General features: G+C 37.8%; 1 protein-coding gene, 1 long non-coding RNA gene and 3 pseudogenes across 8 annotated transcripts; 2 read left to right on the top strand and 3 right to left on the bottom strand.

The window, feature by feature from the left end:
- Positions 1–75,764: 75,764 nt before the first annotated feature.
- LOC100399146 (large ribosomal subunit protein uL6 pseudogene) lies at positions 75,765–76,562 on the bottom strand (annotated as a pseudogene).
- A 48,514-nt stretch (positions 76,563–125,076) lies between these two features.
- On the bottom strand, positions 125,077–128,915 carry LOC100398419 (NACHT, LRR and PYD domains-containing protein 2 pseudogene; annotated as a pseudogene).
- Positions 128,916–170,362: 41,447 nt separating this feature from the next.
- TAFA1 (TAFA chemokine like family member 1) lies at positions 170,363–716,314 on the bottom strand. 7 transcript variants are annotated; one of them, XM_035276068.3, is made up of 5 exons: positions 716,049–716,314; positions 701,616–701,736; positions 298,894–299,034; positions 180,264–180,388; positions 170,363–173,453 (listed from the first exon to the last, which is right to left on the bottom strand). In XM_035276068.3, exons 2-5 carry the CDS (start codon positions 701,731–701,733, stop codon positions 173,436–173,438), a joined length of 402 nt encoding a protein of 133 aa, XP_035131959.1. In that variant the 5' UTR covers positions 701,734–701,736; positions 716,049–716,314; the 3' UTR covers positions 170,363–173,435. The 7 variants fall into 7 exon arrangements, with proteins under 7 accessions (XP_035131959.1, XP_054101822.1, XP_002758581.1 ...); XM_054245847.2 differs by having other exon boundaries at positions 298,894–299,031; positions 716,049–716,286; XM_002758535.6 differs by lacking the exon at positions 716,049–716,314 and adding an exon at positions 703,665–704,127.
- On the top strand, positions 283,299–283,920 carry LOC103788288 (high mobility group protein B3 pseudogene; annotated as a pseudogene).
- On the top strand, positions 700,205–849,824 carry LOC144579432 (uncharacterized). The gene is made up of 3 exons (XR_013526917.1): positions 700,205–701,106; positions 770,977–771,034; positions 848,329–849,824. It is a non-coding gene; the product is annotated as an uncharacterized LOC144579432 (long non-coding RNA).
- The last annotated feature ends 106,843 nt before the right edge of the window (positions 849,825–956,667 follow it).

The raw sequence follows: 956,667 nt of genomic DNA, 5'->3' as shown, positions 1-956,667 counted from the left end.
TTGTTATTCAAACTAGCCATTACTAAACTGTTCAGCCTGGCCTCCCTTGCTGTAGAAGAAATCCCAATAAAGGCTCTGGTCTAGGTTTTTTCTCATTTCTGCTTCTGTCTCCTGACCAAAGCTTGATGCTCCCCTGGCCTTGCATGGCATGGTATGTTCTCTTCTCTTGGGAAATGTAAGTAATCAGTTCTTCAACGGCATTAACATTCTCATGTCAGGCAACTCCATGAATTACAATCTCTTGGGTACAAATGAAACAGGTTTAACTTCCTTGTTTAAACTGTCTCTCCTTCAAATAGTTTCACCAGTATATTTACTCTCCAACTGAACTCACTTGAGATACTCCCTTGACTTACCTGTTCATCCTAACTTGGACTGAGGTATTTCTCTTGAAGAGGAAGAACAACCCAAAGAGCTAGAAATGCCATTCTGTTTGACTGTCAAAACTCTGAGATGATAATTCACTGTTTCCACTTGATCTCTCATATCTAAGTCTTGCCAATCCACAGATTCCACGTATCAGGATGTGTGGAAAGAGATTTCTGTATCCATCAAAATTCATCTATTAACCTTTTCCTCTGATCTCCCACATTCCAGGTTTCAATGTAAACCTGAGACATCTCTGACTTCACTGTGCAGAAATCACGACAGAAACAAAATGTTGACTGAGCGCCCGCTATAAGTAAGGCACAACACAGTATTTCACCAGTATTTCCCAGATGAAAATCTGAGTCTTAGAAAAATTCGAAAGCCATGCTGAAGACACAGTAAGTGTTACTGCTGGAATTCGTGCCACTTGTCATGTTTCTATTTTGTCTCTCAAGAGATTTGCAATTTGAGAGAAACTGTTAGTAATGTCAGCAACCACAATTCATTTTCAAGGCCATATAGATTGAGCAAAAAACCCCAGAGAAGGCATTGTAAAAATAAAACCTTATCAGGGTAGTGATAATGGAATTGAAAAGAAGATTTAGAGTCTAATGCTATAATAAAATTTGTAATTACACAAGACTGTCCAGAACTGGGAATGTGAGTTCTTAGAGAGTAAATAGATTTAAATGAGAATTACTTAACTAAAAATTTGATAAGACACTAATTGATTTCAGCAATGAGACATTATGTAAAGTACAGTCAGCAAGACTGCTAAAATGAGGAAGGACGTGTCTTGGTGTTTAATGGAAAATTATCCCAATTGCCAAGACATCCTCATAGCAGAAAATAGGAGGCAAAAATGCTATTAGATAGAAGGAGATGGTTTCTTATGGCTAAAAGGAAGGGCGAGTAAGCCCTGGTGGAATACTTCTTTTGGTTTTGGCTATGTATGTGATGACTATTTTCTAATCTGATTTCCAAACACAGGAGATTGTTGGTTGGTCCAAAGTTTCTCTGGGTTAGAGACTCATATCTCTTAATACTGACCACTACTCCGTGCAATGGTCCAGAGATTCAATGACAAAATCAAGGGCTGAGAGGAAAAAAAGAAATGTCTTCATCTGATCTCCTAAGGAGGCTTGAAGCCATATGGATTCTTCAATAAATGTCTTCATTCTACTTTCTCACAACCTTTCTCTGACAAAGGAGAACTCCCTTTAAGTTTCCATCTGAAAGGGTCTGTCAGAAATATAGTAAGTATGGTGTTATCATGAGCAATATTAAATCAGTTCTAATGACTGTATTTTGAATAAAATATAGATATGAAAAGGACAAATTATAAAGCCAAGCTCATTTTATGGCATTCCTTTGGGAGAACCCTAGGGGATGCTGATTTACTGAATCAAATTAAAGCCTTTGTTGTTAAAAGGGCCTAAAGATATAATTAGACATTTGATCATTTGCAATATTAGAGCTGTTTTCATCTTTCAATGAGCAAGTGAAACCAATATCAACTCTTTAGTTCACATTAAAAAAATAGGAAGGGCCAGGAAACAAAAAAGTTTCTTTTTTTCCTTTACTTTTGTGTTCTTCTGATCTTTGCAATATCTGTGATTTGGCACTGATCAATTGCTAGAGACGCCTTTATAAATCACATGTATTCAACAGGTACATTGATCCAGTCATTCAGAATATATCTGTGTTCATCTAATGGGAGCTTAGGATACTCCAGGGCATCAGCTTCAATTTTCCGGTTTTTATCCTCCAACTGTATCTGAAATATCATTGCCTAGACAGCCCCAAGACACTGAAGGAAATGCGTTTTGTCTGTTAGAATCTGAGGTATTTTGAAGAGTAGGCAGATTATCCTCAGGAAAGTTGACTCTAAATAATAGAGTTGTTAATAAAACAGCATGTTTAAAATGTATTCCCAATAGGATGAATGGTTTTCCCTTGAACTTTCTATTTTGAAATCATTATAGGAAGTTGCAAAGACAGTACAGAAAGATAGATCCCTGTACCTTTCACCCAGATACTGGTTACATCCAACATACAGTAGCACAATATCAGGACTTTGGTCTGATACAACGTAAGTATATAGTTTTAAATATAGAACTATTCCATTACTACAAAATTCTCCCTTATGTTAAGCCCTTTACAGTCACACTGCCACCCCTGCCATCCCCCATTGCTAACCGCCCCTTAGCAACCACTACTCTATTTTCCATTTCCCCAAAATCTCAGCAAAATGCCCTGAGATCCATCCAAGTGGCATATGTCATTAGCTCATTCCTCCTGATTGCTGAGTAGCATTCCATTGTATAGATGTACCCATTTTTGCTTAGCCATTTACCTATTGAGGCACATTTTCATTGTTTCCAGTTTGGCCATTATAAATAAGTTTGCTGTGAACAATCGTCTACAGGTTTTGTGCAAACATGGTTTTCATCTCTCTGGGATAAATGCCCAGAAGTAAACCTGCCTGTCGTCTAACTGTGTTTTCAGTTTGTTTCTGTTTTTAGCTGCCAAATGTTTTGAGAGTGTCTGGGCCATTTTTCATTCCACTAATAAAGTATGTGTGATCTGATTTCTCCACATTCTTACAAGTCCTTTACCAGTGTGTTTTTAAAATTTTGAGTTCTGAGAGCTCTTTATATATTCAAGTTATAAATCATTTGTGAGCTCTGTGGTTTGCTTTTTTCCCCAGACTCATCTTTACCGATCTTTCACAGAGCAAAAGTTTTAAATTTTGATGAGGTCTAATTTATCTATGTTTTTCTTTGATAGATTATGCTTTTTGTGTCATGTCTAACAACTTTTCATCAAGCCTCTGGTCCTGAAGATATTCTCCCCCTTTTTCCTGATACATTTTATAGTTTTACTTTTAAATCTATTTGTAGGATAGGTCAGCTTTAAACTGCAGTTCATTTTTTTGCCTAGGATGTCGAACTGCTCCAATATCATCTGTTGAAAAGACTACCATTAATTTACTGAATTGCTTTTATTCCATGGTCAAAAATCAGTTTGCCATGCTTGTTTGTGGCTCTTTCTGATTTCTCTTACATTCATCTATGTGTCTACTCCTCTATCAAACATGCAGTCATAATTACTATATCATAAATACTGAAATTGATAGTGATTTCCTTTATTTTTTAAGAATTATTTTTGTGATTCTATTTTCTTTGCCTTTCCAAATAAGTTTTAAAACAGTCTTGCCTATGTCTACAAAAATATTGCTAGGAATTTAATAGGAATTGTGTTAAATCTTATTTAGGCTGAGTAATCCTAGGATAATTTTAAGATAATTAATGTTTACTCAATTGTATTTTCCAACCCATGATCATGGAATACTTCTCCATTTATTTAGATCTTTGATTGCTTTCATTGGCATTGTGTAATTTTCAGCATACAAATCTACACAGGTTGGATAGATTTACACCTGAGTATTTAATGTTTTTGATGTAATTTGAAGTGTTTTTTTTAAATTTCTTTTTCTCTGTGTAGTCACTGCTAATATACAGACATACAATTGATTTTGTATATTTATCATGTACCTTGACACTTTATTGAACTCATTTGTAAGTTCTAGGAAAGTGCTTTCTATAGATTCCTTGGGATTTTCTACATATAAAATAGAAAAAAATCAGTTTTATTTCTTCCTTTCTTATATGTATGCCTTTTCTTTTCTTTCCTTATTACACTGGCTAAAACTTTTAGTTCCATTTTGAGGAAAACTGGCATGAGAGCAGTCATTCTTGCCTTGTTTCTGATTTAAGGGGAAAGCAATTGATCTTTTACCATTAAGTTTAATGTGAGCTGTAGGGTTTTTAGAGGTGCTGTTTATTGCATTGAAGAAATTCACCTCTATTTTTCTATTCTTCTGAGTTTTATAATTAAGAATACGTGTTGAGACGTGGTGCGGTGGCTCATGCCTGCAATCCTGACACTTTAGGAGGCCGAGGTGGTTTGATTATCTGAGGTCAGGATTTCAAAACCAGCCTGGCCAATATGGTGAAATCCAATCTCTATTAAAAATACAAAAAATTAGCCGGGCATGGTGGTACATGCCTGTAATTCCAGCTACTCGGGAGGCTGAGGCAGGAGAATTGTTTGAACCTGGGAGCGGAAGGTGTAGTGAGCTGAGATTGTGCCATTGCACTCCAACCTGGGCAACAAGAGTCAAACTCCATCTCAAAAAGAATAGGTGTTGAATATTGTCAAATGCTTTCCCTGCAATGATTAAATGATTTTGTCATGCTTCTTCTTTAACCTGTTAGTAAGGTAACTCATATTATTGATATATGAATAGTCCAAGAACCTTGCATACCTGGCATAAAGTCCAGTTTGTCATGATGTATATTTCTTTTTATATTTTACTGAATTCTCCATTTTTTTTTTTTTTTTGAGACACAGTCTCCCTCTGTTGCACAGTATGGGTTGCAGTGGCCTGATCTCAGCTCACTGCAACCGCTACCTCTTGGGTTCAGGTGATTCTTCTGCCTCAGCCTCCCAAGTAGCTGGGATTACAGGTCGGTACCACCACTCCCAGCTAATTTTTGTATTTTTTTTTTTTTAGTAGAGACAGGGTTTCACCATGTTGGCCACGCTGGTCTTGAACTCCTGATCTGAAATGATTCACCCACCTCAGCCTCCCAAAGTGCTGGGTTTAGGGTGTGATCTGTAATATAGGTGCACCTGGCCTATATTACGGAATTCTGCTTGCAAATATTTTGTTAAGGACTTTTGTATTTGCATACTGGTGTGTAGTTTCCTTTTTTTGTATTGTCTTAGTCTGGTTTGGTATTAAAGAATACTACCTTCATAGAAAGAATTGAGAAGTGTTCCCTTCTACGCTGCTTTCTGGACAGATTGTTTAGAGTTGGTGTTAATTCTTCTTTAACCAATTCTTTTGGTAGACTTCTCCACTGAAACCATATGGGCCTAGAAATTTCTGTATTTATGACCATTGGTGTTCCTACATTGCTACTTTCTTCAGTGCCCAGTCTGAGATACACGAGGCAGAATTTATGATATGTTGTTTCCTGGATCCCGAGCTTCCTTGCTAGTTTGCCTTCTTCTACCTCTCAGACTTTTACTATATTTGTCTAGCGTTTTTATTTCTACTTATTGGAAGAAATAAGGAAAAGTACATATGTTCCATCTTCCCAGGAGTGGAAGTTTTCCACAGGATTTTAACATGCTACCTGGTGAGTAGACAAAGAGAAAAATGTTTAGGAGAAAGGGGAAAGGACATCAAATTCTTGAAAACTATTTTGTCTTGGAAAAATGAACAGTGAAGCTTTGAGTTCTGGTGAACAATCTACTTTTGTTTTGTTTTGTTTTCCTTCCTATTGTGATGTAATTCCAATACCATAAAATTTACTCTTTTAAAGTATACCAGTGTTTTTTTTTAGGTTTGGAAATTTCTGTAACTACGACCACTATCTCATTTTGAAACATTTTGGTCATTCTAGGATGAAACCCCATACCCACGTAGAGTCATGCCACATTCCCCATTAATATACTTTCTCACTAACATACTTTCTGCCTCTACAGGTTTGCCTATTCTGAACAAGTTATATAAGCGGGATCATATGATATGTGGTCCTTTGTATTAAGGTTCTTTCACTTAACAAAATTATAGGTTCATTCACGTTGCAGCATGTATCAGTATGTCATTCTCTTATGGCTGATTTATTAATACATTCAATTGTATGGCTATGCCAGATTTTGTTTACCCACCCATTAGTTGATAGACTTTTGGGTTGTTTCGAGCTTTCGACTGTCATAAATGCTGCTGCTATGAACACATGTTCACACAAGTTTTTCCATGAATCTATGTTTTCAGTTCTCTTGAGCATATACGTAACATTGGAACTGCTAAATCATATGCTAATTCTATTTTTAACTTTTTGAGGAATTGCCATATGTTTTCCAAAATGTCTGCACCATTTTACATTCCCACTAGCAATGTATTAGGGTTCGGATTTCTCCATAGCCTCATTTTTTAAAAATCATAGCTCTCCTAGTGAGTATGAAATTGTATCTCACTGATTTTATTGTCATTTCCCTAATGACTAAGGATGTGAGTACATTTTCATATGTCTATTGGCCATTTGTATATTTCTTTGGAGAAGTGTCTATTCAAATAGTTTTTCTATTTTAAAATTTGATTATCTTATTTTAGATGTGTAAGTATTCTTTATATATTCTAGATATTAAACTCTTATCACATGTGATTTGCAAATATTTTCTCCTATTTCATGGGTTGTGTTTGCAATCTCTTGATATTGTCCTTTGATGTGCAAAATTTTTGTGTTTGGTAAAGTTCAACTCACCTATTTGTTTTGTTGTTGTTGATGATGCTTGGCTTCAGGTGTCATATGTAAGAAACTACTGCCTAGGCCGGGCGCGGTGGCTCACGCCTATAATCCCAGCCCTTTGTGAGGCCAAGGTGGGTGGATCATAAGGTCAAGAGATCGAGACCATCCTGATCAACAAGGTGAAACCCTGTCTCTACTAAAAATACAAAAATTAGCTTGGCATGGTGGTGCACACCTGTAGTCCCAGCTACTTGGGAGGCTGAGGCAGGAGAATTGCTTGAACCCAGAAGGTGGAGGTTGCGGTGAGCCAAGATCATGCCATTGCACTCCAGCCTGGGTAACAACAGGGAAACGCCATCTCAAAAACCAAAACAAACAAACAAAAAAAAAAAAAAAACTACTGCGTAATTGAAGGTCATCAAATTTACACCTGTTTTCTTTTTTTAAAGTTTTATTATATTTTTGCTTGACACAAAGTGCTATTTGTACATATTTATGAAGCATAGTGTGATGTTTTGATACATGTATATTCTGTGTAAGGATCAAACCAGCATATTTAACATCTCTATCACCTCAAATATTTATCTTTTTTTTTGTGCAGTAAAAACATGGAAAATCCTGTTCTAGCTAGTTTGAAATATACAATACAGTATTAACTACAGTCAGTCCACTGTGCAATAGAAATGCAAAATTTATATTTCCTGGTTAACTGTAACACCGTGCCTATTGACTGATGCCTCTCTATGCTCCCCAGACCCTTCCACTCCCATACTCTGGTAACCACCATTCTACTTTCCTTTTCTATGAGATCAATTTTTTCAGATTCCACATGTAAGTAAGATCATGTAGTATTTCAATTTCTGTGCCTGGCTTACTTCACTTAACATAATGTCCACTGGGTTGATTCATGTTGCTGTAAATTACAGAATTTTATTCTCTTTTATTATATTTCAATATACATACACATACACACACACACACACACATTTTTCTTATCCATTCGTTTGTTGATGGACACTTAAGTTGATTCCATCTTTGTTACTGTGAACAGTGCTGTAACATAAGCATGGGAGTACAGGTATCTATTCGACATATGGATTTCCTTTCAATATATACCCAGTAGTGAGACTGCTGAATCATATATGTTAATTTTATTTTAATATTTTGAGAAACATTCATACGTTTTTTTAATAATGGTTGTAGTAATTAACATTTACACCAATAATGTATAAGAGTTCCCTTTCCTCTGGAACAAAGGATATATAAAAATCCCCCAAAAAACAACAAAATGAGAGGCATAAGTTTTCACCTATCAACAATAACCTTGAATGCAAATGAATTAAATTTCCCACTTAAAAGACACAGACTAGCCAAATGGATTTTTAAAAAGCATGACCCAACTATATGCTGCCTACAGGCAAGTCACTTCATCTGTAAAGACTCATGTAGACTGAGAGCAAAGAGATGGAGAAAAATAGTCTGCACAAAAAGAAAACAAAAGCAAGGAGGAACACAGTATCAGATAAAGCAAACTTTAAGTCAAATACTGAAAAGAGAGTCAAAGAATATATCTGTTTGTTCTGGTGTAAGGTGAATATATAACAATTGTAAATATCTTAGTATATCTTAATATATCTGTTTTCTCTGATGTAAGGTGAATATATAACAACTGCAAATATATATTCACCTTACACTAGAGCAAACAGATATAGTAAGCAAATATTACTAGATCTAAAGAGACTGATAGACTACAACACAATTGTAGTAGGGAACTTTAACACCCCACTGTCAGGGTCAGACAGAACATTTAGAAAGAAAATCAACAAATAAATGTAGGACTTAAACTGTACTTTAGACAAGATGGACCTGACATTTGCAGAACATTTCATCCAACAGCTGCAGAATGTACACTGTTTTTATCATCACATGGAAGAGATACATGCTAGGCCCCAAAACAAGTCTCAACAAATTTAAAGGAATTGTAATTATATAAGGTATCTTTTCTGACCACAGTGGAATAAAACTACAAATTAGTAACAAGAGAAACTTTGAAATATATAGAAATTAAACAGCATGCTCTGAATGATCAGTTTGTCAGTAATTAAAAAGGAAATAAGAAAACGTTGTGAAATAAATGAAAATAGAAACACAACATTCCAAAACCTATGGGATAGGTTTCTATCCATTACCTGTTCTAAGATGATAGTTTATAGCTGTATTTGTTGGTTCTCACACTACTATAAAGAAATACCTCAGACTGGGTAATTTATAAAGTAAAGAGATTTAATTGGCTCATGGATTCTGCAGGCTGTACAGAAAGCATGGTAGTATCTGCTTCTGGCAAGGCCTCATGGAACTTACAATCATGTTGGAGGGTGGAGGGAAAGCCAACTCATCTTACATGACTCAAGCAGGAGGAAGAGAGAGAAAGGGGGAGGTGACACACACTTCTAAACACCCAGATATCACAAGAACTCACTATTGCCACAATGACACCAAGCAGGATGGTGTTAAAACATGAGAAACCACCTCCATGATTTAACCACCTTCCACCAGGTCTCCCATCCAACATTGAGGATTATAATTTGACATGAGATTTGGGTAGGGACACATATCCATATTATGTCAATAGCAATAAATACCTACATCAAAATATAAAACAATTTCAAATACACAGCCAAATGGCACAACTCAAGGAACTAGAAAAGAACATATCTAACCCAAAGTTAGAATAAATAAAGATCAGAGCAGAAATAAACAAAATTAAGACAAATATATATAAAAAAAAAATCAATGAATCAAAGAGCTGGTTTTTTGAAAGACAAAATCAACAAACCATTAGCTAGATTAAGTTAAAAAAAAAGGCCTAAATAAATTGGAAACAAAAAGGGAAACATTACAACTGATACATAGACGTGCAGGATCTTTAAAGGCTATTAAGAACAACTATATGCCAAAGAATTAGAAAACCTAAGTGACATTGGGTAAATTCCTGGACACATACAACCTACCAAAATTAAGCCAAGAAGAAATGAAAAACCAGAACAGACCAATTACAAGTAATGAGATTAAATCTGTAATAACAAATATTCCATCAAAGAAAAGCCTAGGACCTAATGGCTTTGCAGCTAAATTCTAATGAATATTTAAAGAAGTTACACCAGTTCTTAACATCTTCCAGAAAACTGAAGATAAGGAAATTCTTCCAAATTCATTCTATGAGGCCAGCATTACTTGATACCCAAACCAGACTAGGACACAACAAAAAAAAGAAAATGTTAGGCCAATATCTGTGATTAACATAAATGCAAAAATTCTCAATAAAATATGAGCAACTTAATTCTAGCAGGACAGTAAAAAGATCATTCACCATGGTCAGGTGGAATTTATCCCTGGAATGCAAAGATGGTTTGACATATGTAAATCACTAAATGTGATTCACCACATAAACAGAATTAGAAACAAAACCCCCCATTATCATCTCAGGAAAAAAAAAGTATTTGATAAAATGAAATATCCCTTTATGATAAAAGCACTCAAGAATTTAGATATAGAAGAAATATTAAATACCATATAAGACAGACCACCATCAACATCATACTAAATGAGGAAAAGTTGAAAGCTTTTTCTCTAAGATCTGGAACAAGAATAGGATGCCCACTCTTGCCATTTATATTCAACCAGAGTACTGGGAGTCCCAGCCAGAGCAGTTTCACAAGAGAACGAAAAGACATTCAAATAGAAAAAGAGAAAGTCAAATGGTCTCTGCAAATGACATGATCTTAAATATAGAAACTGCAAAGACCCCACCAAAAACTTTAAGAACTGATAAACAAATGCAGTAAAGTTGCAGGATACAAAATCAACAGACAAAAATTAGTAGCATCTCTATACCAACAATAAAATGGTGGGAAATAAAATGAAAAGGGCAGTCCCATTTACAATAGCCACAAAAAAAATAATAAAATACCTAGGAATTCTCCAAGGAGGAGAAAAATTTCTATGAAAAAAACTATAAACACTGACAAAAGAAATTGAAGAGGTCACACACAAAAAAATGGAAAGGCATCCCACATTCACAAATGGGAAGAATTTTGTGAAAATAACCACGCTGCCAAAAGCAATCTAAAGATTCAATGCAATCTGATGAAATACCAATTAAATTCTTCACAGAAACAGAAAAACAATCCTAAAATTTGTATGGCACCACAAAAGGTTCTTAATGGTCAAAGCAATCCTAAGCTGGAAAAAAAAAAAAAAAGCTAGAGACATTCCATACCAAACTTCAAAATATACTAAGGTAACCAAAACAGCATGGCACCTGCATAGAAACAGGCGCATAGCCCAATGGAACAGAATACAAAACTTGGAAATAAATCTACATACTTACAGCCAACTGATTGTTAACAATGGCATCAGGAAAATTCACTGGGGGAAAGGACAATCTGTTCAATAAATAGTGCTGGGAGAACTGGATATCCATGTGCAGAAAAATTATACTAGGCTCCTATCACTTACCATATACAAAAATCAACTCCAAATGGGTTAAAGTCTTAAACGTAGGACTTGAAACTTTGAAATTACTAGAAGAAAACAGGGGAAATGTTTCAGGATATTGGTATGGGCAAAGATTTTATGGAGAATACCTCAAAATCACAGGCAATGAAAGTAAAAGTAGATAAATGAGATGATATCAAACCAAGTAAGTTTGATAAGGCCACTTACCTTTTTAAAAGTTTTACAGTAACAGTCCCTATTTAAGTACTGATTTTAATAACTTGAGTCTTTTTGTTTTTATTTTGGTTAAACCAAGTATTTTTCAGTACTGTAGTTAATCTTTTCAAAGAACCAACTTTGGATTTTGCTAAATTCCTCAATATTTTTTCTATTTTCAATTTCACTTCCTTTAGCTCTAATCATGATTCTTTCTTTGGTTGCACTGAGTTTGCTTGATCTTTTTTTTCTAGCATCTTAAGTTGTAACATTAAGTTTATTGATTTGAGAACTTGTAAAAAAAAAAAAAAAAAGGTATTTGTGGCTATAAATTTCCCTTTGAGCACTACATTAGCTGTAGCCCATAAGTTTTGATACGTTGTGTTTTCATTTCTTTCTTCTCAAAGTATTTTCTAATTTCCATTGTATTTTTTTATCCTCTTGGTTATTTAGAAGTATACTGTTTAAGGTCTACATATTTGTGAATTCCCTAAATTGTCTTCTGTTAAATTGTGTGTGTGTGTGTGTGTGTGTGTGTGTGTGTAAATATGGGGGGGGGGAAGAGAGAGAGAGAGGGAGGGAGGGAGGGAGGGTGGGGGGAGTGTCTTGCTTTTTCACCAGGGTCAAGTTCAATGACATGATCAGGGCTCACAGCAGGCTCAATTTCCTGGGCTCAAGAAATTCCCCTACTTCAGCTTCCCAAGTAGCTGGGACCACAGGCACAACTAATTTTTTTATCTTCATGTAGAGATGGGGGTCTCCCTATGTGGCTCAGGCTGGACTCAAGCTCCTAGGCTCATGAGATTCTTCTACCTTGGCCTCACAAAATGCTGGGACTACAGGTGTAAGCCAATGTGTCTGTCCTACAGCAATATTCTAAATGTATTTTGTATGTGTCTTTAAAAAGGTAATTTAATAACTAATGTTCTAGGTCAGGAGCCAGAAAAGTTAATTAGCAAAACACTAAATAAAATTTAGGCTTTGTAGGTCATATGGTCTCTATCACAATGGCTCCACTCTCTACTTATAGTGAGGAAACAGCCATGGCTAATGTATAGACAACTGAGTGGGACAGTAAGCCAGTAAAACTTTATTTACAAAAATAGGCAGTGGGCTGGACCATATTTGCCAACCTCTGGTTTACATGAATGTTTTCCATCAGCGTGATTTGTTAAGATAGTTATTTTATCAATATTATCCTCTGTGCTCTTTTGAGGTATTTCCTCTGCATAATTTCAGCAAGTAATTTGATTTTATGAACTTTACTCATATTAGAGATGCTAATCTACCAATCCATGATGAGTTTATTTTCAAGAAATAATTATTTCTTTTTTAATGTCTTCAGTTCTAAAACACAGATATGAAAATACCTTCCCATTTTCTTTACCATTATATATCAAATGTCAATATTAAAGTTTCTAGTAACAATCTCTGTGTTACTGGAAACTTTAATATTGACATTTGATATATAATGAATCAGAAACAGCATATTCTCATGCCACACACAAACAGCCAGATACACGGATTCAAATGAGTCACATCTGTGTTCAGAGTAAATCCCTGCAAATCAATTATAAAAGAGCATCCTAAGATGTAACATATTTGGCTGAGAATGCATGAAACTATGTGTTAGAAAATATTTGGCAAGTATCAAGCCTTCAAGATTCCAAGGATACTCCTGAGATTTCAGAGGTGCAGGGCAGGAAAACTGGTCATTCCAACATACAGGTGTGACAACAGAAAAATTGAGCATTAATTGATTAGCAGCTGCTCAGTGGTATGAAGCAGTCTGTAGCAGAGTCTAAATGAATAAATAATCAAATTCAGGCTATGAAGTAATGGAATGATAGATTGCTCAGGAAGGTTCTGTTACTAAGACATCTTAGTGAGAGCTGCAAGAACACCTTTATGCACTGGGAGGGATGAGAAACATGGACGGAAGCTATTTATCTCTATATTATTACCCTATGCCACATTTCTTCTAAGAGCCCCGAATTGCTGCCACAAACTTCACCAGTAAGAGAAAGCAGAAAAGGAGGTTATCTTAGTTTAACAGACTCAGAAATGATGGCCCAAAGAGGCTTAGTGACACACTGGTAAGCTTGTTTTCTTCAGCTCTGGAGCCCTCTTGGGACAAAACCTGGACAGCTTCCCAAGATGCCTGCCTTCAGCTGTGCTACAGCAACAAGTATTTATCTAGCACTGGCCGTGCCTGGTGAGGAAGAGAAGAGTAACGGCAGCAACTGTTGTTGCGAGGTATTAGGTACCAGACTGTGTTAACAGTTTGCCGTATGTTATTTATTACTCACAAATAACACTGTGCTGATGATTAAAATGCTCGTCCAATTTAAAGATGAAGAAACTGAGGCTGTGAATGGTTAAGGGACTCAACCATACTGGACTCTGTCTCTGATTCCAAAACCCTCTATAAATATTTGCTGCAGTTTCTTCAGTCAACACAATGGTTCTGGTCAGCCTGGCAGCTATACTTTGTGCCAAAAAATAGTGATGTCCCTCTGGCTCCCTGACCAGTCTTTTGGGAATCTGGGCAGCCTAAATTAGTCTCTCAGAGCTGAATATGTGCCCAGATTAAATTGTCAGAAAATGATTGTGGCTCACATGAATGAACTGGTTCTTAAGGGCAACAGTTGCCTACTTCTGGTTCCTTCTTCCCTCGAGTACAGATTATAATGGCTGTGGAAGGTTCTAGGTCAAATCCTTTGTGGGCTGGGAAAGCCAAAAAAGCTGTGGTACACAGAATTCTTTTTTCTTTTTTTTGAGACAGGGTCTTGGTCTGTTGCCCAGGCTGGAATGCAGTGGCACAATCTCGGCTCACTGCAACCTCTGCCTCCCAGGTTTAAGCAAAGGCAGAATTATCTTTTTTTTTTTTTTTTTTTAATTCCAGCTTTTAAATTCAGGGGTATATGTCCAGGTTTGTTACATAGGTAAATATGTACTATGGTGATTAGCTGCACAGATCCTCCCATCACCTCGGTATTAAGCCCAGTATCCATTACCCATTCTTCCTGATGCTCTTCCTCCTCCCACCCTCCACCTTCCAACACCGCCCAGTGTGTGTGGTTCCCCTCCCTGTGTCCATATGTTCTCACCACCCATCTCCCACTTATAAGTGAGAACATGTGGTGTTTGGTTTTCTGTTCCTGTGTTAGTTTGCTGAGGATAATGGCTTCCAGTTACATCTGTGTCCCTGCAAAGGACATGATCTCATTCCTTTTTATGGCCGAATAGTATTCCATGGTGTATATGTACTACATTTCTTTATTTAGGCTATCATTGATGGGCATTTCCATGTCTTTACTATCATGAATAATGCTGCAATGAACATACATGTATATGGATCTTTATAATAAAATGATTTATGTTCCTTTGGGTATATACCCAGTAATGGGATTCCTTGGTCAAATGATATTTCTGTCTCTAGGCCTTGGAGGTACTCCGCCTTTCACAATGGTTGAACTAATTTACACTCCCACAAACAGCATAAAAGTGTGTCTTTTTTCCCACAACCTCACCAGAATCTCTTCTTGACTTTTTAATAATGGCCATTCTAACTGCTGTGAGATGGTTTTGACTTGCATTTCTCTAATGATTGGTGATGTTGAGTTTTTCATATTTGTTGGCTGCATTAACATCTTTTTTTTGAGACATTGTTTCACTCTGTCACCCAGGCTAGAGTACAGTGTCATCATCTCGGCTCACTGCAACCCCTGCCTCCTGAATTTAAACAAATTTTCCTGCCTCAGGCTCCCAAGTATCTGGGACTACAGGCACCTGATGCCATGCCTGGCTATTTTTAAAAAATTTTTAGTAGAGATGGGGTTTCACTATGTTGGGCAGGCTGATCTCAAACTCCTGACCTCGTGATACGCCTGCCTTGGCCTCCTGGCATTACCGGCATGAACCACCATGCCTGGCCAAATGTCATCTTTTGAAAAATGTCTGTTCATGTGTTTTGCCTAGTTTTTAATGTTGTTTGTAAATTTAAGTTCTTTATGATGCTGGATATTAGACCTGTGTCAGAGGGATAGATTGCAAAAACGATTTCCCATTCTGTAGGTTGCCTATTCACTCTGTTGATAGTTTCTTTTGCTCTGCAGAAGCTCTTTAATTAGATCCCATTTGTCAATTTTTGCTTTTGTTGCAATTCTTTTTGGTGTCTTCATGAAATTCTTGCCTGTGCCTATGTCCTGAATGGTACTGGGTAGGCAGAATTCCTAAAGTGGCCCCTGAAATTCCTGCTGCTTGGTGCTCAGGCTTGTAATCCCCTCCTCTTGTGTAGGAGCAGGAGCTGTAAATATGACATCATCCCATGATCAGGTTATATGGCAAAGGTCAGGGGATTTTGCAGATGTGATTAATATCTCCATTCAGTTTTTTGTTTTTTGAGAAAGGGTCTTGCTCTATCACCCAGGCAGGACTGCTCTACTGGACCACTGGAAGCTAGATGTGAACACATGATTTACTTTCACCCACTGAATGTGAAAGGGCATGATGGTTATTACTTCTAGGTAGAAAATTTAGGATCAGTATATGAATGGCCATGCTTCTCTCTGCCTGCTCCAGCAACATACGATGTTCTGAATCTGTCTTGTTCAGTACAGTAGCCAGGGGCCAAATTTTGATTACTGACACTTAATTAAAATAAAAATTCAGTTCCTCAGTCACATTAGCTACATTTGAAATAATTGCCACCTGTGATTAGTATTATTTTGAGCAATGCAGTTATAGGCCGTTTCCATCATTACAGAAAGACCTATTGGCCAGAGCTGCTATGAATGCCAGAGGGTTGTGCTTCTGAGTGAGGAAGACATGGAAGAGGGCCACTAGTTGCTCTATCAGACACCTTATTTGAGTGTGAAATAACCTGCCTATCAGCAACTTACATTTCAGGTTTGTTTGCCACTGCAGCAAAATCCAGCTTATCCTGACTGTTGAATGTAGTCACTATTTTTGCTAAATAGCTTAAGGATTAAATTTCATAAGGGAGATATGCATGAAGGAGGAAGAAGAAAGAGCTTTTACGGAGGCTGAGCAATCTCAGCAAAGCCTTGGATGTAGGAAATTAACAGGACCTCTGGGAGTTGTAGGGTTTGTGAGGAAGCTTTAGACATGAGAGTGGCCTGGAGGGAAATAGAGAAGCCAGGGTTAAGAATCAGTGCACAAAGGATGAATAGAAGGTCAGTAGTAGACCAAACTCGCATCTCCTGAATCTTGAGCCATTGTGATTTTCAGAGCCTACAACCTGAACTCATGCTTTGCCCATTTAACTGCTATGTTACCTCCCAAATGGCACACCTGTCAAATGGGGTGTATTAGTCTGTTCTTGCACTGCTATAAAGAAATATCTGAGACTAATTGATAAAAAATAAGGAGGGGTTTCATTGGCTCATGGTTCTGCAAGCTGTACAGGCAGCATGGCTGGGGAGGCCTCAGGAAACTTTCAATCATTGCATAAGACTAAGGGGAAGCAGGCATCTCTTCACATGGCAGAAGCAAGAGGGAGAGAGTGAAGAAAAGTGTTCCACACTTTTAAACAACCAGATCTCATGAGAACTCACTCACTGTGCTAGAACAACAAGAGGGAAATCCACTCCCATGATCTAATCACCTCCCACCAGGCCACTCTTCCAACACTGGGGATTACAATGCAACAGATTTGGGTAGGGACAAAAATCCAAATCATGTCATTGAGATAACAAGCTTAGTTCAGAGCATTGTTAATTTGCTGAAAAGAGGATATATGAAGACCCTGGATGATGGGTCAGCAGGCAGGAGGCTCTCCTTGTTGTCCCAGAATTGTGGATAAGGGCCACAGCCAAGGAAGCAGCTGGAAATATACTATGTCCTAGTCAAAGTGAAAATGGCAGTCCCTCCTGGCAATGCTTGCTTAAGGGTGCCTTTGAAGAAGGACAAGCTTCTTCTCTCCAACTTGACCTTGCCACCTGTTAATAAGAGAAATGTGCAAAATAGCTATTACCTCTACTTCCCCCTGGTGGCATGTGGTGGGAGGTACTCCATCTCCCTGGAGCCTAGAGATAGTGCTCCAGAAAATTCCCTCCTAAAACTGGTGAGTGGCGCTATTACTCTTCTCTTGCACCTGGCAGGTAGGGGACAGGAGATTGATTCCCTCTTAATGATGCTGAGATTTAGGACTGGGCATTAACATGGTAGAGGGGGAAAAAGAATGACATTTAAAAACAAACAAGACTGAATCTCAAAATCCAAAAGAGATAATTGGAATAAGTGGAAATTCCCTAAAACTCATGGAATTGGGTTAAAATACAAAGGGGGTTGTTCCTTGACTGGGAAAGAGTGGGGGAGGGTTGAAATGTACTCCTTGAAGGATATCATTAGGAAAATGTTTTTCTTGTTTCTATTCCAATAGCTTGGAACTTCTCCATGAGCCAGTTATCCTAGGATGATGGTGGGGACATAACAAGCCCCTGATGACCTTCCCAGGTGCCGCAGCTTATGAGATGTTTTAAGAATTGGCACCTGAATACTCTTCAGTTCCCTCTTTTGAACTCCAAATTGATGAAACATTTTTTTTAAAAGAAAGTATGGGGGATACAACTTGATATTCTTAGAGTATTTCTAGTTTTATAATTAATTCACAGATGAGAGAGCCATTATCTGAAGCATCCAGAAATGTGGAAATTATTCATTTCAGACAAGCAACCCTGGTCCTTATAGTTTTTGATTAAAATGAAAACTTACCAAGTTTTATTTCTCAAAATATGATAGCTTCATGGTCAATTGGAATCAGCTAGTTTCATTGTTGGGTTTCTAATTCCAGGGCTTATAATAATATTTTTTTGGAGTCAAACATGACATAATGCTAGGACTCCAGGAGCTAGCAAAGATGATAAAGTATTTTTGCCACAGCAGGTACTCTGCAAAATCCTTTATTAAAAAGAGCTGCCACACACACGCTCAGAGTGTGATGGATTGTACAGAAATGAAGACTGACATGCTATGAATTTACAACATTAATTTTTCCCCCTAATTAAAGCAAAGGGAATGGCCTCCAAACAGAATCTGGCTGGAGGTGGACAGGAATGATTGTATTCCCTAGCACTCCAGAGGATGGATTCTTGACCCAGTGTTCTCACAACGAGAGTGCTTGAATTAAACTATGAGCTGATGGCAAAAGGTAACTGACATTATTTAATTAAAAAGCCTCTCTATTCTGTTACACCTGACTTCTATTTCCACTTGATATGTGGACATTTTCCTTTTTTTCAAAAAATGTATAATTAGACTTGGTAATGTAGCTGTCCTCTTCACAAAGTAAACTCTCCTAACAGTAAGAGTGGCTGACTTCTAGACATCAGAAAGGTTCATGGAGTCATTCAAACTGTGACAATGTGTGCATTAGTGGCAAGGAAGAAAATCTTGACAAACAATATCTACTAACAACTCTGTGATTGCCAGGGAAGGTGTGAATGACGTTGCTTTTTCTGCATGTTTCTTGCACCAAGGGAAATGAAGGCATACATATGTCTACAGTAGGAGATATTTAATGAATCACAAAGACGGTGCATGAACAGACGCATGTGTTTTTCAAGGCTTTTGGGAGAGGAAGAATGAGTGGCCATGTATTCGTGACAAGTGGATCACATCTGGAACAAAGAGTTATGCAGAAACAATGTGCCCAAAACAAACACACAGTACACTGTGTGGCTGCACCAGCCCATTTGTCCCCAGCTGTTTACTCATCTCCTGTCAGTCAAGTCTTCCCACACTGATCCATACAGGACAATGGGAGTGTTTCTTTCATTCAGCAGATTTATAGCTTCCCTTCTACCCCCAGAACTGAGCAGAACATAAATAGGAAAACACACAAATTCCTCCACCTACTTCCACTGCCTCCTCCCACAGTAGACTTTTAATTTCTCAGTGTTCTTTAAATACCTCAGTATTTCTCATTCTGATAAATTGTTTTTTCTAATATTTTTCTATGTAGGGCGAGTAGCATCATTATTAAGAATATAAACTTCAGAGCCTAGCAGCTCCGTGACTTCCTATCTGAGTGATCTTGGGCAAGGTCCATAATTCTCTTCTGCAAAAGGGGACATTAATGATATCTATCATCAAAGAGTTGTTCTGAAGATGATGTATGTATGCCTAGCATACAGGGTGCACCCACTAACTGTTAGCTATGAATATTTACTATCATTATAATTATTACCAATGCACCAAGACCTGATATCACTCAAACTAATTAAAAATTGCATTTGCAGAATGCTGGAATTGCTAATAATTTATAGAAACATAAGGGAGGTCTAACTGATTTAGCAAGAGGAGGAGAGGTCTCTTTATTATTAAATTCCTCTTATCAATAGTCTTAGTGATGAGTGATGTCAGAAAGGGAGAGTTAAAAAAAATGACAGGAAAGATAAGTGGAAAAAGAGAGAAGATGAAGTGGAGGAGAATTTCAGAATACTGGGAACAAAAAAGAACAGATGAAGGTATGTAATTTTAAAACTACATTCTTACCTTTTCCTCCCAAAACCAGTGGTCTCTGTGACAGTTCTATTCATGAGCCTTCAGATCCCTGCTCATGCTTTTGTAATCTTCTCCAAATACTTATCTATTACTATGACCTAATTGTGCCCCTGCTCTACTAGAAATATCCTTCCTGCTATGAAAATCCCATCAACCTATTAGTATGTTCTCTTCAAATCACTGTGACTTCTTAGAGTCCACAGCCCAAGGATGGCAGAGTTCACCTTAGTTACCATCTTCCATGGACTGGCTATGATCACTTGCTAAGCTATTTTAAAAATATTTCTAAGTCCATGTCTGAGTTCAGCAGGAAAGAGAAACTCATGTCATGTCTCCTTTAAGCCTGAGAAGGGAAAGTGGAGTGTATTGCTTCAGTTACTTTCGACTTCCATCCACCTATCTCCCAAACTTTTTGAGGAATTCAATCACAAGAAGTTTGTTTTCATCCTTCTATTAATAGTTCCACATGAATGCTTTGCATGCTGTAAATACTTGGTAGTTATATATGGAGTGATTGACATCCAAGAGCAGAAATTACGTTATTTGAGTGAATAGAGACAGGCCCCATGACATCTTTCTTTCCTCTTGAAATTTGGCTCTCTGAACACCTGTAATGTAAACCCTCATCAGCTCCTTTGTGCTTTTCAAAGGAAAATACTCATACATTTCCCATACATGTAAAGGAAGATGTGTTGGCAAAGTCTGCAGAATTAGTCTCTGAAACACAGAATTACTGAATTTGTATTATTCAGTATCATTTTCTCTGTCCTGCAAACCACAGGGAATGGCAGGCCAAACAGCGGGCCTATTGAAAGTAAACACATATCCTCTCATGTCCACAGGAACTACATTGAAAAGGGTGTACAAAGCCAGGGCACACAAGAGCTTAGACTTGGCAAAATCACAGCTAGCTTGGAAAGAAAGTGACTACTCACAGTGGTGCCACTGAACTTCCCTATTTCCCATTGCTTCTCTCATTGAGTTTATGAAAAAGCCACAGAGAACCAACATGGCAGGGCCTGCTGTCAGCAAGTCAGAATAACTATTGCAATTTTTAGGCTGCCTGGATATACGTGAGAGAGATGGGTTCTATACAGGGGGACACAGAGTGAGGGGATGCATGTGTGTGTACATGTATGCCTGCAAAGGTGCAGGCGGGATCAGCTCAGTCACCTCAGTTTTTCAGGACCATTGCTAATTTATTTAGTTTAAGCTAGAGAAGTACTGAGGTATTCACTTACCAATTAAGCAGAAGAGATGTTGATTGGGTAGCTTTGACAAGGGCTAATATATCTAGAGAAACATGGATGTCCACACTAAAGAATATGAAAGGGTTTCATATTAATCAGATCAGACCAAGGTTTCTCAATCTTGGCAATATTGAGATTTGGGACTAGATAACTGTTAGAGAAAGGGCTGTGCTGTGTACCGTACAGTGTTTAGTGGCATCCCTGGCCTCTACCCACTCCTGACACCCACTCCTAGTTGTAACCACCAAATCGTCTCCATATATTGCCAAATGTTCCCTGGAGGAAAAATTACCCTTTCTTGAAAAATATTGGACCAGACCTTTCTATTTTAGTTACATGAAGTTGAGAGAGACATCAAATCAACACAGGATCCCTTGATACAGTTTCACAAATAGTACACATGTACCTTGTGTTTTATCACTCAGCACTGCCTTAAGAGAAATTTTTATTTGTCCCAATCAGCAATTGTCTTAAAAGTTTCTTCAGCATGTTAAATAATTTTGAAGAACATAGATTTTTAATTTGAATCATATTAGCCTACATTAATCAGCATATTTTTATGCAGATAGAATTATATATCCAAAGACAAACTAGCTATAATCATAAATCATGGCAAAGCAGGAAGCAAAATTAAGTTGGAAATGAATCTACAAAATAAATATGAGCACAAAAACACATAGAATAAGTATGTCCCTTGCTACATCCTTTTTGGTATTGCAATAAATTGGGGAAGAAAAAAAGAAATATGTAGAGTGGGAGTTGGATATATGTTTTGCTTGTCAGAATACACTAGCACAAATAGATTTATGAGCAAGGTATAGTTCACTGCTATCATCACTAAACTAGATTTACAGACATCTTGACTTCCCAATGAAAAGGTGAAGGTCAACAAATAAAACCTCATTGGCATTAACTGAATGACAAAACAATGTGAAAGATACACTGTATTACAAGTGTTTACTAAAAATCTTAATGCCATTCATTCACAGGCATTCCTTCTATTTAAGGTTGGCTACAACTCATTAACTTATTAGACAGACATGGTATAACGAAAAGAGAAACATGGACAAGTGACATTTTTCCATTATTATTATTATTAATTATTTATTTTTTGAGATGGAGTTTCGCTCTTGTTACCCAGGCTGGAGTACAATGGCGCGATCTCAGCTCACCACAACCTCTGCCTCCTGGTTTCAGGCAATTCTCCTGCCTCAGCCTCCTGAGTAGCTGGGATTACAGGCACGTGCCACCATGCCCAGCTAATTTTTTGTATTTTTAGTAGAGGCGGGGTTCCACCATGTTGACCAGGACGGTCTTGATCTCTTGACCTCGTGATCCACTCACCTCGGCCTCCCAAAGTGCTGGGATTACAGGCGTGAGCCACCGCTCCCGGCCCTATTATTTTTTGAGATAGCGCTTCACTCTTGTTGCCCAGGTTGGAGTGCAATGGCATGATCTTGGCTCACCGCGACCTCCACCTCCCAGGTTCAAGCGATTCTCCTGCTTCAGCCTCCCAAGTAGCTGGGATTAGGCATGCGCCACCATGCCCAGCTAATTTTGTATTTTTTTTTTTTAGGAGAGACAGGATTTCTCAATGTTGGTCAGGCTGGACTTGAACTCACAACTTCAGGTGATCTGCCCACCTTGGCCTCCCAAAGTGCTGGGATTACAGGCATGAGCTACTGCGCCCAGCATGACCGTTTTTTTTTCTTTGAGATGGAGCCTCACTCTGTCACCCAAGCTGGGGTGCAGTGGCATGAGCTTGGCTCACGGCAACCTCCACCTCCTGGACTCAAGTGATTCTCCTATCTTGGCCTCTCAAGTAGCTGGTGCTACAGGTGCCTACCATCAGGCCTGAGTAATTTTTGTATTTTTAGTAGAGATTGGATTTTGCCAAGTTGGCCAGGCTGGTCTCAAACTCCTGATCCCAGGTGATCCCCATACCTCAACCTCCCAAAGTGCTGGGATTATAGGTGTGAGCCACTGCACCCAGCCAACAAATGACTTTCTTTTTTACTTTTGAAATACAGAATTTGATTTAGAAACTGTTTAAAGTAGAAAAAAAAAAACTCTGTCAGGAAAGACCAGGTGGAAAATGGGTTCCCAATAAAATGGAATTTTAGGCAACGAAAGTCTAAAAGGCCACAAAAGAGAAACAGCACCACTGTCATTTGAACAATGGCTGGTTTCTTGCATTTTTTGGCATTGTTAATCACTGAATCTGGGTTTTCCTCTGAATTCCACACATAGCATGCACTACACAACAATTTTGTCATAAAACGCTTGCTTTCTACACACATTTTAGGACAAGCTACCACCAGAAACAAATCAATAAAATACATCAGGGGCTGAACAATCTCAGTAGTGGGTGAGACACGTTTTGCAGAATCCTGAAAAAAAAGGAACTGAATAGGCTGTGGGCAAAGCAAATCCGGGTGAGCTAAGGCATGAAATATTTTAAATATCTTCTGTGTCCCCATTCTAAGAATCACCACATGAAAATACCAATGGAGTCTACTCTGTACAAAATGTAGTCAGTTGGTACAAATCAACTGCTAACCTGCTTATGAAATGTGAGGCATTTTATATTGCTGACATTAACGTCTTCTATGAATCTACACAGGTAATCAAATGACTAGAGTTAGAAGCAAAAGCCATCCCTCCAGACTCAGTGCAGAGAATACTGGCTCTAGAAGCCACCTGGGGCAACCAGCCCTTCCTTCCTCCTAGCTATGGTATTTTGAACACAGTTCCTTTTAGCATTCGTCCTGCTGTATTAGGATAATTTATTTTCCTGTCTTTCTCCCCTAGCAGACTGAACTACTTGAGAGCAATGAACACTTCTTATTCATTGGTCCATCTTTCAGAGATTGTCCTTTCATGATACTGAGAATATTTACAGTAACTTGTCCAGTGCTTGCTTTCCCTGCTGGACTGTTAGTAGGTGGCAAACATTGATGATAACAACTTACATGGAACTGAAAATATGCTAGGCATTGTTCAACATGTGTTGATAAAATCCTTTTTATTACTTTCAACTTCATGTGAAGTAACTACAACTATTAGGTTGCTGCAAATGTAATTGCAGTTTTCCCCACTACTTTCAATGGCAAAAACTGCAATTATTTTTGCATCAACCTAATAAAACCTTTGTCCTGTGATGGAGAAGCCTGATAATGGAGAGATTAAGTAACCTGTCTGAAGCAATAGAGCTACTAAGTTAAGAGCAAGGATTTGAACCCAGTCAGTCTGATCAGAGGCAATTACTCCAAATCATTTTATTACACTACCACCAGGGCCCTGAACAATATTTGGTAAATGTATAGAAGAAGGAAGAAAAAAAATGAAGAAATGAGGAAAGAAACAAACGAACAAGGAACATATAGTCATTCAATTTTTGTTGAATAACTGAGGAGTAGAATCTAATTGTTATAGCAGGAAAACCTAAGTATTGGCCAACATGCTGGCTCACACCTGTAATCTTAGAACTTTGGGAGGCTGAGGTAGGTGGATCATTTTAGACCAGGAGTTTGAGACCAGACTAGCCAACATGGTGAAACCTCATCTCCGCTTTAAAAGGAAAGCGAAACAAAAGTTATCTGGGTGTGGAGGTGCACACCTGTAATCCCAGATACTAGGGAGGCTGAGGCATGAGAATCACCTGAAGCATGAGAATCACGTTTTTTGTCTCATAAAAATACACCCTGTGGCTGCCAGACAAGGTCAAAACACACACACACACACACACACACACACACACACACACACACACACACACACAGAGAGAGAGTGAGTTTCTAGATGCTACAATGTGTAGTATACCTAAATGATTTAAGTTGAATAGCTATTAAAATAGTAATCTTGAAGAATGCTTTGTGGTATGCACAAAGGTTCACGCACAATGTTCCTGTGCTAACGCTGAGTGACACGTTATTTAGCATATATCAGCACTAATAGAAATATGAGACACTGACATGAGTCACATATGTAATTTTAAATGTGCTAGAATCCACATTCAAAGAGTTTAATAGGTGATGTTAATTTTAATAATTTTGTTTAACCCAATAGAGCCAAAAATTTATTTCAGTAATCAACATAAAAATTATGAGATATTTTACATTTTAAAATAACAAATCTTATAAATCTAGTGTATAGCTTCATCTTATAGCACACCTCAAATAGACTATTGGTATTTCAAAGGCTCAATAGCTCTACGTGGCTAGCAGTCACCATCTTGGACAGTGCAGCTACATAATATGATTTCTTTAAAACACAGTAACTTGGTTAGCCCTTCTGTCTATACCTATTTATATGGAAAATCGTTGACAGAGAATACAGTAACTTATTCATTGCAGTTATCTTTAGGTTGAAGAGATACAAGTACCTTTTCTTCTTCTTCTTTGGGAGACAAGAGTCTCTGTTACCCAGGCTGGAATGCAGTGGCACAATTTCAACTCATTGCAATATCCACCTTCCAGCTTCAAGCAATTATCCTGCCTCGGCTTCCCAAATAGGCACCCACCACCATGCCCGCCTACTTTTGTATTTTTAGTAGAGATGGGGCACCTGCCACCATGCCCACCTAATTTTGTATTTTTAGTAGAGACAGGGTGTCGCCATGTTGGCGAGGCTGGCCTCGAACTCCTAACCTCAAATGATCTGCCCACCTCAGCCTCCCAAAATGCTTGGATTACAGGCATGAGCCACTGTGCCCAGCTCTTCATTCTTTAAAGAGTATGTTGAAGGGTTATTACTTTTAGAGTTAAAAATAATAATAATAATAATAATAAAATATTAAGGCTGTAAGTCTCTACTTACAGCCTCTCAGGAAATACAAATTTCATAAAAAGGAATAAAACAAACATGTGAGACATGAGAGTGAATCAACATGGGATTCTTTTGTGTTCTGAAATTAGCACAGTTGTCAAGGTTCTGGTGGAATATGAGAGGACAATGAAAAATACACCAATGGCTTTGAGACAATGGCCTTATGAAATGGAAAAGCTACGAGGGACTCCAGCTTTTGTAATGGGATGCTAACTTTTACATACAAATCCTCCCATGGAAAACAACAAAAAGTGCTGGATAAATTATCAAATAAGTCTTCTTAAAAACAACAAACAGAATAGTAAGACATTAGTAAGCCATCTTTGGAAGAAAAACTAAGGCAGAGAGTTAAACAGAGAATGGAAGCTATACTCTGAGGGTGTTTGCTGGTCTTTTCAAGTTTAAACTTTAACTTTAAAAGGCTCTCTAGGAGAAGTTAGAGCCCAAGGAAACATAATCATTGGTGACCGTGATAGGAGACTCTCCATGACAGTTTAGAACTTTGAAAGCCTACATCACTAGGCAAAGTGTAAAGTGAAGATTAAATAAAACCAAAAATAAGTAGAAGGAAGAGTATAATTAAGATAAAAGGAGACACAAATTATGTAGAAAACCAACAAAGAATAGAGAAGAAGCAATGAAATCAAAGACTGTTCTTTGCATGAAATAATGAAATTCAAAAATCTCTAGTCAGGCTGACACTGATGAAAGAAAGCATGAATTACCCATAGCAGGAATTATAGAGAAGACACCAGTACAAATCCTATATTATTAAACGAATAGCAATGCAATGTTATTAACATTTTTATTTCAATAAATTTGTTAATGTAGAAGAAATGGACAAATAACTTTGAAAGATGCAAACTACCAAAACTAACTTAACATGAAAGAGACAATTTGAGGTAGTTCTCTATTAGAGACATTTTATAAAGATACTTCAGGTCCAGTTTTATTGTTTAGTGTTACCATACAACTAATGAAGAAATAATACCAACCCTATAATGCTCCATCAGAAAATAAAGGAATAATGAAGACTTCCCACCCCGAGTCCAGTATCAGCCTAATGAAACCAGAAAAAGTCATTAAAAGAAAACTAGAGTTGAATACTCTTCAAGATAAAAGACACAAAAATCTTCAACAAAATGTTATTCAATCCAGTCACATGTTAGAAAAAACATATTTTGACGAAGTAACGTTAACCCTAGGAACTCGAGATTGGTTTAACATTTAAAAATCACGTAATTCATTCACTGTATTACCAGTATACAGGAGAATGGTCATCTCGATGTATGCAAAAATATATCTGGACATGATTCAATGTCCATCAATTATGAAAACTCTTAGCTAGCTCGCTATTGAAGAAAATTCCTTCAACCCAATAAAGGGAATTATGAAAAAAAAAATTGCTCTTAAACAATCAATGGCCAAAGAAAAAATCACAAGGGAAATTAGAAAATACTTAGAGATGAATTTAAATGAAACACAGCAAACCAAAGCTAATAGGATGCAGCAAAAGCAACATCAAGAGGAATGTTTAGAGCTGTGAATGTATAGTTTAAAAAAGATCTCAAATCGGCCGGGCGCAGTGGCTCAAGCCTGTAATCCCAGCACTTTGGGAGGCCGAGGCGGGTGGATCACGAGGTCGAGAGATCGAGACCATCCTGGTCAACATGGTGAAACCCCGTTTCTACTAAAAGTACAAAAAATTCGCTGGGCATGGTGATGTGTGCCTGTAATCCCAGCTGCTCAGGAGGCTGAGGCAGGAGAATTGCCTGAACCCAGGAGGCAGAGGTTGCGGTGAGCCGAGATCGCACCACTGCACTCCAGCCTGGGTAACAAGAGAAACTCCGTCTCAAAAAAAAAAAAAAAAAAAAAAAAATCTCAAATCAACAAAGTAACCTTATGAACTAGAAAAAAAGAACAAAGTAAACCTAAATGTAGCAAAAGGAAAAGAAAAAAAAAAAAAAAAAAACGCTTAGAGCAGACATAAGCAAAATGAGAAGAGAAAAATCAAGGAAATGAAGCATTGGTTTTTTGAAAAGATTAACAAAATTGAAAAACCTTTAGACTGACAGAAAAAGAGAAGCAGCTTAGAATTACTAAAATCAGAAATGAAAGTGGGGGCATTCCTACTGATTTTAAAGAAACAACAAGGGCAACATAGCAAGACTCTATGTCTAGAGTTTTTTGTGTTTTAATTAGCTGGGCATGGTGTTATGTGGCAATAGTCCTAGCAACTCATGAGGCTGAGGTGAAAGGATGCTTGAGCCCAGGAGTTTGAGGCTAAAGTGAGCTATGGTTACCCCACTGTATTCCACCTGGGGTGACAGAGTGAGATCCTATCTATTTTTTTTTGAGACGGAGTTTCGCTCTTGTTACCCAGGCTGGAGTGCAGTGGCGCGATCTTGGCTCACCACAACCTCCGCCTCCTGGGTTCAGGCAATTTTCCTGCCTCAGCCTCCCGAGTAGCTGGGATTACAGGCACGCGCCACCATGCCCAGCGAATTTTTTGTATTTTTAGTAGAGACGGGGTTTCACCATGTTGACCAGGATGGTCTCGATCTCTTGACCTCGTGATCCACCCGCCTCGGCCTCCCAAAGTGCTGGGATTACAGGCTTGAGCCACCGCGCCCAGCTGACACCAACTATTAAATAACCGAGATGACACAAGCATATTCCTAGAAAGACACAAACTACCAAAACTGACCGATAAAGAAATAGAAAATCTGAATAGATATGTAACCTTTAAAGTAACTGAATAAAAATTTTCCCAACAAAGAAAAACCCAAGACTGGATGGCTTCACTGTTGACTTCTACTAACAATTAAGAAAGAACTAATACCAATCTTTCTTAAATTCTCCTCCCTACAATAATGGAAGAGGAGAAAACACTTTCTAGCTCTTTTTGCAAGGCCAGAAATACCAATATCAATATGGCACAAAGATACTACAAGAAGAAAAAAATATTAATGTAATAATTTTCAAAAATCTTAGCAACCTGAGTTGAGCAGGATGTCAAGGGTGAGATTCATTTCTGGGATACATGGATAATTCAGCATACAAAAATGGTAAATGTAGTAAGTCACATAAACAGAATGAAGAAAAAAGACACAATCACCTCCATTTACATAGAAAAATTATTTGACAAAATTTAACACCCTTTCATGATAAAAACACTCAAACTAGGAATAGAAGGGAATTTTTTCAACATGATAGGGCCATACATGAAAAAACCACACTTAACATTACACTCCATAATGAAAGCCTGAAAAATTTCCTCTAAGATAAGGAGGAAGAGAAGGGTAGCTTTTGTCACATCTATTCGATACAGTACAAGAAGTTTAGCCAAAGCAATTAGATAAGAGAAAAGGGCATACATATTGAAAAGGAAATAGTAAAATTATCCCTGCTTTCAGATAACATGATTTTATATACATAGGAAACCCTAAGGATTCCACACAAAACTCTTAGAACCAATAAATGAATGCAGCAACATTGCAGGGTACAAAATCAATACACACAAGTTAGTTGCATTTCTATACACTAGCAATGAACAATCCAAACAAGAAACTAAGAAAACAATTTTTTTATAGTAGCATCAAAAATAATAAAATACTTAGGAATAAGTTAACTATGGAGACAAAATATTTGTACACTGACAATTATAAAACACTGCTGAAAGAAATTAAAGATGACATAATTAGGTGGAAAGACATTCTATGTTTATGAATTGGAAGAATATTGTTAAAATGACAATATTACTCAAAGAAATCTATCAGTTGAAATGCAAGTCTTAACAAAATCACAATGGAGTTTTTTTTTACAGAAAATATAAAATGCATCCTAAAATTCATAAGCAATCTCTAGGAACTCCAAATGGCCAAAACAATCTTGAAAAAGAATAAAGTTGGAGATATCATCCTTCCTGATCTTAAACTATACCACAAAGCCATAATAATAAAAACAGTGTGATATTGGCATAAGGTAGAGAATAAAGGGGAAAAAAAGAGAGCCCAGTGATAAACCCTTATAATTATGAACCCTTGTAATTATGGCTCATTGATTTTTTTTTTTCTTATAGGAATGCCAACACCATTCAGTGGGGAAAGAATGAACTGTCTTGTCTTGTCTTTCCTTTTTTTTTTTTTTTTTTTTGACACAATCTCACTCTATTACCCAGGCTGGAGTGTGGTGGTACAATCTCTGCTCACTGCAACCTCCACCTCCCAGGTTCATGCAATTCTCCTGCATCATCCCCACAAGTAGATGTGGTTTCAACATGTTGGCCAGACTGGTCTCAAACTTCTGGCCTCAAGCAATCCACCAGCCTTGGCCTCCCAAAATGCTGGCATTACAGGCATTAGCCACCATGCCTGATCCAGGACTTGTCTTTTCAACAAATGATACTGGGAAAACTGGATATCCACATGCAAAAAATAAAGTTGGACCATTACTTTATGTCATATACAAAAATGAAATCAAAAGGAGTCAAAGATAATAGTTACAACTATAAAACATTTGGAAGAACACACAGCAGAAAATCTTCTTCACATTAAATTTAGCACTGATTTCTTAAAAATATGACACCAAAAGCACAAACACATAAACAGCAACAAAAAAGCAAATAAATAAACAGGACTTATCAAAACTTAATGCTTCTGTGCATCAAAGAATGCCAACAAGAGGATGAAAAGGTAATTCAAAGAATGGGAGAAAATACTTGCACATATTACCTGATAAATGATTAGTAACCAGAATATATAAAGAATTTCTACAACTCAACAACAACCGCAGAATTAAAAGATAGTAGAAGACTTCAATAGGTACCTCTCCAAATAATATATATAAATAACAAATAAGTACATAATATGTCCAACATTATTGATCATTAGGGAATGTCAAAATCAAAATCACTGAGGTATTATTTCACACCTCAATAGGATGGCTATTGTAAAAAAAAAATGGAAAATAAGTGTTGGTGAGCTACAGGGAAACTGGAATCCCTGTGCATTGTTCTTGAGAATATAAAATGTTGCCACTGCTTACTGGCAATTTGGTGATTCCACAAAATCTTAAATAGAGAATTACCATGATATTTCCATCAAATTACCATATGATCCAGCAATTCTATTCTAGGTATATACACAAAATAATTGAAAGCAGAAACTCGAACAGATATTTGTACATAAACGTTCATAGCAGGATTTTTCATAATAGCCAAAAGGTGGTACCAACTCAAACTTCCATCCACAGATGAATGGATAAACACAATGTGGCATATTCATACAATGGAATATTATTAAGCTATAACAAGAAAACAAATTCTGATACGTGCTACTACATGGATGAACCTTGAAATTATTATGCCCAGTGAAATAAGCTAGACACAATAGGACAAATATTGTATGGTTCTACTTATTTGTGACACTTAGAACAGGCAAATCCAAAGACACAGAAAGTTGAAGTTTAACTGGTCTAGAGGAAGGAACAAATGGGGAATTATTATTTGATGGGTACAGAGTTTCTGTTTGGATGGCAAAGTTCCAGATAGACATAGTGGTGATGGTTACACAATATTATGACTATACCTAATGCCTCTGGGGTGTACACATAAACAGTGAAAGTGGCAAATTTTATATTAAATATGTATTTACATAATAAAAATAAATTTAAAAAACACTAGCACAAACATCATATTTAAAGGTGAAAAACTAAATGCTCACAGAAGGATACCTCCTCTCACCATTCTATTAAACATCATACTGGAGGTCCTAGCCAGGGGGAAAAAAAGCTATAAATCCTCTTTGGAGACCCGATATACAGTGTGATGACAAAAGTTAATAAAAATGTATTAAATTTGGGAGGCTAGCAAGTTGCCTGAATAGGAACAGATTTGGTTTGCACATACCATTGAGATCAATGCAGAAGGTGGGTTATTTCTGCACTTCCAACTGAGGTACCTAGCTCATCTCAGTGCGACTGGTTAGACAGTGGCTGCAGCCCATGGAGGGCAAACAGAATAAGGGAGAAGTGTCACCTCACCTGGGAAGTACAAGGGGTGGGGAAACTCCCTCCCTTAGCTAAGGGAAGCCGTGAGGGACTGTACAGTGAGAAACGGTGCATTCCAGTCCAGATACTATGCTTTTCCCGTGGTCTTCACAAGCCACAGACCAAGAGAGTCCCTCAGGGGCCTACACCACTAGGACCCTGGGTTTCAAGCACAAAACTGGGTGGCCCTTTGGGCAGACACTGAGATAGCTGCAGGAGTTTTTTTTATATCTCAATGACACCTGAAATGCCAGTGAGAGAGAACCATTCACTCCACCAGAAAGAGGGCTGAAGCTAGGGAGCCAAATGGTCTGGCTCAGTGGATCCCATCCCCATGGAGCCCAGCAAGCTAAGATCCGCTGACGTGAAATTCTCACTGCCAGCACAGCAGTCTGAAGTTGACCTGGAATGCTCCAGCTTGGTGGGAAGAGGGGTGTCCATCATTACTGAAGCTTAAGTGGGCAGGTTTCCCCTCACAGTGTCAACAAAGCTGTTGGGAAGTTAAAACTGGGCAGAGCCAACCACAGCTTGGCAAAGCCAATGTAACCAGACTGCCTCTTTAAATTCCTCCTCTCTGGGCAGGGCATCTCTGAAAGAAAGGTAGCAGCCCCAGTCAGGATTTCATAGATAAAACTCCCATTTCCCTGGGACAGAGCCCCTGGGAGAAGGGGTGACTGTGGGTGCAGCTTCTGAAGAATTAAATGTTCCTGCCTACTGGCTAGGAAGACAGCAGTGGATCTCCTAGGACAGTACTAGAGCTCTGCTAAGGGACAGACTGCCTTCTCAAGTGGGTCCCTGATTCCCATGCTTCCTGATAGGGAGACGTCTCCCAGTAGTTGTTGACAGACACCTCATACAGAAGAGCTCTGGCCAGCATCTGGTGGGTGCCCCTCTGGGACAAAACTTCCAGAGGAACAAATAGGCAGTAATTTTTGCTGTTCTATAGTCTCCACTGGTGATATCCAGGCAAACAGGGTTTGGAGGGGACCTCCAGCAAACTCTAGCACACCTGCAGCAGAGAAGCCTGACTGTTAGAAGGAAAACTAACAAACAGAAAGGAATAGCATCAACATCAACAAAAAGGATGTCCACACAAAAACCCCAGTGAAAGGACAACAACATGAAAGAGCAAAGGTAGATAAATCCACGAAGAGGAGGAAAACCCAGTGCAAAAAGGCTGAAAATTCCAAAAACCAACTACCTCTTCTCCTCCAAAGGATCACAACTCCTCACCAGCAAGGAAACAAAACAGAATGGAGAATGAGTTTGAAGAACTGACAAAAGTAGGCTTCAGAAGGTAGGTAATAACAAACTCCTCCGACTAAAGGAGCATGTTCTATTCCCATGCAAGGAAGCTAAGAACCTTGAAAAAAAAGTTAGAGGAATTGCCATCTAGAATAACCAGTTTAGAGAAAACATGAATGACCTGATGGAGCTGAAAACAGCAGCATGAGAATGTTGTGAAGCATACACAAGTATTAATAGCCAAATTGATCAAGCAGAAGAAACGATATCACAGATTGATGATCAACTCGATGAAATAAAATGAGAAGACAAGATTAGAAAAAGGAATAAAAAAGAACAAATAAAGCCTCCAAAAAATATGGGACTATGTGAAAAGACCAAGCCTACATTTGATCAGTGTACCTGAAAGTGAAGGGGAGAATGGAACCAAGTTGGAATACACTCTTTAGGATATTATCCAGAAGAACTTCCCCAACCTAACAAGATAGGTCAACACTCAAATTCAGGAAATACAAAGAACACCACAAAGATACTCCTTGAGAAGAGCAACCCCAAGACACATAATCATCATATTCACCAAGTTTGAAATGAAGGAAAAAATATTAAGGGCAGCCAGAGAGAAAGGCTGGGTTATCCACAAAGGGAAGCCCATCAGACTAACAGTAGATTTCTTGGCAGAAACCCTATAAGCCAGAAGAGAGTTGGGGATAATATTCAACATTCTTAAAGAAAATAATTTTCAACCCAGAATCTCATATCCAACCCAGAAAACAGAGCTTCATAAGTGAAGGAGAAATAAAATCCTTTACATACAAGCAAATGCTGTGAGATTTTGTCACCACGGGGCCTGCCTTGTAAGAGTTCCTAAAGGAAGCACTAAATATGGAAAGGAAAAAAATGGTACCATCCAAAAACATACAAGCATGTAAAGACAATGGACACTATGAAGAAACTGCATCAATTAATGGGCAAGATAACCAACTACCATCATAATAACAGGATCAAATTCACATATAACAATATAACCTTAAATTTAAATGGGCTAAATGCCCCAATCAAAAGACACAGGCTTGCAAATTGGATAAAGAGTCAAAACTCATCAGTGTGTTGTGTTCAGGAGACACATCTCATGTGGAAAGACACACAGAGGCTCAAAATACAGGGATGGAGGAAGATTTACCAAGCAAATGGAAATTAAAAAAACAAAACAAAAAACAAAACCCTCCAAAAAAATGCAGAGGTTGCAATTCTAGTCCCTAATAAAACAGACTTTAAATTAACAAGGATCAAAGGAGACAAAGAAGGACATTACACAACGGTAAAGGGATCAATGCAACAAGAAGAGCTAACTATCCTGAATATATATGCACCCAGTAAAGGAGCACCCAGAGTCTAAATCAAGTTCTTAAACACCTACAATGAGACTTAGACTCCTACACAATAATGGTGGGAGACTTTAACAAACCACTGTCAATATTAGACAGATCAACGAAACAGAAAATTTACAAAGATATTCAGCTCTGGACCAAGTGAACCTAATAGACTTCTACAGAACTCTCCACCCCAAATCAACAGAATACACATTCTTCTCAGTACCACATTGCACTTATTCTAAAGTTGACCACATAATTGGAAGTAAAACACTCCTCAGCAAATGCAAAAGAATGGAAATCATAACAAACAGTCTTCCAGACCACAGTACAATCAAATTAGAACTCAGGATTAAGAACATCACTCAAAACCACACAACTACATGGAAACTGAACAGCCTGCTCCTGAATGAGTACTAGGTAAATAAGAAAATTAAGGCAGAAATAAATAAGTTATTTGAAACCAATGAGAACAAAGATACAACATACCAGAATCTCTGGGACACAGCTAAAGCAGTGTTTAGAGGGAAATTTATAGCACTAAATGCCCAGAAGAGAAAGCAGGTAAGATCTATAGGATCTAAAATCAACACCATAACATTACAATCAAAAGAACTAGAGAAGCAAGAGCAAACAAATTTAAAAGCTAGCAGAAGACAAGAAATAACTAAGATCAGAGTGGAAATGAAAGAGATAGAGACATGAAAAACCCCTAAAAAAAACAATAAATCTAGGAAATTTTTTTTTAAAGAGTAACAAGATAGATAGACCACTGGCCACACTAAGAATAAAAGAGGAAATAACCAAATAGATATAATAAAAATGATAAAGGGGATATTACCACTGATCCCACAGAAATAAAAACTACCATCTGAGAATACTGTAAACACCTCTATGCAAATAAACTAGAAAATCTTGAAGAAATGGATAAATTCCTGGACACATGCACCCTCCCAAGACTGAACCAAGAAGTAAAATCCCTAAATAGACCAATAACAAGTTCTGAAATTGAGGAATAGGCTACCCCCCAAAAAAAATCCCCAGGAGCACATGGATTAACAGCCAAATTCTATCAGAGGTACAAAGAGGAGCTGATACCATTCCTTCTGAAACTATTCCAAACAATAGAAAAAGAGGAACTCCTCCTTAACTCATTTTAAGCAGCCAGCATACTCCTGATACCAAAACCTCTCAGAGATACAACAACAAAAAGAAAATTTCAGGCCAATATCCCTGATGAACACTGATTACTGGCAAAGTGAATCCAGCAGCACATAAAAAAACGTATCCACCAGGATCAAGTTGGTTTCATGCCTGGGATGCAAGACTGGTTCAATGTACGCAAATCAATAAACATAATCCATCACATAAACAGAACCAATGATAAAAATCACATGATTATCTCAATAGATGCAGAAAAGGCCTTTGATAAAATTTAACAGCTAAAACCTCTCAATGAACTAGGTATTAATGGAAAGTATCTCAAAATAATAAGAGCTGTTTATGACAAACCCACAGCCAATATCATACTGAATGGGCAAAAGCTGGAAGCATTACATTTGAAAACCAGCACAAGACAAGGATGCCCTCTCTCACCACTCCTATTCAACATAGTATTGGAAGTTTTGGCCAGGGCAATCAGGCAAGAGAAAGAAATAAAGGGTATTCAAATAGGAAGAGAGGAAGCAAAATTGTTTGTTTGCAGATGACATGATTGTCTATTTAGAAAACCCCATAATCTCAGTCCAAAAATCTCCTTAAGCTGATAAGCAGCTTCAGCAAAGTCTCAGGATACAAAATTGATGTGCAAAAATCACTCATTCTTATACACCAATAATAGACTAACAGTCAAATCATGAGTGAACTCCCATTCACAATTGCTACAAAGAATTTAAAAAACTAGGAAAACAACTTAAAAGGGATGTGAAGGACCTCTTCAAGAAGAACTACAAACCACTGCTCAAGGAAATAAGAGAGGACACAAACAAGGGGAGAAACATTCCATGCTCATGGATAGGAAGAATAAATATCATGAAAATAGCCATACTACCCAAAGGAATTTATAGATTTAATGCTATCCTCAAACTACCATTGACTTTCTTCACAGAATTAGCAAAAAAAACTAATTTAAATCTTATATGGAACCAAAAAAGAGCCTGTATAGCCCAGGCAGTCTTAAGCAAAAAGAACAAAGCTGGAGGCATCATGCTACCTAACTTTAAACTATACTACAAGGCTACAGTAATCAAAACAGCATGGTTCTTGTACCAAAACAGATATATAGACAATGGGACATAATAGAGGCCTCAGAAATAATGCCATGCATCTACAACCATGTGATCTTTGACAAATGTGATAAAAAACAAGCAATAGGGAAAGGATTCCCTATTTAATAAATGGTGTTGGGAAAACTGGCTGCCATATGCAGAAAACTGAAACTTACACCTTATACACCCTATACAAAAATTCCCTTCCTTATACCTTATACGAAAATTATCTCAAGATGGATTAAAAACTTAAACATAAGACCTAAAACCACAACAACCCTAGAATAAATCCTAGGCAATACCATTCAGGACATAGGCATGGGCAAAGACTTCATGACGAAAACACCAAAAGCAATGGCAGCAAAAGCCAAAATTGACAAATGGGATCTAATTGAATTAAAGAGCTTCTGCACAGCAAAAGAAACTTTCATTAGAGTGAACAGGCAATCTAAAGAATGTGAGAAAATTTTTGCAATCTACCCATCTGATGAAGGGCTAATATCCAGAATCTACAAGTAATTTAAATAAATTTACAAGGAAAAACAACCCCATCAAAAATTGGGTGAAGGATATGAACAGATACTTCTCAAAAGAAGACATTTTGTGGCCAAAAGACATATGAAAAAAATTTCATTATCACTGGTCATTAGAAAAATGCAAACCAAAGCCACAATGAGATTACATCTCATGCCAGTTAGAATGGACATCATTAAAAAGTCAGGAAACAGCAGATCCTGGAGAGGATGTGGAGTAATAGGAACAGTTTTACACTGTTGGTGGGAGTGTAAATTAGTTCAACCATTGTGGAAGACAGTGTGGTGATTCCTCAAGGATTTAAAACCAGAAATACCATTTGACCCAGCAATCCCATTACTGGGTATATACCCAAAGGATTATAAATCATTCTCCTATGAAGACACATGCACACATATGTTTATTGCAGCACTATTCACAATAGCAAAGACTTGGAACCAACCCAAATGCCCATCAATGATAGACTGGACAAAGAAAATGTGGCACATATACAGCATGGAATACAATGCAGCCCCCCAAAATGGATGAGTTTGTATCCTTTGCAGAGACATAGATGAAGCTGGAAACCATCATTCTCAGCAAATTAACACAGGAACAGAAAACCAAACACCACATGTTCTCACTCATAGGTTGAAGAATGAGAACACATGGACACAGGGAGGGGAACATCACACACTGGGGCCTGTCAGAGGGTGGAAGGCTAGGCAAGGGATAGCATTAGGAGAAATATCTAATGTAGATGACAGGTTGATTAGTGCAGCAAACCACCATGACACAAGTATACCTATATAATATACCTGCACGTTTTGCAGAAGTATCCTAGAACTAAAAGTTAAAAAGAAAAAAAGTACTAAATCTTTGTAATTTGCTGAGATTTTAAGTGTTCTTACTATAGAAAAAGATGAACATGCTCATTGACTTAATTTTGTTAATCATTTCACAATGTATATGTATATCAAAATATTATGTTGCAAACCTTAAATATATACTGTTTTTAGTTGTCAATTATACCTCAAGAAATGTGGGAAAAAATAAAAACATTCTAAAATAAGCAATAAATTTCTTTTTGAAAAAAATATGAGACCTTATATGAAAAGAGAGAAAACAGTGAAATGATGCCAAATATTTTCCATGGTAGGAAAGAAGCAGAAGCCAGAAGCACAGCTGTTATTTGACCAATAGAGTTTCAGCAAATACTGAAGTGTGCATATATTCCATTCTCTGTTGCCCTTGAAGTGGACCATGCTTTGTGATAATGATACCATTGTAAGAAAATTTACAAGCAAGTTATATAGAAAAGAAATCAAAAGTAGCACGAATCAAAATTTTTTTTTTTTTTTTTGAGACGGAGTTTCGCTCTTGTTACCCAGGCTGGAGTGCATGGCGCGATCTCGGCTCACTGCAACCTCCGCCTCCTGGGTTCAGGCAATTCTCCTGCCTCAGCCTCCCTAGTAGCCAGGATTACAGGCACGCACCACCATGCCCAGCTAATTTTTTGTATTTTTAGTAGAGACAGGGTTTCACCATGTTGACTGGAATGGTCTCGATCTCTTGACCTCGTGATCCACCTGCCTCGGCCTCCCAAAGTGCTGGGATTACACGCTTGAGCCACCGCGCCCAGCCTGAATCAAATTCTTAATGCCAGTAATTACAGGTTGAGTAACCCACACATTGGGCTGCATACAAATAACTTGAGTTTATAGACAGGTTATATTAAGTCTGTGTATCTGAGCATTGCTGGTTATTTCACATGTGTTTTCTCCACACTGGTTCAGTCACAACCAGTGACAAAATGTTAAGTAGCTATATGAAGCCATTCTGCTATAATCCTACAAATAACTATCACTGCAAGAAGGCATTGGATGGAGAATGGGAAAACTCATTGTCTTGGTGGTCTGTGGAGACCTGCCCTTTGAGTCTGATCAGAGAAAAAAAAAGGGTACTATACTCAAAGAGTCAATATAAAATTCCCAAAAAGTCCCTGCAGCAGAAGCAATACAAGACACATCTAAGGGTAACACAGTACAAGTTTAACCCATTGGAAACTAAATCTTCTAATGAATCTTTGGTCAAAGAGTCATCCTTTATAGGTAACATGAGAAGTGCAGCCATTTTAACAGTGAAATTACAGACTTTTGGAAAGTATTGTTAATGAGACCTGTACTTATTAAAGTGTGTAGTATGCAGGAATAAAAATCTTCGAAAGAAAAAAATTCTAGTCTTCAACAGTTCCACTGCAAAGCAAAAAATAGCAGCAAATAAATGTTCAGTTCAATAATATAAAAATAAAATGACTCACAAGGAGTTTGAAAGAATTAAGATTAAAGAAGAATTAATTAAAAAGCACAAATGGAGATTTGAGAGGAAACAGAGAGCTGCATATAAAAGGACAAATAAAATAGATTTTTGCTCGTTTGAATTAAAAAAACCCCAAGATAGCTTTGGAATGAGAAAGAGCTTGTAAGTATATCTGGAAAAGATTTTTAAATTATCAAAAAATGTGGTATAAAGCTCATGTCTATTTAAAAATCTAAATTAATGATTATTTACATAAATATTTAAAATAGATTCATGATCAACATACTCACAAAGTAAGTTGAAAATGGTACAACAGATCTGGGTCCTACAAAGGAGTAGGAGAAAAATATTGTTTCTGAGTCTAAAAAACTACTTAATATGTTTTAGAGCAAGTATAAGGATGATGCTATTGACTAATTTTGTTTTTCTCCCACTTTATATGTTGAACTCCTAATCCCCAGTGTGACTGTATTTTGAGAGAGGATTTTTGGGAGATAGCTAAGGTTAAATGAAGCCATAAGGGTGTGGCCCTAATCCAGTAGATTAGTGACTTTAAATAAGAGATATCTGAGGGCTCTCTTTCTCTCTGTGCCATGTGAAGATACAATAAGGAAGCAGCTATCTACAAGCTGGGAAGAGAGTCTTCACCAGAAACGGAATCAGCCTGCCTTAGATCTTGGACTTCCCAGCCTCCAGACCTGTGAGAAATAAATTTGTTGTTTAAGCCACCCAGTCTGTGGCAGTTTGTTATGGCAACTTGAGCTAACCAATTACAGATGAAAACCTTCCCAATTTATTTTTATCAAAGTAACAAAACTAATTTCATAACCTGATAAATAGTACTGAAAAATTATGGACCAGTCTCCTAACAGTTTAAAAACTCAGAAGAAAATATTGAATGAATTCAGCAAAGTATTCAAATAATAAACAGGACATTGTAGTGTTTATATTAAAGCAGGATGAGAATAGTTGAACACTCAGTTTTATTAATCTCATATGTATATAAATAGGCTAAAACAAAGGTTGAAAAACTTTTTCTGTAAAGGGCCAGTGAATATGTTTGACTTTGGGCAGAAGCAGTCTCTATTTTGAGTACTCAATTTTTTCCACTGTGGCCCCAAAGTAGCACTAGGTAATATGTAAATAAATGGCTGACACTGTGTTTCAATATAATGTTATTAAAACAAGAGTGAGTTTTGCTAACCTCTGGGAAAAGGAAGTGAAAAAAGATTTTATATACCTGGAGGCTAGAAAGGGATTTGATAGAATTGTACATATAGTACTTTAAATAGAAATCTCAGTAAAACAATGAATAAAATCAATTTCATGAGCATAGATAGATTAATCTTTTATAAGGAAATGTGAGAAATACAGCTATTATAGTCAGGAAAAAAGTTACTGATGCTTTGTATTTTATTGCTGTTATTCACTGTTGCACTAAATGTCTTAGTCAATGCAATGAGACAAAAAAATAAATGATAGTGTATTAGAAAAGATTACTTCTATACAATAAATTTTTTTCTATCCTAAAATGCAAGAAAATCAAATGAAAAATTAGAATAAATGCATATTTGAATTGTGTGGTTAGATAAAAGATAAATATACAGAAAAATTGATAGTATTCTTCTTTATTAAAATGGAAATAAAAAAACTCCCAAACAATATTATTGTCCTAAACAGTGACATATCCTGCTAAGTGATTAGGCCCTGCTGAAGGCAAACATGGCTGTTGTGTCACTATTTGGGGCAGGAGTTGGTGGCATCAATGGAGTGGGATATATAGAGATGTTACTATGGAATTTCACTGAAGAATGTAAAGAAGCCATGAATCAAGGGAAATCTATCTGGTCTCCCTGGATGAAAAAGTTGGTCATTGTCTGAATACTTAGTCTCCAATAAAATCAGAAAAGCATGAATTTTAACTAAAAAATCATTCACTCATTTGACAAATAAGTAGTATAGCCAACCCTTCTAGGGGCCTGGTTTCTTGCCCTTGTCAGTAACTTATTTCCTGCCCTTATGGAGATTACATTCTAGCCAGACAAGATAGGCCATAAGCAATAAGCCTAATTACATATTTTAGAAGGTGGTTAATGAGGCATACAAGCAAGAGAAGGAAGATGAAAAGTTTGGTAGTAGTCAATTTTAAATAGTGGGGTTAAGTGTGCTCTTACTGATGAGGTGACATTTAAGCAAAAACCCAGAGGAGGTGCAACAGGAAACCATAATGTTATCTGGGGGAGAAACATCACAGGTAGAAGTTAGTGCCAAGGCTCTAAGGCAAAGATGAGAATTAGAAGAAGGAACACAGGTAAGAGCAAGGGGCCAGCCTGACTGGAGTGGAATGAGCATCTGAGAGGGTAAGAAGTAAGACATAATGTCTGACAGGTACAGGAAGAGGTCATGTGGATCCAAAATTCATTGTGTGAATTTACAGTAAAATGCTAATTATTAAGTAGTATAATGTTAGTATTATTGGAATAGGTTTCTTCAATTATATAATAATTGAATCTGCTATGTAACAGGTCAATAAAACAGCCTCAATAAAATAGAAGAAAGCATTCAGAAGAGCTAAATATTTGATAATTCCAAGAAGAGGCAGGAGTTTGGAGTGCAAGATGGACTCGGTCTGCCATTGCTAGCTTGAAAACAGAAGAAGCAGGCCCTGTCAGGAGTCAGAAGGCTGGAATCAGTCTCTGGGTTGTCACTGGTTGGTCCGGATGAAAGCTATGTATTCTTCCAGGTCCTGATTTCCTCAGTCCCTGTCACAGTTTCCTTTCCAGAGTACCACTGAACACATATCAGTGCGTAGTAGTGGATAGAACCCTAGGGGTGTGGTGTCCAAACTGTAGTTCAAATCCTGACTTGACCAGAGAGTGGCTGTGAGACCATGGGATTTATCTTAACTCTGCTTTTCATTGTTCCCATCTGCAAAGAGGACCATGACCCCTATTATACAGGCATGATTGGAATAAACAGATATATAATACATAATATGTAGTTTGATACTTAGGTGCTCAGTAACTTTGTCCCCTTTTATCAGAAGTAGAATATTCTTGAAATAGGAGAACAATAGTAATAAAAGTCTGCTTATTTGTGTTCTAGGCACTTTTTATTACTTACAACTTCTTAAGATCAGTGTTATTATTTCCATGTTACTGATCAGAAAGTTGAGGCTGTAAGGGATTAAAAAAACTTGCTCAGATAGTGAATAGACACACAGAACTTCTATTATATTCTATGTCCAACTTATTTCAGAGTTCAACTTTTAATCGCTACCATTTAATGCCTTAATAATTGCCTATATATGTAAGACATTTTGCATACATTACATATTTTACCTAAAAATGACCCTGTTAAGATAAAGCCCCAATTTTCCTTTCTGGTCTTAAATTGATGCAAATAGTTTGGTGGCACATAAAGCTGGTTCCTTAGAGAATTAGAACAATTATAAGCTTCTCAGGAATCAGTAAATGGTGACGTTTGTCAAAAAGTGAAATATTACAAAGGCAGTTGCTATTAATTTTTAAATAATTGCTGGAGACTAGTCTTAGCAGCAAGAAGCTCCATATATATTCTGCTTAATTTGATGGGGATGAACTTCAAAAACAGATTAAATCTTTTTTTGTTTTTCACCTCAAACAAAGATAATTAGCTTGAAATCTGAGAGATGAGAATAAATCACAAATACTGTTATTTCAAAGACATTTCCTTCCACTTGATCCTGATTTGCTTGATGCCTTGATTCATAAAAAGCAATATTCCATCTGCATGTAAGTTTTGCACATTTTGTTCAGAAATACCATTCTTGTATTTTAGCCCCTAGATGGTAATTTCCAAGATTTCAGCTCCTCTCATTTGACAGCTATTCACAAACTGCTTGGAATCTCATGAGTATAAACAACAGATAAAGAAATATGGTAAAACTGAGAATATCAAGAGGTCAAAGATAAAGTGAGGACATTTTTCTTTACAAGTCTGGAAGAAATAGTTTGTTCAATTCTCCTTGCTGCATTGAAAGATCAGGAGTCATTCTTAAGTCCTTTTCCCATGGCTTGGTTATATCAGCTGGAGCTCTCACTAGCCTAGAGGGGACCTCAAGAAGACATATATGCCTGCCTGATAGTTCCAAGCAAGGTTTACCTAATATAGAAACACAGACATCTGGGCAGTGCTTGTAAAACTGAAATAAATATTTGTCGACCAAACTCAAAGTTTGCCCTAAAGGACTGCATTTTTTAGTATTATTTCATTTCTAGCAAAACCTCCTCTACCTTGGGATCATGTCTAGAGGCCTAAACAAGGGCTAAGTCAATTTCCCTTTTGTAACTTTGGCTGACGTGTCATGCATCATGTCTTCTCCTAACTTGTTTACCTCAAGTTAGCATTTATTTTAACCATCTAAAAAATTACTCCTGATCCTACTCATATATTTGGTTCTACCAATCAATATCAAAAACAAAATTTCAAATGGAATAATTTTCTTATTTTGTCATTCCCATTGGATCCGCCAGCCACAAGGAGACATAGTGTTGGTATTTGGGCGCCAGAGTGGACAAGAAAGGAAAAGAACCTGTATTTACTTTGGAAAATTATTTGTCCTTTTACAAATCATGGACTCTGGCTGCATATCTCTTAATGAAATGTTTCTTAACCTGACCAATCTGCCAGAAAGAAAATTTGTTATCAAACCTGGCCTTTTGTATCACTTTCTACTTTTTTTCACCTCATTACGATGACAAAAAGTATATTAACGTCTGAATATTTCATCAGTTCCAAGAACCATAGCTGTAGGCAGTTCATAAATAGGAAATTGTTGACTGGTTAGGCTCTTTATTTGCATGTGTACCACACCCATAATTGTTTAATTTGCATGACATTTGCACACTCAAATCTTATACATGCTGTACCAGGTGGGGCTGGGAAGCTTGGTTGGGGGTAGCAGAAGTTGTTGTCTTAAAATGGTCTGAGAGGTGATTTCGTGATTTGGCTTGGGCAATAGGTAAAAAACGAAAACATTGTAGAACAGTGAATCATTCTAAAATAATATCTTACATATCCTCTTCCAATGTCACTGGTATTTGCATTCTGTGGTTCAGGAAACATTTGAACAACAAGAGACAATTCTCCAATACTGACCCCACTGGGGCAGGCACAAAATCCATGTGTATCCTGGAGAGCAAGTCTCCTCTGCTTCTCAGCCAGTCCAGGAAGGTGCGCTGTTGGGCCACATATGACAGTGATGGAGAATTTTGTCAGAGGGGCAGTTCTGAGCAGCTGGGATCTTCATCGTGGCAGATAACAGGATTGTTATGTCACTAATAAATCTTCTATCATTGAAGAACTTGGTGATCTGTTCTCCTATTTTTTGCTTTGACAAACTCGCAAAAGGGGAAGAATTCACCTTAATAAAAGGACTTTTTAAATAATAGGATTGGACTAACAGATTTGAGGGAAGAGGGCCAGACATCCACAAGGGACTTATGTTTAGACTGGCTGTTTATCTTGGTGTTGAGAAAAATTCATTTTTTTTGTTTCATAGATGCTGACTTGCTTCCCACCCCATGCCATTCAATAGTCAGACCACGGTCGTGGCTGACTGAGCCTTTGGTAGATCCCAGAGACATGCCAGGAAATATGAAGCCATGATACTCTAAGGGATTACATCTAGATGAAAAAGGAAAACCCTATTCTCAGAAATAATTAGCAAACAAGTATGTTTTATGAATATTTTAAGAGGTCGTTGCATTCTGGGGAGCCGAAGAAATTTCACATTTCACAAAGTGGAAGGATTAAGCTTTAAAGCTAAATTGAATTTAAGTAGCATTTTATCTATTTGAATATTTGGCTGGTTAGGTTGTAATTGGTATGGTTTCTCTCACCTCCTGAAAAAATGAGCCTCCAACTTTGAAAGTGTTAGAATCATCTGGGGAATGCATTAGTGGTATAGTTTTGGGTGCTCTCTCATACACACGTGCTTTCAAACATTCAGAACTGAGCCTTTTCTTGGGTTATATTATTTTTAGAAGAGAGTCAGGTATAGTTAGTAAACAGTAGCAATTTCTCCTCTTGTGAACATTTAGAAATGTTAATTTATTCACACTTCTAACAAATGAATTTGACATCTAACTAGGATTCAAATAAAGAGCCATACTCAGGGCTGGCCACCTTGTGGAGCTGGCACAGGGCTGGGAAGGGGTCTCTGGGTAGGTACCTGCTGAGAACAAGATGAGACAGGATAACTGTGGACAGCAGGATCTAGGAGAGAAGGAAAGGAGAAAGAGAAATTCGGCAGATCTCCCATTATGTTGGTAAGTGTGGATACTGCAGTTTCTGTGGGGTTTGAGTCCTGATTCTGCCACATCCCAGCCATGTGAAACTGTGCGAGTTCCTTGGGCCCTGTAAATGTCAGGTCTTCAGCTAACTTGGATCTCAGTGCTGCTTATCTGAATTGGTATTAATATGAACAATATTTATTTACTCAAGAGGGTTGTTTGTGTTAAATAATTTAACATCTGTGAAACTTGGTAGAATAAAAATCAATTAAATATTCTTTTTGCACGTTGGGTGGGTGAACTGAGTGGATAACCTGAGGTAGGAATGTGAGATTAGCCTGGGCCAACATGGTGAAAGCCTATCCCTAGTAAAAGTACAAAAGCTAGCTGGGTGTGGTGGCGGTCACCTGTAGTCCTAGCTACTCGGAAAGCTAGGCAGGACAATCACTTGAACCCAGGAGGCAGAGGTTGTAGTGAGCCGAGATTGTTCCACTGCACTCCGGCCTGGGCGACAGAGTGAAACTCCATCTCTAAATATATATATGTATATTCTTTGTACATTTAGTTTTCAAATTTTCAAATATTCCATATCATTGTTTATATTCATTGTCTTGTTAAAATGGCTTATATGATAGGCAATATGTGTGTTGGATTTTTAATAATTCAGATTTTTTAAAACTTAAAATGAAGAAAAATTGATTCCAATTTCATGGGCTGTATTCTGAGAGATTTTAGCTCAGGAGCTGTGGGGTGGGCCCCAGGAATCTGCATTTGGAAGATTCTCCTGGGGACTGTATTATGCATAATACCTGAGCTATCTTTTAAAAAATAGTGCATATACTCAGAGTTCCTTATTGCCAAAGAGAAATTTCTATACATAGAGTATGACATATTATGGGTGCTCAGTAAATGTGTAAAGAATGAATGAAGGAATGAAAAGTTAAATGAAAAGGAAGACTAATTCTATGTTTTTCACCTTCGTTACTGCCAAATAATTCATTACTGTGGAGCTGTCCTGAGCATGGTAAGACGTTTAGGAGCATTCCTGATTTCCACTGATTTCCACCCCAGATGCCAATGTTACCTTCTCTAGTCATGACAAAATTGTCACCAGAGATGACCAAATGCCCCCTGCAGGCCAAGTCATCCTGCTTGAACCAGTCTCATAGATTGATGCAAGAACACCAGGGAAGACCCAGCTCCATGTGAGGGACATAACATGCATTAAGCCAACATTTGCACCATTGTGTAAATCACGGCCATTTCTTAAGACCATTTTGGATGCTGAATTTTTACAATGACCTTCAGATGAATTGAAGGAAGCACAGACTAGATAGAACATTCCAATAAAAAGGGCTGTTTGCTGGTTCTGCAGGCCTTCTTGTAAGGTTAGATAATTATTTTCTTTTTCAGAATGGTTATCTCAATATGATCACAGAAAAAAAATTAAATTGATTTTGAGCATCCCTAGTGGATGTCTGGTCCTTAATTTTAAAAAAATGTTATGGTTATAATTTATCAGTGTGATTCCCATTAAGTCCATGGGGAGTCAATGAATAAATCCATACATAAGATTTGAAAATATAACCTTGGATAGGATCCACTTGTTATATTCATGAGAATTATAATGATTGCCTATACACAGACACATTTCTCCCTCTCCATTAAAATTTTAAAGCTGCACACATAGCAAAAGGAATTCATTTCATCAAGAAAGTAAATAAAGAAAAGAAATTAAAAATGTTATTGTGATAAGCATTATCTTTATTTCATCATTTAAACATTTGGCCACTCCTTTAGCTTCAACCAAACATTGCATTTCCTGGGGTCAGAGGGAAGTGAGGCTATGATGTGAGCTAAAAGTAGATGACTGTTCTCCTGCATCGCAGGAAACAATGAGGATTAGTATCCCCATAGAAGCACACAAGGATGTGTATCACCTCACACTGAATTCTGCCTTTTACCTGGGGTTCAAAATAATAAATTAGGAGCTTCAGTAAGATAGGCAATATGAAAGAAATACTCAATAGGCATCTGGCCTTCATTCCGCCTGAATTCTACCATGTCAGCAGCTGTCTCTGCAACAGCAATGGCAACTGTGACATTGACAACACCACAAAACAATGCCTATTTCTACTAGAAGAACCACTGCTACCACTACAAACCTCTTTCCTCCAACTGTTCTTTCGACACAATCACAACTACCATTGCTACCACATAGCCACAACGGCAATAGTTACAATGACAACAATAACACCACTGCTATTACTATTACTACTCTTTTACTAATTCTGGAAAATAATTGTGTTGAGAACTGTTTCATGGACTTCACTACCATCCTCTGAAATAGGTATTATGACCCCATTTTGATTAATTAGTTTGACTCAGGTGCTCATAGAATGCAGTTTTAGGGTCCCAGGAGGTCCACTCAAGGTGTGACTCTGGATCTCCCATTCAATGATGTGCTGCTTTACATTGCCAGGCGGCCACACAACCTTGGTCAGGCAGCTTCACCTTCCCAGAACTTGGCCATCATGCTTATAGAATGCAGAGGAGGGATTAGATTTTTTATAAATTCATATAAATTATATAAATTCAAAATAGGGTCCCTCTATTCCCTTTTAGACTGACTGTATCACTGTATTATGTGAGCTCAGAGCACTGTGGCATCACACAGTGACTTATAACTGAATGTTCATTGTGTCCTCTGAGTTCCCTTGGGGATGGTTGCCTAGAGCTGTGGTCTAGCTAACAGGCGATAATTGAATTTGTCCTCTCCTGGCCAACAGGAGGACATTAAGATCAGGATCCCCAGCGTTTACACCAGGAGTGGTGGCGGAGTACATCATTTTTATTTGAACTTTGCCTTCCTTTGCAGTACAAAAAATGATGACTATGGAAACCCCATAAGTTAGACATCTTTCAAAAACAGGTTGACTCAAGAGAAAGACTGAGGGAGGATGAGGAAGTGGGAAGAGTAAGTTCAGGCCTTTTTGTAAATAACAGAATTGTGAATGACAAGAACATGTAGCATTGTTATTCATAATAGCAAAAAAGTGAATGTCACATGTATGCCCATTAGGAGGGGGCTAGCTAAATAAATTCTGAAAGCCTTCTAAAACTTGATACCAAGCAGCCACTAAGTGATTCCACATTTGACACAGAATGATACCCATTTACAGTAAACAAGATAAAATTGTGATATAGCATAATCCCATTCCTCCTCAAATTCTCAATATTTCAAACTCTACAAGTACAAGCCAACTTTAAAAAAATACACAAAAGTATCACTCATAGGTACCTTTTGGAAGTGGGATTAAAACACGATTCTTGTCTGTATAAATTTTTGATAATAAGCAGAAAAATAATAAAGTTATTTCTAAAGGGAAAATCTAGATGTAGGGGGTTACAAGTATATTCTAGTCATATAGGCCTTCTTTGAAATGATTTTCCTGTCATTATCAACTTTGTAAATTGTCTGTAGATTTAATTTACATGCTGCATTGGGAAAATCAGGCCTCTTCTTGTTAAAAACCCAAATTCCCTATCTGATCAGCCATGTTATTTGGAAGCTTTGATTGTAAACAACTTGTGGCTTGTTATGAAAGTTAAATCCTCCCGGGTGGATATGGGATAATACTGGCATGTGCAAAAGGATGCCCCATGAGTTCTGACAGCACCTCCTGTGAACATTGCTAGAACAAATGCCAAACTTCAAAGACAACTATTTTCAAAGAAACAATGCTTATTTGGGCATATACATTATAAGGTGTGAACTAAGAAAAACACTCTTTAAAAAGCACATAAGTGAATACACAGAAAGGCAGCCCTCTTTTTAGCATAAGTTTATGCTAAAATTATATACAATTTTCAGATTAAGTGCTTTCAATCTCTAGTCTTGCCCCTCAGATTCAATTTGGTTTGGTAATCTATTTTCCTCCATCAGTTTTCTTTTTGTGCACAATGCATTCTGGGCTCATTTCTTTTTCCTAGAAGCCTGGAGGCATTTTAATAGGATGTGTCAACAAATGAGCTTAATTGATACTGCTGGGCCGTTATTTATGCAAGGAAGGTGAGAAGCGGATGGCTCAAATCTCTTCTGAAAATTATAGTTTTGGAAAAATGCATTTTCATCTAACTTTATTTGCTGAAGGAAATATTCACTTATGTGTTGTTCAATGTATATTAATCACTAGATTACAACCATCTCCACTTTATTCTTGAGATACTCTGTCAGTCACCCTGACTGGCGTGCAGCAATGCAATTTTGGCTCACTGCAACCTCTGCCTCCCAGGCTCAAGCAATCCTCCCACTTCAACCTCCCCAAGCAGCCGGAACCACAGGCATGCACTACCATGCCAGGCTAATTTCTTGTGTTTTTGGTATAGACAGGGTTTTCCATGTTGGGCTAGTCTGAAACTCCTGTGCTCAAGTGATCTGCCTGCCTCAGCCTCCCAAAGTGCTGGGATTACAGGTGTGAGCCACCAGGCCCGGCCTATGCCTACTTTAAAAGACACATTACCCCAACTCTGCTGGTATCACCTCTGCTAGACCACCACTTGGTAATTTATGGTAGCTGATTTTCAAAGACGTTCAATGGTTATCAAAAACCTTCTCGCAGTCTTCGCCACCACCCCACCCCCCACCAGAAAATCCTGGTGGGGTGAGAGTGAGAAGTAAAAAACCTGTTTCCCAGAGGACTAAGAACTAGCCTAAGATCCATATCAAATGGGTCATTTTTCTCGAGTGTCTCTCAATTTTCCCAGCCCAGGTTCTTCCTCTCCACCATTCTCTTAGGCTGCCCAAGACTCAGTGATACAGCATCCTTTCTGTCTGTCCTAAACACATTCCTTAAAACAACATCCAGTGCTAGCAACTTTGTTCTGCTGGTTGCCTCCCACCCAACACACATGAGGCAGAAAGTGCTTCAATCATATCGTTTTCCTATCCTCTGACACACCTTCTGGTGTTCAGCTGTGCTGCTTGGCATTATTAACATATCGGTTCAGTCTCCCACATGCTTCCTGACACCTCCTCCCTTCTCAAAATGCTAACATCTCCTTCTGCTCATCATTTTTTGATAACTTTGCTGTTTCCTTCAGAGAAATTAAAGCAATAACAAGAGAACTTCCACCAACTCCCATTTCCACAAACACTCACCTTTCAGCAGGTGTGTCTATATGCTCTGTCTTTTCTTGTCACCGTAGGTGAAACAGCCATGTTTCTCCCCAAAGGCAACACTTTCCCTTGTGCACAAGAGCCCACCCTCTCTGCTCAAAAACACTGCTCCTGCAATTAATTCCACGCTCTTGTTCCCCTACGTCATCAATCCTGGCTCCTTGACTAGATTGTTCCCAGCTGTGTAGAAAACGCTGCACTCTCTGCCACCTTTAAACTATCTGCCTTGATTACATTGCTCCCTCATTTAAAGTTTTGTTTTTCTGCTCTGCTTTTACAAACCTACTCTAAGAATTGTCTATGCTAATGGTCTCCACGTTCTCCCTGAACTGATTCAACCAGTGTTTTCAGGTGTTCCTTCAGACACCACTGAAACTACTTTCAGCAATGTCACCAATGAATTCCTTGTTGTCAATTCTAATAACCACTTGTCTCTTTTCTCATTTTTTCCCATTGAGTATTCTAAATACAGCAACCAGACATCAATTAAATCACGTTGCGCCTCTGCTCAAAACTCTTTTCCTGAATTCTCATTCTATGAAGTCCTGATAATTTTATACAGTATCTTGTATGCCATGGCCTTCATCACCTCTCAACTCATCTTCCTCTTTCCCTTGCTCACTCTATCTCACTCAGTCACGTCATCATCTTGCTGCTCCTTGAATAAATCAGGCATACATCCATCTCAGGGTGTTTTCATGGACTATTTTCTCTTACATGCTCTTCCCCCAGTTACATGAATGGTATACTTCCTCAAATCCTCCAGGCATCTGCTCATATGTGACTCCCCCATTAAGGTTAACTCTGTCCACTCTATTTAAGAATTTTCTTTATCCCTGCCCTTGGCACTCCTTCCAATTAGGTTTGTGACTTGTTACTTATTATGTTTCTTCTCTGTCTTCTCCTCAAATATGAAAGTTCTTTGAAGGACATGATTTTATGTACCAGCTTTGAGGACTACTCTTGGCATAGTGCACACTCAGTCAATCATATCTTTAATGAAGGAACTCGTGATAAAATGACCAATAGTCCTTGTGGAGCTTGTTTTCAAAAGACTTAAAAAAATGCTTATTTTTTGGCTTCACACATGACTACTTAATTATAGTCTCTGGAGTTGGGTCCTGGGAATCTAGCTTATTCTTATGCACAATGACTCCTTGTAGTAGGAATCACAGCAACAGAATACTGAATGGCTATTTGGTAGTAAACCCGCAATAGATGAGACAGTCAAATAACTAGGCCAATGGTTTTGAAACTAGGGCTATTTTGCTCCCCAGGTGACATTTGGCAATGTCTGGAGACATTTTTGGTTGTTCACACTTGAGGAGAGTGGGGGTGGAAAGGGTGTACAGCTGGCATCTGGTGGGTAGGACGCTGCCAAACAACCTACCATGCACGGCACATCTCCCAAGAATAAAGATTTGTCTGGCCCTAAATGCCAACAGTGTTGAAGTTGAGAAACCTTGGACTATACTAAGCTTGTTTTCCATCCTGGACAGCTTCTGATCCCTAGCTCCAAATGAGAAGCTTGTCAAAGATATACAGAGGGAGATCAAAAGGTAATAATCAAAAGAACATTGTTTTAGGAGTTCTAATGCTGATTTTCAGCCTCAGCCCTACTTTTAATTATATTATCTGGATTATTTCACTTATTTATTCTATTTAATTTTATGATCTTAATTGTTATATTATTACATATTCATTCTATTTATGAACTTAATTTTGTCCCCTAAGGTGCATAGTTGAAACTAAAAGCTGTAATATGACTGTATTTGAAGACAGGACCTTGAAGGTGGTAATTTAAAGTTAAATGAGGTCATAAGAGTGGTGTCTCATCTGATAGGACTGTTTTCCTTATAAGAAAAAGGAAGAGACCTCAAGAGTGTGCGCACACTGGAAAGGGACCATGTGAGGTCACAACGAGAAGGGAGCCAGCTGCAAGCCAGGAGCAGAGACCTTCCTAGAAACAAACCCTCCTAGCACTTTGATCTTCCAGCCTCAAATTGTGGGAAAGTAAATTTCCATTGCGTAAGCCACCAGTCTGTAGTATTTTGTTATGGCAGCATAAGCAGACCAACACATATTGCAAATGGGCTTTGCTACTCATGCTGCCCTTTATTTTTATGACAGCATCTTGATTTTCCTTTGGAGACATTATCTCTTGTATCACATACTGTAGTTCAGGTAGGTTGACCTCATCTTCTGGCTCTAAGGGCAGACCTATGAGCTAGGTTTGGCCCATCAGAGTGCCTTGGTCCCATCACCCCAGTGACTGCAATTAGGCCTATAGAAATTATGGGATTTTATTGGATCTACTGGAGATCATCTTCCTTTCTGCTGGCTTAATGCTCAGAGAATGTGATCCCGTAGCTGCCAAACGTCTTTACTGGCTACAGGAAGCTGCCTGAGAGTGAAGCCGACACTAAGGAAAACAGAACAAAGAGGTGGAGAGGAACTGAGTCCCAGTGATGCTCAAACCTTTAGATCTAACTTTGCATCGGGGCGAGTGGGAGGGAGGAGCTGGAATTCTCATTCATAGAAGTCAACAAATTCTTATTTCTTTAAGCCTGTTTGAGTGGATTTTTAAACTTCCAGCAAACTACGTGCTCTTTCAAATTTCCTCGAATATAACAAAGAGCTGGATTTGCCTTATAGCTAAGAATTTGTAGTATGCACAAAATGGTATCGAAGAGCCAATATTTTACATTTGACAATAACCAATGATGATGAAAACATGCAAGTTAAGCCTTTGCCCCTGAAGAAATGTTGCCTGTGAATCGAGTTTCAGGAATACAGTGGGGATCAGAAGCCACCCTAGGGTTCCTCCCTTTGGTAAAAGTTAAACTGGAAACAGCAGGGGACTTATCACATTTGGGAGAAACTGAAGTTCTGATGGTGAGGAAGGCCAACTCTGGCCTGGTGGAAGAAGAGAAGGAGACGAAGAAGTACAACTGTAAATTAGTTTTTAATGTGTGTAGACCACTTGGCTTTGCTGGTAAGGAATCATGTATTACATACATTCCATGATGTACCCAGTATGGAAATAGGGTTTATAGTTCCTAGGAGGAGAGAGTCATAATTCAAGGCTATTAACAAAAATAATACAGCTGAGGCCCTGAGGAGCTTTTCTTAGAACACGGGCACACATTTCACCTAACCGGCCGGCACGCATTCCACCTAACCCAATTTAAGCAATGTCATGAGTCAGAACGGTTCCCCATCAAGTCTGTCATGCTTGTCATAACATGGCATTTGAATAAAAGACATCCCTTCCCAAGAGAAATTCCTGCTAAGGAACTGTGTTATTTAATGAGGTTTAAAGATATCCTTTTAAGTTTCAGGGCCTGTTTGTATGAAATTTACATGAGAACAAGTAACTGTTGGCTGAACTCCATTTAAAGGGAAACAAGCATTCTCCAGGCAAGGATTCAGAGGGGTAAGCTCCGTGGCTATAATTAGCTAATGATGGCAACGGAGCATAGCAGAGAAAGAAGGTGGGGGGGGTGGGCTTTGGTTTGAATTTGGAATCACACATATGATTTTTAAAAGCTGCCATCTGTGAATCTGAGTTACCTCCAAAATAATCTTGTGGGTATTAATGACAATGTTTCTCATCCATGGTGTCACTGTTCTGGCTGAGCTAACTGGACTAGAGGTGGATCCCTGGCTCAACACTGGCCATCACATTCTCTTGGGATTTGGAAATGTGGCACAGAGACATTCTAGTTGGTTTATGGTTGCTGTTCGTCATTTTTATTGAACTTGAGACATGTACATTTCAAGGCTGATAGATGTACATAGGCTAATAGATGTCTCAGTCCTACATTTTTATTTAGCTTGGAGGAAGGAACAGAGATAGCTTTGAATCCTTTGGAGGAAGCCTTGGGAAAAACAGCAAGTGATTTAGAAAAAAAGGAGTCGGTGAAGTCTATGGTTCCTAGACACATGGCAGATTCCTTAACAGCCTATTAATTTCAAGACTAGGTGGTGTTAAGAAAGAATATAGCTCATTATCTAATCTACTTTATGTTTTTATTTTAAAAGTAGCATTCCAAACTCTTTTCTTTGAGCTCTACCAGTTTAGTGACAGAGTAATAATGTTGCTGGAATTATTTAAGCAGAGAATTATTAAGGCATTGAGAATACTGGAACAAAATCCAAACCAAAGTGCTTTTCCCATTCTCTCAAAAATCAACACAGAAGTCTTCTGTGACCAGATGTGTGGGCTTTTTTTTCCCCTACACACCAAACAAACAGCCATCAATTTTATAGCAGATACTAACTGGGTGTTCTCTAATTCAATTCAATTCTGACGCTATCTCCAAGTAGGCAGCGTCAGAATATCACAAGTTAAGGACTTAGTCCCCAAGACTACCCCCAAATTCTTCTGATGCCAATCACAAGCTCCAGGTTGTTTAAGTTGTGCTTCTCACCAACTGGCTATAAATCAAGGTTCTTTCCTTGGGTTTAATTAGTTTCCTAGAGCAGCTCACAGAATTTGGGAAAACAGTTAAAATTAGTGGTTTATTATAAAGCGTACTGCAGAGGATACAGATGAGGAGTACATCAGGCGACTGATGGGAAGAGATGTCGAGTTTTCAGGTCCTCTCTGGACTCACCACCCTCAAGCAGCCTCCATGTGTTAAGCTATCCAGAAGCTCTCTGAACCTAATCGTTTTGGGCTTTTTTGGAGGCTTCATTACATAGGCATGACTGATTAAAGCACTGCCCATTGGTGATCAACTTAACCTTTGGGCCCTGTTCCCTTCCCACTAATCTTGCCTTGTTTTTTTTTTGGTGACCAGCTCCCATCCTAAAGTTACCTAGGGAGGGCTGCAACCCATCAGGCAACATATTAGCATACCAAAAAAAAAAAAAAAAATCCCACATCCATGAGAAGACTCCAAAAATTTTAGGAGTTGTATGTCAGAATGGGGACAAAGACTAAATATGTTTCACAGTATTACAAGCATCTTGATCTTACCCATCTTTAAATTATTTCCTTCTGTAGACATTTTCAAATAATAGTCACATGCTCATGGAATATTTTTAAATTGAAATGTAGAGAAATTAACAAAAGATATACCCAAGTAAGACATATTGCCAAAATGGCACAGTATGATTTATCTTATGTAATTCATACAGAAGGAGATCTTCTCACAGAAAAGTAGACACTGACCACAAATACAAAAAAGCAAGATTGGTGTGTCAATCATGCATCCAAATATTGCTAATTCCCAAATATCTGCACTGATCCAGATGCCACGGGTTAGGTCAGGATCCAAGTGATTCATTATTCCTATGAATATGTTTTCCAAAATTTATTTTGCAGTTAACTGGCAGAAGAAAGTCACATTTTTTGCATCAGGAAAAAATTTGTGAATAAAATGAAACCTCTCATTAGTGACATTCCTTTCTAAATGCTCTGTTGCCACAAATTGTGACAGCAGATCATTCGGACCCTACACTTACACTTCGACCTCCCTTGCTTTCTTTTCTTGCCTACTGTTACCTCTTTTACTTCTCTGATTAGAAAAAAACTTGTCAAATGCTATTTTAGTGCCGGCTGAGCCTTTTGGAAGAGAACATGGCTAGGGTAGAGGGGAGAGAGAGAGTTAGCCCTGAATGTTTCATGTTTGGGGGACTTCAAGCAGCAAGTAACAGCTGGAACTTTTGTAGCTGGATAAAATTAGGTTCTCACTGAATTCCTCACTCAGTGTCACCAGAAATAGGGAAGGATTATCCCTGTCTATTATGAAGGGATGGCTTAGCTCTATTAGTTTCAGGAGAACAGAGGCATTGTTTCTTTGTGGCTGGCAGTAAAACAGCTTTACAATTAGCTCCAAGACAGTGGCTGTGGTCAGACTCCTAGGCATATGCAAATGATGGTGGCAGCTTGGCTTTCCATACACCTACCCAACAAATTAGTCCTGGGATGGTTCAGGTGGCAAATGACAGCAGCTACAGAATCTCTGGCTTGGAAATCTGATTCACACACCAGGTTATTTCACCCCAAGGCAATTTTCAGAAAGACTTAAGGGAGGGTGTATGCGTTAGGAGTCTCTCTGTAGGGAGTAAGAGATACCTCATTATTCTGTCATAAACATAAAGGGATTTATGGCTCACATCCCTAAGAAGTCAAGGGACCTACTAGCTTCAGGAATAGCTGAATCCAGGGGAAGTGCTGTATTCAGTCTTTCTCCATCTCTTACCTCTGCTTTCTTCAGCAGTGACTTTTGGTTTCATACAGGCCTTCTCATCGTGGTGGTCCCTCAGAGCTCTTGGATTATACTACATGTACAACCACAAATCTGAGCAGAGAGTGAGCTTCTTCCCTCCCCAGTAGTTCTAACTATTTCTGAGATTGCAGAGATGGATTCACTTTGGTCTAGGGTGGGTATTGGTTAAGAAATTCATTGGCCAGACCCAAGGAAGTATTCTCTCCTTAAGTCATGTGTGTATGTATATGAGATGGTGTATCACTATCCTCCACCAGAACTCTTAGACTGAGTATACAAAGGAGGTGATTTCTCAAAGGGGCACCAAGATGCTCTTACTAAAAGAATGGGAGCTGGAAGGTGGGTTTATAAAATCAGTGTTAGCAGATTTTTACCACAAGGAGACTCCTCAAAAAACTAGTTTTCATACTTGGGTACGTAAGGGCTAGTGATTTATCTAGATGAGGCATACATGTTCACATGTCTTCATTCACCTTCACAAGCTAGTTAAACCTGGCAGGTTCAGGTTTGACTTATTTTAAACTGACCAGGATGAGGTTTGATGGGAGGAGACGTGGGAATAGGAGGGGAACTGACTTCCATTCATACCTAATACTTTCATATAAGTCATATATGTATGATTTATTCTCTTCTTGTATTATTTCAAGGCAGGTGTCATTATTGCCATTTTAATATGGAAACAAACAAAAAATAAAACAACAAAGAAACCTGTCTGTGGTCACACAGCTAGTAAGAATCTAGCTCTTGTCTTCAACCTACCATATTATTTCCATGTTTAAGTAACTCAAAAAATTGATTAGTAGGCTAGAGGTCTTGTGTTTACAGTGCTGATGGGGGAGGTCACTCCCTGATGTTCAGATGTGTTAGTATCTTTCTAGCTCTTCATATAATTTCTGTGGTTTGGTTCCTCATCTGTCTTAGTAACAACTTCTGTAACAGCATATCATAGACTGGGTGGCTTTAAGCTACACAGATATATGTCTCACAGTTCTGGAAGCTGGGAAGTCCAAGGCCAGCATGGTTGGGGTCTGGGTGAGGGCTCTTTTCCTGGTTTGCAGATGGCCACCTTCTTACTGTATCTTCTTTGAAAGGCAGAGAGCGAGTGACCTCTGTCTGGTCTGTTCCTTCTCTTACAAGAACACTAATCCCATCATGGAAGACTCGCCCTTACAATCTCATCTAAACTTAATTACCTCCCAAAGGTTCTACCTCCAAATATCAACACATTGGGGGTTAGGGGAGCAAGATACGAACTTTGGGGCATTCAGACATTCAGTTCATAACATCATCCTAGCCTTCTATCCTAGATAATCTTAACTTATGGTCATTTACTCTCTTCCTTTTCCCAGTTCTGCCCGGCTTCCTGTCTGTAATGTTTCTCTCTGCCACACCTATTCATGCCAAAATAAGAGTTTCTTTGGAAAATGAGCTGGAATCTCTCTCTCATTCTCTTTCTTTTGAATTTAGGCATCTTTTGGCTAGCACAATAATTTAGAGAAGGGAAAACTTGGCTTACAGAGGCTGCTTTTGCTCCCATGCCCAATAACACCCATATCTTGGAACCAAGAAAGACACAGAACTCATCCTTCCCTACTGCATTTCATTCTAATACATCTTGGGATTTTTGATCAAGTAAAATTATGAATAGGATCCCCAGTTAAATTCTCCAAATAAGGAAGGGGAGGCAAGAAGCTATCCCACTAAATTTGGTATAATGTTTTATTTGGCATCTACTGAGAGTAACAGGCATGAGATGCTAGCTGGCTGGGCTGAGCAGATTGATAACTTGCCTTGGGTTATCAGCTGAGTTTCATCCAGAAATAAATCCTGTCTGATCTCTTGGTACAAGCCACGAGCTTATTCCATCTAGTCTGGAGGCAAGGATTTTTTGCCTCATAATTGAGCAGCAAAATGACACTGACTAAAGCATATTTTGTGTGTCTCAGGGTTTGGCTAATTTATGAATTGGGATCATGGGAGAAAGTTGGCTTGATCACTGTTATCAGAAATGTTATAATCAAGGAGGATATGATCATGCTGGAGCAATGGTTCTCAGCCTAGGAGCAATTTTGCTGCCCTTCCTTCTAACAGGGGACTGCAGACAGTTTTGATTGTCACAGCTGTCGGGGGCGGGGGAGGTGCTCCTGGCATCTAGGGGCTGAGGCCAGAGGTGCTGCTGAATATCATACAATGCACAAAACAGCCCCAGAATAAAGAATTATCTAACCCAAAATGTTAATAGTGCTGAAGCTGAAAGACCTTAAAGTAAATTGTAAGTAGCCAAAGGTAATACTCTGGCTTCTAAGCAGGTAGAATATTTTCTTGGACTCATATAGGAAATATTTTTCTCTTTGGCAGAAACTGCTGCTGAGGGACCTAGTCCTTGTGTTAGTTTCTTATTGCTACTATGACAAATGACCATAAACTAGGTGACTTAAACTAGTGGTGAAAAGTGTCACTACATCCCTTCTCTAGACTCTAGGAGAAAATCTGTTCCCCACCATTCTCAGCTTCTAGAAAGCTGTGGAAACTAGTTGCCTGCATTCCTTGGCTTGTAGATCTTTTACATTTTCCAGAGGAGCAATTTCATCACTCACCTCTGCTTCCATCATATCTCCTTCTCTGACTCTCTAGAACAGGGGTCCCCAACCTCCAGGCCATGGACTGGTACCGGTCCATGGCTTGTTAGGAACCAGACCACATAACAGGAGGTGAGGGGTGGGTGAGGGAGTGAAGCTTCATTTCTATTTACAGTCACTCCCCAGTGCTTGGAGCTCCACCTCCTCCATCAGTGGTGGCATTAGATTCTCATAGGAGCACAAACCCTATGTGAATGGTGCATGTGAGGGATCTAGGTTATGTGCTCCTTATGAGAATCTAATGCCTGATGATCTGCCACTGTCTCCCATAACCCCTAGATGGGACCCTCTAGTTGCAGGAAAACAAGCTCATGGCTCCTATTGATTCTACATTACTTTCTATTTCTGTATATGGATTAGAACTCAATGGGGTCTTATTTAAGAATTTGAATCAATAATTTTTATTTCCTCAATCCTGCTCAGTCAAAATTTCTAGAAATACAGCTACCATTTTGGTCTAGATCCTTGTTAATGTCCAACTCTGTTCTTCACAGTCCCCCAAAATGCTGATGCTGAACTTGAAGGTCACTATAACCGATTCCCCATGGGGGCTGTGTTTATTGCACTATTTGAGCACCTACATGGTTACCATTGTATTCTGGAGGACAAAAGTGGGTACCAAAAACTACAAGAGAGTCTACCACAGTTCAATGACCTTAAAATGCATTTGGCTCCACCTAAGAGATTTGAGAACTAGAAGAGCAAAATTCAAGCCAATTGAGTGAACATCTATGGAGCTTGTAATCTGTACCAGGTTGGCATAAAACACTACTATATAAAGATAAACTTGCAAACGCTTGGACTTAGTACCTAGGAGAGATTTGTCATAATTGACCTTTTTATAAGTATTCCATAATAGCAAGACTTCAATTAGTTCCCACTTCTAAAAAAATTTTCATCCCTACATATATGTGGCATTGTACAAAGAAAATAAAAAATGATTTCTCCATAACTGAGCTGTATTTTTCATTTGTGTTTTAAGAGTGTCAACATGATACAATGAAAAGCACATTGGCTCTCCAGTACACCGACCCCAGCATGGATCCTAGGTTAGCCCCCTCCCAAGAGATAGGAAACTTGGGCAAATTGCCTACTGTCTCCTTGGTTCAGTTTCCTTATTTGTAAAATGGGATTAATAAGGGTCCAACTAAACCACTTTATCAAGAACCAGAAAAAAGCATAAGGGCTTTACACAGGTATAGTGGATGGGTGGGTGGCTGGCGAGTGGTGGCCATGATCGTCTCCCTCCCCCAGTACCCTGGTTACCACACATGTTACTCCCAAGTGGAAGTACCAAGTCTCAGGCGGATGCATGCTTATCTTTTATAGCTCCTCCACCTCCCTCATGGGCTTGGAAAGAGCTTAATATGAGGACCAGTTACAGTTGATAACACTCTTTAGTTCATAGTAATTTTTTCAACGCCTTTAAATGTAACTCAGTTGCCATATAATTGGATGTTATAAAAGTCTTGAATTTTTTTTCCCGATTGAGTATCTTCTGCAAGATGCTGACTCTACAGTTTTTAAAACCTATTACTATTACAGCCATTTTTAACTTTGGAAATAATCCCACATTTTCATAGAGCACATAAGGCTGGCCATACAGCCAATTCTGAGCTTTTAAAAAACTCTCCATTCATATAGCTCCTATTTGAAATCATTTTTCTGAGAGGAAGAAATAATATTAATATTTTTGATCTATGCTTCTAGAAAACTTGAACCTGACAAATTTCTTTTATGTGATTTTGAGTTGGGGGGCATTTGAGAGGTTGGGACATGATAGCAGGGAGGACTGAATATGAATTCCAGCTCTGTCACTGACTTGTTTTGGCAAGAGACTTAACTTGTACCTCATTTATCCATCTGCAAAAAGGGGATTATAATAGAACCTCCCTAATAAAGTTGTTGTGAGATTTGACAAATACTTATACTTCCTGTTGTATATATTATTAATTTCATTATCAATATTACCAACATTATCATACTACTGTATTTCAGTGATTTATGGTTGGAATAAATTTAGCTGTTATATGTAAAGTGCTTAGCATAGAGTCTGGTACAAAGTTCATTCTTGGTAAATGGCAATTATTCACCATTCATATTTATCTAAGGGTTTTTATAAACATTACCTCATTTAATAATTATAATAATTCTATGTGTTGATTCTATTACCCTCATTTTATAAATGGATAAACAAAAGCACTAAAGGACAAGAAGAAAAAAATATAAGGGCTTTCATACAGGCGCAGTGGGTGGATGGGTGGCTGATGAGTGATGATCATAATCATCACCCTTTCCCAGTGCCCAGATTACCAGATGTGCTGCTACCAAGCTAAGTATTAAGTCTCAGACAGGTTGCACATTTATCTTTTATGGCTCTTTCACCTCCTGCATGGGCTTGGAAAGAGCTGAAGGGCTAAATATCTTGCTCAAACCACATAGGTATTAAGTGGTAAAGCTGGGATTTGAACCCAAGAGCCATTTTATATCATGTGGCTACAAGATTCTGTCCCTGGACCAAACTGAGGAGTGGGCTGCTATTTCTTGTGGCCCAATAATGAGATGCAGATGAACTGGGGAGGAAGAGAGTTTTTATTTCTGTAACCAGTTACAGAGAGAAGGCCTGTAAATTATCTCTAGACCAACTCAACATTACAAAGGTTTCCAGAGCTTATATACTTCTAAACTATATGTCTATGTGTAAGTGTGCATTTATTTAAAGACAGAGTGATTAACTTCTTTTACTCTATAACCAAGGGCCGAGTCCTGAAGACTCTCCTCTGAAGCCTCAGCAACTTTACTCAATCTGAATAAGTCCAGGTTTTGGAGTGATTACCCTTCTCTTGTCTCCTGCTAAATCACAAAGGTTTGGGGAATTTCTTCAGACCCCAAATAAACTTGTTTGTGGAGGCCTGGGGAGTTTCTTCGGACCCACAATAAAACTTGTATAATCCTAAATGGGTTCTGTCCACTGATTCTAGAAGAGCTTTTCTTTAGTAAGAATGACTAAACCTTTTCATTGTTCTGATGGTGAATAAAACAACCCTTTAAGAAGAAGGAAAGCCTTAACAGGGAGAACATGGCTGAGAAACATAGCTTCTCACAGGAAGCTGAAGTGTGAGATTATCTTATAATGCTGACCTTATAATAAGATGCTCTGGGCGAGAGGCTGAGGTAATTCAGAGGGTCCTTGGGAATCAGCAGGCTGGATTCAATGCATAACTGAGATACTGCTTCTTCTTTTACAGGCAGTAGTGTAGGAGCAATGACATGATGAATTTGACAATATTCTTATTATACAATTTATTGAGCATTTACTAAACACTTGGTTCTTTTTATATGCATTTTCACTGGAATGGTGTGAATTCCCACATCAGCCACCTAAAGTAAGTAGTACTGTTTCACCATTTTACAAATGAGCAAACTGAGGTGCACAAGCTCGAAATGACATGGCCTGTGCCTTACAGATAGAGTGTAGTAGATTCAGGGTTAAAATTCAGGTTTTCCCACCTCTATCACCTGCTGGTCTAACCACTCATCCTCATGAGCAGCCAAGAATGGGAGAAAGAACCAGATCAGAAGTATTTTAGCTAGTGGAGAGACCTACAGGAAGGCACTTGTTTTCTCATCTCCACAATGAGGAATTTGTATACAAAACATCCTTGCTCAGTCTGTGTCCTTCCTAGAGATGTCCTAAGGAACAGATCCCCTCATCAGATAAGTCAGCGTGATGGAAGGAAGGATAATTAAGGTAACTCATCTAATGGTCTATCAAGTGTTAAAAAGATTGAAGCTGGTGTGAGAAACATGCAAATAAAATTCAGACTGTTTTTTCTAAGAAAGAGATGGATGGATACATGGTACTAAAAACTTTAGAATAATGATACTCAAAACAGCTGATTTTCTGTCAACTTACTGTATGGTTAACAACAGCAGTTCCCAAATTTTAATGTGACCATAATCACCTGGAGGACTTGTTACAATGCAGATTGCTGAGTCCTGTGGCGCCAAACCCCTATTAACCTCAGTAGGGAGGCACGAGGTTCAGGAGGCCAGAAAAGAGACTCAGAGCCAGCAAATGAGACTTGGGGTCTTGTTATGGCCTTTCATACAGGGAAGAGAGTCCAGTGACAGTGGGCTGGACAGAAGAACTGCCTTAATTACAGAAATAGTCCAGTGGTGGCAGGCTTGACAACATGACCTCACAGCCCAGTGGTGATGCACTGAGCAGGAAAATCACAACTACCTACAAACATCATACAGTTTATATAGCATTTTCATTCAGCACCCTCCCCCTAACACCTCGACCTGTCAACCTTCATTTACCCCAAAACTCAGAGCCTCAATCTCCGGTATGGTCAATGTTCCATGGGCTGGAGGCTCAGATGTTTCTCATAGACAGGGAACAAATCTCTGGGTTGGCTGCTCCTGGATTCCCTAGCTTGGAACACACATTCAGGTGGATCTTTCATACATGGCCATTCTTAGGGTATCCTTAAGTTATTACTGTCAGGGGTGTATATCCTGCAGACCCCCCATGCAGAGTTCTGTTCCAGGAAGTTTAGCGTGGGAACCAAAAATCTGCATTTCTGATGAGTTTGCAGGTAAAGATGACTTCTGCTGGTCCTCACATGGGAAACCATTGATCCAGAGGGTAGGATATGTCAGGTGAGGCTTGATTCAAAGATACCTATGTCACCTATGTCCAAATTGCTTTCCATCTTTTTGTTCTGACATCTGTAAAGCTTCCTTCAGTTTCGGGCTCTGTATTTGCCTTGCCCTCTAGAATGGCTCCAGTATTTCAGTAGCAGCACTAGATTCCATTTCCTAACACTACACGTTTGAGGGGTTGAGAAAGCAAAGGTCCTTCTTTTCCCTGGAACACTACTTTTCTGCTAAGCTGGTTTCAATATCTTATTGGTTCTGATTGGTCAGGCGCTCTTCTGTGACCCAAGGCCTGATTGGCTTAAGCCAATCCTAAACTTTGGAAATAAAGACGTGAAGTTAAAGGCTGAGAAGGCCTGAGGGATGAATTCCATAAAGAGAAATCAGGAGCCTGATTTTGGGTGGGATTAAATAGATATTTGAGTGAGAAACAACATATTCCCTTAATTTTATAACATGAGATGCCTTAATACAGCCAGTGCTGTGGCCAGAGCTGGCCCTTACCTGAACAGTTATTTCGAGATAGGAATTCTTCCAGGAGACATGGTTTGACTCCTTCCAGAATGCTAGCTGTGCTCCAGTGGGGTTCTGTTTTATCTTTCTCACTTATTAAGAGAATATCAGATGCTCAAGATAAATTTTCTCTCTTCTTGCTACACTGCTACAGAGCACTATGAAAAATAGAGACCTTAAAATAAATACCTGGCAGTGCAACCAGTCTTTAAGCATGCAAACAGATCACAGAGTCTTAAAGCAGTAACCATAACCCCAGTGGCGACTGGGTATAAAGGGAACTCATTGCTCAATTCTAGGTACTTATTTAGGCAACAGGCATCCTTACCATGCAGCACAGGAGTGTCCACAAGTCTCTAATTCGCTGTCACAGCAAGGAGAGAAGACACTTCCCTGTAGACAGAGCCTTGGGTCAAAGGAAGGAGCGCAGTTTGCTTTTTATATGCATTGCACCTGAGGTCAGCCCGTGGGAGGAGGCCCTGGTGGGAACAGCTCAAGGCAGCACGGGGCTAATTGTTGCTCCATTTAGAGGGCACCTGAGTTAAACGAGGTAAAAGGCCTCAGGGAGAGGAAACAAATAGCTGAGACTTATCACTGTGTGTGGGTGAAATGGGAGCAAATAAATGAAGGAGGTAATGTGAGAGTGGATACACACACACACACACACACACACACACACACACACGGTGCAGGGTGCTTGAAGATTTGCCAGCCAGGCGTGGTGCCCTCTAAGAGAGGGTCAAAGCTCTTCCGCCCCCTAACCTACCCAGTCTCCCAGTCTCTCTGGCTGACCCAGGCTAGTGCTGGGAATTCTTGTTACATACCTGATCCCCCAGCACCCAATATGCTGCTTGATACAAGTGAGAACTCAAAAAAGTACTTGGAATGTTTGTCCATTTTGGGTGGACTTGTGTTTCTGGTTCACATTCTTGTGTGCTTACTTGTCATATATTTTGATATGTAAAGTGCTCCTCAGTCTGGCGGCTGCTGGTGTCATTGACCACCAGAACTTAGGAAGCGTTTTTGGAGCCTTGGTGTCAGTAGGAGGAGGAACAACATCAGGGAGGGGAAGGAAGGCATTCTCTCAGTAGGAACCACTGAGTGTCACAGTTATTCATTTGCATATCAAAGACAAGACCTCATATTAGACCACAGACTGGTGAAACCACATTAGGAAGATAAGGATAACAACAACAGCAGCACTATCTGGGATTTTTTTTTTTTTTTGAGTGCTCACCACATGCCAGGCACTTTTAAAAGCACTTAATATTTGTTAATCTAACTAATAGTATGACTTTCCCTGTTCCCCAGATGAAGAAATTAAGGCAAAGTGTTTAGGTTACTTGCTGAAAGTTACACAGCTAGTAAGTGGCATATGCTGCTTTCAGTCTTTAGATTGGTGGTTCTCAGACTTTAGCAAGCAATAAATTCCCCTGGAGAGTTTGTTAAGAATCACATGGCTGTGCTCCAACCTCAGGGTCTCTAATAATATAGGTCTGGGATGAGGCCTAAGAATTTGTATTTCCAAGTTCCCAGGTGATGCTGGTGGTGCTGGTCCAAGCGCCACACTTAGAGAACCAGACTCTGATAGACTCTAGAGTTTACACACAACGAATTTTGTGTGCAAGGAATATTCACTGAGAAATTGTGGCGCATGTCACTTTGACTTTTGCACTTTACACCCCTGTCATAGGATCCAGTTTTTATGCCCAGATATGGGACAGTTTTTCTCTCTCACCTCCTAAACCATGAATGTCTGAATTGTGTATGATGAACATTTTGTGTAGGTTTCCCACAGCTGTGGTGCGGAGATTGACTTTTCTTCTCCTACTTATTCCTTCTCAGAGAAATTTGTTACCATGGCCTCAGGAGCCCTTTATCTGGTAGCCATCATTTAGTGAGTGGCTAAATCAAGTATATACATTGAAACAAAAGAATACTTACAAAGTTTTGAGGAAAAACGGTGGTCCTCATAAAATTTATTTTCCTTTTTTTATTGGGTATATGGCTGGTCAGTTAGATAAATTATTTCCCAGATGTCCATGCAGCTAGGGTGTTGTATGAATCCATTCTCATGCTGCTAATAAAGACATACCTGAGACTGGGTAATTTATAAAGGAAAGAGGTTTAATGAGTTCACAGTTGCACATGGCTGGGGAAGCGAATCATAGTGGAAGGTGAATAAGAAGCAAAGTCACTTCCTACGTGGTGTCAGGCAAGAAAGCATGTACAGAGGAACACCCCTTTATATAAAACCATCAGATTTTCATGAGACTCATTCAACACCACAAAGACAGTAAGGGAGAAACTGCTACCATGATTCAATTATCTAATACCTGGCCCTTCCCTTAACATATAGGGATTATTATAATTTGAGGTGAGACTTGGGTGATTAATGTTTACCTAAGAGAAATGGGAGCAATTTTCATTTTACTTTCTTCATGAGAAAGTTTCTTGCCTTGAATTTCCTTGTTTTCTCCTTTCTCTGAGCTGGAATACAGACAGGATAGCAACCCAGCTTTGATCTTACAGATGATGACAATACCTCAGGGGATAGTGAACAACAAGATGGAGGGAAACTGTGTCCCCGAAAGACTGTATGGAGCAGAGCTTCCCTGCCAGTCTGAACCTTATATCTCTATTTTATGGGAAAGAAACAATCTTATTTAAATCAGCAAATTTTTGGATTGTTCTTTGCTACAGCATCTTAGCCCTGGCAATAAATAATACAAATGATGGTATGCATATATTGGTTATCTAAAATTACCATCCAAACTTACTGGCTTACAGCAATGAACATTTACTATCTTTTTTGTTGGTTAGGAATTGGAAGCAAGTTAGCTGAGTGGATCTTGATTGAAGTCTCTTATAATGCTATAGATAAGATGTTGGTTCAGGCTACAGTAGTCTGAAAACCTTACTGGAGCTGGAAGATGAATTTTCCAAATGACTCCCTCACATAGTCATTGATAGGAGGCCTCAGTTCCTTGCCTTTCTATAGAGGTACTTAAGTATCCTTAAAATATGGCAGTTGGTCTTCCAAGTTGGGCCATCTTGGAAGATTGCCACTACATGGTATGAAACTAGCTCCAAGGTGAACTCTCAGCTAGGTCAGGAATGGCAGGCACAGGATGCTTCGTATTGTTCAGGTTTCATGGATATGTATACATATAGCTATGCACACATACACGTGTATATGCCGAAAGTCTTTCTGAAAGGACACCTAACAGACTGAGAGCAGAGATAGCCTTGTCAGGGGAGTTAGGGTGCTAGAGTGCGAAGGGTAATGCCTTTTACGATATATCCTTTTGTATAGTTTGACATGTATATTTATTTTTAGCTAATGTTTAGTCGCAATATGACTTTTTTTTCTTTCCAACTTTTATTATAGGTTCAAGGAGTTACATATGCAGATTTGTTACCTGGGAAAATTGCATGTCACTGGGGTTTAGTGTACAGATAGTTTTGCCACCCAGGTAGTCAGCATAATATTTGATAGGTAGTTTCCAATCTTCACTCTACTTTCACTCTCCACCCTCAAATAGGCCCCCATGTCTACTGATCCCTTTTTTGTGTTCATGTATACTCAAAAAACATTACTTTTGTCAAAAAGCCAAACAAATGAAAAACTAAAACCAAAACAAAATGACAAAAAAGATCCCCAACCAATTGTTCTACAAACTTGATTCCAACATACAACCAATCCTAAAAAAGCAAGCTTATATTGGAATTTGATATTGCTTTTGATTCTTAGACTAACAACTGACTATGATTAAACAGTGGGTTTTCTTTTTCCTGTGTAAAAAAGAATTTTTCAAAGCAACAGTTTTCATGAATGGTTAACGTCTTTTCTGGGATGCACAAAAATTTGGAGGTTTAAGTGTGAAGTTCAGGAAAGTACACAGTGTCATCAATGAAAATGTATTCAGTAGGGAGAAATAACAAAGAAACATAACGAACTCCATTTTTCACTTTTAAACGAACAATTTCTTTTATGCGACCAAAGACATTTAAAGTACTAATTGATATGGCTTGTGTCTTGAAACAAAGGAGTCAGTGACTACCGAATTGCAAAATTGTTCGCAAACAATGAACAAATTCTGTTCCCTGAAATGTTTTACTGAATATCTAGACTGCATTCTTCAAAAAGAAAAGGGAGGATTTTTACATTAGCTAGAACAATTATTTAGTAGAAGTAATCACACCTCTTTGTTTAGGACCCAAAGATTAGAGCAGTAAATGGGGTTTATGTAGATAACTATTGAAAAAACAGGGAGTAGCAAACCTTTTCTTCATTTTTGACCATTCACAGCTGGTCAGCCACATCGGATGATGTGGGGTGACCAAAGTTTTAAAACTTTCCAATCTATGGTATGACCAATACGCAGCCCATGCCGCATGCGACTCATCAGATGAATTAGACAATGTCCAAACCAGTCCTTTTCCTTTCAAACAAGCTATGTCAATGGAATACATGCTGGGATATTATGGCAATGTCAAATTGCAATGGAAGTTTCTAAAAACTTTATTTCCATATATATACTTATCCTATCCCAGACCTATTCAGACAGTTCACTAAAGGCCTTAGTCACTTGGTCAGACAAGTAATACTAAATTAGATTATAGTTAATGGGGAGGAAATAATTTGGGACAAAAAAAGGATGGTTGGAGGTATTTGTTTTGTTTCCTTTTTTCTTGTTTTGAGATGAAGTCTTGCTCTGTTGCCCAGGCTGGGGTGCAGTCTTGTGATGTCAGCTCACTGCAACCTCTGCATCCCAGGTTCAAGTGATTATCCTGCTTCAGCCTCCCAAGTAGCTGAGACTGTAGGCACCTGCTGCCATGCCTGGCTAAGTTTTGTATTTTTAGCAGAGATGGGGTTTCACCATGTTAGTCAGGCGGGTCTCAAACTCCTGACCTTAAGTGATCTGCCTGCCTCAGCTTCCCAAAGTGCTGGCATTACAGGCATGAGCCACCGCTCCTGGCCCAGCGTCCATTTCATATGCACTGTTGTGGGCTGAATTGTGTCCCCCAAAAAGATATATTCCAATCCTAATCTTTGATACCTGTGAATATGACTGTATTTGTTAATTTCCACATTGCTATAAAGAAATACCTGAGACGGCAATTTATAAAGAAAAAAGGTTTGCTTGGCTCATGGTTCCACAGGCTGTACAGGAAGCATGGCAGCATTTGCTCAGCTTCTGGGAAGTCCTAGGAAATGTACAATCATGGCAGAAGGCGAAGGAGGAGCCAGTATGTCATATGGCCAGAGTAGGAGGAAGCGAGGGGGTAGGTGCTACACACTTTTAAACAACCAGATCTTGTGAGAACTCACTCGCTGTACAGTAGCAAGGGTGGGTGAGAACTCTATTCATGAGAACTCTGCCCCCATGATTCAATCACCTTCTACCAGGCCCACCTCCAACACTAGGGGGATTACAAGTAAACATGAGATTTGGGTGACCCAAACCCTATCAATGGCCTTATTTGGAAATAACAGTCTTTGCAGACGTAATCAAGTTGAAACAAGATCATACTGGATTAGGGTGGGTCCTAAATCTAACAACTGGTGTCTCTATAAGGTGAGGCAGATTTGAAGACCAAAGGAGACACAGGGAAGAAGGCTATTTGAAGAAGTGGCAGAAATGGGAGTGATGCAAATTTGTAGCTGCAAATCAAAGGAACACCAAAGATTGCTGGCAACTACAACAGGGTAGGAAGAGGCAGGAAGGATTCTCAATTTCTAGAGCCTTCAGAGAGAGATAGCCCTGCCAATAGCTCTTTTTTTTTTTTTTTTTTTGAGATGGGGTCTTGCTCTGTTGCCCAGGAGTGCAGTGGGATGATTACAGCTCATTGCAGCCTCAACCTCTGGTGCTCTCATGATCTTTCTGCCTCACTTAAGTAGCTGGGACCATAGACAGATGGCACCACACCTGGCTAATTTTTGTATTTTGTAGTGATAGGGTTTCTCCATGTACTCCAGGCTGGTCTTGACTCCTCAGCTCAAGTGATCTGCATGCCTTGGCTTTTCAAAGTGCTGGGATTACAGGTATGAGCTGCTGCACCTGGCCAACACCTTGATTTTAATCTTCTAGCTTCCAGAACTACAAAGGGCTAGATTTTCATTGTTTTGACAGTTTGTGGTACCTTTTTTTTAATAGCAGCCCTAGGAAACTATACCAGCAGTGGTGCATTAGTCCATTTTCACACTGCTATAAAGAACTGCCCGAGACTGGGTAAATTATAATGAAAGGAGATTTAATTGACTCACAGTTCCATATGGATAGGGAGGCTTCAGAAAACTTCCAATCATGGCAGAAGGGGAAGCAGGCAAATCTTACATGGTACCAGGTGACAGGGAGGAGTGTGAAGGAGGAACTATCAAACACTTACGGAACCATCAGATTTCTGAGAACTCACTGTCATGAGAACAGCTTGAGGGAACCACCCCCATGATCCAACCACCTCCCATCAGATCCCTCCCTTGACATGTGGGGATTATGAGGGTTACAATTCAAGGTGAGATTTGGGTGGGGACACACAGCCAAACCATATCAAGTGGATTCTGTGGAACAACTATACTAAGAATTAATATGTACCAGGTAATAAATGGTTTTTATGGCCCAATAAGTTTAACTGAATAAGTTATCTCTATAACAATTTTCTCAAGGGTTTTGACCTAAAATTAGCTGCTACTACTGACTAAACACTTCGCTTCTTTCCAGAAGCTATGTAGAAGACACTAGGCATATTAATGCATTTGATTATCACAACAACTCTATAAAGCTGGAGATTATTGCTCTCCCCGTTTTAGCGATGATAAAACTGAGGCACAAAATGGTTAAATACTTGCACAATGGGCAGAGAATAGTGAAGAGCCGAGATTCAAAGCCAGTCAGTTGGGTCCAGGGCCTGGGCTGTTCTGCCATGTAAGGAGCCCTGGGGATCTCTAAGTTTTCCCAGCATGAAGGTGGATCTATTTTTCGTGTGTGCAGAGAATTCATGGGATAAATGTTCAATGAAAAATGACTGCTGACCTTTCTTTTTTTTTTGAGACGGAGTTTCTCTCGTTACCCAGGCTGGAGTGCAATGGCGCGATCTCGGTTCACTGCAACCTCCGCCTCCTGGGTTCAGGCAATTCTCCTGCCTCAGCCTCCTTAGTAGTTGGGATTACAGGCACACGACACCATGCCCAGCTAACTTTTTGTATTTTTAGTAGAGACGCAGTTTCACCATGTTGACCTGGATGGTCTCGATCTCTTGACCTCGTGATCCACCCGCCTCGGCCTCTCAAAGTGCTGGGATTACAGGCTTGAGCCACTGTGCCCGGCCGACTGCTGACCTTTTATTGGACACAAATTCTACTGCTTAGAGTAGTATTTCAGGATTCAAACAGTTTAGGATCCCTGGGAACATTAACTGAAACAATTATCTGTGACCTCCAGTGGTGGCAGACATATTCGAATAGTTGAACAAATTATTTTTTTAACTAAATAATCTCATTTGAAATCACCTTTTTTTTTTTTTATTTGAATACACATTGGTTAGTGACAAATACAGCCTGACAAAAACAGAAGAAAAAAACCCCACCCCAGCAAGTGGAAAAAGGAGCCAAATCAGTGAGCTGTGAGAATTGAAGGAAAGCTGATTCGGGTGTGAAGAAATGGTGCAGTTGTGAGTCATGCCACGTTGCTGAGAGGATGAGCTTGTTTAAAAAAATGAACAACCCAGAAGATATCAGGGACACCTAGACCCAGAACCAGGGGATGCAACCATTTGCAAAGGGCAGGAAAGTGAGAAATGGCCAATCACAAGCATTTAAAAATCCACACATTCAGAGAAAGGAATGGGTGGATGACTGTAGAGGAGTAAATGATGATGCTTTTGGTGTTAGGAGGTCAAGATCTGTTTTCCCACTCTCAGAAGATGAGCTTGCTTCTTATTTTATTGAAAATAGAGCAGCCGTCAGAAAACAATTCCTGCCTATTTTCACCACCAAATCAGCCGCCCACCTGCATCTGTGCCCATTGATTTTCCTTCTCACCTGGCACATGGAATAAATGGCCCTGTCTCATATTTGCCCCTCCACCTACGCCCTGGAGGGTGTTCCCTCTCACCCTCCCTAGGACTTTCCTTCTGTAATCTTCCACTTTTCCTTTTGTGTCATTATTTTTTCATGCTCTACCGTATCATACCAATCAGTTTATAATAATGCTTAAATTATATCCCTCTCTGAAATGTTTTCCCTCAAAGCTATAACCTTCAAGCTACAACCCTGTATTTTCCCCTCCTCCTTTAGACCAAAACTAAAGAATTCCTCATATTCCCTTTTTCATTTCTTTATTTTCCATCTATCTGGAAAGGACTTTAATCAGGCTTTTATCTGGAACATTTCACCGAGTCATTCTCTGTGTCTTTGTCATCATTAGAACGACTTTGGGTCACATAACACTTTTCTAGAATATAAACCCTAGAGCATGTGTCTTAGTTTAACATGCAGCCTTTTGGGAATCCAGGTATTGTGCTTGTTTTGGGTATTTTATCCTACAAGCTACAAGTATTTATTATGTAACATTAGGACATTCCCCACTCCCACCCAAATCTGCAATGATTGCATTTATGATATCTCCAATGCCACTGCCTAGTTTATCTTGTTTTGAAGAGATCTTTAAAAGGCCCATTTATATAACACTGAACTTCTGTAATTGTGAGAATAATTTCTCCAGAGATACTCAATCTCTGTGTAAAGAAAAGCAAAAAATAAATGTAAGAAATCAATTCTGTTTAGGGGCCTCTCTCTGCAAACATCTTAAAGTAGAATGGACTGAGTATCCTTTGGACAAGGTTTTCCCTAAATTACACTTGGTTTTTCAAAGTAAAGTAATTGAAAAACTTTACAAAGACTTGCATGTAAGAGGATTCCCTATTTTCTGAATGGTAAGCTTTAGAGAGAAAACACCTTACCTCATATTCAGGCACATATGCTGTTTAAGGCTACATAAAAACCAGATAGATTTGTCTGTCACAGTGGATAAAATAAACCTTACCCTGAATACTGACAACAATTTCTCATAGGCCCAAACAACAAAACCACTTTTCTGCAAAGCAACACATCTTGATAAAATCCTGCATTCACTGTCTCATCTCTTTCATTTTCTTTATGAAGCGCCTCTTGAAAACACAAGTGCCCCACAGAAAAAGTATCAGACCTTTAATTCCAGATACAATCTTTAGTATTCCACAGCACATGGGCTCAGGAAACCCATTTCATATTTATAACCTGTTTTTAGAAAATTTGGCCTGTCCACCCCTTCTGTGTTTGGTTTCCTCATCCAGGACATTCAGGTTAATCATCTCAAATCAGAAATAATAATGAGTGGCTGGGGGTATGTTGCCTTTAGTACAGGTCTCTGAAGCCCAAACACAGTATGTTCTCATTCCAATGGAATTTGTGAATATTTCTGCCACCTCATTCTGCTACCTCATAATTTTTTCAGAGTTCAGAAGTGGATGAATATAGATTTGGGAAGTGAACATACAGAGTGGACATGTTCCTGGTTAGTAATTTTCATTTTTAAAAAGTTTAAAAAATGAAAAAATTTTAGGTAATGTATAAGACTTTCTGTCAATAGAAATAAGCTTGTTTTTTTAAAAAATGTTTAATTCCTGCTCTTTTTCCAATGTTACTCTGCCTTCTATTACTAAAAACTTAAAAAGTACCAGCACGAAGAGGAATAAATAATATGGGGTACCTTCCATGATTTACAGAGTTGGCCAAAGTCACATAAACTACCATGTGGCATGACTTCAGTTCAGCACTACATAGCTTTCTATGTAAGTGGCCTCCTCCTTAAATTCTCCCCATAACATCTTTTGTCTTAAAACATTTAAAACCATAGTCATTATTGCAAAACAACAACAGCAACACAAAGAACATCAGCTATTATTTATTGGATATATATTACCTTTTAGGATATATTTAAGTGATTTACCCAAACGATCTCCTTCCAAGTTAGAGACTATAATTAACTCAATTTTTAAGCTAAAAAAACTGAGGCTTAAAGAAGCGAAGAACTTCCTAGACAAAGCTATTTAAGTGGAGAGCTTGACGAAAATCCATGCTCTTACCCTCTTTGTATAACACCACATTCTCAGACCTAAAATGCACCCAGTAGATTCTGATTCAACTGCTTCATTTTCAGAATACACAATGGATGCCAAGAGAAGCAGAGTGACTTATTTGAGGTTACACAATAGGTGACCCATGATCATAACCTGGATCCTTTATCTGATGGTCCTGGTGCAATATGATACTGCATCCAACATGATTAGGATTCTGGAAGATAAGGGACTCCTTATACTAGCTTTCCCAACTCCCAAAAATCACTAGAAGTCTTTTATTGCATCATTAAAATATCGCAAATAGGTCTTAGGAATGACCTAGTATCTTGTTTTTGTAGCTGGATGATTCTTAGATCTCATTCACCAGCCTGCAAAACTGTTCCATTTTTAGTGACATAGATACCATCCCCCAATTTCCTGATATCCTTGTTTTTAATTGTTGTGATTTGTTCAATCAAAGCAGTTGAATCTGAAACAAGTTAAATATTTCCTTCAAGGATTAACTCAGTTTCTGGGCTTGAGATACTGAACAAGCAACACTTGGCCTCACCCAAACCCTGCAGATATATTTTTCACCCAAGAGATTTTGGATTTCAATAAGAAACCCATTCTCCTGGATAACAACATGGATGGGGTAGTGAGTAGACACAGATGTCATCTTTTAATGAATGTCCAGTATAATACCCAATATCATGTTTAGTATATGACTACAAATAGTACAAATGGTAGCCAGTTCCTTTCTATTTCCCCACTATTTGTCCACCTGGAGCTTATTTTTCTTTCTGAGTTCTAGATTGATGTGACTGAAGGCCCTCTGCAGGGTTTCTCTGAAACCCTTCACAGTAACTGTGCATCCCTTCAGAGGGATGTCCATGTTTTCTAGAATGTCAGCAGTCAGATTGCTGAGAATGGTCTTCATTCTTGTAATAGATGCAGCAAAGAGACACACTGGCTTTTGACTCAAAGGAAACTGACTTGAAATTGTAGTAGAGTTATATACAGGCATACACTTAGGAGAGAGAGTAGTGAATTCTTACTTCCAGTGACTTTTCAGCTTCTTTTAGTTCATTCTCATCATGCTAAGTTGGCAACCTTCAGCCCATACAAAGTGCTCCCATTGATTTAGTGTCTAACTGTGTGGATGTTTGGGTAAGACTCAGGAGGAAATCTCTTTTGTTCATTTCATTTTCCAGAACTTTGCTCTAACTTCACTCATCATGGTTATATGGAAAGTGAGACCAATAGACTAAGATATATTTAGAGATATTTTGTATGCTGCATTTTCATATTAGTTACTCAAAGATAAATAGAACATTTTCTCTTTTCAAGCTTCACTTCTTCATCCAACATCTATCAATCTATCCATCCATTCATCTATCTAATCTCTAATTAAATTTTTACTTCGATAGTAATCAGATGAAAAGACATATTTATACACCAAAACAAACATGATAAAATAACTGTTTGTCTCATATATCTAACAGCTGACTTTCTAATACACTCTGATTCCAACTATGCTTTTGTTAGGTTTTTGCCAAAACATTTCACTAAGCCTGATGTAGAATATTAGAACCACTTCTGAGGTTGACTGCCAAACCCACAAATTAATAAAATTAATAGGGACAGTGACTTCATGCAGTGGTGGCACAAGAGAGGCAATTGCACAAAGTATGCCAGAGATTTTGATCCACAAAATGCTTCTAACAGATTGCCTGGCTGGAGTTTCAATCCTTATTTGCCATGGTATTAATGCATGCAATTTTTCATGGATGAAAACAAATGATTGTGTTGAAGAATAATTTGCCACCTCTACTAGTGGAGTTTGATGGAACTATTCAAAGCCATGTGATCAATGAATTGTTTACAAACTACAGTACTAATGTCTGGTAGCAGTGCTATTGTTAAGGGTATGCCAAGCTTTCCAACAGATACTGGCCTTTTTTTCTTCCCAAGCATGGATCCTTTGCCCATTTTAAATTGTAACAAGTAGAAACTTGGTAGAGAGAATGACATTTTATAACAAAAATCACCAATGGGCCAGTAGACAGCAAAGAAAATTGCCCTTCCCCCAGTTACATTTAATCTCTAGGATTAAATTTGGAGTAAGGGAGTTGGAATAAGCATACATTTTCTCAACATAAAACCAAGATGGCTTAGTATCAAGATGAATAGTACAATATGTTTTTAGGTAAGATTAACATATGAATAAAGCTCTGGGCTAGCTAATGGTTTTATCAGCTCAGTTTCACACTATCTCTTTCACATTTATGGGGGCCTTTGTCCTGTCAGAGCCAGACCTACCCTGCAAGTTCTCTCAAGACAGCATTTCCTAATATCCCCCTATCTGAACAGCCTAAATAGCCCAATTTAAGGATGGGAAATATGTGGTACTCATGGCTGTAACAGACATCACTAATCAACTGCAGCACTATTACAGCACTCTGCTGCTGAACCTTCCTGACCAAACCATACTTAAGTTTTGTTACTTATTTATGCACTGGTATTCTTGGAGAATGCATTTTACTACCCCCATTTTATAGGAAGGGCAACGAAGTTTTCAAAAGTTACATAGTCAGGACTGAGATTTAGGGTCTAAATTCTACTTTAGAATGGTATAACAACTGTTATAGGCATTGTGGGGATAGTGGAAGAAAACCAAAATACTACCCAGCCTTCAATTAACCCACAATTAAATTATATATTGATATAATTATATATAACTATACATATATCTAATTATATATATCTAATATAGATATATAATTAGTAGTGGCCTAAATATATATATCTATATTAGATATATATAATTAGATATATTTATAAGTATATTATATATACAATTATAGATAATATTATGTGTAATATATGGTTATATATAATATAATATTACATAAGATTATTCAGGACTAAATAGGATTTGGACAGAGAAGCGATGCCTTGGGAATTTGATATTTGAAAAAGTAGCCACTGTACATTAGAATGAATTGGATTTCCCTTATTGCTCCCCAAATCTCATTAAATCTACCATAATTTAAGCCATGAAACATCTCCTACCTGGAATATTGCAATAGCATTCTAACTCAGGTGTCTATAACCTGGGTCCATGCATAGAATTCAGGGGGTCCTATGAAATTGTCTGAAAAAAAACTTAATTTTTACTAGCTTTTAACTAAAATTGAGCATTTTCTCCAATTATGCCTAGCTGTAGCAGACCACAGTGCTATCAGTAGAATCTGTGACTTGTTGCCAATAAAAACCATAAAAAAATTTGTTATACATTATAGATGTTGAAAATATCTTGAACAATATTCGTGTTCATGTTTTTCAAATTATAGTGAATTTACCACTAGATTCTGTTATTTAATAAATTAATAAAGAGATATATTTTCCTAAATGACAGTTTTCTTTTAACATTTTGCTAACTGCATTTTGTATAACTGTTTCCTTTGCAATCCTATGTATTTTTTCTACAGTTGAAAACATTTTCCTGAGGAGGGGTCAGATGCCAAAGGAACACAAAAAGCTCAATCTCTTGTTCTTACATTTTTCCTTGCTTTCACCTGTACTCTCTCTAGTGTGTCCTCCATGCAGCATCTCAGTGATTCTTGACAAAGATGAGTTTTATCATGTCTCCTTCCTGCTTCTGCCCTCCAATGGCTTCTAATGAAATCTAGAGTCTTTGCCATGAGGGCCTATGCAACCTGCCCTCGGCTTCCCCATGTTCTCAGATCCCATCTGCTATATCTACCCCTCACTAATCACTTCATGTGGGACCTCCACACTGACCTCTTTGCTCTTACCTTGCACTTGCTCTTCCCTCTGGCTGAAAACCTTGTTCCTGGTTATCCTCATGGCTCTCTCCCAACTTCCTTCAGGTCTCTGCTCATGGTGTCACTTTACCAAAGGGAACTTCTCTATTTTTTTTTAGTCCATTTAATGTTGGTAAAAAGAAATACCTAAGGCTGGGTAATTTACAAAGAAAAGAGGTTTATTTGGGTCATGGTTCTGCAGGTTGTACAAGAAGCATGGCACTAGCATCAGCTCCTCATGGGAGTTTCAGAGAAAGGGGAGCCAGTGTGTGCAGAGATCACAGGGCAAGAGAGGAGGCAAGAGAGCAAGCAGGGAGGCTACAGGCTCTTTTTAACCCTTTTCCTGTTTAGATAAAAGAAAAAACAAAAACATGCAGGTCACTGCCAGTGCTCATTTAATTTTACATAAACACACTCTTTGAGACTGAAGTAAATCTGACTGATTTTCCATGTGAAAATAAAATACAGAAACTGTTCTTGGAGTTATGTGTAATAACTAGTATCAGAATCATCTATTTCAGAAACATCGGATTCATCCAATGAATCTTCAGCCAATGGCTGTTCAAGAATAATGTTAACATCATTGGCATGCTGTGTTTTCTACGATTTGACATTTTCAGCCATCGGGAATTACTATATTTTGTAAATGGAAATACTACTACTAAAAACAGAATGCTGTAAATAGAATGATGTCTTTTGTTTCCAAAGTATATATACTAAAGTGATGTGAAAATAATAACAAAAGTGAAATATTTTGTGTCAAAGTTATTTTGGGGTAAATGTGGCAGCCACAAGCACCACCTGTGAGCATTTGGGGGGCAAACGGGAAAGGCATTAACAACTAGGTCTTGCAGGAACTAATAGAGTGAGAACTCACTCGTCCCCTCCCCATGCTGCTAGGGAGAATATTCATCTTTTCATGAGGGCTTCACCCCATGATGCAAACACCTCCCATTAAGCCCCACTTCCAATATTGGGGAAAGAATTTCAACATGAGGTCTGGAGATCAAATATCCAAACCATTGCGCCTATCTTATTTCAAATGTTACTGCCAAACTCACCACTCCCTTCTCCCTAAACTTGCCTAATTTTCTTCAGTGCTCTTATCACCATAAATGTATTGTATACTGGTGGTCTCCCCACAGGACGCCGGACACTCAATTTTGTGTTAAAATAATGAACAGGTAACTAGCGTACAGGAAAATGAACAGATAAGCAACATACATGTATGACACGGCCATGGGATGCCTGTGGGTCAAGTCAGAGATTATTCAGGGCTACTGATTATTTCTCTGCAGTCCCCTTCTGCCAGGGGAAAAGCGAAGGTGATCTGTATGGTTTGAAAATAGGCCAGGTGATTTTACTTTAGTCTTCAGCCAGGGGAACTCTGGGAAGTCTGAGCAAAATCAGTATGCGGCCTGGGAGAAAGACGTTATTGAACTGTGGCCAGCTCTCACAGGCCTGTGTTTCCCAACTATAAAATGGAGTTAATAACACTACCTACTCCTCAGGGCCGTGCAAGGGTGATATGAGATAAAGCAGGTAAGAAGTTCAGCCCAGTGCCTGGCATGTGGTAAATGCTCAGTAGATGTTAGTTGTCACTTTAGTATTGTTTCTATTATAGAAATTAATCATCTAGCTATGCTGCTATAAGTCTTAGACTAAGGCCTTTTCACCTAGGAGCCCTCAAAAGGCTTCACCGGGGTTGTGAGGCCCCCAAAAGTAAATGCCAATTACTTTTTGGGTAGGCATATCTAGATTTTTCTGGAAAAGAAAATCTGAAGAACTCCTCCCCATGTGTTTCCTCTTCAACACCAGAGTGGTCCAGCATCAGGGTAAAGACATGGAAAGCTGTGAAGAATGGCATGCTGAGCAATAATCAAAGCTGCTGGCTCAGCAAAACTGATGAGCCTCAATTTAACCAAAAGTCTAGGGGAAAATATTTATTTTCAATGGAGCAAACACACTGTAGAATAGAAGGTTACATATTCATGAAGTTGAGAGAGAAAACACTAGATTTAAAGGACGTTTCCTATCATGGAGACTTGGAAGGATGATCCCATATCCCCAGAGAGTACAAGGTCACTCACATCTGCTAATGGGTGGTGGTGACAGATATAAGATAGTATAAAAAATTGTGAAACAACAGTGATGTTTAAATCTTAGAGTGCATCAAAATTTTCTGAGATGTGTGTTAAAATTGTCAGAGATTCTGATTCAGAGGATGAGTAGTAGATTGAAAAATCTGCATTTGTAAGAAGCACCCTGTATAGTCCATTTTCACGAAATTGATAAAGACATACTCATGACTGGGTAATTTATAAAGAAAGAGGTTTAATGGGGCGCCCATTCAACTCACTATACTGCGAGCTTCTAATGTCTACGGTAAGAGGAACATGCTCCAGTCCTTCAGTCTGGGCCTCAGTAGATTTGAGCTCAACCCACAGCCTGAAGCAGAGTGTATCAGCTCATCTGCCCAATGTGAACAGAGGTAATTGCTGATTACTGTGTGCTGCTGAGACTTTGTTGTACCTTGCTGTATAGCAAAAGCTGACTAATACCCCAGGTATGAAGGGCACACCCACTTAGTCCCCTCTTGGCAAAAGGGAGTTTTGTGAATTATGTCACAGACACAATAACAGTAAGAAGTGACTTTGTGTTATGGAAGTTATTAGGGAGACTGGTTTTGGATTCATGTACTAGATAATTTACCCCAAAATTGGCTTAAGAATATTCATTCTGCCTCCAGACTCACATATAGTGATTTAACTATCGACTTGGAGAGAGTGGGGAGGAGAAGAGGAAATGATTTTAGCATTCCTTACTTGCATGTTCCTCAATAAAGCAACCCACAGTTTCAGATGATCATAAGACTTCTTTGGATAATTTGCATTTTTCTTTACAGGGAGAACTTGGCTTTTTGAAATCTGATGAAATGCATTTTGATACGAAACACTTTAAGCTGAATATATACCAGCCTTGGTTCAGCCATAAGAAGGAAATTAGTCAGATTAGGGAAAGTAATGGATAAGCCTGTGAAAAATGGGTTTGGCACCAAGCAAACAGAAGGCAATATATGGGAATGGTGGAGGCACTCAGCAGTGAAATAAAATTACAGCCTCACTCACTCACAACCCGTGGTCCTTGCCCATGTGCTGAATTAAATAAGACATTTAACTCATTTTCACAGGAACCTGTATAAATAGCTGCAGCAGATTCCGTGAACTGAAATAAGAAGCCAATTTTTGTTTAACTTTGTGTCCCCAATTCTTGGCATCAAGCCTGATGCTAAGTATATGCTCAATAAGTGTTTGTTACATGAACACATGGGAGCCAGAGTGATTATCTTAAAATGTAAGACAGACAAGGTAATTCCTCCATTCAAACCTTTTAGTGGTTCATATCTCATCCAGACATAAACTCAAAGTCTTTTTGATGCCTTTCAGAGATTTACACGGTCTGACCCCGAGCTCCCACTCTGACTTCATCTGTCCACCACTGCTCTACCACACACTCATTCTTCCCCAGCCACTTCACTGTCCTCTCCTTGTTTCTCAAACTCACCAAGCATTCTCTAGCCTCAGGAACTTTGCACTTCCTAACTTCTCTGCCTGAATTGCTCTTTCCCTACATATCTGAATGCCTTTTGGGTCTTTGCTCACACCATTTCCTTCTCCATTTGGCCTTCCATGACCATCACATATAAAATTGCAATTCCCAGCCTCACTCCCCAACACTTCCTGCTTCCAATCCTTGCTTTATTTAGTCATTTGCTCCTACTCTGATTTAACAATGGATATTGATATATTTATCTCTTTCTCTAGCTAGACTATAAACTCTTTCAAAGGAAGATGTGTGTGTATATATATTGCTATACCTTAAAATAGTGCCTGGCACAGAGTAGTCACACAGTAAAGATTTGTTAAATGAGTGAAAAAATGGCAGTTTGTGCTATGCATTGAGTGATTCCATAAACAAAAAAAATGCACCTTGGTAATGAATGCTGTTGCTACAGCTTAGGACCAGAACTGTCTCTTTAAAATTTACCTGAAAGGGCCCTTGTTTCTGTTGTTCTGTCTTCTGACCACACTGAGGCTTCCTGAGACTTCCTTACATGTCCTGCCTGGCATGCCATGCCTCCTGCTTCTAGGCCATAACTCTTAAAATCCACACTCTTATAAATGTTCAGGGATGGCCAACTACATGCAGGCAGAAAGAATATCTCCCACAGAAAGACCAGATGGAGAAGACCAGCACACTCTGAGCAGACCTTTGGAAGGAAGGCATTGAGAATAGATGGAGAGAGGATGGAGATTTTGGGCTGCAGAGGGAGTAAGGTAGGAATCCTGCACAGGGCTGCTGAGCACCAGGTCTTATTCCTGTCCCTCAGTGGCTCCTGGGGAAGGAGTGAGATGAACAGGCAAGGAGTGGCTTACCCTCACCACAGACCTTCAGAATCCTAGCTGCAGGATACTCAATGACCCCCATGAACATTTGAGCTGACAGGGACAGCTGCTTCGAGAGGTGGAAGGGGCAGAACTCTAGTCTGTGTGGAGGCCAGAGGGTTTGGCTTGGAAATGGCTATCATGGCTCATGGCCAGGCATGTTCATACTCCAAGGTTTGCCATGCTCCTCTAAGTGGCTTTGGCATTTGTTGATTTTTGGACCTAGAAAAAGCAAGGTGGTCTTGCCTGTGGGACAGGACCAGTCTGATCTGAGCAGCCCTCTGTTGGCCTCTCCTGTGGTCCCTGCCTGGCAGCATCTGCTTGCAGCACAGCCTTGGATGGACTTTCTGGCAGCCACCACCACAAATTTTTTGCCGGCAGTCCCTGCCTAACTGTCAGAGAGCTTCAGTAGACAGGCCCACAGCCTCTTCCCACTGCTTTGCTGGCACATGTGGACCTCACTAGGCTATTGTCACATGTGAACCTTGCCACTGCTGCCCTGCCCCTGCCAGTGCATGTATAGAGTAAATGTGTGCATATGGATGCCACCACCCCTATTCTGCTGGTGTGTGCACACTCTCCTATACCACTGTTGCCACCAGCATATGCATGCAGATACCACCACCTCAGTGCTACTGGAATGAACACATGCACATGGTCTCTACCATCCCACTGCTGCCGGCAGATATGCAGATGAGAATGGACCCTACTACCACCACTCCAATGAAGTGCTTTTGCCAGCACCCCCATCAGAGAATTGTTGCCCAAGGAGTAGGAACACCTTAGCCCCTCCAACCCAGCAGGTACTTAACCTTGAGGGGCCAGAGAACAAAGCTGTGGGGTGAGTCCCAGCCCTACAGGGTTACTGCACACAGCCTAGGAGTGCTGAGCTGAGCCTTGACCCCTGAAATAATCAAGAAGAAAAGCCAGTCAACTGAGTCAAACCTTCAAGGGAACTGAAGAATATAAAAGCAAAGGACAGCAGCATCAAAGATTAAAGGAAACTCAGTTCACACAGATGAGAAAGAACCAACTCAAGAACTCTGATCACTCCAGAAGCCAGAGCGTCCTCTTACCTCCAAACAACCACACTAGCTCTTCAGCAATGGTTCTGAACCAGTCTGAAATGACAGACATAGATTCAGTATCTGGATAGTAACACCGATCATTGAGATTCATGAGAAAGTTGAAACTCAATCCAAGGAATCTAAGGAATCCAGTAAAATGATACAAGAGTGCAAAGATGAAATTGCCATTTTAAAAAAGAACCAAACTGATCTGATAGAGCTAAATATCTCACTACAAAAATTTCACAATACAATCCAAAGAATTAGCAGCAGACCAGAGAAAGAAGAATCTCAGAGACTGAAGATTGGTTTTTCAAATCAACTCAAACAAAAATAAAGGAATATAAAAGAATGAGTGAAACCTGTGAGAAATACAGAATTATGCAAAGAGAACAAACTTATGGCTCACTGGTATCACTGAAAGTGGGGGAGAGAGAGCAACAACTTGGAAAACACATTGGAGGATATTGTCCATGAAAATTCCCCAACCTTGCTAGAGGTTGATATTCAAATTCAGGAAATTCAGAGAATACCTATGAGAGACTATACAAAACAAGCTATTCTCAAAACACAGTCATCAAATTCTCCAAGGTTAACCTGAAAGAAAAATTTTAAAGGCAGTTAGAGAGAACAGGCAGGTCATGTACAAAGGGAATTCCATTCAGGTTAACAGAAGATCTTTTGGCAGAGACTGTACAAGGCTGAAGAGATTGGGGGCCTATATTCAGCCTTTTTAAAGAAAAGAAATCTCAATCAAGATTTTCAGATCCAGCTAAAGTAAGCTTCATAAGTGAAAGGGAAATAAAATCTTTTTGTAGTAAAGAAATGTTAAGGGAATTTGTTACCAACAGACCTGCCTTATAAGAGGTTCTTAAGGTAGAAAAGAAAGACTGGAAAAGAAAGACTGTTACCAACCACCACAAAAACACACTTAAGTAAATAGACCATTGATACTATAAAGGAACTACATCATCAAGTCTGCATAACAACCAGCTAGTAACAGTGACAGGATCAAATTCACACATATCAATATTAACCTTGAACACAAACAGGCTAAATGCCCCACTTAAAGAGGCAAGATCCAACTGTATGCTGCCTGAGGAGACCCATTTCACAGGCAATGACAACCATAGGCTCAAAGTAAAAGGATGGAGAAAAATCAACCAAGAAAATGGTAATAAAAAAAAAAAAAAAGGCAGGAGATGCTATTCTAATTTCAGACAAAGCAGACCTGAATACATATGCACTCAACAATGGATCACCTAGATTCATAAAACAAGTTCTTACACACCTATGAGGTGACTTAGATAACCACACAATAATAGTGGGAAACTTTAACGTTGCAATGACAGTATCAGACAGATCATGGAAGCAGAAAACTAACAAACATATTTGGGACTTAAACTCGACACTTGACCAAATAGATGCAAAAGACATCTACACAATATATGTCCTTCTCTTCTGCATGTGGCATGCACTCTAAAATCAACCAAGACACTCACATATAAAACAACTGTCAACAAATTTAAAAATACTCAAAATCACAAAAAACACATTCTTGGACCACAACACAATAAAAACAGAAATTAATATAAAGACAATCTCTCAAAACCATACAATTACATGGAAATTAAACAGTCTGCTCCTGAATGACTTTTGCATAAACAATGAAATTAAGGGAGAAATTAATAAATTCTTTGAAACTAATGAGAACAAAGCTACAATATACCAGAATCTCTGAGACCTACCTAAAGCAATCTTAAGGGTAAAGTTTTTAGCATTAAATGCTGATGTCAAAAATTAGAAAGATCTCAAATTAACAACCTAATATCATACCTAGGAGAACTAGAAAAATAAGAGAAAACCAATCCCAAAGATAACAGAAGAAAAGAAATAAGCAAAATCAAATCTGAACTGAATGAAAATGACACAAATGATCAATGAAACCAACAGTTTTTTTTTGAAAGAAGAATACTGATAGGCTGCTAGCTAGACTAATAAAGAAAAAGAGAAGATCAAAATAAATACCATTAGAAATGACAAAGGGGACATTACTACTGACCTCATAGAAATATAAAAAATTCTCAGAGACAACTACAAACATCTCTATGCAGACAAACTAGAACACCTAGAAGAGATGGATAAATTTCTGGAAACATACAACCTCCCAAGATTGAACCAGGAAGAAATTTAAAGCCTGAAGAGACCAATAATAAGTTCTGAAATTGAATCAGTAATGAAAAGCCTACCACAAGGAAAAGCCCTGGACCTGACAGATTCACAGCTGAATTATACCAGATGTATAAAGAAGAGCTGGTACAAATCCTATTGAAACTATTCCCAAAAATTTAGAAAGAGGAACTCCACCCCAACTCATTCTATTCTATGAGGCCAGTATAATTCTGATACCAAAACCTGGCAGGGACATAACAAAATAGAAAACTTCAGGTCAATATCCCTCATAAACATAGATTTAAAAAATCCTCAACAAAACACTAGCAAACCAAATCCAGCAGCACATCAAAAAGCTAATCAAACACAATCAAGTAGGCTTTATTCCTGGGATGCAAGGTTGGCTCAACATGTGTAAATCAATAAATGTGATTCAACACATAAATAGAACTAAAACAAAAATCATATGATCATCTTAAAAGACACAGGAAGAGCTTTATGATAATATTCATAATCCCTTCTTGTTAAAAATTCTCAACAAACTAGGCATTGAAGGAAACCACCTCAAAATAATGAGTCATCTATCATAAGCTCACAGCCATGATCATATTGAATAAGCAAAAGCTAGAAGCATTCCCCTTGAGAACTGTGACAAGACAAGGATTTCTGTTCTCACCACTCCTATTCAACATAGTACTGGAAATCCTAGCCAGAGCAATCAGGCAAGAGAAAGAAATAAAAGGCATCCAAATAGGAAGAAAGGAAGTCAAATCACCTCTCCTCATGAACAATATGATTTTATACCTAGAAAACCCCATAGTCCCTGCCCCAAAGCAGAGACTTTCAAAAGTTGAAAAGGAAAAAAAAAAAAAAAAAGAAAAATTAAAAATATAATATATTGCTTTTATCCGTAGTCACCATAATTTAAAATAAATTTCTTTAACTTAAAAAAAGAAAATTCATCTGAAAGGAATGCTAGTCTTGAGACAGGTGGAAGATGTGTAGGAGGTAATTCTTCAAGTTGTTTGTGATTGTTTATCTTTGACAGCAGGAATTATAAACCAAAATGGTACTAATACGCAATATAGAGGTAGCAATTGTGTCTCAGCTTGATATCGTATATCAGTCTGCAACTTCGTATTGGTAAATAGGAAAGAACCAGATGATTGCTGTGATTTATTAAATGCGTCTTCTTAATTATGATGAAAGAGTTGATGCATTAATATTTTCCCTACTTGCTGGCTGGAAAAAAAAGTCCAGTGAGAGATAAGCCCTTCAGATTCTGATAAAACGCCTTGGGGTAGGGACTTATAAAAAGCTAGTTCTTTTCCAGTGGAGAGAAGTAGGGAGAGATACCTTAAATTCAGAGCCCTGGAATATATTATGGTGGCATCTTTGGCATTTTAACTAATCATTAGAGTAGGACCCTAAGAACCAATGATACACCCTTGGCTTTTCCTGGCATGGGAAATATAGGGGACCAGCTCAATGGTTCAGAAAGTGCCATTAATATAGCATTATCCATAAGTCAAACCATATCCTAGGGGAAGGAACTCCAGAGTGAGAGCTTTGTCTATATTGAGTGTGTTCTATCTTGGGGTCATGATAAGAGGGGAGAGGAGGGACTGAGATAGAAGTTTCATGTTTATCTTTTTCTTATATATACATTTCCATATGCCCCTTAAATAGGGTTTCATGAATATTTGGATTAAAGAATGTTTAAATCTGGTCAATCAAATGGGTGGCTAAAGAGAACTCAAATATACTATAAACCAAATAATTTTGAAATAATTCAAATGAGGGAGCTATGGTTTAAATGTGTCCCTGAAATTTCATGTGTTGAAAACATAATCCCCAGATGCATATGTTGATTGGTTGTGGAACCTTTGGGAGGTAACTGGGATTAGATGAAGTCTTTAGGGTAGAACCCTCATGATAGGACTATTGACTCTATAAGAAGAGGTCACTTAAGCCGACCTGTATACGCTTGCTTTCTCACCATGTGATGCTTTATGCCATGTTCTGACACAGCAAGAAGGCCCTCACAGGTGCTGGTGCCATGCTTTTGGACTTCCCAGTCTCCAGATTCATGAACCAAATAAATTTCAGTTCATTGTAAATTACCAGGTCTCAGGTATTCTGTTATAGCAACAGAAAAGGACAGAAATTGATACTAAGAAGTAGGGTTGTTGCTATAACAGATAATTAAAAAGTAGAAGTAGCTTGAGAACTATGTAACAAGTAGAGGCTAGAAGATTTTGGAAGAATGGGCTGGAAAAAGCCTGTATTTTCATAAATAGAATATTAAGAGTGATTCTGGTGAGGACTCAGGAGAAGAAGACTAGGGAAAGTCTGAAACTTCTTAGAGATTACTTAATTTGTTTGACCAAAATGTTGATAGAAATGTGAACAGTGAAGTCATTCTGATGAGTTCGCAGATGGAAATAAAGATCAAGACATGGAAACTGGACTAAAGGCCATCCTTGTTATTCTGTTGTAAAGAACTTAGCTGCAATGCGTCCATGGCCTAGGGGTTTACAAAAGGCAGCATTTAAGAATGAGGAACAAGAATATTTGATGGAAGAAATATCTAGGCAAGAAAACATGCAGGCTGCTGCATGGCTACTTTTAACTGCTTATAGTCAAATAAGGAGATTTGTATTGACAGAGCAAAGTCACTGCCTATTCATCAGGACACTGGGACATCAATGCATGATATGGAATTCAGAGAAATGCTCTTTTCCTAGAAGCAGATGAGGCAAGTTCATACTATGAAACTGAATAATAGGTGTAAGAGTCAGGAAACCTGGATTAACTACAGATATACTACTCTGGACATGTATATCTGAGTCTCAATTTCCTCATCTGTAAGCAAGATCAATTGTATTTTCTCTACCTACTTTGGATAGGAATACTGAAAATCATATAAGAACATATAGGTCTGATCACATATAGGTTTTTAAGCATCGTTTAAAAACATATTTTTAAGTAACAAAACCTCATAGCTCTCGTTAAAACAATCTCAATCCCATAAACCCCAGCATAGACTGACCAATCAACCCAGCAGACAGCTGGGATGGTGTGATCAGAGGATATTTAAGTCTATCAGAAATCAGATTTCTTTTGAAACAAGCCATTGTCTTATTTTTGAAGTCACCCATATACTAGCAATACCATGAGATTAAAATTCATAAAAGTTTTTTTTTTCCCCAGGATTTAAATATCTCATAGTTGAATTTCAAGGAAAAACAACTCCACGTTCAATGTGTTTACTGCTCCTTAGGGCTCCAAGTCAGCATTTAAGACCCTGCCTGGAAAACCTTAATAGAAAATGAAACTATGGTAATTAGGACAATGGAAATGTATGTATCTAAATGGAAAGTTTGTGTGTGTGTGTGTTTCTGCATTTGTGTGTGTGTGTTGCTGGAAACCTCCATTGGGTAGCTCCTCACTGTAGTGGGAGAAAAAATATATTAAAAATAATAAAGGATGCTACTCTATAAAAATATATCTAAGAGACACTATTTTCCCCTCTGCTTGGCGAAGAGAGTTAAAGCTTTTCTGAGGACTCTGAAAAATTTCTCAGAGATCTGAAATCAACAGACACTCCTATATAGCCTCAGTCTCACGTGTAATTCCTCTTTTCCATGTAGATGTGCCCCTCTGCAATGCACTTTGAGACTCATTTTCCCTTTTAAGCCTGCCTGCATGAGGCTGCATTTCATACAGAAATTGTCACCTCTCTTTATCACTCTGTTACATTCCCAAGAAAAAGGGAATACTAATTTTATTGGTCAGATTCTGAAATACTTTACAGAAAATTTACTATTGTATGGGGTCGCTGCAAATTAAGAAATTATACATATGGTATAGAGGTATACCACTGAAACTCTTAAAGTTCAATGTTAAAACAGACTTTGAATGAATGAAATAAAACAAATTCTAAACTTAGTTATTTTCCCTAATATTCATCTGAAGTCTTCAAAACTAGATTCCATGTAATAGTCAATGGCATAGTGAATTTTCTTGTTTTCTTTTCCTTCCAGATAACTAATGTCATTCATATCTTCAGCTCTGAAACCCAGTTCCAGACCACAGTAAGCAAGGCTATAGGTATAGATAAAATAAACTTTTTTTGTTGTCTAGGAATTCATATTGTTGTTTTTGTTATAGGTGACCAAAGAGTTTATTCTTATATCTTTTCACATATTAAATGCTAAGCTTTCTTAGTTCTCTAGCTCTAGCCATTCTGTCTTAGAGATGTGAGCATTTACAGCTTTTGGCTGAAATTAGTGAAAGCAAGTTCGTTACTTGTTATCACTTTGGAGTTTATGAAATCCCTGTGAAATCTTTCTCTCTGAGTCAACCAGGACCTGGGATTTTGCTTGGCTCTCATGACCCTGGGTATACCACATGGGAAGATAAAATCTCTTAAAGTTCTGCCATCCTAATGGTCTCTTTCTAAGGGACACTGACTAGAAGGTGGAGGGTGGTACATGGGATTCATTAGACATAACAGTTGGCTGTAGCTCTTGCTCTGCTCCTCTCTCTTCTTTATCTTGCTTCCAAAACAAATGTGCATATAATAACTGAGGGGTATTGTTAAAATAGAGATTCTGACTCAGTAGGTTTGGAAGCCACAGATTCTGCATTTCTAACGAGATCTCAGGTGTTGCAGATGTTGCTCATCTATGGCCCACACACAAAGACAGACCTATGTGAGGATACTTCAGATCAGCTTGCCAGAGAGCCCAGTCCTCCAGTAGTGTAGCAGGCACAAATCTAAGTCCATTGGTATTTTGATTCCTTCAGCTTCTATCCATTGTATGCACTACTTCCTCAAGCTCCATTGTAGAGGGGTGATTGGGAAAACAGGTAGGATCTCCTGGTGCAAAAATGATACCAATTCCTTCAGGGTATTACCACTCTTCCTACCAACAGTCCATTTATATTTCTAGATTTAAAACTGCAATAGTGAAGTTATTCCCCAGAGGATAATGGCTGGTGGCCAGAAGGATAATGACTGGTGGCCAGAAGGTCACTTTTTTATTCCCTTTTCCTCTTTGATTTATGTTTAGTTTAAATGTCTTAAGCTATCCAGTCTCCATGGATGCCATCATCAGTTAGGCTACCAATATTTTTGGAGATTTCTGTGCAGGGGCTAGTAAAAACTTTTTTAAACTAATGATGCCTGCATTAAAATAACATTCACCAACACAGCTTTAAACGAGTGGAAACTCAATAAAGCTACAAAGGCGTATTAGCCTATTTAACAAGGCAGGCGGGCAGGAAGGTAGAGAATTATTCTACTAGGATTGAGGATGCTTATAGCCTCTGTTGGTTATCTGTTCCTTGGCATCACATCACCAATAGTACTGCATTGTATTCCTTCATGGGATGGTTCTTCTATAAATAATACTAAACATTTGCTTTGTGTTAGGGACCACATGAGGTATTGTGGAAATAACAAAGATAAATAAGACAAGCATTGGCTTTCCAGAGATCTAAATGCAGTCTGGAATAGACACATTAGTGACTAGATTTTAAAGGATTAACTAGAGGCCATTAATGTATGCATACAAAAAATATTTATTAAGCTACTACCACGTGCCAGGCAAAGTGGTGAAAATAACAGACATAGTCCCTTCTTCCATCAGAGCTCATTAAATAGCTAATTACAGAAATGAATACATGATGACAAATTTATATCAATGTCATGAAATGTAGATGGGCTACCAGGAAGCAAAAAGAGAGACCTGGTTGAGAATTGGATTACAGAGACCCTCTCGGAGGAAGGGACATTTCTCCTGAGACTCTGAAAGATAAGGAGGAGCTGCTAAGTAAAGAGATGGGAAGACCAGTGCAAAGGAAAGCATAGCATGTGCTAAGGCAGGAAAGAACTTGATACATTCCAGAAGTAAAAGCAGACCAGCATGGCCAGATGGTCATGAGGGAGAGAGAGGGAGGAACAAAACGAGCATGGACAAGCAGGCAAAGAAGCTCATGTTGAAGCACCCTGCATGACCAGACTCAGCATTTTCTTCTAAATGCATTGGGAAACCACTAATGAATGCAATTTGTGTTTTGAGAAGTCAGACAGGAGACAGGCAAAAGTCTTAGCTGATGGACCAGTTGAAGCCATCAGCTGGGTCATGTTCATCATGTTCTGAGATCAGGGACACAATACTGGTCAATAAGGTGCCAGCTACCACCAGTTCTGGTGCCATTGTCCTGTGTGAAGTCCCTGTGCCCAGAACACTGTGCAGGGGCCAGAGAAGACTTCCCTCTTTCCAGGCATTAGGTATCACCACTAAAATCTCCAGGGTCACCACTGAAATCCTAAGGGATGTGCAGCTCATTGAGACTGGAGACAAAGTGGGAGCCAGTGAAGTCATACTGCAGAATATCTCCCCCATTCCTTTGGGCTGATCATCAGGCAGGTATTTGACAATAGCAGCATCTACATCCTGGAAGTGCTTGACATCACAGGGGACATTCTGCATCCTTGTTTCCAGGGTGTCTGCATGGTGCTAATGTTTGCAGACTGGTTACCCAGCTGTTATATTGGTACCCCATTTTATCATCAGTGGGTACAAACAAGTCCTGGCTTTGTCTGTGGAGACTGATTAACCTTCCCACTTGCTGAAAATGTTGAGACCTTCTTGGCTGATCTATCTGCCTTGTGTGGCTGCCTGTGTGACCTCCGCTATCACTGCTGCTCCTACTGTGGCCGCAGCCACAGCAAGGTCGAACCAAGAAAGAATTAGAAGAGTTGGACAAGGATATGGAATGCGGTCTCACTGATCACCAAAAAGCAACCAACTTAGCCAGCTTTTTTTTTTTTCCAGAAGAAGTAAATAAAGACTTCTCCTAAAAAAAATAAAAAAGAAGTTTCAACACTGACTAAGTACCTGAGGTAAACATGGAGACAAATTTGGTCAAAATGCTTCTCTGATATTCTAAGATCAGGTGCCCTGAGGGGATGTACTTGGAGAAGAAATTTTGGAAAACGTACTTCAGAGAAGAGAGTGGACTTTAGAGATGACCTAAAAGTATATGATAAGTTAATCTTCAGGTATCATTTTGGGTAAGACACTACACTAAGTGTTGTGGGACTTGAGTTCCCATCCCCACTTCATTATGTGTACATGTCTACACATAGTACACATGTGTAAACTTGGACCGAATGCTTATTTTTCTCATATATAAAGTAAAAGCATTGATGTGATCTTTAAAGTCTCTTTTAGCTAGGCTCACTCCTGTGACCTTGGCCAAGTCACTTGATATTGCTGAAACCAGGTTACTCATTTAAAAATACGGAAGTGAAGCTATCTAGAATTGAAGACCCAACATTGAACACAATGCCTGGCATTTTGTAGGAAGTATTTAGTAATGAATGAATGCTTTTCTATTTTGTGAAGATTAAATGAGATCTAACATAAGTTTGGAAACTATATAGCTCTGTTTCAATACTCACTATGAACTCAAATTTACTTATTAAGAAAACTTTACTGTGTTCTTGGCTGAGCATGACTCTTCATCCAACATCATTTGTTCAAATGAAGGTACATCTCCAAACTCCTCGGCACATATTAAAACAGCAGAAAGTGAGGCTGGATAAAAATGAGAGGGTATACCGTTTAATGAACTATTAAACTTCCCACCAGAAAGCCAGAAACTCACAAGGAGTCCAAAATAGCAACTGCTACATAACAGGCCAAATAATCAGCTACATTTATGAGCCAGCAATCCATTCTCAACATGCCTACAAGATAAACAGGAGAAATAAAATAAAATTAAAGAGCCAGCTTTGGCTCAGACTTCCCTGTAAGGTAACTTTATGGATCATCTTTAACATTTCCAATTTCCAGGCAATAGTTTCTTATTTTATTTTATTTTTTTTTTGACATGGACTTGCAGGTTTCATATGAGAATGACAAGTAAAGTATGAAAAGTTACCTCTGCAGCACAGTCAACTTTTTACACTTTAAACTACTTCATCTGATGTTATCTTGAAATGGTGGCTTGAGTTTAAGCTGTCAATGTTATTTAAATGCCAGAGTGGTTGTTAATCCTCACTCCTACCCTACAGCATACCATTCTAGTTTTTCGACTGCTGCTTTCCTATTCTTAAGAGTTGCAGGGGGTACCAGCTGCTGTTCAGTTTGGCTTTGAAGTTCAGCAGCCTTCCCATGTTTCCCATGAATGATTTCTCTCATTGAGAGTCACTTTGAGCTCGAGGTAGAATTTAGTGTTCTCAGAAGACTAAAAGAAATTCCCTTAGGTGTGTGGTATGAAGAAAGAACATTGCCTCCTTATTTCTGCTTCAATTCATCCATCTAGAAGGCAGGCCAGTGGGAAGGCTGGAACAAAGTCTAGGCTAAATTAACACACTGGGTCCAATAATCGCTGTTTATATATTGCATGAGGAAACCTGCCGGTGGCCCCGTGGAGTGATCTGGAAAGGAGAGGAGACAAAGATGGCTATGAGTATAAAGGGCAGCATGGACAAAAGCTAATGTTTCCTCAGGGGGAGTATGAGCCAGTAAGAAAGTTAGTAAGAATATCAGCAAAAGTAGCAGCAATACCAGTAACAATAAGGCAACTACCATTTAACTGAGTGCCTCCAATGTATCAGGCATAAAAGGTCCATCATATACATTGACTCTTGCATAGATGAGGAAATGGAGGTAAAGAGAAGGTCAGTGATTTGACCAAATTTACCTACTCGAATGATGCAGAAGCGGGATTCAAACCCAGGTCCATTTCAATCTAGTCTTTTCATTTCATCAAGCTATAGGGTATCAAGAAGGATCTCCAAAACTTTTTCATGGTGGCCTTATTTTTCTGTTCTCCCTGATTTCCAGGACTTATATGAGGGAAGATGGAGCCTGCTCAGGGCAAACAGAGTGAGCTCTTTTTGCTAAGAGAGTGAGGGAGCTTGGATATTTTTTCTTCTTTAAAGCTAAAATGAATCTGAATTGTGATGTATTTGCAAAAGGAAAAAGGAATGGTACTAAAAGTAGAGAGCATTGTGGGATGTTTGCAATCTAGTAGTAGGTGCACAGAGACTCAGTGCCCATATGCCCCCAGAGGAAACACCAAATCCAATGGTGCATTCAGAGCACAAATAAATTATATCTGTTTGAGTGGAAGAGATGGACTCAGAAACAACTTCATGGTGGAGGTGGCTTTTGGTCTATGCTTTGAAAGGCAGAATTCTAGAAGGCAGAGATGGTATTCTAAAAAGCCTAATAGTGGAATTTAATTCAGTTACATCTCAGACTACGAAGTGATTTTTAGGGCAGGAGGAACTTGTATCATTAAGGCAATCTTTCTGGCCAACAAAAAAGCTTAGCCTTAGCAGTTTGCTAAAGTAGATATCATAATACTCTAGTAGAAAGAGACTTTAATCTGGACTAGAAAGCCTGGTTTCAAATTCTAATTCTGGCACTGAGGTGGGACTTAACCACTCTGAGACCTAATCCATCAACTATAAAGTTCTAATAACTTCTACCCTGCCTTTCTCCCAGATTGTGAAAAAGTTTAAAGTAGATGACAGGGTTGTAAATGTGAGAAATTACCATTTCTTTTGAAGGTTTACCCCCTCTATTCTGAAAAGTTTTTGGCTTCCATTGGCTAACCAATTTGCTGTAGGCCTTTCAACTGTCTAAGTGAAATCTCTCATTATGTTAGAGTTTCGTGAACTAGTAAATGATCGAGATAGAATTTAGACATTCAACTTTCTATATGTCACAATAGGTCATAAAAAATCCATCACATTTGCACACAAAGCACACACATGTGTGCACTCACATACACGCACACCTGCCTTCATTTGTCTTCTAGCTTTAAAAAATAGTTTGAACACCAAAAAAGTAGTAAGAACATAACCTCAGTAAAATTCAGCATTTTAAAATGGAATAAATGTGGCTTAAAGAGAAGCTCCACTGCACTGTGCATCTGCCACAGAAGGTGACAGCATCGTACTGTGATGGCATAAGATCACATGGGACCTAATTTCCCTCTCACAGATACTTGCTAGGGACAGGTTGTTTTTTAATTAATTAATTAATTTTAGTTGTCCTTCCACAGACTAGAGGATATAATTTCTAGTTATGGCTATTCTGTGGGCCGAGGCAAAGTTTAAGTCTCTCACAGTATATTTTTAATGTGTCTGCCTTCCTAGCCTGCAGCATAGTATCTGAGATGGAGCACTGAGAACAATGTATGAGTACAGGAAATATAAAGGATAATTATTTTGCTGCTTATTTGAAGTTGTTCTGGGTTTAGCAGGTAAAGTCACAATTATGGTGGTCAATTGCAAAGATGCAAAACCAACCTAAATGTCCATCAACTAATGAGTGGATAAAGAAAATATTATGTATATATCTATAATACACATATAATATATATGTATAATTATATATAATACACACATGTATTATATATAATGTGTATATATATATATATATATATATATGATATATGTTCACACATACACATGCCATGGAATACTACTCAGCCATAACAAAGAATGAAATAATGCCTTTTGTAGCTGGAGGCCATTCTTTGAAGTGAAGTAACTCAGTAATGGAAAACTGACATAGTATGTTCTCATTTATAAGTGGGAGCTAAGCTATAGGTGTGCAAAGGCATACACAGTGATATAATTGACTTTGGAGATTCAGAAGATGGGAGGGTAGGAAAGGAGTGAAGGATAAAAAAACTACATATTGGGTACAATGTATACTAGTCAAGTGATGGGTACACTTTTAGGGTAAATTTTAGGATAAAATTTAACCACAAACTACTTGTACCTCTACAACTATTGAAAATTGTTTTTTAAAGTTAATGATGGCGAAGGTGGCCATGAACACATTTAGTCTACAAACTGAATTTTAGACCTAAGCTTTTCCCAGGCTTGTTCGATGCAATCAGATCCCACTCCATCAAGTCATCAAACAGTTTAAGGTTAGAGGTCTTAATGACAAAATGGTACAAACTCTGAGCACGTAGGGAAAATTCAGGGTTTTCACATATTTCTGACTCACTGCTAAGGATTTTCTAATTATGTTAAATGCAGAATAGTTTCAAAGTCCAGGTATCTGCATAAAGACCTTGCTTTTGTTTCTTCCTTTAGGGTTTCTTAAACTGGGATAAGCATACATTGGCAGAGTTGTAAACACAAAATAATGAATCTGAACTTTGGGGATAATTTGCAAGCTCTTTAAGGGTGTTTATGATCAGTCATAACTTCTACCTTACACACTGACTTGAATACTTGCCTTTTCTCTTCCAACCAAATGAAGGGTCTGCACTAAGAATCATTGAGCTAAACACAGGACTTGAAACTTTGCTGGCAAGTACAGGAACTGTTGGTACTGTGTTAGGTGACCCAGAGAGTTCAGGAGGAGAGTACTGAGATGCAACTTAAGAGTTTACACAGAAACTGAAAAAGAACCTCTAGTTTGTGTTTGCCATAGTGCCTTGGTTAGCTATAGCCACAATAATGCCATGTAACAAATTACCCCTAAGATTAGTGGCTTCAAATAACAACCACTTATCATGCACTTGGATCAGTGGCTTAGCTGATGTAGGCTGTGGTCATCTGACCAGCTCTGCTTCTACCTGTGGGTCAGCTGGGCTTGGCTCTAGGCTTTTGGTTGGACTTGGAACATTCTGTTGTCTAAGCTGAAAGCACAGGAGCTACCTTGAGCATGCCTTTTTCATGCAAGATGGCAAGCCCAACCCTGAAAGCACAAATCAACTGTGTGCTCATATCATGTTCACGAATAGCCCATTGTTAAAAGAGGTTTTATGTCCCAACACATAGTCAAGTGCTGGAAAATACATCCCAACTACTAGAAGGCCATGGAAGAGGTACAGACATATAATTTCACTGCAGAGGGCTAAAGAAATTGGGATCAATAGTTTATGCTACCCCAGGGAGGAAGTCCAGATACACCATGGGAGAGTTTTAGAGGACAAAAGGACAAAACTATTTAGCAAGCTAAGTTCTTTTCCCAGCTGCTAAATAAGCATCTTTTCCCAAGGCAATGACATGATTTTTTTTCTACTAAGTTTTACTTTTGTTGCCAGATCTGAGCTCTGGTGGCCACAGTTGATTTCTCTAGAGTCAACACATGACACATAGGTAAATGCAGAATAAAGGTTAACCATCAGAATGTGGAAAACTGAATACTTCATGTCTGTGACTGAATTCCTAGCTCCAAAACGGAGCACTGAATAACTTGAGGTAAGTTGCTTAACCTCTCTATGCCTCAGTTGCTGTATTGATAAAACTGGTTTAATAATGGTATTTACTGAAAAACATATTTGAGGGACTAATCAAGGAAAACTTCCCCAGGCTTGCTAGAAATCTAGACATCCAAATAAAAGAAGCACAAAGATCACCTCAGAAATTTATCACAAAAAGATTATCACCTGGACACATAGACATCAGGTTATCTAAAGTGAAGACAAAGGAGAGAAGCTTAAGAGCTGTGAGGCAAAAGTACTAGGTAACCTATAAAGGAAAACCCATCAGATTAACAGCAGATTTCTCAGCAGAAACTCTACAAGGTAGAAAGCATTGGGGCCCTATCTTCAGCCTCCTTAAACAAAACAAGGATCAGCCAAGAATTTTGTATTCAGTGAAACTAAACTTCATAAATGAAGGAAAGATACAGTGTTTTTCAGATAAACAAATGCTGAGAGAATTTGCCAGTACTAAGCCAGCACTATAAGAACCGCTAAAAGGAGCACTGATAATTTGAGATAAGTTGCTTAACCTCTCTGTGCCTCAGTTTCTGTATTGCTAAAACTGGTTTAATAACTGGTATTTACTGAAAAACATAGTGAAAATGGTATTTACTGAAAAATATCTTGAAAAATCCTCAAAATACATCAAAATAGAACCTCCTTAAAGGATAAATCTCACAGGATCTATAAAGCAAAAACACAATAAAAAACCCCAAGGTATTCAGGCAACAAATAACATGATGAACAGAAGAGTACCTCACATCTCAATACTAATATTGAATGTGAATAAACTAAATGTTCCACTTAAAAGATACAGAATGGCAGAATGGATAAAAATTCACCAACTAAGTATCTGCTGTCTTCAAAAGAATAACCTAACACATAAGGACTCACATAAAGAGTGGAAAAGATATTCAATGCAAATGGACACAAAAAGCAAGCAGAAGTAGCTATTCTTATACAAGACAAAACAGACTTTAAAGCATCATCAGTTAAAAAAGACAGAGGGACATTATATAATGATAAAAGGACTAGACCAATAGGAAAATATCACAATTCTAAATATATATACACTTAACACCAGAGCTCCCAGATTTATAAAAGTTATTATTAGACTGAAAAAATGGGATAGATGACAACACAATATTAGTGGGAAACTTCAATACTCCACTGACAGCACTAGACAGGTCACAAAGACAAAAACTCAACAGAGAAACAATGGATTTAAACTATACCCCAGAATAAATGGACTTAACAGACATTTACAGAACATTCTACCCAACAACTGAAGCATATATACTCTATTAATCAGCACATGGAAAATGCTCCAAGATAGACCATATGATAGGCCACAAAACAAGTCTCAATACATTTAAGAAAACTAAAATTATATCAAGTACTATCTCAGACCACAGTGGAATAAAATTTGAAATCAACTTCAAAAGGACCCTTAAAACCATGCAAATACATGGAAATTAAAACTCCTGAATGATTATTGGGTCAACAATGAAATCAAGATGGAAATTAAAACATTCTTTAAACTGAACAATAACAGTGACACAACCTATCAAAACCCCTGGGATACAGCAAAGGCAGTGCCATGAGAAAAGTTCATAGCCTTAAATGCCTCCATCAAAAGGTCAAAAGAGCACAAATAGACAATCTAAGGTCAAACCTCAAGGAATTAGAGAAACAAAAACAAACCACACCCAAACCCAGTGGAAGAAAAGAAATAACAAAGATGAGAGCAGAATTAAATGAAATTGAAACAAAAAAAGTACAAAAATAAAACAAAAACCTTGTTCTTTGAAAAGATGAATACAATTGATAGACCATCAGCAAGATTAACCAGGAAAAGAAGAGAGAAGATACAAATAAGCTCAATTAGAAACAGAACAGGAGATACTACAACTGATATCACAGAAATACCAAAGGTCATTCAAGTCTACTGTAACGCCTTTGCATGCATAAACTAGAAAAGCTAGAGGAGATGGATAAATTCCTGGAAATATACAACCCTCTTAGATTAAACCAAAAAGAAAAAGAATCTCTGAACAGACAAATAACAAGCAGCAAGATTGAAATGGTAATTTTAAAAATTGCCAACCTGAAAAAAAAAATCCAGGATCAGATAGATTCACAGTTGAATTCTATCAGACATTCAAAAAAGAATTGGTACCAATACTATTGACACTATTACCCAAGATACAGAGAGATAAAATCCTCCCTAAATAATTCTATGAAGCTAGTATCACCCTAATCTTCAAACCAGGGCAGAACATAATAAAAAAAGAAAACTACAGACGAATATCCCTGGTGAATATAGATGCAAATATTTTTAACAAAATACTAGCAAAGTGAATTCAATAGTATATCAAAAATATAATCCACCATGATCAAGTGTCACCAGGGATGCAGCAATGTTTTAACATACACAGGTCAATAAATGTGATACACCACATAAACAAAATTAAAAATAAAAATCACAGGATCATCTCCATAGATATAGAAAAAGCATTTGACAAAATCCAGCCCTTTATGATTAAAACCCTAAGCAAAATTGGCATAGGAGGGACATATCTTAATGTAATAAAAGCCATCTATGACAAACTCATAGCCCATAAAATACTAAATGGGGAAAAGGTGAAAGCATTCCCCCTAAGAACTGGAACATGACAAGGATACCCACTTCTACCCCTTCTATTCAACATAGTACTGGAAGTCCAAGCCAGAGCGGTCAGAAAAGAGAAAAAAATAAAGGGCATCCAAATTGGTTAAGAAGAAGTCAAACTGTTGCTGTTTGCTGTTGATATGACTGCATACCTAGAAAACCCTGAAGACTTCTCCAAAAAGCTCCTAGAACTGATGAATGAATTCAGCAACGTTTCAGAATACAAAATTAATGTACACAAATCTGTAGCTCTGCTATACACCAACAGCGGCCAAGCTGAGAATCAAATTAAAAACTCAACCCCTTTTACATGAAAAACAAAACCGCTTAGAAATATACCTAACCAAGAAGGTGAAAGACCTCTACAAGGAAAACTACAAAACACTGCTGCAAGGAATCAGAGATGACACAAACAAATAGAAGCACATGCCATGCTCATGGATGGGTAGAATCAACATTGTAAAAACGACCATACTGACAAAAGCAATCTACAAATTCAATGCAATTAAGAACTAGAAAAGACAATCCTAAAGTTCATATGGAATCAAAAGAGCCCATACTGAATGTCAAAAAAAAAAAAAAAAAGAAAAGAAAAAGAAAAAGAGCCCACATAGCCAAAGCAAGACTAAGCAAAAAGAACAAATCTGGAGGCATCACATTACTTGATTTCAAACTATACTATATGGTCATAGTCACCAAAACAGCATAGCACTGGCATAAAATAGGCCCATAGACCAATGGAACAGAATAGAGAACACAGAAATAAAGTTAACTAATCTTCGATTAGTCAACAAAGCAAACAAAAATGTAAGTGGGGAAAGGATGCCCTATTTAACAATTGGTGCTGGGATAATTGGCAAGCCACAGGTAGGAAAATGAAACTGGATCCTCATATGTCAATACAAAAATCAACTCAAGGTGGATTAAGGACTTAAATCTCAGACCTGAAAGCATAAATATTCTAGAAGATGTAATTAGAAATATCCTTCTAAACATAGACCAGCCAAAGACTTCATGACCAGGAACCCAAAAGCAAATGCAGTAAAACCAAAGATAGATGGGTCTTAATTAAACAAAAAAGCTTCTACACAGCAAGAGAAATAATCAGCTGAGTAAAGAGCCAACCCACATAGTGGGAGAAAACTTTTCAATCTATACATCTGACAAAGAACTAATATCTAGAATCTACAAGGAACTTGAACAAATCAGCAAGAAAAAAATAACCTTATAGAAAAGTGGTCTAAGGACATGAATAGACAATTCTCAAAAGAAGGCATACAAACAGCCAAAAAACATATGAAAAAATGCTTAACATCACTAATAATCTGGAAAACGCAAATAAAAAAATAGATGTTGGTGTGGATGCAGTGAAAAGGGAACACTTTGACACTGCTGGTAGGAATGTAAACTAGTACAACCACTATGGAAAACATGCGGGGATTCCTGAAAGAACTAAAAATAGAACTACCATCTATTTAATCCAACAATCCCACTACTGGGTGTCTACTCAGAGGAAAGGAAGTCATTATATGAAAAAGATGCTTGCACATGCCTATTTCCAGCAGCCTAATTCACAATTGCAAATATATGGAGCTATCCCAAATGACCATTAATCAACAAGTGGATAAGGAAATTGTGTATATATATACCTTGAAATACTACTGAACCACAAAAAGAAATGAAATAATGGCATTCACAGCAACCTGGATGGAGTTGGAGACCATTATTCTAAGTGAAGTAACTCAGGAATGGAAAACCAAACATTGTATGTTCTCACTCCTAAGTGGGAGCTAAGCCATGAGGATGTAAAGGCATAAGAATAATACAGTGAACTCTGGGGACTCAGGGGAAAGGGTGGGGCAGGTGAGGGATAAAAGACTACAAATTGGGTACAGTGTATACTGCTCCAGTGATGGGTGCACCAAAATCTCACAAATCACCACCAAAGAACCACATGTGCCCAGGCACAGTGACTCAAGCCTGTAATCCCAGCACTTTGGGAGGTCAAGGCCGGCAGATCCCTTGAAGTCAGGAGTGGAAACATGGTGAAACCTTGTCTCTACTGAAAATCAAAAAATTAGCCTGGCATGTGGTGCACTCCTGTAGTTCCAACTACTTGGGAGGTGAGGCAAGAGAATTGCTTGAACCCAGGAGGCAGAGATGGCAGTGAGTTGAGATCATGCCACCGCACTCCAACCTTGGCAACAGAGCATGACTCTGTCTCAACAAACAAACAAACAAACAAAAAGACAAAAAAAAAAGTATTCATGTAACCAAACACCACCTGTTTCCCAAAAACCTAGTGTAATTAAAAAAAAATCAATTTTAAAAAGTAAAAAAACCCCTAAAAATAGAAAAATATAAAGAAGACATTTTTATACAACGGCAATTTTTCATGTATTAAGCTAAATGCTATTAAAAAAGAGTCAAAAACTTCAAAAAGATGAAAAATCGATAAAGGAAAAAAGTTACAAGAAGTTAAGGTTAATTTATTACTGAAAAAATGAAACATTTTTAAATTAAAAAATAATGGTATTTACTTCACAGAATTGTTGAGGAAAAATAAGAGAATTCAGGTTAATTATACACTAGCTATAATTTCTCAATAAATGCTTTTTTTTGCTACAAATATTAGAACAATTCTTAGAAAGTTTAACCAATAGATGGACAAAGGAGGATGCTTTCAAGTGATATTTTCTGAAAATAGAGCAAAATGAATATTAAAATACAGGGTCTCAGTTCAGCCTGGCTGCTAGATATCAGCAGCTTCCCATTTCTGCCCTGCATTGCTATTTTACATATTGGCCTCATGGTCACTTTAGGGAACATTTGTTGAACATGCTGTCAGCAATTTCACTGGAAGAACAGAGTGGCATCTGGAAGTACTGTTCCTAGGACTCATATTTTATTTTGTCAGGCTCTGAACTGCCATTAGAGCTCTAGAATGTGTTCATTAGTTCAAATTTGCAATAAGTCTCATTTTGGGAGAGCTTTTTGTACATCACAAACCTGTCTGGACACAATTACTTAGGTCATAGACAGTTCTCGGGAAATACCAGATTGTCTTTTGACTTTGCAAAATTTTGATCAATGCTAGGCTGGGGATTTTGTGCAGTAACAATATCACAGTCTATGTGATACTATCCCAGGAGCAATTATTGCTATTTGAAATAAATATCAGGTGTCTGGTGACACTTCTTCTTTTAGTGGTTCTCAAAAGGGATGTCTCAATTTTACTGGTGTGCCACATATCCTTCGAATGTATTTAAATGTTGATTGATGTGTACAATTTTTTTTTTACAACTGAGGGTACATATAATTATAATGATTTCTGTCAGGTATCAGGTTGTGCTGAGTAAGGCTCATGAAACCCTGTAGAGCAGAGAAAATGTGCTGACAGGGAAAATAATCTAATCATGATATCAACTCATCATTCAGGAAAAAAGCCTATGTTTTGTGGAATATTCAAGAACTTTGCCTTATGTGTATTAGAGAGCTTAGGGAAGTATACTTTTCTAAAAATGTCTGTGTTTGGTTGAAGGACAATTAATAGAGTTTAAAACCATGATTATTTTGGTAGATACCATTAAGCATTATCCTCTTGTAAGAGAATTATACCGTAATTATTGGACTTGTTTATTGCTATTTTCAATATCTTCATTGCTTTCATGTATGGTCCACAATTCCGGTATTTTAAAAGTTGAGAATGATTAATTTAGAATCATAAAACCTAATCTTTCACATACTTTGGGGAGAGAAGGTCAATATTTACCAAATGAATGGGAATCTAGGATGTATGTGCTCATTCCAGGTTCTCAGGAGGGCTTAGGGATTCAAGGAAGCATTAAAATATCAGAGAAATAGCAAGCTGGGAACATCCTCATATTAAAAAGCTGTGGGTTCAGGGCATGATGGCTCATGCCTGTAATCCTAGCACTTTGGGAGGCTCAGGTGGATGGATGACCTGAGGTCAGGAGTTCAAGACCAGCTTGGCCAACATGGTGAAACCTCGTCTTGACTAAAAATACAAAAATTAGCCAGGCATGGTAGCCTGCACCTGTACTCCAGCTACTTGGGAGGCGGAGGCTGGAGGATCCCTTGAACATGAGGCAGAGGTTATAGTGAGCCGAGATTCAGCGACTGCACTCCAGCCTGGGCAACAGAATAAGACCCTGTCTCTAAACAAATAAATAAAATAAAATGTTGTGAGGGCATTACAGGAGTTAATAAAAAACTATTTTAGGCAGATAGAGCAGGGAAAAGAGTCCTCTCTAAGTTCTTTTCTTTTAATAAAAAGCAGGGTCCAAAACATTTCTTTTCTGACAGAAAGCAGCTTGAAAAAGCAGACCTGCAAGCATTGGTATGCAAATGTTGGCAGTTAAAAGCCAGGTCCACCCAATATGGCGGTTCCTACCACTTCTTCTTTGTTGCCATTAGTGCATGACATTGTGGCCACCAGCCAGGTAGAGGCCAGGTGTGCAGGACAACATGGCGGCCAGCCAGGTAGCTGCATTTGCATGTTAAAAGTCTAGGGTGGGAGGGCCAGTTTGTTCGCAGGCTACTTGAATGACACGCCTGGTCAAACCAATCCTCTGGGACCTATGCAAGTCAGACACCATGTCCTGCAGCCTCCCAATATAACCTACTGCTTTCCACAGCATGTGGGGTTGTCTCTTCGGAGCCCTCCTCCCTCCGTATGTGGGAATTGTTTTCTCGTTTCTTACTTATTAAACTTTCCTTTCCTTAAATCACTCCACTTGGGTCTGTGTTGCTAATTTTCCTCGGGTGAGACCAAGGATCCTGGGTGTTTCTCTAGACAAGGCAGCCATATCAGTGGGAGTGATAATAGAAAATTAAGTGCTCTAAAATAATGAATAATAATAATATATAGCGAACAAAAGAAGTTGAAAAAACTGCTGCATGCTGGACTTTGAAGGGGCCGAACACCCATGTTTAGTACACATCTGATGAATAGACAAACATGTTAAAAAAAAATGAATGAGTCAATGAATCAATGAATAAATAACCTTACCATACATTGTGTATTTACTATGTGTCACACATGTATATGACCTCATTTAAGCAAGGCATTTTCATGCTCATTTGGCCACTATGAATTATAAAGCTAGAAATTAAATGGCTTGCCCAGGGTGAGCTACTAAATGGTAGAGCTGGGTTTTAGGCTGAGAACTACCTAATCACCATAACCCAATTCTCTAAAGCGGTTATATTTCAGACAAAAAGTTACAGATCTATTCACTACAGATTAGCCAAAACATTGTCTTTAAGAAGGTTAAACCAGGTCATATCCTTCTTCTACTAAAGCTCTGTGATAATTTCCCATCACTCAGAAAATGAAACCCCAACTCCTGACCTGGACCAAAAATGTCTCACAGAATCTTGCCCTGCCGGCTCCTTAGCTCTTATCTTCTTACATTGGACTTTCTGTTTTCCTAACCAACCAAGTTTATTCCTGTTTCAGAGGCTTACATTTGCTGTTCCATCTGTCTGAAATATTCTTCCCCCAAATCTTTTCAGGTATCTGTACAAATGCCACCTCTTAGAAAGACATTCAATGATTATCCTGTCTAATTGTATATCCTATTTCCTTATTTCATTGCTGTATTCACTCTCTGAAATTAGGTGTTTTTTGTTTACTTGTTTCTTGTGTCTCAGCTCCAGCCATAGCTGAATTCTAAAGATCCCCTTAGGATTATCACAGTAGCCCCAGTCCCTAAAACAATACCTGACACACAGTAGACACTCAATTGATACTTATTAAATGAATGAACAAATTTATCCATTGAAGCAAAGACTGAATGCTGCTTGTCATCATGAAAACATTTCGTTTGTCTGTAAGAGAGATGATACCTTGAAGGGTAGGGAGGTAAAAAATAATGTCTGGGTAAGATGTTGTCACTTTAGAAAAGCACAAGATTGATCATGGAACATAACCCCTCAGCCTGTATGAACAAAGCAGCAAAAAGATGAAGGTGAAACACAGAATTTAACAGGTTGAGAATTTGTGGTCATATTCTCACTGGTCAGTTCAAACTTCATGATCTCAAAATGGTGCAGGTAAAAATGAATTTTGGATAAAGTTAGCTGATGACAAATTTGGCCATAGGGTCACAAGGCAGCCATAATTTTAATGTAAACAACCTTCCACAGTGAAAGCAGTATCCTGTTTGTGCATGTGATTCCAAAGTAATATTTTAAAGGGCTGCAGCAATTTTGGCCAGGCACAGAACTATGCAAGTCTGTAGCTAAGTTTAAACCACTATCGAATTCAGAATATGTTGTGTGAGTGTCAATTTGTGAACTCTTAACTCTAGCAAGTTTTAGAAGATGACAAATCGATTCCCATTCAGCTACCCGTCCCAAGGTTAAGGTACCTCTGAGGAACGGTCTCCAAGACGGAGAGATAGTTTGGAATTTAACAGTTATTGTTTCAGGTTAGAAGCATAATCTAATGAAGTGTGCAGTAATATCCTGCGGTGAGCACCTGAACGTTAAGCTGCTTGGGATGAGGCAGTGGATCTCATCCGACCTTGTCATCTATATTGAATTTAACACTCCCAGTGAACGCATTTTGCGCATCCCACTTCAAATGGATGCGATCTATTTCAATTTTCATTCTTCCTCCTAATAGTTTAATACAGCTGAGTAACTCCAGGGGCCTTGGTACAAATCAGAAGTGTTGCTCTCTGCTGCCAGTTAAGGGCTGGTGCATGAGATAGCTAGAAATTGAGCTTCATAAAACACCTCTCTGTTTCTACCACTGATCCTAATTCCAGAAGGTGACTGAGAAACCCAATGGCCAATTTTCCTCTGAGGATCTCCTCACTGTAACCTATGGAGGGCCTTGACAGATGTGGGAATTGTGAGAGTTCAGAATTGGCAACATCTGTTTCCTTTTATAATTAGAGCTTAACTGCTCTGAGAAGTAGTATAATGCTGTGGGGTAATATTATGCAGTAGTTTCTGGTTTCCGTATTTTATAGAGCAAAGCAAGTAAGACATAATTCAACACTGATCAATTCAATTTTCCTAGATGAGCTGGTTACTGCCAAAGGGTAAGAAATGGCATTTCTAGAATATTTGCATGAATTTTATTTTGACAGTTCATTGCATTACCCATCTGAGTTGTGAGAAGACTGGCAACAATTTCTTATATATCACTCAAGTAAATATTACAGATTATTTTATACTATTATTTAACATCATTACAGAGGCAACTGGAGAATCCAGGTCTTGGAAAGGGAGTTCAACTTCAGGCTCTGTTGAGAATGAATGTATTAATATAGAAAGTGGGATGTGTAACTTCGGGCAAAATACCCCATTTAGATTTTAAGGTATGTGATAGTCCCTTTGTAGAAATCAGATTAAACTAGGTTAACTGAAAACATCTATTTCTTTCTGATATAGTTCACATAGCTTTGGTTTCTCAGGAAAACAACTAAAAAAATCAGCAAAAATGGGGCAAAATGTCACCTTAAACATTTACAGACAGCCTGAATGTGCTGGGCCCTGTGCTAGATTTACAGCCAAGTCTCGTAACATAAGGCATTTCAGAGATGAAAAGACTGAGCTCAGAGAGGCTAAGTGACTTTGGCAAAGTCCCATAGCTGGTCAGTGGCAGAACTAGGATTTGAAACCAAGTTCTTTCTGCCACTAAATTCCCAGCTGTTTGCCCGCATCTATCTGAAATCAAGAGTTGGGATTCCATCTTCTCTAAATGGATAAGCTGCCCAAGGTAGGGGCTCCAACACCGCCTTCTGAGATACTGCCATTGGTGCATCAAGCACTGGAATGCTTTAAGGATCATCTGTACTCCCTAAATTCCAAGAGGATAGGACTCATACCTGTATTAAGTACCTACTACTTCACTATGTTATTCCTAGTGCCTGGAAAAAGGTAGGCGATTAATAAATGAATGCATAAATGCATAAACTGATAAATGAATGGTCCATGCAGTTAGAGTCTAAAATATTTTTCTAAGTAGAAGAAAATTATCTGGATAAGGCACACAAAAGTCAACTGCAAGAAGCTATCAAGAAAATCCCCAGTTCAGGAACTTTGCACTGGCTGTTGTCACTGCCTGTGCAGTGACTTTCTGTCACTGACTGTGCATGATACTTTCTACAGATTCTTGCATGTTTGGCTCCTTCTCTATCTTTATCATCTCAAATGCCATCTCCTTAGAGATGCTTTCTTCACTATCTTCCCTTTGTGTAGAGTTGACCTCAAATCTAGTTACTTTCTGTTTCCTGACTAACTTATTTTCTTTCTAGTGCTCATCATCAAGGCTATCTTGTTTATTCATTTGTTTTTTTCTTTGTTTCCCACCTTTAGAAGGTGAGCTGGCTTGTTTCCACCACTGTATCCCTAGTGCCTAGACATATAGTAAGTCCTTAATTGTTTCTTGAATGAATGAATGAAGCCAAGGAAAGTGATGTCAAGTCAGGACTTCAGAGGTCAAGGTCCGTGGGGAAAGGTCAAGGTCTAAGAAGCTGGAGATTAATACAGCAGCACACAGCTGATCCCCTGAAGCCTTGTAAACCTGCCTCTCTTGGGGTTGGGGGTCTACACTCCACCTAAACTCTCTCTTGGAGTTCATCTGCTTTCCAGCAACCCCTCTTCACAAAGACTGCTTGGACTGAATTGTTCTCACCACTTTGCCCTTCAAATTTATCTTCAGTAACTGAATGCAGGGGTATGATAGAATACATCCTACTTTTCTCCTTCTTTCAGTTCCAAGTGGATAAGACAGCAGTCCCAGCCTTTTTGGCAACAGGGACCAGTTTTGCGTAAGACAATTTTTTTCCATGGAAGGTGAGGGGAGGGGTGGGATGGTGGTTTCAGAATGAAACTGTTCTACTTCAGATCATCAGGCATTAATTCTATTCTCATAAGGAGTGCACAGCTTAGATCCCTCACATGCACAGTTCATAATAAGGTTTGTGACCCACTACTGTCCATGGTCTGGGAGTGGGGCATCCCTGGGATATCCAGTTGGTCCCTGGTTGGTATTCTCGTGTCCCTAAACTTCAGGGAGAAATCATTCTACAGGATCAGTCCATCCAGGATTATAATTTTCTCTCTGGCCATTGCTACTGAGTCCTTTTGCATTTTTTTATATTTCCTTCCTTCCCTCCTTCCTTCCTTCCTTCCTTCCTTCCTTCCTTCCTTCCTTCCTTCCTTCCTTCCTTCCTTCATTCCTTCTTTCCTTCCTTCCTTCCTTCTTTCCTTCCTTCCTTCCTCCTTTCCCTTTCCCTTTCCCTTTCCCTTTCCCTTTCCCTTTCCTTTCCTTTCCTTTCGACAGGGTCTTGCTCTGTTACCCAGGCTGGAGTGCAGTGGTGTGATGACTGCTCACTACAACCTTGATCTCCTGGGTTTAAGTGATTCTCCTGCCTCAGCTTCCCAAGTAGCTGAGACCACAGGCATGCGGTGCTACATTCAGCTAATTTTTTAGAAAACTTTTTTGTAGAGACAGGGTTTTGCTACATTGCTCAGGCTGGTCTCAAACTCTTGGTCTCAAGCAATCTTCCTACCTCAGGATTCCAAAGTGTTGGGATTACGGACATGAGCCACTGCACCTGGCTGGCTTATTTCTCACATTCACTCCCATCATATATAGGAAGAAATAGAAATTTAGAGTTAGGGGAAAGCCTGGCCCAAAGTCACACAGCTGGAAAGTGATGCTGGAGAAATTCAAATTCAGGTTAAACTGATTTCAAGTAGCTTACTTTTTTACATCGACTTGTAAATGAAAAACTGCACAGTTACTAGAAGCTGCTGTTTGTATTTTAGCCCCACATACAAGAAGGGACTAGAGCGGTGGTGTTTAACCTGCTTCCCTGTAAAATGTATAATTGTGGAATGGTTAACTGTAGCTAACTAAGAAATACATCATCTCAAATAGTTACTATATTTGTGATGATAGCATATAATAGGCACTCTCTTTACATTTCTAAAAAATACAATATATTGTCATTAATGATAGTCACCTTGCATATGTATGCTTCAAAACATCATGTTGTGCATGATAAAAACTTACAATGTTACTTAGGCATGGTGGCATGCACCCCTAATCCTAGCTACTCAGGAGGTTGGGGCACGAGAATTACTTGAACCTGGGAGGTGGAGTTTGCGGTGAACCAAGGTCGTACCACTGCACTCCAGCCTGAGTGACAGATCGCGACTCTGTCTCGAACAAAACAAAACAACAAAACAAAACCTCAAAAAGCTTACAATGTTATCTCTCAAAATAAGTATATATATTAAAATAAGTGTATGTATTATATAATTGTATGGTGGTGTTTTGCATTTTTCCTTAGCCCTAACAGTGGAGGTGTTTATACCTACCCAGCTGTGAGGCCTGGCTGCTGTAAAGCAGGGGTTAAATGACTAAAAAGCCCCAATATTGAACAGACAAAGGGTAGTTTGGAAACTTTTTCCAGGCGTGATTCACTACAAACGATCCATCGTCAGTGGCTGAATCCTCATGAAACTAAGCACACTCTTGTCACTTCCCTGACCCTTGTTTTCTACCCAGACAGATGGCTTCATCTTCCACTTCTGCCATCGTACTGCCTTCCTCACCATGGGATTCAATCAACAAGCCTAACCAGAGTAAATCTGAGGCAGGCTGGCTTGGCTGTCTCATCTCAGTGCCGTAAATGCCACCGTCGATCATTGTTTGGGCTTTTCCTAGGAAAGGCCACTGGTTCCAGGAGAATCTGTCATTTTCTAAAAGGCACATTCTGTTCTTCAAGGTAAGAAGAGACATTTGTCTAAACCCAAAGTGCCTAGGAAATAATTTTTTTTTTTTTTTCTGGGGCCTGACAGGATAGGAACAACTGAGAATGTGTCAGGAGCGCATCACTCATACAAAGTGAATTAATACTAATAATTACCATGGATAGAGTTACCGTGGCTGGCATTTATCAAGTGCTTTTTAAGTGCCAGTCTGCACTTTACATTGCCTCACTAAATCCTCACACCAAGCCTCTGTGGTAGGCATTATTATTCTCTCCATTTTCCAGAGGCTCAGAGATATTACAGAATTTGTCTAAGACCACACAGGTAGAAAGCAGTAGAAGTAAGACTTGAACCCAGATATTCTACAGCCGTCGTTCTCAGCTGGGGGTGCATTTGCTTCCCAGGGGACATTTGGCAGTGTCTGAAGACAATTTGTAAATTAGCTTTCTATTTTAGAATACTTTTAGATTTACAGAGAAGTTGTGAAGATATTAAAGACAGTTCTCATACACCATCTCACACTGTTGCCCTATTATTACATTATAACGTGTTTTTCCTATTATAACATCCCATATGTGAAGAATTAGTATGGTACATTTGTAACAGTGAACCAATATCAATACACTATTCTTAAATACATTTTCTTCTTTAATCAGATTTCTTTAGCTTTTACCTGATGTTCCTTTTCTAAAATCCAATGCATGACATACACAATCTTCATCTGTCTCCATAGGCTCCTCTTAGCCATGACAGTTTCTCAGAATTTCCTTGTTTGTTTTTGTTTTTTGTTTTTGAGATGGAGTCTAGGTCTGTCACCCAGGCTGGATTGCAGTGACAAGATCTCGGCTCACTGCAATCTCTGCCTCCTGGGTTCAAGTGATTCTCATGCCTCAGCCTCCTGAGTAGCTGAGATTACAGGCATGCGCCACCAGCATGCCTGACTGATTTTTGTGTTTTTGTAGAGATGGGTTTTCACCATGTTGGTCAGGCTGGTCTCAAACTCCTGACCTCAAGTGATCCACCTACCTTGACCTACCAAAGTTCTGGGATTACAGGTGTGAGCCACGTCACCCAGTCTTCCCTTGTTTCTTTTGATTGCCTTGACAGTTTTGAGGAGTACTAGTCAGATATTTTGGAGAATACCCCTTGATTTGGATTTATCTCATGCTTTTTTCATGATTAGACTATGGCTATGGGTCTGGGAAAAAAAGACCACAGAGATAAAGTGCCATTCTCATCTCAGCATGTCAAGGGTACATATTGTTGAATATGACTTACACTGTTGATGCTGACCTTAACCATCTGGCTGAGATTGTGTTTGTCAGGTTTCTCCTTGGTAAAGTTTCTCTTTTGATTCTTTTTCATACTGTAGTCTTTGGATGGAAGTCACTATGCACAGCCCACACTTAAAGCGTAGAGAATTCCACACCATCTCCTTGAAGGCTGAATATCTGCATACATTATCTGAAATTTATCTGCATAGGAGATTTGTCTATTGTCCTCATTTATTTAATTACTCATTTATTTATATCCTCATGAATATTTATTTTATATTTTGGGTTATAATTCAATTCTACCTTACTAATTTTATTTCTGAAATTGTTTTAGGTTTGGCCACTGGGAATGCTTTCAGTTGGCTCCTATGTGCCTTTGACATAGACCTACGATTGAGAGTTTGTATGTGTGTGTGTGTGTATGTGCGTGTGTGTGTGTTTTCATATCTTCCTTTCTTTCCAACACCACAAGATGCATTAGGCTCATCTTGCATATTCCTTTCCCAGACATAGAATCAGCTCTTTCCCTTAAAGTATTGTTAATTGTTATGATGGGGAGGGTGCTCCTGGCATCTTGTGGGTAGAGGCCAGGGATGCTGCTAAACATCTTGCAATACACAGAACAGCCCCCGCAACAAAGAATTATCCCATGGGAAATGTCAATATTGCCAAGGTTGAGAAATCTTGCTCTACTATCACTTAGAAGTTGAAGTATGTCATCTTTTTTTTAAATTTTTTCTGAGGCGGAGTTTCGCTCTTGTTACCCAGGCTGGAGTGCAATGGTGTGATCTCGGCTCACTGCAACCTCCACCTCCTGGGCTCAGGCAATTCTCCTGCCTCAGCCTCCTGAGTAGCTGGGATTACAGGCACGTGCTGCCATGCCAGCTAATTTTTTGTATTTTTAGTAGAGATGGGGTTTCACCATGTTGACCAGGATGGTCTCGATCTCTTGACCTCGTGATCCACCCGCCTCGGCCTCCCAAAGTGCTGGGATTACAGGTGTGAGCCACCGTGCCCGGCGAAATATGTCATCTTGACAATTACTGCCTATTCTTTATCCAAAGTTTCTAAGTGAAAATGTACCAAAGGTGAGGGCACAATCTATGAATGCCACACAATGTTTCAACCAAAATGAAAACACCAGGCTAATGGATTTAAAGATTCTTTTCTTATTTGCATGAATTTTCCTTGCTTTTATGCTTGCCTTGAAGAAAGAAGTGTATTTGCCAATAGGAGGGAGGGCTTTTTAAAGTACAGTGCACAAGACAGAAGGAGCAATGAGTGAACGCATGAATCTAGCATCTGCTAAATTAAAAATAAAAGTCTGTGTCCCTGGGTAGCTCCATTACCAGTCCCTCTTTTTCTTTTTTTTCCAAATTATCCTTGGTATGAAGGTAAAACTCCTTTCACAATTCTCTGTAGAAGGATATTTTAGAATTCAGTTTAAAGAAATTATATGTCTGGAAAATATAACACAGTAACATAAGAGGAGCAGATCTGTCATTTGCTTGTGTCTTCTCTTAAGTATAGTTAGTTTATTTTGGACTGGGCAACAGTGACTACTTTGTATGGTTGTATGGTTGTTTACAAGTTTCTGACACTTTCTCATGTCAAATTTCTATTTGTAGTTAATTTTTGTATTGTAATAGTTTTAGCTAATAGAGTCTGCATGTTCTTTCCCATGTGTGGTGTTTTTTAAATTTTGTTTTGAAGTAAAAATGGGTATTTTATCCATCTTACTTCCACCACTGCTCCCCCTATAGAACACAGAAATTCTTGCACAAAGGAAATAAAATAACCAACCTGTAAGTGAAGAAAAAGCCAGGTCATTCAGAGAAAGTCAGTGCTTAAGAAGTATGCCAGTTCAATCTCTGGGACATCCAAGCATGTCCTTAGCAGACCAAAATAGATTCAGAGAATGAACTACCACCTAAGGTGGATATTCCTTAATCCTGACTCTCACTTCAACACACATAATGGTTCATTAGTGAGAGGTAGTCATGTGCAGGGAAGGGCACTGGACTTAGATAAATTTTAATCCTGGTTCGGTCATTGCCTGTGTGACCCAGGGTCACTCACTTAATCTCTCTGAGCTCCTTGGATACTCATTGATAAAAGTAGACCCTTATTAGTTGCCTCACAGTTGAGGATTCAATGAAATAGTGAATATAACGCACTTTTACACTGTTACACATTGTAGATTTTCCACAAATTGCTCTGATTAGACATGCCTCTATATAGACATGTTAATTAATAGAGAATACTGAAATTACCAGAAAAAAGTGAAGCTCAGATAGATTAGTTCATTGCTATTAACCTTGTTTGTATTTCTTATTTAAGTAAGAGGGTGGGACAAGATGATCTTTAAACTTTCATATTGTTAAAAGCCTAAAATTCTAGGATTCTCTTAAATGGGCATTGAGAAATGAATTTTAGCCCCCTTTGCTTGATATATATATATATATATCTCATTATTATGGCTATTATTTACCATAACAAAGTCTATAGGTTTTACCCAGCCTCATAGGACCCCAAGAGAATGCACAATTTCCTGGCCCAGTTATCTTCTCTTCCCCTCTTCTAGTAATCCACCGCTTGCTCTCACTCAGCCAGTGGGCCCAGGGGTGCAGATCTGGCAAAGAGCAAAGAAGGGCAGACCCAGGGAGTCACAGGTGGGGAAGAGGGACTGGGTAAGAGGTTCAGTTGTTTTCCACAATTAAGACATGGAGAAGAGGGAGGACGGGTGTGCAGAGGATAAAGGGGGGAATGGGTCATGGCAGGAAAGAGTGCCAGCAAGTTGCTGGTGTAGAGAAGAGCATGGGATTACAGTAAATGTTGAGTGTTTTGAGTTGGTTCTCTTGAATTATCTTATAAATTTAGGTAAATAATAGACCACTCCCTTCAAATTTCAGACAAGTATATGCAACTGCCTTCTCTGCATTGCTACTTGGACAGAATTTTAACACAATCCATCTGAGACCCGAATTCCTAAACTTTGCCTAAACCAGCTTTACTCAACATCTTTCCTATCTTGGTTGGAGGCAATTTGATCCTTTAAGTTGTTCAGGAAAAAATGTTAGAGTCCACTTTAATAAAATTTTTCTCCTTCAGTCATATCCACACAATCAGAAAATTTAATCAGTTGCTATTGTCAAATAAACAAGCAGCATCTGATCATTTCTCCTCGCTCTCATTGCTATTACCTGGCTGAAATCACTATTATCTTGTGCTTGTGATGTTGAAATAGCTACTTGTAGGTTTTCCTGTCTCTGCCTTAGCACTCATGCCACAGTGATATGGTTAACATGTAAAGCAGATTATGTCATTTCACTGCTCAAAACCCTTCAGTAGCTCCCAAGTCTGTGCAAAATGTGATGGTTAATTTTATGTGTCAAGATGGACAAAAGGGATTACATTAAACTAAAAAGCTGTACAGCCAAGGAAATAGTGAAGAGATAACCTGTAGATTGGGAAGCATATATTTGTAAAATGTACATCTGATAGGGGGTTAATATCCTATAGCTATCTCTATATATTTATTTTTATTTTAAGTTCCAGGATACATGTGCAGGATGTGCAGATTTGCTACACTGATAAACATGTGCCATAATGGTTTGCTGCACCTATCAACCCATCACCTAAGTATTAAGCCCAGCATGCATTGACTATTTAGCCTGATGCTTTCCCTCCCTCTGTCCCACACCAGTGACAGGTCCCAGTATAATTTGTTCCCCTCTCTGTGTCCATGTGTTCTCATTGTACAGCTCCCAATGATAAGTGAGAACATGTGGTGTTTGCTTTTCTGTTCCTGTGCTGGTTTGCTGGTTTGCTGGTTTGTTTTTCTGTTCCTGTGCTGGATTGTTGAAAATAATGGCTTCCATCCTTGTCCCTACAATGGACACGATCTACTTCCTTTTCATGGCTGCATAGGATTCCATGTTGTATATGTACATTTTCTTAATCCAGTCTATCACTGATGGGTATTTGGGTTGATACCATGTCTTTGCTATTGTAAATAGTGCTGCAGTGAACATACACATGTGTGTATCTATAGAATAGAATGATTTATATTCCTTTGGGTATATATTTAGTGATGGGGTTGCTGGGTAATATGGTTTGGCTGTGTCCCCACACAAATCTCATCTTGAATTGTAGCTCCTACAATTCCCATATGTTGTGAGAGGGACCTGGTGGGAGGTAATTGAATCATGAGGGCAGGTTGGTTCCATGTTGTTCTCATGGAGTAATATGTCTCATGAGATCTGATAGTTTTGTAAGGGAGAGTTCCCCTACACAAGCTCTCTTGTCTGCCACCATCCATGTAAGACATGACTTTGCTCCTCCTTGCCTTCCACCATGATTGTGGGGCCTCCTTAGCCATGTGAAAGTAAGAGTCAATTAAATCTCTTTCCTTTATAAATTACCCAGTGTCAGATATGTCTTTATCAGCAGCATGAGAACAGACTAATACAGTAAATTGTTACTGGTAGAGTAGGGTACTGCTGTAAAGATACCCAAAAATGTGGAAGTGACATTGGAACTGGGTAACAGGCAGAGGTTGGAATAGTTTGGAGGACTCAGAAGAAGTCGGAAAAATGCAGGAAAGTTCAAAACTTCCTAGAGACTTGTTGAATAGCTTTAACCAAAATGCTGATAACAATATAGACAATGAAATCCAGGCTGAGGTGGTCTTGGATGGGGATGAGAAACTTGTTGGGAACTGGAGTAATGATTGACTCTTGCTATGTTTCAGTAAAAAAACTGGTGGCATTTTGCCCCTGTCCTAGAGATTTGTAAAAGTTTGAACTTTAGCAAGATGATTTATGGTATCTGGTGGAAGTAATTTCTAAGCAGCAAAGCGTTTAAGAGGTGACCTGGGTGCTACTAAAAGGATTTTGTTTCAAAAGGGAAACAGAACATAAAAGTTTGGAAAATTTGCAGCCTGATGAAGTGATAGAAAAGGAAAAACTCATTTTCTGAGGAGAAATTTGAGCCAGCTGCAGAAATTTGCATAAGTAATGAGGATCCAAATGTTAATCTCCAAGACAATGGTCAAAATATCTCCAGGGCATGTCAGAGAACTTTGCAGTAGCCCCTCCCTCACAGGCCCAGAGGCCTAGGAGGGAAAAATGGTTTCTTGGTGGCACCAAGTGCCCTCTGCTGTGTGCAGCCTAGGGACTTGGTGCCCTGCATCCCAGCTGCTCTAGCTACTTCTAAAAGGAGCTAAGGTACAGTTTTGGCTGTTGCTTCAGAGGGTGCAAACCCCAAGCCTTAGCAGCTTCCACAATGTGTTGAGCCTGAGGATACACAGAACTCAAGAACTGAGATTTGGGAACATCCACCTTGATTTTAGAGGATGTATGAAAATGCCTGGATGGCCAGGCAGAAGTTTGCTGCAGGGACAGGGCCCTCATGGAGAACCTCTGCTAGGGCAGTGAGGAAGGGATACGTAGGGTTGAAGTCCCCACACAGAGTTCCCCACTGGGGCACTATCTAGTGGAGCTGTGAGAAAAGGGCCACTGTCCTCCAGACCTTAGAATAATAGATCTACTGAACAGCTTGTACCATGCACCTGGAAAAGACACAGACACTCAATACCAGCTCATGAAAGCAGCTGGGAGGGAGGCTATATCCTGCAAAGCCACAGGAGCAGAGCTACCCAAGACAAGGGGAACCCACTTCTTCCATCATCATGATTTGGATGTGAGACATGGATTCAAAGGATATTATTATGGAGCTTTAAGATTTGACTTCCCACTGTATTATGGATTTTCACAGAGCCTGTAGCCCCTTTGTTCTGGCAAATTTCTCTCATTTGGAATGGCTGTGTTTACCCAATGCCTATACTGCCATTGTATCTAGGAAGTAACTAATTTGCTTTTTATTTTATGGGCTCATAGATGGAAGGGACTTGCCTTGTCTCAGATAAAACTTTGGTGTATGGATTTTTGAGTTAATGCTGAAATGAATTAATACTTTGGGGGAGTGTTGGGAAGGCATAACTGGTTTTTAAATGTGAGGCCATGAAATTTGGGAGGGGCCAGGGACAGAATGATAGGCTTTGGTTGTGTGCCCACACAAATCTCATCTTGTATTGTAGCTCCCACAACTCCTACATGTTGTGGGAGGGAACTGGTGGGAGGCAATTGAATCATAGGGGCAGGTCTTTCCCCTGCTGTTCTCATAGGAGTAAATGAGTCTCATGAGATCTGGTCATTTTATAAGTGGAGTTCCCTACACAAGCTCTCTTGACTGTCACCATCCATGTAAGACATGACTGCTCCTTCTTGCCTTCCACCATGATTATGAGGCTTCCCCAGCCATGTGTGATTCAGTTAAGCCTCTTTCCTTTATAAATTAACCAGTCTTGGGTATGTCTTTATCAGCAGTGTGAGAAAAGACTAATATACTCAGTCAAATGGTATTTCTGGTTCTAGGTCTTTGAGGAATCATGACGCTGTCTTCCACAATGGTTGAAGTAATTTGCATTCCCACCAACAGTGTCAAAACATTCCATTTCTCCATAGCCTTGCCAGCATCTGTTGTTTCTTGACTTTTTCATAATCACCATTTTGACTGGTATGAGGTGGTATCTCCTTGTGGTTTTGATTTACATTTCTCTAACAATCAGTGTTGTTGAGCATTTTCATACATTTCTTGGCCACATAAATGTCTTGTTTTGATAAGTGGCCATTCATGTCCTTTTATCACTTTCTGATGGTTTTTTTTTTCTTGTAAATTTGTTTAAGTTTCGTGTAGATTCTGGATACTAGACTTTTGTCAGATGGATAGATTGGAAAAATTTTCTCCCTCTTGGTAGCTTGTCTGTTCATTCCGATGATAGTTTCTTTTGCTGTGATGAAGCTCTTTAAATTAATTAGACTGCATTTGTCAAATTTTGCTTGTTACAATTGCTTTTGACATTTTCATCAGGAAACCTTTGCCTGTGCCCATGTCCTGAAAGGTATTGACTAGATTTTCTTCTAGGGTTTTTATAGTTTTGGGTTTTAAATTTAAATCTTTAATCCATCTTGACTTAATTTTTGTATGAGGTATAAGGAAGATGTCCACTTTCAATTTTTTGCCTAAGGCTAGCCAGTTTTTCCAGCACCATTTATTAAATAGGAAATCCTCTCTGTATTGCTTGCTTTTGTCAGGTTTGTCAAATATCAGATGGTTGTAGCTGTGCAGAATATTTCTGAGTTCTCTGTTACATTGGTCTATGTGTCTGCTTTTGTGTCAGTACCATGCTGTTCTGGTTACTGCAGCCTTGTAGTATAGTTTGAGGTTGGGTAGCTGATGCCTTTTCTTTTGTTCTTTCGTCTTAGTTTTGTCTTGGCTATATGGGCTCCTTTTTGGTTCCATATGAATTTTACAGTAGTTTCTTCTAATTCTGTAAAGAATGTCAATGGTAGTTTAATGGGAATAGTGTAGAATCTATAAATTACCTTGGGCAGTATGGCCATTTTTATGATATTGATTCTTCCTATACATGAGCATGGAATGTTTTTCCATTTGTTTATGTTCTCTCTGATCTCCTTGAGCAGTGGTTTGTAGTTGTCCTTGAAGAGACCCTTCACTTCTCTTGTTAGCTGTGTTCCTTGGTATTTTGTTCTCTTTGTAGCAATTGTAAATGGGAGTTAATTTATAATTTAGCTCTCTGCTTGTCTATTGTTGGTGTATGGGGGTACTTGCAATTTTTGCACATTGATTTTGTATCCTGAGACTTTGCTGAATTTGCTTATCAGATTAAGAAGCTTTGGGGCTGAGATGACAGGGTTTTCTAAAGGATTATATCATTTGCAAACAAAGACAGTCTGACTTCCTCTCTATTTGAATATCCTTTATTTTTTTCTCTTGCCTGATCGCCCTGGACACTGTAATCCCAGCACTTTGGGAGGCCAACACAGGAGGATCACAAAGTCAGGAATTCAAGACCAATCTGACCAACATGGTGAAACCCCATTTCTACTAAAAATACAAAAAATTAGCCAGGCATGGTAGTATGCACCTGTAATCTCAGCTACTCAGGAGGCTGAGGCAGGACCATTGCTTAAACATAGAGGGCAGAGATTGAAGTGAGCCTAGATTGCACATTGCACTCCAGCCTGGGCAATAGAGAAAGACTTTATATTGAAAACAACAGAAGCCGGGAGCGGTGGCTCATGCCTGTAATCTCAGCACTTTGGGAGGCTGAGGCAGGTGGATCACGAGGTCAAGAGATCGAGAACATCCTGGTCAACATGGTGAAACCCCGTCTCTACTAAAAATACAAAAATTAACTGGACATGGTGGTGTGTGCCTATAATTCCAGCTACTCAGGAGGCTGAGGCAGAAGAATTGCTTGAACCCAGGAGGTGGAGGTTGCGGTGAGCTGAGGACGAGCCATTGCACTCCAGCCTGGGTAACAAGAGTGAAACTCCATCTCAATTAAAAAAAAAAAAGAAAACAACAAGAACTTCCAATACTATGTTGAATGGGAATGATGAGAGAGGACATCCTTTTCTTTTGCCAGTTTTCAAGCAGCATGCTTCTATCTTTTGCCCATTCAGTATAATATTGGTTGTGGGTTTGTCATAAATGACTCATTGTTTTGAGGTATGTTCCATCAATACATAGTTTATTGAGAGTTTTTAACATGAAGAGGTGTTGAATTTTATCAAAAGCCTTCTCTGCATCTGTTGAGATAACCATGTGGTTGTTGTCTTTAGCTCCGTTTATATGATGAATTATATTTCTTGATTTGCATATGTTGAACAAGCCTTGCATCCTAGGAATGAAGCTGACTTGATCATGGTAGATAAGTTTTTCGATGTGCTGCTGGATTCAGTTTGCCAGTATTTTACTGAGAATTTTTTCATCAGTGTGCATCGAAAATTTGGCCTGAAGTTTTCCTCTTCTTCCCTCCTTCCTTCCTCCCTTCCTTCCTCCCTCCCTCCCTCCCTCCCTCCCTCCCTCCCTCCCTCCCTCTCTCTCTCTCTCTCTCTCTCTCTCTTTCTTTCTTTCTTTCTTTCTTTCTTTCTTTCTTTCTTTCTTTCTTTCTTTCTTCTTTCTCTTCCTTCCTCCTTTCCTTTCCTTTTTTTTCTTTCTTTTCTTTTCAGGTTTGGTACCAGGATGATGCTGGCCTCATAAAATGATTGCAACTCTTGCTTTTTTCTGCTTTCCATTTGCTTGGTAAATTTTCTTTCATCTTTTTCTTTTGATGCTATGTGTGTCTTTGCATGTGAGATGGGTCTCTTGAATTCAGCACACCAATAGTCTTGACTCTTTATCCAGCTTGCTATTCTGTATCTTTTAATAGGGGGCATATAGCCTATTCTCACTTAAGGCTAATGTTATTATTTATGAATCAGATTCTGTCATCATGATTTTAGCTGATTATTTTGCAGACTTGATGTGGTTGCTTCATAGTGTCATTGTTCTTCATATTTCAGTGTGTTTTTGTGGTGGCTGATAATGATTTTTCCTTTCCATATTTAGTTCTTTCTTTGGGACCTTTTACAAGGCAGGCCTGGTGGTGATGAATTCCCTTAGCATTTGGTTATGTGAAAAGAATTTTATTTCTCCTTCACTTATAAAGCTTAGTTTGGCCAGATATGAAATTCTGGATTGGAAATTCTTTTCTGTAAGAATGTTGAATATTGGCCCCCAACATCTTCTGGCTTGTAGGTTTTTTTGCTGAGATGTCCATGGTTAGTCTGATTGGCTTCCCTTTGTAGATGACTTTTCCTTTCTCTCTGGCCTCTCTTAACATTTTTTTCCTACATTTTGACCTTGGAGAATCTGATGATCATGTGTCTTGGGGTTGATGGAGTATCTTAGAGGGGTTCTCTGTATTTCTTGAATTTGAATGTTGGCCTACCTTACTAGGTTGGAGTTCTTCTGGATAATACCTTGAAGCATGTTTTCCAACTTGATTCCATTCTTCCCATCTCTTTCAGGTTCTCCAATCCATCATAGCTTCAGTCTTTTTTACATAATCCCATAGTTTTCAAAGATTTTGTTCATTGTTTTTCATTTTTTTCCTCTAATCTCATCTGTGTATTTTATTTCAAAAATATATTCTTCAAGCTCTGAAATTCTTTCCTCTGCTTCGTCTATTCAGCTATCAATACTTTTGGTTGCCTTAAGAAGTTCTTGTGTTGTGTTTTTCAGCTTCATGGTTCATGAATCAGTAGAGGCTGCAGAATAGCAAAGATGGCTGCCTGATCCTTCCTCTGGGATCTCCATCCCAGAAGGGCGTTGACCTGGTACTAGCAGGAATGCTCCTGTAAAAGGTTTCTGGTGACCCCTGTCGTGGAGTCTCACCCAGTCAGGACGCATGGGGTCAGGGACCTGCTTAACAAAGCACTCTTGCTGCCCCTTGGTAGAAGGGGTGCACTGTTCTGGGGGAATCCAACTGGTCCAGACTTCCAAGATTCCTCTGATTCATCAGGGGGAAAGACTAAGTCCACTGATCTGTGAAGGCTGTGGGTGCCCCTTCTCCAGAGACTCCATACCAGGGAAAGCAGAGGTCTGTTTGTAAACCCCTGGCTGGACTTGCTAAAATTACCACAGGGAGGCCCTGCCCAGTGACGAGGGTCCAGGTTCAGCTTAAAGAGGCAGTCTGGCCACAATCTGCCACAGTCACTATGCTGTGCTGTGGGAAGTTTCTCCTGGGTCCAAACTGCTCAGTCTCTCTAGCACCAGCCAGGGAAAACTGCATACTTACTGGAGCCACGGTAATCGTGGCTGCCTCTCCCCTCAGGAACTTGGTAGTCTTAGGCAGTCTCCAGCCAAGTGGTCACCTAGAATTTGCACAGCTCTGTGCTTGGGACCCAAGGCCCCAGTGGCATGGGCTTATGAGGGGATATGATCCATGGGTTGCCCAGATCTGAGGAAAAAGCATGGTTTCCTGGGTGGGGTAGCACAATCACTCACCACCTCCCTTGGCTGGGGGTGGGAGTTCTCCTTGTGCCATATGGCCCCTGGGTGGCCTTTGCTCCACCTTGTTTTTCCTTTTTCTTTTTTTGTGAATGCTCTCACCTTTATTTCTCTCCATATACCCATGATACAGATATTTCATACATAACAAGGTCAGGGACATATGCACGTTCTACATAAAACAGAGGCAGAACCATGGCTAAAACACCTAGACCAGCAATCAACTCATTTCCCCGAGGAGTAGGGGTGGGGTGGAGGGGGGAGTCACAGGCAGTTCACCAACACCTGGAAAATCCTTGGCTTCATTAAGAATGAATTACTCTGGGGGTGGGATTCAGATAGTGATGTAGCGAGAAGACCTTTTTTTCCAGGGCTCTTGATTCTCAGTATCAACAGTCAGTTGTGGGTTGCTGCCTTCTATTTCTTTGAGCAGGTTATTGAGTTCATCATTAAAGTAATCTACTTTCAATCTGAGTGTCTGGAGGGTGCCATTTGGACATGTCAATATTTCAAACAGCAACTTTACTCCACTATACCCCATGAAATTCTGGCCCAGGTCCAGAGTGATGAGGGTCTGGTTGCAGCTGAGGACACAGCAGAGGTTCTGACAACTGGCCGGAGGGATGGAACAATCCCCACAACCACAGACGTTACAAGTTACAAAGCGGTTTCTTCAAAGCTTCACAGAGGCCCTGCACTCCAGGAACTCCTATGTCATTCTGCCCCAGATCCAAGTTCATTAGGCTTGATTTTTCATGGAGAAGCTTTGCAAGGTGACAGCAGCCTTTGCTAGTTATGTCACAGTTCCACAGCACCAGGGTCTGTAGTTTACACTCGGGGTAACTCAAGCCTTCACACAGAAACTTCACCCTTGTATCCCTGAGGGGGGGTTCTCGGCCAAGCACAGGTGCATCAGCTCCCGGCTGACAACCAAAACGGCAGCCAGGTCCTTGCAATCGGCTTCTGTAAGGTGACAGTATTCCAACGACAACCTCTGCAGGAAGCACTTTGGGTGTTTCAAAGTTGCGTACAGCAACTTGGCACCCCCATCCAGGAGCTCACTGTTGGAGAGGTTTACGCACGTCAGGGACTGGTTGACTTCAAGGGCCAAGGAGAGATCAGCCCGCTGCTGAGTGGTAGCAGAACAAGACACCAACCCGAGATACTGCAGGTTACATTTTGGGTGCCTCAGGACCTCACACAGTGCCAGAAGCATATCATTCTGGGCACTGCCTCGAAGTCTTAGATGTGTTACAGTCTTGTGACCTTGAAGAGCTAGGCAGAGGTTCTGATAAGCATCAGCTGGGGAAATGTTTTTGATCACCACTCTCTGGAGATGACAGGTGTCAGAAGCTATTTGTTCACACAGGATCCTTAACAGTGAGGCACTAAGAAAACTATTATTGATTTCTAGAATGATTAGATCCTTGTTTGAGCCAAATATGGAACAAAGATCCGTCCAGAAAGGAAGCATGTTTTTCCTTGGCTCTCTGTAGGTTGTGCCAACTGCTAGTCAGTTCCAGTGAGACTGACTAGTGGGAGCTCTTCTTGGTGGGAGCCACTGATTGCAGCTGTTTCTATTCAGCCACCTGCCCTCCTAGGCTCACTTCTATAACAATTTTGCTTCCTAGCCTCTTTTCTACTCTTGGGATTCTCTCTTCCCGCATAGTACTCTAATATCGCTACAGTTACTATGAGAGTCCAAGGCTCTGGAGTAGCAGGTTTCATTCAAATAGGCATCATCCTTGTAGATATGACTCCTTCAGGTTTTATGATATCCAAATTATATAAGAAACTCAAACAACTCAATAGTAAGAAAACAAATCAGCCTATTAAAAATAGGTGAAGGGTCTGAACAAACCTTTTTCCAGAGACATAACTGGCAAACAGGTATATTTTAAAAACGTGTGATATCACTAATCATCAGAGAAGTGCAAATTAAAAGAATGAGATGTCAACTCATACTTGTTAGAATAGCTATCATAAAAAAATCATGAAAGATGACAAGTGTTGGTGAGGTTGGGGAGAAGGGAACCTTTTACACTGTGAGTGGGAATGCAAATTCTTTCAGCTATTATAAAAAAACATATGGAGGATCCTCAAAAATTAAAAATAGAACTATTATAGAATCCAGCCATGCTACTGGAAATATATCCAAGGTATATGAAATTAGTGTGTCAAGTTGATATCTGAACTCCAATGGTCACTACAGTATTATTCACAATAGCCAAGATAGGTGAGACTGTTTGGATGTTTGTCCCCTCCAAGTCTTATGCTGAAATGTGATTTTCAATGTTGAAGGTGGGGCTTCATGGGAGGTGACTGGATCATGGGACGATTCTCTCATGAATGATTTAGCACCACCCCCATGGCAATCAGTGAGTTCTCGCTCAGTTAGTTCACATGAGAGCTGGCAGTTTGAAAGTCTAGGACCTCCTCCTTCTCTCTTGCTCTGTCTTTTGCCCTGTGATGTGCCTGCTCCCACTTTACCGTCTGCCAGGATTGTAAACTCTATCAGGCCCTCATCAGAAGCCGAGCAGATGTTATTGCTATGCTTGTACAGCCTACAGAACTGTGAGCCTCTTTTCTTGATAAATTACCCAGCCTCAGGTATTTCTTTATAACTGCAAAAATGACCCAACACAATAGGAAATCAATTGTCCATCAGTGGATGAATGGATGCACAACACATGACATACACACAAAACAGAGTACTATTCAGCCTTCAACAAGAAAGAAATCCTGTCATTTGAGACAACGTGGATGAACCTGGAGGAAATTATGTTAAGTGAAATAAGCTAGGCACAAAAAGACAAATACTCATTACCTCAATTATATGTGGAATCTAAAAAAGTCAAACTCATTGAAACAGAGTACAATGCTGGTCATCAGAAGCTGGGAGGTGGGGAAATTGGGGAGATGTTGGCCAAAGGACACAGAGTTTCGGTTAGAAGGAATAAGTTCAAGAGATCTATTGTACATCATGGTGACTACAATTAATAACAACATTTTGTATACTTAAAAACTGCTAAGAGAGTACATGTTAAGTTTTCTCACTGCTAATTTACATACTTATAACCACATATCTAACATCAAAAATGAGAGGTATGTGAGGAAATGCATATGTTAAATAGCTTGATGTAGCTATTCAACAATGTATGCATATATCAAAACATCATGCTGTACACCACAAATATAAACAATATTCACTTGTTGATGAAAAAATAATTATGTATCACCTTGACTGGCTCATGGGGTACCTAGATATTTGATCAAACATTACACTAGATGTGTCTGTGAGGATATTTTTGGCTAGGTTTAACCTTTAAATCAGTAGATTGAGTAAAGTAGATTGCCCTTGCTAATGTGGGTGGGCCTCAGCCAATCCATTTTGAAGGCATGAATAGGCCAAAAAGGCTAACCCTCCCAGAAAGAAGAGATAATTCTTCCTGTCTGATTACCTTTGAGCTGGGACTTTTGTGGTTTCCTGGCTTAAAGCTTGAACTGAAACATCAACTCTTCCTGGCTTTTGGCTTTTGGACTGGAGCTTTTCTGGTTCTCAGCACTTGGACTAACTACATGGTGAACTATTCTGGTTCTCTGGCTTGCTGACTGCAGATTTCTGGACTTGTCAAATCCAACCATGTGAGCCAATTTCTTATTCTACACACACACACACACACACACACACACACACACACACACCCCCTGCTGGTTGCTTTTCTCTGGAGAATCCAGGCTAGTACACAAAGTAAAATCTAAAGTCATTGGGCATGATGGCTCTTGCCTGTAATCCCAGCACTTTAGGCATCCAAGGCTGGAGGATCTCTTGAGCCCAGGAGCCTGGGCAACATAGTGAGACTCTGTCTCTGCCAAAAAAAAAAAAATTAGCTGGGTATGTACCTGTGAACACAGTTACTCAGGAGGCTGAGATGGGAGGATCGGTTGAGCCTAAGAGGCTGTGGCTGTAGTGAGCTATGATTGTGCTGTAATAACCTAGCTTGTGCTAGCCTAACTGACTCCATCTTATCTGTAAACTCCATTTTTGCCTCTCCCTCCTTGCCATGTCTCCCTCGGGTGCATAACTGGGCCCCACACTGACGCTGTGCTTCTGTCATGCTGACTCTGTGTTTATCCTACCATATAACCATTGTAACTACATCCTGCTTGGCAAACACACCTGCTATTGTGTTTAACACTCCTTGGACCCCCCTCTTGGTGATTGTTTGGAAAATACCCTGGTCTGCAACCACGTCCCTTTAACCTGCTCATTCTGCTTCTGTAAAATTCCGCTTCAGCTAGGTACCTCGTCCCCCACCTAATTCAAGGTATAAAAACCAATCAAGCCCCTTCTTTGGAGCCGAGAGAATTTTGAACATTAGGTGTCTCTCAGTCACTGGTAAATAAAGGACTCTTAATTTGTAACTCAGAGCATGGTGCTTTCCTTCTGACTTTCTCGGTTACAACCATGACACTGCATTCCAGCCTGGGTGACAAAGTGAGACCCTGTCTTCAAAACAAAACCAAACCAAGGTGGTTTCAATGATGTATAAGGCCCTGCATCTTCAGGTCTTATTATTTCCTGTTCATTCCTTTGGTCCAGGAGTTTGTAAACTATGATCCATAGGCATACGAGTACTTACTGTCCCCCCAGACATGTTCTTTCCTTATACATGACAGTCCCTTACCTCCTTCAGGTTCTTGGTCAAAAGTCACCGTCTCAAAGAAGCTCCCTCTCCCAAGTAGTCTTCCCTGCTGTTTTCCTCCATATCAACGATCACTATCATAGTTATCACACCTTTTATGTATTCTGTTTATTATCTGTGCTTCCCCACTCAAGGTGAACTGTGAAGTTGTGCTTTTGTTTTGTTTGTTCGTTATTGAATCACTGGTGTCTAGAATAGTGGCTGGCAAAGAAAATATTCAAAGGAAATTTTGAATGAATGCAAGGAATTAATCTTAATTGATTTCTAGACTATTGAACTGTGTCTCTTGAATAAGTCTTAAATAGACTGAACTACATGGATCCAAGATTCACAAGGGTTTCAGGTGCTTATCTAGCCCATATAAACATGTAACAGCATAGAATGGCATTGATTGAAATAGCCTTCTGATCAGAAATATAATAGAAATATGTTTTACTTCTGGAGAGGACAAAAAAGGGGGGAACATATGCTTTAGGCATTAAATGTTTTCTTTTAATCTTTTTTTTTGTTGACATTTCTCCCATTCTTATAAGCATGTGGCACTCTTTTCTCACTCCCTCAACTCTGACTTTCTCTGAAATGACTACATTTGATTTTCCTGGTCTTATTATCTTCTGATCCCCTTCTATTTGTCCAGACCATCTCAATTCTAATCCTTTAATTCCTTTTAGCAAATAGGAGTGGAAAGAATGAAAAAAAGAGATAAACCTCAAGCACAGAGATTGTGGACAGAAAATAAGTTCTCATGAGAAATAGACATTTGTCTTTATTAAACAGCTCCTAGAGTCTGCCAGGCAATGCACAATTGTTTTGCTTCACCAAAGCAAATATTCATGGCTTGCATGTTGTGGATGAATGGAAAGATTGTGGGAGATCTGATGACTTTTTTCAGAGACCCTCCTTCATATTCTTAATTAACTATCTGTGCACAATTAAGAACAAACATATTTTTGTACCTCTTTCTACACACCTATATATAGATATAGGTGTAGACATAGCTATGGATGATATAGATGTAGATCAAATACATTTTACACATGAGTGCCTATATACATATATTTCATAGATTCTAAAATATTTATCAGATTGTATGATGAATCAATACCAGTAGAAAATAAATTCCGATTTCCTATGTGCTTTATTTAGTCTTTGTTGATCTGTAGGGTAGGAAACTTGACTGAAACTGGCTTAAATAAAAAGAAAATTTCTTGGCCCATGTAGTTAAAATGTCTGTGGGATTACTTTAGTCACAATATAAGTCAGAGGCTCAACTTGAGTCAAATAAGCCAGTTTCTTCAGAGCTCCAATAGGGAGACTAACCAAATTCAATATATTAAATGCTGTAGCACCCACATCCCCTTTTGATCTCTTTTTAGTGTGGTGGGCCCTGACTCTCCAAACCTAGCATCTGTATCTCTTTGCCTGAAGTCATCCTTCAGTGGCTAAAACATTTACTCTGCTAATGCTCAGGAAGACCAGAAGTATCAGGGAATTAACACATGTAGGAGCAGCCCTCTACCAATGACTGACAGGAGTTAGTTTCCACTCCTGTGTCAGGCTAACTTTGAGGCTTCTGTTCAACATGGGCTCCCAGAGTTCCGCAGAAGGATTAAGCTCCAGTCCCCTCAGTTGTAACTTACTTTATTGTAACACATGCTTTATTGGATGCCTTTTCTTCTTCCTTCTCTAACACATTCCCTGGAATCACTTCTCAAATAAACCATTTATACTGAAATCTTTGTCTCTGGGTCTACTGCTGGGAGATTCTTCCTGGTTGAACATGATGCACACCTTATCCTGATTGGACAAGTTGGGACCACTTCCTATCTCTGCACCAGTCACTGTGGCTAGAGGGATTAGGATGACCATTGGTTAAATTTAGACCACACTCTTTTCCCACAGAGCCAGAGTCAAGCTCAAGAAAAAGCATGTGAACCAAAGGATGTCAAGAAAAACAGACCCCAAGTAGCCCAGAAAACAAAACCAACAATGCCACTGTTACCCATCTGTGCCACATTGTCAGCAGGCAAGTATATTTGCATGCCCAAATTTTGAGCACCAGGTGTTATGTCTAATGAACAGACAAATCTTCTTTAGTTCAGATGAGCTAGACAAGAGGTTGAGAAACTATGGCCCCGTGGGCCAAATCCAGCTGCTGTTTTTTGTAAATCAAATTTTATGGGAACCTGGCCATGCTCCTTTATGTGTTGTATATGGCCATTTTCATGCTCTAACATTGAAGCAAAGTAGTTGCAACAAAGACCTTACGGCTCACAAAGCCTAAAATATTTACTATCTGGTCCTCTACAGACAAATTCTGCCAGTTCTTGCTTGACACTAACCACTTTTATTTCCAGAAGCTGTCTCCCAGATCCCAAGTCAACACATGAAGAATTGTTATTCTCAACTCTTCATTCTCCATTTCTATTTTCTTCATAGTCACCCCCATCTGAGGAATACCACCTGAGCAAATGGCAATTAATTTAGCAGATTCAACTTGTCATACTTCCCTAAGCAAGAACTATATATTAAATCACATAACCCTGTATCTAATCTTTTCAGTAGCTCAGTATTCATAGCTCCAGTAATAGAATATACTTAATAAAAAATGCAACTCAAGCTCTTCTAAACACAGTTGTCACAAGTGTGATTAATTCAGTGAAATTGCCCATATTCAGCTGGAGAGAATGAGAAAGGCAAATGCTGATAGGTTATAAACCTGAAGTGACGATCTCAAATGTGCAAAAATTAATGTTATTTCTACAAAACTCTTTGATTTTTTTAACTCATCGTCCCCCTCTGAAAGAAGAGTTAATTCAGTTTTTTTTTTTTTTGAGGATTTTTTCAGTCCAGTCTAGAGATTTTCATTAAGCTACTTCTGGGCTTTAACTCAGTACCATTTAGAAGATCGTAAGAGCCATCTTGAGATTTTCTTTTTCCCCCTAATTCGGTCCTGATTTTAAATGCCTCAGGCCTAGACAATTTCTGCCATACCACTGGGGAGCCAAATCCAGATCTTGGTCATTTCCTAGAGTTTTTAAATATGTGATTTGTCTTGTGGGAGTCTTGAGTGTGCCACCCTTTCTATGCTGGCACTTGACCTTCGTGGCTTATGGGCATTGACTTTTAGCTGCTCTGCTCTCTGAGATGTCCAAGATTTTACCCTAGCTTTGATCATCAGGTCCTCAGGTTATTCTCCACCCTCCATATCCTTTATTCAGGCTTATTCAGATATTTTAGCCCAACTTCAGTCCTTCTAGGTCTTTCCTATAGGGTTGATTGTTGTCTCTCATCTTTAGGAGGACCACAGGAGATACAGAATCACTCTTCCCTAATCCCTTACTCCCAACTCTATATGACTACCAATGACTAGAGTTTGAAACAGAATAGACAGGGGTCCAATCCTCTCTGTTATCAGGTTCCCAAATTAAAAGCCATTGTGAGGCAGTTTTCTCTCTCCATCATTAGGATTTATTCTGGGAAAGATGACAGAATATGTCACCCAGGTAGGGTGTCTTTTCTAATCTACATTCTTTTGTCCATCTGTAGCTCAAAGGACCTTTGTAGAGTCTTGGGGTAGGAAGAAAATTTTTTTGTGTTTGTTTTTTACTTGTTTGTCCATTTGGAGGTTAAGGATGTCACCTTTTTCTCAGCTGTGGAATCTCTCTTATGCAATAGGTGTTCATCCATTTGGCTGCCAAAGATGGATGGTCAGCAGCTATACTTGGAGGTAATAAGTAGTCCTTCAGTTAACACTTTGAAATATTATTCTGTCACATTAAGTAATAGGTTGTTGCTGACATCCAGAAAAGGCAAATAGTCATCCTAAATAATAATTATAGTTAGCATTTCTTGGATGCAAAGAATATGCTAGGTGTTAAACTAAGCTCTTTTAAAACATTTTCTCATCTAATTCTCATAGATCTCTGTAGGATACGTGTGCTCATAATCTCTGGGGAGGAGTTTGAGAAGATGGAGCTATGTATTTAAACACCACCACATGAGTTCTCTATGGCAGAGATGGTGCTTCAACCCAAGTGTCTAGCTTTCTAATGAGTGTCCTTAATCACTAAGAGACACTGCCTCCTCAGAAACATTAACAACACAGGTTTCTCTCTCTCTCCCTTCCTCCCCCACCTTACTCTGTTTCTCTCTCTCTCTCTTAAACAGAAGCATGGTTTTGCAGAGAGTCTGTGTGGCTTCCAACAAGACCTGACAAATGTCTATATTAGTATTGTATAACTGTTGAGTTCCTATATGTCTGCCCTTAAAAATGTCACTCAGTGGTAAGACTGTAATCTATCTTTAAGACCCTGGGGCCCAGCAGTTAGTAGGCAGATAGCATTTGAGTCTTGCTTGAATGAAGAAATTGAGCATCAGCAGGAAGAGGCACCCTCACTTCTTGCAGAACAGTATTCGCTCCTGACATGTATAAACTTCGGTAACATCCTTTTGGCTAAATTAATGTATCTGTTTAAAATGGCTGTTAAGGCCATTATCTTAGGATAGGGATGCCCATGATTTTCACACATTTCATCCTTCCATCCATCCACCTGTCTACTCAGCTTTCAGTAAATGCTCCCTGTGAATTCCTGTTCTAGGCTGGGTGCTGAAGAGTTTTGCCCCAGAGGAGCTCCCATTCAGCTGTGGGAGCCAGAAATATGAAGTACTGATTTCAGTGCATTATGGTGATTACAAAAGAAATATGAATAAAGGGCTATGCGAGGAATTCAAGGAAATGGGTAGCTTCTTGTCTGCGGAAATTCTCATGGAAAAGTTAGAGAAGGCAACTTTCCCAGAGACAGTTGACAAACTATACAGAAGTTAAGAGAATTATTGTGATAGGCTCCTCAAAGAGACCTCTGTCCCAATCTGGGGAGTTTGTGAATATGTTACCTTACTTGGTGAAAAGGACTTTGCAGATGTAAAAACATTAAGAACACTGAGATTATCTTGAATTATCCAGGCGGCCCAAGGTAATAACATCCTTGTAAGAGGGAGGCAAGAAGGTAAAAGTCAGAGAAGGAGATGTGATCATGGAAGCAAAGTCATAGAGAGGAACAGAAAGGGAGAGGAAGGAAGAGGGTCGGAGAAGGAGAGAGAAAGAGAGAAACACTTGAGATGCAATGCTGCTAGCTTTGGAAGTAGAGGAAACGGCCATGAGTGAAGGAATGTGGGCAGCCTCTAGGAGCTGGAAAAGTCAAGAAAACAGATTCTCCCCTGGCACTCCAGAAGGAAGGCAGCCCTGCCACCACCTTGATTATAGCCCAATATAATTTATTTTGGACTTCGGACTTCTAGAACTGTAAGATAATAGGTTTGTGTTGTTTTAAGGTACTGCACTTGTGATAATTTGTCGCAGCTTGATAGAAATGAATACAGCTACTTTGGAGCCAGAGCACCTTGATTTGAATCCCCCCTCTGTCACTTCTTGGACATATATCCTTGGATGTGTATCACTTTGTTGAGCTTCATTTTGCCAAACCATAGATTCCTTCTTGTGCCAAAAAGTAATACTACATCATAAAGTGTTGATCATCACCGTGCAGGGCATACAACATGCACTTAATAAATATGAGCTAATAAGGTGATCCTTAACCAAAGCCTTGAGGGCTCCACAGAACATTCTAGGCAAAGGGAAGAGTATATGCAAGGCATGATATTATGGCCAGGTGGCATGCAGTGAAAACTTTGCTCTGGAGGCAGTAAGACATTCAGGATGTGAAGAAGCCCGATATGAGGCTGAAGAGGTGAGACTGGAACAAGTTGTGAATCCCTTATATAGTGCCTTAAGGAGTTTAAACTTTACTCTGTTGACTAGAGAGGCAGGAGCAATCTTTAAAACAGTGAGGGCCATGATGAACTTGGGTATTTAGAGACATGGCTCTTTTGTTCATAAAGAGCCTAGGAATGGAAGACACTTGTTTGAGGGAAATAAGAATGTAAAATACCCTTTGATCTTGCAAATGATCATCACCATCAAAATTCATGTATTGGGCTAGGTGCAGTGGTTCTTGCCTTTAGTCCCCGTTATATGGGATCACCAGAGCCTGGGGTTTCAAGGCTGCAATGAGCTATGATCATGCCACTGCAGTCCAACCTGGGTGATAGAGCAAGACCCTAGCTTCATAAATAAAACAAATTAAAATACCAAAATGCAAGTATTTCTTGAGTGCTTAATTGTGTCTGGCATTTTAGTAGTTACTTTTCAAAGGTTATCTAATTTAATGACTCCAAGAATCTTATACCTTGATATATTATTAGTCCCAAGAGACAGAATATGTACTTAAAAAGCTTAAGTGACTAGCCCAAGGTCAACTAACTAGCAAGGAGCAGAGAGAGGATTCAAGTCCAAGTCTTCCTGATGCCAGGGGTTATTGTTTTACCTACTGTGTAATTTTTCACTTTTGTCTCTTCTGAGCAATTTCATAAGTAAAGTCATACACTAATGAGGTCCTTGGGTCCTTACAGACTATAGAGTCCATGGAGCCTTAGGGCTCCATGAAGTACTCTGACTCTATCTATTAATGTTATCCCTTCTTGAACTGCACCAGAGCAAGTTTCCAGTGTAATAGTTTCTCTGCAAGTTCACTCTTCAATCTAGCAGTTGTGTATGCTAGAGACTATTTAGCCATCCAGCGTCTTTATTGCTGTGAATTTATGCCCTCCTCTCAGTTCAGCAGATGAAATAACAGCCACTGATGAGGCAGTGAAGCACTGCTGATATTGGCATTCTAAAAATACAGCCAATTAAGTGTGTTGGGTAGAAATGAACCCTATCATAACTGTTTCTGATGGAAAAGATTTGCTTGTCTTGGTATCAGAAATAAATATAAGCTTTTGCTCTCTAAAAGGGCATCAGAGACAACACATGCCTTGCTGGGTGCAGAAGATGGTGTGGTATCAACTTTCCTACCTTCTTTATGTGGAGTGGATGAGACAAGGGATTGAAGGAAGACTTCAGATTATGATAATCATATGAAATGTCTTTTATAAGAGATTATAAAGGAGATTAGCACATCTTCAGTTATATGCCCTTGAACATAAAAAGTATCCACACCCCAGATATTAGAACAAGAAAAGACATTCTAGAATCTCAGGTTGATCACACAGTGGGGTCGGTCAGTGGGTGAGGTAGTAGGGAGGGAGGGAGAGCATTAGGAGAAATGGCTAATGCATGCTGGGCTTAATGCCTAGGTGATGGCTTGACAGGTGCAGCAAACTACCATAGCATATGTTTACCTATATAACAAACCTGCACATCCTGTGCATGTACCCCGGAACTTAAAATAAAACTAGAAAGGAGTCTAAAGTTGATAACATGAGACCAAAAGAAATTGAAGGGTGACTTCAAAGGCAAGGGAAGACACTTGTGGTGCCTAAAACTGAAACAGGTAGAATAAGCTGAAAAAAATATCAATAGAAGAAAAAAAGAGAAATATGGAATGATGGACTTTGAGAGCTGGGAAATGTTGGCTTATCTAGTCAAGAGGTAGCTAATAGATAGCATTTGGTCCATTATATCTCAAGGCAGCCCTGCAGGATGGATCTGGGAAATTAATACCCTGACCCCCCTTTTCTGCCTCCTTCTAATCTCCTACACATGCTCCCCATTAGCTGAGCCCAAACAACAGCCAGAAACTAAGGAAACCTGATGATGTCATATATATAGGTCAGGCTTGAGGCATGGATCGGGGGTGAGTAGACATACAGGTACAAAAGTGAGATATACACCACATTGGGATGGGAAATTAATCTGTAGGCTTACAGTAAGAAAGGGCTCCTAAGCCCCTAGTTAACAGTAAAAGAGCCGGATGAAGCCATCTAATGATATGTATATAGTAATTCTCCCTAACCTTCTGGGGATGCATTTTAACATCCCTAGTGGATCCCTGAAATAACAGACAGTATCAAACACAGATATACTATATTTTTTCCTATACATACATACATACATACATACCTATGATAAAGTTTAATTTATAAATTATGCCCATAAGAGATGAAAAACAATAACTAATAATAAAAGAGAACAATTATAACAATATACTGTAATAAAAGCTATGTGATGTGGTCTCTCCCCCAAAATATCTTACTGTACTGTAGTCACCCTTCTTGTGATGATGTAAGATAATACAATGTGATGAGATGAAGTGAGGTGAACAACATAGGCATTGTGATGGAGCATTAGGCTACTATTGACCTTCTGAGGACATGTGAGGAGGAGGATCATCTGTTTTGGATGATCTTGGATCACTGAGCCATGACAATGTCAGTTGTTGGACATTGGGAGTGAATAATGTCATTGACTAATGGGTAGGTAGGGATACAGCATGGAGAAACTGGACTAAGGGGAACTCATGTCCCAGGAAGGACAGAGTGAGACAGTGAGATTTCATTATGCTACTCAGAGTACTGCATGACTGAAGACTTATGAACTGTTTATTTCTGGAATTTTTCATTTAATATTTTTAGACCATAGAAAGCAAAACCACAGATATGTAGGTACTACTATATGCTAGATATGTAAGCTGGCCACACCAGAACAGGGACTTAGCTTCTTGGTAGCATCTCCCCACACACCTGTACATAACCAGTTGCCTGGAGCTTCTCTCTTTTTAAGGCCAATATTCATGTCAATAAATACTTGGTGACCAAGACTGTCATGCATGAGCTAGACCTGAAGCCAAACACAACTGGTGGAAAACCATGCTTAGTAAGTTACAGGGCCAGCTTGCCTTTAAGTTACGACAGTCCATGAGCTGCAGACATTTAGTTCCCACTACCCTGCTTCTCAAATCTACCTTCTTGAATATTTCATCAAAACATTTTTATCAAATGATTATCTCCTTTAGGTTAGCCTTTATAGCTATTTTTGAACATAGGAAACACTTCTCAACCTTATGAGAAGAAATGTAATACTACCACATTATTCATCAAGCTGTACACAGATAAATGTGCAGTTTTCAGTGTGTATGTATGCATATTACACTTCAATAAGAAGTTTAAAATATTATCTTCAAAGTGATTCTACTAATATGTACACATACATTGTTTTGAAACACAAAAATGTGGGTATTCTAAGAAGATATGTTCCTCCTGGAATCAAGAAATAAGATTATAGCAGACATGTATTTTTATCTCCCCCATTCTACTTTCTTTGGAGAATTATCTCTCCCACTTTCTACCTGATTTTGTGGGTGGCTGCCCTTGCTCCCTGAGCCCAAGGGTGAGCATATAATCCATTTCTGGCCAACACACCCACCCCTCTGGCTGCAGCAACGGGTGTAGCAATAGATACTTAACCCAGATAAGCCAAAGTTCTCCTTGGACATTTCTGGTGGAACTATGCAGATGTATCCTCTTATGTTTGGATCACAAATGGTAAGAAAGATGATGTATACGTGGGACTTCTGCTTGTCATGTTTCCAATTACAGAAAAGGAGAATGAATATGATGAGGCCAACACATATTAAAGTAGAACTGAAAATTAAAGACAGGCAGCTGATATCATCTGAGCCCCCTGGAATCGGCTATGCCCAATGTGTAAATGTCTTGATTATGTCATGTGTCCATTCTTAGACTTTACTAATTGGCTAGACGAGCCAATATATTCTATTTTTGAGTCAAGTTTAGTCATTTTCTTGCCATCTGTCATTAAAGTAATCCAATCAATATAATGGTATTAGTAGCATAGTTTTTTTTTCCTCCCAAAGGTTGAAACATATCTTTGGCTTCTTTTCCTTGGAGCCAGGAGTGAAATAACAATGTCCTGACATCTTCCAAACTCACTGTTGTCTCATTAAAAAGATAATGATTTTATATACCTTAGCATATGCTAATTCCAGTTTGCATATCCAACATAATTATTAGGTAAAGGTAGGGAAAGCTTTAACAGAGTCATAGGACCTTCTGGGTTTCGGATTGTCTCTTCTTCCTTTCATTTTCACCCCATCTTATTGTCCCTGAGACTCTTGAGTTAGAACTAATCCCGGGCACTATGCCTCTGAGAAGGCATCTCAACTCTCCAGAACTCACCTCAACTTTCTGGGATTTGCAGAGACATGGAAAAGAACCATGCTTCTCTCATTTGAGAAGCCAAGAGATACTGATATGTGGCCTCCATTGAGAGCTGCAGGATGTCAAGAAAACTTCTGAGTGACCAGCAGAGCTTTCCCAGCCTGTTGAAAATCAGCCTCTAGGGAACTGGCCAAGAGCCTGGCATGACGGCAGCTGGCTGTTTCCATAGGGTTCTCACTCAACACATGTCTGCGGCAAAAAAATCCCTGCTCCCTGGGAGCTTCTTTGCTCTTTGGCCTAGACTCAAACTCTATTTTTCTGTTAAAAATGCACTTATTATTGGACTCTTTTTAGAGCAGTTGCAAAGAGAAATGTAATTTTCCTCTCCCAGGTTGACTTGTTTTACAGTGAGACCTACAACTAAACTTCTAAGATGACACTTCATCAGAACATGGCCTTGCTCTCAAAATAACAGATAAACCCTCACCTTAAGGGTGTTTGTTCCATGTAAGATGTGATCTCAGACACTAAGATTTATTTGCTAGGCTGACCTCGGCCTTTCTCTGAGATCTGAAGGTTCTACCTGTAACACATTTTCATCATTTTTGAAACAAGAGGGAGTTACCTGTTGATCAGTATGCCCGAATCTCAAAAGCGGCTTTCCCCTCTTGTGTACTTTTTATTGTGTTCATTTCTTACTCCCTCTATGTCTACCCTTCTCTTCTGGGCCACCATCATGTCTCACCCAGATTGCCATCACACCTTCCTAACTGGTCCAGTTGCATCTACTTCTGTACTTCTGCTCCTGCCCCTATAATTAATTTTCAACAAAGTAGCCAGAGTGATTTTATTGAAAGGAAATCAGATCACATCACTCTTCTACTCAATATCCTCCCATGGTTCTCATCCCTTACTTGGAGTAAAAACCAAAGTTCTTCTCTTTCTTTCTTTTTTTTTTGAGATGGAGTTTTGCTCTTTTTGCCCAGGCTGGAGTGCAATGGCGTGATCTCAGCTCACCGCAACCTCTGCCTCCTGGGTTCAAGTGATTCTCCTGCCTTAGCCTCCTGAGTAGCTGGGATTACAGGCATGTGCCACTATGCTCGGCTAATTTTGTATTTTTAATAGAGAGGGGGTGTCTCCATGTTGGTCAGGTTGGTCTCGAACTCCTGACCTCAGGTGATCCACCCGCCTTAGCCTCCCAAAGTGCTGGGATTATAGGCATGAGCCACATACCCGGCAAACCAAAGTTCTTAACGTAACCCACTGGCCCCATATACTATGAATCCTCCTTCCCTTTCTAACTTGCCTTCCCACTACTCTTTTACTCATTCACTCTGCTTCTGCCATATTGATCTTCCTGCTGTCTTTTGTCTTCCTCAGGTTCACCAGGCATGCATGTGAACCTTTGCATGCCTCAGGGCCTTTGCACATGTCCAGCGTGTTCTCCCTCAGATATTCTCATGGCTAGTGCCCTGATTTCCTCAGGATCTTTTCTCAGAAATCACTTTCTCACTGAGGCTATGTATAAGCACCTGAAATGTCAGCCCTTGCCATCTGTCATTTCATATTGCCTTTCTTTCCCTCCAATCACTTTTTGTGTATTATTAATAATTCTATTTGTCATCTGTTTCTTCTACCAGAAAGTAAGCTCTACTAGGGCAGGAATTTTGGTCTTTTTTTAAAAACCACTGAATCCTCAGGGTCTAGAAGAGTACTTGATACATAGTATGTGTAAATAAATATTTGAAGAAAGAATAAATGAATGGATGAATATTTAAAGTGGAAGACAGGCACACAACTGAGAACTAAATTGAAAATGTATATGGAAGATTTTCAGAGAGGATATTGCTCTAAAGTGGGGAGGAGCAACGGTTTTATAGAGGCAGAAAACATAAAATACATATGAACGGCTACTTAGGAGATAAAAAAGCAGTTGAGATAAATATATGGACATGAAACAATCTGAAAATATGCTATATACAAATATACTATTAAGCAAAGCACATCAAAGAACAATGAATAAATAAAATCTTACATCTATAAACAAATCAAAAACAAACTATAGATTTCTGTATGCGTATTTGTGTGTATGTGTGTGTGTGTGCATAGATGCATACCTAGAAAAGGTCTAGAAGTCTACACCAGTGGTCAAAATTGTTTTCTGTAAAAGGCCGGACTATAAATATCTTAGGCTTTGTAGGCCACATAATGGTCTCTGTTGAATATTCTTATTTCTCTTCTTGTTTTTAAAACAACCCCTTTAAATGTAAAAAGAAACATTTATTTTATAGAACGTGCAAAAGCAAAATCCAGCCTGTGGTCCTTCAGGTTATTGGCTCCTAATTCAGAGTTTTTTAGTTATGACAAAGGCAGTGGCATTGGGAAGAGTGAGGAAGACTAGTTTTTGCCTTTATAACTATTTTGAATTTTTTTTTTTTAATTTTACTTTAGGTTCTAGAGTACGTGTGCAGGTCATGCAGGGTTGTTTCATAGGTGCATACTATATCCGACATTTCTCACTATGTTATCTCTCCCCACTCCCCGCTGTCCCTCCCCTAGCGTGTGATGCCCCTCTCCCTGAGTCCATGTATTCTCGTTGTTCAATACCCGCCTAAAAGTGGGAACATGCAGTGTTTGGTTTTCTGCTCTTGTGTTACTTTGCTGAGAATGATGGTTTCCAGATTCATTCATGTCCCTACAAAGGACACGAACTCATCGTTTTTTATGGCTACATAGTATTCCGTGGTGTATATGTGCCACATTTTCTTTGTACAGTCTATCATTGATGGGCATTTGGGTTTGTTCCAGGTCTTTGCTATTGTAAACAGGGCTGCAATGAACATACATGTGCCTGTGTCTTTATAGTAGAACGATTTATGGTTCTTTGGGTATATACCCAGTAATGGGATTGCCGGGTCAAATGGAATTTCTATTTCTAGATCCTTGAGAAATTGCCACCTGGACTTCAAACTATTTTGAATTTTTAGAAAATTATTTGAATTATTTTCAATTTCAAAACGATTTAAGAGGTTTGAATTACGCTTTCAAGGAATGTATTCCTGAAATTTATGGGTAAAAAGAAATAAGAAAAAAAAATAAACACATTGGAAAAACACCTGGTATATAGTAGGTATTCAAGAAATAGTTGTTGAATTGGATCTTAAATGAATAACTGAATGTTCAAATGAATGAATGAATCCACAGAGTCACATGTTTCCAGTTCTTTTGTTATGTTTTGTGTAGAGGCAAGGAAGTAGTTTATGCAGTTCTAGGGATAACAGAACAAGCCTTGAAGCATGTCCTATAAGATTCAAAGTCCAAGGTACTGACTTCATATTTTTCATTATTATCAATTTTCATAATATCAGTGCTGAAAAAATTTGTTAATAAAATCAATTTCATGAAATTAAAATTATTTTACCTATGCATTAATTTTTGGTTTGCCTGAGGCTTTAGTGTAATATACCACAGGAAAACTTGCAATAATATTTAGTTACATCCACATTTTGTTTCAAGCTTATGTGAGCATTTAGCCACAAATATTTATTCATATTAAAACCACTTGTCTAGGAATGAGCTGCTTTTCAGGCTCAATATGTCAAATTTTTTTGTAGAATAAGCATTTTAAACCTTTTTGGATTTTGCAAAAATCTATTTTCAATGACCTCTTTACAAATAAGCTAAAGAAAACACATGCACATCTGTGTCCTTGTAGAGAGATGAGACTCTCTTAACTTTTGCTTTAAAATCCTTTTTATACAATAATACCACATAAATTTTAAATTGTCCTTGAGATTACTATCTAAATTGCTAATAATTGTTTAAAACACCCCCTGCCACGCTTTAGTACCTATCCCATGTGTTTTCGCAAAATAGCATATTTATCATCATCAATATAAATCTCATTAAAAACACACATTAGGCACCCATCTGTACATTCTGTTCTGATGCTATACCAAAGGGTTTTGGGGAAAAGAAAAGCAACAATTTAAGTCTGATAAGTCCTTTAAAAGTCACTATTGAAATTTATTATAATTTTTTTTTTTTTTTGAGACAGAGTCTTGCTCTGTCACCAGACTAGAGTGCAGTGGTCTGATCTTGGCTCACTGCAACCTCTGCCTCCTGAAATCAAGTGATTTCCCTGCCTCAGCCTCTGGAATAGCTAGGACTACAGGCATGTGACATCATGCTTGGCTAATTTTTTGTATTTTAGTAGAGGCTGGGTTTCACCATGGCCAGGATGGTCTCTATCTCTTGACCTTGTGATATGCTCTCCTCAGCCTCCTAAAGTGCCGAGATTACAGGTGTAAGCCATCGCACCCAGCCAATTTATTTTAATTCTTGCAAGATTTTATTCTCTTAAATATCTAGATTCTTCTCCCTCTCTGCCCTATGCATGCAGATTTCACTTCCTACTAAATGTATTACCTAATTTGGTTTTCAAAAAACGTATTTGAGAGGACAGAGCAAGATGGCAGAATAGAACTCTCCCGCAATCATTGTCCTGCAGAAGCATCAACTTAAACAACTATCCTTGCACAAAAATACCTTTACAAGAGCTATATGGCTATAGTATAATAATAAGAAAGACATACTGAAGAGGGTAGAAGGAACAGCTTTATATTTCCTGTGTCACCTCTTCCCCAGTTTAAGGCAGCACAGCACAAAGAGTTACTATTACCATTCCCTTAGGAAAAAGAGCAGAAAGTGAGCATAGAATTTTGCCTTGGTCTCCAACACTGAGACTACCACAGATGGTCTCAGTGGTAGTCTGAGCACCAGGCAGACCCTCATGGTCCCCAGATGCAGTCTTGTACCCATGGACTGAGCCCCAGTGTTAGGTGGGAACCCATAGTTCCTGTGAAATAATTTCAGTCTGGACTGTACCACAGTTGGCTGACTGCAATGGCCTTGGATCTCAGAAAGACTTCAGCAGCAGATAAGCCTCAGCAGCTGTAGACTTTGGCTGTATCCTGTGGTATGCCAGCCTCAGCCCCCAGACAATTCCAACTCAGCACTGTGCCAATCACAGAAGTCCTGGGCTCAGAGTAGTCCCTAGCACTGCAATAGTTGCGGTAATCACAGCCTTAGCAAACATGGTAGAGGCCTACCCAGAATCTCTGCAATTACAGGCATTCTGTGAAGGGCATTCCCAGACAAAGCAAAATTGTGAAGACAGGAATAAGTACTTCTTCAATGTGCAGACATCTATGAATGACTACAAGAATCAAGATCAGAAAAACATAAAAAAAAAAGATCAACATCAAAGTGACAAAATAAAGTTCCAGTGACCAACCTCAAAAAGATGGAGACATATGAACCACTTGACAAAGAATTAAAAATATGATTTTAACGAAGCCCAGCAAACTTCAATAAACTACAATACAGAGAAACAATTAAACAAAATTAAGAAAACAGTAAATGACAACACTGAACAATTTAACAGAGAGACTGAAAAAATAAAAAATTTTTAACTGAAATTATGGAGCTTAAAGATACAGTAAACAATGAAAAATGCAATAGCATCTAGAGCAGAATTAATTAAGTGGAAGAATCTGTGAACTTGTGGACAGGTTGTTGAAAATACAGAGTCATAGGAGAAAAAAGAAAAATGATTGAAAAGGAATAAAGAAAGCTTACAGGATTTATGGGGCATCATTAAAAGAGCAAATGTTTGAATTTTTTGAGTTAAAAAGGGAATAAAGAAAGACAAAGAAATAGAAAGATAATTTAAAGAAATAATAGCAGAAAACTTTCAAAACTTGAAGAAAAATAAATGTTCAGATAAAGAAAGGTCAAAAATCTGATTCAAGTCAAATAAGACTACTCCTACCCCAAGGCATATTGTACCCCATGGCATATTATAATCAAATTGTCAAAGCTCAAAGATCAAAAGAAAAGCCTGAAAGCAGTGAGAGAAATGAGAAAAATAACATATAAGAGACATCCAATATGCCTAGCATCAGACCACTTAGCAGAAACCTTACAGGCCAGTGGAAAGTGGGATGACATATTCAAAGTGTTGAAGAGAAATAAATGCCAAGGCAAGAAGCAACCCACTCTCACCACAGGCCCCTGAAATACAGGCAAGAAGAGACCCCATGACCACCATAGACATTTGAGTTGGCAGAGAGACCTGCTTAGAGAAATAGTAGGAGCAGAACTCCAGCCAGAGTGGAGCCTAGAGGTTTGGTGCAGGAGCATCTGTAGTGGAGCACAGCCAGGGATGGCCATCCCCCTAGGCTTAACGTGCTCATGTAAGAGACTTTAGCCCTAGGGGAACTGTCAGACCTGACCTTCGCAGGGTGGTCTTGCCTGTTCAACTCACCCCTTCTGCAGGAGTTACTGGTTGCCAGGAATGAGTCTGGGAGGATGATAGTGTCATGTATGGTTTCCAGCTTTGTCCCCCTTCAGGGCAGCATCTGTGTCTTCCCTCTGCCCAGTCTCAATGCCTTTTCTCTGAGACTTGATAAGAGTGTACCAGTCCTCTTGATGTCCCAGTCCTTCACTGGCAGAGGATCCCTCTGGCTGTGTCTAGTTCACAATCTTGTTCGAGAGTGTTTTCTTTTACAATTAAAATTAAGTTGTTTTCAGCCTAAAACAATCTGTCAAAAGATGTTTTTGTAAGACTCATGATAATCACAAAGCAAAATCCTGTAATAGATACAGAAAAAATAGAAAGCAAGGCATCAAAACACACTACTATAGAAAATCACTGAACTACAAAGAGAGGAAGAAAGGAAGAAAGTATCTGTAAAACAACTAGAAAACAATTAACAAAATGGCAATATGAACTCTGTACCTACAAATAATTATCTTTAATGTAAATGGATTAAATTATCCAATTAAAAGACAAAGCACAGCTGAGTACATTTTACAAAACAAGACCCAACTATATGCTGCCTACATAAGGAAGGACACACATAGACTAAAAGTAAAGGGCTGGAAAAATATATTCCACATAAATGGAAACCAAAAGAGAAGAGGAATAATTATACTTAAATTGTATATAAGATAGACTTTATTTCAAAACTGTAATAAGAGACAAAGAAGATCATTATATAATGATAAAGGGGTCAACTTAAGAAGATATAACAATTGTAAATATATAAGTATCCAACATTAGACTACTGAAATAGATGAAGCAAATATTAATAGATCTGAAAGAAGACATAGACTGCTCTACAGTAATACCAGGGCATTTCAACACCTCACTTTCATCAATGATAGATCATCCAGATAGAAAATCAACAAGAAAACATTCAATGTAAATTACAGTCTAGACCAAATGAACTTAACAGACATGTACAGAATGTTCTATCTGACAGCAGCAGAATATATATTCTTTTCAACTGTTCATGGAACATTCTTCAAGACAGATCATATGTTAGGCCACAAAACAGATCATAATAACCCTAAAAAGATTGAAATCATATTAATATCAAAAATATTTTCTGACCATAAGAGAATAAAACTAGAAATCAATAAAAGAAGTTCAAATAATTCACACGTACATGGAAATTAAACAACATGCTATTGAACAACAAATGGGGCAATGAAAAAATTTAAAAATTTCTTTAAACAAATGAAAATGGAAACACAACATACCAAAACCAGTGGAATACAGCAAAATCAGTTGTAAGGAGGAAGTTTATGGAAATAAATGCCTACATCAAAAAAGTAGAAAGAGCTTAACTAAACAACTTAATGATAACCCTCTAAGAACAAGAAAAGCAAAAACAAACCAAAATCCAAATTAATATTAGGAAAGAAATAATAAAGATAAGAGCAGAAATAAATTGAAGAGACCAGAAAAACAATAGAAAATATCAATGAAACAGAGTTGGTGTTTAAAAAAAATACCCAAAATTGACAACACTTTAGCTAGACTAAGAAAAAAGACTCAAATAAATCAAATAGATAAAAAGGAAGCATTACAATTGATACCACAGAAACACAAAGAATAAGAGACTGTTATGAACAATGATATGCCCAAAACTGGATAACCTAAAATAGATGGATTTCTGATATGATTGAATTATGAATAATTAGAAAATCTGAATAGACCTATAATGAGTAAGGAGATTCAATCAGTAATAAAAGTCTCCCATCAAAGAAAAGCCTAAGACTAGATGGCTTCACTGCTGAATTCTACCAAACATTTAAAGAAGTAATACCAATTCTTCTAAAACTCTTCCAGAAATTGAAGAGGCAGGAATACTATAAAATTCATTTTATAAGACCATCATTACTCTGATACCAAAACCAGACAAAGACACAGCAACAACTACAATAAAACTATAGTATAATATCCCTAATGAACATGTATAAATTTTGAACAAAATACCAGCAAACAGAATTCGACAGTGCATTGAAAGGTCATTCACCATGATGAAGTGAGACTCCTTTCAAGGATGCAAGGATGGTTCAACATACACAAATCTATAAACATGTTACATCACATTAAAAGAATAAAGAACAAAAATCATATGATCATTTCAATAGGTGTAAAAAATGATTTGACAAAATATAACATTCCTTCATTATAGAAACTCTCAACAAATTAAGTATAGAAAGAATATGCCTCAACAGAAATAAAGGCCATATATGACAAACTCATGGCCAACATTATACAGAACAGGGAAAAGTTGAAAGTTTTCCTCTAAAATCTGAAACAAGACAAGGATGCCCACTCTTGGCATTTATATTCATTACAATACAGGAATTTTTAGCCAAAGCAACTGAGAAAGAGAAAGAAATAAAAGGCACACAAATTGGAAGGGAGAAAGTTAAATTGTCCATATTTGGAGATGATTTAATCTATACATAGAAAACCTAACAGATTCTATCAACAAGTTGTGAGAAATAAAAAACAAATTCAGTGAAGTTGTTGGATACAAAGTCAACATACACAAATTAACATTTTTATTCATTGACAGTGAACTATCTAAAAAAGAAGTCAAGGTCAGGCATGGTGACTCATGCCCGTAATCCCAGTGCTTTAAAAGGCCGAGGTGAGAGGATCGCTTTAGCTCAGGAGTTCAAGACCAACCTGGGGAAGATGGTGAGGCCCTATATCTACAAAAAATAAAAAATAAAAGAATTAGCCAAGCATGGTGGTGTGTACCTTTAGTCTCAGCTACTTGGTAGGGTGATGTAGGAGAATCTTTTGAGCCCAGAAGTGTAAGGCAGCAGTGAGCTATAATTGCATTACTGCCCTCCTTCCTGGGTTACAGAATAAGACACTGCAAAAAAAAAAAAAAAAAAAAAAAAAAAGGAAACATTTACAATCATTACAAAAAATAAAATACTTAGGAATAAATTACTGAAGGAGGAGAAAGAGCTCTATACTGAAAATTATAAAACACTGATGAAAGAAATTGAGGATGCAAATAAATGGAAAGTTATCCCATATTTGTAGACTGCATGAATTAACATTCTTAAAATGTCTATACTATCCAAAAGTTATGTACAGATTTAATGCCACCCCTATTAAAATACCAATAACATTCTTCACAGAAATAGAAAAAGCAATTCTAAAATTTATTTGGAACAACAAAAAAAGACCCTGAATAGCAAAAGCAATCTTGAGCAAAAAGAACAAAGCTGGTGATATTATACTACCTGACTTCAAAATATACTACAAACTTATAGTAACCAAAACAACATGGCATTTGCATAAAACAAACACATAGGCAAATGGAACAGAATAGTGAGCCAAGAAAGAAACTAACACATCCACAGCCAACGGATTTTTGACAAAGGTGCCAAGAACATATCATAGGGAAGAGACAGTTATATCAGTAAATTGTGTTGGGAAAACTGGATACCCACATGTAGAATAATTAAATTAAACCTATATCTCTTACTATATACAAAAATCAATGCAAAATCCGCTAAAGATTTTAATTTCAGTCCCAGATCTATGAAACTACTAGAACAAAACATAGGATAAAAACTCCATGACACTTGTGATGTGGGCAATTATTTCCTAGTTATGATCTAAAAATCACAGGCAGCAAAAGCGAAATTAGACAAATGGGATTACATAAAACTAAAACTTTTCTGTGCAACAAAGGAAATAATCAACAGAGTGAAGAGACAACATACAGAATGGGGAAAAATACTTACAACCTATACATCCAATAAGGGGTTAATAATATCCAGAATCTACAAGGAACTCAAACAACTCAATAGCAAGGAAAAATCCTGATTCAAAAAGGGGAAAAAATGAATAGACATTTCTCATTTCTCAAAAGAAGTAATACAAATGGCTAATGGTTATATGAAAAAATACTCAACATCAGCCACCATCAGAGAAAGCCAAATCAAAACAACAGTGAGATATCCCTTCACTCCTGCAAAATGGCTATTAAAAAAGACAGATGATAACTAGAGTTGGCAAGAATGTGGAAAAACGAAACAGTTGCGAACTATTGGAGAGAATGTATAGCCATTATGGAAAACAGTTTAGAGGTTCTTCAAAAAATTAAAAATAGAACTACTGTGTGATCCAGGAATCCTACTACTTGGTATGTATCCAAAGGATATGAAATCAGTATGTTGAAGAGATAGCTGAACTCCCATGTTTATTGCAGCACTATTCACAATAGCCAAGATGTGGAATCAACTTTAGTGTCCAATAACAGATGAATGATTAAATAAAACATGGTGTATATATACACAGTGGAATACCCTTTAGCCATTTAAACAAAAGGCAATTCTATCATTTGTGACAACACGGATGAACCTGAAGGACATAGTGTTAAGTGAATTAAGCCAGGTACAGAAGGATAAATACTGCATGATTTCATTCATAAGCAGAATCTGAAATAGTTGATCTCATAGAAGTAGGGAGCAGAATGATGTCTACCAGAGGCTGGGTGATTAGAAGGAAGTGGGGTGGGGAAATGTTGGTCAAGGGATATACACTTACAGCTAGATAGGAGGAATAGGTTCAGAAATCTATTGTATAGCATGGTGACTATAGTTAATGGCGATATATTGTATTCTTGAAAAGTGCTAAGAAAGTGGATTTTAAGCATTCCCACCACAAAAATAATGATACGAAGTAATTCGTTTGTTCATTAGCTAGATTTAGCCATTCCACAATGTATATTTATACTCTAATATAATCATGTTGTACTCAATACATATATATAATTTTTATGTCAATTAAAAAAATTTGAAAAAAGTATGTGAAGTCCACATTTCACTGTTTTCAGCTAGAGTTGTTACTGTCACATGGCTGTTTCTTGTGATTTTGACTGTCACATTTAACTCTATTAAATGCCATTTACAGTAAATGCGAAAGCAGCTCTCACTATAAGCAATATCCTACTATAATATGTGAACCACTTAATATTTTCCTGTCATACTAAAAAGTGTGAATTAATTTATAATATAATGAGAAACTAGCAGTTTGAAGTCATTCAAAATGTGGCAAATCTTCACCAGTGCATAAAATGTTTCAGTGATTGTAAAAAACATCAGAGCGGTTTAAGCCTTGAAGCTTTCACCCAATAACCGAAAAAGGGCCCAAAACAAACAAGCATAGCTAAGCATTTCATCCTGGAAGCAGCTTATTGAATTAATAAGACAAGTCAATTAATGTAATGCTCTGTTGCTTCAGGATAAAACATGAAAATGGAAAAATGTGGAGCTGTTTACCATATTGGGATCAAGCAACTAGGAAGACTCTGAACAAAACATCTTTCCTTCTTTAATTATTAAAGAACTCAACATGGCTTCTGCCATGGATTAAATTGTATTTTCCCCAAATTTATATGTTGAAGACCTAGCCCCAGGGTGACTATGTATGCTCTTTCTCTCTCTTTCTCTCTCTCTCTGCCATATGAGGACAGAGTGAGAAACCAGCCATCTACCAGCTAGGAAGAGAGCCCTTGAGAGATAACCAATCGGCCAGCACCTCGATCTTGCACTTCCCAGCCTCTGGAACTGTGAGAAAATAAATTGTTGTTTAAAGTACTCAGGCTTTGGTGTTCTTATTGGCAGCTTGAGCCAACAATATAGCATCCAATAGCTTTCTGGAGAGGAGTATACTGGAGAGGAGGTTATGGTGGGCACTAAATGGGCATTCAGCAAGCTATCTCTTTTCCTTCCTGGGTGTACAATTGGACTGCTTTTGTTTTTAACTGGCTTTCCCTACAGTCAGGTGGGGCCATAAGCCAGAGTGCTGCTTAGTGAAATGTGGGGACTTGTGCTTGATACCACTTCCAAGCCTGTCCTTTAACACATCCGGAGTAGTCCTCTAAACTTGTTCTCTCTTCTTTGCTTGCTGATGGGAAGCAGAGACTCCATGGAAGGTTCCATGGGCCCTGAAATGTAGAAGCCTCTCCTACACTTTTACAAGATATTTTTAGCTTGGAATCCAAGGACCCCTTAGTCTATGGATAAAATTTAAGGAGTTCAACCATTTTCTAAGCTTGGTTAGAAAATTCTATATCTGTATTTTCAGGAGACTCTATCTTGAATTTAGCACACTCATTTATTATGAATGTAGGCAAATCACCACTATGCTATTAGAAGTACCTATGACTTTGTCACCTCGAGAAATTAATGATTCTTTATATTACATTATACTTGTTGCAGATATTTCAAAGTATTTTTACCCTCAAGACTCCTTAAAAATTATGAGTTATTAAACTTGCTGCTAGATATTATTTAATACTTTAATAATGAAGCATGTATATTACTACATATTAAATCTGTTTTTTAATAGTTTGATCACTGAGTTTTAATATAATTTTCTTTAAATCCCATGAATTTTATTTTATGCATTTTAAAACTATTATTGTGGAAAATGTCGACAGACTCCACCAGACTACCCAATATCCAAGGCAGAAAGAGGTTAAGAATTTTGGAGGCAGATGGAAGGAGCCTGTGTCAGTGTCACACGGGGAGGAAATAAACATTTGTTGGGTTAACACGCTGAGACATTGAAGTTGTTTGTTATATTTGTTAGTCTTCCCTCTAAAACATGGGTTGGCAAACCTTTTCTGTAAAAAAACAGATAGTAAATATTTGGAGCTTTGTGGGACTCACAGTCCCTGTTGTAAGTATTCAACTCTGTCATTGTAGAGTGAAGGCAACCATAGATAATACATAAATGAGTGCACTTGGCAGGGGTCCAGTAAAACTTATGCATAGACACTAAAATTAGAATTTTATAGAATTTTGACATGTCACTAACAGTATTCTTAAAAATATTTTCCCAATCATTTAAACAGGAAAAAATATTCTTACCACAAAACTGCCATACAAAAGCAGGCAGTTGCCAAGCTCTGATCTAAGACATGGGTCAGGTGATCCTTTGGGGAATGGTTAGGAAGCATCATTATGGTGACTGTTGAACTTCTTGGATGATTCAATTCCATAATACATCCATACTGGCTATGTCACTTAATGGCAATCTGAAGCAATTCTGCATTGTCTACTCTTCCTAAATCCAAATCCTAACACTATGTGTGCTTAGTTTAGAATAGTGGTTCTCTGGCCTGGCTATACTTTAGAATAACATATGATAATTTAAAAAGAAATAACAAAGTCTAGGCCTCACTTTGTCTGTACCCCTTAAATCAGAATCTCTGGGGCTTGCGAATCTGGCATTTTTACAAAGCTCCCCAGCTGATCGCATGCAAAGGAATATCGATATAGACGTTCTGAAGCTAAAGAAAAACACTTGTCCTGCATCCCATAGTAGGGGCAATGAACAAAAATTGAGATTTCTTCTTTTGCCATCTTGGACTTCAATTTATTTCATTTCTGTTAGGTTGAAAACAGCACTTATCATTTTGGTTAAACAAATAAAAAACATCTTCTTTCTTCTAACATATATCATGTCATCAGGCTAGAGCTCATACCAAACATGAATGACTAGGATGTAGCATCTTGCCCAGAGTTTAAAAACTGGTGTTTAAGGAATGGTTTTCGCCATCTGTCTCCTTTTCTTTCTGTCTTTTTCCCTTCTCAGCCTCGTTCCCTACCTTTCTTCTTTCCTTCCTGCCCATCTTCCCTTCCAACATATGCCTCCTAGATAGTTTTCTGGATGGCTTGAGATTTGTTTCAGTTAACCCGTACATTGTCTTACAATTTTTCCATTATTTTCCAGCATTTAAAAATAGGGGCCGGGCACGGTGGCTCATCCCTATAATCCCAGCACTTTGGGAGGCTGAAGCGGGTGGATCACAAGGTCAAGAGATCAAGACCATCCTGGTCAACAAGGTGAAACCCCGTCTCTACTAAAAATACAAAAAAATTAGCTGGGCATGGTGGTGTGCACCTGTAGTCCCAGCTACTCAGGAGGCTAAGGCAGGAGAATTGCTTAAATCCAGAAGGCGGAGGTTGCGGTGAGCCGAGATTGTGCCATTACACTCCAGTCTGGGTAACAACAGTGAAACTCTGTCTCAAAAAAAAAAAAAAAAAAAAACTAGGAAGAGTTCATCAAAAAATTAGTGAAGATGGTGGTCTTACACATTTCCACATGGTGACTGTCAGGTACATCTGAGTAACAGGATTTTTTGACACTGGGTTCTTTCTGCTTAGCTACAGTTCTACCCTTTCCAAATGTCTCATGCACACCTACATTTCTCATGGAACTGAGATTTTTCAGCCTGTAGAAATTTGAGCTGTGACCCCTTATGTAGCCCACTTCTTTAAAAACAATATTCTATAGTCTGTACCTTTCCTGCAGCTAAGTGCCAAATTCTCAGATGAAAGTAAGCTATTCTCCTATCATCCATATCAGAGGTCTGCAAACTATAGCTCCTACACCAAATCTGGCCTGCTGCTTGTTTTTGTAAATAATGTAGTTAAATTATATCAGAATACAGCCTTGTCCATTTGTTTATGTACTGTGTGTGACTCCTTCACATTCCGATGGCAGAGTTCAGTATTTCCTGCAAAGTCTAAAATAATTACTATCTGTTCCTTTACAGAAAATACTTTCTAACCTACGATCTAGACTTTAAGTGTAAGACATTTTTGCATCAAGACATCTGTTGAAACCTGGCTGATTTCAATTTTAGCTTTCATTCTGATGTTTCATACTGTTGTGGTATCCACTTAATTTCTTGTAGCCTATTAAGCAAACCAGAGGCCCCTTTTTATTAAAAGAGAGCAACTTAAGAGGGAACAAATGTGGAAAGAGGTTATTGGCATTTGTTATTCTTTTGCTAAAATACCTTTGCCTGGATGTTAATTTGAATCATACTTATTATTTTGTTTAGTCAATTGTTTCTTTAAACAGTTATTAGGGAAATGCTTTATTTCATCCGGTTATGTAAATGTTGTTACCTTGCTTGGAGAACAAAATTATTACCTGACTCTTCAGCAAATTCCCTCTTACTCCCAACCACATTGAACCCCACAGCGTAATAGGAATGGTGATGGAGGAAAGCAGCTAGTCATTGCAGAGCCATTGACCATTTTGAGAACTACAATTGCAGCTAATCTACTTGAAATATGCTTAAGATATTATGCTCATTTTACATCTACAGTCAGCAGGAAAAAGATCCAGTTTATTGGGATAGAGCAAAACATGCAACAGTGGTAAGACATCAAAGTACCTAATCTTCTTTCAGGAAAAGATTGTCTAAAAAAAAATCATTTAAAAACTCTTCTCTTTCACCTTCTCCCTACATTTGCTCAACCAATTGACTAGAGTTTGTTAAAATAAAATTTTCTCCCCACAACACTTTCTTAATCTTTCTCCATCCTAGAGAATGGGATTTCTGTTGAACTTTCTGTGGTTCTAAACAAGAGAAAATATAGCATAATATATAATTCACCACGGTAAACTGTAGCATGAAAATGTTCTACAGGAAGGGGTATCAATGTTATTATCATTCCACATTTGTTTTGTCAAGTACCTAGCAAGTGCCTAAGATTGTTCTCAATAATAAGTATAAAGGAATAAAAAAATTGTAAGCATGAGGAAAACATGGCTTAGCTTTATTAAGATACAATGTTAAGAGCCCTGAAATTGGACCTGATATCTCATCACAGCTTTACTATCAAGAAGCCCTGGTGACACAGGCAGGGTGGCTTCAATTATCTGGGCTGTGTGTACTCTTCTGCATAATGTGAACACAACCATCTATCATCTGGGAGCTGAATGCCAATGTTATTTTTACTTTGGAGATGACCAAATAAAATGATAGAGCGTTTATACTCTGTAAAGGACTCCACAAAGGAAGGGAGTTTTTAATGTGCTGCTCAGAAAGACCTTGAAATTTCTACTGGATTTTTTTTTTTTTTGTATTTTTCTTTTAAAAGTCCCTGGCAAAACCTCAGTAAGTTTCAGTTGGTTGAAGATGAGGCAATTAGAGCATCAGTAAGGATAATAAGTGCAAAAAAGAGAAACACATCCAATACATTTACTTCCATGAAGTCATTATCATACTTAAAAATTCATTAGCTTCCTTAAAGGTTGCTACTGAAACAACTCAATATTTTGAAAACTGAGAAACCAAGAGAATCAAGCATTTATCATGCCTTCTTATAAAATCGTACCTCTGGATAACAATGTGAGAAAATTTCTCTTTGGAGTAGTATTCAGCTAACAAACAAAGGAGGAATGATAAAACTTAAAATATCATGCTAAAATATTAGTCATCAATGGCTGATATTGTCATGAAAAGAGACAACCAGACATTATGTGCCTCCTGATGGAAATACACATATCCACCTATGAAGCCTTGCCCAAAAAAACAAGGAACAAAAACATGCAGTGTAAATCTGATCAAACCTTTGGATCTAACCCACTAATTTATAGAAAATTCAAGAGACAGAGGAACATTTTAAACAACACCATGGAGATGTTATCAACAAAATTCAGAGTTTGGGAAAACTTCACAGAACAGAGACAATCCATTTCTTAAAAATTATTTCAAAGAAGAAAAAAAGAAAGGCAGAAACAAAACATGTAAGTTAAAATGGACATTAAGAGATTTCAATCAATTATAATATATAGAATTTATTTGGACTCAAGCAATTTACTAAAAAATTGTAAGGCAATAGAACATGGGAAATATCACTGACTTGGTAGTTGATAATATTAATAATGTATTGTTAATTGTTTATTCATTTTGATAATTATATTATGGTTAAGTCTGAGGAAAATGGCTTATTTTTTACAAATACAGTCTGATATATTTACAGATGATACGATTCACTTAAAATAATCTGGGGTTGGGAAGTGGTTGGGTATACAGATGAAATAAGATGGGCCATGTACTAGCACTTGTTGAAACTGAGTGATGAGTACAGAAGAGTTATTACATAATTCTATCTACTTTCATGTTTGAAATTTTGGATTTTCTCTGCTCTGTAAAGTTTTCTTAAAGTCTGCATTTTATTGACAACATCTCCATGGTGTTGTCTAAAATGCTCCTCTGTCTCTTAAATTTTCTGTAAGTTACTAGTTAGACCTAAAGTCTTGATCAGATTGACATTGTATTTTTTTATTTTGCATTTTTTGTAAAATACAAAATATGAAATATGTGTTAATGACTGTTTATGTTATCATTAAGGTTTCCAGTCAACAGTAGGCTATTAGTAGCTAAGTTTTTGTGGAGTCAAAATTATACATGGAGTTTTGACTACACAGTGGGTTAGCATTCCTAACACTCAGGTTGATAAAAGGTCAACTGTGTATTATTTAAAATTTTTGTATTTATCTTCATAAATAAGATTATATCTATATTTTAAAGCAATCTTCATAGGATTTTATTATTAATATCATTCTTTTTCTTTTTTTTTTGAGATAGAGTCTCAGTCTATCACCAGGCTGAAGGGCAGTGGTGCCACCTTGGCTGACTGCAACCTTTGCCTCCCAGGTTCAGGTGATTCTCCTTCCTCAGCCTCCTGAGTAGCTGGGACTATAGGTGCACACCACCACACCCAGCTAATTTTTGTATTTTTAGTAGAGACAGAGTTTCATCATGTTGGCCAGGTTGGTCTTGATCTCTTGACCTCATGATCTGCCTGCCTTGGTCTCCCAAAGTGTTGGGATTACAGGTGTGAGCCACCATGCCTGGCCATTAATACTATTCTTGCCCAATAAAAACAATTTGGAAGTTTATCTTCTTCTTTTCCCCTGATTCTGTAACAGTTTAAATAGCACTGGAGTTATCTGTTTTTAATCTCTTTTCTTTTCTTTTTTTTTTTTTTAAAAAAAAAGAAAGAAGGAGAGAAAGAAAGAAGGGAAAAAAGGAATGAATGAGAGGAAGAAAGAGGAAGAAAAAGAGGGCGAGAGAATGGGAATGTTGCTTTATTCTAAAAATGGGTATTGAAAACCTCTTTTATGCCAATAATTGTGCTTAATAATGGCCGATCAATATTTCATTTAAACCTATGAGTAGGTGTGATGTGGTACTGATAAGAGTGTATACTCTGTGTATTTAAACTGGAGAGTTCTATAAATGTTTATTAAGTTTACTTGTTCCAGATCTGAGTTTGAGTCCTGGATATCCTTATTAATTTTCTGTCTCATTGATCTATCTAATATTGATGTTGAAGTCTCCCGCTATTATTGTGTGGGGGTCTAGGGAGTCTAAGTCTCTTTATAGGTCTTATGTATCTGGGTGAGATTGACATTGTACTTTATGTGATCTTTGTGTTTTTGAGGCAAGACTTCTTTGTAGATGGAGAAGTGTATTTCCATCAAGAGGCCCATAATGCCTGGTTGTCTCTTCTCATGACATTGTCATTCTATCTACTTATTATTAAAAGTTAAAAAACATGAAAAAAGAGTTCCAGCATGAAACAATGCTAATAAACCTAGGGATCTTTCTGCATATTCAGGGACTTTGGTCTGGGAGCTGGCAGTTCTAATAGCAGATAGGGCAGAGTGAAGGCCTGAATGAGTCACTTTTCTATAGACGCTTAAATTACTTTGGGATCAGTCAACTCTGAAACCCATAGAAGTTTAAAGCTGCCTCAGTAAAATCCACCTCTCTCTCTCACACACAGAAGCTCACAACACCCCACACATGTTTCAAATGTCATTATAATCTGTTAAGAATGCCAGAAGTTATAAAAACCAACATAATGACCACCAATTTTATGCCCACTGAATGACTATTCCCAGAATAGACTTAGCCTGTCTTGAGTTTCTTTAAGAGTGTGCTTGATCTGACCCGAATCTATTATTCTTTTCAGATATAAGCTTAAACCAATGTGAAATGCAGAGTGGTCAACTTGAAGGCTAAATTTCATTTTATTCAAAGAGATAATTAGTTGTATGTTCAGATTAAAATATTCAACAAAAAGAAGTTTTTATTTTCAGTTGTAGAATTCACAGTGCTTCTGTTAGGAGGTTAAATGGAATTATCATAGAAAAATACAAGACATATCTCTAATCCTACTATGGGATTTTAAAATTTTCAATTGATGTTTAGAAAGAGAATGACATTTTTGAATAAAATACATTCCTTTCCTCTCTCTTTGGGACTATGGTCAATGTTTAAACGGAATGATTGTTTCATTAGGATCCAATCCCACAAGCAGAAGTGGTTTGCAGGAGGTTACAGAAGGCGTTCTTGCAGTGATATCAGCCAGCGGCCAGCAGGCTAGGATATCACCTTTGTGAAAGTCTGTGTTGCATTACTCATGTCTTCTAGGATACTCTGGGGCAGATTTTATTTTTTATTTTGAAAAAAAAACAAAAAACAAAAAACACCATTAAAAATGAAGTATTTTGAGAATTTTAGATTTTCCTTGAAACCATTAGAGACATTCCTGTGTATGTCAAAACCTGGTTTCAGAATCACTGACTTAGATCCTTATTTTAAGCCTTCAGCACTTGGAAGGGGCCAATTACAGAAAAGAAAAACTGAAAAGATTGTTTGCTATTTTTGGTGGCGTCAGTAGCCCCTGGTGCTTCTATAATTCTGCAAGCACTCTGCTACTAGGTTTCACATTTGAAGCTCAGGGCTTGAGGCCCTCTTAGCTGCTGTTTTTTGTTTGTTTGTTTTTGTTTGTTTGAGGTGAAGTTTCACTCTTGTTGGCCCAGCTGGAGTACAATGGCGATCTCTGCTCACTGCAACCTCCACCTCCTAGGCTCAAGTGATTCTCTTGATTCTTCTGCCTCAGCCTCCTAAGTAGCTGGGATTACAGGCGCCCACCACCACACCCAGCTAATTTTTGTATATTTAGTAGAGATGGGGTTTCACCATGTTGACCAGGCTGGTTTTGAACTCCGGATCTCAGGTGATCCACCCACCTTGGCCTCCCAAAGTTCTGGGATTACAGGTGTGAACCACTGTGCTTGGCCCTTAGCTGCTATTTTAAATGAAAAGTTAAAAATTACATCTTCGAGAAACAGGAAAACATCTAGCCCTGATACCTCTTTCCTATATATCTTAGAAGCTTTCTTGTATTTTTATCCTCTACCTTGAAGCAGTTTGATAAAATTTTCCTCTTTGATATTTTTGAACCTTAAGGGATACTGTAAATTCTCAAAAATACTGCACATCCTAATCCTATTTATTTAGGAAAAATCCCAGAATCCTGCAAATATTTCATAGATTACTGCACAAGAAAACATTTCACATCGCTGTCTTAAAAGTTGGGGTGAAATGTGACAAATAGACAGGTGAAGGGACCAAATCACACAACTAGGACAGTCCTTGAAGTGGTCTGTAAGGGGTGAAAAGTTGTGGCTATTTGTCAGTTTAGAAATGCAGGGAGTTGCACTGCAAACTATTTATACACTTTGGTTATTTTTGCATGTTTCTAGGGCCGTGGTTGTCAACAAGCACGATATCTAAACTAAACATATCTTTGAGGGCCACATGGAAATTTGTGCAATGATTTCTTGGTTTTCACAGCAGTTGTAGGATGCTACTACTATGTGATGGGATGGGAGAAGTGCTATATGTCCTGAAGTGTAAGATATAATTCTGCTCAAGGAAGAATTATTGTCCCACTGAATTATTAATGTCTCATTGAACATTAATGTAAGTGAAAAACCTGCTCACGATGAGGTAAGCCCGGAAATGAACTCAGTTTACAAAAAGTAATTTTTAAGACTTCAGACATAATTAACATTCCATAAAATTTACTCTTTTTTTAAGTGGTCTATAATTTAGTGGTTTTCAGCATGTTCACAAGATTGTACAACCATTACCAGTATCTAATTTCAGAACATTTTTATCTCCAATTAGCAGTCACTCCCTATGTCTCCCTTGTTTCTAGCCCCCAGAAATTAATTTACTTCTGTCTCTATAGATTTGCCTATTCTGGACATTTCATGTAAGTGGAATCATATAATATGTGAACTTTTGAGTCTAGCTTTTTTCTCTTAACATAAGGTTTTCAAGGGATGAAATACTGATACGTGTTACAACATGGAGTTGTCATCCTTTTTATGCTTGAGTAATACTTTATTGTATAAATACGCCCTATTGTATTTTATCTATTTGTTAATTGTATTGGCATTATTTTGATTTATATTAGAATTACCCAGGAATGCAACTACCATGTAAATGGGAGAAAGACTATACTCTTTTGTTTTAAATTTTACTAAAAATCAATTATCATTTTAGAAAAATCATGTTATGTCTGGCTTGTGGATTTGAATCACCAATAAAACTACTTGTTTGTTTTTATTTACAATATTGTATTCTTGGGTTTATAGCTACACACCTATACCATGTGCACATATATTTTTACTGAGTTTGTATTTTAAAATATAAAACAACATGTCAACTGTATCTGGGTAAATTTTACTTCTCTTAAATCTGATACTTATTATAAATATGTGTACAACTTTATTTCATTATGTCTTCTGACATTATGTGCTAGACTACTTACAAATTAAGATAAACATTTTTAAACAGATTTTCTTATTTCTCCTTTATATCACATTTGAGAGTTACACTGATTTTTCTGAATTACATATATAAGGATATTATTCATGAATTTCATTTCAAGAGAGTAAGGTCATGTCAGAAAATATTTGTTATCAAAAGGCAGTATTAGATCTTATAAGGTTGACAGTCACTGTATTAGGGCAAGACTCTAGTGAGATATCTTTCTGAGAACTTGCCCTCTGACCTAGGCCTCATGTTTATTTGGTGGCATTTGTATGCATGCAGGCGTTGTTCAGCTCTTTAGGGTATTTGACACAACTGATTTGCATATTGCTGTTGGACTCTGCAAATTTGCCACAATGACAAAATTAATTAGCAATGGCCATTGCACCTTTGAGTTAGTGGTGACAATTCCTATTTAATAATTTTTCCTAACATAAGAAACACAAAACTTGTAACGAGACAAAAGAATATCTGGTAGTCTTCTGTTTAGACATTGCTGAAAAGATTGTTGAGAGTTTAAAGAGCATGTTAAAGCTGGAATGCAAAATAGAGTCGAGACATTTTTGTCTAGATGAATTTTCATTAATTGCATATCCCATGACTTAATATATTATTGCTTTTTCAGAATCTAGTATATAATTAGATGATATCTATAAATCAGATAAAGCATTATCTGTAAAGACAGCATAAACATCTCCGGCTAAAATATTCAGTTACTTATTTAATTTCACATTTTTGAACCAATTCATGCCTTCGACCATTTTATAGTTTTGGCCAATTTATGTTTCAACTATTTGTATTTGGTCTGCTTCCCTGTTATCAAACTTTTGGCAGGTTCATCTCTGCAGTTATAGATATATCTGACTGAACACCTCTGAAGTCTTTCTGCCAGTCTCCATAAAATAGACTGTTCATTTATTATAAAATTCCTATGACTCCAAGTCATTTCCATTATCATCCTATTATTGATGTAACTGACTAATTAGAGATGGAGTTGGCTTGTCTTACAAGTGGCTTACTTACTCTGAAGAAACAGATGCTATTGAAATTGGTTTAAAAAAAAAAGAAAAAGAAAAGAAAAAAAACCACCTTGTTTTTGCTGGTAAGCAATGCTGTTAGACAGTTAAGGGACATCTGTATCTTTGAATAAAGCAAACTTCTTATAGGCAGTTAAAGCTGCTCTTCTAATCCAGAATTCATTGTGTCAGAAGAATCTGGCATTAGAGAGTATCTCTAATTTCATTTTTATTATACAGATAATGAAACAGGCTCAGAGAACCACACATTCTGGGAAAGAAAAGATTGCATAGGCATGGACCCTTCTAGAATGTTCCTAATAGCTCTTGTCTGTTTGAACACCATCGGTAACAAGAAACTCACTACCTTCCAAAGAAAGTGTGCTGGGTTATTTGTTTTTATATTAAACTGAAATGTGTGTGGCTATAAATTCCATGTACTCTTTAAAGTTAATTTAATTTCTTTTCTAAATGACAGATCTCTAATTACTTAAATGCAGCTTCATTCTCGATCTACATATTGTTTTTCCATGAATCTGAACACTGTGTTCTTAAACTGTTTCTAATCACCACAGCTGAACTTTTATCTGCTTGTCTAATTTGCTTGAACTTGCTTCAACCATGCAAGGTAGTCAATGACCACTTTGAATGTACATACCTGCAAAATTGGTCTGCATGCCACACCAATGCCCTCTTTCACATGATAAAACATTGCATAAGACATGGTCAGGATTCGACCCTAGAAATCTTTCTCCAGGATGTGACTAGTCCATGAATTAGAAACATCGAAATATGGCTATTCATTATGATTATAAATCTATGCAATGTTTTAATATTATCCAGCGGTCTCCATAATAAGCCATGTGTCAGCAAACGTTTTCTATAATGGATCAGATAGTATTTTATGTTTTCAGAGCCTTAAAGTCTTCATTTCAACCATTCAACTGCTATTGTTGTGCAAAAGCAGCTGTAGCCAGTATGTAACAAAAGGTTGTGTTAGAATAAAGTCAGCAGGCCAGATTTAGTGTAAGAGCCAGTTTGCCAATCTTGGGCTGGACTTGTACTTTTCAAAATTCTAGGTGTATTATGTCCATCATTTAAAAACAATCTCTCAGACTAGTTAAACAATGAGGCCAATGGAAAAGGTGTCCAACATGATTTTTTTCTCAGTGAACTCAAGCTGGCCTCTAGTGATTACTGTTTCCCTAATTATTCATACAAATTCCCTTAAAGATACACTCTAGAATATACCTCAGGGTCACTAGTCTACGGTTTTCAGAATCTACTTATTTTTTAAAATGATTATAACTATACTTAACTGATTCTAACTTCGGAAGTACCTCAGCTTGGTGCCTCAAAATTCCTTGGCATTGTTGTGGCAATATTTTGATAGTTTCTCTTTTCTTCTGGGTTTAGGAATGTAGTTCTTATGCAGGGAGTGATATACAGGAGCTCGCTCTTACTGGCTCATGAGAGCCGACTGTGTACAACTCTTCCCATCTCCACACTGGTATCTTGAAATCAGCTGCAGTGAGAGGATTTACACCACAGGGATCAATAAGTGGTACAAATCAGGGTCTTCCCTTTCCCTCTGTCATGCATCCTGTGTAATTCAATCACCGAGGAGAGCAAGATGCTGTCTTACAAATCTCCTGCCCTATCTTGGGTTTATTTTTCTCTTAACACTATTTCTTCTAGGCCTTTTAATTGAAACAACATAGCTGCTTGAGAAAAATCTGAATTCTCTATCACCTGCACATTACTGGATTCAGGCAGTAGGTTTGTCCCTTCCTTGTTTTTCTTGCTTTGACCCTAACTGCAAAAAGTTCTTTTAGGTTGCTCTTAGCATTTGGGGGAAGCCATAAGTCAACAGGGGAATTTAACTGTCCTTACTATGTTCTTCCAGCTTTCTGTCATTCTTTTTTTTTTTTTTTTTTTTTTTGAGACAGAGTTTTGCTCGTTACCCAGGCTGGAGTGCAATGGTGCGATCTCGGCTCACCACAACCTCCGCCTCCTGGGTTCAGGCAGTTCTCCTGCCTCAGCCTCCGGAGTAGCTGGGATTACAGGCATGTACCACCGTGCCCGGCTAATTTTTTGTATTTTTAGTAGAGACGTGGTTTCACCTTGTTGACCAGGATGGGCTCGATCTCTTGACCTCATGATCCACCCACCTCGGCCTCCCCTGTCATTCTTATATAGTCTTTCTTGATGGTTTGCTTTTGCTAAATCTTTTGCCCATGTCTTTTAAAATTCCAAACTGTTTCTTTAGCTAACTTACCATATTTCCTCACTGTTATCATTTGCTGTTGCCTGCATAGGATGCCAGTTCTAAGAACTGATTTGAGAAATTTAAGTGACTCCCTAAGTTAGACTAAAAATTAGGACTCTTTTAACCTAATGCCTTTACTAGGATGCTATGCTTTCTTTAACATACAGTAAAAGAAGATATTGCAATTAAGAGACAAGTTTGAACCTTCTCATTCATAATTGAATTTGAACTTTGTTCACTGACAATGAGGCTAGGTCTCATGAGAGTAGACTGAATCAGATGAAACAAAAACTTTCTCTCTAAGACTAACCTCTAAAAGACTCAGTATAGTCTTATGCTTGTTTATCAAGATGGCCTTAGATAACTCGGTCCACTGAATGGCAATTGATTGATATAGCTGAGAGTTGAATCTAAGTCATCAGCCCCCATGAAAGGAATAGTATGATTCACTGCTCTGTCCTCAGGCTTTGACGCGGTAAGTCTTCCACGTACATTGCTAAATACCACAAAAACATCCTTACTGGTCCCCTCAGTTTACTTGGGTGCCCTTCAATCTCTTCTCCATTTTGGAACCTGAGTTGTCATATTAAAAGCTACCTTAGAATTTTATTTGAAAGATGAAGCCAAGAAGCACTGATAAGGAAGTAAGGAAATAAGGCAGGAAATTAAGGGAAGCCAGTAAAGTGTGTGTTTATGGGCTGGCTATGACTTTAAGCAAACTGGGCTCAGTCTTATATGGGAATTCTTAAATGCTGAGGAGAACTGTGCTGTACAATATGATAGCCACTGCTATCATATTGAGTTCAAACACAGCAAGAACTCACATGGAGTCCAGGTATGAATGATAGCCACTGGCCGAATTAAACTTTTAAAATTAAATAAAACTAAATATCCGTTTCTGTCTTGCAGTTGCCACATTTCAAGTGCTCAATAGTTTCATGTGCCAATTGGCTACCACATTGGATAGCTCAGATATAGAATGTCTTCACATTGCAGAAAGTTCCACTGTGTATCCCTGATATAAAATATACCTCAGGATTGCCCTTGTGGGAGCAAGGAAGCTGGGATATTTATATATCAGTCTAATTTGTCAACAGTTGCTCTCCTATTTCCCTGACATGTCTGGTTTGCCCTGCATATATAAGGAAACAAGGACAGAATATGGATAGACACCAATAGCATCTGCCATAAGTATAAATCAGATTGTGCCGCTCTTGGCTTAAAAATCCTTTTTCATGGCTTCCTGCTACAATTCAGATAAAACCCAAACTCTTTATCATGCCCTACATGGCCCCATAATCTGACGTCAAGGTTACTTCCCCATTCTCATGTACTTTGCTCTCAATTACTTTGCTTTCAAATCAAACTGAAAAAGACTTTCTCTAAGTTTTGCAAACAATTGAGTTCTTCCTTGGCTAGGACACACTGATTTGTCCACCTGTGATACCCCTACTGGTTCACTTCCACTCCCCATCAGCTCTCTGCAGGGCCATTTCTTGCTATCCTCTAGTTCTCAGCTAAATGCCATCTCCTCCAGGAGATGTTTCATGGTCATCTTACCTAACATTAACATTTCCCTCTCATTGTTCACTTTCTTGGCTTGTTCTGAATTTCTTTTTATCATGATTTTTGATTATTTGTTTGCTTTTGTTTTTGTTTGTTTCTCCTAGAACAATGTAAGCTCTGAAGTCATCCCCAGTATCTACTAGTGTATCTGACACATAGTAAGAACTCAACAGATATTTGTTTATTGAATGAATAACTGAACTAATGAACAAAAAGAGTCTTTACCAGTGAGGTAGGTGTAAGAGAGGGCACGAAAGGTTACAACTCTGCAGTATGCAGGGTTATATGTGAATCTGCTTGCTCAGTTTGCCTGAATGACAAAAGAGCTGAGTGAGAGGGAAAGAGTGGCCTGGCCATGGCGTTTTGCATAGTTGCCGATCATGGTCTTACACACCAGATGGTTCAAGTCATTAGCAACTCAACTTCTGGATTAATGCTCCGGACACCAGCAGGGTGCATACTCCAACATGCTATTACTTGCTTATGTCAATGGCATCACTCAAGTGTGGGTTATACTGGCATTTTCCAGTGGCTTAAAAACACTGTCTAGCAGATGGAGAATTCCACAAAGTGGAGCAAGCATCTGTCTAGTCTTCCAGCTTTCTAGAAAAGAAATGTGAAATAAAATTTTGGCTATTTTTGCTATGTTTATTTGCCTTGAGTAGAGCTAGCACAGACACAAGGAGCATCTAGGTGACACCGTAGTAATTTGAGAGTAGTACAGTAACAATTACCTGGGAAGAATAATTGCTTATGTACTGCTTTATATTTGTATAACATTTCCACTTTCTCTATTTCTCTAATCCACCCATAACCTTTAAATTTTGTATAATGATTTCTATTTTACAGACGAAAACTCAGGGAGAGAGGTTGCAAGCTCTTCTGGGTTGAATATGTAAGTGGAATGCAAGGACTTGAACCTTTGAGGAGCTCTTCTCAAAACATACAGTGCCTTTTAGGCGTGAGATGTAAAGGGGAGAAGAGAGGAGAGAAAATGTGATGGTGGTGAGATGACTGGTGGGGGGTGAGAAACTTTGAAAGCTTCTCAGTATAGTCATCTTTGGAGGAGCCAGATTAGGGTCCAAACACAGCAAGAACTCACATGGAGTCCAGGTATGAATGTAGACAGCAGCAGGAGTCACAAAATGATTCCATGTGACTTAACATAGAATCAGAGGGGGAGACCATTTTTATTGGCCAGCCAGTACCTAGCATTCTTTAGAGTAGATGTAAAAGCATCTCGGGACTTTTTGCATAAGCTGGTAGGCTTTGCCAACCTTATACTGCTTCCTTTTGGTCCCCAAAGTTTGCTTCCACACTTGTTTGGTTACCCCAAAGTTGAAGCCCATGGAAACGCAATAATTTTACTCCATTCTAACAGAGAGGCTGGCTCCTTTTTGCAACCTTGAAATTTCACCGAGTAGAGGTCGACTGATGTTCCCATAGACTCTTCGGTGGCATAGATAAGACAGGCTGTAGATATGTATAATTGCCTGCAAACTAGTGTCTCTGCCATTTTTTCTGCCACCAGAGGAATCACATGAAAATGCAAACACATGAGAATAATGTAATTTTGGGCCAGATTTAACAAAATTTCAATGGGTTATAAATATGTGAAATTTGGACATTTCATATTTTGTTATTGTGAAATACACTTTTGGTCTTTAACATGGTGCCCTGGCATACAATTCTCAAACTCCTTAGAATTTCCAAGTGATGTCTTTTTACATGCTAATGAGCTGACTGATTATGGCTGGCTGCTTCTAGTTAGCTTCTCTGAAAGGAGACCAGCTCCTATCCCAAAGCATTAGATCCAAGGCAGGATTAGAGGGTCAGGACTTCAGCTCTAACTAAAACATCTAGGAAGGGGACAAGAGCTGAGCTGAAGGTTGACCTGATTACCAGTGGCCAATGATTTAGTCAATCATTCCTATGTAAAGAAGCCTCCATAAAAACCCAGAAGGACAGGGTTTGGAGAGATTCCAGACAGCTGAACATGTGGAGGTCCTGGAGGGTAGTGTGCTAAGGGAGGGCATAGAAGCTCCATGCCCCTTCTTATACTTCATACTAGGCATCTTTTCATCTATATCTTCTGTACAATCCTTTATAATTAATTGTAAATATTAGTAAGTGTTTTCCTGCGTTCTATCAGTCACTTTAGCAAATTAATAAAACCCAAGTGGGTGGGGGTGGGGGCGGGGGTTGGGGTGGGGATGGGGGTGGGAGGGGTGGGACATTCCATTTGTAGCCAGTCAGTCAGAAGCACAAGTAAAACAACCTGGGGCTGTGATTGGTATCAGAAGTGGAGACCAGACTTGTGACACTGAGCCTTCAACCTGTGGGATGTGACATTATCTCCAGGTAGAGAGCGTGAGAACAGAATTGAATTAGAGAACATCCATCTGGTATTAGTTGCAGAATTGCTTGCTTGATGTGCCGGGAAAACCCCCCACATATTTGGTCGCAGAAGTCTTCTGTGTCGATTGTTGTATGGTGTGGGAGCAGAGGAAAAATACTTTGAGTTTGTTTTTGTCCACACATTTACCAGCATCTGAATTTCTGGATATTCCTAAAAATAAGTCAGAAGAATATGGACATATGGCTCCTTAATGAGCAGCATTAAGCATATTTCCATGCATGGCAACAACAGTCTGAGATCAAATTTTGGCTATTGGTACCCTGCAATGTGCCAGGGTTTCTACCTTCATCATGGTATGTTAGGCACTGTAGGTGTCCCTGCTTAACTAACTTGTGTTACCTGGCTAGTTTCTGTAAGCCTATTTGCCTTTCATGCCATGTTTGAGACTACCCTGGAACCAATTATAATGCCTTTACAAATTCATTCACAGTCTTTCTGAAGAAGCCATTTCCAACCCATTTCATGATCTCTGGCCATATATCCGTGTGTCATGGCCTGATGGCTGCAATACACTGTCTTATGAAAAATCTGGCTGCAAGTTTTCCTCATAGTATGCCAGTCTACTGTTGGGTTATATCCTCTCTAAATGTGTGGGAATCAGGCCTGGATAATAGCCTGGTCTATAAAAGTCAGTTAGGGTTGGGATCCTGGGTTTTATATTTTGTAATTATAATTTCTTTTAATAATGTAACTACCTACCAGGACGAGAGCTTAAACTTTTGGAAAATGAAACAAACTACCTACGTAAATAAGATAAACAAATGACAGCCACACATGAACCAATGATGTGAGCATGTCATAACATCCATTGATATGCCCCAAGCTCTTCTACAAGGGGAAAAAAATCCTGACCTATTCAATCTCAAATCTCTAAACCTTTAATAGGGGATATATTAAGAGGCATGTACATACAATTGATGGTCTCCTCTTTAAAGTGTGAACCTGATTCTATTTCATCACTTTTGTATATTTCCATGGGTAGTAGGAAATTAGATTCCATTACTGCTGCCACTAGTCCTGAGCTCTCACATTCCAGAGCAGTGCCTTTTATCATGTTTTCTTATATTTATAAACTAGCTGGAGATGGCTGGAGCCCCACAATTCACTAAACATGCAGTCTTTTATTTAGAAGGTAGACAGCTCATAGAAAGACATGACACACTTGTTTGTCAAGCAAACTCTAATAGCTTTTAAAATGGGGGTGTCAAGCTTAATTAAAATAAAAAGTAATATTATGACATGATGTTTAACCTCCCAGGGAAGAAGTGTGTACCCTGTGCAGGTGAAGAATATGGTGGATCTCCTCATATAAACAATTTTTATACCTTCCATAACTTACTGTATCAGTGACAATGGCAAGGTGGCATAAATATTATACTATAAAACCACTGTATTGCTTTGTGAAAGTTATACTCAATTTGATAGAAAAAACATGTTGAATTGTATCTTGGTGAAAACATTCTTCATCATTCTATAATAGAAAAAAACCAAGTAGTAAACTTCTCAATGTGTTTGCCTAGTCCATTAGCAGATGAATCTAATCACCCAAAAATGTCAACAAATAGCTTTACTCTATTTGACAATCTTCATCTTATGAAATAAGCTACATTTTCTCTTTTTTTTTTTTTTTTTTTACTAAGAGGAGTCTCGATAAAACTCTTCGCATTTACTCTAATTATGCTATAACATTATTCATCGTCCTGGATGCACAAGCTCAAAATCAACATTAGTCATACCACACTGAGCTCTTTATTACCAGAAATATGTGATATAAGTTTTTACACCATAAATGTGCAGATTCAATAGGCAGATGGTAGCTACTGAATTCCTCAAACTGAAGCAAGTTAAATTTAAACACAATTTGATGGTTCACACATTTGTGTAAGGGACTTGGATAAATCCAAATTGAATTTGACGACATTTACAAATATTTGCACTGTCTTATTGGATGGTTTCCTGATACTGTTGTGATTTTTTTCTCCAGGTCTTTTCAAGAAAGACTATTGCATGAATTGACCGATGGGAAATGAATGAACAGATGTGGACCTCTAGACCAGCTCCTTCATTGACTTAAAGGCTCTGGTTATAGAAAAGAAAAAACTGTGACCAGCACATTCTGTGAGTTATCAGAACTGTGCATGTGTGAGGCCTTACAAAAGAGAACAGCCTTCTTTCTTCCCATTGGATTTTCATTCAGGATCAATGCTTTTAAAAGAGTATGCTAGGGAACACTAATCTTACAGTAAAGTCCACATGTTCAGACAGTTTGGATCTATAGTAATGTTGGTAGCATTTAAAAAATCAAATTAGTTCATCTCACTTTAGGCATGATATACACTTTTATGTAAAATCTAGATTTCTGGTTCTTTTGAAAAACTGAAGATGTGATAATGCAGTGATTATATCCTCACATAGAAGCAATTTTTTACAGTTTCCCATTGTGCAGGGTATGTGCACTCCACTAGCCATGTGACCAGCTAGAGGTTTCTTACTTGACTTCGCCGCTTATAGTCTTTCTTAAAGATACACAGCGCCTTTTGGTTTATTAAAGGCTCTGACAATTCCCCCAGTAATGTCTCTATTTTGTTTGAAAAGCTTTCCCAAATATATTTGATTGTAGAAGTTTTTCTTTCACATTTTGCCTCTGGTACATAAATTTCAAAATATTCTGATTTGCTAGTGTGAATTTTTTGCTACCTTCTGTCAAATATTTTGTGAAAGTATTTGAGAATCCTAGATTTTGCATTCAGGATTCTATTTCTGTCTCTGAATGCTTTTATAGGCCTTCAAGATGCAGAATCAGTTTATCTGGTTAAATTGTTTGTATGTTCAATGAGACTTCAGTATATATATATATATTTTTTTAAGATGGAGTCTCGCTCTGTCGCCCAGGCTGGAGTACAATGGCATAATCTTGGCTCATTGTAACCTCCACCTCCTGGGTTCAAGTGATTCTCCTGCCTCAGGCTCCTGAGTAGAGGGGACTACAGGCACCCACAACTGCACCTGACTAATTTTTGTATTTTTAGTAGAGACAGGGTTTCATCATCTTGGCTGGGCTGGTCTTGAATTACTGACCTTGTGATCTACCTGCTTGGGCCTCCCAAAGTGCTAGGATTACAGGCATGAGCCACCGTGCCTGGCCCAAGCTATACTGATAGAGATGGGGGAGCCTCTGAATTTGACCTGAGGTTTAAATTTAAAAGTCCAGACTATGTGGGACCCAATGTGCTACTGTCCTAATAAGAGGCTGTAACAATATTCATTCTAGAGAATACGTTTTGCAGAAAAAGGGATACATTTACAAAATGATTGGAACTAAAAGTATGATTATGCTATCCCAAGGAAAACTAGAACTTTAGATATTTCTTTCTTATAAGTATCAGCTGAGTAACTCTCAAAAAAAAACTCTCATTCATTTTTTGGTGGGGTTAGCCCCACATGTATTATTCTAGGGACCATTACAAAAGCTCAATAATGGGAACTGACATTTTTGCTTGCTGACTGAGGATAGTGCAGTTATAATAATGGATTTCTAATTTTCAAAATATCAACATTGGAAATAGTAGCCACAATGGAAACAAAGACCTTATGGGAGACGTTCTGGCTGACTATAAGTCTCTGAGCAGGGTATTCTCTGGATTTGGTTAAGGTTGACTAAGTAAAAATAAAGAAGACAAGGAGGTTTAGAAAGAAGTCATTTACCACTTTAATAGGGCTGTCCAACATTTGGTCACATAGATCATTCTGAAACCTAATTGCTTTCATAGCCTTCCTATCTCACCAGAGGAGATCTGAATACTCTTGGAAAAAGCAAACCAAACATAGAAAGAGATGCCGTGATAAGACTTGTTGCTACAGCACTATGTAGTTAATGAAGCCAGACTTTGGATTTAATCAGAGGACATTTCTGCAGTCTAGGACAGCTATACAAAGCCTTAAGACATTGTATTTACAGGACTTATTCATGTAGGGATCCATATCCTACCCATAACTCTGCCAGAGTCTTAATAGCATGGTGGAGTGGCTCCCTTAAGAATCCTCATTTTCTTATATGTGGAAAAGCTAGTAGTTCTAAAAATATTTTCCTGGAAGAGGTTAGAACGGTTATTATATATCAATTGAATATAAAGTATGATTATGTAAGCCAAGCTTGCATGCTAATATTGCACAGGGTAGAAAGCAATAAAACAGAACAATGTGCTTCCTTGGACCATCTGGTAGAAGCAGAAGAAAGTTCTTGATTCAGTATCGTTATGATGCCTCAAATTCCAGGAGTCCACCTGTAGCTGGCCTTCCCGTGTCAGTGCCATCTTGAATTCTCAAAAGGGCACATATCTTCCTTGCCGTTAGAAAAAGAAATGACTAACAAAACGAAGCAAAACAGACAAAACATCCAAAACTCAAAGGGGCATACCAGCCGTCTCAAACTGTGGTACTGTTCATTTCTTGAAGAGAATAGATAATATTTCAAAATATTATATATATATATATATACATATATTTCAAATGGTACAAAGTAACTATAGATTCAAATTAGAAGATATTTGATCTTTCTTCATGATCCCCAAAAATTTCACTGAGAAACCTGTTTTTTAAGCCCACTTTCCATGGTGTTGCCAAAACGCCGTGTCTTCTCACTGTAGGATATTTCTTTACACACAGTAAACGCACTGTGATGATCTGGTCGCCAAAGTGCAAGTAAGAAATCCATTTGGCTTGTATATATATATAAGATGTTTGAGATTCTCAAAATTTATTTTCCACAGGGTTGGTTTTCCTTTACTACCACAAATTCCTCTGTTAGGTTCTTGGGTGAATCTGAAACCAAAGAAAGACAGACATTTCAGGGAGAAAAGTGCAAAATGAAGGCACAAAGAAATGTGATTACGTAGAAAATGAGAACGCCTTGAATCTTTAGGATGTTGCTTTTTTCAGGTGATCTGAAGTCAAAAATCTTAAAGTTTAGAGCATTCATTTTGAAATGGTAATCAGATCCTATTGATAGGCCACCATACTTTTACCAGTGCAATAAATTAATGTCGTCACTACTGAGGAGTGAGACTCTTGGAGCAATGCCTATCCAGGACTGGTTTCCTAGGCATGTGAGCTGTGGAGCTGCACAAGGCTGTATCCTGGAAAGAGTCTCATGCTTGGTTTAATGTTCCTCTGTTGCCATCTTCAGATTATTAGTAATTTTTAAATAAGGGCCCTGCATTTTCATTTTGTACTTGGCCTTGCATATTATGTAATCAGTCCAGTGTCTATCTGATGAGAATTTGAACTAAGTTATTCCACGGTCTTGTCAAGTTGGCCTGTTGTAAGATGTGGAGGGCTGGCGTGAGGTGAGGTCATTGCCAAGGTTAGACCACATCTGTGTAGGAATACAAAGATGAGAAACTGTTCCTGTGCACGGTGACAAACTGCTGCACTCAATGATACAGTGTTCAAACACAATCAAGATTACATTTCTGTTGCTGTAGATATCTTTTAATCCACTTGAATAGGGTCTTAAAGGCTCAAATATTCAAAAGGGCACATATATAGAGAACCACTGATTTCAAGCATAAATAACCATTCTAATTGAGTTGAAGCCACTACTCTAAAGTTCTAGGAGATATGGCATTTTTCTTTATTACCTCTTACTTCTTTGTAGTTTTAGAAGTTGTGTTCTGAGGCTAGAGTAGAAGTCCGTTTAAGGATTTTAGAGTAAGGCAGGAGGATTTGTGCCGGGTCAGTCACAGAAAACACCAATTTGACAAGATGGCTCTATTGGTTAGTTGTACAATCAGAGGTCTTCTACCTCCTCCTTTTAGGGAATAAAACTTGACTTTACATTGTGTACTAACTGTGGATTTTCTCACTAGTCTGAGAGACATTCGCATATTAGAATGAATCAAATCCAGAGTGGTTTGCTATTTCCCAGGATATTACACCAGATTATGTTCTGCCATTTTAACCTGTTGTCTTTTCCAGTGACTGGTTTTCTTCTTATTTTATCCTCTCCCTCTTCCTGCCTCCAAATAGCTGACATTGAGATTTTAGATGAAATTCTTACAGCATTGTCAAAAACTTGTTTTCTCTTTGAAAAATAAGCAACTCTAAGGACTCCAAAATCTCTAAGCCAAAGGAATAAAACAGGACACTGTGCCAAAGGAAAGTCAAGCTGGGAATTATGTCAGGCAAACCTACCTCTCATTTTACTCCTAAATAAGTTAGCTATAAATATATTTTTAAAAGCTACATACCTTCCTCACAATTTTCCCACAAGGAAATTCCTTGTGGGTCCCAGATATTTACCCTAAAACCTTTCTGTTGAATTTTAACCTGGCAGTGTAAATTGATAGCTTATTTTCTCAGGTGCAGGACAAAGGAGAGAACTCTAAGTTAACATCCTCTGCTCACCAGAGACAGATGCATATCTGATTGCATCCTTTAATGTGAAAATGCAGATTCGCTAAGCTAGATGAAGGCATACGTTAGTCTTCCTCTACCCCTTTCCCACATGTAAATTGTGTATTTGGTGAAAGGCTGGCAAAAGACTCAAAAGAATTCAACAGTTAGTCTCTTATCTGCCCATAACTTTAAAAATTTTCTTCTTCTTTCCCCAATATCTACCCTTTTCCCTTTAAATATTGAAACCCTCAAAATCATCTGTGGAGGAAGGCACAGACTTACCTCTAGATCATGCATTCATAACCTTGGCAAAATAAACTTTCTAAATTGAGTGAGACCAGTCTCAGATACTTTTTGTTTTTATAACTCTAAGGGGAAGTCTATCTTTCTAACTTAAGCTACTCTTCCTGAATATACAAGGTATAGACATGTTCCTGAATACATAAGATAGAGCCTCCCCAACTTTCAAACATATGTATTTTATATAGTTTAAAGAAAATACATAAATAAATAGGTATCTAAAACTGCAAGAACAAAACCTCCAGTCAATATTTTGGGTGGTTAGTCTGGCTTGTAAGTACCAACAAAGTGATTTACTCAAACAACTGAAGCAACAATCAAGGAGACACAGGGGAAAAAACTGACCATGAAGCTTCCCCCAGACATACTGGGGCTCTCCCTGGGAGTGTCTGTGTTGCTAGCTTTATTCTACTCCAGGCTAGGTCTTGGAAAATCTCTCAAGGTGAATACTTCCTTTCTATTGGGTGGCCTTAAGGAGCCTTTCTCTCTTAAAAAGTTATTCCAAATCTCCTGAAAGAAAAGGCATTGCCTAATTCCACCTATGTTTTCTCCTTCCTTCTGTGGTAATAATGTTACTGTACTCAGATCCATTGCTCCTGAGGTTTGTTGTTAGACTGTGGCCTGTTACCTGGGCTAGTCCAGATGTTCTGGGGTATCTGGTGGTTTAGATGAACCACCACATTTCTACTCTTCACCTACCTTAAAAAATGAACACCACGAAGTTTTAAATTAGATCATACTTTGAAACATTATTTATCTACATTTTGAAGAGAATTTTGTTTCAGGATGATTATTTTGGAAGTAACCTAAATAAGATGAAAGTTTGGAACAATCTTTTATAAGAAAAAGAATGAAGTCCCAGGAAACTTTCTCATGATTATCTTTATAGTGAAGTTACTTTTAAAATAATAGTATGAAGGAAACTCTCAGTTGCTATTAACAATCCCCAACCTTTTTATTTTCCTGAGTGAACGTTCTTCGATTTAATTTTACACAGAAAAGAACAAAAGATGTAGTTTTCTTTTTTTTACCTCGTTGATAACAGCAAAACAATGAAAATATATGACTTGTAATAATTAAAGTACATCTGTGAATTAAGCCATTTTTAAAGTTAGATTGTTAGAATCAATATTTGAAGTAAGCGTATTTGCCATATTTGTGTTCTGATAGAGAAAAATACATAAGGTGTATTTTCAGAGCACATGATATAAGGACTGGTGTTGACACATCATTTACACAGAATAGATGGCTCCTATATATACCATCTGGACTTAATTAGTGCCCTTTATGTTTAAAATTGCTTAGTTAATTGTGAATTTCTTGAGGAGGAGGGATGACGGAGGATGGAGGATGTATGTCAGTAGGAGAATTTGAGTCCTCTGAAGGTTTAAAAAGTACAGCTTTTCCAGTGTCCTCTTTTTCCTTTTCTAAGGACAGACTTGAGAATTCTCAGCTGACTGATGTGCAGCTCACATGGCTGTACAGTAGCCTCCCATTGCCTTGCTTGAAATGGATGCACACGTCAGAACAAGTACATCCTCTGCTTTCAAACCAACTGCAATGGCAATTTATTTAACTTGTCCATTCAACTGTTTGGTTTGAACTCAGCCCACCTAAGGCGGTAGCAAATGGTGTGCTCCAGCCTCTGTTACTGTGATCAGATCCTGCACAATACTTCTGTGTTGTCAGAAAATGTCTAGGGTGCATCTGCAACATGCCTGATGGTTTTAAAATGTACTCTACAGAGGCCAAATAAAAGCAAGTTAAACTGGTCTCAAAAAAGTAGCATTAACAATTTGTTTCTGTTTTTTTTCTCTCTTTTATTTTTTGTTTATATTCTATCTTCCAAAGAGTCTCCTAGTTGGTACTCTTGGAATTTCACATATTTAAATCCTGACTTGAATTGCTTTTCTTTACCGTATTTCAGGTCTGCAGACACCATGCAAGCAACATTTGCCTTCAATAAAGAGCAATAAATGGTGTTGGGAAAACTGGCTAGCCATGTGCAGAAAGCAGAAACTGGACTCCTTCCTGACACCTTACACTAAAATTAACTCCAGATGGATTAAAACTTAAACATAAGACCTAACGTCATAAAAACCTTAGAAGAAAACCTAGGCAAAACCTAGGCATAGGCAAGGACTTCATGACTAAAACACCAAAAGCACTGGCAACAAAAGCCAAAATAGACAAATGGGATCTAATTAAACTCCAAAGCTTTTGTACTGCAAAGGAAACAATCATTAGAGTGAACCAGCAACCAACAGAATGGGAAAAAATTTTTGCAATGTACCCATCTGACAAAGGACTTATATCCAGAATCTATAAAGAACTAAAACAGATTTACAAGAAGAAAATGAACAAACCCTTTCAAAAGTAGGCAAAGGATACTTTTTAAAAGAAGACATATATGAGGCCAACAAACATATGAAAAAATGCTCATCATCACTGGTCATTAGAGAAATGCAAATTAAAACTGCATTCAGATACTATCTCATGCCAGTTAGAATGGTGATCATTTAAAAAACTGGAGACAATAGATGCTGGAGAGGATATGGAGACATAGGAACACTTTTACACTGTTGGTGGGAGTGTAAATTAGTTCAAGCATTGTGGAAGACAGTGTGGCAATTCCTCAAGGACCTAGAAATAGAAATTCCATTTGACCCAGCAATCCCATTACTGGGTATATATCCAAAGGATTATAAATCATTCTATTTATAAGGACACATGCACACAAATGTTCATTGCAGCACTGTTTACAATAGCAAAGACTTGGAACCAACCCAAATGCCCATTGATGATAGATTGGACAGGGAAAATGTGGCACATATATACCATGGAATACTATGAAGCCATAAAAAATGATGAGTTCGTGTCCTTTGTAGGGACGTGGATGAACCTGGAAACCATAATTCTCAGCAAACTGACACAAGAATAGAAAATCAAACACTGCATGTTCTCACTCATAGGCAGGTATTGAACAATGAGAACACATGGACGCAGGGAGGGGAGCATCACACACTGAGGTCTGTTGGGGGGGACTAGGGGAGGGACAGTGCCGGGTAGGGAGTTGGGGAGAGATAACATGGGGAGAAATGCCAGATATAGGTGATGGGGATGGAGGTAGCAAACCATATTGCCACGTATGTATCTATGCAACAATCCTACATGTTCTTTACATGTACCCCAGAATCTAAAATGCAATAATACATATATAAAGAGCAATCAGTTATTTAGACTAGAGAAAAGAGATCTGACAGGAAATATATCAACAATGTGTTTAAAACAAAGGTGGTTAGATTCCAGTTATACCAGCCATAATTCAGAATAGCTTAAAACAAACTAATTTGGGAGGGCAACTTCAAATTATTTGGAAAAATCATTTTTAAGTAAAAGGTAACCAAAGGGAAACCTCATATCCATCTTCCACTAGCAAATTAAAATGGTTTCTGTGGGTAAGTTGCATGAACCAGGCTCATTTCTGAATAATGTCTTTTGTAGGTGTTTCATTACAATGTAACAGGATAATCCATATTAAGCTACTCAGGCACAGACAGATGCATGTTAGCAAGTGAGGGTCGTTCACAGGTCCTTCCTAGTCACAGGCCGGAAATGTATGGCCATTTCCTCCTTGTCAATATGGTCATAATAGGCAGGTAAATTTGATACACAAAATGTCTTAACATATTTTATATGTGAAAGATATGTTTTATATAGTATTATGTTGACTTGGTTTTGTTTTCTGCATCACAAAGACATAAGAACTAATTTTATTTATTGAAAAGGTGATGCTGAGAAGGAAGAGTAAGTCAAGATTAATACTAAAGGGTGAGGAATAGAGACATCCTTTCAAATAAGTCAGCCTTTCGGTAGAATAAAAGTTCAGCATACTAGAAATTGTAACTGATGGAGCTTACTTTAAAAAATACCCCATAGGCTAGGTATGGTGGCTCATGCCTGTAATCCTAGCACTTTGGGAGGCTGAAGTAAGATGATCACTTGAGGCCAGGAGTTAGAGGCTGCAGTGAGCTATAATCACACTACTGTGCTCCAGCCTGGGTGACAGAGTGAGACCCTTGTCTCTCAAAAAAATATTCCTGTAAATTAAAAAATACACATGCATGCACACACAGACACATGCACACACACAGAGACAGAGAGAAAAAGAGAAAGAACAGGGCTGTTCTTGGTACAGGTTCTTAGCTGTTCTTGTACTCATTTGGTACACATACATATATATGACCATACTTGTTGTCAAAATACTGACATACTTTTTATTAGTACATAATTACTGTCTTGAGCACACCCTATCCATGCTCCTTTAGGATTCCAAGGCTGTCCAGTAACTATAGGGTTAAAGTCTGGCTAGCTGGGGCACCAATTCTGATAGGTGGGATTACCCACCCTGAAGGTTTTTTATTTAGAAGATCACTCCTGATTTAACCAGAGAAATTCAAGAAGGAGGTTTCACTCCCTAAAACCCTTTTCACTTCTCTGGAAGATCATCACACTCTTCTGAAGAACCATTAGAAATGGCTTTTGTAGGTGTACTTAAATGCAGATCCTTTCAGCAAACCATCTAGATGACTTAGGGAGGAACTTTATTTGATTATCATTCTGAGCACTATAGATGTTTGATGAATTATCTGAATAATTACCTCACAATTCCTCTCCCCTCTGGATACGGAAACCCAGCTTAATTTATGAGTCTATGACAGAAACACTAAACTGCTCAGTGTGGAACAGTTCAGTTCAATCTCTAACATGTCATTCATGGATGGACACTGATCTGCATGGTTAAGAATGCTTCCTGTCACAGGAGAATCTTTCTTCTCTCCTGTGCAAAGCTTCTGTGGATGCTGCTTGCACAGCACAAACTCTAATAACACAGTTTGTAACATGCAAAAATACATTTGAAATAAGTGCACTTACTCTCGTGGTCTTAATTTTGTTGCCTGTTGCGCACATCCATCCAGAATTGTCAGGGAGTGTCTTACATTCTTCTCCTTCTAGGCAAGGCTCCATCTCACACCACCATTTCCCAATCACTATGGAGGCTGTGCAAAAACAGGAAACAACTGTGTTTGCAATTCATCCAAACAACCTGAACACTGATGTTATGTCCCTCTGCAGATTTTCATGTTCTCGGAAGCATGCTAGGTCCTCTTCAATCTTCCATGACTAGCTAAGAAAACTCTATTAAGAAAAATAAGATTTTAATTTACATGTCTTATAATGCAAATATAATTATGTTGTCTGGTTTCATCAAGCAGCATTTTGTTGGAGACTGAGACTGCCTTTTCAATATTATGACAGTAAGAGAAACCTAACATAGCTGACTCCATCTTGCTTCTAACATCCAAGCTATCTTTGGTCATTCTTGGACATAGGCCAAGCTAATTTTGGGAGGAATTTAGTTTAAACTTAAGGCAAGGTTAATAATAACCCTTCTCACAGGTAAACTACATTTGTAAAACTAAAGAAAGGCAACAGTTAGGGCTATGAGGCGGGGCTGAATTCTGTTAAGATGCAGAAGTAGTTAAATGATAATCAGCTATTGCTCTGGAGGCTACGAGATGTGTAACTTTTCTAGTTATTCCTGCAGATAACATCACTACTGTAGAACCTAAATGGACTGTTTGAGATGTTTTTCAGACTTCCTCATTCTAGCAACCAACTGACTCCCCTCAGACCCACACACTCATGACACATCCAGTCCTGCAGTCCCTACCTGGAGCCTGACTTAGCATATGAAGTCCGTTTGCCACACCTCTATGATTTCATCCCCAAACAATCAACATTCCCCATTCCCTAGCCCCCTGCTGGCCAAACCATCCTTGAAAAATCCTAACCTCCAAGACGTCAGGGAGACTGATTTGAGTGATAACTCCAGCCTTGTGCTACTTAAACTCCTTCTTTACTGCCATATTATGGTCTCAGTGAATTGGTGTTTGTGCAGTGGACAGGAAGATCCCACAGGCAATTAAAAAAATTTTTTATGATGACAGCATATGGAAGATGAGACTTATGAAGGAAATAAAAATATTTCACCTCAAAATACACTTCTTTGACATAGTGTGAGATGGCTGTTCAGAGAGCCAGCAAACACCAGTAGCGTAGCAAAGTTTTCTTTCGTGGGGGAGATTTGCATCTATGGAGAAAATCTGCACTGATACAACCAAGTTTCTCTGAAGCCCCCATCGTCCAGTCTAGGAAAGAATAACTGAGAGTCTGATACTTTTAAAGGCCTAAAAGAAATATTTACCATCTTTTTTTCCCTGAGGGCTGCTACCTGCGAGGCCAACTTTGCTATCCAGGTCTCCTCCTCTAGCCCTCCCTTAACCTGTCTTGCCATATAACCTGATTTACCATCATAACCCGTTTTGGGCCATGCACCAAGTCCCCAATTTTTATTTAACTTCAAGATGGTATATAAGCTTTTATAGCCCATTAGGGGGTTGGTGTAACCGCTGTCATCGTCTCTCACGTACACATTAATAAGTTTGTATGTCTTTTATTAATCTGCTTTTTGCCCATTGATTTTTCATCAAAATTTCAGAGGACGAAGGCAAAGTATTTCTTTGCTCCCTACACTTAATTTTTGGGTCTTGAGAAACTTTTGTGCTGTTAGTTTTTGCAGAGCATAGACCTTGAAGTATTATGATTCAGTGAAGGGTACAAAGTACCTTAATATTCTTCAGAATGACTGAGGTATTCTTCCCAGAAATGCCAATTTATTCACCCAGCATTAGGGTTTATCCCCTAGCCTAGGGCCTTGAAGAATTTCAAAGGCCTGGCAAAAGAAAAAGTGAATTGAGTGAAAGTACAAAAGAAAAGTTGCAAAAATAAAAGTCAAGAGTAACACGAGATGAAAATATTTCCTTTCCATTGAGAGTATAGTTGATATGGGTTGTGGTTACTTTTTAATATATTCGATATGACATGGGCAGAACTGTCACAACTTGAGCCTCTGATAAAACAGCCCTAATTTTCAGGGGGTATCAAGAATGACCACAATAGGAAGCTGGCAATGAATTTAGTATATGTATTAAATATTTACAGCACACATGTCCTGATAGCAAAATTTTATAAAACCAGTGACTAGATTTGCTCAATGCAAATCAAGAAACTCTACATTTTCCTTAACGCCTTGATCGAAAAATGATTTTTGCACAAACACCAGTTATTTCTGTAGCTCCTCCCTGTGTTAGCTCTTCCCAAATCGACCTAGGCTTTTCCCATTCAGAATCCTCAAAGTGTCAGCCAGGTGCATGTTTCACGATGCTTTTTGGTTGGCTGTTTTTACTCTGATTCAGGACCCTCGTTCTTTAGATACTCACTCCCTTCCATCCTCCATGTTCCAAAAATGAGTCTCCACCACGATGTGTAAGTCTCACAACAAAGAAGCCAAATGACATATGATAATGTCACAGAGGATTAACATTAAAATGGGATGGAGTAAACCCTTCAGCGAAGCAGGAGCGCATTAAAATTCTCTCTCTATCCAGTATTCACTAGAGGGATGAAATTGCTGACTTAAAAGCAGAATGGTTTAAATATCCAGACATCTCTCTGCACTTAAGCTTTCCTTCTATGCTTTTCTTACTTCAGTCTTCCCCTCCTTTGTATTCAGTGTTCCTCAATCTTTACTTTGAATAAAATTATTATGTAGTGAAGAAAGAAAAGAACTTTTATGTGAGGAATGTGAGCCTTTTCAAATTATTAGGCCCAGCGAGGTATTAAAATGTGATAGCAATCACACCCTGCTTCCCCTCTTTGGAGACACACATTCATCTAAGGAGATGGCTTGTGGTTGCAGCAAATAGCTATGCATTAACCTAATGCCTCAGCGGATACCATATCCCACACCCTATAGCTTAACAATGTATAGCCAATCACTAATTAAGGTTCTTTTTGTAAACCAATAAGAATTCCTAATAAAACTCTGCCCCCATCCCCATTTTTTCCTCTTTAAAAACCTGCTTGTAACAATGGCCGGCCAGTGGAGCTCATATCCAAGGTTACTTAGGTCTGAGTCTTCCGGGGAGCTGTCCTAATTTTGGCTCAAGTAAACTCTTCAAATTACATTTTGTACTTCAGGATCTTTCCTTTAGGTCGACAGTAAGATTCTATGTGCAAAGTCATGTCTACTCTATTATATTGTCAATTTAAGAAACTTCTCAAGGGTAATTTTGCCATACTTTATTCTTGCTTTATATGTGGACCAGACCAAAGCATGTCCAATGCAATTCCATTGGCTATGGCCAGCAGGCATAGGAGGTAAAATCTTGTAAATAGCTCTATTCACATGTAAGACAATGTAATGTTATGGGAAAATATAAAGTTATAACAGAAGACACAAATCCTTCACAGGGTATAGAATAATTGAGAGTTTAAAGTTTTCTTTTTTTTTTTTTCTTTTTGATAGCAGTGCTCTGTATCTGGGCATGAAGTAAAGGAAGATTCTTGTCATGGGTAAAAGTACTTATTTATGTGAATAAATAGATGACAAAATTAAATAAGAGAAGCACATGTTACAGCAGGAAGAAAAACATACATTGTTGAAAGGGAACAAAAATAAATTGTAGAACTTCTAGTTACATAAGATAGAAATCAAGGTTTGCCAGTCTTGATTGAAAACCTATAATCTGAAGTTCCCTTTGGGCAAGCACTTAATCAGAAACAGTCCAGTCACATTTACTACCATTTCTGATGCTTATTCACTTAAAGCTCACCTAATATTTCAATATTGTTGCCCTGAATCTAAACCATCAAGAATGGAAAACATTTAATCTTAGCACGACGGGAAACCCGCCTTTCCCAACAGTCCTTCAACTTAGCATTTTGTCACTTTTTTTTACAGAGGTATGTGAATAATGCACATCTGCCAGTGGGGTCAGCTTTTCACATCTTTTTTGCCTTCTTCTAAGCCCTGTTCCTCCACCTCCTTCAGGCTGCTCTCTGCCTTCTTGGAGCTGACCTACTTTGTTGTAAGCTAACAAAGCAGTTTCCTTTTGTCTTAAGCATTAATGTATCCTAAATGAAAACGTAGACATTAGGGAAAACAATACATCTCCAAACCCATGCATCATCCTTAATTCAAGGTTGTAAAAATCCACTGGCTCATAGGGGAAAAAGAAAAGTCTTTCTAATAAAAAAAATGTCCCCAGACCTATTATAAAATCTAAAAATTCACATGAGAGTTGCCTCTTCAAAATAGAGTTTGATGATTTGGCTCTACCTTTTGGCTTACTAGAATCCAATTTATTCTTCCAGTTGTAGAGAAGTTTAAATTTGCAGATTTGCTAATTTGAGTCTATAAAAACTAAACAAATTAAGAGGAAAAAAAGGCGTACAAATTATGTGCACACATGTGCAAAAGAGTCATTCAAAATATAAAAATTCAAAGAAAGGCAAGATGATTGATGTTTTTATGCCATCTTGAGTTTACAGAAAGTAAAGGGACTTGGAACAGGTTATGGAAGAAGGCGAAGAGAAATCTGGCTAGCAAAGGTGGTTCTGTTATGCAGATGAAACTTCTCAGGTAGCAGCCCTCAGAGCACAGCAGGGTGCCAGGTTTTCAGTCAATCTTTTCTAAATACTGACAAGGTGGGGCTTCAGAGAAAAGCTGTTTGCATCTGTTGTCTACTTCACTTTTTTCTCTACAGATGCAAATCCTCTCTGCTAGAGACAGCTTTGCAGGGATACCTCTGAACAGCCAAAATACGTCAAAGACGTATATATTGGGGTAAAATATTTTAGTTTTCTTCACGATGTTGCCTTTCTTAAGATATTATTAGACCAATTTTGTTTCTGATTGACACACTACATGGCCATCTTCATACACATCCTCTTATATTACAGGTCAAGCTGTAAAGGAAAATAAAATCTCAGGTCCACAAACCCACTATGCCAAAGGAAAAGATTAAGCTTGCAAACTGAGTCACACACACACAAATCCTTCCTTTTGTTTTTAAACAGCTGCAAGATAGAAGGCCACACATCTCTCTGTGTGGTCTCTCTCACTCTGACAATGTAAATTAACAGCTTATCTTCACGGTCAAAGACAAGAGTAGAAATCGTCCACCTGCCCACCCTAAGACAAATGCATATTAGACTTCTTCCTCCACTCTATGTTTACTTTATCTCATGTAAAATGCAGATTTACTTAACGCACAAGACAAACCCATAGGTGACTGTGCCTCTTTCTGCTCCTTTCACATGCAACATGAAGATTTAGTGAGCACTCATCAAAGCCTCTGATAGGGTTTGGCTGTGTGGCCACTCAAATCTCATCATGAATTGTAGCTCCCATAATTCCCATGTGTTATGGGAGGGACCTGGTGGGAGACAATTGAATCATGGAGGCAGTTTCCCCCATACTGTTCTCATGGAAGTGACTAAGTCTAATGAAATCTCATTGTTTTTATAAGGGGTTTCCCCTTTCGCTTGATTCTTTCTCTCCTGTCTAGCATCATATAAGATGTGCTTTTTACCTTCAGCCATGTGGCCTCTCTAGCCACATGGAACTGTGAGTCCATTAAACCTCTTTTTCTTTATAAATTACCCAGTCTTATGTAGATCTTTAAGAGCAGCATGAAGATGAATAAATACAGCCTCATAAGGAAGTGACAGCTCACCTTAGTACATACTTTCCTCTTTTTATGTTGTTCTACTTACCATTCTGCCCACTTTTCCCCTTTAAATACTGAAGCCCTCAACACCCTCTTTGGAAAAAGTGCAGGCCACAGATCCTATGGTGACTGGTGTCCTTTTTTCGCAGGTGTGTCTTCAACATTGGCAAAATAAACCTCTACACTGATTAAGACCTGTCTCAGACATGTTTTTAAAAAGTTTTTTGGTTCACAGAGCTACATTCTTTAATTATAATTTTCTCATAAACTCATTTTTTTCTGTAATATCTTTTTAAACATTTATAAGGAAAAAATTTCAAAACTGCCTTCTCTTCACTCAATCTGAAAGTTACCTAAAAACCTTCAGGTTATTGGAACAGAATTGATCCACTAGATTTAATAAAATGATCTAATATCAATGCTAGTTAACTGTTTGTATAATTTTATCTTCTGGAAATACTTATGATAAGTGATAGAAACCCAAATATGCATCCACCCCCCAACTACTTCTTTGTCATATTTTGAGAGAGAGAGGCTGTAGACACAAAAATAATTCTGACATGCTGTCTTTTGTGGGAAGATTTCTATCTATACAAGAAATCTACATTAGTGAAGTAAACAGTGGATGCAAATGGGATTTCTCTGAGCAACCCCCGCCCCCAAACAAAAGAGCCTCAGAGTTTGACACTTTTAAAATCTGACAGAGAAACTATTACCACAGGCTACCATTTACTCTTTTTGAGGCTGATCTCGGATACCTGAGGAGCTTTTATCCACATAAGAAGACCGCCTTTATGTGGCAGGTTTTGCCCTTGTTATCTCCCATAACCAGTGATGCCACCTCCCACTCTTCCTCCTGAGGAGACCCCAGCCCCTGTTCTTTCTGTAACCTCAGGGTGGTTTAAAAACTTTAGTCATCCAGCTGTTTTGGGGTCTTACTTTGTGAGACTCCCATGTCTATGTACATGTTAATACATTTACATAATTTCTCCTCCGTGGATCTATTGTCCATTCATTTCAACAAACAGATTTGAACCTTCAGAGAAAAGAAAATTCTCCTCACCCTTGCATAAAAAAAATATAAAGATAAATAATTCTTAAATATTTTGAATTAAGATAGTCAATGGAATAATAAAAAGGATAATTAACATTTATTGAGTGATCCTATGTGTTTCTCTGTTAGGAACGTTAAATTTATTACCTCGGTCTTTGCAGTAACTCTTTTAAATTAGGTAGTCAGGTTGGCATGAGCAAGCCAGGAGAGGGCCCCCTACCAGGAATGCCTGGAAACCATCAGGTGATGGTCAGGTGGTTTTTAAACTGTCTCTCTAAAATAGTAATTGGTCACAGCCAGTACCAGAGAAAGGCAGTCTCCCAACAGATAGAAAACACCTGAAGCTGGTGATCAGCAGCTTCCCCATAAGATATCAGGAGCTTGGTGAGTGGGCTCAAGCACGCGCACTAAGAAGCCAAACGGTGGAGTTTAATGGACCTTCCTCTAGGAACAGTTAACTGGTCAAGGAAAATGCCTCATATGGGTATGTGAACAACTTCCCAAATGCTGGCTGGTCACTACATGTGTGGACAACCCAACCCAAGGGAATAACCAGGGGAGATGCGACACAACCCCGCAGAAGCAAGCCAACATATAAAATCCCAAATCAAAGGTCAAACTGTGCACTTGGGTCTCTCAAGTCACCTTGCCTCTCTTTCAAGTGTACTCTACTTGATTTTGTTCCTGCTCTAAACTTTTAAATAAACTTTCACTCCTTCTCTAAAACCTGCCTTGGTCTCTCCCTCTGGCTTACATCCTTCTGTGGAATTCTTTATTTTGAGGAGGCAGAATCTGAGGTTGCTGCAGACCCATATAGATTTGCTTCTGCTAACAACCCTATAAAGTAGGTATTATCATTAACTCATTTTAAAACTGATGAAACTGAAGCCCAGAGAGATTAAGTAACTTTCCGAAACTTACACAGATAGTGCAGGATTTAACACTAAAACCCAGGCTTGCTTCACTACCAAATCCATGTTTTTTTTTTTGTAAATAATTATAGTGCTAGCTCAGTGCTTTCTGGTTTTGTATTCAGCAGTCATAGAATTTTAAAAAATGATTGACTCTTGAGCCTGTGAATTCTCTATGTTGTATCACTATCAAGAATAAATTTCATATCAAACACAAACACTTGCAGAAAATAAAAACATTTAGTTTCTTGTAAAATTAAGTTAGCTTAAAAAAAAAAAAACCGGGCAAGAGCCAATTTATCACACTTTTTTTTTTTTTAAATCTGAGCTACACATTACTTGATTTCACTAGTTATAGCATTTTAATAGAAATTCCCACAAGTGAACAATTTTCGAAGCCATGAGAAACTTTTGAGGTAGATGCATAACTACTGCAAGCACTTTTTATCCCTGAGAACTGAGTTAATTAAATATCAGCCACCAAAACCAACTTCTCTTATCTGTAGTGATTATGAAATAAGATCTTTAAGGTCCCTTTTAACCCTGGGGTTCTAGGATTCGCTCTGTGAATTTGCCATGCTAAGGAAAATATCTGATCTTCAACTCTTTTGAGAATGTTCATCTTTCTTTTAGAGATTCTTAAAATCACTAAAGCTTCTCTAATCACGAGTCTCGATTTCTCCCTTATACTAGGTCACATGGCTGTACAGCAAAAGAGAGGCTTTAAAAGGAGAATCAATCCTTTATTTCAATATAAATCCTAAATAGAGCAGAAATCTCTTTTTCATTATGGTTGTTGTTCACTCATGAGGCATTTTGCCATGGAAGTATAGCAAGATACTAATAAGCAATGGGCTTAATGAAAACAGTAAATAAACAATATTGACTAAGAATGGCAGTCCCTTTCTATTGTTTCAGTAGATAATGAAATTCAGCAAATGTTTATCAAAACGTTACCTGCTTTACCGAGAGTGATAAAATAAAGAACATGACATAGTCCTGCCCTCAACGGTGACAGTTTAGCTCAGAGTTTCTCAAGATAAGTTATTGGCATTTTGTCATAATTACAGGAAAGAAGGGTAAATGAGCAAAGTGCTTCTCCCCTAATAAATATGTTGTTGTGTTAAAAGAGCAGGCTCAGGTTGGGAATTAAAAGGGAAAAACTGCTGTAGCATGGAAGTTTGTCCTCTCCAGAGTTCCTGCAGAAGTTTGATCCCCAATGTTAGAAATGAGGCCTAATGTGAGGCATTTGAGTTACCGGGTGGATCCCTCATGAATAGGTCAATTCCCCTACAGACGAGGGTGAGTGAGTTCTCACCCTCTTAGTTCCAAGAGAGGCGGTTGTTAAAGGAGCCTGGCACCGCTCCTCTCTCCTTTGCTTCCTCTCTGCCATGTGGTCTCTGCACACTCAGCTCCCCTTCACCTTCTGCCATGAGTGGCAGCAGCCTGAAGCTTTCACCAGATGCTCAGTCTTCCAGCCAGTAGAACCATGAGCCAAATAAACATTTTTTATTTATAAATTACCTAGCCCGAAGTGTTCTTTTATAGCAACACAGTAGACTAAGACAAAGGCTTAATAAGACTATGGAAGTTCTTGAAAGCTAGCAGCTTGGGCTTTTTTTTTTTTTTTTTTTTTTTTTTTTGAGATGGAGTTTCGCTCCTGTTACCCAGGCTGGAGTGCAATGGCGCGATCTCGGCTCACCGCAACCTCCGCCTCCTGGGTTCAGGCAATTCTCCTGCCTCAGCCTCCCAAGTAGCTGGGATTACAGGCACGCACCACCATGCCCAGCTAATTTTTTGTATTTTTAGTAGAGACGGGTTTCACCATGTTGACCAGGATGGTCTCGATCTCTCGACCTCGTGATCCACCCATCTTGGCCTCCCAAAGTGCTGGGATTACAGGCCTGAGCCACCGCGCCCGGCCTATTTTTTTTTTTTTTTTTTTTTTTAAAGAGAATGGTGAATTTAGAATCCATGAACAAAGGAAAGACATGATTAAAGGGGTGGTTGGGGAAGATGCATTGGTGTGGTATGTAAGATCAATGAAGAAAAACAGAAATGCTTGTTAAGCATCACTAAATTCAAAGAGAAGGGATAAGCTCTGGATTTTAGATGCTTGCACTAGAATTGTGAAGAAGGGCAGGGTTGAAGGCAATGTTAGGAACAACAGAGGAACAGTTTAGCCAGCAGCTCAATCATCTTAGCTGTAATTCCAACTACATTGGAGTCATCTGCTTGCCTACTTGTACTAGGCAGTGAACTCCTTAGTGACAGGATTAATAATACTATACTAATCTTTGAATGGCATGGGGTAGCTCAAGACTGATTTCCAACTTATGAATGAAGAAAATGAAACAAAAAGAGAAATAAAATAGTGCCTATATCAAAGGGTTGTGAGGATTACATGAGAAAGTGCATTCAAAGCACTTAGCAGAGTATTGGGCATTCAGTAAATGTTCAATAAGTATTAGCTATCATTATCTTCATTGGCATTCTCAATTTTATTACTCTAAAGAATAAAATCATGCCAAACCAAAAAGGCAATTCTTCACTAAGTTAGAGTAAAACATTATTCTTCAATATTATGCCAAACTCTCAGCTTGCTTCTATGACTTATGAGAGTTTGAGCATAAATTAAATGGTTGAACATATGATTGAATTCATGTTCCCAGAAGTAGGTTATAAGTACATCAATCAAGGCAAATTTCCAGCCTTATTTTTGTGCAAACTGTCATGCAATTTAAGCAATGGGTAGAACTCCACTGGAGGGATGGGACAGCTCTCCAGCCTCCCTTTTTGCACAGCTTGTTGGAACAGCTGTTACAATTCTTTTCTTCAAAAGACCTGCAGTGACTCCATGTGTGTTATTATCTTTATCAAAGTGAACAGGAAATTAAAGGCATTGGATAACCTTCCCTGCAGTTATTTCAAAGTTCTGCTTTTCTATGAGCACACATTTAAGGATAGGATTCAATCTGGAGACATTATGTATTGGTTAAGACTCTAAGCTCTTGGGTATGTGATAGAGGAACATGGGTTGGAACTTTACTTTTATCACTTTCTAGTAGTATGCCTTTGGAAAATTACTTAGTTCAAGATTAAGTTTTCTCAATAGTAGACGAAGTTAAAAGTCACAACTGATTATTGTGAATTTTAAATAAGGCACTCACCATAATGCCTAAGAAACTTTATATTCAGCATGTGGTAGTTATTATTTATCCATGTGTCCATTATCCAGCTCCATATGCATCCATCCCATTACCATTATACAGGGTTAATACCTTATCTTTAATTTGAGATTATACTAATTCTGGAATGCATATGCTCATTTTTTACAGGTCAAACTGTATTTCTTTAGAGGATCTACAATATATTTCAAAGACGTACATTATTTAAGAGTTGATAATAAGATTGATTAAGATTGCATTCCCTCTACTAGAAATTCTATTCTAGTGCTTTTTGAACAGACAATCTTTATTGGTGAGGGTAGAAAAGAGGGTATGGATTGTGAAATGAGCAGGATTGAAAGTCACTAGTTAAATGTAGTATAATTTCCTTCAGTCAGTGGTAGATTTTTTTAAAGGTATTTGAGACAAAGGTTATATTTTATTCATTCAAAAGCTAATCATTTACCGCAGTGCTGGACATAAAATAAAGACACACAGTTCCCACTCTAAAGTAGCATATAGTCCCTTGTTTGAACTCTACACTGTATATAAAGACCAGGCAATACATATTGATGAGTTGTGATGCATAAATAGATACAGCATGCTGTCAGCAAAAATCACACTCAGAGATTCTCAGAGTGTGGCCATAAGAAGACTCCTCATTGATGAAGTAATTTAACTGTTAAATAATTAACAAAATCATTTTCTTATTAAAACAAGTAAGCATATATATTATGATATGAAAGGCTAATTTGACATGAATTTTAAAACACAAAACAGAAAGCTTTTACTTGTGATGGGCTATTCTAAACTGTCTCATTGGAACACAGGGGTATAGGCCCTATTTTGAAAAAGAGCTGTATGCTCTGGTGACGAGGAATTTTCAGAGACCTGTTGCAACTCAAGGGAGCTCTTCAAATTCCTGCCACTAATAATACTTTGTCTTAGGCAGAATATCAGTGCTGGAGATCCTGGCTTATTCTACAGTTTCAATTTGTGATAACTTTATCCTTGATTCTATTTTTTATCAAACCCTGAATGTTGGTCTTGCTTTCACTAAATAGATGGTTTTATTTTACATTAAATTCAGCTTTATGTGACTTTGCATTCTGTGTAAGAAAATAATTTTTAATTAATGGTTAGAAAGGAACACAAGGAATCATGCTTATTAAATACATTTCTCACTGTATATCCCTTGTATCTTAACATTTAACATTCTACCTTCAAATTATTTAAGAGTGACCCTAAAGTTTGTTTGTATTAGATAGCAACTTGCAATTTTGTTGAAAAACAGATGTTTTTAATATTTCTTATTTTACAAACTTGAGAAACCTTTGCTTTTTTCTCTAATTCTGAAAGTAATACATACTCTTTTCTAACATTTAAAGCATACAGATCATTATCAAAAAGAAAATAATTATCATTCATGATTCCACTTGGCAGAGGCATACTCTTACATTTTGATATTTTTTTTACAACTTTAGAAATGGCTCCTTGAAGGAATATGTTTGTATACAAATATTTTCCAAATTTTAAAAAGTACTTTATGAGGGTACTATTAGACTTTATAATATAGCTTTTGCTAGAATTGCTACAAATTTACCATAATCAAATAATGCCAGTTAAGTACCGTTTCCTCTTTTCATATGTAAAGCAATCATTTTTATAGTTATTGAGGTATTAAAATACCACTTTTGGTTGATTCCACTATGCAGTTAATCCCAAATATTAAATTATGCTCAGAAAATTCCTGGTATCGAGTTCATTTGCAAAACTTGTTCTCACAATTTTGGCAGTAATGGGAAAGTTGTACACTGATTGTAAGGTCTTTCATTTTAATCTTACTCCTGCTAGAGAAGATTGATATAAATAAAATTTAAATAGAAAACATATTTTAGATACCAGCTTGAAAAAGACTTTGTCAGACTAATGAAAAGGTATCAATTTTCTCTACTTTATTCAATGAATTGTGAGTCATTTTCTAAATGGATTGAAGGGAAGTTCAAACTCCCAGGGATATGCTCTTGGCATTGATGGAGACTTTAGACAAGGGAGAAATAACAGGACATGCAACACCTCTTAGGCCACACTTCAGATCTATACAAATTGATACCAACTAGGATTAGAAGTGTCTCTAACCCTGAACTCACCTATTGCTTTAGAAGCCAAATCCTAGGGAATTGAATGAGACACATTGTTTCTCTTATTTTATTAGGGTGTCATAGGTGGCTGAGTGAATCACAACAGAGAAAACTGGAAAATTGGGAGGACTGCGTTCTGGATGAAAAGCCTGTGGCTCTCAGCATTTTATAGGCTTGGCTCACAGACACTTGAGAATATGTTAATACAGGTGTTTGATTAAAAAAATAACAATAAAAGAGAATAACATGATAATGACACCATGGTATTGTTGCAGTCTCTAGGGGAGAGTGATGGCTTCAGGTTTGCTGTAATTAAATTCACAAAATGTAACCTGACTCTCATGTGAAGATCAAATATGGAAACCTTGATCATAGAGCACTCTTGAGATGAATTTGATGTGTGTGAATATTTGAAATGGCAAAATAATTTGATAGTTGATTATTTTAGTCATTTGACAAGAACTTTCTATTAACTCCAGAATATGCCTTTGACATCCACCTCCTAAAAAGTGGACAATAACAATCAACTGCTTTATTTTGTTTTCCTATCTAATACCGCACAACTGGTGTGGTTATTTTTGTGGAATTATCTGGACAATTTTGTGGAATTGTTTGGAAGAATTTAGCTTTATTATCAGAAAAATATTTATAGACCATTTGCTCTATGCTCAGCACTACTTAAAATAGGCAGTCTGAACTACATAAAAGCATAGCAGAGCTTTCACCTATGAGTTTTAAAGCAGATGAGAAAATGAAGGATGATATAAGGGTCTCATTTTTAAATATGGAATTTCACTAATATCAAACCCACTAAACCAGAATGAATCTGCCAACTGCAAACATAAATGGGAAAAAAATTCACCATACTGACCCTTCAAAATTCATTTTGTTCATGTCAGTGATGGCATTAAGAAAGCTAAAAAAAAAATCAAAGGAGACCAGGAATATACATGTGGTAATGTTTCAGATGGATCTGCTTGCAAAAAGTTCAGCATCAGTTCTACTGCCTTGAGCCACATATCCCCTACACTTCTGACTGTATTTATGGCGATACATTTAGCTAAATTGAAAGTGGAGTATAACACATCCCCAAAGTTCAACAGTAAAACCTAGAAACATAGAAAAATGCTTCCCAATCTGAGGGCTCAGGATCCTGAGAGGTGGGGAGCCTTGCAGTGGTTTAAAACCTTACTTTTCTAGCAATAGTGGTTTGGTAATGCTGATTCATTTTGATTTTATTTTCTAAATGTACTGCCTCTTTATGTCAGGTGATAGCAGTTTTCCATTTTCTGACTGTAAGAAAAACTACCAATGCTTCCTCTCCTACACCCACCTCTGTGCACTGACTTTGCCTCTCCTTCCATTAAGAAGTGAAGTTTATTTTCCTAGGCCTTCTATCTGGGTTTGATTATATGATTTTTTTTTTTTCATCCAATAAAAGGTAGCAAGCAAGACACAAGAAGAGATTTGAAGATGCTTGTACTTGGGGCTTGTTGCTCTTTGGAACCCTGTTGTGCCCATGATTTAAAGTCAGGTGGAGCAGAGAGTAGCTACTCCAGCTGAGGCCCTCCTGGCTTCATCAGCTTGCCAACCATCAGATGTGTGACACAGGCCATCCTGACTCTAGCTCCAGTGGAGCCAGCCTAGACCAGAAGAAAACACCCAGACAACACACAGAATTGTGAGAAATGGTACATTATTTTTCCTTTAAGTCATTCAGTGTGTGGAGATTTGTTATACAACAAAAGGCAATGGGAAAGTAATCAGAAAATATCCTTTTAAAATGAATACATTTCATTAAATTTAAAGAAAAGCACCAAGCAAGTAATGATAAAGACAATGTACTGGTATAGCAAGAAATAGAAAGATGGTATGAGACAGACAGAAGTTTGGAAAAAATGACATAAAATGTTGGGTATTCTGCCCCTAAATCCAAAACAACAAACCCCAATCTATAAATACATTTTCCCCTTGGATTTACTGGGGAGCAAGTCTATGCAAATAAAACCTAGGCTTTTGAAAAGGAAAACAAAAACAATCTTATACATAACACACTTAAATAGCAAAACATTAGGAAGATGAAAATAATCCAGTATACTGAGTTATTAAGCGTGTCATTTTAGTATTTTGGGAGATATTTTATTTTAATCAAATTCAGATACTATAGTTATGAGTTTTTGCTTCTAAAAGCACTGATGTAAGAATCAAGCAATTGATGGCAGGGTATTTTTTCATGGCTTCTCGATCACTGGCTACTCACTTTCCTGATTAAAGGAGATGTTCTGTTCTCCAGTCATATTGATCCTAAGAAATTACAAAACATTCATTTAACACAAAGGTCAACGATTGGCAGCTTATGTGCTGAAATTGATGTGCTGATTCTTTTTTCTCCCTACATAGTACTTTTAATAATTTAAATTAATTACCAATATCCAAATTAGGAGATTTTACATTGAAGTTCAAATGTTAGGTTTCTGGGAAACATAGAAAGACTGGCAACAATGGGGATGCATGTTTATAAAAAGAACAGAGCAGTGTTTCTCCTTTGGGTAGGGTTCATGTACTCCAGTTTGGCATAGTCCCTGCAACTGCCTATCATCCCTGGCATTCACTCATTCCATAGACATAAATACACTCCTTTCAAGTGCATTTTTTTTTTTTTTGAGACAGAGTCTTGCTCTTGTCACCCAGACTGGAGTGCAATGGCACAATCTCAGCTCACTGCAACCTCCGCCTCCTGGGTTCAAGTGATTCTCCTGCCTCAGCCTCCCAAGTAGCTGGGATCACAGGTGTGTATCACCACAGCTGGCCAATTTTTGTATTTTTAGTAGAGACAGGGTTTCACCATAGTGGCCAGGCTGGTCTCAAACTCCTGACCTCACGTGATCTGCCCACCTAGGCCTCCCAAAGTGCTGGGATTATAGGCATGAGCCTCTGTGCCTGGCCTCAGGTGCCTTTTATGTCCCCAGATCCTGATTTAGGTGCTACCTCTGAAGCACCAGTCCAACTGACTGGAAAAAGACCTGGAAGCCTTTCTTTTTCTGCTTCAGCAAATCTGAATGGCATCTACTTCCATGAAACTTTCCCTATCATTTCTCTACACACTTACACGTGTTGCTAACACCACTGGAACTGCTCTCCTTCCACTGGCCCACCTAGTAGAGACTTTTGACTTCTCAATCCAAATGCGTGTTCTCATTGAGAATTTGTAGTGAGGAAAGAATTCATATCAGCTCTCACCAAGTTAGATGGAAAGGCCTTGGCGGACATTACACAAAATCAGCCTATCATGTTCACTCCACAGATAAAATCTCAATATCTTTTAGAAAAATCTATAAATAACTGAAAAGTTTTTGATATTTCTAGTTGGCTTATTCAAAGACAGAAAGCTATCAGGAATTGTGGCTCACACCTGGAATCCTAGCACTTTGGGAAGCTGAGGGGGGAGGACTGCTTGAAGCCAGGAGTTGGAGACCACCCTGGGCAACAAAGTGAGACCCCATCTATGAAAAATAAAAAATAAAAAATTAGCTGGGCTTGGTGGTGTGCTCCTGTAGTTGCTACTCAGGAGGAGGATCATTTGAGCCTAGGAGTTCGAGGCTGCAGTGAGTCATGAGTCATGATCATGCCACTGCACTCTAGCCTGCGTGACAGAGTGAGACCCTGTCTCAAAAAAAAAAAAAAAAAAAAGCCAGAAAAGCCCAGACTCACTTCTCTGTTTGCACCATAAAATAAGCCAAGAAATTTCACTATTTCCCAACTGTCTATAGGTATTTTCCTTCCCTGTCCCTTATGAGTTCTGTGTCATTGTTACTTGACTTAGTCTACCACTGACTCACTCAAATATAAGAATATCATTTGCATGAGAAATAACTGAACTGCATGCCAAATAACTAAATGTCTCTAAGATATTCTTTGATGCTGTATAAATTTCTTGATCAATTCCACACGTAACCAGACTTGTCTTCCTTCTTTTAGCCTTCTATTGTATCGTGCTCTAATTTCCTCATGCATTTTAAGTGTTTCTTCGCCTATTTCTCCACTAAGCTGTACACTTCTTGAGGCCAGTGATAATACATTTCCAGTTGTGTGTTTCATGCACCAAGTAGAGTGCCTGACATAGACATTGTGACCAGCACTGTAAATTGGCTACAGAGAAGCCATTCCCAATCCCTTCTCCCTTGGTACCTTCCACTCCAGCCGTGGAACTTAAAAATAATTGCTTTACTAGCTTTCCTGGTAGCTGAGGTTGGGCATATCATACGATTCTGCTCTGTGAGAACAAGCATAGGTCTGCTGGGGAGGGCACTCTGGGAGAGTCTTGATTTACTGTTGAAAAGACAAAGTCACTGCTGGCCTGGTACTTAAGTCACCTACTTACAGTCTCAAATGCATATATGACAGCTGCAGCTACTATAGCCATCATAAAAGACAGTTGAGGAAAATTGCTGCAAGGCTAGCACTTACGTCAACAACCAATACCTCTATACTTTCTGCTGTACAAGAAAAATCAATTCTTAACTGTCCAAGCTACTTTAGGTGGGCATTCTGCTACTTGCCACCTAATACAATCGTATGTTACACTGAAGATGCTCAATAAATATCTGTGGAATAACTAAATGATTGAATGAATCCAGGTGTTCAACTGCACTAAAGCCAGATTACTGCTATTTTCTAGCCATGTAGTACTGAATATTAAGAATTACTGAAGAATGAGATGTTGCATTAATATTAAAAAATTCAGTTGACTAATAGATAATCCTGAGAGTGGATTTCTGTCTTTATTATGTGTCTCTCCACTTTGCATGCACAATCACACTGCCCCTCACAACATGACAGATGCAGAAGTTACAGAATGGCACAGATCTATGTAAATTAGGCATTTTCCTAGCGAACTTCCATGTCAGTGGTAATGTTGGGCTTTCTTAATTATAATCCAGATCTGTTCACAATGGAGTAATACTGACTATTATGGCCTAGAGAAGCCAAGTTCAATTATTCAGATTCATTTGGACATTTCTGACATGATTTCTGTAAGAAAATGAGAGCATGTAGAAATTGCTTTCATAGTAAAGTATTTTTTGAGACTTGCTCTAGTACAGGAAAGAAATTGGGAGAAGACTGAACATCAGCCATCAACAGAAAAAGAAAAAAATGGCAACTAAAGAAAAGGTTTCTAATATTTATTTATTGTTCTTTTAAAATCATTTTCTGTCCTACCTGTGGCAGGCTGAAATCTATTTCTACCTGAGTCTGAGCCACCGGGACAGGGTCTGAAAATCTTCGTGAATATGATTTGTGGAGAAGACAGGTCTAAAAAATTTTTTTTTTCTCATGCTCTGAATTTTCAAGTTGGCTCTAGCCCAAGTGCCAAGCTCAAAAACCATTTTCATTTTACTTTCTGAGATGACAACTTTTCCCAAAGAAAAAAACAATCACCAGTGCAACATTCTGAGTATAGACAACTTGTTTTGTATTTTAGGATTTTGTTAGTCATACAATTCCCTTTCTACAAGAAGGAATACTCCAGAATTATTTCCTTTCAATTCATCTCATTATGAAACTCTTCTTGAATAACATTCACTCTGAATTCAGAAAAGTAATATATAAGCTCATGTCATAAGCTAAATGTTTGCGTCCCCCCAAAAATTATATGTTGAAATCCTAACCTGCAACATGATGATGTAAGGAAGTACGGTGTTTGGGTGGTAATTTGGTCATGAAAATGGAGGCCTCATGGATAGAATTGGTGCCCATATAAAAGAGTCCCCCAGAGACCTCACTCTGCTTTCTGCCATGTGAGGATACAATTATAAGCCAAGAGTATACAACCTGGAAGGGGGCCCTCACCAGAACCTGGCCATGCTGGCAACCTGCTCTCAGACTTCCAGCCTCCAGAACTGTCAGAAATATGTTTCTGTTGTTTACAAGCCATCAAGTCTATACTACTTGGTTATAGCAGCCTGAACTAGCTAAGGTAGCCTATAGCACATATATATGAATTTATTTATGAAATGCATCATACTAGGCAAGGTAACTGATACAAAACTATGAGGTAATCATTAGCAATTGTCTTTGTCCATTTGGGCTATTAAAACAAAATAATATAAACTGGGTATCTTATATAGGACAGAAATTTATTTTTCACAATTCTGGAGGCTGGAAAGTCCAAGATCAAGGCAATGACCAGTTCTATGTCTTGTGAAGGTCTGCTTCCTTCTTAATAGATGGTGTCTTCTTACTGTATCCTTATATGGCAGAAAGAGACAAGGTAGCTCACTGGAGTCACTTTTATAGGGACACTAATTTAATTTATGAGGGTTCCATGCTGGTGATTAGGTTTTAACAAATTGAGGGTGGGGGAAACACACACATTCAGACCACACTAGCATCATTCAAATTAGCCTTTTATATATTGTATTTTAAACCAACAAGCTCAACTATATGTAGCTCATATATATGTAAACTCATGTATCAACTCATTCTATTTGGGAATGGAGGAAGGATCACTGATACTTAAAATTAAATTTAATCTTATGATCCAAGAGGCAAGTTTTACAGACAAATAAAAATTAATCTGAAACTAGCGTTGTACTCATCTGACATTTTGTTCTCCCCAGTAGTAATCCCAATTTTTCCCCTTTGATAGAGGTACTTGGGTTTACCTTTGGGGAAACAACCTTCATTCACTCTCTCAATCCATATGGTCATGGGACCTTGTCTCAACCCCTCTGCATATTTCTTCCCCCTTATTTCAGTAATTGGTTCAGATGGGAATAAAACCAGCTAATGAGTTGGTTTGGGGACTTTGATCCCTGAATGCCTGGTACAAAGTACGTGCTCAATAAACTTGCTGCTGTTACTGTTATTATACACGTAATCATCAGTAATTAGTAATCAGTGACCATTCATTGCCCTCATCCAGATGCAATTCAATGCAGTTCAATTAAACATAAATGTTATATTCCTAAATATGTTGAGGCTGAGGACAAATTTAATAAATTTTAGTTCATGCTCTTAAAAAAACTATTAGCTTAATAAAAGCCACAATTTAATTGCAATTAATGTAGTCAGGGCAATGACAAAATAAATAATACTTTGAAATCATTAACATTTAGGGAGAACTGAATGTGCTAAATAAATTGTGGCATTGTGCTAGGTATTTATTCTATAATTTAATCATCATAATAATATATGATATAGGTACTACTATTACCCCATTTTAGAGAGGAAGTTATATTCTGGCAACTATTAGTTCAGCATATCTGGAGCAAAAAGAAGGAGGGAGGGGGAGAGAGAGAGAGAGAGAGAGAGAGAGAGTTTGTGTGTTTATCAGCAAATGGGGACAGATAAGGCTGGGAATATTTTAGAAACTATGCTGCTTAAATTCGATCACAGTCCACAGTCTTAATTAACTAGGCTTTATACAAATGCACTTGCTGTAACAAATCAAAGATACCATGATGATAATAGAAATGATCACTTTTGATCCAGAACAAGTTCTATCTCATCTCAGCAATACTGTTTCTCTGGCAGATGATTGTCTCCTCCTGGGCCATAGTTCTGCTTTTGCAAAATACAATTTCATAGATGTAACTGGAAATGAATTAGTTCATCTGACAGGATTAAGTGGTCTGCCTTTATCCAATATTTCCTTCAGTCTTGATCTCCGTCAGATGCTGCCCAGAGGAGGCTTATTCAGCATCTGTATCACTCGTCTTTTTACAGACCGCTTGACTACACATTTACACAGCTTTGCCTGCACCCAGATCACAAAACAAACTGGGGAGTCTTGGTTTATATACAAGGAGCCAGGATGAAAGATACTATGTAAGGCCATGACCAAAAGAGCTCCGCCTGAATTTTAAAACAAAGGGTGTCACTTTTAGGAATTGATTCTTTTACTTCAATGAGTTTATATAAAAAGGAAACATTACTGTCTTACTATAAGTTGAAAACTGGTATTACATGCTCTGAGGTCAGTATAAAAATAAATACAAACAATTTTTGTATTGTTTGTAAAAATAAATACAACAAAAAGTTTAGTGATTGTAGTTAGACACTATTGTCTTCCTAAGGTGAAGTCCTCAGTTTCTTTTAAAAAATTGTAGATGAACAAATTTTAGAGTAGTGTTAATGACATGATAATACTAAACTGAGATTTTCTCCTTCAATGTAGCAAAAGGATAGAAGGAAATGGAAAAGGAATGATTGGCCAGGCACAGTGGTTCACGTCTGTAATTTCAGCACTTTGGGAGGCCAAGGTGGGTGTATCACAGGTCAGGAGACCAGCCTGGCCAGCATGGTGAAACCCCATCTCTACTAAAAACACAAAAATTAGCCAGGTGTATAGCGCATGTCTGTAGTCCCAGCTACCTGGGAGGCTGAGGCAAGAGAATGGCTTGAACCCAGAAGGCAGAGGTTGCAGTGAACCAAGATCATGCCATTGCACTCCAGCTTGGGTGACAGAGCAAGATTCTATCAGAAAGAAAAGAAAGAAAGAAAGAGAGAGAAAAGGAAGGAAGGAGGGAGGGAGGGAAGGAGGGAGGGAGGGAGGGAAAGGAAGGAAGGAAGGAAGGAAGGAAGGAAGGAAGGAAGGAAGGAAGGAAGGAAGGAAGGAAGCAAGGAAGGAAGGAAGGAAGGGGGAGGAACAATTTATTTACTCTGTACTTCAATTGCTATTTTGTGTCACCTGTACTATTATCTCAAATGATTTTATCAGTGCTATGACCCCTACACACTGAACACAATGAAACATTCCCTCCCTCTCCTGTTCTTTTATTGCCTCTTCTAGCAGCAGGAGAGAGAAACAACCAGTACCATCCTTAATGCCACACAATTTCCTGATGGCTTTCAATCCCAGATCACTTTTATTTATATAAAATTCAAGAACTAAGCACATTAATTGAAAACATATACAAAGGAAACTATAAAATATGATGGAACTGCAATATATGTAGCCGAACTTTTTCAGTTGGCATTCACATTAAAAAATGTAAAAACCAAGGCTAACATTTCTTGAAGGACAACTCAGTTTCCACACCGTCCCCTTGATGAAAAACACCAGACTGAGAAGTCATCAGTCTAGAATCTTAAGACACAGTTAATCGCTGATTTGGAACACAGCTTCTAGCACCTGGATGCTCAGGAAAAAATATTAAGCAATCAAGTTTTATCAGTGATGACCAATAAAAGAGAAAAAGCTAAATTCAGCCCTAAATTTCATTATCAAGATGGGTTGAGCAACCTCAATAATCTTAAAGGACCAATGACCTTGGACTGCTTTAGATTCTGAGAGAAATGAATTTCAGAGATGAAATAGGAAAGTATGTCACTGCAAAGATGCATAGAGGTACTTTTTCATGTGAACAGAGACCAATATATCTGCTTTTACTCATCAAAGTGAAAATGTAAATTGCATTTGGGAAGTAAGGGCCAATACAGCCTGCAAATAATGTTTGTTTTCTACACATTTGAAACTTCTTAGGCGACTATGCTTCAGGTCGCTCTAAGAGGGGGTGCTAATTTCAAGAGGAGCTCGCATTCAAAGTTTAAGAGGTTTTATAAGGAAAGAAAGGGGAGAATTACTGAATAAACCCTAAGTGTATAGCACTCAATTTAATGCTAGCAGCAATCCTGGGAAGAAGATCATTATTATCCACATTTTAAAGATAAGGAAGGGAAGGGAAGGTTTTAATTAGCTCAAGCTAGTGTATGGCAGGGTTTAAGGTTCAGGCTTTTATGGACCCTACATTCTGATATCTTTTTTTAATTTCATAATGCCTGCTAGAATTATTACACAAGGCTTGGTGATATCAACATTAATTTGTCACATAGCTCTTATTTCTACTACCTAGCATCTGCTCCCTTCTCTTCTGGGAACAATACTTTAATTTCTCTTTGGGGAGCTACTCTCCCTATAATGTTAGTCAGATGCTTCAGGTGGAACGAACCACACTCCCTGGAAACAGAGGTGGCCTCATGATCAGGCTTGTCCAATCAGATCACTCCATCTCTTTGTAGCGCAAACGCTGTTGGAAAAAACAAAGCTACTCCTCTCCTTGAGAAGTATGATTCCTCTCCTGCTGAACCTGGGCTGGCTCTAGTTACTTGCTTGAACAAAAGAATGTAATTCAAGTAACATTCTAGGATTTCCTAAGGTAAGTCATAAAATGTCGTGCAGCTTCCACCCATGCTTTTTAGACTTTTATTTCTGGGAGTCCTGAGCCAGCTACAAAAAAATCCAACAACCCTGAGACTACCATACTGGAAAGTACACATGCAGATGCCACAGTTGATCATCCCAGCTGATCCCAGCCTTCCAGCTGTCTCCTTCAAGCCAAGGTAAATGAGCCATTTTGGACTTTGAACCAATCAAGCCACCAGCTGAACACCATGGACTTCTGTCCATTAGTAGTTTGAAACAATAGCCATTTTATTACATCTCATGTTTTCATGTTTATTCTGAAGAATCACCCTACCAAACCTTATCCAAATTGCTACTAATAAAAACATGAGATGTAATAAAATGGCTCTTGTTTCAAGCTACTAATTTTGGGGCTGTCATATACAACTAAAAACTGGAACAATTTCTTTGGCCACAGTGACTAATTCAGAAATAGACTTGTGACCTATGCCAACCAATGATTTTCAATTCCAGGATTTTTTCTAATGATATTGGGAAAAAATATTTTTTGTTTCATTGCTGGGCGGTACCCTGGTATAATATAAAACTACACCTGTTGGTATCATTTTTATTACACCTGGGGCACAGCTTATTTGAGATTGAACCCAAATGTAGAAGAAAACAGAATAGAAAGATGGAGAGAGGTCGTGATGTCTGAAGTCAGTCATTACCTTGGCATTATATTTCATGGCCAGAAAACTTTTTGTTTGAATGAGTTGAATGGTGTTTCCTGTCCCTGAAAGAGTTTAAATCAAGAAAAGTCATATTGGGAGAGAAAAGTAAAATGAGAAGTAGATGGTTGCAAACAATGAAATGAAGGCTCTCTACACATACATATTTATATACATATGTATATTTGTGATTCATGTCAAAGGCACTTTTACATGAATTTTCAAATTTAAATATATGCAAAAGAATTATTAAAAATTAAATACATGCAATAAGAACAAGATAAGCTTAAGGACCATATTTAAAAATATTTTGTCATATCTATATATAGAAGGTCTCTCAGTTCAAAGGCCATTTTAATGTTTCCAAATACACTTCTGCAATGGACTGATGTTTATCTCCCCCCAGAATTCATACATTGAATTCCTAACCTCCAAAGTGACAGTGTTAGGAGGTGGGCCTTTTGACATAAGGAGGGAGCCCACACAAATGGGATTAGTGCTCTTATAAAAGAGATCCCAGAGAGACTCCTCATGCCTTTTGCCATGTAAAGTTAGAGAAGAGAGCCATCTGTGGGGAAGTGGCCCTCACCAGATACCAAATTGACAAAGCACCTTGATCTTGAACTTTCCATCTTCTACAACTGTGAGAAATAAATGTTGTTTGTAAGCCACCCCATTCGGTATTTTGTTATAACACCCTGAAAAAACTAAGACAATTCCTAAATAGAGAAAAAGAAAACTATATATATAGTTTGATCAAAAGCTACTTGCAAAAACATAAATAAGCAGAATAGTATGGTAGTCAAAACTATCAGCTTATGTCTCAGTGGGCATATTACTCTGATGACCTGAATTTTACTTTCTTTATATGTAAAATGGAAATAATACCTGTCCTGCTTCCTTTATAGTCTTTTTGTTTTTTAATTTAAATGAGTTAGTGTTTCTGGAGGCAATAGGAAATAGGCAAGTAAAACCATGTTAGGGCACACAGTTTGCGGGGGGACGTACTTGGATGCATAAGGCTTTGTGAAATACGCAGTGATCTACGTCCACAGAAAAGATATGAACGTCACTTCTGAGGTTGATGCCAACAAAGCTAATGCTATTACTATCAAATACAATAACTACTAGTCACATGTGGATATTTAAATTTAAATTAATGGAAACTAAATAAAATTAAAGTTCCTTCTCAGAGATACCAGCTACATTTCAAGTGCCAAACAGCCACATGTGGCTAGTGGCTACCATATTGAATGGTACAGAATGGAACATTTCCCTCACTACAGAAAGTACTGTTGGACAGCAGTGATCTGGTATACCAGATCATTCTGTCTGCATGGCATCTGTTAGCCATCACGTGGCACAAACCCACTGCTCATTCAATCCCACCACTCCTAAAAGAGTTAGAAGATTTGACCTCCACTTCCTTTCATGTCTTATGTCCATGACTCTGGAGGTACCTGTGAATGAAAAGTGGAATGGAATCATAAAATAAAACCCTGGGCGTTGATATCATGTTTGCTATTGATACTGGTGAGAACTCCAGACAATCACATCATGTTACTGAGCCTCAGATTCTCATCTGTAAAGTGGGTCTACCATCCACAACATGGACCTGCAACCATGACATGTAGAACCACCTACTTTGCTGGGCTGTTAAAATTGCCTGAGAGAATATTGCTTTGTAAAATGTACAAAGGTTAAGGTGGACAAAGTTCTCTAAAGGCGAATTTTTTTCTAAAGAGGAATTTCTCAAGGTTTAAATTAATAGTTCATGTAGCAACATAATCAAGATCATGAGCTCTGAGGACCAGCAGAAACAGGTTTTTTTTTGTTTACTTAAATTCTACTTTTAATCACTTGCTAGTTATAAGGTCCTGGACATGAAAAAAAAAACCCACAAAACTCTTTTAACCATTTTCTCATAAGATGAAGGAACAAAACCTACCTAGGAGTAATGTTGTACTGATTAAATAAGATAAAGGGCTCTTTTTTTTTTTTTTGAGATAAAGTTTCGCTCTTGTTACCCAGGCTGGAGTGCAATGGTGTGATCTTGGCTCGCCGCAACCTCCGCCTCCTGGGTTCAGGCAATTCTCCCACCTCAGCCTCCTGAGTAGCAGGGATTACAGGCACGCACCACCATGCCCAGCTAATTTTTTGTATTTTTAGTAGAGACGGGGTTTCACCATGTTGACCAGAATGGTCTCGATCTCTTGACCTCATGATCCATCCGCCTCAGCCTACCAAAGTGCTGGGATTACAGGCTTGAGCCATCATGAACTGAAAATTATTAGCTAATTTTTTTGGTCCTGGATCTTCCACAGGCGATTGTATGGATTTCAGTACATATGCAAGATGGTAATAGGAGTGTATCTGTACTTTTTGTGGCAGGTAGAGAAAATTGCAGACAGCTAATAATACCATCATCTAATATTTTTAAAAGTATGTTATTTTGAAAGGCTCATTATTCTTTGTGTTGAAAAATAGTCACTACTTTTCAGTGAATGTATACTATTTTTTAGAGTATTATTTTGGAAGCATCTCAGTTCTATATTGTGGGCAACAAATATAAAAGTCCATTAAATGATGAAAGACATAGATCGAAGTTAGTAAGCAATCCGGTAAGTCTCGTATGGATACACTCCTCTGTGCATTAACTGAAGTGGTTAAGAACTTCAGCTCTGGAGTCAGTGAGGCCTAGATTTAAGGGACCTTGAACAAGTGATTTAATTTCTGTAAACCTTAGCACCCTTTTTATTAGATAGGGATAATTATAATGTTCCTATTTATTAGATAAGTGTTTCTATTTATTAGATAGAAACATTATAATTATCTCTATCTAATAAAAGGGATACATAATACAACCTTATATATACCTCATAAGGTTGTTGAGGTGATGATATATGAAATGAGTTAATACAGAAAGATCTTAGAAGAGGACTGTCATATGTAAGTGCTACCTATGTTATTGGCGATGATACTGATGGCTATTATCATCACTTATATTATGCAGAACAATTCCAGGTATGTAACAAGTGTTCAATTTAACATTATTACTTATATTTATCTAGTATAATTTAAAATAACATTCGATTTTACTTTGAATAAGTAAATGATGTTGACAGTTGTAATAAAGAGATTTACAATCAGGAAATTAGTTTATCCGTGGTAACTAAGACTATCAGGAAAACGTTCAAATATTATATAAGCCTGATGACTATTAATCTATATTTAATTAGTATTATTTTAAAATTGTAAACTATTTTTTAACCAAATTGCTTTTAATATGTAGATATTTAAAGTAAGAGATACCTTAGCACCATTTTAAAGTATGAAAACCTCATGCTATTTATCCAGTTCACACCAGATTGTCTCGATTCAACTTAGGTTTCTATTGTTTTAATATAAGAAACATAGTTATCTTCTCCAGTGTATTTTTAACCAAGATCTAAAGAAAATAAGTTATTTCAACTTGTTTGCTAGTAGAAATATATGATAAGAAATCTACTGAAGCTATGAAAATAATTAATAACATTTATGGCAACTGCATTTGCTAATAGTATTATTTGCACATTTGTTTTCATACCTATTACTTCATGTTTAAATTCATCACAGCAAGGCTGAGCCTTATTTCCATATTTATTGCTACCCAGATATTTATACTATATGTTTGTTTAAAAACAGCAATGGGTGTAATCTTGAATGGGCAAAGCAAATAAAATACGATTGCAAAAGTTCTAATGAGATTTTTCCCCCTTTCAGGGATAAGAAAATAGCTAGCATAGTTGAAAGGTGCATTTGCATTTGAGTCTTCCTAATACATACTCTGGAAAATCAATACAGTAGATATCTGACCTTCCCTCTGTGCTTTTGAATAAGCAAGAACAGACAGAATTCAAAAGGTATAAAATCTTTAGGAATGTAATGAGCTGGTTTATATCAAAGGACACATTTCTAACTTACATTTACCTGGTAGCCACAGAAGAAAATTAACTTGCCTGTGTCTTCCTGCTACTTCTTTGCATAGCCCAATAAACCTGTCACCTTCTTGCATTTTTGTTTTTGTTTTATTCATTTTTACCCTTTACTATGCAAAATGATACAGTGGGAAGAAATTGAATTGGGAGTCAAAATTCCCCAGTGTACATCTTCCCTCTATTGTTAATGAACTGGGTCACCCACTTGACTCGCTTAACTTTTTTTGAGTCTCAGTTTATCCTAAACCGTATGTAAATTCTAAGTTTTAGATGCAATTTAACATTTAGCAATATTGTGTGGACTGTTGGCTACATAGGCAGTGGAGGCTTATAGCTCAGACTTTTGCCCTGAAACATACAACTGGGAAATGTGATACTGCACCCAGTCAACCATGGACGATGGCTCCCTGGTTTAACAAGGGTATAGGCTACTGTTTAGGAGATGGGAGAGTTAACACTGTGCTACCTATAGTTCAAGATGGTATGATGGACCTGAATCTGCATGTCTGAAATGTCTACTTTCTGCCCATTAAGCAATGGACATACAATGATGACCACGGCACTGGCCATTCCCTTCCCTTGAGCTGCTCTGAGTCTAAAGGGGAGATGGCCAAATTAACAGGAAATTATGGTTGCGTATAATATGTCCTATTGCAATGACAGAAATGGATACTAAGGTAGCAGAAGTGAGGAGTACCAGATGCTCCCCAGTAGAGCGATTAAAGAAGATCTGTTAGTGGATGGTGATGCAAAGCAGGATGGGAAAGAGCACTGCAGGGAGAGGGGTGAGACTTTGCAAATGGCTAAAGCCAGGAGGAAGCATGGAGCAAAGGAGATGGGGACAGACCATTAAGGATCTGATAAGCCATGATAATGACATTGAACTTTATCCTGAGACAATGGGGACTCAAAGTTGGGAAGTTACATATAACATGGGTCTTTCTCAGCTAGAGTCGAGAGAGAGAATAAACTTCTTGTAATACCCCTCTGGAGCCAGGTACCTCAGCGAAATGGGTCTAGTTCCCTTTTGCCCCTTTCATTCTCCCTTTCAGGAACTTATTTCCCAGTGGAGCATTTCTCATCCTCTCTCCCTGGCAGTATCTGTGTTCTGGGAACTTTCCTTTGCTCTTCTTGTGTAATTCTCTCCAAACAGAGAGAGTTCTGACATCTGAAAAGGATCAAACTAATAAAATTACATTTACATAGCTGGTAATGGCTGGTAATGACAGGATATGTTACCCTTTCAGGAGGCTATGGGTTTTAAAAACTATTTGGATTACAATAGTGATTAAAAAAAAAAATCTTTCATTTTTTTATGGTTTCTACTTGTCCTTACCATAAATATATCTATTTTCACATTTACTTACATGAAAATCCAGATAGTATTTTGAATCTTTTTTGTTGTTGTTTCCATAAAATTAAGACTTTGTTTTGTCTTGATAATGGCCTAACCTAGTAGAAGAGGAACTTTGGATCTCAGAAGATAGGTCTGCAAAGGAGATACACACAGATAAGACCATGAGGAAGAGCTTACCAGTGTCCGTCAATGAAGTCCACAGCTGTCTTTTTCTCTACCTTGATGCAGGGTAGGATGGACATGAAGTGAACTCTAATGAGGCCACATGTGCTGAATGCCATTTCATTAATTAATTGATACTTTCTTTTCCCGTAGGACCAACCCACACATAATTTCCCCAGGCAACTTTAGTAATCTGTGACAGAGAATAATACATATAAAGCACCTAGCACTGTGCCTGACACTTACCAAGTACTCAACGAATATTAATTTTCCTCCCTTGTACATAGAGATTGACAATGGTGCATCAACACTTGGAGGTCGACGTGACAGCAATTACTAGGTAGGCCTCTTGGGTTAGAGACTCTTGAGTTAGAATTTGACTCTTGGCCTCATTGCTGTTTCTCGAACTTACCCCCACCATGACGCTGTTTTAGGGCCTCTGCTCTTTTTTCTTTTGTTTCAATTCTCTTCCCTCGTGCGTTTACTTGGCCAACCTTCTCATCTTCTACTGATGACTGAACTATTATTTTCCCCATGAGCTCTATCTATACCACTTCATTAAATGTAAATTGCCTTTCCTTCCCCCCAGCACCATGAATCTACCTTAACACACTATATTTTTTCATGCACCTATAGTGTCCTGATTTTATATATATTATCTCTATTGGTGTCATTTTTGTCTGATTTTCCCCATAAGAATGTAAGTTTCTCAAGGCTGAAGATCTTTTTCTGCCTTATTTATGCATGTGTCTCAGAAGCCTAGGATTTTTTTTAGCATAGAGAAGGAGCCCAAAATCTTTGTTGAATGAATGAGTGGTTACTGCATGAGTTGTGTGATCACTGGACAAGATGCTTGACCTTCCTAAACATCTAGAAAGTAGGAAAAGTAACAGTATCCACAACATAGAATTGCTGTGAAGAGCAAATAAGATAACAAAGAATTTGACACCTAGTGAAAGTTCAATAACTGTTATAAAAGATGTAAGGCAAACCCAAGATATCTTTCTGAACACTAAGATTTTCTCAGGTGGTTACGTATTGCATATTTATGTCCCTGTGAAAATCACATGTTGAAGCCCTCATCACCAATGTCGCAGCATTGGGAGTAAGCAAGTAATTAAGATTAATTAAAAGATGGGTGGGGCTCTGATCTGACAGGATAGGTGTCATTATAAGAAAACACACTAGAAAGCTCCACCTCCACCCTAATGCATACTCCAAAGAAAGACCATGTGAAGCCATAGCAAGAAGGTAATGGGAATGGGCTGGAATCTTATCTTGAACTTCTAACCTCCAGAAATGTGACAAAATAATTTCTGTGTTTAAGCTGCCCAGTCTATGGTTATTTTGTTATGGCAGCATGGGCAGGCAAATACACACGTGTTTAGATTTTTTTGATATATCTTGCAAAGGAGAACTACATCTAAATAAATACTACTTTGCAATAAATTATGTGACATTGTGTTCCTTGTGAGGTCAAAACATTTCTCATTACTTATGTTATATGCCATCACCATTATTCCAAGCACAACAGAAGTTGTACGGTTTTTGCTTTTTATCTTCATTGCCATTCTGCATATGGAGAAAGGGTCTGGGCCGGTTAAGAGGTGCACATAAAATCATACAGTGAGATATGCTAAGAATCTGGTGTCTGAATTAAAAATGTCTTTATCATACTACAATGCTTCCCAAGACCAAGTCTTATTGAAAATACAACAATTTTAGAGTTTAAAAATTTTGTGAGCTCTGTAATCATTTAATAGAACAATACCTGTTTCCTCACTGAAAACACAGCTTAAGTATAGGTAGAGAGTACTTCAAAGGAGAGAAGGGATAAAGAATTCTAGCTCCTAGTTTTTTAATCAATGGTTTATGCCCCGATATGACTACCTGGTAATCATGTTATATAATTTAAAGAGCATACTAATATATTTCATTTTTTTCTATATATTTTAATATAACCTTTTAAAACTTTTATCTCAGTAGTAAGAATCTCTTTCTCTATCCTGTCTCATCATGGTTCTTCGTTGGCCTAAGTTTTCTCTTTGTTTTTGAGCAGATAATTTCATCTTTAGTTTAATTTTGTCACCCAGTGGTGGCTCTATGGTAAGATAAGTTAATTGGCTATCCAGGGGCTGGCCAACAGGCTTTAACTCAAGTTCTAATCCAGCCATTGCTAGTGGCTGGCCAAGGCATGGTGTTTAAGATTCTGAAGCTGTGTTGAGATTTCACCAGCAAGAGTACTGTGATTGATTATCAATGTCTGCCATGGTGAGAAGTACAGAATGGCAGCAGGAAAGCGATGAATTTGCTATGCATGGCCCAGAACTTAAAATATCAAAGACCCTTCCTGCACCACAGGCCTTGCATGAGGCCATAATAAACACCCCTCCAGCCCAGAAAAATAATGTAGAATATTCTATTGCCATAGAATACGCATTTCTGATTCATTTGCACTGTGGCTGCCTTTGAGAATAATTTAAATGAAATGAAAGGGTATATTTTAGTCATTTTGAAAAGAAGGGCATTTTGGGGAACTTAATCTGACGAATTTGTTGAAATGGTCATTGCTAGATACTAAGAGAAACAGAAAAATGCTTTCTATGAAAAATATTAAAATATATTTAACATTTTCTAATGCTAGAGCAGTTATTTCACCTTGAGTTATGGGGCTTCAGTGACTAATATTTCAACTAATCAGACCATAACAAATGCATGCCAGTAGAGCACAGCATTGCTCTGATTATGACCACACGGTGTTTCCACCAGCTTTCAGATACTGGTAACAAACCTGGAGTGTAAATTGATAAAGCATATTTGGTGTGTGTGTGTGTGTGTGTGTGTGTGTGTTTGTGTGCGCATGTGTGTTTCAAACACATGGTAAGATGACCCCTAATGAGTTCTATCCTTGGGTCATCTCTACTTGAATGTGGGCAGGACCTGTGAGTCAGTTTTGAGAAACAGAATGTGATACTGGTGATAGGAATACCACTCCCATGATTATGTTTTATTGTATAAGACTCCTTGGTAGACTAAAGAGATTCTCTTGCTGGCTTTGCAGAAGCAAACCACCATATTACAAACTACCTGTGGGAGGAGTCACATGGCAGGGAATTGAAAGCAGCTTCTAGGACCTCAAGCAGGCTACGTCTAGCAGCCAGGAATAAGCTAGGCCCTCAGTCACACAACTGCAAGGAAATAATTTCTGCCAACAGCCTGAAAAAGTTTGGAAATGGAATCTTCCATAGATGAGAACACAGCCTGCCGGCACTGATTGAAGCCTGGTAAGACATTGAGAGAAGGACTCTGCTATGGCATTCCTGAACTTCTGACACACAGACATTTTGAGTTACTAATGGGCATTGTTTTAAGCGCTAAATTTGTATAATTTGGTTTGCAGAAATAGGAAAGTAATAAAAAGTGACAGAGATGAATTTAAAATGTTACCCTTAAATGTGCACAATGTGACTATAAGGTTACAACCATGCTCAAAACGTCAACGTGAGAGAAACTGTTAAAAGAGAAAAGCTAAAGACTTTAGAAGAATACAGCTTGCATCATATATGACTATTCCCATACAGTGGTTTGTAACTTTTTGCCTTTGGTTGAACACTTGAAAAGCATAAAATGTTTCTCACTCTGCAGTTATCTTATTATTATCCACCTGGTTATCCTCCAAAACCTTGTCCCTGTTTTAGTAGAACCATTCACCATCCTGGCTACAGTTTTACATACTCAGGTGGTAGCTCTTGCACATTTCAGCAAACATGCTTTGATCTTTGGTGTCTGCTTAATAGGCTGCCACACTTCTCACCCCCTACTTACAGCAAGACACACTCTGTTCTTACCATTTCATATGCTGACAATTGTTACAATCTGACAACCCTTTCTTACAACCTTGTTTTTGAGCAGATATCCTCCTCAGTTTTAGCGGGAATAACTTTCATTCGTGATCATAATTTGATCCCTTTGAAAGGGTCATGGTACACCTGTGTACCATAGCACAGGTTGAAACCTGGCCCCACTACTTTTGAAGAGACTTTTCCTTTAACTGACCATTGATATTTTTGTTGCTGCAGATGGGTAAAATTTTAAAGCTCATTATCTTAACTGTTAAAAGATTTGCTGGTAAATTTGTGATGAGGGAATAAGCAAAAGATGAAGTCCAATTATGACTTGGTAAAGAATTCCTTTTCTATATTAAGGTTGGAGTCAGATGTGAGAACACTTGATACGTAGTGACATGAGAGGGATAGCTGCAGATCTCCTATGATTGTGTGCCTGTGTGGATCAGGTGAAACTAATCAAATCAACTGAAAACCCCAGTGGCAGACAATGCAGGAACAATGTGGCTGTCATGCTTGGATCCTGGTAAAACCCTAGTTAAGATGCTCCAGGAATGCACGCCAGAGTCTAGGGACACCCCTCATGGGGTAGAGGCAGGCAAATGGATACTACTTGCTCTGGGAATAATTTGTGCTTAGAGCAGTTCGTGTTAGGATGGCAGCTAAGGAGCCCTGCTGGCTTTCAACACAAAGGCGGAGCAAGCAGTTTCTCTCTGGCTTAACTCAGAGAGCAAGGCAAGAGGAACTAGGTTTTACAGGAAAGAAAGATCCTTATGGAATAATGTTTATGACAGACTAAGGGGACATGCAAACTCCGAGGCTCGAAATATTTACCCTTTGCTTTCTATTTTGTTATACATAAATGACACTAAAATGTGGTTGTTAAATTTTTCTTGTCCCTTCACCATAAAAGGATGCTTTAAAAATATATAATCCTCCAAAAAAAGCAGTCAATAAGGTATGCACTAAAATTCAGTTTGTATACATTGGATTAATTATTTCTGTGATTCCCAAGTTTATCAAAATTATTTGATTATGATAATATAATGATGATGTTGATCAAGATAATTGTCATTGTAATCATCATCTTTTTACTTAATCATTCTCTTAGCATTATATATTTTGTTCAAATATAAAAATAAATCTATGAATACTGTTCCATTAGCTCTCTTTCCAAAATACTATTAGAAAATAATGCCCTTTCCTGGAAAAATGGAAACTTACTAGGTTTTCATCAGAAAGGCGTCCCTACTAGGAATGATTTTTCAAAAAATGATTCAGATAAAATTTACATAGCTGAAATTCATGATTTCAAGCATTTTAAATTGTACAATTCAGGGGCTTTGAGTATATTCACAATGTCAAATCATTGCTACAAGTCAATCCCAGAACATTTGCAGGATCCCCAAAGGAACCCTCTACCCATTAAGCATCATCATTTCCTCTCCTCACAGCCCCTACTGACCTCCAGTTTGCTTTCTGTCTCTATGGATTTACCTTTTCTGGATATTTCATGTGAATGGAATCATACCATATGTGGCCCTTTGCATCTGAGTTCATTCACATAGAAGGTTTTTCAAGTTCATTCATTGTAGTGCAGGCTAAGTATCCCTTATTTAAATGCTTGTGACCAAAAGTGTTACAGATTTCAGGTTTTTTTGGGGTTTGCACTACTTGCATATACATAATGACATACCGTGGGAATGGGACCTAAATCCAAAAACAAAACATATGCATGTTTTATGTACAGCTTATACGCAGCCTGAAGGTAATTTTGTTTTTCTCTTGGGGATACTGAATAAGCTATGTGTGTTGCGCACCTGCATTTTGACTCGCTTGACCTGTCACATGAGATTAAGTATGGAACTTTCCACTTGTGCTGTCATGCTGGCACTCAAAACATTTGTCTTCAGAACAAATGAATGATTTTTGGATTAGGAATACTTGGCCTATAAATCATTCCTTTTTATGGCTGAATAATATCCCATCGTATGGATATATCACATTTTGTTTACTTGTTCACCAGTTGATGGACATTTGGGCTGTTTCCATCCTTTGGGTATTGTGAATAGTGCTGCCATGGACATTTGTGTAAGAGTGTTGGTCTGAATACATGTCTTCAATACTTTAGAATTTTGGAATGATGCTTGGTATTGTGTCTTTTGTTGGGGAAAACTTCACACATGGTCAAAACTGTTTTAGATGCTGCCATAGCTCTTTGCATTTTGTGTTTCAGAGTATTAAGAAGGAGCTGTTTGACTTGGTAGGGTAAAGGTGAATGTGGAAGATCAAAATACATGGGGCTGGGGAGAATCGGGGAGGGAGAAGCATGCAGAAAAAATAACCTGGGTCCTCTCTGAAATAACTATAATTTCTCATAATCTGTGATATATCAGTAGTATTGACATAGTGTCTACTTGTCTGTGATTATTAGTATGACTATGTTCATCTGTGTTTCCAGAAACATAATCAGTTTCTACCCAGTTAATCTTTAGTAATCCATCAATGGCCTGAAATAATTAGGATATTAATGCCCAAAACAGGATATTTGGGCATGGTATCTGAGGTTTCATAAACAACTATTTTGTGTTTGGTGAAAGTCTTTGTTTCTTTCTGTGTGGTCAAAAGCACAAGAAGGCTCAAATTTATTTTTCCTAGTAAGTAATAAAAAGTAATTATAAACTTTATCTGTAAAATAGAATTAATAATAGAGTTGCTATGAAGATTAAGTAACTTAATATGTTTAAATTGCTTAGAGCAATGCCCTTGCTATGAAGCAACCATTATATCATTATTATTACTCAGTTAATAGAAGAGACAAAAATAGTGTTTTAAAAAGTAAATCAAACCACATCCTCACTTGCTTAAAGCCCTTCAAGATTTTCTCACTTTGCCAAATCAGTAAAGAATTTCCACGTACTAAGGACCAGTCTGAATTATTGGGCTTCTAACCTTGCAAAAAGTTTTGAATTTTCTTCTAGCTTACTTTGATTTTCTTTCCTGGAGGAGATCAAGATTTTCCTGCCACAGGGTCTTGGCACCTGCTTTTCCTATGCATGTCCACACTACACATTCTCTACACTGTGTCCAAACTACACTTCTTTTGGCTAGTTGCTCCTTCTCTTTTGGGATGTGACTTCAATATCACTTTCTCCTAGATAGTTTCTTTGCTAAAAGAGATTCCTCCATTACTAACTTCTTTCTATTTCTTCTCCTTTTGGCTATGGTCAAATAATAAGCTTATAACCTGCAATTTTTAAATTATCCACTTACTACAGTTTTGTCTATCCTTCTAACTCTCTACAAGTTACCTTCCCACTCTAATCCCTCTTGTAGTTCTAGTATTTAGCACAGCGTTGAGATATTTATGGTATATATTGGTTAAATATTTGCTAAACAAACATAATTTCCAAATAGTTTCATTTCTACTTCTGGAAAGTAGAGTTAAGTAGGTATTTTATAAGTATGATTAATAAGTATACACTCTCATGGTAGGTATTATCAATTCTCTTACTTTAATAACATTTTCAAATTATTTATTTATTCCTTTGCATATTTCATGGCTTTTTTTCCTCAAAGCATTTGAGATGACAAATTCTTTCAAGCCTTGGTTATTACCTGCATTCACTTAAAGCATGTTTTGACTTTGCAGTATTCATTTTATACAGTAATTCAATTCTAAATAGAGTCAGAAAAAGATGAGAGAATTAAGAGTAAAAAGATCGAAGTCTGATACTTGGTGATTATAGACTTTTGGCTCCCGAAAACATTTTCGCTTTTTTTCCTTTTTGTTTTGAGACAGGGTCTCACTCTGCCACCCAGGCTGGGGTGCAGTGGCATGTTCTCGGCTCACTGGATTCTCTTCTTCCTGGATTCAAGCAATTCTTGTGCCTCAGTTCCCTGAGTAGCTGGGACTACAGGCACTCGCCACCGTGCCAGGATAATTTTTTTGTATTTTTATTAGAGACAAGATTTCACTGTAATGGCCTGTTCGCTCTTGAACTCCTGGCCTCAAGTGATCCACCCGCCTCGGCCTCCCAAAGTTCTGGGATTACAGGTGTGAGCCACTATGCCCAGCCCATTGTTCCCCTCTCTTGATTGCTGAATGTCAATTTCCTTTGGAGAATCATCCAGCTTCTACTCTCTGTTCATGAGCTTTTGAAGTGGGCATGTGCCTTGGTCCTGATCAATCATAAATCATGATCTTCTGGTCACAGTGATTGCTTAGGGTAGGAAATGGCAAACTTTTCTTTTCCATAAAAGACCAGATAATAAAAGTATTTCAACCTTGTAGGCCACATACTCTTTGTCATGACATCAAAAAAGCAGCATAGACAATATATAAACAAATGGGTGTGACCATGTTCCAGTAAAACTTTATTAAAAACTAGTGGTGGACCAGAGTTAGTGGGTTGTTGCTTGCTGACTCCTAGCTTAGAGTGATGCTCCTCAAAGGGTGATTATCTATTGTTATTGCTGCTCTGTAACAAGTACAGAAATTAAGAACATTTTATAACAATTGGGCAGGGTAATTTCATGTCTGAGAAGTTGAAAAACAAAATTTTGGGCCCATATTTTATGTCCTTTTATTTTATTTTATTTTATTTTCGTGCTAATTCATTTTTATTGTGTTTCACAAATGTATTGGCCCATGACAGATTGGCTATTTTTAAAAAAGAATAAAAAGGTCCTTCGTGATGGAGAGTTTGAAAGACACTGGTTTAGAATGCAACATGGCTTCAGATAAGCCTATTAACCCAAACCAAGCTGATTCTATGACTTACCTAAAGAGATAATTTTCCCCCATTGGAACTCAAGCCCAGACAAAAATGCAGCTTGGAGCTGTTTAGAGCCATGTCAAAGAGCCTAGGAAGGAGGCAACATAGTAGAAGGCACAATCAAAAGATGTGATGAAAACTGAGCACAGATGGCATCATCATGTGAGGCTATGTCTTAAGAAAACCTGCAATTTATTACTGTGTACTTGCAGTCTGCTACTCCCACTAATAAGTTTTATCCCTGGACATTACTTGAATTGAAGACTACAATCCCTTCCTGCTTCTTGAAAAAAAAAAAAAGCAAAAAGAGAAACAAATCCAGTTTGAATTGGGTTTTCTGTCATTTACAATCGAGAATCTTGAGAGTCATACATTTTTCTGTCCTTTGCTTCTATTAACTACCTGTGAGACACTAGAACAATCACCTCCATTATTCATATATTTATTTCTGCTACTATAAAAATAATGAGTTTTTACAAGATAATACCTTAGTTTTACAGGAACTTTAAATTGTGTTTTCGGTGGGGTTCACTCCCCAACACACTGGCTCACAGCCTGGCCCTTGCCCATAAAATAAATGAATACATACAGTATATTTTAGCTTACATTTTTGTGGTTAAATTGAAGATATTTATGATCTACATTTAAAATGTGAATTCGGAAATTTTAGTTTGTAACATGTCTTCTCAAAAAAAAAAGGAAGGAGGATGGAAAGAAAGAAAAAAGAAAGAAAGAAGGAAAACAAGCTAGCTCCAAACAATAAACAAACAAACAAACAAAAGCAAAAATATCCTCTCTACTAAGAATCCAAGGTTTGGATCAGTCTGCCATTTTGGTAATGGCAGGCTTTACAATGATTTAAATGCATCAATAAACAGTATTTTTTTTTTATTTTAAATTAACATATAAAGAGTTTCTATGAAAAATTCTACCCTAGATATTTGTTATTCATATCAGTTTATCCCTGACAAACAAAATGAGTTGTTTAGTATAAATGAAAATTCTATACAGATCTCAGAAGATATTTTCATACCTAAGCTGCTATAAAAGAGTAAGGAGAAAACGTATCTCTTCCATGATTTCTCCAGTTCCATTTTAATGACAAGAAGTTGACTACTTAAGCTTCTACCAGAATAAAGGGGAAAGACTGTTGCAAAAGTAGGAGAGAGAAAATTTACTTCTAAGCCCCAGCCTAAACATGACAAAAATCCCTTTTACAGGAGACAGGCTTTCAAGGCTCCATTTCCCAGTAAGTGTTAAAAAAAAAAAATCTCCTTTACTCATGAAAGTCCCTGAAGACCGTTTTAGTCAATCACCCTAGCAGCCAACCCTCTATACACAAGAACTACTTCAAATGTTTCTTTCTACATGGTGGCCACTAAAATAGCTTCCTCTCTTGGAAAAAAAAAAAAAAAAGCCACCAAACAGCTTTGGAAGGAAGTTTTACAATCCAAATAGGCTTTTTCTAATCCTCTACTTGAATCAGCCTTCAAAGGAAAACTATCTTTGTGCCCTCAAGCTGTCTTGCATTTCCAGAGACATCTTGGGCTCTGTAATGACCGTGTTTTCAGCCAAGGTCAGACTTGGTCTTTTTTCCTTAAAATAATAAATTTCTTTGCTTTAGGGAGATGCAGCTACTTAGACCCACTTAGGCACAGTATGCTTTTCTAATTTAGAATTCATATTCTGCATGACTGTGGCATTGTTCTCAGCCCCCAGCATATGTTTAATTTCTGTGATTTATAACTCAGCCTCCTAGATGTATCTTTGAGAGTGGGGACATTTAGTCAATGTCCCAGTGCCTGGCTCAGTGCATATGTATGAATTAAATGATTACAAAATAACAATAATTATTGAGGACTTTCTCCATTCCGGCTGCTATAATAAATACTTTTCATCCTCATTGCAATCTCATGAGGTAGACACTATCCTTATTCCCATTTGACAGATGAGGAAACAGCAGCACAAAGAAGTGATTTTTCCAAGGTTATACAACAACTAGTAATTGCTAAGCCAGGATCAAACTCTGATCTGGAATCTCTTAAGTATTTGACAATACCAAGTGTCTCAAGCCACGTTGGTGAAGAATATACTTAGTTTCAAGCAAGGGGTTGGTAACTAAAGTCACCTTTTCTCCTCAGGGTAGCATCAGATCCAAGTGGATCCTTTGGAAAAAGTTCAATTAGTGGGTTACGGGGTGGAGATAATACTCCTGCAGCAAAGACTCCTGAGCATTTTGTCTCTATCCATGCCATCACTCACAAGAACAAGCTATTATCCTCTTCCTCCTGGCCTATGGTTATTTCTGTACACATCAGTCAAAGCTGTTCTAAACAACAAACAAATGGACAAACAAAAATAACCACTCTGCTTGTGTCATTCCCTTACTTCAAAGGCTTTATTATATATCCAAACAGGATAACGTCAGGCTCCTCCTCTGATTGTGGAAGGTCCTTTGTGAATACTCCACTTGTCACTTCCGGCTCCTTGCAAGCTCATTTCCCATTCAGCACGCTCTGTCTACTTTTGTTTCCTGGAAGGAACCAGCCTGTTTCTTAGGATATTTGCCTAGGCTTATTCTTCTGCCAGGCACACTACCAACCTCCTACCCTTCCATCCACCCAACTAATACATTTCTACTCATCCTTCCTTTAGGTCTTAGCTTGGCCAGAAAAAACCTTCTTGATATCTCTCAATCTCAGATCACATTAGATTCTTCTAAGGTGCACAGTCGTAGCTGTGTCTTGCTCTTCTAACAATTACTTTTTAAATATCTTTTTATCATCCTTGCCATGCATGAATGAATGAGTGGACATATGTTAAATAATTAATGTTGTGTTAGTTCTTGGAACCACTGCCTTAGAGATGATAAAGCATCTAGAACATATCTTGAAAGCACCATTAGCTTCTCAGGAGTCTTTGCTACAGGAAAATATGTCCACCTAGTAACCCACTAATTGAACTTTTACTGAAATAGTTTACCCAAGGACATGGACAATCAGAAAAAAGGTGGTATTATAATCATGGCTAATACATGCCAAACACTTACTATGTACAAGGCATCATTCTAAGTACCGTGACAAGGGGCCATATTTGTTTTTCCATTGGGCTTTTTCATGAAGTCAATTCAGAGGTCTCTTTCTCTACTAAAAGCTGAAAAAAGTAACAGCAACAGTAGTAGTGTTGATGGTAACAGTAATGATGATGATGTGGTGATAGAATCTCACTGTATGCTATATTATTTTGTGCAGCATAATCATATGTGGTCCTGAGGATCACCCCACGAGATAGGTAATGGTATTGCCCTACCATAGAGAAGAAAATGACACAGGAGGGGTAAGCAACTATCTAAATTTACGTGGATAATAAGGGCAGAGCCAGGACTCAAATCAACTCAGTCTTGACACTCAGGGCCCATATTCTTAACCACTATGCTTGACAAGGTTTGTTCCAGTTAGATTTTGCTCAAAATTAGGTGACTCAAAACAACATGGTATCTCAATTTCATGGATTGATTGGGCTCAGTTGGTAGTTTTGCTTGGAGTCTCTCATGAGGTTATACTGAAATGTTAATTGGGGCCTTTGGTCTTCTAAAGATTAATCCGGGCTGGATGGACACACCCAAGATGGCTTACTTGTAGGATTGGCAGTTGCTGCTGCTGGGGGCTCATTAACTGGAGAACCTACACGTAACCTCCCCAGGTAGCTTGGGTTTCTCAGCATTGAGACTAACTTTCGAAAAGAAACAGCCCATAGGGATCATTGCGAGATACTAAAGGAAACTGCAAGATTTCATACAATTTTGTCTTGAAAGTTTAGAATATGATTTTTCTAACATTTTATCAGCCAAAGAAGCACTCAGGACGGCCCAGGTTGAAAGGGAGAGGAATTAAACTCAACCACTCAATATTAGAAACAGCATCTTCTGGAAGGTATTGATAAAGGCCATCTTGGGAACTATCTACCACAACATTCTAGCTCTTTTCCTAATTTATTCACATTTGCAGCTGATTCTCTTTAATGCTGATCTTTCTGAGTAAAAAGGTGGGCCTGACTATCCTCCTTGCATGTCTCATTGGGGAACAACTTTTGGTATCCTTTAGCAAGAACACAGACACAGTGATATTTGATTTGAGAAAGTCTTTGTTTGTCTTTTTTTTTTTTTCTTCAGGAAAGAAGGTTCACTATCATTGTTATTTCAAGAGGCGAGTGGGGAAATCCTGCCGAATAAACAAGAGCACTTCAAAGGATGCTTCTTAAATCACTATCTGTAGAGATCACTTTCCTTTCAAGCCTGTGAAGGAAGTTTATTTGGCATTGCCTAACTTGCTTTGATGTAAATTCCTTTCTAGGTTTCCTTTCTTTCTTGATCCACATGTGAGTCTGGAGAGCATGTATCTTTCTGCATCCTCACAATCAAACCTAAGTTGCTTTAGATACCTGTCCTCAGGCCATGCCTGCAGCAGTGCGGACTGTGGATCATTCAAAAGGATCAAGAAAGGTAGTTGGTAAGTTAGTTGGAAAATTCAGTGAAAGCAATAAATGACGAGTTGATACACATACCTCGGATACGTTTCAGTCTAACTAAAATCAGTGAAATGTACTTATTTGCCAATTTTTAAATATAAAGCCAAAGACTTTCTTTGGATTAAGAATTTATATACTGAGGTCCCAAGCAGTCATTCTTGCATACACTAAATTTATTATGAATCATCTTTGATGCTTAGTTTTTAAGTAAAATGACAGTATAAGGCAGAGCATATAATACTTCCAATTGTTTTTTTAATGATTTTGCCAACCTGCAAAACAAAGAAAAAGTTTTTCTTTTTATCTAACCTCAGATTTAATGCGTTTTCTTCTCCAACTCATATTTCATTAGTTTATATAATATTTAATTAAATTATGTATTTCAATAGTAAGTGACAGAGGCACAAATGGGTTTGGAAACACCAAATGTTTCTAAGTATACAACTCAATTGCTGAGAACAGAAGTGCTCAAACTAGAAAGTTTCCTTCTAGCTGGAAGCCTCACTGTGCTGTGGGTCTCCACTGGAATTTCTATAGACAGAATGGAGAACATCAGTTAACCTGGTGTATTGGTTAGAGGTCAGTTAATAGACCTCTATTGATAACATAACAAAAGTTGTTTTCTTTTGGTTTTTTACTCTAGTTGTCACTTAATCTGACTGATAACCATATTGTCCACAGTACAGAGGAGAATCTAGACTTTCAGCGTAATCTTTTTGTTGAAATTCTATGGAATCCAAGCCAAGTTAAACAAAATTGATCATTTTTCAGGCATGTTATCTGTACCAGGTACTGTTTTAAGTGCATTATCTAATCTTATCCTTATAATAACCCTATGAGGTAGTATGTCATTTAGGAATTGCATTAAGCTGTTAGTACAGAAATAACAGGGCCTTAAAAACAGTTTAATTTTCTTGTAAAGAAAATGATAAAACGTAATCAGTCCAGAGCTTGTGAGGTATCATTAGGAATTAATTCATCATGTGTGGCTTTCATCTTCAAGAGCACTGCATGATCCAAGATGACTATTGGAGTCTTCACATTTGCATTTTTAGCAGCAAATGACAGGTGGGAGGAAAGTTCTCTGGGAGACTTACTAAAATCTAGAACTTTCAGGCCACACTTGCCGGTGAGGGAGATTGAGATATATATTTCTCAGCTGTGAAATTTGATACTCAGCATAACATCTGGTTTCTTCTACACAGAAAAAGGTGGAGAATGATACTGAATGTCAGGTAGCAGACTAGAGCCCAGACAGTTCTTGTTACTATCTCTATTTTACAGAGGAAAAAATGGGCTTATCAAGGTGAAGATCCTGATCACCCAGGTTGTAAGTGACAGGTCTAAAACTTATACCAATTACCCAGGTGTGGTGACCTGCACCTGTAATCCCAGCTATTTGGGAGGCTGAGGCAGGAGAATTGCTTGAGTCCAGAAGGCAGAGGTTGTAATTAGCTGAGATCATGCCATTGCACTCCAGCCTGGGTGACAGAGTGAGACTCTGTCTCAAAATAATAAATAAATAAATAAATAAATAAATAAATAAATAAATAAATAAATAAATTTCAGGTGTAGTGTTATGTTTAATCCTTACAAACAACCCTGGGAAGTTGATATCATTAGCCCTAATTTTCAAGAAACTCAAACTTAGAAAGGTTAAGACCATGATTACACAGCGAGCACAGCAAGTAAGATCAGAGACTGAATAAAATCCTGGTTATCAGATTCTGAAGTGGAAGCTCCAAATCAACACACCATTAAGCACTTTTGGGAAAGAGTCAATACAAATTCCAGATGTTGTCTCACTCTGCTGTGCATGGAACCTCCAGGAAAATATTATGAACTTATAAAAGTAATGTTTCATCAGCTTTCAATCTCTTTTAAAATTTTCTGATCATTCATTGTCTAAAATTTGCCTGATTATAGAAATCACCTAAGCTGTTTGTTTAAAAAAGCAAATTTCTTCTTACATTCATTAGGATGGCTACTATGGAAAACAAATGACAAGTATTGATGAGGAGGTATAGAAATGGAAACTTCTGTGCACTGCTGGTGGGAACGTAAAATAGGACACCTGCTGTGGAAAGTTATGGAGGTTCCTTAAAGAATTAAAAATAAAATTACTGTATGATCCAGCAATTTCAATTCTGGGAATACATTCAAAAGAATTTAAAGCAGGGATTCTAAGAGATATTTGTACACCCATGTTCATAGCAGCATTATTTACAATAGCCACAAGGTAGTAGCAACCCAAGTGACCATCAATAATGAATGGAAAACCAAAATGTAGTGTATAAATACAACAAAATATTATTTAGCTTTAAAAAAGAAATTCTAACACATGCCACAACATATATATACACCTTGAGGACTTTATGCTAAGGGAAATAAGCCAGGCATACAAAGATAAATACAGTATGATTTCACTTATATTTGACTACTTTCAGTAGTCGAGTTCATGAAGACAGAAGTAGAATGGTGGTTGCTGAGAAGAGGAAGAAAGAGAAAAGGGGAGTTGCTGTTTAATGATTATAGAGATTTAATTTTGCAAGGTGAGAAGAGTTCTGGAGACTGTTTGCTCAACAATATGAATGCACTTAACACTACTAAACTGAACACTTAAAAAATGTCTAAAATAGTAAGTTTTATGGTATGTGTGTTGTATAATAAAAAATAAGAAAAAAACAATTTTCTGGTTCTTTTCCCTAAAGATTATATTTAGTAGATCTGGGATAGAGCCAAGAAATCTGTATATTCAAAAACTGCCCCAGTTCATCCTTCTGATCAGACTACTGTAGGAAATAGACCTTTTACATGGCTTAATCAAGTGCTTTTTCTTTTAGTGCTGAATTCATAGAGATTTTGAAGGTGAAAATGTCTTCTCAAAGTAGTTTTTGTAAAGCTTTTCCTTCCAGAAAGAAGAAGAAGAAAAAAAACTACAAAACCTTGCTTATCCTTGATCTTCTGTTTTTTTTTTTTCTACAAAATATAGAAACACCACAAGCAAACTATCAAACTCTAAAGATACTTATCTTGAAACTTCAGCATTAAAAACTCATCCATAAAGTCAAGAATCAAAGACTACAATAAAACAACAGAGAAGTTGGGCAAGCACTCCTTTCTGATTCATTCATTGGTTTCTTCTTTCACTCATGGAGAGATCAGATGAATTCAGGGAGAAATGAGGGAGCGTAGAATATCAGAAAAGCAGCTCACTTAGAAATTCTCTCTGAAGTCTGGCTTCCCTAGGCTTTGCTGCCTTAACTTTTATAAAAGAAAGTCTCAGTGATATAGAAGCCTCCACTGAGTGTTTTGGAAAGAGCTCGATGCAAAAAAACACGGGTTGAAATAGAATAGGTCCATAAGAAGGCAATGCTTCTTAATTTATCAAGACTTAATCACAGTGGAAAAGGGAGTTTCTACAAAGTTTTTAGTCCTTTTACGGAGCTATGCAATTATAACCAGGGACCCACATAGACCAGTCCCTGTATATAGGTATGTTGTACACAACAGCAAAACCTTATCCACTAATTTCTATTTTTTGGTGTACACTTTAATTTTCTATGTACTGATCATAATACATAAGTACAGAACTGCTTGTATGTAGACTAAATAAATAAATGCACATAAATTGAGGGCATGCTCTTAAATGTTTTTTTACTATTGAGGTAGGTGATCGATACAGTTTGATGTAGAACAGAGCTCCTCTATTTTTAGTGGGCTTCAGAATCCTCTGAAAGTCTTGTTAAGATGCAAATTTCTGGGACACCACAGGCAGATTCTGATTTGGTAGGTCTAGAGTAGGACCTGAGAAACTGTATTGTTAACTATTTCCCATGTTGTGCTGACAGTGCCCATCCATAAACATGATTTGGGTAGTACTATTCCAGAGTAATGGTTATCATACAATTTGGTCTCAGAATCCCTTTTTACTCTTAATAATTATGGAGGAAACCAGGTGCAGTGGCTCATGCCTAGTAATCCCAGCACTTTAGGAGGCTGAGTCAGTAGGATCACTTGAGCCCATGTGTTTAAGACCAGTCTGGGCAACAAGGTAAAATCCCATCTCTATAAAAAAAATACAAAACTTAGCTGGGTGTGGTGGCATACAGCCATAGTTCCAGCAACTCAGGAAGCTGAGGTGGAAGGATTGCTTGAGCGTGAGAGGTCAGGCTGTAGTGATCTGTGATGGCACTATTGCACTCCAGCTGCCTGGGTGACAGAGTAAGACCCTGTCTCAAAAAGAAAGAAAGAAAATATTGGATTCTAAATAACTTTGTTCATCTATTGATATCTGTTGATATTTATTGCATTAGAAATTAAAATTGAAAAATTAAAAATATTTTAAAATTTAATGGCAATAAACCCCACCTGTTAACATAAATGACATATTTTTTAAAAACCTGTATTTTCCGAAACAAAAAAAATTAGTAAGAAAAGTGGCTTATTTTATGATTTTAAATCGCTTTAATGTCTAGCTTAATAGAAGAAAGTTTTAGTTTCAATATATGCTTCTGCGTCCAAACTTTTATATGCTATTTTGCTTAAAGTGTATGAAGAAAGTTTGCCCTTATATAGATGTGCAATTGTAAAAGGGGGAGATATTATATTATATGATAATATCATGGTATTATAATAGTCTTTTAAGATAATCATGGATATTTTTCTTTGGCATCAAAAACTCAAAACGTAGTTTCTTAAAATTTAGTTGCAATATTTCTCTGAAATCTTATCAATAGTTATCTGAAAATCCACTAGTCTATCTTCCACTGTGAATGGTCTTATATCCATACAAGATTCTCTAATATCATGAACTATTCACTGGAAAATATTGGTTCACTGAATTAAAGATATTTTTGAAATGTTGACGTATTTCACTGTGTCATGTAAAAATAGTGGTTTTCAAATATTACTACCAAGAACATCAGAAAAGTCTGTAAGTATTGAAAATCTGTCAAGCTAAAGTTTTCCAAAATTTTAATTTTTCACTTGAAAGCTTGAGCTCTATCATTGGCAACAAATACTATTGGTTATTTTCCTTGGAAGTGATAGTCTCATTTTTATTTTGTTTTGTTTTGCAAAAGGGTTGCAAAATACCAAATCTGAATAACCATAGTTTGTCACTTTTTCATTTAAGTAAAAAAGGTGGCTCATGCAACTTGCCATTTGATTCACAATTACAATATAGTACTTTCCATTTTGTCACATGGGATATTACATGTGCTCAAGGGTTTAAATAAAATTCATAACTTTTCACTGGCTTCTTAATGACATTATTCAGAAAATGGCCATTCTTTTATTTTACCACATACATACAGCAACAAATAAAACAATGGCTACTTAGTATATTTTGGTGCCACTGCCTTGACTTCATGCTAAGGAAGCAGCAATACTACTCATCATTGTTTCTGCAGCATTAATGCAAATGTCAACACAGTGAAAAAGAAGAATGTTTTATTATATTTTGAAAATAATTTTGAACACACCACCCTAAATGAGTCCTAGAAGAATACCAAGGGTCTATGGACCCCACTATGGAAAATGCTTTTCTAGAAAACAATATAGAGCAGACATTGAAAATCAACTTGCAAATAGAGTTTGGCCTACAGATATATTTTATTTGGCCATGACAGTGCTTAAAAATTAAATTGAATTAGCTGTAAACATTTAAAATCAAAAGATTTCATATCAAAATATGGCTTTCAGATTTTTCTTGATAGATCATAGAACTGAATAGCATTGGCTCCTCATTTCTTCATGGTAATGATAGGTTTTGGCTACCCCTTTTACATGAGGCAAACTTCTCAGTCGCTATAGTTCCCATTTTCATTGATTAAATTTACTGTCCTAGGTGCAAACCAATCTATGTCTGAAAATCGTGGTATTACAAAAAAAAAAAAAAGATGAAAAACAAAGCCTTTGAGTTGGATATGCCATGAGTTTAAAACTGCAACTCTTACGCCTTACTAGCTATGTGACTTGTGACGTTAGCTCAATCTTTCTTATTCTCAGTTTATTTTATTTTATTTTTTGTTTTAGAGAATGGGGTCTTGCTATATTGCCCAGGCAGCTCTTGAACTCCTGGGCTCAAGCTATCCTCCTACCTCTGCCTCCCTAAGAGCTAGGATTACAGGCGTGAGCCACAGGCCTATTCTCAGTTTATTATGTTCCTAATAAGGATAACAATATGAAAGTTGTAAGGATTAAATGAGATTCTGAAAATAAAGCACTTAGTTCAGAGTTTGTCAAATCTATAAGTGCATAATAAATGTTGGTTCTGTTGGTGGTGCCAGTTACAACAGAGCCACATGTTCACTTAATCTTCATAATAACCCTATGAGTTGATTCCATTTTAGAGAAGAGGAAAATGAGGCACAGAAAAATTAAACCGCTTTCCCAGAATAACACAATCAATCGACAGCAACAGCTTTAATGCCACTACTAATAAAAATGAGACAACAATGCCATATATTGAGCACTCATCATACTGCAGGTTCTACACTAATAATCTTCTATTTACCATCTCATTTAATCTTTACAACATCTTGTGCTGCAGGTATCTCACTGACATCATGCAGATGGAAAAACTGAGGACCAGGGAATTGGAGGGATTTTCTTAAGATCAATAGCAGATCCTGGACTTGAACCCACATAAAGCTCCATATTTTTTGTCCTTAACAGTCCCAAGTCTCAGTGCTTTTTATATATTGTGATGGTTAATACTGAGTGTCAACTTGATTGGATTGAAGCATGCAAAGTATTGTTTCTGTGAGGATGTTGCCAAGGAGATTAACATTTGAGTCAGTGGACTGAAGGCAGACCCACCCTCACTGGGGTGGGCACCATCTAATCAGCTGCCATCATGGCCAGAATAAAAGCATAAAGAACGTGAAAAGACTAGACTGGCTGAAATTTTTGGCCTACACCTCTCTCCTGAGCTGGACCCTTCCTGTCCTTGAACAGCAGACTCCAAGTTCTTCAGCTTTGGGACTTGGACTGGCTTCCTTGCTCCTCAGCTTGCAGATGGCCGACTGTGGGACATCACCTTGTGACTGTGAGTCAATACTCCTTAATACACTCCCCTTTATGTATACATCTATCCTATTAGTTCTGTCCTTCTAGAGAACCCTGGCTAATATATACAAACACTAGTAGGTGCTGAAATATGGTTGTATCTGTCTCTATTGGATACTAGGTTTATTGCTATGTGGGGGCATCTGCAAAGAATAAATCTGTGCTACTTACTGCAACTTGTAGATGCCAGATCACATAGAGCCTTCTTTCTGTGAAACCCGCCAATACATGCCAATAAAAAGAACAAACAGAAACATCTACAATACTCTAAATGTTTCAATATGATGAATTGTAATGTATCATCTCACCTTCTTTCAGTACAGAGAACAGTTTAACAAACATTTGTAGAAATAAATACACACTTTCATCTTTACAAATAAGTGATGATTTATGAATCAGATAACAATGCATAATTAACTTGCTGTGAAAAATTAAGAGACTATGAACATGGCTATTTTTTTCTTTTGCCACATCTAGAGGTTTTAAATAATAAAATAAATCCACAATTTGTTATTAAAAAGATTATGCTGATTTCTGACTGTAATTAGAACCACCTGAATTTCGCTATCAAGTACTATTGAGTTTCCAAACACCTTCCCTGACATTATAATATTTTGGATTTAGGTCACATTTCTAGGCAGTTGACATTCTCTCTTATTTGCAATTAAATTCTGAAGTTTTCACACACTCTCTGGATCATGATAACATTTCCCATCTTTCCTAAGTTGAAGAATGATCTGGCTTGGATTAATTGGATTTCAAAGGCTAAAAATTACTGTTACTTCTGGTATTTTATTTCATTTTATCTTTATTTTGTTGTCAAAACTTACTGACAATGAAATGTCACAATAAATTCACACTTTAAATTGTTTTAAAAATGAGCACACCAATTACACATAGGATGATGCCAAACTGCCCCTGACATGCTGTGGAAAGCACTGATGATGACAAAACACTAAGCTATCAAATGAGCAGTGGGTAGCTCACTATGTAAATGCCCAGATATCAAGACATCTGGGTAATTAACTGAAGCCTTAGCTTTTTATGATAATTAATGCTGCATTGACACCATCAAACAGGGATCATTTTGCAGACGGAGAGGTCGTCATTATGAAATGCTTTGCTATGTGTCTCGTATTAGTGAGCACAATGCATTATCTCTTATAACTATCTTATTAGAGAGATGAGTTATTGGCCAGGCACGGTGGCTCACTCCTGTAATCCCAGCACTTTGGGAGTCAGAGTTGGGTGGATCACGAGGTCAAGAGATCGAGACCATCCTGGTCAACATGGTGAAACCCCGTCTCTACTGAAAATACAAAAAATTAGCTGGGCATCGTGGTGCGTGCCTGTAATCCCAGCTACTCAGGAGGCTGAGGCAGGAGAATTGCCTGAATCCAGGAGGCAGAGGTTGCAGTGAGCCGAGATTGCGTCATTGCACTCCAGCCTGGGTAACAAGAGCAAAACTCAGTCTCAAAAAAAAAAAAAAAAGATGAGTTATCATCATGTCATCATATTATAGATGAGGAAACAGCCTTAGATCAAGAAACTTTCCACAAATCACAGAGCTAGCAACTGGTAAGCCTGAGATTTGAATGCATTTCTGTTTGCATTCAAAGTCTAAGCTTTTCTCATGTTGGAGGCATGGTACAGATCAGGTGCTGCAAATGGAAATGGCCAGGGTCCAGGTGGATTGCCTGAATTTGTGAACACGATCATGTTTCAGACCATGGGGAATGGCCGGCTATGTGAAAAACTGGAGATTGCATGCCTTACCTGACAGCTTTCAAATCCAGAGTTCTAAAAAGCATGATGCAGGAAAATAAAACATAATGACCTTGTCTTGCCAGTTCTTTAGTTTCTCACAATGATATAGACAAAGCAAAAATAATCCTTTGTGTATGGATTTCTTTTTCTCTTTAGTAACTATCTGTTTAAACTGCTGAAATCTGTTTAATTAGAATTTATCAGGCCAGGCATGGTGGCTCACAGCTGTAATCTTACCACTTTGGGAGTCTGAGGATGGCTTGAGCCCAAAAGTTCGAGATTAGCCTGGGCAACATAGTGAGACCCTGTCTCTATAAAAATAAAATAAAATAAAATGGCCACGAATAGTGACTCTTCACTCAGGGGCTGCCTGAGCTCAGGAGGTTGAAGCTGCAGTGACCCATGATCATGCCACTGTACTCCAGACTAGTTGATAGTGAGAACCCACTTTTTTTTTTTAAAAAAACGGAAATTATCAGTGAAGGAAAGGTCTCCATTTTACTGATCTTGAGTGAATTACAGATTAAAAGTTTAAAAGCAGTGACTGGAGAGATGGCCAATGATTCCAAACTTTTCTCTTAAATGCTTAATGGCTTGTTACTATAGCAAAATGTATATTTTAGTATTTAAAGTTTCCTAGAAAGTATAGTTAAGTGGTGAACTACCATCAGGCAAGTAGCCAATGAGAAGGTCTGAATCATCTATTGGTATAAAGAACTGAGCATTTGAATTTAATTGACTGAATATAGAATTCTTTATTAGGTATATGCAAAGCCTTTTACAATAACTATAATTTGCTTACGTTTATTGGAGTGTCAAAGGAAAGAGAAGCATTGAAATAGCTTAGATGCTTTCTGGTAAATATGGTGAGTAAAAATTGGCTTTCAATACTGTATAAAGAATGGCTCAGTATCAGGTACACTCATCTAAATTCTGATTTTGTCTGGCGAGGCAAGAAACGGATGGACTTTTCCTAATTCTCTAAGTAAGCCAGCGGCAAAGTACAATAAAAACACAGATTTATGTAGGCCACTGTTAACACATGTAGTGTGGGTTCGGGTAGAGCAACTTATCACAAACAAGTGGGTTGTTTTGAAAACAACTGGCTGGAATCAGTTAAACATCTGGCAAAGCCAGCTGGCAAGTTGATGACATCTGCCCTTGCGTGTGACAAGGTAGTTGAGTTGACCACCAAGAGAGATTTTGTAGCCTGTAGCTGTGGAAATTATTAAGAGAAGAGACCATTATTTGTTCTGGGTGGATTAGAGCCCCAGAGGCGGGGGACTACAATGCGTGGACCTTTTCATTGCTAATTTGTGTGTAGATGCAGCCACATTCACCTCCTTAAAATTCCAGTAACCTTCCTACCTTTGCAAGATCATGTGTTGCCCTGGAATGTAATCGAAGGATGGGTTAAAATAGCCTTGGTTATGATTCTTGCCTTGAAATTAAACCCCAGCAAGCATATTGTTTCCTTTTTCCCTGAGAAGATTTAAAATCCAATATATTTGAAGTTTCTATTTAAACTGAAAACACTGTAGCATCTCATGCAAAGTGAAATCAATCTCTTTAGAAATAGGGAGAGGAGAAAGTAGAAGGGGAGAATGTGGTCCAAGTGTATGAAGATTAAAACTTGCTTTTTCAAAGATTTTGAAATATGAGAAACTACCTCTGCCTCTAAGATTAATGATGGATCCTTGGGACGGAATCGCTCCATTTAACTGCTTTCCTGGTTGCTTAATAGGTATCTTGAACTTAATATATCTAAACCCGAACTCCTCATTCTGCTTCTGCCCAACTTCTTTTTCTCCTAGGCTTTGATCATTCAGAAAATAGAACCAGCAACCTAGTTGCTTATGCCAACCCCCAGAAATCATCTTTCATTCCTCTTTTCACCTCACCCCCCAATCCAATGCATTGAATCTTATCTCTGTGACATATCCCCAACGAATTCCTCTCTGCTGCTCTTACCCTGGTTCATCCCCTTTCACCTAGTCCACTGCAATAGCCAACTATTTCCCTTGCTTCCACTCTTGCTCTAGATATTCCATTCACTACTCAGTAATCACAGTGATCTTTCTAAAACGTGGTAGCCACTAGGCAGAGCATCTTCTGATCCCTAGAAAGGTGGCTGGTTCCAACTCAGATGTGCTATACGTCTGAATTACATACTGGATTTTAAGATTTATTACAAAGAAAAAAATAATGTAAAATAGGTCATTAATAATGTTTATGTTGATTACATGTTGAAATGGCAATAATTTGGATGCATTTGGAGTAAAGCAGTATCAAAATTAAGTTCACCCGTGTCTTTTTACTTTTGAATGTAGCTACTAGAAAATGTAGAGTCACGTGTGATTCACACTGTATTTTCATTGGACACTGTATTTTCATGTTGTTGTAAAATGTATGTATCAGATTATGTTCCTTCCTAGCTTAAAATCCTTCTAGTGGCTTCCCAAGGCATGAAATAAAGCTTCATACCTGAGTCTAGAGAGCTGTAAGTGACCTGGCTCCAGCCACCTATTGTTTCCCTCTATAAATTTCGGGCTCCAGTGACATTGACCCTTTGCCTGTTTTTTAACATGTGAAAGGCACTGTCCTCTCAAAGGCTTAGCTCTTGCTGTTCCCTCTCCTACAAAGGCTTCTCTCCCACATGTTTACCTATATCAGCCCCACGGAATCTGTTTCAGGGAGATATTTTTCAAACCACCCTAGGTAAAGTAAACCCCAACTCTTCCAACCACATCTCCCGTCTACCCTTCTTTGTAACAACTAGCATTCTCTGAAATTGCCTTGCTGCTCTGTTTTTTGTCTTCTTCTCCCATTCCACCAATGCCAGCTGGGACAAAATCCCTGTATAGCAGAGTAGTGGGTGAGCTAAATATAACTTTGTAATCAGAGGCTACAACTGAGCACATAGTATGTGTTCAGTACATATTTGCTGAATGGATTAATGAGCAAAATGTAAATGGATTTTGTAATCCATGAAGTATGATATAGATCAGGGTACATATTGTCTATGAATAATTTTCTGCTACAAGAGAACAGTTGAATAGCTTTGAAAGAGATCATATGTAGACTCTTGGTCTACCAAGCCAAAAATGTCTGTTCTCTACAGAAAATGTTTATTGACCCCTGACATATGCATCTATTTTTTAAAGTTATGTGAGATCCTTTATGAGTTGCACCTTGTCTGTCTCCAGTGTGTGCTGAATTACTTCCTCATTCCCATTCTGGGCTGTAGCTGAGCTAGACCACTTGCTGAGGCCTGGAAGCACCTTTTAACTTTTATTATCCCTTTTTAGTTGACAATTCCTTAGTTGAGAATATCTGTCTTCCCTAGGTCTGGCAAAGACCTATATTGGTTGCAAGAAACAATAGAATTGATCCCAACTGGCTTAAGAAAGAAGTTGAATTTAGTGGCTCCACAAATTACAGTCCAGGGATAGGACTAACTTCAGGCATTTCCAGGACCATAGGCTTAACTGTGTAACAGAATCTGGTTTCTTTCTCTCCATTTCTCTGTTCTTTCCCTAATGTTAGCTCAAATCCCAGGCAGATTTTCTACTTGTGGTGACAATAAGGCTTCCAGGAGCTCTGAAAGTCCTGAATCCATCACCTTGGCTAGAAGAATGTGTTGTTCAAATTGGCTTAGAACTAGGTTAATGTCAGCTTGCTGGGTGAGGTCTGTAGACAGTGCTACCAAAAGAGACAGAGTAGAGGAGATTATTTTCTTGAGAAAATCAGGACTTTTAAACCAGGAGAAGCAGACTATGAAAACTGTGTGGCAAAGCTCATGGATACCAGCTACCTCATCCCTTAAGACTTGATGGAAATGTTATCCCCTTTTGTAAGTTTTCACTGACCACTTTGCCACTCTTCTAGGTGATTTCTGCACCCATTCTCATCTCCCTGGTCTTTTCTGTATGTCAGTCCTGCCAACCCATGTGGTAATAATTGGTTAACTTGACTCTCATTTGCAGAGGCTTCCAGCTTCTTTTCTTCTTGGTGTTTACAATATCCAAATACAGTGCCTGATATACAGGAGGAGCCCAGTAAATGCAGAATGAATGTTCAAGATTATATGCTGGATCTCTTTTTTTGAGTAACAGATTTTGTGTAAAACTTGTATCTTAGGAGAATTATTCTAGTAGGGTGAATTTGTGAAGATTTCAGCTAGAAGACCATGACAGTGTACCAGGACAAAATGAAGAGGAATGAGTCAAAGATGCTGGGCCATGGCAGTAAGAAAAATGATGAAGGAACTCGATATGAAGAAATGCTCTCTCTGTATCAGTGATTTAGTGATAAATCTCTAAATTATTGATCAAAACCTTAGACCAATTAAAAAAGCTACCTCATATTGATATTTGCCTATGTGCTAGGAACTGTGTAATCTGCTTTATATAAATTAACACATTAGAGTCTTCCAGTACCCCTGGAGGTAAGGTAATAGTCTAAATTTAGAGTAAAGAAAGAGTTTCAGTAATGTTAAGCAAGCTGTTCAAAGTTATGCAGTGAGTTAGGGTAGAATTTAGATCTGAATGAAACTCTGCCTCTAATGGGTGTGTAGTCATGAAAGTTAAAAGAGATATGTAACATCGTCCAATTCTTCTAACAGTCTTTTAGATCCCAAGATGAATGACTTTGAGATTGAAGGTATATATTAGTTTTAGCAGTTTGAGCAAGACACTACTTGTTTGTGGTAATACTCTTCAGATGCTTAATAGATTAAAACACTCACTGTTGATAGACTCCCCAGTCCACTGTCATGGTAAGGTCTCAGTCGATCTCCCTGATGGTGCCAGATAATGTCAGAATTCAGATAAAAGTCAAGCATTGAATAAAGAGCTCATGGCTTTATTGTCACAGAATCAACTCTCAAATCCAGCAGTCAGAGAGATATTGAAAGTCAACCATGTATGTTCACAAAAATGACAGTTTGTTTTCACAAGGCTGATAAAGACATATCAGAGACTGAGTCATTTATAAAGAAAGAAGTTTGATGGACTCACAGTTCCACATAGCTGGGGAGGCCTCACAATCATGGTGGAAGGCAAGGAGGAGCAAAACACATCTTACTTGGCGGCAGGAAAGAGAGAACGAGAGAACCAAGCAAAAGGGGTTTCCCCTTATAAAACCATCATATCTCCTGAGACTTAGTTACTACCACAAGAGAACAGTATGGGGGAAACTGCCCCATGATTCAATGTCTCTCACTGGGTCCCTCCTACAACATGTGGGAATTATGGAAGCTACAATTCAAGATGAGATTTAGGTGGGGAAACAGCCAAACCATATCAGTTTATAAGGTGACCAAACTTACAGGGATTCCTATAGTCCTTACGCCCTCATTATTTGCTGTATGAAACAACAGTTACTGACAATTAATTGGATTTCTGGCCTACTTCTTGCTCTCAAAGAGTTAATAATATAAAAAGGATCAAAGAGATACCTAGGGTTCTGAGGATTTGAGAGGGTCATAAAATACTAGAAGGGACATTACAGATCATTTAGGTCAGTAGTTCTCAAGACTTAATGTGCTTCAGAATGACCTGGAGGACATTGTTATAACACAGGTTATTGTACCCCACTCACAGACTTTCTGATTCAGTTGGTCCTGAGGAAAAACCAAGAATTTACATTTCTAATAAGTTTCTGTATCTTACTGATGCTATTTGCATGGTAATCACACTTTGAGAGCCACTAATTTAGGCTAAGCATTTCATTGTGCAAAAGAGAAAATCCAAGCTTAGAGAAGTAAAAGACTTGTTTCAAACCATGTTAGCTAATGTCACAGCTGAAAATGAGGGCTCCTCCCTAATGTGGTGATGTGTGAGTGTGTGTGGGTGTTTGTGTGTGTGTGTGTGTGTGCATGTGTTTGAGTGTGAATGTATGTATATATACTTATTTTTCTGGCCTATGAAATATCTATCACTCCTTGTTCTGATTTAACAATGCCTCCCCTCTTCTAAGTCCCTATGATTTGAACGAAGTTGGTATCACAGCCACCTGCAGAGAAAAGAGTCTGAAAAATACTAGAAATACCTTCAGAATTCACATAGCCCCTCTGTTTAAGCATGTCCATTTTCTAGAATCTATCCTATAAATATAGTCTCACGTTATATAAAGATATCAAGTATTGCATTTATCCCAGCATTGCCTAAGAAGAAAACAGCAAAATACCAAAATGTCCACCAAGAAGAAACTGTTCAACTGAATCATTGTACATGCCTATAATGGAATCTCATGTAGCTATTTCATAAAATAAGAGAGATGTGCTGACATTCATTTCTGGAAGTCTTGCATTTAGGACATTAAAAGAGCTATAAGATCTAAGAAGTGAGAAAAAGCAAGATGTAAACAATGTCTAAAGCTGTCATTTATACAGAGTAGAAATATGTGTATTCACACATATGTACAGCCAAGATATTAGTGTATATGTGTATGGAGCTATAGTTTGTATGGTATAGCAATATATATATACATATATATATTTATATATATATATACACATGTATAACACAAAAGTGTATATGGGACTACTAAAATATATTTCAATATTTTATAAAATTGATTTTAATATTGGAGTCATTAATATAGAAATATAGAATTGGATTTTCCACATACAACACATACCTTTTTCAAATAATCATTTATTCATTTAAGTAACATTTTTTGATTTCGTGTACATTTACATGTTATAGTTCAGGTTGTTCTTATGTTAAATTTTGTAAGTTGCTGGATGTTTCAAATGGAACAGAAGTTTAGGACCACTTGCAATAATGTATTAGCATTGATAGCTCAATCTATGAAAACTTATTATTCATCATATTTTATAGCTAATTAACGACCATGGCACAGAAATACTTCCAGAATGGAAGGGAAGAGTCATTCTTTCAGCTTTTAGCTTTTATGGAAAGTGAATAAATATTCACTGAGAAAGAGTCCCATATTTTGCCGAGTCTAAGCCTTACTGAAAGTAATTTTTACTTTGTTTTTCCTTACTTCCACTTTGTGTCATAGAGGCTGCTAGATGTTTTATCTCAAACAGTTTGCTGAAAGTCTTCCAGATATCTCCTTTAGAAAGGGCCTCCTGACTTTCTTGCTGAGGACCATGAGCAGACCAAATAAATATGCACAGGTGCCTTGAGCACATTATAAGCATCACTGAGAATTCTCCTCAACTCTTCTGTCAACTTGCCATACCATGTTCCAATTTGTTCAACAAAGAGAGTGGCAAAGTTAGGAATACCTAATGAGACAGCAAAGCCTGCTGCTGTTACCTAAGAGAATTCAGAAATCACAAGGAATACGTCTGCCCATACCTCCAAAGATGAACTTCAGTCTTGATATCTGATAATCCTCTTTGCTCTAAATTTCATTCAACAATTTAAAACACTTTCCCCTTTTATGCTGGACAAAGCACAAGATCCAAATCTCTCATAATAGATGAATGATTTCCAAGCCATTAGTGAAACTATTTCCATGTTACTGATGGTCCATGCACCTCATTCTAAACTGAAATTATAAAACTCAAGTTAAAATAACAATGAGTTACTTCTATACATCCAACAACATATATGTTTCAAAACCTAAACCTGATAATACCAATTACTGGTAGAATCTCTTTGGAACACTCGCTGTATCTTCTAAAGCTGAAAATATATATATTCTCTGACCCAGAAATTCCACTCTTAGGCTTATATCCAACAGAAATATTTATATATGTTTGCCAAAAGATATATAAAGAATGTCTACAAAAGCACTGTTTATGCCTGTAATCCCAGAACTTTGTGAGGCTGAGGTGGGCAGACCACCTGAGGTCAGGAGTTTGAGACCAGCCTGGCCAATGTGGTGAAACCCCATCTCTACTAAAAATACAAAAAAAAAAAATTAGCCAGGCATGGTGTCACATGCCTGTAATCCCAGCTACTTGGGAGGCTGAGGCAAAAGAATCACTTGAACCCGGGAGGCAAAGGGTGCAGTGAACCAAGATCATACCATTGCATTCCAGCCTGGGCGATAAGAGCAAAACTCCATATCCAAAAAGAATTTTTTTAAAAAGCACTATTTATAATAGTCCCAAGCTGGAATCTACTTGAATGTCCCTCAAAACTAGAGTAAATTTTTAAAATGTGGTACATTTATTCTGTGGAATTCAATATAGTAATGAGAATGAAAAGAAATAAGTATTATATACAACAATATGAATGAATCTCACAAATTATGTTAAAATATATAAAAAAGTATATACTATATATAAAATATGTAATTGTTTTGTATAATTTATAGTTCAAAAAAAATAGAAACATATATGGTGTTAGAGGTCAGGTTAGTAGATAGCCTCGGGGGAAAGTAGAAGTTGAAAGGAGACACAAGGGGTTCTCCGGGATGTTGATCACATTCTGTTTCTTCATCTGACAGGTGAGTACATGGGTGTACTTACCTTGTGTAAATTCCAGCAGCTTTTTAGTAATTATGTTATATATTGATCAAAATAATAAAAATTAGCCATTTTGATAGAATGTACTCATCCTATTACTAATTACTATACTAATATTGGTATAAAATACTAATAATTATAACTAACATTGGTATAAAAATTTTCTGGTTATAAATGGGTTCTATATAACCTTTAAAAAAAAAAGTCTTGGATCCTGGTAACAAATCCTATCAATGTAAGAGGATGGGTATTAGAAAATAATCCTCGGGGTTAATTTAGCTGTGGCCCCAGGTCATAGCATACCTTTTAGCCACAACTATTGAATAAGCAATGGATATTTATGAAGCCACCTTAAGTCGATTTGAAAAATTGTATTTATTAGGCTTCTTTAATCATATGAAACTATTCATTATTACTCTACATTTCCAAATATGTAAAAATAGATGTAAAGTTTAAGGTAGTTAAAATGGAATTCTTTACACCTTTGTATATCACCTTAAATTCCTCAGTGCCTCATCTCTGCATTTTTAAAGACTAGTTGAGTTCCATGCTTCCCTTTCATAACCTTTGTGCTAAACAGGACAGGTTCCAAGCACTTTTGTCACTGTGCTGAATGGCTGCAGGTTTCTGAAGACTGTGGCTATCTCAAACTTAACAGCTGAAGGTCAGGCCCTTTAAAATGAGAAGCCAGCATTTAAGAAGTGGCTCTAGAGGTTGGGACCAGAATCTTTTTACATCTGACCCTGAGCAAGAGAGATTTTCAATTTCAACATCAATGGTGAACTCAAAAAACCAGAGCTCCCTTGATAAAGAAGTAGGACCTTGGCTAATCAGTTCAGCATATCTCATTTCAGCTGTGAGGAACTCTCCACTTTTCTAATATAAAATAGGAAAAGTGCAGCCATACTGAAAAAATCAAAGCCACACTAATATGATAAACAAGAACTTTGTCCTGATAGTTAATGTTATCTTTGCCATTTTCATGCATCTCTCTTGGGTGTATTTCCCGCTCTACTAGAAACCGTATTTTTGGCTCACTGTGTCTTAATCTCTTGTATGTCTTTTCATGTATGACCTCTGAATTTGCTTTTCATGAGAAGTAATAGAAATGGTTGGGAATACAGTTAGATAATTTCCAAGGATTTATGAAGCCAAGATGCAGCACCTGCTATACTCCCATGTAAACTTGGTTCTTTTGACAACTACTGCATTAAACTATTTCAGGTTACTAGAGATGAAGTCTGCACACTGAGTTCATACCTTAGTGAATTTGACTCTGCTAGATTCTACCAGACAACTTCCAAAGCTTTTGAATCAAGTTTTGACAGCTGAATAGCTTTGGCTTGCTTCTGTGGATGGTACAGTCAACTCACCATAGGTCTTAGTAATGGGACACAGGTGTGGAAATCGACCTCCAGGCGATTGAGGTTCACGAATGGATGAATCGGTAAGTGTTTCATTCCCATTGCAACCCCTGTTTCTAGCTCCCTTAGAGAAGTGAAGAAGCCTAGTATAGTGGTGAAAATAAAGGCTCTGGAAACACACAGACTTATATCCTGAGTAATCTTAGTAACTTTGGTTTACTCAATTTTTGTTTCATTGTTTATATATGGGACCAATAATAATAACATACTATTATTATGGTATTAGACAACAGTTCTGTAAAGTGTCTAGGAAATTATTTGACAATTAAATTGTAATCAAGAAGTAGGATAGCTTGGCATTTTATTTACCTGGGGTGATACATACTCTTGCAGATATACGCTTAATACTAGATCTGAGCTAATTCACTTTGCTCATGTTGACCTTTATCTCCTTGAAAACTTTCTTCATTTAACAAATGTTTATCCAGCACCTTCCATGTTTCAGGCACTATTAGGCCCTGGGGATGTGGTATAGAAAAAGTTAGAAAAGGCTATACTCCTCTTGGAGGTTGTATACAACAACAAAGCTAATTGATGGAGTAACTAGAGATGGGGAATGAGCATGCTGCCTTCAGTAGGGAAAGCCTCTCTGGAGTCTTTTCTGAGCACAAAGCACACTGGAAAGCTAAGTAATCAAAGACTGGAAAAACATTTCCTTTGCATAACATTACTTGCCTGCACTGGGTCTACTAGGGCAGACAACTGTGGAGACCTGAGGCTTGGTATCTCAGGTAATCATTCTACCTTTGACCAATTCCAGGTGAGAAGGATGCAAACCAAACCACAAGGCTGCTGCTGTCTCGTGGCAAGTTTCATGATGGAAACAATGCTACCCACTAGTATGACCACTAGATTTTTGGTGTCGGGTGATGAGTGCTATAAACATAAAAATAGACTGGGAAGTTAAGAAAAGAATCCCATGGATGAACCTGGAGAACATCATTCTCAGCAAACGGACATAAGAACAGAAAATGAAATACCGCATGTTCTCACTCATAGGTGGGTGTTGAACAATGAGAACACATGGACACAGGGAGGGGAGTACTATACAGAGGGGTCACTTGGGGGGAATAGGTGAGGGGCAGCAGAGGGTGGGGAGTTGGGGAGAGATAGCATAGGGAGAAATGCCAGATACAGGTGAAGGGGAGGAAGGCAGCAAATCACACTGCCACTTGTGTACGCATGCAACTATCTTGCATGTTCTTCACATGTACCCCAAAACCTAAAATGCAATAAAACAAAAGAGGGTAACTTGATGGACAAACTTGAGGTAATATTCAAGTTTGAATAAAATAATATTTCAATTCAAGAAAAGAAAAGAAAAGAATCCCATGTAGCAAGTTATACAGCTAAGGCATGGAAAAATATTATTCATTTTCTATCTGTCCTGGATTGTCTGTCATCAATTCACATCATAATCATCACTGTAATCAATCATCACACCCTTCTCCATTTCCTCTTGGTCACTGGGAAGAAGCTTACCACTGTATATCCTAGAATCCTATTCCTCATAGATTTCCTAGCTAGATACAGTCAGTGAGAGGCACCTGAGTGAAGTTTGGAAGCTGGATAGAAATACATGCCATTATTCTCTGGTGGAAGTTTTAAGCAGGCAGTTCAGATCAACAGTTTCCCCAAGCTACTGAGGATTCCCAAGTGGCTGAGGTAAATGGGCAGTGCTTTCCTGCAGGATTCGTGGTTTCTTCTGAAAATCAATCGCTTTGATCTTGAAAGCAGCTGGGATCATTAACTCCAACTTGTTGGCAATTACTTGGAGATTTTTGGAAAGTAATCTCCTAAAAATGTCCTCACTCCTCCCACCTCAGCTCTCATGCCAGTCATATAAGCCTGTCATTCCTGTATTAAATGTCTAGCTAATCAAAATGTCTAGAGTGCCTTCTATATTTGTGTTCAAAGCTTGAACGATATGCCAATTCCTTATTCTTCATTAGTCCATGTAACTTATTAGACAAGTAGGCACTTCTCCAAAAAGTTGCCATCACTTATTAGGCATATATGATATTCCAGACATTGAACCAACTGATTTATAGGCATTTTATGTTTTTAATTGAGAAAATTATGTATTTACATGCCATTGTAAAAATTAATAGAGTTCCTATATATCCTTTATCCAGTTTCTTTCCATAACATTTATACATAGATATTAATACAATCTACTAATCTTGTTCAAATTTCCCCCATTTTACTTGTGTTTGTGTGTGTGTGTGTGTGTGTTTAGTTCTAAACAACTTTGTCACATGTAGAAGGCTTATGTGTACACCTGTATTAGTATGTTCTCATGCTGTTAATAAAGACATACACAAGACTGGGTAATTTATAAAGGAAAGAGGTTTAATTGACTCACAGTTCCACATGGCTGGGGAGCCCTCACAACTATGGCTGCAGGCAAATGAGGGAGCAAAGTGACTTCTTACATGGTGGTAGGCAAGAGAGCTTGTATGGGGAAACTCCCATTTACAAAACCATCAGATCTTGTGAGACTTATTCAGTATCATGAAAGCAGTATGGGGAAAACCACCCCATGATTCAATTATCTCCACCTGGCCCTACCCTGGACATGTGGGGATTATTAGAATTCAAGATGAGATGTGGGTGGGGACAAAGTCAAACCATATCATTTTGTCCCTGGTCCCTCCCAAATCTCATGTCCTGGTATTTCAAAACCAACAATCCCCTAAAGTCTCGTTGTTTTCCCAACAATCCCCTAAAGTCTTAACTCATTTCAGCATTAACTCAAAAGCTTACAGTGCAAGGTCTCATCTGAGACTAGGTAAGTCACTTCCACTTCTGATCCTGTAAAATCATAAGCAAGTTAGTTACTTGCTAGACACAATGGGGATATGGGTATTGGGTACCTGGATTTGAACTCAGATAGGGCTTCAGAGTTTTTGTCCTTAACAGACCCAAGTCTCAGTGCTCTGTATACACTGTGATGGTTAATACTGAGTGTCAATTTGATTGGATTGAAGGATGCAAAGTATTGTTCCTGGGTGTGTTTGTGAGACTTTCGCCAAGGGAGATTAACATTTGAGTCAGTGGACTGGGAGGCACGCATCCACTCTCAATCTGGGTGGGCACCATCTAATGAGTGGCCAGCATGACTAAGATAAAAGCAGGCAGAGAGTCATGGAAAGACTGGACTGGCTAAGTCTTCTGGCCTCCATCTTTCTCTCATGCTGGATACTTGCTGCCTTTGAATATCAGACTCCCATGTTCTCACATCCAGGGCATGCTGATGCAAGAAGTTGGCTCCCATGGCCTTGGGCAGCTCCACCCTTGTGGGTTATCAGGGTGTAGCTCCCCTCCTGGATGCTTTCACAGGCTAGTGTTGAGTGTCTGTGGCTTTTCTAGGTGCAAGCATTGATGGATCTACTGTTCTGGGGTCTAAAGGACGGTGGCTGTCTTCTCATAGCCCCACTAGGCAGTACCCCAGTTGGGACTCTGTGGGGGGGCTCGTATCTCACATTTCCCTTCTGCACTGCCCTAGCAGAAGTTCTCCATGAAGGCCCTGACCCTGCAGCAAACTTCTGCCTGGATATCCAGACATTTCCATACATCCTCTGAAATCTAGGTGGAGGTCCCCAAATCTCAATCCTTGACTTCTGTGCACTTGCAGGCTTAATACCACATGGAAGCTGCCAAGGCTTGGGACTTTCACTCTCTGAAGTCATGACCTGAGGTGTGCCTCAGCCCCTTTTAGCCATGGCTGGATTGTCTTAGATGCAGGGCACCAAGTCCTGAGGTGGCACACAGATGGGGGACCCTGGACCCAGACAAGGAAACAATTTTTCTCTCCTAGGCCTCCAGGCCTGTGATCGTAGGTGCTGCCAAAGGTCTCAGACGTGCACTGGAGACATTTTTCCCTTTGTCTTGGTGATTAACATTTGACTCCTCATTACTTATGCAAACTTCAATAGCTGGCTTGAATTTCTCCTCAGAAAATAAGCTTTTCTTTTCTAATGCATCATCAAGCTGCAAATTTTCTGAACTTTTATGCTGTTTCCCTTTTAAAACTGAATGCTTTTAACAGCATCTAAATCATCTCTTGAATGCTTTGCTGCTTAGCAATTTCTTCTGTCAGATGCCCTAAATCATCTCCCTCAAGTTCAAAGTTCCACAAATCTCTAGGGCAGGGGCAAAATACCACCACTCTCTTTGCTAAACCATACCAAGAGTTACCTTTGCTCCAGCTCCCAGTAAGTTCCTCATCTCTTGAAATTTATTGTCCATATCACTATCAGCATTTTAGGCAAAGCCATTGAACAAGTCTCTAGGAAGTTCCAAACTCTCCCACATTTTCCTGTCTTCTTCTGAGCCCTCTAAACTGTTTCAACCTCTGTTACCCAGTTTCAAAGTTGCTGCCACATGTTTGGGTATCTTTACAGCAGCACCCCACTCTGCCAGCACCAATTTACTGTATTAGTCTGTTTTCACACTGCTAATAAAGACATACTCCAGAGTGGGTAATTTAAAAAAGAGGTTAATTGGCTCATAGTTCCACATGGCTGAGGAGGCCTCACAATCATGGCAGAAGGTGAATGAGGATCAAAGTCATGTCTTGCATGGTGCAGGCAAGAGAGCTTGTGTAGGAGAACTCCCCTTTATGAAACCTTCATATCTCATGAGAATCATTCACTACCATGGAACAGTATGGGGGAAACTGCCCCCATGATTCAATTATCTTCACCTGGCCCTGCCCTTGACAGGTGAGGATGATTATAATTCAAGGTGAGATTTGGATGGGGACACAGCCAAACCGTATCACCACCATAGTCAAGATACTGAACAATCAGTTCCCTCATGTTCTTGAGTGGGGTTGCAGATATGCTTTTAAAGTTCAATCCATCAGTGTCCCTATAGATTCCATTGCTATCTCCACTTTGCAGATAAGAAAACTGAAGTGTAGACAGCCCATCACTAGTACAAGTTGTGTAATTAATACATATCAGAACCAGAATTTGAATATAAGTTATCTAACATGAAAGCCAGTATTCTGGCCCAGTAGGCCAGTGGAGCTTCCAATGTCTCATAGGATATCTCTGACTTTTCAAAAGAGAAAATAGGAGAGCCAGTCTTGAAAGAGCAACAAATGACAGATGATTACACGTTTCACATGCCTCCTTCCCACTGAACAGCAATGAAGTCTCCTGAGTGTCCCTTGTCAAATTTCTTCTTTCAACATCATATACTACTAGAATACTAGTAATTAAAATTTTATTAAATATTTTATTTTATAAATGTTCTTATTTATAAAAAGTTATAAATATTAATATTTTATTATATTAAAGGTATTTTAAAACCTCTGAAAATACTCCAAATGCATTCTTCTCTCTGACCTTTTAAGCCTTTGCTAACTCTGATCTTAACAATTGCTGGGAAAGGAGCTTCGGTTTGAACCATTGTGGTGTATTACTCATTTCTTTTTCTTTCTTTTCTTCTGTGACTTTCCAATGAACCAACCACTTTGACCAGGAATAATTTGACACCTCATGGAATTTATTTCTTACTAAAAATGATGTAGCTATTGATGAGTTGGCAGTTTTTAAAGTCATGAAGACAGCAAACATATGTCTTTCTTAGAAACTAGAATTGCAGATAATAGAAAAGCGCTGATGATGTGGGCTCCAAGGTGGATATAGCTACCCAGTGAAGAACACCATAAATCTCAAAAATCTCAACAATATTTCCAGCTCTCAACTATGGGTAGTAATAGGGGTCTCAGAGAGCACAAATACTGTAATTGAAATTCACTGATAATCTCAAAACTTCATTTTATCTAATCATTTCACAGCCCTCTTGGGCAAAACTCTTGACAGGAAGGGATAACAAGTGGTCAGTGTGACTGATTTGGCTTTCATCTCTGCCTTCCTGTCTTGGCCCAGCCTAGCAGTGGGGATGCTCTGCCAGGGAAAACAGTAAATGCAGGAAGCAAAGCCTGTCACTGAGAGACCAGGAGAGTAATTCAGTTCACATCTCACAAATACAAAGAACTTCAATTATAACTTTCGATGATACTGTCAAATAAGGTTTTGTACACATAGTCTCAGAGGCACATGTAGGATTGAAAGAAAAGTATGTTCTTCATACATATTTCAACCCCTATGCCATTTCTAGAGCACCACCTCACAAGTCTAGGTACCATCAATTAACTTTTTATTTACCTTCTAATATTATCGTGTGAATAACATAATTATACTGTGTTACTTTCATTTTGAAACCAGAAGCTTAAATTTGTTAGATGTATATCCTTAAAATAGTCAAAAAGTTGGAAACCTTTTACTATATCTTGGTTTTCTATTTTGTCTTTATATGTATCAGGGCCCTGTCAAAGGCCACGTGGTTTGTGGCACTGGAAGAAAATTTAAGAGAATTTAAGAAGAACTAGATGGTTGTATCTTGACGTCACAGTGAAGTACCTGGTTAATTTTACTTTTAAAAGACAGATGCTGCCCATTAAATGTTTACTATAATGTTCACAACTCTATCTAGTTTCTGGAACATTCACTGATAACTATTCTGTCATTGATGAAACTCTACTGAGGCTCCCCTGAGCTCTTTTTCTTCAACTGGGCCTGAGTTTTTGATTTTCGTGTTTGTCTCTGCATTTTCCAGTTTTAGCAAGAATTTTGGTAAATCATTTTAGCCAGGATATCCTGCCCTTGAAATTTGCTCACCCTCAAAACCAGGTTCCTCATCCTCCAGCATCTCCTAGGTTATGTCTGAGGACCCTGATCTGCCTTTAGCAAGAAGCTTGTTAGACCAGTTTAGCCAGAATCTCCCTTTACCCATGATGTTTCCTCTTAGTAATTTTCTATCCACTGACCCCACACTGCTCCTTGGCTGTAAATTCCCATGCTGTATTTGGAGTTGAGTCCAATCTCTCTTCCCTCCTACAAGGCCCCATTGCAGTGGTCTGCATATCTATTATCACAGGTCCTTGAATAAAATCTCCCTTGCCATCTTTGACAAATGTCATTGAATAATTTTTTCTTTAACATCATCTACCCATAACCATGATCTTAGTACCTTGGTTAATGAGCTAGTGTTAAAATAAAAATACTGAAATCAGATAGTAGGGTCTGCGAGGACTTGAAAGCAGTGTTTACCATTAGTATATAAGCAGTTCAACATTAGGATGGGAGTGTGGATAACTTGGAGGGCTCAAGATTTTATACTGGGACCAAGTGTTTCAAGGGATGTTCATACAGGACCCAGTGCTTCAAGGGGTATGGCCTTTGCCAGGTCATTAACATTCTCTGAACATTTGAAAAGAGGGGATGGCAACATGTACATTTTAGTATTGCTATAATTTAAGAGAAAATACATATATTGTATCAGTCAAGACAGGCTGAGTCACACCATCAGAAGAAACAGTATTCTGACTTCAAAGGCTTAAAACAAAGGTTTATTTCTCACTTCCATGCCCACTGTAGATTAGCTGGGAGTTCTGCTCCATCTCTCATTTTTGTTTGTACTCTGGGAATTACGGCAACAGATCAGCCACTATCTGCAACATTGCCAGCTACTGTAGCAAAGGAAAAACTCTGCATGTTCTCAAATTAATAAATAATGCTTTGCTGAGAAGTGAAGAATGCCACTTGCACTCATATCCAGCCCACCCTCAAGACTGCCAGGAAATGGGTAAGCCTACCATGTGGCCAGAATTAGAAGGATACGTGCAATATTTAGCAACAAGTTCAAGTATAAAGCCTGACACACTCAACAAATGACTTCTACCCTAACAATTATACAACACAATCAGTTCTCAATAGACTGATATTGGATGGTCTTTTGTTACAGTTGTCTGTGGAAGAGATGCTGCCTGCAATTCCCTCCCATCACACCCCTTACTCCCCTGCCTAGTATACTATCTTCTTTTGATAATTTATTTCCCAAGTTTTTGTTGTATACATAATTTCCTAGCAAAAAGATAATATTTTTCAGTTAGGAATATTCATGTGTCTAAGAGCAAATGGATTTAAATGGAATGATTGTCCTTAAAAGGAAAGACCATATCTTTCTCTGTTTTTTCTCTTTCTTAGCAGTCAGAATATGGACCTGATGGCCAGAGATGAAGTGGCCACCTTGTCCCATGAGGTAACTTTGGAATAGATTTTACCAACAGTAGGAAAGCAAGATAGAAGACCTACCATTCTAGTTCTGAAATAACTGCCTCTAGACTTTAACTTCAGAAATAGATTTCGAGGTAATTTCACTCATAGCTATTTTGAATTTCATTGCTTCTTTTACTTTTCAATGTTATGAAGAACTGGACAGGACCTAGCAAATGTACATGCAGATGTGTCAATTAGAATGCATTTGGCTGCAAGTAATGGAATATCCAAATTAGTAATGGCTTATACACTTAAGACACCTAGAGATGTCTAGACACAGATGATTATACAGTTTTGATGTGCAGTAGACTCAGATTCTGTCTTTCTAGTCTGTGATCTTTAGCATGTTGAGATTGGTCACTATATGGTTACAAGGTCTCTGCCGCAAACCTAGTTGTTCCCAGTAGTATTCAAGGCACAAAGAGGAAAGAGGATCTCTGTTATTTTTATCAAGAAGCAATAATATTTACCAATCTTTAACACTGATCCCTGCTCCTCTCCCCTCCCATTCACTCAGCAAGGAAACTTCTTTAGTATCTAGAATAAAGCCACAAGCCCATCCCTAAGCCAATCACTAGCAAGGGGGATTGGAGTTATTACCTATGGTTTAGGACATCATGACTCATCTCCCAGGCTGGAGAATGGGCTATCCTTCTCTAAGTATGCTGCGGCCCAAATAAAATCAGGATTCTATAAATTAACGAAGAAGGGGGAAACAGTATTTGCCTCAGCAGTTAAAGTATCTCTTTGATTTCTTCTGTCCTTTTGGCCCTTAGCAAGTCATGCATTGCCATGTTTATTCTAAAAACATGGAACTACAAAATGAAAGGGTAGAAAGAAAGGATATCTTTCATCCATACTCTTACCTTCTGTTTATTCTCAAATAGCAGGCATTGGCTACATTGCTTTTTAAACAAATCATATAATGTCACTACCATTGCTTAAAACCCACCAAAAATGTGCCATAGCTTGGATGAAAACATCCACACCTCTGTCCTCTACAAGGCCCTGCACTATGTGACCCTGGTTTTCCTTAGCTCCACATCTCATGCCACTGTCTCCTTTCACTGCTCCAACCAGAAGGTGCTTCTGACAGTTTTGCAAGAGTTACGGACTCATTTCCACCTTGGAGATTCTGTATCTACTGTCATCGCTCCCTATAAAACTTTACCACATAGGCTTCTCCTTGTCCATTTCAAGTACTTTCTCAAAGAGACCTTCTCTGGACATGTAATCTAAAGGAGTGCCCTCCATCCCAACTCTCTTTATCTGGCTTTGTTTTCCTCATTGTAATTTCACTATTTGAAATGACTGAGGAATGCATTTATATTCTTTTTGGATTTTCATTCACTGTTCTATCCCTGCTATGCTGCAAGCTAAATGACAGCCAGGGCATTTTTTTTTTTTGAGACAGAATCTTGCTCTGTCACTGGGTTGGAGTGCAGTTGCATGATCTTAGCTCACTGCAACCTCCATCCCCCAGGTTCAAGTGATGATTCTCGTGCCTCAGCCTCCTGAGTAGCTGGGATTACAGGCATGTGCCACCACCCCTGGCTAACTTTTTGTATTTTTGTAGAGATGGGTTTCACCATGTTGGCCAGGATGGTCTTGATCTCCTGAACTTGTGATGCAGCTGCCTCAGCCTCCCATAGTGCTGGGATTACAAGTGTGAGTCACTGTACCCGACCTTGTCTGTTTTGTCTACAAAGTTCCAGCAAGAACAGTCTCTGGTACATGGTAGGTGCTCAGCAGATGAACAGAAAGTTGGGCTATGCTGGAAGTATTCTTTCCTGTGTAGCTAAAGAAAATGGCATGAAATCAATGTTCCTTTGCCCATAAAAATGAAATAACATCCTACCTCATCAACAGTATGTTGACTCAAATCTATAAAGGGGCCTATAAAACAGTTATTTTGAAAATAATATATAAAAACCTATCCATTCAATAAGCAGTACTGTTTTAATCCATGTAGCTCACTGAATTTGTCTAAACCTGACTTAATTTTTTTTTTATTATAGTGCCCATCTTACTCAAGATGACTGCTCAGGAGGCTATGGAATGCTATGGTCCATAATTCAACAGTTACGGAGCAAGGAGAAAAAACAGAATACCATCCTCTTTCCAAATTTATAAAAAACCTAAAAACTGTGATCGGATTTTGACTTCATCCAACATGACACCCAACATCAACTGGCAAAGCTTCTTCTTGGGGATGTGGGCATGCTCACTATTTATATGGAACTTTTCTTTTCTATGAAAATTTGGAACACAGGACATGGATCAACATTCACTGTGGACGTAAAAAGGGAGTTTATAAGTAACAAAGATGGAGTAGAGAAGTTACACAATTCAATAGGCAAGGATAGCTGGGGGCAGATCCTGAGAGGAAATCAAACTGATTATACAATTAGAATTCTAATATGCTTGTCAAAAAAAAAGCTAATCAAAAAACTGAATAAAATAAAACATTTCGATAAAAACCTTGTAAGTGACAGCATTTGGGTTACAAGTTGTTTAAATCAGTTCTGAAATGAAACAGTGGTTTTTCCACTATGCTCCAGAAAATAGATGCTTGCTAAATAACTCCTTTAACTTGTCTCTGGCATCTATTGATTATATTCACAGAAATTAGGAGGAGAAGGCAATTCAGTTTAAATTTTAATGGTGTTCCGCTGCTGTTAATTTACTGGCTGATTCTATCAGTGTGTCAACTTGGATAGAAATCTCTGTTCCCCAACCCATGTGCTAGAAAACTCTATGATGTCCTTTCAGCTAAAATTATAATAACCAAATAACTAAGAAGCAGGGACTATACAAGGTCCCTATAGAGAGTGACAACAGTTACCTATAGGAGTTGTCCAATCTACATTTTTAAAGAGGCCCCTTAAATTGAAAATAACAAACCTTGAGAGTTGTTTTGTTTACCTTACTACTTGCCAACTTTGGAATTCACTAAATGGTATATATACCACACTCATAAGAAAAAGGAAGTTTTTCCTACCAATGACAGCTAAAATATTATGTGCCATGGAATTTCATTTCATTTGTCAGACAGTGAAGTCTCAGATATATGTCACAATTTAATATTGAAAATTCCTGATTACTATCAAAGGAGATTATTCCATCTAACAATAGAGCACATTAGGTAAGCTTACAATTATCAGTTCACTTTAAGACAAGGAACTATCCTTATGATATGACTTAAGACAAAACTAGTAGTAATCAGATATACGGTAATGACAAGGAACTAGAACAACTTACTTTCTATAGAATTTATCTGGAGTCAGTTATTATATTAGTTTGTTCCCATGCTGCTAATAAAGACACACCCAATACTGCATAATTTATAAAGAAAAGAGGTTTAATTGACTCACAATTCCACAAAGCTAGTGAGGTCTCACAATCATGGCTAGAGATAAATGAGGAGCAAAGTCAGATCTTACATAGTGGTAGGCAAGAAAGCATGTGCAAAGGAACTCCCCTTTGTGAAACCATCAGATCTCATGAGACTTATTCACTATCATGAGAACAGCACAGGAAAGCCTAGCCCCCATGATGCAATTACCTTCCCCCAGGTCCCTCCATCGCCACATAGGAATTATGGGAGCTACAAGTCAAGATGAGATTTGGGTGGGGACACAGCCAAGCCAAATCAGTTATCTGTTAGGTTTGCCAAATTTTTATTTCTTTTTAATTATATATTTTGAAAAAAAATAAGTGTAGATATATATTTAAGAATACTCAAAATAGAAATGAAAAAACAAAAACCTTCTTTTTCTCTTTTTTATCTGCCATTGTACTATTTTCCAGTTTTCCAAAGTGTAACTTTTAACAGTGAAAATGTATTCTGTTTTTATTAATGCCTCACAATCATTAACTGCATTATTGCTGCATAGTTTGATCTCCCCCAACTTTTGCTAAATAAACATCTTTGTTGCAATCTAGACAACAGCTCTAAGAGTGACTGTTTCTTTTCTCCAAAAGAATTAACCCATTATATATTAACAGCCAAAAGTGCCACCACAAAGCTGGGTGTAAGTCACAGGGTAGAGTACCAGAAAATTAGTGGAAATGGACATGTCTATGGCCTTGTTCTGAGTCCTAGAACAGACCGGCTGGAATTGCCTTGTACACGAAAGACAACTGGGACCCCAGGCAACTGTCTTCTGCTTGAGGACAGATGAACATAACTGGGACAGGTTTTCATTCTTACTGACATCATGGTGATATGTTGTGGTAGGCCTGGGTTCTGCCTAACACTAGTGTTTCCACAAAAATCATAAAGGTTATTGCTATGAAAGGAGCATAGAAATATGGCAAGGTGGCACACTGATGGAAGCTTCAATCTCCTCTTCAGTTGGTCACCTCCACTAAGATTCAGTGAGAACAGCCAAAGCAATGAAGAACAGATTGGATGCTAGTAGGGGAAAAGAATTGGATCACCTAGCTAGGTCTAAAAATCTCTAGATGGGATTTATATATGTGTGCAACATTCATTAGTCTGATTCCTTCAGGATAACCTGGCCAGGATTTTTTTTAGACAATTACACTCTACTGCCCAGGCTGGAGTGCAGTGGTGTGATCTTGGCTCACTGCATGGGTCCAAGCGATTCTCATGCCTCAGACTCCTGAGTAGCTGGGATTACAAGCATGTACCACAACGCCAAGCTAATTTTTGTATTTTCAGTAGAGTCGAGGGGTCAAGCTGGTCTTAAACTCCTGACGTCAGGTGCTCCACCCACCTCAGCCTCCCAAAGTGCTGGGATTATAGGCATGAGCACTGTGCCCGGCCATGGCCAGTTTATTTGGACTCTTATCTGCCCTATCTCGGTCTCTAAGAGCTGATCTTTATCTGTTTCTGGAGGAAGATTTCATTTTCAGATACATATTTTCTTCTTAAATATATATTTTTAAATCTGAGGAAAACGTTTTAGTCTAGTGGGGTTCTCGATGCTTGATCTCCACACTAGCAGCATCAGCATCACCTGGGAACCTGCTTGAAATGCAAATTATTGGTCCCTAGCCCAGGCTTATGAAATCAGAACCTTTGCTGATGGGAGGCAGGAAGCAACCCATGTCTTAAATGAGCCATTCCAGGTACTGCCTCTTCTCATCCCTGCCATCTACGTGGGTGAATATTCACTCTCTGTTTCTCTGGGTTCTACTCTTGGGAAGGAGTGAGAGATGCTCTGAATCTGTAACACAGAGAAGAGAAGGAGGATGCGCTCACAGAGATCTTAGCTCTGAATTCAATACCTAAAAATATAGTTCAATTGCTTTTATTAGTATAGTTTTGTTCCTGCTGGCATGTACCCTACGTTTTATCATGCTAAAAGTCTGTCTTTTCCTTGGACCTGAATGGCAGTATTAATAAATTAAAAATCCTTTATTCAGAAGGAACAAGACCCTAGGTAGTGGATGATGAAGAAAAACAAAATCTTCTGCCATCCTCGTATTGGCATCTTTCACTAGGTAAGAAGGGGGCACCTGGATGTATAGGATGCTCTAAAGTTTCCTTTCAAATCTGGAATTCTGAGATTTGAAGGGACATATTTTGCCTCATCCCTTTTTTTAACTTCACTAATGCCACCTATAACCAATTTTCAGCTAAATTTTTGCTGTAGGGAGAGAAGCCTTTTTTTTTTTTTAAAGCCTCACTTTTTTCTTTTCTTCTGAAACCAAGAAAACGATTACTTAGCCACACAGGGAGATTGAAGTAACAACCCTAAAGTAATTCTTTCGAGATGATGTGCAGTTGTCCATCTCTCAGGCCTCAATAAAGGGCCTTAACATGTGTTTCTCTCGTGTTCTACCTAAGTAAAGCAGTGGTTAATTACCTCGTGAATCTATACAAACTAATATTAAAAGCACGACCCAAGTTTAAGGGTAAAAAGCACAACATCTTCGTTAGAGTTTCGAGAGCTTCAGGTATCTCTGATTATACACGAGAAGTTTACCTTTGTTTATCAATTTCTTTTATTTCACTGGGGATGGTTCTCATGAGTATTTGACTGGGACATCTTAAAATGAAAGACTTACATGGGTAAATAAGGAATTAGGAAAAAGGTGGCAATGAGCTCTCTTTGTATTGATTTTATCACTCATTTCAAAGATGAGATAATACTTGCTATCAACTGCAAACACTTTCATTCAGCTCCCATAAAACTAGTATTAGTTTCATTTATTTTTTCCTCAGAGTTAGGATTTAGTTATATTTATTCAATTCTCAGAACTTGTATTTTATGAAATGAACAGTTAAGTCTGAATCATTGTTTATCTCTCCCAGTGCATTAAAAGACAGAACAAAAGTATCATTTCTTTGAAATTAGTTACTACTTAAGAATTTTTATTTATTTCTGTCTAAGAATTAGCTTCTGAACACAAGATCAAAGTATGCCAAGAATTTTTCCAATAACTTCAGGTACTCTTAAGTTCTAATCTGTCCACTATTTTTAAAAATAGTGTTATTGCTTATTATCCTACAGGTTAAGAAACGTATTACTTGTAGTGGATGCTGTGGGGTGCCACCTGACCCTCTCTGCTCCCCTCTCAGGACAAGACACTCATTCCCTCAGCTCCTGCAATGGGCATTGCCCTCAGCTGATGAGCACTTCCTTGCCCAAAATTGTACCCCCTCCCAGGGAGCACCCTGCACTCAATGACGGGCAAATGTGGGGATAGAATGGCTACTTCTTTGCTAAAAGAGAATTCTGAAGAACTCTCACTGTGAGATTGCCTAAGGCTTTGCGTGACCGTACCACAACTCAACTTCTTTTTCTCCTGATTCTTGCTTCCTTGCCCTGCCTCTCCCAGAGATGTTGATCCTGAAGACATTACTCAGTAAAATTCCTGCAAGTAAATCTGTTTTAGAGCCTGTTTCCCAGGGAATCTGTCTCAGATATTACTAAGTATAACTGGATTTACATTCAGCATTACCCTTTCTTATAGAAGTAGTAATACATTTAAAATAAAAAGTGGGAAGCTCTGTTTAAAAACGTCTGTACTCCAACCATAAAAGACTGTTGCCTGAGCAGTTCAAAGTGATCTTCGCATAGAATGTTTGTACATAAGACAGATGGAAATGTCATAACAATAGTTGCCAACATGTTATTTATTTCCTGGAGGGTGCTCCCCTCCAGGAGAATCTGTAGAGCCACTTTGGGAAAAGTGGGGTGAATAATAAACTTTCAGATTCCTGTGTTTTAGTACTGGATTCTGAGTTGATGACTTTGGATAGTCCACCTAACTTTCCTGAGCACTGGTAGAAATTATAAAACAATGAACAGGTACATGATCCTCATGAAAAACAAGCTGTAATTCTGGCTTATCAAATATCCATGTACTAATTCATAAAATGCTCTTGTAGTAGAATAAGACCAGATGTATTAGTTAGTTCTTGCATGATATAAAAAAAACTTTCTGAGACTGGGTAATTTATAAAGAGGTTTAATTAGTGTATAGCTCTACAGGCTGTACAGGAAGCATGGCTGTGAAGGCCTCAGGAAGCTTTCAATCATGGTGGAAGGCAAAGCTGAAGGGGGCATGTCCTACACGGCTGGAGAAGGAGAAAGACAGAGAGAAGGGGGAGGTGCCAGACACTATTAAACAACCAGATCTCATGAGAAGTCACTCACTATCATGAGAATAGCAAGGGGGAAATCTGCCTCCATGATCCAATGACTCCCCATCAGGCCCCTCCTCAACACTGGTGGCTATAATTCAACATGGGATTTGGGTGGGGCAATAAGTTAAAACCATATCACCAGATAATTAAAATGTTTCATGGATTCATCCCATGAGTTTACCTGTGAGTGATAGGGTAAACGATTTCAAACTATTTCAAAGCCTGGTCCATGGGACAATGTGATCAGAATTGCAAGATGTTTGTTAAAATGCAATTCTTAGATCTCATTTATATGTAGACTCTAAAAAGCTGAACACATAGAAGTAGAAAGTAGAATGGTAGTTACCAGGAGCTTGGAGAAGTAGGGGATTGAGAAGATGTTGATAAAGGATACAAAATTTCAGTTAGAAACTGAAGAGATTTGTTGTATGGTATGGTGACTGTAGTTAATGACAATGTATTTTATATTTGCTACGAGAGTAGGTTTTAGGTGTTCTCACCACAAAGAATGATAAAGATATGAGGTAATGCATATATTAGCTCAATTAGACATTCACAATGTTTACATTTTTTAAAACAACATGTTGTACTTGATATACAGTTGGCCCTTAAGCAACATGAATTTGAACACTGCAGGTCCACTTACATAGGGTTATTAAAATAAGTGTATTCAAAAAAATTTTTTAAGATATGTGACAGTTTTAAAAACCAGCAGATGAACTACATAGCTTAGAAATAGCAAGAACATGAAGAAAAAGTTAGGTGTATCACGAATGCATAACATAAATGTAGATAGTAGTTTATCATTTACCACCATAACATACACATAAATTTATTTAAAAAGTCAAAATTTATTAAAACTTACACACACACACACACACACACACACACACACACACACACACACCATACATGGAGCCATTCACAGTTGAGAGAAATGTAAACGAAGATAAACATGCACTAAATCCTAACTGTATAAAATTAACTGTAGCACATAGTATACTACCATAATTTTGTAGCCCCCTCCAGTTGCCATTGCAGTGAGTTGAAGTGTTACAAGTACCTGCTTAAAATGCCAGTGACTTTAATTATCTCCAAGTGAACAGTGGATCTCTCCAGTAAACTGCATACTGCAGTAAAAACTGATCTCTCATGGTTCTTCTGAAATTTTCACGTTTAGTGCGGTATTACAAACCTTGGTTAACACCATGGGACACATATGAGGTGCCACTAGCAATGTTTGAAGGGTTCCTAGATAACAGAGAAGAGTCATGACATTACAAGAAAAAGTTGAATTGCTTGACTGAAGTCTGCAGCTGTAGTTGTCTATCAGTTCAAGATAAATGAATTCACCTTAAGGACCACAGTAAAAAAAGAAAACAAATTTGGGAAGCTGCAGCTACAACTACACCACCAGGCACAAAAACTTGCCCTTTTTGCAGAATACCTTTTTATATCATATTGAAATGCAGTTTTTATGTGGGTACAAGATTGCTATAAGAAAGGCATACCTGTAGACTCCAATGTGATTTGAGAAAAATAGAAGTTATTGCATGACAGCTTAAAAGGAAAGGAAGGTGAAAGATCTAAATCTGGATAAATTAATGGCAGCAAAGGATGGTTTAATAGTTTTAGAAAGAGGTTTGGCTTAAAAGATGCCTGTATAACAGGAGAAGCAACTTCTGTTAGACAAGAGGCAGCAGACCAGTTCTCAGATGCTATTAAGCAAATTACTGAGGGGAAAGAGCATCTGCCTGAAGAGACTTTAAATGTAGATTAAAGTGCCCTATTCCAGGGGAAAAATGCCACAGAAGTCATTTGTTGGTAAGGAACAGCAGCGAGCACCAAGATTTAAGCCAGAAAGTTAACTCTATTGTTTTGTGCAAATGCAGTTGGGTTTATATCAAGACTTCCTTTATGTATAAAGTTGCGAACCCCTGAGCATTGAAGGGAAGTGATAAATACCAATTGCCAGTCTTGTGCTTGTACAAGAAGGCCTGCACAACAAGAATCGTTTTTATCTGAATGGTTCCACTGATGCTTTGTTCCTGAAGTCAGGAAATACCTTGCTAGTAAAAGATTGCCTTTTAAAATTATTCTAATATTGGACAGTGCTCCTGGTTACCCAGAACTCAATTATTAGCTCAACACTCAAAGCATCAAAGTAATCTATTTGCTCCCAAATACCATGTATTTAATTCAACCTCTAGATCAGTAAGTCATAAGGACCTTAAAGGCTCCTTAAGCATGATACTCTATAAAAAGTTTGTCAGTGTTATGTAAGAGAACCCCAATAGAGAGAAGATAATAAATGTCTGGAAGGATTACATTGTTGAAGATGCCATCAGTGTTACAGAAAAAGCTGTTAAAGCCATCAATCCTGGAACAATAAATTCCTGCTGGAGAATGTATAATGTATCCAGGTGTTGTGCATAACTTCACAGAATTCATGAGGGACAATCAAGAAAATCTTAAAAATCATCATGCATATGGAAAAAAATTGGGGGGATTAAGGGTTTTAAGATATAAATCTTAGAGAAACCGAAGAGCTAATTAATGCACACCAGACCAGAGGAATTAATAGAAGACAAATTGATGGAGACGAATGCATCCAAACCTGATCATGAGTAAGAAGATGGAGAAGCAGTGTCAGAAAATAAACTGACCTTGGAAAATCTGGCAGAAGCATTCCAATTATTGAAGACTGCTTTGACTTCTTTTTAACATGGGTACCAAAACTAAAGCAAATGGTGGAAGGAGAGTTGGTTCTCTATAGAAACATTTTTAGAGAAATGTAAAAGCAAAAACATCAGACAAATATTATGATGCACTTCTAAAGTTACATCAAGTGTACCTGCTTTTCTCCTGCCTCTCCTTCAGCCTCCTCTCTTTGCCTCTGCCTTTTCTACCCCTGAGACAGCAAGACCAAGGCTTCATCTTCTTCCTCCTCCTCATGCTACTCAATATGAAGATGAGGAGAATGAACACCTTTTTGATGATCCATTTCCATTTAATGAATAATATTTTCTCTTTCTCATGACTTTCTTAATAATATTTTCTTTTCTCTAGCTTATTTGATTTTAAGACTATAGTATATAATATATATAATATACAAAATACATGTTAATGACTGTTCCTTATCACTAAGGCTTCCAGTCAATAGCGGGTTATTAGTAGTTATGTTTTTGGGGAGTCAAAATTTATAGATGGATTGTTGACTGTCTAGGGGGTTGGTGCCCCTAACTGTGTGTTGGTCAGGAGTCAACTGTATATATTTATTTGTCAATTAAAAAATAAAAGCAAGAAAATGCAGATTCTTGAATGCCACTCTAGCCTACTGAATCAGAGTAACTGGGGGTTGGCCTTAGGGACACAGCATTTTAAAGTGAACACTTTTTGGTAATTCTTATGCAACTCATATTGAAGAATACAAGAATAGGGGTGGGTGTGGGGGCTCAAGGAAAGAAAGGAAGATCTGAAACAGCAGCTGTTATGGACCAGCAATAACAATAACAAAACTTGTCACTAAGAGCTCAGATGAGGATGGTCCTTACGTAGTGTCCAATTGGCTCAGGATTTCCAACCCTTCTTAGAGCTCAGGAATGGGCATAGAGGTAAAAGATTCCTCTATTATTCCAGAGCTGGGGGCTATGTCAAATAGGATATAGTAGAGAAATATAGATATGGCTTCCAAAGTCACAGTTCTTGTGTAAGGCTCTTTGAGATAGCTGACCCTGAGATCTGAGACTGGGAAGGAAGGATATCGAGGCCAGTTTGGATTTGATAGACTATGGAATATGGTTGGGACAATGGGGTTCACAATGCTAGTAAAAGCAAGTTCAGTAGAAGCAACTGAATAGGTGTGATGAAAGGAAGAATTCAAATACAGGGAAGAATATTTAAGAGATGTAATACATACGATGATCTCTATAAGAAATACTTTATGTATTTCTTATAGAGATAATGCTGGAGAGCCTAGAAAAGCTGCCACTATTCTTTTGTAATTCCTGTGTCAGCTACAGTAGGTTCTCATATTCAAGTTACAGAATCTTCATTTAACAACACAATTGCAGTCACTGCTATAAATTTACGAACTGCTGGAGGTACCCCATTGGTACAGAACATCTGTTAACCTCCTTCAACTTCCATGGGATGTGCAAAGAATTAATTTCTCATTTCATTCCTTCTCCTTAAGCCTTTATTTTACTCAGATGCACCTGAGAGTGAAGTTCAGATTTCCAGCAGAGTGTCAAGGTGAGAGGCTATAGAAGTTACTGCATCTTTATCAATGAAGAATATGCATGTAGAGGATTATGGGAAATATGAACAGCTCAACTGCAATGTAAACCTTGTAGCTAATTGTCATTTAAATCACAGGGTTGATGAATAGCATCTCAGGAATAATGAATATTCAGACTGACAAATAGTTCCTTACAGATTATCTAACAAATTTTGGCATATTGCTATTTGTCAAATTATTCCTATGCCAGATGCTTACACAGAATTTGTTGCCCATTGCCAAATGGCCTAGCTGTACATTTTCTCATTAGATAGAATTGATATTCTATGCAGAGAATGTATCAAATATAATTAAGAACAGAGAGATTTGTATTTGCATTTTCCATCTAGAAAGCCACTGCATACCTCCACTCACTTCGTGGTTCAAGCCCATATATATATATACGCCATCCTCCTCAATTGGGGCATTGAGAAGCCTCCAGACTTGCTGAGGATAGGGTTACAGCTTACATTTTGATCAGAACAGGAATGATAAGTGACTTGAAGAAGGGGTGCATTTAGAACATGCACCATTTCCGTCATTTTGGAAACATGCTGTATTTTCTGATTGTAGACATTTTCACATCCTAATACAGGACCTGTCAGTCCCCAGCACAAATTAAACAAGGGTGAAAGGAGTATGCAGTGGCTCTCTTGTCAGGACAGAGGATTTGGGGCACTACCTCTGACCTACTCAAATCCCATAATTCTTAAAAAGAATTCAAAAATCTGGAGTCGAGTAACTCTCAAGATTAGTAAGTGCTTTCATCTCTGGAGATTAATTCATTTTTTGGATCTTACTGAAATAAAGCAATGCTACAGCAGCAAGAAAAAATGCCTCAAGTATCTAGCAACACTGTAGTGTTTCAAATGAATTTATATTATCATTCCAAAAAGCTAGTAGATGAGCCCATGATTGACAACTACAGTTTTCAACATTTACAATTCCCTCTTCAGGGATATTCAGAATCGATTGAAAAAGAATGCAGTGTTTAGGAACTACTCAGGGGTACTTTCAGTAAAAATGCCTTAAATAATGATCGTCCAAAGCTTGCTAGACACTTTGTAAATGTCAGAAACACATTAAATATGTTAAATGGGCATGTTCAATATCTAGAAAACAACACAAATGATTTACAATCAATTTCACACATGCCCCGGAATGTCTCCCTGATAGAAAACAAAGACGTCCTCTTTGACTGGGGCACATGATTCCAAGTCTTCATTTTGTTATAAAATTGAAACTCTCATGGCTGCTTGAAACAATATAGGGCTTTATCTGGGGGGTGAGTTATATTCTTTGGGGCTGAATACAATCTGATGTTGAACATATCTTCCTTGGCTGAGTAAGGACAGTAGTAGACATATTCTTACCTGGGTTTTTGTTTTGTTTTGTTTTGTATTTTTGAGATGGAGTTTTTGCTTTGTCACCAAGGCTGGAGTGCAGTAGTGCAATTCTGGCTCACTGCAATCTGCTCCTCCCAGGTTCAAGTGATTTTCCTGCCTCAGCCTCCAGAGTAGCTGGGACTACAGGTACCTGCCACCATGCCTGGCTAATTGTTGTATTTTTAGTAGAGACGGGTTTCACTATGTTGGTCAGACTGGTCTTGAACTCTTGACCTCAGATGATCCACCTGCCTTGGCCTCCCAAAGTTCTGGAATTATAGGCATGAGCCACCACGCCCGGCTGACATGTTCTAATAAAAGCATAACAAAGCAATGTACCTCCTTAAAATTAAACTCTCCTCCTTAGACCACAACCACATGTCTTCAGGCCTTCTCAGGCCCTCTTTCTACCCACCCTTACTCTTTACCATCATGGAAGCATTCAGGCCCTTGCTCCTTTTATTTTCTCCCAGCCATCCTCCCCTCTCTTGGCCTCTCCTTCTATCCTGGGTGGTCATCTGAACACCTTCCTCAGAAATCCATCTAGATTCCTTCATTGTTTCATCCTATCATCACAGTGCCCAGGAAAACCTTCACACAGAACAGCACAAAAGTTGCTTGTCACATTAAATTGTGGTCTCCAACTTAAGTTAGGCCATTAGAACTGACCTTTAATCCTTTTCTTTATTATCAGCCAACTCTCTGACTCATTTTGGAATAACCCATTTCATATCACCACCTCTCCTCTCCAGCCCATACAACTGTTTCACTCTTCAGAGATGGCTCTGATCCCTATGGTGTGGAGAGAGTCTCATCTGTCAGTTTGGTCTTGTTGACTTTCTATCCAGTGTCTTCACATGTCATTATACCTGTGTAAATCCCATTTCTGTTTTCACTGTTACACTTCTTTTTTTTTTCAAAGCCAACATCTTTGTGCTTAGAATATTTTTGAATATACATACAGAGGGAAAGATGACAGGGTTATGGGGATATGACTGCAAGGAAAAGGAAAAGGTCTGAGAGCCTTTATATTCTTTGTGATGCAAGAGTGTCTTCAGCACCATCCATTTTTTCCTCTTTTGAGACATCAGTAAATCAGTCTTTCACTTTGTCTTGCATTCCTTCAGGTTCCTCCTCTACTGACAACCTCCCTTCAGTCTCATTAATATGCTTTACCTTCTGGGTATCACTCAATTGCTCTCATCATAAACATTTCTGATGCATTCATTTAACAAACGTTTATTGAGGACTTACAAATTATGAAACAGTATGATACAAAGAACTGTCTAGGCTCACAATATTTATTTCCCTATTGTCCATTCATTGCACGAGTGGGGTGGCCAGACGTAATTTTTGATCTAAATCTAGAAAGTAACTGCTTCATAGCCTGGATGTGGGGATGACGGGCATAAACTGGGCTACCCTATTTGTAACCCACTGCCATATAAATAGGTAGTTTCATAGTAATGAAGTCAAGAGCCTGGACTCTGGAGCTAGATTGCCCGAATTTGCAGCTGGCTCCATCACTTATTTGCTGTGTTTCTTCAGGAAAGTAATGTAACTTCATTGTCATTCAGTTTCCTTATTGTAAAATGGGGATAACCAATGTGCCAATCCCATAGGATTGTAGTTTCAAATAAGTTAAAATGTAAAGGGAGTCTAGTTTCAGTAGAGTTAGAAGGTCAATACCAGATCGTAATTACATAACACTACGTGACTACAGGCATGACTACTACATTACTAGAGTCATACAGTAAGTATCATGTAATTATGATCTCGTCTTGTCCTTATAACTCTACTGAAATTCACTAAGAGCAACTATACATCTCAAATCTCCAAAATGTTGGGACCCCCTTTTCTTGTTCTTTTATTGCATTTAATACTTCTTAAAAATCTTCTTTGGTCTCCATAACATCTTCATCTCTGGATTCTTTTCATTTTTTTGCAGTGGTGTTTTGGGGGTCCTTTTTATAAGATCTGATCCTTAAAATACACTGTCACCTGGATACCTGCCCATTAGTCGTTCTTGAGCCTCAAGCTCTCCCTGAGTGATGAAATTCACTCTCGTGGCTTCACATACCAACAGACTGTAGCTCACTAGTTAAATTCAAACTTGTAACCCAGACCTCTTTGCTTTCAGACTCATGTATTCAATTTTCTATTAAACATTGCTACTGCATGTTCCAACTTTATCTCCGACTCAACCTGTCCACAACAAATCCCATCCTGCTCACCCTATACCTGCCTTTCCTTTCCTATTCTTTTAATTGAATGAATCATTACCAGCCTCCAAGTACAAACTAGAAACTGCATAAATCTCTCTTTTCCTGTATTATCCTCAAAGCTCATGAATCGTGAATCCTATGGTTATGTCTCCTGACTGCATCCCTCCTTTCCATCCTCAGGACTGCAATATTAACTCCCACTCTTATCATTCATTCCTGTGTGGATCATGGTAATCATCTAACTATTCTAGCTACCTCCAGTTCTGCCCCATAAAATTGATTTTCCATGAGTCTGTCAGCCTGTGCCGTGCCTGGCAAAAGGGGCTGCAAACACAAATGTCTAGCTCCAGGCAGGTCCTGTGAGTGAGAAGAGCAGGCTAGAGTAAGGAAGAAAATATCAACTCTTCTGTTTTTCCTGAAGCATGTGGATCTTTTGTTCATTCACTTTCCCACTTTTACCAAAAGTACTTTGTACTCATGTAAACATGGCTACAAAGAAATATATCTTTATCATAAGAAAAATGTGCTTTAAGCTAGATGATAAATGGCCACACTCAAGTGGGCTCAGCATTGGCAAGGAAACAGGAAGTGGGGAGATTATAGCCACCTGGAGAGCCCATGTCTACTTCAAATGGGACATCATTACTCAGATGTCATGTGCAATATGGACTCACAGATTTTAGATCCTTCTGTTTTTTGTTTGTTTGTTTGTTTGTTTGTTTTGGGGGGGTGGGAGAGAGGGTAGTCTTCTGATTTTTAAATATAGGAAGAATATAAGAAATTCAATATATTAGATGAACACATATGTAAATTTGATTGTTCTAGAAGGTTACCCATTTGTAATTTCTTTCTAAAACATAAGTTTGTTCATGTAAATCACTTACCTAGAAGATATTAGGGTCTTCTATCCTCTCTAAAATACTGCCCAGGTTCTTTAACATAGCAGATGGGACCTTCCCCATATTGCCCCTTTACCTCTCCCCTTTTATCTTTGGTACTTCATGTTTTGGAAATGACGAAATGAGTACCATTTCCTCCATACAGAAGCCCATATCTTACTTCTGTGCTGTTTATGATGCTGTTTCCTGTAGCTGTAACATCAATACTTCTTTCTGTGCCTAAATTCCTACTCAACCCCCAAGGCTCCGTATACCGCCTCCTGCAGGAAGCATTCCCTGCATCTTTTCCGTGCATTTCTCTTTCAGTGTACTTCACTATTTTGTGGAGATGTGTCTGTTGTTCCCAATCTCTTTGAAGGCTGTATTTGTATCTTAGCATGTAAATAAACCTAGTGTGGACACACATAGGCAACCAATGAAGTTGTGTTTTTTTTTTAAGCAGCACTAATGAAAGTTGAGTAACAGACAGCTCAAATTCTGATACTGCCTTGTAGCTACTTCTCTAACAGTTATTAAGATCGCTTACACTTAACAAAGTATTTTATAGCCCACAATGTCATTCCAACTAGGTTATTTTCTTTCTTCTCTGCATCAGTCTAATAAGAAAGGTTTAGCCCCATTTTACAGTGAGAAAATGAAAACTCAGAGATGCTAGGTAACATATTCAGGTTACACAATTACAGAGACGTTATTAAATTTCTTTTTACTGCCTTTCATATCCAGTTTTCCTCTTACAATATTAGCAGGTGAAGTACTCAATGTACTTTGAAGTTTCAGTGGATAGACCCACAGGGTCTCTGGCCTTAAATAGGAAAAAAATCACCTATTTCCTTTCATTAACCTTTAACTGCAATTTACCATCTCCTTCAATTATGAAAGAAAGCAACAAACTGCCCTTGAATTAGCAGTACCTGTGACTTTGTCAAAAATAGAATTCACAAAGATTTTTATATAACAGTACAGTCATTATATTAACAGAATCATTGAAATGTTGTTAATGCTCTTCATTATTTTAACACTCTGGTTGCTATTCGACTCACTGATGGATCTTGTTATTTACTGTATTAATAAAGAAGAATGCAGATTACTCTCTGACAAATTTACATTTAAAATATTTTGAAATCAGATTTCAATATAATTGATTTTATTAGTTGCCACATATATTTTTGTTTTATGCATTTTAAATCATTAGCCTCAGAAGGTGTCTGTGGACCCTTATAAAACTATTAAGGATTCCATGTCACAAAACAGATTAAGAAGCCCTGAGACTTCCTCCTCATTTCATCCTTTTACTAGGAGATGACCCCAGGGATACAAACGTCTGTGCCACAACCTGTTCCTCTCTGGCAGAATTGCTCACACCCTCCACCAACTGCAGCAGAAGTCCTGAGCTCACTTCTTAGCTCTGCCACTTAATAATACTGAATGTATGGCAAAGGTAAATTATTTAACCTTGGTGTTTTAGTTCTCTCCTTTGTACCTATCTTACGGGATTATTGCAGGATTACCAAGTTAATGAAGTGTTTAGATCCATATCTGGCAAGTCGTGCTGTACATGTGGATTCTTTTGTTTACTGCTTATCGTATTCTCTCCTAAGAATAGAACATAGCTTTCCTAGGCAGAACATCACTTCAGAATACTTCTCAACACAGCCTTGCATCAGCTACTAAACACTGATCACAATTCTCTCAAGAGACAAAAATTATTTGCCAGCCTTGGCATTATTCAGTTCATGAGTCTGGGTGTATTTCTTTATGGTTCTGAGTTATACTACCCTATGCAAATGTATATTTTGTTAAATATTCATCTACCATCCACACCCATCTACCTGTTGTCAAGAGGTTTGGAATAAACCTTTGACTTGTTAATGATCAGATCAGAAACTGATCCTCAATCAGAAACTAGAGAGTTTAGAAGCAATGGTCCTGGAGCAAAGACAATTTCTATAGAGAAAACAAGAGGCTTACTGGGGGAACAAGTGGATCCTGAGCAAGTGATACATAGTGGATGAATTGTGTTATCGAATCTAGCAAATGTAGCAGAAGGAACTGCAGTGGACAGAATGGAGTAGCCAACAGTTTGGTTAGATAGCCTATGGTTCAATCCTGGTTCTAGCACTGAATAGTGAGATCAACTCAAGCAAGTTCTTTTAGCTTTCTACATCTCAGTTTCCCTCTCCATAGAACAGAATAATCTTACCACTAATCCTAGGAGGCTGCCATTGTGTGTGTTGGAGCTGATAAACATAAATACCTACAATAATACACAGTACATGTGTGGATATTTAACAAAGGCTAGCTCACTTTTCTTAACCCACTTTTAAAATATGGGGCATCATTCCAACACTATACAAATTCTTTAAAAATGTCTTTTCCAAATGGCAACAGCAACTGACCCAACAACATGAAAGAGAATCTGATTCTCCAACCTTCACTGTTGGACAAACTCAGAAATGCAATAGATAGAAAATTAATGCCCCTAAGGCCAAGCACAGTGATCCAAGCCAAGAAGTCACTGGATTGATACAGATCTCTCCCTTCTGATTACTCCACTCCATTGAAGATGACCTCATTAAGTAGTGACTGTATTCAGATTATTTGGTTCTATGACATGGACACTTTGTTCCAGTATCTGTGCTTCAGATGCAGATGAGTGTGTGTGTCTAATTAACTGGACATGCAGTGAACCATTCATCAAATTGATGGAACCTCTTTGTCACCTCAAAAGGGAGAGTTAACCTCTATGTCTTTTCCAGGAGCCTTACATTTGAGATGAAAGCTGATTTTGTGATTCTTTTTGGACATAAGTCTTCTATCAGTTTAGAATAAACTGGGTACTGAAGTGGGTAATTAAATTGCCTTTAATTTTTATTATTTAATGACAGGCGTAGTTACATAATTTGTCCTTATAATTGAATATGCTGCTGGCAAACTCCTGCTAATGTCTAACTCAAGGTAATGAAGGGGATTTATATGAGGCTCAGATGGAAAGTAGGGGGCCAAGACTCTCGCTGTCTTCTTCTACACTCAACTCTCTATTCTTCAGCTAGGGATCAGCAAACGTTTTCTGTAAAGGAACAGATATTAAGTATTTTTGACTTTGCAGGCCATATGGACTCCATTGTGACTATTTATTCCTGCGGTTATAGTGTGAAAGCAGCTATAGATAATGCATAAATAAGCAAGGCTGTATTACAGCAAAACTTTATTTATAAAAATAGGTCAGGCCTGGTGGCTCATGCCTGTAAACCCAACCTTTGGACAACAGAGGTGGGAGGATATCTTGAGGCCAGAAGTTTGAGAATAGCCTGAGCAACATAGCAAGACTCCATCACTACAAAAAATTAAAAAGAAAAATCAGCTGGGTATCGTGGTATGTGTCTGTGGTCCCAGCTAATATGGAGATTGAAGTGGAGAATTGCTTTTACCCTGGAGTTTGAGGCTGTAGTTAGCTGTGATTGTACAATGGCATTCCGGCCTGGGCAAACACTGAGATTTCATCTCTTAGAAAATAAATCAAAACAAAAAAACAAATGGTAGGCCAGACTGGGTATGTAAGATGTAGTTCTCTAACTTCTGCTTTAGGCTGTGGTTCTCAGAATGTATTCTCAAGATCAGCAGCAGCATTTGAAAATTGTTTAGAAATGCAAATTTTTGGTCCCTGCCCTAGAACTCTGAAGAAACTCTGAAGATGAGGCCCAACAATCTGTTTAAATAAACCCTCTAGCTGATTCTGATGCATGCTAATATCGGAGAACCACTGATTTAGGCCAAGGGGTCTCACATCTTTTCCAAATAGAAGAATTCCCTCCTAGTCAATTTACAGCTGGAACTCATTTTAAAAAATGTTCATGCTGAATGTTAATTTCAGTGTCTGCAACTGCATCATTGTTTATATATTTGTTCAATATAAACATCTATGGAGAATTCTTCAGAGAAAATTAGTTTGCCCATACTTCATTGCATAAATCATGTATTCATTTGTTGACTAATTAAAACAATATTCTTGTAAAGTAGATAATCCTTCAGTGCTAAATTCTACAGAAGTGCACATCCTACCACCACACAAATTTGGATCAAACACTGTGCAATCAGAAGGCTTTCTTCCAACTAAATTGGAGTGGTTGTTATCACTTTTCTAAAATGCAAAAATAAAAATGGCAGAAATAGCAAAGTTACTATACATAATCTGCTAAGCAGATGTCATCGTAAACCAGCTAGTTTTGCAGCAAAGAAAATAAAATGCTCAAAATGCAAAGTTTATAAAGTATAAACTGTCTTAGAGATGTAAATATCAGCATGTCTAAGTTTTGTCTAATTATCTTTGGGTTATAACAGAAACAACACAGATATGGGCTATAATTCTTAAGGTAACTGTTTAGATATTTTTTAAATTACTAGACCATTATTGATCAGTTAAATATGCAATCTAATTAAATAATTCTGTGAAGTAAGTACATCTACCAATATTTTGTAGACAACAAAATGTGGTATCAGAAGGAATGGAGTAGTGCTTGAGATTACAGAAGTTATAAATGGTGCAGATGGGATTTAAATCCAGATACACTGTATTTATTTATTTTATTTATAAATTTTTTTTCTAGAGACAAGGTCTTGCTATGTTGCCCAGGCTGGTCTCAAACTCCTGGCCTTACGATATACCTCTGTCTTGGCCTCCCAAAGTGCTGTGATTACAGCCATAAGCCACCACACTTGGCCCTGAAATCCACTGTACGTAAAAGAAGGTCTAGCAGCAGCATTTTATATTACATGCATATAGAATATCCATAGTCCTCCAAATATGCTTAGGAAGCTATAGCACAATGATTAGCTCTTCACCCAAGATTTGTACTTTCTTACATAGTAGAGCATTGTTACTGCAAAGCTCAGCCAAGGGCTACAATTCCCAGGCCCTCTTCAGTTAAGTGGGGTCATGTGACTTCTCCTGGCCATGGTATGTGAGAAAATGTTTGTCACACGAGAGTGCTAGAGGAAAGAAACTAGACTTGAGAACTCTCTATGGAATAACATTGGATGTGATCACTGGTAGGTATAAGTTATGGGAGAAAGAAAGACTGGGGACTTGCTTAGTACTAGAGAGAACTATTTTACCCAAAAGACAACTAGCTCAGATTTTTAAAAAATATGTCTTTCACTGTTTGAGGTTACAGCAACTCTTGGACTCCCAAATTTGTATAAAGAAGTAGGTTGTGAGAGCTATGGAGCCCCACGGTGGGCACACTACCTGACCCTCCCTTCAGATGAGGCCATAGAGGATGATGAAAAGAAAAATCTGTCAGGGGGCAGAGCCAAGGCCATGGAGAAAATGAACCAAGGGCTTCTCCTATATGGGGATCTTTACAATGCCTGCCTGGCAGGATCTCACTTTGTCAGGAAATGGTGATCGCTGTTTCTTTTCCTTTCTTCCCTACTGTGAAAGGGAGTTTTAAAATTGAAGTTATTCTGCTCCTGACACAACACCTATATGTTTTGTATTTGGGATGCAGTGAGGGACAGATGACTAATGTTCTGATTCATAGGAAGGCCAGCCTATGAGGAAGAATCCCATTTAGACCTTGATATAGTTTGGCTGTGTTCTCACCCAAATCTCATCTTGATATGTAACTCCCACAATTCCCAAATGTCATGGGAGAAACCTTGTGAAAGGTGGTTGAATTATGGGGGCTGATCTTTCCTGCACTGTTCTTGTGATAGTGAATGAGCCTCATGAGATCTGATGGTTTTAGAACTAGGAGTTTCCCTGCACAAGCTCTCTCCTCTTGTCTGCTGCCATGTAAGACATGCCTTTCACCTTCCACCATGATTATGAGGCCTCCCCAGCCACATGGAACTATAAGTCCAATAAGCCTTGTTGTTTTTTTTTTTTTTTTTTTTGTAAATTGCCCAGTCTTGGGTATGTCTTTATCAGCAGTGTGAAAACAAACTAATACAGACCTGATGGAGAAAAACTATTCATGATCTGGAGATCCTAGACTGTGAGCTAGATTCTTGAAGGATAGAACTTAGGACTGTCTCTTTTAGGGAAAAGTAGGCACAGATATTTGGTGGCCAGAGATAAGCATTGTGAAAAAAAAAGGTAGCTGTTTGCCAGGGCTCTGTGCTTGTGCTTCATAGAGGAAGGATGTTACCAGGAAAAGCCTGTCTTACTGGGGACTATATTTTCCAGGCCCCTCGCAGTAAGGTGGAACCCCTTACCAATAGAACTTGGGTGTATGTAATCTGAGTCATTTCCAGGCCAAGGTAATTAATAAGCAGATGGGGCTACTCAGCTCCCTGCCACTTGATGTGGATGCCCTTAGCAGTCACATATGACAGAGCCACAATATATAATAGGATTGAGGCTTCCTGAGTCACTGCATGGAGGAGAGCTACCTGCTGTTTGCTTATACCCAAATCAGTTTTTATGTGAATGAAAAGTAAATATTGCATTAAGCCACTGAATCAAGAACATGGAGTTGTATAGGACTATAACATGAAACTACTGATCCTCAATCCTTGTCAGCTATCTGATGGAGAGAAATAGTTTATAATAAAGATTGCCTGTGAGATATTTATTATTTTCTCTAGGCACTAAAATCCATTTCTGGTTTCAGTCAGACTAGCTGACTGCTGATGGCTACACTGAGCCATTTTATGTATACTACCTTATTGTTAGCAAAGCATCTCATAAATTTTGTAGATTAGAGTACAAATTTCTCCTCCTTACCTTCCTCCCTGCCACTCTGTGTCTTCTTTCTTTTTTCCTTCATTCACTCACTAGCCACCACTATGTGTCATATACTCTACTAGGGTATTGGAATGTAATAAGAATATTAGTATTGCCATAGTTTGAGTGTCTCTTCCAAAACCCATGATGAAAATTAACAGTATTGAGAAGTGGGCCTTCAAGAGATGACTGAGTCACATGAGGACTCTGCCCTTATCAATGAATCAACCCCTTCATGGATAAATGGGTTGTCATGGGAGGGGAACTGATGGCCTTATAAGAAGAAGAAGAGAGACCTGAACAAGCATATTAGCTTAGCCCCCTTGCTATGTAATACCCCGTGCCACGTTGGGGTTCTGGCCCAAGTCCCCACCAGCAAGAAGGCCCTCACCAGATGCAGCTAGCTCCTGGCTGTCCACAACTGTAAGAAATAAATTCCTTTTCTTTACAAATTATTCAGTTTCAAGCATTCTGTTGTAAGCAATAGAAAATGGACTAATTTAAAAAATTGATAAAAGGAGGGGGTTGGTGGTGATCATGAATACCTGAAAAGGTGGAGGAAACTTTGGAGCTGTATAATGGGCAGTGGCTGAAAGAATTTGGAGGAGCAGGATTCTGGTGAGGGCTTAGAAAACAGGAAGACCAGGCTACAGCCCATGTATCAGTATATAATCACACATCAGGCCATTTCTTCTTCCATACAAAGTACACAACCAGATATACTGCTCAAAATTCTGCCCACTGGGAAGATTTCCCTTCACTGCTGTCCTTCAGTGATGTCCTAGTGCTGCAGCTGTCCACTTTCAGATGGTGCCTACGTATTGTGCAGAACCATCTGTGAACCAGGCCCTAGTCTTCTCTTCCTCTGTCAGCTGATCATAGGGCCCTTGGTGAAGGCTAGGAGAGAAAAGGCAAGGTGGCAGAAGTGGAGACAATGGGCATTTGAGATACTTCCTGATGTAACTTACTTGTGCCTTCAAGACCTGCTTGAGCCCAATCATGTGTGTGTGTGTGTGTGTGTGTGTGTGTGTGTGTGTGTGTGTATGTATGTATGTATACCACTTCTATTTGATGATGGAATGTTGGTGTGCATGACCCACTTTATGGCTAGATGGGTCAGAAAACACTCAGTTTGTGATAGGCAGTTCAGGTTGCATGGTGACTGGATGACCCATATCAAATGTTCAGTTTCCACCAAGCCCATTAATAGGCCAAGAGCTGTATCTCAAAAGAGGAGTAGTTATCTGCAGAAGATGGCAGGGCTTTGCTCGAAAAGCTTAGAGGCCTCTGCTGTGATTCACTTATGGAGGTCTGCCAGAGGCTCCACACAGCATCCCTATCTGTCACTGAAACCTCAGGCACCATTGGATCTGCTGGGTCCTATGGCCCAAGTGGCAGAGCAGCTTGTACAGCAGCCTGGACCTGTTGCAGAGCCTCCTCCTGTTCTGGACCACACTCAAAACTGGCTGTCTTTCAGGTCACTCAATAAATAGGCTAGAGTAACAAACTCAAATGAAAGGATGTATTTCCTCCAAAATCCAAATAGGCCCACTAGGCAAGGACCTATTTGGAAAGAAACCACTGTGCCTCTTTCTTGGTTGTAGGAGTGGCCAAATGCAGCAACTTATTCTTCACCTTAGAAAATCTTGACAGACCCCATGCCACTGGACCCCTAGAAATTTTACTGAGGTAGAAAATCCATGAACTTTAGTCAGATTTAGTTACAGAGGGAGGAATGCTGCCACCAGGAGACACAACAATGATTCCATTAAACTAGAAGTTAAGATGCCACCTGGACACTTTGGGCTCCTCCTACCTTAAAGTCAACAGGCTAAGAAGAGAGACACAGTTGGCTGGGGTGACTGACCTGGACTATCAAGATGAAATTAGTCTGCTGCTTCACAATGGAGTTAAGAAAGAGCATGTGTGGAATACAAGAGGTCTTAGTACTGCCATACCCTGTAACTAAGGTCAATGAGAAACAACAACAGCCCAATCCAGGCAGGACTACAAATGCCCCAGACCCTTCAGGAATGAAGTTTTGGGTCACTCTACCAGGAAAAAAATTCATGATCTGTTGAGGTGTTTGCTAAAGGCAAAGGGAATATAGAATGTGTAGTAGAAGGTAGTTATTAATACCAGCTATGACCACATGAACAATTGCAGAAACGAGGGCTGTAATTGTCATATTTCATCCTCCTTTTGCCAAAGACATGTTTATATGTGTATACACTTGTACTAAGAAAATATGTTTGTTTCCTTTTTCCTTTATCATGTGATTTATTAACTTCTGTATTAGTCCATTTTCACTCTGCTAATAAAGACATAGCTGAGACTGGGCAATTTACAAAAGAAAGAGGTTTAATGGACTCACAGTTCCATGTGGCTGGGCAGGCCTCACAATCATTGTGGAAGGTAAAAGGCATGTTTCACATGGTGGTAGACAAGAGAAGGAAGCTTGTGCAGGGAAACTCCTGTTTCTAAAACTATCAGATCTTGTGAGACTCATTCACTATCATGAGAACAAGTGCAGGAAAGACCCACTCTCATAACTCAGTCACCTCCCACCAAGTTCCTCCCACAATATGTGGGAATTGTGGGATGAGATTTGGAGTGGGGGACACAGACTAACCATATCAACTTCATATCAGCATTTAAGTGTTGTTAACTTTATGTAGTAGCATTTGGGTTGGGGATTTCTAGTTGTACAAAGGGTAGTTGTATTATGTTAGGCATAATTATGATCTTATTATTCTTTATTTGAAGATTATGTATGATCTCAGGAGATGCGTATGCATTCAAGTTTGTCCACTTACACTGACATTTTGGAGGAAAGGAATAATTTCAGGACAGAATTTATAATTAAAAGAAAAGTATAATTATGATCTTATTGTTTTCAAAGATTATGTATGATCTCAGGAGATGTGTATGTGTTCAATTTGACAACAGGTGTACTTGTGATGGTTAATATTGAATGTCAACTTGATTGGATTGAAGGATGCAAAGTATTGATTTTAGGTGTTTCTTGAGGGTGTTGCCAAAGGAGATTAACATTGGAGTCAGTGAGCTTGGAAGGGCAGAGACACCCTTAATCTGGGTGGACACAATCGAACAGTTTATATCATAGCCAGAATAAAAGCAGGCAGAAGAACATGAGAAGACTAGGTTGGTCTAGCCTTCCAGCCTACATCTTTCTCCCATGCAGAATGCTTCCTGCCCTCAAACATTGAATTCCAAGTTCTTCAGCTTTGGGACTTGAACTGGCTTTCTAGTTCCTCATCCTGCAGATGGCCTGTTGTGAGGTCTTGTGATTGTGTGAGTTAATACTCCTTGTTAAACTCCCCTTTATATATACATATATGTGTATATATATATATATATGCATATATAGATGTATATCTGTGTGTGTGTGTGTGTGTGTGTGTGTATATATATATATATATATATATATATATATATATATATATCCCATTGATTCTGTACCTCTAGAGAACCACAATACAGCTTTGTAGAAGGCCAAACTCAAGAGTAATATACTAAGGTATGTGGCAGGAGAAATTTCTATGCAAAATATAGAAGTTTCATGATTACTTTTGCCAACTTACACTGAGATTTTAGAGGAAAGGAATAATTTGAAGATAGAATTTGTAATTAAAAGGAAAGCAGAGTAGAAAGATTTGGAAAACTCTCAGCCTGGCCATGTAAAAAGTGAAAAAGCATGTTCAGGAGGGAAAAACCAAGGATATAGCCCAGTGACTGTTTGCAAAAGAAATTAGCCTGAATAGAAGGGAGCCAAGTGTTATTCCACAAGACAATGGAAGAAAGATCCCAAAGGCATTTTACAGATCTTTGAGGCTGCTGCTCCCATCACAGTCCCAGAGGGCTAGGAAGGCAGAATAATTTCAGGGGACAGGCCTGACACTCTCTACATGGCCTTGCTGCTCAAGGATACCTTGGCACTTTGCTCCCAGAACCCTGATACAGCAATTTTTGGCCACCTTAGCTGTGGCTCAAGTGGCCTCAATTGAGATGTAACCCATTTCCCAGAAGATACAAGCCATAAGCTTTGGTGGCATCAAAGTGGTGCCAATTCTGCAGGCTTGCAGAAAGCAAGAGCTATGGAAGCATGGCAGCCTTCACTTAGATTTCAAAGAATATGTCAGACAACCAGAGGGAAAGGCAGAGACTTATTACTGGGGTGGAGCCACCACAGAGAACTTCCCCTAGAGCAATGCTGAGTGGAAAGGTAGGTTGAAGGTGCTGCATAGAGTCCCCACAAGAACAAATGTCTAATGGAGCCATGGGAGTTCTACTAACACCAAGACCTCATAACCGTAGAGCTAAGAGTGTGCAACGTCAGCCTAAGCAAGCTGGGTAGACTGAGTCCAGCCAAGCTACAGAGGTGGGACTGCCCAAGGCCTTGGGGGCCCAACCACAGCTGGTGTGCAGAGGATGCAGACATGGAGCCAGAGGAGATTATACTGTTATTCTGGAATCTTTTTTGTTTTTGTTTTTTTGGGAGACAAGGTTTCCTGAGCTGGAGTGCAGTGATACAATCCTGGCTCATTGTAACCTTCCACTCTGGGCTCAAGCACTTATCTCACCTCAGCCTCCGAAGTATTGGGGCTTTAGGCATGAGCCACCAGACCAGATGAATTTTTGCATTTTTAGTAGAGACAGGGTTTTGCCACTGATCTCAAAGCTGATCTCAAACTCTTGGGCTCAAGCAATTTGCCTGCCTCAATCTCCCAAAGTGCTGGTATTATAAGTGTGAGCCACCACACACTGCTACTCTGGAGTCTTATTACTTAATGTCTGCTCTTGAGTTTTGGACTTGCTTGGGGGCTGTTACTCCTTACTCCTTTCTTCTAGCCCATTTCGTCATTTGGAATGGGAATGTGTACCCTGTGTTTCTCCATCCATGTGTCTTGGAAGTAGATGCCTTGTTCTGATTTCACAAAAAGTAGATAGACTTTTGAGTTGGTACTAGAACAAGTTAAGGCTTTAGGTCTATGGAGTTGAAATGAATATATTTGTATGTGAGAAAGATAAGAGTTTCAGGGGAACAAGGGTGGAATGCTATGATTTGAAAATTTAAACCCTCCAAAATTTATCTTAAAATTTAAACCCTGAAGTGGCAATATTGAGAGATGGGGCCTTTAAGAGGTGATTAGGTCATAAGGACTCTGCCTTTATGAATGAATTCATTCCTTTGAGAATTAATGGATTCATGGGTTTTCATGAGAATGAAATGGGTGGCTTTATAAGAAGAGAAAGAGAGAACTGACTTAGCCCATTCCGTCCCCTTCCATGTGATGACCAGTGTTGCCTTGGGACTTTACAGAGTCACTACTAGGAAGAAGGCCCTCACCAGATACTGCTCTTTGGCCTTAGTCTTCTCAGCCTCCAGAACTGTAAGAAATAATTTTTTTTCTTTATAAATTAACCAGTTGCAGATATTCTGTTTTAAGCAACAGAAAATGGACTAATACAACTGTTTTAAACCAAATTCTCTTTATTTAGACCTGGACATATTTCTCCTTAACATTGTGCCAAGAATAGCTGTTTCTCTCCTAAGCAACAGCCTGGATTAAGCTGGGAACATTCTAAATCTTGTAACCAATCTTGTTTCTCTCTTTGCATTGCCCCTTAGAAGGCTTTTGGCCAAATTTGCGACGCATTGCTGGCATATTTATAGGCTTCTGTGACCTTCTCCCAGTTCCCTCCCGGCTTTCGCTTAAACTTCCTACCCTCATTTCACCGATCTTACTTCTTTCATGTCTATGTTACATTTTATGTTTACATTGCTGTGTGGGATTCATCCATGCAAGTTACATTTGCTCTTTTATAAAATATTTATAAATAAGAAAGGAAAGAACAGAAACAGTTTTCAGCACTATTTAGTTTTCTAATAAAGTGGGCAAAATCTGGACAACAGAAGGGGGGTTGGCTGTATCTGCTAACAAGAGCCAAGGTGTCACCAGGAAAGGAATCTGCCTCCCTGAGTGCCAGGGGTTATTCGTATCCAGTGACTCTGTGTTCATTTGTGAAGCTCTGTGCTGATTTAATCACAATTTTCCACAGAGACATCTGTTGGTTCCACATTTGGGTTAAATTCAAACCAGACCCAAGTTTTGGAATGGACTCTGAGCAATCCTTAAATTTATTCTATTTTGTACAATATACACCTGCTGGTCTCACCTGCTTGGGGACTACATTATTAGATGACCAATTAATGAACACTTGCTCAAATTTCAACATTAGCCTGGAGCTCAAGAAAGCAATTTGGCTTCAACTTGACTTTGTAAATTTTTTCCCTATTACTCCCTGAGGCCTCAGCCAAACGAATTGGTGTCTTTGAAACATGCTTTGTGATTTCTCTCCTCTCTATCATGTTTCTCCTATTAACTTTACCTGAGTTAAGAACAATAGCTTACATCTATCAGACACTTATATGCCAGGTATTTATAAATCTTTTTATTTATTACCATGTTTAAAGCTTGCATAGATCATATAAGGTAGATACTATTACTATGCCTCCCTTACAGATTAAGAACCTAACAGCAGGGGATAAGAACTGAATTCCTTTCATGTCTATATTACACTTTATCTAAATGTGTTGGGAATATCCATATGTTACCTTTAATGCCTTATGGGATGTTTATAAAATAGAAATTAAAAGAACAGAAGTAATTTTGTTTTCAGCAAGAGCCAGAATTTCAATTCGCTCTGTCTTATTTCCCAGCTCATGCTCTTAACCATTACAGCTTTGGTTCTCAACTCTGGTTATCTTTTAGTATCCCTCATCGGAACGTTTTAAAAACGCAAATGCCCAGGCCCTGCTTCAGCTCAATCAAGTAAAAATATCTAGGGGTGTGGCCAAAGCATTGCTATTTTAAAGAGCCTCCCTAGGTGATTCCAACATGCGGCCTGGCAGGAGATTAATCGTACTCTTCGATTTCCCTGACATGAAGGGCCTCCTTTTTACATGGTTAAGATATGTTAATGTCAGTCCTTCTTACTTTTTCTCCACAAGTAAAATGAATACTCTCTTTGCCATAATGATCCTTGATGTAAAACCAAAAGCATGCATTCACAGTCATGTTGCTAAGATGCCAAGATTTCCTACGGGAGATACTACTTTTTCCATAATCTGCACCCTAGTTTTTGCCAGCAAAACTGTTATATAACTTTGTTACCCTAAATATCAGAGCGTTGACCTAAAAATCAGAATGGACTTGTATCCTTTGTGGCATTTCTTGGGTTTGTTCTCCGTATGGGCTAGAAATCTGGGTTCTAAGTACAATGAACAGCAATTATACTAGAAACAGTTTAATTCCTGAGCTATGTACTGATATATCCAACACAAATCTAACTATGTCATTTATTAACATGAAACCCGTTAGTGCCTGCTTCCATTGCTCTTGGGAAGTTTCAGTGTCCACCATGGCTACCAGGCGGCTGCATAGGTTCATTCCTAATGAGATTTCCAGTTTCACTTCTTTCCAGACCCATCCCAAACTCTTCTTTACTCAGGCACATTGAACTTCTTGCAGCTCCTTGGATTTATCCGTATCCTTTTTGATGATGGCTTTTGCATATGCTGTTGTTTCTACCATGGACATTTGATCCTTTCCTCTTACCCAGTAACCTAGAGTCCCAGTCTGGATGTTAGTTCTGATGAGAAGCCATCTAGAACACCCTCCTACTTGCAATCATTTTGCACCTTAACCTCTGCTCTCAGAGCACTCTGGGCTCATCTTCATCACAGCACACATCACACAACTTTGCAATCACCAATTTACCTGTCATCTCCCCAGAGCTTCATAATCATCAAAGCAGAAATCATATCCTATTGGTCACTCTACCTGATGCTCAGTATTAACGAGGGTAAGTATTTACAGAATGAATTTTCTGATTTGGCATTTTCTTGGGCCTTTTATGTATCATTGTTGGTTTACGCAGGACATATTATTAGACATATTTCTCTTGAATGCCACAGACAATGCACAATGAAGTCCTCATAAATGACAAGTTTTAGACAAATGATGTTAATTCTGAAATGTATAGTAAAAATCTGTCAGTCAGCAGGCTGGCAAAGCCATTTGTAGTGTTTCCCCATCTGAATAATCATTTAGTATATTGAATAATTCTACCTTTGGTCAAAAGTTCTGTGTAAATTCATCGTATATGTGTTTTTTCCCTCCTGGAACATTAGAAACAGTCACAGATAGAACAAATTTCTGCTTTAAGCCTTCTTTTTTTTGCATCAAAATGGAAGAAAAAATTCACAGCACATGAACACAAAGAAGGGGAAAAAGCTCTTCAATGTACTGTAAAACCAACATCTTAAGTGTAGTATCTGACAAGGTTCTATGGTTGAATCTGTTTATATTCAGTTTCTGGTAAATAGCAGCCAGGAAAATATTTACATTTTCTTCTATTGCTTGTAACAAGCTAGAAGAGGTTTTATTTAGATAGAAGTACAGAGGAAATGGATGAGCCTTTTTCAGAACAGTCCTTTTTTGCTGCAAAAACTAACTTAGTCCATAGCCATCCCAAGTTACCACTTCACGTAACACCAGCAACTCAAAAGTAAAACAACATAAAAACTTAAGTTTACTGATTTCAGATGACACAAAAGCTCAAAAGAGTTCATTGCCACCTGGGTGCAGTGGCTCACGCCTGTAATCCCAGCACTTTGGGAGGCTGAGGTGGGCAGATTACTATATCAAGAGATTGACACCATCCTAGCTAACATGGTGAAAACCCTTCTCTACTAAAAATACAAAAATTAGCTCGGCGTGGTGGCATGCACCTGTAGTCCCAGCTACTCAGGAAACTGAGGCAGGAGAATTGCTTGAACCCGGAAGGCAGAGGTTGCAGTGAGCCAAGATCCCACGACTGCACTCCAGCCTGGTGACAGAGCGAGATTCTGTCTCAAAAAAAAAAAAAAAAAAAAAAAGAGTTCATTGCCAATTCAGTTTTGTTGATAGAGATTATTGTAGCCTCTATAACATTAAAGACATCTGGCTTTTGACTGGTCCCACCAAGTACAAGGACTTCAACTTGTCTCTGATTTTCTTTTACAGAAAACTTAGTGTCGATAGTTCAATTGAGTCTCTGATATACTCAGGACAAAAGAATGTCCTGTTACACATAAACAACACTCAAGTGCAAATCTGGGAATTGTTCCTGTGCTGTCTTCATTTACCCAGTTTAACAGTAGAGTCTGAGAGACTGCCCACCAAATCTTTATCTTATATCAGTCCTTTCAATTGTTAGAATAGTTATTGAGAACTAATTCTGTGCTAAGTGCTCTACATACATTTTCTTAAATAATTCTCATAATTACATTGTGAAGTTAAGTTCTTGTAATTTCTGTTTTCAGATTTGGGAATTCAAACTTAGGATCACAGTACAGCTGGAATTGGAATATAAATCCATCTTTGATTTCATCTTGTCCTACTCAAATACAAAAGGCATGAATTATTTGAGGATCTGTATCAGGCATTGTGCTAATACAGCTGTGAATAAGACCTTTACGAATTTTGCTTTCATAAAGCATCTGTTTTACAGAAGTAAAGATAGTATTAGAATGTAATTTAAAGTGGGAATTTATGTTCCAAAAGGGGAAGAACAAGATGTACAGTAGCCTACATCAGGAGGACTTAGGTTTGTTTTTGGAGGCTGTGTATGATAAAGACTTTAGGCAATAAGAAAGAAGATCCTTCAGTAATTAAGGTGAAAATGTGACAATGGCTTGAGCTTGGTTATTGGATAGAAATGGAGAATGAAAGAAGGAAAAGATGAGAGAAAATTAGGCAAAGGAATTAAGAAGGTATGAGGACAAAATGGACATGGGCCATGAGGAATGAAGAAAGGCAAAGATGTTTTCCAAGAGGCTGTCCTGGATAAAGAGTAAATGCAAATAATATTGAGTAATGCTGAAACCATGCTCAGGTAAGCAGACTGGGGGAAATGCTTGCTTCATTTTGAGCACATTAAACTTGAGGTGTCTTTGAGAAATCCAAATGGAGATGTCTAATAACTGCCTGAACAAAATGGCCTAGACTTTGGAAGAATGGATTAGGCTAGATGCATAGACTTGGAAACTATTTGGGTCTCTGAAGCCATGAGAATTAAAAAAGTAACCTAGGAAGTCTCTATAATGCGAAGACAAAGGCAGCTTTTGAGTGAGGGCTAAGAGAAAACCAAAAGTCACAGGTAGGACCATCTGTATCTAATGTATCCCATCTTCGGTGAAATGCACACTCCTAGTTTCTTTTTGAATTCCATCATGCATAGATGGATTTAATTTCCAGAGATGCTATGAATACCAACAGGAGCTTGGAAAAAAGGAACTCCTAGTTCATTTTAGAACTGAATGTACCTAATGCACCCCATCTTCAATGAAATGCACACTCCTAATTCCTTTTTGAATTCCAACACGCATACAGAGATTTAATTTCTAGAGATGCTGTGAGTACCAACAGAAGCTCGGAAAATGAGTGTCTTCTCTTACTTGGACTGGGATTAGAAGATGTCCTCAAGACTAGCAAACAATACAGTCAGGATGGCTAAAGGTGACCCCAAGAAATCAAAGGGCAAGATGTCTGCTTATGCCTTCTTTGTGCAGACGTGCAGAGAAGAACATAAGAAGAAAAACCCAGAAGTCCCTGTCAATTTTGCAGAATTTTCCAAGAAATGCTCTGAGAGGTGGAAGACAATGTCCGGGAAAGAGAAATCTAAATTTGATGAAATGGCAAAGGCGGATAAAGTGCGCTATGATCGGGAAATGAAGGATTATGGACCAGCTAAGGGAGGCAAGAAGAAGAAGGATCCTAATGCCCCCAAAAGGCCGCCGTCTGGCTTCTTCCTGTTCTGCTCAGAATTCCGCCCCAAGATCAAATCCACAAACCCTGGCATCTCTATTGGAGATGTGGCAAAAAAGCTGGGTGAGATGTGGAATAACCTAAATGACAGCGAAAAACAGCCTTACATCACTAAGGTGGCAAAGCTGAAGGAGAAGTATGAGAAGGATGTTGCTGACTATAAGTCGAAGGGAAAGTTTGATGGTGCAAAGGGTCCTGCTAAAGTTGCCCGGAAAAATGTGGAAGAGGAAGATGAAGACGACGAGGAGGAAGAGGAGGAGGAGGAGGAGGAGGCGGAGGAGGAGGAGGAGGAATAAAAAACCTGTTTATCTGTCAAAAAAAAAAAGATGTCCTCAATATCTTCACTTCTGAATAAAAATTCGCATGTCACATTCGCCTTGTCTTCTCTTTTCATGCCTGATGGGATACAGACTTCCATGTCATGACCAGCTTCTTTTGGTTTCTCTGCACACATTTCTGGAGGCTTGAAAGCCTTGTTTTATGGTTGGAGGTAATCAAATAAGAAAAAGGTACACAAGTACAGGCATTACAATCAAAATTGCAGTTCCAGCTCATGGTTTCTTATCTCAAGCTCTAGAAATGTACTCATTAATGAAAATACAAATTTAATATATTTTCTGAGTACATTATTGCTAATACAATTGAGGGCTCACAATATGCGTGGAGATCAGATTACATATTTGTAGTTTATATGAATTTTCTTATTTAGTATTTCCCTCAACTCGGATGCTATATTTTTTTCAGTTACTTTTTACAAATAAAGAGAATGTGGTTCCAAGAGGACAATACATTTAAGGACATGTGACTAATCAGTGGCAGAATTAAGGTGGAAATTCAGGCCTCTGTCTATTCCCAGCCGCAGTGATTCTATATTACTGTAATACATCTCCATTGGTCTGTTTGAGAATGAATGCAATCTTAGTAACTTTGGTGAGTAATACTATCAGATTGCTGAGGTTGAATCTAGACTCTACAACCTGGTAGCTTTGTGACCTTGGGTAAGCCCCTTCTCATCCTGAGCCCCAGTTTCCTTACCATTAAAATGGGGATAAAACAATAGTACCTACCTCATGCATTGTTATAGATTAGGTATCATAATGTTGGTAGCATTTTCAGTAGGACACCTGACACAAAGTCAGTGCTCAGCAACTCTCAGTTCCTATAGTTACTATTATAATTTTTGCATAAGAGTTGCTATGGGCAATAGACAATTTCTATGGGTACAAATGTGGTTTTATTTCATTGTTTCTCAAACTTATGTGCTTGAAGATTTTAAAGGGAGCGGGACTTGGTATTGTGAGAAACAGCCATTTCTCTATCATCTCTTTCTTAAAAAATAGACTTATAACACCTTTATTTGAATTTTTCGACACTATAGTACCCCAGATTTCAGGGGTAGTTGGTCAAGCATCCTTTGGTGTTATAGAGGCTTTTGTGGGGGTTAGGGAAGGAGCTACATAGAATATGGCATTGTCAATTCATAAAGAAATAAGTTGAAGTTAAAGAAGATAAGTGCCAGTCAGCAGAAAAATGAATTGACACGAGCCTGTAATTATCCACCACATTAAAATCAACCCCAAGTGAGAAGCCCTTTATCCAGATGCCCTTCTCTGTGTAAAGTATCTTCTAGTTAACACAGTATCTAAAGACAGTAAGCAGAATTGAAAATAGCAGTGATCTAAAATTTCTGTCCGAAGATTTTGTTTGTTTACTCTGTGTGTTTGGTTGCAAGGACTCGTTGTAGAAGTGTGAGCAGTTGGGAGCAGAGAGTGAAGTGAGACATTCAGGTGACAGCAACCCTGTGTGGGTAACAGCACGTATGGAGGCTGGTGATATCAAAAAGACAATTTGGCTTGCTTTGCTTTGGCATTGTCTGAAGTGTTAGTATAGAGGTTTTGAAATGTGTTGTCAGACACTTCACAGGAGATTTTTGTCTCTGTAGAGGGTTCTCAATGTTGTCTCCTCACTCACAAAATTCTAAGTTGACTCATTTTCACACTTACCCACTGCAGATCCCTTTATTGTCCCCTCTAAATATATGATTAGTATGACTTAGTTTTAAGAAGTATATTAAGTAACAGAGACACACAGCTTAATTATTACACCACTTATTGTTACTTATTGTTTGGCCCTATCTAACTCATCAGCCTCTGTCTCACAGAATTTCATTGTTCTGTGGGTTTCCACCACCATGGCTTTCTCTCAAATTTTTTATCAAAATGAATGGCTTTGGCCAGTGGCTCACACCTATAATCCCAGTACTTTGGGAGGCAGAGAGGGGAGGGTCATGAGGTCAAGAGATCGAGATCATTCTGGCCAACATGGTGAAACCCTGTCTCTACTAAAAATACAAAAACTGGCTGGGTGTAGTGTCATGCACCTGTAATCCCAGCTACTCGGGAGACTGAGGCAGGAGAATCGCTTGAACCCAGGAGGCAGAAGTTGCAGTTAGCTGAGATAGTGCCACTGCACTCCAGCCTGGTGACAGAGTGAGACTCCATCTCCAAAAACAAAACAAAACACAACAACAGCAACAACAAAATATTACGGCTTTTATGCATGCTGTCTTCTATGCCTGCAATGCTGCTCACCCACTAGCTGGAGCTGTACCTACATTTCAAGTTTCCTGTCATGTCTTCACAGAAGTCTTCTTACCTCCCCAACCTCCTTTACATTCCTTGTTATTGCATCCTCTTCAAGGACAGAATTCTTTACCTTCTAAATGGGTGGTTCACTTGTATATGTTTAGGTATGATTAGATCATGGTCTATTTCTCCTGCTGGACTATAGTTTTCATGAGATCAAGGGGCTGTCTTTGTTCAGCATTATGAGATTAAGTATTTGGGATAATTCCTGGCACACAGTAAATGCTCCAAAAGTAATTGCTGAATGAATGAGTGAATGAGTCTGTCTAGCAGAGGAGATTACAAGTCAACGAAGATTATAGTACATCACAGTGAGTTATGAGAAATGTTATACAGGCTGCTCCAAGGACCTAGAGGAGGGCATTGTTAATTTTGGGCATAGAGGCTTGAGGAAGGACCTCTGAAACTGATGATTCAAGTTGAGTAATGAAGAGTCAGATGGAATGAAGAAGGGGTATTGAGAATGCATTTTTTTTTTTTTTTTGAGATGGAGTTTCGCTCTTGTTACCCAGGCTGGAGTGCAATGGCACCGTCTCGGCTCACCGCAACCTCCGCCTCCTGGGTTCAGGCAATTCTCCTGCCTCAGCCTCCTGAGTAGCTGGGATTACAGGCACGTGCCACCATGCCCAGCTAATTTTTTGTATTTTTAGTAGAGACGGGGTTTCACCATTTTGACCAGGATGGTCTCGATCTCTTGACCTCATGATCCACCCGCCTCAGCCTCCCAAAGTGCTGAGATTACAGGCATGAGCCACCGCGCCTGGCCGAGAATGCATTTTTATCAGAGAGATTAACTAGGGTTGAGAGATGAGACAAGATAATGGCAGTCTTGAAATTAGGGAATGAGGAGAAATGGATGGATTTGGAATGTAAATATATGGAACATGATTGATGATGGTGTGTATGTTGGAGGGAGTGCTTAAGCAAGAGGCTAGTGTGGCTCAATGGTGGGTTATTGTTCTCCTAGGGAGCAAATATAAGAAGCACTCTGAATCTTTCCTACCCTTGCTTCTGATTCTGTCTTCTGCCCATTATTTCCAGCAGTTCCCACTTGGGACCACACATCTATGCCTACCATGTCCTGGAAGAAACGAAATAACTTCTCTAAGGCTTCAGGTTCCTTCTTTGTAAAGTGGGGATAATAATAGTACCTATCTTATAAGGCTTTTATGCAGATAATATAAAGTAATAAATTCAATAAACAGGGTCTGGCACATAGTAAGAACTCCAACTACAAACCAATAAAATTACCAGTTTTAGGCTGCTACTCTAAGTAGTGTCCCAAGACTGGGTAATGTATAATGGAAAGATGTTTAATGGATTCACAGTTCCACATGACAGGGGAGGCCTCACAATCATGGCAAAAGGCAAAGGAGGAGCAAAGGCACGAATTACATGGCAGCAGGCAAGACAGCATGAGCAGAGGAATTGCCTTATATAAAACCATCATATCTCATGAGACTTACTCACTATCACAAGAACAGCATGGGAAAACCTGCTCCCATTATTCAGTTACCTCCCACTGGGTGCCTCCCATAACGTGGGAATTATGGGAGCTACAATTCAAGATGAGATTTGGGTGGGGACATAGCAAAACTGTATCAATGGGTAATTAATATCCTATTGTTTGAACTGGTGTTGGGGGTGGGTAGGTTTTTAGAAACTCAAGGAGCTTCAGAGGATGGAGAAACATATATCATTAATTTTTAAAAATGTTACTCATCTGTATAAGTTCATACACAGGCCCCAGAAGGGGATACAAGTTTTATTACTTCTGTATATAAAGTTATCAGGGTCTTTCACATAGAAATGTGAAAGTATCCTCAGCAGCTTCCAGTGTTGTTGCAGAAAGACAGGGCTATAGATTTTCCTAGAAGTGTGAAATAATTCACAAGGTTTGCTCGTTATTCATATGGACAGCACATTAATAACACAGGACCCTAGAATCCTGCCTTATCTAGGCTGAAGCCCAGCTAAAGAGATGAGGAGCTGACTCCTCAGATTTAGAACAATATTTTTCCTGCTTTCTGGAAAAAAAAAAAAAAGGATGAAAAGTGCTGTCATATCAGAGAAGACCAGGTCTTTGAAAACACCTGCACTCTCTAGAGATAAATGAAAACCAATGAGTTTGGGGCTATTTTAGGGAAATGTCTTTGTTTGTGAATTTGAGGTTATTTGTAAAGAAGTTTATGGCAGCTAGACAACTGACATGGATTTAGGGTGTGCAGTGCCATGATCTCCCTCTTTTTCTAACACACACACGACATACACCCCATGACAGATATTTGTGCAGAGAATTTTGCCTCTCTCAGGTGGCTACACAGATGCACTTTACAATGAGACTTGCTATATTAATCCAAGTATATGCACTAAATATTATTTTATATATAGTTTTATATTAAAATAACATCAAAATTCTGAAAAGATTTCTTAGAGGATACCCAGAGTCATGAATCTGATCCTGTTGAGAAAATGCAGATAATTAAACATCCAAAAACTGTTGCTAAAGTCATTGCAAGCAATTATAATGCATATAATTAGTATTATGTTCCCCAAACAGCCAGTCGCATCACAAAATTTCCTATTTATCATATTCCTTTTTGGCGAACCCCATAGAGAAGAGTGGCTAACTAATTGTGTTTGCAAGCTGTTTATCACCAAATATGATATAAACGTAATTTTTCTCTCTCTCTTCCTTAAGACTGGGTATTACCAAACTTTTCATCTCTGCCTATGTGATTGATGAAACACTGTAGTTCAGTGTTTAATTTACATTTCTTCAACTGAGTGATGTTAAGCATTTTTTCCATGTTTACCTGCCATTTGTATTTCTTTCAGTGAAATACTTATTTCCTTGTGCTAAAAAACATAGGTTCAGACCAGTCTGTACAATATGATATCACTTTTATTTATAAGTTTTACATGTGTGTATCTGTAGGCCTGCATGTACCAAAATATTTTCTGTAAGGATGTGTAGAAATATGATGACAGTAATTTCATCTGGCAATTATAATGTGAAAGGATTAGTGGGAAAAAAAAGAGAGAATTACTTTAATGTTCATCCTTTCTTTGTTGTGTTTATACACATACATTTCTTTTGTAAAAATGTTTAATTGACAAATAATTATGGGGTACAATGTGATGTTTCAAAGTATATTTATATTGTGGAATGTATGCATACATTTATATTCACAACAGATTATATGTATTACTTTGATTAAAGAATACATTTTTTCTTTACTGTATTTATATAATACATTTTCAAAATTAATTTATTCAAAATTAGTTTAATTCAATTGAGATTAGTAGGTAAACGACTGTATGAACTAGTTGCCACACATTCTACTGTCTTTAAGGATAAGGTAGAAACATCAACCTGCCAGAGCCTAGTGCAATAATAAGAAATAGCAACCCTTGGCCGCGCGCGGTGGCTCAAGCCTGTAATCCCAGCACTTTGGGAGGCCGAGGCGGGTGGATCACAAGGTCAAGAGATCGAGACCATCCTGATCAAACACGGTGAAACCCCGTCTCTACTAAAAATACAAAAAATTAGCCGGGCTTGGTGGCACGTGCCTGTAATCCCAGCTACTCAGGAGGCTGAGGCAGAATTGCCTGAACCCAGGAGGCGGAGGTTGTGGTGAGCCGAGATCGCGCCATTGCACTCCAGCCTGGGTAACAAGAGCGAAACTCTGTCTCAAAACAAAACAAAACAAAACAAAACAGAAATAGCAAGCCTTGTGGGAAACTGGTTGTCCCATCCAAAGGCATGCAAAGTCAATTTTTTCAATACTCTGCTGACCTCAGGAACAGGTCTGAGAATGGTTTCTACCAGTGGGCTGGCAACTGGCAACTGCTGCTCTAAACTAGAAAACAATAAAAAACACAACAACATCTGCTCTTAGAAGGATAGATACATATGATGACCTAATTCCAGTTCTCTTTATTAGGAGGAACACCTGTAGAGACCTATCTTTTATTAGGCAGTATAAAAAGCTTTGTTCTTTGTATACTGCCTAATAAAAGATAGGTCTCTACAGGTGTTCTTGTACATCCATCCTCTCATTCCTCTTATGAATGTAGACTTGGATCCCTCACACACCTGGACACGCTTAAGTGCCAAGTTGGGGACTAAACGCTGTTTCAAAGAGAATTTACATAAGATTCAGAAATTATGCCTGAAAGTGCCATCACTTCACTAATGATGTTATGGAAGATCCTCTTCTAATAAGAACAATGGAATTTCCCTTTAGAAATGACTTATGATAAAGCCAGTTGCAGTCAGCATTCCATCTACTAAACAAGATGGGGTGTGTTTACAAAAAACAAAGCAAGTTTCAAACAAAGACAGTAATGAAGGGACCACAGCCAGCCTCTGTGGCATGAATCCCTGATCCACCACAACAATTCATTATCTCAGTATTTCATTGTGTGCGGATGACAAGTGACAAATGGCAGAACCAAAATAGGTCCTCTCTGTCCCCTAAAACGTTTAATATTTGTGAATATAAATAAGGGCTTAAGCTTTGTCATACTATGCTTGCTCTGGAAGCTCTCTAGATGATTTCCAAGCTGCAGTTGAGCCCTACATTTCACTGAGATACTATAAATCATGTCAGTACAGTAACAGTTGTGTAATGCTTGGCCAGCCAGTCTTTGGAAACACACTGAGCTATCTATGGGCATCACACTATCCATGAACTCAGAAGATTTAAGACATTCCTGAAAAACAAATCATAGTCCGCAGACTCTATAGCACCATGGCCCCAAGTCAATTTCATGGAACTTTGGGAATCAGAGGAGATAAATAAATGTTACAGTTAAAAAGACTTCTTAAAAGTATGGGAAATAATGGGTTCAAGTTTAGTAAGTTACTTGTCTGCAGAACTTCTCAGAGCCTTTAATACACTATCGTGCTTTGGAAGGCTAAGCGGAGGCTATTATACATAATACTTCTCACACATATTTCATGTTATTCTATGAAAAACTGTTGCTGAATTTCACATTTCCTTCAATACTCAAATCTTTTTCTCTGCTATGGCTGTCTCTAGGGATTATGATGGTATGTGGTCAAGAAAATTTTATCATGTCTTTTCCAAAGGAGCAATCACCAGAAGGAATTTTTGCAGAGGTTCTTGTTCTAGAATCTCATATAATGCCACTTGAAACAAATTAAAGGTACATCTGTCAAATAAATTTTATTTTGTTAAAAATTTTTTATAAACTGTAAGACTGAATGTAAACAGTTTTTGGGAAAAATGAATCAAGGCATTTTATGGATAGGTGTATTAATGTTCCTTCTAAGCATTTATTTACTAACTTCTCTCTTGTACTACCCTTAGTCTCTGACCCTCTCTTTCTCATAAGGCTCTTTGTAAAATGTTCCTTGCTCTCACGGTCTGTCTGTCTCCTTCCCTGTCAGTCTTTCTTCCTGGGTCTTACTAAGTCTTTATGTAGCTCTTCTCTGTCTCATTTGCTCTTATCTTGGAGGCTAAGTATGATGAGCCAGGAGCAAAACTTCTGATATAAGATTTTTTCTTCACAGAAATAGCCAGAAATGTGATTACTTTTTCATTGCATTAACTAATAGTTTTTTCTTTTTCTTTTTTTAAAACTGGGGTTTCACTGCTGTAATAGAAAGTTCTCTGATGCAGCCTGGCCTCTTTGTTAACGCTTTCTCTCACTGGTGATCCAGTGTAAGAAGACAAGAACACCAGGTGAAGATTGCTAGTAATCAGTCATTGAAATAGTCATAATTTACACGGAATGAGAAGGAAGACTGATAAACTTATCATGGGGGCTTTTCCTTAATTACAGTTATGTTAAAATCCACAATGCATTACAGGACCTCCCCTACTAACAAGTAGTTAAAATTTCCCCCAATATATTTGTCCATGTTAGAAACAAATATAAATTATATGACAGTAAAATCCTAAATAGAGATCATTTCACCACTCCCACCATGCCTTAAACAATGAAGCTTCAATTATTCTATAAAAATAAAAGCACTGAAAGAACTGTTTATAAAAATGCTCCTCATTGCTCTATAACGATGACCTAAGAAAGTACAATCATCTTTATGATGTAGAAAGAAAAGGGGCAGGTATTGCCCAATGAACTGGGCATTTCTGTAAGCATCCACATGGTTGGGCTTACTTCCCCTTCTCACCCAGATAATTTGTATCTTGTAAGAATGCCCTTGGAATATAATGTGTTCATATTAGATACGGGTTTGCCTATGTTTGATGAATGATGAGGCCTGAAGACATGCCAGGCTGACTTTGTGGCTCTGCCATGACTGTCTGTGTGAGTTTTGAATCAGTCACCAAAGCTCTCTGAGCCTCAGTTTTCTGATGAATGAAATGGAAATAATAGGAGGACACACCTTATAGGGTTAGAGTTAGAACTAAATAAGTGTATAGACAGAGTAGTTGGGAGAGTGGCACATAGTAAGCCTTAAAAAATGTTAGCCATGTTTTTTATTATTCTTATCATTACTGGTATTAATTATATTCCTTTCTTTTTTAAACTTTGAGATTGATACTATTTTCAGGCCATTATAGATTAATTAGAAACATAGAATGTAACTTCATAAGCCCTCCAGAAATTTATTTTTGTTTGTTTTATATCATTTGCTTGGAAAAAATTGTTCTCTTAAATAAATAGGTTTATTTTGAATCTTCATCCTCTTGTTTACAAATCTTTATTTGATTGTAACTTTTAGTCCCTGAGAATTACCTGGAAATTACTGAAAGGCTATAGGTAATATTTTTAATTGTTCTCAACTAAAGATACCAGGTAGTGTGTGCCCCACTTCCATTTTGGGTTATAGATTAATTAAGTAATAATTAGGGTGCAATGACATATATTCCTTCAGAATAGTGCTAGGCACAGGTTCAAGGATATAAAGATTTTATAAGTATTTATAAATGACTACTTCATAAGTTTGACGGTGTTTATTTTAGTGTTTTCATTTTTGAAATAAAAGACCACCACTTAAAATTTTCTCCAAATATATATTATACTTTTGAATAAGCTGCTGAGATTTTACCCCAAAATTTCTGTTCCATTTTAAATAATCAGCTTTCAGATTTTCAATCTTAAAACAATTCAATATATGCTTCTTTTAAAATGATAGCTCTTCTCCTGTTTTTGAAAACAGTGTAAAAGGCAACTGACCTGCAATTTCAGAGGAAGGCAAATAAGAGCAATTTGAATATTTACCATGAGAAATTCACTGAATAAGACAGAGTATGTTTAGGACAAACATGGTGTATAAATTATCAGCTGCTGTCATGCAGAGACATTGATGCCTGTCTATTCTTAAGGAATTGAGATTGGGAATGCAAGAAACATTGTAAATGTGCTAAACTGGAGATAACAGTTAAATAAATGGTGGTGTATCCACCTCTGAAAACCCCATATAGCTACTAACAATAATTTTCTTAAGAATATATATTCACTTGGGAAATGGTCATTACACAGTAAGTGAAACAAACCAACCATAAAAGTGTGCTACAGCATTTTAGTTCAATAAAATACCTATAATGTGAGTTTGCTCTTTAGTGGTGGGGTAAGACTGGAAGGACATATACTAATATGTTATCTTACAATGTAGTAATAATCCCAGGGCAATGATATCAAGGATGATTTTAATACATGAATGTATCTTTGAAATTTTCAAAATTCTGATTATAAACACACATTTCTGAAGATGACCTACTAGTATTAATGATATTCAGAATAATTAGTTGGAAGCATTTCTAAGAGAAGATGGTAGCTAAAATCCCACTGTATTCCATTAATATGAAACAAAACTCATAAAAAATATTTCTCTCTAAGCACTATCCATATTTTCTAGTGAGATAGAAAACAGTCTATCTAATTATATCATTTAGTGAGTCTTTGATGGGAGTTGGACATTGTGCAAAAGACATTATACGGAAGATTTTCTTAATCCTCAGCACAACATTATGAAGTAGAAATGACTATTATTCCCATTTCACAGATGAGCAAACTGATATTAGGAAGCAAATGCCATTCTATCAAAAATCTCCAGACATTACCAAGAATTAGGAAGTAAATATCATTCTATAAAAAATGTCATTCTATCAGTAATAGGTACAGCTGTGATTCCATCTAGGTATATCAAATTTCTCATTCCATGATGTTAATAACTACATTGAAATTTTAATCTATATTCACACTTTACATTTAATTTTCACATAGAGATCTAGGCCGTTGAAACAGCTTTGATCATAGCAACACAATAGACTTACTCATACATGCCAAAGGATCGAAGGATTTTAGAGGAGTAGAATGTTACCAAAAATATAAATAATCAACATGAGAATAAAGAACACTCAATACTTTATCGACTTTTGCCTAGACAGAAACTGTAGCCCTCTTGTTTGAAGCAACCACACCAAAACGTTCAGAGTTTCCAAAGTCGAACAAAGTTTTCCTGAGATAAAAATGTTGCTGTTATGTGGCTTAACTTCTCAGAGATCTTAGGGCTAGTTGCCATTCCCCCTCTGTCAGCATAAGCAATGCATTGTACTTTGTGTTTTGTATCCAAATCCTAAAGTAATTCTATTTCTCGATCATTAGAGATAAAAAATGAACTGGAAACAAAATGAAGATTTATAGTTAACAGCTTCAATGCTTTCTTTGGCAAAGAAATTGAGAAACCATCATAGTTTTATGTTTTATAACGCTTGTCGGCTTCTAGGGCCAAGAGTTTCTTCTTTAAGAAAGAGGGAAAGGCCGGGTGTGATGGCTCAAGCCTGTAATCCCAGCACTTTGGGAGGCCAAGGCGGGTGGATCACGAGGTCAAGAGATCGGGACCATCCTGGTCAACAAGGTGAAACCCCGTCTCTACTCAAAATACAAAAAATTAGCTGGGCACGGTGGCACGTGCCTGTAATCCCAGCTACTCAGGAGGCTGAGGCAGGAGAATTGCCTGAACCCAGGAGGCGGAGGTTGCGATAAGCCGAGATCGCGCCATTGCACTCCAGCCTGGGTAACAAGAGCGAAACTCTGTCTCCAAAAAAAAAAAAAAAAGAGGGAAATAGCTTTACTCATCTAGCTGCCCCTCTTTCCTGCATTAGAGGTGCTGACTGTGTTGACTGTAGTGTAGAATAACTAAATAATCACAGTGCTAGTTTTTCAACTTCAGCACCATTGACATTTTGAGCTGGAGAATTCTTCGTTGTGGGGATTCAGAGGGGTTGTCCTGTGCATTGCAGGATGTTCAATAGAATTCGTGGCCTCTACCCACTACATATCAATAGCAGCTCCCTTATTGTGACAAACACGTAGACCCAAATATCTCCAGACATTACCAAATAATCCCTGGGAGAAATTGCCCCTATTGAGAACTAGTCCCTGTATAACTCCAAACTTCACGTTTTTATGTCCTTTAAAAAATAATTTGATTGGCCAGGTGTGGTGGCTCATGCCTGTAATCCTAGCACTTTGGTAGGCCTAGGCAGGAGGGTTGCTTGAACCCAGGAGTTCTAGACAAGCCTAGGCTACATAGCACAACCTCGCCTCCACAGAAAATAAAAGGAAAGTTAGGCAGAGAGAGAATGATTGCTTGAGCCTGTGAGTTTGAGCCTGCAGTAAACTATGATGGTGACATGGCACACCACCAGGGAGACAGAGGAAGACTCTATCTCTAAAAAATAAAAGTAAAATAGTTGACCTTATTGTGGCGCATAATTGACTGCTGTATATGCCACATAAGCTTGCTTTTCCAGCTGTGACTAGTTGGGCAAAGGTTGATATATTGGCCCAAGTTGGGCCAATCCCATCCTGTCTTCTCAGATGATGTATTAAGACAGAAACTGAGTCAAATACATTTATGCCCTGAAGCTATACAATCATGCTGAGAGAGATTAGAGTCGGTACCATGGAAGGAAAAGCCTTATATCATTCTCTAATTCATTAGAAGGTAAAAACAAAAATCTTGAAGGGAGACAGTCTACACAGAAGAGAATTGGGTAAATAGAGATCAGAGATAGTTTGTTTCGTGAACAAAGAAAATGAGATGACAGCTACCTGAAGAATTTACAGATTCCATGAGGTGTGGCTGAATTTCCTATAATTGGTTCACCGAGATTCCTTTATTTTCTCAAAATACTTCCTCTTTACTTAGCCTAGCTTGAGTGTGTTTTGCTTTCTAACCACCTGCTGACCCATAATGAAAATACATAACATGAATCAGTCTAGAAGGTGTCCTTCCCTATCTGTATTTAGAGAAAGAATAACGAACACTAAGCCAAGGGATTCAGGCTCCATGTCCTGTTATGTGACTCTGAACAAGTGACTCGTTTCTTTGAGTCCTGATTTCTTAAATAAAGGATTTGAAAATCAACTCACACAGCTCTAAATTATGAAACACAAAGATGGGAGGAGAGATTTGTAATCCTTTTGTGCCTTGGACTCACTGTTTGACAGTAACATATAAAATTATCTTAAAGGTGGTAACCTAAATTTTTAGAGTCCCTTATGCTGGGCTGAAGAGTCAGTCAAGCCAGGACTTATCAACCATGGGATGAATGGAACACTATTCAACCCTTCCAAGCCTCAGTTTCTACATGTTGAAAATGGGAAGGAAAAACTTATCTCCTTGTGGTAAGCAGCTTCCACGGTGCCCACCGCCCCCACGCCCCCGCTCCCAGTGATCCCTGCTGCTACTCTTCCAGTTGTGGTCTACCACCACAATGAATAGGGGCTGCAGCGTATAAACTGTAGGATATTATGAAATAATGACATGTAACTTCTGAGGTGACATATAAAGGCTTCTGTATTGTTTTCTTGGATTACTCACTCTGAGAGAAGCCAGCTACCATGTTGTGAGGACACCAAGCTGTTTTGGAGAGGTTCACAAGGCAAGGAACCAAGACCACCTTCCAACAGCCATGTGAACAAGCTGTCTTAAAACCATTCTCCCGTATCAGTCAAACCTTCAGATCCTGATTGCAACCATGTAAGAGACTCTAACCCAGAATCTTATAAGTTTAATTCGTGACCCACAGAAACTGTGACATGATGTTTTTTGTTTTAAGCTGTTAAGTTTTGAGATTTGTTATATCACAATAAAGAACAAATATACTGATTTGTAGAATTTTTGGAAGGATTAAATAAAATAATGCAAGAGAAGTGTTAGCACAGGTTTTGACCCATGGTAAGCACAATAAGGGCTTATTAAATATGTATAGAATGAATGTTAGATATTGTTTTACTTATTATCATTATTACTGTCATCATTCTCTGTAGCCTCAGTCCAAAATCATTTCCCAAGTGAACTGGACCTTCAAGTGTCTTGACCTGAAAAATACTCCTTTACCCTAATTTGCTCTACGAAATTTCAAAAAAAGGCTATTTGAAACCCTAGAACTCAGAAGTATTAGTTCACTTTGTGCTGCTATAATGGAATACCTGAAAGTGGGCAATTTGTAATGAATAGAAATTTATCAGCTAACAGCACTAGAGGCTGGGAAGTACAAGATCAAGGAATCAGGTAAGGGTCTTCTTGCTGCATCATCACACGATGAGAGGCAGAAAAGCAAGGCTGCAAGAGAAGTATAAACTCACACTTTTATATTAGCATTAATTCCACCCATAAGGGCAGGGTCCCTGGTATGATTTAGATTTATGTTCCTGCCCAAATCTCAGGTCAAATTGTAATCCCCAGTGTTGGAACAGGGGCCTGGTGAGAGGTGACTGGCTCATGGAGGCAGACTTCCCCCTTGATGTTCTTGTGATAGTAAGTGAGTTCTCATAAGATCTGGTTGTCTAAAATTGTGTAGCACCACCCGCTTTGCTCTCTTCCTCCTTTCCTGGCCATGTAAAACCTGCTTGCTTCCCCTTTGCTGTCTGCCATGATTGGAAGTTTCCTGGGGGCCTCCATAGCCATGCTTCCTGTACAGCCTGTGGATCCATGAGCCAATTAAGCCTAGTTTCTTTATGAATTACCAAGTCTTGGGTATTTCCTTATAGCAGCATGAAAATAGACTCATACAGTTCCTCATAGCCCAATCACCTTCCAAAGATCCCACTTCCCAACTGCAATGGCAAACAAATTTCAACACGAATATTGAAGAAAAAAAACATTCAAACCATAACACCAGAGAAATAAGAATTCAGACTCGGCCGGGCGCGGTGGCTCAAGCCTGTAATCCCAGCACTTTGGGAGGCTGAGGCGGGTGGATCACGAGGTCAAGAGATCGAGACCATCCTGGTCAACATGGTGAAACCCCGTCTCTATTAAAAATACAAAAAATTAGCTGGGCATGGTGGCGCATGCCTGTAATCCCAGCTACTCAGGAGGCTGAGGCAGAAGAATTGCCTGAACCCAGGTGGCAGAGGTTGCGGTGAGCTGAGATTGCGCCATTGCACTCCAGCCTGGGTAATGAGAGCGAAACTCCGTCTCAAAAAAAAACAAAAAAAACAAAAAAAAAAAACAATTCAGACTCTGCTGAGGCTGGCATTTGTATAACTTTCTAACACTTTGGATACACCTTGTTCATCATCTGGAACCATATTAGATAAAACAAGAAATTACATTATGTATAGTGAATGCCAACATGAACTCTTCGAGTGGCAAAACCAGCTACCTACCATCAACGCAGGAAGGCCGGTTTCTAGTTGTTCCAGCTACTTTCCCAGGTAGACAGGAGCACTTTACTGTTTGCGACCGCTCTTCAATGCGATTCTTGTTACAACATCGGTGTGCTGCTATCACTTCACACGTCCCTCCTTCTGGCAAGACAGAAATAACAGGAGCACGGATTAGAAATAACTCAGTGACCATTCGAACCTCTGGAGTACATGCAGAGGGGTTGGGGAAAGTAATTGAAATTACAGCAACCGTTTCCATGAAATATAATTATGAAAGGACTCTCTTCTACTATGTGTAATCTTAGAGAAGATAGTGCTGTACTTCCAAAGCAACAAAGAATACCAATGTATAGCCCTCAAGATGTGGCAATTCTGGGCTATAGGTATTGAGAGGCAGTAAAGCAATGAATTGAGAGGTTTTGAACTAACACACCCAATAAAGATGTTCCCTGATTTAAATGCATTTTTTAGGAGCGCTCTGTTGTGTTATCACATTTAGGATTCTCTGAGCTCCCACTATTGATAACAACTGACAGTCCAGTGATACAGAACCTACAGTGGCAGGAAAACTGGCCAGAAATCAGCTCTTCCTTCCATTGCCTGCCCACTCTCAAGGGGGCTGAATAGAAAATCTAATTGGGAGATATTTCCCAAATCTGGACTTCATCCACAAATGAAAGAAAGAATTGCTGAAGAAAATGGGTAGGTGCTTTAAACAATGTCTCGAATTGCAGGCCTGCGCATATAGCTTATTTGTAACAGCTCATCCATGCATGCATCAGCATTTATTGGCAAACTAATGTATGTCACCCTCCACTAGGTTCTTAGCAGGTGAACTGCTGGCTCTGCGTAAAGGTGGACAAGAATCCAAGTGGGTCTTTCTGGCCCACAGGAAATCAGCTAAGCCAGATCTCTAGGGACACAAAAGATACACCAAATGACCAGAAACCAGGCATCAACTTTCTCAACATCAAGTTTGGAGTTCCAAATAGACCCACACCATTTAGGATTTTTGGCATTTAGGATGCAGTTGGCAAAAATTCACCAAACATTTGTTAAGCAACCTCTATATACAAATTACTATGTGATAAACTGTAAGGGATGTGCATACATCCTCTGTACATAGAAGATACATATGGACACTTAGAAAACACTAAAAAAGAAAAGGAGGGAGAAAGGAAGGAGAGAAGACTCAAGACACAGCTCATCCTTTTATCCTGTCCTCTGAGAACTGTGTAGTGCAGTGATTCTCAGTGCAGCAGTGGTGGGGTGTTGCTCCCTCCCCTCTGATAGCGTCTGGCCAGTTAAAAGACATTTCTGATTGTCATCACTGGTTCGAGCACCCAGCTACTAGCATCTTTCAGGTAGGAAGCAGGGCTATGCTGACATCCCACAATGCTGGGTTCCCATAGAAAGAATGATCTTGCCCAAAAGATCAAATTGCAAAGGTGTTGAGAAATGCTGGCCTAACATGAAAGAAACACAAGAGTCTCTGATTTTGAGTAGACTAATTATGTTTCCCTCAACGGGAGGAAAGAGTTCAGGCTTTCAAATCAGCCTCTTTTAGTTTGAATCTCAGTTCTGTCACTTTCTGAGTGCCTCAGTTTCCTCATCTATAAAATGGGAATAATAGTAACACCTGTATCACAGGGTTGTGTGAGTATAAACAGAGAGAACACATATAAAGGGGTTAGCGCTGAGCCTGACACACGGTAGAGTCTGTATATGCTACCTATGATAATGATAGAGTGACTTTGTTGATGCCAACAAAGATATAAACAATATGCTTTCTGTGTTAGAAGCATTGCAAATATGGTTTCTCCTGGAATACTCACTCCTACCTCTCATCCCTCCAACCTCCTCACTCCAACACAAATGATTTTGTCAGTTAACTCTCCTTAGAGCTCAACTAAAAGGTCAGTTCCTTAGAAAATGTTTCTCACTTTCACCATTGTTCATTCTATTAGCACTCTAATCATTTCTGGTGTTTAGTTACTCATCTCTGTGCCCCAGCCAAACTGTCAGCTTGGTTGGACTCAAGGTCATCATTTGTCTCCTCACAGCCATGAACGGGAATTTTTGGAACAAAGGACTGGTGTGGTCCAGGTATTTCTCTAGGACAACCACCTTGGTAAGCTGTGTGCAGGAGGATTTGGAGAAGTACAAGGTAGCAAAGGAAAAGAAACAAATGGCTATTGCAAAACACTGAGCAGAAGAAAGAAGGCTACAACTTGCTCATGGAAGAGTGCCTTACTATCTGCACATGCACAACACTGGGATTAGAGTTAATGGAATAGGGCTAATCACATATTACACTCTTTAACCCAGATACCTGCAATCATGTCACTTTAACTTATAATTGTCAGCTATAAATACTCTCGGTCAAGTCAGTAACAGATAGTTCGACACTTCATGAAAATGCCACTAATTTTAAAGTCACCTCTTGGCTCTCATACAAGATTGGAGCAATATTTATGACTGAAAATGGCACGAGCCACATGAAAGCTCGCAGGATGTATTTTGAATCTCATTTGATTTACAGTCAAGTCAACAGACATAATGACAGACATGCCAGATCGCCTGAGTTACTGCACTGAGTTAAATAATACTGACAGCAAGGTGGCCACTGAAGGTCCAAAGCCTGTCCCTCATGGCACTGCTGTCAATGAGCCAAAGGAATCATTCTTTGTCACTTTTGGAGCTCAGTGCCATTTCTGGAGCTCTGACTTGGGTACTGGATGCTGCATTAATTATAGACGTCCCAGCAACTTTACAAGGTATTGTCCCCACCTTACATATGAGAAACTGAGGCCCAGAGGGGTTGAATAACTTGCCCAGAATCACATAAGTGTGACCCCAGTCTATTAGATCCCCAAACTCATGCTTTTTGCAGCTTTTCACAAGCAGTTGTTCCTCGTGGATGAAAAACTTCCAAGAAAAAGTCTGACACTTGGCTTAGAATGGTTACCAACTTTAAATATCCAAGCCACCCCTCCTCCCCTAGTTGTGACTTTGACCTTATTTGTTATGACCCTCTCTCTCTTTCTCTTTTCTCCATGGACACTGGTCACTTGGATGGTTACTGCATGAGCATGCCAGGCACGTACAGACTAAGGGTCATTGCATCGCCTGGGACACACTCCCTATAGATCTCTGGCTCACCCACTTCCTGCTCCATTATTGCTCAAATGTCACTTAATCAGTGGTACATTTGACCTCTCTATTTAAAATAAATCATATTCCTCTTAGTCAGCACTCATGAGTTCCCTTATTTTATGTCTCCTCAACTCCCTGCCCCCAATGCCTGTAATTTTCAAACACGGTGTATAATTTTTTGATGATATTATTGTCCATGTGTCCCAGTGGAAATCAAACTCCTCCAGAACATGGACTCTTATTGTTTTATGTATTCAACAACATCTGACATATTATTATCAAGGTTTAAAATGTGCTTTTAACACATATCATTTAATTTTCAAAGTAGTTCAAAGATGGAGATAGAACTATTATTACTCCCATTTCTAGAGATGATGCAGACTTAGAGCAAGCAATACAGCCATGTAACCAATGGTAACAGTAATAGTATTAAATAAATTAATCGTTTCTTGGGTTTTTCCTATGTGCTCAGTACCATCATAGACACATCACAAATATTCATTTTATAGGAGAAGAAACTGAGACCAAGAGTGACTTAGAAACGTGCCCATGTTTTACCTAGCAAGGAGTCAGCAGCAATGAGACCAGAACTCAGACCCTCATCCCATATCCAGTGCTTTTTCCCCTTTCCCACCCTGACATCATACATGCTGTTATTTCTTTGAAAAGGGGAGGAGACCTCGGTAACTGGGAAATGATAAATGCTCCATTTTCATTAAAGCCTTTTATGCAAAGTCAGCAGCCCCAGGCCTTATCTTCCTTAGACTCACAGATGGTGGATTTGCACACAGGAGGCCAGGAAGGTGTTGCTCTACATAACAGGCTCGTTGGTTTGACAAGTTGAACTATGGCTTCAATTACATATGCTGCTCAGGTACACTGGCAGAGAGCCCAGAACAAGGTCTTGGTGGACATAGTGGAACCCCATAGGACCCCAACAGTTGGAAGGTCTGATTGACCTGTCATACCCACATCTCATTCCCAAGGTTTACACTGTGACAGACCTAGCCACAGTCAAATGGAACAATTTAATCTTTCAATCTATCCTGCTCATGGAAGCCTGGGTTTGCGTTTAAAAAGTAAAAATATTAGATCTTTGGCAGGAAAAGTCACACTTACATAACTTTGCTCTGAAGATACATTTTGTGGGGGTTCCCAGATTATCAAAGGGGGCTCAGTTACCTCCACTCCAAGAAAGGAGATATTCTATTTTTTAAATTCAGTTTAATGATCTATTTTTCACAGAGATTCCTCTGCTAAGGAAAAAGTGAAATCAACCATACTTAGGTGATTATCAGCTATCTAAAGGTAGTATTAAATGGCAAGCATTTGATTGATACATTATTCACTAAAGGCTAGGCTTTATTTAGATTGTTTAAGCTTTTACATAACATACTTCCCTGTTTCAGGGTCCCATCAAAGATACCACATTACATTTATACGGATAGATAATTGAACAAAATGAAAAATGAATAACAAATCTGTCATGGTTTTTTCATGATCAATTAATATGGAACCTACCCGAGGAGGGTGTATGCTTTTGGTATAGTAGGTATAGAAAGCTCGTAAAATATATACCTATCCCCATTCCTATGTGTTTTTTACTTCTTGGCTATATAAAGAGCCCACCTTTACTTGGGCCCACTCAAGACACAGTGAGAAGGTGATCAAATTCTATAAGGACATAAAAGGACACAAAATTCCTGTTATAACCACAGAGATAAAATTTTTCAAGACTCCCTCAGACAAAAAGCTTCTGCTTAACTATTGTCCCATTAGCTGGCTTCTTAGAAAAAGAGACAGAAAACCAAAATATTCCCCAGAGTTGCTCCCAATGAAGGTGAAGAATTAGGTTTGTCATACTCTTTCTGGAAATTAGAAAATGTCCATTTTAATCCAATGTATTTTTATTTTAAGGTTTACATTGTGAACTATCATTTCAAACGTAACAGCCAAAGTTATTTCAAAATGATAATAATGATAATATTTGTCATGGAACTGTCTTTCAGACTTTTCCTTGGTGTCAATATCTATCCATTTCTAAATTTTATCTCAATCCAAGTCAAAATAATTTCAAGATAATCTATAGTCTCTCAAAGCTAAGTCACTTAAGTGCTCAGAAAATGCAGTTTTCCCCCATGTTTTTTTTGTTATTATTTTGCTTATGGAAAATGGCCTCTTTCCTGGACTTCACCCAGGATCTGTAGATCTAAAAAATAAGACAGATGAAATAACCTGCTATCTAATGGCAGAGGATGTAGAATAAAAAACAGGCTAGTAGGGACGTTGTTTGTACTATTCAGAAATTCCAGATTATTGTTTCTGTTATTAGTTAATCTGAAGAAAACATACATCTAAAATTCTATAAAAAATTAGCCCCAAAACCTAAATCTAGCATTATAAGTGATGCCATTGTTCTTTCCAGTTAGGAGGTGAATGCCCTAATTATCTGGCTAATGCACACTGATCTGAAATTTTAGACGTGTTAGCTGTACTCCGCTTCGAAGTTCTCTTTCCACCACAAATCTTCAAAACAGTGGCCTTCCTTCTTATTCCTTTTGCCCGTGTTGACCCAGGTGTTAAGAGGAAGGTCCCCTGCAAAAATTAAAATTAAAAAAAAAAAAGCTCCATGGGGCATCTCTCTAGTTTCCCATCTGCTCTTTTCTCTTGGGTTTGTCAGAGCTCTGAATACATTATTAAACCTATTTTTAAAAGAAAAAGAAAGTTTCTAATATACAAAAAAGAGAAAAAGACAGAATTTCAAGATTATTTCTGGCAGCAGCAACTCTGAGCTGGAGAAGTTAAAAAAATGCCAAGTCCAATATGCTCCTAGCAATGATCCCTCCTTCCCAGTTCAATGCATCACTGTCTTGCCCTACACAAGTGAGAAAACACAAGGAAGATAAAGTGCTGAGGATAATGTTTCTTTTAAAAAGAGTCCCCACTGATGACAATTATGTGTCATGATGGAAAGGGAGGAAGAGTTTAGGAATGACTGGCAGGCAGATGACTAAAAGCATGACAACTGGCATTGTAAGCCAGGGTTTGCCCCCAGACCAAATATTTAACAGAAATAGCTCATACAAACCAAGTGGATCACTCCGGGCTACAAACTGGGTCAACTTTTTAGAATAGACACCTATGGGAACTTGAAAATGTCCGATCCTTTTCATCTGCCAGGGAATTGGACATTCAGTAGTACCTTTTGTTGTTGGTGATTATATTAGTCTGTTTTCACACTGCAATAAAAATACTACCTGAGACTGGATAATTTATAAATAAAAGAGGTTTAATTGACTCACAGTTCCACATGACTTGGGAGGCCTCAGGAAACTTACAATCATGGTAGAATGTGAAGAGCTAGAAGGCACCTTCTTAAAAATGTGGCAGGAGAGAGAGTGTAGTGGAAATGACCACTTTTAAAATCAGCAGATTTTATGAGAATTCCCCCACTATCATAAGAACAGCATGGGGGAAACCATCCCCATGATCCAATCACCTCCAACCACATCCCTCCCTTGACATGTGGAAATTACAATTCAAGATGTGATTTGGGTGGGGACATAGAGCCAAACCATATCTATTAGTGGTTTCATGTCCAAGACCAAGCATAGCCAAACAATTCAAAATTGTCATAACAGCAAGTTTTCTGGGAAAGAAGAAAAGATGCTAAGGGGGGGAGTGTAAATTGAATTAGAGATAATTACTTTAAAAATAAAAAGAAAGGAATGGGCGTGGTTGCTCATGCCTATAATCCCAGCACTTTGGGAGGCCAAGGCAAGTGGATCGGGAGGTCAGGAGTTTGAGACCAGCCTGGCCAATATGGTGAAACCTCGTCTCTACTAAAAATATAAAAATTAGTCAGGCATAGTGGCAGGTGTCTTTAGCCCCAGCTAAGTGTGTGGCTGAGGCAGGACAAGTGCTTGAACCCAGGAAGCAGAGGTTGCAGTGAGCCAAGATGGCACCACTTGCACTCCAGCCTGGGCAACAGAGTGAAACTCTGTCTCAACAATAAATAAATAAATATAAACAAATAAAGAGAAAGGAAATGTAAGCCTAAGCACTGTACATGTGCATGTGTGTGGTTATTGCTGTGGTGGCCTCCCTGAACCAAATCGTGAATAATAGTCTCCTGTGTATGATCCTACATCTCCTACATAATTCTCCTAAAATATTTTATAGTGTACATGATTTGATTTTTAAAAAATGATGTCTTGCTTTTCCTATAAAGAGGAAGGACAACAATTTCTTTTCTGTTTTACCACTGGCCCAGTACTAAGCTTGAAATCTGGATCATATTTGGTCTGTAAATAGTTATTGAATGAACATTTTCCTCAAAGACTCACTGTTGACCCCCATTGTATGTTCTTTTAGGAAGTTGAACTTTTCTTTCGCAGCATAACTCCTAACTGGAACTATAGGCTTGTTGTCTAGCCTGTTTGGCTGGACACTCCCTGCTGGCAGGAACCACATCTTATTTAATTCTTTATCTCTTGTGCCTGGAAAAATAGTGGGCAGTCACACATTTACTAAATGATTAAATGACTTAATGATGAAAGGAAAGAAACAGAGGGAGGGAATAAGAGATGGAATGTAAAGGAAAAAAAAAGGTAAATAAAAAGAAAAGACAGAAGAAGAAAGACAGAATATAGAAATTAATCCTCTTTTGGGGACTTTTTCTGAATATCCATTATGTGATCTTTTACAAAGATAAATTTGAATGCTAAGTGTAGCTTTCGCAAAGACGAGAACTTCCCATATGGCTTCTAGAAAAATCAACTTGGGATTTTGGTTTGGGATAGAGTAAAAACATACAAAGGAAAAGCTTTTTACTCTAAGTGAAATAGCTTTAAAATAAAATAGCAATTAAAACTCACTATGAGGAAACTTCAGTTCTCATTAATAGGTTAGGATACATGCTTACAGCCAAAGGCAATTTTTGGAGAAAATGAATAAACCGTATTTAAGGAATGTTAAGACTGACACGATTATTCAGATTCTTACATTTCCACTTTATTACAAATGGTTCCTTTCTTTAAAAGCTGTAATATGTAAGAAAAATCACAGATTTTTTTCAGAGTCACTTTTACAGGAATTCTTGGTGAAGGTCTTATAAATAGCTTTTTTTTTTGGAATCTCTTGTAGCGGATGTCAGAAATGCATATTTAAGACTGTGTTAAAAATGCTTTATTGACCCAATGGACTGGAAGGAAGCTCTGAGTGTCTTTGTCTGTAAATCTTTGACAAGAGAGACACTAATGGATCCTTAAGCATGTTTTGGTTGAGCAGGGTAAAATAGCTGCTTGTTTTGTTTATGCTGGAGATTAAACAAATTCCCATTTTTTATCTCCTAGGTACCTGTGGTATGTAGAGAACAAAGGTAGGGAAAAGGAAGAAATTCTGGGCAGGACAACAATGTTTGAGGGAGGATAACATAATGGATAGAATCACAGACTCCAGAGCCAGGCTGCTGAGACTCAAGTCCTGGGTCTGCTGCTTCCTATTATTTTCCATTCTGTATTTCAAGTTTCTCATCTGTAGAATGTGGATGATAGCATCAAGTCTACACAGTTGTTTTAAGAACAGCTATTGCCTAGCTGGGTCAATGGTCTTGGTTTAAGAATAGGCTTGAGGGAAAAACAAAGGGGATTTAGGTCAAGAATAGTGCACCCTAGGATGAAGAGTAGACATATTATAGCAATTTTTCTAAGCCTATTTCATTTCAATTCTTGTCCTAATCACAGTAGAATACAACTTATTTATTTTAAATGTGAGCTCAGGGAAGCTGAAAGACATTGATAGTGTGATTCAGTTTCTAGAGAATTACATTGGTATCCAGGGTGAATGCCCTAGATTGCAATAATTGCAATAATTCTTACACTTAACTGGTGTAAGAATTAAATAAATACAAGCAAAGTAATTATAATAATACCTGGTTCAGAGTAGGCATGAAAATTTACTCTGATATTACTAATACTATTACAATTATCATCTTTGACCAGATCAGAATTGTTGATGGGAAAAATATAACTCCTGTTTTTTCCATTTTTTTCACTAATATGGACTACTCCTCACTCTTATCTTTTTACTCTCATACCAGGCTAATCACGGAGAAACTACATTTATGGCATCATTATCTCCCTGAAATAAAATTGTTAAAAGTAAGGTAATACCACGATTGACTCAACACCCATTCACTAGATTTCTTCATTTTTTTACAAAAGAAAATGGCTTATACATTGGATATGTTGAAACTGTACTGCAAAAATAATTTTTAGTAACTGTTCCACCCATATGGAAATACATTTTACCCAAAGGTGCACCAATGAGGTTATAAGAACACACTTGATTCCTCATTGCTCTTTACATATTGTAGAACTTTTACTCTTTCCCAACAAAGATACGTCAGAGAGCACAAAGAAAGGGAACCCATGTAATGGATTGGACATCAGACAGCCTTTGGGCTATTCTCAGATCTGCCTTCAAACTTTTGTTAAAATAACTGAGAATATATCTCCACTTTTCTAATCTCTGTCCCAAAATGTGCTTACTTGTCGTAGACTTGCCTTCAATACATTATTGAATTCCATTAACTTAATTTATGAAATTAATGAAATCCCAGAAATGAAACAAGAAGGGAAGGTTTCTACCTCAAAGTGGGGCATTCACCCTGGATGTCGATATGTCTCTGGAAACTGAATCACAGCTTCCCTGAGCCAACATCTAAAATAAGTTGTATTCTGCTGTGATTAGGACAAGAACTGAAATGAAATAAGGCTTAGTAAAATAGCTATGTCTCCTGTTCATTCCAGGGGGCAATATTCTTGACCTAAATCCCTTTGGATTTCCCTTAACCCTATTCTTTTTTTTTTGAGACAGAGTTTTGCAGTTGTTGCCCAGGCTGGAGTGCAATGGTGTGATCTTGGCTCACGGCAATCTCCACCTACCGGATTCAAGAGATTCTCCTGCCTTAGCCTCACGAGTAGCTGGTACTACATGCATGTGTCACCATGAACCCTATTCTTAAACCAAAACCATTGAGCCAGCTAGGCAATAGTTTATCAGATTTTCCTTCTTCATTACTATCCTTTAAGGCTGAGAATGACATGGAAACAATTTCTAGAACAGACATAGGCCATGCTATTTTATATGAACAACTCCTCTGGCTATACTGATTTTTCTAAAATGGTGTAAAACATTGACATAAAAGATTAAATATGTTAATGTCAAATATTTTAGTGGTCTTTTGAATAATTAACATCACTTCGGTTACTAGCCGGATGATTAGGAGGAAGCTGTAACTTTGAAGCCCTCGTACCTCTAAGTACAATGCCTAACTTTAATGGATACTATGAGCATTAGAGACCACACATGAAAGGTGATTATTAAATGGAGCAGCATGGCTGGGTGCGGTGGCTCACACCTATAATCCCAGCACTTTGGGAGGCCGAGGCGGGTGGATCACGAGGTCAAGAGATTGAGACAATCCTGGTCAACAAGGTGAAACCCCATCTCTACTAAAAATACAAAAATTAGCTGGGCATGGTGGTGCACACCTGTAGTCCCAGCTACTTGGGAGGCTGAGGCAGGAGAATTGCTTGAACCCAGAAGGCAGAGGTTGTGGTGAGCCGAGATTGTGCCATTGCACTCCAGTCTGGGTAACAGCAGTGAAACTCCGTCTCAAAAAATAAAAAAATAAATAAATAATAAATGGAGCAGCATACAGTAGGTATATTAGAAATAAGAGCTGCCATTCTTATTATTAATATTCAAATTGAAACCCAATTTCAAAGACAACAATGGAGGAGGATGAAAGGATAGCATTCTGAAGGACTGGAAAATGAAGTCATTTACCTTTTAGGTTCCAGGTTCCAAAGAGCCCAAATTTCTGAGCTGTTCCTGCAATAGTGGGTGGCCTAATGTGCTGTTTCCGTTGCATACTCACTTTGTCTAGTCTTTTTTTCTTTTTTTTTTTTTTTTAAAGATAGGGTCTCACTCCATTGCCTAGGCTGGAGTGCAATGGCATGATCACAGCTCTTTACAGCCTTGACCTCCCAGGATCAACTGATCCTCCCACGTTAACCTTCTGAGTAGCAGGAACTACAAGCACACGCCACTATGCCTGGCAGTTTTAATTTTTATTTTTCTAGAGATGGGGTTCTCCCTTTGTACTCCCTATACATTACTCCTAAGTCACAAACCATGCTGGTCTTGAACTTCTAGATTCAAGCAATCCTCCCATTCTCAAGTGATCCTCCCACCTCAGCCTCTCAAAGTGCTGGAATTACAGATTTGAATCACTGCATCGGGCCTCACTTTGTCTGCTCCTACCTCTTTATTCATATTTGTTCTATGTTTCTTCATAAACATTTATTCAATAATATGCAAGCAGGAATACACGCTGAAAAGGAAGCCCAACAATAATCATTAACTGCTTTTTATTCTCTTAAAATGAGATTCTTCCATTATTGTTCACAGTTAAGTATAATGGATGCTAAAAGGAACATGGGTGGTGATTATACACAAACTCCCTTATGAAGGCATAAAGACACGGTCAAGAAAATAAAGCAGACACTGCAATATGATGACTTCAAATCGATCACTTCTAAACCATTAGTATTTTATGATATTTCTTTTCTCCAGCTAAATGAAATGAATGCCCATGGAACACGTTTTTGAGTTGGCTTAGAAGCAAAGACGAGAAAATCAAAACAAAATTTGAGATAATCAGGGAAAAAGTGGCTGTAGAATACTGTCCACTGGAACTGGTATTCTCACCAAATGTCCATCAGTGGGTCCCTTTGCTGAGCCATAAACTTACTTAAACTGCATATCCTTTCTCTCTTTTTTTTGGTGCTATAGAAGAACTGCACACAAATCCATGGGTGTTAGATTTTACTTTAATCTATGGGCCACTCACTGGCAACCTCTTAAATAAACTGTGAAATGTTTGGAAATCTGTTATACAGACACCAAGATTAGTGTTTTGCTTATGTCTACCATATTCCATAATTGAGGAATTTGTGAAAAACTTGTCTCTACAGCATCAATGAATGGGATTCTTCTATTGCTGTAGGCTTGCCTTCAGTACATTATTGAAGTTAATGGAATTAAAGTCTCAGCAGATATGTGGGTGGTAGGTAGGATGGTTGACAGCATAGTGTTTGAGATTGAATTTTGGGGTTATTGACTAAGTTTAAACTGCTTCCATGCTTTATTAGCTGGATTTATCTCAGGAAAATCATACACACTTTCTTTTCTTAGTCTCCTCATCTGTAAAATGGGGAAAATAGTACTATAATACTTTTATCATGAGGTTGTTGTGAGGATGAATTAGTAAACACAGGGAAAGTACTTGGAAGGGTGTGGGAAGTACAGGAGCAATGTGTTTGCTCTCAATACTGTTGCTATTATTAGTATTAGCTAGGGCAGCCATTAGGGCTGCCAATGACTTTCTCCTCCTCCTGGGCGTATGGTAGTTACTGGCCCCCTTGTGGGACCAGGGACTGTTGACTGTTTCTAGTTAACTGGTTTAATGGACCTGACATATCACTACCCAGCTGAACTTTTAATTGCCTGTGCAAGATCTTCCAGGGCTCTCTTCCTGCTGGTGTGGCAGCTAGCGGTATTTTAGATCAAGGATCAGCAAAATTTTTCTATAAACATCCAGATTATAAATATTTTCAGCTTTGTGGGCCATCTGGTCTCTGGAGCAAGTACTAAACTTCTCTGTTACATTACAAATGCAGCCTCAAATAATACATAAACAAATTGGTTTAGCTCTACGCCAATAATATTTATGGAAACTGAAACTTGAATTTGTGTAATTGTTATGTGTCACAATTGCCAGCCATTTAAAAGGTAAAGATCATTTTTAGCTTGTGGATCATAAAAATCAGATGGTGTACCAGATTTGGCCTACAGGCCACATTGCCAACCCCTATTTTAGACGGCGCCTGCTCCAGAAGTTCTAGTCCTTGAGTAACTCCTGCAAACACAGCCACACTGATGAATCACAATGGGCGTGTTGTATGATCAAGCAATAAACTTTTGCCGTTTGAAGCCCATGAGATTTGGAGGTTGTTTCTGAAGCTTAACAAAGCCTACTATGTAGTCTACTATACAGTCATGCCTCACTTAATGACAAGGATAAGTTCGAATAAATATGTCATTAAATGATTTCATCATTTTGCTAATTCATGGAGTACACTTATACAAACCAGGATGATATAGCCTACTACACATGTAGGTTAGATGGTATAGCCTATTGCTCCTAGGCTACAAACCAGTACATTATGCTACTGTACTGTGTATGTAGGCAGCTGTAACATAATGATAAGTATTTGTGTATCTAAATCTATCTAGACATAGAGAAGGTATAGGAAAAATATGGTATTATACTATGTTATAATCTTATAGGTCTGTCATTAACTGAAACATTGGTAATAGGACATATAACTATATTATTCTTTAAGGTGAGGACAGCAAAAGAGGTGCCTTCCATTCTTAACAGTAATTAAATAACTTCTGCAAATGTGTTTACTAATGACTATTGGGTGGAGCCATTTCCAAGGCTTTCACTCACTGAAATATAATCTTTCAAATCCATGTCTTCCATACAGAACTAGAATGAAGTACTTCTGCTTAACTTTTGCCTGTGCATACATACCTCAACCAAGCCAAGAGTCTGGCCCCTGTCATCTGGATATTTTATTGGTTTAGCTAAGAGATAATAATAAAAGTATGTATTTATTTGTATTTTGAGGTCTGTGCCTCACATCTGTAGCCAGAGAAATCAGAAAACACATATTTAGGAAAAAAGAAAGGCAAACAGAAATTCTGATTTGTGTTACACATTATAGATGTCATTAACTATGACTAAGGTAGAAAAACTTATTACTCTTCTCTTTGACAGTGATGACAATTTAATAGTATTTGACTCTACCAAGTTACATACAGCATCCACAGACACTGAAAGAGACTGTATATCAAGAAGATAAATAAGTTTTTCTTTTCCTCTCTGGATATATGGATGTGATCAGAAGTCTAAGACCATCTGAATTCACTTAGTCTGGCTACCAGGCAGAGGCTAAGCTACCTGGGACCATCTGTGCTTGAAATGAGCTTTCCTTAATAGACCCTCTCCAGGCATGTCAGAACTAACAGAGACACATTTGCATCAACAAATGAGCACCGGTGCATTCAGGGTGAGCTTTGGGGTGGAGGGAAGGGAATTAGTTATACTGGAATTCCTGCTCTCTGGAAATCCATGCTCACTAATTTCAAACTGCAGAGTTAGTTTTGTCTTCTAGGTTATGTAGCTCTGACAAAGCAGACTGGCTAAATTCTTTACATGCCAAGAATGTAGAATGAGTTTTTATGGGGAATTATAATAAGAAACACTTTTAAAATAAGTGTTTGTTCTAAGTATTATTGTTATTGCTAGCTGTAGCATTCATTAAGGTTATTAGTTATTTATACTCTATAGCAGACACCTGTTCTTTCTGCCTGCCCAGCAAACAGTCCTACTTCTACTGACGACTGTTGCTTCTTTCTTCTAGGAAAGCCAGTGGGCTCTCTTCCCCCATGTTCAGTTCATGGAGTTTGGGAGGTGCTAATTTCACCCCCTGCTCCAAGACAGAGCACAAGACTGAAGACTAGTAATGAAGATAATGACATCTCTAGTGACCAAGTAGTTGTTAACAAAGGCTGGTATACCTGTTCCAAGCTATATACAAAGATTCAAATGCAGAGCATTTATTCTTGGGGAAGTAGTAGAGTGTTTTCCTCTAAGTGTTACTGAGGAAAAAACCTAAGTCTGGAGCCTAAGTCTTGCAGCTTGGAAAAGCCTGCAAGAGAATGGAGTCAACCCAGAGGGACACTAAGTAGAGAGGGGGAGTGCCTTCTGACACTGCGTTAGAATTATTTTATACCACTGTGCCTGAAGCGGGGTGCTGAACTTTAGCCAGTCCATGCCTTTTTCTCTTGAGCTTGAATGAGATTTTCTGCCATTCACAAAGAGTCATGAGGTACAGCTGTATTCAAAATATCGAAAAATTATCTTCAGTTATCACCCTAGCTCCAGTGTCACCTCCTCAAGGAAGCCTTCTTTGACCTCCTGATTGGGTCTGTGACACCTCCTTCCCTATCATCCTGGACTCATGACTGTGTCCACTTCAGCACATTCATAACTGCAGTTTTACATGAGTTTGTGAAATACGTTGCCTGCCTCTACTAAGAAGTGAAAACTTCACGAGTCGGTGGTCATGTCTGCTTTCACTGATTGTGTTATCTCAAGCGTCCAGCACAGTGCCTGGCTGTGAAAATCGCTGTTACCAACACAATATTCATTCTCTCCTTCTTCTATATGGCGAGAACAGTAATTTGCCCACACATTCACAACTATTTTTCTGTCCCACTCACAGCTGTGGATGAACACATGACACAGTTCTTGTCAATGGTATAAGGATGAAAGTCCAGGGAGGCCATCTAGGAAGATTTCACATTCCTGCTTCTCCTGCCTGTTGTCTCATTACCACCTACCCCTCAAATGTGTCGTGACTTTCCATGTATAAATGTCCACCAAGTTTGATATTTGAGTCATTATCAATAACATTTCCTATAAATCAATGGTATGTATAAGATTTATACGAGTATGAAAACAGATGTGGTTCTTAAAGAATCTGATTGTTTGGAGAGGAATAGAATTTAGCAGTTTCTACTTCACGCAGCCTAAATACAACTCTGTTTTCCTTATAGGTGGGAGGATTACTGGGGTTCAGCAGCTGCTGGTTTCTTATCAGGGCTGGAATAGGGAGCATAAGCAATAAAGCTCTCTTGAGAATCTTCGTTGCATGTATAGACTTAGTTGCTAGGGATGCACTATGGTTTTGTAATTACTCTGAGGGTTCTTGGCTGCAATATTATTATATTTTAAAACTGATGAATCTCAACAAACGAAACTTTTGAACCTTAATTAACCTGTCTTTGTAATGGGAATAATGATGACTATTACTATATGTAGTTGAAATCCACTGTTCTTGTTTGCCTATGTATCATTCCCTCTTTTGGTAACAGCACACCTGGTTTCCTTTGCAGAATGACCACCCCTACCCCATTTTCAGTCGAGGCAGTGCAAGCGAACAAGGGCCCCAGGAGTGGAATTGTGACCTGGATCTGGCCAAACAGCATGGTCTCTTACCAGCCACAGTGCGTGGTTTAAGGATGGGCTTGTCATCCAGGTTGGCTAAGTCAGATGAAACCTGGGCTATGTAGAAACATTGGGTAAAAAAAGCAGCTTTATTTCTATTGAACTTGAAAATTTGACCTGACCTTTGGAGAGATCCTGTGTGAGTTGAGATTGAACTGACATGGAGACCAGTACAGAGAGATGACAGAGATTAACCCAGCCCTTGTGACACCTTTGAGCCTCTTGATCCAATGCAGCTGTGTCTACCTCTGTAATTTTTGTTTCTGCATGTCAATAGATGGTCCTCCTTTTATCCTCTTCATTTAGAATTAGGTTTTAGTGTTCCGACAATGTACCCCATTGAGTAGTTATGAGGAGTGAACAAGAAAAATGTGCATAAAGCATTTAGCACAGTGCCTAGAACACAGTAACTACTCAAAGCGGGTAGTCGTTTTTGTTACTATGATTGCTATTAATATTATATATCCATTATGAAATTATTAGAATTTTATTATGCCAACATGCATTATAGGCTTGTAATAATTATTAAATAGCTTTAAATTTACTGAGAGCAATTGGGAAACAGAATCAATTCGATACAGATTTTCTGAGACTTCTAATGCAGGTGAAGTCCAAACAACTCACCATTATTAATCCTAGCAATTGGTAGTTAAACAATGAATTGAACTGATTCTTAGTCAACTGGATGATTAAGCCTCTGTTATTGTGAAGAAATCCTAAATAATAAAAAATGAAATAATTGGCAAAATATTAATACTACAGTGAAATCTCCTGGGCATAGTAATCTGCAAAACAGGGGTTCAAATCCCAACCCTACTGCTTATAAACCATGTAAAATGGAGACATTTCTTAATCTCTCTGAGCTTTGTAAAATGAACACCTTCTTATAAGATAATTGATTGTAAAGAATAAATGGAGTAATAAGAACTGTTCAGTACAGCCCGGCTTGGATTGTAAAACTTTGTAGTTATCATCACTTTTGGTGTTTTAATTATATTGACTGTCATGAATAACCTAGTTCAACTCTAAAGTTATATAAATTAAAACAACATTTTTATGGCCAACAGATATTGATTAACTGTCATTTTTGCAATGTAGAAGCAATGTGTGGAAATGGAGCAACTTGGATGTTAAGCTGGTTAGACTAAATGTCAGATACATTTTTCTACTTTTTCTTAAAAAATGCAATTTTTAGAATATTAAACTTACTCCTTTAGATAAACTGTAAATAAAGAATGACTCTGCAGTGAGGAGTCTGCAAGGAAATAACCATTCCTCTTTGATTAGATGTCAATTTGCCAGCAAACATTTTATCACTGATAATCTGAAGAGCAGAATATGGTTACTGAAGTTTGAGTTACCTGAAGAAACATTTATGTAAGTTAATGCTTGTAATGAAATAACATAACAGAACAGCTAGACAAAAAATGCATAAACCTCAACCTCAGGCTAAAGTTTTCTTCATCACAGTAAACTACATTCGGGGTAATGGGATCCACATGGGATCTCAAGCAACTGGGGAGGCCCAGTTGCTTCATACCCCACTTCTAGGCAGGCAATAATGCAAGAAAGACATTTGGATGGATGCTAGTTCCAGACAGTATTTGTGAAAAGGGAAGATCCTTCTTAGGGTTTTTATGGTTTTAGGTTTTACATTTAAGTCTTTAATCCATCTTGAGTTAATTTTTATATAAGGTGTAAGAAAGTGGTCCAGTTTCAGTTTTCTGCATATGACTAGCCAGTTTTCCCAGCACCATTTATTAAATAGGGAATACTTTCCCCATTCCTTGTTTTTGTCAGGTTTGTGGAAGATCAGATAGTTGTAGATATGTAGTGTTATTTCTAATCCCTCTGTTCTGTTCCATTGTTCTGTATATCTGTTTTGGTACAGTACCATGCTGTCTTGGTTACTGTAGTCCCATAGTATAGTTTGAAGTCAGGTAGAATGATGCCTCCAGCTTTGTTCTATTTGTTTAGAATTGTCCTGCCTATACGGGCTCTTTTTTGGGTCTATATGAAATTTAAAGTAGTTTTTTTCTAGTTCTGTGAAGAAAGTCAATGGCAGTTTGATAAGAATAGCATTGAATTTATAAATTATATTAGGAAGTATGGCCATTTTCACAATATTGATACCAAACAAAAGCAATTGCAGCAAAAGCCAAAACTGACAAACTGAAGAGCTTCTGCACAGCAAAAGAAATTATCATCAGAGTGAAGAGGCAACCTACAAATAGGAGAATTTTTTGAAATATATCCATTTGACAAACAGCTAATATCCAAAATCTACAAGAAACTTAAACAAATTTTCAAGAATAAAACACCCCCATCAAAAAGTGGGCAAAGAATATGAACAGACACTTTTCAAAAGAAGATATTTATGTGGCCAACAAACATATAAAGTAAAGCTCATAATCACTGGTCATTAGAGAAATGCAAATCAAAACCACAATGAGATACCATCTCATGCCAGTTAGAATGGTGATCATTAAAAAGTCAGGAAACAGCAGATGCTGGAGAGGATGTGGAGAACTAGGAACACTTTTACATTGTTGGTGGGAGTGTAAATTAGTTCAACCATTGCAGAAGATAGTGTGGTCATTCCCCAAGGATCTAGAACCAGAAATACCATTTGACCCAGCAATCCCATTACTGGGTATATACCCAAAGGATTATAAATCATTCTACTATAAAGACACACACATACATATGTTTATTACAGTGCTACTCATAATAGCAAAGACTTGGAACCAATTCAAATGTCCATCAATGATAGACTGGATAAAGAAAATGTGGCACATATACAACAAGGAATACTAGGCAGCCCTAAAAATGGACAAGATAAAAGCAGTATTGTAATAGAATTGTTTAAACTTGTATGGAAGATTGGATAACTTTTATGTGTGGATAACTTTTACATTATCCTTCCAACAGGCATATGCCCAAGAATAACAAATACATCCATCCAAGAAATAAGCAAAAATTTTCACAGCAGCTTTGTTTATTATAGTCCCAAACTGGAAGTAACTCTGATGTTTATCAATAGCAAAACTAAATTGTGATGTTTCTACATAAAGCACTATACAGCAATGAGAAGGAACAATCTACCACTACATGCAATACAGTCAATGAAAGCAGCCAGACACCAAAGAGGATATAGCACATAAGTCCATTTAAATAAAAGGTTCCTTTTTTTGTTTTTTGTTTTTGTTTTTAAAGACAAGACTAACCTGTAGTGCTAGACATTAGAAAGTTAGGACAGCAGCTACATTGGAAAAGGTAGTAGAGACTGAGAGGGGACACTAGTGATTCTTTGGGGTTGCTGGTTATGTTCTAACTCAATATGAGTTGTGATGTCATGGGTGAGTTCAGTTAATGGAAATCCACTGAGCTGTTCACTCATGACTTGTCTGTTTTTCTTAATATATATTACATTTCAATTTAAAAATTTTGTCTTAAAATAAAGCAAACAATAGAATTCTGATTTATAAGATCCTCATCTCAATGGGATTTTACTCTAAAATTCAAAATAAATGACCAAAACCAAAAGTCCTCAAAAAATAATAAGAAAAAATGAAGTAAATCCACAAATACTTTCCCACAGTTAAGAAAAAAAGATAAAAAAGACTAATAACAAAGTTGATGAAGGTATGCAGAACAGACATTCTCAAACACAACTGGGGAGAATGCCAATAAATATTTTATTATTAGTATACTTTAAGTTCTGGAACATATGTACAGAATGTGCAAATTTGTCAAATAGGTATACATGTGCCATGGTGGTATGCTGCACCCATCAACCTGTAATCTACATTAGGAATTTTTCCTAATGCTATCCCTCCCCTTGCCCGCTAACCTCCAACAGGCCCCAGTGTGTGATATTCCCCTCGTGTCCATATGTTCTCATTGTTCAACTCCCACTTATGATTGACAATATGCAGTGTTTGGTTTTCTGAACCTGTATTAGTTTGTTGAGAATGATGTTTTCCAGCTTCATCCATATTCCTGCAAAGGACATAAACTCATTCTTTTTATGGCTGCATGGTATTCCATGGTGAATATGAGCCACATTTTCTTGATCCAGTTTATTATTATGGACATTTGGGTTGGTTTCAAGTCTTTGCTATTGTGAATAGTGCTGCAATAAACATACGTGTGCATGGGTCTTTGCAGAATGATTTATAATCCTTTGGGTATATGCTCAGTAATGGGATTGCTAGGTCGACCGGTTTTTCTGGTTCTAAATCCTTGAGTAATTGCCACACTGTCTCTCACAATGGTTGAACTAATTTACACTCCCACCAACAGTGTAAAAGTGTTCCTATTTCTCTACATCCTCTCCAGCATCTGCTGTTGCCTGACTTTTCAATGATCACCATTCTATAGTATCTTATTGTGGTTTTGATTTGCATTTCTCTAATGACAAGTGATAATGAGCCTTTTGCCATACGTTTTTTTGCCACATAAATGTCTTCTTTTGAAAAGTGTCTGTTCATATCCTTCACCCATTTCTGATGGGGTTGTTTTTTTCTTGTAAATTTGTTTAAGTTTCCTGTAGATTCTGAATATTGGCCCTTTGTCAGATGGATACATTGCAAAATTTTTCTCCCATTCTGTAGGTTGCTTGTTCTCTCTGATGATAGTTTCTTTTGCTATGCAGGGGCTCTTTAATTTAATTTGGTCCCATGTGTCAATTTTGGCTTTTGTTGCCATTGCTTTTTGTTTGCTAGTCATGAAGTCTTTGCCCATGTCTATGTCCTGAATGGTATTGCCTAGATTTTCTTCTAGGGTCTTATAGTTTTAGGTCCTACATTTAAATCTTTAATCCATCTTGAGTTAATTTTTATATAATGTGTAAGGAAGGGGTCCAGTTTCTGTTTGCTGCATATGGCTAGCCAGTTTTTCCAACATCTTTTATTAAGTAGGAAATTCTTTCCCTATTGCTTGTTTTCATCAGGGTTGTCAAAGATCAGATGGTTGTAGATGTGTGATGTTATTTTTGAGGCCTCTGTTCTGTTCCATTGGTCTATGTATCTCTTTTGGTACCAATACCCTGCTGTTCTGGTTAGTGTAGCCTTATAGTATAGTTTGAAGTCAGATAGTGTGATATCTCCAGCTTTGTTCTTTGTTTTTTTTTAGTTTAGGATTGCCTTGGTTATGTGGGCCATTTTTTGGTTCCATATGAAATTTAAGGTGGATTTTTTCCAATTCTGTGAAGAAACTCAATGGTAGCTTGATGGGAATAGCATTAAATCCATAAATTACTTTGGGCAGTATAGCCATTTTCATGATATTTATTCTTCCTAAAGATGAGCATGGAATGTTTTTCTATTTGTTTGTGTCCTCTCTTATTTCATTGAGCAGTGATTTGTAGTTCTCCTTGAAGGGGTCCTTCACAACCCTTGTAAATTGTATTCCTAGGTATTTTATCCTCTTTGTAGCAATTATGAATGGGAGTTTACTCATGATTTGGCTGTTTGTCTTTTATTGGTGTATAGGAATGCCTGTGATTTTAGCACATTGATTTTGTATCCTAAGACTTCATTGAAGTTGCTTATCAGCTTAAGAAGTTTTCGAGCTGAGATGGTGGGGTTTTGTAAATACACAGTCATGTTATCTCTGAACAGAGACAATTTGACTTCCTCTCTTCCTATTTGAATATGCTTTATTTCTTTCTCTTGCTTGATTGCCCTGGCGAGAACTTTCAATACTATGTTGAATAGGAGTGGTGAGAGAGGGCATCCTTGTCTTGTGCTGATTTTCAAAGGGAATGCTTTCAGCTTTTGCCCATTCAGTATGATTTTGACTGTGGATCTGCCATAATAGCTCTTATATTTTGAGATACATTCCATCAATACCTAGTCTGAGTGTCTTTTAGGTGTTGAAGGGGTGTTGAATTTTATTGAAGGCCTTCTCTGCATCTATTGAGATAATCATGTGTTTTATTTTGTCATTGGTTCTGTTTAAGTCATGGATTACATTTATTGATTTGTGTATGTTGAACCAGCCTTATATTCCAGGGATGAAGCCAACTTGATCATGGTGAATAAGCTTTTTAATGTGCTGCTGGATTTGGTTTGCCAGTATTTTATTGAGGATTTTTGCATTGATGTTCATCAGGGATATTGGCCTTAAATTTTCTTTTTTTGTTGTATCTCTGCCAAGTTTTGGGATCAGGATGATGCTGGCCTCATAAAATAAGTCAGAGGGGAGGCCCTCTTTTTCCATTATTTGAAATAGCTTTAGAAGAAATGGTACCAGTTCCTGCTTGTAGCTCTGGTAGAATTTGGTTGTGAATCTGTCTGGTCCTGGGCTTCTTTTGGTTGGTAGGCTATCAATTACTGCCTCTATTTCAGAACGTGTTACTGGTCTCTTCATAGATTTGACTTCTTCCTGGTTTAGTCTTGGGAGGGTGTATGTGTCTAGGAATTTATCCATTTCTTCTAGATTTTCTAATTTATTTGCATAGAGGTGTTTATTGCATTCTTTGATGATAGTTCATATTTCTGTGGGATCAGAGGTGATATCCCCTTTATAATTTGTGTGTGAGTGTGTGTGTGTGTGTGTGTGTGTGTGTATGTATGTGTGTGTGACTATTTGATTCTTCTCTCTTTTATTATTCTGGCTAGTGGTCTATCTATTTTGTTAATCTATTAAAAAAAACAGCTTCCAAATTTACTGAATTTTTTGGAAGAGTTTTTCATGTCTCTATCTCCTTCAGTTCTGCTCTAATTTTAATTATTTCTTGTCTTCTGCTAGCTTTTAAATTTGTTTGCTCTTGCTTCTCTAGTTCTTTTAATTGTGATGTTAGGGTGTTGATTTTAGATCTTTCCTGCTTTCTCCTGTGGGCATTTGGTGCTATAAATTTCCCTCTCCACACTACTTTAGCTGTGTCCCAGAGAATCTGGTATGTTGAATCTTTCTTCTCATTTGTTTCAAAAAACTTATTTATATTTGCCTTAATTTCATTATTTGCCCAGTACTCATTCAGGAGCAGGTTGTTCAGTTTTCATGTCCTTGTGCAGTTTCTTAATTCTGAGTTCTAATTTGATTGCATTGTGGTCTGTTTGTTATGATTTCCATACTTTTGCATTTGCTGAAGAAGGTTTTACTTCCAATTATGTGGTCAGTTTTAGAATGAGTGTTATGTGGTGTGGAGAAGAATGTATATTCTGTTGATTTGGGGTGGAGAGTTCTGTAGGTGTCTATTAGTTCTGCTTGGTCCAAAGCTGAGTTCAAGTCCTGAATATCCTTGCTAATTTACTGTCTCATTTATCTGTCTAATATTGACCATGGGGGTGTTAAAGTTTCCCACTATTACTGTGTCAGAGTCTAAGGAACTTGCTTTATGAATCTGAGTGCTCCTGTATTGGGTGCATATATATTTAGGATAGCTAGCTCTTCTTGTTGCCTTAATCCCTTTACCATAATGCAATGCCTTTCTTTGTCTTTTTTGATCTTTGTTGGTTTAAAGACTGTTTTATCAGAGACTAGGATTGCAACTCCTGCTTTCTTTTGCTTTCCATTTGCTTGGTAAATCTTCCTCCATCCCTTTACTTTTGAAGCTGTGTTTGTCTTTGCATGTGAGATGGATCTCCTGAATATAGCACACTGATAAGTCTTGATTCTTTATCCAATTTGCCAGTCTGTGTCTTTTAATTGGGGCATTTAGCCCATTTACATTTAAGGTTAATATGGTTATGTGTGAATTTGATCCTGTCATTATGATGCTGTCTGGTTATTTTGCCCATTAGTTGATGCAGTTTCTTCATAATGTCGATGATCTGTACATTTTGGTATGTTTTTGCAGTGGCTGGTACCAGTTTTTCTTTCCATATTTAGTACTTTCTCAGAAGCTCTTTTAAGGCAGGCTTGGTGGTAACAAAATCTCTCAGCATTTGCTTGTCTGTAAAGTATTTTATTTCTCCTTCACTTATGAAGTTTAGTTTGGCTGGATATGAAATTCTGGGTTGAAAATTCTTTTCTTTAAGAATGTTGAATATTAATCCTCACTCTCTTCGGACCTGTAGGATTTCTGCAAATAGATCCACCGTTAGTCTGATGGCTTCTCTTTGTGGGTAACCTGACCTTTCTCTCTTACTGTCTAATATTTTTTCCTTCATTTCAAGCTTGATGAATCTCACAATTTTGTGTCTTGGGGTTGCTCTTCTCAAAGAGTGTCCTTGTGGTGTTCTTTTTATTTCCTGAATCTGAATATTGGCCTGTCTTGCTAGGTTGGAGATATTCTCTTTGAGGATTTCCTGAAGTGGGTTTTTCAACTTTGTTCCATTATCCCAGTCACTTTCAGGCACACCAATCAAACATAGGTTTGGTCTTTTCACATAATCCCATATTTCTTGGAGGCTCTGTTGCTTCCTTTTCAGTCTTTTTTCTCTAATCTTGTCTTTATGTTTTATTTCATTAAGCTGATCTTCAATCCCTGGTATCTTTCTTCTGCTTGATTGATTTAGCTATTGATACTGTGTAACCTTCACAAAGTTCTTGTGCTGTTGTTTTCAGCTCCATCAGGTCATTTATGTTCTTTAAACTGGTTATTCTAGTTAGCAGTTTCTGTAACCCTTTATCAAGGTTCTTAGCTTCCTTGCATTGGGTTAGAACATGCTCCTTTAGCTCACAGAAGTTTGTTGTTACCCACTTTCTGAAGCCTACTGCTGTCAATCTGTCAAACTCATTCTCCATCTAGTTTTGTTCCCTTGCTGGCAAGAAGTTGTGATTTTTTTTTAGGAAAAGAGAAATACTGGTATTCCTCTTGGAATTTTCCACCTTTTGTGCTGGTTTTTCCTCATCTTCATGGATTTATATCTCTTTGGTCTTTGATGTTGGTGACCTTCGAATGGGGTTTATGCATGGTTGTCCTTTTTGTTGATGTAGATGCCATTGCTTTCTGTTTGTTAGTTTTTCTTCTAACAGTCAGCCCACTCTTCTGAAGGTCTGCTGGAGTTTGCTGGAGGTTCACTCCAGATCCTATTTGCCTGGGTATCACCAGTGGAGGCTGCAGAACAGCAAAACTGCTGCATGTTCCTTCTTCTGGAAGCTTTGTCCCAGAAGGGCACCCACCAGATACCAGCCAGAGCTCTCCTGTATGAAGTGTCTGTCAACCCCTGCTGGAAGGTGTCTCCCCATCAGGAGGAACAGGGGTCAGGGTCCCACTTGAGGAGGCAGTCTGTCCCTTAGCAGAGCTTGAGTGCTGTCCTGGGAGATCTAATGGTCTCTTCCGAGCTGGCAGACAGGAACCTTTAAGTCTGCTGAAGTTGTGTGCACAGCCACCTCTTCCCCCAGGTGCTCTGCCCCAGGGAGATGGGTGCTTTATCTGTGAGCCCCTGACTGGGGCTGCGGCCTTTCTTTCAGAGATACCCTGCCCAGAGAGGAGGAATCTAGAGAGGCCGTCTGGCTACCATGGCTTTGTGACACTCAGTTGGGCTCAGCCCAGTCCAAACTTCCCAGGAGCTTTATTTTCACTGTAAAGGGAAAACCACCTACTCAAGACTCAGTAATGGTGAACACCCTTCCCCTCACCAAGCTCAAGTGTCCCAGATTGACTTCAGACTGCTGTGCTGACAGTAAGAATTTCAAGCCACTGGATCTTCACTTTTTGGGCTCCATGGGGGTGGGGTCTGCTGAGCAAAACCACTCAGGTTCTTGGCTTCAGCCCCCTTTCCAGAAGAGTGAATAGTTCTGTCTCACTGGCATTCCAGGCACCACTGAAATATGAGATACAACTCCTGCAGCTGGCTTGGTGCCTGCTCAAATGACTGCCTAGTTTTGTGCTTGAAACCCAGGTCTGCTGGTATAGGTAACTGAGGGAATCTCCTGGTCTGTGGGTTGCAAAGTCTATGGGAAAAGCATAGCAACTGGGCTGGATGGCACCATCTCTCATGGCACAGTCCCTCACAAGCATTCGCTTGGCTAGGAGGAGTTTCTTGAACCGTTGCACTTCCTGGGTGAGGCAATGTCCCACCCTGCTTCTGCTTGCCCTCAGTGGGCTGCACCCACTATATGAGTCCCAATGAGATGAACTGGGCACCTCAGGTGGAGATGAAGAATCATTCACCTTCTGTGTTGGTCTTGCCGGGAGCTGTAGACTGGACCTATTCTTATTCAGCCATCTTGCCTGGGAATTCGCTAACAGACATTTTTTAAAAGAATATGATTTGGCATTATTTACCAATATTTCTATGGACATAACCTTTGACTCGTTAATATCAATTCTTAAAATCTCTTCTGATATTCTTGCAGAAGTTTACAAATCTATGTGTACAAAGATATTAAATGTCTTAATCATAATAGAAAAAATGAGACAGTTATTAAAGATAATTTAAGAAATTAATATGATATTTTTAGCCACAAACAGGCCAGGCTGATAAAAGCTTTTTGTGTATGCCCAGTGTTTCCTCTGGTAAAAACTTGTGAGCCTAGTAAGCCCTGTCAAAAACATATTATGTTAAGTTGACATGCAATCATTTATAAATCAAGGCAAAGCAAGTCATGGTCTTACAACCAGATACAAAGTCTCCCTGATGCAGGATAAAGACTGTCTAGGCATGTTTCCCAAAATATCAACCAACATGGATGAACTTCAAAATATATCCTTATAAATGTAGGCAATGTGCTGCTTAGCAAACCCACAGTTTTATTTTTAAGTAAAAAGTAGTTTGACCTTTAACCCATGGTCAGAGGTACTTTTCTTACTTTCATTGTAACATAGAAAGAAAGTTTGCTCAAAAAGTGTAAGTCAAGTGAAAATTACAACCTAATCTTGTAAGAAACAGATTTCAAAGTAAACTTGAAGTATTAATTAATGGCTAATCACAAGGAGATTCCTATTCTATTATGATAGAAATGTTGGCTAATTATTAAGATTCAAAAACAACATTCGAAAGGCCTCTCTGCCCCTGTAGTTTACACTGAAATGTAAATGGCCATAAATTATTTAAAAAGAAGAGTGTCTTTATTAAGAATGATTTGTCTCAGTAGAGTTCTCAGTTTCAGCATTTTGGAATATAGGCCGAAAGGGTCTGACAAAACAAAGATCCTGTTAGCATGCTGTCTGTATCTGTAGATGTGGGAATGTGTTAGGAAAAGGATGCTGGTGGTCAGATAAAAAAATTCATAGGTGGCAAAATGAGCTGAATACAGCAAAAAAGAAAAATTACTGAGACAAATGTCAGATATGATACATTAGAGAAAAAATGCATAAATATAGATGAAAAAAGGCTTAGAGAACCAATGTTTACAAAACTAGAAAGGCTTAAATTGACAATGAATGTATATTGAAGCCTCTGTGTAATATATTACTAAATTTGCTGATGTGCTTTGGAGCTTTATTAATAAAAGTGTTACCAAAAACAAACAAAATTTAATAAACACAAGGTTTTTTCTTTTAAATCTATATTGCCTTTTTATAAACATATAGTTCATATCTAGTGATTCTAATGTGTTCAATCAATGCCATGTCCCCTAAAACCTCTGGCAAAAATTGTTATTTTTCTATGCATCTCCATCAGCTAAGATTTCTCTGGCCCTAACTTTTTCTAATGTGAGTTAAAACAAGAGAAATTTTACTGTGGTTTCTAAAAATGACAGGTTGAAATACTAAATATGCCTTTTCAAACTCTATAGAATAAACCTATTACAGAATTAAGGCTTAACATTCATTCATAAAGTAACATGAGTTGTTTTAGTGAAATAGGGAAATTCCACTTTGAATCTCAGGAATTAGTTTCAATGAAATAGTTAGAAATGGTTTAGATACTTTTGTTAAACACAAAAATAATTGTTTTTCATGAAAACCTAGAGCTGAATGAAGTGCATATTATAAATAACCTTCCAAGGTTGTGGTCTCAGAAAGTAACCGTGAATTCCTCCTTCATGAAGGGGGGAAAAGCTTTTTGTTTCCCTGTTAGAACCTACATGTACTACTGATGACCTCATATGAAGAATCCTTGATTACAGCAGAGAACTCCCTTTCAGATTATGTCCTGAGTAAGAGCAGGAAAAAGACTCACTAAAGAGAACAGATAATCTGGGAAAATAAATCAACCTAATACATCATCATGCTTTTATTTCCCAAGCACCCATTATAATGCCTGGCTTAGAGTTATTTATTAGTAAATGTTTGTTGAAGGTTGAACGCAGAGTAAACTCATACCAGAATTCTCTGTTGAGGTAAAACATTTCCATGGCACAGAATACCATGCATAAAAATTGCCGGAATGGCACTATTTAATGTAAAAATAAAAAGTACCCTAAATTTATTTAATAAAAAAATAAATACCCTAAGCTCCACAAACATTATATTTAATCAGTGACCTTAAGGAGAGGCTTCTGTGTAACTGGAGAACTCCAAATAGTCTACAGTCCAATAATCTCTTCCTTAGTGTCTTAAAATAGTCCCTTTTGCAAACTAAATTATAGACTCCCATTTTGAGTCTAGCATAGAGAATGTCAGATCTCTGAAGAAACCTAATTATCACTGAAAGTACAATGTCTGGATTTATAGTCACCAGAATTTTTAGTCCTGCTTTCAGCCAACAACAAAGATAGATTTTTGAAGCTGTAGATTTGAGATTCATTCTATCACACTCTTCTTGTGCTTAAGGGCTTCATCCTTAAGAAAATGTCTCTATGCAGACACTGAAAAAAAAATTAGGCACAGAGTATATGGATTTAATATTGAATGCTACAAAGAAAATTCTGAGCACACTAGCAATCTAGATGTAGGGCAAGTATATGTATTTCCATATCAAACCAATACACACAAGAGAATGATCTTTCTTTCTAAACTAAAGGGTTTTGCAAATTGATCTCATGGGAAATTGTTCCTAGGACCTAATTCTTATGCATATAATATATTTCACAAATGAATAAAAGGAAAATGGTACAGTCTCAAACAAAATAAGCTTCTGAAAGGCAAAGCTGTAGCTACACACATTTCTATAAACTTCACACCTACTAGCTACAGAGCAGACACCCAAGAGGCCAACAGAAAAGAAAGCCGTAGTCTACAAAATTAATTCATCAGCTACACAGCTGGTCTTCTGGAGCCAGCACAGTTGGTGAAGTCAAACAGTTCCCTCCAGGGAAGGGAAGGATAGTTGTCAACAAAGATGGTGGTAGAAAAACTTAACTAAAGCTAGGCTAGTCTCCTCCAGGATTGTCAGGCTAGATCATGGGCACAGCACCCTAAATGAGTTCTCAACACTTGTAAAATGGAACTGATTGACCCAAATGTGGACTTTCCAAAAATGTGCTCTTTGTACCATCTACATAGGATACTAGAGAGAGTAAAAAAAAAAAAAAAACTCATAACCACTTCAGTCACTACACATGATCTGTCACTACAAACAACCTAACACAATCTAAAAAATATAATTGGCACTGTGTATTGTAGGATCATATATAAGTGCTTCAAATTCCAGCTTTTTCATTTGTTAGTTGTGTGACTTTGGACATTTTAAGTAGTAAATCTGAGTTTTTGTTTCCCCTATAAAAAATAAGGATAACAACAGTATCTAGTGTTACTGAAAAAATATTTGTAGTGTGGAGAATAAATTTGGAACACTGTCTTTTTTATAGTAAGTCGGCAAAGTTTTTCTGTGAAGGACCAGATAGTGAAAGCATTAGGCTCTGGGGGCCATGTGAACTCTGTGGTTACTTGTAACACAAATGCAGCCATGTTAGAGCATGGTAGAATGACCAGAGTTAATACTAATATATTATACAGTTTCATATAACTAGAAAAAGGATATTCGATGTTCCCAATATAAGGAAAAAATAAATGTTCAAGATGATGGTATGCTAATTACCCTGATCTGATCACTGCATGCTATATGTATCAAAACATCACTATATACCCCATAAATATGTACAATTGTATTTCAATTAAAAAAAATTGAAAAGCGACTACAAATAATTTGTAAATGAATAGGTGTGACCGTGTTTCAATAGATCATAACTTACAAAACAAGGAGGCAAATTGAGTTTGGCCTACAGACTGTAGTTTGTAATGTTTCTAGGTATGCTTAACAATAATATTATGAATAAATCCAGTCATATCAAATACTTGATATCGCTTACAACATGCCACATATTGCCCTAAGTCATTCATGTGGATTAATTTATTCAGTCTTTATAACAACTTTCAAGGTAGAAATAAATAGTGTCTCCTATTTAAAAAAGATAAAACAGGTCCAGAGTCTTTAAGTGCCATCTAAAAATCCCACAGCTAATACGATGAAAAGTCAGGATTCACATCTAGGTCTTCAGGTTTTGAAGTCATTTTTTCTTAGCCACTTACTCTGATACTGACTATTATTTACTAATAACTTGGTTTAACAAGTACTTCAGTCTTTGACCAGGATTTATGCTGGGAAAATATCATGGTATTTATACAGTCATTGGAAGACTTTTGAAAATAAACTTTATTCCACCTATGGGAAATAACATGCGAACAGTTCTTTCCCTTTTCCTTATAATAGTCTAGATGCTACATTATCTCATTTAATCCTCAGGGGGAAAAAGCCAGTGAGGTAGGCTCTGTTATTACCTCCATTTAACAGATGAGGTACGTGAGGTTAAAAAAGGGCAATCATTTTACCCAAGGTCCCATAGTTAGTTAATATAGAACTAGGACACACATAGGTTCAAAATAAAGGGATGCAGAATAATCTACCAAGCCAATAAAAAGCAACCAAAAAAAGCAATGTTTGAAATCCTAGATTCAGACAAAACAGACTTTAAACCAACAAATATAAAAAAGACATAGAAGGAAAAAGACATAATGGTAACAGGTTGAATTCAACAAACCTAAGCATCCTAAATATATATGTACCCAACACAGAAACACCAGATTCATAAACAAAGTTCTTGAACACCTTAGAAGAGACTTAGACTCGCACACAATAATAGAGATTTTAACACCCCACTGACAGATTATTGAAGCAGAAGAGTCATAAAGATATTTAGGACTTGAACTCAGCACTCAACCAAATGGACGTGATAGACATTGACAGAATTTTCCACCCCAAAACAACAGAATATACATTCTTCTCATTGTCACATGGTACTTACTCTAAAATCAATCACATAATTATAAGTAAAACACTTTTCAGCAAATGTGAAAGAAATGAAACCATAACATACAATCTTTCTGGCCACAGAAGAATCAAATTAGAAATCAAGACAAAGGCATTCACTCAAAACCATACAAGTACATCTAAGTTGAATAACCTGCTCCTGAAAGACTTTTGGTTAAATAATAAAATTAAGACAGAAGTCAAGTTCTTTAAAACAAGGAAAACAAAGATACAACATACAAGAATCTCTGGGACACAGCTAAGGCAGTGTTAAGGGGGATTTATAGCATTCAAGGTCCACATCAAAGAGAAAGATCTCCAGCTAACAACCTAATACCAGACCAAAAACAAGTAGAAAACCAAGAGCAAACCAATCCCAAAGCTAGCAGAAGACAAGAAGTAACTCAAATTAGAGCTGAACTAAAGAAGATAGACACTTAAAAAACCATTTATAATATCAATGAATATAGGAGGCATTCTTTTGAGAAAATTAATAAAATAGCTCCACCGCTAGCTAGACTAATAAAAAAAGAGAGAGAATCCAAATAAACACATCAGAAATGACAAAGGGAACATATTACCACTAATCCCAGAGAAATACAAACAACCATCAGAAAATATTATGAATGCCTCTATGCACATAAGCTAGAAAATCTAGAAGAAACTGATAAATTTGTGGACACATACACTCCCCCAAGACTGAACTAGGAAGAAGTCAAATCCCCGAATAGACAAACAACGAGTTCTGAAATTAAATAAGTAATTAATGGCCTATCAAAGCACAAAAGCCCAGGACCAGATGGTTTCACAGCTGAATTCTACCAGATATACAAAGAAGAGATGATACCATTCCCGATGAAACTATTTCAAAAATTGAAGAAGGACTTCTCCCCACCTCATTCTATGGGGTATCTTTCTAATGCCAAAACCCAGCAGATATACAACAACAACAAAAAAACTTCAGGCCAATATCCTTGATGAACATTGATGCAAAAATCCTCAACAAAATACTGGCAAACTAAATCCAGCAATACATTGTAAAATCTTCTCCACCACAACCGAGCAGGCTTCACCCCTGGAATGCAAGGTTTGTTCAACAACACAAAACAATAAATGTGACTCATCACATAAACAGAACTAAAGAAAAAAAAACACATGATTATTTCAATACATGAAGAAAAGGGCTTTTTATAAAATTCAAGATCCCTTCATGTTAAAAACTCAATAAACTAGGTATTGAAGAAACATATCTCAAAATTATAAGAGCCATCTCTGAAGAAACCACCGCCAACATCATCCTGAATGGGCAAAAGATGGAAGCGTTCCCTCGAGAACAAGCACAAGAAAAGGACACCCTCTCTCACCACTCCTATGTAACATAGTGTTGGAATTCCTGGCTCACGAAATCAGGCAATAGAAAGTAATAAAGAGAATAAGTCAAACTATCCCTCTTTGCAGATGACATAATCCTTTATCTAGAAAAATATAGTCTCAGCCCGAAGGTTACTTAAGCTCATAACTTCAACTAAGTCTTAGGACACAAAATCAATGTACAGAAACAACTAGCACTCTTACACAGCAACAACAGTCAAGCAGAAAGCCAAATCAGGAACACAATCACATTCACGACTGCCACAACATAAAATAACAAGGAACACAGCTAACAGAGAGGTGACAGATCTTTACAAAAATAACTACAAAACACTGCTCAAAGAGATCAGAGATGACACAAACAAATGGAAAACATTCCATACTCCTGTATAGAGAGATACAATATCATTAAAATGGCCACACTGTCCAAAGCAATTTGTAGATTCAATGCTATGTCTATTAAACTACCAATGACATTCTTCAAAGAACTAGAAAAAAACTATTTTAAAACTTATATGGAACTGTAAAAAAGCTCAAATAGCCAAGGCAATCCTAGGCAAAAAGAACAAAACTGGAGGCATCATGCTACCTGACTTCAAACTATAATACAGGGCTACAGCAAACAAAGCAGCATGGTACTGTTACAAAAACAGACCAATAGACCAATGGAACAGAATAGAGACCCCAGAAATAAGGCCACATAACTATGATAGTCTGATCTTTGACAAAGCTGACAAAAACAAGCAATAGGAAACGGATCCCCTATTCAATAAATAGTGCTGGTATAACTGTCTAACCAAATGCGGAAGCTTGATACTGGACATGTTCCTGACATTATATACAAAAATCAACTTAAAATGGATTAAAGACTTAAATGTAAAACCCCAAACTGTAAAAACCATGGAAGACAACATACATTTAAGAATAAAGACTTAAATGTAAATTCCAAACCTCTAAAAACCCTAGAAGACAACCTAGGCAATACCATTCTTGACATAGGAACAGGCAAAGATTTCATGATGTAGACACCAAAAACAATTGCAACAAAAACAAAAACTGACAAATGAGATTTAATTAAACTAATGAGCTTGTGCACAGCAAAAGATACAATCAACAGAATAAACAGTCAACCTACAGAATGGGAGAAAATATTTGCAAACTATGCATCTGACAAAGGTCTAATATCCAGTATCTTCATGAAACAAATTTACAAGAATAAAACAAATAACCCCATTAAAAAGTGGGCAAAGGACATTAACAGACATTTTTCAGAAGAAGACATACATGTGGCCAACAACCATATGAAAAAAAGCTCAACATCACTGGTCATTAGAGACAGGCAAATCAAAACCGTGAGATACCATCTCACACCAGTCAGAATAGCTATTATTAAAAGGATAAAAAAGATCAGATGCTTGCAAAGTTGGGAAGACAAAGAAATGTTTATACACTGTTAGTGGGAGTGGAAATTTGCTCATCCCTTGTGGAAGACAATGTGGTAATTCTTCAAAGATCAATAAACAGAAATACCCTGCAATGTCTTTACTGGATGTATTAACTCATTTTCACACTGCTATAAAGAAATTCCCAAGATAGGGTAATTTAGAAAGGAAAGAGTTCCACATGGCTGGGGAGGTCTTAGGAAACTTACAAACACAGCAGAAGACAAAGGGGAAGCAAGGACCTTCTTCACATGGTGTCAGGAGAGACAGGAGTATGTGAAGGAGGAACTGTCAAACACAAAACCATCAGATCTCATGAGAACTCAATATCACGAGAATAGCATGGGGAAAACTTCTCTGATGATCTAATCACCTCCCTCTCTTGATATGTGGGGATTACAATTGGAGATGAGATTGAAGTGGGGACACAGGGCCAAATCATACCATTCTGTCGTTAGCCCCTCAAAAATCTCATGTCTTTTCACACTGCAAAACCAATCATGCCTTCCCAACAGTCCCCAAAGTCTTAACTCATTTCTGTGTTAACTCACAGATCCACAGTCCAAAGTTTCATCCAAAAGAAGGCAAGTTCCTTCTGCCTTTTTTGATTTTATGAGCCTGTAAAATCAAAAGCAAGTTAGTTACTTCCTAGATACAATTTGACTACAGGCATTGGGTAAATGCTTCTGTTTCCAGTGGGAGAAATCGGCCAAAACAAAGGGGTTACAGGCCCTACACAAGTCTGAAATCCAGCAGAGCAGTCATTAAATCTTAAAGTTCCAAAATCATCTCCTTTCACTCCATGTTTCATGTTCTTGGCATGCTGATGCAAGGTGTGAGCTCACATAGCCTTGGGCAGCTCTTTTACGGGCTGGCATTGAGTGTGTGCAGCTTTTTCAGGCACATGGTGCAAGCTGTTGGTAAATCTACGGTTCTGGGGTCTACAGAAAGATGACCCTCTTCTCACAGCTCCCCTAGGCAGTGTCCCAGTGGGGACTTTGTGTTGAGGCTCAAAACCCACATTTCCCTTCCACACTGCCTCTGGCAGAGGTTCTCCATGAGGGCTCTTCCCATGAAGCTAATTTCTGCCTGGACATCCAGGTGTTGCCATACATCCTCTGAAATTTAGGCAGAGGATCCCAAACCTCAATTATTCTGTGTGCCCGCAGGCCCAAAACTACATTGAGGTTGCCAAAGCTTGGGGCTTGCATGCTCTGAGGCAACAGGCTGAGCTGAACCTTGTCTCCCTTTAGCCACGGCTGGAGCTGGAGAAGCTGGGACACAAGGCACTGAATCCTGAGGCTACACACAGCAACAGGACTCTGGACCCAGCCCATGAAACCAGTTTTTTCTCCCAGGCCTCCAGGTCACTTGTTACTTTTAGGCTACCAGGACTGTGATGGAAGGGGATGCTGCCAAGATCTCTGACATGCTCTGGAGACATTTTCTCCATTGTGTTGGTGCTTAACAATTGAATCCTTATTACTTGTGTGAATTTCTTCAGCCAGCTTAAATTTCTACCAAGAAAAGGGGGTTTTCTTTTCTACTGCATCATTAGGCTGCAAATTTTCCAAACTTCTATGCTTTTCTTCCCTTTTAAACATAAGTTCCAATTTCAGATCATCACTCTCAAGTTAAAAGTTTCACATATCTCTAGGGCAGGGTAGAATGCTGCCAGTCTTTTTGCTAAAACATAGCAAGAGCGCTCTTTGCTCTAGTTCCCAATAAGTTCCTCATCTCCATCTGAGACCATCTCAGCCTGGACTTCATTGTCCACATCACTATCAGCATTTTGGTTAAAACCATTCCACCAGTCTCTAGGAAGTCCCAAATTTCTCACATCTTCCTGTCTTTTTCTGAGCCCTCCAAAGTGTTCAACACTTGCCCACTACCCAGTTCAAAAGTCTCTTTCATATTTTCAAGTATCTTCATAGCAGTACTCAACTCTCTGCGGTAGAACTTTACTGTATTAGTCCGTTTTCACACTGCTATAAAGAAATACCCAAGACTGGGTAATTTAGCAAGGAAGGAGGTTTAATTGACTCACAGTTTTTCACAAGGTGGCAGGAGAGAGAGAAACATGTGAAGGAGGAACTGCCAAACACTTATAAAACCATCAGATCTCCTGAGAACTCACCCACTGTCATGAGAACAGCAAGGGGGAAAACCTCCCTTATGGTCCAGTCACCTCCCTCCCTCAATATGTGGGAATTACAACTAAACATGAGATTTGGCTGGGGACACAGAGCCAAACCATATCACTGGGTATATGCCCAAAGAAATACAAACCATTCTATCATAAAGACACATGCTCAAATATGTTCATTGCAACACTATTCCCAACAGTAGAGACATGAAATCAACCTAAATGTCCTTTGATGGTAGACTGGATAAAGAAAATGTGATATACATACCTCAGGGAAACTATGTAGCTATAAAAAAGGATGAGATCCTGTCTTTTGTAGCAACATGGATGAAGTTGGAGGCCATTATTCTTAGCAAACTAATGCAAGAACAGAAAACCAAATACTGAATGTTCTCACTTACAAGTGGAAGCTAAATGATGAGAACACATGGACATGTAGAGGGGAACAACACACACTGGGGCCTACTTGAGGGTAGAGTGTGGGAGGAAGGTAAGGATCAGGAAAACTGACTAATGAGTACTAGGCTTAGTACCTGGATGATGTAATAATCTATATAAAAAACCCCAATGACACAAATTTACCTATGAAACAAACGTACACATGTACCCCTGAACTTAAAAGATAAAAAAAAAAAGAACCAGGATGGAATCCCAAGTTACTCAATTCCAAGGTTAAAAATTGAAGCACTTAAATGCTGCACTGAAATGTCCTTTTTTCAGCTCAGAAATATCATATAATTGGTTCAGATTAAGGACCTGAGGCTCAAAAAGCCTATATCCTGATCAGTGTTGCAGACCCTTAGAAATGGGCTGACATAACAAATACTAGTGCAAAGACAAACAAAAGATAACGTTTAAAACAGAGTGGATGGCCAATGAGAAACATTATTTAACTAAGATAGTGCTTCTCAAAAACTCCCTGGCAGTGCCTTTGGAAGGCTTTAAAATATATATAAATACCTTGGCTGCTTCTTTAGAGATTCTTTCTCTTCTGACTGGGATAGAGCTAAAATCAGAGGTTTTCTTTCCCCTCCATCGTAAGTTATAAGCCTCTGTGGGATATTTAAGTATACGTATACAAAAATATGGGCTATAGCAGTAGTCTCAAACTTGGCTGCATATGTGAATCACTTGTGTATGTAAACTGCTTAGCACTGAGCCTGATACACAGAGATCATTCAAAAAGTATTAGTTATTACTGTTAATTAAGAATGTTAAGAATGAAAAAGCAGACTTCATATCTGTTTGAATGAATTGAATTGAACAAAGAAGAATGATTCATAGTGGTCCTTGGAAATCATCTATAAGTTAATCTGATATTGACTTTTCCCAAGCATGAAAGTTAATTTGAGCATGATGTATAGATCATGACTTCCTTAAGGTCAGGGACAACATCTGATTCATCTCCATTCTTTTTTGCCCAGTGACCTGTGTAGAGTAAGTATGCCAATAGGTACTTTCTGAATGACTCTGAATGTGCTTTATTTGGATAAGCCAGCACTTATTGATCTTAATCAATGATGTGTGAGTCAAAATAGGTTTAAAACTTAGTTGCATGGTAATAGAAAGTCCTGAGAGATATTGTCAAATAATAACACCACTGTCTGGAGTGGGATACACAATGGAAACGGTCCGGCTCCTAACAAAAGCAAGCTCTTGCCTTTGATGACAAGCCCTGATCCAAAAGCAGAGTGAAAAATGAGGCTAGAAGGCTACTTATGCTTGGAGAATTAGAGTTCAGGTGGGAACATGTCAAAAAATCTGGTAGAGGCCGGGTGCGGTGGCTCAAGCCTGTAATCCCAGCACTTTGGGAGGCTGAGGCGGGTGGATCATGATGTCAAGAGATTGAGACCATCCTGGTCAACAAGGTGAAACCCCGTCTCTACTAAAAATACAAAAATTAGCTGGGCATGGTGGCGCATGCCTGTAGTCCCAGCTGCTCAGGAGGCTGAGGCAGGATAATTGCTTGAACCCAGGAGGCGGAGGTTGCAGTGAGCCGAGATCACGCCATTGCACTCCAGCCTGGGTAACAACAGCAAACTCCATCTCAAAAAAAACAAAAAACAAAAAACTTGGTAGAGTCATGCCAAAAGGGGATCTTCTTATACAAAGATTTGGTTTTGATAAGATCAGTACCAGATAAATTCATCCTCAAATACAATTATTCTGAAATGTGACTAGTCTATGGAGAGTTGATGAAGCCATCACCAAGAGAGAAATGTGGTTGGAGATAATGCTCTTCTTTAACTTTTGCACTAGAGGATGATTTTGCAGGGAAAGAGATAAGAGGTGTTGAAAGTAATGTGATCCATAAAGAATGTATAGAGACAGAGTGTCTAAGATCATTGAGATAATATGAAAAGGCTGAGCTGGAGTTCTTAGCAGGGATGGGGACATTTATCTCACTAGAAAGCAACTTAACAACAAGGAGACTTGGAAGTAAGCGACTTTCGTCAATACCAAATCATAAGATGCATGCTTAACATGATGCTGGCACAGCATCGTGGTTTTTAGAAATGCATAGGGTGGGGTTATAGATGATGGAATGGTTATGGGAGTTTTTAAATTCATTTTGTGCATCAATGCATACTGAATTGTAGAGTACTCCAACAGCCAATTTATTGTCATAAATATTAATCCGTTAAAACCTTTATAATCAGTGAACTCTCACTTTAAATTCCATCTTTGCATTTAATTGTACACATAAGGGTTATTTTTCTTGGTATCAGTATATATAGATAACAGTACAGAAGGCAACTGAGAGTGGTTAACTTGCTCAGAACTCACTCCCCCTCACTCCTTTCTTCGTTACAGAGACAAGCCCTTTACAGTTCTGCTCCATCCATATGGTTACCGTGTATATAAAGTATGATCATGTTTATAAAATATGACCCCTGCCTACTAAACCTCAGTGGATTGGCCAGGACTGGGAAACTGACTCAAGCTGCACCAAAGGGGATTTAGAATTCTCATATGCATCCGACTGGTCTCTTAAATAGCAGCATTTAATCACTGGAGTTGTGGGTGGCTATGTTTCACCATGTGAGATGAGAAGCAGAGAAAGCTAATTTGCAGGGTAGAGATGCAAAGAGGAGAGTGACACCATCTTTGGTCTATTTCTGAGTCTCAGATGTATTCTTGCCCTCAGGTTCCGGGAGACATTGTATTTCCTTATAATAAATTTCCTCCTTGTGTTTTATTCTTGCCCAAGTGAGTTTCTGTTCCTGTCAAACAAGAGTCTAAACTAATACAGAAATGAGCTCTAGCTGTTTGCAGAATGCATTCACTTTTTTACTCACGAAAGGGAGTCCTAACAAAATGAATGTTTGCTAGGCAGAGTGACCCAAGTCTTCAGTTTGAATACTGATAAGCATTTCCCTCACATTGGAGTTAGATTCAAAAATCTGGTCTCAAATTAAGATTGGCGTATCTGGTCTTCCAGATGGTGACTCGTATCTCAGTGTAAAATGAAATGACTCCTGTCTCTTATGGTAGCTCTGACATCAACATTTATTACACAGAGTGTGCTGGTGTCTGCTGTGTGAAACATTCTCAAAAGGTATTGTTTGCCAAGGGCTTCGATGAGGAAAACAAAGCAGAAAGAGGGCCTGGGGTACCTTAGAAAAGGCAAAGTGGATAGAGCAGATAACCTGGATTTAAATCTTAAGTTTCTTTGAACAGCTTGAATCCCTCTCCCTGAATTGATATGGATGAAGCTAAACAGAATGGCATAATGAAAGAGTATGGTTTTAGGGTTAACTAACCACATATTAAAATCCATATTAAAATCTCACTCTTGCCACTTACTAGTCATGTGACTTTAATTTAATTACTCATGCTTTCTGAACCTCAGTTTTTTCCTCTGTAAAGTAAATGTTCTTCTTCCCTTATATAATTAAAGAATAAGAAATAACATAAAAGCTGAGCACTTACTAGGTGTTCATTACATAGTAGTTACCACTAGTAGGCCAAATCAAGTTGTTAGATTCAGTTCCCTTATTAATTTATTTATGTACTCATTCCTGGCACAAATATTTTCTCTGCGCCTGCTATGTGCCAGGCACTGTGTTAGGAGCTGGAATCGCACCAGTGGAAAAAAAGTGATTTCTATGTCTTCATGATGCTTACAGTTCAGTGAACATTAGAGCAAATGTAATGGAAGATCAAATTTCTTGGTCTTTGAAGACCTCATCAAGGTAGAGGCACCCTGCAAGTTCCTGTCTGAGTAGGCAGTTTACTATAATTTTAAATGCAATGTTTGTAAACACTGATTCTTCCTCATGCTCACACTTCCACAACCTGTATGAGGATTTAAGCGAGTGGGTAATTGTCTGTTGGCCACAATTTACAAGGCTATGATGTGAATGTTTGTTGTAAGCAACATCTTGGTACTCAATAAATGGCAGTAAAAAGTTGCAATTTAAAAGTGAATTTTACATACTGTGGGAACAATTGTTTCCCCACTGAGACTGAGGCCAAGTGAATCCATTTCCATCTCCAATAGAAAGTTTGCCCGAGGACAGACTGGGGACCCTGTACACTGGTTTCCTTCATAAACCTTGACAGTTCTTCAAATATGTTTTGGATTTCCCAGCAAACTCTTTGGCTTAGCTTCTTATTGGGGCTATTCCTTAGCGGCTTTCACTTTTTATTCCTAATGGCTGATTTTTTTTTTTTTTTTTTTTTTTTAGTGCTGAATTTATTGTTTTCTATCTGATTGATTCTGCTATTTCATTTTATTAATTCAACCTTTCTTGCATGTGGATCTTTGCAGTTTATTCCCCAAATTGTGTTTTTCCAGCTCAGTTTTCATTGGCCTCTTTCTGAAAACAAGGCTATACTGCATTATGCCCTGAAATTTCTTCACCTGCAATTTCATATCACCTGCTGCTTCCATACTAGGCTATTTGTCATGTGATTAGCAATTAGTAAAAATGGCATTTTGACCACCTGTCTAGAGGGACACCAAAGATTGGTAGTCCATCTTCAAACCCACCTGGCTCTCTTCATCAAAGTGCTCATTAACTCAGAGATTGGGCTTCTATGCTGTCAGTTTCTAGGACTGATTATTCTCCATTAAATTCTGGATCCACGTCCACAACAGTCTTGGCTTTACTTGCATGTACATTTTCAGCTGTCACTAAACCATCATACTACCATCAGGGACCAGAGAAGTCCAAACAATGCAACGTTATGTTCTTCAGAGATTCCTGGGGGATTGGCCAGACCACAAAATAGTAATCACTGTCCTTACTGTACTACAGAAACCAACAAATGACTACCGATGAATATGATTCTTTGCTCACTTACTTTTAGCCTATGGGGTATCTTAAATAACTTAAATATTTATGCAAAACTTTGGATAAAAGTGAGAGAAATAAGGAGGTACTTTTATCAAATACTTTCCTTGTATTAGACTGCAGATATCAAACTGCCTTCAAAGTATTGGCCCATTAGATACTAGCCTACATCAAGATTTTCAGAAGTGTAAATTAGTTCAATAGAATTTCACATAAGAATCTAGATTTCTAGTTTCTCTGAAAAATATCAGGTTTGGCAACACTGGATCACCATGCCCCCATGGGAACAATTAGCTGGTACTGACACTGACCACTAACACAATTCCCAATTAAAAACAGTGTGTGCTCACTAGTTCTCCACATTCTCTAACACTCTTCTCTGTCTCCAATTTAGCCACTTTTATGTTTAAATTTTATGCATCCCATGTGCAATTGAGGTTGCAACATCTGGCTTAGTAATTTCAAGCACGTTAGCTTCACAAAAACCCATTTATTGCAGCACTATTTACAATAGCAAAGACTTGGAACCAACCCAAATGTCCATCAGTGATAGACTGGATAAAGAAGATGTGACATATATACATCATGGAATACTATGCAGCCATAAAAAAGAATGAAGTCATGTCCTTTACAGGGACATGGATGAAGCTGGATAGCATCATCATTCTCAGCAAACTAACATAGGAACAGAAAACTAAACACTGCATGTTCTTGCTCACAAGTGGGAGATGAACGATGAGAACACATGGACACAGGGAGGGGAACATCACATACCAAGGCCTGTCAGGGGTTGGGAACAAGGGGAGGAAGAGCATTAGGACAAATACCTAATGCATGCAGGGCGTAAAACCTAGATGACAGGTTGATGGGTGCAGCAAACCACCACGGCACATGTATACCTACGTTAACAAAACTGCACATTCTGTCAATCCCAGAACTAAAAGTAAAACGAAAATTAAACAAAAAGAAATAAGAATTCTCTACAGTTTACCAATGAAAAAACAGAGGCTCAGAGAAGTCTTCTTTATAATAAGAGTGGACCCATGCTTATTTATATTGCATCAGTGGGGAGAAGGAAAAAAAATTACAATGTTTTCTTAACAGAAGAGTCAATAAGAAAAATAAAGTGTTTCTGACTTGCTTGGCCTGTCGTGCATTTTCTTCCTCACTGATTTCTAGATTATTATAGTAGTTAAATTTTAGTTAGAAGCAAATAAAAAACAGTTAAAAGTGAAAAAAGGCAAAACAATGGTCTAGAAGATTTTACCCCAAAATATCTTCTCAAACTGATTCAACCACATGATAGTTAATTAAGATTATAGATTATTCCCTGATACTCCCCAACTTATTCAGGGATTATGAATCCAGACAATTAAAAAAAACAACAACAACAGTAAAACACAAAACACAAGAGGAGGTTTAACAAAGAGAAAAAACATTCTCCAACTGTCTAGGAGTACTTTTGTGTCTCTTCTATACAGTTTCATGAAGATAACTGCTAATTCTTTAAGGTTTTCAATATCATTTTTCTTTTCCCACACACTTAAAAAAGGAATTCCACCACCCTACCTGTAACATTTATTTTCTTAAGTAGTCAACAATTTGTTCTGAGTTTTGCAGTAAAAGTTCAGCTATTTCACTTCAGTTAACTTCAGGTTGCAAAACATTTTCTTAAAAATTATCAATCATTTCTATTTTAAAACAAATATATATTTGGCACTCAGCTTCCGATTGTCTTAAAAGAACATGGGTAGTATTATTTCCTTTTCTTTTGTCTGAAAGGAGGATTTGTCTTGTCTTTTAAAGGTGTGGCACTTGCAAATATTTTGGGAGGGAACCTGGTTTTATTCCCAATCAGAACGCGCAAATGTGCAGACCATTCTAAAAGAAGGAGCTTTTGTTTTTAACAAGAAGAGTATTTGGAGAAACAACACAAGAGGCAGTATCAATTTATATTGAAATCGAAAACAATGTGGGAGTGAGTAATGGCAAATCCCTAAGAAATGGAGGATTTAAATTGAACAAGGACTATAAAATAGAATTCGCTAAGGGAAAACAATCATTAAGAAACTATATAGGACAATATCATCTTTGAACTGTGACTACTATTGGCTAATAATCAATGAAATGACAGGGTTGATAGTACCGATTTTAAGATGTGGACCTCCTAAATATTTTGCTAACTTCAATCATTTGTTTAAATACATATATCCTTATTGTAGGCCTCATTTATTGGCAAAGAATAAAAAATTCACTTTAGCAAATTTTTCAAACTTCAGCAATAATGTATTAATATAGAATGCCAGCCAATGCATCATCTTTTTCTTTATATCAGCTATCAAAGATATTCTGATCTAAGGATTTATCAAAAGCTCATCTCAACTATTACAATGGTTGATGGCCTTTGTTAGCCTTTCATTATAGAACAATTTATATACTAGACACATTAGATTTATTTTGGATGGGGGTTTGTGTGCCTGCACCAACGTGTGTGCTAGACACATGTTCCAGAAAACCTCTCTTCTAACTAGGCATGACAGATTGATATTACAAAACCTGTCTTAAAGAAGTGAAGTGTCTGCTATAGCAAAACATAGGCTCTCTATTCTGACAATATTGTAAGGTCATATCAAGCAATAAAACGGTCTACTTTTGATATACTCTACATAATAAATTGTATGTTTATCAGATGCTTTCTTAAATGATTTCATAATTCTCCCACCACCCACTAGTCCGGGATCTACTATCAAATTAATTCACAGAGAAAACAGCAGGAGAGAAGTACTGGTATAAGCAATGAATTCAGAATACATTTTTGTGTGATGCTGCCTTGCTTCTAAATAGTAACTTCTCTACAAATGTGTTGCCCCTCACTTTCCCTTGGGTTTGGATGGGGTAAGTTGGGGGAGATTTCATTGGCATAGATGGAAGAAATTTTTATTTTGTGTTCCCCTTCCCACATATACCTTTGCAAATAAGCAAATACAAAATGCTATTGAGGAAATGAAGGCAGGAATAGGGTAGATAAGTAGAATCATCATGGTTTTATTTTTCTGGTAAAGAAAAAGGTAAAAAAAAATCTCAAGGTGGCCTCTGATTAGGGGACAGTCTGACATTCCCACTGTCCTTATGATGTTGTGTGTAATGGGATTTCTTTTAGAGTATGTTATAGGCTGTACAGACTATCTATATGGGCCATAGAGATGTAAGTGCTTTAAGGCCCATCAGAAATGAATTTGTGGTCTAGTGATAAAGTCACTATAATTCTGGCCCCTAAGGTGACCTCCCACCGGGGACTAAGAAATGCCTATTCTCCTTATTGGCTCAAATGCCACACTGCTCAGCACCTCCCTTGTTTAAAAACTCTAAGATGGTTTCCTTTGAGTAACCAGAGAAAACCTGTATTAATCTAACATTAATTTATTACATTCGTTTCATCTCATAAATTCAATTTGATTAAGGTATTATAAGAGACAATGGTGAGGTAAAGCACATTTTTAAAGATTACACAAGTTGTCTGTGACTTGAGGACAAAAAATTCCTGAGTTTTTTCACTTGGGAATGTGGACAAAATGAAAATTCCAGGCAATCAACCGGCAGAATTGCATGTATATTTATATGTAGAATGGCTTATTTTTCAGGGTAATTAGCTTTTAGAGTATCACTGGGGATTCAAACAAATGTATGGGGATGTGTACATATAAATAAACTGTTTGCATTTGAGTTAATTTGTTTCACCACTAGATATAGGCAGCAGCTAAGTGAGACATTAATGTTGAACATTAGTTTTACAAACAATGGAACCACTCCTTTCACCCAAGCAGTTATCCTTTATTTTTTTGTCTCCTTCCCAGAACCTGCCTTATTAGAACTTCTATATCCCACTTCTCAACCTTGGTTTAATATCAGAATCACGCAGGGAAGTTTAAAAGAAGCAAACAGACAAAGCAAGTGAGCAGATGCATGGGTCCTACCACAGAAAGTCTTCTATTTTGTCTGGGGTATGGTTGGACTGGATTTTAAAAATCTCAGGCGATTCTAATGTGTCTGAGGTTCCGTACCACTGAAGCACAATGTGAGTTATGTCAGATACCAGGAACAGCACTTTGATGATCACAGCTCTTCCAGTCCTGTCTCTTTGCTCACAAAGTGACTTGTGTGGTTCTTGACATGTTTAACCTTTGCTTCCCAGTGGAGGAAAATCATGGCATATGACCACTGATGGACATTGAAAGTTGTTACTAAACCAGAGGGTTGAATGTGCGTTTGACCTAACCTTTGTTTCCTTTTCTCCCATTAAAATCTCACCACTCCAAGATTATTAAAGCCTAAAGGGTCTTGCACATTTTATAAGGCACATTTACCACGTTAAGCAGGAACCTGGTAAACAGGTTGAGATTACTGAAGAATGACACTGTCCTTTATAAGAATTCTGATTTCCAGTGAGGGACCTAGATTACATTACTCTTGAAGAGATTTCTGTGCCAGAAACATCCCACTTAAAGCTTCAGGTGGGTCTTAAAAATAGGCCACCTCATCATTATGTGCTGGCACCGTCTAAAGTGCTTTGCGTGAAGTAATTGACTCCACGTTCACAACCACTCCATAAGGGATTGTAGCACCTTACAATGATCTTCAATAAGATCACTATTACTGTTTAAGAGATAAGAAAACCAAGGTTAACTTAGAACTTGGGGACAAGGACAGTGAGTTCTGGAAACTTTGAGTCAAGGTCAATATCCAGAGTGTCAGAATTGACAGGTCAGAATATAGACACATTTGAACATGATCAGGCTCTAGATAGACAGACATGATTTCTGGTTTCTCATTCTAAATCTTGCTTCTAATAATCAACGTGGGTTCTGTTTGTTGAGCACATACTATTTAATCAGGCACTTCAATGGAAACTTCCTTTAATTCATTTTAAATACACAAAACCAAGATGAGTAAAATTATTCTTTTTGGTGTGTAGAAGAGAAAATTTATGCTTAGAAAACTTAAACAACCTGCCCCAAATCCAAAGCTGGATTTGAACTGTCTGGCCTTGAAACCTCTGTTTTGCAGTCCTGCCATATATTGCCTGCCTGTAAGGAAAGGTATTATATGTGTTTGTATCCACTACACGACACTACTTCATGGTTCTTTACATTTCCACCCAGTGAAGTCCCTTTCTCCATTGCAGACATGTATGCTTAAGAAGACTCAACACCATATTGTATAATGGTTTGAAAACAAGGACTTGGTGTAAGGATGTAAAAGTAGGACTATGAATTGCTGCTTTACACAAGCATCCTTGTGCCCTCTGTTCTTTCTGAAAGTCAATATCTCAAACTGTCTTCCTTCACACTGATCCTGTGACAATTATCTGTTAGACTCAGCTACCTACAATACGGAAACTAGAAAGGACACTCACCCATTGATATGGTTTGGCTGTGTCCCCACCCAAATCTCATCTTGAATTGTAGCTTCCATAATTCCCATGTGTTGGGGGAGGGACCCCACGGGAGATAACTGAATTGTGGGGGCAGTTTCCCTCACACAGATTTCATGGTAGTGAATAAGTCTCATGAGATCTGACGGTGGTTTTATTTATTTATTTATTTATTTTGAGGTGGAATCTCGCTCTGTTGCCCAGGCTGGAGTGCAGTGGTGCAATCTTGGCTTATTGAAACCTCCAGTTCCTGGGTTCAAGTGATTTTCTTGCCTCAGCCTCCCAAGTAGCTGGGACTTCAAGCACATGCCACCATGCCTGGCTAATTTTTGTATTTTGAGTAGAGATGGGGTCTCACTATGTTGGCCCAGGCTGGTCTCAAAATTCTGACTTTATGATCCATACACCTTGGCCTCTCAAAGTGCTGGGATTACAGGTGTGAGCCACCGCACCAAGCTGATCTGATGGTTTTTAAAGGGGAAACCTCTTTCACTTGGCACTCTTTCTCTCTTGTCTGCCACCATGTAAGGTGTGCCTTTTGTCTTCCACCATGATTGTGAGGCTTCCCCAGCCACACAGAACTATGAGTCCATTAAACCTCTTTTTCTTTATGAACTACCCAGTCTCAGGTATGTCTTTATCAGCAGCATGAAAATGAACTAATATGCCCATCTTTATTTGAAATGTCCTATGTGGTAGCTCATATCCTTGATTTTTTGGATCAACCTCCCTTCTCCATCCTTACCTCCCCATCCATCCCAGCATCAAAATATCTCATACATTCTATTGTTGGAACATCCAAACCATTTTTATTGCCTTTCTCTGTAATTTGGAAGTTCTATAAATATCTTTAGCTGTGGTCCTTGCATTAGAAGTCACACATAACTTTCAGGTTTCAACTTCTCTGATTTCATAAGCAGCAGCAGGTAGAGTGGCCAGAAAATGAGTTTTACAGTAAGAGAGGCCAATGTTTACGATTCAGATATATTCTTTACTATCTCTCTATTTTATAAAAATTATTTAGAATCACAAGTAAGTATCTCAGTTTTTCCATCTGCAAAATGGACCTCAGCATAGTTACTGGGTAATTCATTATACACTGCATACACAGTGCTAAGCACATTGCTTGCTTGGTGTGTATGAGCTGCTATAACAAACACAACTACTATTATTATAAAAAAAACTGTGCCCCCTCCAATAGAGGAGTCTTTCAGCTTCATGATCACAGTCAAAGGCATAATGTCTCTTACAGACAAGCAACATATCACCTTAAATAAAGGATTGAGTGGAGATTCTACAGACAGATGTTTAGGTTAAAATCCCTGCCTTGCCACTTTCTAACTTTGTGAACTTTGATAAGCTACTTAACTTCTCTGTGCCTCAGTTTCTTCATTTATAAAATGAGGATAAAAATAATATTCATGGCCAGGTGCTGTGGGTCATGCCTGTAATCCCAGCACTTTGGGAGGCTGAAGTGGGCAGATCGCCTAAGGTCAGGAGTTTGAGACCAGCCTGGCCAACACGGCGAAACCCCGTCTCTACTAAAAATACAAAAAAAAAAAATGAGCTGGACATGGTGGCACACACATAATCACCTGTAATCCCAGCTACTTGGGAGGCTTAGGCTGGAGAGTCTCTTGAACCTGAGAATCGGAGAGTGCAGTGAGCCAAGAATGAGCCATTGCACTCCAGCCTAGGTGGCTGAGCGAGACTGTCTCAATTAAAAAAAAAATCACATCATAGAGTTGTTGTAAAAATTCAGAAGTTAACAGAAGAGTTAACATATGGAAAGTTCTTAAAATTCTGCCTGGCACATATGAAGCAGTATTTTAATGTTAGCTATGTTAATTATTTCAGTTAACTTCACCCCAAATTTACAATGAAAAAAACAGAATTGAAGAATATATAGTCTATGCTATTCTTAGATATATATCTAAGTTTCCCTAGAAACTTTTATGTTTATACATTTTAAACTTAGATGCCCATAAGTTTATAAGATAAGTGTTTCTCTAGAAATGGTTCCCTTGAATTGCATCCTTCTCTTTATTATCTTTACCCTCTTTAATTAAGTCTTTGTACAAAATCTCTCTTTAAGGATCTCTTCTTATCATTTTGTAACTTCATTTTTGAAATTTTGGAGATGTGCCTCCCGACTCAAACACAGTATCCAAGCTATGGAGTGTAAATAATAATTGCCATGAACCACGGCTCTAAAGTTTTTCTGCTAGGAATCACCAGAAGTACCTGTTAAGCCCAGTTATCTGGCCTCTCCCTGGGAAGCCCTAACTCAGCAAGTCTGGATTGAAGTCCAGGGATCGGTATTTTAAACAAATACAACAGGATATTCCTAGAGCTAGATCCTTCTGTCCTAAGTGCTGACTTAAAGCTGAGGTGGGAGATAGCAGGAAGGCCTCCAGTTACACTTAATTCTGATTTCACTTTCTGTTGTCACTCCTCCCAGCCCCAGAGGGGACATTTCTCAGCCTTTTTCCTGTGAGCAATTACTCTCAAACACACTGCGCAATCTTCATTTTTGAGATGCCTAACCTCTAGTAGCTCATGCTTTCAAGCCACCCAAATCTATCAGCTAGAAACAGTTTTTCATGGCATGTTGAACAAGACAGAGGCAATATGACCCCTGAGACACTGCAGAGTAGGGAAATTGGTAAAAACTTATGTTGGCAATGTTGTAACCTTGAGAAATCCCGCAAGGCTGCCTGTGAATTTCATTTTGGTGCTAATAAAGCAAAAAGCTATAACTTGCCTTTCTTTGTGTATATATTGGAAGATTTCATTGGTTATTCAAGGCAAGAAAATGAGCCAATCCATGATTTACTTCTTTAAAAAGAAACAGGATGAGTTTTCTAAAGAAAATCAAGCAGGATACATTTTTAAAATTGCACAAACTTTTTTTATTTATGCTTCCTTCTAATTATATTTTCTCAGGAAAGGGTTAGACAAATTAAAGATGTCCTAAGCTTGCTCTGGGTAGGGTAAGATACCCTAAAGATCAAGAGTATGTCTTTTGGATTTTGAATTTCCATGTTCCAAGTACTAGCTAGGAGGCCTTAGAAAAGTCATTCAGTCACTTTGAACACTGGTTTCTTCATCTATCAGTGGGAACACTACCTCATAAGATTTGCTCCAAAGACTAAATAAAACAATTTATGTAAGCCATTCAGCACAGGTCCTAGCACAGAGGACAGAAAGGTGCAACCCAGGACCCATTGTGTTTCATTTTCTCTGCCTCAAAGTCACTTCCTTCTCAACTTCATGTTTGCAGCTCTCATTCACCCACTGAGTCCAGCTCAAACATTTCTTCCTTCTCGCACTTCCCAAATTAACAAGTGTTGAATACCTACCTGTGCCAGGCATGCACTTCAATACCAGCTCTCAGACTCTTAATAAAGTGAGCCAAGGATTGAGTGGAAATCGTAAACTTGTAGAAAGAGGAACATCAGGAATTCTCCATTAGTTAGTTAGCAATATAGTCCACAATAGAGAAAAGTTTGATTCAACCAATTTTAAAGTCAGAACAGTTAAACTGTATTATCAGAAAAAGCCCACGAAACAGGGCTTACATCGTTAAAAAGGAGAAAACTAATTTGGGATTAAGGTGCCTTAAAAGTGTTTATGTTCTCATTCTACTATTTATTATCTACTAAGATATGCCCCACATCTGATTTCAGAATAAAATGTGTTTGGAACTACACACATTTGTAAATGCTACTGTATCATCTCTTTCCTGGTAACTGACATCAGCCACCAACCACTTGTCTTCCTGATTTTTGACCCCCTCCTCCGAGGTTTCAAATCCCTCAGACAGCTTGCTGTTATGTAGCCCCTTCTTAGAAGCTCCTTATGACTTTACATTCACTCAAGGAAGCGTCTAACTGTATTTTCACTCCATTCCTGTAAGAACCTAACCTCCTTTTATTTATTTATTTTTGTAAAACACACCAAACACAAACCAGCTAAGAAGCTTGTACATTGTGAAGATGTGTGATAGGTATATGTTAAATCAAGTCCAGAAACCCCATACCAATAAAAGCAAACCCAATATAATAGTAGTTTCTCTGTGGTTTTTGCTTACGCTGTTTCCTGAATCTAAGATACCATTTCTCCCTCTTCAGTCCATGAGAACACATCATTCAAAGCCCAGCCAAAATGCCACCTCTTTGATTAATGCTTTGCAAGTCTCTAGGAGCAGAGTTAGAAGGCATCCCCTTATAACTCTCACAGCATTTGGTATAGACTCTGATTATGGCTTCTGCCCAATATCCCTTGCAGTCCCGCTAAGCTTGTAGCACAAAACATGGTTCCATCCTCCTTAGAAACCAGCACAGCACAGTTTGTACATTGAGAAGGTGTCTAATATGTTCATGTTAAATTCAATTCATAAACTCCATACCAGCAAAACGCAACCCAACCTTATAACTCGATTCTCCATGGAAAGAAAGAAGTAGAAGGCATTTTTCCCCTGTATTAGACAGCTATTTTGGTTTTCAACACCGTTTAGTGCTAAGTTTGGGGATGGTTGGAATGGTTAGTAGATGAGTGACACCATGTTAGTAAAAAGTTCGTTGATTTTGGATTTACACAACTCTTCAATTCACTAGCTCTATGAACTCAAGTAAACTCATTATCCTCTTAAGAGAGTCAGTGCCACCTGTAAAATGGAAACAAGATACATCTCACAGACTTTTGTGTCACAAGTAAATTAACATAATGTGCAAAATCGCCTAAGACAAAAGGTTCCAAATAATACACGCTCATGAAATGCTGATTCTCTCCTTCACTTTCTTTCTCATGTCTTATGCAGGTTTCTTGGGTTCCAGTTTAACCTTGTTTTTGTTTGTTTTCCATTCTAATTTTTTATTGATACAAAATATTTTACACACTTAAGACGGACATCTTTCGTTACATGCCTACGATGTGTAATTATCAAGTCAGGAATATGGGGTATCCATCACCTTGAGTATTTGCCATCTGTATGTGCCCATAACATTTCAAGTCCTCTCTTCCAGCCACTTTGAAATCTGCAATGCATTGCTGCTAGCTATAGTCGCCCTACTCTGTTATCAAACACTGGGGCTTTTTTGTCTAACTGTATGCTTGTACCCACTAACCATCCTCTCTTTTTCTGTGCCCCTACTCACCCACACACCTTTCCCAGTCTTTGGTATCTAACATTCAATTGTCTATATTCATGAGATAAATTTTTTAGCTCCTACCTGTAAGTGAGAACATTTGGCATCTGTCTTTCTGTGTCTGGATTTTCACTTGACATAGTAACTTCCAGTTCCATCCATATTGCAGCATGATACCATTTCATTCTTTTTTATAATGCTGCTTCTTCTTGCTCAACACTTGGTGAGGCAATGGATGCTGTCAATGGATGCTGACTTCCCACCTATACAGTAATTATTTAAATACTTGAAGGCCACGGGGAGATCATCCTTTAGATGATAGTAATTAATTAGAGTTTTCAGCAAAATTGCATTTTGCCTTATTATTTCCTTAGCATAAAACTATACCACGCTTTTATCCATCATCATAACAGAAGACTGAAATCATAACATGTATTTCTTATGAACATTAAACTTAGTGATTTAAAAGCCTCTCACCAGCTTTTTAATATTCAATGAATAATAACTGATATTAATAACTTCTAGCTTTCATTAGAGTACCATAAACTTTTTTCATGGTTGCATTATGTTGTCAAAATGCTAATGTATAGTACAGTGATTTTGTTTCTGCATAAAATGTGAGCATTTCCATATGAATCAGTGATTTTAGCATTGTTGTATCTTCGCAGGAGGCTGAGCTGTGAGTTTAAATAGAAGCATATGTCATACTTATATGTACAGACAGTACATCAAATGACTAACTGTGGAAATATTAATGGTACCAACTTGAAATTTTCAATCTGCTGAGGGAGCAGATTTGTGATTTAAGAAAACCCCACAACCATACTAAATGACATAGCCACTGAACAGCTGCTACTCTAGGTTTTGCCCTTTTCTTTCTACTCATCATTTCTTTGCCTGTAAATATTGGGTGAAAAGTGAATTTGGCATCCTGCTCTATGATGAAAAAATTAGTTATGCCAACATATGTACTGGAATACCATGTTGTATAACATGTCATATTATGGCTAGAGAGGATAAGTACCTATATTCTACTAAAAGATTAAATTGTTAATCCTAAAAGTCTTACATGTGTTCAAGTGGTCACTCAAAGGGACAGCTAATAGTGGTACAGTCAAAGTATTCTCCAGATGTCAGGCACCTCTATGAGGATTTGCAGAGTAAACAATCTCTACCAAATCATCATGACATTTAGCATGAGGAGGCTAAACTGAAATGCCATCAAAGTTGGTTATGTACTGTTATTGTTCAAGGGGGATGTTCTGTACCATATTTCAATCATAATTGCAAATAGTAGAGTGGCATTGATTGATCCTGAAGTGGGGGTCTAAAAAACATACACTACCATAATGGTGAACCCACAGGCCACTTCATATGAGATCTTATAAGGGAGCAGACTTGTATTTTTGTGTTCCATTTATACATGTTTTATTCAATGTCTCATATCAAGGTCCTCACTAACAGATTCTACAAAATGGCTCCTTATAAAACTAGAAAAGTGGTTCCTTTGATGGAAAAAGCCCTCTGCTATGACACTGAAAGAACCTTTAGCTCCATGAAGGGGCATTTGGTGGCTTAGTTTCCTATTGCTGTGGTAACAACTTACCACAAACTTGGTGGCTTGAAACACAAATTCATTATCTTACAGCTCTGTAGTTCAGAAGTTGACATGGGTCTCACTGGGTTGAACTCAAGGTGCCAGTAGGGCTGTGGTCCTTCCTGCAGGCTCTAGTGGAGAATTCATTTCCTTGAGTTTTCTGGCCTTTAGAGGCTGCTCACAGTCCATGGCACCTGGCCTCCCTTCCTTGATCTTCAAATTCAGTAACAACAGATTGAGTTCTTTTCACATCATATCACTGCAATGCTTTCTTCTGCCTTCCTTTGTATTTGTATTAGTATTAGGCCAAGCCAGATAATTCAGGATAATCTCCCTATTTTAAAATCAACTAATTAGCAGCCTTAATTTTATCTGCAACCTTAATTCTCCCTTTGCCTTGTAGGGTAATGTATTCATAGGTCCTAGGGATGGCAGGGCACCACTGGGGGGACCATTATTCTGCCTATCACAGTGGTCAACCCAAGTATCACTGAAGTTTGTTCCGCAATTTTCGATTAATGTGATTTTAAGAATATTGATCTTTTGCTGTAGAGCATATGGGAATAATTTCACATATTTGAAATATGATATGTGAACAATAAAAAAGGAAATTTCTCCATGGAGAAGGGTCGCATAAATAATATGATATCTGTCCCAAGAGTAGCCAACAGCACATTGGGTACAAAGCTTATGACATCAAACAGATTCATACAAGGAAAAAGCATTTTGTTGTAGACCCAGGTAAAAAAAGTGGTGGATTGGCCATAACCTTGAAAGAAGATGATTAATTCTACATGTTAGATGACTGTGGCTTTAGGTGGGATTAAACTTCTTAAGTAGATTGAGATTTGGAAACAGAAAATCAATTCAGATCACTCAATTGGTGACAACAGTTTACAATAATGGTCATAGAAGGATTATGATCTTCTCCATTGTGCTACATCTTTACCTAAGAACCAGCATGGTGTCGCTAATACATGCTATAGGCTCTGTAATTCTGAAGGCTCATAAGGTTCGTTGTAAAGGAAGGCAACATTTATTCACCAGCAATAACTCCATCTGAGGGCTGTGAGCAGCTGCAGAGATGGGGAAGGAGAGTAGACTGTAGATTTGTGGTATAGGGGGAAAGATAGTCTACCTTGGAGGTGGGGATAATGAGACATGCATAAGATGGAATAATATGTAACCACTTAAAAAGGGAAGCCATATTATACAGTGTCTGAGAGAGTCCACCTGCTACAAGTTTTTCTTTAATTTTTTTGTATCATACTTTAAGTTCTGGGATACATGTGCCAAACATGCAGGTTTGTTACACAGGTATACATGTGCCACGGTGGTTTGCTGCACCCATCAACCTGTCATCTACATTAGGTATTTCTCCTAATGCTATCCCTCCCCCTGGCTCTCACCCCCTGAAAGGCCCCGGTATGTGATGTTTCTCTCCCTGTGCCCATGTGTTCTCATTGTTCAACTCCCACCTGTGAGTAAGAACATGTGGTGTTTAGTTTTCTGCTCTTGTGTTAGTTTGCTGAGAATGATGGTTTCCAGCTTGGGCAAGTTGCTTGACCTCTCCAGTTTCAGTTTTCCTGCCTGTTAGATGAAGACAACGATAGAACTAGGATAATGTCTCAGATTTGTTGAAATGTTAATGAGATGTAAATATTTTAGTACAGCGTCTGACATATGGTATGCTGTCAATAATTACTGGCTGTTTTGGATGTTATAATTGTAAATATTATTATCAGCTCAATAAGATGACATGGAAGATCTCCAGGATATAAAAATAATAAAAATGAACAGAACCAGAATGATTCAGTGTTTTAATAAAAACAACTAAAAATTACATATACAGAAAGTTCATATAAACATAGAAAGAAGTCTGAAAATACACACACATAGTTGTTACCAGTAATTCTGGGATTAGAATTTGACTTTTAGCTCTATGACTATAATAAGAATAAATAGACTTGTTGAATGTTGGTTTCCTGAAAATATTACCAAAACAATCTGCTGATAAACAATCCATGTAAGGAATATATAGTACTTTTGTAAGAATAGCAACAAGGCACATGAACCAACGTGTAACAACATGTAAAGTGTATTTAAGCATTTTGTGTAACATTTGAATGCTTCTGTAATCTAATATTATTCTATCACCTTTTAAAGAAAAAAATCTGTCTCCAATTTCCAAGATCCCGAATCTAAACTAAAATAGACATTCTTCCTCATAATTCCTTGGGAACTTGAACAGGTATAATTGGGAATCTCCAAGCTCAAGAACACTTACGTGTCTAAAAGGGACATAAAAATGCTTAGTCAGTCCACCCTCAGGCTGCATTTTGTACAACATACAAGAATCGGAATGCTTGGAAAGAATATAGTTGCCAAGAGTCATTTTCTCCTGCTGTGTCTAGTCTTGGTAACACTTCACCCAGTTGTCAGCTAATTGGAGTTTTCTACTTAGTTGGCTTAGCAGAGAACCACTTCACTGACTACTATAGGGAGCTCCATCATCACAATAGAAGGGGTGGAAATGGCCTAAAAGTACACAACTGTTATGATAGCTTCTTAAGAAATTAAACAAACAGCAGCCAAAACCAAAACCAACAAATTAAACCAAAAACTTATTTGGTTTTCTAAGAGATTTGACATCAAGTGCTTTTTGCCTTGTTATTAATCCTAGTCATTTTTCTGAGAACAAACGGACCCTTCCACCTTAACTACAGGCATCTGTCAATGATTAAAGTGATAACAAATATATACATGATAGACAGTTACTTTTCTTCATGAAGATGAACAAGGTTCTACTCAAGTAAGTTGCTATATAACAAACATATCTTTTCAATGTTTTTTGAGAAGATTTACTTCCATTCTAATTAGGCAAATAGTTACTGAATCCTATGTAGTCTGTGCAGTGCTGGGAGACTTAGAAGAAATAAATGTTGTAGATACAACTCTTGTCTCAAAAAGTTTACATTGGCAAGTGGAAACACATACATGGTATCTTTGTCTCTGCATGATGAAGGCCATAGTGACAGCAACCCTTAAAGATTTTGTTCACCTGTCTTCTAAACAAGGATGCTAGCCTGGGAACACAGTTGTAAAACACCTGGTGCTAGAGAGACTTGGGTCCAGATACTAGCTGTGTCCGTTCCTGGGTAGGTATCATTAAGCAAGGCATTTAGATTTTCAAAACTTCTTCACTTACATAGTAGCTATAAGGATTAAATGAAATGATGCATTATGTGTTTAGCACAATATATGTATGTATGTATGTGTGTATATGTAACATTCCATATATATAAATATTTATAAGTAGCAATCATCATGAGTCAAAAGAAGCTGCATTTGAATTCTGTTTACAGCCCTTTACAATCTTGGCAAATCATATACTCTCTCTAAGCTTTAGTATCCTTGGTATGAGAAGCCACCTCACAGGGGTGGCAGGAATTAAATTAGATACTGCATGTAAGGATTTTAGCTTAGAGCCCAGCACATGGTTAAGTGCTCACTGATGAGAGTTATGATAGCTATTGGTTTTAGAAAGACCTTGCTCTTTGGGAGGCTGCACACCATGGTTGTTTTACTGCACCTGAGAATGTTGACTCCACGTTTCCTTTCCTTTCACAGAAAGAAGGAACCCAAGCATCTGTGCACACTGCCTTGTGCTACAAACTGAGCTTGAATTTTATCCATTTGTACTCACAACCAGCCTTAGGGACAAGCTTTAATTATATAATACACATGGGGAGACTGAGGCTCAGAACAATGCTGTACGCGGGGCCATGCCTAAGTCTGAAATCAAGGAGTCTGCAAGTAAGTGCTGTATCACCCAGTCTCTCAATTTCTTATTTATTCCAACCCAAGTACTGGATACAGAAATGTAGTGCAGGAATCCCTCTGTAATGGTGGTGTTCAGAAGAACTCTCTATGATGACGGAAATGTTCTATATTTGTGTTGTCTAATAAAGGAGCCACTTCAACCATTTGTGGCTATTGGTATTAGCACTTGAAATGTAGCTCCTGTAATTGAGAGGCTGAATTTCTAATGTCATTTTAATTTTTAATTTTTAAAATATTTTTCTTTTAGCTAGGATTTGAACCCAATTATTTAATTTCAAATAACAAATTTAAATAGTTACATGTAGCTTGTGACTACCAATTTGACCTACAACTTGCCTAGCTATAATCATTCAGTCTTTGCTTGAACACCATGAGTGACAGGTTGCTTATCACCTTACAAGCAGTCCACTTTACTGCTTTCTAGCTTTCAACATAAGAAAAGAATTCTTGATGTTGAACTAACATCTGTTTCTCTCTATCTTTTACTTACTTGGCCTGTCTGTATTTTCCTTGGAGCTACATAAAGTATGCTTAATCAATTTCACAAAGTTCTATTCCCTAGTGCTCTTTACCATGTTTCCAATTAAGAAGGAGTCTGGGATTAGGGGATTTTTATAAGGCTGCTATGGAGATTTAAAACCCTGGGGTGACGATATAATGGTGGTAGTAATCATCTACTATACACCAAGCACTCACTACATGCCAGGTATTGTTCTATGCCCTTTATATATAAATATATTTGTGCATTTATCTATCTTAACAACCTGCTGGCTTGATTCTATTTATTAGCCCAATTTTATGAAAAGGGAACTGAGACAAAGGGAGGTTAAGTGACTGGACAAAAGTCATATGCCTCAGAAGTAATGAAGGGATCCCATTTGAAATGGGATAGTTTGAATTCAAAGCTCATATTCTTAATTCTGCAACCTGGCTTCCCAAGCCCAGAGTTAGAGAAACTAAAAGAACACAAAAGTAGGAATATGTTGGCTGAGGAACTCTTACCCTCAGTAAGAGAGGGTTGAAAAAAGAGAACATGATAGACCCCATCTGCAAGACTCTCATCGTTTTTTTGCAGAACTCTGGTCTGGCCACCAAACACCACTTCCCATGTTTCCACATTGAAGAAAAATGGAAAAGATGCTCTTGCCCAGGGATTTCACACCAACATTTCTACAGGGTTCTGATCGACCATATGAATGAGTGAAGTGGATTGCTTGTAATGATTTGAATGTTTGTGTCCCCTCTAAAGCTCATGTTGAAATTTATTTCCCGATAGAATAGTATTGAGAGGTGAGGCCTTTAGGAGGCAATTAGGCATAAAGGCTCTGCCCTCCTGAATGGATTTCTGCCTTATAAAAGGGCTTGAAAGGACAAGTTTGTCCCTTTCATCCCTCTCATCATGAGAAGGCACAGCATTCATCCCTTCTGGAGGACATAGCAACAAGGCACCATCTTAGAAGCAGAGAGCAGGTTTCACCAGAGACTAAATCTGTTGGTGCCTTGATCTTGGACTTTCTAGCCTCCAGTACTGTGAGAAATACATTTCTGTTTCTTATTAATTATCTAGTCTAAGGTACTTTGCTATAGAAGAATGCATAAACTAAGGCAGTTATCTAAGTGTATTTTTGTGTCCTTAAATTTGTTCTTGCTCAATTTTTTTTTTTTCTGGAAACATGCTTTTTAGGCTTTTGGTTGCTCACTCGATACGTGTACAATAAACGTTTTATATTCTCTTCACTGTATAGCAAGAGGAGGTAACAAGTGATGGAAATGGCTGCTGTCACTTAGTCTCATTGTCAGGGAGGCAATAGAGAGTAGGGAAGAGTGAGGAAAATGTAGGCATATGCCATGTCTAAAAGAGCAGTCACATCTCAGCTCCAGCGCATCATTGTCAGATGGAAACACAAGGCTTTTGTTCTCTAAGCTTTCAAGGGAAGTGTGAAATCTTCATCAGATCACCTAGGCTTTCAAAGGAAGTATGAAATCCACATCTTTTCTGTGAAATATTTCACTTTTTGAATATTGACAATTCCATTTAAAAAAATCACCCTGTACTAAAACCATTGTGGTATCCTAGATTAAATCTTGGGACAGAAGAAAACATTAGAAAAATAAAAGAAATTCAAGTAAAATGTGGAGTCTAGGGTTTTTTTTAAAAAAAAAAACAAAAAACAATCAAAAACCCCTATAGTGGAAACTTGAGGGTCAGTTAGTACATATGTAGCCCACTGGCTGCTCATATGTAATCTCTGATCCATCCAAGCACCACATTTAATGGTAAGAAAGCTGAGGCCCAGAAATCAAAAACACTTTGCTTAAAGTCATATGAATTAGTTGCAGAGTTTTGTCTAAAAACTCCATTTTGTACTGCTCAGGTCAGGGCTGATTAATTCTGGAATTATAATAGAGTTTACTCTTTTTAAGTCCATACATGGAATAAAGCAAGCCTGGTAGATTTTGCTTGTGGGAGTCCATCACATGTGTTAAAATGTTAGGAGCATGAAATGCTCCGCGATCTTTGACAAGAATGCTTCCTCTTCTTTCCCGACTGACCTCGCTCCTTTACTAACCTCCCTCCTCTGTCCTGTGCCTCAGGATCAATTTTCCTCTTTCCTTCCTTTTTCTGAATATTTAGAGGTTTCCTTCTATTGTTCCCTACTTCCCTGTAGCCACTGTTGCATGAACAGCCAGATTATACAGCAAATAGTGGCTATGAATACAAAACGATGTATTTATCTGCAAACCGAGTTCAGAAACACCTGGTCCTTAAAGCATCAGAAACTTTTCAAACCACCAAATAAAAATTACTACTAGAGTGCTCATACCACAATAGTCACATGACGTCCTGGTGCAGCCGAGCACAAACCGATAAGGTGAGAATCACCTATAAATGGCTTACAGGCTATATCAGGCTTTACTTAACAAACAAAGACACACTCAAGTCTGTCTTCACAATGTGACTCCTAGGAACACAGACAACCAGAGAAAGAAAAGCTACAGACTCCTTGTTTGTCCAAAGATGGACCCAAGACTACTAGTGCTTGGTACTTAGATGAGTTGCACAAAGCTGGTGGGAGACAACTGAATGAAAAATCAGGGCCGGAGAAAAAAATTACTTAATTCCAGCTCAGAGGAGAGCAACAAATCTGTGAAGTGTGCTTTTTTCTCCAGTGAGCACAATATAAGGACAGATAAGGGAGTCATCTCATTTGTTAAAAAGGTACAATTTTAGGGGAACAAAAGAGCCATTTTCCAGGCATGGTGGCTTAACACTGGGTCAATTTGGCTTCTTCAATTTCTGATTCTGTTTTAGACTTGGTCAGAACAGAAGTCTCCAAAGTCAGCCCTGTACCCTGTGAAGGTCATCATAGATAGAGGAGGTAAGTGACAGAGGTGGGTTCCAGGTTGTCCTCACCTTCCCTTGCTTTGCTTCCAGGTCTTCTTCCCAACTCCTGACCCTGTAATCACCAGTGTCCCCATGCCTGTGACTGACAGTGGGACAACAGCCTTCCATACACTCTGTCAGTTTTCTTCTGCCATCCCACTGTGGCAGTGGCATCTGCCTTCCTACTGACAGAAGCCAGAATATGTCACTGACAAACAGGTCTCTTTGACGTAAATATTTTTGAGCTAAAGACAATTAGGCAACAGTACACAAAGGAAGAATGCTTTTTGTCCCCCTCCTTTTCTACATACAGATGGAATATAAATTCTCCTTTACTGGAGACAACTCTTAGCAGCTCAGATATGGCACCAGAGGAATCTACAAACAAACCTTACTCCATTAGTTTACTTCTATATATTTACGTTCCCACTGGAAGCCTAAAACTACTTTCTTTGCCTTGTCACTCTCTGAAATTTATTGTTTTTTGTGTGTGTTGTTGTTGAAGATGCTACAGGAGCTAGAGTTCTAAGCCACTGCCTTCAAATACCTTTCAGTGAGGTTTCCCCTGCATGATGTGTACCGTGTGCATTAATAAACCTGCTTGTTTTCTCTTATTAATCTGCCTCTTATTACAGTGATCTGTCCCACCTACAAATTTATGAGTTGAAGAGAAACTCCGTTTCCTCCCTGATGATGATATTCCTATGCAAGCTCCTACTTGTTTACCTACAAGTGCTCAGGAGGGTAGTTAGTGACTTTCCTCAGATCTTCCACCTCCTTCAGACCCTTGCTTTCCCGACTTCTCCTACCATTGTGTATTCTTATTTCTATTATACATTTCTATTCCTTAATGCTCTTCATGGTCCTGCTTTCCATTGTGGAATAACAGAACATGCTGCCCCCAAATAGGAATCCCAAATATAACTGTTGAGCTGAAGACCATCAAGAAGAAGCAGATGCAGGATGGCTCTGTGACCTCACTCTACTTGCCTAAAAACAAGGCAGAGCTTTGCAAACACAAAGGCAAACTTCCCCCTCTCTACTGAGGAGAACAAAGGTTAACCACTGAAGACAGCTTTACACCCTCATCAGCCTAGAGATGATACCAGAGGAAACCATGTTAACAAGCTTTTCTATTACAACTAGCCTCTATCTTCCAGTTGTTTGTCTTCCCCCTCAAACTGAGACCCCTAGAGACTCAAAGTTCTTTTCCTTTGTCTTGTTGCCTCTAAAAATTTATTGTTCTTTTTGAAGAAGCTATATAAGCTGGAATTCAAAGACACTCTTATGAAGCTATTCCATCTGAGTGTCCCTCATATATATATGAAATATACATGTTAATAAACTTTATTTTTTCTCTTGTTAATCTGTCTTTTGTAACAGGTGTTCATTTTAACTACAAACCTATGGGAGTTGAAGAAAAACCCCTATACTACATTGAATCTGCTTAATACACTAAGAAATTCTCTGGTGTGGTGCTTTTCCTCAATTTATATGATCCCAGTAATTGTTTTGATTGCTTACCAAAAACACAGATTTCCAGAACCCATCCTAGGCTTAATAAATTAGATTGCTCAGGACAGGGACTGAGACCTGGCATTATTAACAAGCAACCAAGGTTACTCTTTTAATTAAGTAACTTTGGCTACCATTGCTCTACTGATGCTTTTCTTACTTGGATAGCACATTAAAAACACCAAAAGAATTTTAACGATACTGGGTTCTAGGACCAGAAATTTGGATTTAGTTGATCTAGACCATGGCCTGGACATCAGGAATTTAAAAAGCTCCCTGTGCGATGCCAATGAGCATCCAAAGGTGGGAAGCCCCTCTCTACTGGAATACAGGTAAGCCACCTGTTAGGAGAATACTTTCCTTACACCTCACTAATGAAGTATGACAGAACCATATGCTTCAACACAGGATTTCTTTCATAGAATTTCAAAGTCAGTTTTCTAGCTATGAGGGTCTTGCTCTTTTAGCAATGTCCTCATTTCTGCCCTCAGATTAGAATATGGAGACCAGACCAGTTAAGTGCCAGCCTGACTACTTATTAGGAGTCAATGCCACCTGACTACTTATTAGGAGACCCAGCACAGAGCTCTTTCTGAGACAGATAAACAACCTCTTCATTAATGCTTAATTGTGTCTGGAATAAATGTTCGCACATGTAATTGACTCTGTCCTGAAGATGTATCCTGCTGCTTTTCTGTTAAAAAGGGATTTAAATTACATTCAATAAACAAACAGAAAGTACAATACCTGTCCTTGTTTTATAGGAGCAGTTCTGCAATTTTACAGTGTATAAGAAATTACCTTGGGACTTTTAAAAAACACAGAACCTAGAAGGCTAATTCAGGAAATCTGTGGCAGGCCTGGGTATCTGTAGTTCTAATCTAATCATAAGCTTGTATCCTTGCCATCCCTCATAATTCTACTGCAAATAGTCCAAGGACCAGCCTTTGAGAAGCTCTTTTATTTAGTATAAGATATTTGAATAAGAACAGCTTGTGTAAGATACTGGCATAATGTAATTAAATAAGAACAGCATTTATCTCTCATTGTATCTAACACATACTCAACATTTTGTTTTTCTGAATTTGTGCAGAACGTTAAATTCTCAGGTCTTCTAGAGCAGGGATTATATCCACAGCCTCTTAAAATAGTGCTTCATCAAACAAAGCCAATTGAGGTACTGAGTATGTACCAATTTCTTTCTTGCTATAGTCTTGCCATCCATACGTTGGCCCACCAGAGTTTTTAAGATAACATTTGCTTCTTATACAAATAATTATACATAGGCATGGTTCAGTTTCTACCTTTAAATCATATTTACAGAGTCTAAATTGTACAGAGGCCGGATAAGTACTTCTAATGACTCAAGTAAACTGGGTTGGGAGTTCATAGGGAGTGGTGGGGACTGTGGCAAATCATACAGTTCTTTTGTGTGAAAAAAGAGCAGGTGTTAATTGGCTCAAGGCTATTGGGTAAACATGGACCCAGACATGCTGATCTTCTGGGCTCCCTTCCCCATCCCCACAAGAGAAGGTGATAATCTAGATCAGATGTTCATAATCTAAGACCTAATAGCCAAACCCCATCCTCTACCTGCTTTTGCCAATAAAGTTTTATTGAAATACAGCCACACCCCATTCATTTACATATTGCTTGTGGTTGCTCTCTCCCCACAATGGCAGAGTTAAGTGTTTGTGATAGAGACCTGTAATTCTCAAAGCCTAAAATATTTACTATCTAGCTCTTTACAGATACAATTTGCAGCTTGCTTATATAGACATCTTTTTCTATGAAATTTAAAAATGCCAGCTGAAAATTTAAAAACATTTCATGTCCAAAAAAAAACACATATGCTGAAGAACTAAACATCTGTTAACTCTTCCTCTTGTCTATATGGGTGGGCAGGACTTAATCGGGTATAGCCTTTGTTGGAGTCTCTAAGGGATCTTTATTTTTGTAACACCTTTTCCTAAGATAATACCACATCCAGAAAAATAGGCACTTATGCACTGTGATTTCTGGTCCAAATTTTTAGCAATTAGAAAGCATTTTGCTTGTGAAAACTAAGAAAACAGTAGGCACATATGACTTTGAATTTGAAGATGGTAAATCCTGATTTAAATACTCCAAGCCAAAAAAACCCCAAAACCCGAAAGACGAAACACAGTCAAGATAATAGAACCTGTGGGAGAATTGATCTCAAATTTTATCATGCCCTAGAAAACAGCAGAATTTTCTGAATCCATAGGGAATGATTCAGGACAAATTTCCAGAAAGAAGGGGGGATGGCAGGGTAGTGGGGTGGAAATTTAGTCTCCTATAAAGAAACAAGCAGCAGATTGGATCAGCTTTGCAATAAGGTTTTGGCATAAGCAATCCAGTTTGCTTTAGAAGAAAAAGCTTCTAGACCTTGTATCAATCATGTTTTAAAATTATTAAAATCCATTACTTTTGCTTTTGCCCCAAACCCCTCTTTAAAATGTATCCTTGATCTTTCTACTGCAGTTTTTCAACCATGCTACTTTTCATGAAGGAATGTGATCTCTGTGACTGTTGAGAGATTGCAGCAATTCATTCTTACATTGCATGTTGAGTTTTTAAAATTGCTTTCAGATGTTCTTGGGGTGGAGGAGAGTGGGGAAAAACAAGAATCACAAAGAAGCTTGGATTGAAATATTACAAAACTGTAGCAAGTTGGAAGACCTTTGCAATTTATTGGCATTTCAGGAGTCAAATTTAATGAAAAGCTCAGAGAGAAACAGAAGGCCTGAGTTGGATCTTACAGCCTAAATATCTCCTCCTCTAACCTCTCAAATGTAGCTACAGGAATAAAATTAGGAAAATAGGTCTCAGGAGCTTGCAATGATTTTTTATCATCCAAATCTCTAGTTCAGGAAGCATATGAGTAAGATGAAATAAGCTCTGTTATTTGCGTGACCAAATATATTTGACAGTAGAAGATAAGGTTAATTTAGATATTGTATCTGAATATGTACTCTGGCTTGGAATTTAAGAAGCATTCTATAAGTATAATGATAAATAAGTATAAACATACATAAAAATACTAATACTCATTAGTGTAGACTTACTGTGTGTAAAGCTCTGCAGTGAGCACTTTACATACATTATGTCATTTAAATTTTATAAGGTCTCATTTCATCTTACAGGCAATGGCACTGACGCTTAGAGCAGTTAAGTAACTTGCTCTAGATGACACAGCTAGCAAGAGGAAGGGACTTAAGTCAAAAGCTCCTGCTATAAATACTTTTACCTTTCCAACAACCCTGTGAGGAATGTGTGCTTTACAGATACTATATGAAAAGGCTCTGAGGAATCAACACCAGGGAATTAGTAAATGGCAGCATCAGGACTAGCACTAAGTCTACTGATTTGGGTTGCCTTTCAATAATGCCACACTCTTCCCCACCTGAAACCCTTGCAGCTAGGAATATAGAATGGAGAGAGAGAAAGAATCCAATAGGAGAAAAGACCCAACAGGAGAAAAGTGGCTTGGAGATGTTATCATGAACAAGTTGTAGAGAAGAATACAAATAAAGACCCTAAAATGTACCCTTTCAAAATGTACCCTAGCAATCATTAGCAGTACCCTTTCAAAAGGCATATCCTGGTTGACTGTTGCTAGAATATATGATGTGATTAAAAAGTAATCTCTTGCCTCTACTCCTTAACAAAGTAATGGCAAAGCTAGTGATTTCTGAGCTGGAATCAGAGTGGAATCAGATGCAGTCTAATGTCTGTTACTGTAAATAAAGTTCTTTTGGAACACAACCATGGTCATTCATTTTTATACTGCCTGTGGCTGCTTCCATGTTGCAATGACAGAGCAGCACAGTTGCAACAGAAACCATATGACCTGTGGAACCTAAAATATGTACTGGCTGATACATTACAAAGTAAGTTTGCCAAGCCCTCTCCTAAATAAATGCTAACTATGTTATACAGAAAGTGTTATGGTGCTGCACTACAGGGGAACCATTTCCAGCTTAAATGAGAAGAAAGTGAGGTTTCCTACAAACAAGAACAGAATTTAAAACTCTTGCCTTTTCCCTGGAGAATACTCAGTCTTGGTAGATCCAGAGTGAGAAAGCAAGGGAGAGGATAGCAAGAGAGAGGAGCGAGGGGTTGTAGCATCATTAAAGACATCCCTTTGAACTGGTAAAGCAGACAACTAGTATTTGCAGAGTATGTTAAAGGAAAGCAAAATCATTTAGAGACTCAACAGTAAAAATTACACTTTCTGCAAAAGTATAAGCAGTAAGAGCATTCCAGAGGAAAATGATGTATAATAGTGGCCATGATTCAATAACTGGACATCACAGCGGAGGTGACATAAGATGAGAGCAATATTCTACATATGGGATCACAGTGAAGAAAGCAGGCTGAACCAGTGCAAAAACCCTTCTAAGGTAAGGGATAGAACCAGGTCTTTCATAGAAAGATCTGAAAATCTTGGACAGTTCCATCAGTTAGGTTACATGTCATAATACTGATTCTATCAGCACTCTCGCTCCGCTATTTGCTTGTAAAGTACACCCCAGCATGCTAACACATTTTTTTCCTTGTGTCTTGTGTCTTGTGTCAGAAAAAGAAGTTGGGAAGTACCGGTACATCTCATTATTGAAGAATATGGAACAACTCAGGGCAGAAAATTTAAACTTGTGCAAATTACTCTGTGGCTTGAAGTTTCTGAAGTCTGCTTTGGCACTTAAAGGAGTTAACCTATAGCAAGTCCTGTGTACAGCCGTTGTCAGATGATAGAGCCTCAAAAATGTTAGCAATCATTCTCCATCACTGCTTCTGTTGTCACCATAAAGACCACGAGTTATAGAACACTCCTAAATATTGTTGCTTCAAAATGTCTGAGCTGGTAGAGACTTTTATGAGTATGGTGGTCAAGATTTTGTGGCCCAGAGAAGGAAAATGCCAGATAAACATCATCTGCTGCTGAATATTAAACAAGACTTGCCTGTAATCCCAGCACTTTGAGAGGCTGAAATGAGCAAATTGCTTGAGCCTAGTAGTTCAAGACCAGCCTGGGCAATATGGTGAAACCCCATCTCTACAAAGATACAAAAATTAGCTGGGTGTGGTGGTGCACACTCATAGTCCCAACTACTTGGGAGGGGCTGGGGTGGGAGGATCACCTGAGCTTAGGAGGTTGAGGCTGCAGTGAGCCATGATCAGGTCACTGCCTCCAGCCAGGATAACAAAGTAAAACCCTGTTTTAAAAACAAACGAAAACAACAAACACACATACACAATTTAATTCCATCCAAGTAGGCTGCCCATCCCTCTATACTTCTAAATGTTTTGGCTTCTCAATTAGACATCTGATCCACAGGCAGCTAGTGAAGTCCCAAGGAAACAGTGTAAAAAGAAAAGCTGTCAAGCAGCCAGCCATTCCTTCTGGAAAAATTCTAAGCAGACTGTTAGTTAGCTGGTAGAACCAGGCATGTAAGTTAACAAGTCTCCCTCTCCGGCCAATCTTTTCTATCTTTATCCCTAAAGAAGAGAATGTGCATCTCATTACCAAGTATCCTCAGTACATCTTTTGATCCAGCCTTTCCTATCCCCATCTCAAAAAATATGGTATAAATTCTCAATGCAATACATCTGGTTTTCCAAAACCTTTGTTTAAAAAACAAATTTCAACATTACAGGTTGTAAACACAACGCTTTTGCAAAGGCCTTCTTTTTCTTTAAAAAAAATTTTTTTTTATTTCTAGCTGTGAGAGTGTTTTCCAGGCGAGAGCAAAGGCTTGAATGAGATGATATCTCTCTGCCTTAAAGAAATGCTTGAACATGATCTCCTGAGTCTCCTTGGCCAGCTTAAATGTCACTCTACTGTTCATATCAACGGATTGCTGATTTCTCACGTTTTCCTCTGACTTCTTACACCCTGAGTGCTGTTAATCCCCTTTTCTATTTTCCTTGAGGCAGAGGATTGTCATGTGTAAAAGAGTAACGCTATTTCTATATTCATTGGTTGTCTTTGGAAATTGCATTCTGGTATGGAAGGAAGGGTTTCAGGGATGAGAGCTACAGGCAGATAAATAGCAGCCACTCACTGGTCTTTGATTCCGATTTTTTTTTCTAGAGCTCTCTGTCTGGATGAGGTAGGGATCAGATCTGGCCCTGGTTGCTCACTTTCATTCCAATTCATTGTGACCTCCTGCCTTGATGACCAATCTGTGGGGATTTGGGAGGAAGTAGGGTATCTCCAGAGGTTAACAGTTGGTCTACTCCAAAATGGTGATCTCTTCTACAATGTAGACTGTGAAGGTGAACATTTTATTAGACTCCATATAAACCAGTCTCCTGAGATCTAAATATGAACAAGGCGCTAGATTTCATCGTATTTTTTTTTCGAGATAGGATCTCACTCTGTTACCTAAATTGTAGATATTATGAAGACTGTAAAGGAACTTAAATAAATAAATGTATTTATAACTTTTGTAGTCAGTGATTAAGAGCATAATTTCCTGTGGTCGATAACCTGTGTTAGCTGTTAGTTGGCTGGTAGAGAGCTTCACCTCTTCATTTCTCAGTTTGCTCATTTATTAAATAGAAATAATAAAAGAACCTACTCAAGGATAATTTGAGAATAAAAATAAGGACACAAAACACTTAGCATAGTGCCTGGCAACTAAAGATTGTATAGATATTTATAACTATCCTCTTCATTTTCTCTGTTGTTGAGTAGATAAGTCCAACTAAAACCCTAAAACACAAAGAAATAGCGTAGCCCAAGCCACAAAGCTAGGGGGCGAAGTCAGGGCTGGAATCCTGATTATTATTACTTAATAATCAGTTCAATCTGACCATTTTAGAGGAATGAGAATAATGAACTCCTATGTTAATGATGCAGTCCTGAAAAACATTTCACACCCAAACCTGTCCCCACACACATCTATACTCTCAAATTCCTTGATGAGATTACGCTCTAAGAAGCATCATTCAACATAAACAGCATTTAGAGTCATGTAGACTTGGGTTCATAATTTATTTCCACAAATTCATGACTTAAACCAAAGGTTCTCAAACTTTAGTAAGGTTATGTGGTAACTTATTGTCCCAGTAGTTTTTCACTGTGTACAGCAGACCCCCAAGACACTTAATATTTCCATTTATTAAGTAGTTCCAACATCTTAATAGATGTCTATGTTCTAATGTTTTAGCATGTTTGAAAATATATACATGATTTGAAAGATATAAAATTTTATATGTGAATATATTAAATATTATAAAGATAAAAGTTTATAAAATAATGTTGCTGCACATTTCTTAAATGCCAGAATCAGATTGGACAGGAGCATTCTTTTTTCTTGTTCTACATTGGTTTTCATATAGGACAAGCTTTTGTTCATAGCAACTGCTACAAACCTGGCTACACAAACACGACAACATCAAAAAATACATGGCAACAGGTACACAAGAGATATAGTGTGAACCTGAACTACCTTGAACTAGTAGTTGCCTAACAAATGTCAAGTATCACTGTATTTTCTTAGAAAATTTAAAACATACTGCAAAGTTCTGTGAGAACACTGTAGTATCCAGGGGTGCCTCAGCACGGAATTTGAGAACCCCATGAACCCCATACTTTAGCTAGTCTCTACCTTATTATCTTTACCTACAAGTCTGGAAAGACTACTAAAGACTACTATTATACATGACATTTGAAAGAATAAAATTAAATAGTAAAACTTGAAAGCACAGAGACAAGTACGTCTCAACCTTTAGTGTACATAAGAATCATATACTATTCTTTTTAAAAATGTAAATTACTGGTCCCATCCCCAGAAATTCTGACTCAGTAAGACTGGGGAGTGCCTCCAAAATCCACATTTTTAATCCCACCAGGAGATTTATACGTGGGTGGTCTGAAGACTTACACTTGGAGAAAACTGCTTGAGATGTAACATTATTTATTTGGGATACATTAAAATGCCAGCAATTTAGAAAAGACAATGAACCTATGATATTTTCTTCTTAATGGGTAATGAGAAAACTTGGAATCATGCCAGTGAGTTGCTAAGTAAGTTGCTTTCATCCAATTCCCCAGGTAATCAATCTATAGATCCTCACCCACCCCTACACAGTACACCTGACAGCACTTCGTTAAAGCAACTAAACCTATAGGAAATTTGATCTTTGAATAAGAAAAGGCCTTGAAAGAGAAAAATATATTTTGTGCGCGGTGTGTATGAAGAATCTACTCGTAAATCTTAAAGGCTGCACTGTATAAAGTAAAATTATTGTTATTAAATTCTCTACAGATTACAAAGTAGCAGCAGCTCATATTGTAAAGGCCAGATTGGGCCTTTGTGATGCCTAACTCGCTAAGCACAAGGGATGCAGACTTTGCCTCTTGAAGGATATTTGCCTACAGCATAATACCAATAATGGAAATAATATCAGATCATATAAAGTTGAGGCTTTTATTCTCCATAGAACTGAGAAATGATGAGAGAGGCACTCTGGGAATTTTCCTTTTAGATTAAATATTTGAATCATGGCTGAGACAATCACATTCAGCTCGAAAATTACTTTGCTATCTCAAGCATGCTGAGAATAAAAGACACTTTTGGTATCACAATTAAGACATGAAAATCTTATTTTCTGCAGGATTTGTATAGTTAAGAGAAAAAAGTATTTGAATGGTACTTAATGTTTAAGCTAAATTTAACTGACTCCATCTTGCTGCATGATATGGGAATAAACAAGCTCACAGCCTTTTGGAGCTGATTAAACAAATTCTGCAGAAGCTCATCAGTTCTAAGTAGGATGAGACAACAGAAACAATACAAAAGCCAACTGGACAACCACTTTGTTGTTCTGCATCAAGATGGCAAAACTTACATTTTCTAGTACCTTCTTAGATTTATTTCCAAACTGATTTGGATCTTACATGGGGCTGATACATTATGGAAGGCTTGGAGGACAGGGGTGGCACTTGTTTTGTGGGTTTATTCCCTTTACCTTATTTTTGCCAGAGCCAGTGATCATTTCTAGGGAGGCTACCCAGCTTTCAGAAATGGTCAAAAGTGTGGAAGCCTTCCATCTATTCATAGCTCAACTAGTGAACCCGTTGGGTGGTTATACTCTGGAAGACTAGTTCACTCCTTACTTTTATACATCAACATCTTACCCATTATTTAATGCTACCTCTTCCAAGAAGGCCTCCTTGACTCTCAATGTCTCCATTGTGAGTCTGTTTTCTTGTATCTGAATTCATAGCACTGATGTCAATTTACCCTTCATTTTTCTCCTGAGATTATGGAAACATGAATATAGGTTTCTGTCTCCCTCATTAAAATGCAACTTTAAAGAAATCAAATTTAGTTTTGTATCCATCCCAACATGTAAGACAGGGTATATGGCCCTATCAATGAGCAGTACTTGAATTAATTAGAGAAAAGAATGGATGTGTACTTACTCATGGAAATCCCTCCAAGAATCTAATGTGCCTAAGGTAGAAATGATTTAGCTTGCCTGTTCAAGGAAATATCCATAGAAAACAAAATGGGAGAGGAGAATACACAGAATATGTGACCATCACTCAACTCTAGGGGGAGGAGAGTGGGATAGTGAATCTATTTAAAGGAAACTTTTCCTTGTCTCATTCTTTTGCATTATACTTGGCAAAGGACAGACTATTTCCACCATTCAAATGCTTTCTATATTTAAATTCCTTCCATTCACACGTAAAAAGTAAGAAGGCATTGACATATATCCTGTTAAGTATTTCTCTAATGCAACTACCAAGGTTAGTTATCTGGATTTCACGTAGCTTATTTTAGATGGAATAAAAAGGCATGGAAGGAGATGTCTTTTGGTCCACCAAAATCTTGGCTATTTAAATTCAAAGAGAACCTTAGTTTCTTTTCTTATACCATGAGGAACATGTAACAAATGATAAACTGTGGTCTTTGTGAATTCTATGCTGTCTTCTACAGTAGAATATGCAATTTGCATGTACACTAAAAACATGGTGACTTATTTTCAAAGCTTAAAGAACCATATTTTCATACTGGTTTTTGAGAATCACTTAAGCCTCATTCATTGTTTTGATGGTATATGAGAACAAACGCAGGCAGAATGAAAAAGTAATTAGAAGAAAATAAAAAGGATAAGAAACTCCTTGGTGGAACAAATAGTATTCGTATCAGAAGACGGTTGTGGGAGCTATCTCATAGCTGCATTTTGTGAGCTGATCATTAAAAACAGACTGGCAAATCCAAAGCAGCCATGGTGCGAATATTAACAGTATACAAATTGATCAATAGTACAAATAATAGGCCCTCCACCCCTCTCTTTTAGAGATGGTTTACCAGCATACCACTGATTAGAGGCTGGCACAGTCGTAATTTCCGAAAAGGTGGGAAAACGGATTGCAATATCTTAGTGATGTTTTCTTGCCTGGTCTAGCCCATATTCTCAAGAGGTACCACATGTTTCTCTTGGCTTCTTGTTATTGATCATGAGAATACTAAGCCCTACAAAGCTTCGAACCTTTAGCCTGAGCCTCAGAAGGAAACACTTGGCCCATACTTGAATCCAATTTACAGACTGAATCCAAGCCTTGCATAGATCAAACTCCAGACAACTCACCAACCCATAAGCAAACAATAATGTCTCAAGACAGTGAGTTTTAGTTTAACTTGTTATATAGTGGTATGGTAGCAATAGCTGATTAGTACAGTTACCAGATATTAGGCTAAAGTGGAAATTATTAACAACTTTCTTCATGATAGTTTATGTAAATTAACCTTATATAGGTTTGGAATAAGAAAGCAAAGTTTTGAATTCTGGCTCAATAGTTTCAAACCTGTCTAGCATCAGTTTTGCCATCTACAAAAAGAGGAAAACAATATCCACAAGTTTCTGGTGAGGATAAACTGAGAACCCTGAAAACAAAATGCTCCATTATAAGGGGCTCAACATAGAATATGGCACATAATGAAAGCTCAAAAATTTATATCTGTGTTTTTAAAATTAGCATGTATCAAACATTCACTGTTAACAAAAGCATGAATACTAACTGAAATCTAGAAAAACAACAAAGCATATTTTTGTTTTAAACTCAGAAATCACTAATAAAACAAAACCACCTGCAAGGCAACATATTCAGTACTGACTGTAGAACATAGCCAGAGGCAATTGCTTTGGAATTAAATACAGGTTTGGAACAGGGATTTATTTTTTTGAACACCAATAAGCACTGACCATATCAAAAAGCTCTGTAAAATCTGATGGATGAGTTCCATTATATAAGTAAAAATTAAAGCATGGCCTCATCCAAGTGTTGTTAACAACAGGCACAAAAGATCCATAGCAGGTAGTCTAGAGCTCGCCAGGGAGAAGAGTTTTCAACATAAGCTTGTACTGCAAAAACAAATTCCCCCATCTTTAAATGAACTCCAAGCCGCAGAACCTTAAGCTTTGTGCTTGAACACAGGCTAATCTAATTTGACAGAAATCCACTAAGTGATTAGAAAATTCAACCATGTGGTCTTCAGTGAATTAATGAAATTGGTTGAGGATTCAATGACTCAGGCATGCCATACTGCTTTTTTTTTCAGACAGAAGAGAGAAGATAGGCAAATAGAAAAAATTTGAAGTTCAGGTGGATGTGCACCTCACTTCACATACCTAGAATTCCCCTCAGAAGCCACAATGTGCCCTATATTTGTGTCTTCCTGTTACTGTTTCATGATTAAGAAATGCAGTAAACAATTAAGAGAGCAGATATTATAGTAAGTGTTCTTACCATATACACACACAAAACAAAAAACAAAACCAAAAAGAAAAACACTGGGTCACAGGAAACTTTTGGAGGTGATGGGTATGTTTATTACCTGAATTTTGGTGATAATGTGAATATATTGGAATATATATGTCCAAACTCACCAAATTGTATGCATCAATTACGTGCCGTTTTGTGTACCAAAGCAACTTTTCTGTATACCAGCTGATACAGTTTAGATTTGTGTCCTTGGCCAAATCTCACATCAGTTGTAATCCCCCATGTTGGAGGTGGGGCCTGGTAGGATATGATTAGATCATGAGGGTGAATTTCCCCCTTGCTGTACCCATGACAGCCAGTGAGTTCTCATGAGATCTGATTGTTTAAAAGTGTGTAGCACCCTCCGCTGCTTCTCTGTCTTCCTCCTGCTTGAGCCACTTAGGATTTGCCTGCTTCCCCTTTGCCTTCACCATAATTGTAAGCATTCTGAGGCCACCCTGCCATGCCTCCTGTACAGCCTGTGGAACCATGAGCCAATTAAACCTCTTTTTAAAAAATACATTATCCAGTCTCAGGTACTTCTTTATAGCAGTATGAGAACAGACTAATACACCAACTATATTTCAATAAGGCTGGAAAAGAGGATAATACTTCAACTAATCTAAATTGTCAAATATTAGGCTGGTTGCAGTGGCTCACACCTGTAATCCTGGTAGTTTGGGAGGCTGAGGCGGGTGGATCACTCGAGGTCAGGAGTTTGAGATCAGCCTGGTCAACATGGTGAAACCCTGTCTCTATTAAAAATACGAACAAAAATTAGCTGGGCGAGGTGGTTGGTACATGCCTGCAATCCCAGCTACTTGGGAGGCTGAGGCAGGAGAATTGCTTGAACCCAGAAGGCGGAGGCTGCAGTGAGTCAAGATCACATCACTGCACTCCAGCCTGGTAACAGAGCAAAACTCCATCTAAATAAATAAGTAGTCAAATATTAAAGGACATAGAATCACCTGGAAAGCTTGTTTACATTGCATATCCTGCCGAGACTCCAGGTACTCTGAATAGTGTAAATTGATAGTCGTAACTTTCCTTTTCAACCTCATAACTTTCAAGCAGACAGTTTGAGAATCACACTTCAGGGAATATTAAACTATGCTAAATAGAAAGTCACAAATTTTGGTTCTTGGCCAAATATGTGTTTTCCACCAAATTTGGTGGTGGAAAAAAGGAAATTTCACAAATTCGGATTTCTGGATTTTCTTTAAAAATAATGTATAAATAATTATTGACTCTAGATTTTTTCATGATAAAAGCACATCAGAGGTGAAGAGTGGCAGAAAAGTCAGTTGCAAGGATCCCAAAAGCATGAAAATGAGAGACTAAAGTCATTGAGGGCAGGGTGTCAGAATTAAGATTGTCAGACACTGAAGGCCAGTTCCCATGGCTTTATAATAATCATAGTCAGCATTTAAGGAATGCATGCAATGAAAGAGCACCTCTGCTAGGTGCCTTACATATATTGCTTCTAATCCCCACAACAACTGGACAAAGTACATATTATGTTCTTTATTGTCAAATTAGAAAGCCAGTGTTCAGAGAGAGAGGAAATGTTTTACCTAAGACCACCCAGCTGCCAAAGGGTGGTGCTGGGCCTCAAGCCCAGGTTTGCCAGGCTTCAAGGCTCCCCTCTTCCTTAATAATCTGCCATTTTTCCAACTTGGTATATTAAGGTGGAAGAGATGTACAGAGCAAATGTTGAAAGGAGTGGGCTGGGATTTGGGAACCGCAAAGAAGGTGGACAAATCACAACTTGACAAAGCAACAAAGGCATGTTTTCCATAAGTAAATCTTATTCATTAATTTATTTTTAAGGCCCCCTTGCGCTGCGCCGCGGCCTCTGTGACGCACAGCGCGGCCTCCGGGGCTGCTGCGCGGTACGGCGGAGGCCCCAAAAGTACATCTTCGATGTCACCAGTAATAAATATCATGAGATTTTTTTTCTTTTCTAAGGGCATATTTAGGTGAGCAAATAATTCAAAGGCAACTGAGTGTTCACTCTAGCGATTGCTATTTATCCAGTAATTTTTATAATTAATGGAAATTCTTATAAATGAACTCAACCTACCAAAGTTGGAAGATGGTCATATGTATCTGACACTATTATGTGTACATACATAAAAACATACCTTATATTTTATAGGATATCCTCCAATTTTAAAAAAATTGTTCCCATTTTTCCTATAAATCATTGGAATGGCCTAGAAATTTCAATTATTCAGCATCTGAAACCCATTTTAATCCAAGTATTTTAAAGCTTTAAAGGTGTACAAAGTTCACTGTAAGATCATGTGTATAACCACGAGTATGGAAAAGTTGGTTTCTGTAGGGATAACTCATTCATTGCTACTTCCCAGAGGGAAAAATGGGCAGTGGTACCATAGAAAAACTCAGAGTGGAACCCCAAATAATTAAATTATAGACCTGATATTCTCATTCTTGGAAATCAAAATGTTTATCATTTTTTATGCCTCTGACTCCCCATTTATTAAATAAAAGTGTTGGTGATAACATCTATAATTCCTTTCCGTTGCAAACTCTATCAGTCTAAAAGAATTATGAGCTTATCCTATGAGGAGAAAGAAAAATCTTACCAAACTCTCATGTAAATAAAAGGCATGTAACAAAAGCCTTAATGCAAACATATTTCTCATGAAGCTTGTGAATAACTAACATGGTCACATGACAAAACCCCATGCACAATCACCTTGACAACATAAGGTTCACTAATATATGGTTCTGGTCTGCTTTATAATATATAGAGAATTACATTTCTTTATTCCCTTGAAATTAGGCATGCTCTTGCAACTACTACTAGCTAATGAAATGTGATGTAAGGGACATGTGACACCTTGGAGTCAAAATATTTAATTACTGGGGCTCAGTTTTCTGACCCTCTCACTTCCCGTCCCTCAGAAGATACAACAAACAGCAAGATGATAGACGCTTCATTGATATGAGTCCCATAAGGACTCTACAGTTGAGTATCTCAGTGACTTGTCTCAGACATGTAACATGAGTGAGACATATAGCATAAGTGTCAAAACTTTGGGATGTCAGGATGAATTTCCTACCACAGCAAAAATCAAAGTTTGGTGCATGATCAAGCAGCACTGGTATCAGTTCAGAGGTTGTTAAAAACGCAGAATCTTAGGAACTATCTCAGAATTTGTGAGTCAGAGGCTGCATATTAACAAGATCACCAGGTGATTTGTATAAAGCTTGAGACACACTGAGAGTCTATCCTGACTTATACAATGCTTGAATAACTAACTGTCCAGTGTAGATATATTTGAAAGATCTAGCTTTCCCTAATGATCATAAACTCCAAGGATTTTCTTCAACATGTTCAAAAGCTGTTTCACAAATCAAAAAATGTAACAACAACAACAAAAGAAATATAGTATCTCAGCACTGCTTCAACCTATGCCTAATAGCATGAATGTTCTCTGTTCCTATCTTGAGGAATCAAGAAAGGAAAACACATATAAATAGCCCTATTCATACTATGTTTTCTATGTATAAATGCATAGTAAAATTATTACCATGATCAAGCTGATTAACATGTTGATTACCTTATAGCATTATTTTTGTGTGTGTCATAAGCTTACTATCTACTCTCCTGACAAATTTCGGATAATAAATTAATTATAGTTTCCATGTTGCACATTGGGCCTCCTGAACTTATTTATCTTATAACTGAAAGTTTTGTACCCTTAGACCAACATCTCCCAATTTTTCCTACCTCCAAAAATTTTGGTAACCACAGTCTTGTTTCTATGAGTTTGACTTCTCTAGATTCTACATGTAAATGAGAGCAAGCAATATTTGTGTTTCTGTTGCTTATTTCATTACAATAACATCCTCCAGGTTCATCCATGTTGTCATAGATGGTAGAATTTCCTTCTTTTGTAAGGCTGAATAACATGCCATTTCTCCATTCATCCATTAATGCACACTTGGGGTGTTCTATATCTTGGCCATTGTGAATAATGCTGCAGTGAACATAGAGGTGCAGATCTCTCTTCTATACACTGACTTCATTTCCTTTGGTTATACACCCACAGGTAAGATTGCTAGATCACATGTTAGTTCTACTTTTCAAAAACCTTTTATTTTAGGCTCAGGGGTACATGTGTACGTGATATGGTAAATTGTGTGTTATGCGGGTTTGGTGTACAGATTATTTCATCACCCAGATAGTAAGCATAGTACCCAATAGGTAGTTTTTCGATCTTCACCTTCCTCCCACTCACTATACTCAAGTAGGCCCCCTTTTCTGACGTTTCCTTCTTTGTGTTCATATGTACTCAGTGTTTAGTTCCCACTTATAAGGGAGAACATGCAATATTTAGTTTTCAGTTTCTGTGTTAGTTTGCTTAAGATAAAGGCCTCCAGCTCCATCCACATTGCTGCAAAGGATATGATCTCATTTTGTGCAGTAGTATTCCATGGTGTGTATTTATATCTTTTGTATCAAATTTACTGTTGATGGACATTTAGGTTGATTCCATAATTTTGCTATTATTAATAGTGCTGTGATAAACATACACATATATGTGTTTTTATGATAGAACGATTTATATTCCTTTCAGTATGTACCCAAGAATTGGACTGCTGAATCTAATGATAATTCTGTTTTAAGTTCTTTCAGAAATTGGCAAACTGCTTTCCACAGTGGCTAAACTAATTTACATTTCTACCAGGGCTATATAAACATTCTCTTTTCTCAGCAACCTCACTAGCATCTGTTATTTTTTTACTTTTTAGGAATAGTCATTTTGACTGGTGTGCGATTGTATTTCATTGTGGTTTTGATTTGCATTTTTCTAAATCATTAGTGATATTGAACATGTTTTCATATGCTTATTGGCTGTGTGTTCTATTTTTAATTTCTTGAGGAACTTCCATACTGTTTTCCATAATGGCTCTACAAATTTAGATTCCCACCAACAGTGTTCAAGAGTTTTTTTTTCTCCATATTCTCACCAACACTTACTATCTTTTGACTTGTCAATAACAGCCATTCTAAGAGGTATGATATCACAGTGATATTGATTTGTATATCCATGATGATGAATAATGTTGAATACCTTTCCACATACCTGTTGGTCTCCTCCATTTAATTTGCATGTCTTCCATAGGACAATATCTATTCAGGTCCTTTGTTCAATTTTTATTTAAAAATTTTTTTTGTTGTTGTTGCTGTTGAGTTGCATGAGTTTCTTATATTTTGATTATTAACTCCTTATCAAATACATGGTTTACAAATATTTTCTCTTATTGTGGAGGTTGCCTTTTCATTTTGTTGTATGTTTTCTTTGTGTGCAGTACTTTTTAGTTTGATGTAATCTAATTATTTGTGATTTTTTTTTCTCGGCTTTTGGCCAAAAAACTATAGTCAAAACAAATGCCATAAACATAAACATTTTCCACTATATTTTCTCCTAGGAGTTTTACGGTTTCAGATCTCACATTTAGATCTTTAATCCATTTGGAATTTATTTCTAGATACGGATTCAATTTCTTTCTTTCTTTCTTTTGTTTTGAATGTGGATATCCAGTTTCCTAACATCAAGTATTGAAAAGACTATCCTTTATCCATTGCTCATTTTTGGTGCCTTTATTGACGATTAGTTTATCATGAATGCATTTATTTCTGCACTTTCTGTTCTGTTCCATTGGTCTGTGTATCTGTTTTACACCTCTAGCTTTGTAATATAATTTGAAATCAGGAATTGTGATATCTGTTCTTCTTGCTCAAAATTGCTTTAGCTTTTCTATCTTTTTTGTGATTCTATGTAAATCACATACATTTTGTAATAGCCTCCTAAAAGATGATGATTTTGGCTTTAAATCATTGCAATAAACATCTTTGTAATAGTAGAGTCCTAGTTACCAACTTACTTAGTTTTTAAAAAATCTATCATCTTACTAGCATTCATTCATTTATTAAATAAGTATTCCTCTCATACCTACTATGTGTCTGAACTATTTTTTATTGTGAAGTTTATACAATATACAATTTACCATTTGAAGTGGCATTTAGTGGCATTTAGTGGCATTTAGTGGCATTTAGTACATTAAGTGTTGCACAACCATCACCACCGTTCAGTTTTACAACATTTTCCTCACCTCAAAAGGAAATATTGTACCCTCCAAGCAGTCACTCTCCATTCCTCTTTCCCCATAAGCTGGGTAGGTTAATAGTTAATAGCAAACCTTCCTGCTTCAGTAGATTTGCTCATTCGAGATATTTAATATAAATAAAATCATACAGTATGTGATATTTGGGTTTAGCTTCTTTCAGTTAGCATCACTCATTTTAGGTTCTTTCATGTTACAACATGTATTAGTACTTAATGTTTTTAACACTCAATATTTCATTGCATAGACATACCACATTTTGGTTATATTTCATCAGCTGATGGACTTTTTTTTTTTTTTACTGTTTGTCTATTACAAATTGTGCTGCTGTGAACATTCTGTAAACATTTTTGTTTGAATACCTATTTTCAATCATTTTGGGCATGGAACCATTTTTAAACTGTGAGAAAAACACAGATGAAATTCCCTGTCTTCAAGGTGTCTAAATCTAGTAAGGGCAATGCAAATATTTATTGAGAGCAGAAAATGTCACAGTCAGATAGACTGATACCATTAAGGCAGTCTTTCAGTTAAGTATCTCAGAGCTAAAAATTTCCAAAATTATACAAACCAAATAAATGAGCAAAACACAGTCATGAAGCTTAGTAGTCTATTATTCCAATCCCAGTTCTACAGCCTACTAGTTATATGACCCAAGGCAGCTTACTTTTCTAAGCTTTGATTTCCTCTCTTGTAAATTGGGAATACTGATAATAATACCTTGCATCCCATGGTTGTTTTGGGGATTAAGTATGATAATACACATAAAACACAGTAAGAGCTCACTAAATTATCATTTCTATTATGTACATTTCAAAGCAAAATAAGACTTAAGACAAAGTGCAAACATGTAAAGGGGACCTGGTATAGCTCTCCAGAGCTCCTTGTGTTGCTTTATTATTGAAATAATCCACACAGTAAGTAATCCATTTATGTGGTTTGGTGAAGCCAGCCTTACTCATCAGTTGCAGAAATAAGCACCTGGACCAGCTAGGTTAATAGAGGACTCAATCATGTGGGCAGACTGATGGTTTCAGGAAAGGGCATTCAACTGAAACTGAACCAGAATCTGAAGTGAGGTTTCTTATAAGAACCCTGGCAGAGAAAACCTTCTTTGCATTTAGAACTATGAGAATGCAACCTGTAGCTTCTTTTGGTCATTTGCCCATGTTACATGAACAAAGCCAGTTTCTGTAAGAATTAGGCCAACACACACATGAGTGGTACTGATACATAGTCACAAAATCTATTAACATTCTCTGAGCCCCTGGGTCCAGCTACACCTGCAATTAGATACACAACAGTACTTCAGTTCATGTTTGAATGTATATATGTACTTAGGTATTTATATTGCCAGCTTCACTTGGGGTTTGGTCATTTTTAACTTAAAAAAACCAAGAATAATGCAAAATTTAACCCAGAACCAGGTGAATTAACTTTTTATATAATTCTAAATTAATGAGACACGAGAACCCTGCCATTTCTCTATCTCTTAGTGCCTCTGTTTCTCCTGTTTCCAACTTTATACGTGCAAAATTCTTCCAAAGTATAAGGTTAACCAGCAGATAATATTGAAGATGTCTGCCTGGAGCTTGTAGAAAGCCAATGGTCAATATATGAGACTGAGGGCATTAAAACAAAGCAAAACAACAAATACACAAGAGTTTTGTTGGAGTAGAGCAAAAAGACTCTAGTAATCAAGAACTGTGGCCTCTGAATTGAAGCCATTCTCTAACATGTTACTGACTATCACCACACTGAGTACAGACTTATCCCATCACAAAACTGGCACTGAATAGCTATGCTGGCACAGATTATCCCTGAGGGCAGTCTGAAAACGTAAGCACCAAAATGATACATTTATCATGAAGAGTGGCCACAAGCAAGACTGTTTACTTCTCCAAGGAGGCTCTGGAGAGGTAAGGGCACCGATAGAATCACAGTGCTTAGTAACATCATGGGGTTATTTTCATTTCAATTTTGTATACAGCTTGGAATGATGCTGCCTCTTTGTTTTTGCCCTCCTATTTGATTTTTATTTCATAACATTTTTTAGATCACTCCTCTTGGTTTGCCACTAGTCTTTCTTCTTAGCTTCCATGTCATTGTTGCCTACCATTAAGCTCTAATTTCTAGTTCAAGTTCATCTGCTTCTGCTTTTCAGAGATGCAAGGCCATATATACCTTCATTATATATAAAGAGTTTATTTTCTAAAATGAATAAAAAATTGAAGAGCATACAGAAATCGGTGTCACTTGTGAGTTGATACTCAGGAAAAGAGAATTCCAAAGTAAACCGCATAAAAAAAATGAGTGGGTGACACGTCTATGCCTCAGGTTAGCTTGCTGGTTTATGCAAGTCCCTGGAAAATGCTGTAGATAAATTGTGATAATCCACCAGGGTTGAAATATTTGTTAACATCTCTCAGAAGACAGCTGAAATGCTTAGACTAGCTTCCCGGCCCAGCAGACACTTTCCCAAGCAATTTCAGCTGAAGGGGCTTCAAAACTGTGTAATAACTACTTTCCCCAAACACAAATCTGAAACTAAATAGGATCATCAAGAAGAAGAGACTGTCCTTCTGAAACTAGGACTGCAATTGCTGTGTTCAATAAAAATAGCATCTTACCCAACATCAAAAGCAATTTTATGAAATTGGTAATTTCAACACTCCACACAGCCCAAGTCAGACACTGGGGAATCTATTTGTGAGAGCAGCACAAAACTCCAGTTGATCACCAACCAGCTGATTCATGAAAACCAGGCTTGTAGAAAATATAAAATTTGAGGCTGGTGTTCCAGTTACACAAAATGAGAAAAATGAGACCCTAGGCAGTATCAAAATGTAACATGTTTTTATACCAACAGATTCATAGGCCAATGTTAACCATGCTGAACAGGGGATATGCCCTTGAAGGTACCATATTTTAAAAAGTTAACACCCATGTAATCAATTAGTCGTCTCAATACCCAGATGCCTCCATTAAAATTTTCTCCATATTATAAAATACTACAGTAAGAATTCAAGGATTTGGGGAGTGTCTGGTTTGCAGACCAGGTAGGTCCATATCTTTCTCCTTATGGAGACTGATAGTGAAGTAAGGCAGATCTATATTTTGCTTTAAATGATATGATACATTTGAAAAACCTTCATTAATGAAAACAAGTCTTATCATACATGAGAGGTTGGATATTTTTACACATTTTAGTTAATTATGAATAAATGATATTGAACTGTGCACTGGGCAGTAATAATACCTCAACTGATGCTAAAGTAGTCTGTGCCCAGCACTGTGCCAAAGATTGATGTGAGTCAATCCATCCAATCTTCTCAACAAGCCTAAGAAGTTAGTATTGTTGGCTCCATTTTACTAATAAGATAATTAAAGCTTAGAGATGCTTCATATTTTGACCAGTTTCATGCTGCTATCAAATGGTGTTCTAGTGCTTGAAGCCAGATTGGTCTAACATTAAAGCCCATACTTCATTCATGTTGCCTCTCCTCAGTTATACAGCTATTTTAATTTCAAGTTTTCATAAAAATGCATTTCTTACAAATGCATTTTTACAAAAGTCTGCTAAAACTGTAAATGATAGGCCTCAAATTTCTGAAATGGTCTCCCTGTTAATATCCAAATACATCTAGGAGAGGGAGAAATTTTGTATTATTCTGTTCTCATGCTGCTAATAAAGACATACCTGAGACTGATCATTTATAAAGGAAAGAGGTTGAATGAACTCACAGTTCCACATGGCTGAGGAGGCCTCACAATAATCATGATAGAAGGTGAAGGGGAAGCAAGACGTGCCTTATACGGCAGCAGGCAAGAGACTCGTGCAGAGGAACTCCCCTTTATAAAACCATCATCTCTTCTGAGACTTATTCACTGTCACTAGAACAACACAGGAAATAACTGCCCCCATGATTCAATTACCTCCCACTGGTTCCCTCCTACAACAAGTGAGAATTATGGGAGTTACAATTCAAAATGAGATTTAGGTGGGGACACAGCCAAACCATTTCAGCATTCTAATCTATAATTGGGAATTTGGAACTCTCTATTAAAGATGTTCAAACTCTGTTCCGAGGTTTTGGGTCTGTCACATAACATCTCCCAGACCCTATCTATTTATCTTTTCAAGGGAGATAATAATTCCTATTTCTCAGAGCTGTGAGGATGAAATAACATTGAGAAATAAGTGTGGTTTTGTGTCTACCTGATAAGGGCTTTTCAAAGTCTGATTTTCTTTCCTTCCACCATGATCGTTCTTTTTACTTTATGGTGAAAAACATACATATACTTTCAAATATCAGATTCTGATAATGAAATGGCCACATAGATTCTGATAACACAGTGGCTAACAGGCAGCATGGACAATGCAGGATTTTGCAGAGCAGCAGAATGGGTGAATTGCAAGCAAATTCTCAGGTCAACACATCCAATCTGATGTGAATATATGATACCTTAATTGGGAAATACCAGTTAGGCACAGATACAACCAGGGAACCCAACAATTTTCCAATGGCACTTATTCTGCCACAGTTCCTCCCTTTCCTGGCTTAATTTCCAAAGATAATTATCAATGACAGAAAGCAGAGGCTGCAGTAGACAAAGTCATTTAAAACAACTGAATACGAATTTGAGTGTCAAATATTTGATACAGGGAACACTTCAAAAGTTGATTTTGTTCAATAATAGTATCAGTAAAAAGGAAATCCAGCGTCTTCTAACAGTCTGAAAATGTTAACTCCTTGTTTGTCAAGTAAAAATAAGAAAATATGTAGCTTTAGGGAAACAATATTTGGGACTTAGCACAGTGAATTCCACGAAGTCCTTATATTTTCTTTAAATTGCCATTTGTTTGAATTCTCAGACATTCTAATATATTCCATTTCCAATTTATTTATAAATAGCTAAAATCAAAAAGTGTTTACACAAATGAGTGATTGAGAATTTGGGATCTGGGTTCGAATCTCGGATTTTTCACTAGCAAGATACGTGTCATTGGGCAGATTATTTAACCTCTCCCAAGTCCTAGCTTTTTCACTTAAAAGGGGGGCTTAGAAGAGCCTCTGGGATTCTTATAGAGTTATGGGAACCGAATAAGCTGATGAAGAATCTAATACATGCTGGCTATTACGATTTATACAATTGTGGGTCTTAAAATCCTAACTGGCTTATCTCAAAGCCCACAGTCATTGCAGCTTCTAGGAGAATTTTCTAGTTTGTTCCTAAGTGTTCCTTGATTTTATAGAAAATGAGACTTACATAAAAAGAGGTTAATTTTTGTGCCTATGTAACATAGCCAGAATGTAAAATATAATAGTTGCACAATTAATAGAGTGGTAAGCGTAATCACTATCATGATAGTAGATACAAACATGCACTGAGCATTTATCTCATGCCAGGCACTGCTCTAAAATCTCCACAAATGTTGCCTAATTGAATCATCACAACACTCTGAGATATAGATATTATTATTACCCTTAGTCTATAGTTGAGAAAGAGATTAAATAACTAACACAAAGGTCACATATTTAGTACTTAGGGGGCTAAGAATTAAACCTAGATCATGTGGCTCTTAACTCCGGCTCCTAACCACATTGCAGTACAGGGAAAGATACATGTTCAACTCAATCTCCTACAAATGATGACACTGATGTCTTAGTGTGTTAAATGATTCTTCTAGGGTCACACATCTAATAAGGGACAAACAGGGACTTTAGTTCAGACTACTGTATCTTATATTGCAAAAATTTACAAACTTTTTGGATTTTTGTGAATAAAGTGAAAGAGAGAGAGACAGACAGACAGACACACCCTTGACTGGTGTCAGCTTGGAGCAGATCTGGCAGTAGACCATGATGTTCTTATGCTGAATACAGAGGATTTCAGAGAACACCCATCGACATTAGACAAGGGTACTCTGCGACTGTGATAAAGACTGGAAAAATGAGATAACGTTCCAACCATATCTTAGCACAGATCATAACACGGACATGAGCTGAACTACAAAAGGGACCAAACCTCCCCTTTGCTGGCTAAAAAGTGACTGTTACTTCCTTGCTAATTACTGCTTTAGCTCCACTTCGTTTCTCTCATCTACTTATAAAAATTAAGATACCCAACCTAGAATTGTTTCTATAGGTTGCTGCAAAAGTAACTGCAGTTTTGCCATTTTAATGGGGGTGGGCACATGATCTAGGTTTAATTCTTAGCTTCCCAAATACGAATTATGTGATCTTTGGGTTTTATAATGGTGAAAACTGCAATTACTTTTGCACCAACCAGATTCTCACTGAGAGCACTCAATTCAGAGCAAAATCATGAAACCTCTCCAAATGATGTCTCAAGCCAAATTCTACCACAAGCCCTTCCACATGCCTTCTGTGACTCCTTGCACTTCCAAGATGTGCTGCCTCTCTGTTACAAGCCAAGAAACTCAACATTTATTAACTACACGTGTGTTCCTAGTATGCTTCAGTGCTTGTTGGCTGTACTGACACAGAATTTTCAATATATTTTGTATTATGAGAAGATGTGTGTGTGTGTGTGTATGTGTATCTATATATACATATAAATATATATACACATATATGTTTAAACTTAGCATCTAACATCTATGGCCATTGTTCTTAAAAGAAAGTATATTTATCAACAAGGCATAGAAAAATATCAAAAACAAGCAAAATCCACAACCTATAGTGAATATTAATTTAGCTTTGTGAAGAAATGTCTACGTTGTCCTTATTTTTCTTAATTCATTTTGGTCTAGCAAAACCTTTGTCATGGCCCAGCACTGCCAGGAAGAAATCGGGGCTTTGGAAAACTGAAAGCATAAACTACAATTTGGAGATGGCAGAGGCTATTTAAGAAAAATGCAAAATAAAGTGGGAAAGTTGGTATTTATGGAGAATGAAGAAAGAAATGCAACAATTCCTGGAGTCTTGGAGACATAGGTGCCCTTCTGATATTTCCTTAGGCACTTGACCAGAGACACATAGACAGATTATTCCTGATTGCAATCTGGCTTGCCCTCCCGATCTGGAACACAACATAAAAGGCCTGTGCAAGTAAGGACTCCAAGGCTAAAGTTTCATATGTTTCATAGTAAATCTGTCATTTGCTAGCATTTGATAATACTGCCTCATGTCATGCTGCTTCAGAGAATTATTTTCCGAGAAAGAAATTCTAATGAAGCCCATAAGTTAAAGGAATAAACAATATTTGTATCATTAGGTCCATTATCTGACTGTTGACTATTCTTTCTCCTTCCCTTTCAGCTTAAAACTACCATGCACATTTAAGCCTTGGAAAATCATAATCTTAATGGCTGAAATTACAGAGTTACACATACAAGGACAGTCAATTCAAAACCTTTTGGCCAGATAATTGTCAACCACTGACCTGTAGTTAACGTAGATGCTGTTGCTTCTTTTCCTCGTAAAACTCAATGTTTTATTTGGTTTGGTTTAGTTTCTAACTCCCCTTCTGCTTTCCTTTGCATTTGCGTTGGCTCCTATTTCCTGACTCCTCAACCTGTTCCCTAGTTCTGGCCACGTGAATCTATTCATTTCAGTGAATTTTACACAGCTGGGTAGGTCTGCAGGTGGCAGCTAATGTATTGTACAGGTGGCTGCATAAATCCTGATTCATTTCATCTGGAGGAGGTAGTGTTCTCCCTGGAATATGTTTAGTTCGCCTAAGTCGAGGGCAGACAGCCCAGTCATACTGAAGCCAGTGTTTAAGGTAAGATGATATACGGCAAAAATCACATTAGGCTTTTATGTAAGATTTATTTTTCAAAAGATCTTTTAAGATAAGCAGTGGCACCTTTGCCCAGCAATTATGATTATGATTATTGACCACAACTGGTCCTTATTTTCCTGGGAGTAGTGTATTGTGTGCTGTAGTGGGAGTGTCCTGGTACTGTGAGAAAAACTTTTTTTTTGAGAGTCTTGCTCTGTTTCCTAGGCTGGAGGGTAGTGGCACAATCTTTGCTCACTGCAACCTCTGCCTTCAGGGTTCAAGCGATTCTGCTGTCTCAGCCTCCCAAGTACCTGGGATTACAGGCATGCACCACCACACCTGGCTAATTTTTGTATTTTTAGTAGAGATGGGGTTTTCCATGTTACCCAGGCTGGTCTTAAACTCTTGAGCTCAAGTGATTCAAACACCTGGGCCTCCCAAAGTGTTGGAATTACAGTCATGAGCCACTGCGCCAGGCCACAGAGAAAGACCTTTAACTCTTGTCTAAACTTACCGTCTAACTATATGAACTTGGGTGGGCAAGACATGTAACTTCTCCAAATGGGGCTCCTAATAAAGGGAATACCTTTGTCATGGCCCAGCACTGCACTGACATCGTAGGATTTTAAGAATTGGTTGACCTAATGACTCTCTGGATTCCCTGAGTGGAGTTATGTGTCTTCCTAAGGGTATATGATGATTTTGAGAAGAGTAAGAAAACAAGGGCACAAACCCAGCAAATCTTATAGAAGCATTAATTTTACTTAAGGATTGGGCTTTAAATAATTTAATGAGTATGTTAAAATACTATTCTTATGTTAAAATAATTATGGAACTTGAAGCAAAACATGTATGCTTTCTATAAAGATATCTATAATACAAGATCAGAGAAAATTTGTACTTGTGTATGTAATTTTAGTTTATGGCCCCAGGCCCAAAAAATTAGAAAATTAGCCTCCTCTGCCATTAGGCCTAGTTTGGAATAAAATTTAATATAAAAAATTCTTTTGTATTTATAAAGTGCACAGTGAGGTTTCAGAACAATCTTAGTGTACATGCAACTGAGGGAAAAGATCTCTTTGTCTTTGGTAAAGGATAGAGCTGAAATACATAGGAACTTATTTATTTATTTTGAGATAGAGTTTTGCTGTTGTTACCCAGACCGGAGTGCAATGGCACGATCTCGGCTCACTGCAACCTCCACCTCCTGGGTTCAAGCAATTCTCCTGCCTCAGCCTCCCATGTAGCTGGGACTACAGGCGCTCACCACCATGCCCAGCTAATTTTTGTATTTTTAGTAGAGACGGGGTTTCACCTTGTTGACCAGGATGGTCTCGATCTCTAGACCTCGTGATCCACCCGCCTCAGCCTCCCAAAGTGCTGGGATTGTAGGCGTGAGCCACCGCGCCCGGCAGGAACTTATTTTAAGGTGGAAATACATCTTTTATGAATGATATTAATGGAAGAGAGAAGAAAGTGATTCTTCGTATTTAGAGCCTTTTCAGAAAAAGTTGGAGATTTCAGTTGGCTGTTTCCTTTAAAGTGGAAGACTATTATCCTTCTGTGGTTTTCATTGCCTCAAAATCCAGATGGAGACAGAAGTGGGCTGAGAGAGCTAATAAAACTTAGAAAGCAAGGTGAGAGGAGATGATGGGATGGATGAAGGTAGGGAAAGGAGGAACGTGGTCAGGAAAAGAGGATGGGAGATCAGTGATTGCTTCCTGTTAGCCATATAATTAGGAAGCACGCAGCATGCAACTTTCTGAAAAGCCCTAGCATTTTAAATTTCTGCCTTGTTTTATTATTATATGCTTTTCATCTAAAGACTCTTAGAAAAGCCAAAGCTGAAAAAGAAAGGTCTTGAGTATTTGGTTTTTACACATTTATAATTTATTTATTAACTTACTTTTACTTCCCTCTTTCTTTCTCTTCAACATCAAGGGAAATATTAATTAAAGACACCCCAGAGGAGATGACAATATTAACAGCTAACTTTTTGAGCCTGAACTATGGTGTGCAGGCTTATTAAATCTTACAACTCAGCTATTGAAGTAGGAGCTATAATTATGCCCATTTTATGGGCATGACCAAGAGTGGTAATAATAATAGCAGGTAATGTCATAGAGGGCTTCCCATATGCCAGGCAATGCTCTCATTGCTTTTGCATGTCAGACTACATCCACCTCACAATAATCCTAGGAAGTAGGCCATCTTTATCCCCTGTTTGAGAAAAAAGATACCCAAGTAAAGAGAGGTTAACTGACTTGACATAACACAGCTGGCAAAAGGTAGATTCGAGATTTGAACCCTGACAGTCCAGCCTTGAAGCCCATTCTGTAGTAGAGTCTGTGTGGCCCCCAATGTAGAAAAAAAAGTGAAAACTTCTACTCTGTTGTGCTGGAGGAGATATTATGGCTAGGAGATATAAGGGCCTCCTTAGGCCCTTCTCTCTTTGTCCCATTGGGAAGAGGAAGTCTATCTGACTACAGACCCAGGAAGAAGGAGGTAAGCAGGAGCGCTGCTTCGGATCCCTCTGGTGCACAGCCTATTCTCAAAGTGCATGCTTTCTCAAGTTCCTGCCTTGTGGCACAATCTAGAGTTCCAGGTGAGTGTAAGAAGAATCTTTAGAACATGGCCTTCATCAGAAAACTGGCTACAGAGGTGACAGAAGAGCTTGGAAGCCAAAAAAGAGATGGGTATTAGCAGTAGCAGGGCGCTACCCCTGGCCCTGGGTCAGAAGGAGAGTCCAGGAAGGTGAGTTTACTGGGGCTAAGTACCAGAGTCCAATAGTAGAAGCTGAAATCATGACAGACCTTTCTGGCAGGAGCTGAAACCAAGGAACAGATAGGTTTGCTGCTGACAATGTGACAGAGCAGAGAGTGAAAAACACTCCTGCTTTTCCTTTCCCAGCACCTTCCCATCTCCCATCAGTACAGCCTGTTGGCTGAACCCAGCCGGCACAAGAGGCTAGGAAGTGCAGTCAGCAGTGGACAGCCTCTCATTGCCCAGAGCAGAGCAGGGCAAGGATGATGAGTGGATCTGAAAGCCTGAAGACTCAGGACACACACCTGCGCCCCTTTAACTTGGAAGGGAAGATACAAAGAAGCCAGGCTTTTGATCTGTGGCCACAAATCAAAACCTTGTTCTCAAACTGCTTTACCAGTGAGAAAACCAAAATGTTATTTTAATTTTCATTTATAAAACACATGCATGCCATCTCTCAATTGACTTGGATTTTACTGAGGGAAGAAGAAAGGCTTCATATATATATATATGTGTGTGTATATATATACTTATATATATTTATATATATTTATGTATATATATACTTATATATGTTTACGTATATTAAATATATATACACACTGTATGTTAATTCAACCTGCACATAAAATATTCAGGTAAAATTATTATTTTAGAAGAAACACTGTTTTAGTAGTATTCTCATCACTTGCTTTATCAAAGCTATCAAGCATTCTAGTGTTACTATGAAAATTACTAATTATTTTTATGATAATGAAGAATTTAAATAGCTCAGTAGGATAAACTAGTTTCAAACCATGGCTTAGTTTTTCTCATCTTTGGAATACTAAACTGGAGTAAAGGATTTAATGCTTCTATTATAAAAACATGTCTTAAACTTTAAAGAAAGAAAAAAAGAGACTTTTCAATCTGTTTTGAGGATGATGAATTTATCTGGGGTTGGGGATATGAAAAAGTGATTTTTACCTAAGGGACAAAGCCAAGAATGGATTTAACTTAGTCAAAGTCCTAAGTGGTAACAATGGCAAACAACAGCAATGTGTATCCATGTGGCAACACAGGACAAAACTTGAGCAGTTGGCCACTGGGGCAGGGTTTCTTCACTTTGCAGTGTTGAGATTTGGGACCTGACAATTAATTGTTGGGGATGAGGATTGCTCTGTGTAATGTAGGCTGGATGTGTCCCTGGCTTCTACCCACTAGCTGCCAGTAACCCTTTTTCCTGCCACCCCTCACCAAGCATTAGTCATGACAACCATGTCTCTGCCATTGACAAACGTCCCTGGGGTGGGGGAATGATAAAGGGAGGGGGCAAAATAGCCCTTGGTTGAGAATTGCTGTTCTAGAGATTTATATTTCTCACTTACATTATCCTTGGTTGTGACTATTCTCTACTTTTGTTGAAGTAATTCAAATTTTAGCTTTAAACACTGTGCATACTGAACCGTATTCTAATACTGTAGAAGTAGTATCCAAGGATCAAATCTCTTTGTGGGATTAAAGATTTTCATAACTATCTCTCTTATGTCCTTAAGGTGAACCAAATTATAGTCTTAATATGCCTAATAGGACCCAAGATACCTCAAGTACATTGTAAAAGGAATATATTTGCTAAAGACACTACAGGAGGAGAAAAAAGAATCCTTTCTAAATAAAATGCTATCTTCTGAGATATCTGCATTAAGGCAATTCCTTTAAAAATGGACATTTATCAGTGCTATGAATTCCATTTCTAGTTATGTATTTAACTATTGGGATCCATTTCTTTTATTAGTAGGCATATTATGCAGTGTATCTTTATTGAAGAGGACATCATTCAGAAGCTTTAAATTCAATTATTTTTCAAGTAAATAAGCCTACTTAGACCAGATTACTTTAAAATCTTTTAAGTAATCAGAAGGAAAGAACTAGGTTTCATGTTTTCATGTAACACAAATTTCTTAATCAGTTTAAGAAAGAGATGTATCTTCTTCTATCACTTAAAAAGTGTAAATGCAAAACAAATTAAACACTCAAAGAAGAAGAAAAACATAACAAGAAATCAAATAGTTTAAAATTAGATGGACGGCCAAGAGAGCTGGATTCTGGTCAAGACTGTAAGAACGCACTGCAGTGTGACCTAAGCTTTATCATTTCTGTGGGTTTCCATTCTTCAGCAGAAAGACAGTCAAGCTTGGTGACTTTAAAAATCCCTTATACCTGAAGGATCTATTATTCCATGAATAAAAGTCTGTCCAACATATTACCCTCCTTTACATTTAGAGCCTTCCAATTTCTACATATAATGATTTTAAGGATATTCAAATACTTTCCATAAAACTCAATCATCAAAGAGGCCATCCTTGATAGCCAGGAGAGGAAGAAGCATCCCATCCCTTGAGCCAGGGTGTGTCACCATTAGAAGGGCACAATCTGCCTTGCTATCAGTCTCATCACCAGAGAGCTAAATCAGTCTCACTGTGTAAGTGTGTGTGCATGTACGTAAATTTCTATCTTACTGACAAATTGGTTGGCAACACATGTACTATAAAACTAACAGAACATTAGAATTCTATTAGAAAGAATATTTCATTCATCCATATTCTTAACTAAAGGTGGCTTCGGGTGCATGTGACCAATGCCATTGCAAAGGAACCCAAGCTTGGTGTTTAACATTCTGTAGTCATCATGTTAAAATTATTGGAGTTTTATCATAGTTTCTGTTTTATAAGCGAAGTTTGATGAGACATGGAGCATGTGCCAAGGGCTTAGAACCTTGGCTCACACATGGTCTTGTCTTGTTTCCTGCAGATTTTGAGAGGCTACCAATCCTCCATAATGCCTTGAATAAAACCTACCTGGGACAGGTCTTTGGCCATCTGCTCCCACACACATAGTTCCCTGGACCCCTGTCAGCCTCCCTATCTTTGCCTTACTCAGGTGCTCATGCCTCATCCAACTCCCTGGTGCCACACTGCTCTCTTCCTCTCTGTTCCTGCTCAGTGACTGCTGCTAGCCTCTGGAGATCAGCGCACAGGAAGGGTTTGGAATGGGAGTGTGTACCTACATTATTTTGGGGTGGGGCACAGCCAGGGTCATTTCTGTCTCCAACTGGCAGCACCACAGTGAGTTTGGCAGGTGACTTGGCCATCCCTGATTCTGGTACCAAATACATTGTAAACCCTTGGATTTGAGGCCTGTGGGAAGGATAACTTACAGGATCCTAGGCACTTGTTCAGGTCCGTGCTCATCAGCAAGTGTCCCTAAAACCTGGACAAGTGCAACACTAAATAATAAATAAAAATAAAATCTACCACAACAGATTCAGAAGAGAGAGAGAGACAATAGAAGAAAGAATGAAGTTTTAATTTTAGTAGCTTTAATGGTACTTTTCTCCCTATTTTTTGAATAAAAAATTTTGTACTGGGCCCCATGAATGATGTAGCTGGCCCTGTAATCAATAATTATAGAGCATCTGTCATGTTCCAGGCATCATGCTAGGTACAGGGGACCCGACAGTGAGCAAAACAAAGCACACTGCAGCCTGCAGGGAGTTTTCAATGATTTCATTGTGACTGTTTGCCTACTATCCCTGAGACTCTGTCAAGACTCTTTTTAAAGGCATTTCCTTTACATTGGTGGGAAATTAGCAAAATCACTTATGACAGCATGATTTGATAGCTTATCAAATATTGTAGTTTCTATCCCTGGTTATTCCTTCCAATGGCAGGACTATAATCCTCTCCTTGGTGATCTCAGAGCGGCCACATGACTATCTTTGACCAATGGGATGTGGGTGGAAGTGTGTGGGTCACTTCCTGGTAAGCACTTTAAAAGCCAGCACATAGCTCACCAGGTCCTTTTCCTTCTGTCGCAGTGACTGGCAATGTTCTATATGAAAGTCGATTCTTTGAAATGAGATTTAGGAAAGAAGACAACACAGAGCAAAGCTTTAGCTTTGACATTTAGCCTAAGAAAGATGGTTGTGGCCACGGTGGCTCAAGCCTGTAATCCCAGCACTTTGGGAGGCCGAGGCGGGTGAATCACGAGGTCAAGAGATTGAGACCATCCTGGTCAACATGGTGAAACCCCGTCTCTACTAAAAATACAAAAAATTAGCTGGGCATGGTGGTGCGTGCCTGTAATCCCAGCTACTCAGGAGGCTGAGGCAGGAGAATTGCCTGAACTCAGGAGGCAGAGGTTGCGGTGAGCCGAGATCGCACCATTGCACTCCAGCCTGGGTAGCAAGAGCGAAACTCCATCTCAAAAAAAAAGAAAGATGGTTGTGGCAAGTGACTGAGATAGGAGTTGTTTGTTAATGCAGCATACTCTACTCTGTTCTCACTAAGCCTCCGATTGTTGACCTTTCACTTGTAGAAAGGGGTCTCTATAGTCTTCAGAAAATTTGTCCTGAAAGACAGGACCTATAAACACATAATATCCATTATTATATTTGGAAAACATCAATCTTTTAAATGACACATTGGAACTCTTTTTCCTAATACTCAATTTCCATTCCCTTCCACAACTTATTGCCAAATTATTGATTGTTCAATTAATATGTATTTAGTTTGACTTATTTTTTCCTTATTCAGTATCAGTTATTTTAAATATTTAGTTGTATCTGAGTCACTCATATACTGCTATCACACTGCAATGAAAAAAATATAGTCAGAAATAATGGAGGCATTCAGCTATTTTTGTCATTAATCCAAACACTTTAGAAACATTCATTCATTATGTTCTATCTGCTTTTTCTCTATATCTTAGAAAAGCAGATCAGGAAGTAACCAAATCCACTGAATTCAAATTTTGACACATAGTTCAGCTTCACCAACTCATTCAATACCTATTTATTGAGACCTGCTATGTGCAGACAGTTGTAGGCATGAATCCTCTGGTACCTAGTATAGTATTAGGCATGTACAAAGTGGTCATTAAATATCTGTTATAAAAATGGGACTCTAATGAGTTCAGTATTCACTCAAACCGCCTCATAAAAACTATAAGGTTTTCATTATGCTTCCTGAACCCACTACTTTTCTTTGTCTGAAAGAAGCTGCCAAGAAAAAAAGAGAGAAAAAGCCCAGACCATTGCACGTTAGCACGCAAAAGGCAGAACATTGTGAAAAGCCCAAACAACATTAAAAACATTATTTTGCAGAAGATTTAAATCTAAAGCTACACTAAACTGTATTGGTTAAAAATTACTTCTACTTCCTTTTTTACCTGAGGGTACATCCTGATATATTTTAGAGAAGGTAAATTTTCCAAGCCACTCTAAGTTTATTTAACCAGTTTTTTCATTTCTAAGGGAGTCCTCCCCAGTGGGGTGAACCTCCTCCTCACCCCGGTTTTTATCCAGTTTTGTCAACTTCACAACTCAGGCAGTAAAAAAATGCATATTTGAAATAAACTATTTCATTATGTACATAAGTACAGTTATGGAACAAAACAGTCTTTACTCAGCTTAGGCTAGTGAATCCCTCATTTAATTACAACTGGAAAGGTTAGAAACTTTTATCGTTCACACATATTCTCTGGGAATTATCTGGCTCTGAAATACAATTAATCATCCTCTGTCATGCTTTCATTATATGCAGGGCCCTCCAGAGCCATCGCTTTCTTCTTTCTTCATTCATATTCCTCTGACCTTCCTCTTCACTGTTACCAGAAACCTCAGGTGAATTTCATTGACTGCTCCAAAATGACAGGATATTGTTAAACCCATTTGTCAACCACATTATCAGCTCACAAACATGATATCTCTGCATATGTTTAGCCTTTTCCGTATATAGTAGCCCAAGTATTAACATGGAAGGCATCTGTCAATGTTGACAAAAATTAAATTTCAAAACTACTGTAAATAATAAAGCAGTAATATAAAGATTATTTCTCTGGAGCATAAGCTACTAGTAAACACAATTTGCATATTGTGTTTACAGCTGTTTCAACATGAGATGTTTGCTGTGGTTCATTAAAGTGATTTGATTTCTCAGATTCTTGGATAGTCAAAAGTTTGTATGTAGAGATATATAAGGAAGTTTAGTGGCACTTCTGATTTTTAGAGCTAGGCACTTATGGCATAGGAGGAATAAAGTGAACTGAGTAATGCACGTTCAGGAGAATTATTAGGATGTGAAGGTGGGGAAATTCTTCATTGTTCAATTCCAAAACAATGTCCCTGACCTAGCAAAGCCATTAACACTTTCCATACACAACTTAGTGGAAGTAGAATGGTTCCTCATACCATTCCCAATGCAAGCTGAGGAGACCTAATGTCCTTCCACACTAACAACTGAACATGACAAAATCAAGCATGTTCTTGGTAACTAAGCATGTCTCGGAGAAGTTTTCTGTGGAATTGATTTAACTGGAAAATTCTATAACTCTCCTCTTCTGTCCATCTCCAGTCAGAAAGCATAAAATCTAATTGCTTGGTGGAAATGGAAAAGGGCATGTGGATTCACATTCTCTCTTTCCGGAAGAGCAGAGTTAACCTTTCTTAGAGAAATGATTGGGGCCTCTGTTTTTTCATGATTTCCATAGAAGACTATTCCATGAATCTTTACTAATTAAAATTCTCTTTAACAGAGAAAAAAATCTTTATTTTGTTTCTAACTGATGATGTTCTTAATATATACTTTTTCTTTTATTCAATGATATATAGTGATATATTAATATTGATATTATATATCAATATATATTTATAAGAATATATCAATATCTGTAAAAACATCTTGTGACCCAAGAATAACTAAAGTCAATCTTCAGCCAACTTTTTCAAACTATGGAACTGAGAATTCCTTTAAACATTATTTGTGATCTTTTTAGTTCTGAAGCTTCTCCTGTTTCATTAAGATGGGGGACCTGGGCTGAGCTTCTCTCATCACAGGTTATATATTTTAAAAGAATGAAGAATGTTTAAGGTTTCAAACATAAAAGTACTTGCTAAGTGCATTTACAAATGAAGCACTAGTATCAGTGAGAAGGTGACTTATTCATTGACTAGTGGCCATCACAAATCATGATCTTGTGTGTGGATGTGCAGACACACATGTGTGTACTATATGGTAATAATTCTGTCAAAAAGCAATCCCATCAAAAGAAAAATTTGTCAATCATTTTCATCTTATCTAATGATGTATATTTGACAACAATCTGTGGAACATTAATAGCAGGAGAATCCGTGTGTAGGGAACTAAGGAAGTGACAGGAATGATTATGTGTTGGTGGCATGACTCTGCTGTAACTGTAGCAAAGCGGCAGATATTCTAATTCCCTTTATAAATAAGTCTCAAAATAAAGCTCGGTTCTGAACATATGATTAACTCTCTGGACAAAAACAGGTATTCCTATTTGGATTTTATTTTTGAAAATGTACGTTTGCCTACTCATTCCCAGGTCAACTATTGCTACTTAATTGGACCAGGTGTTCAATACAGAGGATAGTTTCCTTCTAAAGATTTTTCATAGACTACCATAGGAAAAACAATAACCAAATACCAACTGAACAAAATCCTAAAGCCTAGGCAAATAAACCAGAATGATGGGAGTCATCTTAGTCCTATTCAAGGGTATACTTAGATATTTACCTTTAGGCAGAATAATGGAATGAATATTGTTGCTTGGAATAATTTTGAAAAAAAATGATTCATTTAACAGTTCTACTTATTTTTATAATCAAACATGTAAGGGATATTTGTTATCTGCAGGCTAATATTCATACCCACTTCTTAAAATAAAACAAAATAAAAAACACATTCCTCCACTTCTAGCTTCTATGGAAATTGACTTTAACTCCAGGGCCTAAGTGTGAGGAAAGAGCCATCAGAATAATTCGTGTTCCAGTCACAGTGTTTTATTTAGAGAAACAACACAAGTCTATCCAGTTAAGGCCAAAGAGGGTGAAGATTAGGGCTATTTTTTTTTTTTTTTTTTACTCATTTCAGGAGAGGTGCATATCATTGTCGAGGTGTACGCTGCAGAAGGACAATACATCTGAGGGGATACAATTCATATTAATAGATCTTCATTATTTTGACTTTTTTCTTATTTTATCAGAACTTTGTCAACTCCAGAATATTTATTTGAACAATTTTTAGGGTAGATGATGCTAAGATGTCTTGTTCTAAGAAAATCAGCACATTTGGACAATTTTCAAACAGATAAAAGTAAAGACTGCTCTTCTACAAGGTATATGCAGATCATTATGCTTGGGCATAAGACAGACAAGTTTAGGAATCAGGACTGCACCTATCTAACATCTAGCATAACAAAAAGTAGACCATGATTGTAAGGAAGGAGTTTATGTAGATAGGTTTTGGAATGGAAGACAATGTCAAAACGATTTGCTTTTAAATGTAGTTGTTTACTGTTAATTTAGTATAAGGTTTTAAGCAACATTAATGTTATAAGCAACATGATGAGGGATATGGTTTGGCTCTGTGTCCCCACCAAAATCTCACCTTGTAGCTCCCGTATTTCCCACGTTATGGGAGGGACCCAGTGGGACATGATTGAATCATGGGACCAGGTCTTTCCCGTTCTGTTCTCATGATAGTGTATAGGTCTCATGAGATCTAATGATTTTAAAAGCAGGAATCTCCCTACACAAGCTCTCTTTTTGCCTGCTGCCATCCATGTAAGATGTGACTTGCTCCTCCTTGCCTTCCACCATGATTGTGAGGCCTCCCGAGACATGTGGAACTCTAAGTCCAATTAAACCTTTTCTTTTTAAATTGCCCAGTCTTGGGTATGTCTTTATCAGCAGCATGAAAACAGACTAATATAATGAGCAACCAAAATGAAGCATACATAAAGAACTTGATGGCACTGAATAAAAATGAAGCAATGTTTTAAAACCATACAATAGAAGCTAAATAAATTTTACCATCATTTAGAATTAACATTGGCTTCTCCAGAATAGAAAATATTAGACTCATTTCAAATATAAAGAGTATGATTATATTGGTCAGAGAAATGATCCAGAACTAAATTTTAAAATAAATTTCTTTCTTCACTATATTTATCATTAACATACATCACCTTTAAAATTCAAGTTTATGATAGTTTATGATAGTGTTTAGAATAAATATAATTTGGAAAGTTACAGTGAATATGAATATAAACTATAAATATGAGCCATTTCAACAATATAAACTATAAACTGGAAATTTACCAAGGAAGATAGTCACGTGATACTGGGTGAACATCAGGAACATGAGGAACTAAAACTAATACATAGTTTTCTTATATTTAGAACACCTCTTGTTGAAGTACTGAAATATTCATGATAATAATTCACCAGAAAAAAAATCCAAACACCTTTACTTAAAAATATTTAGGGTATACTTGATTTAGTTAATACTGGTAATTAGTCAAAACTTTGGCTTCTCAATATTTAAGCAAAAACTACTTAAGATCTCCATTGCCCCTAGAAAAAATGGTGAAGTCTATGGTTTGATTATTGGTACAAGTGAGCTTTGAAAGTATCATAGTTTGTTTTCCTGAAAAAAAGACATGTAATTGTTATATAACATCTAAAATATGAGTGTATTTGAATCTTAAAACTTTATATATTTTACTGTATTACTTTTGACAGTATAATTTGTATAATTTTGTAGAGTATCTTATGTATGTTTCAATAATTATTGATAAATTAGTCATACACTAACTTTGGAAATTTCCTCAAGAAAGAAGTACCTTTTTCTAATTTGCACAAAAGTGCCATGTGATCTGACAATAGTCTTGACTGCTGGGGAAGCAAACTTCCTTCCTCCCACTAACATAAAAGAATATATAATCCCTAGAGCTGTTAGAACTACCATCTTGCCATGTTAATACCAAGCAAGTGGAGTATAAAAATCAAGAGAGAAACTGGGTTCTGGTGACACGATTTGAGGACTATGTCTAGTCCCCTTTGAAGCCATTCCTCTGATCTGTTCAACTCTGTGGGCCAATACATGTATTTATCTTATATTTTTGCTCAAACAGGTGTAGGTGGCAGTTTCTGCCACTGTCAACAATATCCTAAATGATACAAATCCCGATAAAACTATTCATTCACAAATAGCTATTCACAAATAGCATCCAGATGGAAAAGTGCTAGTCAGGTGAATCTGTATTTGGGCCTCTCATTGTAAATATATTGGGCTTCTTCCTATATTTGTGCCCAATGGCTTATTACATGATTGTCTTATAGGATATGGGTTAAATTTTCTCTTGGCTATTTATTAATGCTGTGGGACAAAGTTCATGTGAATATTAAATAAGGTAAGAGGTATAATACCTTGGTTATGGTAGGTGTTCAGTAAGGGAAAATAATTATTATAGCTTATTTCTTCCTTTTCCCTTCGAGGTATTAGATATCTTTGGGCATATTATAATTGATTATTATTTCACATTTATATCTTATAATTTATCATTGTATTCAGAAAATATGACTTGGATGCCTATTGTATGCTTTGTATGTTCTAGACTAAGTATCCAGCAGTAAACAGAATAGACAAGTTCTTCACTTTTACAGAGCTTTCTAGGTTGTGGGATTCAGAGTGCCAGGGGTAAGGTAAACCTTGAATTGGGAAGACTTTTGAGCTCAGATATAAGCAATGAGGAAGAATTAGCCATGTGCAGATCTGTGATGAGAGCATTCCAGATCAAGGGTAAGGGTTCTGAAGCAGGAAGTGGCTTGGCTTCTAGGGATATGAAGCAACTGGTATGACAGTAACATACTAGAGAAGCAAGGTGATAAATATTGGAGCAGTAGGAAAGAAAAAGATCATTCAAGCCATGGAGGCTAGAATATTAAATTAAGATACTATTCTAGTGCAACCAAAGCTTTTCAATCACCTGCTACTCTTAGGTGTGTATGTAGGTGAGTGTGTGTGTTTGTGTCTATGAGATAGGAAAAGCTTCTTACTACTTTGTAAGAGCATCTCTTTCTCTGTGTCATTGACAAGCATATGATTAAAATAAATGAGCATTGTCTTCCTGATGAAATCACTGATGAGAATGACAAAATTTCCATGTCAATGTAGGGGAGGAGGATGATGAAAACGACCTTACTATTGTTGACTATAAAGTGCATCTAGTTTTACATGAACAAACTAGCAAATAAGAAGCCCTTATTTTTGTAGCTTCAGTGGTGCAATTGGTTAGCATGTGGTACTTACAAGAAGCTGTTGTCCCTCTGGATTGTTTGTTATAAAGGCATCAACTTACTAAGCCATCTATTCTGGGTAACAGATCTGTACAGGAGACAGCAAATTCACTAAGACAGGTAGAGGGAGTAGAGGGAAACAGTAGTAGCAAAGGTATTTCTAATTTATTATAAAATGAAGACAAATAACTCTTTTTAATAAAACTAAAATAAAAGAGCAATGACTTACAGTTTGACCACTCCAGGGGTAATAGCATTTTAATGAAGGCAGAATGCAACAGATAAAGTGAAATTTTGGATGTCAAGCAGTGTATGTAAGAAAATTACCTTCAGTATAAAACCTTCTGGGGGCCTTTGAATTCATACAATATTATTGGTTTATAAATCATAGGTTTTAAGCACCTTAATACTCCATCATTTTGAGGCTCCTTTTCAAATTAGGAAGTAAAATTTTCATGATGTCACTCGATTTATTACTATCCTTGGTATTTTGGGGAGTAGTTGCACATATTTATTCAACACTTGGCAATAGTAAAAATTAGCATTCTTTCTTTAAAATATATAATGATTTCAGAACACTTAAGAAGAATAAAATAGTCATTTTAGAAACTACTGAAGTGACAAGGGCAATTATGAGTCTCTTGCACACTGATTAGCCATTTCGTATGCATCTTTACATATTACTAACCCTGACCTCAGTTCGCCTTCTCACATGGAGCTCACCCCTCATTATGTCTTTCTAGTTCTTGGAAGCCACCTTCTTATGAATACTTAAACTCTCCAGATGAAGCAAATATGCTAAATCAAGAAAGGAGTCTGGAGTACTTCAAATCTCCAGTTCTTTCAAGTGCCTTGCCCTGTGCAGCCAAACAAAAGTAACAATGACATAACTGAGGTAAAATACAAACATTGTTTCAGAAAAAAAGTGGAGGCAAATTTCCAATAAAAACCACAAATAAGAATTGGACAAACCCATATATCCAGTAAGTTTGAAAAAATTAATATGTCATATTACTCATGTATGTAGTTAAGTGTTACTGCTGAATGTAGATGTTACTGATCCAAATAACAGATTGTTGGATATGTGGAATTTGGAGCTAGTCTGTATCTATATACTTGGTGATTATTTTACCTGTAAGACCACTCTAGACCGCAATGGGATACTATAAAAAATATATTTGAACTAATTTATTTCTCACTTTGAATCCCGAGATTGAGCAAACGGTTCTTATTTAAGCTAACCGAATAATTCCCAACTTTTGAAAAATGAGGTAGAAATAAACATTCTAAGTGACTTTTTTCATCATTGTATTATAAAATGGACTTTGGTCTTAGAAAATGTGGAATGAGAAATAACAGCTAGTGATGCTGATTGGGCATACTGCTATGTGCTAGGGCAATGTATGAAATTCTTAACATACATTATCCCAATAATATTATCATTATTTACATCTTCTTGATGAAGAAATAGAAGCTCATGGTAGTTGCATGGATTTCCAGAGTCATATGGTGGATGTGATATTTGATTAGTCCTTGCTGGAGCCAAAGATAATGTTCAAAACCACTATAGGATAATGTTTTGAAATGTTAGCAAAAGTTTATAGAAAATAAATGTAGGTATTTGTCAGAAAGTCATTAGAAATATGAGAATTACTCTATAATTGGTCTCAGAGGAGGCATGGGATGAGGCTGGTTCAGAAATGTGGATACTCAGAGAAAGATTCACCCCTGTTCCTGTGTAGGGGAGATTCAGCACCAAGGATAGTAACTTAGGTAGCTTGTCCACAGGAGACCACAACTTACTACAAAGACCCACAGACAAATGACTCTGTGATTGGGAAAGATTTTTACATAATGTAGTTCCAGAGACCAGCTTTAGCTCCTTTGAAATCGAGATCCATCCAGGGGGTGGGGGGGGCACTCCACAAATTTGTGTCAGACCAAACTGAAACTGTTCAATCAAAATCTATTTTTGACAGCATGTAAATTTAAACACATACACAAACACACAAACACAACTGCATGACTGAGTTTAAAAAGAATGTTTCTGCATATGTGAAAACTAAACTTAGGCATAACCTCTAGGGTGGCATGCAAGTCTTAGATGTTTCAAAGTTAATAACAGCCTGATAATTACTGTCACTTAATTAAATTTTGCAAGGTCAAACCCAAAGAGAGACCTGTTATTTCTCCTTAGGCACTAATCCCACTGGAAAAAAAATCTCACCCAGTAAAGAGGAAGTACAAAGCCATAATGTAATAAAAGTTTAAAGAAATACAACTACCTAGGTACAGACCATGAAGGTCACACACTAGACAATTATCAGGTAGCATTTAACTAACTCTAGTATTCTCCTAACACCTGGCCTTCTGTTTGGAATCTGAAACTCCCTAGTTTGTATTTTCTCTGCAATAATAGTTTCAAATATCTAGCCCTTACATGAAGTCACAGTTTTGTATTTTTTTTCTCCTTTCTCTTTTCAGTCACCAAAGGGTTTTCATTAGTAACTCACTCCAATTCATTGTTTTAAAACATTTTAAATGTATGCCTCACCATACAAGGTATTATTCTAGGTGCTGTATTTACTCATTTAATACTTGCAAGTGCCTTGCAGTGTTACTATTTCTGTTTTACATGAAGAAAATGACTTATGGCCATCATCACATAATGTGCCACAGTTCACTCAGCTAGTGAGTGGCGGAGCAGGGTGTGATCCACCTTTTAGGCTCCTGAGTTTTTGTCCTTAACACTTCACTGATGGCTCTCAATATTCATATTACATAGCTCTTACTTTGGCGATACTTGAAAATCCACTAGAGGTATAAGGCACTTTCTTTCCATCTCCTCAGCCCCGTCCCCACTTGAGAATCTTTAAATTATTTACTCTAGCTAGGAAATTTATTAGTGTATCCCTATAATTCCCAGAGATCTAAAGTGACTACTACTCTAGAAAATTACATCTCAAGGAATTTTTCCTTCCCTTAAATCTTTATAGGTTGAATTTTGTCTCCACCCAAACGATACATTGAAGTCCTAACCCCTAGTACCTGTATATATGACTTTACTTGGAAATAGTGTATTTAAAGATATAATCAAATCAAGATTAGGTCATTAGGGTGAGCTACTGTAATTCAATATGACTGGTGGCTTTATAAAAAGAAAACATCAGAAGAAAAAGCTGACATACAGGAAAAACTCCATGTGTCAACAGAGTCAGAAACTAGAGTTATGTACTTGAAAGCCTAGGAATAATGAAGATTGGTGAAGCTAGAAAGAGACAAGAAAGGATCCTACCTGGAGATACTGCAGACACTTTGATTTTAGACTTCTAGCTTCTAGAACTTAAGGAGAGTAGGTCTTTTGTTGTGCTAAGCTGCCCAATCTATAGTACTTAGTTTTGGCCATCCTAGGGAACTGATACATTATTTCATATTCTATTTTTACTGCAGTTTGCAGGAGGAGAGGTAAAATGGAGATATCCTGATAAAAATAGCAACTATGTGGTCTACTCAAATAACGTTTTGCCTGGCCCACTAAAACACACACAAAACATGAAAACACTCAACTAAACAACCATGTAAACCTTGTTTGGACAATATTTTTTTTGATAACTTCACTTTTACTTCTTCTTACCCAACTCACCAAATAAATAGCATCAAAAAGAATTTTATTTGCTTGTTTTTCCATTTTAAAACTGTGACCTTGCCAAATCTCTCTTTAACTTCTCTAAGGAATTAAGTATTTTTCTATTCTATTTCAGTTGTTGTTTGAAAATAATAATCTGGAACAATGGTAAAGAATTTACCTCACTTCCTGGGTACCATAGGAATGGTTATCATTTATAAGTACAAATCCTGGGAATAAAATAATACCTGAAAACTTTATGGGCATCTCAAAATTTCACAATGAGATATGAGGTGGGCATAGAATCTGGGAGGGGGGCATAGAACATGATATAGATCCAAATCACACCCCTCATTCAGATTATTTAGAAAAAACTCCCATACTGAAAAAATAGCCATACTAGAAAGGTAAAATGATAGCCAGAAAGACCTTTTGCTTGGTTCAAATCTAAAGAAAACTTGATGAAGAAGGTTTCTCATTGTGGTTAGAAAGTTGCTTGTACTAACCTGGGCTTTAACAAATAAAACCCTGTAGCAGTTTGAATTTGGGATACTTCTGTGTGCAACCTTCTCTTTACATTTGTTCATATCAGGCATATATCATTTAAATCACACAGCTATGGTGTATGTTCTACTTTAATATGCAACAGGGTGAAAATATGGTCAGAATACTTCCACATGCTTCTAGACACCTTCATTTTCCCATATTTAAATATCCAATCAGATTTTCTATCATTTTGAATAGCTCTGCCTTACTTTTTGTGGGTAAAACTATTACCGTACACTTTAATTTCCACTAACGTAATGTCGGCATTTGTTAATCAAGCTCTGTATTGTGGGTGCAGATATTATTTCAAATGATATTTGAAATTCTGGTGAGTATATTTCCAGTGTAACACAAGTAAATAAAAAGCTTTTATTTTTCTCTTAAAATTTCTTTGGTTAAGGGAAAGGTGGTTTCCTAACTGCTTTTCAAATGCATGTCAGCTAACCAGGGGCTTCCTTTAATAAGTTTGTCTCTTTGTGACATATTTTTAACTCTTCTAAAGAATTTTCATAACAAGGACAATGGGACCAAAAATCATTGTTTTGTTTCCTCTTCAGACAGAGGAAATGGCTAATTTTGAAGCGTTATGTTAGGTCAATAAAAAGTTCCTCCTTTCTGAAATCTCTCTGTATCAGTATGCCATCATGTTTAAGGATCTTTATTATATCTATACATTCTGTTAAAAGCAATGTGGTTCTAGAAGGCTCCTGCTAGAAGACAAATGTTTGTCCTTGACAGCGTAACATGGAAATCTGGAAATATTTATCTGTGTAGCTTTTTATACAGTAAAAGTACTTTCATTCATGGCATCTCATTGATTTCTCACAATAATGCTGATAATAGAAGTGGGTAATTTTTATTGAGCATTTTTGTTTATGTACTGGGCACCTTGACATATACTTCTTTGAAAAAAAATATGTAGTCATTACAACAATCCTATAAAGTAGATTACTAATACTTTCCCCATTTTAAAAATGAGAAAACTGAGACAAAAGGTTTAAGTAGGTTGGCTAAGATCACACGTGGAGAATTAGTAGTAGAACTTGGAGAGAACTTAGGATGTTCTGGCCCTAGAACCCTTATTTTGAACTTCATTTTATAATCTGCCTCCTTTATCAATGTATAGACTGAGGCTTAGGGAAAATTATTTCCTTGCTGGTTTTTACAGTTAGCAAATAACCAAGTAAGGATAAGCATTCTGGTCTCCCACACTTCTGGCCATGTGGTCTTTCCTGTAGGAGAGACTGCTTCCTGTGTCCCAGTCATCCAGAGGTATTTAGTTAGTACCTTCTACACCAGACATTGTCCTAGATGCTGAGGATACAACAATGGAATAAACAAGGACTCCGTTCTCTTGGAACTTATATGAATAAGAGAACAAAGATTCAAAAAACAAAAAGAAAGAAAGGTTAACAAGAAAAGGACAATGGATAAGTAGCTGGGAGAGTTCATTGCCATTACCAGCTATTAGCATATGAACTGTTAATTTTTCACAGTAGTTTAGCTGTCTTTGGAAATGCTCTGTATGAAGAGGTCATGATAAATTCTAATGCGAGAGACAAAAGGCATTCTCTGAGTGGGAAGTGCCATCCAGACCTGTGTATGTGTTTAATACATAACAGACGATCGGTATCTAGTCACTGAATGTAACTGCCTTTCTATGGAACTCTTGGAATCTCTAAAGTAGTTCACTGCATTGGCCTGGAAATAAACACCTCTGTATCTCTAGTACTTTTATTTAATGAATTAAGATTTAATGTAATTATTACTTTGGCCTTTCAAATGTCAACTACAAATATTTCTCTCTTCCTATATTAGGGTAAAAGAAAACATCTGATCTTCTGTAGTGATCATTTTATCAAATATTTCATCATTTTATCAAAAGATGAAATAACATAATATAAAAATTAGTAATTAATAAAAAAGAACTAGCATAAAATGAACTAAGACTAAAAACCTGAATAAATCTACCAATGAACTAAGAATACAAATATAAATAAACTAAGATCATTCAACTGAATAAACTTAAAACAAAATATATTTTCAGAATATGTACCTTCAATCAGTGCTATCATCTGAAACACAACCTTTCAACTTGGTTTAGAGAGGGAAATGATGTTCTGTTTTGCTCTCCCACATAAGCAACAGTTGTCAGTCCTCTGATAGACTTCTGACAGTTTTTAGAGTATTAGCTGAGTCTCCAATTCTAGTTTTTAACTCATTTATGACCCCAATATCTTAAATAATTCAGATGCTCTTCTCTTTGACTTAAAAAAAAAAAAATCCATCTTTTCAGTGCAGAGATACGCTTCCTGCTTTTAGCTCTACTCTACTTTTCCCAGTTCCAGCCAGGGGGCCACTTTACTCCTCACCATCTGGTAAACTTGCCAGAGTTTACTGCTCATATTTGGACACCTTCTCTTGAGCTTTACTGAGAGACTTGTTTTGTGAGACATATTGTATCTTGAGTTTCTAACTTTAAAAAACCAGTCAAAGACTGCGCAAGTAAATTAAAGGTACAGTGTTTATATAAAAGAATACTATGTACCTCTAAAAAGAATGAAGAAGCTCATTGTGTGAGAATATAAAATAATCTCAAACAAGATAAATGAAGATAGTTAGGTGCAAAAAAATTTATACAGTGAGATAACTTTTACATAAGGAGGAGGAAAATTATAATACATGTTAATTTTGCTTTGTATTTTCAAGTAGAGTTAATGGGAGGAAACCCCAAGAAAACCGCAAAAGTAACAATGGGATTGGGGCCAGGATGAATGGGGATAAGTTTAGGATTGAAATATTTTATTAAATATTTTTTAAATATTGTTTTTTAAAACCATGAGAATGTATTACCTTTAGAAAAGGTGCTAAAGATTTTGTTTAGTGCTCACATAATTCTGTACATGTGATAAAAATTCCATAGACCTATTGTATTAGTCTGTTCTCATATTGCTATAAAGAACTACCCAGGACTGGGTAATTTATAAAGGAAAAAGATTTAATTGTCTCACAATTCAGCATGGCTGGGGAGACCTCAAGAAACTTACAATCATGGTGGAAAGGGAAGCAAGACACCTTCTTCTCAAGGTGGCAGGAAGGGAAATGAATGCAGGAGGAACTAGAAAGCACTTATAAAACCAGATCTTATGAGAACTCACTCACTATCTCAGGAACAGAATGGAGGAAACTGCACCCATGATTCAATTACCTCCACCTGGTCTCTCCCTTGACACTTGGATTTTGGGGGATTACAATTCAAGATGAGATTTTGTCAGGGTGATACAGCCAAACCATATAATTCTGACCCTGGCCCCTCCCAAATCTCATGTCCTCACATTTCAAAACTAATCATGCCTTCCCAATAGTCCCCCAAAGTCTTACTTCACTCCAGCATTAACCCAAAAGTCCAAGTCCAAAGCCTCATCTGTGACAAGGCAAGTATTCCTTCTACCGAAGAGCCTGTAAAATCAAAAGCAGTTTAGTTACTTCCAAGATACAATGTGGGTAGAGGCATTGGGTAAATGTTCTTGTTCCATTTGTTCTCACATTTGGCTAATGTGAGAAATTAGCCAGAACAAAAGGGCTACAGTTTCCATGCCAGTCTGAAATCCAGCTGGGCAGTCATTAAATATTAAAGTTCTAAAATGATCTCCTTTGACTCTGTGTCTCATATCCAGGTCATGCTTATACAAGAGGTGGGCTCCTACAGCCTTGGGGAGCTCTGTCCCATGGCTTTGTAGGGTAAAGTCCCCGCCCTGGCTGCATTCATGGGCTGCTTTCATAGACACATTGAGTGTCTATGGCTTTCCAGGTGCATGGTGCAAGCTGTCAGTGGCTATTCCATTCTGGGGTCTGAAGGACGGTGGCCCTCTTCTCACAGCTCCACTAGACAGTGCCCCAGTGGGGACTCTGTGTGGGGGCTTCCACCCCACATTTCCCTTCCAAACTGCCCTGGCAGAAGTTCTCCATGAGGGTTGTGCCCCTGCAAAACTTCTCCAGAACATTTAGGCAGTTCCAATATCCTCTGAAATCTAGGCAGAGGTTTCCAAACCTCAATTCTTAACTTTTATGCATCTACAGGCCCAACAACACATGTAAGCCACCAAGGCTTGTGGCTTGCAACCTCAGAAGCAGTGGGCTGAGGTGTATATTGCTTCCTTTTAGCCACAGCTGGGATACAGGGCACCAAGTCCCAAGACTGCACAATGCAGCAAAGCCCCCTCCTCGGCCTCCAGGCCTGTGATAGGAGGCACTGCCACAAAGACCATGGACACGGCCTGGAGACATTTTCCCATTGTTTTGGTGATAAACATTTGGCTCCTTGTTACTTATGCAAATATCTGTAGCCAGCTTGAATTTCTCCTCAGAAAATGGGTTTTTCTTTTCTATTCCATCACCAAGTTGCAAATTTTCCAAGCTTTTATGTTCTGCTTTCCTTTTAAACATTAGTTCCAATTCCAAACCATCTCTTTGTTAATACATAACACTGAGTGCTTTTAAGAGCACCTAAGTCATGTCTTGGAATTTTTGCTGCTTAGAAAATTCTTCTGCTGGATAACTTAAGTCATCTCTCTCTAGTTCTAAGTTTCACATATCTCTAGGGCAGGGGCAAAATGCTGCCAGTCTCTGCTAAAGCATAGCAAGAGTCTCCTTGGCTTCAGTTCCCAAGAAGTTCCTCATCTCTATCTGAGACCACCCCAGCTTGGACTTCATTGCTCATCATCGCTATCAGCATTTTGGTCAAAACCACTCAACAAGTCTCTAGAAGTTCCAAACTTTCCCACATCTTCCTATATTTTGTGTCCTCCAAACTTTTCTAACTTTTCTACCTATTACCCAGTTCCAAAGTTGCATCCACATTTTCTGCTATCTTTCTAGCAGTGTCCTACTACTTAGGTACCAATTTACTGTATTAGTTCATTGTCATACTGCTATAAGAAATACCTGAGACTGGGTAATTTATAAAGGAAAGAGCTTTAACTGACTCACAGTTCATAATGGCTGAGGAGGCCTTAGGAGACTGACTATAATGGTAGAAGGCAAAAGAGAAGCAAGGCACCTTCTTCACAAAGTGCCAGGAAACAGAATAAATACAGGAAGAACTACCAAACCCTTGTAAAACCATCAGATCTTGTGAGAACTCACTATCACAAGAACAGCATGGGGGAAAACACCCCCATGTTTCAATTACCTCCACCTGGTCTCTCCCTTGACATGTGGGGATTATGAGGATTGTGATTCAAGATGAGATTCTGGGTAGGGACACAGCTAAACCATATCAGTGTTTTTGTCCCTCCTTTTATTCATTCCACTCCCTCCGCTACAAGATTTTTTATCACTGCGGTAATTCCTTTCAATGTCCTCCTTTTTATGTCCCTTTCATTTCATTCCATCCTTTTAATGTCCCCTCCCAAATAGCTTTTCAGCATAACATATGCATTCACTTGTCCATGATTGTTTACAGTCCCTTCAGCCCTCTACATGAACCCTCACTTCCATAGTCCAAATCAACTAATTCAATATGTTGGATCCCTAGTTCAAACTCCTGCAAAGAAATACTTATGTGGCCCCACTAGAAGTAGTGTCCATCTCTTGCTGCTACCAAGACGAAGTGTCATTAGCTTGCTCTGTCTCTGTTCATCAGGGACTGAGGGCACAGGCTCACTGGGGAAGATGAAAGGAATTACAGACATTTCCTTTGTCTAATGGATGAAAAAGGACTAATGGACAGGCAAAACATCTCCAAGTCCAATGAAATAATTTTATCTGAGAGGGAAACATTTTTATGTTCCTTCTGAAGTGTTCAGAAAGTATAAATTATATTGATTGCAAGAAAGCATTAGAATAACAGTAAGTTCTTATTGAATGAAAAACAAGATAAAAATAGCCCTATTGGAAAATGCTAGACCTACTGAGCTTGTTGTAATAATTGATTAATTAAGTTTCAAAATAAATAGAAATATTAACTTACAAAGAATCAAAATTTTATAAGAAGGAAAGCAAAAGAAAGGATATGAACATATAGAAATATTCTTAATACAGAAGATCCCCAAAATGTAAAAACAAATAGAATTATGAGAAATCCCACTGATATCAGGAGAGGAAGATCTTGCTGTAAACTTTCATCTTCATTAAATAATTTTCAAAAATGACCAATAATATTACCTATTTCACTAGGTTGATAATACCTATCATTAAAAGAGAAACACACAAAACTGAATTTTGAATGCAATAGTTCCCAGACTTTATTGCCTATCAGAATCACTAGGAGAATGTTTAAAAGATAAAGATGACTATGCCCCACCATAGATCTGTAGAATCAGAATCTCTAGGAGTTGGGGTTGGAGGAAGTAGTGTTGTCTCCATCATCAAATTTATTGTAAATCTTCCCAGGGATTCAGGGTGAAGACCCAGAATTGAGAATGATTATTCTGAATACTCAGGAAGGTTCCATGTCAACTGTTGGCTTGTATACAAGATTAAAGATTAGCTGGTGATGCTTAAGTAGTTCCAAAACCCTTAGTCAAGGAAGAGAAACACCCTAATCAAATGGGTACTTACTCTGTATTCACTTAGAATAAAGATCACCATTGGTGACAGATGTACAGTGTCTTGCAAGGTCTAATATCCTATTACTCCTTCAGTGTCATCCTATGTTATATACCTGCTTATTTTCTATGCTCCAGGCACATAGGCTTGCTCTGACCTCCTTGAATGTCCTATTTTACCTGCTACCTCCGAGTTTCAGAACATGCCGTCCCATCTACCTGGAAGATCCATCCTTCTTCTATCCTGTGGGCTGGTTAACACTCTTGGATGTTTTGGGTTTCAGTTCAATTATAGAAGCCTTTGTGACATCTTCAATTAGGCCACTTACCCCCAAACCCTCCAATATCATCATTTTTCCCACCTTTATGCACTACTTACTACTGTTAATTTTCCCATTAGGTTATTTGATGAACAGGTCTTCTCAAGGATAACAAGCTTCCTAAGGGTAGCAGCCATCTCTCTATCTTTTCATCATTGTATCCCAAGTACTAAGCACAGTGTCTGCACATGGTACACTTTCAAATAATTATTGTTTCAATAATTATTACATATGTTAATGTAAGGGCACACAGGTGGGCAACTTGTATGTTGAAACAGTAAGTGTATCCATAGAGATAAGTCAGTTCAACAGAGACCTAAAAGCCAGTTTGTTAAAAGCCTACACAGGAGATATTTTTGAATAAATATCTTTTTTTTGGTAAGTATCTTTTTGATCCCCTAAAAATCACTTGATTTTAGTTTGTGATAACTTACATTAATTTTAAGGATAATCCGAATACATTAAGTTGATTCTATCTTTCTGTGGCTGCTTAGCATGAAAACATCTAGATGAATTTGTATCATATTCCAAGGGTATGTTTATGATTATGTGATCTAAATAGAGATTTCAGGGGATATGTGACAGAATTTCATTTAGGGGCTCTTGAGAACAACTCAGCCAAACAGGCAGTAATTCTGCTGAGAGGCTAAAACTGAAATTTAGCAGGATACCATGTGGAGGGACAAGTTGCATGTTTTAAAAGACTATGGATAAGAACAACAAACATGGACGTCAAATATGAACCCAAAGAAAAAGTCACCAGGTAGGTGGTCCAGATTGCTGGCATTGACTTTCTAGGGTTGTAGCTCACATGGATCACTCTAGAACTGAGATGTCTGATGAAAAGTAGCTATGATTTAATGGTTTATCTATGTTAATTCTCATATGCAATAATGGTGCTTATTTTCCAAAGAAGATTAAATTATCTGTTATAGATGGAGAATCAAAGCTCTTTATCTTTTATAACACGGTTTTTTTCATCTATACTGATTTTTATTTCAAAAATAATACATGGATTCTCTGTTTAAAACTGAAACATAGCTGGGCTTGGTGGCTTATTCTTGTAATGGCAGGAATACAGGAGGCCAAGGAGGGAGGATCACTTGAGGCCAGGAGTTAGAGACTATCCTGAGCAACATAGACCCTGTCTCTACAAAAAAGAAAATGAAAATGAAACAAAAGTGAAACACCAGGAAGTCAATGAAGCAAAACAAGTCTCTCTCCTTTCCTTCCTTCTCTCTGGGGGTAAACAAGATTGACAATTTTGTGTGTTTATTTTCCAAACACACATACACACACAACTTAAGACTGTGTTGTCAATTAAACTTTTTAAAAATACGTAAAAAGTCCTCTTTTTAACTGGAAAATATATATCTTAGAACTTATAGTCAAGATAAAAGCACTGATCTTCCTAACAAAGTATGAAAAAGAATTGCTTTAAAACGCTACCAACCTACCGCATCCTCACTTTAGGATTTATAACCATCATTGACAATACTTAAAGGAGATGATTTCCTTCTGCCTCCACAAATGTTGGTGAATCTGATTCAAAAATCCCTAAATAATTAACTCTCTCCATATTGTTAAATTTAAAATACCTTATGTTTACATTTCATTTTATAGTTCACTGGGCCCTTTCCTTTCATAGTATCTCATTCAATGGTCAGAGCAAATATATGGGATCAGGGGGTTGAGTAAAGGGGACAAAACTGAGCCTTAGAAACATAATGAGTTGTGCAAAGACAAAGAGCAACAGGAGAAGCAAGTTCAAACCTAGAGCTTCTGACTTTAAATCCAGATTCTTCCCTGTGAACCAGTGCTGCCTAATATAACCGTTAGTCATTCATGGCTACAGTACACACGAAATGTGGCTGTGTGACTCAAGAACTAAATTTTTTATTTTTTTAATTGAGACAGGATCTCTCTCTGTTGCCCAGGCTGGAGTGCAGTGATGTGATCATGGCTCACTGTGGCTTCAACCTCCCAGGCTCAAACGATCCTCCCACCTCAGCCTCCTGAGTAGCTGAGACCACAGGTGCATACCACCATGCCCAGCTAACTTTTTTGTAGAGTTGGGGTTTCACCATACTGCCCAGGCTGGTCTTGAACTCCTGAGCTCAAGTCATCTGCCTATCTCAGCCTCCCAAAGTGCTGAGATTATAGGTGTGAGCCACCATGCCAGGCCCGGGAACTGAATTTTTAAACTTATTTAAATGTAAATTGAAAAACTGAAATAACATAAAACACTTTTTCTCTATATGACTTAATTCTTTTCGCAGAAATGCATTTTACTTTTACTGTTGAAAATTTATTGTCAGAATATAGATACACTGAAAGTGTCATAGATATATTGGATTTAAAGAGTTGGTATAAAATTAAAAATACAAAATTTCCCTTTAATAAATTTTTACAGCAATTACATGTTAAAATGATATTGGGGATATATTGAGTTCTATAAAATATACTACTATGGCCAGGCGCGGTGGCTCAAGCCTGTAATCCCAGCACTTTGGGAGGCCGAGGCGGGTGGATCACGAGGTCAGCAGATCGAGACCATCCTGGTCAACATGGTGAAACCTCGTCTCTACTAAAAATTACAAAAAATTAGCTGGGCACGGTGGCATGTGCCTGTAATCCCAGCTACTCAGGAGGCTGAGGCAGGAGAATTGCTTGAACCCAGGAGGAGGTTGCGGTGAGCCGAGATTGCGCCATTGCACTCCAGCCTGGGTAACAAGAGCAAAACTCCGTCTCAAAAAAAAAAAAAAAAAAAAAAGAAACTACTACAAGTAATTGCGCTTTGTTTTTAAACTTTTTAAAATGTGGCTATATGAAAATTTAAAATAATGTATGTGGCTTGCATTTTACTTATATTGGGCAATGTTGTTAGGAATTACACTGTCTTTTCAATTCCTTGACCAGTGGAAGAATTGTGCATAGAAAATTAAATTTTGAATTATTGTTGTTGTTTATTGCATAATTTGACAATTCAGAATATTATACAATATTTACCAAAATGAAGAAGAACTCAAGAAAGCATCAAATCAGAGGCAATTTTAACTGCTGAGAGTATGTTTTAGTAATGTTCCTCTGAGTGCCTTTCACAGCAAATGAACAAAAAAATCCTAAATCTTAATCGATAGCTTTGCAGAGAGATTCTCTGTGCTTTGATCAAGTTCTGCTTCTTTGTGTTTTTTGACAAGGTTCTCTTTTCTCCGTGACCTCCTTCATAAAACGGCTAGAGGGAGCAGTCCCTCAGTGGGCCTTAAAATGAAATAAAAACGGCCTTTCCCACCATAGTTCTCGACCTGGAAATCGCTCTTCAATTCCCCCCAAAGGTCTCTAAAGACCAATTTCTTTGCCCTGACTTCCATTTCTGCTGAAAAACCTAAGATATTAAATACAAATGCTCTATGAAGAGAGTAATGGCTCACATTGGTCGAGCACATGTGCCAGGTACCATGCTAAGTCCTGATCTATGCAATATCTCATTAATCCTTACAGAGATCCAAGGATGCAGATGCTACTATTGACCACAGGACTGGTTATACAGTTTGCCTATGACCACCTGTCTAGAAAGAAGTGACAGTAGGGTTTGAGTCCTTGTCTATTTGATCCTGAATACACACTGAATTAACCATTACACTCAGGTCAGTTCCCAAGATAACTGATGGGGGTGATCTACAACAGGGATTCTTTTCACTTTATTTTATTTTATTTTACTTTAAGTTCCAAGATACATGTGCAGAACATGCACTTTTGTTACATAGGTATACATGTGCCATGGTGGTTTGTTGCACCTACCAACCCATTACCTAGAGGGATTATTAATCTGAGGGCCATAGGTGAATGTCAGGAAGTATGTGCAGATCCTGATGCTATTTCAACATGCCGTCAGCATATGATTATTTTTCCCTGGGGAGAGGATCTATACTTTCATTATACTATTAAAGCATCTCATCAACTATGAAAGGTTAAGCACCTTTGGTTTACAGAGGTGAATCTCCCCATGAACTTTTTCAGCTAGAAGGTTGAATCTGTTAGTACAAACCTAAGGCATTTTATTTTAAATTTAAAAAGTTGTCCTTTTACACTAACAGTTTAAAGAAGGTATAGGATTGAATATGTAGTTTCTGGGAATTCATGAGAGAATAGAAGGGAAGTAATCAATGAAATATCTCTTAATCTAACCTGTATATAAGAATAAGGAAGTTATTGCTTTTTCTAGCGACTCTCACAGGATCAAAAAGAAAAGAGGTCAGGTACAGTGGCTCACACCTGTAATCCCAGCACTTTGGGAAGCCAAGGCAGGAGGATCCTTGGAGGCCAAAATTTCTAGACCAGCCTGAGCAACATAGCGAGACCTTGTCTCTACAAAATAGTTAAAACAAAACAAAACAAGACAATTAGCCAGGTGTGGTGGCATAGCACCTGAAGTCCCAGCTACTTGTAAGGCTGAGGCACGAGGATCGCTTAAGCCTGGGAATTTGAGGCTGCAGTGAGTTATGATTGTACCATTGCACTCCACCCTGGAAGACAGAGTGAGACTTTGTCTTTTAAAAAAGAAAAAGGAAGGAAAGAGGCAAATGATTATGAAAACACTTACATGAAACCTAAAGCATACGTAATTGAAAATCTTAAAAGGTGTTTTTGTTTTTTGGAGAGAGTCTCAATCTGTCACCCAGGCTGGAGTGCTGTGATGCAATCATAGCTCTCTGTAGCCTCAATCTGCTGGGTTCAAGCAATGGAAGTATGTATGGTAAATAAGCAAAAGAAGACTGGGTGGAGAAGCCATAAAGAAGATGGTTTGGGAAAGGAGAACAGATGCCTTGTTCTTCCTTAAATCTCTAGGTAGATAAGACACATAGCTACTAAGAATTATATATACAAAGGTAAACTAAATGTTCTAAATATGCTTAATGGTATAGTTAGAGTAGATAACATTTAATGCAGTATGTGAGGGGAAAAGCATAACTGATGGCTAGATTGATTTGGGCTAGGAGGAAAGATGGTGATGAGAAAGCAAATGACATGAATGAAAACTGAAACCATATTTGCTAACCCTGTGGTTATATATATTTTACTCCATTGGTGTAAAATTCTCTTATTCTTGCAGCCACCTCCTGGATATTTATAGAGAAAATATCATATATCTTGCTTTGTATTATCTCCCCACTAGATGATTAGGTTTTTAAAGGCAGGACAACACATTTCATTTCTGTTATCCCTATATGGAAGCTTACCCAGGATTCTCTCAGTAAGCATGCATTTATTTGGAAGGGAGTATTTAGTCTAGCATGATTTGTGGTTTTAGAAACATATGTAACATTTTGGTTCAAAATACTTTGAAAATTCTTTTAACATGATCCAGATGTTTTTGTGGGGAATGGACATTCTATGTTATAGCAATTCTGCACTACCTTTAGGTGTGGATCCTTTTCTGCCTCCACTCCTTTTTTTATACAATGACTCGTTTTCACAGGATTCTGTCAACAGTACTACATAGAGTAGTTCAGACTATGAGTTCTAGATGTAGACAGTCTTAGGTCAAAATCTCCCTCCACCACTTAATAGGTCTTTGTCTTGTGTAAGTGTAACCTAATATATTATTGTAAATGGGATCTACGATACCATCCACCTCGTTTTGGGGGTTAACTGAGATCGTTCCTGTAAAAGGTTTAGCAAAGCACTAGGAGTTTAAAAAATACGTAAATGCTGTAATATTATTTTCAAAAGTGCGTTCTAGATTCATCAAGTGTTCATAGTTGCATTGCCAATTATGTCTGGGTCTACACAACATCTTATGGTCCAAGATTCTAGCTCTAAATATCTCTTATTCTATTAATGTAATAGGGAAACTTTAATGTGGGTTGAAATTATTTCAATTCAGCATATATATTGAGCCCATATTGCTGTAAGATCCAAAAATCTTCATAACTGACATGGAGAGAACTAACATTTCCTGAATATTTTCTATGGGTCAGATCCTGTTCTAATCCTTTTACATGCATCATTTTTATTTGATGTTCACAGTGACACTAAGACTGTTATTTTCCCCCATTCTACAGCTGAAAAAAAAATACTTAGTAGGGTAAAATAAAGCATGCAAGAATTTATAGCTGTTAAATAGAAATGGAGTTAGATCTATAGCGAAAAATAGTTTTTTTTTTTTCTTGTAGGATTAAACTCATTTTGAGCTGAGGCTTTCAGACTTATCTACTTACAGTTGATAACGAGTAATTTCTTTTTAAAATTATTTCCCACATTCAGATCAAAGGTTACAAATTAATAGTTAAACCAATTGGAGGAGTGCATTCTTTTTAAAGCAGCAATATAGATATCAATTAAGAAGTAAATTCGATATATCTTTTGACTTATGTGAAAAGAAGAGAATTGCTATAGTATTAAAGGGTTTTTAACTACTGGATAGTCAGGTAATTAGGAAACTGTCAAAGCTTGTTATGTTATCTTGTAGCAGTTGGTGTTCAGAATATTTCTTGTTACTCCTGGTCTAAATGGGATGCAGTTAATATGCAGCTTCAGTCAACAAAGGTTCAAAGAGGACAATTTAATTATGACTCTGTAACTTCTTAATTTTCAATTATTATGACATGGGGGAACTGCCCTTGATAAAGGGTAGTTAAAAGACATTCACCACTCATATAAGATTGCAAAAATAGTCAGACGTGAACAAGAATAATGATTACTGTTTGTGTTTTTTAAGAGTTCTGCACAATATATACATTTTATTTTACATGTTAACATGGTAGTAGATTGAAGAACAGTTTTTTCTAAATATTATTCCATAGAATATTAATAATTTGTTGTGTGATGTTTTTCAGGTCTTTCTTTAACACTTTTATGGAAAAATTAATTTGAGAAATACTGGGTTAATTAAAGCTAAATAAGTATTTTTTTTTCCTGCAGAATTTCTCAGAAACCTAAGTAATATATACAATAAATTATCAAGAGAGTTGTTACATCAAATATGTCAAATTTTTTGACCAGGGAATCTTTATTTTTCTATAATACTTTGAAACTGGAGTTCAACAGAATATTCTCTGGGTTATGTTGGTATAATGGATAAAAGTCTTAATTTTAAGCATAAGAATCAAGACATCTGTGTGCCTCATTCTACCACTGACTTGCTTATTTATTAGACAAATCCACTGGTCTAGTCATTCATTCATTCATATATTTCCACTTAAATAATTCATTTCAAATTAACCTGAGGAAAACAGAATTACTCAGTTTGCTCCACAAATCTCTTGTCTGCTCAATCTTAGTTAAGAGAACCATTACTCAACTAGTTGCTGAAATTAAGAACCAAGGAGACACCCTTAATTTCTCCTCTTCCCTCATCTCACATTCTATTCATCTGCAAAATTTGAAGGCTCAATTTCTAAAACATATCTCATATCCAACTACTCATTGCTATTTTCACTCAAATCCTAGCCATAATCATTTCTCAGCAGGATCACTGCAGTAGAACATTCTACATGTTCTCCCTGCTTCAACCTTTGTCCACAAAGCAGTCAGAGAGGTAGGTCTTTATAACAGAACAACTAGCCCATATCAAGCCTCTCCTAAGAATATTCCAGTGTCTTTCTTTAACTCTCACACTAACACCAAAATATGTTTCTGGGAAGATGTAGCTGTAATTATGAATGTTGTAATGTGTCTACAGAATAATAGTGGAGACTATCTTTATGACCTGGGATAAGGAGAGATTTTAAAATAGGACACAGAAAATATGAACCATAGAGGAAAGATTCGTAAGTTGGACCACATTAAAACAGGGCACTTCTATTCAACAAAAGACACCATTAAAAGAGTGAAAATGCAGCCTATATAGCCCACTATATAGCTAATACAAATAATGAACAGAAAATTCATTTGCAACATATGTAAAGAATGTATATAACAATACCTATCTATTAAAAAGCAGAAACAATCTAATAAATACGGGCTAGAGACGTAAACTGGCACCTTAAAAAATACTATTTCTTCACCAGGCAGTGGTTACATACTTTGTGAAAATTCATTGAGCTATACATTTATAATATGTGGTTTTCACTTCAATAAATGTTACAAAATACATATACCCAAATACTTCAAGACATGAGCTAACCTCCTTGGAGACTGAAGTAAGTTGGCCTAGTTTCAATACTTAGTTATTTCTACAATGATCTTCACAAAGCTAGTCATTTTTATCTTTGAAAAGATAGGCATATTTCATTTTTTCTCCCTACAGGGTAGTACTAGCAGAGAATTTTTGAATAAGAATTGCATGATTATAGAAAGCCCTAGCTCTACCATATCATGAAACAGTCATTAATAAGTCATTGAATCTGCCCATACAGTAGCATTTAATACAGATGGAGTTCGCACTGTTGCGTTTTGCATAAGATGAATAAACAAAGAATCAAAGAACAAGGGGTATTAATATTTTAAGTATGATATTTAATTTGAAAACAGGACAGGGAGACATTAGCATTGAAAGCAGATAGGCAAAAATGTCTGGATGAGAAATCGAGGATAGACATCATTAAAAATGTGGACAAGGTAAGAATACAAATAAAGGGAGTCTAGCCTTGCTTGACAAACAGCTGCACCAACTCGATGCAAATGGTGACATAATCTTTCATGGGCAAATTCTCCAGGAAGCTGAGCCAATGAATTGGAAGTTTCCCAGAGTCATTCTGTATTTTATTCGGCTCATTTCTGCTTTCACTGACTTCTTGGAATTCAACACAAATACAAGCCCAGGGATAGCTTTACCTTAGCAAAGCTGCTTAAAAAACTAAATGTTCTTTTTGCGCCTATGGCAATGTCAGGGGTCCACGTGGGCCTGGAACCATGCTCTGGTTTGCACTGCGGAGTGAGCAGCAGCATGTGCGGGAGAGTTATTACCACAAGGAGCCGATTTTTCTACTTCTGCTAATTCTGGATTAGAAACAGCCATGAACTCTCAGCCATGCAAAGAGAGGTGAGATCACCCATGACCAGAGAGCAAAGCAACTAGAATTGAGAGTAAAGGAGGCTTCCGAACTCAAGGAAAGGACTTTGCTAACAGGAATCTGCCATGGTTCTTTGGAAGTGGCCTGTGAAAATCGATACTGAAGAAAAATTAAACAAAATGGTTCTGATCATTTTAGGGCACTCAGAAAAATTTTTGTTTTTTGAAAAAGCTCCGCTCAACAAAAACAAAAAGGAAAATTCTCCAGACCTTAGAAATAGGCCTGTTGAAAGATCTAAAAATGTCCTCAATCCAGGCAAATAAGGAGGTATAATTAAATTTCACAAATGGGTCTTGCTTCAGGGGATCATGGAGGGAGGGTTAAATAGCCCTGATTGGAAGTTTATATAGTGTGCAATGCAAGCCAGGAAATATCCACACCTAAAATCATTTCCTCGGATATCTTTTTAAAACACTTAAAATGCATATGGAAGCAACAGGAGGTACCTCTAAAGCCATTGGGAGGAGACATGATGTAAAACTGAGGTCCGTAGGACTGAAGAGTACGGTAAGATGATGGTTCTTGCAGGGTGCCCAGATGCACTGTTCTCGACTTCAAGGGACAGAGAGCAGTGCTTAATGCTCTCTGTCCTGAGAAGGCAAAGAAAAAAAATCTCATTGCCCCCTATGGTGATTTTCATGCACAATAACTTCAACCCCAAATGGAACTCATCTGTTCTCTCAAGGAGGAGGGTGGGAGATCAGCAAAGGTCAGAGCGGAACAGCTGCCATTAAAACAAAGCGGCTGGATTAGGTATTCATAGTTAGCAGGAGATGAATGAAGGGCAAAGAGCAGCCTGTTCCTCATGTAATAGGGTGATAATGGGAGTCACATTTGGGCTGCTATATTCTACTTTGGCTTGTGTCAGCTTTTCCATTACACACGCGGTTTTTTAGGAAGGTGATAATTCAATTCAGGAGTAAGGAAAAATAAAAGGGAAGTAAATTAACTGTGGGCTGAGACTTGGCAAATAGGGTCTCCACTTGGGCATGCAGAGCCCCAGGAAATATGAAAGGTGGTCACTTTTAATTCTAGGCCTGAGAACTGACTGTTCTCTGGCATTTATCTTTATACTGAGTTTGACCGCGGGGCCCCGCAACTGCTGTGTTTCCCTTGCTGGAAATGCGATCGGCCTCTGTTCCAATTGCGCAGCACCAAGGATGGCCCTGTTTAAAAGCTTGATCCTAGGGGGCCTGGCTCTCTCCTGTTGAGGTGGTCACCTTTTGTTAATACCAGTACAAAGAATAGAGAGTTCTTCTTTCAAATTTCCCATACAGGTTTTCTTTCTTACCCTTCTAGTTAGAGTGATACTCCTTATCTTGATTATTCTCTATTACTGCAACCTTGTGCTTGACCCCTCCTATTCCTCTGGGACAGCCCCGGAAAGGTGTGAGCCACGACCTCTCCAGAACTCAATTCCAGTGCCTACATAGCAGGTGCTTAGAAAATACTTGCTGAATGAAATTCAAGAGATGGTTTTTGCAATTCCTAACTTTCTTGGGTGTTTTTCCTCCTCCAAATTCTTCCTTATTAATTCTTCTTAGCATATTCTGAGGCCTCTAGTTCCTTTGTCTACTCTCTAAATATTGAGGGTCTTCAGGTTCTGTTAGCTCTTTTGCTCATTCCAAATATTTTCCTGATCTGATTTCTTTCAAACTCAGAGCTACCACTTCAGAGAGAGCCTGACGTCTTTCTCTCCAGGCCAGACTTCAGTGAGCAGCTCCTGTCTCACACAGTCAGCAGTTTTCTGTTGGATTGCCCAATGGACTAATGTAGCCTCATTAACTCACCCCTCATCTCACCTAATACTGGCCTATTATTTTTGTGCTGCATGTTTCAGTCTCCTAACTTATAAATCTGGGGCTGTACATTCAGTAATTGGCCGTTCTTGCATCATCTCTTTGTTCTCACGTTGACTGGAATATTTAATGCAAATCTCAGACAATTTTATCATTTCATCCTTAGTGATTATTTCATAATCACACCAAAAAATCTTTTTAGGTTTTTTAAAAATCAGGACCCAAACAAAGTCCACATAAACTGCATTTGATTGATGTGTCTCAAATCACTTTTAATCTGTAACAGTTACCTCTTACACTCTTCTTTCTCATGCCACGTATTTGCTGAAGAAACTGGGTATTTAGAAGTTTTTTTTATATAAAGTCATTAATTTTCTGTGACACATCTTACCTTATATTAATAAGTCTCTTCTAGTATAGTACATATACAAGTTGTTTGAAATTTTTGAGGTGTATATGCACATACAGTAAAATCTACAAATCTTAAAAGCACATCTTCATGAATTTTTACATATGTATATATAAGCACCATCCAGATCAATATTTACAATACTTACAACATTTTAATCCTCCCAGAAAGTTCCTCTGTGCCCTTGCAAGTCATGAGCTACTCTCATATGTAAATACTATTCTAACTTCTACCAACATAGACTGGTTTGCCTATTCTTGACATTCATGTTAATGGAATTATATAGCATAACTCTTTTTGCCTTGCTTCTTTCATTCAATATAGTGTTTTGAGTTTCATCCATGATGTTGAATGCATTTGTAATTTGTTTGTTTGTTCGTGTTTAGCTGCAGGATCTGGCTATATCACCCAGGCTGGAGTGCAGTGGTACAATCGTAGCTCACTGCAGCCTTTAATTTCTGGGCTCAAGTGATCCCCCACCTCAGCCTCCCCAGTATCTAGGATTACAGGAATGTGCCATGTTGGCTGGCTATTTAAAAAAAAAATTGTGGAGACAGGGTCTCACTGTTTTCCAGGCTGACCTCAGACTGCACTCAAGAAATTCTCCTACTTCAGCCTCCCCAGGAGCTAGAACTACAGTAGCATACTATAGGCATACAACACCCAGCTAATTTAAAAAATTTTTTGGCCAGGTGCAGTCGCTCATATCTGTAATCCCAGCACCTTGGGAGGCCTAGGCAAGTGGATCACAAGGTCAAGAGATCTAGACCATCCTGGCCTACATGGTGAAACCCCGTCTCTACTAAAAATAAGAAAATTAGCTGGGTGTGGTGGCGGACGCCTGTAGTCCCAGCTACTTGGGAGGCTGAGGCAGCAGAATTTCTTGAACCCTGGAGGCATGACTTGCGGTGAGCCAAGATTGCACCACTGAACTCCAGCCTGGAGACAGAGCAAGACTCCATCTCAAAAAAAATTATGTTAGAGATGGGGGGCTCACTATGTTGCCCAGGATGGTCTTGAACTCCTGTCATCAAATGGTCCTCTTGCCTTAGCTTCCCAAAGCAATGAATTTAAAGGTGTGAATCACCATGACTAGCCTACTGTTTTTTGTTGCTGGGCAGTTTTCTACTGTATGAACATAGCACAATTCATTTCTACCCATTCTCGTATTGATGGAGACTTAGGTAGTTTTCCAATTTTAGCTACTGTGAATAAGGCTGCTAAAAGCATGATTGGGTAATCTTTTGGAAGACCTATGGTTAGTGAAAGAATTTCTGGGTCAGAGGAGAAACATATATTTTATTACAAGTTGCCAAAAAGTTTTCTAACATTGTAACATTTGACATTCTCATAAAAAATACAGGAGCTCCGTTGGTTCCATATTCTCATCAACACTTAATATTATCATTCTTTTATATTTTCACCATTCTGATGGATTTGCAGTGCTAGCATTTATTTTTAATTCCCAATTCCATGCAAGAAAATTAAGAATAACCCAACAAATTTCAGAAGCATTGAAACATTAGTAGGAGGCTATTATATAAAATGTTATCTTCTGACATCAATAAGTTCAATTAAGGATAGTAGGGATGAAAAACACAGAAAGAGAAAGATTCCAATTTCATTTAACTCTTCCCTCTTTCAAAATTCTTTGGCCAAGGTGGGCATCTATGCAGATTCAATATCAAAATCCTAATGACAACCTGGTCAGTTGCAGAATAACATTATATGGAGCAACAGCCTTTCTCCATAGCAGGAAATATCAGCTCTTGGCCTCTGGTTAAAGTTGATGTATCCTTTCACTTATAGCATTTACTTAACTTGACATGATGTGCAAAATTGCATGACCATTTATCCAGGAGGATTCAACTAATCAATGAAAATTTTGCCAATTGTGCAGCCATGCAATGTATTAAAGGAAGTTGAGGGATGATAAAAACAGCCACATGCTCTTAAAGCCAGGAATGATTACCCATCCCTGCTTTGTGCTGTGATATGTGTTGTGGGGTAGGATGAGCTAGGAGGGGAAGTAACCTTTGCTAGATACTTATAATATGCCAGGCATATGCTAAGACCTTTTGTATAGGTATAATTTTGAATCTAATTAGGTCCTCACTAAAATACTTCAAGGTGGGTTTTATTACTCCATTTTACTGAAAAGGAAATTTATGCTTAGAGGCATTTAGGAGTGCTCACTGCAAATGTCCAGAGCCAGGATGCATCCAGGAATGTAGTAATGCCATGGAATTTTATCTTACAAGAATGATGAGGAATATATTAGATTTAGAGATATAAAAATTACACATAAATTGCTTTAAAAATCCTTTTAATTGCCCTCACACTAGGACATACCTGATTTGGTGTGTATAATCCTAAGCAGAATACATATGCATACTGAAGCCTGAGAAACAGTTAGTTAGACTATAAGAAAAAGTTATGTGCAGATTCAGGGCCCTTGCCCTCTTTGCATTTTAAGATAGTTATCAAATCTCTAGGGTGAGGAAGTATAGCAGAATGGCCTCAAGAATTCCTGCTTGTGTGCAGGGTTTACTTATTTAGTTTAAGTATTAATCCTCTATTATCATAAAGCACATTACATCTCTTTATTGTTCTGAGAGTTTAAAAATATAGTAGATTCACAGCTTCAATGAGAAAGGTTACCTTCTAAAATCAGCCATAAAGTAAAAGATGTATGCAACAGGATTCCTTTGGATTCCTATTGTATTATCAATAAAACTGAGTTTCAGAGAGATTTAAGATATGTGCCCAAAACCATGGTATAATTCAGGACCAGAAAGTAATCTCAGCTCATCTGATTGCAAGCTCCAAAGCCCCTTTCATGAATCAGCTGACCAACAGTTTAGCAAGAACTGATTTGGAATCAATTAACCTGGAATTTGATATACTTCAGATCATGTTATTGAAATAAAAGGTTGGGGGACCTACCCATAAAATTACTGCATACATCAGGAAAATGCTTGATTCACTAGAGAATGAAAGCCAATAATTCCCCTTTTCAGAGGCAAGATGCTTTAGGATAGCCCTTCCCAGCCTTGATTTTGCTATGATACTCATAACAGATGATGTTCTTCAGGGAACAGAACATACTCCCTGGGTTGTACTCCCAGGGAAGTACATGATTTGGACTCCATGAGTTTGCTCTAACTGTGCTTCTTTATCTCACATTCAAGGGAATGCATCAGAATGCAAGGTAGTTAAAATGACATTTCCTGGAGAACTTGAAAGCTCTTAATTTTGCCTTAAAAAGTAAGACATACACAAATGGCTATCTTGTAACTGTTATTTAGAGATTATTTTTTGTGCCACATTTATTGTCACAACTCAACAAGGTCGTTGTGAGGGTTATTCACAAGGATGGAGAAAGTACTTGGAACAGTGCCTGATTCATGTAAGTGTGCCATGACTGTTCTCCATGATCACCATCATCAGGAATGAAAAGAGAGAAAAGTGATTGATATGTTTGGGCTGTGTCCCCAACCAAATCTCATCTTGAATTATAGTTCCCATAATCCCCATGTGTCCTGGGAGGGACCCAATGGGAGGTAATTGAATCATAGGGGCAGTTACCCCTATGCTGCTGTTCTTGTGATAATGAGTGAGTTCTCATGAGATCTGATGGTTTTATAAGGGGTTTTTCCTCCTTTTGCTTGGCACTTCCTCTTGCTGCCACCAGGTGAAGAAGTACATATTTGCTTCCCCTTCTGCCATGATTGTAAGTTTCCTGAGCCCTCCCCAGTCATGCTGAACTATGAATCAATTAAACTTCTTTCCTTTTTAAATTACCCAGTCTTGGGTGTCTTTACTAGCAGCATGAGAATGGACTAAAACAGTGAATCCACTCTCTTCCGTGGATCAGAAATTATATGAAGCCTTTTTTATAAGGAAATCAAATAAGTGAATAATGGTGCCACAAATGCATCCACTCTTTTAAGTATTCCAAGCAGTATAAAAAGTTCCCATGGGACCAAGTGTGGTGGCTCATTCTTATAACCCCAGCACTTTGGGAGGCTGAGGCAGGTGGATCACTTGAGGTCAAGAGTTCAAGACAAGCCTTGCCAACATGGTGAAATCCTGTCTCTACTAAAAATAAAAAAATTAGCTGGGTGTAGTGGGGCAAGCCTGTAGTTTCAGCTACTTGGGAGGCTGAAGCAGAAGAATCGCTTGAATCCAGGAGGTGGAGGCTGCAGTGAGCTGAGACCATACCACTGCACTCCAGCCTAGGCAAGGGAGTGAGACTCCATCTCAAAAAAATAAATAAATAAAAAATGGTTAATGTTGAAACTTGGGAACTGGTGCCCAGCAAAATCAGAATATCTTAAATAACTAATTCTAGAGCTTGATATGCTACCGTGTTTTCAGCATTCCTGATTTTTAAAACACTAAATATAAAATATTAAAATGGTATAATCTCAAGAAAAACATGGTATCGTGTTTTTTGTGTAATTTTAAGATGTTTTGTAATGTATGAGGTTGCCAGTTTATATCCATTCTTCCCTTTAAACTTTTGAGATTTAATTTACTTGTCTATAAAACCTCAATTGAAATATGTATCATGCCTATCATATGCAGCTGTTGTAAGAATCAAAAGGAACAATGTAAATAAAAATTTCTAAAGATAACATATTATAAAATATTTTATTCGTAACTTTATGTATTTCTTATTCTATAAGAATATTCCATAGGTATAAGAAATAAGCTGCATACTATCATAAGAAAAGGATTAATATCATTATAATTACTGTTCATTAAATATTATCTCATTTAATTCTCCAAAATACTTTTAAAAAATAGATACTGTTGTTAAAATCATTAAGAATTAAGGGGATTAGGCGTCAGAGAAGCTACACTAAGTGCCTAAGAACATTAAGCTGAGAAGAGCCAAGATCTGAACTTATCTGAAGACATCGGGTATTATCCTGAGAGTGAATGCAGTTTTATTATTGTCATTTTATCTTATTTCTGGCACAACGTAAGCAGATTGCACCTCCATCTTTGCAATTCATTCCAATCTCTGAAGTCCCATGACCCAGATTTTTAGATCCATGAGAGTGGTATAATTTAGGTTCTCCTTCAAATCAGAATCTTTCTAACCATCCCACTGTGCAGAAGGGGGCAAAAAACCCAAAAGTCCACTCAATGTATGGTCAATTCCTTTAAAAGTGGTGGTAGGACTGTTTTGTAATCATGTGAAGCTGCTGGTTTCTACCATGCTTCCCTTTAATCATGATATCCTGCCTAAAAAGTGGTCTTTATCATGTGAAAATTTTCCTAATTCACTTACCAGGCTGCATTCACCAAGACATAGAATGTTGAGATTGCCCAACAATGAACAACCCAACAGGGCAGAATGAATGCCACTAACTTTGTAGCTTACAAAGAGTGATTGCCAGCCAGGGTTGTTAAAGGGATCAATGGTATTGAAAGAATGAGTTGTGGTGAGCAGAGTATTGACCATTTAAAAGAGTGATGGACCATTATAGTCTCAGTCCAATATCAGTGTTATAAAGGTCACTGTTGAAAGATGTCTCAGTCCCCCTTTTTAAAAGTCCTTTTATGTTTGATTATAGCTCTTTTTCTTCTCCATTATTCTGTTTTCTCCAGTGCTTCTTTCAGAATCTTAATGACAATAAATAGCACCATTCAGCAGACAGTAAATATGTGACTTACATTATTAGCTTTATTAGAATTTTTACATTCTGTATAGAAATAATAATTTGGGAATACAAGTATTTGGGAATTTTGTGTAGGATGAAAATTTGGGAAAATAAGAACACTGGAAGACTTTAATCACCACATTACTTAAAATGCAAAAATCTACTGTTATATATCATTAAGGCTACAGATGGAAATTTATCCAAAGTCAAGGAATGAAAAAGTTACGTCTCCAGGTGGAATTCATTTCTCCTCTGTTATATGTATTGTGTCATACACAACATGTTTTGTTACACTTACAAACCTAGCTAGTAACTGGGAACACAACCCGAGAGCAAAGCCCATATCATAACTTAATGTTACATAGAAAACTATCTCCTTCACATTTTATGCTTTTATGACATTTCTATTTGAAATGGGAAACTTTCTGTTGAGCAAATGTTTTGAATTTAACTTTCAGAAAGGAGGATACTGAGGAGAGGTAACAGTTTTCCTGTTCTGACTTTCCATAGTGGTGACAACGTATTATTATACCAATCTCTTTCACCATATTATCAGGTCTAGAGAAATAGAATCTATGTCTAATCATCTCTGTATGACCCACAGCATCTTATGTAGTCATCCAAAGAGTCAGTGCCAACATTTGTATCTTAACAAGATGAATAATTTGGGGAGAAATCAGATGAATCCAAAATGAATACCTGTGCATCTTCCAAGAAGCATAAAGTAGTGGCTATCACACTTATCTGCACTCCAAGGTTGGCAAAATAACTGTATAAAAAATCGAATCCTGGACCCCTCCCCAAATTTCTCATGAAGAACAATTTCTTATTGTACAGAGCTGAAATCTAAATTTTAAGAAAAGTTTCTCAGTTGAATAATTTTTAGCCAACCTGTTTCTAGTCCATATAATAATATTTAGGAAATTTTGAGGTCAAGGAAGGGCTTGGCTCTAGGTCAAACATGGTTGATTAATTTCACTTCATAAGCCAACTCTGCATAGTAGCGGCCATTGAGGACCTGATACTCAAATTTATTGTATGATCCAGGAGTATCGCCTGGAACTTATTAGAGAAGCTAAATATCAGGGTTAGAAGCAGACCTACTAAATGAAAATCTGCATTTGAACACCTCTCTAGTGATTCATATGCACATTAAAATTTGGAAGCACTGGTCTAGAACAATGCTAACAAACTATGGTGTGTGGATAAGCAGAATCTGTGTCATCTGGCAACTTGTTAGAAATGTAGAATCTTAGTTCCCATCCCAGACCTACTGAATGAGAATCTATGGAGGTGGTGGGTATGGGAATGTGTATTTTAACAAGCTCTCCAGGTGACTTAGGTTATGCTGAAGTTTGAGAACCATAGGTGTAAAGCACTGTACTAAGAAAAGGTGCAAGGGGACACCTGGGTTTACAGCAAAACGATATATTGATCAATTAATACTATCTACCCAGGTGCAGAAGGGGGAAAGTGATAGCACTATCTGAACTAGGCAGAAAACTTGATGCATGGTTATGAGCTTTAAGACAAATACACAGGACTTATGAGGCAATCAGAATTCTTACTAGAACAAGAAGTATGAACAACAATCCACTGCCCTCCAAAAAAGGGATGGTAGCAAAATAGAAAAATGATTAAATTCTGCGCAGATAAGACAAGTGTGGCAATATATCAGCAATTATTGAAGCTGGGTTATGGATAATGGGACTCTTAGTTTATCTTATTTATTCTACTTTCTAGTGTACATAAAATTCTTTATATAAAAAGTTTGGAAATAAATCCATCCAGAGACACATTATTGCCTGAGATGTTAGAAAGCATTATCAGTCTTTTAAGACTGATAATATCCATTGTTGGTGAGAGTGAAGAGAAAAAGAAACTCACAGCTACTGTTGGTGAGAATGTAAATAATTATGACCTTTTTGAAAGGCAATTGAGAGTATCCATTAGAATGTTTAAACAAGCTTCAAACATATTGACCTGGCAATTCTATGTCTAGAAAGCTTATCTACAGAAAAAGTCACTCATTTGTATAAGGATACTGTATAAAGATGTACTGGGCTTTATTTGTAACAACAATAATTTGGAGAGAATCTAGGTATCTATTATGATGGGACAGTTTTGTAATTGTGATTTACTCATAGCATAGACTATTGTACAATTATTTCTAAATGACTTATGACTAAATGTATTGACCTGAAAAGTTGTCATTATATATTGTTGAGTAGATAAAAATGTCTATCATCCCCTTTTAATGGGGATGGAAAGACGACCTTAATGCTTTTGTGTGTATCTCTCTACACCTAGACAAGAATCTAGAAGTCTAAAGCTAAATCATTAGTTGTTACCTTAGAGAAGGAGGGAAGGCGTATGTCTGTTTTCAGGAGGCTGTCCATCACTTTTAACCTAATAAAAGTTTGCACTAGTTTTTCTATCTTTGGCATCTTGGGGTCCATGTGACATAGTTCCAAACAATAAGATATAAATGGATGTTACTGGGAAAACTCTTAAATTTGGAGAAAGCTCTTTTATAAAGTCAGACTCAGGGAGCACCTGCCCTTTTTTTTTTTTTTTTTTCATTGCCTTTTCTCCCTTTTCTAGTCTGGAACCTGAACAAATACTTTAAGAAGGAGAAGCTGTTTTGCAAGCTTGGAACCAATGGTTTCATGCTTAGAAGAGGCATAATAGAAAGCCAGAAGGAGGCTGAATACTAGATGGAAGTATAAATTAAGAGCATCAGCCTTGGTTGATTCCCTTTCAAATTTCTTATGCAAATAAGATAATACTCTTAACATTTAAATTAATGTTTTTCAGGTTTCTGTCACTCAGAGTAAAACAATTGCCAGCCAAAACATTGCTTAACTATCTAGGTGTCTTGGTATGAATCTGGTATGAATAGAGGTGTAATACACAGTCTAATATATGCACTAATATGTATGCAAGTCAGTTTTACATAAGAAGTTAACTTATACATCTTGTTCTCGTGTATTTCCAGCCTTAGCACAGTGCCTGGCACATAATTTCGTGAAGGAATAAATAAATTCATAAAAGAATAATGTACATACTTATCTTTCAATTGTGGGATTATAGATGATTTTAATTTCCTTTTGTAAACTTGCCTATATTCTTTGCATATTTAAAATCAGAAAAAAGTTATTTTTACAATTATTAAAATAGCATAGGAAAGCTATATGGTATAGCCTGATGAAGCGGAACTGTGTTATTTTACAGATTTCAACATATTGCATATTGAACCTTTTCCTCCTCCCTCCCTCCACAAACTATTTTAAAAATAGAATAAAATCTTGATAAAACTCAAGACAGATATTAGTCTGATCCTCCATCAGGATGATAAAGGAGGTTTACGCTACAATTATATTACATATTTATAAAGTAAATCTTAGAAGAAACTGGTTTCTTTTACATTGATGGATGTCTGATAACAAACCACAAGAAATAATAAAATATTAAGCATTTTTGTTTTCTCCTAAGAAGGCATGTATGATGTACAGTATTTTGACTCAGGGGACATATTTATCATACCTCTTGGTAAAACTTTGCACCCAAAGCAACTGAAAACCCTCTGGGTGGCACAAACAACTCTGCAACATTTTAGAAAGTGGCATGACATTAATACTTTCATGCCAGTGTCCTCAATAGGGCCATCTGGCAATGTCTGCAGACATTTTGGGTTTTCCCAACCGGGGGTTGCTACCAGTAACTAGTGAGCAGCAACTAAGGATGCCACTAAATAATGCTCAAGACAGCTACCATAACCAAGAATTATTCAGCCTAGAAGTTAATAGCACTGAGGTTGAGAAACCTTGCTTTAGACGTTTTTTTTCCTTTCCTGTCATTTAGTCTGTAGCTACCCTTATAAATAGTTTGACTACTTTGCTTCTGGGTTTTTTGTTGTTGTTGTGTCATTAAGTTACCAATTTGCTAACTGATTTTCAACATTTAAATTGCTTTTTCCTAGTCTTTGAATTCTGACAGTAGATATAGTCACTGTATCATAGAGATGTCTTCATTCAATGAATATTTACTGAGAGTCTAACAGGTACTAGACAGTGCCCCAGACACTAAGTTTGCAGAAATAAGTGGGAAGACATGGTCCCTATGCTCAGGTACTTACCATGTAGTGAAACAGAAAAAGTCCCTAATCCTCGGCAAACAGTAGGATCAGTTACGTAGTCACATTTTGGGGAACATAATTAACTTCGAATTTGAACTCAAGTCTCAAGTCCAAATTCCAGTTAACCATTTCTTTCTTTCTGTATATTAAACAAACAGGGCAATCCTGTTTCCTGGTTTTTGCCCGATTTACTCTTCTGCTTGAAATGTCCTTTCTTCAAATCTCTTCTCTACTGGCCCTTTGTTCCATTCAAATGTCACCTCCTGAGAGAGGACATTCCTGATCACCCTGGCTACTGTCTCCTCCATACTTTCTCAATCCCATTGTTCTGTTTCATACTGTCTATCTAAAAGTATCTTGCTTACTTGTTTAGTATTTGTTTCCCCCACAGTGATTTTTATTTATATATAACTTATGCAAAATAAAAAATCTTACAAGGCCTTGGATGATCTGAAGTCTGACAATGCAGATGATCTTGCTTGTAGCCCTTTTTCCTTCTTTCTCTTTTCCAGCCACACTGGTTTTGCTCTGCTCCTTCAACAGAACACACCCTCTCGGAGCCTTTGGCCATCTCTCCTCTCTTCCTATCCCTTGGCAGTTACCTTTAAATATAATGTCTTCCACTCCCCACAAAGATGGCCCTTCACACTTCTCCCCTACATCACCTATTACATTTTAATTCCTTGCTTATTTTGTTTGCCTTCTCTTTTAATCCTAGACCTACAAAGGCAGGGCTCTTGCCTTCTATTTCACCGCTATCAACCCCAGTACCTGCCATAATTTATTCCTTAGAAGTGCTCAGCAAATACATATTAATTAACTTTATATTACAAACCTAAAACTAATTTTTAAAAATAAAGTTTAATACAACATGTAATATAACTTTCATTTTTTTTAACCTGCCTGTCTCAGGAAATACTAACTTTGTAGTCCCACACAGACCATCTTTCTGCTTTTACAAATTGTAGATGGCCTACATTAATTTTGTAACAGCAACAAAATGATGAAAATAATGTTCTTTGGTAATAAATCATTTCTAGAGAAAACAGATAAACAAGAAGGAAAGAGAAACAGAGAGAGAGAGAGAATGCACAAGCAGTCATATCTCATTAAATTAAAGCAGAAGCACATATCAGACTTCTAAGTAAGGCTAATGATACACATACAAAACTGCCCCCAGCCCCTGCCACACAGTTACATGTGGAGAAAAAAAAAGCAAACACCAAAATTTCTCACTACTTTTGTGAAAGCTTGATCATTTGATTTATGGGTGCTGTAACTATCTAGGCTCCATAGTCCTCTCAGTGGAAAATATCGCTTCCCACAGCAATTCAGGCAAACTCCGAAGAGTAGCCAAAGCAGGCTGTGTCTTGTCCTTCAGGATATTAGCTGCAGAATGATTTTTGCAAACCACACTGTGAAGCTCACATTGATCTGCCAGCAGCGTTTGAATCTGCAGTCAGAAATGAACTTTGGCTTTTCTTGAAGGTATTGGCATCCCACACTGTTTTGCTCTTCTATTAATTTACCATTTTTCTCTGAACACTAGAAATAAAAATGTTGGAGGAGGTTTGGAGAATTTGCTCTTTAGAGTCCCTTATTTAATAAAACTTTCATCGTAGCTCTTTTTAATCTTTTACACTTCTTTTAATCATCCTAAACAACATGAAATGAAACTTAACATTCATAATCTGGGTTTACGAAATTTGTAGTTTGAATTTGGAATTGGAAATTCATCTGTGTACTCAATGGAATGGACCTTTTTGAAGCCACCCTAAGTATAAAACACAAAAGATAATACCATTTCAAGGCCAGCCAACTCCCACAGTTCTTAATAAGACTTGTACTCATTTCTTATTTCTTGGCAGATAATCTCACATCTCTACCTTAGGGCATGGCCAGAAAGCCAGTCAGAGCAAATCAGTGCATCCCACCAAAGCCATGTGAATTTAACAAAAGGGCTGGGCTGGCTTAGAGATTTTTAGAAATTAGAATAAAATGTTGACGTGGGAGTGTCCTTAGAGGTTCTGTTGTACCTGCTCATTTACAGACAGTAAACTGAGTCCTAGGGATTTAAAAGGAAATTTTGAGCCAGTCACACAGCCAGAGATAGGCTGAAATATTTCTTCCTGTGCGTTATACTGCTATCACCTGGTTTAGCTCATTGTTGTCTCTAACAGCTCACCCGGATTTCTCTAACAGAGAAATTCCTAACTGATATTCTGGCTTCCATTCTTATATTCTCCGGCTTATTTACAGCAGCAAGAGTGGCTTTGAATCATAATTTCTATTACTCTAGTCCTTTGCAAGACACAAAGAGGATAATGCAAGCTCTGACAACACGTTACCAGGCCACGTGTGATCCGGCCCCTTTCCTTCTCCAACCGAGTCTTCTATCACTTTCCCTCACTCACTAAACTTTAGCCATGCTTGTCATTCAGTCTTCAAATATGTCTTACCCCAAGGCCTTTGCATTTGCTTTCCCTTCTGTTTGGAGTACTTTCCTTCTTCCCCTTTGCATGGTTGAAGGCTTTTACTCTCTATCTTAGCTTATCACCTCCTTTTAGAATACTTTCTATATGAAAATGAGGCTGGCACCATTCACAGTATTGTTTCCTTTGCTTCCCTTCTTTCTTTCATAGCCTGTGGCATAATTTGTAATTATTTATTTTAGGTTACATTTTTTTATTCCACTCCCCCACCAAATTAAAATACAACCTCCATGCCTAGCATAGAGATAGGAACAGAGCAGGCCAGGCCCTCAGTTCATTCCTATAGAATAAAAGAAAAAAGAAAGAATGGGACTTAATTCACAGCTTTGACTGTACAACTCAGTTTCTAACTATATGAAGACACAGTTATTAAGAGAAATGCAATTTTAATATTTTAGCAGTTTCTGCCACTACCTTCTCATTGCTTGGCCTGACTTTACGGTTAGCTTTGGCTTGAAGCCATTTAGCATGTCCTTCCAAGGTATGAAAACTAAATCCACAGAAGTGTTTTCCAGAGACTCCTAGATCCTGTTTGTATCTTTTTTTTTCATAGATGAGGAAACTACAGCGCAAGCAGATGAATTACTCCAAGTGTCACAAAAACTGCTGATATTCTTAACACCTTTCTTATGAAAAAGTCCAGTTTCTCAAACATAGAATAAAAGTGCTATTTTGCCTAATTTGCATTGAATCAATATATTCCATTTACTGTATCTCATTATGCTCAATAACTCATCCTTTTTTTTTTAGATGGGGTCTCGCTCTGTTGCCAGACTGAATTGCGGTGGTATGATCTTGGCTCACCACAACCTTCACCTCCCAGGTCCAAGCAATTCTCCTGCCTCAGCCTCCCAAGTAGCTGGTAATACAGGTGCACACCACCATGACCAGCTAATTTTCATATTTTTAGTATTTTTAGATGGGGTTTCACCATGTTGGCCAGGATAGTCTGGATCTCTTGACCTCGTGATCCACCTGCCTCGGCCTCCCAGAGTGCTGGGATTACAGGTGTGAGCCACCATGCCAGCCTTCACTGATTCTTTTGTGATTTTTATGATATGCCAGGCCCCATGTTACATGTTTTATCTTATTTCATCCTCATAACTCTATATGCTTTAGGTAAATTTGTCAAATTATTGAAGAAACAAGGAAGCTAGGGTCTGATAAGCTAAGCAGGTAAGGTCACCATGGTAAGAAAAGGTCAAGCAAGAGAACAACATGAGGGCAGATGGGTGACCACATTTTAAGCTCTTCCTACAACTCTGCCTCCCTCAATGGAGCTCCAGCAGCACACAGAAGCTAACGTGGTTTTCCAGAGCATTGTGTTTTATTACAAAAGAGGAGCTTTTCACCCAGTGGGAATAAGACTCTTTTTATGTAAAGTGATTTTTATCTTTGGCAGAAAGCAACTGCAATACAAAGTCATATTTCACTTTGCTCAGAGCTTGGATCTCCACATACATTGCCATAAGTCAATAGGACTGGGGAAAGAGAATTTCCCCAGAGCATCTATTTATAGTTACACAGTGCAAATCACTGTATACTTGAAAATCACTTAACCACATTTCAATCATGTTAGTGAAACCTTCCAGCTGGCATCACATCCCTGTTTCTGAGGTAAATAAGATCATTGCATATATTTAAACGTGTGTGTGTGTGTGTGTGTGTGTGTGTGTGAGAGAGAGAGAGAGAGAGAGAGAGAGAGAGAGAGAGGAAGAGAGGAGAGACAGAGAGAGAAAAATCTAATATGGAAGTGGGGAGACAAAATACAGGTGGATGTTACCCAAATGTCTCCCCAGCTCCCATCCTCTGAAATATTAATTCTTTGGAAACTGTAGGGTATTTGGCAAAAACACCTCATTGTGGTTGTGACAAATATCAGAAAATGTTTCTTGACATCATAACTTTGTTGCAAAACCTGGAACTCTACCTCTTGTCCAAGTTCTTTTAAGGATTGTGTCATTTTACTCCCTTTGGGGTCTTAGAACTATCTGTTTTTCCCATCCAACATTCTTTCTTTCTTCTTCCTGGAATAATACCCCAGTTTTACTAGGGAAATCATCCTTGCTGCATTCTCAGTTTTGTGGGTTGAGTGGTGCTGATGTGGCCCAGGCCTGGCTAAACAGAGGTAAATAATTCCATTCCCTGGACCGTGATTGATTATGGCATGTGAGTAAGACAAAGCCAGGCCTATGAAATGTGGTCATAGGGCTTCTGTGGGTCCAGCTGGGAAGCAGGAGGACTGTATTTTGTTGGAATTAATGACCTGGTGGAAAATAGGCCTGGAGGAGTGGCTAATGGTCATTCTTGTTCCCTCATGAAGAGATGTTTTCTGAATTTAAAACCAATTCGGGAGAAAGCAGCACCAAGAGAGGAAGCGGGAAGGGATAGGGTGGGGTAGAATTTGATGCTGTTTGGCCCCTGCCTCCTGTCATGTCCCAAATCAGCTACAACCTTGCAAACTTCTGTTAGTTAACCCAATAAATTTTACCTATTTTTTTTCAGCTTAAGCAGTTTAAATTGGGTTTCTATCATTTTCAATAAAGACTCTTGATTAACATACATGGAAAATCAATATTTTTAAGAAGTCTTCAATAGAAACAAAAATTGTTATCTCTTCATCACTCTGTGAGCTTTCTTTAAAAAGAAAAAGCCCATATATTCTAAATGTCCTCCATATGCTTCTCTAATAAATTTTAAATTGAGCGTTGATTTTTCTCTACTGTTTAATCCATAATACATACTGTAACTGCCAGTGGGCTAGTCAGGCACACCCTCCAGGAAATGAAGTTACATCCGACCTTCCCTCTTGTTCCTTCATCCACAGGTTCAGCTCTAATTAATGATGGAAGCTCCCACCAAAAGGAAGGATACTTGAGTCTGAAAGAGCCTTTTGGTAATCCCAGGTTATACTTTCGTCCTGGGTTCACAGATAACTTGGTCCTCTTCATACATTCTTTACACAAAACAATAAGCAAATCCCAACTGATTGCACTGACAGGGCAATTGATGCTGTGTAAATACATCTTTGAGTCTTTACATGGTACATAAGACTTGTCTGGGTTTTGGTTCACATGAAACCAAATATTTTTTAACTTTAAGTGTAGGCAACATAAGAGGTTTGGGGATGTTCTGTCTTCTTCTGGATACAATCACACCAAATGTGACAAGAGTCATCTCAAAATATTAGCAGCTAGCATTTATAAACCCCTGTGTTCTGATAACCTGTCATTGAAGCCCCTTCACAACCCCAGTGAATAACTACCACTTTCAACCTCATTCTAAACAGGGTCTTAGAGAGATTAAGAAAGTGATGAAGCCGGAGCCCCAGTGGTGCATTTGTTGGTATATGGAACTTGTATAGATAATGAGGAAGCAGATATTGAAATTTACTTCTGCCAAAATCTAGAGTTTTGAGCAACCCCAACTATTTGGCCAAAAAAAAAAGGGAAGAATACACTTGGATATGGTTTCCTGTAGCCTGCCTTTTAGCCTGAAGAAAGGGGCACAGACTTTCCAACGTAAGCATAGGAATTACTTCACTAAATGCACTTCTGAGTAACAGGTTTGACCACAGAAAATGTACTCAGGGGAAAAGAAAAGGTAGAACTGAAAAGTTACAACATGGATAGAGTCATATATAAGGCTTGTATCTTTTCCTTCCCCTAAATATTAAGAAAAAAAAATCCTTCAAATTGGTTGGTGGCTGTGCATTAAAACTAGTTCTCTCGTTCTTAAAAATTTTTTAATTTATTTTTAATTCTCTTAAAAAATTAAGTAGGGTCTTGCTATTTCACCCAGGTTAGTCTCAAACTCCTGGCCTCTGGTGATCCTCCCACCTTGGCCTCCCAAAGTGCTAGGATTATAGGCATGACTCGCCACTCCTGGCCAATATTCACTCTCTCTAATCCCTCTGAAAATGTGTGGACCATTGTCTTGAAACTTCTCAAAGTGTTTCCCTGGTGTCAGGAACATTAACATTACCTAGAACACTCATAGAAAGGCAAAATCTCAGGTCCCACTTCAGAACTACTGAATCAGATTTTGCATTATATTTTTAGAGTTGGGGTCTCACACTATCCCCCAGGCTGGAGTACAGTGTTATAATCATAGCTCATTGTCACTTCATCACTATAACCTCAAACTCTTGACTCAAGGAATCATCTCACCTTACCCTCCAGAGCAGCTGGGACCACAGGCATGTAGTACTATGCCTGGCTTGTTTTTTTCAAAAAAAATTTTTTTGTAAAGACAGTTTCTCACTATGCTGCTCAAGCTGGTCTCAAACTCCTGGCCTTAAGCAATCTTCCTGCCATGGCCTCCCAAAGCACTAGGATTACAGAAGTGAGCCAATGCACCCAGCCACAATCTGCATCTTTAATAAGACCCCCAAATGATTCATATACACATTGCAATTTGGGAGAGATTACTCTAAAACAGTTCGCAAAAGTATGTTCTTTGGACAGGCAGCATCAGCATCAATGATAGTGTGTTAGAGATGAAAAATAAGGGAAATAAAGAAGGGAGAAATGAAGTAAGGTAGGGAAGAGTTGGGTAAGGAAATAAAGGAAAGAACTATTCACTTTAGTTAGAAATTCTTACATGCCAGAATGTATCGGGGTATTGGAATTAATGTTAGTTCAGTCAGGCAAGACAGCTTAGTGTAATGAGTTAGTGTCAGCTGCTCTGAAAGTTTACATCTCTTTTAATTATCATGATTACCCAACTGACTGGTTTCTTTCTAACAGCAGAAAAGTGCAGGGAGCATTTGAGTTAAGCAGCATTAGCAGCCCTTACAGCACATGCATAAGGCAAGCAGAGTGGAAATGTCAATCAGGCAAGGGATGGATATTTTTAGGTTCCTGGAAGAAAACCAGAGGGCTTTGTTTGACCCTGTTTTCCCTGTGTCAGGGTGCCTGGGCTCTACCCACTATTCATCCATTCTTTTCTTTGCTATCCCTTTCACCTTTCATTTCCTTCACTATATTTTCTCCCAGTGGGGAGAAAAAATGATGATAATGCCCATCAAAAAGAGGTCAAATATCACAGGAAGAAAATATCTCAAGGATTCTAATATTTGGCTGACAATTGAACTATCGGGCCACCCCCCTCCACTTCTCCACACCCACAGTGAGTTGAGTCACAGGGGCCACACGTTTTTGGCCTCCCGTTTGAATCTGCTAAAACTCGAAATGTCAAAGTTTCAGCAATATCTTAAAATATGTCTTTCCTCCTTTAAACTGAAATGGTGCTCTCTCTCTTCTTATTTTCTTATATCCTGAAGTAGCTGCCCTTTTTTAGAATATTATCTCTCAGAGCCAAAACTTTGGTCATCCTTTCAGAATAAGGAGGAATCAGAATGGCAGTCAAATACCTTAGAACTTTATATTTGGAAGCTGGTGTTATAAAAGAGACTGACAGTATGATTCTGAAAACATGCCTCACCTCTTAACACCTCTTTGAAACAAAATCAGAAATTTTCAACACAAAGGATAAGGAAAATGCATTCTCTGGGCTGCCAATGGCAAGAGACTGTAGCTCTCTAATGAGTTCATGACTAAGAAAAACTCCAGAACTAAGTTATCTTTGCCAGTTCGTATTTATAGTAGCATCTACCAGCCTTAAAATGATCTGACAATCTAGCAGAGATTTATCATGTGTGAGTAGTCTTCCCATTGTGGAATACTTATTTGAAGAAATAAGAGGAGTCATAGAAAATGTAGTCAGAGGAAAAGAAAAGGTAGAACTGAAAAATTATGACATGCATAAAATCATGTAAAGCTTATATCTTTTCCTTCTCTTAAATATTAAAAAAAAATCCTTCAAACAACCTGTGCAGGATAGAACAAAACTTTCAAGACTCAATAGAAAAATCGCAACATAATCAGTTATCTTTGCACGAAGAAAAGTCTCCAGAAATTCCCTGCACAAATTCACTTGAGTCAAGCTAGTAATCAAAAGCACTTTCATCTGCAGAGTGGGATAATTCTTGGGATCACTAGGTATACGAGCTTGCTTTCCCACAACTGCACCTCACATTTTGGTTTCACACCTCATTTTTTCATGTAACTTACGTAGTTACTAGAACTTCTGGAGCTTGGTCTCCTTGTCTGAAATGATGATGATATGACAACCATGGATCCTACATACAGCTATCCTGTTTGAGTAAAATGATACATGTTCAGAGCTTAATATGTAAGTATGGGTTCAGTAAGGTTTTTACAAATGTTTTTAAATTGACAAATAATGATTGTATGAATTTATGGAGTACAATGTGATGTCTTGATATATGTTCACAGTGTGAAATGATTAGATTAGGCTAATTCATACAGCAAGTCTTATCTATGTGTTCCTATAGACCAGTTTACACAAATGAGTTGGAATAAACTTGACTTGTTGTGAGGAGGAAAGCAGCTTTCTCTTATTAATGCTTCCCCTGGGGAGGAGGACATTTGCATGCAGGAAGACAATCAATGAGAAATCTGTTTTTATTGGCACCCGAAGCCCCCTGTACCTTTGGCAATATTCATAGGAGAAACTGGAGTCTATTAATCTACAGAAGGCTCTTTTGCTTGACTGAGCCCAAGAGTGGATGTGCCTCATTAAAGACTACTCAGGCAGGACACGTAGCTTCAAATTATGGTAACAAGGCAATTAAAACCACATACTTATCCATGAGAGTTGGGCGGTATCCTCTAGAGAGGTAGAACACAGAAGACATGTTAACTGCTGAGCCAGAGCTTCCAGATACTTTGGCCTTGCCTTTCTCATCCTCGCTATGTGCCAAGCATCTGGGAACTGTGTATTTCTCTGCTCTCAACTGCATCCTTTACTATGTGTCTCCTGGAATACCCCATGCTCCCAAATGCACATCAAAGAGTTTGCAGCCCTGTGTTCTAGAAATGCAGACTTTCAAATGTGCAACAAGTCTTGGTAAAGGGAGAATAAAAATACTGTGCCCTCTAGAGAGGTATAAAGATCAAATGAGTTTCTGTTTGTGAAAACTCTTATAAACCATAAAAAGCAAACCAAATGTCTGTATCATGACGGACAGCAGTAAAGGGGTGTCAGAGATCTACTTAGGACCACACTGTTTATATCTACTTTTCTGGGTAAAGATAGTAGTTTTGTTTCTTATAGAACCTTCAACTTCACAACTTGTTTGATACAGATCTTTTCAGTTAAAGATATTTTATATCTCAATCCGATTCTTTTAAGCCGAAGATCAAGCTTCACTCTCTACCAACTGCTGGGACATGTTTATTACAGTGTGTAAAAGCTTAAATGACCACCCTGACTGTAAATTAAATTACACTACATGAGAAAGATGACGTTCCACTCCTGTCTCAACTCAGCCTGAACACTGACCACTTTCCCTTAATAGTATCCTTACCACAGGTGCTTTCTTCTGCCTATGAAGGAAACACTTTATGTCCTAACATGCAGCAGCCTGGCACAAGTAAGAAGAATAAGAACTTGCTGACTATGTCAGTAGAGTCTAATCTAAGAGTGCCATTCAGTTTAGAAACTCAAGACATTAGCATTCCAGTGACTATACATTTTATTTTCTTCTTAATAGTCAGAACTTTTACTTTCAGGCATAAACCTTTTAGGATGACACACTAGAGCTGTGAAGTGTCCCAGAGAAACAGCCCAATACCACTAAGGCCTGGCATTTTAATTAGCCATGTCTGGGCTACACCTGCAGCCCAGATGTAGAAAGCTGACTCAGCTTCTGCAGTACACAACGGTTCACAGCCAGGGGAATAAAGGGATCCGAATGTCTTGGGTTTGTTCTATAACGAGCCTCAGCAAGACAAGCTCCTTCCAATCAGCTACAAGGCCATGCTTTTCTGGTTCATATCATCTTTCTCAAACCTGGAGATGAACCCAGTTAGTTCAGGCTTCATACCACTCTGTGCCCTGGAAAATTTCCATCCACTAGTGGACCAATCAAAACATCTGTCTGAGGCTTTGGAATTCACAGAAATTCCCACCCGGAATGTCAAGTGTGATGTTCACAGAAATTCCCACCTGGAATGTCAAGTGTGTGAAGGACAAACCTTGGCCAAAAGTCAAAAAGCTGGTCTTGGTAGGATGAGGGGTGAGTGTGCTAAACCATCTTTAATGAATGAGTGAGGTGCCCTTGAAGATGGAGAGTCTTTTTCACACAAAAGGACCTCTCAAATTAGGTTGATGTGGAAAGCAGCAAGACCAGGCCCCTTTGAAATACACAGTGAGCATTCTGTGGTTAGACTTCCTAGCAAGGAAGACAAAGAAAATGAAATCACCACCTGTTAATGATTGAGGGAAATTAAACAGGAGATCAAGATCTAAGTGATCAGAGCCTCAGAAAAGGTTTTGTATGAAATTCTTTTAAAAAGAGCTTCCAAGTTTAACAGAATCAGGATGAGGTGAAAATAAAAACTAGGATTATGGAAATGATACTAAATTGAACACATATCTCTTGCTGTGCCAGAAAAGTTGCATATGAGTTTTAAAATTTCATTTATTAATAACCATAGTTTTTGCATACATTTTCACATAAATATGAGAATTCTACAGAGAGACATATTATTATAGCAGATCTTCATAGTTATCAATAATACCTTAACATGCTTTTTATGCAAATTATTTTTAAACTGACCATCTCTGTCTTCTCAGATGCAACACTAGATTGCTCAGATTGTGAAGGTCTGGAAATAAACAATTACCTATCACTAAATAGGCTTTAAGCAATTTAAGCAGACTTTTATCTGAAGTTTTCCTCTGTGATGTATAATTTATATAAAGACTTTCATTGACTGTGTTAAGCTCAACATAGATAATGCTAGTTTACTTCTATACTAATAGGAAATACTAATAAGATTTACTTTAAAATGATAACACTGAAACATTTTTCAGAATGTATTGTGTTCTAACAGTCACTACCTACCCATCCTCTGTCATTGAACTTTTATAAGTTAACTGGTGTAGTTTTCACACAGTTGCTTCAGTTTCCTTGGCTGGAATGACTGTAAAAAAAAAAACCACAGCCAGGAGAGTCTTGCAGACACATATAGGGTGATGAAAAGGTAAAAGATCAGGGATGTACGCTGGCAGTTTCCAAACTTTGATAATCTGTGTGCCCAATATTTGCCATCTCCACAAATGACCTGAACTATTGTTTATTTTTTCAATCTACTTTATGTATTTATGTATGTATTTATTAATTTATTGAGTCAGAGTCTCCCTTTGTCACCCAGACTAGAGTGCAATGATGTGATCTTGGCTCACTGTAACCTCTGCCTCCTGGGTTCAAGTGATTTTCGAGCTTCAGCCTCCCAAATAGCTGGGATTACAGGTGCCCACCACTATGCCTGGCTAAGTTTTTATGTTTTCAGTAGAGATGGGGCTTCACCATGTTGGCCAGGCTGGTCTCAATTCCTGACCTCAAGTGACCCACCCATCTCGGCCTCCCAAAGTTTGGGATTACAGGCGTGAACCACTGTACCCAACCTCAAATCTACTTTATTTTGAACTAAATGATTATATTTTTAAAAACAAAAATTATATTTAGCTGTTATTTGGCAAATCATTCTCATTTGTAAATAGAAGATACACAGATATTGATACACATTAAAATAAATAATTTCAAAATCAATGTTTGTCTAAATATAGTATTCCCCAAATCACCATATGTGCTTGGATACATGAAACATAGGTTTACAGTGTAATAAAAAGATCTAGTCCAAGAACTGAGGATGCTGAGTGCCCAGTGCTGTGCTGGCTTGGGACAGAGAATGGCAGGGGATGGTATCCTGGATTGAGAGGCTGTAACTCTTTGAGAAAGTGACCCAGCCTCCCTCAGCTTCATTACTTGTTCTGTAAAGCGAAGTTATAGGACTAAATCGCTATCATCCCTTCCAGAGCCAAATGCCAATAACTTCATGACTATGGATAAGTCCCTGGGACTCCATGTCCCCTTAGAAAATGTGTGTGTGTGTGTGTGTGTGTGTATGTGGTGGGGCGTGGTTAAACTATCTGTTCCACTTACTAAGTGGGATTATAGTCAAATTTTGAATATAAAAAGTTGAATTTTTGTATATGTTCCACAAAAAATGACAAAACATAAGGATGAGACTAGCCTCTATTTAAGAGACTAAACAGCACTTCGTATGTCAGGCATTAGCAAATCACAGTAAAATTCCAGGGTATAATACACTGGTTTATACCACAGAAATATACTTTTACCAATTTTCAGGGGTCAAACTCAATGTGAGAGACATTAGAATCTCTGAATTGAGACTAAGAGTTTGGGTCCAGCCTGGATGTCATAGTTGAACACAATCTCTTAAAAAATAACTCTGAATGAAATCAAATTTCCAACCCCATGAGTAATACTTTAAAAACCTACATGACGCTGACTAACAGAAATTGCTATGTTCTATCAGAGATTACTGTCTTTGCAGATAGATATAAGAACTTATGATTCAAATAAGCAATGCCAATGTTTTCAATAAAACTACAGAAATTATTAAAACTTCCTAAGATCTGAATATTTAAAATGCATATAACATTTAATGTCTAACATCATTTGAATAATGACATCTGGCATAACCGCATTCACAAATGTGTTCAGTTACTATTTGACCCAGCAATCCCGTTTCTGGGTATATACATAAAGGAATGTAGATCATTATGCCAAAAAGACACACACACTCATATATTCATCACCAATATTCACAATAGCAAAGACATGGAATCAACTTAGGTGCCCATCAACGGTGAATTGGATAAAGAAAATGTGGTATATATGTACTGTGAAATACTACACAGCCACAAAAAGAGTGAAATCATGACCTTTGCAACAACATGATGGAGCTGGAGGCCATTATTCCAAGCAAATTAACACAGGAACAGAATACCAAATACTGCATGTTCTCACTTATAAGTGGGAGCTAAACATTGAGCATACATGGACATAAACATGAGAACAATAGATACAATGGACTACTGAAAGGGGCAGGAAAGAGGAGGCATGGGTTAAAAAACTGCCTATTGGATACTAATCTCACTGTGTGGCTGGGTTCAATATACCCATGTAACGATCATACACACACACACACACACACACACACACAAACACACACACACACCCATATCTAAAATAAAAGCAAAAATTAAAAAAAAAAAATTTAAGCCCAGCACTTAGTGCTTGCATAGTCACTGGTTAGTGAATGATAATAAGATGAAAAAGCAAGAATATAAACTCTGAGAGGATTATCTAGCAAATAAAAACAGTCCCTAAATTGGATTGTATTTTCGACAAGATGACAAAGCCCTTAGTTCACTTGGAGACTGAGTAGAGAGAGTTTCGTAGACTTGCTCCACAGATCACAAATGATTCTACATAAAAAATTAAATCAACTTTAGAAAGTCAGTATTTTATCAGGTAGGTGATATTAATTCATTTTTTCTATCAATTTCTTGTGAAGGGACATCTCAGTTAAAACTAAATTCTTTTTCTTCTTTATTTTGCATCCTAACTTGTGGAGTTCTACAAATGTTAAAGTTGTTGAACTAAAGAGATTAAGTTGAAAGGGAAAGTAAAACTCTGGAATAGGCAGTTAAACCCCTAATGGCATAATTTGGTTAGGATGTCATTAAAAATATCCTAGCACCTTTCCATTCAAAATGCAGTCCCAAAGATCCACAGTGGCACCTGGGAGCTTTTTGAAATTAACAGTGTCAGGCCTCATCCCACACTCACTGAGTCAGCATCTGTAGTTTATCAACATCCCCAGATGATTTGAGAATCCCTGCCCATGCATACTTTTGGGAAGAGCTAGATGTGAGTCCTGGCACCCTGGTCAGATTCTAAGTTATTGTGTGGGCACTGTTGATCAGAATCCACCAGAACCTGAGATTTCCAAGGGTCCAGAGGTGAGATCTGTAGCAACTTGAAAATGGTGCTTGTTGGCTGTTCCTGACAGAAGATACAGAAGAAACGGAAACATGCCCTAGCACATTTCTGATGGACTTCAGTTCTGTGACTTCCCGAGGGAAAAAGTGATCCCGGAAAAACATATTCAACCTCTTCTGATACTCCAACATGTTCCAAGTAAGAATGGACTACAAGGTTTCCAATACTATGCATAAATTGATATATTTGTTATGTAGCTCTGAGAAGCCACACCATGGGCAGCTGGTCCTTCTCGTGCTGTGGCATTAGCATTATCTGCAGTTTTGATTTGAAATTATTCTCTGAATGCTTAGATTCACCATGGTGATCACTCAGTTAAATAGAATGACTTAAAGTCACACACGGTTTCTTATTCTTCTGAAAAAATAATTATTAAAAAATAGTTTTGAGTGGATAGAAAGTTGATCATGATTTTTAAAAAGAGGTCCTAGTTAGAAATTCTCAATACAGTCAACAACGTGCCATGCTCGAGTCCTGATCAACTGGAGCCAACACATTACATCAACTTGAATCATGTCAGCCGTAAACAACCAGTGTATGCTCACTAAAGGTCAGCCCTGGTTTCCAAGCCAATGTAGCCATTTAAAGGAAAATGTTTTGAAATATTTTAGATTTACAGAAAGTTGCAAAGATACTACAGAGAGCTCTTCTATACCTTTTACCCAACTTCTCCTAATACGAACACCTTATATAACCACAGTACATTGGTCAGAACTAAGAAATTAACATTGGCACCTACTATTAACTAAACTTTATTTGGATTTCACCAGTTTTTTCACTTTACTCCTTTTTCTGTTCCAGGATAACACATTATATTTAGCACTCACGTTTCTTTAGCCTACTCCTGATTTGTGACACCCTTCTTTCCTTGTGCTTCATGATATTGAGAGTTTGGAAGAGGTATTTTATTGAATGTCCATGAAATTGATTTTTTCTGATGTGTCCTTATAATTAGCTGGGGTTATGAATTTTGGAGAAGAAAATTACAGGGGTAAAATTCCTTTCTTATCACATAATATCAGGGGGTACATGATAACTTATCATTTGATATATGAACCTGGCTCACTTGGTTAAGGTAACATCTTCTAGGTTTATCTACTGTGAAGTCATTCTTTTTACCATTTCTCAGTTTCCATGCTTTATTCCTTGGAAGCAAGTCACTAAGTCCACCTCATACTCTAGGGGAAGAGTGGCCACTTTTTAGAGGATACAACAGTCCTTTCTAAGCTCACTGCATGAAGAAATATTATTTCCTCATTTGTAAATTACATTAATAATTAACTCAGAAAGTTATTGTGAGGATTAAATAAAATCATGGGTATTATGCACTTGGCCCGGTGCTTGTCACATACTAGGTTTTCATCTGTGATGTAATAATTGATTCAACAACTATTAATTGAGCACCAACCACAAGCTGTCTGAGAAAGAGTACAGTACTAAAACAAACAAATAACAAATAACAGACACTGTTTGTGGCTTTATGAAGTTAACTGTCTATTGGGGAAGACAGAGGTTAAACAAGCATATGGAAAACACAACACCACAAATTATAATAAGGTATACAAAGGAAAAAGTCAATATGCCATATTGGAAATTAGATTAAGAATGGGGAGAAACTAATTTAGATTCTGGGGTCGGGTGGCTGGACTTTAAAGGAGTGCCGTCCAAGAAAGCTATGTTTAGCTGAGATCTAAAGGATGAGCAGGAGTGAGAGATAGAAAGTGTGAATGGCAGATGTCCCATGTAACAGAACAGCAGGTTGTAAATGCCCTGGGGCTGGAAAGAATTCCATGTCGTCAAGGGCCAGAAAGAAGCCTGGCATAAGCAGAGCTTTATGAGCGAGGGAAGTTATGAGATGAAGCTGGAAAGAAGGCAAGAGCTTGATGCTTTCTGTTTATCCAAAGTCCAACCAAAGAGTGATGCCAAGCACAGGAATAATATGAGGTAGTAGAGAATCGTAAGAAATGATATTGGCTCCCAGGTGGAAAAAAGACTGGAGAGGGCACAAAGATGTCCCAGGGATGTGACTACTGTGGCTCCTATACAAAGGTTTTGGGGACAGATGGTGGCAGCAGAGAGAGAAAAGCAGATGCAATCCCTTGATAAACACATAAACATGTATCAAATTTTCTCCAATCTTCTCCCAATTACCTAGATTGATTTATGTTATTATTAACCACCAGACTTATAACCCTAGAATCACATTAGCTGTCCTCATCTTCTAGAGTGTCCAAATAACATTCTACACAATGCCAAGGCCGTGTATATTAAACTATGAGCAAGACTATGTGCATTTAAGAAACACAAAAATAATTTTACAGATGGAATTATTTCAATGGCAGCTTCTTCTCTTAGAGTGGGCACCTGAGAGTAACAACACAGATTAAGCACTGTTAAGAATGTAACTTTTTACTACAATGCATAGAGATAGGTACTATTACTATTCCCACTTTGCAGTTGTGGTAACCAACGCACAACTATGTTAAATAGCCTAATCAAGGTCTTGGTCTCCCAGCCAGTCTCTGCTCTGACCACTAGGACACACCTCAGAAATAAGGAAGTCCTTGTTTGAGAGAACCCCTCATTGAAAAAGCAGTGTCGGGCCGGGCGCGGTGGCTCACGCCTGTAATCCCAGCACTTGGGGAGGCCAAGGCCGGTGGATCACGAGGTCAAGAGATCAAGACCATCCTGGTCAACATGGTGAAACCCCGTCTCTACTAAAAATACAAAAAATTAGCTGGGCATGGTGGCACGTGCCTGTAATCCCAGCTACTCGGGAGGCTGAGGCAGGAGAATTGCCTGAACCCAGGAGGCAGAGGTTGCGGTGAGCCGAGATCGCGCCATTGCACTCCAGCCTGGGTAACAAGAGCGAAACTCCATCTCAAAAAACAAAAAACAAAAAAAAAAAAAAAAGAAAGAAAGAAAAAGAAAAGCAGTATTTCTCCTGTGGCTTAAGGAAGACTTTTTGAGGTGAGGAAGTGTATTTAGAAACTGGAGACTCCTCAGTAAGTAGGCACTAGCACCTCCTTCCAGAGTCATCCAGTATCAAGTGGGAATAAAAATTCGTTTATTCTACTCATACCTGAAAGGATTGTTATAATGCCTCAGTCTAAAGGTACCTGGAGTAGCCATCTGATCTGATGTTAGAATCTCATATTTGGAAAGTATTTGAATGTGATTTTCTGGCTTTGATAAAATGTATGTACCCTAGCAGAGTTAGCATTCTGAAAGGGAACAATTATTAGTAAACAGATTCATTAACAAATTAATTCATTCACAAATTATCAGTAAATTGATTTATTAGCCTCTCTTCTGTTAATTAACAATGTTTGTTACAACTGAAATATCAGTGTGTGACAAACTTAACTGCCAGAGAAATGGACTAGTCTTTCACTTCCTATTCGCCCATCTGCAACCATCCCCACTTTGGACACTTTAGTCAATATCTTCAGAAAAGAGAAAATCCTAAGAAGCCTAGGGTCCCTTAAAAAATAAATCATTATGCTTTACAAAACAAACAGGCAAACAAACAAATTTTAAATAAAACCTAGAAAGGTCTCAAGAATGGGGTTTGGTTTTCTATTAGTGATCCCGTGCTGTGGCCATCGACCCTGGTATTACCTGACAGACATAGAGACAATATTTAGCTCTAAACACCAAAAATAAAGTGGGATATATAGGTCCCTTTGCAATAAATATCACATTTAAGGAAAAATAGTGGTGATTACTGATTGTACACTAAGATCTTAAAAAACGTTCTCAATTCTCAATACTTCCTTGCTGCTCTGAAGAGTTGGTGAATAGTTTTCATTTTCTAGATTTAATGATTACTCCAATCAGAACCAAACCAGTAAATGTAAATGGATTACGTTATTCTAAATTGGACACAAACAAGATTTACAAAATATAGGTTTGTAAGCCAAACCTAATAAAAGAGAAATAATAATATTTAATAGAAAGTCATTTGAGAACTAAAGAGTATTCTTTATCCTTCTCTATCTATTTACATTTCTTAGATTGAATCACTCCACTTTAACCTAATTGTTTGGGCCAGTAGATGACCTAAAGATGAATAAATGCTCTTCATCTGTTTCATTAGCACTTATTTGATTTATTGTTTCCTTTTAGGCAAAATGGCCATCCCTCAGAATGATTTTTATTTTCTGTTGTAAACCAAATATGTTTTGAGTGACAAGTAATTCATTACAAAATTCATTTTCTCCCTACTTTTTCAGTGAGGCCAAATGGATGTTATTTCCAAAGCTAGTTTTTTGGCCAGAGTGTCAAATTACCTTTTTATTTATTATACTGTATAGGCTGGCACTGTGGGTTTGGCTTACTGAAGGCAGGATTAATTTAGCATTCTCTAACCAATCAAACTATCTTAATACTCCTTTCTGCTTATATAATAAAATTACCCTTAGTACAATAGAGTCAGAGATGAACATCCTAGAAGGTAACTTTCAGAGAACTGGGACTTAATTGTGGTAGATCTACTGCTAAATCCTGGGATTATTTGTAATATTCCTATATATCTTGAACTTTCCTTTACCTTACCTTTACTTTACTTTACTTTTATCTTTATTTCCACAGAGGAAATAACTACCCATCAAGCATCACTTTGGTGTGCATATGGATAGATTCAGTAATATTACTTGGAAAGTGACCACAATAATTATAGTCCTTCTCCCCACCATGAAGGCATATGGAAGTGGTTCATTTCAGAGAGATTAATCTAAATGATGCTACAAGTATTTTTCTTCCAGGTTTAAAAAAGTCTTCTGAGATTTGACTAAATTTTAGATAGGCATTAGCTGACATTAATGAAAAAGACTTCTAATTACTTTACTTCCACTAACAATCATCTTAGGTGGTTCAATTTTGATGTAATTGATTTTTGTATTTTTCTTAGTAATTATTTCATGTCTTTATCCCATATTCTAATATTGAATTCTCATGTTCTGTCTTTTATCCATGTTGAAGGCTAATGCCCAGCAGGAACTATACTTATTTCTGAACAGATAGACAGATTAGATAGATTAGATTAGATGGTAGATAGATAAATAGATAGATAGATAGATGATAGAAAGAAAGAAAGATAGGAAAAAAGAAAGAGAAAGAAAGGCAGCAGACAGGTAGAGAAACAGACAGATAGAGGATAGGAAGGAAGGAAGGGAGAAAGAAAAAAGAAAGAAAGAGAGAAAGAAAGAAAGAAGGAAAGAAAGAAAGAAAGGCAGCAGACAGGTAGAGAGATAGATGATAGATAGATAGATATACAAAGTTTCCTGCATAACTTTCAGAATCCCAAAGAAACTCAAGCTCTCATCTTTTATTTTAACAGATTTGCCAATTATGTTTGCAGCTTCTAAAAAGTAGGAAAGCACTGAATCAAAACCCAGTTTCCACATGATAATGACCTTCAATCTGAAACTAATGTCACACAATAATGACCTTCATTCTGCATCAACCTATATTAGAAGTGGTGAAAAACATGTTTCAACCCCAGAACCTTGTTATTTAAAGCATACTACCGGTTTCAGTGTTGCACTCATTAGACAGACCTCTGACCTTCTAATTTAGTATCATTAACCAAGAAAAATGTCATGATAAAATCCTCCCCATGAGAATTCAGAAAATGATCATTGTGCTATATAGCATTGGTGACAACCATTGCCAGTAAGTTGAAATATGACCCAATCACCACCTGCCATGTATCACCATTTTCTTCAGTCTGGTTGGAGAGAGAAAATATTAACACAAGACAGTTAAATAGCAATGCAAAGGAGTAAATGAGTATGCAGTAAGTAGTGCACAAAATCAGAGCTACAGAAATGGATGGAAAGAAGTGAGAAACAATGTCAAGATAGAGTGGCCAGTGATGGCTTCACAAATGGGTGAGATTTGAAGTAAGCCTTACTGAAGAGATAGATAAGATTCTGTGATCATAGAAGACTGGACCACTTGGGAAAACTATCTGGGAAACAGAGTTAAGGTAGAGAAGGGCAAGGAGATAGGAATGTAAAAGGCATGTTCATTTTGACAAGTACACCAACTTACCTATTATACAGGGGGAATTATAAACAGCAACCTCACAAGGTAGCTTTTATTGAGTTCTTCCTATGTCCAGCTACTTTGTTCTAAATGCTTTCACAGGTATTAGCACATTTAACCTTCATACCAGAAATATGAGGTAGTTATCGTCGTTAGCTACCATATTAGTCTGTTCTCATAATAAAGACATACCTGAGATTGTGTAATTTATAAAGAAAAGAGGTTTAATGGACTCACAATCCTCATGGCTGGGGAGGCCTCACAATCATGGTGGAAGGTGAAGGAAGAGCAACGGCATATCTTGAATGACAGCTGGCAAGAGAGCTTGTGCAGGAGAATTACCCTTGATAAAGCCTTCAGAGCTCCTGAGACTTATTCACCATCACAAGAACAGCACAGGAAGACTCGCCCCCATGATTCAATTACCTCCAACGGGATCCCTCCCACAAGATGTGTGAATTATGGGAACTATAATTTAAGATGAGATTTGGGTGGGGACACAGCCAAACCATGTCACCTACATTTTACAGGGCAGCCACAGAGATTTTAAGTAACTAGGCAACAATATGAGTTTAGTAAGTGGTAGAGCCAGAATTGGTACCGAGGCAGTTTGGCTCCCAAAAGGACTTATAGCGACTCTTCTTCACTGTGTCAGTGCCTGCAACAAGATGGATGCCTGAAGATGTCTGATTATAGAAAGTGGTGGAGACTGTGGGGAACTGGCGAACTCATGCCCCATCCAAAATGGGCAGCCACTGCTCACCTTCAGCTTTGTGGGAACATGGGCCCAGTGCTTCAGATTTTATTTTTGAAAGAGATAGCAGAAATATAATTTGATGTAAATTTTTTTTTAAGAATAGCATATGGTCAAAATATAGCCTGAAGGGGTTTTAGACATGAGAGAATAAGGATGCATGAGATTGAAAATGTAGGCTGGTACTGGATCATTGAGGGTTCAGGAATCCTGGGAAGTGGGAGCAGACAAGACTTGAAACCTGAATAGTAGCAGGAGCAATGGAAAAGAAGAGTTACATCTGGTGAATTTCATAAGAGATAATTAATTGGATCTGTGACTGGAAAGGAAGAATTTCTGACATTTAGATCAAGGAAGAAGATGAGAAACAAGCCCACTGAAATTACGAGTGAGGAGATCTCAAAATAAATAAGCTAGTTGTAAGGGTTAAGCTTATTTATAAAGGCAGTGACAGAGCACATATAGATGGAATTGTCTGCTGAGTGACTGAAAAGCTGTGCTGTGATTATAAATGACTGAGCTTTGGAAACTGCATAGACACCAATGTGAGTCCCAATGATGCGGCTTCCCACATATGTAACAAGGATGAGTTAGTTAACATTCCTTTAGATTCAGTTTCTTCACAGGTAAATCATGTCACTCCTTCATCACACCAAAATATGGTAGATGGACAGAAAGAAACCCCGTGTTTTTTCCTGGCCTACAAGGCCTTGCACTCTCTATCAGCTCATATTCCTCCGACCCCTATCAGCACATTTCATTCACAGAGGCCATGCTTCATTCTTCACAAGCATTGTTTCTGCCCCAGGACCTTTGCACATGATGGTTCTTCCACCTGAAACACTTTCCCCCTGAGCTTGCAATATCCCTTCATTTAGGTCTTTGCTTAAATATCATCTCCCTTATCTCTCCTCCTCCTTCTCTTTTTTTCCCGTCTCTTTCTCCTTCCATGTATTGTCTTTTTCATTCACTGAAATGTAAACCTTTGTTTTCTTCATTGCTGTATGCATAGCACCTAGGATATTGGCTGGCCTAGAGTGGGCATGCAATGAATGAATGAAATGAAAGTGACAAAAGAAGGGAATGTTGGAACTCCTAACACAGAAATGGCATGTAGATAAAATGGGTAAATGCATCTTAGTACTTAGCATATAGCCATAGCAAACTTTTTTTTTAAAGTAGCTTAAAAGTATAGGAAATGCCAAACTGTGGGTAGGGAACTGGAGCTGAGCCTTAGAACTGAGCATCGGAGACTATGAACAGGGCAGCTCAGTCTCAAGGGTGTAGTGTTTGAGTTCTTGAGGAGGCTTCTGAATGTTACCCAATGAGAAGTAGATTAGCCACAATAGTGTGTTATAGACTAATAATTTATTTTGTTTTGTTTTCTTGCTTAACAGTAATCTCCAAGCTGCCATTTATTGCTACTTGCTGATAAGCCAGAGATTTGGGAATGGTATGGTATGAAACTAAAAGCAACAAGAAGTCAGAAGAAAGCAAATACTATTTCTAGCCTATGTATTGTAGTTATTTTAAAAATTACTGTTATGTTACCATAATAAGAGAAATAGGGTTCCTTTTCTGATTGTGTAGGTAATTATATCTTTTAGGAATAGTAATTGACTTGAAAATAGATCCTTGTCCTGCAGGGTCAGGCTCCAGGGAAGAAGAAAATTGCTAAAAGAAAAAAAAAATGACTAAAAGATCATTTAGGCTTGCCTAACTTAGCTAAAAATTTCTTTTTTTTCTGAATCCCTGTCTAAATCCCCACTTAGGTAATTTTTGTTCTGCTTTAGAGACTGGTCACCTAAAAAATAAATAATAGGTGGAAATTTTAAGTCATGCAAGATAACTCTTAGCTGACTGAGTACATCAAGGTTCTGGGGAAAGAGCTAGTTTCTTGAGAATAGGAAGTATTGTGGGTTATTCCTAGGAAGTCTGGATAGATGCTGTGGGGACACCATGGGGACAAAATATGTAGTGGAGGTTAGTATCAAGGGGCCAGGCTGAGCCAGGAGTAATGTGATTCCTAGTTTAGTTTCTAAACATCTAATAGTAAGCACTGATGTTCTGTACTTTCTTAGAATACTATAAGCAAGTGTATCTTATAGGATAAGCTCATACTATAATCTTAACTTATAAGATCAGTTCTGAGACTGTTTCCAAATAAAACCGAAATGCATAAACAATAATAACAGCCATGTGTACCTCTGCAGGGTGTATTATTAGTGTCCCCTTTGGACAGATAAGCAAACTGAGAGCCAGTTTTGTCCAGGGTTCCACAGTTAGGACGTGTAGAAGTCTGGATTAAAATCATCACACTGGATGATGAGGCACGCACAAAGCTGTAGGTGATGAGAGCATATGGTTACTCCCTGGAAATGATTCCCCCCCTCCAGAATTAATTTATTGTATGACTTAACATTAATAACTTAGTCTCAATATACTTGGGAGATGGAGAAAGATGAAAGAACAATAAATGTTTCTAGAGACATTTTTCATTGTTTGGTGCTATTCTAATATGGGCCTTCAGAGGCTGTGCGATTGAAACACATGAATCACACTAAAGTGGTCCACCCGAGAGGAGATGCTCCACGTCTGGCTCTGGAGGGTACTCATGAAAAACCCAACAAATCTCCTTGTCTGGGCTTATATTGGGTCAATGGTGTGCCTTCTCTACTTTTAGCAGCCCTAATTTAATTCTGCTCTTTTACGACTGAGTGGGCGAAAAGGACCTCAGGAGGGCTTTCTGATTTTCCCTTTTCAGTTTTCTTCTTCTTTCTTGGCTGTACTTGCTTAGTCCTGACTTTCTCCTATCCTAGTTCTTTCAAATCCAGACTTGGCAGATGGGTGGTGGAGGGCACCCAAGTCGTTTTTGCCTCCTGAGCAGCCATTCCCCTTTACTGATAACAGAATCTCAATTTCCTCTTGGGAAACAACACTCTTCTCATGCCATTTGATACGTAGGACGAATGACACATCTCAAGCCCTGACAGTTGTGATTTTCTCAGTGACGCCTTATGACTCAAACCAGGTACTGAAACAGAGCGTCACAATTGTGAATAAAAGAGCTGGGAAAGACATTTTCCCGCAAGTGGAATTGCTGAGCTAATGAAGTTGACACCTGGAATTCCTGAAGCAATCTTGACATGGTAGAAAGGATCTGCCCAGTCGTGAGGGCAACGCGGGAAAGGCAGAGTCAGGGACTGGAGGAGACCACGTTCTTGGAGATATCATTTGCATTCGTGCATCTGGTTAGTCCCTGGGTTATTGTAGTCACCTAAGTGAAACTCTTTTTGTGCTTACTACCACTTGAACTGAGTTTGGGAATGTGTGATCTGTTGTGCTGAGCCCCTGTTACTCTCAATAGGGAAGGCACCAGGTTCAAGAGGCTGAAGAAGAGACCCAGAGCCAGCAAATAAGATCTGGGTTTTTATTAGGGGCTCCATACCAGGGAGAGAGTCCAGTGGCAGAGGGCTGGATAGGAGAACAGCCTTAATTACAGAAATGGCCCCATGGCTATGGGCTGGACAATGTATTCACCTTCCTACAGTCCAGTGACGGTGGGCTGGACAGGAAAACTGCAACCACCTGCAAACATCATGCAGTTTATACAGCGTTTTTACTTAACACCATCCCCTAATGACCTCCACCTGGCAAACTTCATCTACCACCCACCCCCACCAAAAAAAAAAACCCTCAGGGCTCAGATATTTATCATAGATAAGGAGTGCATCTCTGGTTTGGCCATTCCCAGATTCCCAGCTCTGAACACACATTCAGGTGCATCTGCCATACAGGGTCATTCTCAGGATATACTTTAGTTATTGCTGTCAGGTGCATTTACCTTACATTGTCTTCCAAACAAGTCAGCCAACTGTAATAAGATGTTTATTTTGAGGTCTGGTTTCTGTCATTTTATGAACTTTTTTTCCTCCAGATAGTTTATCTCAATCTTAATCTTTTCTCAATAATTTTATTTCTAGAAACATCAAGCCTAAGGTAAATTGAAGTCTTCTCCCCACTAATAGTCTACAATTATACAGCTCTATCAGATATTTCCATTTACTAGTTCTTATTAAGGTTTTGTATTAACCAAACTGGGAATTTCTTCCATTTATAAAATAAGAAGCCCCAACCTTATGCTTTACAAATGAATCTTTATGCAATATTGCCACTGCATAAGGATTATGAGAAATTAACATGATGAATATTTTTAATGTTTGACAATCATTTAGCGTTTTTGTTTTTAATGAGGATGTATTGAAAGTCAGTTATGTACAGAAGGTTCACATTCGCCCTATTCTTAATGTCCCAGACTTCAAAGATCTTAAACTGAGAATTTTCCCCCAACAGTCTGCAACTAAGTACTCCGAGTGAGGTCATAACTAATTCTGCCTTTTAGCCAACAGTGGTACAACATTCAAATTATCTTTACTTTATAAGGAATACAAACTATGGCCTGGAAAGTTAAGTCATCTTTCCTAAGTTACCCTACATTATTAACACATACAGAATTTCTTCTCATTTCTACACAAATAAAGATAAAGGGAAATCAAACCAATTGATTCAGGCTCAGTGCTGATCTTCAGGAGAGCTCAGAGCCCAAGATACCCACCAGAGCTTGATTCAATTAGCCAATTGAGAGACTTGCTCCTTCACAATCTGCAATAGTCATGAATTGTGTTGCTGTTTTAAAATACATATACATATGATATTCCTTTATCCCATACAGGACTGCATTCAGATTGTGGCTAAAAAGAACTTGCAAAAGTGGAAAAGATCTAGAAAGTACAAATAAAACTGGCATGGGAGGGGTAGAGAAAAGACAGTGAAGTCCAACCAGCCTTACAGCCCTGCAGCATTCGGACCTCAGCATGCATGGATGCAAAATAGCCTGTCCCCTCCAGGCCCCTCAGTATACCTGCAGCATAAGAGACCTGAGGTACCTTCAGGCAAAAAGCCCTACAAAACTGACAAGGTTCCTAATGCTGTCCACTTGAGCAGGTCTGCTGGAGTTCACCAGAGCTGGAACTAGGACAGGTGTTCGCTCTGGTGACATCTGAGGACAAGAAAAAATAATTCTTGCACATGCTTTTCTCCCCCCTAAAGCAGGAGGAGAAGAAATGAGAAAGTTCCCAGCAAAAAGGAAGAGACTTTTGTCGAAAGAATGCATATGAAAGAAAGAAATTTAGTTAGTATCTTAGGGAACATCCAGGTAGACTTTAACACAACAAAATTTTGTTTCTAGTCACATTCATCTTTCTAGATCGAGGGAAGGAGGAAGAGAGGGATGACAGAGTCAGTATATAGAGTAGGTGGAGGCATTAACAATAATATATCAACATTTTCTATGTTCCAGGCATGTTGCTGACCATTTTATATTGACATTTCTTTCTCACATCAATCCAATGAGGTAAGAGTCATTTTATTATATAGCATTTAACTGACAGAGAAATTGAGGCACCAAGAAGCTCTGTAAGCAGCAGGGCCAAGTATATGAGTCCAAGCACCCTGAGTCCATGTTCTAACATTTATCATCCTTCTGAAACCTTAGATTTCCCTGATCTTGAACTCCTTTTTACCTATAGGAAAAATGAGACTTTGCCCATTTTCAAAGTATCTTAAATTCTGGCAGTATAGCCATGGTTTGAACCAGTGAGTCTGAGCAGAAACAGTTCTGGAACGCCTTCGCTATGATACAACAAAGGCAATATTCTGAGATGGAGATAGTGCTTTGTCATTTGGAGAGTTCCTTCACTGTATCATCTCATTCTGTATTAACAATACACCAATGAGGTCTCTAGTTACCTTCTTAACTTGTAGAAAGAATATTGAGGCCAAAGGACGGAAAGCAGATTGACCAAGAATATTAGAGATTCGTTATTCTTGGTTCAGGTGTGTTTCCCCAGGATGGCTGGGCTGGGCCCCTGGGAGGTTTGATTGGGCACAATGAAAGCAACAGATGCCAGTGGTTCCAAGGCTCACCTGGCTGATTTCATACATTACAAGCTCCACATAAAGATGTGGAAATAGCAGATAAAGGATAGTACCAGACATCATCGTTGACTCTAAAAAGAGAGCAGGAAACAAAATATACAGATCCCCATCCTCAGGGAGCTTGCATTATTGGAGACTGTTCTGAGTCATTTAATTACCCATGCCTATGTCTTATACCATACCCACCCCTGGCTGTCCTAGATGAGGCCTCTTTTATGTCTCTTGTAAAAAACCAACATATTTCCTCTTGCTTCCAAAAGACCAGCTTACGCATTTCATGAAACACGAAAACAATAAAAGCTAACCCTCAGGAGCAAAACATTTATTTCCTTTGTGATCTGCACTTGCAGGATGGGCAGGTTAAGAATTAGAGGCTGCTCAAGGTCATTCAGTAAGTAATCAGTAGAGGAAGCAAGGCAATTCATCTTCTGATTTTTGCTCTATCCATGAGATTTTCTATTTGCTAAAGATGACCAAAGTAGCAAATGTTTATGAAACAAAGTGAAACTATGGTAAAACTCCATTATCAATCCCCTTCCGAGCAGTATATGGTATCAGGTGACCTCTTGTTCACTTTGTTTTAGTATGCCATATCTATGCAAGCCTCCATGAAATGAAAAGTAGCACATTAGAAATATATGTAAATTGAGGGTGTAACATGTAAATCACAAAGAAATCATTACCACGGGTTAATGTCCGGGAAAATAGCCTATCAAGATTTTTAAAAGTAATTACAGACTCAATAAATAAGGAAAGTCATCTTTAGCTACATGACCTTTGCTAAAAACCAACACAGCTTTGGAAGAAGTTCTGTTAAATATAAATCAAGTAAAAGGGAGCAAAACTGTGCTGGATGCTCAGGACGTAACTAATGGCACAACAAAGCATGTTGTCAAAAACTGATTCTGGATGAGGACTACCGTTTTATTTTTTAAAGTGGACATAGATAATATGTCAAATGCCTGGTCAAATTTCATAACCAGTCTCCAAACCTCCAGCTGAGTTCCTGAGATAGAAAAATGTATTTTTAAGGGTCTTCTAAAGAGGTCTTTAGTCCTGACTATACAACATAATAAAGACTTGGCAGATGAAAAGCCTTAATTCTGAGCTTCCTTTGGTGAGAAAATATTTTATTACTAAGCATAGCATGGGCTTTCAAGTCAGACAGACATGGATTCTACCTTTGTGTCACACTGTCTTTATGACCTTGGTCAAATCACTTAATTTTTCCAACACTAAGCTTCCATATTTCTAAAATGATGATTATAACACTATGCTGCATGAATTTTTTTCTGCAAATAATAAATAGTTAATAATGCAGGGAATATGCTTAGAAATATGCCTTACATAGGGTAGGTGCTCAAACACTTCTAATTATTTTTATGTAGGACACGTGGTTTAAGGACTATGTACCTTTAGAAACATCAGGCTGGGTAGGGAGAGTGGCTCACCCCTATAATGCCAACACTTTGGTAAGCCAAGGTGGATGGATTTCTCGAGGCCAGGAGTTTGAGACCAGCCTGGGCAACATAGCAAGACCTTGTCTCTACAAAAAATAAAATAAAATAACCATTCTTTGATTCAATAGAGGAACCATAATCTTTTTAGAAAATGGTGCTGGAGCAATTGGATATCCATAAGCAAAAGAAATAAGCATAAACATAAATCTCATACCTTATTAAAATTAACTGAAGCAGATCATGGTCATAAATCTAAAAGATAAAACACTAAAATCTCTAGGGAAAAAATATGAGATCTTCTAAACTTAGGACTAGGCAAAGAGTGCTTAGACATCAAAGCAACAATTAAAGGAAGGAAAAAGTGATAAATTAAACTTCATCAAAATTAGAAACTTTTCATCTGCAAAAGGCTCCGTGAAGGGGGTGAAAAGGGAAACTAGAGTTTAGAAGAAAATATTTGCAAATCACATATGTGGCAATGGACTTGTACCTAGAGTAAAAATCTCTCAAAACCTAATCTCATTTTAAATCAGGTAAAAGACACAAACATTTTACTGAGGAGGTTATTATTATTTTTTTAAATAGAGACGGGGTTTCTCCATGTTAGGCTGGTCTCGAACTCCCAACCTCAGGTAATCCGCCCGCCTCGGCCTCCCAAAGTGCTGGGATTACAGGCCTGAGCCACTGTGCCTGGCTAGAAGAGGTTATTTCTATGGCCACCAAGAATATAAAAAAGGTGTTCAACATCAGGAGATATTAGGAAAATGCAAATTAAAACCACAATGAGATTTCACTACACATATATCAGAATGACCAAACTGAAAGAGAGTCATCACACCAAATGCTGGTGAGAATACAGAAAAATTGATTGCTCATACATAACTGCTAGAAATGTAATATGGTACAGTCACTCTAGAAAACAGTTTGGCAGTTCCTTTAGTAACTAAAAATGGACTTACCATACCACCTGGAAACTGCACACTATGGTATTTCTCTCAGAGAAATTAAAACTTACTTTCTTCAGAATGTTCATGACCTCTTTATTTATCATAGTCAATAACAGGAAACTACTCAAATGTCCTTCAATGGGTGAGTAGTTAATCAAACTGTGGTCCATCCATAACTCTGAAATATTACTAAGCAATTAAAAGAAATAAACTATTGATACATACAACTTGGATGAACCTCAAGGAAATTATGCTGCATGAAAAAAGCCAATCTCATAAGGATATATATGATGTGATTTCATTTATATAGTATTTGAGGTATAGAGACAGAGAAGAAATTAGTAGTTGTCAGGGGCTGGGGCAGAGGGTGAGGAAGTGTAGGTAGGGCTATAAAGGGGTAGCTTAAGAGAACTCTGCAGCAACGTTACATTAAATATCTTAATTCTGGAGGGTGGTTAATGAAGGTATGCATGTGAGCATAGATCTACATACACACATGCAAATGAGTACAAGTATAACTGATGAAAACTGAATAAGCTCTGTAGAGTTTACGAATGTCAATTTCTTGGTATTCCTTGATATTATACTGGTATTATGCATGATGTTAATTAACACTGGAGGAGGCTGTGCAAAGAGTACATGGGGACATCCTGGTACATTTCTTTGCAATTTACTATGAACCTATAATTATTTAAAAAATAAAAAGTTAAGAAGATTACTATAGTCTAGGTGACAGAACAAGACCCTATCTCAATAAATTAATCAATCTATAAAGATCATTAAAGAAAGATAAAGCTCACTGGTATGATTAAGATATATGATCCGGTGCCCATTACCACCCCCAGATCTAGTTTTCATCCAAAATCCAGGGAGGACTAATAATCATGAAATCATATAATCTATCAAGTATAAGTTGATCTTTTTTCTGCTCTCTGTTCAAGAGAATAAATATCACCTTAAAATGCTTCCTAGGAAATAGGAGACGAAAATGTAGTTTATTTCAACACACTTCTTCCGAGGCATACACACACATCTCACATCATTACTTAAGAGTCACCATATGCTAAGTGTTACATACAACACATACAGATATGCTATGTAGTCTACATCAAAATGACAGTTTGTATAACAATATATGCCTGCACTTAATTCTTACCAATAACACTTAAGTAGGACAAATAAATGGCATTTTCAGTTACCAAACTAAATTTTTGAGGTTAGGCAAATCAATTCTCCAAATAGTTTTTAATACGGCAATTAAACTAGGTGATGTTAAAGACTCTAACTATAATTAAATAACACCTAATTACTAGAAACAAAAATTCATCAGTCACAGGTGCTAGAGATGTATAATATTTTAATGTAAGTAAAACCTCATTAATTTAGACACTGCTAATTTAGAACTTGTCACCATTTAGCATGGTTGCTTTATATGTTACATTTTTAATATTTAAGAAACAAGGATATTGATTTAAACAAAGCAAACTTCTGAAAGGATCAGTGAGTACTTTATTAGTTCTCATGTATGTACTAGACTGGAAGGGTTCATTAGAAACATTCTTATCTAAACACAGAGTCATAGATAGACTCAGGATAATGCCACAAGCAGGGCAGGAGAAGGGACTAAAACCTTTGCAGAAGATTCTCCTAAGCTCCTTCATTTCAACAAAAAGCCCTTACCAGCTCCCATCTGAAACTGTGTAAAGTATCTATACAGCTTGCTAGTATATGAACTTGATTTTAGGCTGTATTACCACAGACTCAGGCAGCGTAAGGCATTGGTTAGGCCAAGGCTGAAGGCTAATAGTTTACAAAACAAAATTAACATGACAGAAGGGCAAAACAAAATCTCTGGAATTACATTTTTATGTGGCGCTATTCAGACAATTTAAAAAACTTCAAGATTTTCCAGGTACAGTTATAATGTCTTTCTCACACCCTACACTTCCTGGCTTTGGCTCCAAAGTGAAGACTTTTTGAGTTTTTGGTTCCGCTGGGGATGAAAAACAAAACCTTTGAATCAAGCATTAAATTAAATGGGATGCTAGTGTGCCTGCCACATATGCTTTCCTCTGCCCATTCATAGCCATCTATCCATTGCCTGGAAAAGAGGAGGAAAAGTTGGGTCATTTGTCTTAAAAAGGTCAGAAGGAAAACTAATGATCCAGTTCAAAGGAAATTAAAAGGCAACAATGTTACACCCAAGGCACCATGGGAAGTGACTTAACACAGTCTAGAAAAAGCACACTTCGCTGGAGCGCAGGATCTGTGTTCTGTGCTTCACTCTAAAGTACTATTTCTCTTTGAGCTGATTCATGTGTAAGCTGAAAACACAATTTTTTAAAAGCCATGAAGAGTTGGACTTCTCAACAGTTTCTTCCATTATATGTTGAGTCTCCTGTGGAAATAGGAGTTAGTCCAAAAATTGTTAGTCCCAAAATATCCCCAGACAGTAATTGGGCTACTCTCAAATTATCTGGAAAAGTAACAGAGAACGTCACCAAGCAACTGCTGCATTCTTCTTCTATTTAAATCTGCAATAGAGACAGACTTCATTTATTTTATACTCCTTCCAATAGGATCAAGTACCAAAACTTTTAGTATAAAATAATTATTCTTATTTGTAATTTTATGAAAAATAGAAGTATTATTTTGCAACTTTAATTTATTTCTTATAAACTCAGATAACTGACCTAACCACTGTGAAAACATAAAAACTGTATTCTTTAAATAGGCAAGCCCAAAATATGCTGTGATGATTTATATCTATGATGGTGTTTTTCCCCATCTCAATCAAAGAAAAATATCAAAATATCCGCACTAGAGCTCTATCATTCCAAAGCTTTCTTTGGCAGAAATTAGTGTGGCTGAAACAGAATGATTTCATGGTACTTACAATTCTGTGTTCAAGGTTAAGTTGCTTTCTGTCTCTGTGCAGCAAAGCTTAGACTGATAAAGGAGGTATGTCTACTTTATTCCCAGGCAGTACAAGTCAGTAAAGGAAAATACATGAGTTCTTTGGAAAAGATTTTTGTAAAAATCACAGCACTTCAGGGGGCATGCTGACCTCTAAAGGAGGAGAAGGAAGCAAGATTTTTCTCTCCTTTCTCCCTCGCTACTCTGTGTCTTTCCAAAGGAGAGTGATAGACACTTAACAGCTCAGATTCTAGGACATACTAGGTCTGTGTCACAGAATGGTTCCTATTTACTAGTGGGCAGGGTCACTGTATAGTCAAAGGTCATATAAATGTGATGCAAGGGTGAGCATGGTGCTCCTTCTCTCTATGCAGCTGGAGTGATTTTTAAAAAGGAAGGGTTATGTTTGTTTCTAAATCATACATCTTCTGGTACTCTCTTCTTTGCCCTCCTTTGTGTCCTATGGAGTTGACCAATGACAATAGCTTTAGATCTGCCTTTCTGTTCAAGAGAGATGGAAGAGTCTTGCATTTGACTAGATGATCTCCTTTGCTCCTAATTTACAAGGGTTCTGACCTGCTAATTTGTACATTATTAGTTACACATGCAATGTTATTGTGCTTTCTTAAACAGCTTCTCTTGTTCACTGGTCTCCTAAGGGGATACCATAAAGTGGACTGGTATATTTGGGAAGAAGATATAGGTATTCCTATATCATTTGCCATAAAATATCCAAGAGCATCCCATGCTCTTCAGCATTTCTAAAAGCACAGTAGAGAAAGCACCGGAATGGCAGTCAAAAGACTGGTGGTTCTAATCCCAGCTCATAAATAAACTTGGCCTCTATGGCACTTTACCTCTATGATACTATATTGCCTTATTTGTAAAATCACCCATTTTACAAAAGAGCTGTTGTGACAGTCAGATTTCAGAATGTATAAGAAAGCCTTTTACACTATTACTTATAAACACCATTTATTTATAAGGTGCTATTATATATTTAAAAGGAAAATTCACTTCCCATGAAACCATCTGTCTTCTCATCTATAAGTGTGTCAACAAGGTTGTTACAGGAACATGGGGGCTGCAAATGGTTCTGACTAATTGTCTGAGGGATTCAGTCCATCAGTTGGCTGTTTGCTCTCAATGGCACAAAAGAAGCAGATGGACTGTTTCCTTCTCCTTGACTAAACCTGCTAATTGTTTTGGCAACTAATCCTTTGAGAGATTAGAAGCTAAACTAAGCACTACTTAAAATCATCTATGTGTGTCTTGAGAGCTATCCAATAACCATAGACTTTCTTCAAATGCGAGTAATATCATCATCATGGTGACTATTTTTGTTTGGGGCTGGATCAGGCTAGGGGTGTAGTTCACACAGAATTTCTGGTGCCTCTCCTGGATAAAGGGTGAAATATTGGGGAAAAAAGTCCTCTTACTATTCAGGAAGAAAGAATGGTGTCTGTTTTACCATAAAATGAAAGTTGAACACAACAAATTGATAAATAGAAACTCTGGCATATTAATTATAAATAAGTTTCTGAATTTAAATTAAGCACTTCTGAGTTCTAATAACCTATTGATAAACGTTATTACATGAACTCAAGTCAATGCAGTCATAATTCATAGCTTTTACTTTCTTCCATAATACACATATTAATACTATATTTGTGACAAATGAAGAGAGATAAAAGGAAGAGAGAGAAAACTAAGATTCTTACTATTTGATTGAGGTATACATAAAAGTTAATTTTTGTCTACAAAGTATAAATAAACACATCTCTACAATGATTTGAATATGTGCTTCTTAAAATTACTCTCCAGTAAAAAAATTTAATATGCAAAAAGCGATATTTAGCTAAAGTATTTCCATCTGGGAAAACCTGCTTAGAAATTAGCCTAAGTAAATCCATAAATCAAAAAAGTGGGATATGTTTTAAAATCTTTACCCCCAAAGAATTCCATAGATCATTAGTTTCTACAAGTTTCAAACCTAAATATTGATCTAAAGCAAACTAACCTTAAACTAGGGGTTTAATTACTCATTAGTAAGGTAACATTTCCACTGAATGTAAATGTCCTGTTATAAAATTAAGTATGAATTGATTGAGGCTATGGAAAGAAGTGAATTAGGCAAAAAAGTGAGTTTAAATATTATGATTATCTGAAATGTCTATGTTTCTGTTAAGATATTACAAAATATTTAATCATCAGCCATCAGTTTGGCAGAGGAAAGGATTAACAAAACAATTCTACCCTTTCTTTTGGTATTTAGTCACTTTGTGTCAGCTTTTGATTAAACAATCTCATTCAATACCCTACCAAGTTATCATCATCAGAAAATAAAATTTTCAAAATTAATTGAATATATAGGTCAGATACTATGCATGGAAAATTAAAGTTTCCTTTCTGCACAATTTAGCTGAAGAAAACCTATAAACTACTTCTTCCAGATCTCACATCTGGCATCACATTGCCAATTCTTCAGAGAAAATCCTGAATTTCTTTATGCAGTTCATGTAACCAATAAGGGCAATTAACTGGTAAAATCAAGAAAGTCTGAGAAATCCCACAAAGCCCAGATATCAGCCTGAGGGAGGAAGGTGCTTTCTGGGGTCCGCTATCTCAGCCCTAGTGGTAGTGGTGCTACCAGCCCTCTGATGTCAAAAGACCACCTCTTGGGTACTTGTGCAGTCCCAATTGAAGGGCTGCCTGTCTCTATGGGTGTAAACTAGACAGAAGCTGACCCAAGTTCCTGAAAAAGCAACTGAAGTGCACATTACCATGGTGACCTAGGAATCTCATCCATAAAGTGGCCAATGAAGGTTAAGTTTCAGCATTTAGTGGTGAGGCCTTACGCTACCCTGACCCTCACCTTCATGGAAAAAGAAAAAAAATTTAACAAAAAGCAAATGACCAAAAGCAAAGAGGGCAGACAGACCTGATCAAATTAACCCCTCAATTTCAGTGATGCCTCTTTATATCTGCTATTATGATGTTTTGTAAAGTTCTCTTTAATTCTTGGCAGTCAGTCAATCTCTTGATACTCTAATCTCCTCTTACAGTTCATAATCTTTACATTCCATTTCCTATCCCAATTACCGTATGATTTTTCATTTCTGATTAGACTCTGACCAATTCAACATCATCGAATACTTTCACTTAGCAATAAGTAAGGAATATATTTGTAATTGAGCAAAACCCAACAAAGTTTTAAGGCAATAAGTGTACAGGTAAGAAAAATTTAGAACCCTATTATATGTTGGTTACTTTGAGATAATCTGCCTTCAGGTTTTGTCACCCTCTCAGGATGTCATGAGTTAAATACATGAAAACATGAATTCACACATACATGCCTTGATATCCATTTGTACCTGATGTATGTGTAGCATTTAAATCTATTATCTACATGAGGATCAGGAGTTCATGTTACTGCTATGGTCTCAATGTTTGTGTCTTCCTGAGCACCCCCTTCCAAATTCACATGTTGAAATCCTAACTTCCAAGGTGATGATAGTAAGAGGTGGAGCCTTGGGGAGGTGATCAGGCTATGAGAGTTCTGCCTTCACAAATAGGAGTAGTGCCTCTATGAAAGAGGCCCCAGTGAGTTGCCTTGTTCCTTCCACCACTGAGATCACATTGAGAACCGGAAGGCAGGCCCTCACCAGACACTGAATCTGCTAGAACCTTGACCATAGACTTGCCAGTCCCAGAATCTTGAGAAATACATTTCTATTGTTGATAAGACACCCAGTTTATGGTGTTTAGTTATAGTAGCCTGAACAGATTAAGACAATGAGGTATCTTGTATATCTTGTAATGTTACATATGTTGAGATATTATTCAGTGTCTTAGTGTTTAGCAAACATAATCTAATTTTCATTAGAACAACTAATTCATGTCTGAGATCTCGTTGATGCTCCATTAATTCCAGCACATGTTCTATGAGCTCTTATTGATGTACTGTCAATGATTCTCCACAAAGTATTCCATGATCATGACCTCATGAGAAGGTGCTACTCCTGCCAATGTAACTCAGCTGGGAAATTGAAGGAAGCAGTTTCAGTGATGACTTTCTTCCATGAAGCTGTTTTTATGTGACCAGGCAGGTACATTCTAATGGACACTTAGTTTCAAGAACAATTAAAGCCCACTTTAAGAAATACATTTTCCCATGAATAATATTAACACACTCTGAATACGAAACACTGCAACTGGAATATTTGGGGTAATAGAGTTTTTCAACAACCTGATGCTTTCATTTTTTTTCATCACTCAGTTGGTTAGCGACTCTCTGTCTCCTGAATAGGTTCGGTCCATTAGTACCTCCTTTCAGCATATCTTGTTAGAATGACTTGGTCACAGAGCACATTATGAAATAATAAAAGGAAATGCGTTTAAGTGGCCTTAGCCCAGTATTTTGGTCTATATGAGGATGACATTTCTTAATCACACTAATGATAGTAATTTATGAATTCATTTTGAATGGACTGGCTTGTGGAAATACATTTTTTAAAGTATGAATTATTGAAATCCAAGTATAACCAAAATAATCATTAGGACTGGCTTGTGGAAATACATTTTTTAAAGTGTGAATTATTGAAATCCAAGTATAACCAAAATAATCAAAATAAAAAAGCTTAGAATATTACCCAGTATGCCCTGAGGAATTAGAGGTGTGAATAATGAAGTGACTCGGGATGTTCACCTATATTATGAAGTGGCCTTTTCCCTTGGTTCTGTCTTACTTAACTATAAGCCTTTAGGTATTTCATCTTTATTGAACATCAACTTTGTATAAGAAGGTAGACTGGCACAGGTGGGTAGTATTGTGGTGGTTTTATGCTCAATAATTATGTTAATAAAAACATGTTAATTGAGACTCTCGGTTGTAGATGCCAAAAGCCAACTCAAACCAGCTTAAATAAATAAGGAATATTTAGGGCACCTCTTGGTGGAAAAGTCCTAGAATGGTGCTCATTTCAGAGACGGCCATGTAGATCTCAACCAATGTGAGGAAGATTCCATCTTTCTCTTTCCCATATTTCAGTTCTACTGTGTTCTGCTTTATTTCACTCTCAAGAAGTTTCCACGTGTGAAGTGGTTATTTGAAGCTCCAGGTTTATACTCCACCAGTCTTAAGTCCAGCAAAAAGACAGTTTCTTACAGGTCTGAATCTCACTGGACTATCATGAGTCACAAAAAAACTTTGATTGGCCAGCCATGCTTGATCTACAGAGATTGGGGTAGGATAAGCAACAACCAGATAATAATGACCCCTCCAGAGAAAGAATGAGCTACTCTACAGGAAAACTAGAAAGAGAAATTGGGCAGATACAAAAAAAAATTTCTCCATTCCAAGAAGTTGTTATTTATTTTAGCTAAGTACAAGCCTAGAATGCAATGTTTAATTCCCACATACCACCTATTTCTTAGAATCATTCTACGTTATTTGCATATGAGACAGTTGGTGCTGAAAAACGATTAAATAACATGCCCAGAATTTTATATCTGGTAGGTGTTAAGGCTGCTATCAGTACAATCGAGAGAAAGTTATTCCTCCTGAAGTGCACCAGTTCATTTAGACATGATCTCTAAGATGGTTTTCATAACTAATGTGTGAGATGTGGTGAGATATGGTGACTGGAGGTGTCAACTCAAAAAAGTATCAGTTGGAATAAAATAAGATTCCTGACTAATTTTCTGAACTCAAAGTCTTGCCACAGAATTGCCATTTTTGAGGAAATAAAATAGTTAAGACCCTTACAAAGCAGCAAATGTCCCTCTCACCTTGAACTGAGGTGAAAATGCATATTGACCTCTAAGAGCAATACCTCCAGAACTCTAGCAAACATGTATATAAGTGTGTGTGCATACAAGATGGGGGCAGGGGTCAGGAATGATTCGAGTGTTTATTACAGACAACAGAGTTTATCGGTGCTCCTCACTAATTCATTCAAGGCTCTCCACTAAGCATGTACACAGCCAAGAATTCACAGAAAGTTGCATCAAATAGACATCAAGCTACGTTGCTTGAATCAAAAGTCACCTGCTCTGCCACTTTGCCTTTATGTGATCTTCAGTGACTGAGTAATCAGAGGAAATCTAAGTATATTTACAGCAAACGCTAATGACTTTGGTTTTTTGTTGGTTTCTTTGCTTCCCAAGGCTGAAAATAAAATGTGGGAGAAATTAACCAGTGAGTGAAAATGTGAGCAGCAATGACTCGACTCTATCTTGAAAGGCCAAGCAGAGCTTTGGTGAGCCAGGTGAAAAGTCCAACAGTGTCACTTGGGAATGAGTCAGAAACCAATCTTTTTGGAAAGAGAAAAATGGGAACTGTGGTTGCACAGCATGTTGGAAGAACTGGTGCTTTTTTTATACATTCATTGCACTCAGAGTTGATGAATCCTAAATACTCTTCTTTGGGTTAGCATTGACAGTTTTATCTCCAAAAGAGAAGACACTCAACATATGAAGGTGGCATCCCTATTGCTCCCTGCTCCGCAACCCCTATATGTATCTTCAGGGGATTTAATGTGAAAGAAACCTAAATCTGTGTGCTTGGAAACCTGCCATAGAAGAAACTTCCCTCTGAGAATGCTGTCGACTTCTCTCATCACCCACGAAGTCAGTATCTAGCTTCTTTCTGTAGGAGGCCAATTCCAAATACAGTTTCCAAACACCTGCCACTGCTGTTCTTTGATTTCATTCTCAAACGCCATAGTGGGAAATCTGTTCAAGCAATCACCACCCCAGCTGATAACCCACAAAAATATCAGCTGCTGGATAATCTGTATGTATTCTTCCATCCTGTTATGTTTTGTGGAAGTACAGTGATATTCAGCAAAGCCAGACTCAGCAGTGAGCAGTGATGAACAGCAGGGACCTCCTGGCTTGAATTCCTCCATTGCCATTGCTTTTCTGCCAGTTTCAGTCTCCTTCCTCAGATTTCCCTCATTTTTTCTTATCAGTAAAATGGGAATTATTTAGTGCTCTAGACACTAAAAATCAGAGTGAGAATAAAGACAAAAAAGATACAGGAAGATTTATGTATGCACTACACCCTTTACTTCATTAAAAATAAATAATTTCCCTCTGGTATGGACAGTTTCAAGACCTTTGTAATCCTGGAAGTTCCCGTATAAAGCACTTCTTATTATGCTGCTTAGAAATGTATGGCTTTTTCAGTCTACAGATTCAAAGCAATTCTTGTCAAAATACCATAACATTTTTCACAGAAATAGGAAAAACAATCCTGAAACTTGTAGAAAACCATGAAATACCCTAAATAGCCACATTGACCAAAAAGGACAGGACTGGAGGTATCGTACCGCCTGACTTCAAAGCTGTAGAAATCCAAACAGCATGGCATTAGTATAAAAACAGACACATAGACTAATGAAATAGAAAATGAAACCCAGAAATAAATCCATGTATTTACTTCAACTGATTTTTGACAAGAGCACCAAGAAGATACATTGTGGAAAGAACCTTCTCTTCAATAAATGGTACTGGAAAACTGTGTTAAACTAGAAAGCTCTTGCACAGCAAAGGAAACAATCAACAGAGTAAAGAGACAAACTATAGAATGGAATAAACTATTTGCAAACTATTTGTCAGATAAAGAACTAATTTCCAAAATATGCAAGGGACTCAAACACCAGAAAAAGAATAAAAATAAAAATAAACTCAAATAACCTCACTAAAAAATGGACAAAGTATCTCAATAGAAATTTCTCACAAAAAAAGATATACAAAACACCAGCAAATAAATGAAAAAATGCTCAACATCACTAATTATCAGGGAAATGCAAATTAAAATCATAATGAGATATCATCCTATCCCAGTTAGAACAGCAATTATCAAAAAGACAAAAATTAACAAATGCTGGCAAGGATGCAGAGATAAGGGAACTCATACCTGGTTAGTGGGAATGCAAATTAGTACAGCCATTATGGAAAGAATTATGGAGTTTCCTCAAAAAACTAAAAATAGGCCAGGTGCAGTGGCTTATGTATGTAATCCCAGTATTTTGAAGGGCGAAAGAATGAGGATCGCTTAAGCCCATGAGTTCAATACCAGACTGGGAAACACATTGAGACCTCATCTCTACAAATGATAAAAAATTAGCCAGGTGTGGTGATGCATGACTGTAGTCCCAGCTACTTGAGAGGCTGAGGTGGGAAGATCACTTGAACCCAGGAGTTTGAGGCTACAGTGAGTTATGGTTGTACTACTGTACTCCAGCCTGGGTGACGAAGCAATTTTAAAAAGAGAAAACACACACACACTAAAAACAGAATTACCATATGATCCAGCAACCCTGCTACTATGTTACTTATCCAAAGGAAAGAAGATCAGTATACTGAAGGAATATCTGCACCCCCCCACGTTTATTTCAGCAGTATTCACAATACCCAAAATATAAAATCAACCAAAGTGTTCATCAATAGATGAATGGATTAAAAAAAAAGTGATACACAATGGAATATTCTTCAGACATAAAACAGAAGAAAATCCTGTCATTTGTGGCAATATGAGACTGGAGGACATTAAATGAAATATGTCAGGCACAGAAAGATAAATACCACATGTTCTCACTCATATGCGGGAGCTGAAAAAGTGGAGCATAAAAAAGTAGAGAGTAGAATTATGGTTACTAGAGGCTGGTGAGAGTAGCAGGCAGAGGAGGCTAGGGAGAGGTTGATTAAAATACAAAATGACAGCTAGATAGGAGGAATAAGTTCTAGTGTCCTATAGCACTGTAGGGTTATCTTAGTTAATAATTATTTATTGTCTATTTTCAAGTATCTAGAAAAGAGCATTTTGAATGTTCCCAACACAAAGAAATTTTAAATGTCTGTGGTGATAGATATGCAAATTACCCTTATTTATCATTGCACACTGCACACTTGCATCAAAAATATCTCTCCATATTTTATAAATATGTACAATTATTAAGTGTTACAGTTAAAAATAAAAGGAAAAATGTATGGCTTTTCCAGTCCATAGAGGCAGAAAATAGATTAATAGTTACTTGGGCTAAGGGTGAGAAGAGACCGCACTTGCAAAAGGGCATGAGGAACCTTTCTGGGATGATGGAAATACTCTAAAACTGAGTGTGGGGATGGCTGCACCCTCTGTAAATCTATTCAAAGCCATTATATTTTACCCTTAAGATAAGTGAATTCTATGGTATATAAATTATATCTCAATAAAGCTGTTAGCAAAAATCAAATTAAAGCATGGGTAGACTGATAGAAACGTGCTAAAGCAAATACAATAAAAGGTTAACTGTGTAAGCTATGTGTTGGTAATGAGTGTTCATTGTACAATTTTCTACTTTTCTGAGCATTTAAATGTTCATAATAAAATGTCAGAGAAAATACATGTGGACAAAAATTGGTATCGCTATGTTTGATGGAAAGGATGGACCTTTCACTTTGTATACTCTGTGTAAATACAGGAACATACACATGCATTTAAATAAACAAAAAATGTAAACATACTAAACCCCTCATTGTCTTTGAGAAAAATACTCTAAATATTACTACTGGTTAAAGAGGACACTCAGTAAATAATGAATGAATAATAATTAAATAGTTATTTATCTGACTAGAAATGAGCAAAGATCTGAACATATATTTCTCAAAAGAAGACATACAAATGGTCAACAAGTATATAAAAAATGTTCAACATCACTAATATCAGAGAAATGCAAATGAAAACTACAATGAGATATTGTCTTACTTCAGTTAAGATGGCTTTTATCAAAAAGACAATAAATAACAGATGCTGACAAGGACGTGGAAAAAGAGGAAGCCTCATACACTGTTGGTGGGAATGTAAATTAGTACAACCGGTATGGAAAACAGTATGAAGGTTCCTCAAAAAATTAAAAGTAGAAGTACTATAGAATTCAGCAATCCCATTGCTGGATATATATCCAAAGGAAGGAATAACACTATATTGAAAAGATATCTGCACCCACATGTTTATTGAAGAACTCTTCACAAGAGTCAAGATATGGAATCAACCTAAGTGCCCATCAATAGATAAATGAATACAGAAAATGTGGCACATATACACAATGAAATACTATTCAGTCACGAAAAAGAATGAAATCCTGTTTTTTGCAACAACATGGATGGAACTGGAGGACATCGTGTTAAGTGAAATAAGCCAGGCAAAGAAAGACAAACATAGCATGCTCTCACTTACAAGTGGGAGCAAAAAATATAATTCACCTCATGGAGTTAGAGAGTAGAATGGTGGTTACCAGAGGCACAGAAGGGTTGTGGGGAGGGTGATTGAAGAGTGGTTTGTTATGGGTACAAAAATATAGTTAGATGGAATAAGATCTATTATTTGGTAGCAATTACTAGAAGATTAGAATTGGAATGTTCCTAACATAAATCATAAATGTTTGAGGTGATGGATATCTCAATTATACTGACTGGATCATTACTTAAATTGCATGCTTATGCTAAAATATCACAGGTACCTAATAAGTATGTAAAACTGTTATCTATCAATAAATGTAAAAAAGTAAAATTTAAAAATAGTTACTTATTAAGCCATCACCGTAGGTCCTGTGCTATTCTGAGGATTTTACATACATTGTCATATTTACTTCTCATAAACAACTGTTTGAGTCAAGCCTTATACATATCTCCGTTATATAGATGAAGAACCTGAGTCTTAAGGGGTTAAAATGCACGCATAAGTAGAGAAACTGGATCTGAAACAGGTCTGACATCAAAGGATTAACAACTATGTTTAGCTTGAATGAATGCATATTGGGAGCTGTTCCTATCACAATGATCACAATTTAATTAGTCTAATTTCTTCTTCCCCCACCCACAAAAAAGAATGATTAACCGTGTGAAAAAAAAAGTCAACTATGTTACAATCAGCCTGGCCATGCTTATAGTTCCAGCCTATGTTTCCACATTTCTCACCTCTACATTAGAAAAGTATTTTGCATCATTTGCCTAAAAAAAAAAAAGAAGCCCACCAAAAAACAAAAAGTGCCTTGTGCTATCACTTTGATTACTTTGGGATTTTTAAAATCCCATCTCAACCACAAACCAGTGAAAATGGTTGAGAGATGACATTTTAGACAGCAGAACAGCAGGAATTTTTTTTGTTTTAGAAAATACATCTTAGCAAGAATTTCTATTTTTTCACCCAGCATATAAGGCTTCCTTATATATGTTTATTTCACAGAGGTAAAATTCTTATTTTTGAACGTTGCAAGAACATGAGAAAGAGCAATAGCAGATCCTAGTTATCTGCTTGGCTGCCAATGGAGAAAATCAGCAAGGAAATAACTCACTATGACTTCCAAATCTACTCCAACACAAAATGCTGCTAAGACTATTGTGCCTATCTGGTTCAAAAATCTCAAGTCCATAGCCAAGATTTCTTGAATTTGATGAAAATGAAGCCTCCTGTTTTTGAAAAGTTGAGCCAGATGCCATATTTGGAGGAGGCAGATAGTGGGTGGTCAGGGAATTAGAGAAGTGAGTGGCAAACCATCTTGGGCAGAATGAATTCTTCAAGAACAATCTTTGCTCTTTAAATCCCTCCCCCAGTGTCTCTTTTATCTTCTGCTTTCTCCCAGATTTCTTCAGCCTTCACTCAACCTTAAGTATTTGAACAAGGGTTCAATATAGTTGGAAGAAGGTTGGCATTCTCATCTGTTTCACTTGCAAGTTCAATACCAGATGAAATGGGGTTTTATTCCAATCTTGGCATTTCCCCAAAGCTGGTTTTACTAAGATGCAAATAATTGTTGCTTTTAAGTCCGTTAAACTTGTGTATATTGAGAACTTGTAAATTCTGAACTCTTTGCTAGGCACTAGGACTACAGAGACAAGAAGTAATTTACCTAGTTCTTAAAAACAGTTATAGTATAGTAAGAGAGATGGACAAGTAAGCAAATTAATTACTAAGCAGTCATTCAGGAGTAAATGAAACAAGTAAAAGTACACAGCCACATGGTATTGCTAGAACAGAAAATATACAGTAATAATGTACTTTCCACAGAAATATTTTTGAGACTGATTATCATGCATGACATAGCAGTTGATACGTAAAGAAGTCTGCCAGGCATGGTGGCATTCACTTGTAAGTCCTGGCTATTTGGGAAGCTGAGATGGGGGATCACTTGAGGCCAGGAATTCGAGGCTGCAGTGAGCTATAATCGTGCCTGTAAAAGCCACTTCACTCCAGCTGGGGCAGCATAGCCAGACCCCATCTCTAAAATAAATAAATAAATAATGAAAATTTAAAAATTAGAAAAAAACCCCAATATTTATAAAGGGCTTACAATACACCAGGTGATATAAGATGCTTTCCAAGCATTATCTTGTTTACTCTTCACAATAACTCAGTGAGTAAGTACTTTTATTCTCCCAATTTTCACAGATGAGCAAACTTCAAATACATCTGCTGAAATAGCCTGTGTTCTATCTTTCCACCCTGAGGGGGCTCAGTTACCAGCTACTTATGTACTTGTCAACCTGTCTCCAAGTTGAATCCTTGGCTGTTTTCTCCACAAGGCAGCTTCTAAAATAAAGTATATTCTCCACTCCAAGTTACAGCCAGTGATAAAAGATTTCCTTCTGGGGAATCACTTTTTACTTATAATATACAGACCTTGCTCCATGGAGCATCTGTGTTGGGAAAAAAATCATTTTAATAAAATGAAAAGCCCCAGATGCTCTCAGTATTGAGTGATAAATTCACACCCTGTTTCAGAATTCACCATGGATTCAAGCCAGAGCTGTATAGAGAAAGTTAATACTTCTGACCAAAGTTGGAAAAAAAAAGCCAACACTCTATTCTATAAGTGGTCAGCATTATATTTTTCATCTTCTATTAAACCTTTCACTTAATTTCTCCCTTTACATTTTGTGGTCTTTTGTGATTCAGTACTTCGCCAACATGCCTGTATGGAGCCCTGCTACATGGAAAGTGGCATTTTGAGTTTGAAATACTCATCTTCTAGGTTCACCTGGAGGATGCAAATAGGATGTCACCAACTTGGCAAGGCTTTGAAGAGCCTGGCTGAATTCCAGCCCCCATAATTATGTTCTAATCTATCTCGATTCCCTTTTCTCATTTTTCATGTACTGTTCTTAACACAGCCCAAACCATAATTTCATTGCTTTTTAGCAGGAAGGGAAATTAATGGATGTACTCTGAGATTATCTAATGACATATGATTTATTTTTAGTTCTATTCCTGTTAGAGGAAACCTAAACAGAGATCACTAGGATACATGTTAATCCACATACGAGAAATACAAATTTTTATGTGAATATTTGCACGTGCTAGAAAAATTGCCTTGCGTTTCAAAAAACAAAAAACAAACAAAAATACCCAGACATTTTGAAATGTTTAAGGACCAATCATTCTGCCCCCGTAACTATGACTGCTTGACTCTGGGCTTTCAGCAGCTCACTATTTCATTTGTGTGCATTTGGGCTCCCCTATAATAGTAAATGTTCTCTAGAGGACAGAAGACAAATCAGCTTCACTTATCTGCCCCACAAACCCTTGGCCAAAGTTGTGTACCCTTTGCTCTTCTGAACTGCTAGTCAGCTTCCTGGTGGTGCTCACTGGTGGTTGCTACCTTTTGTAAGATTTGTTTTACCTGGAAAAGCTTGTGCCTGGAAGATGTAGCAGGGTGAAAAAGCACTGGCATCAGGACAAGGACTGAGCTGGGAAGTGACCAGCTCTGAGAACTATTGATTCTCTGAGTTGAGCCAAATCACCTCTGAGCTTTCGTTTGCCTGACTTCAAAAGAAAGCTAGTAATTCATGCTCTGCCTACATCTCAGGGCAGTTGAGAGTCTTAAGTAGTATAATATACATGAAAGTACTTTGTAAAATGTGCTATACAATGAACGTTAATATGAGGAAGGGGAGGGCAGGCAATGATGAGGCTGCCTCTCTCCATTCAGATTAGGACCTTGAGGCCAAGGAGAATTTATCTCAAGTCTTATTTTTGTTAACTGCTTGTTCTCGTATATTGGAATTCACCAAAAGGCATGACAGACAGTATGTGGGAGTGGAGTGGGGAGGGGGGCAAGTAAATATTTTGAATTAATAATTCACATATGCATATAAAATAATGTCCCTAAGAAGCATGAGAGTCATTCATTTGAACATGAAGCACAGTGGTGGAAAACCTATGATTGTGATAATATGGTTATTTCCCTCCCTTTGTTAACTGACATGAAAGCATGTCAGACACTTTGGAGCACATCAGCCTGCCCATGAGTGAATAGCATTGGCATATGGCACAAAATCATTTTGTTTTCAGCTATACTCTGACCCCTTGTTTTTAATTGTTTGATCAAGAAGCTCTAAGGAACAGTGGGAAAGGCAGACCCTTGAGACTGAGAAAATCACAACACTTTTCCATCAATCAGTTGGTCTTTCTTTGAACAAGTAAACTGAACTCTGAAAATGGGACCAGAATTTCAATCCTGCTAATGACTACATGCTGCAGGAATATTCTGTTCTGTGAAATATGACTCTTTAACATCATGTCTCTACTACGGGCTATAAATTTATGTATATCAAAATCTTGTATCTCCATACTGATGGCTTTCGGAGTGTTTTCATGTGGATTATGTTTTTTTAATGCTCACAGCAAACCTGAGATGGAGGTATTGTTATAGCTTCATTTTTACAGATAGGTTATCTGAGGTGCAGAGACTTCAGAAAACATGCTCAAGACTACACATTTTTTCAAAAAAGAATAAAGACAAAGAAGAATTTAAAATGTGGAAATTCAAGCTTAGAGATGTGAAATACCTTGCCTGATGTTTCATAATAAGTAAATAATAGAGACAGGACTTGAACGTGGGGAGTCTGACTCCACTCTGCTACTTACCCTGCATGTTGGATACCTGACTTAAGGCCTGGCACATAGTAAGTGCTCAGGAAATACATATTTCCTATCACTATCAGTATCCACGCCTTGGGGTAGAGAGGGCAGACAAGATAAGAGGAGGTATGACCTCTCCAAGGTTGCCAGCTGGTCCTCCTTCTGTGGCACCATATTTCCACCACAGGCAGGAATTATTAGGTAATTTATTTTGACTATTGCACTCCATGGATTCCTTTCATGTGGATAAATTTATTTTAAATAGACGATCCTATAAAAGTTGCTACAAATAAATGGGCGCAAGATCCTGAATAGACGTTGCAGGTTGTTGAAAACTTCCCATTCATGTCTCCTGTTGAACATGAGAGTACACTAGGCTTAAACCCAGGGAAATAAACTAACACAAAAATAACTAATGAAGTGCCACAAGCCAAAGGTTTTGGAAAAGACAAACAGCAAGGGAGGCAGTCACAGGCCCCCACCTCCCGGCTCAGTCCCCTCCCCTGCTGAAAGTCTAGAATCTCTTTTTGCTATTTTTGACTATTAATATGAACTAAAAGTCTTCTAGAATTTGTTAGGTATAAATGCCTAACTTAAAAGATGGGGAAACTGAGGCTCCGAGCAATGAAAGGAACTGCCATAAATGAGAGCCTATGAGCCTCAGCCAGGAGGGTGACTCTGGTCACTAGTCTCTCTGTCCAGTGACCTTTGCTACCAACCATGTATGGTCCCTCAAATGAAAGGCCACAGGCTAGAAAGCTTTCAGGAAACAAACACACATCTTCAGGTTAATGCCCCTGTAAGTTCTGGATTTTTAGAAAGCCAAAAAGTTTGCCACAGAGACTAAGATGAGATTAGCAGCCCTTCAGCATAGGTTACAAACATTTTACAAACAGAGAATTAACATTTATTAATTTACTGTGTTTTCCTCTGTCAGAGCCTGAGCTGTACAGAGAGGACAGGTCAGTGTAACCCTTATTCTCAAAGAAAAGGAAAATCAGCAGGTGCGTGGAGAAGGAAGGTAAGAGTTCTGACGTTGAAGACACCTACTTGAAGGGTATGTCAGAGCTCTTCTTAGTCTTAATTCTTTCTTATAAGGATCTCTTAAATTTAACAACATCTACCTTTCTTTACTGAAGGTAATTTATACATGCATTTAAATCTTTCTAAAATATTTTAGATTTTATATTGACTCTGAGAAGCAAACCAGAAAACATTCACCAGAAAGAAATAACCCCCACCAAATACTAGCAGTTTCCCAACACTTGCATGGTTGTTGGCTATAAAATCTGTGCTCAATAAATTTTATTCTCATTAACTGCATTCTGGATTTTTAAAAATCTGGATTAAGGTTTAGTCAAATTAATATATTTGATGTCAAAGTATTCACATTAACATGGCTGTATAGCCTTGCATTCAATTTTAACTGAGGAAGTTAAAGCACGGTGATGCCCAGAAGGCATTGATCAATCACAGAATTCAGTCCAAGATTGCTAACAACTTCAGGTGTGCCATAAATTACATTTGTCCTGACCAGCATTCCTCATGGCCCTGGATAAATAACCATTACTGGTAAGACCCTGCCACTTGTCTAAATTTCCTCATCCCAACAATGAGCATGGGGAATATCCCTTGGGTTGCTAAGTGTTTGTCTTCCAAAGCATAGAGGGTTTCCCAAGAGTTGCATACTATGCATCTCTGCAGGTAAAATTCTTGGAAGGCTTAAATTTTTATTAGAAGGACATGGTGATGAGAGAATATGGGCTTAACAGGCTTATGTGCACATAGGTGCAGACATATACATACCTATGTGTACATACATACCTATACATACATACACACATACTCTGAAAAATATTGGAAATTATTTTAAGTTAGTTTTATTTCTATGACTTAGTTACCTTGGTTGTAAATAACACAGTGTATATAAAGTATTTAACATAGAAAATGAAACATAGTAAGTGCTCATTTATCGAAAGACGATTTTGAATGAGAACTCCAGCTTGCTTATTGGTAGAGATTTCCTTTCAAGTATAAGTGGAAATATTGAGAGGCTTAATAAGCGATCTCAACCTTAAGTATGTTGGAAGTGCCTAAACAATCATTTAATAGGCCCTCAAGGAAATTACACTGATTATTTTGACAGTAAAGATGTTCTCCCTTCCTGAATACCTATCTAAGTCACCAAACTTGGCTCTGAAAGACTTGCTTTCTTCCAAAAAAGAAATCAAGCCTCAAGCATTGTGGTATTTGTGGGGAAAAAATACCATAATGAAAAATGTTCAATAGACAGTGATATATCAAAAAACAATGCTGACTAGGCACAGTGGCACATGCCTGTAATCCCAGCACTAGTACTTCAGGAAGGCAAGGTGGGTGGATTGCTTGAGGTCAGGAATTCAAGACCAGCCCGGCCAACCTGGTGAAACCCAGTCTCTATTTAAAATATAAAAATTAGCTGGGTGTGGTGGTGGACACCTGTAATCCCAGTTACTGGGAGTGCTGAGACAGGATTACCACTTGAACCTGGGAGGCGGAGGCTGTAGTGAACCGAGATCACGCCACTGCACTCCAGCCTGGCAACAGAGTGAGACTCCACCTCAAAAAATAAAAAAATAAATAAATAAATACAATACAATACAATACTCTCCACCCTCCCCAAAAAGAGATACATTTAAGAAGTATACTCAATGATCTTCCATTAGAATATCTGTTTAATCTGCCACATCAAGATGGAATAAAGATCCTAATCAAATAAACTCGAGAAATTAATTCAACCAAATTTATTGATCAAGTAGATATTGAATACCTGCCAAGTAGAAACATAACTAAGCTAGAAACCATGAGGGCAAGGGGAGGTGGATATATGAAGAAAAATGGCCCCATTCTTCATACAACTCAGAAAATGTCAGAGACAAGCAGGTAAAAGAGCAATTCTTATTTCTTTACTTTTAACTCTGCAAATAAAGATATATCAGAGGAGGAAATAGGAAGGGCAATATAATGCTTTCCTGTCTGGCATAAAATTCATCTTGGGAAAAGAACAATAAGCTAATGGCAGACCTCTTTCCCAATTACATCGTACAAAGTTTGCGCTGAAGGGCAAGACAAACTATGCCACTTGTTTCTTAAGCTTGGTATCGTTCTTCTAAAAATGGTCAGCATTACAAGTGTTAACTTTTAACTTGTAAATCAGAACCATGAACACAAATAAGTCAGGTTTTCTCTTCCACTCCTCTTATCCTCAATAGAATTATGAAAGAATAATAAAATGAAAAAGTTAGAGGATTTTTTGGTCATCTCAGATCCAACAGTTATTCATCTTGAGGGAGTAAGTTCTCCATAGTTGACCTCAAAACATCTTCCAGATGTCATTCCCTATTATATTTCAATGTTCAACAAATACACCATGGATTTTCATTCTATTTCACAAATAAGTATCAAATTTTTGTGTTCAAATTATATTGCAAAATGTGATTGTTATTGGTGTCTCTGAAGGGATGAGAAGAATCAAACAGCACAATCAAATCATATTTGTTATAGATCATACTCATTGAGAATCTCCCCACTGTACTCTGCTCATTCCATTCTCTCTACCTAGATACCCTGCTAGTTGCAATACTATTGCACCTTGTTTGAAATGATTTTTGAAACAGTAAGCTTTTTCTCTTTTCACTTTCTGACTTTTTGCAACTTTTACCCTGGTTGTTCTAGTGTATCCATCCTTGTAGGGGTGAAAGATGAGGAATATTAGGAATGTAGAAACAGGAACAAGATTGGGAGAAAGGTAACTTTTTGCTTTGGACATTAAAAAAATGAAATTGTAGCAAAGCAAGCACCTTATAAGCCAAGCTATGCTCTTAAGAAAATATTATCTAAGTTGTTGTATTTCTCATTTAATATATCAAGAGCCAATCTACTCTCTTATAATAGATTTTTATATAAGAAAGATCCAGATAGGAGGAATAGGGGCAAACTCATCCCCCATTTTTAGACCCTAAGAAATAATGGGAAGGAGAAAAGAGAAAAGAAGAACAAAATTGGATCCCAGTTTTCTTCATCCTAGGTCAAAGTCCAGTAGGTAAAGTTAAATAGATAAGCAACAGTAATACTGAAGTCAACAAAAGAGTATTTGTTACTGGACCAAGATGCTCTTCAGGCCACTTCCTTCACCAGTGGGAGGCCATAGTGCAGCAGAGGAGTGGGTAGAGGGAAATATTGAGGTTTCACATTTCTCAGCTACACTTGTGTGACCCATCTGACTTGAAGCTGCTAAGGATGTGGTTGGAGGCTTCTACAGGGGTGTTGTAACGGAAGTAAGACCACTCTATGTCTGGGAGCATAAAGCAACCCAGTTAAGCCAGGTCCTGATGGAGATCACAGCCAATCCTCAGAGGCATCTGTGGTGCCAGTGGGACAATCTGAGGCTGAGTCAGCTAGGGAGCACCACGCCCCATGGATGCTGAAAGACATCTCCTCAAGAACACCCTTAGTGACTCTTAGAGCCAGCAGTGCAGCAAGAAAAAGATGAAGAGATATTACTCAGTGAGCAGAGGAGCCAAAGAACACTGTGACCCAAGGATGACAATCCATCTTCTCCACAGAGACTGAGAGAGCCATAGTCCTTCACCCACACACACCTGGATGCCATTTTGAAGAGCATCTTGGAGGTGGTGGTGGAAATCTGAGATACTGGTCATTTTGTACAAGATACTAAAGTCCTCCTTAAAAAATTGTTTGAACAGACAGACTGGACCGAGCTGTAAATCGGAATGGACATATATTAGTAGTTATTTTTTTCTCTTCGTTAATCAGTGGGTCTAAAGAACTTAGGGAGAAAGAAGACTATATTAATTGTAGACAAATTAAAAGAACTGAACACTCAAGTTGTAATATGTGTTAAAGTTGTGAGCCTGCTTTTATCCCAGGCTCAGCATAAATGCCCCCTCGTTTGTGAGATTTTATTCAGCTTGAATTAATCACTTTCTCATCTAAGTTCCATAAGAGCTTACTTTAGAAGTGATTTCATTCAGCCTTGTTTTGCAGACAATCTTTATATACCTTTGTTACAAAATTAAATCTGGGGATATCTATCCCAGTGATCATATAAATTTCATATCTTGAGTTAATGAACTAACTGAATTTAAAAGCTAAGTGACATTCTTTTCTAATTTAGAATGTTTTGTTTCAAAGGTCTAATCCATGCTCTACAGTTCATATTTCGACTTACACAATTAATTGGGGACCTATAAACCTTATAAACCAATTTATAATATTAAAATCTCAAAGGGCTGAAGAGGACAAAACCTTCTTTTGTATTGATTGCTGATTACTGTCTTGCTATTGTTTTTGTTGGCCTAATATGTAAAAGCTATCTTATTTTTTCTGGCAACAAACTATAATCTGCAAACATATAACCAGTGCTGAACCAAACTTGGTACCCATCCAGGATAGGCAGAATTTAAGATGCTCGCAAGGTTTCTAAACTCAGGTGTATACACCCTTTAAAATCTCTTTTTCTTGAGTGTGGGCAGGAAAAGTGATTATGGTGAGCCATCATTCCCTTCATTAGGTTACTAATCAGTTGACTTTGAGTTAATGAAAAGAAAGATTATCCTGGATAAATGTCAATCAGGTGAAATGTTTAAAAGGTGAAGCAACAGAGACATGCTCTCTGGAAGGCCTGGAAGAAAGCAAACAACCCTAGATGAGAAAAAGAGAAAACCTGTGAGGGCTGCCTCTAGAAGCTGAGAGTGATCCCTGGCCAACAGCTAGCAAGAAAGCTGGTTGGACGGGCCTGGATGTAGAGGCTGAACTAAAGTGAGAGTTTATAAAGACACCTGTGTTTATACACAATTGCTATTGGCAAAGGATAAAACATATGGTAACACATGACTTCCTAAGCACTGTGAGCTCTAAACTATATTTTGACATTCAATTCAATAATGTCCATATTACCAAACTATATGCAAAAGTAGATCTACCTCCTCAAGATTTAATTTTGCTATAGCTTTTGTCAAATTAAAATACTTCTAAAAAGTGTCTTTGAGTTATAAGGAAACTGTTCTGGAGGGGAATATAAATGCATTTCTCACTGTCAAGCTATGCCTAAGATTTTTTTTTTTAAGATATAATGGCTGTAGCCACATTCCTCTAGTGATAAAAAGAAATCCCCTTAGTAATCCCTACAAAATCCTAAAAGGCTAAAAAGCAATGAAGAGGATTTCTAATGGTAAGTTATAAATCCCTTTAGAGAACATCTTGGTTTAAAATAATTTTTTAAAAAAGAATGCTTAGGAATTGAGTAGTACTATTTAGAAGTCCTTCAGCAATATCAAGGACGCTCAAAAGGATTTTACATTCAGAGCTGAGAAGATGAAATGAAGTTACATTTGTGATGGTCATGGATAGTAAGAAACTGAAGTTATCGAAGAAGCAACACTACAGTCTCTCTGAGCTTGATGGAATTTCAGTGTCCATTTATCAGCTTAACCTACATCCAGACTCTCTACATGAGTGGTAGTAGGAAATGATCGTATCACCTCATGAGTCAATGTATTGCTCAGGTTAATTACACAAAAATTTAACTCAATGTAAATGTTTTTTCTTAGAAGTTTTGTTCTCTGGCATTCCAGAGAAGAAGTTCTACCTTTCTTCTGTCTGGATGCATTTCCAGTATTTGAAGGTAGTAGTTACTAGTATTAACTTTCATAGACCAGGTATTAAATGCAAACAGGCATAAAGACATAAGATGTAAAGACACAATGGAGGGGTGATCACTGTGAGACTAATGCCACATCAACTCATTCCCCATCCCCACACTATGACCTGGGAATCAGTCGCAAGTCAGAGATCTGGATGATAAAGAATAAGAATATGTTCTCTTTTAAAAGCTGTAATCAATTAACCTATATATTAGGAAATTACATCTGATCGTTTTTTTTTTTGTTTTGTTTTGTTTTTTTGAGACTGAGTTTTGCTCTTGTTGCCCAGGCTGGAGTGCAATGGTGCGATCTCAGCTCACCGCAACCTCCGCCTCCTGGGTTCAGGCAATTCTCCTGCCTCAGCCTCCTGACTAGCTGGGATTACAGGCATGCGCCACCATGCCCAGCTAATTTTTTTGTATTTTCAGTAGAGACGGGGTTTCACCATGTTGACCAGGATGGTCTCGATCTCTTGACCTCGTGATCCACCCACCTCGGCCTCCCAAAGTGGTGGGATTACAGGCTTGAGCCACTGTGCCCGGCCACATCTGATTGTTCTAAGAACATCATTACATCAAAACATGCTATAAAAATGAAGACTTTAGAACATTGTTTATACCTTAAAGCTGTTTACCAGTCATGTTAAGGAAAAAATCTGAAATCTACATCTATTTAAATACATAGAAATGAAAATCTTGGGATGTTTCATTGAATTTCTGTAACTGTGACCTGAGAGGCTGAAATTTTTTACATTGAATTAATCTTGGAAAATTGAAACATCAAATCATGTGAAATGCTGATTAAATCTCCAGGAAACATTTTGTGTAAAGATCCATTTGTTATTAAAGATCTGAAGACATGACAAGTGCTTCAGATGCTCTTGCCTGGAGGGCACACAGCATATGGCATTTAGTATATAATTTCAGAGGTTCACCTACACCTTTAAGGGGTTTTTATTTTATTCAAATCTAAATACCTTCTATAATAATAATGATAAAATCTAACATATTAGGCAAGAAAAAATAAATTTACTGTGAAAGTTAAATGAGATAGTAAATGTGCTATTTCAGATTGTAAGAAATAAATCAGTACATATAAATGGTTTGAAAAACAAATTATTTTAAATGTCATGCCAACCATCAAATTTAATACAAAATTTAGAGTAGTATTTATAGAAAAATGATCAAGAGTACAGAGTTCCTATCCCCACACAGCAGTTTCCTCTATTATTAATCTCTTACATTAGTATTAGTATGGTACACTTGTTACAATTCAATTTCAATATATTATTAACTAAATAAAGTGCATGGTTTTTTCAGATTGTCTTAGTTTTAACTTAATATCCTTTTTCCCCCCGTTCTAGGATCTTATCCATCCAGGATAATTGAGCTATCTGTCTCTTTAGTCTTCTTGGTTGTGGTAGTTTCTCAAACTTTCCTTGTTTTTAATAACCTTGATAGTTTTGAGGAATACTCATCAGAAAATTTATAGAACATGTCTCAATTTATGTTTATCTAAATCTTTCACCATTATTAGACTGGGATTATGGGTTTGGGGGAGAAAGACCACAGAAATAAACTATTGTTTTTATCTTATTATATTAAAGGTAGATACTAATAGGTTAGTGCAAAAGAAATTGCAGTTTTTGCCATTAAAAGTAATTAATATATCACATTAAGAGTAATGGTGAAAACTGCAATTACTTTTGTTCATATTAAATTGGCTGCGGTAATTTTTGCCAGGTTTCTCTACAGGAAAGTTACTCTTCCCCTCACCTGCTTTTCCATTCTGTACACTTCAAAAGAGTCGCAATGAAGAGTTCTTACTTAAAGAGCAGAGAGTTGTGCTCTCCTTCCTTGAGGGTAGATTTTCAATATAAATTATTTGAAATTTGCGTGGTAGATTTGTCTATTCTTCTCCATATATTTATTTGATCATTTCTTTATATCATTAAAGCCTATGGATATTTACCTTGTACTTTGGCTTATAATCCCATATCACTTTATTCATTTTGTTGCTCATTGCTCCATTGCTGGCTCTTGGGAGCTCTTCAGTTGATTCCTGTGTCACTTTGACTCTGCAAATATAGAGTGTTGTCTTTTTTGAGCCTTTTCTTGCTTGCTGGTACTACGAGATTCTCCAGGTCCATCTTCTATATTTTCTGTCCGATTCCTAGAATTATCCAATTTTTCAAAGTCCCTGGTCCTTTTTATTGAATAATAAAAAGGTGAGCACTAGGTGTTTTCACTGCTATGTCAAGGAAATACACGTGTATAACAATCCCACATATATACCTATTTAACCCATGCTTCTGTGGGATACAACTTTATCAACCCAATCACAGTGCTTACGCAGTCTCTTGTTTCCTTTAGTTTTACAGACTACACATTTCCAAAATCATGGAGTCAGCATTGCTTTCCCCCACTGCCTTCAGAGAAGGTGTTTTATATATTTTAATAGAGGTGGGTTTTTTGGTCACATTCTTCATTCATCTGGGATTCCTGTTCCTGAAAATGGTTTTTTAAAAGCTGCATACATTAAGGTCCACTCTATGTGCATTCAAGTTCAATGGGTTTTGACAAATGCATTTTGTCATGTGTCCACAATTAGACTATCATACAGAAAAGTTCTTCTGCTTTAAAAAACATTCTCTGCTTCAGCTCTTCAACCTTGCCTCCTCCTGAACTTCTGGCAACCACTAATCATTATACCTTCTCTAAAGTTTTGCCTTTTTCAGAATTTTTTATGGTTAGAATAATATAGTGGGTAGCCTTCTCAGGTTGGCTTCTTTCACTTAGTAACATGCATTTAAGTTTCCTCCATGTCTTTCTGCGGCTTGATAGCTCATTTAACTTTTTGGCTAAATAATATTCCATTGGATGAATGCACCACAGTTCGTTTATCAACTCACTGATTGAATGACATCTTGGTTGTTTACAGTTTGGGATGTTTATGAATAAAGCTGCTATGAACATGTGTGTGCAAATTGTTCTGTAGACATAGGCTTTCAAATCAGTTGGGTAAATAGCTAGGAGTGTGATTGCTGGATCTTAGAGTAAGATTATGTTCAGCTGTGTAAGAAACTGCCAAACTGTCTTCTAAAGTAGCTATACTATTCTTTATTTCCATCAACAATAAGGTCTTGTTGTTCCACATTCTTGTCAGCCTTTAGTACTGCCAGTTTTTAAGATTTTGTCCATTCTAATGGCTTATTGTTCCTTAGCAGAAACCTGGTTTCTGATAATGTGCAATATTTTCTCCCAAGTCATGACTTGTCTTTTCATTCTTTAACAATATCTTTCACAGAGTGGAAGTTTGTAATTTTTAATGATACCTAGTTTATTTATATTTTCTTTCATGGGTCATGCTTTAGGTGTTATATCTAAACACTTGTCACCAAATCCAAGCAACATCACCTAGATTTTCTCCAGCCCTCCATTTTTCAGAAATTATATACTTTATTTTTCAGATGGCAAAATTGGGATATGAAAATTAACTGAGCCATGGCCACATAGCTTAAATTTCAACTTAGACTGTCTGACCTCCAAACCCTGTACTCCTACCACATTTTTGTGCTTCTTGAGCACCACACTGCTTAGTGTGAAGATTAAATGAAATAATGAATGGAAAGTCCTTGGGGTTTATTGAGTAGGATCTATTTATTATTATTGTTCTTGTTATTCCTCTTAGGCATATACGTTATGTCAGGTTTTGATTTCAGTTATAACCACATAAATTCATAGTGAAACCTCCTTGGCATAGTGGGCTAACAATGCTTCATTAAATTCAAAGTAGTTTTATGGAGCCTTATATTGATATGATTAAATAATGCAGAAATCTGAGTGTCCTTTATTTCACAGATCAGCAATAGTACATACAACCTCTAAGCAAAAGTGCAACTTTTTTTCTTATTAAGACACTTGGACTCAGATTGTAGAGAACCCCCCACTCACTCACTGGGGTCTTTCTTTTCTTCACATTTTCAAAAGAAAACATTTGATGTGTATTATTTAAAAGAGAGGGACAGTAAATTCTCCTTTGAATGTAATAAATAGTGAAATACACTATATGTAAGAGGAAGCAGCTTGAAAGAACAAACTGCAGTTGCTGATAACTGCTAACATTTTTTGAGCTCTTTGTGTAAGACACACAATCAAGAATTTAGAACATACTATCTTACTTAACCTCAGTTATTATTATTATATTTATTTGAAAACCAGGAAATAGGGTACAGAAAAATTAAGGGACTTGCTCAAAGTCACACAGTGAGAAAGAGATGGCATGAGAATGTGAATTCTGGTCTGTCTGAACCAGGAACCTGAGCTCTCAAGCACTGTGCTCCTTTACCCAACGGAAATCACCCAGTTAGGTAGCCGGAACTTTTTCACACCAAATTTTGTGCAAAGGGAAAGGCCTTATAGTACCTAAGAAATTGAATGGGAGAATTTTAGAAGACTCTACTAAAAGCTGTATCTATGACATGTGGCCAGGAGAATATAAAAGCATCGCAGCTCTATACTCAGAGATTAATTCCTGATTGGTTTAATAAGGAAATAATATTGTTTCAAGTGTGCTTGGCAAATTAAGAAAGTGCCTGAATTCCACAATAACTAGAAATCATGCAAAAAGACAGACAAAAGCATTTCGACCATGTTGAGTGTCAACAGTTATTGATGTATGTCAAGGAAACTACCAATATCCCAGCTAACAAGCGAATCCAAGAACCCAATACTAATGTGTTTGACTAGGATACTCAAAATCAACTGAGAAACTGTTTTGACACAACCCAGTGGCATAATGTAGTAGACACATATATACCTAGCCAATATTGGGAAGAATATCACCTACTTTGAAGTTAACTCTTCTTTAAATAGTCTTTTTGTGTATAATAATAACCATCTGAGATTAAGGCAGGCAAAAATCAAATAGCTTTTTATGAAGTTCAAGGTTGAATTGATTCAATATTGGAAGAATGTGCTAAAGGCTCTACTGGCTTTAAACAGAACTTTCCTGCTGGCTCCAGTGGTAAGAAGTTCTAAACTGGGCACACCTTCTGATCACAAACATTTACTGTAAGTACAATTCCTAAACTAGAGGTCATTATGCAAAAGGATGTGGCATTTGACTTATTGTAATTCACTGATCAAATTACTTGGAACATGTAAGTTGGGCATCTTCCTGGCCGGATATAGAACTTATAGAATCCACACAGGCTTGAAGACATTTCTCCAAAGATCTAGTACATTTCATATACTCCAGACCCTACCCCCTGACTCCACAGGGATCCTGGGGGTAGAATACATGAAAGTAAAGGGAAAGTATCACTTTGATTACTTCTTTTAACTACATAGAGCCAAGCTAGATCAATGAGCTCTCTTTTGAGATTTTTAATATTAAGCAGAAGAATGCAAAAGGAAAAAAGACAATAGGAAACAATATTCATTCATTTCAGAAGTGACAACTTGAATAGACTGTAAACTAGATCTGGGTGTTATGTCTTAAATTATCGACAGAGTTTGATTTTTCCCCTTTAAAGTTATTTTTCCAACATTTCCTTCAATTTTTCAAGTCTTTCGGTCGTCATCCAATAAATACAGTTTCTACTTATATTAGCTGGAGTTGGTTTCTTTTTTACTGGCAACAAAGTGTTGTAACCGATCATATCATCCAACAGAATCAAGTACCAATTTCTTTTGAAGTGAAGAGGAGCTAACAGCCTTACTAGGTGTGTCGTGTTTTTTCTCTCTCTAAAATGCTTTTCTGAAAATACCACCATTTGTAAGTTAAGTTAGCTGGACCCAGAGGAGGGTTAATGAGAGGGAATGTAGTGTATCCTGGGAGTTAGTAAAGATGACGTTTCCTCCTTTGGCTGGGACAGTGGGCTACAATCCCACCCAGCAGCTTAGTGTGTGATTCAGCCAGATTGCTGAGTGTGTCAGCAGTACAGCACCAAGTAAAAGTCATACATGGGTCACGGATGAATAACTCCATAGCAACCATCCCCTTTCTCCAACCCCATCTGCCATTGCCTCAACATCTCACTTTGGATAGCCTTATTTAGATATACTTTTAGAAAACTGATTGGCATAGTGTACAAATAACACCAAGAAAAGGAATTCCAGGTAAAGTACAATTCTGAAATGGGATAAAAGCTGAGAAAATGTAACAAATAGGTGAATGGATACACACTTATATTGTGTGAGTCATTCATGGCTTTAATAATGTTTAGTGGGAGGAAAGAATAGTGGCTGCTCATTGCAAGGAGAAGATGTCTCATTTGAAAGCCAAAGACATCTGAACCTATAAGGGACAAAAAGGGGAACAAAGATAATAGCAGCCAAAACTGACCCTCTGTTTTGTAACAAGTAGCAATACTGAGCAGCCCAAGACACAAAGAATATCATGTTGCATCTCTACTAAAAACGTCTCAATGATTCCCATTAAATTTTGAAGTGACCACAGGGCACTGTGTGATCTGGCCTTTTTTCTCTCATTACAATCTCATCTCTTACTCCTCTCCACCCCACTTTGCTTCAGTCACACAGATCTTTTTTCTTTATATTTCAGCTCTCGAACAGACCAATCTCTTTCCTGGTCTGATTTACCCCTTCCCTTTCCAAGCAGTTCCCCATCTTCACATTATAGGCTCATACTCAGGCTGTTGCTCTTGGGTCAAATGCCTTCTCTTTAGGAAAGCCCACTGTGGCTACCTTATCCTATGTAACCTCCACTTAACCACTTACTTTCCATCCCAATGCTTTTATCTTTATTTTGAAGCTCATGGCAGTCTATTTACTTGTTTAGAGTTTGCTATCATTTGGATATTTGACCCTCCAAACCTGATGTTAAAATGTTATTCCCAATATTGGAGGTTGGACCTAAAGGAAGATATTGGTCATGAGGGTAGATCCCTCATAAATGGCTTGGTTCTGTCCACAATTTGATGTCTGAGTTCTTGCTCTGTTAGTTCCCATAAGAGCTGGTTGTTAAAAAGAGCCTGGCAACTTTTTTATCTCTCTCTTGACTCACTTCTATTCATGGATGTCTGCACACACCAGCTCCCTTCACCTTCTGCCATGAATGGAAGCAGCCTCAGGTCCTCACCAGATGCCAGCACCATGCTTCTTATGTAGCCTGTAGAAATGCGAGCCAAATAAACCTCATTTCTTTATAAATTGCCCAGTCTCAGGTATTCCTTTATAGCAATACAAATGGACTAAAACAGAGTTTCTCCATTCAAGACTATGTGCTTCATGAGGGCTTTCATGCTGTCTATCCCAATCACCACAGTGTCTTTATACCCAGACAGGTGACCAGCAGATGGTAGAATCTCAGTAAATATTTTCAAATATCCTAACTCAGATAGATCATTATGAAAATGAAGGCATTAGTCAGCATGTTTAGAATTGTCTCTCTTAAATGTATCCTTTATACCAGGAAAATGATCTAATAGATGAGAACAGTATATAGAAAAAACACTTTATAAGTACAAATTGTATGTTATACTGACATATTGGAACCTCCGAGATGGGCACCAGTGATTCTTGCCACCTGCTCTTGTGCAGTTTTCTCCCACACTGAATGGAACTAACCTGCATAGCCAATAAGATACTGTAGAAATGATGCATGATTTTGAGACTAGGTCATAAAATACACAGCTGGGGCTGCCTTGTTCTCTCTTGGATCCCTTGCTTGGGAGAGGCTAGCTGTCGAGTTGTGAAGAGACTCTGGCAGCCCCATGGAGAAGTCCAAATAATAAGGGACGAAGGTCTCCTTTCAGTAGCCAGCATCAGCTTGCAAGTTATATGTATGGGTTGTCTTAGCATTGGGTCCTTCAGCCCCATAAAGCTTACAGATCCTTGCAGCTACAGTCAATATTTTAACTACAACATCATGAGACAATGACCAGAGATAGAACCACCCAACAAAGCCAGTATGGGAACTGTGTGAGATCATCAATCTTGTTTTAGCCGCTCAATTTTGGAGGCGATATGTTATGCAGCAATAGATAATCAATACACAACCTCCTAGTGTGTGGAACATAGTAAACATTACAAAAAGGGTAACTAGCAGCAAGAACTGCATCAGTAGTAGCAGCAACAGTAGGGTGGCTCACTGAATAGAGCTGGGGAAGAATGGTTACATGTATTAGGGAAAAGACTGTTGAATATTTACAGTCCTTCTCAGCCCTGAGAAGTTGAGACATTGCATATTACACATCAAAACTTATTCCCTTCATACGCTAGACCATAGGGTAAACACTGGAACCTTAAGATGATTCAGTCAGTTAGGTAATCCCAGAGTATATCATCCGTTTGGTAGTAAGTTCCAAGTCTATACCCACCAGAATTTACCTAATGGATGGGCATCTAGCAAAGCCCTTGATCACAAGAGAGATTAATTTATGTGTATTCACCCTGATAACCATGGTGAGAATATCTGGTCTCTCAGGATCGTCCCCAAAGGCATCTTTAGGGCCAACTTTCATTTCAGAGAAAAAACTCTGAAAACTAGGCCTTAAGACAGCTTGGTTTTCCTGACTTGAGTAGTGTTATTTATCATGAAGCCTTATAAGTTAGATTTCATTTTCTTCCGGTTCTGAAAACTGAATCACACTTCTAAGGTAAAACAAATGGAAGGTGTTAAATAATAGAAAAACCTTCAAAAATAGGAGTTGGTGGTAACAGAAGAGACAGCTCCAATTATTTTTTCCCTTTCTCTTTCTCTCAAACACAAGCTCATTACAAACCCAGGTCAGAAAAAAGGCAGAAAAAAAATTTGTGATGGAGATTGGCACTTTCAGACCATGTTTAACTGTGTTTAAGAAAAAAAATTAAAAGTGATGCTGATGAGTTTAAAAGATAGGCCCACAATTTCAGCTACTAAGGATTCCACATCTATAGATTTGAACTACATATTTTTGATTTTCAATCTGAGACAATAAAGTCTATATAAATTGTGTGGGTTGTATGCTTCTTATTATAGGTGTATTTGTATTATAAAATGAGAAAAATTAAGTTCCCTATCTAAACAGCAAACATGAATAATATAAAGAAAAAAAGTTTTAGGAATATTGTAGCATTTGTTAGTAGAATGATAGCATTTTAACAATTTAAAAAATCAAAATCTACTTCTGCAATTTTGAATCAATGTCTAAACACATTGGAAATCGGAAAAATCACAGGCTGAAACTGCTGAGAACATACATAATGGAATAATGCATGTGGGAGACAGCAAATAAACTGGTTAAGAAGCAAGAAGGGACAATGATAATATGATATGCTATCCTCTTAACTTAATTGTCTATGAGAATCACAGCATTTCTGTGTTGCTTTCCATTTGTTATGAAGCCACATTATCCATTTTTTATCTAACAGTCTTGGAAATCTCTGCTGTATAATGTAATATTCCACATGGAAGATTAGGCATGTTCCAGGCTGTATTAGTTTTCTATTGCTGAATTTAAAAATCACCACAGATGTACTGGCTGAAAACAACACAGATTTGCCACTGCACTGTTTCTGTGTATCAGGAGGTTGATACATTTTAGCTGAGTCCTCTGCTTAAGGTCTCACAGGGCTGAAATTAAGGTGTCAGCTGGTTGTGTTCTCATGTGGAGACTTGAATGATTAGGTGAAGATGTGGCTTTCGAACCCCTCAGGTTGCTGGCAGAATTCATTTCCTTGCAGTTGTATGGCCAAGTGTCCCTTTTTTGCTAGTCATCAGTTGAGTATCTCTCTTGGCACCCAGAGGTTACTCGCAGGCCCTTTCCCTGTGGCCCTAACCATGAAATAGCAGTTGTTCCTCCAAGGCAAGCAAGAGGACATCTCTGTAGCTTGGAAGTTCTTAGACACTTTGTCTCTTCCACTAGACCTGCTTTTTAAAGGGTTCACCTAATTAGGCCAGGCCCACACACACTCAAGAGGAGGTGCTTATTTAGAGAACACTAGGTAGTGAGAGCCTTGGGGGCATCTTAGATCTATGCCTACCACCCAGTCATGCAACTCGGAGGGAATTTTGCACAGAAGGGCAGCCTGTGCTGAAAACATGTGCATACAACCAGAAGTCCTGGCTGGGTCCTTTTTTTTTTTTTTTTTTCCTGTGAGGAAATGAAATTCCTGGGACCTTGAAAAGACAGGTTAAAATATTGTTCAAGCTAACTGGCATTACTTTCTTGTCAAAATTAGAATGAAGTCTTGCTGGATCTGAGTTTGGTTCAAAAACTGGAAGGACCTGTGTTAGAGCCATTCCCTTATGAAAGAAGCCAGATTGAGTAGCCTTGTTCTGATTGGTGACATAAACCAGACTATAAAAGTGCATTGGTGGAAAAACAAGTCACTTCTCTTCTTAAATCTGGTGGGACCCTACATACACAGAAAATGCATCCTAGAAACTGCTTGGGGTCAAAGGGAAAAGCTGTGCCCAGATTTGTTGCACTAAGTTACAGCTTGCTATAACTACTTGGCTGAAATAAGTAAGAACCTAGCTAAAACAATGATCCAATCAACATGGCGAGTTCTAAGGTTATAAATGCACAGTGGACTTTGCTGATGCTGCATGTTACTGAAATAAAATGACCAGGTTTGTACTGATGCATGGATCACAGGCAGAAGGAAGGAATAGCTTCCAAACTTGCATATCCTTTATACAGCAGTAACTGTAATATTGCATCTTACCAAGAAAAATACTGTAAGGTTTAAAAAAAAAAAATCATCCCATCTTCTCTTTTTTCATATGATAAAAAATATAAAGGGACAGGGCTTACCCTCAAGTGAATATAAAGCAAAACAATGAAGGATCTTACTATTTCTAAAAGTCCCTGAGTCTATTGTTACTCCATTGCTACCTGGAGAAAGTACCTTTCAAAGTGCCAAAATTATAAAATAAGATTGGTAATTAATAAAAAGAAGTATTCTTTATTTACTGTGTGGCCTTGACTAAGCACTTTGCTTTTGTCCTCAATTTTCTCTTTTGAAAAATGAGAATAATAAAGGGCATCTAACTTCCAGAGTTGTGGTCACCAACTGAGATATACAGTGCCTGACATGTAGTAAGGGACTAGTAAACATTAGTAATTACTACGACTACTATTACTAGTGTAGGTACTATCAGAATAGATATTTTAATGGAATTTTTATTGCTGTAAAATTGTTGACAACAAACTCAATTGGTAGTTCTTAAATCTTTGTATGCATCAGAATCCCATAGTAGGCTTGATTAAACACTGACTGCTAAACCCACCCTCAGAGTCTGAGATTGTGTAAGCCTGAGGTGAGGCTCTGAGAACTGACATGGTATACTCATGATCACTGTCTACTCTATGAAGTTTCTCACTTCATTAACAAAATTTTAAATATAGCCTAGTGGTTACACAATACAGCACAGGTAACATGTGGCCATATTTTTCACTTTTATGATTTTTTCTGATGGCCTATAAAAATAGTACCAATTAACTATTACCTATGACATATGACATTTTAATATCTTTCAATCTGGAAAACGCATAAAAAGCATAATGTGGGCCGGGCGTGGTGGCTCAAGCGTGTAATCCCAGCACTTTGGGAGGCCGAGGCGGGTGGATCACGAGGTCAAGAGATCGAGACCATCCTGGTCAACATGGTGAAATCCCGTCTCTACTAAAAATACAAAAAATGAGCTGGGCATGGTGGTGCATGCCTGTAATCCCAGCTAGTCAGGTGGCTGAGGCAGGAAATTTGCCTGAACCCAGGAGGCGGAGATTGTGGTGAGCCGAGATCATGCCATTGCACTCCAGCCTTTGTAACAAGAGCAAAACTCCGTCTCAAAAAAAAAAAAAAAAAAAGCATAATGTGTAGGATCTTAAGGCTCTGCTTCAAGAATAGGAAAATTTCAGAAAACAGTAACTTTATGGGTTTGGTAACCAAAATGTTACTCTATATTAATCAATAGAGAGCAGTATCTCCATTTTTTGCTAACATGAGGCTGAAAAACACCGTTTTCTAAAAACCATTCATCATTCAGTTTGATAACATTCAGGGTAGTCCCTACCAAGAAACATGGTATTATTAACTCTGACTTCAAACATTTAGTTTACTGCATATAAAATATTTCTGGGACTTTTTGATGTTGAATTACCCCACCTTCTAAGTAAAAACACCTTATCACTTTAGGGAGTGTGAAGTCATTTCTACTCTTCATCACTGTGCTGTGGGGATGACTGACCTCAGCTCCTAGCTTCTGTGGAGATCATGTGATGAGGAAATCAACACATTTCCTTCTCAAAGCTAGGGTACCTGAGCATGCAGTCCAAGTTTGTCCAATGAGATACAACTGCAGCACTTTGCTTGGAACCACTTGGAAAAAAAGTTATCTCGGGCTTAAGGTAATTCAGATGATAGAATGTTTATCAGAAGCTAGGGGTTGCTCTCTTGTCTGCACACAGAAATATTTTCCAGATAATGACCAACCCAAATGAGAGAAGAGCTCAGAGAGAAAGTGTAATTTGTGGTGACATTGAATAAATGAATCCAACTATGCCTGAAGCCATGACATCATTATTTTTTATTCTCATATGGGTGTCAATAAATCCTCTTTTTTACTTAAGCCAGTTTAAATTGATTTTTATATCCATAACTGAAAGAGCCCTCAATAATGTCATTTGGAAATTATTATATTTTTTGTAAAACATGAGTAACAATATCACCATGTAGTTGACAATATTTTATAGTATTTTATGACAAATCAGGGACATAGTAAAGAGAGAAAAAAAGAAACCTTAACATCTATCTAATTTTAAGACTGGTAACCTGCTATTATCTGTTTACCATTGGTTGCTATTCTACTGGTTGCTATTCTAGGTATTCTTTTTTTTTTTCTGACAAAGTATCATATTGTTTACATTGACATAGAAGTAAATTCAAATCAGCCATTGTTCTATCCCCTTAATAAACATATAATGTATCTCTTTCAAACTATTTCATAATATTAACATAGTTTCAAACTTACCTCCAAATTATTTAGCATTCACCAAAGACTGCTGTTTTGCTATGTGTAATCTGTAGTTTTAAAATAAAGTACATAAAATAGAATGAAAACACTTAAAAATCATTTTAGTCTCCACATGACACAGGGAATGATAAAATAATTTTAGGTTATGTATTTAATCAGGGCGTGACTGTGTCATGGTGACTATATTTTTATTTCGATTGCAATAAATTCTAATGTATTACAACCACTGAATATTTTTGCACATCTTCTGAAAGCTCAGTTAACTGAAGAGAAAATCCATATAATATTTAACTTTTCCCTTTTTTCATGTCAATATTTTGCTACCTAATATATTTTCATATCAGTGTAAGGAAGACCAATTTTGTGACTAACTGTTCTTTTACCTTCATCCATTTTTAGGTGAATGATAATGTTGGTTTTCTGGGACACTGCTTGTAGTTATTTGCAATTTATTAATAGTCTGTTTCTGCAGAAATTTATGTCAATTGCAAACCAATGTAGTAGTTGAAGAAAAGATCATCTAGGAACATTTTCTAGTCCTCAGGAGTCTAAAGACATTCTCAGCCCACCTTTGTCACATGGTACTAACATAGCTACCAAATACTTTCAGAATCTCTCAGCTTTTGAGCTCTCAATATCCACATCTTAAAAATGTGGAAAGTGAGACTGAGAGAATGTGTGCCTTCTTTAGGGTCACAGAGTCCTGATGGACACCTGGCCATATGTTCTTTTTCATTCCTCATATCCCCTCATAGTCATTTTCTTCTTCATAAAGATTTGAGGACAAAATCTAGAATATCAGAGTGTATACTGGCTGGAAAAGAGACACTGTTAAGAGGAATTCTGAAATGAACATAACATAACCTCAGTCCTTGCAGTGATTTCCATTGGGTGTATTGACTAAGAGTTTCAGCTCATAAAGCACAAACCCTTATTATTGAATGAATTTAAATCATCGCTGGAAAAGTGTGATGCCTAAAAATCACCTCTATCTTACAGAATACATTAAAAGAAATCCTTCCTCACATAATCTTTGTGGTGCAGTGCTACTAAGTCATGGTTCATTTTCTCAGGCTTACCTGGGTTATGGAATTCCAACACATTATATACAAGGTCAGTTTTATACCATATGCAGATCTGCAATTGGCCAATCTACTTTATAATTCTATAATAGGGTATGATTTACTAAATGAGAACGGTTATGCTTGAAGTAAAAAAGAAAAAAGGAAGTGGGTTTATAGGGCATCTGGGAGGCCAAATGATACAGTGAGAACAGGCTGTAGACTAGGAAACTGTAGATCTTCGTTATGTCATAGATTGGCCATTAGCTTGCTGGATGACCTTGAGCAAATCACTTCAGCCTTGAGAATTTCAGTTTCCCCATAAAGGGAGTTGAAAAAGTTCATCACCAAAATAAATTAGAGCTTTATACAGGAAGCCTGTTAGAGAGAATATAGTAAATATTTGAACATTTGTGGCTGTTGCTTTTAATCTGTCCTTTCTTTTGGGATGAACCCCCTTTTCACTCCATGTGAGTCCCATGGGCTGCCAATCCTGCTGATGCCTTCCTGGCCTCTGTGAAGGCACATGATTCAGAGAACCGTCTATTAAAAAATCCCTTCTCTCTCTCCCTCAGGACAAAACTATTGGTCCAAAGCTGAGCACATCATCAAAGAAAGCCAATCAGAATCACTCTTGGAAATTCTTATGGACAAAGGGGTTGGAAGATTAAATTAATTTTTCTGTGATTGCTAACCAAAAGGCCAGTGTAAGTAGGGGCTTTTTCATGATCATCTCTGCTACCAGGTGAAAAGTTCCTAAGAATTAAGACAGCCCAAAGGAGAAACCAAGAAACTTCTGGTTTCATGTTCCACATCTAAGAGGCTTGGAAGTTATCACTTCACCCAAATAACGAGTAAAAAGCTGAGTGAATGGAAACATCACAAACTAATTTTAGATCCATAAGACAGATGAGGTAATAGGGCAAAATCCTGTCCACAAAATTGGAAAGACAGACAGTTGGATACAGAAAATCAAAATATACCAGAGCAAAAACCTCCCCAGCAACAAGTGCCAGGTAGAAAAACCTTAGCTGTAATTAATGAACTGCTGAAGGCTTTATGTGGACAAGTCTGAGAGCTAAAGATTGCAAGGGGATGCAGTCACTGGGGGACCTTTCACACCTTTGTGACTTTAACCTCCAGGAGCTCAACCAGGTTCTCACAGTGAATATTGGAGAAAAATCTCCTGGTGCTTCCAGCCAGAAGAGGGAGAAAAGCAATCATTTTGAAATATACCAGAGCGCTATGTTCTTAAACAGGTATACCATCAGGAGAAACTCATTACCCAGAGCCTAACTTGCTGGGGTTCTATCAGAGCCTAACAGATATGGGGGAAGGGCAGTACCCAACTTTACCCAGCTCTAGTTTTCCATGTGAGAGAAGAGAAATACCAATTTCATCTCACTCTAATCACCCAAGGGGGAAGAAAAAAAAACTGAAAAACATGAAGTTCACAATACAGAGGCATAGGCTTACCAAAATTCTGAAACCCAATCACAGGACACTTCCTTCCTTCTCACAGTTTACCACCACATTACTAAAGATGTTTTTACAGCAGTTTCTTTTACCCAGTATAATGTCTGGTTCTCAGGCAAAAATTACTAAAAGATAAACACATAGTTTGAAGAGTCAGAGCAAACATCAGAAAGAGACATTTCAGGAATGCTGGAATTAACAAAAAGGGAATGACTCAAATTAATGTCAGACACCAAACCACAGATTCAAGAAGGTCAGAAAACACCAAGCAGAATTAGACAAGAAAAATAATGCATACTCCTAGGCACATAATTTTCAAACTATAGAAAATGAAAGATAAAGTCCTGAAAGAAGTTAGAAGAAAAAGACACTTTACCTGCAGAGGAGCAAAGATAAGAATTATGCCAACTTAGGGCCAGGCACGGTGGCTCACGCCTATAATCCCAGCACTTTGGGAGGCTGAGGTGGGTGGATCACGAGGTCAAGAGATCAAGACCATCCTGGTCAACATGGTGAAACTCCGCCTCTACTAAAAATACAAAAAATTAGCTGGGCATTGTGGCATGTGCCTATAATCCCAGCTACTCAGGAGGCTGAGGCAGGAGAATTGCTGAACCCAGGAGGCGGAGGTTGCGGTGAGCCGAGATCATGCCATTGCACTCCAGCCTGGGTAGTAAGAGTGAAACTCCAACTCAATTTAAAAAAAAAAAAAAAGAATTATGCCAACTTATCTTGAGAAACTACACGAGCAAAAAGAGAGAAAAATTAAATATTTGAAGGAGTGAAAGAAGAAACAAAAATGTAGATTTCTATACTTTGTAAAATTATTGTTTAAAAGTGAAGACAAGGCCTCTGTTCTGTTCCATTGGGCTATATCTCTGTTTTGGTGCCAGTACCATGCTGTTTTGATTATAGTAGCCTTATAATGTAGTTTGAAGTCAGGTAGCATGCTGCCTCCAGCTTTGTTTGTTTGTTCGTTTGTTTGTTTTTCCTTAGGATTGTCTTGGCTATTCATGCTCTTTTTTGGTTTCACATGAAGTTGAAGGTGGTTTTTTTCAAATCCTCTGAAGAAAGTCATTGGTAGCTTGATGAGGATAGCATTGAATCTATAAATTACTTTTGGTAGTGTGGCCATTTTCATGATATGGACTCTTCCTAACCATGAGCATGTAATGTTTTTCATCTGTTTATGTCCTCTCTTACATCCTTGAGCAGTGGTTTGTAGTTCTCCTTGATGAGGTCCTTCACATCACTTGTCAGTTGTATTCCTAGGTATTTTATTCTCTTTGTAGGAATTGTGAATGGGAGTTCACTCATGATTTTGCTCTCTGCTTGTCTATTATTGGTATATAGGAATGCTTGTGATTTTTGCACATTGATTCCAAACAACTACAACTATCTTTGATAAACCTGACCAAAACAAGCAATGGGGAAAGGATTCCCTATTTAATAAATGGTGTTGGGAAAACTGGCTAGCCGTATGCAGAAAGCTGAAACTGGATCCCTTCCTTACACCTTATGTAAAAGTTAACTCTAGATTGATTAAAGATTTAAACATGAGGCCTAATTCCATAAAAACTCTAGAAGAAAATCTAGGCAATACTATTCAGGACATAGGCACGGACAAGGACTTCTTGACTAAAACACCAAAAGCAATATCAACTAAAGCCAGAATAGACAAATGAGATGTAATTAAACTTAAGACCTTCTGCACAGCAAAAGAAATTATCAATAGAAAGGAAAAATAATTCTGCAATCTACTCATCTGACAAAGGGCTAATATCCGAAATCTATGGAGAACTTAAACAAATGTATAAGACAAAAAAAAAAAAACCCATCAAAAAGTGGGCAAAGGATATGAATAGACACTTTTCAAAAGAAGACATTTATGCAACCAACCAACAAACAAAAAAAGCTCATCATCACTGGTGATTAGAGAAATGTAAATCAAAATCACATTGAGATATGACCACATGCCAGTTAGAATGGCAATCATTAAAAAATCAGGAGACAACAGATGCTGGAGAGGATGTGGAGAAACAGTAAAATTTTTACCCTGTTGGTGAGAGTGTAAATTAATTCAACCACTGTGGAAGACAATGTGGCAATTCCTCAAGGATCTAGAATTAGAAATACCATTTGACCCAGAAATCCCATTACTGGGTATATGCCCAAAGGATTATAAATCTTTCTATTTTAAAGACACATGCACACATATATTTATTGCGGCACTCTTCACAATAGCAAAGACTTGGAACCAACCCAAATGCCCATCAACGATATGTTGGATAAAGAAAATGTGGCACATATATACCATGGAATACTATGCAGCCATAATAAATGATGAGTTCATGTCCTTTGCAGGGACATGGATGAAACAGGAAACCATCATTCTCGGCAAACTGACACAAGAACAGAAAACCAAACACTGCATGTTCTCACTCATAAGTGGTTGTTGAATAATGAGAACACACAGACACAGGGAGGGCAACGTCGTACACTGGGGCCTGGGGGGTGGGAGCTAGGCAAGGAATAGGAGTGGGTGGGGGAATTGGGGAGGGATAGCATTAGGAGAAATACCTAATGTAGATGATGGGGCGATGGATAGAGCAAACCACCACCATGGCACATGTATACTAGTGTAACAAACCTGCATGATCTACACATGTACCCCAGAACTTAAAGTACAATAAATAAATTTAAAACAAATAAAAGTGAAGAATATATAAAGTTTTTCTCAACCATGAACAGAGAGAATCGGTCAATAGACATGCCTTGTGAGAAATGTTAAAAGAAGTTCTTTAGAGAGAAGAAATATGGCTCAGAAACTCTATTTAAAAGGTCCTATTAAGAAAAGAAGAGCATTGAAGAAAAAGTAAGTGGGGGTAAAATAAAAATGTTTTTTATTCTTTATTAACAGAAAACAGTTTATTCAAAATAAGAATAGTAACAACATATTCAATGATGTATGCTCCTATTACCATACATGGTATATAATACTTATGTATGCTTACATATAAGTAAAATTCACTAGAGAAATGATACAAGGGATGGAGGGAAGAAATTAGTATTTTTTGTTGTTAGAATTTACTCACAGTACCCATAAGGTAGTATGTTGTTATTTAAAATTGGGTTTGATTAGTTGTCAATGTATATTGCAAACTCTAGGATAAAATGAGTCTTTAGTACAGTGTGCTAAAGAAAAAAGAGAAAATTGAATTATAAAAAATTTTCAATTAAAACCACAAGGCAGAAAAAGAGTCACAGACAAAAATAGGAACAAAAAACATAAGCAATAAATAGAAAATAATAACAAATGTGGTAGATATTAATGAAAATATACCAATAATCACTTTGTGTAACAATGGTCTAAATATACCAATTAAAAGACAGGAATTGTCAGAGTGGATAAAAAACAAGACCCAACTAGATATTGTCTACAAGAAACCAATGGTAAATATACAGATACACACAGATTAAAAATAAATGGAGAAAAATATACTCTGCTAATATTATTCAAAAGAAAGTGGGTGTCACTGATGTGGTCAGGATGTGGTTTGTTTGTCCTCACCAAAATTTATGTTGAAATTTGAACCTCAATCAGGTTGTGTTGGGAGATGGGAGGGCTTTAGTGGGAGGTGTTTGGGTCAGGAGGGCTCTGCTTTCATTGGTGACTTGTTGCTATTTTTGTAGTAGTGATTGAGTTCTGATTCTGGTAAGACTGGATTAATTCTCACAGGAATGGATGATTTCCCATGAGAGTGGGTTTATAGAGCTGGGATACCACTTGGGTTTTACCTCTTCCTATGTGTCAGCTTCCCTGCTGACCTTCCACATCCTGTTATGGCACAGCACAAAAAGCCTTCACACAGAAAGCCCTCACCCAAAGCCAGCAGATGCTGCTGCTATGCTTCTTGTGCTTCCCATCCTGCAGAACCATGAGCTAAATAAACCTGTTTTCTTTATAGACTACCTAGTCTCAGGTGTTCTGTTATAAAATAAACTAAGACAGTGGCTGTATTATTTCAGACAGAGCAGACTATAATGCATGAAGGTTACTAGGGATAAAAAGGGACATTGCACAATGATAAATAAGTCAGTTCTCTAAGAAGACATAACAATCTTTACCTATATGCCTAATAACAGAGCATTAAAATACATTAAGTAAAACCTGACAGAACTGCGAAGAGAAATAGATGAATCCATTACTATAGCTGGAGACTTCAACACCCTTATATTAGAAATGAATAGACCCAGTAGGCAGAAACTCAGAAGGACATAGTTTAATTTAGTGCCACCATAAGTGAACCAGGTAAAAGTCACATCTATAGATTTCTTTATCCAAGATCACACATGCTTTTCAAATCAACAGGATACAGTCACAAAGTGTTTCCACATGCTAGGGCATAAAATATACTATAACAAATTTTTTAAAATATAAATCATAAAAAATCTCCTCTCAGATCACAATGGAATTGAACTAGAAATCAATGACAGAAAGATAACTAGAATATTCCCAATACATGGAGATAAAACAATACATTCTTAAATAACACAAGGATCAAAGCAGAAATCTCAAGATAAATTTTAAAATATTTTGAACTAAATAAAATGAAGGAAAACAAAAACATAACATCAAAATCGGTGGGATACAATAAAAGCAGACATAAGAGAGAAGTTTACAGCATTGAATGCTTATATTAGAAAATTTAAAAAGATCTAAAATCAATTATCTAAGCTTCTATCTTAGTAAATGAGAAAAAGAAGAACAAATTAAACCCAAGTAAGCAACAGAAAAGAAATAATAAACATTAAAGCATAAATCAATAAAATTAAAAGTATGAACTTAATAGAGAAAAATCAACTCAACCAAAAGCTGATTCTTGGAAAATATAATTAAAATGATAATCCTCTAGCCAGGCTAATTTAAAGAAAAAAAAGAGAATGGATACAAATCACTAACACTAAAAATGAAAGAGAGGACATTGCTATAGATCCCATGTACATTGAAAGGATAATAAAGGAAGATTGTGTACAACTCAGTGCTCACAAATTTAATGACTTAGATGAAATGGTCCAATCCTTTGGAAGATACACTCTGCCAACTCACATAAGAAGACATAGACATTCTGAATAGACTGATATCTACTAAAGTAATTGACACAATCATTAATAACTTTCCTAACAGAAAGCATCAGGCTTAGAACTGGAGAATTCTATCAAATTAAGGAAGAAGTTATAGTGATTCTTTACAATCTCTTTCAGAAGACAGAAGCAGAAGAAATACTTCTTAACTCATTTAATAATGCTAGCACCACCCAAATACCAAACCAGACAAAGACATTACAGGAAAACAGATCTACAGACAAATATCTCTCATGAATTTCGAAGCAAAAATCCTCAACAAGAAATTATCCAATCAAATTCAATGTATAAAAAGAATTATGCACTATGATCAAGAGGGATTCATCCAAGGTATGCAATGCTGATCCAATATTTGAAAATCAATTGATATAATTTATCATATTCACAGGTGAAAATCACATGATCATATGAATAAATGTAGAAAAAGCATTTGATGAAATCCAACATCCATTTATGAATAAACACTTAGTAAACTAAAAATTGAGGTGTACTTCAACTTGGTTTTAAAATGTACAAAAACCCTACAGCTCACATTATATTTAGTGATGAGAAACTAGAAGCTTTCCCACTAAGATCAAAAACAACACAAGGGTGTTCCCTCTCACCATACCTTTTCAATGTTCACACTGTAAGTCCTAGTTAATGGAATAAGACAGGACAAGAAAAAATATACTGATTGGGAATGCTGGGCGAAGATGTGGAGCAACAGAAACTCTTAATCACTTCTGGTGGGAATGCAAAATGTTGCAGCCACTTTGGAAGACTATTTGGCGGTTTCTGACAAAACTAAGTATGCTCTCACCACGAGATTCACCAATCGTGTTCCTTGATATTTACCCAAAAATTTGAAACTAATGTCCACACAAAAACTTGTACACACATTTACAGCAGTTTTATTCATACTTACCAAAATTTGGAAGAAATGAAGATGTTGTTCATTAGGTGAACAGACGAAATTAAGATATGTTTAGACAGTGGGATATGATTATGTGCTAAAAAGAAATAAACTATTAAGCCCTAAACAGACACGGTTATAACTTAAATGCATATTATTAAGTGAAAGAAATCAATCTAAAAAGGCTCCACATTGTATGATTTCAAGTGTAAGACATTCTGGAAAAGGCAAAACTTTAGAGGTTGAGATTTTCATTTTTAATGACTAATATCACAATCCATCCATTCATTAAATGAGTATTGAAAAACTTTTACATGGCAAGCCCTGAGGGTACAGTAGTAAACATATAGACAAAAATATCTGCACCTACAGAGCTTATATTCTAGCAGGACCAGAGTTATATTATATTTAACTACATATAATTCAAGTCTGAGAAACATTCAACCCACCAAATACAGGAGCAATTAATCTCAGTGAAAAATAACACTATGTACCTTACAGATCTCCACTTAAAGCTTTTTCTCACCAGTGAATTTGGAACCAAGTTTATCATCAGAGCCTGAAGTTACATTTGTTAAGTTTTTAAGCAAGGGCTCCTGCTTGCTGTTCTGACCAAGATATATTCATGCTTTGTTTGATTGTACATTTCTGTAGGAAATAATTTTGAGTAGTCCCTGTCAACTAAAGTTAGATTTAATACAACCACCAGCCAGCAATTTAAAAAAATAGGCATTGACATCTTTATAATTAGATGTTGTCACTGATATGGAGAACAAAGGCACCGTGGTCCTGAATTCTGAATGTTGCCTGGTGGAGTTTTCATTGCATTTCTCCAACTCCAGAGAAGCTTGTCCTTTGATTGAACTGTCATAAAACTTGCCAGGTAAAAATCAAGTAATTCTAAAAGATACACCTGATCTTATAAAGGCAAATACTCTGTATCTTACCCACTGATTTCTCTTAAATTTTATCATTTTATTTTAAAAAGCAATACAATATATGCAGGAATATATATTTCATCACAGCATAAATATTCTATTATGGGCTAAGAAACTTTTCATGTACTGTGCTGGCAAATCATTCTAAATAAACCTGTATTGGTGACACCTAACATAGTAACTTATCACACATATATTTTCATTGGTGATTATATATATGTACCAATTACTGCTGGGGTATAAAGCATGTATAAAGCATGATTCTAGGACTTGTAGTAGAAAGTGACACATGTTGAAGCTGTGATAGGTCATCTAATATATTGGATTTCTGCTATACTTTCTTGTCCAGGATTTCCTCTCACACATTCTCCTAGTAACGAAATACCTCTTTCTTCTTTGAAATCCATTCAATTCAGTTGGCAGATACTATCTTCACTTTCACTGGCCAGAAGGAGGATACTGTGGTTGGCTCTGATCAAATAATCCAATTCCTTTGGCCAGAGTGATTAGTTGAATTGTTGGTAAATGAGCTAAACAGAACCAATTAAAGTTCTTCCTAGGACTATTCTAAGGGAGCTATGGAGCATGGTCACTCAGCAGGCATGGATAGTGGCCATCTTGTCGCATAGTGCAAGAGCCAGTCTGTGAGATGAACAGGGGCAGGGAGCACTAACAACAGCAGTTTGAGCCCTGGTTCCAATCACAAATGAAATATAACACAGAAAAACAGAGCAGGAGGAAGAATGAGAGACATCAATTTTCTCCCTATATGCAATACTCTGGGACTTTGAAAATATTTTAGGCAATAAACTTCCCTTTATTTTTCATTATACTAATTTGAACTGCATATCTTCAACAAAAGAATACTGAATGCACACTGGAAAACAGGTGAATCAGAACAAATATAGATCCCACATAAGTATCATCAAAATTGACTGGTTTATAGATTGATTGATTGCTAAATTTGGTCAGTCATTCAAACATGCAGTGAGCTCCCACCCTGTGCCAGGCATGGGCAAATAGAGAAGGAAGATAAAGACAAAATACAATTATTTAAGGAGCTAAATGTGCAGAAGGAAAGGCAGACATATCAAAGAGCTGCTGTAATACAATGTGAATATAGCCTGATTGTAGTGTCCAGAGTATCTTGAGGATTCAGCATCTGATGAAAGTATTCTTGGAGGCTGAGACCATTAGAAAATGCTTCCAGGAGAACTGGAGACACAGAACAATGAACTAAATGCATTTGCCCATTGGTATGAACATACTATTACCATTATACCACTTTTGAAGACTTAAAGGAAAGTTACAGGTTATGTGAAATGAAGAACGTCAAGGCAAGATGGGAGCTACTTACACACAGATGCGAAGGGCAGAGTGAGGTCTCTGATTTGTGATCGGTATCCACTTAATAGATACCTGTCCTTGGATGAGGATTACTTTTCTCAAAACCTCAACTTTGTGACCTCTGGCCCATCTTCTAAAAGCCCAGCTGACTCTAAAACTATATATATTTCTGATGCTATTGAGATCAGAAGAAGAGAGAAAATATTTTTAGATATGTAAATTATAAGTGACATGGGTCTAAGACATTTTTACAGCAGTAGATTACATCCATAAGTATTTTATCAAGCACCAGGGTTGATGCTGAGAGTTAAAGAGAATACAAAGACATATATGATACGGGTCTGTGTGGAAAGACAGAAAAAAAAGAAAAGAAAATATTGTAAGAACCCTAATGAAAAGCAGAAATCACTATGGCCTGATATATTCACACACAACTTGATCATACTAGGGGTGGATGAAAACAGGCCTTCTCAGGCTTATCATGATTGACAACTTGGGCTGAATAACTTTCTGCTCTAAGGGTATTTCCTGGGCATTGTAGTAAACTGAACAGCATCCCTGGTCTCTACCCACAAGATATCAAGTAGCACGACAGGCTGTGGCAGCCAAAAATGTCTCTAGACTTTGCCAAATGTCCTTTTATTTTTGCAGGGGGCAGTTACCCCTGGTTTAGAACCAGTGGTCGAAAGGTACTGTTGTTTAGAGACAGAATGGTCATAATCTCAAATTTCAGGTAAGACATGATCATAAGCATCTATATACAAGAAGTCCTCAAACTCGAATTGTTAATCTAGGATGCCAATAATTCCAGAAGTTTGTGGCAGTCTACCAGGAATAGGGGTAGTGTAAAGGCACAAGAGGCATTATGTTGTATTTTCCTAGGGCACAGATTTATCCCTTGAGGATTCAGAAAGAAATTAAGCATTTTAAGGTAATTTAAACATCCATTTTTATATTTAAACAAATGCACATATATTACAAGGCAAACCCAAAATTAGTATAAAGCTTGAAAGAACATTTCCAAATGCTCTGGGCTATTTAAGGCTATAGTCATAACCTCTTCAAGCATACATTCAACCTCTGATATGAAGAGAACACTGAAGCAGCATGTGAGGATCCAGACATGGATGGGCATGTAAGGGGTATATCCACTTTAAATAATAATAATATAGGTTGGGAGGCTGAGGCGGGTGGATCACGAGGTCAAGAGATCAAGACCATCCTGGTCAACATGGTGAAATCCCATCTCTACTAAAAATACAAAAATTAGCTGGGCATGGTGGCGCATGCCTGTAGTCCCAGCTACTCAGGAGGCTGAGGCAGGAGAATTACTTGAACCCAGGAGGCAGAGGTTGCAGTGAGCCGAGATCGCACCATTGCACTCCAGCCTGGATAACAAGAGTGAAATTCCATCTCAAAAAAAAAAAAAGAATATAGTAAATTAAATGGGCATACCTAAAAACGGACTACTACAGAGAAATGTGGGAGAAGACAACTATTACTAGTTAGTACTGATAATGACAATGATGGCAAACACTCATGTTAGTGAACGCTTCCTATATGCCAGTCTCTAGGCTATGCACTTTACCAACAAAACCGCACACCAACCCTACGAGACAGCTACTGATGTCATGGCCATTTTAAAGATAAGGAAACTAAGCCTTCATGCTTGGAAGTATTTTGCCCTAAGTTGCAAAACTAATGTATTTATTTGTTAGGGCTGCCATAAGAAAGTACCACAAACTGAGTGGCTTACAAAAACCGAAATGTAGCCTCTCACAATTCTGGAGGCTGGAAGTCCAGAGGTACCTTATTTCTTACATGGATATTATATACTCCCTGCCAGCAACAACAACAAAAATATTGCTTCCACATTACTTAAATTTTTTTTGAGTGCAATATATCTTTCATAATGATTGTACAGCAATTGATATTGAATCAATTGTCATCAGATATTCCATTAGCATATTTGTAAAGAAAATTCTCTGGTTAGTCTCATCTTTTTAACTTTTTCACAGTGGCTATGGAATTCCAATCATGCACAGTGAAAAAACTCTAAGTGGGGGAAAGCAATGGAGACTTCCATTTGATGATAATTTAGCCACCAAGGTAGATAGGAATGCTGCTCCCAATGCCTCACTTTCTCCCCAGGGTAGAACTGTACATGCCCTTTGTCATTTGCCATAGTAGTAACTCCTCCCAGTGGAGGCACAGTATGCATTCCTACCCCATTGACTTTGAGGTTGGCCATTCTACTTGCTTTGATCAGTGGGCAGAAATGACTGTGTCCCAGTTCTAAGCCATAATTTTAAGGGTATTGTAAAATTTCACCAGTCCTATTGAGTTTCTGCACTTTGCTATGGGAAAAGCATGCCCCAGAGAGTCATTTGTCTTTCAGCCCAAGTCTCAGAACAAAGGCACATGAAGTGGACTAGAACCTTACACAAAGTTTAAAATAATAGCTTAGCTCAGCCAAATTCACCCAAAGTCAGCAAGACCCAAACTGACCTGCAAACCCATGAACCTACAAACAAATGTTTGCAGTTGTAAGAAATGAGGATTGAGAGTTGCTTATTACACAAGTGAAACTTGACAACACAGCTACCACATATGATAGATACAGAAGAGACCTGGTCAGTTTTTGCAATCCAGCTTTAAAGTCTAGGCTTTTTAAAGCTGAAAAATGTGAAAAATATAATTTCTCTAAGAATAATAGTATTTTTCTATTGATTTTCATAATAATTTCAGAGACATTATTGCTTAAGGAAAAATGTTACTTTCAAAATGATAATGGTAGCCACACTAAAAAATGCAGCACATTTAACAAACAAAACTGTGTTCAATTCCCTGTTTTTGAGAATACAAGAAACTATTGAGCATCAGTACATGAAAAGGGGAGACACTTGAAGGAGACATCTAACTTTTCTGTTTTCTTGTTGTTTGTTAGCTGTTTTAAGTTTCAAACATAGTTTTTTCGGATAAGTACTATTTCTGTGAATTCTATCGAACTTTTCCCCCTTCTTGATATTTTTGGTAAAAATGTTAAAGTTAGGGGACAATGCTTTATTATATCCTAATCTTAAACTTGATATTAAAATACCTTTTTATTATAAAATAATCCATGTTTGAATAGTATAAAAGTACCTACAATAAAATATATCCCCTATTTGATTCCATTTCCTAAATACCACAGTTAGCAGTGTGGTTTGTATAATTAATATTTTTCCAAATTTTCTGCTACCCCAACTTACTTTGGAGCTTATATTTCTTATTTATGAAGAAGTGGCAGATACTGTGACTAATTCCTCATACTTAAAACACTTCAGTGATTTTTCATCCTCTTAGGATGGAGCTCAGCATTTTACTAAGGTATAAGGAGACTACCATATCTGCCGTGCCACCATCTGGGCTCAAATCAAGATACTTTCAACTTTACTTTGTACATTTTCCTTTTCAGGCCTCCTGTGCCTCTATGGCCACATTTCCACACTCCGTTCCCTATTCCAATCTACCTCATAGTCTTTTCCATTCCTGAGTAAATTCCTAGTCAAGTTTCAGGTCCCAGATGATCCATCATGCCCTTCAAAACTACTTCTTTGACTTCCTTAGACTAGATAACATCCCTTGCTATATGCTTTGGGTGTCCCCTTTACTTCCCCACTAAATCATTTATTAAAATTGTATTTTATTTTTAATACCAATGATTTAATATAAAGACAAATCACAGGATGTGAAATATTTCAAGATCAATGGATAAATGATTATTGTTCAACAGAAAGAATATTGATACACAAAATAAGGATAGCACAAGAAAAGACGCATTCCATTTCTCTTAACTTTTTCGATTTTGGTTGTGAACTACACAGCTCTCTAGAGATGCTGCTGTCAAATTCCGATTGCATTCAATGGGATGAGGAAGGCACGTGATAATGATGCTCAATGAGCAACTTGCAGTATTCCCATCAGACACATTCAGTTTCTCATCAGTTTTCATTTGTAACACACTGACAGATGCCATCACCACATGATGGAGACATGGAGGCCAGGTGGTCAAGAAGGTAGAACTTTATCCTGGAGTTACCTAGTCTTCAACCCTTTGCCAAATGCACCATTTTGGAGAGAATTACAGGGCATGAGAGGGAAAAAGACTTCATTTATGATCATTTTAAACACTCCTGTTTACTTTTGTCATGATCTCCATGAGAGCAAAAGCTGTATCACTTGACCCCTTACAGCCCCTGGGTCTGGTACATAGCAGTTACTCAATAAATAGTTGTTGGACTAGAGCAAATAGCACTCTTATAGCTGAAAAGACAAGAAGCACTTAGGATGACAGAAGCACTTAGCTGATGATACATATAGGCAGGACTTTGGAAACGAAAGGGAAACCAAAGCAAAAGCAGATAAACCAAGAATATTGAAAGATATCCTACACTTAGAACTCACCTAACAATGGCTCCAGCAAAGAAAGTGAATAAGTCCTTCAACAGTGATTGTGACATTGAAGAGTTTACAGAAACACCATCAAATCACGTCTTAAATGACTAATCAGTCAGGCCTCCTGTTACTCACAGTGAAAATCAGATGCCCATTATCATGTGGCTTAGGGGCTTGTGAGTATTTGTACAAAATCCATTTGAAACCGAATTTACCTAATATGTCATAATCTTAAGATGAGCAGTGGCCCTTTTTAAAAAAAGCTTCCTCTCCCTTCCTTTGATTCTACTCTCTTTGCTGTGATAAAAAGTTTCGTGGCAACTATAGAGTTAGGATGAGCTGATGAGCAAAGTCCAGTTTGACCTATCCATAAGCATGTCCTCAAATACTTCAATCCATCACTTCTACAGGTATGTACTAAAGCCAAACCAATAGAGACACAAAGAAAGACAAAGATAATTGGATACATTTTATATTAGCATCTTTAGTGTGCGATAGGTTTCAGCTTCAGTCTACCTGTGAAGACAATTAGCTTCATTCTAACCAAAGTTATGGTTTTCCACTGCTTGAATAGGCTTCATAAATACCTCTATGATAATAGTCCTAAATGTCCTGTGGGAAATACCTTTAAACTCTAAATTAATATATATTACTCTGAGTACCCACTCAGCTTTTTGCCTTGTTGTTGAGGATTCCATACGAGGAATATCAGAAGAAAAAGTATACCATGCAGAAAAAATGCATTACCATGTGTTTACCACCAAATTTAAAAACGGAAAGACAGGACAAAACAAAACAATACCAAGATAGACACACAATAGTCTCATCATAAAACAGCATTCACTTCTCCCATCTCTTCACATAGGAATTTCCTGCAGGGTTTAAGTGCCCACCCCAGACCAGCTGAATCCAAATATCTGAATTTCACAAGCTACATAGATGAGTTTTAAGGTTTTTAAAACATAGTAGCACAATGTAGGCAGTGTCCAAAATGACTAGGAAGTCAACGTGGGGTAAGAGGTATTTGTTAAAATTGTGTCTCAGGATAGATACTTCCTTTATTTAATTCCTACTCTAGTCTCATTGAAAGTTCACATTACTTTGCTTGGAGAAGCTCAAGATACATAATTAATTAGGAATAAATGAAAAATTTATCTTTCCATGGTTCATAGCAATATGTTAGGAAAAAACTTAACAGCCCACATGGTGAATTTTCTATTCTGTTCTCACAAACTCCTCCCAGTTTACCACAGTAAGAAACTAAGGCTATGGGCTCAAATTTTATGTGCAGCAGAATCCCATGGGCCTCTGCTGAAAACATAAATGTTCCCACTGACAAAGAGCAAAAACAAGAAGACTGAGGAACTGCCTGGGATTTACATTTTACCCAGATTCCAAATGACCCTGAGGTAAATGGTCTGAAGAACACATTGTAAGAAACAGAGCAATGAGGCGACAGACTCTAAGAGGGCGCTTTTCCTACCTCAATATTTTGTCTTCAGAAAACAAATGAAATGAACAATGAAAATCAAGTTCAAATGAGTCTGTGAAACCATCTTCAAGAAAGACTTGGAAATGTGTTCCAGTGACATGTTGCTATCATCTTAAACTTATACAGAAGTATAGCCAGGCTCCGAGCATCAGAAAGACTGCTAGGCTGTAATGCAGTGAAAGCAAGATAAGCTGTGATCTAATTAATCATATCCTTCACTACAGGGATTGTAGACATGAAAGAAGCTTTTGGTGACTGACAATGAATCCTGAAGGAAAAAAAGAATGACAAAATGTTAGAATTCGTTAGTATCTCTTTCTGACACCATTCAAGAAAGAGATCAGGCTGATTCCACATGACTGATAGCGGTTCTTTTGACAGAATTTCCCTCAAGTGAAGTAAGACAATGCATTCAGCCACAGTAGCTTGATATAAATATCTGTGAAGCTTGCCAGCTTTCTTTACTCTAATTTATCTTCACCAAGCAATCTCTGTAACTGGGTCTTCAAAGTTCACTAACACACTAGAAGAAATTCCCCCACATCAATGACTAATAATACCGGTGGTGACAATAAGAATTCCAGCAGTGACAACAGCAATATTAATGGCAGCTCCTTCTGTGCTAGGCATAATGCCATGCCCTTCTCCTGCATGATCTCATTCTATATTTGAAGCATTCTATGAGCAGATATAAGTATTATTCTTATTTTAGAAATGAAGAAACTGAGGACCAGAAAGTTTAAACAGTTTGAATTAAACGGACAAGATTTGATTCAGGCCATTTTTATCTGAATTGAGAACTTACCTACTATACTCCTAATCTTGCTCCCTTCCTTGACAGAGTACCAGTGGTTGGCTCAGGGTATAAATTTCTAAAGACCCAGAGCTGGAATTGAGAAGGTCTCACTGAGACCATGAAATCAAGATGATGGGCAGAGCTCTGAGAGGGCAGGCATATTTGATATGTGCAAAAATATAGCTGTAATGGGTTGCCAACCCCAAAGCTGATATTTAAGCAGGGTGTACAGAGCCAAAAATTTACAACATGGAAATAATAAGAACAAGGAAAGGGTTGAATGGCATTAAATATCAGTCTGAAGCAACATTTAACAAAAGTTGCTCTCTGGGGCTAGATTTCTTGCACCAGAAAACAGTGGCATGTAGGTGAGCCTACTGAATGGAAAGAGTCACGGATGGGACAGAAAGTGCTAGTTATTGCATTCAGTAAATCAGTCTTCCTCTCTTTCAATCAGCCAACACCTACTGAGCATCTACCATGTGCCTAGTCATTGGGAATACAATGACAAACAAGTATAGTCCTCACCTTCACAAAACTTCCACTCTATCATTTTCCATTTCAAAATACTGGATCACACTCCAAGGATTTTATTCGGTGCAAATCAATCCCCGAGAACATAATCATTAGTGTACACTCAATTGGAAAGTGACCATCTAAAGCTGCTGACCAGAGTCTGGATCTACAAAGACACAAACATGGTCACAAGCCTTCCCCATTTATAGTGCCCACCTGGCTTTGTATCCACAAGGGAAACAGAAATGGTGAGCTCCTAAAATGTCAACAACAACAACCAACACTTAACCAAAATTATTCTGGATGGTAAAAATTAATCAAAAGAAGCATCACATAAAATGTTGGTCAGCATCAAAAGTCATTTTGCCCGACCATGGCTTTGTGCAAAACAGCATGGATTTCAGAGTAAAAAAAAACAAATTTCCTCTCTCTCTCTCAGACACTTAATGGCCTAATGGACACACAAAGACTGAATTGCAAAAGCTAAGGTTGGTTCTGTAAGCATAATATAGATATAAGAGATATTAGTTTCAAATTGTCATAGATACATAAAAAAATTAGATGCTAGTTTCTGATGGTGGTCTCTCTCTCTCATATATATATATATATATATATATATATATATATATATATATATATATACACACACACACACACTTACTCTCTCTCTCTCTCTCTCTCTACTTTCAAATGTATGTACAGCAAAACATTTAGAAAAATAGCTAAGAAATAGAAAAAAAACCTCTAAAACATGCAGAATAGATGCAAAGAGAAAATCATCCATTTTAAAATTCTATATTAAAGCCAAATGACTATTTAAAATAGCAAACTTAGCAAATGATGTGGTGGAATCAACCTCGTAAACTTATTCCTACCAATGTCCAAAAAAGTTAGGCAGTATGGAATTTAGTGTTCCCTAATTTAGAATTTCCTAAACAGAACACAAAAATCACTTAGAAATTTAATTACATTAAAATTAAAAACTTCCGTTCATTTCAAAAGCAAGGAAGGAAACAAACACCCTTAAGAATATGAATAGGCAATCCACAGAATAGACTATGGAACAGAGATAACGAGGTCTTATATTCAGGATATAAAATGACTTCCAAAAATCTATAAGACAGAGCTAGATAATCCAACAGAAAAATAGGCAAGAAATGTAAACAGAAACTTTATAAAACAATATCCCAATGGCAAATAATTACACAAAAAATTGCTCAACTTCACTAGTAATTAACAAAATGCAAATTAAAACCACAGTGCTACCATAATACTCACTAAAATGGCCAAAATTAAAAGCACTGACAGAACCAAGCACTGGCAAGAATTTAAGTCCAAAAGGATTATCATACACTGTTTCTGGCATAAGTATAAACTGTGTAACATGTTGGAAAACTGCTTGGCATTTTCTACTAAAGCTAAACACTGCTTTGCACATAATGATCCAAAATCCCACTCCCAGGTATGTGCTTAAGAGAAATACATGACACGTGTTCCCAAAACACATATAAGAAGGTTCATGGCATTGTCACTTGTAATAGCCCCAAACTGAAAACCAATATTACAGAGGATTTCTAAAATTTATCATGTAATCACACCATGCAAAGATGAGCTATATCACCCAACATAATCAATTTTACAAACCTGCTGTTGAGCAAGTGAAGACAATGTATCAGCCTACCATAGAAAGTTCAAAAATAGACAAAGCTATCTAGGTTAAATAGTATCATGCCTTTGGCCCGGGGTGAAGGTGATTAGCAGGGGCATGTGAAAGGCATCTAAGTCACTGACAATGCTTTATTTTTTTTTCATTTTTATGTTTATTTTGTGATAATCCATTAAGTAAACATTATATTTGTACACTTCTCTTTTTATACGCTATACACCCCTAAACACAAAAAGATAACTTGAGAGGCTGCTTAAAAACAGAAGGTGATGTCAAACTATGTGTGGAGGAGACACATAAAAGACAATACTCATGTTTTATTTTTTATCCACACCAAATAATAGCCATGATTGCACCACTGTTCTTCAGCGTAGGTAACAGCGAAAACCTGTCTCAAATAAATTAAATGAATTTACTCCGAATTCAAGGCTTAATTATTGACAAGGTACTCCTAATTTCCATGAAAGTTTGGCTTGAAACTAGGAATGTAAAGTTAAAGATGGGATGGTTATCTAAGGAAAGCAAACTGGCCTCCTTTTTTTTTTTTTTCACAAGCTTCACACATTCTCAAGAAACTGCTAATTACCACAGAGAAAAGAAGGACGGATGACTTTCAGAAGAACCATTTGTGGGCTAGGCCCATGGTTTGTTTTGAAGGGACCATCTCCTAGCAAGGTGAGAAATTAAAAGCCATCCCAAAAGTTTGAGCTTCCACAGCAGCCTGGAGCAATTCAACACATTCTAAGCACTTACTAAAAAGTTGAGCACACACTAATGTCTGATAAATGAATTAATGAAAAAGAGGTGAGAGGAAGGAAAGCCCAGGCAGGTTGGGTGCCTGGATAAAGAACAGTAAGTAGACAGGTAGAAATACCGACAGAAGAATCAACAAGGATCTTATCTCCAGGTGAGGATGGAATAAACATTCTTCTCATACATTAATTGCACACCTGCTATGCGTCTGTCCCTGTACAAGAGATGAGGTTCACAATGGTGAAAGAAAGGGGAAAAACACAAAAAAACTAACCTCATTTCTCCTGTCTTAGTAAAACACAGGTTTCACATAATGGTCTATTATTACAACAAGAGAGAGGTCATGTTATGCTTTGGAGCAAGACATCACACATCACACTGAAATGCTCAAAATAGACCATGAGAACTCAGAGACATTTTCAACTTACTGCTCTGATTTCTGACTGTTCTGGGTACTTCTGTGAAAGGGTTAGGGAAGCACACCAGGACCTGTTTAAAAGTTCCCACGGGTTTCTAATTGCCCTGGCAACAAAACTCAAAATCCTCATGATTAATGGTAATTATTGCCAAACAGTAGAAACGTATTATAAGAGACCCTCTAGATGATATTTGCTAGCACAGCAAAGGGGGAGCTAAGGCAATAAATATCTCTGAGTTGCACAATAAGAAAGTTGTTTTTTTCCAGCTTTCCTTCCAAGGAAAAAGCTTCATGTTGCTAGTAGGATGGATAACTTTATTCTAACACTGCTCGCCTCCCTTTTTTATAAGGAGCAGGCTTCACACTCAGCGTCTAATGAAAACAACACTGAGTTAGAATTTAACAAATTGATTTTGTTTCAGATTTATTTATTTAATTTATTTGAGACAGGTTCTCGTTGTTACCTAGGCTGAAGTACAGTGGTGCAATCATGGTTCACTGTAGCCTTGACTTCCTGGGCTCAAGAGATCCTCTCATCCCAGCCTCCTGAGTAGCTGGGACTAAAGGCAGGCACCAATGCACCTGGTTAATTTTTGTACTTTTTCTGTAGAGATGGAGTTTCTACATGTTGCCCAAGCTGCTCTGGAACTCCTGAGCTCAAGTAAGCTGTCTGCTTGGCCTCCCAAAGTGCTGGGATTTCAAGCGTGAGCCACTGCACCTGCCATAGTTCATCTTAAAAGTGACTTTCTACTTACATTAGATGATGCTGTTGTTGTATTAACATAGTGATAAAGTTTTCTTTTAAAATAAATTTATTTAAGACAAGAAGGGAATCGATTTAATGCAACAAATTAAGGAAATAACAGTACAAGCTGCACTCTGGTGGAGCAAACCGTGAAAATATCAAAGCCTGGAAAACACAGGCTTATAACATCCTTCAAGTTCCAGCCCCATCTAGCTCCTTCCATAACACAAACTTCCACTCTCTTTACCCACCATTAAGGCTTCTTCTGTATTTCTAAGCCATTCTTCTCTATTGATGTCTGCTCCTGAAATGTGATTTTTCTTTATTTGGAAATGTCCTTTCCCTTTTCTTTTCCTCATTACCCTCACTTTACTGGCTCCTACTCATCCTTCCAGGGTCCCTTTAAATGTCACTTCCTCAGGGATGTCCTTCTTGTTATCTCCCATGCGAACTGGTTCCCCTGACTACACATCTGCATTTAATGCTTGCTCAGATGTCTGTCTTCCCTGACAGCCTAAGAGCCTCGTGAGAACAGAGGCTTTTAGACAATAATCTTGGCAGAGTTCCTGACATATAGCAGGATTAAATATTTGTTGATTTAAATTGAATGAGGAAAAACAGCATTTCAAATGAGAAACTAAATGTATACCAATGGTTGTTCAAGGGAAGGATGTAGAATAACATCCTGGGTGTTTGCACAGAACACACATTCCCATGTCTGGGCTCCAAGGAATCTGATTCATCACATTGGTTGAAGAGCAAACATTTTTAACAAGTAAAATGGTGGTCCATAGGCCACTATGAGAAATATTATGTCTATACATATGACAGTCAATATCCTTTGGGCCCAATATCTTTCTTTCTCTAGAGCAGTTTCACATGAGTAAGTAGTAAACCTTTGCTCATTTAACCATACATAATATTTGTTCAACACCTGCTTTTGTTAGCAAATGGGAGCTTTTGTTTTCCCAGTATATACTGGAGCTAATCAATACTCCTGCTTTAGGGATAGAAGAGACATGCCAAAAAATACCTATGTAGCATTTCAGGCTGTTTTCAAGGGTAAAGAAAATTAATTTTTATCCTTACAGAGGGTAAAAATCAACTCTCTTTTGCTTTTCTTACACACACATACAGCACTTATCATCATAAATGTAAAAAATATGTTGGTATACCTGCTAGCCACAGTATTTCTAAAATATATACTAACAATTTTCTAAGCCTCCAGCTCTTCAAGGTTTATCAAACCTGGTATTTTCTTTCATGTGAGACTTAGGATGCTTTGAAATTGCTGTCATGTAACATGGAGGTGATCTATTTCATCACCGTATCTATCCTCTGTCAGTCATCTGAATTATTGTAAATGTTAGTGTCAACTCAATCATTTGATTCCTTATTCACAGAAATTCACAGAAAATTTCAGGGAGAACACAGCATATAAGGCACTTTTTGATGTCCAGCTCCCGAGACATATGAATGGAAAGTGTCATATTGATATCCTGGAGAAAAACAGCTTTAATGTTAGTGTTTGGATAAGACATTTGAGTTTTTTGTTCAGGTTACAGATTGGGAACAATTACATTAAATTGTGATGAAGGGAAATATCTTTTTGAGTATATTAGCTTTGCATTACAGAAGACCAGGGTTAGCTTGCATCCCTCACTGTGGTTACCTCTGAAGCACTTGGCATTATACTACACATTTGTGCATTTATTTTCCCTGACATGTTAACTACAGTTACTACTGTTTTGTATGCATCAATTCCCATTCTCAGGGCAAAATGAGAACTATAGAACTGACTCTGAACTAAATAGAATGTGCTTAGAAGCAAATATGCTATCACAATCCCTTGTATTACCAAAGTGGGTTGGAAATCACCAAACAGGTAATGAAAGAATGAACAGTCCCTAAATTCAAAAGTGATGCATTAACAAAATGCTGTGTTCCAATTAGACTGCATAAGCTGTGAAATGATCAAAAAACCTTCTCACGGTTGAGGGAAACTAATAAATAATAAGAAAAGTCAAATAGAATCCAGTGGAATCTTCTGATTACAATAGTTCTAATCAAAGTCTTTATAACATCAAAAATATAGTTTGTCTTAAAATGAGAATTTCTCCAAGCTATTAATATGCACCTCACTTTTATACCTCACTAAAGACAATACAGACGAAACATAATAAGTTGCTAGAGTTTTCCAATGCATAACAATGCATGACTTCTAGTTCATTATTTCCTGATGTTACAACACTGCTGTCCAATCATGGGGCATAATGAGGAGCTGGAGATCTTATATTATTACTTAATGAAGTCCAATTAAGAATCATTAACCTTTGCTCCACTTTTCATACTTGATGTACAATAAGTGGTCCTGGGAAAAGTTTAAAAGGCGAACTTGGGCAAGACTAGCCAATGGATTTTTTGAAGAGTTAAAGCCCTCTCAAACAACCATTTCACACAAAGCAATGGGGCAGGTGATACTATTGATTGATGAGAAAACTATACACATACTGCTCAGGTGAAATGTATTGAGTAGTGCAAGAATTTTCTGACAGGATAATTATTTGGGAGGGTTGGTTGAACCAACTGAAATAAAGATACACGACTTTGATGATTTGTTTCAACATTTTATCTATGAACCTCTTGAACCTAGACACGTTATATTTCTTTTTATTATATTTTCAATTCAATCCAACCTATTCTTATCACTACCATATACACAAAATATAAGCAGCATCCATAAAACATGACATTATCCCTAAATAAGAAATTAAGTTGACTGAAATTGCTAATAAATGTGTATAGTGCATCAAGCAATATATTTTACAGAGTTTACAAGAATACAAGGTTTATATAAAGAAATGGCTTAAGGCTTGTAAGACATTACATTAAAGCACACATTAAAATGTGTATATGATGATAAGTACTTTAAAAGGGTGTTGTACTTAAGTGCTTTAAAAGAGTGTTGCTTTAAAGTCTATTTTATCAGATATCCAGAATTTACAAAGAACTCAAATGGATTTACAGGAAAAAAACAAACAAGCCCATTCAAAAGTGGGCAAAGGATAGGAACAGACACTTTACGAAAGAAGACATATATGAGGCCAACAATCATATGAAAAAATGCTCATCGTCACTGGTCATCAGAGAGATGCAAATCAAAACCACATTGAGATACCATCTCACGCCAGTTAGAATGGCGATCATTAAAAAATCTGGAGACAACAGATGCTGGAGAGGATGTGGAGAAAAAGGAACACTTTTACACTGTTGGTGGGAGTGTAAATTAGTTCAACCATTGTGGAAGACAGTGTGGCGATTCCTCAAGGCCTTAGAAATAGAAATTCCATTTGACCCAGCAATCCCATTACTGGGTATATATCCAAAAGACTATAAATCGTTCTACTATAAGGACACATGTACACGAATGTTCATTACAGCACTGTTTACAATAGCAAAGACCTGGAATCAACCCAAATGCCCATTGATAATAGACTGGATTGGAAAAATGTGGCACATATACACCATGGAATATTATGCAGCAATCAGAAATGATGAGTTTGTGTCGTGTGTAGGGACATGGATGAATCTGGAGAACGTCATCCTCAGCAAACTGACACAAGAACAGAAAATGAAACACCGCATATTCTCACTCATAGGCGGGTGATGAAAAATGAGAACACATGGACACAGAAAGGGGAGTACTAAACAGTGGGGTCTATTGGGGGGAAAAGGGGAGGGCCAGTGGGAGGGGGAGGTGGGGAGGGATAGCCTGGGGAGAAATGCCAAATGTGGGTGAAGGGGAGAAGGAAAGAAAAGCACACTGCCATGTGTGTTCCTACGCAACTGTCTTGCATGCTCTGCTCATGTACCCCAAAACCTAAAATCCAATAAAAAATTTAAAAAAAAAAAAAAAAGAGTGTTGCATGCTGTTCAGGTTAATGGGATAAATTAAATATTCTATAGGATCTGATAAGTTAGTAATAACAAAAGTACCAGTTGAAGCAAGAACCTGGTACCAATAATTTCTAGTTCCCATTTCTGATATTTGATTATTAAACTGTTAGTACTTTTGAATGAAATACTACTGCATTGTATGTGACACTTAAACCTTAAATGTCACAATCCCAGAAGCTGATGACACTTTGCATCACACTCTATGTCTCATTCATTTTTATCTCCATACTGAGGACAATACATGGTACAACACTGAGGTCTTTACAAAGCTTTCTGAATAAAGGAATGAACAGTATCCAATTTTCTACCTGAGAATATAATACTGAGAAATCCACTAAGGGTTACACAGTTTGCCTGTCTGTCTGTTTATGAATTCATTTATTTTTGAGACAGGGTCTCATTCTGTCACCCAGGCTAGAGTACAGTGGTGTAATCATGGCCCACTGCAGGCTTGACCTCCTGGACTCAAGTAATACTCTTGGCTCAGCCTCACCAGTAGCTAACACCACAGGTATGTGCCACCCACACCCAGCTAATGTCTTTAACTTTGTGTAGAGATGGGGTCTCACTATTGCCCAGGTTGGTCTCAAGTTCCCAGGCTCTAGTGATCCTCCTGCCTTAGCCACCCAAAGTTCTGGGATTACCAGCATGAACCACCATGCCCAGCCTGTAAACAGTATTTATTACACAGTTTAAAAATAAGGAATCACATCCAGATCTTTAAGATAATGTTTTAGTTGTGCTCTGCTTCTTTCATAACAGATTTCACCCTGTTTTACAGATAAAAGAGTTGCAACCTCCACTGTTCTTTTGATGTGTGCTAAGAGAGCCCACAACATATGTATAAGCCATTTCCAGTAGTCTCTGTTAGGAGTCTAGTATCTTTGTCTTGGTCAATAGTTTCTAACATTTTTTGTATCTAACACATACTTTAGATACTCAGAATATTTGGAAGCACATCTGAAGGGAATTTTTTTAAAGATAATTTCAAATAGAGCATAAAATATAATAATTACCCTATAAGCAATGTATCAGTATAACAGTCTCTCACTACAGCTAACTCACTATTGGTTACCCTGAATTTACTTCATAGTTACTGAGTACCTCCAACATTAGTTATTACAGCAAAACTATAGTCATCAGAACAGAAAAATGTACCGCCTTGACGTATATAATTCTAAGAAAGTTATTTATTTTTTATATGTTCTAGTCAGCACACCATCTTTCTCTGCAGTCAGGTATATTATTTATCTAGTGTTGCACAACAAATTACTCTAAAATTTAGCAGCTTAAAACAATACTCAGTTTCTACAGATCAGGTGTTGGGGCACAATTTTGCTGGGTCCCCCACATCTGACTCTCCCACCAGGCTGCAATCAAGATGGCAGTGACAGCTGTGGTCTCATCCCAAAGCTCAACTGGGGAAGGATCTATTCACTCCACTCATGTGCTTGAGGGCAGGATTCAGTTCCTTGAAGTTTGCTGGACCAAAGGCCTAAGGTTTTTGCTGGCTGTTGGCCAGAGGTGGCCTTCTGGTCCATACTTTGTGCATCTATGCAGCATGGCAGCTTGTTTTATGAAAGCCAGCCAGCCAACCTAGAGAAGGGAAGACAGAGAGTGCCAGCAAAGTCGAAGTCATGACCTTTTATAACCTAATCTCAGAAGGCACATCACCTCATTTTTGTTGTATTCTGTGATTTTTTTTTCAGAATAAAGTTACTAGGCCGAGCCCACACACAGAGAGAGGGGCTACAGAAAGGCATGAAAACTAGGAGGAGATGATCATCAGGGGTCATATTAGAAGCTGCCTACCACATAGGTGATATTGCTGTTCTGGTGACCACACACATCAAAGACTGTGGAGACCAGGGAATAATAGTAAATGACTGAAGAATGTCAGATGCCAAGAAAAATAAGTGATGGTAGGGACTGTGGCAAACTAGGAAGCGTGTATCTTCTCTAGAAGGGGCAGGCACTACTCAGCTCCTACTGACTTTTGCCAACCAGGTGATTTTTCAGAAGAAACCATAAATCCCAGTATTTATGATGAATCACCTGAACTTCTCATGTTGGAACAATATGGACTGATCAAACAAAAATTACGCACAAGTGTGATTCTGTTCTCTTTCAGTATCCTTTATTTCCTGTTACTAGTTATCCAGCTCCTCTGCCATTTCAGCTCACAATCTGAAAACCCAGCTCAATATGAGTCTGACATATATAATTAAAGTTAGCTGGGTGTGGTGGCTCACACCTGCAATCCTAGCTCTCTGGGAGGACAAAGTAGGTGGATAACCTGATGTCGGGAGTTTGAAACCAGCCTGGCCAATATAGTGAAACCCTGTCTCTACTAAAAGTACAAAACGATTAGTCCCAGCTACTTGTGCGGCTGAGGCAGGAAAATCACTTGAACCCAGGAGGTAGAGGTTGCATTGGGCCCATATCATGCCACTGCACTAGAGCTTGGGTGGCAGAGTAAGACTCCCTCTCAAAAAAAAAAAAAATACATGTTTTAGGCAGGAAAGAATCTTATACAAGTGTCAAAATTTGGTTTACACTAGTTGACTTGCTCATAGAGTTTAAGCATAATTAATAACTTATTTGCATTCTCACAAGCATACATACAAATAAACAGGGTCAGGTAGATGAAGGACAGATGGGAAGGCTGTCTTCCCAAATTTCAGGAGCATGCATTCAAGCCAAACCAAAAGAAGCTATTTGCTACTTCACATGTCTATTATCCAACTCATTTATTTGATAATTAATAAGTGAAAAATTCTAGCATTGTGAGGTTACATCAAGAAGAGGCAGATTAGCTGATTTTATTTTGGAAACTTTACAAATAAAACATTTTCAGCATTCTACAGGGTTGGAGTTGCAAACAAGAAGTTCTTGAATAAAGCACTAGATAAGTTCTTGATATTACATTATTATTTAATAATTTAGAAACACATGGAGTTCAATTTTTTACAACTTCGCTGTCTTTAAAAATGCAGGCCAATGTTAAATGAGGAAAAATGGAAAGATGAACAAAATGAGCAGGAACAACATGATGCAAATTTAAAAATCCTAATGAGGATCAGAATCCCACTTTCATTCTGTGATACTTATGCACTCAAATTAAGTTCTGAAGGTTGTTTAGTAATATAGGGTTGTAACAAGCCTAAAGATATTTCTATGTACAGAGGAGAAAAATCAAAGAAATATGCTGATCTGGTATATGCCCTAGAATTTTAAATTTTAAAAATACCAAAAGTAGTGTTTCTGTGCAGGGAAGGTGAGGAGACAAAAACTTTAGTTTTCCTGGAAGTAAGTTATAACCTAACAAAATTATGAATGATGATGTGTATTTCAAAATAGCCATAATGTAGTCTTGAGTGGTTCTGCTGTAGAAAGCTGCTCTAATTCACCAAACAAGTGTGCTCTCAGCACCACCTCCTCTCCTTCTTGATATGTTAACAGCAAAACATATAATACCTCAGAGTTTATCACAGAACGCACTGGCTACAAAATAGCCCAGACGTGTGTTTGGGGATTTCCTCTTTGATACACAGGGAAGCTCAGAGTTATACTATTGACTTTCTTCAAGCCATTCTCCACAGACCAGCTGGAAGAACCTCCTTAAAATGTATTCCTCATTACATCATCTCTTCTAGGGATCTCACTATTCTCTAAATTGAATCTAAACTCCTTATGTAAGTAAAAAACCCCTGTTCTATTTTGTCCATTTTTTCTTTTCCCAGCTAATCTCATTATTCTACCTTACCTTTCTTGTGTTCCAGCTGAGTAGCCGTCTTTCAGATCCTTGTGCATGCCAAGCTATTTCTGCCCCAGGACATATATACCTGTTGCTCCTTTACCCTAAAGTGTCTTTCCTGAGCTGGTTTTCTGGCCTGTTTGTTGGTTAGGTAACAGCTTTATAGATTCCTCCTCCCAGATGCCTTCCCTGAACACTCTGAATTGATTCTCATACCCATATCTCCATCATTCATTTCCATCTTAACCTCTTGCTTCCTTCATTCATACCACCTGTAAAAAAAATTCTGATCCATTGGTCTATATATTGGTTTTGGTTCCAGAACCATGCTGTTTTAGTTACTGTGGCCTTGTAATATAGTTTGAAGTCAGGTAGGGTGAAGCCTCTAGCTTTGTTCTTTTTGCTTAGAACTGTCTTTGTTATATGGGCCCTGTTTTTGTTCTCTATGAAATTTAAAGTAGTTATTTCTAATTCTGTGAAGAAGGTCAATGGTAGCTTGATGGGGATAACATTGAATTTATAAATTACTTTAGGCATTATAGCCATTTTCACGATATTGATTCTTTCTATCCATGAACATGGAATGTTTTTCCATTTGTTTGTGTCCTCTCTTATTTCCTTAAGAAGGAGTTTGTAGTTCTTCTTGAAGAGGTCTTTCACATACATTTTAGGTTGTATTGCTAGGTATTTTATTTTCTTTGAAGCAATTTTAAATGGGAGTTCACTCATGATTAGGCTCTCTGTTTGATTATTATTGGTCTATAGAAATGCTTGTGATTTTTGCAAATTGATTTTGTATCCTGAGACTTTGCTGAAGTTTTCTGATTGGACTTTGAAGTTTCCTGATTGAACTGCAATCAGGCAAGAGAAAGAAATAAAGCATATTCAAATAGGAAGAGAGAAAGTCAAATTGTCTCTGTTTGCAGATAACATGATTGTCTATTTAGAAAACCCCATAATCTTGGCCCAAAATCTCCTTAAGATGATAAGCAACTTTAGCAAAGTCTCAGGATACAAAATAAACGTGCAAAAATTATGAACATTCTATACAACAATAGACAAACAGAGAGCCATATCATGAGCGAAATCCCATTCATAATTGCTACAAAGAAAATAAAATACCTAGCAATACAACTTACAAGGGATGTGAAGAACCTCTTCAAGGAGAACTATAAACTACTACTCAAGGAAATAAGAAAGGACACAAACAAATGGAAAAACATTCCATGCTCATGGATAGAAAGAATATCATGAAAATGACCATACCACCCAAAGTAATTTATACATTCAATGTTACCCCCATCAAGCTACCATTGACTTTCTTCTCAGAATTAGAAATAACTACTTTAAATTTCATATGGAACCAAAAAAAGAGCCCATATAGCCAAGGCAGTCCTAAGCAAAAAGAACAAAGCTGGAGGCATCATGCTACCTGACTTCAAACTATACTACAAGGCTACAGTAATCAAAACAGCACAGTACTGGTACCAAAACAGATATATGGACCAATGGAACAGAATAGAGGTCTCAGAAATAATGCCACATATCTAAAACCATCTGATCTTTGACAAACCTGATAAAAATAAGCAATAGAGAAAGAATACCCTATTTAATACATCGTGTTGGGATAACTGGCTAGCAATATGCAGAAAACTGCAACTGGACCTCTTCCTCACACTTTAGACAAAAATTAACTGAAGATGAATCAAACACTTAAACATGAGATCTAAAACCATAAAAACTATTGAAGAAAACCTAGGTAATACCATTCAGGACATAGGCATGGGCAAAGACTTCATGACTAAAACACCAAAAGCAATGGCAACGAAAGCCAAAATAGACAAATGGGATCGAATTAAACTAAAGAGCTTCTGCACAGCAAAAGAAATTATCATCAGAGTGAACAGGCAACCTACAGAATGGGAGAAAATTTTTGCAATCTGTTTATTTGACAAACGGCTAATATCCAGAATCTACACGGAACTGAAACCAATTTACAAGAAAAAAACTAACAACCTCATCAAAAAGTGGGTGAAGGATATGAACAGATCCTTTTCAAAAGAAGACATTTATGTAGCCAAAAAGCATATGAAGAAAAGTTCTTCATCATTGGTCATTAGAGAAATGCAAATCAAAACCACCCGATACCATATCAGGCAAGTTAGAATGGCAATAATTAAAATGTCAGGAAACAACAGATGCTGGAGAGGATGTGGAGAAATAATAATCCTTTTACACTATTGGTAGGAGTTCAACTATTGTGGAAGACAGTATTGAGATTCCTCAAGGATCTAGAACCAGAAATACCATTTGACCCAGCAATCTTATGACTAGGTATATACCAAAAGGATTATAAATTATTCTACTATAAAGACACATACACATGTATGTTTACTGCAGCATGATTTACAATAGCAAAGACTTGGAACTAACCCAAATGCCTATCAATGATAGACTGGATAAAGAAAATATGGCACATTTATTGCATGGAATATTATGCAGCCATAAAAAACAATGAGTTCATGTCCTTTTCAGGGACATGAATGAAGCTGGAAACCATCATTCTCAGCAAACTAGCACAGGAACAGAAAACCAAACACCATATGTTCTCACTCATAAGTGGGAGTTGAACAATGAGAACACATGGACACAAGGAGTGGAATATCACGCACCAGCGCCTGTCATGAGAAGGGGACTAGAGGAAGGATAGCATTAGGAGAAATATGTAATGTAGATGACAGGTTGATGGGTGCAGCAAACCACCGTGGTACGTGTATGCCTATGTAACAAAGCTGCACATTCTACACATGTATCCCAGAACTTAATGTATAATAATTTTAAAAAAACTTTAAAAATATCCCTGGTTAAAAAAACTATTATCATTTTATTTCTTTAATTACTTTCTTGGTCTGCTCCTTCCACTACAATATTAAATAATAAGAATGGGATTATGCCAATCCTGCTCACTATTATTTCCAGCATCTAATCAGCATGTCAGCACAGTGGAAGCAACTGATAAGTATGTGTTGTATGAGTAAATGAATGAGGAAATAAATGACAACTTGAGAAGAAGTTTTGGTTAAGCCACTGTACAACTTAACATAATAAATAGCTATCATGTACTGGGTATGGCACTTTGCAGGATTATTTTAATTTAATAACCATCCTCTGAAATATCTCCTATTTTTACCATCATATTATAGAAAGAGAAACTGAAGCTCAAGGGCATTAAGTCATTTGTCCATAACCCACACAGATTATAAAAGAGCATTTGAACTTGGTTCTGTCTTCCTCAAGACTTCCAGCTTGTAACTATTACATACACCATTAATGGTTAATCCCTTGTAGAAAATCAGGAGTTCCTAATTATTTAGATTGGGACTATATTTTAGATAACTGCCTAAAAGCACATTTAAACTTGTACCTCAAGATGACAATGTATCTAATCACAAATTACTACAGCTAGAATTCTCCAATGGCAAGTTTCTTTCTTCAAAAGAGCAAAGTAGCAGTAAAGGACCTGAAGAAGCACAGAATCCCAGGACTTTTTTTTATTACGGAGGTTTTCCCTTTAGCCACTAGCTCTGTAGCTACATCTATGAGAAATCAAATGTGAATCTCAGTTTTCTAAAAGAGCTATATCTAAACTTTTCTGATCATTAATGTTGATTTACCAATTAAATGTCCCAGAGCAAATGCAAGGGAGCGTGCCTTGGTGTCTACTTGGCAGAAATATATGGGCAACTAAGGAATTCTCTGCATCCTACTTTGATGAAATATGTTACCATTTCTGCCTAATTAGAATTACTCGTTTTCTCTTTTAATCCCTATGCATGTTGTCCCCATTCAGAATATAAACAGTTGACATCATCTGAGTTTCTGTAATATTTACAGTTGCAGTAAGGTCTATGAAGACTTTGGTGAAAATACGAATTCTTGATATGATCACCAGTCTATAAAACATCTTAATTCAAATGCCACCAAGGACCAGATGAGTAATATAGTGAATCATAAACAACCAAATCAATTTTCCCCCACATTCCTCCCAGAACTAGCAAACAATCTACTCCCAGGTTGAGATTTTGTACTGAGTTTCATCCCAGACTACAACTTTACAGTGGCGTTTTAAGCCCCCAAATTGCTGATGTAGCCTTAATTATAGCTATGCTGATGACACCACTCTAATGAACCCTTTGCTATTTTATGTGGCCTGGGTATCCCAGGAGGGGCATTGTCTAAACATACAAACACATTGGTCAGGCTTTAGTGGGGATGGAGAAGTGGTAAATATGTATGTGTGTGTGTGTGTACACAACATGAATTATGCAAATTTTAATGAGTATGATATCAAAATGGTAATAGCACTTCCCATTATGGGAGTATTTGAACTAATGGAAATCCTGTCAATTAAAAAGCTTTATCAAAATTATACGGGAAACTAATAAAAACCTCACTAATAAAAAAAAGATCTGTAAACTCTATTACTTATTTAATAGAGTCACACTCTGTAACTCAGGTTGGAGTGCAGTGGTGCTATCATAGCTCACTGTGAATTGGAACTCCAGGGCTCAAGCAATCCTCTTGCTTCAGCCTCCCAAGTAGCTAGGACCACAGGGACCTGCCACCAAGCTCACCTAGTATTTTTCAATTTTTGTAGAACGAGGGTCTCAATATGTTGCCCAGGCTTGTCTCAATCTCCTGACCTCAAGCAATTCTCCCACCTTGATCTCCCAAATTGCTGGGATTATAGGCATAAACCATGGCACCCTGACTGTAAACTGTATTTATATTTATGTATTAGTCCACTTTCATGCTGCTGACTGGGAAAAAAAAGAGGTTTAATAAACTTACAGTTTCACATGGTTGGGGAGGTCTCACAATCATGGTGGAAGGCAAAGAGGAACAACTCACATCTTACGTGGATGGTGGCAGGCAAAGAAAAACTTGTGCAGGGAGACTCCCATTTTAAAACCACCAGGTCTTATGAGATATATTCACTATCACGAGAACAACACAGGAAAGTCCTTCCCCCATGATTCAATTACCTCTCACTAGGTCCCTCCCACAACATGTGGGAATTCAAGATGAGACTTGGGTGGGAACATAGTCAAACCATATCATTCCACCCCTGGCCCCTCCCAAATCTCATGTCCTCACATTTCAAAACCAATCAATTTAAGACACTCCCTCAAAGTCTTAACTAATTTCAGAATTAACTCAAAAGTCCACAGTTTAAAGTTTCATCCAAGACAAGGTAAGTCCTTTCCACCCATGTGTCTGTAAAATCAAAATCAGGTGAGTTATTTTCTAGATACAGTGAGGAAGCAGGCATTGGGTAGATGCAACCATTTCAAATGAGAGAAATTGACCAAAACAGAGGATACAGGCCCTAGGCAAGGCCGAAATCCAGCAGGGCAGATAAATCTTAAAATTCCAAAATGATCTCCTTTGACTCCATGTCTCACATCCAGGTCATGCTGATGCAAGAGGTGGGTTCCCATGGTCTTGGGCAGCACCACTCCTGTGGCTTTGCAGGGTACAGCCTTTCTCATGGCTGCATTCACAGGCTGGCATTGAGTGTCTATGGCTTTTTCAGGTGCACAGTGCAAGCTATCAGTGTATCTACCATTCTGGGGTCTGGAGGACAGTAGCCCTTTTCTCACAGCTCCACTAGGCAGTGCCCCAGTAGCTACTCTGTGTTGGGGCTCCAACACCACATTTCTCTTCCACACTGCCCTAGCAGAGGTTCCCCATGAGGTCCCCGCCCCTGCATCAAACTTCAGCCAAGACATCCAGGCATTTCCATACATGTGAAATCTAGGTGGAGGTTCCCAACCTTCATTCTTGATTTCTGTACAGTTGCAGGCTCAACAACACAAGGAAGCTGCCAAGGCTTTAAGCTTGTACCCTCTGAAGCCATGACCTGAGCTATATGTTGACCCCTTTCAACCACGGTTGGAGCAGCTGGGATGCAGGGCACCAGGTCCCTAGGCTTCACACAGCACAGGGACCCTGGGCTTGGCCCATTTTTTCTTCCTAGCCCTTTGGGCCTGTGATGGGAAGGGCTGCCATGAAGACCTCTGAAATGCCCTGGGGACATTTCCCTCATTGTCTTAGGGATTAACATTTGGTTCCTTGTTACTTATGCATATTTCTGCAGCAGGCTTGAATTTCTCCTCAGATAATGGGACTTTCTTTTCTATTACATAGTCAGGCTACAAATCTTCCAACTTCTATGCTCTCCTTCCCTTATAAAACTGAAAGCCTTTAGCAACACCTAAGTCACATCTTGAATGTTTGCTGCTTAGAAATTTCTTCTGCCAGATACCCTAAATCATCTCTCTTAAGTTCAAAGGTTTATAAATATCTGGGGCAGAGGAAAAATGCTACCAGACTCTCCTAAAACATAACAAATGTCCCCTTTGCTCCAGCTCCCTAACAGTTTTTTGTTTCCTCTGAGACCACCTCAGCCTGGACCTTATTGTTCATATCACTATCAGCATTTTTGTCAAAGGCATTCAACAAGTCTCTAGGAAGTTCTAAACTTTCCCACATTTTTCTGTCTTCTTGGAGGTGGGAAAGACCTGCCTCCACCTCTCACTGGGTCTCTGTGACAACATGTGGAAATTCAAGATGAGATTTGGGTGGGGACACAGCAAAACCATATCAATCTACATATTTCCTCTATTACAATGGACCACACTTGTCTTTCAAACCAAAATACCAACCACCATTTTTCAGTTCCATGAAAATCAATGCTTTTCAAAATATAATGTGGCTATAAAGCACAATCCAGTTAAAATGCAGATTTTGATTCTGTAGGTCTGGAATGGGGTTTTTTTTGCATTTCTTACATGCTGCTAGTCCATGTCATTGTTTATTTGGAATAAAACTTCTATAAGTGTTTTGAGTTATCATTGCACTGTTTTTATTACATTCAAAAACCACTTTTAAAATATGTTGGGTGATAGATTCATACCTCAAAATATATATTTTTGGCAAGTTAGAGATACAATTTTTAAGAAATTAAATATCCTATAACTCTGTTATTTGAACATTATTCAAGTGGTGGTTCTACTGCTGTTTCAAAAACCAAAACCTTCTGAAAAAAATCGATGACTTTAATAATGAAGAGAAAGGCCCTAAAACACTAAAAGAAAGGCAAACAACCTGTACAATACACCACATTGCTAATTTACAAGGATTCTGAGAAATATCAGAGTTAATGCTGAGTAGACAAAAAGCAGTATGAGAGTGAAGTCTTGTAGGCCTTCATGCCCCATTCTTTAAATGTACTCTCATAGGAAAATGAGTCTTGAATTCTGCAAGTTTCTTAAGTGTTTGAAGCTTTTAAAATAGCCTCTTCATATAAATACATGTACCCTTACATATTTAAAATCTAGAATTTCAATTAGTCTATGTGTGGCTGTATCACTGACACTTCATCAGATATAATGTCAAAGTTGTGAATCACACAAATCAGTCAAGAGCCACTTTGCAAATACTTGAGTGGCAGCTCACACCCAGAAATGTATGTGATTTCTGACAAGTTAGAGAGATAATTCAGTCACTATGATGGAATATAGATTTATTTCTATAGGGCTCTTAAGTGGCCTCTTCATGTTTTTGTGGCAGTTTTTGCATCTTAGTACATTTGAATAATGTACATATTTCAGGCAAACCCACCAAGCTTAATAACAGTATCTCATGTTTCTTGTGTTTTGGGTTTTTTTCAGAGTAGGCACTGGAATCATTAGTCACAGAATGTGGCTTTTTTATACAATCATTAGTCACACACTGTGGCTTATGTGATTGTTTTTTATACTGAGCTCAGGGACTATAGCTCTTGAGTTAACCCTCCATTTTTCCTTACAGATTCCTCACATTTTCCATAAATCATGTTGCAAAAGAGCAGTGGTTTTGAGTATATTCATAGAGTTGTGCAGCCATCTCTACTGTCTAATTCTAGAACATTTTCCCACTCTAAAGAGAAACCCCTGTCAATTAGCATTGCAGTCACTCTGTATTCCTCCCTACCATCAGTCTCTGAAAATACTAAACTATTTTATGTCTCTATATACTTACCCATTATGAACATTTTTTATAAATAATCTATTATGTGGCCTTTTGTGACTGCCTTTATCCATTCAACATAAAGTTTCCAAGGCTTATTTGTGCTGTAGCATGTATCAGTATGTCATTCTTTTTTACAGCCAAATAATACTCTATTGTGTGTGTGTGTGTGTGTCCATCAGCTGCTGAATCAATAAAACATATATATATATATATATATACACACACAATTAGTGTATGTGTGGCTGTATCACTGACATTTCCTCAGATATAATGTCAAAGTTGTGAATCACACAAATCAGTCAAGAGCCACTTTGCAAATACTTGAGTGGCAGTAAATTGTATATGTATATATATATGCACACAATTTACTGATTCAGCAGCTGATGGACAATAGGGCTGTTTCTACTTTTTGGTTATTATGAATTATGCTGCTGCAAACATTTGTGTATATGGGTTTGTGTATTTTCAAGGCTTTTTGACATATACCTAGGAGTGGAATCACTGGGTCACATGGTAATGCTATGTTTAACCTTTTGAGGAACTAATTAACTGTTTTCTAAAGTTTCTGTAACATTTTATAATCCCACCAGCAATGTATGCATGATGAGGGTTCCAGTTTCTCTACATTCGTGTCAACACTTGTCACTGTCTTTTTTATTTTAGCCTTTTAGTAGGTATGAAGTAGTATTGCACTGTGGTTTTGATTTGCCTTTCTCTAAGGATTAATTATATTCAGCATCTTTTTATATGCCTAGCCTCCATAATTTCTGATGAAAAGTCATCTGTTAATCTTATTGAGGAGCCCTTGCATGTAATAAGTTGTGTTTCTCTGCTGCTCTCAAGATTCTTTCTGTCTGTTTTTCAACTGTTTGGCTATGATGTATCTTGGTTTGAGTTTTACTGAGTCTATCTTATTGGAATTCATTAAACTGCTTCAATATGTAGATTAATATTTTTCATCAAATTTGGGAAGACTTAGACCATTATTTCTTCAATTTTTCCCCCCTTTCTGTCTCTTCTCTCCTTCTAGACTCAATCATCTATAGCCTGTATCCACAGAAGTTTCTGGGTCTCTGTTTAACTGGCTTAGTGCCAGGCGGTGTTTGAACAAAGACTCCTTAATCAAGTGGTACACTTGATGGGATCCTACAGGCTTGAACTTCTGTTCATTTTTCCTCATTTTGTTTTCTTCATGTTGTTCAAACTGGACAATCTCAATTGACATATCTTTCAGTTTGTTCATTTATTTTCTGTTGATCTTTTCTTTTGTCTCCTCCAGTAGCTACTTGATTTGCTGTTTATTTTTCTGTTTTTTAATTTCAGTTTTTGTACTTTTCAACTCTAGAACCTGTATTTGGCTCTTTTTAGTGTCTCTTTATTGACAATTTGTATTTGGCAAGACATTGCTCTCATACTTACTGCAATTCTTTAGAGATAATTTTGGTTCCTTAAACATATTTGTAATTGCTTAAAGTCTTTGCCTAGTAAATCCAACATATATCTTCCTGAGAGATAGTTTCTATTGATTGGCTTCTTTTCTTGTGTATGGGCCATATGTTTCTTTTTTGGTAAGTAGACTTTAAAAAGTTATAATCTGGACACTCTGAAAATCAGATCCTCCTTTACCCCATATTACTTTTCTAATGCTGTGAAACAAATCACCACAATTTAGTAACTTAAAACAACACCAATTTATTATTTTGAAGTTCTGCTTGTTATAAGTCTAAAATGTGTCTCACTAGGCTAATATCATTGTGTGACACAGACAGCATCTCTTTCTGGGAGCTTTATAGAACAGTCTATTTTCTTGTCATCCAGCTTCTTGAGGCTGTCTAATTCCTTCACTAACATCCCATTCTATCTTCTAAGTCATTAATGACTATTTGAGTCTTTCTCATATTGCATCACTTCAACACTAACTCTTTTACCTCCCTCTTCCACATATAAAGAACCCTTGTGACTATACTGGGCCCACGTAAATAATCAAAGATAATATTTTTATTTAAAATCCAGCTGCCAGCAACCTCAATTCCCCCTTGCCATGTAACATGTAACATAAATTTACAAGTTCTAGGGATTAAGACATGGGCATCTTTTGGGGACAGCATTATTCTGCCTACCATACTTCCCCAGAGATTACTGTTGCTTTTTGTTCTTATCTTGTCTGTTTCTGCTTGTTGGCTTAATGAATTTCCTGGATGAATTCTGTAAAGTATTTGTTTGTGTGCGTGTGTGTGTAGCCTGTATCCATAGAAGTCTCTGGGTTTCTGCTTAACTGGCTTAGTAGCCAGACAGTGATTGAACAAAGATTTCCTTAAATGATTTGATTTCCCCTCACCTCTGTTGAGGGGCTGTGTGTTTATGGGCATCCCTCCAGCGCTCTAGTAGTTTACAGCTCTGCCCTATCCTTCACTTTCTACCCTTTGCTGAGCCTCAATGTCAGCAGTTAAAGCTTGGGGCCTTTTCAGTTTCTTTCTGGGGATAAGCACAGCTTTGCACATGTATGTTGCCTTCTGGATTCCCATAAATATGTTGGAGCATTTCAAATGCCACTATGGATATCTCATACCACAGTCTTTCCTTTAAAATTTTTTGGTCAGCATCTTGTTTGTGCCACATATACAGCTTCCTCCGAAAGTTGAAACATTAAACAACTGCAATTGATTATTTTTTACAAACACCCTGGCGATAGAGCTGTTTGCACAGAGAAATCTCAGTCAGATTGCATAAAAACAAGCACTGGAAGTTGGGCATTTTTAGGGAGCCACTGGATAAGTAAAATAGTAAAATTTTCTGGGAAGAGGGCTTTTGGGGAGCCCCAAAACTGTTTTTGCTTGTGTGGCTGCCAGACTGTTGGTTTCTAACAAGCACCATCGTTATGGTCTATTGGTTTTCAAGGATACTGTAGATTTGAGGACAGGGTAATGAGAATAAGGCACATTAAAATTCCATAAATCTTGCTCTTCTTACTGATACTCATGTTCTCCTGAATAAGTGCTCCTTGGATTGTTCAAGCCTTCAATTAATTTCCAGAGCTCTAGAAAAGTTACACTTGAGAACTTTTGCAAGTGTTCTTATTGCCTTTATGGAGAAGCAGATTTTGGGGAGTCCTTACTCTATCATTCTGGAAGGGCTTCTTGAAAGATCTTTGTTAACTCTCAATAGCTCTCTAACTTTTCTGTAAGTAACATACTTTGTCTTTACAAGGACAACAAATCTTCTGGCCAACTGCTGAAGGCACCCACCCACCAATCTTTTAAACATTTGCTACAAATTGTGTTACTTTTCTCTACCTCACCCATACTCTATTCTTAAAATGCCTAGTTAAAAACTAACTTTTCTCTAAAAATTTTCACATCACCCACAGGGCGATACAAACTCGTGACTGTCACAGAGTTTGGTGTGTATCAAATATTTTGAACTTTCATTTGTTATAATCTTGCCTTTAACCATAAAATTCCACATTCATTATTTATCGTTGAGTAATGAACTGCCTTAAGACTTATGAGATTAAAGCAATGATTATCATTTGTTAGACATAAAGTTTTATCTACTAAATAGATGTTCAGAGCTATGTGATCAAGCAACAATTGCTGCATGGTGTCTGTGGGAGAGGAATTAGAATTTGTTTGGTTAGGAGACTCCAGTTCAGGTTTCCTCATGTTGTAATCAGATGTTGACTAGGTCTAGGAGATTCACTTCCAAGGTGATTCAATCATAGGTCTGGCAGCTTGGCACTAGCTTTTAGCCTCAGTTTCTCTCAACATGGGTATCATCAAAGGGTTGAGTGTCATCATGACAGCAGCCCACATCCTCCAGAGCAAGTGATCTAAGACAGTTAGCAAGAAGCTCCAGTGCCTTTTATGAACTAGCTTTGAAAGTTGCACATCATCACATTTGGCATTTTGAATCAGTCATAAAAGGCCAACTTTGATTCAGTGTGGGAAGGGAACAGATACATGGAGACATAAATCATTTGGAAACATCTTGGAGGCTAACTACTATAATATCTATTTTGTCTAAACCCCTGTTCAGGATATAAAAACTTACAAATATGAAAACTTCGCGGTGGCTCAAGCCTGTAATCCCAGCACTTTGGGAGGCAGAGACGGGTGGATCACGAGGTTAAGAGATCGAGACCATTCTGGTCAACATGGTGAAACCCCGTCTCTACTAAAAAAATACAAAAAATTAGCTGGGCATGGTGGCGCGTGCCTGTAATCCCAGCTACTCGGGAGGTTGAGGCAGGAGAATTGCCTGAACCCAGGAGGTGGAGGTTGCGGTGAGCCGAGATCGCGCCATTGCACTCCAGCCTGGGTAACAAGAGTGAAACTCGGTCTCAAAAAAAAAAAAAAAAAAAAAGAAGAGCACATTTATTTGCAGAGAAAATGGCAGGCATTCCAATAACAAAAAATACTACAGACAGCTGATGTGTCATAGATGAAAGAAAGACAATATACTTCAAAAGTTCAGAGAAAGCAGAAATTGCATCCAACTTCCAGAACAGGGGCTTTGTACTGAGAGGGACTCCTGGCTATAAATAAGAAATCAGAAAACAAATTGCCTATTTTTTAGTCCCAATAAATTCTTAAGATTAAAAGGAAAACATGCACAGTTGAATTGCTGAGGTCAAAAGCAAATTTAGACCCCTTGTTTAGAAACAGACTTGCAACCTCACGGCAGGCAACACAACTCCAAAATAATCAGGAATAATTTTTAGCTAAACCATTGATAACAGAATGCATTGATCACAATTATAATTTGCCATCAGAATCTAAAGAAAAGGCAGTCATTTCTGGATTTCAACTCCTAGACTGAAATAGAATTAAGCAGAGATTATTTATAACCAGTCAACATCTACATTATGACTATTTTCAGAAATGTAAAGTTATTCACTATCAACTACTAATACTTACTTTGAATACTTAGTTGTGATTCTTCACAAGGGAGAATCAATGTGTGGTTACTCAATACACATTCTGACATTATAATGAATGATTTGCACCATCATTAGTAAATCTGTTGAACTTGATTCATAACACATATTTATTTAAATTTTAAAATTCATAGACACATATTTATTCATCAAGTTTCACTGTAATTACAGCAAATGCCACTGGGCTAGAAAGAATAGAACCTAACAGAAGAGACAGTGGTTCTTGTGATCTGCTGTTGAGCCAAATAAGTCAAGCTTATTTTCTTTTGTATCTAAAAAGAAGCTTATTAGGATAAATAAATAGACACAAAGTTTCAAAATTGATGGTAATAATCAATGGCCCCTAAAAATGGGAAAATTTGCAGTCAAAACTGAATAACAAATAGAGGACACTATCACAGGACAATGACAATGAAAGTGACCTTTACATTTACTTGCAAAGTTGTCTTCACAGATTCTTGAAGAAACAAATGGGTTCTCCTGTGTTTTTAAGCTTTGTCTTGGGAGTTATGTATGTATGTATTTATTTGTTTAGTATTTTGGGGGTGGGGGGACAATGTCTCTGTTGTGCAGGCTGAGTATGATCTTGGCTCACTGCAGCCTCTACCTTATCTTGGAGTAATTTAGACTTCTGTAACTTTTATTGAACTATTTCAGCCTATGTTTGGTGCCCTTTGGTGTAGTGGTTCTCAAATTTGTTTGCCAATTCCCTGGTGCCCTTGTTAAAAGTGCAGATTCCTTAGAGTCTACTTAGAGTGATTGATTGATTGAGGCCCCTAACTCTGCATTTGTATCTCTTATGCAGTGATTCTGAAGCAGTCATCTGACAAAACTGTGAAAATTGAAGTATTATGTATGGGAGCTATGTTTTCAGAGCATAAAAAAACGTATTCTACATTTTTATTCAGCAGACCTGAGTTTATGTCCCAACCACAGCACTAACCAGCCAAGTGACCTTGGGAGACTCATTTAACCTCCCTGAGGCTCCTTTGAATGTTGGTGAAAATTCCTGTTTTGTGCTGAATAGTGCTAAAGACAAAAAGAGGCAGCATTTGCAAAACACTTTATAAACCTTAAAGCCTCCACCAACAATATTGAGAATATTCTTACTGCTGAAGCATCTGCCAGAGGTGGCCAGTTTACATCCTTGATCTTATTTATCATTCAGAAGATATTTACTGCATGTCTACTGGGTAAGGCTTCATGGCGGAGGTACTTCCCCTGGCCCTTATACAAGCCTATAAGGGGATTTCAGGACTCACAAATGGGCAATTAAACCTCCAGCCTCTTCCTGAGAGTTCTGCCCTCCATTTGATTCACAGAACTTTCTTCTGATGATTAAATTGGCACCTCTATACAAAAATGTTCCCTTCCCATCCTCCAGGGAGGGGTGCTCTCCCATTATGTGCTCACAAGGGAAGAGTGGCAGGCTTTGCTGTATACTGCACACTGTTAATTTTTAATGTGGAAAGTCAGACTCCGCTGGCTTCCTTTATGGTACGGATTGTGCTGCGGGCTTCTCATCCACTATGCAACACACCCTGTTGGCTGCTGCAGAGAGGTAGCTTTACCTTTTAAGGGGTTTCAAAATGGCAAGTGATTTAGTTAGTATCTAAATAAGGGGAAAAGAGGACTTAACTCTGCTCATTGTAAGGGGCTAGTCTGAAAGAGCCTCAAACGGATGGTAATATAATTGGTTGACAGACTGGCTGACAAGTGAGAGGAAAAAGATAGCATCGATGGGAAGGAAGAAGATACAAACCACTATGGGAAGAAAAGTGGCCCAGGAAAGGGGGAACCTAAAATGTAGATGGGTTTAAAGCCCACTACGTTTAAGAGTTTTAGCTATCCCCAATGTCCATAGGATAGCAAAATCTTGTCCTGCAAATAAGACCTTAACAATGAAGTTTCAACCACTTGTTCAGTCTCTGAGCTCGGTCCACACTGAATTTCAGAATCAGGAATGTGATATGCTCTTTCATACCTCCACGCCTTTGCTCAGAATTGTCCATCTTCCATCTGGCCTTGCTATGTCTACTCACATCATTTTTCAATTTTCTATAGATAGTTCAAGGTTGGGCTGGAGTTCTCTAGCTCTTGTAGTCAGAATGAACTATTCCCTTCTCAGTCCTCCATGATCATATAAAATACAGAAATATTTCCCCTTTTTTAGCATTTGTTGTACTAAACTAATTTGATTCAAGTTCCTATTTATTGAGTGCATACTATGTGCAAGGCACTGTAGTAGATGCTGGGGATATAGCAGTGAGCAAAACAAAGCCACTTGCCTTGTAAGCTTAGCTATTCATTTATTGTCTGTCTTTCCCTGAGACAAGAGGGCAGGATTTTGTCTATTTAGTTCATTGCTGTATTCCCACAGGCTTAAAAGTGTGCCTGGCACATAGAAAGCACTTGATGAATAAATATTTGTTAAATAGTTTTTATCTTAATACTAAATTCTACTCTAGGATGCTAGCTAGGCTTTTCAAAACAGACTTTAGGCAATTTGAGAGTAGAAGCCATGCCTTCTTTACCTTTTATATCTGCAGAGTAGAGCAAAATAGCTAGTATGTAGCAAATGTTCTGGAATGAATTAAACTATCTAAGCTTATTATTTTAGCTGCTTCTATAGACTTCATATTCAAAAGCTGGGTAGCTATGTTAGGCAATTATTTCTCCTGAGACAAATAAAGCTAAAATGTAACCCTAAGAAATCTTTCTCTAAATATAGGGCTTCAGACAGAATTGTAAGGGGACAGAATCTGTGTGCATGGAAATTGCTTATTAGGCAGTTTTGCTGGTGAAAGAAAGGTTTTTGGAAGTTCTCACATTATGCCACAGAAATTGCTACAAATTTACCAACATTTTTCCCTGTTAGAGGTGTTGATACAGAGTCACTCATCAGATAGAAGGCGAGATTCTAAAATTCCAACAGTTCATAGTTCATGCACAAAACATCATAGATTTCTGGGCTATCATCTATTTTCAGATTACCTTTTGGGTTGCTATCCCTTGGCCTGAACTTTATCCTTCTCAGATAACTGGGCAAAGAGTTGATGTATGAACAGCTGTTCTTTGTTTATTCACAACATAGAATGAAGAGGACTCAAGGACTACAAAATACAGGCATATACTAACAGCATGTAAGTAAATGGCCTTGAATATATTTTAGGGAGTTGGGGTGGGGGAAATACATTCCTAAAATGGTATATCTCATTGAATATGCGAAGATGTTTACACAGTCACTAAATGTGTATTGGAATGAGAGAAAGGAGTCAATATGGTTACATTCCAGGTGGATGGGGAAAGTAGAATTGCAGGAAAATACATCATAGATAATCCACAAAGTGAGTAATCATATGTGAAAACCTGAGAGCTGATCCTAAGCACTAGATATTAATTTCCTCATATTATTACCTCTTACACACACACACATACACACACACACAAAAAAAAGAAAAACAAATATGGTAAATGAGATCATGAAGCAAAAGCTGTGTAAAAGCAAGGGTGCATAAAAAATGGGAGGGAGAACGTAATGAAAAAGAAAAGATTCTACAAAAATGAAAATTTGTCAAGTTTACACAAACTGGGAATATTCTACAGAACATACCCAGGGTAATTACCCAAGAGGTAAAAAAAGAATCTATTCAAAACTTGCCTGATGACACCACTATGAAGTATCAGTATTTCAGGTGATAGCATAAGTTACAACACCTTAAAAGCCCTTTTCAGAATTCTACTTGAATGTGTGTGAATTCCACAATAGTTCACGTACATTAAACAGCTTACTTTTAGATTCTGTTTGAAAAAATACCATTCAGAGGCAAGACATATATGAGGTTTCTACCCTGAGTGAATTTTTATGGCCAAATTAGGAACCCAGGAAAAGAGAGATTGTAATAAAGGTGCTGACTTAGCAGTGAACTGCAGAATGGCAATGGGATATTATTTTAATGATGCTAGAGCTGAAATGCATCATTCCTGAGATTAGCATATCTGTTAAAGAAAAAAGAACATTCAGCAATCCAAGCTAAAGCATTTTGCCAGTGGTCAGCAGAAAGAGGATTTTTACACAAATGGGAAGAAGACTGGGATATAGGATCAGCTCAGAAAATTTTGAAGAGATTACACAATTTATAGACCTAAGAGTTTAAACTGCAAAAGTCTAGATGGGATTTAATTTCCGTTTTGCCTAATTTGTCCCAGAAGTGTGTTCTTTAGCAAGTTCCCTGGCAGAGTTTGACTGGTTACACAGTCTATTTACATACTCCTTCCCAACCTTCTAGTAGATCTTCCAGTTTATTAGCTAAAAATTGTCTCTTTCATTAGTTCATTTATCAGAAAGTTATTTAGTATCCATGGCAAACCAGGTGCTTGGGATACTCCAGTGATCAAGATCCAGCTTCTACTCTTAAAAATGCCATAGTTTAAAAGGGAATCCAACCAAAAACAGCTAGTAATTTCAGTCCAGGGTGAATTATGCCATGATAGAGATAAATAAGTAGAAAAGATGATGGGAGCATCATAAGACTATGAAAGCACAAACATGTCTGACCCTAGTTTGGGAAGACCAATAAAGTGAAAGGCTTAAGCCTTGACTTAAGGGTTGATTCAGCCCTTCATTCTAGAATAATTAACACATTCTAATTGCAGCATCAACCTCATCAGACACTAAAATCAGTTAAATGCCTACCTATGAGCAGAACTATTAGATGAAATAGAGACAGCAAGTATTGGCCCAAGGTTATACAGCAAGAACATTGTATATCTTATAGAGAAATAATGTTGGTTAACTCCCACACCACAGGCTTAACCCAGTGTACTAAGCTGAAATCGCCCTCTGATTTTTCACCATCGTCAGTACTTAAAATCCAACTAACACACTGGAAAGGGATGATCAATACATAGAGGAGAGCAGTCCTTCAGAAGATTACACAGAAAGAAAAATAAATTCCTATGCCCTTGAAAGAAAAGCTACTTTTATTTAAGTTAATAAAGCTTTATTTGTTCTCTAGTCGTTAAGTTTATAGAAATTAAAAGTCTTGACTATTTGTCTTTTGCCAACATGAATTTAAAAGTGGCTTTAAAAAATCTCATTAACATTGTGCTTTTTTTTTTCTGTCCCAAGCTGATTCAATACAAAACAGATTACCTCCTGTCTATGCCACTAAAGTGCACATAAATATTTCACAAACCAATTTATCTAAAAATTTTGTCATTCCTCATTCTGAGTCTGGACATAGAGTGCACTAGAAAGCACTTTAGGTTTTTCAGATAACATAATCAGAGAGGCAAGAATATATTGTATTTCCTTTTTCGCTTCTTGTCTAGGATCAAAATATTTCTCTTGGAGTATTTTCAGAATTTTATTATGCCTTATTGGCAAGCACACAGTTAATGGGACTCCTAGAAAATACTTACTTGAGATAATTTAATAGTCAAAATAAAGTCCACACTATTGAGCCATAGGGGAAGGAGAAAGAGAATAAACTTGGTTTTACCAATAATGGTGGGAAAAATTTTAGTCTTAAATGAGCAGAGTGGTCTAGACCAGGAGTTCCCAACCCCTGGGTGATAGACAGGCACCGGTCAATGGCCTGTTGGGAAATAGGCCACACAGCAAGAGGTGAGTGGCAGGCAAGTGAGTATTACTGCCTGAGCTCTGCCTCATGTCAGAACAGCCATGCATTAAATTCTCACAGGAGCCTGAACCCTATTGTGAACTGTGCATGTGGGCGATCAAGGCTGCACACTCCGAGGGGGAGGTGGGGAGGGATAGCCTGGGGAGAAATGCCAAATGTGGGTGAAGGGGAGAAGAAAAGCAAAGCACACTGCCATGTGTGTACCTACGCAACTGTCTTGCATGCTCTGCTCATGTACCCCAAAACCTATAATCCAATAAAAAATTAAAAAAAAAAAAAAAAGAGAACCTAAGTAATAACTGATGATCTAGAGTGGAACAGTTTTATATCCTGAAACCATCCCCCAATCCTGTCTGTAGAAAAATCTTCTTCTGCAAAACCAGTCCCTGGTGTCAAAAAGGTTGAGGACCACTGGTCTAGACCACTGAGAAATACATGTACAGAAGAGCTGAGGAACCTTTGATCTTGAAGTCAAAGTTAGGAAACTGAATGTCCCTCTTCTGTTATTTCATTGATCAGGCTTTATGTGAGAAGTCTATTGCCTCTAACCAGCAATTGGCCAATGTTTTCTATAAAGAATCAAAGCGTAAAGAATTTCTGGTCTGTAGGCTCTACAACCTCTGTTGCAACTCTCCAGCTCTGCTGTTGTTGTGTAAAAGCAGCCACTCATCGTTGATGAAATAAAAATGAGCATGACTGTGTTTCAAAAAGAATTTTGCTAAAACTGGTTGTGGCCCGTTTTGCTGACCTATGGTCTAGATAATTAATTTTGAATCTGAAGATAAAACCCAAAAGGTACCAGGCTACACTAATAAAGGAGAAATGATCAAGTCTCCGTGCCAATAACACTAAATATAAGTAGGCAAGGCAGCTTAAGGAGGAAAAATATGAACTCAAAATAATGACAAAATGGGCTTAGAATCTGAAATCTTCGATTTTTATCAAGCTCTGTGTTTGTCTAGTTTTCTCATTGGCAAAATGATATAAGAAAACGTATATTTCCACCTTACTATCCTGCCTATCTTAAATATTATTTGAAGCTGACAATGAATTAATTATATTTTTAAGTATTTTGGAAAATAAAAGGTGCTATACAAGTGATAGAAATATTATTAAATGATTTATACAAGTCATACATTGCTGGGTTCCATCACCAAATTCTGGCCCTAGAGTTTCTCATTAAGCAGGTCTGAGGTTGGCCCTAGGCCTAACATCTCTAATCATTTTCAAGGGATGCTGATACTGCTAGTTTGGAGTCTACTTTTAAGAACCCCCACTGGACCCTCTTAAAACCGAACATAAATCTAGTGATACAAGTGGATTTAAACTAGAAAAAATGAATATTAATGAAGATTTACATATAGCAAATATTTTACTAGAAAAAAATGGAGATTTACATATAGTGAGTAACCCTAATCATAAGCCTAGTATTTTTGGTTCAGCATATCATAGCGTTAACCTTGTATGGGAAAAGTTGTCCTTGGGATAGAGGTAAACATTGTTTTTGTGGCTTCCTAACAGACCCAAAGAAATACACTTAGACTGTACTGACATCAGAGTATTATCATAACATTACATCTATGTATAGTAAATATAGTTATGTAGAGTTTCAAACAAAAGAAATTAAAGGTATGGTCCTGATTTTTTTAAATATATGGAACTAAATAGATAGTGACTCACACACTTAACAACCTGGGCATTTGCATTTTGACACACTTGAAATCTACACACTGTGATCATTGAGTGTGGGGGCCATTGTACTTCGAGTGTATGGTCAGAAAGGCTAGTTGTGGTGAGGCAGCATGGGCTCTGGGGTCAGCCAGACCTGACCTAAACTCTTTCTCCCCCAGCATTGAGAGGGCATTGGAGGTAGGGTCAGGTAAAAGCACAGGCTCTAAACCCTGACACTCTGAATGGAAATCCTATCCCCCCTTTTTAATGACTATGTGATGGTAGGGAAATTGATTAAGCTCTGAGTATTACTAAAAATGGCTAATGAAACAAGAATGTATTAAGTGCCAGGTGCTATTCTGATTGCTTTGCAGATATTGCTACATTTAATTCTCACAACTCTGAGGTGGATACTATTATTATGCCCACCTTATAGATGTGAAACTGAAGAACAGGGAGATTAAATATCTTCTGTAGAGTCACTTAACCAGAAAAAAGACATATTTGAGGATATTTTCTTAGGCAGTTTGACTCCATATCATATACCATGATATACCATTGTCCTCTGCTATAAAAGTTGGCAAACTAAGCCCCTCTTGCTAAAGCCAGTCACTGCCTGATTTTGCAAATAAAGTTTTATTGGAACACAGCCACATCTATCATTTATATATTATCTAAGATTTCCTTCACAGTACATGGCAGAGTTCAGTTGCTGCAACAGAATAAAGAACATATGGTCCACAAAGCCTTAAATATTTACTATTGGTCCCTTTATAAAAAAATGTACACTTACCCCTGCCCTATGAGGCTCCACAATTAGCTATACTGGCTATCTGGCAAGTTACTTCATTTATTCCAGTCCATTTCCTTCACTATAAAGATCATACCATCAAACTTGCAGGAGCCTGAGAGCTTTTCATTTCTGCTATACACTTATTCACTCTGCGTACTGGAGGAAATGTAATTTAAACACAGGATTGGTCACTTGATGCTTGCAGAGTCCAATTAACAAAAGCCAGGTCTGACATAAAGAAAAGTGACTTTCTGTTCCAAAACTAGCTTAGGGAAAGAAGTACAGCCTTCTTCCCTTAAGAGTGCTGCTTGGCTTTTGTAGCAGACAGTGGGTTTTTTTTAAAGGGGGTGCCTACATAGAGATAGAAGTGAGCAGATGGGGTAGTCCATGTGCTAGCTTGGTGCCTTATTTACTGAGCAGCAAAGCTGGTGTCTTCATGGGCATAAATAGGCCTTAATGGTAGCCAAAACTCTCCAGGTGGGAGAAAGTTTGAACTGGGCATACTTTAGGTTGTAAATCAACTGTTATCTCTTGAGGCAACTCTCTTTTGAGAGTTCTGTTCAGGAAATTTGCCCTGTAGGGAGTGTCCAGTGAAGAGGAGGTAAAAGGCTATTATTTGCTTCTCTAAAAAACTAAGTAGAAACTGAGGAACAGGGGGAATAGAGAACGGAAAAGAAGAAAAAATAATTTTAAAATAGTAACTCATTCTGTTTTTCTTAGAAAAATGGGGATACTCAGTTACAGAAAGAGTTGCTAATAATTTCTTGAATTGTTTGACCATAGATGTTCTGGCATGTTTTGCCCCTGGAACTCTCCCGTTAATACCATGAAAAACTATTTTTTCAAAAAGCACAATTTGGGAAATGTTAATAGGCTCATGGCCCAGCTGCCTTATTTTCAGATAAAGAAACAACTCAGGCATTTTTCATAGAATTTCACTGCTAGTCCGGTGATGAGGAGATTTGAATCAGCTCTCCTAATCTCAGAATGGGGCTCCTCACCCCTGCAGGTGGTTTACTGTCATCTTCTCTATTCAGTCCTCCCCCAGGTTCCTTCCAGTCACATGGCTTTCCTGCTGTCTGTCAACCCTTTCTTCCTTTAGACAAGACTGCGAGCTCTTCGAAACTGAAATTCATAACCTTCTCATCTCAGCACCCAGCAAATTGCACAATGCTCACAGTGTGGTTGGCACTTAGTAACTACAAATTAAATGAATGGGAGATTAAACGAAAGCCATTCCCTTCTCGGAATTTGGGATTTCATATCTTCCTTCAGTCAGGTCTTTGTCTAACTTTGATAAAAGTTACAGATTTTCCCCAAACTACAAGATTCTCTCCTTACTTCAGTATATGCAAAATGCCCTCTATCACAAAATACATATATGATGCTGTAGCATGCATTTATTTCAGTTATATTACATGAAATCAAGGGCACATATTTGTAAAAGAATAAATACACATATAGAAAAGGATCCAAAAAATTTTTAATTTGGTTGCAAATTCCTGAGGTCATCACAAAGTGAGGCCTTCTCATCTCAGAGTATGACTCTAGCATTTAATGGTGTATTCTGCACATGGCATGGCCCTCTTTTCTAGCCAATGACGGCCCCTTATATTCAGCTGAAGAAAGAGTAAAGCTTCCTAACCCTGAAAACTTGTCTGAGTAAGACTTTTTGATTGATGAGACTTCATAGCCATCTCCAAACTTATAGAAAAAATGGACACAATGTATCTAGTATGTATGTCATCAAGATTCAACAAAGAGAAATATATGTCAGCTCCGTGAGCAAGTCATACAATTTACACCTTACAAGTTGAATTTAAAGCTAACCCCCACCTGCAATGCCCTTTCACTATACTGTATGCTGCACACATTCATTGCTTGCAGAATTATGTATAAGAAGTAGGGATTCCCAAAGCTTGCTGGGAAACTGGCCTCCTGGACCACATCACAGAGCGGGCAGTCACCTCTGAATCGAACATGTGGCTGAGAAACTTCAGCAATATGAATGCCAGTGTAAAATATTTGCTGAAATCTGGAGGTCATTTCCTCTCAATCTGGGACTATCAGGCAAATAAAAGGCGAGCAGAGTCACTGGACTGGGCCTCAATATTTGGGTTGCTTTCCAGGGACAGATTTTTTAAGGGTGTTGGGTGAAGCCTCATCATAGATTTTAATTTCCGCTGATTCTAAGAGAAAAATATTGATCTCTGGAACTTGTTAAATCTAATATTGAGGGGATGGATTGAGAGTAAAAGGACTCAAATGTGAAAGTCGCCCAGACCTCACAGCTTTTCCCCATAAGCCAAAAAAATAAGACACAGTTTTTCATTATCATAACTCAAGTCATTCAAAACAATGACTTATTTTTGTTAATAATAAAACTAAAGGTGATATCTGTCTATCTACCTAGAAGTTGATTATGCTAATGACAGTTCTGAAATGAAATATGTAGCCAGAGCTATTTGGAGAAAAACTGAAGAAGCCAGCCCTATTTGGAAATGACTGAAGAGACCACATGTGAGTTTTTATTATCTTGGTTAAATAAATGGGAAACATAAAACCTGGGAGATGAGAACATATGATTTCTTAGTTGTTTCTATTGATTGGAAAACAGCTCCAAAAAAGACTCAAAACTATTTAAAAATAAACAAACTGTATTTTTTTTTTCCTGTTTGCTTGTGTGCCTTCCAAGCAAGGCAAGTTTTTTTCCCCCTCTACAGCAGTTGGGAGAAACAAGTTTCCAGTAAAGAACAAACTTACTTATCAGATGTTCTCGATAGAGCTGTGATCATCTTTACTGCAATATTTTTAATATCTCTTGACAATATTCTGCTTTCTGATTTAAGATCACGGACCTATAAAAGTTTCCTACCTTCCACTTAACATTGACCTCAGCATGAATTTCTACAGGATGCTCAAGAGCATGTCGTAAGCACAAAGACAGCAAACAAAAATAGAGAAATGCAACGAAATAAAAAATAAATGTAACAAATAATAATCGTTTCCCACGTCCTTTCTGAATATGCTCCAAACACGTTTTCTGTATCACACCAATTGTTTAAGTCAATCTGAATTGAAATACAAGAGCCAGGCTAGGATAATCTGGTATTAAAATATAAAAGTTTATTAATATTGCCAGAAGGAACCTGAGAACATCTTCCCCAGGGCTTATAAAGGCAGTAAAGCACAGTGGTTAATGGTGACAGAATTAGGATATCTGAGGAAGATACTCATATTCCTCATTTACTAGCTAAATATAGATATAAATCTTAGAAAAGTAACATAACCTCTCCATGCCTCAGTTTTTCATCTATAAAATGGAGATATTAACATCAGCTTTAAGGCTGACATGAGTTAAAGCTAGTACAATACTTATTATTTTCTCTGACACAGAAGACATACTCAGTAAATTATAGTTATAAATATTATAAAGATGAAAATGATTCTGTTTATCATTTCAAAGTTATGTTCATTGTCAATCAGTTCAAGATATAGGTCATTGAACTGTTTCTCCTTGTGTATCTACCTAATCCAGATAAAGCAAGTTAACATTAATGGATCGGTTTACTGCACAATAGACATGTGCTGAGCAATGTTGATGCATTTCCTCATTTAGTGGGCACAGCAGCCATAGTAACTATTCCTATTTTGCAGATGAAGAATCTGAGGCCTAGCAAAGTCATATAATTTCCCTAAAATCTCCCTTTTTAAGTAGCAGACCCAGGAGAAATGAAACGACCAAGCAAACAAACAAGAACATCTACCTGATTTCAAACCTGATGCTTATGACTACCGGGCAACGTTGCTTACGAATTCAGATTGCATGCCCGCTTTCGGCTCTTCATCCTTTCTTGTTTCCCAGACTCTTCGTTAGAAGGGCTAGCCTGAAGGTCAAAAGCTCCGAGATACCATGACTACTGGTTTAAGAGTCTGTCCCTTTCTCCAGACCTCATTCGGGATGCTGGATCCTCCTCCCTGATTCTGCCACAGTAAGCTTGGTGCTTGTGTTTTTTTTACCGTGTTCTGTGGTAGTCTATTCTGCCACTGCCCTTAGTTTCTTCAAAATAACTCAGATGTCAGAAATGGTACCCTTGGGCCAAATACAGTCTGCCTGACCCTGGGGTTTGGACCACCTGGTACTTGAAGGAGAAAAAAAAAGTAATAACCTAATTATTGCAACCACCTGCCTGCCACCACTGTTGTGTTCCTGACTGCTGCCAGGTGCTATGCTGGCAGGCCTGGATCAATTAGTAATTGTAACTGAAGCTGAATGCAATTAATTATATAACTTTAAGCTGTTCAAATTTGATACCCTGCAATTACTTCATGAAACTGGGATATAATGGAAGTTTACAAGAAATGAAGAGAAATTATTATGAATAAGATTTCCATATGTATTTTCTTCAGGTTTGGATCATACTCAATCCTCATGTATCATGTTCACATCCAACCCTTTCCATTTTCCCTTTACAGTTGGAATGATTTGTTAATTTCCAACTTGTGGCCCAAGACTTTTAAAGGGGGTGGCTATTACTCACATAGATCACAAGGTACAATTACTTCCCCTTGGGCCACATGGTGACAGGCCTTCTGCGAGGCATAGGAGAGTGGAATAGAGTATGAACTAAGGAGTCACAGTGATTAGGGTTTGACCCTGGCTGCACTCTAAAATAACTGGGCAGGTAATATCCTCACTCAACTTCCATACCCTCCTAAGTTTTGCCAGAAAAAGTAAGCAAGACAGAATCTACAATGGATTAACATAATATCTGGCACAAGGTAAAGGCTTGGTAAAAGCTAACGTGCTATCCCTATCTGCTAATGCTGCACAGTTCTGGGGGTTGGCAAGCCTTCTACTGAGACTCTCATAGTGATAGCTTCTCCACTGACCCGGCACTGTAGAGTGACATAGTGACTAATGACCCAGGATTTGGAGTCTGCTGTACGTGGGTTCTTGTCATGAATGCCACCTAATGAGGAGTGTGTCCAGAGACTAGGAACACAACTTATTCAAGTCTCAGTTTCCACATCGTAAAATGGGAGAAATGTTACCTACCTCATAGAAATGGTTTGTTGATAAGGAAGGCATGGGCCTGACATAACTGGTTTGTTGATTAACTGGGTTGTTGATAAGGCTTAGGCCTGATATAAGTAATCAATGAAATCAATGCATTTCAACTTTTATTTAAGGAAAAATTTTTAAATTGTGATTTATGTTTTTATCTTGGTCTTTTCCCCTATCTTCATTCCAGAAAGATAGCCAAGCCTTTCTATGCTCTCTTCCTCCAGTGTGTTTGGTGGGGGGCAGAAAGCAGAAGTCAAACAATGTCCCAAGGCATTGGGGAGAATAGAAGTGTGGGGTGTGTGTGTGTGTTGAGGATGGTGGGGGCAGTTATGTGAGAATGACAAAAGTTCAAGGTAAGGGAGAGAACTACCTCCAAAGCAGGGCCCCCAGAACAGGGACAATCACACGTGTTCTCTAGCAAAGCCTAGAGTATTAGCAAGAACACTGCACAGATGGCTACATGACTTCTCTAAGAAAGGTAGACCTGGTCTCTGAATTACCTGGCCTCTGAATTTCATGAGTTGAAAGAAGAGACACATGAGACTCAAGGAAACAGGGGTTTGGAATAAGAGGATGCCAGCTGCAATGTAATAAGCTAAAGAGGCTACGTTTTGCAACTAAGTTCTCTAGATTTTACTATAATCTAGAAGCAAAAGGAAGAAACCCTAGTGATGATTGTAGCAGGAGGTGGCTGAATGCTCACCAAACCCACTTTCCCACTTAGGTACACTGGGAAATTACATTTATCAGTTTTCCCTGCAGTCAAGGTGGGAACTTACAGGTAGATCTGGCTAACAAATTATGGGGAAAAGTGAGGTAGACAATTTCTAGGTCTCTAAAACCCTTCAGGTGATGTGCCATGCTCTTTCTCTTTGCTTATTAGCTGACTGAATGCAGAGGATGAAGTAGGATAATCTCAGGATGTTTTAGAAAAAACTGGTAAAAAGAGATGGACAGAGCCAGGATCCCTGGATACCACATGAAAAGTCACCTGTCAAATAAGCAATCAGACTATGGTGAGACGAGGCTAAGAAATTAATTTGCTATTAAGGCACTAAGAATTGGATGCTGTTTATTAGGCTGGCTAGCATTAATTACTCTTACTAATAAATGGCCTGACATAGAATTTTTCATCACCCATAAAGGATGGGAGTTAGAAAACAGAATTAAAGTGAGTGAAGGGGAACAAAATATAATACAACTCATACTTAAGTTTGTGCATAGCTTTCTTCTTATAATAACTGAACTTTTCATGCAGCAATCTAAGCAACATGTAGGAAATAACAAGGAAAAAAGCAAATATTTCTTATCATGGATTGTTCTGATGACTAATTCAGGGGAGTCATATGACAGGGTTCTTTCACTCAAGGAAAAGGTTGGAGTGGCCGTCTCTTAGCCATAAGAACACCATGGATTCATCAGATGGGCACAAGAATCTTAAGCAACCCATGAAGTTCTCTCTGCAAATACAAGTGATACTAATTCCTGGCAGTTTACAATAAGCAAAACATGAACAAATAAAATAAGTCTTTGAGAGCTCAATTCCAAAGCCATAGGAGAGCTTTGCAAATGACAGCTCAGAAGCACCCTCATTTCTATCCACATCTTTCAGCTTTCCCAACAAAATTCCTATTATTTCCACTCTTTCATCCTACCACCTTCTCAGCTTCTAATCATGACCTCCCAGCTCTCTCTAAACTGTAGCACCTTTTAACTGGTCCTTGAAAGTGTCCTGTGACCTGTCATAAACCACTTTATTCATTTCAGTGATTTGAAGCATCTTGGAAATAAATTCTATTAACTCCACTAATTGGATCTGGTGTGAATACTTTGCTATTGGATCTATATATAGACACACCTGGTCAAGCACTGGATCATGTTAGATTTGGTATCATTTAAAAATATTTGCTGATAAAAATTATGCTACATATAGTCATCTAGGGGGAAAATGACAGCTTGACTATGAGCCAAAAGAGTAACTAACTCATTTTGTCCCTTCATGGGTGAGAAGGGCATTCGTTGATTTATCTGCCCAACATCCATTCCCTCTCCTTGTACTATTAAGACTCGACTTCCCTTTGGGAACCAAGCCTCCCTTACTCTCAGTTCATGTGGCTTATAGACAGCTGGTCCCACTCTCTATTCCTTCCTCCCTCTAGTTTCAGGACTTTGGGAAATATTCCAGTTTGTCCAGGGAATGCCATCCTGCTGACCTCTGCTTGGTTTGGAGTGGTAGTTACCCGGGCCCCAAATCCTAGGACTCTTCCAGGAATTATAATGAAAGATGAACTCTTTCCATTGAAAATTCAAACCTGGCAGAACATAAGCCTGGAGGGAGTGGAGCCACCTCATCACCACTTTGGAAGTGGCTACTTAAGAATAAAGCCAACACAGAGGAGAGGTGAGCCAAAACATGAAGAGAAGAGAAAGGTAACCGTAACAATTATGGTTGAACATCTAGATCTAACTATATTTTAAATGAGCAACTAATGACCTTTTGACTTCAACTACTTTGATTTGGGTTTCTCTAGAAACATCAAGTCTTCATATCACGGAACTGAATTGAACTGGTAGCATTAGGGTCAGATCTCTGTGGTAATATTCTGTCATCTTCTACTTTCGGCACTCAAAGTTGTCTTGCTCACTGACTTGCACCAAGGTTTTACAACACTATCACTGTGTTTACTTTTTATGGAATGTGTCAAAAAGTTATAAGCTTTTTACATGAGTAAAAATTATATGGGTGTCTTGGAGGTTTGGGAAAACTGCAAAAAAAAAAAAAAATGCAGATTCCTGAGCTCTGCACCCAAAGAATCTAATTTAACGTGTCTTTTGAGCATTCCACAAACCAGCATTCTCACAAACAGCCTACATGTTTCTGATGCAGGTAGACACACTTTCAGAAACAGTGCTGTGGCAAAAAGATCAGAACTTGGGGGTCTGAGACATCTAGAAATGAATTTCAAATCCTGCTTCCATGGCCTACAAAATTATTCTTTGGACAAATTTCTTAATCTTTGTGTCCCTCAATGCCCTAATTTATAAATGAAGATAATGCCATCATATAGGGCTTTGCAGGAAAATGGTCACAAAGAATTTAGCACAATGCATATCATACAGTAAAACTCCAATAAACGGTGTCTACTGGTAATGCATTTACATGAATGAGCTTCTCAAATAAACTAATCATTGCTAATTAGAATCCAGTAGCATATAAGATTTTGTAGCAATGAGACACAGAATATATAAGATTTTGTGTAGAACAGGAGAAGCAGGCTATATTCCTCAGAGCCATAGTTTGAATGTGTTCCCCAAAGTTCATGTGATGGAAACTTAACGCCCAGTGCAACAGTGTTGATCATGGTGATTAGGTCATAAGAGATCTGCCCTTATAAATCAATTGATACCATTATCACAGAAGGGGGTTAAATTATCTTAGGTGTGGGTTAGTTATTGCTGGAGTGAGTTCCTGATAAAAATGGTGAGTTTGGTTCCCTTTTCTCAGTTCTCATGCTCTCTTGCCCTTCCACCTTCCACCACACTATGACTCAGCACAAAGACCCTCCCTTGCCTAGAACCTTGATATTGGACTTCCCAGCCTCCAGAACCATGAGAAATAAATTTTTCTTTATGAATTATTAAGTACGGTGCATACTTTTATAGCAACACAAAGCAAACTAAGATATTCAGCCTGATATATGTTCTGGTATACAAAGGAGAGGAAAATACCAAGAAAAGCTGCCTACCTTATTTTATAATCTTGCCTAAAGCCACTTAGGACATTAAGTTTGTCAATATAATTTTAGCTTTCACACTGAACATTTATGTACATTAAATAACAATAGCCTAAATACATAGCGAGTAAGGCAATGGAACTGGCCTTAGCATTACAAAATATGTTGCAGCTAGTTTAATAGTTATGGCTATACAAAGGACAATGTTAATGGTGAACAGTGTAGAGGGAATAAAGTCTATGTGGCATTGTTATATGGATTACAACCCTTGAAGGATGGCTGTCCTGAATTAAGTCACAGAGGCCCCAGGTCAGCAAGTCACTTAGTTTCTTTAGAGTCTTCTTTCTAGCATATACATTGAGGAAAATAAAGCCAATCTAATTAGGTTGTGTTGAGGATTCAACAAAGTGACTGATACAACTCTCTTAATAAAGTGCTGGACATATGGCTAATGCTCAACAGAAGCAGCCATTACTATTATTTCTTATTATGCTTGTACTGAAGATCTTATCTTTTAAAAACTGACAAAAATGAGGATAATTTTTTCTGAAGAAAAAGCCTTTTTTATATTTTTACAGACATGACAGTGAGTAGAGGAAGCAACCAGAAAACACCCAACTCATGAATTTCAATAGGTGGGAAAGAAAGAGACATGTAAATGAAGGGTTAAAACAAGTGCTTCCTGCCAGTACCGTCTGATAACACCTCGTTTTCAGATGAGGCCTCGGTTGACATCCTCTTGGTAAAGCAGCAAGAACGCACCAGCACCAGTCCTGGCTGTCACATTAGGAAGTCTCCAACAGCTGCCTCAAAACCCATTTTTTAATGATTTGCCTTTGTGGCCATAAAAGTTGCAAAAAACAACAAAAAAAATCGATTCTACAAATTTCCTCTTTTCCAAACTGCCCTGGCTTTGGCTGATAAAGCAGTGATTTAAGTCAATGGCTGAGGTGGGAATTTGAGTATGTTCTTCAAGGATAATCACCAGGATCCTCCTTGAGAGGCGTTTATTGTTAACCAATTACTCAACCTCTGAGTGGTGATTAGACAGAGAGGTGTAGGAAACAAAGGGTGGGAATTGCAAACCAGCTTCATTCGTCTTTGTATCTTAGCAAACTGCAGGTGTGTTTTAATGAATTACATGACTGGTAAAACAAAATTAAAGGCAGCTGCGTGTGTTTACAAAACTGCAGCAGCAAATTACAGGTATCTGTAGCATCCATAATTCATCCATAATTGACAATTTTCATATTACTGAAATAAAGAATCAAGTCATGCAGATGATTACAGTATTTGCCTCTCAGCACAAGAGACCTTGCTTCATTACCTATGCAGTATCTCAAATGAAATAAATACAGTTTTCAGGTGGATGTGGATCTTAAGATAAAGGAAGAAAGTATTGCAGACAACTCATCCCCCAGCTCCATCTCCCAAGCCTCTAACTTTTAGTTCCTTGTCAACAGAAGAAAGAGTTTACACACAAGCATTAGAAACACACATGCTAGGTCTTCTTTTGACATTGCTTCCTAAATATAGAACCCCAAAGTCAGTTTCTTAAGATTCTGCTGTAGCCTGGAAGTTTGTTCTACCAAATCTCATGTGGAAATTTCATCTCAAAGCTGGGGGTGAGGTCTAATCAGAGGTATCTGAGACAGGGGGACAAATCCCTCCTGGAGGGCTTGGTACCATCCTTGCTATAATGAATGAGCTCTTGCTCTATTCATTCCCACAACAGCTGGCTGTAAACTACAGCCTGACACGCCCCTCCTCTTTTGCTTCCTCTCTTGACGTGTGGTCTCTATCGCCATACACTGGATCTGCTTTGTCTTTAGCCATGAGTGGAAGCTCCTTGAGACCCTCACTGAAAGCAGATGTTGGTGCTATGCCTCTTGTACAGTCTGCAGAACTGTGAGTCAAATCAGCTTTTTTTCTTTATAAATTATCCAGTCTCAGGTATTTCTTTATAGCAACACAAAACAGACTAAGACAGAGCTTATGTCTTAATTTCAATTTCTTTATCTGTCAAGTGGGATCATCTTAGTGACTAACTCACAGGAATTTTATATTTAATTTAGTTAATTAAGATTAGTTGACTTCATCCATGTAAAGTGACTAGTGTAATGGCTCACACCAAGTAAGCCCTTAGTGAAAATTTAACTATTAATATCTCCAAGCTTCAGTTTTCTTAACCCTAAGTTGGGGGTAAAACGTTGCTTACCACATATGGTCATCAGGAGGATGGGATGAGGTAATGAGTGCAAAGAGCTGAGCTTACCTCCAGGCACACTCAATATTACAGTCAGTAGTAGACAATAATAGCAGCAATTTGTATATCAAATAGACAGAATAAAATAATATTGCTAATTGTTTAAGACTTCTATGTTCACATTCCAAGATTTGGGCTTATCATTTATTTGAAAAAAAATCATTTTCATATTTTATATTCCATTTCAGAATGATGCAGATATTACTGGGTACTGGATTTTTACAAAGCATCTTGGACTTGAATAATCTTGATGAAAATCCCTTGTATAAAGGGATGCCCTGTGCCTTGGAGGGAGAACTCCTAGCTCTACTGCCACAAAGAAGGCTGAGCAGAGCTGCACCTGGACTTCTCTGCTGCTCTATGAGCATGAATCAGGAGGCTGCTTTGGAAAGCTGCCGTAGTTGGGCGGAAGGCTGAACACAGCAGGGAACATGACAGAGACAGCACTGAGAAGCCACAGAGACACTGACCAAATGCTTTTTCTGAAATCTCTATGCCATTCTGCAGAACCCACTTTCCTAAGTACCCATCTTTGCAAAGATGAGATCAAGGATCTGGTGTTAACTATTTCAATTCCCATCACAGAAATTTTGGAAGGCAAGACAATGCAAATTCATAGTAAAGTTAAAATAAAACTTTTGGGCCAAACTGATCTGAACACATGTCAAAGCTTATTGTCCACTTATAAGGGACTCTTCAGGCAGAATACATTCATGTGAAATAATATGAGAGAAAGAGTTTAAGTGCATAAGGCTTCTCACAAAATACAGACTGCTGTGCTATATCAAATGGTTCAAAAGGTCGTATTTTTACCAGTGGTAGGATAAGTTTGTGGCACAATATGTAGTCATCTTCAGACATGTCCCATTAGTCAAAAAATAATGAATAATCTATGAGAGAAACAAATGACAAGCAAATTGATCTGTGGCTATTAATTAGACAAACCAGGTAACAAAATTTCTCCTGCCTCTTCCACATAGAACCAATTAGCACTGAGACGCTGAGCAGAGGTCAAAGACAAGAACATTGGCAGAAGCAGAGTCCTGCTTTTTCTCAAATTTCTGTAATCAAAGGCACCAAACAATTGAATTATTTCTCAGAAATTGAGGCAACATTTTTTCTCTCACAATGGTAAAGATACTTTGTAATGTTTTATATGTGTTTGGCACATCATTTTACCCAGTGTGTTTTCTTTGTCACATTTAATGCTTACAGTAAGTTTAAAAGGTAGGCAGGGCAGATGTGAGCCCTGTTTCATACACAAGGCTCAGGACATCTAGAGAGGTTCAATGTCTTTGCTCAAAGCCTATCATTAAGCAGATGAAAGAGCCAGGGATGGAATTCATGTTCAATAGAGCTATAAAAAAATGTTTTGCTTTCAAATCTTTGATGTGTTTCAAGAAAATTGTCTCTGGTTGGAGCCTATAGTAGACGCTAGACTCATGCCATCAATTCCATGGGTGGTTTTGAGGAGTGTTTCATATTATGTGATGGTCAGTCACATGGGGCCACAGAAGGAGACAGGAGGGACTCAAGAAAGCAAGCTTATCATATTAACAGGCCCTAGAGATTGAAGACATGGCACGTCACGTGGGGCCACAGTAGAGGGACACTAGGGTAGACAAGAGGCAGAAGGCGGGAGCAGAAAGTTGGGAGGTGGGGACATTTTGCAGCCCTTTTTGGAGTTTTCTTGGGAAAGGCAGGGCCAAGTGAACTGTTTAAGATCAACTATTTTGGATAATTTGGGCAGGCTCTAAACTATAGGAGTGGTCCCTAGTTTCCTGGTGCCTGGCCCCGGAGTGGTTAAAGCAGAGAAATACTGCCTTCTGCGCATAAAGGTTTTTTTGTTTTGTTTTGATTTTTTTTTAAGATGTCAGCACATCATTATACATGTTATGTGTGTGTGTGTGTAGACACACATAAATACAAGGCATGTTTAAAGGTCCTTGTTCTCTCTTTCTGCTAAATCCATCAGCTCCAGTGTCTCAAACAACCTGATTTAAGCCTGTTAAGTCTTTTCAAATAAGAAATCTGTCATACAAATGGAGGCTTGGCACTTCAGAAATTATCACCTTTAGCATCTAATAAACAACGTGTTATTAGATGAGCTATTTCAGTTCAGCTGCAGGATTTTCCCCAAGTGTGTTCCGTTAGAATTTCCTATGCTTACCATGGGGGACCTCAACTTCTGTTATAAATTGGGATCTCCCAGGGAGAGTTAAAGAACTACTGAAATCTGGGTTTTACCCATGAGATTCTGATCTAGTCTAAGGACATTTGTAGATTATTTAAGGGGAATTCTAGATTAAACCATAGGAAAAACTTTTTTTTTTAAATAGCTGGACTTCTCAGAGCCTTTATTACATTTATGCATCATGTGGGTCCCCAAGATAGGGAACCATGGTTTATGGTGTTTGGCAAACTATTTTACTTCACAGCCCTTTGGGTGTTGAACATCTCCTGAGATTTTTGTTCCACACTAGCCTCTGAATGCTGGGAGAGCAGGAGGAATTTTTTGGTGGGACCTGAGCTGTATCAAGGGTCAAAGGCACCTCCTAAGGAGAAAGACTGCATCTGAAGATGGATGAGATAAAGACAAACTTTCTCATCTACACCTTGCTACACAAAGTGTGGTCCCTACACCAGCCTCATCAGAACCCCTGGGAGCGTGTTAGAAATGGCAGACTCTCGGGCCGGGCGCGGTGGCTCAAGCCTGTAATCCCATCACTTTGGGAGGCCGAGGCGGGTGGATCACGAGGTCAACAGATCGAGACCATCCTGGTCAACATGGTGAAACCCCGTCTCTACTAAAAATTACAAAAAATTAGCTGGGCACGGTGGTGCGTGCCTGTAATCCCAGCTACTCAGGAGGCTGAGGCAGGAGAATTGCCTGAACCCAGGGGGCGGAGGTTGCGGTGAGCCGAGATTGCGCCATTGCACTCCAGCCTGGGTAACAAGAGCGAAACTCCGTCTCCAAAAAAAAAAAAAAAAAAAGAAATGGCAGACTCTCAGGGTCCCATCTTAGATCCACTCAACCAGAATCTGGATGTTGACATGATTCTTAGGGCACGTTAAAGTTTAAGAAGCAGTGCTTTGGCCGGGCGCGGTGGCTCACGGCTGTAATCCCAGCACTTTGGGAGGCCGAGGCGGGTGGATCACGAGGTCAAGAGATCGAGACCATCCTGGTCAACATGGTGGAACCCCATCTCTACTAAAAATACAAAAAATTAGCTGGGCATGGTGGTGCGTGCCTGTAATCCCAGCTACTCAGGAGGCTGAGGCAGGAGAATTCCCTGAACCCAAGAGGCGGAGGTTGCGGTGAGCCGAGATCGCACCATTGCACTCCAGCCTGGGTAACAAGAGCGAAACTCCATCCCCCCCCCCAAAAAAAAAAAAAAAAAAATAGAAGCAGTGCTTTAATACACCAGTTTTTCTCAAGCTCTTCCAAGATTCCATCATTCTGACTTTGAGGAAACATTTACTAATGTATCAACAGAGGTTCCTTGGATAGAAAAAATTTAACATTCTGCAGAAAAAGTAGTAAAAGCCAGGGTTGTGGCCGCACAAGCTCATGGGGTCAGGAGGGCAGTGATAGAGAACATAAAGTGGACCGTGTCCCCCAGGTTGAGTAAACCAAAGAAATAGTTTCAAAATGGAGGCTGAACCTTTTGAAAGATGTAGCCTTTTTATATCAATTTTGTCTAGCAGCTTTAATGAATTCAAGTTTGTCAGAATAAGTTAATACTTTCTGTGTACTTCATAGGGTCTAGGCACCTTGATGCCACTTTACAGTCATTATTTTATATTATCATCATGACAACTCTCTAAGATATGATTGTTATTATCCCCAATTTTTTGATGAGAAAATGGAGGTCCTTATGGGTTTGTAGAAGACATTGTGCTCAAGTTAAAAGTCAAAGAGCATGGACTTAAATGTAGCAGAAATTGGGATTCGATCTTAAACTATGGAAACTGCTCTCTTACTACAGAAAAACTAGGTTAAAAAAATTTTAAGAGGGGCCATTGAAGTGGGAAATTAGAGAAGAGTTCTGGGATATTTGAAGAGAGATTAATAAAGAAAGTGTAGCCAGAATGTGTTCTTAGAAAATATATTCTTAGTTTCACCTAATTTTAAATAAACTCTACATAAGTAGACAATGACAAAACAAAACTTTGCTACATGATTATGATGTCCAATCATATTAACAATTTTCATAGCAATTTTGAAATCTACAAATAGCTACCATCTTGTTTTATCCTCACAGCAGTTCAGTGGAGAGTTTTACCAACCACATTTTTTAAGGACAAAGTAAAGCACAGAAATTTAAGAATTTTTCCTGGGCGGGGCGCAGTGTAATCCCAGCACTTTGGGAGGCCGAGGCGGGTGGATCATGAGGTCAAGAGATCGAGACCATCCTGGTCAACATGGTGAAACCCCATCTCTACTAAAAATACAAAAAAATTAGCTGGGCATGGTGGCGCGTGCCTGTAATCCCAGCTACTCAGGAGGCTGAGGCAGGAGAATTGCCTGAACCCAGGAGGTGGAGGTTGCGGTGAGCCGAGATCGCACCATTGCACTACAGCCTGGGTAAGAAGAACAAAACTGCGTCTCAAAAAAAAAAAAAAAAGAATTTTTCCTGAGATCTCAAAGTCAGGAAGTGATAGTCATAAGATTAAAAACCAGTTCTTAAAACATTCAGATGCTGGGCTTCTTATACTTTAGTACAACCACCTTCCCAAAAATTAGAAAAATAGTAAGTTCTTTAAAATAAAAGATGGTGCATACCTCAGTTGGCCAGCCCGACATGGACAGCCAACACACAGCAAAGGAAAAATCTCATAGAAGTAAATAGATAAAACAATAACAAAATTTAGAAAATGTCTTCCAAGAATTTTTCACACTTTAGCAGACGCTTGATACTAACAAATGGTTGGTTCTGGTACCTAGGAGCACAAAAAGTTACTTTCCCACAGCCCTTAAATTTGTTTTTGTTTTTTGTTTTCTCTCCCCTCTTTCAAAAAAAAAGTTTCTGCCAAGTTTTGTCGAAAACAAAAAGAATTTTTTTTAAAAAAAGACTCCTCCAGGTTTTTTGCTGACATAAAGGGCATGTTGGAAATGCAGCTGCCTGTCCGGCATAGTCATGAGGGCCCACGGTGACAGGGCAGAGATGAACCAAACCAGGTTATGGGTAAAAAGTACCCTGGAATTCTAGGATTGACAGGGATCTTAGGAGGTCATTTAGGGCGATCCTCTGTCAGAAGGATGGACTCATCTTTCCCTATTAATTTAGAACAAGATTCATTCTATTTCAGAGAATCTGTGAAACAACTGTTAGTCTTGATTTAGCTCAGTGGCTCTCAAGCAGGGGTGACTTCACCCACCCTGTTCCCTACCTAAAGAACACTTTGCCATGTCTGAAGACTTTTTGGTTGTCATAACTGGGGAGGGAAGGTTACTACTGGTATCTGGTAGGTTGAGGCCACACACGATGTTAAGAATCCTACAATGGACAGGACAGTCCCCACAACAAGGAGTTATCTGGCCCCAAAGTAAATATACTGAAGTTGATAAATTTTACATAAGAATAAAGGAAGACCATTATGCTTTGTATATTGCTGTTATAGTGTTAGAGTGTTGCTGTCAGGGTGTATTTAAGAATACAAAGGCCTACCCTTTAACGGGACTAAATTTCTTATGATTCAGAATCATATTTCTTTATAAGCCAATGTAGTACCCATTTGTATGTGTATGTGTGGCAAGACTGACATAAGAAAGTTCCATGAGGGTAGAAACTATATATGCTTAATCTCCATTCTCCCAGGACCTACCACAGGGAATAGCACATAGTAGGTATTTAAAATATGTTTTATAATTTTCTATCTAAAACATTAAGTCATCTAGTTATTTAAAAATAACAAGATGGATTTTCACTAAATAAGGAATACGTACTTGAGATTTTCTGTCTTAAAGACCATTTTGTGTACTTGATATTTTGGGGTTCCCTAGGTGAGACGTCTTAAAGAGTCTTCCTGAGCAGTTGAAATCAAGAAGTCTTTGTGACTATAAATGGGCACAACATGTTATATATATATATCTTCATATTATATATATATAAGATTTTGTACACTAAAAAAAAAAATAATGATTTCCCAAGTGAGTCCCAAAGTGAAAATCACAGGAGCAGATTCTCCAAGTTGTGGATGTTGCTTTGCTTTCCAGAAGGGTAACCCTGTTTAATTATGCACCAGTCCACTCCATGGAAATGAGCTGCCTCTGAGAGGAATGTCTTTAAGACAATCAGAGCTGAGCAATTCATGGCATGGAGTGTATTTAAAGTGCTTTTGGAAAGCTACCAACTACCACTATCATAGACACAACCCATTTCTGTTTTAACAGGAACTTCTTTAGCCCACCCTGTTAGAGTAGGAGGTTTTGCCAACTTCCTTTAGACTTTAATTGATAACACACAAATCTGTTGCCACAGATGGCTGGGTGGGCAGCATCTGAAGCTGAGATCTGGAGAAAGGCTTCCCACACCCAGCAAATGCAAGAACGTTCAAGGACTGCACATGCACAGTACACCATGGAAACAGAATTGAGGGAAGGGCTCTGGGCTCCACACTAAAGCACAGGGGGTCTGGATTAAAGGTGTCCTTAAATGAAGAAGGTTGCACGTTCCCAGCTTGACTTTTCATCACATGCAAATAAGACTACATGGCTTTGAATCCTAGTTATACCAACTATAAACTGTGATCTTGGGCACCTTATTTAACTTAAGTTTCACTTTTTCTATATGCAATAGAGATTAACATTTTAAAATATTAACATTTTCCTTTGGATATTTAGAGAAGTTTGAATGAGATACAAAGCAATTTTTTCATTAGTTATTAGCATTTCCTTATGCATGAAACAAAACTATCCTGGAGATGACCTCTATTCATTTTTATCTTTCTATTCTTTTTTATGCCATGTGGGATCTAGGTAACTCTGCTAACCTAGAGGTAAAAGGGCAGAACCCAAAATTCCAGAAGCTTGGAAACTTCAGATTCTTCAGAGATTACTGATGGAGACTCACATCACGCCAAGCACTCACAAGAAGCTAAGAATGACCTGAGAAGGAGAACATCTTAGAATGGTGATAAAATTTGCTGAACCAGTTCTTTTCAGTGGCAGATGACTGAAGTCAACCAAAATGCCTTAAGGAATAAATAGGAAGACATCCGTCAACCCTCATCAGAGATGAGAAGCACAGTGGAAAGCTTCAAGCCAGGTAGTATCCAATTGTTCAAAAGAAAGGATCAGGACTCTCTCTTTTTCAGTGTTTGGCCTTGCTTTCTTTTGCACTGGCTTCACTGTCAGCAAGATTCCCTGAAGTAGTGGCCCTGAGGAGCTTCAAGCCTATATTCTTTCATTGTCAAGGCCAGCAGACCAAAACTTATCTTTCCCAGTAACTCTGGTATATGCATCAGGATTTAGTCTGATTCGTTCAGGCCTAGGTCGCGTGTCTAATTAGGCAGTGGGCATCCCACCTGAACCAGATAGATTTCAAGGGCAGAGGAGTTATCAAAAAAAAAAAAAAGGAGAGACAGAAGCCATTTAGGCAAAAACAGAAGCATCCACTGCACTTGCTGATCACCTGAATTCTCTCTCTTAATAAAGGGCTTACCTACCTCTTTCTCTCCTGTACATATGATGAGGATGATTATGGAACTGAATTGAACAGGGTCTGGAATTGTGAGTATATTATGTCTAGCTGGGCTAAAAGGAGTTTCTTGTAAGGTATTTACATCTCATTAAAGACGTGTTCACCTTAGACATAGCTGTCATGTAAATAAATGTTGCCTATTTCTTGTGCAGCAGTTTGGCTACATGAGAAAAGTAGATTCTCACAAGCTGCTGCCCACTATTGACCGACCCATGGCACCCCCTTAGTTGTTAGCCTCCAAAGAGCTGAGGCTGTCAATGCCAGAAGGGGAGACTAGCTTAGGTACAATATTCTAATAGTAAATTCAGACTGATAACCTCATAGGCAAGCAGACTTTTGTATTCATCCTAGGACATTTCTGCCACGTCTTTCTCTAACACAGGTTTGGTATGTTTCTTTTTAAGCTCCTTGGGGTCACATTAACCAATTATACACGGTTTTAAAGACAACAGAACACCTGGGATTCTTAGTTGTATAGGGTGAATGATAGGAAACAGCAGGGCAGTAAAGGGGCTAAATGCCAAGATTTTGAAGGTAGGCATAGTGGGCTCTAAAGCCCTGAGCAAATTATTCAACTGCCCTGAGACCATTTGCTCTTCTACAAGTTAGAGACAAAGTTAATTCTGACGACTGCCACTGAGCACTTTCAATGCATCCTAGTCTTAGCACCTTATGTGCTTTAATGCACTGAATTCTCATACACAACTCCATGAGGTAGCTACCATCATTATCTCCATTTTACAGATGGTGGCACAAGAGATTTAGAAACTTGACCGATGTTGCAACTCAAGTAAATGGCAGGAAAGCCTTCTGCCCAGGATTCATACAGAGTAGGCACTCTCCTCAAAAAACGTTTGCAGTGGGGGAAGAGCTGGTAATACATGCACTTCCTCTTTTAAGGAACATACAGTCCAAATACAGTGAATATTATCCAAGGTGACTGAGGAGGAAAACATATGATTCTCATTGGAAAATGCAGTAGTTTAATCTTTCCAGAAGAAAAGGCTTGTTTTCATATTCTAATGAGAGAGCATCACATTCAGCTGCCTCTGAAAAATGCACAAGCTTCTTCCTTTGTAGTTTTAGGAGCAGATTACCTTTTTATGCAATAAGTGAAGAAGGGCATTGCCCCCCTCCCCAGCCAGCTATAGTTTTTGAATTAACATTAATAACCAATGTCAAGTACTGTTGTCACAAATTACCTTCCCACGTAGGCTATGAATAGCTGATATGACAGGCTAAAACATAAGGCCGCCTCAACTCATCCACTATGTATCTTCACTGCAGTTTGAGATGCAAGAGTGAAACTGAGAACCATGAACCACAGGAAAACCAACCTGGGTGACATATACTATTTATTGACATATTTAGAACTTCACATCCACTATTTCACTTAGTCTTGACAACCAGTCCATAGGGCACCATTATTATCTCCATTTTGCACATAAGAAAACGGGTTCTTTGGCATTGCCCAATATCACATATAGCTAGTCAGCCATATACATTATAAAGAACTTATACTCTGAACCACTCTATTCTCAGTTTCTCACATCGACATGGATTGAAATAGAGCAGGAGATGAGTTCAGATAAGTAAGAGGAGGCTTGTTATTGATGCTTGGAATTCCTATACCAAACTCCAGGCTTAATCAAAATGCGAAAACCAAAGCTGGCATAATTTACGTCATCTCAACTTTTTTATGCCCTTAGGATATCCAAGTCATGAAAAAATTGCTGAGGCCCAAGAAATATCCTAGTTCATTCTATAAAAGGAAGCAATCTAAGTGTCCCAATTATAATTAGCAATTCCATATATTTACTTTTTTTAAAAAAAAAGAGAACAAGGAAATAAATGGCCACAGACTCTGTCTTTATTATAACAAGACTCACTGTGCCCAAAGTGAATCAATATTTCCCCATAATGTTGCTTGTTTTCCACTGATTTCTTGGCAAATTATACAGAGAAAAGAAATGCTTACAGTACGTTATTACGTTGGTGTTATGTGGGGAATTATTCATTTCCACATATTAAAGATACAGTGTTCACTCTACAGAACCTATTCCCAACTCTAACTTCCAGTGGTGTGTATTTCTCCTTTATTTACAATTACTTTCTAAAGTTAATTGACCTGATATTTGGTATGTCAATGTTTGCAAGTGCTAACATAAATAAATATTATGTATATAATGGTGGATATAACAATGCAGTAGAAATTCATTTCCTAATGGAATTTTCTTAATTAAAATATGTTGGTGGTTTCCAGAATTCTAAAGGCACATCAGTGCAAATCTAAAACATAGGACAAAAACAATCTGCCTGTTCAACATGGCCACACTCAAGGGCAGCAATTAACAAAGCAGAGCAATTGTCAATATGCTGGTTCATTCTTAGTTTCTCTCTTTGACAGAGGCCCATAAAGCCCCAATGTCACTAGTCCTGGCAACTTCCAGCAATGTCAAACGTATCCTAACTCTACCCTGAAAAGACTTGTAATGATTTAGTTCTTTAGGAAAGGCAACTTCCCTGTTATAAAAACCAACTCTCAATGGTAGAAAACAATGAAGGCAACTTCCAGAATTACTAAATTCATACATGGTGTTCTGTGCTAAGTGCTTTATACAAGTTATTTTGTATGAACTGATCATGTATATGGAGTTTCCATCTTACACATGAGGAAACAGAGGCCAAGATCGTAAATAACTTGTCTCATGTTCCATCAGCTTATAAGTGTTGGAGTTAGGATTCCAATCCATCTCTGCTCAATTCCAAAACTCACAGTTTTAACAACTGCTCCACCACCTTTTCTTTAAAATGAATTAAAACAAAAATGGCTAATGAAAATCAACCTTGATAACAAACATTTCATGTTTATTAGTCAGCATAGAAGAAGCTATTCTGTGGTAAAAAGACAATCCCAGAATCTTTGACTAAACTTAAGCCATAAAATCCAATGCACAATATGCAACTTTCCTAGAGCTCTGCATTCATTGCAGTGCTCCTGGTGACTTTTACCTTGTGGCTCTACCATGTCAGCATGTTTCTTGTAGCAAGGCACCTAAAATCTGAAGGGATCTTGCACTGGCTCATAAATGCTTCAGCCTACAAATAGCACATCAATTCTACTCTTGGCTACTCCTTGTCACATGGTTCTGCTCAACTACAGAAAAGTTGAAGAATATGGGGGAAATATGGAAATTCACTGAGCAGCAAATGTCTCTACTATGTAACTCTTGATGATTGTTGGGTAGGAAGAGACCTAATGGGCTTAGGTATATAGAAATGTATTACATTAGGTATTTTCAAATTGTTTGCCCTAGTTTTTGGGAGGTAAACATCTACTCATTGAATTCACTTTTTTTTTTTTTCATTTTAAATAGTAGCTAAGATTACTTATGTGTGTTAACAAAGAATTGGGATATTTGGCTATCAGAAAATACTTTTCATAAAGGTAACTGTGGAGTAGCAAGGCTTGATTTGGATATCTGTAGTCCTTTAGGGCTACTAGCGTAACATTGCTATTGTTCTCTCAACAGTTTTTATGGGAAAAGATTAAGTTTAAGTGCGAGCCAGATGTAAAGATAAACTCTTTGGACCTTTCCTTACAGGCCTCTGGTGACTTACTATTTATGCTTCACTTTCTGACCACAGCCGACCAACACAACCATAAGTCCAAAGGATGTCCAGATGAAGGCAATGACTTGTATGATAGGTACATTTCCCTTTATGTATCTCTAATTCACTCAAACCTAGAGGCAAGATTTCAGAGTGGGAAAACCTCTGCATCTATAAATTTACTAGTCTTAGTTTCATTTGCTTTTTCTGTACTCCAGGAATCTATCAAGTTTCTAGAACTTTCTATCATGCAGTATACATGATCCCACTTCTTACTGAGGCTGTGACTCACAGGTATGCTGTAATTTAGAACATACTTTCTTGGCTTAAAGTCAAATTCTCATATTCTGTATATAATCTGATGGGACAGATTATTTAAGAAAACTAAGACATTGAAGGAAGGTCAACACTTGTCAAGGCTTGCCCTTTCATTTCATTATAAAATTGAAAGAACAACGAAAAATAAAATATTTGAGAATGAAAAAAAAGCAGGACATCTTTATGAAATAGTTTAAGTGACTAAATACTTGAGGTTTTTTTGTTGTTGTTTTGCTTTTTTTTTTTTATTTAGAGGAGTCTCTTAACTTATTCCATGAGAACAGAAGAGAGATTTTTTCCCATAAAGTACTCCTATTTCTAAGCCTTGAGAACAGAGTTTGGAAAACAATATTCCCCAGACATAATAGAAAAATCATTCTGGTGCTCTCAGTATTCTCTTTTTAAAAATTATATTCTTGAAAAACTATTCTGAGATTTTTTTTCCTCAGCCAAATCCTCTGGGTCTGAGTGGCTGATGGCAGTCCTTAATGAATAGGTAAAAAGAACACTGAAGTATTCTTTGAAATTTCAGCAAACCACTGGGCTAAAACTCAGATTAATTGATCCAAACCATGTCTCTCCAAGATGCACAATGGTGGAAGAGAGACTCCAATGCACAAAGTGAATTTTAATCATTTATTTTTGACCCGTATCCATGGAAGTAGGTGGCAAATTAAGAAAAAGGAAAAAAAAAATCCTCTGCGCTTTCCCTGGTGTCTGTTACTCCCTCCCTTTTTCCATTTAGGAACTCAAACATACATATTCCACTTCCTTCCCAATGTGTTCATTTTAAAAAGAGAGAAGAAATGAGTGCACCCTGTGATGGAGTTGCCATGGAGAAGCCGTTCCAGGTAAAGAACAGTCACTACAGAAAAGTGGCATGCAACTCGTCAGCAGAAAGGCTGCAGCAGCCCCAGAGAGATCATAATTTCTGTCCCCACTAATTCAAATACAACCACGTTTCTGCTGGTCTCCAGAAAAGGTTCTGTCCTTTTGTGGATGTACCTTTACTTTGCAGAAGAGCTGCAGCCTATTTGCCTTTAAGTCAATGTTTATTTCAAATGCATGTGTACGGTGCCATATTTAACAGAACCCTAATGGCAATGCTTTGTGGAAAGCCTGTTCCCCTCCTATATAGCATTTCTGTGTTTTGGGCTTACTTATAGTGGGTTAAACTTATGGAATTCTGACTCCTGACCGCTGCTAGTATGAAGGAAATATAGGTCTATCCTGTGTTGCCTTAGTTGTATCTGCCCTTATTCTTGAAACGAGCTATCAATCAAAATCAGAAGAATATGTACAAGTCAATCTTTCTGAAATCCAATCTGTTTTTCTCTGCTGGCTGAGAACTATTTAAGAATATGTAAATAAGTTTAGGCTTATTTATTAGACGTTGGCAAAATTTCCCAGGTTTTAATGAAAAGAAATATATTTATATGAGCATTAGATACACCTTCCCTCAAATATTATGAAACATACATCTGGCATCATATCTACAGTTGTTGAAATGTAAAAGAAAAAGGAAAATCTTGATAAATTAAAAGAAATGAGAAAAACAGCTATTATCCTTAAGTACAGCTGTTTAAATAAACTGCTATTCAGAAAGCCAAAATAGTCTAATCCTTAAAGAATCAGCTTCCGACTTTGAGAATGCAACAAATACCACTGATATTTTTTAAGCATCTATTGTATTCCAAGCACAAGGCTAGGTATTTTTTTCTTGTTCCGCAAAGAAAGTCTATGAGATGGTGGTTTACAAGCAAGTAAGTATAGGCTCAGAGTTGTTATGCAACTTCCCGAATTAATTGTACTGTGCTAGAGCCAACTTGGGGGCTTGATCCTGGGTCTTGTAGAGTCTAGAGTCTGTGCTTCTTTTTCCATGCTGCCAGGAAACCAGGAAATTCCCAAAATCAATCATAGGATCTCAGACATGCAAAGCATGTGCCCTATCACTGAGTCCTGGGACAATGTCGAAGATGAAATCATGGCTTTGTTTGGCTAGAGCTAGCTACCCTGGAGATGTATTATGGCAGATATTGCTCAACGACTACTCTAAATCAATTTTCTCTTTCTCTTTACTAACAGGTAGCAATATGCCCAGTTAAAAAAACTGCATTTTCCAGGTTCTCTTACAGATATGTGTGGCCAGTGGAATGTAATCAAAAGCTGTTTGGTAAGTCATTCAGCGAAGCTTTTTAAGAGTCTTATTTGGGTGAAATGAAACCTTTCTGCTTCTCCCCTTGCCTTGTTCTTCCTATATGGAATACCACCTGCCCAGCCAACAATGGCTGAAAGATGAGCACTAAGTCATAATCACAAAGCAACCCGGAAGATAGAAATAACATACTAAGAAATTTCACAGACCTAAAGACAGTACTTCAAGTTCAAGCATCATGTTATATAAAAGAAAAAATTAACTTCCATCTTACTTAAGCCAGTATTATTTGGGGTTTCTGTTAAATGAAGCCAAAACTAGTTTTAACGGAAACTTACACATTGTTTGCATAAGAAAGAAAAGGAAGCTGATTCGTGTCCTTATCTTCCTAACAACAGTTACATACTGGAGGTTAGAGACCCTAGCTCTTATATTTTCTTTTAATATCTCCCCAGCATCTAGAACTTTTCCAGACAAATAGTGTGGAGTCTATAGATATTTGTATACTTGAGACAGTGAACATTTTAGAAGAAGCACTGAGCAAAGTCTAACTTTCTGGATTTCAGTTTTTTTAAAGCTAAACCCACTTAAATATTCTGACTATAAGAAAATGGATTCTGGACAGATTCCAGCTGGCCACTGACACTGACAGTGAGAACCAACTGTCCCTCAACCTGAAGAAAACAAGAACCCAGAACTGAATTTGTCTCTCTAAATGCCAGTGGCTAACAAAGGAGCTATATGAATCTTTAAATAATTACAGTTGGCAAAGAAACAACCATATGTACACACACACGCACACACACACACACACACACACACACAGTCCTTTTAGAAACTTATCCTATTAAGAGTTCGAATGTGACTTGAGTGTTGGTATCCTGATATAACCTCCTTTCCTTTCAGAACTCATTGTGTCCTTGTTCACCTTCAGAACATTGAATGCATTCACTGTCAAATTGCTAACCCCCCTCCCGTTCTTGTGCCCACTGTGCATATTCGCTCTTCCCTTTTGCACAGGCCATTCTATAAGGCTTTCCTCTCTAGCCAAGGATTCCAATCAATCAACCATTGGTTTTCCTTCCAGTTGTCATCACACTTGTCATTTCAACTGAATCCAATCTGTATTCAGAAGTCCAGTCCAACTTCCACGCTTTTCAAGAGTCCAGTCCTGACTCAGAAATATCTTCATCTTGTGTGAGTCCCTCTTTCTTCGTGAGTCCCTCTTTCTTTAACTCTCTGTCCAGTTAATTGTATCTTTACTGAACGGCCATTTTCTCATATGAATATTATGTGACCTTAGCAAGTTTCTAAGGTTTTTGAGGGCGAAGACTGCCCTCTGCTGCTTTGGTCCCCGTTGACCGCCATGCTCCCTAAAATCGAGTAAGTTTTGCTAAAGAGGGCAGCTTGATTGTTTGCTTTCGGGGTTTTACTTTAAAATGGGGAGAAAGGAGCTTCTGTAAATAAGAAGCTGAAGCCTAAATGATCCAAATAATGTCTGTGTTTGCTGTTTCCCAAGTCATATTTTGAGTAGTTAGTGGATGCCAGATACTGGGTTAACTCTTTTACATATGCTGCCTCTCAACAATAAGGAGGTTCTCTAACTGACTCAGCCCCAAATCTTCTTAAGCTGATAAGCAACTTTAGCAAAGTCTCAGGATACAAAATCAATGTGCAAAAATCACAAGCATTCTTATACATCAATAATAGACAAACAGAGAGCCACATCATGAGTGAACTCCCATTCACAATTGCTACAAAGAGAGTATAATATCTAGGAATACAACTTACAAGGGATATGAAGGACCTTTTCAAGGAGAACTACAAACCACTATTCAAGGAAATAAAAGAAGACACAAACAAATGGAAAAATATTCCATGCTCTTGGATAGGAAGAATTAATATTATGAAAATGGCCATACTGCCTAAAGTAATTTATAGATTCAATGTTATCCCCATCAAGCTACTATTGACTTTCTTCACAGAAATAGAAATAACTACTTTACATTTCATATGGAACTACAAAAGGGCCCATATAGCCAAGACAATCCTAAGCAAAAAGAACAAAGCTGGAGCCATCATGCTACCTGACTTGAAACTATACTACAAGGCCACAGTAATCAAAACAGCATAGTACTGGTATCAAACCAGATATATGGACTAACGGAACAGAATAGAGGCCTCAGAAATAATGCCACACATCTACAACCATCTGATCGTTGATAAAAATGACAAAAACAAGGAATGGGAAAAGGATTCCCTATTTAATACATGGTGCTGGGAAAACTGGCTACCCATACGCAGAAAACTGAAACTAAACCCCTTCCTTACACCTTGTGCAGAAAGTAACTCTAGATGGATTAAAGACTTAAACATAAAACCTAAAACCATAAAAACCCTAGAAGAAAACCTAGGCAATACTATTCAGGACATAGGCATGGGCAAGACTTCAAGACTAAAATACTTAAAGCAATGGCAACAGAAGCCAAAATTGACCAATGGGAACTAATTAAACTAAAGAGCTTCTGCACAGCAAAAGAAACTATCATCAGAGTGAACAGGCAACCTATAGAATCGGAGAAGGTTTTTGCAATCTATCCATCTGACAAAGAATTAATATCCAGACTCTACAAGGAACTTAAATAAATTTACAAACAAACAAACAACCCCATCAAAAAGTGGGCAAAGGATATGAACAGACACTTCTCAAAAGAAGACGTTTATGTAGCCAACAAACATATGACAAAAAGCTCATCCTTTCTGGTCATTAGAGAAATGCAAATCAAACCACATTGAGATACCATCTTATGTCAGTTGGAATGGTGAACATTAAACAGTCAGGAAGCAACAGATGCTGAAGAGTGTGTGGAGAAATAAGAATGCATTTACACTGTTGGTGGGAGTGTAAATTAGTTCAAACATCATGGAAGACAGTGGTGATTTCTTAAGGATCTGGAACCAAAAATACCACTTGACCCAGTAATCCCATTATTAGGTATATAGCCAAAGGATTATAAATCATTCTGTTATAAAGACACATGCACACATATGTTTATTGCAGCACTATTCACAGTAGCAAAGACTTGGAAACAACCCAAATGCCCATCAATTATAGACTGAATAAAGAAAATGTGTCACATATATAGCATGGAATACTGTGCAGCCATAAAAAAGGATGAGTTCATGTCCTTTGCAGGGACATGGTTGAAACTGGAAACCATCATTCTCAGCAGACTAACACAGGAACAGAAAATCAAACACTGCATATTCTCACTCATAAATGGGAGTTGAATAATGAGAGCACATGGACACAGGGAGGGGAACATCACATACCAGGGCCTGTCGTGGGGGTGGGGGCTACAGGAGAGATAGCACGAGGAGAAATACCTAATGTAGATGACAGGTTTATGGGTACAGCAAACCACAATAGCAGATATATACCTATCCAGCAAACCTGCACGTTCTGCACATGTATCCCAGAACTTAAAGTATAATTTTTAAAAAAGGCAAAAAAAAAATAGGGAGGTTCTATGACCATTCCTATTTCACAGGTAAAAATGCTGAGACATAGAAACTAAGGGATGTACCCCACTCTACATCTGCTAAATGGCAGGGCCAGGATTCCCTGCAAGTCTCTTTAGCTCTAAAAGCAGAACTCCAGCCAAGATGCTATAGTGATACTAAGGCATGAGCCTGGAATACTGATGGCTGTATGCAGCCCAGCCCCTCAGTGGCAGGGCTCACATAGCATCTGACTCTGCTTGTTCAATAGGTAAGGTCTGGACTTATTATTTGTGGATGTAAGAGCTCACAACAACAGCTAAAAAGTTTGCTTAATCTACCCAGGAGCAGTACTAATAAGGACAGCAGCAGATTGACAAAGGGCTGCAGCATGGCAGTGGGGAGTCTAAAAATAAAAATAAGGATGCGGGAAGAGTAAAACTTGAAGGTAATTAACTGGTGCTCTTCCTCCCTCTGGGAAGAACAAAAGTCAACTAATTGGCCAGCTTAAACAGCTCTGACAGCACCTTAGAGCCACAGTTCTCTGTGTGTGTGTGGGTGTGGGCGTGTATGTGTGTGTGTGTGCAGAGATGATTATGGCAAGAGAGTATTACACATTCTCCACATTGTGGGGAAACACAGGGTCTCCTGAGAGGAATTATAATAGAGTCACTGATAAGGGTAAAAAAATAGCCATTGCTTAGTTATAGTTTCAAAGGTCACAGGCATGACTAGTTATATATGGTGCAGGCTAATCTCTCTGGGAAACAACTCACCAATTCATTCATTCCTTGTGTGTTTATTTCCTAAAATATTTAATAAGAGCCCACTATGTGCCATGCATTATCCAATTACTAAGGATGAAATGGTGGGGTCAAAAAAGGTGCTTGTTTTTGTGAAACTTGTCTTTCCCCTGGGGGAGGCAGACCACAGACACACCCACCAATGAATGAACAAGAAGATAACAAGGGAAGAGACTGCAATGAGCTAGAAAAGGGTAAGGAGAAGACTCTAGCCAAGGAGGACAGGGAGGTATCTGATGGAAAGATAATATTTGAGCAAAGACGTCCAGGATGAGGAGTCATCCCTACAAATTGCTAGTGAGAAGAGAGCCTTTCAAGTAGGTAGATACGGAGGTACAAAGGTCCTGAGGCAGAAAACAGTCTGATGTGCCCAAGGAAGGGAAATGTAACTAGAATGTAGTAGAAGAGGGAAAGTGAGATGAGAAAAACGTTGGAGAAGTGGAAAGGAACCAGAGAGAAAGGGTTTTGTAGGCAGTGGCACAAACTTGGCATTTTTTTTTTCTAAGAAAAGAGAAGCTTTTAGAAGGTTGTATGAAAGAGAGCACCATGCTGTGCTGTGGAGAGTAATTTGATTACTGAATGGAGAAACGGTATTCAATGGAATTAGATGAGAAACAGGAAACTAATTGGGAGGCTGCTGTGGAAGCCTGGGAGGTTTGGTTAAGTGTAGTAGCAGCAAAAAATGGAAATAAATGGAAGGGTTGGAACTGTATCTTGGAGAAAGAACCACATTTGCCTTTTACCCAAAGGCTCCACTGCCCCAAATGTCAGCAGCAAACTGCTCCAGTGCCTAAAATTCCTGGAATTAAATAATTAAAAAGTGAATGAGTTATGTTGAAAACTAATACACAAAATAATTTTAGGTAGTTTTCTTCCAGCCCTAGCTTCTTAAATAAATGGCTAAAACGTTGCCCACTAATTCTTTACCTTCATGGAGACCCTGTGGGCTACATATTCCAGGCCAATGCCTGCCCTGTTTTCCCGGCAGGGTTGTCGTGAGAAATTAATTAATTAATAATAAATAAAATAAAAGACTTTATGCCAGCATCTTCCAAACTGAAACCTGTCTATAAAATTTTGCTCAAAGAAATGTGAAAATAAGTGTTCCACAGTCAAAGACACTTATAGGCTTCTGTATTGCAGGACTTATCAGCGTCTTTAATGAGCTAATGTGTATGAGAGTTTATAATGAATAAGAAAATCACAAGGAAAACAAGTCTTCAGTATTTCTCAAACTTACTTTAAGAAGGAACTTTTTTCTTTCAGACAATGTGGTTACATTCTCATGGAACCCAGTTTGTCAAACACTGTACTACAGAGATGAGAAAGACTATTACTGAGACACCCTGAGATCTTTCAGAAGGTCTTCTGAATTTTAAAATGGAAAATCTCCCATCAAGGAAAATATAATTATATACACACACACACACACACACACACACACACACACACACACACACATATACATAACTTATAATTATCCATGCTTTGAAGAACAATTATCACATTATGGGACCAGCATCTTGCCTAGGTGCCAAGACATAAGGCACTGGTCTCAGAATAAAGTAGAAAGGGATGCTTATGTAAGATACCTTGGAAATGTTGTCTCCCTTAATCTACACAAGAAACCTGTGAGGGAGTGATTATGATCCCCATTTAACAGATGAGAAAACTGGAGCTTGAAGAGGTTGAATATCTTGCAGTAGTTCATCCAACAGATGTATAACCAACAAGTGTACTTCTAACCTCTATACGATACAGCTCTTTTTACATGCTGGGATTAGATGTAGCAGTCCTTCAACTAGTGTGGATTCTATTTTAATTCCAACTGCGATTAGCAGTGGAGAACACACAAGGCAGTCATAGGGTTTACATTGCAGCTTTCCCACTTACCTGCTGTGTGATGTTAGGCAAACTGCTTAACCTTTCTGATTCCTGGCTAGGTCATCTGTACCAGACAAAAGACAAAAATTCCCCTCCTGCCCCACTCTCCCTTAGATTTGTCATGAGTATTACATAGGACAACACCAGTCGAATACTTAGCCCAACTCTAACAAGTTGGGAGCCCTTATGAAATGTTTATACTAGCTTGTCATTTTATGTAATATCATTTGTAGAAGCTGGGATTCTTTTTAGAGAGATGACCTACTAAGGTAATTTTATATCTAGTCCAGTTTAAGTAGAAGAGGATAAAAGCTGAATATTTTCATTTCATCTAGGAGAATTACCTTGTTCTAGAAATCAGTTTTGAGTAAACACTTCCTTTTCTTTCTTTGTTTTATGTTTCCTGGAGTCACTTAGCTTGGCGTTAACTCACTAAGCCTGAGAAATGTGGGGAAAACTGGAATCCTAGGGAGAGATAGGATGGCTAAATGATTCCCAAGGTCCTGCTCTAAGTACCAAATATTTCCTCTCCACAGGGCATATCCACATTTCATCAGGTGGGGAGAAGAGCAGGGAGGACCAATCATAAGAATTGGCTAGACAATCAGGTACAATATTTATGCATGTTTTAATGGGGGAGTCCACTTTAACTACAAATCACCTTCTGATTTAAAATCAGACCTTATTCTTGCCTTAGTTAAATCTACAGGAAACCAATTTTTGACCTTTAAAACACAACATCGGCTTGTTCATAGTTCCCTTGTGAGTTGCTTGTCTACTTAATGAAATTGTTGCCTGGCTAATAAAGTTGTGGTTGGAGTCCTGCCTCATAGCCATTAACCTCAGGAGCTGTGCACAATTTTCTATTCATTACACTCTAAAATCCCGAAACAGTAGGATGTAGGGTCTTGCTTAGAACTGAATTTGGATGGTCTTTAATCATGATGAGTTTAAAATGGGATGCAAGATGTTAGATTAGTATAAAGACTACATGGAATTAAGTGTGTGACCTCTGGAGACAGCCTGCCTGAGTTGGAGTCTTGGCTCCACTGATCATTAATGGTGTGACCCCTACAAGCCTGTTTCTCCAGCTTTAAAGCCTGAACAGCAATTATAATAATAATGATACCTACCCCTACATCAGTGACTGGTTATGAGGACTCAAGGAGAGGTAGAGCTTCCAAACCATAATAAACAGTAGCTACCATTATTATTGCCACTACTATCATCATCATCATCATATTATCATTACTACCATGACTATCATCATCATTAATTGGTTTTAAAAGGCTCAAAACCAATTAACAGATGTGTTTTGAAGGTCTCTGTGGCAGGCAGCAGGGGTTGCTGAGAATCCACAGAGCCACTGAGAAGCACAAGGAGCACTTTCTAGAATAATTTACCTAGAGTATGAGGATAATGGGTTCATAATTTTATCCTTTCTAAAGGAAAAGATTTAAAGTTTAGAACATTTAATCAGCATGCTCAGTCAGTGTTAGAAAAGGCCTTGAAGCAGAAAGATAATTGAAGTGCACCTGAGGCAGGAGTCACATGTATGAGGTGAGTCTGAGCCACCAGAGCAGTGGCTAACCTGAGGGGTTAGAGGATGGGATGTGATGTGGGACACCAGAGACAGTCACAGTCATTCTTTTAGCAAGCATTTAAGCATGCTCCCAGTGCTTTTAATGACCAGCTCCATGCTAGGATTCCACACATGAGCTTAGAAAGACAAAGGGCTTCCACATCTCAGATATGACAATGGCTCTAGGCAGGGGCCATGTCCCTCCAGCGTATTTAGAACATCTTTAGCTCAAAGCCACAAAGCAAATAAACAGATTTGGTGGTAAGATTCACTTTCACTTTTTGAAGAGTTTTAAATGCTAGTTTTCAAAACAACAAGCAGCAGTAGCACTTGAAATAATAATAACAAAAATCAGAATAGCAGCACAGCTAGCTCTTGCTACATACCAGGCTCTGTTCTAAGTGCTTTTTGTATATCAGCCCTTTTCATCCTCACAATAATTCAGTAACATAAGTACCATTATTATCAGTCCAACTTTACAGACAAGGCAACTAAGGCACAGAGAAGTACTATGCTGAAATTCACCCAACATGAAACAGACAGTGAGATGCATAGATTCATAGATTCAAACCTATGAAGTCAGAATCCAGAATCTAGTTTCTGTGCTCACACTTTCTACTTCTCCAGGCCTAGAGAAAAACCTGAGTATTTCTTCCACCTTCCAAGTATATGCATCCTTTCATGTCTATTTCAAGCACATTCAGGTATTACAAAAGTCTCAGTCAATGTCAAGTGGACACTGACTTGGTTTGCTTCTGTCCAAAACTGAGAGAAAATACAGAACTTATCCAAGGAAACCCCAACCCTAACCTGCCACTCCTTCTTACCCCCTTACCCATACTTACAGAAGCTCTAAGACAGCAAAAGTTCTGTCTTTTACAGTGACATGTCACAGGTGGGTAGTAAATGACCAGGTTTCAGAACTTCTGTTCACTCAAGGGGCTAAGAGCCCAGGCTCTGGACTTAGACTTACTTGGTTCAAATCCTGACTCATAAAATTCTCCATGCACTGGTTTTCTTCTCTGCAACATGGGCACAAAAGAGTGCCCAATGAATTAGATAATATTTGTAAACTCCATAGCACCGTGTCTTAAACATGTAGAGCACTAGCTATTATCATTATTTCCCCCCACTGTCAAACACTTGCATGGGAAGGGCCCAAACTCTTAACTTAGAAGTTCATGGTTCCATTTAAGAATGAACAAGTACTATGGGTAGGTTTCCCTCACAAATGCACATGTCATACAATTTTATATACAGTCTCAGAGACATTACAACCCACTGAGAGTCCTTGTGGGTCACACAGGGACATCTTCAGGAAGATCATACAAAGATATCTGATAACTCCCATATTAGCCAGGAAGTTTGCTCAGAAAGTATAGAGTAATGAAAAGCTGCATCAACTGCTAAGAACAGTGAGAATGGAAAGCAATAAAATAGAAGGAGCTTCTGTCATGTTTTATCCCCAAATAATTATCAAATTCCTGTTACCATCAAGTGACAAGGCTTACAGCCAGAACACTTAAAACTTTCATTAATTAAGCTGAAGGGAAAATTTAACTTACTTCAAAATTTTTTTTAAAAACCCTAAAATTCTCTATGCATGAAGGCTAACACAGATAATCAAATCGGCAAACACTTCAAAAATTTCAACATTAAAAGGACTCTATACCCTTACACCTAACATAGTCTAATGGTCTGACCCAATGACGTTTTTATAAATACCCAAGATTACTGAAGGACCCGTGAATCAATAGAAAACTTTTTTTGAAAAAAAAAAAGAAGTGTTGTCCTTTATCGGAGTATAGAACCAGGGTAGAAATCCTCCTAGAGCATCTGGTTGTAGAAAGCGAAAGTGGCTTGCTGTGGCAGGACTAATAATCAGTTTATTACATAATCTGAAACCAAATTTCAGATGAACAACTGCATGGATTTAGTAATACTTCCAGTGGACACAATGTTAATCCAGATCGCTACTAAAGGCAACTTTAGAGCAAGCCACTGTGTTAACTGGGAAGAGAGAAAATTATGCTGAATGAAATAGATTCAACTATTTTATGAAAACTAGCAAAGGCAGACCATCTCTTTTCAGACAAGTGAAGAAGTCTTACCAGACTGGAGATCATTGCACACATGTATAACCACTATATCTTCTTGGCCAATATAGTAGGAAAAACTCTATGTTATCTCAAGCAGGGTTCCTCTAGACTGGGGCAAAGTTGGGCAAAAGGAAATGACTGTCTTCCATTCTCTCCATGTTCCTCTTCAGTGTCCTTCACCCATGTGGTTCTACTGGACAACATCCTTCCTCCCCAGGCACTTCCCCAAGTGGAACCTTTGTCAAGCCCTTAAATGCTATCCCAAAGGCAACAGCCCACTCTCTGTGCTCCTGTTGACCCTTCTCCCTGGTGAGTGCCTCTACCTTCCTCTACTCTTTTGCACCCACAAAGCATATTAGCATCTAAAGATGTGAACCTGAGAAGGAGCTTGATGGAGTATCATCAAGAGAGGAATCATGCATTTTCCTAAGGCAAGAGGAAACATTTGTGCAAGAAATCTCTGGGATAGGGAGGGAAAGAAGGAAAGGAGGAAGGGAGGAAGGAAGAAATCTGCAGACAGATTTTTGAAAGTAAAGGGTTGTTTTTTTCTTTACTGCTCTTCCTATTAGGTTAGCCACCTCTCCCCAATGAGTCAAGAAAACTTGGTGTGTGTGTGTGTGTGTGTGTGTGTGTGTGTGTAAAGCATTTACGTATTTCATATATACACATGTAAAATACAGATGCACACATCAAAATGTAAAAATCTGGTGTATAATACATACACACATATATATATATATATATATATATATATATATGCATGACATAAAGCAAGTTAAGGTAAGAGCAACTGAAATCTTTATAGTAAATGAATTTCTTATTTATTTCAAGTTCTATTTATGGAATTATAAGTCATTTGCTTTTTTCGGGCCTTGCCTTTTACAAAACAAACAAACTATGCCAATGACAAACTATTAGGTTGAACTTGACATTGAATTTCATTAGGTCATGATCCTAAATTAACATGTAACTCATTTTCTCCTTCATACAGGGTTAAGTGTTCCTGTCATGTGGATTGCTTAAGTTGCACATTTACGTTTAGATCCATATAATCTTTTCATTCTATTATCTTCATTTGTGATTCTTTTTCAATCTTCATTGCCTCTAGAACATGTGATTATTTAATTTTTGATAACCAGCATTACATAGACGATAGAAACCTCTTCTGGTCAAGTGTGTTTATAAACGTGAAATCTGTGCATTGCAAGGATCACTTCTCCTAGTTTTGGTCTCATTGCCAATGTGGACATGAAATACTGGCCATACAATAGAATGGTAAATCCTCAAAATAATTAGGAAAGTTAAATTATATAGAAAGCCCAGAACTAAATAATACAAAGAGCAGTCATATCAGAGACCTAGCAGAGAGGAGCATCATGAAAATTTGACCCTTGAGTTAGAATGAGGTTTGAATCCCAGACCCACAACTTACTAGCAGACCTTCATTTGTTTCTCTATAAAATGGAGCTGAAAAGAGTACCTACCTCATGAAATAGCTGTGAATATAAAAGAACAATATATCTAAGGGCTTAGCAGAGTGCTTAGTTTTGAGAATATATTGAGTGGTCTATAAATATTAGTTGGCATTATTAATAAATACAAAATACCTCTATATAGTTATAACCATCCTACAATTAATATTCCCTCCATAGTTCAAAGATGCCTTCCTGAAAAATTGCAGGACTCATCCAGGATGTCTCCCCACAAAATTACAGATACTCTAAGTAAGAACCATACTTAAACTTCGGAAGGAATGGACACTTCCCTTTGAATTCATTGTCAATTGCTAAAAGGAAGTGTATGCTACATTTTGATTGATCTAGATGACAAAGGTATAAAGTTGAACAAAATAGTAAATTATGTACATTTACATATTAGTATTTTTATATTCTGCCATAACACTACCTAATTTTAAAAGAATTAGAACAACTCATGTTATTGAATTAGGGACACCAGGAGAATTTAGTATCCCAGCTGGTTCATTTGCACTCCAAACACACTGTTCTTATTCAACTACAGCCTGTACATTCAGTTCAAGAGTGTTCTTCAAAAACCTTGTTAGTGAACTTCAGATTTCTTGGAACATCAAAAATAAGCTTGCATATGTGAAAGATCCACCGACACAGAATAATGAGTTCCGCCCGAGTTTTCAAAAACACGGGGAAATCGTCTTATTTTCTCTCTATCATTTAAGAATTATTGAGCCAGAATGACTTGCATTAACTCATAGGAGGTCTCAGCTCTGCTTAGAAGTATACACACAATACATATACACACAGACACATACACACACACACACATTAATGTACAATATTTGAAAAGTCTATATTAAAATGTGTCCTAAGAATAATTAGAATAAAATGCATTATAAAAAGCATTTATTCATCCTGCATTGAAACATTAGCAAAGAGAACTAAAATACACTTTTCCTTGGAGAAATCTATATCCTGGTTATAATCCCAATACTGATGACTCAGTAATGGACATGAGCTGAGACAAAATAAAAAGTGACTGTAAGAAAGAGGAGATTTTTGACTCCATACAGAATTTGAATCTTATTTAGGCCTCCATCTAAGTCGTGTATAACATTCTTAAATGGTCTTTAATTGGCCTTTCAGGTATGCGTCTGTAAAAACTGGAAATAATCATCACATTCCTAAGGGTGATAGGTACCTGGGAAAAACATATTAATGCTTTTAGTATTTCAGACGGTCTCTTTATTTTTTTAGAAGAATGAAATCCCCCGAGAATATCCCCTACCATGGGTATTTAATAACGATCCCCAAAGACTCATGAGAAAATATGCTTCTTCTATACATTTTCATAAAAGAGCAGGCGTACAATAAATAGCCGTTGCACAGAAACATTAAGTTAGGTAGTGTTTTCTCTCATGTGGCCTCTTCCTTTAAGTTTATGAACCTCACCTCAGGTATGATGAGGCTGTATCATCTCTGTAATCCTCACTAGGGCAAAGAGATTTACATAAAAATATAGAGGTCGGCCAGGCGTAGTGGCTCACACGTGTAATCCCAGCACTTTGGGAAGCTGAGGTGAGTGGATCACTTGAGATCAGGAATTTGAGACCAACCTGGCCAACATGGAAAAACTCCATTTCTACTAAAAACGCAAAAATTAGCCAGGTTTGGTAGTGTACACTGTAATCCGAGCTAGTTGGGAGGCTGAGGCACAAGAATCACTTGAACCCAGGGAGGAAGAGGTTGCAGTGAACTGAGATTGCACCACTGCACTCCAGCCTGGGCAACAAAATGAGACTCTGTCTCAAAAAAAAAAAAAAAAAAAGAAAGAAAAAGAAGAAATGTGGAGGCTTACTATGAAAACTAAATAACAAAATCTGGCAGGTAAGCAGGACCACTTGAGCATTTTCTACCACTCTTCCACATCCTGCCCTACTCTGACTATTAAGGATTTCATAGTTCTCTTAAAGGAAGAATGGACTGAAAACTCCTAGCAGACATTTGCATATGGATGCTCCATTTCCCCCCCTTACTTTAACCTACATCAGTAGTTATCAAACTTTAGTATACCTAATATTTACTTTATAGAGTTGCAAGACACTAGGCATATAAAACTGTATGGGTAAGCCAAAACAATCTTGAAAAAGAAGAACAAGTTTGGAGGTCTCACATTTCCTAGTTTCAAACTAATTATTATTAAACTACCGTAATGAAAACAGTGTGGTGCTGGCATAAAAACAGATATGTAGACAAATAGAATAAAAAAGAGAGCTCAGAAATAAGCCTTCTTATTTCCGATCAAGTGATTTTTGACAAAGCTGCAAGAGCATTCAATGTGAAAAGGACACATTTTTCCCACAAATAGTATTGAGAAAACTGGATATCCACATGCAGAAAGAAAAAAAATGAAGTTGGACACTTACCATATACCATATAAAAAATTAATTCAAAGTGGGTCAAAGACCTAAACTTAAAAGCTTAGAAGAAAGAATAGGGCAAAGCTTCTTGACACTAGATTTTAGCAATGATTTCTTGGATATGACACCAACAGCACAAGCAACAAAAGTAAAAGTAGATAAATTAGACTACATCAAAATTTAAAACTTAGGTGCACCAAAGGAAGAAATCAAGCGTGGAAAGGCACCGTATGGAATAAGAGAAAATATTTGCAAATCATGGATTTGATAAAGAGTTAATAGAATGTATAAAGTACTCCTACTGTTCAACAAGAGCAACAACAAAACCCAACAACTTGATTAAAAAATAGGCAAAGACTTGAACAGATGTTTCTCCAAAGAATGTATACAAATGGCCAATAGGCACAAGAAAAGATCCTCAATGTTAGTAATCATTAGGGAATGCAAATCAAAACCATAATGAGATACTACCTTATATCTATGGCTGCTATTTAAAAAAAAAAACACTAAAAAACAAAATAAATTTCGGCAAAAACACGGAAAAATTAGATCCTTTGTTCACTGTTGATAGGAATGTGAAATGATGTCTCCCCTATGAAAAATAGTGTGGGGGTTCTTCAAAAAATTAAAAATAGAATTAACATATGATTTGGCAATTCCATTTCTGTGTATGTACCCAAAAAATGAGAGGGTGATCTCAGAAAGATAATTGTACATCTGTGTTCATAGCTGCATTATTCACAATAGAACAAAGATGGAAGTGACCCAAGTGTCTATCCACAGATGAATGGATAAGTAAAATGCAGTATACACACACAATGGTGTATCATTCAGCATTAAAAGGAAGGAAATCTTCCTATATGTAACAACATGGATAAACTTTGAGTACATTATGCTAAGTGAAATAAGCCAATCACAAAAAAGACAAATACTATATGATTCTAGTTATTTAAGGTATCTACAGTAGTCAAATGTATAGAAACAGAAGGTAGCATGGTGGTTGCCAGGGGCTGCAGGAGAGGAGGAAATAGAGAGTTGTTGAAAGAAATAGAGCAGGGATCCCTAAACCCTGAGCCACAGACTGGTACCAGTTCGTGACCTAGGAGGAACCGGGCCACAAAGCAGGAGGTGAGTGGCAGGTGAGCAAGCAAAGCTTCATTCGTATTTACAGCTGCTCCTCATAGCTGGCATTACAGCCTTACCTCCACCTTCTGTCAGATCAGCGGCAGCATTAGATTTTTATGGGAGTGGGAACCCTATTATAAACTGTGCATGTGAGGGATCTAGGTTGTGCGCTCTTGAGAATCTAATGCCTGATGATCTGTTACTGTCTCCCATCACCCCTAGATGGGACTATCTAGTTTCAGGAAAACAAGCTCAGAGCTCCCACTGATTCTACTTATGGTGAGTAGTATAATTATTTCATTACATACTACAATGTAATAATCATAAAAATAAAATACACAATAAATGTAATGCACTTGAATCATCTCAAAACCATCCCACCCTTGGTCTGTGAAAAAACTGTCTTCCACAAAATGAGTTCCTGATGCCAAGAAGGTTTGGGACCACTGGTATAGAGTTTCAGTTTTGCAAGATGAAAAGCTCTGGAGATTGATCACATAACAGTAGGAATGTAATTAACTCTACTTAACTGTACACTTAAAAATAGTTGTAGTAAATCATATGCTGTGAGTATTTTACCACAATTTTAAAAACTGTATTAGCCACATAAAGATCAAAGGTAATTTTGACTATATGAAAAGTTGCATTATGAATTAATGAAAAATTTTAAAACATAACCCTCATAATAAGCTGTGATTCCATTATAGTTTCTGGCTATTTGTTATCGTGTTCCCTATTTATAAAGCAATATAATTATAAGAAACTATAAACATCAACTAACCCAGATTTTTCTGGTTACTAAAGAAGAAACTGTGAAACTCATTTGCAGAAGTAGCCCACTACCCCATGTATATACAAACCTAGAAATAGTTCACTGTGCTTTTACTATCTATTGAAAGATAGTGTACTTCATCCCTGAATGCTGATAACCTGTCATTGAATTCAGTTGAGGATTATAGCAAATCATATCCGCCACTCTAATATACCGCATCCCATCCTTATTAACTTGGCTTTCCATTTAACTTGCAATCTGATACACTGTTGCCACTCCTCTGAGAATGAAAGCGAGCTTGGGAAAAAAATCTCATAGTACTTAATTAATGTGCTCCTGAGAAGTTGTACGTAAATTGATACGTATCTTCCCATATCCCATAGTACTTTAGCATAACCAAAACCCCAGACTGGCTCCAAGGGAAAATGAAGGGCACTTAATAATGCAATGAGGGGAATAAGTTTCCAAGAAGAGACCACAGTGTAATAAAACAATTAATTAAGGGTAACATGGAAAAAGAAACTTATTTGAGCAAAAGAGAGCTGCTGAGAGGCACTAATAAATGATTATTTCATTCAATCAACATTCAACACATATAGAGTTGAATGGCTACCACTCCATGCTAGCCATTTTTCTAAATCGGGGATCAGCACGTGGTTTCTGTAAAGGGACACACAGTAAATATTTTAGGTTTTGCAGGCCAGATGGTCTCTGTCACCAACTACTCAACTTTCACAGTGGCATGAAAGCAGCCATGGATAGTAAGTAAATCGATGGGTAATGCTGTATTCCAATACAACTTTTAAAAAAAGGCAGGTGAGCTGGATTTGGCTCAAAGGCCATAGTTGCCAACCTTTGTTCTATGTGTTGGCAGACAAGGGTGAACTAAGTCCAGAGGTCTGTGTTTTCACAAGCTTATATTCTAGTAGAGAGGAGGAGGCAAGCAGAAAAAAATAAATAAAATAATATCATGCAATATTGACAAATTCTGATACCCTGAATCTAGGGTAGAGCTTGGAGAGCATTACTTTTTAAAAAGTTCTCCAGGTGAGACCTCTGGTCAAACAACCTTTGTTTCTATAACTGTGGTTGGGAATAATTAGATTGTTAATGTTAATTTCATTGAAAGACTGACACAGAAATAGCGAAGTTGAATGAATGATATACCCATAAATTATTTTCTTCAATATACAAAGGCCAATGTATGTGCATTATAAGTAGCATGGCTGATTGGGATAATTACACCTCATTTATATAAGAAAGCCAAATAAATTTGCCTTATGTGTATAACACAAACTTCATACTAGTCTTCAATGATTTCTTAGATTGACACATTTTTATTAGAGGATGGTCTTCCATATCATTACAGGAGGGTGATTCATCCCCAAATTTTGTTTTTACAGAAGTGTTTTATGGTGACAACAGGATATGTGTTACACAGAATTATAAGCAATTCTAATTCATCCCTAGATACGTTGAGCAGGCTTTGAATTAGATAAACACTCTTCTTGTCACACACAAAAATAGGATGGGGACAGAACATGGGAATAAACTGATAAGGTAGGCATCTCCTGGTTAGCATTCTGCTGTGTTTACTGCTGACAGGTCTGCAAAACTGAGAGACAGGGACACATCTTCGGCATGACTGGGCACCTTAGCTAATGTGGGTTGCTACTCAAATCACATCCAAACCTCAACCTGTTCCATCAAATGACTGTGAAAATAGCCATTTCCTATTAATCCTAGGGCTCATTATTTGGTCTGTGGGCCAGAACTACTGTGCTAGCATTCTACTTTTACACTTAACACTCCAAAATGATTTAAAAAAAAAGATTTAACAGTTATATGGTCAACCAATCTTTTGCTTCACAGATGAAATAATAGAGGTATCACCTGGGAAGCTATAATGGGCTGATTGGGTTGTAAGCAACAGATTTATAAATGTCACTCTTGAATTCTGTGATGCCTCTGTCTCTTTAACAGTTTCTTTATAGAATATACCATGCTAAAAATAAGTGCATAAAACATAAGTGTACTAACTGATTAATTGCCATACAGCAAACTGTCATGTAATTACCACTCAGCTCAAGAAATAAAACTTGGCCAGTGTTCCAGAAGGCTCCTGGCTGTCCCTTCCCCATTATAATGTCCTCTCTCCCTGCTAAATGTAACCAGGGTTTCTGACCTTTTTACTTATCACTGCCTTGTTTTTCTTCATATGTTTATCTCCTATGAACTATAAATTGTGTTATTGTTTAGTTTTGCCTCTTTTTAAGCATTATATAATTGGAATAATATAGCATATATTCTTTAATTCTGACTTTTATTGCCCAATATTTACATTTGACTGAAAAATTAACTGTAATCCTTTTCACTGTTGTATAGTATTCCACTATATGAGTATATCACTATCCATTTTACAACTGATGAACAGTTAAATAGTTTTAAGTTTAGGACGATTATAAATAATACTGATATGAACATTTTATATATATATATTTATTATTATAAAAATATACATAGCTAGATATGAAATTGGTAGTCTGTAAAGTGTTTGTATTTTCAATTGTATTAGCTAATGCAAATGTTTGTCAAAGTGTTTCATACTAATTTATACTCTTACTAGCATCATGTAAAAATTGAAGTTGCGCGTATCCTTTTTAGCACTTGGAATTGTTAGGCTTTAATATTAGCTACTCTGGTAGGGATCTCATTGAAGTTTTGTGTTTCCCTAAGGATTAATGAGATTGAGCATCATCTCATGTGTTTATTGGCTCCTTGTATATGCTCTTTTGTGAAGCAACTTATTTTAAGACCCTTGCTTATTTTTATGAGTTAGCTGTTGCTGAGTGACAAACTATTCTACAACTTAGTAATTTAAAACAATAAGCATTATTTAGCTCATAGCCTTTGAGCCTCCTTGTAGTTCTTCTGCTCCAGGCTAGGTTCAGCTGATTGTGACTGGTCTGTGGGGAGTATGCAGGATGACTGGGGGCTGGATGGTCTAAGATGACCTCTCTCACAGGTCTGGCAATTGGCCAGCTTAGGCTGGGGCTGTGAGAAAGACAAGGCCACATCTCCTTCATCCTCCTCTAGGCTATCTGGAATATAAGGGCACAGAGAGATCTGAGATACCACACCAGCCTGGCCAACATGGTGAAACCCCGCCTCTACCAAAAATACAAAAATTAGCTGAGCATGGTGGAAGGTGCCCATAATTCCAGCTACTTGGAAGACTGAGACAGGAGAATGGCTTGAACCTGGGAGGCAGAGGTTGCCGTGAGCTGAGATTGTGCCACTGCACTCCAGCCTGGGCAGCACGGTGAGACTCTGGCAAAAAAAAAGTACTATACCCCAGTCTGTCACACTGTCATTTCTGCTGCATTTCACTGGCCAAAGCAAATCATAAAAGACTTTACCTTTTGATAAGAATTACTGGAAAGTCACAAGAAGTGTGAATAAAGGAGGAAATGAATGGTTGGGGCCATTACTGCAACTATCCTACAAACCACTTTTTATTGAGTGTCTGTATTTCTTAATACCTGGTAGAAATCTTGTATACAGTCTTTATACAAGTCTTTTGATGATTATTTGCATGTCAAATTTCTTCTTCCACACTGTGAGAACCTTTTTATTTTCTGTATAAAGTCATTTAATGAACAGAGGTTTTAATGTACCTAAATGTATTGATATTCATATTAATGAAAAGTATTATGAGTCCTATTTCTTAAAATCTTCCTCTATCCAAGCTTATATTCTCCTATATTTTATTTTCAATCATTTACTGTATTATCTTTTACATGTAAGTATTTAATTCACCTGGATTTGATTTTTGTATATGGTCTGAGTCAGGTATGAAGTTTGCTTTTTCCATATGGATTTCCAATTTTCCCAGCATTGTTTATGGAAAAGACCATTATTTTCCTACTGCTCTGTAGCACCACATTTCTCTTGAATCATGTGTCCCTATGTGTACATGGTCATTGCAGAAGTCCATTCTGTTCTATAGCAATCTTTGTCTATACTCATGAAAATAGAACACTGGCTTGGTTACTGTAGTGTTCAAATAAATCGGGATATGGTAGAAAAAATTGCTTTTAGCTTACTGTTGATTTTCAAGAGTGTCTTTATTATTACTAGGGCTTTGTATGTCCATATAAATTTTAGAGTCAGCTCATCAATTTCTAAACTACTACCTATCAAGATATTGACACCCAACATTGAGTATAAAAAATAATCTAAAAAATTAATTTAAGGATAATTGATAGCTCTAGGATTAAATCTCTTCCAGTCTATGAATATCATATATTTTTCTATTTAGGACTTTTAATTTCTTTAAATAATGTTTTATCATTTTATTGATAGGCATACTCCCTATCTTTTATAATTGTATTCTTAGTATTTGGTTATTTTTGATAATATTATAAATGGTATTTTAAAAATTCATCTTTTTCTGTTTATTTCTGGCATATAGGAATTTAATTGATTTTTATATTTACCTATTCAGCAACATTGCTAATATCACCTATTAATTATTTTAACATCTGCCAACCATGAATGTGTTATTTCTTCATTGCCAATCCTCATTTTTTTCTTGCATTACTGAACTATCTAGGGTCAAGGATATAACATCAAAAAATAAGAGCTTTTAAACTCTGAAATAATTTTATCAAACATCTTTTCTGCATTAATTGAAATGATTTTTTCTCTTATTCCATTAATGTGGCACGTTACACTTAAAAATCAAGCAACATTAAGCAACTTTGAATTTCTGAATAAGCTCATTCAGCATGATGCACAGCTGAATGCAACTTGCTAAGTATTTGTTTAGAGTTTCTACATCTATACTCATGAATTAGGCAGCCCTATAATATTACCGTCCTGTAATTCCTTTTTGAGTTTTGTTGGGAGAGGCCCACTGGCCACAGGAAACAGATTCCCATTGTTAAAGCTTGCCTTGCTTTGTCTCTTCTGTATGTGAGTAAAGCATATTTTTCACCTAGTGCTTGACTGTGTTGTTTTCCTTAGTGACTCTAATACTAAGATGCAATGGACAGAAGTGCTTGAACTTCTACTCCTGACAATAGGCAACAGATGTTGATCACCAACAGTTAGTGGTTTTATGGAGTATCTTTCCTATTCTTTAAGTGAAATAACTATCTGAAAAATAACTGGCTTTTTATTGGGGCATTTAACACAATTATTAATGTATTTGTCTCTAAATTATCTAAGAATTCTTCCTGCCCTATATTCTCTCTCTCTCTCTCTCTCTTTCATGTGTCTGTGTGTATGTGTGATGGATTATTTATTTATACTATTCTTTTTAATAATTATAATATGCTTTTTGAAATTATTGTATTTGCTATCCTAAAGATTAAAACATGTTCTCTTAACCTGGTGTAATTGAATGCCAATTAATCTCTTTATTTTTACCCTCTTTCTCACAATTTTAAGGAACTTAGAACACTTTTGCACAATTAATCATCATCTGAGGTTTATGCTATCATTATTACATATTTTAATTCTGCCTACATCATTTATAATCAATTTACCATTTTACTCTTAATCCCTTCTTAATTTTTTAAGTTTCTCTCTGGGAATATTCTTCTTCTCTTTGTAAGATCTTTCTTGAGTTTTTAGTTTGGGGATTATGGACAAAAATCACTCACTCTTCATCTATATGTATCTTTATTTTACCTTCCTTTTTGAGTGCTATTTTGATTGGCCATAGAATTCATAGTTGGTAGCTTCCTTTCTTTTGAAACATTGAAAATATCATTCCATTGTTTTTCTGGCTTCCATTATTTCAGTTGAAAAGTCAGCTAGTAGTAGATCCTACCTCCCCAAAATGTGGTCTAGGAAATAGCACATTATACCTGGCTATTTTTTATTATATTTTGGAAATTTTATTTTAAATGTTGTTTGTAGAAATAATTTTATCCATAGTGATAGCCTATATTTCTACAGGAAAGATGATCATTTTGTTTCAGCTTGGCAGCTGTGCCCTAGCCGCTCAGGATCTCATTAATTTTAGTGTTAAAGATTAAGATTTAGGAGGAGGAGGACATTCAAACAACTCTTACTGTGATGAAGACTTCATGATGTCTGCTTTACCTTTGGTTCATTCTCATTCCTGGGGCACCACCCACCTTTCAGGATCCCAGACCAAAGCAGAAAGGCTTTATAATAGAACTCATCCCTGGTAGGCTCTGGACTCCAACTTTTTTCATTTTGAAGCACTGTAAGATGTCAAAATTACTTTTATGCCAAAGAATGGCCTCTTTTAGATTGGAAGAAAACCATAGTTTATCTCTTTCTATCACATTGTATATTTGATTTATCACCGAGTCCTACTGGTCTTACCTCCAGAATACAACCTTAATCCATAATGACTCTCAGTCTGCAATGTGTGGCCTAAATATTGTCCTACATTGCTTCCTTGTTTCCACCGTTAACTTTCTTAGTCCATTCACTACACAAATGTTTAAAATTAGCCACATACAACTCCTCAAATATCTAGAGGCAGAAACGTCATTTGACCCAGCAATTCTATCACTGAGTATAGATATATATACACCCAAATGAATTAATATAAATCATTCTCTTATAAAGATACATGGACGCATATGTTCATTGTAGCACTATTCACAATCGCTAAAATATGGAATCAACCCAAATGCCCATCAATGATAGACTGAATAAAGAAAATGTGGTACATATGCACCATGGAATACTATGCAACCATAAAAAGCAACAAGATTGAGGGGACTCAAGATGGTGCGGTGAGAACAACCCAGGATTGAAGCTCTTGGTGAATGCGCAGAGAGGGTGAGTCAGGGCTGCATTTCCAGATGGATCTTTGTTGCCCACAGAACAGGGAAATTCCCAGGTATAAAAGAGATACAAGACGCCAGGCAGAGGTATTGACTGGTGCAGCTGGCGGCCGGCGCTGTAGCGCAGCAGTGCTACACAGCGCTCCACACAAAGTGCACTGGTCCAGGTGCCCTGTTGAACCGGCAATCTGAGACTTGAGAGGGCTGAACTTGAGACTGAACGGGCCTTGGACAGTGAGCAAGGAAAGGAGATTCCAGGGAAACAGCGTTTAGGGTAGTGCAGTGGGACAAACAAAACGGCGATTCCAAATGCTCCAGGTGGAGAGGTTCCCTGAGGGCACAGCTGAACCCAGGACGGTGCAGCTCCGTGGGGGAGGGGTGTCCGCCATTACCAAGGCAATCCACCCCTACTGAGGTACACGCCCATTGCTGACGCAGCTTGCCATTGCTGAGGCAACCTGCTACAACAGAGAGACTCCGCCGCAGGGCAGAGCCCATGGCAGCAGGGCAGAGACCACAACAGCAGGGCAGAGCCTGCAGCAACAGGGTGAACCTCACACCAGCAGGGTGGAGCCTCAACAGGCAAATAGTGACTAGACTGCCTCCTAGCTGGGCAGGAGAGCACAACGGACACTCACAAAGAAAGCCCCAACCCCCCCGGAGACAGAGCATCTGAGAAAAAAAGGGTTCTGTTATGAGTTCAGCTGCAACAGAATTAAACGTAGCAGCCTAACAGCCCTGAATGAACAACAGAGCTCACAGCTCAGCACTTGAGCTCCTATAAAGTACAGACTGTCTCCTCAAGCAGCTCCCTGACCCCTCTATATCCAAAAGACTGACATTTGGCAGGCGTCATTCTGGGACAAAGATAGCAGAAAAGAAACTGGTAGCATCCCTCATTGTTCCGAAGCTGCTATAGGTGCACCCCAGGCAAGCAGGGCCTGGAGTGGACCTCAGCAGTCGTACAGTGGAGGGGCTAGACTGGTAGAAGAAAAACCAAGTAACAGAAATACTTCATCATCAACAATCTGGGCGTCCACTCAGAGACCCAATCGAAAAGTCAGCAACTACACAGCGATGACAGGTGGATAAATCCACAAAGATGGGAAGAAACCAGCGCAAAAAGAAGGAAAACACCCGAAACCAGGACACCTCGCCTCCTAGAAAGGACCAAAACTCCTCACCAGCAAGGGAACAAAGCTGGATGGAGAATGACTGTGATGAAATGACGGAATTAGACTTCAAAAGGTAGATAATGAGAAACTTTTGTGAGCTAAAAGAACATGTTTTAAATCAATGCAAAGAAACTAAGAACCTTGAAAAAAGATTTGAAAAAAGATTCGAGAAAATGATAACAAGAATGGATAACTTAGAGAGGAATATGAATGAATTAAAGGAGCTGAAAATCACAATACGAGAACTTCACGAAGCATGCACAAGTTTCAACAGCCGAATTGACCAAGCAGAAGAAATAATATCAGAAGTCGAAGATCAACTCAATGAAATAAAATGAGAAACCAAGATCAGAGAAAAAAGCGCAAAAAGGAATGAACAAATTCTCCAAGAAATGTGGGACTATGTGAAGAGACCTAACCTACATTTGATAGGTGTACCAGAATGTGACAAAGAGAATGAATCCAAGCTGGAAAATACTCTTCAGGACATTATCCATGAAAATTTCCCCCACCTAGCAAGACAGGCCAACACTCAAATGCAGGAAATACAGAGAACACCACAAAGATATTCCAAGAAGAGCAACCCCAAGGCACATAATCGTCAGATTCAACAAGGTTGAAATAAAGTAGAAAATATTAAGGGCAGCCAGAGAGAAAGGTCGGGTCACTCACAAAGGGAAACCCATCGACTCACAGCAGATCTCTCGACAGAAACATTACAAGCCAGAAGAGAGTGGGGGCCAATATTCAACATTCTTAAACAAAAGAACTTTCAACCCAGAATTTCATATCCAGCCAAACTGAGCTTCATAAGTGAAGGAAAAATAAAATCCTTTGCAAACAAGCAAGTACTCAGAGATTTTGTCACCAACAGGCCTGCTTTACGAGAGCTCCTGAAAGAGGCACTACACATAGAAAGGAACAACCAGTACCAGCCATTCAAAAATCACACTAAATGGTAAAGAGCATCAACATAATGAAGAATCTACAACAACTAATGGGCAAAACAGCCAGCTAGCATCAAAATGGCAGTATCAAATTCACACATAATAATATTAACCCTAAATGTAAATGGACTAAATGCACCAATCAAAAGACACAGACTGGCAAACTGGATAAAAATCCAAAACCCATCGGTGTGCTGTATCTGGGAAACCCATCTCACATGCAAGGATACACAAAGGCTCAAAATAAAGGAATGGAGGAAGATTCACCAAGCAAATGGAGAGCAAAAAAAAGCAGGAGTTGCAATTCTCATCTCTGATAAAATAGACTTTAAAGCAACAAAGATCAAAAGAGACAAAGGAGGACATTACATAATGGTAAAAGGATTGATACAAAAGAAGAGCTAACGATCCTAAACATATATGGACCCAATACAGGAGCACCCAGATACATAAGGCAAGTTCTTATGACTTACAAAGAGACTTAGACTCCCACAAATAATAGTGGGAGACTTTAACACTCCACTGTCAATATTAGACAGATCAACCAGACAGAAAATCAACAAGGATATCCAGGGCTTGAACTCAGACCTGGAGCAAGCAAACCTGATAGACATTTACAGAACTCTCCACCCCAAATCCACAGAATACACATTCTTCTCAGCACCACATCACACCTACTCTAAAAATGACCACATAATTGGAAGTAAAGCACTCCTCAGCAAATGCAAAACAACTGAAATCATAACAAGCAGTCTCTCAGACCATAGTGCAATCAAGTTAGAACTCAGAATTCAGAAACCAACCCAAAACTGCACAGCTTCATGGAAACTGAACAACTGGCTCTTGAATGTTGACTGGATAAACAATGAAATGAAGGCAGAAATAAAGAAGTTCTTCAAAACCAATGAGAACGAAGACAAAACATGCCAGAATCTCTGGGACACATTTAAAGCAGTCTTTAGAGGAAAATATATAGCCATAAGTGCCCATATGAGGAGAATGGAGAGATCCAAAATTGACACCCTATCGTCAAAATTAAAAGAGCTAGAGGAGCAAGATCAAAAAAACTCAAAACCCAGCAGAAGACAAGAAATAACTAAGATCAGAGCAGAACTGAAGGAGATAGAGACATGAAAAACCCTTCAAAAAAATCAATAAATCCAAGAGCTGGTTTTTTGAAAAGATCAACAAAATAGACAGACCACTAGCCAAATTGATTAAAAAGAAAAGAGAGAACAACCAAATAGATGCAATAAAAAATGATAAAGGGGAAATCACCACAGATTCCACAGAAATTCAAACCATCATCAGAGAATATTACAAACAACTCTATGCACATAAACTAGTAAACCTGGACGAAATGGATAAATTCCTGGACTCCTGTGTCCTCCCAAGCCTAAACCAGGAGGAAGCTGAAACTATGAATAGACCAATAACAAGGTCAGAAGTCGAGACAGAAATTAAAAGCCTACCACACACAAAAAAGCCCAGGTCCAGATGGGTTCACAGCCGAATTCTACCAGACACACAAAAAGGAGCTGGTACCATTCCTTCTGAAACTATTCCAAATAATCCAAAAAGAGGGAATCCTTCCCAAATCATTTTATGAGACCAACATCACCCTGATACCAAAACCTGGCAGAGACCCAACAAGAAAAGAAAACTTCAGGCCAATATCCATGATGAACATAAATGCAAAAATCTTCAATAAAATATTGGCAAGCCGATTGCAACAGCAAATCAAAAAACTTATCCATCATGATCAAGCAGGATTTATCCCGGGGATGCAAGGCTGGTTCAACATACGCAAGTCTATAAACATAATTCACCACATAAACAGAACCAAAAACAAAAACCACACAATTATCTCAATTGACGCAGAGAAGGCCTTTGACAAAATTCAACAGCCCTTAAGGCTAAAAACCCTCAATAAACTCGGTATCGATGGAACGTATCTCAAAGTAATAAAAGCTATTTATGACAAACCAACAGCCAATATCATACTGAATGGGCAAAAACTGGAAGCATTCCCTTTGAAATCCGGCACTAGACAAGAATGCCCTCTTTCACCACTCCTATTCAATATAGTACTGGAAGTTCTAGCCAGAGCAATCAGGCCAGAAAAAGAAATAAAGGGCATTCAAATAGGAAAGGTGGAAGCCAAATTGTCTCTATTTGCAGACAACATGATAGTATACCTAGAAGACCCCATCGCCTGACCCCAAAAACTCCTGAAACTGATAAGCAACTTCAGCAAAGTCTCAGGATATAAAATCAATGTGCAAAAATCACAAGCCTTCCTCTACACCAATAACAGACTTAGAGAAAGCCAAATCAAGAACAAACTGCCATTCACAATTGCTACAAAAAGAATAAAATACCTAGGAATACAACTCACAAGGAACATAAGGGACCTCTTCAAGGAAAACTACAAACCACTGCTCAACGAAATCAGAGAGGACACAAACAGATGGAGAAACATTCCATGTTCATGGTTAGGAAGAATCAATATCGTGAAAATGGCTATACTGCCCAAAGTAATTTACAGAATCAATGCTATCCCCATCAAGCTACCATTGACTTTCTTCACAGAACTGGAAAAAACCACCATGAACTTCATATGGAACCAAAAGAGAGCCCGCATAGCCAAGTCAATTCTAAGCAAAAAGAACACAGCGGGGGGCATCACACTACCGGATTTCAAACTATACTACAAGGCTACAGTAATCAGTAATCAAAACAGCATGGTACTGGTACCAAAACAGAGATATAGACCAATGGAACAGAACAGAGGCATCAGAGGCAACACAACATATCTACAACCATACAATCTTTAATAAACCTGACAAAAACAAGCAATGGGGAAAGGATTCCCTGTTTAACAAATGGTGTTTGGAAAACTGGCTAGCCATGTGCAGAAAGCAGAAACTGGATCCCTTCCTGACACCTTACACTAAAATTCACTCCAGATGGATTAAAGACTTAAACATAAGACCTGGCACCATAAAAACCCTAGAAGGAAATCTAGGCAAAACCATCCAGGACATAGGAGTAGGCAAGGACTTCACAAACAAAACACCAAAAGCATTGGCAACAAAAGCCAAAATAGACAAATGGGACCTAATCAAACTCTACCGCTTCTGCATGGCAAAAGAAACAGTCACTAGAGTGAATCGGCAACCAACAGAATGGGAAAAAATTTTTGCAGTTTACCCATCTGACAAAGGGCTGATATCCAGAATTTACAAAGAACTCAAACAGATTTACAGGAAAAAAACAAACAAGCCCATTCAAAAATGGGCAAAGGACATGAACAGACACTTTACGAAAGAAGACATATATGAGGCCAACAATCATGAAAAAATGCTTCTCCTCACTGGTCATCAGAGAGATGCAAATCAAAACCACATTGAGATACCATCTCACACCAGTTAGAATGGTGATCATTAAAAAATCTGGAGACGACAGATGCTGGAGAGATATGGAGAAAAAGGAACACTTTTACACTGTTGGTGGGAGTGTAAATTAGTTCAACCATTGTGGAATACAGTGTGGCGATTCCTCAAGGTGTTAGAAATAGAAATTCCATTTGACCCAGCAATCCCATTACTGGGTATATATCCAAAGGACTATAAATCGTTCTACTATAAGGACACACGCACACGAATGTTCATTGCAGCACTGTTTACAATAGCAAAGACCTGGAATCGACCCAAATGCCCATTGGTGATAGACTGGATTGGGAAAATGTGGCACATATACACCATGGAATATTATGCAGCAATCAGAAATGATGAGTTTGTGTCGTTTGTAGGGACATGGATGAATCTGGAGAACATCATTCTCAGCAAACTGGCACAAGAACAGAAAATGAAATACCGCATATTCTCACTCATAGGTGCGTGATGAAAAATGGGAACACATGGACACAGGGAGGGGAGTACTAAACAGTGGGGTCTATTGGGGGGAAAAGGGGATGGCCAGCGGTGGGGGGAGCTGGGGAAGGATAGCCTGGGGAGAAATGCCAAATGTGGGTGAAGGGGAGAAAGGAAGCAAAACACACTGCCATGTATGTACCTATGCAAGTGTCTTGCATGTTCTGCATATGTACCCCAAAACCTAAAATGCAATAAACAAAATTAAAAAAAAAAAGCAACAAGATCATGTTTTTTTACAAGGACATTGATGGAGCTGTAAGCCATTATCCTCAGCAAACTAACACAGGAGCAGAGAACATATATTCTCACGTAAGTGGAAACTGAACCATGAGAACACATAGACACATGGTAGGAGGAACATCACACACTGGGGCCTATTGGAGGGAGGGGTTGGGGAAGAGCATCACAAAGAATAGCTAATGGATGCTGGGCTTAATACAAGGTGATAGGTGGATCTGTGCAGCAAACCACCATGGCACAAGTTTACCTATGTAGCAAACCTGCACATCCTGCACATGTATTCCAGAACTTGAAATCAAAGTTGAAGAAAAAAAGAAAAAATTATAAAACCAAAATCAACCACATAATCACATCAATCATATTGTGATGGTCTACAGTTTAAAAGTTTCCAAGAGCTTCCAACTGAACTTGAAGTACTTTGTTTTTCTAACACCCAATTTCTTATTCTGGCACTCAAGGCATTCCAGTTTGACCTCTACCATTCTCTCTAGATATACTGGAATAATTTTTGTTCTATGAATAATCCGAATTAGTTCCTTAGTTTCTTTGTACTCATAGTTTCCTTTATCTGAAAAACAACAATTTTCTTGGTAAATCACATGACAGCCTTTTCTTGGTCATGTAGTTTCTCCTTGAATATTGCCTCTTCTGAGAGGACTTTGCTTTTTGCTTCAGCTAAAGTCTTCCTCCTTTAGCAATGCTCTTGTGCATTACTCTATTTAATTTTATTCATAGCGTTTGCCACTTTGATACTATTCTTTTTATTCCATGCAACAAATGTCGGTCAAAGATAACCTGAAAATATCTATTTTTTTCCAATATAAAGAAGTACCTGAAAATGGTGTAATGAATTTTTAAAAAATCAAATCAATATAAAGAGATAATAGATGAAAGTATGTAGCACAATGATGCCACACTGCTGAAATGGAGAACACACAGCACTGGATATTACACATAAATCACTAATCCAGTCATCGTCTGATGAATTCAGCCTTTCTGTAGCAAACTAATTTTCTTCCTTTCTATACTTCGCTCCAATTCTCCAATTTGAAATCACCCAATTTCCTTCTCAAGAAAACATTTTTTTCAACACCAAAATCTGTTCTCACCTATCCAAAGGGACTGTCATAGAAGCAAGCAAATAAGTGAGTCAACAATGTGCACCATAATAGGGAAAAACTTAAAACTCTTAAGTATACATTAACAGGGCTTCAGCTAAGTAATTGAGAACTTAACTACATGCAGCCTTGAGGAAGCTCTATAGGCATTTTCATCGAAGAAGTTAATGATAAATTCACAATTGAGTAGAATGTGTAGAAGTAGATGTACAATTGACATAGTTTTATTTTTAAAATCTTTCTATCCATACACACATACATATAAGTCATGGGATTGGGTAAAGTCTGTTATTTTCTACTTCTAGACCTCTGTTTTGTTTTAGTATTTCATTTACATATTACGGTTTTATAATAACAAAAAACTAAGCTACTCAGAAATTTTAAAAATCATATTCTGTTTTGTTTTGAACATTTCATTTAGGTATATTTTTATACCTTCATCTAATCAGCAATGACTGTATTCTCAAGGTGTTAAAAATTACTAATGTGCTTGTCAAGCTTTATGCTATCTAGATTAATTTGTTCATGTCTAGTTTGGCAATGATTTCCAGGAAATGTGATCCCAGGGCACTCACCAACAAATATTGTGGAATCCCAAGTCTAATACCGTAGGCGTAGTAGCCAGTGGCTAGAGTGTATCATAATGCTTAATTCTTTACTACACACACACACACACACACAGACACCTGCAAATAAAATATCTTTCCTACTATCTTATCTTGGCTTTATTACATTGGACATTACAGAGAGAAAAGTTACTTCATGTTAACAAACTTCTTTTTGTCAACTGTTTTTGTCTTGGGACCATGCATTAGAAAAATAATATTTAATACAATTCAGTTCAACTGATTTACTGCATTCAAAAGCAGCTCTCACAGCTCTTGTCTAACAAGTTTCTACATTTTTTGACCTGAAATAAACACTCCAGAGGACAGAAATAATAAGTTATCTTATAGCATTTGACACATCTATCTCATAAAATTACACAATAAATTGCCTGAACCCAGGAGGCGGAAGTTGCGGTGAGCCGAGATCACGCCATTGCACTCGAGCCTGTGTAACAAGAGTGAAACTCTGTCTCAAAAAAATAAATAAATAAATAAAATTATACAATAATGAAAGGTGAAAGGTGACTTCTGTAAAGGGTAATTTTCATAAAATCCTTAAACAACCTGACCAGAAATATTAGAACGTAATATGATTAGAAAAAAAATCCAACCAGCCTGTCATTTTCTGCACTTCCTCATCCATACATTATAGCATTGACTCACTAGGGTTTGGCATGAGTAGGTAATTTAGTTCTTAACAAGTATTTAACAGAATTAGTACCTTAATGACTAGGGCAGAACCATCCCAGGGCCTCTGTAAAATCAATAAAAACACAAGTGGTAAATTGGAATAGACATTAAATTATGTGCTAAAAAGACATTTGCTCTTCGAATTTGGATTTAAAACTAAACTCTGTTAATTGGTGCTGTGTCAGAGTATCAGAAATCATATTAAATCCAGCCACTCCTGGAAACTTAATTGAGAGGGAGAATTCTAAGCTCTTCAGTTTCATAAAAGATATGACATATCTCTGAAATCCATTTGATGAACTAATAGCAACTATGGCTTACTTAGCAGTTTAGAAGTACCTTTCATGTCCAAACGATTGTGACAATTTGTAACATTAGAAGAAAATATTGTAGATCCAGGTCCCCCAAAAAAATATTTAGTTTCATTCATGTTTGTACTTCTATTTTAAAGGAAAGAGAGTGTGCTCTTACATATATCAGTAATTCATTATGTTTTGTTGCTAATATTTCATTTATAAATGTAATATAATTTGTTTATCCATTCACCAATTGATAGACATTTTGGTTGTCACCAGTTTGGAGCAAGTATGAATAAAGCTACTATTAACATTAATGTACATGTATCTGGATGAATATATTTTCGTTTCACTAGGACTAGAATTGTTGGACCACATGGAGTGCTTTACTGGTAAATATTTAATAATTGATTCTTCCCTTTTCCTGAAAAATTGTCTGATTTGTAGCATTTGCCAATTCCTGCAGTGTAAATACTCCCACTCTAACCCATTTCAATCTCCCAACATGGCATCACTGAATGTACAGAGAGAAATAGATGTGCATAATTGGCTCCCATGAACTGGTAATGTTTGGCTACAACACAATGCTAGTAATATGGTAAATGTGTATTTTACTTCATAAGAAACTGCCAAACTATCTTTCAGAGGTGTTTTGCCACTTTGCATTCCCACCAGCAATGTAAGCGGGTTTCAGCTGCCACACATACTGGCCAGCATTCAACATTGTTTAGGTTTTTCCCCTTTTATTTTAGCTATTCTTTTAGATATATGTCATATCTTGCAGTTTTCATTTGAGTTTCCCTAGTGACTAATGATGTTGAACACATTTTCTGGTATGTATTTACCTTTTCTATATATTTTTTAATTGATGTTTCTGTTCAAATAATTTGCCAATTTTGTTTTCTTAGTATTGCATTCTGAGAATGTTTTGTATATTTTGAATACAAGCCCTTTATCAGATATTTCATTGTAAGCATTTTCTCCCAGTTCAGTAACTTGTCTTTTCATTTTCTTAACAGTGTCTTTTATAAAGCATAAGATTTTTGTACTGATAAAGTTTAATTTATCTTTTGTCTTTCATTGTTTATGCTTTTTCATGCTAAGAAATCTTTGCCTAACCCAAGTTACAAATATGTATTCCTACAATTTCTTCTAAGAGTCTGATGTCCAACACAACAGTCACCAGTCACATATGGTGCCTTAAATTAAAATTTAAACTAATTAAAATTAAATTAAATTAAGACTTTAGTTCCTCAGTTATACTAACCACATTTCAAGAGTTCAATAGCCTCTCTGGCTAGTGGCTACTGTATTGGACAGAACAGCCATTGATCATTTTCATCATTGTTCAGTGTTCTACTTCGCACTTCCCTAGAAGTTTCATAGTTTTTATTTTACATTTAGTCAATTTCAAGTTAATCTTTGTATATCATGTGAAATATGGCTAGAGTATTTGTTTGTGGTTTCTTTCCTTTTTTTTTTGCATATGAATTCCAAATTGTTCCAACATTTTTGAAATCTGCTTTTGTGTTTATCACCATGTGATTTTTCTGTGTGAAAGATTGATACAAGTTTTGCTTTGGCATTTTAAAATTTCTTTTAGGTGGGCATACCTGGAAATAATGTATTAGGTATTAAAAACGGTGGCTGAATTAGGCCCACCAAATTTACCAAGGAACACCTGCATTACCTCCAGTAGGCTGTCTCTCAAGCCAACATTGGTTTCTGACATATCCCATCCACAAGGCTTTAAGGGATTAATCTGTGAATGCCAGGTAGATTAGGTCTGGTTTACATAGAAGGCAGCTAAAATGTAAGAGAAAGTCAATCTCTTGCGAAGAAATTATTGAACAATCTAATCAAGGTAGGAAAACATCACTGTATTCCCTTAATAGAGACATAGAGACAAGCCTCTGCAAATGGGTCTCTGTTAGTGGGAAAAAGTGTGACTGTATTTTTTAAATAAGTTTACCTAGCAGAAAATACATATTTCTCACATGAAATTTGGTATTTATCTTCTCCCATTTTAATTCTGCTTTAGATTAAAGAAAGTAAATACTTGATTTTGTGTTTTATCACAGTACCTTCTATGTTTTTTGTTGTTTTCCATCTCTTTCACTTTGGTTGATTTTGATAAACATATTTTTTGCTTAAAGAGTAGTCATAGGATTGAGATAACCTCACCTTGATGTTGTAATGTTTTTAAAATGCAGGTAGCAATAAAACAAACCATGTTTGTTTAACTGGCTGAACATTTTAGAGTCTAAAAATTGTTTTGACATGACTTTGTTTTTATCCATTTGGAAAGTCTCAAATGTTAGGGGACTCTAGGGTAGTACCGGAATGTGTGCCAACTAGTATTTTAATTTTGACACTGATATATTTTGGATGTTTGCCCCCTCCTAATCTCATGTTGAAATGTGATCCCCAATGTTGGAGGTGGAGCCTGGTGGGAAATGTTTGGATCATGGGCGTAGGTGCCTCATAAATGGCTTTGTGCTGTTCTCATGGTAATGAGTTCTCATTCTATGAGTTCACATGAGATCTGGTTGTTTAAAAGACTGTGGCACCTCCCTGTTCTCTCTTGCTCCTGCTCTCACCATGTGATACACCAGGGCCCCCTTTACTTCCACCATGACTGGAATCTTCTTGAGGCCTTAACCAGGTGCAGATGTCAGCACCATGCTTCCTGTAAAGCCTGCAGAACACTGACCCAAAATAAACCTCTTTTCTTTATAAATTACCCAGTCTCGGGTATTCATTTATTGCAATGCAAAAGTGGTCTACTACAGACACATAGTTTAGAGCAGGGTTCATCAAACTATTTTTTCCCCAAAGGACAGATTATAAATATTTCAGTCTTTGCATGCCATAAGGTCTCTATCACAACTATTCAACTATGCTATTATAGTACAAAAGCAGCCATAAACAATATGTAAACAAATGAGCTTGGTCATCTTCCAGTAAAACTTTATTTATAAAAGCAGGCTCTGGGCCACAGTTGGCTTCCAGGCTGTAGTTTGCTAACTCCTGGTTTAGAGTTACAGATGTTTATTTTCATGCTCTCAAAAATGATAACATTCATTGGAATGCAATTTATTTAAAAATAAATAAAATTTAAAGATAATATAGTCCATTTAAAGTGGACTATATATAGTGTGGGAATGTGATAATTTTAACCACAATAAAAGTAATCAAATATTGTTTTCATATAAATAAAAAGTAACAAATTACTCTGTTGATATATTTTACAAGTTTTACACATATTTTTTCCTTTTAAAATTTCTGTATTGTACCATACATTTGAAAAGATAATAAAGACTTAATTAAACGTTGTAAGAATTCTTAGACAATTGTCCTTGACATTATTTTATCTAAGTTCATCACCCCAGTAGTTAGCTAAATAAACACAACAGACACATATTAATCTGAATTTTTTTATCCCCTCTGCCTTTTAATGACCAGAATTAGACTGGTATCAAGTGGCCACTGAGTAAAGAATGTGACAATTATTATACTAAGAGCAATAACGGCTAATTATTATACATAAGATGATCTAACGTTACACTTTAAATTCCTGTGATGCACTGGAGACACATAAAGGATAAGTCAGTAAATCAGGCCGACAAAAGACACATGCAAATAATGTGGGAAACTTAAGTCAATGGGAAGAAGCTGTCTGAAGACCTGAATTCAAATCCTGATGCTGCTTGCTACCTTCATTGGTGGGAACTCTGAGATTTGAGAAAATCATTTGTATTCTCTGTGCATCATTTTTTATCATCTGTGTGATGTCATCATAAAAGTACCCACTTCATAGTTTCAATGAAGACTGAAGAATACAATTCATGGAAGGTGTTTAAGACAGAGCCTGACACATGACACATAACAAAGGCTCAGTATTAGTTACTGGTATTTAATTATTTTGATGATGTTGATGGTGGTGATGGTAGTAGTGGTGGTGGTGAACAATTAGAGTGCTGAGTCTTATAAGCTTAGCAGACTTGGGGATTCGGATACTCTTCCAGACACTTAGTAATTCACCATGAGTGAATTTTCCTAATCTTGTGGCTTTTCCTCTGAGCTTCACTAGGTTATTGGCTAATGAAATAAATGCATGCAAATGTGTTAATTGCTGCTGGTGAATAATAAAGATGTATTTTTATCCTTTAATAATTATTCACATTTTCACAAAATTTAATGTCTGAACTTAGGAATGAATGGCTAAGGCTGGAATTACTGTGACATGTAGTTAATAAGCATGGTTGAAAACAAGGAAACCTTTAACCACACTTACCACACAACACTTTCCCCTCAAATATGTTAGGTCAGCCCTTCCTGCAGCCTGCAGCCTGCAGCTAATTCCCCTGCACTTTCTCCTAAAGGGTGGAAATTAACAGTTCTAACCAAATCTGCCTCAACACTTGCAGGGCCTGAAGCAAGAGGATAAACTGAGACTCTTCCGCCCACCTTCCCCTGCTGCCCAATCCTCACCTCTGGCTCCAGCCTGCACTGCAGAGAACAGAACACATGACTTTGGACATCAGAGCCTTTCATCTCCAGCCTTGGGTAATGTGCACTCCTTGGTCACTTCATGCATGCACATTCTCAGCATTCTTCTCTAACTTTAAGAGAATAAACTCAAAGAAGAAAGAACCTGGAAACAGATTCAGGGTCACTTATGCTGAGAATCTAAGGGTCTGCAGTACCCAGAACATGATGATGTGGGTAGGAAGACACTTGTTCTGTATGGACACAGCCCTTGACCCAAGCATTCTCAGTTCATAGGAGCACAACCAAAAGAAAGCCAGAGCTGGACTCTTAAGCCCAAGACCTGGTACCAGGGCTAATTGGGCTGGCCTAAAGGTGAATGATGAAATATTCTCTGCTACAAACCCCCATGGCACAAGTTTACCTATGTAACAAACCTCAACATGTAATCTGAACTTAAAGTTAAATAAAATCAACCACCTGCCAAAACAAAACAAAATAGGTGTCTAAACCTCTGGTGGCTAAAGTGGATGAGCAGGTAACTAAAGACATGGGGCTGGCTAGGTGTGTCAACACAGGGATATATTGTTTTCCTGCCTTTTGTTCCTGCTGATGGCTTTACCATATTTTGTCTTGTGCTATAGTAATGTCTATCTTTCCTACATCACTTCCTAGGCTAAGGGATTCTTAGGAGAGGGATGAAATCTCATTCATTACTGATTTCAGAGCAGATTATCTGAAACACAAGGCATGTTCAGAAAATATCCCTTTATTGAATTATTGAAAGAGATATCAGGAAATATGCCTTTATTGATTAATAGATTTATGTTGGGTCAATAGCTGGAATCATGAGTGACAAATGACAAAAGAATGCTTAGAATGGAATTGAGCTCAGTGCGGTTTAAGCATGCATGAAAGACCTATTGATAAGCAGTATCACACACTAAATTTCAAATTGAGATTCAGAAAGCCAAAGATCCAACTGGTGGCCATGACAGTCCGATGCTAAACCAAGACCCTCTGTTGCCCAGGCTGGAGTGCTCTCAGCTCACTGCAACCTCCACCTCTCAGGTTCAAGCAATTCTGCTCAGCCTCCTGAGTAGCCGGGATTACAGGCCCCGCCACCATGCCTGGCTAATTATTTTATATTTAGTAGAGATGGGGTTTCACTATGTTGGCCAGGCTGATCTCAAACTCCTAACCTCAAGTGATCTGCCTGCCTCGGCCTACCAAAGTGCTGGGATTACAGGTGTGAGCCACTGTGCCTGACCTTTCTACATGTTTCCACCTTTTTTTTCTTCTTTTCTTTTAAATTCAAATTTTATTTTTTATTCTGGGATTGAACATGCAGGTTTGTTTCCTGGGAATATTGAGTGATGCGGAGTTTGGGGTATGACTGATCCCATCACCTGAGTAGTAAACATATTACTCACTAAGTAGATATTCAGCCCTTGTCCCCCTCCCTCCCTCCCATCTCTAGTACTCCTGTTAATTCCACCTTTATGTCCATGTGTACCTAATGTTTAGCTTCCATTTATAAGTGAAAATATAAGATATTTGTTTTTCTGTTTCTTTGCTAATTTTGCTCAGGACAATGGCCTCCAGCTGCATCTATGTTGCTGCAAAGAGTATGGTTTCATTCTTTTTATGGCTGTGTCATATTCCATAGTGTATATGTACCAAATTTTCTTCATCCAATCCATCACTGATGGGCACCAAGGTTGATTATATGTCTTTGCTATTGTGAATAGTGCTGCAATAAATGTACAAGTGCATGCATCTTTTTCATGGAACAATTTGTTTTCCTTTGGGTCTGTACCTAGTAATGGGATTGCAGGGTTGAATGGTTGTTCTGTTTGTAGTTCTTCAAGAAATTGTCAAACACCTTTCTGCTGTGGCTGAACTAATTTACATTTCCACCAAGAGGGTATAAGTGTTCCCTTTTCTCCACAGACTTGCCAGCACGTGTTGTTTTTTAACTTTTTACTAATAGCCATTCCAACTGGTGTGGAATGGTGGTTTATTGTGATTTTGATTTGAATTACTCTGATGATTAGTGATATTTAGCGTTTTTTCATATATGTGTTGACCACTTGTATGTCTTCTTTTGAGAAGTGTCTGTTCATATCCTTGTCTTAATTTTAAGTGGGATTATTTTTGTTTTTCTTTGTTGAATACTTTAAGTTCCTTGTTCCTTATAGATTCTGGATATTAGACCTTCATCAGATGCATAGTTTGTAAATACTTTATCCCATTCTGTAGGTTGTCTGTTTACTCTAGTGATAGTTTCTTTTGCTGTGCAGAATCTCTTTAGTTTAATTCATTCCCACATGTTAATTTTTGTTTTTGCTGCAATTGCTTTTGAGGACTTAGTCATAAATTATTTCCCAAGGTTGATGTCCAGATGCTATTTCCTAAGTTTTCTTATAGGATTTTTACAGTTTGAGGTCCTAAATTTAAGTCTGTGATCTGTCTTGAGTTAATTTTTATATATGGTGAGAAGTAGGGCTCCAATTTTATCCCTCTGCATGTGGTTATCCAGCTATCACAAAACCATCTATTGAAGAGGCAGTCATTTCCTTACTGCTTATTTTCATTTGCTTTGTGGAAGATTAGATGGTTGTAGGTGTGCAGCTTTATTTCCGTTTTCTCTATTCTGTTCCATTGGTCTATCATCTGCTTTTGTACCTTCCCTATTCTGTTCCATTGATCTTAACATCTGTTTTTGTATCAGTACCATGCTGTACTGGTTACCGAAATGTTGTGGTACAGTTTGCAGTTGGGTAATGTGATATCTTCTTGTTCTTTTTGCTTACGATTACTTTGGCTATTAGTAATATGCCCATAGCATTTGTATTATACCATAGCACTTACTACCCTCCATTGTAATGATTTGCACAAGTCTGTCTCTGCCCACCACCCCACCCTGTGCTTCTCTCTCCAAGCAGATATCCCATCATATGACTGGCACAATGCGCTGTGTATCACCAGTGGCCACTAAATATTTGGTGAATAAATGAATCAATAAAGAAGATCCTAGGCAGACATAGGCCTAGTAAAAACCCACTAAGATATAGAAGTTAATGCCTTTATACATTTATTTTTATTATTCCCATTTTATAGTTTTGGAAACTGAAGCTCTGGGAGATCTAACAATTTCCCCCAAATCAAAAGACAGATGTGGCACAGAATAATAGAAAGTTCTGCTCTTCTTAGGAAGACACCAGCCATTTAGATGCATGTAACAGAAACATTTTAAAAACCAGTCACACCTTAAAATATCTTGAGTTGAGAGGTTGCCCTTTCCTCCCCATTTGATGCATTCAATTATTGACTTCCTTCACGATTCTGTTAAAACACTGAATCCACTGCAAAGTTTCATTTGAAAGGAATAACATAATTCTGCACAGTGAGACCACAATAGATTCTTTGCAGTTAACAGTAACTACAGGTAGTGACTGTCTATCATGTGCTGGTCACTAACTAAGAGTATCATATGAATAATTTCCTATTTCACATTTGAGAAACCTGAGGCTTGGGAGGAATAACCCGTCAATGCTTACATGCCTGGCAAATGTGGAAGTACAATCTGGTACTCCTCCTTACCTGACAATGGGGGCCATGTTTTGTTCTGCCATGCTGTGGGAACATTCTTTCTGTGATCATCTGCCTCAACTGTTTATTCCCTTTTTCATGGGAAATCAGTCTAGTGCTGTACATTTCCATGACCCTCTAGTAAGCCTTCTCTCATAGCCCTTAATCTATTTTATGGTGCATATACTCATTCAGCAAGTATTTATTGAGCACTTACTAAGTCCTAGGCACTGGGCACAGCAGTGAAGAAGACAAAATATCCTACCTTGCCCTCTGCCAGACTATAAGCCACATACAGGCAGAGGATATGTTTGCCTTCTTCCTCTCATATCTTATTGAATAAGATCATTAAATTGACATGGATTCAAAACACTGAATAACTGCTTTGACACAACAGAATACAAGCCCAAATTATACATAGAGACCTCTCATCCAATGCTCACTTTCAGACAAATGAGAAGTGTTTAGTATTGGCGTGCCGTGCAGCAAACACAGAACCAAACACAAATGGGGAAGGAAAACAGAGACAATAACTTTTTTTACTCTCACATAAGTAGAAACTAACTGCTCTTCAACCTGAACATAATTGTTTTGGCCTTGAAGCTGAAAGGTGTTCATTTCAAATAAAGGCTATTATGAGAAAAAGAAGTGTCATGTATAAAAAACTATGTTAATGAAGCTGAGATTCTGTAATTATAATCACATGAAACCCAATCCCAGGTTATACTTCCCGTTGCTTGTGTGTCAGGCAATCATTTCTCTTATGATATGCTCATGGTGAACACAAGGTGGGAAAATGCATCTCCAGTGAAAAAAGACAATTCTTTTGCTTAAGAATGATCCCAGAGCATCTGTTATTAAATCTCTCAGCTCACAGAAGCACAATGTAGACAGTAAGGAACACCTAGTGAAAGAAATATTCACTCAGGCTCCAGATACCATTTCACCTGCTGAAGGTGCCTAGGGGTATACACCTGCTGGATGGTAATTAGATGTTTTCAAAAACCCTCCAATCTATCTGATAGCTTTCCACCATTACTTCTGAGAATAACTTTCCCAAACTCTCACTTCAAAGCTATCTCTAGAAGTGCGTTGTGATTCTAATTCTCTTAAAGTGCAGGATGTGTGTGCATTTGTGTATTATCTAGACATACTCCATGTTAATGGCAGTATCTTTCTTGTTAGACATCATGCCACTACAATAGGAGTTAGCCTGTAATTTACAAGTACAGGTTTTGTTGTCCTGTATCCCAGCTGTGCTGTGAATTCAGCTGTCTGACTTTGGCGAAGTTCCCTAACCTCTCTGAGCCTTAGTTTCCTCAGCTGGAAAATATAGCTAATGTTGCTACCTTACAGGATTGTTGAAAGAACAAAATAAGATGATACATCCAAATCATTCTCAATAAAGGAAATTTTCTGAAGTCAGCTCTACTATCTTGGAAAGTCATTTACCCTCTCTGAAACCAGTTTCCTGATCCTGTAAAATGGGAACACTAATTCATAGGCAATTTTTCCAGGATTAAATTAATTAATACAAATATAGAAAAGATATAGAATCAATCTAAGTGTCCAACAGTGGATGAATGAACAAAGGAGATGTGGTACATATACATGATGGAATACTATTTGGCCATAAAAAAAGCAGTTAAATCTTATCATGTGCAGCAATGTAAATGGAACCGAAGGTTATTATGTTAAATAAAACAAGCCAGGCACAGAAAGACAAATATTGCCCGTTCTCACTCATATGTGAAAGCTAAAAAGTTTAATCTCAAGGAGGTAGAGAGTAGAATGATAGAGACTAGAATGACAGTAGAATGGAAAGTGTGTGGGCAGGAGGGGGAGAATGAAAAGAAGTTGGTTAAAGGGTTCAAACACAGTTAGATAGAAGAAATACATTGTAATGTTTGATACCGAATTAGGATGACTATAGTTAAAAACAATGTATTGCACATCTCAAAACAGCTAGAAGACAGGCTTTGAAATGTTCCCAACACATAGAAATGATAAATGCTTGCGGTGATGCATATCCTGTCTACCATGACTTGATCATGACACATTCTATGCTTGTAACAAAATATTATGTTTACCCAATAAATATGCACAAATGTTATACATTGATAAAAATAAAGTTAAACATGCTTCTTTAAAATTAATTAATTAATGCACGGAGAGTGCTTAATACAGTGTCTGAGATGACACAGTAAGTAACTGCTCAATAAATGTTATTAATAGTGTTGTTACTTTTGTTACCATCACCATCATTACCACTGTCAACACCAGATAATCTGATTAAGGGTGAGGACCATGTCTTACAAATATTTCCTCAGCCCAAATTTTGGGAAGCTAAATATTGCTTAAAATCTGTGGGTGGCTATCATGAGAATTTCTGGATGAAATCTCTACAGCATAAAGATACCACCGTAGAAAGAGGGTCCTGATTTTAGTAATAAGACATTAAACCTATAACACTAAAACTCAATATTCCAGGACTAACATACAAAGCTTTTTATGTTCGAGTGCCTTGAACAGGCTTGAATAGCACCAAGCAAAAGTAACTCATTGCAAAAATAATTCCAAATAGCATTCCTTGAATTAATAAAAACTGTTTTTTTAATGACAAGACAACTTAAATGAAACTCAGGGATATTTCCATTTCGACTGATATCAAGATCAAAGGATTGCATCTCATGGCACGTCAGAAATGAGAGAAGTTGTAAGTGGCAGACGTTAGAACCTAATAGCTGTATCAAATGTGGGAAGAACAGGAGTATCCAGGGAGCTGTAAACACACTTTGGAAAACAGCCAATCCGATCTCACTGGCTTGAAGACAAAGAACCAGAATGCTGCCTGCCTGAAACCAAGCCACTTAAGGGCCTCTGAGAGGGTCACAGGCCATTTCCATGATGGGTGACCTTGTATAGTCTGCCATAGGAGTAATTCTCTGGAACTACCAACAGTTATTCTTCAAGATGACTCCTTGTTAAGCAGAGAAAAATGACCAACAGGAGCTAAAGCAACTTCCAGTTATGGTAGAAGACCAAGTCCGTATTCAATTTCTTTTCTCTCCCTTCTCTTCTCTGACTTTTCATATCACCCTATAGGTTGACAGCTGGGACAGTGAAGCAGCAAGAACACTAACATCCACTGAATACTTGTGTTATAAATACAACTCTATAGGGTAGGTAGCCATATCTTTATTTTACACATGAGTATTCTGAAGCTCACAGGGGTTAAATAACTTGCCAGAGCTAGAATTAGAAGAACTGATTTCTCTCCTTCTCTCCTTCCATGAGAACTGGCGCAGTATGTCTGTTCCCTACTGTAACTTCAGCACCTAATTAATACTTTCTAAGCATTCTTCAGCAAATATTAACAATCCACTTTCTCAGCTACATACAAAATCTGACTTTCTTAATATTTGTTGTAGAATGCAATCAGGAAAGCCTGTTTCTTTTATTTCTTCATTTAACAGATAGTTACTAGTCCCTACTGTGTTCCAGGCACTGGAGACACTTCTGGGCCTATAATAGATGAAGAGACCTATGCTTGTGGATCTTATCCCCTAATTGAAGAAGAGAGACAGTAAGTAACAAACTCTATAAATCAACGCATTACTTACGATGTCAGAGAAAAACTCACTTGCTCAGAGAAGATGAATAACATAAACACCCACAAACCCACCAAAGTTGGAAATCATGACTAGATGGAATTAGAGTTTTGATAGATATCATATTTTTGAAAATGTTAAACTGGCATATTTTTCATTCATCTTAAATCACAGTACCCTAGGCATCCACCCATTAGAGCAGGGGCTCTAATGGGTTTCAGTGCCTCAGAGAAAGAAAAGGCATCATCTACAATAACAAAATCCTTGTTCCATGTTGACTGTCAAATAGATTTATTTTGAGTCAAAAACATGATAATAGTTTTGACAGTCAGGTATTGTCAAAAAGAGAAAAAAATGTATGTAAATTGCAAAAACTTCTTTTCCATATCAAGAGACAGCCCTGGTGACTGTATCCATGAGGTTTTTCTATATGCCATGGGTAAAGGAAACTCAGGATAGAATATACTGTAAGTTCTCATCTAAAGGGGAAATAGAGAATGCTTTCAGGGTGATAAGAAACTTGGATTCTTATTTTTCATCAACCTTTATCCATCTTTGGTGGCCAATCCTCAGGGAGAGTAATAAAACACAAGATATATTGATATGGGATGCTGTAAGCAGCTTTCTACCTATAGCTCTGGGAGAATGCAACTAACTAGCAGTGTGTAACCTTCTGACCTGGAGCAGCTGCAGAAGAATATAAACGGCTACATTGCATAGTCAGACAGAAAGCACCCATTAAACTGACCTGCCTCCCTAGATACCACCACAGTGCTGCATAGATTGGGATGACTGGGATAATATGGGAAAGATCTAAAAGTTTCTGGTATCTCTAGTAGTTGAAATTTAAGAACCAAGAAGGGCCTGCCATGGGTCTGCTAGGGCAATTTAAGGTCTTCCTCAAAGCTGAAGTAAGGAGGATGGAAATCATGTAATATCATCATGACTCAGACCCAAAGGTAGCGAAATTAGTCCAAGTTATGGGACAAGAAAGAGGAAGTAGGAAGGAAACCCATGGTGGGAGGAACAAATTTATCAGCTTTGAATTTGAGATATATATAGAAAGAGGCTCAATGACCAGGCTGGACAAGAATTAAACTCAATGAAGGCCAAGAAGAGCCCAGGTAACAGTCCAGAGACCTGCATTCTTTCCTTCATCACTGCGAGTACACAAAAAGATTTTTCTTTGCTTAATGCCACTTGGATTTTGAGGAAGGACAGGGAAAAATTTGAGAGGAAATAAACATGCATAAAGTGAATTTCATTTATTAATCTAACTGATTATGTATCCAAAAGAACCTGAGCTAATCTGAAAGAGACTGTTTAAAACTAGCAGGTAATAAAATACCTAGAATTACGTTTTTTTCCAGCCAGCCTTGTTCAGCAGAGAATAAAGTTAATGGAGTTGTAGTGTATAAATCTTGGTCTCTAGGTTAAAGGGACACTAACTCAGCCATTATGATTTATCCTGCCTTCTTCTGAATGCACATAGAGCCAGCTGATTTTATTTTAGTACATTTGGGGAGTGCAATTGCTATTCTGGTGGGTGTCCAGATATTAAGAGTTTATGTTTATGACTTCTGAGAGCTGTTTGTTGGAAAGAAGTGTTCTTTTGCCTGCTAATGTACCTAAAAACTCTCTAATGAAAATTGCTTAATAAGCCCCATGAAAGATTTACCTGAGAGAAGGAGGAATTTACCGGCAGAACATGGCTCACTTTCCTTCCTATTTTCTTGCCCATATATCACTGGTCTAAAACTCTTCTTTGAAAAGTTAAAGTATCTCCCCATGCTGGTTTCTATTTTTCATAGCTTCCTTCCAAGAAGCCATCCTTCTCCCAAGGCATGTGAAAATTCATGCTGACCTCCACCTTCTCAGAACCTTTTTCTCTAAATAACACTTAGGCATGTAGACCTTTCTGGCTTTTTCTCCGTAACAAATCACTATGGACTAAGCTATTTTCCTCTTCAGGTGTATTTACATTTTGTCAGATTTTATTCCAAATCTCGAATCAGCAGTTCAATCAGGGACAAAGTCTTTTGGCCTCAGAAAGAAAAGGGTGTGCTTCATTCATTAATGCCCTCAAGCCAAAGGCCAGTAAAAATGTACCTTAATTTAAACAATGTTGGGATTATTCACTTGCTGCAATGAGGGAGAGCTGATGACATTGAGACTGAGGTGACTTGGGGTGACAGTTGGGTGTTAGAGAGGGCTTATTACAAAATTTGGGCTTATGTTACATGATTTGGGAGATAATGCTAGGAAATGGGATATTGCTTTGAATTAAATGTTATCTAGAAGCTGGGATAATTCTATGATTGGGTATCTTAATAATTCTTACCTAGGAGATGAGAACATAGGACAAGGTGAAACTGTTAAGAAACCAGCAGTCACTCAAACTGTCATAAGAGATACTTGGTTATTTTTTGTGGTTTGGAAAATGTTTATGCTTTTATCTATGTTCTTACATGATTAGAGTCCTTGTCTAGACCCCAGCATCTCAGCATGGTCTTATGCGATGTTGATGTTCTGTGAAATTGTTTGGGTTAACCAAGAGAACCCACAGCCCTGCTGTGTGTGTGAGGCTGGCTCCTCCCTCGCAGGGCTGCTTTTCTGACCCTCAGTTTGCTTGTTCATTCACTCATTTGTAGTGGTTTATCAAAATTAGTGAGTATATAATTCACTGATCTGCTTGCTTGATATCTGATCTGCTCCTTATATTAGAAAATAAGCTCTATAACGTCAGATGCCATGTTTGTTTTGATCATTGTTTTATACCAAGTGACTGTTCAGTGCCAAGGGAAACAAGCACCTGGCAGACTGAGGAATCTCGGAAGGTCTCAAGTCAGATACTGATACTTAAGTTACATCTTATGGTTTAAAGCACTGGAGAAATGAGAATGGATAGAAAGTCAGCCAGCTACTTTGTGCTCCAAAAAGCCAAACTTTTCAATGGAAAAAACAATAAACATACTAATTTTAAGATACACTATTTGTTCTCAGGGCTAGTCATATGGGTATACTTCTCTATTAGACTACTTGTTTCAGATAACCTGCCAAGCTATTTAAAATGCCCAATTTTCAATGCTCCATTATTCCCAGTGAGAAGTCTGTAGGTGTCCTGAGTGATCAAAAGAAAGGTTTAGGGAAATACTAACTTACATTGGCATTTTATAGGGTAAATCATTCAGCTAAGATTGTCCAGCTGATTAGAACATTAGACAACAAAAAGAGTGTTCCTCATCAAGAAAGCTATTCTGAAATAGATTATTTCTTCAGACTTGATTTCAAGACATTTCAGTGCTTGCCTAATACTTAGCTTAGATTGGATTGTTTTAAAAAAATAATATTTTTCGCATGTGTTTGAACATGTATTTTGGTTGCTTTGTTAGTTGGGAATCTTTCTGAAGAGAGATTTGGGTTCAAAGAAGCAAAAGTCTTACTAACATTGATTTTCAGTAGCAGTACCACTAATGTCCTGGTTTTCTCTGACCTGTCTCTTTGAAATACACTTCTCTCAGTTGGGCGGATTAATTGATTCTCTCACCCAAGTAAAAGTCATCCAGCCTCTTTGAGTGCCAGATACTTTGCCAGGTTCCATAAAAACAGTAGTAAATAACAGATATGATAGTGCTCTTGTAGGTTATAGTCACAAGGGAAAGCCAACATTGAACAAGAAATTACTGATGAGCTTAGTGTCACCAATGAGAGGCACAAAACACCACTCAACATACAGAATGCCCATCCAGACCCACAAGTGGAGGGGAACAACATGGGGTACAAACCAGGAAAAACAGCATTAGCTAAGATATCTTTCTTTGCATGTCTTGTGGTTTTGAGTTGTAGTTTCCAACCTGACGTTTATAATTCTAATTATACCAAACTTAATGTAAAAAATGAATTGTCAGGCTGGGCGCGGGGGCTCACGCCTGTAATCCCAGCACTTTGGGAGGCCGAGGCGGGTGGATCACGAGGTCAAGGGATCGAGACCATCCTGGTCAACATGGTGAAACCCCGTCTCTACTAAAATATAAGAAATTAGCTGGGCACAGTGGCACATGCCTGTAATCCCAGGTACTCAGGAGGCTGAGGCAGGAGAATTGCCTGTACCCAGAAGGCAGAGGTTGTGGTGAGCCAAGATCGCACCATTGCACTCCAGACTGGGTAACAAGAGCAACACTCCGTCTCAAAAAAAAAAAGAATTGTCAATATTCTGGTCATGATATTACACTCTAATTTTATGAGATGGTACCAGTAGAGGAAACTGAGTAAAGGGTACATGAGATCTCACTGTATTATTTTGTATAAGTGCATGTGAATCTGTAAATATCTCAAAATAAATGTTTGATTCTAACATCTTGATATTTTGCAGGGATTGGTTTTATGTGTTGCAGAGAAGACTCTGGGGTTATTAACAAATGACAACTTAGCTGTCACAACTCCAAAAGCACTGAAATTCTCAGCTCTTTTGATGCTTGGCTTACATTAATTGCTCTTCACATCTTTAGTGATTGAATGACTGAAGGAACTCTTAGTGAGTAGAAAGGCTCAAGCTGCTAACCTCAATGGCAAAGTCTTGGTCATTATAGTGAAGTATTCACTTTTGTTTAAGAGGGGATCTTAGGAGGTCAGTCAGCCAATTTCATTTTCAGAGATCACACATATGATAGCTTCTGTGAGTTATGAACACATTTTTAAACTAGAAATTGTAATTCAAGCCAGGATTGTTTACATTTCTCCTGTTAATATTTTATTCTTTATTTCTAACAAGACCTAGCCCAGACATTGAGGGACCAGCTAAATACAGATGGCTGAATTATTAAAAGGATTCTCTCTGAGTGCCTCAGGAACTACACAGGTTTTTCTAGTTAACAATTCCATCTATGCAAGAGGGGCCAGGACCACATTTCAGGCACAAAGATTGGAGTTGGCAGAATCAATCCTGATAATATGGCCCTGGAATTCATGGCTTGGTTTTCCTTGGAAGGTGTAATTAATAACCCACATGTATCCAACCACTAATATAAGTAAATGTCTAGGATTTGCCTTTTCTCTTATACCCTACACTGGAAGCAGATAAACAAACTTCTCTGTCTTTTCCGAGATTGGCCAAACCTCAGAATCAGATTAAAGAGTGTTCATGTTTATTAACTAGTGAATCACCAATCCATCCACCTATACTTCCAACATCACAATGAAAAGGAACAGCTGATGTTTATTATCCACTTAATGCATAACAGGCAGTGTGCTGAAAATTCTATGAAATTCATATCGTATCATTTAAACTTCACAAAATGTATTACCTCCATAACTAAGTAAATCCAGGTACATCAAGATCAATTGCTTTATGATCACTTAGCCAATACAGAGAACTCCCAAATTTAAATTGGTAGCCCTGAACTTTCTCTTGAGTTTCAGCCTCACATATGCAGCTTTACATTCAAACATCTCCAGTTGTGTATCTAATACATACCTCAAACATAGCATTTGCAGAAACAAAATGTTGACTCTCCCCCGCAACTCAACCTCACAGAAACCTCAGGACACTCCACTCAGTGAATGTCAGCCACCATGTATCCAGTTCCTTAGGCCAAAAACTATAGAGTTAACCTGAACATCCCCTTCCCTCTCCCTCTACATCCTAGGTAGAGCTTGTCCAATCAGCTCTACCTTCAAATAGAGCCAGAATGTGGCTGTTTCTCACCATCTCCAGTGAGACCACCGCAATGTCTCACCTTGTCAACTGTAATAGCCTTGCAGCTAGCTGGTCTTTCCACTTGTGCATCTGACTTTCTACAGTGGACTCAAACACGTATCGTGAGAATAATCTTTTATAATTTTATATATCAAATCACTCCTTGGCTCAGAGCTCTCATTGTATTCATTGTTTTGTCATCCCTACCTCTCAGCTTGGCTTTGATAGATGGAATCAATATTCATAACAGGGTCCTCAACCACTTCAGTGTTAACTTCCAGTAAAAACAATGAAAAACCCACAGGTTCAAAATTGCTAGACTGACAGAAACTAAGAAATTATCCAGCACTATGCTCTCATTTTCAGAGCAGGAAACTGAAGCTCAGGAATATTTGATGACCTCCAAAAGTCAAGTAGCTAATAAGTAGTTGAACTTGGTTTCATACTGAGGATCTCTGGCTCCCAGCCAGTGCTTTATACATGATGTCACACTGTTTTCACTTTCCTGGTTGCTATGAGCGGAAACCTTTATAAGTGTCAAAACCACAAATGATCAATAAAACCAAGATCTATGGAAAAATAGATATATAAAATTATAAATTCTAAGCATTTGCCTGATAGCACCAATTTACTGTGGCTGTAGAGGTGGTCAGACAATACGATGGCTATATTATTTTTCAGTTAAATTAATCTAGGCTATGGATGCTTTGTGAGTACATATTATTATTTCCAAGTCCACATTATGGTATTATTTATGTAAAATATTTTAATGGCCTTGGGAAGTAACAGCCAGCTGTATTAACCTTCTAACTGATGATAAAGACTGTCACAGAAAAAATAAATGTTGTTACTTCAAACAAAATTTAAATGATCTTGTTTTATTTATTTATCACAGAAGTACAGAAAGACAAAAACATGAGCTGTGTCTACCATGGCTGTAGTCCCAGAACAGCCAATACATAGTATCAGCTCAATACATGTTAATTGAATGAATGAATAAATAAGTAAATCATATTTATATAAAAATTCTTATAATAAAAATTTTTAATATAAATTCCAATCATAAGGGATTGTATATAATATATAATTTATGGGACATTCACACAATGAAATAAAATTATCATGAAGTAGAAGTACATTTATTGGCATGGAAAACATTCAAAATATGTCGCTTCATTTAAAAAGTTGTTTATAGAAAGTTGATGTTTGATGTAATTTTTTTTTTTTTGAGATGGAGTCTCACCCTGTTGCTCAGATTAGCGTGCAATGGCACAATCTCTACTCACTGCAATCTCTGCCTCACAGGTTCAAGCGATTCTCCTGCCTCAGCCTCCCGAGTAGCTGGGATTACAGGCAGGCATCACCATGCCTGGCTAATTTTTTTTTTTTTTTTTTTTGAGAGGAAGTTTCACTCTTGTTACCCAGGCTGGAGTGCAATGGCACGATCTCAGCTCACCACAACCTCCACCTCCTGAGTTCAGGCAATTCTCCTCCCTCAGCCTCCTGAGTAGCTGGGATTACAGGCACCACCACACGCCACCATGCCCAGCTAATTTTTTTTATTTTTAGTAGAGATGGGGTTTCACCATGTTGACCAGGATGGTCTCTATCTCTTGGCCTTGTGATCCACCCGCCTCGGCTTCCCAAAGTGCTGGGATTACAGGCAATGCTATGTTTTAAATACAAGGATAGATGGATATGTGGACAGAGAGAAAGAAGGAAAGAAGGGTGGGAAGGAGAGAGGGAAAGAAGAAGGAAAAAAAGGAAGGAAAGAATGAAGGAAGAGAAGAAAGACAAAAAGTCTGGGAAGATATTTTCTAAAATGTTTCTGTAGGTAATAGTCATAAATAATCTATTTGTATACATTTTTGTGTTAGTAAAGTTGATCACTTATATTATTATTTTTTTAAATGTCTGGCACAGAGAGTCAAATTTCATTGGCAACCTCATGTCCTCTAACTGAGATTGAAAAAACTGATAGCCATTATTTTCTTTCATCACCACCACCACCAACAACAAAAAAAACTCCCAAACCAAATCAACATCTATTTCCCAGCATTTTCAACTACTGTCTTAAAAGGATTTCCACTGAAGTATCTGAGTATGAGAGCTTTATGGATTTTGTAAATCAGATTCTATTCCTTTCTAAATGCAATTCCTGTACAACAGTAGGTATCCAATGGTAACTAAGCAGGGTTATTTAAACAACGCATAAATATTTCATAGTGTGCGAAAAGCCACAAATGCCAAACTCTAAAATGTCTGCAAACATGCAAGATTTCCAGTTCCAAGAATGTAATTATTGTCTTGGGATTTGCGGGGTGTCTTGTTGAAGACCCTTTTCATTTTGATAAAACGATGATGTTGCAACAAGAATAATGCTCTAACATCCTATGTTAACCTCAATGGTTCTGATCAAGGGGAAAGATTCTTTGTGTAAATGATTTAAAAGTACACTACCTAAAGCCTTTTGTTATCTGTTCGCATCAAAGAATGCTTCTCCACTAGTCCACTGTCTGGGAAAACAGGTTTATATCACAATAGGCTGTGTGGCCACAAGTCTGACAACTTCAAAATCATTATTATTAGTAAAAGCTGCCAACACCATGTAGACTACATTGAAAGTGAGTTTGGGTATTTCATCTTCCTTTCCCCTCATTCTCATTACACAATAAAGATATTTTTAAAATAACCTAGTAATTCAGATATGGATTTTAAAATTAGAAGGAAAAATTATATTCAAAATGTTTTAATACAGTTCTATAAGACATATATTTTATAAGAATAGGTAAAAATGAAAAGGAAGAATGCTGTTTTAACATGCAACAAGAGATGCTTCTAAAAATCAGACAACTGACATGTACAAAATACACATGCTGCTTAAATCAGCGGGCAAAGAGAAAGAAGAGAACTTCTGCAAATGGTAAAGGACTATCCAGAAATTCACTTGCATCTCCAAGAAGCCCCAAAGACACCCTGGACTCTACAAACTTACTGACACCTGACACTGGTTAGATGCTTTCCTGGATAAACCCAATGACAAAATGCCCTCAATAACCTGGAAAATATGCTGGAAGTGTCTGTGACCCTAGACCACTTTGAGAAAGGAAAGGTGGTTTACATCCTAGACCACTAGTCAAATCAGAACATCAGATAATTCTCCACTTCCAGATGCTTGGTTAATAACTGCCCATTTTAGTATTAATATTTACAAACAGGCTGATTTTATGTAAACAGAGACAATTCCTTCAGGCAGAAGGGAGAATAGTGGGCTCATCAAGCATCAGAGGTTGATTTTCTAAAACACCAAAATACTGAGTGCTCAGCTTCTGCAATAAAGATCCAGACATGTGGCTAGAACCTTCCATGTTGGGCACACCTGTTCAACATGGCTGGATATTGTGCTGCAGATTCACTGCATGAATTGCGGAAAGAGATTTGGGGAAATGCTTCAGAAGAATAACAATGTCCTCACTTTGAGGGAGCATATTGAAAACCCACTCAACTAAAGAGTATCCTTTCCCTACTCTCTGAGTGACTTCATAGCTCCAGTGATTTCTAAATATGCGACAGGAACTTGGATTATTGGAATAGGCAGATATACTCTTTGGAGTGGATAAAAATAAAAAACAAATAAAAGCCACTTCAAAGCTCTAAAGAAGGCAGCAGCTTGATCTTCAGTCTCTTATGAAGATCAGGAGTGACGATAGCCATGAAGAGCCATATTTGACAATGTTCCAAGAAACTGTCATGTTTGATATTACAGTCACATTTAATCTCCAGGAGAATCGCTGAAATGCCCACTTTAGGCATTATCATTCACCTTGGCATGCTCAAAAAGTGCTCCTTTGCGTACTAGCCCTACAAGTGACTCCTCAAAATATGCAATCATAATCTAGTAAGTTAGGAAATGTTGTACACTATGTATCTGTAGAGGTTTCTAACAGGTGTTTCACAATTAAGGTCTTTATAAGTCCTGCTGGAGAGAAAACTGTTAACTTTCTTTAACTGCAAGTCTCCAGATTTCTTTAACCACAGATTCCCTTTAATAGTTACTGAGTTTAGACTTATTACCTGCCGACTATAAAATAAAGATAGCAATGCCTTACTCTTTGGAATTATAAAAAGGATTAGGTGAGAAAGTCCCTGAAACACAGTAGGTGAGAAATCCTATTGTGAGTCCATTTTATCATTCTTGTATGGTAACTCCAAAGTGTTTCATTTGAACACACATGTTTATAGTGTGCTAATGATGCATAGATAATGAGAAAAAAATTTTGTGACCTGGAGTTTGTATTACAGTGGGGAGGCAAGTACATGCAGCAGTGACTCTAACATAGGACAGATATTTCTAAGTGCTGCAATAGAGGTACAAAGAACTAAAGAGTATAGGAGAGAAGGCAGCCAATACCCACTGAAGTATGGGGACTAATTTTTTAAAGGAGACAAGACTAAAGGTTAGAGGTGAAACCGGAATGTTGGAGGCATCCTGGCAGAGAAATGTTTTGGATTGATCTTCTAAGCACAAGGTATAATACAAGCAAAGGCATGGCAGCATAAAAATGTGGCAGAAAAGAGCTATTGCTATAACAAAGACATACATAAAGATAAATTATTATGCTGTCTAAGCTGTATGTGAACAAAATTCTTCTAATAATCTATTTCCAACCCTAATATATAAAATTCTTCTAATAATCTATTTCCAACCCTAAATATATATTTTAAACATAAAAAAATAACATAACTCCACTAGAGAGGTGGCTGCCACACCCACATTCCTCAATTAGGGAAACTTCCTGGCTCATAGTACCTACTTAGGGATGGCCCTAGACAGCCATGTAGTGTACCCACCACATCACATCTTTGATCACCTCCAGGATGGAGAGTACCCAGCCAACTACCTGGCCAGGAGCCCATGTGGCGTGCTGGCATGAATAGCACTGCCTACAGAGAAATGAGTTGATACATTAAGATTCTCACTATCTAATATTTAAGTAGGGAAATATGGAAAGTAGAAACTTTGCAGCGATGTCTGAATTTGAATGAATGCAAAGAAAAAAGAGGCTCTTGAGGAAGTATACAGGTCAGGAGGGACACTAAAAAGATACCTGGTGAATGTGCTGAATTTATGAATCATAAGGAAACAGAAGCTGAGGGAGAGTAAAAAAATCAAGGCTGAATGTCAGCTAGTTGATAATGGACCAGAAGCAAGAAAAGATGCCAGAAGTTAAGACCAAGAAAGTAGCTGAAGCTGGGAATTGCCATAGCATACAGGATCTTCTACTGCTCAGATCTGCAGTGATGCTTCCCATTCAACCCCATTTCTTGTGAGCCACAATGATGTCAAGATGCCTGTTCACAGATTGTCAAGAGAGCCATTGGCCTAGTGACCATAAACATTGGTGCACTTTTGTTGATCTGAATGACTTCGTTCTATGCCACTAAATGGGCTAATTTAAACCAAGTTTGAAATAAAGAAGAACAAAGAAATCATCTATAATCTCATTGCTCACACATAATAATCATTTTGTGGTATTCCTTTCTGGTCCTTTTGATATACAATTTTACTTTAAATGCTTTTCATGTAAAATCTATAGAAAACAGGCAATTAAAATTCAGATAATTCAAGCAAAGGCAAAAGTGATTGTTACCTAAAATATTTAACAACTTGGAAGTTAATAGGTTGGGGTTGAAGGTTTGGTGCACTTCATTGCCTCAATTAATTTCCTTACTGCCCAGAATGCATTATGTTTCTAGACAGAGCCCTTCTCTGATTTTAGAAGCTCTCACTCATTTGCTATGTGCATGACATAAGACCCAGCCTTCACATTCTTCCATTCAGGCTCCATTATGCTGGTGAGTACTTTGCAACTACAAAGATAGGAGTGAAATGGAAGGCTATAAACTTCATTAATATTAAATATTAATCCTTCACAAATTAAGGTACAATTTGCCGTTAAATGTTAAACGCATTCTTATAGCATCCCTAAAGGGTAGGTAGAATACCTCCTTCTTGTATATGGAAAAGTGGATAAACCAAGAAGGTCAATGACTTTCTCAATGTCAAATAGCAGCATAATTAGTAATGACAACCAGGACTTGATAGTTCTGAAGCTCCATTTCCTTCCATTTAGTCTTACATTTTTAGATGCCTCCAAAGTAGCTGAAACAGTGTCAGAATCTAAAAGACACAACATAAATACAATTCATTCCTCCCTTCAAAGCCCTCACTATATAGTGTGAGAGACAGATATAAGCAAAGTATAACTCAATTCATCATCATCATCCTTATCATCATGATCAACAGCAACAGCATAGCGGTTGCTTTGGTACTAACTTAAACTCTTTCAGTGCTCAAACAGCCAAAATAATTTAAATACTATGCATTGCTCCATTTTACAGATGTGGCAACAAGACTTTGAGAGATTAATCATTTGTTTTATGTCACAAAGCTAAAAAAAATGCTATATTTAGGACCTGACCTCATCCTCATGTCTAGCAGACAGCAAAATTCAGGCTTATAACCCTATATTGACATGCCTCTTGTATTTAAGGTTTCTATAAATTGCTTCAGGAAAAATATGAGGAATAAATTAATTACAAAGTAGAAACAATGGAAAAATACCGAATGGCTTACTGGCTTCTATGTGGGTTACTTTAGAATTCTCTTTTATCAAACCCTCATCTCCAAAGACCACTACGCCACAAGTAGAAACACTGAGATCAGGTCCTTGCTTTTTCATTCAGCTTTCACCAAGAATGCTTAAATAACAGTGGAATAACCCAACAAAAACCTCACAACATTTTTATGATGCTCTCTTAATTCTGCTGATGGAGATTTTTCCTAGATGATTGGGATGGATTTTTTTTTTCTATGAAAGATAGCGGATCAGCCAGGCTCAGAGTCTCATGCCTGTAATCCCTGCACTTTGAGAGGCTGAGGCAGGAGGATTGCTTGAGTCCAGGAGTTCAAGACCAGCCTGGGCAATGTGGTGAAACCCCATCTCTACAAAAAATGTAAAACTTAGCCAGGCATGGTGGCACGTGCCTGTAGTCCTAGCTACTCCAGAGGCTGAGGTAGGAAATGGCCTGAGTCCGGAAGATCAAAGCTTGAGTGAGCCAAGATTGTATCACTGCATTCCAGCCTGGGTGACAGAGCAAAACCTTGTCAAAAAAAAAAAAAGGAAAGAAAGATAGTGGTTCTTGGTCCATCACAAGCAGTGTTAATATTGGATTCATTTTTCTACGCACTTGAGACACTTGAGAAATTCTAAGAGTTATAAAGTTCACTAACTTGACAACATCTTAATGGCTGCCTCTTCACGATATGTAATAAAATGGCATTTACTTTCAACAACTCCCTTGTTAAAGTCATTGGGACTTAAAATGGTGTAAAATGAAAGCAATTCATTATAATTCCACTGAAGTAGACTTTCCTTGTGGGGTTGAATGTAATATCCTAGTTAAGGTTTCAATATTCTTATCACAAACTACAAGTTGGTTTCTGAATCAGCTTATAGAAAAGGAACAAAGAAAATGGAAACTCATTGAAGGTGACTAATAGTCTATTAGCCTAGGAGTAAGAGTCAGAGTCTCAGAGGTTGCAGGCTTCAATGGAATGGCAAAAGGCAGCTAATTTTACCCCTGGTGCCAATACTATATCTATATAGAAGGTCAGGCAATTACTATGCAACCTGTACAAAGTAGGCGCCACTTTTGGCCATACAAAAGAAACAGGCAAAAGTCACAGTTTTAAATACTTTTCCACTAACAGCGTCTATTGACCCTGGCTCTGTCTTCTGTGATTCTACTCTGTCTGGTCCTCAGTCTTACAAACCAAACACACATTTTGTCAGCTGACAGGTTTGTGGGAAGGTTAATCACCATGATCCAAGGGACTATTGTTTACAACAGAAATATCTTGTTGCAACAGTTCCACGGAATACAGAAATAGCACATTCTATATGTTGAAAACTATCCTGGGATGACAAACACAAATAACCTAAATAAGTTGGTTTTCAAGACTCAAGAAGTAATTTTCAGGATTCAAGATTGAAGCAGTTTATCCAAAGAAAATGTATATGGTGGTTATGAGACAATCTCAGGAGTCAGATAGACCTGATATGAATTTTAGCTCTGTCATAAAATGGACTTGGAGATTATTTCATCCCCCTGAGCCTTTGTTTTCTAATATGTAAAATGGAGGTACATAAGCAAATCTTCCTCACAGTCAGGGTTACAAGCTTTGTCAGAAGCCTTACATATTTTTTTTTTCATTTTAGTGTCATCATATCCTTTTGATGTAGGCACTTCTATTTTCCTTATTTTTTATTGATGAGGAAATTGAGACTTCAAGAAGTTTAATATTTGCCAAGGTCATACAGCAGGAAATAGTTACACTGGGATATAACCTCAGGAATTTGAACTTGAGCATCAGAGTTTTCTGTTAAGCTTCCATATAGCCTCTAAGGCAGGGGTTCCAAATGCCCAGGCCACAGACGAATATCAGTCCATGGCCTGTCAGGAACTGGACCACACAGTAGGAGGTGAGCAGCAGGCAAGCAAGTGAATCTTCATCTGTATTTACAGCAGTTCCCTGTCATTCGCATTATGGCCTGAGCTCCACCTCTTGTCAGATCAGCGGTGACATTAGATTCTCATAGGAACAAGAACTCTATTGTGAACTGTATGTGTGAGATCTAGGCTGTGCAATTCTTATGAGAATCTAATGCCTGGTGATCTGTTACTGTCTCCCATCACCTGAAGATGGGACCACCCAGTTGCAGGAAAACAAGCTCATGGTTCCCACTGAGTCTACATTATGGTGAGCTAATAACTATTTCATTACATAGTGTAATGTAATAATAATAGACATAAAGTGCACAATAAATGTAATGTGCTTGAATCATCCCAAAACCATACCCCACACCTTCCCCAGGTCTTAGAAAAACTGTCTTCCACAAAACCCATTCCAAGTGCCAAAAAGGGTGGGGACCACTGCTCTAAGCACTCACTAAATACATATCATCACCATCATCACTACTACCTCCACCCCTGCCTTTGGACTTTAGCTGCCCCTACCACTACCACTGCTGTGGCTGCAACTACAGCTGCTATGCTACTCTCACCACTAGTATAGCTAATATACATTGGAGAAAAAAAAATATTGTGCCTAGAGATGCCATACTTGTCTTTTAAATATGAAAACATTTTGATCCAGATAGAATTTTCCATCTAAACCTTACTAGACAGTTTAAGAGTAGCAGGCTATGTCCCGCTGAGGAAAGGTTTCCCAGAAAACATGGCCACCTGCATAATGCTATATTTGTTCTTATGTTTGTGTTCTCTTTAGAAAGACAAAAAGGAAAAAGAAAAAAGAAAGGGGTAGGGAATATATTTGTTAATGTTGCAAAATGAGAATCAGCATAGAGCACTGAAAAATCTCACTGCCCTAGTCCCGTGGACCTTGCTGCTAGGGCCTGGCTCCACCATGTGTTGAAGATGAAACCTGGAGTAAATCACTCAACCTCGAGGGACCTCTGCTTTCTCACATCTAAGATCAGGTTGCCTCTAACTCTAATATTCAGTAACCCTATAAAAATATCATCTTATAACAAAGCCCTAGGTGTAAGTAATCCTCCAAGAAACAGAAAACAAACAGAAAAGCCTATCCAAAGGAGGTCTCTTCTGCTGGTTTAGCTATTTATTTTCTAATTAACCAAGAATGAGGATGGCCTGTCTTGAAATTTTCTTTGGAAACTTGGAATTTAAATGCATGTCATTGCACACAGTATTTTCTCTTCAGAAATCCTTCTAATGAGCCAGGAGAAGAGTACATTGTTCCTTTTTTAGGTAAATTTCATTGGAGTTCTTTGTATTCTAACAAACTAATTAATGCTGAAGACTACAAGAGCTGAATAACACTGCTCTGAATGCTTTATGTTTGCAGTGTTCTTTTCAGTTTACCAGAGCTTTTGTTTTTATTAGACCATGTGTTCCAAGCTTCAGACTAAACCAGTGGCTACACTTCAGATCCACAATGTCCAACTGCCTGTAGACATCTCTCTGGGGACACTCCACAAGCATCACAAACTCCATAGCTCAAAACTGAGCTCACCAAATCTGTAAAAACTCCCTTCTGCTTTGTCTCTGTGGTGTCACCGTTTACCTAATTCCAGAACGGAAACCTGGCCCTTCGTCGCTTTCTTCTTCCTAACCTCTCCCTTTAAAATCAGGTTGTGTCTATTTTATCTCCTAAACATTTCTTGGCTCTCCTTTTTATCCTTGTTCTCTCTCTTTCCCATCTGTTACCTGGACTCCTGCAGTTCTGCTTAACTTGTCACCCTGTCTCTTTTTTTCCCAAATCCATTTTCCAGATTTCTACTCTGGAAACAGCTAAAACACCCCCTCTGTAATTCCTGGCAATGGTTCTCCATCACTTTAAAATTTACAATATAAAACTCTAGGACCTTCACAAGCTGACCTCTAACTAATTCTCTAGCCTCACATCCCATACTTCACACACAAGCCACACAAGGCTGCTTCTCATATCTGTGCTGTTGCTCATGATATCTGCTCTGCCACAGAGGCCACCTGCTATTGCCACATCTGGTCCCTCACCAGGCTGACTCCTCCTCACCCCTGTAAGCCTCAGTTCAAGAATTACATCCTCCAACCAAAAAGAAAAAATATTAAACCATTTTTACAGTGTTCCCTGGAAGTGTTCTAAGCAAATTACAGGCATTGGCCTATTTAATTCTTACAGTGACTATATGTATTATATATATATATATACACATCTGTATTTTATATATATATATATGTATACGTATATATATATGAATATATGTATATATATATATATTCAGTGACTATATGTAAAATACTATAGCTATTCTCATTTTATAGATGGTGATATAGTTTAGATATTTGTCCCTACCCAAATCTCATGTTTAACTATAATAATTCCTAATGCTGGAGGCATAGCTTAGTGGGAGGTGCTTGGATCAAGGGGATGGATCCCTCATGGCTTGGTGCTATTTTTGTGATAGTGAGTGAGTTCTCCCAAGATCTGGTCATTTCACCATGTGACGTGCCTCTTCCTTGCTTTACCTTCTGCTATTAGTAAAGCTTCCTGAGGACTACACAGAAGCTGAGCAGATGCCATCACCATGCTTCCTGTAAAGTCTACAGAACCATGAGCCAGCCTCTGGTGTCTCTTGGTAGCAATGCAACAACAGCCTAATACAGATGAGTAATTGAGGAACAGAATTGCTAAGTGGTACAATAGCAAGTGGCAGAGCTGACATGAGAGCTGGATCTCCCTGGCTCCAAAGTTCTGTTCTAAATTCCTATGCTGCACCTCTTCCAGTGAGCCTTCCCTGATTTCCCTTCACCACCCCATTCTCCCCACTGATCATACATAGTTACTGGAAGACCCAGAACTCTTGATTTCCATCTGATATAGTTGGCTATGTGCCCACCCAAATCTCATCTTGAGTTATCTCTCCCACAATTTCCATGTGTGTGGGAAGGGCCCAGTGGGAGGTTGTTGAATCTTGGGGGCAGGTCTTTCCCATGCTGTTCTCATGATAGTTAATAAGTCTCATGAGATCTGATGGTTCTGTAAGGGGGAGTTTTCCTGCATAAGCTCTCTCTTTGCCTGCAGCCATTCACATAAGATGCGACTTCCTCCTCCTTGGCTTCTTCCATGATTGAGAGGCCTCACCAGCCACATGGAACTGTAAGTTCATTAAACCCTTTTTCTGAATAAATTACTCAGTCTTGGGTATGTCTTTATTGGCAGTGTAAAAATGAACTAATACAGTAAATTGGTACCAGGAGAGTGGGGACTGCTGAAGTGAATTTTGAACTGGGTAACAGAGGTTGGAACAATACAGAGGGGTCAGAAAAAGATGAGAAAATTTGGGAAGGTTTCAAACTTCCTAGAGACTTGCTGAATGGATTTGACCAAAATGCTGATAATTTTATGGACAATGAAATCCAGGCTGATGTGGTCTCAGATGGAAATGAGGAACCTGTTGGAAATGGAGAAGGTGATTCTTTTTACATTTTAGCAAAGAGACTGGTGGCATTTTGCCCATGCCTTGAGATTTGTGGAACTTTGAACTTAGAAGAGATTATTTAGTGTACCTGGAAAAGGAAATTTCTAAGCAGCAAAGCATTCAAGATGTGACTTGGGTGCTGTTAAAGGCATTTAGTTTTATAAGGGAAGCAGAGCATAAAAGTTCAGAAAATTTGTAGCCTGACAATGCAGTAGAAAAGAAAATTTCATTCTCTGAGGAGAAATTCAATTTGGCTGCAGAAATTTGCATAAATAACAAGGAGCCAAATATTAATCCCCAAGACAATGGGAAAAATGTCTCCAGGGTATGTCAGAGGTCTTCATGGAAGGCCCTCCCATCAAAGGCTTGAAGACCTAGGTGGAAAAGATGTTTCCTAGGCTGGGCCAAGGGCCCCATGCTCTGTGCAGCCTAGGCACTTGGTGCCCTGCATCCTAACTGCTCCAGCTGCTACTAAAAGGGGCCAAGGTACAGCTTTGACCATGGCCCCAGAGGGTCCAAGCCCCAAGCCTTAGCAGCTTCCATGTGATGTTGAGCCCACAATTACACAGACATCAAGAACTGAGGTTTGGGAACCTCCACCTAGATTTCAGAAGATGTATAGAAATGCATTGATGCTCAAGCAGAAGTTTGCTGTTGGGGTGGGGCCCTCATGGAGAACCTCTGCTAAGCAGTGAGGAAAGGAAATATGGGATCAGAGGCCCCATACAGAGTCCCTACTGGGACTCTGCTTAGTGGAGTCCTCTGCTTAGTGGAGCTGTAAGACAATGGCCACCATCCCTCAGATCTCAGAATGGTAGAGCCACTGACAGCTTGCACCATGCACCTGGAAAAGCCGCAGACACTCAATGCTGGCCCATGAAAGCAGCAGCCAGAAAGGAGGCTGTACCATGCAAAGCCACAGGGGTGGAGCTGCCCAAGACCATGGGAACCCCCCTTTTGTATCAGTGCGACCTGGAAGTGAGATATGGATTTAAAGGAAATCACTTTTGAGATTTAAGATTTGACTGCCCTGCTGTATTTTGGACTTACATGGGGTCTGTAGCCCTATGTTTTGGCAATTACTCTCATTCTGAATGACTGTATTTACCCAATGCCTGTACCTTCATTGTATCTAGGAAGTAACTAACTTGCTTTTGATTTTACAAGCTCATAGACAGAAGAGACTTGCCTTGTCTCAGATGAAATTTTGGACTGTGGACTTTTGAGTTAAGGCCAAAATAAGTTAAGACTTTGAGGGACTGTTGGGAGGCATGGTTGGTTTTGAAATGTGAGGACATGAGATTTGGGAGGGGTCAGGGGTGGAATGATATGGTTTGGCTGTGTCCCCACCCAAATCTCATCTTGAACTGTATCTCCAACAAGTGCCATATGTTGTGGGAGAGACCCTGGGGGAGGTAGTTGAATTATGAAAGCAGGTTTTTCCTGTGCTATCTTCATGACAGTAAATAAGTCTCACAAGATCTGATGGTTCTTTAAGGGGAAGTTTCCCTGCACAAGCTCTCTTTTCCTGTCACCATCCACACAAGATGTGACTTGCTCTTCCTTGGCTTCTGCCATGATTGTGAGGCCTCCCCAGCCACGTGGAACTCTAAGTTCCTTAAACCCTTTTTTTTGTAGAAATTATGCAATTTCAGGTGTGTCTTTATCAGCTGTGTAAAAATAGACTAATACACCATCCCAGTGATTTATCCATTATAGTGCATACAAACAATTTCCAAAGTTCAGTCTTAGCAACACCTTCATTATAATGTTCCAGCATGTGTATTAAAAACTGTAGTTACTCCTTTTCTTAAAACCAACCAAAAATGCTTAGTTCTGTACATCACCCCAGACCTCTTGAATTAAACTCTCAAAGGGCAGAGCACAGGAAACTGTATTACTGACAACCTCTATATTAAGGTCTATGCACATACCATAATATGGGGATTAAATCAGATAATACATGTATGGTACTTAGTCTGCAAATTCTCACATAGTAAGTGCTCCAAAATGTTAGCCCCTGTTGTGTTTATGGAGGTCCTTATTTTTGTTTGATACAAAGGAAAAAGACTAAACAAGAGCTAATGAACTTTGTATTCACTAAGAAAAAAGGCAGAAAAGAAGAGAGATGACAAACCATGCTACTAGAACAGTAACACATGAGGTCTTTTGTGATCAGGCAAATAATAATTTTGAAGGAAATAATAAGTTCGTGGTTTCCAGTTCCATGTTCTTCTGGGTTTGTTTTAGGTAAACCACAGGGGAAGAAAAGATACAGATATATTTTTATTTTAGCAGTTCTATTCCTGAGAATAGTGGCGCCTACTTAAGTAACACAACCCCAAGTACAGGAATTAGGGTGATTAAAGATTTAAAAGCTTAGAGCCATCAGCACTGCCATACTATGAAGTCTCAAGCCTCAGAAAAGCAGAAATAGCCAGCTAATATAAACAACAGGAATCCGTCTGAGCTGGAAATAAGTATCTTATTCTAGAAAAGAAGATCTACAATAAAGTTAACCCCATGATGAATGCATTAAAGTCCTTAATAGACAAATTGACATGTTGAATGTAGTATTTCATAGCTTCAAAATCTTGCTCTCTCCTTGTTTCTTATTATATATGTTTCACTTATTGAAACCAGTTATTTAACTTGTCTTTCATCTTATAGTCAGTTTGAAACTTTTTTCTTTTTTTCTTTTTTTTGAGATTTGGGGTCTCTGTTGCCCAGGTTGGAGTGCAATGGCGCAACCTTGGCTCACTGCAACCTCCATCTTCCAGGTTGAAGTAGTTCCCCTGCCTCAACCTCCCAAGTAGCTGGGATTACAGGTGCCTGCCACCATGCCTGGCCAGTTTTTTGTATTTTTAGTAGAGATGGGGTTTCACCATGTTGGCCAGGTTGGTCTTGAACTCCTGACATCAGGTGATCCACCCACCAAAGTGCTGGGATTACAGGCATGAGCCACCAGTTTTTGCCTAGCATGTATTAATTCCTAATTTCTAGTGATGAATGCCCAAAGCCAGGTGATCTACTATGACTTACTTTCTTGAGTTACTAAATGTAAAACTTCCATGTAAAGAATTGCAAGAAAGACAAATGTCAAAGGAAGCAACAAGAAGTGTATGGAGGCCGACAGGAACAGTTTTTTGTGTTTTTTGTTTTTTTTTTTTTTTCATAAAGCATTTCCTAGTTCTTTCATTAGAATAATTATTGTTCCTAATATAATTGTTTATATATCTGTCTTTCTAATACTCCTGGACAGTAGAGACAGGGTCTCATTCAACATTGTGTTGTCAGATTGAGCGAAGAATAGGCAATCAGTAAATGCTTGTTAAATGGAAAGAAAGACAGAAGAAAGGAAGGAAGGATGGAAGGAAAGGAAAGGAAAAAGGCAGAATAGAAGGAAGGAAGAAAAGTTGGTTACTGGATGGTCATAATGCTTAGCAATTTACAGTTAAAATGGATATAAATTGAAAACTTGCAATAACAACACAGTAAAAACATTGTATAAAACCACTTTCTCTACAAATAAATGCCAGCTATGTGCAGGAGTGTGCTAGTTACTAAAACTAAGTGCTTCTATTACCTCTAAAGCCATATACAAAATAAACACAAGAACCACATTTCTCACTCTCATGGAGCCTCTAGTCTTGGAGGAAAAGGAACATTAAGCTTTTTTTAATAGAAAATCAGTTTCTCATGGCCATTGGGGAAGCACTAAATGATGGAGTGAATGACAGAAAAGCTGGTGAGAAACTATGAAAACATTAAATGATAAAACGATGAAGGAATGGGAGTATGCAACCTGGAGAAGATGAAGAAGATCGTAAAAATGCTCTAGGACAATCAAACAGGCAAATCCTTATGTTAGGCATATTTAGGATGGCCATAGAATGCAAAACAAGGACCAAAATGTAGATGTCACAAGGAAGTAGATTTGGGGTTAATTTGAGAGAAACTAATCTCATCTAACCTTGAATCCTGGCCAATATTATGGAGACAGAGTGTACTGCCTGGCTCTACGCCAGTCATCCCAAATCAAATCCAATGAGAAAGTCTATGAGTTATTCTATGTGGAGTTGACCATCTTGCTTGATACCATGTAAAAGACTTTACAGCATCGACTATTTTTATTTAATTGGCCTTAAAAACCCTGTGCCTTAAGGAAATCTGTCACTCTCCCACCCTGACAGAGAAATAGAAGCATCAATTTATATAAATCCAATTCCCCTCCTCGCATTCTTCCCATTATTTTGCATGTCTTCCTCTTTGTCCTGAATGCAGCAGATCTTAGTCTTAGGTTATCCTGCCTCAGCTTTCTATTACCTCTTGATGCCTTTTATAATCTTACCATAATTCCCGGAATCACCTGAAGGTTTTATCATGTGAAAATCAGAAATTATGCTTTAATGGTTAGCTCCTCTCATGAAATATTTGGCTAATCTGCTGTATCTCAACCTACAGTTGAATTCTCCTTCTACCTGGTTACTCTGTATAACCTGGGTATACAGGTTGCAAAACTTCTTTGCAACCTGAGATTATTTTCTATTCTCCAGAATTATCTGAGATATATACCATTCCTGCACCACTCAGATAGAAAAAAAGATGGTGATAATCTTTAGAAAGACACACATTTAAAAGCAGAAGCAAAGTGCTTACATATATATACAAAGGGTTATATATCCCTTCTTTGCATTTATTTACTCCCTAAATATTTATCAAGCTCCCACTATGTGCCAAGCACATTCTAGAAGCTGGAATATAACACTGGACCAAAATAAAACTTATCTGCTCTCATGGAGCTGATTCTTTGTTGGCAAAAAGGGGAGTACATAAATAATACACACACCGACACAGAAATGTCTATGTACATATATGATACATATGGCTTTACTGATATATAATAAAATGTAAACATTTCATGTATGATATAATAAATTTTGATATATACATACACCTGTGAAACCATCACTACAATCAAGAGAATTTCCACCTGCTGCTTTATAATCTCTATCCAGCCCCTCCCAAGTAACTACTGATCTGCTTATCACTATTGTTTGTATTTTCTACACATTTATATAAATGAAACCATACAATATGTACACATTTTTTTCTGGCATGATGATTTTGACATTCATCCATGTTGTTTTACATTTCAATAGTTCATTTGTTTTTATTGCTGAGTATCCTATTGTATGGATATATCACAGTTTATTTCTCTATCCACCTGTCAACAGACATTTGGGTTGTTTTCAATTTTTAGCTAATAAAAATAAAGAGATAGATAGATCTATGAATAGACAGAGGCATATATATATATATATATATACACACACACACATACAACTATGTATATACACATATGTATATGTCATCTCTCTATTTACCTATGTATATACACACATATATGCAAATTCATCTATGTCTCCACTCACAATTTGTACTCTGCAGCACTTTCACCAGCTCCCTTGTGGGTTATAAGTCAAAAGGCACTGACAGAAATAGGTTTGGGAAGCTGTGAATAGTACTCGAGCATTCAGAAGGAAAGTGCTCAATAACCTCAAGGGTTTCTTTAAACATAGAGGGGAAGACAATGGGACCCTCTCAATCGTCCACCACATGCCCTTGTAATGTGTTTGCAGAACATGCAATACATTGCCCATCACAGCAAAATACTCTCATTCTAGTTGAGAAAATTTCCCAGACCTTGAAGATCATAGGCTCAGATTTATATGACCAGAAAAAAATGCATTCTGCAGTCATCCTTGGAAAATCCCTAGTAAAACAAATTAAAAGAAACAAAAACCCCTACAATATGCCAGGAGAGCAAATCAAAACTGAAAAACTGTGCCCCAATAAAAATTAAAGTTACAATTGACATTGCTCTCTGTCTGTGGTAGTGGTAGAAGTATTCCAATCTCCCTAATTTGAGGGCTGTTACAATTGAGATAAGAGATGACACAAACTGAATATACAATCAAAAGGAAACCACTTGCAAAGCATAAAATCTATAGCCTTATACATGATTTTACTCTTCTTAATGGATCTACATTTATTCATGAACCCATAGCTCTGGGAGGCAACCCACCATGGAAAGTGATAATTAGCTAAGATGTACATATCAAGGCAATTCGTTTTATTTTTTCTCAAAAATGTGGATATTCCCCAGAAAGAATAAAGAAAAGAGTTTAAATGAAGAAAAAAGATTCCTAGAGCTGGCATCTTTGCTGATCTTATTAAATTTACAACACAAGACAATTTGATCATTAAAATTATACACTGGTATAAACCACAATAGGATACTTCTCAAGCAGAAAATGGCAAAAAAATTACACAAAATACAAAATATTTTCTGAGGAGTTAAGAAGCTTTCCTGGACAAGTTATGTTACAATAAAATATTAATGTGTGCTCATTTGTCATGTGTTAATTAGCAGAATAAGCTGTAGGAAGTCCGGATTACCATGCAAATGTTAATTAGGTCATAATTTATGTTAAGCATTTCTAAGTTTAGGAGCACAGCGTCTCATTTAGCAGCAGTTGAACTTTAGAAATAATTTGCATGTGCAACTGCTCGTTTTCCATTTTAATACGGCAGTCACTTCATTTTAATAAATACAAGAAACTGCATTTAAATAATAGCAAATTCTGAGCTCATTTGGTCACAGCCAGTGCATTTGCCTAGGAAATTGAAACTTTGTCCTTTCATCACTGTTCAGGTATTAAAAAAAAAAATGCTTCAGAAGATGTTTTTTCTAAAAGAGCCAAGAGAGTCCTCCTGACTTCCCATCAACAATCCCCATTTCTTTTCTTGGAGTAAATATCTTCCCAGCTGGTTTTTCACATGATCCAGGTTGGCCATCTTCCTTTCCCACCCCATCGTGTTTTTACCTCTCCACGTGGGTTTGCTACACAGCACCATTCTGCCTGTTCTCACCTATTCTGCTTTTATATATTTGAATTTATTTCTTTTAAATTGTCAACTTATTAAGTTTATTTTTTATTCTGTTGCAGAATAATGTAGAATTCAAGCTGAATTCCTGTAAGCCACAGGACACTCACATTAAAAAGGTAAAAAGTCCTTATCCCAGGTAGGAAATCTTCGGAAAATATTAGGTCATCATAACTCAGAGATTTTTATTCCAGGAGTATACATTTTATTCCGTTTTTAATATAATTCATCAAATTTAAAAAAAAGCAAGAAAGAAAAAGGGAGGGAGGGAGGGAGAGAGGGAGGGAGGGAGGGAAGAGGGAAGGAAGAAGGAAGGAAGGAAGGAAGGAAGGAAGGAAGGAAGGAAGGAAGGAAGGAAGGAGAGAAAGAGAAAAGCAATTCTGTCATTGCCAGAGTGAGTAACCTTTTTATTTACTGCACGCTGGTTCTGAACAGGCTCCTTAACCTTTCTCATGGCATGGACTCCTTTAGTGGTCTGGTGAAAGCCTATGCATGCCTTTTAAAATAAAGGATTAAAAAAGAAACTAATTACAGTGAAATAACATTTTTTAAATGTGTGATATAATAACATGTATGCTTCTTTATTGAAGCATAAAAGAATATAATCTGGCAGCACGTCTGCAGGTCTGAATAATGACTATGATTTCAAAATACCTGTACTAAGAAGGCTAATTGATTTTTCAAGCTATCTACATGTCAACAGTATAAAAATAGCTGAGATTTCTATTGGTGACAAAGTCACAGAACTCTAGCAAGATATTTTTAATCAATATTTTCCTAACTTAAATTTTACATTATAAGTATGAAATGTAACCTTCCAAAAATACTTTTACCTTCAAAAACTATTTTCATTTTATACTTCTTGTCCATGTGCAAACTTTTGAAAAAACCTATGTATAGTTATGATCAATGCCAAATGTATTACATCTTTAGTGGTTTCTTATTACCAGTAGCAGTAATATTTAAATGTGCTCTAAGAAGAGACCTGCTATTAGCTCAAGAAGGGAAAGAATGTAGCTCAGTGACTGAGGCCTGGGCAACCCCAGCTCCCACCACCCAGCAGCCCTGAGTTTATTTTACATATGGGCTTTCAAATAAGCTTTGATTCACACTTTTCTTTTTTAATGTGAATTTGCTGCCAACATTTTAAAATCCTAACTTGCAAATAAAAACCCAGATTTTAAACTTATCGTAGGCAATGCTGGTGCTGCATTTCTTTCTTTCTTTCTTTCTTTTTTTGAGATGGAGTTTTGCTCTTGTTACCCAGGCTGGAGTGCAATGGCGCGATCTCGGCTCACCGCAACCTCCGCCTCCTGGGTTCAGACAATTCTCCTGCCTCAGCCTCCTGAGTAGCTGGGATTACAGGCACGCGCCACCGTGCCCAGCTAATTTTTTTGTATTTTTAGTAGAGACGGGGTTTCACCATGTTGACCAGGATGGTCTCGATATCTTCACCTCATGATCCACCCGCCTCGGCCCCCTACAGTGCTGGGATTACAGGCTTGAGCCACCACGCCCAGCCTGGTGCTGCATTTCTACATGGCAAATATCTGCTGGAGCTGAGCCTGTTTTTTTGTTTTTTGTTTTTTACTCTGGAAAAAGTGTCCCCATCTCCAAAATTATTTTTCTGTTTAGGTTACCTCCCTGGCCCCCAACTCAAATGGTGGGCATTTGAGTTGGGAACCACCTGCTAGATGATAAAGTTCAGACTCCATAAGACTGTCACTTTAGACTGTCATAAACTAGTGCTTTCAACCAATTGCATTTGAGAGCTTTTGGTGCTACCATTTCCTCAGAAAAGGAATTGGTAACTTTCCCTACCATGGAACATTTCTTCCCTTCATTCAACACATGAGGACTGCTTCTTTATTGTGGTTATCTCTTAACTAAGCCATATCCAAATTTCAAATCATAATTCAAATATTACCTCCTCTATGAAGCCTTCCTTACTGCTTCAATCTGAAATATTTGTCTCCACTTTTGTCGTGCAGCTAGCAGAGAACAGGGATTTCAGCTTATGGTTTAGATTTTTCCAGTGGAAAAACTCTAGGGTCAGGCACATGTATAAGAAGTCACAGTTCCTTGTTGATTTCATTTTCATTGGTTTGGTTAAAAACCTGCTTTTTGTTTTCTTGATGCTTTGTTCTTGCTGTTTATTTGTTTGGTGTTCCCTTTCTCAAGAATAAATTGCTCTCCAGGAGTCATGAACTAGTCTTTCAGGGCCTGTGTATTATTTTAAATGATATAAACTTTGCTTATTTGACCATGTTTCTGACATCCCTTGAAAAGATTTGCCTGGGCCCAAGATCGTGGGCCCAAAGCCCCATATGGCAACTGTTGGTTGAAACTGGGTAGGAGAAGTCTCCCTTAATGAAAGCAAAGGAGCTAGGCTTCCTATAGTCCTTACCATCCCCTATTGTAGTGCCCTTGATTCTTGATAGTCTAAACTACCTACCTCCTCCCTAATCCTAGAAATAGCTTAGTTTGAGACCACTTTGTCTGCAGAAAAATAAGATTACTGAAGAAAAAAAAGTGATAGTCACTAAGAGGTTTTGGCTGTTAGAAATGTAGTAGTAAAAGATCAGCTGTCAGCTTCTAAAATAAAATATCACATACTTATGTCTAGTATATGTTTTCCGGAAGCATTGAACGCCCTACCATGTCTTTGGAAACAAAAATCATATAGGTTGAGGTATCATTTCTACATTTGTCAAGAAAAAGGAAAATCTCTCTTTGATGAGGGATAATTGTGATACATTCAGGGCACACGAAAAGAGAAACGATGCTGCACCAGTGGTTCAACCTCCCCCTCCTTTCCTGAAAGGTGTTTTGTGGAGAAAGACGATCTCATCCTCAAAAATAGAGACATTTCCTGAATGTTCATAATGTACCTTTAATCGTCAACTACAGTTTTATTCTTCATGTACATATCTGCTCTTTTTTGGAATCTACTTCCTTTCCACGACACTGCACATGATCAATAGTGCTTATGACCTATGCAAAATGCAGCTGTTATTCAGGTCTTAAATCACCACTTTCAAGCTTCAAGCAAACCTCCCTCCCTAGTTTTCAGTGATATGATAAACAAGTGTGTTTTCACTCTGCCTGTGCCCTTTCTTTTTGTGTGTGTGATGGAGTTTCGTTCTTGTTACCCAGGCTGGAGTGCAATGGCGTGATCTCGGCTCACCGCCACTTCCGCCTCCTGGGTTCAGGCAATTCTCCTGTCTCAGCCTACTGAGTAGCTGGGATTACAGGCACGCGCCACCGTGCCCAGCTAATTTTTTGTATTTTTAGTACAGATGGGGTTTCACCATGTTGACCAGTATGGTCTCGATTTCTTGACCTCGTGATCCACCCGCCTCGGCCTCCCTTTCTAATTTCGTGGATGTATGTGCTTTCCTACTCAGACCTTGTATCCCTGCACTGATGTCCACTGCGCCTTTTAACCTGTTCTCATAAAGACACCATTCCCTCACGCTGAGTGAGCTCAGTCTCTTTTCTCAGGACTTCTCTCAGGACAGACAGACTGAATTACGTGTAGAATTCCTGAAATGGGAAGTCTATACAAACAGAGAAATTTATCAAGCATCATAATTGTTTTTGAAATTATATTATGTCATTCTCATAATCAAGATGAAAACACAACTCTCAACCTGACACTTAATAAATCTCCTTTTCAAACTCTGCCAGCTGATATATATCATCTGCATATAGCATCAACGAGAGAGACAGACTCACATTACCATGTCACAGAGCTTTCCATGGGGAAGTTTCATAGTATTCTCACTGGCTTCTGTCCACTCAGTTTAGGCAGATATTTATTTTCTACAAACTGTTAGCTCCATCTCCAAACAAAGCTGAGAAAGACATCCAGAGAGAGCCAGCAAGAAAGAGAGTACACACACACTAAAGAGGAATATGGTCAGTACACACTGGAACCTATGTCAAACCCTCTTCGGGATCTGTTGAATCATCCATTCTGACAAGCTGGTTTGTGATGGTGAGACTTGAAGAATCCACATTTTCATTATATAGAGTCTAACCACTAAGAAGAGCAATCAAAAGCCAGCTAATTGAATTATCCATGAGCCCATTTAAAGAAGAAATATTGCTCAATAAAATTATATAGCCTCTCTCAAGCCCACCTGTCCAACTCTTTTATCTTTTCTCTAAGGTATATGTACCTGACATCCATGACGAAGACCCACAGTTCAACAAAGACTGACCCAAGAGACAGTGGAAGCCAGTTCCTCCACATTCACAGGGGCCAGAGTAATGCTATGCATAAGCAAACAAGAAGCTCACTGTCAAAATATAATGCAAGGATTTCTGGAGAAGGACCCACCATCTCATTTGCTGGTCTAGAATAGTCCCCGCACCTGTCCACTTCTCTGCCTGAAATTCTACCAGTCTAGTTTCATTCCTTCTAGGCAAAGTGTTATGGCCTAAAACTATGTTCTTTAAAAATATCTGCCCCAGGCTAACTTGAAGTTGCATCAGTTATTTGTACAACCAGTGCCTGCCTTTGTAGGTTTCTACCCATGGAAACCATGTAATTGGAGCTGCTATGTGGAGGTGGTGCCACAGGAGGAGGCTGAAAATGGCATGGATTGTGAAAAATTATGAGGTCACTGACAATTTAGGAAGGTGACACCCCTAGAGGGAAAGGAGAGATTCTGAAAGATACACACACACACACACACACACACACACACACACACACAGTTGCAATGGTGGACTTTTGAGGCAATGAGGCATGTAAGTCAGAGAACAATATGGAGGCATCAAAAATAAACTTCTCTTCCTCCCCAGTTTTTTTTTTTTCCTCCAGTGAGCCTTGATTACACAAGAAGCAAGCCTCCATTAGCATTCAGGAGTAAATTCTCACTTCAGCCTAAAGAGCCTTGTGCATAGCTGGCTCCTGTAGCGCCCAGAGGAGGAGGCCAGGAACAAGCCTGCAGGGGCTCCCCAGCTGCCTCCGCTGTGAAGATTTATTTGCACCCAGCAATTTAGGCTCAGGTGCTCTTCTAAGTAAAAACAATTATGCTCACTCCACCCTGGCACTTGGGTTAATAATTCCCAAATGAGTCACTAAATCAAGCAAGCACACTTTTACAAAAGATCTTATTTTCTCTGATCCTTTAATTCATTTAGCTAGGGCTGGCCCTTGGCTAAACTGTGAACTAGGTAAAGACTATTCATTATCGGCTGCCTATATTCCAGGCCACTTCTGTCATTGTGCTGACACATACTCAGTGCCCCTTGCTTATTGTAGATGTCAGGGTGCTGCTGTGGCCTCTTACCTGCATCCGCACTCACTACCCAGTATTCCTCCTCTTGCTTTCAAAACCCACCTGTCCTGTGTTCTGTTCTCTCAGAAATGTGTACTATTCCTTCCAAGGTAGCTTATTAGTGGGTAGATATAGGCTCTGCAGCCAGGCTGCCTGAGCTCAATTCCCACTTCTGTCACTTACTAACTCTGTGACCTTGAGGAGGTTATTTAGCCTCCCTGCCTCAGTTTCCTCATCTACACATTCAAATAACAGAATCTACTTTCCAGGGTTGTTATAAGGAACAAATGTGTTATATATATAACATTTGTGGGGCGTGTGTGTGTGTGTGTGTGTGTGTGTGTGATTAGTGCTATGCCTGGCATTTTCCATGCACCCAACGAGCATTTGCTACTGCTACTATTATTATAAACGACATCTAATGCATAGTACTCCTATAGCATGGTCATCTTCCTCAGCCTCTTCACAGGAATTTTCTCCAATATGTCTTCTCAATTATTGGAGAAAGTTTAAGGAGGCAGTAAAGAAAGCACTTTGATATCATTTATACCATGAAAGTGACAGAAACAAGAACTTATTACTCATTATCATGTGTGGATTTTATATATAATGGCAAATATCTCCACAACTTGGTCTCATCTTCAGCAATCACTGGGTGGTTTCTGATCCTGAAACCTCCCAATTTACAACCTTTTTTTGCCTTGCCACCAGAGCTCACCTTTGTAAATAGTTGTAGACTGAACCCAAAGATATGGTAGCCACAGAAACATTATACAAGCCTTTTTCTATGGACTATACATTTAAAAATAATGAAACTATAATTTTTATAAGTCTAAAAACAGGTATCAATATGCAATTCTGTTCAGCAAGCAGCAGCCAGTTGTTTTCTGGGAGCCATTACTAAATGTGTGTGGCTCTGTGTATCACTTTGTTTAAGAACATTTTTTTCTTTACCTCTGGAATTTAAAACTCATTATATTTTCAACACTGACTCAGGAGTGAAAAACTGAGAAGCCAGTCTCATCTATGCCTATTAATAACTCGAAGACCTTGTGAATATTCCTTATCCTCCCCAGGACTGTAAGTGTCTATGTGGGAAATGGTAAGGAAGAGGAAAAGAGGAAAAGAATCTCACAGAATTGATTCAAGTTTAAATACCTATATGTAAGAACACCTTGTAAGCTGAGATCATCACAAGCTTAAAGATCATTATTATTATGTTTCAATAATAGTCAACGTTTTTGAGCTGTTATTATATACTGGGAATTCTCTTAAATTCATTATATAGATTATCTTGCTCAATGTTTATAACAACAATATGAGATACAAAGCATTATTTCCCCAATTTACAGATGAGGAAACCAAGGCTTAGAGTTGTTACGTAACTTTCTGAAGGCCACATAGTGAATAAGTGATAGAGCTGTAAACTTGATTTCACTAACTAGATTATTAGCATCTATGCTATAGTTCCAGCAGAAGTAGAGACCTCACTGCTTCAACTTTAGCTGCAAAGATGATTGTCGTCACCTCTGATTAGCTTCTTATTGCTGCAGTAGCAAACTACCACAAACTTACTGGTTTAAAATACAAAAATGTATTATTTTGCAGTGAGATCAGAAGTCTAAAATGCATTTTAGGGGGCTTAAGTCAAGGTGTCAGCAGCACTGCACTCTTTCTGTAGGTTCTAGGGGAGAATCCGTTCTTTGCCTTCTCCAGCTTCTAGAAGCCACCCACATCACTTGGCTCATGACCACTTCCTCTGTCTTCAAAGTCAGCCATTAATTACATCACTCCACCCACTGCTTCTGTCATCACATTTCCTTCTCTGACTCTGACTGGAGCCTATATCTTTCACTTATAAGAATCTTTGTAATTATATTGAGTCCACTCAGGCAACCCAGGATCATCTCCCCACACCAAGGTCCTTAATTTATAAACACCTGCAAAGTCCCTTTTGCTATATAAGGTAACCCATTTACAGGTTCTGTGGATTGGGATATGGACATCTTTAGAGAGAGCGCTTGTTTTGCATATCAAACACTGCAATAACCAAGTTATAAAATTACAATTAAATAATTGTTTCTAATATACAAAAATGGAAAGAAAGCAGATTGCTTCCACCCTGCCATATTTCCTGAGATGGAGTTCTATGTTTAAATGAAGCATTGGAATTGATATTGTCTCATCAGTTTAGTAAAATGATTTACGAGATCTGCAACAGAGGATCACCTCTTTTCAACACATGAGAGGGAGCTGGCCTTGGATGGATACAGGAGTTCCGTTTCAAGTGATGAGATTTGGCCCCATAACATAGACAACTTAAATATCTCTAACTATGGACCATTAGACAGCATTTGAATTATCACACTGGCAAATCTATAAACTATAAATTTCTATTCCTGGCTCCCAATTCAAGAGAGTAAAATATAAATTGACACTGGTCCAGAAGAGGATGCTCTGCCCTCACCGGGGAAACAGAATTGCTGGCCAAAGGCACAGGAACCTAAAATGTGAGTTAGAGAAGAGAGATGAGGAATAGGATTGCAGCTTTTCCCATAAAAACTCCTGTAATATATCATGACCAGTCAGCCACTCCCTTATCATGATGTCATGATGTCAACTTAACATGGGTCACAGATGGATCTGAGTACTGCAAGGGGTGAGCAGTAACAAATGCTAATTTTCCCTACTCATCTCATCCAGACCCCTCAGTGTCTCCCACCAAATTCCTGTGCCAACGTCTGCATACTTAAGCCAGAATTTGCTTTTTTTTTTCTTGGAATTACAATTACACCATTCTATTTGTGGCCAGCAGGCTGGAAGTGCCTGGAATTTAAAACCCTCTAGGAGTAGCCAATCACCAGTGGCTCTCAGAAATTGGCACGTAAATCCCCACACCCTTGCATCTCTACTGGGAAATTTCTGAAATGTGTTTTTTCCTATTTCCCGGAGTCTCCCATGGGATTAAGCTCTGGTTGCTCACTGTGATATCTGGCTTAATGTTTCTTTGATTGATTGGCTGTCTTATCTTCACTGTATCACATTACAGTGTTTTGCATCTCCAAAATAAACCTGGATCTACCTCAGGATCTAATTCTGAAGCAACAAGGCAGTTGGATGACCAGCCATCTAGTTTGCTCAGGACTGAGGGTGTTCCTGGGACATGGGACCTTCAATTTTAAAATCAAAACAGTCCTAGGAAAAACATTTCAAATTTTCCTAGAACTTGGGGCTTTTCAGGATGTGAGACTTTCAGTACTAAAACCTGGGAACTCAGGTTGGAACTCAAAGTGGTCCTAGGAAATACATCTTTAGAATTGGTCTTTGCAGCTAGAAACTAGCAAAATGGCAAACAAAATTACCATTGCTAGTCACAAGTGGAATGGTGTGCTATGAAACCATAACTGCTGAGACTCTTACCTAAGATTGAATTGGGATGGGGCACAGCTGGAAAAGGATACACTAGCTTATGCAGTTTCTCTAGCACTTGAGAGATAGGATGGCATGGCCATTGGAAAGATGGTGGAATTGGACAGTTGAACCAAGTACCATCACTGAGCTGAGAGAAGAAAATGCTATGCTAAACTGAGCTGAAGACCAACCCAGGGCACAGTAGGAAAGCCAGAGGCCTCTCTGACATTATTTAAAGAGACTCTCATCTTCTGCAGGCACAGAAAAGATCAGGCTGAAAATTGAGACTAGGACCTGATGTGAGAAAAGAACTGTTTAGAGTGTTGAAGTAACTCCAGCCAGTATTCTAAGGCAGAGAATGGATAAAGAAGATGGGAAACCCTGAGATATGTCCAGGGAGAGGGACATCTGGATAAATGCACTCCAAACTCTCGAACTGTCAAATTCTCCTTAACCCTCTGAGACTTCAGAAGCTATCTACAACTTATTGCTAGGGTATAGCAATATAAAGTATTGCTGGGAGACCAAGCAGAAGCCTCATCTAGGAGGCAGCCTTGGAGATGACACTTGCCTTCCTCAAGATCTGTCCCCACATGATTGTCCAGGGAAGTACTAACTCTTCTTTGGGAAGTAAAGAATTATTCAACAACTATGTTTAAAGATCTGGGTAATAGGTAGCTACCAAAACTGGGAAAACAGGTGTGGCAGTGAACTTTGAGAATTCTGCACCTTGGGGTAGGGAAGGGGAGCAAAATATAGTGTTGAGTAATGGAGTTTATTGATACGGAGGCAACTACCATACAAGGTAAGCAAAGAATTAAACCACCTCACCTCTTGCCCCCTGCACACATACACAGATGGATATCTACCAATGACACTTAAAAGTTGGAGTATAAATACCTCTGCTCCTTAGGCCTTCTTTGAGGTGTTTCTGAGGTGTATGCTTTGCAGATTTCCCAGAATTTCTTCAGGAGATTAAGTCCCTATCACTCACAATGCAGGTGGCTTGGTAATTAACTCTTCTTTCACTGTCCTCCCTTCCCTTTCATACTTCCCCACTCCTGGGCATGTTTTTTTGCCATCCAAACAAAATGCTTCTACCGAAATAATTGCCTAAGGTCTGCCTGTGGGGCATAGAGGTACATATCTCATTATAAAAACTTCAGAGCATAGTCTACTTAAAAAAATAAAAGAAAAACATACTTAGTACTAGATTAAGAAATTGAGGATTATAAACTTGTCTAATAATGTAAGTAGTGCTAAGCCTTGGACCTTAAAATAGTGTCTGGCAAATAGTAGCTACTTGTTAACTATTTGTTAAATAGATTAATAAACAAATGAATTAATAAGACTAACCCCAACCAATTAAACCCAGAGGTTGGCAAAACTTTGCTGTAAAGCGCCAGATAGTAAACAGTTTAGGCCTTGCAGGTCGTATAGTATGTGCTATGACTATTCACCTCTGCTGTTGTATTGTGAAAGCAGACACAGACAATATTTAATGAATGAGTGTAGCTGTGTCTCAATAAAACTTTATTCACAAAAACATATACCAGGTCAGATTTGGCTCAGAGGCCACATGTCTTAGTCCATTTTGTATTGCTATAAAGGGATACCTAAGGCTGGGTAATTTATAAATAAAAAGTTTATTTGGCTTGTGGTTCAGTTAGCCAGAATACTGGGCATCTAATAAGGGCCTCAGGCTGCTTCCACTCACAACATCAGGTTAAGGGGAGCTGGAGTGGAGAGATCACATGGGGAGAGAGGAGAAGAGGTGCCAGGCTCTTTTTAACAACCAGCTGTGGTGGGAACTAATAGAGTGGAAACTCACTCACTACTCCCCCACTCCCCAGACCCTCGGCTCCCAAAGGGAAGACATTAATCTACTCATTAGGGGTCCATCTCCATGACCCAAACCTCTCACATTAGGCCTTGTCCCCCACCCCAACACTGGGGATCATATTTCAACAAGATATTTGGAAGGGACAAGCATCCAAACTGTAGCAACATAGTTTGCCAATTGTTGGTTCAAATAAAAATTGAAACTATATCAAAACTTCATATCTGTGAAGGCGAGTCCAGAAAACCTCTGATTTCTCTGATGGCTATTTTGATACTTTTAAAAAATGTTAAAATAGGTCACTCATTGAGGCTCAATCTTGTAACCCCAGTGCTTTGAGAAGCTGAGGAAGGAGGATCACCTGAGGCTAGAAGTTCAAGATCAGCCTGGGCAACATAGAAAGACTTCATCTCTACAAAAAATTAAAAAATCAGCTAAGTGAGATGGTGCATGCTTATAGTTCAAGCTACTCGGGAGGCTGAGGCCAGAGGATGGCTTAAGCCCAGGAGTTCAAGGCTGCAGTGAGCTATGATTGCATCTGTGTACTTCAGCCTAGGTGACAGAGTGACATCCTCTCTCCAAAAACTAATAATAAAATAAAATATAAAATTGTTTTCTAAGAAACTGATTTCTCATTTTTTGTGGCCTTGCTTTGCTGGAAGCTTAATTTGCAATTTGGGTGTCTCTACATCCCACAAATTACTGTGAAATGCAATGTTACAAAATGAAGAGCAGAGGCAGACTCCATAGCATGCATAAAAGTAAACAGATACATTAAAATGTAGATGCCAAGGTTTTGAAGGAGAAATATAAAGAGATAGAGTATCTAGTAGGTAGATCTGATGTTGTTTCCATTCCAACTAGAAAAACTACCAGCAGATTCTACAGGTATCTTATGCTCATGTGTTAAATGCCAACATATATCACATGTAGATTAAGGTCTTTATCACATTTGTTAAAATTTAAATAGGCAACTTATGATGAGTAAAACTTTAAACAATCATCAGGGGAGTTCTTTTTGGCTCCTCAATCTAAAGAAGGCCCCACCCCACCAACTATTCTGTTTCTGGAAACACTACTTTATTATTGTCATTAACACTCATTATATCTGAAATGTTTGTATTTGAAAATTGTCTGTGCTCGTGTTAGACAAAGTCATGAAGACTCTGCAGTAGACCAGAAATGACTGCCATAGAATGCTGGATGAACTTTAACAGATGTTCCAGGAATAATCTAATTTAATGGAGTATACACACACTTTTTGATCGTCTTTCAGGAGAAAGAAGTTAAATTACTGACAGTGCCAGTGAAGTAAATATTTCCTCCAATGCAAGGCAAATTGTTCCTGCTTTTGGTAATGAAAATGAATATTGTCCAGTAGAGATTATAAATCTTTGTAAATCCAATTCTCATTTGAATCAATTATGAACTCGTACTGTTCCCCTTATTAATTAGTAAGTAACATAAATCTTTGACATGCGTTCCTGTTGTATTTGTGGGAGTCATGATTTTACCTTTTGAAAATTATCCTTTAACCGTAGACACAATATTCACAAGTGAGCCAGATAGAGGGTGTAGGGTGTTGTCTTATCCAATATCATGCTAGGCACATAAGGGAAACAATAAATACTCACTCAGGGTGGTGGCAAAAATATTAAGGGAAAAATAGTAGAGAAACTATAGAATTTAGTGTCAAACCCTTTTGGAAGGCCTAAGGGTTTTTTTATAGTTCCAGTAGAAGTTTTGGCTGAAAGCAACCTAAATCCCCTTTACATTTAGTTAATAAGTAAAACAAACAGCTAGGGTATGTAGGGGAGTTTATCTAACTAACTTGTTTACTCATGTGGTCTTAAAACTAAACTTTGAGCTGGATGGCCCTCTTGGAGGGACATTGACTAAGGATATTATCCATTAATGGTGTTTGCTTCGGTCATTGGAACCTGTCCTTTAATCTTTACTCTAGTGGTGTTGACTCAAGCCTGTGTGAATTAAACTTTACTAAATAAATGCAATTCTCACTGGCTGGTGAGGGCCTGTGGTTGCAAATGTTTACAGCACTTTTGGTGCCTGTAAGCCACCTGGTCACCCTCAATCAAAGTAGCAAAGCATAATATCTGTGTGTCAGTGTATTTGTTCATCTGTCACTGAGTCAGGGTCAGATGGGCAGGACAGACCCCCACATGTGGTGACCCTGACAAAATATTTGTTTGGTGAGAGAAGAAATGAACAAATAAATGAACAAATAAAATAAAGGAAGATAGTCAAATAGGATGTAATGCCAGGGGACAAATCTATCTGAAGTAAAAAACTTTCAGAAATGCCAAGTAAGATCAGTTGTGCACTGATCAATAGCTCCCAATCAGAGTTTTGTGTTCTGGTTTATGATATGTATCTTCTCAGAGAATTTCCTTCTTTGATGAGTCCAAAGTTCCACAAGGGCTAGACGAGGATTTTAAAACATTGTGAGGACATTAGAGGACTCAGAGTAGTCACAGGTATCTGGGAATATTTAGGTGAAATTTGAGCACCAAAACAAATTAAAAAAAGAATGCCATTGAGAAGGGATGGTTTGATGGAGATGGCCTATTTAGGGCCATTGTTTAATAAAAATTTTCCGTCAAGTTGAGAGATCTTAATATTTAGAAAATAAGAGAAAGAAGAGATCTTTCTCTTCTTTGGTGGTTTCTTGACACTAAAGAGCTATTAACAATCACTCCAGTATGGTGAAATTCAGTACAGAAAGCATTTTGAATGGGGATACTCCTTTTCAAAAATCATAAAGTCATAATATTTAGCATTAAATAGGTGTAAATAATAGCTTTGCACACTTTTCATTGCCAGACACCTCAGTAATTTATGGAAAAAAGACTTCCTTAAATTACAACAAAGATGAGGAATTCTGGAGTCCTTTATCTTCTCAAATTGTCCTAGATTCATAGAAAGTTATAGATTGCAAAGAATATCCTTTGTATTCTTGAAAAGATTCTTCAATGTTTAAAATTATTTTAGAAGAAAATAAATTATGTAGTTTTGCCAACTAGCCACCTGATGTATTTTTAAAAATGAAAGTGTCATTTAAAAAAATCACACTTCATACCTAAATTGACTTAACTTGACAAAATATTTCCATACATCTTTTCAAAGCCTGTGAGTCAGAGAAATCATGAAGATAATTTGCAAATCATGTGAAATACTATGATATAAACAGTGCCATATATTCGAGGGCAAAAGTTCAGAAGTGACATATACAATCTAAATGAGGGTTTCTTAATCTCAAAACTCATATCATTTTAAGCCAGGTAAGTCTTTGTTGTATAGAACTGTCCTATGCATTATAGGATTTTTAGATTTTACTGGCCTCTACCTATGACATGACAGTAGCCCACTCTTCCCTGGTTAGGATAATACAAAGAATCTCTAGACATTGTCAAATATCACCTAGATGGTAAAATTACCCCTGGTTAATAACCACTGATTCAAATCCATGCAGTTCTAATAGGTTATTCAATTTTAACTAGTAAATATCTCTGCCAGATCTGAATCTTCTGTTGTCTTTTCTCCAAAAGAATTGTAGGGAATTCTGCCAGTAAGAAAGCACAATAGTAGCAGAAACCAAAATGAATATAATGGAAACATTTATTCACTTCTTCTGTAATCCATATATGCTAAGCCCAGCATATGAATTAGCCCATGCAATCCATCTCCCCCAACAACCCTGGGAGGCAGGTATATTTATCATCCCTATTTTACAGACGGGAAAACTGATGGTTGACAATAATAAATGTGTGCATGAAGTTGCCAAAGTGAAAAGCCTTCAAGCTGAGATACAATACCAGGCAGGTTGACACAGACTGTCCTTTTAATATCTATGCTCTACTGTTTCCTGAGAAGTAAACACTGTTTTTATCTCACATTATATAGCTTTAGGAAAAGATACTTTGTCTTATGGGCCAAATGATGGCTGGTGGGTCAAATCTAGCCCACCACCTATTTTTGCAAATCAAGTTTTACAGGAATGCAGCTAGTCCATTCATTTACATATTGTCTTTGATTGCTTTCACACTAAAAGGGCAAGTTGAGCAGTCACAACACAGACCACAGGACTGGCTAAGATGACAAAGAATTGTTTTCCGGACTTTTATAGGATAATCTGGTCAATGGCTAACTCCTGCTTAGAAGCTGAAAATCTGGCCCCTTAAATGGTAAGTGGTAGAGCCAGCTTTATTTGGGACCCAGGCTCTTACCCATAGGGCTCTGCTGAGGACAACAGGAATGGCAGCCAGTATAGAGGTAGAGCTTACTATATGTCAGGCACTTTTTACACATTCCTATAAGTAAACTCATTTAATCCTCCCAATAACTCAATGAAGCATCATTACATGCTATAGCAGACGATGGAGGTGCCCAGCCCAAATAACCTCAGCAGTCACTTCTATACACTGAGGACTTTTACTTTCTCACTTTGGGAGCACATTGGACACAAACACAGGATAAGTAGCAAGTGCCATCGCATAGATGACCCATATGCAGCCTTCAAAGACTCTGAGGGTGACACATCACTCAGGGTCTCTTCCATAGTCTCCATCATCCTCACACTGGTAACTTGTTTGCTAATATATCCTTCAATGGCTTTTTCTTCTTCCCTACCGTAATTCCTCACTTCCCAATCTATGTTTGGCTGACATTACCTTCCAAAGGAACAATGCCTAGTTGAATTATTGTTTCAGAGTCTGTTTCTGAGAGAATTAAAACTAAGATATATCATCTTTACAGGCAAGAAAACTAAGGCCCGGAGAGGTTAAATAGCTTAAAGTCACGCATCTGGTAATTGGAGATTTGAAGCAGTACATCTAGCTACAGAGTCTACATTCTTTACCAAACCACTCCCACAAAACAGCCATTTATGGGAGTATCTCAGTATTCCTGTTCCTTTTTCTCTGCAGGGCAGGATAAACACATAATCCTGAACGCCTTTGGGAGTTTATTCAGAAAGGGGTGAAAGTCGTTTGAGGGTAGAAAAAATATGCAGAAAATGCTTTCTCCCTGCTTCTTCTCCTCCCTACCTAAAAAGGACAGAGCTTCTGTTAGGATGGCAGTCAATTTCTGTGCCACCAGCCAAGTAAGAGGGGCAGGGAGAAACTTTCCTCTTTCCAGTCTTAGAAATTAACATCTGTACACTTCCTTTGCTGTGCTCCACTACCAGCCTCAACTGGGAAATATTTCCTCCAATTCCAAGTATCCTATGAGGGTTACCATTTCCCCGGGCCTGATAATAGGACAACTCTGTCCGGGTTCCACTACTGAGATGTGGAATTTATGTGTCCCCAGCAACACAAATCACATTTCTTCTCCTCTTCAGTGTTGGAAAACAAAGAAACAATTACTGTCTTTTCTTTACGTATTAAAAAAAAACCCCACATACTTGATTGATAGATTGTTACCATAATTCCTCATCTGCAGCCCACAATCCTCATATAATGGGAGGCACCAAAATCATTTTGCTTGTCACATAGACACCTGGCGGCTAAGCAAGAGCTGCTCCTCAAGGAGAAAAGTCTTTCTTCAATAGACACTCCAGACACTATGGGCAGAGATTTAGAGTTTATTTGCTTTTAGTAGCCTATGAATTGTAAAAAAAGCTAATTCCTAAGAACATCAGTGGTCTTCAAGAAAATGAGTAATTAAGCCAGGGCCAATGCATATAGTTATACATTGTAGGCTATGTGATTGGTGTCCCCCTGGAAATGTGCAGTGAAAAATGTGCCCAGCTATATTGTAAATTAGTACAATCACTATGGAGAACAGTTTGAGGGTTCCACAAAAACTAAAAATAGAGCTATCCTATGATCCAGCAATTCCACTGCTACGTATATGTCCAAAAGAAAAGAAATTCATGTATCAAAGTGATATCTGCACACCCATGTTAACTGCACCATTATTGACAATAGCCAAGATTTGAGAGAAACCTAAGTATACATCAATGAGATTTTTTAAAATGTGGTACCTATGCACAACAGAGTACTATTCAGCCACTGAAAAGAATGAGATCTTGTTATTTGCAACAACATCAATGAAAATGGGAGGTTATTTTGTTAAGTGAAATAAGCCAGGTAAAGAAAGACAAACTTTGTAGATTCTCACTTACTTGTGGAAGCTGAAAAATTAAAACAATTGATTTAATGGAGATAAGAGAGTAGAATGATGATTACCAGAGGCTGGGAAGACTAGGGGAGGATGGAGGGGAAATTAGGGGTAGTTGGATGCATATGAAAATATGGAAAGACAAAATAAATAAGATGTAGTATTTTATAGTACAACACAGTGACAACAGTTGACAATAATTTATTATATATTTGAAAATAACTAAAAGAGTATAACTGGATTGTTTATAACACAAAGAAAGAATAAATGCTTGTGGTGATAGATGCCTCATTTATCCTGATGTGATTATTATCCATTGTATGCCCATATCAAAATATGTCATGTACCCCATGAATACATTTACCTACTATGTACCCACAAAATTTTTCTAATTTGAAAATATTCCCTCGACTATACATGACAGCCCTGCCATAAGCCCATCTTCAATATTCATGAATCCCATATATATCTAGTTTGCCCAATATAGTCTTATAATCATAACTATTGTATTATTTAATATTAATGGTTTGTAAAGGGAGTATTGGAATGTTTCCACTTGTCAGAAACAGTACTCAACTGGAAGCACTTACATTTCATAAAGCAGAAGAAAGGAAACAGGCAGTTCTGGGACTTGTTATCTGCATGATTCCATGATGTCTGGGCTCTGGGTTGATTTATCTGTAATAAACCTTAGTTCCTCCTCTTGGTCAGGAGATGGCTACTGCAGCTCTGAGCATCCTACTTCACAAGCATGTGGCCAACTTCATCTATTCACATAACCTGGAAGGCCCTTGCAGTGATTGAGTTTCTTTCTCTTGTAATAGAGTGATGGAGTCAGAAGCTTCTGAAATTTCTGAAGTCTCTATAGCTATCATACCTATTAGTTTGGTGCAAAAGTAACTGTGATTTTTGCCGTGACTTTTAATGGCAAAAGTTGTTGTGTCTATTGGGTGATTATATTGGCAGGTGTCTCCCTCAGGTCAGGTTGTTGTGCTCCTGGGTTCCATAGATGTAAATATTGCCAATACCGTCCTGTCCTCCATTACTTACAATAACATGAGTCTCTATTCCTTATAACCAAATAGTAACAGAGAGGGATGTTTCTCCTTGACAGCTGGATCCACTGAAATGATGTGGCATTTCCAAAAGAAAGAATAGATCCATTAATTCTGGTTTCTTTCAGAGATGAGGGCTTCCCATCTTCATTGAGAGTGGCTGTTAGCCATATAAAATAAACTTTCCCTTCGGGCCTTCTGTGAAAATTCAGTTGGCTGCTATGCCATCCCTTTGTGGTGAGCCCCTTCTTAAATTTATGCATTTTTCTCATATTTTCTGTGAGCTTTATTTCAACTGGAAGGTTGTTCCAAAATTGTTTCATGCCTGGGGCCAGGTATGTGGGTCTATGTCAACATCTGAAGAGGGTATTTTGAATCTGCATAAAAGTTTCCTAAGCCAAAAGATGTGCTAGTGCCCCCATGTAAGATCCTAGACTTGTCTAAAGGAGAGAAAAACTGCTTTGACTGTAAGTGTTTTATGAAGATAATGTGTGTGGCACCCATAGCTTGCCTACCCTCATGGGGATGAGAATAATTGAGCAGATAAAGCTTAACTACTTTCAATATTAAAACAGTTTTTCATAGTTATCACACTATGATAACTAATGAAGCAAAAACTTTTTTCAAATATTAAACACAGTGCTTGCATATTTCTAACAACTTCTGATGCAAGAGGTACATACTTGGTTTTTAAAAAAATTAGTATGTCTTAGGTGATACTATAATGCTTACCAGGGATAAATTAATGTCATAAGATTTAACCTTACTATACACATAGTATAGCAGCATGTACAATACAGTTCAGGATCTAGAGTCAGGTCTCTGGGGATGACTGGAGGCTGTGTTCAAGTCCTAACTCTGTCACTAGCTGGCTATCTAGCCAAATAAGTTACTTAACCTCTCCCAAATCTCTGTCTACTTATAAATTCAGTTAGCATGCCTACCATATAGAGTGTTATATGAATTAAATGAGATAATCCATGAACCATCCTTATCTTGATGCTTGAACTCAGTAAGTACCCAATCAATATTTATCATCAAAGAATCAACTTATTTGGTATTGATCTTAACAATAAGACAACTGGACCCTAACTGGACAATTCTGCTGATTTATTTCTAAGATTCTTACTTACACACAACCATTTGCTTAAAATGTTGAAAATGTATTATTGCAAAGTTAGTAGCACAATTGTGAGAGTGTATTCATCATGGAAAGTTTTTTTAATAAAGTTGAAATTAAGTATTTTCTGGAATTAATGAAATAATAATACATTTAGGAATTTGGTTAACTATGTCATTGTTTTAAAAATAAATTATTTTATGCTCCTACAATCAGAGTCACCTAAATATAACCTTATCAGTGTGGCAGAAATACAAAAAAGTAATCTAGATCTGTGTTCCAATTTTTCATGCAGTACAGAAACTAAATAAAAATATGGATTTGTTGCAAATCTTGAAACCTGCCAAAGTCACCATATTCCATCCAACACCATGGTTGAAAAAGTAAGTATCCTCAATGGGAATATGGCTTACATAAGCAATGGAGATAAGATAAAAATGAAGGAATTACTGTACATCTAAGAGGAGCTATAAACCTATTAGGGGAAAGATGCTGCCAGGGGCACAAGTTAATTAAAACATGTCAGTAAGCTAATTCTCAAAACTTTAGTAATTAATTTATGACAGTATCACTAGAATACTACTTCAGATTATTTACAGCTCATAGTCACTTATGAATAAAGTCTTTTCGAAGGTACAAACTGCCCTTAGCCTAAGAATGTTTCTCTTATTAATTTTCAAAATGGAATAAAACATAAAAACTAATGAAATGAATGATTAAAGAGTGGAAAAGGACTTTAGAGATCATGTAGTCTCAAAATAACACATACACATCATCTGTGCCACCACTCCCTTCCCTAGTGTCCATGCTAGACATAAACAATCAAGCCCAGCACTGTCTTTGTCCTTAAAGAATGCAAGGTGACTATTCCCAGTTGATCCATACTAGGACTCAAGTCTCAAGACCAAACCTATTGACCATATTCTAGTAGCAGAATCTCATCATATTACAGATGTTGAAACCAAGGCCTGGAGAAGGAGCTTCCCAAGGCTGCATGATTTGTGGTAAAGGTAGAAGATCCCAAATTTCCTGACTAGGTAACTAATTTTCTGTAATACTATGGTGGATGAAATTATTGGTCCCAGTCCTTCAGCTCTTCCTGTATTCTTATCTTTTGCCAGACACCTTTGTAGTTTATCTAACAGAAGACTTTAATGCCCCACCTCTGAACATTGGACTCACACACATGACTTTATTTGGCCAATGGATTATAGGGATAGGGACATTGCACCAGTTCCAAACCTAGGTCTTAAGAGGTCTCTTGTATTATTTGTGCCCTATTTCTCCTTGGCTATTGACATGAGAAGAGCTCTATTCGGACAGCTGATACTTTTCTCTATAGGCCAGAGAATGAGACACAAGGAGCAGACCTCAGCTGACTGGTCCCACTACTCAGAGAAGAACCTCCCAGCCAAAATCAGCTCATTCCTAGTTGTATAAGTGAGCCAGCTGAGATCAGCTGAGGTGCCTGCAGTCAATTCACATTTTTTTTTTCTGCAGAAAAAAAAAAATTCCCTGAGTTTCTGTGGGTATCTTTCCACATGGTCACAGCTGATTCATACAATTATGATGAATATGGTAATAATAATTACTATCAAGTAACATATATGCCAGTTATTTTGCCACTTTATGTCTAATCCTCACAACATTTCTGCAACAACAGTATTATCATTCCCATTTTGAAGACTGTGAGAAGAGACCCAGTAAAATTTTTAAACTTGCCCAAGGTCTAACACCTAGCAAGAGGCTGGACCATGATTTGAACTCTGGCCCAATTCTAAAATTCCATGTGTATTCTTCAGTAGCACACTTTCTGTCTCTCTACTTTCATCTTCTATTTGACTTTCAATGTCAACATATATCAATGTAAAACAATGAAATTGTTTTTAGTGTTTTGAATGAAGAGAATATATCTGTTTCCTTAAACCACGAGAGAACCCAGGCCAAGGCTAGAGTAAAACAGCCAAGAGGGAAAGCAGCGGGAGGTGAAGTCAGGGAGGTGACTGGAGGCAAGGTTATCCAGGGCCTCTTATGTTGCAGAAAGTTCAGATTTTTCTCTGAGCAAAACAAAGGGACATAAAATGGGTAACACAAGCTGCTCACCAAGTTGTCACTTAACAGACATGTAATCATCATTTTGTAAGACACTAGGGTTTCAGTGACAAATCATAAAAGAACAAAAGTCCCTACCATCATTGAGTTTAAAGTGCCAGAGATAAGAGTGACACATTAATTGACAAATTAAAAATAAACATAACACTATAATTGCAGTGAATCTTGCAAGGAAGAGGTACCTAAATCTTTAAGAGTCTGAACTAAGAGAGAAGTCGAATAGGAAAGAAGAACGAAGGAACAAACGAATGAAGTAATACAAAGGGTTCCCATTTAAATCTAAGGGCACAGTATGGTTGTCAATCATGGTATCAGACTTGGGTCTTTAAAGAATAGAATCCTAAAATTGAGGACTGTGAATTTTCTGGTTTTTCTGACTGAGTAGAAAAGGTTGGCTGGGATAATGGGCAGGGGTTCTAGGTCAGAAAACAGAAATGAATTTTTCTTGAAGACTCCTACATGCATCCCTAGAAATAGCCTACTTCAAAATAAATGCCCTCAGCAACAACGCAGGCGGGTTTTGACTCTGGCAAGAAGCAGCCAAGAGCCTGTAAAATGACCTGGGAAGAAAGAAATCTAGGAGAGAAAAAATGTTTAAATCCTGCAAGCAGCCTATAGCCTCTTTTAGAATTCAGAAGGAAAGAAGGCAAAAGTCCAGCCTCAATTTTAGATGCCAGAGTAAAAGAACTCATAGAAAATTCTATGAATAATGGACTCACTTTTTTATTTTTCATGTTGTGGCTTCAGATTTTTTCTTCAGTAGCAAAAGTAAAATTGAACTATTTTGAAAAATTCTGATATATATTAAGTAAAATTAGTTTCTGAGATAGACTAAATGCATATGTGTTTTGGTCTGGCTGATCTTTTAATCACCTATCTTGAAAACACACATTAAATATACATGTAGCTAATTATATTATATATTTATATATTATATTCATTATATATATAGCTCAAAATAAAAATTTGTGAGTAATTTCTTTGAAACTGAGCAATATTCCTTATTCTATTTGGATAGTTTTTTACTTTTAAAGAAAATTATTTAAGCAAGTTAATCTTTCAATTAATTTTTTAAAACAAGTCTTCTCCCACACCTTATAGAAGAACTCAGAGGCTCAGGGGACTTTGGCTTATAAAGAACAAAAATAATAAATTATTGCGAAGACAATTTTAACAGTCACCTTCTCCTTCCAGTATCACCACTTTCCACTTTAAGTAAGTAGCACCAGAATCACTCAATAGAGAGTGAAGCAAAAGGCAGCACCTGCCAGTTTTTTACACAAAGCAGCGTACTCTCTTCCTGTTAACATACAAACTCAGAATGGCACAATATAGACCAGGCACAGTGGCTCATGTCTGTAATCCCAGCACTCTGGGAGGCCAAGATGGGCGGATCATGTAAGGTCAGGAGTTCAAGACGAGCCTGGCCAACCTGGTGAAACCCCAGCTCTACTAAAAATAAAAACATTAGCCATGCATGGTGGTGGGCACCTGTACTCCCAGCTACTTGGAAAGCTGAGGCAGAATTGCTTGAACCTGGGAGGCAGAGGTTGCAGTGAGCCGAGACTCTGGCACTGCACTTTAGCCTGGGTGACAGAGCGAGACTCCATCTCAAAACAACAACAGCAACAACAACGAAAGAATGGCACAATATAAATGGTGATTAAAATGAAAATTAATGTGCACTTGAAGGTTTGGGGACCTGAACTGGAGTCACTAGCCTCTGTATCTCTCAACTGTAAAACAGTAGCAAAAATAGTACCATTGTAAGAACATGTGTCATAAGAATTAGCGTATAAACACACAGACTATGCATAGCTATAGTTGGTGCTCTATTTAAATATAATATATAAAGTTTTGTTTTTGTTTTTTGTTTTTTTGAGACAGAGTTTCGCTCTCATTGCCAGTCTGGAGTGCAACAGCACAATCTCGGCTCACTGCCACCTCCACCTCTCAGGTTCAAGAGATTCTCCTGCCTCATGTGAAGAATCAAGAGCTTGGATAGGTAATAAAGAATTGCATTTAATAAGTCATACCCTCTTGGGTCCTCTATGACCTTCTTTCACCAGAATAACTCAAATTTTATCTTTTTGAGTTAGATAAGATACATTTGAATCAAAGGTGTAGAAATTGAGAAAACACTGGTTTGCAGTGGGAAAAGTCCTAGAGAACATGGCTTTTACCCATTCTAGACCGAAAGCTCTGGGTGACTGTCATGTTTCTCCATATAGCTCCAGCACCTAGCACAATGCCTAACATAGTAGACACTCAAAGAGTTTTCAATACGTGAATGAAAGAAATGAGCGAAGTATTAGGTTCCAATCCTTTTCAACCCAGGTTCAGTTTCTAAGCCTCTCCACTTTGAGCTATCCCTATCTGGAACATGGGAGAAAAAGGAATCTGCCCTTCACAGGGATGGAGCAAAGATGCATGAACTAGTCTATATGATTGGTATAATGGTCTCAGTAAGAATGTTTTCAGGCAACTCAAAGGCATATATGTGTGTTCTCTCACTTTGATCTATGCATAAACTCTCGGAGAGTACAAACACTGAATTTTGGTAAACCAAATTAGTTGGTTCCAATATTTTTAATTAGGCCATTTTTCATGCAAGAAGGGTATGTTTATGTAAAAGAATCTCAACAGAGAGTCTTTCAGGAATGTAAACAACCACGCAAGGTGGAGGAAGAGCAACTAGAATGAAAGGGGTTTTTTTTATTATATATTTATTTACAGCGAAGCATATGTCTTTATAATTACTAGCCATATTAATTTCAAATAAGGTAATTAATGTATACAGTTGCAATAATCTTTGATGTTTGGCAGAAGAGAGAAACTATCTTCATGCGATTTTTCAAAACAATGTTACATACCCCAGAGTTGTATAATTTATGAATGTGCAGGAACTGAGAGCACTGGAATCTTCATTTGTGATGTATGTGTTATTAAAGAAAAAAAGCTTTGAAGTGGGAAGAAATTTACTACTTTGCTCAAAACTTTTTTATAACAATTGGTTGAATAAAATAATTTGGATAAATGTAAATTGTGAAAGACTGGAACAGTGATTCTCAAACATTAGTGTTCATCAGAATCTCCTGAAGGGCTTGTTAAAACAGATTGCTGGGTCTCACTGCCAGGGAATTTGATTTGGTAGGTCTGGCAGAGGGAGGGAGGAAGGAACCAGGAATGTGTACCTCTAATAGGTTCCAGATGATACTGATGCTGCTGGTATGATGACCACACTTCCTGAGCCACTGGACTAGAGGAAACCAAAACAACCTTGTCAATATAAGGGAGTAGCTATGGGGAGATCATTAGTCACACCGCCAGAGCACCAGTAAAAATTACATTCTGCTCACTAAGTATTAATGTAGATACTTTATTGGACAAAGAGTTTACATTGCAGCTTCAGAGTCATTAAATCAGAGATGAGGTTTCTTGACTACTCAGTTGAACCCCACCTATAGGAGCAGTAAACCTCCCCTGAGAGAAGGTTACAGAGAGACAGACTTCATTTGTTTATGGGACAGTCAGAGGGCGTTAAGGTGATTGGCTGGCTCAGCAGGAGGGGAGGCTAGCAGTTTTGAGTGACTGAAAGATGGAGCAGGTGCGTAAGATTGCCTGCAATAGCATTTTTCTCAAGAAACACAGTAAGCCAAGACGTAATGTCCAGTTACAAATGTTAAAAGAATAATTTGAATATCATCCCAAAATATTTGTTAAAATATAGCCATAAACAAAAAACAATGTTGTAGCAGATGCCCTCCATGTCCTGTTCATATCCTATCAGAAGGCACTGTTCTGCCTACCAGCAGCTTTCTATAGCGCATGTCTGTGACTGCTGGAGGACTTTCTATGAACATAAACGCAGGGATGTGCTATGCCCACCCACAGAGCAGTTCGGAAGTGTGTGGAGTTATTACCCCTGGGAGCATCTCCAGGCAATGAGCTGGAGTTGGTGGGTTAATACCTGGTTTATTCACCCCTCCAATGGGACTTCTCTGAGGCATGTCCTTCACATCCGTCCGGAAAGCCTCAGCAAAACTGAGTCTCAGTTGTCTGCATCAGCAACTCACTTATGGAGGCAACACATATTGGCTGCTCTCCCTTCCCTGTCTCGTTTGCCCACTTATATCTCTGGAGACCACCAATGACCTCCAGGTAAACTATCTGCACTCAAATCCTTGTTTCAAGGTCTGCATCTGGGGTAATGCGGTTGTTCATTAAAGCTTGGTTTAAAATAGGAAGAAAAATAAGAGATTGTCTATCATAGTAGCTCTTTAAGATGAAATGCTACACAATCTTTGAGTGGAGAGAAATTTGCAAAATAATAAGAATGACATCATATCAATTGTATAAAACACACACACATGTACAATAGCATACACATTCCTTACTGCATATATATTGTATAAACACCCAGAAAATGACCTCAAATAACTCAAATTGGTTATTACAACTCTCTTCGCACAGAAAGGTGATTGTTAAAGAGTACTTGTCCCATATCCATAGGGTTTCCATTTTTATATGGTGATTATAATCATGTATTATTCTATAATAGATAATGACTAAAACAATTAGAAGTATACAAAATTGCTAATATTAATATGAGTAAAATCACTTATGAATACAATGGAGAAAAACATTTTTTAAAGTCTAAGATTCCAACAACGCAAGATTAAGCAAATGAATTATGGTATATTCAGAGAATAAGAAACTATACAATTAACCCAAACAAAACAGTATCCATCAATCAACTAGTTCTGATATGGGGACCAGCAGATAGCAGGGCTTGGATATAGAACAGAGGACAAGAGAGACATAGCCCCTGCCCACTTGGAGTTTATAGTGTACTAGGGAAGGAAGATACTGAAGCAGGATCGTGTACAGTGAAAATTATATATGAGTTAAAATGCAGTTATGTGTGATAGATCAGTAGGGAAAAAAATAGGCTACTGAACTGAACATACAGTAGCATCCCTTTTTTTGAAAATAAACGCATACATAGATTTATCCATTGTAAACAAGATGAGAGGTTACATAATGAAATGTTAACAGCAATGATCTCTTTGTAGTGAAATAAATTCAAAAGCATATTAGCTAAACATTTCCAAGAAACTAGGGTTGTTATTATTCTACTTTTAATGTCATTGCTTTTCCAACAAGTATTGACACTTGCATACTTTTTTTATGTTATTTTTTTAATGATAGCTTCTACTTTAAACTGCTTATAGATCAGCAGATGTGACTATCCCAAATCCTAGATTCTATAGAGTAATACTGCAGCCATGCAGGCATCATTCATACATCCACTTGGCATTCACTGAGCTCCTGCTAGAGTCCAGGCTCTGTGCCATGTACTGTGCATTCAGCTGTGAGCAGAGAAGACCATAGCTTCTAGGCTCAGAGGGCTTACTGCCCAAGAAAGACAGTTTCCACAAAGCTGTTACACTGACCTCGATACAGAATTCCTGGTTGGTTACCCTGAAATTATACCTTCCCACCAACATTGACTAAAGATTCCTGGGACACAAAACCTTGACTTTCTAAAGGTTTTGATGATCGGTCTCGATTTTGCCAACTTTCTTCTTGCTCATCACCTTCCCAAAGTGACTCACTAAAAAACCATAAGGAAGATTTTTCAGACTCATTTTTCTGAAATATGACAATGAGAGTTATTAAAATTATGATAAAATAGGATAAAGAATTCTACAAGTCAAGACAGTCCATTAATACATATACTGTAGACAAAATTCAGCATCACCCTGTGATTTCCTAATGCTTCTATCTGTGGTCTGTTAATGGTACAATCAGCAGAGAATCATTTATAATATAATTCAAATTATATCAAGCTTTTATGCAATCTATGGAAAGGTGTTTTGTGGTTTTCTTTTAGATTGCATTCCCACTTGCATAAAATGGCATGCCATGAAAATGTGTTTTCTTCTTCTGTTGTCCTGTCTGGCCAAAAGATGCTTTAAAAGGATTTGCTTCAATTGGGCCTTCAGAGCAGTAGAATGCATCTTGCCAGTGATCTCTCTCTCCACATTGCCTCTGGAGCTCTCTTTCTAAAATGCAAATCTTACTGTTTCTCTTCCCTGCAGAAACCACTGAAAATGACCCCTTCCACACACTAGAGGAAAAGATTAAAATATTTACAGGCTGACTTTTTTTTCTACTAAAACTTAAAGTCATTTTACTGAACTGTATTTCTTCCCCAATGGATTACCTACTTTATTGAGTAAAAGAATGTCATTGGAAAAAATTGAAAATTGTAGTTTAGACATAAAATATTAATACCCAGACATTTTTAAAAGCAGCAACAAGAAGGTAGCTTTCTAATGTTTCCACCTCAAGCAAGATTGTGGACTTTGGAGAGTCATACAGGACCCACGGCTTATGGGTGCCTCATTACAGATTTCTAAGATAAAAGTACAAATTCCTTGGCATGATGCATAAGGCCCTATGGTCCTTGCCTTTTTGGCATCATCTCCAGACAAAAGCCCCTTCATAGATCACCCCTGCAATTCTGCACTCCTCATTCTCTAGACACTCTGCACTCATTCATGCCCATTGCCTTTCTTGTTCTTTCTACTGTCTGGAGTGCCTTTCTCCTACCCTTTTCTACCTGGAAACAAGTGCACTCATTCTTCAAGACTTGGCACAGCTACCATCATTTTTACATTCTTCCCTGACCTCTGCCAAGAACAAAACAAATCACTGTCTCCTCATAGTCTATGTCATTGCTGCAATTATCATGACACATCTAACAATCACATATTTGTCTTCTCCACTAGACAATGGGTTGCAGAGAGCAGGACTTAGTTCCTGGTGTGGGACTTAGCACTTAATAGGTGTTAGATAAGTGTTCAATAAGTGAATGATTGTACAAATGGTAAAACAAATGAATATCAATGTGGCAGAAAAGTATTCAAAATCCCATTGATCTCAGAACAGCTAAAACCAGGTTTTCCTTATTTGAAGAAATTGCTTTATTATTAAATGTTCTGGGCTCCTGAGACCCATACTGGCAACAAAATGAGAGAAATTGCCATTGAAGTCAGTATCTCTTTGGGGATCCACAGAGTAGCCTTCAAGCTGTAATATTTATTAGAAAGGGAGTGTTCAAGATTTGGGGGCAGGGCAGATAAATAAGTAGGAGAGAGTTAAGGGATCCACCTGCACAAGTATTTGTGCAACTAGTCTAACCTCACATGGATTTACCAAGCCTTCTCTGAAGGTCACCTGTAGCCAAACACTACACCCAGGAATTGGTGGGCTCAGAGAGAGTTTTTCCCAACCCGAAAGATAGAAGGGCAAAATAAAGACAGGTGACAGGCTTCAGAACTTTCAGCAAAACATGCAATCAACTTATAAATGATGCCAGGGGATCTTTCTGTTGTATATTTTATTCACTATTTTAAAATTTACTTACGGTAAAATTCCTTCTTTTTGATGAACTGTTTTATGAGTTTCAACAAATTAACAGCCATATAACCACAACTGGTATCCCAATATGTAAAGCATTTCCATCATCCTCCAATCAGAATTTCCTTACACTGCCTCTTTGTAGTCAATGCCTACTCTCAACCTTAACCCTTGAATACCACTAATCAGTTTCCTATCCCTTTTTTGCTTTCAGAATGCACGTAAGTGTAATCACATGGCTTTGTGTCTGGCTGTTTTCACTTAGCACTAATGCAACTGAGATTTGGCCCTTCTGCTGCATGTTTCTGTACTTTATTCCATTTTATTGCATTCCATTGTGTGGCTGCACCAGTTTTTTTATCTATCTACCCATTAAAGAACATTTGGAGTGTTTTCAGTTCCTAGTGATTGAACAGAGCTTCTATCAATATTCACACATGGTTTTCATGTGAACATAAGTTGCATTTCTTTTGGGCGAATACTCAGAAGTGGTATTGCTGCATCATAAAGTAAATGTATGTTTAATCTGATAAGAAACTTTCAGGTTTCTGAAGTGATTATATCATTTTGTTGTTGTTGTTCCCATACAGTTGTATTACACATCCTTATTAGCACTTGGCATTGTCAGGAATTTTTCAATTTTTGCCATTCTAATAAGACAACTTTTGAGGTAAGATACTTGGAAATAGAAGGTGAGAGTTTAAACAGATAATAATGATGTATAATGTTATAAAATAAGTTAGTGTTAATAACATACTAAAAATGGAGAGCTTTATTTGACCAAATATATTAAATATGTAATCACATAAGGAAAAATGTGAGGGCATATGCATAGATTCTTGGTTTGAGAAAACAGAGTATATGACTATTACCAAAATAGAGGGTTTGAGCTGACTGAGAAATACCTCAATATTGCATTTGAGAAATAGCAGTCATTGAGCTGATAGGACCACAGGCTAACCTGGGCCACAGATCTCTGGAAATAAAAGTTTAATTATAGACCATAAATCAGACGGGTGCTTTGTTTCTTAAAAATATATCTGGGATGAGACAAGATCTGCGAAAGAAATTATAATTATTGACTGTTTAAAAAGGCCAAAGTAGTATTATGGTAAAGTAGGGGGAATATAAAAGTCTACTGAATTAGCAGCCCTATCTGTAAATACTGGGTGGGTGACCAAAGCCATGATCTTCAGGTTGAAATAAGGAGAATTTGTGAGCAAGCCCTAAGATGCCACCCAACTGGGCACCACTATGTAAGGATGAATGTGTAACCAATAATCAATAGATAATACATCTGGGTTAGAGTATGAAAGTTTTTAGTTTCTCCTTTCTAAAATAGTATCACATTTGTCAGCACACATGTCTAGCCCAACATTCATCTCAGAATTCCTGTCCTTTCCAAGCTGTAGTGTTCCAAGTCTCTTTCTCCTCCAAATTGTCAGGTAGACAAGGACAGAAGAGTCCTTAGACCATGAAACAGAAAGTGTTCCTCCTCACCAAGCAAAGACATGAAAGAGTAATGGCAATTTCTTCATTCTTCCCTCAAAGGAAGATGAGTACTAAAGCAGAAATCAGCATTTTGTAAAGACACTGGTTTATGCTTCCTGCTGAAAGCTAGGTCACAACAAAGTTCATTGAAGCTAACACTGAAGAGCACGGAGTCTGAAATCAGACTGCTTGGGCTCAAATCCCTCTCCCTTACTTGCTAAGTGTGTGACACTACTGGACAAGTTGTGTAGAGCTGTGCTGCAGGCTCCTCTTAAGTAAAATGAGGTTAGTAGTAGTACATTACAGGGTTTTGGTGAGGATCAAATGAATTTATACAAGCACAGAGACTATGGTAGTGCCTAGCACAGAATAAGTGTCTCATGTTAGCTGTTATGCTTACATTTGTTATTATCATCACAGTTAACAGCATCCTACAGCAAGTAAAGGAAGCATTGCGGGGCTCTCAGTCTCCTTTCATGTTAAAATCACATGGCTCATTTTTTTCACAAGCCCAAGGTATTATTTATTTGGCTTAACTTATAAATTAGGTCATGGACACTGGAAGTAGTTATGGGTTAGCAAGTAGGCAATGTTGTACCTACTGAAGACACCACTGTATCTAGTTTGTAGGTCAAAGGTCAAGCATGATTTCACAATGAAGATCTTTGCTCCTGTCTATACAGCTTTCCTTCTCTACAGAGTGATCATGCTTTTTTATTTTTCAATGATCCTGTCACCTGTCCATATTTCTTCCACATGAACTGATCTGAAAAGTACACCAAACCAACGTAAAGGTGATATGGGATATCTAATGATAGTGTTACTTATCACATTTAATCCAAGGAAGGTTGTAAACTCTATTTCCAGCATTTATAATTAGATAACGATGTCCTCTAATAAAGATTTTTTGATGGGAAAAACATATTCCAATTTCTTTTCCTACAGAAAACAAGAAATACTGTCTGCTTTAAAAAACTACTTCATATGCTAATTTTTTCATTCTATCCATTCCTTAATAAGGAAATATCTAGCATGATTGAATCCTGCAAATCACAAACTGATATTTGTCATATCACATTGCCTTATATGCATATAAAAATACTGTGCTCTCAGAGGGGTATTGAAATTGGATGGAGAATGTTCTTGTTTAAAAGATAAGTGTCTAGCATAATGCAAAGAAAATATCAATGTCAGAAGCTAAATGCTTGCATTGTGAATAACTTTAGAAAACATAAAAAATAAAATAAAAAAGTACAACCCTAATAATCCGATGCTCCTAAAGGATATAAAGATAAATGACTTTTTGAGGTAGAATGTTCCACATATGTCAGGTGTTGAAAGTCAAAAAGTACAATCCCCAACTGTGAGGACAGACAGAAGGTGGAGATCGGAACAGCTGAACAAGTTGGCAGAAAAGGAAGTGAATATGAAAGCTCGGGTACAGAAAAATACGAGTGCCCACTTTTATACAATGAAATAGCAACTAGGTCAATTGAAAAACATGGAAAATTACAAGAGATGTTATCTATTTTTGTTGGAAATTGAAGGCAATTTGACCACTTTTTCATTATTGTTAAAGTGTTTCACAACTAGGCATTACCTTCCTAAGTGACTGTTGAGTATATATATTTTTCTTCAACCATTTTTATATAAGTGTTCCTGGTTCTGACTTAATTTTTCAGGAAATGGAAGGACATCACACATAGGTAGGAAAAGGAAGAGAATGAGGAATTGGGAGGCGACAAGAGAAGAAACAAGGTTGAGCAGGAATAGAAAGCAGGTACTGAAAAGAATTGAAAAGAACTGAAAAGCACAAGAGTAAATAATTAATTTACACATTTTCACATTTCCGCAGATTCTTGGGTCTGTAGGTCTTAAGAAAGATCCTTTTGTTTTCCTGGGTAGGATGATATGACGGTGAAGCTCAAGAGTAACTGATTTCTGTACAAGAAACGTCTTGAGATTCCACTGAAGGAAACAGACAGGGGAGTCTGGAAGGGAAAAAGCAGAGCTGGAGAGAAGGAGAAATGGGAAAGGTAGTGGAGCCAGGCAGTGGGAAAGGGGTGGTTTGGAGTCTGGAAGAACGTGGAAGATGACACAAACTGAGCTATGGACAGGAGAATTTTAGCACATTCTCACACTGTGTTCTAGGATGTAATTCTTTTTGTACTCCCTCTACAAGAGTCTGTCAGCAAAAGCCTACTTTTCTTCTAAAATGTTTACCATCACAATGGTGTTTCTTTTGGATGTGTGAGTGAGTTGAAATGAGCTCTGGGTGAGGGCTGGATGCCCATAATTTATATGGCAAAGAGGAGATAAGTGATAAGAGATCAAAACAAGGGTAGACTGAATATGCTGACATTTGACGATTTTAGCGTATTGTTTTCACATTTCCTCTCCATACTTTAGTACACTTGCTCATCTAGACAGAATGTTTGTCTACCTTTTAAGGCACTGTTAAAAAACAAAAGTCTTCTGAGAGCTTCCACTAATGAACCTCATACAGATCAGATAAGCTGTTGGTTTGTTCTGCAAAGATCAGGCAGCCAAAAACCAAAATGGTCTGAAAAGAAAAGAAAAAAAAAAAAACAAACAAAAAAAAAAAAAAAAAACATGAAGGTACCTGAATGAGGTTTAAGATTTCAGATTAAAACATGCAAAGAAATCTCAGAGAATATAAAAATATCAAGTCTTAGATGTCAGTGCGCTCAATAAGTAAATAGGTTAATAAACACTGCAGCTTAGAGAAGGAAAATCTATAAGACTCGAATCAATGTAATCTAGAGATTAGCCATAAAAAAACGTGTCCCAGTGATTCTGGCTTGGTTTATCAGAATGGGATATGATTCAAGCAGTATCTAGATTTTAACAGAAAATAGAAGTCATGGGAAAGATATCAGATGATACAAGTCATACAATCTAACCTTCTGACAAATAGTATAGCTCTGGGTTATTTGGGGATGGATGTTCACACAATAAGGCCTAAAATTTTTTAAATAAAAAATTTTTAATTGCTTGTTTCATGCATTAATCATCCTTTTTAATTACTGGCCACTCAGTTAGGCTTTGGGATTTATGGCAAGCCTGCCACATAGGAACATCGCAGCAAATGGAAATGATGATTTTCATCTTTCTCCTGGCCATCTCCCCAACAAATAATGTCTTTCCCAGTCCTTCCAGATTGGAATGATTATTCTTTTCTCTTCTCACACCTTTACTCAGCACATACTTCTTGCCTTATATTATTGTCCATTTTTAAGCATTGCCCACTATTTCTGAGTGCTTTGTGATAAAGTCTCCTTTGATTCATCTTCACCTTTGGCACCTAAAAGTACTAGCACAGCACCCCAAATAAATGTTTTTGGAATGAAATGAGAATCCAGGTGGAATATAAGATTGGTCACCATATGACCTACCAGAATTATTTTCTTAAAACTGGCTGAGAATTGCTTCTGAATAAGAACTTCTGAGTTAAGACAGGAAACAATCCCAAAGCTTGAAATTGACATATAATAGCCAAAGAGAAGCAACATATTTTAGAAGCTTGATCATCTCAAAAGCCACAATATTTCTTTTCTGTTGGTAGAATTCTTTCTGGTAATGAATCCAAACTCTTGTAAAGTAGTATGTGAGCTGGCTTGTGGTCTCTCTAAAACCACTAAAAAGGAGACATCCTTTCCATTTCTAAGGCTACATTGCTACGAGGAGCAAATCAACAGCATCTTATCTGGGAAACCTCTCCGGCAAAATACACTGTATAAGAGATAGACAGATGGCTCAAAACTCCATCAAGTGTGTGCTGGTGAAAAAAGAAAAAAATTTTTAAATCTGAACTGGTTTTATTTTTATAATGTGTTTTACTGTTGTGACATTACTGTTTGCCGTTATTAATAATGTTATCCATTTTATTTCCATTTATCTTTATTCTCATGACATTTTAAGTATATTCTCTAATTTCTTCATCTTACAAAACATGAAGTTAATCTCCTGAAGAAAAAAGTTAATTAGAAGGGAATTCAGCTCACACTTGATGGAAGGTTGAAGACCAGGTTCTACAGAGGTCACAGGATCTCTGCAGACTAAGCTGGCTTCTTACCCAAACATTTTCAGATGTAAATACATCTGAAATACATCTTAGCTATCATCCCATATCAATTTCTGACAGCTGAGGCTTAGGCAAGCTAAGACAACTAGGGCTGGGCACTGTGGCTCACACCTGTAATCCCAGCACTTGGGGAGGCCGAGGCAGGTGGATCATGAGGTCAGAAGTTCAAGACCAGCCTAGCCAACATGGTGAAACCCTGTCTCTACTAAAATACAAAAAATTAGCCTGTTGTGGTGGCATGTGCCTGTAATTTCAGCTACTCGGGAGGCTGAGGCAGAGAACTGCTTATACTCAGGAGGCAGAGGTTGCAGTGAGCCTAGATGGTGCCACTTCACTCCAGCAGCCTGGACATCAGAGTGAGACTCCATCTCAAAAAAAAAAAAAAAAAAAGAGACAGAAAGAAAGGGGGGAAAAAAGAAAAAAAGAAAACTAATGTGCATTCAGACAGAGAACCCCATGAGATTGAGACTATGTTGATTTTGTTTATTACCATATTTACAGGTCTTCACACCTGTGGGCATTCAAAATACTTTTGGGAATAAATGACCAAACTTAATAATACTTAAAGTCCAGGCATCATTTTATAACAGAGTACATCCTCTATTATGTATTATAGTTCATATGCTATAATTGAAGTGGGCTCTACGTTTGCATCACAACAGTATATAAAACAGTAGCCATGGCCACTATACAAGGAGGTCCCAGGCTTCACTTGAAAAGTGGCTAGTGAGATTAAAGAAATGAATTTTTAATTTTTACTAATTTATTTAACTTAAATTTTAAAACTGATGTTTGATTTATTTACTGCAACACTATTAAATTTGGTTGGAACAACTCAAGTATGTGAATCAATGTTTACAACTGTACATTTTATAAAATCTAAATGCAGGTCAAGCATTTTCCAGGAAAATCGAGCATCTGAATTGAGATGTACTCTCAGTGTTACACACCAGATTTCAAAGACTTGTTACAGGAAAAAAAAAGTAAACTATCTTGTTAGTAATTCTTTACACTGATTACATGTAGGCCTAATTGCAGTGGGTCTAATAGCCTCCAGAAAGATATGCCCATGTCCTAATCCCTAGAACATATGAGTATTACCTTATATGATAAACAAGTGAGTATTACCTTACGTGGTTAAAAAAAAATGTGATAGAGAATCTTGAGAAAAGATTATCCTTAAATTCAATGACAAGTGTTCTGTTAAGAGTGAGGCTAAATGGGCACAGTGGCTCACACCTCTAATCCCAGCACTTTAGGAGAGTGAGGTAAGTGGCTAGTTTGAGCACAGGAGTTCAGGACCATCCTGGCAACATGGCAAAATCCCATCTCTACAAAAAATATAAACATCAGCCAGCCATGGTGGCACGTGCCTGTAGTCCCAGCTACTCAGGAGGCTGTGAAGAAAGGATCAGTGAGGCTGCAGTGAGCTATGATTGCATCACTGCACTCCAGCCTGGGTGACAAACTGAAATCCTACCTCAAAAAAAATTTTTTTTTAATGAGTGAGGCTGATAGACAAAAGATGAACAAGTAAGAAGGCAATGGAAGCCAAGATTGGAGTAATACAGAAGCCACAAGTCAATCCACAGGTCAGCATCCACAGGAATCTGGAAGAGGCAAAGACAGGACTTTTTTCTAGAGTCTCCCATGGGAGCTTGGCTGTGCTGACACCTTGATTTGGTGTCTGGGACTTCTGTTCTCCAGAACCATGAGGGAATAAATTTGTATTGCTTTAAGCCACTCAATTTGTGGTAATTTGTCACAGCAGTCATAGGAGACCAATAAAATATGTTTAAATTTATTTTTAAATTATTTTCATCTTTTTGTTCAACTTCTTTATATGTGGCTAGCTAGAAATCTTTAAATTATAAATGTGGCCGTGTGTGTGTGTGTGTGTGTGTGTGTGTGTGTGTGTGTGTGTGTGTTGAGACAGAGTCTCACTCTGTCACCCAGGCTGGAGTACAGTGGCATGATGTCAGCTCATTGCAACCTCCATCTTTCAGGCTCAAGTGATTCTCATGCCACAACCTCCTGAGTAGCTGGGATTACAGGCACGTGCCACCACACCTGGCTAAGTTTTGTATTTTCTGTAGAGATGGGGTTTTGCCATGTTGACCAGGCTGGTCTCGAAATCCTGGCCTCACGTGATCCACCCGCCTCAGCCTCCCAAAGTCCATTATATTTCTATTGAACTACACCGCTGTAAAATAAACTATCCAAGAGTGTCTATCTTTCCAAATATTTTTCTTGGGATTTCCATCTCTTAGGTCATATGTGTAAGAAGCCTAAAACCCTCTTCAGTTCACAAAGTGATGAAATGTTGTCATGCTATCATTCCTGGAACATGGAATGCTCAATTCATGTTTTGGAATTAATTTATTAAGTGTTAACCCATAGGTTTTTTTATTCATTCAAAAGCATTAAGCTGAGAACACTAGTTAATATATTAGATGAGAGAATTGGAATTTTTAAAGTTTCCAATAAGACAGAAGGAAGATTGAAATCTAACGTGATAGAAAATAACAGAGACAAATTTAAAGTTCACACTTAGGTTCAAATAGCCAGCTGTGAAAACAGAGACAAGAAGATGTGACTTCAGGGTGGCATGTGTAAAAGAAACCTGGGGGGTTTTCACTGATGGCAGACTCAATCTGAGTTGGCAGGCTGATACAGCTCCCAAAGTAACTATTGTAACCTTGAGTTGGTCAAATAAATATCAGGGTTCCACAAATGATAGTCATGTCTTAGGGCACAGCTGAACCATTTCCTATGACAATCAATTAGTCTGGAAATGGGATAGTCCAGGAATAACATAGAAACTGTCTTTACAACGAAATGGCTCTTCACTGAGAGACAGCTGGCTCTGCAACCTGCCACAGAAATAGAAACAATCCAGATCCTCCCTAGCCCCAATGTACTCAGGATTCTGCTAAATATTGGGAGAAAAGTCTAATTTCAACTCTCTAGTATTGAAACAGTCTACCTCAAAAGGTAATAAACCTCTCACGTCTTAGAGAAGACTCTCAGAAAAGGACCCACCATAAAGTCTGAGAATACTGCTTACTTAAGAATGAACTCTGATATAATTTAGATGTGTGTCCCCACCTAAATCTCAGGTTCAATTGTAATTCCCAATGTTGCTGGTGGGGCCTGGTGGGAGGTGATTGGATCATGCCAGTGGTTTCTCATGGTTCAATACCATCCCTGCTTGGTGCCATCGTCACGATAGTCAGTTTTTGTGAGATCTGATTATTTAAAAGTGTGTGCCACTCCCCCTTCTCTTCCTCCTACTCCAGCCATGTAAAGTGCCTGCTTCCCCTTTGTCTTTTGCCATGATTGGAAGCTTCCTGAGTCCTCCCCAGAAGCAGAAACCACAGTGCTTTCTATACAGCCCGCAGACCCTGAGCCAATCAAACCTATTTTCTACATAAATTACACAGGCTCAGGTATTTCTTTATAGCAATTCAAGAATGAACTAATACAACCTCCCAAGGTAACTGCGCACTCTTTTTCAGAAAAAAGATACACAGAAGTGAACATATAGGACAACAGTTAGGAGCACAGACTTCAGACTGAGAATGTCTGGGTTTGAATCCCAGGTCTGTCCTTTACTAGCTGTGCGACATTGGTAAAATTACTTTGAGTTTCTATTCCATCATCTGAAAAACTGGGATAATAAAAGTGTCTACCTCATCAGGGTATTGTCAGGGTTAAATAATATATACAGATGTATATACATATATGTGTGGGTGTGCAGTGCTTAGGGTATGGCATGGTACGTAATGAAGGCTCCATAAGTTTTTGGTATTATTATTACATTAGTAGAAAAGGACATTTAAATCTAAAAAGTCTCTCTTTAAAATTCCCCTGTGTTTGAAAAATCACAGTAACTTGGCATTTGAATTTCTGTTAGATGATTGGGAGAAAATGACCCTCTGGGTAGGGATAGGATTTTGCATCTCCATTGGCCATAATATCAGCCTTAGCAGCAAAAGATCTCTCATTCCCCACCTACTGGACCAGTCGCCTCATCTTCACAAGGATTTGCCTGTGGGCGAACCCCTGCCCTAACTCCCATGACCAAAGAGTCATGCAGTTCAGGGGACCAGGGCCATTGAAGCAAGGGAGGAATTTCATTTTTAGCAAAGAGCTGAAGGCTGTGGAGGAACTATGTAATTACTTACATTAGATTTGATGGGAAATTAAAGGAATGGTCTTTATATCATGTGGCCTTGAAATTTCTCTTTTATTTATTCATTCATTTAGTCAGCAAATATTTATTAAGAGCCTTCTTTTTGCCCTCTGACATAATGGGATCAAAACTGATGAAAATCCTTGCCCTTTTGGAACTTACATTCTCGTGGAAGGAGACAACAAGTTTAATAAGTAAGTTATCATAAGTTAAAAGGCAGCAAATGCTAAATAGAACGAACAGGAGAATGGAGATGTGCGGTTCTGAGATGACAGTGAAATTAAAATCAATAAAGTGGTAAGGGAAGACCTCACAGGGGAGGTGATATTGGAGCAGGGAGAACATATATCATGTAGACATCTGGAGAAGAGTATTCCAAGCAGATCGAGAACCAATGAATACAGACATGTGCCTGTCTTTGAAGGGACATCAAGGAGCCCAGTGTGTATAGAAGAGAGTTAGCAAAGAAGAGAGAAGGAGAAGATGCTGTGGAGATAATGGCGGCAAAAGTTGAAGGCATATTATTAGGGCCCTTTGTAAGGACTTTGACTCTTACCCTGAAATAATGAAATCATTGTGTGTGGGTTTGGGAGATGACTGACAAGACCTGACTAATGTTTAACCTGATCACCTGCCTGCCATGTGAAAAATATAGATTGTAGTATATAGATTGTGGCAAGGCAAAAGCAAGAGACTTCCCTAGGCTTCCCCCATAATCCACCTAGAGGACATTGTGGCTGAGCCCAGAGTGACAGCAATAGAGGTGGTGAGAAGTGGTTGGAGTCAGGATATATCGTGAAGTTAGAGAAACAAAGCTTTTTCCAATAAATTTCATGTAAAATCTGAGAGGAATGGAATGTAAAATCTGAAGACAGTAGTTGTTGATTTGTAGATTTTTGATGTGAGGAATGGAAGAGATGGAGTTGCATTCACTGCAATGAAGAAAAGCATGAATGAAAGATATTTGGGGACAAGGAAAGATCTGTTTTATAATTAAAAAAACATTTTGCCCAGGTCAGAGAAAGGAGTCATCCTCAATTTCAGCATGCCCCAAAACAATATGGCAGAGAATCCAATCAGTGAGTCAACAATCACTTGGCAGGGGAGGTTTTGAGGCGAATGTAGTGTCCGATGAAAGCAGAGTCTTCATGGTTGCTAAGGCAACTTCCAACTCTTTATTACTGAAATACAATTTTAAATATCTTAACCATGTATGATTATGTGTGTACGTGTATGTGGGTGTGTGGGTGTGTGGGCGTGTGTGCGCATGCATGCATCAAGAAGATGGTCTAGAGAGTCCTTTAAAATCTTGACAAAATAATTGCCTCACCCTTATTCTACCCCTAAGTGCTGGGAGGTCAGAGATTAAAGCTGTTTTGCAAAACTAAACCTGATGTATAAACGCCATCTTCCTGAATCATCAACAGAAAAGTAACACTTGGTAATGACATTTCTGACACCAAAGTATTGACAGACCAGGTTACCCTTCCTGGTTTTTTTCTTCTCTACTTTTGGTCTCCCAGTGTACTCTGCCCATTAGAGCAGATATTTATCTAACAAGAAAAACTCTGTTCATTAAATAGCAGCTCTTAGGAAGCCTAACTTTCCCTAACACAATTTTACTTCAGCTGGGATCACTTTACACTACAAGAATAATTAATTAAAGGACGGGGAGAGGAATAATATTGCCATACTCCTAGGGTTTGAAAATAAGTCATTTAGCACCTAAAATTGCAATGTCCCCTGCTATCACTGTTTTCCTAGCTTCATTAATTTTTTCTTCCAAAGTCAGCATCCACCCTAACAAGGTTTTGTTTCCTATAATCAAGGCATTTATAGGCATTCATCCATGACAAATAGATGCATTTGATCCATAACTGATTTATCCGCCTACCAACTAGAAACAGATACAATTCTGGATATAAAAATAAGGAGAATAAAAAATACTTAGGATAATATGAGAATATCACCTACTTACTGAGTATACCCAATAAAGGTTTCATCTGAAGCAACAGTGGCATTCCAGACAGTGTAGTATTGAATGTTTTGACCTTTTATTCCAAGGTGGCAATTCTTCTTAAAACTGGGAATTGGTTCACAGATTAGACTCACAAATGAGAAGGTGGAGACAGGGCCAAAGAGAGTGAGCAAGCAAAAGCCTTAGATATTTGCTATGGGGAAGAGACTTAATGGAGAAAAGGAAAGAAAGTTCCATAGCCTCAAAGGTTTGCTTCATTTTTACTTAAATGAGGATTTGGGCCATATGACAATTTATTCATAAATCACCCATATATGTAAACACAACAAAACAAGCTTGATGTCATGTTATTATTATTTTTTTTAATTCACACACCAGAGTATTCCCTTCTCAAATCTACACTTTTGCCTTCTTTGTGGACTGAAGAAACTGATCCAACAGTTGGATATTTCAGTATCCAAAAAATACTGAAATAAGCTAAGACACCTAAGCTTGGCTATCTAAGAATGGAAGATTACCATAACAAATAAAATACCATTTTCTAACCACTAAGGCATTTTGTGGCCATAATGAATGCTGTTCAACAAATAGCTCTCACTGTCTGCCTTCTGGGAACATGGAAGTACTGTACTTCATGGCCCCTTGCTACTGGGTTAAGCAGTATAACCAGGTCTGGCCAATGAGTTGTGATGCAAGTCACTTCCAAGTCAAGGCATTTATTTGATGTTGGACCTCCAAAGCCCTCCTTTTTCTGCCATGGTGGAAAACACTATTTCAAATAGAAGCTGCTCTGAATTCCGGATTGAAGACAATGTAGGGCACAGCCCCCAGCCAACCTCAGCAGACAGTGGCATAAGCAAGAAAGAAGTATGTAGTGTCCTAAACCATAAAGATAAGGAGCTGATTGGTTACCATAGCATCACCCAGCATATCCTGACATACATCTACTTCCATCTTAACACTATCCATCACAATCAACTAGTAATCTGGCAGAGGAAGTTTCTATATTGTAGTCTATAACAGCATGGGATCTGGAATCAGATTACCCTAGTTCAAATACTGGCTTTACCACTTACTAGCTGTGTACTTTCAGCAAGTTATTTAACCTCTCTGTGCCTAATTTCCTTCACCAGCATAAAGAAAAAAACAAGAGTAACTTTCTCACAGTGGTAAGTATAAGATTAATGAAATAACACAGAATGATCAGCACAGGGCCAGGCACATAGTAAATACTTAATACAAATCTTAATTTAATATAAATCTTAGACATAATTGAAGGAGAAAAGTACTATTTTTTTTCCAAAGCCAGCGTCTACTCTGTTTTTGCCTATCCTCAAAGAATTTACATGCATTAATTCATGACAAAGCAATGCATTTTCCCTGATATTCTTCTGATTTTCTCTAATGTAATTTTTTTTTTTTTTGAGATGGAGTTTCGCTCTTGTTACCCAGGCTGGAGTGCAATGGCATGATCTCAGCTCACCGCAATCTCCGCCTCCTGGGTTCAGGCAATTCTCCTGCCTCAGCCTCCTGAGCAGCTGGGATTACAGGCACTCACCACCATGCCCAGCTAATTTTTTTTTTTTTTTTATTTTTAGTAGAGACAGGGTTTCACCATGTTGACCAGGGTAGTCTCGATCTCTTGACCTCGTGATCCACCTGCCTCAGCCTCCCAAAGTGCTGGGATTACAGGCTTGAGCCACCGTGCCCGGCCTCTAATGTAATTTTCATTCTGCCTCCTGACTAAAGACAATGTTAGTTTCTTTGCCTAGAATTCTTTGCTACTCAAACACCATCCCTTACTCTCAAAGTAAGAAGTAGCCCACTTCTACTTCTTCAGGTCATATGTGAAACACTTCTTTTCACTGAAATTTTTACCTGTATATTAGACCCTTTCCCCAATCAACAGACCCTCCAAGGAAAGAAAGAAGGATGGACAGTTAGTGTTGGAGCTACCCAGGATCCATAGTAGAAAGACAAGAATGTCCATCCTGTCAGAAATCCCATTTAATTTAGCTAACACAGGATATAAGTTTAGAAATGCCATCTGATGCTTCTACCTCCAAATGTTCTATTATAACAACTTTCTTGAATTAGCATATTTATATTGCTTTCTGTTGATGAATAATACCATATTCGGTAGAAAGAACTTTACACTAAATCTTATTCACATAAACAAGTATATCAATAGGGTTTTCTGCTTACAATAAACTACCCTTACTTGTTTTCAACAATTTAATTAAATACGATTAAATCTAGTTTGTTTTGGCAACCTATTAATGTCACAATTGAAAACAGACTCATGAAAAGATTATAATTAATAAATCCTTTACACTACTGTAAAATTACTCTGATGCTCTGCTTGCCAGAAATACTTAATAGCATTTTCGAAGAATGTTAATGAGGACAGTAAAAAAGAGGTAATAAAGTTTGATCAAAGCACTTAGTAAGAATTCTATATGGTTTTTGCCCTCTTCAGTAGAGAACTAGTGCCTGTTGGGTACAAATTCTTAGAAGACCCTGAAACACTAATTGCAAATTTATCATCATCTTATAATGTCTTTAATCCACAGTTTTAACTATATAGGCTACTCTCTCACACTACCTCACATTCCCTAGAGTCTTAAAACATAAAAAAAAAAAAATTGACTATCAGTACTTCTTTTTTTATTCTTCTTTTCTTTCTTGCTAGAGTTTAAAATACTAGACACCTTGTTAGGTGATTCTTAATACACATAGATGTCATTTTGTATTCAGTGTAGAAAATATAGGGTAACGTATAGCAATATTGATGAAACACACATATGATACCTTGGGACGAACATTTAGGTACTATTGTGTTTATTAGAATATGCCTGGATTTCTTCCTTTAGTGATTGAATCCTATATAAAAGGATGATGGATTATTGTAAGAATAACACAATTAATTAAAAGAAATTACATACATGCTATAAAATTTTTACCTGACTAGTAGCTCTTTTAATAGAATTATAACAGGATTATAATCCACTATGAGGGTCACAAAACACCAATGCTAACTTTTGGATTATTTCCCTTTAATGAGTTATTGGTCATGTATCCATTTATTAATCAAACTTCCCTATAGTTGACACCACACAGACAAGACACCACTAAACCTCTTTTGTTTGGAGACGGGGTCTTGCGCTGTTGCCCAGGCTGGAATGCAGTGGCGTGATCTTGGCTCACTGCAGCCTCTGACTCCAAGGTTCAAGCAATTCTCCCATCTCAGCCTCCCAAGTAGCTGGGATTACAGGTGCGCCATCATGCCCAGCTAATGTTTATATTTTTAGTAGAGATGGGGTTTCACCATGTTGGCCAGGCTGGTCCCGAACTCCTGGCCTCTGGCGATCCACCCTCCTCAGCCTCCCAAGTTCTGGGGTTTCAGGCATTAGCCACCACGCCTGGCCAGACACCACTACTTAACTAGACCACCTTCATCTGTAATTACATATACAATGTACTTTTGGAAGGAAGGATACAATAACTATTGACCTATTTCTATTGACTTAGAACATGTGGCCAACTATTATGTATTCCATAGTAGAGATTAATCATAAAAATCCATATCATGTACTGTGCTAAGTACATGGATTTTATTATCAGAAGACTCAGATGTGATCTTAAGTGAGTAAATAAGTCCAAGTTGTAAAACTTCTATGTGCATCTTTTTATATAATAAAATATTATACAGGTTAGTAGCATACAGGTTAGTAGTAGGCATTTTATATATAATTTTTTATTATATAATTTTTATATAATAAAATATTATACAGGTTAGTAGTAGGCATTTTATTCCATCCTTCCTCTAACATTCACATATTTAGATAAAATTTAAGAATATATCATGTCCTAAACACCTACTATATGGCAGGTGTAGAACAGACATTATCTCTTTTTGTTACAGAACACACATCATCTCTGTCTCTTACTTAAGCCAGCAAGGTAGGGATTTTATAAACAGGAATCCTCACTCTATGGGTGAGAAAGGAAAGTCACACCGACTTGCCCACGCTTAGAGCAAATAAGTGTAATAATGATATAGATAGGATGTAAACTCCTGGTGTACCCAGTACACCAAGCTTCCCCTTTCCCTACAGACTCCTCAGACCAAGAATCACTGGTAGCAAAGAGGGTGAAGGCAGGTAAAAGACGGGCAAGCAAATCAACTCTTTGCCCAATTTCCAAAGATGTAAGTAGATGATACATGGCCCATCTTGATGGGACAACTAAATTGCATAAAAGGACAGCCTACCCCAGGAACAGACAACATGTTTCATCTCAAAACCAAACAAGTAAGTCCATGTAGGGCACTTAGCCCAGTATGTGACACATAGTAGTGCTGAATGATGATTCTTCTCAGAGGAGCATTACGGTTGTTTCTGAACTCACTCCTGTCTCATTTAATTACTCAATGACTGGAGTACTGTACTGTGCTTGGAAGGATTCAGAGGATGAATCTGGGTTCAAATATAAAGCATATAGCAATTGATCAGCAATGTCTGCTGCAGCTAAATTATAGGAAGAACAGGCTGTGTATCAGGAATTTGCCATCACTGGCCAGGGGGCTATTTTTGGAACAGAGGAGTATTTTGTTGTTGTTGTTGTTTTGTGTTTGATGAAGACAAGAATTGGAAAGGGAAACCTCAGGTCTGATTATATAGGCAATTTCTACCTAACATGTTATTGGGCTATGGGTCTAGCAAGTTTTATTTGAAAGACTGCAAATTCTATATTTTAGCAAAAAGACACTGCTGCAAATGATCAAATCACTTACCAGAAAGGTCAACCCATTATACAATATTCTAGATAATTTATAAAGTCTCAACATGATAAATGCCAAAAAATCTTACAAAAAAGTTAAATTGCAGTTGGAGAGCATTCTTTTCCAGTGTGAATGATTTATAACTTCATTTTAAGTAAACAAAAAAAATCCACACTAAGAGAAAGTCTAATAAATGTAGATTTATCCTATGCTGCTGCTTCCCTGACTGGGGCACAAAAGGGCCTACAGAATCTAAAACAATTTATTGGGAAACACTAACCCTGCAAAAAAAAAAAAAAAAAAAAAAAAAAACTGCTTGAAAATTAGGCACTGTTTATCCAGAAAGGAAAGGAAGAATGCTTTCAGCCAGGCCTGTTTGCACAGTGAAATGAAGAATCAAGCATTATTCAGCTGCAGTACTCAAAACTATTACATGATATAGAACAAACTAACTGCCCAAGAAACAGATGCCTGGCTAATGTAGAACAATGTACCTCAACATAGAGATTTGTTTTTTAATTTCAATTGATGGAGAGTAGATTGCTGATATTCCTAAAAGTAGTACTTGGTTGTAATGGAAACCCGACTGAGAGTTGGTATACAGTCTAAGTTTCTCTTTCATGTTTATAATTATTATCCACATCTTGAAATGCTTTGTACAAATGGGAATAACAGCACCAACAATGCAGGGTTTTGGTGCAGACCAAATGTCATATCATAAGAAACCCCACATTGGGGCCTGTATACAGCAAGCATGCAATAAACCGAGACATTATTCAGAAGCTGACAAAACTCTCAACTTGCCCTCCCAAGCTAGGTGACCTTAAACAAATCCATTAACACATTATTTTACGTTTTTGTTATTAGAAAAATGGAAAGAGATTTTACCTCATAAGGATATTGTGAGGATTAACTGAAATACCAAATGCTTAAGATTGTTCATTCATTTAGCAAGTATTTATTTGGTTCTCACTGGGTGCCACACTGTTTCAGACACTGTCAGACTGCTGGGTTCATTACCTTCATGTAGCATGTGATGTTGTAGGGAAATCAGAGTTAAACCAGGGACTACAGTAAAGTGTCGTTTATATTATTACTGGGTAACTATAGTCCTCTGCACCTAGGAGGGGCAGTAAACGATTTGTTGGATATAAATACTAAGTTTGTTGTAAATTAAAAATAATTATTTATCCTTAGAGTTAGAGATATGCAGCTTCCTTTAATATAATAACCAGCTATTTGAAATCAACAGTCATGACATGTCTTGTTTTTCATTGCACAAAGATAAGACTAAGTCAAAGGTGTGAAAGGTCCCAAAGGGCTCAGAGACTCTGGCCAGAATATGGTTGCAATGCCTTTGATAATTTGCTGGCTTGTGTTCCATAGAGACACTTATTGTGACACTGGGACTCTTTCCATCCATCTCTATCTGTGATCACCAGTGTGCACTCATAGGCAGACTTGAGATTGCAAAACTAAGTAATTTAGAAGAAAAAAATCTTTTCCCTTTTATTAAAATGATACAAAAGTTTCTCTAACTAATGCAGGGCCTCTAGCCATCGAGATCTGCTGCCCTGCCCTTTTACACTTACCTGTCTCCAAGTCTTTACTTGTTCTGTTCTTTTGGGTTGAAAAACCACCCTTCTGTTCCCTCTAGCTGACTTCCTACCCAACCTTCAATGTCCAACACAAAATCACATTCTTCTTGAGGGCTTTCTAAATCTTATTTGCTCAGAATGACTTGCTTCCTGCTTTATGATTACATAGTACCCTGTTTAGTTAATGGCCCATATTACAAGCAGCTTTGTTTCTCAGACACAGAGTTAGAGAAGAATCAGCAGAGGACTCAAAACTTTCTGGAGGTAATACAAAGTAACTTTTTAAACTCCTAGATAGTCAACAGAGCTGTCTAATGCTGCACTATCTTAAACAGTAGTTATTGTACCCACGTGGCTCTTTACATTTAAATTTGCTTTGATTCGAGTTAGGTCATTTTCTTCTTTTTTAATGAAAATAATTTCATGGCACACATTTTTTTGGGGATAGAAGAGAGCCTCTGAAGATGGTTAGCCAATTAACACACATAAGGGATGGTCACTGACTCTCAACTTGCATGCCAGTGTCAATCACTTGACAGGCAGTGCCTGGAGAAAAATGGAAGAAGATTCTAATATCACATCTAGGCTCTGTGGGAACAACCACTGTGACTGATTAACCTAGGCTGGTGATAGATAAAAGTCTGCATACTGGCAACATGTATGCCATAAATTTGCTCTTACTTCTAAACAATCCTGCAAGTAGCTGTCAAAAACGTTGCCCTACAAATGTTCACCCAGTGACCTAGATTTTCAAGCACCTGTCCAGTATGTGGCATCTTACATGTTCATCAGATAAAAAGATGTAAAAAAAACTATAAAACCAATTCATTTTAATAAGACCCCATCCGGGAAGCTTCCACTTATACTTTTTGCTATGCCACATATTTTTAAAGTCACAATTTTATAAAGGGGTGACTTATAGTTACCATTTCTCTGTAGAACAGTGGTGTTCAAACTTTGGTTGACTGCAGCACACTGAGTAGGTGAAATATCTAATTCTTGCCTGTTTTCACTTCCCAGTGGACAAGTGCTTAAGTAATAAGTATTTGGAAAGAAATTTTTATGAATCACTAATTATTTTTCATACAATAAGAAAAATCTGTTAACATGCTCTTATAAAATGATACCCTATGAACTAAAAATAAAAGATAAATGTTATGGGCCATGAGAATATGTCACAGAAGTTCACAGGCAGTGAATGTCACCAACGATGTCACCATACATCACCATACAAGTAGATTTTCAGGTAATCACAGATACAGTCATGTATCACTTAACAACAGGGATATGTTCTGAGAAATACACTATCAGGTGATGTTGTCATTGTGTGAATATCAGAGTGTACTTACACACACCTAGATAAGACAGCCTACTACCCACCAAGGCTATATGGTATACCTTATTGCTCCTAAGCTACATATTGCATAGCATGTTATGGTACCGAATACTGTAGGTAATTGGAGCACAACGATAAGCATTTAAACCTACCTCTAGTTCCTGGGTGATGAAATAATCTATACAACAAACCCCCATGATGAGTTTACCTATATAACAAACCTTCATATGGACCTCTGAACCTAAAATAAAAATTTAAAAAGCCTAACTAAAGTACAGTAAAAATACCATATTATAATCTTATGTGACAACTGGGGTATAAACCATTCATCGTTCTGCAGGACATGGCTACATATGTTTTAGCAATAAGAATATAGACGAAATCTTTTCTGAACCACAATTTAAAAATGTTTTAAAGTCTAGTCTTCAGCAAATTTAAAATCCAAAATGTGCACATATGCATTATTACAGACTATAGGGTTAACCCAATCATCCACAGCAAACGTAATTGACAATGATGAAACTAAACCACCACTAATTTATAATTAAAAAGCAAGGACCACAGCAATTGAAAATCACTAACAACTCAAGACAACATTCATGATACACTGTTAACAAATTATCCTTCTCCACATTGCATGAATTCTAATTCGTTGCATACAGAAACTTTGCAATATTTCCAAGAGCTGGCAACCAGTTAAAGAATACCGAATAAAGGAAGTTCAGTAAACATTAGTTACATGTAATTTGTATCAAAATGATAACTCAGTTATTTTACTAATAAGTAGCCTTTATTCATAGACAAAATGAATATATATGACATAATAAATCATTTTCCCAAAAGAACAAAGAAAACCTTGGGTTTCAAGATAAATTCATAACTCACTAGTGGGCTGCAGACTTGATTTTGAGAACTTTAATAAAGTATTAAATTAAGAGTTTTACATATGCATCTCTATGCTGCTTGATACTTCTGTTTTATTAGATTTGCTGATTACTATTTCTTCTAAACCTTAATCAAAAAGAAAATTAGGCCAGGCGTGGTGGCTCACGCCTATAATGCCAGCACTTTGAGAGGCCCAGGTGGGCAGGTCACCTGAGGTCAGAGGTTCAAGACCAGCCTGGCCAACATGGTGAAACCCCATCTCAACTAATTATATAAAAATTAGCTGGGCATGTGCCTGTAGTACCAGCTACTCGGGAGACAAAGGCAGGAGAATCACCTGAACCTAGGAGGTAGAGGTTGCAGTGAGCCACACTCCAGCCTGGGCAACAAGAGCGAAACTATGTCTCCAAAAAAAAAATAAATAAATAAAAGAAAGAAAGAAAATTAATTGATTTTTAGCTGATATTCAAATGAGACTGCTGAATAGACCATTGGCTTCATTATATCAAAGCTCTCTGTTTGCCAGAGCCCCAGTAATACCATTCAGCTTCCAGACACAATGTTTTAGACTGCTGGGTATAACTCAGGATAGGGCTGACTACACCATGGGCATATTTTTAAAATAGGCCAAGACACATGTGCACAGAACATCTCCTTTGACTCCACTTCTTTCGCTTATCTCTACTCTGGTTGCATAAAGATATTTGACAAAATTCTTAGAAATCATAAAATGTTAAAGTTGGAGATAATCTTGTCTGAGGTTATGCACTGACAGCCTGCAGGTAGGATATAGCCATCAATCCTGTTTCGTTTGGCCCACCTGACATTTCCCAGGTAAAATTACACATCAATTTTTAGATTTCTGGCTTTCTTTGAAATATCAGGTGATCTGCTCACATTGGGACCATGGCAGGTGAAGCTATGGATGTGCTGTGCCCTGTAGATGTGCATATCCTCTTGACATAACACAGCCTTCAGTATTTCCTAATATCTGACCCATCATTTTTGTTACCTGTCTGATCCATGATGGTATTTGCCTTGCCTACCCATGAAATAATACATAAAATTTTCAGATAGTTTCAGCAGAATGCTTTTTTTTTTTTTACAAAAGAAAAGGTCATTTTGAATCTTGCTGAGTCAAATAGATAAAGTTAATAAACTGGTTCCTTGGGTAGTTTAAAACTTACTTGGCAGAATATACTTCGCTGTTTATGGAACACTTGGATCACCCCCTTGGAGCTACTAGGTACAATATGAAAACTGTTGAATTCCTTTCCACCCTCTCATCTGGAGCTTTGCAATTTGACAACTTAAAGGAGATCTTGAAAGCTCCAGTCTCTAACTCCTACTCTGGTACTCTTTCCTCATTATCATTTGGTATATTTTTTAAAAGGCTTAATGTAATTTTTTTTCACTTTTTGAATTTTAAAAAATGTAAAGTTCTCGCTTAGCTAAAGCTAGGTTGATCAACAAATAATTTTTGAATACATACCCAATATTAATTCAATGAGAAGTATGGCCTGCTGGCCTGCTGATTGTAATCCAGTATACTGTTAATTTCAGGAACGATGAGGTGCTATAACCACTGCCCCCCAACATGTGTGGTAGCTCATCTGAATCTAGGAGCTGACATTCTATATTCACTTGAAAGCATATGACTCAATTAGTCTATTCTTCACGCACAAAATGGAAAATAAGAAAAGTCCTTTAGATGTATACAGATTCAGCTTGGATTCATTCTTGTGTGACATGAAAGCATGCCTAGAAAAGAAGGTCTAGTCACTGCATAGTAAAGGTAAATGCTGTTAATTGCATCTCTAGAATCAAGGCCACACCTGAGGATGTGAGAGGTCTTCCTCTCTTGCAAACTCAGAGAATGACTTGGCTTGACTCCTTCCCTGCATGAAAGAAAGATTTGCTTAATGAATAAGCAAATCCCTCAGCACTTTTAGCCATCTTCTTGGAGAAACTCTGTGATAATATCTTTTATTTTCTTTTTTAGTCCTTTATTATTCAAAGTCGGGAAAGGAGAAAGAAATAATGGGCCAATAGAATTCCCTGAGTGCTTTGAGGATATTATTTTTGAGTAATTCAATCAGGTTATACAAACTATCAACAAAATTCATCTTCTCTTTACCCCCAAAGAAAGGAAAAATTGCTTGTCTGGTGTTATTTTCTGTCTGCTACAAAGGTGAAGTGACTTTTTCTCTTGATGTCAGAAGTTTTGGTAAGTAAAAGTCCTTTCCCTATTTGCCAAGTTAAGCCTCCTCATCTTGCCCTCAAGACAACACCTATAATCTCTGTTAAACGTATAGAAAGGAAAAAAGTGTACCAACCTGTGACTGAGAACCTTAGGGATTTAATTTTTTACTACGTTTGTAAGTGTTGTCTTTGAATTATTTTGATTAATGAAGTAGCTGTCAAAATTGAATAGAGTCAAATAGCAACATAAAGATACACACATAAATACATGTATGTGATACTGACAATATAATGTTTATGCCACTCTCCATTTGAGAGATCTCCCAATTATAAACATACACACATGACACACAAATGCATATACATCTGTATGTATACACACAACCACTCACACACAGCAGTAACAACCAAAGAACAGTTTAAGATTCCACCAGAAACTTCATTTCTCCTTTCCTTAGTAGTTAAACAAGTATTTTCTGAGAACCTATTATTTGTCAACTCAGCAGAAGTGAGGAATAAAAAGATAAATAATAGAGAATTCCAGAATGATCTTGGCTCATGCTTCTCAATGCATGTAATCTGAATAGGCATGGTAGATGCTGCCCAAATAAAAAGCATTTGGAAAATTTTAGTTAAACAAAATCAGCTTTCTCACCTGCGGATCTTTCCAGAACTTTCATATATTTACATGCACTGCAAATTTCCGGGAGGAGAACATAACAAACAGCGAATGCTTCCTAGCAGGTATTTTCCACTTTTGTCCAAGCAGTATCTTGCGAAGACAGTGTTTCATGAAGTGTAATTCTGAAATGCTGGCCTAGACATTTTATTGGATTAAGACTCTTGAAAGGAAAGGGGCCTCATGATATTTTTCTACTTATTCTTCTTTCTTTTTTCTTAAACTGGAAACATGGTTTGATATCTTTCTAATTGTACCACTGAAACTCTACAACTAATATTTTAAGCTTTTTGTTAAAAAGCAATATACACTCATTCAAAAAAAAAAGAATTATAGAAAGATAAAAGTTCAAGTCATTCTAGTCCTCTCACCAGATTTAACTGCCACTGTAGAAAGGGTGTTTATATCCTTCTTGACATTTTTGTGTATGTGCAAATATGATTTTTTTCTCCAAAATTATTTTGAAGCAAAGTATTCTTGTTTTCTTCACTAAGCAATGTATCATAGGCATTTTTCCACATGGATAGACATATTCTCATCTGTTGTAATGGCTACATCAAATCCCATTGTGTGGATGTGCTATGATTTATTTTACCAATCCCCTTTTGATGGAGATAAAACTCCTCTCCAGTTTTTTGCCATTAAAACCATTGTTGTGATAACTATAGCTTAGCATACATCTTTTCACATTTAGCCAATAATTTTCTTAGCACTGGAATCCTGACACTGGAAATGGAAGTGTCACGATTTGCACATTTTACATTTTGGGAGATGTTACTAAATTGTTATCAAAAATGGCATGCCAGTGTACACAGTAAAGCTTTGATACTCTTCCACAAAGTTTAAAATTAAAAGAATTTTAGAAAGAGTTCAAATTGTCTTAAGAAAACTTTAAGAAATTAACAATTAAAAGCTAATCTTCATTTGTGCTGTTTCTAAATATTTTTTGTTTTCAGTGTAGTATAACATCTATTTTCCTTAACTAGGAATTGAAGCCATAGGCTGGAGCTCACATAAGTGAAAGTTTCCATAGCATTGTAATAATTTATAAGTTCATGGGATCAGCAGGAAATATTTATTTGCATCTCTACTTGGCTTTAATATTATAGGGTCTGATCAAATATCAATAGCTGCACCCTGACTGTGCAATGAGGTCAATATGATCAATTGGGTGATCGATGGATTATCACTAAGCACCAACTTGTACCAAATAACAACCTGTCTGCTCCAATCCTTAGGCCAATTCGCTATACTTAGCAGCCTAGCACTGGTATGCATTCTTAAGGAGCCAATATGCGCCCATGGTTGTTTCCACTATTTCTTTTATATTACAGTTATAAAACAACCCTTTATTGTAATGTACTCTGATATTCTACTGCATATTCTTTAAGAAGCTTTCAACAAAGTAATATTGAATAGTAAGGTAAAAATAAGTATAAGGCATACAGAAAATGCTTTTTAATATTTTAACAAAAATACCATACTTTGAAATGGATGGTGATATTCAGTATGTAATAATCAAGGCATAAATGAATATCTCTAACATACATAGTTTGCTTAATATAGCTTTAAATCAGGTCAAGTATAAATTACACAGACAACCCTATTCAAGTAATCTTTTTATATATCATTTCCATACACCCCTGTCGATAAAATAGCAGTGACTCAGGAATAAATGATTCATTAGGCACTTAAAACTTCTTGTCTCATGTAATTTATCTATATAATTTTAAATTACTGAAGAATCCCAAGGATATTTTCTTGCTAAATAATTTTGAGATGATTTATATTTTAAGTTTCAAGGACACCTCACACACACACACACACACACACACACGTATTCCAAATTAAGTAACTATCAAAATTGCTGTCATATTTTGTATATCCATAAGGGAAAATACTCATTCTAAAACAGAAAACTGCAATTAGCAAAAATCATTCAATCTCTTTTTACCTGTTATACACACACACACACATACACACACACACTGGTGATTATAAAGAGTTGAACTATTTTAATTATCTGAAACAATTGAACACCACTTTTGAGTTTTCACTGTTTAGTGTGTCTTTTTAAAATGAAATGTCCTGTCTATAGCTTTATTATGAAAAATAAAAAAGAAGCACAAGTATTCTTCAAGTTGTTAGGGTAATTTTCTACATCATTCCCCAAATAAAAACTTGCTCCAGCCAAATATTAAATTATTGAAATTACAAATCTGTTAATCTACAGCACATTTTACTCATTAGTATAATTTTAAAATGCACTTTCATTTGATTGACTGTTTTAATCTTCCTTAACTAGTGAGTAACTCAAAATAAATGGTGCATTCCTAATACTATATATATGAAAAATAGGGAGTACTTAAGGACTGCAGGCGAATACATTAAAATTGGTCAGTTTTCTAATTAACATATTCTCATTCTGTTTATGTACAAACCCACTGCATTGAGAAGACAGATCACAAATTCACAGCCTTACAAAAACATGGTCTCGATTTCATGTTATGACAGCAGAAATTGGCCCAAATCTCTAACCACTTCCCCTAAAGGACCCTGACTGGCTGGTGCCATCCAGGTGAGGCAATCTGAACGAGGGGAACATCACGTCAAATTCCACTCATCTGTCAGTGTAGTGGATTATTTCTTGAGAGACTGAAATTGGCTGTTTGCTATCTGAACACCATCAATCTTACCGTGCAGGGAATAGCCAAACTGCCTGTAAGAGGCTAGGGGGCGGAGAGTGGGGACAGCTGGGGAGCCATTCCTAAGCAGGTGAGGAGGCAGCTGTAAAGCTTTCATGCTCCCTCCATTCAAGGCTCTGAGTGAAAGATTTGTCATTTTCCACATTTCCCAGATACTTGGTATGCACACAGAGTCTGCCTGCTCTTGCTTTATGAAAGAGGTGATTTTTCAAGCTTGGGCAAATGTGGCAGAGCTCAGGGTCTGCGGTGTCTCATTTTTTCTCATCATGTCACTTGTTTTAACCGATTGGAGAAAATGAGATTATGTTTTTCCTTTTTGCTCATTTATCCAGCAATTTATTTATTTATTTGTTCATTTAGGGGTGGATTGTCACAGATAACTGGCCCTGATTTCTCTCTTGTTTTCATACACATTTCATTAGTGTCCCTGGAGATTTAAGACCTACAAGGAAAAATGTCACAACTCTCATCCAAAAAATCATATTTTATTCAGAAAATCAAAAGATTATATTAAAGAGTCTGCCTGAAATCATCTAGAATATGGCTATGACTAAGATCTATCATTTTAATCTTTGTAGCTATTGTCATAAAGCAAAGAAAGTTGAATAAACGTGTCATATAGAACTATTGGACATTAAGTTTAATATCATTTTAATCATTCTGCATCTAGAAAGGGATATTTATAGTTTTTTCACTTCAACAACGAAGCTGAAATGGTTTTCAAATGTATTAGCACTTGGGGCCAAAATTGGTTTCAGTGCTGCAGTTTCTTGGGGTATTTGATGCACAGATAAACCATGCATTGGTTGATAATAAGCAAAGTCTAAGGAAGAAAATGGAGAAAACAACTATTGACTTTAAATTCAGCTGGAACCTAATATGTGATTCTGTTTAAAGATATGATATTTTAATAGTAAGCCCTATAAAGACATGAGTTTACTCATTACATATAACCCACACTGAAAAACTCCATACATTCACTGATTAACGAAGACAACAACGTGAAAGCTTGTTGCACACAGTGCTGTATCTATTTTATGATTATATACATAGAGCAAAATAAGACACAGCATTGGTAGTATATTCTAGCCATGTACCATATGGTTAAAAAAACAATAGCAAGAGAATATAAAAAGAGTTGTTGCCTTGACTATGTGGATTATTAGCTCTATGAACAGCAAAACAAACATCCCTGGCCTGCAGGTTTACAGTCTATTAAGTGGGGACATCAGTAATTCCCGACATTTGTGAAGAACTTTACAGCTTACAGAAGACTTATTAGAAGTTATTTTTATTTTATCTACACACCACCTCAACCCACCACCACCACCACCAGCACCACCATATCCATAAATGGGGAATGAAAGCGGAAAAGTCGGTTGCCCAAGGTTATGTCACTAACTTTAAGTGACAGAGACTTGGGTGGCCAGCCTTGAGCCCTGCCCTCTACCCTCAACCACATGCCACTCACCAGTTCCACCACGGCCACCTCTCAGAATGTGTGTGCAGTTCAGATGAGACCAAGTATTGACATAATGACAGTTTTTTAAAACTATATGAAGGGGCTCACACTTCCTCAAAGAAGCTACTTGGCATGGTCATTCTGTGCTCCAAAAGCTATTTCCCCCTCCTGGGGACACAGACTCTGGCGGTGAATCATGCCAATCTGACTTCCAGTGATAGCTATTCCTTGTGTGGCCTTAGACAAGCCACCTAACCTTTTAGAAACTCTTTTTCCTGGGTGAAAGGGGAAAAATTACACCCACTTGCATAAGGATTAAACCAAACAATGTGATTTAATTCTGAGAGCCATGCCTAAAACATACACTTAATAGGTGTTTTTCTTATGAATTCTTATTGTTGAGCATTACGACAAATGCAGATGTCCCGCATTGTTTATTTATATGGCCATGTAACAAGTGAAAGACATTTGTGCCAGAACAGATTGTGATTAAGTGACTGGAGGTAATGTGGGGAATCTCAGATTCACTTTTGTTTTCCCTCCATCTCGGCTGAACTGGGGCTTGAGTGGCGGTTCCCGCGCCCAGCTCCGGACACAGGCTGCAGAAATACAAGTGCGTCCTGAGGCTGGGCGGTTTCCATGCCCACCTGCAGGGGCACCAGCGCCCCCTCGCCTTCCCTGTTAGACCCAGGGCGTGGGGAAACAGGGTGGCGGGGCCCAAAGACATCCCGTAGCCTCAGCCTCCAAGCACAAGCCAGCCCCACCCCGTCACCCGGGACGCCGGGGCTCCTGCACCCAGCGGGCTTGCGCGCTCGCTGCAGCCTGGTGCAGGCGCGCGGGAGGACCCTGGGCTGCATCCGCACTCTGCCAAGCCTGCCCCCAGCGGGGAAGCTGAGCCCCTGGAGGCAACAAGCGGGGCCCCGGAAGGTGTTGCTGGAGGACTGTACGGAAGAGCCCGGGATCAGCGTCCAGGACGGTTGAGGAGCCAGGGAAAGGAAAGGGCGTAGACGCTGGACCGTGCAGCAGGAGGAAGCTCGACCGATGGGAGGAGGCCATTGATAGGATTTGGAGAGGCGGGTGGAGGGCTGGGAGCACTTCAGAACTGAGCATCAGAAACTTGGGCGCGCAACGGGTCCCCAGAGCCTGAATTTGACCGTCACGAGAGGGGAAGGGAGAGTAGGGAAAGGATGGTGTTGAGGGTGAAGGCTGGGTGGGGTAGTAGAAGATGGAAAGGCTGATGCTGAACAGAAAATGGAAGGAAATCTTTTCGAGAACCAGGGAAGGTAAGGACAATCGAGCTGGGAGAGACTGTAATGAGAAAGCTGGAGAGGCAAAGAAGGAAAGGAAAAACAGATTGAAGAGCAAGGCCGTGGAAGGGTGAGAAATATACTTTGAACGTTAAGAAGAAAGCAAAACGCATCTGGAACTAAAAATTCAATACAGGAGAAACAAAAATCAGGTGGGAGGGACCTTGTCCCTGAAACTGCGGAAAGAGAGGGGGGGAAAAAGCACTGAGCGTACCGGAAGAACAGAAAGTGAAGGAAAGGAGAAAGGAAAGGAGGCATATTAAACCAGACAAGACATAGTAAGTTACTTTTTAATTTCCTTTTCATTGACAACTTGCTTCCAAAGTTAGTTTGGGTACTATGCCCCCACAAAATTCTTAGCCACATACTGACCAAAATTATAGTGTCTATACTAGGTAAAAATGCATCCCAGGGATGGACATGCAAAGATGTTATTATTTTTTTTCCCTAAAACATCCTCAAGTCTTAAAAATTATTCCACCTTTTGCAGAATATTCTGCTGTTGGCCAACACATCCAAAAACGGATGACTTCTACTTTTGAAGGTGTGTAGAAGCAGGAGGGGTAACACTTAGAGAAACCCACCTTTTCTGATAAATTAATAGAAATACCTCCAAGACATTTTGGCACACTCCACTTCCCCTAAAGCATCCAGCCAACAGTATGTCTTGGAATTCAAAGGCAAGCTGCCCACACTATAGCACTTTATGTCACTTGTATTCAACCATCTGTTAAGAAAACAGCCATAAGACTGGAGGAGGCTGCAGTGGAGCCAGCTCCTGACTTACCTGGTCTGTGCAGGTGATGCTGCTGGAAAGTATGCTGAAGGGATCCATGGCAGAGTAGCATTGCACAAGCACTTATCCACAAATACAGGACCCAGGACATCGCAGAGACCATTGCCATTCTCTAAAGAGAACATTCGACAGGAAAGGTTACCCCCAGCTTCAAGCCCCCAGCTCAGTCAGCCCCACTGATGAGGGAAGGGAGGTCTCAGACGTCATGTTCCTTTGCTACTTCTCTGGCTAGAACTAATGATCCAGCAGAGGTCATGCCATGAAGTGGAATTGAGGGAAAGCCCTTTTCAGATGATGATACACTGATATTTTTTTTTCTTAATTCTATCAAACAAAACTCTAAGGATTGCCAAAATACAAAAATAAAGTTTTAGACTATCAGTTAGGTGGTTTAAAACAATGCATGCTGACTAAAAATCCTATTTTACACAGTGATCTTTAAACTATAGTTATCCCAGGCACTGAAAAGCTGCAGACTCCTCCTGCTCATTATAACTTCATTGCAAGTCTGACATAAGCCTGGAAGGAAAGAGTGGGTTCTTTTTTTTTTTTTTCATTTTAATTCTGCAGTCATGAATTTTTAATTGCAATGCTGTCTTCTAAACTAAGTAATCATTTCTCAGAGGCATGTTGTAATCTCCTGATAGAAGCAATCCTTTTGACTGGACTTAAGAAACAGAAGGGATTACGTTTAGCCAGAATGAGTTTCAGATGCAAGACCTATGTTTCTATCCTAGAGCAAGCCATAATTTACAATATTGCTTAGCCTCCTAAGATTCCATTTGTTGTATAGCATTGATGAATTTGCATATACAGGTGGTATATGTATTTATGGATGAATATGTACCTTTTCTCGGGCGCTGAAACTTTGACAGTCTTATCTGCACCTATGAGGATCTTAGGAGCTACAGAGGCTCAACTGCGCTACATATTGTCCAATTTCTCAAACAACACCTTATGCTGCATCTCCTATTGCCAAATTAATCAAACTTGAAGCACCATCCTTACTCAGCCAGTGATAGGGAAGCATTTTCGACACAAGAATCCAGTTAACTGTATGCTTTTCTGTCACGTAGAGAGGGCTTTGGAAAAAGATTTCTTTCTTTCTTTTCCTTTTCACTGTCAAATCATACCCTTCAAAAATCTCAGCTATACATTGAAAACCTGCTAGTGACCTCCCAGCCTGGCTTCTTTATTCATAAAAATTGGTTTTTTGTTAAAAACTGTGACATTCAGAAAACAAAAATGTGTATCATAGATGCACACAATACAGAATAATTTGTGGATTTTAGCAGAGAGATACAGTCTTGGAAAGATTTTAGGACTATAATAGACAAATGGTGACAACTATAATTAAGTTCAAAGTAGGAAAACATTGTTTTCAACAGCTGGATGCTATTCATTCCTAAGTCCCTGATTCAGACGGAGCATTCACTTTCTAATTAGTTTCCCTGCCCACTGTTTACTTTTGTATACAACATACTTTGCCTTATTGTTTTCAGAACTATCGGGATAACATACATGCATTCTCTTCAGTGGAAATAAATTGCAATACCCCTCCTGTGAAACCTAAAATGAATGTATTTGGGGACTTTTTCAGAATACCCTGTAAATTACAGAAAGACAAAACAGAGGTGACTGTGGATGTATTTACTGCTTGTGGATTACAGTTAAAATGTATTAGAAATTCATCTAAACTTGAAAAAAAAAATCCTGCCACAACCAAAACTTAATAGTTTTCCAATCACTCTGCTTTCTCTTGCTCATTTCTTCACCCACATAGATCTTAGCACTCAAAAGGATTACTGTGACTTGATGCTTGCAATATTTTCTTTTTTTAATTTAACTTTCTTTAATTCTCAGCATACTTCCAAGCCTCCTGTATGTCACTCTCACTGCTTGCTTCTTTACCAAGAGGTTATCTCAATGTTATTAAGTGTCTTCCCCAAATAATGCATTCAGCCTTGCATAGTTCTCTAAATATGCCTGGATGTTTCAGATCTGCTTTCTGAATCTTAAACCCTTAAAGATGCTTCTTACCTGAAAAATCCAGCCCAGAGCAGAGTACTCTATTAGTGTTCATTGGAAAGAGCTAACACTTTTTAAAATCCATCTGTGCCAGAATTTGAAATTCTTTTTTCAAGAGCTTCCCAACAATCTTCTTTATCAGGATTAAAAAAAAAAAAATGTTACTCTCTTCCGATCCTATTTCCACAGTAAAAAAAGACATCGGGTTCATTCAGACTGTAATGTCAGAAAAGGAGCAAGGTTTGAGGGGTGGAAACCTTGTCATTTTCACCTTTAAATCATCTCCCGGCGTCACCTCTGCCTGACGAGACCTTTGAAGTGATGGGGAGATAATGTGCAGTTTCCTGATGAGAATCAGTTTATAGTTGCCGATGGACCATCCCCACTCCAGTGCATTCAGGGCAGAGTAAGGCAGCAAAATGTAGGAGCAGGGCTGCTACACGGTGCTGTAAGTAGCAGTAGTCTGTTTCAATACATCCCTCCGCTCGAAAGTATCACATGTCTTAAAGTGACATTACCCTCTATTATAGCTACAGTGAATTGTGGTATCTGCCCACTAACTCTTCAACAACTCAAGCAGCGCTTTAACACTATATTGCCTGATTTATTATGTTAGAGGTTCTACTGATACCATTCGTTTAACGCAAGAGTAAAGAGGGAAGGAGAAAGAAGAAAAAAGCATTCTGCAAAATATTGATAGGATTAATGGGAGTTAGACTTCTAACAGTAAATGGGAAAGTGAAATATAAGCCATTTCTTACCTCTTAATGTTCTTTTTACCAGTAAGTTAAACAAAAATATTGTCAGGTTTATACTAATTTAAGTCTGCTGGTTGTTTCAGCAGTTAAATAGGAGACTAGAATTTACCTGGAATAGGACATAGACACGTATATGTGTAAGTCCAATAAAAACCTTCTGAGCTTTTTTAACACATTTAATAAATAAAAATATGTCATTTTCAGCATGAAATGAAGAAATATGCTCACAGCTCTTTTTTAAAAAAAAAATTTTTGCTCTCCTTTAAATAACATGCTGGAGTGAGGAGGGAAAACACTCAGAATCTTGTTTCTCCTACTATGGTTTGAACCCTTTCTTCTTCAGAAATATGGTGGAATTTTGCCTAAACTTCAATGATGCCTACAAGGTGACCTAGTTTTCATTTGTAGATTGTACTGGTAATAACTCTCAGTTATTTCAAACATCACTTATAAAGCACCTACTATGTGTTAGCACCTGAGGACAAAGCAGAAAATATGACTGGTAAGATCCCCACTGTTATAGATCATACTGTCTAGTCTTTTATAGTGTTTTCAAAATCAAGGTAGTTCTCATAATAATCCTTCCTTGAAAATGTTTTGAAATTCCCCAGAATACTCTCTTGCCTTTTGGAGGCACAATAAAGAGGGTCCAATGCTGCTGCATATGTTTGCAAGCGATTCTGTTTTCTCATTTTACACACAGTGAGAAAGTGAGGGATCCTTCAGACTCATCAATCTTGCCAATTGGTCTTTCACATTGCACAAAACACACATAATAGCTCTTTATAACATAACAACTGTTCATTAAATCTTACCTCTAAACAGATTTCTAAGTAATAGGAAATACTAATCTCACAGTTAAAAATTAGTTTAAAATGCCAAAGTTCTAGCTGGCATTGTATGTTTCACATCTGTGCCTCATTATTGTTGTTCATGAGTCTGTTCAGAAAGTTTACACTGACTATATGGCAAGATGAAAAAATAATAACAGCAGTAGCAGCAGGTAATGTTTATCAAACCTTCACCAGATGCTAGCACATTCTATAGTATGTCTTGTAAAGTCTAATTTAATTCTTTTTACTAACCCCATAAGATAAGTATTATTATTATCTCTGTTTCACAGATGGGAAATGTGAGAGGAGACGGGAAGTTTAAAGAACTTGCACAAGGTTGTATGGTAGTAAGTGACAGAGCAGATTTCAAGCCCAAATGATTTGGCTCAAGAGTACACTTCTTAAACACTGAGACAAAATATTTAATGGAAAAAATAACCCAAAAAATTAACTACTATATTTTATTATTTCTTTAACATTAAGATAGTCTCAAAAAATGACTATTCTTTCTTTCTAGAAGGATATATTATGCCAAGCATTTGAAATATAGAAGTGTGCAAACTACTCTTTGCCCCATGATTGTTGTTTGTCATGTTTTTGCTATGCTAATGAATTAAAATTAAAAGGAAGTTCACCTTTGCTAATAAAGGTTCCCATATTGACAACCTGTAACCATTATGTTTGTTATTTATAGAGATTAAAATAAGGGTCAAGATAGTTACTTCTATAATTCAATTTAATCCACCACCTAATGGATTATGTTCAAGGCATTCAGATAGGCAATGTTGAAAATGAAGAAAAAAATACTGGAATAAAGACCTCCTTAAGTGTCATTCTAAATGCATGTAATGAAGCAAGACAATCAACAGAGTTCTCTTTTTTTTCTTCCAAATATCTTGCAGTCCATTGCATTGCAGCCAATGATTGTTTATCCTAATAATGTAAGAATCAACATATATTGATCTTTAAGGACATTTAGTCTATTCTCCCAACTCAAAGTAAAACTACTCTCACATCTCTCAGAGAAGCTGAGCCTTTCCACCTTCTAACCATGATAGAATTGTACTTGCTGATCCTCTAGGGTTGGGTGGGCCATGAAGTTCCAGCCAATGAGGTATCAGTAGCACTGATGACATTTCTTCAAGCAATAGAGCATTTAATTGTTGAAGTAACATCCTTAGATCTCTTCATGTCTTTGAAGCAGAGATGAGCTACACTATCAGCCTGAATCCTTGAGCAGAGGTCTCCACTTCCCCTACCAACCCTTGATGGATCTAAATAGTGAATACAAAACAGTTTTTTGTTTAAGGAATTACAACTTCAGAGTTATTTGTTATTGCAGCAGCATCTAGTCTATCCTGACTGATAAAAACTTTATCTTGTATTTTTCACTGATGAATCAAATTTTCATGTTCTATGCACTGCAGTAAGCCATGAAGAGAGCATTATACACATCAATAATCACAATTATTTCTTAAAAATGCAAAGCACTCACAAGGTAAACACCAAACAAACAAACAAAAAGCAGCAACCAACAAACACAACAAAATAAAACCCAATTACTGCTTAAGAATAAAAATCATTAGTAGCAACAGTGAATGCACACAGTTGGAAAGAGAGGCTAAATCATTTTCTATCAAACTGGTGCTATTCAATACTATAATTTAAATATGGATCCATAAGGCAGAATTTTCAGTAGCTGTACGAAAAAGAAAATGGGAGACAAGATTTTTCTTAGGCTGGAAAAAAAGATAACCTTCATGTAGGAGTCTCATTTTTCACCTCCAGCAGCCTAGCTCTACAATTACTTTATCAACTCTAATTCCTCATTGCTTATCTTGTCTGTCTTCCAGGCAGAAGAAAAAGAAAGAATAAGGTCATTTCTTTTGTTCTTACACTTCTCGTTTCTTTATTCTTTATTCTCCTTTTAGGACAGAGAGAAAGGTGAAATCCCTCAGCTTCACCTCCTTTTCTCTAACCGAAGTAATGCATATATTTTTATAGAGACCAAGTAGTCTCTTTTTTTGCAAGGATATGACATATATCGGAAGCACATAAAGGTCATAAAAATGATTGCTTTGGCAATAATGAAAACAATGATTTTTTTTTGGTTTATACAACTTTCAAATCCATAGCTGATTTGAGATCAGATTTTCCAAAGCTACTCAAATCCAATGGCGATTCAACAACACAACAGTTTCAGCCAGAAATGAAGACCCCCTTTGCCATGTCCCTCCCCGTGAACATCTGCATCCAATCAGTCACTACCACCTATTAATTCTACTTCCTATTTATGCCTCAAATCTTTCCAATCTCTCCATCTGCATTCAACTACTCTTGCCCAGGTTACCATCATCTTTTACCTGAACTATAGCAAGTCTACTTGTCTTGCAGTATGTACCTTCCACCTGTGTCTCCCCGACTATGCATCTGGAGGGAGTATATTTGAAACACATGATGATCATGTCACTGCTGCTATTTAAAAACCTTTCAACGGTTTCCCACTGCACTTAAAATAAAATCCAAAACTTACAACCACAGTTGACAAGGCTCTGCACGAACTGGCCCACCTACTTTTCTAGCCTCATCTCTTACAAACATTCTCATTCTTGACTTCTACTAGATTCTTCTCTTGGATCCTTGAATAAACTGGGGAAACCTTCTTTCCAAAGCCTTCTCTAATACCCCAGACAAGATTAGTTCATTGTGTTATGTCCTCTTATATCCCTTGGGACAGCACCTCTAGAATCTTAAATACTAATGTAAATAGTGATTTCTGGAATTATTTGTTTAATTCTTGCTTTATCTCCTTATAAGAATCACCATGAGAACAAGGAGGACAAACATATTGTTCACTGATACATCTTCAGAGTCTAACATACTGCCTGGCATATAGTAAACAATGAAATGCTTGAGTGAATAAATGAATGATAATAAATGAATCAAAAATTAAATATCAATTCACCATCAAGATGGCATACATAATAAGCTGCCTTTATAGAAATAAGTAGATTTGGCCGGGCTCAGTGGCTCATACCTGTATCCCAGCACTTTGGGAGGCTGAGGCAGGCAGATCTCCCCAGGTCAGGAGTTTGAGACCAGCCTGGCCAACATGGTGAAAACCCATCTCTACTAAAAATATAAAAATTAGCTGGGTGTAGTGGCAGGCACCTGTAATCCCAGCTACTCAGGAGACTGAGACAGGAGAATCACTTGAACCTGAGAGGTGGAGATTGCAATAAGCTAAGACTGCCATTGCACTCCAGCCTGGGTGATGAGAAACTCCAACTCAAAAAAAAAAAAGAGTACATTTTTTGACCGTTCTCCATACCCTTTGATAGTTTTTTTTTTGGTAGGTAATATATTCCTGTATGAAGTGGTGAACCATATTCAGGGTGACCACCTTGTCCTGTGTTAGCTGACTGTGTTGACACTAAGTAAAGGAAATTGTCCTGAACACTCTTTAAAACAATGCCTACTTTCCACTAAATTTCTGTGGGATTTTTTTTGCTAGAAGAGAAAAAAAAATGAAAGTGTCCTGAATTTTCCATTCTGGTTGTCAGTGTTTTGTATCCAATATGATCTGATGGTAGATCTCACAGCTGATCTCTGAAGAATGAAAAAGTCTACAAATGTTAGAAATCAAAAGAAAGCACTTAAAATTTCAGTACATTGAACCTAGAAGAGAACCCGAAAATCCCCTAGTCTGGTCTCTTACTTTTAGAGGAAAGACAAAGACCTAAGAAAGGGGAAGAGGCTTATTCAAGGCAATGTAGTAAATCAACTGCTATAGATGATGTTAGAATACAGCTTTCCCCATTTAATGTCTGTTTTGTGTGCTTCCCCTCCCTCCAATGTATACACACATACAGAGAGAGAGAAAGAGAATGAGAGAGAGAGAGAGAGAGAGAAAGAGAGAGAGAGAGAGCACACTATTATTCAGCAGAACTTTCTGCAATGTTGAAAATATTCTCTATTTCTGCTGGCTAATATGGTAGCTATTATCGACATGTAGCTATTAAGCATTTGAAATGTCACAAGTACAACCAAGAAACTGAATTTTTAATTATATTTAATTTTAACTATTTTAAATTTAATTAGCCACATTTGGTTGGTAGTTACTATATTAGACAGCACAGTTCTAGAATACACCAGCCAGGTCAAGGAAAATAAAACGTGTGATTTTGAATAATTTTTAGTAAGCTACAAAAAACATCTTTAATTACCTGATAGTAATCTTCCAGGATGAGAATAACATAGAAAAAAGGAAGTAGGATGTGTTTAGTTACAATTAACAGAAAGATAACCATGCACACACAAATTCAAACTGGAGTAAATAGTAAAGAAGATTCATAGTTTCTCATGGGTTGATAGCCCACAGGTGGCACTCACTTGCAGGTGGGTTTGATCAGCAATTCCACTAAGTTATCAAATAACTAGCTCATTTCCAACTCTGCCTTCCAGGATTTCTATTCATTCTAAGGCAGGTGCCTCATCACAGCTGAAATGTGGCTGCTAATGGCTGCCTGGGGTATGTACTTCCTCATGCATATGGGAAGAGAAAGGATTCTTTAGGGTTCTCTCATATGAGCAAGGATTATTTATTCCTAGCTTCTTCCAGCAAATCAGTTGTTCTGCCTCATTAGTTTAACTTGGGTCACTTGCCCTTTCTTGAGGTAGTCACCTTGACTGGGGGAAAGATCACATTGTTGGGCTTAGAGCTACAGTGCCTGCCACATCCCTAACTCAGGGGAGCATCCCCCAAAAGAGATGCATGCGGTGGGGGAAGGTGACATTTAAAGGAGAATTAGGATAATAATGAGAAAAGGAGGATGAATATTGAAGGCATAATCATAAATGTTGACTAAAGCTAGTAAAGCTTTCACATGTACTTTTAGGACTAAAGGACTTTGATGGGTTTTATAATTTCTTCTTAACATATTCATCTTTTAAATGGTAGATAACTCAAGATCTAAATCAAAAATTTTTAAAGTCATCTATAACCTATTACACAAATGTTTCCAGTATTCACATTTAAGTGTACATACTTCTAACACTTTTCCAAACACGCCTATTTGGAGCTGTTTTTTAAAAATGTAATTTAATGTGTTTCATGATTTTTTTTGTGTTTTACATTTTTTTCCCCAAAATATCACATTTTCATGTCAGTCCACTAATGGTGCTATTAGTCCACTTAACCAATCTAAATTATTATACTTTTGTTTCTTGAAATACTCATCATCTATTTGTTGCTTGTAAATTGTGGTTCATCTTACCTTTGTTGCAGTAAATTTTTTACTACATGAGACAAAGAGTTAAAAACAAGAATGCCTTTCTTTTTCTATAGGATCCTACATGGTGTAAATTGTTAACTACAAAAAAATAGTAATCATACATAAATCTTCTTTTCCTGGTGTGGGCTTCAGTCTTATTAACTTTCTTGACTTTCTAGGATTATATCTGATTTACCGTTAAGTAAATTTCTGAAGAATAGAGAAGTCTTTGTCTTATTATTAAAGTCTTTGTCTTAATAATGAGACAAAGACTTACTATCGGAGGGATAAAGAAAGGGCTATTTGGGAAAATAAGAAAATGGAAAATTGTTTCTGAAAGAACAGAATGTGCACTATTCTCTTTTATCTGGCTTGAGTTTTTAATTATGTGAAATAATTTCCAGAAATAGTAGAAAACCACAGGAAAATATAAATACATATATTTCAATCTATATCTCTTTGGGTCTTTCAGCTCCTCGAACATATTATACCATTCATTTTGGTGTTGTTGTTGTCTTGTTTTTTGAGGTGAAGTTTCACTCTGTCACCCAGGCTGGAGTGCACTGGTGCGATCTCAGCTCACTGAAACTCTGCCTCCCAAGTTCAGGTGATTCTCCTCCCTCAGCCTCCTGTATAGCTGGTATTACAGGCACAGACCACCATGCCCGGTTAATTTTTGTATTTTTATTAGAGATGAGGTTTCATCATGTTGGTCACACTGGTCTCAAACTCCTGGCCTCAAGTGATCTGCCCACCTTGGTCTCCCAAAGTGCTAGGATTACAGGCATGAGTCACCACACCCAGCTGTATTATAACATTTTTGACTCAAAGCTTTTGCACATTCTGTTCTCTCTTTCAGAAATATTTTTCTATTTTCTTATATTCCCAAATAGCCCTTTCTTTATCCCCCTGATTTCAGGGATACTTTCTCTGACCTTATCACTCCCTTCTGAAAATATGCATTTATTTCCCAATGTGCAGAATATAATGTCTGATTTTTTAAAAACTAGGTCCGACATGAACTGATACCCACCACTATTTCCAACCTAATATTATTCCACTTTTTCCTAACCACCTGCACATGTACCATGCTCTAGTCACTCTGGTCTTGTCTCGCTAACTCACTTGGGTGGTTATTAATTTACCAAGGATTCCCTCAACAAATGAAGTACAGAGACCAGAACTCAATTACTGGTGAAGAAGACAATCACTGCCCTGCTTCATACACTCCAATGCTTTCCAGATTTGAGTCCTTTACTGTGCTATAAGCTCCTGTTTTATTTACCACTGTTCACTCACCATCTGGCAATGTACCTGGCACATAGTAGGTCCCTAATCAATATTTATAGAACATATGAATAAATGAATGTGCAAATGAATGAATACACAGTCACTTCTCATTTATTCATGTTTTAGGTGTTTTATGAATTTGCAGCAAGATTCTAAGCAAGCGGTTGGCAGTGGGCTGAGCAGGGAGGAGGCTGGGAAGAATTTCAGATGATGTGTCTGTATGCGTATGGGTGTTTGTGTGGGAATCTGAGTCTGAGAGTGCCTAAATGTGCATCTCCAACCTCATCCTAGTGCCAGAGGAAAATGCTTTTTGCATCACTTCTTGTTTTCTCCACCCTTTTATCCACTTCTTCTAACACCCTACTGACAGTAGGCCTTCCCTCCTCTTGGTTTCCACCCTCACATTCAGGTTTTTGTCATACTCTAATGGAGAACATGTGGTATCTCTGGGAGTCCCAGCTCAGGGAGAAGAATCTAACAGTTATGAGTTTAGAGTAGAGAAAAAGAGAATTATAAAAGGGAGTTCAAGGGAAGAGGGGATGAGAACGCACCTAGCATGCTCATGTTTAGAGTCCCTAAGACAGAGATCCTCAATCTTGGCAGTAAGTTACAATAATCTGGAGAGTTTTAAAACTCTAAATGGCTAGGGCCCCACTGAGATGGGATTCAGGCAACAGTGTTTTTCAAAGCTCCATAGGTGGTTCCAATTTACAGCCAAGTTTGAAAACCACTGAACTAAAACAAAAATGTACAGCAGAAGGCCTCTGGTCACTACGGCAACCCCCAAAATGCCTGCAATTTCTTATTATTTAGTTGCCAACTAAGAGGTCCATTCTCTGTGTTGAACAGATTTAAGGTTAGCCTAAGGTAGGCATCTTTACTGAATACTTACTATGTACTTGCTATGATAATAGCTACCACATAAAACCTCTATTTCATTAATTTAGTTTTTTTCTAGTTTTTATTTAACTATGTAGATCATGTGAAACTTAAGTGTTCCAAGCCAAAATCTACCAAGTGTTTGGTAGATTTCATGGTTGCCTCCATTACTCATGAACCTTCTTGATTTTCACTTATGTGACCACAATCCCCCTGCTGAGCTAACCACTGGCTCTAGGAGTCTTTCCTGTAGTTCAGGGTAACCCCATTCCCTGGACATGATCAGAGGTGTGAGCAAAAGTCATTTTGGGCTAATGTTACGCAAGGACAAGTTTTCAGGGATATGCTCAAAGGCATATCCTTACTTGTCTAAGACAGCCTCAGAAAGTGATTTTGTCTTTTCATCCAGAGTTGAATAAGAAAGCATCACATTAACCAGGAGTCCTTAACAGATATTTTGAGATACTGAAGAGCCACCAACCTGTCAGGATGAGGCAGACACCCTGGATAGAAGAGTAAACAAGTTGGGAAAATGTGCTTTGTTGAATGAAACCAATCCAAAAGGCCCCTCAACACTAGGCTTTCCCTGTGACTAGTTAAGACAGTTTTAGTTAGGCTTTCTGTTACCTGGAATCAAAAGCATCCTAACTAACTGAGCACTGAGAGACACCCTATAACAGTGGAACTATGAAACCAAGATTGTCCTATAGATTATTTAATCTGGACTTTTAGTTTAAAAATAAACAGATTAAGATCCAAAGAGCTGAAGTGCCTTGTGTAAGGCACAATCTACCTGAGCCTGTGTTGCCTAGAGCTGGGCCTGGACCTCAAGTGTCCTCATTGCCAGCTCACTGCTCGTTCTACTAAACTACAGTCGTCTTCATTGTGAACACTCTCTTTAATTTTCCATGGTTGTTAAATTAGTTGTGATGACCCTAATTTTTGAAATGTCATAAATTTCCTTGGAAGGACCTCTCTCTAGAGACAGATATTCTCAGCCCTCTCTCAACAGACACACCCAAAACTTATAGATACAATTTGATTGTTAAATGTAGACATCACGAAAGAATATAGAAAACTGTTGAAAATATATTTCACACAACTCACCCCCAACCAACTCACCCCAACCAAGAAAAAAATTAAAAATTCTACCCAGCTAGGCTGCTTCAGTAAATGATGTTGCTGAATATATAAAATACTTGAATCTAAATTTAAAAGTGCTCCCCCCTCCCCTTGATTAACCAGATTGTCCCCTCCCCTATATATAGGAACGCTATGTGCCTGAGCCCACTTGCCATCTGTCACCACATTTTCCAAACTTCTCTTCCACCCCCTCCTCTTACACAATCTTATCACATAAAAATATTAGATTTCAGGGATTTGTATAATTTCATCAGATTTTCTGAGCAAAGTAAAAATAGAAGATGCACTGGTATACTCAACTGACTCAGGTTTTGAGTGCCCAACACATACCCACAGTAGCCAGTAATGCCCTTTACACAGACCTTATGTGACCAGGTATATCAAGAATAAGGATTTTTTCCCCCTGTAGTATGGCATTTTATATTAGGAATTTTCAGGCGTTCCCCATATTACAGAGAGGAACTTAGCATTTCAGGCATTCCCCATATTACAGAGAGTCCTGACTCATATAGTGTTATATTGCTTTGTTTATTAGCTTTTGTAAAATTTGGTAAGTTTTCCCAGATCACTGGAAAACACTTACAAGCCAATTGGGGCATATCTATATTGCTGCTTTCCCTTACATTTAGGAGATGAATTCTAACCATTTAAATATATGGTACCTCTACTCACCCAGGCACTTCAGCCAGAAACTTAAGAGTCTTCTTGGTTTGTTGTATTTCCTACCTCTCACAGCTAATCCATCAGAAATACCAGTTAACGCTTTGTTTCCAGATCCCAAAGGAAGTCTTTGAAGAATACTCAGGGAAATTGGCTATGAAATATTAAGTCTTCTACCCAATATATATTTGTTAAGGATGGTCCTATGAGCTAGATTATTTCTTATTTTTTGCATGCGTAGGAGAAAGGAGGCTTGTAAGAAGCACCCTGTTGTGTCTACCAAGCATCTTACTTTCTTCCATCTGCACCCCTGGCCACTCTGAAGAATTCATCAATCACAAACCATTATCTAATTATAGGGGTGGTCACATGACTCAAGCCTGACCAATCGAGAATTCCCATGCTCTGTCCTCAGAGATTGGCTCCAGTGTGGGCACATTACCCAAGGAACAACACAAGGGAGGAAGGGATTTACGCCCTTTTATAGCAGGGCTACTGGTTGCTACTTTTATCTTTGAGGAAAAAGTCTATCTGGGGAAGCAGAGAATACAATCACACCCACAAAAGAAAGAGGAAAACTAGGGTTGAAGATGGAGCAAGAGAAGGAGGGAGAAGAGTAAGAACAGAGTCTAAATGAGGGTTACAGACTATGGTTTGCCTTCTTTTTTATAAATTAAGTTTTACTGAAACACAAATATGCCCATTTCTTTATGTATTATGTATACTTGCATTCATGCTGCAACAGTAGAGTAGTTAGAACAGATACCATAGCCAATTATTCCTGAATGAGGGCACATGGAAGTATCTTGTCCTTCTCAAAGATCTAATAATTTAGTGAAGGGCAAGACATGCAAATCTTGAAGCACAATAAGATCATGGGAATAAAGACAAAATGCAGAATAGAAATAGCAAATAAAGCTACCAAAATAACATGCTAACAACAATGATAATGATCCTGATGATGACAGATACTATTGATTGATTGCATAGTGGCACTGTGTTGCCTCTGTAAGTATATTGTCATTCATCCTCCAAACAACCTTGCCAAATAGATGTTTCAGTTAGGATACAAAACTGTTTGCTGTAGTAACAAGCAACCCCCATAGCTCATGCTGCATATCCAGGGGGGGATCAGTAGGAGGATCTGCTTATTATAAACAGCCAAGATCCTGAGATAATGATGGCTTTCTCCATATGTTTTCATATTTGCCTCATTGGAGGAAGGGACCATTGTAAGTCACACACTATCTCTAAAAATGTCAGTCCACAAGTGAAACACATCTCTTCCACTCACATTTCATTAGTCAAAACAAGTCATTTAACCTTTCCTAAACTAAAAAGTGCTGGTGGAATGTAATACTACCACGTGCTTAGAAAGAGAAGAGCTGTAAATATTTAGAGAATGCCAGTGAATTAGTCAGGGTTCTCCAGAGAAACAGAACCAATAGGATATAGATATTGATAGATTACAGATATAGATAGATGATATAGATATAGGTGTAGATATAGATATAGACATAGATAGACATATGAGGAGATTTGTTAGGGGAATTGGCTCACATAATTATGGAAGCTGTGAAGTCCCACGACAGGCTGTCTGCAAGCTGGAGATCCTGGGATGCCAGTAGCGTGGCTCAATCAAAATCCAAAAGTCTCAGGACCAGGCAAGCTGATGGTATAAGTCTCAGTACAAGGCCAAAGGCCTAAGAACCCAGCAGGCTGCTTGTGTAAGTTCTGGAGTCCAAAGGCTGGAGAGCCTGGGGTTCTGATATCCAAGGACAGGAGGAGAAGAATGTCCTAGCTCTAGGAGAGAGAGAAAGGAAATCTTTTTCTATCCTTTTTTGTTCTATCTGGGCCCCCGGCCAATTGGATAGTGCCCACCCACATTGAGGGTGGATCTTCCCCACTCAGTCCACTGATTCATGCACCAGTCTCCTCTGGAAACCTCACAGACACAACCAGAAGTAATACTTTCCAGTTTAATAAGCATTCCTTAATCCAATCAAGTTGACATCTCAAATTAATGATCACAACCATGAATCTTTACTCAAATTAGTATTATTAGTATTCACTTTTCCAATGAGAAAATATAGTAAGAAAAGTTAGGAGACTTCATCAAGGCTGTCTGCTACTAAGTAGTAGTGTTAGAATTGAACCCAAGTCAGTATCAGTCTAAATCCCAACACATTTTGTTGTTGTTGTACCATGTCAATGTCTTTTCTCATCAGGTTTGTGTTAGATGATTGAATAAAATAGTAAATTCACACGATGCAGGACTAAGTAAGAGATGTAAAACATTTGGATTTGATGATCTGGGAAATAGTAGGCCCCTTAATATTTTTAATAAAGACATTTACATTATATAAGCAATACTTAATAAAGATATGGTCATCAGTTTTGACCAGAGAATTGGGTCTGCAGTGGGATAAGGGAGTAATATAAAAGTTGGAATGAGATAAGGCAAAAAAAAAGTGAGAGAGAGATTGAAAAGAAAGAGAGAAGTGAGTAGTTGGAAGGGAGGTTTCAGACGGAGACCTTTCCTGTTCTTGAGTAGCTTAAGTATAATTCTTTCCTAAAAGGTTCAGGTTCAAATATTTATGAGACAGAGTTACTGTTTCTTTTAGAGGCTTGTCAAGTGTAAAAGAGGAGGAAAAACCTGTTTGTGAAGGGAGTTTACAGTATACTTAAAGTTTATTTTAAAAGTAAATAGGACTTGATAGATAGGGCAATAAACAACAGGCCCCATCAGTAACCTGCCAGGAGCACTAACAGGAAGCATCTGTAGGCTGCCAAGAGCCAGAAATAAGAATGAACAATTCTTACCATCAGAGTTACAGGACAAAGTCACAAGTCACCAGCAAAGTGACAGGACAAAGTCAGAGTCACAAACAAAGAGGATATTTAGGATGCAGCATCTCTAAGCCAACTCACTCTCTGTCATGAGCACACTCACAGTTGTGTGGAATACACCCACACAGGTAAAGTCACATCTGATTCAGATGTTGCTGGTTCCCTTTGCTATGAATTCCAGGTTTTGTTTCAGCTTGAAATTATGACATGGCACACAAAAATATCTAAGGATCTTTAGATAAACATATTAGCATAGGGATTTTAAACTTTGTATGCTGTTAGTAATTAGGAAGTATATGTGGCCAAGAAGAGTTTATGTGTTCTCCCCAGCCATTTATTATTTTAATATCTATATGTATTAAATGAACAAAGGCATGACCAACTATTTAGGTGTTCTTACAATATGCTGGGCATGATTACAGGAGCTAGGGATGCAGATGTGAGGAAGAGAAACAATCTTTACCTTCATGGAGCCTCACATTTTACTGAAAGAGTAAGATGAGGACACAAATGCACACAAGGCAATTAAAGATTGGGGCAGGTGATCTGAAGATGTGTAAAGAATAATGTCATAGAAAACATGGAGGATAAAGAGTGGAACTGACTGTAGGTAATGGTCAAGGAGCCCTTTGGGTACTGATATTTGAGGTGAGAACTAACAGGTAATAAGCCAATCATGCAGTGACAAAGCATCATATATATTTGGACTTGCTTCAATTATAGGTTGATGCACAAGTAACTGCAGTTTTTGCAATTCTAATGGTAAAAACCACAATTACTTGTGCACCAACCTAATAATAAAGACTTTCTAGAGTCAAAAGTATAATAGAGCTGGGTTGTGAGGCTCACTGGATTGGCGATCTGAGCTTTGTTCTGCCTGAGATCTGAGATCCGAGTCTCTGTTCTGCCACTTAATAGCTGTATACCCTTTAGTTAGCCATCTAAATTTTATGCGTGTGGATTTCTTCAAGTGTAAAATGTGTGGGTTGGGTTGGCAGATCTCTAAAATCTCCTCTTGCACTAAAAGTCCATACTACTTTGTCTTCTGTTGCCACTGCAATAGTGCTCATATGCTTTCCCTCAACATACCACACACACACACACACACACACACACACACACACTTATGTAGGAATATGTGTATTAAGTCTTCTATTTTTAAACTGCTGTCAGAAATTGACCTGGGCAAAACAGGAAATGATTTTTCAATATGATTTGATTATAAGTGAAAAACCAATCTTAGCACCTTACTCCCTTCCAAAAACTACTTTGCTAACACATTAACTATTCCACAAAGGTCCCTGGGCTGTTATCTTAAGACCTTATCTTAGAGGACACATCACTCCCCTTTCTCAAACTATCCCTCAGCAGCCACAGCCTCGAATACTCTGTGTGTGTGTGTGTGTGTGTGTGTGTGTGTGTGTGTGTGTGTGTGTGTCTTGATCCAACTGAATCTGATGGGCTGTTTGATAACCTGGGGAATAATGGGAAAATATGAGGTAGGCCAATGAATTTGCTTCCAAGGAATTTGGATTTGGGATTTTAAGACAGTGGATGGATTAGCTGCAGGGCCCAAAATTAAGGACACATAAAAGCCAACAGAAGCATAATGATGACAAAGCATTCAAACAGAGCCTGTGGACTCCATGCCTGTTAAGGCTCCCAGACCTGCTTAAATCCAGACTCACTTTCCAGTTCTGCCTTCCACGAGGCCCAGGCATTATAGTATTGCTTGCCCCTAATTGCTCCAGGTCCTATCAGCAACCACATTTTTACTTGACATACCTTAACTGGAATTCTTTCCGTCAAATTACATTCACTAAAACAAAGGGTGGCTCATTCAACAAATAAGATAAACTCCATGGAGATGTTAATGGTGATGAGATTTAGAAACAGGAGTAAGAAAGACAAACAGGGGAAAGGCTCTGCTTTCAGGAAACAGGTGGTCAGGTAGCCAGGATCTGCTGGCACAGGGAAAGGTAAAAGATGCCTGTAACAGAAAATGGGTTCCAGGAAATGCAGTTTGTGGTAGGTGTGGGGAGCGCTCCAAAATTGGCCTGGGAGGATCTAAATGAGAAGACTGGGAGGAAGAAATTTGGCCTACAATTTTACTAATGAGAAGTACTCATTCCACAGGACAGAAACTGTCCTCAAAACTCCCAAATATGTTTATCATCTTCTCCCATCTACCTTCCAGCAACATACCTAACATATAGTAGAAGTAATAATAATAATAATACTTATTAGTAGAGGCTTGAAATTGTCTTACATTCTCTCCTAGTCATTTTTTAAAGAACTCTATTCTTCTCCCACTGGAGCACTCATTAACTGTTTTTCTTAATTCTATGGCTTATGATTCTCCACTTAGGGATCATGGGTAGGCCAATTAAGCTTGTCATTTTTAAGAAGAGAATGGTATGGAGCGATTGCCCAGTAGTCACTTCCAACTGCCAGCTGTGATAAGTCTATAAAATATTTCATTTGCATCATGCATAGGAACCTAAAATACAGCACACTGTTACAAAAGGCAGAAATATTCTATGTCAAGTTATGTCTCCTCATAAAATAGCCCCTCCAAGTATTAGCAACAAAGCAGAATTATTCTGTATTGCTTGAAATTTAAGTATCTAATGCTTAAGGAATGACGGCATAGATATTAAACCTAGTTTCATCCAGTGCTGTAGACAGGTAAAGTTCTGACGAGAGTAAAGCTGAGCAAAGGTCATTTAGCAGAAAGATGCTTATTTGGATTGAATGTCTTCTCTGCTCTAGGGTAAGCAAGGACAGATTGGCAATCAGCTTATAAAAGCGAGTACTATGTGCCATCCATAATGTAGACCTATTTATGTGACCTAAAAAGGCCACCGCTCATGTTTCCAGAGTAGAAAAATGCATATGAAATACCTTACCTGTAAGAAAAGATCCTTCTGGTTAGTCAGAAGTGGGCCAGCACACTGATACCTTGACAGCATGCCGGAGACTCTATCAATTGGGGCAGGAGAGGATGTGGACTTTATTCCTCCCTGTCTCAGTCTCTAAAGCACAAGGACATTTTTGCTGTAGAAAATAACACTTTGTCTAGATGGAGAATTTTTAATCATGTGCAATTGTTTTCACAGAGTAAAACCTGATTGTTGCTACAGATGCAACCTTTCTAAAGCCACCATGTTAATCATCGTTGTTATTTCCTGACCATTTGAGCAGCTCTCAACACGCTAACCAAATTTTGATGATCCATGGGAGAAGAACAGGAGAAATAGGACAGGGAGATAGACAGGGGTTTCGTATCTTGAGCATTTTAATTAATCCAGTCTCAAAAAGTAATTTAAGTCAATGGATGGCTTAAGTCTGATTGTCAAAGCATTCCTATTGAAATGAAGCCTTGGAAAATAACCTCAGAGGCATTTTTTATAGTTTGGATCCAACTCTGTCCAGAGTGCTCAATCCAGGGCTGGAAAAACTTATAAGTGGTTTTTCTTTCCAAACAGTCTGAATGACAGCCATATCATACTTCTTTCAAGACAGATGGCGAGAGCACAGTTTGCCTTTCAGTTTCAATTCACTGCCATCTTTTATAAGCAACATGGTTAAGCGAGCTGCTAAAGAGAACGGCCTCCCAAGCCATTCTGCCTAATTTTAACAATACCAGGATGAAACCTCATGCTTTAATATTATGGTTCACTTTCCCAAAGTGTTTTATGAAACTTGCCTTAAATTTGCCATCCGAGATTCATAACTGATAAAACGTAGGCAACCTCTCTAAAAATAAATACATGAGAGGTTTGCAATTTTTCCTATGTTCTGACACCATTGTCTGCCTCTTGATTTGTGTGATGTTACCATTTCTAGAACTCTGGCTCACATTGTTTTCATGACTCCATTTTTTTCTGTCCCATGATGCCCTGAAAGAGAAGCCAAGATCCACCAAACTCTTAAATATACCATCTGGATTTATGTTTCTCTTGAATAAACTTATTGAGTGCTTACTGTGGACCTCCCACTTTGCTAAACCTTGTATTTTTGTATCTGTGTTAATTATACAATACTGAAATATTGATGCCATTTTATAGATGAGAAAACAGTCTCAGATAGGTTAGGTACCTTTTCCAAAGTCATATGGCTCATAAATAGCACAGCCAAAATGTAAACTTGGGTATAAGTTTAAAGTCCCACATTCTATCCTTCACTCAACAGTGTCTTCATTTAATTCCACAAGAAACTCAGTGAGAGAGCCTTTTATTCTGTCTTGCTTTGACCAATGATACTTCTGATACCAGTTCTTTCCTGATTCCTGGATGCCAGTTTAGTTACCCAGAAATATCCCCAAATCCAAAACTTCCCTTGGGTATTTCCATGATGGAAAGCCATTTAGAAAACCAAGAAGAGCCATCCATTTCTTGATAAAAAAAAAAAAAAAAAAAAAAAAAACCAAGAAGCTTACCATTTATTTTAGAATAAATTTAACTTTTCTCAGATGGCACTGTCATAATACTCTCTCTGTGCTTAGCCTACTGGGCATGAAAAAGAGGGGGGTGGGCTTTAGATTTATCAGACTTCTGAACAACAAAATGATGTTGTTAGTGATCTATCATTTTCATTTATTCAACAAATATATATGGAGCCACGACTGTGTGCGAGGTATATTCTAAAAGCTATGGATTTTGTGGAAATGAAAATGAAAGGGGCAAGTATCCTTGCCTTTTTAACGCTTAAATACCAGTGGAGAGAGCCAGACAGGAAGCCAAATAGAGAAGTAAAACATGGCATGTGCTGGGAAGTCACAAGCAGCAAGAAGAGAAACAGAGCACAGAAGAAGCGGGGTATGGCATGTGGAGGGCAAGGTGCAATTTTAAATAGGGTGGAAATTATAGATTACATTTGCGCCCCTGATAAAGAAAAGGTATATTGATGTCCTATTTTCCAGTGCTTCAGAATGTGATCTTATTTGGAAACAGATTTGTTGCAGATGTAGCTAGGCTACACTGGAGTAGAGTGAGCTCTGAAACCAAAATGGCTGGTGTCCTTCCTCCTAAGTAGACAGGGTTAAGACACACAGAGAGACTACCATGTGACAACAGAGGCAGAGACTGGAGGGATACAGAGACAAGCTGAGGAACATCAATGATGTCTGGCTGTCACCAGAAGTTAGGAAAAGGCAAGGAAGGATTCTACCTAGAGTCTCAGAGGGAGTATGGCCGTGCTGGAACCTTGATTTTTCTGGCCTCCAGAACAGTGGGAGAAGAAATATCTGTTACTTTCTAAGGCCCCTGGTTGGTGGCACTTGTAACAGCAGCCCTAGGAAGCTAATAGAGTGGGCAAGGAGGCTGCACCTGTAAGGATGGTATCTAAGAAAAGACCTGAAGTTGGTGAGGGTAGGTACAAAGATAGTTCAAGTAGTCCTTGCCAAATCAAAAGAATGGCTATGATGCAATAGTCATCACTTATATTTAACCTCTTTTTACAGCACAAATTCCCAAAGTTCAGAAACCTAGTCTTACATCCCAAGAGTGTAGCCCAGAGCCCAACATTTAGATATGCAAATATTTATTGAATGAATGAATGAACAAATGAACCAGTGTATGAGCGGAGACATCATTACTCAGGGACAAGAGACTTCAGAGCATGTAGCTATCTGGACTCAGCTCACCCTCAGTGTTTCTGGTTCAGTAGATCTGGGGCAGGGCTAGAGAGGACGCATGTCTAACAGCTTTCCAGCTGATCTTGCAGATCCAGGGACCACACTTCGGAAACCACCGCTGTAGGCCATCCTAAGACCTTAAGCCTTTGTTCTGAGTTGGCTAAAATATTTTTGAGGGTTAGAGCAGAGGAGCAACACAATGTGACTTTTCTTTTCAGTAGAAAACTCTGCCTATTTGGGTTAAGAATAGACTGTAAGTGGTGAAGAGTGGAGGCAGAGTCCAGTTGTGAGATTATTGAAACGAAAAGTGCATAATGTGAAGCATCTACCAAAAGGTAGACGTGAGCAAGTATGCATTGCCTGTGACTCAGAGTATTTCGGGAGTAGGGAGGAGCAATTGGGTTTGTTCACAGAAAACAAATATGTAAATAAGAAATTTGACTTCCCTGGTGCCTTAAAAGCTTGGCATGCTTAGAGAAGAACGTTTATTTCATAGGAGTTATATTGCTTCTGAAGGGCATTGGCTTCCCTTCCATGTGTAGCCAATTAAGCAATCAAGCTCATGTCACATCTTGAAATTTAATGGCCCCTGTAGGCATCCCCTGGAGTTGATTGCCTGGCTTGCTTTTGAAGGAAAAAGAAAGGGTCTTTTCATTCCACCCTCACACCAACTCAGAATCCTGTGAATTTTAAGAGCTTTTGTTTGAGTAGCTAATGAGGACTCCAATGCACATGCTCTGGTGATGTTCTCAGACCATTCATAGGGTGACCCTTAAGACGGTCCTAAAATAGAATATTATCTTTTTATATAAAACTCAGATTTCACAGCAGAAGAAATTCCCAAATATGAAGAATAAAGCAAAATACCAGGATTAATAATGACAGGAAAAGGGATATTTAGAAGAGAGCAATGCATTCAAGCTTTTTGAAAGCATTTGATTTCTATTACCACATTTTCCTTCCATCTGTATGTGCTCTCACCTTCCCATTGATCTATCATCTTGGTAATATGCTCGTAACATCTACTCAGATCCCTTCAAAAACATTATGGTTTTATGTCTTGCCTGTTTGAAGGGAATTCTGAATTTTATAATTTGGGTTTACAAATACTTTTAACTTAAAAAAAGGATATTTTGTTTAACCAAAATGTTCATGAAAGACATAGCTTAGAACCTTCCTACTCCAACATAAAAAGTGAAGCATCTTCCAAGTCTTACTTAGACCACCTAAGAGCTGACATACTGTATCATCAGTGATGTGACTGGAAGCAAAACTGAGTTGATTTCATGGAGATTGAGGGTAGAATGACGGGTACCAAAGGCTGAAAAGGGTGTATGGCTGGGGGATGAAGAAGAGAGGTTGATTCATGGTACAAATATATGGTTAGAGGGAATAATTTCTGATGTCTGATAGCAGCATAGGGTGACTATAGTTAACACCATAGTATTGTATATTTCAAAATAGCTAAAAGAGAATACTTGAAACATTCATAAAACATAGGAATGATAAATACTTGAGGTGATAAATGCCCTACATACCCTGACTGGATCATTAAAGAGTCTATGCATGTAAGAACATATCAAAATATCCTATAACAATGTACAAATATTATGTTTCAGTTAAAGAAAACTCTATTTCTCAGCTTCCACATCAGTAAACTAGGGGAGTTTGCACCCTTCCCTTTTATTTGGATCAAGTCATAAAGGCCCCAGTAAGTTCCAGAATTAGCTAATTTAAATTGTGCTATTGCACCCTATATTTATTTTAGCTTTAAAAGGAAAACGTTATTTTAATGCATGTCTTCTAGGATATTAACGTTGAGATCAAAATTCGAATTCCTTTGCAGGCCAGGCTAGTATCATCAATAAGTAAGAACCAAAGAAAACCCACGGATGAAGAAGGTGCAAGTTAGGAGGGCACAGTGGCAACCTCCAAATAAAAAGCAAGTGGTACTCAGCTCCAGGCTGTGCTATGCATGCAATGCAACAATACAGACCCAGGATTGTGACAGCATCCATTTCAGAAGCTCAAAATACTCATTTTTGTTGTTGGTATTTTAAACACCTTGATCTTTAAATCACAAGCAATTCAAATTAGAAACATTCTTATCTCCATGTGGACCACGTCTTCCAGCTGAATTCAACCTAAAAGCTATTAGTTTCATGATGAAAGCCATATTGGTTAAGATTGATCCCTTCGGGAATTATTGTTGCATGCTAAATTCCCATATGGGGGGTATCAGGTCACATGAGTCCTCATCTTATTTAATTTTCTCTTTGAAAAATAACTATTAGATTGGTGCAAAAGTAACTGCGGTGTTTGCCATTAATTTCAATGGCAAAAACGCAATAACTTTTTCACCAACCTAATACCTTATGTATGTCCCTGCAAGAAAAAAGTTAAGTATTCATAATAGACCAAGTTAGATAGACAGAAAGACAGGCATAGGATATGATAAAGATGCTAACAAAACAACACAAACTGGTTTTCCTGAGGGCCCTTAGACAACTGCAAGTTGACCTTTCTAGCTTTAAATCAAGATATTTTTTATTTCTGGTCACTTGCACTGAAACGGTGAACAGAAGTGATTATGAATCATGAGAGTTGTCCCAATGCCCTAAGCTAAAAAGTAGACAAGTGAAGACATAATTGACACTATAAATAGGATTTTTTTTTTCTTTCATAGAAAGATTAACAGGATTAAGTAGTAAGCAACCTTAGGATACCTAACTGTTTTCTTTTTCTTTTCTTTTTTTTGTTTAACTAACAACATATTTGATATTCAGAGGCCCATAAACAATTTCAAGAAACAATATTTAGGTTTATGGATTTGCCATATATATAAAATTGGACTTCTGTCAGCTTATCTACTGCTACTGCATCACATGAAAAATGTCTGGATGAATTTTCACCAACTTTGGAGATAATATTTGTGACGACTTGAGTGATAATATAGATTATATTCTGCATATCAAGTTGGATTCCTTCACAAAGATCTCAGAGAAAGTTTGGAGTAATTTACTTGAGTCATAATTCGGGGAGGGAGGGAGGGAGGAAGGGGAGGGGAGAGAGCAGAGGAAGGGGAGGTGAGAGAGGGGAGGGAGGGAGAGATGGAGGGAAAGGAAGGGAAGGGAAGGGAGGGGAGGGGAGGGGAGGGGAGGGAAGGGAAGGGAAGAAGGAAGGAGGGAAGGAGGGAAGGGAAGGGAAGGGAAGAGGGAAGGGAAGAGGGAAGGGAAGAGGGAAGGGAAGAGGGAAGGAAAGAGGGAAGGGAAGAGGGAAAGGAAGGGAAGGGAATGGAAGGGAAGGGAAGGGAAGGGAAGGGAAGGCCAAGACAGCTGCATCACTGAACTGGTGATGACTATAAATAACTAGGCTCATTCCCACTGGGAATGTCCAAGAACCATAATGAATGGGTTTCAGAATGGTCCCTTCAAAAGCCAGAGAGGCTGGAAACAGCCTCTTCTACTGATCCGTAGAAACTCATCCTCCAGTGATTAGGATTCACCCTGGGTATTATTTTCTTTGCATATGAAAACTACTCATGGCTTGGGAAAAAGTCTTCTTGCAGAAAAGCAGAGAGATGCTGGGGGCAATTGATGTGGGATGACCTCAGCACCATAGGAACCTTCCATCACATTGCAGCTGTAATCCAGGTAGACTACCAAAAAAAAAAATGCTAAATTACATATGCAAAATTGAAGGTTATCACTGAGAAAGGATGCTATTCTTTGGAGCAGTGAGAACTGAGGCACAAAGTGAAATATATGCCTTTTCCAATTGAGAAAGAAAAGCTATCATCACCATATCATGACAGCCAGCACTCTTGGCTGCTGACTTTGAGCAACACTGCCCCACGTGTTTTGCATGCATCTTTCATTTGGTCTTGCCACCACTCAATGCCACAGGCACCATTTTATCCCCATTTTATGACAATCAAGCTAATGATTGTGCAGATTAAGTCATAACACTTTTCTATACCAAGAGAACAAACACTGTGTTCGAAATACATGCTCAAACCAAAATTCTTAGAGAAGACACCTTGAATCTCAGGCATTGATTTGCCACAAGCTGCTTCACATGTGGGCAACCTTAGAGAATATTCCTGGAATAGTAGCCATAAGGATATACTTAATTATGGTTTATGATCCTCTCCCCTCCCCCCACCAATTCTATCAACTCCTTTATTTAACATATAATGACAACCAAAAAGGAGAACAAACTTAAGGTGGTAAGAAAAAAAAGTGTACTCTTTCAGGATTACAGAGGTTACAAATGAAAAATTTGCTTTCTCAGCTGAAATATACATACAGTTATCTCATTTAGTGCTGTCAACTAAAGAACTATTTGGATATAACACTATGCTTTTCAGAAATATTTTACATTAAATAGATACATACATACGTGAGTCTTTTGCCATATGCTGGCTTTATGATTCTCTTAAACAATGACCAGTACACCAGCAAGTCACAAATAAAAAATTTTCTGAACTTCTAATTAAATTCTCTGGCTAAACGAGACTCAAATTAGAAAGGTCTCATGGCTATTGCACTTTCAAGAAACACACCTACTCTATGTCACAAGATCCACTCATAAAAAACAAGTGTTTGTGAACATGTATCTGAAAGGAAATTCAAATTAAGGGGAATTATTTCCTGAAACAGCATTTCTCTCTCCTGCTGGGTATAACCATTGCAGGGCTCTAAAACAGAAGCAGGTGTTTGCAATTCATGAGTTCAGAACCACCACTTGGGCACCAAAGACTTGTGTGCCTCATGCAGAGACCTCACTTCTCTTTCATGGTAACTAATGACTCCCACACCCTCCGTTCTCTCAGCTTCCAATAAAGGTTTTGAATACCAAGGTAGAGACAATGGAAAAACAAGTAGAGAATAGAAAAGAAACTGCTGAAAATAATGGGTAAAGTTATATTGTGTCACAGTGAGCATTTTTATTCTAATTCATTTAATTTTGTTTAGGCAAGGCAAGTGGGTGAATGTTGTGGGTGTGGTCAAAGGAATCCTGGTCGGGGAAATAATATGAAATCTTCTTAATGATGCCAACCAAACTAATTATTACTAATTTTTTTCTCTGTTTTTGGTAGATGTCTCCATGATTCGAGTTTCAGTTATGGCTCAACTAAAGAGATTTCATGAAACTGTTTTCAATTTCATTCTGTTAGGGAGCTAAATTAATTTTCTAAGGCATAAAATCATTCTGAGGAACAGATATACATGCTGTTGCAAAAATCTTCTCTATGTTAAAATTATAAAAGTATTGAATAAAATAGGAAAGAAAAGAAAAATAGACAGCTAGAAATTGTAGACATAAATGCCAGTGGGCTTGGATGTGATATGAGTTGGCTTGTCCAACATGTCAACAGAATTTCAGAGACACTAATGTCTTGTTTAGTTTCTTAATTTTTCTTAGGTGGCTTTGATTTTCAAAGCACATGGTTCTGTTAACAACTGGCCAAAAATATTTGCACATGAGGTTTTCTTATTTTTCAGATACATTGTAGGATTTTAATTTTTACTTTATTATTATTATTATACTTTAAGTTCTGGGGTACATGTGCAGAACATGCAGGTTTGTTACATAGGTATACATGTGTTACGGTGGGTGGTTGCTGCACCCATCAATTCATCATCTACATTAGGTATTTCTCCTAATGCTATCCCTCCCCTAGCCTCCTACTCCCCAACAGGCCCCGGTGTGTGATTTTCCCCTCCCTGTGTCCATGTGTTCTCATTGTTCAACTCTCACTTATAAGTGAGAGCATGCAGTGTTTGGTTTTCTGTTCTTGTGTTAATTTGCTGAGAATGATGGTTTCCAGTTTCATCCATGTCCCTGCAAAGGATGTTAATTCATCATTTTTCATGGCTGCATAGTATTCCATGCCGTATATGTGTCACATTTTCTTTATCCAATCTGTCGTTGATGGGCATTTGGGTTGGTTCCAAGTCTTTGCTATTGTGAAGAGTGCTGCAATAAACATACATGTCCATGTGTCTTTATAGTAGAATGATTAATTATCCTTTGAGTATATGCTCAGTAATGGGATTCCTGGGTCAAATGGTATTTCTCATTCGAGATCCTCGAGGAATCGCCACACTGTCTTCCATGATAGTTGAACTAATTTACACACCCACCAACAGTGTAAGAGTGTTCCTTTTTCTCCACAGCCTCTCCAGCATCTTTTAAAAGATTATCAGTGCCTATAACAATGAATTCTTTGCAGTTCATTACTTAAGAATATAGTGGCATGAATATTTAAGGAGGATTATGTGAAAAACATGTTTCTGTATTTTTTATGGTAGTATAGTAAGGAGTAATTGACATCTAAGGATTTTCAGTTGGTCTTCACAGCCTCCGTGACACCCCTGATACAGTCCAATTATAGATAAACATATATAATCACATTTTTCTGGAAATGAGGGCCATAGCTTTCATCAAATTCTCAAAATGGTCTAGGACATCTCCCCGCAGCACACACAAAAATGTAAGACCAATCAAGAGAAAATAAAAATTCTGCAGAGACAGTTGATCTTTAATTGCTTTTGTTGATCTAGTCATAAATGATGGACTGCTGATCTTCTTTGAAGGGCATCAAAGAGTCACTCACTCTATCTCATGGTATCTGCTCCATGTAGGAAAATCATTCTAGGTCTCTATTTAGGCAAAATGATCTTCTCATAAACGCCTCCACAATATCCATGTTACAGACATGGCCAGTCTTAAATAGTTGGATACTCTTTTTGCTTTGGCTTATAGAAGGTTTAGGGTTAAGTCTATGGCCTGCTTCTAGCAACTGTACCAAGCTTTAAAGTCTGTATGTCTGTGATTGAATTTAGCCCTGGAATATAATAGTTTTTCTAACCTTATACCCAACTCACTTTAATATTCATGTCATTATTCAGTGCTTTATGTGTTTTAGACGCTGCTTTAAACTCTCATACCCATTGAAATAATAAGGCTTGTGAGGAAAATTAAACCCAAGGCAGTTGGATCACACTCTTATCATTTCCAGTCCTACCCTTGTTATATTTTTCCTGGTAGTACTTAAAACTAATCACCTAACAGCATATTACATATCAATTTATTTATGAGTCTTGTCTATTTCCCTCACGGAAGAAGGTAAACACCAGTGAGGCAGATACATTATCTAACATGGCCAGTACTGTATCCTTAGTACCTAGAACACATTATAGCCCTAATAGGACCCTTAGTAGAGATCTGCTTAATGAACCTGGTGATCTGAGTTCATAGAAAATGTTATTTATCAATTTATCCACAGAGTTCAGCCAGTTAACTCCCTCCTCTGTGCTTTTTGACTCATGTTAAATTTTCCGAAGCATTCAAATGGAATCATTTTTAAGTTTTGCAATCGCCTAAGTTTAGACAGAAATCCATTCTATATACATGAATGTTCTCTGTTTGAATAACAATATAATTCTTCCCACTTGTTTTAAGTGATTCTAAAAGGAGGAAATCATTGGCTTTACAAGAATTTTGTAATTGGAAATCTGGGTACATTTTAGCAAAGGCTAATGGATATATACTTATTTTTCTGTGGAGCTGTACTTCTATAGTACCTTAAAAGGAACTCTTATTAAACTTTTATAGATATTCCAAATGAGCTTTTTTTATGTTACTAAGGAAAATTAACATACTGTTTGTAGCCTTATACCAACTTCAGTTCCATGGCCCTTAAATCATCATTTATATACTCTCAGTGTTCAGCAAAGAAAAAAATATGAGTCCCTTAGAATTCGTGGTTTGTTTTAAGGACGCATGAGAGTACAATTGAGAATCATGCAATTCATAACAAATTCAATCTAGACAAGACAGTACACCATTAAATGAAGCGCCACCTATTTCTTTTTTCCCACAAGAGACTGAAGAATGGAAGTCATTCACTCAAATATGAGATTCATGAAACACTTTAATTCTATGACAGCCATACACCAAGGAACAGAAAAAAATCATTTCATCTCATAATGTTTTAGAGACCTCAGGCAAATGTAAACAGTAGATGATGTTAGACATTAAGGATTCATTACAAGTACTAAACAGCTAAACTGAAAATCTACTGGTTTATTTGAAATTCCATGGGATTCTAGTAGGAGATTTATTAAATTATTTACCAAACTTCAACAGGAAAGATTACCATTTATTGGATTCGAATATAATGCTGATAGGCCTATTTCTTTCGCAATGTGGTTTACATTAAGTGATAAAATATATGGTAAAATAATGTCTAGTGTATACCATTAATTCACCAGTCATGATTCATTTAAATAGAACACAGCAGTACTTCTATGAGCTGACTCACTGGTGGCTAAACATTCCCACGATTTTGTAATAAGATTTACCTTCTGTCAGTGAGACGCATCTGGGTCCGAGAGACCAAGGATTATTGTTTATACACAGAAAATGGTCCTCTATTTACTAATGTCTTTTGAGGAAACTATCTACATAATTCCAGCATAGCTGGTTTCATATAATTCATCTTCAAAACTTTCTGAACATACAGCACAAGGACTCAATACTATTCTTCTCTTAAGTGAGTGTGCTCTTCCTAAATATTTATGTCTATGAATTACATATAATTATATACACAGACCCATATATTGTGAGCATCTGTATGTATCCAAGATATGATGTGTATATATATACACACAGACAGATTGTGGGCATCTATACACATGGCAAAATGGAAATGGAAAGCTAGAATTAAGCCAGGTAATTCTGAATAATAGAAATTTCATGGAGAGGATGAAAGGAACAATACAGTGATGACACACAACTATCATGCAGAAGAGGGATCTAGCAGCATTGTTGCAAGGTTGTAAAGTAACCAAAGTCTCAAGTGGAAAGACGACAAAACTTACTTTATCTGAGATAAATGTGTTTCTGGATGGAGAATGCCTCGTAGGTGATAACTGAGTCCAATAAGATGGTAAGTGATAGAAATGGGAACAACACTAGTCTAAAGCAGGATCTGTGACTAACAAGACTTGATGACAGAGGAAAAGGATGTAAAAGAAAAAAACGGGAAACGCTGAACACAGAGAAGACAGCACAAGGAGATTGTCTCTTTGTGATGAAGGGCGGTTGCCTCAGGGTTCTGATAAATGGGAAAAGGGAGGCAGAAGAAAATGTGAAAGTTAAAGGGAGAGATTTGAAGATGCTATTCTGGTGGTCTTTAAGATGGAGGAAGGGGCCAGAAGACATGGAATGCAGGTAGCCTCCAGAAGCTGGCAACTGCAAAGAAATAGATTCTCCTCTGAAGCCTCCAGAAGGAACACAGCCCAGCTGGCATCTTGATTTTTAGCCCAATGACACTTCTGATATGCAGAATTGTAACAGAACCAGTCTTTTTGTTTTTTTATATCACTAAATTTTTGATAATTTATGACAATAATAATAGGAAATTAATATACCCAAATATAAAATAGGAGTGGTCTTTTTTTCATGTGAATTTTCTGGAACTATATTATCAAGTAATTTAGAAATAATATTTTGGGTTTGAATAAATTTTGTTCAACTTCCATTTTACCTCTATCACCCTCAATTTAGGGCTGAGTGGTTTCTATGTTTCTGGGTGTTTTATTTTCCAGTGAGAAAGATCCAAGGAATTCATATCATTTCCAAATCAAAGTTCACTGTTGAAAACATTAAACCCCATAGAGCTCATACTACTTTAGATAAATTACTTAAGACAAACTTTAAAACAGCTTAATAATAGGAAGTCAATTCTTTTCATTTAATTAGGAAGCAATTAAATAATTTCAATTTTCTTTTACCCAATGTTAAAATTATTTTAATTTATTAATACTGGTTCTGTCAGACCAAAGACTTTACATGTGTTTGATAACTTGATGATTCTGTTGTGAGAGAAAAGTTGAGCTCTGGTATCTCTAGACAGAGAAGAAGCACAGAGTCATTTTCACAGTCCATTTCACATACTCTCCCTGTTTGCTTCATAAATCAATTTACATGTCCCTCAAGGAGTGTCTACGTATTTTGTCCATCATAAATCAGTTAATTCCTCATCCTTTATGTTTATTCCCACTGAAACTGAACACATCAAGGGACTTCCTGGGGTCTCAGCCCAGGGCTTTGTAACCAAGAAATGGGCTGCCTCCTTTCCTTCTTGGCATTTGCTGCCAGAGTCTAGATCTGACAGATGCCTTTAATTCACATTCATCCAAGACTAATCAAAGGATACACTGAACGGTTAGTTTGAAATTCCCTTATTCTATATCTTTACTTTAAAAACGAAACGGAACTACTAAGAAAAGCAGGAAAACACAGTGTGGAACCCACAGCTTTGGAATCAAACTCCAGTTTATACCCTAACTCTTAGTCTGCCTGATGTGCGACCTTAGACAACTAACTCAATCCCTTCCAGCTTCCATTTTCCCACTCGTGTCATGAAAGAAGAAGCAGTATTTCTTTTAATCACCTGTTATGGGGACTAAATGAGATACTTTCTTCAAAGCTTTTATATAGTGCTGACTGATGGCAATTGCTTGATAAAATACCACTATCATTCTTCCATCTCTTAAATAATTATTTTAGAATAAGACCTGTTACTTAACTTCTTTGCGTGGCATCTTTTTTATCTGTTAAGTAAGGAAGTCTGACTAGATAATAATGTATCATTTTCCCTTTAATGGTGTAATTTTACAATACTAAGAACAATAGAGGTATAAAGTGCATGATTATAAAAGTGAAGGGATAGTTAGGTAAAAGGATATACAAAGAGAGAATTGCACTGAAATATGTTTCTACAACTGTCTTTAAAAATATTTTTTATTTGTCCACAGTTTCTTTATTTAACAGACCCCTATGAGACTACCTACTGTTGGCCAGGTGTTATTCTGTCTCAGAGGATTCAACAAGAAGCAAAAGCCTACCCTCAGGGAGCTTACATTCTGGTGGGCAGACCAATGACAAATGTATGGAACTATATCAGGTGGGGGGTAAGTGATGTGAAAACGGATAAGGCAGGTAGGGGGTAGTGACTGATGGGTTGGGGAGAATATTATCTTATTTTTTTATTGATACATAATATTTGCATATATTTATGGGGTCCATCTGATAATTTGTTACATGCATATTTACAACATTCAACTCAGAGGATTTAGGGCAAGCATCACCTCAAATATTTACTATTTTTATGTTATAACAGTTTTTATTAATAATCACTCTCATATTAGCTATGAAGTTCTAGTGTGCCATAGATTATTTGGAAATATATTGACCTATGAGGTATCTCCAATAAAGTTTTATAATAAAAGCCAGTGTTTGTTGTTTATTCTATGGCAAACATTATTCTATGTGTTTTATATTTATCAACTCATCTAATCCTTGAGAGACTCTAATACACATACACAGGCACACACTATATTGGAAAACTCAGGCAGAATTTTCCAATGTAATTATTCAATAAAATTTCACTTTAGGTGCTCTCCCTGCAGGATAAAATTGATTTGGGGTATATGCTCTCCCTCTGCTTTTATACTTTGTCCTTTTCTTTTTTTTCTTGGAACACACTTGAAATTATAATTTGAAAGTAATTTTGAATATTTTTAAATGTTTTATAAATTTTTTAAGTTATGTGTTCAGGATAACAGGGTCTAAAATGTCAAATGCCAAATACAGGAAATAAACAGAAGATTATGTAATAATGAGGCTTAAATAGTGGAAAAAATGTTTCAATTGTTTTAAAAGAAAAAATATTTTAAATAAAGAGTAAAATCAGGAACTATGCCCAAGAAATATAAAAAACTCTAGGGCAGAGCTGTCCAATAAAAACAGAATGTGAGGCATACATGTGAACCGCATATATTATTCCATATTTTCTAGTAACCCACATTATAAGAATGTTTAAAAACAGGTAAACTAATTCTAATGGTATATTAAACACATTACATCCAAAATATTTTTATTTCTATGTATAATGAATATTAAAAATTATTGATGAGATATTTTACATTCCTTTTTAAAAATTAATTACTTTGCTGGGTATGGTGGTTCACACCTGTAATCCTAGAAGTTTGGGAGGCAAAGGTGGGCAGATCACTTGAGGCCAAGAGTTCAAGACCAGCCTGGCCAAAATGGTGAAACCCTGTCTCTACCAAAATTACAAAAAATTAGCTGGATGTGGTGTCATGTGTCTGCAGTTCCAGCTACTTGGGAGGCTGAAGCAGGAGAATAACTTGAACCCAAAAGGCAGAGGTTGAAGTAAGCCAAGATCTCAACACTGCACTCCAGCCTGGGCAACCGAGCAAGACTCCATCACAAAAAATAAATAAATACAATAAAATAAGTTAATTTTTAATTGAGAAATAAAAATTATATATTTATTCTGTACAACATGATGGTTTGAATTGTTCCTATATTATGAAATGGCTAAATCACACTAACATAAGCATTATTTCACATACTTATTTTTTGTGGTGAGAACACAAAATCTACTGACTCAATGATTTTCAAAGATGAAATACATTGCTATTAACTTTCAATATTTCAAACACTGAAATACATGCTATTACCATGTTATACAACAGAGCTCTTGAACTTATTCCTCCTATCTTACTGGAAATTTTTATCCTTTAACCAACATCTCCCTAATTTCACCCTTCAACCTGTTAACCACCATTATACTGTCTGCTTCTGTTCAACATTTTTAGATTCCACTTATAAGTGATATCATGTGATATTTGTCTTTCTGTGCTAGGTTATTTCACTTAACATAATGTCCTCCAGGTTCATTTATGTTGTCACAAATGACAGAATTTCCTTCTTTTGTGTGGCTGAAGAGTATTCCATTGTATATAGGAACCACATTTTCTTTAGCCATTCATGCACTGATAGACACTTAGGTTGACTCCATACCTTGGCTATTGTGAATAATGCTGTAATGAAAATGGGAGTCCAGTTATCTCTTTGGTATGCTGATTTCATTTCCTTTGGATGTATACTCAGTAGTGGGATTGCTGTATAATATGACAGTTCTATTTTTAAGTTTTTGAGAAACGTTGATACTGTTTTCTATAAGGGCTATAGTAATTCACATTCCCAACAATTGTTTGCAAGGGTTTCCTTTTCTTTACATCCTCACCACCACTTGTTAACTTTTGTCATTTTGAGAATAGTCGTCCTAAGACTTGTGATTTTGATTTGCATTTCTCTGGTGATTAGTGATGTTGAACATTTTTTCATATACTTTTTGGCCACTTGTATATCTTCTTTTAAGAAATGACTATCCAGATCCCTTGCCCATTGTAATCAGATTATTTGTTTGCTAGCTATTGAGCTGCTGAAGTTCCTTACATATTTTGGATATTAACTCATTATCAGATGCATGGTTTGCAAACTTATTCTCCATGGATTATCTCTTCTCTCTGTTGATTGTTTTCTTTACTGTAAAGAAGATTTTTAGTACATTCTTCTTCTTCTTATAGTAACTTTTTGAAATTCAGTATGTATTTGATACTTACAACACATCTTAATTCAGACCATCCACATTTCAAGTGCTCAACAGCCACATGTAATTAGTGACTACCATGTTGGATAGCAAAAATCTTGGTATAGCAAAACTGTTACTAATGCCCAAGACACAACAATAGGTTAATCCATGAAAATAATAGATTTATTTCTCTTGAGATTCAAGAATCGTTTCAATGAGGTCTCTCTAGTTTATATAGAAATCACTGCTTGTTACAGGTGATAAGTTTGGGTTTCACAAGTGTTGGGATTGCACAAGGGAGGGAAGGAACACTTGACAGAGACAGAAGGCCTAGGATCAAGTCTTAGTTTGCATAAGTCACTTGAAATTCATATATGTCATTTTCTCCAAGTTGTCCTGTCTTCTCCTCATTGTTGTTTTGAGGATTAAATAAAATATTTTCAGTGAATTTGTAGAGAAGGATGTGATATAAGTAGTAAAATAATTGCTATTGAGTTAATGTTTATGATAATTATATTGTCAGTATTGTTGCTTGTTTTGAACTAAAATCTATATTAAAAACATTTCTATAGGAAAAGATTTCTAAAAAATAGGGCTTTACCTAATAATTAAATTATAAAATGATTAAAAGTAGAATCACCAAAAGTTATATAATTATTAAATTTGGCTGGGCACAGTGGCTCACACATGTAATCCCAGCACTTTAGAAGGCCAAGGCAGTTAGATCACCTGAAGTCAAGAGTTTGAGACCAGCCTGGCCAACAAGGTGAAACCCCATCTCTACTAAAAATACAAAAATTACCCAGACATGGTGGCATATGCCTGTAATCCCAGCTTCTTAGGATGCTGAGGCAGAAGAATCGCTTGTACCTGGGAGGCGGAGGTTGCAGTGAGCCGAGATCACGCCACTGCACTCCAGCCTGGGTGACAGAGCCAGTCTCCATCTCAAAATATAATAATAATATGATGATGGTTATTATTATTATTATTAAATTTGCTTAACAGTTTATTTCACTTAGTCACTAAAATTAGATCTTTAGTTCTAAAAAAATTGTCAAGAGATAAAGGAGATAAGCATGAAGAACATAGGTTTATATTTCCAGGAGCTATAAAAAAATAAACTACACACAGGGAAAAGGTTGTGTTAACTATATTATCATAGTAAATCATTACATCATTTTGTGTTAAAAAACAGATAGATAGCATTTTATCAGGAAATCGTTAGAAGAAACAGGTGAATTAATTAGTTCCTGTCAGTTGAATTAATAAGAATTTATTTATTCTAGACTGGTTTATCACAAACAAAGTGTTCTGCCATGTAAGAATATTTGATTTTATGTTGGAATATGCTAAAAAGTATTTAAAGAATTTTGGAAGAGCATGTGCTTAAAGAAGTAAGTTGTAGTTAGCACTCCTTGGTGAGAGTAAAGTCAGGCATAGATTCATGAGAGAAAAATCTAAATTAAGTAATTTTTAAAAGCTTTTTCAAAAGCCTTATTAGTCAAAGTAAAGCAAAGAATATATACTGTTGATTTAAAACAACAACATCAATGTTTTACAGTTTCCAGTTTATAGGTCTTTCATAACCTTAAATTTATTTTGAAGGTTTTTTACATACTATCATAAGCGGGGGTGTTTCTTGATTTCTTTTTCAGGTAGGTTGATATTTGTGGATAGAAATGTCATAGATTTTTCTGTAGGCAGATTTTATGTTTTGCAAGTGTACTGAATTCCTTTATTAATTATAGAAGTTTTTAGGTAGAGTCTTTGGTGTTTTCTATGTATAGGATCATGTCATCTGCAAAAAGAGATAATTTTACTTTTCCTTTTCCAATTTAGATACCCCTCATTTATTTTTCTTGTCCAATTGCTCTTGATAGTGCCTCCAGTACTATAATGAATAGAAGTCGTGAAAATTAAGAATGTCTCCAGAGGTGCCCAAGGCCCCCCCAGTTGAGGATGGGGGGCAGCACGGTCAGTCAAGAACCACTGTACAAGACTGACTGGAAAGTGAGTTGTACTGTTTGTTATTGTTGCTGTTATTTGACAGAGAGGAAAGGATTCAAAACTGAAAAAAAATACATCCAACCAAGCGATGATTTGGAAGCAAGTTATCCAAGCAGGGAAAACAGCAAATGCTATACCTGTTAATGAATTTGCAAAGTCCAAAGAACATATAAAGGATTTGTGTGACTGAAGCACACAAATGAAGTAGGAAATAGAATCAGAGAGGCAGAAAAAGACTTTCCGGTCATGACAGAGAGCTTAGATTTATTCATTCTTAAGTGTGATGAGAAGTTTCAAAAAAAGAGAGAATTTCTGATTAGCCATGAACTAAGAAATGTTCTGACTAGACCTCTAAATACGGATAGGCCTGGATTTTTACAGCCTAGGGTGAAAGATAGGAGTATTCCAGGAATGGATAAGGGATCAGAGGTGATCAATTCTGGCTGGGCTGGGACCAGGGCTGTGCAGAAACCAGTTTGTGAATGATCAGAAATGTAGTCTAATGCTGGAAAAAGGGACATCTTCCACTTCAGCCACTACTGGGTTGACAACTTGGAGGAGCTCTCTCAAGGAGAGTGTGTTCCGGGCAACACATTGGCAGCAGCTGTGAGCTGTGGTACCCACTGCGTGTATATGGACTCTGGCTCAGCTCCAAACATGCCCCTTTAGGGAGAAAGGGCCCACAGCCAAGGGCAGGCCAAGTTACCCAACACAAGCCAGAGACTGACAACCCAGGGACTGGCAATTAACAGCACAAAATGTCAGTGACTTGACTTTAAAATGTTCTTATTAGAGGTTTAGGGTCAACACCTTCAGACCAATGGAGACAAATAAAACAGACTTTAGGTCTTTATTCTAACTCCCTTGCTGTTGTTTCATTGCTACGGATTTTGGCATGTACAAGGCATTATTCTAAGTCCTGTCATCCATTTTTCTCACTTAATCTGAATGATCCTATGGGTGGATTCTCTTATTTTCAGTGTTTAGTAAATAAGGCACTAGAGCCTAGAAATGTTCTGTTTCTTGCCCATGCAATCAGAAACCCCAAAAATCTGATTTAAGCACAATTTCTTTAACCACCACATAATACTCAGACAAAGGAATAAACACACTATACCGCTCTGATGAAGCAATGGCAAAAATGAAATCTCTTGCCAAAAATCATACCCAGCTAATTCCTAATAATTTAAGGAACAATTACTACTAAATTGCTAGAATTTGACCATCAACTAGTACCAGCTGTTTTTCTAAGCACTGTGTATGAATTGCCTAGTTTAATCTTCATAAAAAGCTATGAGAAAAGTCTTATTAGTTGTCCCAATTTGTAGATGAGAAACTGGAGGTTTAGAAATCAGAAGCATCTTGTCTGAAGTCACACAACCAGTAGGTGGTGGAATTGAGATTATATCCCAGACAGTCAAATACCCAGTGCTTTACTCTGACACTAAATTATTGAACCCAGTTTTCTCCTAAAAAGGAAATGTTCAGAAACTCATAGTTTTATTTGATAAAAATCAGGTGTATTATTTAATCTATGCAACATTATTTAAAAGAAATTCACAAACAAGGACATCTGATAATGTCATAAACTAAGGCAATCCTTTGGAAAGCTTCCCTTACGTTCTTACTGTTTGTGCAGAAGTTTTAAATAAAACATATAAAATTCATTTGCCAAATTATTTCACATTATATCTGAATTTACAAATAAGAATATGAAAAGAGGACTTGGTTTCCTTCTGTAATCTTGCGTTAATGTATAGGATAGTTGATGGGTTCAGATATTTCCAAGTACCTTAGGTAAGGATCTGTCCCAACTCCATCTGCTTCCCAGCCTCCGAATCTTCTAACCAAACACAGTCTGAGAAACCAGCAAAGACCAAGAGTTCCAGAAGCCACTGTCAATGTTTTAGAATTTGTGTATTTGTATGAGTTCCAGTGTCTCACATAGGAATGATAGAATGCTGCTATGTATGAGGTAGCACACTTCCTGTGACACCAGGCCACATAAGAGAATCTGTTGGTGACCTAATCTATTGAAAATTGTCTATTCATGAACAAGAAAATTGTGAGCATTAAGAGGTATCCATGAGGCGGTGAAAGTAAGTCAGAGATTGGCATTAGAAGTTGTAGATTTGAGTCCTATTGTACTGTACAAGCTTTGTGGCCTTGGGCAATTCACTATAACTGCTGAAACATTAGGGCTTTTTATTACACAGGAGGTAGCATAATCCTGACCATGGCTATCGGGAAGATTGCAGAGCAAATCAATAAGACAATAGGTGCATGAGTGGTTTATGGACTGTACAATGTTCTAACAACAAAAAGAGACATTCATAATATTGATGTCAAACAGCCAGTTACACAACTGACTCTACTAAACTAGGGATAGCGTGTTTACATAGGGACCTCTATGCTCAGGTCTTTTTGACAAGGGCAGTGTGTGCTGAAGCAGAGCTGAAACAAGCCAGTGTGTTCTGGAGATATAGGAGGGATGAAGCTAATGTGAGTAAGGTATTTATGTTTTTGGCAGTTGCTCAAGATAGAAATGGAAAGTTCTCCATGTTTTAAGGCATTAAACAATCAGTTTAGCTACAACCAGTGGGCATGACATAAACATTGCAGACCCAAGAGCAACTATCTTTATCTTTTATATAAATAATAATTATTATAACAATAATAGCAGCTTATGTATTGGTCAACTCCTTCATAAACAAAATGCTCTAAGACTCACAGGCTTAACACAATTACTTATTCTCAATTCTTGAACCAGCCTATCAGCTGGTGATTGGTTAATTGAGACTGGTCTCAGACAGGCAGCTCTGCTTCAAACAGCAAGTTCACTTGGGCTTACATCCCCATTGCAGGCTGGGCTCATGTGTGTTCATTCTACAACCCAGGCAAAAGGGCAGCAGCTACCTGGGAGCAAGGGCTTTTCAGCGCAATGACAGATGGGCAAGACAGCAGTCACATAAGTACATTCAAGCCTCTGTCTAATCCAGATACATTACATTCACTAAGTGCTTACTGCATGTTCAAGCAATTGTTACGGAAAACTTTGTCCCATTGTTTTATACAATTGTCACAACAACCCTGTAAAGCAAGGTCCATTTTTATCCTAATTTTATAGATGAGAAAACCAAAGCAAAGAGAAGTTAAGAAACTTTCCCAATATTCCACACTTGTCGGTCGAGTCTGGATTTGAGTATAAGTTTTGCCAGTATATTCTATTGACGACTTAAATCCTTATTCATCAATACTGCAATTAAAATGTTGAATATATCTGGGTTCCCATATCATGGGAACAGTGTTGAATGTATCTGGGTTCCCATATCATGACATTTAAAGTATATTTTTATGTCATAGACTATTTGCTATGTGCAAGCATTCACAGCCCACATCTATATGGTGATGCCTAATAAATAAACACATAAAAATCTACCACCAAGAACTACACTATGACCAATATCCTTGTATGATTCTTCTCTGGCTCAACTTCCTGACTCCTCCCTGAAGGTAACCACTATCTTGAATTTTATATTTGTCATTCTCTTACATTTTTAAGGATAGATTGATATACATGTCTGTATCAAGTAGTTTTGCTCAACTGCACTGTCACCTGTATCTATAGTTACTTTATTTTTTATTGATGTTTAATAATAGTACAGTTGATGAACCTATCACAATACATCAGTTATCTTATCTATGAATGCTGGTTTGTCATCAATGTTTTGCCATCATAAATAATGTTTCTATGAACAATCTCACTAGTAATGTATGAGAGTTCCCATTTTGCTAAATCTTCAGCCATTATTGGTAGTGTCAGACCCCATAATTTAAGGAAAGTAAAATAATATTTTATTGTGATCTTAATTTCCATTTCTCTGTTTACTGCAAAGGCTTAGCACATTTTCATAAGGTAATTCATCATATATGTTTTCTCTTCTGTGAACTGCTTATTGATGACTCTTGCCAATGTTCCTATTGTATTATCTTCCTTATTGAGTCATATCAGTTATGTGTCTGTTTATACAGTATATTTACATAAATTTTTTATTATGTATCATTAATATCCTCTCTCCGTTTATGGGTTTGTCTTTCTATTCTCTTCATGGTAAATCATGAAAGGATTTGTCAATCTTATCCTTAATGGTTAATATGGTTTGGCTCTGTGTCTGCACTCAGATCTCATCTCGAATTGTACTCCCATAATTCCCACTTGTTGTGGTAGGGACCTAGTGGGAGATAATTTGAATCATGGTGGTGGTTCCCCCTATACTGTTCTCAAGGTAGTGAATACGTCTCATGAGATCTGATCGGGGTTTCTGCTTTTGCATCTTCCTCATTTTCTCTTGCTGCTACCATGTCAGAAGTGCCTTTTGCTTCGCACCATGATTCTGAGACCTCCCCAGCCATGTGGAACTGTAAGTCCAATTAAACCTCTTTTTCTTCCCAGTCTTGGCTATGTCTTTAGCAGCAGCATGAAAACAAATGAATACAGTGGTTACCTAGTTTGAATAGTGTCCCACCAAAATTCACGTCCACCAGAATGTGTAGATGTGACCTTATTTGGAATAGGATTGATACAAGTCACAATGGATTAGGGTGGATTGCAAATCAAAACACTGTTGTTCTTATAAGAAGAGAGAAATTTGGACACCAAGACAGAAGAGACACAGGGAAGAAAGCCATGTGGCAAAGAAAGAAGACATTGGAATGGTGAATCTGTAAGCCAAGGAATTCTAAGGACTACCGGCAAACACCAGAAGCTGCAGAGGCAAGGAAGGACTTCACTAGATGTTAAGAGGGAGCACGAGCCTGCTGTCATCATGACCTGACTTGCACCTTCAGAAATGTGAGAGAAGAAATTTCTATATTGTAAGCCACCTAGTTTGTAGTAATTTGTTACAGCAGCCACAGAAAACAAATACAATGGTTAACAATGTGTTGTAAAAATTTTGTACTTCTTAAAGCTATGAAGACACTATATTATCATCCAAAGTTTTAAAGATTTGTCTTTATATTTAAATGTTTTTAATCCATCAAATACTGACCTTGCTTAAGGGTGTGAGGCTGGGATTTAATGTTATTGATTTTATTGTTTTGGGTTTTTTTGGTTTTGGATAATAAATTTTTCTGGTACCATTTATTGAAATGGTCATTTTTCTTTTATTAGTTCACAAATCATTTATCACATATTAAGGTGCCTTGTAAGTATGGGTTTCTTTTCGGGATGAGTCTGTTTCAATAGCCAATTTGCCTACCACGCTATTCTGGGCAAATTATTGTAACTTTGTTATAGTTGTTCTTATCTGGTAAATCTAGACCTTTCACCTTCCTCCCTTTGTTTGTTTCTTTTTTTTTCAGGAGTCTCTTGATTATTCCTGGTCATGTGATCTTCCATTAAAATACAAAAGCAGCTTATAAATTATTTCTTAAATATCTGTTGGGATTGTGATTGGAATTTCATTTAATCTCTAGATCAGCATGGAAGAATTAACATTTTTACAATATTAAGTCTTTGTATTCATAAAATAATTATTTTTGTTTATATTTTTAAATAAAGTAATAAATTGCTATAACTTTCTCTACATTTTGCACATTTGCTGCTAAATTTATCCCTAAGTACCACACATATTTTACTGCTAATATAATATGATCTTCTCAAAATTATGTTGGATAAATTTTTGGTTAGTGCAATTTTTGACAGTGTTACATCCATCCACCTCTCTACTCTCTATTATTTTGACATATATATATATAATCTTTCAATTTTTTGTATGGACAAACACATGCCAAAAAAACAATGAGAGCGTGGTGTTTTTTTCTTTTCGTCTTTTTCATTGTTTCCTCTTTCTTTCCATGCTGCCCTGGCTGGGACCTGCACCATAATGTTGGATAGTCATAGTAAAAATGAGCATCCTTGCCTTGTTTGAAGTTTTAAAGATAATGTTTTTAATATTTTACTGTTAAATATTCTTTTTACTGTAGGGGTACTCTTTAAGAGATTAAATACATTTCCTTTTATTCAGAGTTTGCTAAAAGTTTCATCACAAATAAATGTGGAATTTATTAAGTGCTTGTCTGACATCTGTTGAAGTCATGTTGTTTTAATCCTTAAATACGTTAATGTAGAAATTACACAAACAAACTTTTAATTTTAACTCACTTCTGAATTTTTGGAATAAGCTCAGCTTAGTTTTAGTGTATTACCCTTTGTATAGATTGCTGAACTTAATTTTTCTAAAAGAGATTGCTGAATTGTATTTTTCTAATATTTAGGGTAATATCTTTGCATTTATATTTATGAGTGAGATTACCTCTTGTTTCCATTTTGTATCAAAGAATGAAATTATGTGAAAGTCTCTCTTTTTTGTATTTTGTGAAAGAATTTTCATGAAATTGCAATGATTTGTTTCATAAAGTTTTGTAGAGTATCCTAAAAAGCCATCTAAATCTGGTGTTTTCTTGATTTGAAGAAAGAAATTTATAAAGCTAAGTTATACAAGGCTTGAATGATATAATTAATAAGCCTGAATCTATAGAAGACTATTTTGTGAAGCACATACATGTTTAGAGTTATGTTTTATGCCTGTTCACTAGATGATCCACATTCTCCTTAAACCAATGTGAAACTTTTAAAAAATCTTACCATGATCTAGGCCAAAAAGCAAGACAGCCCATTTTAAGGAATCAGCGCCATTGAAAAGATTAACAAAATAGCCATTTCTAATAAAATGGATATCTGACAGCCCTTTCAGCAAATGACAAAGCTCTATAAATCTCCTACTGTGATGTTAGATTTGTCAGTTTCTTTCTGTAGTTGTAGCAATTTTTGCTTTATGTATTTTGAGACTATTTTGTAAAGTACCTACATATCTAGAATTTTATCTTCCTAGTGAGTTGAAATCTACTTTTAGTAAATAACTTTTTGTCTTTAATAATATTTTAAATTTAAAAAAATTGGGGTACACAGTAAGTGTATAGATGAGTTATTTTGATACAGGTATGCAGTACATAAAAATTACATCAGGGCAAATGGGGGTATCTATCACCTCAAACATTAATCCTTTGTGTTAGAATCCTGTTATACTCTTAGTTATTTTAAATATGCAGTTAAATTATTATTGACTATAGTCACCCTGTTGTGCTATCAAATATGAGGTCTTATTCATTCTTTCTATTTTTTTGTAACCATTTACCATCTCCACTTGACCCCCACTAACCACCACCACTACCCTTCCCATGCTCTGGGAATTATCCTTTTACTCTCAAACTCCATGACTTCAATTGTTTTTATTTTTAGCTCTCACAATAAGTGAGAATATGTAAAGTTTGTCTTTCCATGCCTGGCTTATTTCATTTAACATAATGACCTCCAATTCCATCCACATCATTGCAAATGACAGGATTATATTGTGTTTGTTTTTATTTTACTTTAAGTTCTAAGATACATGTGCAGAACATGCAGGTTTATTACATAGGTATACATGTGCCATAGTGATTTGCTGCACCTATCAACCCATCATCTACGTTTTAAACCCCACATGAATTAGGTTATTTGTCTTAATGCTCTACCTCCCCTTGCCTCCCACCTCCAACAGGCCCCAGTGTTTGTTGTTTCCCTCCCTGTGTCCATGTGTTCTCTTTGTTCATCTCTCACTTATGAGTGAGAACATGAGGTGCTTGGTCTTCTCTCCTCGTGTTAGTTTGCTGAGGATGATGGCCTCCAGCTTCATCCATTTCCCTGCAAAGGACATGATCTCATTCTTTTTTATGGCTGTATACTATTCCATGGTGTATAAGTGCCACATTTACTTCATCCAGTCTATCATTGATGGGCATTTGGGTTGGTTCCATGTCTTTGCTATTGTAAACAGCGCTGCAGTAAACATATGTGTGTATGTGTCTTTATAATAGAATTATTTATATTCATTTGGGTATATACGCAGAGATAGGATTGCTGGGCCAAATGGTATGGTTCTAGATCCTTGAGGAATTGCCACATTATCTTCCATAATGGTTGAACAAATTTACATTTCCACCAACTGTGTAAAAGCATTGCTATTTCTCCACAGCCTCACCAGCATCTCTTGTTTCTTGACTTTTTAATAATCACCATTCTGACTGGCAGAAGATGGTATCTCATTGTGGTTTTGATTTGCATTTCTTTAGCAATCAGTGATGTTGAGCTCTCTTTCATATGTTTGTTGGCCACATAAATGTCTTCTTTTGAGAAGTGTCTGTTCATATCCTTTGTTTTTGATGGGGTTTTTTCTTGTAAATTTGTTTAAGTTCCTTGTTGATTCTGGATATTAGATCTTTGTCAGATGGGTAGATTGCAAACATTTTCTCCTGTTCTGTAGGTTGCCTATTCACTCTGATGATAGTTTCTTTGCTGTGCAGAATCTCTTTAGTTTAATTAGATCCCATTTGTTAATTATGGCTTTTGTTGCCATTGCTTTTGGTGTTTTCATCATGAAGCCTTGTCCATGCCTATGTCCTGAATAGTATTGCCTAGGTTTTGTCCTAGGACTTTTATGGTTTTGGGTTTTACATTTTAAGTCTTTAATACATCTCAAGTAAATTTTTACATAAGGTATAAGAAAGGGGTCAAGTTTCAGTTTTCTGCATATGGCTAGCCAGTTTTCCCAGCTGGTGCTTGGTCCCCATTTATTAAATAGGGAATCCTTTCCTCATTGATTGTTTTTGTCAGGTTTGCTGAAGATCAGATGACTGTAAATGCATGATGTTGTTTCTGAGGTCTCTGTTCTGTTCCATTGGTCTATATGTCTGTTTTGGTACCAGTACCATGTTGTTTTGGTTACTGTAGCCTTGTAGTATCATTTGAAATCAGGTAGATGGATGCCTTCAGCCTTGTTCTTTTTGCTTAGAATTATCTTGGCCATCCTATTGTTTTAATGGTTAAATAGTACTCCATTATGAATATGTATGACATTTTCTTTATCCATTTGTCTGTTGATGGGCATTTAGGTTGTTTCCAAATCTTGGCTATTGTGAATAATACCGCAAAAAACATGGAAGTAAAAATCTCTCTTAAATATACTGATTTCCTTTCTTTGGGGTATACACTTAGCAGTGGGATTGTTAGATCATGTAGTTGCTCTAATTTTTAGTTTTTTTGAGGAACCCCTAAGCTGTTCTCCATAGTTGTTGTACTAATTTACATTCCCACCAACAGTATACAAGGGCCTCCTTTTCTCCACATCCTCACCAGCATTTGTTATGGCCTGACTTTTGAATATAAGCTATTTTAACTGGGGTGAGATGATATCTCACTGTAGTTTTGATTTGTATTTTTCTCATGATCAATGATGTTAAGCACCTTTTTATGTACCTGTTTGCATTTGTATGTTTTCTTTTGAGAAATACCTAGTCGGATTTTTTTGCCGGTTTTCAAATCTGACTATTAAATTTTTTTTCTATAGAGTTGTTTGAGCTCCTTATATATTCTGGTTATTAATCTCTTGTCAAATAGGTAGTTTGCAAATCCTTTCTCTGATTCTGTTAGTTGCTCTTCACTTTGTTGATTGAATCCTTTGCTGTTCAGAAGCTTTTTAACTTGAGGTAATTCCATTTGTCCATTTTTGCTTTGGTTGCCTTTACTTGTAAGGCATTACTCAAGAAATCTTTGCCTAGTCTAATGTCCTGGAGAGTTTTCCCAAGTGTTTTCCTGTAGTCATTTCATAGTTTGACATCTTAGATTTAAGTCCTTAATCCATTTTTATTTAATTATTGTGTATAGTGAGAGATAGTAGTCTAGTTATATGCTTCTGAATCTGGATATCCAGTTTTCAGCACCATTTGTTGAAGAAATTGCTCTTTCCCCCAAGGTATGTTCTTGGCATCTTTGTCAAAAATGAGTGCAATGTATGGGTTTGTTTCTGGGTTCTCTATTATTTTCCATTCGTCTATGTGTATGTTTTTATGCCAGTAGCATGCTGCTTTCATTATTATAGATCTGTAGTATAACCTGAAGTCAGGTAATGTAATTATTTCAGTTTTATTCATTGCAGCAAAAACTTAGGATAGCTTTAGCTATTCTGGGTCTTTGCATTAAATCTGTACATTACTCAGAGCAGTATAGATTTTTAATAATATTGATTCTTCTGATCCACGGACATGGTATATCTTTCCATTTTTGTATCTTCTTTAATTTCTGACATCAATGTTTTATAGTTTTCACTGTAAAGATCTTTCTTTGGTTAAGTTCATTCCTAAGTATTTAATTTTACTTGTAGCTATTGTAAATGGGATTACTTTCTTGATTTCTTTTTCTGATTGCTCACTGTTGGCATATAGATATACTACTAATTTTTGTATGTTGATTTTGTGTGCTACAAATTTACTGAATTTATCAGTTCTAACAGTTGTATGATAGAGTGTTCAGGATTTTTCCAAATATAAGATCATAACCTGCAAACAAGGATAATTAGACTTCTTTCATTTCAACCCATTTATGACTGAGGTTGCAATTTTTTGAATTTGGTGATGTCCTTGAGCAGAATATAAATAACTCCCACATGTTTAGTGTTCCAATAATGGAACAGTAGACATATGGGTTTTTAATGTACTTTATATATTTCTCTTGTCTGATTGCTCCAGCTAGGATTTTTCAATACTGTATTAAGTAACAGTGGTGAAAGTGGACATGCTTCTCGTGTTCCCCTTTAGAGGAAAGGCTTTCAGTTTTTCTCCATTCAATATGATACTAGCTATGAGTCTGTCACTATAGCTTTTATAACATTGAGGTACATTTCTTCTATAACCAGTATTTTTAAGGTTTTTATCATGACAAGATGTTGAATTTTTTAAAACATTTTTTCAGCATCAATTGAAATGATCATATGGTTTTTGTCCTTTATTTTGTTAGTACAATCCATCATACTGATTGATTTGCATATATTGAATGATTCTTGCATCATTGGAATAAATCCCATTTGGTCATGATGAATGATCTTTTTAGTGTGTTGTTGAGTTCAATTTTCTAGTATTTTCTTTAGGCTTTTTGCATCAGTATTCATCAGGGATATTGGTCTGTAGTTTGTTTGTTTGTTTGATGTGTCTTTATCTGGTTTTTGTATCTGAGTAATACTGGCCTTGTAGAATGAGTTTGGAAGTATTTCCTCCTCCTCCATTTTTTGGAATAGTTTGAGTAGGATTGGTATTAGTTCTTTAAATGTTTGGTAGAATTCAGCATTGAAGACTTTGGGTCCTGGGCTTTTCTTTACCAGTAGACTTTTTATTAGGACTTTGATCTTGCTACTTGTTATTGGTCTGTTCAGCCTAATACTTTTTAAATTAATTATTTTTTTCTCTACAGATTTACATACACGAACCACACATTTGTCTTTTCTAGCACAGTTCTAATATCAAAGAGCTGGCCATACTGGATGCAAAAATAGAATTTTACTTGTCAAATATCTGATTATTTTAAATAGCATCCTTATTGCTTGCTCATTTTTATCTTTTATTTCTTTAAATACTTCATAAAGTAATTTTGTATTTTGTTTCTGATATTTCTATATTAAATAATTATATTTCTAAATCGGATTATATGCTTACTTTTGCTGACTCTCACTCATGATGGCTTTTGGGCTTCTATTGGTTGACCTCAGTGAATTGGAAACCTATTGGGTTATACTGATGATACTTTTCAACATGTGGAATTTGCCTTTGGACTTGCTAAGAGTCAGAAGATGCTATTATCCAGAAATAACTTTAGACCTTTCAAGGCACCCTCTAAATATAGAAATCTAAGGTTCTGCTCATGTAGTCATCCTTGATAGTCATGTTCTCCTGAAATTTAGAGATGCACAATACTCAAATGTATGCATATATAATTTCTGATGATGTATCAGATGCCTCTCAAATAGCACTTTATATAACCTCTTTGTACCATCTTTCACTTTAGCCACTGATACCATAATGGCCTCTCCAAAGTTTTGATGAGCTTCATGCTGGTACAACCTCACAGTGACTCATGCCTTTTTAAAGTTAGATCATTTTTTAACATTTCATGCTTTTCACTTTCTGTGTCATAGAATACTCCCAAGAGTTCCTTGACAGTGGAATTTTCCCCCACTTCATGTACCTCTTGCTTCCTGACCAAAATTTATCTAAGACACAATGGCATTGGGTACCCACAAGAAGTTACCTAATTCTTGGAAAGGTGAGGTAGCTAATGCCATGGTGCTACTTCTGACCCCTGGGGGCTGGAAACATACAGATAAATGTCTCTGCATCCTCAAGATGAATAACTCAGAAATGCATTTCGAATGATCTAGGACCAGTGTCCCTTAACAGCAGTCAACTCCGTAACTCATCCTTATACTGTTTATACTGACTTTCCTTTCTTCCTTGTTCATGAAGCCTATCTATTACTCCTGCTCCCTGGATCATTTCTCTAGTAAGCTCCTTGAACTCAGAACTTTGTTTCATACTCTGATTCCTGCTCAACTCATCCTAAAACAGAACAAGATTAGGAAGAAAATAAAAGAGAATAAAATGATAGAGTGATTGTAGTTGAGGAGAAAAAGCCCAGAGAGGTGTTTAGTAAGAGAAGAGAGTTGAGCTGAGACCTAGAGGTATAAAAGTCCACCTCATGAGAATGTGGGTGCTGTTTTCTAAACACAGGAACAACCAGTGATAAATATCTGGAAAATAAACAGAAAGAAAATCAATGCAGCAGGAAAGGAAGTTGAAGGATTGGTCAAGATCGACTCCCAGAAGCACTAAGCCACTGTATAGAATTTGGGATTCATTCTGATTGGATCAAGAAGCCTTTTGAGAGTTATGCAAAGGAAAATAAGAGAATCTGATTTGTACATGGTCAAAAAACCTGCTAGGCAGTCCTAAGAGTCAGATATCAGAAACTGTGTTTATTGTTTAAAAATATGTCTAACATGCTGGGTGTGGTGGCTCATGACTGTAATCCCAGCACTTTGGGAGGCTGAGACAGACAGATCATCTGAGGTCAGGAGTTCTAGACCAGCCTGGTCAACATGGTGAAACCTCATCTCTACTAAAAATACAAAAATTAGTTGGACATGGTTGTGGGCACCTGTAATCCTAGCTACTTGAAAGTCTGAGGCAGGAGAATTGAACCCGAGAGGCGGAGGTTGGAATGAGCTGAGATATCATACCATTGTACTCCAGCCTGGGCAACTAGTGCAAAACTCTCTCTCTCTCTAAAAAAAAAAAAAAAAAAAAAAAAAAAAGTATATATATATATAACAATTTGAACTTGTTCTGAATTAATAATGTTCATTTTGTATTTGAGAAAATTTCCTTATGTCTGCCTTCTATTACTTTGAATCTGAAGCCACATTACCTCTTCAGCTAATGTAGCAATCTCTGATGCTAACACTAAACATCCTGGTATATAAATCTCTGACTGTGTCTCTATTTCCAGGTGACGTAATCCAAGTAGCAAAATTACAAGGCCAGAAATAGTCATTTTTTCCATTCCCTGATACATTCAGTCAACTTGTCCTAAATGAAGACTTTGATTTACTAATTTTTACTCCTGCTACCCATGTTTGAGAATCTCACCTCACTACAAAGTCACCAGCACTCAGCCAAGTGGTCCCTCCTTTCCTACACAATGTAAGAGTGTAAAAATGACCACACAAACTGAAACTGTACAAAGGGCTCTTAATAATCAATAGAAAAATGCCAATTATTCTGACCTTTAAAACTTTTTGTTAAATCTTTAAAACTTACTTTCAGTTATAAATGTATAGAATAATTTAAAAGACAGTAAAAGGCATATATTGAGTAGAACACTGTATAATTTGAAACATTAGAAACGTGGAAAAGGTGTGCTATGAACTTAATTGTGCCCCTCCTCAAATTCATAGGTTGGAACTTTAATCCCCAAAGTGACTGTATTTGAAAATAGGGCTTTTAGGAGACAACTAAAGTCAGATGAGGTCTTGAGAGTGAATCTTATCTTAAGTGATGGGTGGCCTTATAAGAAGAGGTGGAGAAAGAGATCTCTCTTTCCTCACTTGCATAAAGAAGAGGTCATGTGACACAGTGAGATAACAGCTGCCTATAAACTGAGAAAAGCAGCCTTGGAATAAAATCTGCTTAGCCAGCACTTTGATCTTAAACTTCCTAGCCTCTGGAAATGTGAGAAATAAATTTCTGTTGTTCAAACCACCCAGTCTATTGTATTTTGTTATGGTAGCCTGAGCCAATACAAGGTATTTAATTTCTTACACATTCTTCTCAGCACCACATCACACCTACTCTAAAATTGACCACATAATTGGAAGTAAAGCACTGCTCAGCAAATGCAAAACAACTGAAATCATAACAAACAGCCTCTCAGACCATAGTGCAATCAAGTTAGAACTCAGAATTCAGAAACAGACCCAGAACCGCACAGCTTCATGGAAACTGAACAACTGGCTCTTGAATGTTGACTGGGTAAACAACGAAATGAAGGCAGAAATAAAGAAGTTCTTCGAAACCAATGAGAACGAAGACACAACGTGCCAGAACCTCTGGGACACATTTAAAGCAGTCTCTAGAGGAAAGTATATAGCAATAAGTGCCCATATGAGGAGAATGGAGAGATCCAAAATTGACACCCTATCATCAAAATTGAAAGAGCTAGAGGACCAAGACCAAAAAAACTCAAAACCCAGCAGAAGACAAGAAATAACTAAGATCAGAGCAGAGCTGAAGGAGATTGAGACACGAAAAACCCTTCAAAAAATCAATAAATCCAAGAGCTGGTTTTTTGAAAAGATCAACAAAATAGACAGACCACTAGCCAGATTGATTAAAAATAAAAGAGAGAACAACCAAATAGATGCAATAAAAAATGATAAAGGGGAAATCACCACAGATTCCACAGAAATTCAAACCATCATCAGAGAATATTACAAACAACTCTATGCGCATAAACTAGTAAACCTGGAAGAAATGGAAAAATTCCTGGATTCCTGTGTCCTCCCAAGCCTAAACCAGGAGGAAGCTGAAACTATGAATAGACCAATAACAAGGTCTGAAGTTGAGGCAGCAATTAAGAGCCTACCACACAAAAAAAGCCCAGGTCCAGACGGGTTCACAGCCGAATTCTACCAGACACACAAGGAAGAGCTGGCACCATTTCTTCTAAAACTATTTCAAACAATCCAAAAAGAGGGAATCCTTCCCAAATCATTTTATGAGACCAACATCATTCTGATACCAAAACCTGGCAGAGACCCAACAAGAAAAGAAAACTTCAGGCCAATATCCATGATGAACATAGATGCAAAAATCTTCAATAAAATATTGGCAAGCCGACTGCAACAGCAAATCAAAAAACTTATTCATCATGATCAAGTAGGATTCATCCCAGGGATGCAAGGCTGGTTCAACATACGCAAGTCTATAAATGTAATTCACCACATAAACAGAACCAAATACAAAAACCACATGATTATCTCAATTGACGCAGAGAAGGCATTTGACAAAATTCAACAGCCCTTTATGCTAAAAACCCTCAATAAACTCGGTATCGATGGAATGTATCTCAAAGTAATAAAAGCTATTTATGACAAACCAACAGCCAATATCATACTGAATGGGCAAAAACTGGAAGCATTCCCTTTGAAATCTGGCACTAGACAAGGATGCCCTCTTTCACCACTCCTATTCAATATAGTACTGGAAGTTCTAGCCAGAGCAATCAGGCAAGAAAAAGAAATAAAGTGTATTCAAATAGGAAAGGTGGAAGCCAAATTGTCTCTATTTGCAGACGACATGATAGTATACCTAGAAGACCCCATCGCCTCAGCCCAAAAACTCCTGAAACTGATAAGCAACTTCAGCAAAGTCTCAGGATATAAAATCAATGTGCAAAAATCACAAGCATTCGTCTACACCAATAACAGACTTAAAGAAAGCCAAATCAAGAGCGAACTGCCATTCACAATTGCTACAAAAAGAATAAAATACCTTGGAATACAACTCACAAGGAACGTAAGAGACCTCTTCAAGGAGAACTACAAACCACTGCTCAACGAAATCAGAGAGGACACAAACAGATGGAGAAACATTCCATGTTCATGGTTAGGAAGAATTAATATCGTGAAAATGGCTATACTGCCCAAAGTAATTTACAGAATCAACGCTATCCCCATCAAGCTACCGTTGACTTTCTTCACAGAACTGGAAAAAACCACCATGAACTTCATATGGAACCAAAAGAGAGCCCGCATAGCCAAGTCAATTCTAAGCAAAAAGAACACAGCGGGGGGCATCACACTACTGGATTTCAAACTATACTACAAGGCTACAGTAATCAAAACAGCATGGTACTGGTACCAAAACAGAGATATAGACCAATGGAACAAAACAGAGGCACTGGAGGCAACACAACACACATACAACTATACAATCTTTGATAAACCTGACAAAAACAAGCAATGGGGAAAGGATTCCATGTTTAACAAATGGTGTTGGGAAAACTGGCTAGCCATGTGCAGAAAGCAGAAACTGGACCCCTTCCTGACACCTTACACTAAAATTAACTCCAGATTGATTAAAGACTTAAACATAAGACCTGGCACCATAAAAACCCTAGAAGAAAATCTAGGCAAAACTATCCAGGACATAGGAGTAGGCAAGGACTTCATGAACAAAACACCAAAAGCATTGGCAACAAAAGCCAAAATAGACAAATGGGACCTAATGAAACTCCACAGCTTCTGCACGGCAAAAGAAACAGTCACTAGAGTGGATCGGCAACCAACAGAATGGGAAAAAATTTTTGCAGTGTACCCATCTGACAAAGGGCTGATATCCAGAATTTACAAAGAACTCAAACAGATTTACAGGAAAAAAACAAACAAGCCCATTCAAAAGTGGGCAAAGGATATGAACAGATACTTTACGAAAGAAGACATATATGAGGCCAACAATCATATGAAAAAATGCTCATCGTCACTGATCATCAGAGAGATGCAAATCAAAACCACATTGAGATACCATCTCACGCCAGTTAGAATGGCGATCATTAAAAAACCTGGAGACAACAGATGCTGGAGAGGATGTGGAGAAAAAGGAACACTTTTACACTGTTGGTGGGAGTGTAAATTAGTTCAACCATTGTGGAAGACGGTGTGGCGATTCCTCAAGGCCTTAGAAATAGAAATTCCATTTGACCCAGCAATCCCATTACTGGGTATATATCCAAAAGACTATAAATCCTTCTACTATAAGGACACATGTACACGAATGTTCATTGCAGCACTGTTTACAATAGCAAAGACCTGGAATCAACCCAAATGCCCATTGATAATAGACTGGATTGGAAAAATGTGGCACATATACACCATGGAATATTATGCAGCAATCAGAAATGATGAGTTTGTGTCGTTTGTAGGGACATGGATGAATCTGGAGAACGTCATCCTCAGCAAACTGACACAAGAACAGAAAATGAAACACTGCATATTCTCACTCATAGGTGGGTGATGAAAAATGAGAACACATGGACACAGAAAGGGGAGTACTAAACACTGGGGTCTATTGGGGGGAAAAGGGGAGGGCCAGTGGGAGGGGGAGGTGGGGAGGGATAGCCTGGGGAGAAAAGCCAAATGTGGGTGAAGGGGAGAAGAAAAGAAAGCACACTGCCATGTGTGTACCTACGCAACTGTCTTGCATGCTCTGCTCATGTACCCCAAAACCTATAATCCAATAAAAAACAAATAAAAAAAAAAAAAAGAAAACAAAAAATTTGAGCATGGTGCCTTCTGCCTGTAATCCCAACTACTCGGGAGGCTGAGGCAGGAGGATTGCTTGAACCCAGGCGTTCCAAAACATCCTAGGCAACACAGGAAGACCACACCTCTAAAAAACTAAATACAAAAAAAAAAAATTATCCAAGTGCTGTTGTGCACACCTATAATGCCAGCTACTCAAGGTTCAGGAAATTGGGAGAATTTCTTGAACCGAGGAGTTTGAGGGTTCAATGAGCTATGATTGTGCCACTGCACAACAGTCAAGACCCCAACTCTAAATCCAAACAAACTAAACTTATCAAGAGTAGTTTAACCAGTGCTTGCCTTCATCTTCTCATCACAGAATCTTTACACTCAAGCCAAATATTTTCTATACCTTGGCAAATTGTTATAGTCCTTTCTAAGTTTTAATTGGCTTCCAACATTTTATCCTTTGGGATTTCAATATCATGAAATATCTCAGGAGTTTCTTGAATGTGAAATTTTTTTTCTGATGTCACTTTCTCTGGGACATCTTCATACATTAACATCAATCACTTTTCTCATTTATATTGACAAGTTCACCTTCACTAAGTTCCTCTGGCTACAATCTAGAATTTCTCAAATAACGGTAGTGTCATGTTCCCACAGTCGGCTCTTTCTTCTCTGATTTCGTCCACATTCAATTTTAATTTCAGTTCCAGTATTATCACGTTTGGTTTCCTTCCTCCATTTTTATATTTATTGGTCAATTCCTTAATTCAACTCTCAAATTCTATAAAATGTCATGTGGTTCTATCACTAGCAGACAAGAGGCAACACAACTACATGCATTACTGTCTGTGCATAATCCAAATAACAGGAGTGCAGTGACCAAATTGCCAACAGGCTTTGAAAGAAATGACATCATGGGTCTCTGGTTATGATGTTCATCTGTCATTTATGCAGTGATTTGTGGTTTGAGGAACTAGTAAAAGAAGATTGGACTTCATACGATTATAGTTATTATTCTGTGGTAACTGAAATTTGAACTGTGTTTTTGTAGGGCTGGTGCTAGTGAATTAACTGGTGGTAAATAAAATTTGTCCATGTCACTACCAAACAAAACAAACACTGCCTGTATTATAATGTTTTTAATATTCATCATTTAGATAAATGAAAGGTGACAAGTCTTGTTTAAGAAGTTTGAATCCTACTTCTCAAACCTATCACAGCTGTACGATTTGAACAAATTACTTACTCTAATCCCTGAGTTTCAACATCTTTATTTGTAAAATAAAGCCAGTAACCGCACTTAACATTATTGTTTTTTCTTTTGGTTATCATTCATCTGGCGCTTATAATGTGCCAGGTAGGATGCTAAACATGTTAATATGGTAAGTTCCTAGTAAAAGCTACACTTAATTTTTCACTTTCTTTGGAGATGTTAGTGTTTTCCATATTGTTTGGTAAACAGTTTCTTTATCTCCCTCAAAGTTGGCTTACAAGTTTCAAAGATATTCTGTTCCTATCAGTTGCTATTTACCCCTAAGATTAGAATGCATTTCAAAATAGTCATGACCTCCATATAAGGTCTCTTTTCATAAGGCTTATTTTAAAAAAATAACTAAAAGAATTAGCAGTTAATCTGTGCATTAATGTTAAAGTAACTCATCTAATAAAGTCAAAATAGTTGATATTATCTGAAAATGGCTATATTCTTGATGGATAAAGCCTTTTTTATTGCAACACAATACTTACAACTGAGAAATGTTGACTTTAAAATCATACCACTATTAACTTCATAGAGTGCCTTCCTATAATTTCTGTTATTTTAACTTTTAAATTCCTAATTTAGTTAACCAATTCACAAGAATTCTATTACTGACTTTATAAGTCATAGCTCCCAAGCAAGATACTGATGAAACCTTCAATTCTCCAAAAACTACATGCCCTTGAGAAAGTTACTATTTTGAGAGATTTTATCTTTTGAGATGCAAAAGGGAAACTTGCATGTACAGATGGGCATCTTCTTTGAGGCATATGTTAAGATAATAAAACCACAGGTATTTCTTCTGCATAGAATTGTGTCGGAGGATTGTAATGCACAAGACTGCTTTGAAAACATTGTTTTCTAACCTGAGACCTTGGTCATAGTTAGGAAAGAAAACCAAAGTCACTAAATTCAATAAGAAAAAAAAAGATTGTTTTGCATTAGAAAGTATTTTTAAATGAGTGTACGGTACAGATTAGTCATTACTAATGGTTTGAAAAGATAAAGAAAACGACTAAAAGATACATACATGCCAACTACCATCACTTAAATTTTAATTATTCTATGTAATATTTTCATGAAGGTGAGTTTAGTGTGATACTTTTAATAGTAATACCTTCCCTCGAATCATCGGAGGTATCTTTTAATAATTACCTTTTAAGAGTTGTTAACCTGGGCCGGGCGCGGTGACTCACGCCTGTAATCCCAGCACTTTGGGAGGCCGAGGCGGGTGGATCACGAGGTCGACAGGTCAAGACCATCCTGGTCAATATGGTGAAACCCCGTTTCTACTAAAAATACAAAAAATAATTAGCTGGGCATGGCGCGTGCCTGTAATCCCAGCTACTCGGGAGGCTGAGGAGGGAGAATTGCTTGAACCCAGGTTGCAGTGAGCCGAGATTCCGCCATTGTACTCCAGCCTGGGTAACAAGAGGGAAACTCAGTCTCAAAAAAAAAAAAAAAAAAAAGAGTTGTTAACCTGAAACATTGAGATTATATATATTAAGTACAGGAAACTTCAATCATTACAATGTTTTAAGTAAGAGGAAACCATACTAGTTAAAATAAAGGAGAAGAAAAACACCCAATACTAGGACCTGTCATATACTTCTGATGGCAGTGAACTGACAACCACTTTTGAGAAGTGATATTTTTTATCAAAGATGTAAACATGTACATTCCATGACCCAAAACTCCATTTCTTAGATATATTCACAACAGAAATATGACATGTGTTCATAGAAAGATATTCATGAAATGTAATCCCCAGTGTTGGAGGTGGGGCCTAGTGGGAGGTGTTTGGATCATGAGGGCTTGAAGCATTTCCTTGGTGCTAAGTGAGCTCTTGCCCTGAGTTCACAGGAAATCTGGTCATTTAAAAGTATGGGCATCCCTCCACACATATACACTCTCTCTCCCTTGCTCCTGCCATGCTATATAAGATTGCCTACTCCCCCTTTATCTTCTGCCATGATTGTAAACTTCCCAAGGCCTCCCTAGAAGCCAAGCAGATGCCAGCATCGTGCTTCCTATAAAGACTGCAGAACCACAAGCCATTTAAATCTCTTTTCTTTATAAATTACCCAGTCTCGGGTATCTATTTATAGCAATGCAAAAATGGCCCAATACAGCCCCAAACTACGAACTACCCAAATGCTCATTCTAGTAGAATGGATTAATGATGGTGTATTCAGTTACCACCAATGTAAATGAACCATCTGCAATGACATGTAGTCTCGTGGACCAATCTTTTAAACATAATACTAAATAAAAGACCTTAGACACACACAAGAAGTACATACTATATAGGATTCTATTCTATGAAATACAAAATAGGCAAAATTAATCTATACAATTAAAAAGCCCAAATAGTTGGTACTCAGGGGAGTAGGGAGATTTGTGTCTGCAAGGGAGCATAAGCGGACTTCTAAGGTGCTTGTTTGTGAGGGCTAATCACACAGTGGTATTCAGTTTGCGAAAACATATTGAGTGGTCCACTTTCATGTGCACATTTCTCCATGTAAATTATATTTTAATAAAAATTAAAGAGTAAAAAATAAAAACAATGCTCGTGAAAGATAATTTTGTTTGCTCACTTCAATTTATATACTGTTTCCACATTAACTTTATAATAATCAATAGCAAAGAATTCTTAATAACAAAACTGTCACCTTCCCTGCAGAATATTTAATTAAGTAGTGATTCATTCATACAACACAATGCAGAGTGTAGTTCTTCCACAAAATGGCATTGCCATAGAGATTGTCATAGTAACGTCACTTATTTTTCTGATGTGTTTAACCAGATTAGTACACCTGAAGATTGCAGAATAAATACTTTATACCCCACTTTAGAAAGGCATTTTATTACACAAAACATTAAAATCCACTCCACCAGATAATACAAGATAGTTAACTGAATTTGTATCCTACTAAAGTTTGGGGTTAGAACTTAGCTCTTAAAAGGAAAAATACATAGCATCAAAATTATCCTTGAAAATTCCCCAGTGATGTGGTACACCAGAGACTGAATTACAACTCATAGTCTATACATACAAGATAGATGTTTTTTGCTTTACCACTAATTTGATCACTCTTTCTGATTGAAGATTAGATAAAGGAACTAGCTGGCATTTAGAGCCATATTAACAAAAGGAAACACAAATATCCGAATCACATCAGCCTCGGAAGCACCTGGGAGCTATCATTAACTGAGGTAAGAATAGTCACAGAGTCCAACTCAGAGTTCCTGTGAGAGTACAGTGTAGAGTGGTTGGCTGGACTGCCCCTATGATTTAATTATTTTCCCTTTCGCTCTCTCCCATTTGCCATCCCTGATCCCAAGGTAGTGCACTAATAATCAAAATCACAAAATTTGTAATTTATCCTTCTGAAAACTCGGAATATCTACCTTACATTGTAATGGCAAAATGTGAATGTACCTAAAATGCTTCCTGGGTAGCATAATATCTAGCATGTTGTGAGTGCTCAGGAAATAACAGCTATTATTACTGAGGTAGAAGAATGTGAAAATAAATAAAAGATATAAAATTATGACTCAGTCTCAAAACAAATTTTAAAATTACCCTTTTTCAAACTGTGTGGAAAATTTTTAAAAATTTAATAAATATGTATGCTTCATCTCACTTAGTATCCTTTTCCCAAAGCTCAAGACCATGTGGCCACCATGGTTCCCTTTCCATTCCCTGAGCAATATGGCTTTGATGGCCCTCCATGAAGAGGTGAAGTGTATTTCTCAGGCCATTGAATGATGGCTGGCTATGGAATGCTTGGCCAACTGACCTCAGCAAAAGGGGCTAAGTGCCTGTTTCAGACTTGGGCCTCCAAAAGCCATGTGGGCTCTCACTTTGTATCTGGAGACTCTGCCTCAGTCATGAGTATAACCTCGGGCTAGTCTGCAGGAAGAAGAATGACAACGTGGGTCAGAGGCCAGTCAGCCTACTTATGCCCGTTGCAGTGTCCCAGACACCTGCCAGCCCCACGTTGATCAGCAAAGCCAGCCTATAGTTCTACTGTGGTCACTCATAGCTGACCATAGACACACATGGAAAATACAATAGTACTGCCCAGCAGAGTCGTGAGCCAAATATGCTATTGTTATTTTAAGTCAACATGTTTTGGGTAGACTTTTACTCAACTATACCTACCTGATAGAGACTGTGTATTTTCTAATCCATTCGAAAATTTAATTTAAGCCTAGAGCATTAAATTGCAACGTGTGGTTCACATTGTAGTATTCTTACACATTATATAATACATTCAGACATTCCACAATATTACACTGAGACACATATATGCACAAACTTAGGGATTGGGTGTATGAAAATGTCTCCGATTGATTCACCTCTTTCATAATAGAGTATCCATGGACCTACAATTACAAAGACTTAGACCCTAATTGCCAGCATAATCTGGTCATTTTCTATCTGTCACATTATAAATAAATTATTTAACCAACATGTGTATCAGAGATTCTGGCCAACATAGTAGAGCATGCATCTTCTTTCAAACTTGATGCACAATTAGAAAAATACCTAATTGAGAAGATCAGCTTTAAGTACTAGCTTAGAATCATGAATAGTTACACATGGATAGGTACTTTTAATCTTTTTAAAATTTAAATAGGTAAAAAGGAACATATAGGCTAGGCATAGTGGCTCATGCCTGTATCCCAGCACTTTGGGAGACTGAGGCAGCAGATCATGAGGTCAGGAGTTTGAGATCAGACTGGCCAATATGGTGAAACCCCATCTCTACTAAAAATACAAAAAAAAAAATAGCTGGGCATGGTGGCACATGCCTGTAGTCCCAGCTACTCAGGAGGCTGAGACAGAATTGCTTGAACCTAGGAGGTGAAGGTTGCAGTGAGCCGAGATTGCACTACTGCACTGTAGCCTGGGCAACGGAGCAAGACTCCATCTCAAAAAAATTATAATAATAACATCTACTGAAAATGTTTATGTTTATCTTCTTTCCCTGTTCCATTTTAAAGGCAGTGCTATCATTACCAGTGTATTATGTAGCCTTCCAGAGACGCTGCATTTGTTTTGTATATATACTCTATATTCACCTGTATTTGCATGTGTGTTTACTTGCTCCCCTCATTGATGATTTGCATTTTACAGCTTATCTTGGAAATCATTATCGATATGTATAGACTTTAAGGCAGAGACCTGAAATGAGATGAGCCCAGGCCAAGGTATACAGGGAGTCCTCCATTATCTAGAAGACTGTTAAAAGCTTCAGATTTTCTATTCACCTTTCAAAATTTTTTCTATTCCTTTCACTGACAGGGTATGATTGCCAGAAAGTTGGGGATCATTAGAGACCATTTTTTCCTGTCTCTTTGAACCAACATTGAATGAACCCATACTACATGCTTAAGCCTGCAGTTGTCACTGATTTAAATAAAAAATCAGCCCCAAAACTTGAAAGGACTGAGAGAATGGGACTTCAATTTGGACCTAAGTCTTCTAAGGGTTTAATTATTTGTTTGTAGAAATATTTTATTGTCTTAATGATATTAGCCATTATTTAATAAGAAGTCATGCATTGTCTAAGACTGACTATCTTATGAGGGGGATCAAGTTACATCCTTAAAAGAAAATCGGATGCTAAGAAAAGCAGCAGCCAAGTGTCAGAATGTCTGGTTTATAGACCCCAACCAAGCTCAGAAATAATGAGATCATGCAGGCGGTTGTTTCACAGATGCAAGTACTGTGTGCGAAGAACAAGGCCACACTTACTCAGAAGCCAAGTTTATCCAACTCAGGATTCTGCATCTTTCAGAGGAATATTTGTGGCTTGATGATTGCCCATCATGAAATCACCTTTAAAAATAGAATAATGCATCACAAACACATCTAAATTCCTTTTAGCATCTAGTACAGAAAAAAAATTCATGATATAGTTTCTAAATTTCTGAAAGTTTCTAGTCTGTATTATGTATTGAAGAGATATGGCTTGGGTTTGGTTTGGCTTTTAGGTTTTTTTTCTTTTCTTTTTTACCACCTACTTTTGATGACCTTAGCTACATCTTGAAGACATAAAGTCAATAAAATAGTAGCAAGTTATTATAAGAAATTAAATCTGCAGTTCTTTTTTTAATAATCAGATTAAATTCAGGATACATTTCCTATCATAAGAATTTCAAAGTGCTTAAAATCTGGGACAGATTTTTTTTCAGCACTGTTACAGGAACTAATGTGGGAGGAAGGAGGGGAGGAGGAGGTGAAAGAAAAGGAAGAAAAGGAGGAAGAAGACCGGTAAAGAGGCAGAGAAGAAGGGGGAGGAGGAGGGAGGGAGGGAGGAAGAGAACCAAGATAGCCTACTCCCAAAAGTAGTGTTTCCATGGAGAAGCAATGCTATTAGAGACACTTAGCTTGCAAGATGACTAGGAGACATTCTTAACTTTATATTGGAAGATTACAGTGTATGCTAGTTTTATCTCATATGAGGCAGCACATTTTCTTAGAATACCAACAAGTGGGCTTCAGAGAATTATATAGTGAGGACACAGTAATCACTACAAAAATAAACAAAAGCTTTGGTTTATTTTTCACATGGAGAGAGTCTGTAAAAGGCTGAAGTTTTTGAAAAGTAAAATCTGATGCAAAAACTTCATCTAAGGAAACATTAGCTTGAACATCCAGGGAGGTGGGAGTAGAAATCAGTGCACACTATTTTTTCCTCTCTATTATATTTTCTCTTCCTGATAATTTTGGGAATAACATCATGTCCTATATTCTGCCAGCTACTGCTAACGCTCTGAACTTTCAGTTCTTGCCTGGCAGGGATCCATCAATCCACAGTCTTTCCACTATTAAATCTATTTCTCAATATAGGTCACTTGAGTCAAAATTACTCAGTTAGAGATAAAATACAACCCTCCACTAGAGGGACATATTTTTATCCCAACATTCAAAGAGTTGCCTTTTTAACATGACCCAGTGTTAATGGAGGTTACAGTCATAACTCTTCAGGAAGAGACTATAATTTAGAAATCTACTCTCCCCTTGATAATAGGTTTAACTTCTATTAACATAAAATGAGAATTATGTGACGTAGAGGTAGTGAGATAAGATGCGTTAGTCTAAACTAATGATGAAAGTTGTGACTGCTCCATATTACGGAGGTCTCTTCTGAAATCATACCAGCATTTAGAGAAATGCCACTATAACCCCCACAGCTGTTGCCTAGAACCCAAATATTGAGAAAGAAATTAGGAAGCCTGTATCAAGGCCATATATTCTTAGTGACACTGAACTTCCTAATTTAATATTTAAATTATTATTATTATTAAATATTAAATATTAAATTAAATTATTTAAAGTTATTTTAAATCATGACTTATTGTACTTCATAGTAAGGGAGATTCAATTTCTGGGTGTATAGTTGACCACAAGTGATGTATTCATTTTTTTTTTTCAATGTCTCTTATCGCCTCTTACAGAAGGGCCTAGTAAAGCTTTTATCCCAAATCCTGACTTGGCTTTAACTTACTATATAGGTACTATTTTATACATTTAGCAAGATGTAAATGCAAATTTAGGCATCTATCAGATATTTAGCAAAGATAATAACACTTAGACAATTCTGTTCAAAATTTAATTTTTATACTATTGAAAAATTTACTAAATAAGCAAGTGGTATACTGAGGATATTATTTAGGAATTTTTACCCTTAAAGCATAATGTTTTCCTACTAATATGTAACATAACCAACAGAAAGTCATATCACCTAAATCACTCATTAGAAAATCTATCATTAAATACAGACCACCAGTTGAGCTCATGGAATTATCAGAACACTTTACGGCAATCGTCCATGCACATGGGGAACTTTTTGAAGCAAACTTATGTGGAATTCAACTGGGGTGAGAGACTGGGTTAAATAAGACCTCAAACAGAGTCTCGAGGCACAGAAATGTGTAAAGGTCAGCAACTAAGGCATTTTATTCTTAGGAAAGTATACCAACTAATGACTTACTTACTTTTATCTTAGACATACTTTTAACAATGTTAGCTATTTCATTTTCCTGTACATATTGTTAACAAACCAATTATAAATAGAAAGCTGTTAAGTCACACTTTCTGCAAGAAGTGGTGTCTAATACTGAGGCAAGGTACAGAAAATAACATAGCATTGTATACAGGTATTCAGAAAGTATACTCCTCTTGAATCAGCAAAGGCCCCTCAAGACACCTCTGTTTTCTATATGGTTCGATAATAGTAAAAAAGATAACCCCTAGGCATCTTTACAGAACATGAAATTCTGTTCAAACTGCAACATAAGATGGCAGAGAAAGCCACAATTCATTGTAGAAAGGCTTTCGTTTTACGGCTCAAATTTTTTTTATTATTATTGTTGTTAAGGTTTTACTCACAGAAGATATAACTACAATTAGCTAAGCAAGTCACCTATGACAATGTGAACTTGCCAATGCCATAAAGGAAACAAAGTTATTGTGTATACTTTGATTGTAAACTACTGGGAATCAATTTCATTTAACCAATATTGAGTCCCTACTCTAGGCAAAACACTTGCCATGGAAAATGCATTTGAAATTAGTAACTTTGTTATACATACAAGTAACTTTTCTAATCTATTTCATTTAATTAATCTAATAATGAACGACAATGACCATTAGAAATTTTGTATACCTATGTCTTATAAACCCTTCCTCAGCCTATCAAAACACAGATTAGAAAAAATGGATTTTAATAATAAAAATAGCAAAGCCTTCTCTAGAACTAGCTAGGTTTCAGACACTATTCTAACCCCTCTGAACAGATTACTTCATTTATTCATTTAATCCTTACCATCTTTTGCAAAATAGATACAATCATCACCCTTATTTTTGAGATAAGGAACCCACCAAGAATTATTTGGAAACTTGCTCAGGGTCTTGCAGCCAGGAAGTAGCAGAACCAAGATTCAAAACCCAAAGTTTTCTAGAGGGAGAGGGAGGATTATCAGCATGTTCACAGATATGGATTTTTAAATAACCCACAAATGAAATATATCATGAATGCCAGCTATGCTAGATTTAGAACTATCTATTGAGTACTTTTGGGGTGAAGGGTACACAAAAAGGCCAAACCGCACCATTAAGCAATATATAGATGTAATAAACCTGCACATGTACCCCCTAAATCCAAAATAAATACTTTTTTTAAAAAAATAAGAACAATATAAGGTTTTATTTTACCTTCAAATAAAGAACCATCAACATGCTGTGGCTAAGTCTGAATAAATATTTAAATCTCTCCAAAAGTTGTCACAGTTTGTTTCAAAGGACTGGTCAAGGATACACACATCCGCCTATCACCAGTTCAGATGCAAACTGCCTCAAAGGGCAAAAATGTCAGAAATATCGGATAGCCTTGTATACAATGGCCTAAGAACATTTTCTTTTCCATCTGGTTTATCATTCAATATTCAAAACTTACTATTGTTAATGAATCATGAGAATATTTCAAATGCATAAGAAAATATAAACCATACGAGATTAATACAATTGTGTGCATGAAGAAAGATTCTTGATGAAAGCAATGTTTGAAACACTGAATTCTTTTGGTTACAAATGCTGGAAACCCAAATCAAACTAGTTTAGGTAAAGGTGGTGGGGAGGAGATATTTTATTCATTCATAAAATTGAAAGGTCACAAGTTCAGCTGATTGAGAAGTATAAACAACATCTCTAGGACTCTGCCTCTCTTAGCTTTTAATTCTGCTCATGATATGTGGGTTTCATTCTCAGGCTGATCTTTCCACAAGTCTCAGAAAATAGCAACAAGTAACCTCAAATATGCACCTTTATTGATGAGCTACTAAATCTCAGATAAATTTCTAATTGGCCTTTCTTGATCTAATCCCTGCAGCCTAGAGGTCAAAGAACGCAGAAGGTTGCACCAGCACAAAGCTGGTCAAAACTTGGAAGAGGCCATCATTGCATCAGTGGCTAGAGTGAGAGTTGGTACAAAGAGGTTATATAAAATGCTGTATAAGGGACATCTGATACACCATCAGAGGTTAGATATGCATACACTTGAATATTGTCTATCTCTAAATTTCAGGAGAACATGATCATCAAGGATGACTAGATAAGCTGAACCTGAGACTCCCAGATTTAGCCTGTGGCCCCGAAAGGATTTAAAGTTGTCCCAGGCTAATAACATCTCCTGGCTCTTAGCAAATGTAAAAGCAAATCCCCCATGGTGGAAAGTATCTCCAGTGTAAACCCCCCAAGTTTCCAATTCATTAAGGTCAACCAGTAGGAGCCCACAAACCACCGTGGGTGAGAGTTAGCAAAAGCAAGCAAACAATCATATTTAGATACCTAATTATTTAGTATAGGAATATCAGAGACAGCATATAAAATTAGTTTATGAATTATAGTCATGAAATCAAAGAACCTTCGGGGCTCTCCCTGAGTGCCTGTATGGGATTAACTGCTTAACAGGATGCCATAGCAGTTGCTCCTCCCCACCAAAAAATGTTCTGTTACCTAAAGAAAGGGCAAGATACATGTTGGATAGGTAGAAACAACATTTGACTACCACTATTATGATTTCTCCACAGAAAAATCTCAGATTTCATGCAGGGTAACAACTTCCTTGTATTCAGGGATAATTATGTGTCAAGCACTGTGCATTTCACATACCTCCTTTCACTTAATTCTATGGCAATATTGAGGTAGACATGATTGTTATTTCTAGGAATGATGTGAAATTGGGTACCATGTGAAATTCACCTATACCAGCTATTTACACCACAACCTTTCTACTTGGCCAATGCCCCTTTCAGTTGACTGGTTCCTGTGCCATACTAGTATCTGAAATAACCAATCCTGTTTTTTCTTTTGTTTCTTTTCAAGACAGGGTCTCACTCTGTTGCTCAGACTAGAGTGCTCTGGTGTGATCACAGCTCACTGCAGCCTGAAGCTCCTGGGCTCCAAGCTCATATCAACCTCCCAAGTAGCTGGGACTACAGAAATGTGCCTCCACACCTCACTGATTTTTTAAAAATTTTGTAGAGATAAGAATTCTCTACATTGCCCAGGCTGGTCTTGAACTCCTGGGCTCAAGCAATCCTCTCACCTCAGCCTCCCAAAGTGTTGGGATTACAGGCATGAGCCACCAGGTCAGGCCTTCCTATTCATTTCTAATACTGCCATAAAGCAACTGCGATTCACAGAGTTTCATAATTTAAAAATGTAAATTCAGTAAGTACAAATCCACTAGTAGAAACTCAGTAAATGTTACTCATTATTAGTGTTAATTACTTGTTAGCATAAACATGAAAAATACTATAGGGGCATTATATTTTAATGGTTTAAGATATTCATTAAAGTATAATTTTCACAGAATAAAATCCAAATTCTATTTAAGTGCACAGCTTGATGTGTTCTGCACAAAGTATACAGCCTTGTAACTATCACCACAGAAGACAGACGTTCCTCTTATCTCAGTTTTCTCCTGCCCCTTTGCAATCAATTCCCTTGTCTCTCTCCGGATAACCACCAATATGCTTCCTATAGTTTTACCTTTTCTAGAATTTCATATGAACGGAACCATATAATGCACAATCTTTCGTATTTATGTTCTATTGTTCAGTATAACAATGAAGTCGTCTCTATCAAGAGTCATCTATATTGGTGCATGTATAAGTGGTTTGCTCCTTTTTGCTGTTTAATAATATTTTATTGTTTGGATATGCCATATTTTGTTTACTCATTTGCCAGGTTATGAAAATTTTGGCTTACCCTAGTTTTTGGATTTTACAAATAATACTGCTTTGAATATTCACAGCAGCATTACAAATCTAGGGTAGACAGTAATTGTTGAGCAGTTAATCCCCCACAGTTAATCCCATGCATGTTCATTTTAGGGGGGCAGATAATAAACCAGGAAAGGAACTGATGAGTCATAAAAAGAACTACAGGTTTAACTTTATAAGAAACTCCCAATCTGTCTTCCAAAGTGGCTCTAACCATTTTCTCATTTCCATGAACAATGAATGAGAGTTCCATTGGCTTTACATATTTGCCAACACTTAGTATGTTAAGTCTTTTTAATTTCAGCCATTGTAGTGGTTATCTGGTGCCTATAGTAAATTTAAGTGTCATTTTGCTGATGACCAGCAGTGTGGAACACATACAATATGCTTATTTGCCATCATGTATCTTCCTTGGTGATGTCTGTTCAAATTTTTGCACACTCTTAATTGTTACATGTTTTCTTATTGAAATGTAGAAGTTTTTCACAAATTCTAGACCCAAGTTCCTAGTCAGATATATGGTTTTGCAAATATTTTTACTCTTGTTTTAATTAACGTTTTCTTAAGAGTCTTTCAAAACCAAATTGTTTTTAACTTTGATAAAGTCCAATTTATCATTTTTTCTTTTCTGATTAATGCTTTTTAAATTATACTTAAGAACTCTTTTGTTAAACCAAGAACAGAGAACACAGAACATAATGAGGTGTTTTTTTTTTCCTGGTTTTGTATATATGTTTTATGGTTTTAGGTTTTACATTTAGGTTTACAATTTATTTCCATTTAATTTGGAAGTTATATAAAAATAAGGGTTGAGATGCTTCTGTATCTCATCCCAGACAAATGATTATATTATTTTTCTATGGCAGCTATAGAAAATTAACTCAAATTTACTGTTTTAAAACACAAATATATTATTGTGCAATTCTATAAGTTAGAAGTCCAAGTTGTTGGGAAGGCTACACCTCTTTCTGGGAGATCTGTGGGGGGAATTCACATATTTGCCCTTTCTAGCTTCCCAAGGCAGCCCATTCTGTAACTCATGGCCTCCTTCACCATCTTTAAAGCCTGCAACATTGGACCCAGTTTTTCTCCTCTACCATCTCTCTGGTTCTTTTCTGCCTCTCTCCTCTCCTTTTAAGAACACTTATGATTACAGTGGACCCAACTAGATAGCCCATTTATCTTCCTATTTTAAAGTTAACTGATAAACAATTTGATTTGCAAACTTAACTCCCCTTTGCCATGTAACCAACACATTCACAGGCTCTGAGGATTAGAATGTGGGCATCTTTGGGGAGGGGGGTGGAGGCATTATTTTGTCTACTGCATCAACTGTACCAGGATCATGTGTTACAAAGACTACTTTTCCCATTGAACTAATGTGGCATCTCGTTTGAAAATCAGTTGATCATGTATGGATCTATTTCTAGATTTTATTCTATTCCTCTGGTTTCTTTGTTTATCTTTTAAACCAGAGGTCACCAACCCCTGGCCTATGGACTAGTTCTGGTCTGTGGCCTGTTAGGAACCAGGCCACACAGCAGAAGTGAGTGGCAGGTGAGTAAGCGAAACTGAGCTTCTGTCAGATCTGTGGTGGCATTAGATTATCATAGGAGCATGAACCCTATTGTGAATTGTGCATGAGAGGGATTTGGATTGCATGCTCTTTATGAAAATCTAATTCCTGATGATCTGTCACTATCTCCCATCACCCCTAGGTGGGACCATCTATTTGCAGGAACACAAGCTCGGCGCTCCCACTGGTTCTACATTATGGTGAGTACATAACAATAACAGAAATAACGTACACAATAAATGTCATATGCTTGAGTCCCACCCCCTCCCAACCCATCTGTGGAGAAATCACAATTATTTTGGTAATTCCAGATCCTTTGTATTTCCATATGTAGATTTTTTGTATGTGGGAACTGCTTTGGATCTATGTGTTGATTGGATAATGCACATGTTAACAACATGGAGTCTACAGATCTGTGAACGTGGCATCTTTCTCCATTTATTTAGGTCTTCTTTAATTTACCTCATGCCTTATGAAGGCACAAATAGCTTTTTAAATATATTCCACAGGATTTTCCACATATATGACAATATCATCTGCAAATAAAGATAGTTTTCCTGCTTTTTGTACAATCTCCTTTTTTCCTTCTCTTATTGGACTGATTTGGATCTCCATAACAATATTGAACTGAAGTGGTGAAAGCAGACATTCTTCAAAATCCCATATTTTTGGTAAAACAAATTTAGTCTTTTACCAAGTACGATGTTTACTGTGAATTTTTTATAGAAGGCTTTATCAAGCTGAGAAGGTATTTTTAAATGCTGGTGTCCTGGAGTTTTTATCATAAATGGGTGTTAATTTTTAATAATTTTTTCTACTGCTATCGAGGTGGTCAAATGATCTTTATTCAATTAATATGATGAATTGCATTGAGTAATATTTGAATATTAAGCAAATTAATTCTTGAGATTAAACCCTTTTATATGTGATGACCTATTCTTTTTATGTAATGTTGAATTTGATTTGCTAATATTAGGAATGCTTACATCTAGACGTATGAGAGCTGTTGGTCTATAGTTTTCAATTTTGGGACTATCTTAATCTGGTTTTGGTATCAATGTAATTCTGGCCTCAAAAAACGTGTTGGGAAGTGAACCCTCTTCTATTTTCTGAAACAGTTTTTGTAAGAAAATACTTTCTTCATTAAATGTTTGATAGACTATACTTTCTTCATTAAATGTTTGATAGACTTCACTAGTGAAGTCACCATGTCCTATCATTTTCTTCTTGGAACATTTTTAAATTACAAATTTAATGTTTTTAATGGATATAGGGTTATCTAAGTGCTCTATTCCTTCTTGAGGCTGTTTTGATGAGTTGTTTTTCAAGATTTGTCCATTTCATCTAAAATATCAAATTTATTGGCATAAAGTTGTTCATAAAGTTGCCTTTTGTTTCACACTCTTATTTTTATTAACTCATTTCTTCTACTTAATTAGTTTGCTGGTTTTGCTAGCTCTATGGCCCAAGTTTAGATCTTGAATTGAGAGGTTTCATCTTTTAAACACAAGCATTTAAATCTATAAAAGTGCTGCTGAACACTGATTATCCACAATCCTCGAAATGTAATATGCTTTCATTTTTTTGCCATTAAAATATTTTCTAGTTTTTAAATAATTTATATGATGATAAAGTCTACACAAAACTTAGCATTTAATCTTTGTAAGTGTACAGTTGAGTGGCAGTAAGTGCAGTCACACTGTTGTGCAGCAGTCACCACCATCCATCATCTCTAGAACAACGCTGTCATCTTTCCAAATGAAAACTTTACCCATTGAGCAACAATTCCTCGTTCCCTCTCCTCAACCCCTGGAAACTACCTTTCTACTTTCTATCTCTATAAATTTGAAAATTCTGGGTACTTCACATAAATGAAATCATATATTTGTCCTTTGGGTCTGGCTTATTACACTTAGCATAATGTTTTCAGTTTACGCATGTTGTAGCATGTGTCTGAATTTCCTTAATTTTAAGGCTGAAATAATATTCCATTGTATATATGTATCACATGTTGTTTATATCAGTCAATGGCATTTGGATGAATGCCACCTTTTAGTTATTGTGAATAATGCAGCTATAAATATGAGTATAAAAATATCTCTTTATGTTACTGTTTTGATCTTTTGGGGTATACACCCAGAAGTAAAAATTTTAACTTCTTGAACATGGGTTATTTATAAATGTATTTTTTAATTGTCCAAATACTTGGGTGAATTCCCAGATAATTTTCAGTTATTGATTTATAATTTAATTATATTATAGATAAAACACTGTATGATTTAAATATTTTTGTATTTGTTAACATTTGTTTTTTGACCCTGCGTTTGGTATGTCTTGGTGAATGCTCCATGTGTTTGTGAAAAGAATGTATATTCTCCTGTTTAGGCATAAACTATTTTATAAATATCAGTTTCTTCATGTTGGTTCATATTGTTATTTAAACTTTTTTTTAATATATGGAGTCTCTGCCACCCAGGCTGGGTGCAGTGGTGCCATCTTGGCTCACTGCAAACTTTACCTCATGGGTTCAAGCAATTCTCCTGCCTCAGCCTCTCTAATAGCTGGGATTACAGGCATGCGCCACCACACTCAGCTAACTTTTGCATTTTTAGTAGAGATGGGGTTTTGCCAGGTCAGCCAGGCTGGTCTCAAACTCCTGACCTCAGGTGATCCACCCACCTCAGCCTCCCAAAGTGCCAGGATTATAGGCGTGCACCACTACAATCAGCCTATTGAATTTATTTTTTAGATCCTTACTGATTTTTTACCTATTTCTTCTAATTGCTGAGAAAGGAGTTTTGAAACTTCAAACTATACTTGCTAATGATTGTTAAATTGTCTATTATCTTTTCAATTGTAACAGTTTTTGCTTCAGGCATTGTGGAGCTCTGTTACTGGACACATAGACTTCTATAATGGTTTTATAGAATGATTATTCCTGTTGTACTGGTCTTTCTTTTTTTTAATCAAATATCCCTCTTTGTCTGCTAATACTACTTTATCTTTTTATCATAGATTGAAAAAAGATTATTTTCTTTTTAAATAAGTATTCTTATATATATTTAAAATATACAACCTGATATTATAAAATGCGCACACACACACACACACATAGTTAAATGCTTATTATAGAAAAACAAAGTAACATATTCATCATCACTTAGTTACCCATTTTTCCTTCCTATAGCAAGAACAGCTATAATCTTCTCATTCAGCAAAGATCCTGAATATAACACATTATAATTAACTATAATCTCCATGTTATACATCATATCTTTCAACCAATACTTTTTATCTTAACATGTAATTTATATGATATTCATATATCCAGTTTATTTTTTTCATTGTATCTCTGACAAAGAGTTTATTTCTTTAATTCACAAAGGGCTCAAACTAATCAATCAAAGTAGTAAAAATGGGTAGTGTTTATTAACAGACAGTTTATAGGGGAAAATGTCATATATCAGTAAATGTAAGAAACATACTTAACCTCACTAAAACCTAGAAAAAAATACAAATCAGGATACTAATGATATATCCTTGTGCCTTAATTAGATTGGGGAAAATAACAAATCATTGATAATAGTATGTATTGGTAAAGATTTGGGAAAATAAACACTCATCACTTTTGATGGCATTATTAAACCATTTGGAGGAGTACTTTGGCAATATCCATAAATATTAAAAATGTAACAAAACATTTATATCAACAACTTCAATACTAAGAATTAACTCCGCAAATAATAATAAAATACTTGCACAAGTACACAAGATATAAATATAGACATGGGCATTGCAGGATTGTTTTAATAGCAAACAACTGGGAAGATACTTAAATATTCATTTAAAAATGGGGTAAATAAATTATGGCACATCCCTAAAATAGAATTCCAAGTTGCCACTAAAATGAGGTACATCCATATTTTTTGATCTAGACAAAAGTCTATATTAAGTGTCTTTAAAAGTTATAAAAGAATAAGTTTGCTATGTCCCCATTTTTTGTAAAAATAAAGAGAAACAAAAACTCTGTGTATGTGCGTGTGTGTGTGTGTGTGTGTGTGTGTAAGTGTATAGGTAAAAAAATGTCCAGGCCATGTAAAGGTTTTCTCTCAATAGTGGTACCATGAGTGATTGCCATTTTATACTTTATTTATGACATATTTTCTGAAAATTTTACCAAAAACATGAATTATAATCACTAAAATAGGAGGTATATTTTATATGCATAAACAATGGGCAGGGGTGAAAACAGGTGTCAAAATAAGGAGGTCATTTATGACAAATTAGGTTTCCTACTTGGAGAATATTTGCAGCTGTCTATGACAGTGTGCCTTCCCCTAACCTTTCAGCTTCCCCAGTCCTAGCCTACCCCCACAGATTACTGGGAGCTGTGGGTACCTGTTTGTCCTGGATACTCACTCAGGTTTCCCTCTGTTGTAGCCTCTTTCTCTCCTGACAACATTTCTCAGTCAACCTCATTTGCTTCTTGTTTGTGCAATGTTTTGGATGATGGGGGCTGGGGAAGGTAGAAAAGTGGAGAGTTTCTCATCAAATGCAAAGGCTGCAGACCTAGCCTGCCTCCCTCACAATCTCCTCCAGACCCTACTTCTTGGTTCTGACCTTCAGTGGGTTTCCACACTGCAGGTCACACAGTGAATCAATTTACTGCCACAGCCAGTGTTTTAAAAAACTACAATAAAAGAGAATAGAAAATATCAAAATGTATTATGTATATTAAAGGCAAGTATTATTTATGAAACTTTGGTTCAAGATATATACGTAATGTTTCAGTCAGAATAATTTGAAAAATACTGATATAAATTGTTAAAGTGATTAATAACAGGTCTTAAGTCCTGACAACAGAAGTCCATCCAGAAAGCCCCAGTCCCTTTCCAATTTTGGGCTCATTCTCCTCCTACCAAACCAGGAAACCACACACACACACACACACACACACACACACACACACAAATGGTGAAAAGGAGAGCAGAACTCTGACCCCTCAAAGTGGCCAGGTGACTTCCGCTGGATTCCAAGGTCTCCACCCAGATCCCAGCAATGATCACAGCTTAACATGGGAATTTTAAGCATGGTCTTGCTTCTCAGTTGGGGAATTCCAGCATCACAACATCTGGTTCTGAGTAGTCTCTCTTTTTTGCTTGACTCTTTTGGTTTCTAGTTCAAGTTTTTCAGTTGTGAAGTATGTTGGGCCTTTTCCTCTGGAACAGAACAATTCACCATCGAGATTTTGCCTTCTATTACCTCCTTCTTGTCCTGCATTGCTCTGGGACTAAGCATTCCTCTCATTAACACCTGATACTCTGGAGTTGTTTTCCTCTTTGTTGTTCTGAACCACAATATCTTTCTATTTCCCTGAGTCATAAACACAAGCCTAAGAAATGAACAATACTTCTGTGTTTCCTAGGGAGAAGTTAAATGGTCATGCCATCCTTCTAGAAAAGCACCAGGTGCTAAGGCTTGATGTACAAGGTAGTGCACGCATCTGGGATGCACTGCAGGATCAGATTCTACTCTCTTTGCACCAAGTTTGGAAGGGTCCCCATGAGGATGCTGTTGATGTTGTAAGAGTTTTCTTGACCCTCAAAGCATGAAAAGAGAAGTGTCAGTAGGACTTAGGGATACTCCAACAGCATCCTGAGGTTAAAGACTGCCAGGCATAGTTGGTTCCACCTTCAGACCATGCCTTTTGGGCAAATGACTCTCTCACATTTACACACTCTTCAAATTATTTTCTCACCACATCCTTCCTTCCCATCCCTCTTCTTTAGCATGCTATTTGAATAGCATGTATCATTTTCCATCCTTAACTTAGAGTTTATTTGTGTCTGTATGTAAAGAACAATGTTTATAGACAGAATCTTGGTTCTTAAAAATCTAGTCCAATGCTATTTGCCTTTCATTTAAAATATTTAACCCATATATTTAATGTGATTATTATATAACAGGATTTTAATCAGCCACTGTGGTATATTTTTGTCTCATCCCTTTTTTATTCCTCTCTTTCTCCTTTTCTAGCTCCTTTAGTTTTTCATAAATATTTTAGAATGTCATTTGAGCCTCTGTTAGCATTTAACTATACTTCTTTGCATTATTTTTTTTAGTAGTTGCTTAGGGGTAACAACATGCTTTGTTAACTCATGATAATCTTCTTAGATTTAGCACTGAATTATTATTATAGAGACAGGTACTCACTCTGTCACTCAGGCTGGAGTACAGTGGCCCAATCACTCCTCACTGCAGCCTCATCTCTTTAGGCTCAAATAATCTGCCCACCTCAGCCTCCTGAAAACCTGGACTACAGGTACACATCACCACACCCAGATAATTTTTTATTTTTATTTTAGTAGATACAGGGTCTTGCTATGTTGCCCAGGCTCATCTTTAACTCCTGGGCTCAAGCAATCAGCCTGCCTTGGCCTCCCAACATGCTAGGATTACAGGCGTGAGCCACCACGTGTGGCCTTAAATTCTTATTTTTATTAAGGTATCAGAATCTTAAAACAGCGCAGTTCCATCTATTCTCCATCCTTCATGCTGTTGTTGTCACCAATGTATTGTTGTGACCAACTCTGTCTTTTCAAAAATATTTAAAAGAAAGAACAAAATATTTGTAATCTTTTATACTTTACTATGTTTGTTTCAATGCTTCATTATTTCTTTCTGCATATCTACATTACCATCTGGAGTCATTTTCCTTGCACTCAAAGTTCCTTTAGTGTTTCTTGTACTGCCAGTCTGCTAGCTATGGATTTTCTAGGTTTTGCCTAAAAACTTCTATTTTATTTTTATATTTGTAGAATAGTTTTACTAGTTATAGACTTCTTTGCTGCCAGCGTTTTGTTTTTGTTTTTTTTAATTACTCAGTATGTTGAATACATAAGTCCAATGTCTTCTGGTCTGCATTATTTCTGGTGATAAATCAGCAATTAATCATATTATTGTTTTTCTCTTGTTACTTTCTGTAAGTAGTGTGCTGTTTTTCTCTTGCCACTTTTAAGATTTTCCAAGGTTTTTTGTTTTCTTTTTAGGTGTCTTGCTGTAGTGTACTGAAATTGGAGTGCTAGTTGTGAGTGTGTGTGTTTATATTATTTGGGCTTCACTGAACTTCTTGAAACACTAAGTTAGTAGGTTTTCTTTAGCAAATTTAAGAGGATTTGGGCCATTCTTTCCCCAAATATTTTTTGTCCCTTTATATCCTTCTTAACTTCTGGGACCCCATTCACACACATGTTGAACTGTTTGAGGTTATTCTATAGTTTTCTGGGGTTTTATTCATTTTTGCTAAATGTTTTTTTGTTTTATCCATGTTACTCAAATTTGGTAATTTCTACTAATTGAACTTTAATTTATTCTTCTTCTTTGTAAAGACAGGGTCTCCTTTTGTCACCCAGGCTGCAGTGCTGTAGCACAATCATGGCTCACTGTAGCCTCAACCTCTTGGGCTTAAGTGATCCTCCCTCCTCAGTCTCCCAAGAAGCTGGGACCAGAAGTGTATGTCCAGCTAATTATTTATTTTTTGTAGAGACATGGTCTCCCTCTGTTGGCCCAGGCTGGGCTCAAACTCTTGAAGTCAAGAAATCTTCTTGTCTTAGCCTCCCAAAGTGCTAGGATTACAGATGTAAACTACTGTTCCTGGTCAATTTCACTGATTCTTTATTCTGTCATTTCAAATCTGTTTTTGAGCCAATATAGTGAAGTTTTCACTTTTAGTATTGTACTTTATAGTTCTAGAATTTCTATTTTTTTCTTACTGTTCACAATTCTCTGTCACAATTTCCTATCTGTTTACTTATAAATATTATAGTCTCTTTTAAATATCTGAATAAATATGAAATTCCCTCTTTGAAATCTTTATCTGCTTAATATATCATCAAGACCCACTCAATGTCAGTTTCCATTGACTGTCACTCAAACTCAGGCAAAGAAGCACCTTCCTGTTTCTTTGCCTACCTAGTAATTTCTTGTTTTAAATTAAATGTTGTAGATTATACCTTGTAGTGACTCTGAGACATCTGAGGATTATTGGTTTACTTGTTTTATTCTTTTTATTTGAGTTGGCAATTTGATTGGCCTAGATTTAAACTATGAAAATAGTTTCCCCAGCTATGTGTAGCAGCCGGTATTTGTAGTTCTGGGGTTAGCCATGATTTGGGGAAAGTTTATACTCAGACTTTGGACTTCAATAGTTTTGCATCCCTCATTTCCAGAATTCCTTTTTAAAGGTCAAATATTCCTGTGCTTTTGGTGCTATCATCTATTGCAAACTGGTATGAATGATTGGGGTAGTTCACTGGGGGAAATCATGTACAAAAGCCATAAATATATAATTTTTGCCAGTTATGGCAGACATAGTAGTCCAATTTTTTAAATATTGTTATTAATATAATTTAAACCATTATGAATTGGTAAGGAACAATAGAGATCCTCCATACACTTTATTTACTTTATTTCAATGGCAACATTTTGAAAACCTACAGTACAATGTCACAACCAGGATACTAACACTGACTGATACACACTGATCTTATTTATATTTCCCTGAAGTACGTGTATTCATGTGTGTGTGTGTGTGTTTGTGTATATAGTTCTATAAAACTTTATCATGTGGGTAGATTCATGTATTTACCACCACAATCAAGCTACTTATCACCTCCTTCACCCCAAGGATCCCTTTTATGACCACATTCATTTCTCTTCCACCCCAATCCCTCTTTGCCCCTAGAAAACACTAATCTGCATTCCATTTCTCCAATTTTGTAATCTCCAAATGTTGTATAAAGGGAACTCTACATTATATAACCTTCTGACAGTGGCCTTTTTCACTTAGCATACTTCAGAGATTCATCCAAGTTATGACATCTATCAATTGTTATTTTCTTCTTATTGTTGAGTTGTATTCCATGGAATAAATACACCACAGTTTGTTTGACATTCACCTGCTAAAGGTTATCTGGGATGTTTCCAGTTTTAAGCTATTATGAATAGCTGCTATGAACATTTGTATACAGGATTTTTTGGGAACTGCCTGAGAGTGTAGTTGCTTGGTTATGAGGTAATTGCATGTTTCATTTTGAAAGAAACTATTTCCCAAAGTGACTATATAATTTCTCATTGTCACTAGCATAAGTGATTATTGTCTCCAAATTCTCACCAGCATTTGACATTGTTACTATTCTTTATTTTAGCCATTCTGATATGTGTGTAGTGATATTTCATTGTGGTTTTAATTTTAATTTCCCTGATGGACTCATAGCTGGTATACATAAGAGACTCTCCAAACAATCTTAACAAACAATTAGAAAGTAGGAAAAAGATATGGAGAAATGTTTCACTGGAGAAGACATACAGGTGGCAAATTCTAGATATGAATCTTTTTGCACTGTTGTCTGAAGAAGGAATTGCCTGACATCTTCGTGTCACCAATACTGTGTGTCTACCCTTATAATGCTCTATAGTCATTTTATCATGTAAATGAAGACTTTGAAATTACATAAAAAATATTTACAGCATAGGTACCATGTAAAATAGAACTTCATGATATATTTTAATATTGCAGTATTAAAAACACAAACAGGCTATATGTCTAGATAAAAGACTAGAAATAAATATACCAAAAGATATAATTGTCTTTAATAATAGTAATATGAGTGATTTTTAAACCTATATTCCATTTATTTGTGCTAGTTGGAAGTTACAAAGTTAGCTTCTATAATTATTAAATTGTGTTTAGCATTTTTATTAGGTTACAAGTTAATCATTGCTGAAAATGTGTTTCTCAAAGAGGTTAATGAAAATTCTAATTTGAACATTATGCATAGTCACAAGATTTCTATTTATTCCTTATACTCAATTTTGATAAGGTAGTACCTTTCCTTAAATCTCCTGAAATCACAAGTAACTTCAGATAAGAAAGGCATATAGCTTTTTTATATTAAATGCATGTATAGGTAATGATTACTACTAGATTTAGCAGTATCATCCATATAAATTACATATATATAACATGTTATTAACTACATAATAACATCCCATGAATAATTTGAGCAAGTTTTAACCACATTCTAAAATGAGAACTTTAAGACGAGCTATCTAAAATATTAAAATCAGTATGCAATAAATTAATGAAAATTACCCCTAAGGAATATTATCCAAATATTATGTATATTTTTAGTTGAATACTTTAAAAAGAAATTTCACATACAATAAATAAAAATTAAGTAATGAACTAAAACCTTTATGGACATTTAGGCAAAATCTCAGGAAAAGCTAGGCCCTGAGCAACTCTTTCTAATTTGCTAAAGATGATGTTTTCAAGTTATTGAGTAAATTAGGATTTTCTGTGAATGCAGCTGAACATTCTGGATTAGCTTAGACAAATCCATGTAATCTGCTTAAAATTTGTTTTGGTTCTGTTTTCTCCCCCAGAACCAACAGAGGAATCTTTCCTCCTGGAAAATCAGTAAATCCAGCATATCAAATTCAGTTATTTTGACTCAATTATTATAGACAATATTCCAGGAAGTTGTGATTTTTAATTTATAAAAGTGTATAAACACCTATAATTAAAAGAGAACTAAAAATGACCTATGAGATAATGAAACCATTCCAATGCCAAGATCACAAAATTCTGAAATCTCTAGGTGGAGAGTATAAACCTTCCCTCTTCACCATAAGGCCATTAACATTTAAAAATTGGCAATGTTGGCATTTTATGTAATAAATAATTTCTTATGACTTTACTATCCACACATCAATGCCAGAGGCCCATCTTCAGCCTGACCTAGCCGTGCTTGTCTTGGAAGTTGCCGAATATTACTTTTAAGAACATTCTTTTTGCCTGCAATAAGAGCTGGAGAGAAAAATCCTCAGAGCACAATATTAATAATTAGTATGCAGATGATTAGTGTATCTTTAAGAGCTCATAAATTAGAATTTCAAGTCATGAATACTGCAAGCACTCCACTAATACATATGCTCCTAAAAACACAGTGGGCCATAATAAGGTAGCTGAAAAGGGGTCGTCTTAAAAATTTATATATTATTAATTTCCCATTGGTTTTTATAACAAACAACTCCTTGAAGGACATGAGCTGCCAAAGAAAAGTTACAGCAAAGTAATCCTGGGGCCAGGACTGAATCAGATAATAAGAAAATATTTTATTAGTGTTAAAAATTCTGCCCCAAACAGATAGAGCAGTGGACTGGATGTAAAAGCTCTGGTTTGCTCCTAAGGCCACAGGGGATGAGAATTAAAGATTTAACTTACTGCATCTGAAAGGCATTTAAGTTTTTCAAAAGAAATGAAAATATGGTAATATTGTTGTACTGATATTACATACCTCAGAAAGTCCCACAAAAATTTCTCAGCAACCAATATCCTCAATTTACTTCATCTAGTGAAATGTTAGTTTCTGTCTTAGGGGCCTTATTTTAACTTGAAAACATCCCATTGAGTATAGAGCATATGTAATGAGTTTATACCTGAGGGGTTTTCCCTCTTGGTGCCATTTTCCATTTTGGAAAATTTTGTTGAAATGGGTATCTGTTGTACCTTGATAGAAACACCTGGTCAACTCTTTGGAAGATTGGTATGCCCAGGATGATGTATCGGTCTTTTCATTTTTTTTCAATGACACATTTAGCAGGGACATATGTTAAGGATTGAGAATGCACAAAACCAACTTCCATCAGAGAATTTATGTTTCGGTGTATTGAGCTCTCTCATCATAAACCTTTATGATACCCCCAAAAAATGATACCCATGATCTAAAGCTAGCACCCTGTAGCACACTTTTCTAAAAGACTCCAATGAATGTCTTCAATTCCAGTTCTTCCCACCCCACTGACACTATGACCTTGTAGGCAAACTGCTGTCATTGACTGTTCTAGTAGTGACACTGTAAGATGAAATCTATTGTTTTTGCAAAAACGTTCAGGGTGATGGCCTGTGCTATGGACTGAATGTTCGTGTGACACCCCGCTTCCCAAATTCCTATGTTGAAGCCCTAATCCTCAATTTAATGATATTAGGAGGTGGGATCTTCAGGAGGTATTTAGGTTTAGACAAGATCCTGAGGGTGGAGCCCCATGATGGAATCAATGTCCTTATAAGAAAACAAAGAGGCACAGGATCTCTCTTGATCTCTTCTTTTGTGCATACATCATGGAAGGCCAGGTGAGGACAAAATTAAGAGGAAATCCCTCATGAGAACCTGACCATGCTGGCCCCCTGATCTCAGACTTTCAGCCTCTATAACTATGTGAATTAGATCACTCCCATTTATATGCCATACCCAGTATATGGTAATTTGTTATAACAGCCTGAATTGACCATAACAGCCTACAAAGTTCTTATTTATGTTTTTTGAAATTAATTACAATTCAAAATTAAGAGTTAGCTATAACTATTCAACCCTGATTGACACACTTTGGATACACTTTGAAAAAACTGTGTTCACACTTTATTAAGGGGGTTTAATCCTGGGGTAGCAAGAGTAACAGAAATGGGGACATGATCAGGGAGGGAATGGAAACCAAGGCAGGGTGGTATATTAGCAAGCTGACCTCAGCTTCCCCGCAGAACACAACACCATCACTCAGTCACTCAGAAGCCACATGGGATGGCCATGTTGAAGAACAGTCCATCAAGGGGAATGGTAGTAACACTATCTGTGGCTCCTTCCCCTTTCTTATCACTTACTGATCAAAGTTCTCCCCGTTGGCTATTATCTTCCTTGTACTTTCATGTTGTGGTACAAGGCCCTTCTGGGCAGCTCCGGGAAAGCCAGAGCCTTGTAGGTCCAGATCCAGGGGCTGGAACTGCTATGGACCATGCCACAGTGAGTGCAACCAAGCCTAGGCTTTTGTCCTTTGGGAAGGGAATGTCCACAGAAACTTTAGAACCATGAGAACAGGAGCCTTCCCTGGGCCATTCCAATAGGACACTGAGCAGGTAACCGAGGCCCAAGTGAGGGGATACAGGCAGACTGAGCATGCATGAGGTGGCACTTAACCTGGATCTAGTACCTCTCCCCAAGTAATGGACCCATTTAAAGAGTATGTGGTTCTTGCAGCAACATAGGTAGAACTGGAGGCCATTATCTTAAGTGAGACAACTCAGAATCAGAAAGTCAAATACTATATGTTCTCACTTATAGGTGGGAGCTAAATAAAGTGTACACAATGAAAGTGTGGAATAATAATCATTGGAGACTCTGAAAGTGGGAGGATGGGAGAGGAATGGGGGATGAGAAATCACTTAATGAGTACAATGTACACTATTTGTGTGATGGTTACAATAAAAGCCCAGACTTCACTACTATGCAATATATCCATGTAACAAAACTGTACTTGCACTGCCTAAATTTATACTACATACATATACATGCATATATATGCATATACACACATATACATGTATGTATGTGTTCATAAATGTAAGTATATATACACATACATGCAAGATAAATGTATATATGTAGTATAAACATGTACATGTATATACACACACACACACAGCCTATATATATATATATATATATATATATATGGCTCTTCTTCACAGATATTAGTTGGGTCAAGGACACTTTATAAAGTATCTTTGAACAAAAAAACTGTCATGACTGCATGGCAGCAAGAGCTGCACTGTTGTTTAGCCAATTTAAGCCCTAGATAGAGAGAACTGCAGTAAGATTTCAACATGCTTCTTGACTTTCAGTGTTTCTGACCCTCAGCACTCTTTCCACAGATCTGGTGAGTACAAGTCAAGCATTTCTGTTCATGATAACTGAAAGAGCTACATGGCTGCCTGGAAGCAGAGGATTGATGCAAATGGTTTCTGCTACAATGCTATTTTTAAGAAATGTTGCAGATATTGAAATCTAAAGCAACAAGTAGCATTCTGCAGAAAATGTTTCACCAGCTGGTGCCACTAGTCAGTCCTCTCTTACAACTTTTTTTTGCTTCCAACCCTATCTAGGGTCTGGCTGGGCAAGGAACTGATTGTGCTGTGTCTGTGATCACTTTTCTAGTTCTCATCCCAATTAGATACTGACCCTTGCTTTCTTCTGCTAAGATCCTCTTGTCCTTAACCTCCAATGGATATGAAGAGCTCACTGACCTAGAGATGTGCCTCTGTATCGGCATGTCTGCCTGAGATTTCTAGCTTCCTGCCTGAATTAGTCCTTTCTGCAATCAGGAGCTTAATTCCTTTTTTTAAATAACAGCAAGGAAGCGGCTGGTGGAATGGCAGCAAAGAAAATGGCATCTTAGTGATCTGTTTCCTCATGTGTCTCCAATTGAAAGGACTCCTCAAGGGCAGAAACCATTTCTTGCTGAGCTTTGTATCTTCAGTGTCTAAGTCAGAATTTGCTCTATTGGAAGGACTCACCAAATATCTGTTGAAGAAATAAATGGCACAAGACAAGGGAAAGAAGATGGGCTCTATAAAGCACACATGTAGGGAATAGTGGAAAGAAAACTCATATTTTTCCATTAAAACATTACGTGGACTATTACATAAAATGCCTTTATGTGAATAAGCAGGATGCAAACTATGTGTATATTTATCATGGCAGTTTTGTTTTTAAAAAGTATATAATTATAAACATTGACATGCATTTATATAGAGATACATAAGGAAAAATATTTCAAGAAAATGCAACAAAATGTAAACAATAAATGTCCACGGCCAGTGGGATTATAGGTAATTTTTGTTGTATTCTTTATATTTTCTCTGATTTTTCTAGATGAACATATAATTTATAACTCAAAAGTGATGCTATAAAAAGTCCACCCAAAATTCAATAGAGGAAAGAAGAAAGGGATGTGGAATAAGAAAGTCACTTTATAATTTATTAAAAGATAGGAAAAAGACTGTACCTATTGGGGCAAAACTACTCCTACAATGGTCCTTCTTCATCTGAGCTTTTGCTTTATGTGGTTTCAGTTACCCAGTGTCAACCATGGCCCCAAAATAGGCAACTACGGTACAATAAGATAAGTCTGAGAGAAAGAGATCACATTCACATAACTTTTTGTATAACATACTGTTATAATTGTTCTATTTTCTTATTGTTCCTAATATCTTATTGTATTTAATTCATAAATTAAACTTTATCACAATTAGTTTTGTACAGGAATAAAACAGTGTATATCTAGAATTTAGTACTTTCTGTGATAGGCATCCACTGAGGGTCCTGGGACAAACCCCCAAGGATAAGTGCAGACTACTGTACTACCACTCATCATCCTTGTTGTAATCATCAACATCATCATCATCATCATCATCAAATAATGTACAGGACATCAGAGTGAGCCAGAGTAATTCTCCCTAGAATATACTTCTGCTGCATGGTTTTCTAATAGTTCAAGTCCTGCACCACAATATCAGTGGGGATGGAAGAGCCTCCTCAAAGAATCACTGAGCAAAGATTTGGGGCATCATTAAGTCCAGCCACTGCTCTTGCTATATACTCAGTCAGTCAGTCTCCCTAAACAAAATTCTACTGTTCCAGGGACAGAAAGCCACTCTGTGATCCTTGTTCCAAATTCTTGCTCTGTGGAACTCTTTCAAATCCTAAACAATGCAAAACCCAACAGGAGGATTGGAGGAGTTGTATAAGCAGGCTGTCTGATTACAGACCAGAGGTTCTCAACAGGAGGCATTTGGCCCCTAGGGGACATTGAGTAATGTCTGAAGACATTTTTGATTGTCACAACTGTGGGGGAGGGCAGGTGCTACAGACATCTGACAGGTAATGATCAACATCCTACTTTGTACCAGATAGCCCTCACAACAGAATTATTTGACCCAAAATATCAACAATACTTAGATCGAGAAACTTCATTTTCAAATATGAAAGAATGGATCCAAAATGACAGTTACTACCTCTGTAACTATCAAAAAGGTCCACACCTTGGCAAACGACAATGGAATGTTCAACTCTAGGGACTAACACAGGCATCAGAAAACCATTGCCATTCAACTATGGGTTTCAGAACTACACCCTACTTCTTAGGTCCACTTTGGCAGGAAAGAGAATTGAATGCCCTTCACCCTAACTTCATACCACAATTCATGGAGCACGTCAACAGAAAACTCAAGGCTTCCCCTCCGATGCCTGCAGGAGAGAACACAGAAGTCAGGACAGCATGCCTGCACTTTATTTCTGCATTCATAACCTTTGTCTAGAGAGCATCTGGTTGCCCCAATCTAAATTAAGAGATACTGGGAAATGAAAGGTTTGCTTTCACGACCTTGCACTATAAATGGAGGGTAGGATGGCTGTTGACTGAGCTACTTTCCTACACCTGCCAAAATACCATATTTATATTTAAACACAGTCAGTGCTCCCCATCAGACTGTTTCTGATTCCTGGCTGTGTCATTCCTCAATTCTTACTCTGATTGGCCTCTCCATTTACTGGCTTTGGTTTTCAGGAGTTTTTCCCCCCAACAAGAGCTCATAGGCTCTACATTTCCTGATTTCTTTCATGTTTGACAACGTTGCTCTGTAACCATTAGAAATTAAAACAACTTTGTTGGGTAACCTTCATTGGATGACGCTCTCTCTCCCTCAAGCACTGCAGACAGTGCTTTCTGTTTTCTGGCCTTGGACGTCAATATGGAAAAGTCTGAGGCCAGTCAGATTTCCTCTTCCCCAAGTACATAATTTGGTTTTTCTGCCTAGAAATCTGAAGGATGGGAGGTTCTGATTCAGTGTGTGCTCGTTGATCTGCCGATGTGATTTTCTCTTCATTTTGGGGAAGGTATTTTGTGCTATATCTTCAAATGCACTTTTTAAAATGTTATTATTTTGCTTTGGGAGAAACATCTACCTTAGAGACACCACTTATTATTATGCTGGTTGTTTTAGTCTAATTTATCTATTAGCATTCTTACTGTTTTAATCTCATCTGGATTCACTGTAATTATGTATAGTCTTCCTTCTATGTCAATAATTAAATTTTCAATGTTGATTCTCTTACTTGATATTTCTACTTATTGATCTGTTTCCTTGAGTTTACAAATCACTCTGTTGCTTTTGTAGCTAATACATGAGAAATGCTGGACTCAACAGGATACATCATGAAAAAGGTTGATATGCTTCCTCCCCCTCTCTCCTCTATCCTGTACTTTGTATTAATCCTTTTTTGTTCTTACACGAAAAGTTAGATAAGACCCAAAGCTTCTCTAGTCCCCTTCAAGTCACAGGAACAATCTCATTTCAGTAACTACAAAGTCCACTTTAAAGTATATCAAAACTTTAAATTTTAAATTGTTCTCCTTGCCTAGTTCAAATCCACCTCAAGAAGCAAAGTTTTCAGTGAGTGCAGGAGGTGTGGTTGCTTCTCTTTTTCCTCTATCCCATCCTTCCACCCTGTGATGGTTAATATTGAGTGTCAACTTAATTGGATTGCAGGATGCAAAGTACTGTTCCTGGGTGTGTCTGTGAGGGTGTTGCCAAAGGAAATTAACATTTGAGTCAGTGGACTAGGAGAGGCAGACCCTCCCTCAGTCTGAGTGGACACCATCTAATCAGCTGCCAGCATGGCTAGAATAAAAACAGGCCGAGGAAAGCAGAAAGGCTAGACTGGCTGAGTCTTCCGCCCTCCATCTTTCTCCTGCATTGGATGCTTCCTGCCCTTGAACATCAAACTCCAAGTTCTTCAGCTTTTGTACTTTTGGACATACACCAGTGGTTTGTCAAAGGCTTTTGGGCCTTCAGCCACAGACCAAAGGTTACATTGCTGGCTTCCCTGCTTGTGAAGTTTTGGGACTTGGACCAACTTCCTTGCTCCTCAGCTTGTAGATGGCCTGTGGTGGGACTTCACCTTGTGATTATGAGTTAATTCTCCTAATAAACTCCTTTCCACATATACATCCATCCTATTAGTCCTGTCCCTCTAGAGAACCCTAATATACATGGCTTCTTCACCAGCTCCATTTCTGAGGCCTGAATACTGTAATCCAAGAAGTCATGGCTTAGGAGTTGAGCCTTCTGGAGGGTGGCAGGCATACAAATGCAGATTCCTAACATGAGGGCTCTTCATTGTTTCCTAGGACACCCTCCCATGGGGACTTCTGACCACAGCTCCTATGACACTAACAATACCTCTGCTATGCTTCCTACCCTCCATCCTATCCCTGGAATTCCTATTTTCTGCCCCTCTCCTGGGTCACGTGGTCCCCATGAAAGTTCTCTGGGTGGAAATGTTTTCACACTGCTTCTGTGAAATCATACATCTTTCCTTAACATGGGGATAAGCACAGATGGTCCCAACTTCCTATGATCTGGCTATACTTTTTTGACTTTATAATGATATAACTATACTTTAACCATAAAACCATTCTGTTTTTCATTTGTAGTACAATATTCAATAAATTACATGAAACAATCAACATTATTATAAAACAAGCTTTGTGCTACATGATTTTGTCTAACCATAGGCTAACATAAGTGATCTGAGAACATTTTAGGCTAGGCTCAGCTATGATGTTTAGTAGGTTAGGAATATTAAATGCATTTTCAATTTAGAATAGCTTCAACTTACAATGGGCTTATTAGAATGTAAAGTCAAGAAGCATGTGAGGCCAGATATCTGTGGCCCATGCATATAACCCCAGCACTTTGGGAGGCCAAGGCGGCGGGTGGGGGCAGGTTACTTGAGCTTAGGGGTTTAAGACCAAAGTAGGAAAAATTGTGAGACTGCATTTCTGCCAAAAAAATAGCAAGGTATGGTGGCATATGTCTTTAGTTCCAACTACTTGGGAGGCTGAGATGGGAGGATCACTTTAGTCCCGGAGTTTGAGGCTCAGTACACCACTCTTCGCCATTTGGGCAAAAAGGCAAGACTCCACCAAGAAGAAGAAGAAAAGGAGGAGGAAGAGAAAGAGGAGGAGGAGGAGGAGGAGGAACAGAAGGAGAAGAAAGAAAAAAATAATCTATCTTTATATCCTTGTCATATTAGCTCTAGCACCATAGACCTAAACCTAAAGGAACACACATCTATCTCGACCAATGTTTTCCTTGTATCACATAGAGTTGGGCTTAGGTTGCACACACAGCTCTCCCCTCCTCCATGAGTGAAGGTGTAAGAACAAAAGGATGTAGCACACTATGCCTGTCCTCATACCTTCTTCCCTCCTTAATTGCTGGAGATGGTGATTCTCAAAACCTGGCCAACCATCTTTGCCATCTCTTAGCATGTACTGCTTTAGTGACTTAGCTTCTCACTTTAGGATAAGGGGGTACATAGCATCTATCATATTTTAAAATATCATATGTCACATGCAATAATTGAGACATGTTTATACTAAAAAAAAGTTGTATTAATTTTCTATTATTGCTATAACAAATTACCAGGCTTAAAACAACACAGATTTATTACCACACAGCTCTGTAGTTTACCCCAACATGGGTATCACAGGGCTGAAAGCAGTGTTTTAATTGACAGGGCTTTGATCATTTCTGGAGGCTGGTGGGGTTCCTTGATGTGGGGAACACCATGTCCTCATCGTTACACTGTGTGTCAAGGTGACTTTCCCTTCTCTGGCCAATGAAGGCCAGTGAAATAATTTTCGCCAAGTATTTGAATTTTGAGGGCAGTAATTCAGGGTTGGAAACCATTGAAGTTATTTCATCTCTGTGAAAACTTGAAATGACTGGTCATTTATTTATACCATCTAGATACCCGGCATCGCTGCCTCTGTGAAACCATACATCTCTCCTTTACATGGAGATCACCCTGATTGCTGGTCCTTTCTGAAGTCTGGATGCTTATCTGGTCTCCTGACTCTTTGAGCAAATTCTTATCTTCCCAAGAAGCTTTTTGGGTTTTTTGTCTGTTTTACCCAAGTTAGCCAGAGTCCCTTTCTGTTAGTTTCTACTAAATAATCTTAACTGATACCTAGTGTTTAACAACAGAAGCGTTTCTGTTAGTTTCTACTAAATAATCTTAACTGATACCTAGTGTTTAACAACAGAAGCAAGTGGCAAAAGGCCTTTCGACAGTGATTCTGTTCTGTCAGTTTCATGGGTAAGTTCTGTTACTGCATTTCTGTGATATATTGGATCCTAAGAATTGCAGATCAATAATACCTTAGTAAAATATAATACTTCATTTTGCCTCACACAGGGAAGAATTCATTTTATTTGGAAGAAGTCAATGAAAGAAGCATAACTAATAAAAATTCAGTGTTTCTTTCTAGTGATTTAGGTTTTTGCTGAATTTGAAATTTTTATGCCAATACTCCATGGGTCACTGATTTTGACAAATTAAATACGTAAATCATATGAAAGCTGTAATTGCTACAGTAGTTTGGTTTTCACTTTATATGTATAAAATCTATTTGTTTTGCTGTATTTTATTGCCTCTGCTTACCTGTTTTTGTTGTTATGCTAAAACAGCTTTTTCCTTGGACTATCCATTTATCTATGCCCTGCTTGGAAACAGTGTGAAATCACAGTTTGGGTAAGCTGAGTTTTTCCAGTTTGCCAAACCTAACACCTTTAAAAGGGAACCAGTTTTTATGCAGTAACATTCATGTTATTATCAATCCATGAGGAAGTCCGTTGAGAGATTTCTGGGTAAATAAGTTACTATCCAGTATATTACAATGTAAAATTATTCTTTTAAGACATTTGTTCCTTAATCAATAATTGATTATAAATAATAATTATAAAGAATAGCTACTTTATTAATTTATAGGGCATTTATTACATGCTAGTTGAAGATAACATTAAATTCAGTTTTCACAGCAACCCTATGATTTAGGAATTTATCATCCTCAATTTATAGTAAGGAATATGAAACTAGGGACTGCAAACAATATGCTTATGATTCACACAGAGACAGAGCTAGAATTTGAAACCAGGTCTGGCTGACTCAAAACTAATTGCTTCCAACCACACTAACTTGTTTCCATTCACCTCCTAATTAATCAAACTGTGTTTATATCTATTTTTGACAATATCATCTAAACAAAAGCACACATTATCTATGTCATTATAAAGAACTCAGAAATTTCAGTAGGAGGTTGACCCTTAAGATTGGACCATCTATCCAACTTCGGAATGATTGTTTGGACATTTACTATGGGTTCTGTAGAATCTTTGTTAAATCAGTAACTGAAGGAGGATGCTGAATAATCCCTCTAAAAGCAAACTCCCATAAAGTTATGCTTTTCAAGAATCTGTGAATTTGAACCATTGCCCCACCCTCTCTTTTAGGGCAGCAACTGGGAGATTCCAATGAGCAGAACTCATCTTTTTCCTGGATGAGTAAAACTCATGGGAAAACAAAAACAAAATTAAATGTCAAAACTTGATATCTAGGAAGAATCTCAATATAGTCCATCCTTTCATTTTCTATATGGTGATATTAAATATGTACAGTTGATTCTTGAATAACATGGGGTTTAGGGGTGCTGACTCCCTGCAGAGTTGAAAATTTGAGCATAACTTTTGACTACCCAAAAACTTAACTGCTAATAACCTAACATTGGCCAAAAGTTTTACTGATAATGGAAACAGTCAATACAGTCAATACATATTTTATATATGTATTATATACTGTATTCTTAAAGTAAACTAGAGAAAATAAAATATTGAGAAAATCATGAGGAAAAGAAAACACATTTATAGCACTGTACTGTATTTATTGATACCATAAGTTTATGTTTTCTCTTTGCAAGGTCAACCGTCTGTCTCAAACGGTGGGCAACCAAGGCTGCAGACCTCAATCAATGGTACATATCAAGCAATTCAATGTTTCCTTGTAGTGTCATTACTTTTTTGCTGTTTCTTGAGAGCACGTCCAGCATCACTAGAATGGGTTCTCTGGTGTTACTCGAGGCTTATGGTATTGCACTAACCACCATAAAAATATATGAGAACTATGAGAGATCATATTTTACTATTATATGCAATTTACTGGAGAGGTGAACTGCCTACATAGAGATGATCAGCATCACACAGAGTTTTAAGTGGATGCTTGCAACACTTGAGCTCACCACAATAGCAACAGGAGGTGGCTATGAAATTATTATAGTAGAACAGTATGTGCTACAGTTAATTTTTACAGCTAGACTTTAGCACAGAGTCTTTACCTTTGTTTACATTTCTCCTGACTACAAATGGCTCCATGTTCAGCCTGTGTATGTGTCGGTAATTTTGATACATTTTAACTTTTTATAATAGATTTGTATATATTTTATGGTAGTAAAGGATAAAATAGACTAGTGCCTACACATATTTTACACACTCATGACATACTTAACTTTTTTCTAATTTTTGTTCTTTCTAGTCTATGGGGTTTATCTCTGAGTTTTTTCAAGTTGTTGCAAGTCTCCAAAATATTTTCCAATATACGTACTAAAAAAATGCACATAAGTAGGTCCAAGCAGTTTGAACTGTTGGGGCAACTGTACTTAAATATACATTCTTCTTAGCCCTTTATGTGTATTTGTGTTTCTACCTATGTCTGCACATTTGTACACTTTTACATATAGCATAATGAAGCATGGTGGTTCATTGTAGGCTCTAAACCCAACACTTGGGCTCAAATTCAGGCTGTTACTTACTACTTGCATGGCCTTGGAAAAACTAATTTTAGCTGCTCTGTGCCTCATTTTCCACATCTGTTAAAAGGATATCATAGCAGAACCAACCTCACAAGATTTTTGAGGATTAAATACCTTAACACTTACAAACACTTATAAAAGTCCTTAACATATAGTAAATGCTTGATAATTGATAGCTATTATTTATTTTGCACATACATTTAGGTGTGTGTCTCAGATGTTTAGGAAAACACTTGATACTGAAAGAAAAGGCCCTTTAAAAATGACTTCCATGTCGTTAACCACAGTAAAATAAAAATTACTCTTCCAAAAGAATCACTGCATACACATTAACCTACTGGGCTAATATATGAGTAAGCCTAGTCTAATTTTTACTATTGTATAAAAACAGCCTCAAAATCTCATTGACTTGCAACAATTAAGTTTTATTTCTGGATCACATTTCACATCTATGTCAATCAACTGAAGGTGGGCTACTCATCAAGTTGTGTGCTTCATCTGTGAAGGAGCAGCTCCTGTCTGGATATTTGCTGGCCTAGGGCAAGTCTCACGATAGAGGGAAAAGGGAGCATTGACTAATCACTCAATGACTCAAAGCAACACATATCACTTCCACTTGTTTTTTTGACCAAATCAAGTCACATGATGTAGCCTAACATCAAAGGGTCAGGAATGTGTATGATCATCCCATGGGGAGGCAGGTGGGAGGAGAGGAGAAGAAAACATTCTGAGGAATAATACTGATTCTACCATATCTAATAATAGCTATTATTTATTGAGCAATTACCATATGCTAAGCTTTGTGCTACATGCTATTAGAATTATTATATCTCATCTTTACAAAATCCCTGTAAGATACATGTTTTTGTTCCTTCTCCATGAATGAGGAAACTTAGACACCAAAAAGTTTGATGTATTCACCTACAATTCTTGCATTAAACTCAATGATAAGTATTTCACTTCATTGGAGATACAAAACCAGGATCTTTACCTGCATGGAATATTAGTAGGACAGACTATTTAACAAAGAATTATTTGATCACAATCATGATTAAGTGCTCAAAGAAGAGGTATAGGATGTCATAAGAACAAATGCAGAGAGAGGTTAAGGAAGGTTTCTTTGAGAAAATGATCTTTAACCTGAAATCTGACTGACGAATAGAGGAGGGTAGGAGGACAAATAAATGCATGAGTGGATTTTACATGCAAAAGACCTGAGAAGAAAAATGATACTATGTTGATTTTATAGAAACACAATCATATGGCTGATGAGAATATGCCTGAACTCACAGCAGAGGAAACAAGGTGTTTTAAGGGAAGTAAAGGAGTTCTATAGCTTAGTAGGCCTGGGTTCAAAACCTCGTTTTCCCACTTATTATTTGTACAATATCAAGCAAGTTATACAGCTTCTCATTGCCTCAATTATCTCAATTACAAAATGGGAATAGAACGAGGTACTTACTTAGAATTTTTTGAGTTAATTTTTATAAAATACTTAAAATAGCACAGTGTTCAGTAAGTTTTTGCTTTCCTTACTATTATTATGAAAGTACACCTAAGAGGAAACACAGTGGCATAACTTTGGAGCAATCAGTTGTCAAAGTGGTCAATTAGGACAGTGAGCCAAACTGACAGGAACAATCATGCCATCATTCACTCACCCTGACAGTGCAAGTAAGTCGTGCATGAGAGCTGCTGGCCCCCAGTGTGTCACTTTCCATCACAGAGCAGAGCCGGGCGAGGGTCAAGTGGAGGCACTGCAGATAAGGGAAGCATCACATTGCCAAGGAGCTCCTGCCTCTTTACGAGCTTATGTGGGGGGCAGAGTAGGGGGACCAGAGAGGAAAAAAGATGTAGGAGAGGAGAAAAGGTACAAAATCAAAGTGGAGAAAAGTGCCTCAGCCATAGCCCCTGATAAGGAGGTCTCAGCTGGGTTGCCTGGGCAAGGAAAGCAACTGTGCCAAAGAGCATGGCTGGCCCAGCCAACTTGAGTCCTTGACTGCAATTCCCTCAAGAAAACTTAAATGCACTGCCTGCATGGTGTAGGTTAAGCAGCTTCCCCATGAGCAAAGCCTTATATATGATTGCCTATGGTTAGATCTGAAAGATGACACATTGGATTTTGGGCTTGGAAAGAGACTCCTGAACATTCAATCAGAGCTATAAATTTGGGGGGCGCTAAACTACTCCCTTGAAGTTTCCTAGCTGCTGATCATACTGTTATTGGAGTAAGAATTGCAGCAGGTCATTGGGAGGAGACATTGCCAGTCTCAGTCATCTTTTAATAAACTTCTGCCCTATTTCAAAGGTTTTGCAGTCTGACTTTCCACCAGGTGAAAGGCAACTCTGGCACCTTGCTGAGTGCCACTTAAGGTGAATGTCCCAGGTGTATCAACTCCCAAGTGTTCTGAGGCTTTGCCTACTCAAAGACAAATCCTGCAACTCTTTCTAAGAAAGAAACTGAAAGGTCAGTGTTACTGAGATGAGGATAAATGGTAGTTCAAGATGAGGCTGGAGGGCAAAACGGGACCAGATCAAAATATACGTGAGTCCACCAAGGTTGCATAGTAAATCCATATGGAGCTAAAACTCAAAGCCATGTGTACCTGGTTCTTCAGCCTTGCTCAGTACACTGAGCTAAGTCAGAAAAGAAAATCATTTGAAGATGATGATGGGGGAAAGTAGTGATATTAAACATATGTCCTTGGCAAAAATTGAGGAAATATTTTCCTGAGATCCTAGAATGAAATGTTGATATTTTGGTCTTAACAACAGAGGATGATGCTCATAGGTCTATCAAGCTGGTGGGCAATGACAGTCTGGATGAACAAGCTGACTCCAATAGTCTATTAGTGCAGATGTGTCTAATGCCCTCTTCAATTCAGTATTTAGCTTTTCCATGCAACTTAATGAGGGGAAAAGTAAATCTGAGTCAATGATACATCTGCTTATAAACTTCCATTTGTTAAATATGAAGCAAAATTCTGACAGCCATAAAACAGGGTGAACAGTTGTGTGTTTGTATTAAAATATCATTGAGATAAGCAATAACCAGCAATCCGAGCAAAGGAACATCTGCGATATTATCATGCTATTTCTGGCTGAGTCATCTCATGCTGGGAGAAAACACGGGAAAATGGAGTTATCACTTGTGGCATTCTTAATTGAGTTAAGAAAGGGCTCTTTTTTTCTTTTTCTTTTTCTTTTTTCATGTTCCCATTGTAGGCCCTAGAGATACAACAGGTGTCATTTAAAAATAAATGTGTAGCTGATTCTTAAAGTTCATTATAAACCATGGACTCTCACCTCCTTTAAAATTAAATTTTGCCCTGACAATTCCTAGACTAAAACGTAAGCACTCAAAGTCTTCTAATCAATGCATCTGCCTATACTGTTTGCATTTTTGAAAGGACTGTTTTGTTTGACATCCGGAAGGAAGATCGTATATAAAAACATTTGATAATGCTGGTTTTCAGGTTTTCAGGTTTTTACCATGAGAAAGTTTAACTGATAGGCAAAACCTCTTCCATAATAGATCCTAGTACAGGCTTAGTAATTTATTAAGTGCACATCCTGGATAAAGATAAAACAAAAATATGCTTATTAGACTATTCTATACAAAATACTGAATTAATGGAATCAAGATGGTAGTAATATAATATTTTAAGAAGTGTTGGAAGAAACTTGCTGTTACTCTCTCATTACACGGATGGTAAAAATGTACCCATATTTCTATAACCTATGACTCCTACCTGCCATGCATTACTCTCATGGCAGGTAGGAGTCATAGGTTATAGAAAAGGTCCAACATACCTGGATTAAATATTAGAATTTTGGCCTTGAACAAATTAAGCATTCTGAGCCTCAGTTTATTTATCTCTAAAAGGGGAAAAACGTCAGTCATGTCTTATAAAGTTCTTGCATAATACAAATGAGATAACATGTTTAAACTGCTAAGGCACAACACTCATCAGAGATGCTCAGTAAGTGGTTCTTAGTATCTGCTTGCTTATAGCTGGAAAAAGAAGAATTTAGTTAGTAAGTTCACTACATCAAGTTATTTCTGCATATACAGTAAAAGAGAAAATGAAATCCAAACAAGCCTAGGTGGTGACACATTTTGTCAATATTTCCAGGCCTACCTACTAAGCCCATGAAAAGCATACCAGTATATCCAAGGCAGTACACAATTTAAATCACAAGTTTTAACCGGACTTTTTTGCCAATCCAAGCAATACAAAGAACAAGGTAATCTTCACTTAGGACTGACTGCAAAGAACTAGACGCATCAAATTATCCTCCAACTTAACTCTCTAGGTAGTGAAGAGGAACAGGCACTTTTAGCTTAATTCCCAACCAGGTGAATTTTCCCTGGTGGTTTTGTTTTTGGCACAGCCATGCCTTGTATTTGAGAGGTCTGACTCACAAATATCCTCAATCTCCCTATTCACCTATTGAAAACAAAGAGCCCACAGCCCAAAAGTCATTTATGTGGACAAAGTCCAAGTCAGACATGCAGATATGATATGAACTGAATTTTAAAGACAATTATCTCTGTGAGTGTGCCTCCATTTAACATGGAGATCCCTTTGAAAATTACCTTCAAACAGGAAAATATGAAATAAACAGCTGGTGACTTGAAATAGAAATTTGAGTAGTACAAACTCTAGTTATCAGCTTAAATTTGTGTTATTGAATAATATCAACTATAACTTTGTACAGTGGCTTTTTTCCATACTTAGTACTTAATTTTAAATACTTAATATTAATAATACTTATTAATCAGACAGCACATTAAAAATCTAAAATATTAAATAATCATTAGAAATACCAAAAGCTTAGAGGGGTTGTTTTACTTCTAGTACATGGTTTCTATTTAAATATAAACTACCTGATACAAATGTGTAATAAATGTATGCATTTCTCTCAAATACTCAGCCCCTTTATAAACAAATTGATCTTCATGACAGCTCTATAAAATGGAAATACATCGGTGTTTTACCTTCATTTTCCATATAGTCTACTATAAGAACAATTACTTTCCAGTTTGATGTTCATTGTCACGCAATAGAATGGGTGCCTCTAAAGGTGTACAGCATGACAGCCCTGTTTGCTTCTCAAATGATGCCTTCCTGTTAAATGTGTTTACCAAAATTATTCCAAGCCTTTGTTGCCTGGGTTTTTTCCTATAAATGCTTGCTCTGAAAGGGACAGCAACTGCATTCTTGCTTTGTTTGAGTTCTTACAGGTATTGACTCCAGCCCTTTTGATAATGCGTTAGAGACATCTACCAGTCTTCCAAGTTCTAAGAGCCAGACACCAAGGGTCTCCCTCCCCATCCCACAGGGGAATCTCAGAACCAAGCGACCTTATCAAATATAGCAACTGAGTATCAAGAGTTGGCTAAAATGAATCATCAGTACATGAAAACCTACAATCCTTTAAAATATCACAGGACTCACACTTTAAGCATTGGCAACCCTTAAGGCATTTATAGTCGGTTGCTTGTAACCATAAAGATTTGGAGCAAATGACAAAAAACATTCACCAGCTGGCCGGGCGCGGTGGCTCACGCCTGTAATCCCAGCACTTTGGGAGGCCGAGTGGGAGGCCGAGGCGGGTGGATCACGAGGTCAAGAGATCGAGACCATCCTGGTCAACATGGTGAAACCCCGTCTCTACTAAAAATGCAAAAAATTAGCTGGGCACGGTGGCACGTGCCTATAATCCCAGCTACTCAGGAGGCTGAGGCAGGAGAATTGACTGAACCCAGGAGGCGGAGGTTGCGGTGAGCCGAGATTGCGCCATTGCACTCCAGCCTGGGTAACAGGAGTGAAACTCCGTCTCAAAAAAAAAAAAAAAAAAATTCACCAGCATACATCCTCTTCAGTGGTTTGGTTTTTAAGTTTTACTTTGGATTATTTTTACAAATGCATTGTTTAACATCATACAAGAACCCATTTGTCATCCTTAATTATGGTTTAGAGTTTATATTGATCGGTTTTTGATTAGCTCTGAACTGTTTGTCTAGGGACAAAAAAGTAATTTCCATGAAAAACTGTCATTAGTTAGTTATTTTCCGTGCGGTTTAAAATATACTTTTTAACAATGCATGCTGTTCTGTTGATGGGGGCACCAATCATTTTTAACTACATAAAACCTCCAGTTATTGGGTTGTGGGAGTAAAATGATATAGGGTTCACATGTAACCTAAAATAATTGAGGATCTATATTTGTCAATTTGCATGAATGTTTTACAAAGTCTGATTTTTCCAATAACAGAATTTTTAGTTTATATTGTCTCAAAATGTTTGAATTTATATTTATACCAAATAAAAGAAGTAATATGGACTAACATGCCATTTCTCCACATATGGTTTAGAATCTCCTGGAAGTACTTATTATAAATTACAGCCCCCTCTCAAGTGCTCATGAATCAAAGCATGTGAAAATTATTATGGTAAGTTAGTGGTTGGTTTTAATGCTGGAAGTTACATAGTATAATTGTTGTTGCTATTTTTATTTCCATCTTAAAAGTAAAAAACTGAGACTTATGAAACTTGCCAGCATTTACTTAGATTATTTAATACCAGGTCCTGGACTTAAACCCACAGGAATCTGCTACCATGCCTGTATACTTAACCAAGTGTTTCAAGAGTATGCCAAATTTACATGAAATTTATAAATTCACATGAATTGAGTGTGTGAAAGATTTGTATAGAATATAGATAAGAGAAAGAAGGGAGATGAGAACAGCATGCAAAGACTGGAACAACAGAAAGGCTAGGTGTCCTTTTGGACTTCAGGTGTAACTTATGGGACAAGCTCCATATAGGGAAGCATCCAAAATTATCAGGCTGGGGAAAATGCTGGAGAGCAATAGCGAGGTTTCTGACTAGGAAGACTAGTCCGTACATCTCTCTATGCCCACAACTCAGGCCACCTCCCAACTGGGCCACAGCAGCATTGCAAGTGGGCTCTCTCCTTCAGTCTTGGTTTCCCAGTGCATCTGCCATGCTGTGCTCACAGCGCTCATTTCAAAATAAAAATCTCATGTCATTACTCGGCTTGAAATCTATTTTGATGTCCTATTACCCTTAGAATAAGGGAATACAACATGCACATCATGGCTTCCAGAGCCATATAAAATCAGGCAGGAGTGTCCCTCCTTACCTCTTCATTTTCCACTTCTGATGATGTCCATTCTCTGTCACTTTCTCCACCCAGGCTTCCCACTCACCCATTACCCTCTAATACCATAGACATATAACTTCTTTAATTTTATTCCCAATGGCGTGATCTTTTCCCCTGTTTGGGCTTTACATACCCTGGTCCCCATGCATGAAACATTTTTGTGTCATTCATATGCATTTCATCTATCAATTTGTCTCCTTTTTTGTTTGTTTGTTTCATACTAGAGATGAGGATCTCATTATGTTGCCCAAGCTAGAATGCAGTGGCTATTTACAAGTTACTGCAACTTGTAAATTCTGAAACTCCTGTACTCAAGCAATTCTCATGTTTTTGCACCCTAAATAGCTAGAGCTACAGGTGCATGCCACCATGCTTGGCATATGCCTGCCAATTCTTACATATCAGGTAGGTCTCTGTTTACTTAAAATCCTTCCTACTTCCCTCAACCAACCTACCCAGACACATTTACTATTACTCCCCTTTCTCATTCTAGCATTTTTCTCACAGTGTCATAATAAGCTTTGTGCTTTTCTAGGAACCTCATCAGTAGTAGTATTCCCTTAGGTGCAGTCAAGCTCTATCTTCTTTACTAGGGAACTGGTATAGATGAATGCTTACTATACCGCCTGCCAGTAATTGCTTGACAAATATTATTTGTCAAGTGAATGAAAAGATGGAGGAGCAAATGAATGATTGGGGAAAATATGGATGAAAGATGTATAAGGATAATAAAGAATAATGTGAAAAACACAGCAGTGTAATTTAGTTGCCTTAGATAGAGGAATCAAATGTTAATATATTTAGTACTGCAAGGTATCAAAGCACACTTTTAAAGATAAAAAAATTATCCATTTCTTCAAGGTGTCCATAATGTCAGGAAAGACATAATATTTTATATTCTATAAAGAGTTCTTTGATGATATAATAATAAGTGATATATTTGCCTATGTTTCTAGATTTTTTTGGACACCCATAGACATAAGCACTATGCAAATGACTTTCACAATCTTTGCTGCTCCAATTTCTGCCTGATGCGGGTAACTCACAGCCCTTTTAGTTAGGAAAAGTGAAGAATTAGTTGATGTGCTACGTCAGTTAGGAGCATCTCATTAATCTGGCACATGCTGCCAACGGGTTGCTTTATCTGTGTCCTCATCCCACCTTTAGCATCAAGGGAGTTCATGTGACAGCCTTATGGAGCATGCCAGTCAAGAGTATGGCTTTTGGTGTCACACAGACCTAGGTTCAAAGCCCAGCAGAACAGTGTCACCTTGGAACACACTAGGCCTGTTTCCTGATTTGTGAAATGAAATTAACAAAGGGGCTTTTAAGAAATTTGAGATAATTGTCTTGATTTTTGAACTAGTCTCAATTGATCTTCCTGAATTTTTCAGGCAGTTTTAGCTTCAAGATTAACAAACAACAGACCAAACTACATCTTCTCTGTAACCTAAACCCCCTATCTTTAAGCATGGTTCTGATGTAGTATTCCTGATAGTCTTTTGCTGGGCACTATCTTAGCCCCCAACTTAGGCTTATGTTTGTATCTAGGACCCTCCTCATCCTTTTATTTATCCACCTATTAATTATAATACAGTTACTTCCTGATGCCTGAATCTCACACACAACCTCCATACACAAATAATGTTTTTGCAGCACCCCTCTATTAAGAAATGGACTCATTCTCTGATACAGTGGCCACTACAGAAAAACCCATCAGCAAGTGACAATTTTCCCCATTGTTTTTTAAAAATCATACTTAAAATGAAACTCAAAATAACACTAGGGCAGAGGCATAATAGGTAAGAAAACAAAACCACAAAAAAAACTTGCCTACCTAGAAGTCAGGAAAACTGTTGATCAAGAACAAGGTGCAAAAAAACTGCTGGTCACAGTGGCTCATGCCTGTAACCCAGAACTTTGGGAGGCTGAGGTCTGTGGGTCACTTGAAGTCTTGAGGTCAGGAGTTTGAGGCCAGCCTGACCAACATGGTGAAACCACATCTCTATCAAAAATACAAAAACTAACCAGATGTAGTGGGGGATGCCTATACAGCTACTTGGGAGGCTGAGACAGGAGAATCGCTTGAACCCAGGAGGCAGAGGTTGCAGTGAGCCAAGATTATGCCATTGCACTCTAGCCTGGGTGACAATAGCAAAACTCTCTCAACAAACAAAAAAAGTGCACAAAGAACACAAGATGCAGAAACTTTCCATTATGGAAGAGAAAATACTGCACATGAAGAAACATATTCTTGTGTGAATGTTCCGTATGCATATTACTATCTAAAATTTTATGCAAATTATTATTAATGGTAGTTATCCTAGTGATGGGGAACAGTTAACTTTTCATAGTGTTTATTCCCATACTGTTAATTACAGTTGTAACATTTATAATGTTTTACTATTATTTAAGACAAATAGAAAAGTACTGTGGTGAATTGTTTGCAGAAGTACAAATTCTGGTCTAAGTTTAGACCTTTTGCTCAAGGCCTGAAAATCTTTCCAGAGTTTCTTAGTTTAGTATTTTTGGGGTATGATTTTGAAGTATTCTGAGATATTATGCTGCATATTATTTTCTTTGGAAATACTATTACTATATCAAATATTAAATTCTTGAATTTTTTGTTAATGCTAATTTTTGTTAATAATTTTTTGTTATACTCCCCCTTTTCAAAGGAAACCACTCTTTGCATCTGCTGCAGTCAGAGCAAGAAACATCCTTCTCTTCAAATTGCCTTTTTTATTTTTTACTGTTGTGTTACAGCACAACTTTCTGTGTACAGCATACAAATGATGGGTGGTAAAGATATTGTGGGTTAGCATGCATAATAAATATGGTTCCATTTGAGTAGTTGGTGGGTATTTCATAATGCAAGAGTAGAAAATGGGGAAATTTAAATGTTTTCGGAGGCTTCAATATATATTCACTGTGTATGCATATACATATTTACATACAATTTTCAATACTCTTATTTATAAGCAAATAGCCAAACAGACAATTATTTGTATGTGGGCCCATATGACACAGTCAATGGTTTGGAAAGTATTGGCTAGTTAACTAACTCATTATTGCAAAATAGAAAATGCAGTAAGGTATATCAGCTATTTGAAACATAAGCCACTAAAGTTAGAGAGCGCTCTTGGAATCAAATTTAGGAGCAATGTTTAGATGTAAGTCCTCTTATTTTTGCAATATTTAAGAGAACAGGGAAATATGAAACATTTGAAAAAGCCATTTAGAGTAAAATGTGGCTCAATACCTTTCTATAAAAGAAGCTGGCAAATCAAAACCAATGTATTCCTTGTGATTTCACATTTTAATTTCAGAGAATGTTATGTTGGTTGGGCCACAGCTTCTATTACAGTTAGTTGTTTGAATCACAAATGGTAATACCTGCTGAGAGTACTAAAATAAACCTAATGAGCTCTTACATTGATGTCAGAGTCTCTGTGGAAGTCAACTAGTTGAAAATACTCAAAAGAAGTAGAAAGAGGAGGCAGACACACAGGAATGAGTTGACTTGGAGAGTTAAGTCGTCATAGGCATGTGATGGATGCAACCAGAGCTCCATCAATGTCCCTCCTGCTAAAATAGTGAATGAAAATGACTGATCTACAATTTGCATCCTCTTTCAGTCCATCAACTGAACATTATTAAAACCAGTCAGCCAAAACCCATTAGAACAGCACTCACGTATGAAACAATGCCCAGGTCTGCTTGTTCTCCATTTTTATGCACTGCTACAGGACTATAAATATTCATCGTAATGTAACTGAAAATTATTGAAGTGAGAAAAAAGAGAAACAGGGAAGCCATTTGCTTCAATTCATAAACAGCATCTGTTGGGAAGTTATTCATAGATTGCTTCAGGGCCTGCTGAGCAGCAAGCCCACAGAAAAGGATGCCATTGCAAGCAAATTGGCGCAAACTGCATGGAGATGCCATTAGACATGATTCACTGACAGCCAGGGAAAATGATCAGGCACTGGGTTGTTTTATGTGTTCTTTTATCACTGGGACACAGAACTACCCTCCAGTCAAAGTCTCACACAGTTCAAATTAGACAAGCAACCTTCTAAGTATATTAAGGCCTAACTAGTGGCTAGGGAAAGTTAGGGAAACTGCCACACTCCAGGTGATTGAACTTGTTCATCTGCCCACACCTTAGGCATGCTTCAAATTCTGCCTGCACAACCTGGCAGATGTGAACATCCCTGGTAATACATTGTCCATCAGAAATTAAACATTATAGAAAAAACTTTAGAGAAAGTTGAAGCTACATCAGCGGTGCGTTTGCCCTGAAAGGAGTGAATCTGAATGCTCACCGCTTACCAAAACCATGTGAAGAAGAAAAATTAGCAGGAAACACTTTCCAATCTGGCATTGTGGTAAAGCCATATTTCATCAAAAACTGAATTTATGGCTTCCTAGCCAAAGCCCCAAATTCAGTTAAAAAAAAATAAATACAGCAAGAGCTTTCAAATGTGAAGTGATCATGAATAAAAGAGATGGGTTGATTTAGTAACTGTTTATACACATATATTGATTTATGTGTTTGTCATTAAAAGGCATCTTTGAGACAGAGAAAGAAAATATTTATCTCAGATTTGGGTTGTTTTTTTTTTTTTTTGGCAATGTGAGTGTTGTCTGTTTTAGGCTGAACCCACTGATCAATCTTGATATCACCAAAAGACGAACAACCAGGCACAATGTGTCTCCGAATATGAGGCAATAAGAAAATTTTACGCTTCCCTATGAAGGATTCTTGTTCATGCAGACACACCACACACACACACACACACGAGAGAGAGGAAAGAGAGAGTTAGAGAGCAAGAACCTAAATTAGATCAAGCCTTTAGATCTAATTACTCCTTTATAGAAAAAAACGGGGGACAGGAGAACACATTAACACCATGGACTTGCCATCAGCAAACTTCAGACAGTGAAAAACGACAAGATAAGTGACTTGGTTTTCCCAACAAACAAACTGCAAAGAAAATAAAAGGGGTGGGAAAAGGAAGAAGGAATCTATACATTTAAATAGAGTTAAGAGATACATAAACTAAAAGCAGTGCATTGACTTTGCTTGGCTCCTGATTTGAATAAACCAACTGTACCTTCCTCAAAGGAATAAATTAATCTAATACATATATATGTATTCAGAGAAATCTGAACACCAACTAGATACTTACGGTTTTCAAGAACTGTTGTTAATGTTTTTTGATATATTAATTGTATTATATTTTTAAAGAGTCCTTATCTTTTAGAGACACATATTGAGGTACAGCCTTCAAAATAATCTAGTAGGGGATAGAAGGAGCAGACAGGGTACAGAGAAAAGAATTTTACTTGGTTTGATAATTACTGAAGCTAGGTAATGGGTAGAGACGATTCTTTCTACTCTTTGAAGTCTCTGTAATCAGTTTTTATTACTTCATAGCTAACCTAGTCAGTGTTTTGTTGGAGTTGGCTCACACTGGCTCAGAGAGCTGATTGTCAAACTTTCAGAAATTTCATGAGCCTGTTGTTAAACCATTGGCAGCTTGAAATCAGCCATGGCAGTGTATTTATATCATGGAAATCAGCTAATGCTGCAAATAAAGCTTGCCTTTTTTTCCCTGAAGAATTGATTGTTAAATATGAACTAGCACACTATTGCTTCTATTCCCAATGCCAAATGCAAAGAACTACACACACACACATGCACACATACACAAACACACACACACACACACACACTTAGGAAAAATAGAATTAGGAAAACCTCCTCATCAGTATCAGGAAGGGCTGAATTTTCAGCTTAGTTTCCTCTATTCTTCCTGCTCTTCACCACTTATTGTAAGTTATCTAAGATCCCAAGCTGGGGCAATCCATGGACCCACATCCAGTCATTCCTTCCTACAGCAAGTCCTTACTGTTTTTCCTATCAAAATGTATCCGACCTGTGGCCCTTTTCCAATAGGACATACTCTGACATAGACCAGTGTTTAAATGATCAGATTAACTGATTCTTGCCTAGGTGTGAATAAGCCTAAATCCTTCTGAAATAATTTTCTTTGAAGGTTTCTAGGCTTTTGGAAGGCTTCATATTCCTGAATAGTTGTGCATCACTAAAGCTCCTTTATACTTATTATACTCCTCCTATCAAAAATATAAGCTAACAAGGTAGGTAAAATTATCCTCATCTAGCAAATAAGGGCATTATAAACGGAGAGAAGTGTCTTATCTGAGGCCACTGGGCTAGTTAGGGACAAACCCAAGACCAAAGCCTAAGAATATTTTCTATCCTAATCTAAAAATCTTCCTACAAGCCACCAATACATTTTTTTGCATAAACTTACGGGAGATTTGTGTAAATATGTGGACCACAGGAAATAAATTTCAAAGGCATTTTTTCCCTTTCCCTCATGCATTGGTAGGAAGGCCACTAGCTAGTTAAGTCCAATTCATAAGCATTTAAGTGCCTACATAACAAATATAGCATTCTCCTAGATGCTATCAAAAATGAAAACATCCTGCTTTTTTAAAAAAGATACTGGCTCCCTTAATTTGTAGTTGTCCCAGATTGCCAAAAGGGTGTTTTTTGTTTGAAATACTGTGATTTGCAAAATTATGTGGTTGTCATTTCTGTTTTCTTCATGCATTCCAGCAGAAGCCATGCCAAGCTTTCAGGAACTGTTTAGAAGGCTGGGGCTGTTGTCCCATAAACATCTAAATTTTCTGCATTTGCATCCTTCTGAAACTAGATGAGTAGGACAAACAATCCCATTAGCACTCATGGGTTCCTTCTGCTTTTCTATGACCGTTAATTCTAACTCAGATCCTGCAGCCGAGAAAATGGACAGATGTGGGGGAAAGATGTGATCTCCATGCTAACACTAAATAAAATGGATGTATTCTGTCCCTGTGTGCTCTTGGCAGAAATTTGAGTAAAAATTCAGTGCTCCTAATTGTGCATTAATTCCACGATCTCTTTTTATTTGTGTATTCCTGTATTTTACTGACCACCTGCTACTTCCCAGGGACTATGATAAGCACATGGATATGAATGGGAAAGACTCTGACCCCAAGGAGCTCACGGGCAAGTTAAAGGAAGACATAAGTAAAGATGCAAGTATCTTAGAGTATGCAAATTTCTACAATGGGGCTAAATACCAAAGGGCTCAATGGGAACACAGAGGAGCACTTACTACAGGCAAGGGTCTGTAGGTAGCCTCAGGTAAAGAGAAATATTCTTAGAGGCTGAGACATATTGCTAAAGCCTAAAACACAATGGGAAATTTTTCCGATGAAGTCTTTAAACAGGGAGTAGACAATACACACCCTGGAAACACCATATATGCTGATGTTGAGATCCCACCTTGAGGTGTTTTGATTCAGTAAGTTTCAAGTGAAGCCCAGGAAAGCACATTTTTAGCAAGCACCCTCAAGAGATTCTCATGCAAGTGATTAAAAACTTCAAGAAGATTGATGGCAACATGATCGTCCTTTCAACTAGTTCAGAATGTGATCATCCTGGAAAATTTGTTTCAGGCATCCATGAAGCAGCTTCTTTGGCAGCATTTATATTACCAACTTAAGACATGTTATACCTGTTGTGTATAAGCTTTGCGGGATAGGAATGTAGGTCAGAAGGTGGACCACATATCTACCAAGGTGGGAAAAAGTGCAGGAGGGTGGAATGCTTGTGGAATATACCACAAGGTGTATAGAATAAAAGGAGGGCTCCCTGGGCTGCAAGATGCTGAACCAGGACTTGAAGAAAGGATGGAATATGTGAGGGGAGGGTACGAGTACTTCAGGTAATTGAGATTTGCAGATTCAAGGTCTGGACTGAATGTGGGTTTGGCTGCCTCCTAGCTGTGACATTCAGCAAGCTGTATGACTTCTCTTTGCATCAGTTTCTTCATATGTAAAATGGAAATAATATTTTCAACTTGGTGAGACTATTGTGAAAAGCATATAAAGTGATTCATCAAATAAGTACTTAAGGGACCTCATACATAGTAAGTACTCACTCAAAATATATTGAATAAAAAATAAAAACTAGTTATCATTACTTTGATCATTTGGAGGTCCCAGTCTTACTACAACCTCAGCAAATATATTTGCAAGTGCTGGCTCGATATGCCATCTTGAGAAAGCATGCACGTTAGCAAAGAACCATTACTTCCAGCTGCAAGGGACAAAAGAAACCATTTCATTCCAGTTCTTTGCTTTGCAGTAGGCAGAGTACAGTGAAAGGAGCAGAGATTTTGAAACTAGATGTATCTGGGATTCTGTATAACATTGAACATGTTTTACAAACTCTCCCAGGCTTGGTTTTTTCATAATAAAATAAATGTATGACTCTTAGAATTGTTAAGAGACCTTATGAATTCAGTCACTCAGAAAATGTGAATTAAGCATTTACAGTAGTAAGAAATTGTTGCAGGATCTGAAGATCAGCAGTGAACAAAATAAATGAGAGATCCCTGCTCTCGTCTAGCTGACATAGACAAGCAAAAGTAGGTGTATTATTTCCCTAGGGCTCTGTAACAAATTGCTACTAACTGGGTGGCTTAAAACAATAGAAATTTATCTTCTGGTGGCTAGAAGTCTAAAATTAACGTGTCAACACACTATGCTCCCTCCAAAGGATCTGCAGAAGGATCCTTCATTGTCTCTCCTAGCTTCAGGAAGTTGCCAGCAATCCTGAGTATTCATTGGTTTGTAGACCCCTCACTCCAATCTATGCCTCCATTGTCATGTGGCACTCTTCCAAGGCGTCTGTGTGTCCAGATCACCCTCATCTTATAAGGACAGTAGTCACTGGATTTAGGGCATACCCCGATCCAGTATCATCTAATTGACTACATCTGAGAAGACTCTGCTTACAAATAAGGTCACATTTACAGGTACCAGGGGTCAGAATTTTAAAACATCTTTTGGAGGAAACACCATTAGACATCTGGTCTATAGGAGCACCATCTTCCTATAGACTAGATGTCTAATAGGAAGATCTTAGCTCCCCAAAGGTCCTCAGTAATGATAGGTAATAGAGGTAACATACCTTGCTCACTGTTTACATATAAGGTCATAAATCTGCCTTGCTCACCAAAGATCACAAACCCAATATACTGCAAATTAAAATTCTGGTCAAATAACTTTCTACAGAAGGCTCTTTCTAAACATGAGTGTCTCCCCAAATAGGTTATTCATAGGCCTTGATGCTCCTAAAAACTTGGGGAAGTATTAAGCGGATAGGGGTATTCAGTGGATACTTTAATAATTACGTATGAATTCCAATATGTGTTAGAATAACTATTACAAGCACAATAAACTCATGATTTTACAGATAACACATGATGGGCTTAATAGAGTTTAAAATTTTTTGATTAGGTATTTAATATAGATAAATTAATAGAAAAAGCTGAGAAAAGAATTGGTAAGTAGCTATAGAAAAAATGCTGCCATGATACTTGAGTAAAGCAAGTTTCAGAAATACCATACTCCTGTGTGTTAGTTCTCTGTTCATCCTGTCAAACAAACCAGCATTCATGTTTAACATGAATTCAATTTGCAAAAATGCAATTTCAGAAATTCCCCACTTGGGACATTGAGGATTGCATGAGGCCATTCTTGCACTGCTACGAAGAAACCCTGAGGTTGGGTAATTTATAAGAAAAGAGGTTCAATTGGCTCACGGTTCTGCAAGCTTTATAGGAAGCCTAGTACTGGCATCTGCTTAGCTTTTAAGGAGGTCTCAGGAAGCTTACAATTATGGTGGAAGGCAAAGTGGGGGCAGGTACTTCAGATGGCAAAAATAGGAGCAAGAGAGAAAGACAGTGGTGGCAAGAGGTGCTGTACACTTTTAACAGACCAGATCATGAGTGAACTCAGAGCAAGAGCTCCCTTATTACCAAGGAGATGGCCCAAGCCATTCTTGAGGGATCTGCTCCCTGATTCCAATACCTCCCACCAGGCTCCACCTCCAACATTGGTGATTACAACTCAACATGAGATTTGGTGGGAGTCTAAGTTTCTTTGTGGGTCTCTAAGAACGTGCTTTATGAATCTAGGTGCGCCTGTATTGGGTGCATATGTATTTAGGAGAGTTAGGTCTTCTTGTTGCATCGATCCCTCTACCATTACATAATGCCCTTTTTTGTCTTTTTTGATGTTTGATGGTTTAAAGTCTGTTTTTTTTTGTTTTTTTTTTTCTTTGTTGTTGTTGTTGTTGGTTTTGAGATGGAGTTTCACTCTTGTTACCCAGGCTGGAGTGCAATGGCATGATCTCAGCTCACTGCAACCTCCACCTCCTGGGTTCAGGCAATTCTCCTGCCTCAGCCTCCTGAGTAGCTGGGATTACAGGCATGCACCACCATGCCCAGCTAATTTTTTGTATTTTTAGTAGAGAAGGGGTTTCATCATGTTGACCAGGATGGTCTCGATCTCTTGACCTCGTGATCCACCCGCCTCGGCCTCCCAAAGTGCTGGGATTACAGGCATGAGCCACCATGCCTGGCCCCAGTTTAAAGTCTGCTGTATCAGAGACCAGGATTGCAATCCCTGCTTTTTCCTTTTCTTACTATTTGCTTGGTAAATATTCCTCCATCCCTTTATTTTGAGCCTATGTATGTCTTTGAACAGGAGATGGGTCTCCTGAATACAGCACACCAATGAGTCTTGACTCTTTATCCAATTTGCCAGTCTGTATCTATTAATTGGAGAATTTAGCCCATTTACATTTAAGATTAATATTGTTATATGTGAATTTGATCCTGTCATTATGATGCTAGCTGGTTATTTTGCCCATTCATTGGTACGCTTTCTTCATAGTGTCGATGGTCTTTACAATTTGGTATGTTTTTGCAGTGGCTGGTACAAGTTGTTCTTTTCCATATTTAGTGCTTCCTTCAGTAGCTCTTGTAAGGCAGACCTGGTGGTGACAAAATCTCTCAGCATTTGCTTGTCTATAAAGAATTTTATTTCTCCCTTGCTTATAAAGCCTAGTTTGGTTGGATATGAAATTCTGGGTTGAAAATTCTTTTCTTTAAGAATATTGAATATTGGCCCACACACTCTTCTGGCTTATAGGATTTCTGCAGAGAGATCCACCATTAGTCTGATGGGCTTCCCTTTGTGGGTAACCTGACCTTTCTCTCTGACTGCCCTTAACATTTTTTCCTTCATTTCAACCTTGTTGAATCTGACAATTATGTGTCTTGGGGTTGCTCTTTTCAAGAAGTATCTTTGTGGTGTTCTCTGTATTTCCTGAATTTGAATGTTGGCCTGTCTTGCTAAGTTGGGAAAGTTTTCCTGGATACTATCCTGAAGAGTGTTTTCCAACTTGTTTCCATTTACCCCCTCATTTTCAGGTACACCAATCAAACATAAGTTTGGTCTTTTCACATAGTCCCATATTTCTTGGAGGCTTTGTTCCTTCCTTTTCATTCTTTTTTTTTTTCTAATCTTGTCTTCGCACTTTATTTCATTAAGTTGATCTTCAATCTCTGATATCCTTTCTTCCCCTTGAACATTTCAGCTATTGATACTTGTTTATGCTTTATGAAGTTCTCATGCTGTGTTTTTCAGCTCTATTAGGTTGTTTATGTTCTTCTCTAAACTGCTTGTTCTAGTTAGCAATTCCATTAACCTTTTTTCAAAGTTCTTAGCTTCCTTGCATTGGGTTAGAAGATGGTCCTTTAGCTCGGAGGAGTTTGTTATTACCCATTCCTTGAAGCCTACTTCTGTCAATTTGTCAAATTCATTCTCCATCCAGTTTTGTTCCCTTGCTGGCCAGGAGTTGTGATCCTTTGGTGGAGAAGAGGTGTTCTGGTTTTTGGAATGTTCAGCCTTTTTTCACTGGTTTTTCTTCATCTTCGTGGATTTATTTACCTTTGGTCTTTGATATTGGTGACCTTTGGATGGGCTTTCTGTGTGGACGTCCATTTTGTTGATGTTGATGCTATTCCTTTCTTTTTGTTAGTTTTCTTTCTAACAGTAAGTGCCCTCTGCTGCAGGTCTGCTGGAGTTTCCTGGATGTCCACTCCAGATCCTGTTTGCCTGGGTATCACCAGCGAAAGCTGCTGAACAGCAAAGATTGCTGCCTGTTCCTTCCTCTGGAAGTTTCGTCCCAGAGGGGCACCTACCAGATGCCAGCTGGAGCTCTCCTATATGAGTTGTCTGTCAACCCGTGCTGGGAGGTGTCTCCCAATCAGGAGGCACAGGGGTCAGGGACCCACTTGAGGAGGCACTCTGTCCCTTAGCAAAGCTCAAGCACTGTGCTGGGAGATCTGCTCCTCTCTTCAGAGCCAGCAGTAATGTTTAAGTCTGCTGAAGCTGTGCTTATAGCCGCCCCTTCCCCTAGGTGCTTCATCTCATGGGGACATATATCCAAGCTGTATCAAGCACGAAGACTATGATAGGTTTTCATGTCAGTTGCCTGCTAAACTAATGATCATTTTCCTCAAATCTACATTTTTTTCATCAAATGGTGTTGGAACAACTGAATATCCACATGCTAAAGAATAAAGCTGGACTCCACCTCACACAACATAAAAAAAACTTAACTCATTAATATCTAACAAGGGTATATATCTGACATGTGTGTGTGTGTGTGTGTGTATGTGTGTGTGTGTGTGTGTGTGTGGCATCTGTATTATTGCAAGTTTTTTCTTCCATTTGGGGGCTTATCTTTTTACTTTCTTGATGGTGTCCTTTGATCTATTTTTTTCTTTGACTGTTGCACTTTCCTCCTAATCATTTTATAGTTTTAGCTCTTACATTTGGGTTTTTAATCCATTTTGAGTTAATTTTCATATATGCAATTCTCTCCGTTTTTGCTTTTCTTGGAATGTCTTCATTTCTCTTTTATTTTTGCAAACAGTTTTGACAGATTTATTTGTTTACAAACTTATTATTTGAATACATTGGCTATATCACTCTACTATCTTTGACCTTCATGGTTTCTGATGAGAAATCAGTTAATATATTTGGGGGTCTCTTGTAAGTGATGAGTCACTTCACTCTTCCTACTTTCAAGATTCTCTCTTTGATTTTGGCTTTCAATTAATTATGATTTGTCTAGGTATGAATCTCTCTGAGTGTTTCTTACATGGGGTTCTCTGAGCTTCTTAGATATGCAGAGAAATGTTTTTCAGCAGATTTGGAAGGTTTGAGCCATTATTTCTATAAATATTCATTTTACCCCTTTTGCTCTCTTTTCTCCTTCCACAATTCTTATTACATGTAGGTTGTTATACTTGCATGCCCCACAGACCTCTAAAGCTCTGTTCATCTTTCTTCCTTTTTTGTTCATTCTGTGTTTCAGACTGGATAATTTCCATTTACCTATCTTCAAGTTCAATGATTCATTTACCTGTTCAAATTTGCTGTTTAGCCCTTCTAGTGAATTTTGTTCAGTTATTACACTTTTCAACTCAAGAATTTCTATTTAGTTTTTAAAAAATAATTTCTGAATATCTTTGGTACAAAATTGTTCTTACACTTAAATTTTATAAGCATGTTTCTTTTAGATTTTTAAGACAAATTTAAAATAGACAATATAAAGTCTTTGTCTACTTAGTCCAACATTCAGGGTTCCTCAGGGACAGTTCTATCAATTTATTTTTTGTTGGTATGGGCCACACATATTTATTTGTGTGTCTTATAATTTTTCTTGGAAACTGGACATTTTACATAATATAATGTGGAAACTCTGAAAGCCAGAATTTCTCCTTCATGGGGATTATTGTTGCTGACTGTTGTGTTCTTGTTTAGTAACTTATCTGAACTAATTCTGTAAAAGTAGTTTTCTACATTTTGCTTGGTCAGCAAAATGTTGCTCATCAGCTCAGTGGTTGCAAACAATTGAAGAGATGTGTTCTTAAACACCTGAAACTAATAGCTTTTCCAGGCTTTGCTGAGCAATTCTGCATGTATGTTGGGGCATACCTTGAACACTTAGCCAACCAGTTGACAATTTCACCTTAGCCTTTACTTCCTGCTAGCACAGAACCTCAAGGTCATACAGAGGTGAGAGCTTAGGACATTCACAGGTCTTTCCAGAGTTATGCACACAGCCCTGGGCGTATGTGCAGATTTATGCAGGCGCAGGGCCATCTAAATTCCTAACAACATGCTGGAGTTTTTCAAGGTCTTATCATTCTCCAGCTTTTTCTTTTAAGTTTTTTTGTTTAGCCTATTATTTGACCCAAAAGTTGTCTACTTCATCAGGCAGCCACAAAGTTAAAAATTTGGCTCTAAATGTTTTTAACAAACGTCCCTAAGAAAACAGATTTCTTCACTTGGTAAGATGAACGTTAGATCAAATAAAGATAGTGTTGCAAGTGGAATCTTTCCAGGAACCACCAGAAAGGTCATATAATAACATTTCTCTAGAAATGAGGCTCTGAAGAAGCGCCAACCACATTCTGGCAGTCAGTAGCCCTTCCAGTGGATTTTCACTATGATTGTGGTCTGTTGGTTTAGAATGCTGCTGTGGAGCTGGAAAGAGGGAGATGGAAATAGAGCAAATTAAAATACAACCATGTTCACCCTTCTTAAGAGTCACTTGTTGTTTTTTGTTTTTTTTTTTTTTTTTTTTTTTTGAGAACAAATGTTCCCCAGGTTTCTGCAAACCCTTGGTTAATTTTCAAAGTCTGAGAAAGTTGGTTCTCATCATTTTTGCCAGTTTTTTCATTGCTTTTATGGAGAAGAAAAATATCAGGGGTCCTTACCTCATCATTTTTAGTGCTGTCACATTCATCCTTCTTTCTTCATCTCTAAAGACAGGGTTGGCTTACAACCTGTGCTGAGTCTTCCCTTTTTCTCCTCTGTTTTTTTTTTTTCCTCTCCATTAACTTATTCCCAGAAAATGCCAAGTGTCAGGGCTGGGTAAAGATGTGAGTGTCAGGTTTTGTCAGTATTTATAAGATGAAAATAATTGAAGGGTAAGTTATTTTTTAATTTATTTTTGTTCCCTGTAAATAGTGATTATTCTATTAACCATGTTTATATTTATACTACAATAAAACTACCAAAGCACACACATTAAATGACATTTGTGTCCTGACATTGAGAAGGAGATATACAGTGAAACCATCACAAATGCTCAAGCTGATGAATATGTTAACTGCTTCCTTTTTAATCACATCAAGAAATACCTGTTTTCTCTTATAGATGGTCTTCCCCCACTGATAACCCAACTTTCAATTTTGACGCACATATACCCTTATTTGGTAGTCAGTTTCCAAGGAAAAAAAAGCAAAGTTGCTGTTGTTTTAATAAATTCACAAATGTTACTAAATATAGGAACCAGCCAAGGATATCAAAGTCCCATTGAGATCTTGATGCTGGGCAGTTATCTAGATTTACTCACTAGCAAAGTGACTAATGACTTATTCTTTCAGCTTATCTTAGAACTTTGAATGCTGTTAATTGTTATAGACGATGAGGTTACTAATACATAGCTTAAACTGTGAGTTTTTAATACTAAGGACCAAGGCTTCTATGTAAACTTTGGAGATTTTTTTTTATAGTTGCTTTCTAGAATAAAATAGCCAGTGATACCTAAGAGCAAAAGTATCATCACCAGTTATTTTCTATGCCCTTTTCAGTCAGACTTGACCTTTTCTTCAACACTTCCCCAAATTCCAAATTATTTTCTGCCTGAGGGAAGGAAAAGCATTTCCTTCTGCCAGAGACAGCCAAGATGCTGCAGAAGCAACAGCTGGCCAGAAGTGATTTTCCCTTCCTGTGGAGTATGCCAAATCATAGAAGTAGATCATTATGTTTCTAGGTAAGAATCCCAGATTGGTAATTCTTTGGGCTTTATTTAACTGCTTTTGTTTGATGAAAATTTCTAAGCATCTCTCTATACTCAAAGGTCTAACATTTACAAAGCATAACCAGAAATACATCTGACCAAATAGAATGATGAAAATTATTTCAATTGAGGCTACAATGACAACATTAAAACAAAACTCATGCCATAGGACCTTACAGCAATTAACTCATGAAAACAAGACACAATTCAGGGATGGTTATAGTCCTGAGGTCTCATAGGCAGTTGGAAAATGGGAGCTTGTGTTTCAGTATAAGAAATTATTCACTAAATGGAAACTCAGTGATCCAAGTTTGGCCAGTTTTTGGTCACATCAGGGAATTTGTTTGCCATTTATTTCCTAAATATTTTGGTTTAAGGACTTTGAGCATTTGTTTTTACACCTTGGAACTAAAATGTGATAGAATTTTTTCATTGATTTTTAAAATTATTATGTTAAGAGACAGCCCCTATCCTCTACCATAATGGAGAATATTTCAGGCATTTCCAAACTGCTTAGTGAGGCTACTTTGATCTGCCAGACACAAGGTCACTAGCACAAATGGTGACTATTCCACTGGACACATTTGTCTGCCTTTGAGTGTGGCCTGAAACATCTGGCTGGGACAGAAACTCACAGCCACCTTGTTCACTGTTTTAGACAGATCATGAATGATATCAGTCTGGGGAAGGGAACACACACAACAATGTCCTGGACACTTATTTTAATTCAAGAGGGAGATAAGGAAGTAATAACCTTGTTCTTAATGTGAATTCCAAGGAGGGAGCTAAATAAATCGCCTCTACTCTATGCACTCCATTATTAATCTATATAAATACTGGTCAATTAAATTAGATTACACTTGAAAAGTGCTTGGCATTGCAGCCTGACACATAGTAAGGCTCTTTGTAAATCTTAGCAGCAATGAATAATGAGTTATTCATTGTCACTATAATAACAATATATAATAATAATAATAATAATATTCTGAACTACTTAGTGATCTTTTGCATGCATTTAACATTCCAACAGAGAAGATGACAGGGCAAAAGACACCAGACAAAGTGCTCTTTGCAAACTTGTTGGGTATCGTGTAATATTTCATATGTCTGAGAGGTCAGATGTTCAGGTTTGAACATGAAAGAATGTTATGTGGATGTGTGTTTGGGAGGAGAGATAGAATATCAGCAACTATAAATGTGAGACATTTCAGAAAACACAATTAATGAAAGTGTAATGTGAATTGTCTGACACCTCATCTGTGGACACTATGTATAGCCAGATGATCCATGGATTAAGCAATAGCATACTACTTGGTTTCAGTACCTTTGTGTAAGGACCCTCAGTTAATTTCTGCTTTGAGATTTATTTCAGGAAAATCACTATCTTTTTAGATTAACATATCTTCCTTCTATTTTCAGAAATCACACTGCTTCACTTGGTATTTTTCTTTTGTTGCTTTAGCCACTTAAGAGTTATACCTCACTTTATCACCCAGGTGGGTAAAATCTGCTCAACCAATATGTGGAGTGCTAAAAACATCAACTCCTTCTGCCTTCTCCAGACGGTTTAGAGGTATCTAACCGTACCCAGTGTTTGAAGTTGCTTTAAGTATATAAAAGTATTTTTTAAAAAAGCATAAAATAGCATTTACAAGATAGCATTTATAAGAGAGCAATGTGGCATTATAGCACATTTAGTGTAATTCTCATTCGAAAAACTGGGGTTCAAATACTATTGCCACCAATTGCTTGCCTCTTCATCTTCACCATATGCCGTGGTTCTTTATTTGTCTTTGTTCCTTTGGCTTCCTGGCCAGAATGCCTTCCCCTGCTCTCCTCTTACCTAAGGCAGGTCATCAGTCAAAACCTTTCCAGTTTCACACTCTTGGCAGATCCCTTATAGACAACTCATGTCAATCACTATATTTGTAGCCCTCCAATGACAGGGATTGGATCAGGAGAATGTGTGATCCCAAATAGTCTCATCAAAGCAAAGTGCTTGAGTGTATAGAAGTTGCACTGAAAGCATTTGAGGAAGAGAAACTTTCTTCCTGCTAAGCCTGGGGTGTGCTGGTGGCCGTGTTAATACCCAAAATGAAGAAGTTGCCTGAAATTAACACCAGCACTAAGGAAAAAGCTTCAAGAGACAGACAACATACACCTTTGAGTATTTAGATCCAGTCATGCCTGAAACCATGTACAAAGGGACCTTCCAGGTATTGAGCAACTAGTTATCTTTTATGGTTAAGCCTATTTTCATTGCATTTCCGTCACTTGCTGCTAAAAGCCTACTGACTAACATACCTACAGCATGCACAGTACTAGGAATTCAACCATGACCAAAGAAAATGTAGTCTCTGCCTCATCAAGTTAACTTTCTTGTGTAATGTGCTAAGATGTCAATGAGTCATAATAACTGCTAATCGTGGAGACATACTAGGGGCTGTGGGAGCACTCAGAGGAACACCAATGTAGGGGAGCCACTGAGGGAAGACTTCTCGGAGAAAACACCACCAGATGAATTCCCTGCCAACTCTTCCTTGGGGTTAAATTAAAGATGTTACGTTTTTAGCCTCAAATTGAGTGCACAGTGAGTAATAATGTTGATGACTAGCCATAGTTATCATTATTATAACTCTAAAACTATAGCTTTACCTTAAAATTCCCACCCAGTAAGATGTCATCCCTTTATTCTATTTTAATAGCTAGACTTGCATTATTCATGGTTATTGCCTCAAAAACATAAATTATCTCAGCTGTTCAGCGATCATATATATAGTTTCCAACCCCACCACCCACTCCCTATCAGAATTTTGGCTATGGCCCCAGTTGGTACTGAGAGAGAACATATAAACGTTAAATACTATAACAATCTGTGGTAGAAGGGGAAAAAATCAGTAACTGACAGTGCTGCAAAATGTAACCAGGAACACAAAAATACCTCATCTAAGTGCCAATTTTTTTAAAGTGATACATGCTGACACAGCAATTCTCTGTTAGGTTTGGTAAACCCACCAAAAAGCTGATGTAATGGACTCGATAAAATCTTTTTTATTGCCCTTTTTCTAAGAAAATAGTAGAGTTGGTGAGGGCTTGAGCAGTAGATCAAATACCAGCAACTGATGAAGGACAACTTGAATTTCCATGCATTATATACATGTTAATTACATAGCAGAAGTTATAAGAACTGAACATTTAACCCTTAGCTAGAAATTTCAAAGGACCAATAATATTTTATCGCTCAGTATCTGGTCTGAGGGTTTTTCTTCCCAATTCATGTGCCCTTTGATAATTAGATATAAAAGGTTTTCTGAGTAATTGCACACTAAAAGATCCAGGATGGAATGTTATCAAGCTGTTCTTCAAAATACCTGTATAAAGTGAGTTTAAATTAAAAATTACAAGAGAAAAAATACCCACTGAACTGTAAAATTATGTTGAAGCTCTCTTTGATCAAGATACTTCAAACTTGGAAGAAGTTGTGAGAAATAAATCCACAAGGGTAGGACTGATCAGATGTGATGGCCAATGTCCAAGGCAGTCCTCAATGATTCTTGCTTCCTGATATTTATTTCCTTGTGTATTCCCTTCCCACAGTGAATAGGGCTGGACTGTGAAACCAACTGAATATTGCAAAAATGAAATGTGACTTCTGAGGTCAAAAAAAGGTGTCATGGCTTCTGACTTTCTCTTTGATCAGACACTCTGGGGAAAGCCACCTGCCATACTATAAGGACACCCAAGCAGCCCTCTAAAGAAGGCCAAGCAGAGAGGAATTAAGGATTCTCATCTACAGTCAGCACCAATTTGCCCACCATGTGGGTGAGCTGCATTGGAAGCAGATCCTCCAGGCTCATCAGGCCTACCAACAACTGCAGCCCTGATAGACTTCTTGAAGATGACCTCCCAAAACACCCTGCACCAGAACTACCCAGTTAAGCCACTCTAGGATTCCAGACTCACAAAAGCCATAAGATAATAAATGAGCATTGTTTTAAGCCACTATGTTAGGCTGTTCTTACATTGCTATTAAAGAATGCCTGAAGCTGATAATCTGTAAAGAAAAAAGGTTTAATTGGCTCACAAAAAAGCATGATGCCAGCATCTGCTCCACTTCAGGAGAGGCCTCAGGGAGCTTTTACTCAAGGAGAATGGTAAAGTGGGAGTAGGTGCATCACAAGGTAAAAGCAGGAGCTCAGAGAGGTGGAAGGTGCAACACTTTTAAATGACCAGATCTCATGATAACGCACTCACTATCACAAGGACAGCACCAAGCCATGAGGGGTCCTCTCTCACGACCTGAACATCTCACACTAGGCCCTACCTCCAACACTGGAGATTACAATTCATGTGACGTTTGGAAGGGACATCTATTCAAACTATACAAGGCCCTAGATTTTTTGGTAATTTGTTATGCAAATGATAGATAACAAATTCACCAGACAGATGACCTCAATTGTTTCTTTAAACTCTAGATCATAAAGTAATTAGTGATTTAATAATAGAAGGCATATTTATTGTTCTAAATATCTATCAATGGCTGATTACTACTCCATCTGCAAGGAACTGTTTGGTAAGTGATGCTTATACACATCCATTCATTTAGAACATCTCTCTGCATTTTGGTCTTCAAGTAATTATGAAACTAAAATACTGGCAAATGACCATGAACATTCTTAAACCCAACCCCTCTTCAACATGCTGGCTCTAACTTCCCCAAACCAAGCCTAAACTCCTGGAGTGAGAGGAACTTATTATTCATCATAATTCAATCAAAATCTCTCAAGCAAATGAACTCAAGTAAAATCTATCTCCCTGTAAATTCCAAATACTGACCTTGGACACTAAGTCTAATTCTTCTCCAGTCAGTCTTTTTAGATTACCGAAGATATTTTACCTTCCAATTTGAGTTCTCTCTTACATAAGATAAAGTAGCCAGCACTACCTCATAAGATACTATTGAACCCAGAGATCCAAGATGGCCAAACAGAAGCAGCTCTGGAGTGCAGTTCCCAGCGAGAACAATTGGAGGGTGAGTGATCACATTTCCAAACAAATTTTTACTGCCCACAGACTCCTGGTTTGAAAGCACCATGAGTTTCCAGCATGAAACAGCAGGAGTCATGGGTTCCTGCATAAAAACTCATACAAATCTGGGTGGCTGTTTCAACTGACTCCTAGAATGCCTGGGAGACAGAGCCACCCATTCAACTGAAAAGGGGAGCTGAAACAGGGAGCCAGGTGATCTGGCTCAGCGGGTCCCACCTCCACAAAGACCAGCAATCTGAAATGCTCTGGATTGAGAGTTTTGCAGCAAGTGCAGCTGGACCCAAGACAGTCTAGCTTGGTGGGGGGGAGGGCATCTGCCATTACGAAGGCAGTCCACCACCACTGAGGCAGTCCGCCATTACTGAGGCAGTCTGCCATTACCGAGGCAGACTGCCATTACCGAGGTAGTTCTAACTGCACCTCTGTAAATCAAACTGAAAGGAAGTATATACAGCAGCTAGGCAGAGCCTGTGGCAGCTCAGAAATGCCTCTGCTGGCAGACTGTGACTAGGCTACCTCCTTGCTGGGCAGGGTATCTCTGAAAAAAGGCAGCAGCACATCAGGAACTTATAAATAAAGCCCCACCTTCCCAGGACAGAACACATGAGAAAAGAAGCAGTTATGAGTTCCACTACAGCAGACTTAAATGTACCTGCCCAGCAGCTCTGAATGGAACAATGGAGCTCCCAGTACGGCACTTGAGCTCCTAACAGACTGCCTCCTCAAGTAGCTCCCCAATCCCCATATATCCAGAAGGCACCTCATAAAAGAGAACTCAGGATGGCATCTGGTGGGTATCCTTCTGAGACAAAGATAACAGAAGAAGAAACTGCCAGCAACCCTTACTGTTTTGCAACCCCCGCAGGTGATTCCCAGGCAAGCAGGGTCTAAAGTGGACCTCCAGCAGTCCTGCAGCAGAGGGGCCTGACTGTTAGAAGGAAAACTGAAAAACAGAAAGAATAGGTTCAACATCAACACAAAGGCTGTACGCTCAGAGACCCCATCTGAAAGTCACCAACTACAAAGACCACAGGTAGATAAATCCACAAATATGGGAAGAAACCAGTGCAAAAAGGATGTAAACACTAAAAACCAGAATGCCTTTCCTCCTACAAGGGATCACAACTCCTCATCAGCAAGAGAAAAAAGCTGGATGGAGAATGAATCTGATGAACTGACAGAAACAGGCTTCAGAAAGTGGGTAATAACAAACTCTGAGCTAAAAGAACACATTCTAACCCAATGCAAAGAAACTTGAAAAAAGGTTAGATCAAATGCTAATGAGAATAAACAACTTACAGAAAAACAGAAAGGACTTGATGGAGCTGAAAAACACAGCACGAAAACTTCATAAAGCATACACAAGTTTCAATAGCCAAATTGACCAAGCAGAAGAAAGGATGTAAGAGATTGAAGATCAACTTAATGAAATAAAATGAGAAGGCAAAATCAGAGAAAAAAAGGGTGAAAAGAAATTAACAAAGCCTCCAGGAAATATGGGATTATGTGAAAGACCTAATCCACATTTGATAGCTGTATCTGAATGTGATGGAGAGAATGATTCCAAGCTGAGAAACACTCTTCAGGATATTATCCAGGAGAACTTCACCAACCTAGCAAGGCAGGCCAACATTCAAGTCCAGGAAATACAGAGAACACCACAAAGATATTCCTCAAGAAGAGCAACCCCAAGGCACATAATCATCAGTTCACCAGGGTTGAAATGAAGGAAAAAATGCTAAAAGCAGCCAGAGAGAAAGGTCGAGTTACCCACAAAGGGAAGCCCATCAGACTCACAGTGGATCTCTCAGCAGAAACCTTACAAGCCAGAAGAGAGTGAGGGCCAATTTTCAACATCCTTAAAGAAACAAACTTTCAATCTAGAATTTCATATACAGACAAACTAAGCTTCATACGTGAAGGAGAAATAAAATCCTTTATGAACAAGCAATTGCTGAGAGATTTTGTCACCACCAGGGCTGCCTTAGGAGAGCTCCTAAAAGAAGCACTAAACATGGAAAGGAACAATCAGTACCACCCACCCCAAAAACATACCAAATGGTAAAGACCATCAACATAATGAAGAAACTGGTCAACTAATTGGGCAAAACAACCAGTTAGCATCAAAATGGCAGAATCAAAATCACACATAAAAATATTAATCTTAAATGTAAATGGGCTAAATGCCCCAATCAAAAGACATAGACTGGCAAATTGGATATAACATAGACTGGCAAATTGGATATAAAGTCAAGACCCATTGGTGTGCCATATTCAGGAAACCCATCTCACATTCAAGGACACACATAGCATCAAAATAAAGGGATAGAGGAAGATTTACTAAGCAAATGGAGAGCAAATAAAAATCAGGAGTAGCAATCCTAGTCTCTGACAAAATGGACCTGAAACCAACAAAGATGAAAAGGGACAAAGAACGGCATTACATAATGGTAAAAGGATCAATGCAACAAGAAAAGCTAATGATTTTAAACATATATGCACCCAATACAGGAGCACCCAGATACATAAAGCAAGTTCTTAACAACCTACAAAGAAACTCTTTGTAGGTTGTTAAGAAGACAGAGACTTTAACACTCCACTGTCAATATTAGACAGATCAATGAGACAGACAATTAACAAGGATATCCAGGACTTGAACTCAGATCTGAACCAAGCAAACCTAATAGACATATACAGAACTCCCCACCCCAAATCCACAGAATATACATTCTTCTCAGCACCACTTCACACCTATTCTAAAATTAACCACATAATTGGAAGCAAATCACTCCGCAGCAAATGCAAAAGAATGGAAATCATAACAAACAGTCTCTCAGACCACAGTGCAATCAAATTAGAACTCAGGATTAAGAAACTAACTCAGAACCACACAACTTCATGGAAACTGAACAACTGACTCCTGAATGGATAAACAATGAAATGAAGGCAGAAATAAAGATGTTCTTCAAAACCCATCAGAATGAAGACACAACATACCAGAATCTCTGGGACACTTTAAAACAGTGTCTAGAGGGAAATTTACAGAAATAAATGACCCCATGAGAAGTGATGAAATATCTAAAATTGACACCTTATCATCAAAATTGAAAGAGCTAGAGGAGCAAGATCAAAAAAACTCAAAAGCTAGCATAAGACAAGAAATAACTAAGATCAGAACAGAACTGAAGGAGACAGAGACACAAAAATGCCTTCAAAAAATCTGTAAATCCAGAAGCTGGTTTTCTGAAAGGCTTAACAAAATAGATAGACTGCTAACCAGATAAATAAAAAAGAAAAGAGAGAAGAATCAAATAGATGCAATAAAAAAAAAAACGATAAAAGGGATATCACCACCAATTCCACGAAAATACAAACTACCATCAGATATTACTGGAAACAACTCTATGCACATAAACCAGTAAAGCTGGAAGAAATGGATAAATTCCCAGACACTTGCACCCTCCCAAACCTAAACCAGGAAGAAGTCAAAACCCTGAATAGACCCAAAACAAGGGCTGAAGTTGAGGCAGCAATTAATAGCCAACCAACTGAAAAAAGCCCAGGTCCAAATGGGTTTACAGCCAAATTCTACCAGTTGTACAAACAGGAGCTGGTACCACTCCTTCTGAAACTATTCCAAGCAATACAAAAAGAGGGAATGCTTCCCAAATCATTTTATGAAACCAACATCATCTTGATACCAAAACCCGGCAGAGAACCAACTAAAAAGGAAAACTTCAGGCCAATATCCATGATGAACATCAATGTAAAATCTTCAATAAAATACTTACAAACCAATTGCAACAGCACATCACAAAGCTTATCCATCATGATCAAGTAAGCTTCATCCCAGGGATGAAAGGCTGGTTCAACATAAGCAAGTCTATAAATGTAATCCACCACATAAACAGAACCAAAGACAAAAACCACATGATTATCTCAATGGATGCAGAGAAGACCTTTGACAAAATTCAACAGCCTTTTATGCTAAAAAACTCTCAATAAACTGTGTATTAATGGAATGTATCTCAAAATAATAAAAGCTTTTTACAACAAACCCACAGCCAATATCATAATGAATGGGCAAAAACTGGAAGCATTCCCTTTGAAATCTGGCACTAGACAAGGATGTCTACTCACTACTCCTATTCAATATAGTATTGAAGTTTCTAGCCAGAACAATCAGGCAAGAAAAAGAAATAAAGGGTATTCATTTAGGAAAGGAAGAAGTCAAATTGTCTCTATTTGCAGACAACATGATTTTATATTTAGAAGACCCCATCATCTCAGCCCAAAATCTCCTTAAACTGATAAGCAACTTCAGCAAATCTCAGGATACAAAATTAATGTGCAGAAATCACAAACATTCCTATACACCAATAACAGACTAACAGAGAGGCAAATCAAGAGTGAACTCCCATTCACAATTGCTACAAAGAATAAAATACCTAGGAATACAGATAACAAAGGATGTAAAGGACTTCTTCAAGGAGAACTACAAACCACTGCTCAACGAAATAAGAGAGGACACAAACAGATGGAAAAACATTCCATGCTTACGGTTAGGAAGAATCAATAACTTGAAAATGACCATGCTTCGCAAAGTAATTTATAGATTCAATACTATCCCCATCAAGCTTCCAGTGACCTTCTTAACAGAACTGGAAAAACCCACCTTAAACTTCTTATGGAACCAAAGAGAGCCTGCATAGCCAAGACAATCCTAAGCAAAAAGAACAAAGTCAGAGCCATCACGCTACCTGACTTCAAACTATACTACAAGCCTACAGTAACCAAAACAGCATGTTACTGGTACCAAAACAGAGATATAGACCAATGGAATAGAACAGAGGCCTCAGAGGCAACCCCACACATCTAACCCATCTGATCTTTGACATACCTGACAAAAACAAGCAATGGAGAAAGGATTCCCTGTTTAATAAATGGTGTTGGGAAAACTGGCTAGCCATGTGCAGGAAACAAAAACTGGACCCCTTCCTGACAACTTATTCTGAAGTTAACTCCAGGTGGATTAAAGACTTAAACATAAGCCCCAATACCATAAAAACCCTAGAAGAAAACCTAGGCAAAACCATTCAGGACATAGGTATACACAAGGACTTCATGACTAAAACACCAAAAGCATTGGCAATGAAAGCCAAAATAGACAAATGGGATCTAATTAAACTCCAGAGGTTCTGCACAGCCAAAGAAACAATCATTAGAGTGAACTGGCAAACAACAGCATGGGAAAAAATTTTTGCAATCTACCCATCTGACAAAGGGCTAATATCTAGAATCTACAAAGAACTAAAACAAATTTACAAGAAAAAAAAACAAACCCATTCAAAAGTGGGTAAAGGTTTGAACAGACACTTTTCAAAAGAAGACATATATGAAGCCAATAAACATATGAAAAAACGCTCATCATCACTGGTCATTAGAGAGATGCAAATCAAAACCACATTGAGATACCATCTCATGCCAGTTAGAACGGCCATCATTTAAAACTCTGGAGACAACAGATGCTGGAGAGGATGTGGAGAAGTAGGAACACTTTTACACTGTTGGTGGGAGTGTAAATCAGTTCAATCATTGTGGAAGACAGTGTGGCTATTCCTTAAAGACCTAGAAATAGAAATTCCATTTGATCCAGCAATCACATTACCGGGTATATACCCAAAGGATTATAAATTGTTCTATTATAAAGACACATGCACACATATGTTCATTGCAGCACTGTTTACAAGAGCAAAGACTTGGAACCAACCCAAATGCCCATCAATGATAGACTGGATAAGGAAAATGTGGCACATATACACCATGGAATACTATGCAGCCATAAAAAATGATGAGTCTGTGCCCTTTGTAGGGACATGGATGAATCTGGAAATTATCATTCTCAGGATACTGACACAAGAACAGAAAATCAAACACCACATGTTCTCACTCATAGGTGGGTATTGAACAATGAGAACACATGGACACAAGGAGGGGAGCATCACACACTGGTGTCTGTTGGCAGAATAGGGGCGGGACAGTGGCAAGTAGGGAGATTAGGGAGGGATAGCATGGGGAGAAATGCTAGCTATAGGTGACAGGGGGTTGGAGGCAGCAAACCACATTGCCATGTATGTACCTATGCAACAATTCTGCATGTTCTGCACATGTACTGCAGAACCTAAAGTACAATTTAAAAAAGAGACATAATTGAACCCCTGACATCCCCGATGCTCTGAACTTGTCTCAGTTTCTCTATAATCACAGCCTATTAACTAGCAGGCTACAGATTTGTGGACCTTTTCTTGTGCATCTATTTGCTTCTTTCCAGAGATTTGAACTTGGACATTTTTTAATACAGCATGGTCTTTCCAGTACCATAAGACGCACACTCTTTCCTTTTTTGTAAATCTATTCACTTCACACATTTCTTACCTTTCTGTCCCAGGGCTCCCAGGACACAGCCTATGTTTCTGACCAATAGGTTACAACTGCTGCTATTCCTGTTTGATATGCCACAGCTGGGGTTGATTCAGAACGCTTTCCATAGGAATTGGGATGAAATCAGGCCTTCATCACCTTATTGGTCCATTCTTAGTCATGTCAATTTAATAAGTACTTTTTAAGCACCTCCTTAGCACCTTGAATCAGAAGCTATGTTGAATCATATAGAAAACAAAAAACCCGGTCAGATGCAGTAGCTTACACTGTAATCCCAGTGCTTTGGGAGACCAAGGCAAGAGGATTGCTTGAGACCAGGAGTTAGAGACCAGCCTGGGCAACATAGCAAGACTCTATCTCTATCAACAAAAAACAAATTAAATTAGCCAGACATGGTGGTGCATACCTATAGTCCCAGCTACTCATAAGACTGAGGCAGGAGGATCACTTAAGCCCAGGAGTTTGAGGCTGCAGTGAGCTATTATCATGCTACTACATTCCCTCCTGGGTGACAGAGTGAGACCATGTCTCTTAAAAAAAAAGAAAAAGACAGAAAACTTGCCAATCTACATCTGAAGGACAGGAGCTGTGTCTGTCTTATTCATCCCCATTCTGCTGCATGGAACCTAGTACATAATGACTGTAGAACACACAAGGAAAGGGAGAAATCAAAAAAACATTCTGCTCTAACTGAAAGATGGAGTCAACAACCAGCAAACCTCAACTCATAAAATACAAGCAATAAATGCTTGAGAAATTTAAGCAGAGGGGCAATGTCTAAACTTCATATGGTCAGAGGAGGGGACATGGAAATATATGAATTCCTTACTGGCCAACTGTGATTCTGCTCAGTCCATAATATGAGCTCTTTGAAGAACTGCCACTTTGAGTGTGTTTAATCGGTCCCTGTCAAGAGCTACCTCTGCCTTTGCTTCCTGGTGCTTGCAACCTTAAGGACTAGATTTTGTTGTTGTTGTTTACAGTGTGATTTAGTGATGATATAAATTTGGGAGAGTTAGCTCTAAAGTCCTTTTACCTTTCTATTAAGGAAAAAGTTATAGTGGATCAAAAATGTAGGCTGTGAATTGTTCTCAGTGAGGAATATGAGGGGGAAATAAATAACCCATGGCAGACCTCAAGAGGTCTATCTTTATTGTTTGTTTCACGGTACACACATCCACAAGACTCAAGTAGAATAATTACTTCTCTAAATATCAGCTGAAGGGGGGACCAAATTCAGCACACAGTGGCACTCGACTTTTAATTCTGGTGACAGCTAAAACACCATTAAATTGTACTTCAAGTCCTTGAAGTACTAAAAAGTTCAGTTAGAAAATAGTATATGACCATGTATCCAATTTAATAGCTAATGTAGTTCTCTCTCTCTTTCTCTGGCCGTAGTTGAGAAGACATTCAAAGTACAAAGAAATGGTTCTGGAAGCTTTAAAGACCCAAAGGAAAGTAGCAAGACTTCCAGAACAAGTTAAAGGGGATGTGGAAACTATAACGTCCTCTTCCGACTTCACTGTCATTATCCAATCATACTGGATTTTCTAGAGAGGCAGTCAGGATTATTGGTTAACAGCATAAGCTTTCTCTGAGGTCAGAGAGACGTCAGTTTGCCTCCTACTCTGAAGCCTACACCAGGTTTCCCTGATTCAACCACGTAACTCCTGTGACTCTCAGCTTTTTCATCTAAAAATGCAGGTAAGAGTAGTAGTTAAATCGTCATTTAGGATTAAATGATGAGCTATGTGGTAATCATTATAATTGTAAGCCATGTATTGAGAGCTTACTATGGGCCAAACTCATAGCTAAGTGGTACATCATCTCTTTTGATCCCAACAGTTGTGCTTCTCTTTACCAATATAGAGAATAATGAAGAAAAACAAATAGAAGAGAGAATTACATTGGATTCCATTTATTTCTTTTATTGCACTTGTGAGGAAGTGTCAACAGGCCACAGGAGGAGAAAACACAATTCCACATCTGAACAGCATCTCCAGTACCTCTAGACAAAGCCATCCCAGAATTTTTGACTTCTCTCATCTGTCAATAAAGTCCTTAAGAAAGGAGTTCATGTTCTAGATATAAGCTGATAATATTGTGTGTAGTGACTCAATGCATATACCTATGGTCACATCATCTACGTAAGCAGCTATGTTCTGTCGGCAGGACTCGTCATCTAGGACCTCTATTCTTTCCCTTCATGAGCAGATTTTAATCCCGATTACCCTGATATCATTCTAGGATTTTTGATGCTTCTGAACTTTTACTGTTATCACTACACTTAATGAAATTCTCCCCTATTTGAGCTCATCCTGTTGGGTTTCACTTGGATTTTGGCATTTTTCGCATTAGCTTTCCCTTCTAACTTTGATATCACCACTGTACTGTAAAGAGTTTTTCATGATGATCTTTAAGCCAAAAAAGAAAGACAAAACACACAAAAAAACTGAAGGCAAACAAATAAAACATTTTCAATGTCACATATAAAACATGAAGAAGCATTTCCAACATTACCTGGAGTCCAGCAAATGTGACATACCATGTCCGACTCTGTCCAATGTGGAACAGTTGACATGCTGTCTACATCACCCTCCAGTATGCAACATTTGTATATCCACACATTTAGTACTTTAATACTCCAGCCATGAAAAAACAATTTTACTTAAAAGTGGCAATTTACTACAATTAGAAAAACATGCAGTTCCATGGCAACAAGTTGACTTGAGGCATTCCCTGAATTTGGAAAGTCTAACTTAGTGCGAAGCAGTGTTCACTTACTGAAAATGGACATTGCTAATCAATTGCATTATCAGGTTTATAAGTTATTCCTATGCAAGTTAAAAAGTGTAGAATTAACTGTTCTACTTTGGATGTGACCAGATCCTTTTAGAATATTAAACAGACACCTCTTTTTTTTTCCTGTATTCTGACCCAAGAAATGAAGCAGGAGGGTTTATTAAGAACTGATTAAAAGATGGCTCAAGCTGTAATCCCAGCACTTTGGGAGGCCGAGGCAGGTGGATCACGAGGTCAAGAGATCGAGACCATCCTGGTCAACATGGTGAAACCCCTTCTCTACTAAAAATACAGAAAATTTGCTGGGCATGGTGGCACGTGCCTGTGATCCCAGCTACTTGGGAGGCTGAGGCAGGAGAATTGCCTGATCCCAGGAGGCGGAGGTTGTGGTGAGCCGAGATGGCACCATTGCACTCCAGCCTGGTTAACAAGAGTGAAACTCCATCTCAAAAAAAATAAAATAAAATAAAAGATGCTTTTCATACATCAACAGTGTTCATGTGAAATGTAAACAGCTAATAACTGTTGAGACTGAAAGAACAGTTTCCATTGTGTGTAGACTAACAAAAGTATTATGTTCATAGCTACTATATAAGGACAAAAATTATTTAAAATATGTAACTATAACTCACTAGATATTGAGAAATAAAGCTATGAATGGGTTATAAATATGTATAGTTGTAAACATTTTAATCAGTAAAATTACATATAGAACATATTAAAGTTATTTTTAAACACAGAGCAAAACAAATATCTAGAAGTTTGTCTACAAACTATAAATTCAGAGAATAATGTTCTTTGTCAAGGACCATTATAGGTTATATGTTCAGAAATCCACCTGGACTTCTAAATTTTGTTGGCTCATCCCTATAACAACCTGTAGAAAAGAACTGACAAATCTTGTGGCTTATTCTTTTTTTTTTTTTTTTTTTTTTTTTTGTCTTTCTAAAAGCCATTGTTTATGACATTTTTCTAGAATCATTTTCCTAAGAGTGCATCATAGACCAGATCTTGCCCATATCCTTTGGGCTAAATGAATAACAGCAATGTTTTATATTCAGTCCCATCTAGGCTTAACTCCAAGCTCTACAGCTTCTTAACTCTGTGACCTTTGACTCATTACTAAATACTGGTTACTTCTTCTCTGAGCCTTGGTTTCCTAATCTGTAAAATGAGGATTGAAATGGTTTTAGAATATGAACATTCACAATGTTATAAAAGGAGAATTAACTCCTTTTTCATTTTTCTTTATGAATTCTGAAGATTAATTTTAAGAATTTCTCTTTACTTCGTGGCATGATTTAAAGTTTAGGTTTTTTATTTTGAAGTCAAACTTAAAACAAGGCAACTTAAACAAATTTTTTAGTTGCTAATAATATGAGTTATGAGTTTAACGAGTCCTTCCTGTCAACTGTGAAAGAACAAGAGAAAAAATAATTGCAAAAAGAAAGAGGAGGAGGAGATGGAGGGGTAGCATAAAGATCAAAGTAAAGTGGAAGAATTACTTTAAAAAAAAGCTCTGAGATCTAGAGACAACTGCCTTAAAATATAAAAGATTAACCTACCCCACAAGACCCAGCTTGCAAACTCCTGGAGGAATCACATGGAGTGGCAATGCTCCATCTACTAAAGGGTCATGTGGGAGATGAATGATCACTCTTACTACTACCTCTTTAGCCATCACAAAAGGATGAACTTCCAGGTGATTTTCATTGGAATGCCAAAACAACAGTATATCACCTGCAAACACCCTGCAAGAATCATACCTCTTTACGAAAAACAACCTGATAGATCTCACCTGATTAGCTGAAGCGACACCTCACTAATACACAACCTCTCAGGGAAACTGCAGACCCCTAAAATAATAATGAAACTTCTGGATGCTAATTAGGGTGAATACAGAAGTTTCCTATTTATATTTGAGGGGTAGGTGAGGTGAGGTTAAACTAAATAATCCCAAAACCCTCATGCTGAACCAGTGATTATATATTGCATATTAACTCCTGCCTCACTGAGTTCTTGGGAAGATTAATTGAAATGACTTATGTCAAGAAGTTAGTACTGTGAGAATTCAAAATAGTAGCTATTTTCATTATTATCACAACGGAACTGTCTTTTAATGTTATTGGGGCATTAAGAAACATGAACATGAACAGAAATAAGAAAGTGGGATAAATGGCAGGGTGTATCTCAAACTGGCAAGAGTTAACCTCCTCATCTGGAGTTGCCAGAAGATACAGGCAATATCATGCATCATTGCAAGAAAAGTTGTCCCACAATTTTACACTTTTGACCGGGACATAATCTAATTCAACCATACCCTCCTACAGATATGCAAACACTTGCAAGAGTTGAAGGTTCCAAAGGTGTGTTTTCAATAAAAAATCATCTAGAAGTAATTTTTTACTTGGTGTGTGACATGTACTTCTGACTGTCTTCAGACTAGATATTAGGGCTATGCTCTCAAAAATCAATTCCACTGAAAAGTTTTAAAAAATCAAAGTGTATTAATCAATGTGCTTTGGGACTGCAGAAGCACATTAACCTCCATTCAAATTAAATGTACCAAAGAATGTACTGGCCGATGCAATGGCTGGGGCAGAAGAAATGCATTGAAAGAAAAGCATTGAAATGGCTGGGGCAGAAGAACTTTAGGCAAGAATGGATTCAGGTGCCTAAACATTATCATCATGACTCAGTTTCTCCCTGTTAGCTTCATTTTTGGGGTGGTTGGCTTCTCGTGGGCAGGTTTGCTTCTTTGGTTAACAGTCAATGCAGTAGCCCTAGTTGAAAGATGACTTCTCTTTCATAACAGACCAGAAGCCCAAACATTGAATGTATTTGCCTATCTTAGACCTTGCGTACATTACTGAGCAAAGTATTGTGACCAAGATATGGTCGGTGTTCACTGTTCTGCTGGGTCCCATGGCCACTCCTAGTGATGGAAGAGCAGTAAATCATCACACAAATCGAAAGAATGAAACTAGGAAGTTATTCCTCAAGACAAACTGGGAAGCTGTTAGCAGGGGGAAAAACCAAGAAAATAAATGCAGGACAAGGAAAAAAAAAAACAGATGCTGATTAAAACTACTTTTATGAGAATACAGAGAATGTTAGAATAGACAAACCCCAAGTATAAATCCAAGGTTCTTCAGGATACATTATTACCATTTTCAGAGCTCAGGCAACTGTCCAAGTCTTAAAGCACTTCCACAGAATGCATAAGGTCAGAGGTCTGCAGACTTTCGTCTCTCATCTCTCTTCATTGACTTAGAAATCCTAAATCAGGCATTTATAGTTAAATTGTGGTTCCCTTACCATCTTAATGACCAGTTTTATGCAATCATATTAGTCATTTGATCGATCCTATTCAGTTGTAAAGACAACCCCAAACATCAAGTTGACCTTTTCAGTCTAGCATTTTTTTTTAATCCTAGACACTGTCTCCTTCATTCTCACTTACGGTTTTCCCGTCCATTTTTTTCTTCTGCTTTCTTCTTTTCCACTTTTCTCATATACACCCTCACTCATATATATGCTTTGATATCAGATCCTTGAATTCAACTTCACTCTGTCCTTTATTTTTTCTGTGTCAAATAAAGATATTGATTAAATTCTACTCTATTCCATTTATCCAAAAGTATCTGAACTCTGGGCACTATTCCAGACACATGGGTCACAGGAACAAATAAGTAACAGCAAATCCCTGTTCTCATGGGATTTCCATTCTGATAGAGGAGACAGACAAATGTGCCACCTGCTTGTGCTTCCTTGCCTGCTGCTGTGCACCATGACCTGTGATCATTATAAATTGGGTGGTTTTTCACAGCACATTATCTGATTTAACCTTGTCATCTCTTTCAGGGGAGTTGAGCAGATTCAACTGACCTCATTTTATAGATATAACTGAACAGAGAGGCAAAGTGAGATCATTAATTCAATAATTCAATAAATATATACCTAGAATATGCCAGTTTTGGAACTGTATCAGTCAATAATTTTGACATGGGCATTATCCTCATGAATCTATTGAGGGACATCAATCAATAAAATCACAACTAAAAATGCATATGAAATTAAACTGAAAGTTAGTAATGGATGGACCCAGAATAGTTTTCAGCATTTCTAATCTAAGCCTGCTGTCCTCACATACAGTATGACTACTCCCTCCAAATGATAATTTGACAAAAATCCCTGCAAGGATGAAGCAACAAAAGCTATTCTTACCCTCATGCCTGCTCCACAGGGCAGGCCTAAAAAAGAATTTTGTAATTTCCAATCAAAACCATGCTGCTACTTCACAAGGAATTCTCCAACCCTACTTCCTCCAAACACCTCTACTGTTCAACATTGTACTGAAGGTCAGATCAATGCAATGTGATAAGATGGAGATAGGATAAGATAGAATGGGATGGGATGGGATGGGATGGGACGGGACGGGACGGGACGGGACGGGACGGGACGGGACGGGACGGGACGGGACGGGACGGGGCAGGAGGCAGCTCAGCTTCCATCTCAGGCGGGCTAGCTACAGAAACAAAGTTCCTAACCATTCTTTTATGCTGCCTCTTCCCAAAGAAGCCCTTCATAAGTGACAGGTACAATTCACACACACACAAAAAGACGGAAAACACAAAAACATAATTTTTCCACATCTTAAGTATTGATTTATAGATAATATAAAGTTAATAAACAGAATACATATTGATATTATAATGTACCACAAATAGGATTATTAAGTACAGTATTAAGAACAGATAAGGACTGTTACAAACTAGTAAGAAAAAATGAGCCAAAGATGTGAGGAGGCAAAATAGAAACCCAACAGACAACAAACAAATGAACAAACAAAACAAACATAACAACCAAAGCACTGCAAGTTAAATTAACATTTGGATAGCATTTTATACTCTTCAAATAGGGAGAAAAATATCTGACTTCATAAAGTGTTGATAACAGTATACATTTCTGGGAGGAATTAAGTTGCTGCAATCACTTCTGAAAATAGTTGTAAATATATTAATATTTTTTAAAAGAACATAATCTGCAATTTGACAATTCCATTTCTACCTATGGATTCTATAGAAACTCCTACTCTTATGTCTTAGAAGACTTCTCAAGAATGTTTACATCAGCATTCACAAAATTGTATTATAATCAAGGTAAATATCCATTGACAGTAGAACAGATAAGATGGAATGTAGAATTTAAAATTGAAAAGCTATACCTATATGATTCAACACAGACAGATATCCAAAACATAATGCCAAGTGAAAAATGTATGTTGTAGATCATTACCTATAGCATATTATAACTTCTGGATTTTTTAACACTCAAACAATATAATATATATGTTGTGTTGCAACATATATATTTTTTCTATAATATATATATATATTATAGAAAAACAACTTCAAGGATATATAAAAATATTTTCTAGAAATAGAAAAACATGACCTGGAAGTAAACAAGCACAGCTCTGGGAAGGTTGGGAGAGGAAATGTGAATTGAGAGGCCTAAAGGGAATGTCAAAATTACCTGTAGGGTTTTGTTTCTTTTAAGTTAAAAAATATGAAACAAGACTGACAAAAAGCCTTTATCAATGTAAATATCCCACCATTTTTTATGCACTTTTCTGTATTTTCCATTTTCTGTATTTCTCAAGATTAAAAAGACCAAACAAGACAACTCCCTGCATGCTTGCGACTTCCTTTTTCCACCTTTGCGTCATTCACGATCTCATCATTCCAGATTGGCAGAAGAGCATCATGGTTAAGAAATGGTGCTCCACATATCCAAGAATGAAATCATGTCTTTTTCAGAAACATGGATGAAGCTGAAGGTCATCCTTCAAGTGAAATAACTAAGTTATTTCTAAGTGAAATAATTTAGAAAATCAAATACTATGTGTTCTCACTTATAAATGGGAGCTCACAATTAGTACACATAGACATACAGATGGAAATAATTGACAATGGAGACCTCAAAAAGTGGGAGGGTGTGGGGGAATATGGGCTTAAAAAATGACCTGTTGGGTACAATGTTCACTATTCAGGTGACGGGCATACTAGAAGCCGAAACATCACCATACGCAACATATCCATGTCAAAAAACAACCTGCACAAGTACCCCCTGAATCTGTAAATATTAAAATAAACTAACAAATAAGTATGTAAATAAATAAGAAATGGGGTCCTATAATGAGAAACGCTTTGATTCAAATGTCAACCTTGTTGTGTATCTGGACAAGCTAGTTAACTATTCTCTGCCAGTTTCCTCATATGTAAATGAGGGAAGACAGTAGTACCTACAGTGCAATGATATCGAATGGAACTAATGAAATGATACATGTATTAATAAAACACTTAGCATGGAGACTGTCCCTGGTAGATCATGTCAGGAAGACTAGAGGTAAGGAAAGCAGGCTGAGTGAAAACTAGTCCAGGAGCCTGTGCTGAGCCAGAGTCCATTGCCACCTGACAATGGCACCCTGGGCTTCCAGCTCAGAAGAGAGGTCATATCCATTCATCTCTGCATCTTCCACAGCGGGTCTTCCCTATCCATAGTAGGTGATCAATCAGAATTCAACTGAATAATTACTATTCGGACAGCCATAAGTGCAAAGCAACAAGATATCCAAAGAAAGAAATCACTGATATATACATCTTAGCGTGTCTTTATTTGAATTATTTTATTCAATAAGTATTCACTGAATGCCTGTCACACATTAATGCTACTCAGAGTGGGATCCATGAACCAGAAATTTCAACATGACAGCATGTAAAAAATGCAAAATTTGAGCTCCATTCTAGGGCCACAAAATCAAAATCTGCATTTTCACAAGCTATCTAGGTGATATACAGTCAATGTAAAGTTTAAGCCCAAGTATGTAGGCTTATGGGTGGCTATACCAAGAGCTAATTCTGATTTTTTTTAGTGGGCTGCCTGGTTTAAATCCTGTCTCTGCCATTACTAATTATGTGACCTTTGTTCAAGTCATCCAGGTTCCCTGAATCTCACTCCTCCTATTTGCAAATGGGAATATTAAGTATCTACTTCACAGAGTTGTTGTAAGAACTAAAAAATGGTCCCACTTGTGGTGTTTAGCACAACCATGAGGTTGTACTTCTATGTCAGCTTTGTTAGTGAGTGACGTCAGTTTTTGCTATTAATGTAAACATTTGGAAGAAATAAAAATAGGCAAATGAAGGCATGGAAGAAAGAGGGGGCAGGACCTTCATTAAGGGAAGAAATTGAACCAGAGGAAAAATGGCTCATGAAGGTGCAATGGTGAGAGAATAGGAAAGGGCAGAGGAACTGAAAAAAAAGTTTGCTATATGTTAACCCTGAAGTAGATGTACAGCTACATTCTATACCCACTTCTGCTCTAGAATCTAATACAGCTGGCTTTTTCTTCTTCTTTCCTTAAAAGCACATTTTTGATACTGGTGATGGTGGTTTGTTTAGGAATTCTGGATTTCATGTCTTACTGTAATTATTTTTTAAATCCAGCTCCTGCCAGATCTTGTCATATTTTTCAATGTTTCAATCAGAAACCACATGTACAGTGCAGATTTCTTGCCCATGTCAGAGTATTCTATCTACTCCTTTTCAACACCAGAAATATGACTGAAGCACTGAGCGAAGTCCTGCATCCTTTTGTAGGAGTTATCTCCCCCACTGCCTTCCATAATGTCCTGTTCATGGCATTCTTTCTCCTGGATCATCTTCTACTCATACCCTGCTGTAGTCCTACTATAAAAAGTAGCAAGCAGATGACTTTAAAATAATTCTGATGTTACCGCACTGCTTAAAACTCTTACTAATAATAGTGGTCCATTGATTTTCAGGTGATTGATTTTCAGATACAGGTGAAACTCCTGCCCCCAACATGAGTAAGTTTGTATTAGCTTAGCTTCCTAGTTTCATAATGCACCCTTTTCTTTCTGTCTCTCTCTCTCTTTTCAGCTATAGCATCCTCTGAGTCCTTCCAACACTGTCTGGCCCCACTAACCCAGACCCAATACACAACCAACCTTCTACTAGGACTGGCAACCCCCGGTTGCCACTGCACTCATCCAATTTATTGTTTGAGACAGTCTCACTCTTCTGCTCAGGCTGGAGTGCAGTGGTGCAATCTCAGCTCGTTGCCACTTCTGCCTCCTGGGTTCAAGTGATTCTCCTGCCTCAGCCTCTCAAGTAGCTGGGATTACAGGCACACACTACCACACTAGGCGAATTTTTGTATTTTCAGTAGAGACAGGGCTTCACCATGTTAGCAGGCTGGTATTAAACCCCTGACCTCAAGTGATCTGCCCACCTTGGCCTCCCACAGTGCTGGCACTACAGGCATGAGCCCTGAATCAGGCCTATTCTTCAGAGTCACTCCAGGTACAGTGTCTTCTGGGAAGCTTCCACAGCAGAGACACGGCCCACCTTAGGCCACATTGTCTGGCTTGATGCCCTAAGAACACAATTTTGCTTTTTCTTTTTTTTTTTTGGAACATTACCTTACTTTGAGGGCTTAAATTCACTGTCCATTGTGTTGGAATGACTCTCACACACAGTGACCTATTCTCTGTTAGGTATAACCTGAGAGGATTTTTCTCTCTCACTCCAGAGACAAGACAACTTGAACTTTAGCCCACATTACCCTCTCTGGTTTTCAGGGTTTTTGTGTGTTTGCTTTGATTATTTTTGCTTTTCCTTTTTTTCTGGTCACTGAGGACTGCTCTGACTTTGGGGGCATTTAGTTCCACTTTTGATTTTTTTTGAGGGGGGGAACAGGGTCTTGCTCTGTCACCCCAGCTGGAGTGCAAGGGTGTGATCTTAGTTCAGTGCAGGCTCAACATTTTGGGCTCCAGCAGTCCTCCCACCTCAGCCTCTCAAGTACCTGAGACTACAGATGCACACCACCATGCCTGGCTATAATATGTTTCTTATTATATTTTATCCAATGTTTGATGTATTTTGAAACTAGAAGACTTCTTGTTATCCTAGTACATATTACCAAAAACATATAATTACCTAAGAATGCAAATGCACATTCTACTATTCAAGAAAACTTGTCTATTTCAAGGCATTGGAACCTCCATGAGAGAAGGGAATGTATGTGTTTTGGTTCAGCACTGACCTCAGTGTTGCTTTTTCTTTTTTCCTTAATCAATGCCTGCCACAGAGTAGGCACTCGAAACATGTTTCTTGAATGAATGAACAGATCAGAGCCTGAAGGGTGGGGGATTTTTCTTGGAGCACTTTGCTGAATAGCAGGCTGAATTTAACCAAAGGCAATATGTCAAATTCCAAGATGTTCAACATTCTCCCAGGCACTTGCAGATGAAAGCCTCAGAGTCTTTGATCACCAGAAAATGTGGCTCTCCCACTAGTCTAATATCATTAATCTTTAATGCATTTTTCACTCCATCCCTCCTACACTTAAGTTTCCATATTCTTCATTAATTCTGACATCAGCAGTCTGAATTCCTCTGAGGCCCAAGGCTCTGCCTTCAAATACCAAAGGCATATTTTTTTAAAGACAGGCATAATTTTCACCCACAAGATTTTGTGTAACAATATTACCAATTAGCCCCTTGTACCATCCAAATAAATTGCCTACTAGTCATCACTTTAAGGGATTAATTGACCATGCAAATATTGAGAGGCATAAAATTCTGCTGCCAAGCAGGGACCTAGTTAAGCCTGCTCTAAGTGTTTCTCCTTGGGGGCAAACTCCTCTGTATTTTAATCATATTGTATCGTTCAGATAAAAATTACAAAGTTCACTTAACTTTTCAGTCCCCAAGATCATCCTCAATTTATCTGCTCTTTGCCATCTGGGATAGACCAGCCTTTCTTCAAAGATTTCACATGAAGGAAGCAGTTGTTGGAAGGTAAATGTTAGAACTCCAGCTGATTTTCCATCTCTTCCTTTGTGCCGAGAAGGGAGCAATCATGGCCGAATTCCCTCCGCAACAAAGGAAGTCTAAGCTTATCTGAGCTATGGATAGAATCAGAATGCTGGTCATAGGCAGTTCCTTAAACATCCTCCAAGTCCAGAGAAGTGAATAAGGCAGAGTCTATGAGGTAGGGCCCTATGAGTGAGAAACAAATGGCACAAATAGAATAATGAGCAGTTTTGATGTGGGAATTGCTGACAAAGGATGCAAGAAAGCTATAAAAGTGGTAACAGGCTGAGTGCAGTGGCTCACATTTGTAATCCCTGCACTTTGGGAGGCCAAGCAGGCAGATCACGAGGTCAGGAGATCGAGACCATCCTGGTCAACATGGTGAAACTTCGTCTCTACTAAAAATACAAAAATTAGCTGGGCTTGGTGGCAGGCACCTGTAATCCCAGCTACTCAGAAGGCTGAGGCAGGAGAATTGCTGGAACCCAGAAGTGGAGGTTGCAGTGAGTGGAGATCATGCCACTGCACTCCAGCCTGGTGACAGAGCGAGACTCCGTCAGACAAAATGAAACAAAACAAAAAGCAGTAACAGTGTCCTGATGTTAGTGGCAGCAGAGCTGTTCCCACTTCTTAGCTGGAAGGGGACAATGGAAGGGAACTGTTATCAGAACCTGGAAAGAGACATACAGAGAGGGCTACCTTCCTAGGAGCTGTGGTTTTTGTTTAAGGTGACAGTCAGTCCAAAGTGACCCCTTTGAGAAGGAAGCCAAGGGAATAAAAGACCCCAGCCTCCCTCTCCTACCCCCAACCCCTGCCCCATGTCCTGACAGTGTTCCCCATTGGCTGATCCTAATGGGTAGCCAGAAAGCAAGGGAGTTTTTCAAGGCACCCCAAGTGCTCAGTCTTCTGAGAATAGAGTGCAGTGGAAAAAATTAAAGTTGAGTGTTCATCTGGAGGATAAAACCGAAGGCACCTAATTCAGCCGGGATCAGAATCCTACATTCAAAGTCAGCTCTATCTTAACAAGTTGATTAACCTTGATCAAGCTATTTAATCTCTGGACCTCAGTTTCCTTATCTCAGAGATTGAACAACAAAAACAAAAAGCTCACCTCACAATGTTTCTGGTCAATGTACCCTATTTTAAGATAAACATCATGTTTTGATTAATTAGCTAGGAGGAACAAAGAAAGGAAGAAAAAGAGAAAAGAAAAAAGAAGAAAGCATTGAAGTTTAAATGAGCAGAAAAAGACAACATATTTAGATGTATAACCATACAAATAAAATGTCGTTTATGGAGTTATTATACTTTGCCAAGTATAGAGTAGCAGCTTTGCACACATTTAATTCTCACTGAATTAATAAGTGATATTCTTAATCCAGTGTGCTGAAGACAAGACTAAGTTCAACTTATGGCCCCATTATTATAAATATGATGTTTAAAATTGCTCACTAGCCAGTCATTAACATGGCAGAGTACTGGTTTTTAGTAGGGGACTCGAAACTACAATATAGAGAAAGGTATATTTTCTTAAGACCGCTGTATTTACCAGGATTGGTGAACTTCTAGAATTTTAATTCACCAGAAAGTGTCAGTCTCATAAGTGCTTTAGAGATCTATGAGCAAAGCTATTGATTTCTTCTTCTGCAAGACTTTATTTACAAGTTTATTAACATGATCAACATCAAAGTACTTCTGTCTCAGGAAACATAGTTGTAACAAGAAAGCAATTTCTCAGGAGATTGCATGTTTCATCACATGATTTGGAGGACTTTCAACTCTTTTCCATTCCCAGACTAGGTGGATTTTATCTTCAACTCGCATCACATTTGGAAAACTGGCTTCATGAGATCTAGCAATGTGCTTTTTAATAAAGACCACTATGATGGCAAGAATGAAGGACACTTTGCTGACTCATCCATGAATAGAATAAGAAGAAAGTTCTAAAAACCAAAACCACAATGAGATACCATCTCCTGCCAGTCAGAATGGCAATTACTAAAAAGTCAAGAAACAACAGATGCTGGTAAGGTTGTGGAGAAAAAGGAATGCTTTTACACTGTTGGTGAGAGTATAAATTAGTTCAACCATTGCAGAAGACAGTCTGGTGATTCCTCAAAAACCTAGAGGCAGAAATACTATTTGACCCAGCAATCCCATTACTGGGTATATAACCCAAGGACTATAAAATTATTCTGTTATAAAGATGCATCCATACCTATGTTCATTGCAGCACTATTCAGAATAACAAAGACATGGAATCAAACCAAATGCCCATCAATGATAGACTAGATAAAGAAAATGTGGTACATATATGCCATGGAATACTATGCAGCCATAAAAAGGAAAGAAATCATGTCTTTTGCAGGAACATGAGTGAAGCTGGAAGCCATTATCCTCAGCAAACTAACACAGGAACAGAAAACAAAATACCACATGTCTTACTTATAAATGGAGCTGAACAATGAGAACACATGAACACATGGTGGCAGGAGGTGGGTGTAAAACAACACACACTGGGGCCTGTCAGGGGATGATGGGAGGAGGCAGAGGATGAAGAAGACTAGCTAGCAGATGCTAGGCCTAATATTCAGGTGATGGGATGATCTGGGCAGCAAACCACCACAGCACATGTTTACCTATGTAACAAACCTGCACATCCTGCACATGTACCCCTGAACTTAAAAGTTGAAGATTTGTTTAAAAAGGGCGCACTCTTTTGCTGTTCATAACAATACATTGACTTTGGTTCCTATGCTTTAGAACTGGTGTAAAATTCATCATCATGACTCACTTTCATCTAATATAGAGCCCTGAAGTTCCCAAGAGGTTTTGCCTCCTAATCTCAGGAAATCCACACCACAGCCACGTGAGAAGCATGCTCCTCCTGTGCCTACTTGTGAGAGAGGGGAGGATTTGTCTAAGGTGGTGTCCTTAAGTGTCTTCTTGTTAAGAAGCAGAATCTGAGCTCCACCTTAACCTCTTCAGTCAGAATCTTGGGGCGTTGAACCAGTTTTTCAGGTGATTCCAATTGATGCTTAAGTTGTAGAATTACTATTCTACACCAGATTTCTTAAATTTACCTAATGAAACTCATCTGGAATATTCTTCAACCAGGGCTTCTATGTGGTCAAATTGGTACCCTCTGAAAATCCCTCCCACAGAAAGTCTGTCTCAGGGTTTCTCAGATGGTGTCACAGACTGAATTGAGTGTTCCCAGAATTCGTGTGTTAAAATCCTAACCCCCAATGCCTCAGAATATGACTGCATTTGGAAACAGGAACTTTAAGGAGGTGATTAAGTTAAATGGGACTATCAGAGTACACTTTAATTCAATACAGCTGATGTTCTTATTAGACAAGGTGATTACACAGAGACATACCAGGGGCACACAGGCACAGAGACGCAATCACATGAAGAAGCAGTGAGAGAGCAGCTGCCTCCTAGTTAGGGAGGAAAACCTGAGAAGTAAACCAACTGGCTGATGCCTTGATCTTGGGCTTCCAGCCTCCAGAACTGTGAGAAAATACATTCCCATCATTTAAGCCATTCAAACTGTGTTAGTTTGTTATGGCAAAGTATCCGTATTTTCAATAGGCACCACAGGTGGTTCTATCCCAGCCAAATTCAAGAAATATCCCCCATCACCCTTTCCTTTCATATGTGATCTTTAGAACAACAGCTTCAACATAACAGCAACGGACTCAGAGTCTGCATTTTAACAAAATTCCCAACTGACTTATATGTTGAGTAAATTTTGAGAAGCATTGCCATGCACCACAATCTAGGGTTGTCATATTTAGCAAACAAGTATTTGCAGTATTTGAGACATATTCATACATACATACATCTATAAGTAGATATATTTATACTAAAATATTCATTATTTATCTGAAATTCAAATTCACATTCATGTGGGCATCCTGTATTTTAACAGGCAACCTTACCCTAACAGCCTCTCTCATAGTGCAGAAGGAAACTGGGCTAGTTCACCAAAATGATGTCAGAACAAGATGCCCAAAGACTTGACTTTGGTTTCTAAGAGCATCCTTCAGTATCCTGTATTTCTTGTTCCCAAATTGAATAATGTAACAACACTGGAAGGGACTGACATTTCCATTAGTTAAAAAAATAGCAAAATCTGATGATATTGTCTAATCTTCAGATACTGAAATTTCTCACTGGAAACATCTATATCAATTCTCACCCTTAAAGTTGGCAGCTTGTTTTCTGGAAGGCAGCCCTGAATTCAGATCTCCTTATCACCCAAACATTCTCAGAAATATCGCGTGGTTATTTCTTGTGACACTGCCATATCTCTCAAAGTTAAAATACCAGGTCATTTATTTTGTTACTTCTAAAAAAAAAAATCACAGAATGCTAGCACTTGGCTCAGCTACCTACTATCAGTGTCAACCTTGAGCAAATTACTTAAACTCTCTGAGCCTTGATTTTCTCATGGATAAAATATGGGTACAAAGAGTATCTGGCATGGAGTAGTTGTGAGTGTTGAGTTAATGTGTGTGGTCAGAAGGGTGCCTGGTACAACTGCAATTGCTATCAAGTGTTACCTATTACTAACAAGGAAATGGAAGTTCTCCAATAAGACTTTTTTCGAGCATAGGGCCCTGAATTTCAGGCCCTGAGTTCCTTAGGGTGCCTGTAAAGAAATATATATAATGGAATACTACTGGGCCATTAAAATAAATGAAATCATATTTTCCTTTGTGGAAACATGAATGGAGCTGGAGATCATTATTTTAAGTAAAGTGACTCAGAAATGGAAGGTCAAATGTGGCATGCTCTCATTTATAAGTAGGAGTGAAATAATGTATACAGAAGACACAAAGTGTGGGTTGATGATAGACATTGGAGACTCCGAAGCGTAGGGTGAGTACAGATGTCACCACTATGCAATATATCCAGGTAACAAAAAGACACTTTTACCCTCTTAATTTATACAAATTTTTTTAAAGAAATTTAAAAAGTAGATTCCTGGGTCTCATCTACTGAATCAGAATCAGGGATCTATGGTTTTTACAAGTCTCCCTCACTGCAAAAGTGATTCTGAGGTACATGAATGTTTGAGAGGCCTGTCGTGGAGGTTATGAGACCTGCCCACCTCTCAATGGCAGGCAGTACCTTTGCTGCCCAGCAGTGTATGAAATAGACAGGTGCATGACAAAGGACTCAGTGCCTTCCGCTAGACTGCCAAATAACTGGAAGTTTAAGTGGTTTTTCCAATGTAACAAGTTACCCTAGTAACAGGCAGAACCAGGATTTCAATGCATATCTCTGATTGTAAAGGTCTGCTCTCACTCACCCAACCAGCGGGAACACAAATCTACCCAGGGAGGCTTGTCTGCATCTGACGATAGCGGACAACAAAGTCTTCCAAAATTGCCTTTTTTCTGAAGAGACTTTGTACTGAACAGTGAGGCCCGACATCCCAATAGAAAGGGTGGGGCCTCCCGAGTGCCTTACTGGAGCCAGCCTTGACGAAAGGTCTCTATCTAATGAGAAGGGCCTCACTTTGGAGCAGCCCACACCTGCAGGCAAAAGGCTCACACATCCTGGAAGAAGCCTACAACCAGGTGGGGCCTTTTAGTCCAAGGATTTTACATCTGAGAATTTTCTTTGAGAAACAGAGTTTTTAATGTTTAGAAGAGGAGGCAATCAACAGCTCAGTCTCTTCAGCCAGTCAGTGTTAAAGAGGAGAACAAAGGTGGAGAGGATTGCTCTTGATGGAAAGACACTTAAGAGATGCAACAATCAAACATAATAACTAATCCTTGGTTGGATCCTAATTTGAAAAATGTTATCACTCAAAAGTGGGAGTTGAACAATGAGAATACATGAACACAGGGAGGGGAACATCCCACACTGGGGCCTATCAGGGGGTGAGGGGCTAGGGGAGGGATAGCATTTGGAGAAATATGTAATGTAGATGACACATTGATGGGTGCAGCAAACCACCATGGCATGTGTGTACCTATGTAGCAAACCTGCATGTTCAGCACATGTATTGTAGAACTTAAAGTATAATAAAAAAAATTTTTTTAAGTCGATGTTCAGTATTTTTTAAAAGCTGCATTTTGGACAACTGGGAATTTTTTAAATGGACCATGTATTCGATATTATGGAATTGTACTTAATTTTGTTAGGTACAATAATCATATAGGAAAAGGTCCTCATTTTATGAGGCACATATTTACAATAGTAGGGTGAAATGTAATTATGGATATGTTTTATTTTTTAATACTTAAGGAAAACAGACACAAAGCAAATACCGCAGAATGTAATCAGGCTGAATATACTTGCCAGCTATATGTTTGTCTTATTACACTATGTTTTCTAATTATCTGTTTGAAATGTTCATAATAAAAAAGTAAATTTAAAATAACTGAATGAGACAGTTTGGGCCCAGTAAATCCACTTCTAGAAACTTGTCAATATTCATTTGTTTATTGAAAAAAATGTTCTAAGCAATAAGAAAATATTTAGACAACTGTTTGAGTATTGCAGGGCTATATATAATAGGTAAAACTTTTTTTAAAAAAAAAAAAGAGGCCTAAATGTCCCAACAATTAGAATCAGTTAAATAAACAAATTGTCATTCACGTACTCAATGAAAGGATGTGCATCTCATAAACACATGATACCAGTGTCTATTTCCTGAGTGATACCGAGTCTTACAGGAAGATATTCAAGATAAATTTATTACATGAAAAAAGCAGGTAGATAACAGCGTGCATGCTGTTTTTGTAAATGATCCCATTTTGTGAAAAGAATCATATCTGTATTTAATAGTGATTTTACAAGCTAATGTGCATTGAGAACTTATTATTTTCCAGCCCCTGTGCCACATTATAGGATTATTTTAATATCATCACAATTTTCCAGACTGGGAAGTTGAGGTACAGAGTGGTTATGTAATTTGCCCAAGAGATCATACAGCTAAAAGAGACAGAGCTGAGATTTCAACCAGGTTTGTGGGATTTTCAATTCCGAAGCCCTTACTCACTGCACTGATCTCCACCCAGGAAGATAACATACCCAACACCAGCACATTACTATGGATTCTGATTGTGTGGTGGGTTGCTGGGGAATTGTTTTTCTGTTATGTTTCCCTGTAGCTTTTCCATTTTTCTATAAGATGTATTACCTGGAGCTCTTTTCATAAGTTCAAGAACAAATCATAAAAAAAGATGGGGAAAAAAATGCAACAATGGGCAGAATTTTCTGGACCTGGGCCCAGATATCCATCATCATCTGGCTGTGTAATGCTGTCTGCTTACTCTGCTACTACCCTGGGAGACTGTTTCTAGTTACCTGCTCTAAATTTCTCTGTGTGTTTACTTGTGCCTGGCTTACACTGAGAGCCCAATCTGTCTCATTTTGTCGAGCCCTCTTGCCTTGATAAACTTCTCTTGTAATAATATCTTCTACTTTGTTGTAGATTGTATTTTCCAAAGATGGTGATAACAATATCTCCCATCTCACCTGCTGTGAATATATGACTTTGCCACTCCCATATAAAGATATGGTGTCTATATCCCTTCCCCTTGAACCTGGTGGAACTTTCTGACTCCCTCTATTGGTAGTATACAGCAGAAGTGATTCTATATTCAGGCTAGATCATAAAAGATAATACAGCTTCCACCTAATTCTTTCTTTTTAGGGATGCTTGTTCTTGGAACTTGGCCACCATGCTGTAAAGAAGTCCAGGCCACGTGGAGAAGCCATGTACAGACATTCCAGCCAATAATCCCAGCTGAGGTCCTAACCAAAAGCCATCATCAAGCACCAGACACACGAGTAAGACTTTGAGATGACTCTAGCCTAAGCAGTAACAGACTGAAACCACAAGAGATATTTGATCAAGAAGCACCAAGTTGAACCCAGTCAACCTCCAAAACCATAAGAGATAATGATACATTGTTATTTTACATCACTAAGTTTATTTTGTTACACTGAAATAGATAACTGATACATATTTGGATAATACATTGTAATTTATAAAGCATTTTTACTTCATCCTCACAACTCCTACAATCTTGTGAATGTAGCTTAGAAGATTATTCTTACAGAGGAAAAAGCTAGAGCTTTGAGAGTTACAAATTTGGGATTACAAATGTGAGAGACCTGGGCCTAAGTCCTATTTCAGGTACTTAACTATTAATAGCTACATGCTGTTAGACAGTTTACTTAAATTTTGAAAGACTGTTTCTTTATCTATGAAACCAGTATAATAATATTACTCACCTTATAGGGATGAGCAGTGGGTTGTCTAATGCATGTGAAGTCATTAGTACCACCTCATCTCAGTAAAATGTTTCTGGTTTGGGTGCCCAATACCTTGGAGGTGTTCTTGACCCCTTTTTTTCAGCCCTCACATTAAGCCCTCAGCATATTCTAGCAGCTCCAGCTTCAGAACACATGAAGAACCCCATGACTTCTCCCAATCTCCACTGGTCCAAGCCCCTATCATCCCTCCCCTTCATGAGGGCAACTGTCCCCATGGTCTTCCTGCTTTACCCTTGCCTCCACATCAGTCTGTTTTCCATACAGCTGCAGAGTGATGCTGCAATCATGGAATCGGTTTGTGTCATGCCTATGGCTCCCCATTCAGCATATTCTAGCAGCTGCAGCTGCGGAATACATGAAGAACCACATGCCTCCTCATTCCACTCTGAACAAAAAGTCCCAATAGGAAACTGCAAAAAGTCCCAACAGGAAACCCCAATATCTCTTCCACCTCACCTTCTTCCACCTTTTCCCCTTGCTCACTCCCTTCTCCCTTGCTGGCCTCTTTACTTCTCAAAAGGACCAGGCCTGTTCCAGTCTCGGGTCCTTTGCACTTGCTGTTCCCTGTATGCAGGAGACATTTTCTCCAGGCACCTACCAGACTCTTCTTTGGAGATTTTGCTCAAATGGTAGCTCTTACTGAGAGTTTCCAAGACCATCTTACTTAAAATTGTCACCTTTCAGCACCCCAGAACCCCTGTCCTCCTCCCTAATTTACTGTCTCTCTAGTGTTCATCATCATCAGACATTCCATATGCTTCAACTTATTTACCTGTCTGTCTCTGCCTATACCCAATGGAGAGTAGCCTTTATGAGGCAAAAATTACTGCCAGTTTTGTATGTTACTTAAGTCTGAGAACCTAGAATAGTGCCTGGCATATAGAAGATATTCAATAAATACTTGTTGATCACAAATGAGTGCTTGACAATTGATTTAAAATGTTCTTAAATGATAACTATTGTCATATTATTAGGATTAAAACCTAAGTTTTCTGACTTCTACCTGTATATCCACTTAATGGGTTGAATATGTGGCATCCTCAAAAGATATGTCCAACTCCTAAACCTCAGAACCTGTTAAAGTGACCTTATTTGGTAAAAGGGTCTTTGCAGATGCAGTTAAGGATTTTAAGATGAAATAATCCTGAATTTAGTATGAGCCCTAAATCCAATGACAGATTTCCTTAGAAGAGTAAAGGCATAGAGACACAAGAGGAGATGACCATGTAAAGAGGGAGGCAGAGATTGGGGTAATGCATCTGCAAGCCAAGAAACACGGACTGTCATGCAGCCACAAAAAGCTAAGAGAGAGACATGAACTGATTCCCCCTCAGAGCCTCCAGAGGAAACCAACCCTGCCAACCTTCATTTTTGGACTTCTAGCCTCTACAACTATGAGAGTTTGCATTTCTGTTATGAGCCAAGTTTTGTTCCTGCAGCTCTCAGAAACTAACACATCTGCTATACCCTGATGTCTCCTTGGACACCAAAATGGTCTCCAACTCAGCCTGGCAAACTGGACTTGAGTTTATTCTGCCATCAGGCCTCATTATAAACTGTATGTCATTTTCCCATGTGGACAAGCACCTTGTCACAGTTTCTGCTCTAGCCTGGGTACCACTTTGGCCACTTCTCTCACCAGCCTAGTCTGACCTCTGATCTTGATGCTTTCCAGCTTGTCCTGACCATGGCTCATGGACATGCTGCATGTGGCTGATAAAGTTCCTTGGTCCTGCCTCTGTGCCTGTATTTCCAATTACCATCTCTAGACCTAAGCGGACTGGACAAAATACAGCTTTCAGAACCAAAACAATTGCCTTTTTGAGTCCCAGCCAACTGTCTGTGGATCATCCAGGGCTCCATACCAGCTGGTGATCTCACTGCCCCCTGAATCTTCTCGCCAGACTGCATTAATAAACTGCTGAAAGAACTTTGGGTTCCTGTAACTTTTTCCAGCCTGATGTCTACTGTGATGTTTAATTTATGTTGTTAAGAAATAAAAGAAGTGCACTCCTTCCTGCTTAAAATGTTTACATCAGCTGAGATCTGGCACTGTTTTTCCTGTATCATGGAGAAAGAGCATCAGGAGGAAGATTTTCTGTCTGAATCCAGAAAGGTTTCGCAACATCCTCCTCCAAACAGGTTGGAACAACTTCATTTCAGATTTCCCAAAACTTCTGGATAGATGAGGACTCCCTCTATAAGCCAGTAATCAAATGTCAAAACCTCTTTCTTCTTAACCTGCAAAGAGGAATTGGCAACTAAACAGATAGATTTCAAAATATCTTCTGCTTCCTGTTAACTAAGCTGTCATGCTCCCAACCTTCCCTAAATTGTCAAGACTTCCCTCAATTCAGGCAAGATGAAGCAAGGGACACCTACCTCCTTCCCACCTCCTCCACCCACCTCCTTCCTTTACTCTTTCACTGAGAGGGAAGCCTTCACTTTAAAACAAAAAAGAAGAGCAGAACTCTCAAGAACTCATCACAGGCAAGTCTTTATCTCTGAATAGATGAAGGCTAAGAAAAATAGTTCTCTATCTAGGTTGAAGATTTTTCAACACAAAAAGAAATTCCATTCAATTGGTTCAAGATGTATTGAATATTTATGTATCTAGAATAGTATGTTTATGAAAGTCCTGCTCCCCCTAGCAGGTAAGTTCCTCGAAGGTAGGAATTTTTCTCTATGTTCATTAGAGATACTGCTTCTGTCCTGGTGCATAGTAGGTGTTCAATTAATACATAAAGAATGTTAAATGAACAACATTGAATCCTTAGGGAAGAAAGCAACTGGAGATTCTGGGAGAAACTTCGGAAGGGGCCCTAAAATTCCAAAGCAGCCAGGTCTTCCGGGGATGATCTAGCTTATACCTGAATTTTTATCAATGATAATAACAGCCAGGACTTATTATTGAGTACAAGGCACTGAGCTGAGCTCTTTAGTTTCATTTCCTTACTGAATTATCTTGCTCTCCTTATTCATATGAGGAGACAGGCTATCAAGAAAGATATGTAACTAATCTTAGGTCACACAGTTAGTGAATGGTCAAGCCAGGATTGACACCCTCAAATCCCAGGTTTTTGAGGCCAGTGCCTAGACTCCAATTCTTTGGTATATTACCACTTTTTCTAGTTAAGCTAAGGCCTAACAAGTGGAAGAGGCTACCCTAGTTTCATGCCTCGAACATAGCATGGAGAACTTAAACTTGGCGTTATCGGATTCCTAACCCAGTGTTTTTGCTACAACACCACATTGCCTCTTATCACTAGTGAAACCAGGAATTTTAAAATTTAGCTCGTCTCGAAAAAATGTTTTCTCATCCTGATACTCTTCCCTTTGGTACTGGGAAAGAAATCTGGTTGGTATCTTTTAAAAAGAAAACGTTTTAAAAATCAAAAAATTCTTTTGAGAAGAAGCAACATGTTTGATCACCAAAAGAAAAAAGGCTTTTATTCACATAGAAAATGTTAACCTGCTTAAAATATTAATATAGTGTTTATATACTGCCTTTCTTCCAGGAACTGAAAGAGTTTAATATAGCTCATTAATTCTTAGACTATTTCTGTGAGCGAAGAGAGCAAGCATCATTATCTATATTTTAATATGAGGAAACTGAAGCATAGAACCAACTGGAGAGTCGGGAAATAGAGCAAATTTGTATTCCAAGCCAAATGTGAAAGACATGATCATTAAGTCAAGCTACAGCTGGAATGTTTGTTGAATGCAGATCCTTTCTGTGAAGTACGTTGGTCTTTGTTGAGGTGCCTTGAGAAGCCCATGGCATGATAGCTTTAATCAGTCAGCTCTATGATTAATATAACATTTTCTTGACCTGAAGACTTTTAAAACATGAGTCTCAAATTTGAGAATGTATCCAAATCACCAGGATGGAGAAAACACACATTGCTAAATCCCATCCCCAGGGTTTCTGATTCACTCGCTCTGAGCAGTGGCTAAGAGTCTGCATTTCTCACAAGTCCCCAGGCCATACTATTGCTGCTGGTCCATGAACACACTTTGAGAACCACTCATTTACAGTGACTTGCCACTGCAGATGGTCCTGCAGGAGGTCAGCACACAGACTTAGCAATGAAAGTTGAATCCTGGCTCTGCCACTTCCTAGCAAAATGACCATTGATAATTCATATGATTAGTTATTTTGTATTTCAATTTATTTCTTTTGAAAAGCATCAGGCTTATGATAATTTTACACACCATGAAGCAGATAGAAAGTGCTCAGTAATTGTTAGCTTCCCTTCTATTTTGCCATGACTCAGGCTACAGGCTTAACAACCTTCCCCGATGCTACAGAAGCCCTCACTAACAAGGTATCATAAATTAGGAAATATCCCTCCCAAGAAGTTGGGCAGTCCCTAGGGAAATTAACATCAGGCAGAAATCTTAATTATGGGAATGATGAAATTTGCAAGGCCTGATACTTTGATCAACAGGGAATATTATTTTAGGGCATAAACTCAAAAGGTTTCCCTTAAAAGTCCTATTAGCAAGGGTAGGGACATGAACTTTGATATATTTCCAGAGAGTTAAGTACTATAACGAATTATCAAATTTTAATGATGCTGGTGAGGATAACTGTTTGATGGAGGTGTGTTCAGAAATACTTAGTCTGAATTCTAATGAAAGAGGTTTTCCTCCATTCCTAGGTTGCATTTGTTCCCCGCTCAGAGGAAAGGATGCTGTGTATGTGCTGAATGACAATAGTATGTTAAAAATTTTACCCAAGTTTTAACAACTCTTCCAGAGAAATAGAGGAAGAGTTGTTTATTCTTCATATTTAAATCAAATCACCAACAGAATATAACAGAAATGATGATGTACTTGTCCTGTGCCTGTCTTGAGAATGTGTAGCATTGTCTGCTTTCACTCTGAGGGAGGCCAGCTACCATGTAAGATCTGAATATCCTATCTGACAGGTTGTGCTAAGTCCAACCTAATCGTGTGAACTGAGCCCTCGATCAGGAGCTCCAGTCAATCCCCCAGCCAACAGGTCTGATTTCCCTGCTATGTGACTGAGGCTGTCTTGGAAGCAGATCCTCCAGCCTTCATCAAGCTGCTTTACCTGATATGGTTTGGGGCCAAATAAATGAAATGGTTATTGTCTTAAGCCACCTAGTCCAGTGTGGCTTCATTCATGAGGCAGCAACGGATAACTGGAATAGCTAACTTAAAGAATAGCCCGGTGCTGTTTACCACAGGTACTCTGCATAAAATTGCATCTTGATGCAGCCCTAACCAGCCCACAGTGATTTCTTTGTGCTTTGTAAAACATATTGATTCCAAATAAACAATCATGCATATGTTATTTGATACCAGTTACTCATAACAATTTTCTTTTACTGTTCTGTTCACACCTTTTTGATTTTTATATCAAGGAAGAAGGCCAAGGGAAATTTTCTTTCTTCATCTTGACTCTGATGGTCTGATGATCTCGACCTAATGTATAATTACTTCTCATGTTCATTTTTTTTACCATAAAAAGCATCAGAAAAAAAAACCACCTAGTCAAATGTACAAAGGTGATGACTTAATTGACCAGATGGTTTCATGTGTATTTAAAACTGCATGTGCACCAGTGCCTTTGGGGGCTGATGGTAAAAAGACACTGACTGCACAGTGACACATTCCATCCTCCAGCCTTACACCCCTGCCTTGGCAGAACCACACGTTTCTATAGCTGACGTGTGGGGACCACTATGCACAGTCAAAATATCTAACTTTGGTCACTGCCATTCACTTTTACCACTGGTATTTCCAAAATGAGAGAACACACACGAAATCCAAATGTATAGATGATCAAATTGCTACTGCATAAATCTTTCATAAGATCTAATTTTGTGCTATTTTAAGCCCTGAATAAAAACTCATACATATCCAGTTGTAACAGCCTGAGACTTCTTTTAAAAGCGTGTTAATTCTCAATGGAACCATTTCTCCAGATTTCACATTTCCTCTAAATCTTTCTTTTCCCCGGAGAATGGCAGGTGGTTACATCAACGGTTTGCTACATTAAGGAGACTGGAATATGTAGGAAGGTTGTGTGTTTACCTTCGCAACCGCAGGGCTTTCCAAAACTTCTGCAAACAGGTACTTTAACCTTATGAAAGCTTTCATGGGAATTGAATATGGAGAGGCATACACCTACAAGAGAAATGAACTGCACTATTTGCATAGTACATTTGTCTTCTGCTGCCTACAGGGAAGAAGGGAGGTAAGCACTCTGGGAAGAGAACTGTGCTTAGACTGCAGTTAATTCCATGGCTTTCTGGGAAGTTATTGCACGTTGGAAGCTCAATATTTCCATCTACACAAGAGAATAGAAATGCCTCCCCAAGAATGAAGCAAAATAAATGAAATGTTTGGAAAAGCGTATTGATATGAGCTCTACACAAAGAACTATCATAATGATATTATTATTACAGTTTTAATCACCTCTAAATATTAAGAATCATTACCATTGCTGGTTATCTGTTTTGCACTCTTTGAAAAATTGTCTTTACTGCAGTAGTTGTGTAATCTTGGACAAGTTAATTTTTCTTTCCTAAGGCTCTCTTTTTTCCTCACCCAATATGGCAGAGTTGTGAAGATTACATGAAATAACCTTGGAGTGCATCACCACCATTTTAGCACTCTATCCTGGGAGCCACTGCTGATCGAGACCCTGAGTGCTTCAACCAGGGTTTATCCACAACAGGAGATTCCCCTAGTTTTATTCTTCTTGCCTCTAGCTCCCAGAATGCGGCAGCTGCTGTCAATACCCCGAGCTGGCCTGCCATCATCATGCCATCATCTTCCCTCTCTGTCTTTCTATTTTGCCACTTGAAGACTTTTTTATGTCCCCAAGAGATCCACTAGCCTTTGTGCTGGGAAAAATCTCAACCAATGATGAGTGGAAGTGGTGAATACATAGCCCTGCCTCTCACTGCAGCACTACTGCCATGCTTTCTAGAAGATTTTTGATGATTCTCAGGAAGATTGAGACCAACCTGTCTATAGCAGTAACCCACTCATTAACATGCCTTTTAACAGGCTTTGCTCTGTCCCCTCCTTCACCTTCCCCATTCCTTCACTTGAGCTTCCTGGTTGACTTCCCAAACAAATACCAAAGCCAAAGACCTTGTTTCAAGGTCTGCTAGTGGGAGATCCTAAGTCACCAAAGTCTGAAATGGATGTGACAGGCTTGCCAAGCCCAGCATCAGCCCTTGCCCTAACTGTGCAATAGCCCTTGCCAGGATAAGTGACTGCATGGCATTTTCAGCTTCTATAGTGACAATAATTATATAAGTTCTGTCACTGTAATATCTTTATTTTCTATATTCTTCAAATATTGAAATATTTTTAGGTAAATACAATAAAGAAAATTATAAATGTCTGCTACTCAATATTTGTTTTATCCAGAGAAGGAAGCACACCTAGCTTTTTTTCCTCTGCCATGTAATTATGTTGTAAAAATTCAGACATCATCTTTGTCTCTCTGCATGGTTCTCAAAATCTGTTTATGAACCCAAATAGTCCCTGAACTCCCCATGAGACTTCTGGGGCTTTTTGATACGATGTTACATTCAACCATCAGAACCTCTCTTTGCTAATCCAAAGACTAGAAGAGAAATTCACACACTGTCTTTAGCTCTCAACTTGCCCACAATCTAATTAAGGAGACCATCATCTGCATACATAATTCTGATTTAAGATGCACTCTGACTAATACTGCAATGCAAGTACAAAAGGAAGGATACTAGAGGAAGGAAGGATTTGTTTCCAGTGAGAAAATCAAGAAAAGATTGGACATTTAGCCATTTACAGACTCAATGCCATCTTTTAGACTAGAGCAATATAGCCAGCAAAAGCATAGCACTAATCTGAAAATGTGCAAACGTTGATTTTGACCCTGTGAGCAAGCTGTAGCTACAAGAGTGCTCCTGTGAGTGACATGGTTTGTTATAGATTTACAGGGAGCTCCTCTAGGGAACTGTGTCTAGCAGTTATCCAAGTACGTACCTAAGTAAGTACAAGGTCAGGGCCAGGTCAAGTAGGGAAGACAGCAATGTACTTGACACAACATTGAGACTCTGGCAGGAGAGAGAATTTGTTCAGGAGATTTGCACTCATGGTCATATCCCATGTATTTCCTTCATGTTTGGGGAGAAGCAACTTTTTGATCGGCAAAGGCAGGACTGGTCCATGTTGGTGCAACAATTTTTTCTCTTTTTTAACAGCCATAACTTACAAGCAAGATATGAGGAGCTGGTTACACATAATGCTTTGGCAACCTTTCTTGATCTTGACTCTGACAGTCTGATGATCCTGAAACTGGGGACAGGCTCCCCTCCCCTGAAATATTTGTTGCTGATATGGTTTGTCTGTATCTCCACTCAAATCATCTTGAATTATAGCTCCCATAATTCCCATGTGTTGTGAGAGGAACCCAGGGGGAGATAACTGAATCAAGGGGGTGGTTTCCCCCATACTGTTCTTGTGGTAGTGAATAAGTCTCATAAGATCTGATGGTTTTGTAAGGTGAAATCCCTTTCACTTGGTCCTCATTCTCTCTTGCCTGCCTTTTGCCTTCCACCATAATTGTGAGTCCTCCCCAGTCACGTGGAACTGTGAGTTCATTAAATTTCTTTCCTTTATAAATGATCCAGTCTCGGGTATGTCTTTGTCAGCAGCATGAAAAGGGACTAATACAGTAGCCACAAGGGGGAAATGTAAATACCCAGAGTAAGTCAGGAAGGAAGGAGTGAATTACAAACTACATCCACCACGTTAGTGAAGATTAAATGGCTTAAGACAGGTAGAGCACTTGGATAATAACTTCAATATAGACAAATACATAAATAATATTAACCGCTGTTTTTGAAATGCTAAAATTACTAACTAATCTATTTTTCTAAATAAAATTCTAGAAATTTGGGCAAACAAAAATTGGTGTCTAACAAAAAAAATTATGATCTTATATAAACCATTTTATAGAATTTTTTCTTAAACTATGATGAGGTATTATATATTTTCCAGTAGAATTTTAGTCAATCAATATGTTTTAACTTCTGCACTATGAAAGACACATGAGATATGCTACATGAGATATTAAGTGTAAAAGTACAGCTTCTTCTAGGAGCTTGGATGCCAACCCATAACATATATACCATATCAGTGTACAATAACAACACTCAAGGAATCAGTATTCAATAATAAGTGAAATAATATTTATATGAATATAAATATGTATATATAATCTGTACAATAATAGAAATATGGAACAAGTGTTTCAGTACTACAGTGTTTAAGAGCCTGGTCATGCATACTATGCAACGTATGGTTTGAATTCTGTCCCTAGCATTGGCATCTGAGTGATACTGAAAAACTTGTTAATCCTTCCCTAGCTTAGTCTTATGTACCTATATCATTGACTATAGTAAGGGTTAAATTAAATGAGCCAATGCAAATAATTGCTGTCACAGCATCTGGCACATTGTACATACTCGAAAAATATTAACTACCCTTAGAATCACCATTCTCATAATGAGTCAGGTTTATAAATTTTATCTCGGCCTTAAAGGAAGTATACAAAGCAGAAAGATAAAGAAAATAGGAAATAGCTGACTGTGTAATCACAAGTCAGACTTGGGAACTCAGTGAACTGCCAAACTGGGGCAGGAGAAGACTCCAGGTAATAACAGGTCATATTTATACAACATCGTCTCACCGAATCCTCACCCCTTTTAAATTCAAGAAAGAAGAACAGTACCTAAGGTATTAAAGGTGCCCATGAGTAACTGTTGAATGGGTGATGATGGAATAAAAATAAAATAGTTAATAAAATGACTTGCTTTTAGTGCAAGCAGGGATGAGACTGGAAAAGTACTCAGGTATTCTAATTCCTGATCTTTTTTTAATGCTTCCCACCATACTCACTCCCTCCATGTAAAGGAATTAAGAGAGAGATGCTTGGCAAAAAGCATCTCTGGAGAATGTTAGATCCTGAAGCTCAGGTGCACCCCTATTAAACAAATCCATTATGTTCTCAGAGTCAGCACAGTGTGTGGGAAAGCACACAGGTCAGGTGAAAGCCTCAGTTTTTCCACTACAGCTCTGTGACCTTGAATAAATTACTTACCTTCTCTGTATCTCATCTCCCTCATCTATAAAAGGGTGTAAAATCCCTATTCTCATCTAGAGTTGTAAAAATTCAATGCAGCAATGCATCGAGGACCTTTTAGGACACTGCTGGTTTTTCTTTGGGTTCTCCCCACTCTGTATTTGAATCTGCGCAATTCATAGCTCTGCTCTCCCCTTGTCAGAGACTTTTACAGCTCTAAAAGCTAAGCATTCACAAAGAAGGGGTGGCAGAGATTGCTGCTCCACTGGAACACCTGTAGGGAGGCAATCACCTCCCTCATCACATACAACATTCAAACTAGAGAAAATGGCTACAATTTCATTTCCATGAGTCTGATGCTCAGTATTGGTCTAAGTATTAATGTCCATATATTAATAATTTGTGAGGTCCAGTGCAAAATGAAAATGTGGGACTTCTTATTCCAAACCTATTAAGAATTTCAAGGCGGGAACAGCAGAGCATTAAACAAAGTATGCGACCCTTTGACCTCATGCACGGGTTGCACACTCAAAAGCCAGTCCTGCTTATACGTTAAGCACCCTCCTTCCCATATTCCTTTAGGATAGAGGTATATGCAATGCAGACACCACTGCTTTAACCTATATCACCTATGTAGTCAGCCTTTTGCTACTTTTTATCCCAAATGCATGACCATAAGTGTTCCTCCTTCCTTTGATCTTTGCATTAAATTTACTTTACACTCTGAAATCCAAGTACCTGGATTCACATTTGGATTCCACCACTAACTAGCCTGTATGACATGGGCATGGTGCCTAACATCTCTTTACTTCTATTTAGTAAAAGTCCTGAAAATTGAGGACAATAATTATAGCAACCTTATGGACCTGTGGATGAAACCAGCTAATAATTTAAAGTTTATGACTAGCATCTAATGCAGTGGTTCTTAACCATGGCTGCACATTCAAACCTCCTGGAGAGCCATTTAAAACTTCCTTATTGCTGTGTCCCCATCCACAACCAATTGAATCAGAGTCTTTATTAGTGAGGCCAGGATATTGTAGTTTTGAAAAGCTCCCAGGAAATTTGAGTGATCAGGAGAATGGAGGACCACTAGTCTTACACATGGCAAGTATTTAACGCAGTGTTGGCTAGTTAATACACAAAGAAGTAAAATGTTCTGCATTTCAGTTCTTCCCTTGGATCTACTCTGCATCTGGCTTCTTTCTCCCACTCCCATCTGCTTTTATACAACATGTACCTGAAAGCAATATAAATCAAATCTGAAGATGTCTTAAGGTGCTCCCACTGAGACAAAGGTGCCTTTGAATACAGTCTCCCCATTAACTAGAAATGAGAGGGGGAAATGTCAACTTCTCCAACAGGGGTCTTTCTTTTGATATCAAGGTGGGCTGTATTCCAAAAGCTTGGCACACTGGGGGCTTTAGGGGAAACGGAGGACTTCAGTCAAGTGACTAGAGATCCTTAAATAATGCAAAGCAGAGAAGCAAGACAGCGATGAGAATGTTAATTTCTTGAGCTCATATTTCTCTCCCATCAGTGTGGATAATCATCTTTTGAAAATGTCCTTTTGTCATATTTATGATGGTGACACATCCATTATGAATACAGTAGCTCATTTGCAACATGACCTGACAAGTATTGAATGTTCTAGGCTACATTTAATTCCACGGTAACTAAAATCATTTGTGTTTCTTAGTAACCAGAAAGGATTCAGATTATATAAAGCTTAAAACAGGAAGAACTTTATGGCTTGTCCTTCACAATCAATCTGACCACCAAGATGTGGCCTGGGGTTGAGATAGGAGCTTCAGGAGTGAAGGCAACTTGGTCTCAAATCAAGAGGATGTCAATTTCAGGCTGAGGTTCAGGGACACATTTTTGGAGGGAAGTTGGATGAACCAGTGACAAATGGTTTTCTAACTACAAGTCAAGGACCTTCTCCTCCAGCTGGGTCAAGGAATCAGTTTACAAACCCAAAGGCTTTGAAACTTATACTATAAAATCTGACTTGGGGAAAATCCCAGAGGCCCAAATTCCAACATCCAGTTGTTGAATACTTGCTACATTTGCTGTGATTGTGGGTCTAACAGAAAGGAGGAGATCCTGCCCGAAAGCTATTTATGTTCTAGTTGGATCCACAATTCCTAAACACCTGAGAAGGAAACTCCTAACAGGTATTACAAAATAACATAGGTTTAAATAGCAAAGAAAGCATCATAGTCAGGACAACGTTTTTTTTAATGAATTTTACAATAACGGTGAGTCCTGAAGTTCACTATGTAGGTTAAAAAAATATATTTCTTTTTGGAAGAACACAATAGAATAAACTGAACTAGACTGGATCAAAGTGCTTTTCTTTTAGTTAAGTAAATGGTTAGGATTAAGTGCTGTTTTCTAAAAGTTTTGTTTCATTTATATGTGCTTATGGCTGTGCATCTTAGATTACAAAGCAAAATGGAATTTTTGCTATGGTATTCAAGGTCCAAAAAGCATGAAATTCACCATTATTAAGGGACAGAATCTCCTCGGGTCCTTCAGGGCAGAATTTACAAATTGGTGGTTCACAGGATACATATAGACTATTAGGAGTGAGTCGATTGAGAATTTTACTGTTGTTGTTTTATGGTTCACAAAATGAGGTTTTTAAAAAATAAGAGTGAATGGTCAGCAGTTAAAAGCCAGGAGTTTCCATATTTTAAAAATACAGATTTTGGTCGGGCACTGTGGCTCACGCCTATAATCATAGCATTATGGGAGGCTGAGTCAGGTAGATAACCCTAGGTCAGAAGTTCGAGACCAGCCTGACCAACAAGGTGAAATCCCATCTCTACTTAAAGTACAAAAATCAGCTGGGCGTGGTGGTGTGTGTCTGTAGTCCCATCTACTCATGGGGCTGAGACAAGAGAATTGTTTGAACCCAGGAGGCGGAGGTTGCAGTGACCCGAGATCATGCCACTGCACTCCAGCCTGGGTGACAGAACGAGACTCCATCTCAAAAAAAAAAAAAAAAAAAAAATTACAGGTTTTCTTCAAATACCAGAATATTTGGAAATAATGAGTCTGTTTACCCACAGACCAGGAGAACCCAGACAAACTTTCTTCTGAAAAAGGTAAAAGTCTGATGGGTAAATAAAGTGGATCTATTTCCATGTTATTCTTTATCCCTGGATCTTTTGGCTTGACAATGATTGGAACCTGGTAGGTGCTCCTGCCCCAGCCTACATTTTTGACCTTGTTCCTCACCCACCTTCTGTTGCAGTCAAACTAGTGAGCTAAAGTATCCAAGAATAGTTCTGGCAATCCTCTGAATATGTAGCACTCTATCTTCACCTCACACCCTCTGCTGGTTGAAACGAGTTCAAACATACAGACCTTCCAAAAAGGTTTTCTGAATCTTGTATCTCCTGGTAGTTTCCACCCCTGAATCTTCCTGGTATATTCTACCCCTCTACTGCCCTTATAGTACTCTATAATTCTCTAAAATAAGTCATTCTTGTTTTTTATCACCTGTCTTGTTGAGTAGGTTATGAGTCCCTGAATGCAGGAACCATGTCACGTTTGTCTGTACTTTTCCATCCCATTATCTAGACCAGTGAATGGCATATAGCAGATACTCAATAATTGCTCGATGAATTGCATTACAAAAGATTTCAATATAAGCTTATTTATTAAAGCATTGTTTGAAATAGAAAAAAAAAGGAAAACAACTGTCTATCAGTTGAGTTTGAATAAATCAGTTGCATAAATAAATCAGTTTGAATAAATCAGTTGAGTTTGAATAAATAAATCACCTCCATACAATGGAATACTCTGAGACTAGTAAAAATAATTCAGATATAGATTTGATGATATATTATAGAAAGATGTTTAGGGCATATTACTAAGTAAAAAAGCAATTGCCAGAACCACATAGACAGCATTATCTGAAAAACCTTGTAAATAGACATTTTCATATGTAAAAAAGATCTAAAAATATATTTATTCATTCACCTCATAAATATTTCTGGAATTCCTACTATGAGGCAGAAACTATGCTAAGAGCTGCACATATAGTATATAACTAAGAAAAATCTCTATGAACATGGAATTAACAGTCCAGTATGGAAGGTGAAGAAAAATTATATGTAAGACAATAATGAGTGCAACAAAGAAAAATAAAGCAGAAATATTGGATAAAGAGTAACAGAACTAATATGGAGAACATTTCTATGTTAAATAAAGAATTCAGAAAACACCTCTTCAATTAGGTATTATTTTTCCCAGAAACCGAAATGAAGTGAGAGAATAAGCTACATCATTATTTGGAGGAAGAGGATTCCAGGCAGAGAGAACTCCAAGTGCAGAGGTCCTGGGGTACAAGTGTACTGGCTGTGGTGAGGGACACCAAGGAAAAGGAAACACAATACAAGATGAAATTAGAAAATTAGTGTGAAATCTCATTATGTAATGCCCTATAGGGGACTTTAAGTCTTATTCTGAGTTGAGAGAGAGGCCGGGCAAGCAGTAGAAGAATAAAAGAGTTTGGCAATGGACTTGGTAAGTCCAAGCAACCTATTAGACCTTCAAATGGGAGGTAGATAGTTTGATACATTTTCTACCATTCAGGGGGCATGTGTAAGCTGTATTATAGATTTTGGATAACATATAAAATTGTATTTAAATCCATTTTCTAGGTTGGCAAGACTACTTCAAAAATAAATGCAGAAAGCAAATGGGTCTGTAAACAAAAAATAAAATTACAAGTTCTCCCAACCCTCTGAATAGACCCCTCCTCTCAGCCAAGGGCATTTCAAAGTTAACCTGAAAAACTAGTTCAGCCCATAATGGGAAATGGTGGAGGTTAAGGTAGTCAGACATGCTTCATTACAATTAACATCAACACAAACCTTAAGACTGAAAGAACAGACTCTTTAAGTCTGATAAGAAACATTTACAACCTATTCTCTAAAGCCTGCTATCTGGAGGTTTAATCTGCATAATTAAATCTTGGTCTCCACCAGCACTCATCATAACCCAGACATTCCTTTCATTGGATAATAACTGTTTCAACTGATAATCAATCAGAAAATCTTTAAATCTACCTATGACCCGGAAGTCCCCACTTCAAATCGTCCCACCTTTCTGGACCAAATCAGTGTACATCTTACATGTATTGATTCATGTCTCATATCTTCCTAAAATGTGTAAAATCAAGCCATACCCCAACTACCTTGGGCACGTGTCATCAGGACCTCCTGTGGCTGTGTCATTAGCAGCATGTCTTTAACCTTGGCCAAGTAAACTTTGCAATTTGATCGAGACCTGTCTCAGATACTTTTTCATTCACAGGTCTGAGGACTGAGCTTTATGGCAGTCCATCATTTAGGGGTCTGGGAGATTAAAGAAGCTGAACAAATATTACTTACAAGGAGGGATCTGAGAAAGGAGGATAAAGGAGAGAGCTATATTAAAGGAATCTAGTGAAGAAAGTACAGTAATAATGAATGGATGCTTACAAGCTTAACAATGGTAGCAATAGCTTTTAATTGTTTGCAAACATCTCTATTGATAAACCCCACAGAGCCCAGATGAAGATGTCAATAGTGCTATAAGGCTATCCAGTTGATGGAATGAGTAGCACATATTTCCTCCCTTGGCTAATTTTCCTAACCTTTGGGTATCACCATCTCCAGTCGTTCAACCACAGACATTCCTTTTGTCAGGTAACTCAAGAAACTGTACACTGTCATTGTGTTTTTTAACAGAATTCAGTAGAAGAGAGTATATTAGTAGGTGGAGTCAGATAATTATACGAATCATTTACAACTGGTATTTGCATGCTACAACACTATTATGCACAGTGCCATTCTAGATTTTAATCTTATTGGGTATTTACATGAGCCTAGAAGTCGGGTTATGCAGTTATTGTTACAATTATTATTACAGTAGAATTGCATCTTACTTGGCAGTGGGATCTAACGTACATAAAGAGAAAATTATGTATAGTCAAAATTACCTGTGAGAATTCTTTCCTCTCAAAAACTCCATCACACTCAGTTTTCCTTTAAGTATTAGGATTCATTGCTGTTTCTTCTGCTCACACCTGGTAAAGTGGATGGCTTTTCTCTGGGCTCATGCTGTTCAAGAAAAGAGAGACATATTCAGTATAGCAAGATGCACACTATTTCTTCATTTTTTCCCCTCCTGCTCTTCTCTTCTACCTCTTTTCATAAATATTTATGGTCTCTCCTACATATTGGGCATTACCACAGGTGTTGTATACACAGCTATGAAACTGAAGGACTATATTCTTGACTTCAGCGGGCTTACAGTCTAGCATACATTGTGAGAAGCAAATGTGATGCAGGAACAATAGTCCACACCTTTGGCACACACACAATTGCCATTTATGGCTAGCAGAAGGCTTGCAGTAGTTAAATTACTTCTTTCCCTCTTCACAGAGTGCTTATATTTGAATTTGCCTAGGATAAACTTCCGTCAGATACAATTCTGTATTACCATAATACAAATGAAGAAATAGGCTTAGAGAGAAAAGGTGACTTCCCAAGAGTCATTCTATCATAGCAGAATTAAATTTTAAATCCAAGTTTAAAAAATGTTAAATCCCATGTTCTCCTTCCTCTATTCTCCTAGACATTTCTTCTCCTCTCTGACATGGTCACTCTTCTGGGCTGAGTCTGCACCTCCCCTTGTCCCCACTAAATGGGACAGTGTGGCCTTGCTCTTCTCTTTTGTTTGTCTTTTGCTCTTCATTTTTCCCTCCCCAGATACAAATTTCTGTTACTATCCTCATCTTAGCCTCACCTGAAGAAAACATGGCTATGAATGTCTCCATTGCTCAGTCTTTTGCTTTTAGTATCCTTGACTCTTAGTCAGAATGAGTCCAGGCATGGCTACTGAAGAAGACGGTCTTGATTTCACTTTATTGACATCTCAACTTTCCAACTTCCCTGGAGATTCTATTATATTCCTACAACCCAAGTAGGGAATTGTCATTTTTACTGAGGATAAACCTATTTAGGTGAATGTCCCCCTGCAGAATCGTTTATCTTCTATTCCATTTTATACTGTAGACGTGGCTCTGGTCCAAAACACAGTGATTTATTAGGGTTTCTATTTAGGACTGTGTTTAAAGACACTATGCTCTACATTGTGAGATTGTTAAAGTGAGAAATTCCCATAAAATTAAATTTCAAGCGGAACAAATTGTGTGGGGGAGGACAGACAGGACTGTCTGAAGTACATTGTCTGATTTCTTACTGGTGAGACTGTGAAACCCTTCGTATCATGTCAGGTTGACCTCACCTATTACTGTGTAAAAGTAGAAAGTTAAAGCAGTGTGATTTCATTTAGGTAAATAGATGTGCTATATTATAAAGCTGCTCTGAATGTTTTTGAACAGTTGCCACTATAATTTTATGATATAATGACTTGGTTTAATGTCATGGCCATTTAATGAAGTTTTTGCATTTACCTGAGATAAGCTATGAGAAGGAAAAAGTGATTACTTGGAAACAGAGACCTTTTACAAGTTGGTTTTTAAAAACAAGAGGAAGAAAATGGTGAAGTCTCTAGAACCTTTTCTTCACTAAAGAGCCGTGGGCATGCAGTCACCTTTCTGGGCCTCAGTTTCCATCAGGGTAAGAAACGTTAGCTGCTATAAGAAGCAACCTTAAAATCTTGGTGGTTATTTGCTCACTCACTTCAGTATAAGGAGTATGTGTGGGGAGGTAGGTTCTGGCCCTTCCAAATTGTGGCTTCAGCATTTTCAGTAAGTAGTTCCAAATTAACACCATTTGAAAATTTTTTCATGGTTACCACCATTGACCTTATGAAAAAAAACCGTTTTCAATGGTCAGCTTACTCTTTGCAGAATTTTCTCACTTACCTTTTTCCAACTCTAGGGACTGACTACAACTTTAACTTGGATAATAGTGAAAGAATCGGCTATCTCTTTGATACCAAATAATTACATTGAAAATAAATGCTTACGTTGTGATCTACCACTAATTTTGTAACATTTTAGGCTTCTTAATTACTCAAGTATGTGGAATTGTTGTATTCAAGAGAATTATAGAAGAAACGCCACTCTCTGAGTTTCAAATTAAGAGTCTTTTATTAGGGGGCAACTGAGAGATGGCTAATGTCAAAATGCTCTCCACCACGAGGAAGGGGCTGGATTTTCCTTCATACCTTGAATTTGGTAGGGGAGGGGGAACCTAGCTGAAGCGGAATTTTACAGAAGCAGAATGAGCAGGTTAGAGGGACATGGCTGCCAGGCAGGGCATTTCCAATTAATCACCAAGGGAGGTTCAAAGAGAGTAATTCACAATAGCAGGTGTGCTTGCCAAGCAGAATGTAGTTACATTGTTTATATGGTAGGATAAGCACAGAGTCAGGTGACATAAGCACAGCATCAGTGTGGGGAGACATGGCAGGGAGGGAGAGGCATGGTTATGTACCCAAGAGAGACATGGCAGGGAGGGAGAGGCAAAAATGGAGTTTACAGCTAAAATGGAGTCAGGCTAGCACAACCTAGGTTATTACAAAATAACAAATGTACTAACTTTTTAGTTCATTGATTCTGGATGTGTTCTGCACACATAGAGAAAAGATATCTGGTTGATTCAGAAGAAAAACTTGTTTTTCCAAAAAGTATTTTCTCAAAACAATTTCTTAATGGAATTTAATGGTTTTTGATATTCAAATTATTCTCTTTTCTCTTCTTCCTCTGAGGGGAAGAAACAAAAACATGAAGTAGATTTCAGATCACCAAAAAGAAGAAACTGGCAGGAGGCTTAACACTTAGCGTCTTCGATTTTTTTTCGACTACCAAACAGTCCATAATTCTTTCTTTGATTGTATTTATTTAACTCTTTCTTCATATCTACATATGATTTATTTAGACTGCTAGTGTTTCATTATTTTTGGTATTTACTATCTAAGGTTTGTGGTGGCTGGTTTTGCATTTTTTTAATTTAAAAGTTGTGTTGTTGCTGTTTTGGCTGACTATACGAGGTATATTCCTGCACTTCTCTACTTCTTGACCATTGTGTAATACCATCTAATTATTCAAACCAAGATAATTTGAATAATTAATACTTGATTCCACCTTTGGGAAACTCACACATAGTCTTAGGCTCTACATAAATCATCTATATGTGGAGTTTCACAAAGGTGGGATTTAAAACATGTCTTATAGGTTGGAAGGGAACCTGAAGAGCAAGCCTTACGATGGTGAATGGGGCAACAAGTTTAGAGGGAGAATGTGCAAAACACAAGGTCTATTCTGGCAGGGTTAGAGAGCAATTTGGGGAAATGGGTGAGACCCAGATAGGGATTTCTCACATAAACACCTAGAATATTTGGACTCTAGAGAAGTTTTCTTCAACGTCTATTTCAGAGAGCACAATGTCCTTACTGTTTCATAAAAAGAGGGAGTCATATATTTCAGATATGCTCCATATGACTTTTACCTCTATTATTAATATTGAACTTTGATGTAATGCTTACTCTTGCTCTAAACCATGGCTAAGTATATTACTTGCATTATCATTTCTTGTTTATGGTAGGTAGGGACTATCATCACCAACATCATCATCACTGTACTTATTCCTTATTGTTGTGTAGCAAATCACTCTAAAACTGACTTAAAACAATTATGAACATTATCTATGGGTCAAGAGTTTGGCAGCATCTTGACTGGGAGTTCAGGCTGAATGTCTCCTATTTAATTGTAGTCAAGTCATCAGCCTGAGCTGAAGTCCTCTGAGGACTTCATTGCTTAGAATGTGCTTAGAATGCACTTCCCAGTTGTCTTGCTCACATGGCTGCCATGTTGGTGCTGGTTGTTGGTGGAAGGCTTTTTTCTACATAGGCTTTCCAAAGGGCTCTTTGAGGGTCCTCATGACATAGCAGTTGGCTTCCTCTAGAGCAAGTTATCCAAGAGAGAGCAAGGAGGAGACACAGTGTGTTTCATGACTCAGCTTTGAATACAGCTCTGCAACATCCTATGGGCTACACTGTTTCTGATGAGGGAAGAGACTAACAAGTGTGTGAACAGTAGGAGAGGATAGTTGCAGGCCATTTCATAGGTCATAATCATTATCTTGTCTTGCTATCAGGGAAATAAAATCAGAGAGATGAAGTCATTTGATGAAGAACATAGAACATTGGGAAGGTCACTTAAACCCAGACACTCTGATTTAGAGAAAGCAAATTTTAAAACTATTCTATATTTATCTCCAATAGATGATTTCTTTCTTAGCATCACACAGATATTAACCTAATAAATAGTCTGATAAATCTTTCTGTAATGAAAGTACTTTCCAAACTTACAAGTTTATCTTTTCTTTTTCATTCCCTTTCTCTTCCCTCTTTTCTTTTTCTTCCTTCTTCTTTTCTTCCTTTTTTTTCTGTCTTCCTTTTTCTTTGATTTAAATAGACTATTAACATCCTGAAGAACATGTTTTGGGAAATGTCACTGTAGGAAATACGAATAATTCGATGATTTTAAATAAGACAAAGAAGTGAAGAGAATGATATTAGGGTAGATTAATTTGTTAAGTGTGTAGGACAGATTGGTGGGAGAAGGAACCAGAGACATGCAAATGTGTTTTGTTAAGAAAACAGAAACCAAACACACAGACAAAAAAAAAGGAAAACTAAAAGCAAGGGATTATTGCATATGTGACTTGGAAAAAATCAAATGAAAGAGTGAAATAATGCAGGGTGGTGAAAAGGGGGAGAGCTGTCTACAAACTACATAAAGCAGAAGATTAGAGTAGTTAAAGGCAATGCATTCAGTCAAACACATCAGGCTTTGTTTCTTGCCTCTGCCCTATAAGCTATGGGATATAGGAAAAGTCACATCAAACCTCTCTGACCCCAAACTTATTCACCTCAATAGGCAGGCCAAATTATGGTACACCCTGTTGTTGGGAGAATTAAAAATCACATGGTAAATGTTCATAAAATTTTTTTATTGTCATTTTTCACATTAAACTATAATTACCTGAAGAAATTCAAAATTAAAAGTGAATTTTGATTATAAATAGGATATTAATTTTTAAAACTTTTTTCAAAACTCATAACCCTGCCCTTCAAGGTCTTGTGATTAATGTATCATGATAAATAGGACTTTGTTCTAGTTGAAAGAAACAGCCTACCTTCTTGCTCCCCTTCCTTTTTTTTATTCTGAAGTGTTAGTCAAAGAAACTATATAAAATGCTGGGAAATCTACCAGGTGCTTTTTGAAAATCATCAGATTAAAACCAAACTACCAGTGCCAATATTTGAAATGAACTATGAGAAGATCATGGCACAAGTAGAAGAGATGTTTCCCCATAGACCACATATAAATAGAAACAGATGAACATATCTTAACACAAAGCATCTGCAACCCCAAAAAGCTTAACTCCAGTACCAGAGAGGAGAAAAAGTGAATAAGCAATAAGTCTGACTACTGATCTCAGAATTCAGTTTTCGTTATTTCTAATGAACATTGATTTCCATAAATATTTATCATAACTTTCCAGAGCAGGTGCTGGGTCTTATTTACTGCCATATCCCCAGTATCTTGCTCAATACATACCATTTAATGATAACTGATAAATATCAGTGGAATGAATAAGTGATGGAGTAAGGGGATAAAGGAATAAATGTTTGCATGAAGGAATTCAGTAGAGATGAGAATAAATGGATGTGAGAAACACTTAAAAAGAAGAATAAATAAAATTTCACTACAACTTGATGCACTGAATGAAGAAAAGAAATTTCCTGACTTGTAAGAAACAAGACAGCTGAACTTTATGTTTCTCTTTTGGCTTAAAAAGCCCATACTTCTAATGTTTTATGAGTTACAAAATTCTCTACATCTTTAAGCTTGGTTTGCAGACTGCATCAATAGTACTGCATTTCATAGAAATTTGGAATTGACGAGGAAAATCCTATTTGAGAGAGAAGATAAAAGAATGCATGTCTATTATATATCAGTTACAATATTGAAAAAGTTTTTAAAAAAGAATTTGGGGACTGTATTAGGGTTCTCTAGAGGGACAGAACTAAGATATATATACATATATAATAAGACATATGTAAATCTATCTTATATATCTAATAAGATATACATAAAGGGGAGTTTATAAGTATTAACTTACACAATCACAAGGTCCCACAATAGGCTGTCTGCAAGCTGAGGAGCAAGGAGAGCCACTCCAAGTGCCAAACTGAAGAACTTGGAGTCTGATGTTCAAGGGCAGGAAGCATCCAGCACAGGAGAAAGATGTAAGCTAGGAAGTAGGCCAGTCTCTCCTCTTCAGGTTTTTCTGCCTGCTTTATATTTCCTGGAAGCTGATTAGATTGTGCCCACCAGATTAAGGGTGGATTGCCTTCCCCAGCCCACTGATTCAAATGTTAATCTCTTTTGGCAACACCTACACAGTCACATCCAGGATTAATACTTTCTATTCTTCAATCAAATCAAATTGACACTCAGTATTGACCATCACAAGTCTAACCCCTGTCAACTTGAACCCACAAACATCTCCTGAGATAATACATAATCTTCAAATAAAGACAGCAATAAGGTCATAATTATGCCTAACATAATACAACTATCCTTCTAACAAGTGGAAATGCACCAATGCCCAACAAATACTATTACATAAAGTTAACAATGTTTAAAGGTTGATATGAAGTCAGTAAATCTTATGTCACATGATAAAGGAAAAGAAAATAAAATGGAGATATTTTCTTAGTACAAATGTATATATGCACAAACATGTTTTTCACAAAAGAAGGAAATACTCATGATAATTATGGTCCTCATTTCTTCAGCTGGTTATATGGTGGTAGCTGGTATTGATGACTGCCTTCTTCTACTTCCCATTCTGTATTCTCTTTGCCTTCAGCAAGCACTGCAGCAGGTCATGGTTTTTTCCTGGTGGAGTGACCCAAACCTTCCTTCCTGAGGTATCTGGGCCATTTGTAGTCCTGCCTGGATTGGGCTGTTGTAGTTTCCCATTGACCTTAATTATAGGGCATAATGCTAAAAGACCCCCTATGGATCTCCCATATTCCATGCATATTCTTCCTTACCTCCATTGTGTAATAGTAGACTGATTTCATCTTGATAGTCTGGGTCAGTCACCCCAGCCAACACTGTAACTCCCTTCTTAGCCTGTTTACTTAAAGGTAAGAGGAGCCCAAAGTGTCCAGGTGGCAATATTAACTTCCAGTTTAATGGAATCATTGTTGTGTCTCCTGGTGGCAGCATTCCTCCCTCTGAAACTAGGACCTCTAGGCCAGCAAAACATAATGTCTTGGGAGCAGGAAGCAAAAATTTTGCTAGTGGATCACTAGGGGGATGGTGAGTGGTGCCACTTCCACTTAACCCCTTGACTCCTGGACCCATGAATCTTGGCTATGGGAGAAACAATACCATATATATTGGACACTGATTCAGAGCATACATGGCCTTATGGAGAACTCTGCCTCATCCTTGCAAAGTATTATCACCTAATTGGCATTGTAATTCTGACTTCAGAAGGCCATTCCACCGTTCTATCAATCCAGCTGCATCAGGATGATGGTGAACATGGTACGACCAGTGAATTCCATGAGCATGAGCACATTGCCACACTTTTTTAGCCATAAAGTGAATGCCTTTGTCAGAGGCAATGCTGTATGGAATACCTTGATGGTGGGTAAGGCATTCTGTGAGTCCACGAATGGTAAGCTTGGCAGAAGCATTGCATGTAGAATAGGCAAACCCATATCTGGACTAAGTGTCTATTCCAGTGAGGACAAACCTCTGCCATTTCCATGATGGAAGCAGTCCAATGTAATTGATCTGCCACCAGACAGCTGTCTGATCACCCCGAGGACTGCTGTCATATTGAGGGTTCAATGGTGGTCTCTGCTGCTGGCAAATTGGGCACTCAGTAGTGGCTATAGCCCAGTCAGCCTTGGTGAGTAAAGTCCATGTTGCTGAGTTCATGCATAACCTCCATCCCTGCCACCATAACCACTTATTCATGGGCCCCTTGGGCAATGATAAGGGTAGCTGGTGAAAGAGACTGAGTGGTGTCCACAGAATGGGTCATCCTATCCACTTTATTACTAAACTCCTCCTCTGCTGAGATCACCTATTGCTAAGTACTCATATGTGATACAAATATCTTCACTGTTTTTGACCACTCAGAGAGGTCCATCCACATGCTTTTTCCCAAATTTCTTTGTCACCAATTTTTCAATCATGCTTCTACAACCCTCACCATCCAGCCAAACCATTGGCTACAGCCCATGAATCGGTATATAATTGCACATCTGGCCTTTTCTCCTTCCATGCAAAGTGCACAACCAGGTGCACTGCTCGAAGTTCTGCCCACTGGAAAGATTTCTCTTCACAGCTATCCTTCAAGGATGTCCTAGAAAGGGGCTATAGTGCTGCAGCTGTCCACTTTCTGGTGGTGCTTGCATACCATGCAGAATCATCTGTGAACAGCCCTAGTCTTCTCTTCCTCTGTCAACTGTCAACTGTTGAGAAGACAAGGTGGCAGGAATGGAGACCATGAGCTTTTGATCCACTTCCTCATGTAACTTACTTGTGCCTTCAGGACCTGCTCGAGCCCTATCATGTATATATCACTTCCATTTGATGATGCAATGCTGCTGCTGTGCTATGACCCATTTTATGGCTAGATGGATCAGAAAGTACCCAGTTCATAGCAGGTAGTTCAAATCAAATGGTGACTTGATAACCCATGGTCAAATGTTCAATTTCCACCAAATCTCAGTATCAGGCCAAGAGCTATCTCTCATAAGGAGAGTAGTTATCTGCAGAAGATGGCAGGGTTGTGCTCTAAAATAGTAGAGGCCTCCACTGTGATTCACCTATTGGGCCTGCCAAAGACTCTAAACAGCATCCCTATCAGACACTTACACCTCAAGCACCATTGGATCTGCTGGGTCATATGGCCTAAATGACAAGAGCAGCTTGCATAGCAGCCTGGACCTGTTTGCAGAGCCTCTTCTGTTCTGGACCCCACTCAAAACTGGCAGTCTTTTAGGTCACTTGATAAATGGGCCAGAGTAACACACCCAAATGAGGAATGTGTTGCCTCTGAAATCCAAATAGCTCCACAAGGCATTGTCCCTCTATCTTGGTTGTAGGAGGGGCCAAAGGCAGCAACTTACCCTTCACCATAGAAGGAATATCTTGGCAGGCCCCACACCACTGGACCCCTAGAAATTTTACTGAGTTAGAAGTTCCCTGAATTTTAGTCAGATTTATTTCCCATCCTCTGGAATGCAAATGTCTCAACAATAAATACAGTGTATTTGCAAGAATGCTCACTGGATTCAATCAGCATAATGTCCTCAGTGTAATAGACCAGTGTGATATCTTTTGGACATGAAAATGATCAAAGTCCCTCTGAATAAGATTATGACACAAAGCTGGATGGAGAGTTGAATAGCCATGAGGTAGGACAGTAAAGGTATACTGCTGGCCCTACCAGCTGAAGGCAAATTGTTTCTGATGGGCCTTATGGAGAGAAATGGAAAAAAGATATTTGCCAAGTCAGTGACTGCATACCAGGTACCAGGAGTTCTGTTAATTTACTCTTACAATAAATTACATCTAGTACAGCAGCTGCAATTGGAGTCACCACTTGGTTAAGCTTACAATAATCTACTGGTATTCTTTAAGATCTATCTGTCTTCCGCACAGGCCAAATGGAAGAATTGAATGGGGATATGGTGGGAATTGCCACCCCTGAGTCTTTCAAGTCCTTGATGGTGGCACTAATCTCTGCAATACCTCCAGGGATGTGATATTATTTTTGATTTACTATTTTTCTAGGTAGAGGCAACTCTAATAGCTTCCATTTGGCCTTTCCCATCATGATAGCACTCACCCGAAGCAATTTTATTCAGTAAAGCAAATGATTAGAAGTCTTGGGGCCAAAATGATCTCAGTGTATTCTCAAACTTTAAATGTTTAAGAAGTCTGGGGCTGGGTGCGGTGGCTCAAGCCTGTAATCCCAGCACTTTGGGAGGCCGAGGCGGGTGGATCACGAGGTTAAGAGATCGAGACAATCCTGGTCAACATGGTGAAACCCCGTCTCTACTAAAAATACAAAAAAAATTAGCTGGGCATGGTAGCGCGTGCCTGTAATCCCAGCTACTCGGGAGGCTGAGGCAGGAGAATTGCCTGAACCCAGGAGGCAGAGGTTGCGGTGAGCTGAGATCGCGCCATTGCACTCCAACCTGGGTAACAAGAGCGAAATTCCGTCTCAAAAAAAAAAAAAAAAAAGTCTGGCTCGCTAGCATGGAGCCAGGCATGCAAAAACCCCACTGTTGGTCCCAAAATCTATATTAGCCAGGCTTCTTTAGAAGGACAGAACTAATAGGATATACATAAAGGGGAGTTTATTAAGTATTAACTTACACAATCACAAGGTCCCACAATAGGATGTCTGCAAGCTGAGGAGCAAGGAGAGCCAGTCCAAGTTCCAAAACTGAAGAACCTGGAGTCTGATGTTTGAGGGTGGAAAGCATCCAGCACAGGAGAAAGATTTGGCCGGAAGCTAGGCTAGTTGCTGCTCTTCATGTTTTCTACCTGCTTTACATTGCTGGAACCTGATTAGATTTTGCCTACGAGATTAAGGGTGGATCTGCCTTCCCTAGCCCACTAACTCAAATGTTAATCTCTTTTGGCAACACCCACACAGACACACTCGGGATTAATACTTTATATCCAATCAAACTGACACTCAATAACAGCCGTCACTGGGCCTATGATATTTGAGGAATGGACATTAAGGAAGAACTATTTAGATGACACCTTGGGATATGGTAGAAGACAAAAGAGGTAAAAATGAAGTGCTAGCTGTGTATTTGCAGTATGCCATGTGAGTCTTTATGTTGAATACAAGGAATGAAAAGCACTGATTAATTGGGGGAATTGACAACAGAGGTCAGTGAGTAGAGGTTCTAAAATCATAATGATAATCATCCACAATTTCTAAACACAATGCAGATGCTTTGGTATTTTCTTTTCACATGTTATTATATTTCATTCTTCTGGTGTTGTAACGATTTGGGCAAATACTAATTTTATGAAAAATATTTAATGTATTTTTTTGAAATTATATAAAAAGATTTAGGATAACTCTTTAATGGTGAGATTATACAGCACAGGTGATATTTTGTGGGCAAAGTTCCATTATCAACAAAGAAGTTTATAAACTGGAACATTGCTTTAAGTATTTTCATATTTATTATAATGATAAAACACCAAGTGAACTGTTAATTTTGAATTTTCTTGAACTCAGTTGGCACAACTTGATTATGGGCTTACATTTTTATCTCAGTGTTCTGTGTGTTGCTTTACTATCCACAGAGGAAAAGACTCCAAATGCAATTAACTATACCCTTTGGTCTCCCTGAGAAAGTCCTCTAGGGAATCTGTGAAAGAAAGGGTAGAATTAGGGTAATCATACAAAATCAGTTTAGTCAGATTCTCACCCTTGGGAAAATCTGGCTTAACACCCCTTGGCTAGCAGAACAAGTTTGCCATTATCACAGTAACAGATTTTTGGTAGACACTCAAAAGCCACTTGTTGATTAATTGGCAGAAATGGGAGGAAAGTTTATATCAGAGACAACTTGACTTTGCAAGATCTAGCAAGGTTACCATTAACTCTCACTGTCACAGAATGTGCTATAAAGGCCATAGTGTTAGGAGACTGGGTAGCTTGTTTTAAGATGCAATCCATCTAACAAGAAGAATAAGCTAATGTTGTTGACCATAAATCGTAACTTTGTTGACTTAATAGCCAAATTAGAAAGAAAAATGGAAAAGGAAAAAATTAGTCAGTAAAGAAAGTTGAATAACAATAATATTATTATTGAGATGTGTAATTCAATGGAAACAAGTCATTTAAATTCAGCCTTTAAAAATAATTATAGAGATATCTTCTGGAATTATTGTAAATATTGGGTTTAGAAGGGGTTTAAAACTGTGTGTGTACATATGTGTATATATGTATACACACACACACATATATACACATACATATATATATATACACAAAGATACAATTTCAGTTTCTAGCAGCATAATAAACTAAATAAACTAATTGATTGATCCTCTTGACAAAAAACAAAGATAAAAATAAATATCTATTTTAATGCATTGATAAACTGGCAGGAAGATAAGGATTTTCAAGAGGACTAAAGATAAGGAAGAAGAAGAGCCCAACATGGTAAACAAGGATCAAAGCTTACTTTTACCCTGAGGGTATCTTCTGAGTCCAAATGACTCTGGGCTTCATTTTTCATGGCCTCATGGGGAATGAAGACGAGAAAAATCTTTCAGGGTAGTAAATCTAATAGGAGAATCTACACGTATACCTGAGGCTAAAAGAATTATACCCTCAGCAGACAAACTAGAAATAAAGCTATGCCTCCTAGGAGTAAAAAATAAAATTAGGTATCTATACATTGTTGTTGAGTGAAAGTAAGGAAAAAAATCTAAAAATTAAAAAGAAAAGAGCATGCAATATACTAAAAAAAAAAACACTGAATTTTCATATGATAAGTAGTTGAAATATGTAATCTTTTTAAAAATAACATTTTAAATTGTACCAACAAATCAATTTAACCAAAGATATCCAAGACCTTAAAAACACAAGCCTTTGAAACTTCATTGAAATATAGTAAGTAAGCACTAAATAAGTATACAGATTTATCATTGTTCATAGATTGAAAGAATCAATATTGTAAGGATAACAGTTCTTCCAAAACTGACCTATATATTCAATACCCATTGGCTTTACTTTGAAGTTTGACAAAAAGATTATGTGATGTAAGTAGCAGAGCAAAGACTGGTAATAGCCAAAACAGCTTATCACAGAAAGTACATAGTAAGATACTTGCCTTATCAGACATCAGGAGTTTTTATAAAAACAATATTTAAGATATGGTGGTATGAGCCCAGGAGTAGAGGAATAGAGTGGTAGAATAGTATCTGGAATCCAGAAACCTATTTACAAATATCTGGATGCTTGATTCACAGATTAGTGGAAAACATGAGTTTTTCTATAAATGGTACTTAAACAATAAAATTGTACCCCCAACCAAAACAAGACAATCTCGTATGAATTAAAGACTTGTTTGAACAGCAAAAGGGTATCAAATTTAGAGGAAATGTTGAAAATTGGCTTCTCCATTCCATTCAAGGAATCCTTCATTTTATTCTGAAACTGACTTTAAAGTAGAGAAGGACTTTTTAAATAAGATAGAAGTAAAAACCATGATGAAAGAGAATTAAGTTCAATTACATTAAAAATTAAAGCACCCATTCCTTAAATGGCACCATGTGACAGATAACTGTGAATCCTGCAAAATATTCATGTACTTTCCTACACTTTCCAACCTCCCTTGGATTTGATAGGGGCCACATGTGGTTTGGACAGTAGTGACAAAAGCTACTTTCAAACATAGCACTTAAAAGTAACCTATGCAATTCTCTAGATCTCCTTCCCTTGCTGCAGCAACTGTGAAGGCCACGTGTTTTTTAAGGCACAGCTACTAACATCAGATTTCCTTATTCCACCAAGAATTGAGATTTATTTGTTATCCCAGTTTAGTCTATTCTATTCTGACTAACAAACACCATAGAACAATGACAGCTACAAAGTGAAGAAGGCATTTGTAGTACATTTAATAGACAAAAGATTCATGTTCAATATACTTTTAAAACTCCTATGAATTAATAAAGAAAGAATAAACATCTCAATGGAAAAAATGGGCAAAAGATTTAAACAGCTTTTATAATGGTCAATAAACACATAAAAAGATATCCAGAGAAAATGATACCTCTTCATTTTCATACCCATCAATACGACAAAATTTTTTAACACAAATGTGAAACAATAAGGATTTTTATCAACTGCTAATGGAAGTATAAATCAATACCACTACTTTGGAAAACATTTATCTTTTCCTAATATAGGTAATGAAGCTCATGCTCTCCAACCCAGTAACTCTGCTCATAGATATGTACTCTATGCAAGTGCTACCCAATAGACATTTGGTGATGATTAAAGTATTTTATAATTTCATTTGCTAACATGGTAACCATTTGCCATGTGTGGCTATGAACACTTGGAATGTGGCTACTGTGACAAAAGACATATTTTATTTTAATTCACTTTAATTTTAATTTTCGCATGTGCTAGTGGTTACTACACTGGACAGAAAAGATCTAGAAAAATTCTTGTGCATGGATATCAAGAGATTGTCCCTGCCTGAGGCCCACCACTGCCACCATCAGTGTTTGCATACTCTCCCTTCTCTTGGGGACTGATGACTGACCCATGGGAATCCCTATTTCCATCATAGTTGTGTCACAGCCTCCGCAAACAACTGCATTGTAAGCCAATAAGGAATTCACAGACAGCACTGACATTAATTACAGCCAGAGACATCATATGGAGACTACACTACTGTGCTCATCCAGAACCACAGCCAAAGCACCTTACCCAACCAACACTGTAGATACCTCTGCAGGAAAAAGTCTTACTCTATGAAAACAAACTGACTGTTTGGAACCTAGAGACCTGAAAAATAACACAGTAATAAGTTCCCCGGGTGTTTTTTTGCCTTATATATACTAGACTTGGAGCTGAAAAACCCCACAATTCAAAATGCCAATGGAAACAGACTCCCAACAGCTTCCCAAAACTCTGTTCTCTCTAGCCAAAGGACCAGGAAAAGAATAGTCTAACAAGCTAGAAAACTTTAAAACAACATCTTCACCCTTATAGCCAAATACCACAGAAAAAAAAAATTGTGGCTCCAACCCCACTCATACTATCAAAGGTCTAATGGAGATCTTAGACTTTTACTCTTCCAAGACTATAAAGAGGCGGTACAACATCTCTGTCAGGGTGGTATCACATAATGCCAAGTGGGGGGCCTAGACCCCACCACTGGGGTAGTATCAGAGGAGGCCTCAGGAAGAGTCAAGATGTTGATTATTGCCCAGCCATAGTTAGGCCATTCGCCACTGCAATGTCATGGACAGCATGCAGGGAACCAGACTTCCACCCTACTCATCAAGAATGATGAGTCTATCACAGGTAATCAACAGAGACTGACTGTAGAAACTTGATGTCAATTTCCACCTAGAAGTAGCAAAACAATGGCTCCTCTTTCTCCTGTCAGAGTAGTTTCAGAGAAAGCAAGCTAAAACAGAAGGTTTAAACAAGATTCACAGACTCACAAAATAAACAAAGCTGCCCAGATTTTAAAAATTTATTGACTCACCATCCAAAAACTAAGAAGGGCTCAAAATGAATTAAGAAAAAGAAAATCAATAGATGTCAACACCAAGATGACAAAGATATTACAATTATTATCTGACAAAGATTTTTAAGACAACCCATTTTAAAAATGCTTCAGCAAACAATTACAAACATGCTTGAAACAAATGAAAACATAGAGCTCTTAGGAACTAAATAAAACACCAAATCAAAGATATTTTAAAACTAAAAGCAAATCTTAGAGCTCCCAAATATAATACAGAAAATCAAAAGCTCAATGAATGAGCTGAACATCAGAATGGAAGGGGCAGAAGAAAAATCAGTAAAGGTAAAACAACAAAAAGTATCCAATCTAAACAAAAGAGTGAAAAAGGATTAAAACCAAAATGAACACATTCTCAGGGCCTTTTGGGACTATCACAAAAAATCTGACATTGATTTAATTGGAAGGAGAGGTGAAAAAAGAGCAAGAATAAATAAGCACTCAGAGAAATAACGGGTGAAAACTTGCTAAAATTAGCAACAGACAAACCTCTAAAGACTCAAGAAGCTGAGCAAACCATAAACAAGATAAACTAAAAATAAATTGAAAATCTATGCCAGAACACATTATAATCAATCATCTTAAAATTTAAAAAGACAATAAATCTTGGAAACCACTTGAGAAAAATGACACATTATCTATAGAAGAAAACCATTAGAATGACAGAATTCTTATCAGAATAGGAAGCCAGGAGGAATTGGCGCAACACTTGCAAGTGCTGAAAGAAAAGGATTGTTATTCTAGAATCATATATACAGTGAAACTATCTCTCAGCAATGAAGGAAAAATCAAGATATTCTCAAATTAAGGAAAACTAAAATTATTTGGAAACAGCATACCTACTCTAAAAGAATGGCTAAAATAAGCTCTAAACCAAAAGAAAACAATAAACGAGGAAACTTGGAATATCAAGAAGGAAGGAAGAACACGACAAGCAAAAATATAGGTAATTACAATAGGCTTTCCATCTCCTGTGGTGTTTTCTAAATTATGTTTGGCAATTGAAGCAAAAAGTATAATAGTGTCTGATATAGTTCTAAAGTATATAGAGGAAAAAACTAGAAAAGTACTGTCATGTGTCACTTAATGATATGGATACATTCTAAGAAATACATCATTTGGCAATTTTATTATTGCACAAACATGACAGAGTGACTTACACAAATTTAGATGGTATAGGCTCCTACACATATAGGCATATACTAAGTAGCCTGTTGGTCCTGGCCACAAACCTACATAGCATGTTACTGGACTAAATAGTTTAGACATTTGTAACACTATGGGAAGTATTTGTGACCAACATGGCAAAACCCCACCTCCACTAAAACTACAAAATCACCCAGACATGGTGGCACATGCCTGTAATTCCAGCTACTTGGAAGGCTGAGGCAGGAGAATCACTTGAACCAGAGAGGTAAAGGCTATAGTGAGCCAAGATCATGGCATTGCACTCCAGCCTGGACAATGAGCAAAACTCCATCTCAAAGAAAAAAGAAATATAAGCATAGAAAAGGTATATTAAAAATATGATACAAAGGATAAAAAAATGGTACACTGGTTAGGGCATTTCCCATAAATGAAGCTTGAAGGTGTGGAAGTTGCTCTGGATGAGTTAATGTGTGAGTCATTAGTGAATGAGAACTCCTAGGACATTACCATATGCTTAAAAAACACTATACACTTTTATTATCACTATCATTATTATGAACTACATAATTTTATGTCCTATACGTTTATGTGACTGGCAATGCAGTAGGTTTGTTTATACCAGGGTCACCACAAAAACATGAGTAACAAATAAATTGTGCTACAAAATTATGGTGGCTACAAATTTACTAGATGGTAGAAAATTTTAAGCTCCATTATACGGAACCATCATATATGAGGTCTATCATTGACCAAAACATCATTTTATGGCTCATGACTATATATTATAAATGGAAGAGTTTAAAGGGACATAAAAGGAGGTTAGGTTTTTATACATCATTTGAACTGATAAAATGATGATATAGCAGAAAAAATATATTCTCAAAACATCAACAAAAGTTAGAGTGGTTATCTTAATATTAATAATAGAGTAGATTGCAGAGAAAATTACCAGAAACATAGAGAGACATAATGATAAATTAGGTAATAATAATACATGATAATATATAATAATGTATAAAATACAATGATAATGATATATTTATTGATAAAAGGTCTATATACATAATGTATAATGATAAAATATATATAATTAAAAGGTCAATATATAATGATAAGAAAGATCAATCAAACAAGAAGACATAGCAATCCTAAATGTGTATGCATCAAACAACAAAGCTACCAAATACAATATAGCTGAAAAGAAAAACAGACATATACAGTTAGAGTTGGTGATTTCAACATCCCTCTCTCAACAACTGACAGACAATTAGACAAAAAATTAGCAAGTGTAAAGAACACAACAATATCATCAACCAATAGGATACAATCAACATTTATAAGTAGAATACCCAGTATTTAATGACTAACTTAATGTCACTCTAACAGTCTAACTTGTCAGAAAGTTCAACTGGCATAAGCATTAAAATTCTGTACTGATACCATTGCTAAGATATGAGCTCTTTGCTCTTGATCTGTCTTTTATATTCACTCATGTCTGTACCATGTTTCATGTTACGGATAGGGGTAAACCACTATATACTTTTTATTGTGCTGTTGTATAGTGTCAAGGAAATATAACTGGGGAAAAGTGTGATGAGGAGCCAAAAAAAAAAAATTCTACATTTTTGCTGATTGCACGAAAAGAACCTAACATGAGAAGGAAAGTGCTGATTCTGATGCAGTTGGGAAGGGAAAAGGTTTCTGAAGCTAGGGACTTAACGTTTACATCATATGAGATCGATGGTGCATTATCTTCTCTAAGTATTCTGAAGGAGGGCAAAACCCCAACTTTCTCTATTTGTTTGATAAAATAAAAAATAGTTTTTCCAAGCAACAACAGCACACTGCAAAAGTTCTTCCCTGCAAAATGGCAAAATGCTTTCCAAGAGCCCAGAAGAAGCGGGCTTTTGGTTTAATTCAGCAATACTTCTATCCATTGGCAGAAATAACAGCATATTTCCTGCAGATTAAATTCGAAGTTTCTCTCAGAAAATATCTTGGGTTTTGTATATGCATATTCATAAAATGAAAATAACTTGATTTGCTGGCACTCTGGTCCTGAAGGCAGAGGTAGAGGGGGAGAGAAATATTTTTAGGAATTCAAGTAAAAGAGCAGGACCAGAGAGAGCAAGAAAGTGAAGTAAAAACAAAGGTCAAGTCTTCAGAAAGAGCAGAAATTGTGCAGATGTTAACAGTGCAGATGTGCTTGGTAAAGAAAGTGGCTTTTCTATTCAGGATCCTACAGCTTGAGCTTGAAAATGTTGGTTGTCTGACTGTGGAGAGTCTCACATTTGCCAGTGCAGAGCTGAAGGTGTGTCTGGATGCAAGCTGGCTGGGATTCCAGCCAGGGAGACAGCAGCAAAGCTCAGAATGAGAGGGAAGTATCTGATCTTTTCTAACAGAGGTGCCCTTCAGAACAAGGCTCATGTCTGCTTAGGTGGCAGCAGCTTGTAGAAAAGTGAAGGAAATAATCAGAATATTCTTTGTTTGCACCTCCAGTTCCATTTTCTACTTTGTCTCTTCCTTCTTTCCTTTTTTCCCCCTTCCTTCCTCCCTTCCTCCCTTCCTCCCTTCCTCTATCTTTCTCTTTTCCTTCCTTCCTTCCTTCCTTCCTTCCTTCCTTCCTTCCTTCCTTCCTTCCTTCTTCTTCCTTCCTTCTTCCTTCCTTGCTTCCTTCCTTCCCTCCCTCCCTCCTTCTTTCCCTCCTTCCTTTCTTCCTTCCTTCTTTTCTTCCTTTCTTTCTTTCATATATGGGAGGGACATCACAGTTTTGATCCCTAGCTACTTCCCAGCCAAGCTGTCAGGCTGCAGTAGCTGACTTTTTCCAAGACCACAGCTGCTGTTTGGTGGCAGGAAATGTTCCCTGCTGTCACTAGCCAGGAGTCCTACACCATTGTTTGTAGGTTTCTCTTAACACTGCCCATACCTATGCAATGTCCCCTTCATAAAACTTTATTATCTCATTTGAATATTTTTTCTGTTTCCTGCTGGGACACTAACCTAGCCAGTGAATTGGTGCTGGATGGTAAATGAGTTCCAGAAAGGTGATTTGAAGTGGAGGAAGGAGAACAGTAGTGATGATGGGAGAGAAACCTCCAAGACAACATGCTGCTATGGTCCTTGGCTGTCCTCTAGAAAGCAGCACTACTCCCTAAGCCATCTGTTTTAGGTTACAGTGTTGCAGAAATTAAGAAAATGACATTGGGTATCATTGGGAGCTTGGAAATGACAGGCAGTATGAAGTTAATGGAGTTACAGAAATAATCCAGGATTGAGAGTCACACAAACCTGGGTCTGTTACTTAATATCTGTGTGGCCTGGAAAACGCGACTTAAATCTTTGAGCCTCACTTTTTTCACATAGTCAAAAAGATAGCAGTATTCATGTCTTGGAGATTTTGTGTGATGGCTAATTATTAAGATAACAAAATGCATCTAAGACAGGGTCCAGAGCCTTCCAGTTTTGTGGTCAATGTTAGCCCCTTTCTTCCTTCTCTGCTTCCGAGTAATGGAACAAGTCATGGGATGCCAAGGCCTGGGAAGTTTATGCTCCTAGACCAGAAAGGTGTTTAGTGGCAATGATGGTGCTGCACTACTGCTTTACTAATAAGCGGCTATGGTGCGCAGTGGAAAGTACCCTGCACTGGCATCAGAACTAGATTAAAGATTTAGACAGTCCACAAAGTCAATTGATTTTTTGCAACACGCTTGTCTTCTCTGAACCCCAGTATCCCATAAGTAAAGTGAAGCATTTGGGCCACATCAGCTCTTTCTAAAGTATGAGTCTCAGTCTGGAACTAAGAGGGAGACAAGGGCATTAGGAGGGGAGTATGCTCCCCCTCAACTTCCAGAATGAAAAGATAGAAGGCAATAGAAAAGACAGCAGTGCATTTAATTATCTGTAGCAGAAATAATGTGCTGGTATGTCATAAGCTGGATACATTTGCAGATGTGTTTTGTTTGACCTGCATATTTGTGTTTCAAAATTTCGCATTATTTGACAACCTTTAAAAGTCAGAAGACATGATATGAAAATTGAGATTGACAGCTTCTCTCAAAAGTCTAGTCATACTCCCTTCCCTGCTACACAAATTTCTACAGAGTAGTACTGGCCAGAGCTGAGAAAGTGCTGCCACCTGCAGAAAGAACCTGAGCCTTCCAATTGGTCAGTCTTCACCTAACCCACTTCTGCAGTGTGTATGTTACCTGGCAGACTCTTGAGGACATTCAAGTGCCTGATGCTTAATAAATTAAGAAGTGTAGGTTGCAATGTTAATGGTTCTGATGTATTAAAAATTGCCTTTTATCTTCACTAAAGTAGAAAATAACAATAAGCACCAAGGACACACTGGTATAATACAACTTGATACAAATCAACTAATAGCAATGAATGGGCCTTTATTAGAACTTAATATAAGCAAACTGTAAAAATCTAAATCATGACACACTCAGAGAAATTTTTAATACTGAGTGAATATTTATGGCATTCGGGAACTATTCATATGGTGTAACAATGGCACTGCTACTTTGGCTTTTTTATTGTTAATACATTTTGGTTTTTGATCAGTTTTAGGTTCACAGCAAAATTAAGCAGAAAGTGCAGTGATTTCCTATCTACCTCCTGCTTCCCACCTGCCCCACACACATAACATACCCTACTATCTACATCTGAAGTTAAAGTGTACGTTTAATGCAACCAATAAACCTATATTGACATATCATTTTCACCCAAAGTCCATAGTTTACATTAGGGATCACTTAGTGTCAGACATTCTGTGGGTTTGGGAAAATGTATAGTGACATGTATTCACATTAATAATATTATGCAGAATAATTTCACTGCCCTAAACATCCTCTATGCTCTCTCTGTATTCAACTTTCCCTCTCACCTAACCCGTCAACCACTATCCTTTTTACTGTCTCATTTTGTTCTTCTCCTTCGATACTGCGTTGGCTATTCTGAGTCTTTCGCCTCTCCATAGAAACTTTAAAATCAGTTTGTTGATATCCACACTTGATCATGGTGCATAATTATTTTATACATTGTTGGACTGAATTTGCTGACATTTTATTAAAGATCTTTACAACTATATATGTGACAGATATTACTCTATAGGTTTTCTCTGTGTAATACCTTGGTCTGATTTTTGTATTGAAGTAGTGTTGGTCTCTTAGACTGAGTTAGAAACTATTCCCACTGTTTTAATATTCTGGAAGAGATTGTAAAGAATTAGTATGATTTTTCCTTAAATGTTTGGTATAATTTAGCAGTGAGCCTATCTGGGTCTGGTATTTTTATTTTGAAAGGTTATTCATTATTGATTTAATGTCTTTAATAGATATTAGCTTATGATTGCCTTTTTCTTCTTGTGTATGGTTTGACAAGTTGTATTCTTCAATAAATTAGTCAGTTTCATCTAGGTTATCAAGTGTGAGCAAAGAACTGTTCATAATATCCTTTTAGTATCATTTTAACATCAATGGGTTCTATAGCAATATCCTCTCTTTAATGTATGATATTAGTAATTTGTGTCATATGTCTTTCTTAATTAGCCCAGCTACAGGCTTTATTGATATTAGAAAAAAAAACAACAGTTTTTCATTTTCTCTATTTTCTTTATTGACATTGTGTTTTTTAATTTTATTGATGTCTGTTCTAGCTTTTATTATTTCCTTTCTTCTTCTTACTTCAGATTTAATTTGCTCTTCCTTTTCTAGCTTCCTAAGGTGAAGGCTTATATTATTTATTTGAGTTTTTCTTTTCCAATATGTGCAATACGTTGACTGATGGTGCTGTTGAGTTTAACCATGCCCTCTGCCTTTTGGATCGGTCCCCTTTTAATAGAGGAATGTTGGAGTCTCCAACTATGAGTAGATTCTCCTGTTTCTCCTGGCAAGTCTATCAGTTTCTGTTTCAAGTATTTTGACACTGTCATTAGGCATACAGACCTTAAAGACTGTTATGTCTTCTTGGAGCATTGACACCTCTATCATTATGTAACACCCCTGATAATTTCCCTGATCCGAGGTCTGCTGTGTCTGAAATTTGTATAGCTACATTCACATCTTTTGATTGATGTTAGCGTAGTGATATGGTTTGGCTGTATCCCCACCCAAATCTCATCTTGGATCATAGCTCCCATAATTCCTTCACATTGTGGGAGGGACTCAGTGGGAGATAATTGAATCATGGTGGCAGTTTTCTCCATGCTGTTCTCGTGGTAGTGAGTAAGTCTCACAAGATCTGATGGTTTTATAAAGAGGAGTTCCTCTGTACAACCTCTCCCTTTGCCTGTTGTCATCCATGTAAGATGTGACTTGCTCCTCCTTGCATTTTGCCATGATTATGAGGCCTTCCCAGCCATATGAAACTGTAAGTCCATTAAACCTCTTCCTTTTGTAAATTGCCCAGTCTCTGGTATGTCTCTATCAGTAGCATGAGAACAGAGTATTACACATGATATATCTTTCTCTATTGTTTTATTTTTAATCTATATGTGTCTTTATATTTAAAGTAGGTTTTTATAGACTACATATTGTTGAGTCTTGTTTTTGATCCATTCTGACAATATCAGTCTTTTGATTGGTGTATTTAGACTATTGAGATTTAGAGTGATTATTGATGTAGTTTGATTCATTTATGCCACATTTGTTAGTTTTTTATCTGTTGTAATTGTTATTTATCCCTAGTTGTGTCTTCTACTCTTTTTCTGCCATTTGTGGCAGAAAAATTGAATGTTTATCTGAAAAAGAATAGAAATTGAATGTATTCGAATTCTTTATTTTCTCCTTTTTAGCATATTAATTATATACTTTTTTACATTTTTAGTAGTTGCCCTACAGTTTTCAATATACATTTACAACTAATCTAAGTTAATTTTCAAATAATACTGTAGTGCTTCATAGGAAGTGCAAGTACCTATAATAACAAACTGTTTCTAATCCTTCCCTGCCATCCCTTGTATTATTGCTGTCATTCATTTTACTCACACATAGCATATATGTAATGAAATACATTGTTCTATTATGATTTTGAACAAATCGTTATCAGTTAAAATTAAGAATAATAATAGTTGTTTATTTTACCTTTGCTTATTCATTCTCTTATATTATTCTTCTTTATATGTGGATATGAATTCCTGACTTATATCATATCCCTCCTCTCTAAAGTCCTTCTTTTAACATTTCTTGCAAGGTAGGTCTACTGGCAACAAATTCTCTCAATTTTGTTCTGGGAATATACTTATTTCTCCTTCACCTTTGAAGGATAATTTTGCATAGAACAGAATTCTGGGTTGGTGTTTTTTTTCTCAACATATTTCTCTCAAGATTTTAAATATGTCACTCCACTCTCTTTTTGTTTGCATGGTTTCTGAGGAGAATTCAGATACAATTCTTACTGTTGCTATTCTATAGGCAAGGTGTTTTTTTCCTCTGGATCCTTTCAACATTTTTAACTTTATCTTCAATTTTTGGAAGTTTGAATATGATATGTTTAGGTGTAGGTTTCTGGGGTGACTTTTCTGGCATTTATCCTGCTTGGTGTTCTCTGAGCTTTTGGACCTGAGCGTTAGTGTCTAACATTCATTTGGGGAAATTCTCAGTTATTATGGCCTGAAATATTTCTTCCATTTCTTTCTCTTTCTTCTCCTTCTGGTATTTCCATTATGTGTATGTTACACCTTTTGTAGTTGTCTCACAGTCCTTGGATATTCCATTTTATTTTTTCAGTCTTTGTTCTCTTTGTTTTTCAGTTTTGGAAGTTTCTAAAGCTATTCTCAAGCCCAGGATTCTTCCCTCAGCCTGTCCTGTCTACTGAGTGCATCAAAAGCTTCATTTCTGTTACAGTGCTCTTGATCATTAACATTTCTTTCTCTTGCTCAGAATTTACATTCTTCTGCTTGCATTGCTTGCACTATTTTTTCTTGCATGCTCTCTCTTCTACTTTTTCCATTAAAAACCTTAACATCTGAATCAAAGATTTTTAAAAAAATAATTCCTGGTCTGATATTGTCAACATTTCTGCCCTATCTGACTCAAGTTCTGATGTTTGTTCTGTTTCTTCAAACTGTATTTTTGCCTTTTAGTATGCCTTGTAATTTTTTGGACATGATATACCAGAGGAAATGGAGTATGCTGAATTGACCTTCAGTGATGTAGTGATAAGATGGGGGTAAGAGGAGGATTTCTATGGTTCTATGATTAGGTTTCTGTCTTTTGATAAGCCTATGCCCCTGGACTGTAAACTTCACCAGTGCTTCTCAGTCTCCACTTTATAATTGCCTTCTTCACATATGGAAATAAAGTTCCAGCACATTGGGCTCTAGTAAAAACAGTTTCTCCTGAAGGAAGGTCTTGTTAAGAACAGAGTATTTTGGTGTATTTCAAATTGTCCCTATTTTCCTCCCCTCACTGGAAACATGAAAGGATTTTTCTCCAATATTTCCCCCTCAAGACTGGGTCCTCTGGAGATCTTATTTCTCAGACTTGTCCACATTGAGCCTCCAGCTATTTGTCAATTACAGTTAAAATCTTATTACCCTGGCAGTGGTTCCCACAGAAGATTTTGCTTATGGATTTCTGCTCCAGTTTATTGTTATTTTCTATATCCACCTCTCTGTCTCTCCGATTTCGGGGACAGTAGTCTTCCCTGTGACCTCATTTCTCTGATGGATCTAAGAAGAGCTGGAAATTGTTCAGTTTGTTCAGTGCTTGTTAGAACAGAGTGGCAACTTCTATGTTTCTTATATGCCAGATAAGTGACTGCAAATCTCTGTTTTTTAAAAAAAGTTATCTTTCGAAGATGACTACAGAGATATGTACAGACAAGATATGATATCTGGGATTTGCTTCAGAATGATCTGGAAAGATGAAAGGAAATGGATGGGATGCAAATGAAAGAAGATTGGTCATGACTTGATCTGAGAACCCAACGAAACCCGTTGCTGTATTTGGGTGATGGCTATGTTGGTGTTCATGGCATTATTCTCTAAATATTTGTATTTGGTTTTTTTTTCAAAATATAGTTTTGAATGTTTATCTTTTTTTCTTTTTTTTTTTTTTACTTTCCCATCTTTTTTTTTTTTTATTGGATTATAGGTTTGGGGGTACATGAGCAGAGCATGCAAGACAGTTGCGTAGGTACACACATGGCAGTGTGCTTTCTTTTCTTCTCCCCTTCACCCACATTCGGCTTTTCTCCCCAGGCTATCCCTCCCCACCTCCCCCTCCCACTGGCCCTCCCCTTTTCCCCCCAATAGACCCCAGTGTTTAGTACTCCCCTTTCTGTGTCCATGTGTTCTCATTTTTCATCACCCACCTATGAGTGAGAATATGCGGTGTTTCATTTTCTGTTCTTGTGTCAGTTTGCTGAGGATGATGTTTTCCAGATTCATCCATGTCCCTACAAACGACACAAACTCATCATTTCTGATTGCTGCATAATATTCCATGGTGTATATGTGCCACATTTTTCCAATCCAGTCTATTATCAATGGGCATTTGGGTTGATTCCAGGTCTTTGCTATTGTAAACAGTGCTGCAATGAACATTCGTGTACATGTGTCCTTATAGTAGAAGGATTTATAGTCTTTTGGATATATACCCAGTAATGGGATTGCTGGGTCAAATGGAATTTCTATTTCTAAGGCCTTGAGGAATCGCCACACCATCTTCCACAATGGTTGAACTAATTTACACTCCCACCAACAGTGTAAAAGTGTTCCTTTTTCTCCACATCCTCTCCAGCATCTGTTGTCTCCAGATTTTTTAATGATCACCATTCTAACTGGCGTGAGATGGTATCTCAATGTGGTTTTGATTTGCATCTCTCTGATGATCAGTGACGATGAGCATTTTTTTCATATGATTGTTGGCCTCATATATGTCTTCTTTCGTAAAGTATCTGTTCATATCCTTTGCCCACTTTTGAATGGGCTTGTTTGTTTTTTTCTTGTAAATCTGTTTGAGTTCTTCGTAAATTCTGGATATCAGCCCTTTGTCAGATGGGTAAACTGCAAAAATTTTTTCCCATTCTGTTGGTTGCCGATCCACTCTAGTGACTGTTTCTTTTGCCGTGCAGAAGCTGTGGAGTTTCATTAGGTCCCATTTGTCTATTTTGGCTTTTGTTGCCAATGCTTTTGGTGTTTTGTTCATGAAGTCCTTGCCTACTCCTATGTCGTGGATAGTTTTGCCTAGATTTTCTTCTAGGGTTTTTATGGTGCCAGGTCTTATGTTTAAGTCTTTAATCCATCTGGAGTTAATTTTAGTGTAAGGTGTCAGGAAGGGGTCCAGTTTCTGCTTTCTGCACATGGCTAGCCAGTTTTCCCAACACCATTTGTTAAACATGGAATCCTTTCCCCATGTTTATCTTTTTTTCTACTTGATGAACTTTGAATAACTATAGCTCTCTTATAGGCTAGGTACATTTTCTGTCTTCCTCCCCCTCTGTCCTCCCTCCCTTCTCTCCAAATACTTCAGAAAAGACAGACAAGGCTCACCAACGTCTTAAAAGGAAGAAAAATAACTCTACACTAGCAGTATTTCCCATACTTCAGTCCTTCAGTTTCTTCATGCATATCTTGCATACCTTGCAGTATGTTCTCTATAATTGTCTTTAACTTTGTTTCAAATTAAGCCCTTTTTTCATGATGTTCTGAGAATTTCTTCCATGAAACCAAAGAGTTGAGGTTCTAGCAATATTTTAATGCATATAAAAATGAATCTCTAACCACTAAATAGAGTACACTGTTTCATGTACTTTATTTAATCAACTTGTATTTTACCAGCCGATCTGTGTGTCACACTGTGGGAGGTACTGCATTAGCTAAGTCATGGTCACAATCATGGAGAGAGGTGCATAGATCCAGTCCCTCAAAAATTTAAGTCATGGTGTACTTCCTCTTTCCTGGCCTAATATTCAGAAGATGATTATGTGGCAGAATTAGAATCTCTTATCTCTCTAATGTAGCAGCTTATCAGATATCTGAATTTTCAGTAGAAACCACCTGTATTTCACTGTGCAGATTCCCAATAGTGTCAGAGAATTCAACTGTTGTCCTAAGCTAACCATCAAATGAGGGAGGAATAAATCCATGTTTGCTTCTTGAGAGAGGTTAGATCACTAACCAAAAGGGGATCTGCTGCTATGGATTCACTTTGTTTTTAATTTAACTGAAGGGAAACTGTATAAATTGATCACAGAGAATGGTATTTTATTTCTGAATGCAGTCATGTAAAAATCAATGTACATATAAACATGGCAGTCCATTTCAACTGTGTCTTGGAATCTTGGTTTTTCTTTCACCTCCTAGATTGAGTTTACTTTTATTAGATCAGCGCTTTGGAAACCTTGAGGGGAAAAAAAAAGCAAGCAGTGAAAGTTTGCACTCTGATGAAATCTTATGGAAACTGAAAAATGACAAGTCTTTGTTTCTTTGGTCATTGCAATGCAACAGAAGCAGCAGCTGAGTGATTATAAGAAAATAAATGCACCAATAAATTGGTCAGGTACTACTGCCATCATTAAAACCTGAGCATTTATTCTGAGAACGCAATGAAATCCATGTAAGAAAATGTTTCTGAAAATTGAATGACTATTGACCACTGGAACTTTACAAAAAGCAACCAGGAAAACTTCTGCAAATGTACAAGGCTTTTAAATTAGCTCTAAAATAATGAACATCAATTTTCAAACTTTTTAGACTATTTTATCTCAAAAAAATATGATGAATATTGCAATATCACTTTTTGCTCTGGCAAAAAAATATTATTCTCTGTAGACATTACAACATAAAACAAAAATGCTTTTATTACCAGTAGCAATGATGTGACAAGCTTGATAAATGCAAGTTTAAGATTCCTTTGGGTTTTGGCATACCCTCACACTTACTTTCAAGTTACTAATAGATTCTGTAGATTTGATTAACCATCATTTAAGAGTGTCATTTAGTCTGAAATGACAGAAAGTACAATGTTCTTAAAAGTCTAATTTTTCTCTTTTCCCTGAATGAGTTGCTAATGACAAAGAGTAATATCTTTTATTCATGTTGTCTGAGTGAAGAAATGGTCATTGCCAAATGATGAATATCAAACCGGGCAACCCTGTTTTGTTTTGTTTTGTGTTGTATTTTTAAGAGATTTGGATTGGCAGGTAAATTTTTCCAATTAAATGGACCTTAAATATCCCCCATGTAAAACCTGGATGAGTTGAATTAAGCCAACTACAAACGGGTTGGCTTATAGGCTAATTCATGCATTGAAGACCAAAGAATGGCTCTAATGTTATTTCTTCAACTAGGGAGGTTTCTGAAATAGTGACAGTTGTGAGACTAGATGTAAATAATTAATGACAAAACAACTCATGGCTTTCCAAGCAGAATTTTCTTTGAAAGCTATGTGATCATATTTGAAACACCACATAATAGCTGCATTAGGGATCCCTAGGCTAGTTACAGTGAATTTTGAAGTGTAAATAACCAGCTCAGGTCCCTCTGGGTGTCTCAGAGTTTGAAATTTAACTCTTAGTTTGCCATTTGGCAAAATATGACTTTTTGTTTGTCTTTATAAACAGTCCCAAAGAAACAGTAGGCATCTCGAAGATTGTATAAAGTAATCCTTACTATTGTTGAAATTTTTCATTTCCCCATTTAATTCATTTTCAAAAAAATTTTTTGTTTCCATTGTATGCTAATTATGATGCTACATATGGGGAACAATGGTAAACAAGACAGATAGGTCGCCTTTCCTAAAGAAACTATGCCAAAGGGGATTTAAATGACAAAAAATAAATAAGGCAGACTCACATAGTGAGAGACTGGATGAAAAGGATGGGAGGATAGGATGTTACTCTGGATAGAAGGGTCAGCAAAGAAATTTATGTCTGTGAGCTGTGATACTCGAATGTGTTCCCCGTACCAGTAGCATCTGCAGCATGATAGAAATGCGTATTTTTTAGTCCTACCTGTGACATACTGAATTAGCAACTCTAGAGGGAGGCCAGCTGTCTGGTTTTAACATGCAACTCCTCCCCCTACACACACACGTAACTGTGATACACTCTTGAAGTTTGGGTAGACCTAACAATCCCATTTGAACAAACCTTCTCTAGGTAAGTCTGATATATCATTGTACTCTGAAGTTCTGGCGAGGCTACCATTTTTATTCTACCTTCTTTTGACCACGTGCCTCTTTCCCACACCACCCCTCATTGCCCATTTCTTTGTTCTTCTTTACAGCAAAATCCTCAAAAAGTCTAATTTCTTTTCATATAATCTCTCTTAATCTTTCTCCAATTAAGTTTACATCTATACTACTTCATCAAAACTGCTCATGCCAAAGTCACAATTGACCTCATATTGCTAAATTCAAAAGATTTCAGTCTTCATTTTACTTGAGTTATTCACAGGGTTTGAACAAATTGACCTACCTTCCTTCTTGAAGCACTTACTTTCTTGGTTTTCTCTTTCTTTCCTAAAGTATCCATCCTGTTAGCTACTTTTCTCTTCTCCACCTGTAAACATTGCCACACTTCAGAGATTAGACCTTGAGCCTCTCAGCTACTCTGTCTATACTAAGTGGTTGCACCTAGTTTCATGGGTTTAGCTACCATCTATGTGCTTTCAATCTCCAGACTTAGACCTCTACCATTGACTTTTCCCAAAACTTCATATTCCCACTTGTCTGTGGATGTTTAATTGGCATCCTAAACTTAACAAGACCATAATAGAACTTCTGACTCCTTCCCTGCAACCTGCTTCCTCATCTCAATAAATGACAACTCTACCTTTTATGAACGACTCTGGCCCCAAATCTTGGAGTCATCCTTGACTCTTTCTTATTTTTCACCCAAAGTCTAATCTTTCATTATATCCTCCCTGTTGACATTACCTTTAAAATATATCTAGAATTTAGGTCAGGCATAGTGGTTCATGCCTGCAATCCCAGAACTTTGGGAATCTGAGGTGGGCAGATGACCTGAGGTCAAGAGTTTGAGGCCAGCCTGGGCAACATGGTGAAAACCTGTCTCTACCAAAAAAATACAAAAATTAGCCAAGAGTGGTAACACACTCCTGTAATCCCAGCTACTCAGGAGGCTGAGGCATGAGAATAGCTTGAATCCGGAAGGCAGAAGTTGCATTGAGCTAAGATCATGCCATGGCACTGGGTGACAGAGCAGAATTCTGTGTCAAAATAAAATAAAATAAAACATATCTAGAATCCAAATAGTTACCACCACTACCACCACTACTACCATTCTAATCCGAGGCACAATACTGTCTCATATGGATAATTGCTCTAGCATCCTAATGCACGTTCCTGATCCCAGATTCCTCCCTGCAGTCTATGTTTTACCATCAGGTATTGTCATCCATCTTACTCAAACAACAAGCTAGTGTTTCCACCACAAACCACAAAGGCCCACACAGCCTAGACCCTTTTACCTCTCTGAGCTTCTCTTCTACTACCCTCTCCCTCCTTACCCTCACTCCACTCACATTGGCATCCTAGCCTTCCTCAAACAGGCGTGCTGCTGTCTCGGGACCTTTGTATTTGCTTTTCCAAATGCCTAGAGTGCTTTCCCCCCAGAAAGTTCCATGACTTATCTATGACTCCCTTCAATGTCAGCCCAAATGTCTTCTCAGCACTGGCATATGCCCTGCTCCACTTTTCTCCATTAGATATATTATCCTCTACAACCGTCTGCATTTACTTAGACATTCATTTATCTGTACCTCCTCACTAAGTTATGAGCACAGACTGTCTTGTTCCCTGCTTTACCTTTCGTTCGTAGAATAGTGCCTGGTGCATAATAGGTTTTTAAATAAATATTTGTTTAAAAAAAGTTAATGTAGTACTTCAGGTTCTCAGATCAAATATCTACCACATCAGGGTGGATCAACCCATCCAAAACACCCTTCCACACCCCTACTCTCTAGCCTATCCCCATGTTCATTTCTGTATTGCAATTGTGAGGAAATGTGCTATCTTCTTTAGTGTTTTATTTATTTATTCATATTGTCTCCCTCCCAAAGACACTAGGTTATATGCCCCATGGGAGTTAAGACCTCATCTATCCTCCTAGTGCTTAGCATAGCACCTAACGCAGTGGTGAATTTCAAATATTTTCTAATACAAGTGTGTAAAGAAATAAGGTACTTCTCCATGGTCTCTTGATATTATCTTATTAAATCTTCATATTCAATCTTTGAGGGCAATGGTGTCATCTCCCTTCTATTTATGAGAATACCAGAGCTCAGCAAAGCTACTATCTTGTGCAAAGTCATTTAGCAAATTACAAAACCCAAGTCAAATGCTAAGTCCACTCTCATTCCATTGCATTGCTTTAGAGGGAAACCACCAGAAGGTTTCCTTTGACATATTATTCTAATTTGACAAAAAAGATATTTGTACTAATATGTCAATCATCAATAATGTTTTCATGGCCACCTCTCTCTATTACTTTACTGCTACTTTAAAAGATGAATTTAATATTTTAACCCAAATAAATAATAAGGAAATTTAGACTTACAGAAGAAAAATGATTGGAGTAATGAAGCCTTTTTTTTTTAATGACTTCAAAGCCCTAGCTGATTTTTTATACAACATCTAGAGAATGACGGTGTAGTGGAGTGAATATTCAGAATCCAGGTCTGTCATGAATCACACTTCAGAAGAATGTAATCACCTCTCTGAGTGACCATTTTCTCACCTAAAAAGTGAAGATAATGCCTATTTCAGAGAACTGCAGAAATAAGAGCAATTGCAATAAGTGTGCCAAACTGTTGTCACCTCAACCTCCTTGTCATCCCCTTGCAAAGAAGTCAGAACCATAATTTCCAGAATTTTCTTCATGGAACATCTCCAGGTTTCATTCTGCCAGAGAGAAATACTTGTATATGATTTTGAAAGCAGAAGGGAGAATTAGGTCATTATCATAAAGAGTCATCGCAGCACAGGAAAGCTTGGTAGTGGTTCTGGGGGCATCTATATGCATCCCCCACTTCAGTGCTGTGGACACCTGCGGTGGTGGGAGGTGTCTGCTGGAGACTTCTTCCCTTAGAAGGCAGGTTGAACAACTCAGTAGATTCCTGCAACATCCTGGAGTTCTTGAGATTTACAGCAGCTTTCAGCGGGCATCTAGACCCAGCCAGTTCAAGGCTGCTGACTGAGGTGATTAGAAATAACTTTCCTGACCCTTGACCTTTGCTACCACATCCTCCCCCAAATTGCATAAGCTTCTATTTCCCTAAATTAAGTCTTTATACTTGGAACACTTTAAGTGGCTTCTGTGTATTTGATGAAACCCAAATCATAAATAATGGTAACAACTTATACATATTGAATACTGCCAATTAGCCGGGCATAGTGCACCTTCTTATTGAATTGCCCTGTGAATAATACATATTATTAGCTCCATTTAGTTGATGAGGAAACAGAGGCTTATAGAGATACTTGCTCTCAGTCGCACAATTTATAAGCACCAAATAGGGATTATATAAGAAAGTACATTAGAAACTGAAAAGCTTGATATTGATGGAAGATATGTAGCTATATATTCTTTCCCGATAGAATTTCCCACAAGAATGAAAATAATTCTCTCTTTTTTTAGTGACAGAGTCCTCAATGTTCTCTATTCTAACACTTCTCAATCAGGCACCATTAACATTTTGGGCCTGGTTCGTTCTTTGCTGTGTGGGGTGTAGGTAGGGGTGGGGGTTGGGGCAGTGGCTGCCCTGTACATGGTAGAATGGTGAGCAGAATCCCTGGGCTCTACCTATGAAATGCCAGAAACAGCCCCTATGGGTATGACAACAAAGTGCCTCTGGCACTGCCAAATGTTCCCAGGGGTGTGGGGTGGCAAAATATCCCCCAACTCTGTCCCCATGAGAATCACTGAGTTGTAATCTTCCTGCTTGGGGTCTAGACTTGTAAGGGATGTAGATCCAGCCTCCCCTGAGACACCCTATCCTAGGTTTCAGTGCTCTCTAGTAGTAAACAGTTCTTGCGGGGAAGCACATGCTTTTGCAAAACCTAAAAAGAAAATAAGATGCAAATTTTTGTGTTTAGTATGATATCATTTGGTTTAAAATACATTAAAAACTACCTACAGCAAAAGACATAAAAATATTCATACCAACCTGTTCCTGTTTGTTACCTCAAGGATGTGGGCAGTAAAAAAGAGGATGAGCTTTTTTTGTGTTTCTGCTGTGGTTTAACTTATTAGAATGAAGAGAATTTACTTTTTTAAATATTTTTATCCATGACAACTAAACATGCAATAAATATTAGAGCATCTAGTATGTGCAGATCCTAAGCTAGACACAGTAAAAGATCAAAATGAAGCACTTAAAGTCCCTTCAAAAGCCACCAATCCTTTCTGCAAAGCTCAGGTTTGAAAATCTGAGTGGTTGGGTATTTCAGGAATAGGCACCCAAGGTTATGGCCCTAAAGTAAAGCATCAAGCAAGACACTAATTCTGGGTGCATCATTTCCTTGCATCCCAGACACCCCCAAGCAACGCCTTTCTTGATTACCTTGTATCCCACCCTGACAGTTACTGAGTGCTAAATCACAGGCAAGAGGACCTTCATTCTCCACCTCCAAAGAGCAGACAATTTCCTCTCCTCATTTACTCCAGCCATCGTCTCCACTCCACAAAAAGCAGGATAAGTTCTGCCCCAATAGAAAGCAAAAGGAAATGTAAATATGTATCTTCCCTTATTGAATTAACAACATCAGGCACTAGGGCTGTAAGTTCTTTGTATTAATATTACTCAACTCCAGAAGCTTGTAGACACCCAGTAGTACAATGTCTCTCAAACTAATTGAATAAATGTCACCTGAGATCCACAGCAGACAAACTAAATCTGAATATGGGAGTTGGGGGCAGTGGTGGTGCAGAAATCTGATTTTTAACAATGGCTCAGGGAGATATTTTTTGCATAGAAAGTATAATATCTTCTATACAGTATGCAATCAATAAATATTTTTTAGTCATTTTGAATTGATTCAGATGAAAAGCCAGTGAATCTTTCTTCGAATGCTAAAGTATGAAGAGATGTTGAATAGAAAAACTCCAAGTTTTCAAGCTAGGCATTTTCCTTTTACAAACCTCTGTGATTTGGGTAAAAGCAGAGTATCTTTAAAATTAAAGAATAGTTTAAAAAGCCTTTAGAAATGGATATGACTTTCATCAAGGCAAATGGCCGCACATTCTCTTGACTTTGGAATTTAAGTCTAACATCTGGGCAAACTATTAGTCAACTCTATTCCTCTGAGAAGTGTTTGAGAGCAAATGATTATTAAAAACATCACCAGAAGGTCATTTTATCACCTTCCTAATTTCGTTTTAGAGGATCTAAATTTCCTTCCACTGGGATGTTTGCCTGGAGCAATCAAATCATCTCCGCGCCAGCCAGGTGAAGGGGACTGATACTCGAACACACTTCTAAGAGCATCTGAGCTTTCAAGTTTTAAGTCACTGAACATTTCAAGCCATGTTCTAACTCAAAAGGGATGTGCTACAAATTATGACATGCAAAGAAGAAACAGGAGTATATCTTTAAACAGACTTGAAAAGGAAGATAGCTGTAACCAATGAAAAGGATATTTCACCACACAACAAACAGGAGAAAATAGGTTTAAAATGGTAAATAAACATAAATTAGTCTTTATAAGAAGGTTATTAAATTAAATTCATACCAAAAGGATGAAATTTGGAGGAAAGGGTACACTAAAGGCTTAATTTTAAATTATAAATTTTCATCTAAAGAACAAATTGTCTTAAAGGCTTCATTTTATTACTCAGCACTGTTTTTACTTTATGGAATATTTTGCGTTATATTTTAATTAAAGTTATAATTACAGAACTAAATATAATTAGCTTCTTTCTTCAAAAGAAATTGGAAGTGAACTTACTTTATTAAATTTTCAATTTGTTTCTTGCAGTGTTACATAGTTTATTCTAATTAATTGAGGGAGAGCTCATAAATATTTTATCAACATGGGGATGTGATTAAAAACTCAAGAATTTTTCCCTTACTTTTTAATTTTATGCCCCCTAATTTTGGGCTCATGCTCAAATGTTTACAGATGATGTAGAAGGTGGAAGCCCCTCATTGTGTTCTCTCTTAACCTGATGCTTTGCCTCCAGGTTGATCGAAACATTTGTTCCTTCAGTTTCTTTCTTTTTGGGTTAGCATTTTGCAGTCTTCCCAAGGAAGAAAGGTAATCATCAGGCTTTATACATCTTTCCAGAATGGATACAAAAATGGATACCATATGTTCCTACCTGATACATTTCTGCTTATGTCATTGCCTTCTTCCCAACCTCAGTGCTCCACAAAGACAAGTACTTTATGTGTGTCATTGGCTCTCCACACACAACACCACAAACAGCATGCAGAACAGAGTAGGTGCTCAATGCATGTTTGCTGAGTCAATGAATGGATACAACATTTCCAAAATTTGTCCCCCTGAAGACTAGTTCTGAGTGATGTTCATAGGAAATATCCATTCAAAAAATTCCTTTTCAGGGAGCTTAAGATAACTGACTATAGACCCTGGACATCAGTTCTCTATAGAAAGAACAAAAATAATGAATAATCGTACCTCAAGTAGAATCTCAAGGAGAGAACACTAGTACCCAATGGAGGGCGCACAGGAAAAACCTGAAGCACCGAAAAGGAAGAGAGAGGTCAACTCAGTCATGATCAGCTAGAAGCCTGCAGGGACTCGGTATTGGAGGTTAAAGTAAGTGGAATTGTTTTGGTAGCTGTCATCCCTGCAGCCGACTTCTGGGATCAGAACCATGGGAGAGCTCCTCTGTCCTCCTGACTGCACTAGTATGGGTGGTAATTTGGAAAATGCTTGAGAGCATTGCACCAGGCTGTAAACTCACACTGGGTCACTCATCCTACACCCATACTCAGTGGCTGCGGCACTTTGCCACTGTGACAGCACAATTGTCAGGGACTGTATCCTGCCCTGGGAACTTCAACTCTGGTATCTTCATATCCCAGGAGCTCCTTCTGACATTCCCCATTGCCCAGCAGGAGAGCTACAGCAACACTGTTAGCTGGACCTAAAGGAGCTGCAGGGCTCCCAGCACTGTAGCCCTCAGGGAGTGCTACTTCTGGGAGAAAAAAGAGTACTGCACACCAAAAGGGCAGCTCCTGGGATAAAGAAAACCAATGGACTTTCTAGAACCCAAGAGCTCCCTGCATGGGGCTGTGAAAGTGACCCACTTCCAGCAGGGGCACAAACTCTGTGCTCAGTTCTGCAAAGAGGGAAATTTCTTCCCGCCAGCTGAGCACCCTCTATGCTACAGCCCAGAAATGGAGGAGACCCCCGTTTCTCCTCCACACAACACTACAGTCACACCCACTGCTACAGCCATAGGAAGCAGGCACAAGCTAGCCAGAGGGTTGCCCCTCTCAGGCTGTGAGTGATGACTGCAACCCCATTGGTGGAACAGTCTCTTAGCCTGGACTTAAAGGAAAGGAAAAGCCCCCTGCCCCCACTAGGCAGTCCACTAGGCAGTCATCTAGTGCTGCTGCCCCAAAGAGCAGGAGAGTCTGAGAGCTCCCTGTTTGGGGCAGTGAAAAATGTCTCTGCCTTTAGCACATGCAAATTCTATGCTGGGCTTTGCAGGTAAAGAGTGAAGTCTCCCACCACTGGCCAAGCAGTGTCTGCTCACTCTGCCTCATGAGTAGAGAATAAGATCCCTCCTCCTGCTCTGCACACTTCTGCAGGAATAGCCACTGCTGCTGCTCAAGGAAGCTGGGGTGGATGAGCTAGAACATGGTCTATCTGGGACTCTGAGGGACAACTATGACCCCACTGGCAGCGTGGCCTCAGCCAGTGTCTTTCCCTCCTTCCGCACAGAGAGACAGCATTGCTGCCCTATAGAGTAACAGAGCCTGAAAACTCTCTCTCCTCTCCTTTCTTTCTCTCTCCTCTCTCCTCTCTTCTCTCTCTCTCTCTCTTTCTCTCTTTCTCTCCTCTCTCTCTCTGACAGAGACATTTTCTCCTTTTGGAAAGTCTATGGCAATGTGATAAAATAGGACACCTTCTGGCTTCCTTTCCTCCAGGCTATTTTCTCACTCTGTTCTAGAACTTTCTATCTTATTTATCACTTGTTTAATAATACCTTATAATACCTCTACAGAATAACTATGTTTTTCAAACATTTTCACATATACTATCTAATATCATCTATAACTATTCTGTGAACAGATATACACATTACCATGCCACCTTGACCATCAAAGAACAAAGACAGGGAAGCATCAAATCCAGTGTCAGGAGGAGCAAGAATTGGAACACACAGCACTTTTCTCTATACTGTGCCTCACTCAGTTGACAGCATATGACATCATTAAGTTAGAGAATAATGGCAAACTTATCCCTAGCCCGTGCCTTTTAGGGGTTTCTGGCAAGCTTTTGAATAACAGCATGGGGCTTGTTTTGAGCTTATGATCTACTCCAATACCTGTGTTGTTTTCTGCTGTGACTACACATAGCCTGGCATTCCCAGTCTTGGAATTGTATCTTTTGCATTTGTCCATATTGACTTCACTTCCATATGAAATATTTACATATGTTTATCACTTTGTCATCATTTAGAGTGGCATCTGTTTGCCAAAAATGAGTCAGGTCTCAGTCACAGCAGCTTGTTGGAGTGGAGTGAGCATCTCTGAAGGAAAAGAGAAATTGTCTTTTGATAGGCTCCCTTAAAATCGAGTTACTTTAGTAATTATTACCAGATATTTCATTATATTTTGTTTTCAAATATGTTTTGCATGTTTTTCTTATGTTAGACTTACAACAAACTGTGGGACATGTTTAACAGCTTTTATTATCCTATGTATTGCTGTTAAAGGGTGAAATTATTTGAAAAATGACACAGGGCTAAAAGCATGATGACCCAGATCTCCTGCTTCTCAGGCCTGTGATGTTTTTATTAAATATGCTGAGTCACCTTATTAAAGAAAACACTAAGAAACAATGACTTTTCAAACATTCCAGAAACTAATTTTGTGGTTAAACTTAGAGCTACCACTTGGTGAGTGCCTGGGTTTTAATTTAGATCTATCAAATAATATTAAAATGCTTTCTGTTGATTCTGGAAACCAGTTGAAGTCCCAAAGTCCTAAGATGCTGTAGAAAACCCCACATTTAAAAGAAAAGGTGGCCAAATTGGTCCTTTTACCCACACCCACATCATCTCATTCAGCTCATGTGGGCAGAAGACTAGAGCTAAGAGAGATTGGTTGAATCAGGATAATTGCTGGCTGACAAACCAAGTTAGGGCATTTTCATGAAATGAATGCAGGCTGAATATCAGATGGGCAGACTAAGGTCTGCCAGACTGCTTGCAAGTGGACAAAAAAATGCTAGTGTTCCCCAACCTAGCCCCATTCCCCAACACACAACTCAGTGACAAAATTATTGAAGGAGTTTTACATGTATTTCTTAACTATGGGAGCATATGCAAAATGAGAAGCTGCTATTTCCTTTCTATCTGAGGTTCTCTGAAGGTGGTAAACTGGCTGCAGCCAACCCCAACAAGAGGGAGAAGAGAGGGCAACAGTGGAAACCATCTACACAGCAAGCATGACGTCTCCCATGTACCAAGAATCTTTGCCTGTCTCAGACCAACCTGATGGGGCCACACCCAATATCACTCCATGAAGGGAGCAAAGGGCCCCCATCAGAAATAAGCTGTAGTGTGGGCCACGAAGATGCAGTGGGAGATGAGCATGGTTGAATAATTACCCTGTCTTATGTCAAGTTCCCTAGAAGCATAGATCGAGACAGAAATTCAGATGCATGAGTTTTAGTGATGGAGATGCCCCAGGAGAAACCTGTAAAAGGAGAGAATAAAACAGAAGAGGGAAGGAAAAAGAGTCATGCTAGTGTGAGATCACCGGTCTGTCTAGCCCCATTCATGGGTAGAAAAGGGCTCTGTAGCTCAAACTACCCAGCAGAATCCTCTCCTGTTGAGGCAAAGGGCCGGCCTTGTGTGTGTCTGTCATTCATCAGCTCTTGACAACTGGAGTGAGAGGGTGGGCCCTTCTCAGAAGAAGGAGCAGGGGGCAGCAGTGAGCCATTCAAAGCCCAGAGTAACAGGGATGTGTGCACTAGAGCAGCCAAGAAGATCCATTTGTGGAACCAACAGCACTTGCACACCCCCTTCTTTCAAAGAGAATGTTCCAAGGTATCTTCCATGTGGTATTTCAGAGAGATGGAGCCCCAGTTACTCATGGTAACGACCTGCTCATAAGCTTTTATTGGTTTTTATGTTTTTCCTGTCTCTTTTCCACTTTGCTTCACTTTTACTACCTGGACCCACCTCCCAGATAAACTAACTGTATCCATATTCTTCTCTCAAGATCATTTCTAGGGAAATCCAAACTAAGACAACTATCAGAATGAAATTGTTTTTGTCCCTGAAGGTTCCCAACAGCCATGGGCTCCAATTAGCCTTAAGGAGCAAGAAATTAAAGATCATGTTTGGGGGAAAAATAAAATAACCCTCTTTCCTGCTTGCACCACTATGAAATTTACATTGGTTAGCAAATCGATACCCATTTATTATTTCATTTAATCCTCACAGCAACTTTCTGAAGTAGGTGTAATTATCTCCACTTTATATGTAAAAAAGCAAACAGAGGTTCAAGGAAGGTAAGTGTATTGCCCAAAGTCACCCAGCTGAAATTTAAGTTCATGCAATCTAATTCTAAAGCCAGCAAACATTCTTGTTCACTAATTCATGCATTTGCTCATTTCTAAAATTAAATATAGGGCTCCTAGAACAACTCTTAAGACAATTGTGGTAAGAAGTATATCTTTTATGTGACGAAGGGGTACATTTTTCTTTTCTAATATAGCCAGGAAGATGAAAAGGGCAGATGGTATGTTCTGTTGTTAAACTGACAACATTATTGATATTTCTCAAATTATTGCAAGAAAGACCCAGCATTCACATGTTTTATTTAAGGCAGTTTCTGCATTGTTTGGACATTACATTATTTATGTCAGAAACAGTATTTTGGGTGAACATTTATTCACCCAGTAACATTTATTAGTTACAACCAAGCAGTTTTAAGACCAGAATAAAAGATTGAAAAAAGGAGGGTAAGGGGAATAAACCAGTGTCTTATTTCTCTGGGACTCTCCCTGACATGTAGATATTTTGTTCAAGCTATAAACTAAATTCCCAATGTTTGCTCTATAGGGTTGACACAACTCCCCAGGTAGCAGGCTGTTAAGAAGAACTGCTAAATCAGCCAGGTAAATGGGAAGATGTCAACCATAGTTTCTATTCAGAAGGCCATGCTGAATGGTGATTAGTATGATAAAAACTTCAGTATTAGACAACCTTTGATTTAAACTAGGCCATGACACCTAGCTGTACAATCTTAGACTAACTACTTATAACTCTCAATTATCCAAAATGCAAAAGCAAGAAAATAATAGTTGCTAACCATATTCATCTGTTTTCACATTGCTACAAAGATAGTACCTGAGACTGGGTAATTTATAAGCAAAAGAGATTTAATTGATTCACAGTTTCGCTTGGCCTGGGAGGCCTCAGGAATCTTATAATCACAGCAGAAGGTGGCGGAGAAGCAAGTATCTTCTTCACAAGGCCGCAGAAGGGAGAGAGAGCAAAGGGTATAAATGTCAAAAACTTTTAAAGCATCAGCTCTCAAGAGAACTCACACACTATCATGAGAACAGCATGGGGGAAACCACCCCAATGATCCAATCACCTCCCACCAGGTCCCTCCCTCAACACTTAGGGATTACAATTTGAGATGAGATTTGGGTGGGAAGATGAAGTCAAACCACATCAACTGATAGAGTTTAGGAAGGATTAAATGGGATCAAGTTAAAAGGTATCTGAAAATAGAGTAAGCACTCACTAGGTTTTATCTAGATTCAATAAAATATTTATTTTACTGGTTAGGACATAAGAAAGATACTTAGTGAAAATGAATACAGTTAATTTTGCAAAGTTTGACATATTGTTGTTCCAGTCTTAGCCACACCCTAATCTCCTGGAGGCATCAGTATCATGTCCAAGAGTAGGCTAGACTTGCACAAATTCATTGGGTGACGTAGACTGGGGTGACTGCATGACTGACATTGTTTACCTGGAGTGATGCCGCCTATAACATCTCCCTATGCAGTGACTTTTGAAAATTAGCCCTCTCCCCTAGGAAAGCAGCAGGAGTAGAGAAGGTTGCAAACACAGAGGAGAGAGAATATATGTCAATATGGAGTGCTGTAAACTTACATTACTGTGAATCTGGGATGACAGAGTAAGTCACAAGAAGGAAAGCTTTAAATGAATTACACAGGCCTTTTCCAAGAAGTGACAATAGAAGAGTGGAATACGTTTCGCTATCCTGTATTTCATTTATGCCACGTAAATTCAACTCAAGAATCTTATATTAATTCTTTCCCATTTTTAGCCTTCTTCAAATTCCCCCTGTCACATGACTCAGAATTATGCTTTCATTTCTATAGAAGCCCCTATAGGGCATTATCAAGCTATAAGTGCAAGCTACAGTGGTTGTCTGCATGGATATCTCACCAAATCAACTTATTTTCCTGATATAAAAGATAGATAATAGAGAGCCAGGTAAAGAATAACTGTGTATTAAACTTCATATGTAATCACGCTCTAGCTAACACCATGATTTTGTGTAAATTAAGAGCAAATGTCAATGATTTTATGGTTGTGCTTGTGAAAATGTTAATACTATGACAAAGAAGGACACTGCAAAATCATCTCTTATTAATCTGCTAAAAATACGAGGTTGATCCCTGTGGGTATGGATGCAGTATAATTATTTTTTAAAAAATAAGGTGGTCAAATTTTCCAAGTTATTCTGAATACCCATTATTTTCCTGATTGAGGGATGGCAGAAATGCAGCACATGGTTCACACTCTCCCCTGCCCCTGGCAATACATACATGCCTATGTGAGTGTTTACTCTATTGTCAGATACCTTTTAACTGATCATGAGACTTTTAACTTGATCATGGGACAAGTCATGGGACTTGACATGGGAATGACATAGGTGTCATTCCCTATGGAAAGTCATCTCTGCCCACCTCTTCTGATGCTCTTTCTTCATTTCTTGTGCAGGTTTCTCAAGCTGCCCTTATCATACTCCGTTGCGTCCTCTAGCAAATAGGAAACTCCTTAAAATTCAGGTGATGTGTTAGTCATTTCCTTGCCCTGAGCACCCATCAGAGTTCCCTGCTTAAAGGCTAATTTACTAAACCTTGTTAAACTGAACTAAACAGAATGCTCAATTTTAAACATAGGGAATCACCTTTTAAATCAGACATTCTTGAAAGTTGCTCTTGGCGACAATGAAAACATTAAAGAGCAACTGATACCAAGAAGGTAAGTACTGTGGAAGGGAACAGTCTAATATTTCATTCATTCATCATTCAAATATTTAATAAGTGTCTACTATGAAGAAAAGTTAAACTGAGAGACAGTATGGAGCTCCTATATGATAGACACTGGGAATTATGTACCACCAGCTACAAGTAAATGAGTAAATCCACCAGTCAAAGAAATTTGTAATAAGTAGAAAGGGGAATGATTAAGACTGAGGAGGGATTGATGAACATGAAAAATATCAGGTCAATGAACCTACTGTACTGGTCCTATTCTTCTATATTCTGTTAGCTGTTGATAACTACTCAAAGTTTTGCATCAGACTTCACAGTCACAAAAACTGGGCAACAGACAGAGGTTAGAACAGTTTTGAGGGCTTAGAAGAAGACAGAAAATTGTGAGAAAGTTTGGAACTCTCTGGAGACTTGTTGGATGACTTTGACCAAAATGTTGATAATGATACGAACAATGAAATCCAGGCTGAGGTGGTCTAAAATGGAGATGAGGAACTTCTTGGGAACTGGAGCAAAGGTAACTCTTACGTTTTAGCAAGCAGACTGGTGGCATTTTACTCCTGCCCTAGAGATTTGTGGAACATTGAACTTGTGAGAGATGATTTAGGGTACCTAGCAGAAGAAATTTCTAAGCAGCAAAGCATTCAAGAAGTGACTTGGGTGCTGTTAAAGGCATTAATTATGTAAGGGAAGCAGAGCGTAAGAGTTTCGAAAGTTTGTAGCCAGACAATGTGATAGAAAGGAAAATCCTATTTTCTAAGTAGAAATTCAAGCTGACTGCTGAAATTTACAAAAGTTACAAGGAGCCAAATGTTAATCCCCAAGACAATGGCAAAATGTCTTCCAAGGGTATCATTTCAGAAGTGCCCCACTCTACTTGTACCAATTTACCGTATTAGTTCATTTTCATGCTGCTGATAAAGACATACCCAAAACTAAAAAGAAAAAGAGGTTTAATGAACTTACAGTTCCACATGGCTGGGGAGACCACACAATCATGACGCAAGGCAAGGAGAAGCAAGTCATGTCTTACATGGGTGACAGAAGGCAAAGAGAGAGCTTGTGCAGGAAAACTACCATTTTAAAAACCACCAGATCTCATGAGACTTATTCACTCTCATGAGAACAACATGGGAAAGACCCACCTCCATGATTCAATTATCTCCTACCAGGCCCACCCCATTACAGTGGGAATTATGGGAGCTGCAAGATGAGATTGGGGTGGGGACACAAAGCCAAACCATATCACCAAGAATCTTAATTTCTCTAATAACGAATTTTTGTGTGCATTTGTGAGTGTGGGTGTGGGTGCTGGTGTGTGTTTTCCATTGATATACAGATATAGAGATAGGCAGACAGAACAAGAAATTTAGAGTCAGGCAGATCACTGATTGAATCTTAGAATTATTTTTCTCCAGGTATGTGACTTTATGAAAAATCACTTCACCTTTCCAAGCCTGTTTCCTCATGTATTTATATGACTGTTTTACACAAGAACAGCATATATCCTATTAGATTGTTGTTAGAAATCAAGATCTTATATATCAAACTTAGCAGAAAACCCAGCATGTAGCAGAAACTCAATAAATAATGGCATACTCAAAATATTATAATTATGATTATTATATTTGCATACTCTAAGCCACTCTACCTCTACTGCCCAGCCCCCTAATTCTACCCCTGTCCCCAACAGTCAGTAATGAATCACTGTAGATTGAGAAGTCATAGGTGAGGCTGGACATTTAGAGTCCCTTAGCATGGAAATTAATAAAACCTTTTGAATTTGTTTCATAGTAGTCTAATGAATATATCTGATTAACCTTGATAACCTAAGCTCCCTCATTTATAAATTGGAGATTTAAAAAAATACTTTCTTTGTAAGTTCATTTTGAGAATTCTATATAATGTACACAATTTAGCGCAGATCCTGGCACATAATAGAAACTCAAAATGTGGCTAGAACTATAAATATAATTAATGATATGTACATATTATTCTCAAAATGAAAACAATAATTAAAATTTATCTTTAATTCCAAAGAGTCCTGACAGGATGTAAAGAAGGTATCAGTATTCTCTCCTCTCCTTGCAGCCCATGATGCTCTGTGCACATTGGTACTGCTAGGACATCAAATCAGGTCTGGGATAGCTAAAACCTTCAAGGAGCTCATCCAGCAACTCTAGATGGAATGTGCTGTAGGCAGCTGGAAGTTCACAAGAATCCAGGCATAAAGCAGCTGTGCAACTCACTGTGAATTAGATCTTTGATTGTTTATATTTTCCCTTTAATCCCCATGGCTTTGGTTTTAAGTAGCACTGGGTCAGGTGGAATCTTAACGAAGGCTTCTCTCAAAATCCAAAAGAATGATACTCTCTGTGTTATTGTATATCCTCTTTTATGACCTTATTATATAGACGGGTTTAGTTAAACAGAATTTTCTCTTCTTCAAATTAGTACGGAACATACTTTATTTTTTGTGTCTTGGCAAGATTTCTAAAATCCGTCCCACACTGGGATTCATTTAGCCCAGCTAGAATTTCACAAACAGAAGATAAACTACGATATTTAAAAAGACAGACAGGGAATGTAAACTGGTCCAGCCATTATGGAAAACAGCTTGACAATTTCTTAAAAGAAAAACAAAACAAAAACTAAACATACAACCAAAATAACACCCAGCAGTTGCACTCCTGGAGAAACTTCCCAGAGAAATGAAAATTTATGTTTATATTAAAAAACCCACACACGAATATTCATATCAGTTTTATCTGCAATAAATAAAAATTGGATCAGCCCAGATGTTCTTCAACACATGAATGATTAAACAAACTGTGATACATACATGCCATGGAATATTACTCACTAATAAAAGAAGCAAACTATATATAAGCAAGAACTTAACACTTTCAGAAAATTACATTGAGTGAAAAAAGTTAATCCCAAAAATTACATAGTACTGTTAATTTCATTTACTTAACATTTTGAAATATGAAAAGCAATTTAGATGAAGGTAGATGAGCAGTTGGCAAGAATTAGGATACTGGGAGTGGGGTTTGGAGAGGGAAGGTGGCAAGCAGGTGAGTGTGGATTTAAAAAGGCAACAAGGGGATCCTTGTGGTATTGGAACTGTTAGTTACTGTGGCAGTGTATACAAGAACCTGCATGTAATAAAATGGCATAAAATTTAATACATACAAATACACACACACACACACACATGGGTATAAATAAAACTTGGAAAATCTGAATAAGATTGCTGAATTTTATCAAGGTGAATATCCTAGTTCTTATAATTTTGCAGTGTCACCATCAGGAGAAACTGGGCAAAATGCACCTAGGAGCTTTCTGTATTATTTGTTATAGCTGTACCTTACCTACAGTATCAAACAGTTTTTTTTCAAATAAAAAATAAACTAAAAATGAAGCCATTGGAAGAAGCAATACTTTCAATGTTACCACTGAAAAAAATTATAAAATTCAAACCTCTAGAAAATTATTGAATTATTGTATAATGATTGCTTAAACTCTCTTCAGTTGAACAAAGAGAGAATTTGCCTCTTGAAAGAAAGGCCGGGCATAGTGGCTCATATGCCACTAGTGGCTCATATATGCCACATATAGCACTTTAGGAGGCTAAGGCAGGCAGATCACTTGAAGTCAGGAGTTTGAGACAAGTCTGGCCTGGCCAACATGGTGAACCCCCATCTCTACTAAAAATACAACTATTGGCTGGGTGTGGTGGTAGGCTCCTGTAATCTCATAATCCCAGTTACTAAGGAGACTGAGGCAGGAAACTCACTTGAACCTGTAAGGCAGAGGTTGCAGTGAGCTGAGCAACAGAGAGAGAGACTCCATACAAATAACAAAAGTAAAAAACAAAACAAAAAAAACCTCCTGAAATAATTAATAATCATTTTCCTTAATCTGAAGAGTTATTTCTAACATTGAAATGAAATCCGTTTAAAAACACTATCTTTTGGTCTTATAGAAGAATTCTAAGTCCTCAGGCATATGGGAACCCTTCAAAAACCTTAGAGAGCTGTGTATTTTACTCTGAGCTTGAATTTTATTGTGATGAATACTGAATTCTTGGTTATTTTTCTTCATATGTCATACTTTTGTGCTTCTTCCTGATTCTAAGTAGTTCTTCTCTAAACACATTTCAACGTCACCAATTTTTTCTTAAAGTGATTGTAGGGTTCTAAATGTGTAATAAACAACAGAGAGGCTATAGTTGTCAAAGGTTAAGGTCAAGAAGTGGAGAAAGGGAAGTAGATGTGATAGAGGCATTAGGCAGACAGGGGCAGGTCCCTAGTGAAACTCCACCTTCAAGGCAAACAGCCTGAAACCCCCAGCCCAAAGTAAGAACTGTTCCTGCTTGCCACTCTCTCTCAATTGGTTCTTTCTGAATAATGTCTTCTTGTCAGTCCAATGTTGCCTTTTCCAAAGCCACCTGATCCCCTATTCTGTACTTATAAAGACCTCAGATTCAGTTGGTAGAGGAGACAGAGGTGGCTTGACTAGAGAGAGGCAACTTGACTTTGGGGAGACAGCTGGGCTTCAGAGGGGAGAGGCAACTGGACTTCAGAGAGACAGCCTGATTTCAGAGAAGAGCCAACCTGACATCGGGGAAGAGATGGCTGGATGTCAGAAGAAGACTACCTGACTGTCCCACCCCCTTTCCAGCTCCCCTCTCCACTGAGAGTCATGTCCATTGCTAAATAAAATTCTCCACCTTTGCCATCCTTCAAGTGTCTACATGATCTCATTCTTCTTGGATGCTGGACAAGAGCTCAGAACCCACTGAATGCTGGTACTCAAAAAAGACTGTCATACTGGCCCTTTGCCCTCACCAGTGGAGGCAGCCACCCCATGCGATAAGGCAAAGGGTCAACTGAGCTGATAACACACCACCATCTACAGACAGTGGAGCTAAGAGCACTGTAACAGGCCCTCTGGGGCTTTGGGGTCTCAGGCACCCCTTCCTGGGCACCACTGTGGGCTCCACATGGAACTTGCTTCTGCTGGCGTCCGAAGTGGCCAGCCTTGCTCGCTTGCTCACATACTCCCTTCCACAAGGAGTTGAACTCAGCAGACTGAGTAAACCAAGCCTGCTCCTGCCAGCCCCCAGAGTGGCGGCTGGCTGGATACTGAACTTGCTTGCTCAAGTGCTTCCTCCCAAATGGGGTTGAGCGTGGTGGGCCCAGTAAACAGGACACCGCTGTCACAAGTCCAGCGAAGGGGCTGAAAAAAATCCTGCATCAGATGCAGCTATAAAAGGGCACCTAAAACTAGAAATCATTTTGGTTATGGAATTATTTTGTAGCTTGTGTCAATGTCAATATCCTGATTGTAATATTATACTCTAACTTTGCAAGATGTTACCACTGAAAGAAACTGAATAAGAGGTACACAGGATATCTCTGTAGTACTTCTTAAAACTACTTGTAAATCTACATTTATCCAAAACAAAAAGTTTAATTAAAATGACAGAGAGACAGAGACAGAATGTCAAACCCTGCCTCAACTAAGCTGTCATGAAAGTTTGAGCACTTGTAAAAACAAAACAAAGCAAACCAAAAACACCCATATTCTGGCCAATTCTAAATGGGTCAGTACTGAATGTGTTTAAATAACCTGAAGTGGTGTGTGTCTTAACTCCAAACTGCATCCCAAATCAAACTTAGTACGTGAACTCCAGTATCTGAATACTTTAAAAAGTATAAATGTTTATTGATTACACGGTCTTCATACTTTCACTCTTCAAAATTATATTCAACCACAACAAAAACCTTGGTGTCCTTTTTTTCTTTCTTTACGCCACATTTGTAATCTGTCATCAAATTCTGTTGTCTCTACCTTCAAAATAAATCCAGAATCTAGCCACTTTTTCATTAATGTCATTGCTTACCACCATCTCTTAGCTGGATTATTCTAATATCCTCATAAATGGTTTCTACAACCTTCCTATTCCTGTACAGTTTATTTTCAACAAAGCAGCCAGAGTGATCCTTTAAAGCACAAGTCAGACCATGATATTCTCCTAAGAACCCTTCAATGGCTTCCAAGCATAAACACAATCATGATAGAAATAAAAATTCTTGCCAGCATTTTGCAAGTCGTAAATGATTTGACTGCCTTTCACCCCCAACCTTGTGTCTTCTACTATCCCCTCTCTTTATCCTTCAGCTTTAGCCTCATTGGTCTCTCTAGTATTGTTCAAATATGCCAGCCAAATTCCTGCCTCATTGCCTTTGCATTCGCTTTTTCCTTTACCTTGCTGCCTTTCCCTAAGATATCCACATGACTAACTCCCATACCACCTCTCGGTGTTTGCTTGAATGTCAACTTCCCACAAACTCCCTGTTCCTTTCCCTGCTCATTTTCTTTCTGTAGAACCTCACGCCGTTTACATATTATTTATTTATCTCATTTTTTAGTCTCACCATTAAATTTGTACTTTGTTCATCAGCACCAAAAACATTGTCTGGCACAAAGAAGGCACTCTGTAACTATTGAAAACACTAAACAAATAAGTAATCGAGATGAATGGCTAAGACAGCTTAATAATGGGAAACTTTAGTTAGAAATTCTGATGAAATTCTTTTTCTTCAAGTCCAACCCACAGATCCTCCCTGTTCCTTTCCACAATGAACAACTCCCTACTTCTCATGATGTACAGTTCCACAATTTCCACTATGTATAACTCCTTCAGCAATTTTATAAATTCCCCCATATCACACATTACTTCATTTTTTGTTCTAAATATTTTATGGATGACTTGTCTTCTCAACTAAATTTGAAGCTCAAGAGTAAGAACCATATTCTAGCCCTTTTTCATCCTCCATTATTTCTGTTAAAGCACTACACACAATTTATCATTTCTACTCATGGATTTCATGACCCCTCCTATATTGTTCTCATTTTGATTCATTTCTTATAATATATTTTAATCTTATGTTGATCATGTCTCTTTTCCTAATGTAATTGAGTGTCAACAGCACTCTGGCTGCTCAAGATCCTCTGCTGAATTGATTGAATATAACCTTTCACCACTCAACCCACCAACATTCCCCAACAGTAGAATCTGTCACCATGTTCTTGCCCTTAGTTAACCTGGAAGGTAAGGGCTGTTGCCATGAATATGTAACTCACAAATGAAAGAGAATTCACAGGAAAGTTCATCATCAGGAAAGGAGAAACTATTCTGTAGCTCACAGAAGCAAGGAAAGACTTGGATTAAACTCTCCCAGCTTTGGAGCCTTTACTTTGCCATGCATAATGACTCAAGCAACCATTTCTGCTAGGCTTCAGAAATGCAGATTCAGAGAATTCATTTTAGTGCAAATCAGAACCTTATCTTTTTATCTGGCTGTTTCTATCCTAAAATGTCACTCTGAGTTTAAAGCCCTTGAATATTGTTTTATGTAGAGTCCTTAGAGATAACTTTATATATTGCAAATTTGGTTTGTATAGCACTGAGTTTGAAGAAAAGGACTAAGGTGGTAAGAAAAACTATAGGGAATGAAAATTCATAAAGGAACTCTACTGATATAAAAAGGGGCAAACAGGAAAAAAAAACACATTCTTGTAAAAGATAATAAAATGCAACAAGTGCTGGAGGGAAAACCCCAAAACTCATTTCTTTCAGCCTCTTCATGTTATGCAGGTAAGAACTTCTTCCCAAAATGTGAAGTCAATTGTTCAAGGTCACAGGGTAGATAAAGACTAGGATACTTATTAGCAGCATAATAATGGCAATGATAATAATAACAACCTCCTCCACAGGACTTCATAAATCATTGAAAATAACCATTCTAATTTATATTACCATTTTCCTTAAATCTATTACACATTACTATTTAAGTTGGAGGCTCATTCAAATCAGATGGAAAATTCGTGCCTCCAGTACCCAATTTCTTAGTATGATTATTATTACCATTGTTGTTGTTCTAAGAACATAAGATCTATCTTTTTAACTGTTTGGAAAACTCTGCCCCTACCGCGAAAGCTCTCTCTCTCTCTCTCTTTCCCTCCCCCACAAAGAGGCTCCCTTATCTCTCACTTTACATACCAGCCCTAGCCCTCCCGCCGCCCAGCTTCCCACCCAGCAGTTCAAACTGACCAACAGTTGCCCACCACCTCGGCTTTCGGCTTCTTCAGCCCCCTATAAAACAACCCTGCCCCTCTGAGCGGCGCAGCCATTTTTCCTTTTCGACCCGGCTGGCCCGCCCGGAGGCTCTTTCCTCTCAATAAAGCCTGAACTTAAGGAATTTCCTCTAGCCTGCGGTCCGGTTTCTTTCCCAATGAGCCCAGTCTTCCCACAGAGGGTAGGTCGGACAAATGGCACCGGAAACCCGGGACGGGAGCTGAGGTCGTTGGCCCAGCCACGGCCCCCCTCCCCGACCTATCCAACACTGGCCCTGCCACCTCCACGTTCCGATTAAGGTAAGCCAAGTTTTTTCTTGCTTTGCCTTCCCCCGCTTCCCGTCTCCTCTTCCTACGGCACGGTGCAGTTGCTCCCTCTCCGGCATTCTGCACGGACTCCTTGCCTAGTCTCGGCCGAGCCAAGGTAGTCTTCCATTCCGGCTCCAGGAGCCTTCTGAGGGACAGCCGCCAGACGGGGGACGCCCCTCTGACCGCTTCCCTTTCCGTACTTAATTGTACTCCGGGGAATTTGCAACAAACGGGGACGCCTTTTCGTTGCATCTGCCCATCCGCGCCAGAGAGTCTGTAGCTGCACCTGCCATGGGAAATTTGGAGTCCAAAATACCTCTGAGCACCCCCCTTGGGTGCTTGCTGCGAATTTTACCAAATTGGGATATTCCCAAACCCTCAGAAAGAAAAAGCTTGTCTTCCTGTCTCAGGTGGCTTGGCCCCAATACAAACTCGGTAACCAGTCACATTGGCCCCTGACTGGCACTTTTGATTTCAACACCCTCTGAGATCTCGACGATTTTTGTCGCCGCGTGGGCAAGGACAATGAAATTCCTTACGTTCAGGCTTTTTGGGGCCTCCGTACCCACCCCGACCTATGTTCTTCCTGCTCTACCTACCAAATCCTCTTAGCTCAAACCCCTCGTAAATCTTCCTCCACTACCTCTCCCCCTCCCTACTCCTCACTGGAGGATCTGCCTGAACATCTGTCCTCTCCTGCCAATCTCAGCAACCAGTCGCCATCAACGGCACGCCCTTCCCCCACTCCCTCTGCACCTCCTACCTCAGAGGCCATGCCTCGTTCTTCCTCTACTCCCTCCGAGCCCCCTCCCTCAGAGGCCTCACTTCCTCTTGCCTCTCCGGTGGCGGCCCACACCCGCCCCCACCAACCAACTATCCTGGCCCCACTCCGAGAAGTAGCAGGCGCTGAAGGTTTAGTCAGGGTCCATGTTCCTTTCTCATTCCAAGACCTGTTCCAAATTGAGAAACGTTTAGGATCCTTCTCAGCCGACCCGTCCACCTATATTAAAGAATTCCAATACCTCACTCAAGTATAAGAAGCCCTAGTCCGGTATACTCGACTAGATCCAGCCTCCCAAAATGGGGCCACTGTATTAGCTTCCCACTTTATCTCCCAATCAGCACCCGACATAAGAAAGAAACTAAAGAAAGCAGAAGAGGGGCCAGAGACTCCCATCCAAGACCTGGTAAAAATGGCCTTTAAAGTATTCAATGCCAGGGAAGATGCGGCTGAGGCTGCCCGCCAAACTCGCATGAAGCAGAAGGCTGCCCTCCAGACCCAAGCCCTAGTGGCGGCTCTAAGGCCGGCAGGGAACCAGAAGCCCAAGGCCGAAACCCATTCAAATGTGGAAAGGAAGGACACTGGTCCCGAGCCTGTCCACAACCACGGCCACCAACTAAGCCTTGCCCTATCTGTCGGCTCCTGGGACACTGGAAGTCAGACTGCCCCAGCTTCCCCAGGGTGCCGGTTCCTCAAAACAGACACACTGGCGTTACACAGCCGGCGGTCACCCTCAGTAGGGAGGAGCCTGCTTGCCAGGAGCCGACCTCCGAGGGAGCTCCGTTCCCCAGTCTATTAGGGCTGCTAGACGACTAGCGGGGCCCTGGCTTACCGACTCTGGTTACCCTCACCGAGCCTAGGGTCACAAGACATGGGGGCTACCTACTCCACACTTCCTTCCTATTCTGGCTGTCTCACTCCTTCCCAGGTCTCGGTCATGGGAATCGACGGGACCCCGAGTATCCCCTACCAAACCCCACCACTCATGTGCTCATATAACTCTACTCCATTTACCCACTCTTTTTTAGTAATCCCCACCTCTTTTCTACATTAGTCTTTCCTCATCTCTTTTATGCCTCCCAGTAACCCTAGTCCCTCGACTCACTATATATTCCCCAGCCGAATTCCAGATGCTGCAAACTCCCCATCGCCGCCGAAGAGCCCTAGACCTGCTCACTGCTGAACAAGGAGGGACCTGTATCTTCCTACAAGAAGAGTGCTGTTACTACATCAATGAATCCGGCCTAGTAGAAACCCAAATCGAGAGCCTCCAGAAACTCAAAACTAACCTGCAGAGTCAGAAGTTCTCGGCTGAAGCCACAGCGTGGTGGTCTTCCTCTATGTATACCCTCTTGTCCCCGTTGCTTGGGCCCCTAGTAGCCGTTTGCCTAATCTTACTTATTGCTCCTTGCTTTCTACAGTTCCTACAGCGGCGCTTTCAAGAACTGACTTGAGTCACCATCCACCAGATGCTGCTCCAACCCTACCCTGAACGAGTGCAAGAAACAGACCTCTCCCCGAACATCCAGGCTCCTTAAGAAAAGAGGCCTCTTCAGAACCCCCCGTCGACCCTTGTCAGCAGGAAGTAGCCAGAGAGACAACCGACGCCCCTGACCCCCTTTTTTTCTTTTCTTTAAGGAGCCAGGAATGTTTGGAAAACTCTGCCCCTACCGCGAAAGCTCTCTCTCTCTCTCTCTTTCCCTCCCCCACAAAGAGGCTCCCTTATCTCTCACTTTACATACCGGCCCTAGCCCTCCCACCGCCCAGCTTCCCGCCCAGCAGTTCAAACTGACCAACAGTTGCCCACCACCTCGGCTTTCGGCTTCTTCAGCCCCCTATAAAACAACCCTGCCCCTCTGAGCGGCGCGGCCATTTTTCCTTTTCGACCCGGCTGGCCCGCCCGGAGGCTCTTTCCTCTCAATAAAGCCTGAACTTAAGGAATTTCCTCTAGCCTGCGGTCCAGTTTCTTTCCCAATGAGCCCAGTCTTCCCACAGAGGGCAGGTCGGACATTAACCAAATTGTAACACAATACAATATTGTTAACTACAGTTACAAGGTCATACAGCAGATCTCTAGAACTTATTCATCTTGCATAACTGAAACTTTATACCTGCTGAATAGCATCTCCGCATTTTCTCCTTTCCCCAGACCCTGGCAACCACTATTCTACTCCCTGCTGCCATATATTTGACTATGTTAGAAACTTCATATAAGTAAAATCAAGCCATATTTTTCTCTCTATGACTGACTTATCTCATTTTTTTTTTAAAGGCAGGGTTTCACCATGTTGGTCAGGCTGGTCTTGAACTCCCGACCTCAGGTGGTTCACCCGCCTTGGCCTCCAAAGTGCTTGGATTACAGGCGTGAGCCACCATGCCCGGCCCTGATTTATCTCATTTAGCATAATGTCTTAACTACCATTGCAAAATAATGACTGAGACAGTGAAAGAGATCTGACCTAACAAACTCCACCTTTCTTCTAATCTCTAAATTGTCCTTGTTCATTCCTGGGAGTAGGCTGAACTAACTTTGGGAGAAACTTAGTTTATAGTTTAAAACAAAGGTGAGGCCAGGTACGATGGCTCATGCCTATAATGAGCACTTTGGCAGGCTGAGGCGGGAGGATCACTTGAAATCAGGAGTTTGAGACCAGCCTGGCTAACATGGTGAAACCCCGTCTCTACTAACAATGCAACAATTAGCAGGGCTTGGTGCTGTGCACCTGTAATCCCAGCTACTCGGGAGGCTGAGGCAGGAGAGCCACTTGAACCTGGAGGCAGAGGCTGCAGTGAGCTGAGATCGCACCATTGCACTCCAGCCTGGGCGACATGAGACTCCATTTCAATAAAAACAAAGGTGATAACAGCCTTTTCCTAAAACAAATTTCCCTCTTGCCTGTGGACAAGACTGCCATATTAGAACTAACAAATTAGTCACAAGATTAGAAAGTATGGTTGGCCAGGAGCGGTGGCTCACGCCTGTAATCCCAGCACTTTGGGAGGCCGAGGCGGGTGGATCACGAGGTCAAGAGATTGAGACCATCCTGGCCATGGTGAAACCCCGTCTCTACTAAAAATACAAAAATTAGCCGGGCGTTTGGCATGCGCCTGTAGTCCCAGCTACTCGGGAGGCTGAGGCGGAAGAATTGCTTGAACCCAGGAGGTGGAGGTTGCAGTGAGCCAAGATTGCGCCACTGCACTCCAGCCTGGTGACAGAGTAAGATTCCGTCTCAAAAAGAAAAAAAGAAAAAAAGTATGGTTGAGGAGTCATGCAGCTGAAGACAAGATTCTGACCCTCCCCAAATTGCTCCTGGGGATAAAATCACTACTGTAAAAACCTCAGACCAGTGTTTGAGATATTTTACAGACCCTGTACTTGCTGGATCAGCTGCATCACTCAAATTAATAAACTGGCACATCTGTTCTTGTGGCCCCCACCCAAGAACTGACTCAGTGCAAGGCATCTCTGACTCCCTAAGATTTCCTCTGACCTGACCAATCAAGTAATCAACACTGATGGTTCACTGGCCTCCCCCAACCACCAAGTTGTCCTTAAAAACTCTGATCGAGAATGCTAGAGACTGTTTTGCATAATAATAAAACTCTGGTCTCCCACACAGCTGGCTCTTTGTGAATTTCTATTTCTCTCTATTGCAATTCCCTGTCTTGATAAACCAATTCTGTCTGGGCAGCAGGCAAGGTGAACCCACTGGGCAGTTGCATATATACCATATTTTCTTTATTCCATTTACCTACTGATGGACATTTAGGTTGCTTCCATGCCTTGGCTGTTGTGAATACTGCCGCAATAGGCATGGGAGTACACACACCTCTTTGACACACTGATTTCATTTCCTTTGGATATATATCCAGAAGTGAGATTGTGGGATCATATGGTAGTTCTATTTTTAATTTTTTGAGAAAACTTCATAATGTTTTTCATAACAGTTTCACAGTTTTATATTCCCACCAACAGTGTATGCAGGTTCCAATTCCTCTATATCTTTACCAACACTTGTGATCTTTTGGGTTTGGGTTTTATTGTTTGTTTGTTTTTGACCTTTCCTAAGATCTCATTAAAGTTTTGATTTGCATTTCACTGATGATTAGTAATGTTGAAAATCTTTTCATATGCCCGTTGGCCATTTGTTTGCCAAGCCAGAGCAATTAGAATGAAAAATGAAAGAAGGAAAAAGGATCAGAAAAGAGAAGTAAATAATCTCTTTTTGCAGATGGCATGATCTTATATTTAGAGAGACTCCACCAAAAAACTATTAGAACTAATATACACATAAACAATAAAGTTGCAGGATACAAAATTAACATACAAAAATCTTGCATTTCTATACACAAACTAAATTATCCCAAAAGGAAATTAAGAAAATAACTTCAGCCAGGTATGGTGGCTCACACCTGTAATCCCAGCATTTTGGGAAGCCAAGGCAGGCGGATCACGAGGTCAAGAGATCGCGACCATCCTGGCCAACATGATGAAACCCCGTCTCTACTGAAAAATACAAAAATTAGCTGGGCATGGTGGTGCACGCCTGTAGTCCCAGATACTCTGGAGACTGAGGCAGGAGAATTGCTTTAACCCAGGAAGTGGAGGTTGCAATGTGCCGAGATCGTGCCACTGCACTGCAGCCTGGTGACAGAGTGAGACTCAGTCTCAAAAAAAAAAAATTGAATTTAAAAGTGTCTTGCCTATACGGCAGAAGAACTTACTAAAGGCTTTCTTCCCCCACTAAAGGTTGTTATTCTACTCCCTTCATTTCATCTTCGCTTGCCTATTTAAGAAAAAGCAAGTATGATTCTAACATCACTTTAATGTTTAACTGATATCATTCCCTATTTACAACTGCATGAAATTAATTTGTGTTACAGAAACACGTGCAGTAGCAGAACAGACTCTCTAGCCGATTTACCTTTGCTATGAACGAGTCCGCTGATAATGACCGAAAGAATGAAATGCAATCTGCCACCCAACTGAGAAATGTGGATCCCCAGCATGCAAATATACTCCACACTAATTCCTACTCCTTGTTCAAGATCCCATTCAAATTTCACCTTCTCTTGTGTGCTTTCTTTTCTGTTACAAGTTTAAAGTGATCTTAAAGTTTTAAAGTTTGCTCCTGCAAACTTTTTACAACTTAGCCCTACATGGTCTTTAAGTTATGTATCCATTATATTATCTCCTTTAGGGCAAATTTATGTTGCATTTATCTTTCCATAGGCCACTCTACCTCATCCAGAGCTTGGTTATGAGAACTATTCAGTAAATGCTTAAGCAAATATATAAAATCTGCAATCTGGAAGCCACAAGTCTCACTGAAACAGTCTTGAATGATAGAAAATTAAACAGTGATTCTTGTCTTGATTATCCACCAACTCTATGACTGCCCCTGAGAGGCTGAATGAAGCTATGGGAAAACAGTCAATAAGACAGACAACAAAACTAGTTACAGCATTTTTAGAATACCAGGCATGAAGCTAACTGCATCATATACATTAGCTTACTCAATGACCAGCCCAGAAGTTGATGCTCAGAGAGGTTAAATAATTTTCCCAAGCTGGCATCATCAGTGGAAGTGAAGGACCTCACTAGAATATCCTCTGAATCTCAGTTTCCTCATCTATAAAATCAAGGCAAATATTTTTCCTGAAGTCCTCACAGAACTACTGTGAGGTTAGAGACTGCTTCAAAAAAGCCAAAGACAACATGAATTTCTTATATTTGCAAAAAACATTAGAGGGTTTTTAAGTGCTTTCATATGTATCAAGTATTTTAAAAGCCCTAAGGTTCTGTGCAAATGTAAATTATTATTAATCTCTTATTGTTTTTAATCCTTACATGTTGTAGGCACTATAAGATAATAATAGTATCAACCGCTAATATTAAAATATGCTAAGCTTGGTGCCAAGAGTTTTACACTGATTGTCTTAATTTATATTAAAAGAAAAGCAGAAATGAGTATTCTTAATCATCCACTTTAAAGATAAGAAAAATATATAGAAATTAAGCAATTTACATAATTCACTTTTAATGCATTAACAGGTCAGGATTTAAATTTATATCACTACTTTAAAAATAATAATTTATTTTATAACAGATTCAGTGTACATGTAATTGTCACTGATTATAATAACCTACAAGGATGAATAGATATATAAACTTTGAATAAATTGAGTCCTGTAAACATCATATACACAAAAAAATCCATAGCTGAATTCTCTTGAAAAAATTCTATGTCAATCATTTTCATTCAGGAATGTCTCAATTGGCCCCACAGTTGTGATACTGTAAAATTATGTAATTGAAAAAAATGTATAAATAAAATCACATTGTGGATGTGCTAACTGGGGCAATTCATCTTCAAAGGAGCCCTAAAATTAATGATTTTGTAAAATAAAAATGAAAACGTAAATTACCCTTAAAAGCTACACCGTAAACTAATACTTTTATGTACCAAATTTTCTCAATAATACATTACGTTCTGTATTAACGAATTTTATTTTTAAAAGCAATTTTAGATTTACAGAAAAGTTGAGCAGCTAGTACTGAGAGTTTTAATAATGTCATCTCTACCCAGTCTTTGCACACAGTTACCTCGATGATTCATCTTTCATTAGTAGGGTACATTTGTCATAATTAATAAAGCAATATTAATGCATTGTTATTAACTTATTTCATTCCTTATTTAGATTTCCTGGGTTGTTACCTAATATCCTTTTTTCTGTTCCGGGATTCCATTCAGTCTTGGATATTAAATTTAGTTGGCCTGTCTCTTCATGCTCCTTTTGGCTAAGACATTGTCTCAAACGTTAATGACCTTAACACTTTTTAAAGAGTATGGTCGGGTATTTTGTACAGTATTCCTCTATCAGACTTTGATTACTTTTTGATAATTATACTGAGATAATGAGCTTAGGAAGAAAGACCCATAGAAGTGAAGTGCCATTTCCATTACATCATACCAAGTGTACATGGTGTCCGCATAATTTGTGACTGTTGATGTTGACCTTGATAACCTGGCTGAAGTAGTATATGTCAGATTTTTTTTTTATCACTTTTCCATACTGTAATTTTTGGAAGGAAATCACTATGAATACTTAAGATTGGGAATTTCCTTAGGATGTCTTATCTACAAAATTTATTTCAAATTCTTTTTCATAGAATATATTTATTCTCCCTTTCTCTCCAGTTTTTAAATTATTCAATTTTTCTTTATATCAGTAGAGATGTCTGGATGTTTACTTTATATTTTGGGTTGTAATTCAAAGCTAATTTACTTTCTTGCTCTACTTGTTCCAGCTCTGGCCTTTGGGAGATCTTTCAGTAGACTCCTTTGTTTTTTGACATAGTGTTACCAATGTGACTTTTTTTAAATGCACTTGTTTACTTTCTGGCCCTACAAGATGCTCCAAGATTATCTTGTGTATTTTCTACTCCTGGTTTATAATCAGCTTTTTCTCCAAGGAGTCCTTGTTCCTTTTATTATAAAATGATGTTAAAAATCAACATTTGGCAAGGCATGGTGGCTCATGCCTGTAATTCTAGCACTGTGGGAGGCTGAGGTGGATGGATCACTGGACGTTAGGAGTTCGAGACCAGCCTGGCCAACATGGTAAAACCCCATCTCTACTCAAAATACAAAAATTAGCCAGGCATGGTGGTGGGCACCTATAGTCCCAGCTACTCAGGAGGCTTAGGCAGGAGAATTGCTTCAACTGGGAAGTGGAGGTTGTAGTGAGCTGAGATTGTGCCATTGCACTCCAGCCTGGGCGACAAGAGGGAAACTCTGTGTTGGAAAAAAAAAAGGTCAGCCGAATAGGAACAGCTCTAGTCTGCAGCTCCCAGTGACATCAATGCAGAAGGTCAGTGATTTCTGCGTTTCCAACTGAGGTACCTGGCTCATCTCACTGGGACTGGTTAGACAGTGGGTTTAGCCATGGAGAGTGAACCAAAGTAGGGTGGGGTGTTGCCTCACTCAGGAAGTGCTATAAGTCAGGGAACTCTCTACCCTAGCCAAGGGAAGCCATTAGGGACTGTGCCTTAAGTAACAGTGCACTCCAGCCCAGATACTACACTTATCCCATGGTCTTCACAACTCATAGACCAGGAGTTTCCTTTGGGTGCCTATGCCACCAGGGTCCTAGGTTTCAAGCACAAAACTTGGCAGCCATTTGGGCAGACACCAAGCTAGCTGCAGGAGTTTTTTTCCATATCCCAGTGGTGCCTGGAACACCAGGGAGACAGAACTATTCACTCCCCTGGAAAGGGGGCTAAAACCAAGGAGCCAAGTGTTCTAGCTCAGCGGATCACACTTCAGCAAGCTAAGATCCACTGGCTTGAAATTCTTGCTGCTGCCAGAGCAGTCTGAAGTCAACCAGGATGCTGGAGCTTGGTGGGGGGATTGGGTCCGCCATTACTGAGGCCTGAGTAGGTGGTTTCCTCTCACAGCGAAAACAAAGCCCCCAGGAAGTTTGAATTAGGTGCAGCCCACCATGGCTCAGCAAAGCGGCTGTAGCCAGACTGCCCCTCTAGATTCCTCCTCTCTACGCAGGGCATCTCTGAAAGAAGGGCATCTCTAGAAGAAATGGATACATTCCTGGAAACATACACCCTCCAAACACTGAACCAGGAAGAAGTCAAATCCCTAAATAGACCAATAACAGGTTCTGAAACTGAGGCAATTAATAGCCTACCAACCAAAAAAAGTCCAGGACTCGATGGATTCACAGCCAAATTCTACCAGAGGTACAAAGAGGAGCTGGTATCATTCCTTCTGAAACTATTCCAAACAACAAAAAGAGGGAATCCTCCCTAACTCATTTTATGAGGCCAGCATCAACCTGATACCAAAACCTGGCAGAAATACAACAAAAAAAGAAAATTTCAGGCCAATATCCCTGATGAATATTGATTGGAAAATCTTCAGTAAAACACTGGCAATCTGAATCCAGCAGCGTATCAAAAAGCTTATCCTCCCCGATCAAGTTTGCTTCATCCCTGGGATGCAAGGCTGGTTCAACATGTGCAAATCAATAAACATAATCCATCACATAAACAGAACCACTGACAAAAACCACATAATTATCTCAATAGTTGCAGAAAAGGCTTTCTATACAATTCAACACCCCTTAATGATAAAAACTCTCAATAAACTAGGCATTGGTGGAACGTATCTCGAAATAATAAGAGCTATTTATGACAAACCCACAGCCAATATCATACTGAATGGGCAAAAGCGGAAAGCATTCCCTTTGAAAACCAGCACAAGAGAAGGACTCCCTCTCTCACCATTCCTATTCAACATAGTTTTGGAAATTTTGATAAGGGCAATTAGGCAAGAGAAGGAAATTTTTGCATATATATGTACAATTTTTTGATGATTATTTGTTGAAAAGATTGTCTTTTCTCAATTGAATTTCTTTTACTCTTTGCCAAGAATCAGTTGACTGTATTTCAGAGGGTCTATGTCTGGGTTCTCTGCTCTTTTCTATTAATCCATTTGTCTATATTTTTACAAATACCTTACTGTCTTAATTACTGTAGCTTTATAGTACTACTTGAAATTGGGTAGTGTCAGTCCTACAACTTAGTCCTTGTTTGTTAGTATTGTATAGACTATGCTGGGTCTCTTGCATTTCCATATAAATTTTTAAATTATCCTTTGGGATGAAGCTAAAAAATAGAATAAACTTGTCAATAACTGCAAAATAGCTTGCTGAGAATTTATTAGATTTTCATTCAATCTGTACATCAATTTATGAAAAATATATATCTCAACATTATTGAGTCTACCTTTCAATGAAAATGATACATCTCTCCATTTATTTAGATCTTGCTTTATTTCTTTCATCAGGCTTAAAATTTTTTTTATACATGGTACATGTCCTATACATATTTTGTTGTTTATATATCCTTTTTTTGCTGGAGGAAGGAATATAAATTGTATTTCTACTTTAATTTTCAATTGTTCACTGGTGGTACATGGCAAGACAATTGACTTCTATTAGCCTTGCATCCTGCAACCTTGCTATAATCACATATTAGTTCCAAGAGTCAATTCTTTTAGTTTTACTAAATAATTATGTCTAGATGTAAACAAAGACAGTTTTCTTTTTTCTTACTATCTGTAAACAAAGATAGTTTTCTTTTTTCTTCCTAATCTGTATATACATATTTTTTTCTTGCCTTATTGCACTAGCTAGGATATCCAGTAGGATGGTGACCAAGAGTAGCAAAAAGAAACAACCTTGTCTTGTTCCCAATCATAGAAGAAAAGCATATCATTTCTCACCATGAAATATCATGGTGGCCTATTTTTTAGATATTCCAGATTTAGTTGAGGATGTTTTTTATTCCTAGTTTTCTAAGGCTTTTTCTCATAAATAGATGTTGGATTTTGTCAAATGTTTTTTCTGCATCAATTGACAGACTCAAAAAATAGTTCTTTAGCCAGTTAATATAATGTACTACATTAATTGATTTTGATTTTTAAATGTCAGATCAGTGTTGCAGGCCTAAAATAAATTCCACTTATTGTGATGTATTTTTACACATTTTTTTGATTCAATTAGCTAATATTTTATTGCAAAATTTTGCATCTATGTTCACAAACTTATTGAGCTGTAGTTTTCATTTGTTATAGTCTCTTTCTCTGGTTTTGGTATTAGGATAATGCCTGCCTCATCAAATAAGTTAGGAGGTATACCTCTTATATCTATTTTCTAGAAGTGATTGTAGAGAAGTGATATCATTTGTTCCTTAAATGTTTGGTGAAATTCATCAGTGAAAGAATCTGGGCTAGATGCTTTCTTTTTTGAAAGATTATTAATGATTTATCAATTTTTAAAATAAACATGGATCTATTGGTGGGGCACGGTGGCTCACTCCTGTAATCAGCACTTTTGGAGGCCGAGGCGGGTGGATCACGAGGTCAAGTGATCAAGACCATCCGGGTCAGTGTGGTAAAACCCCGTCTCTATTAAAAATACAAAAAATTTTATGACCAAAACTCATGACCAAAACACCAAAAGCATTGGCAACAAAAGCCAAAATAGACAAATGGGACCTAATGAAACTCCACAGCTTCTGCATGGCAAAAGAAACAGTCACTAGAGTGAATCGGCAACCAAAAGAATGGGAAAAAATCTTTGCAGTCTACCCATCTGACAAAGGGCTGATATCCAGAATTTACAAAGAACTCAAACAGATTTACAGGAAAAAAACAAACAGGCCCATTCAAAAATGGGCAAAGGATATGAACAGACACTTTTCAAAAGAAGACATACATGAGACCAACAAACATGAAAAAATGCTCATTATCACTGGTCATTAGAGAGATGCAAATCAGAACCACATTGAGATACCATCTCATGCCAGTTAGAATGGCGATCATTAAAAAATCTGGAGACAACAGATGCTGGAGAGGATGTGGAGAAATAGAAACACTTTTACACTGTTGGTGGGAGTGTAAACTAGTTCAGCCATTGTGGAAGACAGTGTGGCGATTCCTCAAGGCTTAGAAATAGAAATTCCATTTGACCCAGCAATCCCATTACTGGGTATATATCCAAAGGACTATAAATCGTTCTACTATAAGGACACATGCACACGAATGTTCATTGCAGCACTGTTTACAATAGCAAAGACCTGGAACCAACCCAAATGCCCATCGATGATAGACTGGATTTGGAAAATGTGGCACATATACACCATGGAATATTATGCAGCAATCAAAAATGAAGAGTTTGTGTCATTTCTAGGGACATGGATGAATCTGGAGAACATCATTCTTAGCAAACTGACACAAGAACAGAAAAGGAAATACCGCATATTCTCACTCATAGGTGGGTGATGAAAAATGAGAACACATGAACACAGGGAAGGGAGTACCAAACACTGGGGTCTACTGGGGGGAAGAGGGGAGGGACAGCATGGGGGGGAGCTAGGAAGGGATAGCCTGGGGAGAAATGCCAAATGTGGGTGAAGGGGAGGAAGGCAGCAAAACACACTGCCATGTGTGTACCTATGCAAATGTCTTGCATGTCCTGCACATGTACCCCAAAACCTAAAATGCAATAAAAAAAAAAGACAAAAAAATAGCTGGGCATGGTGGTGTGTGCCTGTAATCCCAGCTACTCAGGAGGCTGAGGGGGTAGAATTGCCTGAACCCAGAATGCAGAGGTTGCGATGAGCCAAGATCACACCATCGCACTGCAGCCTGGGTAACAAGAGCGAAACTCCGTCTAAAAAAAAAGATCTATTTACATAATGTATTTTTTCCATAAGTTTTGATGGTTTATGTCTTTCAAGGAATTGATCCATTTCATCTAAATTACTAGATATGTCAGTATACATTTTTTTGTAATATTCTTGTATTATATTTTTAATGTCCATGGAATCAATATTAGTAATTTGTGTCTTCTCCCTTTTCACTTGGTTAGTCTGGCCATGGATTTATTAATTTTACTGATCTTTTAAAGGCATTGCCTTTTGGGTTTATTGACTTGCTCTGTTGACTTCCTAAAATCTTCCTTTGTAGATTTCTGCTCAAAGTTTTGTCTTTTCTTCTGCTTACTTGAGGCTTAAATTGCTCTTCTCTCTACTTTCCTAAGGCGTGTTTCTATTATTGATTTTAGATGCTTTTTCTTTTCTAATATATGCAACTGCTGCTATAAGTTTACATCTAAACACTGTTTTTACAGCATTCCATACATTAAAAAAATAAAAATAGGATTTGTAATGTAAAGTACATCTGCAATCTCAGATTTTATGAATATTGTTAAGGTTGAGACACATTTATCTAAAGATGTATGAGAAGAACTATTAGAAGACAGAAAACTATGAGTGAAAAGAATTCTTCTTCTTTTTTTCTCATCTTTTATTTGAAATTCCAGGGTACAGGTGCAAGATGTACAAGTTTGTTATGTAGATAAATGTGTGCCATGATGGTTTGCTGCATGGATCAACGCATCACTTAAGTATAAAACCAAGCATCCGCTAGCTATTCTTCCTGAGCATCCCAAAAGTTTTGATGTACATTTCATCTTGTTTAGTTCAAAATATTTTTAAATTTCCCTTGAGATGTCTTCTTTGACCTATGTTATATAAAAGTATGTTATTTAATCTCAAACTATTTGGGGATTTTGGAGTTTTTTTCTGATATCAATTTTTAGTTAAATTTCATTACAGTCTAAGAACAAATATAGTAAGATTTCTGTTCTTTTGACTTTGTGAGGGTATGTTTTTCAGCCCAGGATGTGGTATATTTTGGATAAAGATCCATGTAAAATGTAGAAGACTGTGTATTCTGTTGCTACTTGATTAATTATTCTGCTGTTACTTAAACAGTTAGATCCTGATCCTTGTTAGTGTTATTCAGTTGAACTTTCTCCTGATTTCTGAGTGTTGGAATTAGCTGTTATTAACAGAGAGATGTTGAGATATCCAAAAATAATAGTGTATTTAATCATTTCTTCTTTGTTTTATAAATTTTTTCCTCATGTATTTAAATGCCCTGTTGTTACCTGCGTAACTTGTTGAGAATTATCATGTCTTTTTGGATAATTGCCCCTTTCTCATTATTTGATGCCTAACTTTATCCTTAATAAATTTTTTCCTTTTTTATTTTTGAGACAGGGTCTCATTTTGTTGCCCAGGCTGGAGTACGGTGGCACAATCAAGACACACTACAGCCTTGACTTCCTGGGCTCAAGTGATTCTTCCACTTCAGGTCCCCTCCACCCCACACTGTCCCTCACCACACACCTCCCACCACCCAGAGTAGCTAAAACTATGGGCATGTGTCACCACACCTTGATAATTTTTTGTATTTTTCATGCTTTTACCATGTTTCCCAGGCTGGTCTTAAACTCCTGAGTTCAAGCGATCCACCTGCCTTAGCTTTGCAAAGTGCTGGGACTGCAGGCATGAGCCACCATGCCCAGTCTCTCCTTCATTTTAAATGATAATGTCAATGGATACACAATACTAATTTGGTGGGATTTTATTTCTTTAAATATTTTACTTCATTCTCTACTTGCTTACATGGTAACTGACAAAAAAAGTTTAATATAATTCTTACCCTTGTCCCTCTACACTTAATCACTCCCTTGCCACCAGGGCTTCTTTCAACATTATTTATCTTGGGTTTTCTCCAGTTTGAATATGATATGCTTAGGTGTAGATTTTTGGTTTTTATTCCAGTTGGTTTTCTCTAAGATTCCTGGGTTTGTGGTTTGGTGTCTATCATTAATTCTGGGAAGTTCTTGGCTATGATTACTTCAAATACAATAGTTCCCCCTTATCCATGGTTTTGCTTTCCACACTTTTAGTTACCCATGAGTCACTGTGGTCTGAAAATATTGAATGAAAAATTCCAGAAATAAACAATTCATAAATTTTTAGTTGTGCTTGATTCTTAGTATTGTGATAATTGTTCTATTTTATTTTTAATTATTATTGTTAATCTCTTCCTATGCCTAATTTATAAGTTAAACTTTATCCTAGATATGTACATATAGGAAAAAACATCACATATATATGTAGAGTCAGGTACTATTTGTATTTTCAGGCATCCACTGGGGGTCTTGGAATGCATCCCCCATGGAAAAGGTGGAACTACTGAACTTCCTCTGTACTTCCTCTGCTCCTTTCTCTCTTTTTCTTCTACTACTTCAATTATGCATGCTATATTTTTGTAATAGTCCTTGGATATTTAAATGAAAGTTGTAGTCCTTTTTTTCTTTGTGTTTTAATTTGCAATGTCTCCTTGGATATATCTTTAAATTCATTGATTTTTTTTTCTTGATTTTCTTCAATCTAGTAATGAGCTTATCAAAGGCATTCTTCATTTCTATTGCAGTGTTTTTCATTCCTATCATTTTCTTCTGATTCTTTCTAAGAGTTTTAATTATTCTGCTTACATTATTCATCTGCTCTTTCATACTTATACTTTTTCCATTATAGTCCTAACATAACTGATCATAGTTATTTTTAATTCTCTATTTAATTATTCTAAACTTTGTTTCATATCAAAGTCTAGTTCAGATGCTTACTTTGTCTCTTCTGATGGTGTTTTTCCTTTTCTTTTTGTGTAGCCTTATGATTTTTTTTGTTAAAAGTTAAACACAATGTATTAGGTAATGAGAACCGAGGAAAATAGGTCTTTAGTATGAGGTTTATGTCAGTCTGTCTAGAAGGTGGGTTGTGCTTCATGTTTTCCATAGCTATAGATGCCAGAGACTTTAGTTTCCTCAGTGCCTTTGTTTTCTCCACACTGGATTTCCCTAAGAATTCCTTCTGAGAGTCTGTTTTTTGCAGCTCTTTCCATTGTAACCCATTGTGATTATTCTGGAGCCATGTTGATATGGTGGTAAGGTGTGGAGGAGGGTGAGCATTCTATCTCATTCTTTCAGTGGGCTCAACTTCCTGAGTTGTGGACTTCAGAAGTGTTTCTTAGCCTTTTTTTTTCTTCCATTTGATAATACAGGAAGGCTAGAGAGGGATTTAGGTGGTTAACTGCCCTTCTCCATGGTCTAATATGACTCTGGTAAAGTTGTTTCCCTTAAGGATTAAGTCTTGGCTATGAAAAATGCTCTAGGATTATTTGAAAATGTTACTTTCCCCCAACTGACCAAGATATGAGAGATATTTTCTAAAAGCATCACCATGAAAATACGATGGGCTTCCTGAAGGTAAACTCCAAGAAAGTCTGAGGGGCCTCGTTCAGACTGGGCCTCCTCAAATTTTTTTCTTTAAAGCTAGTTCATAGTCAGCCTGCAGAGATTTATCTTACCAGTTTATGGCTTCAGTGGCATCTGCTCGAGGTAAGTTTATCTAGGTTATGATCTAACATTCCACTCATGAGATTTCTCCATGCTGTTGTGTGTAGATTTAGATTATTTATTCTTTCTGCAGTATAATTTTCAATTGTGTGAATATTAACACAACTTAATTTATCCTACTTACATTTGATTAACATTTCCAGTTTTTGTATCTCATGACTAGTAATAACCATGAACATTCTTGAACATGTTTTCTGGTGAATATACACCCACATTTCTGTTGGTTATACACCTGAGAGTAAAAATTCTGGGTTATAGGAATGCATATATTGGGCTTTATTAGACACTGCCAAGTTGTTTTCCTAAGTAGATGTTCCTAGAATGATGTAGAAGAGTTCCAGTTACCCCGGTTTCTCATCAGCAGTGAGTATTTTCTAACTTACTCATTTTCATTATTCTGGTAGTGGTGGCATAATATTGCATAGTAATTTTAATCTGCTTTTCCCACACGATCCAGAAAGAAAGAAAATATCAGAGAAGTGATTTTTACACATTTAGTATGGGAACCCAGTTCAACTCTCCTTCTCAATATGTTGCCATTAAGTCTTAAGATCAATTAGAGTGAGTTTTGGCAAATGATCTGACAGGTATTTTGAAGGAAGTAAAGTTCAGAAGATTTAGAAATAGATATTCACTTTTTCTCATCCATACTGCCCAACAGCCAGATAGTAAATAATTACATAAATCTCTTAAAATGTTTTTGAAGGTTGACACATCCTATGGAGATCAACATTACTCATATGGTGATACTCTTATCAGGTGTGGTGAAGCACCTTGCCTTTGCCTTGGTAAGAAGAAAACAAGTTGATAAGATTGCAAAACCCATCAACTTTGATATTTGATCTTGTTTACACAGTGGATATCCCTTCCTTTTAATGACAGTAGCCAGCTGGTTTGCATCAATAATTTGATATTAGGGCATTTTTAAGATTCCACACTCTCCTGCTAACCCTTACTATACCAAACATCTATCTTTCTACTTTCTTTATGACTTGGTAGCTCAGTAAGCTTAGTTACGCTTAATTTAATGAAAGTTTCTCAAGGTAAGAAACCAGGAGGACTCACCAGTTAACCACTGTCTGTGAACTAATTAGAAATTGTTAACATTTTAAGTCTCTAAAATAGTTACACAATGTGGATTTGTTGTAATAGCATTTGAAAACATTGTGCTGTCGAAACTTGAATACTAGTTTTTCAAAATCTGACCCAATTAAAATTTATAATAAATAGGTGGATTTAAGATAGTATGGTCAACACTTTTTGAAAAAAAGGTGAATCTGCAAAGAGCAATGAATGAGTCAGAGATCTATGATACCGACAAAAATGGTGGTAATATTGTCACCTATACATTTATATAAACTTCATTTTATATCAGTTATAGTGATAGATTAACCGATTAAAATTGGCAAATAGCATTATACCCGTTATAGAAAAGGATGCGTTAGATGATTGGAGTGGATTCTTCTTAACAACCAAGCTTCAGAGTCTCTAACATCTTAGTCTATGTATACAGCAAAGAAAATATATCAAAGCAAAAACAAAACCTACAGAGAATTCAGATTGACTTTTGGAAACAAAGTTATGTTTGTTTATTTCCAATGAATTTGTAATAACACCATTTAGAGTTACTGTTTGTTTTGTTTTACTCCATGCACTATTCTAGTCAATCCATTTAAAATGTGCAACAATCCTATGAAGTAGAAATTATCATTTCCATGTTTAAAATTTGCCAAAAGTTACACCTGGTAATCACTAGAGGAATGATTATCAATATCCTATCAACAAACATATACACTAACAAAAATATTCCTTAAGAACCTAGTGACAAGAATTTGATTGTTAATTCCATAAGAGCAAGGGCTCCTTGAAGAAATGGTTGAATCTTGGGCTGGAACTGGATGTATGATGAAACTGGAGCATCTTGTAGTGCCAAAAAGTAAAGAAATATCTGCAAAAAAGGGAAAAGACATCCCACAATGACAGAAGTATGTCAAAACGACACAGGGGTCAAACAAAAGACCTTCAAATGGCCAAAACTGAAATAATTTAACAACAAAATAATATAATATTGAATTATAACCTGAGGATAAAACAAATGTCCATGAGTTCATATGGCCAAAAATAAATGATTGTCAGGTGCAGGGGTGCACGCCTGCAGACCCAGAGCTCAGGAGGCTGAGACAGGAGGATTACTTGAGCTCAAGGATTTGAGACTCGTGTAAGCAACATAGCAAGGTCTCATATCTAAAATAATAATAATAAATAATTGAATAAATAAATTGGAAAAGATAGATAATTATCCTAGGCAGAAAGATTTCAAGTATTTAATGTAGTTACTGTGCCCTCAAGGTAATGGAGCTCTCCTTAAGTATGGGCTATACATAGTGACTTCCTACCAACTAGTATAGTATGGAAAGTGGGGAAAAGTAACTTTACAGTGGAGAATTCTGACAAATGCTATCTCAGTCAAGTGGTCAATGTCAACATCATCAGTAATAAGTTGTGTTGATGGCATGGTACCCTTGATGTGATGTGATAAAAAAGGGCTCTTTACATCAATGATCTTTATTCTAAAGACCTGTAATCCCAATTCAATCACAAGCAATTCATCAGTCAAAGTTCACTAGAGGGACATCCTAATAAAATACCTGTTTAGTACTGCTCAAAACACTCAAGGTCTGTAAAAGTTTGGTCCTGAAACTGTCCCCACAAAGATGAGTCTAAGGAAGAACAATACGAAATGTGATTTCTGGGATGGGATCCTGAAACAGAGAAAGGACATTAGGTGAAAACTGAGGAAATCTGAATAGAGCATAGAATTCAGTTAATTATAACATATCATCAATAGTGGTTTATTAATTGTGACAAATGTATCATACTAATGTCGGAAGCCAATAATAGGGAAAGGCAACTTTCCCCATCTTTGCAACTTTTCTGTAAATGTAAAGCAATTCAGAAGTGAAAATGTTTATTTTTTGAAAGACTGTATAACTTTGGAACAAAGTTTAAAATAATTTTTTTAGTTTGGAAGTAAATTCATTTAATCAGTACATCAACTCATTAGTTCATTTGTTCATTCATTGATACCTTTAATCATTCAACAAATACTCCTTTTTGTCTACTTTGTGGCAGCATAGCACCACAGCATAAGAACTCTACAGCTCTATAATGGGCAGTTCTCTATCTGGTGGCTTGTATATCCTCAAGAAGATGTGGTTTACTATATCAGGGAGTTTGAAATTCCAGCACAGTGCGGCAGACTAGTATCATTTGGTGAAATTCTGAAAAGAAAGGAGAGAAGTACTGAAGGGCAGGTGCTACTCAAAGATTACTGTGAATGAATAATTTCTCACAATTGGATTTTGATGATATATTATATTGCACAGATTGGTCTATGAAAATGAATTTGATTATTTGGTCTTCAAATGCACTGTAGTGTTAATCAGAGCTCGATATAACTAACTGTTATTGGTTGACCTGTGACATTACCATGTTCTGATAGTGGCAATGAAAGTCAGTCTGTGAGTGCTATATTGGGATTTACTAAAAGTATTTAGAATACTAAAGTATTTCCAAAGACAAATCTTTGGTGTGACAGATGTCAAATAGCACCCAGAAGTTGAAGGGTCTTTCTTACAAAAGCATTCTGTTGCAGCTTTAACAAGAGTACTGGGTGTCACTTTAGGAAGCTCACTTCTTTTGGCCTGCGAATAATTTTTTTGCCACTATTTTAATATTTAAAAATATTAAATTGATTTTGAATATGATCTGATTTCATATTCAAAGTCCCATACTTTAGAAAAAATGATTGAATTATTCTCATGGTCATTTTGCCTTCTGTAGGATTAGATTTTGATCAGCAAACTCATTTCCACTGACAAATATATTGAACACAAAAACTAAAGCTCTTGAAGCATTTAGAGGCCCAGTTTTTCACAGTGACCATGGTAATGTGGACGAAGGCTGACTAGAAATATACCTTTAACTTAATGATCTAACAGCTGTCCCTCAAGCCCGCAGAAATAGCACATAGCATAAATCTGTGTTTTCTGAAAACATCACATTGTGTTCTTGAGGTCATCAGCATGGAAAAGATCTGCAGTGTAAAATCTATATGAGATATATGGGACTCTCTACAAGGAATATTGGATTATTGCCCTCTGTAGCTTTGAAAACCATCTTTCTTGGACGACAGCAGAAAACTTCAATATACTTGCATGAATTATAAATGACACCCAGTACTCTTGTTGAAGCAGCTACAGAATACTTTTCTAAGAAAGACCCTTCAGCTTGTGGATGTTATTTCACATCTGTCACACCAAAGATTTGCCTTTAGAAATACTTTGATATTCTAGATATTTTTAGTAAATTGAACATAGTACTCAAAGACTGGTTTTCTTTTGTTTTCTTTTCTTTTTTTCTTAATTCTCAGAATGGTACAGACATGTATTTAACCTGAAAATGAAGTCAAGGCTTTTAAACAATTAGCCCCAAAGAGGCATTGATTTAAAAAAAAAAAAAAAAAATGCCTGTCTGTGAAGGGGTGAGAGACAAAACTAACATTGATTTTGGAGTATAGCTGCTTAAATTCAGACTTTTAGGTGCCTTTGAGCATCTTTACTATCAGTAGAGAAATGGGGTAACATACAGATCAGAAGCTCCAAATCAACACTCTCCTTTTCAAAGATGCACTGCTGGCTTAATTCACATTCTTTTACGTATCTTTTTTATATTCTTTCTAAACACTCCACACATTTTCAGGCTGGGCACTTATACCATGGGCTCTTACCGTGTCAGCAGTTTTCTTTAGTGACAACCTAAGTAAGTAAGTAAATAAATAAATAAATACTCAGTTGGATTTTAAGGATGTACCTGTCATTGAAATCAAACTCCTTCAATATTCAAAGTAAAGATTATTCAACAACAACAAAAAGATATTTTAAACTCTTCATATATTTCCACTTTTACTCCAGCAAGAAGTATCTTTCTAACACCTTTAAATGATTTTTAATGTATTATAAGTTGGTAGACTCTGTGGAATCTACAAAGGAGAACAAATAATGTGTATGCTATTGAATTATGTAGATTTATAATTTTTCCCCAGCAAGGTAGCAGAAAGTACACTAGGTTCACAGTCCCTCCATGTTTTAAAAGAAAATTATAGAGTGAAACCAGACTTTGGAAAGATGCAGTGGCAAGATCACCGGGCAATGTGTCCATAGGACCAGAGCAATTTGGGTCTTTTCTCTGGGGTTAGCTAGTTGTGTGACTGAGGGTGAGTTACTCAGTTTACTTAACTCCAAAGTTGTCATTTGTTATAAATTTCTCATAGACTCCTGAATGATTAGAATTTAGAATAATGGGCCACTCATAGTGGCTCACATCTATAATCCTAGTATTTTGAGAGGCTAAGACAGGAGTCTCACTTGAACTCAGGAGTTTGAGGCCAGCATGGGCAACATAGTAAGACCCCACTTCTTTTTTTTTTTTTTTTCTTTTTTTTTTGTTATACTTGAAGTTCTGGAGTACATGTGCAGATCATGCAGGATTGTTACATAGGTACACATGAGATGGTGGTTTGCTGCATCCATCCCCCCATCATCTACATTAGGTATTTCTCTAATGTTATCCCTCCCCAATCCCGCCATCCTGTGCTATCCCTCTCTTAGCCCTTCCACCCTCCAACAGGCCCCAGTATGTGATGTTCTCCTCCTGTGTCCTTGTGCTCTCACTGTTCAACACTGACTTATGAGTGAAAACATGCAGTGTTCGGTTTTCTGTTGTTGTGTCAGTTTGCTGAGAATAATAGTTTCCAGCTTCATCCATGCCCCAGCAAAGGACATATCCAGTTCATAGAACAGAAATATTAGCATTGTTAAAATGATTATACACCGAAAAGCGATTCTACAGATTCAATGCAATTCCTATCAAAATATCAATGACATTCTTTACAGAAAAATTTAAAAACTATTCCAAAATTTGTATGAAACCACAAAAGACCTTGAGTACCCAAAGTTATGCTAAGCAAAAAGAACAAGCTGGAGGTACCACACCACCTGACTTCAAAATATACTACAAAGATACAGTAAACAAAACAGCATAGTATTGGTATACAAACAGCCACATAGACCAGGGAAACATAACATAGAACCTAGAAATAAATCCATGTGTTTACAGCCAACTAATTTTTGACAAAGGAAGCAAAAATACATGCTGGGGAAAGGACAACCTCTTCAAAAAGAGATGATAGAAAAACTGGATATCCATATGTAGAAGAATGAAACAACCCCTATCTGTCACCATATGCAAAAATAAACTCAAAATGATTTGAAGACCTAAATGTAAGACCTGAAACTATAAAACAACTAGAAGAAAACATAGGGAAAACCTTCAGGATATGAGTCTAGGCAAAAATTTTATGGCTAAGACTTCAAAAGCACAGGCAACAAAAACAAAAACAAAAAGAAAAATGGGATTACATCAAACTAAAAAGCTTCCATATAATGACGGAAGCAATCAACATGATGGAGAGACAATGTGTTGAATGAGAAAAAAAAATGTGTAAACTATTCATCTGACAAGGAACTAATATCCAGAATATACAAGGAACAAGGAACTCAACAGCAAGAAAAAGAAAATGATTTAAAAGTGGGCAAAGGATTTAAAAATAGACTTCCTAAAAGAAGATATACAAATGGCCAAGAAGTATATTTTTAAAAAGGCTCAATATCACCAATGATCAGGAAAATGTAAATCAAAACCACAATGAGCTATCACCTCACTCCCATCAGAATGGTTATTATCAAAAAGACAAAAAATAGCAAAGGCAGAAGAGGATGCAGAGAAAAGGCAACTCTTATACAAACATATATCTGCACCCCCATGTTTATTGCAGCACTGTTCACAATAGCCAAGCTATAGGATCAACCTAAATGTTCATCACCAGATCAACAGATGAAGAAAATGTGGTGTATATACACAATAGAATCTATTCTGCCATTAAAAAGAATAAAATCCTATCATCTGTGGCAACATGAAAAAACCTGGAAGAGATTATGTTAAGTGAAACAAGTCATCACAGAAAAATAAATACTACGTGTTCTCACACATATGTGGGAGTTAAAGGGCTGAACTTATAGAAGCAGAGAGTAAAAATGTGGTTATAGAGGCTGGGACCAGTAGGAGGCAGGTAAGGATAAACAGAGGTTGGTTCAAGATACAAAATTACAGCTAGATAGGAAGAATAAGTTCTTGTGTTCTATGGCATTGTAGGGAAAATACGCTTAACAATAATTTATCATATATTTTCACAAAGCTAGAAGAGAGGATTTTGAATGTTCACAACACCAAGAAATGATAAACATTTGAGATGATGGATATACAAAATTACTCTGATTTGGTCATTACACATTGTACACATGTATTAAAATATTACTCTGTATCCTATAAATATGTATAATTATTATGTGTCAACTAAAAATAAAAGAAAAAAAGAAGCCAGATGCAAGAGTGTGTACTGTATGATTTCACTGATACAAGCACAAAAAGTAAAACAACTAATATATGCTGTGAAAGCCAGTGTTTATCTTTGGAGAAAAGCTGAAAAGAGACAAGAGATAGAGGGTTGGAAGAGTGGTAAACTCTGTTATCTTAACTTGGGTTGTGGTTACATGGTTGTGCTCAGTTTGTCAAAATCATCAACCTATACACTTATGATTTATGAATATATATATTACTATAATGAAAAGTTTTAACAATTGGCTCCTATAACTGAAATACACAGGGTTAATGTTGAGGAACAACTCCATAATGACACCCAAATAATGCCTTCAGAAACTATCTCTCTAGCTCTCTGCTTATCTGCCCTGCTTTCTTCTTTGTTAGTTATTCTCTTGGACAGCCTCTTCCCATGTGGTATCAAAATGTTCATGAGCAGCCTCAGGCTGTCCAGTTAGAAATATGGCAAAAAGAGTTCCTCCACTTTTGCTCAAGATCAAGGAGCTGAATCTCATTGGATCAAACAGAGGCACATATCTCTTCCTCTACAAGTAGTATTGGCAGAATTAAAGTGTACTGATAGGTGAGGTCTAGATCATGAGCCCATCTCAAAGCCATTATATCATCATTATCATGGTCATCATCTGCCACATTTCTGGGGGTTGACTGCACCAGCTAAGCTGTTCTCACTGGGGGGGGTCTCACAGTGTAGTTGCATCCAGATGGTGGCTAAGCTGGACTCATCTTGAAGGCTTCCTTCTCACACACCTGCAAGGGAAGATGGCTTAGATGCTGGGACTTCTTGGACATCTCTTTATTTCTGTGTATTATTTCCTCATAACCTCTATAGCATGGTGACTTCAGGGAGAAATAAATTTTCATCAGAAAATAGCCAAGGTTGTTTGTATATTATCTTTGGCTACTACATGCTACAACAGCAGAGCTGTGTAGTTGTGACAGAGGCCCTGTGGGTATGGCCTGTGAAGCTGTATATATTTACAATGTAGGCCTTTGCAGAAAAAAATGCACTGACCTCTGACCTAGGTTCAAATGTCAGACAGTGTCATTTCTGCTGCGTTCTATTTATTAGAAGTAAATCACCAAGGCCAGTTCATATCCAAGGGGAGAATTTGTGGGTATATTCTAAACCAGGGGCCATGAACCCCCAGGCCATGGACCGGTACCAATCTGTGGCCTGTTAGGAACTGGGACGCATGGCAGGAGGTGAGTGAGCATTACCACCTGTGCTCTACCTCCTGTCAGACCAGCAGGTCATTAGATTCTCATAGGAGCATAAACCCTATTGTGAACTGCACATGCAAGGGATCTAGGTTGCACACTCCTTATGATAATCTAATGCTTGATGATCTAAGGGAGAACAGTTTCATCCCAAAACTATCCCCCACTCCCACCCCCACCCATCTATGGAAAGATTATTTTCCATGAGACCAGACTCTGGTGCCAAAAAGGTTGGGGACTGCTGTCCTAAACCACCACAGAGGTGGAATCACCTAACATATGTGCACTGAGAGGAAATGGAGAGTGCCGTTGGCTACAGAAGGTGCAAAGATGTTGAAAAGACCAAAGCAGGAAAACCACTCTAGGTGAGATAGCATGCTTTTAGTTCTCTGAGCAGGTTAACAGAGTTGAGTTATAGATGGTGCATTTTCTTCTTCAAGCAAGTTATCACCACTTTCCATACCAGGAAGGTAACAGCAGAGCTTGCCGCCCCCCTCCAAAATTATCCCTATTGCTCAGGGGCACTTATGTTAAAGTCATTATGGCAACTTTTACAGTGCTCTAATTGAACTGCTTGGGCACAGAAGAATTGCTTCTTGCTAAAGGAAAATAGCTGGGAGAATTACAAAAATGGCATATCAGAAAAAATGAACATATTCTTGGGCTTTTGAAATGTCAGACTTCTGGGCACCAATTTATCTGACTTACATTACAGGGCTAGAAACAGTCAGAAACTCTTATTTGGCCATTTTTCACAATAAAAATACATTTCTAAGTGTTGTTTTAGTTCAATAATGATTGTACATATCTACTTATTTTTCATTTTGTGTGCGTGTGTGTGTGTGTGTGTGTGTGTGTGTGTGTGTGTGTGTAGGGAGGAGTGAGTGGTTCCCTAAGTAATACCTTGCCCTTGGCAATATTTGGCAACAAACAAGAATATATTATATTAATCAGATTAGACCACTTGCTCAGTGGAAGACTGTAATCTGGATTTTAACAAAATACAAAGCATTCAAAATCTACATGGAAAATTAAGTAGTCACTGAGTTCTTCCTACAGGAATATGTCACTTACATCATCTCTTTAGCTCTAGTATAATGGAGGAGGCTGAAGGCCATTATTATAATCAGGAAGAGATTCATTGTGATTGTATGATTCCCAGGAAGGTAGCTGAAATGTGGATTGGAAATGGTGGGGAGAAGGGTGGGAGTGGGATGCAACCAATGCAGGAGAATAGCAGGCTCCTTTTGATTGGCCATACTTCTCACATTAGTAGATGCATAGCATCTTAAGAGAGAAATACTGGCCAGCAAGGACATTATGAAACACAGGCTAGATGTTGATGGAAATAATTTTTTCACCTATATTTCAAGTGTTGGAGTGGAGAGGAAATTTTTTAAGGGGCAGAGAGGGGGCCTTTACTTTGCAAGCTGATCACCTAATGAGTGAGTTGGGCACATACACAACTTATAATGCAAGGCATAATGTAAAGAGGACCCGTCACAGAGTAGGAATTTAACCAATACACGTGGGTGAGAGCTAAAATAATTTATTTAGGGTTTGTACATAGCAGACAATATGGTAAATGATTTACATACATTAAACCCTCACAGTCACTTTATTAATTGTATAATATTATTATATTTATTTTAGATACAAGAAAATTAAGGCTTCATGAAGCCAAGTAATTTGATCAAGATTACATCAATTTTGTTTTGGAATCTGAATTTTGAACTAAGAAAATCTGGTTCCAGACCTTTCCCTTTTAATTACTATGTATTACAGCCAGTAAATGGGTGGGTGAATAGATGAAAGGATGGAAGGGTAGATGGATAGATGGAAGGAAAGAGAGATGATATAACCAAAATGTTGTGAAAATTTAGGGGAAGGAGTAAGTAAATCTGACTAGCTATTGGATAAGGTTAAATAGAAAGGGTTACATTTGACCTGAGTCTTGGATAAGACAGATGTGTCCAAGCAGAGGAGCTCGAGATGGACTTCCCAAGCTGGCAGCAAAGTCTAAGCAAAGACCCCTGACACCCAAGCCTCCATTAATCTAAAGGATGACAGGTAGTCCTGCAGGACTGGACACAGGGCAACCAGGGCAGCATCCCAGAGAAGAAGCTCTGAGTAATACAACATGGAGAAGGGTCTGGAATGTCACGTTGACAAGGATAGGCTTTCTTCTGTAAGCAGTAGAGAGCCTTCAAATATTTTTTAAATGGTAGATAACATTTATTGAAGACTTAATTTGTGCTAGCTACAAAGCATTAAAATCCTCACAAGAACTTTATTGAGCCAGGTGCTGTGAATTACTTGCCCAAAGTCATATAGTCCAGAACTCTTTTTTTTCTTTTTTTTTTTTTTTTGAGACGGAGTTTCGCTCTTGTTACCCAGGCTGGAGTGCAATGGCGCGATCTCGGCTCACCGCAACCTCCGCCTCCTGGGTTCAGCCAATTTTCCTGCCTCAGCCTCCCGAGTAGCTGGGATTACAGGCACGCACCACCATGCCCAGCTAATTTTTTGTATTTGTAGTAGAGACGGGGTTTCACCATGTTGACCAGGATGGTCTCGATCTCTTAACCTCGTGATCCACCCGCCTCGGCCTCCCAAAGTGCTGGGATTACAGGCTTGAGCCACCGCGCCCGGCCTCCAGAACTCTTTGAATCATAATTTGAACCCAGGTAGCCCTCTAGAGCTACAGAACTAAACAGAGCAAGAGAACGGCACGATTTATCCCTATTTAAAGAGCTAGTCATAGCAGCAGCATGGATAAGGATGAAACTAAAGATAAAGAAACTGATTAGAAGGCTATTTATGTTCAGACAAAAGAGGTTGAAGAAATGAACTAAAGCAGCATTCTCAACCTTGTTGCTACTGACATTTTGAGCTGCATAGTTCTTTGCTGTAGGGGCTGTCCTGAACATTGTAGAGTGTTTAGCAATATCCTTGGTCCCTACCCAATAGATATTAGTAGCATCTGCTATCAAGCTGTGACAAACAGAAATGTCTCCAGGCATCCCCAAACATCCCCAGAAGGGCAAAACGGCCCTGGTTGAGAACCAATGAGTTAAGGTACTGATGGGGAATTTGGGAACAGGAGATATTTACCAATAGGATAAATAGAACCAAGTGATCAAACAGTGAAAGGGCTTCAAAGACCTGTCCAGATGTATACCATAAACATGGAAGGCAGCAATATTCCCAGAGGTCCATATGTCTCGATTCAGTAAACCTGGAGCTCAGGGTCTAGATTCAGCAAACCTGGGTTCAAAATTCACCTCTCTTATCTGTCACTGTGTGAATTTGAGCAAATTTCTCACACTCTCTAGTTCATGAAAGGAAGATTCTAATGGCACCTACTTCAAAAGTTGTAGATTAAACCCAGGCATTATGAGTAAGTGCTTAGAAGGGTTTCTATCATGTAGTGAGTGTTCAATAAATGTCACTACTGGCTAGTAAAGGAAACACAGGGAAGCTTTCTTCAACCCTAGTTTATGGAGCTCATGGTCTTAAAGTTTTGTAGTAAGTGGGCATGGTAAACTTTATAAAGAGTTTTTATTTGATAGACTATTTTCAACTCATTAGGTTAAACTGAAAAAAGAGTACACAGCTTAATATTTGGTTTGATACTGATATACTTTGACTCTGTCCCCACCAAAATCTCATATTAAATTTTAATCCCCACATGTGGAGGAAGGGACCTAATGGGAGGTGACTGAATCATGGAGGCAGTTTCCCCCATGCTGTTCTCATGATAGTGAGTGAGTTCTCATGAGATCTGATGATTTGAAAGTGTTTGCCAGTTCTCCCCTTGCTCTCTCTCTTTCTCTTCTGCCACCATAGAGGACAAGCCTTGCTTCCCCTCTGCCTTCCACCATGATTGCTAAGTTTCCTGCGGCCTCCCCAGCCATGTGGAACTCTAGCAATTAAATCTCCTTTCTTTATAAATTACTCAGTCTCAGTTGGTTCATTATAGCAGTGTGAAAATGAACTAATACAGATACCAATTGTGAGAGGTGTGTGTGTGTGTGTGTGTGTGTGTTTCTAGAAATACTTGTATGTAGCATGTATACAGATATAAATTAGATCATTGGAATCACACCAAAAGACTATTAACATTATTACTGGATGGTAAGATTACAGGTAAACTTAATTTCCTTCTCTATTTTTCTATCCTCCTTTATATTTTTCTAAAATGAGTATTACTTTTATAAAGACAGGACAAAAGCAAATGTTCTCCAATGTCTTTCTTTAACCTATATTGGTTAACATCCCACTATGTGCTAGGAATTATGCTAGAAACTAAGAATACAATATGAGACACCCATCCTCCACACAAATATATCCACATACACACACATCCATACACAGAGCAACAACGAAAGCAACAAAACCGCAATAAATCATGTGTACATAACAGAAAATTAGAAGTTGGAGAATCAAGTTCAAATTTAATACAGATACCCTAAAAGCAAGGAATCAGGCACATGTTTGTGATGTCATCTTAATCAATCATGCATGTAAGTCTAGCAGAATATTCAAAGAATTTTCTTTGCACAAATGGTTCAGTAGAAAATACCATCATCTTCTCGTTTTAGGGATTTTGCTTCTCTCTTTCAGTAATTTTTATCCCAAGGAAAAATCATACAATTTTATAATATCTTAATCAAATCTGAGTCTGATTAGTAGGAATAGCTCACCTGAAAACTATAATTTTCCACTTATTTCAGTAACAAGGCCTTTCCTTAGACAGTATACAAGAGGTTTTCCACTTCAAAATAAAAATCTTTGCCTCCATGCAGGCACATTTAGGAAAATTTAAGCAGTATGTGTTTTTCTGAGCTCCCACAGACTTATGAAAACAGTAAGTTGGGCCTCAGGAAAATTCTCCAACATCCTGACTGTGTGTTTAAGCAAGGAAGAAGTGACTGCATGGGGCTTGCTACAACACTTTGTGATTCTGACACAAAGTTTTCACTCTCATGTCAATTGGTGTCTCTGTGCAGAATGTAATGGAGATGATATACTGCAGATGCTCACTCCACCCTCTGTATCTTTTAAAATTAAGTACACAGTGAAATGAAGGAAAGTATGCAGGTGATGGACTAGGCATTCTGTGTCTGTCCCTTGTCATTCTTTCTCACTGCTGTATTTCTAGAATTAGCCTTCATGTTCTGTCATCTTAAATATTTTAATACTTTACTGATCTCCAACATGTTTAGCCATAGGAGGATAGCAGTAAAATAAAATGTTATAACCAACAAAGTCCTTTATACCTAAAGTTTATTGCACATTTTATATTTTGTTTAACATCACATTGTTCCTGGAGACTCTGAAACACACACAGTTTCCTCAAATATGCTCATGTTTTTTCCTTATTAAGGGTTGATTTCATTGTCAAGATAGAAAGAATTCCTGATAATTGGCCAGGGTGGCTGAAATTCTACCGGGAAGGCACTTATTTCTTCAAAAGTGTGGAGGCAACCTTAAAGCTCTTCTGTGTTAGAAAAATACCCTCACTTTAACTTTGGCTTCCAAAATACATACATTTTCCATTTAAAGTGACCATTTTCCATGAACTCCCCAATTTTCCTCAATAATATCAAGATTTAATTCCCTTTCAACCAGCAAGTCAGGGAAATCATTTGATATAATATGAAGGATTCCAATGGGATCTTCATATAGATGACGTTTTCTGGTAACAGCTTTCCTGTTCCTTGGCTAGGGTTTGTAAAGATATTGTTTCTGAGTAGACACCAAGTTATTGTTTTCTGTAATGATGATTTTCAAGAATAATGAGCACCATCTTTTTATTGCTCTTTTGTTTAGAAAGTTGCCATGGTGGCATCAAATTGATGGAAAAATTTTAACCTGGTAATACAAGACATTAAAGTAGTTGCCATTTTTCACAGATTGGGAGAAAAATCTATCTTTTTACATTTTTTGCTATAGGGTTAAAAAATAACCATGTAATTCTAGCTTTTTCCATAAGGTAAGTGGCAGAGAGAACTGGCATCCTGGACGAGTTTAACAGAACAGAAACACCATCATAGCGGATTGAATTTGCAGCGCTCACACTATTATCCAGATGGCAAATGATTCAGTTGCTCCGTCGGTAAAAACTAAATGAAGAGTAATAATTAGATTTGATTTCTGAGGTCCCTTCCAGGTCAAATTTTCTAAAGATCTAAACAAAATACATTAACCTGATTTCATCCCAATTACACTATTGTCAGAGAGTCACTGGATCCCATTCATACCTTCTACTAAGATTTATTACACAATCAGCATTCACAAAGATCTCAATATCCTGCATTTGTCTTCACCATCAACATTTTCTCACAGGATATATTTCAAGATATTCTTGTGAGAAGGGGTTAAAAAGAACACCAACTGCCATACAGAAATAAATCACTGATCTTCTTGTTCTTATTGAGCTCTTGACCTATTTTCTTGCCTGAATTGCCACAAAAGAAATTCAAAAGCCTTTAACCCTCCTCATACTTAGAATCTAAAAATATACAGGTCACATAGGAGTTTCTCATCACTCTTATTATCTCCAAGGATGAAATCACTGAGTCTTAGAATGAGAGGGGTATTAGTGGGGTCATTGTTTCAGGATGCTTACCTCAGATCTGCAAAACTCTTGGGCCATTGCTGTCGAATATTGAATCTTCTATAAGGCTATGTTAAGAACTGAAATGTATCAAAAAGAGGGGAGTTTAGCTGTCGGATTTTTTAAATGACTTCTTTCCCCTGATATTCTCATGGTCAGGAAGTTCATTCAATTGTCTACCTTCTTTGGCTTCAATATAAATGTATTTTGTGGCCAGTCTGTCTTCTACTGTGAGATGGAAATAATGTCTCATATTTCTCTTTGAACAGCCCTTCTTACTTTTGAATATGGTTGTTAAGGTGTCCTTCAGCTCTCATTACTGGAAGCCCTGTGCCTTTTGTGACAAACATAATTAAAAACTGCTCCAGGGTCTTCTTAAAATAATGTGAAATTTTTCCCTTTTTATACCTGGCATGGGTATGTTAAAGCAAGTAGCACTGGGATGGAAAAGTAGAAAAGATATCAAAAGATACACACCTTAATGCTCCCTTGATAGAAGTGTCAGCCTTATTTGTTTTGTGAACCAGTGCATAATTAAAAGTCAATATTCAAGATCATAATAAAAATCTGTATAACTACTCGTGTTGTGAGTCTGTGGTTTGGAAGGAAAATCCATTAAAACACAGCCATGTATAATTTACAAGAAATTGGCAATAAAATGTTTGCTCTCAACGTTATCTGCCAAATGGTCTGTATATTACCAGAATAAATCCATATTACTTGGAGCCTGTAGATAAACATCCATAGGCAAAGTTCACATTGAGGTTATCTGCCTCCTGCTTTGAACTGGGGAGTGTGATTTAGAGGAGATAAATTGTAGTTTACTTCTCCAAGTCCCAAGTACATCGTGCAGAAATGAATTTAGTTCCTGAGAGGATATCTGTCATACCCAAATAGGACAGCATGCAATTACAGGGTTGTACCCATTTTAAAAAGAATATAGCTTTGTCCTCACTGGGAAGAAAAATGAAAATTCTTAACAATTAAAAGTCCTGGATTCACCTTCCATTCACAAAAAAAAAAAAAAAAAAAAGAGAGAGAGAGGGGGAGAGAGATACTCAGTGACTGATAAAACACTTATTCACTGGCAGTATGATGATATTTGAAGTCACTGGTGAATTCACAGCTCATGTATGTGGAACTATTTAAGTGGCTATACTTTGGTTTTAGGAGGTATTAAATTTTTATTAGTTTTTTAATATATAGGAAAACAATCTAATAGTAATAGGGTGGGACACTGAACCACCCAGAGAGAGAAGTTTAAGACCATGTCTCCCTAACAAGCCCAAAATGTTTTAGAAGAAAAGAAAAAGCTGTTGGACTGATATTCTCTCATTAGGTGAGGTACTGTCATTTCTTCACCCATTCCACAAATACTCTCATTAGATGCCTCCTAGATTTTAGAAGTGCAGAAATGGATAAGACAAGGATATTTTTTTCAAGAAGCGTGTATTGTCTGGGGACATCTGGGAATCTGGGAAGAAAGGCTTCTTGGAGATGCAAGGGCTAAAGAAAAATGGGAGTTACCACTCCCTGCCTTTTTTTTTTTTTAATATTTTATTGAAGAACTCTTTTTTTTATTGCTTTTTAGGTTTTAGGGTGCATTGAAGAACATGCAATATTGTTGCATGGGTACACACATGGCAGTGTGATGTGCTGCCTTCCTCTCCTTCACCTATATCTGGCATTTCTCCCCATACTAAAACAGGATGTAAAGAACTTCATCAAGGAGAACTACAAACCACTGCTCAATGAAATAAGAGAAGACACAAACAGATGGAGAAACATTCCATGTTCATGGTTAGAAAGAATCAATATCATGAAAATGGCCATACTGCCCAAAGTAATTTACAGATTCAACACTATCCCCAACAAGCTACCAATGACCTTCTTCACAGAACTGGAAAAAACCACCTTAAACTTCATATGGAACCAAAGAGAGCCTGCATAGCCAAGTCAATTCTGAGCAAAAAAAAACAAAGTGGGAGGCATCACACTACCGGATTTCAAACTATACTACAAGGCTACAGTAATAAAAACAGCGCACTACTGGTGAAGACATACATGAGGCCAACAAACATATGAAAAAATGCTCATCATCACTGGTTATTAGAGAAATGCAAATCAAAGCTACATTGAGATACCATCTCACACCAGTTAGAATGGCGATCATTTAAAAATCTGGAGATAACAGATGCTGGAGAGGATGTAGAGAAATAGGAACACTTTTACACTGTTGGTGGGAGTGTAAACAAAGATATAGACCAATGGAACAGAACAGAGGCCTCGGAGGCAACACCACACATCTTCAAATATCTGATCTTTGACAAACCTGACCAAAAAAAGTAATGGAGAAAGGATTCCCTGTTTAATAAATGGTGTTGGGAAAACTGGCTAGCCATGTGCAGAAAGCAGAAACTGGACCCCTTCCTGACACCTTACGCTAAAATTAACTCCAGATGGATTAAAGACTTAAACCTAAGACCTAACATCATAAAAACCCTAGAAGAAAACCTAGGCAAAACCATTCAGGACATAGGTATAGGCAAGGACTTCATGACCAAAACACCAAAAGCATTGGCAACAAAAGCCAAAATAGACAAATGGAACCTAATCAAACTCCACAGCTCCTGCACAGCAAAAGAAACAGTCATCAGAGTGAATCAGCAACCAACAGAATGGGAAAAAATTTTTGCAATCTGCATCTCTGACAAAGGGCTAATATCAGAATCTACAAAAAACTAAAACACATTTACAAGAAAAAAACAAACAAGCTTATTCAAAAGTGGGCAAAGGACATGAACAGACACTTTACAAAAGAAGACATACATGAGGCCAACAAACATATGAAAAAATGCTCATCATCACTGGTTATTAGAGAAATGCAAATCAAAGCTACATTGAGATACCATCTCACACCAGTTAGAATGGCGATCATTTAAAAATCTGGAGATAACAGATGCTGGAGAGGATGTAGAGAAATAGGAACACTTTTACACTGTTGGGAGTGTAAATTAGTTCAACCATTGTGGAAGACAGTGTGGCGATTCCTCAAGGACCTAGAAATAGAAATTCCATTTGACCCAGCAATCCCATTACTGGGTATATATCCAAAGGATTATAAATCACACATGCACACGAATGTTCATTGCAGCACTTTTTACAATAGCAAAGACCTGGAATCAACCCAAATGCCCATTGATGATTGACTGGACAGGGAAAATGTGGCACATATACACCATGGAATACTATGCAGCCATCAAAAATGATGAGTTTGTATCCTTTGTAGGGTCATGGATGAATCTGGAAACCATGATTCTCAGCAAACAACACAAGAACAGAAAATCAAACATTGCATGTTCTCACTCATAGATGGGTGTTGAACAATGAGAACACATGGACATAGGGAGGGGAGCATCACACTGCCTGCCTTTCAATGGCCAGAACCTGCTGCTAGTCTTCAGGAGTCCAGCAGCTTTGCCCAGAGGCACTAGGTAGCTATTAACTAATACTAGTCAGTGCCCTGGATCTGAAAGCCCAGCACCCTTACCTTAGCTTGGGATAACTCTGAGATGGAATTACACTTGAGTTCCCTTGGGGACTCAAGCTGAAGCCTTCCCTTTATGGGCCAAGAGAGCACACTTGGTTGGGCTACTCGGGAGGCTGAGATGGGAGGATTGCTTGAGCCTAGGAGTTTGAGACTAGCCTGGGGAACATAGCAAGACAGAAAAACAGCAAAATAAAACAAATTTTAAAATCATACCCAAAAAAAGAGAGAGAGAGAAAAGAAAGATGACACATTTGCTCAGCTTCCCCCTATGCCTGTCCTGCTTCCTCCAGGCTCTTATTGGCCTCCCTGGAGCACTTCCTCAAAAAATCACCTGCGAGTAAATACACCTTTCCGGGAACCCAAATTTAGACACCTTCAAAGAATTCAAAAGTTCATTTGGTTAAAACTTGAGGTGCAAGATGAAGAAAAAGTGAGAGATGGATAAAGAATATTTTATTTTGTCTGTTGGTTCTGGCTGATAAGTGATCTGAAGGGCGGCTTCCTGACTGTGCAGCCTGCACAGTCACACAGGGCCCTGCAGAAACACACCACACTTGCTTTAAGGCTCTGCTGCTGCTGCCTTGAAAGTCTTCGTTTCTGAGCATGGGCCTTGTGTTTTCATTTTGCACTGGACCTTGCAAGTTCAGCCTGGATAAAAAGGCAGTTTTCCAGCCTTTAAAGTGTTAAAATCCGTTTTTGTTTTTGTTTTTTAAAAGGTATTTGTAAATAAAATATTTGAATTTGTGATTCTCAGGATAGTAACTGAATTATCGTTTTCCTCTCACATGATCATTTAGGGTCGTTTGTACTTCACAGAAGGCCTGTCATATTTTTTTGGACGTCCTTAGAAGTCCTTAGGGGGTATTTCATGTGGGCTCACAAATAAGTGTGATCTACCAGGCCCTGTGGCTATGCTTCCCGGCCAGCTGGGACATCAGACTCCTTGGAGAGCCAGGGTTCTCCATGGCCACCTGACCGGTCAAGAAGGCAAAGCTCCCGGTACTCAGTGGCAAAGCAAGAAGAATGCCTGTCTCTCTGCTGGAACAAAGGCCCACAAGCACTGCTGTTGGGTCCCAATGTACAATGGCATTTAAAGAGTTTTTTGAGATTTTACCCAAAAATAAAGAGATACATCCAAAGGTAGACTAGGAATAAATTAGAATTTCATTCACTCCACCATCCCTCCTCCTCCCTCAGACAGCCATAGCTTTGTGAAAGGAACATTTGAAGAGTTCCTGCTTTGCTCCTGTAAGATGAACTCCCCCTCACGCGGTTCCTCAGACCCCTCAGGCAGATTTTCCTTAGTCCTCCTCACCAGTTCACCAGAAATTCTCCAGAAATGCCCAAGGCCTGATGGTCAGCAGTGCCTAGATGCCAGCTTAGATGCCAGCCATGGTGAAAGCCACCTAAGAGTCCAGTGGCTGTCAAGGTCTTAGCCCGAAGTATCAATAGAGAACGGTTCAGGGTCATTTGTCGAAATTTTGATACTAAATAAAAGGCGAAGATTACATGTGTGACATTTCAAACCAACATTTGAAAATCACATTATTCATAACATGTTGGGGTACCTCTGAATTATATCTGTCCTGGAAATAACGTGATAGGGTTAAAATGTAATCCCTAGCACCGCTACCCCTTCTCCCAAAATACTATTGTTTTCTTTATCTGCCGTCCTTTTTCCTTGGCACTCTCATTCCGACTAGTTGTTGTGAAAAGACACATTTCTTCTTGCCCAATTTAGAACAGTCACATTCAGGTAATCTGAGAGCTTTGGGGTCAGGTGCTCAGTCCTGCCAGTTTTACCCTCATTTTCCCTGAGTGGCTCTGAGCCCAGGGAGTGGAAGAGCTGTCTGCTTCTGGTGTTAACATTCTCCACAAGCTCCCAGCATTCTGACAGTGTGCTGTTGCTTCTTTCTTCCAGGCTTCATGCACTGGATTCTGTGCTCAAGTGTTGATGTTTGGCCTGTTATCCCCATGGGAAACCCAGCTTCTTCCCCATGGGCAGTCTCCTTTATTGCCTTTTGAGAGCTGCTGACCCTCTGCATGTCTACAACGTTGCTCATGCCTGTAATCTCAGCACTTTGGATGTCTGAGGTGGGCAGATTACCTGAGGTCAGGAGTTCGAGACCAGCCTGGCCAACATGGTAAAACCCCATCTCTACTAAAAATACAAAATTAGCCAAGCATGGTGGCATGCACCTGTAATCCCAGCTACTTGGGAGACTGAAGGAGGAGAATTGCTTGAACCTGGGAGGCGGAGGTTGCAGTGAGCCTAGGTTGCACCATTGCACTCCAGCCTGAGCAAAAAAGACTCTGTCTCAAAAGAAAAAACGAATATATATATATATATAAAATACATTAACCCCTTTATACATATCCTCACCTTAAAAACAAACAAGCAAACAAAAATAAGCAAAAAAAAAAAAAAAATTTGGCAAGTCTATTGTGTTCCCATTTTCACCAGGATTGTCTATTTCCACAAGAGGAGCCAAGAAAGTTTTTAAGTCTCTGGGCCAGGGGACTCTTCTTGTTTGCAATTGTAAAGAATAAGATACTCACCAGAGAGATGAAGGCAGAGGTGGTAGTAACCAAATGCTGCCATGCTTATGGACCAGGTCAACAATGCAGGGTTGTATGTCTCTTAGGTCCTTTCTTGGTCCAGATCCAGACTTATACTTCCAGCATAGCAAGTGTTTCTCTCTGCCTTGTTTTATAATACATTTTCACACATCAACTTCCCCCACTAGACTGTGAATTCCTGAGATCTTTCCCTGTTTCTACATTCGCCCACCCCAAAGACTAGAATGCTCTCTGAGCTCTGCCTGGGAATCATGTAGCTTCCAGATTCAGATGGAGGTTATCCTTTCACCTGATATCCCTTGAATTCTAGGCAAGTTCAACATTTCCGACGAAGCCTCCTGCTACTTCCATGAACATTGTTGTATGTAAAACGTCAAGGTTCTTTAAGCTTGAGGCTTGAGGTCCAATGACCTGGCCAGCCTCACCTTTTAGAGTCCTGTCCCTGTGTCTGCTCAATGAATAAATGAATGGATGGATAAATGGATGAATTCTTCCCAAAAGATTAAACTATGTTATAACAACACTACTAACAGTCTCTCAAGTCATAAAAACAAAGGCAGCAGATAAGAGTGACCAATATAAACACTGCTTTCCTGTACTCCAAGGAAAGAAAATGGGATCCGTTTAAGATATGCTCGTCTCTAGATCCTTTTATGGAAATAAACATAGTTTACCCAACCCCTGTATATCTAATCACATCAACTATGACTTTGCTCCAGGAACATGCCAGGTTACTCGAATAGTGAAGGAAGACTAAGTTTATCAAAATGATTTTATGTAATTGAAGTTCATTGATACATCTGCTAGAGTTCTTAGAAGTATATGCTTGCAAGTATTCCACTGGTTCATTTGTAAATAAGTTGCATGGAATATGAATTTTTTTAAATTAAAAAATAGTTACAAAATGTGGTTAAGTTTCCAGTCTAGTCTCTGAACTTAATTATCCTGTAACTTTGCTAGAATAAGCTATATTCACAAACAGGGTTCATATTGCCTTGATGGTCTGGTAGTAGGAGAAATAATATTGAATAAGAAGTTTCTTTTAAAAATGCATCTTGAAAGATCATGCTTTTTAATTAAAAAGGACAAGATAGATAAAGACTTTTAGAAAGATTCTAAAACAGATTTTGAAAATAACTGGAACCTTGAGGATCCTACCACTAATTCAGAAGAGATATTGAAACCAACAGCAAAGATAGCCTTGGTGTTCATGGGATTAATTCTCTCTGACCTCATTATGTATCCACATTATTATCTTCTCTGTGGGTAGTAGAAATATGTTGATTTAACCTCCTGGCATCTTTTGCTCCTTCTTTTGGTGATAGCATTTCAATTTTGGTGTGTAGGGGAGAGGAGGAATTCCTTTCCTACTTTCAGTTTATGTTTAAATAGAACTGACTGAATGACAGAGGTCAAGAAGTCAGAAATTTAGAGGATTCCAGCCCTTGGCCTCATTGATTGGTCCAGAGATGAACATATAATACTAGCAGTTCCAGTCACAGCCAATGTGCATGACTTTTACTGGAACTATTGGGAAAAATATCTTAATTTCCCAAGGGTCTCTAATTTTGTTAGATGTAAACCTAGTGCTGCTTACATCGTTCTTTAAAGACAAGACTACTTGGAAATTAAAGCAACACAGGATGGCAAAGCCAAGCAATGTAAAAAACGAATTCTTGACTTCAACTTTTAAGCACCTGGATCCACCTGTGCCTCAAGCTTGTTTCTTAAATACATTTTCCCTTTATGTTTCAGGATTTTTTATTGTCTTTCCATCTTTCCACTTCCAACCAAAATAAAAGACTTCATTTGTTTTACAACAAATGTCAAGTAATAGTATATGTTTTCACCTTTTTCTATGAGAATCCAAGGAGAACCCACTCAACTCCTCTTCATTTTGGCACCAGGTGGGTTTTATTCCAGAAATGACAAAGAGAATTCACATTAGAGAGCACTGGCTATTTATCAAACTTAACTTGTCTATGCATGGCTTTTTTGTCTTGATTTGGTTTATTCCTGCCATTAATCACCCATTGTTAGTGGCGTT

Source organism: Callithrix jacchus, chromosome 15, assembly GCF_049354715.1.
Source record: "Callithrix jacchus isolate 240 chromosome 15, calJac240_pri, whole genome shotgun sequence".
In the NCBI taxonomy this organism is placed as follows: Eukaryota; Metazoa; Chordata; class Mammalia; order Primates; family Cebidae; genus Callithrix; species Callithrix jacchus.
This window is presented reverse-complemented; position numbering and strand designations above follow the sequence as displayed.

What these genes read in the sequence shown, in the direction of transcription:
- TAFA1 (XM_035276068.3), bottom strand. Translation starts at nt 701,733, where the DNA reads ATGGCAATGGTCTCTGCGATGTCCTGGGTCCTGTATTTGTGGATAAGT. An exon ending in GCATCACCTGCACAGACCAG is followed by an intron (nt 299,035 to 701,615) that starts GTAAGTCAGGAG and finishes CTGTCTTGCCAG; the next exon opens with AAGGAGGGACGTGTGAAGTG. An exon ending in CCGGCCTTCCTGCGTTGATG is followed by an intron (nt 180,389 to 298,893) that starts GTAGGTAGCTGG and finishes GTTTTTGCACAG; the next exon opens with CCTCCATAGTGATTGGGAAA.